The sequence below is a fragment of the Halichoerus grypus genome, chromosome 12 (assembly GCF_964656455.1).
Source record: "Halichoerus grypus chromosome 12, mHalGry1.hap1.1, whole genome shotgun sequence".
NCBI classification, from domain to species: Eukaryota; Metazoa; Chordata; class Mammalia; order Carnivora; family Phocidae; genus Halichoerus; species Halichoerus grypus.
Window position 1 is genome coordinate 63309513 of NC_135723.1, and position 1095141 is coordinate 64404653.

The following is a 1095141-nucleotide window of genomic DNA, read 5'->3' on the forward strand; positions in this document are numbered from 1 at the left end:
TGGCTACTGGGAAGATGTTGGACCCTAGAAGGTAGGGAAGATGGTAATGCCGGTATATGGAAGAGCAAGCACAAAAAGAGGACTGGTCCAATGAACACTGTGCCTGCTTTGTAATCCTTCCCAAAGTCTTACTTTTATTCTAGAGGCTAGATAAGAAGTCAAGCATAAGTTTGGAAATAAGTCCAAGATGAAGGGTACATCCCAACAACACCTTCCCTTTCATTTTGCCAAGCAGTTATTGTACCCCCTGGCAACACTGAGTTCCTCAGGGTCAGACTCTGACATGAAGATTTGTGTGCAGGAAATTTAGTGGGGAGTGCTACAGGGAATAAAATCTCTGAAGGGGCAAAGAAAGCATGATTAAGCATAGGGAAGAAGTATGGATGTGATACAGTAACAACAAAGACCTTAGCCAAAATCCCACCAGGAGCTCCTGAGCTGCAATGATCCTGAAGAGTTGTCTCAACTGGGGTAAGAGGCCACGCCTTACACCCCTGCACCCTTTGAAAAGGTCAACTGTGTATTATAATCTAATCATGGGAGTAAAATCCATTATAGTAACAGTTCTACAGATTCGGACAAAAGTCTTAGAGGCTATTTTATAACTCTGCCTACCACAACCACAGTGACAGGTTGATAAGATACCTTGGTAGAAGGAGGTCTGGTGACTTCTCCTTTCCTAAATAGGACTGGAGAGTACTGAGTCTGAAAGGAGAGATTTTAGGATAAAGAACTTTGATCAGCTTTATAGGCTCAGCGGTCTGGGAGTTGGAGCAGAGGAGGAAGAGGTTAGTTTGAGGTTCTTCTGGGTAAACTGGGCAAAAGGACTACAGGTCAAGTGATATGACAGACTGAAATAAAGGACCACGGAACCTAGGCCAGACAGTAGACAGAGAAACCTGGAGTGAGAGAGAAGAGACAAGAATTAACTTGCAAGGGTTGCAGTGGATGGCAGGATTTTTCTTTCTTTTTTTTAAAGATTTTATTTATTTGAGAGAGAGAGTGAGTGAGAGAGCATGAGCAGGGGAGAGGGAGAGGGAGAAGCAGGCTCCCCGCTAAGCAGGGAGCCTGATGAGGGACTTGATCCCAAAACCCTGAGATCATGAACTGAGCCGAAGGCAGACACTTAATCGACTGAACCACCCAGGCACTCCACAAGATGTCAATTAAAGCAGAAAGTGGAGGAAGGCTTCAGGAAGAGGTTTAACATTTAGAGCAGTTGTTCTCCAAGACTGGCCCCCAGACCAACAGTGTCAGCATCATTTGGACAGTTGTCACAACTGCAAATTCTCCAGTCCACTCCAGACCTAGTAAATCGAATTCTAAAATTCTAGGAGTTAAGACACAGGAATCTGTTTTAACAACCACCCCAGGTGATTTTGTTGCTCCGTAAGTTTGAGAATCATCTGTATTATTCTTGCATATTGTCATTGAACAAAGCTTTCCTGCCTGAAATCAGCCGCTGGCAGAGCTAGTGCCTGGGAAAGTACAACTCACCCTCCTGGGATCACATCTTTGCTGGAAGGCAGGTGAGAATTCACACACGTGACACCAAATACCCTGCTCTCTAGGTGGCTCTCTCCTAGTCCTCCCCGATTCCACATCCTCTGATCTTTGGCCACAGTGTCTGATTTGGGAGAAGAGAATGTTGAACAAGTCAAGTCGTTGTCAGTCCGAGTCTGAACTCTCATTCGACTTGGAAGACTTATACTTTCGTTTCTTCTTCTTCTTTTCTTTCTTCCTTTTCTTATGCTTTTCTTTCTTCTTCTTTTTCTTGTGTTTCTCTTTACATTCCGAGGAACTGGAGCTGCTCCCATTCTCATCGGATGTAGAATCCTCCAGTAACTGTTTCAACTGCTGTATCCTAAACAAAGAAGATTAACCAAAGAACCATATTTAACTCAAAAAAAAGGTAGATAAAAATGATATAAAAGCAGCAGCGAGCGTAAAAAACATCATAACCACCTTACTACAGACAGTACTTATTTTTATTTCTGCATGTTTTCCCCATTCTTGTCCACACCCATGCCTCTTTGACAGGACTGTACCCAGTGTACAAGCCATTCTGTACTCTTTTCACTGTCCGAAGTATTTCTGCATGTTTCTCCAGTCCTTACTACATAACTTCGAATAGATGCTGCCTCTCCTTCATCACCTCCCCAACCACCCACAACCACCCAAGTTCATACTAGGTAATCTACCTCCTTAACAATTAGAACTCCGTGGAACCAGTTTGAGAAAAACAAAACCTCCTCTTTCTTCATGCTATCTTTATTCATGTCTAAGGATAATTTTTAAGAATAGCTCAGATCCATAAAGACACTGGAGAAAATAAACTAAGTTACACTTGCCAACATCAACTATCAGTGGTGTGAGCAGGCAGGACCAAGCCCACTGCTAACCCAAGTGGAATGAGGCTGGCCTGCCACCCACTGGCCTTTCCTGTGAGGACTCCTGCCTTCCAAACAGTTCACAATTGAAGTACCATAGTTACCAAACCACTCATCTATACTGGAACGGGTGTTTCCAACTTTATATAATTTCAGACTTTAAAAGGGTATCGTTATCACCAGGACCATCTCACCTTACATCCTTTTCATGTCTTTTATTCTCTCGTATGATGTCATACATGGGATCTTCATGTGCCTTGAGAATGAGAAAAGGTTAAGGTTGTGTTAGGCTCCACGGACTATCAGTTAAATAAAAATTAAATCCATATTTCACTGAAACCAGTTTTTTTTTCCTATTTGGTATAATTTCATATTTAACATGTTCTAATCCTTCCTAAGGGTTACCATCACTGCAAACCCATTGAGGCTGTAACAAAGGATTTTCTAATTAGAAAAATATAGATTATAATTTAAATATCCTTTGTAAGAACATAAACCATGGCAGAATCATGAAATACTATTCAAGGTAGAAATATTGAGGTAATTTTCTTTGTTCTATTTGGAAGGATGACCAAGAGACAGTATTAAGAAAAACAAGTGGGGGTGCGCCTGGGTGGCTCAGTGGTTAAGTGTCTGCCTTTGGCTCAGGTCATGATCCCAGGGCCCTGGGATCAAGCCCCACATCGGGCTCCCTGCTCAGCAGGAAACCTGCTTCTCCCTCTCCCGCTCCCCCGCTTGTGTTCCCTCTCTCGCTGTGTCTCTCTCTGTCAAATAAATGAATTAAAAAAATCTTAAAAAAAAAAAAAAAGGGGCGCCTGGGTGGCTCAGTTGGTTAAGCGACTGCCTTCGGCTCAGGTCATGATCCTGGAGTCCCGGGATCGAGTCCCACATCGGGCTCCCTGCTCGGCAGGAGGCCTGCTTCTCCCTCTCCCACTCCCCCTGCTTGTGTTCCCTCTCTCGCTGTGTCTCTCTCTGTCAAATAAATAAATAAAATCTTTAAAAAAAAAAAAAAAAAAAAAGAAAAACAAGTGGGGTACCTGGGGGGGCTCAGCTGGTTAAGTGTCCAACTCTAGATCTCAGCTCAGGTCTTGATCTCAAGGTTTTGAGTTCAAGCCCTGCAAAACAAACAAAAACCTACCGGGACACTTGGGTGGCTCAGTCAGTTGGGTGTCCAACTCTTGGTTTCCACTCAGGTCATGATCTCATGGGTTATGAGACTGAGCCCCACATTGGGCTCCGCACTCAGCAGGGAGTCTGCTTGAAGATTCTCTCCCTGTCCCTCCCCCAACTTGTGTGCACATGCACACACTCTCTTTCTCTCTCTCGAAAATAAATCTTTGAAAAAGCCCTATTACCTCCCTACCCGGGGATAATTACTATTAACATTTGATCTCTTTCTTTCAATCATTATTAGTAATTTATGAAAAACTATAATCCTCCTATATACACAACTCTATTGTTTTTCACTTATGTCTTTGTGAACATTTTCCCATGACATTAGGTCTTTTTTTTTTTTTAAGATTTTATTTATTTGAGAGAGAGCGAGAGAGAGCACGAGCGGGGTGAAGGGCGGAGGGAGTAGCAGACTCCCCACTGAGCAGGGAGCCCGATGCTGGAATTGATCCCGGGACTCCAGGATCATGACCTGAGCCCAAGGCAGTTGCTTAACCAACTGAGCCACCCAGGCGCCTGACATAATGTCTTCTAACACATAATTCCTGGGGTGCCTGGCTGGCTCAGTCAGTACAGCATGAGACTCTTGATCTCAGGGTTGTGAGTTCAAGCCCCTTGTTGGGTGTAGAGATTACTTAAAAATAAAATCTCAAAAAATATAAATAATAATTTCTAATGACTAAATAATTTGCATGCTACAGAAATTTATGTTGATATGTTGGACTATTGAGTTTCCCATTTTTCTTTAGTTTCCATTGTTTCTGGATATAAGAGTTATCCTTACATATACATATCCTTATTCATAAATAGTTGTGTATATATTGATGTTCTCTTATATCCTTAAATTCCTTAAGTGGGATTTCTGAGCCAAAAAAAAAATGAATATCTTCAAACTTTTTGAGATTTATCACCAAACTATATTTTATATAATATCTGTAAAAACTGACATTCCACCTAGAAGTGGAATGAGTGATCAAAAATATTAATTCAGATTATTAAAATAAAGCCACAATGTTTTAAATGTCTTTTTTAAAAAAGATTTTATTTATTTATTTGAGAGAGAGAGAGCATGAGCACGGGGAGAGGCAGAAGGAGAGGGAGAAGCAGACTCCCCGCTGAGCAGGGAGCTGGATGTGGGGCTCAATCCCAGGACCCTGGGATCATGACCTGGGCCGAAGGCATACGCTTAATGGACTGAAACACCCAGGCGCCCCACAATGTTTTAAATGTCTTAAAACCTTTAGTGAATGTTGGCCCCAGTTTGATATATGCTGATAACCTCAGTACATCTAGACAGTGGCATATTTCACTTGGCAGAAGTTACTGAGTGGTAAATTAACACCTTTAGGAGAAGACTCTATTAAAATAAAGTGAGGGAATGATATATCTATTTTACGGTCAACTGAAGACCACATATAATTTATATACATACCTCTAGCTTATAATTTAAAGACAGTCTTTAAAGACTGGGAAACTGGGGTGCCTAGGTGGCGCTCCGCGGGAAGCCTGCTTCTCCCTCTCCCACTCCCCCCTGCTGTGTTCCCTCTCTTGCTGTGTCTCTCTATGTCAAATAAATAAATAAAATCTTTTAAAAATAAATAAAAAAATAAAGACTGGGAAACTAAAACCCTAATTTTAGTTATGAAACATGATTTTTTATATAAGTTAAAACAAGTGATTGAATAAATAACAAAGTCTGCTTTAGAAAAAGAATCATTATTCCCAAGGTATAAACAAAGAACACTTTAATAAAAAGTTAGTTTTTTGTTAACTGTCACACAAATGTAATTTAAGAAGAGATGTAGTCAACACCAGATACTCTGGCCAAAAAGCATCTGGGAATATATTTTATGTGAACTTCCAGTTCACTGATTACTGCCTGTTTCATTAATATTCACTATTTCTGAAAAATGTAAATTGGCAAGGTGGGGTTCTACTTACTACTCTGAACTGTTCTAACTTTTGGTTGCCTTTGATAAAAAAAGGGCATTCTTTGTCGCCTGTTCGGTGACCATACCGTTTACAACGCCAACCTAAAGACAAAGAAAAAAGGAAATATCTCTGTAAGATAACAATTTCATTTAATGAAGATGAAGAATCAGTAGATCATACTAAAGTTTTTCTTCATTAAACTCCAATTCTAAAAGCAAATGCAATGAATGGATAAACCATGTAAGATCCTAGAAAATAAAGGGAAACTAACTGCTTCCCCAAGCAATAGGTATTAAGCAATCCAATGTAAAAGTACTATAAAAAGTGAAATTGTTTTTAGGCTGTAGCTTATTGTATTTTTCAAAGAGGAGGTCTCTTCTATTCATCAAGAGACTGTGATTCTCATTTACAATTTTAGACACTAGAGCAAATAGCTTCTTTCTCTGATTGAGTCAACTACTGCAAAAAATCCCTCACCTTTAATTAAAACAAATCACAAATTATCTTAAAATGTTAATTCTATTAGCACTCTAAAATAGCCTCACCTGCTCAGTAGGGAAACTGTCCTTTGTAAAAAGGTTTATTTTTAGCAGCAGATGGCCCTGATGAGGAACTGGGAGGAGACATAACAGGAAAATGCATACACACATTCCAGGGCAAAAGAGGGAAACATGCACCTTCGTGGAATTTCAGTGACCCACAGACTTGGCATCAGGTGCTGACGTGGGAAAAATGAAGTGGTGAACAAAGCAGGAATGGGTGAGACCCTAGTCACTTCTCTCACCTGCTTTCATCCTCTCAGAACCATTTGGATTTGAGGCAAATCAGGAAGTCAAATGAGTGGTGAGCTAAGTGAGACCCTGTGCTTGAATATTAAGGAACTCCAACCAAGAAAGTCAGGAAGCAGGAAGAGTGGGTAAGATCAGCCAGGATTGCCCCATGCTGGCAGCTACTCTAAGTATGAAGTGAAAGAGAAGGGATGCTTTCCTTTTTAATTTTGAGGGTTGGATGCAGGAAACCACTGAAAAAGAATGAAGTTTGGAGATTCTTTATTGACTGCCTCTGAGCTGTCCCTGTCTTGAACTCCCCAAACATTTAAAGTTCAGGAAAGAAGGATTATATGCCTTCAAACCGAAGTTCTTTGTGTTCAAAATTCTGTTACCGTTAAAGGAAAGGTGATTCTTGCTATTCAAAATATGGTCATGGGCAAGCAAAATCAGCAACACATGGGAGATTGTTAGAAATGCATAGTGTTAGACCCATCGCAGAAATACTGAAACATACCAAAATTTTAAAAGATTAATTGGTGATTTATAAACATATTAAAGTTTGGAACCACTGTTCTAGATAACACTACAATCAATAAAATCAATGAAAGGATGTACATGTGTCTTTTATCCCATTTGGGATGAGTCAAAATTTTGTGGGGCCTGAGTTTAAATTGTGGGGGTGGGGGGCTCTTTAGGAAAAAAAAAAATATTTTGCCTTGGCAAATTTCACAAAATCATATGACCATTATCAACACATCATTGTTTCCCCTGCAGGCCCTTGAAAATCATGAGTAAAACTGGCTCTGGTCCCAACCCAGACACTTATTTTCCAAGTCAATGCAAATAACTATAAAATGGTAATTGAAATGGGGGCACTTGGGTGGCACAGTCTGTTAAGCGTCCAACCCCTGGTTTTGGCTCAGGTCATGAACTCATGGGTCATGAGATCAATCCCCAGGTAGGGCTCCAGGCTCAGCAGGTAGTCTGCTTCAAGAGTCTCTCCCTCTGCCTCTTCCCCAACTTGAGCATGCTCACTCCCATTCTCTAAAACAAATAAATGAATATTTTTTAAAAATGGTAATTGAAATGTAAGTAACCACCTCATAAAACAGAGCAGTGGTCTTCAAACTTAAAAAAAAAAAAGAAAAGCTGTAGACTTCTGAGTAAAGATGACAGACTACTAAACACATTTACTTGCTTTCATTCCCTTCCTGACATCCCATAAAAATGACAATGAAGAGGATTCTTTTCAAAAGGAATAAGCCAGGAAGCTCTTCAAGAATGGCCAAGTGACAACCTTCATAAAAAGCACTGAAAATAGTTGTAAACTTGCCCAAATCAACTTATTTGAAACTCTAGAAATTAACCAAAGGTTTGCCACAATCTGAGGAGCATTAATTCAAGAAAAGCTAGTGAAGCTTGGTAAGAACGGCAGGATTCCTGTCATTTTAACCAGACCTACTCCCAGCCCTCTCTCCTGATTTCCATAATAATCTTAAAAACCAACAGCCTTGCAACCATGATAGCTATGAAAAGCAACAGTCCTGCAACCTCAATAGGGATAAGACCAGGTTTTGAGCCCCCCAAAAAACCCTAATCTCAGAGGATAGAGCCACAGTGACAGGGTGTTGTTTCTGTGTAACCAGTCATATAGTTTCTTTTACAAGAAAAGCCCAATCCCTCAGGATATTTGTTGAAAACAATCACCTGCAACTGTTTAACATCACAGTTGCCAATGACTGTGATATCATTGGATAAACAGGAGCCCAACTAAAAATGTAAAAGATCCGGGGAATGAGATGTCCACAGAGGGCTTTCAAAAATTCTGACATAATCCTGGGAAGCTAGAAGGCTGTGCACATGTGCCCACATTTGTTATATTCTGTTTTTTTGATAGTAGTCATCTTAACTGGTCTGAGGTGGTATTTCACTGTAGATTTGATTTGTATTTCCCTAATGATTACTGACACTGAGAATCATTTCATGGGCTTACTGGGTATCTATATATCTTCTTTAGAGAAATGTCTATTCAAGTCCTTTACCAAATTTTAATCAGGTTGTTTGTTTCTTCATTGTTTTTAGGAGTTCTCTATATATTCTAGATAGAATCCCTTATCAGATATGATTTACAAATATTTTCTCCCATTCTGAAAGCTGCCTTTTAACTCTACTGATTTCTTATTCACAAAATTTTGAAATTTTCATGAAGTCAAATTTGTCAATTTTTTTGTTGCCTGTGCCTTTGGTGTTTGATCCAAGAAATCACTGCCAAATCCAATTCTGTACAGCTTTGCCATATATTTTCTTCTAAGAGATTTCATAGTTTTAGGTCTTAACATTTAAGTCTTTGACCCACTTAGAGTTAAATTTTGTATATGGTATTAGATAAAGGTCCAACTTCATTCTTTTGCATGGGGATATCTGTTTTTTTTTTTTTAAAGACTGTCCTTTCCCCATTTAATGGTCTTGGCTCCACCATAACAAGAGATTATAACAACAAAGAAGATGACTCAACATACAGGAAACAGGAGATTCAACATAGGAAAGAAACTAAGGGAAACTGCAGAATGATTGTGTCTCAGTTCAGGGCCCCCCTAACAAAATATAGACTGGGTCACTTACACAACAGGAATTTATTTTCTCACAGTGCTGGACACTGGAAATCTACGATCTGGGTGCCAACAGCGTTGTTTTCTGATGATTACTCTCCTGGCTGACAGACATCTGTGTCCTTTCACAGTGTGTCCTCACAGAGTGGAGAGAGAGCATGCTCTCTTGTCTCTTCTTAAAAGGAACTAATCACATCATCAGAGCCACCCTCATTACTTCATCTAATCCTAATCACAATCCAAAGACCCCATCTCCAAATATTATCCCATTGGATATTAGGGCTTCAACATATGAATTTGTTGAGGGACACAAACATTCAATTCAAAACACAAAGTGAAGGGAGATCCCTGGATGATAAGCATGGGAGCAACCATTTTCAGAGGATGAAATTAATAGAACGCCTCAAGCATTTGAAGGTCTTGGGGCACCTGGGTGGCTCAGTCGGTTAAGCATCTGCCTTTGGCTCGGGTTGTGATCCCGGGGTCCTGGGATCCAGCCCCACATCTGGCTCCTTGCTCAGCGGGGAGGCTGCTTCTCCCTCTCCCTCTGCAGCTCTCCCTGCTTGTGCTCTCTCTTTCTCTTTCTCTCTGTTAAATAAATAAAATATTTAATTTAAAAAAAGGCACTTGAAGGTCTTAAGATTCAGCCTTTGAACAATTTGAGGTTGAGTAAGAAATCAGTATGTGGAAACCAAAAACAGTAACAACAGAACAAAACACACACACACACAAATACCAAAAACAAGACCACCATTAATCAGGGGAAAGGAGGGAACTCTTCAGGATGCATGAAAGGAAAAGTAATCAGTTTACTATATGACTCAGCTCTGTATATAATCATAATAAAATAAACATTAAAGACTTATCTAACCAAAATTATGAAAAAAACATTTTGGGGAAGATGTGATATAGTAAGGGTACATGTGTGTGGTAGGACCAGGAGAGAGCTAAATTCTCCTCTTCCATTGTACAGTGTCAACAAATAACACCTAAACCTGAAAAATCAATACGATATATGATCTTAGACATATGAAGATAAATATCAAAATAACCAAGTTAAAAGAGCTGTAAGTGGAAATGGAGAAAAAAAGACTGGAACTATTTTAATTATGTGTATGAAGAATCTCTGTACAAACAGAAGCAGTATTTGAAGCAGTACCCTTTCTTCAAATACTATCTTATGCTAGATGAAAAGTGTTGCGGCTGGGGTGGGTTGGGGGTGTGCATGCACAGCACACCTGTTCTGGACCCACCCTCTGGACCCACAGCTCCTCCCAGGTTACATGGATGAAACCTTACCACCACTGATGAGGGGCGAACGATGCAAGACCCAAAGGGACCTGCCCTCCAATGCATTCCTTGTCCCTCATGGCATTTCTACAACGGAATATCCTTTTTGTTACTGAAATATTACCGAAGAGTGAACTCCAAAGGCAGCTATGGTCCCTGTGGATGACCCCTGCCTTTGGAGTCAGAAGCCCTGGAGTCAAAGCTCCTCTCTACCTCTTACCTCGGACCACTCACTAACATATGCGGGTCAGCTTCCTTAACTATGAAACAGAGATTGTGCCTTGACTTAACAGGGCTGCGGTGAGAACAAATGAAAAAAAAAGGAAGTAAACGCGCTTTGTAAATCGTGGTATATAACTTGCGTGTATGGAGGAGTGTTACTTGCGACTCTCCCGTGCTCACACTGCATAACTTTGACTTCTTTCCCCAGTGGCATCCAGAGTCCTTTCGTTGGTGCGTGAGCCAGAAATTCCCTGGCATGTTCGTTGCCTGGTACATCTGGTATACAGTCTTCTGGCTTAGTCTCATCTTCCTAAAAAAGGAAACAACGTGTCCACAACATGGCAAAAAAGCACGGCATTCTCTCCCACCTGCTTCAGGACACAGCCCTGCCTGCCTTTCTCATGGGCTGGACACGCCATGTCCTCCTAAGTTACCCTCTCAAGTACTAGAAAGAAAGACAAATTACACCTGACAGAAAAACCACAAATAAATGTACCAGAAGAACCATATTATGAAAATGTCATAGCTACTCTGAGAGAAATATTACTTAGGAATGATTTGTGAGCTCCAAATCCTGATTCTAGATCACAAAAATTAGATTCAGATACAAACTTTTCTGCTACCTTAAAAGCCTTGTGGAATGAAGCAAAGTACAGAATTAAGATTTCCTGAAATAATAAAAATAACATGTTAAATTAAAAAAGATTATTATCCCTCGGAGACCACTGTCATGTTTTACAATCTTGCACCTGCTGTATTTATGAAGTGTGCTTTCACCACCAAATAACTTCATTACACAATTAAGGTATTATTATTATTTTATTTTTTTTACCGTCTGATTGTTTTCAGTTCCCATGAATATTACATTTATAATGAAAGAAGGTTTTGTAATCTTTTCTTTTCATTGAATGTGAGCAAGCAGAAAGCTGTCCTGGCCTCCACTGAGCCCTCTAAGTCTCCCTCCCACAGAGATACTGGACTCTAGGGCCAGGTGCTGCCGCAGAGCGGGGGTGGGGGGTTGGGGGGCGGGGGTAGTTAGGGGGGTGTCCTGCACCAGGGGCTGGACTAGAGGACCTTCCAGTCTCCTCAGAGACTACTGTTCTCTGAGCTGATGATACTCAGGAAACCAGCACCAAGTCAGAGAAGGGGCACAGCCGTGAAAAGATGCAGCCACAGCAAGAGAGAGAGGGCGGGAGAAGGGGACTGATCGCTGATGAACATGTGGGGCTGCCACCGTTTCTTAGGGAACAGACACACGGCTGATTACATTTCTACAAAGGCACAGGCTGGACACAGAAAGCCCAAAGTGTATGAACTGACTGGCATCTGCAGGGAGAAGCAGGGTTACCATAAAAGGGCGTCCAAAACCTTATGCAACAGGTTTTTATAACAAGTAACTGAGTCTGAGCACTGAGTCAAATATGTCTAAGAGAATGACCAAAGGCACAAACTTCACACTGACCTTGATAAGCCCAGGAGGAGGTTTTTCATAACTAGAAAGGAAAAGAAAAAACATCATCGATCACGTTAACAGGAACGTAACACATTTTAGTGAGTACTGCAGACCAAAATAAAAAGGATATTTTTAGTAAAACCTCAAAACTACATTATGTCTAAAGCAGTTAATAAAATATGCCCAGCAGTCAGAGATCCCACATAAATAAACTGATGCTACACCACATCCTGTGGAGATCTAGAACTGAAATTCACTGAGGTAATTACTAGGTGTCTGAGCACAGTGATTTTATTGTTGAAGAAGAGAAAGCAAGAAATTGCAGGGGAAATGTGAAGGAAGAAGACCTGTGAGCTAATCATGGTTCCAAAGTGTCACAGTTGTCAGGTTATTTACCTAGTATAACCTCCACTTACTCAACACTGAAGAGGCACATGGTGGGGGAAGGTTGAGAAATCTTTTCTAACTTGGTTGGGGGCAGCACAGGGGAGCAGGAGCAAAGCTAGAGGGAAAGGCCTGTTGCAGGGGAAGGAAGTGGAGGTGATCTGTCCTAGAGCCTCCCTCTCCCGTTTCCCTGCAGCTCCTGGTTCAAATCCTGCCCACCCACCCTGCCTGCAGAGTGAGCCATCTGCTCCTCAGCTCTCTGACAGCCCTCTGTGCCTGTACTGACCTCGCTGGACCCAGGGTCCAGGACCCCTGCACGGTGCCCGGATGACAGGCAGCATTCAGTAAGAATGCTGACAGAACAAGCAGAGGGATGATGTGTAGGAATGTTCTTTCCCTTTGAGCTCTCAGACCGCCCCCCCCCAAGGGAACATATACATCATGCCTATGCTCCCAATTCATTTTCACTTCCCATTACTCTGCCGGAACTGCCCCAAAAGGCTTCTGATTCCAAATCTGGATAATTAGTACCAAATGCTCATGTTCACTTTTCAGTACTGACCCACTTCTAGCTATAACATATACCACGTGGGTGTTTATTTGGCTTTTAACTGTGAATGCCTATGGGACCATAAAGGAAAATAAGAATGTAAAAAAGAAACATGATAACCAGACATCCTGGGTCCATTCAACACCCCCACAAAGAACATTTTACTGAGGACATCTGGGCATAGCAGCTGGCTTAAAATTGTGAAAAGACTCCAGAAACTTGGAAATGTGAGAGCTTCAACATTGCTGCACCCAGATGGTGAAGCAAGGGTGAGTAATTAGGTGTTCTACAATGAAAATGTATTACTTTTATCAACAGATAAACATTAATAAATCTTTAAAAAGTGAGTTATATATTGATATGGGACAATCTCCGTAACAGTTTAAATCAAAAAAAAAGGGTGGGGGGAGGGAATAGGGAGCAAAACTGTATTTGGTAAGCTTCTATTTGTGTGTATGGGAAGAAGGAGACTATATACGGCCACATCCACACACACCTTTTAGGGACCTCTAAAGGATAGTAAAGAAACCACTTACATGCTTGCCTCTAGGGATAGGAACAAAGGATCATAAATAGGATAGAGCTTTGTTTTTCATTCTATTCACATCTACATGCATTAGCTTGCAAAATGCTTTTTAATTGCAAAAGAAAAATGAAATCAATGGTAACTACATTACAGCTCTGTCAGTATAAACCCAGGTTAATATATCTCTGAAAGAAAAACCAAAGATAACTTGGGACCAAGAAAGAAAAATGGAGCCAAAAATATGCTATTAGGAGTTCATATCTGCTATAGAGTTATATATGCTGGATTTCTGTTTTAACAATCAATGCTATTTCTGTAATAGTTTCAGGAATATAACCTCCATTCTAGCCCTGATTAACTTGATATTTTCCTCCCAGAAAAAAGGAGCAGGTACAATAGGCAAAACTAAATTTGATATTCAGGTAATATTAAAGACTCCACATAAAAATTTATTCCTTGCAGAAGTAATCAGTCAATTATCATGCCGGGCATGTTGCTAGGTACTGGAAGGGAGAACTAAGGGCATAAGGATATAACTAGTTAAATCCAAAAAACGAAAACTGCTATTAGGACACCTGTGGCTCAGTCGGTTAAGCATCTGCCTTTGACTCAGGTCATGATCCCAGGGTCCTGGGATCGAGTCCCGCATCGGGCTCCCTGCTCAGTGGGGAGTCTACTTCTCCTTCTGCCTGCTGCTCCCCCTGCTTGTGCTCCCCCTGCTTGTGCTCATTCTTTCTCTGACAAATAAATAAAATCTAAAAAAAAAAGAAAAAAGAAAGAAAGAAAACTGCTCTCAGAAGTGACAATAAGTCTTTATAACTGTCCTGATAAAAGGAGATGTTCTTTTTTGAGTAGATAGAATTCTAGCAGGAGTATTTTCAGTTCTAAATCAGTGTTAATGTGAATCCTACAGAGGGGAAGCAAGGCAGAGTAGAAACCTCATGGGCTTTGGATGTAAAAACCTTTGGTTTGAATTATGATTCATTCTCACTGTGTACTTTGGGCAATTTACTTAATCCCCCAGTGCCTCGATTTCCCCATGGGTGAGTGAATATGTCACACCACACACTTCACAATGCTGGCTTCTGTCCCTTGTTGAAGACAAGTCCACGCTCTCAAGAACCTCATGAGGCACCTCAAGACTGGAGCACTAGCATCACAGAGGCCAAGATCTGGAGCAACAGAGGTGGAAGAAAACAACTTGCCAGGTGGTAGTAAATGACAATGCCATGAGTCTCTAATCTAGAGCTTTTCTGAGCAGACAGAAGAGGATCTGCCCCATGAAGATTACATAGTAAACACCTAAGCATGAATAGACTTAGCTTCTTAGGTGTGGTACAGTGATTTTCCAAAGCAAATGCGTAAAATATTTTCTAACACAAAGTGGTGGCATAACCTAGCAGAACAATGGAAATCTGCACAAATTGGGGTAATGATACAGTTCATCTGCAGACATTCATTTAAAATACTGATGCCATGGCTTATGCACAGAGACCAAGGGGAGTTTGGTAGTACAGTCTATGAATCCAATAATCCAGTAATACATCCTTTGAGCTACAAGAGTTGTACAAAAACAACATATGGCCAAATAGAAATCCAAATTCCTGAAAAATATGTAATTGTTATTGCCAAGATGAAAAGGAGTGTGATGGAACTACACATTGTGAAATCTATTATTAGCAATGGCATTCCCTAAAAAAGTCCATCTACAACTGTTTTCAAACGGAAGGTAGTTGATGGCTCAAGGGTCACACTGAAAAGAGCAGGCCAGCCTCCAACAGTGCAATGCATTTTGTGTCAAAGCTCCCAGGTTAATGATAAAGAATCTGAATCCTTTGAGGACGTTTCCTTACATCATCATCTTAGCTTAGGTAATGCAAGTGCCTGAAATAGAAACGAAGTATGTACGGAAGAACTCCGTGAGCACCAAACTTACAAGTTTGCCTTCTAAAGCTAATTACAGAAAGAGAGAATCACAGAAAAGAACTGGAAGGTCATGAATCCACCTCCCACCTGATGTTGCAATCTCCTTTACAACCTGCCCTCCTCCCGCGGGTTCTGGGCTCTCTCCCCGAACCCGCTGGAGCTGGGGGCACACGGGGCCCCGTTAAGGCAGGCCATGCTGACCAGCAACCACAGGAGACTCTGGTCCTAATTCTTTTTGTTGAGCTGGAATTGGCCTCCTTGTAGCCCCCACCCTTCACGCTGGTAAACAACCACCACCACACCACCAACCCTCAGGACTAAACAAGTCTCCACTCTCTTCCACCTTTGGGATCTTTAGGACAAGTCCCTCACCCCATTCTCCAGCCCTCCCCTCCCCAGCGCACTAACGGTAGGGGAGGGCGTGTTCTCTTCCCTTCCTAGCAGCGGATGAAGAGAATGGGGGTTTTATCCGGCTCCCGGGGTCCCTGTCAGCCGACAACCCTGAAAGGGCAGGACGGCGGCGCTCACTGCACCTGCCGCGTGTTCAGTCCCCAAATCCCCACCGAGCGCCTACTAAGTGCCGCACGGTCCTCAGCGCCAAGCAGAGCCCCGGCCGCACGCCGACCTCGGGCGGGGGGAATAAAGCCCGAGCTTCCCTGCCGGCCCAGGCCGCTCGGCGCGCCGGGGCAACGGCCCTTCCCTCCCCGGAGAGGCGCGACTGGAAGTCCGGGTGCCAGGGCCGCACGGGTCCCCGGGGACCCAGCCTCCCGCGCCCCCGCGAGACCCCGCGCCTGGCGGAGGAGCGGGAGCGGCGCGGACTCACAAGGACTCCAGGTGCTTGAGCTGCTGCAGCTGCTGCGCGTCGTGCCGCCGCCGCTTCTGCTCCCGGCGCCGCTGCAGCTCCTGCTCGGCCGGCTCCCGCTGCCGCCGCACGCCCCCGGCCTCCGCGTCGTCGCGCCCCGGCCGGGAAGACATCGCGGCCCGCGCGGCTGAGGCGGCCCCCGCGGCGTGCCTGAGGCGGCTGAGGCGGCGGGAAGACGGCACTTCCTCCGCGCCGCGGCCGGCCGGCCCCGCAGCGCCCCCTCCCGCCGCCCGCCCGGGCCCGGCCCGGCCCGCTGTCCCCGCCGAGGCCTCCTGGTCCCCGCCTCCCGCCAGGCCTCCCCGCCGCCTCCCGCGTCGTGGCCCCAAGTCCGCGCTCAGAGCGCCGTGGCCCCGCCGCCAGGCCGGCCGGGATCGGAGCGCGCCCCCTGGCGGCGGCCGCGAGCGGGGCGGGGTGGGGGTGGGGGAGGCCTGCGGGACAGCCGGGGAGCCCCGCCCCCCCCGCGCGCGCCCCTCCCCTGGGAGGCCTGGGGACCCGTGCGCGGCGGCTTTGTGGCCCCCCCTGGCTAGACGCGGGCTGCTGCTACCTGGTGCTCGGATTCACCCAGCTTTGAAGAAAGCAAGACACCCCAGAGAAATTCTCTTTTTCCAGAACGTCGTTAACACGTAGTCAGCCTGCAGTGTATCTAGACAAGGTTTGGGTGCTAGACTGAAAGCTATAGACACTGAGCGCTTTTTATGTGCTCGTTATTGAGCTAAGCCCGCAAGAAAAATTGATTTAATCGTTAAAAACTTACTAAGTGCTGTTATTACCCGTATGTATTACCCTTATTTTATACATAAGAAGGAGGCGGAGAGAGTTAAATAACATGCCCGAGGATGCAGAAGTAGAAGTTGTGGAGCCAGGCCGCGAATTGTTAAAGTGCTTAACTAGGTTGCATTTTGTAACTGTATCTGATATGTGAAGTTATGATCACTGTTTTAGCTTTAACATAATGGAAGAAAGCACAAACGAAGTAAAAGTAACAGCACAGGGACTATTCCCCTCAAATGCGGCATTCAATATGGTTAATACTTAAAATGAGGAGCTCCTTCATATTTATTAGAGAAAATCCAAATGAAGGAATGCACAAGGTCTATGAACAGAAACACAGTATTACACTGGTATGTCCCAGAGCTTGGAAATCAGGTTTCCCTCTGAGAGAGAACTGTTGCATGAACCAATCCAGTTGTTGATGTAAGTTACTTGGTCAATAAGTAGCCCGTAAATATCTTGCAAGGTGTTTTCATCTAGGAGAATACAGTCTAAGGAAGATATAATTGAGAAACAAAGAAAGTGTAACTTAATTGTGTTACAGAAGGAAGATGGTCTATAGAATCTAAAAAAGGAGAACCAAAGAAAAATATCAGATGGTGTTTGTCCAGCATTGTCCGCTGAAGACACAAATTATATAAACACACGAGTGTTCTGATTATTAGAGAAATATGCACCATTTGGAATAAGGCATAAATTTGACCAACCTTAGCCCCATCTTTTCTTTTTTAATTGAAGTGTAGTTGACATACAATATTATACTAGTCTCAGGTGTACAACATAATGATTCAACATTTATATACATCAAGAAATGTTTATCTTGATACGTAGTTACCATCTGTCACCATGCAAAGTCATGACAATATGATTGACTGTTTTTCCTGTGCTGGACTTTTCTTCCCTGTGACTTATTTATTTTATAGCTGGACGTTTGTGCCTCTTAATTCTCTTCACCTATCTCACCCTCCCCCCCACCCCTCCCCTCTAGCAACCACCATTTTTTTTCTCTATGAAACTGTTTGTTTTGTTTTTTGTGTTCTAGATTCCACATGTTAGTGAAATCATGTTGTCTTTTTCTGTCTGACTTATTTCACTTAGCATAATACCTTCTCTGCCCATTCATGTTGTCAAAAATGGCAAGATTTCATTCCTTTTTATGGCTGAGTAATATTATATATATATATACCACATACATATATATATATACATATACCACATCTTTATCCATTCATCTATGGATGGACACTGGTTGTTTCCATATCTTGGTTGTTGTAAATAATGCTGCAAAATTCGGCCCCATCTTAACGGAAATACCTTTCAAGACTAGCCAAGCCTCTGTGCTCTGATTCCATTCTCACCGAGCACCATCCTGACAGCGTATTATACCAGATCCTAATATGAGGAGAATGGTGTTTTTGTCAGATATGAGTATTGGGGTGAGTGGAAAGTTAGGTATCCTACTGTAAATTAGTAACTTGACATTGTAATTTGTAATCTAATATCTTATGACTTTAGTTATTGTGGCAAATGGTATTATCCAAGTTGCCTGCAATAATCTCTCTCGTCTCACTTGTTTTCTACAAATGACCTTGATACTCCTCCCATGGAGAGGTGGAGTCTATGCCCCTTTCCTTGAATCTAGACCAACCTTAGTGATTTGATTGTAACCAGTAGAAAGTAGTGGAAGTGATGCCTCATCTTTTTTTTTTAATTTTTAAAATTTTATTATTATTATTTTTTAAGATTTCATTTATTTGTCAGAGAGAGAGAAAGAGAGAGGGAACACAAGCAGGGGGAGTGGGAGAGGGAGAAGCAGGCTTCCCGCTGAGCAGGGAGCCCGATGCGGGGCTCGATCCCAGGACCCTGGGACCATGACCTGAGCCGAAGGCAGACGCCCAACGATTGAGCCACCCAGGTGCCCCGATGCCTCATCATTTTTTAAATTAGGTCAGAAAAGATCATATAGCTTCCACTTGGTTCTCTTGAAATATTTCCTCCTAAAGCCTTCAGGAATGTAAACTGTTCCATTGCTCTGAAGCCACCATGCTGTGAGGAAGCCCAAATTAACTCACGAGGAGAGATCACATGAAGAGACCTTGAGATTCAATAAACAGGGTTGCCTGGCCAGACCCCAGTGCCTAACCACCCCAAACCCTAGTCAGACGACTCCACAGTGCATACCAGAGTAAATCTAAGTGTCTCTTATCAACCAAGCTGAGCCAGAATTGTTCCTCCCCTCCTCAAGAGGCTTTGTTGCTGGCCGAGCTATGCCCTTAAAGTAAAAGTAAAGAAGGAAGAAGAAAGAAGAAAGAAGAAGGAAAAGATAAAAGGAAAAAACACCAGATGTTCTCCAGCCATAACCAGTGACCTTATAGCAAGCCAGCAAATAATCTGAAAACCTTAGGATGTACTTCTATGCAGAAAACAACTGGGTTGGGTTTCTCTCACTTGCAATTGAAAGAATCTTGACAGCAGCTCTTTCTCCCCCAGGGGTCCTGTCCCTGTACTATAATAAAAACCTTTTTGCACAAAAACAAACCAACAAAAAACAGAAAGAAAGAATCTTGACCGATGCAAATATTTGCCTAACACAATGATTTGGTCTCTCCCTGCGAGGTGGTCCTGGGGGAAATGGATGCAAGAAGATCCAGCAATGGATAATTCCACTTCAGCAAGTACTAGTCAAGACTTTTTGAAAAACAACAGACCAAAATCCAAATAAAGCTGTTTTAAGAAAATAAATAAATAAATAAATAAATAAATAAATAAATAAATAAAGGAATTTATTGGTTCACATAAGTGTAATGTCATGGGGTAGAAATTCAGGAATGGCTGGGTGTGGGTGCTGAAATATTATCGTTAACAACTTCTCTTGGGGCACCTTGGTGGCTCAGTCGATTAAGCCTCTGCCTTCAGCTCAGGTCCTGATCTCAGGGTCCTGGGATCGAGCCGCCTCAGACACCCTGCTCAGTGGGGAGTCTGTTTCTCCCTCTGCCCCTCCCCACTGCTTGTGTGCTTCCCCCCATCTCTCTCAAATAAATAAATAACATCTTAAAAACAACAACAACAACTTCTCTCTCTTTACTTCACCTTCTTTTGTATCGCTTCATTCTCATGTTGTTTCTCTCATTGTGGGAGCAAAGATGGCCACCAATTTAGCAGCCCCAGCTGGAAGAAACCTCTTTCTCAGTTCCAGTAAGGTATCCATGTATTATACTCATTAGCTTGGTAAGGATTATGTAGCTGTCATGGAAAAAATCACTGTGATCAAGGAAGTGCAGTACTCTGACGGGCCAAACCAATATCATACACCCACCTTAATTCGCAGGGGTGGGATTAACAGTGTGGGAGGGGTAGTTCCTCAGAGTGAAATCAAGGTTCTGTTAAGAGAGAGAGAGAGAGACAGAGACAGAGCTGGTGGGGGAAAGGGATTCTGGGCAGGGAAAAATAGCAGATGTCCAGTTTAGTAATCTGATAGACTCTCCTAGTACCACCTCGCATCTCTCCTTGATGATTAGCATGTTAGAGCTTATAAAGCAGTGAAAATCTTCTGCTACTTTTATCTACCTCTTTATGCGAGTCTGGGTTCTTTGTGGATTTTGACACCAGACTGAGAAATTTCCTGGTCACCAACCAGTGTGAAAGGCAAAGTGTTGTGTTCACTTCACAGAGGCATGATGGACCCCCATCCACCCCAAACTGGTTCACTGTCAAGACTGATGACGCCACATATGCACCAAGAAGGTAGGAAGAAATTTATTATCCACATATTGATTCTTTCTAGAAGAGCAGTTCAGACACCAGCTAGTCCAAAAATGACTTCAGCAAAACAAAGGTGAGTGGCCCTGACTTTCATTGTGTTTAGGGGGTGGAACTGGGTGAGTGTTCCCACACACAGGCCAAGATTTTGTGTAGTTTGAACTTCTCCCCTGGTGCCACATGGACTTTCCTATCAGCTTGCCCAAATGTGGGATGAAAAGGAAAAGTGGAGGTGAGACTTGAAAATTATCAGTGGTCAGCCTCAAAGCTGGAGTCAGATGCTTTATGACACAGGGCCATCTCTCAGATTCAGTCCAGTTTTCTGGTTGTGATCGACTCAATGTAGTAACACCTCACCCATTAACCAATGAAACAAACAGGAATTCTTCCCCTGTTGGTTATCATTCTAAAACACTATTCTTACCTGTCCCCCTTTATTTATGCCCGTAGCATCTGGAGGGGTGTGCAGGGATAGCTCCTTTCCAGAAAGAGAGTGAAGTGACTATTACCCAACCATGAATACACAGGGAGTCAGCCTTTACTTTGTACCAAGGCACCTAGACCAGGTGAGAGATGCTTTATTTGTACTCCCTCCTTGCTGTACCCCCTGCCTCAGTCTCTTATACCCCTCTACCCCATCCTAAGGTACCAGATTCATTGTCAAGGCCAGCCATAGGGCCTTGGTGTTGGCCCAGTTTAGAGGGGTGGCTGCAGTTGGTCCTGGCTCTGTTTTACCGGGTAGATTTTAAGCCTTCAGAATGGAACAATTTAAAAGAGACTAGACTTGCTTATATTGGCCACCTTTCACAGCACAGCTTTGATGCCATTATTTTGCTCACAAGGTATAGTATTTTACGTACCTATTTATTTTTTGCCAGAAAAAAATCAGCATGAGTTTATTGTCATTCAAATATTTCATAGAAAAAAAAGAATGTAGCAATAGGTTCAGGGTAACATAAAAAAAAAAAAAAAAAACCCTGCAGGTTTGTACACTTTGCTCTATTTACATCAGGGAGCAGGCTCTCCCTGACACTAGGCATGGCTGCTGCACCTGTTGGATGCCCCTTTGCAGGTGCAGCCCCGGGCACACTTGGCCCAGTCCACGGGCAGCAAGTGCAGTAGCTCTTCTTACAGGAGGAGCATTTCCAGGAGCTGGTGCAGGTGCACGATGCACTGGTGGAGCAGAAGCAACTGGGATGTATTTTGGGGTCCAACGCAAGTGGTGAAGAGGGCACTTGGGCTGGCTGGAGCTGTGGTGGTGCACAAGATATATTTCACTGGCTTTTATCTTACCGGTGACTTTTTCTCCACTAGGAAGATGGAGGAAGGAAAAAGTTGAGTAAAAGGGAAAGATCACATTCTATCATATATTAAAGAAACACGGCTAGCTTAGAGGGTAGAATGCAAACCTGCTTTTTTTTTTTTTTTAAACCAAAAACCAGATTTCAAAGAATTCTCATAGTAAAGTAGGCAGGAAGCCCCCAGGGGTACAAGTTCGCAATTCTCTGCAGCACAGTGGAAACATGTGAGAGACCCTGTATTATTTCTAACAATTTTTTTTAAAGATTTTATTTATTTGGGACGCCTGGGTGGCTCAGTCGGTTAAGCGGCTGCCTTCGGCCCAGGTCATGATCCCAGGGTCCTGGGATCGAGTCCCACATCAGGCTCCTTGCCCAGCAGGGAGCCTGCTTCTCCCTCTCTCTCCTTCTGCTTGTGCTGTCAAATAAATAAAATCTTTAAAAAAAAAAAAAAAAAAAAAAGATTTTATTTATTTATTTGACAGAGAGAGACAGCGAGAGAGGGAACACAAGCAAGGGGAGTGGGAGAGGGAGAAGCAGGCTTCTCGCCGAGCAGGGAGCCCGATGCGGGGCTCGATCCTAGGACCCTGAGATCATGACCTGAGCTGAAGGCAGACGCTTAATGACTGAGCCACCCAGGTGCCCCTATTTCTAATAATTTTAACTGGTATTCCATTAATAGTTTAGTAGCTAGTAGGATTGGAAGGAAAAGGGCAGACAATGTGCTTAATTGGAGGCTTACAGGTAGAGAAGACCGAGGCAAGAAGCTGGGACACCAAATGTAATTGCTAATCTGTGGCAAACCTGGTTGGTGGCCAACCGAGTTGTCATCCCCCCTTCTCTTCCTTGCCAACAACACTCTGATTTTGTTCAGGAGTCTAAGGTAGCTGTCTGCTTCGGAGGATGCTGGTTGGAGAGTAGAGACCTCCTTCCATCCTCTCTGGAGGTGAGTCTTGGTTAGTCTTAAGGCAATCATAGTAATCCTATTCCTTTTCCATTGATTGGTTTAGCAATGGATACATGATACAATTTTAGTCAATGAGACATGACGGGAGGTCTCATCTGAGGAGAGAGCTTTATAGAAAGCTCCACGATCGGGGCGCCTGGGTGGCTCAGTCGTTAAGCGTCTGCCTTCGGCTCAGGTCGTGATCCCAGGGCCCTGGGATCGAGCCCCACATCGGGCTCCCTGCACCGCGGGGAAGCCTGCTTCTCCCTCTCCTACTCCCCCTGCTTGTGTTCCCTCTCTCGCTATGTCTCTCTCTGTCAAATAAATAAATAAAATCTTTAAAAAAAAAAAAAAAAAAAAAAAGAAAGCTCCACGATCTTAATAAATGATACTTTCTCCTTCAGGATGACTCTCCTTGCATGTGGTACCTGGATCTGGGGCAGCCATGAGGGGGCAACAGTGAAATCCGAGGATGACTGAGGAGGGGAGACACTTGAGCTCTTGAGGATGTTCTAGAGACACTTGATCAATCCAGTCCTGGAGCTGCTTCCCATCCAGACTTCCTATTCTAAGAGATAGTATATTTCTTTTTGTGTTAAAAGATTTTGTGTTGGGTCTTCTATTACTCATAGATAAATGCGATTCCTCACATTTACATAGTATTTTGCAGATTTCCATCCCTCATATATTGCTTCAGTTGACCTTCACAGAAATTCCCTGGAGGTAGGCAAGGCATTTTACAGATGAGAACGCTGATGAGTGCTGGAGAGTACGGGGATGGGTGACCCTACAATCAAGGTGGTCTGATTTCTCGTCTAGGGTTTTTCATCAGAGCACATGGTAATCCCAGGAGTGTTGTCAAATAGGGCAAGTGGGATACTTTGTTAGAAACTCCTGGGGAGGGAAGGAAAGAGGACGCTGCTTGAAGCAAATGTCTCTCGCTTCACATTTGCCTCAGGCCAGTTCCGATGGACTTTCCAGGGATGTTTTCCTTAATGCTGGCCTTTTCTTTATCCCTGCTCAGTGTGTGCCAAGCTAAAATTAACAACTTACTTAGCTTAGCCTCCAGGGTTTACTGCTCTTGGAAGATCTGATTCATGGGACTTCCTTTATTTCAGGCTCAATGAAAAGTGGAATTCTTTCTTTACTGCCCAGCTTGTTTGATTTTACCGATAACATTTCAACTTCCTGTATAGAGGGGATAGGACAGAACCTAGTTTTCTGACTTTCATCTAGATCTACCCTTTTCCAGATTTCCCTTCTCCTCCTCCTCCATGCTGCTTCACACCTCCATTGGCCTCACACCTTTTGGATGTTTCTCTTATTCTGTCCTTTTCTTTATTGTGTCACATTTCTTGCTTGCTGGCTATTTTCTCATTGATTCTCATCTTCTACTTTTCCCTTCTTACTTTCTGTCTCACCACCAGCCTCCACCCCAAGCCCTACTTTTTTTTTTTTTTTTAAGATTTTATTTATTTGACAGAGAGACAGCGAGAGAGGGAACACAAGCAGGGGGAGCAGGAAAGGGAGAAGCAGGCTTCCCGCGGAGCAGGGAGCCCGATGCGGGGCTCGATCCCAAGACCCCAGGATCATGACCTGAGCCGAAGGCAGACGCTTAACAGCTGAGCCCCCCAGGCACCTTTTTTTTTTTTTTTAAAAGATTTTACCCAAGCCCTACTTTTTAAACCCAATACCCTCCCTTTCTTTCTCCTCCCTGTCTCACGCCCACTCACCTCTTCCCCCTCATCTTTATCTTTCTGAGCTTTTAGTCTACTTGATGACTCTTCTTGACTACAGATTCAGTTTTTAGATTTGGGAAGTCCTTACAAAGTCAGCCCCCAAAACTCAGTGGAAATCACTTTTAAAAAAGATTTCTTATTTACTCATTTGAGAAAGAGAGGGAGAGAGCGAGCAAGAACATGAACAGGGGGGAGGGTCAGAAGGAGAGAGAGAAGCAGACTCCCGGCTGAGCAGGGAGCCCCATGGGGGACTTGATCCCAGGACTCCGGATCATGACCTGAGCTGAAGGCAGATACTTAATGAACTGAGTCACCCAGGCACCCCAGAAATCATTTTTAAAATTTCAGCTTGGGGGTGTTTGGCTGGCTCAGTCAGAGAAGCATGTGACTCTTGATCTCAAGCCCCATATTGGGTGTAGAGATTACTTAAATAAATAAACCTTTAAAAAAAATATAAAGTTTCAGGGGTGCCTGAGTGGCTCAGTCGGTTAAGCATCCACTCTTGGTTTTGGCTCAGGTCATAATCTCAGGGTCTTGGGATTGAGCCCTGCGTTAGGCTCCATGCTTGGCAGGGAGTCCGCTTGAGGATTCTCTCTCTCCCTCTTCCTTTGCCCCTCTCCCGCCCCTTTCTGTCTCTCTCTAAAATAAATAAATAAATCTTCAAAAAAAAAAAAAAAGTTTCAACTTGATTTTAATTAGTTCTTTTTTTTTTTTGGAGTGGGGAGAGGGTGTGCACGTAAGGGGGGAGGGGCAGAGAGAAAGGGGGAGAGAACCTCAAGCAGACTCCACACTCAGCTCAGCAAAAGCCAGACACAGGGCTCAATCTCACGACCCAAGATCATGACCTGAGCCAAAATCAAGAATCAGACAGTTAAGCAACTGAGCCACTCAGGGTCCCCTTAATTAGTTCTTAGGATAATGCTGTCACTAAAGCCAAGAGGTAAATTTTCTCTTTGGTAGATTGCTACAGAAATCCAATGCAAAGAAGTCTGTTGGGATTTAGAGATGTTGAAGAGCGCAGGTACTGTTTGATCAGCTAATTAACATTTTTAAAGAATGACAAGAAATCAAAGCACTAGGAAACCCTAAAAGGCAAAACGGAAGTGGCAGTCACTACTCAGCCTCTCTTCCTACATGTCTTCCTTGCTGTCCTAGAGTGTTTTCTCTCTCGCAGTATCATAGGATCTTAGAATTGGTGGAAGTCTTAGAAATCAACCGCTTCATTTTACAGAAGACACTGAGGCCCAGACAGGTGGTGTGTGTCATCCATCCACAGTCTCAGTAAGGGGGTGGAAGATTTCTGACTGGAACCAGGTTGACTTGTTTGTTTCTGTGTAAAACTGGATGGTTTTAATAAACATGTGACACAGTCATTAAAAACCATAAAGGAACACTGAAAAATACAAAGAAGAAAGCAAATCATTACCCCAAATTCAACCGCCTATAAATAGCCAGTGCTAATAAGATGAATTATTTTAATAGGTTTTCTATTTTCATAGAATTAGTTCTATTAGGAACAACGGACATTTATTTAGTGCTACATGTAGTTTCTCATTAGATCCTGGGATCTAATGAAATCTAAAATTATAATTACCATGTTTTCATCTTACAAAGCACACTGAGACTGTTTATTAATTTGCAGAAGGTCACCTACTTAGGAACTAGTCCACATAATGGTGTATTATTCCCTTAATAAATCGTTGAATTCAATTTGCTCACATTTTATTATTTTTGTAGTTATATTTATAAATTAGATTGGTGCCCAGTTTCTCTCTCTCTCCCTGTGTTTACCAGGCTTTGGTATCAGGATAGTTTGCTTCCAAAAGACCCTGAGAAACCCTTGGTGATTTGCTTTCATTAGTTCAAAATTTTAATAAATAAGAACAACCAATTCTAAGCTAAGAATTCATTTAAGTACTCTAAAGAACTTCTTGGGGCTTTGGGGTCTGTATTGTGAAGTCCTACCTAGCTTAGTCACGTATGTGGGACCATGTGAGATGTTTGCTATTAAGTACCAGCTCACAGTCCATCCACGAATGGCTTGGGGAACATTCACAGTAACTTAAAACCTTCTCTGGACAGCTATCGGGGGAGTTTGAAAATACACGCCTCTCCCTTTTCTCTTTAAGTATTATCCTGAAAAAAAAAAACCAAAACACCAAAAACAAAAACCCAAAACCGAAGAATGGTTTCAGTCTTTTTCATGTAGAATCCATTCTTGTAGCTAAGTTAAAAAAACATAATAATCTAAGTTTCTCTCCCTTCTCAAAGCAGCCAGAAGTAATTGGATCCGCGGCCACGTAGGAGCCTCTGGTGGTGCTAAATCTGGAGAGTCTCCAGGGACAGGCGGAGACCCGCGAGTCGGCCTGGGCAGTAAACGCTTTTCTTTTCCAACTTTGGGCCGAAGCCCCGTCCGGAGGAGTTCACGATTTCTCCCTCGGGGACAGGTTCCCTCTGAAGTTGCCAGCCCTCTTCCCGGGGCGGGCATCCCGCAGGGCAGGGCAGGGCAGGGCCGGGCGGCACGGGGCGCGGCAGGCCAGCCCTGGCGCGCGGCTGCGGCTCCTCCCCTCGCTCGGATGTGGCCGGGGGGCGGGGGGTGGGAGAGGGGGCGGCGGCTGCCGCCCGGGGAGGGCCGGGACTCTTTTCCACGTTTGCAAACGCCGCAGCGCGCCCAGCTCGGACCCGCGCCGCCCGAGCTCCGCACGCCCTCGCCGGCTCCGCGTCGCGCCCCACGCCCACCCCTCGCTGCTCTCCTCGTCGCCACCCCTCCCCCCCCGATGGCGTTCAGGGCCCGGGGCTGGCGGTCCCCACCGCCGCCGCCGCTGCTGCTACTGCTGCTCTGGGTGACGGGGCAGGCGGCGCCCGTGGCGGGCCTGGGCCTCGACACGGAGCTGCAGATCGAGCGGCGCTTCGTGCCCGACGAGTGCCCGCGGACCGTGCGCAGCGGCGACTTCGTGCGCTACCACTACGTGGGGACGTTCTCCGACGGCCAGAAGTTCGACTCCAGGTACCGCGCCTCGGACGCCCGGCCGGGCCTCCCAGGCAGCAGCACCCGCTCCCCCGCTTCCCTCTCTCCCGACAGGCCTTTCCCTCCCGACGGACCTCCCCCAGCTCCGCCCCGCGAACCCCGCGCCCCTCCCTCTCCCTCCTCCTACCCAAAAGCTCAGCGACCCTAAATCTCTCCGCGGTGGGGTGAGCCTACCAGGCGGTTCTTACGCTCCCCTGGTCCGACCGCCCGGGACTGGAGTCTTGGATAGGACCTGGCACAGAGGCGTTGGAACAAATCCCGTCCTTCCTGTCCTCCCAGCGCATTCACACAACGCGAAATCTGTGTAAAATGGCCACTCTGCAAATAGACCTACACCCCAAGAGTAAATGTTCATGTCTGTCTGCCACCTCCCTTTACTGGCCTTTGGACAGGCCCCTTGAGTCATATGATGCCTTTCGCAGTAGATGATGATGATGGTGATGATGAGCTGATGGTAGCAGCCGTTAACATTTATAGAGCTATTACAATGTGCCAGGGTAGTTCTAAGTGCTTTCCCTACAATGAACTCATTCATTTCTTACAACAGATCTCTTAGGTAGGTACCATTATCTTGCCAGTGAGGTTACTTGAGGCCACCGAGGCTAAGAAACTGTTTAAGTGGGGGCGCCTGGGTGGCTCAGTCTTTAAGCGTCTGCCTTTGGCTCAGGTCATGATCCCAGGGTCCTGGAATCGAGCCCTGCATCGGGCTCCCTGCTCAGCGGGAAGCCTGCTTCTCCCTTTCCCACTCCCCCTGCTTGTGTTCCCTCTCTCGCTGTGTCTCTCTCTGTCAAATAAATAAATAAAACCTAAAAAAAAAAAAAAAAAAAAAGAAAGAAACTTGTTTAAGTGGAGTCCGACTGAAAACCCTGACAGTCCAAGGCTTGGGTCTGTGCTTGAAGGAACTACAGCCCTTCCTTTTCGGCCACTGGGTGTGGGGTAGTCCAGAGCAGGTCACTCAGCTTTGCTCTGGGGCCCTGGATCATGCCCAGGATTCCTTCGTTCATCTCCGCCCCACGGTCACAATACCTGTCCCCAGCTTCTCTCCAGTTGAGCTTTAGGGTTAAGAGACCTCTTCCTCCAGCTACAGTCTGCTCTCCTCCCCAAGGCTTTGTTACAAACCCAGGTCTCTCAGTGAATCACCAGACTAGGCAAAGAGCATCTGCCCGAGGCTGTGCAGGCTCATTCCAGAAGTTATCTTTTAAAAAAAATACTTGTAGACTCTCTTGCCTTTTTTGAAATTTCAGACAATGAATATACAAAAGCTGTTTAGCATGCAAAGTGGTACATAGGCAAGTGCTTAGAAATGGTCGTTCTTTCTGTTGTTTCAGTTGCTTCTTTTTATTTTTAACAGCTTTACTGAGCTATAATTCACATACCATACAGTTCACCCATTTAAGGCATACAGTTTGGTGGTTTTAGTATATTTATAGATTTATGCAACCATCACAGCTATCTAATTCTAGAACATTCTCACCACTCCAAAAAAGAAAGGCTGAACCCATTGGCAGTCACTCCCCTCCCCTCCAGCCCTAGGCAACCACTAATCTACTTTCTATCTCTATGTGTAATCATATAATTTGTGGTAAATCGTATCTGGCTTCTTTCAGTTAGTATAATATTTTCAGGGTTCATCCATGTTGTAGCATGGACCAATACTCCATTCCTTTTTAATGGATGTATAATATTCCACAGTGTGGCTGTACCATATTTTGTTTATCCATTCATCAGTTGATGGTCATTTGTATTGCTTATACTTTTTGGCCAATGAACATTTGTGTACAGAGTTCTGTGTGGTTATGTGCTTCTTTCTTTTGGATATATACCTAGGAGTGGAATTGCTGGGTCCTTTGGCAACTGTGTTTAACTTTTTGAGGAACTGCCAAATTGTTTCCCAACGTGGCTTCACCATTTTATACTCCCACCGGCAATGTATGAGTGGTTCTAGTTCTCCACATTCTCCCCCAACAACTGTAATTTTCTTTTTTATTCTAGCTATCCTGGGGGGTATGAAGTGGTATCTCATTGTGCTTTTGGTTCACCTTTCCCTAATGACTAATGATGCCGAGCATCTTTTTATGTGTTTATTGGCCATTTGTGTATCTTCTCTCATTTGCTTCCTTAGTTAGAAAGTAAGGAACAATTTCCTGCTTGTGCTGATGGTAATTAATAATTCCCAGTAGAACAAGTTGTCTGATACTTTCTACCCTCTAGGCACGGCAGCCACTGTGAGGCAGTGTGGGACAACAGAAGACATTAGAAAGAGGTACTACCATCCAATCAGCAAGTGTGTGTGTCTGCCCCTGAAGACAGTGTCCTTCCCTGTCCCTACAGCTTATAGTCCGGGCAATTACGTAGTGTGAAATGTACAGAAAGAATAATAGCATACACTTTTGTCTCACATGTAGAGTTCATGCAGTTCTTACTATATACCTTTCAATGTATGAATTCATTTAATCTCAAATAAATTCATTAACGTCACAAGACAATGAAGTAGGTACCTCGACAACAGATGAAGAAACCGAGGCTCAGTAAGTTCAAGTAATTTGCTCAAGGGACTTGGTCTCTAAGTCTTCGAGTGAGGTTTTGAACTTAAGCAGCGTAGGGCCAGAGTCTATATGTGGTGCATAGTCTATGCATATATATAATGAAAGAAAGGCAAGAAGCTGTGGAAACACACAGAAAGCTCAACTGTATGTTGCATGGGGTCAGAGAGAAAGAGAGAGAGAGAGTGGTCGGGATGGAATTCCAGGTTTGCAAGGATAAGACCTGAAGATGATTAAAACTGACCAGGGCTGGGGCGCCTGGGTGGTGCAAGCGGTTGAGCGGCTGACTCTTGGTTTCGGCTCAAGTCCTGATCTCAGTCAGGGTCATGAGATGGGACCCTACAGTGCTCAGCGTGGAGTCGGCTTGAGATTCTCTCTCCCTCTCCCTCTGCCCCTCTTGCTCATGCTCTCTCTGTCTCTCTAAAATAAACATAATCTTAAAAAAAATAAACAAACAACAGCAACAAAAATTGACCAGGGCTGAGCGGAGGGGTGAGGGCTGTGGAGGGAAGAAAGGATGTGGCTGGTGGAGGGCAGAGCCGATGCAGAGGCCTGGTGGTGGGAGCCTTGTGTGGGGGGCTGTGAAAGCTGTTCACCACGGCCTGAGTTTGGAGCGGGGGTGGGGGAGTGATGGACAGGGAAAGGCCAGGGAAAAGGAGGAGGCTGGAGAGGAAGGAAGGCTGGGCCCAACTTTGAGAGATCTTTTCTGCCCGGCTATGGAATTTGGACTTTGTCTAGGACAATGGAAAGCCATTGAAGAATTTTAATCAGGGGTGTGAGGGATCAGAGGTTTCTGTGGCTGCAGTGTGGACGGTGGTGTGGAAAGGGCAGGACACACAGTAGGTGTTTCAGTAGAGTGAGTTTTTCTCTAGGGCCTCCGTTCCTTTGGGAATTTATGAAGCATTAAGGCACAACTTTGCTATTCCTGCCCAAAGAGCTTAGAGGAGGAGAAATCTGAGGTATCTGGCATTCTGGCTGCTGATTTGGAGGTTTTGCTCAGAAGAAAACGCCTGTCACCCTGACCAGAGTCATAAGCCACAAAGGGCTTCTCTTTTCATCGAGCTTTCTTCCTGCCTCTCTGCCTGGCACTTGGGGGCAGTTAGTATCTTTTCAGTTTTTGAGCATTTGCACTTGCCAACCCTATAGCCCTTGGCCACTGGTTTGGACGCGGTTTCATTTTATTCCGGAGCTTCCGTGGGCTTGTTCATGTGGCTACTGCTCTAGACCGAGGAAGACAGCAGCTTCCAGGCTAGAGTTTCCGGGGGGCTCCTGCTCACACTCTCCAGCTCTTGGGAGCTCCTTGTCAGCTACTCCTGATTCAGCTTTTTTAGGAGTTCCATAGCCTTCCTAGCAATAAGGGTGAGGGGGACGGCCTCTTCGCTTGCTCTGATTTCCTTCTGGTGACTGAAATTAAACATGTTCCTGTTATCCTTAGCAGGCAAACCTAGCATCTGGTCAGTGCCTTCACAGCCTCCAGGCTTGTGTGCGGACCCTCAAGGTCCCGATATGCAGTAAATATTTTTGTGTGCCTACCACATACCCTGTTGGGTGGGATGCTCTAACACAGTGGTGCTCAAACTGTACACGCATCACAATCACCCGGAGAGCTTGTTCTACCCAGTTCCTGAATCGGTAGGTCTGGGTGGGGCCTGAGAATTTATTTGCATTTCTAAGTTCCCCGATGATTCTTTGGCTGCTGGTCTGAGGACTACACTTTGAGAACTCTTGCTCTAAAAGAATCAGACTTATTAACAGAGGTTTGCTTAATTTTATATATTTATTCATTCAACAAATATTTGTTGAGTACCTATCAAAGACTTATAAACAGAGGTCTGCTTAATTTTATATATTTATTCATTCAACAAGTATTTGTTGAGTACCTACCGTTAATACCTGGTGGGTATTGAGTGAAAGGGGTGTTAAGCCTCACCCCTTCTGGAGGATGGGTTCTGAGAAGAGCCAGGGAGCTGGGCAGCACCGCAGATGGTGTCAGGGTGGACTGGAGAAGCTAAGTGGTGATGGGGCGACGGATCAGGTCATGACAAGGCTCACTTAGGCAGGGAGCTTTTAAAGTGTGAATCTGAATAGCAGCTCCTCCTATGGATGCGCTTTAGCCCAGTGTGTCTCTGCCTACTTTAGGGAAAGAGCCTAGCCTCCAGGCAGTACTTACTAGGGTCTCTTGAGGCCATTCACCTGCAGGGGCGCCTGGGTGGCTCAGTTGGTTAAACATCCGACTCTTGGTTTTAGCTCAGGTCATGATCTCATGGGTCGTGAGATGGAGCCCTGTGGTTGCTTGGGGTTTTTTTCCCCTCTCTTCCACCTGCCCCCTGCTTGCACTTGCTCTCTCTCTCTCAAATAAATAAAACCTTAAAGCCGGCTGTCTTTAAAAAAAACAAAAAAACACCCTGTGAAGACTTAATGTCATAGCTTTTAATTTTCATTTGTGGGTCATTGCGAGCGACTGTGCATTGATATTGATTATTTAATTAGGCTATATTTTACTCGCTGAGAACTTGTGTAGAATAAGATTTATAGAGATCTAATATTTTAACTTGTGCAGTTGCTGAAAAACAAAAATCCACAATAGCTGTGGAATGATTTCACTTTGCTTTGCACAGTTTTTCTCTTAATGATATTTTAACGTGCCAACTGCTCGCATTTCAGGGTGTGATCCTCTTTGGAGGCAAGAATGGATGTGTTCTTTCTCTCCTCTTCACTCTTACTCCTTCGTCTCTCCTCCCTCACCTTCTCTCTTTTCCTCTATTGCAGCGTTCTTCATTTTTCCATTTGGTGGCCGATAGTCAGTTCATTAACGGCTGATAGTTAGCCAGTTCATTAACGGCTTGCCTTTTCCCCCGCCACGGCTCGTTAGCAGCTGGTAGAGGTGGTTGTTTGGGGGAAATAATCTTGGGCAAAGAGTCTGGGAGCCCAGAGTCACCTTTGAGAGCATGTGGTGTGGGGAGAGAGGTGGGAGGCAGAAAAGTCAGATTTTTCAAGTCTGCATGTGGGCTCAGTGGTGGAACTCAGCCAGGGGAAGGTGTTGCATCTTACCTGGGTCATCTCAGAGGGAGACTAACAGCTAGGAGGTAAGTTTCTGCTTTCGTACATTTCGTGCATGTTTCAGCCCCGTTCAGGGATGGCTCTGCCAGAACCATAGTCCTCCTGTCAGGTAGGTCCCAGGCGAGCCAGTCATCTGAGTTGGCCTGAGACTAGACCAACTTTCAGGCACCCCAAACATGGTTCCCATGCCCAGTGGCTGGATCTTTATTATCTTGCTTCCCTCCTGTTATGAATTCTCAAAATATGGCAGTCTCTTTATTTTTTTATTTTTATTTTTAAGATTTTTATTTATTTATTTGACAGAGAGAGACACAGTGAGAGAGGGAACACATGCAATGGGAGTGGCAGGCAGAGGGAGAAGCAGACTCCCCGCTGAGCAGGGAGCCCAACGTGGGGCTCGATCCCAGCACCCTGGGATCATGACCTGAGCTGAAGGCAGATGCTTAATGACTGAGCCACCCAGGCGCCCCATATGGCAGTCTCTTTAATGTTCAAAGAAATGAATTCAGTCTAATTGATAGCATGGTGAATATAATTAATGATATTGTACTGTATACTTGAAATTTAAGCATACTTTATTTATACTTGAAATTTACTGACAGGGTAAACCTAAAGTGTTCTCACCACAGAAAAGAAAGACAATGGTAACTATGTGAGATATGTGAATTAGCTTGATTGTGGTGATTATTTCACACTGTATACATATATCATCAAAACATCAGATCATACACTTTAAATAGATGCAATTTTTATTTGTCAATTATACCTCAGTAAAGATGGGGGGAAAGTATCGTATTCAGCCTTTATTTGTCTAAACTGATTCTAAAATTGGCATATAGAGCAAGCTGACATGTCCTGTCGTAGCTGAGCAGGACTTCAGTTCTAACCTCAAGGCAGCTTTCCCTCCCTTCTGTAATGGCCATTTTTCCTTTGTTTCTGGATCTGAGATCAAAATAATCTCAGCAACAAGTAGTATAAGCATATATGAATTTTTGTCAAAAGTTTTAACAGTTAATTTAATTTTTAAACGTAGTATCCTATATTACTTTTGCATACATACAGAGTTTTTAAAATCAGGTGAGTAATTCCATAAAGCTTAAAACTGTAGTTGCCAAGCTGCTAGGAGGGGCAGGGGCTGGGAGTGGGGTGTAGCTGTTATGGAGGCAGACTTGCAAGCTCCAGGCTTCCCTCTGTGCTGCCACCTTCCACCCTGCACCTCTGCAGACTCAGGGTGGCACACGGCCAGGTCCCCTCGGCCAGGTCCTCTCTGCTTCCCCTAGATTCTGTTTCTTCCCTACTACGTCAGATCCTACACTTCTGTTCCCATTCCATCTTCCAAAATTTTGTTGCCAGCTCTTGACAGCAACGGTCTTCTCTCTGTTTTCCTAAGTTGTTTTTTGTTTTGTTTTGTTTTTTCACGAAGAGGAGCGTAGGAACTTGGGGGAAGGAATGGGCTTTGGGGACTCTAGGGAGGAAGTATGTTCAGTTTGACATATGTTCTTTTATTTTTATTTATCTATTTTTAATATTTATTTATTTAAGTAATCTCTACACCCAATGTGGGGCTCGAACTCATGACCCCAAGATCAAGAGTTGTGTGCTTTTCTGACTGAGCCAGCCAGGCTCCCCATGACATATGTTCTTCTTCTTCTTCTTTTTTTTAAAGATTTTATTTATTTAAGAGAGAGAGAATGAGCAAGAGAGCACGAGTGAGGGGTGAGAGGCAGAGGGAGAGGCACACAAGTAGGGAGCCTGACACGGAACTCGATTCCAGGACCCTGGGATCGTGACCTGAGCTGAAGGCAGACGCTTAACCAACTGAGCCACCCAGGTGCCCAGACATACATTCTTTTAAAAGTTCACCATCACTGCAGATTGAAACCTATGTTTAGAAATAGAGCCACAGTATTTACGCTTCAAGAATGCAGCCACAGAGGTAGTTACTCATCCTGAGGAATATGCTGCACGATCATGCGCGCTCATGTGTAGATGGTTTAATGACTTGCATATGATGGGTTTTATGTGATGTCTCCTGTCTTAGTGATCCTTGGGCCAGTGAACGGGAAGGGCATCATCAGAGGATGCTGCAGCCACCTCTCATCACCCCCTTGGGGCAAGAGAAAGTAGAAGCAATCGAAGGGTTTACAGCAGTGAATGAACAGGGGAGAAAAACAAGCTGATGGGGAGGAAAGGGGGGTGTTGGATGTGCTAGGTGATTTCCATTTGCCTTTCTAGGTCCCCTCTCCTTCTGATCTACTTGCTTTTTGCTCTATGAGGCTGTATGAACTACATGTACTTAGTATGGGTTATATCAGTGACCCCCTCGTCATCTGGCTCCTGGTTGGGTTCAGCCAGTGGGGTAGCAGCGGGAGATCAGAGGGAGGAGAGTGAGGTGGGGATATTTATTCCCTTGACTCCCTGAGTCTCCACCATTTGTGTCCTTAGACTAGAGGGCCTAGCTAAGCCTCTGTCAGCTGGCCCTGAACCTTCTCTGTCCCTGGATCCTTCAAGCCCAGGTCTGACAATGCACTCTCTACTTGTCCCCAGAGATAACCACATTGTTCCTGTGTTCTCTGTACCCTGCACACTCCTTTGCACACAGCCCCTTCATTAAACTTTCCTGGAGCTGCCTAGTTTCGGGTGTATCATCTGTTTCTTGCAGGACCTCAACTGGGACGTCTGCAAAAGGTATAAATCAGCCAGATACGGGGACAGGCTATATTAAGTGCTCATTCCAGCGCTTGCAGAAATAATTTTCATAACCAGTTCTGGGCTTGACACTGCATATGAATTTGTGCCAGTTGTGCTGATCAGCACAGATTTACTCAGAACTTTATTTTTCCAGATGGTCAGTTTTAAGCAGGAGATAAGACTAGTCTTGCATTGTTAGTTTCTCACATATGTAAATTATAACTCTTCTTTCAGAAAGGTGTATTTTTGTTTTTAGCACTCTGCTTAGGCAGTCAAATGAAGATATGAATACTGCAAGGCAACAACAGTTTTTATATACCACCTAGGGGGCAGGCCCTGCGCTAGGAGGTTAAGGGTCAGATAGACCTGGGTTCTAGCTTTCCCCCAACCTGGCTAACATTGTTAGCCTGTCACCTCCAAGGTGCCTGAGTATCAGCACCCACCTTGAAGTGTTGTGTGATGATTAAATGGGAATAGCATGTGGAAAAGCTTAGTTTGCCACCGTGCCCCACACATAATAAACACTCTCTAAGTGGTAGTTATTATTAAAAACTCTTATTAAATTTGGGAACTGTATTCAGGTTCCATGGATGAAAGATTTATTTATAAAGTGGTTTCCAGCCTTTATTTATAAAGGGGGGTGCTCCATCCTGGAACAAACGTAGCTGTTTGCATATGTTCTGTACCCGGGATGGCTTTGAAGCTTCCAGTTCTGGTTCATTATTAATATAAACGCAGCAGTTGGATGGTGGTTCGGGGTATGGCAAGTCCCCAGCCAAGTGAAATTAAAGAGCTGGCATTCCTGGGGGCGGGGTGTTGCTCCCTGGAGATGGAGGGTGGAGGTGTAAAGCTGTCTTGGGCACAAAGCTGAGCATGTGTTTTTGTCCTCTGGCTTGCTGACCTGAACTTGGAGTTTTGCTTTCTTCTCCCTGACCCTGCGAACGGAAGGCTATTAAAATGAGTTGTAAAACTAGGAGGAGGAAGAAAAAAAGGGGCAGGTCTGAGGAAGCTGCCCTGATGGGTGGTGAAGTAGAATGTGCTGCTCTTCCAAGCTGTTCATTAGGGAAAATGAGGAAGTATTTTACCAAATGAAGGGCTGCGAGGTAAATTCCAACAGCTCTTTTTATTTTATTTTATTTTATTATTATTTTTTTATTTGAGAGAGACAGAGAGAGAGCGTGGCAGGCGGGGCAGAGGGAGAGGTAGGGAAAGAATCTCAAGAAGACTCCATGCTGGGCGCGGAGCCTGATGCGGTCCTCCATCCCACGACCCTGAGACCATGACCTGAGCCAGAATTAAGAGTGCGACACTTGGGACGCCTGGGTGGCTCAGTTGGTTAAGCGGCTGCCTTTGGCCCAGGTCATGATCCCAGGGTCCTGGGATCGAGTCCCACATTGGGCTCCTTGCTCAGCAGGGAGCCTGCTTCTCCCTCTCTCTCCCTCTGCTTGTGCTCTCTCTGTCAAATAAATAAAATCTTTAAAAAAAAAAAAAAAAGAATGCGACACTTAACCGACTGAGCCACCCAGGCGCCCCCCAACAGTTCTTAATATTTTCTTACATGAATATTACATGATCATTTTGAAAAGTAAGAGAGAATTAAACCACCGGAAATCCCCTACTTACAGATTACCATTATTAATGTTTTTATGTATCACCTAGTGGATTTTTTCATATGCATCTATATATATAAATTCAAAATAGAATTATTTGATACTGTGGCTCTGTAATCTGCACTCTGTTACTATATATGTCCTTCTGTGCCAATGGATATAAATCTGGTATTTTTAAATGGCCACTGAGTGTTTTATTATATGACCTTGCCTTAAATGCAATCAGTGCCATACCTTTGAAATTTCTGAGTTATTTCCAGTGTTTCATTATTATAAACCAAGCCCTGTAGTTATTTTCTTAAACACAGTATTTGAAACTCTGGGTATCTCTGCTAGGTTTTTTTTTTTAATAGGCAAGAGCCATGCCTTGGACTTTTTTATATCCTCCAAAGCACCTAGCACAGTCTCCTAATAGGCAAACACTTGTTGGATGCAGAATTTGACATTAAAAAGGATGAGAGCATGGATGTTGGCCACAGTTCCATTATTTATCTTCCAACCTAAGGCCATCACCAGCCAGCCTTTAAATCACATATGTTTGTGATTTCAAGACTGTATCAGACTTCCCATTACCTGTAATAATTATAGTAATATTGACATAACTCTGAGGTTTTCTGAGCACTTTTCAGATTGTAATATTGTATAGATCTTGGTATATGTGCTGCCAAAGCGAGCACAGTGATATTGTATAGATCTTGGGATGGCTCTTATTGTTATTCCCATTTTGCGGTGGAGGAAACAGTTTAAGAGAGTTTAAGTATCCTTTATGCTACACCATGCTGCGTCTTTAACTTACAGACTTAAGGAAAAAAAAGAACAATCAGATATATATGTTAACTGGAGCGTTAGTATCTTATGTTGTTGCTTTTAAATACCGATCACATAGAAATGGAATAAACTTTTTTAGTGGAAGTATTGGTAGCTACTTTGCAAAATGATATATATAAGGAGGGTTGCTTATCTAACTAGATTTGCTGGCAATGTTCAAAGTAATTAAAAAATTCCAGCCAATGAAGTACCGTTAGTGAAGACATTTCCTATGTCGGTAACTCCTCTCCAGGCTGTTTTTGCTTTACAGTGACCTCACTCTGTCCATGGGTACATTTTCACTGTTTGGTTTCACTAAGGGAAGGATTAACTTATACTTTTCTTTTTCTGTACCTCTTGGGTCTTCAGCTATGACAGAGACTCCACTTTCAACGTGTTTGTGGGAAAAGGACAACTGATTGCAGGCATGGACCAAGCTCTGGTTGGGATGTGTGTAAATGAGAGGCGCTTTGTGAAGATCCCCCCAAAGCTTGCCTATGGAAGTGAAGGAGTTTGTAAGTTTTTGTTCCATGTTTGTAAACACATTTGCAGAAACAACCAGAACATTTGAAGGGTATTCAGTCAGGCAGATCAGAGAATCTTCAGAAGCTTTAAATCGAGGACAGTGAGAAGCAGTGAACACACACACACACACACAGAGAGAGAGCTAAAATTTCGTCTTTGGTTCATTTCTTCTAGATATAAAAGAAGTTGTTATTAACACAGGTGAATTGAATGTCACCCTTGTTGAGAGGAAGACCATTTTTTTCTCATTTCTTTCCATTTTATTTGGAGGAAAGAGGGAGAGGGAGCATGACCCATTTTGGAATTGTTCAGTGACTCCCTTGAACCACCTGGGCAGCATCCTAGGTGTTTATTCGTCTGGCCTGAAAGGCAGCAGCTTCTCAGTGCAAATTCTCTTTAATTTTTAGCTGGTGTGATCCCCCCAGATTCAGTTCTTCATTTTGATGTACTCCTGATGGACATTTGGAATTCTGAAGATCAAGTTCAGGTTCACACTTATTTCACCCCTCCCAGTTGCCCTCGGACCATCCAGGTGTCTGATTTCGTAAGGTACCACTACAATGGAACGTTCTTGGATGGGACACTGTTTGATTCAAGGTAAGTGCCGCCATTCCAAGTAGTATCGGTGAAATGCCCCTTAGTTCCTTTTGTCTCCCCTGCTTTTTATGCCCGTGGAGAAACCAGAAGAGAGACTCTTCCCAATTTCCATTAATGTCAACTCCTTCACTCATGGCTTTTGGTTAATGTGTCATGCTCCATAAAGCCAGAATCAAAATTTTAATACATTTTACAGAAACGTAGGAACAGTGTTTATCTAAATTAACTGTTTTGGGAGCTCATCATTAAGCGAAGGGCCCTATTTCCAAGACGGTTGATGCATTTTTTGGGTCCATTTTTATAGTTTTCCCATGGAAGGAAGAGGGGAAGCCTGAATGTTTATGAAGCTGTGGACAAGTGCTAGGAGTAAGGTGCTAAGCTAGAGAACAGTGAACCCTTAGGGCTTTCCTGTTGTTATAGTGTATTTGGTTAGATAGAGTAGCAGGCCTGGTTTTCTGAGTCACTGTGATTTAATTACACGATTTTCATTTCTTCTAACTTTGAGGACTTCTGCTGTCTTTGGGAACAAAGATCCAAAAATGCCTGTCGTCAGGGATGGGTATAGTTTCACTATTTAGCTGATAAGTGGGTACTTAAAGCCTTATTGAGGAATGAGTTGGAAACACCCTCAGTAGCATGGAACTTTCCCCCTTTCTCATTGGTTTTCAGTCATAATCGCATGAAAACATATGACACATATGTGGGCATTGGCTGGCTGATTCCTGGAATGGATAAAGGGCTGTTGGGGATGTGTGTGGGGGAAAAGCGCATCATCACCATACCTCCTTTCCTGGCCTATGGAGAAGATGGAGATGGTAAGTCTTTCTCATTCTTCAAGCTACTCTCGTCTGTCCTTATTTTTTTAAAAAATATTTTATTTATTTATTTTAAAATATTTTATGTGTTTATTTAAGAGAGAGCGAGGGTGAGACCACAAGCAGGGGGAGCTGCAGAGGGAGAGGGAGCAGCAGACTCCCTGCTGAGCAGGAAGCCTGACTCAGGGCTCGATCCCAGGACCCTGGGATCATGACCTGAGCTGAAGGCAGACGCTTAACCCACTGAGCCACCCAGGCGCCCCTAAAGATTTTATTTTATTTTATTTTTTAAGATTTTATTTATTTATTTGAGAGAGAGAGAGACAAATAGTGACAGAGAGCATGAGCAGGGAGGAGAGGGAGAAGCAGGCTCCCTACTGAGTAGGGAGCCCGACGCGGGGCTCGATCCCAGGACCCCGGGATCATGACCTGAGCCGAAGGCAGACGCCTAACGACTGAGCCACCCAGGCACCCCTAAAGATTTTATTTTTAAGTAATCTCTATACCCAATGTGGGGTCCCCACTCACTACCCTAAGATCAAGAGTCACATGCTCTGCCGACTAAGCCAGCCAGTCGCCCCTCATCTGTCCTTATTTTTATTGCTGTGATGAGTTCAACTTACCACATGAAACCTACCAGACCTTTTGGTCTCGACTTGCACTGTCCAATAGAGTAGCCACTAATGACATAGGGCTCTTTATAGTTAAATTTAAAATAAACTAAAATTAAGTAAAATCTAAAATTCTGTGCCTTAGCCACACTGCCGCATTTCTTGTACTTAAGAGCCACATGTTGCTGAGGGCTGCTATCCTGGGCAGTGCAGATACAGAGCATTTCCATCACTGTAGAAAGTTCCGTTGGGCAGTGCTAGTCTAAATCATCTACCGTCTCATCACTGAATTGTGGAAACTTCCACTTATTCGTGGTCATTGGCATTCCTAAGTAAAGCATCTGCCACTGCCTCATAAGCTGTAACCTTGGGCACCAGCCTCTCCCGCCTGCATTTTCCCATCTGTGAAATGAGATTTGAACTAGAAAGTCCAAAGGTTAAAGATCTCAAGGTAGAAATTTAGTATATGATGCCAGAATTGCCATCCCCCTGCCCCCCGATTTGTACCTCCACAGTGGGTTCTACCTGTGACATTTGTTCCCTCTGGACAGATGCAAAGCATCATGTTGGAAGAAAAACATGAATTCGAACTAGTGTCCTTTTTGAAGGGAGAAAACAGAATATTGGCTGGTAAATGGAACTTTGCAGTTACTCATATTTTAATTTCAGGCATATTTAATCACACTGACAGGCTAACACAACAAGGAGAACCTCCTGGCATTTAAACAAGCAGGTATATGTAGTTAAGAATTAAAATGGAAACATGATGCGTTTAAGTTTACTGACTGTGATACCGGACTTAGAATAACCCTAACATAATGTTTTCCAAGCTATGTTTCCTGGCCGTGTATGTCTACAGAGCAGGAGGAGAGAGGAGGAAATGGGGCTCAGTCTTCTCCCCTGTCCACCTCCTCTTTTATTGCTGAGGATCTGCAGACAGTCCTTCAAAAAGCAGGGGTGGGGATTCCTTGCTAAAAGAAAAATAAAATTTGAAAACAACTGCTGTAAATATGTCTTAATTCGCCCCTCCCCAAGACATGTTGTTATTCTGATTGATACTCTGGTGGTCTCATCCTTAGCCAGTAGAAGTTCATTTCCCTTGGCTCTTAAATCCTTCTGATGTCATCCAGATGCATACATCATACATAATAAAACTAGATGTCTGGCCTAATTTGAGGAATATTTAAAATAGCTTATTTGAAATATTTATTATTTAATACTGTGCTCAGCTATCCAGGTGTAACTGTGTTTGTTTATTTATTTAAGAGAGGGTGGGGAGGGGCAGAGGGAGAGGGAGACAGAGAATCTTAAGCAGGCTCCACACCCAGCACGAGTCTGATGAGGGGCTCGATCTCACAACTCTGAGATCGTGAGCCAAAATCAAGAGTCAGACATTTAACCTACTGAGCCACCCAGGCGCCCCAGGTATAACTTTAAATAGGTGAATATGTATGGTATAGAAATTATATCATGATAAAGTTGTTATTTAAAAACCAAATCTTCAATTAGTACATGATAATGCTAGAAAAATTTCAACTCTGGAGTTACTTTTAAGGCTTTCTTTTTTCTCCTAAATTAAAAACTACAGAAAAGTATAAAAGATTCATATTCTGTTACACACACACCCATACACACACTTTGGGGATTGACCACACCTTACATTCCAGAGGCTGACTCAGCAGCCACTTTCAGCAGATTGTGTTATTCCCCTGAGGGGAAAGGGGGGGGGGGCTCTGCCAAGGAGCCAATTGAAGGAACTCAGGCTTGATGTGCTGTGTCACTCACTTGCCCAGGCCTCCTCCTTTGCAAGGTATAACAAATGGCAGGTAAGAGTGTTGAGGTAGGTGGTTTGTCAGTTAACTTCCTTTATCTCAAAGGACTGGATTGAATTATTTTTGCTTGATGTTGATCTTTGCTTGAGGAGCTAGTACCCAATAATCTCTTCATGTAGATGATCATTTTGCGGATATTCACGAAGTCCCCACTGTTGGGAGCATCCAAAAGAAGCAGTACCATCTAGAAGTGAGATGGAAGCAGTTTGAGGACTTATATTTTGCATTGTGGGTGCCATTTTTTCCCCTCTTAGCTAGCTTTAATTTTATTTATATCTTGTTTTGGATGTACTTAATAAATTGAATTTTGCATTTTGCCTTTTCAGAAAAATTGGGCTGTTGGTTCCAAAGAACAAATCTGTGTAGTATTCTGTAGAACCAGGTCCAAGGTTTAGAATTTATGCCTTTAAATGTCTGATTTGCATTTGTACACAAACAGGAACCCACAGAGGCATGTATTTGGGTTTGCATGTGGGCGCATAACCACCCACATAGAGCCTTGATTTGTCAGCACAAGCATAGAAAATATGGTTGTAGTAGTCTCTCGCATGTCATTAATACTAGTTTGCTCCTTTTTCTGAAGAAGTCAGGCTTCAGATCATATCCGCCAGCTCATGGTTGGGCACCATGGACACAATGGTGACAGAACATAGTTGGACACCAGGGGGGACCACCCAGCATGGGAAAGAACATTTATTTCCTTGACTTGGAAACTTCAAGGAATGAGTAACACCAACACAGTGGGAGTTGAGTTGTTGTTAAAAGTACTTCCTAGGGGGGCACCGGGGTGGCTCAGTCCATTAAGCATCTGCCTTCTGCTCAGGTCATGATCCTGGGGTTCTGGGATCGAGCCCCGCATCAGGCTTCCTGCTCAGCAGGGAGCCTGCTTCTCCCTTTGCCTGCTGGCTCCCCCTGCTTGTGCTCTCTCTCTCTCTGACAAATAAACAAATAAAATCTTAAAAAAAAAAAAAAGTACTTCCTAAATCTTGTGTCCTGATTTCATCATCTTCCTTCATTCTCCTCTAGGGAAAGACATTCCTGGACAGGCATCCCTGGTGTTTGATGTTGCGTTACTGGACCTCCATAACCCCAAGGATGGCATTTCCATTGAGAATAAGGTAGTCCCAGAAAACTGTGAGCGGCGAAGTCAAAGTGGGGACTTTCTCAGGTATCATTACAATGGCACCCTTCTGGATGGCACCTTCTTTGATTCCAGGTAAGGAAACAACTGGAGCCTTCACTCATCAGAGTGTCTTATTAAATACAGTCTACTTCTGGCTGGACCATTATCTGAATACTCTGTCAATGCTGATTTGTAGTTAGTATTTTCATCTCCAACATAGCTTTGTTTTCTGACATTGAATTCCTTCAGAGGCTGTTAGAACGGTCTCCTTCTTGGGGTCTGTGGGATATAAGTCTACAGGAAAACAGGAGAGACTCAGCCTCCCCCCACCGTCCCCTACAGCTGTGCTCCACTATCCAAGTATGAAGCCAGCTGTGGCATCCGGGATGGGAAGTGGCCAGAACTGAGGTCCGGGTGGTAGTATGAGAACAGAACAGACTTGGTGCCAGGAAACCTGGGTTCTCGTCCCGGTGTATGGTGACTTTGGACAGTGTTTGACCTCCCTGAACTTAAGTGTGTGTGTGTTTAATATTTTATTTATTTATTTGACAGAGAGACAGCGAGAGAGGGAACACAAGCAGGGGGAGGGGGAGAGGGAGAAGCAGGCTTCCTGCGGAGCAGGGAGCCCGATGCGGTACTCGATCCCAGGACTCTGGGATCATGACCTGAATCGAAGGCAGATGCTTAACCAGTGTTTTCTCCCCGTAATTGGTACCTTTCTCAGAGATGGTTAAAGAGAGAAGGTACGTAAAGAGTGCTCTGTGAACTTCAAAGGCTACTGGAGGAGATGGGTTGTGTGCTTTCAGCTTCCTTCCCGATGCTGCAGAGGCGAATTACTGTGCCTCTGTTGTTATTCACAGTCCTGTTTTGCTTCTGAGGCTTCGCTTGCCCTTGTGCAGGTGGTTGGAGAGACAGCTTGCTCTGTCTTGCTCTTTCAAGTGGCGTGAGCTCTTTGGAAACCACCTCTGCAGCTTCCTGTGGAGCAAACAGGTAGTGACAGCAATCTACCTGTCTCTCTGAGGTTGTAGACTTCTGATTTCTTCTGTCATCCAAAAACAGTACAGAAGAATTTTTATATGGTATTATTTTGTTTGAATGATGTATCTTTCCTATTCTTAGGGTGTGTTCTTTTACAATTTTCATTTGATTTGGGGGGAAAAAGTAATAGTCACATGATTCAAAATTAAAACTAAGTGTGTATTAAGATATGTCCTATTACCCACCCCTTCCTACCTCACATCTCCCTCTCTCCTAGCCACTTGGAATTAACTACTTTCATTTATGTATGTATGTAAGCTTTACACCCAATGTGGAGCCTGAACTCACGACCCTGAGATCAAGAGTTGCACACTCCGCTGACTGAGCCAGCTAGGCACCCCTAAAATTAACCACTTTTCTTAATAAGTTTCTTTTTTATTCTTCCACTGTGTAGATTTTTTTTCTAATGCAGGTATAAACAACTACAGATTCTTATTTTCTCCCCTTTATAGCAGTATATAGTATATAGAATACACTACTCTGCCTCTTGCTTTTTTTTTCACCTTGGGATTTTTCCATATTAGTATATAAAGACACAGCTCAGGTCTTGATCTCAGGGTTGTGAGTTCAAGCCCCCCATTGGGCTCCGTGCTGGGCATGGAGCCTACTTAATAAAAAAATACATACATACCTACAAACCTGTATGTCTACATACATACATACATATATATACAGAGGGAGAAATTATTTATTTTTTATGTCTGCATAGTGTTTCATTGGGTGAGTATTCCAAATTTAACTCTTCCCCTACTGATAAACATTTGAGTTGTCTTTACTCTTTTTCTATTACAGAAAACATTCAGTGTGTGTGTGTTATTACTTGTTACTTGGTGAGCTTGCTTCTGTCCATTATTCCCTTGGAATTCTATTAATTCTATTAAATTAATTAATTAAAATGAAAAAATCTAATTAAAAGACCATTTTTTCTAGTGTACACCAGATTTTTTTCCATATTAAAGGAACCACAGGGTGCCCAAGTGGCTCAGTCGGTTGAGTGTCCTGACTCTTGATTTCAGCTCAGGTCATGATCTCAGGGTCGTGAGATCAAGGCCCAACTTGGGCTCTGTGCTCAGTGGGGAGTCTGCTTGAGATTCTCTCTTTCCTTCTCCCTCTGCCCCTCCTTCTGCCTTCTTTCTCTCTGTCTCTCTCTCAAATAAATAAATAAATCTTAAAAAAAAAAATAAAGGAACCACAATTTTTTTTTTTTAAGATTTTATTTATTTATTTGACAGAGAGAGACACAGCGAGAGAGGGAACACAAGCAGGGGGAGTGGGAGACAGAGAAGCAGGCTTCCCGTGGAGCAGGGAGCCCGATGCGGGGCTCGATCCCAGGACCCTGGGATCATGACCTGAGCCGAAGGCAGACGCTTAACGACTGAGCTACCCAGGTGCCCCAGGAACCACAATTTTACTAGGTTTTAAAAAAGCTTTCCATTTTAGTGCATTGGGATCTAATCCATCCTGATAGCTGTGTAATATCCTATTATATGGATTTGCCTTAATTTAGGTAACCAATCCCAACTGTTTTCTACCCTTTGTTATTGAAGCGTAGTTGACATACAGAGTTATATTAGCTTCAGGTGTACAACCTAGTGATTCAACAATTATACACATTGCTCAGTGCTTATCATGATACGTAGAGTCACCATCTGTTGTTTTCTACCTTTCAACATTCTAAGTAGGGCTGCGGTAATTATTTTGGCAGCTAAATCTATGTAAGATTGTTTCCTTGGGATAGATTTCTAGAAGAATCTCTGGGTCAAAGGTTTCATGTATTTTTATAGTTTTTGATATACACAACGAAGTTGTCCTCAAGGAAGGTTTTAAACCCCATCACTGTCTAAAAGTGCTCCATTTCCTCAAACTTGGTAACACTGAGAATCATTTTTAAATTATCTTTGCCAATTTATAGGAGAAAAATGGAACCTTATAGTTTTAATCTGAATTTCTTGATTGCTGTTGAGGTTGAAATTGTTTCAAATGTTTATTACTAGACCATTTGTATATCTTCTTTTGTGATTTATCTGTTTGTATCTTTTGCCTGTTTTTATGTTGAAGGTATTAGTATTTGTCCTTTCCTTATTGATTTGAAGATAGAAGACCTCTGTACATTAAAGATAGTAACCCATTGATGACTGTGTATTGTCAAAAGCATATTCTGTGTTTATTCGCATTTTTATTTTGGTTATTGTGATTTTGGACCTATTTAAATGTAAACTTTTTATGTTGTTAAATACATTTACCTTCTCCTTCATGGTGTCCTCTATTCTTATATAAATTATTACATATTCTGTCTTTGGGGACTTGCTAGAAATAAAAAATCTGTTCCTCTAGAGTATATAAACATTTGTCTATATTTTCCTCAAGCCCCTTTAATGGTTTTATATTTTTATCCTTTAAAATATTCTTTATTAAAATTTCTATTTTAAAAAGTATTATGTTGTTGGGTGCCTGGCTGGCTCAGTTGGTAGAGCATGTGACTCTTGATCTCGGGGTTGTGAGTTCAAGCCCCATGTTGGGCATAGAGCCTACTTAAAGAAAAGTAGTAGGTTCTTATTGTATAAGTGAAACAATACAAAGATGTGTAATAAAATGTAATAATTTCCCATTAGCCCCTTTAGTCCCCTGAGGTAAATATTAATAACCTTCCACAGTGTCTCTCCATGTTCATAAATCTTTCATGTTTAAATCTTCAATCCATCTGGAATTTATTGTGGTATTCAGTGTGACAATAAGGATCTAATTTTATGTTTTTCCAGATGGCTAGCTAGTTTTTCAAACACCCTTTACTGAAAACTATTTTTCCCTTGTCTAAAATGTGACTTTTTTTTTTTTGGAAGATTTAAAATTTTTTTTTTTAAGATTATTTATTTATTTGTCAGAGAGAGAGCGCGTGCACACAAACAGGGGAAGGGGCAGGCAGAGCAGCAGAGGGAGAAGCAGGCCCCCCGCTGAGCAGGGAACCTAATGCGGGGCTTGATCCCAGGACCCCGGGATCATGACCTGAGCCGAAGGCAGACACTTAACCGACTGAGCCACCCAGGCGTCCCAAGATTTTAGTTTTTTTAAAATAATCTCTATACCCATTGTGAGGCTCAAACTCAAGTACTTCTCTCTCCACAGGAAGCCAGTGTTTTTAATTTCATAGGTCTTCCACACATACACAGTGAAATACTTACATTCTCTCAGTTTAATTTTTTACAGGAATGAGAGCTTGCTATATCCTGTACCTTCCAAACAGCATTTTTAAGTTTTGTGGCTTTTTGTTTTTTTTAAGTAATCTCTACCCACAATGTGGGGCTCAAACCCATGACCCTGAGATCAAGAGTTGCATGCTGTCCTGACTGAGTCAACCAGGTGCCCCCAAAACATAATTTTCATTCATTCATTCATTCATTTAAAAAATTTATTTATTTATTTTAGAGAGAGCGAACACAAGTAGGGGGAGGGGCAGAGGGAGAAAGAGAAGCAGACTCCCTGCTGAGCATGGAGCCTGATGGGGGCTCTATCTCATGACCTCGAGGCTATTACCTGAGGTGAAATCAAGAGTAGGACACTCAACAGACTGAGCCACCCAGGCGCCCCTCAAAACATCATTTTAAATTGTTTTTTTTTTTCCAGATTAATTTTTGAGTTCCTCTCCTCCCCCATACACACCACTCGGATTTTGATTGGAATTGTTTCAAAATTCATAAGTTAGTTTGGGGGAGCACCCCCTGGGGAACATGATGGATTCCCATTTAAGCCCTCTTTTAAAGTTATTCGAAGTTCTCTACATTTCATGGCCACTCTGCTCCTTTGTTCTCATCTTCTGAGGCTCTTTCCTGCCTCTTGGCCTTGGCCTCACTGTTACCCCAGTGCTTTCCCCTGTGCAGATCCCGCCTCCTCAGTGTCCGCTGTCTCCCCCAACCCCATGGAACCTTTGCTGTTTCACCCAGTGGCTCAACCTTCTCTGAGGCACCTGCCATCTCCCACTGCTTAGTGTCCCTTTATAAGGAACCCCATCTGGGAGGTGTCCTCCTCTTTCCTGAATGCTGATGATCTCCAAGTACTGGCCAGAGAGCTAGTAACCAGGGGAAGGTGAGAGAATGTTAGGGGGCCAAGCCTGCCTTCCTTGGCTGTGTTCTCATCCTGGCCTTCCTGGCCCATGTGAGGGGCTGAGGCCTGGAACTCCACAATGTGGGGGAAAGGGTATTTCTCCATAGCCTCTTCTGGGGGGCTATGTAGATGATCGGCTTCCTGGGTGAGGAGAATCATCAGTTATTGTCATTTTTCACGGCCCTTGGCTTTGTGTTTGGTCTCTGAGGGCTACTGAGGAGGGAGAACCCCTCACAGCTCAGTCTTTTCATCCCCCTGGCCCCACTCGGCTGGCCATCGTCTCTGAGGCAGTCATCCTTTGGCTGTGTTTGAGGTAATGGTGGAACGGACTGGCTCTTTCAGGACAGGCTTTTTGCCACATGAGTGCAGATCACTGTGGTTCAGACTTTGGTAGTAGACGTGGCATATTAAGTTTTATTATTTTATTCTAGAAACATCTGGCTTTGGGGAATTGATTGCTGTCCTCACCAAACTCACAGGAATCGGATTCAATTGGCAGTTTATACAAAGGCTGGATCTCTCCCCTGAGCAGAATGCTTGGGCCTCCTGCCAGTGGCACTTGGGAAACCCAAGTAACTCACCAGAAGGTCGCTTGGTGAGCGGGGATTACACTAGGAAGAGCCATCCAGGCTCTGGTAGGGACTGCAGAGTTGAACTGCTCTCGTATTTGTGTTACTTTTATGGCAATCCAAATATTCTATCTCATATATACAGATATTCTCTTCTTTTTTTTTTAAAGATTTTATTTATTTATTTGACAGAGAGAGAGAGATCACAAGTAGGCAGACAGGCAGGCAGAGGGAGAGGGAGAAGCAAGCTCTCTGCTGAGCACAAAGCCCGATGTGGGGCTTGATCCCAGGACCCTGGGATCATGACCTGAGCCGAAGGCAGATGCTTAACCATCTGAGCCACCCAGGCGTCCCCAGATATTCTCTTCTTTAGATACTGGAGACATTGTCCTTGTGACAGATTCTTAGTTTCTAATAAGGGCCACCCTGGATGCTTTTTGCATTAACTTGACCCGGTTACCAAGCACAGTCCAATGTATAGTAGCTGCATTTCTGTGTGGTTGCTTCTTGTCACGTGCTTCCCATCCATAACCTGACCAAGCCAGAGGGAGGGAGGGCTTGTTTCTGGGAGTGTTTTTGTACACAGCTGCTCCCACTCTGTGTGTGTGAGTTCTTGGGAATGTGGGTTCTCAGGGGAGCGGGTTTCCAGGCTGTGTCCTCACGTTCTAAGTTTCAGCCTATTCCAGGGTCTGGAGTGCTCTGCCTTCCTGTTGCCTCGTGGTGCCAACTAACGTACCCAGCTGCTGTGGTGTTGGTTGTGAGGAACCTCTTTCTTTCCTTCTTTCTAGCTACTCACGGAACCGCACCTTTGACACGTACATTGGGCAGGGCTACGTGATTGCTGGCATGGATGAAGGTCTACTGGGTGTTTGCATCGGCGAGAAGCGGAGGATTGTGGTTCCCCCTCACCTCGGCTATGGAGAGGAAGGAAGAGGTGAGTGCTGGCTGCTTCCAAGCAGTCAGGGCTTCTTGAGGGCCAAAATGTGGAAGCTGAAGTCCCACTAAAGACTTGAATGTCCAAATAGCTTTGGTTTCTAGAAATGGTCTATTCTTTCCTCTTGTCTCCACTGCCTGTTTTCCTATTTGGAAATTCTTAGACCTACGCCAAATTTGAAAGAACTGTGAGATGAACTCTCAGATTCATCAACTGTTAACATCTTGCTGTGTTTATTTTCTCTAATTACGTTTTTTTGTTAGTTGCTGTTGTTGTTGAGCCATTTGAATGTATATTGCAAACCTCCCCCTTTTTGTTTTTTGTTTTTTAACAGTTTTATTGAGGTATAATTTATATGCCATAAAATTTATCCATTTTAAGTGTACAGTTCAGTGACTTTTAAAGATTTATTTATTTATTTTAAAGAGAGAGAGCATGAGCTGGAGGGGCAGAGGGAGAGGGAGAGAGAATCTCAAGCAGACTCCGTGCTGGGCACAGAGCCCGACACAGGGCTTGATCCCACGACCCTCAGATCGTGACCTGAGCCGAAACCAAGAGTCGGATTCTTAACCGACTGCACCACCCAGGCATCCCCAATTCAGTGACTTTAGTAAATGTAGTGAGTTGGGTAACCATCACCCTAACCCGATTTTAGAACACTTTTGTTACTCTAATAGCAAACCCCCTTTTATTTTGTTTATTTATTTTTAAAAGATTTTATTTATTTGTCAGAGCACAAGCAGGGGAGCGGCAGGCAGAAGGAGAAGCAGGCTCCCCGCTGAGCAAGGAGCCTGATGTGGGACTCGATCCCAGGACCCTGGGATCATGACCTGAGCTGAAGGCAGATGCTTAACCGACTGAGCCACCCAGGTGTCCCAGCAAATCCCCTTTTAAATATTATACAAATGATACATGTTGACTTTAGAAAAAAGAAAATACAGATAATGAAAGAAAACAAAAATCTCCCATAATCCCATCATGCAGGAATAAACATTGTAATGTGGTGGGCGGAATAGCCGCCCCAAAAGATGTCCCCGTCCTATCCCCAGAACCTGTGAATATGTTACCTTACATAGTGGAGGGGATTTTGCAGATGTGATTAATGTGAGGATCTTGAGAGGGGGAGATTATTCTGGATCATTCAGGTGGCCTTGATGTACTTACAAGAGCTTTTGTAAGAGGGAAGCAGGAGGTCAGAGAGAGGAGAAAATGCTAAGCTGCTGGCTTGGAAGTTGGAGGAAGGGGCTACAGGTTAAGGAATGAGGGCAGCTATAGGGAGCTGGAAAAGGTGAGGAAACAGATTCTCCCCCGAAGCCTCCAAAAGGAATGCATCCCTGCCAACACCTTGAATTCAGACTTTTGACCCTCCAGAGTTATGAGAATAAATCTGCATTGCTTTAAGCCACCAAATTTGTGGAAATTTGTTATAGTAACAATAGGAAACTAATACAACCATGAAGTGAAAATACACATCCACCTACACTAATAAATACAATAAATTCTTTTTCTTTTTCTTTTAAGTAAACTCTGCCCCCAGTGTGGGGCTCAAACTTACCACCCCGAGATCAAGAATCGCATGGTCTACTGACTGAGCCAGCCAGGTGCCCCATTAAATTTTTGATTTGTAAAAGCCACACCAGTTCACAGCTTAAGACATATTCAACAGGCCTTGCTTCATGTCCTGTTTGTGTCTTGATGCTCCATTGTTTTGTATCCTGTAAACTTCTACTCAAATACATACAGAAATAGACAAATAACTTTCTGAGTATTCGTGTTTTGCTAAGCCCTCAGGATTAATCCCTCGTTTCTCTAAAAATAACATATTAATGGAAAACATTTGCTTAAATTATTTTTTTCCTTTTGGCTTTCTACCAAGTATGAGACAGAGCTCTGCAAAGAATTATATAAGGCTCTGGGAAACATCCAAAGGCTCATAAATTCTGTAGGTATGAGGCTGCTTTATCCCAAATCATATGTTGTTGTGGGGGCTGGGACACTCTGACAGGTACCACCCAGGTGCTCTTGCACAGGGGCGGGGGGGGGGGCACCTCTTTCTTCTTTGGATTAGTGTCTCCCTGGCCTCTTTGTGGGTTTTGCATAGGACTTAATGCTAATCCCTCAGGGACTGACCCCAGAAGGGTGTCAGGACGTGGAGGACATACCACAGGGCCAAGCACATAGTAAACATTCAATAAATATTTGTGGAAGGAATGAGATGCTGGGCTCTCCATTGGGTTCTCCAGCTCCATTCTTGGCATTTCATTTTGTTGAGGCCATTTTTCCCCTGTGGGGTTAGTGGAAGGGAGTGAGTAGGCCTTCTGGAAAGGCTCTGGCCCTCCGCTATCTACTCTCTTCCACAGGGTCCGCTCTGAAATTCGGATGCGTGGCTGTGTTTGTAGCCCTGAAGGGGAGAATGGATTCTGTCCGAGGGGTTGTGGAAGCATTGCTTCCTCATTTTCTGTTCCCCAATTTCCAAATTACCTTCTAAACACTGTTAGATTGGGAATATAGGATTATCATGAGAATTAAATAAATCAATACATAGAAAGCACTTAGAAGTGTGCTTGGTACTTAATAAGCATCCATTGTGTGTATGTGTGTGTATGTTAGAGAGAGCAGCCAAGAAATAGACACAGAAAAATATGTGGCAGGGATGGGGGGGGGCTGTTGGTTTTCACACATCTGAATTCTTTCTATAGCTGTGCTGTTTTCTTGAACAAGGTCTATCTGAATTGGTTTTCTTATTTGTAAAATGCTAATGAAAGTATTATACATCCTTGATTCTAAGTAACACTAATCTTTATTTATTTATTTTAAAGATTTTATTTGTTTATTTGACAGATAGAGAGCACAAGCAGGGGGAGTGGCAGGCAGAGGGAGAAGCAGGTTCTCTGCTGAGCAGGGAGCCGGACATGGGGCTCGATCCCAGGACCCTGAGATCATGACCCGAGCCGAAGGCAGCTGCTTAACTGACTGAGCCACGCAGGCGCCCCTAAGAAACACTAATTTTTAAAAAATGATTTATTTACTTATTTTGGAGAGCACACCTGCAAGCGGGGGGGGAGGGGCAGAGAGAGAGAGAGAATCTCAAGCAGACTCCCCGCTGAACGTGGAGCCCTAAGCGGGGCTCAGTCCTACAACCCATGAAAGCATGACCTGTGCTAAAACCGAGTCAAATGCTTAACTGACCAAGCCACCTAGGCACCCCCTAAGTAATACTATTTACAAAGCTTTTACATTTAAGCTTCTCTGAAATGGTCTAGGGGTGTATTTAACCACAGATGCATATGTTTAAGGTGTCCCCCTGCCCCTCTCCAGCCCCCTGAGAAGCGGTCATTAAATTCATGGAGGAGCATCTGCTAATCCTGGATTTATGGTAATCCCCCACAAGGTTGCTGCAGGGATTTAATGAGAGAGTGTAGGGGTGCCTGGCTGGCTCAGTTGGCAGAGCATGCGGCTCTTGATCTTGGGGTCAGGAGTTCAAGCCCCCGTTGGGTGTGGAGATTACTTAAAAATAAAATCTTTAAAAAAATGAGAGTGTATGTGAAAAATACCTTTGTAAACTGTAAAACGTTATTCAGATGTGAGGTAATGTTTTCAAACGTGGAGATGATGGAAAAGAAAAGTATACTAATAATTTAGTGTAGAAGAGATAGGGTGTGTTGTAAAAGTACTTTTATCAACTGTTAGGTGTACTATATCATAAGGGGTGTATATGGGCCAGCTTTGGCTAGGAGTTTCTCCCCTGTGAAGTTTCTGTTAGTTTAGTTTCTCTTGCACAGTGATGGGGGACTGGAGTGATTTTTCACTCTGCAGCAGATTTTCTCATCTTACCTCTTCTGTAGGAGCCAGGTGAGCCTTAATGTGGCTGAGTTTAGTTTCCTCATCTGTGAGGAACTCAGCCATACATCTTTCAGGCTCATTGATCCCATGGGCAATAGCTATCCTCTTGAATTGTAGTCCAAACTGTGTTCTTAACTGACTGTGTGACCCTGGGCAAATCTGTGCCTCAGTTTCCTCATGAGGGTCAGGTTACTTCTAACGGCTCTTCCAGCTTCAGTTTCCCAGTATTCTGTAGGTTTTCCTGTCTAGGTCTCCGTGTTTCTCACTGGAGGTCTGCGGGGACATCCCTGGTGACACTGGGGAGAGACGCGTGCTACCGCTTGGAGGACTCACTCGTTAATTTCCTATGTCTGACCTTTAGGGAATATCCCTGGTTCGGCCGTGCTGGTGTTTGACATCCATGTGATTGACTTCCACAACCCTTCCGACTCCATCAGCATCACCTCCCACTACAAGCCCCCTGACTGCTCCGTGCTGAGTAAGAAGGGGGATTACCTCAAGTATCACTACAATGCCTCGCTTCTGGATGGGACTCTGCTGGATTCCACGTAAGGGCCACTGGGGACAGTAGGGGCATAAACCTGGAGGATAACAGCCATAGGTTCCCAGGATTCTCCTTTGCTTTTCATCAGATCCTGGTTGAGAGCTTTTCTCTCCATGCTTCCTCACTGCTCAGGTGCATTATTCTAAAAGTTCCCTATGAATGGTCTCACCTTGCTCCTGTGAAATTGTCTTTCTGAAAAACAGATGTCATCTTCTAACTGCTGTCTTTAAAAATTAACCCACAGCTACATTACAAGCTCCACAATCTGGCACATCAGGCTGTATTTGTCAGCTCCGATCTGCTTGACTGATCTCATCTTCTGTTAGGGCCCATTTTTTTCCCTCATAGAGCTGCCATGTGCAGTGGTGCAAGATGTGCACTGTTTAAACCCTTCCTTCTGGCCAACTTCTGCCCAGGCTAAAATGTCCTCCCTTTTTGCAAAGTCTTTCCTTAATTCCTAGGAAGAATCAGCTGCTCCCACTTCTGTGTCTCATAATGTTTTAAGTTATTATTTTTATTAGCAAAACATAGTTATTTTTGTTTCTATCTCTGTTGCTGGTCTGAATACCTTAGAGAAACCCAACATGTTTATTCATATTTTCATTCCTTACACCTAGCCCAGAGCATAGCACAAAGGGAGCATTTTATTTTTATTTATTTATTATTATTATTATTTTAAAGATTTTATTTTTATTTATTTATTTGACAGAGAGAGACATGGCAAGAGAGGGAACACAGGCAGGGGGAGTGGGAGAGGGAGAAGCAGGCCTCCCGCCGAGCAGGGAGCCTGATGTGGGGCTCAATCCCAGGACCCCGAGATCATGACCTGAGCTGAAGGCTTAATGACTGAGCCACCCAGGCGCCCCTAGGGAGTATTTTATAAATGTTAATTGATTGAGATGAATCTGAAATTTTATTAGTAGGAATCAACAGTATAAATGGGTATCATTGGTCAATTTTGGTAAAAAGGAGCTTCTTATGTTTCTGAATCTTTAAATGTAATTGTAAGTAAAATATTCTCTTCTCTGGGAAAGAAACATTTTCAGCCTTCCTTTATATGTCTATATAAGTATATCCATTTTCGTACTGAGCCTGACTTAGATTCCTAAGTTTGGGCTGGGGAGAAAGAAGGGCTTCATATAAATATGTGTTGCTGCATTTATGCTGCATGAGGAGGGCCTTCTCTCCCTCCCACCTGCCCCTCTGCCTTCCAGCTTCAGGTGACATTGTTGGGGAGGGGCTGGCAAGAGCCAGACATGGAGACGGAGCCCTAGGGACATGCTCTTCAGAGCATTCTCTCTGGTGCTACGAGATCCTGTATATTAATGCATTTAGTGTTTTTCATCAGATCTAAAATGTGTTGATTATTAGAAGCATTACTTTATGTATCTCTAAGAAAGTAAAAACGCTGCCCCCAAATTAACATGCTGCTAATCATAAAGTGTATCACAATTACAGAGATGTTAAAATGTGAAACTATGTGCATTATAGAATCAATGAAATATGTACTAGCTTCCGGAGCTCAGATTTACAAGGACCTGCTTTACAACAAACCTCCTTGCATTAATATTAGAAGCCTTTGGAGGGCAGCGGAGAAGAAACATGGCTTGTTGCTTGGGGGATCAAGTGAGCTTAGGGTCCACAAATTTAGAATAGTCTGTAAGGTCAATGGCTTGCTGTCACTGCTCTTACTAATGTTCATATTCTTGTCTGGTGCTCTTACTCTGGGGCGGGGGTGAGGGGAAGTGGGGGTGGAAAATGAACAAAGGAATTCCTTCTCAATGGGTTCAGGATATGCTTCTTGTGGAGGGTGGGGAGAATCAGCCTTCCTGCCTTCTAATGTTTGGTGGATTCATAACATTCCTGCAGAGTCTCCAGGAGCCACGTGATGTTCCTTCCTCTTATCAGACTCCATTCTAGACCATGGGAGTCATTTGTGTTCCATGTAAATCTACACCGAAGAGTAATATCTGGCATCCCTGCTGGTCTGTTCTGGGTGTGAGCTTCAGAATAATGGGAAAATAGGATGTATGGTGGGTGTTTGCCTCCTGTGTGTGGGAGAGGAAGATGAGACTGCTCCCACCCCGAGCCTTCCACGGGCTCTGTAAACAAAGAGGCCGGTGATGCTGTGGGCACTTTTCATCAGCATAAGAGAAGCTGGCTGCCGAGAGGATGGAGGGGAAATGTGGGCGAAGAGCCAGAGAGGGTGGCCTGCAAGTGGGCAGCAGGAAGCTTGCAGTGGATGGGAAGCCGGGAATGCACAGAAGGAATGAGGAGAATGTCAGAGAAAAACTGGCAAAATAAATAAATAAATAAATAAAAGGTTGATCTGAGGAGGAAGAATTAGTGGGGCATTGGAGGTGATACATGAAAGCAAAATGTTTGCTGGGAGGATTTTCTTAATGTGTGTTTATATTGGCCTCAGAGAAGAAGAATAAGCCTTTGTTATTTGACGACTAAATGAGATTTTGACTATTCTGTAAGACTTTGAAACAGAGTAGTCCCATGGGAGGTCCCCAGGGGTCCCTGGAGGAAGGCAGTGTGAGGGTGTCTCTGTGCTGCTGACAAAGGACGAATTGTGTGGGAGGCGGGACAGAGGACATCCTGCTCCCTCCCATAGGCCTTGGGCCAAGGCAGCCTATGCCCGAGTTGGCTTTGTTTTGGTTTCGTCCCAGGTAGGACAGATGCAAACTCTGTTTCGGTTTGTGGGTGCCTGACAACCAGCCTGGCCCTGGGAACCAGTTTCAGAAGGGAAGGTGGCGGTAGCCCTGCCCCCAGGGGAGGCTGGGAAGCCTGAGAAGGAGAAGTGACCCAAAGGGGTGCTGTCGCCACCTGGTAACGGGCAGATACTGGGGAGGCTTTTCCTCCTTGCTATTGAAGAATAGCTCCATTGTTCGTCTTTAGGGAGTGGTAGAAAGCAGGAGTGCCATGCGTTTGGGAAGAGATTTATTTTCAGTAGCAACCGAGGTGATGGAGCCCCAACTTTTATTTATGTGGATTTCCCCGGGATGGTGGACATCAAGGATAATTTCAACCATGGCTCAAGTTAAACTTTCAGTTACTTTTCTAAAGTCAAGAACTATTACAGACATAAGCACTTCACACCCTCAAGGCCATCCCCTTACTGAGCTCTTTATGCTTGTTCTCCTGGCTGCCAGCAGACTTATTTTATTTACTCTTAAGAACACCCCTGTGAGATGGCCCTCACTGTCTCCGGTTTCTAGATGAGGAAATGGAGGGATTTTATTTCTCAAGGTCCAGTTAAGTGGCAGAAGCAAGATTCAAACTCAGGTCTTGCTAAATCCGAAACCCAGGGTCTTTATTATATGTTTTTCAAATTCTCATGAAAATTCCTTACTGGGGTATTGATTAAAGTCATAAGAGCAGTCCAAAGGACTTCCTTTTCCCTGGAATCATTGAGAAGTAGGTTGCCACCATGATGTCTCATCACCCCTGAGTACATTCGTGCACCTTTCCTACAAATGTGGACATGCTCCTGCATAATTCAACACACACTTTATAGCCACAAAGTTAACACTGGTATGTTACTGTCTTTTAATCCTCAGACCCCACCTAGGTTTTGCCAATTGTTCCCATAAGGTCTTTTATAGCAAAAGGATCCCATTCAATATGCTCCAGTGCTCTGGAATGGCTCCTTGGACTTCCCTTGATTTTCTTGACACTTTTGAAGATTATACTTTCATTATTTTGCAGAATGTTTCTCAATTTGGGCTTGTCTGATGTTTTCTCCTGATTAGACAGGGGTTTTTTATTTTTGGCAGAAAGATCACAGAAGAGATGTAGATGTGTTCTCATGAATACACTGTCAACTACCAGTGGGTTGCTGACCTAACCGGGGACTCTTCTGTTTCCTTTTCAGGTGGAATTTAGGCAAGACATATAATATTGTTTTGGGATCTGGACAAGTTGTGTTGGGAATGGATATGGGTCTCAGAGAGATGTGCGTTGGAGAGAAACGGACAGTGGTCATTCCACCCCACCTGGGCTATGGGGAGGCTGGTGTGGGTGAGTAAGCAACAAACAGCATTACAGGGTGTTTGGGGCATGTTCACAGTCTGAATGTTGTGCTTTTGGGAGGCGCCATATTTAGAACCACGGTATGCTTCTTCCATTTAAAACCCAAAGACAGGGCGCCTGGGTGGCTCAGTCAGTTAAGCGGCTGCCTTCGGCTCAGGTCATGATCCCAGGGTCCTGGGATCGAGCCCCGCATCGGGCTCCCTGCTCAGCGGGGATTCTGCTTCTCCCTCTCCCTCTGCCTACTGCTCTGCCTACTTGTGTTAAATAAATAAAATTAAAAAAAACAAACAAACCAAAGAATCAGGGCTGCCTGGCTGGCTCTGTTGGTAGACATACAACTCTTGATCTTGGGGTTGTGAGTTCGAGCCCCACATTGGGTGTAGAGATTATTTAAAAATAAAATCATAAAAAAAAAGAAACAAAAAAAACCCCAAAGAATCTTTGGGTTTAGAATTAATATTATTAGTTAATATTATAATATATAATCATGTTATACATTTTATATATAATTAAAATGTGTTTATTGTATATCTAATATAATATTAATACTATAACACATGATAATATAATAATGTCATGAGTTAATACTTAAATTTAGCATCTTTGTTTAAAGAGTCCTGTGAATTCAGTGTTAATGCCCCACACCTCCTTAAGAAAGCAGGAGTTTCTGTGAAAAAACGCCTTCGGTCTTTAAACCCATGTGTGGGAAATGTCCCTAAAAGGAGTTTTCCCAGTGATTTGTGTTAAGGGAAGCTGAGGCTTCCTTCTGGAACAGGTTCCTGGGACAGTGGAATGCTACAGGCCTTTGCTTTTCACTTCTCCTGAACCTGTAAGCTATCCATGAAGATTTCCTTTAGGAAGAGATGAGTGTCAAGTTCGGAAATACTAGCTTTACCTTGCCCTCACAGCTGGTATGGTTGACTTCATGATTTGGGCCAAAATGAGTCCTACACATAGGGGATTTGGGAACCCCATCTTCTTCAATGTTTTATGTTCCTACTTTCTGGAGATGGGAAGTGCTAACTTATAAAAGATACACTTTGGGTTGATTTTCTCTTTTTCACAATTTTTTTTTTTTGGCTCAGCCCAAGGAGCATGTGACTCTTGTTCTCAGGGTCGTGAGTTTGAGCCCCATGTTGGGTGTAGAGCTTATTTAAAAAAAACAAAACAAAAAAACTCCCGCAACTGCCTGCTAGTCTCCCCAATCCAAGAAGAAACACTTAAAAAAAAATGTGTACCCTATCAGACCATGGGATATAGAATAAGTATTTGTAATATATAATAATTTCAAATAAGACATATTATGTATGTGTATATATATTCACATGCTTATGTAATTTCTTTTGGGTTCATACTGTATATACTGTTCATAAATTTGTTTTTATAGTCATACCTTAGATCAGGATTTTAAGGCATACTGTAATATTCTGAAGGTTCTGCTGTAGGATTTATTCAAAAGTTCTACAACTATAGTCTCTACTAGTGGCTTTCAAACTTTTTCACCAAGACATACAGTAAGAAATAAATTTCATGGGGGTACCTGGGTGGCTCAGTCGGTTAAGCATCTGACTCCTGGTTTCGGCTCGGGTCATGATCTTATGAGTCATGGGATCGAGCCCCACTTTGGGCTCTGCACTCGGTGGGGAGTCGGCTTGAGATTCTCTTCTTCTTCCTCTGCCCCTCCCCCTGCATGTGTGCACACGCACTCCTTCTCTGTCTTCCTCTCTCTCTCTCTCAAATAAATAAAAACTTCTTAAAAAAAAAAATACATTTTATCTCCCCATCTGTAGTACACATAAGCATGCAATTTATACATATATACATATACATTTAGTTTTATATATAAAATTGAACTCAAGTTTCATAAAAGCATACCTATCCTTTCTAGGTGCAGTGTATCCTTATCTATTCTATTCTTAATTAAAAAAAATGCTGGTCACCATCCTGTAAATGGATTTCATGACCCACTAATGGTCACTACCTACAGTTTGGAAAAAACCTCTTGCTGGTGTGGAACTTTCTTGCTCTCACAAGAAATGCTTGCCACCCATGAGGCAGTTGGAACCCTGGGTGAGGGGAAGGAGGTTGAGATGGGCATGCCCGCTGTCTGGTGGCACTAACACTGTCTCTTCCCCTGTCGGTGAGGCAGATGGAGAAGTGCCCGGCAGCGCCGTCCTGGTGTTTGACATTGAGCTGCTGGAGCTCGTGGCCGGTCTGCCTGAGGGGTACATGTTCATATGGAATGGCGAGGTGTCACCCAATCTCTTTGAAGAAATCGACAAGGATGGTAATGGAGAAGTCCTCCTCGAAGAGGTAACTGACCTTTGAAGGAAAGCGGGACTAAAGGAGCCAGGGGAGCCTTATTGGGGCAGGGGATCCATTCTGAATGTGAAGCCTTCCTAGAGTGAGGAGGACACCTGTGCCTGTTTCTTGCCATGATGGTAACCTGCACATGCTTGTGTACCAAGCACTTCTGTACACATGCTCTAAGTTGAAGCTCACAATTCCTCTTTGAAGAAACTGAAGCCCTGAGAGGTATGGGGCTTGATTCCAGGGCTCACAATTCAACTCTCAGTTCCTGGGTGCTCACTGTGTGCCTGCATTATGCTAAGAGTTTTTCACATATATTATCTTGCCTGGCCCTTGTGGCAGCCATGTAGTCATCATCCCTGTTTCAGAAGAAGCAGCTGAGCACAGAGAAGGTAAATGGCTTGCCCAGGGTCACACAGCTACCCAGTGGTTTGAGCCAGGATACATATCCTGGTCTTGATCACCTAGGTGCTGGGTGGTTTCTCCTGTAGCGAATGCCCCTTCGTGGCGCTGGGCGGTAGACTGGTCTGTCTTGTCACACCCTGCTAAATTCCACTGCTCTGCCCATTCTGTATCTGCTTATTCAAGGACAGGGCTCCAGCCTTCTCCACTTTCTGACATCAGTCGCATTTTCCTGGCTATTGGGTGGTTCACATGCTCTTCTTTTCCCTTCTCTTGGTGCATCTTTCCATTTCTTTTATTTCTTTGCTCCCTTCACAGCAAAAATGGCAAAACTCTTTTAAACCCACTCCTGTTAGACATTTGTCCCTCCATGTCACTGAACCTGGTCTTGCTAAGGTGACTGGTGCCTTTCATGTTGCTGGAACCAGTGGTCACGTTTCACTCTCCTCGAACTTGGACAAAGCCAACTGCTTCGCAGGATGCCTTCTTTCCCTGGCTTCCAGACCACACTTTCTTGGTTTTCCTTCGCCTTCACGAGTCCGTCCTTCTCAGGAATCTTCTCCCTGATCTCTTCATGTCAGAGTGCCCCAGCCTGAAGTCCTGAGCTTGTTACCTTCTCCACCTTAACATCACTTCCTGGGTGATCTCAGTCCCGTGGCTTTGCCATCCATAGCCCCGTGACATCCAAACTTGTAGCTCCAGTCCAGTCTTCTCTCTCTACTTCAGACTCCTACATCTAACTACCCACCGGACATCTTCACTTTCTGAACTCCTGCTACGTCCCTCCTCTGGTCTTGCTTCACCCAAAGCCTTCCTCATCTCCTCTGATGGCAACTCTCAGGCAAGAGCACTCAGTCATCTTCGACTCCCCTCTTTCTCACATAGGCTATAATTAATCCAGCAGGAAATCGTTCTAGCTCTATCTTGAAAATTTATCCAGAGCCTGACCACTTCTCACCATCTCCACTCTATAGCATTGTGGTCCAGTGCCTGCTGTGTCTGGCTTGGACCTCCACGAAGGTCTTCCTGCTTTCACCCTTGCCCCTCACAGCAGCCAGAGTGAGCCTTCTAAAACTTAAAGTGGATCATGGCTCGCCTTGTCTCAGAACCCTGAAAAAGACCCCCATTTCCAAAGTCTTCACAGTGGCCTGGAAAGGCCCCCACAAAGGTTCTCCCTGACCTGGTCACTGTAACTTCCTCTCCAGCTGCTCCTTCCCACCACCACCAGGCATGCACCCCCCTTGGGCCTTTGCACCAGTTGTCTCTCCTCTCAGAAGACACTTCCCTGGATAACTGTTTGGCTCCTTCCCGCCCTTCCTTCAACCCTTTGCACAGGTCTCCATTTTTCACTCTGGTTTTACCCTGACCGCTGGATCGGGACCTCAACCTCCTCCCCTACCTGTGCTCTTGATCTTCCTTGCTTGGCTCTACTCTTTTGTTTTCTAGAGCACTTCACTTTCTAACTTAATATGTGATTTCCTTATTTTTTTTTAAATGTTCCTTTCTAATTGTATCTTTCCTACTAGGATATGCTAGAATTACAAGGGCAGACTTTTTTTAAATTGATGTCTCTCTAGGATCTTGGATGGTGCTCAGCACACAGTAGACAAGTTTTTATTGTATGAATGAACGAATGAATGAATGGGCGCAGGCAGCAGTGTTCTCAGGGGCTAGGGTGGTTAGGGAATTAGCCTTTGGTGGAGAACTAAGTGTTGATTAGGGAAGAAAGGATAGCTGTGTTTTGGGTGCCTGGAACCTAGGGGCTCCTGGAGTCCTTAGTCAGGGGTTTTTAACCTGCATCTGGAGGGGTAAAAAAAAAACCAAACAGGTTGTGTAGCTCATAAAATTGTGTCTGTTTTGTGAGCTCAGCCTCCAATTCCAGCCCCATCGCCCTCGGGATGCTCTGTTCAGGCTCTGTTCAGGCCCAGGCTCAGCTGCTGTATCTCATGTCCTATCTTGTTCCCTCTCTCCAGTTCTCAGAGTACATTCATGCCCAGGTGGCATCTGGCAAAGGGAAACTCGCTCCTGGTTTTGATGCTGAGGTGATCGTGAAGAATATGTTCACCAACCAGGACCGGAATGGAGACGGGAAGGTCACGGCAGAAGAATTCAAACTCAAAGACCAGGAGGCCAAACATGATGAACTCTAAACCTGACTCAGGCCACTTGTGTGACACCAAGCCCCCTTTCGTGGCAGAACATGAAGTGAGGCGTAAGGGTCTCTCAGAAGGGGAATGGTCCACAAGCAGTAGATGGTCACACAGTACCTGGGGCACGTCAGGGATGGGTTGATAAACATGGTGAGAACTTTAGGCTACATGCCAGTGATACGAAACAAAATTGGTTCGAGGTGCCTTAGCAGGGGCTGTGTAGAATATTGAAAAGGCTGCCCTGTCAGCCATTGTTTTGTGAGCCTTCCGGGTAGTTTTGTTATTAAAGGAAAATAGTGTCATACAGAAGTTACAACCATCTTGGTGGGAACAGAAGAGAAAGTGTCCAGGATATCCACATAAAGAGGATTCATATTTTTTTGTTTTTTAACTTGCTGGTGTTTTAAAAGTGTTCTCCAGATGAGCAGAAAAGACAAAGGGCATGTCCCAGCAGCATTCCCCGAAAGCCCCAGAAAACTCTGTCAGTGGCCTGTACAGGTTCTGGTAATGCCCAGCTTCCACTTCCTGCCACACACACACGCGTACAACTCGTACATGTGTGCTTTTGTAGGTAATCAGGCCCTACCTGTTGTGGTCTTCTGATTGGCTGGGTAACTTGGAAGTTAAGAAGAAAATCAGTGGACCAACAAAAGGCATCTTGGACCACGAGTAGAGCATTTGATTCTGTGTTTGCCTGCAAGATTATCTGCTTCACCCTTTCTTACTCCCATTGCTCTGTCCGCCCTGAATCTTCCGGTCAGATAGATACGCACAGGGCTGGTGGCTAAGCCATGCTCCAGAGTATCTCACTGTGACCAAGATGGAAATGTCACCCCAACAGATGAGCATAAACAAGGTGACATATTTCCACTCATTCGTGTCCTGGAGAGGGAGGTGCCCGAAAGCCCAGGGGCCTCTGTGTAGGGAAACAAGGACATGGTTATCTTCTAGCCTGTCCCCATGTTACGCAGTAACCGCCTTGCTGCCTTACATGCTCTGTTCCCAAGTGGTGGTGGCATCCACCCTGAAGTAATCAATGATTTTCCTTTGGAAACTGCTTTATTTTACTAATTTAAACTGTTTTGTACTGATGTAGCTCTGAGATAGTTCATGAAAATGCTGTGCACTCATTCAGTGGAATAAATGTTGGAAGACTCATCGTTTCGTATATAAAAAATTGAATTATAACATCAGGTTTTGTGGAGTTTTACTTGAGGGCTGAGAGGATCCCATGAGAATACACCTTGATTATCCATTGACAGTCCCCTTGATAAACACTCAAGGACTGCCTCTGAATTTGCAGGAGTGTGAGGTCCAGTATACAGTGGTGTGTCAGAGTCCTCGCAGCAAACACACCCTCACATGGGACTTCTGAGGAGAAGCTGCATAAAGGACTTTACAGGAGTGGGGGCAGGGCCCAGAGACCTAGTAAGGATGTCAAGTACCATGACAACGGTTGGGGAGCACCACTAGGAGGCCGTTCTACCCCTGGGCCTGAAAGGTGAAGGGGAGCCACAGACATGCCCAGAACTGTGGCTGGTACTGCAGCAGAGGAGTGAGGGCAGAGACCCCTGCTTCTCTGTCCTGTCCCTGGTTCCCACTAGCTGAAGCCAGAGGAGGAGGAGGCTAGGGGCTGGTAGTCTTAGAGGTCAGCTTTTGGGGGCGCAGAGAGACTGACTGCAGGGATTGGAGTGGGAGCAAATGGGGGAATGACTGGCACATGTATAGAGGAAAATGTATGTTTTTTAAAAGCAAATGCTACTGTTTGCAGAAGCAACTTCGGGGACTCTGTACGGTTTGGAAGGCAGAGAAGACGCCTGCCGCGGCCTTCCTGGCTGCTGTTGTCATGGTAACTGGCATTCTTCCATCTGCCTTCTACAGAGCGCACCTTCACTCCTGATTTCCTATTTAACAGAATTCCTTAAGTGCACTACATAGGTTAATAATCTTGCTAAATTAATTTGTCCTTTGGAATGCATCTGACCTGTAACACCTCACTATCCTTACACATCTTCATGAAGATAAAAAAAAACCTGTGCTTATTCTCTGCCCCCGTTTTTAGTCGGTTCTGATTGAATTTCTTCACTGGCGGTTTTCTTTGGTGGTGGAGACAGGTTGGCTGAATAAAAGACACGTTTCTCTGGGGAAATTAAGGACTGTGGGCCTCAGAGCTTCCAGAATAGAGGGAACCCTTAGCTTGTTTTTGTGTTTAAACTCTGCCTGCCCAATGGCTGAGCTGGAACCTTGGTCTTCTCTGGCCTTCAGACTCAGACTGAAATGCTGGCTCTTCTTGAGTCTCCAGCCTGCCACCTGTTTTGTTTTGTTTTGTTTTGTTTTCCTTCCCAAGCCTTACTGAGGTATAATGAACAAATAAAACTGTAAGATATTTAAAGTGTATGTGACGATTTGATATATGTATATATGTTTACTTGTGAAAGGATCTCTCCCCCACCTAGCACCTCACTTTGTGTGTGTGTGTGTGTGTGTGTGTGTGTGAACATTTATGTTTTATACTCTTACTTAGCAAATTTTAAAACTATACAGTACAGGTCACCATGTTACGTAGTTAATCCTCAGACCTTGTTTATCTTACAGCTGAAAGTCTGTACCCTTTTACCAATCTCTATTTCTCTCCCCCCGCCCCCCCGTAACCACTTTTGTACTCTGTTTCTATGACTTCAGCTTAAATTTTTTTTCATGCCACATATAAATAATACTGTGTGGTATTTATCGTTCTAAACCTTTGGCTTGTTGTTGAATGCTCCGTGGGCACTTCCGTTCTTCCTGTTGCTAAGGAGGGCATTCAGTTATCTGTGACTGTGTCAGGGGCTTTAATCTCTGGAAGGACCAACTGCTCAGATGGCCTCACTTTATAATGCTGATGCAACACGTGTTTACATTTGCATTATTTAATTTGGGTGACAGCTCTGCCGGCAGGAATGTGAGTACTCATTAGGGAGCCAAATATGGGGTACAGATGCCACGGGGCATTTTTCTTAATCATATTTTATACACAGTTTTTGTGTTGCTGCTTGAGGCAGCTTGGATTTCTTGATAGGACAGCTATCACAGGCTCTAGATTGGGACCACCTAACTTCTGACTTATGCAGATTTTGAACTCTGGGCCCTAAAGATGAAGTAGGTCATTGATGCCCAGTGGGAGATTAGAGCATCTCAGTGAACATGACATCTGAGTATGCATGTGATCTGTGTCCTTGAAACACCACTAGGCTAACCTTGCAAGCATAAGCTATCTGCATTATTTTGTTAAAACCCGGTGAGTTTTGATCTCTGATTACTTAGGAATTTATAATACCTTTCAAAATTATTACTTAAAAGACAGAAAAAAACATTTCATTTTGGCAGGAGAGTTGACCTGACTGCAAGATTCTACGTAAGTGCTGATACACTGCACTCCAACGTCTTAGGTTTCGAGGAACAAGGTTGCTCTCTTTTTGTATGTTATGTATGTATGTGTGTGTGTGTTTATTTTAGAGAGAGCACGAGTGGGAGGGGAAGAGGGAGAGAGAGAATCTCAGGCAGACTCTGGGCCTAGCACAGAGCCCGATGTGGGGCTTGATCCCAGGACCCTGAGATCATGACCTGAGCCAAAACCAAGAGTCAGACACTTAACCTGAGCTACCCAGGCGCCCCAAGATGGCTTTCTTGGGGATCTGCATCTTTTTATAAAGTAAGAATACTGCTCCCAATTATTTATTGCTAGTTGCAGATATAAAACTTGCATGGTTATTGAAATAGTGTTTGATTCTGTGTGGTCTTTGTCCTTAATGTTGGAATTTTAATAGGTCAAGGGAGTCCTTCCAGCTTACACTGGCCATATTCGTATCTCATTTAAACCCAGACAATTAATGCCTGGTCCCAGCCAAAATTTCTCCTTTGAGCTCTAGTCTATTTGGTATCTTCCCTTGTGTACCTCACAGGTACCTCAAACTTTGCATGTCCAAAAGAGAATGTGCGTTCCCCCTGCCTTCCCAACACCCTCCACCCAAGCCTGTTCTTTCCTCCCCCACCTCCACTTGCTTAAACCAGACATCTTCGAAACCATTCCTCCTCTCTCACCCCACATGTTTAACCCAAAAGCAAGTCTTGTCATTTCTAAATCTAAACTAGTGAAAATGATCCACTTCTCCCTGAGCCCTACTGTAATTTTTAGTGCAGACTTCTGCAGCAGCCCCCTCACTGATTCGCTGGGGTAGATCTGCCCCACCAGTCCATTTTCTGCATGTCAGCGTGATCATGGCACTCCTTTGCAGGGAGAGTAAAACCAAACTCATGATTTACAAAGCCCTGTGTAATCTGGCACCCTCACCTCCCATTCATGATTCCGTTCTTCCCTTTGCTCATAACACTGTTAAGCCAGTTCTCAGTTCTTTGAACACCTTCAATTTTCTTACTCAGGACCTTTGCACCTGCCATTCTCTCTCCCTGGAATGTTTCTCCCTCGATTCCTCACATGGCTGGCTCCCTATCCTTCAGGCTTTGGCTGAAATACTATCTCTTCAGAGCTTTCTCTGGCTGCCTTGTCTAAAATATTTGTGTTGGTTTCTTCATAGTATCTTATTTCTGTCACATCTGCTAGGATGGAAGCTACAGGAGGGCAGGAGGCATGTGGGATGTGTTAATTACTGTTTCTCTAGAACCTAGCCCACAGCCAGGACTTCAGTATTTGTTGGACAAGTAACTGTTCATTTACTCAATCCTCACCTCAAGTTCATACCCCAATTTAGAGATGAGGAAACCAAGGCTTAGAAAAGTTAGAAACTTACTAAATATCCTAGAGAGAATCTAAGACTCAGATCCAGGTTTGACTGACTTGAAGGCCTGTGCCCCTTACAACTTGGGCACATTTTATCTTATCTATTAAACCTGTACTGAAATACCAGAGTAAGTATAAAACACAGCAGGATTGGTGAATCTTGAGGTAACCTTGGACAAGTTCCAGGATTAGTTATTCAAGATCCCACATATCTTTTCCTTCCTGATGCTCCATGGGGTACACCAAAGAGAAAACCTTGAACCTAAAGTGTGGTTAAAAAAACCTTTAATGGGGCCTGTGGGTGGCTCAGTCAGTTAAGCGTCTGCTTTCAGCTCAGGTCATGATCCCAGGGTCCTGGGATTGAGTCCCGAATCAGGCTCCCTGCTCAGCTGGGAGCCTGCTTCTCCCTCTGCCTGCCACTCCCCCTGCTTGTGCTCTCTCTCTGACAAATAAATAAAATCTTAAAAAAAACCCACAAAACCCTTTAATAATCTACCTAATCAACTCTGGTGTCTATTAAACATACCATGGAATGCAGAGTTCTTGTAAAATCACTCTGGAACAAACTAGTATCTCTGATAGTTGTTTTTGTTTTTCAGTTTCATCAAAATCGTTCATCTCAGCACCCAAAACTGCTTTACCTCCTAAAGTAAAATTCAAAATTGGAAAAAAAAAAAAAAAAACCCACAAAACCCAAAAAACCCTAACAGCTAATGCTAGACCCTTTAGAGAACATGGTAGTGACTACACACTGCCAATATTCACTAGGGCTATGAAAGAGATTTCCATCTCCTCCATCCATCCAAACTGCTTCGTGGATGGGTAAGAGCTAACCATATTGAATACTGGTGCTAAGCTATTCTAAATGCAAATACAAAACTTAAAAGCACACATCGGTGTTGATGAGCGCATGTCATCCTCACAATGTTACATCTAGAGGATGTATCATTACCTTCACTTTACAGATGAGCAAGCTGGGACACAGGTTAAATAATGTGTCTTGGTCACACAGCTACTAAATGGTAGAAAGAGGATTCAAATCCAGACAGTTTGACTCTATAGCCCATTTCTTAATGGCTACACTAAACTTCTCCGAAAGCTGAACTTGAAAACAAATTATTTTAAATATCAGTAGAAACGGGCAGTGAGAGGTGATAGGGTGACAGGCAGATTGTAGAAGAGGCAGGGGCCTTGGTTTGGTAATCCAGTTAGGGCATGGCCGGAAGGGGCTGGAGAACCTGCATGCCCTCCAGGCCCTCATTTTAAAGGGAGGTGCCTGACCTATAGTCTTAGTACAGGGCTGAGCCATGACTAGAATGGAGGTCATAACTTCAGTATTCTTTACATTTACACCATGCACCATGCTTCTCTTTAGAAGCATATTATAAGGTCTTTTGGAAAACAGTCAATATGGCCAACTCTAATAGCAATACGGGATAAAAAGCTACCATTAGATCAGAAATCCCCAACTTAAGCAGGGAATAGTCTACTTTTGGCCACTACAAAGTTTGTTTCATTGTTTATTATAAAAGGCAGAGGTAGTGGTAGAGGATAAGGATGGGCTGCCCCAGGGAAAAGGTTTTTACTGCAATGCCTTGCCTACCTGCCACATCAGATTGGACTAGAGACTGCCGACCACGCTGGATGTCCAGAGCCAGCTGGAACAGGCTCTGTGTCACAGCTCAGATGCTTTATGGAATTAGTGGCTCGGAGACTCTGGAGTGAAAATGGTTACAGTCAGGGTCACATTTATCACCATGGCAAGTCTAAACCTTGTGGAAACCAATTATGGGGCAGCAGAAATTTGGAATGGGAAGTCAGACTGCAGAGAGGAATGCCAGTTCCTAATTTAGCAGTACTCAGTTTTAGTTAACAGGAGATCCAGCTACACTTTGTTCCCTGCCGGTGGCTATTTCTGAAACTCTTAGACTTACAACAAAGTACCCTCTTTTACTGATACTTTCAATGAGGGAAAACAAATTTTCCCAGTCCCCAGTATTTTCTGAAGGGCTGATTAAATTTCCTCTGCAACTATCTTTTTATCCTTAAACTTATAATGTGTAAGTTTAAAAATATTCAATCTGAATAGACACTATGACAATGACACTAGGATTTATCTCTCCCTCTTTCCCTCTCTCTCTCAAACACACAGGAAAAACATAGCAGGTGCTTAACAGGTATTAGTTGAATAAATGAATAATAATTGTCTGGACAGTATAATTTAAAAAGGCTTTTCATTTCATATGTATTATCAGTGCTTCAATATAGAACATTTTGTAATGACTAGTGACATGTGGATACAAATGGTTTTTTTCCAACACTGAGTGCCAATATTTTCTGGCAAATACTTTCACGGAACAGAATAACCAAATATAATACAATTTCAGGAGACGGTGATATTATCAGCATAATTCACCCCAATTACAAAAATGGCAACAGTTAAAATCATGCACATTATTTCACCATTTCATAAAACTTCTTTTTAAACTTATACAAACTTTCCCAGAGTAAAAAGTTTCCTCAAAAACCTCATGATAACATTACACTAAAAAATTCACTCTGGAAATGCAGGGACTTATTTTTCAAATTTTGGCTTTACGATTTTCTTTTTCAATCTGTTAAAAAATAGAGTTGAGGAGTGTGTTGAGAGAGGTGGGAAAAAAAAGGAGCTTCCAGTTGCTGGATTCAATATGTCCAAAAATACCTCAGTGATGGAGAGAAAAAAACTTCAAGAGCAAGAACGCATTATAAATAGAAGTCTTTCAGCAAGATGAATAGGTGAGCAGTTCTTGCATCAGTTGCACCCATAGGAGAGAGGTCTTCTTGAAGAATGCTTGTTTACAGAATCTTCTGTAAGATAGAGTTGGCTACATCCAATGATTCGTCTTTTACTAGAACAATGTCATAAGAGTCCATGTACTTTTCTAAAAGCTCATCCACCTAAATCAACAACAACAAAAAATTACATGGATGTGCAGGAAGAAGCAAATAGTTTCAGTGTGAATCTCATTGTTAGGTTTAATCTTTTGGGCAAAATGTAGCAAATTTAATTTACCTTCATAAAACCTTTGAAATGAAGAAATACTTTCAAACTTTGAAGACTCATGGACATAGAAATCATCCCACATGGTGGCTTTACTCCTAAAGTCATTTCTCTCTAGTCCAGGGGTTCTCAACTGGGGAGACTGTGCCCAAGCAACACCTGGCAACATTGGGGACATTTCTGACTCTCATGACTAAGGAGTGCTTCAGGTTTTTAGTGGGGAAAGGCCAGAGAAGCCACCCCAGTACTGATGGCACACATAGGAATCCTAAATCCCTTAACCACACCAGAGTATAGGGTTAAAGAGCAATCAAAATGTCTCTAACTACTTTCTCACACACGTTTAATAACAAGCTCCCATTAAGCTCCATCCTTATTTTTCTTACAAGAAAATTAAATGACAGATCTATATACTTACTCTATCGTTTAGATATCCAATTTTCAGGATGTGTTCAACATTGGCTACTCCATCTGCCATTCTTATGTCCCCTTGGGAATCTCCCAACAGAATGATGTTGCTATTGTCTTTTAGTCGATTGAAATATTCTGTGTTCTTCAAGGCACCATCATGTTTGTTAAATACATGAATTAGTTCGCCTTTAAATCCTTTCAGCACTCCCTATAAAAATATAAATCCTTTGAAACAAATAGGTTTCAAACTGCAAATTCTGTTTGTTCTATTTTCACATTCATGATAGGTAAGAAGGGCTCTGAGAAGTTAATGACTTTCTAGAGACTACTTTAAATGTCAAACACAATGAGCTGAAAATCCAATTTTTACTTTTCATTTGTTTCCTAACTGGAGGTCCCATTTTCTGTATGTCATAATGTACTGTTTTGATTAGAAGAGTTTGTTCAAATAACGACAGTTCTAATTCACTTCTTTTTTTCTACCTATGGATATTGAGTCTTCAGAGTTGCTGCATTAAATTATGTTAAAAGAACTTTTCCTAATTTTAATATTGGTCTGTAGCTTGGGATACAAAATTTAAGAAAGGGGGCACCTGGGTGGCTCAGTTGGTTAAGCGACTGCCTTTGGCTCAGATCATGATCCCAGGGTCCTGGGATTGAGTCCCACATCAGGCTCCCTGCTCAGCGGGGAGCCTGCTTCTCCCTCTCCCTCTGCCTGCCTGTCTGCCTACTTGTGACCTCTCTCTCTCTGTCAAATAAATAAATAAAATCTTAAAAAAAAAAAAAAAGCTTAAGAAAGGTATAACACTGGGAGTTGATAAGTCCCATAGTAGGCCTATTGAGTGACCTAATTTAATGAATATACATTAAATAAAAAACAATTGCATTTATATGATTAAAATATATTCGGATTTTAAAAGTAATTATGAAGAATGATTTGCTGTACTTACATTGTCATCAAAATCCATGAAGTTGGACACTACAGTGATGTTTGGGTGATAAACCCCAGCTTGATGGATTACCTCCTCTAGTATATCACCAATACCAGCCGAAAATATGAACACAGGGATACCATATTCTTGGAGCTTATCAAAGAAATTCTCATACCCTTCCCTGAAAGATGGAGGTAGGAACTGATTGTTAAAGAGCAAGATATATCTCCTTTTCACCTAGAAAGAAAAAAGCAAAACATTTCTACCTAATTCCATAGCTCATTCGTATTCCCTTTTCAGAATACTGCCCAAGAGTGTGGTGATTGATGTCTATGACAATAGTAGTACAAGTTTTTCAAACAACAGTTAACTCTTTGCCTTCCTGTTAATAAATTCTAATAGTACAAATTAGATGCTTTTAGACTCAAATTAAATATGGATATAAGCCTACAGTTCACAATCTACACCATTTAACAGCAAATAGTTAACCACATCTTGAAAAGCTTCACCCTGGGAAACCCATTTAGGGTGAGCTGGAGCACCTCCTGCTGGTCATCCTGCTCAACTACTTCCTCTTAGAAAACTGGAGGGGGGTGGGCAGGAACTGAGCTGCATTCTCTTCACATCTGGCATCTCTCCTACCTAAGGTTTAACAGCTGTTGGTCATGTTCTTAATCTAAGTTTCTCCCTTTTCTACTCTTCCTGGGCTACAGGCTAAGCTGCCTACAAAGGAATGAAATACTTACTAGCTGTCCTCACACTCTTTCTGACACTTAATGCTTTCCTCCTTAGAGGTAGATCACCTTAAAATGTAGCATCATCAAAAAAAAAAAAAGGCATCATCATATTTACCTAATGAGTTGAAAATTGTTAGAGGTGGTAAACCGTATTGAAAAGAAGCTTAAAAATTTTTATCTTATCATTTGTGTATTACAAATATTTTTATTATTTGCTAAATCATAGTTACTTTTCCTAGAGATAGTTTTCAAGGAAGTCTGAGAATTCAGAAAGTAGATTCATGTAACTTTATACACTTTGAGCAAAAATTTTTTTTTTCAACTTGATTTATAAACATTCCTTTTATATTTCATGTCTTTTCAAAAGTATTCTGTTAAAAAATTTCAAAATTGTCCTGGTTTCATAAACTTCTAGAAAGAGAGAAAGAGAGACAAAGAGAGAAAGAAAGAAAGAAAGAGAGAAAACAAACTTAAATCTCATAAGGCTCTTATTCCCTATACCAAGATGTAATATTCTAATTCTAAATTCCTTACCTCACCCTATTCTGTGATAGGTGGCATATTTTGGCTTTGTTTTTATATGCAACATAGTTATATATTGTTTTAATAAAAACACACACTTGAATACATATATAAGTCTGTAGACAATTAACAGCAAACATACCCAAGAAACTTACTTGAGCATAACATCAGATTCTGCCACAATTTCTTTAAGTTTAGCTTTTGGTAAAGCTTGTTCAACAAGCAAACCATGTGATTTAGTATACCTGGAGTTTATGTACAAAGACAAAGAGAATATCAATTAAAGCAAATTAAAACTATCATCTTCATTAAAAAGCATTCTTCAGTAATAGATAATGCAGTGTTTCATTCATCATAATTTGGACTTAAATTTTAGAAATTTAAATTCATCACTAATGAATGTATATCCTAATGTCTCAAAATAAAATAGAACATGTTCTCACTGCATTTCCCAGTTCTCCCCAAAACCTCTTAGTTTAAATGTGTTAATAAGATAATGAAAAGATACGACGTGTAAACCTTTCCTCAGTCTACAGATAAGAGCTGAATCCAACCTGGGGAGGAATAATCACTTCTCTGATTACAAGAATTAGAGCAAAGCCATTTGTTTCACCTGTGTGTAGTCTAAATTGTCGTGAAATACCTTAGTAGTGAAGGTGCTACCTAGTGCGCGAGAGAAAATCCTTGTTATAATTACATCAAAGCACCTATAATCACTACATCTCAGTCACAGACCTTTAGAACCTCTCTACCTGATACGCAGAAGCCCTGTGACCCTCCTAAGTGACCCTCCACTCTGGGTCAGCTCCCATCATGTTAGTGAGCTCTTTCTGCCAGGGAAGCTTATATTATTGCTAGAAAATTCTAATTACTAGACAGTCCTTTCTTTCATCACGCTGATATCAGTCTTCTTAAAACTTCCAAGTCTGATTCGAGTTCTGCTTCCACAGGTATGTGGCCCAGGTCCAACTTTTCAACATTTCGTACCATACACATTAATTAAGTGTGCAAGGTATTCAGGTTAGGTCATAGGATAATGAAGATAAGTAACATCACTCCTGGTCTCTTAAGATTCTAAAACCACAGTTGTTGCTTCTCAAATCGCAGCTTTCCCTATTCTGTGAAATCTTCCCCAAGTGGGATGGCTCCAGTTCCTGTGATTTTCTTTGTGGATTCCTCTGACACACTCTACAGAGCTGTCAACTTTCTCTTAATAACAGCATTCTCTCTGGACTCAGCACAATGCTTTCAGTGTGGTCTGCTTGGAAGGCTGTATTTCCATTAATGCAGCCAACGCTAGGGGTCCATTTCTCAGCAACTATGTCAACCTGCTGGCTCTAGCTCAGTTCAGAGTCAATTTAAATCCCAATTCCTTTTCTTCACACTTTCAGCCACATTTTGTCCATATACTTTAAAAAAAATGCTTGTTTTTAATTTAAGGCTTAAGCGCAGGATTTTAAATTTATCTTCACTGACCTTCATCTTAAAAAAAAAAAAAACAGAACAAAACAAATTCTAGACTGTTAGAATGATGAGAAAATTATAGTTCATTTTGTTATATTTCATCACTGCTCTAGCTCATCGGATACTTTATGAATCTATTATATACACTAAAAGGGAAAAATAAGCCATTAGTTGTAACTGCAAAGTTATTTTATTATATTTTTAACCCTCCCATTGTCTGATACACACTTACCATTCTACCATGTAGGGGTACTTCTCTTCTATGGTAAGAACAGGATCAATTTCAATAGCATAATATTTTTCCTTTAGTTGCAGTAACTAGAAATAAATGAATAACTTAATCATGAGGATGACAGAGTTGTCATTAAGCTGCTGAGTTTTACAGAAAGCAAAACAATACAAACAAATGGTTTCCATAAACTGCTGTTAAAGATTAGATCATGAGTACTTGGCTAATGCATATATCAACTGAAGAGATCTTTGTTGATCTAGTTTATATGTAACAAAGTACTTTCAGGTCAGCAATTCAGTGAAACCGACTAATAATCAAATTATTACTACAAAAAACCCTTTCATTCTCATATGAAAGTATTAAATTTGATTCATCTTTGGAGTCTATGTTGTTAACATAGACACAGACAGATACATACTCAAGCAGAGAACTGAGGCAATTTCCTGGTCAATTTAAAGGAGCAAAACCTACACAAAACCAAAGTACTTTTGTTTTAATGTACAGCTAATGTAAGAATAGCAGAATATTTTGATAACCAATTAAAAGTTTTTTATGTAAATTTTGTTTTTGTTAAAAAGTTAATTTTTTCTTTAAAATAATATTGAGAGTGTATAACCCACACAATAAAAGTAACATTTATTCAGTGTTTACTAGGTGCTAGGTATGGTTAGAAGCACTTTATATCCATTGTTTGTGTGAATGAACCTGAAGAAATTCTCAGGCAAAAGGAAGACTTTGAGTAACTCTGGATTACTGTTAGCGTTTACCTTTTTTCGACATTCATCTGTAACCAGCTTACTGTTGTCAATGACATCTGAAGAGTGAAAGCAAACTAGCATTAAAAGAAACATTCTGACTGATGCTACCACTACTTTAAATAACTTACGACTTTTCTTTTAAGTTTAAATGCCAAGTCCACCAAGCATGGTCATTACAACTTTTGGACTTAGTTCTATAGTACATATGGCATTGCTAGAGAACCTAATTGTTTTAAAATCTAAACTTTGGATCTAAAGCTTTTTTCCTACATTTGGGAGTACTTCATTAGAAATTCTCCAAAGAATTACTGGGCCAAAGGGTATGATTTCTAGTGGTTTTAATATAAAGTATCAAAATGAATTCTCAAATTCCACGTGCACCTCCAGTAAATGAGAGGCCTTATATCACTGCTTCTTTGTCAGGTTGAAGAGTATTATTTTTTTAAAACTCACTGCCAAGTTTGGAAAACAAAAAAGGTGTATTATCCTAGCAACATATTTTAACTGGTATTTATTTAATTACTCTTTTACTTAATTTATATTATCAACAACAAAAAAATTCAGTAACGTTCTTAGAAAACCAGAGTGGTTGATAAATGCTGTTTCTTTAAGTTAATCCAAAGTTTAAAATCCATGTAAATATTTCTTCAATAGATAATGAACAGACCACATCTGGAGAAAAATTTCAGAAGTCTTCATTCCTCTTGCAACCAAAACCACACTTGAAAATAGTCATTTATATAACATGGGTGAAAAAAACAAATCCTCAAAATATAAGAAGAAAAAGGCAAGTTTTCTCACTTTCAATGTCCAAAAAGAAGAAAAAAAAAAAAAACCCAATCTCATAGATCATATAGGTAAGAAAAGATCTTAAAATAAGAATTACTTTCATGAATTTGTTTATGAATGCCACACTTACAATGACATGTTGGGCATCTTTTCCCTTCATAGGAAAATCGACTCAGTGTCATATCAAAGTCTGTTATTATCTGTAAAGAAAGGGGGAAAAGCATTATGGACCATACAGGCACTAAGGGCAGACACATACTGCACCCTTCCTAGAGGTATGGGACTGTGCTCAGTCCCTGACCTGCCCCCACCCCCACAGGTTATTCTCTCTGCATTCTGTGTTCTAATGTAGCTCTCTATTGGGAACAGCAGCCTATCTCCTCCAACTGCAAATTCCTGTACTGATTAACCAGATTTTATTTGGTGGCAATGCTGGGGCACTTAGGGTATCGCCTTGTAGTTAAGTCCTGGGAATCACCTTAAGTACACAGTGATACCTTAAGTGCCCCAGCATTGTCACCAAATAAAATCTGATTAATCGGTATAAAAATTTGCAGTTGCAGGTGACTGGGCTACTATTCTTGATAGAGATAAAATGTCGCACAATTTCAACCCACCTGGTCAATGTACAAAAATGCAGTGGAGACAATTAAACTATATGAAGCTCTCAATTGCAAAGAAGGACATCCTGTCATATACTACAACATGGATGAACCTTGAGGGGACATTATGCTAGTGAAATAAGCCACTTAGAGATGGACAAATTCTGCATGATTCCACTTAAGTGAGGTATTTAAATCAGTCAAACTCATAGAAGCAGAAAATAGAATGGTGGTTGTCAGTGGCTGGGGGTGGGGGGAGAAGGAAATGTGGGGTTGCTCTTCTATGGGTATAGAGTTTCAGTCATGCAGGATAAAGAAATTCTAGGAATCTGCTGTATAACAATTCACACAGGGTTAACAACACTGTACTGTACACTTAAACATTTATTAAGAGAATAGATTCATTATTACGTGTTTTTTACCATAATTAAAAAAACATATGTCTACTGCGGGGCTTGAAATCACAACCCTGAGATCAAGGCCTGAGCTGAGATCAAGAGTCGGATGCTCACCTGACTGAGCCATCCAGGCGCCCCAAATTTGAATATTATTCTTAAAATGGTTTAATACTTAGGCACTTGCATTAGTTAGCTTGGAATTTAGTATTACTCAGATTTGAACAAAACATGAGATGAGTCCGCCTGAGCATTAAAAATAAAGACTTAATAATAAAGACTTCTTGATAATTATTCACCTGAAGTTTGGCAGCTCCACCCTTAATAAGACCACAGATAATTTCTTCTACTCTTGCAGGGTTCTTAATCCGAACTGAACTTCTCTGGAATTCAGGCATCTAAAAAATAAACGGAAGTTAATTAACTATTTTTAATTCCTCTTTCCCCAGGTTCTTTTGATACCAAGCAGAAGCTTATATTATTTTAAGATGTAAAAATGTTGAGGCATTATTTAAAAAAAAAAAAGCAAATCATATCAAATTACCATTTATACATATAACATTTTTTGAAGCACATTAACAGTTTCTATCTCAAAGATTAAGACAAAATTCTATTTGTAATATATTATCAAAAAGTATAATTCTCCTAATTATAAAAGTCACGCATGGTTATCACAGAAATAACAGAAAAAATATAAAAAAGAAAATAAACATGGCTTGGAATTCTACTACCTAAAGATAAACAAGTAAACATTTAAATTTATTTTCCATTCTTTTCTTTTCTTTTTTTAAGATTTTATTTATTTATTTGACAGAGAGAGAGATAGCGAGAGAGGAAACACAAGCAGGGGGAGTAGGACAGGGAGAAGCAGGCTTCCCAGCAAGCAGGGAGCCCGATGCGGGGCTCGATCCCCGGACCCTGGGTTCGTGACCTGAGCTGAAGGCAGACGCTTAATGACTGAGCCACCCAGGTGCCCCTATTTTCCATTATTTTCATTTCTATGATTACAAACATGCCTGTTTATGCACATAGTTTATCTCATTCTCGTATATTTTTTCATCTGGCTTTTTAAAATTAATTATTACTTCATATACTTGTTATAAAAATGTTTTTAGCAGAATTCATTAATCAAAATAAAACCTTAGAGTGGAATGGGGAATATTTGAACTTCGTGATAAAGAGTTTTCTTATAAGATCTTTCTGCTTAAGGGGTGCCTGGGTGGCTCAGTCGGTCAAGCATCCGACTCCTGATTTCAGGTCAGGTCTTGATCTCAGGTTGTGAGTTCAAGCCCCGCACTGGGCTCCACACTAGGCATGGAGCCTACTTAAAAAAAAAACCAACCAACAAAAAAACTTTCTGCTTAAGATTTAGCTTACATTTATATTTACATTTAAAAAAATCTTAGCAGAAAGGTAACAAATGTTACATGATTATTCCCCACAAGTGTACCTTTGTGCAGGTAATTAAAATATATTTTAAATATATTTAACTTGAAAAGGTGCTTCAAGATCTTTGTTCCTTTATCATACTATACATAATACCAATAATCCCAAATAATTTCATTGCTCTTGGCATAAATGTTACAACAGATTTATTTCAGTTTAAGACAACTACTAAAAAGTATGAGACCATCAGCATAAGACTCTTGATCTCAGGATCATGAGTTCAAGACCCATGTTGGGCATGGAGCCTACTTTTAAAAACAAACAAACAAACAAACAAACAAACAAACAAACAAACAAACGTATTACAACACCTGGGCTTAGGCAGCTACTAGGCTGGTTTATTCAGGATTTAGTGTTGCTCAACAATTTAATGTTAAATATTGTTTCTTTCTTCTACCCCATCACAGAGAAAACGAAACTGATCACAGGCACAGTGTTCTTAGAGCATGTGTACAAGAAGACGGTGGGGGTGGGCAGGAGATTAGAGGGCATATAATAGCTCCACAGTATAAAAGGGCAGTAAGAGAACTTCAAATCAAGGTTCTATACTGGTTTGTACCCAGTAACCTTTATTTACTTTATATGCTATTATTCTGGGTATGTTACCAACAATATTAACATATTTCATGTGCATCACAGACATGATTATGGAAAATTCCCTAGACCTTATAGCTCTGCTCCAAGAGCATACGACCAGCTGAGTCTCTCATTCTATGCTGTCTCTGCATAATAGACAAAATTAGAAAATCGGAAAAAGGCTAAACTGTTTTCCTAAGACTGAAAGATACATACAGGAAAGAGAAATGCTAACATTAAAATTTTCTCCACTAATGAAAGATGCTACAATACGCCTAATTTTAAAAAGCCATATTTAAATAGCATAGGATAATCTGCAATGCAACTAACTTTCAAACAGTGATTCTTTTAACTTAACTGGACTGTAGAGGTGTCAACAGAATAATGGTTATCTAAATATTTATTTTACAGCGATTTTTCAATAGATGAGAAAAGCAAATAGGCACTTATTCCTACATTCCTTTTCTTCATTCATTAATCCATTAATTTGCTTAACAAATATTTACCTGTATCTACTTTGTGTCAGACGCTAGATGCCAGGGATATGATGATTAGCAGTACTTACACCATTTTCCTGTTGAGTTTTAGAAACCGTTGCTGTTTTGGAATATCACTTCTATAGCTCCCCTACAAATACCTTAACTAGTAAGTTCATCTCCTAACAACTATATTCTGCTCTTACCTCTGCCTTAATTGGCAGATGCACAGTAATCAGCATATGTTTGACTTAATAACTAACCCACTACTGAAAGCAACAGAAGATAAACATCACTATTTTCACCAAGAAAATTAAACATTTTATTTCAGTGTGTCCATACTGACAAAGATGTCCTGCCTCAGGCAAATCACATCCTATAATACATTCAATTAAAAAAAACACCACCACCACCACCACCCAACACCCATATTTAAATAGGATAGGATAACCTCTTTCAGATAATGAATAGGAAAATAGTACCAAAGCCACTTCAAAGTAGGCTGGTTTCTGCTAGGTTAACAACTAATAGATTGGATTATAATATCACTTAGGGCCTGAAAGACAACCAGAAGCTGGAGGAATTGATATTCCTGCTTCTGTACAACAGCCATTCATTTTCAGATACATAAGCAGTGAATACCCAAATAGCACCAGGGTGAAATCACAGTGATGAGAACAGATGAAAGAGCAGCAGAGAACACAATAGGAAAGAGGACACAAGTGTAAGAAATTTAAAAATGATAATTATATCTGCTTTGGGTTATATGGTAATATACTTATACCCCCCCCCATGATACACATACAATGTCACCAAAGCATATCATAAATACTTCTCAGAAACTTGAGATATTGGGCATTTTACTCAAATATTTTAGAATGCAACCTAAGAAATATATTTTTAAAATACTACATGAAATATGTCAAAGAATGTCAGAATATCAGAATATTAAGAAGTATACTGCAGGAATATACATTCATCATACATCACATACTTTCATTACCTCCTCAAATCCCTTCTTCCATAATTCTTCTTGGACAAAACTACACCTGTTTGGTAGCACTTAAAATAATGATGCTTCAAGTCTGAAGGGCAAGTTATTTTGAACTGTCCAAAAACTTTTCAACTTATGATATAATTTTATGGTAAAAAAATAAGGGGATAAAAATGTCCATCATTTGCAAACAAAAGAAAACAAATTCATTTTATAAGGCATAATGTAAAATGCTGAAGGAGCAGTTTTCCTGACAAGAATCAGGGCATTTTCGTTGACTGGAGCCAAATCTGACTTAATGCTAAAGATGACTAACAAAAACCTAAAATACATGTATTCTGGCTGTAAAATGAATTTGTACAGATGAAATGAAATTTGTACAGACCAATCATTAGTCTATTTCCATAATCGAAAAGCAATGATTTTTGGAGAAGTTGATTTCAAAGTTATACAGTTTTATTCACAACTCTAGAGCAATATTTGATTATTTGATATTATTTTGCAGATACACTGAAACAAGATATAACAGAGTATCTGCATGGCATAGTCACAAAATTGTCCTAATGATGTTTTAGCTGTATTTCTCTGAAAATGGACCACGTAAAAATTAGTTTAAATGACTTAAGGATCTTTGTCTGAAGTTCTCAGGGGAAATATTTTTTTTTTCAATGTTCATATTTGGTACAAGCAAAAGACTTCATTACTACTTTGGTACAAAGGAGTGGGCACTACAATTTTCATGTAACTACATAAAAAGTATAGATCCAAAGCCACCTATTCAGACTGGTATATTCATTCACATACATGGATCATTCTATGACTTATTTGGAAGACTACGCATTACTAAAGTGTAGTGATAGCCAGTTCCCCCTGTCTACCACATTTTTGGCCTATCTCCACATTAAGGGAGTGTAGGCCAAATTCATTCATTCAACATATAGTCATTAAGTGTAAGGCAGCTCTGTAAGAGATACAAAAGTTTTAGTAAGATAAACATCTTAAACTCAAGGTGCATGTTCTCTAACATGGATTGTAATACAAGAGCCCGAATAAGTAATACATTGCTCAGACGTCCAGATAAAATACAAGAGGAACATAAGAGACTGTGATTACCTCTGCTGGGGTCAAAAGAGGAAGAGCCAACTGAGCTAGGCTTTCAAAGAGAAGTAGGATTTGTATATGCTGAAATCATGAGCCAAACTGCAGGGTCTAATGTGGGGGGAAAAGATAAATAGCTCTGTCTAGAACTTTACTGTGTGTGGGAGAGACAGAGAGAGGGGGGCAGGGAGGGAGGGAGAGAGAGAGTTTGTGTGTGTAAAGTGTGGAAAGAGATTTGGAGCCAGGTCATGAGGAGTTAAGAACAACATTCTAAGGAGCTGCCAACTTAAAAGATGTATCAACATTTTTAGAAAAGCAAACCCCAAGGTAAAAATTGTGCAACTTAATGCAATGATAGTAAAAAAATATATATATAAGTATGTATAATTTTTTGGCTGGTTTTCCTTCAACAGTCTCTTTGTGGGTTGACTACAGTGCTACTTACTTCCAAAGAAGACATGCTAGAGAGTTCTGGGACCCAGGTAACAACAATTTATATGGTAGGACATTCCTACATCACTTGTATTAATTTTGGTTAAAAAAAAATCAACTCAAGCAAAAAAAAAAAAAAAGTTTTAGATTGACTTAATGTTACATATCAGAGACAAATTTCAATGCTAATCATGCAATAGAAGCAAAGGTTATGCCGATGTAGTAGGCTGAACCAAATGAAACTGCCAATGTTGGACTATTCAACATACAAAAACACAGCAATTTCACATGCTCCATCCTAACAGCAGTAACTACACCAACGGCAGCTTAATCAGCACTTTGAGGCAGCCTTCACCTCCTGTCCCACGCTGGATGAGGACAGCTAAGCTGAACAAGAGGTTTATTAACTGTGACACAAAGCTGTTTTCATGCTAAGTCATGTTCTATGTTCTGGTTTATAGGCTCAAATGAAAAAAAAAAAAAACTAGAGAGAGGAAGAAAAAAATACAAGAGAAGAGGAAGAATGACAACAAAACAACAGAAAGAGGATATAAGGTGATCGTGGGGCAGTTGTCCTCTTTAAAAGAGAGTGAGAAACTGTGATTTTTTTACAATTTTACCACTATGAATATGGAAAATGGATATAATTTTTTCCCACACATACAAATGCTACTTACATAGTGAAAACACTAACATAACAGGGAATTAACATTTACTGAGTGCTTACTATGTTCTTTTAGGCACTTTACATACTTTTGCATTAAATATGAATAAGAACATTCATTTATAAGATGAATAAGGTCTGAAAATCCAATGTATGTTATAGTGACTACAGGTTATAATACTCTATTATATAATCTGCTAAGAGTAGAACTTAAATGTTTTCCACCCCCCAACTCCTTCCCCCCGCCAAAAAAAGGGTAAATATGTGAGGTGATAGATGTGTTAACCAGATGGGGAAGATGATTCACAATGTATATCAAATCTCAAATCATCACATTGTACACTTTAAATATCTCGCAATTTTGTCAATTATATCTCAATAAAGCTGGGAAAAATCTGAATAAAACAAGAGTTTGGTGGTTTCATACAATTTCTTAAAGGTGAGATTATTACCCTCATTCAAGGGTATCATAGCTCTTAAGGACTAAATTAACATCTGAAGCCAGCTCTGACTCCAAAGCCTATATTTTTTCTTCCTCAATCTAATGTCTATAATGCAATGAGCTCTACTGTTATACAAGAAGTTTTTTATTTAAAGACTTGTCATTTTAATTCAGAAGCTTAAAACATCTCATGCTGTATAATTTAAGTGTGTTATTGCTGAGCAAGGAAAATTTAGCACAAAAAGGAATGGGATAACCATTTTATATGCTGAGAAACACTATAATACACATTATATTTCAAGCAAAAAAAATTTTCTAAGGTAAGTTGAAATCCAATTCAACAAATAGTTGAGGTTCTATTGTGTATCAAACACTGTGAAGAAAGACCTGCATAAAGTTACAGTCCCATAATTAATGATCTGGTTAGAGACAGAGGTAAAAGTGGTGAAGATTCACCATTAATAAATGGAACTGGAAATACTCAAATACCCACCATTTTCACATGTACAGCAGAATCTTGATTAGGCATTTCTTGGTTATCCAATCTTCTGGATTTCCCCAGGTGATGTCACAGTAAAAGAGAGAGAAAAAAGGTACACGTGACATACATATATTTCAGGCTGTTCCTGTAGGTTAATGACATAGTAAGGTGGTACTTTTGGTTTGACTTAAATACCAAGTTACTGAAGGCACCTTTTCCTCTTTCCTAAGAAGCTCAGCAAAGATTTTCTCTATCTTACAAAGGTTGGAGTTAAAAATTTTGTATGAAAAGTTTGCAGCTCTCCTATAAGAATTTATATAGTGTCAGTAAGATTTGAATAAAGTTTATATTTGCAAGAAAATGCTTTATTACAAGAATATTTTATCAATATTTTCTCTACATATAAGGATGAAGTTTGTGGGAAAATCATGCATTGCTATTACTGAATCAATGGAGGAAGATATGAATTGAACATAAGGAGAAACATAATACACAAAAGTCAAGTTTATTCTTCAATTTTCCCATATTAAACTCTAATTTTGTGAAATGAGGCAACTACTATCTGAGTTAGTGTCTGGCCCAGAATAAGTATGTGATAGTGTTAACTAAATGATAATTTTATGGGTTAGGGTGGAATTTATACATATCAATTTGTTAAGCTAAAAGAAATAGTTTTTATACTATCTCCTAATAAAATAAAATACCTCTTATCATTATTCTATCTTTTTTTTTTTCATTTTTACAGTATCAATCTTAGGGAAAATTACTTACTTTTGTTCCTCAATGACTTTACTTTTACTTCACACTAGGTAAGTAAAATTTTTTTAACAAAAGCAGTATTTAAAAAGGGCAACTTTATCAAAAGGGAAAAAATCTGACTTTTCTTAAAATTTGGTCATCATAGGGGTACCTGGGTGGTGCAGTCAATTAAGCGACTGACTCTTGGTTTTGGCTCAGGTCGGGATCTCTGGGTTATGAGTTTGAACCCCTTAACAGGCTCTGCGATCAGTGTGGAGTCTGCTTAAGACTTTCCCTGCCCCTCCCCCTGCTCTCTCTCTAAAATAAATAATCTTAAAAAAGTTGGACATTATATCTGTGTTCTTTATAATTAAAATGTATTGTAGCAGATACATAAAATTTTCTCAATTCTAAAATTCATTCCTCCCTCCTTCCATTTTAAATGCATAAAATTGGGAAATGTCTTATAAAAAGGTATTCCCCCCCCACCTCAGAAAAGCTGTTAGTAAGTTAATGGTCTTATAATTGATGGCATCTTCAAGCTGAGTAAACAGTATTTCCAAATAGTAAGATACCTCCAATTTTTCACATCCAAAAAATAATATAGTACCTGCAGAAGTATCTATTTATCTATCTATACACTCTATATAACTCATAAACACTTTGATCACTACCCCCAAAATGTAACTGTAATGGTAGTTTGAGGGTTAGTAATCTTTAGATGATTGTAGTCAAATTTAAGTAACCCTTCCTTTCTGCTGATCCTTGATCTTAAATAAAGAAGATGCCACAGAAGTTGCCTGCAAATCTCTTTCTTCATTTATAGAAACCAAAGCATACAATATGCTTATGGTTTTCCTTTGATGTTTAATATCTGAACAGGGTTCTATATTTCTCGGAAAGCACTATTTTAAACAAAACCATTTTATTAGCCTGAAAAAGAGGAAGGAGAATGTGGAAAAGTACCGTAGAGTTTATAAAACATTTGAAAAGCCCAAAGGAACACAGAATTCAAGCAGTGCAGAATACATTTTAATATCTGGGAATCTCAGCTCTTCTTGTCACACAGAGCCAGGCAGCGCAATTCCTGTTCCCCCCACCACCAAGTTTGGCTCATTTATGTAAAAAAAAAAAAAGATAAGGGGAAAAAAGCCAGTGTCAGTAAGTAAAAAATAATTGTCTTTCTCATGGTCTCTACATATTTTATTTAAACAAAACACAAACAAAAACAGAGTCATCAGAAATTTGATAATGGCCAATTTTAGGACATTATTTTTGATAGATAAACCTACTAGTTCATGGATTCTATGCAAATTTCAACTGAAGGTCCTTCATTCTTCCCGATCCTCACTGGCAATCTGACCAGAATGTATCCTTGTTCAGAGATAATATCACATAAAGTGATACTGTTGTCCCAATGTAAAAATCACCCCATTGTCTCTATAATTACAGAAGTGTCAAGAGTAAGGCATAAATGCCAGCATTCTGGCACTATTCTAAGGAAGACACTGAAAATTAGGGCAGGGTATTTTTAAACCAATCGGCTTGTAAACCTATACTTGGTATATAATGTTCTGGCTCACTTTGCCAGCAGTCATCTGTTGCAGATGCTTCAAGAGAAGAGCTGTTGGAAAAAACACATCAAGTGTAGAAGACACGTTCAAAAATAGAAAATACTAGCCTGGAAGTATGAACCCTCTTCATAGGAAGTTTTGAAGTTCTAAAGTCTTTTGAATTTTTAATGTCGACTAGAAAGTGTGGAAATTGGAAAATAATTACTCTGTGTGCTTTCACTATGAGGTTAGGGTCTCTGCTCTAACAGTGTTCATTCACAGAATATGTAGGACAAAGCTAAAGACTGAAGCAAGAGGTAAGAACTTCATTGGAATAGCACAAACTTGATAACTGAAAAGTTCTAGTGATTGTGATTATTTCCTTCTGAGATCATTAACTTTACCTTGAAAAGACAGTGACAAATCAATGACTGAAAATTCCTATGTCTACATGAAAAAATTTTACTTGCCTTTATACAAGTTTTAAAGTATCTGAATGCCAATTGAATATTTTTAAAGGCCCACTTGACTTTGTCTTTTGGGAAAGTGAAAAAGATTAAGTTCATCAATATCATTGGCTTAAAAAGTTGTGATCCTGCTTCAGTTGTGATACTTGCAGAAACATTTACAGGACACAACAATAAAGTAATGAAATTTTGAATGGTCAACTGTGTACTACTTACATAAGAAAAGGCACGCATTACTATAATATGGACAGAGTATCAGCAACAGTACTAAACTTCCAAATGAATCCATTTTTTGCTGCACTTTTCCAGCAACCTGTAATTACTGGTCTTAAGCTTACTTATGTTTTTAATAATGACACTTGGGTGATTAGCACAAGAAAAATCAAACATAAGTTTGTTATTTCAGTAGCACTGTACATCAGTTTCTTGGATCATTTAAATAATTCTCCCTAATTCGATTTTCAAGGCAGCAGTGAAAAAAAATATACAAACTGGAAAGTGAAACTTTCTTGATACAGATATGAGACAAAAATGAAACTGAATATTCTCAGGTCTTTCCTGAGCCTGTTGGGGGAAAGAGAAAACAAACTGAGGTGGGAAGGGAAGAGAAGGAGATAGAAGAGAGGAAAAATAAATTTCAAAGGCTAGTTATTTAAAAATTGGCAATTTATACCAATTTTCTTAAATAGTAAAACTTGGCTTCTCAGTCAGAATTTTATGGATACTTAAGAAAATACATAATTTCAGAGCTCAGAATTTATTCATATATGCTCCTCACTCCCCATGGCCTTAATATCTAATAGCATTTTTCAAGCTGAGTAAACCAAGGCACATGGAAATTAAGTTATTTATACTGATTACCCTTAGCACACTCTGAGTTCTGTCCTTGAATTTGTCCTAGAACAACAGCATAGGTGGTAAGCAATATCCAGAGATGCAGGGGCTTGGATATAGATTGCCAATAAAAACCAAGTAAACTGCTTTAAGAAATGGTCTGCTGCATTATCTAATTCTCCTGATTAAAAAAAACAAAAACAAAAAACAATTATAAAAAATAAGGTAAATCCAATTATTTAAAACTAAGTTAGCCACAACATTCTAGGGTTTTATAGCAATATATGCTTGAATCTTAATTCTCAATATACAATTTGTTATAAACCTTAGAGACTGTAAATCCAGCTTTTATCAATTCATAAAACATACCAATATAATCCTATTCCATAATATCTTAGATAAAACAAGCACAAAATAAAAATTCATTATCTTTATTACTAGGCATAATATATGGTTCCTAGACCTAGGGACACAAAGCATGTGGCAATTAGCAAAATTGAGTCACAGAGCACTAAATGAACAACAAAATTGGATCTTACAGTGCCTTTTTTTCCTTTGAAAAGAGATTTTTGAGGATACATTGCTTTTTCTCAACATGTACATGTGAAACAAGAAGCTCTTAAAATTAGATGTTTTAAATTGTTATTTCGGAGACCCAAGATACTGCAAAGTTTTACATATTCATATCTTTGCAAACTGTAAAGTTTTACATTATACTGCTTTATTCTATTTTTATTTCCTTAATCTGTATTTTTAAATGCTTACAATTTCAACAAGATACTGAACCAAATAAGAGTCTATAGATAAAGTTAAGCCAGAGAAACTAATTGGTTTACATGAACTGTACACACTTACCCTGAAGGTAACCGGACAAGCTACGCCAGCAAAAGAAAATTCTTCCTGTCTGAGAAGTACTAATATAGCACAAGGTGCAACTGAGGGCGGTTCCAAAAGCCTTGGCTAAGCTCTATGCAAAAATGGTCTTGTGACGCATTACTACACAGTGCTTTATTATGCTCCGGGTGACACTTGCTAGCTCTGAGCTAACAGTCACCAGCCAGTCTACAGAAAATGATCAATTGAAAAAATGTGACAGTTAAGAGAAGGTAAATCTGCACTATTAGGGCTGGCAACTTGCTCTGCGAAGAAAAACGGAACCTCCATATTAACACTTAAAAATACTCCCTTCCTCATCCTGTTTTTTGGCTGTCAGTGTACTTGTGGTATGTGCATTTTTCTGTATGAATATTATATTTCAATACAAAGTAAAAAAAAGTAGGTCACGGTTGCTAGGAGCTGGGGGAGAGGAGAATGGGGAGCCACTGCTCAATGGGTACAAAGTTTCAGTTTGGAAAATGAAGAGTTCTGGAGATGGATGGGTGGATGGATGGGTTGCACAATGTCAGTGTATTCAAAGCCACCAAACCATACACTTAAAAATAGTTAAAATGGCAAATTTTATGTTGTGTGTATTTTATCATAATTTTAAAAAGATTACCTCATTTAAGACACAGGAGAAAAGACATGATGCATGTAAGTGTGGTCACTAGAATGTTAAGAGCCTTTACTGCAGGGCACTGGGATTTAAGTGATTTTTATGTTTTTCTTCATATTGCCTAGACTGTAAAATTTATTTGCTAAAAAAATCTGAACATAAACGATGAAAACTCATTTATAAGGTTAAAAATTGAAAAAAAGTGATTCTCCTGTTAGAAATAAAAAGTCAAATTGTTATGAAGAAAAATATTTTTAACTTTTAAAGAGAACCAGGCTTGCTTTTAACCCGAGTAGCAGGATTGCAATATGCTAATACCACATGTCAGGGCCTGATAGATAAGTTATGCTACGGGCCCTCTGGGAAGCTTTATCATTAGGAACAGGAGGAAGCTACACTTACATAAATAAACTTTTATATCTGCCTTCTCTCTTCTATGCTAAGAGAAATCAAACCCACATAGCATTTCAGTAATCAAACTGTGAAGTAGCATGCTCTATTAAAAACAATAAAAAATTTTTTTAAATGATTTTTTTTAAAGATTTTATTCATTCATTTGTCAGAGAGAGAGAGAGAGAGAGAGAGTGCACAAGCACAGGCGGAGGGAGAAGCAGGCTCCCCGCTGAGCAAGGAGCCTGATGTGGGGCTCCATCCCAGGACCCTGGGATCATGACCCGAGCTGAAGGCAGATGCCTAACCGACTGAGCCACCCAGGTGTCCCTGTTTAAATGATTCTTTAAAAGGCCACTAACAAATTATCCAAACTTGGTATCTACCAAAGGTTAAAATGGCACTGCTATCTTATTTTAATAAGATGAGAAGATTCACAATAAAACATTCCTCTATGAGGAAAATCTTTTATATTTGACTAATGGAGGCTCAAGGGCTACCAAGTGATCCTTTTTGAAAATATTCCTGTATTATGTATGAATATGATGACTTAACTGTCCTGTAATATATGAATATAGGTAGCAATGGTAAGAATTTTAAAGATATCACTTAGAGAGATGACTTAAGATTTAAGTCATTCTCAACAACAACAAAGGATGCTGGAGTCAGAGTTCTTTCTTGGAGGGCTATTTAGAGATCCTATTAAAAGCTTCAGAAATATACATTTCCCTTGACACACCAATTTTATATCCTAAGGATTTTAACCTAAGGAAATAAGGCAGTACACAAAGATTTAGTTGCAAAGATATATACTATAGACTTCTATAGACTTGTGTTTTTGTTTTTGTTTTTGTTTTAAGTAGGCTCTATGCCCAGAGTGGAGCCCAACATGGAGCTCGAACTCATGACCCTGAGATCAAGACCTGAGCTGAGATCAAGAGTGGGATGGTCAACCGACTGAGCCACCGAGGCGCCCCATAGACTTGTTTTATAATACTGGGAAACTGTAAACAACCTAAATGCCCAATATCTAAATGTTCATTAACATAAGAGAAGTGAATACATTGTGGTATACACATAAAATATAAGATTACACAGTTCCCAAAAATGATTATTATAAATAGCTAAAATTTATTGTATGTTTACTGTGTGTTAGGTACTTCAAACACTTGACATACTTCATCTCATATAACACTCATAACCCCAGAAGGTATGTGCTATTATTATCCTCATTTTTCAGGTGAAGAAATTAAGGCGGTAGCTGAGAAGTGGCAGAACTGGATTCAAACTCAGGTCTCTCTGACTTCAGAATCCATGCCTGTAAATCACTGGACACTACGGCTCTGTGAGACCGATATTTACAGATATACTCAGGTGTACATGATCTACAACTGAATGAAAGAGAGTATCTACAGCAAGAGTCCAATTTTTGGGCAAAATTCTTTATACAAGCATAGGAAAGTCTAAAATAGAATATATAATATAGTATCAAATGGGATTAAGGGGCCATTTTTATTTTCTGAGTTTTATAAAATGAGTTCCTTGGGAAACAAAAAATGGCTTATTACAAATGTTACAGCAGTAGCATCAACCATGTCCATAATCAGAAAAGAAAATTAAAAAAAAAAAAAAAGTACAACCGGAGCTAGTCAATATCATGGGTGGATTACTTGAAACAGGATTTCTACAGTGGAGACAGAACAAGGAATTAATCCAGTTGGCCCTAAAGCAAAACAAAATACAGCATGAAAAGAAAGATGGCTCGTATGTTATCAAGGGGGTGGAGGATGGCTTTGGCTCTGCTGGTGTTCTGCTCTGCTAGCCTAAGGAGAGAAGAGAGGAAATAGGAGCATTGCTCCCTGCTTACAGGGAACTTTTCCCACAAGATCAGTTCCACCCAGTGTGTATAAATGCATGGGGTGGGATGGGATGCCTGGTGGGCTGTCCCTCCAGGAAGGACTAACATTTTTCAAGCACTTTCTTAACTTGTCAGAATCTCAGAAGCGTGCAATGGCCTTTTATACACTATGGGACCAAGGGCACGCTGCCCTAAGGTGGCTCACTTTTTTATTTTTATTTTTTAAAGATTTTATTTATTTATTTGAGAAAGAGCGCAGGAGCGGGGGTGGGGTGGGGTAGGGGGGAGAGGGAGAAGCAGACTCCCCGCTGAGGAGGGAGCCCAATGAGGGGCTCGATCCCAGGACCCTGAGATCATGACCTGAGCTGAAGGCAGACGCTTAACCGACTGAGCCATCCAGGCGCCCCAAGATGGCTCACTTTAGCATAAAGATTATTTTGAGTTAAAAGCAAGCAAGATCCAGCAGATTTAGGAAAAGCTCCTTACCCCCACTCTCCCACCCTCCACAACTGCGTAAAAAGAATTTAGATAAAGGTCCTGCTCCAGGAAGAGAGCTATCCCCAGAGATAACTACATTATGCTACGAATTAGGTATAGTGCGTGGAGAAGAACCTAGCAAGGCCTCTTTGATCAAAGTCCTCTCTTTGTCCCACCATTTCCAAGTGACCTAACAAGTATCTGTTTACCGAACATTTACTTTTTCATTCTTTCTGAGGAATACATTCCTTCCGTTTGAAGACCCAGACCCCTACACCCCCTTCTCCTTAGTTCAGAATGACATATACCTCATTTTGCCTGACAGTGTTTGGAATTTCTTTGTGCATTCCCCATATGTATGCTAGTAAGTTTGATTTTTCTCCTGTTAATCTGTCTCATGTCAATTTGATTCTTATGCTAGCAAGAAGGACCCTGAGGGGACAGGATATTCTTACTCCCCGACAATACATTGTATTTATTCCATAAAGCCTTATGAGAAATATAATACTTCTCCCCTTATTACTGGTAAGGAACCTAAGGTCTGGAGAAGTTACTTACTACTTATGTCACTTTTCTTCTTATTATATCATGCTGCTTCTAGACAATAATATACACATTACTTACATGAGAGGGCCAGAAATGTCTGTGAATAAGAATAATGTTTTGAAACTGTGCCAAGAAAAAAGAACAAGGACACAAATACAAGCAAAGTACTGAGTAAAAGAAAATGAATTTTGTTTCAAATAGCTCTAAGCTACTGTGTTCTGTTTTGTTTTTGAAAGGGAATATAAAGGATTTAGAAGTAAGAAGATGTAAAGGGAGGCTTTTTTAGCAGCACAATGAACTGTGATCTCTGGACTCTGACAGGCTCCTGTTTGCCTTGGGAGTTTCTTTACTCTTGGTCATACAAACAGAAATCACTCATAAAGCTCTGAAAGGAAAAGCTACACCTGCAACTGACATGCCAAAGAGCAGAGAAGTTCTCCTACAGGACTCACATCTTTGGAAGCTTTTTCTCCCCTTATAATACTGTAACTGGCTGTCTTTTATCAATGGAGAAAGAGATACCCATTTGTACTTCTGAGGAACGAGTTACAACGTTTTAGATACTGTCAATTATTCAATCAACTTGAAAAGCTAAAAATGACCACTTCATATTTTGCCATTAAAGAGTTTCTCAAAATTTTGAAATACTGAAAAAACAAAAAGCCCACAGAAAATCAAATCTTAAACCTTAGTAACTTATTGATTGATTCATTCATTTTGCCTTTAATCTGGGGGCAGGGAAGTAAAGGGAATAAAAGTATTACATTAATTAATAGTTGAATGTGAAAGAAATCACTTCATAATTCTACATAAAACCTGTAGTAAGGATAATTTATTTCTCAATTATCCAATCTAAGACTTAACTACTAACTCACTTAGCTTACCACAATCCAATTATTATTTGGCTATGGAATGTATTTTTAAACTTCAATCTGAACTTGACTGACACTCTAGGAAATTATTCCGAACAAAACAATAAAATCATATAAGGAAACCATTCAGGTGAGTCCTCTATAAGGACTCTTGCAAAACTTGTTCCTGCTAATTGCTGTAATTGCTGTATAAATAAAAGATTATTTTTTAAACATGCAAAACATCCATCTAGGCATCTGACTTCTCTTAAAACTTCTCTAAAGAAGACAACAGTCAATGAACTTCAGCACTGTGACTATTCAAAACAGAATTGAAACAGATGCTATTAATGTTTATATGAGTGTGATTTTATTTTTTAATTTATTATTTTTTTATTTAAATTCAATTAGCCAACATATAGTACATCATTAGTTTCAGATGTAGAGTTCAGGAATTCATCAGTTGCATATAACACCCAGTGCTCATCACATCATATGCTCTCCTTAAATGCCCATCACCCAATTACCCCCATCTCCCCCACCCATCTCCCCTCCAGGAACCCTCATTTTGTTTCCTATAGTTATATGAATATGATTTTAAATGTTTAAGGAGCAAAAACAGAGATGAAACAATGAATTATTACATTTTGGGGAAATGAACAGGAAGTAAAGATTTTCTGTAAGTTTCTTCTTACATTTAAAATCATTCCAAAAACTTATCCCATTAGGTGACTGTTAGTGAAGTTGATTGCTGCATTTATGAATTTGTATACATATATGCAAACGGAGGAAAACCTATGGTTCTAATCTCAATGCATTTCTTAAAAACTCCGCAACAATCTAGGATTGACTTAATTTTCAGAAACTCGAAGTTCTTGAACATAGTTTATATCTTTTTAACTTAAAAAGTAATAAATTCTGGGGCGCCTGGGTGGCTCAGTTGGTTAAGCGACTGCCTTCGGCTCAGGTCATGATCCTGGAGTCCCTGGATCGAGTCCCACATCAGGCTCCCTGCTCGGCAGGGAGTCTGCTTCTCCCTCTGACCCTCCCCCCTCTCATGTGCTCTCTCTCATTCTCTCTCTCTCAAATAAATAAATAAAATCTTAAAAAAAAAAAAAAAAAAAAGTAATAAATTCTGTAGTTTAAACTCCTTTAGAGGCAATGACATTTATGTTGCAATAGGTAGGTCAAGTTCAAGAAACTTGGATGTAAGAAAATATCATAAACAAGGGAGTCTTTCCTAGCTCTCCTCTCAAAGGAACTATGTTCTAATATTTCAAGACGCTTAGCACTGAAATTGTTTCCATTTTATTATATCTGGATCTCTGTGCCTGAAATGGAATAAGAAAAACTTTGTTTTAATTTTGGACTCCTTCCATAACACACAGTTGGTATTCTGTCTGTTGAAAAGAAACAGTATTGTTTAGGATTGCTATTTGGGTATGGGTCATATTAAAAATGGCAAAAATGGTTATGTTATTGGTGTATTATATCTGCTACCTCTAAATGGAGAGTACAAAGACTTAACTTACTATCCTCTTTTTGCTATGCCGGATAAACGCATTTAAAAAATAGTAAGGTAAATGGGGCATCTGGGTGGCTCAGTAGGTTAAGTGTCTGCCTTCAGCTCAGGTCATGATCCCAGGGTCCTGGGATAGAGCCCCACATAGGCTCTCTGCTCAGCAGGGAGTCTGCTTCTCCCACTCCCTCTCCCCCCTGCTCATGCTCTCTCTTGCACGCTCTCGCTCTCTCAAATAATTAAATAAAATCTTTTTTTTTTTTTTTTAAAGATTTATTTATTTATTTATTTGAGAGAGAGAGAATGAGAGAGCAAGCACATGAGAGGGGGGAGGGTCAGAGGGAGAAGCAGACTCCCTGCCGAGCAGGGAGCCCGATGCGGGACTCGATCCAGGGACTCCAGGATCATGACCTGAGCCGAAGGCAGTCGCTTAACCAACTGAGCCACCCAGGCGCCCTCAAATAATTAAATAAAATCTTAAAAAAATAGTACAGTAAGAGGGGCGCCTGGATGGCTCAGTCATTAAGCGTCTGCCTTCGGCTCAGGTCATGATGCCAGGGTCCTGGGTTCAAGCCCCACATCGGGCTCCCTGCTCAGCGGGAAGCCTGCTTCTCCCTCTCTCACTCCCCCTGCTTGCGTTCCCTCTCTCACTGTGTCTTTCTCTGTCAAATAAATAAATAAAATCTTTTTAAAAAAAATAGTAAGGTAAGAAAATGATGAAGTAAATTATTTGGAGAGATTCAAGTTCATAAACGAGTAACTTGTAGCAAAGAATTACTTGAAATTACATGGATGATAAGTGATAACCTGAGTTTTAAAAGTATGTAAATAGAAGAAACCACAAAATATAGTCCTTTTGAAACATCTTTCAATATTAATAAACTCAGTATGTTAAACCAAAGTACTTAATTTAACCTATGCAAACTCTTGGTAACGTATATTATGTCCAACAAGGGAATATGTGCTCATCAGAATAGACCTTATAAAAATAGGTTTATCAGAGAATGGCCTTCAAAGTGCTTTTTATGGTCAAGTGTCATGCTGGTGAACTCTTTCAAACTTTTAAAGAACAGATGGCCCCATGCTAGATAAACTGTTTAACAGCACATAAAAAAAGGTTAAGCTATCCAATTCCATTTATGAAACTAACTAGTATAAAATCCTGAAACAAAGCCTGTCAAAAATAGTACAAAAAGAGGAAACATAACCTAAGTTCACTTATGAATATAGATATAAAAGTCCTAAGTAATAAACCAGTAAAAAACTAAATTCAATAGCACAGATAATCATTGAACATGGCTGAATCAAATATATTATAAAAATCAATTAACATTCATCACAGAGGAATAAAAGGGTCACAGGTGTCTCTATTTTCTTCTTCATGCTCCTTGGTATTTTCTAAATTTTCTGTAATAAATCTATATTATACCCAGAAGGAAACAAATAATATTTTTAAAAGGTTACATGTCCCAAAATATAAGAAAGCAGAAGTGTATATAATGCTACTATATCTTTTGACAAAATAGACATGGCATATGTTAAGTCATGTTTATGGAAGGTAAAATGAAAATTATCTCTTGAGGCAAAATTCCACCTTACTACGTTTTTTTTTGTTTTTTTTTTAAATTTTATTTATTTATTTGACGGGGAGAGACAGCCAGAGAGAGAACACAAGCAGGGTAAGTGGGAGAGAGAGAAGCAGGCTTCCCGCCGAGCAGGGAGCCTGATGCGGGGCTCGATCCCAGGACCCTGGGATCATGACCTGAGCTGAAGGCAGACGCTTAACGACTGAGCCACCCAGGCGCCCCTCCACCTTACTACGTTTTCTGGAGTAGCCTTCCTCATTCTTTGCCTGTGAGGATAAACTAATGAGTAAGCTACACAAACTACTTAAACAATATGCTATATTCTCCTCCCACTCTGGATATCGAATGAAGTCATAATGTGTAAATGAGGAGTCATATACAAATAAAGCTCTGTAAAACATTATGAAGTAGTAGGACATGGTTTAAAGAAGCCATTTAGGTGGGTGGGGAAATGGGCTAAAAAGATAAAAAGGGATTAAGAAGTACAAACTTCCAGTTATGAAATAAAATCACGGAGACAAAAAGTAGAGCACAGGGAATATGGTCAATTGTAATTGTACTAACTTCGTATGGTGACAGATGGTGACTAAACTTGTCAAGGCAAGGAACGTGTAGAATTCTTGAGTCACTATGTTGTACACCTGAAACTAATGGAACACTGCATGTCAGCTGTACCTCAATAAAAAGCAGCAGCACCAACAGCAGCCACTTAAAGATTTGAGAGGAGGGTCATACATAGACTACGCAAAAATGAAAGTGAAAACAAAAAAAAAACTTGGAAAAATACATTTCTAACATATTTCTACAGTTAAAAACATTTTATAAAAGCCCTTGCAAATCAAGAAAAAGAACCTAAGACAATTCAGAAAAGAAGAAAATAAATGGCCAATTATTTTTAACAGTTCAATTTCAAAAGTAATGAATACTTAAGAAAAAACAACTATCATTTGGCAAAAATAAGAAAAAAAAAAAAGACACCTATTCCCAGGAAAACAGGGAGCTAGGTACTTGTATGTACTGCTAGTGGAAATGTAAATCGGTACAACCTTTTCAGAAGGTAACCTGGAAGCACATTCAAAAGCCTTAGATTTGTACATGCCCTTTGATCCAGCATCCCACTTAAACAGTCATGGACTTGCACAGATGCAACACAAATGTTTACTGACTCATTATTTATTATAATGAAAAATGGTAAACAATCTAAATGTTCAACAGTGAAGAACTTGCTGAAGAAATTATAACACATATATGATATAAAGGAATATAATATAGTCACTAAAATAAGTATAAAATTAGGAAGGAATAAATTAATAAGTGAATAATCTTGGGGCGCCTGGGCTGCTCAGTTGGTTAAGTGTCTGCCTTTGGCTCAGGTCCTGATCCCAGCGTCCTGGAAAGGAGTCCCGCCTCCTGCTCTGCTCAGCAGGGAGCCTGCTTCTCCCTCTGCCCCTCCCACCCTTGTGCTCTCTCTCTTTTTCTCTCTCTCTCATAAATAAATAAAAATCTTGGGCGCCTGGGTAGCTCAGTCGGTTAAGCGTCTGCCTTCGGCTCAGGTCATGATCCCAGGGTCCTGGGATCAAGCCCCGCATCGGGCTCCCTGCTCAGCGGGAAGCCTGCGTCTCCCTCTCCCTCTGCCCCTCCCTACTGTTTGTGCTCTCTCTCTGCTCTGTCTTGCTCTCTCAAATAAAGAAAATCTTAAAAAAAAAAAAAAATCTTAAAAAAAAATAAGTGAGTAATCTTATTAAAAACAATGTTACAGTATGATCTCATGTTGGGAAAAATGATACTTAATAGTTATATATAAATGAATCGAATGCATAGAAGCTTTATCCTTTACAAAAAAACATGTTTCCCATACGACTTTAGCAAAATTAAATTTCAGTAACTGAAAATGATATAATTATATATGCCAAGCTTGTAAGTATGCTACTCAGGTCAATTTACCCCTCTACAAATTATTATAGCAGGCAGGCAGGGATTAGGCCCCAGACTGCGAGGTCCTCAGGTTAAAAACCGTTATTCAGGGGCGCCTGGGTGGCTTAGTCAATTAAGCATGACTCCGGCTGGGGTTATGATCTCAGGGTCCTGGAATGGAGCCTTATGTTGGGCTCTGTGCTCAGCGGGGCGCCTGCTCCTCCCTCTCCCTCTGCTCATGTTCTCACTCTCATATAAATAAAATTAAAAAAAAAAAAAAAGACAAAACCAGGGCACCTGGGTGGCTCAGTCGTTAAGCATCTGCCTTCGGCTCAGGTCATGATCCCAGGGTCCTGGGATTGAGCCCCACATCGGGCTCCCTACTCGGCAGGGGGCCTGCTTCTCCCTCTACCCACTCCCCCTGCTTGTGTTCATTCCCTCTCTTGCTGTGTCTCTCTCTGTCAAATAAATAAATAAAATCTTTAAAAATAAATAAATAAATAAAAAGACAAAACCATTACTCAACATTTGGGATAACGCTGGATATCTTTCTATTCCCAATCTTTTAACTTCAAGGATGTATGATGCTCTAACTAGACATTCTTCTTTTCCAAACCTGAGAGCTCAAAGAGAATATTGTTTAGAGACAGTTGTTAAATCATTACTTAATCTGAATCTCTTACAAGACAACATCCTGTCTAAAAGAAAGTCGGTCTGGAAAACAGTATGGAGGTTCCTCAAAAGGTTGAAAATAAAGCTAACCTATGACCCAGCAATTGCACTACTGGGTATTTACCCCAAAGATGCAAATGTAGTGATCCAAAGGGGCACGTGCACCCCAATGTTCATAGCAGCAACATCCACAATAGCCAAACTATAGAAAGAGCCCAGATGTCCATCGACAGATGAATGGATAAAGAAGATCTGGTATATATATATAATGGAATACTACTCAGCCATCAAAAAATAAAATAAAATATTGCCATTGGCAACAATGTGGATGGAACTAGAGGGTGTTATGCTAAGCGAAATAAGTCAATCAGAGAAAGACAATTATCATATGATCTCGCTGATATGTGGAATTTAAGAAACAAAAAAGATCATAGGGGAACAGAGGAAAAAATAAAACAAGACAAAATCAGAGAGGGAGACAAACCATAAGAGACTCTTAAGCATAGGAAAGAAACTGAGGGTTGCTGGAGGAGCGGGGGTTGGGGGATGGGGTAACTGGGTGATGGACATTAAGGAGGGCACGTGATGTAATGAGCACTGGGTATTATATAAGACTGATGAATCACTGACCTCTACCTCTGAAAGCAATAATACGTTGTATGTTAACTGAATTTAAATAAAAATAAATAAATTTAAGAAATAAATAAAAGAAAGTTGGGAAAAGAATAGCTTTGTTTCACGAAAGGAGCTGAAAAGAGAATTAACATTTATTGAATACTATGTGGTAAACAGTTTGAGACTGTATGCATATCATCTCTTTTTTAATCTTAACAACCCACATAGATATTTAGAATATACTGTTGGAATTCTCCGAAAGTATAATTATTTAAAACACTAAGTGAAATAAAAAATACAAACGCAAAGACAGAACATATTCCTAATATAATACCCTGAAAGAAACAAGGGGGCAGAAGATTTTTTAGGTGAATCTTCTCCATTCTGGAGAACTGGAAATTGAGACTTAGAAATTGTCCAAAGTTAAACCATCGGAATGTGGCAGGGCTGAGTCAGAACCAAGGATTCGCCAACTACTAAACTCTCAAACATTATATATTTATGACTTCATTCCCTAACAAGATACTCTAAAGTTCAAATCATCAATTACGTAACTTATTAAAGAAGTTACTTTATCTTTACTATATAAGCTACAATACTTAAAAAGCACAGAATAACTGAATAATTATGGAACACCAGATAGATTTCCCCATCCTACAAAAACTAGGCCTATGTGACAAAACCATGTACATACACATGGATATCTCTCTCTATATACATATTATATATATACACATACATACATATATATGGTACATAGTTCTGCACAAAGAATGAAATAGAATAAAATATTTAATTAGCTTGGAAAGAGATAAAATTTTTATTTTCTTAATTTTTATTTTATTATTTTTTAAAGGTTTTATTTATTTATTTGAGAGAGTGAGAGAGAGAGCATGAGAGCAGGGAAGGGCAGAGGGAGAAGCAGACTCCCCACTGAGTGGGGAGCACAGATGCGTTGTGGGGCTCGATCCTGGGACTCCGGGATCATTACCTAAGCCAAAGGCAGACTTGACCCACTGAGCCACCCAGGCGCCTCAAGAGAGAAAAATTTTTAAAGATCAGCAACACAGGAACACTTCATTAACGCAATTGGTGTTCCCAACTGAGAAGCATGCTTTCTTTAAAAGCTTCAGAGAGAGCTAAAGTCGGACTGAGTGCTGGCTCTGCTACTTACTAAGCTACATCCTAAGCAAATTAATAAAAATTATGACAATTTACCAGCTGGACTGTGTTTTTAAGGATTAAATAAGGTCATGCACTGTGAATGTGGCCATAAGTAGACACCCCAAAATTTTAGTTCCCTTCCCCTGGTTAACAGATAATAGGGGCTTCTCCCTCTGACCCTCCCTCCTCTCGTGCTCTCTCTCTCTCTCAAATAAGTAAATCAATCTTTAAAAAAAAAAAGGGGGGTGCCTGGGTGGCTTAGTTGGTTAAGCGACTGCCTTTGGCTCAGGTCATGATCCTGGAGTCCCAGGGTCAAGTCCTGCATCAGGCTCCCTGCTTGGCGGGGGTCTGCTTCTCCCTCTGACCCTCCCCCCTCTCGTGCTCTCTCTCTCTCTCTCAAATAAATAAATCAATCTTAAAAAAAAAACAACAGATAATAGGGCAGTGCCCAACTAACCCAAATGGGAATCAGTTTCTAATTGTTTTCTAGTTCTAGTCCCAGTGTAGCCCCCTGTTTTCTTTCCCCCCCATTATCTTAATGTGACTTCCGTAGGTTTCTTTTTTGTAACATTTCACTATGCTGTAATGCTTAGGTTCTCAAACTTTTCCTATCTCCATCAAAATTGATCGAGTGCCTCATTCCCTTAGAACACTGTGACAGAGAAATCTAGATACACATAAACTGTTCGGGGGAAGACTGTATAAGAAGATAATGATTTTTTTTTTTTTTTTTTTTGGATGATGGTGTTCTGAACCCCGGTCCTGGGTAGGGCATTTGAAGTAAAATAAATGAGAGGGCTGTGCCATGACAAAGCTTCAGAGATAAAGTGGGGACAGGAAGGATCTCACCACAACCCACATGTGACTATCTACTTCCACCCACTCACAAGCAGGAACTTGCCACACAAATTAAGCAACCTTCCAATCAACCAACAAACAACTCTGTAATCTATTAGCACCTTGAAATATGAGGAAGATAAACAACACATGTGAAAAAATAGACCATGGCATTTAAATCTGTAACAGCAGAAGACTGTCAAAGTTGGTTTAGATTTTATAGATTAATGGTTTTAGGGGAGGAAAAATAATTTTCCCTGTACCCTTCTATGTTCTTTGCTGAGGCCATCCATCCCATAATAAAAAGACAGATTAACAGAAAAAGAAATCCTTAATTTCACACATATGGGAACCCACAAAGATTCGAGACCCAAAGGCAGTCAGGCAATTGAGGCTTATAAACCATCTTGAGCTCAGGAGAAAGGAGAGGCTTGGGGCTTCAAAGGGGAGGAAGGCAATTCCAGGAAAATGAGAAAAGCAATGTTTGCCTTCATGCAGGTAAGTATCTCAGATAAAAGAGTAATCTCTGGTAATAGCTCTCTTCCTGGTACAGGCCCCCTTTCCAAATTCTTTTAGGCAGGTAAAAGGGAGTTAAAAAGCTCTTCCTGACCGCTCTGGGTCTTGACTGCCTTCAGTTCACAATAATCCCCATACCAAAGTGGCAGACTTTGGGGTGACAAATTCTGCTCCCCTCAGGTTGAAGCAACAGAGAGAGTAAACATAAAAATAAAACAAGAAAGGTAATTTAGAAAGCTAGCACCAAGCCATAGCACAGAGAAGTCTGCCATCTGCTGACACAAAAATGGAATCGTATAGATTTCCCTGATGGCTGTTTTTAAAGCAGTGGGAACCTCAGGTAAGGCTTATGACATTAGATTTCAATTAAGTTACTGTACTGAAGAGATAAATTACAACCGCTAATTCAAAAGACAATAAGGATTAAAATGGGATTTAAGATTCTTTATAGGCTTATTAATTCAGTAACTCTAAATAATGTGATGTCCGAATTACTTTAAAAGCAAACAAAAGAGAAATCTATGGAAATGATTTAACATAAACTGTAGGGAACATTCAAACTGCTATGATGAATTAAGGATAATCTAAGACACTTTGCAAAAATTAGAAAATCTGTGGGAGAGGAAAAATAATTTTTCCTCTACCCTTCTAGGTTCTTGGCTGAAACCTTCCTATAATAAAAGACAGATTAATAGGAGAAAAACAAACACGAATTTAATAACATGCATCCCTCCTGAATACATGGGAGATACCCAGGAAAATGGAGTCACTCCCTGAAATGGGTCAGGTTATCATCTTAAGTACCATCTCTAGCTAAAGAAAAAAGAAGATGGCATATCCTGGGGTTACAAATCCTGTTACCTTTCAAATCCTACAGATTTCACCTCTGCGATCGGTCAATGTTCTGTCCTCTTTCTCTGGCTCCCATAGCAGGCTAGGGTTCATTCTCTTTAATCCAGTCTTATTTCAATTCCTGCTTCTCCAGTGACAGAATGCTGTCCCAACATATGCCTCTTTGGCATGACGACTATTTTGAGCTGATTATTTCAGAGAAACAGGAGACACAGGTGAAGCTCTGAAAAGAGAAGTTCCCTTTTGCAAGGGAAATTTATATTTATAAAGGAAATCCCCATTTCTATGTGTGTCTCCACTCTGTACCAAAAGAGAAGGAAGAAAAAGATGAAGAAAGCACGGCAAACTCAAATCAATGGAGAGAGTGCACTTAAAATCTGCATTATGAACCCTTACTCTGGTTTACCATTTTTTTCCTTCCACCCAACAACAGGCCTCTTCCATGCCCTTCTTTTTGCTTATAGCTGTAGATGGTATAATTTTAAACCATCTAAGAGAGTTACTCACTATTCCCAAGGCATCTCTCGTGTATATGTGTTTTTTTTTTTAAAGATTTTATTTATTCATTTGAGACACAGAGATAGAGAGAGAGCATGAGCAGGGGGAGAGGCAGAGGCAGAGGGAGAAGCAGGCTCCCTGCTTAGCCAGGAGCCCGATGTGGGGCTCGATCCCAGGACCCTGGGATCATGACCCGAGCCGAAGGCAGACGCTTAACCATCTGAGCCACCCAGGCGCCCCTCGTGTATATGTGTTAATAAAACTTTTTCTCTTGTTAATTCTATCTTTGGTTATAGGGTCCCCAGCACAGACCTTAGAAAGGTAGATGGAAAATTATTTTTTTCCTCACACTCCTTGCCTCTTGATTCTAGTTATGCTAATTTAGTGTACTTCAGCTACCAGATTAAGCAATTAAAATGCATTCCAGATCTTATCACTTTTTTTTTTTAAAGATTTTATTTATTTATTTGAGAGAGAGAATGAGAGAGAGAGAGAGCATGAGAGGGGGAGGGTCAGAGGGAGAAGCAGACTCCCTGCAGAGCAGGGAGCCCAATGCGGGACTCGATCCTGGGACTCCAGGATCATGACCTGAGCCGAAGGCAGTCGCTTAACCAACTGAGCCACCCAGGCGCCCCTGGATCTTATCACTTTTTGAAAATGAATTTAACTCTCAAAGACTCTTCAGCAAGTTAATTACAAACACCTCACTACTGATAATACAAACGTTTCTACAATGTGGTCCCAACACTTTTTTTTTTTTTTTAAAGATTTTATTTATTTATTTGACAGAGACACAGCAAGAGAGGGGACACAAGCAGGGGGGAGTGGGAGAGGGAGAAGCAGGCTTCCCGCGGAGCAGGGAGCCCGATGCGGGGCTCGATCCCAGGGTCCTGGGATCGTGACCTGAGCCGAAGGCAGACGCTTAACGACTGAGCCACCCAGGCGCCCCCCAACACTTTTTTAAAATATTGCTTTCAATTAACCATTTTTTAAAAAAATATACATGTTCATGCTATTTCAAACAGTGCGGAACATTGAAGGATGAAAAAGTACAAGTCTCCTTCCTCATTCTCATCCTCTCAAGTTCTATCATTACTAGGAACAACTACAAACAACTAGCGCAGTTTTTCAAGAATTTCCAATGACATAAAAGCACATACATGTGTATCTCCCTGGAGCCACAACTGTTCTACAATGTGCTTTTTCCCCCTAGTTACTATCTTTTGAACTTTTTAAAATGTTAACTCAGATTTACTTTCTTGTATGTATGTATGTATTTATTTATAAAAGATTTATTTATTTGAGAGAGAGAGAGCACACATGTGAGCACGAGCGGGGGGAAGGACAGAGAGAGAGGGACAAGCGGACTCCCCACTTAGTGGGGAGCCTGAGGCAGCACTCAATCCCAGCACCCTGAGATCACTGACATGGGAAACAAAGGCAGAAGAAAAATTATTAAATTTCCTTATAACGTACAGCCCATTGACAAGTCCTTAAAACAGGCAGAGTGACATTCCTCTAGGGACTCAGCTGCCTCGATGTTAATACCTTGTAAAGGGCAAAGGCAATCTTAGCCCAACCCCCAGGACCCTGTAAGTCTACTTTAACATACCAAGATACATGTTGGCAATCATCCCCCAAGCATATGACCCACCAATATACATCCGAAGGGTCTCATGACTCAGGTTTTATTAGACAGTAATAAATGACCTTATCCCAACAATAGCTAGCTCCTCAAGGTCCTGGAAACCTTGCTTCCAAAATTCCTTAGAGACTTAATGCTATCCCTACCCCTCTCCCAACTTGAAAGTGTATAATGGGCCACTCCTCATGACCCCAGTGCTGCTCTTTCTGCCCACGGGTCCTGTCCTCGTGCTTTAATAAAACCACCTTTTTGCACCAAAGACGCCTCAAGAATTCTTTCTTGGCTGTCAGCTTGGAACCCTGATGTCTTTCCTACATCAATCATGATCTGAGCCGAAGTCAGACACTTAACTGACTGAGCCACTCAGGTGCCCCTACTTTCTTGTTTTTAAAGCTGCACAATGTTTTATTATACAAATGCACCACAGTGTAACCAATGCACTATAATTTATTTAACCGATGTATATACCGCCTCCAACAGAGTAAACAAAAGTGCCCATTTTTCTATATCCTCATCACTCGGATTTCTCTCTCCACACAGTGCTTGGCAGTCCCCAGTTTTGCCTATTTGTGAGCAATTAAACTGGATTTTTTTAAAATACATTTTGTAGGGGTGCCTGGGTGGCTCAGTCGTTAAGCGTCTGCCTTCGGCTCAGGTCATGATCCCAGGGTCCTGGGATCGAGCCCCGCATCGGGCTCCCTGCTCCGCGAGAAGCCTGCTTCTCCCTCTCCCGCTCCCCCTGCTTGTGCTCCTTCTCTCGCCATGTCTCTCTCTGTCAAATAAATAGATAAAATCTTTAAAAAATAAAAAAAATAAAATAAAATACATTTTGTAAACTTTGTAATTTTGCTGGGGGCAAGAATTTCAATTCTTTACTTCTACGGTTCTCAAATTTTAGCCTTCACTGGAATCACCTGGAGGGCTTAAAGTAAAGGATCTAAGGATATGATGATTTTTACCTAGAAAAGAGACTTTCTAGATAAATTAAAAATACTATCGGGTCCCTGGCTGACTCAGTCGGTAGAGCATGCTACTCTTGATCTCAGAGTCTTGAGTTCAAGCCCCACATTGGGCCTAGAGCTTACTTAAAAACAAACAAACAAAAAATATGATAGCATCTGGTTCAGCGGCGGCTCCATCTGTTGTGTAAATGAATTCCCAACCAAAAGCTTAAAAAAATTTTGTAAAAACTCCAGCTGTTTCAGGAAGTATTCTGGCTAACATAAAAACAGCTCACTAGATAATTGTTGAAGCTGAAAATGTGATTAAAGTTGAGTGAGGATAATACATTGGAAACATGACAAATGTGATTTGCAAAGACAAAGTCATACGCCTGGTATAAATATCTCCATATTTGCAAATCTGGGGATTCAAGATGACCTTGAACATATTCTTTGCCAATGTTAAGAGTTTAATATATTCCCCTTATTTTACAATATATTTTATTTAGACTGATCAATCATGATTGTTATCCTTCAAACACCACAGCCATCAAACATTACCCAATGGAATCTATTCCTTTGAATTTCACATAGCCTTTCCTTGAGATCTCTCTCCCAACATTTATATTCATTCATTGTAGAAGTACTGTTAATGATGTGGAGAACAAAGGCAAAAGGAAAAAAAAAATTAAGCTTCCTTATAACTTACAGTCCATTGACAAGTACTTGGGACAGGCAGGGTGATCTTCCTCCAGGAACTCAACTACCTCAAAGTTAATACTTTGCTAAAGGCAAAAGGCAACCTTAGATTGACATTAGCCCAACATCCAGGATCTTGTAAGTCTACTTTAACATATGAAAATCCTTTTGGAAACTTCCTTTATCTCTACCCCTTCCCCCCAAGATATATGTTAGCAATCATCCTCCAAGCATATGGTCCACTGATATACATCTGAAGGGTCTCATGACTAAGGTTGTACTAAGACAGTAATAAATGACCTTTTCCTAACAACAGCTAGTCCCTCAAGGTCCTGGAAACCTTGCTTCCAAATTCCTTAGAGACTTATGCTATCCCTAACCCCCTTCCAATTTGAAAGTATATAATTAGTCACTCCTCACAATCCCAGTGAAGTTCTTTCTGCCCATGGGTTCTGTCCCTGTGCTTTAATGAAACCACCCTTTTTTGCACTTAAGATGCCTCAAGAATTCTTTTTTTTTTTAACATTTATTTACTAGAGAGACACACACAGAGAGGGAGAGCTCAAAGGGAGAATGAGAGGGAGAAGCAGACTCCCTGCTGAGCAGAGAGCCCGATGTGGGGCTCAATCCCAGGACCCTGAGATCATGACCTGAGCCGAAGGCAGCTGCTTAACTGACTGAGCCACCCAGGTGCCCCTCGAGGATTCTTTCTTGACCGTTCTCTCCGAACCCCAACATTTCACATCATTAGGACTCTAACTTTTAATAGTTGTGACACATAATTGTGAGACTAGTTTCTAAATCTCATTAGTATATATGAAGACAGTGGTGATATCTCAAGAATTATTGAAGACCTAGGTATTTTAGGTGTGAAGGAATAAATCTTCATGCTTGGGGTGGACAGAAGGGCAAAGCTATTCTGAGTCTGTATTCTGTCCTGCTGTATTACCAAAGATTTGTAACAGTTGGAATGCTCTATTTTTCTACCAGCCAACTGACCACCAGTAATACCAGATTATATATATGTGCTTTTATTTGATCAAATAGTAAATGAATTTACTGAGTGGCAAATGATATGGAAAAGGAATAGGAACTATGGTATAGCATGGTAGACTGCTTATTACCTAATTCCTTCCTTCCTTTCCTACTAATAGAATCTCAATTTTGTTGGAGGGTGGCCATTTGCTCAGCCAAAAAATTCCTCAGCTTCACAGTTAGGGTAGCTATATGACACTGTTCTCTCCAAATACATGTGAGGAGAAAGTTCTGCTTTACTTAATTGAGTATCCTCCTCCCTGGAAGATGGACATGTTGGCCAGGACTGCAACAGCCATTTTGTGACCAAGAGAAAAGCCAAGAGAATTTCAAAGACCTCTGTCTTGATATCCTTGTACTCCCTAATTAATACCAGCAACTGCCTACTTTTTAGACCTCTCCTTATATTAGAAAAATAGAATGTTTATTGTTTATTAAAGACACTGATTTTGGGTCTCTGTCTCTCCTAGGCGCAACTAATAAAAACGACAAAGGGGGCACGTGGGTGGCTCAGTAGGTTAAGCGTCTGCCTTCGGCACAGGTCATGATCCCAGGGTCCTGGGATCCAGCCCCATAACAGGCTTCCTCCCTCCCTCCCTCCCTCTCCCTCTGCCCCTCACTCCCTCCACCCCTGCCATGTATATGCTCTCTCTCTCAAATAAATAAAATCTTAAAAATAAAAGACAAAGAAATATGTACAAATCTAGACCCTTAAAGAACACACGTAACAGTAAACAATACAAGACAGTGTATAAATTACTACTTTATGAAAAATCATCAGGAAATGCCACAAGAGTTCGGGGGAATATGCTTTACAAAACAAGTGAATTAAAAACAGGTCCTAAAAGGTCATAAATCTGAGTGCTGATATAAATTAAAGTTGGGATACAGAGATATTTTTAAAAGCCTGTGTAATAGCATTGAGCCACTTAAGCAGTTGTATTTAAATCTTGATTCCCTGCCCCCTCCCTTTTCTAAATATAGACTCAATAGTGGGCTTTCCACTTACTCATATAGTACCCAGAGAACATCTGATGTTATCTTAAAATAGAAGAAAGGACGGACTTTTTGTCAGAAGTCACCTCCAGGAAGGAAACTCACTGAAGTTTCAAAAACAGCACCAGCTTATAAGGAGTAATTGTTGGTGTTTACAAGGAAGCCATAAAAAGTTGAGATGTGTTTAAATTAGAAATGGGGGCACCTGGGTGGTTCAGTCAGTTAAGCCTCTGCCTTCAGCTGGGGTCATGATCCCAGAGTCCTGGGATCAAGCTGGGCGCTGGGCTCCCTGCTCAGCGGGGAGTCTGCTTTTTCCTCTCCCTCTCTTTCTGCCCCTCCCCTTGTGCGCTCTCTCTCTCAGATAAATAAATAAAATCTTAAAAAAAAAAAAAAGAAATGATAATTTTAACTGGTTGGGGAGTGTCTAGTGAGAGCGAAGCCAGTGTCCATCTTGAATACTAGATGGAGGTCATATCGCCCACAAGGCAGGGCTGGACCGGCCACAGAGGACACAGAACACACAGACCAAGACTCAAGAGATGGGAAAGCTTGCTTATCATTCAAAAGCATGTAGGGGCCGAGGGTAGGCCGCCCCAAGATGGGCCACTCTGGCATGAAGATTATTTTGAGCTGAAGGCAAGACCCTACGGGCTCAAGAGAAACTTCTGCCCATGCTTTAAACACTTAGAAGAACTCTTAAGTGGGGGTCTTTCCCAGAATAAGGAGAGATCCATTTTACCTGAGTGACCCATGTGTACGGCGGGGCAAACATCTGCTCTTCTTACTGCCCTATGAACTGCATTCCTTTCCTCTCAAGTCCCTGACCCCTACTCCCTTCTCCTTAGTTCAGAATGACACAGAAACCTCATTTTCCCTGTCTTTGGAATTTCCATGTCTGTGTGCATTACCATATGTATGCTATTAAATTTGATTTTCACCTGTTAATCTGTCAATTGATTTCTTAATTGATTCTCAGTCCATCGAAAAGAACCTTCCAGGGGTCACAGTTCAGCTCATAACAATGATTAACATCTAAAAAAAAATTCATAGAATGTTAAACGTACATAATAGATGTTAAATAAGGAATCTTCCAGTTTCAGTTCAATTCAGGGATGGGTATCCTACTAAGGTGAGGGAAGGAAAAGAGAGAATTGGCTTCATGACTGGGGCCCTTACCCACTTAAAGAATACAAAAGGGTGAAAAGAGTGAAGAGGGTGTCTGGAAGAGTTGTTGCTGTGCCCTCTGCCTCCGAGGGAATGGGTACGGCGGAGCGCTACCTTCTCACCAAGCAAGAGGGACCTTTCATGGGGTCACCTGGAGAATGTGTTTTCTGCGGAAGACTGAGGCCTGATCCAAGCCACAAAGGATATTCCGTGGGACGGAAGTGGCTCTGCTATGCTCCACCGGCAGCACATACACTAAAATTGGAACAGTAAGGATATTAGCATGACCCCTGTACAAGAATGACATGCAAATTCATGAAGTGTTCCACCTTTTTTATAGTTTTTATAATCGAAGTTTTCGGAGAGTAGAACTTAAGTGTTCTTAAGCGTTCTCACAAACACACAAAGATAAATATGTAAGGTGATGGGTGTATTAACTAACTAGATGGGGAAAATCCTTTTACAGCGTATATGTATATCCAATCACAATGTACACTTTAAATATTTTAGAATTTTGCCAGTTATAACACCATAAACATGAAATTTTCTTTAAAAGATTTTATTTATTTATTTGACAGACAACACACTGAGAGAGGGAACACAAGCAGGGGGAATGGGAGAGGGAGAAGCAGGCTTCCTACCGAGCAGGGAGCCCGATGCGGGGCTCGATCCCAGGACCCTGGGACCATGACCTGAGCCGAAGGCAGATGCTTAACGACTGAGCCACCCAGGTGTCCCATAAAGATGAAATTTTTAAAAAGTGGCTTTGTTGTAATGGCCTGTACTCCTAGAGTCTGTCAGAGCCAGGGATAAGTGAATGCTCCCACACAGGAGGGAACCAGCCAGAAACGTATTTCTGTCCAGCCCGCAAGAGCCACCTGAGAGGGAGGGACTTCAAAGGCAAGAGCCTGTATGGAGTGGATCACTCAAAAAAAAAAAAAAAAAAATCAGGCTGAGGTGGAGTGGGGTGCCCAAAAAAATTAATATGGGGTTGCAGTGAAAGAAGAGAAAGTCAACTTTAAATATCTTGCAGGCCCAGGGAGCACAAACCTAACCAGTCAAATAAGAACTCTCATTTTGGGACACCTAGGTGGCACAGTCAGTTAAGCATCCGACTCTTGGTTTTGGCTCAGGTTGTGATCTTGGGGTCCTGAGACTGAGTCCCTCATAGGGCTCCTCACTCAGCATGGACTCTGCTTAAGACTCTCTCTCCCCTTCCCTCTGCCCCTCCCGCCACGTGCTCACGTACGCGTGCTCTCTCTCTCCCCCCCCAAATAAATAAACCTTAGAAAGAAAAGGGGTGCCTGGGTGGCTCGGTTGGTCCGACTCTTGGTTTTGACTCAGGTCATGATTTCAGGGTCCTGGGATTGAGCCCTGTGTCGGGCTCCCTACTCAGTGGGGAGTCTGCTTGAGATTCTCTCTCTCCCTCTCCCTCTGCTCCTCTGCCTCATGCTCTCTCTCTCTAAAATAAATAAATTAAACTTAAAAAAAAAAAAAACCCTCTCATTTCTTTACTTCCTCAGTAAAAGAAATCCTTCCCTCCTCCCCTATTAACCCAAAAATCTGAAGCAGTGGCTAGTGGGGTAAAGAGCAGCAGTAGGTAAAGAGAGAGGTTGACTACGTCCTCCTCTCTCATCCCAGATCACTGGCCACCACTAACTAGGGAGGGGAGGAGCCACCTGCAGTAAGCCGTAGCTTTGGGGTGGTAAAGAAGTCTGTGTTAGTCAGGATAAGTTATGGGGCAGTAACAACACAAAAATCTCAGTTCCTTAACACAAAAAAAGTTTATTTTTCATTCACACGAAGTCCAATATGGGTCCAGATGACTCTCCAGGGCAGCTGTCCTCCACGGACTGGCTCAATATTCCAGGATGCTTTGATACTGTGTCATCTCCATGTCATCATGATGCTTCAGGATTTGCTCCAACAGCAGGAAAGACTATGGACAACTGTGTCCCTTTTCATAACTACACTGGCCCAGAAGTGGCCATACCATCTCCAGACAGTCTATTGGCCAGAATAGCAAAGCTTGCCCAAATACAAGAAGGGGAGAAGAGCTAAAAATATTGGTGGGTACTAGTAATGTCCATCTAGAAGTCTCACTACAGAATTAATATTGAAATCATGCGTAATATATGACTAGGCACTGGTATTTACAGAAATGAGATTGACTGCTTGTGATTGTCTTTGGCGCCTGGGTGGCTCAGTCATTAAGCGTCTGCCTTTGGCTCAGGTCATGATCCCAGGGTCCTGGGATCGAGTCCCACATCAGGCTCCCTGCTCAGCCTGGAGCCTTCTTCTCCCTCTCCCACTCCCCTTGCTTGTGTTCCCTCTCTTGCTGTGTCTCTCTCCGTCAAATAAATAAATAAAATCTAAAAAAAAAAAAAAAAAAGACTGTCTTTTACAGTTTGAGAGTGAGCAAAAAGTCACAGGCCTACCAGAATTTTTACCAGCAGCAAGAAAGATTACCACCACTGAATAAATTTGAAAGGGGAAACAAGAAAAAAAAATAAAGTTGTGTTCTATTTACATCCCGTGCCTCATGGGGACTCCACATACTAATCACATTTTTAGAAGAGATCACAGAAATCAAGTTAAACTCCATTTTTCATAATAAGACCTTTAATCTTTCTCTAGCTTCAAGATTGTAATTCTAGTTCTCTATGTGAGGCTAGAAATGTTTGTTTTTCTCAGCCAGCTCTGTTTACTAAATAGTCTAATTAAATGAAGCCATTTTCTTCCAAGAACATAATTTATTTAAGTTTTTAAACTCCCCGGAGAAAGGTCTATTTTCAACTTAATTTAACAGCAAACAGAAGAGTGACATACATAGATGGGCCTTAAATTTAAGAGTCAGTTTTCAATCTTTTAATACCTTGGATTAAAAAATAAAATATATTGCCTGCTTTCTAAAACAACTTCAAAAGCACAAATTAAACATATGGGATTTTGGAGCGCCTGGGTGGCTCAGTCGTTAAGCGTCTGCCTTCGGCTCACGTCATGATCCCAGGGTCCTGGGATCGAGCCCTGCATCGGGCTCCCTGCTCGGTAGGAAGCCTGCTTCTCCCTCTCCCACTCCCCCTGCTTGTGTTCCTGCTCTTGCTATCTCTCTCTCTCTGTCAAATAAATAAATAAAATCTAAAAAACAAACAAACATATGGGATTTTGATAACTGGAAAAGTTGGTGATTTTTTATCAATATATTAAGGGCATTACATTTTCTGTCCTAAAAGATACTAAATAAAATTTCTGGATTCGTAACTAGAACATGAAAATCTAAGTTACTGTACTAAGAGATCAATGTAGATTTGAAGAGCCAAACGCAAAATTTAATAAAAACAAATAAAACCCACACTTTTGGCTAACCTATCTAACAAGGATGATGACTAAAGAGGAACAGTGGGGGAAACTGAGATTCTTGGAGAGAAGTTCTGTGGCCAATAACTGTAGGACAGGAAAGCTAGCATTCATTTATAAATTTAAAAAACCTTGCAAGTTTTCTCCTAATATAGTCCAGAAAGAATAAGACAAATTCTTATAAACAGCATATGTGTGTATAAACATATATACACACACACTTAAAATGTTTTTATTTTGGGCGCCTGGGTGGCTCAGTCGTTAAGCGTCTGCCTTCGGCTCAGGTCATGATCTTAGGGTCCTGGGATGGAGCCCCACATCGGGCTCCCTGCTCTGCGGGAAGCCTGCTTCTCCCTCTCCCACTCCCGCTGCTTGTGTTCCCTCTCTGTGTCTCTCTCTGTCAAATAAATAAATAAAATCTTTAAAAAATAAAAATAAAAAAATAAAAAAAATAAAATGTTTTTATTTTAAAATAATTTCCTTTTTAAAAGTGACTGCATCTTGTATCCAGAAAATAGAAAGGAGGTTTTTTTTTTGTTTTTTTTTTAAGATTTTATTTGACAGAGAGAGACACAGCAAGAGAGGGAATACAAGCAGGGGGAGTGGCAGAGGGAGAAGCAGGCTCCCCACTGAGCAGGGAGCCCAATGCGGGGCTTGATCCAGGACCCTGGGATCATGACCTGAGCCGAAGGCAGACGCTTAACGACTGAGCCACCCAGGTGCCCCTAGAAAGGAGTTTCACTGGTGCTGTCCTAATGCCCTGATGGTTGACCACATATATTTTTTAATTCTCCTCTTTAGAAGCCACATTTGTACTTAAATTTGTACATTGCTGTTTTTTAATCACTAACACTTAGCTTTATTTAGTTTCAAGCACTGTGTTTTTCTTTTATGAGGAAAAATTACAGTTCCTACTATTTCCCTACATTTTTATTAGATGGCCCTAACTTATGATGGTTTGACTTGTAATTCTCTGACTTTACGATGATGAGAAAGTGACATGCAATTACTAGAAACTATACTTTGAATTTTTATCTTTTCCTGGGCTAGCAATGTACGGTACAATATTCTCTTCTGATGCTGGGCACTGGCAGTGGCCTTAGCTCCCGGTCAATCACCCAATCACGAGAATAAACAACCATTACACTGACACCCATTCTGTACCATACAACTATTCTGTTTTTCACTTTCGGTACAGTCAATAAATTATATTATTCAACACTTGATTATAAAATAGGCTTTTTTTAGATGATTTTGCCCAACTGTAAGCCAATGTAAGTGTTCTGAGCACATTTAAGGTAGGCTGGGCTAAGCTATGATGTTTGGTAAGTGTATGAAATGCGTTACAGATTACCATATTTTCAACTTAATGATGGGTTTATAAGGACATAACCCCATTGTAAATCAAGGAAGATCTGTATTGTTAATGCTTTATATTTGGCTAAATTAATTTGAAAGTAGATAAATGCTGTCTGAATAGAATAAAATATTGAAGCAATGTCCATGCATAAAAATCAACCAAGTAAAAAAACACTAAAGTTGTCATTATCACTCAATATAATTGTACGAGACTATATATATGATTACATTTCCCTCCTTCAGAACCTCATTCTTCAAAGCCTAAATTTTGTGTTGGAGTGGGTTTCTCTGTCAGGCAGGAAACTAGCAATAAGTGCTCAAGCTTTGTTCCAGAATCTTTTTTAGCAAGAGTAACTAAAAAGGCCACAGAGGGAACAAGTCCTATCTGAGCAGGCACGTTTGATTAGAATGGTGAGTTAAACTGAATAGCAAGTGATAAGTGATGGTCAACAGCAATGAGGAAGGACCTGAAACTTGCAAGAATCTAAGAGAGGTTGGGGAAATTCATTCCCAAATACAGTTCATCTCAAATATTAATTTCATTTGTGCAAAATTCTACTGTACGTGTATCAACTTCTATACACGTTTGGCAATCTTGATCTTTTTGGTCCAGTTTACAAAAACTGCAAGCCATCCTTAACTGAGAATAAATAGAGTAGTTTTTACAATGAAGGCTTAGGAGAGAGAAAGTTGAGAGAAAATAATACCACTGGTTAAAAATTATGCCCTACTAGTGTTCATAAGGAAAAATGATTGTAGGATATGAGAGTGGCTGATAGTCTGTGTTTTGATAGAATAATTACAACTACTATTTAATAAGCAGTTACTATGAGCCAGATATTACTAAATGTTCTATATTTAACTTTTTTTTTTTTACACATTTCTCACAACTCACACCAACCATGCTCCAACTCTTTGTATAATTCAATACAATTCTGACACTATCTAGAGTTAGTCGCTGATCCCATGAGGTAAGGACTCAGTCCACAAGCCTGTTCTCCAACGCCATTCACAAGCCCCAGGTTGTCACCCATACTTCAGATGGACCAGTTGTAAATTTGGGGATTCCCACAACCCCCTCCTCAGGTCCCATAATCTGCAAGAATAACACAGAACTCCGGAGAGCGCTTTACGTACTATGACAGGTTTCATACAAAGAATACAATTCAGAACAGCCAAATGGAAGAGAAGCATAGGGCAAGATATAGAAGAAGGGGTGGAGAACCTCCATGTCCTCTCTAGAACACACCACCCTATCCACACCTCAAGGTATTCACAAACGTGAAAGTTCTCCTTTAGAGGTCTTTATGGAGGTCTGTTATGTAGGTAAGATTGATCAAATAAATTATTGACTAGGTGATCAGCTTGAACTCCAGCCCTTCTCCAAAGGAAGTGGGGGGGCATGCTGAAAGTTCTAATCCTCTAATCATGCCTTGATCTTTATGGCAACCAACCCACATCTTGAAGCCATGTTGGGGTCCCCAGCTACCAGTCCACCTCATTAGCATACAAAAGACACTGTTAACACTTCCCAGACTCCAAGTGTTTTAGGAGCTGTGTGGCAGGAACCTGGGACAAACACCAAATATATATTTCTTATGGTATCACAGATACAACAAACAAGAAAAATCTGAGAAACTGTCACAGCCAAGATGAAATAAGGACACATGATGACTAAATGTATGTGGTATTCTGGATGGAATTCTAGGACAGAGAAGGACATTAGGTAAAAACAAAGGAAATCTGAACAAAGTAGGGATATTTAAAAATGTATGAATATTTATTCATTAATTTCAACAAATGTACCATACTAACATGAAATGTTAGTAATAGGAGAAACTGGCTGGGACTCTACTTATTTGCTTAATTATGTTGTTAATTTAAAATTGTTCTAAAATAAAAATTTAAGAATGCAGTATATTGACTATGAAAAATGGCTTATCTCTGAACTCTAAACACCTTTTTTTAAAAAGATTTATTTATTTATTTAAGAGAGGGGGAGCACGTGAAGGGGGTGAGGGGCAAAAGGAGAGAATCTCAAGCAGACTCCCCACTGAGCATGAGCCTGCTGAGGGGCTCAATCCCAAGGCCCTGAGATCATGATTGGAGAGGAAACCAAAAGTCCGTCACTCAACGAACTGAGCCACCCAGGTGCCTCTGAGCTCTAAAAATCTTAAGCCATGTCTTCTGACAGGCTTCCTCTGTATATTTATCTTGCTGCCTACGGGACATTTCACCTGTAGCATGCACAGCCCACCAGCCACACTTCTGTGTCTTTTAATTCAAAACTTTTAAAGTAGTGCATAATCTAAGCCCAGTGCCAGAAGTCATTTGTTTACCTCGCCAGTGTGAATAGGCCCATCTTGCTTAGGGAGTTACTCTTGGTTCCATTACTTGTCACCAGTTTAACCTATGTCCACTGGACATTCACAGGTTTGTACATATTCTCCAAGGTGGGGGTTTGGAGAATGGGGTGGGGGATGGGCAAAACATGACCACTAACACACGGTTTTTTTTTTTTTTTTTTTTTTTTAAAGATTTTATTTATTTATTTGAGAGAGAGAATGAGAGAGAGAGAGCATGAGAGGGGGGAGGGTCAGAGGGAGAAGCAGACTCCCTGCCGAGCAGGGAGCCCGATGCGGGACTCGATCCTGGGACTCCAGGATCAGGACCTGAGCTGAAGGCAGTCGCTTAACCAACTGAGCCACCCAGGCACCCCCTAACACACGGTTATTAAAAGAGATAAAACCAGGATTTGAACCCAAATCTTCAGACTCCCAATCAAATGCTTATCCCATTTGAAGAAGCAGCCTATTAAAATTACAAGCTAAAAACATAAAGCTCGGGGTGCCTGGGTGGCACAGTTGGTTGAGCCCTGTCTCTTGGTTTTGGCTCAGGTTGTGATCTCAGGGTCCTGAGATCTAGCCCCAACCTGGGCTCCATGCTCAGTGTGAAGTCTGCTTAATACTCTCTCTCCCTCTCCCTCTGTCCCTCCCCACTCTCTAAAATAAATAAATAAATCTTAAAAAAAAAAAATAAATAAAAACGTAAAGCTCTTTCATCTTTTTCCTTTTAAAAGCTACTAGCAGGCTGCACATATATCACAATCTGAATAATATAACATTATGTATACATATATATATGTAAAGATTGACTGATTTCTATACTACAAATAAGTAAAGTTGGCCTGCCTGATGGGCTTTCATTATTTTTCACAAAGATGGCAAACTGTTTTTAGGATGTTATCACTGTGGGATTTTATTAACTCTACTTGGTTTAGAAAAGTGATATTAACAGACCAACCCACAGTTTAAGTACACGCTGGAAGGTATGGCAATTAGTTGGTTCCCCCCCTACACATACAGATTATAAATTTTTGGTTTGGGGCAAAAGGAAGCCAACAAAGTTCTCTAAGCAAGACAGCAACATAAACAAAATGAAATTTCTGAGATAAAAACATTTGCAGCTATACCCACAGAAGTGGAGAAAAAAATAATAATCTAAGAATAATTTAATTCTAGCAATAAACAAAACCTATGAATATTATTTGCATGACACATGGGAGTTAACATTTCTTTTACTATTAGTTATGGGAAAGTATTTCTGTATTGAACCTGGCGCCAACAGCAACCAAGAGGATAGTGTCTTTGATCAATGAAAACATAATTGAGGCTGAGTATTCTAAGTATATGAACCTAAAATGATATTATTTAGTATGGTGGTAGACTGTCAACTTATTTTTCATAAATATTTGACCCCAAATGTTCACGTGTGTAGCACATTATCAGGAGTAAACATTAGCTTATGCATTCCAGGAGGAACATTAGAATGCAACTCCATGAGTAACTAGTCTTTATGAGTGGATTTTAATTAAAAAACAAAAACAAAAAGCTAAACTAAAACAACAACTAAAACCAAACTAAAACAAAATTAAAAACATCCCCAACTTTATAGCAAATACTGCTTATCATATACCTTAAGTAGGATTCTTGAAACACTCTTTCTTACAGTAAAATTGGAAATAAATTTCTAAAATACTGTTATGCAAGAGGTTTGGGGGAAAAACGAACACAAAGATACTTCCTGGCAGTTTGAGACAAGAAGAAATAACATTCAAATACAAAATAAACTATTCTGAACGCCAACCGGGTTAATTGGCATTCTTTCAACCACTGAGAAGTTACACCTTTTCATAATCTAGCTCATTCTAGCCAGGTTGCAGAAACAACTCTGTCCGAATTGGATTAGTCACAACCGTTTGGCTGCAGGAACTAGGTAGCAATCCAGTCTCGAACGTTCCGTTTACTTCTTGAGAAACGGTTTTGCTGTAGGAGGTGCCTGGTTTCCGAATCACCTACTTGCTGTCTTTCTGTTTCAAATGAAGTCATAACAAAAGACAGAGGGTGACACCATGGATGGTCCAGACCAGGTCACCGGCCCGCAATGTTGCTGCTCGCGGGGTGAACGGGTCCCCAGTGTACCCTTTGCATTTCAGCAGCACCCGCATGGGAAGGTAAAGGCGGATGGAACGCCCTGCGGCCCATCAAGCGCTCGGGCACGAGGCGCCCTGCACTCACCATCTCGATGATCTTGGTCTTCCGCCCTGTCTTCCTCTTCAAGGTGAATATGTACTGGGCCAGCACCACCCCCGCCACCAGGACGCACACACTGGCGCTCGCCACCGCCCCCATCCTCGCCACAGCAGCCCGGTCCATGAATGGGGTGCCTGCGCCTCCTGGCCGCCAAAGAAGAGGTGGCTGGACTGCTGCAGTCCGCAGATAAGCCTGGACGCCCTGCCCCGCGGCCGCTCTGCAGGAGCCCCGCCTCCGCCCCGCCCCTCCGGCACAAGCCCCGCCCCACAGAAAGCCCCACCCCACGCACTGACACGCGGGAAAGGAAGGCGGGGGGCGTGGCCTGCGTCCGCAGCAGAGGAGGGTGTGGGGCTGGTCTTCCTCGGAGCCTACCTCTGAGGAACTGTCCAAGGACCCAAAAGGGAATGGTATCAATTATCTCTGTGCTGATGAGGACCAGGGAGTGGTTCACTCCAGCTCTCTACAGTAGAAATTTGATTCCAACCAGACCCAAGCAGAAAAAGTCTTCCGTCTTCCGCCTTCCACCCTCCTCAGCCACTCTGGACTACAGCCCCCAGAAGGCGTTAGCAGTAGTATGTGCTATGACAAACTGCTGCGCAGCAAAAGAAACAACCAACAGTAAAAAGGCCACTTACAGAATGTGAGAAAATATTTGCAAACCATATATCTGATAAGGGGTTACTATCCAAAATACCTAAAGAACTCCTACAACTCAACAACAAAAAGACACCCCAATTTAAAAAATGGGCAAAAGACTAAGAAGATGCTCAACATCAATAACCATCAGGAAAATGCAAATTAAAACTACAATGAGATACCACTTCACACACATTAGGCTAACCATTATTTAAAAAATCACATGAATCACCGACCTGTACCTCTGAAACAAATAATACATTATATGTTTAAAAAAAAAAATTAGAAGAAGATAGCAGGAAGGGAAGATTGAAGGGGGTAAAATCGGAAGGGGAGACGAAACATGAGAGACTATGGACTGAAAAACAAACTGAGGGTTCTAGAGGGGAGGGGGTGGGGGGATGGGTTAGCCTGGTGATGGGTATTAAAGAGGGCACATACTGCATGGAGCACTGGGTGTTATACGCAAACAATGAATCATGGAACACTACATCAAAAACTAATGATGTAATGTATGGTGATTAACATAATAAAAAAGAAAAAAGAAAAAAAAAACTATAATGCAGGCTCTGGGCTAAGCTTTTTCCTTTTCTCCTTTACTTCTCTGCCTCCTGATCAAGCCCTGTATGATATGGCATACACTCCTTTTGGGAATATTAAACAATAAAACTTCCTTTATTGGCATTAAAAAAAAATTACAAATGTTGGTGAGGATGTGAAGGAATAGAAACTCTTCGGCACTGTTGTTGGAAACGTAATTTGGTACAGCTATAACAGAAAACTATAGAAATTCCTCAAAAATTAAAAATAGATTTACCATATGGTCCAGCAATGTTGGTATATATCCAAAAGAACTGAAAGCAGGTACTCAAAGATATCAGCACTTCCATGTTCACTGCAGCACTATTCATAATAGCCAAAATGTGATATAACTGAAATGTCCATCAACAAATGAATGAATAAAGAAAATGTGGTATATACATCGAATGGAATACTATTCAGCCTTTAAAAAGAAGGAAATTCTGCAGTATTTGACAACACTAATGATTCTTGGGCACATTATGCTAAGTGAAATAAGCTAGTCACAAAAAGACAAATACTTCCATTATTCTACTTACATGAGATAGTCAAACTCTTAGAAAGTAGAATGGTAGTTGTGAGAGTTGGGGGAAGAGGAAGAGGGGAAGTTGTTCAATTGAGTATTGAGTTTTAGTTTTGCAAGATGAAAAAGTTCTAAAGATCTGTTACACAACCATGTGTCTATAGTTAATAGTACTGTACATTTAAAAATGGTTAAGTTGGTAAATTTTATGTGTTTTATACCACAATTTTTTTTAAAAAAGTGCTATGACAAAAGGGTAAAGATGAAGTTAGGCAGTGTTCCTTTCACCACTGCTGTCCTTTCTCTGCTATATCCCACTCACTGCCTATTCTATCATTTCATCCTCTTTATTATTTAAATTCAATTAGCCAACATATAGTACATCATTACTTTTAGATGTAGTGTTCAATAATTTATCAGTTGGATATAATACCCAGTGCTCATCACATCACGTGCCCTCCTTAATGCCCATCACCCAATTACCCCATCCCCCCACCCACCTCCCCTCCAGCAACCCTCAGTTTGTTTCCTATAGTTAAGAGTCTCTCATGGTTTGTCTTCCTCTCTGATGACTTCCCATTCAGTCTTCCCTCATTTTCCCTATGATCTTCTGCTCTGTTTCTTATATTCCACATGAGTGAAACAATATGATAATTGTCTTTCTATGATTGACATATTTCGCTCAGCATAATACCCTAAAGTTCCATCCACATTGATGTAAATGGTAAGTATTCATCCTTTCTGATGGCTGAGTAATATTCCATTGTATACACACACCACATCTTTATCCATTCATCTGTCAATGGATATCTCAGCTCTTTCCACAGTTTGGCTATTGTGGACATTGCTGTTACGGACACTGGGGTGCAGGTGCCCCTTCGGGTTACTACATTTGTATCTTTGGAGTAAATACCTAGTAGAGCAATTGCTGGGTTGTAGGGTAGCTCTATTTTTAACTTGAGGAACCTCCGTACTGTTTTCCAGAGTGGCTGTACCAACGTTCATTCCCACCAACAGCATAAGAGGGTTCCCCCTTCTCCGTATCCTCACCAACACTTGTTGTTTCCTGTCTTATTAATTTTAGCCATTCTGACTGGTGTGAGGTGGTATCTCATTCTTGTTTTGATTTGTATTTCCCTGATGCCAACTAATCTTCAACAAAGCAGGGAAGAATATCCAATGGAAAAAGGACAGTCTCTTCAATAAATGGTGCTGGGAAAATTGGACACCCACATGTAGAAGAATGAAACTGGACCATTTTCTTACACCATAAACAGATACACTCAAAATGGATGAAAGACCTAAATGTGAGACAGGTATCCATCAAAATTCTAGAGAATACAGGCAGCAACGACCTTGGCCTCAGCAACTTCTTGCTAGACACGTCTCCAAAGGCAAGGGAAACAAAAGCAAAAATGAATTATTGGGACTTCCTCAAGATAAAAACTTCTGCACAGCAAAGGAAACAGTCAGCAAAACTAAAAGGCAACCTACGGAATGGGAGAAGATATTGACAAATGACATATCAGATAAAGGGCTAGTATCCAAGATCTATGAAGAACTTATCAAACTCAATACCCAAAAAACAAAAAATCCAATCAAGAAATGGGCAGAAGACATGAACAGACATTTCTCCAAAGAAGACATACAAATGGGGGCGCCTGGGTGGCTCAGTCGGTTAGGTGTCTGCCTCTGGCTCAGGTCATGATCTCCGACTCCCGATAGAGCCCAGCATCAGGCTTCCTGCTCAGCAGGGAGTCTGCTTCTCACTCTTTCTCTCTCTCCCTCTGCCCCTCCCCACTGCTCGTTCTCTCTCTCTCTCAAATAAATAAAATCTTAAAAAAAAAAAAAAAAAGAGACATACAAATGGCCAAAAATCTCCACATCATTTCCTCCTCTTTGTAAGCATCAGGACTTGTTCTCACCGGTCTTGTCTCTTGCAAGGGATTGATGACATTTCCCTTGCTTTTCTCTAGGGATAACACAGAAGGGATCCAGAGAAGCTCTTTGGAGTTGGTGGTGCTGCCTGGTGAAACTCCCTTTTTGCCTGGGATATGGAACTAGTTGGAAGAAGAGAACAAACGGGAGGTAGTAGTGAAGCTAGGGGTTGCTTTTCTCTCACCCTCCATTCTTGATCCTGTTGTTCCAGCCCTGGGACCCGAGCAGGAATTCTTAAAGGAAAATTTGTGAAGGGGGTGGTTCTTAGAAATATAAAGTAGGGCCCACCTTATTAGGCATCTGGTAAGAAAACAAGTCTGGAATAAACTATCAGGTATGTGAATGCCCTTTCTGTGTCTTGTTTTGTGGACGAGATTGATCCTCTGATGCCATAAAATGATTTTGGGGATATAGAGTGATCAGTTTCTTAGGAAGGAAAAAAAATTCTAAAAAAATTCTAAAAAAAAGCTAACGTTAGCTTTTTTGTTCGTTTTAATACGAGCACAATATATGTGAGAACCTGTGAATATATCTGAGAAAAAGATGACAAAAATTTTAAAGTATTCCATTCAGCAATGTCATGTGGTGCTTGAGCATCCTTCCCTGTGACCTACACTTCAGTAGGTCCCCAGCAAATGGTAAAGCAAATTCCAGCCTATGATTGAAGTTGGATATACCAATACTTCATAATTCCTTCTTGCAATAGGATTATTGCTTCTATTTCCCTCTACTTTGTGGGTCTCTTGCAAGGGATTGATGCCACTTCCCCTGCTTGTCACAGCAGTTTAGATTAATTTAGCTGATTATAAGACCAAGATTAAGAAAATTAATTATATATAAGCTTTTTATTAACACAACTCCTGTGTACAAAAGGAAAATGTTTTGTGTGTTTGCTTTGTTTAAATCAAATGATCTTTATTAATCCTGTTGAAGACAAACATATTCAGAAGCCTTCAATAAGGTGATTCAGATATACTATCAGTTGCATCTTGAAGCCAAAAGGGAAATCTATGCTGTGATATATTTTAAAGTTTTATTTTTTTTTAATTAAGTAAGCTCTATGCCCAACATGGGGCTTGAACTCATGACCTTGAGATCAAGTCACTTGCTCTACTGATTGAACCAGCCAAGGACCCGTTGTGATTTTTAAATCTACCAATTTCTTAGGAAAGGAAATTAATGGAATGAAATCTTTTCACAAATGAAATTTTGTGGTTTCTATAATTACCATTGTAGTCTTTCATTGGGTTAGAGAATTAGTTTCTTACATCTGAATGTAAGAAAAGTAAGTTAACTGTACACCAAAAGAGATGGAATATGGATAATGATATAAATAGAATAAATAGGAACGTTGACTTAACATTTCATCTCCCATGCCTCCTTTTTTTTTTTTTTTTTTGAGTTCCACTAATTTCTGCCTTGTCTTACTTTTTAGTAATGGTTTCATTAATTAGGATTCTTTGTATCTACCCTGGCTAATGTCATGGAATACATTTGAACTGGAAGTTTGGTTGCTGCAAGATTCTTGAACATTGTTTGGAATGGGTTTGGTAATTCTATTTCAGTTTTAAATTATACTAAAAGAACGCAGTTGATTTGAAGCAGGTCCAGGGAAAACATGAGAATATCAACACTGATTCTGGGTCATCAGAAGATTCAGAGTGACCTAGGTGATATTTCAGGTTGCAAATTTGGGGAACATTCTGATCTGGGCTTCAAGGGAATGATGTGGGTGGTCCAATAATATCACATATTACAATATTTCTATGCATCTGAGAACATAAATGAGAATATGGGCCATTTATTAAATACTGTTACTTCTCTCTCAAATTAAAAAAAATCAATAAAGGTGCATTTTAAGTGTTTACTGCATTTGTTTAAGAGTCACTGCTGGGGGGGCGCCTGGGTGGCTCAGTCGTTGAGCGTCTGCCTTTGGCTCGGGTCATGATCCCAGGGTCCTTGGATCGAGCCCCGCATCGGGCTCCCTGCTCTGTGGGAAGCCTGCTTCTCCCTCTCCCACTCCCCCTGCTTGTGTTCCCTCTCTCGCTGTGTCTCTCTCTGTCAAATAAATAAATAAAATCTTTAAAAAAAAAAAAAAAGAGTCACTGCTGGGGGTTCCTGGGTGGCTCAGTTGGTTAAGCATCTGCCTTCGGCTCAGGTCATGATCCCAGGGTCCTGGGATCGAGCCCTGCGTCGGGCTCCCTGCTCAGTGGGGAGCCTGCTTCTCCCTCTGCCTCTCCCCCTGGCTTGTGTTCTCTCTCTCTCGCTACTCTCTCTCTCTCTCTCAAATAAATAAAATCTTAAAAAAAAAAAGTCACTGCCAGATTTGAAATTTAATCATCTGCTGGTTTACATGGTTATTAACACAATTAGCAATAATGAGTGATGCAAATGTTTTTCAGAAACTCTCCCATAAATGTTAATATTCATTACACATTTATTTATTTGCTATATATTATTTTCTTCAGTTCCACCAAGACTTTTTTTTTTTTTAAATCTGACTAATTTCTTTCTTCCTAGCATAAAGAAAAGACATTGGCTGGAAGTATCTTGGAAGTAAAAACTTCCTTCATTTTTTTCTTTACATATATATTTTTAATTTTCATTTTGAAATAATTTTAGACTCCCATAGAAGTTGCAAAAATAGTACATAGGACTCCCATGTTTCTTCATTTTTTTCAGACTTTTTTTTTAAGGGAGAGAGAGAGGCCAAGCAGGGGTGGAGGAGAGGGACAGAGGGAGCAGGAGAGAGAGGGAGAGAAGCAGACTTCCCACTGAGCATGGAGCCAGATGTGGGGCTCTATCTCACCACCCTGAGATCATGATCTAAGCTGAAATCAAAAGTCAGATGCCCAACCTACTGAGCCACCCAGGTGCTCCCGATGTGCCTTTCACTCAGGCTTCCCCCAGTGATACTATCTTACAACTATATCTTATAGCCACAGCACAATTACAAAGTAAATTGACATTGGTAAAATATAGAAAGCAATTATACATCTTACTTGGATCTCATCCATTTTCACAAGCACTTTCTTTTGTTGTTGGTATATAGTTCTAAAAAATTTTGTCAGATGAAATCACCATCAGGATTAGTATACAGAACAGGATCCAGGAACAGGATCCAAACACCATCTCAAACAAGTTGCCTTGTATGACCACTTTATAGTCACATTCTTACCCAAAACTAACCCCTGGAAATCACTGATATATTCAGCATAATGTCCTTAGGATCCATCTAAGTTCTGTGTACTTCATCTTTTCCAGGGCTGATTTGTATTCCATGGTACGGATGTACAAGTTTCACCATTTACCCATTACACATCGAAGGACATTTGGTTTCTTTCTTTCTTTCTTTCCTTCCTTCCCTTTTTTTTTTTTGCATTCATTGGGTAGTTGATAAATAGTGTCAGGTTGAATCATTTATTGAACTACATCTCCAGCCCCACTTCTTCTTCCCTCCCTGGAGGCTGAGGGGTGGGAGGGAAGAAGAAGTGGGGCTGGAGATGTAGTTCCAACCCTCTAATTTTACCAATTTGGTCTTTCTGGTGACCAGCTTTCATCTGTACTATCTAGAGGTTTGGATTTTGAGTCACTTTATTAGCATAAATTTTTGTGTGGTTCAAAGGGGCTTGTTATGAATTACAAAAGATACTCTTTTCACTAAGGAAATAACTAGAATATTTAGGAGCTCTGTGCCAGAAACCAGAGTCAGAGACCACATGTATGTTTTTCTTATACCACAGGCCATGGATCTCTAACAAAAAAGAGTTAAGATACTGACACATAACTAAAGTCCCATTCAATAATTAATAATTAGTCCAGTCCATTATCTTTTCATATGAAAATATCTCCCAGGGTGAGGCTTCTCAGATTTGTAGGCTTGCTTTTTAGATCTTAAGTGTTATAAGACTAGAAATGGCTTCATCCTTTTAGGCAACTAGTATTTATAATGGAACTAAGAGACAAGGTTATCTTTTATTCTGAGCCTCTTTCCAGGTATTAACATAATATTGGATTTCCCTCATTACACAACCTGTTTACTCATCCCTTTATCCTCAGCTACTATTCCCCCTTCTCTCCATTTATACCTAAACTTTTCCACCTTCTGAAGGAGTGTTAGATTGGGTCACTGTCCTGATCTGTATTGCAGGCAACAATACTAGTTTAGTAGGTATTTCCCCATCAGTCCATTCCCATTCACATAGGGTATGAAGCTGCCTCAGCCCCTCCAGCCCAAGCTAGTAGTCTTCAAGCTTTAGCAAGCACCCTTAGACCACATGATTGATTAACCCTTCTTTGTATATCTACAGATCATGCATTCTTTCCTAGGAAAGAATGAGCTGGAAAGAGCTCTTCTGCATGTCACCAGACCCTGTTGCACCACTCCTGGGCGCCAAGGAACCAGACCCTTTTGCACAACGCCCCTAGGCACCTAGGAAACCAGACCCCCCTTGTATAACCTCCAAGGACCGAGATAAAATCTGTAGCTGGCATCTGTAGTGTGCCCCGAGAAATGTTACAGACTACTGCACTCCCTTAACTGATTAACTGACCCAAACCCCTTTAAAAAATCTCTAGGCTGGGCAGAAACCTCAGAGTCTGCCTTCTCTCCAAGTGGCCAGCCTCCTGAATAAAGCTCATATTCCTTTCCAATCAAAACTAGTCTCTTGAGTATTGGCTTTTTGAGCAAAGGGCAGCTGAACTTGGGTTTTGGTAACAGGTAGGGTTACACAGGTACAGAACTAGTGGGCCATTTTACCACTAGGTAATATAGCTGGATTCACTGTTAACCTCAATTTTGCCAGACAGAGTGAAATCCTCCCCTGTCAGGCCCTTAAGGAATTCAGACATAATAATTTAAAAATACAGTTACAGTCCCTTGCTGAGGAATTATCCTTGCTTTCAGCACTTGTGGTTGCAGCCCTGGTCCTGTTACTACTGCATTAGGTAGGAAGAGAAAGGTTGAGGTGGTATGGGGAAGAAAGAAAAGTATATACTTCATATCAGAGTTCCCTCTCCTTGGGAAGAATTGCATAGTCATACAAGCAACCTTCCTCAGAAGCTCATAGCCAGATCTACCAGAAAAACAAAGGAATCTATCTAGTAGGGACACTCCCCCTTCATCTTGAGTTAAGTACATACTCATGAAGGTGTGTAAGCCAGTGTTTCATGCCTACCTTCCTTCATACCCACTGATTTAGACAACCAATGTTTCAATTGCTTTTTCCAATTCTCTATCAATGTATTACTGAGGAGGGTATTTCTTTGCTATTTATTTACTTATTTATTCATTCATTCATTCATTCATTCTTTGTTTAGTAAGTAAGCTCTATGCCCAACGTAGGGCTTGAACTCAGAACCCCAAGATCAAGGGTCACATGCTCTCCTGACTGAGCCAGTCAGGTGCCCCTCTCTTTGCCCATTTTAGACATTATGGGCTGTAAAGTATTTTCCTTGGTCTGAGGAATATGATTCAGTGGTCCAAATTTGGTGTAATATCCTCTGTTCAGATTCTCTTTAAGTACTCTGATGTGTTTGTTTTGAATACTGGGAAAGAAAAGTCCAGCCCTGATACAATGTCCATTGCTATCAAGACCCATTTGTAGCCCCCTGGGGCTACTGGCATCAGTCTGACTTGCCAGCCATGCTTAAGGCCTTCCCACTGGGAATCCGACACACAGCTATCTGCAGTCTCTGACTCTTGGTTGGCAGACAGTTCTTATTGACATTTCATACCTCAGAGGGTGCAAAGAAATATGTCTACATTCAGTCCATCTCTGCATTGCTGCAGTCCCCTCAACATCCACTCATTGAATCCACCCAGATGGCCACCACAAGCAAGCACAAAAGGAATCCACTTGTCAATTTCCATCACTTTCAGAACTTGGAACCCCCTGGTTTCAATAAGTTCCTGGTTTTGCCCTCCTCCACTGTGCACTACTTTCTGGTGACCAGAGGTTTTAGAAGTAATTTCTGTTGTCCCAGAATAATTATTCTCTTTGGGGGTGGCTTTGAGGCTATGGATTAAGCTGGGACTAATCAATATTTGAGCTTGGTCCAGCATCAAGGTCCAATCCAGTACTCTCTTTTATTTTCATTTCAGCTATTACAACTGACAACAGCCAAGATGTTATATATTTCACATGTTTCTTATTAGTCTGCATTTCCTTATGCATCAAGTGAACCAACTCCCTGGGAATTGAGTCCATCTCTAACTCCCACTGTTACCTTTTAGTTTAGTAGGACAGCTGCGGCTCCATACCACGGGTGACCATGTGGTCAGTCAGGAATCAAAGATTGTTCATCACTGCCTTTTTATGCATTCTCTTCCCAAACCATAGGTTTACCTAAGCAAAGGAAGTTCTAGTGAATCTCACCGTTTTTAACACCAAATGTATGTTTTTGAAACAACAACCAATTCTCTGGCACCAACTACGTTCAATTGGACAATTCAATTCTGACATCACCCAGAGTTAGTACAGACCCCAGAAGACTGCCCCCACTTTAGATGCCAGCTTCAAATGGGGTGGCCAGGCCACCAAACTTCTGCCCAGCCAACTACCAATTTGGGGGGGTTCCCATCACCTCCTCCTCAGGTTTGCAAATTCACTAGAACTCACGGATCTCAATAAAGAACTTTAAACATATTAACCAGTTTACTATAAAGGACACAGCCATATGGAAGACATGTCTAAGAAAGGTATGCGGCTTGGGGATGGCACAGAGTATCCAGGACCTCTCTTGGTGCATCATCTTCCCATCACATCAGTATGTATACAAATAGCCCATTTTTCTTCATTCCATTTCTCTTGCTTGTTACAAAGAGAGTCAAATTTAGTAGAAAGGGGATACACAAATCTCTCTCAATCTCGTTCAAGTTTGTTTTGTTTTGTTTGTTTTTTCCCACACTCAATCTTCAGCAACCTTCCCCTCTGGGAAGGTAAAGAAGGGAATTTAAAGTTCAAACCATCCTATCTTTTTTGGTCTTTCTGGTGACCAGCTTCCACCTTGTAGTTATCTAGGGACCTTACCCTTCTCTAGAGAGAGGTATAGGTTTGTGTTGCTTCTTACATATTAATTTGTTGGAATTCAAAGAAAAATTTGAGGTTTTGCTTAATTTCCTAAAAACCTACATTTGGTGGAGGTGGAGCTAGTAGGAATATTCTGAATTAAGAAATGTTATATTTAATAATAATGTACAAGAATAATCATATTCCTTTTTGTTGGAAATGAAAGCCAGTTGTACCAGAATGCATGAATTATGCTGGCTTATTTGTTGGCTATAAGAGTTGTTTCTTTTTTCATATTATGGTACTGAAAACAACACACACAACACACTATCCTATTCTTATATTAATTGCTTCTGCATTAGTTTGCTAGGGCTGCCATAATGAATACTATAGGCTGAGTGGTTTAAATAATAGTAATTTACTTTTTCATAGTTCTGGTGTGATCATAGTTTTGGCAGGTGTGGTTTCTTCCATGGCCTCTTCATGACCTGCTGCCTTCACAGCACGTCCTCACATTGTCTTTCTGCCTGCAAATGTCTGGGTCTTTAATTTCATCTTCTTATAGGACCACCAGTTATACTGGATAAAGGCCCACCCAAATGATCTCATTTTACCTTAATTACCTCATTAAGTGCCCTATCTCTAAATATAGTCACATTGTGATCTCCTGGGGGTTTGACTTCAACATATGAATTTTAAGAGGACACAACTCAGCCATAACACCTTCTTTGCATCCTTGTATGTTTTTAAATGATCTTTAAAATATTTTAGTTCCATATCACTGTTATTTAAATTTTGCATTTGCTTTTAATAATTTATAGGCATAAGCTCCCCCCCCCCCCCAAACGATCAAAGTAGTTAGTTGAATCCAGGTAACTCTTTGGCTACTAAAAAAGCAAAGTGATAAAAACACCTCTATTGTTGAATGTATATACAAACAGTCCATTTTTCTTTAACCATTTCTCTTGCCTATAATGAAAACAGCAGAATCTAGGGGAAAAACTGAAAAAAGAAAATTATATAGGGAAAGAAGAGTAGGAGAGATTAAACTGCACTGAATACCTAATACATTATTTCTAAGGAAAATCTGGACCCGGAGGTCCCACCAAGAGAAGGCAGAAAGGCCTTCTATTCAGAGAGTATACTTTGGGGTTTCTCAAGGATTGTGTACCCTGCTCCCAGACCTAAATATTGTTAAATATGGTTCCTCAACTATTTGGCAACATAAAGTAGTTATACCACAAAAACACTGCCAGAGAACAAGTTCAAACCTACAACAACTCCACCTGATTGGCTGGGTTGAAAACTTATTCTCTAGATCACATATTGTCTATCCACACACATCTAATAGAGCTTCCCAACTGCTATGCCAGATGTGGAGGTTAACAGTACACTGGGATATTGCTTTCGCCCAAGGCTGTGAACAGAAATCATCGTTTGTGCATGCCCTAACGACAACAAAAGTCTTCTGTTGGGATATAAATGTGATAGATACAATGGAGATCGAGATTTAGGAGTGAGCAATATGCTGTATTTGAAGCCCTGAGAATGGGTGAAAATACAGAGAGGGAAAGTGGAATGAGAGAGAATAAACCTAAGGACCACAACATGGAGAATATGAACATTAAAGAGAGAAATTTTGGAAGAGAAGCCAGTAAAAGATTTTAAGAAGGGCGAGCAGGAAAAAAAAAAAAAAAAAAAAAGAAGGGCAAGCAGACAGGATGTAGAACCAGTTGGGCTGGTACCTGGGAGGCAAGGTTTAGTGACATGAGGACTGAAGTTTCCATGCCATTTAGCAGCAAGTGGTTCATTAGTGTCCTTGGTGAGGGTGGATGAGTGGGCACAATGGTAACAAAATCTAGATTTGCAGTGACTGAAGGAGTGGGAGGTGGGGAAGACTGAGTGTTTATGACCTTTTATGAAGAAAATTAGCTGTGAAGGGAATGATTGGGCTTTATATAAGTAAAGGGAAGTGGGAAAATACTGCTTCTTTCATTAACTAAAGCAATGTAACAGTTATTTGCCCAATTAACACCGATTCTCCCCTCTTTCTTAGTCACAGCATCCCATCTTACTCCAAGTGACACCCTACTAAAAGAGAAGAGCTCCCAAACTTCCTTTCAGCTATGGGTAACCAATGAGATTATAATCTGATATTGCATGGGTTTTCTAGTATAACTCCTTAAGAACAAGACTGATCACAGAGCAGAAGTTGCTGTGCGCCCTTCTGCTCTTTTTTTTTAAATCCTTTCCCAGCCCCTTCCCTTGCTTTGTGCTTGCAACAGGCATCTTGGATCATGAGGCAAGTTGAAGAAGGAAGAGATTGGGTACTTTGTGATGCCAAGGTGCCACCAAACCAGACTCAGGCAGTCTACCTGCAGAGTTCTTTATGTGAAAGAAAATCTTTATTCTGTTTCACCCATGGCAAATTCCGTCAAACACAATTTCCCCCAAATAATGTGGACACCCATTCCAAATTTTCAGTGCTCCCTGCAAGTCTTATTCCTGCCCTCCATTGAAAAAATCAAGGTCATTCGATGCTGAAGCACTGAAATCCCTGCCTTGAGGACCTCATTTCCCTCCTATCCCAGTAACTTCTGTCCAAGGCAGAGCATTGCAGCCAGGTTTAGCTAACCTTGCCCTGTGCTTCCTCAGAACATCTTCCTAACATCCCTTCTCTCTCCACTATAGGTAACATCTCCCCGTCTGTCCATTCTGGCCATAAAGCTACCGAAATCTGTCTCTTTAAAAAACAAAACAAAAAATTCACAATCCTCCTTCCCACCCCACGACTCCCGGGAACTACTCTCCCAGAAGTCTTTCCTTTCTCCCACGTGCAAAAGAAAAGCGGAGTCCGTGCGCGCCAGCTTCTCCCTCAAACTGCCTACCTACCCGCTCACAGACGACTTCCCCAGGCCCCCTGGCCCTCACTCGCCCCAAATGGCGCCCTGACTGCCAGAGCCTCTGCACCCCTGCTTTTTACTCGCCTCAGCGGGAAGCAGGCTGGAGCGCCCCTCCTTTGTGAGTCGCCTCCTCTCACGCCTGCACCGTCCAGGCTGGCCTCCTCCTTCCTCTCCCCTTGTCCTCAGTCAGCTCCTCTTCCTAAGTGTCAGAGGCGTTAGGCCTGAGGAAGGAAGGACACCAGGAGCTCAGAGGAGGGAACATAGGCTGTCCTAACTGAACACACTCAAATGGAAGGGACAGTCTGGGAGAGCGGGGGGCGCAGGGACTGACCGGTCCTCTGGAAGCACCGACACCTGGGCGTCCACGCACTGGAGCCAGCATGGTGTGGAAAACTCTCGAGCTTCTCCAGGTGCCTCGGGACAGAGCAGCCCGGCTGCGGGCCTCGTCCAGAGCGCATGCACCGGCCATCTGCGGGAGGGCGGCGCCTGCGCAACAGGCAGGCAGCACGTGCTAGCCAGGGTATGTAAGGGCGGGAGCCAGGGCAGCAGGTGCCAGAGACTCTCCGGGTCGCCGAGGTAGGTTTGGAGCAGGCGGGGGTGCGGGGATGCGGGTCCCGAGGGAGCGGAGTAGACTGGCTTGTGGGACGGGGGCGAGGTGTGAGCCGTGGGTCAGGAGACACTGGGCCCAGGGGATGGGCTCCTCCAGACCCGGGAAGGGGCGGGATAGGCACGCCGGCCAGGCCGGGGACCAGTGCCTGCAGGCCGGGCCCAAGCCACCGCCCTCGAGTGGAGCTCCTGGGCGTAGCCCGACGCGCTCCAGGCGCCGCACAGCTTCCCTCTTGGCCTCCCAGGCCTCAGTCTTCCTTTGGGGCTGCTGCTGCGGCTCGGGGAGCCGAGACTTGCTCTGGCAGGATACGGCCCCGCCCATGGGCAGCGCTGCCCAGGTGCGCAGTGCAGTGCAGCCCTGTGTCCCCGATCCCAGCGAGCGGGAAGAGAAGGTGAGGACCCTGGCACCCAGACTTGGGGTTCTGAAAGGGAACTAGGACGATTTCTCCCTTCATGGCAGCGCTGAGCGCCACTGCCCTTTCCTAAATATGAACACCTGTTTTTCAGCCTAGAAAATGAACTGCTCTTCAGAAAACAACGCACATTTTGAGGGTGGTAACGCCAGACCCTTTTTTTATGTGCATGCTGTGGGCCAGCAGCCTTACCCGAGTCCCTGGTACCAGAATCCCACCTATAATCCATTCTCTGTTCCTGGTGCAGGTAAGAATTCTGAGAAGTTCATGGGGTTAGGGACCCTCCCCCTAAAGCAATACCTTAATCCACGACTTCCCTTTCCTCACCCTGTCCTGACACAAAAGAGATTATGGCAGCACACAGGGGCAGTGTTTGAAGTTCACCTTAATAGGTAAAGTTGAATTCTACCTATATGCCACTTACTCTGCCAAATACTGGAAGTAGGCTCTCTCATTTGACCTCAACAACCCCATGAGCTAGGGAACATTGCTGTGTTTCACAAATGAGGGAACAGAGGCTCAGAGTCCCGGACTTGCCCAGAGTTACACAGGAGTCAAACCAAAATTTTATGTTATGAGACCAGTCTGGTAGATGTACCTTAGAGCTCCTAGTCCTATTTTTTCAGCAAGGCCTAAAAATTCTAAAAGCTGTCATGGTGAGGTCAAAAAAGTACTTTGGGAGAAGAATGATGAGTCTTAAAATGTTTGGGAGGTAGACCTCTAGGATTTCATGCATTATGGGGTGGGAGGGGGCTATAGGCAGGGCAGGAGGATCCATGGGGTGATTCACCCTTCTCACCTCTAGTAAAGATTGTTAAATCTACTCTTTTGCTACCCTCTTGTAGATAAAACATGTTGTGTACCTTAAGCAGCTTGTTTTCCAGGTAGAAAACTAGGTGTGACAAGGAGTGCGGCAGGCAGGGAGTGGAGGGGCAGAGGCAGAGAATCTCAAGTGCTGAGCTCCACACTAAGCTAACAGCTGGATGCGGAGCTCGATCCCATGACCCTGAGATCATGACCTGAGCCAAAACCAAGAGTCCAATGCCACCACCCGAGCCACCCAGTTGGTCATTGCTCCCAGTTGGTCATTGCTCCCAGTTGGTAATAGCATCTTTTTTCCTCTGCCTATTAATGATTCCATCCTCCCTGACCCTTGGCAGCCACTAATCTTTTTATTATCTCCATAGCTTTGCTTATTTCTGAAAGTTATATTGGAATCATATAGCGTGTAGATTTTCCAGATTGGCTTCTTTCGCATGATGGGCATTTAAGATTTCTTCTTGTCTTTTCATAATTTTGCAAATCATTTGTTTTTACTGCTGAACATTTCATCATCTGGTTTTATGACACTAGATATCCTCTCAACTACTGAAGGCTAGCTTGGTTTTTTTCAGGTTTTGGCAAGGGTATTTTTGGTTTTGGAAGAAAACAGCAAACCTTCCAAAGTAACTGTATCATTTTGCATTCCCAACAGCAGTGAATGAGTTGCTGTTGATCCCCATCTTCACCAGCATTTAGTGTTAGTGTTTAGGACTTTAGCCATTCTAATACCTATGTAGTGGTATCTCATTAATTTAGTTTGCATTTCCATGGTGACATTGTGGAGCATATTTTCATGTTTATTTGCCATCTGTATATCTTTAAGGTGTCTCTTAAGGTCTGGCCTATTATTTGGGGTTTTGTTTTCTTGGTATTAAGAGTGTTTTGGATGTTTTAGATAACAGTCCTTTATCAGATGTATTTTACAAATATTTTCTCCCAGTCTGTAGTTTGTCTTTTCACTTGACAGTGTCTTTTGCCGATTTTGATTTTAAAGAAGTCCAGCTTGGGGTGGTGGGGTTGGGGATTAAAAAAAAAGTCCAGGGGCGCCTGGGTGGCTCAGTCGTTAAGTGTCTGCCTTTGGCTCGGGTCATGATCCCGGAGTCCTGGGATCAAGCCCCGCGTCAGGCTCCCTGCTCAGGGGGAAGCCTGCTTCTCCCTCTCACACTCCTCCAGCTTGTGTTCCCTCTCTCGCTGTCTCTCTGTCAAATGAATAAATAAAATGTTAAAAAAAAAAAATAAAGTCCAGTTTGTCAATTCTTACATGGATTATGGATTGGTATTGTAGCTAAGTTGTCAGTATCCCTAAGGTCATCTAGGTTTTCTCTCGTGTTATCTTCTAGGTCTTACGGTTTCCACGTTTTACATGGAGGTCTGTGGTCCATTTTGAGTTAATTTTTGTGAAGGGTGTTTGTTGTAAGGTCTGTGTCTAGAATCACTTCTTCCACGTGTATGTCCTGTTGTTCCAGGACAATTTATTGAGAGGACTATCTTTGCTCCATTGTATTCTCTTTGCTCCTTTGTCAAACATTGGTTGAGCACCTTTATGTAGGTTTCTGTGTTAGCTCTCTATTCTATCCTGTAGATCTATTTGTAATTTCTCATGTGTTTGGTAGATTTCACCAGTGAGCCTGGCGCTTTCTGTTCTGGAAGGTAATCAGTTATTGATACAATAGATATAGGCCTTAATAGATTAACTTAATAGGTATAGGCGTATGCAAATGTCCATTACTACTTGTGTGAATCTGGCAAACTTTGCCTTTCCAGGAATTGGTCGATTTTGTCTAGGTTATGGAATCTTGGAACAGAGTTCATAGTATTTCTTTTATCTTTCCTAAGTTAGAGGCTAGATAATTGATTTTTAGATCTTTACAAAGCTTTAAATTAAAAACACTGCCTTCGTGCCATCCAACAAATTTTGACAAATTGTATTTTCACTTAGTTCCAAATATTTAGAACTTCTCAGATTTCTTCATTGATTCAGTGTTTCTTAGTAGTGTATTTAATCTCCAAGTATTTGGGATTTTACAGTGATCTTTGTTTTCTATATTCAGTTATAGGTTAAGTGCAGACACTGTATGATTAATATGCTTTTTAATTTGTAAAAGTGTTTTATGGTCCACAATATAGTCTGTCTTGGTGAATGTTCCATGTGGGTGTGAGGAGATATGTATTCTGTTGGATGAAGTAGTCTGTGTGGATGTCAGTTATTTCTAGTTGGTTGAGGGTGGTGTTGTGTTTGATTGTCTTTGCTGCTTTTTTTACCCACTGCATCTGTCCTGTCCTGATAGAGGAGTGTTAAGGTCTCCCAATGGTAATAGTGGATCATTTTATTTCTCCTTGCAGTTCTATCACTTTTTGCCTCCCATAGTTTCACCCTCTGTTAAGGGCATACACTTTAGGGATTGTTATGTTTCAGTGAAGAATTGATGTTTCATGTAATGCCACTTTTTATCCCTGATCATTTCCCTTGCTCGGAAGTCTGCTCTGTCTGAAAGAAATAAAACATGTCCACTTTCTTTTGATTAGTATTAGCATAGTACATCTTTCTCCATGCATTTATTTCATTCCTGTCTTCATATTTATTCATTTTTAAAGATTTATTTATTTATTTGGGGGGGAGGGGCAGAGGGAGACAGAGAGAGAGAGAGAATCTCAAGCAGACTCCACGCTGAGCAGGGAGCCTAACATGGGATTCAATCCCATGACCCTGAGATCATGACCTGAGCTGAAATCACGAGTCGGATGCTTAACCGACTGAGCCACCCAGGCAGCCTTCCTGTCTTCATATTTATTTATTAAATTTTATTTATTTTTTAAAGATTTTATTTATTTGACAGAGAGAGAGAGTGCAAGAACACAAGCAGGGAGAAGCAGGCTCCCCACAGAGCAGGGAGCCCGATGTGGGGCTCGATCCCAGGACCCTGGAATTATGACCTGAGCTGAAGGCAGACGCTTCACCCAGGCACCCCCGTCTTCATATTTAAAGTGAATTTTTTGTTAACACAGGTTTTGGCTTTTGTATATCTTGTAATGTTTTCTTGATTGCCAGGCATTCTGTATTGGATAAAAGGAATTGCTTTAAGTAGGCCTTTAGTAATGTGTTAAGTTGTGGAGGTGGGACAGGGATCATAGTCCTATGGTTATTGAAGGACTATAGTTTTAGGTCTCAGTCTTTTAGTGAGATTGTGCCTTTGGACTGTGAACTACACATCTACTTAACTTTCCTCCTCCCATTGGGTAGGGAAGGGTGGTTAGGGTTGGTTTGAGATAAGTATTTGCCTACCCACCCCACCATCAGTTAGGCTCTAGTTAACTAGCTTGTTCTGAGGTATGGCCTTGCCAAAAATAGTTTTCCTGGCATATATCACAATGCCTCCTTGTTTCCACTCTCCCTGTGGGAAGCACAGGGCATTTTTCTCCTAGATTTACTGTGAGAACGGGTTGAGCTATTGAAGATAAAACTCAAAAAAGCAAAGGTTCCCCTTGCAGTTTTGAACTGTCAGATGTGTTGACCCTGAGCCTGCAATTTGTCAATAACAGTTCAGGTTTCCCTACCCTATAACTAGTTCCCATAGAATTTTTATCTCTTGGATTTGTGTTCCTGTAAATTGTGCTTGTCTACAGTCACATATCTCGCCAACATTGGGGGTAGCACTTTGCCCTCTAACCTAGTGCTGCGAAGGATCTGAAAAGAGTTCTTGATTTTTTTTTTTTCAGTTCAGGTTTTTTATTTTGTTTGGAGTAAGTGACTTCCAAGCTTCTTACACATCCAGAATCTGGTGTCTACTACCTTTTAATGTTAATTACATATGCAGTACACAGTGCTGTGCAATTGAAATAGAGGGCTCAATTTATGCATTAAGTGAGATATAGCATTTATCTTTCTCTGTCCAACTGATTTCTCTTAAGAAAATGCCTTCAAGGTCCATCTGTTGTTACAAATGGTGGGATTTTTTTTTTTTTTATCCTTTCCTTCTTTTTTTTTTCTTAAAGATTTTGGTGGCATTTGGAAGGGAGTATGGAAAGAGGATGTCCCAGAAAAGTGAAGAGTAGTTGCCCTGAGGGGGAACCCACATATGGCTAGAGCCTACAGGCTTAGTGGGAGAGTGAGATGATAGAGTGACAAATCAGATAATGAGGGCCTTTTGGCATCCTAAGGAATGTAGTCCTTGTTCCTCATTTCCTCACTGGCAGTGACAAGCCCTTCAGATCTGTCTCTGGAGTGAGGGATCAGAATTGGGTCAGAAAGATAATTCTAGTAGTGGTGTGGATCACTAACCTATGATACATCAAGGAGATGGGTCAAGGAAATAAGTAGGAGTTACTGAGGTAAAAACGTGGGAGATGACTTAAAGTCCTTTGCAAGGTTGCAGAAGGGGGAAGGCATTAGAGTAGCCATAGATATTGCTGATTGGGGGGTGGAAAACCCCAACACCCGTGTTTTTGTAGCGGTTGCCTGATAGGGTCCTGCGGTGGATTTTAGTGACAGGGACCTGCTATTAAGGTATTTTGTTCCACTGTGTGATACAGTACAACATGTATGGTGGGAAGTTATCTGTCTCTGTAGTTACACGAACTTCATTCTGTTGACTTCTAACCTCTGTAGGCAATGTTGAACTCCAAGCTGAGACTTGTCTGCATCCTTTCAGTGAAGGAAAAAATCCATGAGCTTGTATGTATAAATACCTTAGCCAGGTCCAAGAGGCGTTTTGGTGCAATCCAACAGTGAAATTGAGTTCATAAGATCAACCTCACCATATTGAGTAAGTTGCTTACTGACACCGATCTCAGTATAACTATTGCTTTTATATACTTAAAAGTTTTATCTTTGTCAGTTGTATAAATAGGTCGTACGACATCCAATGTCTTTCCCCATGTGAATTTGTGTGACGGAAATGTGTCTGACGTTATTGGCACCACTGCACTGTTTACTTCTGAAGACTGGGAAACGGGAAGCTGTGTCTGTGAATGAATAGTGCGGAATGAACAGGTTTAGAAAGGCTTGTACTTTTGTTCTTTGCTCTATAAGCGCTGACACAATTATTCTTTCCTCAGCCACAACAATCCTGAATTATGCTTGGGGGGTGCTAGGTCTCTCTGAGTCACTACTAAGTAGGGGTGATTCATAATATGCTGACTATCTGATGGCCTGGCAACCAGCCCATCAGACAGATGCTTGCTCTCGTGGTGAGGGAGGATTCTGGAGGTCCCACCGTTCAGATCCTGAGGATATCCAGGGAGAAGTGGGGGCCAGTAGCTACCAACTGGCATGGAAGAAACTGCGTATTTTACCAATCGGTGTGGCCACGTGACTGCGTACCGGCTGAATGTTGTGACTGGCTGCGGGAGACCGAGTGGCTAATTACTATGTTCTCTTCCTAGGTTTCAGAAATGGAAGTCTGTATTTTCCATATTCAGTGGTACTCAGTGAGTCTCCTGGCTTCCTCATCCCTCAGTCCCCGTTGCCCACTGCGCTTAACCGAAGACCTGTGTTCTGTAACACAGCACAGTTCTGTGAGTGTAGTGGCTATGGAAAGAAAACGAAGACGAAAGAGACTCAGACTGGACCTCATCAGGCTGAAAACAGGACTCAGAAACAAGACACCCACTCAGAAGGTGGTATGGTGACCAGTATCCCGACTTCTAATATTGACACAGAAACTGACAACATTCCTGAACCAACAGATGGGGCTTTTTCATCTGTTGCCCAGAAGCAGCAGCTACATGGTGAGAGCCCTTCTCCTAGCACCGTGTATAGAACATCACCTCAAATAAACTATGCATCTGGGAAAGGGAAAATGAGGCTAGAACAGAGCAGAGGATCCCCTGTAACACAGTTCTGGGAGACTTTGAAGGAAACTGTCCGTTTGTATGACCTAGCTTATGGTAAAGCCATGCCAGACATCATGGTGCAGCACGGTGGGATGTCACAGAGTTCTCGTGAGAGTACAAGTGTGCTTCGTAACCGTCACGAGGGTGCAGATGGCATTGCGTGTAACGATGAAGAAAGCACTATCTGGTCGGAGCAGTGTCATGATATAAGATGTGACGAGGTGGTAAAGTTGGGCTCCATCATGGACATGAACTTGGGTAAAGAAAAAGGCTATGCAGCTGTTCCCCAATTCCTGTCCCTCCAGATGAAGCGAAAGACAAAGATGAAGTCCAGGATACCCTGAACTCCAATCTGTGCCAGTCTTCTGGAGATGGCAATAAGCTCCAGCAGGAAAGGCCAGTCTGTTCCAGCAATAAAGCCGTTGAGGACCTGAGCCTAGAGTCCAAATCCCGGAGTCCCATTAGCTTTGGGGAAAGCATGCCAGACAATGGTAGTGGGGGCCCTGGCTTCCCTGTGAAAGTGGACGAAGGTGAAGTGGTAGAGAGCAACAGCTACCCTGAGAATTATGTCCTTCCCCCTACCTCCCTGGCCCAGTTCAGCCAGGTCACTGAAGGCATTCAATGTGATATGAGCCATTGGCAGGATGCAGAGCACGGGAAATCCCCTGAGTCCTCACCAGAAAGCAGAAAGCCAACAGAAGAAGAGGCAGTCAGGTGTGGGGAACTGGATGAGGTGGTAGAGAGGGACAGCTATTCAAAGTATGTTCCTCGCCCTGCCTGGTTGGCCCAGATGAACAGCAGGGGGGCGGATGAAGGGATTCAGTGTGATAGGAGCTGGTGGCAGGATGCAGAGCTGGAGAAATCCCCTGAGCAAATGCCTTGCAAAGATGAAGAATCATCACCAGACTGCAAAACTAAGGGATCATGGAAGACCATCAGGAATGGGAAGTTGAAAACAGATGAAGAAGAAATGACCATGAATGATGAGATTGAGAAGGAGGATCATGAGAACTTCAAAAAGTGTGCAAAGATTAAAAAAACTGTGAAAGGCAGGAAGCAGAAATCCCTGAGCAACTTCTCAAGTGGGAACACAGTCTACTTATTGAAGAAAAATGCTGCCTTGAACACTGTACTTCCCAAGGATTCAGAAGACTGTGAGTTGGAAGAGGAAGCTGAAGATGAAATGTATGAGACAGAATGCCTCTTTGAAGAAGTTAGTCCACTGGGCCCTGTGACATCTTCCAAAGGAAGGATTTATCGTGAGGCTGGCAGGATCATCAGGCTGCCACCTGAGTGCTCTCTCCCTCCCCAACTTATTGTGTGGCCCACCAGAAATAAGTACAGGTTAAAGCTTGGAGAATACGAGAGCATCCCCATGGTATGCGAAATGACAGGACAGAATGGCAGGTTCCGAGGGGAACATACCATGGCCATGCAGGAGGGACTGGAGTCCAAGAGAGCCTCTCACAAGGCCTGGGAATGTAAGTGACTAACGGGCTCGTCCTGTGTGGTTGTCTGTGGTGGTTCCATACTGGGTCCTGGATGCAAAGGCAATCATAGATCAATAGTATTTCTCCATTTTGAAAGTATATTCTTCAACAACTGTAGGTGCCCATGTTTGTAGGATTGGCAGAGATCCCAGGTTGGAGGTCCTGCATTCTAGGAAACTAATGTAATTTGAAACAAAGAGCTGTAGGAGATGATGGAGAGCTGGGTGGTGGTAAAGGACAGGGGGGCTGAGAGAGAAAAGAGTCATGGACATAGATCTAGATGGAGTTGCTGAGAAAGCGCAGTCCATGTGGAGGCGGTGAATTTTGATACAAATTTGGGGGCTGTGGTTTGGAGTGAGAATGGAGAGAGTAGCATGGGCTCAAATGGGCAGCCAGGGCAGGTCAAGTGTGTTCCAGGGATTGAGCCTGAGAACAGCCAGCCAGAGGGGAGACCTGTAATGAGTTGGGAAAGTGGGTCTCAGCAGAATAGGCTAAAATAGTAGAAATTTTCCTTTTTAGATTTTTGTCCTGTAGGCAATAAGGAGGCGCCAAAAGAAAACTGAATAGAGAAAGGCAGGAAGAAATGTGTTCTAGGCATCTTTAGCTGGTGGTAGAGTGTAGGAGGAATTTGAAGCCTGTCTGTATGGCTGAAAGCCCTGTATAAAGTCAGTTTAACTGAACATTGGATATAAAGTGATGAAGGTCCTAACTCACATGGGAGTAAAAGATATACATCTCAGAAAATTCATTAACAAAATTGACTCTTTAAGAAAAAAAGGCTGGGGGGCACGCCTGGGTGGCTCAGTGGTTAAGTGTCTGCCTTCGGCTCAGGTCATGATCCCAGGGTTCTGGGATCGAGCCCCGCATCGGGCTCCCTGCTCAGCGGGAAGCCTGCTTCTCCCTCTCCTACTTCCCCTGCTTGTGTTCCCTCTCTCGCTGTGTCTCTGTCAAGTAAATAAATAAAATCTTAAAAAAAAAAGAAAAAGAAAAAAAGGCTAGGGTTTGAACTTGAATACCTATAGAAAATGATAACATCCGTGGAAAAGTAAATTTGGGAAGGGAAATTGTTTTGCTTTACTGTGTGGTTGTCGGCTGGACTAGCAGGATCTTGCACACCTGGTTGAAGCTTGAGTTTGGACCACCGTATGTTTAGGGAGGGGGCTCAAATGAGTGGGAAGGGCCCGAAGTAGACCCTGGGTGATGATTATACCTGGGGTGCAAAAATGAAATGAAGTGGGTAAGTGATGAATAGGATGCATAAGGGTCCCCGAGGAAATTTAATTAAGTTCCAGTCTTAGTTTCTAAACCAAAACACTGTCCATCTTACCTTTAGTCTTCTCAAAGTCTCATTTGCCTCTGCTGTCATTTCCCATCAGTGTATAGGATGTTTTTTCCATCCTATCACGGCCCTGTGAAGAAAATAACTTCAATTTACTCTTGGTTACATGGTTAAGATTGTAATTTTCAGGCTGAATTGTCTAGATTGTGCCTTATTATTGTTTTTTTCAAATGATTTTTTTTCTGGACTGTAGAATCATACAGAATAGTATCTTGAATGATAGATTTTTCTTGAAAGACGTGGTTTTCTTTGAAAGATGTTTTTTGGATTTCTGTTTTCCCTTTTGTTTTTAAGCAACTTGGGTAATTTAATGCATGAGTCCCTTCTTCCCTCAGGTAACTGTGAGAGATGGAAAACCGAGGTACCTTACAAAGTTTCGAACAGATCGAGGCAGATGCTCTGTACTTGTACAGCAGGTACAGAGATTGGTATCTACCCTGTGTCCAATTTGGTTGTCTCATGATTGGCTTTTAGGGCTTTGTTTGGGGTTTCCTACTCAGTGTGTGTTCTGCCCTCCAAAACTAACACTGCTTGTGGGCAGTGAAAAATGGCAGCATTCTGACTGCGTTATAGACCTGTAGATCTATAGATCCCCGCTTACAAGTAGATTGGAGCCAAAGCCTTTCAGTCCTGTGGAATGTCATTTTTATGCTGATTTTCCACATTTAATTCCCAGGGCTGTTAATGGTAGTCTTGTGTGTTATATGGGGTTTTGTAAGTTATCCTGGTGGCTTCACTTAAAGTGTCCCAGTTTAGAGGTGGTAGAGCTGGGTACTGGAAGTTCAGGGTCTCCCTTAAGGGGCTTAGTAGCATGACAGGCTCGCCTTCAGACTGAGTTTTGGCATTAAGTATCCCTGCCCCACCTTCAACCTCTAGGCCTGGAGTATCAGGGAGTAAGCAGTTCCTGGCCTTTTAAAGGCCATCCTGCCTTGCAGTGATTATAAAGGGAAGTGCGATAACCAAGGCAAAAATGTCATGACCTTCAACCTTCTCCTAAAGATGGAAACTAATGACATTAGTAATGATTCTCTGTAGATCTTGAGTCTGTTATACAATCAATTTAAGGAAATGTAGTATTCCACTGTTATTTCATAGGAAAGAAATTGCTGAGTTCCAGCTACATAATAGAAGAGCTAAATAGTATATCATCATGATGGCTTAAAGTCCCTTGATTTGAACTAATAAAGTGATTATACCAACAAAAAGAAAATGTGACATTGCAAAACCTTTGGAATTAAAAGGTATAAAACCGCAAATAAAGTCAATTGCATGGTTGTGTGATTCTCAAGCATTTTTTCCCGTCTCAAAATGGCCACATCACTGGTAACGCCACCAGTAGAGCTGGGTCATTCATGAATACTTCTGCCAGGTGTATTACTGTCTTATAATCTCCAGGGACCTTTAAATATGGCGAAAAGGATGGTGGAGTTGAGGATGGAATAGAGATGAAGGATTCCCCATAAATAGGAACTACTCTGGGAATGGTGAAGGTACCTTACTCATTTTGTATAAATGGAAACCAGGCATAGAGTAGGTTCACTGATGGATCCATCCAGGAGTAGTCTGTCGTAGTGTCTTCTGTAGTTCCACCCATTGTACTCCTTGAAACAAAGGAAACTTTAGGGAAACAATTTTTTTTTTTTAAAGATTTTATTTATTTATTTGACAGAGAGACAGTGAGAGAGGGAATGCAAGCAGGGGGAATGAGAGAGGGAGAAGCAGGCTTCCCGCTGAGCAGGGAGCCTGATGCGGGGCTCGATCCCAGGACCCTGGGATCATGACCTGAGCCAAAGGCAGACACTTAACCAACTGCCATTCAGGCGCCCCAGGGAAACCATTTTTTTATGCTTTTAAAACCTAAGACCTAGATGGTCAACTTGTAATCAACAGTGTCTCAATAAATGGTAGAGTTTAAATCTGACTAGGTACCAAAAAGATTTATATGTGGCTGAAGGCTCCCTATATTTGAAAGAAAAAGGCATGGTAGCATTCAGATGTGGGATTTTATTGTTGTGTGACCAACAATGCCTCTCTGGAGGCATATATGAGTATATGCATGGGACCAGCCAGTGTTGTCTCTATGTTAAGCTGTGTGAACATATACTTCCTGTATTTGTAACTCCTTATATTAACCTAATACTTCTGTAGATAGCAAAGTGAAATGTAAAATGTGATAGCAATGCTGTGGAGGCAAGGAAGACAGTATTACAAAGCCGGTTTTACATAAAGATGTATGACTTTGCATTATTCCCAGCTCAGGACTGCTTTAACTCCAGTTCTGGCCTGTATCCTATGTAACCTATGGCTGGAGAAGGTTATCTGCTTGTACCCAATGTACTGTTTTCATTTTCATGACCTGACACATGAAGCAGCGTACTTGTCGCACCTTTGAACCATGGTGTACATTTTTTGTGCTAATGATAATTGCTGTATCTTCTATGGTATATCCCCATTATGTAGTTAATTTTTTAAAAAAAGATTTTATTTATTTGGACAGAGAGAGAGCGCGCACGACCACAAGCTGGGGGAGCGGGAGCGGGAGAGGGAGAAGCAGGCTCCCCGCTGAGCAGGGAGCCTGATGCAGGACTCGATCCCAGGACCCTGGGATCATGACCTGAGCCAAAGGCAGACGCTTAACCAGCTAAGCCACCCAGGTGCCCCTATGTAGTTAATTTTTTAAATAACTACTAGAGATAACAGTTTTCTATGCCCACCCCCACCCTACCACATACAGATTGCGTTCTGAGTTCTGCTACATGTGTGTTAGAGCCTTTGACCTCATCACAATGTCCTCTGTATCCCCTTGCTCTATAAAATCTGGGGACTAAGGTTCTGGACTTTATGGAGAATAGTTGTGTGGATGCCTGGATCGTAAACCATCTGATCCCCTGTCAGTGAGTTACCCTAAATAAAATTGTAAACTGTAGGGAGTTGCTTGCTTTGTTTTCTGGTTTCAAAGTACCTTCTCAATTGGAGGGGTAATTTACTGTCCCTCCTCCATCTAACACCACGTGTGGGGTTGGGCCTGCGGTTCATGAGTGGGTGGACACAAGCGGTGCAGTATGGTATCCACTGGTATGCACTGGTACTTCCAATGGAGAATCTATCCATTCAGTAAAATTGTATTGAACACTAATATGTCATTCAGTGTTTTGGAGGCTGAGGATATAACAGGGAGCATAGTCTGAGCCCTCAAGAAGTTACCAGATTAGTGGGCAGTCAGGCAAGGAAATAGTCACTTTAGAGTGTGCTAGGTGCCTTGGTATTGAGAAGCACACAGGAGGAGCAGCTGAGAGATTCTGGGATTGGGCTAGGCTCTGATTCAGAATTGAGGTGACTGTTGGCACCATCTTTAGAGTAAAAAAATGCTGAAAGTATCTTGCTTGAAAGCCGATAGAATGGTGGAATGTCCACAGACATCGAAGTGAATAAGTCTAGGGCTCTCGAGAATGTTCAGGGCTGTCATCATCAGAGTATTGATACTTTAAGCCATAAGCATCACTGAGAACGGAAGAGTGAAGAGAAGGTCTAAGTCAGAACTGTGAGAAACATTCCTATTTAAAGGACTGAAGCCAAGAGTTACACTGGAGGGTAAGCAGGAGCAGCTAATGAGATAGTTTGGTTAGAGCATCTGAAAGGGTGTCATGAAATCCAGTTGCTAAGGATCTTTCATGAAAAAGTGGTCAACAGTGTCAAATGCTAAAAAAAGAAAGGACTAGAAAGGATTTGTTAGATTTGATAATGGCAATACTGGTGGTCCTAGCAAGAGCACTTCCAGAGATGTTATGGACTGAATTATGCCCCAAGCTTCATACGTTGAAGTCCTAGCACCCAGTGTGACTACATTCGGAGAATAGGACTTTAAAGGAGTAATTAAAGTTAAATGAGACCATAAGACTGGGTGCCTGATTCAAAAGAACTGTTCTTATAAAAGAGCAAGAGAGAACAGAGTGCTCTGTGTGGGCATAGAGGAAAGCCACCCTGTGTAAAAATCTGAGTATAACTTGACTCCCCCACCCCCAAATTTCTAATAGCCTACTGTTGACTGGAAGCCTAAACAGGTAACATAATTGGTTAACACGTATTTCGTATGTTGTATTATATACTGTATTCTTACAATAAAGTAAGTTAAAGAAAAAGTGTTAAGAAAATCATAAGAGAAAATACATTTACTGTATTTGTAGAAAAAAAATCTGCATATAAGTGAACCCACAGAATTCAAACCCATGCTGTCAAGGGTCAACTGTATAGGTAATTCTTTCAAGAAACTGCTCAAGTAGTGACCCCCAACTGAGGCTGTTTCCATACATTTTATTTATCTTATTATTAAGCCATTTTATTGAGGTATGATTGCTGCACATTGGTATACAACTTGATGAGTTTGGAGATAAGTATATACCTGTGAAAATATTCCCCACAATCTATGCCATAAACCTTTAAACGTTTGTTCCTGCATGCATGCATGCTCTCTCTTTCCCTCCCTCCCTCCCTCTCTCTCTCTCTCTCTCTATATATATATATATAAAACTCTCTCTCTATATTTATATATATGTAAAACTCTATATAAAATTATATATAGAGAGAGGACATAAGATCTTCATAAAATATTAAGTATATGATATAGTAGTATTAATTGTTGGCACTATGCTATAAAGTCAATTTCTAGGATTTATTTATCTTATATAAGTAAAACGTTTTACTCTTTGATACCTTCTTGTTTCCCCCTCACCCTAGCCCCTGGGAACCACCATTCTACCCTCTTGTTTCTGTAGGTTTGACTATTTTATTTTATTTTAAGATTTTTTTTTATTTTATTTGAGAGAGAGAATGAGATAGAAAGCATGAGAGCGGGGAGGGTCAGAGGGAGAAGCAGACACCCTGCTGAGCAGGGAGCCTGATGTGGGACTTGATCCCGGGACTCCAGGATCATGACCTGAGCCAAAGGCAGTCGCCTAACCAACTGAGCCACCCAGGCGCCCAGGTTTGACTATTTTAGATTCAGGTGGTGTCATGTAGTATTTGTCCTCTGTGTCTGGCTTATTTCAGTGAGCATAAAGTCCTTCTCTTTCATCCGTGTTGTCACAAACTGTAGGACTTCCCTCTCTTTTATGGCTAAATAATATTACATTGTGTTTACCCATTTATCTGTTGATGGACATTTTCATTGTCTGCATGTCTTGGCTATTGTGAATCATGCTGCAGTAAACATGGGAGTGCAGTACCTCTTTAAGATCCTGATTCTAATACCTTTGGATATATACTTAGACTTGGGGTTAGTAAAAAAAGTAATTCTATTTTTAAGTTTTTGAGGAACTGCCATACTGTTTTTGGTAGCAACTTCACCTATTTACATTGCCACCAACAGTGTACAAGGGTTCTCTTTCCATCACATCCTCACCAACTTTCATTATCTTTTTTTCATAATAGCTATCCTAACAAGTATGAGATGATATCTTATTGTGCTTTTGATTTGCATTTCATTTCCCTCATCAGTTATTTTTTTTAAGGTACTTGATGGTTATTCTTTGGAGAAATGTCTGTTCAATTCCTTTGTCTATTTTTAAAATCAGCTTGTTTTCTTGCTATTGAGTTGTAGGAGTTCTTTATATATTTTGTATAATAACCCTTTATCAGAGATATGGCTTGTAAATATTTTCTCCCATTCAATAGGTTGCCTTTTCATTTTGATTGTTCCTTTGCTGTGCAAAAGCTTTCTTAGTTTGATGTGTTGGTGTCATAGCCAAGACCTCAGTGTCAAGACTAATGTCAAGAAGCTTTTTCCTGAGAAGCCTGGGTGGCTCAGTCGGTTAAGCGTCGGCCTTCGACTCCGGTCATGATCCCAGAGTCCTGGGATCGAGTCCCGCATCGGGCTCTCTGCTCAGCAGGGAGCCTCCTTCTCCCTCACACTCTCCCTCTGTGCTTTCCCTCTCTCTCTCTCAAATAAATAAATAAAATCTTAAAAAAAAAAAAAAATACTTTAAGGGCGCCTGGGTGGCTCAGTTGGTTAAGCGACTGCCTTCGGCTCAGGTCATGATCCTGGAGTCCCGGGATCGAGTCCCACATCGGGCTCCCTGCTCGGCAGGGAGTCTGCTTCTCCCTCTGACCCTCTCATGCTCTCTCTGTCTCATTCTCTCTCTCAAATAAATAAATAAAATCTTTAAAAAAAAAAAAAAAAGAAGCTTTTTCCTATGTTTTCTTATAGGAGTTTTGTAGCTTCAGGTCTTAACATTATCTATCTATTTTTTATTATTACTATTATTTTTTTTTAAGTAAACTCTACGACCAATATGGGGCTTGAACTCATGACCCTGAGATCAAGCGTCACATGCTCTACCAGCTGAGTCAGCCAGGTGCCCCTCAGGTCTTAACATTTAAATATTTACTCCATTTTGAGTTGATTTTTGTGTGTGGTATAAGATAAGGTTCCAGTTTTATTCCTTTGTATGTAGATATTTTTGGTTGTCACAAGTGAGGAGTGGTGGTGCTAGTGGCATCTAGTGGGTAGAGGCTAGGGATGATGCTGAATATCCTACAATGCACAGAAGAGACCCCCACAAGTAAGATTTAGCCCCTGAAATAAATAGGGCCAAGGTTCAAAAACCCTGCTATAGGGGTGTCTGGCTGGCTTAGTGGGTAGAACATGCAGTGCTTGATCTTGGGGTTGTAAGTTTGAGCCCCACGTTGGGTATAGAGATTACTTTAAAAATCTTTGGGGCGCCTGGGTGGCTTGGTCGTTAAGCGTCTGCCTTCGGCTCAGGTCATGATCCCAGTATCCTGGGATCGAGTCCCACATCGGGCTCCCTGCTCAGCGGGAAGCCTGCTTCTCCCTCTCCGGCTCCCCCTGCTTGTGTTCCCTCTCTCGCTGTGTCTCTCTCCGTCAAATAAAAAAAAAAAAAAATCTTTAAAAATAAAATCTTTAAGGGGCTCCTAGGTGGCTTAGTGGGTTGAATGTCTGACGCTTGGTTTTTCCTCAGGTCATGATCTTGTGACTCGTGGGATTGAGCCCCAAGTCGGGCTCCACGCTTGGCAGGGAGTCTGCTTGAAGGTTCTCTCCCTCTGCCCCCCACCCCCGACTCATTCCCCCCACCAAAATAAATCTTTAAAAAAAAATCTTAAAAGAAAAACCCAAAACAAAACAAAATTCCTGCTATAAAGGAGAGGAAAGAGCTAGACAGATATGGGATCAAGGGAGGATTTTGTTTTTTAAAGGGATGAAAGAATCTTGAGGTTATTAGTTGCTCTTGGGCAGGGAAATGGACCCCTTTAAACAAGGTAAGAGGTTGTGAAAATTGATACAGACTTTCTTGGAGGGCAATTTGGTAGTATATGTGAAAATTAAAATATGTAATTCCACTATTAAAGAGCTATTCTTTTGAAATACGCACACATGTACACTAAGATATTTACTCATAGGTTTTCATTACAGTGTGGGAAGATGGAAGATTTTGGAACCAATTCCAACGTGTGTGTGGGAATTCTCAGGACACCAGCAGGGTGTCCTACAATTTAACTTAATTCTGATACTAAATACCTGGAGAGAGTATCAAATTCCACAGGTAAGGGGCTCAGTCCTACAAGATTGCCCCACCCCTCTTCAAATGCCACTCAAAAGCCCAGGTTATCACTTATGATTCTGATAGACTAGGTTGAATGTTCCAATGCCCCCTGCTTTGGGTTTGATTAATTTGCTTAGAGCAGCTCAGAGAACACACACATTTTACTTACTATAAAAGGATGTAACTCCGGAACAGCCAGACATAACAGATGCTTGTATGTGGGGAGGGGTGAGGAGCTTCTATGCCCGTTCTGGTGTGCCACTCTTCCAAGACTTCCATGTGTTCACCCTTCTGGAAGCTCTCCAAATATACTAGAGGCTCCATATTACATGGGCATGATTGCCTATTGGTGATTCATTCACTCTCCGGCCCTTTTACCCTCCCCTGAAATCAGGGGTGTGGGACTGAAAATTCCTGATGCTATACATCCTTAGGTGTTTTCCAAAATTCACCTCATTAACATAAACCCAGTTGTGGTGGAAAGGGGCTTGTTATGAGTAACAAAACACCCATTTTGCCTTTATGGCTCTGAAGTGATTTCAGGAACCGGGAACAGGAGACCAAATATTAAAAAAAAAAAAAATTCTCCCATTGCTCTCCTCAGTCATGAAATTCCAAGTGTTTTGGGGAGATGTGATCCAGAAACTGTGGATAAAGACCAAACGTATACGAGAAATATATTTTGGTCATCTGAATGACCATGTAGGGGGCCAAGGGCAGGTTGCTTCAAATGGGTCACTTTGACATGAATGTTGAGTTAAAAGCAATCAAAACCCAGCCGATTGAGGAAAAGCTCTTTATCTCCCCCCTCAACTGCCTGCCTGTACCAGGAAGAGCGCTATTAACAGATTCCTCTTTATCTAAGATACTTATTTGCATAATAGGGCAGCCTTTGTTTTCCAAGCATCTCTCCTCTCCCTGCTAGTGTCTTGCTCAGTCCCCTACTCCTGTCCTTAGCTCATATAAGCGTCTTATTGCTTCACTGTCTTTGGAATTTCATACGTAGGAAACTTTGATTTTCTCTTGTTATTGTTTCATGTCAATTTGATTCTTAGTCCAGCTAGAAGGACCTTGAAGGACAGAGAACATTCTCCCTCCACAACAACCAAATACATATTTTTCATAAATCACCATTCCACAGAAGGGTAAATAAGAAACAACTGAATTGCACAAAGAAGAATGGTTAAATGGTTAAGTAGCACATTCCCACCAAGGATTTTGTGGCCATTTAAAGCTTGTAGTAAGCAGTAAGACTGCCAAGATAGAGTAAGGGAGATGAAGTCATAGAATAGTATTCATAGTGTTTTTCAGTTATGTCAAACTAATTAAAAAAACTGGTAATGTATTTTTTAAAAGATCTTGACGGCTCTATAAAACCATTTAAAGTAGATTTTCCTTTCACTTTTTACTCTGTAATGGCTCTGAATTGGGAACTTTTTATGATCATGTATTTTAAAATTTTACTGAAACAAAAATTTTTTTTAAGAAGGCTCCATGCCCAACATGTGGCTTGAACTCACAACCCTGGGATCAAGAGTCGCATGTTCTACTGACTCAGCCAGCCAGGTGCCCCTACTTTTATAATTTCAAAACAGTTTTTAAATGCCAGTGGCAAAAGAGAGTGCAGTTGGATAATGAAAGGAGGAATATCCCTGAGGAAGCAGGAACAGATAATGATGATAGCATAAGTAAGAGCAGGAGCAACTAACGTTCATTTAGCAATTGAAATGTTCCAAACTGTGTTCTAGATGTTTTACAACTATCAAGACACTTAATTCTCGATGATTCTATGAGGTAAATATTATCTGTCAAGGAAATGGCAGCACAGAGAGGTCAGGCAACTTGCACAATCTGATAGCTCACGAGTGGTGCAGCTGGATTTCAAAACCAGGCAGTGTGGATCCTCCAGAGCCAGTGCTCTTAATCACTGCCCTCCACTGCTGGCTGAGAGTTGGGGTCCAGGGCACAGGTGGAGATTGGCCTGACAGGAAGAGAAACCTGATTAAACCATTGTGTTAGTTTTCTGTTTCTGCATAACAAATTACCACAAACTTAATGGCTTAAAACATTTATTATCTTACAGTTCTATAGATCATAAATCTGGGCAGGCTCAATTGGGTTTTCTGCTTAGTGTCCCACAAGACCCAAATCAAGATGTCAGCAGGGTTGGGCTCCTATCTGGAGGCCCTGGGTAAAGATTCTGCATCCAAGGTCGTTGAGGTTTGCAAAATTAAGTTCCCTGTTTCGTTGCTGGTGTGGGTCAGGGGCCTCTAACTAGGGTTTGCTGTAGTAATTAGAGTCTGCTGCATTCCTCACCTTGTAGCCCCTTGTAGCCCTGTCATCTTTAAGTCAGCAATGGCACAAGGAATGTTTCACAGGCCTAGAATCTGAGTTCCTATATTGCTCCCAGCCAGAGAAAAACTCTGGCTGTTCTGATTTCATTAGGAACATCCAGATAATTTCCCTTTCCTTGTGCTTATAAAATAATCTAATCACGAAAGTAAAATTCATCATATTAACAGTCCTCGAGATTAGCAGGAAATCTTGGGGCCATTTTAGAATTCTGTCTGCGATGACTATGATGATTGATTGGTAGGATGTCTTGGTGAAGGGAGGCCTGAGGGCTTGTAATGACTTCCTGAATAGGAGTGGAAAATGCTTCACTCGAGAGGAGATGTATGAGAATGAAGGTTTGAGTAGGTGACTAACAAACTTTTGGTTTGCTAGTCAGCTTTATGGGCTCAGTAGAGTTTGGAGATGATGAATTTGTGGGGATGCCAGTCTATATGGCTGTGTGATTTTTCTTTTAAAGATTTTATTTTTTTTTAGAGAGAGCATGTACAAGTGGGGGCAGGGGCAGAGGGAGAGAGAATCCCAAGCAGATTCCACGTCTGAGCATGGAGCCCAACACGGGGCTTGATCTCATGACCCTGAGACCATGACCTGAGCAGAAACCAAGAGTTGGTTGCTCAACTGACTGAGCCACACAGGTGCCCTGTGATTTTTCTCTAGTGTCTGGTTATAGATGCAGAAGTGGTTTGAGGTTTTTCTGAGAAAGCAGGGCAAAAGGACCACAGGTCAAGGGAGATGACAGGCTTAAGTAATGGGACTCTGGGATCAAGCCAGAAACAAAAGATAAAGAAAACCAGAGTGAGGGAGTAGGGACAGTAGTTACCTTGCAAGGGTTGGAGGAGATGGCCAGATTTCTAGTTAAAGCAGGAAGTGGAAGAAGGCTCCATTAAGAGGCTAAAGATACAGAGCAGTGGTTCTCCAAGTGTGGTTCTCAGACCAACAATGTTAGCATCGTTTGGGGACTTGTTAGGAAAATTCCCAGGTTCACCACAAACCTACTGAATTAGAAATTCTGGAAGTCTGGGAGCACAGGAATCTCTGTTTTAACAAGCACTGTAGTTGATATTGATGCCCCAAAGATTTGAGAATCATTGATGCAGACTTTCATATCGTTTAAGAATACTTTTATCATAAGATTCCAGAAGGACAGTAAGAAATTTCTGGAAGAGTTATGAGATGAGTAGGAAACACTGAGACCTACAGGAGAGGTCAAATGGCCCATGTTTTGCATGCTGACCTAGGATGCCGAGGATAAATGTAAAGGACACCTGAATTAACTGGCCTTAGAATTTTCAGAAAACACAAACCTCAGCCTGCCAATTCCATTCTGTACCAATGTGTTACTCAGGTACTACTATTCCAAGGCCAAGACTGGGAGCATTTATTGATGAGCAGGAGATGGGTCCATTCTGGGACTGGATTGGCTGTTCTTTAAAGCTGGGGGGTGGGAATTCAACCCCCAGGGAAAGAGGACAGAAATGGGAGAAGAGTTACTGGGGCCCTGAAAACAGGAATACCCCTGCTGAAGAGGGAGGGACACCTGTGAGGATGATCTATCTCTATATGGTTCAGTCAAGATCAAGACTTACTCTCGCTCAGCTGCAGGCACCACACTGATGGGCTGTGGCACAAAGACAGAGGAGCACAGGTGGGCTGTGTTTAACCAACAGGAAGATGAAGGAAGTGAGGGATGTATTTTGGGACGTGGGTAGCTGACCCCATATAATAATTCCCCTATATTTTTTAAAAGATTTTATTTATTTATTTGACAGAAAGAGACACAGCGAGAGAGGGAACACAAGCAGGGGAAGTGGGAGAGGGAGAAGCAGGCTTCCCGCGGAGCAGGGAGCCCGATGCGGGGCTCGATCCCAGGACCCCGGGATCATGACCTGAGCCGAAGGCAGATGCTTAATGACTGAGCCACCCAGGCGCCCCTCCCCTATATTCTTAAAAATTTTCTGAGTCAATGACTCTGGGAAAAATCTTGGGACTCAGGCAGTAAAATCCAAGCAAGTGAAATACAGTGTAGCCACACAAAATTTTTCATTGCTTTTATATTAACAAACCATCTCAGGTGATTATAAACACACACCTTTTGCTGCAACAATGCTAAATGTACTTGATATTAAAATAATCTGTTTTATGCTGTTAAAAAAACCCCCAATGTTCGTATCAGTGTTTACGGCATTTGTTTAAAAAAAAAAAAAAAAAGCCTATATTTATTGTGATATATAAAATATTTCTGGAAGACCAAACAAGAACCTGGTAAAACTGGTAGCCACTGGGGAAGGGATATGGGCAGCTAGGGGAGAAAGGAAGAAGGAAGAATTTTCATGATTCAACCCTGTGTACCTTTTAAATTTGGAGCACATGCATGTATTATTCAGAAATAAAAAAGAAATACATTAAAAAAATAAATCATGAGCTTTTATTATCCTCGACAACAGAGAAAAGTTGAACCTGAAGTCTCTGGGAATTAAGTAGCGCCCTGGGGAGGGGAAGGCTGCAGCAGCACCTGGAGCTTCCTCAGAGACTCATTCCCTCGGTCGGGCCACCCTGGCAAAGGCAGCTCGAAGGAATCACAAACTGTAGGGGTCAGCGGGAGGACGACACTGAACAAAGCTTTTCTGCCTGAAATCAGCCGCTGTCCAGAGCTAGTGCCTGGGAAGGTACAACTCACCCTCCTGGGATCACATCTTTGCTGGAAGGCAGGTGAGAATTCACACACGTGACACCAAATACCCTGCTCTCTAGGCGGCTCTCTCCTAGTCCTCCCCGATTCCACATCCTCTGGTCTTTGGCCACAGTGTCTGATTTGGGAGAAGAGAATGTTGAACAAGTCAAGTCGTTGTCAGTCTGAGTCTGAACTCTCATTCGACTTGGAAGACTTATGCTTTCGTTTCTTCTTCTTCTTCTTTTCTTTCTTCCTTTTCTTATGCTTTTCTTTCTTCTTCTTTTTCTTGTGTTTCTCTTTACATTCCGAGGAACTGGAGCTGCTTCCATCCTCATCGGAGGTAGAATCCTCCAGTAACTGTTTCAACTGCTGTATCCTAAACAGAAGATTAACCAAAGAACTATATTTAACAACAAAAAAAAGGTAGATAAAAATGACATAAGAGCAGCAGTGAGGGTAAAAAACATCATGAATAACCACCTTACTTAAGATAGTACTTATTTTTATTTCTGCATGTTTTCCCCATTCTTGTCCACACCCATGCCTCTTTGACAGGACTGTACCCAGTGTACCAGCCATTCTGTACTCTTTTCACTGTCCGAAGTATTTCTGCATGTTTCTCCAGTCCTTACTACATAACTTCGAATAGATGCTGCCTCTCCATCACCTCCCCAACCACCCACAACCACCCAAGTTCATACTAGGTAATCTACCTCCTTAACAATTAGAACTCCGTGGAACCAGTTTGAGAAAAAACCTCTGCTTTCTTCATCCTATCTTTATTCATGCTTAAGAATAATTTTTAATAATAGCTCAGATCCTTAAAGATAAACTAAGCAATCATCCATCAGGGTGTGAGCAGGCAGGACCAAGCCCACTGCTAACCCAAGTGTAATGAGGCTGGCCTGCCCGTTCCCCACCCACTGGCCTTTCCTGTGATGAGTCCTGCCTTCCAAATAGCTCACAATTGAAGTACCATAGTTACCAGACCACTCATCTAATACTGGAATGGGTGTTTCCAACTTTATATAATTTCAGACTTTAAAAGGGTATCGTTATCACCAGGACCATCTCACCTTACATCCTTTTCATGTCTTTTATTCTCTCGTATGATGTCATACATGGGATCTTCATGTGCCTTGAGAATGAGAAAAGGTTAAGGTTGAGTTAGGCCCATGGACTATCAGTTAAATAAAAATTAAATCCATATTTCACTGAAACCAGTTTTTTTCCTGTTTGGTGTAATTTTGTATTTAACATGTTCTAATCCTTGCTCAGGGTCACCATCACTTCAAACTCACGGAAGCTACAAAAAAAAAGATTTTCCAATTATACAATTTGAATAGCCTTTTTAAGGATATCAAACATGGCAGAATCATTATTAAATATTACTCAAGGTTAGAAATATTGAGGTAATTCTCTTTGCTCTGTGTGGACAGATGATCAAGAGATATTAAAACAAGTTGGAAAATGGTATGTAAGAATGACTCATGTATAGGTGCACAAAAACATATGTATGTGCCCAGAAAGAAGCATGGAAGTGTCCTCATCAAGCTACATAATGCATGTTCGCTCTGGAGAGAGGCAGTATTGGACTTAAAAAATCAACTGTGAAAAGTCTTACTGTAACATGTCAATTTTGTTAAAATAAAGCAAATGTATTCTCGAAATATTTGTATAATTTAAAAGTACTTACAAAGAATATGGCTACACATAGACTGGATTTTATGGTATGTGAATTATCTTTAAAAATGTTTAGTAAAAATTTTACATATTAAAGATAAAAAAGTTAAAAATATCTATAGTCTTACCCGCCAGAGATATCTACTGCTAACATCTTAATGTGGTTCTTCCACTCATTATTCATAATTTACAAAATATTATAATCATTATATATATAATTCTGTTCTTTTTTTCACTTATGTTTTCATGAACATTTTCCCAAACATAATTCTTTTTTTTTTTTTTTTTTAAAGATTTTATTTATTTATTTGACAGAGAGAGACACAGCGAGAGAGGGAACACAAGCAGGGGGAGTGGGAGAGGGAGAAGCAGGCTTCCCGCCGAGCAGGGAGCCTGATGCGGGACTCGATCCCAGGACCCTGGGATCATGACCTGAGCCGAAGGCAGACGCTCAACGACTGAGCCACCCAGGCACCCTCCCAAACATAATTCTTAAAAGCTATATGACTTCTATGTCACAGTCCTTATGCTGGTATGCTGGCCATTGAAGTTGTTTCCTATTTTCTTTAGTCTCATTTTCAGTCACAGATGTAATTCTGAATAATTCCTTATATATTCATAAAAAATTGTATATATTGATTTTTGTTATAGCCTTGGGATCTATTCTTAGAATTTAGGTTTCTGAATTAAAAATACATGAATTTGTTCATTTTTTTTGAGAGTTATCACCAATTTATCTGTAGATTAGATACTGTAAAATTGCCATTCCAGGTAGCATTGATTTATCCAGAATATTTTCTCCATATTTTTTTTTTTTAAAGATTTTATTTGTTTTGACAGAGAGAGAGAGAGACAGCGAGAGAGGGAACACAAGCAGGGGGAGTAGCAGAGGCAGAGGGAGAAGCAGGCTTCCCACTGAGCAGGGAGCCCGATGTGGGACTCCATCCCAGGACCCTGGGATCATGACCTGAGCCAAAGGCAGACGCTTAACGACTGAGCCACCCAGACACCCCAATTCTCTCCAAATTTTTAAAAATGTCTTAAAGTCCTGGCAAATGTTTGTGGACCCCGGTTTGATATATGGTGATAGTGCCGATCTCTCTGATAACAGCATAGTTAAGCTGACTGAAACAGTGACTGAATGGTGAGTTAACAACCCTGGGAGGTGACTGAAAATAAAGTGGGGAAATGACATCTATCTTACTGGTTATGCAAAGAGGATATATCATTTATACATACATATCTAGTTTATAATAGATATTTAATCTTTACATAAAGACTGGGAACTAGAACGCTGATTTTAGTTATGAAACAAGATTTTTTAAAATATAAGTAAAAAGTGATTGAATATATAACAATGTCTTTCAGAAAAAGAAATCAGTGTTCCCAAGGCATAAGCAAATAACACTTTAATAAAAGTTAATTTTTTACTAATGAGCTAATCTGTCACACAAATTCAGTTTAACAGAGTTAATACCAGATACTTTGGCCAAAAGGCCCTGGGAATGTATTTCATGTTAACCTCCATTTCACTGGTCAGTGCCTGAGTCACTGACATTCACCACCTCTGGCAAATGTAAATTGAAACTCTGGGTTTTACTTACTACTCTGAACTGTTCTAACTTTTGGTTGCCTTTGATAAAGAAAGGGCATTCTTTGTCGCCTGTTCGGTGACCATACCGTTTACAACGCCAACCTAAAAACAAAGAAAAGGGATATATTTCTGTAAGATGATGTAGTTTTATTTAATCAAGATAAAGTATCAGTAGATCATACTAAAGATATTCTTCATTAGATTTCAATTTCCAAAGCAAATGCAATTAGTGGATGAACCATGTAAGACACCAGAAAACAGAAATCAATAGCTTCCTCAAGCATCCTTTAATCTTGGGTTTTCCAAATAAGCCAAGTAGTTACTAAGTAATCCTGTGCAAAAATCAAAGTGTGATTTTTTTTAAATAGTGTGTTATGGCTTGAACAGTGTTGCCCCCTCTACCCTGTCTCGTCCCAGTGTTGCTCCTAACCCTTTGTACCTCAGAATGTGACCTCATTGCGAGAAAGATCTTTGGAGAGGCCTGGGACAGATTCTTCCCTCACAGTCCTCAGAAGAAGCCAACCCTGCTCACACCCTGATTTCAGACTGATAGCCTCCAAAACTGTGAGACAATATATTTCTGTTCTTTAAGTCACCTGAAAGCCTCTTCATAAATGAAAAAGGTGAAAAAATAAATAGAAAACAATTTGGAAGAAATAAAAACATTAGGGAGAAGAAAAAATTAGCATCCTTAGAGAACATTTTGCAACAACTAAAGAATTAAAAAATCATGAAAGAAAAAAGCTTTTGGAATTGAAATAAAAAACTTAATCAAAGGATTGGAAGCTATGTTGATGGAATATATTAGAGAGCAGAAAACAAGAACAGGAGAGAAAAGATCAGAAATTAGAAAATCAATCTAAGAAGTCCTTCATCTGAATAACAGAATTGCAAACACTGAGGGGAGGAAATAATCAATGAAACAATTTGTGAAATTTCAGAACACTGGGAATAAGATGATCTCATAAGCTTCTAGGAAGGAAGAATAAAAAAAGACAGCAACAACAAAGCAGGTTACATCAAAGCATCCACAATCTTAATTGCTTTGGACTTGTCAACAGCAGTTCTACAGATGAGAAGGCAATGGAGCAGTGCCTTCAAAATTCTGAAGGAAGTTTGTTTTTAACAAAATTCTAACTAAATAGCAAATTAAAAATATAGAGATGTTTCCAGAAGAATACAGTCTTGAAAATGTTATCTCCCATAAACCCACTTCTCAGCTACTGGAGAATGTGCTCTACCACAGCAAGAGAATGTAACAAAAAAGATGCAAGATATGGCAAATAGGAGATCAAACACAAGAGGGATGTTAAGGGAAACCAAAGAGTGAATAGTGAAGGAAGGTCCCTGGGTGATAGCAGGGGGAACAACTCTCTTTAGGAGGAAAAAAACTAATAGAATACCTCAAGCATCTGAAGGAGCTGAATTAGAAATCAGTACACAGAAAAAAGCAAAAACAAGAACAACAACAAGACAACTATTAATTGCAGGGCAAACAAAACATTATGCAGGATGTATGAAAGGAAATGCAATTGGTTTAGTATACGATTCAATTCTGAAAATAATCATAATTAAATATACACAAAAGATTTATTTAACTAAATTATGATATAATGTATTGAGAAAATGGGAGATAGAGTATGTATGAGGTGTGGTTGAGGCACAAAAAAAGAGCTGAAACTCTTCTACAGTAAAAAGTCAACAGACAATGAAGAAACCTGAAAAATCAAGAGGCAGGAATATAACCCTGTTATTTAGATACATGGAGATAAACTTCAAAAAATTTTTTTTTAAATTTTATTTAAGTAATCTCTACATCCCATGTCGGGCTCCAACTCATGACCCCCAGATCAAGAGTTGCATACTCCTCCGACTGAGCCAGCCAGGTGCCCCCAAAATAATCTTCTTAAGAGAGGTTTACATGGTTACCTTTAGGGTGAGGCGAATGGGGGAAAGGGACTAGGAACTGCTATTTTAATTACCTGCATGAAAAATCTTTGTACAAATGTCTTTAAAAGGCAGCAGTACCCTTTCTGCAAATACCAAGTACCAATTAAGCTGGATGAAGGTGTTGCGGCCGGGGTGGGGTGGGGGTGTGCATGCACAGCATCCTGTTCTGGACCCACAGCTCCTCCCAGGTTACATGGATGAAACCTTACCACCACTGATGAGGGGCGAACGATGCAAGACCCAAAGGGACCTGCCCTCCAATGCATTCCTTGTCCCTCATGGCATTTCTACAACGGAATATCCTTTTTGTTACTGAAATATTACCGAAGAGTGAACTCCAAAGGCAGCTATGGTCCCTGTGGATGACCCCTGCCTTTGGAGTCAGAAGCCCTGGAGTCAAAGCTCCTCTCTACCTCTTACCTTGGACCACTCACTAACATATGCGGGTCAGCTTCCTTAACTATGAAACAGAGATTATGCCTTGACTTAACAGGGCTGCGGTGAGAACAAATGAAAAAAAAAGGAAGTAAACGCGCTTTGTAAATCGTGGTATATAACTTGCGTGTATGGAGGAGTGTTACTTGCGACTCTCCCGTGCTCACACTGCATAACTTTGACTTCTTTCCCCAGTGGCATCCAGAGTCCTTTCGTTGGTGCGTGAGCCAGAAATTCCCTGGCATGTTCGTTGCCTGGTACATCTGGTATACAGTCTTCTGGCTTAGTCTCATCTTCCTAAAAAAGGAAACAACGTGTCCACAACATGGCAAAAAAGCACGGCATTCTCTCCCACCTGCTTCAGGACACAGCCCTGCCTGCCTTTCTCATGGGCTGGACACGCCATGTCCTCCTAAGTTACCCTCTCAAGTACTAGAAAGAAAGACAAATTACACCTGACAGAAAAACCACAAATAAATGTACCAGAAGAACCATATTATGAAAATGTCATAGCTACTCTTAGAGAAATACTACTTAGGAATGATTTGTGAGCTCCAAATCCTGATTCTAGATCACAAAAATTAGATTCAGATACAAACTTTTCTGCTACCTTAAAAGCCTTGTGGAATGAAGCAAAGTACAGAATTAAACAAGATTTCCTGAAATAATAAAAATAACATGTTAAATTAAAAAAGATTATTATCTCTTGGAGACCACTGTCATGTTTTACAATCTTGCACCTGCTGTATTTATGAAGTGTGCTTTCACCACCAAATAACTTCATTACATATTTAAGGTATTATTATTATTATTTTTACCGTCTGATTGTTTTCAGTTCCCAGGAATGAAAGGTTTGTAATCTTTTCATTGAATGTGAGCAAGCAGAAAGCTGTCCTGGCCTCCACTGAGCCCTTTAAGTCTCCCTCCCACAGAGATACTGGACTCTAGGGCCAGGTGCTGCCGCAGAGCGGGGGTGGGGGGTTGGGGGGCGGGGGTGGTTAGGGGGGTGTCCTGCACCAGGGGCTGGACTAGAGGACCTTCCAGTCTCCTCAGAGACTACTGTTCTCTGAGCTGATGATACTCAGGAAACCAGCACCAAGTCAGAGAAGGGGCACATCTGTGAGAAGATGCAGCCACAGCAAGAGAGAGAGGGCGGGAGAAGGGGACTGATCGCTGATGAACATGTGGGGCTGCCACCATTTCTTAGGGAACAGACACACGGCTGATTACATTTCTACAAAGGCACAGGCTGGACACAGAAAGCCCAAAGTGTATGAACTGACTGGCATCTGCAGGGAGAGGCAGGGTTACCATAAAAGGGCGTCCAAAACCTTATGCAACAGGTTTTTATAACAAGTAACTGAGTCTGAGCACTGAGTCAAATATGTCTAAGAGAATGACCAAAGGCACAAACTTCACACTGACCTTGATAAGCCCAGGAGGAGGTTTTTCATAACTAGAAAGGAAAAGAAAAAACATCATCGATCATGTTAACAGGAACGTAACACATTTTAGTGAGCACTGCAGACCAAAATAAAAAGGATATTTTTAGTAAAACCTCAAAACTACATTATATCTAAAGCAGTTAATAAAATATGCCCAGCAGTCAGAGATCCCATATAAATAAACTGATGCTACACCACATCCTGTGGAGATCTAGAACTGAAATTCACTGAGGTAATAATTAACTTTGTGTCTAAGCACAAGGATTTTATTGTTGAAGAAGAGAAAGCCAGAGGGGCACTGGGGGGTTCAGTGGGTTAAGTGTCCGACTCTTGATTTTGACTCAGGTCATGATCTCAGGGTCCTGGGATCGAGTCCCATGTGGGGCTCTGTACTCAGCAGGGATTCTGCTTATTCTTATCCAACTTGATATTTTTCTCCTAAAAAAAGAAAGAACAGGTACAATAGGGGAAACTAAACTTAATTCTCAGGAAATACTGAAGGTTCGACTTGAGAGCTTACTCGTTACACAAGTATCCAGACAACAATTATGCCAGGTATAGTGCTAAGTATCAGAAGAGAGAACTAAGGGCATAGAAAACTAATCTGTCATATGGGCCCCCTCAATCCTCCCTCAAAAGATGAGGTAATCTACATGATAAGACTCCCTGCTCTTCCTAAGGGAAAGTGACCTGGCCTGGAACAATCCTTTCTTTTCTTTTGCTAATAACTTCATTTACCACCCTCCTTACAGAAATCTTCCATTTTGTGCAACTCCTTAGAGCATCTCTCTACTTGCTAGATGGGATGCTGCTGGATTCATGAATCAATTAATAAAGCCAATCAGATCTTCAAATCTACTAGGTTGAATTTTTGTTCTTTAACACAGGTATAAAAAATTTGGTTTGACTTCTGATTCATTCTCACTGCTGTGTACTTTGGACAAGTTATTTAACCCTTCCAAGCCTCAATTTCCTCATTGGTGAGTATGTCACAGCAAACATCTCTTCCATCTCTGGAAAAGGCACTTCACAATGCTGGCTTCTGCTCCTTCTGCTGAAAGCAAGTCATTGCTCTCAGCAGCCTCATGAGGCCGCTCAGGACTGGAGCACTAGCATCACAAAGGCCAAGATGTGGACCAGCAAAAGTGCCTGGCCATCCCAACCCAGTCTTCATATCTTTTGATAGATCTGCAGCTTTACAGGGATTTGCTGGCTGCTCCTAAGTGGAGGTGGGCAGAGACTCGGCAGTGGACTTCCCACAGACACCATCCCCAGCTGGGCTTACTGCCTTTCTAGGCCATGGGACTCAGAGACTCCTTTTCCATATCTGGCTGTGGGAATCACTGCCTTTTCCCCCCATGTACATGGTACATCAGCATTCAGCCAAGTCTATCCCCATTCTCTTGTGCGGCTCATAAAATATGCCTTATTATAGATATTAAATTATCATGTTACTATCTCAGAATAAGGTAGGGCACGCCAGGGACTCTGACGTCTTTTTTCTCCAACATCAGTTCCAACATTTTTCCTCACTGATTCCAATAACTGGAAGCTATACCAATTAAGAGGCTGAATTGGGACTATTACCCAGATCTCGTGACATCTAGAGTTCTTTCATTGAGCTGCAACCACTGTTCTAAGTCAGCAATGCATTTCTTGTATTAATAACTAGTCATGGGTTAAATAAATTGTGCAAGGGCGCAGAGCCAGAGCCCATGTGCTCACTTGTACATGACTGTTAGTACATGTCTAGCTGAATCCAGTAATTATTCTAGCACTATGTTTGTCACTAGAAAACAGAAGACTCTAGGAACACTTTAAATTCAGAGCTTGAGTACAATTTGATTTGGGCACAAATACTGTTCTAAACCCAGTTTTCTCTAAAATTCCCCCCCCACATTGCTCAATTACCCACTTATTTATTGCAATAAAATTTATATACCATACTTCCCTCTGTTTTGACAATGCCCTCCTCAACCTAAAGCAAAATACTATGAGGCTAGAGGGAGGAAGTAACAAGGACAATGACCTCATGCCCTCTCTGAGGCAGGGGTTGGATTGAGTGTGTGCCCATATTAAATGCATACACATTTGGTTGTTGATGCTGGGAACATCCATGTGGTGGCAGATAATTCTAAGGAGTCTGTGAGGGGAATGTAAGCTAGGAGTCAGCATCTGAGCCACGCCCTGACATTCACCAAGTTAATGGGAAACAGAGCTACAGGGTTTTTAATCATGAATTTTAGCAAGGATAAACCTCCATCACCTGGTTTGCAGACCAGGAATCACTTTGTTAAAGCAGAAAACGTCCCCTGTCTGTGCTCAGCAGCACCCAGGTACCAGACTGGCTAGGCCCTCCTTATTTCTAGCCAGGGACTGAACTGAGAGAGACCCAAAAGCCTGAGAGACAGGAAGCAAATTCTGAGGCTGGGTGTCTGTGTACTCAGAGTGTCTCAAACTCTTAAAGGGATTTGTCCTCCTCTTCTATAAGGAGAAATACATTAGCATTTTAGCTCAGATCTGTGCCTTAACCTTGTAAACCTCCAGGGAAGGACTCATTTTAATACTTCAGAACGGCTGCAAAGTATAGAAACACTTAATGATTTAATGTTTTCTTTATCCTGACTCTCTTCTTATGCTTTAAAGACCCTTCAGGACAGATTAAGTATTGGAGGTTACAGGGTTAGGGAGAACTGACCAAGGGAAAAGTGGAATGCCTTTCCTTTGGCCCTTCTCTTAAGATGTGAAAGAAAGCAACTTTAGTGGATGTGATATTGCAACTTATAGTAAGAAATATGTATTTGGTCTTCACTGTTCTGACACTCAGCTCTTAAAACCTTGTAATTTCCTATACAAAGGCCATAGGAGCATCTTTTCTTATAATATTTAGTTTTGTTCCCAGTTCCTGAAATAAGTCCAGAGCTATAAAGGTGAAAAGTTTGTTATTCATAACAAGCCCCTTTCAACCAAACTGTTTATGTTAATGAGATCACTTTTGCAAAGCTCCTAAAGATGAGGACTGGTTGCCAGGGGAACCAATTCTGTGATTAGAGGGTTGGAACTTTCAGCCGTACCTCCAGGGAGATTGAATTAATCACCAATGGCCACTGATTAATCAATCATGCCTATGTAATGAAGCCTCTATAAAACAACAACAACAACAACAACAACAACAACAACAAACCCCAGGGCGCCTGGGTGGCTCAGTCGGTTAAGCGTCTGCCTTCGCCTCGGGTCATGATCCCAAGGTCCTTCGCCTCGGGTCGTGATCCCAAGGTCCTGGGATCGAGCCCTAGGTAGGGCTCCCTGCTCAGCAGGGAGCCTGCTTCTCCTCCTCCCTGCTCCTGCTCTCTCTCTCACTCTCTTGCTCTCAAATAAATAAAATCTTAAAAAAAAAACCAACAAAAAACTGGGGCGCTTGGGTGGCTCAGTTGGTTAAGTGACTTCCTTTGGCTCCGGTCATGATCCCAAGCTCCTGGGATCGAGTCCCACATCAGGCTCCTTGCTCAGTGGGGAGCACGCTTCTCCCTCCTCTGCTCCCCCTGCTTGTGCTCTCTCTCTTTCTTGATCTGTCAAATAAATAAAATCTTAAAAAAAACCCCACAAAAAACAAAAACCCAAAAATGGATTTCAGAGACCTACAAGGTTGAACACGTGGAGGTGTGGTGTATCTGGAGAGGACATGGAAGCTCCATGCCCTTTCCCACACATCTTACTCTATGTATCTGTTCCATCTGGCTGTTCCTGAGCTATAACCTTTTATAATAAATCAATAATCAAGTAAATAAAATGTCTTCCTGAGTTCTATGAGCTGCTCTAGCAAATTAACCAAACCAGAGGAGGGTGGTGCTGGGGAAACCTCTGCTGTACAGACAATAGGTTGGTAGCAACCTGGCCTTGGGACGCATCTAAAGCATGTGGAGGGGCAGTCCTGTGAGACTGAGCCCTTAACCTGTGGATTCTGATGCTGACTCCAGGTGGACAATGTCAGAATTAGATCTGTAAGACATGTGCTTGGTGTCCTCTGAGAATAGGAGAATTTCTTGGTGGTGTTGGAAAAGTCCCACACAGTTAGAGTAGTGCTCTGAGTGTAGTATGAGTACAGAAAAGAAAAACAGGAGTGTTTTTTTCCTTTCTAGCAGAGGAAGAATGAGAAATGCCATGAATCGTTACAGAAAAGAAAACTTCCCTTTAGCTTCATCTCTGGATGCTTCCAAATACGGATGGTGATGGAGGCTTCTCTACTCTCATCCTCGCCATCATTAATCCAGAGTTTTTCTAAAGGGACAGAGGAGAACTTAGTCCCTGAAGTTGTTTTGGGTATAAACAGAATTAACTTTTTAGATATGATATTTCCAGAGCAAATACTTCCACTATTTTCAGGTAGAAAGCCGTGGCATGCCAAATGCCTAGGCCTCTCTTAGCAAGAATAATGGAAATTTGCCTATATTATGAAGGTGATACAGTCCACCAGCAGCCATTCATTAGAAACATTAATGTTATCCTTTATGGATTGGGACTTAAGGGAACTTGGAAGGGAGGAGGTAACATCTTCATAAATACCCAATAATCCAACAATACTTTCTTTTGCCACAGGAGGAGTACAAATAATATATGGCCAAACTAAAATCCACTTCCTGAAAAATATGTAAAAACTTTTGCCTAAGTGGAAAAGGAATGTGATGAGAACTGACTACACATTTTTTTTTTTTAAGATTTTATTTATTTATTTGACAGAGAGATAGAGAGAGAGCACAAGTAGGCAGAGTGGCAGGCAGAGGGAGAGGGAGAAGCAGGCTCTCCGCTGAGCAGGGAGCCGGACGTGGGGCTCGATCCCAGGACCCCAGGATCATGACCTGAGCCGAAGGCAGCCGCTTAACCGACTGAGCCACCCAGGTGCCCCCTGACTACACATTTTGAAATCTGTTATTAATAGCAATGGACTGGGGCACCTGGGTGGCTCAGTCGTTAAGCGTCTGCCTTCGGCTCAGGTCATGATCCCGGGGTCCTGGGATCGAGCCCCACATTGGGCTTCCTGCTCGGCAGGAAGCCTGCTTCTCCCTCTCCCACTCCCACTGCTTGTGTTCCTGCTCTCGCTACCTCTCTGTCAAATAAATAAATAAAATCTTAAAAAAAAAAATAGCAATGGACTTTCCTAAAAAGTCCATTTTACAACTGTTTCTCCAAATTTAAAGGAACATGGTTGGTGTTTTTTCCGAGGGCTTGACAATTCTTTAGTTTATGTAACATGTTAAAAAAGATATTTCTCAAAGTCTAAAGTAATAGTTAACTATTAAAATTATTTAACTATTAAATATAACATATCTGGGGGGTGCCTGGCTGGCTCAGGAGGTAGAGCATGTGACTCTTGATCTCAGGGTTGTGAGTTCGAGACCCACGCTGGGTGTAGAGATTACTTAAACAAACAAACAAACAAACCCCAACCAGACCTAGAATGGGAGTGTGTTTATTGTGTAGTTGGTTTCTGCGCTGTGACAGTTGAGAAGTGTGCACTTTTTGTAGTTAATCCTTAGAATTAAAAAAAAAAAAAAAAGTTGGTGGAGGCCCATTACTTTGTACCATCTGTGAAGCCTTGCTATTATATCATTCACATTGTAATAAGTTTCTCTGAGCAGTATGAAGACTAAATTTAGATAAGAGAGGAAAAACTTATCTTCCCAACTGGGCATGGGGAAAGAAATCTTTATTTTGCCAAGTGCTTAAAAATACTCTTGTATTTCTGAGTGTTGGCATAGGATTTCTTTTGGAAGAGTGCTTCGTGTAAGCATAGTCAATTCCAGTTGTTCCCACAGCTTGCTCCTATGGGGTGGAAGGCAGAGATGAAAATGCCACATATATACGGAATCTCCATTCTGTCATGTCCAGCAGACAAGGGACACTTGAATAGGGTTGGAGCATGGTTAGAGCACAGGGTGAAAGATTCAGATGCCTCTGGGGTCCTGGCAGGTATGGTCAAAAGGTAAGAAAAGGTAAGGTCAAGTATAAGAAACTGACCAGAGGAGTGTGAGGGGACCTAATGAGGGCAACCAGGGGGTAAAAGAATTTGAATTCAATTTGTGAAAACCCACTATGGAGCTTCCCATTTTACATGGCTGGCTGGACAACTTAGTTATTTGCCTTCCTTTTCATTGCAGTCTGATATCCCTACAGTGAGACTTACCAGTCAATAAACCAGCAACTTTGCATTCTCTCTCTCTCAACTGCTCCCTTCAAAATAGCTTTATAATGCCTCACTCTTAATGGGGAAGATCCAAGGATCCCTGCACATTAGGAAAAAACCTCTAAGTGAAAGAAATCACAAGAAAAGGCAAAGAAGAAATAGACAACAAAGAAGAAAGCAAATGAAAAAAAAAATGAGTATCCTCAAAGATGACAGATTTGTTACTGAGGAAACAATAGGATATTATGAAAAAAAGAATTCTCAGGCCAAGAAGCTCTTCAAAGTTAAAAATTAAAACTTAAAAGTGCAATGGTGGGAAGATTGGAAGATAAATCTTTTAGAAAGTAGAATGAAAAGAGGATCACAGAAGTCTAAGAGTACGAAAAAACAAAATGGAGGGAAGGAAATTAAAACACAGATCATATATGAATATTAAATACCCACGAAGTATTGAGAAAATTAAAAAAAAATATGAAATCTGGTGAGAAAAAGTTCACATCATGAAACTGCAAGGGGCAGCTGGGTGGCTCAGTTGGTTAAGCAACGGACTCTTGATTTCAGGGGAAGCAGCAAGCAGAGGGGGAAGCAGGCTCCCCCCCCCCCCCGCCAAGCAAGGAGCCCAATGTGGGACTTGATCCCAGGACTCCAGGATCATGACCTGAGCCGAAGGCAGACACTTAACCAACTGAGCCACCCAGGGACCCCACCCCAATGCACTTTTTATAGGAAGTTACATAATATACTTAAACAAAATGAGATAAAGAGAGAAAAGAGAAGACACAGGGTCCAGAAATGGGATCCAAGACAGGAGAGTGACGAAGGCAGTTGTACACCAGGTCTAGAAAGTAACCAGAATGTACTGGAGGAGAACAGAAGGAAGATTTTTGGTTTTAAAAACAAACAAATTTATAAGACTGTCTGATATGTAGGAACAAGTAGAAAAAGTACTCTCAGCTTTTAGAGTCTTTCAGATAAAATTAGCAGCAGGTAATAGTAAATTCAAGCAAATGAAAAAAATTGAGGTGCTTATTAACTAGATGAAAAACAACAATTGTGCTAGAAAGCAAAACAAATCACAGAACACCCTTTGGCTCAAAAGTGAACAATACTGAATAGTTATAATAATGCTAATACCAACTATTGATTTAACAAAAATTATCATGGAGCTATACTGGAAGGATGGATGCAAGAAGGGTAGGGAAAGAGAACTAAACCCTCATGTATGTGACATACATATAGGTAATGTCTATTGTTCAATCTAAAAAAGCAGCATAAACATATAATTGGGAATAAGTAGTTAAGTCCCAGAAGAAAAAACGGTTTCCTTATTGTAAACTTGGTTGGAGGGAGGGTTGCAGGGAGTGTGTGGGTGACTATAGAACAGGGATGTGAACCACTATTTTCTGAAATTAGTCTCTTGGTACTATTTGATGTTTAAAGTATTACTCTAAAAATAAAAATTCTGATTTAAAAGCAAACAAGTCCCTGAATTAGCCAAACCAAATATGTCAGCAGCCCAGAAAGTTTAAATCCCTGAAGTGGAAAAATCCAACTGGTTTGGGAATCAGACACCTCTTTAGTTTTGCTAGTTTACAGGTCAATGTATCCTTGATCAGGTTACTTAACTGCTGAACCTGCATTTCCTCATCTGCAAAAGGAGGTAATAATCTCTCTGATGTCTATGAGTGCTTTGTGAGCTACAAAATAAATGTATAGTGTTAACCACTATCTGGTATCCCACAGTTAAAGATACTGAGGGTCAGACTGGGCTCTGCGAAGCTCAGGCTTATCTAGAGAAAGATATTTGAACATCTGCATTGCACAGGACAGGGCCACAGAGGGCCCAAAGGGGCCAGGACTGTGGGTGCTAGCAATGCAGCACCTGTATCCTGAAACGACTGCGTTGAAATTCAGCTCAAGGGTCACACTGAAAAGAGGAGGCCAGCCTCCAACAGTGCAATGCATTTTGTGTCAAAGCTCCCAGGTTAATGATAAAGAATCTGAATCCTTTGAGGACGTTTCCTTACATCATCATCTTAGCTTAGGTAATGCAAGTGCCTGAAATAGAAACGAAGTATGTACGGAAGAACTCCGTGAGCACCAAACTTACAAGTTTGCCTTCTAAAGCTAATTACAGAAAGAGAGAATCACAGAAAAGAACTGGAAGGTCATGAATCCACCTCCCACCTGATGTTGCAATCTCCTTTACAACCTGCCCTCCTCCCGCGGGTTCTGGGCTCTCTCCCCGAACCCGCTGGAGCTGGGGGCACACGGGGCCCCGTTAAGGCAGGCCATGCTGACCAGCAACCACAGGAGACTCTGGTCCTAATTCTTTTTGTTGAGCTGGAATTGGCCTCCTTGTAGCCCCCACCCTTCACGCTGGTAAACAACCACCACCACACCACCAACCCTCAGGACTAAACAAGTCTCCACTCTCTTCCACCTTTGGGATCTTTAGGACAAGTCCCTCACCCCATTCTCCAGCCCTCCCCTCCCCAGCGCACTAACGGTAGGGGAGGGCGTGTTCTCTTCCCTTCCTAGCAGCGGATGAAGAGAATGGGGGTTTTATCCGGCTCCCGGGGTCCCTGTCAGCCGACAACCCTGAAAGGGCAGGACGGCGGCGCTCACTGCACCTGCCGCGTGTTCAGTCCCCAAATCCCCACCGAGCGCCTACTAAGTGCCGCACGGTCCTCAGCGCCAAGCAGAGCCCCGGCCGCACGCCGACCTCGGGCGGGGGGAATAAAGCCCGAGCTTCCCTGCCGGCCCAGGCCGCTCGGCGCGCCGGGGCAACGGCCCTTCCCTCCCCGGGGAGGCGCGACTGGAAGTCCAGGTGCCAGGGCCGCACGGGTCCCCGGGGACCCAGCCTCCCGCGCCCCCGCGAGACCCCGCGCCTGGCGGAGGAGCGGGAGCGGCGCGGACTCACAAGGACTCCAGGTGCTTGAGCTGCTGCAGCTGCTGCGCGTCGTGCCGCCGCCGCTTCTGCTCCCGGCGCCGCTGCAGCTCCTGCTCGGCCGGCTCCCGCTGCCGCCGCACGCCCCCGGCCTCCGCGTCGTCGCGCCCCGGCCGGGAAGACATCGCGGCCCGCGCGGCTGAGGCGGCCCCCGCGGCGTGCCTGAGGCGGCTGAGGCGGCGGGAAGACGGCACTTCCTCCGCGCCGCGGCCGGCCGGCCCCGCAGCGCCCCCTCCCGCCGCCCGCCCGGGCCCGGCCCGGCCCGCTGTCCCCGCCGAGGCCTCCTGGTCCCCGCCTCCCGCCAGGCCTCCCCGCCGCCTCCCGCGTCGTGGCCCCAAGTCCGCGCTCAGAGCGCCGTGGCCCCGCCGCCAGGCCGGCCGGGATCGGAGCGCGCCCCCTGGCGGCGGCCGCGAGCGGGGCGGGGTGGGGGTGGGGGAGGCCTGCGGGACAGCCGGGGAGCCCCGCCCCCCGCGCGCGCGCCCCTCCCCTGGGAGGCCTGGGGACCCGTGCGCGGCGGCTTTGTGGCCCCCCTGGCTAGACGCGGGCTGCTGCTACCTGGTGCTCGGATTCACCCAGCTTTGAAGAAAGCAAGACACCCCAGAGAAATTCTCTTTTTCCAGAACGTCGTTAACACGTAGTCAGCCTGCAGTGTATCTAGACAAGGTTTGGGTGCTAGACTGAAAGCTATAGACACTGAGCGCTTTTTATGTGCTCGTTATTGAGCTAAGCCCGCAAGAAAAATTGATTTAATCTTTAAAAACTTACTAAGTGCTGTTATTACCCGTATGTATTACCCTTATTTTATACATAAGAAGGAGGCGGAGAGAGTTAAATAACATGCCCGAGGATGCAGAAGTAGAAGTTGTGGAGCCAGGCCGCGAATTGTTAAAGTGCTTAACTAGGTTGCATTTTGTAACTATATCTGATATGTGAAGTTATGATCACTGTTTTAGCTTTAACATAATGGAAGAAAGCACAAACGAAGTAAAAGTAACAGCACAGGGACTATTCCCCTCAAATGTGGCATTCAATATGGTTAATACTTAAAATATATGAGGAGCTCCTTCATATTTATTAGAGAAAATCTAAATGAAGGAATGCACAAGGTCTATGAACAGAAACACAGTATTACACTGGTATGTCCCAGAGCTTGGAAATCAGGTTCTCCCCCTGGAGGGAGAACTGGTGCATAAACCAATCCAGCAGTTGATGCAAGTTACCTGAACCAGTAAGTGCCCCATAAATACCCTGGCTGTGAGGTGTTCAAGTCTGGTTTTCTGGGTCTCCCAGAGGTTTGATGAACTACCTGATTTCCTTGAAACTAGTTTTTGTTTAACCAGCTAGAATGGATTCTGTTATCTGTGACTAAAGAACTCTGTCAGAAACAATGTTTGATTGCAAAGTTAGTTTTTTTTTTTTTAAGATTATTTATTTATTTGAAAGCAAGAGAGACAGCATGAGCAGGGGGGTGGGGGTGGATGTAGGACCAGAGGGAGGGGGAGAGGCAGAAGCAGACTCCCCACTAATGCAGAGCTCCATCCCAGGACCCTGGGATCATGACCCGAGCCAAAATCAAGCGGATGCCTAATCAACTGAGCCATCCATGTGCCCCTCAAAGTTAGTGTTTAAAATCAACCTGGGGGGTGCCTGGGTGGCTCAGTCGTTAAGCGTCTGTCTTCAGCAGGGTCCTGGGATCGAGCCCCAGATCGGGTTCTCTGCTTAGCGGGAAGCCTGCTTCTCCCTCTCCCACTCCTCCTGCTTGTGTTCCCTCTCTTGCTGTCTCTCTCTCTGTCAAATAAATAAATAAAATCTTAAAAAAAAAAAAAAAATCAACCTGGATGTCCTGATACTAAAGGAATATAATGGTAGGATAATTCATTATTTAGAAACATAAGGTTTCCTTCTTACACTTTAGAACAACCTCTTACAGTTCTCACACATGAGAGGTGAGGATACTCAATAGCTCAGTTTATGAATGGTGAAGTCCTTGGTCCCAGCTTGTGTGCAAGTCCCCACTCCTGGTGCAGTTCCACATATTTGAGCACGTCTAGTCCATGTTTGAGGTGAGCGTTCCTGGATCCTGATAGTTTCAGGGCCCATGTAGTCTCCTGAGCAAGAACCCACCCACTAATGGTCATAGGCATCAGGCACCCAAGCTTGGCCAGCAGAAAAGCCACCCCAGGAGAGAAGGAACAATGCCAGTCATTTGGTTGGTGTAAGCCACTCAGATTTATCTCTGGTATGCACCATAGAGTCGTCTGAACTCTGGGGAGAGCCAGAAGATGTAAGGTTATAAAGGAAAGATTTAATAAAAATTTCAAAAACATTCATTTATTCATTCATCAAACACTGAATTAGACCTGCTATGTGAATATGTTTTGAGTGCAGGGGAGAAACCAGTCTCTACCTTTGTGGAGCTTATATAAGAAAAATGTTGAACTGACAATTACCCATATATTAAAACTTCAGTTATGATCAGTTCTATGAAGATATATGGGGGTACTTATTCTAGTGGTGGTCCAGGAAGCCTTCCCAGGGGGAAGGGAAATACAAGCAGAGGCTTAAAGGATGAGTAGGAGCTGGTGGAGCAAAGGAAAGTATCCCAAGAGGCAGAACAGCCTGTGGAAAAGGGGCTTCATGTACAGAAGAAATGAGAGAGAAGGTCAGTGTGGGGCTGGAGCCTGGGGAGAAAGGAGAAGAGCCACGAAATGAGGCTGGAGAGGCAGACCGGACAAGATTGTCCAGGATCTTGTAGACCTTGTGAAGGACCTGGATCTCAAAATAAGTGTGGTAGGAAGGTAATGAAGAAAATAAAGTTGGAAGAAGTCATATTTGAATTTTAAACATTTCTCTAGCTACCATATGGTTCCACACTATGTGATGCTACACATATTCTGCAGCTGTTAATGTGCCAAATCTGCCTTTATGACATTTCATTCATTCTAGAAATATTTATTTGGACTGATAAATGCTACGTTCACATTGTTCAAATTTTGGGTCAAGAGTCATTAGAGGATTGTGAAATCAACTGAGGGAATTGTGAAATCAACAGCAACATTGTAAACTATGAAACAAAAAAGGAAAGAATAGAAAGTAGAAATATCAGAGGGCATCATACGCAAATAAGTTAGGTATTATCTTTCCAAATTAATTTTGTCCTATGAGTTAAAGCAAAAAATAATTGACAGCTGTGTTCTGAATGTTAAATGATCCAACATGCTTCATATAGTGCCTGGCACATATATTTATTGTGTGCCTGGCTCAATAAATAATTGGCCTTGATGATGGGTATAGTCCTTTATGTGTCTAATATGCATGAGGTTTAAAAGAAATAACATTTGTTGGGTGGGCAGTTCTGCTTTGGCGTGGCTAGATGGATCTCTGCAGTTAGCTGGTGGCTCTGCTGGGTTTGGTTGGTCTAGAATGACCTCACTCATGTGTCTAGAGGGGCAGTGGAGATGACCTGACAACATGTTTCTCATCATTCAGCAAGCTTCTACAGGTCATTCACATAGAAGTGGTTGCAGTATTTTCAAGAGAAGCACGAGAGGGAGAAGCACTTTTTGAAGCTTTGCTTGCATCATATTTACTAATGTTTCATTGACCAAGCAGGTCAAATTCAGATTTAAGGGTAGAGCTGCAAAATCACATTGTAAAGAAATGGGCACACAAAGATGGAAAAAAAAAACTACAGCTATTTTTGTAAACGATCACACTCATTAAGAGGAATATGGCACCAGCTGTTGAAAATAAACTTTTCATGCCAGAAATTATAAATTACCTTAGGTTTCCCAGCAAATACTATTCTTCGCACTGTCCCAAGCTGTCACTGAAATAGGTTGAATTTGGATATCAAGCTTTCAGAAGCTTCTCCTGTCACAGGGAATATGTATTTTTTTTTTTAAATTAAGCAGTTACATATCTTAGCGGGTTGAAATATAAATTAGTAGTTCAAGATAATTTTTTCTTTTTCTTTTTAAGTAGGTTCCATGCCCAGCGCAGAGGCCAACATAGGACTTGAACTCATTCATGATACTGAGATCAAGACCTGACCTGAGATCTAGAGTCAGCTGCTTAACCAACTGAGCCACCCAGGCGCCCTCAAGGTAATTTTCACATGATTATTTTCATACACTATTTTATTCTATTATTTAAAAAACCCTTTTTATTCTAGGGGCACCCCTTTGCTTTTGAAAACAAAGATAAAAAAAACTGGCCTTATTATTATGTTCAGTTGTAAAGTTGAACATTTACCTATCTATATACCAGGTAATCCACTCTAAGGTATATGCTAAAGAGAGCCGTTGCGCATGGGATCAGAAGCCACGTATAAATAACCTCACGGCAGCACTGTTTCTCCTAGGAAAAAATAAGCACCTGGAAATTGTTTAAATGCTCCACCGCCTCCACGATGTTTGTCTTCCCCACGTCTTCCTCTTCAAGGTGAATGTATACTGGGCCAGCACCACCCCCGCCACGGGAGCTCCCACACTGGCGCTCCCTACTGAGGCCACCCTGGCCACCACCGCCTGGTTCACATACGGGGCCTCTTGCGCCTGAGATCGGGGAAAATAACTGCTCCGGGAGTCTGCGACGCGCGAGCCCGCGGAAAAGCCCAGACGCTCCGCCCCTCCTGCGCAAGCCCCGCCCCCGCGGGAAGCTCCACCCCACGCGCTGACACGCGGGACGGGTAGGCATGGGAGGGGCGTGGCCTGCGTCCACAGCGGAGGCAGGAGGCGGATATTCCTCGGAGCCTACATCTGAGGAACTGTCCAAGGACCGGAAAGGGAGTGGTATTAATTATCTCTGTGCTAATAAGGACCAGGGAGTGGTTCACTCCAGCCCCCTCCTTTAGAAATCTGATTCCAGCCAGGCCAAGCAGAAAAAGTCTTCCACTTTCCACCCTCCTCGGCCACTCTGGACTACAGCCCCCAGAAGGCATCGGAGCTCAGCCATCCGACTTGCGCAGCGGCGTTCGTTGTAAAGTGCTATGACAACAGGGCGAAGATGGCTTGGAGTTAGGCGGGAGTAGGGAGTTGTCCCTTCCGCCGTTGCTGTCCTCTATCTGCTACATCCCACTGACTGCCTCCCTCACCATTTCCTCCTCTTTGTGAGAAGCAGGACTTGCCGTTGTTCTGGCCTGCCTGGTCTCTTCCAAGGGATTGATGCCGTTTCCCCTGCGTGTCTGCGGGGTTGACACAGAAGGGATGCAGGTTTACTCCTTGTGGGTGTCGCTCCAACTCTGTGGAGCTGGTGGTGCTCCCTGGTGAGGCTCTATCTGGGACGTGGAACAAGTTGGAGCAGGGGAACGACAGGGAGTAGTGAAGCGAGGGGTTGCTTTGCTCTGCACCCTCCATTCTTGCTCTCGTCGTTGCAGCCCTGGGACCCTGGCAGGCGTACTTAAAGGGAAATCTGCGGAGAGTTCGAGGAAAGGTGGGGCAGGACCCACCTGATTCGGCATCAGGTAAGCGTATGTCTGGAATTAAACATTGGGAGCTTGAATGCCCTTTCTGTGTTTTGTTTTGTGGGCAAGATTGATCCTCTGATGCCATGGAATGGTTTTGGGGGATATTGGATGATAGGTTTCTTAGGAAGGATGTTTGCATTAAAAATCGAACAGAACGCAACTAGGTGCACAAAGTGTGTGGAATCTTATGAACATTTTTAAGAAAGGGTGATAAGAATTTTTAAAGATTCCATTCAGAAATGTCACGTGGTGCACAAGCATCCTCCTCCCATGACTCTTCAACAGGTCTTGTGAGCAAATGGTCAAAGCAATTCTCAGCCTACGACTGCAGTAGGATGCATGCACTAATACCCTCTAATTCTTGCAATAGGATTACTGCTTCTCCTTCTCTCTCTATATTGCAGACCACAGCAGTTTAGATGAACTGAGCTGATGTTTATCAGCATCTCCTTTCCCTAATTAAGTCCTACAATTGACTTCAATGGAGAAATTCATAGTTTTGTTTTTGTTTTTGTTTTTTGCCACCTCACTTTTCCTTTAAACATGAAACCACGTCACACACATACACAACTTGAAGATGCTAGGAGGAAAACTATCGGTCTTCACTAAAGTTGTCCAGCATTTAGAGCGGCATAGATTTTCTAACTTGTTAGAAATACATAAAGAGAATAATTGCTGATATATATATATTTTTTTGTGAATAGACTAAATCCTTATTTAGGAGAATTAAAAAAAACTTGCAAATAATTTATAAGCTGTTTGAGTTTAAGGAATTTTTAGTTTTGTGTAATTGTGTGTAATTGCTCTTAAATTACAACCACACACTTATGTTTATGGTACAAGTTCTTGATGAAAACATTCACTGAAGGGGAAAAATCCAGTATCAATAGTATATAGTAGTTGTTAATGTTTTACATCTTTTGATGTATGTAGCAAGTCTCATCCCTCAGAATAAAGACTCAAATATTTCTCAAAAATTATTGAAACACATGATGTTATTATAAAACATCCCTGTTGATTAACATTTCAGTGAAAGATTACTGTCATTTTTTATTTTTTATTTTTTAAAAGATTTTATTTATTTATTGATGAGAGAGAGAGAGGCAGAGGCAGAGGGAGAAACAGGCTCCCCAAGGAGCAGGGAGCCTGATGCAGGACTCGATCCCAGGACCCTGGGATCATGACCTGAGCCAAAGGCAGACACTTAACCATCTGAGGCACCCAGGCGCCCCATTTTTTAAATGTTGCATTTAAATATTCAGTCCAGAGGTTCAGATTGGCATTGCTCAGAATACATTTCACCACCACCACTTCTATTACTACTACTAGGTTACTACTGACATTTATCTGACATTTATTGAGTACATCCTATGGTTAAGCAGTTACATGTGTTAGGCCATTTTATCTTCCCACCCCCCAGAACCATTAGGAGATTAGAAGGTGAGGGACTTGTTTCAAGTCACTCTGCTGAGGTGTGAAATGGAAAAGAGAACCCAGGTCTGTTTAACTCCCTCTCCTGTGCTCTTTTGTCTTCTGTGTCTTTTATTGAAAATTTCAATACTGATTCCTTATAATATTGTCTTCAAAAGCAACATTCTTCTAATTCTACATATACTTGTCACTTTTCTTGCCCTGGATGACCTACTTTCCAAAATTTGAGTCAGGACTAGCATGACCTGGAGAAAGTAAAACTGCAAATATGAACAACAACAGTGTCAGCAGCTTAGCCTCCTAATTCCAGGATCTACCTTCTAATCCAAATATTCTCTCTCTCTCTCTTTTTTTTTTTTTTTAAGAGAAGGAGAGAGAATTTTAAGCAGGCTCCACGCCCAGTGTGCAACCAAACCTGGGGCTCAATCTCACAACCCTGAGATCACAACCCTGAGCCCAAGTCAAGATCAGATGCTTAACCGACTGAGCAACCCAGGCACCCCCACATTTTCTTTCCACAGGATTCTTGGGGTTATTTTTGTTGCAGCAATTCTTCTAGTCATCCTTCCATATTGTAGGACTAGGCCAATGGGGTGTTAAAACATCCATATCTTAAATGAGAACTAAATCTGAGTAAATTTTGATATGGAAGATAATGTATATATGTTAAGTATTAAAAACAAGAAAGTGTCAAGTATGGAAGAGTATTTCTGGAGTTAGGGGATAAAGAGGTTTTCTTCTATTTATTATTCTAATGAAGCATAAGAAATCAATCTTTTGTGGTTATAGGTATGGACCCTTTAAAACCTTCACATTGTTGTTTTCTAGTCATCCTTAAAAAAATTAATTAGGTCGGGGCGCCTGGGTGGCTCAGTCAGTTAAGCATCTGCTTTGGGCTCAGGTCATGATCCCAGGGTACTGGGATCGAGCCCCTCGTGGGGCTCCCTGCTCAATGGGGAGTCTGATTCTCCCTCTGTTCCCCACTCCTCCTGCTCTCTCTCTCAAATAAATAAACAAAATCTTAACAAAAAATTTATTTAGGTGTATGAAATACTTTCTTGCAGTTTGAGCTTGCAGTGATTACAATTAATACTAACAGAGTATATCTTTTTAGTCTTTGTGGGGTGGCTTCACTGAATGTTTAGGGTTCTGGAGTAGACAGCCTGCTTTGGGATGCTACTTCTACTACTTACTAGTTGTGACCACTTGGGCAGGTTTCTTAACCTCTCTGTATTCAGGGATACCTGAGTAATAGTACCTACCTTTTACTTTGTAGTTCTGTTTTGAAGATTAAAATAGAGTACTTGCAAAGCACTTAGAGCACTGCCTGGGACTTAGTGAATGATTAGTAACTCTTAGCTATTATTTTCCTTTATATCAGTACTTCTTTTTTTTATTGTTGAATAATATTCCGTTTTATGGATATGCCAACATTGTGTTTATATATTCATCAGTTGATAGACATTTGGATCATTTCTACCTTTTGTTTGGATCATTTTTACCTTTTGAATATTATGAATAATGCTGCTATAAATGTTCCTGTATAAGTTTTTATGTGGACATATGTTTTCATTTCTCTTGCAACCTTGGACTGGAATTGCTGGATCATATGATTACTCTATGTTTAATTGTTTGAGGAGTTGCCAGATCACTTTCCAAAGTGGTTGTACCATTTTACATTACCACCAGCAGTGTATGAGCATGTTGATTTTTCCACATCTTTGCCCAAACTTGTTTCATCATAGTGGGTATAAGGTGGTATCTCATTGTAGTTTTGATTTTCATTTCCCTGTTGGCTAATGATGCTGAACATCTTTTCATGTGTTTATCAGCCACTTGTATATCTGACTTGGAGAAATATATATTCAGATCCTTTGCCCATTTTTAAATTGGGTTTCTGTCTGTGTATTATTGAGTCATAAGAGTTCTTTGTATGTTACATATATATATATATTTAAATATTTTATTTATTTGAGAGAGAGAGAGAAAGAGAGAGAGAGAATAAGCTGGGGGAGAGGCAGAGGGAGAGGGAGAAGCAGGCCTCCCGCAGAGCGGGGAACCTGATGTGGGGCTTGATCCCAGGACCCGGGATGATGACCTGAGCCGAAGACAGACGCCCAACGACTGAGCCACCCAGGCGCCCCTAAAGATTTTATTTATTAATTTGAGAGAGAGAGAGAGAGAGAGAGAGAGCATGAGTAGGGGGAGTGGCAGAGGAAGAGGGAGAAGCAGACTCCCCACTCTACTGACTCATGCTTTTTCATTTTTTCTTGATATTAAATTGCAGGCAGTGGCAGTCTAACAAGACAAGAAGCTAGAGACCAGGGAGAGGGTACGCAGAAGCAAGTTTCTGCCATTAGCTGTGTGACTCAGGGGAATCATGTAACTAACCTCTCTGGGTCTCTCTTACAGAAGGAGAGGACTAACTGATTATTAGGTACCTTCTAGCTGTTAATGTTAAAGTCTCTTTTTCAAGCTTGGAAAGGTAACAGGTGGCACAGGTCCCAGGAAAAAGGAAGTGGGAAAGTAGAGCCATGCTATAAGAAAACATCTACTTTGGCTATCAGGTATCAGTTAAACTGGTGCTTTTTATACATTAAGGTACATGTGAATCACCTGGGGATATTGTTTGAGGTGGGGCTGAGGTTTTGTATCATAAGGTCTTGGGTGATGCTGATGCTGGTCCATGGACTACACTTTGGGTAGCAAGGAGCTAAACAATGTAGGAAAGGAGAGCTTTCAGCAGCTAATGAAGTGGAGGGTGACTAAGGAGAAACCGAGAGCAGGAGAAGCAGGAAGGAACTAAATGTTGCCTGTGTTATTTTGTCAATAGGAATAGGTCTTAAATTTTATGATTGAAGTCTTTGAAAAATTAGTGCTTGATGACATTTCCATTTACAGACAATGTTGGAGAGTTAGTTTTTCATATTGGAGGGTTTTTCTTTTTTATTTTAGCAAGCTGAAAAAATTTGCTCATTAACAAAGATTTTTGAGGCCATTTTCACATAATAGCTATTTTCACCTGATGCAGTCATGTGTGTTTATACTCACTTTGATTTTTTATATATTATTTAATAGCATTGATGGAAAAAACTCTTCTTTGTGACCATTACGTGGGTGTTTAATATGTTCTCTAGGCAGGTCCCATGAGGTCTTCTCTTCTGCCTACATGAGGGGAAAGATACCCCTTTGGATGTTGAACAGATCTTCTCTTCCTATTTTCTCTCCTTGAGACTCCTTTTAAACTGGCTGATGCAGAATGTGTACAAAGGATCCCATACTTGTTGGTTAGCCTGTTGATTTCTATTTTTGACTGTGTCTCCAAATGGAGTTTTGACCCCAAGCTTTCATTCTTTGTGACATATCAGCAGCATTTCATAGAGCTGGCCACTCTCTTTTTCTAGATACACCTTTTTTTTCCTATTTCCTTCCAGATGGCACACTCCTGGTTTTCCTTTGGTATCATTGGATGCCCCTGTTCAGTTTTCTTTTCTTTTTTTTCCTGGCCTCTGACCTCAGAGCCCCGTTTTTCTACCTTGGAAGCTTGTGTCTGATTTCCTCCAGAACTCTGCCCCCCAGCCCCCCACAGCCCAGCCTCATGCACCTTTTCCCTTTTTGGATTATGCTTTTTATTCTTTCACTGTAATAAATCATGGCCATGATAATAACTATATGATGAGTGCTGTGAGTCCTCCAAGTGAGTCTTTGAGTGGTATTGAATTTGGGTAATATTCTGCTCTGGGCTGCAAGAGAATGATGTATCTTTATATTGTAGTCTAATAGTATATAGGTGTATAACAACTTTCCATATATATCTGGAGTATATAATGAGACTATGTGGCGCTTATTAAGTACTATTAGTTCCCTCTCAAATAAAAAAAATCTAGTAAAAGTGTAATAAAGTGTTTATTACATTTTTTGTATACTTGCTGCCAGGTTTGAAGTTTAGTCATCTGGCAATCTGTATGGTTATATAATGGCATTAGTAATAACAAGTGATGCAGATGTTTTTCAGAAACTCTCCCACATATGTTAAAACTCATTATAAGCTTTTTTACCTCCTATGTTTTTTTCCCTTCACTTCCATCAACACTTTGCCTTTATCTGACTAATTTCTTTTTTAGTGGAAAGAGAGGCCTTGGATGGAATTTTCTTTTTTCTTTTTTTCCTATTGTTTGTTTCTTTAAACTTATCATCTGAAATAATATACTCACATAGAAATTGTAAAAGTAATGATTTCCCAGTGGTAGCAGAACAATTATCAAACTACTAAATTGATGTTAGTATAATACTATAACTAAACTATAAATATTACTTTAAAAAATCTTAGATTTCACTATGTTTTATATTATATACACTTTTCATCTTGGAATATAGCTCAAAGAAATTAAAATTTATCCCATGAAACCACCGCTAAAATCAGGGTACAGAACTTTTCCATCATCCCAAAGAATTTCCCTTCTCCTAGCCCATTAAATTCACCGCCCCCCCAACGCTGGCAATCACTGATCTGTTTTCCATCAGTTTAATTTTTTCATTTTGAAAATGTTATGGAAATGGAATTATTTAATATGTGATCTTTGGGGGTTGGGCTTTTTTTTCACTCAGCATAATACCCTTGAGATCCATCCTTGTTGTTGTTATTTCATTTAAAAAAAATTGCTGAGTTTTATTCTATGGTAAGGATTTACCATAGTTTGTTTATTCACACATTGAAGGACATTTGTTTCTTTTCTTCAATGTAGGTTTTAAAAAAAAATATCATAAAAAGGTAAAAACCATAACAATGGCTAAGGTTTATTGAGTGCTTATATGTAGGAAGTATTGTGCTAATAATACCATGTTCCTTTTTTTCAAACTAAAAGTTTTTATTTTTGATTTTGAATTGTGATAACATATATACATATACATAACATACATAACATAAAATGCATATGTATACATAACATTACCATATACATATACATATAACATACATATACATAACATAAAATTACCATCTTAACCATTTTTAAGTGTACAGTTCAGTAGTGTTAAGTACATTCACATTTTTGTGCAACCAGTCTCCAGAACTCTTCACCTTACAAAACTGAATCTCTATACCCATTAAACAAAAGCTCTCCACTTCTTTCTCACTCCAAACCTGGCAACCACCATTCTACTCTATTAATTTGGCTACTCTAGATACCTCATATAAGTGGAATCATGCCGTATTTGTCTTTGTGACTGGTTTATTTCACTTAACATAATGTTCTCAAGGTTCATCCATGTTGTTCCATGTGTCAGAGCTCCCTTGTATGTATATACCACATTTTATTTATCCAGTCATTCATTGATGGACACTTGGGTTGCCTCTGCCTTTTAGATATTGTGAATAATGCTGTTATGAACATGGGCGTACATATCTCTTTGAATTCTTGTTTTCATTTCCTTTGAATATATACCCAGAAGTGGAATGGGTGGATCATATGGTAATTTATATTTTTATATTTTTATTTATTTATTTATCTATTTATTTGTTTTTTATTTTATATTTTTATTTTTTTAGAGGGAGAGATCGCAGGGGAGATGGGTAGAGGAGAGGGAGAGAGAGAATCTTAAGCAGGCTCCATGCTCAGCACGTAGCCCAACATGGGGCTCTGTCTCACATCCTTGAGGTCATGACCTGAGCTGAAATCAACAGTCAGATGCTTAACTGACTGAGCCACCCAGGAGCCCTGGTAATTTGTATTTTTAATTTTTTGAGGAACCACCATACAGTTTCCATAGCGGTTGCACTCTTTTAGATTTTCACCATCAGTGCACAAGGGTTCCAGTTACATCACATCCTTGCCAACACTTGTTATTTTCTGGGTTTTTTGTTTGTTTGTAGTAGCCCTAGTGGGTGTGAGGTGGTATTTCATTATGTTTGTGATTTGCATTTCCCTAATAATTAGTGATGTTGAACATTGTTTCACATGCATTTTGGCCATTTATATATCTTCTTTGGTGAAATGTCTGTTCAAGTCCTTTGCCCATTAAAAATTTTTTTTTGTTGACATGTATGAGTTCTTTATGTATTCTGTATATTAACCCTTTATTAGATATATAATTTGTAGATATTTTCTTCCATTCCATAGGTTGCCTCTACTGCATTCTTATTTATTCCTCACAACATCTTTCGTTATTTTATAGATGAGGAAGCTTTTAGTAACCCTCCACTGATTTCATGGTTTGTATGGAACACGGATTCAAATTCACACTGACCTTCTCCAGAGTCTACAGTTTTCACCACCACATGATTCTCAGCTAATTTCTTGGCCAACATAATGAAAGCAAGTGGTCTTGCTTTCTGTGATTAGCCTATGTGGAAGGCCTACTTTAAGAAGCAGATTGATTTACATTTTTAAATTTTAATTTTAATTTATTTTTAAAGATTTTATTTATGTATTTGACAGAGAGAGAGAGAGAGAGAGAGAGAGAGAGAGAGCACAGGCAGGGGGAGTGGCAGGCAGAGGGAGAGGGAGAAGCAGGCTCCCCACAGAGCAGGGGAGCCCAATGTGGGGCTCTATCCCAGGACCCTGGGATCATGATCTGAACCGAAGGCAGACGCTTAACCAACCGAGCCACTCAGGTGCCCTACATTTTTTTAAATGTATAGTTGATCCTCATTATTTGCAGATTCCCTAGTTGTGAGTTTACCTATTTGCTAAAATTTATTTGTAATACCAAAATCAATACTCATGGTGCTTTTGGGTCATTCATAATCATGCACAGAGTGGCAAAAAATTTGAGTCACTTGACGCACATATTCCAGCAGATGTCATCCACAGTAACTGCCTACTTGTTTCAGCTCTTATATTATATACAAGTATCCTTTTCATGGTCTACTTAGTGCCGTGTTTTCTACATCTCTGTGGTTTTGGTTTATTTATTTGTTTTTTTAAATTTTTGTTGCTTAAAAAGGTCCCCAAATGTAGTGGTGAAGGGCTGTCTAATGTTCCTAAGTGTGAGAAGGTTGCTATGTACCTTATAGAGAAATATATGTATCAGATAAGCTTCCTTCAAGTAAGAGTTATAGTGTTGTTGACTGTTGAGCTTGAATGTTCGTGAATCAACAGTATATTAAATAAAGTATCTTTAAACAGAGACACATAAAAAACAAAGTTATGTATTGATTGGTTCATGAAAATATTGTGATTAGAGGCTCACAGGAGCCTAACTTTCTATTTTCCCTAGGAGAAGTAGTTCAGTATTTGCTAAGTTCAGTATTTGCTAAGGTTTGCTGCAGCCTTATAGAATGGAATGTCTTTGAATAAGGAAAATTGACTGCATTTCCTAACAATTATTTAAAGCAGTGTAGCATGAAGAAAAGGCTCATTTATGTTGGATAAATGAACTTCCATAGAATCCCAGGGTGTGTGATGTTTGTGTTGTAATTCAAGAAGTCCAATGGGCTTTCACATTTACTATATCAATATCAATGGTAGATGTGGCTGGCATATCCTCATTCTAGATGAGGAATCAAAGTAGAGGGAGATTTTATGGGTTGCCTGAGTCACAGGTGGTTAGTGATATAGTGGTATAAATGCCTGTACACTCAGTTTTCCTGGTTGTGTTTTGGTGTGAATTTCCCTCTTCCACTTTGCCTTTCTACAGTTAGAATGGGGAAAGTGTGTGAATGCTTTTTGAGTACCTGTAATGTATCAGTTCCAGTGTTAGTCATTTGAACTCATTTGCTCTTCTCAGCAATCCATTGTGACAAGAGATGCTGTGGTCTTTCCAAAGACCAAAATGAAGGAAAATCAGGTATTTTGCTAAGGAATTATGTACTAATTAGTGCTGTTAGAATTTGAATCTTGATCCTCCAAAGAATATTTTTTGATACTTTGTGTCATTCTCTACCAAATGTTCCAGAAGAAAGAATTGGCCCAACATTTATGTATAAAATTTTTCAGACTGACTCTCCAATGGCTTTGCAAAATATCTGATCATGTTTCCAGTTGTTTGGATTTGTGGTTTCACACATTTCTGCAAAATATAAAGAATTAAATTTAAATTCAGAAATGTTTTTCTTAACATTGTCCAAGTTTAATTTGCTATGCTTTAAGAGATAATTGATTTATAATTCATGGTGTGAAGTAGATTTTTACTATAAATAAATGCTTTCTTTTTATAGTGAACGAAAATGTCTTTATTTAAAGCCCGTGATTGGTGGTCTACTGTTCTGGGAGAAAAAGAAGAATTTGATCAAGGCTGTTTGTGTTTGGCTGACATTGACAATACTGGAAATGGACAAGGTAAGCAACTTATGGCCATGCCTCTTGGAGGAAAGCTTTACAGACATAAAATAAAAATGACTTCGTTTTTTAAAGTATACTTATTCACTTTAAAGTGTACTTATAGAACTTAAGTGAACTGTCATAATTATGCCCTAATTTTGAAGGTAGTTTTCCTTATAATATTTAGGTAGCAGACTGATAAATATAGTTCTTACTTCTGCTTCGCTTTGTGTTTTTCTGGTTCGTGTTGATTCTGTCATATGACTTGGAACTGGAAAAATATTACAAGGCAATGTTTAATTTGTTTTCATTTGTTGCAAAATTTGTTTCCATTTTTTTGCAAAATTAGGTAGAGCTACTAAAATATTTTTAATTTTGAAGTATTTTTAGAAATTATTTTCAAGGAAAATAATATTTTTAAAAAATTTTAAATCTGAAAGCCATTCATACCAGAATGGAAAAGTTATTCTAGCTCTATTTGTTGATAGAAAACAATTATTAAATCATTACTTTCATTTTCATATTATGATACTAGAAATAGCATTCTGTCTTATATATTTGCTTCTCTTTGCATCTTCATATTTTTTGAAGTGGTCTCTAAAACATTGTAGTTCTGTATCATTGCTATTTGAAACTTATATTTGGTTTTAATGATTTATAGTCATGAGCTGCTGCTTTTCTTTTTTGTAATCCGGATAGTCGTTGGCCTCTTAAAAAGAAAACTTACAATCATTCTTTCATTCAATGTGTATGAATATTGTCTCCTTACATTTTCTTTATTTTATTTCTCTTGTGTATAACAAAAACAGTAGAATCTTGGTGGCAAGGTGAAAGGAGAAAATTATATTGGCAAAGAAGAATGGGAGGTACTAAGCTGTACTGAGCACCTAAATTGTTTCTAAGGAAAATCTGGGCCCTGCCCTCCCACTGATAGGAGATGGGAAGGTCTTCTACTCAGAGGGTGTCCTGAGAGGTTCCTCAAAGATTATCAGCTTTGTCTCCTGCCTGTTTGTTAAAACTTATGATTCCCTTATTATTTGGCAATACAGAATACTTAGGCTATAAAAATATATGCCAAAGAGAACAATTTCAAACCCATTTTTGTCCAAACTATCTAAAGCTCAGTTTGGTTAGAAACTATCCTGATTGATTGTCTGTATAGCTTACTGTTCACTCATCATTTCTATTAGAGCTCTTCACTGGGGTGCCAGCAATGGGTTACCAGTTACCGGTTTGCTTCCTCCCAATTTGTGGCCAGCTGTGAGAAGCTTCCTCTATTTTCCCAAGGGTACTATACAAAAATCACTTCATATGTGTGTCCCACATAGAAAAAATATCGCCTATCATTTCTCAAAGCTTGGACCACCGTGCAGTATCATCATATTCTGGGGTGATTGTTATATATGAAGATTTTCTATTTCAGATTTATAGCTCCTATAAGGCCATATTTCCCAAAGGTAGGTGGATTGGAAGGGTGGGCTTAGGTGTCTGCATTTTTGATAAGCTCCAAAGTTGAAGGATGACACATAACAGTTTAAGAATAATTCCCATTGATCTTATAGAATGGAAGGTAAATGAGAGCAGTTTGGGACATGCTCTATTTGAGATAGGAATGTCTAGTAGGCAGAATAGAGGTAGCGATATTTTATTTTATTTTAATTTAATTTTATTTTTTTAGAGAGTGCACATGGAGCAGGGGATGGAGGCAGGGGGGAGAGGGAGAGAGAAAATCTTAAGCAGGCTCCATGCCTAACACAGAGCCCGATGTGGGGTTCTATCTCATGATCCTGAGATCTTGACCTGAGTCAAAATCAAGAGTCGCTTAACTGACTGAGGCACCCAGGTGCCCCAGTGGTAGTGATTTTTTTTTAGACATTTTTTTTCTTAAGATTTTATTTATTTGTTTGACAGAGAGAGACATAGTGAGAGAGGGAATACAAGCAGGGGGAGCGGGAGAGGGAGAAGCAGGCTTCCCGCTGAGCAAGGAGCCTGACATGGGGCTCGATCCCAGGACCCCGGAATCATGACCCAAGCTGAAGGCAGACACTTAACGACTGAGCCACCCGGGCGCCCCCCGCCCCCCCCCCCCCACCCAGTGGTAGTGATTTTGAAGTGAGCCATATACTGGTTGTATTTGAAGCCCTGAGAATGTGTGAAAATGCATGGGGAAAGAAAGTGGAATAAGATGGAAAGAATCTTAAGACCATAACCTGAAGAATACAAGCATTAAAGGGGGAGGTTTGGGAAGGGTAGACAGTAATAGATTCTGAGAAAGGCAGGCAGAGAGGCAGAACCAGTTGGGCTGGTACCTGGGAGGCAAGGTTTAGTGACACGAAGACTGAAGTTTCCATGCCATTTAGCAACAAGTCATTCATTAGTGTTCTCCGTGAGGGTGGATGAGTGGGCACAATGGTAACAAAATCTAGATTTGCAGTGACTGAAGGAGTAGGAGGTAGGGAAGACTGAGTGTTTATGGCCCTTTAAAGAAACTTAGCTGTGAAAGGAAGCATGGAGGATGATGACTGGCAGTAATGTAGGGTAAAGAGAAGTGGGAAAAATTCAATGTATAGCATAGAGGATATATTAAAGCAGGGATGGGGCATCTGACTGGCTTGGTTGGTGGAGCATGTGACTCTTTATCCCAGGGTTGTAGGTTTGAGCCCCATGTTGGGTATAGAGGTTATTTAAAAATAAAATCTTAAAAAAAAAATAGAGCAGGGATCCAGAGAAGACAGTCAGAGATGGGATCAGGTGTGCAGATGGAAGGTGTGAGAACTTTTTTTTCACTGTGACAGAAGGCAAGAGGGTAAGAATAGATACAGATGAAGAGAAATTTGCAGGTCAGTTTGGGAAGTTGAGACAATAATGACCCCTACTTTTCTTTGGAGTGATCAGAGAGGAAAGGTGGTATTAGGCATCTTGAAATTGTTTTAGGCAAAGCCAACTTGATATATAGAAGGATTCCTTACTAATCTTGAGATCCCAGTTGAAATTAGACTCCATGAATTTAAAGTGGTACTTACTTTCCTGTTCTTCTCAATTCAAGATTCAGATTCGTGGGAGAGACAGATAGTAAGAAGTGGGAGTGAGTAGGAGAGTCTGAGTGGTGCAGTTTAGATTCCATGCCAGCCTGTGGCCTGGAGGAGAGTTTACTACAAGAATCCTAAGTGGAAAACACATAAAGCTGACTGAAAAATAGCTACTACGTTTATCTTTTAGCTACTCAGCATTTATGTCTCACAAGGGGCAACTGTCCCTTGTACAGCTCCACAAGCACGTGCTGTTACGCATCTGCATTGGGAGATAAGAACCACGCACACCTGCTGCTTCAGAGGCACTTTCAGGGAGCCCCAGCTCTGCAAGTCCAGGATCTTTGGGTGATATCCCTTTCCCTTGTCATTTAGTCATGATCACGTTCCAATATTCTGCTGCCTCTAGACTCAGTGGTATATGCAATCTGTATCCAAACTTATATATAATAGTTGAGGGAGAGAAGGAAAAATTTTAAAATTAAGATGGAGGAGTAGAAAAAATTGTATGGTAACTTAAAGAAGTCATATTGGAGGGATACCTTCTGTTTTGTATCTGGTTACTGGGCTGTGTAACTATGCTACTTACTTTTTTTTTTTTTACTACCTTCCATCTGGTTAGGGCTCTTGGTCTTGAGTGGAGATGGAGGGACCAGAGAATTGGTCTAGGCCTGTATTCCTGAGGGATGTAGTACATTAATGCTTGCCTAAAGAGGACTGTAGTAGTTTCATTTACTACTGATCCAGACAGTGTGGGGGAGGATCCTTGGAGATCCCTGGCCTTCACTCATATTTCTTTCAGCATCATTTGGCTCTTAAGAGATGATGATGAGGTAGTCCTGGTTTCTGCAGATTGGATTGTGGCAGTACATTTAAAGATATATGCCTATTCCTGTCCTGTGAAAGCAAACTCTTTCTGTTTAGAAAGGAGAAATGCATTATTAAGATCTAAAACTGTATTCAAGTAGATGGATTGTATTAGTTGGCTCCAAGAAAGACAAGATGTGGAATAATAGAAGAATTTGGGGTTGCCCTTTTAAGTTACACTGATCAACCCTAACTCTCTCTATAAGACCCATTAAACTTGAATATTGACAGATTTGGTTATTAAACAGCGATGTGGTAGGAATCACCACATATGCATATTAACGCTTTTTGGCATCGAATTTTGAAAACTACCCCAAATCAGGCCTAGCAGTGGTATGTATGTGTGTGTGTATGTATGTATGCATGTATGTATTTAAGTAGGCTCCATGCCCAGCGTGGAGCCCAACACAGGGCTTGAACTCACAACCTGGAGATCAAGACCTGAGCTGAAACCAAGAGTCGGACCAACTGAACCACCCAGGCACCCCTACCCATGGTATTGATTTTGATTTTTCTCCCTGATGGGGAGACAGAGTTCCATTGGCTTCCATATAGCTCTCCCCATATAATATCCTTCATGTACATGTTAGGGAACCAAAAGGATGTTCTACTATTTTCTGTGAAAATACATTTCCTTTAAACTCTCAGAAACTGGGTGAGAAATCATAGGCTGGCTTTGCTCTCCCACTGGGTGAACTAAGTTAAAAAATTCATTTATCACTGAGTCTCCATAATTAGCAACAACAGTATATTTCTAGGCTTCCCGAATTAGTAGTAACTCAGAGCCAATATTCAGTATTCTCACAAAGTTTGGGTATTTCCCTTTCCTCAGTGTACCTGGATAAATAACTACTTGTCCTGTAGAGAAGGATCTGAGGAAACTTTATATTAGACATGTGTGGTGTTACAGCAACATCTGTGCACTGTATTGTCTTTATTCAAGGGACTCTGAGTCTGTAAATTGACTTCAGTGTGGAAATGGGTGAGATGCCATGACTGTCTATGTGGTGGCTTGAGTTAGTCTTTTTCAGGGACCTGTAATATTTTTGGTTATAGATTTCAAAAAAGGCTTGAGTTTGATAAACACATTATAGGACCTTCTTAAAATTGAATACTACTCTAACAACAACAACAAAAATGAACCACTGGGAAAAAAAGGGTCTTAATGAGTCATTCATTTCATTCCTGGGGATCCCATTAATCATAGCTTAAAATCCGTGAGAATTAGACGGTTACCTGAGATCTGGTTACTATAAAAGTTCTACTATTTTTTTTTAAGATTTTATTTATTTATTTGACAGAGAGAGACACAGCAAGAGAGGGAACACAAGCAGGGGGAGTGGGAGAGGGAGAAGCAGGCTTCCCATGGAGCAGGGAGTCCGATGCTGGGCTCGATCCCAGGACCCTGGGATCATGACCTGAGCCGAAGGCAAACGCTTAATGACTGAGCCACCCAGGCGCCCCAAAAGTTCTACTATTTAAATACATACACATTTTGATTCTAGGGGTTAAATTGTCACCATGTGGACTTCGCCATCCTGGCTTCCTCTTATCTCTGAAGAAAGGGCTGTGTTGAAGTTGAATCTTGGTTATTTAGTAAGTGAAATAGGGATTAGGGCGTGGTGGGATACATAGGAAGCTCAGTGAGGAGTGTTTTAGAAAAGTTTGGAGGTTTAAGTATATCCAAGCCTTCTAGACTTTGCTAGTAACCTCATTATGTAACATTGTAATCCCATTCTTTGTGATGAATGTCTTTGCTTTTATGCATACTCATTTGTTAGTGTAATTTAAAACCTACAGAATCAGTCCCTGAATTAGCTTCTTAGTGGTTAAGCCTCATGGATATAAGAAGAAAGAAATTCTTTCTGCAGAGTCCCAAGGACCCTGAATTTTATTCTTTACCCTGAGATGGAAATTTTGAGGTTTAAACTTATCATTCTCTTATTTTAAATTATCCAGTGCTCTTAGAAAAGCCATCTTATATATGGTTTGGCATTCCTCCTTCCTGTTCAGTTGGCCTAGGGCAGCAGCTATCCAGTCCACCAGAGTGTCACCTGCAGTGGGCACAGGGTCCCATTTGCCTGGAGGGTTAACTTGATTAACCATCTGTCACCGTGTACAATTTTATTGTTATTTAACCCTGCCTAGAGTCTTACTGCTTTGTGTCCCAGCTCAACTCAAGAACCAATTTCCAAATATTCCTGCAGGAATTGGTACCTGCAGTTTATTCTCTGCCAATTTCTTTCCGAAAAATTTTTTTTTTTTGGTCACAAGTTATAGGAAATAACTCTGATAAATATAAATAAAAGAGGGACTGGAGTGAGAGTGGCATAGATCTCCCAAATGCAGGAAGAGTTTAATTGGCCAAACCTTCGTAGGGGAGGGAACAGCATGGCTCTAGAGACTGTATAGAACTCCTGGGGTCTGCCGTCAGGTCATCTAGCAGCAGATTCCTGGTGTCTCTATTCAGGATTGAAATTCTTAGGATAGTACCTCTCTCATATGGTTCTTATGAGGATTTAATGAGTTAATACATAAAAGTTACATAGACCATTGGTTGGCATGCGATAAGCTCTCAGCAAATAAGTATGTAGAACTCCTACTTCTAAGCAGATGGAAAAAAGTCAATATTCTATACTAATACAGCAATTTCAAAACTGACACCTAAAGTATTAGTTTCCTAAGGCTGCCATAACAAAGTACCACAAATCGAGTGGCTTAAAGCAACAGAAATTTATTCTCTGACAGTTTTTAGAGGCTAGAAGTCCAAAATCAAGGTGTCGGCAGGGCCATCCTACCCCTGAAGCCTCTAGGATCCCTCTTTGCCTCTTCCAGCTTCTGGTAGTCCCAGGCATTCTTTGGCTTGTGGATTTATCACTCTAATCACTGTCTCCATTGCCACATGATCATCTTCTCCTTAAATGTCTTCACATGGCATTCTCCTCCCTCCCACCTCCTCCCTCCCTCCCTCCCTTCCTCCCTTCCTTCTTCCTTCCTTTTTTTTTTTTTTAAAGATTTTATTTATTTGAGAGAGAGAGAAAGAGCGAGCGCAGAGAGGAGGGACAGAGGGAGAGGGAGAAGGTCTCAAGCAGACTCTGCACTGAGTGCGGTGCCCGACTGGGAGCTGGATTCTACCACCCTGAGATCATGACCTGAGCCAAAACCAAGAGTTGGACACTCAACTGACTGCACCACCCAGGCTGACCCCCCACCCCGCTTTCTATTCTTATAAGAGAGTTTTATCGCACACCTAATTGAGTGTGACCTCATCTTAACTTGATTACATCTGTGAAGACCCTCTTTCCAAATAAAGTCACGGATACTGGGGGTTAAGATTTCAGCATATCTTTTTTTGGCGTGGGGGACACAATTCAACCCACAACACCTATCTTACCCTTTCCCCCTCTTGTGTCCAAGTACAGACATTGTTCATCAGAGCATTCTGTCTAGTGAGGGCTCAGAATTCTTTTTAATACAATGATTTTGACAGCTGTAGAGTTGACACTCTATGATGAAATCAGTGTACAACCTTATACTAGTCTTTTGTGAAAGGACTTGCTTTGACTGAGTTAAATTGTAACTACTGACACCAAAGCAAGGCTTAGGAAAAACACGTAATAGGGGCACCTGGGTGGCTCAGTTGGTTAAGCGACTGCCTTCGGCTCAGGTCATGATCCTGGAGTCCCTGGATCGAGTCCCGCATCAGGCTCCCTGCTCGGTGGGGAGTCTGCTTCTCCCTCTGACCCTCCCCCCTCTCATGTGCTCTCTCTCTCTCTCTCTCTCATTCTCTCTCTCTCAAATAAATAAATAAAATCTTTTTTTTTTTTTTTTTTTAAAGATTTTATTTATTTTTTTGACAGAGACATAGCGAGAGACGGAACACAAGCAGGGGGAGTGGGTGAGGGAGAAGCAGGCTTCCCGCAGAGCAGGGAACCCGATGTGGGACTCGATCCCAGGATCCTGGGATCATGACCTGAGCCGAAGGCAGACGCTTAACGACTGAGCCACCCAGGCGCCCCAATAAATAAAATCTTTTAAAAAAAAAGGAAAAACACGTAATATATTAGTATGCTTGAATATTGGTGATATAAAAAAAGTTGTTTTTGAAAAGCTATGTCATTAAAATAAGTTCATTTTAATTATGTCATCCGCTGGCAGATTAGCCTTTGTATATGAAGCAAGACTTGATTGTTTTAATTTTTAAATTTTTCTTTTAGACATTAGAAAGTTTATTTCCAAAGACATTTTGTTGCTAATGTTTGTTTCTTCTTATATCTTTTAAAAACATCTCTCTACAGATAAAATAATTGTGGGTAGCTTTATGGGATACCTAAGAATCTTTAACCCCCATCCTGTAAAAACAGGAGATGGAACTCAAGCTGAAGATTTGCTTCTAGAAGTGCATCTACGAGATCCAATATTGCAAGTGGAAGTAGGGAAGTTTGTTTCGTAAGTATAGCTCCTTAATTCTGACATTTTATCTTACTTGGAGGATGTCATTCCCTGACTATGTCATTTTTGTGGACGCTTAAATAAAAAAAGGATTATCCATGAGTTAAATATATTTTCTGATTACTGTTACCTGGGTGTTCCTCATGTACTGGATGAATATATATATATTTTTATATGGAAACCTGCAGATTTATGAGAATCATTTAGGACTTTTTTTTATGGTAACAGACCTAACATGCCGGAAGTTTATCAGAAGTTTAAAGGAAAAGAGATAAGCTTTTAAAAGCTTTATTTATTTAAAATAAATAAAGAAATAGAAAGTATTCACTTACTTAAAGCACTAATTGCCTAGGTTATATAAATGTCTGTTTAAATAATTAGACAAAGTAGCAGTTATGGTATTTGACAAATTACTTTTAAGCTTTAAAATGAATTACTGCACTTATTTGGTGTAGAAAGGTCCTTAGTTTCTTAAAAGAAGCCAGCTCAATCCACAAAGTAAATCTAACTTTTACAAGAGCTTTGTTTCAAAGTACTTTATTTTTAAAACTAATTTATTTTAGGAAGCTGTTTATTAGTTTGCATTTTGTGTAATATGTCTGCTTTTTATTTCCTGATGATACTGCTGATTTTATCTTATTTTCATACATGAATTTTCTTAAAATTGAGCCTGTGTTTCTTAATCATTATAAAAGTATGTATTGTGAAAAGTTATATAGATAGAGGTGGTCTTATTATTCCTTACCTTTTTTTTAAAGTTCCTTTTGCCTTCCTAAGTCTGGGAGTACCCTGAGCTCTGGATTTTGACTCTTTACATTTGTTTGTCCTAATTTACTGGCCACAGTTACCATTTATTCAGGGCCTTGACTCTTGCTAGAAAAACCTGAACAGCAATTCTTGAACATTAACCCCCTTCTAGTGATGTTTTATTCTGATGGGAAGGTGTTTCATGGATGCTATAGACAGGGCATGAGGTAGGACTTTGATGCACTGTGATAGGCTGGATCAGAGAGATTTTGTGTCTGACGTGGTTGGTAAATATCTACTCCATCTAAAAGTAGATGATGATTAGGTGCCTGTTGTATGCCTAGCATATATTAGGCATGATAGATTTATAAAGTAAGGAGACAGAAGGATTCTTGCCTCTAAAAAAAGCATTCTTATCTTTTCATTATTTTTTTAAAGATTTTATTTATTTATTTGAGAGAGAATGAGAGACAGAGAGCACGAGAGGGAAGAGGGTCAGAGGGAGAAGCAGACCCCCCTCTGAGCAGGGAGCCTGATGCGGGACTCGATCCCGGGACTCCAGGATCATGACCTGAGCCGAAGGTAGTCGCTTAACCAACTGAGCCGCCCAGGCACCCTATCTTTTCATTTTTTAAAAGAGTGAGGTGCTGTCACGATCATTCTGTTCAGTAGTCCTAAGTATAGCTTTTATCTATGTGGTCACTTGTTGGAAGGGAGGGGGTTAACATTAATGAGTGGATAGTGTACTAGTATTAACTAACTAGTACTATCTCATTAATCTTATCTATAAGATGTGATCTGTATTTAAAGAGAAGGAAACTAGCTAGAGCTCAGAGCTTTAGGTCACACAGCCAGGATTTAGACCTAGGTCTATCTGACTCCATACTCTGTTATCTTTCTACGACATAATGGTCTTTTCCTGTGCATGATAGAAAAATTGTTTTGAGTGTGCAGGGCAATAAAATTTTTTTGAAGTCAGTATTGAGTATGTGATAGTTGTATATATATTTGCATTTTCTGGTAGTAGAGTGAATGGTGAGCATTTACATTCATTATAACGATGTTTTGCAGGTATTATCTAATATTCTTATTTTGTAAATGAGAGATTAACACTCTGAAAGGTTAAATGATTACACAGATACCAAGGTGCACAGTCAGGACCCCAATCCAGGTCTTCGAATTTCATTTATCGTCTTTCTAGTTTAGAACAAACAGAGTCTGTATCAGATGTTGTACACTGGAGGACTGCTTGCAGATGTGTTTTAAATTTAAAAGAGTTGCCAGTATTTAAGAACTGGAGATTTCACATAAAATCCCTGCTTTCTGGGTTTTCTTGAAAAAATGTAGAGATTTGGCCACATGCCCAGAACTGAGTAGTAGTTACTTCCTCTAGTCTGGCCCTACTCTGCAGCAGACCACAGCCATTTACACCATTTACTCATTTCTATCCACTGACCTGATCTTGAAGACTGGACTTAGGATTTCTAGACTGTGTTATGTCTTGGAAACCACTTGTTAGGGGCTGAGAAGTGTATTGGTGATAGTGGCAGTTTAGTCCAAACTGAAATCTTTTCAGTGCCTTTAATAAAATTTCTGAGCTGGAAGTGACATATGCCATTTACTAATAATGATTAGCATTCTGTGGTGCTTTATACTTTACAAGGTGCTGTCCCATGATTTTATTTCATTTAATTGAAACCTCTTATTTTCCGGAGGGGGAAACAGGCTCAGAGAGATTAAGTAACTTGCCCAAGGTCATAGGTTAATTACCCAGAGAGATAGGGCCAGAACTTGGATCTCTGTATTACGGGAGAGCCCTCATGAAGCAGCCTCAGATGTGACTTCTCCTGGGAGGCTCCAGTGACTTCAGGCAGTTAGTTCCTTGAGGCAGAGTCCTTGAGCCTCTGGGATTGTCAAAGTGGGTGGGTGTTGTTACATTTATTTTTCAGTTTTGAATGTTATGTAGTAAACTTTTAGTTTACTGATGGTATGTTGTGGTTATAATCTCTTTTAAAAATATTTTATAATTTTTTTTGTTACATCTGAAATTGATATTTAAACTTAAAACTTTTCCCATTTTTCAGAGGTACTGAAATGCTTCATTTGGCTGTGTTGCATTCTAGAAAACTTTGTGTCTATTCTATCTCAGGTAAGAAACGTTTTTTTCTAATGTAAAATTTATATTAAAAAGACCTTAATATAAAAACTCTTAATGTTATGTAAGAATAGATACTCACTTATGTTCACTTGCTAGAGAACACACAAAACATTTGGTTGAAGATTTTCTTATCTTGGTTAACATTTTCCCTTGTTCATTTATTTTTTCAGGTACTTAGGCTATTACATTTTTTTTTTTTTTGGTTTGCTATTTATATGCATATTTAAATTTCTAGTAGAGGATTCCTTGTAATCTCCTTCTCAGGAATTGTGTCCAGGATTGTCTGTGACTAATAGTGGCCAATTCTGTATACTTAGGATACTTGAGTGTTTTAAAAAATTTTTATTTATTTTTTATTAAAGCATAGCTGACACACGATATTACATTAGTTTCAGGTGTACAGCATAGTGATTCCACTTCTCTATACATTATGCTGTGCTCACCATAAGTGTGGCTACCATCAGTCACCATACAACGCTATTACATTACCATTGACTATATTCCTTACGCTGTGCCTTTTATCCAGGATACTTGGGTTTTAAGAAATGTTTAATAGCAACAACAAAATTCATTAGATGCTGAGAGTCATGGTGGTTTAAAGTACTTTTTCTTTGATGAACCTTAAGCGTTTTCTCTTTACAGTTCAGATTTCTTGGCTTTTGGTTGTTTTTACTCAGCCTGCCTTAAGGCACTTGTCATTCTCTGACACTGTTCTGTAGGTACCAGTATAGCAGTTAATTATAGTTTGGTTTCAGCATTTTGATCCTTATTAAATATAAAAGCTAACTTAAAAAATTTTGTAGTAATTAGATAAATTTTAGTTCAAGCTGAGAGAGTTATTTTCATGGATGTCAATATTGGGGAAATTTTTTTATGGGTACAATAAAGCTAATTGTTTGGGGATCTGTTCCTTATACAAGAGGTGTTCTTTGGAGTTTGCTATAAATATTAGCTTCTAGGATTTGAATTTTTCATACTCATTCTCTTATTTGGGCTTTCTTTGTATTTTGCTTTCAGTCTGAGTAATGATTTGTCTTTACTGTATTTATATGTGTATATTTATATACCCTCAACCCAGTGTGGAGCCCAATGCGGCGCTTGAACTCATGACCCTGAGATCAAGACCTGAGCTGAGCAAGAGTCGGACGCTCAACCAGCTCAGCAACCTAGGTGCCCCTGAGCTGGATATTCTTAAGTAGTCTCTTTTTGGGGGTGAAGTTCTGTTAGGTTTTGAAGGCAGGCTTGGTAACCTGGCCTATGGTATATGGTAGGCATATGTTGACTGTGTGAGTGAACTAATTTTTGGGTAGTGCTGAGGCATTTGGTAGTGGCTCTTTATTACTGTGTGTTATTTTTATTCTTCCTTCTTTTTTTTTCCTTTGTTACCACTATCATTTTCTTTTCCACTTTTCCATTTATAAGTCAGAAGCCCGACATAGTACCTCTCTGTCATTGGTAAACACTCCCACTGGTTTCCTGGTAAAAGATGTTGCTTTTCCTAGTGATAGGGCAAATATTTAGTGTTCCAGAATAAATGGAGAAGATGTGATATAGGCTACTTTCCTGCATGCATCTAGTTGTTCCTGTTTTCCATCATAAGGCTGTTAACTGTGAGGTGATACTATTAACTGGGTTTCACAGGACATGGAGGAGGGGAACTTGTGCACAGTTACCCCTGAAAACTTCTTGGAGAATTGGTCCCTTCTGGAGGTTCTAAGAGGGCAGGAGAGGGAAGAATCCTACAAACTAGAAATTAGGTAAGACTCTTGGCCTTCCCTGGTCCCATTTGAATGATGGCCCAGAAAGACAGAAACCTCTAGGGTTTCCCTGGGGCATAGGGCATAATAGATTAGTGATAAAGTGTATGTTTATCAAAAAGACCTGCTGAAAGAAACTGGCATGTTTGGTCACAACTTGTTTATGGGACGTTGGTATTTTCCTTCAAATTAGTGTTGAAAATGAAAGTTATTTGTCATGGGAATGGTGATTTTATTGCTCTTTTATTCTTTGTATTCATTTGCAAGCTTTGTATTCTCTGGGTATGAAGAGTTCTCTAAACTACAGTCCCTTATGTCCCACCTCACTTCCCTATTCTGTCTCTCCTTTCTTCAGCCTCTTATGATATTTGGAGGCTGACAATTTGTATATTTTTTCTGGCTTGGCTTGAATTGAGAAGCAGGGAAGTTAATATTTTTGTTCTCTTGAATATGTTTCTTGAGGTTCCAGACTGAACTTTTACCTAGCTTTTACTGTAACAGGGCAAGCGTAAACATTTTTTAGTTTAAGTAAAACCGCTGGTGTCAACAGATGAAAGTGTTAGCTGAACTTGACATTCTTACCTCTGACTGCTCCCTCCCCAAATATGTTTTGGTTTCTTTTTATGCTGTGTGCTTCTAAAAAAAGATTTGAGGCATACTAGAGGAGACCTCCTGGACACACCAAACTACCCTTCATAGTCAGGCCGCTGTGCTGACCTCTTTTTGGTGGGTGATATATTATCAATTGCATGCTTAATATAGAGAAATAGCAAGGTGTTGCTGAAATGAAGTTAGCCCACCTTATCATACCTAAAGGAAGAGCATCACATGGCATTTCAGATTCCTTTCTGATGGGCTTCAGTTTTTGAGTAAATGGTTACAGATGTGTGAGCGTAAGCCATACTGATTATATTCTCTTAAATATTCTTTTCCAAAAATTATGTACTTCAGCAAGCATTTGCTAAGCATTTGACATATTTATAGAATTTTAATGTTTGCTGTGAGTGGGCAAAAAGATGTGGTTCTTTACTTTTGATAGGCTTATATAATCTAATTTGGTTATTTAACACAATGAACCTTTTAATTTACTCTGTAATGGTTTTTATTTCATTTAACTTCATTAGATTTCTCTACAGTTATCTAAAATTGCACCAAAAACTGTTGTCAAGGGACCTTTGATTTTTCCAGAGAATTTTTTGTTTAAATCAAATCGTGTTTAAATAAGGCCAATAGCATCAATGTTCTAATATTCATTTTACTTTCTAATTGATGAAACTTCATATATATATATTTTTTAAGATTTTATTTATTTATTTGACAGAGAGAGAGAGAGCGAGAGCAGGAACACAAGCAGGGGGAGTGGGAGAGGGAGAAGCAGGCTTCCCGCGGAGCAGGGAGCCCGATGCGGGGCTCGATCCCAGGACCCTGGGATCATGACCTGAGCCGAAGGCAGACGCTTAATGACTGAGCCCCCCAGGCGCCCCAATGAAACTTCATATTAATTTTAGCTATACATGGACTGTATTTATAGAGATACACTTGCTGTATTCAATCTGTATATCCCAGGACAAAACCTGTGTGTAAGTAATTTTAATCTCGTGTCATCGATGCTTCTCTAAGAAAAAATGGTCAGAAATTTTATATTTTTCAGATACTACCTTTATTCCAAAGTAGTATCTAAGGAAGACAAATTGTCTTCTGTTCTCCATAGGTGCATTATTAAGTTTTAAAGTGCTATTACCTGAAATCTGAAGATTACTACTGCCTTTGGAGCTTTTTCAGAACACAAATCCTAGTGTCATTTCATGCCAAGTTTGTCTAAGTATTGAATGCTGACCCCTGTGTTCACTGACCTTTCAGCTAGCAAACGTGTAAGTGCATTCCTTACTCAGAGAAGTTGATTTGGTTTTAGGTACAGGATGAAATTTGTAATTTCTGTAGGGACAAACCAAATTTCCAAGTTTCTTGGAACTTTTTTTTCTGGTTTCTTGGAGGCTAGACCTCTCCTAAGGTTAAGGCTGTGAGTTATTTAGTGTGTGTGTTCCTCTTTTTCTTTTCTTTCTTTTTTTTTGGCCCATGTGGTTGCGATTACCCCTCAGTTTCCCTGGACCTTACTGATTTTACTACCATTTAGATTTCACAAAGGTTTCATCTATCAGGGTGAGCAGGCAAATTTGAGTCTTTCTCTTTGTTTATTATTCTATTGGTATGTGAAGTCTGTTGTTCCCATTTTTAGGGGCATAAATCAGAGAAGTGATTTTCCTCCAAGAAATTCTCCCGTTAGTTTTCTCTTTCAACCCTTCACCTTCCAAATGAAGAAAAGGCCAGGCTAAGAAAGGTGGAGGTGGAAATGATGTTTTTTGATGGCTGGTTTATTTAGGGAAATTGTCATTGGCTTACCAAGTTTTTTCCAAGTTGTAAAATGATGGACAGCCAGGCACCGGGTTATATGGTGCTAACTCTAAAGACCTACTTTGAGTACTTTGTCCTTTACCAGCTGTGTGATTTGGGGGGAAATTTCTTAAACATTTATTTATTTATTTATTTATTTATTTATTTATTTATCAGAGAGAGAGAGAGAGCGCACGCACAAGCGGGGGGAGTGGCAAGCAGAGGGAGAAGCAGGCTCCCCACTGAGCAAGGATCCTGATGTGGGACTTGATCCCAGGACTCTGGGATCATGACCTGAATCAAAGGCAGACCCTTAACTGACTGAGCCACCCAGGTGTCCCTTAAACTTTTTTTTAACTTAGGGTACTTGCCTCACTTCTAAAATGGAAATAGAAATATTTTGGTTCTTACAACCTCAGTGTACATTGGTAAAACCTTTTGGACTAAAATAAATGCTCATGTATAAATATGTATACACATACATACAGATAGACATATATGTTTAGATTGTTTTAATGATCTAATACTATCCAGTTTGGGGACTGTTTCATTTGCTTTATATTTTAAGTTTTTCTTTAAATTTTGCATTTTTGAATGAAAGACAAAGATGCTCAATGGAAAAAGTTGCATTCTGAATCCTTTTTTTTTCTATCACCTCTTTTAACTATAACGTTCTTGCCTGGTTACTGGGACATAGCTTCAGCTGTAAGTCCTCTAGAAAGCCTAACAACCAGAGAGTAAAATAAATATAAGGAATCTTTTTCGAGGTGCCTGGGTGGCTCAGTCGCTTGAGTATCTGCCTTCAGCTCGAGTTGTGATCTCGGGGTCCTGGGATCGAGCCCCGCATCAGTCTTCTTGCTCAGTCTCCCTTTTCCTCTGCCCCTCCCTCCCACTCGTGTTCTCTCTCTCTCAAATAAATAAATAAAATCTTTATTAAAAAAAAGAATATTTTCAAATTTGGAAAGAAATAGAAAGAAATTATAGTACATATGATCTATTAAATGCAGAAAAAGTATCTTTGCTTTGAAGGAGATTCTTCTTCAAGGACTTCAAATAAAACATATTGTCCTCTTTACTTGCTAAAGGAAACTTTAGAATATCTCTACATTAAATTAGGATATAGTGTATTAGGGGCTTGAGTATTTTGAAAGTTGGGACAGGAAACTGAATTGCTTGAAAGTGTGGGGAATTTTTTCTAAGACACTTTGAGTCGTGTCTTTGCTCTATTATTGTTTAAGTATAAGGAACTTGACCTCATTTATTTCAGAACTAAAATTGAATGGTTCTGTTTTTATTTAAATAATTACACTTTACTCAAACATAATGGAAATAGATAAGAAATGTCACCCAAGGTGGTATTTCATCTAATGGTGTAATCTACCCAAGACTTAAATTGTTCTAACTGTGCTGGAATTCTGTGTCATCAGTATGCTAATTATTCATAATACGCATTGTTTTAGTGCTTTGTCATTTTAAATTTCACTGAAATTGAATTACTTAGAATTGGGGTGGAGGATGAGAAGAAATGAATATTTTTAAATGTAAACAAATACAAAGCAATTCTGTCATTTTTTTCTCCTTAGGAACCTTGGGTAATGTGGAACATGGAAACCAATATCAGATCAAATTGATGTATGAACATAATCTTCAGAGAACAGCCTGCAATATGACTTATGGATCATTTGGTGGTGTAAAAGGTAATTTGCATTAATCATGAGTATGCTATTACAAGTACCAGATTTAGGATATTTGGCCATATAAAAATGGAGGATCATGGGGTATGAATCTCAGAGGGAGTTAAACACATTTTATTGAGACCTTTATATTCGAGTGGTCAAGCAAAATAATGAAAAGAGAAAACTTTAAACATCAGAAGTGTTTGATTTTCCTATAACCAGCACTTTTATATGGTCTACAGAGATATTTCTAAAAATGTCTTTTCTTTAAATTTTGTCTTTGTACATGAGCTGACTGAAATTGAGCTTTTTTGGGTAGAACTGTGTGACTGCCTCTCTTAGTGGAAGAAGGGGTTGATCTCCTTGATAGGGTGTCCCTGTCCTACTTGTGATAGGCCGGGTGAAGCTGTAGAATCCTCTCCCCACCTCGCCCCCCTCCAGGGCCACTGCCCAGGGTTCTGTAGGTTGTTTCTGCTTTAGGGTGCCTGGATTGGGGGCAAGCAGAGACTGAAATGCAGACCTCATCCTGCTCACCAAGGCATGTGCCCTGGCCTGGAATAAACCTCCCCAGAGGAAGGGGGCCTTTTCTAAATTTCACAAAGGCATTACATTTACCAAGTATTGGCTCAGTGAGGCTGGGCTCCTTCCACCTTGGGGAGTATCTTTTTCTAAGTAGCCTGGGGCTATGTGCAGCCTGCCCACCCTAATCCCAGAGCTTCCTGCGTTACCAGGGCTTGGTGCTTGCTTGGGTACCCTGTTGCTGTTGGCATGGGAGAGTTTTTTATCTACCACCTACCTCCTCTCACTTCATTGTGATAGGGTGATAGAGGAGCTGCTGGTGCTGGAGTGAGGACAGGAAGCCAGGTAGTGACACTTTGTGGTTGTGTGTGTGTGTGTTGGGGTGGGGTGGGGAGGTGCCTATGGAACATGAACTAGGGATTTCACCTCTTTCTGGGCTCATATTTTTATGAGTTTATTGTTTAATCATTGTATTAAAATGTAGACTGCCTATGTTAGATTTTTCTTTAGTGACATGAAAGAAATTACTTTATTTTGGAAGTCATTTGTGTGAATTCAGTTCTTTCATACATAGAGATAAAGGTGAGGAAGAATGAATTTGAGTGTATCAATTAACAGGAATATTTTAGGTGGTAATGTACAAATAAATGTTTTGCATAAAGTGATATGAAACAAAACACTTGGCTAGATTGTGGACTTGCTTAACTTGAGTAATGGGAATGTTTGGATTATTTAAGGAATATGGGAGATGTCCAGAGTTGGATGAAGAGAGGAGAGAAAGTGCTAAAATTTGATGAGAGGCTAACTTTTATCAGTGAAGTATCCCTTCCTAACCTCAGCTGTCAGAACTGATTTTCACTGTTCTTTAAAAAAAAAGTCTGACATGATCAGGGGACCTAGGCCTCTGTTGTTTAATAAACTGTTTTAATTCTTTTCCCCTACTAAATCTTCAAAAGGCAAATTGCTAAATTCTGTGCATCTGGAGTCCAAAAAATTATGATAAGAGAAAAAAGTGCTTTGGCTAAATGAAAGTAAGTTTTAATTTTTTTGGTAGAATCAAGACAATTCTTTAGACCACCTATCAAATGTTATATTGATTGCACTGTACTTTTTTTTTTTTATCAGATCAAGTTAACCCAATTAAAATAAAGTTTTAAATAAGTAAAAAGGGATTCCTTGCTTTTGTGTGACATTTTTGCTAGATTTAATAATGGACTTCCAAAGTAATGATATAGTTGCTAATTGTTTTGAAAAGAGCAGATGACTTTGTACTTATATAATACCTTCTCTTATTTATTAAACTTTGCCTTACACTTAAAAAGTACCTGTTGAAAAAACAAGAGGCCATTCTGACATGCTTTACTTTCCTTTGGTTAAGCAGAACATTTCACAATTTGAAACAGAAATGTCTGAGTAGCAGAAGTGATTATTTCATTTAAAGGGTTTGAAACACATAATATCACTGTGGTATCTACAAAAAATATGAAAAAATAGTGGGGGTGGTAAATTAGTAAAAATCAGCCGTATTGGCAGATTTCCAGGGGGTAATAGCGAGTTACTACTAATAGGTACATGATTTCTTTTTGGGAGGATGAAAATGTTCTAAAATTAGATTATGGTGATGGTTGTACAGTTCTATAAATACAGTAAATACTTGAGCTGTATACTTTAAAGAGGTGATATATAATATCTCAATACAACTGTCAAGAAAATTAGCCATGGGATAAAATCTGATGCTAGAGAGGTGATGGTACAGTCTGCGTATCCTACATTGCTTGGGGCCATGTAAAGTGACATAAGACTCCTATATAGCAGGTTGGCTATTGAAAACCGTGAAAATATTCTTGGATGTTCATATGTGACTTATGGCAATGTATATTAGGAAATGATCCAAAATATAGAAAAATCATATCAAGTTGCCATACAGTTATTTCTTTCCTCTTTCTGTCCTCCCTTCCTTCCTTTCATATATACATTTATATATTTATTTGTAATAGAGAAAAATTAGAACTGATCTAAATGAGTAATAGAGGAGAATGACTAAGTTTTGATGCATAGATTCAGTAGGTTGTTATGAAGCTATTAAGATTGTTTTGTTTGCTGAAATGTACATCTTTGTACATAACTCTTTGTCCACATTTCTGATTATTTCCCTAGGATAGAATGTGAAAATGGGGATAGTGAGTCACTAGGTTATAAAAATTTTTTTCTCAACCTGAAAACTCCCCCTGCCATATACTATATAAATAAATTGTAAAAAGTACAGAACTTAAGAAGAAAGTAAAAGTCACTCCAAGATATGCACATTTCAGTACAAAGCCCATTTTCTAAGCCTGATATCACTGTGTGTGCCTAATGTGCACCTTTCCAGGAGTGAGCGGGTCAGTCTTTTAATTTGAAAACTTCCCTAGACTTATCTGAATTAAAAAAGGAAACTTAACATTTGTTGTCTTCTATCTTCCTCTGTGTTTAGGATGCCTTCTTGTGGAATTATTTAGTTGTATAATCATGTCAGTAGTCCTCAAGAAAGGAATTAAGCAAGAAAACCTGGCCCCATTTTAAACAAATGTGTTTATAAGGAGCGGGAAGGCAGAGTGAATTTATTTTGCATGTGCACCAGAATAAACTACCACTAGATGGCAGTACTCTACAGCCTTGGATTTTAGTTGGTTCTGCCTTTAAGGTATGTTAAGAAATCACCAGTGGAGGAATTTTGAGCCTAAATAATACTTTCCCTTTTACTAAAAATAAATGTAACTTCTTCATGTTGCAGAAAAGTAATGGAGTGGTTTAAAATAAATTTAATTATAATAGGTAACGTCTCAGAATATAATGTAAAAATGCTTTCTAGCTGTGCTTCTCAAACTTTAAGTTGCATTTGAATCACAATGGGATCTTGATAAAAATACAGGTTCTAACTCTGTAAGTCCAGAAATGGACCTGAGTTTGAATTTCTGATACTCTTCTCAGTGATGCCAGGTCTCAGAGATCTAGAGGTATGTTGCTGTCCTCCATCTACCTAGTACTCTTTTGTACTAGGCACTGCTCTAAATGCTTTACGGGTTGAGTAACTTAAGATATACTAAGCAAATGGTAGAGAAAGGATTCTAACTCAGACTCTGCTTCCAGAATCTTGTGATGTTAACCATACTAAAATGCTTCCTTGTCTGGGCTGTGAGTAAATTAACCTTCTTCCTAATTCAGAAAAAACTTTCTTATCAGAAAGAGGTGTATCTTGGTTTGGCTGAAGTTAGTGCATAACTTTGATTCTTTGTAGATTATGGACAACATGTTAAGTAACTTCTGGGTCAGATACTTGCTTTTTCCAATTTGATTTTTTTAGTTCGTGCTTTGGTTTCTAAGAAAAATCTTCCCCCAGGCTCCCAATAATCAAAGAGGTTATATATGGGAGGGTAATATATGATTTGAAATTAGTGAAAGAGTGATTACTGTTTTTTTAACCTTTTCTTTGTTTGCTTGTTCATTAAGAAAATATTTCAAAAACACCTTTTATACATTTGCAAAAACTCAAAGGTACATTCCTTTGATGCGGTAGGGTTGGCTTTATGTCAAGCTACATGTAATGTCTATTAATGAGAAAAAGTGGTAAGGAAATAGGAAATCTAGTTTTGTGAACTAGTTGAAGCATATTTGCTTAATATCTTCCATTATTCAGACTACTACCTACAATTGCAGAATTTAAGTTAAAATTCTTTACGTATTATACTTTTTAGGGAGAAATGACTGATATTAATGGCTGTATTGGGCTTTTTTAAACAAAAGGAGTGTGGGAGATGTGTTTGGAGTTAAAAAATGTTTGTAGTTTCTCTAATATATGCTTTTTTTAAAGAACATGTGACTGGGTTTTTATAAAAATGGTAGTTTATCTTTGCCTTTTACACTATTGACAAATTAATGCTTGCAAAATTTAGTGAATGGCATAAACATGGACAATCAAATTATAGTTTGGGAAGATACTAAATCAGTTTTGAAAAGGTAGATTTGAATTGATTTAAAAATACGTTATTAAAATTGATGGAATTTATTTGGTAATTTGAACTCTACTTGTTTTTGAAAAAAAGAACAAAGATATCTCTGCCAGATTTTCCTCTGCTTTTGTTTCATTGTGTCACTACAATAGTGGTGGTTGATATGGCACTTTACCTAGTTAAGATAAGCTTGCCAATTCAGAATTGTATTTCGAAAAGGACAGCATTAATATGGACTGACAGAAAATATGACTGTACAGTGAAGGAAGAATGCTAATGTTTTAAGGTCAACAACTGCAAATACTTAGCTTGGTAAAGTAAGGTACTTTAGTGTATGTAATTTTTCTTGCTACCATCAAGATGATTGAGCTTAAACTTCCTTTACTTATAATATGGCTTTAGAGACCCTATAGTTACATCCTCAGTTATCACAAATTTGTCCTGTAAGGCCGGGACAAGTTGACAAACCTTATAATGTATGTGGCTCTTTCAAGTGTGCGAAAGGGACATTGGGAAGAAATAGTTGATTTGTTGGAGATGTATGGGAACTTTCAGGGACTAGAACAAGTCTGGTGTTAGTTCTCCCTTGCATCATCTCTCTTCATCCATCCATGCATCCATCCATCCATCCATTCATCCATCCATCCATCCATCTACTGCACATTTACTGAGAGTCTTCTGAGTACCCAGGCACTCTACTAGTTTCTAGGAGTAGAAAGATGAATAAAAGATAATTTATGTTGTCAGACAGCTTGCAACCTAGAGGGCAATAAAGACTAAGAATTATGATATAATGAGGTAGATTGTAATAGAAATAGATATGTGCAAAATTATACTGGAGCCTCGAGGATGGAGCAGCTTCCTCAGGCTGAATAAATTGTGTGCGTGTGTGTGTGTGTGTGTGTGTGGTTGTGTATGGGGAGGATAGTACATAAAGGTGGGGAAATGTACTGTTACCTCTTTTATTTCAACTCTTCATTTTTATCCACTTTAATCTGGAGGTCACTAACCCCAGTTTCCTATAAATGAACAATTTTATAGTCTTCAGTATAAAGCTTTCATTGCACATAGGCTGAGCTATTCAAATTCTCTCTGGGATGGTTTGTTCCTCTTGAGAAGATTATTTTTCAGACTTTGGCAGCACTTAAGAAAAATTATTTTGCTTTAAAAAACCTTGGCATTTTAGGCTACTAAATGGACTTTCTTACCTATAGTTTAAAGCCTTTAGTAAGGCAAAATTTTCTTTCGATACCAGCTGATCTTAATGGAGAAGGATATCGTACTCTAGAGACTGATAGAGTACTATGACTATATTTGTTAAGAATGACAAATTGAGGAGTAGGGATAGGAGATGAAAGAACACAAGAGATTAAAAGATAAATGGAGAGACAGAGCATGTCATGGAAGAGGGTTTCAAGAGGTATGAAAGGAGTCAGGAGAGTCAGAGGTTAAGCAGCTGGAGTATTAAAAAGAAAATATTGGAGTTAGCCATTTAGAGGTCACTGGTGATCTTAGGGAGAGCAACTTTAACAGAATGATAGGAGCACTGGTCCAGTTGCCCCAGAATGAGGAATTCATAGGGAAGAAATGGAAATCACAAAGGAAAGCTGTTCTGTGAAGAGGTTTGACTGTGAAGAGTAAGAGAAAGGTAAGGCCATAGCTGGAGGGGAAACGGTTTTGTAAGAAGGGAGAAGTCTTTGAGGCGGTAGGATGAATTCTTAATCTGATGAATATTATGTCTTCCATAATATTTTGTTGAAAAAATTAACTTGGATATATTTTTATTTGAACAATTATGCTGTTTGGATTATGATGGACCAGTTCCTTAAAATTTTCTTTCTTATCACGTAATTTGTGCTTTATAGTCATGTTGAATTATTGCCTTCTCTTCATAATAAATTTGTGGTTTATGGGAAAAAAGGTTCTTTAATACTTAAGTAGAGATTATCAGCACCATCTGATTCTTTCTTCAATTTTTAGCCTTCTCTGACATTTCTTGCTTTTTTACTCTAATCCACCCATCCTTCCTTCCTTCCTCCTTTCCTTCCTTCCTCTCTTCTCTCTCTCGTCTCTTTCTTTCATCTATGTATCTATGTATGTGTGTATCTGTCTATCTATCTATATAATTTTACTGTGGTAAGAACAATTAACATGAGATTTGCCCTCTTAACAGATTTTTAAATTGGGGTACAGTTGACATGCAACATTATGTTAGTTTCATATGTATAATATAATGATTTGATATTTGTATCTCTTAACAGATTTTAAAGTGTACGATATAATATTATCTGTAAGCTGCTCTAATTTTTAAAATTAGTTTTCTTGATTATTAATTTTTGTTTTTCATGGGGATATTTATATTTTGAGCTTACCAGGTAATAGACAACTCCAGACTTAAAGAAATGTTACCATTAAAAACCAATACCTCTCAATTTCTGTATGTAACTGTGGTGAGTTTGAGGATTTTGGAGTTGATCAAAGAAAAAAGCATGACTATGAGATGTCAGTAGCCCCCAATGAGCTTTATTTGGGTGATGGCTTGACAGGATTGCATTGAAGGGAAGTCCCTCACTGAAGGAGATTTTCCAGAGACCATGGCAGGGAACCACCACCTAGAGGGGAAGTGGGCAAGGAAACTCCCTGGGGAGAGGGAAATCTGAGTGGGGCATATATGTGTAGGTGATACTGCTCAGACGCAGGATGGTGAGTCCTGGTCTGGAAGCTGTGGAGGGCAACAGTGACTTCTGTAGCCCCAGGATTTGTCTCATCTATGGCTAGTAGATGTTGGGTGCATTTTTGCAGAATATGCAAAGTAGGCACACTATAAATGACTAAAAATATGCTAATCTGGGCTATAATGAAAGAAAATGAAAGTGTAAAAATTTAAGTTTGGCATCTGTGGACTTTGAGTTCACATTCATGGTCAGCCTGCTCTGAGGAACTGAACAACTTGGGGCCAATATATAGGGGCCACCTTTAACTCAGGTATATAACATTAACAGAAGAGGGTGAAATAGCTGCTGGGTGGCCAACACGCTGTAAATGTCCATCTTGCTTTTGACTTCACTTTCTCTCCTAGAACCTTCCTGGGGCGCTGCTTTACAACGGCCAGGAGAGGCAAGCAGTGGTGCTTTGAGTGTGCCATGAGGTGTTTATGTGAACTGGAGGAGGCAGGGGATAAGCAGTTGAAGCGTGTGCTTTGCTCTGGGCTGCATGCAGTCTCATTCTGGCTGTACTGTGGGGTGATAATTGCTCCAAATGTTTGTTCATATTTAGAAATTTGTTGTAATTCAGTTTAATCAAATGCTTTGCAAGGCCATTTGTCATGTTTTTAGTTCTGGGTTTAGTCTGTGTTAAATTTGGTGGCATGTTCCAAATTCTTAATAGATAAATTGAAACTTGAAGTGATATAGGGCATGATTTTACTTCATCTTTTCCTCCTTTAATACTCCCCACACCAAAATGTGTATACTTTTGTTAAAGTAATCATGTTCACAAAGGAATATTTTAAACATGTGGATGTGTAGAAAAGAGGAAATAAATGATTTAGCACCATCTTCCAAATATACCCACCGTTAACATATCGGTGTGCAATAAATAGACTATAGCCTAGAATATTCCAATCTGAGTTAACTCAGAGTAATTTTATATTTCTGGAATTAAGCCATCTCACCATTCAAATGGCACAGTCATTGAAAAAGTATGTTTATTATGTGAAGTCTGGTGCTATACAATATGTATGTAAGTAATGGCAATAAATATGTGAAATAGATATATATTTTAGCAAAGCTTTTACTTAATGTATCTTGAAGTCAGTTGAAGAATTTATTAAATATTGGTCTTCAGTTTGTATCAGTTGAAAACATGGATTTACTAGCAAACAGAAAAAACTCCCATGTTACTTGGGTTTATCTATAAATAGAAAAATAGCATGTTATATGATATTCCTCAATATTTGGTGATGGATATATTTTACCTGTCAATTCTTAAACTCCAAATCAAACTGGCCTTTCCTTTAAAATGGTAAAATATTTCATACAGTGGTTTTAAGCCTGTGCATATTTTATATTATGGGAAAGCCTCCTTGAGGGCTGTGTCCAGTCACAGCTCAGGATGTCTGGTAACTGTCTGCAAGTGGATGGGGAGTACCCTGTATCAGTACTCTGAGACTGATGGGGAGCATGTACAACAGCACTTCTGACAGTCATCAGTGCCTTCTGCTTGTTTTTGCTACTTTGCCGTTTCAGGTTCCCTTTTCAGTCTATATACTTGGACTATCACTTGTAAATGATTTTTGCTCAATGAAATTTGAGATTGCCCTATATGAAATAGTCTCTGAGAGTCATTTTAGGTCTGTTCCTTTTACATCTTGTTCATATTGTATGGATCATCCACTGATTATTTGAGATTTGGTAGATGACACTACAACTGTATCTCACTTGATAACAAATTGTTTCTCAATTATTATAATGTTGTATTTCATGTATGTGTATATATTGCTGGGTTTTGTTTAGTTCTCATTTTGTTTTCGTTTTGCAGCCTTCCATATCACGCTGTCATTGGTGCTTGTTTTGTTTAGTTCATATTCTTGCTAGTTAAAGAGAGGGTCTATGTGAACTCTTCAAGAAGGAGAGGGAGGCCTTTCTGTAAGCTTAGTGAGGGCAGAGACCATGTCTTCTGTTCACCACGTATCTAATGTCTTGCACAGTCCTTGGCACATAGTATTTGTTGGGTGAATGAACCAAAATTGCCATGTGGTTGTGCAGAGCTGATGTTATACACATCAGGCTTTCAAGGTTATTTTTTGGAAACAAATGTTAGCCCAGTGGACTCATTCTAGCCAACTTCTGAGTTTTGTTTTCTTCCTTCACAAACGCATGTTGACCAAGTACATAGTGCATGGGATATAGTAGTTACCATAGTGGTAAATGTGGAGGTGATTACTTGGGCCTCTGGGCTTACCTTTACTCACATTATTTCCCCATATACCAGTGAGGCAGCATTTATGCAAGTCAAGCTTACCAGTAGAAATAATGAGCTTTTTCAATGATTTGGAGTTTTGTTTCTATCTATTATTCATCCTTTTATTATTAATGTTTTTTGCATAAAATGTGATATTCAAAATTACTGAGTACTTGTGATAATATTCACAAGTCAAAATGGTTTTAGTTTTCAAAAATTATTTAAATTCTCTGATATTTAGTATAAAAGACATTTCTTCTCATTAACCCTTTTATCTCTCTTCTTTCTGTGTCTGTGAGAGCTCATTTTCCTTGAACTCTTACAGTTCTTTTATTTTACTTTGATTTTTTTCAACAAATGAAACTTCAAGAAAGTAGAATTTTTATCAAGGAAAGTTGAAAGTTAGAATGTAGGCATAATATGGGCATGGTATGGGTTATAAAGGTCTGACAGCACAGTAGTCCCAAATTTGTGACCGAAGTGGAGAGAAAATGCTATATATAAAAGGTTCAGTATGTTTGGAATATAATTGTCAGTAAAGAAGGTGAACAGATTTTACTAATAATTTATATGAGCATGGTGGAATATTTTTCAAATCATAAAATGACTTCTATAAGCTTGTATGGGATTATATTGTCACATAAATAAAAATTCATGCATTCTTTGGAATAAAAAGCCCGCCAAAGAAAACAGTGAACTGAAGAATAAGTAAGTCATCTTTTGCCTCATCTTGAGGCAACCATCGATAATCAGATCCTCAGCCTTCAAATAACTTCTAATTGTCTAAACTGAGGCTTTTTTCTTGTCTGCTAAGGAGATGTGTTAGTGGCCACATGTGGTTGCTGAGAGGCTGTGCTTCCCAAAGCCGTCTGGATTCTTTGATAGTCATCCAGAGAGTGAACTGATATGCTCAGCTGGGGTGAATGAACAGCCAGAACACAGTCTTGCTTTTCTGTGTGGGGCTATTAGTACTAATAAAAGATTAATGCTATTTTCCTTATAGGGAATCAACAGATAATGTTTTGATAACCCTTGTCTCACCAGTGAACCATATGGCCTTTATTTTCTAACAGATACGGTTGAAATGTTAGAGAATAATGTTAGAAAAGGATCCCTGTGGTGGGCTGGCTCCTGTTCCTTGCCTTGGCATTAAAGGCTAGGTATTTTATAATATTGGAGAACTTCCCTCATTTGTTTTTAAGATCCTTTATGGATCCATAGTGAGAAGTCGGAAGATCAAGGGGATAATAGGATTGATTCTCATCCTGTGCTGGGTTTTCTCATATATATGGTATTCATTTATAAAATCTCTGGTCCAAGACCCATAAAACAATGTTACTTTCAAACAGCGTCTTCCTGTATATTATATTGTATAAAATCTTTAGTTCCTGGGGGAAGGTTATAAAGAGGGTTCCCTGTAGTCTGCAAATTCGTTTTTTACGTGATCATTTAAAGTTGTTACTTTTCCTGAAAGGTGAATTCTGATTCCTTCTCTATATATACTATAGAAGTTTGGTGGTTAAATGCCTCTTTGCCTACTGTGGCTAAGAGGAGAAAGGCTAAAAAGAATATTTTAAGTTTCTTGGTGTTGTTTGAAAAAAATAATTTCTTTCATGGTGGCTGAATGCCAAGGCTGGAAAAGTGTTATGGAAATGTCTGTGGTCAGGACTGCCTTTGACGAGAGAAAGGTTAAATATGGTAGTTTTGATAGGACTTGACAGCCATTTTTGACCTATATATATGTTTCATCATGGTTCCTTTCTTAACAGTGGAATAACTAAGCTATTAAATATTTTACTCAATTGAGAAGGAAAATGATTACCATAAACTACTTTATTTAAATGACACTGTGACATAAAATGTTCCAGCAGTTTAAAATATTCATCTACCAAACATATTGCCAAGGGAAATGAACAGTCCTTCCCATCCCCCAGTATTTCTTGAATTAAGTTGATTCAGTAACCCTTTTCCAATCTACATAGAAACTCTTGCTTGCAAATTTAAATTCTAAAACACAGGGTAGAGATATATGTTAATGTTTAATATGAAAAACAAATGTTTGTTGACTACTACCAGGTTAAAGTTATTTTAAGAGTACATTAGTAGTACATGTATATACACACACATGTATATACACACACACAATAACATATACAATAAACTTTAAGTATATTATCGTTTTTTTTGCCTTTATAAGAGGAAGTTTAATTGTTAATTATTTACCTTAATAGTTTCAGAAAGAGGAACAGATTAGCTCAGTCCAACATGATTGGCAGTTGGCAAAATCTAGTGAAACAAGTGTTCTGATTGCTAAGGATTTAATTTGGGTGCTTTTAACACTGAGCCATCTTTAACACTTCAAACATAATCCAGAAGAAATGCATCATCTCCCTCCCTTTCATTATAATACCCTGCCTACATTGCTTTAATATGGAAATATCTTCATTAAATATGATTTTCAGAGGAACAAGTTCCCTGGAGAGTACAGCCATGAGGACAGTGCACAAAAAGGGAAACTCATAACAAAACTCTGTATGTTAATTTACTAATCTAAGGAAACAAAACCTTCTAATATATTAAAAAATAAATCCAGTTACAAGTGCACTAATAGGTCTATGTGTAGAGTCTGGTAACTGAAAATGGCTGGCTATTTACAAGATACGCAAGCAGGAATGGTGCACCTAGCCCGGTGTTGGCCCTCAGAAGCCAAAAGTGTTCTCTCCACTGTAGGCCACATATAAGAATCCATCTTCATCTCTTCCTTCTCCTAAAGCTGTCCCATAGTTAGGCTGGACTGTGGGACTGTTTTACGCTCAAACAGGAAGATTGCCTTTTCAGAAGGAAGCTGGGTCCTTTTCCTGATCCACATGAAGTGAGCCACACTGATGTCAGATGGAACTAGATACTTCTGTTTGTCATTGTCAACAATCTGAGAGCCTGAGACTTTTTCCACAGTCACTGGAACCCGGTCGGGATATTTCGCTCAGGTCTTCGCAGATTCCACGCACCTGTGTTCCAGCAAGTGGTCCTCCTTGAACATCCACTTCATGGCGGTGGCGGGGAAGGGATGCAGCCGGCTCTCGGAGCTGTGGAGCTCAGTGCACCAACCACAACAACAATGGCCTAGATTCTTTTTGATGTACTTTTGGGTGGTTTCCAATTTTTTTACTAATGTGAATAAAACTGCTGTGAACATTCTTATATAATTCTTTATGTGGACAGTAAATATTAAAGTGTTATGTAGGATGATTTAAGAATTATATTGCTAACTTTTTTTTCCAATTTTTTCTCACTATTATAAATTTTAAGATACTCAAGAATATCAAGAATAGAGTTCTAATATTAGTAGGCATGCTTTATGTGGAAGAATAGTATTGTGTGTACTTACCTCTTCAACTTCTAAAGATATAAAATTTGTACCATCAGTATTTCATATAGTACATAATTTAAGTCACTTCTGGCTAATTTAGAATATCAGAAATGATTAAGCTTGGTATATCAGAATGAGGCCCCCATATTATATTAATTTGAACTGTATTTCTGCCTAAGTTAAAAATAAGCAAGGTTTTAATGCCAAATTTCCTTACATTGAAATTTATGAATAAGAAAGCATTTCTAGATTTTTGCTAAAATAAAACAGTATTATTTAATATGGAAACAATAACTGAGAAGTATTCCTAAATCTAATTTGGAAAGTTATATTCATGATTTTAGGGGACTATGAACATAAGTGAGTGGAAAATTAAGATTTCATATGGCTTTTTGCAGCTGGTTAAGTCCTATACAGTTCATTGTCTTAAAGATGAAATTTGTACAAGGTTTTGGAAGGCAGGAATTGTAGATTAAAAGTTCTCGTTTCAAAGGTAGTACAAAATGGTTTTAACAATCTATCATCTTTCATTTACCAAAGGAAATATGTAAAAAGAAAAGGAAAATGTTCAGTGGGAACAAAACATTGAGATGATGAAAAGCTACAGGAAAGAAAAAAGACTTTAGAAAGACTACTAAAATGAAACTAGCTTTTTTTCCTCAACAATCTGTCTGAATTCATTTTGCTTTCATTATATATCTAGCCTAGAGGCAAAGTATGTTGAGTATTACAACAAAGAGGGTGTTATAAGGAGGGCTTTTAAAAAAATAATAAAGTATAACATATGTGTAAACCATGCAACTTTGTAACAGGAAACTTTATAATAAGGGAGGACTGTGCTTAGCTTTTCCACAATTTTGGAAGAATGAGTTTTATTAGGTGTTAGACAAAGAAATTATCAAGTGACTTTTATGCTGTAAGGTTGAAAGATTTGTTATGACCATTTCTAGACTTTAGCAGTGGTTTTAATGTGGGCCCTGATATATTAGAAACAGTGCCTAGTACTATTAATATGTCTACTGTTGCTAGTTCTCTTAAGGAATATGATGTTTAACTTTGGCCTTTCAATGAAAGATTATTCAAAATCCTGTTATTCTGTGGTTTTCTCAGCAGTATTAGGCTGTTCTTGAATTGATCAACACATAATATAATTTGGGAACCCAATCAATGGTTCTTTTATTTTTGAAAGATGGTGACAAATTCTTTTGAAACTTGGGAAATTAGCTCCATCATTCATCCCTTACTCTTTCTTTGCTTCTCCTGCCCAACTTCCTAAAAACCATATTGTTTTGATGTCAGTGTGTAGAATAGATTATCTGTTGGGGAATCAGTATGTATTAATTATATTTGAATAAATGTAAGCTTGACAAATGATATGGGTAAGTAGGCGTTGTGCCTAATAGGTTATTCAGTTAATGAGGACACTAAAATTAGGGACCTCTAACATGCCAGAACCATATTTCTTGTAAATTTTCCCCAGTTTTGAGATTAACTGGCAATAGCTATATTTTTCTGGCTTTTTAAAGCCTAATATGGTAGAGTTTTAGGATTTATATAGTGCTTATTATAGAATAGTTGAGCTCTTTGTATTTATCACACTGCTATTGAAGTGAGCTAGAAGTATAGAAATCAGTCTTCTACCTTTTGGTTTTTCAGTAATCTATCTTTTAAAATATTATATCCCATACTCATTTTCCTGTCTTCTCTCTCCCACTAAAAAATGATTACACACCATGCACATTTACGTACTGTTTTCATTGAAGGTGGGGGAGTTCAATGACACCCCTTAATATCCAGCCCACTGTAGGGATGTTAGAAAATCAGAGATGAAATTTCTAGGCTTAGGTGAGAGATGTTAGAAATATGTTAGCAAGATAGATTATTACATATTTAAAAATAGACTATTTACTTTAAACCTTGCAAGATCACAGAAGCATTCAAAATAACTTTTAACCATGTGCAGTTCATTTGATAAAAATAAAAAGCCAAATAGTACAGACAAACTTATGAAGGCATCATTTCCCCCTCATGGTTAACTCCTTATCTCTAAATAATGTAATTACCCACTATTTTTGAATTCATCATATTTAATTTTTTTCTGTTGATGTACCACAGTGACAAAGTGTTTTGATTAATGACACATTCTTTCTCTTATCCTTCCAGTTATATCACTGTCTCATTTCCATTGCTGCTCATTTCTGCACCTACAAAAAGGATACTCAAACTTCTATTTCTTGTTTTATCAGCTTTCAACTCCTTGATTCCACATTTTGTAAAACGAGCACATTAGTCATTTTATCTTTACCATTATTACTCTCTACCTTAAGTTTCTCAACTTCTGTCAACTCACCTTTATTCTTGCTTTGTCGAGGTTAATAAAATTTACATACTGGTCTGTAGTTGTAGCTAAATCTTCTGTGACTTCTCTGTAGATGATTCTAAAAGTTAATACATACTTTGTTTGAGATATGTAAATATTGTTCAATGTAGTATATACCAGGATCATATTTCCTTTCTTTATGGTTACAATGTCCTGTGCTACTCAAAGGAGAATGTTTCTAGTAGATTCTTTTTAAAAAAAATCATACATTTCTTAAAAAAAAGTCATATATTTCTTTACATAGCCTTATAATTCCTCAAGTTTTCTAGGCTTTCAGTCATACCATTGAATCTGTCAATTCCCTCTAGTTCCTGGGGACCTTCTTGTTATCTGGAGGTATGGGATTTTTTTTTTCTCCCCAATTTTTTTTTTACTTTTTGAATTATCACATTTTGTTCTGGAGTAATTTTTATTTCATTCTTTTGTTTTTCTTGGGCTTTTCTTCTTTCTGGCCTTCCTCAAGTGTTTGGTTGTCAGTTTTTTGTTTTGTTTTGTTTTGTTTTGTTTTTTGAGGATCAATCAATAGATTAAGTACTGTGAAAATGGGTTGGCTTTTGACCAGCCAGCCTAGCTTTAAAGTGAGTGGTTGGGGATCTAGTTTAAAATAGGGACCTCCAAATGTCAGAATGAGGAGAGGAGGCCTATACATTCACAGGAACTAGCACCAGTATTAATCACTGTAGTTCTTCCCAGACAGGCCAATATTTCTTTAAAGAATAAAACCCTTCTCTCTCTCTCTCTCTGTTTTGTTTTGAGGGTGAGGGGCAATAAATACCTGCTTGTTGAATATATATGGCAAGTGGGAAGAGGGAAAGGAAAGAGGGCAGTTGGCTAGCTGGCTGTTCTTGGCTATCTATATATCTAATCTTTCTTTCAAAACATTTTTATTGATATATAAGTCACTTATACAATTCACCTATTTAAAGCACACAATTTAATGATTTTTATTATACTCACGGAGTTGTGCGGCCATGACCACATCAATTTTAGAACATTTTTCCACTCCAAAATAAACCTCTTACCATTAAAATGGTTCTAAGACTGAATTTTCAATGTGTGGAACAAGGATGGGGGTGGGGTTCCCATGCAGTTCCAAATAATTCTCCAGACACCAGCTTGGTGTTCTATAATTCGATTCAATTCTGACACTATCCATCTGGAGATAGCATCAGATCCCACAGGTTAAAGGGTCAGTTCTACAGGATTGCTCCCCACCCCCACTGCACCCAACCATTTCCCCATTTCAGATGCCAGTTTTAAGCCCATGTTGTTACCTGTGCTTCCGACCCACCAGATACAGATTGGAAGTTCCCACGACCCCCTCCTTAGACTTCAGACAGCAGTCCCAAGCCTAGGTTGTTAATGTGTACTTCTGATGGACCAGCTATAAATCAGAGGTTCCCATGACTTCCTCCTTAGGTTCAATTAATTTGTTAGAGCTGTTCACAGAACTCAGACAACTTACCAGATTACTGGGTTTTTTTGTTTTTGTTTTTTAGTAAGAGATATAACTCCAGAACAGCCAGATGGAAGAGTTGCATAGGGCAAGGTATGGGGAAAGGAACTTCCATGTCCTGTTTAGGTATGCCACTCTCCCCAAATTTTCATGTGTTCACCAACTCAGAAGCTCTCTAAACCCTGTCCTTTGGGTTTTTATGGAGGCTTCATTACCTAGGCATGATTGATTAAATCACAGGCCGTTGGCTATCTGTTCAATCTCCTGCCCCCCTCCCCTCCCTAGAGGTTGGGGTGGTAGGATTGAAAGTTCCAGCCCTCTAATCATATGGTTGGTTCTCCTGGCAACAGTCCCTATCCTTAGGTGAGGTCCAAAAGTCACCTCATTAACATAATAAAAGACACCTTCATGGCTTCCAACACTTAGGAAATTGAGAAAACCCTTGGACATTTCACATAAATGGAATCATACAATATAAAGTCTTTTGTGATGTCTTTCTTTCACTTAGTATAGTGTTTTCTTTCTTTTTTTTAAAGATTTTATTTATTTATTTGAGAGAGAGAGAGCTTTAAGATTTTATTTATTCATTTGAGAGAGAGAGCAAGCGAGAGCATGAGTGGGGGGGGGGCGGAGCAGCAGAAGGACAGGGAGAAACAGACTCCCTACAGAGCAAGGGACCATGGGGCTCAATCCCAGGACCCTGAGATCATGACCTGAGCCGAAGGCAGACACTTAAACAACTGAGCCACCCAAGTGCCCTTTAGTATAATGTTTTCAAGGTTTATCTGTACTGTAGTATGTCAGTATTTCATTCATTTTTAATGTAGAATAGTATTCTGTTGTATGAATATACCACATTATATTTATCTATTCATCAACTGATGGACATTTAAACACTTGATCTTAGCCAAAAGGCCAAAAAGCCATATTTGATGGGTATTTAGATTTTCTACTTTATGGCTATTGTGAATAATGCTGTTACAAACATTCATATACAAATTTTCATCTCTCTTGGATATATATCTAGGAATAGAATAGCTGTAATTCTATGCTTAACCTTTTGAGGAACCACCAAACATTTTTCTGAAGTTGTTAACTTATTTTCATTCCTACCATTGATGCACTAGGGGTCCACCCAAGGATGAGGTTCTCCACATTCCTGTCAGCACTTGTTATTATCCATCTCTTTGATTATAGCAACCCTAGTGAGTGTGTGGTGGTATCTCATTGTGGTTATGATTTGCATTTCTCCGAACTGTGTCCGTGGGGTGAGGGGCCAGGGCTTGTCAATTGGTGGGCTTCTCTTGAGGACAGTTAGGGGACTACCTAGCTGTTTTCCTGGGGACTCAAATATCTGTAGGTGTAGGTCTTTTCTCCTGAGGTGGTCTTCTTTCTCTAGGGGTTTCTTTAACTTCTTTCTGGGGATCATGAGCCTAGTTCCATGGTTGGAGAAGGGAATTAGAGGATTGACTATCCAGGATATAGACTTTTTCTTCAACCATGTATTTTCAGTTACTTGCCCCATTCCCATGCTATTCTCTGTGTGTCCCTTTAATCTGGAGTCCCTTGTTTCGTTTAACTTCTCCAGAGATTATATTTCCTGGTTTCTATGAAGGTCTGTGTATCTGTTACTTACATAGATGTTTAAATAACTCTCTTGTCTTCAGATCCCATCTTACCTCACTTTCTCTGATACCTGGTGCTTTTACTTCCTGAGTCTTTTTGGAATTTTATGGGGTAAATAAATACATTCTTCAGGCATTTAGATTTGACCTTGCTGTGTCCTTTTGTATTGTTTACCTCTTCTCTGTTCACTTCTCATCTTCATAGATTGTGGTTAGGCTTACCACAGGTCTTTTGATTTCTTTGAAGGAGTTTATGTCTGTTTATTTTACTCCTTTTTGTGTGGGGTGGTTTTTTTGAGAGGAGAAGAGGACATAAGAGTTTTTAATTAACAATCTTGAAATAGGAAGTCATACTAACTCTTTTGATATAATGCGTCAGAGTCACTAGTCAGGTAAAGAAAATGTGAGTGGCTGTCTCCACAGGCTCTTAATTTCTGCCCTGAGTGAAATCATAATAAAGGGGGTCAGAATGCTTGCCAGGTCATGATTACAGAAGCTTGGCTGTAAGTCATGGGCAAAAAGCTTGGTTGTCTGCCCCTACAGTTGAGTGAGTGGTTTCACCTCTGGGACCCAGTGAATGTTCAGACGGTTGAGTAATCCCACCTCAGGCACAGGGTTGGCAGCAAGGCCAGTAATATCTGAGTACTTGGCATGATAATTAATGGGGAATAGATGGGGAGTGTAAACATTTGACAGGATTTTGTCTCTTAGTTTCTTACAGTTTCATTTTCATTGCTATCAATAGGATTGGTTTTGCTCAGAGAATGGGGGTATTCTTAATTTTGGCAGATGCAAGGATTACTTTCATTCTAATATGGTTTCTCTAGGGAAAGGAGATGAACACTATGTTAGTCCGTGATCTACTGTAAGAGCTTTTTTTAAACCAGTTTATTTTTACTAATTTTTAAATTTTTTACTTAAAAAGTTGAAGTATGGTTGATATACAATGTTACATTAGTTTCAGGTGTACAACATAGTGATTCAACAACACTATAATTATGCTCTGCTCACCACAAGTGTAGCTCCCATCTGTCACCATACTTTGCTATTACAACTGTATTTTCTATGCTGTACTTCATCTCCATGACTTACTCAATTCATAACTGGAATGAGCCCATCAGTAAGGTCAGAAGATGACGGGCAAGGTCTTGGTTAAGTTCTTAGCTCTTTGGTAGGTTGTGGGGATTGAGTTAGTTCTATTTGGATCACATAGAATTTGGGAACAGATGCTGGCTGACAAAAATCACATGTTTGCTGTGCAGAGAAAAGACAAAACTCTAGCATAGTGGTTCTCAAACTTCAGTGTCCACTAGAATCACCCGGAAGGCTTATTGAAACACAGGACTGTAGGCCCCACTCTCAGAGTTTCTGACTCAGTAGGACTGGGGTAAGGCCCAAGAATTTACATTTCTAACACGTTTCTACCTGATGCTGATGCTGCTGGTGTGGGGAACTACACTTTGAGAATCACTGCTTTTGAACAATGGCTCTTAAATTTTAGTGTGCAAAGAATTTTCTGGGAAGGTTTACTGAAAGTGTTGTGTCTAGGGCCTCACTTCTGGAAATTCTGGTTTGGAAAGTTTGGGGTGAAGCCTAGGAATCTGCATTTTAAAGTAGCCTAGCTAATTCTGTGTTTTGTTTTGTTTTTTTTTAAATTCCACTGTATGGATATATACCACATTTTATCTATCCATTCATCATTTGATGGACAACCCCGGATAATTCTTGTACAGGAACCACAGAAGATCAGCATACCATACTATGAGAAATCCTGCTCTGTAGGTTTCATGTAACAAAGATGATAAGTTAATCATCCTGAGGCACCTGGCTGGCTCAGTCAGTAGAGTGTGCGACTCTTAATCTCAGGGTTATGAGTTTGAGCCCCATGTTGGGTGTAGAGATTATTTAAAACAAATTAAAAAAATCATCCTTATTTATGTATTTTTACTAAATCAGAATACTACTTTTCTAATTTCCACATGTACTTTGGTATCAGTCAGTATCCCAGCAGGAAATAGAGCTTATGTTGGATGATTTAAATGAAGAGATTTTAGTGAAGGGATCATTGACAGGTGTAGGCAGAGTTAAGGGAACAAATAATGAAGCATCCAGATATTATCAGGAGTGGATCAACTTTTACCACTTCTAGGGTTGAAGGGACAGGAGGAAGTAATGGTATTATTTTGAGGGTTTATTAAGAGCGGGGGCCATGGAGAAGGGCCCTTCCTCTTACTCTTCATTCAGGCAGGGGAGACACAAAGTCTCATCAGTCAACTTTTGTTGCAAGGTGTTATTTTTGTCATTTTCCCATCTGAAACCAGAATTGCAATGTAGTCATCACTAGTGCTCATCATATAACCTAGTGGGAAAGGGGGTGGGATGGTGAAGAACTAATTAATGTAAAATATGCTTAGCTGTAACATTTTCCATTTTTGTAGCTGGTCAGCACACTGAAGTTGAAAATCAAACTTTCTTCCTCCACTACCTATTTTCTATTCTCCTTATGTTTTTTCAGCACATTGGCTAGTCAGGCTTCTTTGCCTTCATACCCCAAAGATCTGAGTCCTTAAGTGTCCTATATTTATTGGGTTAACATAGTTTTTCATTAAATTTGTTATTGGACATAGGAATAATACTAAGAGGCTGGCCAGTGAATCCCTTGGATTTTAGACATGTTTATCTGTTCCTCATGTACAACAGCCACTCAGTTTCCTCTTAGTAATAGGGAGAAATGACTCTGTCAGCACATTAACCTTTTTTTTGCCTGTGGTGGAATCCCAACTGGGGCATTCTCAGCTTCAAATTTAATAGAACTGTGACTGTGTTCCTTGCTGGAAGCTTTTCTGGGAACTAGGATCTTTAATGTCTTCACAAAGTATGTCCATGATGAGAAATCCTTCCACACAGATCCTTTCTGGACCTCCTTTTTACCAATATTTCAGTCTTTTTCTTTCCACTTCCTTGATCCCAACCCATTAGCCATTACCCATGTATCAGTGTAAATCTGAATCTTAGGCTGTCTCACATTCCCGGTAAAGTGACAACGAGATGTATTGCTCAAAATTAAACTCATTGGGAAGATTTTCCTTTGTTACTGTTTTTCAAGGAAACTTTGGAGTGAGAAACTGATGTTACAGCTTACCCGTGCTGCCAGCGTATCATGTAGACGCATCTGTAAACCAAGGCTGTGGGTTTTTTTCTTCTTCTGTTCATTGGTCATAGGAAATTGAACTGGAAATTGAAATGAGGTCATGGAAGAGGCAGTGAAGCAGCTGGAGTAGGTACTATGGGATTTGAGCCACTTATTCAGTTTATGCCTTCTTTTCTTATTCATATATTTCATTTCTCTTTAATGATAAGGTGCTGTTTCACATATTCAATTTCGTAACTCAGTAGATTGGGTAACCCATTTCATGATGGGCAGCTCCGGTCATGTAGTCACTTGGTGTCCTGTAACTAGATGTTCTATCTGTATCACGGCCCTGCAGAACTAGGAGCTGTTTCTCGAATGGAGAATAATTGTTGACAGATAACCTGAGTGTCTGTACAATGACTCTTCTTTTGGGGGTTTTCAGAGGCTCTATAGAGTACACTTTTCTGGCATAGGTAATTCAAGTACTACTGGGTCTTTTGGGCCATAGAAAATCAGCTTACTTTATAGCCTTTATCAGCCTCAGAGCCCTCTCTTGCTCTGGGCTCTGCTTAAAAGTAGCCACTCTACCTGAATGTATGACACATTGCTTCTAAAATTCAAGGACAGTCTCCACGTTTTGTGTTTTTTTTCTTTTCGGAAGGCAGTGCAAGGTGAAGCAACATCTTTTTTTAGAGGGCATATTCTAACACGTCCCAGATTTTCCTGGAACCTTCACAGTGTGGTGGGCTCTTGAATTTTATGGGGTACTTGCCACTTCCTGCTTACCAGATTTACTTATAATGTCATCGGTATTGGACTAGTGCTAGAAGAAGATATCCGTTTTTAAAAATTTTGCACGACAGAGAGTTTTTACTTGTAAATGCTTATCAGTACGCCAAGTAATAATGTGTAACTAGTTTTTGAATTCCATCATCTAGTAATTTTGATTAAGAGAAACTAAAAGCAGCCCAAATAATTGTACTAGTATTCTTTGTACTAACCTTATCCAGAAAGGACTATTTTAAGGCTGGCTGCTGTTTCACACAGGTTACAAATAACCATTACTTTTTCATAGATGAAATACCTGACCTTCAAGAAAGCTTTAGGGAAAAAAAAAATTAATCCGTTTCTTTCTTAATTTTTTTTTACTTATCCAAGAAAGAAAATGCCAGTATTGATATATATGTTGCTTGAGCTAAAAAGCTTGGGAAAACACACAATGTATACCCATTAAATTTCTTTTTTTAAAGGTTATTATTTATTTTTTATTAAGTAATCTTTATGCCTAGTGGGGCTTGAACTCGTGACCCCAAGATCAAGAGTCGCATGCTCCACCGACTGAGCCAGCCAGGTGCCCCACCCGTTAAATTTCTAGCATATGAGGTAAAAAGATAAAGTCTTTGAATAAGCTCTGAGTTTGTACCAAGAAGCTAGATTTGCTATTCTTCCAAAAGTAAAGGAACCTACTATATAACGTACGTCAGTAATTTCATGGCTTTTCATAAGAATATAACTTGAGTTTTGCTAAAGCTTCATATTCTATGAAGGCATTTGAAATGCCAATCCGTGGAACAGGCTCTTTCTTTTTCCCCTAACTGTTTATGGGGCAATTTTCACGGATTTCTGGTGGGATGTTGCACACAAAGACTAAAAGGTTTTCCAGGACTTCATCCCTGTTCTGCTTAAGTAGTTCTGGAGGATGGATGGTCATCCCCTGGGTCTTCTTTTCCACTTCAGTGCTGCACTGGGATCCCAGAACCGCTGCTTCCTTGGCCTTGAACTCTTTCTCCCTCTGCAGGTGATGTTGTTCAATTTTAGCCTGAGCTGCTTTGGCCTGCTTTGCCTCAGGGTTGTTTGCCTGTGGGCCGCAGACACCTCTGTAGCCTGCTGTTTGCTTGCACGAGCTGCAGGGTGTGCTGTAACTGGCTGGCCGTGGCAGCCTGTACTACTGTCTTTGACAGGCAAAGGGAACTACTTGTGATCTTTATTCACTTGGATTAAGAAATGTAATAGATTATTAATAGATTTGCACCAGGTTTCATGAGCTGTGTTGACCTTTTCCACTAAATATATCTTATTTTTGAAGAGCAGCTGTAATTGGAATTTCTCCTAAGTTTATGATAATCCATAGTCGTTATCCAAGATCCATTTGGCTCTTTCACAGGCCAAATAGGGTAATGAATGAGGATGCATCATTGTTGCATTTTTTATCTTTGATGGTGGCACTAATCTCTGCAGTTTCCTTAGGGATGAGTATTGATTTTGAAAAGTGTGCTCTTTTGGTGGGTTGGGAGAAGTTCCAAGGGATTCCAGTTAGTCTCTGCTATCATAATAACCTTCACAATACTCTTCCTTAGCAGAAGCTAAGGTAGGGATTCAGCTAGTTTATGAGTATATCTGTTCCAACTTCGTATTACATCAATGAGAAAATAATGGCAGGATGGGTTTATGTACCCGCTGGATTTACTGTGAGAAAGACTTGGGTGAAAGCTTCATTTATAACTAAAATTAAAGCTTTAAGTCCCACTTTGACTAGTGGGTCATGTGACATTCGACATTCTCAGGCATTAATGAACCTAGAAGGTCTGTGTATTTCCTTTCCTTTTATTTTATTTTTTAAAAGATTTTAGTTATTTATTTGAGAGAGAGAATGAGATAGAGCATTAGAGGGGGGAGGGCCAGAGGGAGAAGCAGACTCCCCGCTGAGCAGGGAGCCTGATGCGGGACTCGATCCCAGGACTCCAGGATCACGACCTGAGCTGAAGGCAGTCGCTTAACCAACTGAGCCACCCAGGCGCCCCTGTGTATTTCCTTTTAATTTGTGCACCATCACTCAGTTAAATGGCCATCATAGGTGCTTTTAGGTTCTCCACGTACCTTGATTTGGGAGTTCAAGGTCCCAAGCTTTTTTATTTTGTAAGTACTTAAGCAGAGCAGGTTGCCCACTTAAGGAGTCTTTGTAATTACTCTTGTCATCAAACAATCAAGTGCAATAGCCATTTATCACTCAAAGCCCAGTCTTCAACTGGCACTTTATCCCACACTGTACCAATAATAATTTGAACAATTATGATTCCATTGCATGCCATGTATTTCTTTTGGTTTTTTCTCCCCACCCCTACAGGAAGATCATCTGTGCATTCATCAGCTATGTGAGCAAACCAGTCCCCAAATTCCTACATACTGTATCAGTTAAGATCCCAGAGGGTATTCTGCTAAGCGAAATAAGTCAATCAGAGAAAGACATGTATCATATGATCTCACTGGTATGAGGAATTCTTAATCTCAGGAAACAAACCAAGGGTTGCTGGAGTGGTGGGGTGTGGGAGGGATGGGGTAGCTGGGTGATAGACACTGGGGAGGGTATGTGCTATGGTGAACACTGTGAATTGTGTAAGATGAATCACAGAACTGTACCTCTGAAACAAATAATACATTATATATTAAAAAAAAAAAAAGGTAGTAGGAAGGGAAAAATGAAGGGGGGGTAAATCAGAGGGGGCGATGAACCATGAGAGACTATGGACTCTGAGAAACAAACTGAGGGTTCTAGAGGGGAGGGGGGTGGGGGGATGGGTCAGCCTGGTGATGGGTATTAAAGAGGGCACGTATTGAATGGAGCACTGGGTCTTATACACAAACAATGAATCATGGAACACTACATCAAAAACTAATGCTTTAATGTATGGTGATTAACATAACATAATAAAATAAAATTAAAAAAAGATGCAAAAAAAAAAAAAAAATCCCAGCAGGAAAAAGCATTCATGGCAGATGGTTCAAAGAGACTTTAAAGAAGTGGGATTACTTATAGAGGGGTGGGAAGAGTTAAGAAAAGAAATTATCTCTATAGTTAGCAGAATAAATGTAAACTATCTAATTTAAATAATTGTATTTTGGGGTATGTTTGTTATGGCAGCTTGACCTTTAACGTAACTAATACGATAATTTACATTATTATGGCTGTGTAGACACTACTGACTGCTGAGGCATGATTATATTTCTTCTCTGTTTTCTCTGAAGTTAAAAATAATTTAAAGACATTTTTATACCCTTTAACCAGATTTCTCTACTGTTAATATTTTTATCTCATTTGTTTTATCACCTTTCTTTCTTTCTTTCTTTCTTTCTTTCTTTCTTTCTTTCTTTCTCTTGTGCTCACTCTCTCATGCATACACTTAACCGACTGAGCCACCCAGGCACCCTTTAGTGTGTATTTCTTAAGAATAGGAATATTCTTACATAACCACAGTACAGTTATTAATTTCATAAAATTACATTGATATAATACTTTTATCTATTCTAATACCCGAATTCTAATTTTGTCCATTGTTCTAATAATGTAAAAAGGTGCTTTATAGCATCCCCCCCCCACACTATTACAAGATCTAGTCCAGTCTGTATTCATTTGCATGTATTTTTGGCCCCCTTTTTTTTTTTTTTAAAGATTTTATTTATTTATTTGACAGAGAGAGACACAGCGAGAGAGGAAACATAAGCAGGGGGAGTGGGAGAGGGAGAAGCAGGCTTCCCGCAGAGCAGAGAGCCTGATGCGGGGCTCGATCCCAGGACCCTGGGATCATGACCTGAGCCGAAGGCAGACGCTTAATGACTGAGCCACCCAGGCGCCCCTTTTTGGCCTCTTTTAAGCTGGGAAATTTCCACAGCCTTTCCTTGTCTTCTGTGACATTGACATTCTTGAAGAGACTCTCTCACCACTTAAAAAAAAAAAAATTCTCATTTTGTTTATCAATTGTTTCCTTGTGACATTAAGATTATACATTCTTGGCCAGACTAGTATACTACTGCCAAGAATAGGTAATATTGCATTTTCTGTACAGTATCATGTAGAGTCACCTTCATTGATGATTAATTTTGATCTGCTGGTCAAGGTGTTGCCTGACTTCTCCACTGTATAATTACTGTTTTCCCCCATTGCTACTAGTAAGCAGTATACATATCCTGCTTTTCCTCAAAAGTTCCCCTTAAATTTATCATTCATTGTTGATTCTTGCCTGATAAAATCTTTACAGTGATGGTTACAAGGTGATTTTTCTAACTCAGCACTTCCTTTATATTTGTCATTTGGCCCTCAGTGTTCTTTAAGCAGTAGATTTCCCTTATCCCTCATTTATTCATTTGTCTATTATTAGTGTGGACTCATGAATTTCTATTTTTCTCAATAGTTTATAAGTCAATATTGAACTTAATACTTTTGGTGCTTAAATTGTCCCAGATTTGGCCAGTGGAAGCCTCTTTAAGCTAGCTCCTGTGTCCTTGTGACATGCCTTTTTTCTTTTTTTAAGGACTTTTAAAACTTTATAGCACAGCAGGATGTTCCAGGATCATCTTATACCTATCCTGCTCTGGCCATGGAATAAGCTATTTCTCTGGGCAGCCCTGGTTCCTATTAGTGGGAAATGGTATTAGAGACTGAGATATGAGTGCTGGTGTGCTCTTGTTACATGGTATCTTTGCTTTTAGGCCCTTTTAGAAGACGAACCTATAAATATGCACATGTACATATATTTACACATACATGCATAAGCACATACATAGAAACATGCACAGAAATATGGATATATGCACATGAACGTGCATCAACTTAGACATATACATTATTTAGATATCATGAGTTCACACCAATATCTCCAATTTTAGTCTATCCCTACATGGTTCTTTTTTCCTTTCCCATTCCATATTTATATCCCTTCTTCCAAAGTGGATCCCTGGCTCCCAACAACATTCACACATGTATTCATTCACTCATTCCTGTAACACATGTAAAGTAGTTTCAGAATGTCTTCTGACCGTATCACTACAATAAACAAACCTCTGTTCCTTCTCTTTTTAGCTAGCTCACTCCCAAAATCAAGTGCTTCTCTAAGACTGACCCTTGGAATCCTGCATACTTTCAAGTTCCTTCCTTCTGGCCAGAGCCATGAACTCCTAGGTCACAACCCATGTTGAGTATTTTTGCATTATTGTTTCACTTTTTTCTTTGATTTTTATCTGTGCTTTCCCTAAGATCTCTGCTTCCCTCTGTTCCTTTTCATCAAATCTTATCAGCCTTTCTTTCTCTACTTTCTATACTCTTAGGTTTCTGGTAGTAACATTGGGCTGGTGGTAGAATTGCTGTTGGAATTCCCCTGTCCATATATGGTGGAGGTTGCAGTATTCTCTGTATCACAGTAATGCAGAAGTTACAGGGTCAATGAGTTTTATGTCTCTCCTCCCCCTGCCCCCTCCAGGAGAGTAAAAGAGGAAGGGCTTTGAATTAGGTGACCACCATTACTCTGTGAATCTAGAAACTCTGTTTTTTAAAAGACTTTTATATCGGCGCGCCTGGGTGGCTCAGTCGTTGGGCGTCTGCCTTCGGCTCAGGTCATGATCCCAGGGTCTTGGGATCGAGCCCCGCATCGGGCTCCCTGCTCCGCGGGAAGCCTGCTTCTCCCTCTCCCACTCCCCCTGCTTGTGTTCCCTCTCTTGCTGTGTCTCTCTCTGTCAAATAAATAAATAAAATCTTAAAAAAAAAAAAAAGACTTTTTAGATCTCAGACATATTAAAGTGAATATAAAGGGACATTATGAACAATGTTATGCCAATGATTTAATAACTTAGATGAAATAAATAATTTCAAGACCATAATTTACTAAAAACCAACACAAGAAGAAATGGAAAGTTTTAATAGCCCTATATCTATTCATATTTTTGAATTCATAATAAAAAACCATTTCACAAAAGATATTTCTAGCTTAGATAGTGTCACAGGTGAAATATAGTAAAAGTTTAAGGAAGAGATAATATCAGTGTTATATAAACTCTTTCCAAAAATAGATGAGGAAGGAATGCTTCCTAACCCATTTATGAGGCCTATATAGTCTTGATACTAAAGCTGACAAAGGTATTATAATAAGGAAAAATTACAATCAGTATCCCTCATTGACACAGATGCAAAAATAATATTAGCAAATGGAATCTAGCAGTATACAAAATGGATAACCTATCATGACAAATTGGAAGTTTATTGCAGGAATATAAGATTGGTTCCACAACTGAAAATAAATCCATACAAAAGCAAGAAGAAAAGCTACAAGATTTAACATAAAATGGGTTATAGACCTAAATTTAAAAGCTAAAACTATTAAACTTGTCAAAGAAAAAAATACTTATTTTTATAAAGAAAATTTTTATTACATTGGAGTAGGCAAAGATTTCTCAGGCATACAAAGCACAAATCATAAAAGAAAGAAAATATAAATGAATTATACTTCACCAAAATTGAAATCTGTCTTCAAAAGATAACTTCAAAGGAAAACATTTTTTTAAAATAAAGATTTTATTTATTAGAGAGAGAGAGTGAGCACACGAGCAGGGGTGTGGGGTAGAGGAAGAGGGAGAAGCAGGCTCTCTGCTGAGCAGGGAGCCCCATGTGGGGCTCGATTCCAGGACCCTGAGATCATGACCTGAGCCGAAGGCAGACGCTTAACTGATTGAGCCACCCAGGCACCCTGAAAAGAAAACATTTTTATAAGAAAATGAAAAGGCAAGCCTCAGACTGAAAGAAAATATTCACAATGCATATAGCTGACAAATGAGTTGTATCCAGAACATATAATGGATTCTTATTTCTCAATAAGAAGATAACCCCATTTTAAAACATGGACAAATGTTTGAAGAGACATATCACAAAAGAAGATATATACCAATGGCCCAATAAGGACATGAAAAGATGCTCAGCATTGATAGGCCCCAGGGAAATTCAAATTAAAACCACAGTGAGATACCTCTACATATCCAGCAGAAAAGCTAAAATAAAAAAAGGCTGAAAATAACAAGTTCAGTTACTGTGAACTTGTGACAGCTTGATTTTTTTAATCTAAAATGTAATGTATTTTATTATTTATTTTATTTTTTATTTTTTTTAAAATTTATTATGTTATGTTAGTCACCATACAATACCTCATTAGTTTTTGATGGGCTGATCCACGATTCATTGTTTTCATATAACACCCAGTGCTCCATGCAGTATGTGCCCTCCTTAATACCCATCACCAGGCTAACCCATCCCCCCACCCCCCTCCCTTCTAAAACCCTCAGTTTGTTTCTCAGAGTCCATAGTCTCTCATGGTTCATCTCTCCCTCCGCTTCCCCCCTTCATTTTTTCCCTTCCTTCTCCTAATGTCCTCCATGCTATTCCTTATGTTCCACAAATAAGTGAAACCATATGATAATTGACTTTCTCTGCTTGACTTATTTCACTTAGCATAATCTCCTCCAGTCCCATCCATGTTGATGTAAAAGTTGGGTATTCATCCTTTTTGATGGCTGAGTAATATTCCATTGTATATATGGACCACATCTTCTTTATCCATTCTTTTGTTGAAGGGCATCTCGGCTCTTTCCACAGTTTGGCTATTGCGGACATTGCTGCTATGAACATTGGGGTGCATATGGCCCTTCTTTTCACTACATCTGTGTCATTGGGGTAAATACCCAGGAGTGCAATTGCTGGGTCATAGGTTAGCGCTATTTTTAATTTTCTGAGGAACCTCCACACTGTTTTCCAAAGTGGCTGTACCAACTTGCATTCCCACCAACAGTGTAAGAGGGTTCCCCTTTCTCCACAACCTCTCCAACATTTGTCGTTTCTTGCCTTGTCAATTTTTGCCATTCTAACTGGTGTCAGGTGGTACCTCAGTGTGGTTTTGATTTGAATTTCCCTGATGGCACGAATGGCTAACAGACACATGACAGCTTGATTTTATGTTCTCATAGGGCACATCTGTGGGAAGTCCAAGGTATTTCTTAAACTTCTTTGACTTGAGATACCTTAACTCCCAAACTCTCTTCCCTGTGGATCTCATTAAGGCTTGATTTTAGGCTTTGGTAGGTGGGTGTAGAGCAGGGCTTACTCTGGGGCAAGATTCTTACTCTTAAGGGAATAGCAGCCTTTCTCAGGGCGTTTACAAGGTGTTAATGAAGTCTTCCCATCTCAGCTGGGCCAGGCCTTTAACATCCCCCAACACTGCTTGACTGCTGGTATCTATTCCGTTCCTTCCCCGGTAGCCATCATCCTCTGGTCAGTCCTGCACAGCCTCTCTGTGTGCATGGTCAGGTCGGTGCTCAACCAGGGGCTCTCAGGGATCTATCTCACAGCCTTCTATTCTCCCAGAGTGGCTGCACCAGTTTGCATTCCCACCAACAGTGTAAGGGGGTTCCCCTTTCTCTGCATCCTCGCCAACATCTCGTTTCCCAAGTTGTTAATTTTATGGTAGTTTTTATTAAAAATAGTCATTTTTTAACACTAAAGGTGCTTTTTTTGACAATTAGTATTTCTGCTTACATGAACCATTATTGTATCTGTGCAGTATTTTGAGCTTAAAGAAACTTTGAAAACAAAGGAAATGATTAAAATTCAAAAATTTTAGTTCCCCAAATACTAACTTACCTGCTGATTACTTAAATTTTGTATTGATTCTGTACAATGTTTATAATACAAATATATTACAATTATATTTTGATACAGGATAGCATTTATAATCCTCAGAATATACATATATTTCAACCATGCCAAGGTAACACTGGTGTTCAAACAACAGTAGCTAGTCTGATGTTTAAAAGAAACACTTGCTCGCTGAAGTACATTCCTTTTGAGGCATGGACTGGAAACCATGTTGAGTATGCTAAGTGATTCCATCTGACCTGCAGAAAATCACTATTGGTTACATTTTCACTTTGCACATATGTTACTGACAAAGCCAACTGGCTGAAGTAAGCTTTTTAAAATTCTGGTTGAGCTTTCGGAAGACTGCATTTTTAAATGTGAAACGTAAAAAAAATACTGTTCACTGGTTGCACATTAAAAGCAAATGGCCAGAGGAAACAAGATGAATTATAAAAACTCATAAGATGGAAACATTAAATTTTGTGTACAATTTTATTATTTGTAGTAGGTTTAAAAATAATTACACTTAATAAGCCAACCTCCTTAAAAGAGCAAAAAGATACACTATCAACCTCAGACATTACCACAAAGGATACATTGATATACCTTAATAAAGACAAGATTTTGACATTGTTCCTTTTATAAATATTTAATCATATAGGTTTTATAAATATTTTATAAATATTTAATTATATAGGTTTTATATGTACTGAGTGAAGACTTGGAAAATTGATGTGAATCAATGTATCAATGTACTTTTGACCTTTGAGGAAATGCAATCTGGGCTGGAAAAAACTATGAACTTGAGGCAAAATATTCTGAGTTTGAGTCTTTGTTTTGCCATTGACTGACTTTGTCAGTATAAAACACATCCTCTTTTTAGCCTTGGGTTTCCCTTAAAATATGGTTCTGTATTTGCCTGATCCTGTCATTGTCAGTAATGAACTGTTATTTAGAAGTAGCTTAAGCTCCTGGTAAGAAAGCCGCTTTTGTAAATTCCGGGTATTATTTTTATAGCGTGCAGTAACTGAACTGGTGAAGCTAGAGCTTATGAACCACATGTGACATTGAAAGATTGCTGAATATTAAGAAGTAGTTACACAGGCCTTCTTATTTAGTTAGGATTTACACAGGCTTCTTCTGGGAAGCTCTTTGCTAGATACTATTAGAGTTAAAAGGTAAATACATGCTAGTGTCCCAGCCCTAAGAAAGGAAAGAAACCAATATCAGAAACTGACATGAGTTACATGCTGACTTGTGCCAAGTACTTTACTGGTGATTTACTGACCTCATGCAATCACCTACATCAGTTGAAGGTCTCATAATAGCTTTTATTGAGTGCTCACTATGTGCCAGTTATTTTGCTGAGAGTTGTATAACTGTAGTCTGTTTTACAGATGAGGAAACTAAAGTTTAAAGAATTTCTTTAAGGGCATGTAGCTGACAAATGGCAGAGTGCACATTTCACAACTATAATGCTTGTTGGGGTCAACATATCGTCAAATGAGAAGAGTGCGAGTTGGTATCATGACATATTTCTATGTTGAGAGATTCAGAGTGGATGCCACTGATACTTTTTGACTGACCCTATATTGCTGAATGTGAAAAGCATTCCTGGGTTGGCATATTGAGGCTGTTACCAGTTGATCTGCATTTAGGATTTGCTTTGATGTTTGCCAGAGTCTATTTTTTTTTTTTTTTAAGATTTTATTCATTTATTTGAGAGAGGGAGAGAGAGAGAGAGAGGGAGAACCAGCACCAGCTTGGGGAGGTGCAGAGGGAGAGGGAGAAACAGGCTCCCCACTGAGCAGGGAGCCCAATGCGGGGCTCAATCCCAGGACCCTGGGATCATGATCCGAGCTCAAGGCAGATGCTTAACCAACTGAGCCACCCACGTGCCCCTGATGTTTGCCAGAGTCTTCTTGTGGTTAGACTGAGTCTTCACCATTGTGATTTATATATAACAGAAATCACTGTTGGTGATTTCTGTTATATATAAAACTATGTTGTACACAATTATGTCCATAAACATAAAGGCTAGATTTAAGTGGTTTTGAGTACAATCATACTTATGAGATGTGAAGGTAGTTGATTCTCAGGCAGACATACTGTGATTTTGTTAGTAAAGAAATGAGATCTATGTGTTACCTTCTTTACATATATTAATATATGTATTACAAATAATACATATATTATTTGCCTATTGTAAATTACCCAATTCATGTATTTACCAATTTACATTTAATCTTATACCAACTAGGGCAAAACAAATGCCAACGCCCTTCTTAATTCTGAAATTATTATGAAGTGACAACAATAAAATGAAACATTCCAAGCCCATCTTTTAAATGTAAGTTATACTTGGCTAAGTAAGGGTAAGGGGAAAGAAATCATGTTTTATGGTTTTGATTTAGACTAAGAAATTTGTTTTACAACTACAAAGTTAAAGCCATGTACCTTTTCTAAAGTGTAAGAGAAAAATCTAAAGCCTCTCTTACAAGTTTAGCAGTGCTTTTTGCACACGCAATTTCTCCTGTCCCAGTTGCATTTACCAACTGATGGCTCATCAGCAGCCCCTGGAGACTTCTTGGAGGCTCAGCTCTGCTGGTGTCTCTTTCTCCAGAAAGCCCTTCTGGTCTAGCTTTTGGTTGGTTATTTCTGCTTATTTATTTCTACAGAATTTGTTTATACCTAACCTTTAATTACTGCATGTATTAAGTTATGGTGTAATGATTTGTTTCAATATTTCTTGACCCCAGTATTTCTTTCTTGAGATCAAGGACTATATTTTATTCATATTTTTAATCTGTAGTACATAGCCCAGTTCCAGACATGTAGCAAGTAATTAAAGTCTGGAATGAATGACTATGGTAATTATATTTTGGTTTTATTTATTATTTTATTTATTCATTTATTTATTTAATTAACATAATGTATTATTTGTTTCAGGGGTACAGGTTTGTGATTCATCAGTCTTACATAATTCACAGTGCTCACCATAGCACATACCTTCCCCAGTGTCCATCACCCAGCCACCCCATCCCTCCCACTCCCCTCCACTCCAGCAACCCTCAGTTTGTTTCCTGAGATTAAGAGTCTCTTACTGTTTGTCTCCCCCTCTGGTTTCATCTTGTTTCATTTTTCCCTCCCTTCCCCTAGGATCCTCTGTCTTGTTTCTCAAATTCCTCATATCAGTGAGATCATATGACACTTGTCTTTCCCTGATTGACTTATTTCGCTTAGCATAATACCTTCTAGTTCCATCCACATTGTTGCAAATGGCAAGATTTCATTTTTTTGATGGCTGCATAACATTCCATTGTATATATATACCACATCTTCTTTATCCATTCATCTGTGGATGGACATCTATCTAGGCTCTTTCCATAGTTTGGCTATTGTGGACATTGCTGCTATAAACATTGGGGTGCAGGTGCCCCTTCGGATCACTACATTTGTATCTTTGGGGTAAATACCCAATTGCTGGGTCATAGGGTAGCTCTATTTTCAACTTAAAAAAAAATTTATTTATTTATTTATTTGACAGAGAGAGACACAGCGAGAGAGGGAACACAAGCAGGGGGAGTGGGAGAGGGAGAAGCAGGCTTCCCGCTGAGCAGGAGCCTGATGCGGGGCTGGAGCCCGATGCAGGGCTCGATCCCAGGACCCTGGGATCATGACCTGAGCCCAAGGCAGACGCTTAACGACTAAGCCACCCAGGTACTCCTAAATTTAAATTCTGTTAACATATAATATATTATTGGTTTCAGAGGTGGAGGTAAGTGATTCATCAGTCTTATATAATACCCAGTGAGTTCTTAACTATTATATGTCTCCCTGTTGTATTTATGATAGTGATTGCAAATAGTAATTTGAAAGCAGTGAGCTTATTTCAAGTTTTAAAAAACATTCTTACAGCATATATTTCAGTTAGGCTTAACTTGAGAGCATAGTGGCAAAACAATATGTTATAATACCAAATTTTACTGGCTTTGTATTCTTTTAAAATATCTTAACAGGTTAAAATTGGGTTCTTTTTCTCTCTTGTCTCTCCTCTGTAAATTATTTGTTGAGTAGGTTAAATTGTTTGTCCTATTAATTCACACAGTCTGGATTTTGCTCATTGTATCCCATAGTGTCTTATAGATATGTTCCTCTGTCCTTCAAATTTGTACATTTGTAGTTTGATCTGGAAGCTTATCAGATTTGGATCTGATTTTTTGGCAAGACAGCTTGACAGCTGGTGTGTACACTTCTGTAAAGAGGGCACATGATGCCTAGTTGTCTCTCTTTTTGTCTTGTCAATAGCCATTGATGACCATTGCCTAGACCATTGTTTTATTAAGGATTCAAAATGGTTTTATTCTGATTTTACTATTCCTTTATTATTTATTAGCCAAAATACATCTAAAAAAATAAATCTTTAATAAATAATCAACTATTTGGTTACCCACAGGTACATTTCATATAGGAATGCCAGGATAAATGCTTGCTTCTCTATTTTCAAAATATAGAGTTGGTTCCCTAGCATCCTCCAAAGATGACAAATTAGTTGTTGTTTGCATATTATTATGAACTCATGGATTTAAGTATTTGATGTATTTCCATTTATTGAAGTTATTATTTTTATTAATGCTGAAAATCATCCCATCTTTGGCCAACAGAGCTTCTTCAAGTTGGTTCCTGAGCCCTTTGACATAGCTCCACTAGTTTTTGTCAGCTTTCTTGCTTCCTGCTATGAGGTGTTCCAGCCTCATCTTCCAGAACTGGAATCAGTAATTTTTTAAAGGAGCTTGTTTCTTTTTTCAAGTATCATTTGAAGATCATAGTCTGGGTACTAGTGGTGCTCATTGCATCTGGTTGGTTATTGCTTCTGGGTTGTTTTGGTGGATAGAGCTAGGAAATATATATAAATAATATTTAAAGTTTAAATATATCATGGGTTCATATTGATACTTGCAATTCATATTCAGAACTACAGGAATTTTACTTATCCTCAGTGATCTTATGTACACACATATGTGCATGTGTTCTGGACCCGTTGGGAAACACTGCCCTGCTCATTGGTTCTCAGACATTTTTTTTTTCTTTTCTATCCAGAACTATAGCACACTCCCTTTAGTCATAATGGATTGGTGGCAATAATTATCATTCTCAAGGGGAAAAAAAGAGATGGTGGGAGAGACTACAGATTCTCAATGGTGGGTGAATGTCAGTGCAGTTTGAAAAAACTATTCTTACCCTTACCTTCTTGAGAATTCATATCCCAAAGGGGAAGATTTGTCCTATACTCTCCAAAATGGAGATTTTTTAAGGAGAATTTTGCATGTTAGTATGGAAGATAATTTTTTCAGAAGATTTATTCATTTATTTTAGAGAGAGAGCATGAGTGAGAGGGGCAGAGGGAGAGGGAGAGAGAATCTCAAGCAGCACAGAGCCCGATGTGGGGCTTGATCTCGTAACCCTGAGATCATGACCTGAGCTGAAACCAAGAGTTGGATGCTTAATCGATTGTACCACCCAGGTGCCTCTGGGAGATAATTTTTAATGGATTTTAAACTGTTAGATGATGATAGCTTTGAGTTTAAACAAATACCCAGGTCTATTTTGTTAGACATTCTTAGGTTGTTATGGGTATATCTTGTAGATCTTTTATTGGTAGGTATTAGATAAATACTGCCAGATTAGAGAAATCTCTTCTCTCACTTCTGATTTTATGTGGAACAAAGAAGAGGATGTAAGAGCCATATGAAATATGTATTTGTGTTATCAAGAGTGATGCTCAAAAAGTTAAAAAAAAATTAAACATAGAATGAATCAGCAATTCCACTTTTTGGTATATACCCCCCAAAAAATGAAAGCAGGAACTCAAGCAAATATTTGTATACCCATGTTCATAGCAGCATTATTTACAATAGCCACAAGGTAGAAGCACCCAAATGTCCCATGACAGTTAAATAAACAAAATGTGATATATACATACAATGGAATGTTAATTCAGTCATAAAAAAGAATGAAGTACTGATATATGCTACTGTATAGATGAATCTTGGAGACATTTTGCTAAGTGAAATAAGCCAGTCATGAAAGGATAAATATTGTATGATTCCTTTTATTTGAGGTCCCTTGAATAGTGAGATTCATAGAGACAGAAAGTAGAATGATAGCTGCCAGGGGCTGAGTGGAAGAGGGAATGGGGAATTAGTATTGAATGGGTACAGAGTTTTAGCTCGGAAAGATGAAAAAGTTCTGCAGACGGATGGTGGTAATGATTGTACAACACTATAAATGTACCTCATGCCACAGAACTGTACATTTAAAAATGGTTAAAATTACCCTAATTAAAAAAATACACACAGTACCCCAAAAAAGTGGGATGAAATGAATTTCAAAAAGTATGAGTGATAATACAGTAGAGTCCTTAAAGTCTCTACACTAACAAAAGGAAGAAGGGTAACTTCCTGTATATCGTTAGGTCTCTTGATATGAAGTTATACTTGACCTTGGGTCAGGAATGTGCTAAGGGAGGTGAGGACAGAGAATTAAAATTGAGAATGAAAGAAGAGTTAGGCTTTAATTAATTAATTAATTTTTAAAGATTTATTTATTTATTTGAGAGAGAGAGAGAACGTGGCAGGAGGGGCAGAAGGAGAAGGAGAGAATCTCCAGCAGACTCCCCAGTGATGTGGAGCCCAGTTGGGGCTCGATTTCACTCATGACCTGAGCAGAAATCAAGAGTCAGAGGCTTAACTGACTGATCCACCCAGGTGCCCCATTAGGCTTTATTTTTAAAACTATTTTATTTTATTTTTTATTTTTTTAAAGATTTTATTTATTTATTTGACAGAGAGAGAGAGAGAGAGAGATCACAAGTAGGCAGACAGGCAGGCAGAGGGAGAGGGAGAAGCAGGCTCCCTGCTGAGCACAGAGCCCGATGTGGGGCTCAATCCCAGGACCCTGGGATCATGACCTGAGCCGAAGGCAGATGCTCAACCATCTGAGCCACCCAGGCGTCCCTTTTAAAACTATTTTAAAGAAGTAGGTAGTTTAGGTGCTTAGAAAATCTGAATTAGTGTGTCCTTCAAAAAAAGCATATAAGAATGACCTTTTGAAGGAAAATTAATTATCATTGTCTTTAGGGTTTGATTTATAATTTAAACATAAGAGGTTTATTTTTCTCTTTATCAGGGTTTCTTATACCCTTGACACTATTGGCACTTTGGTCTAGATAATTATTTGTTGTGGAGGCTGGCCTGTGCTATTGCAGGTTGTTCATCTCTACCCATTAGATGCTAGTAACACCCACCTCCTCCCCCACACAGTGTGACAACCACTGGGCAGCACAAATCACCCTCACTGCTCTACATTACAGGATTAGTGTTAACAAAAAATTAAGGACTGCATCTTGGGTATAACTTATCCCCTGCTTTTTTTTTTTTTTTCCATTTAATTAATTAGTTGATTGACTTTTATTTTAATTCCAGTATAGTTAACTTACAATATTATATTAGTTTCAGGTGTACAATATAGTGATTAAAGAATGCACTTGTTGTGATGAGCACTGGGTGTTGTATGGGAGTGTTGAATCACTATATTGTACACCTGAAACTAATACTACACTATATGTTAACTAACTGGAATTTAAATAAAAACTAAAAAAAGTGATTCAGTAATTCTCTACATTACTCAGTGCTCATTTAGATAAGTGCACTCTTCATCCCCTCTACCTATTTCACCCATCCTACTCAACTCTCCTCTGGTAACCATTAGTTAGTTCTCTATAGTTAAGCATCTGTTTTTTGGTTTGTCTCTTTTCTCTTTGTTCATTTGCTTTGTGTCTTAAATTCCACATATGAATGAAATGATATGGTATTTGACTTTCTCTGACATTATGCTTAGCATTATACTCTAGATGCATTCATGTTGTTGCCAATGGTTAGATTTCCTTCTGTTTTATGGCTGAATAATATTCTACTGTATATATATACCACATCTTCTTTATCAATTCATCTATCGATGGATACTTGGGCTGCTTGCATATTTTGGCTATTGTAAATAATGCTTCAATAAACATAGGGATGAATATATCTTTTTAAATTAGTGTTTTCAAAATAATGCAATATATGTTAAGAAAGAAAAAAAGAAGAAGAAGAATGTAGCAGGAGGGGAAGAATGAAGGGGGGGAAATCGGAGGGGGAGAAGAACCATGAGAGACGATGGACTCTGAAAAACAAACTGAGGGTTCTAGAGGGGAGGGGGTTGGGAGGATGGGTTAGCCTGGTGATGGGTATTGAGGAGGGCACGTTCTGCATGGAGCACTGGGTGTTATGCACAAACAATGAATCATGGAACACTATATCTAAAACTAATGATGTAATGTATGGGGATTAACGTAACAATAAAAAAATTAAAAAAAAATTAGTGTTTTCATATTCTTTGGGTAAATACCCACTAGTGGAATTAGTGAATCATATGGTAGTTCTATTTTTAATTTTTTGAGGCATCTCCATACTGTTTTCTGCAGTGGCTGCGCCAGTTTGCATTCCCACCATTAGTGCAGGAGGACTCCTTTTTCTCTACATCCTCACCCACGCTTGTTTCTGGTGTTGTTGATTTTAGCCATTCTGACAGGTGTGAGGTGATATTTCATTGTGGTTTTGATTTGCATTTCCCTGATGATGAGTGATGTTGAGTATCTTTCTGTGTGTCTGTTGGCCACCTGTATTGCTTCTTTGGAGAAATGTCTGTTCATGTCTTTTGCCCATTTTTAAATTGCATTATTTGTTTTTTGGGTGTTGAGTTTTATAAGTTCTTTATATATTTTGGATACTCACCCCTTATCAGATATGTTATTTACAAACATATTCTCCTTATTTTCAATAGGCTGTCCTTTAGTTTTGTTGATTGCTTTAGTTTTGTTGATTCTCCCTTGCCGAAGCTTTTTATTTTGATTAGTCCCAATAGTTTATTTTTCCTTTTGTTTCCCTTGGCTCTAGGAGACATATCTAGAAAAATGTTGCTATGGCCGATGTCAGAGAAGTTACTGCCTGTGCTCTCTTCTAGGACTTCTGTGGTTTCAGGTCTCACTTTTAGGTCCTTAATCCATTTGAGTTTGTTTCATTCTTTTGCATGTAGCTGTCCAGTTTTCCTAACACCATTTGTTGAAGAGACTGTTTTTTCCCCATTGTATATTCTTGCCTCCTTTGTGGAAGAATTGACCATGTAATAATCATGGGTTTATTTCTGGACTCTCTATTCTGTTCTGTAATCTATGTGTCTGTTTTTGTGCCAGTACCATACTATTTTGATTACTACAACTTTGTAGTATAACTTGAAATCTGGGATTGTGATACCTCCAGTTTTGTTCTTTTTTTTCAAGATTGCTTTAGCTATTTGGGGTCTTTTTTGGTTCCATACAGATTTTAGGATTATTTATTCTAGTTCTATGAAAAATACTGTTGATATTTTGATAGGGATTACATTAAATCTGTAGATTGCTTTGGGTAGTATGGACATTTTAATAATATTCTTCCAATCCATGAGCATGGGATACCTTTTCATTTGTTTGTGTTGTCTTTAATTTCTTCCCTCATTGTGTTATAGTTTTTAGAGTACAGGTTTTTAACTTCCTTGGCTAAGTTTATTCCTAGATATTTATTATTTTTGGTGCAATTGTAAATGGGATTGTTTTCTTAATTTCTCTTTCTTCTGCTTCATTATTAGTGTATAGAAATGCAATGGATTTCTGTCTATTGATTTTGTATTCTTTGACCTTACTGAATTCATTTAATAGTTATAGTAGTTTTTTGGTGGAATCTTTAGGGTTTCTATATGTAGTATCACATCATCTATAAATAGCAAAAGCTTTCCTTCTCCTTTACCAATTTGGATGTCTTTTATTCCTTTTTCTTTTCTGATTGCTGTGGCTAGGACTTCCAGTACTGTGTTGAATAAAAGTGGTGAGAGTGGACATCCTTGGCTTGTTCCTGCTGAGAGTTTTTCCCCATTGAGTACAATGTTAGCTGTGGGTTTTTCATATATGGCCTTTATTATGTTGAGGTATGTTCCCTCTAAGCCTACTTTGTTGAGGGTTTTTATCATAAATGTATGTTGTACTTTGTCAAATGCTTTTTCTGCATGAAGTGAAATGGTCATATGGTTTTTAATCCTTTCTCTTGTTGATTATACCCCTCTTTTCCTCTCCTATTACAAGTGTTAGATCTGAATTAGAATTTTATATGTGTTATTTTTGATAAACCATGAGAAGTCATAAATTCATAGGTTACCCCTTTGGTACTACGCTTTTTTTTTTTTTTTTTTTGAGGGAGTGACCAATACCAAGCTTTCTGATTAATGTTTTATACTCTAAATGTTTTAATTATTGCTTTAAAATTACTTCTTTTTTAAATTACAGAGGTCATCTGTAAAGAATTTAGGGGGGGCGCCTGGGTGGATCAGTCAGTTAAACATCTGCCTCTAGCTTAGGTCATGATCCCAGGGTCCTGGGATCAAGCCCTGCTTCAGGCTCCCTGCTAAGTGGGAACTCTGCTTCTCCCTTTCCCTTTGCCCTTCCTCCTGCTCATGTGCTTTCTCTCTCTCTCTCTCTGAAATAAATAAATAAGATCTTAAGAAAAATAAAAAAAAAGAATTTAGAAAAATACAGAAAATTATTAAGAATAAAATATAAAGCACCTTTAATCCTAAAATTTAGATACAAACAGATACATGTAGTTGTAAATCAAGTATTGATAAAAATGCAGAGTGATTTTGGTGAACTCTTAGAGATACTGTAGATCAAAATAGAATCCTCCCTTTCTGGGTTAAAAGTGGCAAAAAATGACAGTAAATAGTTCTTGATTTTTCAAAATAATAAAGGTGATATGTCTCATCAATATTTTCACTTAATTTTGACTGAATTGTGTAAATAATTTTGGTAGCATGTAATGAGGATATCTGTGAGATTAAAAAAGGCTTGTTTATGAATGAATTATTCATTTGAGAGATTAACATTAATTTCCTCCTATGTATGTAATGTACCTTCTTATATAATACATAAAACCTTTCAACTGTTCATATATACAGCCTAGGTGTATATGTTTACCTATGTGTGTGTATATGTTTCCATGTATATCTGTATCTGTTTCTAATTTTATAAACAATAAAATCTAGGTTTGAACAGAAGCCTTAGTCTTTGCTATATAATTGAAAAAATGTGTTTCTATATAGGGACACCTAAGGAAAGTAGTAACTCTCAAACAATTCATCTGCTTAGAAAATGCTATAGGACTTTACATGTTAAATCCATAATTCTATCACAGTTATTACATTTTATTAGAAGAAGCATTTGTTCATTGACTTAAACTTTTTTTTTAAAAGATTTTATTTATTTATTTGACAGAGAGAGACACAGTGAGAGAGAGAGAGCACAGCAGGGGGAGTGGGAGAGATGTGGGGCTTGATCCCAGGACCCTGGGACCATGACCTGAGCCAGAGACAGATGCTTAATGACTGAGCCACCCAGGCGCTCCTTTTGACTTAAACTTTTAACAGAATTTAACAATTAGAAATTTCCCAGAATGATGCATGCCGTATCTATTGGAGAAATAGAGGGGATTAAGAAGTGAGACATTGTCTGGAAAACTGAAATAATCTTATAGGTTAAATCTGAATCTTGACATTGATAGTTTAGGTGGTTAATGGTGGTGCTGAAATGTTAATTTATTTTTGTTTTTTATTATTTTCTCTTAGCATGTACTACAGCAATTTTGACTAATTTCAAGTAGTTAGTAAGATGTTACCAGGGTATAAATACATTTTTATTAATTCTAAATAATCTGTTCAAGGTTGTATTTTATTTACTTTATCTAGGAGAGGGGAGTTTGCGTTATTAACTTTTTGCTATCTTTTTTTGGAGTCATTAGAGATTTATTGACTAATGGCTTATTTTATATGATATTAAAGAATGTGGACTTTCTATAAGAGGAACAACATTGTGTTTCATACATTTATGTTTTTGTTAGACAAACCATTTTTTTTTCTTATAAAAGCTTCTGGTATTATATAACTGGCATCAGAAAATGTGAAGTCAGTAAACAACCATTAAAATATCTTAGATGGAGAGTATATTTAATTTAAGAAGGAAAAACAAGACAACTACAGATTTTTTTTTCTGGTGTTAAAGATATCTTTTAATAAAGATATTAACTTTGAAATTACTATTGTCTTTGCAAAAGGTAAGAAAAACAAACTTTTTTTGACTGCAGGCTATAGTTATGTGTCTGGTACTGTGCCAGGTGCCTCCATATGTTTCCATTTAATTTTTCTAACAACCTGTGAGGTAGATATTATTCCCATCCTACAGATGAGGAAATTGGCAGTCAGAATTCTATGCATTCATGTATATTTGTGTGTATATGTGTGTGTATGTATATATACACATATGCAAAAATATATGTATATATATAAATAAATGCACACACATTTATTAAAAGATTTGAAAATTTTAGGATTTAAATGTCATAATGGCAATCTCAAGGCAATAGAGAAAAAATAAAATTCTTGGGAAATACTGATTTTTTTCCATCTTCATTATATCAGAGGAATATGTTTAAATGGATGATAATAAAAATAGTGGTTTGGGGCGCCTGGGTGGCTCAGTCATTAAGCATCTGCCTTCGGCTCAGGTCACGGTCCCAGGGTCCTGGGATCGAGCCCCACGTCGGGCTCCCCCCTCGGCGGGAAGCCTGCTTCTCCCTCTCCCACTCCCCCTGCTTGTGTTCCCTCTCTCACTGTGTCTCTCCCTGTCAAATAAATAAAATCTTAAAAAAAAAAAAAGTAGTGGTTTATTTTGGTTTTAAATTTGACATGTGACAAGTATATTTTAATATTTTTTTTATAGGAATGCCATCAAGTATTTTACTATGCCAAGGGATTTTTTTTTTTTTTTTTTTTTTTTTTTAAGTAGGCTCCACGCCTAGCATGGAGCCCAACCTAGGGCTTGAACTCACAACCCTGAGATCAAGACCTGAGCTGAGATCAAGAGTTGGACTCTCAACCAGCTGAGCCACCCAGGCACCCCACTGTGCCAAGGGATTTTACTAGTTATCTCAGAACATGGACCCATAGAAGAGTATGTTTTACCTTTTTCATGAATGAGAATTTTGCATCTGGTAGCATTGAGTAGGTTAAGGGACTTCACTTACCTTTCTACATAAGAATATATATTTTCCTTTTCTTGAAACTTTCCTCTTTCTTTAAGACAGGATTCAGAGCTGAGGTCTTTTGAAAATCTACTTGAGGTAGATCATGAAGGACTTGACTTTCTCTTTAGCAGGAGGTGGCAATCTTAGCACATTTACTTTTAATTAAAACCAGAACCCAGTATTTATCACTAGGGAATTTATTGTTACATTTAATTTTAAACTTGGGAGTGGAGTGTTCTCTTATAAACCTTACAGTGCATCTGAGCCTCAGGATTTAAAAAAGCTGTTGGCTGCCCATTGTGCATTAAAAAGGTTAAAAGTCATCATTTTAATAATGTTGTGGCATTTTCTTTCATTATAGTGCTTGTTTTGTAGGTTTTATAAAGGTTCATTAGAATAGTGCAGCTTCTGTTGGAAGGACATTAAATTAAATTCTTGGTTTTACTGGTGACTTTTTTGGGGGGGACAGTGGGAGAGGGAGAGAGAGAATCTCAAGCAGACTCCATGCCCAGTGCAGAGCCCAACATGATGGGGGGCTTGATCTCAAGATCCTGAGGTCATGACCTGAGTGAAAATCAATAGTCCCTAGCCCTTAACCCACGAGCCACCCAGGTGTTCCTACTGGCAACTGTTTTATCCTTGACAAAATTGGTCTTTTAAAGTTATACACACAACTGAAGATGGAAACATTTGTGCTCTGATATATACAAAGTAACTGAGATTTTATGTCTGTATAGGGAAGTGAAGTGGAAAAGCAGAGGTGCTCATCTGGACAATTCTGACTCTTAATGACCTTTACCTGAAATATTTGTATGTATAAATGTTTGTATGTATTGTATGTATGTACTTTACATGTATGTATGTAAATTTATATACACATACATATATACAGTTTTATTTTTCACTTTGTGTGATTATAAATTATTAACATTTACTCATGAACTTTAGATCTATAGTTCTTTTAATGTAGTAAGACTACTTTAAGGAGTATTTTTCCTTATACTGCTACTGTGTTAATTGTTTATAAATCAGAGAATACAGTTAAATGAATAAAAAACAATTATATGAGTGGTTTACTGTTAAGTTTTGTGACTAATTGTGATTAAGAGATGAATTTATACACACATACATACTTTAAACAGAATGAGCTATACTGTCCAATCCTGGCTTTTTTGCCTTATAAATTTTGACTGTCTTTCCATGTCAATAAATATAAATCTACTTCATAATTTTTAATGGCATAGGGTTTGTGTTTTATGCATACATAAACATAATTAATTTCTGTATATATATACTGCTTTTAATACTTTTCTTTTTATAATCTTTATAGACTTATTTTTAATTATATATTTATTAGAAACATAAAACTAATATGATCTTATTAGCAAATAATAAAAACTGAAAGCCCCTTTTTATTTCCTTCCTGCCTATGAAATTTCACTCTTCTCCCAGTAAATAGTTTGCTGAGCAACCTTGCACGGCATACATTGTTCAGTGCACTTACAAACATATTTGGTTTTGTTTTATGTTAGTGGGATCACTATATGTAAGTCTGTAACTTGCTCATTTCATTTACATGGACATCTTTCCATGTTCAAACACAGACTTACCTTGTTCTTGTATGGTCTTCATAGAATATGGATATTTCATAATTTATTTAGCCATCAAGGTTGCTTCCAAAATTTATTGTTGTGGACAATCTCTTTTTGCATTTGCCCGCTCTACTTGGATGTATAGACTCAGAGTAAAGGTAACAGGTGATTATACCATTGGACTGACTGTGACATGTATTTTATTTATTTATTTATTTTTAAAGATTTTATTTATTTATTTGACAGAGAGAGAGAGAGAGAGACAGCGAGAGAGGGAACACAAGCAGGGGGCAGTGGGAGAGGGAGAAGCAGGCTTCCTGCCGAGCGGGGAGCCCGATGCGGGGCTCGATCCCAGGATCCTGGGATCATGACCTGAGCCGAAGGCAGACGCTCAACGACTGAGCCACCCAGGCACCCCATGTGACATGTATTTTAGCATTTACATTTTTTCCCCTTAGGAGTTCAGGTGTATTTGTTGAACTTATGGTGGAGAATAGAAGCAATTGGCTAAGCTAGAATGAAAGTTTGCAGAGAATTTGATCAAATAAGGTGAGCACAGGAGGTCCCTCACTTCTGATTTACCACATTCATATAGTATATTCTTTTTTTTTTTTTAAAGATTTATTTATTTATTTGAGAGAGAGAGAGAGAAAGAGTGCAGGAGGGAGGGGCAAAAGGAGAGGGAGAAAGGGAGAATCTCAAGCAGACTTCCTGCTGAGTGTGGATCCTGATGCAGGGCTCGATCTCACAACCCTGAGATCATGACCTGACCCGAAATCAAGAGTCAGACACTTAACTGACTGAGTCACCCAGGCGCCCCTATATAGTATATTCTTTAACAATCATTTAAATTAACCTTTTCACTGAAAGCCCATTTGATTAATTGAAGAGTTCTGGAAAGCTTCTGAAGAAAAACCATAGCAAACTGGCAGGAATTAAAAAAACTAACAAGATTCAGTCAGACAAATATCTTTTGAATTACTGTTATTCCTTCCCCAAGTATCTTTTCACATGGCTGGGGATATGAGAGTAATATACATAAAGCTGATATAATACTGAACAACAGAAGTCATTGTGTAATATTTCCTGCTAATTAATTTTGAATCCAGGCTTCTCTTGAGGTGCTGGAGAGTTTGAAGCACAATTATTCTACTCTTGATGGCCCTCAATGTATTTATCATCTTTTAGAGAGAGAGCATTGTTATAACTTATTTTCTGATAACAAAATGCAATTGTAGGTAAATTTCTCATTACTGATGTAAAATTAGGTTAGGAATGGAGGCAATTTTTGTCTAAAATTAAAAAGATGCAGTAATGGAAACCAGTTTTTTACTTTTTACTCGGTGAAAAGAAATGTATCACTTCTTTCTAGGTAGGCTACTCAGTAATTAATGCTCATTCACATCTTTTTATTCAATGCTAAAGAAGAAGATCAGTAGGAATCTGGCATTTTTGTGGCTCAGATGACCTTTTACAGTGAGTAGAAACAGGGCTTTTCTAGAAGTTGTATCAAGTAGTTTTTGATGAGCTGAATGCATGATCTCTGTGTTCTCTCCTCACTTTTCTTCCCTCCTTTCTCATCCATAAAAATAGATATATGATATATCCAGAAGGCATTATTTTATTTTGTGTGTTTAGAATAGCCTTTTTAGGGCCAAATGCTTATTAGTTACTTAATTCTGAAAAGAATACAAATCAGCTATTTTAAAATTTAGGTCATCATTTTTGCCAAAAGTCTTTTAACTAATTTGCCTTCTTGCCAGGGTTCAACTTATGTTTGGACATGTGATTTTTTAATGTTTGCCTGAACTTTATTTCTTTTTTCCCCCCTTTAAAAAATTTTTTTATTTTTAAATTCCAGTACAGTTAACATATGTTTGCCTGAGCTTTAATCTTTATTCCCTATGGCAGAGCCAGTCATTTGTGGGGACTTCAGTTTCAGGAATTGTGGGGCACTTGATGGATTCCTGCCCCTTCCAATGTTTTTTTTTTTTTTCAATTTAACATATCACAGAAAATTTTGGATGAGACTTATTTGAGGAGGGAAATAAAATAATCTCTATTCTTGCCACTGAGAGCTCTCTAATCAATATGACTATTTTAGTGTACTTACTTCATCTTTTTACTCTGAGTTTTTATGTCATAAAACTGTATTCATATTGTAATATTGTATTCTTTTAAGTTCTTTTTCTCAGTTAACAATATGAGTATTTATAAAATTAGTAAATGTTTCTACTGTATATAATTCTGAATGATTATAGAGTATTTTATGATATAGCTCTGTTGATGGAATTGTTTCTAATATTTTGCCTTTAAAAATACTATGGTCATCTTAAAATTTGTATGGAACCACAAAAGACCTCAGGTAGCCGGAAATCTTGAGAAAGAACAAAGCTGGAAGTATCATACTTTTTTATTTCAAACTATATTAAAAACCTATAGTAACCAAAACAATATGCCACTGACAGAAAAATAGGTACATAGATCAATGGAACAAAATAGAGACCCAGAAATCAGCTTATGGCAAAGGAGCCATGAATATACATCTGAGGAAAGTATAGTCTCTTCAATAAATGGTGTTGGAAAAACTGGATTGTCACATGCAAAAGAATGAACTGGACCCCTCCATACACAAAAATCAACTCCAAATGGATTAAAAACTTGAATGTAAGAAACCATAAAACTCCTAGAAGAAAACACAGGAGGTAAACTCTTTGACCGAAGTCTTGGCAATGATTTTTTTTGGATTTGACACCAAAAGTAAAGGCAACAAAGGCAAAAATAAACCAGAGACATACAGCACTCTATAAGTTTAAGATGTACAGCATAAATGATTTGACTTACATATACTCTGAAGTGATTACCACAATAAGTTTAATTAACATCCATCATCTCATATAGATACAAAAAAATGAAAACAAAAACACTTTTTCTTTGTAATGAGAACTCTTATGATCTATTCTAACAATTTTCAAATATTATTTCTTAATAAAACTAGAAAGGAAAAAAAGAGAACATTTTAGTACCACAAAAATCAGAGGGGAAATAGAAATACTAGAAATTTTATACTCAAAATAAAGTTGCTTGATGATCAAAAGTGAGCATCAAAAGTGGGCATCAAAAGTGGGGGACCTTTTTTGCTCTTTTTCACTTCTCCCTCAAGTTTAAAAAATAGTTTATTGAGTTCCATGAAAAAAATCAAGCTAGAATTTTGTTTGGCATTGTATTGAATCTATAGATTATTTTAGTGCATAACTGACATGTTTATGATATTGATTCTTCCCATCCAGGAATACAATATGTCTTGCTATTTATTTAGCTATCCTTCTATGTCTTTTAGTAAAAATTTTACTTTTTATCTGTATTAGTTATTGATTTTTTAGATCTTCCCTTCTTCCTTTTTTTCCTCCTTTCTTCCTCTCCTCCCCTCCTCTCACCCCTCTTCCTTCCTTCCTTCCTTCCTTCCTTCCTTCCTTCCTTCCTTCCTTCCTTCCTTCCCTCCCTCCCTCCTTCCTTCCTTCCTTCCATTTATGTGTTAGGTACCCTGGTAGATACTATGGATACAGTGGTGAGCCAAATATAGAAATCTGTGGCCTCATTACATTTGGAGAGGGAGATAAACATTAAGTAGATAATCCTAAAGATAGGTATAAAATCATAAGTGCTATTAAGGAAATGATGCCATGTTAATGAGGGTATATTTCAGGGGTGTATTGCTTAATTTGGCTTTAATCTGGCTTTCCTAAGGAAGTCAAGATCTGAAAGTTGGGTTAGAGTCAACTCTAGCTGAGTAGAGTGTGTTAGGAACTTAATTACTTTGATAACTATTGGTGAGTAGAATCTTTTTTTTTTCTTTTTAAAGATTTTATTTATTTATTTGACAGAGAGAGACACAGCGAGAGAGGGAACACAAGCAGGGGGAGTGGGAGAGGGAGAGGGAGAACAGGCTTCCCGCGGAGCAGGGAGCCCGATGCGGGGCTCGTTCCCAGGACTCTGGGATCATGACCTGAGCCCAAGGCAGACGCTTAACGGCTGAGCCACCCAGGCGCCCCTAGAGTCTTTGTTTTATTACATTAAAATTTAGGGGGGTACTTGGGGAGAAGGCTGGATATACAATGCTATGTTGACAGTTATTTTTCTTGCTACACAAGAGATATTCTTCTGTATTCTGGCTTCCATTGGTGTTAAATTAATTTTCAGTCTAGCTGTTATTCTTTTGCTAGTTAATCTGTCATTTTCTCTCTCTTGCTTTTAAGAGATTGTCTTTGTCTTTGGTGTTCTGCAGTTTCTCTGTTGAGTATCTAAGAGAGGATTTATTTTTACTTATCCTACTTGGAATTTATGTGGCTTAAAACTGGATTTTAGGATTGGTGCCTTTCAGCAGTTCAGGAAAGTCCTCTGCCATTATTTCTTGGAATATTGCCTCTCCTATATTCTTTCCATTATCTCCTAGTGGAAATCCAACTAGATACATGTTAGACCATCTTACCATATTATATGCTCATATCTCTCAAGTCCACTTGCATTTTCTGTCTCTATGTTTCTTATTAGTGCATCCTAGATTATTTCTATTTTCTTGTTTCCTCAATCAATGCTATTTAGAGACTAATTTCTGTTGAAACTGCTCTTGGAGTTTTGTTAACTTTGTTAAGTCTAATTATTATATTTTTTATTTCTCAAAGTTTATTTTGTCCTTTAAAAAATCTGCTTGGTTGTTGACACTCTTTTTTCACTTTTTTTGTTTTTTTTGTTTTAGGTTTTTATTTAAGTTCTAGTTAGTTAAGATATACTGTAATACTGGTTTCATTGATTCGTCACTTACATGTAACACTCAGTGCTCATCACAAGTGCCCTCCTTAATCCCCATCACCCATTTAGCCCATCCCCCACCCACCTCCCCTCCAGCAACCCTCAGTTTGTTCTCTGTAGTTAAGAGTCTGTTTTCTGGTTTGCCTCTCTCTTTCTCTCTCTCTGTCTCTCTTTCTTCTTCATTCCCCTATGTTCATCTGTTTTGTTTCTTAAATTCCATATATGAGTGAAGTCATATGGTATTTGTCTTTCTCTGATTTACTTCACTTAGCATAATACTCTTTAGCTTCATCCATGTCATTACAAATGGCAAGATTTCATTCTTTTTTGCGGCTGAGTAATATTCCATTTTATATACATATACATATATATACCACATCTTCTTTATCCATTCATCAGTTGATGGACATCTGGGTTCTTTCTATAATTTGGGCATTGTGGACATTTCTGCTATAAACATTGGTGTGCATATGCCTCTTTGAATGTGTTCTTGTGATCACATTTTTTTTTTTTAACCAAGTAAATTGTGATCACATTTTTAATACCTGTTTTTATTTCTTTAAACATAAAATATAGTATTTTTATATTCTCTGTTTATAATTTCAGTGTAGTTTGTAGTTCTGATTCTGCTCTCTATTATTTTTGCTGTCTTTTACTTTTATTGCCTTCAATTCCTTGTATATTGTGATTTTGCCTGTGAGGTCATATTTTTTGGAATGTATCCATGGGGATGGTTGGTGTGTTCCTTCAGAGATTTGAGTTTTCTTTTGTCAGGTGCTTGGTTGTTCTGTTAACCCAGGATCCCTTTATACTAAATTCACAGATTAAGGCTTCTTGGATAAGCCAATAGAATGAATTTGGTTTGAAAACCCACATTAAGATCAGCTTGGGGTTTATGAATTCTTAGGAGAGATTTTTTTTTCCTTCATCTGGTTCCAAGTTTTGGGATGTGCATTTTATTTTGCTTTCTCTTGGGCTTGAGGGGGAAATGCTATTTCTAAGTTCTCTTTACACTAAGGGTAGAGCCCTTTGTGGTTTTAACTTTCTACTGGGGGAAGGGAGATAATGTACAGGATCAATTAGATTCCCCACATAGGGTGGGCCCCAAGGTTTTTCTCCTTTACCATATGTCATTTGAGACCATGAAAATTGAAGCTGGAAGTTATCTGGTTTAGGAAAATGCCCCAGGGGCTCTGTTTACCTTTTAGGGTTTTCACTTTCATTTACTGTTTGGCTTCTGAATTCTATTTACCTTTTTCTTTTTTTGGCAGCATATTGATGTGCTTAAAAATGCTGCTTTTAACAAACATTTTATTCAGTAATTTAGTGGGAAAATCAGGGTTTTATCTGCTATTCTCATCTACTCATTTAATAATTTAATTTTATTTATCTTTGTAAGCAGTTCTTATGGAAATAAGACAAGAATAAAAAAAGAAATTATATCAAAGAATCAGCAAGCAGTTATATCAAGCATTGTCTGCCAAAGTGAAATAATTAACATTTTATATTTAAATGTGATGTTACTTATAAGCATACAAAGTGCAGTTGTGATGATAGGCTGTGTTGAATTTGTAATCAGAAAGAGATTTAGAGATTATGTCATTAGAGTACCTACTTTATGCTTAGTTTTCAGTTGGAGGAAAAAGACTGGAGATTAGAAGACTTAGAGGGCTGAGTTCTGGCCCTGCTACTCACCAGCTGTGCATCCCTAACAAATCCTCGAACTTTCCTGAGCCCTCAGTCTCTCCACAGTCACGTGACAACAGTAATTCTTGACCTTCCCAAACTATAGAATAGTTTCTAGAGTTGGATATGCTAATAATGCTAATAATCTGTGCCAGCACTTATAAACAGCTATTATTGTTAATTTTGAAGTTTTTAATTTGCTCTAGCTATTAGTCTCATGAGACGTGTCCGAGAGGTCATCAATGCATTCACAGAGTGCTAGCTTTGTTCCATATAACCTCTTAAAACCCACCTTAATTCTTTACCTTTCTTGGTTTAATTTCCTCTTTGTATGACATTATAGCTCAGTTCACCTTTAGAGCATAGAAGAGAAACCAAGAAATTTGAAAGCTGATTTAGAAAGATTTATTGAAATATTGAGTGTTACCCAGTTATACATCTCTTTCATGTCCATATCATTTGGAGCTGTATTCCAGTGTTTTAGGGCATAAAGTAAAATTAGTCTTTGATAGAGAATAGTAAAAGCATGCAATATCCAGTCAGTATTAGGAAGATTTTTTAAAAGTCCATTGCCTTTTGATAGGATTAGATTCCTTTCTACTTGTCAGCAGAGGGAGCCTTTGCCTCACTTTTGGATTCCAGAAGCCTGATGGTGGTGAGATTATAAAGAGCCAACTTGTCTATGGAAAATGTTTGTTTCCTTACCTAGGACTAAATAGGTTTTGGAACAAGTTTTTCCTTTGTTCTTATAAAGGAAAAAACTTTCTGTACTTGTTTTCTGAGTTCTTTACAATAGTGGCTCTTAAGTGTTGCTGTGGGAAGTTCTTTAAAGGTGGTTAATGCCGGGGGCGGGGTGTGGGAGGGGGCGCCTGGGTGGCTCAGATGGTTAAGCACCTGCCTTTGGCTCAGGTCATGATCTCTGAGCCCTGCACGGAGCCCCACATTGAGCCCAGCGTTGAGCCTTGCATCCAGCCCCTGCATCGAGCTCCCTGCTCAGCGGGGAGTCTGCTTCTTCCTCTCTCTCTGCCTCTACCTCTGCTCCTGCTCAATCTCTCTCAAAGAAATAAATAAAATCTTAAAAAAAATAAAAGTGGTTAATGCTGGGATAAAATAGTTGCTCTGAAATGCTATCCCATGTTAAAGTTTTGAGTAATTTTAAGGCAACAAAAAAAATTAGCTAATGTACTGAATTTTTTATAAAGCTAAAAAAATTTTGGTCAGTTAAAGGGCTGTACTTAGTGCTAACATTTTCTACTTCCTACTGATTTGTATTATATTGTCTTTATAGAAGATGTTGGTGATATTAGTCTGTGTTTTTAATTTAATTTTTTTAAGATTTTATTTATTTATTCACGAGAGAGAAAGAGGCAGAGGGAGAAGCAGGCTCTCCAAGGAGCAGGGAGCCTGATGCGGGACTCGATCCCAAGACTCCGGGATCACGACCTGAGCCGAAGGCAGATACTTAACCATCTGAGCCACCCAGGTGCCCTATTATTATTATTTTTAAAGATTTTATGTATTTATTTGACAGAGAGAGACACAGCGAGAGAGGGAACACAAGCAGGGGGAATGGAAGAGGGAGAAGCAGGCTTCTGCCGAGCAGGGAGCCCGATGTGGGGCTCGATTCCAGGACCCCTGGATCATGACCTGTGCCGAAGGCAGACACTTAACCACTGAGCCACCCAGGTGCCCCAGTCTGTGTTTCTTAAAAAAAATCTTTTGATTGAGCAGTTCACAAGGTTGACAATCTATGATGATCAGTGAAATTCAAAAACCTGGAATCACTGCTTTAGCAAGTACTTTTGCAAATAAAGATTGGAATTTCTGAACTGAACTATTTCTAACTTCACAGTCACCTTTTGTCCTAACAACCCCTGAGAGGTTTTCTGCCCTTTTATACCTATGAAGTGAGACTTAATGACTAAACTGTCATATCCAAGGTTTATAGATAAGTGTAGGTACTAGGGGAAATTAGTTGGTTGGTTTTTTTTTAGCATGCAGATTTTGAGATTAAGATTGGCATGCATTTCTACCATGTTCCAGATACTAACCTGTGTATTTTGCGTATGTTCCCTTCTTTAATCTTCACAGCAACCCAGTGGGGTGTAGAGGTTGTGATAAGGTTTATTTTGCATTTGAAGAAACAGACTGAATTAAATTAAACAAAGCCTCCAAAGTCATATCATCTCTGTGTCAGAGCCAGGATTCAAAACCTTATCACCTTGTCTTTCTGATTCAAAATCATTGCTCTTTCCACTACACATTAATACGTTAATCTGCATTTGATACTTTCTCCACTTTGTTCTTTCATGATATACCATCCTGCTCTGGGAAAAGGTTAACAGCCAGAGAGTATCTTATTCAGTATCCTTTTTTAAGTATTTTTCCTCAGGTAATAATCTCTTGTTTCTTATTGCCCAGAAAGACTGAATGCAGAGTTCTAATAATTACTAAAGCTTTAAAATTTAATCTGTGTATGTTTTTGAAGTTAGAGTTTTATGAAATACTGATGGATCCGAAGATCATTCTATTCCTTTGGCAGCCTCTTTGGGCTTCCACAATTTATTCTCTGTGCTTGAGTGATTTTCACATTCATTTATATATTTTCCTTTGGGATCCTCTCCCAACCCACCTTTATTTCCTGTGCCTTTCCATTAGAGTTTATCTTAAGAGCTGAGTTATCTTTTACCTTTTCCTTTTCTTCTTAATATTTCTTAGTGTATCTGATGTTGGGCATACAATGAGTACTTTGTTTTTTGACAGTCCTAAGCCCTAAAATAATTTAGAATTCTAATTGCTAAGTGTCACATATTAAAACTAATTATTTTGGGGCCTTTACTATGCCATTTTTACTTTAATGCTATTCATTCACTCATTCAACAAATATTTATTGAGCTGTTGAGCCCTACTATATACTAGGGACTATTCAGGGTTGGGAGGTATGGTGAATAAAGCATAATGCCAGATCTTAAGGTGTTTTCATGTGAACGTGGCAATATTGTTAAGTATCTTGGCCCGCTTGAGGATCATTGGCATCCTGGTACCTAGCACTACAGTCTGACATAGTTTTTTACTTTCTTTTTTTTTTTTTTTTTAAAGATTTTACTCATTTATTTGAGAGAGAAAGTGTGTGAGAGAGAAAGCATGAGGGGGGGAGGGTCAGAGGGAGAAGCAGACTCCCCACTGAGCAGGAAGCCCCGATGCGGGACTCGATCCTGGGGCTCCAGGATCATGACCTGAGCCAAAGGCAGATGCTTAACTGACTGAGCCACCCAGGCGCCCCAGCTTTTTACTTTCATGATGGTTTAGTTTACTTGAACAGATGTTTTGGGCCCCAACATATAAGGGATGTCACTCAATGCTGTGAGCTAGGTAATGAAAACAAAATAGGCTCATCTTCCAGGGTTTTATGCTTTGTATATGGAAGTTGGAGAGGGGAGAGAGATATGCCAAATTTAGCCTTATCACCAGGAAAAATATTGTCAGTACTAATAGGGAGTGATGCAGAATGTAGTAAGAAAGACTAGAGGGCTAGTGTGGTATTTATGCCTAGAGGGGATTGGAGAAGGCTTCGAAGTGATGGGATTGTATCCTGGGGATTGAGGATGTATAGAAGGATTTTGTGAGGTTAAGGTGGGGGAATAGCACCTGAGATGAATTGAACTAGACTGACAAATGCGTAAGGGCATTTAAAGGTCAGGCTTATGTTACCTGAAGTGTTTGGTGGTTGGGACTAGATGAGAGGGAGTAGTCAAAGTTCATTTAGCAGACACATTAAAGAGTTCTTTGGATTTCCTGCTTATTAATTTATACCTATTTCTGGAGATACTGGAGTACTTTTGAAGTTTTTGAGTGGGTTAATAACATGATTGTATCTGTATATTAAGATGATTGCTTTGGTATATTTGTTTTTATGAACTTTATTAATGATATGGTATTTTAACGGCTTCTTTTAGAAGACTCCAAGGAAATTTATTAGACCAAACAATGGTTAAATGGCACATCGACCTTTGTGATAAGAATTGGCAGTTCAGGAAGTTTAAAGTCATCATTGTCATTATCCCTAACTCATTTTGATTTACTTTTTAAAACTTGTATGAGTTTAGATGAAGTTGAACCTCAGCTGAGAATTTTTTGGCTTTAGTTATTTTTTTCATGACTTAATTTAATTAGTTATAATGAGTCTAGTGTAGACTATAGACTATTGTTCCTTCTTTTGATATCACTCATGATTTTAGGATTAAGAGAGTTAACAATATATAAAAAGCAAATATTTAGCTTTTGGAGTTATTGCTTTATGGGATGGTTAATATTGCAAATGAAGAATATTTGTACAAAATGAAGAGGTATTTAAAATGTTTTCTGTTTGTTAATTTTTTTGGTTCTCTGGTTTCTTGTCATGGCTTGTTAATTACCTTGAGAACTCTACCTTGCTTTGAAACTAGTTACTTAAAAAAACTATACCCCCAACATACTCTTTAAGAATTTTTCTCTTGGATGAGAGAAAAGAAAGGAATGCTAAGAAGTAATGGACTCTTCTGTATGACATCATCTGTCTTGTCTTTCTTACGTCATTCAGGGTAATCCTGCATAAAACATTAATAATAGAGGTGGGGGAAGATTATAGATATTGTGTGTGTTGGGGGAAGGATGTGGAGGCAGGGACAGTGCATTCCCAGATAGAGCTTTCTGGCACTCACAATACATTTCTTTAGAGATTTCAATAGTTACCATGTTAGGGAATTGCTGTTTTGAGCAAAGTAAACTTAAAATAGGCAGAATATCAACTTGAATAGCCAGCAGTTCCCATAGATGTACGTTTTGAAAGATTTTCCATAGTTCTTAAAGTCTTAAAAACCCTTTGCTTTGACAAAAAGGATAAATTTCTGATTGTGTAGTCCTTCTTACATTAAATTTACCCTTTTTGCTCTGAAGGAATTTTTTCCCCTCAACTTAAAAGTTTTTTTCACATAATTTGATCTGTGGGAAAGAGGGCAATCCAATAATATCACTTACTTACTTACCATTTATTGAATGCTTACCAGGATCAGGCAGTATGTACTTTTATTTAATTTTATCCTTATAGCAGCATCATGTTATCTTTTCATACCACTGCTTTACAGGTGAGCAAACTGGCAGAGCTTTCAGGGCTAAAATAAGGATGCAGCAAATCTGGTTTCAAGTTCTGGCTTTGCCATCCGTTCTGATGAGCACGCCTGCCATATTCATCAGCAGTCTCTCTCTCCACCTGAGACCCTCCCCCAGAGTTCACTGCTCTCACTCCTCTCCAGACATAATTCTCTTATAATCCCTGTGTCTGCGCACAGTGTGGTCTTTGTTTTTGTTTCTCTGATTGTCTGGGTAAACTCTTTCTCAACCTGCAAGACCCAAGTGTTATCTCTGTTTTGAAGCTTTTCTTGATTCTTCCAGACACTGTTAATCAAACTGCATTGCCTTTTAAATTATTCTAATATGCCCCTGTTCTTACATTATTAGAATATTTAACTGGTGAACTCCCATATTCACTGCGCTTTCTTAGGGTAGCAACTATGTCTCTCTTGTAGCACATACTAGGTATACAGTGAATGTGGAATTCATTGAATGAATGTGAGTTCTGGAGAATGTTATCAAACCTTTCATTATCATTACATTGGACAAAGTAATTCACCCATTATCTTATGGATGCAAGTGATAATATGTTTAGGGCCTTCTTTTAAATGCTAACATTGCATTCATATTGAATCCATCACCATGTAATGCTAATTTAATGAATGGTTGTAATTTCTTTATGTTATTAAACTTGTTCACAGTTTAAGGGGAAAATTGTGATAAATAGCTTGGCGGAACACACACTAGTGGTCTTTGTAAGTCTATTAAAGTGCCTATTAAAATGAGACACATTAAAATGTCAAAAGGCAAGTTCATATGAAGAGTTACTATGTAGACCCAATTTTTATTTTCTTGAGCCTTAAAGTAATTAGTCTCATGAAGTTATTTATTGGGGGAAACTCTTGAATAATAGTTGAGAATTTGTGTAATTTTTCCCTGGTACATATTTAAAAGTATTAACTGTTTAGCTCAACACATGTGTTCTATTTGTTGATTTTCTCTGTTTGCTTAGGGCTTTAAATTTTATTTATTTATATATAACTAAGATTTTAAACTTAGAATCTACTTGAATATTGCATTATTATCAGACACTGATTGCTTTAAAATGCTTAAATAAAAAATATGAGGGAGAGAGTAACAAGACAGAAGTTAGCTATTCTTTGATTCAGTTAATTGCCAATTATTAATTATTAAGCATGACCAAATAGTATCATGTATCTCGAAAGTATGATAGTTCTGTTGATATGATGATATGAATGAAAAAGTATAAAAATTCTATTTAATGGTGAATTTAAAATCCTGCAAGCTCTAGAAATCCATCTACCATTTGTTTTTAAGTCAGTATCTGTTGAAATTCTACTCTGAACATTTTTATGTACTTGCTCATAGCAAACACGTATCATTTTTTAGTTAGGTTTGCAATAAAGATTAATGAGTTAGTGTTTCAGTTTTTCTGTAGCAACAACAACAAAAATTTTTTTTCCGTGCATGTGTGCAAAACTAGTGAGCGAGCGAGCGGAAGTTCCACAGACTTTTGGACTCTTCTGTTCTTATGTATCAGTCTCTTGATGTTTCCTGTCTGCCTTTTTGACTACCTATACAGCTGTTTTTCATGTATTTTTCAGGCTTGGAGAAAGACCAAGTATTTTTGACAGCTGCATGCTGAACTGCAATATATGCTTGGCCACAGGTCACGTTTGCATTTCTTCACTTGTATTTTTACTCAATGCGTAAAAGAAATATGAGCATAGAGAGATTCAGAATACATGTAGCATGCTGAGTAATGGTAGTCTTCTTTCATGTATGCCATTCCACTTACTCTGCTGCGTAGATTTCACAGGAAGAAAAAGACAGCAGAGAAATGGAGGAAATGGTATTCAGGACTGCCCTCCATGGGACCCTTGTTGCTGTAATTCTGCATGATGGAAAATGCTCTGGGTCATGCATGGTAGAAAGAACTTCTGGGCATGGGGACACACACGTGCACATATGCACGCATGCACACACATTGTAATGAATAGACTATAATTTAGTAAAGAAGACTGTTAATCTAGCAGTCAGTTCAACATGTTTATCCATCATGTTAAAGCTTTGACTACATGATATTTTAACATCAGGAAATGAGACACAGTATTTAATAAATGTTCATTTCATGAGGCTGCCATAATAGAACTTTCCTGCCTCCACCTCCCCATCCCCACAGACATAAAATTTTTTCTTTGCCATTGAAAATGAAAAAATAATGACTTTAAAAATCCTTTCAAAATGGTTTTGGTGAGTCCTTTCTCAATTTGTTCTTAGCTCTTGCAAATAATATTTCAAATCACAATGGTTGGTTTTCTCTCATCATGGGTAAAGATCAATGGGATATATATCCAGATTTTAAATTCTGATGAAATCTCCAACCTTCCAAATTATTTCAATGTTAAAAGACATTTTTTCTCTGTACAGTTAAGGCATAATTTTTGAGGAAGCATCATTAAGATATTGTCATCTTTTGGGGTGCCTGGGTAGCTAAGTCGGTTGGCCATCTGCCTTTGGCTCAGGTCATGGTCCCAGGGTCCTGGGGTCCTGGGATCAAGCCCTGCGTCAAGCTCCCTGCTCAGTGGGGAGCCTGCTTCTCCCTTTCCTCCCCGCCTATGCTCTCCCTCGCTCTCTCTCTCTCTCAAATAAATAAATAAGATCTTAAAAACAAAAAAAGATATGGTCATCTTTTCAATCTACTGCTTGCTTTTATGTTTCATGCCCTATTGGTAAAACTTGATACATTCACTGGGTCAAGTCTAAATGCCTCTGCATTTTCTTCTAGTATGTTCCTTTTCCCTCCAGAAGCTTTCTCTACTCTTAACTTTGACCCCTATTCATTATACCTATCCTTCTCAGATACATCCTATCTCTATCATGAAATCTTTCCCAGGATGTTCATTGTAATGAAGCTCTTTGATTTTCTGTAGTACTTAGTCTGTTTCACATCATTTAGATGTTGTATGTTAACTTACATTAATTTTTAAAATGGATCCAGTGTGGTATAATGAAGCCTCCCCGGGAACATGTGGTATAATCGAGTGAGAACGATTTCTATTTGAGTACTAGCTCTGTCATTTTCTAACTCTTTGGCATTAGGCAAATTATTATTATTATTTTTTAAATATTTTATTTACTTATTTTATAGAGAGAAAAAGAGAGTGCGTGAGCAGCAGGAGGGGCAGAGGGGGAGGGAGAAGGAGAGGAAGAGAATCCTAAGCAGACTGCACAGATAATGGAGCTGGATGTGGGGCTTGATCTCATGACCTTGAGATCATGACCTGAGCCAAAACCAAGAGTCAGACGCTTAACCGACTCAGCCTCCCAGGTGCCCCTAGGCAAATTATTTAAACTCTGTGGGTTTTAGTTTTCTCATGTGTCACATGGGACTACTGTCCACCTTTAGAGTTATTAAAGATTATAGCTAATATGCTGGGTAAATGTTTAGCACAAAGGCAGGAATGTAACAGGTGCTCAGTAAATGTCAATAGTAGTTTTTACTCCTGATGTTCTATATTTCTTACAGCTCCTAATATAATACTGAGCATGTGGTAAGGACTTTGAGTATGGTTCAGGGCTAGGTCATTTAAATAGCTCCTGAAATCCTATCGCTTTTATGAAGGCTTCCTGTTGGCTCTGTTCTGTCAAAACTACAAACTTTCATGGCTTCTCTAGACTATTCTTTCTGTTCCCATTATCTGTAAGGGGAGCCTTTGGTATGTATTCTGAAGTGGCTTCCAAAGCAGTGATTTGAAGGATTTATTTATTTATTTTTGAGTAATGTTTTGGATTGATCCCTACATTTTTCTAAACGTCAGCAGCTGAGATTGTAATAAATAAAGCATTTTTCACATACTTCAAATGCAGTATGTGAAACACATAGAATAAAATCTCAGCCAATATGAACTTCAGATGAATAAATTATTTTGCCTAGCTTACTTCAGTTCAACAGACATTTATTAGTGTATCTCCTATGTGCCAGGCATTTTATAGTTGTTGGATTTACAAAGATGAGTAAGACATTCTTCCTGCCTTGGAGTTTAGTCTAGGGTGAACAAGAGACACAAAAACAGATCATTTCAACTGATGATTAGTTGTAAGATGGAGGTGAGGATGGAGCTCTGTGGGATCACACATGGAGGGTGGTTGAGGGGGAAAGAGATGAGCCTGTTTGTGATGTCTCTCAGAGGACAAATGGGTTGATCCACTTGATTCAGGGACAGAGATCTAACTCAAAGTGGCTTCAATATTTATGGGAATTTATTGCCTGCAAGTTCCCAGGTAGGTTTGGCTCCAAGTTACGCTTGATGCCTTGGCTCAAACCGTGTCTTCCATGGCCCTCTTTTAATTGTGCCTTTGTAAAAGCCAAATGGCCTCTGTGATTCCAGACTTTATCCTCCTCACATATTATTCCCCAGAGGGAAGAGTAAGTTTTTCTCTAGTTGTAGCTAAACCAAGAGATTTAATTTTGCACATTGACTGTAAATTATACCTATCCCCGAACCAATCACTGTGATTAATGAGATACAGATTGGTTTGGATAAGTCAGGGCCTACCCTCAAGCTTAGAATGAAGTCAGTCTCATTATTCAAACCTCATGGCCAAAGATAGGAGGAGAGGAGAATGGACGACCAAGAGGCTGCCAGCAAATGTGCACTAGACCGGGGAATGTGAGTGTAAGACTTTTTGGGGAAAGGTAATAACATAAGCAAAATCAAGGAAGCATACACATCATGGTGTATGTGGGAAACAGCAAGTAGTTGAACATCAATACAATGTGTAGTAGAGACTTATAAAATAACAATGTGATGGAGTATTTGCTGCCTGCTGGATCTAGTTTCCATACTTCATTTAATTTGCACAGTAGCTAACTAAAGTAGGTATGCCGTCTTGCAGACAGGGAAACTTGAGCCCAAGCTCATAGCCAGTAATTGGTGGAGCTGGCCTCAAACCCAGATTATCTGACTGTAGAGGCAGCCCATGTGGACATTACAGTATAAGTATGCTCCTCTATATTGCTAGAGTCTCAGGAAATAAGACTTCATATAGTACCATGCTAAGGAGCCGAGTTTTCTCTGGGGCTCAAGTTTTCTTCAAACTCTAGTTCTTTGTTATACCACGCAAAGGCAGTGGTTGTCAAACTTTAGCATGCGTCAGAGAGCCTCTAGGGCTTGGTAAAACCCAGAATTGCTGGACCCTAATAGCAGAGTTTCTGATTTAGTAGATCTAGAGCAGAATCCTATAATTTGCACTTCCAAGAAGTTCCTATATGATGCTGATGCTGGTGACTTGGGAGCCATGCTTTGAGGACCACTTCTTTTAGGTCTTTGGGAGTCTGAAGATTTGTGGTTCAGTGATATTCAACATATTGAAATGAACTCAAATTTCATTGGTACTTCTGCTTAGAAATACACATGTTCTGACCTCACATTCTTTAATAATACAGACATCAAGAATACATTTTGATTACAGTAATATTCTCCCCCATAGGTCAGGGTCATTGCATAAATTTTTCATTAATTTGTTTTTGTTGTCTCTTTGATTCTTGCTTATTAAGATTAAATTTATTGTTCTCCTCCCAGGTCCTACTCAATTCACTAATGCTGAGTCCCCCCCCCCAGTTGTTAAGAAAGTGAATTTGTATATAAAAGGTTATATTTAAACACTGTATTTTATTTGTCTATACTTTTATTGTGAAACATTTTAAATACCAGAAAAAGTAACATGAACACCCATATTTCCACCATTTAGAGTCAACAGTTATAAATAATATGTATATGTATATGTATATTTACATATATGTACACACACACACAGGTTTAGTTTGATCCACTTGAAAGTAAGGTACAGATCTTGTGCTACTTCATCCATAAATATTATAACACACATCTCCCAATAAGAACATAATCTTATATGTTCTCTTACATAATCACAATACCATGAGCACACTTAAAACAATAATTCCTAATTTTTTCTAACGTATAGTCATATTCCAGTTTCCCCAGTTGTTCCAGTGTCTTCTATACCTTGTTTTTTTTTTTTTTTAAAGATTTTATTTATTTATTTGACAGAGAGAGACAAAGCAAGAGAGGGAACACAAGTAGGGGGAGTGGGAGAGGGAGAAGCAGGCTGCCTGCTGAGCAGGGAGCCCAATGCGGGGCTCGATCACAGGACCCCGGGATCATGACCTGAGCTGAAGGCAGATGCTTAACGACTGAGCCACCCAGGTGTCCCTACCTTGTTGTTTTTTATTACCAGGATCCAATCAAAAGAAACTAAAATTTAAGATTTAGCAATGCTAATGGATCTTTAGTTTCAAATAAGTTCTGTGGTATTTAAGATATAGATATTTGATTGCATTAACAAAGACACAGACTTAATGATGGTTTAAATAAGGAGGCTGTTTATTTCTGCCGTATTTAACCACCTGAAGATAAAGTGGTCCCAGGCTGTAGTGGGTGGGGGTGGGCTCTGTTGTCCTCCATATGTGGCTTCCATCTCTGAGGCCTATCAAGACAGCTGTGCCAGTTCCACCGTCATGCTGGGGAGAGTGGAGGGGAGGGTATATTCAGTCCTTTTACGGGTGTATCTGGGTATTGCACATATTACCTCTGCTCCTATCTCATTGGCAAGAACATAATCATGTAATTTTTTCTGTAATAGAGGCCTGGATAAGCAGACTTTTATGCTGAATGGCCACATGTCTAGTGATAATTCAAGTATCAAAAGAAAGAATGGCTATTAGGGGGAACAGTTAGCTTCTCTGTCACAAGTTCTTTTTTGCAAATGACTGAGCTATGCAAAACTACATTAAATCCATTTAACAACTTCTTATACCCTATAATATGACTTTTCTCTTTTTGAGATGTATAGACCTAATAATTGCTCCCACTCAATACTGAGCCCATATTGAACCCAGACTGTTATTCTTTTTTGAATGCTTTGATATATAGTTTATAGATGTTCTGTCTGTTTCTAGGGCAGAAGACACTTCAGAATCAGTCCATAGTTTAGGGTGCATCTGTGATTAGTATTTTTCAATATTAGTATTTTTCACTCCCAACAGTGCTTAACACTATGGTTTGTGTAAAACGGGTGCCTAACGCATGTCTGTGGGTTTGGTCTCTTGTGTTTGACTCATGTCTAAGTCATTTGAAAGTATGAGACTGACATACTATGAAGAAGAGAAGTAGCCTCTACTCATTAGTTTTTGTTATATTTCTGATTTTGGAAAAAAATGATATCTTACAGGGTCATGATTGTTCTGAGAGATTATCTATCTTGAGCTAGAGATTTTAGCATATAGTAAATGAAAATAAGTGTACTTAAAATTATAGACATCTTCTAAATAATTTAAAAATTGGGAAATGTATGTATACTGATATACAATAATCTGATAGCTTTATCAGTTTGTAATTTAAAATTTTAACTGCTTATATTGCCCCTTTGGGGAAAAGAGTAACTATGACATTTTTGTGATGGATAGTGGTAAATGGAAACCATTATATTTATAAAGAAAAAGTCACCTAATTTCCTCTAATTTTTCTTTAGGTCGAGATTTAATTTGTATCCAGTCTATGGATGGGATGCTGATGGTGTTTGAGCAGGAAAGCTATGCTTTTGGGAGATTTCTCCCTGGTTCTCTTTTACCTGGCCCTCTTGCTTACAGTTCCCGTACAGATTCCTTCATTACTGTCTCTTCCTGCCGACAAGTGGAAAGTTACAAGTAAGTTTGGATGTTGAATCTTTGGAATCATGACTCTTGGTATGTTGCTGATTAATATTTTTTTACAAAAAGCTTGGATATTACAAATGAAAAAGAGACTGGTTTCTTTGATAAAATGTAATTGTGGTGATTTAGAGGATATCATTTACATATTATAAAATATTTGCAAGTATAGTGCAGAGATTGAGAGAAAGGATTTGGAAAGAGGCAGACCTGGATTGGAATCCTGATTTTGCTGCTTGCAGCTGTTTGATGGTCAGTGTCCTTACCCTGGTTGTAACGGGGATAATAATGGCTATTTTTTTTTTTTTTTGGCTTTTAAAGTTTTTAATTCCAGTTAGTTAACATACAGTGTTATATTAGTTTCAGGTGTACGATATAGTCATTCAACAATTCATACATCACCAGATGGTCATCACAAGTGCACACCTTAATCCCCAGCACCTATTTAACCCATCCGCCATCTCCCTCCCCTCTGGTAACCATCAGTTTGTTCTCTATAATTAAGAGTCTGTTTCTTGATTTGTCTCTCTCTTTTTTTCCCTTTGCTCATTTGTTTTGTTTCTTCAATTACACATATGATTGAAGTCATATGGTATTTTGTCTTTCTCTGACTGATTTATTTCACTTAGCATTATACTTTCTAGCTCCATCCATGTTGTTGTAAATGGCAAGATTCCATTGTTTTTTATGGCTGAATAACATTCCATTGCTCGCACGCACGTATGTGTGTGTGTATCATATCTTTTTTATGCATTCAACAATAGATGGACACTTCAGCTGCTTCCATATCTTGGCTATTGTAAATAGTGCTGTAAACATAGGAGTGCATGTATCCCTTTGAATTACTGTTTTTATATTCTTTGGGTAAATATCCAGTAGTGCAATTGTTGGATCATAGGGTATTTCTGCTTTTGTTTTTTGTTTTTTTTATTATGTTATGTTAATCACCATACATTACATCATTAGTTTTTGTAGTGTTCCATGATTCATTGTTTGCGTATAACACCCAGTGCTCCATGCAGAACGTGCCCTCCTTAATACCCATCACCAGGCTAACCCATCCTTGTTTTTGTTTTGAGAGAGAGAGAGAGAGAGCAAGTGGGGAGGGACAGAGGGAGAGAATGTCAAGCAGGCTCCACACCCAATATGGAGTGTGATGAGGAGCTCGATCTCACGACCCTGAGATCATGACTTGAGCCGAAATCAAGGGTCAGATGCTTAACAGACTGAGCCACCTAGGTGCCCCAGGGTAGTTCTGTTTTTAACATTTTTTTTTAACTTTTTGAGGAACCTCCATACTGTTTTCCAGAGTGGCTTCACCAGTTTTAATTCCCACCAACAGTGCAAGAGGGTTCCTTTTTCTCCACATCCTTGCCAACACCTGTTGTTTCTTGTGTTGTTGATTTTAGCCATTCTGATAGGTATGAGGTGATATCTCATTGTAGTTTTGATTCGCCTTTCCCTGATGGTAAGTGGTGATGAACATCTTTTCATGTGTCTGTTGGCCATCTGTATGTCTTTTTTGGAGACATGTCTGTTCATGTTTTCTGTCCATTTTGTAGTTGTATCATTTGTTTTTGGGGTATTGAGTTTTTTTTTTTTTAATTTTTTTATTGTTATGTTAATCCCCATACATTACATCATTAGTTTTAGATATAGTGTTCCATGATTCATTGTTTGTGCACAACACCCAGTGCTCCATGCAGAACGTGCCCTCCTCAATACCCATCACCAGGCTAACCCATCCTCCCACCCCCCTCCCCTCTAGAACCCTCAGTTTGTTTTTCAGAGTCCATTGTCTCTCATGGTTCTTCTCCCCCTCCGATTTCCCCCCCTTCATTCTTCCCCTCCTGCTACATTCTTCTTCTTCTTTTTTTCTTTCTTAACATATATTGCATTATTTGTTTCAGAGGTACAGATCTGAGATTCAACACTCTTGCACAATTCACAGCGCTTACCAGAACACATACCCTCCCCAGTGTCCAACACCCAGTCACCCCATCCCTCCCACCCCACCCCCCACTCCAGCAACCCTCAGTTTGTTTCCTGAGATTAAGAATTCCTCATATCAGTGAGGTCATATGATACATGTCTTTCTCTGTTTGACTTATTTCGCTCAGCATAATACCCTCCAGTTCCATCCACGTCGTTGCAAATGGCAAGATCTCATTCCTTTTGATGGCTGCAAGGGGTATTGAGTTTTATAAGTTCTTTATATAATTTGGATACTCACCCTTTATTGGATATGTCATTTGCAAGTATCTTCTCCCATTCCGTAGGTTGCCTTTTCATTTTGTTGATCATTTCCTTTGCTGTATGGAAGGTTTTTATTTTGATGTAGTCCCAGTACCTTATTTTTGCTTTTGTTTCCTTTGCCTGAGGAGACATATCTAGAAAGAAATTGCTACAGCTGATGTCAAAGAGGTTATGCCTATGTTCTCTTGTAGGACTTTTATGGTTTCAGGCTTCATATTTAGGTCTTTAATCCATTTTGAATTTATTTTTGTGTATGATGTAAGAAAATGGTCTAGTTTCTTTTGCATGTTGCTGTCCAATTTTCCCAACACCATTTTTTTAAAAGATTTATTTATTTATTTGAGAGAAAGAAAGAAAGGGCAAGCACAAGCAGTGGGAGGGGCAGAGGGAGAAGCAGACTCCCCACTGAGCAGGGAGCCCAACTTGGGGCTCGATCCCAGGACCCTGGGATCATGACTGAGCTGAAGGCAGACGCTTAACCAACTGAGCCACCCAGGCACCCCAGTTGAAGAGACTTTTTTCCATTGGATATTCTTTCCTCCTTTGTCAAAGATTAATTGACCGTATAGTTGTGGGAATAATGGCTATTTTGACAAGCTTGTTAAAAGGATTGAATGTATGTCAAGTTGCCACCCCATAGAAAATGCTGATTAATTATTGTGACTGTTCCCTGAATTATTAATAATAAAGCACAGTATGAGTGAAAAAAGCCAGATGAAAAGATGCATATATGAAATTATTTTCTAAAAAAATATGTGACATAGGAAGAATACTAGCAAAAATACAAGTGTTAATATGAATGTTTTATTTTATTTTATTTTTTTTAATTTTTTTTATTGTTATGTTAATCCCCATACATTACATCATTAGTTTTAGATATAGTGTTCCATGATTCATTGTTTGTGCATAACACCCAGTGCTCCATGCAGAACGTGCCCTCCTCAATACCCATCACCAGGCTAACCCATCCTCCCAACCCCCTCCCCTCTAGAACCCTCAGTTTGTTTTTCAGAGTCCATCGTCTCTCATGGTTCTTCTCCCCCTCCGATTTCCCCCCCTTCATTCTTCCCCTCCTGCTACATTCTTCTTCTTCTTTTTTTCTTTCTTAACATATATTGCATTATTTGTTTCAGAGGTACAGATCTGAGATTCAACACTCTTGCACAATTCACAGCGCTCACCAGAACACATACCCTCCCCAGTGTCCATCACCCAGTCACCCCATCCCTCCCACCCCACCCCCCACTCCAGCAACCCTCAGTTTGTTTCCTGAGATTAAGAATTCCTCATATCAGTGAGGTCATATGATACATGTCTTTCTCTGTTTGACTTATTTCACTCAGCATAATACCCTCCAGTTCCATCCACGTCGTTGCAAATGGCAAGATCTTATTCCTTTTGATGGCTGCATAATATTCCATTGTATATATATACCACATCTTCTTTATCCATTCATCTGTTGATGGACATCTTGGCTCTTTCCACAGTTTGGCTATTGTGGACATTGCTGCTATAAACATCGGGGTGCACATACCCTTTCGGGTCCCTACTTTTGTATCTTTGGGGTAAATACCCAGGAGTGCAATTGCTGGATCATATGGTAGCTCTATTTTCAACTTTTTGAGGAACCTCCATACTGTTTTCCAGAGTGGCTGCACCAGCTTGCATTCCCACCAACAGTGTAGGAGGGTTCCCCTTTCTCCGCATCCCCGCCAACATCTGTCATTTCCTGACTTGTTAATTTTAGCCATTCTGACTGGTGTGAGGTGGTATCTCATTGAGGTTTTGATTTGGATTTCCCTGATGCCGAGCGATATTGAACACTTTTTCATGTGTCTGTTGGCCATTTGGATGTCTTCTTTGGAAAAATGTCTGTTCATGTCTTCTGCCCATTTCTTGATTGGATTCTTTGTTCTTTTGGTGTTGAGTTTGATGAGTTCTTTATAGATTTTGGATACTAGCCCTTTATCTGATATGTCATTTGCAAATATCTTTTCCCATTCTGTCAGTTGTCTCTTGGTTTTGTTGACTGTTTCCTTTGCTTTGCAAAAGCTTTTTATCTTGATGAAGTCCCAATAGTTCATTTTTGCCCTTGCTTCCCTTGCCTTTGGCGATGTTTCTAGGAAGAAGTTGCTGCGGCTGAGGTCGAAGAGGTTGCTGCCTGTGTTCTCCTTTAGGATTTTGATGGACTCCTGTCTCACATTGAGGTCTTTCAACCATTTGGAGTCTATTTTTGTGTGTGGTGTAAGGAAATGGTCCAGTTTCATTCTTCTGCATGTGGCTGTCCAATTTTCCCAACACCATTTGTTGAAGAGACTGTCTTTTTTCCATTGGACATTCTTTCCTGCTTTGTCAAAGATTAGTTGACCATAGAGTTGAGGGTCCATTTCTGGGCTCTCTATTCTGTTCCATTGATCTATGTGTCTGTTTTTGTGCCAGTACCATACTGTCTTGATGATGACAGCTTTGTAGTAGAGCTGGAAGTCTGGAATTGTGATGCCGCCAGCTTTGCTTTTCTTTTTCAACATTCCTCTGGCTATGCGGGGTCTTTTCTGGTTCCATACAAATTTTAGGATTATTTGTTCCATTTCTTTGAAGAAAGTGGATGGTATTTTGATGGGGATTGCATTGAATGTGTAGATTGCTCTAGGTAGGATTGACATCTTCACAATATTTGTTCTTCCAATCCATGAGCATGGAACGTTTTTCCATTTCTTTGTGTCTTCCTCAATTTCTTTCATGAGTATTTTATAGTTTTCTGAGTACAGATCCTTTGCCTTTTTGGTTAGATTTATTCCTAGGTATCTTATGGTTTTGGGTGCAATTGTAAATGGGATCGACTCCTTAATTTCTCTTTCTTCTGACTTGTTGTTGGTGTATAGGAATGCCACTGACTTCTGTGCATTGATTTTATATCCTGCCACTTTACTGAATTCCTGTATGAGTTCTAGCAGTTTTGGGGTGGAGTCTTTGGGATTTTCCACATAAAGTATCATATCATCTGCAAAGAGTGAGAGTTTGACTTCTTCCTTGCCAATTTGGATGCCTTTGATTTCTTTTTGTTGTCTGATTGCTGTGGCTAGGACTTCCAATACTATGTTGAATAGCAGTGGCGATAGTGGACATCCCTGCCGCGTTCCTGACCTTAGGGGGAAAGCTCTCAGTTTTTCCCCATTGAGAATGATATTCGCTGTAGGTTTTTCATAGATGGCTTTTATGATATTGAGGTATGTACCCTCTATCCCTATACTCTGAAGAGTTTTGATCAAGAAAGGATGCTGTACTTTGTCAAATGCTTTTTCTGCATCTATTGAGAGGATCATGTGATTCTTGTTCTTTCTTTTGTTAATGTATTGTATCACGTTGATTGATTTGCGGATGTTGAACCAACCTTGCAGCCCAGGGATAAATCCGACTTGGTCGTGGTGAATAATCCTTTTAATGTACTGTTGGATCCTATTGGCTAGTATTTTGGTGAGAATTTTTGCATCCATATTCATCAGGGATATTGGTCTGTAATTCTCCTTTTTGATGGGGTCTTTGTCTGGTTTTGGGATCAAGGTAATGCTGGCCTCATAAAATGAGTTTGGAAGTTTTCCTTCCATTTCTATTTTTTGGAACAGTTTCAGAAGGATAGGTATTAATTCTTCTTTAAATGTTTGGTAGAATTCCCCTGGGAAGCCATCTGGCCCTGGGCTTTTGTGTTTTGGGAGATTTTTGATGACTGCTTCTATTTCCTTAGTGGTTATAGGTCTGTTCAGGTTTTCTATTTCTTCCTGGTTCAGTTTTGGTAGTTGATACATCTCTAGGAATGCATCCATTACTTCCAGGTTATTTAGTTTGCTGGCATAGAGTTGCTCATAATATGTTCTTATAATTGTTTGTATTTCTTTGGTGTTGGTTGTGATTTCTCCTCTTTCATTCATGATTTTGTTGATTTGGGTCATTTCTCTTTTCTTTTTGATAAGTCTGGCCAGGGGCTTATCAATCTTGTTAATTCTTTCAAAGAACCAGCTCCTAGTTTCGTTGATCTGTTCTACTGTTCTTTTGGTTTCTATTTCATTGATTTCTGCTCTGATCTTTATTATTTCTCTTCTCCTGCTGGGTTTAGGCTTTATTTGCTGTTCTTTCTCCAGCTCCTTTAGGTGTAGGGTTAGGTTGTGTACTTGAGACCTTTCTTGTTTCTTGAGAAAGGCTTGTATTGCTATATACTTTCCTCTTAGGACTGCCTTTGCTGTATCCCAAAGATTTTGAATAGTTGTGTTTTCATTTTCATTGGTTTCCATGAATTTTTTTAATTCTTCTTTAATTTCCTGATTGACCCATTCATTCTTCAGTAGGATGCTCTTTAGCCTCCATGTATTTGAGTTCTTTCTGACTTTCCTCTTGTGATTGAGTTCTAGTTTCAAAGCATTGTGGTCTGAAAATAGGCAGGGGATGATCCCAATCTTCTGGTACCGGTTGAGACCTGATTTATGACCTAGGATGTGATCTATTCTGGAGAATGTTCCATGGGCACTAGAGAAGAATGTGTATTCCGTTGCTTTGGGATGGAATGTTCTGAATATGTCTGTGAAGTCCATTTGGTCCAGTGTGTCATTTAAAGTCTTTATTTCCTTGTTGATCTTTTGCTTAGACGATCTGTCCATTTCAGTGAGGGGGGTGTTAAAGTCCCCCACTATTATTGTATTGTTGTCGATGTGTTTCTTTGCTTTTGTTATTAATTGCCTTATATAATTGGCTGCTCCCATGTTAGGGGCATAGATATTTACAATTGTTAGATCTTCTTGTTGGATAGACCCTTTAAGTATGATATAGTGTCCTTCCTCATCTCTTATTACAGTCTTTGGTTTAAAATCTAATTTGTCTGATATAAGGATTGCCACCCCAGCTTTCTTTTGGTGTCCATTAGCATGGTAAATGGTTTTCCACCCCCTCACTTTCAATCTGGGGGTGTCTTTGGGTCTAAAATGAGTCTCTTGAAGACAGCATATCGATGGGTCTTGTTTTTTAATCCAATCTGATAGCCTGTGTCTTTTGATTGGGGCATTTAGCCCATTTACATTCAGGGTAACTATTGAAAGATAGGAGTTCAGTGCCATTGTATTGCCTGTAAAGTGACTGTTACTGTATATTGTTTGTGTTCCTTTCTGGTCTATGTTGCTTTTAGGCTCTCTCTTTGCTTAGAGGACCCCTTTCAAGATCTCTTGTAGGGCTGGTTTCGTGTTTGCAAATTCCTTTAGTTTTTGTTTGTCCTGGAAGCTTTTTATCTCTCCTTCAATTTTCAATGACAGCCTAGCTGGATATAGTATTCTTGGCTTTGTATTTTTCTCATTTAGTGCTCTGAATATGTCCTGCCAGTCCTTTCTGGCCTGCCAGGTCTCTGTGGATAAGTCTGTTGCCAATCTAATGTTTCTACCATTGTAGGTTACATATCTCTTCTCCCGAGCTGCTTTCAGGATTTTCTCTTTGTCTCTGAGACTCGTAAGTTTTACTATTAGATGTCGGGGTGTTGACCTATTTTTATTGATTTTGAGAGGGGTTCTCTGTGCTTCCTGGATTTTGATGCCTGTTTCCTTCTCCAAATTAGGGAAGTTCTCTGCTATAATTTGCTCCATTATACCTTCTGCACCTCTCTCTCTTTCTTCTTCTCCTGGGATCCCAATTATTCTAATGTTGTTTCGTCTTATGGTATCGTTTATCTCTCGAATTCTGCCCTCGTGATCCAGTAGTTGTTTATCTCTCTTTTTCTCAGCTTCTTTATTTTCCATCATTTGGTCTTCTATCTCACTGATTCTTTCTTCTGCCTCATTTATCCTAGCAGTTAGCGCCCCCATATTTGATTGCACCTCATTGATAGCCTTTTGATTTCTACTTGGTTCGATTTTAGTTCTTTTACTTCTCCAGAAAGGGTTTCTCTAATAACTTCCATGTTTTTTTCAAGCCCAGCTAGTATCTTTAAAGTGATGATTCTGAACTCTAGATCTGACATCGTACTAATGTCCGTATTGAGTAGGTCCCTGGCAGTCGGTACTACCTCTTGTTCTTTTTGTTGAGGTGATTTTTTCCGTCTTGTCATTTTGTGCAGAGGAGAATAGATTAATGAGAGAAAAATGCTAGCAGGGTAACAACGTCCCCAGAAAATATACTCTAAACAAATCACAAAAGACCTGAAGCAGTGGGAAAAGAAAGGGAAAGAGAGAAAAAAGAAAAGGAAAGAAAAAAAGAAAAAAGAAAAAGATAAAGATAAAAACAAACAAAAGCAGAACAAAACAAAACAAAACAAAAACAGAATGTGATCAAATATGATCAGGCTGGATTATAGATCCGTGCCACACACTAGATTTTGGGTGTATTTTGGTCTGTTAAAAGAAAGTCCCTCCCAAAATTTTAAAGAAAGAAAAACTTATATATGTACAAAAATAAGGGTTGATATGATGAAGGGATGGAATATAACTGTAAAGATGGAAATTATAAAAAATTTTAAAAAAGGATTTGATAAGTTGTTTGAAAAAAGAAAGAAGAGGATTAAAAAAAAGAAAGAAAGAAAAAAGGGAGAGAATGTGATCAGGCAGGGGAGTAGAAAAAAACCATACACTAGAGATTTAGAGTATATTTTGATCTGTTAGAAGAAACTATCTCAAGATTTTAAAGAGAGAACAACTTATATATATATGCCAAAAATACGGGTAACTACTATGAAGGGATAGAATATGACTTTAAAAATGAAAAATAAAAATGTTTTTTTTTAAAAAAGGGATTGATAAGATGTTGGTTGAAAAAGGGAAAAAGAAAAATTCAAAAAAAAAGAAAAAAGGAAAAAAGAAAAAAAGACAGTTAAAAAAAATAATTAACTTTGAAAGACTAAAGAATCATGGTAAAAAAGCCATGAATTCTATGTGCAGTATTCCCCTAGCGCTGGAGTTCTGCCGTTCTCATTGATCGGTAAACTTGGTCTTGGCTGGCTGTTCTCGCTGATCTTCTGGGGGAGGGGCCTGTTGCCGTGGTTCCCAAATGTCTTTGCCGGAGGCAAAATTGCCCCGCCCTTGCCGGTCCGGGCTAAGTAATCTGCTCGGGTTTGCTCTCCGGAGCTTTTGTTCCCTGCAAGCTTTCCCTACAGCTTTGGAGGCGGAGAGTGAAAATGGTGGCCTCCCAGTCTCCGACCCGGCGGAGCCGAGAACTCGGGGTCCCGCTCCTCAGCGAGCCCCCAGAGAAAAGCAGTCAGTCACTCCCGTCTCCCCGGTCTCCGGCCACACTCCGCGCTCACCCGGCCTGTGACTCCGCCTTTCTATCTGGCACCCGACCCCGGGTGGAGTCTCCAAACCCAGCAGATCCCCGCGGTGCGCTCCCGCACCTCTCCTCCCGGGGGAAGAAGGTGAGTCTCCCCGGATCTGCCGCTTGTTGGGTCCTTGCTGGAGGGGCAGTGGCCCGACTGTGCCGCGGATCACGGTTTATGGCAACCCCGAGCTGAGAGCCCGCGCCTGGGCTCTGTCTCTGCAGCCGGCTTCCCCGCTCCGATACCTGGGAGCTCTGCCGCACTCAGGCACCCCCGGTCTTTCTGTGACCCCGAGGGTCCTGAGACCACACTGTCCCGCGAGGGTTCCACCCCCCACTTCGCCACCAGAGTGACATCCCTCAGCGGAGCAGACTTCTAAAAGTTCCGATTTTGTGCTCCGTGGCTCTATCACTTGCCAGAAGCGGCCGTCGGAGGCCCCTCCCCCGCCGTCTATCCTCCCGAATATCGCCTGGGATTCACTTCTCCGCACGTCCTACCTTCCAGAAAGTGGTCACTTTGCTGTTCAGAGAGTTGTTGCTATTCTTTTCTTCGATCTCCTGTTGAGTTTGTAGGTGTTCAGAATGGTTTGATCCCTATCTAGCTGAATTCCTGAGAGGAGACGAAATCCAGGTCTCCTACTCCTCCGCCATCTTGCTCCGTCCCCTTATGAATGTTTTAAAAAGAACAATTCATAGTACAAATGAAGTATGAAAATGACCCTATGAAAACAGTTTATACTTTTTGCTAGAAATTCTTACTGATTTGGAGGAATTGTGTTTGAGAGAGACCTTTTTCTTCTACCAGCTAAATTTTAATAAAAATTAGGGTTTTGAGTTTTTGGAGGGTGCGTTTTTTTGTTGGAGGGGATAATGGGGAAAGGAAAGTACAAATTCATTCTTGGAAAAGAAATAGACTTGGAGGATTACAGTATCTTTAGTAACTTTATTGTTGTTATCTTACCGATGGCAACACTTAGAACTTTAAACGTCTAAGCAACACTTCATTATAGCTTTTCAGTATTATTTTTGGTTGTGTGATTTTTCCCAAGGCAGGAAGAAATATAAATTCATCAGGCAACACCTGTAAATTTTTGTCTTCAAGTTTCAGTATTGTGCATATAGCAAGTTAATGCAGTATTCCCTTCACCTTCATTAAGTGGCAATCTACCTTTTGTGAATTATTGTCAGGGTATCTTAGATTCAAAACCCTGAACATAAGCAAATGTTTGTGACTAAGCAGAAGTTAACTGACGGAGGTACTGTGTCATTATATCATATTCCTTCTTTAACTCCTATGGCTCTTATCCAAAGGAGACGAATGAATTGTGGCATTGCTACTGGTAAGAAATAAAATATACTTATTTTGAGAGGGTTGAGAAAAATATCTGTATAATTCATTCAAGCCTGCCAAAGATTAAGCAATATTGAGGAGATCTGCTTTTCAGCTTTCCACCCAGTTCCGTGCCTCAACTCCTGCCAAGGAGGGAACTGGCAGTGCTACACTGGGGACACAAAAGAAAGATTTGAACGCTCCATGACTTACTCTTTGAAATATGTGCATAGGAATTAATTTGGTAATAACTCCAGGAGTGACTGGATGAGGAAGCAATGTGTAGGTTTCCTTAATGTGTAAGTTTAATCTCAAAGAAGCTCACCCTCTTTGAACTGTGGTAATTTACCAACATACCAATCTATTAAATCCATCTCCATCTAGGACTAAAAATGCACACCTTATCCATTGTGTGGATCTTTTATAATGGTAAAAATGCATAGGATATGTGATTATTATGAAATGATGCAATTAAGAGGGCTTATAACGTTAAATAGTATATTACAATTATATACGCTTTCAAGTTTAATAGATTAAATTAAATGATAATCGCTGGTGCAATTTAGGGTTGGAGGAAGCATGAAAACTGTAGGTTTGTTCTTTTGAGGCTTCATCTATTTATAATCAGTTAATAGAATGAAATCAGTTAATAGAAAAGACTTTTAAGACATAATTTATTTTCATTTTTGATATTGATATTTAATTACTTTAAAACAAGCTCAGTTATATTCAGATAGGAACTAGTGAAGGCTGTGGATCTCAAACTTCAGTGTGCATAAGGATCATTTGGGCAGCCTGTTATAAAATGCACATTTGCAGATTCCCAATTACCAGTACACTAGATTTTGATTTAGTAGGTTTGGGGATAAGAGCGAGAAATCATCACTGCAAACATATACTCTAGGTGGTTCTAATTTAGAAACACACTTTGTTGTTTTTCTTTTGAAGTGAGAGAATTGTTTGCCTTTTTTTGAGGGGGAGGTTGCAGGATAGATAACACCATTCTCTTAGCAATGTTTGTTCCAATTTTGGATTAGCTTTTATTCTCTTTTTCTTTTTCTTTCCTTTACTTGTAGAATTATTTGGTCAGTAAATCCTGACCTTTGGGTACTTTTTTCCCTTGTATTCAGCCTTTGCTTCCCATTTCCCATAAAGGCATTCAGGCCTTTATTTCTCACTTGCATTTCTGCTTTTCTTCTAATCTAGACTTTGAAGGATCCTTCTCATATCTAGCCTTTTAAAATAACCTGTTTAAGCCAGAATAATTTTTGTTGCCCATTAAAAAATTGAAACCAACATATATTGACATTCAGTGCTCCTTACAACCCAGTCCCATTCTACCTCTGTTAATTTGGATGTTCAGATTTGGAAGGGACTTTTAAAGTTAACTGGTTCAATTATCCTCCTTTTTTTCACCTCCTTGATATATTATTGCCTAAAACACTGATTTTTGCCAAATATCATATATTGCCTTCTTGTATTCTGCTGAAATATTCCAGAGTATGTCTTGTGTTATCAGATTCCTGAGAGCAGAGTTTGTCTTAAACATGGCTGAATAAGTTCATTTATTCATTTATTCATTCAGGAAACATTTTTCAAGAGGCTTCTCTGTGTCACACACTGTGCCAGGTACTGGAAGCGCAGAGTCAAGTAAGAGCTGTCTCTTCTCCTCAAGCAGTATGCAAGCAAGGGTGGGAGGTAGTAAGTCAGTCAGCCGTTTCAGTTCATTGTGATAGAGGCTCTAGAGAGCTGTGCACAGGATACTGAGGAGGCCCACAGGTGGGACCTCTCAATGAGAGTTCGGTGGAGGGAGGCTCCCTGAAGAAGTATACCTGCCATGAGCTTTATTTTCTCTCCTTTTCTTTGCTACACACCATACCCAACATGTACCTAGTACATTGCTAAGTAGGTAAGTGACTTTAAAGAAGTATTTTTAAATTATTTGTAGAGTTTAATTGACAATATTTTATTTATTTATTTATTTATTTAAAGATTTTATTTATTTATTTGACAGAGAGAGACACAGTGAGAGAGGGAACACAAGCAGGGGGGGTGGGGGAGGGAGAAGCAGGCTTCCCGCCAGGCAGGGAGCCCATGTGGGGCTCGATCCCAGGACCCTGGGATCATGACCTGAGCCGAAGGCGACGCTCAACGACTGAGCCACCTAGGCACCCCAATTGACAATATTTTAAAAAGAATATTGTGTTCTTCACCAACCTTAGGCTCTGGCCAAATTGAAATATCTGTTTTCCATATATGTTTAGGGCTTTTCTCTCTCTCCTCTTTTGCTCATGCTGTACTCTATCTGAAGTTTTTTCTTTCTTCTCTGTATATGAAAATTATGTCTGGAAGCCTCCCTGCCCCCCTGCTCCTCTTCCTGACCTAGCCATAAGTAGCACCTCCTCCTTCTTAATTTCACGGAGTAGTTTTTTTGCTCTGTCCTCAAGTACTAGTCACACTTTAACTGGTATTACGTATTTGCTTGTTTTTCTCCTTGACAGGGCTAACTGCTCCTTGATGGCAGGGATTTTGTATCTCCTGAAATGCCTAGCATTGTACCTTGCTAAAGGGAGATGTTTAACAAGAACTTGATGAAAGAGTGAAAAGTTTGTAAGGAAAGCTATTTTGTTACTGGCATGTTTCAATGAAAAGGACTCTTCCTGGCATAACTAAGAATGTTTTAGCTTTACTTGTAATGAACATAGTAATGCTCTGTATCTGGAGCTTCCATTTCTAGTAGAGTTCTCTGGTAAATATCGAGTTTCCAAGATCTCCTGGTACCTTTGCGGTGACAACTATGTTTCATTTGAAAATAATTGATTTTGGAGGGTTTAGTTTTGTGCTCTGTGACACCTCAATCCATATTTTAGTTACTTGGTGCTGTTTTTACGATGTGATAGGGAAGAGCACTAAATTATATGGCTGAGTTTGTCATGGGGTTCCACAGGACCTGTTAAGCATTTGTGGCTATTGGGTCAAAAAGTGCTACCATTCACCTGGACTTGCCGTATTTGTGCTTAGTGCCTTTCTGTTGAGAAACACATATGATACACTCTTTTGTGAAATCTTATTACACTGGGCCTGATTATTCTTTCAGCAGTCTCAATGAGGGACTTTTATTCTTTAGCTTATATCACTGAACATTTGAGTGGTAAGAAAAAAAAAACCCAAGTATTTTCTTTATTTCAGAATTTCCAAGTCTGCCTGGAATTGTTTGGTTTTGGAAATAGGTTTCCATGTACATTATTGGTCACAGTAAAGAGGACTTAAGGGAGAACTATAAAATAGATGCTATTGTAAGTTTGTCATCATCTAAATTTACTGTCAGTTACATTTAGTAATAAAATACTCCTCTGAGTTGTCTTCCAGGAAGAGCAACGGTCTGGATTTGGAAATCAGGAGTCAATTTTGGCTGTGTCTCTGCCTGCTGTTTTGATGTTAATGAGGCCACTTTAGGGGCTCACTTATTCCTGGATGATATAATAATGCTTTGTAGTTCTGTAAGAAGCTTCAAACAGCTCAAAAGCTTTGGATTTTTACAACAATCTCATTAATATCCATATCATCCTCTAGTAGGTTGGTGTGTGCAGGAAATGAACCTCCTATGTAATTAATTGCCTGAGGTTGGATCCATAGCAGGCCCAGCTCTGGGGCTGATGTTTTAGTCACCAGTGCATACAGTTTCTGTTACTGTGTACTGGGAAGAGTAAAATAATCCTATCTGAAGCTTGGAATGTGAGGTCTAATTATTTGGCACTGTTGGAGACAGAGGGATTTTGTAGGTCAGTCTCAAATGGTATGGAGACATTTGCTACAGCTGCCCATGGAATTTCTTAGCATGGTTTTACAAGACTGAGATCTTCACCCTCTTACCTTTTTTGTCTCGTTTCCCATGACTCATTCCTCCCTGCCATGCATCTCTCCTAAACTCCTGTCATGGCCTTTCATGTCTTTTTTTACTACTTGCCTTTTCATGTGCTGTTGGCCTTGCCATAATGCCTTTACCTCTTTACCAGCATGATGAGTGTTCACTCATTCTTTAAAATCTGGCTTTCTCCTCCTGAACCTATACTAAAACATGTATCTCCATCTCAATTACTTGTTTCTGCCACCATGTTCCCTAGGAACCATGTGCATACCTCCTATTATTAGCACAGAGCACTCTTAGATATATTAGATGTATTAGATCGCTACTATATGTTTATTGAATTGATGAAATTCATATACATTCAGCTTCCATTTTAACCATAAGACTGATTTTCATGAATACCTTGCTAAGTCTATCTTAATTCGTAGTCATTTTGCATCCAACTGCAATTAAAGGCATTTTTTTTTTTTTTACCAAGTATTCCTGATTGAGATAGTTTTAAGAGTTGGTATATGACATTTGAATACCAGTGTACATTTTAGTGCTTATTTAGGTATTCCACATTGCTTTTATTCATTCAGGTCATTGATTTTTACAGTTTCAGATATCTTTCTCTTAGACAATATGAGATGTCCAAATATATCTACTGATTTTCCTTTTAGCTATGGAAGAACAATGCAAGAGTTTTGATTCAATAGGAAAGAAAGGAATTTATGAGTCTGAAGTTTCTTCATTCAGAGTAGGATTATTACTTTAACAATATGTCATTAATTAATGGGAAATAAGAGAATTTAAATTTTATTGGCTAAGTTAATCATTTCAGGATTGAATGATATTTGTGAATTGTTTTTAAGAATGATTTAAGCTCAAGGTTACTAATGAAATAAAAGCTATCAAACACTTACAGAAAGTCATAATGTACATAATGCACCTTATTGAGAACTTACTACATACCAGATAAACTACTAGGTGATTGATCTCTATTTATATGTAAATCTGTGTCTGTCTGTTTGTTGATCTATTGGGCACCTAATATATGCCAGATACTATACTAGGCATTACATTATTTTTAAATTCTTTTAACCATGTTTGAGGTAGAGATTATTATTCCCATGTTGTAGGTGGGAAAGATAAGACACAGTGATTAATTTGCCAACTAGTAAGTGGTTTATCTGGGGACTAAACTGGTCTTCTGGTGTCATAGAATATCTGTTAACAATTTCTACTACATCTGGCTGCTTTGCATTATTTATGTTTTTTTCTATGTGGTGTTTTGGTGCTGGATCTTTCTTGAATATTGTTGTTTGTCATATAAAATTCTAATGGAAATGCTTTGATAGTAGGCAGAGCTATTTTCCCAATATGGAATTTTGGGACATGGTTATAATTTCTTTATCATGACAGTTTTACATAGTTTCATGTCACAGTGTCATTCAATAAGAATTCAGTCTTAAATTTTACAGTTTTTAAAACCAAGAAAAATGTAATTCATAAGTTTATAGATTATGTGATTTTAAAGTTTAAAGTAATTTATACTTTTTAACTATAAAATCACTTATAATTATTCATATCTTTCAAACAGGTACCAAGTACTTGCTTTTGCAACGGATGCAGATAAAAGACAGGAGACTGAACAACAAAAACTTGGTTCTGGGAAAAGACTTGTTGTAAGGCCTTTTTTAATATATAAGAATTTCAGTAATGTCATATCTAACCACCAATTTTTTTTCCAGAATAAAAATTCCTGGGAAGAAAGTTTTAAAAAATATTTATTTTAGCTATTTTTCTTTTCTATGTTATGATTCTATCAATGGGCAAAAATTTAGTTGGCTATTATTGAGCAATGGAGACACATGTCTGGTCCTGTTATAATTTATTAGATCATAGAGTTACATCACTAGAATTATAAATGTGCAGATGAGGTCACTTTTTTTTTTTTAATTTTAATTTTAATTTTAATTTTTTAATTTTTTTATTGTTATGTTAATCCCCATACATTACATCATTAGTTTTAGATATAGTGTTCCATGATTCATTGTTTGTGCATAACACCCAGTGCTCCATGCAGAACATGCCCTCCTCAATACCCATCACCAGGCTAACCCATCCTCCCAACCCCCTCCCCTCTAGAACCCTCAGTTTGTTTTTCAGAGTCCATCGTCTCTCATGGTTCTTCTCCCCCTCCGATTTCCCCCCCTTCATTCTTCCCCTCCTGCTACATTCTTCTTCTTCTTTTTTTCTTTCTTAACATATATTGCATTATTTGTTTCAGAGGTACAGATCTGAGATTCAACAGTCTTGCACAATTCACAGCGCTTACCAGAACACCTACCCTCCCCAGTGTCCAACACCCAGTCACCCCATCCCTCCCACCCCACCCCCCACTCCAGCAACCCTCAGTTTGTTTCCTGAGATTAAGAATTCCAGATGAGGTCACTTTTAACTGAAGTGATTGTAAGACAACATAGCAAAAAGAAAAAATTAAAAAAGAAAAACCTTTAATAAGCAAAAATATTGTTACGAGTAGGCGTGTGGTTAAATATATAAGCAAAAGATAAAAATTCATAGCCCACAAAGATAAAATTGGCTCAAAGACAAAGGTGGAAGTTTGGTAACTTGAAAAGTAGTTTGAAGAAAAATTGTAAATGATAAATTCTCTGTTTAATGAAAATTAGGAAATAGATAATGGTTGTGAACTCTTTATCCTGAGAACCTCCATAGCCAGGAAAAAACAGAAGGAATTGAAGATTATAATAGAAATAGTAAAGTGTATTTGAGATGGACACATACTTAAGAAACCATATGAGGAAATAATATGGAATTTAGAATACCAAGGAAGGAAGAATATTAGAGAAAACCAGTTTTTTTTTTTAAAGATTTTATTTATTTTTTGACAGAGAGAGACACAGCGAGAGAGGGAACACAAGCAGGGGGAGTAGGAGAGGGAGAAGCAGGCTTCCCGCAGAGCAGGGAGCCCGATGCGGGGCTCGATCCCAGGCCCCTGGGATCATGACCTGAGCCGAAGGCAGACGCTTAACGACTGAGCCACCCAGGCGCCCCAAGAAAACCAATTTTTTGTATTAGGATATAGAAATTAAGGTAGGAAGGAAGGCTAACTTGAAAAGAGCCAAGAATGAGATGAAAACATATTTTCTTAATAATAGTAAAAAGTGAAAGAGCACAACAAATACAAATATGACATACTTTTTCACGGAATTTGGAGGCACCATACTGATAATGGTTAAAGCATAGACTTGGAGGTCAGACTTTTTTTTAAGGTTTATTTATTTTCGAGAGAGAGAAAGAGAGAGCACTCGTGAGTAGGGAGCGGGGCAGAGGGAGAGAATCCTCAAGCAGACTCTCCACCAACTGCAGAGCCAATGAGGGGCTGGGGCTCGATCTCACGACTCATGACATCACGACGTGAGCTGAAACCAAGAGTCGGATGCTTAAGCAACTAAGCCACCCAGGTGCTCCTTGGAGTCAGATCTTGAGAGCTATACTTACTACTAATTTTGAGCAAGTTTGAGCAAGTTTGTTAACCTTGCTAAATCTCAGTTTTCTCAGTTGCAAAATGGTGATAATACCTATTTTACAATGTTACCATTAGAAATATATATATATATACACATATATATTTATTTATTTATAGCACTTAGCAAAATGTCTAGATGATGAAGATGACGTTGATAATGGTAGTCAAATTGTCCTTGACCTCCTCCTCAATAGTGGTTTTCTTCCATTTGTCCCTTATATTCTGCACTCCAGCCACATGGGCTTCTCATTGTTCCAGATTTTCCATGGCTGTTCTTGATTCAAGGCTTCTGCACATATTTTTTATTTAGTCTGGAATACCCTTTACTTATTAATTGTAAATGTTTATTGATACTACTCTGTACCTTACACTGAGGATGTATTCTGAAGACAATTACAGTTGAGTGATTTTCCCATTCTCCTTTAATTAATTAGTCGAGTAAGAAATAGCAGTAAAACTTCCTTTCGTTACACCACAGTCACTTGGCAGGACTCTGATGCCATGGAACATTAAGTCTATTGCAGAGAAACAAAATTTATCCAGGGGAATGCTTTTAATAAGGTAGTTGTGGGAAGGCAGTTAAAAGCTGCCTATGTTACTCAGAGCTACCTCTTAACTATTTGTTGATTTCTAATTTAATTCTTTTGTGGTCAGGGAAATACTTTGTATGACTCTGAATTCTTTCAGATTTATTGAGATTTGTTTTATGGCCTAGAATATGGTCTATCTTGGTAAATCTTCACTGAGCACCTGAAAAGAATGTCCATTTTTTTTTTAGCTGTTCTTGGGTGTCCTGTAAATGTCAGTTAGATTGGATGATAGCATTGTTCGGATCTTCTATGTCCTTATTAGTTTTTTTTTTTTTTTTTTTACTAATTTCTGTCATTTATTCAGGGAGGGGTATTAAAATCTGACTGTGGATTGTCTGTTTCTCCTTGAAATTTTGTCAGTTTTTTGCTTCATGTATTTTGAAATTCTTTTATTAGGTACATAAACATTTAAGATTGTTATGTCTTATAATGAACATATACCCTTTTCATTATCAAGTAACCGTCTTTATCTTTTTGCTCTGGTAACATTCTTCTTTTGATGAGTGTTATTCTGATATATCTGTTTCCATCTTTTTACTTTTATCCAATTTGTGTCTTTGTAGTGAAAATGCATTTCTTGTAAGCAGCACATAGTTGGGTCTTGCTTTTTTGTTTAGTACGATATGCTCTGCCTTCTAATTTGTTTTTTAGACCATTCACATTTCATGTAATTATTAATATGGATAGGTTTAAATTTGTCATGTGGCCATTTGATTTCTATTTGTCCCATCTGTTCTTTGTTTCCATTTTCTTGTTTTTCTGCTTTCTTTTAGAATTATTCAGTATTTTGTATGATCCATTTTATCTTTGTTGGCTTATTAGTCATAACTCTTTGTTTTGTTATTTTAGGAGTTCTTTTAGAAGTTTACAGTATTTAACTTATCATGATCTACTCTCAGTGATATACTATTTCACATATAAGGACCTTACTTCTGTTTCTTAGCCTTTGTGTTATTGTCATATGCTATATTTTTACATACACTATAAACTCCATATTACGTTGTTACCATTTTTGTTTAAATGGTCAGTATCTTTTAATGTGATTTAAATGATAAGAAAAAAATATATTTACCCATATAGTTACCATTTCTGGTACTTTTCATTAATTTGTGTAAACTGTATTTCCATCTGGTGTCATTTTTCTTCCTCCTGAAGGACTTGCTATCACATTTCTTTCAGTGCGAGTCCACTGGTGATGAATTCTTTCAGTTTTTCTATGTCTCCAAGATTTTTTTTTGCCTTTGTGTTTGAAAATATATTCTTTGGGTATAAGGTTTTAGTTTGACAGATTTTTCTCCCTCCCTGGCATTTTAAGAGGTTGCTCCACTCTCTTCTTGCTCCCATTGTTTCTCATGAGAAATCTGCCTACATTCTTATCTTTGTTCCTCTCTTCATAGTACCTTTTTTCCTCTGGCTGCTGTTCTGATTTTCTCTTATCACTTTTTTTAAGCAATTAGACTATGATGTGGCTTTGTGTAGTTTTCTTTATTTTGTGCTTAGAATTTGTTGAGCTTCTTGCATCTGTGAATTTATAATTTTCATGAAAATTAGAAAATTTTTGACTCTTAATTCTTCAAACTTTTTTTTTTTTTAATGTTCCATCTTTCTTCTCTCCTCTGGGGACTCCAGTTACACATACATTAGCCTACTTAAAGTTATCTCACAGCTCACAGATTTTATTTTCATTAAAAACATTTTTTTTCTATTTTGTTTTGTTTTGCTATGTTTTCAAGATTACTAATCTTTTTTCTGTAATGTCTAATCTGGTGTTAATTCTCATGGTTTTCATCTTTACAAGTTCAATTTGGTTTCTTTTTCTGTTATATCTTCTATGTCTCTACATAACTTTTTGAAGATATAGAATACACTTATAAAATTTGTTTTAATGTCCTTGTTTTCTAATTCTAACACTTGCATCAGTTTTGAGTCTAGTTTCAGTTGACTTATTTATCTCTTCTTTGCGAATCATATTTTCTTGTTTCTTTACATGTCTGCTGATTTTTTATTAGATGCCAGATATAGTCATTTTACTTTTGGGTGCCAGATATTTTTGTATTCCTATAACTGTTCTTGAGCTTAGGCCTGGGATGTAGTTATGGTACTTGGGCAGCTTGATCCTTTTGGATTGTTAGCTAGGACCAGAGCAGCACTCATCCTGAGGCTGCTTATTCCCCAGTCCTGAGACAAGACCCTTCTGAGTGCTCTACTCAGCGTCTTTTGAATTATGAGGTGTTCTAATCTGCTGGCAGGCACAGGCTGTATTCCAGGTGGTATGGATGCTGGGCACTGTTACCTCTAATCCTTTTGGGTGGTTCTTTCCCTGGCTTTGGGTCGTTTCCTTACATGAACGTGCTGATAAGTACTCAGATGAATATTTGAGAGGATTCCTTACAGATGTCAAAGTTCTGTCCCTGTGCTGCTCTCTCCCTTTTGGCATGCTGTCTGTGCTCATCTGCTTTGCTTTCTCTGAACTCCCAGTGTTCATTTCCTCAATTCAGGGAGTTTGCTGGGCCTTGCCTTGGTTCCTCCTCCCGGGGCCATGGCCTGAAAACTGTCCCACAGATAGAGCAGTCATACCACTCACCTCATTTGTTTTGTTCTCAAGGGATTGCTGTCCTTTGTTGTCTGATATTCAGTGCCTTGTAAACTGTTGTTTCATATGTTTTGTCCACGTTGTATTGTTTCAGGTGGGATGGTAAAGTCTTTTTCCTATTACTCTGTCTTGGCTGGAAGTGGAAGAATTTTAAAATTATTATTCTTAGTAAACTTCTGCGTTTTTTGAGACACATTAATTTAGAATGTGGTATATTTCCCTAAGGGGAGGTCACAGAGAGTGGCACTCAGTGCCTAGTGAATTAAAAGTGTTTACTGGCTGGATCTCAGCCTGCAGCATCAGAAACTTGGTTTGCTTATCCATTCTGAATGAATTGTCATCTCTCAGAATCAGGGACATATCAGCCCAAGTTATAGACAGTGATCTTTCTTTCAGATGGAGAGAAGCGGGGAGGGGCAAAAGGAGAGGGAGAGAGAGAATCTTAAGTAGGCTCCAGTCCCAGCATGGAGCCTGATGTAGGGCTCCATCTCATGACTCTGAGATCATGACCTGGGCCGAAATCAAAAGTCGGAAACTTAACCGACTGAGCCACCCAGGTGCCCTAATGGTGATATTTAATGCTAGAATGATGGCCTATTAAAATGTAAGGAGAAATGTGACTCATGGGACTGACATTTATGTTTTGTGTACCATGGAATCTTTTCATATAGGTCAGCTACACTTGAACTTAATGGTAATTGAATAATTTCTTAGTGTTGAATCCTGATTCAGATTAAGATAATCTGATCATTCACCTATATTCACTATGCTGTCTTTCTCCTTCAGGTTGTTTTTATATACACACCAGTAATATTTGTTCTTCTGTCCAGCCCCATTTGGATTTCATACCTTCTTCAGATATTTTAATACCTGAAGTAGATAAATATCTAAGTCATATCTTGATGGTCAGAAATTTGTATCTTTAGTGTGAGTTTTCATATCTCTTCTTTGATCCATTATTTGTTGATTAGAGCCTAACTTTGAGGGCAATCTTATTTCCTCTTTGTCCCGATGCTTTTGTGGAGCCATCTCACTGTCATAGCTGTCTGAATACAGTATATGTCTGTATATGTCAGCCCATGTCTTTCCTCTTTTCTGTTTTTTTTTTTTTAATTTAAAAATATTGATTGGGGGCTGAATTCTGAGAAGCATGTTCATTACATTCATTCCTTCCTTGTTTTATTTTTTTATTTTTATTTTTATTTTTTCTTCTTTTTTTTTTCCTTCCTTCCTTGTTTTAAGAAGCATTTCTTAAACACTGACCATGTTCCAGAGATATGGAGTTACCCTCGAGTAGCTCTTGAGGCATAGAGGATCCTGTCTGTATTCCTGGGACAGCTTGATGACTGCTCTGTATATACATATTGATACATTTTTAAATTGTCTTTATATTAAAATATTATAGTTACAACAATATTGGTTAGGTTTTAGTGATTATTAAATTTGATTTGCAAAGTAAACACAATATGGAAATTTCTCTTAGGGAAATTCTTCAGTGAAGCACATAACTTCTTTATGTGTATATATGTATTTTTTGAACAAGTCATGATCCTTCCTTTTCTATCTTAAGATCTTTGTATAGGTGGTTCACTTTGCATAGGGCATTCTCTCAACCCATTCGCTACCTGCCTTTTTTCCCCCCCTCCAGGTTTATGGAGGTATAATTGACAAATAAAAATTGTATAAACTTATGGTAAACTACATCTATTGATATATAAATACATTGTGCAATGATTACCATAGTTAAGCTGATTAACAAATCTATCACCTCACATAGTTACCTTTTTTTATGTTAACATTTAAGATCTATCTTAACAAATTTCAAGTATATGTACTATATAGTACAGTATTATAACTATAGTCACCAGACTGTACATCCAGTCTCCAGAATTTATTAATTCTGTGTAACTGAAACTTCTTACCCATTGGCCAGCATCTTCTCATTTCCATCTTCCCCCAGACCCTGGCAACCACCATCCCACTCCCTGCTTATATATGTTTACCTTTTTTAGATCCCACATATAAGTGAGATCATGCAGTGTTTGTTTTTCTGTGCCTGGCTTATTTCACTTAGTTAGCATAATGCCCTCCACGTTCATCCATGTTGTCACAAATGGCAGGATTTCCTTCTTTTTAAAGGCTGAATAATATTCCATTATATTATACACATTATATAATATATATATTCTATATAATATCTCATTTTTCTTTATTCGTTTATCCATCAATGGACATTTCAGTTGATTCCATATCTTGGCTATTGCAAATAATGCTGCAGTGAACATGGGAATGTAGATATCTCTTTGATATCCTGTTTTCATTTCCTTTGAATATATGCCCAGAAGTATGATTGCTGGATCATATGGTCATTCTATTTTTTCATTTTTTGAGAAACCTCCCTACCATTTTCCACAGTAGCTGTACCAGTTTGCATTCCCACCAACAGTGCATGAGGAGTCCCTTTTCGCTATATCCTTGCCAACACTTGTTTGTTATCTCTTGTCTTTTTAATAAAGGTGTGAGGTGATATGTCATTGTGGTTTTGATTTGCATTTCCCTGATGATTTAGTGATGTTGAGCATTTTTTCATATACCCGTTGGCCATTTGTATATCTTTTGAGAAATACCTGTTCAACAATTCTTTTGCTTATTTTTAAATCAGGCAATTTTCTTGCTATTGAGTTGTCTAGCTCCTTATGTATTTTTAGTATTAACCCCTTATTGGGTAGATGGTTTGCAAGTATTTTCTCCCATCCATAGATTGTCTCTTTACTCTGTTAATTGTTTCCTTTGCTGTGCAGGAACTTCTTAGTTTGATGCAACCCCTTTTGTCTATTTTTACTGTTGTTGCCTGTGCTTTTGAGGTCATATCTGAAAAATCATTGCCCAAACCAATGACAAAAAAGCTTTTCCTCATTTTTTTTCTAATAGTTTTACAGATTCAGGTCTTTTGTTTAAGTTTTTAACCAATTCTGAGTTGACTTTTGGATATGGTATGAGATAGGGGTCCAATTTCACTCCTCTGCATGTGGATATTAAGTTTTCCCATCACCATTTGTTAAAGAGACTGTCTTTATTGTATGTTCTTGATACCTTTGTTGAGGATCAATTGACTGTAAATGCATTTATTTCTCGGCTCTTTTCTATTCCATTGGTCTAGGTTGCTTTTTTTTGTTTGTTTTTGTTTTTTAATGCCAGCAGTGTGCTGTTTTGCTAAGTATAGCTTTATAGTGTACTTAAAATCATGTAATTTGATGCTTCCAGCTTTGTTCTTTTTGCTTGATTGGTTTGGCTATTTGGAGTCTTTTGTGGTTCCGTATGAATTTTAGGATTTTTGTTATATTTCTGTGAAAAATGCCATTGGAAATTTGATAGGAATTTGAATCTGTAGATCACTTTGGGTGAATGGTCATTTTAATAATAGTAATTCTTCTAATTGATGTACCAGGCATATCTTTCCATTTATTAGTGTTTTTCAGTTTCTTTATCAACATTTTATAGTTTTATTGTACAGGTCTTACACCTCCTTGGTTAAATTTATATGAGTATTCTTTTTTCCTGCCCCATTCCCCAAATTTATGAGTAATTTTGAACCACTGAAGAGCTTATATCATCTGGTAAAAGATGGCACAAAATCTACTAGAGTGTGTAAAATATCAGAAATACGGTCATTGCAAAAAAAAAAAAAAGTGAATGAAGACAGCCAATCTTTATGTCTGCTTTGTTGTAAAACAGTTTTTTAATTGTATTGATATGAAAGTGACTGAAATGCTTTGTTTTTAGCAACTAAATTGATTTTAGGTTTTCCTTTGTAGGTGGATTGGACTCTAAATATTGGAGAGCAAGCACTTGATATATGTATTGTCTCTTTCAATCAGTCAGCATCTTCTGTTTTTGTTCTTGGTGAAAGAAACTTTTTTTGCCTTAAGGATAATGGACAGATTCGATTCATGAAGAAACTTGATTGTAGCCCAAGTTGTTTTCTCCCGTATTGCTCAGGTGTGTAGAAGGATTTTTCTTTTATCTTTTCCATATGTCAAGGCTATGTTATATACATCAGGAAAAGCCAAATTCACACGCATATATTTTAAACATCTAAGAAAATAGTTTTATATAGAACATGTAATGGAAATTTTAACTTTTAAAGTTTGAATACACATTTGATATAAAGCACACATTTGGTTTTGTCAGTCATTTTACTTTGCATAGAATGTCTTGGAGAATTGGCCTCAGGTATACATTTATGCTTTCCAAAAAGTGGCAGTTCAAGATGTTTGCAAAAGAACACCAGATTCTTTTATAAGCAGAAAGGAGCATAGTAATGCCTAATGGAATGACTTATCTGTAGCCAGTGCCCAGTAAAAACCATTAGCTCACTGTGTTAAATATTAATGAAATTCATGCTTTCTTGATAAAATGCAAAAATGTTGGCTGCTATCTACTTATAGTTCCCAAGTCTGTAAAATTATTTTTTTAATTTTTGATATTGGTGCTTGAAGTTGAAAAATACTATTTTATTACTTAAAATAAATACCTTATTAGTTTATGCTTTTCCATCAAGACGTTAGAATTAGTTTGTATCATAAATCCCTTAAAAGTGATATACTATTGCAAATAACTGTTTTCTTATTATCCTCTTTTCTGTATTCAACATACAGTTTCTGAAGGAACAACAAATACTTTGATTGGAAACCATAATAACATGTTGCATATTTATCAGGATGTGACACTGAAGTGGGCTACTCAGCTTCCCCATATTCCTGTAGCAGTAAGAGTGGGCTGTTTACAGTAAGTGATTTAACTTTTTTTTAGGATCTTAGTCTAGGAATTCTGTAGAAGTTTTATGAAACAATAGCAAGTGATTTTACTAGGAATGACAGGTGACATTGTAGTGTGAATGTCAACAATGGAAATAATTTAAAATATAACTTTTATTGGAAAAGGATATAAAAAGGCCTTACTTAGGCTTCATCAATCATTTTTATTTTATTTTAATTCCCAGATAGTTAAGATAAAGTGTTATATTAGTTTCAGGTGAACAATAGATTGATTCAACAATTCCATACATCACCCAGTGCTCATCATGACAAGTGCACCCCTTAATCCCCTCAATCATTTTTATTTAGTATCTCTAGTGAGATATCTTTTGTAAATTAAAGATTTAAAGAAAATGGCTTACCTGATAGATTATTTTTTTTAAAATAGGAAAGGATTTCTTCAAGCATTTGATGGGTTCCATTTAGAGATCAGTTACTATTAGACAGACTATTACACATCAAAACTTGTTTCAGACCTTATTATGTCAAGTGGTGCAGAATTGCTAATGATTATGTATTTAAGACAGTTCAGATTTTAAATAGGACCAATTTGCTTTTAAAATGAAAGATAAAATCCATACCTTAAATTTACAAAATTTATCAAAAATAAGAGAGATGAGACATAACTGTGTAATTTTTCTTGGTTGTCAGTATAGAAGGCAAGATCCTGACTAACCTTTAGCATCTCAGATTATGTTTAGGAATTGAAAATCCCAGTAAATATGTAGAAACACAACTTTCTTTTTTTTAAAAAGAATTTATTTTTAAATAATCGCTACACTAAATGTGGGGCTTGAACTCACGGCCCTGAGACCAAGAGTCGCACGCTCCATTGACTGAGCTAGCCAGATCCCCCTAGAAACTCAGCTTTCTCTAAAGCTTTATAGATTCCCTAGATCTAGTCAGTTCTGCTTATTTAGATAATTTTATTGAAATTTAAAAACCATATGTAGAATTCTTCAGTGGCACCTGTAGTATCTGATCAGTATGACTAATTCTCCCAAATTAAGAGATTGGATGTGTAATATTGTTGAAGCTCAGTGAAGGGTTTTCATATTTGCATTAATGGTTAATCTGAAGCCTGAATATTGGAAAAATGGAAACACCATTTTGAAAACATTGACTATTTTAAAAAGAAGTTTTCTCATGTTTTATGAGAAAATACCATCATATAATTGCTATGCACTTAACATAAATTATAGTTATTTTGTATCTGAAGAAAAATATAAAATTTTAAGATTGGCTTTTACAACATCTACCAGATAGTCTTTTAAGTTCAACCAAAAACTTAGATTCACCAGACATTTTAAATCAGATTTACTTAGAAGGATTTAGAACAGGAAAAACATCTTGCCAGCAGGGCAATGTCAAGTATTTCTCTTCTGGCAGAGTAATTCTTGCAGTAGTCCATATATCCATCCAAGAGCTCTTCTCTTTGGCCTCCCAAGTGACAACTCAGGTGTAAGAAGACAGATCCACACTGATGGGTATGTGGCTCATCTTGGCTTATAGGTTTAAATACTAAAAGCTCATTGTGGTTTTTGTGTGTATGTGGGGCAGAGGAGAGTGATGGATAGAAAGATCTTATTGAGACCATTTAGTTGAAATGCTTATTTTACACATATATTATTTACACATTTCAAGAGTCAACTGTACTCAGAGAAGCTCAAAGATACAGTTTCTGAGCAGATATTTATGGTTAATTTATGGTTTCAGTTCAGATGCATCTTATGAGGTAAGGGTCCAGAAATAACTGAAATTGTTAGGAGTAAAAAACCAAATTTCCATGTAGTGTGAATCAAGGTGCTTATATTCAGAAGTAGTCTGTCACCTCTGAACTTAGGTATTTGTAAGTGAAACTTCCTATTTCTTCTCATAGCTTTTTCAACATCATAATTATAAACAATTAAATGTAAATATTGCCATTAATGATTTTCACAGTTTATTAATATATAACAATAGCTTTTAATTATTCATTGGAAAATTTGTCTTATTTTTATGTACTTTAGCATATATAAGTATAGAGTTAGACTGAAAGAATTTCATTGTAATTTGTATTAGAATTTTAAAAGTGATTATTATTGACTTAGCTATAGTGTATTTATGTTTAGAAGTTATCATTTGAAATTAGAAGCAGTGAAATAATTTTGCTTCTGCTTTTTATTACCTTTAGAGTTAAACTTTTTGGTTGAACTTCCTTGGCTGAATGTGTTTATTTGTAGAGGAAATTGCTGCTATTTTAATATGTTTCTTTTCAGTGAATAAGAAATACTGGATTTGGATCAAGTTGATGCAATTATACTTAATAACAGCATTTTGCTCAGAAACTAAGATGCTTTATTTCCTCCCACTCCCATTTACTTGGCAGTCCAAGTCCTTTACCTTGTTTATTATAAACCAATTATAAATCTGTCTGTGTTTCCTTCTTTCTTTTCAGGGTAAACGGCATTCTTGATTAGAGAGATTTTTTTTTTTTTAGTTTAATTATTTTAATTTTTTGTGTTAAACTATGGGAATGTGATATAAGTGTATAGTTTGTAGTTTAAAGAATAAGAAGAGCACGAATGTGATAATATTCTTTAAAATCTCAGCTATTATTGTTTTCCTCTAATTGCACGAAGTAGCTGTGGAAGCCTGGCCAGTGTCTTAGCTCTGCTGTGGTCAGTTTCCCAAATGGCAAATAAAGATCATCATTTATCCATAATGTTATTCTCTCTAGAGATATGAAATATACCTCAAAGTGGAAGTCTATTTGAATGGATGTTCAAAGTGATAAGAACCTTTCCATACTTCAGCTGGCAACCACAGCCATTGTGCTTTAAAATCTTAACTGCAGCTCGTTTTTTAGGATAAACAATTTGGTCTGGTCTTCAGTGTTTTTCTTCCTAGGCTATATCTACTATAGTAACTTACTATAACCGTCAGTATTTAACCGTTTCATTCTTTAACCTTCTTCGATGTAGTGTTCTTGACCAGAATGTTTTCCTCATTTCTTCTTCGGATTTTCCAATTTCTTTTATCTTCTAGTCCTAACTCAAGTCACATAAATAAGCCTTCCCTCTCTCCTCTGGTCTCCTCTTTCTCTGAATTTCTATATTTATCTTCTGTTGGTGACTGCTGTTTGATTTTCCTAACTCCTCAACTCAATCATACTCTCCTTTAATGTTAGGGACCTTTCTACTTTTGCATATTACACTGAATAATCAGCCAGAAAGCTGAATATATGGTATATGCTTGGTAAATATGTAAAAATAATTGTGATCTGTGCATGTCAGGGGGAGGAATGGTGAAAAGATCTTCTAAGAGCTTTCAGTTGAAATACCTTTTTAAAAGTATGGAACAATTGAGAGTCATAGATGGAAGGCTATTATTTCTTTGAAGACAAACTTATTAGGAGAATTTTCAAATTTTAGAGTGATTTTTTTTTTAAGTTTAACTTTTGGTGTTAATTTGTCATTTCTTTTTTTGTGTGCTTTTAGAAAGGGAACATGGACCTAAATATACACTTTTTCCTATGCTGTATTTTTAAGGATTTCCTTTGTGGCTTAATGGTACACATAAAATTTGTAAATATTGCTGGAATTAAGGTAGAGCATAAATTATGATTTTAGAATTTCTGCATTCTTTTTGGTATATTCCCCTATTAATCTGTTGTAGCTCAGGAGTGGAATGTTAGTCTTTCATTAGTATATTTTTTCTGTCATTTTTTTGTTGAATAGCTAAGCATTTTGGTTTATATAGTCTAGTTCTGTATATTCAGCTTACGTCTATGATATTTTACTTTTTTGGTGAGTTTACAAAATTTATCAATATAAAATTACCCTTCCTTGTCTTCTCATTTAATATTTCTTTGTTTGCTTTTGTTTTGTTTTATTTGCTTTGAATTCAGTTTGCTGTTGTCTCTGCTTTTTTTAATCTGTAATTTTATTTTGTTTTTTTTTAAAGATTTTGTTTATTTATTTGACAGAGGGAGAGAGCACAAGCAGGCAAAGAGGCAGGCAGAGGGAGAGGGAGAAATAGGCTTTCTGCTGAGCCGGGAGCCTGATGTGGGACTTGATCCCAGGACCCTGGGATCATGACCTGAGCCAAAGGCAGACTTAACCAACTGAGCCACTCAGGCACCCTGTAATTTTATTTTGGATGCATCTCTTGTAAACAGAAAATTTGATTGGATTTTTAAACCCATTTTGAAGATCATTTCCCTTTAATCTACCCATTTACAATTGTTATAATCTATATATTTGGTCATTTTTCATCTGTATGATATTCTGTACTTTTAATAGTAATTTCCTTTGCTTTCCATCTCTTTGTGAGTTGGGGATTCTCTGTCCTTGGATCTCCCATGTATTGGATGGTACGTACACATACATATCTCTTTTCTTTATTTCTATTAGTATTTACTTTTCAGTTTTGCCATAATCCAAAAATGAAATGAATCTTTCTCCCCGTGATAGGCAAAGGGTTTAATACACTGTTTCTTTCTCCTTTCCTGTTTTCCCACTCCCTGTACCACCTCCACACACAGGCATGGGTGTACACATGAGCTTGTTCTCACACATATCACCCCCCACACCCACACAGCCTTTGTTGCCATTTGTTCTTTGCTACGGTAACATAAGCTATTAACTATAAATTATTATTGAACTATACTAGTCCTTTTTTTGAGAATGTTTTAAAATTTGTATTCACTTTTTATCTAGACCTATACTAATTTTTGTTATTTTTCTATATCTATTAAATGTTGTGAATCTTTTTATATCACAAATTATAATTTTTTAACTTACTAATTTCACTTCCTCTCTTAATAGGCTAATTTAATGTTCCCAGGAATGGTATAGGGTGTTAATATTTTATGGTAAAAATGTATTGTTACATTTTCCCCTCAGACTTTATTGATGTTGCTCCTTTATTTTTTTAAAAATAACTTTTGTGGAAAATTATAATGGTGTGATTTCTATAAAAAGTATAGAGCTGCACTATTTAAAACTCAAGCAGTATTTAAAAGTGCAAGTAAGAAAACAAAACACAAAAACTAACTGCCACCAAAGTTATCTCAGTCTTACCATCCAGATTTAACATTTGTTAGCACCTGTTAAACATGAAACTGATATTTTTGTCTACAGAGATGCAAATTTAGGCATAGAAGAAAACTTCCAAAGCAGAAAAATATGTTTTTAGTTTTTATTTTATTATTGCTTTTTTAAGTAAGCTCTATGCCCATTGTGGGACTTGATCAAGAGGTGTGTGCTCTATTGATCGAGCCAGACAGGCGACCCCAGAATAATATGTTTTTGAAATATACATTTATTTTATTATATTCTAACAGACAAACGGAATAGATGAAATGGAAGGAATAAATGAATTTTATGTAAATGTTTATTCACAGCAATTTATTTTAGTTTCTAAAAGACGCTTCTAAACAAGAATAGAAAAGAGGTTAAAGGTTGTTATTTTCAATTTTTCTTGTTTTAAGCAATAAGTTTATGTTGGTAATTTGTTACAACAGATATTTTCAGTTTTTTAAAGCTGCATTTCAATGTTTGGCAGTGTCTGTTGAGTCTCTTATTAAAGATAAGGAAAGCAGCATACTTACACTTTCTTCTTCCTCTCTTTTTGTCAAATTGTTATTGTTGGTATCTTATTATCCATTTTGTCAAAGTTTAAAATATTTTCATACATCTTAGTAATCACAGTTTTCACAGTCCTTTCATCCTATCCATATCTAAATGGACTCAAAGCTTACCGCCAGTTTGTTTTATTGTTCCTGAATTGTCTTGATTCACTTCTTGGTTAGTTGAATTTAATCCTCCAATAGTTTTGAGGAAAGCCTCTAAGTCTTCTTGCATTCTTGAGAGTTGTTTATTGCTGTTATACTTGAAGGTTTTCTTAGCTTCCCTCAGAATTTTGGACATTCCATTTGGTGTTGACAGTTGCTGTGGAAAGGTCTGAGGCTGACTTAAATTTATTTGTAAAACTTCTTATTGAATGAATTACTTTTTTTTGCCTGTCTCATATCTAACTTAGTTTTTAAATCCTTAAAGAACTATAAAATTAACTAGCATTATTGACAGTTGATTAATTCTGCATCGGTTTGTTCTGGGACAAGGTGAGAATTGATAGATTCAAGTTTTTATTCATTTCAGGAAAATATTCTTCCATTATAGCTTTGAATATCGGTTCTGCTTTACTGGTTTAGATTTCTTTGTTTTTTTATTTAAATTCAGTTAGTCAACTTACAGTATATCATTAGTTTCAGATGTAGTGTTCAATAATTCATCAGTTGCATTTAACACCCAGTAGTTTAGTTTTCTTAATATCATTGTGTTTTTTTTGAAGATTTTATTTATTTATTTATTTGAGAGAGAGAGAGAGAGAGAGAGCACGCAAGCACGAGCAGGGGGAAGGGCAGAGGTAGAAGCAGACTTCCCCCTGAGGAGGGAGCCCTGTGCAGGGCTCCATCCCAGGATCATGACCTGAGCCAAAGTCAGACAATCGACTGAGCCACCCCCAAACGCCCCCTTAATATCATTGTTATAAATGTTAGCCTTACATCATCTTCCAAATCTAGCATCTATTCATTAATTATTTGTATATATTTTTTCTTTCCATTTTGATTGGTGTGATTTTTTCCATGTCTCTCTATCATGTTCTTGAGTTTGTTTTTATTTTATCTTGTTATTGCTTTTTTAAAAATTTTTATTTATTTATTTGGCAGATAGAGACATAGTGAGAGAGGGAATACAAGCAGGGGGAGTGAAAGAGGGAGAAGCAGGCTTCCCATCGAGCAGCGAGCCCGATGTGGGGCTCGATGTGGGGCTTGATGTGGGGCTCGATATGGGGCTCGATATGGGGCTCGATCCCAGGACCCTGGGATCAGGACTTGAGCCGAAGGCAGATGCTTAATGACTGAGCCACCCAGGCACCTCTCTTGTTATTGCTTTTACTGTGGCTTTCATCCCTATAGCTTTTGTTTAAGCTTTTTCTTTTTTTAAAAGATTTTATTTATTAGAGAGACAGAGAGAAAGAGCACAAGTTGGGGGAGGGGCAGAGGCAGAGGGAGAAGCAGACTTCCTACTGAGCAGGGAACCCGACCTGGGGCTTGATCCCAGGACACAGGGATCCTGACCTGAGCCGAAGGCAGGCGCCTGACCCACTGAGCCACCCAGGTGCCCCTTGCTTGAGCTTTTTAAATAAATCATGTTGATAATTCATTGATAACAGTGGTAACTATTTGTCTGATTTCTCCTTTTGTTTCCTCAGGAAATTCTTGCTGTGGACATTTTCTGCCTTTTGCTTAGGTTCCTGTTTCCTTCATGTCTTTCTTTCACCTCTTTTACTTTTTTTTTTTTTTAAGATTTTATTTATTTATTTGACAGAGAGAGAGAGAGAGAGATCGTGAGACCAGGAACACAAGCAGGGGGAGTGGGAGAGGGAGAAGCAGACTCCCCACGGAGCAGGGAGCCTGATGCGGGGCTCGATCCCAGGACCCTGGGACCATGACCCGAGCCGAAGGCAGATGCTTAACGACTGAGCCACCCAGGCGCCCCTCACCTCTTTTACTTTATTTGAAATTTCTACACATAGGTCCTCTGTTAATTGCTCTGCAGTTATTACTTGTTTTATTTTATTTTGTTATGTTATGTTAATCACCATACATTACATCATTAGTTTTTGATGTAGTGTTCCATGATTCATTGTTTGCGTATAACACCCAGTGCTCCATGCAGTTCGTGCCCTCCTTATTACCCATCACCAGGCTAACCCATCCCCCCACCCCCCTCCTCTCTAGAACCCTCAGTTTGTTTCTCAGAGTCCATAGTCTCTCATGGTTCGTCTTCCCCTCTGATTTCCCCCCCTTCATTTTATTACTCATTTTAAAAATGGTGATAGAAATTTGTTGAAGAATCATGTGGGAAGTGAAGGGAGAGACTAATGAGCTCAGACCACCTGAGTCTTTTCACCTTCTCACTGTGTTTATTTTTTCCTTTGCCCTGGGGACCCATTTTCCTCAGTTTTCAGTGTTTAAGAGGCTGGTCAGTCTAACAGGAGTCCCCTTTGGCCCCCAGTCACAGGCCCTTGGTGCTAAGAATTAGTGGCTGCTGCTTGTTTTCTTATCTTCATTGGTTAGGAAACTAACTGATTGATAAATGCATCTTTTATTTCCACTGTGGTTTTCTGATGTTCCATGTCCTGCATCCCACCTATGCCTTTGGATCCTTTTATGCTAGCCTGGACCTGACCCTCTATTCTGCCTGAGGCCTGAGGAGCATGTGCCAGCTCTTGGCATCCTATTTTATTGTGGGCCACAATTTAAAATGTTTGGCGCAACAGATGTGTCTCAAAATTTGTTAATTGTGATTGTAGTTATTCCCTTGTTCAACTTTCCCTTTTTTGGGGGGGTGGTGGTTGTTATTGTCATACTTTCTGCTGTTTTTGGTGAGTTTTGAGGACTTTTGCTGTGCCATATTTGATTAGAAGTCATTTCTTTATCAGTTAATGTTTATTGTTGTTGGCGAGAGAATTATGGCCAACTTGATTTTTGTTCTGTTATGAGTAACTAGTTCTTTATGTCTGATTGCTTATAGAATGTTTTTCATTTTTTTCTGTAAATGTCACATTTGCTGCCATATATTTGTCTAATATTGTTTTCCTTGATTTAGTTGGGAATATAGTGAATGTAATCTGTTTAAACCATTTGTTTGGCAGCTAAAGAAGGCTTCCTTATGTTTCATCTTTGATTATTCTTTCAGATCTGTTTGATGTTTTCATTCTTCAGGGAAGCTAATACCTTTTGGTTGGCTGTTTATTTTCTGTTCCTTATATATGCCATCTTCTTCCTCATGATTTTCACTCTGTTTCATTTTTTTTTTTTCCTGTTTTTTGGGAGAGTGTCTGAATTTTGTGTTCTTAATCATTGGTTTGAGCTTTTACAGCATTGGTTTTGCTCTTTTTAGTGTGTACCATTGGAGAGTTTTTTTGTTTACTGAGGCAATCTCTTTCTCCTTCTCATGCCTCACACCTTCTGCACCTTTGGTATGAGTACCCAGTGTAGTACATGGCAAGCTACAATTCCCATAATGCACTTTTACCAGGTATGTCTTATTTTGAAACATGTTTATAGTGTTTATTTTGGGACTCTATCTCTGAGCATGTAATGTGCTACTACTGATATCTGTCCTTTACATGGCCAGTTGTTTTATAGAATTTGTTACCCCTGTATGGATTTAGGTGGGTAGTGTAGAGGGGGTAAGGGCAGTGGAATAGTTGAGAAAGGTTCAGGTGAGTAAGGTTAAAATATATTGCTTCCATCATAGGTCAGAATTGAGTAGTAAAAGATATCTGCATAGTTTTATTGTTTCTGTAGAACCTGGGTTTCTCAATCAGATTGAGTCAGGGATTAGGATTAGGGAAGAAGAGTGAAACATCTTCCTATCTTTGTTCAGGTGGTCTTTATGAAGTGAAGCTGGGGTGTGGCATGAGCTAAAACTATATTTTTGGCTTCATCTACCTGGTAACTAGTCTAAATTTCTTTTAGATTCTGGATTTACAATTTATGGGGTTGTTTTCCTCTCTCTTGCTCCCTTTCTCACCTTTTCTAATGATTTTTATGTCTGTGTCTTTGTTTCTTTTCAGTTCCTGCATTGTGATTTTGGATAGGTATTAGAGAGATTGCGTTGAAGGCTGTTGCCATATTGAACTGAATATTTCTGAAGAGCCTTAGGATCATATTTTTAAGTTGCAGAGAAAAATCTGTTTGGGAATTGGATTGGAATAGTACTGAATTTAGGGACTCTTTTGGAGAAATTGGCTTTTTTCCAGTTCTAAGTACCTTTTAATTTCCAAAAATAATTCAGTTCAACGAGAGATTGAACAGTGTAGTGTTTTGTTGTTTTGGAAAAAAAATTTTAAAATAAAATGTCAGCCTTTTTAGAAAGATACGATCCTTGAATGGTGGCTGAGCTCTTGATTTTATACAGAAAATATTACTGTCTTTAGTAATTAGATACCCCACTATCCTCCTTCCCAGTTAATACTTGGTCTTACTTCGTGCAATGCTCATTATAGCTGAATTCTAGTTCAGTGAAAGAATTTATATACTTTCATGAAATTTGACATAGTGGGTTTTGACATTAATATGATTATTTTCCTAACTTTCCCATCTCCCTATCATAATGTAGTATTTATATTGTTTTGGTGGTTTTTAGAACTGTGTTTTTGGTTGTAACTGATGCTTTTGGCGTTGTAATTAAATTAAGTTTATTTAGCTCATTTTACTGTGTTTTAACTATTGAATTTCAGTGTTTTCACCATTATTTTTTCTTGAGAAGTCTGTCTTCTTCCCATATATTTTGTTTGTTTGTTTTTTGTTTTGTTCTGTTTTGTTTTGCATTTTCATTCTATTTGGAAAGTAAAAAACATTTTCTTCTCTGTACTAATAGTGACAAATCAGTTTTAAAGAAACCCATTGTAACTTAAGTGGCATAAGGTTATAATTGGGTTTTTAACCACAAATGTTAAATAGGGTGAGAGAGCCCCTACCAGAAAATGGGGGCTTCACTTGGGGCCTGGTGGGCCTGCTAATGCAACATAATAGTTTATAACTTAAATAAGGAGTTGTGGGGAAGAGAAGAACAAAATTGATTATATTTGCTATTTTTTTTTCTTCCTCTTATAGTTAATACCTCAGTAACCATGAATTGGACAACTTGTTTATGTCAATTGTATTAACGCATTTTTGGAGTAAAATGAATTGCATTATTTTTGATGGTCATCACTACTTGCATGCATATATTTCCATTGTGTGAGGTCAAGGTCTTTCATGAGGTGACCCCCTGATTTTATATTGATTGGATTTCATATTGACTGAACAAGAATTGTGCTTGTAATGCCCTTATCACCATGGGGTTACCCCATAGCTGACACACTGCCTGTGATTTGCTATTACTTTTATGAACTGCAGTATTGCTACTTTAAGTGTTTTATTCACATGGAAAAGATTTGCAGTCATCTTATCAATAAATTAAAAAGATGTATCTTTGTCGTTATTTGTCCATTGGGGTCATAACCCTCAGAAAAACTCTCCTTATGACAATTAGAAATCTTTTGCTTGGTCTCATGTTTTCATTATTATTTTATTTTTTATGTAATAATGTAGAACACAGCATCCCCCATTCTTGTGAAAAGTTTAATAGTAATTACAGTTCCAGATTATTTGACTTTGTTACATTCCATAGTAAATCTGTTTAATTTTCTTGCCAGAGGTTTTAGAAACACCAAATAGCCAAGGATAAGGAGTTATGCTTAGAATGCTAGTTGGGTTTGTATTTTTCTGTTTTATAGATTAAATATTTTAATGGTAGAATTCTTATTACCATGTATTTCCACTGAAAATTTTCTCTAGATGTACTGTCATTGAGACTGTGAACTTCTCTTAAAAATGAAGTTCTCAATCTCAAAGAAAATAATCTCTATGGAAAAGTGCCTTTTTCTTAAATAATATTTTATTTATTTATTTGAAAGAGAGACAGCAAGAGTGAGAGAGGGAACACAAGCAGGGGGCGTGGGAGAGGGAGAAGCAGGCTTCTCGCCAAACAGGGAGCCGGATGCGGGGTTCGATCCCAGGACTCCCGCATCACGACCTGAGCCAAAGCAGACGCTTAATGACTGAGCCACCCAGGCGCCCCGGAAAAGTGCCTTTGTGTTTTGGATCTGATTCTCTATCCCATGATGGATATGGGAGTTAATTTCATAGTGGATATGGGGGTGGGGGAGTCAGTTGTTCACTAGAGTTGTAGCCAGCAGGAAAGTATTTTGCTTTTCACTAGTTAGGGTGGGTTTTGCTTTTTAGTAAGCACATATCTTCTTGACTCTTTGGTTCTGGGAGACCTTTTGTATCAGGTTGGTGACTTGCTTTCATCTCTCTTGGAAACCCATGCAATTTTATGTAATCTCTCCTCACTTCAAGAAGAGGGAGACAAACCATAAGAGACTCTTAATCTCAGGAAACAAACTGAGGGTTGCTGGAGTGGTGGGGGTGGGAGGGATGGGGTGGCTGGGTGATGGACATTGGGGAGGGCATGTGCTATGGTGAGCGCTGTGAATTGTGTAAGACTGATGAATCACAGACCTGTACCCCTGAAACAAATAATACATTATATGTTAATAAAAAAAAAAAAAGAATTTTGGTTTCAAAGATAGTGAGGGTTTTTTGGTGTGTGTTTGTGGTGTGTGTGTGTGTGTGTGTGTGTGTGTGTGTGTATGTGTGTGTGTGTGTGTGTGTGTGTGTGTGTTTAATATCTCTCTTTCCCAATGGGAAAAGGTTATGGTTTTCTAAGTTGCTTACTGGGGAATACAAAAGGGAAACAAAGTGATTTTTTTCCCTAACATTGGGTTTATATGCTGCTGCTAAGAACTTTGGAACTTTGGATGGACTTAGTTCCTTTGCCTATTAACCAGTGTATGGCCTATTTTTGAAACTCGCTTCGGCGTACAAATCTGGGTTTTTGCCAAAATAAAAAAATATGTTTGTCAATGTATAAATCTTGCTGTGTAGGCTGAAGTTGGATGACTTAAAATTAGAATCAATTGTTATCTGAAAGAAAATGCAAGAAATACAGCAATATTTACTGCCTGCTGTGCACTGACATCTTTGCATCGTTAGGATCTTAAATCTAAAAAGAACTGTTAGCTAATTCAAAACTTTTGACGTGTTTAATGTATCAGGTTTAATAGTTTAGACACTTTTACTAACTCCCTACATCTTCAAAAAACAGATTTAGGAGAATGTCAGTATATTTTTTTTTTCATTTCAAGAGAACAGAATATTAACTAAAATTGATAAAAACAAGGTTAAAAATATGATATAGTCAAACAATCATGTCATCATTTTAAGTCTCTTTTGTAACTTTAATTTGAAACCTTTATTTTTATTTATTAATTTTTAAAAAGATTTTATTTATTTATTTGACAGAGAAAGACAGAGCAAGAGAGGGAACACAAGCAGGGGGAGTGGGAGAGGGAGAAGCAGGCTTCCTGCGGAGCAGAGAGCCCGATGCGGGGCTCGATCCCAGGACCCTGGGATCATGACCCGAGCCCAAGGCAGATGCTTTAATGACTGAGCCACCCGAGGGCCCCTAATTTAAAACTTTTAAGTAAATCAAATCTTACTTGGTAAAATAGGGCTTTATTTCTCAATTGTCTGACCTCTATGATCCATAGGATTTGCTACTGAGCAGATAGGAGGGTTTGCATATATTCTAAAATGGAGATCTGTATTCAGTGGTTTTCTTACCTGTAGACAGAGAATATCTACTGCCTTTTGTTCATTGCACTGCATTTTACTATTTAAAATAAGTGTAAAATAAAAGCAGTTAGTACCTGCTTTATTGATGTACTTAAAAAAAGCAGATATCCATATACTTGAGTGTATAATATTTAAACTATACAGGAAAACTGTACTAATTCAAAGTTAAAGTGTTTTTTTGTTTTAATTAAGTAAAAGGTGACAGAATGCCATTATTGAATATTAATTCATTAATGTAGAGCCTATGTTCTAATTAGAGTATATGTTCAAATCTTGATAAGGCTTGGTTAGATAAGAACTTTGCTTAGTGCAGAAAGATTTATTATCCTTTTTTCCCTTGTAGTTCATCAAAAAACATCTTTAATTTTCAAATGACTTGAGAGTATTTTAATATTTGTAGGTAGTTAGCATATATTACATATTATGAAGATGTTTTAGAGCATGAACTGATTATCTAATTAGTACTGTGTTCTTTCACTGTAATACTGTTCTAAGAGTACAAATAATAATAGCTAATATGTATTTCACATACTGTGCACCAAGTACCATTCTAAGTGCTTTGCACATATTTATTTAATTCTTCTAAGAACAGTTACTACAATTATTACCATCCCTATTTTATAGATGATGAAACTGAAGCATAGAAAGATCAGATAACATGCCCAAGAGCATAATTAAACACGTGAACTACTCATTATAGTGTAAGTGGGTAAGTGTTATTAATAGAGAAAAGCAGAAAATGATAGGCATTTGAAGTGTTTAGTCCACCATACTGCTAGAAGTAGATGTCCCAACTCTTGTGTTTCTACTAAAAAAACTCTCATACCTTTCCTTTCCCCAAAACAATTGCTTCCCTTTCAGATTAGTACTACCCAATATTCAATCTAATGAGAAGCACATTATTTGAAGTTGTAGTGGTAAACATCTGAAAAGCCAGAAAGCAGAAGCCTAAAACAAGTGATTACTTTTGGAGGAGTGGAAGAATCTGGATATGTTCTCTAAATATTGGTATTCCAAAAATAAACTCCAGTCTCTGGAAGAATAATAATACTGCCAAAGCTCTTTGATTTAAATCTTCAATAGTTTAGGTATATAAATAACAAAAATCTTTTGGTATAAATGAAAAATGAAAGCTAAATTAGTAAATATTTTAACTAAGAATAGTGTTACAGAAAATTATTCCTTTTTTTATTTAAAGGGGAATTGTGGTTTATAAATTAGAAATTACTAGTATTTCAGTAGTCAAATACAACAAAAAATAGTACCTTTTGCTTTTGGATGCAGCATTTTAGAATGCTATTTTTAGAATGCTTTTATCTTTCATTTATATTTATTTCCAATACCAAATTTCCCTCTTCCTACATATCTTAAATAAGTAGGTACAGTTCGTGTTAATTGAACATTTAAACATTTTTCTTAGAAGGAAAATTCTGATTTGGACCACATGATTTATATTTAGCAGTGAATTTTGCAATAATTTTCAACACTTAGGATTATAAAAATTCTGTATTCCCTTAAAAAAATTTTGTTAATGATGGAGCAAACAAATATGATTATCTGTAGTTCGAAAAAAACATTCTGAACTTTCCAGAGTGTCAGCTGTGCCCATATAGTGTGTATGTAACATGGGGCTCATGTATGAGTAAATAAGTAGCAGAAACAGTTTTTATGGAAGCAATATTCAGAGTACTTAAAGTTAGTGGAAATACATGAAAAATTAAAACACAATCACATTGGGACTAATGGAGGAATGGAGTGAAAAAGGTTATCTTACCGCTTTTTCAATCTCTGCAGGCTTCCAGGTGGTAGGAAACGCTTTGTTCTTCCCTCCAGCCCATCTGTTGTTCTTTAGCATAACTGACATCAGCACAACTACTGCAGCCATTAAGTGTCACCCTATAAAAATGGCAAAATTTAGAACTTACTACACAGTTCTATGGAAAGAAGATTATAAGAATCAAAGTTATATTTTGTTGAAAGATTCGCTCTTTTATTTTTTATTGTTTAGTGTGTGTGACATAATGGTGTGATAGAAGTAATGCCCAGGAATTAGAACAGATTTCCCTCACTTGAGATGGTGTAGACAATTTTTCATGACTTAGAATTAAACATAGGGATTTCTGTATGTTTCATGGGAATGAATTACTTATTGAGTAAGGGAGATAGTATATGTGATTTGCTGAACCTATGCATTTGTTTTATTACTTTTTTCCCCCCAGACTATTGTATTTTTGCCAGAAATGGAAATGTATATTACTGTTTTCTACACAAAAGTTACTTTTTAAAATTTTATTTATTTATTTTTTAGAGAGGGAAAGGGGAGGGAGGGCAGAGGGAGAGAGAAAGAGAGAATCTTAAGCAGGCTCCATGCCTAGCATGGAGCCTGGCACAGGGCTAGAGCTCACAAGCCTGAGATCATGACCTGAGCCAAAATCAAGAGTCAGATGCTTAACTGACTGAGCCACCCAGGTGCCCCTCACAAAAATTACTTTTAGAAAAATAGTTATAATAATAATTATTTGTGCCAGTTTTAGTTCAGCAAGTATACCATTTTTGTAGTTTAAACATTTTTAATTTTTAATTAATTAATTAATTTTTAGAGGGAGAGGGAGAATCTTAAGCAGGTTCCATGCCCAGTGTGGAACCTGATTCAGGGCTTGATCTCACAACCCTGAGATGTTGACCTGAGCCAAAATCAAGAGTCAGACACTTAACCAACTGAAGCACCCAGGCACCCCTAAATATTTTTTTAAAAGTAGAGCACTAAAAAACAAATAAATAAATAAAAAATTAATTAATAAAAGTAGAGTGCTAAGCAAAATAAATTTCTTTTTAGATAACATGAAATATTATAAAATAATTTTTATTTATTAGTGCCTGCCTAGAGTCGGACCTCATAAATTTCATTTATTGCTGATTGGTTTACAAACAGGACTTGTGTTTGCTAGCATAGAGTTTAGACAGTGAATCTTTACTTTTAATCAGCAGACACATCCTTAGGGTAATTTTGGATTGCTTATTCATCTTAACCTTCTTTTCCTTTTCTGTTTCTTAATTACTTAGTGTCTGAAAACTGGCCTTTTAAGAAAAGTTAAAGTTTTGTTAAAATCAGAATAATTCTTGTCTAGGTTACTTTTGCCCATTTTTTATGTACTATAATATAAAAATAGAAAAATCAAACATACAGTATTTATTATGTGTTGCTTTTAGGGAGATTGCTGTCACTTTTCTTGTGTTATTTCCTCCAAATACATATCTTTCTTCCAGCTTGTATAAATTTCATGAAATTTCATATTTATTTTGAAAAAGTCTTCCAAGATTATGTCACATTTGAGTTCAGGAAATACAGTTGTGACTAGAAGTATTATGTTACCTTTAGGGATAAATCAATTAAAACAGTACCTCCAGTTTTGGCAAACCTCATTTTTAAGCCATTTGAACCATCCAAGTGATATTCAAATATGCAGTGAAATTTACTAGCCCCAGAGGCCCGGTGAGTTCTACAATGTTTGGTTTCTTAAAGACAAGCTAGACTGAATAGCAGTAATAGATGAGGTTCATTCAGAATGTCATGTAGCACAGAAACAAAGCATTTGTCTTCCAGTGTGAATTCTCATAGGTTTTAGCCCCCCCCACTTAGGCTCTTTCTGTGGCCAGGATCAGAGTCCTGTGATGTATAGTCTTTAGGGCCACTGTAGTTTCAAGTCTGGGGAGCGTACATTCTCCAGCAGAGGCTTTCTCTAGGGAATTGGCTTATAGAATGGGCATTTCTGAGAGTAGAATGGTGGTTACCAGGGGTGGGGAAATGGAGAGAGGCTGGTTAGAGGGCACATCTTATATCTTCAGATAGAAGATGAATAAGCTCTGGAGATCTAATGTACAGCATGGTGACTATATTTAATAATAATGTATTGTATACTTGAAATTTGCTAAGAGAGTAGACCTAAAAAGCATTCTCACCATGAAAGAAAAAAAATGGCAACTATGTGAAGCGATGGATTCGCTAATTCATCTGATTGTGATAATCATTTTTCACAAAGTATTTGTATGTCAAATCGTTGTGTTGTGTACTTTAAATATATACAATTTTATTTGTTAGTTATAGCTCAATAAAGCTAAAAAAAAGAATGGGTGTTTGTTCTTTGGCCATAGGGTGGACCATTCTTACTCAGTTTCTTCATTCTTGGCAATGAGTTGGTATTTATCGAATGCTGGTCCAATGACTGACTAAAAGGATTAGAGAAGGAATGGTATAGAAACAAGTGACTTAGAGGAGCTTCAGAGCTTGACCAGTTTGCCTATGGGAAATTAAGATCATTTAATTTGGCTACCTAAAAGAATTTTTGACTGAATTCCATTTGTTACAGGAATAGGTTAAAACTATGGCCTAAAACAAGGATTTTTCAATTTTGTGGGAATTTAATTAAGTCTTGGTAATCTTGTCACTTCTCCTATGGATGATGGGGGTTTACTTGTAGAATATTTGTTTAGGTCAAACATTTTACTGACCTTTTTTATTTCATCAGACATAGATAATGATGTCACGAAGAGTCTTGGATCCGTATTTCATAAAGGGCATGGATTGCAATTTGAATTCCTTGTATGCATAATTATACACTATGCTAATGAATATGCCTGCATTGTTACTTTAGATTGTAGAAAAGAAATTTCAAAAGAATTATGTTTTTATTGGCATTGACTTTATGTCAATAGTCATGAGTTCAAGTATTTTTGTGTACAGATATCACTTTATAGAAAACACATTTGACTGTCTCATAATGGACTGTGTCAAAATTTCTTTTACTTATATATTTTGCATGAAAATATTTAATATTCTTATCAAACTTATATACATTTATATCAGCACTGGCCACCTAAAATACATAATTATAAAAAAGTGAGAATAGAAGGGGTTATAGCAAAACAAAAATCAGAAGTACACAATACTCTGATGCTATTTGGGAAAAATCTCAGAGTTTTAATCATGAAATAGACAAGCAGAGGACTCATAGGAAAGGAAAAAGGATCTGTAATTTGTCACAAGAGAGGAGATAAGTCAACACAGGTCAGAGAATGTATAGATTTTTATGAAGGCATGAACAGCTTCATACCTTATAATGCAAACACTGTTGTTTCGATTTGAAATACTGTTTCTTGAGGTCACATAATATCATCTAGGAAACAGTGTGATAAGTAAAGGAAACTTATAATAAATTTAAATCTCTTTTTGGATAGGTAACACCGAGTCTTATTTTTCACTTTTCCTTCTTTGTGTGTCTAAATAATACTGTCTTATTTAATCAGTAGATAAGAACCTCTTTCTAAAGACCAGACTGTAGTGATTCAGACACTTTTAATTTTTACATTTATTAATGAGTTATTATTAATTTCATTTCCTCCCAGTATCTTCTTTTATCTCCATTATATACCTCTTTATTTTTTCACTTTCTGCTTCTGGGAGACTTAACTTTTTTCCCTATATGAAGAGATCTGAACAAAATTTTACATACGGCTTTCACTTAATTGCTAGAAATATTTTCATGCTATTTCATTTCGTAGTGGAGTACAAGTTACATTGCCCTAATGTGGAGGTGTCTTAAAGACATTTTCTTCCTTGGGCGCCTGGGTGGCTCAGTTGGTTAAGCGACTGCCTTCAGCTCAGGTCATGATCCTGGAGTCCCAGGATCGAGTCCCGCATCGAGTCCCGCATCGGGCTCCCTGCTCGGCAGGGAGTCTGCTTCTCCCTCTGACCCTCCCCCCTCTCATGCTCTCTCTCTCTCATTCTCTCTCTCAAATAAATAAATAAAATCTTTAAAAAAAAAAAAGAAGACATTTTCTTCCTTTCTCTTGGAGTGGTCTAGAACCTCTGACCTGGAACACGAAAACATAAGACTGTGAATCTTAGTTTACTATATATTTTCTTAGAAGCCACTACAGGTAAGTAATTTATTTGGTGTTATATGATGCTGTTTAACTTTGATTGGGCCAATTAGTAGCAATAAGATTACTTTTAAATGTCTTTCCATTTGGAGATGTTTACTGCTATCATCAGCAGCAACCCCCTTCACTTCCACACACAAAACTTCCCCCACAAAACTTAGGTATGTATGTATGTATGTATGTATGTATGTATGTATTTCAGTATCTTTCCTCCCCTTCACAGTTGATGGGATGTGGGTGGCTTTCTAGAGAGCGGTGGGGGAAGGGAGGCCTTGGCTGGGGGATGCTGTTGATTTAAGACAGTGGGCATTCTTAATAGGCAGCATCTGCCCTCTCACTTTTGGTAATGCAGCTGACCCTTTCAGTTGCTGGATACCAGAGCTGTAAGTGGCAACTTTAATGCGATACCTTAGAGTTATGTTCTTACTAAATAAATCACATTTGGAAGCTTTTATGCAATCACAGTCATGCTTATATTTTAAAAAGTCTAAACATGATAAACATTAAAAAAATGAATTTATATACATGAAGCCAAATTTGGTTTTCTAGGTAATGACTAATTCATCTAGAAATTCAAATGGTTGCTTTTAGTGTTCATCTATGTAAAGTGACATAATCAAAAAAGAAAGCTATGCTGTGATACTCTGTGCTTCACTGCAAGTAGCTTTCTTGATGATAAATTAATTTTGTCTAATGCTCTTTCAAATAGTCGCTTCTCTCCTAAGCAGAACTTGCTCTAGTTCGAAGTAACTTAATGTTTACTGTTAGAATGAGACCAATATGATTGTTTGCTTTGTCTTTTATTTAGGAGCTTTTTTTTAGTTAGTACCACCTGAGTGGGCATATTGAGTATTTGAAATATAATTATAGATCAAAAGATATACAGAGCTGTTATGTAATCTCATAGATTTCTACCTTTAAAGCAAGCAGTGTTGGAATTTGTACTTAAATGATGTTGGATCTAAAATTGGATCAAAAGGGGCAGAAATTCAGAGGCATTTAGTTCTCCCTAATTCATAGTGTTAGAGAAGGAGGGTGAGATGAATTGCCATTGATGTTTAAGAGTAAAATTCTTAACTATTATGGAGAATTTCCTGATTCTTTTCACCTTGTTTCATTCTCTTCAGTGTTACTCATACACAGCTTTTGGTATTTAATTTTAGATTTGATATGGGAAATTGCCAAAAAGCATTTTTAAAATAAAACTTCAAAAATTATAGACTATATACTTAAATATTTAAAAAAGTAATAAAGTAGGCAAAATTACAAAATGTATTTTTTAAAGAAACCAGAATTTTATGTGATACCTAAATTTTTAAATTTACTTTTGAATTTACTTAATTATATTTCCAGTTTTTCCCATTTTTTAGAATTTCCATAGTTTCCTCTCCCACCTCAAAATTAAAAAAAATCGATTATTATTTCAGGTTATGGAATTAAAGAAAAAAAAACATAGTCCTAGGTAACATTGGGATCGAATGACTTTCTATTTCAGAAGACACTGACATGGAGGAAGGAATGTGAGAATTTAAAACACAGCTATAGTAGGCAGACAAATCAAGGAAAATCTATCTGGAAATACATTGTAACATGATTTAATAATCACACCAATAAATGTTTAATTTAGACTGTTGGCAAAATAGCACAGAAAATATTATAATTGGATTTTTTTGATTATTAATGACTCTTGATAGTAGTTTTCTGGGCATATCTTGGAATTGGTTAGAACTTTTAAGTTATAGATCTGTGGAAAATATTATATACCATATATAAAATACTATATCATTAGAATTTATGAATAAATGACATTTAATCATATTTTAATAAAATTTTATTGAAATTGTAAACAAACTTGACAGCCAATTAATTTAAAGCAATTATTTAATGTTCACAAATTGCATTATTTGGCATGCCTCCATTTTGGATTTATAATTTGGAAATTCTTTTAAGTCAAGGAATGATCACCTGCTTCTTTGAGATTGTGATAATCTAAAAGAGCGAGATGGACTATACTTAAATTAGACCTCTGACCCAAACTTGGCAGTTCTCTCAGCTTGCCAGGGAAAACACTTGCAGGGTTCATTACTTTCTTCTGTCATTTTGAGAGGTTGTACCCCATTTTTCTCCTCCATTGGCTAACCTTTGACTTTCCAGAGACCTGCATTTCTTTACAACAGGACGAACAAACACTCTTGGTATGTGAAGATTAAAGGTCCATGGCCCTGCAGGTGCCCTGCAGCAAATTTGTTCAGAATTAATTTGGCACCTCCAGTTGTAGTTTGTTTTGTATAGGAAACCAGATAGATTTCAATAGTGTATCTTGAATCTTAGGACTTAGTACTTTTGTTACAAACAACAGGAAAAAAAAATGACCAAGTGCCAGTAACATTTACTCTTAAAAAGAAAGTTTTTGTCTTTCTGTGCCTGGTTATCTTCAAGAGTTGCAGAGTAAAAGAGATAATTTCAGTGGAAATATATTTCTGCCTCTGATATAGAAAAGACCTTTAAAAGAGTCATTGTTGACATGAAAGGGAAAACATTCTGATTTTCTGGGATGTAGCCTTGGAAAACAAGCCAGAGTAAAAGAACATGTAGAAATGAAAAACTTATGACTTAAGGAGATGACCTGTTGTGAATTATTTCAGAATTCAGTGGGTATCTCAGATGGCCAGTTTTTCTCTACATTCTTGCTCCTATGAACTTACCTTATTGAGTAGGTATCAGCTTTGTTTTGAAAAAAAAAAGAAAAAAGTAAAAAAAAAAAAAGAAAAATCACTGTAACGAATACCACTATTCTGAATACATGAAACACTTGCTGTAGAACATACTGTCAAGTATGTACTATAAAGGACATAATAAGGTTCTATACAACCAAAGAATATAAGGAAGCATTTCTCTAAGAAATTTTAACTATTGATTGGTCTTTAGTAGTAGGTGACTTGGCTAGCAGATTTTAGAATCTAAAATTAGTGGATGCATTTTGTCAGTTTCAGTTAGGTACTTCTGACATCAGATACAGTAATCTGGAAGCAATAGAGAAATCAAGAAACAGAGAAGCAAGAAGGAATAGACCTCTTCTTAGGCACATATTTTCTACCTTTTTGTTAAAGTGGGCAACAAAAGATGTATTTCATAATACTACCAATGCAGCTGACTCCTGGAGTTTAGTTAATTATGTTCTATTTAGGATTAGAAAAGCTAAAAACAGGCATTTGATAATATATTTGATAAATTCTGAGTATGGTTGGTAAAATAGTACATTCAGAATCATGAAGGGATGCTCCTCTTTTATTTTTTATTTTTTAATTTTGTTTTTGGCATTTTAAATGATGCTTTTTATTAGAACATTTAAAACTGTTTTTACCCTAAGAATTGCTGTGTGAAAATACAGAAGAATTATTCCAATCCCAAAAGTATTATGTGTAGCTTACATTATATACAATATTATCTTCTTCATTAACATATAATATATTATTTGTTTCAGGGGTACTGGTCTGTGATTCATCAGTCTTACACAATTCACAGAGCTCACCATAGTACATATCCTTCCCAGTGTCCGTAACCCAGCCCCCCATCCCTCGCACCCCCCTCCACTCCAGCAACCCTCAGTTTGTTTCCTGAGATTAAGAGTCTCTTATTGTTTGTCTCCCTCTCTGGTTTTGTCTTGTTTCATTTTCCCTCCCTTCCCCTGTGATCCTCTGTCTTATTTCTCAAATTCCTCATATCAGTGAGATCATATGACACTTGTCTTTCTCTGATTGACTTATTTCACTTGGGATGCTCCTCTTTAACTATCTAGCATGGGCAGAATCAGTTTGGTAAATACAAATACTATCTTGTTATTGAAAACTTCTTTAATAGTTGGATAACTTATAAATAGTTATCAAAGACAGTTTCTCTGTCTCTACAGTTTACTGTAGTGAACCTTCTGAAATTTCATTGGATAGAAATTTAATTATGCCCTCTTTTTTAGGAGAGATATGCTCAATTCTCTTATTTGTTTGTAAACCTTGGCTTTGAATTGTTAATTTGATAATTGTTAAGTAGAAGAGAGGAGAGACTAGAGCTTTAAAAGAACCTTACTCAGTAAGGTTCCATGGCTCAGGAATACTTTGAAAAGTCATGTTTTTATGATATCATGATGGGTTAAAGCAGAAGACTCTGGACAACATACTCACTAGCCTACTCACTAGCTCCTTGGGCAAGGTATTTAAATTCTCTGTGCCTCAGATCCTCTTTTTGTAAAATGGGGCTAATAATAGTACCTATCACATGAAGTTGTTATGAAGATTGAAAAAATTAATATAAGCACCTAGAAAAGTGCCTGGCAATAGCACTATCCATGTTTTAGCCAACATTATTATTAGATTTGGTGCATTTGCCTATTTTTTTCACTTTGGCAATTGTTTTGCTTAGGGGGCCTATAATTGTAGTTATTGAATTACATTTTTTTGCAGAAATACAGTTGTCTCTGAATTATATCTCTCTTAGAAGATTGGGCCCATGATAGGAAAGCTAGGCAAAGAGGTAGGTATTTCCTGGTAAATATTATATAATAGGTCACTTAGTCAACAACATCATTTAGGGCCCATGTGTACAGAGTTTTGTTTTAGCCTCCTCGGTTTGCTGGATTGCATCGAGTAAAACAGTTCAAATCAGGACTTGGAAATTGTGTTTCTTACAGGGATTTGATTCAGGAAGGCAACTAGCTACGGTCTGTAAGATCAAGGACTTGAACTGTAGTCCACATGGAAGCCATATTGAACTGGTACCTTGATGCAGTGCAAGGGAACATGCATTGCTTTTCTTTTTCTACTTGTTGAACCAGTACTACAACCAACCCAGAAAAAAATATTTTTGTTTGTGGTTTAAATAGCATTCAGCAGTCTTCTATTGTTGTTGATACTGTTTTTCACTTAGAGAAAATTTGGAAGATGGTTATCTGTTCAGTGCTGCCAAATATATTGTTAGTATGCAGACCCTGCAGGCACCAGCTGCAGTTGTTTTCCAAAGGGCATGCAACCAATCTAGCTATCATGCACCCAGCTGTAGTATTGCTGACTATATTTGGTCTTTTTTTTTACACACAGTTGCATGCATACTAACTAACACTTTTGGTTGCAAAACTAAAATTGAAGGATGTGTACTGTGTTTTGATGCTCTTGATCTTCTTTTTCATCTGTTCTTGGTTTTAGTTCCTAAATTTCCTGCTATTATTCTTGGGCATTTCTGATCACAAGTATATATTCAAATTCTATCTGATATACCCTTTTGGAGGGGTGGGGCTCAGGGCAGTTAGATAAGTATATGATGTACTGAAATGATTTGCTTTGACGTGACCCAATTAGAATTTGCTTTAGCCCTGAGCCAGCTCAAATAAGATTGAGCTAATTTATGCCACTATTTTTTCCAGTAATGTTGAACTGGAGCAGAACCACTTATTGTACTAATGCTCTCTTCTAAAACGTACAGATGCGTATTTACACAGACAGGACACTTATGCATGCTAGTTGCATTTTAATCTTGTGGCGGGCAACATATTGTAAAAGGCATAGTTTCCATCTTTGACATGATTTTCTGGTATGAAACATGATGTGTTAAATATTAAAATAAAAAGCTGGAGTAGGATGGATATGTTTATTCCATAGTTACAGGCTTGTGGTCAGTTTTATGCTGTAACTATGAAGCAAATATTAATCAATAATAATCAATGAATATTTATTAAGCCCTTACTTTGTATCAGGCACTAGGCTAAGCTGTTTACATTAAATAATTCACACTAAAGAACAATTTTTGAAGCAGGTACTGGTAATTTTTTAATTTTACACATGAAGTAAAAGAGACAGATGTTAGCATACTATTTCAAGGTCACACAGTTTGGGAGCAGGGATACAATTCCAGTTGTTTTTGACTTCAGAGTCAAGCTGTTAGTGTCTGTTCTATTTTTACTGCCTCCCATGTTAAATTGCCATGCAGATTATGTAGATTAGTGTCTCAGCAGCAAATAGATGGCACACTCAAATGGAGTAATTGAGAGAGTAGTTGTGAACAAGGGTAAGAGAGAACAACAAGGGAGGTGAGCTGGCAACAGTGGGAACCATTACCATCCCTATGTGTGGAGGGATAGAATACTCTTAAATAAGAGTATAGCTGTAGTTATAAGAGAGGGCCATCTGACAGGAGCTATATTGCCTTAGGTTGAGGTACACAACCCCCTTGGTGACCTAGTAGGGAAGGAACTGAGGAAGGAAATACCTGACCCCACTTTCCTCCCTCTCCTGTCTCTTGCCAGTGATCCTCATTGGCCAAACTCAACTGGAAACCAGAGGAAAAGGGATCCTTTGATACAGTGGTCAGTTTCTTCTGGCACAGAGCAGATTGGAAACAGATGGAAAGTTTTCAGGGCCAACGGAAAATATCCAGTTCATAGATGCACTACCAAGAAAATAGTTTCTCAATGTCAAAGCATCAGTGAAGCCAGGACTTTTTACTTTTGTCTCTAATCATTTGACTTGCTTTTTTTTTTTAATTTTAATTTTTAAATTTTGTCTTCTAAATTACAGATTTCAGAAGCAGCATGGGTTCTTAGGGAGGATGTAGACTAGGATTGCCAGAGTTACCTTTAGGATTTTGAAAAAATGAACTTTGGATATGCTCTCCTTGTTTTTTTCTTCTTCTTTAAAATATGAATGCCAATACCAGTACTATTCCTGTTCTAGATAGATACAATAAGGGGTCATGAAATAATAATAAACTTTGCACATTTAATAACATAGGTATATCTACATTTTTTACCTTTTTCTTTGGTCTTCCTTCCTAAATCTTTAGACTTCTATCTGAGATAATTTTTTCTCTGCCTAAAAAATACCCTTTACTATTTCTTTTAGTATGGGTCTGCTGGAAAGTAAATCTTTCAATTTTTCTTTGTTTGAAAAGATTTATGTTCATTTTTGAAAGACATTTTTGCTGGGTATAGAATTCTAGATTAGCAGTTATTTTCTTTCAGTGCTTTGAAAATATCAGTCCTTGGCCATCTCACTCTATAGTTACTACTGAGAAAATAGCTATGTTATTCTAACTATTACTTCTTTGAAGATAGTCTGTCCTTTTTGGGCTGCTTTTAAGATTTTTCTCTTTTTGATTTTAGCAATTTTAGTATGATAGGCTTAAAGTTATGGATTCATTCACAACTCACTTCTTTCCAAAGCTCTTACTTCAAGAGGACCCAAAAGGTTGGGTGATAATTAATTGTTACTTTAAAAAAAAGAAATTGGTGAAAGAAACTAGTAGGTAGTGGGGTTGATGTAAGTAGGTTAATAGTGTTTCTTTTAAGTACTTTTACATATTCTTTTTTTTTTTTTTTTTTTTAAAGATTTTATTTGAGAGAGAGCTGTGCATGTGCAGGCACAAGTGGGGGGAGGGGCAGGAGAGGGAGAAGCAGACTCCCCATTGAGCAGGGAGCATGAGGTGGGGTTCTATCCCAGGACCCCGAGATTATGACCTGAGCTGAAGGCAGATGCTTAACCGACTGAGCCACCCAGGTGCCCCACATATTCCTTCTTAATATTGCTTCTTTTCCCTCCCAGCTGTATTGAGATATAATTGATAAATAAAATTGTATATATTTAAGTTGTACAGTGTGATGGTTTATATACATATATATTGTAAAATGATTACCACAATCAGCTAATTAATGCATCCATTATGTGTTTGTGTGTGTATGTGTGTGTGTGTGTGAATGAATACTGGTTCTCAACAGGAGATGATGGTAATGCAGGAAGTCAGGAAAGGTCAAAGAGAATCTAACAAGGTTTTCTCTTTCACTGATCTAATGCCGGAAAAGTAGAAGAAGAGAAGAAGAGCATACACTTTTTCTCCCTTTACCCAGAGCACTAAGAAAGAAGATAGAAGAAAAGAAGGTGATTGTTTGAGATCTCATTGTTTATTACAGTGTAATATGTAGACTTATTAGCGTTCTCTTCTGTCTTTGTCACTTTGTCAGTAGTGAAATAATACATTTGGAGGGAGAAATGCTTTTTAGTGAAAAGCATATCAATTCAGAAGCATTATACAAAGTGAAGGATCTTAAAAAGGGTAGGAGATTGTTTATGGTAAAAGAAGACTTATTTTATCCAATGAATGCCAATCTGTAATGAAGGCCGTCACGCTGCTGAAGCTTTTTTCCTTCCATACACCAAGTTCATTTTATATCAGCATCAGTGAAATCTCCCATAGTCAATCCTGTTACTCAGGACAAGAAAATGTAGAAAAAGGGGAACAAGGAATTTTATGATTTAAAATGTAAAAATTTTTTTATAATCACTAAACTGTATTGGAGTAAAAATGATGAAATGCTTTTCTTTTGATAGTAATCTGAAAAAGTTTGTGTACTAAATCCTGTAAGCCAGATACTTGAGTTACTGGATTGATATTGTATGATGGAAAGTATCTGAAGCATTTTGATTTCTTGAAAGGTTATGTTGTGAAAAATTTGTTTTGTAAGAGTAGATGTACAAAAAGCATATGCCATTGTTATTACCTAAAATCCAATAAAAGATAGCTTTTGCAGATTATTACCACATGTGTGTAGGAGTTGCTTTCATAGTTAGGTTATTTTAGATACCAGAGTAATTTGTTTCATATTTTAAGCATTGGAGTGCCCCTTCAAATCCAGTATTCCTGTGACTCTAGCATGATATATAATAGAAATAACACAAAATAAAATATCTCAGCAAGTAATTGAGATAACAAATTCTCTGGGCAACCCACTGAATGAAATGATATTTGCAGGGACATTGTGTGAGTGCAGTATCTCTGAGGAATCTTCCCCCAAAGCTACCAAATTCAATAATTATGTCCTTAAACCACATTCAAAAGAACAAGAGCACAAAGCAATTTGATTGCATGACAAGCAATTCCTTAGTGACCACAATATAGTATACTTTTTAACATTCAACTTGTAACGTATTTGCTTATAAAGTATTACTTAGGTGTGTACATGCAGTAACAAAATTAGGATTTCTTTTTGTGGCCTGTGTTTATTGGATTTTAAGTGATGACAAAATTCTGAAGTCATTTGAACTAAGGTCAGTTACAGTCAGTAGTAATAGTAGTAGCAGAAGTAATGAGTAATCATAAAGAAGGCCATTCTCATTTCCCACTTTGAAAGACATGAGCCTTGTGTGGTCTGTTATTATTAATGGCTTACCATCACCATCTAGAATGCAACATTTTCTTATTAGCCTGAAACATATTTCAAAAATTTCCTGTCCAGTTTAGGAGTACAGTCTTTGCCTTATCTATTGCATTTTTTGGGTGTATTTGTTATTAGCAATTCCTCAGTTGTAGAAGCTAATAGACATTAAGGAATATTTTACTTTTTTTTTTTTTTTAAAGATTTTATTTATTTATTTGACAGAGAGAGACACAGCGAGAGAGGAAACACAAGCAGGGGGAGTGGGAGAGGGAGAAGCAGGCTTCCCGCCGAGCAGGGAGCCCGATGTGGGGCTCGATCCCAGGACCTGGGATCATGACCTGAGCCGAAGGCAGACACTTAACGACTGAGCCACCCAGGCGCCCCAGGAATATTTTACTTTTATAACTTAAAGATGTTGCTCACTTGGGCTAAGTTCAGGTAGATTTAGATGATTTGCTTATTGTTAATGTGAATGCAAATAAGTAAGTCTTGTAGGCCTACAAAAAAGGAGACAGACTTGTGCTGTAATGAAACAATTCAATGAAGCTATTCACATTATATTGTATTTTGCTGCAGTGTTGTCACTCTATACTCTACCAAAATGAATTTCTAAAACAAATTGCTAGATATTGTTAGCAGGTCAATCACTGAATGAAGAAAATGTCAAAAGTCAGGTGATAATGAAGTGCCATATGTTCAGTAGCCTATATGTGTGTAGAGGGGTGGGAATTGAAGATATACAAGTAAATAAATGTCATCTTCTGACTGGTAATAGATAGGCAGGATGCTGTTAGTTGCTTGTTCTCAGCAGCTCAGGCAGCTAGCTAACTGTATGCCCCACAAAGATTATGTATAACATCTGCTGTGAAGCATGGAATCAAGTTAGGAATGATTCAAGTTGGAGGATGCAGCTCAGTGCAGAACGCTTTTCTCTCCTTAAAGAAGATACTAAGGCCAGAATTAAGGGATTAGCTCCCAATTTAGAGGTTGAACTGCTAAGATTAGCCTCAACATTCAGGCAGGAGTAAAGAAGGTGAAAAAATAGACATCAGTGAGTTTGTGAAATTCTTTGTTTTATTTGGATTTTTCCTAAAGAATTATCAATGCTAAGGTGTCTGTCCAATCGTAAGATTTGTTTATTCACTAAAAGTCTGATGTTTGCTAGCTTGGGTTCATAGAGCTACAGGAAAACACCATTAATCATAAGATTTAGTTATTCATCACAAGATTTTATTTATTTATTTATTTACTTACTTACTTACTTACTTAATTACTTACTTACTTACTTTTTGACCTCCTTCACCCATTTCTCCCATCCCTCACTGTCCACCTCTGGCAACCACCAGTGTGTTCTAATCTATGAGCTTTTTTTTTTTTTTTTTTTTTCAGATTCCATATACAAGAGAGATCACACAGTATTTGTCTTTCTCTCACTGATATATTTCACTTAGCATAATGCCCTTGAGGTCCATCCATATTCTCACAAATGGCAAGATTTCATTCTTTTTTATGATCAGATAATGTTCCATTGTATATATGTATACCACAATTTCTTTATCCATTCATCCATCAATGGACACATAAATTGTTCTTTCTTCTGTTGTTGAGCTTAGCCATTCTGACAGGTGTGAGGTGATTTCTCATTGTAGTTTTGATTTTGCATTTCCCTGATGATAAGTGATGTTGAGCACCTTTTTGTGCCTGTTGGCCATCTATATGTGTTCTTTGGAGAAATGTCTGTTCATGTCTTCTGTCCATTTTTAAATTGGATTTTTTTTTTTTGCTATTGAGTTGTATGAGTTCTTTATATATTTTGGATATTATCCCTATCAGGTATATGGTTTTCAAATATTTTCTCCCATTCAGTAGTTTGCTTTTTCATTTTGTTGATGGTTTCCTTTGCTGTGTAGAAGCTTTTTAGTTTGGTGTAATTCCACTTGTTTATTTTTGCTTTTGTTGTTAGATTCAAAAAATCATTGCCAAGACCTATGTCAAGGAGTTTACTCTATTTCTTTCTAGGAGTTTTATGGTTTCAGGTCTTACGTTCCAGTCTTTAGTCCTTTTTTATTTAATTTTTGTGTATCACGTAAAATAGTGGTTGTCTTTCATTCTTTTTCATGTAGCTGTCCAGTTTTTTCAGCACCATTTATTGAAGAGACTGTCCTTTCCCCATTGTTCATTCTTGGCTCCTTTGTTGTAAATTAATCTTATATGTGTGAGTTTATTTCTGGGCTCTTTACTCTGTTCCATTGATCTATGTGTCTGTTTTTATGCCAGTACCATACTATTTTAATTACTATAGCTTTTTAATATAGTTTGGAAACAGGGAGCATGATGCTTCCAGTTTTGTTCTTCTTTCTCAAGATTGCTTTGGTTATACAGGTTTTTTTGTGGTTCCATATAAATTTTAGAATTATTTGTTCTATTCCCTTGAAAAATGCCCTTGAAATTTTGATAGGGATTTCATTGAATCTGTAGATTGCTTTCTTTTTTAAAAGATTTTATTTATTTCAGAGAGAGAGAGAGCATGAGTGGGGGGCAGGCAGAGGGAGAGGTAGAGGGAGAAGCAGACTCCCCACTGAGCAGGGAGCCCAACTTGAGGGGAGGCAGGGGTGGGGGCGGGGGAGGGGGTACCATCCCAGGAGCCTGAGAACCTGAGCTGAAGGCAGACGCTTAACTGGCTGAGCCATCCAGGCACTCCTAGATTGCTTTTGATATTATGGACATTTTAACAGTATTGATTCTTTCAACTTATGAGCACAGAGTATCTGTTTATTTGTATCTTCTTCAATTTCTTTCATTAATGACTTGTAGTTTTCAATAACCCTCTTGGTTAAATTTATTCCTAGGTATTTTATTCTTTTTGATACAATTATTAATGGGATTGTTTTCTTAATTTGTAAATTTCTTAATTTTCTTCTTTTGATAGTTATTAGTGTATAGAGATGCAACAGATATTTGTGTGTTGATTTTGTATCCTGCAGTATTCCTTTACTGTATTTTATTAGTTCTAATTTTTTTTTTTAATGGAGTCTTTAGAGTTTTGTATATGTAGTATGTCATCTCCAAATAGTGACAATTTTACTTCATCCTTTCCCATTTATTTATTTTTTTTAAAGATTTTATTTATTTGTTTGACAGAGAGAGACAGCAAGAGAAGGAACAAAAGCAGGGGGAGTAGGAGAGGGAGAAGCAGGCTTCCCGCTGAGCATGGAGCCCGATGCGGGGCTGGATCCCAGGACCCTGGGATCATGACCTGAGCTGAAGGCAGCCGCTTAACCAACTGATCCACCCAGGTGCCCCCATCCTTTCCCATTTAGATGTCTTTTATTTCTTTCATGCCTAGGACTTCCAATGCAATGTTGAATAAAGGTGGCAAGAACGGGCATCCTTTTCTTGTTCCTGATGTCAAAGGAAAGGCTTTCAGCATTTCATCATTGAGTCTGATGTTAGCTGGGGGCTTGTGATATATGACCTTATAATATATGTTGAGGTACATTCTATACCCTCTTTGTTGAGAGTTTTTATCATAAATGGATGTTGAATTTTGTCAAATGCTTTTTCTGGTGCATTTGGTGACTTTTAATATAGAGCCATAAGGCAGAGAAAGAATTACAGTCATTATCTGGGACTTGGTGATGAGGTTAATTGTAGTGATATTGAAAGAGATGGAAAGCTTGGAAAAGGAACCAGGTTTATGAGCAAGAAAAGTTTAGTTTCAGCATGTTGAATTAAGATGGCTGATGTATATAGTTGGAAATAAATGTATGCAAAGATCCCTTTTAAACTGGAAAGACTCATATACATATAAGTTAATATAATTCAAGTAGAAATATTTAGAATTGATTTGGCTACATGATCTTTGAGATTACAGGCTAGAAATGAGGCTGGCAATTGTCAGTACAGATGTAACAGCTAATAGAATGTTGAATTCTCAGAGTTAACAGTGAGTGGGAAAGAACAGAGGTATGAGTAGTGTTTAGGGAATTCTCATAATTGGGAGGCAGGAAGAAGAGCTCTTAAAGAAAGCCAAATAGTAGTTAGAAAAGCAAGGGAAATCCAGTGGCATTGGAGCCAAAGGAGTGGAGTAGATCACAACAAAGATCTGTGTGTCTACAAAGACTTGTGCTTCCACATGTCTGGTGGTTTCAACTGAATATGGAGGAGTTGCCTCAGAATGCAAGCTTGCTATCTTCTTCACCTCCCCATCTACCCTGCAATCCATCCCTTCTTCTCCTTTATATCGACTCTTGATAGATGGCTTCAGACCTAGCTCTTCTAGGCTAAAACTTAGAAATCCTCTTTGACTCTTTCTCTTATTCTTTTTCCATACTTAATTGATTATCCTGTACTATTATTCATCCTGTCCCTGCCATATTTCTTCTGTACATTGTAATTATACTGTTCCTACTAATTCCAAAATGTACTACATTGATAGTAGGTTTTTTGTTGTTGTTTTAAACCATATTTCTTGGAAATAATGTTAATGATATCATTTCTGCTGTGTTAGAAGTAAAACCATGGTCATCATGTACATAATAATTCACTTATTCTGGGGAAGAGAACCCATGAATGTACATCCAGGTAGGATGACAATATAACTTATTATCCAAACTGGGATACTTCTGAGAATGAAAGGGGGTGCTGTTAATAATTTACCAGGACAATAGGCAGAAGCAGGGACTGTACAAACCAGGATGTATGATCACCTACTTCAGTAATTCTCAACTGGGAGTGATTTTGCCTCCCAAAGGACATTTGGCAATGCCTGGAGACATTTTTTGGTCATAAGTGGAAGGGGGAGAGTTATTACTGGTATTTGGTGGGTACAGTCCAGGGAAGCTGCTAAACATCCTGCAGTGCACGGGATAGCCCCACAACAAAGAATCATATGGCTTTCTTCACTTAATTAATTCAATAAACATTTATTTAGCTTCCCTCCCTCTCTATGCCACTTACTGTGCTAGGTTCTGGGGATGCATTTATGAGCAAAACAGTCATGGCCACTGAATTCATGGAACTTGTAGTTGGGGAGACCAAGATTAAATACATGATTACATAAATATATTATTTCAACAGTGAAAAACCCTATAAAGGAATAGGACTTAGTACTTTTGGAATATATAACAAGAGATCTGACCTAGAATGTGAGGACAGGAGAAGATTTTCTGACATTTGGGTTGAAATCTGAAGGATGAATAGGCTTGAATTAGACAAAGATAATTTATAAGGAGAGAGGAGGAAGAGTGTACCAGGCACCAGAGGGGCATGGAGAGTGACAATCCCAAAGAAATGGAATAAGGTCAGTGTTGTGGAAGGCTGGGGGGCACAGTGTGTGTGTGTGGGTGGGGTGGGGAGAGTGGGTGGGGAGAGACAGGTGAAATAAGCAGGGGTCAGATCACAGCTTTGTTGAAAGGATTTTGAATTTTAATTGGGAAACCAAGGGAGGTTTCTAAGCCTGGGAATGGTGTGATCAGATTTGCATTTTAAAGAAGATTCCATTTCTAAAATGTTCTCTTTGTGTTACTGCCTTACTTAAAGGAGAGTGCTCACAGCATTTGGGCTCTGTTTTGCTCTGGCCCATTTGCATCTACAGTCTTGCCCTTACTCTGCAGGGTTCCTCACGCACCGACCTTGCTTACTGCATGAAGTGTAGAAAGCTGCTATATTTTTCTCCTCAAAAATGTCTATATGTTAACATTTTAGTGGCTTAAAAACAGTGGCCATTATTTTTTCCCCACTGACATTCTTCTCTTGAATAGAATGTTAATCTAAATAGTAAGAAATATACTTTCTCCCATGGGGCATATTAAACACTATTTTAATTTTGAAAGAAAGGTAATGTGGCCTAGAAACATTTGCATTTTTTCTGAATTAACTCATGCAAAAAAAATTTCTTGCCATGCTTTACCTCATACTGCACTTGCAATGACCTATGATTGTGTACTTCCAAACCTCTGCTCACGCTGCTTCTCCACCCAACATACCTTTTTTCTGTCCATCTCTTTTTGTTTAAATTCTACTCATTTTTCAAATCCTCCATGAGGCCTTTCTGAGTTTGACAAGTTTAACGTTTTATAATGTCCTTGTCTGTGTTTCTATTGAACTTTGTTCATCCATTATAATATAGCGCATAATGTCTTGTGTTACCCAGAATAGGATGTAGGCACCTATCTTCCTTAGTGACTGGACATGAGCCACACCTCTGTAAACTTTTATGACATTTTATACAGTGTTACTTTAAAAAAATATACACAGTATCAGGAGTGCCTGTTGAATGAGTGAATGGGAGGGACACAATCAGTTCTGTCAAATACATGGAACTTGAGGAGGACTGAGAAAATGTGTTTTTTTTCCTCCACTGGAATCTTTCAGTGACTTCCCATTACTCTCTTTAATTTTTATCAACCACTCTTCCATCTGAATTCTCTTAGGGAGAAATAGACTTTCTGGCTGTTGGAAACGCCTGTATATTATTACTTATGCTCATGCTTATCCACTTTTCTGGAATGACCTCCTTAAGGTTAACACCTATGCAAATCATGCCTTTCCTTTTAAGTCCAACTTGAGTCTTACTTTATCTGCTTTCTTTTTCTCCATAGACTTGTCCTCTTTGAACATACTATATATTTATTTCTTTCGTTCTTTGTATTTGTCTCCTTACTAGAATGTGAGCTCCTAGAAGACAGAGATTTTTGTGTGATTTCTTCACTGATTGTCTCACTCTGAGAACTGTGCCTGGCACATCTTTGATACTCAATAGATACTTGTTGAATGACTGGTTCTGGCCTTACTAAAACACTTTTCCTGAATGTCTGTTATTCTGTGCTGTGTGTATGTGTGTGTCCTTCATGGAGAGCATTTGGCTGGAATGTTCTGCTCCTTCTCTTATCCAATTCCTGCTTGTGCTATCTCCTCTAGGAAGCATTCTCATCTTTCACTACCTGATTTGGTGTTCTTCTCCTTTGTTTCTATTGGGTCCCTTGCTTACATCCAATATCCATCAGAGCATGTCTCGTACATCCTTGTTGGTTTACATGTCTGTATTGCCCACTGTACTTTAAGTTCTTCAAGAGAAATGACCAGTGTAAACTTCCTATGGTGCTTGAATACAGTAGGTGCTAAATAAATAAATATTTTTTTCAATAATGAAAGAAGTTAGAGTTGAGTCAAATCCTTATCAACACATTTTGCTTCCCCAGTGCAAAATAGGCACTTCTAAGAAGTTACATCATTTTTTTTTTTCCTGGTTAGCGATTTTCTTGTTTAGTCTGTGAATATAATTAGTCATATGCAGTATATAGTCTTGTGTTGACTTTCTATTAAGTCTAATAAGAATTAGTTCTTGATCTCTGAGTTCTTGATGCTTGGAAATTTTTTTAATACAAAAGATATTTTGTTCCGTCTCTCCGATACAACCTCTGTAATTTTTGCAATTTGCTGTGACAACTTCTTTTTGCAGAGTTTTTGCTCCTTTGATATCTTTGGAAGCTGGCCTTGGCTCCCCCATTTTACTTGTCCTTTTCTTGGACTCTCTAATTACCTTGTCTCTCCCATTAAATAATCCAGCTCTTGATTATCATGAGGCTAATTATGTATAGCAATAACTGAAAACCATTTACATAAGCCTCAAATTGCACCTTAAAAATTATTTTAAATTTTCCATTCTTGGGAAGTCTGTATGGAATGATGAATGAAAAAATACCTCAGTGTGAATCAGGAAATTTAGATTCTATGTTTGATTCTTCCTGGCTCCTAGATTTTCATATTCAGTATGAGCTATGTATATCAAAGTGTATTGGTATGATGCTTTGCCTGAGAGATGGTCATGCAGGAAAGGACAAACAAGGCATAATTATTTTTAAAAATTGCAAAAGTAACTTTTCAGCACATATATGCTAAAAATGCACAGGTGGTTTGTTTAATGCCTGACTTAATTCATGTTAAGGGCTTAATGCACTAGAAAATCATGGCATAGAATCATGTCTTCTTTCATGCAACAGGGAAGGACTCCAACATCTAGTTTTATTTATGGAAAGATTCATTGCCTTGAACTTATTCTTTAGAAAACTTTCTTCTTTTCCTTGGGAGAGAATGTATTTGCATACTGGCTTTCTTGGCATTTATACATAGAAGGCTCAGTGCTGGGTTAGGGCTACCACCTGCATACTCTATCTTCCCACTACTTGGCATTGCCTTATTGTTTGATGACTAGGAGGAATAAGGAAGGGATATTAGATAACCGTAAATAAAGTTGGGTATGTTCTATTATTGACCTCAAGAGTCTTGTTAGTCTGTAATTATTAATTGCTGTATGGAATGTTGTGGTCTTTTTGTATTTGCTTAAAAATAGGTATTATAAAGATGAATTTAGAGTGAATTCTTTTGGAAAATTTCAGGTAGATGAAGTTATCCTGTCTGATATTGAGGGATATTAATTCACTGTTACATTATCTCTGTCCTGAGAGAGTTTACAGGCTGGCCAAAGGTGACAAACAAACAAAAATTAAAAAATAATGCTATAACATTTTATAGATGCTGTTATAGAAGTATTATGTAGTGGGTACAGTGAAGTGGTCCATTTTGTATGAAAGTAATAAGATTGGCTGTGGAAGAGATAATTTTTAAAAAAGGTATGGGTATTTGCAAGGTTGATTGTGTCAATTAGCTTTGCTATGTAACAAGCCATCTCAAAATTTAGTAGCTTAAAACAACAACTGTTTATTTAGGTCACTATTCTGTGGGTTGTCACTTTTGGGTTGGGCTTGGTTGAATGATTCTTCTGCTTTTTGCTTGTGTATTGGTTTCCTAGGGCTGCTGTAACAAGTTACAACAAACTTGGTACCTTAACAGAAATTTATTCACTCACAGTTCTGGATGACAGAAGTCCAAAATCAATGTATGAACAGGGCTGATTTCATCTGCAGACTCTTAGGGAGAATCTATTCCATGCCTCTCTCCTAGCTTCTGGTAGCTTCTGGTAACCCTTGGTGTTCTTGGTTTGAAGACTCATTGCTCTAGTTACTCTCTGCCTCTATCTTTGCCTTCTCTGTGTCTTCTTTTTTGTCTCTTATAAGGACACACATAATTGGATTATAGCCCCCTCTGATCCAGGGTGATCTCATTATTGTCTTAGCCAAAGCAAGATACAAGTTCAGTCCAGATTCAAGGAGTGAAGAAATAAACTTCACCACTTGATGAGAGGAGCTATAAAGTCATATTGCAAGAGCCACTGGATACATAGAGGGAGAAAATTTTGGCCATCTTTGTAGTCTACTACACTGATAAAGAGGAATGGGGAGGATGAAGGAAAGGGTGGAATGAGTGTGGGAAGGGGAAGAGAACATATATGGCATAAATATAGAGCGAAAATGTCAGACAGGCAGAGGTCATGTCATGGTTGATTTTATATATCATCTCTGTGGGTAGTGTGTTGATGGTGTCTTTCTCCATATATATACATACACACACACACACACACACACACACACTCTCTCTCTCTCTCTCTCTCTCTCATATATAGTGTTTGTATGTATACATTTTATTTGCTGTCCCTCCCCCCTCCATTTCTGTATTGTGGAAAAGTTCAAATATATACAAAGAAAATGGATAATATAATGAATTCCATTGTACCTAGTGCTTAGCTTCAATAATTATCAAAGTTCTGGCATGCTTGTTTTTGCTACACCTTCAGCTATCCTATTTTTTATTCCTTTTTTTAAAGGTAAAATTTATATACATTGGAAGGCACAAACCTTAACTGTATAGTTTTGGCAAATGGATATACCTCTGTAACCTATAGCTCTTTCAAGTTATAGAACTTTTTCATGATCAGAAATATTCCTGGGGCTCCTGGGTGGTACAGTTGGTTAAGTGTTGGACTCTTGGTTTTTGGCTCAGGCCAGGATCTCAGGGTCTTGAGATAAAGCCCCGTGTATGGCTCCACACTCAGTGTGGAGTCTGCTTAAGACTCTCTCTTCCCCTCTCGCTCATGCTCTCTCTCAAGTAAAATAAATAAATCTTAAAAAAAGAAAAAGAAATACTCCTTGTGTCCCTTTTTAGTTAATGACCCCCTTCCAGGTAACCACTACTACTATTTTTTTCATAATAGGTTTATGTTGCATATTCTAGAATTTCATATTAATGACAGCACACAGTATGTAATTTTTAAGTCTGTCTTATTTTGTTTAGCGTAATATTTTTCAACATTCATTTTTGTTGTTGTATGTAACAGTGGTTAATTACTTTTTTTTAGAGATTTATTTATTTATTTGAAAGAGTGCATGAGCGGGGGGAGGAGCAGAGGGAGAGGAGACAGAATCTCCAGCAGACTCCTTGCTGAGCACAGAGCATGACATGGGGCTCGATCCCAGGGCCTTGAGATCATGACCTGAGCTGAAATCAAGAGTCTGTTGCTTAACTAACTGAGCCACCAGGTGCCCCTATTTTTTATTGCTAAGTAGTGTTCCATTCAATGACTATCCCATAATTTGTTTTTTTCCCTTCTCTTGTATAAACCTTTTTGTGGACATATATTTTATTTATCTTAGATAATTAACTAGGAATATAAAATTGCTGGGCCAAAGGGTTGGTATGTGTTTAACCTTATGAGAAATGGCCAAGCCCTTTGCAAAGTAGTTAAACCATTTTACATCCCACCATGGATGTATGAGAGTTCTGGTTGCTCCATATCATCTCCAACATTTAGTGCTGTCAATCTTTTTAATTTAACATTTTAATATATGTGTGGTAGTACCTAATTGTGATTTCAATTCGCATTTCCCTGATGAGTAATAATACTGAGTATCTTTTTCTTAGCTTTTTGGCCATTTTTATCCTTTACTCTGTGAAATGTCTACTCAAGTCTTTTGCCCGGTTAAAAATTTTTTTGATCTTTTTGTCATTTGTTATAGTAGTTCTTTATGTGCAGAGGACACAAATCTTTTGTCAGAAATTTGTTTTGTGAATATTTTCTCCCAGTTTTTGGGTTGTCTATTCATTTTCTTAATGGTATCTTTTGATGAGAAATTTTGAAGTATGAACAAATCTAATTTATCATTTTTAAAATGATTTTTGCTTTCCATATCCTCAGAAATTATTTGTTTTTAATTTTTAAAGTTGAAATATAGTTGCCATACAGTATCATATTAGTTTCAGATGTACAACACAGTGATTTGACATTTATATACATTCCCAAATGCTCACCACAATAATTGTAGTTACCATCTGTCACCACACAAAGTCATTATATTATTGACTATGTTCCCTATGCAGTACTTTACATGCCTGTGACTTATTTATTTTATAACTCTCTATTTATTTGTACCTAAGAAATCTTTGTCTATTCCGGGTCATTAAGATATTCTTATGTTTTCCTCAAAAATCTTTATAGGTTTATCCCTTATGTTTAGGTCAATGATCCATCTCAAATTAATTTTTGTATAGAATGTGAAGTTTCTTTTTTTCCATATGGATATCCAGTTGTTCCAACACCATTTGTTAAAAAGACTTTTTTTCCCCCCCATTGAATGCTTTGGCATCTTTGTTGTAACTCCACTGACTGCACGAATATGGGTTTGTTTTGGAGTCTCTATTCTGTTTTACAGATCTATTTATCCTCATGCTAATACTATAGTGTCTTGATTACGGTAGATTTATAGTGTGTCCTGATGTCAGTTTATGAAAGCTCTCCAGCCCTATTCTTTGTTTAAGATTGTTTTGCCATTCTAGGTTTTTTGTATTTCCATAGAAATGTGGAAATTGGCTTGTTAGTTTCTTTAAAAAAAAAAAAAAAAAGCCTGGGAGTTTTCATTTGGATTGTCTTGCATTTATAGATCATTTTGGTGAGAATCAACTTTTTTTTTAAAGCAATATCGAGTCTTTTAAGGTATATCTTTTTAAAGCATATTTTTGCTCATGTCACTCACCGGCTCAAAAGCCTTCACTCCTTCCACAATTGCATAGAGTAATGGTTAAGACCTTTAGGTGGCTTTATTCCCAACAGTCTCCTCTTAATTTTATCCACCACATGTTGTATCCAGGCTGCTTGTTCTTTCTCATACATAGTCTGAACTTTTCTCCCTTCATGCTTTTATTCTCTCATGTCTTTCATACTGGATATTTTTCACACCTACTCTCCAAATTTAAAAGATTCAAATATTATAGATATTTGTTATAATGTCATAAATTAAAAATTAACAGTAAGAAGTTTTTAAATTTATTTTTTATTTTTTTAAAAGATTTTATTTATTTATTTATTTGAGAGAGAAAGAGAGAAACAGCATGAGAGGGGAGAGGGTCAGAGGGAGAAGCAACCCGATGTGGGACTCGATCCCAGAATTCCGGGATCATGACCTGGGCCGAAGGCAGTCGCTTAACCAGCTGAGCCACTCAGGCACCCAGAAGTTTTTTTTTTTAAATTGAGGTATAGTTGGTACACAGTGTTGCATTAGTTTCAGGTGTACCAGTAAGAAGTTTTTAAAAAATAAATTTTTATGGGATGAATCACTTAAAATTTATACAATTTTTTAATTGGGGCACCAAAAAAGTAAGCAAAACAAAACCCACCAAACAAACAAACAAAAAGTCATAATAAAAGAGAACTTTACTTTTTCTTTTTTAGAGGTCGGGGGCAAAGGGTGAGGGAGAAGGAGAGAAGAGAATCTCAAACGACTCCTCACGCTGAGCGCAGAGCTCAGTGCAGGCAGATCCCAGGATCTTGACATCATGAACTGAGCCGTAATCAAGAGTCGGGCACTCAATGAACTGAGTCACCTAGGCGCCTCAAGGACTTTACTTTTATTTTTAAATTTTTTGTGTATTTTTAAAAGATCTATTTATATTAGAGAGAAAGAGCATGTGAGCAGGGGGAGTGGCAGAGGGAGAGGGAGAGAAGCAGACTCCTCACTGTGCGTGGAGCCCAATGGGGGTTCGATCCCACAAACCTGAGATCATGACCTGAGCTGAAATCGAGTTGGTCCATTAACTGACTGAGCCACCCAGGTGCCCTAGGACTTTACTTTTAAACAGAAAGGTGAAGGTAGCTTGAAGGAAGGGTTGAGGAGATAAGAGCAAAATGCACACTGATCTTGAGAACCATGTAAGAAACACTGTCAGTCTAGGTCACATATACAAACTGAGCTGTGAAGGACAGTGGAAGAATGGTGCATTGTATATGGTCATGTACTCCATTTTCCTGCTGCTACTTGGAGGTTCAAAGCTTTCAGGTAGTGGCAAAAATTGAGTATGGACCAGCTTCAAGTTCTATTGATAGCATTTCATTGCTTACAAATCACATATGGGTTAATTCAGGTTTCAGAAACAGTTATTGAAGAATAGGCTACATTCCAGTGTTCAACTTCAGCTTCAATTTCCACCATTAAAATTTCCCTGATCCTCTTGGCTAGAAATGACATTGTTACTTATGAATACTAAAGTACTTTATACATGTTTTATGGCACTTATGTCTTCCATGCCATATTATACTTTTATGGGATTGCAATCTTTTTTGAGCTAATTTCTGATTTTATTTTTTTCTTTTTATTTTTTTAAAATGATTTTTAAGTTAGATTTATTTTATTTTATTTTATTTTATTTATTTTTTTTTTTTTTTAAAGATTTTATTTATTTATTTGACAGAGAGAGAGATAGTGAGAGCAGGAACACAAGCAGGGGGAGTGGGAGAGGGAGAAGCAGGCTTCCTGCCGAACAGGGAGCCCGATGTGGGACTCGATCCCAGGACCCTGGGATCATGACCTGAGCCGAAGGCAGACGCTTAACGACTGAGCCACCCAGGCGCCCAAGTTAGATTTATTTTAGAGAGAGAAAGCGAGCAAGCGAAAGAGAGCACATGTGCATGTGGGTGGGGGAGGTGCAGAGGGAGAGGGAGAGAGAGTCTTAAGCAGACTGCTTGCTGAGCATGGAGCCCAACATGGGGCTCGATCTCATGACCCTGAGATCACAACTTGAACTGAAACCAAGAGTCAGATGTTTAACTGACTGTGGTACCCAGGAGTCCCTAATTTTCTGATTTTAATTAATTTGTGTATGTTCTATAGCACTTCAGATGGTATTCTGCATGTAATAGGTGTTTGAAAATGCTTGATGAATGAATGCATAAGTGAATGAGTGAAGAGTAAAGAAATGCAGTAGAAGAATGAGAGGTGAATATATAAAAAAGAGAGTAGAACAATATTGTGCACCCTCTGCTTTTGTTTTCTGTTTTAATGTTTGTTTGGTAGAGGCACTAAAGATTACAAAGCTGGTTTAATCATAAGTATAATTATGATTTGAGGTATTTCCAATGTGAAAATTATTTCTCTTTTGTTTAAGACATACTCATCTTTGCAAGAACAAGAGAGCCACGTCCCTGTCAGATTCTGTATTCATTAATCTACTTTATAACTCAAATAATTTTAACAATTGATAATTCTCATCAAAAGAGATTTTAGGAGCTCCTGAGTGGCACAGTTTGTTAAGCGTCTGACTCTTGATTTCGACTCAGGTCATGATCTCAGGGTTGTGAGATTGAGCCCCATGTTGGGCTTCATGCTGAGTGTGGAGCCTGCTAGAGATTCCCTCTCTCCCTCTGTCCCTCCCCCCAAAAAAAAGATTTTAATTTTTTTCTAAATGTACAAAGTTGGAAGCTGCTGACAAAAGTAACTTCTAAATGGCTATCAAATGTGCCCTTGCTATAGAATTCCAACCAGGTGTGTCAGCTAATTTCATCTCAACAAGAGGCAATACCATAATCATTTCATATTTAATTTTGTAGATTAAAAGCAGATATCATTTATATGACATTTTGTGTAGAATTTGTCTCTTTTCCTTTTTTCTTTTCCATATTTGATTCTTGAATACTTAGGTATTATGCTTAGAAAAATAAATAATATGACCTGTAGGGGGGGACAGGTTTGAGTTGGCGGGGAGAAGTCAAAATCAGGATCTCTCTCTCTCTTTTTTTTTTTTTAAATAAGTTTTCATTTTCAACTAGACCAGAGTTTTTTTATGAGACAAGCACAATGTCTTATTTGCCTTTGTAGCTTCTATTGTATAGGAGATGCTAAATAAACATGTCTTAAATGATTGATGATGAAATGACTCAAAATATGTTCAAATGACCACATCCAGCCTGTTGGGGCTGAGGAAGGACTGCTCACACTGAGTCAGCCTGCTCTTCCTAAAGGGAGGGACCTTTAAATTGTATGCCCCTTCCTGAGGCAGAGTAAAAATTGGGTGCAATAAATAGTATTTAAGTTTTTAAGATTTCTTTGGTATCTATATCTAGTAATAAACACCAGACTTTGACAATTTGATAAAATATTTCTCTTTTCCATAAAATGCGGGTGGACGAGAGACCGTTAGAGTCAGTGTGTGTTCTTTTCATTTGTTTTTAAAACTTCCGTTCATTTGTTTTATTGTAACTGTTCATTTTCTAATCTTTTGTGAGCTCTATGTCAAATACTTTCAGGTTGCATATTTGATAGAGTGGCCTTGTCAGAAAATAGAGAACTGGATAAAAGTTTTAATTCCACAGATTATTTAACTTTTAAATTGCAAATTCAAATTCAGTCTCTGGGGATAGAAAATGGAACATACATTTTTTTTCTTAAAAAAAAATAGTTTCAAAAAATCTTATAACCGTAAGACAGGAAAAAATAGCTCATAATCTCACTAACCAGAGATAGTCACCATTCTATTAGCATTTGGGTAATTTTTTTTTTCTAATCTGTATTTTATATACATATATCTTACAAAATTAAAATAAGTATATATGCAATATTGTGTTTTGCTTTTACACTATATATATGTAGCTATTTTTCCTGAAAGCAGATATTTGTAAAACATGGTTGTTAATGGCTTCTCTACTTTCTTTTACAGATACATCATGCTTTTAAAAATATTTCCCCTTTTTCTTACCATTTGGGTTGTTTCTAAATTTCCTTAATAACTGTGGAAGTCGATTATTGTGTAAAAGTAATGAACATTTTTAAGGCTTTTGATAGATATTTCTAAACTGATCACTAATAACATCTTTAACAAATTTATATTTCCATTGAAAGTGTACAAGAGTTTTCCATGTAACTTCTCTAACAGCAGGACTGATTATTAAATACAATTTTTTCTAGTTTAAAGTATTAAATAATCAAATACAGCTTTTAAAAATATATTTTTCATCTATCTATTGACTTATTTTTAACTGAATTGTACATTTCCTTTTACCTTTTCCTTTTGGGATATAATCTCATTTTCATTGATTTGTGAGGTTTTTTTTTTTTTTTTTTTGGTTTATAAGAGTTCTTTACATATTAGATGAAACATACAAGATAGTTTTTATAGGTCAAAAACAGTTAAATATTCACAACTTCATATGGTTCAACTTAAATTATGTACTTTATGTTGGTTGCCAATATTTTCCCAGTTTGCCTTTTGTTCTTTTTTATCATGTTTTTTTAAAGCATATAACAAGTTTAAAATTTTTTTGTTGTTTAATTTAGTGATCCTTTCCTTTGTAGTTTTCTCCATTGCTTTCTTACAGCAAAAGGTCTCTCTATCCCAAGGGCAGATAAATATTTTTGTAGTTTCATATTTTAAAATTTAACTTTTAAAATCCATCTGGAATTTTGTTTGAATGTATTGTTAAGGCAGGGATCTGTTTACTGAGTGATGAAACAATTACTTTCAGATTCCTGAGTAACCTCTCTTGTTTATTTTCATGCTCCATTGCTAAATACACAAAATTATTATGTGTCTTAGGAATATAACATCTTTGACCTTGGTTCCTCATAAAATACATTATTCTAATGCCTTGGGTTAGCTGATGAGCTTCAAGGACCAATAATCTGGAGACCTTAATTTTGGCAATGTTAACTCTAAAGATATAAGTAATAGTGTATTCCATACTTGATTTACTTGATGGCTTCTTCTAGCATAAAATTCTATCATCCACAGAAGCTTACACATTAACTTAAATGGATAGTATTGTTAAATAAAATGTTCTTTAGAAAGATTTAAAAAAAAAAAACTACCTTGATTGTGTTTTTCCTTTTTTCTTTATACTTAAATTTGGCTTAGCTTTAGGAATGATGTATGTATTTTAAAATTTGTTCTTTGAATTAAGATACCAAGTGATGACTTATTTATTAATTATTATTCTAGGCTTCAATCAAATTGTCTGTCCCATCATAGATGTTTTAGACAGAAATTCCACTCATTTATTTTAGAGTTTTTAGAGCTTATTACAGTGTTCCTGTGGAATAAAATGCGCAGTCTTAAATGAATTCAACTGAAGTCTAAGTTTCTGTTATTTTATCTAAATTATATGCAGTGATTCTGATGCTACTGAAGAAAAAAGTAAATTGCTTTAAGTTTTGTGATTTATTTTTAAGACATTCTGGTGACCTTTGTTAAATTCTTTCAGTGAGGGAAGACTCCTCCCTTTTATATTTGTACAGGTTGAGCACCAGTAATGATTTTTTTTAAGAGTCTGAAGAAATATATGTATACACTACTATTTAAACTCTATCTTAAACTTAATAGGTTTAGATACATTTTTAGATAAATCTCTTGTGTCTAAATTGTTGCTATTTGCTGTCTAAAACAGTGGAACAAAACTGATTCAATAATAAGTTATCCAATTCATAGACCAAATAAATTTGAATACTGAGGGATACTTGTACTGGGTCGTACTGGGTTTCATATATTATGGACTGCTCAAAGGGTGAAGATAAAATGGAAATACTCTTTTGAATTAAAAAAAAAAAAACCAACAACTGATGATCTCCACATTCTCTGAGAAGCCAGCCAAAGATCTTGTCTTTAGTGTTCTAGAGTTTCCTGAGGACTCATTAAGTTTCCAGACCTTAGTGGGGTTGGGTGGAATGGGGAACAGACCGCAGTCACAACTCAGAGGGGACAGAGGGTTTGCCCTGTTGAAATGGCCTTGTCAGAGCTGGAAGTTAGGATTTCCATGGCATGGCCACTAGGTGGCTTCAGCTGACTGCTTAGAAAGGGTAAAGCCCAGAGGTACTATGGGGTTGCTTTTCACACTTTATTTTAAGAAAATAATTTTATTTTGGGAGTATTTATTTTCTGAGCTAGATTAACAGAACCAATTCATAAAACTTAAAGACCATAGAGGATCATTGAGTCTCACTTTCTCATTTTAGAGATAACATTTAGGAAGACTTCTCTAAGTTGACTCTGCTATATAGGGGCAGAGTCAGAGTTAGAACCCAGAGTCTCTGACTCCTAGTCTAATTTTTTAGCTGTTGAGTTAGTGATATCAATTTATTTTTTGTTTCTCTGAAGTCATACCAGAGGGTTATGTGGCACTGACCGTGCCTAAGTAAGTCCTAGAGAAAGTATGTATAGGAATGTTGTGTCCAGAGGGGAGGTGGGTAAAATAGGTGATGGGGATTAAGGAGTGCACCTGCTGAGATGAGCACTGGGGTGTTGTATGGAAGTGTTGAATCACTATAGTGTACACCTGAAAGTAATATTACACTATATGTTAATTAACTGGAATTTAAATAAAAATTTTTTAAAAAGTTCTATGCATCAAGAACCTGAAGAAATAGAGGTAAAAATTCAAGCACTTCTTGACTTCTGAGTCAAATATAAGGACTGGATATGCATACACATATTAAAAAAAAAGGAATTTTGTGTTGAAGGCAGGTGGTAAAGTGGATGCTGGTGGCCACCCTATAGGCGAGATTGAACAATGTTACTATCTACTCTCATCCAAGTTAAGCTTTTTGATTAATGAGCTGACCACTTGCCATGACCCAATGTTGGGGAGTTTTAAAATTTCTTACTCATTCTGAATAAGGCCTAGACTCTTATATACCTTATATATATTTTTTTTCAGATGAATAGCAGTATTTTTTTCAAGTTGTTTTTTCTCTCAAATTTTCTGTAAGTTTTGATTAATATTTAACCTTTAGAATGAGGCTAGAAACCTCTTTTTTTTTTTTTAAATCAAAGGCTGCTAGAAAATATAACAAATGAAAATCAAATTCATTATGCATCAGCTCAAAATGACTTATGACAATGTTGACTTATTTTTTCTTCTGAGTAAGCTAAGGAGGAAGCAAATAGTGTTCATTTCAACTTTTTATAGCATGATCAGGAAAATTTACAACTTTTAAAAATGATATGCTAAGTTTATCTATAATTTATATATTAGGTCCAGATTCTAGAGTAAAAAAAAAAAAAATTAAAAGAGCCTAAGAGAGAAGAGTGAAAGGATGGGAGGAAGAGGGATGGAGAGAGAGCTACAAAATGAGGAAATGGGATACTTCTCCCTCCCTCTCTGAGTGAAGAGCAAGAGTAACTGTGACTGCTTTAGTAGGAGGGTGTGTGAAGGAAGTCATGGTGGGGGCCCCTGGGGAAAAGCACAAACACAAGTCCCCAGGGTGGAGAATGAAAAGGAAAAGAGCAGGGATTTCATTTCTCTTCAAGGTCTTGCAGGGCTTACTTTGCTAATATTTTTCACCATTGCCCATATTGTCCTGTCTTTGTTCCTGTGCCTCAGCCATGATCTTCAGCCAGCCCGTGGCTCACTCTTGATCCACGGTAGCTTCACAAGCGTTCACATGCCTCTTAAGAATCTACCAAGTGGGGGCACCTGGCTGGCTCAGTTGGTTAAGCGACTGCCTTCGGCTCAGGTCATGATCCTGGAGTCCCAGGATCGAGTCCCGCATCGGGCTCCCTGCTTGGCAGGGAGTCTGCTTCTCCCTCTGACCGTCCCCCCTCTCATGCTCTCTGTATCTCATTCTCTCTCTCAAATAAATAAATAAAATCTTAAAAAAAAAAAAAAGAATCTACCAAGTGGGAGCTGGAGCGAGGAGTAAATGATACAGTACTTGAAAAGCTTTTGGAGCATGATTTATCATGTAGTTAGGTCCCCCAAAGTGACAGCTATTATAATTATTGTTAAGGTTTTTTCCCCCTGTGTAATGAATCCTAACATTGGGAGTGTTTATATAAATATAAATCATGTTTGAAATATTTGAATTGAGTCCTTGATGTAAAACTTTAGAGATAGTTATAATGGCCATTTTCTTAATGGCATGTTGAAACTAAATTGAATAAAAATATTGTTGGTCAAGTCTAAATCCACCAAAAATTTGAATTATGTCTCATTTTCTCTTTCTTATTGTAGTGATTTAAAAGGAGTGATAGTCACTCTGAGTGATGATGGTCACTTGCAGTGTTCATACCTGGGGACAGACCCTTCTTTGTTCCAAGCTCCAAAGGTTGAGTCTAGAGAACTACACTATGATGAACTTGATACAGAATTGAAAGAACTTCAGAAAATCATCAAAGATGTTAATAAATCACAAGGTATCTTATTTGCAAGTTTTAGTATTTGATTTTGGTGTTCATTATAAAATTGGTATTATTTTGTATGTAGATAATATTTTGAATGTATTAGTTAATTTTCTCCTCCAGGCTTAATTAAAATCATATTTGTAAAAACAGTGTTGCTCTTTAATTTGTATTTTATAGCTTATTGCTTTTGTTAGTGTGTTTCAGGGACAGAGATACCTAGTTTTTTTTCTTTAAACTCTAAGAAAGGAACAAAACACTTCTTTGCATAGTGGTTTCAGGACTTGAGAAGAGCATTAAACTTTAGAATGATCATTTGTTAACTTCTAATATCCCTGAAAACATTTTAGTTGCTTCTTTTAAAAGAAACCAAAGCAGTACATGAGTTACCACTTTGTTACTAAATATGTGGTCATTCGCAGTTCAGTGACATTATTTAGGTATGCAGTTAATTAGCCATCCAAATGGAGTGTAGCCTGCAGTATGTTGATTTCTAATGACTCAGAGGCTGATGATATTTTTAGTTTCTGAGTTTTGCGCAACTCAATGTTATCTTTATTTGGGATTCACAGGGGTATAATTTTATTGTAAATTAAAAAGAGAAACAAAACACCAATCCTGCAGTTTGAATTGGACATGTGAAAAACATTATCTTAAGTTTTCTTCTCAGAGTCAGGTAAAAGTATTTTTTTAATGAGAAAAAATATGGACTATTTTCACATGAGAGAAATGTTAAAACAAGTAGGAATAATAAAAGAAGCAGAGCATCAAAAGCCAACCAAAACACCAGAGCCAATCTTAATCCTGATCCAATCACTTTACTAGATTTATATATTTTTGAGTCTCCATTACCAAGACAGATTCAGAGGAATTTAGATAATATATTTTAAAAACATGATTATTAAAGTAAAATTATTATGCCTTGGCTTCACACATTGTCCTAGAAAGTTTTGAAAGTAAACCAGTGAAACTTAGGTCTTTTAAGTACCTCCAATTACAGAAAACCTATTTGTTGTCAGCACCCCCTCTCAAATGGAGAATTGTTAAAATTGGATGTGTCACATTGCAATATACACATTCCCCCCCTTTTTGATACTAGTGTTTTGGGGATTAATGAAATTATGAGTCTCTTTATGTCATTTAAAAATATAATTGGAGAAGAGTGGCATATATATGAAACATGAAATTTCCAGAGTTCATTAAATAAATTTAATGTTGCTTTTCACTTTAGATTTTGTGTCTTGAGATTTTGCCCTTTCCATAAACAATGTGCTAATGATATTTTGATTAACACTCAATTGTGTAAAAGATTTCTCAGAAAAATCCCTTACAGCTAAAAGTTTTTTTTTGCTGGCCATAGTGATGCCCTTGAGTGAGAAGGGTTGGGCTATTTTAAAGTTGTCATTACCTTGATCCTTTTGTATATTTTGAAATAACTGCTAATTAAGGTAGGGATGTGCCCACAGACTTGGGTGCAAAGTTCATTATTTACATAACCTCAAATTTTTGTTAATATTTGAAGTTCCCTGACACTTCTTTGCCATCATCATTTGGTTTTAGTCCTAAAAAAACAAACAAACAAAAAAACCACCCACACACATACACACACACACAACCAAAAAAAAAAAACCCAAAGAGAAACTTGTAAGAAAGAGGGACTTTTAAAATATTTTATTTGTAGATATTGAAAAAACTTAGTATTCTGTACCCTTATAAAACTGTGGTATATTTGTTTATTAAATACCTGTAATTATATAAAAGCACTAAATCATTTCATTATAGAAGATTATGAGAAGTTAAAACTCTGAACTTTTTGATGACCTCATTATTCATTTAAATGCCACTTATTTTAGGTATAGTGACTTTAATTCACAAAAATAAGTTCACAGTCTTGCGGATTATTTTTGGTACTTAGAGCTTTTTTATTTCTTCAAAGCAGAGTTTCAGCAAAATTTAAAGCCAATTTAAAGAGTACATTTTGTTGTACACATGGTGTATATTATCTACTGTAATAAAAGTGTTTTTGAAGCTGATTTTATGTGTGTAACTTATATGAGGAATGTATGTTGTAAGCATGAAATTATAGTAATAATTTCTGTATGGCTCATGGGTTTTGAAGTTTTTCATATTCAGCTCATTAGTGTGAATCCTGCCTAGCATTTCTGTTACCAGTAGTCAACAACATCTGTTGGTAGGCACTTTCAAAGGCAGAATTTCCTTATAATTAAGCCAGTTGATCATGTTCTTTACCTGGGGTGTGAAGGAATGAGTATGATATTGAGATAGCCTCCCACATAATTGTGTCTTCAGGAAGGGAAAGAGAACAGTAAGAAAGGGGCATATAGATGAAACTCTGTACCCTATTGAAAATATGTCTAGGACAACTAAGTTGCCTTTACCATTGAGTACTAGAAGCATTTGTACTTGGTGACCTTGTTAGAAGATGTGTTGTTTAGGCCCAAGTCTGTCTGCACATAACACAATACCCAAATAAGGTGGCTTAAACAAGGCAGAGGTTTATTTCTTTCCCATGGAAAAGAAGTCCAGCAATGGGCAGACCAGGGTTGGTCTGGCAGTTCCACTGTTGTCAGGGGCTCCAATTCTTTCTCCCAGGGTCATCTATTGGTCCAGGATGGCTTCTGGAACTCCTGCCCTCACATCTGCAGCTGAGTCAGCCTCCTTAAGGATCTTTCCTGGAAGCCACACCCTGAGCAGCTTCTATTCACATCTCACTGGCCACGCCAAGCTTATAAGAGGCTGGGAAAATTTGTGTTTTAGCTGAGCACTTTGTTGCTCAGAATAAAATTGAGCCTCTTTTAGTAAAGAACTGAAGAATGGTTATTGGGTAGGCAGGGAGCAGGCTTCCGTATTGTCACTAAGTACGTTATGGAAATTCCTACATCCAATATTGCAGTACTGGAGGGAATGCCTGATGGGAATTGTAGGTAGTTCTTCTCTTTGTGAGACAGCTGATTCCTGTGGCATCATCCAAGAACTTTCCATGTTTTCAGTCAGCTATCCTTGGTGTGTGAGGGATGTTTCCTCTCAGGGTCACAGGGTAATCTCAGCAGTTCCAGGTATTATGTGCAAATATGATTTCCAGGGAAGAAGAGAGACATTTCTCCTAAGTCTCCCTTTTTATTATGGGGAAATAGCTTTCCCAGAAGCATGTGCCAGCACCCCCCACTCCCAACTCCCTTCACCTCACGTCTGCCAGGATTAAGCCCCCAGTGCTCATGCCTAAAGCAACAAATGGTTGGGGGAATGAAATCACCATGATTGGATCTGACCAATCCAAGGACTTTGAGATGAAGGCGAATGCCTCAGTAGAATTACAGCTCTGCCGCAAAGGAGGAGGAGGAGGGGAAAGTGGTTGTTAGGTGGGCAGCCAATAATCTGTCATTCATATATATATGTATATAAATACACACACACATAATATACACATGTATTTTTGCATATATATTATTTAGGTTTCTTGTTTATTTAGGATCTGTGTCACTTGTTCATATCTCATTATGCACTATAAACATTTTTAAATCGTGAAATTTTAAGTTGTGAAAATAACACGAATATGATGAAAATAATTCTAAGAGTACTAAAAGGGTAAAACCCCCAGATCCTAGTTCCTCTAGATTATTTAAAGGTAACCTTTATCAAGAGTGTTTATGGGGGCGCCTGGGTGGCTCAGTCGTTAAGCGTCTGCCTTCGGCTCGGGTCATGATCCCAGGGTCCTGGGATTGAGCCCCGCATCGGGCTCCCCGCTCGGCGGGAAGCCTGCTTCTCCCTCTCCCACTCCCCCTGCTTGTGTTTCTGCTCTCGCTGTCTCTCTCTCTCTAACAAATAAATAAAATCTTTAAAAAAAAAAAAAAGAGCGTGTATTCTTTATTTATTTATTTATTTTTTTTAAAGATTTTTTTTTATTTATTTATTTGAGAGAGAGAGAATGAGAGAGAGCGAGTACATGAGAGGGGGGAGGGTCAGAGGGAGAAGCAGACTCCCCGCTGAGCAGGGAGTCCGATGCGGGACTCGATCCAGGGACTCCAGGATCATGACCTGAGCCGAAGGCAGTTGCCCAACCAACTGAGCCACCCAGGCGCCCAAGAGTGTGTATTCTTTAAAAAAATTCGTGTTTATTTCTTTTTACACAAATATGTGCATATTAGATGCATTGTACAACGTCTTGCTTTTTTTTTTTATTAATAGGCACATCCTAGAGTTTTTTCATAATAGTGTATAAAGTTGGATAGCACTCTTAGTTACAGCTTTGGGCTTTGGATCATTGCACAGTGTGGATATACCATAATCTAGTCAAGCATTTCCCTATTAATAGAAATATAGAGATTTAGGTTGTTTTTGTTTTTGTTTTTAATAACTACCAGCAGCAGAGAAGCTCCTTTGGTGTGTCTGTGAGTATTGGATAAATGCTAAGGAGTAGAACTGTTAAATCATAGGATATGTATATTTTACATTTTGATAGTTCTGACCAACTTACCTTCAAAAAGTTATAGTTTGGGCTTCTACCTATAGTGTTAAGGAGAAAGCATTGAAGTTCCCAACACTCTTCAGTCACTGGGACATATCTTAGATAGTATCTTTGGAGAAAGACAGTTTTTCTTTAAAATTTTGTAGTGGGGGAAGAATTATCAGAATTCTAATTCTGTAATGCATTAGTTTTTTTCAAGTTGTGAGTATGTTTATGGGGTTGTTTTTTGATATATGATATAGAAAAACCTTTTTTAAAAAACTGTATGCAGCAGGTTTACCTTATGATTAAATATTGTTTTTCTTTTTAAATTACAGGTATTTGGCCCATGACGGAGAGAGAAGATGATTTGAAAGTTTCTGCCATGGTTTCTCCTAACTTTGATTCAGTGTCTGTAGGTATATTTGCAGACTTTAAAAGGGTTTAGGATAGTGGTGGACTCTGCTGATTTGGGATCAATATGTATTGGTTTAAATTTTTGGTCCCCAGATAGAAACTTTACGGAGGATAACAACTTTCAGTCTTTATTACTTTCTAGAAAAAACATTTCCAATCTCTTAGGAGTTCCTTAGGTAGGATTTTGATCTAAAAAAAGGAGAGGATGGGGCAACAGTAGAAGAGGTTTTCCCCATTATTCTGAATCTACTTTAAAAAAAAAAACACTTTTTCAGTACCAGAATATTGAGATAATCATAATCCAGGTGAATAATACCCTACAAGATTTTTGTTGAAGGTTCAATGAGATAGTGTTGTGGGGTAGAGGGAGATGGGGTTGGGAAGGGAGGTGTCTGTGTGTGTTATTTAACAATAAACAGTTGGGCAGTTGGGCCAGGAATTATTTTTTCCTGCCGTTTGTATCTGTGTGACCCAGGGCAGGGTATTTTATTTTCTTAGTCTCAATTTTTCTCATCTGTAAAATGGGAATAATAATAGAATCTACTTTGTTGCATTGTTATGATAACAATATCATCATCATCATCATCAAATTACATTTTAGTTCTTTTAGCATTATCACCACTACCACCACCACCACCACCACCATACCCTGCATTCCACTGCTTATCTCGTCCACTGCCATATCTTTAGTGTCTGTCACATAATGAGTGCTCAGTATTTTTGCTTCATAAATGAATGGAGATGAGAAACAGGAAGGATGAAAGAGGGACTGTCCTTGGTCATGTTGCCCCATCTCCTTGTTTAGTTTTCTGTAAGCACTTGTTAGATTATAATTGGTTATGTCTCACTGCCTGCAGTTTGGGCAAAAATCTATTAAGTTTATCTGTGTCTGAATCAGAAGTTGATCAGTTTTGGCAAGTGATCAAATTCACTGGTTTTTACTATATTTGGAGTTCATGTCATGTAATTTTACCTGGGAAATGACTTCGATATTTAGGTATCAGAGCATAATATAGTTAAGTACTTGTCCTAAGTTTTCAAAGATTAATCTTGGTATAAAGAGCCAACCCAAGCTGTGATAAAAATCACGTTCACATTGCCATAATATAGTAAGTTGGGCATACTTAAAAAAAAGTACTATATATGAAAGAAACATTCACTCAGCTGAGTCACATAGTAGAGGCACTGTTTAAAACATTGGCCATTCAGCACACACCATTTCTCACTCTACCTGAAGGGTGTAGTCTGAGTGGAACATTTTTGCGTAGTTAGCTGACAAATGTACACACATTTTCTTGCCTTGGAAATGATTCTTATTTTCCTTTGGGCAACTTATATAATTTTTTCTAGGTTCTCTTAAACATAAGCTGTTTGGAAGGAGGAATTCCCTTTCTGTTCTTTAGCAACTTTTGATCTTTGTAGGAACAGGCCTTGTGTAACAGCACTATATTGTAATGTATATTTCCCTATTGGTAACTCAGAGTGCTGTTTCCTCTTAACTAGGTGTCTCTTTCCAGCTTCATTTTCCCTGTCTTACTATTTTTTCCTTCTTAAGATATTCCTGAGAGTATCATATTCATCCCATTAGAACACACTAACCCAACGATTTATATGGCTGGGGTGCCATGGTGTCTTTGTGTAGCTATTTCTCTCCGGCTATAATTTTATCTTCCCAAAGGACTGCTGTCCTTGAAGTACCTAGGTGTTTAAACATGGATTGAAAAGAGCAGGAAACAGGAGCTGTTGGTTTCTCTTCTAGATCTGTGGACAGGTAAATGTAAAACATTTCCTGGATTTTAGGTTCTACTAGAGCGAAAAGCCTGGTTTAGTATTTTATTTTGTCATTATTATGAAAGCACACATCTAAAAAATAATATAATTTATATTAGAGTGAGGTCTTTTATAGATGAGACAAGCATTGCTGTCCTATCTTCTGGATTGAGGTGGATCAGAGTTCATATATCGTTTTCTGTGGAGTCGTATAGAATAGAATAGGAATCTCCCAACTCTTACTTATGCTGATACCCAGTATATTATAGCCATCCCTGTTGCTTAGAAGTGGCTTAGTTTTTCTTAGTAAAAAAAAATTCAAATAAGTTAACTAAAAGCACAATGGATCTATTCATTGGTTGGATTAGTGATTTTATGATCTTAATTGTTCCCTAATAATGGGTATTATGGAAGATTATGTTACCCCTTGGTCTTATTCTGTCATAGAGTGAGCATTTTTTCCTCTCAATCTATCACTCTAATAAGTAAATTATAACTTATAAGGAAATGTTTGCTGTATTATATTATGCTCTGAATTCTTTAAGGGGTAGGATCAAGTAACCCAGGCTGATGTTCAAAGAGTGACCTAGTTTATGATATGAGCTAGTAAAAAAATACACTTATACTTTTATTTTCTAGGTGTAAGGCCACTCAAGCTTTGTATCATTAGTTACATGTCTTAGATACATATTATTAATCAGAATACCTTTGGCAAGTTGAAAATATAAGGACCTTAAAGGATAGCATAATGCTTATCTGAGAAGTACAAGGAGGCTTTCTTCAATAAAGAACTAGTTAATAGAATTAATTGGTTTCAATATTTTTAAAAAATTTATTTATTTATTTATTTTTTAAGATTTTATTTATTTATTCATGAGAGACAGAGAGAGAGAGAGAGAGAGAGAGGCAGAGGGAGAAGCAGGCTCCCAAGGAGCAGGGAGCCCGATGTAGGACTCGATCCCAGGACCCTGGGATCATGACCTGAGCTGAAGGCAGATGCTTAACCATCTGAGCCACCCAGGTGCCCCAAAATTTTTTTATTTAAATTCTATTAGTTTCAACATTTAAGTAAACTTGTCAAGAGAGTATTTTAATAATAAAATATGTGACCTTTTTTTTTCCATTTTGGAGAAGGTTTTTATTAGCTTATGATTTTCCAGTTGAAGGTATTCAAAAAGCCACATTGACCCTTTTAGTCTGTCATTAGATTGATAAGTCCTTTATGGTTAGTTCCCTATTTTGGTGGTGGGAAGTATATATTGCACCCATTGTGTTTACTCATTGATAGACATGTAATTTGCAACCATTCTTTCCTTCCTTCTCTTCTCAATTCTGTTTTTACAGCAAGCTACTGATGTTGAAGTGGGAACTGACCTTGTCCCTTCAGTCACAGTTAAGGTATTGTACCATGGTTCTAGACTGTATTGTGCAAACAGTATTACACATTTCATCACATCTGCCACTCTTGTCATCCTACGACTGGCTTATGGAAATGTAAAACAAGCACTTGAAATTTATACATTTCCCTCAGCCTTGGGTAGCAAGGATAACCTTTATTGTTTCCTACAAATATAAAACTGATAATTGCATTTGTAGCAATGTTATGTAATATAAATAATTTTTATGGGTTATGCTTAACCATTATGTTTAAATGATCTAGGGTCTTTTTTCTAGAAACAAAATTAGCATTTTAAATATGTTGGAGGAATTGTGTCATCACCATTTATGATAGACCAACCAGTTGATTGCAGCATCATATATATAGGGGAATCATATGAATGCTAATATCTTTCTTCTATCTATAATTATGTGTATATTTGAGAAGAATTTCCACTCATCTACCTGCCATAACATTAACTTTAAATGGATGTATTTATAGCAAGAAAATATTAAATGAAGAAGCCACAAAGTAGAGTAATGACAAATTGATAGTCCTAAAAAAATAGAATATGAAGGATGTGGTTTTGGTTAAGATTTTTAGTCCTGTCATTGTAGAATTTTAGAACTAGAACTCAAATGTAGAACCCTCTTAAGGCATTTAGATTAAAGTGTGGTAATCAGTCAGCACATTATTAAGCTGAAAATATTTATCACTGCCCAGACCTTGGAGCCAGGAAAAGTTGTGGATCTTGGCGATTTGCTTAGTTAAAACTTGGACAGGACTTTTTATTTTCTTAGATTATGGGTTGCTGTCCTTGGAGGAGCTTGACAGGGCACCAGGCTTTACCAATTGTGTTCGCTTACACTGGACCCAGCGGGTGGCCCAAGTGTGGGGATCTTTGGTAGAAGTTGAAGGGAGCCCAATCTTGTAACAGTTTCCTAAGCTAATTTTTTTGGATTCTTGCCACTGGAAACAAGGGTGGTCTTTCCCAGTTCTCCCTCCCCCCATCCAATCAAAGGCTCTATCTCATTAATACCTCTGAGTCTGGAAAAGCAGTAGTGGCAAGAAATCAAACATTTAAGAAAAAACAAAAAAACAAAAAAAAAACCGCTGCAGAGTTCCAAGAATGATCTATAGACTTTTGTGTAGAGAAACCTCTTTTTTATCTATCTACCGATACTGTTCAGACACACACACATAATAATTCAGGAGCACACTATAAATTGCAAAAAGAAATCCTGTACTTAAACCAGATAACATTGCTCATGCTAATTCCCACCCCCCACCAACTGCTCGTTATTGCTATAAGTAAATACACCTTTCTCACCTATGCAGTTCCTAGGCTTTCATGTGTAATAATAGCCATCTTAAAATGGTGGCATGACACTACTGGAAAATTCTCCTTCATTAATGGAATTTTTATATTTGAGAATGACTAAGTCTCAGCTCTCTTCCTTATTGCCATTATTAAGAGCATGAGAAAGAATGCAACACACAAGGGTTGCATAAAATCAGCTGGACTTGTACAGCAGACACAATGACTTCCTGATTCTGTCGGACGGTTTCTATACAAATTTTGCTATAAATCTCTTCTTATAGCTTTTTATAACAACAGCAGCCAAGATATATAACCATGCAAGTTTCCACTATAATAAATCCTGTTAATTGAGAAAATTTTTCCATCCGTTCCAAGTGAATGAAGATGTGGCTACCTTGAGTATGTGTGCATGATGCGTGACCATCTATTCCAGGCAACTAAGGCAGAGTGGTTGTTCATACCTGGCCTTTGGAGTCATATTTATATATCTAGGATAAAAATTTGGTATTATATTTCCTAAGGATCATATTTCATTTTGTTAGAACCAGAAAACAGCATGGAAAATTCTTATATTAATGTTTTATGTTTTCCCCTTAATATTCTGTAATTATTTTTCTCTTAAAATACAAGGTTTATGATCTAGCCAAGTCTTTAACTCTTTTTTTTTTTTTGGCTCAAACACAAGTCTTCTTTGTTCCTCTAGTTATTTTCATCACACATCTCCTTGGTTCACATTTGAAAATGCCTAGGCCATTGTTGGGGTTTAATAAATCTGTGCATGAGAGCTATCATGATTTTACACAGTGTAAAATTGTGTGATCGTTGTCTAAGTACACATTGTTATGCCAGGTGGAGTCAGAATGTCTGTTCTTTTTTTTTTTTTTTTTAAGATTTTATTTGAGAAAGAGAGAGCATGAGTGGGAGGGGGAGGGGTAGAGGGAGAGGGAGAATCAGGGGGGCTCAGTGCTGGGCTCCATACGGGGCTCCATCCCAGGACCCTGGGATCATAACCTGAGCCACAGGCAGATGCTTCACCAACTGAGCCACCCAGGCGGTCCAGAATGTATGTTCTCTTTTAAGCAGCTTATTACTACTTTAAAGATTTTTCATTTTCACTTTTAAAACTAAGCTCTTATGATATATTCATGGTGATAGTTTTCAGTTCTCTTGCACATATTGGCTTATTGGTCTTGGACATGTTATTTAACTTCTCTGAACCTCTTTTTTTAAACTGTAAAATGAGGATACTTTTTAATTGCAGGGTTGTTTTGAGACTTAACCACAGTTTATTAAGAGCATGGACTCTGGATTCTGGCAGACAGAAGTTAAATTGTGGTTCTTTCACTTATAATCAGAGTGGCCTTGGGGAAATTATTTAGTTTCTCTGAACCACAGTTTTCTCTTCTGTAAAATGATGTATAGTGATAGTCCCTGTTTCATGCTGTTGTGAAGATTAAATGAGATAATGCACACAAATAATTTATTCGCATGGTTCCATGAATATAAAAAGCCGTTAATGGTTATCATTAATATTATTAATTTTATTTAAAAATATATGTATAGACTAGCATTATATTATTATTTATAGTAAAATATTTAAGTTGTATCCTGTTTATTCAGTGGTCCTGGCATAATTTCTTCTTCCCATAATTACCATCAAGATTTTACTAAAAATTTTTTGTTTATAATGATCAGACATCATGAAGGAAGCTTTGCTTGTGGTATGCAGATTCCCCTCATGTATTCCCAGGGCTTATAAAGTAAAAATTGAGGATTCATTGTTCATTTGCTGTGTTTATTGTATTTATTTGCATCAATAGTTATCCTTTCTTTTTTTTTTTTTAATTTTTTTTATTGTTATGTTAATCCCCATACATTACATCATTAGTTTTAGATATAGTGTTCCATGATTCATTGTTTGTGCATAACACCCAGTGCTCCATGCAGAACGTGCCCTCCTCAATACCCATCACCAGGCTAACCCATCCTCCCAACCCCCTCCCCTCTAGAACCCTCAGTTTGTTTTTCAGAGTCCATTGTCTCTCATGGTTCTTCTCCCCCTCTGATTTCCCCCCCTTCATTCTTCCCCTCCTGCTACATTCTTCTTCTTTTTTTCTTTCTTAGCATATATTGCATTATTTGTTTCAGAGGTGCAGATCTGAGATTCAACAGTCTTGCACAATTCACAGCGCTTACCAGAACATATACCCTCCCCAGTGTCCATCACCCAGTCACCCCATCCCTCCCACCCCACCCCCCACTCCAGCAACCCTCAGTTTGTTTCCTGAGATTAAGAATTCCTCATATCAGTGAGGTCATATGATACATGTCTTTCTCTGTTTGAATAGTTATCCTTTCAAATTTTATTTTGCAAGTCAAAATTTTTGTGTTTAACTTATTTTTTAAGTTGTATAGACTACCCACATCATTTAAAATGAATGCAAGATACTTACTGAATCTAATTATATGTATATAATGTTTCTGGGCCAGTTGCATATTCCTGAATATTGTTTCTTTCTCTATAGTATGTGTGTGTACGTATATATTATATATATATGAATATATATGTAAAATATATATTAAGGAATAGGTGATACATGCCTTTTACTTAAGAGAAATTTGAAAACTACTTTTCTTAAAAATAAGTGTACCCTTGCCCTATGTGAGTTAATAATGACATGTATCTGTCTCATATACTAGAATCTAATAACTAGACTGTAAGTTGCTCTACAGCAAAGGTGCCATATAGAAGAGTGCTTCTTAACTCTGGTAGTACATAGGTATCATCTGGGGAGCTAGGAAAAAAAAAACAATACCCAGAACTACCCCGAGAGATTGTGATTCAGTTGGTATACCAACCCTACCTGGGCAGTTGACTGTGGTTAAGTCTGGCTTACCATACCAACCACGTGGATGAACTCATCCAAATGAGACTGTTCAAAGGTTGGGACTTTTAGGACACAAAAGTCCAAAGAGAGAACATGCGCAATGAAAGTAAGATCTTTAAGCTTTTTCTTTGATAGCCTGAAAAATGATGCCCCTTAGCACTGTGACCCAGTAAAAATCCACAGGCCTGATGGTTTCTGCTGATGTTCCTCCTTAGGGGGAGTGAGAGAAGTCCTGGCCTTCTTTACCCATACCTGTCCTACTTCCCAGTCACACTGTTAACCTAGGGTTCTTAGCTTTTGATTCTAATATGGGAGGGTTTTCTTAGCGTCACCGTATAAGAGCACCAGTTTAGAAATGCAACCAGCTGAGGTACGTGGCAGTCAATATTGCCACTCTTTGATATTTTCTAGAATTAGATCTGTCATGTGTTTTTGTGTTAAGCCATGGAATAAAATGTGGTGCTTTGATATGTATCTAGGCTAGTAAATATCCACCCAGTAAGGAAATCTTTAGAGAATAATTAATTTATGCAAAAGGTGGTATGCAGATACTAGATAAGATAATCCCGTTGCCACATCTATACATGAAAAGAAAATGAATACATATTTCATGATGTAATTATTCACCAAACGCAGGGCAGATTTTTCCTTTGTTTTTTTTAATGTGTTTATTTATTTAAAAAAATTTTTTTAAGAAGATTTTATTTATTTATTTGACAGAGAGATAGAGAGAGAGTACAAGTAGGCAGAGAGGCAGGCAGAGGGAGAGGGAGAAGCAGGCTTCCCGCTGAGCAGGGAGCCCAATGCAGGGCTTGATACCAGGACCCTGGGATCATGACCCGAGCCGAAGGCAGCCGCTTAACCAACTGAGCCACCGAGGCGCCCCTCTTTAAAAAATTTTTAAATTAACATATAATGTATTATTTGTTTCAGGGGTACAGGTCTGTGATTCATCAGTCTTACACAATTCACAGCGCTCACCATAGCACATATCCTCCCCAATGTCCATCACCCAGCCACCCCATCCCTCCCACCTCCCTCCCCTCCAACAACTCTCAGTTTGTTTCCTGAGATTAAGAGTCTCTTATGGTTTGTCTCCCTCTCTGGTTTCATCTTGTTTCATTTTTCCCTCCCTTCCCCTATGATCCTCTGTCTTGTTTCTCAAATTCCACATATCAGTGAGATCATATGATAATTGCCTTTCTCTGACTGACTTATTTCGCTTAGCATAATACCCTCTAGTTCTGTCCACGTCATTGCAAACGGCAAGATTTCATTTTTTGATGGCTGCATAATATTCCATTGTGTGTGTGTGTGTGTGTGTGTGTGTGTGTGTGTGTATACACCACTTCTTTATCCATTCATCTGTTGATGGACCTCTTGGCTCTTTCCATAGTTTGACTATTGTGGACATTGCTGCTATAAACATATCAGACTCAACACCCAAAGAACAAATAATCCAATCAAGAAATGGGCAGAAGACATGAACAGACATTTTTCCAAAGAAGACATCCAAATGGCCCACAGACACATGAAAAAGTGCTCAACATCATTCAGCATGAGGGAAATCCAAATCAAAACCTCAGTGAGATACCACCTCACACCAGTCACAATGGCTAAAATTAACAAGTCAGGAAATGGCAGACGTTGGCGAGGATGTGGAGAAAGGGGAACCCTCCTACACTGTTGGTGGGAATGCAAGCTGGTGCAGCTGGAAAACAGTATGGAGGTTCCTTAAAAAGTTGAAAATAGAGCTACCCTATGACCCAGCAATTGCACTACTGGGTATTTACCCCAAAGATACAAATGTAGTGATCCGAAGGGGCACGTGCACCCCAGTGTTTATAGCAGCAATGTCCTTTGCTTTTGATAGAACATTTTTTATATCTTTATTGAGATATAATTCATATACCGTACAATTTACTCATATAAAGAGTTCAGTTCAGTGATTTTTACTATATTTGCAGAGCTGTGGGACCATAACCAGAATTTAATTTTAGAACATTTCTGTCCCCCTTTAAAGTAACCACATGCTCCCTTTCCTCTTCCATCATCAACCCCTCCCCCATTCCCATCCCTCAGCAACTTCTAATCTATTTTCTGTCTCTATAGATTTGCCTATTCTGGACATTTCATATAAATGGAATCATACAATATGTGGTTCTTTGTGACTGGCTTCTACCCCTTAGCACAATGTTTTTAAGGTTTACCCATGTTGTAGCATGTGCCAGTACTTCATTTCTTTTGATTACTGAATACACTGAATACTATTTCATTGTAAGGATATACCATATTTTGTTTATCCATTCATCAGCTGATGGACATTTGGGTTGTTTCTACTTTTGGCTATTGTGAAGAATGCTGCTATGAAATCTGTGTACAAGTTTTTGGGGGGACATATGTTTTCATTTCTCTTGGCATGGAATTGTGAGGTCATATGGTAAATTTATGTTTAATTTTTTAAGAAACTATTTTCTTGCATGGCTATACCATTTTACATTCCCATCAGCAATGTATGAGGTGTTTTTCCTCACATTCTTGCTAACACCTATTTTGTGTCTGTTCTTTTGATTATAGCATTTTAGATGTGTAGTAGTATCTCATTGTGGTTTTAACTTCTATTTCATAGTGATTAAAGATATTGAGCATGTTTTCATGTGCTTGTTTGGCCATTTCTATATCTCCTTTGAAGGAAAGTCTGTTTAACTCCTTTGTCCAGTTTCTAACGGTAGAAAGTACCACTTACTTACTTACCAGTTAATCTACTATTTATGTTACATGTTATGTTTTGCCACTACTCATTTTTTCTCAGATAATGTTTCCTAATTATTTGCTAATGATTTTTTACATACTTTTGCTATCCTATCAATTTGGATAAAATGTAATTTTCTATTAATAACAATTTCTGTTTCCTTAGGTCACATTGCAGAATCGACTGGCGCTGCAAAAAGCCAAATTATCAGTCTATGTGCAACCACCTTTAGTATTGACCTGTGATCAGTTCACCTTTGAATTTATGGGTAAGTGTTCTGTTTTGGCTTAAAGTCTATCATGGTGTGAGGTTTTCTTTTAATTAAAAGAAATTTTTTTTTGGTTAGTATGTTTATTTCATGGCTATATTTCTTGTCTGAATAGTGAGGCTGGTATCTTTCTAAAATCAATGATTGTGTTGTTTTGCTTGTATTTCCCCTCTAAACATCAAGCATGAATGATACTTTTTTTAAAAAATAGCAGTATTCAGTGAATGGTCATTGAGCTGAAGTAATTATAGATTTTCAAGTGCTTTCCTTAACTAGATGGGCCTGTAATTGTATTTAAATACTATAGTTTGGAAGGCTTTCTTTATTGGTGTTTCTCTAGTGAGCTGTTTATTGAATCAGTTATGTGTGAAGAAAGAATATTGGCTTTGGAGTCTGGCCTGAATTTGAATTCTGGCTCTGACACTTACTCAATGTGTAATCTTCAGCAAGCTACTTTAGTAATTACTTGGGACCTCAATTTCTTTTAATCTGCAGAAAGGGGATAGTGATATCTGTCTTGCAGGGCTGTTTTGCAGATTTAATTAGAAAATGAAGCTATGGAAGATACCTGTAATAATGCCTAAAATAGTAGGTCATAAATGGCCACTCTTGGTAAGATTTCTTTGCACAGAATCTCTCATGTCCTATCATTTGCATCCCAGTTGTCATTAGTCCCATCAAAATGATTTCTGCTTTACCTTTCTAGTCTTTTCCTTTCTTTGTTTACTGCTGCTGTTCAGCTGGTCATTCTGTATCTTATTCATGAAGTCAAGAACCTATTTCTCTCTTTTGCCTTTGTATTATCAACCCTTACTTGAGTGCGCCTGGCAGATAGGGGGAATTCAATAAAATATTAATTGAAACATTGAATGAATGGTTGAATGGTTGAAGTAACCTTGTAGGTGATGCCCAATCATTGGGTTCTCACTTTATTTTCTAATTTTTTTTCATGGTACTTCCAATTTGTCTTTCTTTTTTTAATTATTATTTTTATATATTTTTATTTTTTTTATTTTATTATGTTAATCACCATACATTACATCATTAGTTTTTGATGTAGTGTTCCATGATTCACTGTTTGCACACAACACCCAGTGCTCCATTCAGTACGTGCCCTCTTTAATACCCATCACCAGGCTAACCCATCCCCCCACGCCCCTCCCCTCTAGAACCCTCAGTTTGTTTCTCAGAGTCCATAGTCTTTCATGGTTCGTCTCCCCCTCCGATTTCCCTCCCTTCATTTTTCCCCTCCTACTATCTTCTTTTTTTTTTTTTTTTTAACATATAATGTATTATTTGTTTCAGAGGTGCAGGTCTGTGATTCAACAGTCTTACACAATTCACAGCACTCACCATAGTACATACCCTCCCCGATGTCTATCACCCAGCCACCCCATCCCTCCTACCCCCCACCACTCCAGGGTATTATGCTAAGCGAAATAAGTCAGTCAGAGAAAGACATGTATCATATGATCTCACTGATATGAGGAATTCTTAATCTCAGGAAACCAATTTGTCTTTCTAAAACACATTCTGAACAATTTATTTTTCCAGTTAAAAACCTCTTAAGACTGCCTAACACAGGTTGGAGGTCAAATACATGAATGTAGAAGTCTATGTACAATCTGCAAAGTCGTTACAGTTATAGTTACATCCTTATGCAGTCCCCCCTCCCATTTTCTCCTGCAGTCTGTATTCTAGCCATGATAAACTGTACTAATCCCTGTTCCCAGATTCTCTTGCCTTTTTGTGTACATATTTCTCTGATCATGCTGCCTATTCATCTGACTAAAGAGAAGCAGTGATGTAGAATATGGGCACTCTTGTTCTGAAGTCAGTTTCCAGTTCTTTATTAGCTGTATGACCTTGGGCAAGCTTCTTAATCTCTCCGTAGCCAGTTTCCTCATGCACAAAAGTTGGGGACAATAATAGTACACACCTTACTGGGTTATTGTGAGGATTAAATAAATTAATCCATGTAAAGTGCTTAGGATACTAGCTGGCATGTAGTGTATGCATAATTTTAACTGTTGTTAATAATAATTGTCCAAGATTTTGTAACTTAATATTACTTTTACATTGCTTATAGCACCAGAGATGAGTAGAACAGTATCCTTTTCTGTTTATCTGAAAGGGAGTTATACACCACCTCAATTGGAAGGAAATGCTGTTGTTTCTTATTCCAGACCATCAGGTAAGCACACAGTTGTTCACAGATTTATAAGCCTAATTACTCCTTTTAAAATATTGAGGTTATGAGTTAAATATTTAAGTGTTTAAGACTGAAAAACACATTGTAAAATATTACTAAATGGAAAAATAATTCTTTCCTAGTGTTAAATAAAATTATATGTCCAAATTACTGTTATGTGTTATGAATTATTAGAGATAAGTCTATTTAGCTGATTTCCACATATAATGTTTGATTCTGTCTTCTCAATTAATAGCAAATATGATATATTTTTATTCACACTCAAAGAATGGTATTAGACTTCACTTATTTGAACAAAGAAGAAAAGCCTTGTGTGAATTAGTGAAAAAGACTATTATGAAATGCTCTAATATAAAGCAATATTCAGAGTTTCAGACACTGTTTTAATGACTAAATAAAACTCTTTAGTATCGTACGTGTTAAAATATTTAAGAACAGATTTACTAAAATTTGATCTGTGCTTTTTCATGGAACTCTTTTTAAATTAAAAAAGTTATCTTCAGTCCGGTTGAGATTCAGTTAGTGGTAAATTTCAACTTCGTTTGGTCAAATTTTATAGTTTGTTTTTTTCCCTGTGCAGTGAATTTTTCATATTAACTGTTTGACAATCTGTTTATTGGTAGAATATGAATAATTAGTCATTGCTTTTTTTTTCAATGTTTTAACATAGTGTAACTGATAATAGGATATTTTAGCAATGTTGCATTTGTGTTTTTTAGACATTTCTGTACAGTTTTTTTAGTTCTAAAAGTTTTAGAGATGCCTTGATTATCTTTTTCTTTTCTGTTGATGTCCACTTTGTGTATTTAGCAATGTTTTTTAATAATTATAGTTTTAATTTTGTCTAAGTGTATTTTCTGGCTTATGCATTGACAACCCTATACTCTAAGATAATTTTATAACTTTAATACATGTTTTCAAAATCTACTTCTTCTGCTTTGTAAGTTATTTTGCTTTAAGTTGTTAAAAAAATTCATTATTAACCAGAATTGACCATTTTAATCATTTATCTATATTTTCAAAATTTGGGGTTATGTAAATATTTTATGTTTAAATGACTTTGAGGAAGCTGGCTTCAGAAAGAAATACAAAACTTCCATAGGCATCAAAGAGAGATAGACTTCCTTAGTTGGATATTTCTGAAAAGAACATTGAAAGTTTTAATGTTATTTTAATTTTGAGTTGTGAAATAAAAAAGAAAGAAATATTTGGCTAAAAGCTCTAGATCATTTATCATTAATTGAGCGTCTCAATAATCATAGGCACTTTTACACTTTTTATCCTTGTTACACTTCAAATAAGTGTTGTAGAGACTGTTGATGCCTTAATTCAACTAAGTATTTCATTTGTTTTCAGGGAAAGGGGTGACACTGGTTGAATATGAATTTAAAATAGAGAAATGGGTTACATAGCAAGTGGACAAAATGCTTTAAAAATACGTTATAAAGTTGTAAAATCAGTCTGGGATCTTATGGTTATACATACCATTTTTAACTATTATGCTTTTCTATAGACAGAATTTAAAAGATTATAAATTATTGCTAAACCAAAGAGCATAGCATTAATTAGTTGAAAGTTAATTAGAAATTAAAATGTAAAAAAAGTCTATAAAAATAAAGGAATACCAAGACAAGCCAAAACAAAAAGACATTATAATATAAGCGAGAGTAACTGGAAATATTGTGTATTTGGCATTTCCCTCAAATTTTTTTCCCAACAATTCATTTAATCCTCTTGATGTCATTTACATATTGAGTCTGGTTTGCTCTTGGTCTAGATCATATACCTTACGTCTTTTTTTTTTTTTTTTTTTGCCACATTTACACTGGATTAACACACTGTCATTGACTTCTGAGAATGAATGTACAAATATATTGTTAGATTTCACTTATTCATGTTATATTCTTCAGTTGTGAATTGACTTATTTTTATTGGGGGCCATTTAAATCATCTGAGAGAATCTCAAAAATTTTAATTTATATATATATATTTTTAAATTTTACTTTATTATGTTATGTTAATCACCATACATTACATCATTAGTTTTTGATGTAGTGATCCATGATTCATTGTTTGCATATAACACCCAGTGCTCCATTCAATACGTGCCCTCTTTAATTTATATTTTTAAGCAGATGTGTATTAAATTTGTGTTGTAATTTTACCACAAATAATTTGTTGCATTCTTTCTCCCCTATCCTTTTTTGCATTGCCTCTGATGGATAGATCGAAATCCTGATGGTAAGTGAAAAGATAATTTAGAACAAAATGAATTTCAGAATTGAAATTTGGTCAGTGAATTGAACTGGTATTATACCATGAATGAACTATTTTTATAGACTGCTATTTTAACTATAGAAACTTCTTTAGGATGATTCAGTGCCTTCATGTGGCTATGGAGAGGATCATAAATGTTTCCTCACATAGAGACTTTTCATTCATTATTAGTTGTTTCAGAGTCATGAAAAAGAATGAAGCTCCATGACTTTTTTGAAAAAAAAAAAAATCAGAAGTGTCATTGACCACTTATATCTGTAAGTTATTGGTGATTTACTCATATGCTCTGCTATCTTATTTTACTTAAAGAATAAGAAAAAATGGTGTTCATCACTGAATTCTCATTGTCTGTTTTCTTTTTCTTTCTTTCTATCTTTTTTTTTTTTTTAATTGATTGAGGGCTGGGGTAAAGTGGTCAAAATGTCACTCGGGTATAGAAAGGATAGGCCCTGTGGGGTCTTTTTGATCATGCTAGTGGTTTTGATGTTTATTCTGTGACCAAAGGGCAGCCACTAAATGGTTTTAAGTATGTCATGAAGTGCATGGATGTGAACATGCACACACATGCTTTTGCCCCAGAAAGGACAGGAACAGATTTGTATTTTGGAAAGATCACTCTGACTCAATGTGAAGAACTGGTTTTGAAGCCAAATTGCCTGTCAGAAGTGCAGCTGGAGGTTATTGCAGTGGAGTAGAGTAGAGGTGATGGAGATGGGGCAGATACCTATTCAGGCTTCAGCTCAGTAGCAGTGAACACCTCTGTTGCAGAGATCTTCACATCTGAGTACCATCTCTAGTCAAAGGGATCAGAGTTCTTAGAGAAAAGGCTGTTTCCAGGTCTGGAGAAGGGAAAATAAGAGAGCCTGTTCTATATTGTTGGGTCAGAGAGCAAAGAAGTGGTCAAGAGAAATGATCACAGTACCTCACAATGATTCAGAAGCCAGTGGAGGAGTTTCCACTGGCTAGATATGGGACATTTTGAGCATCAAAATCATAATAATGATAATTTATTATAATATGTTGAAGACAGAGAATCTGTGAGTACAGTGATAAAATAAAGGCACATATAGAGGGAAAACTCTGCAAAAGGAGGTCAGCTAATAAGTGTAGAATGGGTGATAGAATTAGAGAATCATTATTTTGCAAAACCTTTGTAATAGTTCAGGAAAGATTCATCAATGGACACTAAATTCATTGGAGTAATAGAATATTCAGTCTCAAAACATTACCTCATAGATTACTTTTTAATTACAAGGAGAAAGCAGTATCTCTACAGGAGTGGTTTGGTAACACTACCATCACCAAGTGATCAATGTTAGCGTCATGAGTATCAGCACAAACTGACATTATATACTACCTGTACTGATGCACACATCTTTTGAGACATACAAATTGTCTGTTTTCTATGTGTCCGAATAGATCCGCTGCTCTCTCTAATCAGAGCACTATGAGTACTTATTCTGTGGGCCTGTTTCTTATCTTGTTTAGAATTTGTGGGGCAATGTCATCAAGGTTCTGACCCCTTGAACTTACCTGGGCCAATGTTGATTGTTACCTATTTTGTTTTCCCCAAATCCTTTATGTATGACTCTGCTGCAATACCAATCATAATATGAATTTCATTAAGCTTGTTCCTTAGGTTTCCCTAGTAGATTTTGGGCTCCTCCGGAGCAACGTTTAAGTACTCATCTTTGAATTGTGCGATGTCAGGGTAGATGACAGGCACTTAGAGTATATCCTACTTTGACTATTTTTCTTTCTAGACACAGACTTACTGTGGTGGTTTATCTCAGTTTATTAGATATTTTAAGATAAATATTAGATAACAATATTAATTAGTAATAAAGAAATACTTAAAAAATAATGGCAGTAATTTACTCATACAGTTTTGGTAATGCCAACAACTTGAGTTGCATTGTATCTGGGAAGTGAAAATATATTTATATGAGAAACATTTTAATAGGAGTAAGTGTTAGCTTAATAACATGAAATATACTTGTCAAATTAGGATTTTGGGTTATTAAAAATAACTGATTATTAACAATGAATATTTACATTTTACTTGGGAAGATTGGATCTAGCTAGTAAGATTTTATACTAACTTTTGTAAAATACCATATTATTTAAATGATTTATTTTAACTTTAAAAAACTGGTAAAGGTTATTATTGAAAGGAATTTACTCCCTCTTACTGTAAATTCAGCCCAAACCATGAGAAAAAAAAAATCACAATACATGGAAATTTTAGTATTTCAATACAAAGCTAATAATCTCTTATGATATATTTTTAAATTATAATTAAGCTTTACGGAGTAGGGTTACAATATTCAGCTTCACCTAGTTGGCAAGATTAAATAATATGTTGCTACTTAGATCTTAATTTACACACAAGGCTTCAAATTTCAAAGACTGGTCCATTTTATTGGCCTGATCTGTTCAGGCTCTTTGCAGATAAGCAGTCCTGCTTTTACATGTGGAAAAAGAGAAGCAAAGGAGGTTTTATGTTGTCCCATAAGAGTTAGTCTCCATTATGTCTGCATTAAAGTTACATGACATGGGCAGTGTAAAACATGACTGCAGATGGGGCACAGTACGTAGCCAGACATAACAGGAAGGGATCAAGGAAGTTCTGGCTCCCAGACATTGCTACTGCTTTGGGGTTCCTTGTTTTAAAAATGAAATGACTCTAGCAGGCCCCTGGAAAGAGTTCTGAAGGCATTATATAGATGTGTAATATATATAGTTATTCTACTCTGATATATATGTTCTTTTTTTCTTCCCCCCCCCCCCCCAAAGCACATTTGGCTTCTCTCTTGACAGTGATACTGGGCTCTTGGGTGTGCCAGGTGTAATTAGAATTCTCTTCCTGGAGAAATTGTTCTGTCAAGAGTGGATTTGATGTGAATTTTCTCTCTAAGTGTTAAATAATTTTGTGATTAATTGCACCAGAGTAGTTGCGACTATCCATTTCCTCTGTTAGGCTAGAAAGGGAAGTGTCTGAAGGAGAGGTGATTATATTTGGTAAAAAACTGCAGAACAAAGTCATTCTGATGAACGAGTAGGCCAATATTTGAGTATTATAAATGACCAATTTTTTTTTTCTCAGCCTAACAGAGAGTTATTTGAATAAGCCAGATACAGAGACTGTTTTTCCAACTACATAGAGAAAATATCACTGATGGTAGGCAAAGTTAGGACCAATTAGACTTTCATCTAAGTCAAAAGCTATTCTAGTAGCAAATTTGAAATGTCTTTAAATACATGCAATTCTTTCCTTATTATAGGTACATATATGCATGCATTCACACATACCTCTATACCTCTGGCTTCAGGTTCTTAGATGCAATCACAACCTGAAGAATAAATTGTTAGCCAAATTTTCATTTCAGGTTTTTCAAGAAAGTGTAAAGCTCAATAGAAATGTGCCTCTGATAAACCCCATGTCTAAATACTGGAGATTGTATTTTAAAAGACTGGGGTTTTAATTTAATGGAAAGTAGTGTTAAATACTGGCATTACAATTTTTCTTTTTAAAGATATGGTTTCCTTAAACTGGTTTCTGAAGGATTTCATTTTCTACCCCCCGCCCCCCGCCAATGGTAAAACTTTTCAAGCTGCCAGCATTTAAAGAATAGCCATAATCATTTTATTAAGTATGAGTGTCATCATTTTTCAAAATAATGTTTTCCAAATGTCCTATGAAACAGGTTTACAGTTCTTGGAAAGAAAAGCAATTCTGGAGGGTTTCTACAAATCTTAGCAACTGCAGACCATTGCCCTAGTGTGTGATACTGTCATTAACTGACTTGAGTTGTGAATTGAGTTATAATGTATTTCCCTTCTTGGGTTCATTAGTGCTTGCAAGCCATTTGTTTCAATTTCTGAAAACATATATATATGACCAGTTTCTTTAGCTCTAGGTTCTTGGAAATTTAGGGTAATAATCTTCAAATATATAGACTCAGTAACATAAGGCCAGTGTTATTGATTGTGATTAATTTTTTTTTTTTTTTTTACCACCAACTCAAGTAGTATCTATCTGATCCAAGTGAAGTAGAGCCACAGTTTTAGCAGTATAGTTTTAGAAGGACATTTATAGTCAAATTTTGTTTGAACACTTAGCTCAGACTTTGGGTGAAAGTATATAGAAAGGTAGCTTCTCTTCGTGCCTGTACAAAATTGTCAAAAGATGAAGGATTTTTTTCCATTACTACATTCATTAAAAATGAAGGAAATGGAAATAGGTTTTAGTGTCTTTGTTCTTTCCAGGCTGCATCTATTAATTGAGGCTGAATTTATATATTGTAGAGGAAACATATTAGTAGGTATATTTCCATAATTTGGGGTTATATGGAATATATGAAGTTGGAAAAAATAATGCTTTGTAATATTTTTATGGTGATATTGATGGTTGTGGTTTGAGCAGTAGCTTAGATCATGTTACCATAATATTTTGAAACAGAACATTTCATCATTGTAAAGTACAAATACACATGCCTTTAAAACCTCAGAGAATGTCAGGAAATAATGCCTTGGGACTTTTCTGAAGAGACACCAGTTATAATTTGCATCTAGGATTCCAGGAGAAGTGAATTTAACATCTGTTGGTTATCAGCAAAAAATGAGCTATGTAAAATTTAATGGATAATAGATTATGTTGAAGAGAATCACAAATATGCTCCACATGCTCTGAAAAAGTATTTAATTGACCTCATATATCAGTATGCTTGCCATTGTTGAGATCTCTCACTATCCTCGTGAATAAATAGTGCTGGAAAGTGTACTACCAGCTTGGATGTCGAGCAAGCCCTACAACTCCAATTGGCATTAACAGAATATATCGCTAATTCTAGGGATCCTGCTTTGGGATCATGTCCCCAAGCTTTAACTGCTTCTGCTTTTGCTATTTTTAGGCTGCTCACTGACTCCACTATAAAGAGATAAAGGAATTAATGTGTGGCTACATCAAGTAGAGTAGGACATTTTAAGTTTTTCATTTCTCTACAGCAATATACTAAGATAGAGGTTTCAGTATATTACCTTTTATCTTATCCAATCAAAGGTGGAATCCTAGAATAAAAGGAGAGAACATTGAAGTTGTAGAATGGCTTTGCTAGATTTGTAAGTAGAGAACCTAATTTGCTTTGGTTTCAATTTCATTCTCTGTAAATATATTGAAAGGAATGATTTTTTTTTTTTAAGATTTTATTTATTTGACACAGAGAGAGACAGCGAGAGAGGGAACACAAGCAGGGCGAGTGGGAGAGGGAGAAGCAGGCTTCCCGCTGAGCAGGGAGCCAGATGCAGGGCTTGATCCCAGGACCCTGGGATCATGACCTGAGCCGAAGGCATATGCTTAACGAGTGAGCCATCCAGGCGCCCCTGAAAGGAATGATCTTAAAAACTTTTAATTTTGACATAAAACTCTTCATTGTTATTTATTTAATTACGTTTTTCAATATGCCTGTAAATGTACTGAAAAATTCAGTGAATGACCATGTAATACTTTCAAAATGTCACTTAACAGTGATATGTAAAGTTAAATGGATTGAGAAAAATTTAATTCATATGAAAGTAATATTTTTAATATTACTGTGTAAAATGACATGAACTTCAGTAGAACTACAGTAGAGCAAATTCTGCCTTCATGCTTATAATTTATTGTAGATTTTTAATTGTAATTTGAATCTTCAATAAGTAAAAATAGCTAAAGATTTAAATTTTTTGGTGGTAGAAAAAATATTAGATAAGGTCATATAGCATCTTCCTGATACAGATTTCATATACATATTTGCTCATTTTAGGGGCTAGAGATTTGAAGATCTTAGTTTAAAGACGGTTCAGTAATTGAATATAAAATTGAATTAACTGGGTTTTTTTTTTTTTGCCTTCTTTTAAAATTTTTTTAATTTAAATTCAATTAATTAACATATAGTGTATTATTAGTTTCAGAGGTAGAGTTCAGTGATTCATCAGTCTTATGTAGTACCCAGTGATCATTACATCACGTGTTCTCCTTAATGTCCATCACCCAGTTACCCCATCTCCAGCCCCCTCCCCTCCAGCAATGCTCAGTCTGTTTCCTATGATTAAGAGTCTCTTATGGTTTGTCTCCCTCTCTGAGTAAATATACCGTGTTGTATAGTGTTCACCTGTGAAGTTTTTTAAAGTATGATCTTATATTAAAGGCAGACATCATGCCTATGCTCTTTTTCAGGATTTTATATTTGTCTTGAACTTTTTGACAATAATATAAAAATTTGTATTATGATAATACTTTGTAGTTTTTTCAGTTATGCTAAATGAAATGGGCCGGAGCAAAATTTTAAAATAAGATATATTGCTACTCAAATTATTAATATAGTTCAAATTTTGGGGGGTCAAATTTTCTGTCAAGTCTATGAATCTACATTTCTCTCTTTTTATTTCAGGCATTCCTCGGGTTATCCAATGTAAATTTAGACTTCCCCTGAAATTAATCTGTCTACCAGGTCAGCCTTCAAAAACTGCAAGCCACAAACTAACTATTGATACCAACAAATCTCCAGTTAGTCTTCTCAGTCTCTTTCCAGGTAGGACTTTTGAAGTAACATGCCTGTAACATCAGAAATGTTAAGAATTCAGAATGGAATCCTTCATCAGCAGGTAATGATAGGGTAATTATCAGATAATTGTTAAGTCAGAATATAAAAATGCCTCAAAGATTTTTCTCTCTTGTTTGCCTGTTCAAAGGCAAATAGCTTATATCAACAAGGTAATAAGGTGTACCTTTTAAGTTTGATTAAAATTATTATAATCATTTTGCTTCAGTATTCAGAAATGAAAACATCAAATGTTTCTTTTTAGACTGGAATTTTTTGGCTTGGAATGTAAATATTTATTATTCATCTTTATTGTAGGTTTTTGGCTATGTACCTTTTTAAAGTATATTCTATGCCCCTAAAAAGTAATCTCATAAGTAGATGCTCTTTGTGGTTTTGCTTTCTCCAGCAGCTGGAGGGGGCGATTGTTCAATTCTCTGGTTCTGATCCTTTGAAAGAGGCTTCTTATATAAAGCTTGAATATCACAGTGAATTTGGGGTAATTTGTGAAGGTGTGACTTTCTCCAGGTATCAGTTTTTCTTTCTGAGTAGCTTAGAAAAGAGAGAGATGTTGATTGGATAAAACATCTTCAGTAACCAGGGTTTCTAATCCTGGTGATGGGGTGGAATTAAAAAAAAAAAATCTGGGAATTAAATCAACCTTTTCAAATCCCTTATTAAAAATTGGCACTGTTGACTATGATATGCATCCTTGGGGACCCAGGCATTAGTGGATAGGATTTAGAATACAAAGAGTATTTTCCACAAGATTTAGAAATTTATGGTAAGTCAACTTTTGTGTTATTAACTACTTAAAGTGCTTAAAATTTATTTTTCATTAATTTGAAGTGTTTAAAAAGCTTTATTTATATCTAACTCAATGAAAAATCTCCAAAATTAAATACTCTTTATTACAATTAATCTATTCTTTAGTTTGAATTGAGTTTGGACACACACACGCACACACACACACACACACACACTTTGTTAGCAAATAGTTTTATACTGTTTGGTTTCTTTCTCCTTTTCCCTTCCCTTCTCTTTCTTCTCAATTTTCTTATAACACATTTGGGTTATAAAAAAGGTGGAAAGAGTCACTATCCTTACAACATCTTATACAAATGTATTAGTTCCTTGGGTCTCCTATACTCTCCTGGGAATATAGTTGGAAATGGCATGCTGCACACTGAATTTATTGGTGCCTTTGAAAAATGTTTAAGACCCTGGCTTCTGAGTGGGTGATTTTCACTATAGGTGGATGAAAACCAACAGAGATTGAATAAAAATGGATGCTTTTAACCAGAGAGGTAATCTCTGTAAGATATGGATTAGATAAGAAGAACTAAGGAAAGCTTAGATAACTCATCCATTTTCCTCCTGATTTTAGGCTCAATTGTTTTTATGTCATAGGTTATCTTAGGCTTATCAGCATATTTTTGCTTCTTACTTACTCTAGAAATGGGACTCAATGACAAATTTAAAAAAATTTTCCCCCATATCCAATGTATATGATTTGGCATATTCTCTTTTGGAGTTGCTGGATGTGCATTCATATTGGACATGATGGAATCCTGTAATTATTTAAAATAAGTACTCTTGTTACTTTTTCACTTTTTACTTCTTGAGAGTGCTTTTTACTCTTGGTATGTATAAGACTTTCTATGTTGATGTCAGATAAATTTGCTATTGCGAATCTGTTTTTTAGCTGAAGTAAACAAATTAATGAGCTTCATAGAGAAGAAATAAAACTAGATTTAATCTACATCTCTTCCTATTTGTTTATTTCAGTTCTTTGTTCTGAACAAATATAGGTCTATTTACAATAACTTTAGTTTTTCTCATTACAAAAGAAATGTGAAATTTAGAAATGGACAACCAAAAGGAGGAAAACAAAAATTACTGGTAATTCCACCATCTAGCAATGTCTACTTATGTTTCATGACATTTCCCTAATCTTTTTTTTTTTTAATTATGTCATGTTAGTCACCATACTAAAAAACTATCATCATTAGTTTTTGATGTAGTGATCCATGATTCATTGTTTGCGTATAACGCCCAGTGCTCCATGCAATACATGCCCTCCTTAATACCCATCACTGGGCTAACCCATCCCCCCACCCCCGTCCCCTCTAAAACCCTCAGTTTGTTTCTTGGGAGTCCATAGTCTCTCATGGTTCATCTCCCCCTCCGATGTCCCCCCCTTCATTTTTCCCTTCCTTCTCCTAATGTCCTCTATGCTATTCTCTATGTTACACAAATAAGTGAAACTATATGATAATTGACTTTCTCTGCTTGACTTATTTCACTTAGCATAATCTCCTCCAGTCCCATCCATGTTGAGGCAAAAGTTGGGTATTCATCCTTTCTGATGGCTGAGTAATATTCCATTGTATATATGCACCACATCTTTATCCATTTGTCTGTTGAAGGGCATCTCAGCTCTTTCCACAGTTTGGCTATTGTGGACATTGCTGCTATGAACATTGGGGTGCATATGGCCCTTCTTTTCACTACATCTGTGTCATTGGGGTAAATACCCAGGAGTGCAATTGCTGGGTCATAGGGTAGCTCTATTTTAATTTTTTGAAGCACCTCCACACTGTTTTCCAAAGTGGCTGTACCAACTTGCATTCCCACCAACAGTGTAAGAGGGTTCCCCTTTCTCCACAACCTCTCCAACATTTGTTGTTTCTTGCCTTGTCAATTTTTGCCATTCTGACTGGTGTCAGGTGGTATCTCAGTGTGGTTTTGATTTGAATTTCCCTGATGGCTAATGATGATGAACATTTTTTCATGTGTCTGTTAGCCATTTGTATGTCTTCTTTTGAGAGGTGTCTTTTCATGTCTTCTTCCCATTTTTTGACTTGATTATTTATTTTTTGGGTGTTGAGTTTGAGAAGTTCTTTATAGATCTTGGAAATTGGTGCTTTGTCTGTAGTGTCATTTGCAAATATCTTCTCCCATTCTGTGGGTTGCCTCTTTGTTTTGTTGACTGTTTCCTTTGCTGTGCAGAAACTTTTTATTTTGATGAAGTCCCAAAAGTTCATTTTTGCTTTTGTTTCCCTTACGTTTGGAGACATGTCTTGACAGAAGTTGCTGTGGCCAATGTCGAAGAGGTTACTGCCTATGTTCTCCTCTAGGATTTTGATGGATTCCTGTCTCACATTGAGGTCTTTCATCCATTTTGAGTTTATCTTTGTGTATGGTATAAGAGAATGGTCGAGTTTCATTCTTCTGTATATAGCTGTCCAATTTTCCCAGCACCATTTATTGAAGAGACTGTCTTTTTCCATTGCATACTTCTTCCTGCTTTGTCAAAGATTATTTGACCATAGAGTTGAGGGTCCATATCTGGGTTCTCTATCCTGTTCCATTGGTCTATATGTCCGTTTTTGTGCCAGAACCATGCTGTCTTGGTGATCACAGCTTTGTAATATAGCTTGAAATCGCATTTCCCTAATCTTTATAAAAATATTTTTCATTATCCCCAAAGGATTTTACTTTGCATAATGCTGTGAAGTATTTTTCTATATAATTAGATATATTTTTTTTTAAATTTATTTATTTGACAGAGAGAGACACAGCGAGAGAGGGAACATAAGCAGGGGGAGTGGGAGAGGGAGAAGCAGGCTTCCCGCGGAGTGGGGAGCCCGATGTGGGACTCGATCCCAGGACCCTGGGATCATGACCTGAGCTGGAGGCAGACACTTAACTGACTGAGCCACCCAGGCGCCCCATAATTAGATATTTTTATTACATGATTTTAAGGATTGAATAATATCCTATCATAAATCCATACTATAAAATCATTTGGCCAGCATTATGTTTTTGACATGTTGTTTTCAGTTTATTAATATTATAAATATATTGTAGCAGTACTCCTTCAAATTTATTATTATTTCTTTGATGAATATCTAAAAGTGGAATTACAGAGTCAAACAAAGGATAAGAATATTTTTAAAGCTTTTGAAATATAATGTCAAACTGACTAACTAAAGGGCCCTATCAACTAACTCTATCAACGATATTCGAATGGAGGTATCTAGTACCCCAAATCCTTGCCTTTAGAGAATATAATTATAAAAAGCTTTAATATGCTTAATGGCTATATATTTACTTATGTATATAATAACCATCTGGGGTGGTTTTGGCTAAATGTTACTTAAGCACTAAGTAATATTTATACTATATATATATAAAGTACATTATATATATATATATATATATATATATATCCCCCCATAAAGCGAGGGGGGATAAGTGGGCAGTAGAAGCTGGTGTAGTGGTTTATGAATATTATCAGAGACCCAGCTTTTTTCTTCCTTCCTTCCTTCCTTCCTTCCAAAGATTTTATTTATTTATTTGAGAGAGAGACAGAGAGGGAGGGAACACAAGCAAGGGGAGTGGGAGAGGGAGAAGCAGGCTTCCCAGTGAGCAGTGAGCCTGATGCAGGGCTCGATCCCAGGACCCTGGGATCATGACCTGAGCCGAAGGCAGACACTTAACGACTGAGCCACCCAGGCACCCCTGCTTTTTTCTTTCTTTGCACTGTGCCTTCTCTAGTGTGTTGGTTGGCACATGACAATAAACTGCCTCAGATTCAGTCATCATACCTGACTACAAGGCAAGAGGTAGGGGAAAGAGGTAGCTATAGCAACACGTGTAACTTTTATCAGAAAGGCATGTTTCTATAATATTCTTAGGAAATTTCTACTTAGGTCTCAATAGCCATAATAGTGTCTGCATAGCCTCCTCTAGCTGTAAAGGAGGCTGAGAACTAATATAGATGGACTAAAGGAAAGGGGGAATAGATGTTAAATTAGCTGACGTTCAGGGGTGCCTGGGTGGCTCAGTCGTTAAGCGTCTGCCTTCAGCTCAGGTCGTGATCCTGGGGTCCTGGGATCGAGCCCCACATTGGGCTCCCTGCTCCACTGGGAGTCTGCTTCTCCCTCTCCCACTCCCCCTGCTTGTGTTCCCTCTCTCGCTGTGTCTCTCTCTGTCAGGTAAATAGAATCTTTAAAAAAAAAAAAAAATTAGCTGACGTTCAGAGTATGCCATGATACCAGTAATTTTACACAAAAATTTTACTTAAATGGAATAACAAATAGCATGCAGCTGTAACAGTCTTTTATGCTACTCAAATATATGGCTATTTTCCTTGTCAATAAATTTATATTTTAATGATTACATAACATCCCCTTGTTTTGGAGGTACTGTGTATATAGTTATTTTTTTTGATGCTTCTCTGATTCTCTTTAGAGAAATTCCTTGAAGACAAATGACTGAGTTAAAGAGTATGCACATTTGAAAACTTTAATTAAATGCCAACCTTCTTTCCAGAATAATTGTATCAGGTTATGTGCCCAAAAACATCAGGGTTCACGATGTTTATAGCAGCAATGTCCACAATAGCCAAACTGTGGAAAGAGCCAAGATGTCCATCAACAGATGAATGGATAAAGAAGATGTGGTATATATATACAACGGAATATTATGCAGCCATCAAAAGGAATAAGATCTTGCCATTTGCAACGACGTGGATGGAACTGGAGGGTATTATGCTGAGCGAAATAAGTCAAACAGAGAAAGACATGTATCATATGACCTCACTGATATGAGGAATTCTTAATCTCAGGAAACAAACTGAGGGTTGCTGGAGTGGGGGGTGGGGTGGGAGGGATGGGGTGACTGGGTGATGGACACTGGGGAGGGTATGTGTTCTGGTAAGCGCTGTGAATTGTGCAAGACTGTTGAATCTCAGATCTGTACCTCTGAAACAAATAATGCAATATATGTTAAGAAAGAAAAAAAGAAGAAGAAGAATGTAGCAGGAGGGGAAGAATGAAGGGGGGGAAATCGGAGGGGGAGAAGAACCATGAGAGACGATGGACTCTGAAAAACAAACTGAGGGTTCTAGAGGGGAGGGGGTTGGGAGGATGGGTTAGCCTGGTGATGGGTATTGAGGAGGGCACATTCTACATGGAGCACTGGGTGTTATGCACAAACAATGAATCATGGAACACTATATCTAAAACTAATGATGTAATGTATGGGGATTAACATAACAATAAAAAAATTAAAAACAAAACAAAACAAAAAAAAAAACATCAGGGTTCATACCAAGGGTAGCAGCTGGATTTTGGAAATTTTTGACATAGATGAAAAATGACATCCCTTTTTAAAATTTACATTTCTAAATTATTAGCATAGGCATTTTGTAATTTTCATTAACTACTTGTATTTTTTTAATATATAAGGTTTATATTTTTATGTGGTAAAATTTAATTTAAGATTTAATTTTATTAATTGCTTTCTTTATAGTTTCAAGTTTCATGTTGTGCTTAGAATGGCCTCTATTTATTAAGATTATAAGATATTTAGTTATATTTTCTTTTGGTACATTTTAATACATTCTTTAATTTTCAAAACAGCTCTAGTGTGTATTTTTTGCTTTTTTTAAAAAAATAACTTTATTGGGGAGCGCCTGGGTGGCTTGGTCAGTTAAGTGACTGACTCTTGGTTTTCGCTCAGGTCATGGTCTTAGGGTCATGAGATCGAGCCCCACCTCGGGCTCCACACTCAATTCGGAGTCTGCTTGAGATTCTTTCCCCTTCCCTTTTCTTCCCCCTCTGCTCCTACTTGCCCCCTACCTCCCCCTACCCCGATCGCATGTGCTTCCTCTCTTTCTCAAATAAATAAACAAAATCTTTAAAAAATTTATTGGAATATAACTTATATACAAATGTTTAAAGTATACACTTTGATAACTTTGGATGTTTCTATATACCTGGGAAACCATCTCCACAATTACAATGCTGAAAATATCCATCATCCCAAAAAGTTTCCTTGTGCCCCTTTATAATCCCTTATCCCCCATTCCCAGGCAACCACTGGTTTGCTTTCTGTCACTATAGATTAGTTTGCATTTTCTGGAATTTTATAAGATGGAATTATTCAGCATGTCCTCTTTTTTGTCTGCCTTCTCAGTCATTTATCAGATTATATGAATTGCACATATTTTCTCCAAATCTGTGGCACATCTTTTCATTCTTGTAACAATGTCTTTGGAAGAGCAGAAGTTCTTAATTTTGATAAAGCCCAATTTTACCAGTTTTTTCTTTCACAGATCATGATTTGAACGTTATATCTAAAAAATCTTTCCCTCAAGTATACAACGCTTTCCTCCCATGTTTTTGTCTAGAAGTTTTCTAAATTTACATTTTGGTCTCTTTTTTTATTTTGAGTTGGTATTTCTTTATGGTGTGAGATACAGATAAAATTCTTATTTTTACATATGAACATCTAATGTTCCAGCACTACTTTTGAAAAAAATATCCTTTTGAAAAATCTTATTTATTTGTTTGTTCATTTTCTTGAAGTCTAATTGACGTATAGCATTATATTAGTTTCAGGTGTACAACGTAATGATTCAGTATTTGTATGCACTGTGATATGATCATCCTAATAAGTCTAGTTAACATTCATCACCACACTATTTTTTGGAAGAATTTGAGGACAGGTACTAAATCTTCTTTGAATGTTTGGTAGAATTCACTGGTGAAACTTCCTGGTTTTGGATTTTTGCTTGTTGGGAATCTTTTGATTACTGAACCAATCTCTACTAATAATCAGTTGACTGAGATTTTCTATTTCTTCATGATTCAGTCTTGGAAGATTGTATGTTGCTAGAAATGTATCCATTTCTTCTAGGTTGTCCAACCTGTTGATGTATAATTGTTCATAGTAGTTTATTATGATCATTTGTATTTCTTTGGTATCAGTATTGATTTCTCTTTTATTTCTGATTTTATTTACTTGAGCTCTCTCTCTTCTTAGTGTATGTAGATAAAAGTTTGTCAGTTTTGTTTATCTTTTCAGAGAACTGACGGTTCGTTTCATTGATCTTTCTATCATCATTTTAGTCTCTATTTTATTTATTTCCACTCTGATATTTATTTTCTTTCCTTCTGCTAAGTTTGAGGATGATTGAACATAAAAGTTACTAGTTTAAAATGAATCTCCTCAAATTAAAGAAAGAAAACTTACACAGTGGAATTTGAACTATTTTTCTTAAAAAAGTAGGAATCCATTTTAATTTAATTTCACAGAAAGACCTGGGGTTTAAATATAATAGCTACCTCATCTACTTCAAAAGACTTATTGAAAGAATCAATTAAGATAACCTCAGACTATATTTTTGAAAAGTATAAAAGGCTTTATAAACTGAAAGTAACATACAAAGTAAAATTATTTTTCATGATTACATGAACAGTTTTTTTGTTTCATTCATTTTAAAGGCACTCAATTAAAGGAAGTCCAGATAAAATTAAAATGAGCTCATTTTATATTGCTTATCAGCTAAAAATAATGTACATGTGTTTAGCAATGATTTGACTTATTAGGAATTGGAAAGACTTTCAATAAATAAGTATGAATAGAGAATAGTTCTTAATCCAGGGGAAATGAAAAAGATGATCATTCTTGCCACAGATATTTTGCACCTGATATTTCTTGCAACAAAAGAAATCATTTCGGCAGTGCTGTTGAGGCATATCTTCTTGGTGAACTAGGAGACAGACAATATTAGCTTATTCTTTACAGTTAGCTTTGATTTTGCTCTGCTTATTTTAACTCAGTTTTTTCTAAGTTGTAGTAAATGGTCTAAAACATTTTTATTTTATTTATTTATTTATTTTATTATGTTATGTTAATCACCATACATTACATCATTAGTTTTTGATGTAGTGTTCCATGATTCATTGTTTGCGTATAACACCCAGTGCTCCATGCAATACGTGCCCTCTTTAATACCCATCACCAGGCTAACCCGTCCCCCCACCCCCCTCCCCTCTAGAACCCTCAGTTTGTTTCTCAGAGTCCATAGTCTCTCATGGTTCGTCTCCCCCTCCGATTTCCCCCCTAAAAAAAAAAAAAAACTATCCTTTTTCATTGGATCGCCTTTGCAACTTTGTTGAAAATCATCTGACTATGTATCATAGAGCTATATAAATCATCTGAAAAACTATATATATTTCTGCTCTCTTCAGTTTATTCCATTGATCTGTTTGTCTTTGCCCACCAGTATTATTGCTATATACCAATAGTATAGTGTCCTAATTACTATAAATATGTATGTCCAAAAGTCAGGGAGTATAATTTCCCCAGCTTCATTCTTCTATTTTCAGTGTTGTCTTGGATATTCTAGATCCCTGCACTTTCATATGAATCTTAGAATCAGTTTGTCAATTTAAAAAAAATGCCTGCTGGGATTTTGATTGGAATTGGGATTGCATTAAGTCTGTTGATCAATTTGGAGAGAAACAACATCTTAACAATATTAAACATGGTACAATTTACTCTACTTATCCTAGTTTCTTAAGATGAAAGTAGAGACCTTCATTTATTTAGGGCTTACTTCATTTTTCTCAGTGAGAGTTTGTAGTTTTCAATGTACAGGTCTTACAAATCTTTTGTCAGATTTATCCCTAAGTGTTTAATATATTTTGATGCTATTGAAAATTACATTGTTTTACTTCAGTTTCAAATAGTGCTTTTTTAGTACAGGCAAACCTCATTTTATTGTGCTTTGTAGATACTGCATTTTTTACAAATTGAAAGTTTGTGGCAACCCTGGGTCAAGCAAGTCTATTGGCACCATTTTTCCAACAGTATTTGTTTACTTCATGTCTCTGTGTCACATTTTGGTAATTGAAAATTTTTATTGTTACTATATTTGTTATGATGATCTATGATCAGTGATCTTTGATGTTACTATTGTAATTGTTTTGGGGTACCATGAACCACCCCTATTTATGGTGGTAAACGTAATTGATAAATATTGTGTGTGTTCTGACTGCTCCACTGGCCATTCCTCTGTCTGTATGCCTCTCCTCAGGCATACCTATTCCATGAGACACAACAATATTGAAATTAGGCATATTAATAATCCTATAATGGCCTCTTAGTGTTTAAGTGAAAGAGTCACATGTCTCTCACTTTAAACCAAAAATTAGAAATGATTAAGCTTAAGGAGAAAGGCAATCACAAAAGCAGAGATAGGTCAAAAGCTAGGCCTCTTGCCGCAAATGGTTAGCCAAGTTGTGAATGCAAAGGAAAAGTTCTTAAAGGAAATTAAATGTCTACTTCAGTGAACACATGAATGATAAGAAAGCGAAACAGCTTTATTGATAATATGGAGAAAGTCTGAATGGTCTGGATAGAGGACCAAACCAGCTACAGCAGTCCCTTAAGCCAAAGCTTAATCTGGGGCTAAGTTCTAACCCTTTTCCATTATATGAAGGCTGAGAGAGGTGAGGAAGCTGCAGAAGAAAAATTTTGCTTAGCAGAGGTTGGTCCATGAGGTTTAAGGAAAGGAGTCATCTCCATAATGTAAATGTACAAAGTGGAAGCAGCAGAGCTGATGTAGAAGCTGCAGCAAGTTTTCCAGAAGATCTAGCTAAGATAGTTAATGCAGGTGGCTACAATAAACAACAGATTTTCAGTGTAAATGTAACAGCCTGATACTGGAAGAAGATGCCATCTAGGACTTTCATAGAGAGGAGAAGTCAGTGCTGGGCTTCAAAGCTTCATAGGAGAGGCTGACTCTCTTGTTAGGGACTAATGCACCTAATGATTAAGTTGAAGTCAGTGTTCACTGACTATTCCAAAAATCCTAGGACCCTTAAGAATTATGCTAAATCTACTCTGCCTGTGCTCTATGCATTAAACAACAAAGCCTGGATGACAGCACATCTATTTACAACATGGCTCACTTAATATTTTATTTTATTTTTTTAAGATTTTATTTAGTTATTTGACAGAGAGAGACACAGTGAGAGAGGGAACACAAGCAAGGGGAGTGGGAGAGGGAGAAGCAGGCTTCCCGCAGAGCAGGGAGCCCGATGCAGGGCTCGATCCCAGGACCCTGGGACCATGACCTGAGCCGAAGGCAGACGCTTAATGACTGAGCCACCCAGGCGCCCCGCTAACTTAATATTTTAAACCCACTGTTGAGAACTACTGCTCAGAAAAAAAAATTCCTTTCAAAATATTACTGCTTATTGACAGTGTACCTGGTCACCCAAGAGCTCTGATGGAGATAGACAATGAGATTAATGTTGTTTTCATGCGTGCTAACACAATATCCATTCTGCAGCCATTGATCAAGGAGTCATTTCAACTTTCAAGTCTTATTATTTAAAAAATACATTTCTTAAGGCTGTAGCTGCTATAGAGAATGATTTCTCTGATGGATCTGGGAAAAGTAAATTGAAAGCCTTCTGGAAAAAATTCACTATTTCAGAACCATTGTGATTCATGGAAAGAGGTCAAGCTACCAACATGAGCAGCAGTTTGGAAGAAGTTGATTTCAGCCCTCATGGGTGACTTGCAGAGGTTCAAGACTTCAGTGGAGGAAGTAACTGCAGATGTGGTGGAAATATCAAGAGAACTGGAATTAGAAGTGGAGCCTGAAGATGTGACTGAATTGCTGCCATCTCATGATAAAGGGATCCTTATAAGGGATGGGGAGTTGCTTCTTTTTGATGAGCAAAGAAAGTGGTTTCTTGAGATGGAATCTGTTCCTGGTGAAGATGCTGTGAAGATTGTTGAAATGATAACAAAGGATTTAGAATATTACACAAACTTAGTTGATAAAGCAGCGGAAGGGTTTGAGAGGATTGACTCCAATTTTGACAGAAGTTCTACTGTGGGTAAAATTCTATCAAGCAGCATTGCATGCTACAGAGAAATCTTTTTTGAAAGGATGTGACACACTTCATTGTTGCCTTATTTTAAGAAATTGTCACAACTGTCCAAACCTTCAGCAACCTCCATCCTGATCAGTCAGCAGCCATCAATACTGAGGCAAGACCCTCCACCAACAAAAAGTCACAACTTGCTGAAAGCTCAGATGATGGTTAGCATTTTTTAGCAATGAAGTATTTTTTAATTAAGGTATGTACATTGTATTTTTAGATATAATGTTGCATAATTAATAGACTATAGTATAGGGTAAATGTAAGTTTTATATGTACTGAGAAACCAAAAAATTCATTTGACATGCTTTATTGCAATATTTGGTATATTATGGTCATCTGGAACCAAACCACAGTATCTGTGAGGTATGCCTATACATAGATATACAACTGCTTTTGTATATCGATCTTGTATTATGCAACATTGTTAAACCACTTACTGGTCCTACTAGTCTTTTTTGTAGATTTATTCAGATTTCTACATAAAGATTATGTTATCTGCAAATGAAAACCATTTTACTTCTTCCTTTCCAATCTAGAGATTCTGTTTGTTTCTTGCTAGCATTTTATCTAGGCTAAAACCTCTGGGACAATGTTGAGTAGAAATGGCAGAGTGGATGTTGAGGCTTTCACCATTAAGTATGTTTTAGTTGTAGGTAGTCTATAGATGTCCTATACCATTTGAGGAAGTTCCCTTCTATACCAAGTTTGCAAGAGTTTGTTTTATATTGGATTTTCTTAATGCTTTTTCTACATCAATTGAGATATTTGTAATCATTTTCTTCTTTAGGCTATTTATAGGTGAATTAAACTGATACTTTTTTTTTGACTTAAAAATTTTTAAATTATTTTATTTTATTTATTTTTTAAAGATTTTATTTATTTGACAGAGAGAGAGACAGCGAGAGAGGGAAAACAAGCAGGGGGAATGGGAGAGGGAGAAGCAGGCTTCCCCCTGAGCAGGGAGCCCGATGTGGGACTCAATCTAAGGACCCTGGGATTGTGACCTGAGTCAAAGGCAGACGCCCAATGACTGAGCCACCCAGGCGCCCCTTATTTTTATTTTTTAAAGATTTTATTTATTTGAGAGAGGGAGGGAGAGAGAGGGAGAGAGAGCGTGCACACAAGCAGGGGGGATGGGCAGAGGGAGAAGGAGAGTCAGGCTTCTCACTGAGCAGAGAGCCGAATATGGGACTTGATCCCAGGACCCTGAGATCATGACTAGAGCTGAGGGCAGATGCTTAACCAGCTGAGTCACCCAGACGCCCCTTGACTTTAAGTATAGTTGACACAATGTTACATTAGTTTCAGGTGTACAAGATAGTGATTCAACAACTCTGTATATTTTGCTATGCTCATAAGTGTATACATTGATTAATTTTTGGATTTTAGCATAATTGTGCATTCTTGGTATAAATCACACTGAAAGATGTATTGTCCTTTCTTTTTTTTTTTTTTTAAGATTTTATTTATTTATTTGACAGAGAGAGAGAGAGAAAGAGCACGAATGGGGTGAGGGGCAGAGGGAGAAGCAGACTCCACTGAGCAGGGAGCCCGATGCCGGGCTCGATCCTGGGACTCCGGGATCATGACCTGGGCTAAGGCAGATGTTTAACTGACTGAGCCACCCAGGCGCCCCTGTAGTATCCTCTCAATATACTATTTGATTCAACTTACTAATGTTTAGTTTAGAATTTTTACATCTGTGTTCATGAGGGATATTAATCTATAATTTTATTTCTTTTTGAAAAAAGATTTATTTGAGAGAGAGAGAGCATGTGGGGGGGGCAGGGGGCTGGGGGCAGAGAGAGAGAAAGAATCTTAAGCAGATTCCCTGCTGAGCATGGAGCCTGATGTGGGGCTCGTTCATTCTAAGGACCCTGAGATCATGACCTGAGCCGAAATCAAGAGTGGGATGCTTAACCATCTGAGCCACCCGGGCGCCCCTTGTTTTATTTTTATTTTTCTTATGCTTGGGGTTTGTTAAGATTTTTTGATCTGTAGTTTATAATTTTCATCCAATTTGTAAATATTTTGGTCATTATTTTTTCAAAAATTTTTTTCTCTCTTTGTAGCTGTCTCCTGTCTGACACTCTGCCCTGTGAACTTTTAATACTTTAGCCTTCCTAGACTCCCAACTCTGTGTCTTCAACTTGGGCAGAATGTTAGGTTGCACCTGGGTTTCCCCTCCCTGTGTTGTGTCTTGGAAATTTTCTCTAGGCAGTAGGCTGGGGCAATCATAGGGCTCACTTTGTTCTTTGTCAGGGATCACTGTTGTTCATTTCCTGGTCTCCAGTGTCTTCAAAAACGTTTCATATATTTTGTCCCATTTTTTAGTTGTTGTAAGTAGAAGGGTAAATTTGGCCCTAGTTTCTTCATCTTGGCCTGAAGTGAAAGTCTTCATTGTTATAATTTTTATTTGTTTTCAAGTCAGGATTCAAATGTGGTTCATTTATTGCAAATTTTGATATGAATTTTTTATCTCTTTTTCTATAGGTTTCCCACTTCTGTTTTTAATTGGCAGTTGATTTGTTAAAGAGTAAGATGATTTTTTCCTGTGAATTTCCCATACTCTGAATTTTGCTGATTACATCCCTGTGATGTTTAATATTTTCTCTGTCCACTTTATTGCCTGTTAACTGGTAGTTGTATCTAGAGGTATTAGAGTCAGGATTGATTATTTTGGCCACACTGCTTCCATGAATTGGTAGTATATACTTTCAGCAGGGAGTACATATTATCTGTTTGTATCTCTCTCTCTTTCTTTTTTTTGTATGGTTAACAACCATTGATTTTAATCTGAGATCTATTAAATTTCTTGAGGTTGAAAATTGATGATATCTATTTCTTTCAAGCTTTCTTTAATGTTTTGCTAGGTTATTTCTGTACAGAGAACTTTTCCCTTATCTACTATTGGCTATGTGGTGCAGTTGGAGTAGGATCATCTGGATAAATGTTTGGTTCTTTTTCTTACTGATTTTTATTTTTATTTTATTATTTTTTTATTATGTTATGTTAATCACCATACATTACATCATCAGTTTTTGATGTAGTGTTCCATGATTCATTGTTTGTGTATAACACCCAGTGCTCCATGCAGAACGTGCCCTCTTTAATACCCATCACCAGGCTAACCCATCCTCCCACCCCCCTCCCCTCTAGAACCCTCAGTTTGTTTTTCAGAGTCCATCATCTCACATGGTTCATCTCCCCCTCCGATTTCCCCCCCTTCATTCTTCCCCTCCTGCTATTTTCTTTTTTCTTTTTTTAACATGTATTGTATTATTTGTTTCAGAGGTACAGATCTGTGATTCAATAGTCTTGCACAATTCACAGCGCTCACCATAGCACATACCCTCCCCAATGTCTATCACCCAGCTGCCCCATCCCTCCCACCCCCCCCACCACTCCAGCAACCCTCAGTTTGTTTCCTGAGATTAAGAATTCCTCATATCAGTGAGGTCATATCATACATGTCTTTCTCTGATTGACTTATTTTGCTCAGCATAACACTCTCCAGTTCTATCCACGTCATTGCAAATGGCAAGATTTCACTCCTTTTGATGGCTGCATAATATTCCATTGTATATATATACCACATCTTCTTTATCCATTCATCTGTCGATGGACATCTTGGCTCTTTCCACAGTTTGGCTATTGTGGACATTGCTGCTATAAACATCGGGGTGCATGTACCCCTTCGGATCCCTACATTTGTATCTTTGGGGTAAATACCCAGGAGTGCAATTGCTGGATCATATGGTAGCTCTATTTTCAACTTTTTGAGGAACCTCCATACTGTTTTCCAGAGTGGCTGCACCAGCTTGCATTCCCACCAACAGTGTAGGAGGGTTCCTCTTTCTCCGCATCCCTGCCAACGTCTGTCGTTTCCTGACTTGTTAATTTTAGCCATTCTGACAGGTGTGAGGTGATATCTCATTGAAGTTTTGATTTGTATTTCCCTGATGCCGAGCAATGTTGAGCACTTTTTCATGTGTCAGTTGGCCATTTGCATGTCTTCTTTGGAAAAATGTCTGTTCATGTCTTCTGCTCATTTCCTGATTGGATCATTTGTTCTTTGGGTGTTGAGTTTAAGAAGTTCTTTAGAGATTTTGGATACTAGCCCTTTATCTGATATGTCATTTGCAAATATCTTCTCCCATTCTGTCGGTTGTCTTTTGGTTTTGTGGACTGTTTCCTTTGCTGTGCCAAAGCTTTTTATCTTGATGAGGTCCCAATAATTCATTTTTGCCCTTGCTTCCCTTGCCTTCGGCGATGTTTCTAGGAGGCATTTGCTGCGGCTGAGGTCGAAGAGGTTGCTGCCTGTGTTCTCCTTTAGGATTTTGATGGACTCCTGTCTCACATTGAGGTCTTTCAACCATTTGGAGTCTATTTTTGTGTGTGGTATAAGGAAATGGTCCAGTTTCATTCTTCTGCATGTGGCTGTCCAATTTTCCCAACACCATTTGTTGAAGAGACTGTCTTTTTTCCATTGGACATTCTTTCCTGCTTTGTTGAAGATTAGTTGACCATAGAGTTGAGGGTCCATTTCTGGGCTCTCTGTTCTGTTCCATTGATCTATGTGTCTGTTTTTGTGCCAGTACCATACTGTCTTGATGATGACAGCTTTGTAATAGAGCTTGAAGTCCGGAATTGTGATGCTGCCAGCTTTGCTTTTCTTTTTCAACATTCCTCTGGCTATTCGGGGTCTTTTCTGGTTCCATACAAATTTTAGGATTATTTGTTCCATTTCTTTGAAAAAAGTTGATGGTATTTTGATAGGGATTGCATTGAATGTGTAGATTACTCTAGGTAGCATTGACATCGTCACAATATTTGTTCTTCCAATCCATGAGCATGGAACGTTTTTCCATTTCTTTGTGTCTTCCTCAATTTCTTTCATGAGTATTTTATAGTTTTCTGAGTACAGATTCTTTGCCTCTTTGGTTAGATTTATTCCTAGGTATCTTATGGTTTTGGGTGCAATTGTAAATGGGATCGACTCCTTAATTTCTCTTTCTTCTGTCTTGTTGTTGGTGTATAGGAATGCCACTGATTTCTGTGCATTGATTTTATATCCTGCCACTTTACTGAATTCCTGTATGAGTTGTGGTCTGAAAATATGCAGGGAATGATCCCAATCTTTTGGTACTGGTTGAGACCTGATTTGTGACCTAGGATGTGATTTATTCTGGAGACTGTTCCATGGGCACTAGAGAAGAATGTGTATTCTGTTGCTTTGGGATGGAATGTTCTGAATATATCTGTGAAGTCCATTTGGTCCAGTGTGTCATTTAAAGTCTTTATTTCCTTGTTGATCTTTTGCTTAGATGATCTGTCCATTTCAGTGAGGGGGGTGTTAAAGTCCCCCCCTATTATTGTATTGTTGTCGATGTGTTTCTTTGCTTTTGTTATTAATTGCCTTATATAATTGGCTGCTCCCATGTTAGGGGCATAGATATTTACAATTGTTAGATCTTCTTGTTGGATAGACCCTTTAAGTAGGATATAGTGTCCTTCCTCATCTCTTAAGAGGAAGTCTTTGGTTTAAAATCTAATTTGTCTGATACAAGGATTGCCACCCCAGCTTTCTTTTGGTGTCCATCAGCATGGTAAATGGTTTTCCACCCCCTCACTTTCAATCTGGGGGTGTCTTTGGGTCTAAAATGAGTCTCTTGCAGACAGCATATCGATGGGTCTTGTTTTTTAATCCAGTCTGATAGCCTGTGTCTTTTGATTGGGGCATTTAGCCCATTTACATTCAGGGTAACTAATGAAAGATAGGAATTTAGTGCCATTGTATTGCCTGTAAGGTGACTGTTACTGTATATTGTCTGTGTTCCTTTCTGGTCTATGTTGCTTTTAGGCTCTCTCTTTGCTTAGAGGACCCCTTTCCATATTTCTTGTAGGGCTGGTTTTGTGTTTGCAAATTCCTTTAGTTTTTGTTTGTCCTGGAAGCTTTTTATCTCTCCTTCTATTTTCAGTGACAGCCTAGCTGGATATAATATTCTTGGCTGCATATTTTTCTCATTTAGTGCTCTTAATATATCCTGCCAGTCCTTTCTGGCCTGCCAGGTCTCTGTGGATAGGTCTGTTGCCAATCTAATGTTTCCACCATTGTAGGTTACAGATCTCTTGTCCCGAGCTGCTTTCAGGATTTTCTCTTTGTCTCTGAGACTCGTAAGTTTTACTGTTAGATGTTGGGGTGTTGACCTATTTTTATTGATTTTGAGAGGGGTTCTCTGTGCCTCCTGGATTTTGATGCCTGTTTCCTTCCCCAGATTAGGGAAGTTCTCTGTTATAATTTTCTCCAATATACCTTCTGCCCCTCTCTCTCTTTCTTCTTCTTCTGGGATCCCAATTATTCTAATGTTGTTTCGTCTTATGGTATCGCTTATCTCTCGAATTCTGCCCTCGTGATCCAGTAGTTGTTTATCTCTCTTTTTCTCAGCTTCTTTATTTTCATCATTTGGTCTTCTATATAGCTAATTCTTTCTTCTGCCTCATTTATCCTAGCAGTTAGAGCCTCCATTTTTTATTGCACCTCATTAATAGCCTTTTTGATTTTGACTTGGTTAGATTTTAGTTCTTTTATTTCTCCAGAAAGGGTTTCTCTAATAACTTCCGAGCTGAGAGCCCCTTCAAGCCAGCTAGTATCTTTAAAATCACCATTCTGAACTCTAGTTCCAACATTGTACTAATGTCTGTATTGATTAGGTCCCTGGCAGTCGGTACTGCCTCTTGTTCTTTTTGTTGAGGTGATTTTTTCCATCTTGTCATTTTGTCCAGAGGAGAATAGATGAATGAGAGAACAAAATGCTAACAGGGTAACAACGTCCCCAGAAAATATATACACTAAACAAATCAGAAACGACCTGAAACCGGGGGCATAGAAAGGGAAAGAAAGAAAAAAGAAAAAGAAAGAAAAAAGAAAAAGAAAAAGATAAAAACAATCAAAAACAAAACAAAACAAAAAAACAGAATATGATCAAATATGATCAGGCTGGTGCATAGATCAGTGCCGCACGCTAGATTTTGGGCGTATTTTGGTCTGTTAGAAGAAAGTGCCTCCCAAAATTTTAAAGAAAGAAAAACTCATATATGTACAAAAATAAGGGTTAATACGATGAAGGGATGGAATATGACTGTAAAGATGAAAAGTATAAAAGATTTTATAAAAGGGATTGATAAGATAAGAAGTTGGTTGAAAAAAGAAAGAAGAGGATTTAAAAAAAAAAAGGGAGAGAATGTGATCAGGCAGGAGACTATAACAAAGCCATACACTAGAGATTTAGGGTATATTTTGATCTGTTAGAAGAAACCATATCTCGGGGCGCCTGGGTGGCTCATTCGTTAAGCGTCTGCCTTCGGCTCAGGTCATGATCCCAGAGTCCTGGGATCGAGCCCCGCATCGGGCTCCCTGCTCTGTGGGAAGCCTGCTTCTCCCTCTCCCACTCCCCCTGCTTGTGTTCCCTCTCTCGCTGTGTCTCTCTCTGTCAAATAAATAAATAAAATCTTTAAAAAAAAAAAAAAAAAAGAAGAAACCATATCTCAAAATTTTAAAGAAAGAACAACTTATATATATATATATATATATATATATATATATATATACCAAAAATAAGGGTAACTACTGTGAAAGGATAGAATATAACTCTAAAAATGAAAAATAAAAAATATTTTTTTTAAAAAAGGGATTGATGAGATGTTGGTTGAAAAAGGGAAAAGGAAAAATTAAAAAAAAAGAGAGAAAATGCAGTTAAAAAAAATTAACTTGGAAAGACTAAAGAATCATGGTAAAAAAGCCATGAATTCTATGTGCAGTATTCCCCTAGCGCTGGAGTTCTGCCATTCTCATTGATCGGTACACTTGGTCTTGGCTGGCTGTTCTTGCTGATCTTCTGGGGGAGGGGCCTGTTGCCATGGTTCCCAAATGTCTTTGCTGGAGGCAGAATTGCCCCGCCCTTGCCGACCGGGCTAAGTAATCTGCTCAGGTTTGCTCTCGGGAGCTTTTGTTCCCTGCAAACTTTCTGTACAGCTTCAGAGGAGGAGAGTGAAAATGGCGGCCTCCCAATCTCTGCCCCGGAGGAGCCGAAAACTCGGGGCCCCGCTCCTCAGTGTGCCCCCGGAGAAAAGTGGTCAATCACTCCCGTCTCCCCGGTCTCCAGCCGCACTCCGTGCTCACCCGGCCTGTGACCGAGGATTTCTATCTCCGGCACCCGACCCCGTGTGGAGTCTCCAAACCCCACAGATCCCTGCGTTGTGCTCCCGCGCTGCTCCTCCCGGGGGAGGAAGGGGAGTCTTCCTGGATCTGCTGCTTGTTGGGTCCCTGCTAGAAGAACAGTGGCCCGACTGTGCCGCGGATCACGGTTTATGGCAGCCCCGAGCTGAGAGCCCGAGCCTCGGCTCCGTCTCTGCAGCTGGCTTCCCCGCTCTGATACCTGGGAGTTTTGCCGCACTCAGGCACCCCCGGTCTTCCTGTGACCCCGAGGGTCCTGAGACCACACTGTCCCGCGAGGGTTCCACTCCCCGCTTAGCCCCTGGAGCGACGTCCCTCAGCGGAGCCGACTTCTAAAAGTTCCGATTTTGTGCTCCGCGGCTCTATCACTTGCCAGAAGCGGCCGCCGGAGGCCCCTCCCCCACCGTCTATCCTCCCGAATATCGCCTCGGATTCACTTCTCCGCACGTCCTACCTTCCAGAAAGTGGTCGCTGTTCTGTTCAGAGAGTTGCTGCTATTGTTTTCTTCGATCTCCTGTTGAGTTCGTAGGTGTTCTGAATGGTTTGATCTCTATCCAAGCTGAATTCCTGGGACCAGACGAAATCCAGGTCTCCTACTCCTCCGCCATCTTGCTCCGCTCTGTCTTACTGATTTTTAAAATATTGAGTTGATTCTCTAGAAGCCTCCATTAGTGAGCATTTGGCCTTTTCTGTTTTTAGATCAATATGAACACATGCCTTTAGATATTTTTGATGTGTTTCACTTTTTTGATACTCAAATATTTTCATCTCTGGCCAGTAATCTCTTTAAGTTCGCTTTTATTTTCATACTACTCTGCTAGTCAGTGATAGTTTCCTTGCTTTCTGGTGTGACAGGTGTTTGAGGTTTATCTTGTGCATTTCCTGCCTCAAACCTAGAATGAAGCAGTAGAAGGAAGGAAATTAAATGATTTAAGAATGTTATTGTGAGAGAGAGATTTAAGCAATTGGGAATTACCGTGGAAATCAGCTTATATATTCTAATTTATACATGGGCTTTCAGCATGACTGGTAACATAAAAAATACTTACCATCAACTAAACTTCCTATTTCAAACATTAAGTGTTTTTCTTTGTGGTTATGTAAGGTGATTTTTTTTTTTTTAATTTTCTTTGTAGGCTTTGCCAATCAGTCAGAAGATGATCAGGTGAATGTAATGGGTTTTCACTTCTTAGGAGGTTCCCGAGTTACTCTTCTTGCTTCTAAAACCTCTCGTAAGTAAAACTATGGTATTACTGCTTTTGAAATTTTCCATTGAGAACACTACATCACAGATCATCATCACATCACGGATTTCTGCAAAGGATATGTTCAGTTCATTATTGAAAACAAAGAGCCATGGTATTAAGTATTTAGGACATAAAAGTTATGAAGATAGGATCCTGTTTTATTAGAGATATGTGACTTTGGTTTTGGGGATTAGGAGAGTTTGAGAGAGAAATTTAAAGAATTGAAAATATTGTTGAGATAGGTATATGGTGAACTAGGTTTTAGGAACTATTAGAAACTGGAATTAATTTGTGTGTGTATGTATATTCATACATCCTCCTTTTGGATATTGGCAAAGATGAAGGTGAAAGTGTGAATAGCTTCTGCTGACACTAATCTCAGTAGAATGAAAAGAGTAATTATGTAGTCAAGTTTGAATTTCAGATATAAATATTCTTCGTTGATTTGGTTGCTTCATCTGAGAATAATAGTTGAAACTACTCAATGTAAAACTGACTTTTGATGTATGTGGGATACTGAAGCTGCTAAACTCATTGAGTTATATACACCTTCATGGAAATAAAGTAAATATTAAGAAAATAGTGTTTAACAAATTTTAGGAACACTAAGGGTATTAGTGTGAATAAATGCATATATTGATATTTATATGTTAAAAAAGTTTGGCTGAGTACACTCCAATTTTAAAATCCCTGCAGTTTGTGAAATGGGCTTCCACTTTCTACTTTATGCATTTGCAGTTTTAGTTGGTTATTTCTTGCATCATCAGAAGATATAGTAAAATAGGGACATACCCCTTTTGAAAAATGAAGGTGTTAGCAGGAGGAATATAAACACATCCCTATTTTAGAATCTAACAATGTTACAGTTTTGGAATATATAGTTTGGGGGCTGGTGAAATAGACTTGGATACAACTAACAATTCTAGAATAAGGCATAGAAATCAAAGATAATTCTTAAAAGAATGAGAGGATTCTGTACTTTTCATGGTCTTTTTGATTGGTTATGATTGCAGTGCTTTTTGCATTGGCACCATTTTGTTTGATTAGATTTAATCTTTAGTTGGATGATGGAATTATTTTAGTACATTTCTCTTTGTTAAACTGTTCTCTTTAAACTACAAAAAATATTGCCAACATTTCCTTGGGAAATTGTACACATCTGTTCAACTTCACTTGATAATGCTGTAATGATGAATCTGAAATTAAGATTATTAAAAAAAGGCAAAAGTTATTCTTGATGCAAGTGGGAATACTTATGTCCTAATTTGTTCTTTTTTAGATAAGGTAACTCTTAGAGCATTGCTGTTGCCCATGATTACCTTATCATTTCTAAATTTCACCAAATATCCAGATATATAACTGATTTTCTCACATTCGTCTGAATATATGGCAACGCCTTCATAGCCATAGAATGGACAGACAGACTAAACAATGGAACAAGACAGGACCTTTTAAATAAGGAACCAAATGAGCTATGTAACCTGAAACCTGAATAGTAGCTATTACAATTCCTTGAAGGTTTTTTGGCTTCAGTGACACACGGAATTCTACCTGGGGAATGCCCTTTGGTGATAAAGGGAGGTAGGTATGAAGAGAGTAGTTTTCTGGGGTTGAGGCAGATGTTGGTGCTCTCTCCTGCCGTATCAGAGTGTTCCTCCCCAAGAAAGGAATGAAGTGATTTCTACCCAGTCTGTGTTTGGCATCTTTCTTTTTTATGAAAGGCACATAGTTTTTGGTTTAGAAATCTGAATCGACAGAAAAAAATCCTACATATGGAAAGAACCCAGTATTTTTTCCCTAGTAAACTGTCAAGTGCTTTGTAAGTTGCCTTTGGATATTGGGTAGTATTTTCTGTGGGCTCCACGTATTCATCTCTTTTTAAAACCTGCCTGATAATTAACCAAGCCTTGAAGTGTGCTGATGGTAATTTTAGTTCAATTTCCTGATTAGTTATAGATAAGCCAAAGCAGACAAGAGAAAAGCAAATGAAGTTCATTGGCTAAGATATCAAATCACATTCTCTGGGGGAACTGAATAGGTTTTTATTTTCAGAAAATAGAGTGGTGCTTCAATGTAATCAGAGTTTATTATGTGAATTCTGGGAAAACAAAGTGTTGAAGATAAAAATACTTAGGAGAAACACTCTTCACTAGAGAAATTTCTGAAAATGATTTCCAGAGTTCTAAACTGCAAGTAGTAAGACAGGTGATGGCTATGTTTGTTACCTTGATTGTAGTGATTGTTTTACGAGTGTATGCATATGTCCAAATTCATCAAATTGTATACATTAAATATATGCAGTTTTTTGTATGTCAGTTATACCTCTGTAAAGTTGTTAAAAATAATAAGACAGGTCAAATTTTATGAGATCAAATATTTTTATAATCAGAATTATAAATATTTGTACTTGAAAGTTGATTATTTTGACTGATTCAGTACAGTGGGATTTCAGAAGGAATATGCCATTACCTAAATGTGTATATATGCCTGCCATGCCACTTTCTTAAGCTCCATTTCCAGTGACTTATTCCCTCACACAACAAACACTGCCACCTCCCTCTCCTTCCTCTCTCTTCCTTTCTCTCTCTGTTTTTCTTGGTGTTTCTTATCTGTTTCTATTTTTTGCTTGCTTGCTTTCTTTCTTTCTTTCTTTCTTTCTTCCCTTCCTTCTTATGTTCAATTAGCCAATATATAACACATCATTAGTTTTTGATGTACTGTTCAAAGATTCATTAGTTGTTTCATTTTTTAAATTAATTAATTTATTTGAGAGAGAGAGAGAGAGTGCACATGAGCTGGGGGAGGGGCAGAGAGAGAGGGAGAGAATCTCAAGCAGACTCCCTGCTGAGCATGGAGCCTGATGTGGGACTTGTTCTCAGGACCTTGAGATCATGACTTGAGCTGGAATCAAGAGTCGGATGGATGCTCAACCAGCTGAGCCACCCATGTTCCACTCTGTTTCTATTTTGATCTTTATCTCTACTATATTTATTTGTACCTTGCCTTATTTCCACTTGTTCCTTTAAGGATTAAAAATAGTTTACAAGTTTCCAAAATATGAAAGGTGAAAATAAATAGTTGAAGGAAACAGAGAGAGAAAATAAGAGCAGGAAATTAATAAAGATATGAATAAGATTAACACTCAGAAACGTATACTGTTCAGTCGATAGGGTGCAGACTCAAAGTAATAAGAAAACATTTGAGTTCCAATTTTCAGAATGTTCAAGGGATAAAATCAAATAAGTTGCTTAGGAGATGCATAGCCTTTTTTGATTCTGAGTCCAGAATGAAATTTCTGAATTCACAAGGATGACTTCTTCGGTAATGTCTCTATAGCTTATTTTTATAATTATAATGTTATGTAATTACAACTTATGAGTAACAAATTTCATAGAGCTTTAAAAATAATGATGAACTCAATTTACTGAATATAATACTGTCTCAGCCCACATCAGTGCAGTCTGAGCAGCATCTTAATCCAGGGATAAATTTAGAGTATCTACTGTTGCAAGTTTTTAATATTTAGTATTTTCACTAAGAATTGGACAACCAAAGGGCTCCTGGGTGGCTCATTCAGTTAGGTGTCTGCCTTCGGCTCAGGTCATGATCTCAGGGCCCTGGGATCCAGCCCCAAGTTGGGCTCCCCTGCTCAGCTGAGAGTCTGCTTCCCCCCTCCCTCTGCCTTTCCCCTCAAATAAATAAATAAAGTCTTTTTTTTTTTAAGTCTTAAAAAAAATAAAAGCACTTAGTAATTCAGAAGTGAGATGTAGCTGGAAGGAGTTGTGGGTTTTGTTTTATTTGTTTAAAAAATTTTTTTTAAAGATTTTATTTATTTATTTATTTATTTATTTATTTATTTATTTAACAGAGAGAGAGAGCACAAGCAGGGGGAGTGTCAGGCAGAGCAGAGGGAGAAGCAGGCTCCCTGCTATGAGCCTGATGTGGGACTCGATCTCAGGACCCTGGGATCCTGACTTGAGCCGAAGGCAGACGCTTAACTGACTGAGCCACACAGGCACCCTTGTTTTGTTTTAAAATGATCACTATTAGAACATGCTTCAGTAATAATTGAAAAGATTGAGTTCAGTGGGAGAGGCTCATGATCAGGAAAAAGAAGGGGACTCACAAAGCAATGAAGTCCTTGAGAAGGAGAAAGGATATGCGTTGCAGAGGTTGGGGACAGGGGAGATTGAAGGATAGGCCTTTGTAACTTTACTGTGACAGGAGAGATTGGAGGTAGGTCCAGCGAGATTTTGTAGATTTGTTGTTGGGATGATAAAGGAGCTCTGGTGGTGTCTAAATTGGAAAAAAAGTTATGATATTGGTGTCTTGGAGAATAAGAAAGCAAGCTTATGAAAGGATAAGGCAATTTTGAGTACCCATTGAAGTTTCAAATCCTGAATTTTGAAGTGAAACCAAGTCATCCCAAGACAATTTTCTCTGGCAGTGATTTGTTTACTAGCATCTGAGCAACTAAAGTCAGGAATGGGACTTTGAAACAGCTAATTGCCAGTAAAATATTTTTTGTGAGACTGATTATAATAATGCACTACCAAATCTAAGCTGTTAAGAAGAGAAATAATGATTAGAGAAAATTGATACATGGTGAAAAATTAATGGGGTCAATGGGTCACGAGTCTTAATAAGGTTGAAGAAGTGTCATAGTGGGAGTTGTAGAACAACAGTTGAACTAGAAGAACAAAAGGTGGTGGTCAAAGAATGAATGAGATGTTGATGTCAGGGTTCAGAGATTCTGATAAAGACAAGGTAATCAGACAAGGTGTGACCTTGGGGAGTGGATTGTGAAGATGCGAGAAGACCAATGGAGACAGGGCTTTCAAGGAAATGAGGTGTCATAGCTGTGGATATTAAAAGAGCCTGTTTGATGTTACTATAATAAATGAGAAAAAGAAGCACATTCAGATACATTATTGTGAAATTTTAGAGCACTAAGGATCCAGAGCATATCCTCTACGATTAGAAAGGAAGAAAAGCTACACAAGAAAGCATTTTAACTTATCAGCAAAATCCTTAGATATTAGAGGACAATGGAAAATTTTCCCCAAGTTCTGAAGGAAATGATTTTCAAATTAGATTTTTGTGCCTTGCTAAACTGGTAGCTAGCAATGAATGCTGAGTAAGCATGTACTCTCTGTCACAAGTAGGGCTAAGCAATTGCAAATAGCAAATTTATGTAGCCTCAGGTAGGCCTTTGGAAAATGGGAAAGATAGCTAATACAATGAACTTTTCAATATCCTGAAAGATTTTAACATACTGGAAAGAGTGATTGGATTGATTAAGGTCAAGCGTAAAAGTCATTTGCTTGTCTGTTTTGATTATTTTGGTTTCAGATATAATGAAAAAATTATAGTTATGTATGTGAATAAGGCTTGGGCCTTGAAAAAGGCTTTCTTTTTGCACCTGCCCAAAAGAAAGCATATGTGATCTTGAACTGTGTTAACTAAAATATATTTAGAACAAGGAAAGTAAGGGTCTTGCTCTGTTTCATCTGAGTAGGCTATACCTTTGTTCATTTTTCATTCAGCAGACATAGTAGATATAAAGACAGTCATGGCTCCTGTGGAGTTCCTGGACTAATGAGAGAGACAAGCAGAGAACTGATAATAGAATGCTTGGTAAGGTTACAGAAATACACTTTAGGTGCAATTGGAACCCAAAGGAATAAGGTTCCGTGAGATTTTATTTGTATCTTGAGGAATGAATGGGAGATTATTAGGTGGAAGGCATTTCAGAAAGAGGAGAAGGTTATTAAAGCATGGGGTTTTAGAGATCAGTAAATTTTCTTCTGTGCCTGGAAATTCAGGTAGTAGGGGCTCTGAGAGTTTTTTTTTTTTTTTTTAATTTTTACTTATTATTATTATTTTTTTAAGTAGTCTCCATGCCCAGTGTGGAGCCCAACACAGGGCTTGAATTCACAACCCTGAGATCAAGACCTGTGCTGAGATCAAGAGTCAGATGCTTAACTGACTGAGCCACCCAGGTGCCCCTGTCAATAAATGAAGCCAAAAATTTAGAGACAAATGTATTGATCAAATCTAATGTATAAAGTGATTCATGAATATAATATGACTGTTAATATTTATCTTAGAATTTCTTAGCGATATTACCAAGGGAATATTATATAAATCCAGATTGGAAAAAGCTTCTTGAAAAGTAAACTTAAAGAAATCATCCATAGTTTCTACTAATATTGAAGAAGTTGTATATCTGGAATATTATACTAATATCTACTGAAATTATTTATATTACTTCCTCCAACTTTTTGGTTTAGAAAGCATTCATCTGCTTATCTATCTCACATTTTAAAATTTCCAAATAGCATAAATTATTTTTATGCATTTATAATATGAATACAAACATTATTTATATTGATGAACTTCAGATGTTCTGACATGAATAGAGACTGACATGATACATTTTTGTGCCCTGTTTAGTTAAATATATTATTTTCTCATTTGTAGTAGAGTGGAATGGCAATTGACTGGGCTCCAATTATCCAAATTTATTTCATTTGGAGGCTGAAATGGTTATTTCCACCAAGCTGCTATTACAAGATGCAAAGGAAAAGAGATAAAAAAAAATTGAATGTTCATTTTGGCAGCTATTTTAATTACGAATATTGTAAGGGTGTATTTTAAAATACAACTTTCTTCTTCCATGTTATATTATAAATAGAGATTTTTATTTCTCCTTTCCATGAAATGTATACTCTGGAAAGTCTCCAGGGCAATATTAACCATCTTGGAGTACTAATACTGAGAAAATGGTTAATAATAAAAATAATGCCTTATAAATTTTTGACTCACTCACATCTAATTTGCTTGGTCTAAATTTAAAATACAAAGGTAAATTGCATTTGTATAGGTCTCTTCCATATAGTATTATATTTGATCTTTATACTAACCTTGTGAATTTTCCCATTTGTGTATATAAAAAAATAGAAGATTTTATCATTTATTTGTACTGAAGTTACAGATTAAAAATTTACTAGATTTTAAGTTTTGATCAGAGGCTAAGACTAGAGAAACAGAGGATTTTCTTCCTAACATGATGCCTTTAATTACTACACATACCAGCACCATCTGTGACCTGGACTGTGATTATAATGTCCTAACTGTCAGTCTGTTCTGGCCCCTTTCTGATTCATTTTCTACTTGGCAGCTCTAATAATAAAAACAAAGAAACATATAATCACAAATTATATCATGCCACTCTCCAGCTTGAAATCCTTTGTGTTTATAGTAATATCCAAACTCTTTACCAATCTTTATAGTCCTCCCTGTGTGTTCTGGCCCCGGCCTAACATTCAGCCTCATCTAAGAACACTCACTTCCTCACTCTGGCCTTCTTTCAGTTTCTGGTGCCTGTCTGACATTTTCAGCCTTGAGGTCTGTGAGCTTTCCAGTCTCTCTACCTGAACTGTTCTTCTCATCATTAAAGTCCAAACCTTATGACAAAATGATGAGGAATATGTGATCTAGATGCAAATTGATAGTTGAAATCCCAGCTCTCCTTACAATTTGTCCGAATGGCTTTGGAAAAATTAACAATGCCTGTATTTTCATCTACAAAATGGGGATAAAACTGTACAATTATATTATGTAAGAATAAATGAGATAATCCCCAAAAAGCATGTCACAATTTCCTGGTACACTCTATGTGCCAGGTAAATTTTAGCTGCTAGTATTATTTTCGTCACTATTACTATTAGTACTACTACCGATGTCAGTTTCTGTGTGGCTTTCTGTGACCCATAGTATCTCAAGAAAGAGTACCCATTTGCCTTTATTATAGCACCCTTTTCACCTGCATTCTAGTTCTTTTATAACTTGTAACTATTTAATTGTTGTTTACTTATTTATGTTCTGCCTTTACCACTCGGATGAACACTGGGACCAGAAGGTGTTGTTCCCCGTTGTCTCCCAGCTCTTACACTTCATAGTTTTTGAATGGATGAATAGATGGAGTGTTACCTTGAATGTCCTTAGACTGTCAACCAAAGATATTCTTGCCTTGTGGCCCTTCCATAAAGGGAGCTACATTTCATTTCCCACATTTGTCCCTTTGCTTTGAACCTACTGTACATGACTTTTCTCTGTTACTTTATAGAGCAGAAGTCTTTGTTTGCCCACTATGGAGAATGAGATGGGTCTCTCAGAGAGTTCATAGGCCTCTGTTCAGATAATTTAAATCCTGATGAAAGGAGAAGGGAAATGTTTAGACTTGCCCATGTTTCATTTTGTCAGATTAGGGATTTTGTTGTCTGCCAGGGTGGGGAAAGGAGTTCCAGTTGTAGGCAGCAGAGACAAGACACTTCATCTCTCTGGGGAAGAGTTCTAGGTACTGCTTCCTTTCTTGGCACAACATCCTTAATATAACACCTATGCCCACTGTAAGCTGTGATTGTGGACTAAGCCCAGCACTTTCAAGGAGGCATTAGGGTGGGTGCTAATTGGATTTGTCCGGCACAATCAACAGTCAGCGCCTGGCCAGCCGAATTTGGGATTACTGTTGGTGTTCTCCTAAGAATCCTGTCCATGTTTTCCCCAGTGATACATTCTCATAAATTTTCACACTAACTTTGGTGGACAGACTTGCCTGGTCATACCTGAATATGCCTTGTTTCCAGATTTTCTTGCCAGTATCTACGTGGGCAATTTAACAGAAACAGTATGATAATCTTGTTACAGCGCAGCATAAAAACTGCTCACTCAGCTTCAGCCATACTAGCTTCCTCAGTGTCCCTGAAAGCACATTCCTGCCTCAGGGCCTTGATACTCAGTTCCCTGGCTTGCAGTGCTCTTCCCATAGATATCCATGGTTTGCTCCTTCGCTTCATTCAAGGAATCTTGAGGTGTATATTTTTTTACATGTTGGGCACACATTTTTTTACATCTATAATTCTTTTAGATGTGTCACAATAATACCAGTTGTTTATGTACATCTCTTTTCAGATATGTAAATTGTGACACATTTATATTGGAAAATTATAGTTGAATGGAATAACTTTCTTTCTGTAGTTTTATTTCATTTTATATACAAGAAATTTTATTCTTTAGGTGTATTTAGACTACATCCCACGTTTTTCTACCTGCTTATGGAAACCTATTCAAAATCCTTCTAGAGCCAGAATAAATGAGATTTCCTTTGAAATATTAGCACTATAATGTTTATGTAAAAAATTTATGGCTTTATCTAAAATGGCAAATTCTATGCCAAGGAAAATACATTTTCTTAAAGCCACTTTTTTTTTCATATCTGCTCTTTGGAAGTTACTGGATTAATTAGGTTCTATGTGGCTCAAATGGGGTTTATGATGGAATCCCTGCCCTGAAGCCCTGAGGCAGGAATGTGCTTTCAGGGATACTAAGGAAGCTAGTATGGCTGAAGCTGAGTGAGCAGTTTTTATGCTGCGCTGTAACAAGATTATCATACCAGTTTCTGTTAAATTGCCCATGTAGATACTGGCAAGAAAATCTGGAAATATGGCATATTCAGGTATGACCAGGCAAGTCTGTCCACCAAAGTTAGTGTGAAAATTTATCAGAATTTATCACTGGGGATACATACTCTTGAGGAAATAATGGTGACAATGATGATAGTAGGTAACATTTATTGAGTACTCACTATGTGGCAGGCAGCATTTTAAGAATTTTATTAAAATGAGCATTATTAAGGCACTGTGTCTTTCACTTTCAGAATCTCAGGATCTGGGAGTGGTAAAGGAACTTGCTCAGTATTAGGAACCTGGGAGGGAGCTCTTCTCTAATATTATTGACAGGTATTCCTACAGGATCTCCATGGAGATTTGCAAGAAAGGCAGAGCTCTGAGCTCCTGATGGAGGAGCTCATATAGCCCATAGGAGCTGAAGCTGAAAGATGAGGACCATGAGCAGTTGTGGGAGGTGTAGGAACCACTGGAGCAGGACGTAGAGGTGTTGCTGATGTCCAGACTTTCTGAGGAAGTTCACAAGATGATATGAGAAGCTCTCATGAAATAGTTGGCATCAGAAAAGCTGCTGAAGGAAGTGGTGGGTAGAATTGACAGGCTGCAGGTGGAGGTGACAGCCTTGAAGATAGCAGTCGTCACATCCACATCCAGCCTCTCCCAACCATGAGCCCCACTTGCAGCTGCTGAACCCTGCTAAGACTGGGCCCCACAAAGGCCAGAAACACTAGCAGCTCCCTCTGCCCAGTCGTGAGCCCCTCTACGGGACATACTGTTGCCATGGATGAGGAGGACAAGGAGATGGATATGGCCCTTTTTGCTGAATTCTAAGCCTGGAGGGAATTGCATATCATGGACAAGCCCCCCTGTTCCTTCCTTGGAAGGGTGTACCCAGGGAATGTGGGCCCTTGCCTGGACTTTATAATGCGGGATTTCTTGGTGCTGTTGTAGGCCAGTCTGGAGGACAACAAATGCTCACCACCTAGCCCATGGCTTTGCAGATGCTGCTGCAGTATGAGTGGACACAGTTAAGTGTGGCAGTGCCAACGTATGTGTCCACACCTGCCAGTACCGCATCTGGCTCTGTCACTTTGAGAGCCACAACTACACCTCACCATCCTCTCTAGCTTGGATCACTGTAGTGTACAATTTTGTCACTTTCATCTACTACATCCAGCAAGACCTATTGCATAAGAATATGAAGCCAATGTTTTGGGAGATCACAAAGCTGCAAAAGGAGATGAAGCTGGCCCAGCTTAGCATCTTCTCCTTGGAGGCCTAGGGTATTACCTGGGCCTGGGGGTGGGGGTGGGGGGCTGTGGGCTGGGCAAATAGCTGCCCCAAAATGGACAGACACATAAAAAGACAAGGTCCTAGAGCCAGTCCTGAGCCAGAAGTCAAACATCTGCCTGGGAGGAACCAATAGCCAGGACCTGGAAGCAGCACTGAGCTGGCACCAAATACCTGTCCCAGGACAGATGGAGTGACAGACAGATTTGTACATGAGATGACCTGTCTTTCTTGCCTATTGAGTTCTACAGTTCCCAAGGAGATTTTCAAGAAAGCACCAAATGCCAAGGACCTCGGAGCCTTAAATGCTTCCATAGGTAGTGAGGTCATTCCCTACCTCCTGAGGCAGCTAACTCTACGAATATCTGTAATTATTACACAATACTTATTGTGCCTTCTGCCCTTTGCAGCTCCCTTGCTGTTGTCTGACTCTTCTGCTATGGGATAGACCGTCACATTTTACTTAAAAATAGGAATGTATCCCTTGTGGGGAAGTCCTGGCACTTCTGTGGCAACGTCACCTTCATGGAGTATCCCTGAATCAGTGATGGCAGAAACAGTGTTTACTCTTCCCCCATCACTCCATCTTTCCAGGTCTGCAGTGAACTCCTTGAGGGCAGAGGCTCTTGCTTTATTCATGGTTTTATCCCCAGTATCTTGCACTGAGTTATGGAAATGAGTGAAAGAGTGACTAAATACCAGTCTGGGATTAATAGGTTGGGTCCCAAGTTTAGCTTGGATAGGACCCGAGATTTACAGAATTCTAATACTGTATTTTGTCATCATCATTTTTTTTTTTTACCTCTTTACTCTTACCCCACCACAGTTTTGCTCTTTCTCTTCTTAGAGCATTAACCATCCAGTGACATTTGTAAAGAAAGGTAAAAGCTGTTATATCTGACCTTAGCCCTATTCTCTTTGATGGGGAGAAATGAGGAAATCATCTGATCAGCACTGTGGGTAGAAATTAGAATCCAGAATAAGACTAGAGTGAGGGGAGGGCTGGGGGACACTCCAGGGGAAATGATATGATAGCAGAGAACATCAGGGTGTTTGCCATACACTATGGGAGGCATACCCAGTATATTTTATTCCTTATGTAATTGAAAGAGAGATGACTAGGAGAATGAGAGGAGATATATTTTTGAATTCTGATGGAGGATGACAAATTGAAGTCCTAATAACCAATTTAAAGATGACATATATTTATAGAATTTGTCAAGGTACCATGGGGAATATAATAAATATTTCACATGTCCACATGTCATGCTACCTTAGCAAGAGCTTAGACACCTTAGGCAAGGAGACTGAGTTCATCTTTGTACTCCCAACTTTTCTTTCTTTATGAAATTGTACATAATAGATGCTCAATAACTTGTAAATTACATAGAATAGAGGAATTGGTTCTAAATCTCAAAAAGTCTATAATCTCTTGGAGAAACTGAATATAATCATCTGGAAAGTTAAGTAAGAATAAGAAAAAGTACATACCCTGACCAAATGGAATTTATTCCAGGTATGCAATGCTGATTCAGTGCCTGAAAACCAATCAGTATAATCCACCTAACTCTTGTAATCCATTAACTTTAGTTAATGATAGTGTATCTGTGTGCATTCATTAATCATAATAAATGAGCCATAATAATGTAAGATAATAATAATTGGGGAAACTGGGTGAAGGGTATGTGGGAACTCTGTATAATCTTCTTAATTTTTCTGTAAATCTAAAACTGTTCTAAAATTAAAAGTTAATTTAAAAAATGCATGGTTATATGTGGTTAAGTGCATAGTAAACTGTAGACATACTAAGTCTCTATATAGATTCAAAGAGATACAGTATTGTAATGTGGTTAAGATTAATAGCTAATCTTTGGATTAATAGCTAGAATTCTAATCCCTACTGTTACTATCTGGCTAGATGACCTTACAGATTATTTAAACTCTTCTGTAAAATGGGGATAACAATATTTCCCCCATAGGGGTATTGAGGTTTGAACCAGAGAGTGACTGCAGAGTGCTCAAGACAGTGCCCAGTACATATTAGGCTGCTATGGATGGTAGAGAAATAAGGATTTCTTGGGGTAGGTAGGACTGAAGCCAGGTCTTGAAGAATAGGTAGGATTTAGACAGGGAAAAAAGATATATATCATTGAATTCTAGCTCTGACATTTAATTTGCTTTATGACCCTTGATGAGTCTCTGAAATTCTCTGTGTGTAGTTTTCCTTTTTATTAAAAAGAGGTTGTTGCAATCACAGTGCTTGTTTCATAGTTGGTGCTCAAAAAATAACAGTTGCTCTTATCATAAATGTAGTTACTGTTACCGCAGTAACATAGTAACAATGTCATCATTGTTGTCATTAAATCAGGGTAGGGGATGGATAGGAATTGGGCTTTCTTGGAGCTGAGGTTTCAGCTAATGGAGGGAAACAAGATTTATATTTAGGGAAGAGTCTGATTACAAATATAAATAAAAGAACTATTAGAAAAATAGAAAACTTTGATCATGATTATAGGGATTTAAGCTGGCAACAATGTCTAGGATGTGGGGGACTTTCTACAGAATAAATTTTATTTCATATCAGAATTCTGAAACAGATTAATGAATACCAGATTATACTTTTGCAATGGCTTTTTTCTTACCTTGTAAACAAAGCTAGCTTGCTTGCTTCCCCCCTTTTCTTTTTCTTCCTTCCTTCCTTCCTTCCTTCCTGGGACTAAAATTTGGGTGTTTTTATTATATTGAAACCTATGATAAGAAACATAGGGAAAAGGACCATACTCTACAGGCTGCTACTGTGACGGTAAACCTTTGGAATTAAATTTGAAAATGTTAAGTGGTTGATGTAGAAAACTGCAATAAAGCAGTAGAAATCATATTTGTATTCCAAAAAAAGAAAAAACGTCTTTTTTGTTTGGGTATTTATGTCAGAGAGTTAGTGATAATTCACGTAGTTTCAGCTAGTAATTATGTGTTAATAAGCGTTTTTCCTTAATTATTTTTTCTCTCTTAGAACGGTATCGCATTCAGAGTGAACAGTTCGAAGATCTTTGGCTCATAACAAATGAACTTATTATCCGCCTTCAAGAATATTTTGAAAAACAGGGAATCAAAGATTTTGCCTGTTCTTTTTCTGGATCTATGCCCCTTCAAGAATATTTTGAGTTGATTGATCATCATTTTGAGGTGTGTACGATTGTAACTCATATTACCTGCAATTTTTCTATATATGAAAGAGAAAGAGATGCTACAGAGGAAAGAATTCTAGTGTACTTGGCTATTAAATCTAGTGCTTCAAGTAGTTATTTTATGTGGATGGTAGATTTTGTGTATCTGTTCCTGCCCTCTTGCCCAGTTTGTGGTCACTTGCAGACATGAACAGAGTGGCTGCCTGGAGCGAAGCATGTGGTCTGGCTTCAGAACAGAGCTGATTTAATTCTCCCACATGGGGACTTAACCTTTGACCCCAATAACCCAGTGTTAAAACTATTCGAGCTTATCAGCAGCCGTTTGGCTAACTAATTCTAGCAGGCCATAAATGAGGTGTGATTATAAAGTAAAGTGATTTTTCCTTTTCTTTTTTAACAAGCACACCAGAACTTCTGCATCTGAATGAGGGTTAGCCACATAAAATATTCTTCAGTATCTGGCACAATGGGCACTTAGTAAATGCTGAATGATTAAATGTCTAAACAAATAAGATGTGACAGTGATTGTGTTACCCGAATATTTTTGCATTTCTTCTGTGGAAGAACCTGTGTTAATTGTCCTGAGTATCATGATGGTATAAAATCTTCATTCTTTGAAGACTGATTTGATATTTGGAAATAGTCAGGAGTCATGTTTTATAAATGAACTGGACAAATGACAATCATTGTTTAAAAAATCTCATGTGTTAAAAAAAAAATTCACCAGATTCTACTTACTTATTTGCCCATAAGTAGATTCTGTGGGCAATTACAAAGGAGGGGGGGAGGAATTTCAAAAGGATTTTGAACATTATTCAAGGAAGCATTGGTTCTCTAGCATAACTGCTTTTTAAGGAATCAATAGGTTTTTGCATTTCAGTTTATAAACAATGATGTGTGAGTATGTACGTGACAGAGAGAGAGAATATGTCATGTCATGTGAACATTATACCTATTGTTTAATCCCTTGGACATTCTAAGAACATTGACTTTAACCTATAAAGACTTCTCCCTTTAGTAGAGTGTGAACATAAAGAGAAAATTTCAGTGCATACAATCACAAATAACATGTCATTATCAAATAAATTGAACTTACTTGGGTTACCTTTCATCTGTGCTGATAGTATTTTATAGGACAATATGCTTTTGGCCAAATCATAGCACCAAAATTGACATTTGGGGAATATATTTAGGTATTTTAAGGATTGAGAACCTTTGCAATCCTCTAGGTTATATTTTAAAAAATTCATGCTTCACTGTGCAAAACTGGGATCTAGTGGTTTATGGAAGAGTCTCCAAAAAACTATATTAATTATGTATTTGTAATATTTAAAACACAAAATATTAGATTCTGATTGACTGTAAGTTTGACATACAGTTTGCCCTTATTTGCTGGCTGGTAAATCCCTGGAGTTTCCACATCAGGGGCATTTTCTTTTTTTTTTTTTTTTTAAAGATTTTATTTATTTATTTGACAGAGAGAGAGGCAGCGAGAGAGGGAACACAAGCAAGGGGAGTGTGAGAGGAAGAAGCAGGCCCCCCGCGGAGCAGGGAGCCCGATGTGGGGCTCGATCCCAGGACCCTGGGATCTTGACCCGAGCCGAAGGCAGACACTCAACGACTGAGCCACCCAGGCGCCCCGGGGCATTTTCTTTCTGGGAGGGGTTTAGGGAACATGATGAACTACAGGCACTTCCATTTGTTACACGAAGTTTGTTTGTTTATTTATTTATTTAAAAGATTTTATTTATTTATTTGACAGAGAGAGACAAAGCGAGAGAGGGAACACAAGCAGGGGGAGTGGGAGAGGGGGAAGCAGGCTTCCTGCTGAGCAGGGAGCCCGATGTGGTACTCGATGAGGGACTTGATGCGGGGCTCGATGTGGGGCTCGATGTGGGGCTCCATCCCAGGATCCTGGGATCATGACCTGAGTCGAAGGCAGACGCTTAACGACTGAGCCACGAAGGTGCCCCTGTTACACTAAGTTTAAAAGGAGCATCATTATACTTCCTTTCTCTCTGACCCCACTCTCTGCTTTTTAAAAAAAATATGATTTTAATTTTTGAATGAAGATGGCTTTTGGAATCCAAGTGTCCCTTAGTGTTAGCTCCATGAAGGCAGGGATTTTTGTCTGTTTTATTCATTGCTATAATTTCTAGCACCTAGAGCTATGCTTGGCTTTGGGATCAATAATATTTGTTAAATGTTGAAATTCTGACACATGAAAACATTTCAATCACTGATGTTTGGTTACAGATTCAATGGAATGATAACTTGGCTGATGTGTCAGTCATTATTGAAAGTGTCTTCTTAAATTTTTTTGTTTCATGAATTTAGTAAATAAAATATTACAGCTAGAAATTATATTATTAAAAGAGTATATTATTGATAATCAGGCTAATATTCTTTTTTAAAAATTTAGTAATTTAAAAAAATATCATTTAACTTTTGGTCATGAAAGTGTTTTTTTTTCCCTTCAAGAGAATATTCTTTGATTTAGTTACTTAGTGCTTCTGAAAATGGAATTAAAAGACAGTAATAAAATTACAAGTTTTTTTTTAAATCATGTGTCTGGAGAATGCATACACTGAAAAGGAAGTTTGGTTTGATGTAAGAAATGTAAACTGTAATATGTTTGATTTCTGAAATTTTTTTTTTTTTTTTGAGAGGGGCAAAGAGAGAGCAAGGTTGAGCAGGAGGGTAGGGGCAGAGGGAGAGGAAGAAAGAGAATCTTAAGCAGGCAGAATCTCACGACCCTGAGATCATGACCTGAGCTGCAATCAAGAGTCGGATGCTTAACCTACCGAGCCACCCAGGTGCCCCTGATTTCTGAAGAAAATGCTATTTATTTCAGGACTAGCTGATGACTGTTTTGTAAAGTTGAATTAGCAGTTCACATAATCTGATTTCATGGAGTGTTCCTTCTACTCTATGACTCTCACTAGCTTCTTTTATTTTAATAGTACTAAATTCGAAGGTTATGAGAAGAGTTGTAGTAAAAAGAGTCTATTTTTGATTCTCATCTTCCAGCCACTCAGTCTCCTCTTTGGAAGCAACTTTTGGTGTCCTGTTTCTTGTGTATATTTTTAGAATATGCAGTCACAACTATGTTAATGTACAGATTTCTTTTTAAAAAATACATGAATGAGGGGCGCCTGGGTGGCTCACTCGTTAAGCGTCTGCCTTCGGCTCAGGTCCTGATCCCAGGGTCCTGGGATTGAGCCCCGCATCGGGCTCCCTGCTCTGCGGGGAGCCTACTTCTCTCTCTCCCACTCCCCCTGCTTGTGTTCCTGCTCTCACTCTCTCTCTGTCAAATAAATAAATAAAATCTTTAAAAAATAATAATAAAAAATACATCAATGGTAGCATATTATACATGCTACTTTCTGTATTTTGTTTTTGTTTTTGCTTTTTGCTTTGTTTCATTCCGTGCATCTTTGGATAACATTGCATATTAGTACTTAGTAGTTCTGCAAAGTAGTCTTTTTTTATTATTTAACCCGTCCCCCTATTGATGGGTATTTTAATTATTAATAATATCCTACTATAATACAACAGAACAAATAATTCTATACTGAATATCCTTGTATGTACATTACTTTTTGCAAGCATACCTCTAGGATAAATTCCTAGAAATGGGCTTGCTAGATCAAAGGCTATATTTGAGAGCTATTTGTATTAGCTTTTCTATAAATTTTGCCCTTTTTTCTATTGATTCTCTTTTCTTACTGATTTGTATTGGATTTTGGTCCTTTTCTCTTTGATTCTTAGATGCTTTCTAGATATTATGGGCTTGACTTTTTGTCTCTGGTTATTGCTATTATTTTTTGCAGTTTGCTGTCTTGTCACTTTACTTATGATATTTTTCTTTTTTTTTAGCTGTATAGAATTCCTTTTTTTTTCCCCTTAGTTACAAATTTATCAGAGGTGTGAGTGTGTATGTGTCTGGCTTTTGGCTTTTGAGTTATAAGGGTCTCTCTCTTGCCAAGATTATTTAAAAATTCTAATTTTTCTAGTACTTTATTGTGTCTAAACTTTTTATTCCTCCAAGTGATTTTGCTGTAAAGACTGGGGGAGAAATTCTTATTCTTTTGTCTCTGTAATCAGTTATTACAGGACATTTATTAAATAATCCGTCTTTTCCCCAGTGATACTAGGTCATCTTTACTGAATTTCCATTTGACCTATCCTACTCTATTATCTATGTATCTATCTATTCATGTACCAAATATAACAGTTTTAATTCTCTTAACTTTATAATACATTTAAATTTCTTCATTACTCTCTTTCAGGCTTTAATTGGCATTGCCTGTATTCTTACTTTAAATGTTTTTTTGTGCACATTTAACCTGAATTTAAGAAACTCTTTATTGTAGTTGCGGATAAATGGTGAAAAATTAGAAGAACTCTTATCTGAAAGAGCCGTACAATTTCGGGCCATTCAACGCCGACTATTGACAAGATTCAAAGATAAAACACCTGCCCCCCTACAACACCTGGACACCTTGCTAGATGGAACTTACAAGCAGGTAAATATGATATCAATGATAGTTTTCCACTACTGGATATAATTTTTATCCCTCGCCCTAGAGTCATGTATTAGAATACCAAGATAAGGTAATTTCTTTCCTGTGTACTGTGGAGCAGTGAATAGCATATAAGCTTTAGAGTCAGGAAAACCTGAGTTCAAATGTCCAGCTTTGCAACTTTCTAATTATTGATCTTGAGCAACTTACATAACATCCATCAGTCTCCACATTTTACTCAGAGTTATTGTGAAGATTTTTGATCATTATGTGAAGAAGCCAGCCAGCACAATGCCAGGCACATAGTGTGTGCTTGACAGATAGTGGCTATTATGCTTAGTGTTATTATTAAATAATTCTTGGTGCATCTCATAATTATCACCATGATTCCCCAATTGTCCTGCTGAGCAACTGGCTTACACTTCCATTATTATGTCATTTGATGTTTTGTGAAGGAATTCTTAAACAGCTTTTTGTTCTAGTTCCAAAAGACTTGTTTCTTCCTCTTCCTGATTCTTCTTTCCATAAGTGATTTACCCTTTGCATGGCTAGGGTGATATGACTCTCATTCTTACAGTATTATGTCACCAAAAGCTGTTCAAAATTATCATCTCTGGCTTGAAATAATAATTTTTAAAATTTAAAATTTCGTGGGTAAAACCTCTGCCAGTTCCACTATAATGGAGTCAGCTTTGAATGACTACACGTCTTCTTATGCTTCTATATAATATCATTAATCTGTTCCAAAATCAGTGTTGGTGGTATGAGTATTCTGTTCATTTTTTAATTGAATTTTTTATTGAGATAGTTATATATTCACTTGCAGTTATAACAAAAAATACAGATAGATGTCATGTATCCTTTACCCATTTTCCTCCAGTACTAACATTTTGCAAACCTACAATATATCACAACCAAGATATTCGCACTGATAAAATCCATGGATTTTATTCAGAATTTCATAATTTTACTTGTGCTAGTTTGTGGGTATGTGTATTTTAAGTTCTATACAATTTTAGCATATGTGTAGGTTCATGTACCCACCACCACATTCAAGATATTGAACAGGTCCATCACTACAAAACTCCCTCATGTTGCCTTTTATTGCCACCCCCTACCCCCACTGCCCTCCTCTACTATATTCTGTTGATTTTGAATGGACAAATCATATTTTTTTTTCAGTTATCTGAAAAAGAAGAATAGCTTACCATGTAGACATCAATAAATGTATTGATGATAGTTATTTCTTGAAATATTCATGGTTATGTGAAAATGAGAAGCAATTTGAGGGACAGTCTGTAGAAGCAGTAGGGTATTAGAAAGAACACGGGGCTTGGAGTTCAAAGACCCCAGTTCTGTCATTTATTGGCTGTGTAGCTTTTGGCAGTTCCCTGACCCTCTCAGAGCTTCACTTTCTTTCCATTAAATGGGATAAACATTATGTTGTTACAAAGATTCTATTCGCTGATGTATGTGGAAATGCTTGGTAAATTGTTTTACAAATCTAGACGGCCAGTTTCCTTTGTGCTGGAGCAATTATGACTCCTGTCAGTGGGCACTAATGATGCTCTTTCTCTTCCACACTTCTCTCTCTCTTAAGTATACTTTTTGTTTTGGTTTGTTCTTCATTTCCTTTCTTTTTTTCCTCGCCTTCCTTCATTGAAGTCTCTTTGATGACTTAATCTATCTCATTCTTAGGCCATACCTGCTGTGCTTGGGGTAAAGATATGCTGACTCTTGTCTTTAATGATACCTTATATTTTTTGTGGACACAGTGGCAGAAGGTGTTTAAAGGAATTTGGTGAGGATGTTTGATTTAATGTGTTCTGTATTTTCTATATAGCAAGACTTCCGTAGTCTTTTATATGTTTAAAGGGCTGGGGTTTTTGTTTTTGTTTTTTGTTTTGTGGGGTTTTTTTGCTTAGCCTCAGTGTTGGGTTTTTCCATGATTTATAGTATTACAGTCCAGATGATCAAAACCATGGGTTTTAGCTCAAATCCATATTTTTAAGTCTCCATGCATTTTAGATTAAAAGAGAATGAATAAGCTTTTGAAAGATATGAATACTATAAGGAACTTGACTTACTTTTAATGTAATTTACTCTTCAATTTTATTATATATTCATATTAAATTATAGTGAGATATTGATTGTTCTCTATTTTAACTCTCTTTAACTTTTAATGACATAGTTAATTCATGAATATAATTTCCCAAAGAAAATGTTAAGATTATACACAGTGCTAAGTTCTCTATCATGGCCCTTGATCTCTCCTCAAAAATGTAATCACTTTTATATTTTTGTGTCTTTCCAGACTTTTTTTTTTGCATTCAGAAATGAAGTATTGTTTTGTGAGGCTAACATAATCCATAAATAGTATTGTACTATATGTATTGGTATACTTTTTTCTTTTTCTTCTAACAGTATGTACTGGAGCTCTTGCCATATTAATGTATAGATCTACCTCTCTGTGTGTTATGTAGTATATAGACATTCTGTATTATGGACAAACTACAGTTTATTAAAGAACAGATCTCAATAGTAGTTTCAGTGTTGAGTCAACAGTGAGAAAAATCCCTTTTAGACAGCTCTACTGTGACCAAACAGGCATATGACATACTTCACTATCACATACTTTCTGTATCTAGTATAAATTTTTCTTATCTTTATACTTTGCCTGGGTAGGGGGCATGATTTAATTGGCAGATTAGCCAAATGCACGAAATAATGAGCAATGCTAGAGTGTAATCTTACTTTCCATGGCATGACTGTCAGTAGACCTTTAAAGTGTTTTCCTAATAGAGCAGTTTAAAATTGGGGCGCCTGGGTGGCTCAGTCGTTAAGCGTCTGCCTTCGGCTCAGGTCATGGTCCCAGGGTCCTGGGATCGAGCCCCGCATCGGGCTCCCCGCTCTGTGGGAAGCCTGCTTCTCCCTCTCCCACTCCCCCTGCTTGTGTTCCCTCTCTGGCTGTCTTTCTCTCTGTCAAATAAATAAAATCTTTAAAAAAAATAAATAAATAAAAAATAAAAAATAAAATTAGATCTGTTACCTGTGTAAAATCCTTGTTTTCTCATGTGTAGGGAGCATTTAATTTTTTTTGTTAGTCCTTCTGTGAATCTTAATGCCGCTTTAGTTCAACCAGGAACAGTAAGAGAAGCACTTTGAGCTGTCCAGTGAAAGATTTACATTTTATTGCACTTATCTGGAGGATGTTACATTGTTAGCATTTAATGAACAGTGATAATTGGCTTATGTGAAAATAGAAGCAGAAGCCAGTATCCTTCTAAAACTAGTGTGTAAACTCTGAAGGCAAGAACTATTTTTTTTTGCCTATTTATTGCTATATTCTTAGGATGATAACATTTCTTGCCACATTATAGGTGCTTAATAAATATTTGCTTTATGAATGAATTCTTTATTGCCACTAATATAATTTATTGAAACTATGTTTTTGATAAGGGCAGCACTACAAAGAACAGATTGGTAGAGAATTCTTTGAGTTCAGGCTCATGAATCACTGGGATGGTTTGTTTTAAAATCCCCAAAAGCCACTAAAGGAAACTCTCTCCTGTCTTCCTAAATAATTTAGTTGGAGGACTCAGGTAAACTGTCATAGCTAGGAAAGTTTTACAGCTGCAAATTCTTGACTAAGAAAATCTTTTCTATTTTTTTTTATGAATATGTGAATGCCAACGTAAATTTGAAATAATCATCTGTTGAAATACCTCTGTACAGGTAGAACATTGTTTTTTTTTTTTTTAATTTTTTTTATTGTTATGTTAATCCCCATACATTACATCATTAGTTTTAGATATAGTGTTCCATGATTCATTGTTTGTGCATAACACCCAGTGCTCCATGCAGAACGTGCCCTCCTCAATACCCATCACCAGGCTAACCCATCCTCCCACCCCCCTCCCCTCTAGAACCCTCAGTTTGTTTTTCAGAGTCCATCGTCCCTCATGGTTCTTCTCCCCCTCCGATTTCCCCCCCTTCATTCTTCCCCTCCTGCTACATTCTTTTTTTTTTTTTTTTTAAAGATTTTATTTATTTATTTGACAGAGAGAGAGAGAGCACAAGCAGGGGGAGCAGCAGAGAGAGAGAGGGTGAAGCAGGCTCCACTGAGCAGGGAGCCTGACACGGGGCTCGAACCCAGGACCCTGAGATCATGACCAGAGCCTAAGGCAGACTTTTAATTGACTGAGCCACCCAGGCATCCCTAAAACCAGATCATTTTATGTGATTTTTTTTTATTGTTATGTTAATCCCCGTACATTACATCATTAGTTTTAGATATAGTGTTCCATGATTCATTGTTTGTGCATAACACCCAGTGCTCCATGCAGAACGTGCCCTCCTCAATACCCATCACCAGGCTAACCCATCCTCCCACCCCCCTCCCCTCTAGAACCCTCAGTTTGTTTTTCAGAGTCCATCGTCTCTCATGGTTCTTCTCCCCCTCCGCTTTCCCCCCCTTCATTCTTCCCCTCCTGCTACATTCTTCTTCTTCTTTTTTTCTTTCTTAACATATATTGCATTATTTGTTTCAGAGGTACAGATCTGAGATTCAACAGTCTTGCACAATTCACAGCGCTTACCAGAGCACATACCCTCCCCAGTGTCCATCACCCAGTCACCCCATCCCTCCCACCCCACCCCCCACTCCAGCAACCCTCAGTTTGTTTCCTGAGATTAAGAATTCCTCATATCAGTGAGGTCATATGATACATGTCTTTCTCTGTTTGATTTATTTCGCTCAGCATAATACCCTCCATGTCGTTGCAAATGGCAAGTTCCATCCATGTCGTTGCAAATGGCAAGATCTCATTCCTTTTGATGGCTGCATAATATTCCATTGTATATATATACCACATCTTCTTTATCCATTCATCTGTTGATGGACATCTTGGCTCTTTCCACAGTTTGGCTATTGTGGACATTGCTGCTATAAACATCGGGGTGCACATACCCTTTCGGGTCCCTACTTTTGTATCTTTGGGGTAAATACCCAGTAGTGCAATTGCTGGATCATATGGTAGCTCTATTTTCAACTTTTTGAGGAACCTCCATACTGTTTTCCAGAGTGGCTGCACCAGCTTGCATTCCCACCAACAGTGTAGGAGGGTTCCCCTTTCTCCGCATCCCCGCCAACATCTGTCATTTCCTGACTTGTTAATTTTAGCCATTCTGACTGGTGTGAGGTGGTATCTCATTGAGGTTTTGATTTGGATTTCCCTGATGCCGAGCGATATTGAACACTTTTTCATGTGTCTGTTGGCCGTTTGGATGTCTTCTTTGGAAAAATGTCTGTTCATTTCTTCTGCTCATTTCTTGATTGGATTCTTTGTTCTTTTGGTGTTAAGTTTGATGAGTTCTTTATAGATTTTGGATACTAGCCCTTTATCTGATATGTCATTTGCAAATATCTTCTCCCATTCTGTCAGTTGTCTTTTGGTTTTGTTGACTGTTTCCTTTGCTTTGCAAAAGCTTTTTATCTTGATGAAGTCCCAATAGTTCATTTTTGCCCTTGCTTCCCTTGCCTTTGGCGATGTTTCTAGGAAGAAGTTGCTGCGGCTGAGGTCGAAGAGGTTGCTGCCTGTGTTCTCCTTTAGGATTTTGATGGACTCCTGTCTCACATTGAGGTCTTTCAACCATTTGGAGTCTATTTTTGTGTGTGGTGTAAGGAAATGGTCCAGTTTCATTCTTCTGCATGTGGCTGTCCAATTTTCCCAACACCATTTGTTGAAGAGACTGTCTTTTTTCCATTGGACATTCTTTCCTGCTTTGTCAAAGATTAGTTGACCATAGAGTTGAGGGTCCATTTCTGGGCTCTCTATTCTGTTCCATTGATCGATGTGTCTGTTTTTGTGCCAGTACCATACTGTCTTGATGATGACAGCTTTGTAGTAGAGCTGGAAGTCCGGAATTGTGATGCCGCCAGCTTTGCTTTTCTTTTTCAACATTCCTCTGGCTATTCAGGGTCTTTTCTGGTTCCATACAAATTTTAGGATTATTTGTTCCATTTCTTTGAAACAGGTAGAACATTGTTGAGGTTGAATCCCATCATGTTCTGAGTGGCATAAGAATTAATTGCGTTCCTTCAATATTAATGTATGTCCAGAGGCATGAAAAGTTTAATTCTCTTCATTTCTTATTTACATAATTGTTGAGTTCTTCCTCTAGGAAGGCAATTTCTTTCATGTCTTTGAGCAGCTAGGATAGGATATAGAAATGTACAACTGGAGGAAGTTTGGTGGTCTTACACATATTAGGTGGTCTAGGAACTGTTATGGGTTCTAATAAAGTTCGTAGGACAAACTGAAGTGAAGACCAAGGTCCTTCATATACAAATGATTAAGCATTGCTGACTTGGCTGTAATGTGAATTAGTTTGTATAGTATACTCATTCATGTAAACAGTCAGTTTATCAGGTACAGAAGTAGGTAAGGCCAGGGCAAGCCGTGTAAGATCTGTGCCCTTGGTGTTTAGCAGAAACTGCAGATACCACTAGCTTACGTAGTGAGCCCATGAAGGAGGCCTCTGATCTTTGAATGACTTGGGGTTTAGGTACCTTTGATTCTGGTCCACAAGAGCCTGCTAGAGAAAGCCACTGCTTCTAAGGTTGCAGTAAGACATCCATCATGGTTTCCTTTAAATACATGTTAATAAGTGCTTTAGGGTTTAAAGTGGCATATCTGATGTGTCCTAGTAAAATGGTTAAGAACTCTATGTCTAGAGTTAGCTTGCTTGTGTTCTAGTCTTGCTTCTGTGACCTTGGGCAAATTACTTAAACAGACAAAGAGAAAACAAAACCCATCCTAAGCATCAGTTTTCCCACCTGTAGAATGCTTCCTCTTTCATGGGGTTGCTATGAGGACTGAAATCTGTAAACACATAAATTGCTTAGAATAGTGCATGGTACAGAATGAATTCTCAACAAATGTTAACTACAACTCTGGGGGACTCTTCTTCATTTTTATTTGACTAATAAGTTATGCCATCTCAAAACGATGCTATTCATTTTTCAGACAAAAGAGGTTATAATAATTCATCATCTTTCTGAAACTCTGCTATCTGGGAACCTCGTAAATCTAGACCTCAGCCAAGAATGAGGAAGATCCTGTAACCTCAGGCGCATCCCCACAGTCCTTTGTGTGTTGTTTGGTTCCAGAGAGGATCCCAAAAGGGGAGGGGCATCAGGATCATGAGGTTAAGTGGCTGTCCTTCCTGAATCCCTGATTGTTTCATCTGAATGTATCCCTAGAGGAAAAACAAAAAAAAAATTACACACACACACACACACACACACACACGCAGGTGCGTGCACACGTGTGTGTGTGTGTACTTACACATACATACTGCTTTGCAGAAATGTTGTACCAAATGATAATTTCACTAACAGTATATGAAAATGTCTGTTTTCTAGGTATTATTGTTTTGATCTTTACAATTTTGAACTGAAAAAAGAATTTTATTGTTGTTTTACCTTTCTTTCTTGGCTTACTAGTGACATTGAATATTTTTAAAATGTTAATTAGCCATTTGTATTCTTTCCTAGTGATTTATGTTTGTGTGTTTTCTGTTCAGTAGCCTATCAGGTAGTTCAGCTTTTTCTTGTTATTTTGTGTATATTAGGAGTGGCAATCTTTTATCATACTTTTGTCATGCATAAAAAATACATATTTAAGCGATGTAATCTTTCTTCGTGTATAAAAAAAGTTTTACCAATTTGTCATTTGCCTTTTATTTTTATTCATGTTTTCTTGACATTTAAAGTTTAAAAAGTATTTCTATAGTAAAATCTATCCGTCTATTTCCTTTAAGTTTCTCTGCCTAGGAAAGCCTTTCCCATGCCAAGAGTACATGAATATCAACATATAATTTATTCTAGCATTTTTATGCTATCATTCTTTATATATACTTTTAAAATCCATCTGGAATATATTATGCAATTAAGTGGGAATCTAATCTCCCTGCCAAAAATGGTGAGCGAGTTGTCTCAGCCCCTGCTTATTACATAATCCATTTTTCTCCTGCTGAGCTAACATACTACCTGTATCATTTAATGATTTTACTGTTATAGCAAACCACCTCAAACCTTAGTGACTTACAACAGCAATAATTCATTGTTGTTCACTTGGGCAGATCTGTTGATCTGGGCCATGCTTGGTTGATCTCCACTGGGCTCACTCATGTGTCCCTGGTCAGCTGGTGGCTCAGTTGGAGACTGGATGGCCTGGGATGTACTTACTCACATATTTGGCAGTTGGCTCACAGTTAGATGGGATCATTGTGCCACATGTCTCTCCTGGACCAGCAGGCTGGCCTGGTTTTATTCACATGGTGGCTACAGGTCCCAATGTACAACTATTCTTCAAGCCTCTGCCCTGTGTCTAATTCCCTATAGGTTTTGACCAACCCAGATCAAAGGGGTGAGGAAATAGACTCTGCCTCCTTATTGGATGAGTAGAGAATTAATTGTGGGCATTTTTGCAATATACCCTACTTTTTTTTTTTTTGAACATAATACTAAATTAGCAAAATGTTTTAGAAGATAATTTTTTTCCCTTCCATAACCCTTAGACTTAAGTTTTCTATACTTTCGATTTTCAAACCTAAATTTTTATTGTCATTACAATATTATTTATTCATAATCACTTTTGGTCTATAAACTGTGGAGATAATTTATCTTATAATTAATTAAATTTGTCAAGGGTTGTTAAAAGCAAACAGAGCATCTGTACTGTTTTCAGGTTAGTGAGACTGCCTGAATACTACTCACCTGTGTGCTTAGTTATGGTCAGTTGTTTTGGGGATGGAATCTGTGATTCAGTCTCCCTCTAGGGCTCCGCATTAGCCCTGTCCAGGGTGGGCTTCATGGACATGCGACCTGCTCAGTCATGCAGAACTCTGTTTGGTTTAAAGCCCTATGGTTGCCTTCTTGAAATTCTTCATACTTTTGAACGAGAGGCCCTCTATTTTCCTTTTGCTCTGGGCCCCTCAAATACTGTAGATGGTCCTGGCCCTGTCAGGATACTAACTAATTTCTCATGAGTAGAGTAAGAAAACTGGGAGTTCAAATACAGAACAGAGTTCAAAAACAGAATGGCTTTATGACTATACCTCTAAGTTCCCCAGAGTTGGAGAAAAAGGGATGCAGTAGGCATCAGTGAGAACAACTCTGGGGGCAGCTTAAGAGTTTCTTTCTGGGAAAGGCATCTTGGTTAACTGATCATGAGTGATAAGGCTTATCTCATTTAGGAATATCATTTTGCAATTAGTTGTCTCTAGGCATGTTGTGGGTACCAGCCTCGTTTTAGACTTCCAACAGGTGGGTCACTAGCTCCAAGATGTGCCATCAATAATTATGAGATCTGGTGCACAAGGGGGTCAGCCAAACACTTTTCTCCCATTTTCAACTGCAAGTCATTTCCTATATCCTGTATTTTTGATTGGCTAGGAACCCCACAACACACATTTCCACATTAGCATTTTACTCTTACTAGCAGGCCTTTGCTACATAGTATCTACCTTCCATCATATCACATTCCATGGAGGGCATCTACCAGGCACCCCTTCCTGAGGTCAGCCTATGGCTGAAGCAAGGAGAGGGGACTGGGGCTATCACTCTAGGAAAAGCATCTTGTGATACATCCTCCAGTGAATGAGGATTTTCCAGTTGCCCACTACAATTTCAATAATTTAGTCTAGAATTTGGAAAAAAAAAAGTATTCCTTTTTGAAAAGAGCTTTCAACTTTACATCTGGCTTTAAAGGCATAATGTTGAAAGAAAGTAACCATGTCAAGAATTTCTTTTTGTCAGCGGTTAGAAACCTACATTTCCTCATTTGTACAATTGGAATCCTGCCTTGTCAATCTGAATATATTTTTGGAGGACCTAAGAAAGGAAGTAAGGGAAGAGAAGGGAAATTCATGTTTATTGAGCATCTGTTGAGTCTGAGGTAAATTTCATTTATTACTTCAGTCAATAATCACAATCATCTTGTGAAGATGGCATTATTGTTCCCAATAATGGATCCCAAGTTATGGATGAAGAGCTTGAGACTCCAAGCAGGGTTAAGCAACTTGCTCAGTGTTACACAGATATTAAGCCATCTATTCCAAAGTCCGTGCTTTAGTATGTCGTGTGCCATATTTAATCATTTCCATGTGGAATGTAGACATCCTAGGTTTTCTTTAGTGAAACTATAGTCAGGTTAAAGAAAAAGGAGATTCATGGAAACTATTTGTACATACTATGTTGTATATATATATATATTCATGATCATCCAATATTCGTTGGGTATACACATATCAGAAAGGTAGCAAAATCTGAAGAGTTCCCCAAAGTATATATTACATCTGAAACTTGACTATCAGAGGAAGAGGTAATGTTGTTAATTTGTTCACTTATACCGAATTCAGTTTCTTTGCTATCAAATTCTAATGCTTATTGCATTTGGCAGAAAAGCTTTGGAAAATAAGTTCTCTTTCATGTTATAAAAATTTTATGTACATTTGTTAGTCAAAGCAAGACTGATTGGCTGAATTGAAATTGGGGACATTTAGACTTACCCTACAGTTTGGCTTTGTGTTTTGATGCTTTTATGTGTACTGAGTTTTTTTTTTTTCCCTTCCCACTTGAACACTAACCCTCTGTTGTAGCAGAGGAAAAATGTTTACTAATCTAAAAGTTTGTGTCAGATGACATATGTGTGATGTAATGACTGATAGTCATTAGTGTTCTAGAAAGGCACTTGGCTGATTTTTCTATTCTGCAAAACAGAGGTTGTATTAGGCATAATTTTAAACAGAGATCCTGTGGTTTGGAGTTTGCTATTTGTTACTTTTTCTGTACTTAAAACTTCCTTCCACTTTGTTTATTTGTATGGTATTGATGTATAAAAATCATTTTAAGTCATGCAGAAGTCTAAGAGCTTTTTGGTCCATGACTTTTTAAATGAACATGATTTTGGCTGATAACACAAAGGAATATGTGATGAAACATTCAGGCCTACTTTCCTCCTTGCCATTGGCAAGTAAAAACAATATGCTGATAGATTGAGAAGGAGGTATTAGGGATTTGGTGATGTTGCTGCATTTGTTTTTCTTCTAACTACTTAAGAGCCAAGAAGAAAATTCTTTCTCCTCTGAAGGAGATAGAAAAAACAGGTGAGAAAAGAGGCACAGAAATTTGCAGCCATATGTTTGGGGATGAATGCAAGTGGTAAGTTAAAAAATGGAGTTTATATGATCTTATCCCATAATTCTACTCTTGGCTATTTATCTAAGAAAATAGTTCACAAAGGGAAAAAAATACATCCATCAGGTTGGTCATTTATAACATTAATCACTATAAACTAGCTTTCCATGGTTAGAAAATGATTAACTTTATTGTAGTGCTACCATTTGATATGATCTCATTTCATATCATTATTTCATTTCATCATTTAAAAAAACTAGAATAATATAAACATTTCAAATAATTGAAAATAGCAGTTAGTATGTAGTAAGTTTCAAATAATGAAATAGATGTATCTATAGTAGGTAAGTGTGCAAAGATGTGGAAGGAATATAAAAAAATTGAAAATGGTGCACATTTGTTTTAGATGACTTTAAATTCTTAAGCAGTTTCCTTTTATATTATAATGATCACAATTTGATAAGCATGAAAATAATTTTTCACAATATGTAAATGTACTTAACACTATTGAACTATATACTTAAAAAAAGGATAATAAATCTTATGTTCTGTGTATTTTACAATTTTTAAAAATAATAACTTTTTAAAAATGGGATGTGATCACAAACTCCTGGTCTTCATTGGTATTTTCTGAAGGAAGTATTATCTCTCTCCCCTATATACCCTGTAAACTCATTTCTCTATTCCCTGAATGTTTAGAACTTTGGATTATTGTACCATATATGAATTAGTTTATTCCTATTCACTCAAAAGGGAGCAATTAGATAACTGAATGGTCTGCTTGAATTAGTATATGAATAAGGATGAGGGTTGTCTTACTCTGTCTCATTCTCACCTCACTAGTCCGTCAACGAAACTAGAGGAATATACAAAGCTCTTCTAAAATTATGTAAATTTTTCTTCCACTAGGTAAGAGTGCAATCTAGAATGTAATCTCCAAAGTGTGTTTGTTATAAGTGTATCACTGATATATTTAGTATATGTGTGTGGCTATAAGGTCTGTTCCAACAGAAATATACTTCAAGCTGCAAGTATGAGCCACATATGTAATTTAAGTTTTCTAGTGGCCACATTTAGAAAAAAACCAAAATGAAACAAGTGAAATTAATCTTGATAATGTGTTTTATTTAACCCTATATATGTAAAACGTCATTTCAACATGTAATCAAATCAAAATTATCAAGATATTTTGTATTTTTTTCATGGTAAGTCTTCAATACCTTGTTTAGTTTACATTTGCAGCACTTTTCAAGCTCTGAGTAGCCATATGTGGCTAGTGGCTACCTCAGCAGACATTATAGTTCTAGCTACAGATAATTGTGAACTCATAGTTTTATATTGTTTCTTGTAATGTCTCTTGTTTTTTTCTTTCCTCTAATCCTTTTATTTATTTATTTATTGTTATTTTTTAAATATATTTTTAAAAAGATTTATTTATTTATTATTTATATATAGAGAGAGAATCTCAAGTACACTACCGGCTGAGCTTGGGACTAGATCTCAGGACCCTGAGATCATGACCTAAGTGGAAAACAAGAGTTAGATGCTTAATCCACTGAGCCACCCATGGCCCCTATTTTTTATTCTTTAAAGATTTATTTATTTATTTGAGAGAGAGAGAGAGGGAGAGAGAGAGAGAGAGAGAGAGATCATGCTAGCAGGGGGAGGGGCAGAGGGAAAGAATCTCAGACTCCCCACTCAGTGCAGAGCCTATGCTGGCCTCCATCTCCTGACCCTGAGATCATGACCTGAGGTGAAATCAAGAGCGGAGCACAACCGCTCAACCAACTGAGCTCACCAGCCACCCCTCCTTAATACCTTTAAATTGTAGCTCTTGATAAGACAATCATTGATGCAATGATTTTCACTCACTGGTTGTGCATAGCAGGCGGTGGGAAGCACTCTTAGGTGATTGGGGGACTACCAGGAAACTTTGCTCACATAAACCATGCCTTCAGGTATTGTTACAAAAAAAAAGAAAAATAAAAGCATCAAATTTTGTGTCAACAGACTTGGGTCCTAGTTCCAGCTCTTTATGTTTCTTTGACTTTGGGTATGTCACTTGGCTTCTTCACTTTTATCTTTGGACACCTTAGAACCTGTCTGAGCAGCATCCAGCATGGTGCTTATCTTCTAGTAAAAATTTCAATAAATATTTATTGTATCTGCATAATGGTTAAGGCAACGGACTTAGAATCTTAAATTTCCATCAATTCAGAATTTCAGAAACAAATGGGCCTTTAGGGTCATTTAGTATAAGCCTGGGGTGTGTTTTTTGGCCAGTCAACATTTATTTGGTGAACGCTAATGATAGTGATCTGAGTAACAGGGCTTTTTGAAACTGAATTAGTTTTCAAACAAGATATACAAGTGCAGAGTGGTATTATGGCATTGGAGTTATGCTTCCTTCGATTTATGTATGAAACACTAATTGACGTTAATGGGGGTTGTACATCAAGGGGAAAACAGACCTATTTGTATATAAAAACATTCTACTTTTAATATCCATCTGGTATGCTTTACTTCCCTGGGTCATATATATTTTTTTTATAAACTGAATGCATACTTCTTTATCTGCATGTTCTTCAATTGATAGTTGGTTTTTCTGTTTGCTAATATTAGTGTGAATACCTACTTAGATTGTACATTCAGTATTAGGATTTTATTTTGGCAAATTTTTCAACTTCAGAAATTTGATCATCTGTCTGATATAAAGTATTCTAAACCAAAAGTAATCAGGGGTACCCTCTTCTGCTAAAATTTCTTTCTATTTGTTGTTTGATCTTTTAAAAAAATTAGTCCTTTGAGATACTCAGAAACAAGATGTTTCTAATATTACAATAAAACTATTAATGAACCCATTATAAGGAAATGAAAATCTTATCTTTTTGTATTAGTGATGAGAGAAAAAATATATAAGTGGTCTCTAATTATCTGTAATTATATGAGTTTTCTTTCATTTATGTTATCTATCTTCCTGTTTAATCCTATCTAGCACAATTATTCCTTTTGTATTAGTTTTCTGTAAATGGAGTTCTGAATGGTTTGAATTGTGAATTAACAATGATCACCATCCTCATAACCCTCCTCTTTACCTTCCTTCCCTTCCCCCACTTTCTTTCTTTTTCAAACAAAGCCAAAGAGATTATTTTATGATATTACTTAACAAAATAAAAAGATGTATGATCTTTAAGGGATTATCTATGAACAGCTAAGTAGTTATATCAATACTGTTATGTTTCCCTGTATATTTATATCCAGAGGGCTAATAGTGCCCTGAGTGTTGTTTGAAAGTATGAAATGTAACCAAAGATAAATTGAGGTGATATATTTTTAAAAAGGGATTTTGTGAGACTCAACTGTGTATTCAGGAACAAGGTAGTAATAGGTAAAAGTGATTTAATCTAATTAAAAGAAATGAATTTTGAACATTGGACTTTATTTTTATTTTTATCAAGTTCCAAAAAAGCTTTATTACATACAGAGGGGAAGAGTTCAGTCCTTCTTGGTTGCTGCTTTCCTCATGACTGTCAGGACATTGCTCATCTCCTCTCTCTTCCTCTTGGCACAGATGTGTGTCCCCACTTTTTTCTTGATGAACTTAGGGTGCACTTGTCCTTGGAGACCTTGAGCCAACCCCATGGCACACTGCTCCTATGGGGTGAAGCCGCACACCTCTCAGATCATGTCCCACACGAGCTTGGAACTTGGTGTGCTCAGTGAGGCACCAGCTGCTGCTTGCTCCTGTTCTTAGTCACCTTGTGGCCCTTGTTGAGGCCCATGGCCGTAGGGTAGCGCAGAGCTATGGCTGCTGCCCCTCCATGGCTCCTGAGGCAGAAGGAACATTGGACTTAAAATGGATTTAGATGTATTGTCACTGTACTTGGGAATCATTAGTGGAATGTTTTACAGTAAAATCAGAAAATCACTATTTTCCCTGATGGACCACCCTATATTGTTGTTTTTAAGTTTCCTTTTATATGATTTCTAAATCTCTTATAGCAGGTTATTGGATTTCAGGAAAATCCAACCACCCTTCCCACCCAAATATTGATTCTTTGCCTCCCTCTACCCCATCTAGGACTGGCTTCTAGCCAGTGCTTAATTTGCGTGTTTAGTTGATTTCTCAGTTGGAATGATGGGCTCAAAGGCCATATTCTTGGAGACATTTTTCCCATGGAACTGATAGATTTTCATGGGCCATCTTTCTTTTATCCCACCTTTGTGATTCAAGGTGAAAATATGTAAGAGGATCAGCTCTTGCTAGTTGAGGCCATGGACTCAAGGAGCCCACAATTCCTGGTCTTTATGATCTAATGTGTCAACTTCTTATCTGACACATTAGATAAGACTAATCTTCCGAATGTAATTATCTGTATTTTTTATTTGTTTTTATCCTATCCCATTCTGAGACCTTCAGGGGATCTCCTTTGTCTGTCTGTTTGAGACTTCTCTCTCTGGCATTCAAAGATCTCTGAAGAATGGGACACAACTCCTTCTACTTTTAAGTCCCACTTCTGCAAAACATACGTGCCAGTCAAGTTAGCCTGTTTTCTTAAAAACAACAACAACAACACTTTACTGGTGTATAATTTGCATACTGCAAAATTCATCCATTGGTAATGTACCATTTAATGAATTTTAGTGTATTTATTGAGTTGTGCAAACATCACTACAATACAGTTTTAGAACATTACCGGGGCGCCTGGGTGGCTCAGTTGGTTAAGCGACTGCCTTCGGCTCAGGTCATGATCCTGGAGTCCCGGGATCGAGTCCCGCATCGGGCTCTCTGCTCGGCAGGGAGTCTGCTTCTCCCTCTGACCCTCCTCCTCTCATGCTCTCTCTCTCTCTCATTCTCTCTCTCAAATAAATAAATAAAATCTTTAAAAAAAAAAAAAAAAAAAGAACATTACCATTATCCTCAAAAGCTCCCTTGTGCCCATTTACCCTTAATCCCCTCTTCTACCCCTAACGCCAAGAAACTACGAATCTATTTCTTGTCTAAGTTGGCCTTTTCTGGATATTTAATATAGTTAGAATTATACAATAAGTATTCTTTTGGATCTAAGTTCTATTACCTAACATAATGTTGTTGAGGTTCATCCATATTGTAGAATGTGTCAGCAGTTTGTTCTTTTTTATTGTTGAATAGTATTCCACTGTATGAATACACTACATTTTTTTTTTAAAGATTTTATTTATTTATTTGACAGAGAGAGACAGCGAGAGAGGGAACACAAGCAGGGGGAGAGGGAGAGGGAGAAGCAGGCTTCCTGCTGAGCAGGGAGCCCGATGTGGGGCTCGATCCCAAGACCCTGGGATCCTGACCTGAGCCGAAGGCAGATGCTTAACGACTGAGCCACCCAGGCGCCCCCACTACATTTTGTTTTTATCAGTTGATAGATATGTGGATTGTTTTCAGTTTTGACCAATAAATGAATAATGCTCCTGTGAGCATTTATTGCATGTCTTTATGTGGACATATGTTTTGTTTTTATTGGGATTATTACTGGTAGATTATTGGGTGTAGAATTGTAGGGTTATGTGGTAAATTTATGTTTAACTTTTCATGGTATACTTTTTACTCAGTGTTGTATCATTTTATATTCCCATCAGCAGCATGTGAGGGTTTCTTCCTCTTCTTCAAGATCAGTTCTTCACTTGACCCTTTTGATTTTCCACTATTTTCTGGAATAATAACTTATTCATCATTTATTCTGGCTGTTATATTTTTGATCTCTCCCTCTCTGTTCCTTCCCTATAGCCTATAAACATGCTGAAGTTTATCCTGTCACAGACCTGCCTCTTGCAGCTTTTCTTTGTATTTCTCTTCTACATGTAATCCATTCTTTCTTTTCTCCCTCTGCACACTTGTCTCATCAGAAACTATCTGCTTTTATTTTCTCTATTCTCTCATTTTCCATTTCATTTATCTGTCCACTTTTTTTTATTGTGTTAAAAAACCCCATATATGGACTCTATTAACAAATTTTTAAGCTTACAGTATAGTTTTATTGACAGTATGCACATTGTTATACAGCATATCTCTAGAACTTTTTCTTTTTCTTTTTTTTTCTCTAGAACTTTTTCATTTTGCATGACTGAAACTCTTTACCCACTGCATAGAACCTCCCCTTTCCCACCCCACCCTGCTTCTACTCCTGGCAACTACCATTCTACTTTCTGCTTCTATGAGTTTGATTACTTTAGATGTCTCATATAAGTGAAATCATGAAGTACTGTTCTTCTGTGATTGGCTTACTTCACTTAGCATAATGTTCTCAAAGTTCATCCATGTTGTCACAAATGGAAGAATTTCCTTCTTTTTTATGGCTGAATAATATTACATTGTATATACATATACCACAGCTTTTTAATCCATGTATCTCTTCACAGACATTTAGATTGTTTTCATATCTTGGCTACTGTGAATAATGCTGCAATGAAAATGGGAGTGCAGAAATCTCTTTGAAATAATGATTTCAGGTTTTTTGGATAAATACTCAGAAGTGGGACTGCGGGATCATATTGTAGTTTTATTTTAAATCTTTTGAGGAACCTCCATACTGTTTTCCATAGTGGCTGTACCATTTTTTCATCCAATAAATAGTGTACAAGTATTCCAATTTCTCTACATCCTTGCCAACATTAATTTTTTTCTTTTTTGATAATGGCCCTCCTAATAGATGTTTATTATCAGATTGTAGGAGTTCTTATATATTTTGTATAATATGTGAATATTTTTTTCCATAGGTTGCCTTTCACTCTGTTGATTCTTTGGTGTGCAGAAGCTTTTTCATTTGATGTAGTCCCACTTGTCTATTTTTGCTTTTGTTACCTATGCTATTGGTGTCGTATCCAGGAATCCATAGCCAAGTCCAGTGTTATGAGAGAGAATACATTGACTCTGTAGATCACTTTGGATGATGTGGTTTTGCCCCTGCCGCTGTTGCCTCTGACCTTCTGATTGCCAAATCCATTAAATATTTTTTTGGTTATAATATTACAGTCTTTCTACCATGTTTTTTTTTTTTTTTTTTAAAGATTTATTTATTTATTTTAGAGGGAGAGAGAGTGCTTGTGTGAGCGGGGGGAGGGGCAGGGGGAGAGGGAAAGAGAGAATCCCAAGCAGACTCCCTGCTGAGTGTGGAGCCCCAGCTGGGGCTTGATCTCAGGCATATTCTCCTGAGATCATGACCTGAGCTGAAATCAACAGTCAGGTGCTCAACCGAGTGAGCCACGCAGGCGCCCCTCTACCATGTTTAACTTTGTCAGCCTATCTTACTTTTTTGAAAGCTTCCCAGGCTATCTTAATGTATAGCCATTCTTATAACTGGTTTTTCTTTGCTGTCTTCATAGGCTACTTTTCCTTCTCCTACCTTAAATGTTGATGTGTACCATCTGACCTGCTGCTCTTCTCTCTTGACACGCTCTGTCCAGATGATTTCCATATGATTCATATATTCCCTTATGGGACATTTTGGTGTTTACTCATGTTTAAAATCCTGTGTTAGGCACTGTGAGGGGATGGGCAATAAAAATTAACCAGAGATAGTCTCTACCTATTTCCATATTCAATGAATATATATTTCAACTAGGATATCCCACCTCCTCATACAAAAAACCATGTTCATAACCCATTTATTTGATTGCACATACCACTGATAGGTCATGACTCATTGGGAAGCATTGAGGATAGAGCAGAAAACAGGTCTGAAGCCTGAGTCTGGTGGTCCTCCACATATAAAGCCCATTAAGTATTCCTCATCCCTGTAGTGAATGGTCTAGACAAAAATACTATTTAAAATTCTTTTACCTACCTTAAAATAAAATATAATCTGACTTCTTTCTTTCTGTTGGATTTTGGGGTACTATTTTCTGTTTCTTTCTTTTCCTGATTTGTAATAGCCATGCTGATTCCTAATTTACTGGTTCTAGAGGTTTAGCAAAGAGGTTACTAGGTTTGTTTGATATATGTATTAAGAAGAGTGAGTGCTAAGCAGAGGCCTAAACTTGTTGGTGCTTTATGTGAATTTGTTTTAGGACATGGGTTTTACTTATGAATCTATTTTGGGAGTTCAGGCATATTCTCCTCTTACTGTCTCCACTAATCCCTCATAATTCTTTTTTTTTTTTTTTTAAAGATTTTGCTTAAATAATCTCTATATCCAACATGGGGCTCAAACTTACAACCCCGAGATCAAGAGTCACATGCTCTACCAACTGAGCCAGCCAGGCTCTCTCACAGTTCTTATTATTGTTTTGGATGGATGACATTACCAAGGTCTAGATAGCTGATACTTTACTGAATGTACATACTTGCACACACATCTGTATACAGACACACATTCTTGTAGTTTGTTACAAAGTTTTCACTCTTAGAAAATAAACTGAAGGCAATTTCCTAAGTTAGACCTGGTGTGATACTTCACTACTGCCATAATGATAGTCTTTGCTGGTTCTTAATAAATAAATATTGCTTGCTGTAAAGTTCTAGTCAGAAAAAATTGTGTTCTTTGGTAACATAGCATTAATATAAAATTTGACATTTCATGTAGTCGACAAAAGATGAAATACATTATATCACTCTAGAGCCACAGGTATATATTCTATGCTAACCAAGTTTCCCACTCTTGAGAATTTCTTCTTCCATTTATGAAGAGTTTCTACTGATTGATAATGAACTGAATCTTTTCTCCTTGAAGCTACTCTTACTTCAGAAATTTCCCTTGAGGTAAGGGAGCCAGGTATATAAATAATCTGGCTCAGAATATCTGAATTGCTTTTAAGCTTCAGGCAAGCTAAAGGCAATATTTGATGATGAAGCTATGTTTTGTTTGTCTGTTTGTAATTTTTGAGTAGAGTGAAGTGATACAGAGAGTGCTTTTGACATTTGTACCATTTAGGTAGTTCAAAACATCTCATATTTAAAAGAAGACTTGTGTTGGCACATTTTTAATTTAGAAAAGAAGATAAAATTATATAGGAGGTTAAATTTGGGTTGTGCATATATAGAAGTGAACCACAGAAGAGTTTAAAATCCCCCCCCCCCCCGCTTTTTTGCCTTATATACCTCAAGTATAATGCAGGCCCTATGTATACATAAGGGAATAATTAAATACAGAAGTAGAGTCTACTTGTTAGCCAAAAAGGATGCCTGGAACATGTGGCTAAGCTTGGATATTTGTCTAATGTTAATTGGAATATTGGTTTTCAGTTGAAGATGCCGAATCTACAGAAAAGTAATTGGATTTAGCTTCCTATTTAGCAAACTACTTCAAATCCCTGAAGTATCCCACATCCGAAACTAATTTTTCTTGATTGTATCAAGTTTAGTCATGAACAGAACAAGGGTTGACATAGTTTTTTAATATTTTAAGATATTTCTTGACAAGGTTTCAACACTGTTGCTTGTCCACAAACCTTGTTAGTTTCCCTAACGAGAGATGAAATCTTAGGTTCTATGGAACCGGTTTTACAACTTTGCAAAACTGTCTTCTTGAAATAAGTCAATTTATTCTTTTTTCCTATACATTTAAATTTAAACTTGTATTTTGATCAGATTTCAAGAAACAACACAAAAATCGAATATTTCTTACTGCTTTTCATATAAACTTATACGTGTGCTTAATATAACTCCTTTAGATTCAGCCTAGGAAATGTATTTTGTGGTGATTCTTAAGTCTTAAAAGTGTTCTCCAGACTACAAATGTTTAATGTGGTGTGTCAAAATATTTGGAAATAGTTAAAAAAAAACTTAAGAAAGAATAGGATATTTGATCATTGAAATTCAGGGATTAAAAGATTCCATTTAGTAGGTTACTCACTCAAATATTTATTGAGCAACTACTAGGTATGAGTTTCTTTGTGATTGGAAGAGGTATATAAAGGTGTTTATGATATGTTTGCTAACCTCAAGGAGCATGACCTTCTTATAGTGATGATAATTATAAAGGTAGACAAATATTACCTTTTAGTCTAGTCTTTTGCCATTAAAGGTGATAAATATTCAAAAAGATACAGCAGTGCTTAAATGAGATATGAGCAGATGCATCATATATAATTTTTAAATTAAAATGTATTATCAGATGAAAATCATTTTAATTGATATTAACAATGACTAATAGGAGCTATAATAACTCAACAACAGATTATTTTAGTGTAGTTTTTGTACTAGGACCCATCATGTTAGAAAAAATTTGTAGCCATGCTTCCATGTCATTTTTCTTACTTATTTAGCAGATAAGTACTGTACATTTCAGTTGAAGTGGATTTTCCATCTGTTTTTAGTCTGTTTCCAGGATAAAAGTAACTACCAGATCTAATGTTGTTCACTCTTGTGCCCCATTGCCTAGCACAGAGCCTGGTGTGGTACATAGTAGGCCTCAACATATTATTTCTTGAACTCAATGGTCTTGCCCCAGCGGTAGTTGGCATTTCTTCAGGGAGCTTCTGAAGGCATGCCTTATGTCTCTGCCAAAAATTTCCTCTGGGACCAGGATATTATTTTGCTAATGAGATATGCACTTTACAACTTACATATTTAGACCTATGTTTATCATTCCTACTCCTGGAGTTGAGCAGTCATTGCAGGTACAACGGGCAATGCTCCTAATCCTCCTTTGCTGTGATTTGAATTGTTTCAGGATTCTGTTTTGTCACTGGAATTTTTATGATCTCTTTGTACTTAAAAAGCAATTATCATCTTGGAACAAGAATAGGCTCTATCATCTTTTGGGTGTTAAGTTACAAGTGTTTGAAAGGTTTATGCTGTATGTCATTTGAGGTAAATTATTTTTTACATTCCAATTAGGTTTACAGTTCTTTTTTTTTTTTTTTAAAGATTTTATTTATTTATTTGACAGAGAGAGACACAGCGAGAGAGGGAACACAAGCAGGGGGAGCAGGAGAGGGAGAAGCAGGCTTCCTGCCGAGCAGGGAGCCCGATGCGGGGCTGGATCCCAGGACCCTGGGATCATGACCTGAGCCGAAGGCAGACACTTAACGACTGAGCCACCCAGGCGCCCCTACAGTTCTTTTTTAAATGTGTTTTTCATGAGCCTGAATCACAGATTCTGATGAGGTACTTCATTTTTCCAAATTTTAATTTCTAGTTTGATAGCATCTCCTTGATTTTGGCTTTTCTTCTTAAAATAAAAATTATTTTCCATAAAGTCTTGAAAGCTGATGGCTGCAATGTTTGATATAGTTTAATAGGGGCTGTTAGGAAATAATTGGATACGTAGGACCTAGAAAAAGAGTCAATTTATTTTTTACTATGAATTAGTTCTTCTGGACTGCTCATAGTCAAGACTAGGTTATGAGCTAAATGATAGTTCCTTTAGCCTCCAAACAAGTACAGGTCCAGATACAATATGTTTCAATAGTAAAGGGATGGAGAATCAGGCATTCCTACAACTCTTCGTGCCTGAGAAATCTTACAGGCTCACTTCTACTGTCAGCCGTTAAAACTTTCAGCTTTGTCAAGATGGAGAGTCCACTGGGACTGTGAATGATGATTTAGTCAGTCATTCCCTTAGTAAGACTTAGGTTGAGTTTAATTTTTTGTTTTGAATTTCTTTTTTTTTTTTTCCTAAATAAAAATTTGTTTTCTTAGGATAGACTTCCATTAGAGTAATTACTAGCTCAAAGAATAGGCACATTTTTAAGGCTTTAATCTAAATGACCAGGTAGTTGCTAATTTTTGAGTAGATGGTGCCACCAGCAGCATAGAAGGTGCAAGGGGAGCTTTAATTTTTCCTTAACGGTATCTTCCCTAGTAGGTATGTCAGGATCACTATTTGCAGAGCACCTTAGAGGGAAACTGCAAAAGACTGTGTCTACATAGTCCTGTGCTGGAAGACCACCCAGTCCAATTGAAGAGAGCAAAGAGTTGCATATGGAAACACATATAGAATACTGTCACAAATAGATAAAGACAGGGGCTGGCCATTGGCCCCTTGCTTACAGTGAATTAAAATCCAAACCAAACCAAACCCAACTTCTCAAAGTGGACTGAGAAGGAGGCAGCACATGAGTGCCCCTGCAGTCTTCCCTTATTTTGGGATTTAGATCAATTAGTAGGAATTTTTCTGACTTCTTCAGGCCTACAAATGGCTCTGTTTGTTAGGAGAGATGGAGAGAAAAGGGAAAATGATTGAAAAGGGGCAAGCAATGATTGACTTTTTTTTTTTTTTGATTTTTTTTATTGTTATGTTAATCCCCATGCATTACATCGTTAGTTTTAGATATAGTGTTCCATGATTCATTGTTTGTGCATAACACCCAGTGCTCCATGCAGAACGTTCCCTCCTCAATACCCATCACCAGGCTAACCCATCCTCCCAACCCCCTCCCCTCTAGAACCCTCAGTTTGTTTTTCAGAGTCCATCGTCTCTCATGGTTCTTCTCCCCCTCCGATTTCCCCCCCTTCATTCTTCCCCTCCTGCTACATTCTTCTTCTTCTTTTTTTCTTTCTTAACGTATATTGCATTATTTGTTTCAGAGGTACAGATCTGAGATTCAACAGTCTTGCACAATTCACAGCGCTTACCAGAACACATACCCTCCCCAGTGTCCATCACCCAGTCACCCCATCCCTCCCACCCCACCCCCCACTCCAGCAACCCTCAGTTTGTTTCCTGAGATTAAGAATTCCTCATATCAGTGAGGTCATATGATACATGTCTTTCTCTGTTTGACTTATTTCGCTCAGCATAATACCCTCCAGTTCCATCCACGTCGTTGCAAATGGCAAGATCTTATTCCTTTTGATGGCTGCATAATATTCCATTGTATATATATACCACTTCTTCTTTATCCATTCATCTGTTGATAGACATCTTGGCTCTTTCCACAGTTTGGCTATTGTGGACATTGCTGCTATAAACATCGGGGTGCACGTAGCCTTTCGGGTCCCTACTTTTGTATCTTTGGGGTAAATACCCAGTAGTGCAATTGCTGGATCATATGGTAGCTCTATTTTCAACTTTTTGAGGAACCTCCATACTGTTTTCCAGAGTGGCTGCACCAGCTTGCATTCCCACCAACAGTGTAGGAGGGTTCCCCTTTCTCCGCATCCCCGCCAACATCTGTCATTTCCTGACTTGTTAATTTTAGCCATTCTGACTGGTGTGAGGTGGTATCTCATTGAGGTTTTGATTTGGATTTCCCTGATGCCGAGCGATATTGAACACTTTTTCATGTGTCTGTTGGCCATTTGGATGTCTTCTCTGGAAAAATGTCTGTTCATGTCTTCTGCCCATTTCTTGATTGGATTCTTTGTTCTTTTGGTGTTGAGTTTGATGAGTTCTTTATAGATTTTGGATACTAGCCCTTTATCTGATATGTCATTTGCAAATATCTTCTCCCATTCTGTCAGTTGTCTTTTGGTTTTGTTGACTGTTTCCTTTGCTTTGCAAAAGCTTTTTATCTTGATGAAGTCCCAATAGTTCATTTTTGCCCTTGCTTCCCTTGCCTTTGGCGATGTTTCTAGGAAGAAGTTGCTGCGGCTGAGGTCGAAGAGGTTGCTGCCTGTGTTCTCCTTTAGGATTTTGATGGACTCCTGTCTCACATTGAGGTCTTTCAACCATTTGGAGTCTATTTTTGTGTGTGGTGTAAGGAAATGGTCCAGTTTCATTCTTCTGCATGTGGCTGTCCAATTTTCCCAACACCATTTGTTGAAGAGACTGTCTTTTTTCCATTGGACATTCTTTCCTGCTTTGTCAAAGATTAGTTGACCATAGAGTTGAGGGTCCATTTCTGGGCTCTCTATTCTGTTCCATTGATCTATGTGTCTGTTTTTGTGCCAGTACCATACTGTCTTGATGATGACAGCTTTGTAGTAGAGCTGGAAGTCTGGAATTGTGATGCCGCCAGCTTTGCTTTTCTTTTTCAACATTCCTCTGGCTATGCGGGGTCTTTTCTGGTTCCATACAAATTTTAGGATTATTTGTTCCATTTCTTTGAAGAAAGTGGATGGTATTTTGATGGGGATTGCATTGAATGTGTAGATTGCTCTAGGTAGGATTGACATCTTCACAATATTTGTTCTTCCAATCCATGAGCATGGAACGTTTTTCCATTTCTTTGTGTCTTCCTCAATTTCTTTCATGAGTATTTTATAGTTTTCTGAGTACAGATCCTTTGCCTCTTTGGTTAGATTTATTCCTAGGTATCTTATGGTTTTGGGTGCAATTGTAAATGGGATCGACTCCTTAATTTCTCTTTCTTCTGACTTGTTGTTGGTGTATAGGAATGCCACTGACTTCTGTGCATTGATTTTATATCCTGCCACTTTACTGAATTCCTGTATGAGTTCTAGCAGTTTTGGGGTGGAGTCTTTGGGATTTTCCACATAAAGTATCATATCATCTGCAAAGAGTGAGAGTTTGACTTCTTCTTTGCCAATTTGGATGCCTTTGATTTCTTTTTGTTGTCTGATTGCTGTGGCTAGGACTTCCAATACTATGTTGAATAGCAGTGGTGATAGTGGACATCCCTGCCGCGTTCCTGACCTTAGGGGGAAAGCTCTCAGTTTTTCCCCATTGAGAATGATATTCGCTGTAGGTTTTTCATAGATGGCTTTTATGATATTGAGGTATGTACCCTCTATCCCTATACTCTGAAGAGTTTTGATCAAGAAAGGATGCTGTACTTTGTCAAATGCTTTTTCTGCATCTATTGAGAGGATCATATGATTCTTGTTCTTTCTTTTGTTAATGTATTGTATCACGTTGATTGATTTGCGGATGTTGAACCAACCTTGAAGCCCAGGGATAAATCCGACTTGGTCGTGGTGAATAATCCTTTTAATGTACTGTTGGATCCTATTGGCTAGTATTTTGGTGAGAATTTTTGCATCCATGTTCATCAGGGATATTGGTCTGTAATTCTCCTTTTTGATGGGGTCTTTGTCTGGTTTTGGGATCAAGGTAATGCTGGCCTCATAAAATGAGTTTGGAAGTTTTCCTTCCATTTCTATTTTTTGGAACAGTTTCAGAAGGATAGGTATTAATTCTTCTTTAAATGTTTGGTAGAGTTCCCCGGGGAAGCCATCTGGCCCTGGGCTTTTGTGTTTTGGGAGATTTTTGATGACTGCTTCTATTTCCTTAGTGGTTATAGGTCTGTTCAGGTTTTCTATTTCTTCCTGGTTCAGTTTTGGTAGTTGATACATCTCTAAGAATGCATCCATTACTTCCAGGTTATCTAATTTGCTGGCATAGAGTTGCTCATAATATGTTCTTATAATTGTTTGTATTTCTTTGGTGTTGGTTGTGATTTCTCCTCTTTCATTCATGATTTTGTTGATTTGGGTCATTTCTCTTTTCTTTTTGATAAGTCTGGCCAGGGGCTTATCAATCTTGTTAATTCTTTCAAAGAACCAGCTCCTAGTTTCGTTGATCTGTTCTACTGTTCTTTTGGTTTCTATTTCATTGATTTCTGCTCTGATCTTTATAATTTCTCTTCTCCTGCTGGGTTTAGGCTTTATTTGCTGTTCTTTCTCCAGCTCCTTTAGGTGTAGGGTTAGGTTGTGTACTTGAGACCTTTCTTGTTTCTTGAGAAAGGCTTGTATTGCTATATACTTTCCTCTTAGGACTGCCTTTGCTGTATCCCAAAGATTTTGAATAGTTGTGTTTTCATTTTCATTGGTTTCCATGAATTTTTTTAATTCTTCTTTAATTTCCTGGTTGACCCATTCATTCTTCAGTAGGATGCTCTTTAGCCTCCATGTATTTGAGTTCTTTCCGACTTTCCTCTTGTGATTGAGTTCTAGTTTCAAAGCATTGTGGTCTGAAAATAGGCAGGGGATGATCCCAATCTTCTGGTACCGGTTGAGACCTGATTTATGACCTAGGATGTGATCGATTCTGGAGAATGTTCCATGGGCACTAGAGAAGAATGTGTATTCCGTTGCTTTGGGATGGAATGTTCTGAATATGTCTGTGAAGTCCATTTGGTCCAATGTGTCATTTAAAGTCTTTATTTCCTTGTTGATCTTTTGCTTAGATGATCTGTCCATTTCAGTGAGGGGGGTGTTAAAGTCCCCCACTATTATTGTATTGTTGTCGATGTGTTTCTTTGCTTTTGTTATTAATTGCCTTATATAATTGGCTGCTCCCATGTTAGGGGCATAGATATTTACAATTGTTAGATCTTCTTGTTGGATAGACCCTTTAAGTAGGATATAGTGTCCTTCCTCATCTCTTATTACAGTCTTTGGTTTAAAATCTAATTTGTCTGATACAAGGATTGCCACACCAGCTTTCTTTTGGTGTCCATTAGCATGGTAAATGGTTTTCCACCCCCTCACTTTCAATCTGGGGGTGTCTTTGGGTCTAAAATGAGTCTCTTGCAGACAGCATATCGATGGGTCTTGTTTTTTAATCCAATCTGATGGCCTGTGTCTTTTGATTGGGGCATTTAGCCCATTTACATTCAGGGTAACTATTGAAAGATAGGAATTCAGTGCCATCGTATTCCCTGTAAAGTGACTGTTACTGTATATTGTTTGTGTTCCTTTCTGGTCTATGTTGCTTTTAGGCTCTCTCTTTGCTTAGAGGACCCCTTTCAATATTTGTTGTAGGGCTGGTTTCGTGTTTGCAAATTCCTTTAGTTTTTGTTTGTCCTGGAAGCTTTTTATCTCTCCTTCAATTTTCAATGACAGCCTAGCTGGATATAGTATTCTTGGCTGCATATTTTTCTCATTTAGTGCTCTGAATATGTCCTGCCAGTCCTTTCTGGCCTGCCAGGTCTCTGTGGATAAGTCTGTTGCCAATCTAATGTTTCTACCATTGTAGGTTACAGATCTCTTGTCCCGAGCTGCTTTCAGGATTTTCTCTTTGTCTCTGAGACTCGTAAGTTTTACTATTAGATGTCGGGGTGTTGACCTATTTTTATTGATTTTGAGAGGGGTTCTCTGTGCTTCCTGGATTTTGATGCCTGTTTCCTTCCCCAAATTAGGGAAGTTCTCTGCTATAATTTGCTCCATTATACCTTCTGCCCCTCTCTCTCTTTCTTCTTCTTCTGGGATCCCAATTATTCTAATGTTGTTTCGTCTTATGGTATCGTTTATCTCTCGAATTCTGCCCTCGTGATCCAGTAGTTGTTTATCTCTCTTTTTCTCAGCTTCTTTATTTTCCATCATTTGGTCTTCTATCTCACTGATTCTTTCTTCTGCCTCATTTATCCTAGCAGTTAGCGCCCCCATATTTGATTGCACCTCATTGATAGCCTTTTTGATTTCTACTTGGTTAGATTTTAGTTCTTTTACTTCTCCAGAAAGGGTTTCTCTAATAACTTCCATGTTTTTTTCAAGCCCAGCTAGTATCTTTAAAGTGATGATTCTGAACTCTAGATCTGACATCGTACTAATGTCCATATTGAGTAGGTCCCTGGCAGTCGGTACTACCTCTTGTTCTTTTTGTTGAGGTGATTTTTTCCGTCTTGTCATTTTGTGCAGAGGAGAATAGATTAATGAGAGAACAAAATGCTAGCAGGGTAACAATGTCCCCAGAAAATATACTCTAAACAAATCAGAAAAGACCTGAAGCAGTGGGAAAAGAAAGGGAAAGAGAGAAAAAAGAAAAGGAAAGAAAAAAAGAAAAAAGAAAAAGATAAAGATAAAAACAAACAAAAGCAGAACAAAACAAAACAAAAACAGAATGTGATCAAATATGATCAGGCTGGATTATAGATCAGTGCCACACACTAGATTTTGGGTGTATTTTGGTCTGTTAAAAGAAAGTCCCTCCCAAAATTTTAAAGAAAGAAAAACTTATATATGTACAAAAATAAGGGTTGATATGATGAAGGGATGGAATATGACTGTAAAGATGGAAATTATAAAAAATTTTAAAAAAGGATTTGATAAGTTGTTTGAAAAAAGAAAGAAGAGGATTAAAAAAAAAAGAAAGAAAGAAAAAAGGGAGAGAATGTGATCAGGCAGGGGAGTAGAAAAAAACCATACACTAGAGATTTAGAGTATATTTTGATCTGTTAGAAGAAACTATCTCAAGATTTTAAAGAGAGAACAACTTATATATATATGCCAAAAATACGGGTAACTACTGTGAAGGGATAGAATATGACTTTAAAAATGAAAAATAAAATTTTTTTTTTTTAAAAAAGGGATTGATAAGATGTTGGTTGAAAAAGGGAAAAAGAAAAATTCAAAAAAAAAGAAAAAAGGAAAAAAGAAAAAAAGACAGTTAAAAAAAATAATTAACTTTGAAAGACTAAAGAATCATGGTAAAAAAGCCATGAATTCTATGTGCAGTATTCCCCTAGCGCTGGAGTTCTGCCGTTCTCATTGATCGGTAAACTTGGTCTTGGCTGGCTGTTCTCGCTGATCTTCTGGGGGAGGGGCCTGTTGCCGTGGTTCCCAAATGTCTTTGCCGGAGGCAAAATTGCCCCGCCCTTGCCGGTCCGGGCTAAGTAATCTGCTCGGGTTTGCTCTCCGGAGTTTTTGTTCCCTGCAAGCTTTCCCTACAGCTTTGGAGGCGGAGAGTGAAAATGGCGGCCTCCCAGTTTCCGCCCCAGCGGAGCCGAGAACTCGGGGTCCCGCTCCTCAGCGAGCCCCCAGAGAAAAGCAGTCAGTCACTCCCGTCTCCCCGGTCTCCGGCCACACTCCGCGCTCACCCGGCCTGTGACCGCGCGTTTCTCTCTCTGGCACCCGACCCCGGGTGGAGTCTCCAAACCCAGCAGATCCCCGCAGTGCGCTCCCGCACCTCTCCTCCCGGGGGAAGAAGGTGTGTCTCCCCGGATCTGCCGCTTGTTGGGTCCCTGCTGGAGGAGCAGTGGCCCGACTGTGCCGCGGATCACGGTTTATGGCAACCCCGAGCTGAGAGCCCGCGCCTGGGCTCCGTCTCTGCAGCCGGCTTCCCTGCTCCGATACCTGGGAGCTCTGCCGCACTCAGGCACCCCCGGTCTTTCTGTGACCCCGAGGGTCCTGAGACCACACTGTCCCGCGAGGGTTCCACCCCCCACTTCGCCACCAGAGTGACGTCCCTCAGCGGAGCAGACTTCTAAAAGTTCCGATTTTGGGATGAAGCGGCCGACGGAGGCCCCTCCCCCGCCGTCTATCCTCCCGAATAACGCCTCGGATTCACTTCTCCGCACGTCCTACCTTCCAGAAAGTGGTCGCTTTTCTGTTCAGAGAGTTGTTGCTATTCTTTTCTTCGATCTCCTGTTGAGTTTGTAGGTGTTCAGAATGGTTTGATCCCTATCCAGCTGAATTCCTGAGAGGAGACGAAATCCAGGTCTCCTACTCCTCCGCCATCTTGCTCCGCCCCCCCCAATGATTGACTTTTGATTGGATTATATAGTGGAATGACTTTAAATTATATCCACAAAGAAAATTTTTACAAAAGTCTCTTTTAAAACAATCAGAAATAAAAAAATAAAACAATCAAATAATTTCATTTTATGTACCTTTTGAACAAAAGGTAAGAATTGCATTAAATACTATCATGTGGAAAATTTGCAAAATTCAGACAAATGCAAAACACAAAAATTAAAATGAATGTAATTCCTTGTGAACATTCTTCTTTCTCTTTTTCTGTGTGTATACATGCATTATTTTAAAAATTGGGATAGTTATATAAAGGATGTGCTTATAGTCCTGTTTTTTGATTTTATCTCAAGAATAGTTTTCATGTCATTATAAATAGCATTATATCATCTTATTTAATGCTACATAGTGGCTATGTCAAAATCAGCTTACCCAATTTTTTAGTGTTGGATAATTTGGTTGCTTTGAAGATCTTATTTCTACAAATAATGCTGCAGTAAATATCTTTGGAGGTAAAACTTGGTCCATTCATGACCATTTCCTCAGCATAGATTTCCACATGTGGAATTGCTGGACCAAGGTCCATGTGTATTTGTAAAGGCTTCTAATACATGTTTCCCCTCAGAAAGGTTGTATCAATTTACTGTCCCTCCCCCCAGAAGCACATGAGAAAGTCCACTTCTTGGCTTCTCTATTGACATTGGGAATTATCATTAAAAAAACAAAAACTCTGCCGGTTTTATAGATGAAAATAGTGTCCTACTAGTTGTAGTGTGTGTGTGAGTTTGTATTGTGGTTAGGCCTTAGTCCTAATCTTTGTCAACATTTTGGATGAGCTAATTCCTCTTTCATGTCTAATGTTGGATGTGGTGATTAAAGCATAGGACCCCCATTCAGAGTCTCAGTTTCTCAGTGGTTTTATATAGTTTGTCTCTGGGCCTTGTTGTGGCATCTTCTTTTACATGTGCTTTCTGAACTCAAGGAATATGGGAGAAACTGCAGTTCTTAGCTTACTAGGTTTCTTCCTGCCTTTGGCTCTTACCCATAGCACTTTATAATGGAACCTTTTACAAAATATATTTTTACTTTGGATTGTGACTCTTAAGTCCATCCCCTTCTTGGATTTGCCTTAGACTTTGTCTCCTTTCCTCTCATTCTAAGAAGCCCACCACCACAGTCATTGGTTTTCCAAAATGGCAGCAGTGGAACCCTAGGGCCTCACTGGCATGCCTTGTACCATCGGATAAAGGGTGGAAGGTACAACTGGTGGACCTCAGTTTTATTTCTTTTAGGTATTGGGCTTCACTTAGGATTTCAATTCTTTAAACGTTCGAAAACTATTGCCCTATTAGTAGTTTTTTCCAACTTAGAAAGGGCCTTTGAAATCCTTTGTAGTTTTGCTTAAACACTTACAAGGAAGTGGAGAGCTCTCTCCCATTTTTCTCTCTCTTTTGACTTTAGTTACAGCAAAGGAATAAATCATTTTCATCTTCTTGATCAGAAAACAGAATTGGCTAATGCAGTTTATTAAAATGTTTATTAGTTGCCAAAATTAAAAACTAAGAGATTTTACTTTGAAAAATTTGACTTCTGGTTCCTCTTGAAAAATCAGAAGTCCTAGCCACACTGGGCCTGTATTCCCCAATGGTGTTTGTCTAGCGGCCCTCTCCATGTGAGTCCTGCCTTCTGCTTGGTAGCCTCCCTCACTGGTGGTGTCTCCCGACACTATGCCCAAGGGTCAGTTACCATTTATCAAGTGTGTGCTGCTTTCTTTCTTTTTCTTCATATTTATCACATTAAAAAGAAAGGGAAATTGTTCTTTTACCCACATTTATAAAAATTAGAAAAATAAATGATAGACTGAGAAGTTATGTACATTTTAGGGTTCAAAATGCTATACAGTACCAATTCCAGGGGCCTGTTAAAAACTATTGCCTAAACACTATAGTCCTTCATTCATTCAACAAATATTGAGTACCTACTATGTGCCAAGTCACTGAGATAGTCATCAAGTCCTTAGTGGTTCATAAGACAGTCATGGTCCCCAACATTATGGAGTTGACAGTCTAGGGGACTTTTCCATGCTATTCTAAATGCATAGCTTATCAGCATCTTACAGGTATAAATGGCCATTCCAAGTCACATGGAGGCAGTGGAAAAGGTAGCCAAATGTCTCCCTTTAGTGAGAAAAAAAGTGACACTGCTGCCTCATTATTCCTTTTTTCTTCCCTGTGTATAGAAAAGAGTAGGGGTGTCTGCTTCCCTGATAATCCTAGGTTTCCTACTAGGAAATGCTGTCATTTATCTACACTTAATATTTATCAGGGACACTGAAGGGGGAGGAAGTTAGGAATGGGTACAAGATGTGTTAGAAATGGTTACTCTCCTCAAGTGGTTTCTAGTCTAGTTGGGCAATAAGTTATGCATCCCAACAGCTGTAAAAGACACAACATTTTAACAGCTTAAGTAGTTGTTAGCTCTTGAGTCTAGTCCACAACGCTGTCTTAAACTTTTATTGTGAGTAGTATACTAACCCCCCATAAGTCTCTTATTTTCTGTTAGTTTTTCATTTCAAATGTATACTGGTTCAGTTCCATTTTGGCACATAATGGGCTAAAAGAGTCTTTTGAGGACTGTTTTGTGACATTAACACAATTTATAGTATTGTCTCATTGGGGAAATTCCTTCTATGAGTTTAAATACCCTACCAATAAACACACTTTTGGAATGTTGTAATTAATTCAAGTTGGATACTTCTCATTTTTAGAATTTCATATTCCTATATTTATGGCATTGCAATTGGCCTTAGTCATCTAGTTCAACCTTCTATTGGGTATAGAAACTCTTTCTTTTAAAGCAGTCTAAGATTGCACTAGCAACTAATTTTCATCTCCTATGCCAATTCTGAACAGTTGGTGGTGGCTGCCTAAAATGCTGACTTGAGAAGGATTCTGAGGTTTTATTCAGGCTCTAAGGCAAATGTTTCCATAACTGTTTAGCAGAGTCAGTCAAAGAGGTGGGGATTAAGAATGTTTTAGTATATGCCTGACTATAAGAAAGGAGATTTTCTGGCTGATCAGAATGGGTTTTCACTGTCAACCTTTAGAAAAGGTCTTAGTATTTTCTCTTTCTAATGGCCAATCTTTCATTCAGCCAAATTCTTTAGGAGCTTCACCAAAGGATTAGAGCACAGAAAAGACAGCATATAATGAAGATAGGTGGAAATAGTGTTTCTGCTGACCTGTGTTCACTGTTTGAGTTTGGGCACTTTCCTTTTTAGGAAACTGACCTCTTTCACTCTTTGAGTGAAGCTCAGTTGACCGAGACTATCTACGGCAGTGTGCAACTGCTAGGTTCTAGGTCCTGTAGAGACAGGGACCACGTCTGTCTTGTTCACTCTGTCAAGCACGTTGCCTGGCCTATGGAAGGTAACCCAGAGTTTATAGAGTGAATAAATGAATGTAGTCCCTGACATCTTTGGAGGAAACTTAAGATTAGCTCTTAGTGCTCTTGAAAGTTACATGGTTTTGGTTCCTCTGGTACTTAAGCAGGTTTTGATTACAAATGTGGTCAGCAGAAGGATGATGGATGTATTTTCACGCCTGATTATGAGGAATAAGAACTGACCATGTCACTGACCCTCTCCCTTGGGAGACAGGGTGTGTGGCCGGTGTGGCACAGTGACTTGTTGAAATTCAATTCTGAAGCTTGGGCACCTACTGCATTCCTCTTTTGTCAAGCTTTGGAGCTAGGTCATGGGGGACTTTTCACAGTTGAAACCATTTTCGCTCAATTAATCGGATGAAAACAAAGGCTGGCCCCATGCCCTGTGGTTATTGCTTTACAGGCAAGAGGCACAGTTTGAATTGCGGGCTCCCTAGGTCCAGGACCAGAATGCTATGGTGGCTCTGCCCCTGTGGAGAGAGCTGGGTTTAAAAGGATCTTGTAGCCACCTTTCTGGTTGACTTGATAGGGGAGAAGGTAACCCTGCAAGAGAAACTTTTCCCAGCCTAGGGAAGTATTGAGAAGAAATTCTGAGAACATGCTAACAAAATTCCTTAAAGGTTTTTGATCTTTTCCTCTCTTTTAAAAAGAAACAACAAACAAAACATGCCAATCAGATGGCAGAATCCAGTCTTTCATGTCACAGTGTGTCCATTTACTACAGCATTTAGTAGGCCAATAATGCCTTTAGCTTGAAGTAGTTAACAAGCATACCTTGCAGTGTTACTTTTATTTTCTGCTCCCTGTAGCACTTACAAAATCCCATTATGCAATTGGGTATTATTAAATGTTAAAAAGTTAATTTGTTCTGCATTCCATTAAAATTGCACTTTTTTTAAATGCGCATTGGTCCTTACATCTTGTTTAAAACCTATAATTTAAGCTCACACTGTAGTAAAGTCTTAAGTAACCTTTTGCCCTTGCTACCTTAATTATTCTTCATCACACACATTATTTCAGGAGGATTGTGGCAATGGGTTAACTTCTTGTTAGCTAATGAAAATATCTGTCATTTAAAAAGCAAAATGTGGACTTGGAGTTTTAATTAAAATTGTACATCAATAATGAAATAAAATGTACCTTTTATTAAGGAAAATAGATTGTAAAAGTGTTACTTGCTTTCTTTTTGAAATAACCATGCTTTGGTTAAGGCCAAACAATTGATCAAACAACTGATGGAAATGGGTAGCTTATTTCTATTTAAAGATTTAAAACATTTGCTTTTTAAATATAAAAGTTTTCCAAATAGAGTCATTGTCACCTTATATCAATATGCTCAGTGATTATGATACAGTAATAAAATGCTGTGAAACTAGATCATAATGATGGTGTGGCAAAAACATCTTTCATTATTTGATTCCAAATATGTTAGACAATTTTTGGGGGATAATTTGTAGTGGATAAATAATAAATAATTTTAGGGATTGGAATTTCCCGAGACCATGCTAAATATTTTTATAGCACTTGGTGTTTTATATGGCTTACTTTTATTTGATAATCAGCACACACCACTAAATATGACCAGGTTTAGAGAGAACATTAGTGACAATTCCAAGCTATACTCAGCAATAGAGACTGTCTGACATCTGAAGCCTTTAGGATTACCTTGGATTTGGATTTTTTTAGCCTAGAGAATTTACATCCTATGTTACATCCAGAAAAAAAAAAATTGAGAGGTGGGCAAAGAAAGATATGATCAGATCCTGAGAATAATGGATTTTGGGAGTTTAAGAAAGTTTTAGAAATTATGTTCAGTTATGTCATTTCACAAAAGAATTTTAAAAAGCCCTGAAGAGTCAATGACTCTTTAAAAGTATTTGAGATGGGACAAGAACTGGAATCTCTGAGGCAGTTTGGTGGACTTGAAAGAGATTTTGGGATGAAACAGACCTGGGTTTCAACCCTGACTTCACTGTTAACCACCTTTGTGACCATGGGCAGATTATTAAAGCTCTCTGAGCCACAGTTTCCTCTGGTTTTCTGTTTTAGGGGCATTGAGTGATTTTATGAGATAATGAATTTGGAGGGCTGGTTCAGGGTTTGGCCCTTCTAAATGCTTAGTTGGTGGGGCTCCTTTACCTTTGTCAGGCCAGTGTTTTTTCCCACAACACAGGATCATCTTAACAGCAGGTCATTTATGCAAAACAAGACCCTGGTTGTTTTGGCTCTGAGGTCTAGGTTTGTTGCTGGCCCAGCACCAGACACTTGGGGGCACTAGTATACACTCGGCTTTTGACCGTGCTGTTGGAAGGTTTGGGCAGGGATCCGCTCTGAGGCCCGTCCGCACTTCTGTCTTGCGGCCTGTGGACTCCTGAATTTCCCCACTCATTTGAGAGTGCAGCAGAGAAATCCGTAGAGAGGGAGTGGATGCTGTGGGGGCCATTGCTTTTTCCCCTTTCTTTCTTCCTCTTTTCTTTCTTTCTTTCTTTCTTTTTCTTTCTTTCTTTCTTTCTTTCTTTCTTTCTTTCTTTCTTTCTTTCTTTCTTTTTCTTTCTTTCTTTCTTTTTCTTTCTTTCTTTCTTTCTTTCTTTTTCTTTCTTTCTTTCTTTCTCTTTCTTTCTTTCTTTCTTTCTTTCTTTCTTTCTTTCTTTCTTTCTTTCTTTCTTTCTTTCTTTCTTTTCTTTCTTTCTTCCCTTTCTTTCCTTTCTTTCTTCCTTTTTAAATAGAAATGTTCCATGGAAACTTTTCCTGTGAACCCTCTTCAAGAGATTTATGCAGATTATAAAGTCAAAAGACGGGTCATCCCAGACTTTTCTTTCCAAGCAGAGAGGCCAAAACATAATTTTAGCAGGTATTAGTAAAAATTGAGAAGTATTTTGTGTATGCTGGGATTCTTGCCAACATCTGTGTTTGCAACTCCCAAGACAGGTCTAAGGTGAAAGTTTTTCCTTACTGCCCTCAGAAGATTGTTGAAACAAGCCTGCCACGGTTCTTTTCCATTGCATCTGTGTTACTAAGGCCTCTCTAGACACTGTTTTGTGGAATCTTGGGCCAACACAAATTGATTTACTTTTCACCGAAAGAGCTTCATGCTGAATGTTGACTGCAGGTGCTTTTTAGGGGAAGGGGTAAAAGACTAAAAACAGGGAAATTGGTAGGTAGACAAAGCAGGTGTAAGTCATTTGAGTATTTACCAACAAACTGAAAAACTGCTTTAATTTGGTAGAGTTTTCTTTTTTTTTTTTCCTTCTTAATGTAACAAATGATTCCACATAATGTGAGTCCAGTTAGGTACATCTAAAGAATTTACAAGATTGAAGATAGATCTTTGAGTTTGTTTAGAAGAGTTGAGAAAAGATCTACCTCTTAGAGGGTACAAAATAAACACTTAAAAATGTTACCTCTAACATACCATAATCAACTATTGCATGTATAGCCACTTACTGATATGTGAGCATGGTGATCCTTGGTGTGTATGTTTGTAAACTATATCCCTTTTATTAGATAAAGAACATTCTCATTTATCCATAGAAATATGTAAACCTCCATGAGGACATTTTAAACCAGACATATATAGCAAAGACCTGAGCATTCTTTATTGATCATTTAGTGCAGAACACCAGAGTATGTTCCAGCAGAGTGCAGCAAAAGCCAGTTATTGCAAAATGTACTCTAGTCTTTCCTTAGTCAGTCTGGACTGTGGAGACAGAGGAATTTCAGACTCAAAAAATGATGAAAACAAACAATAGAGATCTTTAAACAGTATCCTGCTCCCCCATCCTAAGTGTAGGCCCCAACCAAGAAAAACTTTCTCTAATTTACTCAGCAATACTGAACTTGAAGAAAGGACATAGTGGTAGCCGAGGATAACCATAAAAGTTAGCATGGCATAATTTTACTCTCTTTAAAAAAAAAATAGCTTTTAAAAAAGCCACAAGTACTACATATCAGAATTCTTTGTCAGGAAATATAGGTAAGAGAAGGAAATGAAAAGAAAAATTATCCTAATTCTACCACTCAGGAAGAAATCATATTTTCAATTTAGTATATATCCTTTCAGATTTTGAATGTGTTGTAACGTGTGTAAATATAAATAAAAATAAAAATATTTAAAAATAGGGTCATAAGGTACATGCTGTTTAGAAAGTTAATTTTTCCTTGTAAAAATAAATCATTAACATGTTCCATGTCAATATATATAGTTATAGCTACTATAGCTTATAATAAATACAGTTACTCTAGCTGCTAATTTCAGTAACAATTGTAAGGTATGTTTCTGCCTTTCAAAAAATGTGGCATATTGTTTCATAGTAACATGTAAGTAATTCATTTCACTTTGTGAATAAATATTATTCTGATGCAGACCACTGTATATTTGATGTGTACCACAAAGAATAAATATTTACTTTTGCAGATTAGCTGATTTTTCTTTCTGTTGGTGATTTACTTTAAGAAGCTTCTCATTCTAACTTTTGGCCATTTTTAGAGAGAGTGATATTTTTCACTAGAATGTGATTACATAGTGATAATACCTTAAATTTGGTGATTTTTAAAGTATTGGTTAAGTAGCAAAATAGATGCCCAAATTTTCTTGCTTTCTGTCTACCAAATTTCCATTACTTTTGATTGTCTTACTTAAATTCCTACTTTGAAAGAAGACTACCTTATGTTCAGTATAGTTTAAAGAAGCATAAAATTGTATTTGGCTTTCTGCAAAGAGAAAAGAGCAAGTAAGCTAAAAAAAAAAAAAGACATAATTAGTAAATGCTAACTATCCAGTTTGTATACGAGCACACCTATTTGAATTATGTCTGGCATATGAATATTCCTGAAGGAATCCTAACTAGGAGAGAAGTTGGGGTGACCCAAGTCAAGGACCCTCCCATCACAAGCCAATGCCACTTCCCCAACAGGCTAGGGCAGTGGTCCCAATGAGTGCCTGGGATCCTGATACTTGCTGATTCAGGGGCAGGGAGATCAGCAAATTAGGAAACTATAGCCAGGTTAGAGAGATTATGGAAGCCACCCACCGAGGGCCTGACCATTTAGCAGGCCTGGCTGTGGTAGAAGACTGGCTGCAAAAGCACAAGTGTGGGTCTGGCTCCATTGCAGACAACATCTGCCTCTGCTACTGGGCCTGTAGGAACACAGAAGGGGAGGCATTCAGACTCAGGGCCCATGGGCACACCCTGCTTCTGGTAGTTAGCAGGGGCCAAGATTAAGGGGCTCTTCTATATGGTGTGTGAAGAATATACAAACAGAAAACAAAAGCATAGAAATATCTTGCATTATTTTAGCAACACTGTTCAAAGTCGGGTAAACTTCAAAAATTGTAGATGTCCTGGGAAATAAATTAAAGAGCTAGGGATAGTCACTTTACAAGAATGAATATATCAGGACATTTAGAAACCAACTTTAGTTTGTGTTCTTACTTCAAAGCTGAAAGGAAGTTTTCTTTTCATGACTAGTGAAGACTCCCTTAAAAAATCTTGTAATTGGGGTAAGCAGGCACTAGGGGGCAGCCACGACTTGGTTAAAATTACATCTCTGCACAGTATTTTCTCTGGTGGGAAGGTTAAAAGGACCACTTTTCTTTCTTTTTGAACTAAAGCAAATAAAATAAAGTTCGAAAAGTTTACAAAACTTAGAATTAACTTCTTGATTTGGCTTAGAAGGTGCATTCTTTGACTTTTCAGCTACTCAGTAGCATTTTTTTTTGCTTCAGCGTCCAGCAATGGTCTGTCTTCCTCTGACTTGACTTTACCTGATGATGCTTTCGTTTCTCTAGAAACTACACACATACACCATGAATATGTATTATTTTTGTTTTAAAATTCTTTTGAAGAAAAAGTGGTTATATATGGAGGAACAGAAGAAACTCCTTGGCTTATCACTTCAAAAGAATAGAGAGAGGACTGCTCTCTGTCATTATAAAGAAGAGAACCACCCCTTTTCCAAAGCGCAGTTTTCTGCTGCCAGCTTGATGCTATTTGAAATGTACAATGGCAATCTTTCAGTAGTTTTAAAATTTGCCTAGGGTTGGATCTAGAGGGGATATTTAGAGATTTCATTTATTTATTTGACACAGAGAGAGAGAGAGCGAGAGCAGGAACACAAGCAGGAGGAGTGGGAGAGGGAGAATCAGGCTTCCCGCCAAGCAGGGAGCCCAATGCGGGGCTCGATCCCAGGACCCTGGGATCATGACCTGAGCCGAAGGCAGATGTTTAATGACTGTGCCACCCAGGTGCCCCTAGAGGGGATATTTAGAAATACAGATTCCTGAGCCGCACTCTAGAGTCACTGAATTTTAAGGGACAAGGGATGGTTTTTAAAGGTTCCTTGGTGATTTTGTGCAAAGTCCAGAAATATGTCTGGCAACTTCTTTTTATGTAGCTTGTGAGAACTATACTAGTAAGAAAATTCCTCAGAACTAACTTCTCAAAAAGTTTAAAATATTGGAAACACGTATTTAGAAATACCCACAAATAGTTCATGTAATACGGTTTTAAGCAGAGATTTTAACACAGTTTTGTAAAAAAATTTAGTATTAGACCACATTTTAATGAAATTTCTTATTTGGGAGTTTCTTCACATAAATGGCTATAAAATATAAGATTTGTTTTTTTTTATTTTGGAAATGGAAATTTAATTTCTCACTTAGCTTTAGCTGCTATTCAAGGAAGATCTAGAATGCCACAGTAATAGAAGTTCCTTTTTATAACTTGACTTAGAGATTTGATCCCTCTGAGAGTAACATGTGCAAGTGGATATTCACCATCATATTTTGTGAAAAACAAAATATCATTTATGCTTTATTTGGTATAAAATTAATATTTTACAAATGTTCATTAATCTCTCCTCTAAACTATGAAATAAGGGGGAAAATCACATTCCAGTTTACAGACAGGAAACTGAGCAATGAGGAGGAAAAGCCTTTATTTAAGGACATTCTAACGTACTGTAAACACACAGTATACTAGATTATTTTGATTTCCATGTCATTTTGTTATCTGCCATTCTGGTATAATTGGAGAAGTTCTCCCCCCCCCGCCGACCCCATGTCTAAACTTAGAGACTGGTTATAGATCCTAGACCTTACTTTATCCAGTGGTTTATCATTAATTAAATCAAAGTATGGTGATAATACAAACAGGCACACTTTTGAGAGACAGTCTGGCCAAGTGATGGATGTCTTGTAGAAATGGATGCCAGCTTGCCTGGCAGGTCTCCCCTCCTCCAAAGGCTCAGAATGAAGAGGTACTGTCATGAGGGGAGCTAGAAGAAGCAGGGGATTAGAAATCTCTTCTGGGACCTACACAAGCCAACCTGACACTGCCTTCACGTTGAAGCACCACGCAGGCCTCACTGTATTTTATTTTAGTGCTGAGCTTCAGGTAACTAAGCCAATGTCTTTGCCACTTGCTCATGAGATCCAGCTTGACCTTTCAGTGACAACCCTGTTAAGAGAGAAAAAAACCGAAGAAAGCACAGACACTTAAACTATGAATTAGTTCTTCTAAACAAATGGGGATCTAATTTTTTACATTAAAAGAAAACAAAAAGGAAGACTGGCTTTGAGTAACATTTATCAAATTTAGACTAAAATAAACCTAGAGGCTTATAAGGTTCAGTTTGTGGAGTAAAATATTGGCATGAGGAGAATGGAAACATTGCATGTAGGAAAGTGTACGGTAGTAGAATTAGAGAAGGAAAAATCACTAGTCATGACCCGATGTTACTACGGCCACACCAGCTTACTTACAATAGGAATTCAGTGTGTTATAACAAAGAGGGTTTTGTAAATGCACCATGATAAAATGGCTAATACTCATAATTGCTGCTATTTTTTGAGTACTTACTCTGTGCCAGCTGGTGCTAAGTACTTTACTTACATTATCTCAATTATTTTTAAGGGTTCTTTTGCACAGAGGGACTCTACAGTTTTTTTGCTTCCAAAATTTTAATACTTTTAAAAGGCATTTCTTTATGTAAACATTTCCCTGTGGATTTGGGATTTTAGGAAATAAATGGGAAAATATTAGCTAACCTTATACAAGAGAGAATGATGATATTGAGCACATGATATAAACTCTCCCCAGAGTTCCCAAACTGTGATCCAAGGAATATGCCTTTGGGAGATATTTATAGGTGTTTTGTGAAAAATGAGTTTTAAAACCTGCATTCTATCCTCCTGTTGGGGGTTCACTAAGCCACATTGGATTGCTAGGTTCTGAGAAGTCCTGCTTTAAAGAAACTTAAAAAAACACAACAACAACAACCTGTGTTTAGTATTTCCCTAATTTATCTAAGCACAGAACACTGTGTGTTGGGACCCAGGGGCAGGCACAATCCATGTGTACCTGGTTGGTGTTGGGAGACAGTTCTGCACAGTGTGTCCTGTTTCTGCATGTCTTGTGATCAGAGGCACTACCTGCTCTGGACTATCTTTTTAAGGATATTTTTAACAAGGAATAGCCTTGGGTGATAGAGATAGTAGCTCCCTCCAGAGCAAGGCATCGGTTATTTATTGTGTAATATAATAAAGATAAGTACTCCTTCCATGTGAACTTACTGATCATTATAAGAGATTCAGGTTCCCTGAGCTCTGGGTCCTTCTGCTGTAACCCAGCCCACCACATGTATAGATGTCACCTTGGCTTTTTTTGTATCACTCGTGGTAATTTGGGCTTGGGGAACGAGCACAGATGCTGACATTCTGGCTTTTGCTGTTACTTTAAGTAATAAAATCCTTTGCCTCTGGTTAGGAGTCTTTTTTTTTTTTTTAAGATTTTATTTATTTGAGAGAGAGACAGAAAGAGGATGCAAGCGAGAGAGAGCACGAGCAGGGGGAGGGGCAGTGGGAGAGGGAGAAGCAGGCTCCCGGCTGAGCAGGGAGCCCGACTCGGGGCTTGATCCCGGGACCCTGAGATCATGAACTGAGCCGAAAGCAGACACCCAACCAACTGAGCCACCCAGGTGCCGCTCTGGTTAAGAGTCTTGAGTCTTCTGCACACATTTATGAAATGATGGCAGATTAACTTGTTAGTTTGCATGTAGTGTAAAATCTTAGACTCTTCATGATTCTCCACAGTTAGGAAATACTGAAATATGTCCTTAGAGGTAAATGGATCTACTTTTGGCTGAGTAGACTGGGGTGGGCTGGGGTGGAGTGGCTGGGGGAAGGCTATGAGGAATGTTAAAAAATAGAGTTTTAACTACGTATGTCTCCAGAATGCAAGCACCTTCCTAATGTTCTAGAATATTGAATCTCCTTGCAATTTTGTACCTGAGACAATTAACCTCAGTTCTTGTTGCTTTCAAGTTTTATTTACTAGATGCTGTCATATTTTGCTATTGTTCTTTTTTTTGTATTTTATTTTTCCAGGTGTAGAATTTGTATTTATATAATGAAACACAAAGTACTAGTGGGTCATTAGTACTACAGCCCTTGTAGATTTAAGGAAATGAAGGAAATGCACATTTACTGAGCACATATTGTATACCTGACACTCTGCCAGGCACATTACATGGGTTTTCTAATATAATCTTTCATATCACTCAGGATTTTGGTATTATTATACTCATTTTATGTGTGAAAACACTTGGGGCTCTCTGAGGTGGTTGTTATAATTTCCATAGCTAGCATTTATAGAGCACTTACTGAATACCAGCTACTATGCTAAACATAGCATATTTTCTTATTTAATCCTCATATGACCATGAAATAGTTATTATTATTATTTTATGTGTGAAGAAACTGAGGACCAAAGGTGAAGTGATCTCACCCAGGTCACATAATTAGCAGAGCTATGATATGAATGCAGGTATGTATATGAGTTTGATATCAGGTCACTCCCCAACCCTTGACCTGAGGTTTTAGGAAGATAATGGTACTATATGGTTTGAGCTTAGGGTGACTATGTAGTTATACTCCAAACTAGACATTTTGGAGAGGAAAGAGGGGCAAAATTAATAGTTGCACCAGGATAGCAAGTGTAAGCCTAGACTGTCATGGAAAAGCAGGGTGTGCAGTCATTCTACCATGTGCAAAATATATAAGTAAACACTAGGATAGATTGCAGTTATATTTGCACTGCTGATTTTTGACAGCATGGGATATTATCTTTCATTGGGTCAATATGTTGAATTCAAATAGTTTTAAATATTTTATTGTGCTTTTAAAAGTGTTGTTTTGCCAAGGTAGATCCACCCTTATTGACAGTTCCAATACAGATAAAATGGATTACTGCATATCCTTTTCTCACACCTCACTGTTTTATGGGTTTCCAGAATTTAGTGCAGCCCAAAGTAGAGGGAGTATTTATGGCATTTTTAAAGCAGATCATGAGAGAATTACTTCCCTCTGTCTCCCTCCACTCCCTCAAACTGAGGAACATGATTGACTTGGTTTTATAGGGTCCATATTTCTCTTCTAAATGAAACCCATCTGAGGATGGAAAACTGCAATCCTTTCTTGTCCTCCCAATGTCAACTGACAAAGGATAAAACTTTGTTTTCCTTGACATCATTTTCAGTGGGAGTTAAAACAGAGAATAATACTTAATATATAGATCTGTAATAACTATGGTAGTTTTCTTGTTGTGGCTTACACGTAGTTGTTTAATTAGGCTCTACAGGGTATTATAGTGGCTTTCAATTGATTTTTCTTTATTGCACTACTTGTTAGATTTTTTGATATGAGTGTTAGGCTAGCTTTGTAAATATGTTTTGTACATTTTTTCTATACTGAAGTATTTTTTTAAGATTTATTTATTTATTTGGGGGGGGCGCAGAGAGGGAGAAGGAGGGGGAAAGAATCTCAAGCCGACTTCATGCTGAGCATGGAGCCTGACACAGGGCTCCATCTCACCATCCTGAGATCGTGACCTGAGCTAAAACCAAGACTCTGATGCTTAACTGACTGAGTCACTCAGGTGCCCCTATACTGAAGTATTTTTTTAAAGGTGTGAAATGATCCTCCTGTCAAATAAAGTAGTATTGGAGTAGTATTGGAGATTAACAATAAGCTTTATCATGTTAAAGATGAGGAGAAGTGCTGGAAATAATTTCTCACTTTGTTCAGCCCAGAATTTCCCAAATTTAGATACTGAATGCTTTTGTGTGTGTGTGTGTGTGTGTGTGTCTGTGTGTAGCATCTATTAACTTTCTATAGAACACTAGAAGCACACTTGGGAATACATTGGCATAAGTGTATTTCTCCTTTTTAAAGAAAACGACACCTTTATTTGTTGTTATATCTCCTTTTCTTTACTAATTTAGTGTTGTCCTCGCCTGCTCACTTTTTTGGGGGGGGGTAGTTTTTGCCTTGGGATTTAAAAAAAAAATTAAACCAGAACTATTATTTATCGATAATAATTCATTGTGCTCTGACTCTCTTAATTTTCCTTTTTCTGCCTACTGTGATTTCCATTGTTCCTTTCTCAAACTCTTTACTTGAATGTTTGCATCATTTATTTTTATTATTTAGAACACAGAAAGCATTTAAGGCTATGAATTTGTCTTTGAGTACAGCTTTGCCAACATACACATTTAAGTGTAGTGATGATGCATTATGGCTTGGTGAAAATATAGACTTAGGAGGCAGCAAGACTTTTATTAGGATCTTGCCACTTATTATCTCATGATCTTGAGCCTCAGTTTCTTCTATTGTAAAATGGGGCTATTAATAACTTACCTTTTAGGTTTAAGAAATGTAATTAAATTTTGTCTGTAGATTTCATAGCGTAGTACCTGAAAGGTAAATTGTTGACCAATAAGTGCCTATCTTTATTATTTTCATGATTTTACAAATACCGTATAATTTCCGTTTTGATTTCCCTTTGACACAGTAGTTGTATGGTAGCTGTTTAGGAGAGTGATTTTACTTGCCAAATAGCAAAATTTAAAAGCATGCAGCTTTCTTAATTTTTAGTTGTTTTAGCTGACCAGAGCATTTAGCCAGTAAAATTTCACATAGTTAAACCTATATAAAAGCAAAGGATAGATCTGGATTTTGGTGGAGATCATTTTTGAAGGTCTCTCTCTCTCTCCTTACCCAGGTTTCTTGTTCAGAGTCAGGGCCACATGTTCAATAGAAATCACTCCTGATGTACGGTGGGTAGTTGACAAATATTCTTACTTTGCACTGCTTTGTAACTGAGCCTCTTTTTGTGTGCGTTCAAGAGGGTTAACATTGAAATATGAGAAAAGAGCAAATCAAGTACCATTTGCTAGCTACTATGTCAACCAGAAAGCCCCTAGGGCTACGTTTGTTCTTGTTAAGATCCCCAAAGAAAAAATATTGTATAATATCCCCAAGAAACCCATTCTAGTTTGTCCATCACTTGTGTCTGGAATGTTTTCTTAAATTATTCTAAAAAAATCTTTATTTTGCAGAATTCCATTATGATGTGATTTTATAAATCTTTGTTTCTTGCATGATAAACCTGGGCGGGTGGGGGGGGGCCCATGGAAACCTCGCTAATATCAAATTCAAGGTGTTCTTTTTGGTCATTATGCCAAAGTATTAAACTGCTAAGATGGCTTTGTTTCTTTTCTTGTTTTACAAGAAAGAATTTGGCAGGAAAATGCTCTTGGAAAATCAAATTTGTGTATTTTATTCAATATGGAGGATGATTTGAAATAAAAGTATCATTTTTAATTTGGCCTATAAGAGAGTTACTATAGGCATCTCTAAGCAAGTTTTTATTTATTTATTTTTATTTTTTAAATTTTTTATTGTTATGTTAATCCCCATACATTACATCGTTAGTTTTAGATATAGTGTTCCATGATTCATTGTTTGTGCATAACACCCAGTGCTCCATGCAGAACGTGCCCTCCTCAATACCCATCACCAGGCTAACCCATCCTCCCACCCCCCTCCCCTCTAGAACCCTCAGTTTGTTTTTCAGAGTCCGTCGTCTCTCATGGTTCTTCTCCCCCTCCGCTTTCCCCCCCTTCATTCTTCCCCTCCTGCTACATTCTTCTTCTTCTTTTTTTCTTTCTTAACATATATTGCATTATTTGTTTCAGAGGTACAGATCTGAGATTCAACAGTCTTGCACAATTCACAGCGTCTAAGCAAGTTTTTAAATAAACATGCTTTTCCTTTTTTCCAAGGTATTTTCCCCCATTTGTACCAAATGTGGAACATGATGTCCTTTGAATTTCCCCTGTAGTATTTGAGAGTTAAGGAGCCTTTTACCTGGTAGTATCCTCTTGTTTTCACTTTCTCTTAAGGCACTGATCTACTCTATAATTCAGACCCTCAGTTGAAAAGGAACTGACATATATGTGAATAAGAGGGGGCTTATGTATTCCCTGAGGCATGTTCCATCAATCACCTAGCCACTTTACCTAGAGACTGAAAACTGCATTATTTCCTTCAGAGCTCTGTGCTAGAAGACCCTTGACTTAGGAATATGGATAATGTGTGCTACAATTAACTTTCTTTATGTCTGTGTTATTTCTGTTCTTTGTTTTAATATACAGCATATAATTTTATACTAATTGCAGTTAAAATTTTGCATTTCCTGGCATCATGATAAGTCTTCTGTTAATGGGTACACATAGTTACATGAAAACACATGTATATTAATCAATAATTTACCTCCAGTGACAGTCATTTGTATAGTCTTTCCTCTGATACATCATTGGTAGAACACAGTTTGGCTGCGCGAAAGCAACAGTTGTTATCGATTTTGTATTCTTTTGGCAGAGTTGCAACAATTCTCCCATACCCTGGTCCAGTAGAGATATTAGATGGATTGTTATACTGTACTTGCATTTGAAATTTCTTCCTCTGTTTTTACTCTGAGCATTTATTTTCCATCAGCTTGTAACATTCTAACATCGATTGGTGCAAGTAATGTATTATTCATGCCATTCTGGTTTCATTCCATTAGTGCTATCAGCATTAGTATTCAGTCTGAAGAGATACAATTATGTCAAGAGCTCTCTGTGTCAGCTTGTCCTGTTTTTGCATTTCTTTCACATTCATAGAAAGGTCTTCATTTGTATAGTGTATCTTTTTATTTTGTTGGTGCCAATTAGAATTAAGAAGCTAAAAATAAGGCTGATGTAAATAATTTTTTAGTTTACAATAATCATTGTACCAAATTTGGAAAAATTAGGAACGTATTAAGGAGGAAAATGAAATCATCCATAATTTTATCACCTTATTCACATATTGATCCAATGCCTTGCCTTCTTGTCTTTTTTTTTTTAATAAATTTAAGTTCATGTTGTATATACAGTTTTGAATGCTGAGTTTTTCTTTAGCAATTATATGTAATAACGTTTTGGAAAACTTGATTTTTGATGTATAATTTTTCATATTGTATCATTTTCAAACATTCTCAATTTTCAAACATGTGTATTTTTGCGTGGTTTTATTTTTATCAATAGGAATGCATGTCCTTGTTCATAAATCTTTGATCATATATCCCTGAGTATTTCCTTAGGATAGATTTCTAGAAGTGAAATTATTGGGCCAAAAATTAAAACATTTAAAAAGCTCTTGATTCATGCTGCCAGACAACTTTCCAAAAACACTAAACCATTATCTCCTGTTTGGTCAAAAAAATTACAGTCTTCCTTTTACTTATGTTGCTATAGCCATTTTTTTTTTTAAGTTTTTAAAATTTATTTAAGTAATCACTATACCCAGTGTGGGGCTCGAACTCATGACCCCGAGATGTACAGTCACATGCTCTTCTGACTGAGCCAGCCAGGCACACCTCCTGTAGTCATTTTTGATGTAAGGTTGTCTATCTCTATCTTTTCAGTAATATATTCATTAAAATAGACAAATTAAGACATCATTAGATTGCTAAAATAACCAATGATGGAGAGCTTCCTAATGCTAAGAGCTGCCTGACATGTTGGTGTACCATCTTTTCTTGTCATGTAATTTTTGATGACTTAAACTGCTAGACCCTAACTAAATGCATGAATAGAAATATAGTGTGGGTCTGAGCATTCAGGCAGATAATGACAGTTCTGTTCATCTGATGTGGAAGAGTGAGAGCTGCTGTCTACTGCTTCCAGAATACTAACTGAGATTTTACTGTGTTTTAACCTAGTTCATAGAACCATTTAGTGACCTAGTTTTTTATTTATAAATATGTCAAAATCAGTAGAAAGTCTGGTAATCAAATCAAAAGAGGTTACATTTGAAATAACATACCTGCTCATTTACTTATTGGATATTAAGTAATGGGGTCCAAAATGTACAGTGATGGTCATGACATAGTATTGTATGAATTTGAAGTAATTCTGTGGCTTTGACCTCATAAGATATGCAGAAAATACTAAATTCAAGGGAAATGTTTTAATTAGAGTGTTGTGCCTTTATTACTTCTTTTTAGCCTCTATCAAGACATTTTAAGATATATTAGGAAATCTTACATCCTCTGTAAAGACTATATGAAATGAATAATAATTTCTGTTCCTCTGACCAAGCTGGTGGGAACACTGTTTTTACTGCATGATAAAGTAACCCTAAAATCTGGGCATAATATAAAGACTGTATTTTGGGAAGGTCATTTTTGGCACTTTTTCTACTGTAATATACTTCTTTCGGTCTGGCATTGTTAGACTTCTTATTGATGGTGAAGGGAAAGAAGCTCTGGAATTATCAAGATACTTGGGGTCATTTAAAGATTCTGTCTGTAATATTCATTGGCTTTATGACCTTTGTCAAGTTCTTGATACTTTCTAAGCCTCGATTTTCTCATCTATTAATAAGGGACATCATTATCTCAAAGATTTAAGGGAATAATGAATGAAATACTCCATTTGTAGAAGATCCTTAGCAAAAGTTTGTCTCTTTTTTGTTCTTACATGTATAATATGTCGAAGGTTAGGGCTAGACCAAAGACTCTGTTGAGAAGAACCAAACCATTAAGCATGTATCATGTAGCACTCAGAAAAATAATACCTTCAAAATGTTTTTGTTCTTTCTCTGAAATACAGATGCAACAGTACATACTGAATTAAATGTCAAGGTTAGGGGCACCTGGGTGGCTCAGTCGGTTAAGTGTGTGCCTTTGGCTCAGGTCATGATCCCAGGGTCCTGGGATCAAGTCCCATGTCAGGCTCCTTGCTGAGGAGCTTCTCTCTCTGCCTGCCCCTCCCCCTACTTGTGCTCTTTCTCCCTCCCTCTCTCGCTCTCTGACAAATAATAAAGATCTTAAAAAAATAAAAAATGCATATCTTAAATGTCAAGGTTAAGATATAGGTTGACAACATCCTGTGTTTGCAACTGTTGGAACCAGTTTGCACAATTTGTAGGAGTTGTAATTATAAATATGTTACTCACAAAATAGCAGTGCCTGTTCATTATGCAGGTATATCTTCCATAAAAGCCGTTAAATTGGTTCCAAGAGGATTTAGTGTGCTTTCTATGACACTGAGTTTTCTTTGTGATGTGTGAAAACTTTAGGGCTCAGAATTATCAATGCGATAATTTTGTGTGAAGCAAGGGTACCGTGAAGAGTTATCAGGGCATTCTTTGCGGCCAGAGGTGGTACCAGGTGTTCACTTGGGGCAAGCATCCTTAGTCCTATGACCTTCAGCAGCCTTCTCCAGTTCTTTGATATGAAGAGATAACATATTTGCAGTGTTTGTATGGAAAGTGCTGGGCAAGCACAGCTTCAAGATGAGTCAACCTCCGAACTTCCCAGTAGTTTGCCACACTGAAGCTGGAGCCACTACAGTTTGGAGTTGTCTGATTTAAGTAAGAATTGTTGGTTTGCCATCACCTACTATCTTCCTGCTACTTAACTCTTCCCTGAATCTTAGAGATGTGGGAATCCTATGACAAAAGCATATGGCCAACTGCTATTACTCTTGATGTGAACTTAGATCGTATTTTCGCATGCATGGAATAAGTATGTTATAGTGTACTTGAAGAAAGCTGCCCAGTGGTTAAAAAAACCTTACTTTGTTACTATTAATGATTGATGTAACATTCTTTTGATCAGTGTACCAACTTTGAATCATCTAACATCTAACTTCAGATAATCATTGTTCAGAAAGTTAGTGCTTTAAGGATTTTATAATTGACATTTATAATTACATAATTTATAATCTCAAACTCTCATACTAGAAATAATGAATAAAAACAGTTGGTTTTTTTATGCCCAAACCATTAGATCCACTGAAATTATTTAAAATCTATTCATTTAAGACTCTGATTCACTGCTAACTCCTGATTTGCCATCACAGCTTTTTAGGCCCACCTTGATTACAGCATTTATGACATTGCATTGCAATTGTTTGATTACATGTCTGTGTCGTTAACAAAGCTGTGAGCTGTTTAAGGGGAGAGGGCCTGTCTTCTTCAGTGATATCCCTGTTTTAGTACATGTCCCCATTGTTAATAAGTGCCAGATAAATGTGTTTAAAATGGTCATGAAATGACTTAAACATGGAATACAATATAAAACGCTCAAGCATTAGTGATCTGAGATCATTTTTAGTGACTTGACTGATAATTGTGGCATGATTTATTTAACAGAATTTTGGTGGGTGATATTTATGCATGAGTAAGGAAATTTTAGTAGATGATTAAAAATATCAGGAATTAAATAAAGAACAGAGAAACAACCTATGGCTTTTACATGTTGATTGGACCAGCCTTCTGGAAGCCATCTCTGTCCATCACAGTCTTGTCTCTCCTTCAGGCCAATCACAAACATTTAATTCTTGCCTAGAAGGATACTTAGAAAGCACCTAATATAACATCATTTTTGTTGAGGTAAACTGAGTTAGGATAAACTGAAACTTGGTTTGGCATGACCCTTCTTAATGTCAGAGTAAGGCTTGCATGTTGTGACCTCTTAGTTCCCACCGCACTCTTCTTCCAAGCAGAGGCTTGAACCTGTTCATTGAACAAAGCCAGGTGCTGTATCAGGTTAACTCTGGGGAATTTTGAGTGAATACACATGAATGTTTGTCAAACTATTAGTATTAATTGCCAAATTTCAGAGAATCATCAGTGTGGTTATCTATGAGACTTCCAATTTCTTTGGGAAAATTCTTTCGAATTTCACATTAATTCTTTAGCTAGAAACACAGATTGATTTATATTGAGGATTACTACACACAAGAAGTGACAGCTTCTTAGATAATGGTGTTCATATGTTTTTGGTCTATCTTTAGGTATAGCTTTTGTACTTTAACAAGTAATTCATTCAGTATTTTTGCTGGCATTGTGTTAGGTTCTGAAATACAGAAATGGAAAAGACATAGACTCTCTTCTTTAGCAATTCTGATCTGCAGGCAAAAACAAACAAATGAAAAGTACATTGCAGTATCTTGTGATAAGAGCCACAGTAAAAGTTTTGGTGGTTTTTTTGTTTTTTAAATATCACAGAACTAAACTGATTGGCTATCCATATTCAAAAAGTTCAGTTGGATCCTTACCTTCACCATAAACAAAAATAAATTAGAAGGGAACTAAATACTTAGATATAAAATGTATAGCTTTTATAAGAGAAGAGAGAAGTACATCTTTATAACGTCAGGGTTGGGAAGGATTTTCTAAAGAAGCTACAAAAAGCTCAGCGAGTCCTTAAAAGATAGATAAATTTGATTTATATTAAAACAGAAAATTTTTGTACAAGAAAGGAAACTATGAACAAAATTAAGATGAAATTTTTTTAGTTAATTCTACCAACAAAGGAGTATGTAAAGGACTACATAAAAATAGAAAAATGTGCAGTGGGTATGTGAAGAAAATTCCAAAAGAGGAAATGTAAGTAGCCAAAAAAACATATAAACAGATGCTTAGCCTTGGTAGTAATCAAAGATATGTAAATTAAAACCACAGTGAAATTCCATTTCATACATATTAAACTGAAAAAGATTTAAAAGTTCTGATAGGATGAAGTGTTGGCAAATACATGGTTGTTTGTAAATCACCTCAAAGCTTAAAAGCCCTGTTTTCATTCTTGGTTGTCCATCTACCAAAACACCAGTAGAGTGTTCAAAACCCTTTGAGCATCTACCAAATGTTATGAACTAAGGTCATAAGCATCTTCTTCAGAGACTCTAGTCAGAGAACTTCCCGTACACTGCTGGTAGGAGTACAAATTGGTATAATATTTAGAGAGCACTTAAAATGATTTAATATGTCAACATTTAAAACAATCTCAAAAATACAATGTTGAGAAGAATAGAACACAGAGGAATACCCATGGTGTGATTTTAGAGTTTAACAACATGCAAGAAGGTCAGACATATTGTTTAGGGGTACATATATAGTAAAAGTATACAAACATTCTATTCAGGATACTGCTTACTTCCAGGGGAAGAGAGAGGGTGATATGATGGGAGCATGGCCCAGAAGGGGCTTTGGCTGTATCTAAACTGTTTAATTTCTTAAAAGAAATGGCAAATATAGGATAATTAAGATTTACAAATGCCAGGTGTTTGCTGTATTATTTTCTATACCACCTTGTGTATTTTAACTATTTCATTCTAAAAGGAAAGGGGGAAAATGCACAGTGGAGAACTCATTCTCTGAGGGAAGGTCAGGGAGGGCCCTCTGGAATAGATGACCTTTAAGCTGGTTTTGGAAAAGTGGTACAGTGTGTAGAAAGGCACGGGGTTATGAAATAGCATTTTGTGTTCAGGGACCTATATGCAGTTTATTGCTACACTTTTAGGACTGGGGTGTGGATGGAATGAGAAAACAGGAAGGTTATCAGAGCTAAGCCTAGACAATGAACCAGGAATCAGATCTTATGACAGTATTCGTTTCTCAAAGCAAGTAAAATTTCTTGTACACTGCTCTTCTCTACTCCAGTTGGGACAGTCAGCTCATTGAGTAATGATGACTAGAGTCTCTGAAGAAGACTCTTATGACCTTAGTTCATAACATTTGGTAGATGCTTATAGGGTTTTGAACACTCTACTGGTGTTTGGTAGATGGGCAACCAAGAATGAAAACAGGGCTTTTAAGCTTTGAGGCGATTTACAAACAACCAAGATACCTGTACTGTTGAGCAAGAATTATGGGCCATCCGGTCTGAAAGCCTCGAGCCTGCTCAGCTCTGAGAGTCATGCCTAGTTTTCTTTCCTGGGCCGGTGGGAAGGGCAGTTTCTTCTCTTACTGCCACTCACATGGCTCTGCTGTGCATTTTTTGGTTCCCTCTATCCCCACATGGTGGAGAGTTTCTATCAAGAAAGGATGCTGTATTTTGTCAAATGCTTTTTCTGCATCTATTGAGAGGATCATATGGTTCTTGTTCTTTCTTTTATTAATGTGGTGTATCACATTGACTGATTTGTGGATGTTGAACCATCCTTGCATCCCAGGAATAAATTCCATTTGGTTGTGGTGAATAATCCTTTTAATGTACTGTTGCATATAGATAGTATCTTGGTGAGAATCCCATGTTCCTCAGGGATGTTGGTCTGCAATTCTCCTTTTTGATGAGGTCTTTGTCTGGTTGTGGGGTCAAGGTAATGCTGGTTTCATAGAATGAGTTTGGAAGTTTTCCTTCCAGTTCTATTTTTTGAAACATTTTCAGAAGAATAGGTATTAATCCTTCTTTAAATGTTTTGTAGAATTCCACTGGGAGGCCATCTGGCCCTGGACTCTTGTTTGTTGGGAGGTTTTTGATTACTGATATAATTCTTTGCTGGTTATGGCTCTGTTCAAGTTTTCTGTTTCTTCCTGTTTCAGTTTTGGTGGTTTATATGTTTCTATGAATGCATCCATTTCTTCCAGATTGCCTAATTTGTTGACATATAGTTGATCATAATATTCTTTTATAATTGTTTGTATTTCTTCGGTGTTGGTTGTGATCTCTCCTCTTTCATTCATGATTTTATTTATTTGGGTCTTTTCTCTTTTCTTTTTGATGAGTCTGGCTAGGGGTTTATTGATCTTATTAATTCTTTCAAAGAACCAACTAGTCTTGTTCATCTGTTCTACTGTTTTTTTGATTTCTATATCATTGATTTCTGCTTTACTCTCTATTATTTCTCTCCTCCTGCTGGATTTAGGCTTTATTTGCTATTCTCTTTCCAGCTCCTTTAGGTGTAAGGTTAGGTTGTATATTTGAGACTTTTCTTGTTTCTTGAGAAAGGCTTGTATTCCTATATACTTCCTTCTTAGGACCGCCTTTGCTGCATCTCACACATTCTGAACTGTCATGTTTTCATTTTCATTTCCTTCCATGTATTTTTTAAATTCTTCTTTAATTTCCTGGTTGACCCATTCAGTCTTTAGTAGGATACTCTTTAACCTCCATGTATTTGTGGTCCTTCCAAATTTTTTCTAGTAGTTGACTTCAAGTTTTAAAACATTGTGGTCTGAAAATATGCGAGGAATAATCGCAGTCTTTTTGTAGCAGTTGAGACCTGATTTGTGACCCAGTATGTGATCTATTCTAGAGAATGTTCCATGTGCACTCGAGAAGAATATGTATTCTGCTTTAGGATGCTCTGAATATACCTGTTAAGTCCATCTAATCCAGTGTGTCATTCAAAGCCCTTGTTTCCTTGTTGGTCTTCTGCCTACATGATCTGTCCGTTGCTGTGAGTGGGGTGTTAAAGTCCCCTACTATTACTGTATTATTATCAACGTGTTTCTTTAATTTTGTTATTAATTGGTTTATATAATTGGCTGCTCCCAAGTAGGGGCATACATATTTACAACTGTTAGATCTTCTTGTTGGATAGACCCTTTTATTATGATATAGTGTCCTTCTTCATCTCTTATTACAGTCTTTGGTTTAAAATTTAGTTTGTCTGATATAATGATTGCTACTCCAGCTTTCTTTTGATGTCCATTGGCATGATAAATGACTCTCTACCCCTTCACTTTCAATCTGGAGGTGTCTTTGGGTCTAAAGTGAGTCTCTTATAAGCAGTGTATTGATGGGTCCTGTTTTTATTATCCATTCTGATACCCTATGTCTTTTGCTTGGAGCATTTAGTCCATTTACATTCAGAGTAATTATTGAAAGATATAAAGTTAGTGCCATTGTATTACTGTAAAGTAGCAGTTCCTGTAGATTGTCTCTGTTCCTTTCTGGTCTTTGTTACTTTTGGGCTCTCTCTTCACTCAAAGGAACTCCTTCAATAGTCCTTGCAGGGCTGGTTTAGTGTTCACAAATTCCTTTAGTTTTTGTTTGTTCTGCAAACTCTTTATCTCTCCTTCTATACTGAATGACAGCCTTGCTGGATAAAGTATTCTTGGCTGTATATTTTTCCCATTTAGCACATTGAATATATCATGCCTGTCCTTTCTGGCCTGCCAGGTCCCTGTGGACAGGTCTCCTGCCAGCCTTATGTTTCTACCCTTATAGGTTAAGGAACTCTTGTCCCGAGCTGCTCTCAGAATATTCTTTATCTTTGAAATTTGCAAGTTTCACTATTATATGTTGAGGTGTTGACCTGTTTTTATTGATTTTGAGGGGGGTTCTCTGTGCTTCCTGGACTTAAATGCCTGTTTCCTTCCCCAGATTAGGGAAGTTCTCAGCTATAATTTGTTCATATAAACCTTCTGTTCCTCTTTCCTCCCTCTGGGACCCCTATTATCCAGATATTATTTCATTTTATGGAATTGCTGAGTTCTCAAAATCCCCCTTTCGTGATCCAGTAGTTGTCTTTCTCTCTTCTTTTCAGCTTCCTTATTTTCCATCATTTTGTCTTCTATATCACTGACTCTCTTCTGTCTCATTTAAAAAATAAGAAAGAAGGAGAAAAGAGAGAAAAAAAAATAAGAAGCCTGATCTGAAAAATAAGAGAAGGAAACAATGAACCAACAAATGAACAAAAGACTATAAGGCTGATAGAAAAAATATAAAGAGAAAAGAAAAAAAGAAAATACATATAAAATAAAGGATAAAGAAAAAATAAGAAATAGAAAAAAAAATTTTTTTTTTATTTTAAAATATTAAGAAAAGAGGAGAAAAAACAAAACAAAACAAAGGAAACAAGTCTGGTCCTATTTCCACTGGAAGCTGGTGTTTTGGAGCTTTCTTTAATCAGTAGACTTGGTAGATGCTTGGGCCTGTGTTGGTCTTCTGAGAGAGAAGCCTGCTGGGCTGGCTCAGAAGTTGACTTACTCTTGTAAAGATGCCCCTGCAAGAGCAGGGGGGCGGGGTTTTACATAGGGGACCCCAGCCTCCACTGGAGGTTCTGTGTTTCTCTCTGAGGTCTGACTGTACTGGTGGGCGAGGGGAGGGAGTGGTGGTGGTGGAGGAAGAATATGGCATTACCCTACCCTCTTGTCCTTGGGGAGTGGAACCCCCAGCCACCGCTGTTCAGGAGGCCCTCTTAGAAAAGCAACCAATCTCCTGTGTCCCTGGCTTTCATCAGTTCCCTGCCCTTAACCTGTCTGTGCCCGGGCCGTGGACAAGCCCAGTGCTACAGATCTCCTGTATTTTATCTCTGACCAGTGGCTGGGATTCAAAACTCCCAAGTTTTAAAGGGCCTGGTAAAGTGTGGGCCCGCTTTAGTCCCTGGAGAGAGGCTCAGGATGTGCCCAGCACCATCCCGTACAGAAAAGCAGTCACACAGTGCATGCACAGAGGTTAGAGTTTATTGTAATACTCAGGGAAAAGCTGGAACCAGGTTTTTGGGCGTCTGCATTCAACTCAGTCCCCTACTCCCTTTGGTCCCAGAAAAGCCACTGCAGAGGCTTTATTCTGTCTATTGTGGCAGATAGCGAAAAGCGGCAGCCAGGTTATCTGCAATCTGCTCCTGTCTCAGCTTTCTGCTTAGTTCTGCCACAGAAAAGTAGTCGCTTGGGCACACACAGATGTTTAAGCCTATTGTGGCTCATGGTGAAAAGTTGTTAAGAGGTTTTCTGCCCCCTGCACCCATCTCTGACCCTGCTATTGAGCACGGCTCATTGGATCCCTGGCTGGCCTTTGTCATCAGAGAGGCAAAATATGCTCTTCCAAATGCCTTTGGGAAGGGGAGCTCTTGCTTCCAGTGTAACCCAGGGGATCTCCTCACCACGGTTTATTGTGCGGTCCCTATCCTCTGGGCTCTTTCTCACTTTCTCCCTCTTCTGACTTTGCTCCATGAAAAGGGTTCCCTCCCTTTCATGGCCATGGGGCTTTCCTCTTCCCCAGTTCAGGGCTCCAAACCTTGCATCTGCAACTTTCTCTCCCTCCAACTATGCAGATTGTTTCCTTAATCCTCAGATCATCTTCCTAGTTGTTCAAAATAGTTGAATGTTGATCTAGCTATATTTGAAGGACGAGGCAAGTTCAGGGTCCCTCTACTAATCCACCATCTTAACTCGGCCCTCAGTATTTATTTCTTAAAGAAGTTATTTATGAAGAACCTAACAAACTACTGAATTACAAAATATTAGGTTAATTGATGTTAAAGAGACACTGGGCATTCTTGAACATGGAAAAATTCCAGGGTCCATCTATATACCATTCAATGAGGTAGACCAAGCTCATAGGAACCCAAGATATTTCAAAGAGAAGTACAATGAAATAAAACCATCTGAATCTGGCAGTCTAGTGTATTCTTGTCTAGCTAGATGAGAAAGAAGTGAAAAGACTTTGGACACAGCAAGATCTTTGGGCTTTAATAGTGCTCAGTACCATGGTGGATTTTGGGAAAAGTGGGCAACATAGGAATTTTCAGAGAATAAACAAGGAAGTTGAATTTTGAACACAAGTCAGCTCTTTCTTGTGTACCTGCAGAGTGAGATAGTGGAATGAGAGAAAAAAAAAATTAATGCTGGTGCCACTAGTTAGTTTGTAGAGTGATTTTGAGCAAGTCGGTTACAATTTGAATCTTTTCTTCATCTATAAATTGAGAATACCACTTGCCCCTGTCTACTTTAAAAGGCTGTTGAAGATTTATTCAGACAATTTTTGTTACTTGCAATGCCAATATAAGGGTTGAAATTTTAGGACTTAATATTTATGTAGTTTAAAATAGTTCAGGGGCACCTGGGTGGCTTAGTTGTTAAGCGTCTGCCTTCGGCTCAGATCATGATCCCAGGGTCCTGGGATCTAGCCCCGCATCGGGCTCCCTGCTCATCGGGAAGCCTACTTCTCCTTCTCCCACTCCCCCTGCTTGTGTTCCCTCTCTCGCTGTCTCTCTCTCTCTGTCAAATAAATAAATAAAACCTTTAAAAAAAGAAAAAAATAATAAAATAAAATAGTTCAGTAGTGTTCTCAAAGACCAGGTTACCTATGTCACCTAATCAAAAAGTATGGTTTTAATGTAAATTTCCCAAATGATTAGTGATGCTGAGCATCTTTTCTTTATTTTTTTAAAGATTTATTTGTTTGAGAGAGAGAGAGAGAATACATGTGAGCGGGGAGGAGCAGAGGTAGAGGGAGAGAGAGAATCTCAAGCAGACTCCCCACAAGTGTGGAGCCTGACACAGGGCTCGATCTCAGGACCCTGAGATCATGACCTGACCCAAAATCAAGAGTCAGATGCTTAACCAACTGAGCCACCCATGTGCTCCCACTGGATAAGTTTTTATTTTGTTGCTTGTGCTTTAGGTGTCATATCTAAAAAAATCATTACTAAGACCCATGTCAAGGATCTTTATTCATATGTTTTTTTTCCAGGAGTTTCATGGTTTCGGGTCTTACATTTAAGTCTAGTCAACTTTGAATTAATTTTTATGAGTGGTGTGAGGTGGGGGTCCAGTTTCATTCTTTTGCATGTGAATATCTAATTATCCCAGCACCACTGAAATAAGTCAGATAGAGAAAGACAAATACTTTATGATCTCATTTATATGTGAAATTAAAAAAAAAAAAAAAAACCCCACCAAAAACCAAAAAAAAAAAAAACCCACCCAAACTCATAGAAAAAACAAATCAGACTTATGTTCACCAGAGGTGGTAGATAGGGGAGTGGGAAGTGGAGGAAGGTAGTCAAAAGGTACACACTTCCAGTTAGAAGACAAATAAGTACTAGAGATGTAATATGCAACATGATGACTACAGTTAACACTGCTGTGTGATATATAAGAAAGTTATTAAGAGAGTAAATCCTGGGGGGGGAGGAAAAAATGGTGGAGGAGTAGGGGACCCTTGTCCAACCAGTCCCCAGAATTGAGCTGGATATCTACCAGACCACTCTGAACACCCATGAAATCAGCCTGATATGTAAGAAGATATATCTGGATCTCTACAAACAGAATATCGCAGGCGGTTGGTTTCGAGATATGAAGTGGGAAGCTGTGATTCTGCGGGCACATATCTGAAGATAAACAGAAGGGGGAGGGAGCCATGGGGATCCTACACCACCAGTGAGCGATAGCCTCCTGCACTGGGGATGGGGCACAGACTTGCAGACCGGTAGCAGCGGGGAAAGGACTTTAGGGCAGCCCCCTGGAATGAAACCTGGACCGGCAGGGCCAGGCATGTGAACTGGGGGTGGCTGGCGGTTTTAGAAGCCCAAAGGGCAGAGACGTGACCCCGTGCCCCGACCTGGAAGCAAGGACTGGGAGCCCTGCAGAGGGGTGCACAACCCAGGACTTTGCAGTTTATAGCAGCACAGACAGAAACGGAGATAGGGTGGCCTGGAGAGCTCACTGAAGAACAGACTGCAATCTGCTCTGAGGCAGAGGGTTGGAAATGATCTCTTCTGCTCTGACTCTTGGAAGAGACGCAGAAAGCCACCAGGGAAAGCCGCCAGAGAACAAAAGGCCCCCAAAACCGGTTTTCACTGAGCCCATCCCCCACCACAGGGGACAGGGCAACTCTGCCCAAACAGGGTTGCCTGAGTAACAGTGCAACAGGCCCATCCCCCAGAAGACAGGCTGGGAGAACAAGAGGCCAACAACCCTAAGGTCCCTATAAAACAGGTACATCTTGCTTGGGTTGTGGTCAATAATTTGGACTCTGTACATTCCCTTAACCACCCCTCAACAGAATGACTAGGAAGGAGGAACCCCCAAAATAGGAAAGACTGAGAGACTATGACTTATGCCACAGACTTACAAATGGATTCAGATATAACCAAGATGTTGGAGATGGAATTCAGGGTAGCAATTGTGAAGCTGATAGCTAGAATGGAGAAATCAATTAATGGCAACATAGAGTCTCTAAGGGCAGACATGAAAGCTGAACTGGCAGAACTTAAAAATGCTATCAATGAGATCCAATCTAATCTAGATAATCTAACAGCTAGGGTAAGCGAGGCAGAAGAATGAATTAGTGATCTAGATGAACAATTGATAGACAAGAAGGAAAAAGAGGAGGCCAGGGAAAAACAACTCAAAATCCATGAAAATAGAATCAGAGAAATAAGTGACACCATGAAATGTTCCACTGTCAGAATTATTTGGGTCCCTGAGGGGGTGGAGAGAGAGAGAGGACTAGAAGATATATTTGAGCAAATCATAGCTGAGAACTTCCCTAATCTGGGGAATGAAACAAACATGCGTGTCCTAGAGGCAGAGAGGACCCCCTTCCAAGATCAAGGAAAACAGGCCAACGCCCCAGCATGTAATAGTAAAACTCGCAAATCTTAGAACCAAGGAAACCATCTTAAGGGCAGTTGGGGGAAGAGATTCCTTACATACAGAGGGAGGAACATCAGAATAACGTCAGACCTATCCACAGAGACCTGGCAAGCCAGAAAGGCCTGGCAAGACATATTCAGGGTACTAAATGAGAAGAACATGCAGCCAAGAATACTTTATCTGGCAAGGCTGTCATTTAGAATGGATGGAGAGATGCAGAGCTTCTAAGACCGGCAGAAACTGAAAGAATATGTGACCACTAAGCCTGCCCTGCAAGAAATACTAAGGGTGGTTCTATAAAAGGAGAAAGACCCCAAGAATGATATAGAACAGAAATTTACAGAGACAGTCTATAGAAACAAGGACTTCACAGGCAACATGATGATAATAAATTCATATCTTTCAATAATCACTCTCAACATGAATGGCCTAAATGCTCCCATAAAATGGCACAGGGTTGCAGATTGGATAAAAAGACAGGACCCATCCATATGCTGTCTACAAGAGACTCATTTTGAACCTAAAGATACATCCAGACTGAATGTGAAGGGATGGAGATCCATCTTCCATGCCAGTGGACCTCAAAGAAATCTGGGGTAGCAATTCTTTTATCAGACAAATTAGATTTTAAACTAAAGACTGTAGTTAGAGACACAGAAGGACACTATATCATTCTTAAAGGGTCTATCCAACAAGAAGATCTAACAGTTGTAAATATCTATGCCCCCAGCATGGGAGCAGCCATCTACATAAGCCAACTGTTAACCAAAATAAAGAGTCATATTGATAACAATACGTTAATTGTAGGAGACCTCAATACTCCACTCTCAGCAATAGACAGATCATCTAAGCAGAAAATCAACAAAGAAACAAGAGCTTTGAATGACCCACTGGACCAGATGGACCTCATAGATATATACAGAACATTACACCCTAAGACAACAGAATACTCATTCTTCTCGAGCGCACACGGAACTTTCTCCAGAATAGACCACATACTGGGTCACAAATCAGGTCTCAACCAATACCAAAAGATTGAGATTATTCCCTGCATGTTCTCAAACCATAATGCTTTAAAAATGGAACTCAATCACAAGAAAAAATTTGGAAGAAATTCAAACATTTGGAAGTTAAAGACCACTCTGCTCAATAATGTTTGGGTCAACCAAGAAATCAAAGGAGAACTTAAACAATTTATGGAAACCAATGAGGATGAAAACACATCATTCCAAAACCTATGGGATACTGCAAAGGCGGTTCTAAGGGGGAAATACATAACATCCGAGCCTCACTCAAAAAAAAAAAAAAAAAAAGAAAAATCCCGAATTCGCCAACTAACTTCACATCTTAAAGAACTAGAGAAAAAGCAACAAATGATGCCTAAGCCACGCATTAGAAGAGAAATAATTAAGATGAGAGCAGAGATCAATGAATTAAAAACCAGAAACACAGCAGATCAGATCAACGAAACTAGAAGCTCGTTCTTTGAAAGAATTAATAAGATCGATAAACCACTGGCCAGACTTATCCAAAAGAAAAGAGAAATTACTCAAATTAATAAAATTGTGAATGAAAGGGGAGAGATCACGACTAACACCAAGGAAATAGAAACAATTATTAGAAATTATTATCAACAACTATATGCCAATAAATTAAGCAACCTGGAAGAAATGGATGCCTTCCTGGAAACCTATAAACTGCCAAGACTGAAACAGGAAGAAATTGACAAACTGAATAGGCCAATAACCAGTAACGAGATTGAAGCAGTGATCAAAAACCTTCCAAAAAACAAGAGTCCAGGGCCAGATGGATTCCCTGGGGGAATTCTACCAAACATTCAAAGAAGAAATAATACCTATTCTACTGAAGCTGTTTCAAGAAATAGAAACAGAAGGAAAGCTTCCATACTCATTCTATGAGGCCAGCATTACCTTAATCCCCAAACCAGGCAAAGACCCCATCAAAAAGGACAATTTCAGACAGATATCCCTGATGAATATGGATTCCAAAATCCTCAACAAAATCCTAGCTAATAGGATCCAACAATACATTAAAAGGATCATCTACCACGACCAAGTGGGATTTATCCCTGGGATGCAAGGGTGGTTCAACATTTGCAAATCAATCAGTGTGATAGAACACATTAATAAGAGGAGAGAGAAGAACCATATGGTCCTCTCAATTGATGCAGAAAAGTACAGCATCCTTTCCTGATTAAAACTTTTCAGAGTATAGGGATAGAGGGAACATTCCTCAAGTTCATAAAATCCATCTATGAAAAACCCACAGCAAATATCATCCTCAATAGGGAAAAGATGAGAGCCTTTCCCTTAAGATCAGGAACACGTCAAGGATGCCCACTCTCACCACTATTGTTCAACATAGTACCAGAAGTCCTGGCAACAGCGTTCAGACAACAAAAAGAAATAAAATGTATTCAAATTGGCAAAGAAGAAGTCAAACTCTCTCTCTTCACAGATGACATGATACTTTATGTGGAAAATCCAAAAGACTCCACCCCCAAAGTACTAGAACTCATACAGCAATTCAGTTATGTGGCAGGATACAAAATCAATACACAGAAATCAGTTGCTTTTTTGTATACTAACAATGCAACTGTAGAAAGAGAAATTAGAGAAACGATTCCATTTACAATAGCACCAAAAACTGTAAGATACCTCAGAATAAACCTAACCAAAGAGGTAAAGGATCTATACCCTAGGAACTACAGAACACTCATGAAAGAAATTAAAGAAGACACAAAAAGATGGAAGAACATTCCATGCTCATGGATTGGAAGAATAAACATTGTTAAAATTTTTGTCTATGCTACCCAGAGCAATCTATACCTTCAACGCCATCCTCATCAAAATTTCATTGACTATTTTCAAAGTGCTGGAACAAACAACCCTAAAATTTTTATGGAATCAGAAGAGACCCTGAATTGCCAAAGAAATGTTGAAAAAGAAAAACAAAGCTGGAGGCATTATGCTATATTACAAAGCAGTGATCACCAAGACAACATGGTACTGGCACAAAAACAGACATATAGACCAATGGAACAGAATAGAGGGCCCAGATGTGGACCCTCAACTCTATGGTCAAATAATATTCGACAGAGCAGGAAAAAATATGCAATGGAAAAACGACAGTCTCTTCAATAAATGGTGCTGAGAAAATTGGACGGCCACATGCAGAAGAATGAAACTCGACCATTCTCTGACACCATACACAAAGATAAACTCAAAATGGATGAAAGACCTCAATGTGAGACAGGAATCCATCAAAATCCTAGAGGAGAACATAGGCAGTAACCTCTTCGACGTTGGCCACAGCAACTTCTTTCAAGATACATCTCCAAAGGCTAGTGAAACAAAAGCAAAAATGAACTTTTGGGACTTCATCAAGATAAAAAGCTTCTGCACAACCCCGATGTTTATAGCAGCAATGTCCACAATAGCCAAACTGTGGAAAGAGCCAAGATGTCCATCAACAGATGAATGGATAAAGAAGATGTGGTATATATATACAATGGAATATTATGCAGCCATCAAAAGGAATAAGATCTTGCCATTTGCAACGACGTGGATGGAACTGGAGGGTATTATGCTGAGCGAAATAAGTCAAACAGAGAAAGACATGTATCATATGACCTCACTGATATGAGGAATTCTTAATCTCAGGAAACAAACTGAGGGTTGCTGGAGTGGGGGGTGGGGTGGGAGGGATGGGGTGACTGGGTGATGGACACTGGGGAGGGTATGTGTTCTGGTAAGCGCTGTGAACTGTGCAAGAATGTTGAATCTCAGATCTGTACCTCTGAAACAAATAATGCAATATATGTTAAGAAAGAAAAAAAGAAGAAGAAGAATGTAGCAGGAGGGGAAGAATGAAGGGGGGGAAATCGGAGGGGGAGAAGAACCATGAGAGACGATGGACTCTGAAAAACAAACTGAGGGTTCTAGAGGGGAGGGGGGTGGGAGGATGGGTTAGCCTGGTGATGGGTATTGAGGAGGGCACGTTCTGCATGGAGCACTGGGTGTTATGCACAAACAATGAATCATGGAACACTATATCTAAAACTAATGATGTAATGTATGGGGATTAACATAACAATAAAAAAAAATTAAGAAAAAAAAAAAAAAAAAAGCTTCTGCACAGCAAAGGAAACAGTCAACAAAACAAAGAGGCAACCCACAGAATGGGAGAAGATATTTGCAAATGACAGTACAGACAAAGCACCGATTTCGAACTTCTCAAACTCGACACCCAAAAAACAAATAATCAAGTCAAAAAACGGGCAGAATACATGAACAGACACTTCTCAAATGAAGACATACAAATGGCTAACAGACACATGAAAAAATGTTCATCATCATTAGCCATCAGGGAAATTCAAATCAAAACCACATTGAGATACCACCTTACAGCAGTTAGAATGACAAAAATTGACAAGGCAAGAAACAACAAATGTTGGAGAGGTTGTGGAGAAAGGGGAACCCTCTTACACTGTTGGTGGGAATGCAAGTTGGTGCAGCCACTTTGGAAAACTGTGGAGGTTCCTCAAAAAATTAAAAATAGAGCTACCCTATGACCCAGCAATTGCACTCCTGGGTATTTACCCAATGACACAGATGTGGTGAAAAGAAGGGCCATATGCACCCCGATGTTCATAGCAGCAATGTCCGCAATAGCCAAATTGTGGAAAGAGCCCAGATGCCCTTCAACAGACGAATGGATAAAGAAGGTGTGGTCCATATATACAACGGAATATTACTCAGCCATCAGAAAGGATGAATACCCAACTTTTACATCAACATGGATGAGACTGGAGGAGATTATGCTAAGTGAACTAAGTCAAGCAAAGAATGTTGATTATCATATGGTTTCACTTATTTTCCACTTAAACATTTTTCTTCATTCAGGAGGACATTAAGAGAAGGAAGGACATTAGGAGAAGGAAGGGAAAAATGAAGGGGGGTAAATTGGAGGGGGAGACGAACAATGAGAGACTGTGGACTCTGAGAAACAAACTGAGGGTTTTAGAGGGGAGGGGGTGGAGGGATGGCTTAGCCCGGTGATTGGTATTAAGGAGGGCACATCCTGCATGGAGCACTGCGTGTTATACGAAAACAATGAATCATGGATCCCTACATCAAAAACTAATGATGTGGGCGCCTGGGTGGCTCAGTCGTTTAGCATCTGCCTTCAGCTCGGGTCATGGTCCCAGAGTCCTGGGATTGAGCCCTGCATCGGGCTCCCTGCTCCGCGGGAAGCCTGCTTCTCCCTCTCCCACTCCCCCTACTTGCGTTCCCTCTCTTGCTGTGTCTCTCTCTGTCAAATAAATAAATAAAATCTTAAAAAAAAAACCAAAAAAACTAATGATGTATTGTATGGTGACTAACATAACATAATAAAATAAAATAAAATTTTAAAAAAGAGAGTAAATCCTAAGAGTTATCACTAACTTTCTTTTCTTCTTTCCTTTTTATTATATCTATATGAGGTGATTGATGTTAGCTAAACCTATTGTGGTAATCATTTCATAATATATGTAAGTCAAACCATCATGCTGTATGCCTTGAACTTATACAGTGATATATACCAATTATTTTTTAATAAAACTGGGGTGAATAAAAGGAAGTGCAACCTTTTGTGTTAGTACATCTTTTGTTCAAATACAGTATGTGTTAGACCAGTTATAGATAAACAAGCAGACTTGACTCTAAAGGATAAAAATCTGCGGGAGCCAGAGAAATAGATAAATTAAACAAAAAAAAATATATTAACAGCATGTAAGGACCCATGCAATGGGTATATACCAATATGACAGTGATATAACTTACATTTAATAAATGGACATGATATACAGGAGTAGAAATCAGAATGTTTGCTTTTAGGGAGGGAGGCGAATTAGTTAGAAAAGGGAACAAGAGAACTTTCTAGTTCTAGGGTGATGGAAATATTCTATATCTTGAGTATTGTTTATATAGAAATATACATTTGTCAAAACTTATTGAACTTGCTACTTAAAATTTGTATATTTTCTGCATATAATTATGCTTCAACAAAAATAATAAAGGCAGAAAAATGTTTAAGTGGAAAAATTACTCGGTATGGAAGCAATAATCAAGTGGTATAAGTAGAACACCTAATTTTGATGCAAAATACAGTGAAAGAATCATCAAAATAGGCCGGAATGGAGTTAATCTGGAAATGCCCCCTATGTGGTGAGTTCTTGAGCTGGATTTTGAGGAAATGATGAACTGTAAATGCCAGAGAGGTCTTTCAAGCCCTGGAAACCTGTATGCCCACAGGCTCAGAGGGAGCAGGGTGCAAACTGAGACAGGACAGCAGATTGATTTTTCAAAGAATTTATGATTGAATAATAATGCTTAATGTGTGTGCTCATAAAATGAGAATCCCAATAACAGCTTGTGGAAACTTAATAATTAGTCATTCAGTGATATTTTAGATTATCACTACATAAAATATATGTACTTTTTAAAGAATGTTCTTTTTGAGATCTTGAGTATTACTGTAAGTAAACCCTGAAGCTTAAATGCCCACTTTTTTTTTTTTTTTTTTGCCTTTCTCTGTCTGAAAACTCCATTATACCAGGAAGTTAGTATTCACATGGTTATTATCCCTTTTAATTGGAACTAACGTGCACTTTGATGACTTTTGTTTTATCTCATTACCTTTTTGATTTGTTTTGTTTCCTAAGAGTCCATTATGAAGACTTTGATTCATCTTTTGTGGAGCTCAGAAAGTTTAAGATGAATTAAAGACATTCCTTTTATAGGTTATCTCAGCTCAACCCATAAAAATTGCCCATCAATTATAGGAATGTTTTCAACCATCCCTGGCATATACTTCTAAGAAATTTTCACATTCAGTCAGTTTGACAGTTGAATGCATGAACTCTTGGTCTAAAAGCCCTTGATACTAATTATTGTATTATGTTTGTCAAGGAACAGGAAAGAGATTACGATAACAACAGTTTGCATAACTCGGGCTGTAACATAAAGCATAGGAAAGAAACAGTGTGGTTTGTGGTGCACAAGCTGTATGTAGAATACAAGTATGAATTTCTTTAAACTAAAATGTTCTCAAGACAGTATCAATGGCGTGCATGTGAAGTACTTTGGAAACATTTCACCAAATTATTAGATTTGTAGTGGAATTAGAGGGAGTGAAAATTAATAATTCTAGAAAGATTTTTTAAAATTATGAGCTAAAGTATTTCAGTTGATTAAAATAGAAGCAAGTCCATTTTTGTTTGAAAAATTCTTACTGTCATTTGGTTGGGAAGGAAAAGGTAATTAGCACCTCACAAATCAACATCAATGATGGGACGCTCCACTGTAAATACACCAAATTTGAGGATTATAGTCCCTCAAAGAAGGTATATATTAAAGATGACATGATCCTTGTATTTGTCTCATTAGCTTGATGTTAACCCAGGTCTGGTTAGAGTTATAAGCTGTTTTCACCTGGATTGGTCCTTATTCAATTTCAACACTATGCAAATATAGGCAGAAATAAAATATTATTCCTAAGAAATACCTTTGAAAACTAAGGATGTCTATGGGAAGCATAAAGCATTTTTGGCATCTTATATGTCATGTGTGAAAAATTAATGGAATTGGTTTTTATGACTGGCTTATGCAATTGGTCTCATTATTCTACTGTCACACCTTGTGTATGGGCAAATGGGTAGATCATATACTCATTTCTATGAAAAAGTATGACTGCTTTGTAGTAGAACTGGCAGTATTGTCAATTTATGAATTGGAGATTGGTTTTGATAAAAATGACTTTGTCTTAGCCAAATGCCTTAATAGCCAAACCTTTTAGTGTGTAACTGTTCACCAGAATTACTTGATTAGGGTTTGATAAAAAGATGGAGATGGGAAAGGAGACTTACTTGTCATTCTATCTGCTGGTTCATGAAAAGAAATATGAAAAACTTCATCCCTGCATATTCAGCTGGTAGAGGACTAGTTTTGTCACTGGGATTCTTTTAAATCCAGATATCCTGTCTTCTGTGTTCCCTCTGGGAACTTGTATATCATCCTTCCCTATGGACTCCATGCTTTAAATATTGTTTTTCTCCCAAAGATATTATATCATTTTTTTGCATGTTTTTACTAATGTCTACATAGAATTACATATAAAAGTTTCTGATCAGTGTGAAATAATCTGTATTTCTACAAAGACACTTAACATTTTACTCTAGTTTAGAAGCCATATTATACATGAACGCTCACATTCCATCATTTAAAAAAATTGAAAATAACTTGTTGATTCTCCATTTTGACCTATAAGGAGTTCATATTGGAGGCATTTTCTTGAAGTCCTGTTAGCAAGTATTGACCTGTAATCAAGCGAAAATAGGGGTACATATGACACCAGACTCCTTTTATATGAACATGGATTATAACTTTTTTAAAAGTGTCTTTACATAAGACAAGTTTAGGACCATAAAATGAATGCTCAAGAAAAGAAGTCATCAGCAGAGGTTTACGAGTTACCAAAAGAGTTCAAACTGTGCTTCACCACAAGGTGAAGTAGTTAAAAAATTAGAGAAGGTGTTTGAATTGATGAGCTGTTTGAATTGGTCTTTTGACCTCTGAAATGACCTTTTCCATTACCTTCTCTCAGGTTTGAAAGATAATTACTCTCTTCTTTCACCCTAAGGCAACCCTGGCCAGAATTTCAGCTTTTCCTTTTGAAGGGTGATGCTGTAGTGCGGTGTATTGGGTCAGGGTGTGACCTTACACAACTGTATTTCACTAGGACCACTGAATAGAGAGGGCCACCACTGTTGCTGGTGCCTCCCCAGATCCGAACCAGTTGGCATCTTGATGGCTCCTAATTGCAGGAGGATCATTCTATTCTGCCCTAACACGGGTTTTTCATTGTCAGTTTTGGAGAACAATAGCTCTATTATTCAAGGAGATAGAAATGAAGTAAGTTATTTGAAAGAGGTCTAATATGGTATATTTATTTTATACAATATAGATTATTTTAAAGTTTCTCCTAATTTTTAACATGTTTAGCTACTGTCTTATCTTCATAGCACCTCTGGAGTTGCAGTAATGAACAAGTTAATCAGGACATATAAATTTGTACATTGTGAAGGACTTTAATTGGAAATATAATAAATCCTTTAAGCAAGGACTGGTCATTATAGAAAGCTGATTTGCAACAGCTAAATGTTTATGTTATACTAAAGTAAGATATAAACATTCCTTTGTAACTTGCATGTCACTATAACACACAGATGTCTTGGCTCCAAGAACACGTGTATTACTAAATGATTGCTGGCTTGGATTTATGCCAGGGCGCAGGCTTAGTGATCTTAAGAGCCCAGAACATCGCACGATGGGAGGTCATACAAACTGCCTTTTTATTATGGGAGTTCTAGTCCCTGCTTTAGAGTCTGTCACTGATAAAGAGTAGATGCCCAGTATAGTCTATTCTCCTACAACATACTTTAAGCTCTCTCTTAACTAAAGAAAACTAAAGAAAAAGCCTTAAGATATAAGTTGAAAGGAGACCTTAAGATATAAGTTGAGGGCGCCTGGGTGGCTCAGTTGGTTAAGCGACTGCCTTCGGCTCGGGTCATGATCCTGGAGTCCCTGGATCGAGTCCCGCATCGGGCTCCCTGCTCGGCAGGGAGTCTGCTTCTCCCTCTCCCGCTCCCCCCTCTCATGCTCTCTCTCTCAAATAAATAAATAAAATCTTTAAAAAAAAAAAAAAAAAAGATATAAGTTGAAAATCTTGCAGAGACTCTTACTTTAGGGCAAGTAGTGGTGTTTGTTCAGTTGCTTCAAAACTGCTGCATTTCCACAATAGTTATCCGGGGGAAGCTGAGGGTGTAGAGTGCATCTTTCCCCGTGTTTAAAAAAACAGTGTGTGTATTGGGGGGAAGGGAGTGGAAGGAAGGAAAGGGAGAAGAGGAGCGAGGTTATGTGCTCATCAGATCCCTAGGTCGGATTCAGAATTTTGACGCATCTTGTCTCTATTGGAAATGAATCCATGCAAGGACTTACATCCTATAGGAGGAAGTATGAGCCTGGGTTTTAGGCTGTAAAGCACAGACTGATACATTGCTGGATGCAAATGCCAGTGGATATTGAACTGTGCTAATACTACTATTAGAACTGTTATCATTTTATTTCTGATTACAGAATTACCTGAATTTTGAGTGGTCTGCCCATAGTCCCTTTCCTCCCATTAACCCTGTTATTTTCAGTAGGCAGTTTTGCAGAATGGGAAGTTCTGCAGAAACACATGTATTGCATTTATATCAGAAATGCTGGTATACCATAGTAAGTATCTACTTAGTAAACTACTTGCATGTTGTTATATATAGTTATATATAAAGTTTAAATAAGACCTCTGTGACCAGATTGAGAAGCTGGGGCATAGAAAGTTTATGTTATTATCAAATAATTGGCATGTTCTCTGTTTATCAAATTGCTCCTCACTTTGTTGAAACTATGTTAACCCATCTAAATGGTATTAATATATTTTTGAAGTAGAAAATGTATAATTATATCATCATTCTTTCAAATAATATGCTAAGACCTAGAACCTCAATTTTAAATATATTTGACATGAGACTGAGACTTCTGGCATATGGCTGCTTGAGATTAAAACAACAACAACAAGAACAAAACCCATCTATCATAGAGACAAAGTCACAATACTTTACAAGTGAATGAAGGAGACCCTAAAAATGAAGTCCTTATGACCAAAGAAAATAACATATATGAGCCAAAGTTTCTGTGTTCCTATGTCTAATATCAGGGTACAATTCTGAGTCGAGAGTATTACCAATTGGTTAATATCTTGATATTAAATATTAAGTTAATATTTAAGTATTAATAATTAATTAATATTAACAATGAAAATTAAATATTAAAGCTATTTTCTTGAAAGAGCTCAAAATTCCCTTTAAGTGTTAGGTGTCATAACTACCATCAAATCAAATCTAAAACCAGACAAACGTTAGTTTGGTCCCTGCTCAATACCATGATCATATTTGACAAACAGCATATCTAACAGAATATTAAGGTCTTCACTTAAGCTTTATTTAATGTTGGGAACCTGGTGTTTGGCCAAGAAAAGGCAGAAAATGATTAAATGAGAAAGTGGCTTAATTCTTGCCTTCTCCATTGTCTTGTATTTCTTGCCATTCTAACAAAAAGGCAATACCGCATTTTCCAGTGCTTCCTCATGTGCTGTGGTGTGAATGGTGAGCAGTACTAGCATGAAGACTTGGATTTGCTTGCTTTCCATTCCCTTGGTGTGAGGCACATCAATCCCCAGATAGGATCTGGTTTTGAGCACATCAGAGGTATTCCAACTGGCATCTGGACAAAGCCTGAACATGTGGAGAACAGATTTAATCTGAGTTGACTGTGAGGCTCATTTCACCCTATATTAGGCCAAAGGTGGCAAACCCTGCTACCAAGTGAAAGTTGCTTAGTGGTAGTAGTAAGAAAAAAAAAAAAAGCCAAAGATGGGTGGTAAAGAAACTAATGAATTTATAGGATAAGCAAAGAAACATGTCACATTATCAAAGGCCAGAATCAGACCTTAGGAGCATCCATCCAAAGACCATGCAAGTATTTTTAGGATTGTGTTTCTTACACATTATCATGGAGGAAGAAACAGAAAAACAAAGATTGCTAAAGATGTGAAAGAGGAGACAAACCATAATATTCCCCTTTATTCTTAGTTGGCAGTCTTCTCTCCTCACTTCTAGGCCAGATGGCCACAGACTGATATTATGAGAGGCCTGAGATCCACAATTAATTATTGAATCTGCAGAAAAGCAATCCTAATGGGCACCTCACAAAGAAACAGACTTCAGAGAAAGATAGTCCGGTCAGAACTAGTATTTCAGAGGACAAACCTCATTACAACTAGCATTCGCAATGCTTAATATACATTAAATAATAACAAAGAATATCTACATTTTCAGTAGTCATCGCTTGAGTTGACTTTAGTATTGTCTTGACATTTAAAAAATTTTGTATATAAAATTTAGATCTGATTTGGATGCTTGTTAGAAGGTGTCATCTAATTGTTTCCAAAAAGACTTTTTCCATAAATGTCTCTCTTAATTTGCTACCAGATGTATTTACTGTTGTTTTATAGAAATTTACCATTGATCTGTTAAATATTTTTTTGATGTGGAATGATTAGGTTGGTGATCTGAGGTGGATGCTATGAGTCATGCGTCTACTAGAGAATTTCTGTGAATTTTAAACCAGGGCTAACTTTGGATAGCTTTTGCCCTAGGTACAATAGATACATTACTTTGGGGAGTTTCCAAAAAATACTGAAGAATCATAGCTGATTTTGATGAAGGAAAGGTGGATATATGTTGCTTAGGAACTTTAGGTTGCCTACATGGTATCCAGCACTCCTTATTTATTAGTGGAACTCCCAATTTTATGTGGGGGTTGGGAAAAGGAGTGGGTGGGCCAAGTTTTATTGGTACCTCATTTTAAAAGCTCTCATTTTCTAGGCTCTTTCAGCTTGGAGTGGACATGTTCTATAGTTCTGGCCAGTGAGGTAGAGGTGGAAGGCCTCCCGCCGCCTTTGATGGTCCATCGCTCTGATTCCTAGTTGCCAGGTTTCTGGCCTCTTTTGGCCCTGGTAGCTGCAGCGTTGCCCGCCATAAGGGAGAACAAGGACTTGCACTGATGGGTGTGTGTGTGTGCCAGTGCCAGACTGTTCCTTTGAACCCCAAATTCCCTGGTCTCAGCCCTGCTCAAACCTCCAGATATTTTCTCAGCTCAGGCCTCTTTTCCGTCCTTTGTTTCCTAGCCTTTCTAGTGACTTAGGCACACTCCCTTAGGCTAAGATTGATTCTTCAGCTTGAGATGTAGTCCGAGCGCATTTCCTTTGTCTTGGCGGTTTTCCACTTCAAGGCTCTGGTGTGTAGTCCCTCATTTGCTGTTATGAAGGCAGGTTGGGGTAGGGATCTAGAAGAGCCCCTCTAGAGTCAGACTGACCTGGATCTGAATGTTGGGACTTAACTTGATCTCCCCTGTTCCTCAGTTTCCTGAGCTATAAAATGAGGATGGTAGTGTCTATTTCACGATATTGTTGTAAGGATTAAATGAGGTAATATTGTAAGGCAGTTGGCCCAGTGCCTGGGCATGTAGTAAGCACTCAGTAAAGTTGAAATGATTTTATATGATAAGGATGATTATTACACTAAACCAAAACCAAACACTGACTAGAGTTATTTTCTTCTTTTTAAAGAGTGGCGAATCTAAGACAGTTTGATCATATAGGGTCAGAACTGGTGCCAAATCTGTGAGTCTAAAAGCTCCATGGGGCAGGACCCACGTTAGTCTCATTCATTCCTGTCTCCCTAGTATCTGACAGAGTGCCTGGCATAGAATAATAAGAAAAATAGCTAACATTTAGTGACCAGTTAATTTGTATTCAGTCTGTTCAAAGTGTTTCACATAAATTAACTCATTTCCTTTCAAAGAACAATGGGGTAGGTATTATCAATACACCCAGAAAAGGATGAAATCCTGTATCTTGACTCCTTGTATTTGAGGTTGATTGTGGTACTTGCGCCATAGAACTGGATTTTGCCTCTGCTTTAGAAAGGCATGTTGCCCTGAATGATTGATTTTGGGGAGAACAGGATGCATTATTTATTCCCTGGGGCTTCTATAAAGTAAATAGTAAAGAGGGGGTGGTACATGAATTACCACCCATAGCAAATAGATCACTACCAAAATAGTGCTGACTGCAGGCAGGTTGGTTTTCCAAAACATGTAATTTCACTGCTTGAAACTCAGCATGCTTCACCAATAAATAGCTAAGTTACCCAATAGAGAGTAGCTGGAGTAGTTCTAGGGCCTAGAGCCCTGGAGAGCATTGACGGCTGGGTGGAGAGAAATCTCAATGACAGGAAGCCTGCGGTGAGGGCTTAGAATGACCTCAAGTTTGACTATTTTTTGAGAAACTTACTATTTTTGAATATATATATATATATAAAATCTGGAAATGAAACATATTTAAGATGAGGTAAGCACACCCATCCAAATATATTTGTTATGCCTGTCTCCTTTTTACCATAGGAATTAAGAAAACAAATTGTATCATGCTTGGCCAATAACAGAAGTACTCTTTCTTAAACACCAGTTTATAGAATTGAGTTTATTTCTGAGTTTTTCCTTCCATAATAACACTCTGTCTTTCTGAAATTTAGCTCTTCTGTTTTCTCACCAAGAACCATAGTCTTTTGAATAATCAAAATAATGTTAACAGAGCCTCTGCTCTTTACCTGTAGGCAGGTTCTGTATATCCTCACTTCAACTTTGCCCTTAACCTCTGTCTAACCTTGGGAAAATCACCAGTTTCCTGGAGCCTCAGTGTTCTCATTTCTCTAGTAAGGATAATACCTCCCTTACGAGGTTGAGTATTACATGAGATAAAGGACATAAGACTCTGAATATAATAATGGAACATGCCAAGCACTCAGGAAATGATATTTGTTATTAAATATTATTAAAAATAATGCATTCTTAATGTTTCATGTATTTAAAAACACACTGTAGAGTAAAGGTAATAACTTATAAAGGTAAGAGGGCTATCATAGGTAGACTAACAAGAGTGGGTAGTAACAACTGATTGTGTGATTGATTAGAAGCAAGAAGTCAGCAACTATAAAATTAGATACAAGAGCAACAATTGTGTAATAGTTATAGCTATGTGTATAGGGTCAAAAGAGCTTTCCACCTCTCCATAATTTCTTCCAGCTGCATGAATGTACAGCCTAATACAGCAATTGATGCTCATAATAGTGACTTCTTTGAGTCATCAGGAAAAGATTAAATTATGTGAAGTGCACTCCATTTAAGAAGGCAGTGGGGTTGGAGCACAATTTAGAAAAATTTTCCTTTAAAATAGTGCCCGTTTTACTGATGGCTCTACAAACCTTCAGCTTATCTAAAAATCCCTGATGTTCCATATGAGTGAGATTTTAAAGTACTGGAAATCAAACTAAAGCTCTGCTGCAGTGTGGGGTAAGAATGGCTGTGCCATTAGACAAGACATGCTCTTTATACTTTTCAGATGATATATTCTGGAGGATTCGTGTTCTCTGACTCCATTCACAAAGCAGCTGAGCTACAGGGAAGAAGGGGCTAAGTGGCCCTTGCTGTGCCAACAGTGCCAGACTAGATCTAAGTACGTGTTTGACTCTGGGCTTAAGTGGGATTTAAGAGCCTTTTGACTCTTCCTGGGGTGTCAGGGCTGTCCACAACTCCTTCCTCCTTGCTCTACGAGGGAGGCAGTGTTATCTAGTGGTCAAGAGCATGGGCTTTGAGATCTACCAGTTAAGGATGCTTTGGGTTGAAAGTAACTAAAACCCAACTCAGACTGGCTTAAACAAGAAGGCGATGTATGGACCCATATACCTGAAAGTCCAGAGGATTCTAGGTTGTCTGTCCAGTGGCTTCCATTCTGTTGCCTAGTGACTCACTTGGCTTTGCCTTCCTCTGTGTTTTGGTTACATCTCTGGGCTGGTAGTAGTGAGATGTCCACAGCGGTGCTGGAATCCTACAGCTCATGTGACATCTAGAGGCTTACTTTTAGAGGACATAAATTCTAAGAGCCTCCAGCAGACTTTCCCTTATTTCTTTCTGGCCTGTATTGGGTCAGCTATTGATTTTCCAAGCAATCTCTGATGCTGGAGGAATGTTAAATATTGAGTATCTCAGGCCAGATCCCTGAACCAGTCATTGCCTAGAGGGATGGGATTATGAATGTTTTAGACAAATCATGATTTACCTCTAGAAGTGGAGTCAAACCACCTAGATCATAATGGCTACCTGGATGTGAGGGCGATCTGGCTGCGACATCTGTCACCCCATTGATCGCCAGGGTTGATTCGGCTGATCTGGCTGGCTAAGCGGGTGTCCCCTTCCTCCCTCACCGCTCCATGTGCGTCCCTCCCGAAGCTGCGCGCTCGGTCGAAGAGGACGACCTTCCCCGATAGAGGAGGACCGTTCTTCGGTCAAGGGTATACGAGTAGCTGCGCTCCCCTGCTAGAACCTCCAAACAAGCTCTCAAGATCATAATGGCTACCTTGCTGTGGGTGCATAGGGGTTGAGGATAGCACAGTCTTCTCCCTAGAGTCAAACAGACTTGTTCTCAAGTTTTAACTCTGCCATTTACTAGCTGCAGGCCCTAGCCTAATATTTGTGGCATTTGAGGAAAGAATTCAAATGATGGATCACATATACTATATGGACACAGTTGTAAAAGTTATAAATCAAACCAATTTTTTCTGCCCTGACAAATATACCTTTATAATGATCTGGAGAGTCATGTTTGAATTTGAATACTTGGATACCTCAGAGTTCTGTCTAGAACATGATTACATATGGAGGGTAGGACCCAGGCCTGCATTCTGTGTCCGTAGCCTGCCGGTGTCTCTGCCACGCTACCAAGTGTGGACATGCTGGCTGATATGTCCAGGCTGTGTCTTTCCTACTCAAAAAGCCACCCTTTGTACACACCTTGGGCCTAGGCCTATGGGCATGTGACACCTGCTCTAAAGTCAGTCCTAGGGAGGGATTTGGGGAAGAGGCCCACAGAGGCTGTGCAGGAGAGCTCGGGCCAGTTTGGCAGGGAATTCTGAGGTAATCAGAGCGTGTCTAGCAGGGGAATGCACCACTCTTGGTTAATACATTTCTTTGGCTTTATATACTATTGTACCCATGGGGAAAAGTACAGAGAGTAGGGCCTGCTCTGGCCTTTCAGAACTCAAAACCCAGAGTCTAAAGGTTTATCTTCCTGGTATCAGGGCAATTCTGATGAACTATAAGACCACAGGCAAGTGACAATTCTGCTGAGACTCAATTTTCTTCTGTAAAGGGGAATGATACTCATAGTACCTAGTTCATCAAGTTGTGAAGGTTAAGTGAGATGAAGTATGCCAAATACTCACAAAATGCCAGCTATTTTTAGTGTCCTTCAGCGCCCAGTGCACAGTTGGTCCCTGACTGTGTTGCTTATTTATGGGTAGACGGTGGGCAAGTCACTTCATCTCCTCAAACATCACTTCCTTGTCTTTGAAATATGGATGGTGATGTCTAATTGGGAGCCATTGCTGGATGTAGTGAGAGGGAATGCAAAATAACAGCAGCAGCCCCTGCAGTTGTCTGGACTGCCAGGAAGTCTCCGTTTTCCTCATGAGATAAGGTAGAGCTTCTGGATCATCACTAAGGCCCTCCATCATTTTCCAGGTAAAATCTGCTTGCTTCTGATGAGATAATATGTTTGCACCACAAAGAAAGTCAGTTTACTAAATCAGAAAGAAATCTTTGACAAAGTATCTCCCTTCTTCTTTTTTTTTCCTACTTCAAAGTATTGCCTTTATGTCCCACCTCTTACTCAAGGCGGTCTAACAAAGTTAAAGTCTTGTTTTTACTAGACTTTATTTCAGCAAAATTATCCCCGTAGCGATGATTAACCATGGCATTAGAAACCATAGAAAACTGTTAGTGGTGAAAACACCCCCATGTGGTGTGGTAACTAGGGTGTTGACTTTTTCAAAAAGGGCAATGTTGAATTGGGGCTCCAACTAACACAAGATCAGAACCACAGGGGATTGTAAGAACAATCTGGGTTGGCCTCCTTTGTGTTCTGTTTTAACAGAGCTGTTAGTGATAAGTGGTTGCTTATTTGGCTCAACATATTTTGTTACAATATTATAAAAGAGGAAGTTATTTATTTAATTAGTGCTATTGAGTAAATCAATATATCTGCCTTTTATGTACTTAATAGCAAGCAATTTCAGAAATATTTGGAATATGTGGAGATAATGAAATTATTGTGCTGGGGGAATAATTCACCTTCAAAGCAGAAGCATAGGATCAAATACACATGCATGCGTGCGTGCACACACGCTCACACACACAAACACACACACCCCATTAATCCAAGATGTGTTTACATAATATTAGTGCTCTTTGGTAAACAATTACTGTTTAATCATAGAGATAACAAATATTTTTAGTTATAGTTCCCAGAGGAAAGGCAACTAAGTATCTTGGAACTGACCCAAGGATGTAAATTTTAAAAATGTAAGTTCTAAGTTTAAATCCTTTAAACTGTTAGGTAACTTCAAATTTCTCACAGGTTTTGAATTTGAATGAATATAGGTACTGGAGTTGATTGTGTATTAAAAGAAAACTATGCATTTAATTGGGACAGCATCATTTTCACAGTGACAGCTCTATTTCTGTAATTATGAATGGAAGGAAAGACGCATGACAAAAGAAATAAGATGGTGTTTTCACTTCAGAATCTTTCCTCTTAAACATGCGCCTGTACTAATTTATATTAGAGCCATTTTTAAGTTGTAATTGGAAGACTCTTTTACTTTGTTCTATGACTCTATTTTTTAGAGTTAAAAAAGCAAAATTCGAGTCAGAACCAGATGTCCCTTGTTTTTCCTCCCTCTCCCCTGAAGTATCTGTTTTCTGTATCTTAGATATGGCTAAATAGATATCTCTTCCAGATAAAATGGAAAGTTTAAGATTGCTATCATAGATGGCAAAATGAATGTCGGATCGTGAATATAGGATCCCATTAAATAATGTCTCTGCATTTCCTACAGTGTCAGATGGAGCTTTGATTAAAAAGTGGCAAGACGTAATATCCTCCAAAAAATTCAAGTTTTTATTTATTCTTTATTTTTCAAGTTTTTAAATAGAACAAATACAGATGCCATAAATAGGATTACCAATTACCTTTAAAACTGATTCTGATTATAACTGGGATTAAAATAAAAACTTAAAAAGCCAAATAAAAAACCTGATTCTGATTTTAAAATGATTTTCCTTAATAAAATATGTTTGTAGAACAAAGGAGTCACACTGTTAATTAGTAGGATGACAAGTAAGTAGGGCCAAGACTTGGTCTCCATGGTGCGCGATGGAGAATGCGTACAGAGCCCCTACGGAGAAGCTAAGGTGCACTCCAGAACTATTTTAAACTGTCTTCTGGGAAGCCTCTTCTCTGGCTTCTGTGGGCCTCTTCAGTCATTGTTTACACAGAGGGTCATCTTTCTGGAAATCCATGGGACACACTGATGAATGAGTCACAGAAGTAATTAGCTTTGTAATACTGAGAATTATTGGCAAGAGGCCACATATTTTCTTTTTTTTTTTTTTTTTTTTTTTTTTAATTTTTTTATTGTTATGTTAATCCCCATACATTACATCATTAGTTTTAGATATAGTGTTCCATGATTCATTGTTTGTGCATAACACCCAGTGCTCCATGCAGAACGTGCCCTCCTCAATACCCATCACCAGGCTAACCCATCCTCCCAACCCCCTCCCCTCTAGAACCCCCAGTTTGTTTTTCAGAGTCCATCGTCTCTCATGGTTCTTCTCCCCCTCCGATTTCCCCCCCTTCATTCTTCCCCTCCTGCTACATTCTTCTTCTTCTTTTTTTCTTTCTTAACATATATTGCATTATTTGTTTCAGAGGTACAGATCTGAGATTCAACAGTCCTGCACAATTCACAGCGCTTACCAGAACACATACCCTCCCCAGTGTCCATCACCCAGTCACCCCATCCCTCCCACCCCACCCCCCACTCCAGCAACCCTCAGTTTGTTTCCTGAGATTAAGAATTCCTCATATCAGTGAGGTCATATGATACATGTCTTTCTCTGTTTGACTTATTTCGCTCAGCATAATACCCTCCAGTTCCATCCACGTCGTTGCAAATGGCAAGATCTTATTCCTTTTGATGGCTGCATAATATTCCATTGCATATATATACCACATCTTCTTTATCCATTCATCTGTTGATGGACATCTTGGCTCTTTCCACAGTTTGGCTATTGTGGACATTGCTGCTATAAACATCGGGGTGCACGTAGCCTTTCGGGTCCCTACTTTTGTATCTTTGGGGTAAATACCCAGTAGTGCAATTGCTGGATCATATGGTAGCTCTATTTTCAACTTTTTGAGGAACCTCCATACTGTTTTCCAGAGTGGCTGCACCAGCTTGCATTCCCACCAACAGTGTAGGAGGGTTCCCCTTTCTCTGCATCCCCGCCAACATCTGTCATTTCCTGACTTGTTAATTTTAGCCATTCTGACTGGTGTGAGGTGGTATCTCATTGAGGTTTTGATTTGGATTTCCCTGATGCCGAGCGATATTGAACACTTTTTCATGTGTCTGTTGGCCATTTGGATGTCTTCTTTGGAGAAATGTCTGTTCATGTCTTCTGCCCATTTCTTGATTGGATTCTTTGTTCTTTTGGTGTTGAGTTTGATGAGTTCTTTATAGATTTTGGATACTAGCCCTTTATCTGATATGTCATTTGCAAATATCTTCTCCCATTCTGTCAGTTGTCTTTTGGTTTTGTTGACTGTTTCCTTTGCTTTGCAAAAGCTTTTTATCTTGATGAAGTCCCAATAGTTCATTTTTGCCCTTGCTTCCCTTGCCTTTGGCGATGTTTCTAGGAAGAAGTTGCTGCGGCTGAGGTCGAAGAGGTTGCTGCCTGTGTTCTCCTTTAGGATTTTGATGGACTCCTGTCTCACATTGAGGTCTTTCAACCATTTGGAGTCTATTTTTGTGTGTGGTGTAAGGAAATGGTCCAGTTTCATTCTTCTGCATGTGGCTGTCCAATTTTCCCAACACCATTTGTTGAAGAGACTGTCTTTTTTCCATTGGACATTCTTTCCTGCTTTGTCGAAGATTAGTTGACCATATAGTTGAGGGTCCATTTCTGGGCTCTCTATTCTGTTCCATTGATCTATGTGTCTGTTTTAAGAGGCCACATATTTTCTAAGGTACAAGAGGAACAGCAAGAATGAAATAAATTAGCTTATGTTTGCTCAGAGGAGTTTTTACCTCCACAAAAGTTGTCTCCTATTATTGATACACTCTGAGAAATGGTGTGGGGCAGATTGTGGAGCCTTTCTTCTGCTTGATCTAAGAGGGATTTTGATTAAGATTTTTCTCTGGACCAAAGAATTAGGATCCATGAATGTTGGCTAACATTATTGTTTTAATAAGCTCCTCTACTATATTTAATCAATGAGAAATGTCACCATACTCATTTCCATACATTATGAGATCAGATGCCTTCTGAAATTTATTGATGGAATAAGGTATAATTTTTGTACTTAAAATGTTTCACAGAATATATAGAAAGCATGTATCTTAGAATATTCTTCATTTTCCATAGCCAGCTGATAATTTTGAATTCAAGATTAATTTGTCTGGAAACATGAAAGATTTATCTGAGGAAAAACTTTATTGAAATTGTGTCTGGAAAGAGTGTTATTGAAAAACCCCAATCTCTCTACTTAGAGTTTAAAAATACAATTTAACTTTCATTTAACAACTCTTAGTCAATGCTCCTAAAATGTCCTTTCCATAACTGACCCTATCATTTGCCAGATAGTTGCCATTTATAGATCAATAAAAGTCCAAAGAGGTTAAGTGACTTGTCAAAATAACACAGCAAGCGGCAGAATCAGAAGAAGATTCAAGGCTTTTAATTTCTAGTCTTTTGCTCTGAGACAATTAGGTAGTTCTCCCCTGAGTTTAGCATAAGAAAATTTAAATGGAGCTTCCAGGTGCACTTTGTAAAAGGGACAGTTGTCTAGCTTGACTGAATCTGTGCTTTTTTTTTTTTTTTTTTTGAATAGTATTTGTTACAGAAAATGTCTGGTTTTGGCTAAACTGTTTATGTCACTCTTTAAGAAGGAATGTAAGTCTCAGCTGAGGAAGTGGTGAATGAAACACATCTGTAAAGTTGATTTTCCGAATGAGAGAAAAAAGTGAATGATAAAACAAGTGTAGGTAACCTTTTAAAAACCTAGCTCTCAGAACATTATGCCAATGTACCTGTTTATTCATTTGATCCATAAATTTCTTCCTTGAGAGCATCTAACATCAGTGCTTAAAATTCTAGTCCAGTTTATGAATTTGTAGAATTAGCTTACCATTTTGGAAAGAGTGTTTATATTAATTATTCTGTACCATTTCTCTTTGTGAAAAATCATCTTCTTTTAGGCTAAAATAAGTAACAAGAAGCTAAGGATTGTAGCTAATTGTCTAGAACACAGGATTAGAAATCCAATTCTGAGAGAAGCCAAATGAGTTACACTGAATTTGGCACAGGGTGTAAAAGAAACTGGTCTCTGTTAATGACATTTTCTTGTTCATAAACAGGTGTTTGCCCAAGGGGAGTATACTTGCACTTCTTTGCAAATGTTACGGAAGAGTGATTCACTGGAATAGGTGAACATTTCTCAATTTCACACCCAGAATATGTTATGGCGATTCTTTAGTGCTCTGGGGTCAGTGAGCTTTTGCTATTGCAGTAGAAGAGATAGGATTCCAGAAACTGTAGCACCCTCCTTATATGGTTTTTCTGAGTTTAACTGGGAGGCTGTTGTCCCTATCCTTAATTAAACTGCTTCTCACCCAGTGTCTTTGAAAGGCAGCTTTTGTGAAGTGTCAAGTGCTAGGGCTTTTCTGTTTTCTTCCGGGAAGCTTTTTAGAAGCAGTGGGAACGGAGTTAGGGGATCAGGAGTACAGCGCTAAAATAGTTGTTAGAAAGTCCTTATTGCTGATTGCCGAGGGGAAAGAAGACAAAAGTTCAACAAACAAAAAGCAGCTCCTTTCCCCATTGAGATCCCTCTTCCCATTGCTATATTGGCTCTTTATACCAGACAGAATCTCTCAGCATTGTTCTATCAGTTTAACTACCAAGTTTTATTTAGTTCATCATTATGGGAGTTTCTCTGGAGCAGTGATTCTCAGTGCTATGGGCATTCAGTGGGTAGAGACCAGGGAAGCCACTAAACTTCCTACGCTGTGTAGGACAGCCCCCAACTCAAGCATGGGGCCCAAGATGTCAATAGTGCTAACACTGAGGAACTCTGCTCTGGATGAAAAAATTAAAAGACTTTTGAAAGAACGGGCCTGTCTCTGCAGATTTATAGAAGGTTTGTGTAAGCAGTTATTCTAAATATCCCGCACCACGTAGTGAAGGGACTGAGTTGTTTTTGTTTTTGTTTTGAGCACTTCCTTACTTCCTGGTATTTTAAGACTCTCCAGGCTCATCTTCATATTTCCTGCCCTGGTGCTAGAATCAGCTATTTCTCCAAGGAGCCCTGGTTCTTTTTGTTGCAGAGTAATATTAGAAGCCAAGGTCTGGGTGCTAGGTGTGCTCGTTTACGCTGAGTTTTGAACTCCATAATCTAAACTTAGTTTGTTCATTAGATCATTTTTTAAAACTTCGTCTTCACTATACACATGAGTATATTTTAAAAATATTTTTCTGATATTTGAGTTTATATGAAACATTCAGATTACCCAAATAATACTGAAATTAGAAATGACATTTTTATAAATAAATGAAATCTCAATAATGTGATTTGTATACTATACTTCTTCCTTTATAGTGTACTGATGGCATTTGAGGCTACTCTTGCCTTAAGTCAACTTTTGTTATTGAGCACTTACCACATGTAGTTTTATGTCATAGCCTCCTGCAGCTGGAAGGTGCTTAGTCCTGCCCTGTTCACATTCAGATAATTTGTTCTGAAGTGTGTGAAAATTTGTATAATGGTGACCCTTGCTATAAGAGTTCTTTTGTGATTAAGTTAAATTTCTTTGATTGTCTTTAATCCTTCATTGGTCAATGTTCATATCTCTGGAGAAATTTAAGGTTTAAATTCTCTAAAGATGATTTCTAAAATTTCCTGGCTTTGCCTTTAACTGCTTTGCATATTTAAGAAGCTGTCTCCTATACCCATGATCAATCTACATAACTTGTCAGGGTTTTCTCTTTAAGTGGCGTCATTGACTTTTTTTTTTTCAAGTACAAATGAAAATAATTTTGATTTTAAAACAGTGCAGTGATTTTTTTCTTATTACGTAAATGTTTATTTTATATGAATTGAGAGAACTCTTTGAGATTTATTTAGACACAAATTTTATAATTTATTACACTTGAGTATACATTTAAAGAAAAATATAAATAAAATAAATTGTTCAAGATATTCTTAAAACTTTTTCACATTTAGGATCTATTTGGGATCACTTTTATTTTTTATTTTAAGATTTTATTTATTTGAGAGAGAGAATGAGAGAGAGAGAGAGAGAGCATGAGATGGGGGAGGGTCAGAGGGAGAAGCAGACTCCCCACGGAGCAGGGAGCTCAATGTGGGACTCCATCCCGGGACTCCAGGACCATGACCTGAGCCGAAGGTAGTCGCTTAATAGACTGAGCCACCCAGGTGTCCCATATGTTGATCACTTTTAAACTTAGAGTTTTCTATGTCTGTATTTTTCCAAATAGTATTATCCTCTGTGTCGTCAGATGTTTTGGTGATGTGGCATTATTAAAAAATAATTTGTTGAGGTGAAATTCACATAACGTAAAATCAACCATTTTAAAGTGAACAACAATTCACTGGCATTTAGTACATTCACAATGCTGATTAACCACTTCTATCTGGTTCCAAAAATTTCTGTCACTCAAGGAAAACCCCTTATCCATTAAGCCATTTCTCCATTTGCTCCTTTCCCCTGGCAGCCACCAATCTGAATTCTGTCTCTATGGATTTATTTATTTTGGATATTTCATATAAATATAATCATACAGCATGTGACATTTTGTGACTGCCTTCTTTCACTTGGTGTAATATTTTGGGGGTTCATCTGCATTGTAGCACGTATCAGTACTTCATTCCTTTTTATGGCTGAATAAAATATTCCATCGTGTGGATATATCAATTTGTTTATCCATTTATTTGTTAATGGACATATGGGCTCTTTCCACCTCTTGACTACTGTGAGTAATGCTGGTGTGAATATGTGTGTGTATGTATTTATGTGAGTGCTTGTTTTCAGTTCTTTTGGGTATATACCTTGGACTGGGATTGTGGGGTTTTATGGTAATTCTGTTTAAGTTTTTGAGGAACCATTAAACTGTTTTCTACAGCAGTGGAATGATTTTTAAAAATTATTCTTAATTTTATGTCTGTTATCTAAATCAAAATACTTAATTTGGAAGCATATTCTCTTCATTGCTTTGATTTTATTAAAAAATAGATTATTCTTTTTTTAATTTTTATTTATTTTTATTTTTTGGGGGGTTTCCTTTTTTTAAAATTTAAGTTGAATTAATTAACATATAGTGTATTATTAGTTTCAGAGGTAGAGTTCAGTGATTCATCAGTTGCATATAACACCCAGTGCTCATTCCATCATGTGCCCTCCTTCATGCCCACCACCCAGTTACCCCATCCCCCCCCCACCTCCAGCAACCCTCAGTTTCTTTCCTATGCTTAAGAGTCTCTTAAGGTTTGTCTCCCTCTCTGGTTTCATCTTGTTTTATTCTTCCCAGGTTTTTTTTTTTTTTTTTTTTTACTAACCAGAATCATGCTGTATGCATTGTTCTTTGATGTGCTTGTTGGAGATGTTCTCAGCCTAGCACACTCCTTTTATCCATTCTGTATTCCACAGAAATAGTTAGATGTTTGGGTTGCTTCATTCTGCCCACTTTTGTGCACAAACTTGAGCACAGGGGCTGGAATTTGAGGGGAAGAGTGTCAATTTGAGCCCTTGGCAATCTGAGGTGAAGGCGTATTGACTTGGCATTGAGCAGGTGGCAGGCTGTGTATGCTGTGTATGCTGGGCAGGAGGGCGGCTGGATTGTGAATTTGGGACCCACAGGCCAATGGCATCGTGTGTGACAGGGATGTGGCTGGTTTTGCTTTTAACTTTTGTTTTTCTGGGAAACTTGATCTCTCCTTCTATTCTAATCGAAAGCCTTGCTGGATAGAGTATTCTTGGCTGTAGATTTTTTCCTTTTAGCAGTTGGAATTTATCATGCCACCTTCTTCTGGCCTGCAGAGTTTCTGCTGAAAAACCCATTGATAGCCTTATGGGGTTTCCCTTGTATATACCTTCTTTCCTTTCTCTTGCTGCTTTTAAAGTTCTTTTTCACTACTTTTGGCCATCTTATTTACTTTGTGTCTTGGTGCAGACCTCTTTGGGTTGGTTGTGTTGGGGGCTCTCTGTGCCTCCTGGATCTGGATTTCTCTTTCCTTCCCCAGATTCAGGAAGTTTTCAGCTATTATTTCTTCAGACAAATCTTCTGCCCCCTTTTCTCGCTCTTCTCCTTCTGGGATCCCTGTCATGTGACTATTATGCTCAACAGTGTTACTGAGTTCCCTGGGTCTATTCTCATTTTGTGTATTTTTCCCCCCTCTCATCTGCTCGGCTTGATTACTTTCCATGACTCTGTCTTCCAGGTGGCTGATCCTTTCTTCCACTTCCTCTTGCTTGCTATTTATTCCAGGTGGTCTATTTTTATTTCCATTTAGTGAGTCAAAATAGCTCTAACTGGTTCTTTTTTACCTCTCCTATCTCTTGGTGGAGGGTCTCATGGAGGTCCTGCACTCCTTTCTCAATTCTAGCGAGTATCTTTATGAGTGTTACTTTAAATTTGCTATCAGGCATATTACTTATCTCTGTTTCGCTTAGGTCTCCTGCTCTGATTTTGTTCTGTTCTTTCATTTGGGACATATTCCTCTGTCTCCACATTCTGTCTATTGCTGTGTCTGTTTTTCTGTGTTAGGAAAGTCAGCTACGTCTCCTGCACTTGAAAGTAGTGGCTTTATGAAGAAGAGGTCCTGCAGTGCAATGTCTCCTGTTCCCCAGAACCTGGTGCTTCAGGGGGTGTCTCCTATGTGTGTTGCTCCAGGGGTGTCCTACCGTTGTGGCTGGGATGTGTTTGCCTTCAGTCCAGCCTGCGATGGCTCTCTGCCAGTTGTGGGCAGAGTCTGGTGCTCATGGTGTTAGTGGGCTGCTCCGGGGCTGCCTTGGGCTTAAGTTGAGTCTGACCAGGTGTTTGCCAGAGATGCAGTAGCACCAAACTGCAGGCACTGTCCCTGTGTTGTCCCCGGAGAAGCTTTTGTTGGTGGGTGGGGCCTGCAGTCAGACGAGCTGCCTGCCCCCAGCCCACTGCTGGGGTTACAGTTGGACTGGTGTGTGGTTATCTTCCCCTCTCCCTGGGGCAGGACTCACTTTGGAGTGGTGCTGGCCCTTGTCTGGGCCGCGCGCACACTGCCAGGCTTGTGGCACCACTTTGATGGGATCTTGCCAAGAGCAATAGGAGGCGGTAGATCTGCTTTGCTGTGGCCTCTTGTCTATGCCGGGCTGTGGAGAGTCTGTTCTGCCAGTTTTCGGGCTGCTTTCTGGGTTATTTATGCCGACATGAGTGCTCTCTAGGTAACCACGTGGCAAGAGGTGAGCCTAGGGACGTCCTACTCCGCCATCTTCCCAGCAGCCTCTCAAAATAGATTATTCTTTAACATAGCCACTGCTTTTTCCAAAGCTGCTTAAAAAAAATCTTTGGATAATTCCCATGTTCCTCTCAGGAGAGTTTGTAAGACTCTCAGAAAAAGAGTCAAGGCTTTTAATTTCTCGTCTTCTGCTCTAAGACAATTAGCTAGCTCTCACCTGAGCTTAGCATAACCATTTTAAATATTCAGACATAGAATCTGCTTTCCATGTGATTTGACAAAAAACAAAAAAAAAAACTTTACTGCAGGTTCGATAACCTTTTATACAGTATATTTAAGGAGATTGTAAATGTTTTGTTCACTCTGAATAGGAAAAAAAAAGAGATCAGCATTTTAAGATGTACCTACCCATGAAATAGAATGCTGGTTTCTTTCTTTCTTTGCCATGTTGTTGGAGTTTTAAAGATTAGCTTAAAAAGATATTCTTTTGCACTGGATTCTTGTAACTTCATATAGCATATGTCATTAGCAAGTGGATTCAGAAATAGTGTGCATATTCTGTGGTATTTATTGTTAGCAGCAAAGAGCTTGTATGTTTTCTAAGTACTTCATTAATATGAGCTTTTTATTCCCAAAGACACAGAAGGGGAGTCCAGGATCCTATGTTAGTTTCTGGTATCCTTGAATGAGTCAACACAGTACTGGTTTATTACAGATGTTTGACAAATACTTCTTGAACTGAATTGATGGTGAATTCTCCAGACAGGAGACCTCATGACTGTAGCAAGTGTGTCTGTCTGGTTCATGGGGATATTGCCAGCACCTAACACTCTCTTGCACGTAATAAATATTTATTGCGTGAATGAACAAACTCTAATATATAATGTTAAGTATTTTCTAAGTACTGGTGAAGGCCAGTTTTCTGAAGCTGATTCTTTCCATATCAAAGGTAATTTTAATTTTAAGTCTATATTTGTTATTTATGATATTCAAACATGAAGATATGTAGTTTTTCCTTGGGGTAGGTACATGTTAATTGTTAAATAATAAAAGTCAATCTAAATTTAAAACCTTCACTCTAGTTTGCATACACAAGAACATTTTATTGGGATAATACTTGGTTATTTGTTTGCCTCTCCTATTATGAAATACTTCCATTCTCTTGAATATATAAAATATTCCAAATTTGTATCCATAATCATGGCTGTCTTTTATATCCCAGGTGTATTTTGCATTTATATTTGAAGTCAGTCAGAGCTCTTTTTGTAATCATTTCCTTGATTAGGGAAATATATAATTTTTAAAGGTTTTTTTAAAGATTTTATTTATTTATTTGACAGAGAGAGAGACAGCTAGAGAGAGAGCAGAAGCAGGGGGGGTGGGGGAGGGAGAAGCAGGCTTCCCGCGGAGCAGGGAGCCCGATGCGGGACCCGATCCCAGAACCCCGGGACCATGACCTGAGCTGAAGGCAGATGCTTAACGACTGAGCCACCCAGGCGCCCGGGAAATATATAAAATTTTTTTTTTTTTTTTTTTCTCCCCCCCCAAATATATAAAATTTTTGACAAAAAATATATGTCACTGTAGGAAGTGGAACCAGATAGTACTTCTTCGGGGTTGGCATTGTGAGATGGCACATAGTAAATTTAACTCTAAGTTGCCACAATTATTAGATACCAGAAGTATTCTCCTATGGATGGCTACACTTACCTGAAAACACCATGGGCTGACAGTAAAAACTATTACAGTATATTGACTTGGAAAATTGTAGTAGTTTAATCTGAAACTATGAAAGTTTGAAATATTCACATTATTTTTAACATTGACAAAAGTGGTGAGCTCAACTTGCCTTTAACTAAACTTTAAGAGAAAATCTGTGTTCACGCACATATGAAAAAACATTTAAAGATTCTGAGTGGGTTCTTTAAAACCTATTCCACACAAATGAAGATATTACTTGGAACAGACCAGAATGAGGATACCCAGCTAAAGTGAAAGAATATGTCCAGAATGGCAGCTTCTTCTTGCATAATGGAATTGCTCTTCTAGATTTGGCTCAAGAAAAACCCATGAAGCCCCTGCTCTGTCCACCTTTAAAAAATGTGTTTTAGGGGTGCTTCGGTGGCTCAGTTGTTAAGTGTCTGCCTTTGGCTCAGGTCATGATCCCAGAGTCCCAGGATTGAGCCCTGCATCAGGCTCCCCACTCAGCGGGGAGTCTGCTTCTCCCTCTGACCCTCCCCCCTCTTGTGCTCTCTCTCTCACTCTGTCTCTCTAATACATAAATAAAATCTTTTTTAAAAAAGTTTTTTATTAGGACACATTTAAAGAAAGTCTGAGTGAGTAGATCAACTACAAAGTCATTTTGTATGTCAGACCTTTTTAGGATTTAGAACTAGAGGGCCAAACCAGGAGAACATGGGTGATAGAAGGGTATATGCTTGTGTGTAATGAACAAAATAGAAAGCCTGGGCCAACCCCAGGCTGGGGAACCTGGAGGGTCTGCATAAAGAGTAATGGATTTGTATTTTGTCAGGATTTGCCAAGATTTCTTAAAGAAAGTGGTGTGTCCAGAGCTTTCCTTGTGTTTAGTTGTCTGTGGCCAGAGGATTGAGGCTATGTTGTTTAGCTGAACAGCTGGTCAATTAATTGAGAAGATGAAATCAAACCAAACTGGTTGCTTGGAGTCATGTAGTCCAAAACACAGATATGTAAAGGCTTAGATTTCCTCTTTGCAACCAATTGTGCTGGCCTTGTAAATACAGGAAGTGAAATAGCAAAAGGAATTTCTGCATTAACTTTCAGATGTTGAGATGCCTGCATCTCACTCTGTAGGCCCAGTTTCAGTTAGGGTCCTTATGAAAGAAAAAAATAGTTGTATTGTTTGTGAATGAAGTGGGTTGCAAAGTATTTCCTTGTTACCATGATCCCTTTCGGTTCTAAAAATTCTAAGATTCTAGACTGAGTTTATACACTGTCCCTGGGAGCTACAATGTCCTCTTACCATTGCCCTTAATCTTTTATTTTTGTTTGAAATGAAGTTAATCAAATTCCTCTACACTGGAATAAACTTCAGCTAGTGAATTGGGGCTATTGCAAGCAGATGTAAACAAAATTAAAATAATGGTTTTCAAGTATTTTAGGCTTTTAAGCTATTCTCTGTTAGCCAAACAGAAGAGCCTAATTTACAGAATGAGATCCATCAAATATTATACAAAGGTAAAGATGCTCAATTCACTTATGGAGAGACTCAACTTAGAATTTAAATTTTGATCTCCCTATAGACCTAGCCCTCTCTGAAATTCTGAGTTGACATTTCTATTTTATGTAGGTATATGATTATTTTACTTTTAAATTATGTAATCTTGTTCTAGATCTATCTATTGCCTGTTGTTCAGTGGGGTTGACAAATCTTATGGTATAATATCCTGAAGTATTTTTAGATGTGCTAACTTTAAAATATGCTTCATGCTTTTAAATGATTATTCTTGTTGTTTTGTTAAATTAAAATTATACTCCCATCTATAATATATCAAATTTGTATAATGTCTCATGGGACTTCTATAAATTTCGCTATCTGCTTTGGCCAATAGAATTGCTTAAAAGCCTAAAATACTTGAAAAACATGATTTAACTTTACCTAAAGGCAGACATCACTATCAGAAAACCTACGTCAAGATAAAACAAAAAAGAGCCTCATAAAAATGAGGGAGCTTTTTTTGATAGCCTGGGGCAATGTAAAAAGGTAAGAAGTGTAGATCAGAAGATTTGAGATTTATTTCTTGCTTTTCCACTTACTCCCAGACTCAGTTTCCTCTTTTATAAAATAAGAATAATAATATATTTCCTTCATAGTAGATAGAATAATAAATATGTAGTGGATATGAAGCTGGAAAACTTATTTATAATTATGTAAAGAGTTTTTTTTGAAGGGGTGAGGAATAGTTTTTATGAACTTAAGTTTTTCCCCAGAGCTTTTAAAGGTCTCCATTTAGATGATCCAGTTGAAAATATGATAGCATTTGTTTGATAATTTTTTCTGCATTGGAATACAGAAGGATATATTAGTATTTTTTAGATTATTTTGAAAGATTGTAAATATGGAGTGCTAGTGATTTCATTCTCAATTTTTATATTACATATTTAATCAGTATTTAATTTTATAAAGTATATTCACCCAGATTCACCCAGTTCTTGTTAATTTTATTTAATTCTCATAATGAGCCCATTACATGGTTGTTATTATCATATTTTATAGGTAAGGAGGAAACTGAGGCTTACAAACTCATTCTTTCTGACTATTATGCTTTCTCTACCAACCCCAGGTTCCATGACGGTATGTGTCAGTCGGCCAGACTTTATAGTTTACTTGTTAATCATGTTGTTCTTTTAGAACCTGCAAAAAGCCAGTTCTTCTATAAAAGCCACAGCTCCTGTGCGTTTCTCAGTTACTTGGTGGCAGCTTTATATAGACATTATTACCTGTAATTTTGCTTCAGAGATAATACTTTTTGTACCAGAAATGCTGGGTCTGTATGGAAAAGTAAGTATGAATGGTTCTGCTTTCTTCAACTTCTTCCCATTAATCCTTCCATGAGACATATTCATTTTATGATCCTTATGAAAACTGTTGCCAGTGCGATTCTCACTGGGGAGGGGCACTGTGAACGGTGCACTTGCAGAGGAAGGCCAGTAGGGGGAAACATGAGTGCTATAGTGCTAAAAGTACTTCAGTTCGAAAAGTGAAGGGTAGTGACTTCTTTGGCAGTATCTTATACTGAAGATAAGGTGAACACTCCATAAATATTGATTTCAGAACATTTTTATTCCATCAGAAATGACTGGTTTGAATTATAAATCTCTTCTGGGGGCTGTCTGGGTTTGAATTCTGGCCCTCACTAGCTTTGTGTCCTTGTGCTTGTTGCTATCTATATCTGTTTTCTTGTATGTAAAATGGGGTGATGACAACCTCACCTCTTAAGATTGTTTTGAGGATTAATTGAGTTAATATATCTAAAGCACTCAGTGCATGGTACATACTAAATGCTTAATTATCAATGCTAGCTGTCAATATTATTATTGTTATTATGTTCCTGCTTTGCTTACAGTTAACTGGAGTAGTAACTTTAAAAAATACCCTTTCTAGCAATGAAAGTAGTGATTTCATTTCTTAGTATATTTGATGAACTATAAAAATAAATCAAGATGATATAAATCAAGGGAGATCATTTAATTAGGAGTAATTGTAGTCTTGAAAGACTGATTACTGGGTAGGAGAGTAGGAATCATGACATCACAGTTGAGATACTTAAAAATACAAAAATGCTAAAAAGAAGGATAAACCACAGTTAAAGAGAGGTATTTCATAACCAGGAAGAAATGGAACAATGCCAAGTATTGATCATATGTAAGTCAGAGCGAGCATACAAGAGGGAAGCTCAGAAGTCCAGTACGTACAAACTTGGCCCAGGGAATATGTCATGGACAGGGGCCTGTTAGGTGCTCTGCTTCAGTGTGGAAAGCTTGGGAGGGTTGGGGGAGAGTTGTAGGCAGAGGTCAAGGGTGAGTACTGCTTTGGTGCAGATTCCTGATATCAGGAACAGTGCCCACCCCCTAGGCCTCCCAACTCTTCCCTCTCTCCTCCTCTCTCTTTCTCTCCCTTGTTAGGACTACTGAACTCATAATGAAAACCATTGAATGACAATAATCCAAGGGCTTGCCATCATTAAGAGAATATGGGTTACCTTTTTAGTGGGGGTGGAGGCAGTGATTGAAGATGGCTTAAAGACATTTGCTGTATGCTTACTGAAAATGGGAGGGTGGGGGTTGAGGGGTTTGATTCTGATAGGATGGTTTTCCAGAGAGCATCCCATGCAGTATCTCTAGTTTTGTCTCCTTGCTCTGTTACTTGTATCAGCAAAAAGTCTTTCATTTCAGTTTGTTTACTAGACCCAAAATGATGTGCTGTCTTCTTCTGTTTATGTCACCCTCCAGATCTGTTTAAAAATCATTGGAGATCCCAGACCCTGTGTTAAATTTCCTTTGTATCTTCTCTGGGGCTTGACAAGATCATTAACTTCAATTAATTTGTGCTTTCTTATTCCTAGTTTACACAGATAGGTCTACCAGTTCATCTCTGTATTTCTTGCACTTTGGCTCAATTGTGTGATCCTTTCTTTTTCAAATGCCCCCCTTTATCACTGATCCAGGTGTGGTATGGAACAAACCCCCACCCCACCTCCATTATTGTAATTGTCTTATAATGGCTAGTACTCTTGATATAATGTGTTAATCTTCTGTCCTAACTTGGGGTTTTTAATAGAATTTTCCTATGTAAATGAAAGGATCTTGCTGAAGTAATGATTTAGAAGCCAAATTCTTCATTCAGAACTCATTATGTTCCCTCCTTTTTTTTCTTTCTCTCTTCTTTTAAGCATGGCTTTCTGGTCTGTCTTCATTTTTGTTAAAGTATTGATTATCTGTTACACCAGTTGAAGACATTTTACTGGCTTCTTTGTGACTTATTATAGGTAACATGGATGACAGAATCCATTAACAGCCTTTGGCCATCTAATTTGCATCGAAGTATATCAGTGCTATGCCTGTAGGAATTTAATGTAACCTTTAACCATTTTGAGATTTTTGACTTCTGTTGACACAGAACAGTAGCTGTGACTTTATGGTACTACAGCTCTTTCTCCTATTCTGAACCACTGTGAGGATTCTTTACATTTTTTTGATGACATTGAAAATTATGCCCTAGACTAGGACTCACCATGTTTAACCCCAAATGCTGTCCTCCTACCCAAATCTACCCATCTCTTAATAGATCCTAAATTAAGGCCCAGCTGCTGAGGAGTGTGCTCTATTTTCCAGTATTTTAGCAACGAAGGGTAATTCAATCAATAGAATAAAACCCAGGAGATGTTTAATTTGTTCAAGATGTTTAGCTGGACTTGAATTTTGCATACACATGCGGTTCTTTTACATACACATGGACAACAATAGAACACACATTGCACATAACTTTATATCATCATTAGGTGGTAGAAATGAAATTGAAAACGAGAAGCAGCAGTGAATAAATAGGTATTTCTTGTGCTGAAAGATAATAAATGAGGGGGCTCTTTTAACATGCAGAAACTCTAACAGATTCTGAGTAGCCAGGGTACCTAGATGACACAGTGGTGAGGAGAAAAGGCATCAGCTCCTGTTAATGGGGGGCAGGGTGAGGAATCAAATGATAAGAGAAAGCAAACTAGTCCTTAGGCTGAAATCTAAATATGTTACCTCACTGAGTTGGCCAAACCCCAGGCTGAAGAATACCTGGTCGCCTTGAAAAAGATTTTGCCTCTTACTTTGCTGATGATTGGTCAAACCTTAGACATAATTCTCTGTGATCTAAATGTTCAAGTGATTATTTTAGGGAAAAACGTAGCTACAGGAACATGCATGTATTTCTTCACTCTGATGTTATAGAAAATAGTGGAAGGAGGAAGATGAAAAGAGGGAGGTCAGGGAGTGGATAAAACAGATGTAACAAGAGAAAAAGAAAAGGACTCTAACATTAATGGGGGTAGTGTGGACATAGTGAGTCGATTCATGTTGTTTCAAACCTACATATTTCTTAGTACTTTTTGAAAACTGTTCTAATAGATGCATTTCACTATGACGTTTGACCCCATTGAACAGTGATAAATGCTTGAATTCTTCACTTTCTGATAGGAATTCAGAGATTGCTCTTTTGGCGGTTGTATTAATAACCAGTTATCACAGTGGAATAGATTGAATGTGCATTGGTAAGGTAGTGTCAAACTGGTCATCACCCCATCCAGTGATTCATTGGTAGACTCTGAGGCACAATAGAAGGACCGGTGAATGCACTGTTTTGCAAACACAGATCTCTCTTCCCAGCTAGGGGAGAAAAATCAATATGAGTTACAATTTATGGCATCCCAGACAAGAGCAGTCTATCTTCTTTTGCATTCATTTGGTTCAGACCTACAGAGTGGTCAGTGGAGTCAGTATGTGCAGACATCCCTGCATGTTTTTGGATAACAAGATCTTGGACTTTATCTTAAGGTTTGCTTTTCCAATTGACATCAGTTTTATTTGGCTAAATATCTTTGATATGTATTATATCATAAAGTCCTGTCTCTTTACAGACAGAAGGGATATCATTACCAAATTAAATGTGAAATAGTAAAGCAATTGATGAGAGGGCGGAAGATGTTTCTCAACTAAGATATAAAGTGAAATGGTTGACAAAATGGGAAAATATCTGGGGGGTTAAATGAACTACAAAAATGTGAAGTCTTTTTGAAAGACTTTTTATTTTTGCAAAACTAAGCAAAGCCAAAACAGTAACTTTTTTGGACCAGGCACCTTACCCCAGAACTTTCCCAGCTGTTACAAAAGACTAAAGAAAAGGAAAGAAAAGCTGCGGGGCCCTTTGTGCTTCCAGAAAGCATGTAACCCAGGTTTATGACTCAAAGCACCCTACTATCTTTTATTTGCTTCCATTGTTCTTCATTGTGTGCCCTTGAATGAATCAGCTGACTGTGTTGTCTTGATTTTCTTACAGAGATATCTTCTTTTTCTCAAGAGTATATACTTAGCATATTTGAGGAGACTTTAGTTACCATAACTAATAAGATGTTGATATGTTAGATTGGGTTTGTTCTGAGAAAGTTTTTGTTGAATGTAAGCTCCTCAAGGGTAAAGGCCATTTCTTGTTCATTCTTGGAACTTGCGGACCTGGCACATGGCACAATTCCCTGGGGCTATGGTAGGCCCTCCAGAAATGCTTATTTCGCTGAACCGAATTGTGGTGTTATTTTGCCTTTTCATGACAATATAGAATTACATGAATTTTTTCCTCAGAATTTCATATTCATTTTAGTATTTGCTTCCTAGATTTTTGTAAACAGCGAATACCAGCATCCTTTTTCTCAGATAAGTGACTTGATATAGGAGACTCAACCAATTGTTTGTATGGTAGAAAATTAGAACCTATGTTTTTTAAAAAAATCATGTCCAGACCTTCTAAAGGACGCTACTTTTCTATTGATAGGCTCTTTCCCTAATCTCCTAATGTAAATTCCATTTCTTTTCCTTTGCTTTCATACCACTCCTGTTTATTTCTCTCCTGTAGCTCATCTCTAGTTTTCCATGAAAATAGCAAGATTTTTTCCTTTCCTGATATGTATGATGCCAATGCTCAATAATGAATTCCCTCTTTTCCAAGTGATACTAGACTTCTAAGCATAACGGGCTTTGGAAGACGTAAAGCCAAAAGAGGCAGAAAATAGCAATGAGTATGTGCTTAGATTGTCATCCTGTACACTATTCTCTAATCAGTTTTCAATGTAATATCTCACATGTGGAATAAGCTGAGATTTTTAGCTGGTATCATTACAAAGTGTGTTTTGTTTTGTATTTAGCATCAATTCAGGCAACTTTTTGTCATCCGGTGGCTAATTATCTCATTGTTGACTTATCCAAGCTTCTTTTCCTCCTGTTTCATCCTCCTTTTATTTGATTTTTTTAATTATTATTATGTTATGTTAATCACCATACATTACATCATTAGTTTTTGATGTAGTGTTCCATGATTCATTGTTTGCGTATAACACCCAGTGCTCCATGCAGAACGTGCCCTCCTTAATACCCATCACCAGGTTAACCCATCCCCCCACCCCCCTCCCCTCTAGAACCCTCAGTTTGTTTTTCAGAGATTGATTTATTTATTTATTTGACAGAGAGAGACACAGCGAGAGAGGGAACACAAGCAGGGGGAGTGGGAGAGGGAGAAGCAGGCTTCCCGCTGAGCAGGGAGCCCAATGTGGTGCTCGATCCCAGGACCCTGGGATCATGACCTGAGCCGAAGGCAGACGCTTAACGACTGAGCCACCCAGGCGCCCCCTCCTTTTATTTGATTTTTAAATGGAAAGTCCCAGTGGACAAGGGAAGAAAGACTTGAAAGTGATGGTCTTTCATTTATTCCAAAATTGTTACCTATTTGCTTATACAGAAGTTGGTGGAGAAGAAGTTTTAAAAGAGTTGGCCAAAATTAGATGTTGGAATTGATTTTGGATTTATCAGCAGCATTTCTTTTTTTTAGCATAAAAGATGGCAAGTTGGCTGTGTATTAAATCAGAGAATCATTAGACTATGAACTCCTGGAGGGTGGGGTTTTTCGCTTATATCCATTGTTAAACTCCTAGCCCATAATAGGTGCTCATTAACTGCTATGGAACAACTGTCTGACTAGAGCTAGAAGGGAGCTTAGAGATGCGGAAACCAACACCCAGGAAATTTAAGGGCATTCTCATTAGTAGCAGAAGCAGGACTGGTCCCAGGTCTCCTTACCTTCCGTCCACTGTGCCTTCCACCACACCACATTGCCAGAGGCAATGGCAGAGCTAGCTGTGTGGAGCCCCACAGCCAAGCTGGAGACTGCGCCCAGGGACAGGAAATCGGAGGCAGCTGGGGTGAGATGGGTGTCTTGCCAAATTTGCAAATGTTGGTTGTCAGCAAACCAGAGCTACAGAACTGTTTTCGAAAATTTCCAGTTAAAGTGGAATTTCAAAACCATGAACTGCCACCAGGTCAGTGAAGTTGACTTTATGGTAAGCCAGGGTTTTGCACAGCTGGTAGAGCAGACGGGTAATGGTGGCTCAGGCTGAGGACTTCCGTCAGGCTGGATTGCTTCTGACCACAAGTGCCTAAAATCATCCACTCCCAGAGATTGTTCTCTTCGTCATTTCTCAGGATAAAAACTCATTTTTTCTCTAAGGACTTCTGACTCACAAAATAACTTCTAGAGAGACGTTGATCCATTTCATATCTCTGTAGGCTCTGACTGAGAATTCGTGAAGTAAGCAAGAGGGTGTAGGAGTGATTGCTCAATGATAAATAATGACTTACACAGACGAATTATATTTTTATTCCTTCAGAGGCAATAAGCATATCTAAAATGCAGTAAGTTGTCCAGGTGAGTTTATTAAGTTTTGAGAGAAAAGAAATAGATGAAGAACAGATGAGAATCTTGGATGAAGGCCTAGACCTTGATCATGGAGAATTTTATTTATCTTTTGATATTTAGAGTGGATAATAGCAAAGCAAAATTCGTAAGGAGGATCATTTTCCAGAAAAAAATGTAGCACTGATTTCTTATGTAGTACTTGAGAAAATATCTCCCAGAGAGGAGTCCAGTAAATGGGCCAAATGTAATAAATAAGCTTGAAGCTGGGTGACCTCTCAGATCTAATAAGATGAGGGCATGATGTTAAATAATCTGGGGGTTGGCTAGTATTTATGGACATACTGTCCCTAGCAGATCTGGCATTAGTTAACTACTTGCGAGGTTCTTTAGCAAAGAGGTAATTGAAGGATGCATTGACAAGCAGATTTTATAGTTGACCTGTTTGGGCCAAATTGCTTCTAATTGTCCTGTGACTCCTTAGGTCCTAACGTGCGGTAACATTAGCCCCATCCCCTTAACCACCCTTACTTTTCTTTTCTGGTGAACATAGAAACTTTATTGTTTATGGAATTCACCACATGATAAACATAATCAATAGGACCATAACCACATAAGAAATTGCTTTTCTAGTTGGTCCAAAATGCAGTGAAATGATTCATCCTAGATCTCTTCTTTATGATGACTTGATTGGGTATTGATCTAGTTCCTGGTTCCACAGGGTTTTGGACTCTCTATAACCCCAGGCTCTAATTTGGCTGTGTGGACCCTAGATGGCCCTGCTAATCTCCAGCTCTGGCATGGACCCTTCTTTGCACTTGGGAAGACTTTCATGACATTGGGACCATCCTTTTCAGTCTTGAAAGATGGTATCTTCTTCTACCAGGTGTATAATGAGAAATTAATGAAGATAAATCTCCCAAGTACAGTGACCTTTGAAGAAGAATAGTGTTTTGCAAATAAAAATATGTTCCCCCCCAAAAAATGTTTCCTGCAGACTAATGTATTTTAAATAATTATATTCAAATTAATTTACAATATAAGCCTTACAGCCTTCTCTATGCAACATTTAAAAATATTAATTTTCCAAACAGCAGCTTCTGAAATATTTGTATTTGTGTGGTAAATTACAGTTTCTATAATCTTTTCTCACTTGTGACTTTGATTCTGACTAGTATATCTGCTCCCCCTCTGTGTTTCTACAAACACAAACTTCTATACTATGATTCCTTGTCTTATAATTCTGTGTGTATTTATTTATCATTTTCCCCACCAGATGGAAAGCTACTTGAAGGCAGGGGTTATGTCTTGTGTTTGTATCTCTATAACCTAGCTAGCACAATGCCATTTGCGTTATATATTATGTAGATAGGTGCTGGGCTATATTATATTCGGTGGAAAATGAGGTTCTTCACACTTTTAAGATTTTAAATATTCATTTGGATTTGGTGCTGCCCAAATTCGAATTGATTAAAATCTAAGTTTTGGTCTCTTTAGTTGCTGTTGATTTCTTGGAGAAAATGATTGCAAGTAGAATGAGCTTGTGCTGTGTGCTCCCTGTGGTAAACCTTTGATTATATTTCTGCAAATGTGGCCTGTTAGTTTAAATTGCTCTGGTTGCAGTGGAAAAGGAAATAGTTATTCTTCACTATTGTTGGGGGAAAAATTTAATTTGCTTCAAACCAGAATTGTTTTACTTTAGAATTTGTATGGATTATGGGTCCAAACATACATACAGTAAAACATAGACTTAAGGTAATTAAAAACGCCTGTGGTTATTTGGGTTTGGCCTTTTAAAAAAATTTTTTTTTTGGCTTCTTATCCAGTCTTTTTACCTCTCAATTTATTTTTTTTTCTTATTACTCATGTAATACAGCCTCACTGTGGAAAAAAAAAAATTAACATATAGAAATCAGATTCTTTCTGTCTCTCACTTCCCCTGTCTCTGGAATATTGTTCTTGCCTTTAGCCTGGCTTTCCCCGTGGCTGCAAGATGGCTGCTGCAGTTCTAGCTAGCACATCCAGACAGTATAATACCCAGAGGTGAAAAGAAGACATCCTTGCTGTTTCTCCTCCTTAGAAATAAACAGTGCTTTCTCTAATGTTCCCCCTTCATGTCTGCCAACATTCCTCTCCTATCCTATTGCTCCTCATAATCTCATGCCTTCCTGAACAGTGCTTCCTAAACCAATAACCGGCAAGAATGATAAAATTACCATGATTGGCTTCAGGGATTGGCAGACTTTTTTGTAAACGGCTAGATAGTAAATATGTTAGGTTTTGCAGTCCATTTGTTCTCTGTCGCAACTGTTCAGCTCTTCTATTGTAACAGCAATAGACAAAAAGTAAATAAATGGGTACTGACTGTGTTTCAATAAAAAATTTACAGAAACAGGTGGCAGGCCCATGGGCCATAGATGGCCAGCTCCTGGAGCTGTTAGAGCAGTGACCCTGAAACATTAGCATACATCAGAATCATCTGGGAGCTTTTAAAATATAAGGTCGCCCCATCCAGAGTTTCTGATTCAGCAGAGTTGGGGTAGAGTGAGGGAATTTGCATTTCTAACAAGTTCCCAGTTGATACTGGGTTTAAGATCAAGCTGATGCTGGTTCAAAAACCTCACTTTCAGAACCAATGGCTTCGACCAGGGTTTTGGTACCTCTTTATTGTGTGTGTGGGAGTTATCCTGTGCATGATAGGATGTTTAGCAGCGTGTGTGTGGGAGTTATCCTGTGCATGATAGGATGTTTAGCAGCATCCCTGGCCTCTACTCACCAGGTGCCAGTAGGCACCCTGCCCCTTTAGTATGAAGACCAGAAATGTCTGAAACATTGCCACATGTTCCCTAGGGGGCAAAATCTCTGATTCTCCATCCCCCTTAGACTTAGACTATTCAGATCTATCTCCTGGATCTGGGAATAGGTTCACATTTGGGGCAGAGTGTCACCATTCTGTGAGGAAAGAAGCGAGAGAAATGATGGCTGGACAGGCAGCTAGGAGTGTGTACTGCTGATGACATCATAGCTCCTTGGAAAAAAGACCACACTGGCCAAAATATTTCAGAAAACGAAGCAAGAATACCCACCTTCTAAGGTTTTCTTGAGCATAGAATCTAATTGCATAATTGAAGGAACTTCATGGAGAGCCTGGCAATAAATACAGAGAGGTGGACAAATATTTAATGAGCAAAACATCCCATTAAGTAAAGCCGTAGTTAAAGGTGACATCTGCATTTGGTTCTTATAGGATGTTTTTCATGCAAAGTCTGTGAAAGAGTTAATGTTATGTTTATAAAATTTTGTTGGCCTTTAAAAAGGAACATTTACATAATTTGTTTTCTATTTTAGATAGTTAAAATGTGAAAAATCTGGCTTTGGTAAATGTATGGGCCTTTTGTTTAGGAAATCTTTACTCTTGGATACTATTTGGACCAGAACTTTGGCTATTTATATAGGTAACAAAGCCACGGTGGAACCCCGTGTGGTTACTGAGCCATTCCTTAGCCTCTCCAGCTCTGCTCTGTGTCAGAGGGTTGCAGGCTGCATCTCTCAGGAACCATGTCAATCGGGAGGCCCTGGTAGGAGACCTGAAGGCGGCAGGAATTTTGATGTTCATGTTCCTCCCTGTCCTCATCTGCTTTGGGCAGCATCTCATGTGGGGCTGCATTTTCTCCAGGGCTCCAGCTCCCTCTGAACAAGTCTGCCATTGTTCTGTCTGGTGATTCCAGGTCCCTGGGCTCTGATACCTCTGTCTTTTCCCATTATCCCTCCAGTGTGTGAGGTGGTAGTAGCTTCCTGCTGTTGCTAATTGCTAGGTTACATCAGTCATCACCCACCCCCTGCCTGGCTTCTCAGCCCTCCATACCCATTAAACCCTACTTTAAGATACCCGAATTAAAAATATTCAAAGTGGTTTCTGTTTTCTTGATTAAACTCATACTGATACAAAGCCCAGCCCTAACTGTCTCGTCATATACCTAAAAATCTTTTATCTCATCAGGAGATTTTGTTGTTCTTAAAAAAAAAGTACAAATTATGCATCTATTGAAATTGTCAGTGATAACGCATATACTAAGGTGTAGTCTTGATAGCTGTTAGCTTCAGATTTTTATAAATAGAAAAGGAAGTTAAAAATTTGGTAAATTATTTCACAGGGGGACCTGTTATTATAGCCTAGAGACAAAGAACACTGGTTTTGAAGTTGAACTACCCAGGTTTAAGTGGGCCCTTCTATTTACTAGCATTTTGGCTTTAAGCAAATGATCTAGTTTCTCAGTATCAGTTTTCTTGTCCATAAGTTGGTGAAAATAATCGTACATTTTTGGTCTCAAAGGGACTGTTGAGAGGAGTAAGTGAATATTACATCCAAAATGCTTATAATAAGCACCCAGTAAATATTAACCATCATCATCACTATTTTTTTGATACTTACCCTAGCCATAACTGATTGAGTCAGCCTTTCACTATGGAGAGGAACTACAGGCCCTAAATAAGTTTCTACATGGAATATGGATGAAAATGTATCCCAAAGGGAAAGCCCATTTGAATATATGCTTTCTGAAGTACTTCTTTTTTCCTCCTCATTTGTTTACCATGAGTGCGACTGCTTTAAAATATATATAAATTAACACACATACCCATACCTTAATATCTCATAATAGAGGTTATCACTTTAAAAAAAGCTTTTGTGAATGTCAGGATTTCAATCTTAAGAAGAGTAAGAAAAATTCTCTCGATTCCATGGGTTTAATGGGCCTCCGGCAGGTACTGGCTCAGCGTGCTTATCATACAGTGTCCGGAAGCACTTTGAATAAAAGCTATGGCATTAGGTTGTTCCCGACGGATATATCCTTGGCAATGGGCATTTTAATCAAGGGATGTAAGCAGCGGGCTTCTAGAAGAGCATTAGCTAATTCATCAAAGTTACGTGGTAACCACGAATTATGCAGACACGGACCTAACAGTGGAATAGATGGAAGGAATGGGAGGGAGGATCAGTTGAAACTTGTACAGTATGTGTTACATTGTGTTTCGTTTTTATTTGTTTTTTGGAAGAAGAGAGCAGTCTTCTGAGAGATATGGAAAAAAAAAGTCAGGAAATACTAATCCTGACATGTTAATTGTTAAAATAGTTGTTAAAAAACAAAAGGTCTTCTATTTAACATTTCAACTTTTCTGTGGGTGGCAGTGCTATTCATTCGTTATTCCTAAATTTCTTAGATCCAAGAAGTTGGAAACATTTGACGTGAGATGTGGAAATTTGTTTTATTTGTCACTTATGTCGTGCTAAGTTCCTAAAAATAGTTTGGGTTGCCTGTTAGATTTGTCAAGTAACTTGCCCTAAAGTAAAATTGAAGTAATAACAAAGGGAGAAAAGCAACATTTACTTCATTCACTTAAGATTGCACATATTATTTATGAATTTTAACATTAATTGCTATTGTGTAGATTTGAAGACAGATTTTTATTGGGATTCATTTTAGAGCTGAAAATTATCCTATAAGTGTTGGAGCTGGATACTGATATGGTATGACATAGAGGGTGATGTAGGACCCAACCTGCCTTAAAATACCTTATTATTCCAGCTTTGGATGCTTACAGTTTTTATCATTCAAGTTATTTGTTTCATTTCAACACTTGTCTTGAAAAGGCCTTGTAACATGGCAACCTGGGGAATGTGTCCCAGAAAAACCGCTGTGAACGCATTTGCCCACAATTCAAGTGGACTGGCCTGGTGTCCTCAACCAGTTAGTTAGCTGTGTCATCTGTCAACAGTTGAAGATTGGTAACTCTGATACACTGGGGTGAGTTGGGTCAGTGAGATCTGGTAGGATGGATTGGCGGAGGAGGGAATCTCAAAGAGAGCTTTGTGAGGGTTAGGGTGTTTTAAGTGAAGGAAATCATATGTCTCTTGCTTCGAGGCAGCAGGTAGGTTTTCTTGACTGCTAGAAATTCCAGATCTGTGAAATAATAATGGATGTGGGCCATTAAGTATGATGGAGGTGGTGAAAGGGGAATATTAAAATTATACTTGTGAACCTTTTTTGAGGTCAGAGACTCCAATGGGACTCTGAAAGCTTTGGGCTCTTTCCTCTAGAAAAATACATAAAATCACCCAAAATGTTACTTTTAGTTTCAGGGAACTTTCTTTTTTTTTTCTTTTTTAAGATTTTATTTATTTGACAGAGAGAGACACAGCGAGAGAGGGAACACAAGCAGGGGGAGTGGGAGAGGGAGAAGCAGGCCTCCCGCCGAGCAGAGAGCCCAATGTGGGGCTCGATCCCAGGACCCTGGGATCATGACCTGAGCTGAAGGCAGACGCTTAACAACTGAGCCACCCAGGCACCCCTCAGGGGACTTTCTGACCTCCGAAGTCTATTCTTGGGCTTAGGTTATACCTCTAGGTTAAAGGAAAAGTTAGGGTTTTTAGAAACATGTCAGGTTTTATAATTTCATTATTCATTTGCGAAGCAATTGGGAGCCACTGTAGTTTTCTGACTATGGGATTGGTATGGTCATACTAATTCTTACATTTCTTATAGAATACTTACAGAATTCTATCATGTAGAATATAGTAGCTGATGCAAGGTGCAATAAACTTAGAATTATTTAACTGAAAAAAGAGTAAGAATTTCAAATATTTAGTAAGGGAAACAAAAAAATACATTAAATATAGTTTTATTTCAGAATAAGAGGTGTTCTTATTGGAAGCTTTGACTTAGTCAAAACAATCAAGAAGGTTTGTTAGCAATTGATTTGTAATTTTTTTTTTTTTACCTGAGAGATTATTCTAGGTTTTTTGTTTGTTTTATTTCTTTCATTCTACATAAATCAGAACATGATTCATTAGAGCCAGATATTTTGCTTTATATGACTGTTTATAGACATACAATCCGTCATACTTCGTTTAGACAATCTTGACATGTCTGCAAAATAGTCAATATAGATTATCCTTAAAAATCAGCAACAGAAGCAAAGTTATTAATGTTTTTTGGAGCTATTTAAGTAGGATGTTTTTGTTTCCATCAAACATAATTTATTCTTTTTTTTTTTTTTGATGTCTGATCTTATTTATTTGTCACTCTTAGAAAATCTCATTTTTGACTGGACTCAGAGGTAGAAGCTCTCAGAGAGGACAGCCTCCGTCTTTTGGCAATCTGTTCCTGGTGTTTTTCTCTGGCCTCCTTCATTCTCTCGGCGAAAAGTTTAGCATATTCTGCAGCCTCTTCCTTATTTTTCTTAGTGCACTGTTTCTTCAAGGCAATAAACCAACATTTGTGCTGGAGGACACGTGGAGTAACAGACGCTGAATCTTAGGCACTTTGGTTCTAGGTTTCTTACCTTCTTTGATTAGGGGCTTTCTCACAACATACTGGCGGACATCAGCTTCTTTAGAGAGACTGAAAAGTTTGCGGATTCTGCTTGCTCTTTTGGGCCCCAGGCGACGAGGCACAGTAGTCTCAGTGAGTCCAGGAATATCCTTCTCCCCCTTTTTTACAATGACCAAGTTGAGAACACTGAGATTGGCATCCACAATGCAATCCCGAACAGATTGCGCTCTCTCTCCAGTCCTCCTTGGTCTACAGCAGGAATGCCCCTTACTCAGCAGCAGGTGGACACGGCCATGGGTCAAGACACCCTGCTTCACGGGGAAGTCTTGTTTGTCATTGCCACCACTGATTCAGACCACATAACCCTTCCATTCTTCACCCAGAGCATCAGCAGCAACTTCTGTGGCCATACGCTTCTCATAAAAGGTACGAAGTTTGCGTTCATCGTCCACTTCAATGATTTCTGGCAGCCAGCAGCTGGAAAAGAGATGTTCAGCTTCATGCTGGAGCAGCCTGCCGCCTCTGAGGCGTCACGAAAAAGAGAAACATAATTTATTCTTGATTGATGATGTTATTTTACTGTCTATTTACTAGTAAGTTATATTCCTAAAATCAGTATTATCAAGCAAACCAATCAGGGCAGGTTCAGGGCATGGCTGTATGATATTGCAAGCAGTTCTGTCTTTTTTGAAGGCTTTCAGACCCTTGGGTGCCAAGCTTACTGACTTCTAGCCCAACACAGCCAAAGGGAAGAGGAGTCACAGCATTGTTTTCATGTACTAGTGCTCATGAGTGTACTAGAGAGGAAAGTCTCGGTAGAGAGTCACCTAAACTCTAGAAACAGATTAGGAATATGAGGAAGCTGCAAATGATAAAAATTATTCCAAACTATTAGAAACATGCAGTTTCTAGTCATAGACAAATTCTTATTTCTCAGTGTTAGCAGTGACAGTAACAATACACTATTGCTTATTGCAAGGCTCTGTACTAATTTCTAAGAACACAAAAGAAGGATAAAACAAGTTCTTCATTTGTAAGGAAACTAATTGTTTAAATAGAGAAGAAGAACATATACCCCAAAGGTAAATTATGGTATAAGAGAGCATAGATTAAGTTTCAAAATGAATAGTATAGGTAATAAATAAATAAATGACAGAGGAATTCTGATCTAGGAGATCAGAACTGGACCAGGATGTCTTTTCAAGCTTCACAGAGGAAGTTCTCCTATTGGCTGCCCCATAGGTCTCTGCCATGCACCTTTACCTAATGTTTATCACATTTTTGTGTTATTACTTGTATAGTTGTCTTTCTTGATCATTAGTGGCTAAATTGCTTAGGGTCAGGGCTGGTGTGTGTATTGTTGAACTCTGAATCTTTAGCACTGGGGCATAATACAGCGTAAATATATGTTGAATGAATGAGTCATGAATGCATAAATGAAGGCAAAGCTTATGTTTAATTTTGAGGGAAGGACACACATTTAAGTGGAGATTAAGAAGGATTTATAGGCAGAAGGAAGAGTATAAGTTAATGTATGTTAGTGGAGATACTCGAGGTGTCTGAGAAATGATGAGTGGACCAAATTATTTTTGATAAAAAGGCTGATATAGGAGAGTTAGTATAAATTGAGATTAGGTAAGATAAACACTGGCAAGACTGGGGAGACTTTGAGTATTGTTACTAAATTATTCCATAGCATGGGCAAGACCTATAACTTCCACACATGTATTTCTTTTCTATAAAATGAGGAATAGAGCAGTTAGGAAATACAAGTATAGAAAATTATATTTAAAATTAAATTATGTGGTATGATATTTATTGTATTTATTATTGATTTATTGTATAATGTTGCATAAAATAAGCAAAGCATCTAAAATATGATCACATTCATGTAAACTTGTGTACATATCTGTGTATGTGGAGCTAGTTTCAGAATTGTCTGAGAAGGTATTTCCTAAAATACTAATAATCACTCTCTCCGGCACAGTCTGAGTGATCTTTTCTCCTCTTTTTCAGTTTACCTGAACTCTGTGTCAGTGAACTAGAGGCGATTTGCGGAGGATAGTGGTGGTTGGAGTGGAGAGGAAGAAATACATACAGGGAGATATTTTGAAGGCAGAACTGAAAGTCTTTGGTGACTTACTTAATATTTAAGTGGATAAAGGAGGAATTATGAGTTAAATATGATGCTGAGGTTTTGAGGCAGTTATTGTTAGTAGTAAACTTGGGAGGGATGTCCACCCTGCAAATAGGGACACTTTTTGTTGGAACATTGGCTTATTAATATCAATATCTGGAACTATTATATAAATATATGAAGCAGCAGCTAGAGTAGAAGTTAGTAGTGAATTATATCAGGTAAAGCAGAGATTAGAGTGTAAGCACAGGGCTGGTGGCTAAAATTGTGATTTTTCTATCTCAGAATTTAACATTCTTAAAAAAAAATGTCTTCTCAATTCTCATATATTCTTGAAGAAAATGAACAAGTATGGTTTGTACTCATTTTAGAGAGTGAGAAAGTAAGAGTTAGGGAAATAGAGGAACCTCTGGTTATATGCAGGTGCTTACTGAGTGGGAGAGAAAGGGTCTCCCTGTTGGTTGACTACCATGTTGCCTTGAATGGGAGGAAAAAAGTACATCACTGATACTCATGTATCCCATTGTGATTGGTCTTTTGGTTGTAACTCTCTTTTCTTTTTTAATCCAGATTTTAAAAAGGGATCTGTTTCCAAAAGCTGTGGTGGCCTATTTTTTAAGTTTAACTAATAACATAGATGAGATGCCATGAAGGATGGCTCAGAATAGAAAATACGGTTGTATAATTGAGACAAAAAGGGATATCCTGGAAATAACGTTATGTTTAGTAGTAAGTTTTAGAGCTTCTAATTATACTGGTCTTTTCCCTCTCCTAATTACTAATTTTAGAATATGTTTCTTTCAATTTAAGAGTTAGCCAGCCTTAAATTTGTCTGCTGAAACTATGTTAGAAACCACACTATTTCCAGTTCAGTTGAAATTATATGGTATTAAACCTGTATCTTTCCAGGTTCTATAGACTTTGGCAGAAATGTTGGGATTTAAAACATTAGTGCTTCAATGGCTTTTAGAGGATAAGACCCTTTTGTTGTTTGGGCCATACACACTTTACTGTTTCTGTTTCTGGGCTGTTCTGGAATGGAAATGGGATTTATTCATTTCCTTTAGATTAGAGTATGTTATTTATCTCCATTCTAAAGGTGGATTAGTAAACCAGATTCTGGATAGAAATCAAGAGAAGGGGCAGTTTTACATTTTAATCTCATAGCTCGAGTAAGTCATGAATTCTAAATGAAGAATAAACACCTTTATTTTCTCTGGGAAATAGCTTAAACACAGACTGAAATATTTGCTAATTGGTAGCCTATCTTAAAATAATCTGGTCCTTGGCCTTGAGCAGGAAATCTTTATACTTCATAAAGAGAAGTAGTTACTTTCAATATTGACCTGGCCCTAGATGGAAAGACTGGGCACTCTTTTTGGACACTGTAATCACAAAGCTCAAGTCTTTGATTTGATTGTTATGTCCTCACATAATTGATTTTCCAGAAGTTTCTATCCTATAACTTTTGCTTTTTTTTTCACATGGGTCTCTTCGTTGCTTTACGAAAACATGATGTCATTAGCCCATGAAAACAGAGTCTTACCTCTGTGCCTTCACTGGCGTACATACCTTGCTTGGAATCACCTACAGTCTTCTTCAACACAACAAATTTAGGTTCTCCAACCTCCAGGGAGTCTCTCCTAACAACTCCAGCCTTCATTTTTTAAGCTCATCAAGATCATTTACAGGAAATACTTTGAAGTTTACTACTGAATTTAGTACTGTGTGATATTTTCCTTGGTTTAATAGATGCTAGTTTGATCTCAACTTAAACTTTTACACAGTGTTACCTTTAAGCTTTCAAATACAAGAATCTTCTTTCTGAGGGAAGGTATCAGGCGCATAGTAAATGATCAGCAGGTGCTTGGCATTAGTATTAAGGTGATATGGAGAAAATGTTTTGAAATGAGACTTATTGGATTGAGACCTAAACATTACTGATGTTACTTTAACTGAATTGAGACTGTTTTTATTGTGCTCCGCCTTGGATGAACCACTTAAATCAAATTTAGCAAGAAGTTGCACTTTTTTTTTTTTTTTTTTAAGATTTTTTATTTATTTGACAGAGACACAGCGAGAGAGGGAACACAAGCAGGGGGAGTGGGAGAAGGAGAAGCAGGCCTCCCGCTGAGCAGGGAGCCCGATGTGGGGCTCGATCCCAGGACTCTGAGATCATGACCTGAGCTGAAGGGAGATGCTTAATGAATGAGCCACCCAGGCGCCCCAGAAGTTGCACTTGTTAATTAGTCGTAAGGCAGCCCAGTAGTACCCAGGACAGTCTTAAAAAAAAAAAAAAAAAGGTAAGTTAAATCAAAGTAGATTTCTCAGTAAGTCTCAAGCAGTCTGGATGAAAATATATATAAAATACTCCTACATTGCTAGACATGGGCCACAGATTTGACTTCTCTCTAGTCAGTACAAAATTGGAATCACATCCGTTTAAAAGATTCTTAATGTTTTAAAGAAACAGAGGACACTTCTTTTTCTTGTTTTAGTTTTTTGTGTGCTTGTTTATTTGTTGTTGTTTGGTTTTTCAGTATCGGATTGACTTCCCTAATACTGAGAGGAATTTTTCTTCTGGGTCTGTATAAGGTGGACGTGGTGGGATGTAGTGAATAATCAGCCTTGATGAGAGTGGGAAGATATGGTCAAATTAGTTGATACATTCAAGTCCAAAATTAAGTAGTTGATTAGGTGTGAATTTAAGAAGGCCAGTGGCTCACTTTTCCCAACTTGTTCATTTTTGCCAGTTCTTTGGTGCAGTAGAGATAGCCACTGGAAAAAAGATGAATTCATTCACTGATTGAATCCAGTGCCTTATGACTCATGAGTAATTGGGTGTAATTCTTATGACCACACAATGGTGGGTTGAAGCCTGATTTCCTAACTTTGGAAACTAATCTTTTTTTATGCTCTTTCAGGGGTTGGGGGGATGTGTAGGGGAACACCAAAGTGGTCTCTGTCCTCTCCAAAATTCAGGGATATAATTTTTAGCTCAAGACTCCCTGCCAAAGTTGAATCTGGGGCAGTTTTTCACTCAGTCTGAATCTTCTAGGCTAACTTGTTTTTCAGCTTACAATCAGGGGCAGTCTTGGAGCAGTTCACCTTACAAACAGGAGCCCATTCGTATTATTCAAATGGGCTGTACATGATCTCCTCATGGATATATGGGTCAGGGGCAGCCCCACAGAGAGCCCCTGGAAGTGAGGGAGCCAGCAGGCCAAGTATCTCCTCTGGGGCTGTATCAGTGTTCTCTGAGAAAAAGCTGTAAAGAAACAAAATTTCTTTAAATCAGATTCTGGTTTTAGTGCATTTAGAGAATTGCTGAACATGAAAGTGAGTCTGTTAACTATTATTCTTTAAAGTGAATAGATTTCTCCAATACTTTTTTATATATTCGGGGATCCTTGACTAACTTTTAATTGTGTAGATTTTTAAGGCATAGGTTTGTTCAGAATTGTGAGGTTTGGGGGACAAGGCTGAGATCCTACTCTTTTCCCTCACCCACCATAGAAGCCAACTTGTTATTGTTGTTGTTTTTATAGATGCTGAAAAAAATCTCAGTAACTTCTGTCTTTCTGCAGAAGTTGCCTGTTCAGAGGTGGCCCTGGTAACTGTTCAGATGAACCGTGGGATTGTCTGGGGAAGCCTTTTTCTTTCCCCTAATCTCTTTAGCTGCTTGAGATCAGAGCTGATATTCACTGGTGCTCTTACCGGCCAAGAAAACATGCTTCATTGTCTTAGCTAGTAATATCTTTTATTGAGAACAAGTTGAATTTGTGACTTGTTCACTGATGTCTTACCCTTTCTCCTCATCATGTGCATGTCCGAAGTCAACGACATGTTTTATTTTAGAAATTGAAATTCAATACCAGCGTTACAGAAAGCAAAAGTTCTTTCTATAAATTTTTTTGATATTGAAAATCCTTTGAACCCAACTATTGAATGTCCCCTCTACTCCTGTATAATCTGACAAATCTTTACTCTTAAAAAATATTCTTTGTTTAAGGACATATGCCAAAGATTCTTTGTAATCCATTGGTATCCTCATTTCTTAAACAGAAATTTGTTCCAGATGCTATTTTTTTTCCAGACAAGATACTGATATTATATTCTTTCCTTATAAATTAGTGGAATAGTAGGTCTCAGTTTGGAATATATTAAGAATATTTGGAGAAACAGCAAAACTGGGAATCAAACTGTTAAGTCGAAGGCCTTGTGTTTCTAACATACCGAGCAATCTTTTTTTTTTTAAGATTTTATTTACTCATTTGACAGAGAGAGAGAGAGAAAGAAAGAATGAACGAGAGCACAAGCAGGGGGAGTGGCAGGCAGAGGGAGAGGGAGAAGCAGGCTCCTCGCTGAGCAGGGAGCCCAGGAGGGGGCTCGATCCCAGGACCTCAGAATCATGACCTGAGCCGAAGGCAGATTTTTGCTGCTGAAGAAGTTGTCTGGGCCATTTCTTTTCCCCTTTCATCCATGACCATACTTTGGTCCCTGGTTTCCCAGTAGCTCTGGCCAGAGTGGCCAGTTGATATGTCTGGGGCCTTGTCCTTTATTAATTGTCTTTTTCTCAATCATTAGGGAACAGAAACCTTATGCCCAAACTGAGAAAGAGTTAGGTAGAGGCTCAGGGCTCTCCTTTCACTTGCCCCTCCTGTCCCTTTTAACATAACATCTCAACTTGATGTCCCAGTATCACAACTTAGTGATCACAGGGAAAATAATCATCAATGTCAGAGATGTGGTAGACTATAAGCTATACATGAAATCACCTATACAAATTAGAAAACGGTGATAGCGAAGAAAATTACTAAGTTTCTGAGAAAAGAGAAAGTCAAAATAAAGCCAGATTATGATCCCATTTTATGGAGACACTTACCACTACCAACTTCAAAATCTCTTTCTTCCGGCTAACCACACCTATGCTCTCATATCAGTTTCTTTTTATGCAACATTTATGTTTTCCCTTTCTTCTGCCAGAATGGATTTCTGACATCCTGGAACTCTTGTGGTGAGCAGTTCCCTAATAACGTGTATAATCTTTCCTAATACTATTTTTTAATCATCAAACCATAATTTTTCTAAGGACTGTTAAACCCTACTTTTCTAAGGTGTTCTTAGGAGAATTAAAATGATGGCTGCAGGGTAAAACTCTGGAGAGCTGAAACAAAGAACTGCTTCCTGAGGGTTCACAAGCTAAACTATAATCTTTCCCATCACTCATGCAGGCCACAAGTGCCAACATGGCATCTATCCCCAGATTTTAAATCTCTCCTCTGGGTAGTTGTTGTGATACCTGTTATTTTATCCAAATTCAGCTCGTTATCACATCTTTGGATATTAATACCAAGAGTTTAAACAAAAAGTGGCTGTGTGAATCAGTTCCTGGTGTGATGATAATCTTTTTCTTTTGTTATTCCCTGAGAATGGATTCAGATTTCTGGTAAATGGACTCTATTAGAGGATTCTCATTTAGCTGTGGCACCTGTTTGATTTAAGTAAACTAAAAAGAACTAGTTTGCAACCCATACCTCTCTCGTCAGATACAATCTTCCTCATACAATCTATTTCAGCTACTTAGAGGGAAGAAAAGAGAGGTTTTGGATTTAGAGGGACCTCTCATCCTATCAAATCCAAACTTGGACATTTCAAGAAAAGATCTCATTTTAATATATACCACATTTATTTGCTTGTGTTTGTAATTTTTTTTTTTTTGCTTTTTTCTCCCTTTTTTTTGTTGAGGCAAAAAAATTATTTTTTCTTTTGTTTTTCTACCTGTTTTGTTTTTGTTTTTATTTGTATGTTTTGTTTAAAAGGGGAAACTTTAAATGAGAATATTGATGCCAGGACTGAAACCATTGTGGATCCTTTTCCTTTTTATGTTATTCTAGTCTTTATTAGAAATGTACATAGATATTTACTATCTTTTGGCTAGTTTTGTAGCTCAAGATCATTTTGAAAATAGTTATTAAAAATTGCTTTTGTAATTGTGAAAAAGTCACTATCTCACAAATATTTACTAGGGTAAATCAATCTTACCCTTTATTAATAAGAAATATGCTTTATTACCTTCCCAAAATGGATTTTTTCATTGAAATCATAAGAAAGCAGAATTAAATTTTTAAAAATTAGTGAAAAATTAGCAGAAGTGAATTTTCTAGCTCCACGGAGCTAAGGTTCTGTAGCAACGGGGTGCAGTGGAGGAACACGGACTTTAGGACTAGACAGACTTGGGTTTGAATCTGGCTGTGTGTTTGTGGACAGTCAGTCTTTCAAACCTTTCAGAAAGGGCCTCAGTTTCATCATGACCAGAGTGAATCTAGCAACTCTGCTGCACAATTTTGTTATGAAGACCATATGAAAGAACTCATGCTTGGCCTACATTAGGTCCCACTGGGAAGTGCAGGGAAGGCTGAGGGGACCTTTATGAAAATGGCCCAACTGTCCATTGACTGATGAATGGATAAAGAAGATGGTGTTTGTATATTTTATATTATATACATATATATAATGTATGTATGTATGTGTGTGTGTGTATATATATATATACATATATATATATATATATACATATACATAATGAAATATTACTCAGCCATAAAAAGGAATGAAATCTTGCTGTTTGCAATGACATGGTTGGAGCTAGAGAGTATTATGCTAAGTGAATTAAGTCAGAGAAAGACAAATACCGTATGATTTCACCCATATGTCGAATTTAAGAAACAAATGAGCAAAGGGAGGAGAGAGAGAGAGACACAAACTAAGAAACAGACTCTTAACTATAGAGAACAAACTGATGGTTACCAGAGGGGAGGTGAGTGGCGGGGATGGGTTAAATAGGTGTTGGGGATTAAGGAGTATACTTGTGGTGATGAGCACCCAGTGTTGTATGGAATGTTGAATCACTGTATTGTACACCTGAAACTAATATTATACTGTATGTTAATTAACTGGAATTTAAATAAGAGCTTAAAAAAAGAAGAAAAGAAGAGAGAGTGCCCCACAAAGGACAGCTAAGGAATGCCCTGGGAACAGTTATTTTCTGGGAACTGGATGAAGACCCTGGCATTGGGAGGTATGATTCCAAACAAAATACCAAACAAAAATATATTTAATAGATTCTAAGATTTTTTGTTTCTGTTTTTTAGAGATGGGGAGGAGGGGAGGGGCAGAGGGAGAGAGAATCTTAAGCAGGCTCCATGCCCAGCTCAGAGCCCAATGTGGGGCTTGATCCCATAACCCTGAGATCATGACCTGAGCTGAAATCAGGAGTCAGATGCTTAACAGACTAAGCCACCCAGGTGGCTAATATGTTAGTTTTACCCAGCCCCTAATATGTTAATTTTAAGCCACATTGTTGATTTGATTACCTTTGAAGATAAAAGGTAAAATTAGCACATTAAATGAACAAAGAGATAAGACACATTATGATTTGAAAATCATTAGAATGGGTGTGTCTGGGGGCACCTAACAAGCAAAGTGCATTATGGAATTAAGGAAATGTGCTATTTGTTGGGCGTCACAACTGGTATGCTAGGCATTAGCTCTACTTCTGAGAGAAGCTTCAGATAGTAGTGTTAAGCCAAGATGCTAGTTTTCCAAGATATACCAGATGGAGTTTACTTCAGTTCAATTCAGATATTTGTTGATCCCTGCTATGTGTTAGGCCCTGTACTAGGTGGCGGGGACACAGCAGTAAATAAGACAAAACACAGTTCCTCCCTTCCCAGAGCTTAAAATGATCAAACAAGTAATTCTGAATGTGATGGATATAATGGAAGGGGACATACAGGTGCTTTGAAAGTGTAGGGTGTGGGAAGTATGCTACACATGTTGGTAAATAATGTATATAACCTGTGGGCTAAATCAATCCCATGAAGAGATGCTGAAGTTATTGAGACTGTAAACTAGAGATGAAAAGGCAAAGGGAGGGGTTGTTACTGTATGTAATAGTTTTTTGTTTTAATAAAAGGTTCGTTGGTTGGGTATTTAGCCAGAGAACAATAAATAATAATAACAGTAACAATGCTAAGCTCTATTGAGTGCTTACAATGTGCTAGGTGTTGTGACAAACACATTTATGTTGCATCTCATTTGAGCTCCACAGCAAATACCTCTCCTTTATGAAGGAGAAAGCTGAAATTTAAAGAGATTAATGGTGTCAAAAACTACAGGGAGTGGTGGGACAGGACCAGAGCCCAGATTCAGATTTAATCATTTGTCATGTGGGCGATTTCTGTTTCTCCATACTTGTTGTAGTTGTTTTATGTTTGAAAAGTTTGTGGTTATTGCAGGAGTTGCAAACTCAATGACTCCAGGGCCAGACAGGTAACAGAGATGTAGATGGAAGACAGTAGGAGTGATGTTCAGCACTGTGAGTGCTTTTCTGAACCAAAGGCATTCAAACATTCAAATGTGGATTTACTTAAAAGAGGGACCAACAGAAGAATCTGTAGGCCCTTCATCCCCAGGAAATCAGGTTGGTGGGGAAGACTTGTTTATAGATTTTTCATATGTTAACTCAACCCAATAGTCATTTGTATAATGCTTATCATTTAGCAGTGTGTGTGTGTGTGTATCTAAAGCTATAGTGTGGTGGGCTGGGAAATGCTTGGGCTTTGGAGGTTTTAGGCACACCTGGTTTGAATTTGGGCACTGGTGTGTGATTTTTTTTTTATTTAAAAGATTTTATTTATTTATTTGACAGAGAGAGACACAGCAAGAGAGGGAACACAAGCAGGGGGAGTGGGAGAGGTAGAAGCAGGCTTCCAGCTGAGCAGGGAGCCTGATGTGGGGCTTGATCCCAGGACCCTGGGATCATGACCTGAGTCGAAGGCTGACGCTTAATGATTGAGCCACCCAGGCACCCCTGCTGTGTGATTTTGAACAAGTTGCTTAACTTCTCTGAACCTTGATTTCTTCATAAGTCAAAAATAATAATTACCTAAAATGTTGTTGAAAGGTTTAGGAATAATATCCATTGACTTCTTAGGACTGTGCCTGGCCCATAGTGGACACATAGTAAGCAGAAGTTGTTGTTTTTATTAATATATTTGTTTTCCTTATTGTTCTTTCTAGGCAGCTCTTAAATTGCATTTATCCCTATCACTTAGCACTTAATTGACCTTGTACACTATCTTTGCCAATTTGGTCATGTCAAAATTCTTTTCAGTAAGTAATGATAGCCATCAAAAAGCTTGAGGTGGATGAGAATGAACTGTTTTCCTGTAACCATTCTCTTTGGCTTCGAAGTAAGTCTCATGTCAAATTTTGCCTTATACAAAGACATTTATTAAATAAACATTTATAAGCATGGAACAATTCATGCAGCCTGTACTGTAGTAGGTTGGGTGAAGCTCAAATCTATGTCTTGTAGGCACTAGAATACCACCTTTCTGGAAAGATTCACTTGAGGCAGGTAGGACAGTAATCTTTGGATCTACTTACCCTCATAGTGGGCATCAGCTAGAAATCTGCCCCAAAGGCAAAACACAGGATCTTTTAGGCTCAAGCCTTGGACCATATCCTCTCAGTGTCTTCCTGGATTCTTATCCCTCTTTTATGTAAAGAAAAGTATGAGCGGAAAAATATTCAACCAATTCACATATCTTAATACGGTTGATTTTGCCAGTGGATCTATTTCTAACACCATAATGCTGATTATCCAACCTCTGATCTCACTAATCAGAACCTATTTCTGAAATTCATTATGGTAATTAGAAAGTCTTTGGTATTGGTAGAGACACCAATAACTTAAGTGCTTGTGTAGTCACCTCTGACATGTGAGCTTTGCTTCTGATTATAGAAGGGTAGCTCCTTTGAGCACAAACTCAGACTCTAGGGCAGTGGTTCTCAACCACGGTGATTTTGCCCCTAAGGAGATATTTGGCAGTGTCCCAAGACATTTTTGGTTGCCACAACTCGGGGGGAGGGTGCTATTGACATCAAGTTTATAGAGTCCAGAGTGTTGCTAGACTTCTAACAGTGCCCAGGACAGGCCAGCACAACAAAACATTATTTGGCCCCAAATGTCATTAGTGACAAGGTTGAGAACCTGCTCTGGAGTGTAGTTTAAACTGACTCACCTGCTTACATCATATGACCTTTTCTATGATGATGTATTTTAAAGTTAAATTACAGGCTTTATAACATTCATCACATAAACTTAATGGTAAAGACTTGAATGAATTTACTAATTCATTGTAATGTAATACTTGTGGAAGGTATGAATTTAGAGCCTAGCTACTTAATACCTATGGTAGACCCAATAAATAGCATATAAAAGCTTTTTAAAAATGGTAGGCCTTGGTCTTGTCCACCTGGAATGTAGGGATGGATTTCCATTGCCCAAGTAGTGCTCCTATAAATTGCTGTCCTTTTTCTTTTTTTAAGATTTATTTATTTTAGAGAGAGAGCAATCACGAGAGCAGTGGGAGGGGTGGGGGGGGGAGAGAGAGAGAGAGAAAATCCTCATGCAGAATCCCCACTTAGTGCGGAACCTGATGCCTGGCTTGATCCGAGGACCCTGAGACATGACCTGAGCTGAAATCAAGAGCTGGACACTTAACTGATTGAGCCACCCAGGCGCCCCTATAAATTGCTATCTTAGTGGACACTCTTGCGCTACTGAGTTGTCAGGCTTTTTATTTTACTTCAGTATAGTAAACTTAACAGTAAATGCCTGTTATGGGACTAAGGCTATGGAAGGGGTACACCAAACAATAAAATAGTCTTTGGCCTGGAGGAGTTTACAGCACAGAAGAAATCACGTACAACATACCTTTAGCAAGGCCTCTTCCAGTTATAATGTCCCAACAACCTATGATTGTAGAAATACCAATAGTTTACCCTTGTTTCACTCCATATGAAACCAGGAGCTCCACTCGTTGACTTTCGTATTATTTCCATGTGGTCTGAGCCATATAGCCCTGCACATGTCTTGCCAAAGTACTACCAGAGAGTAGTGATGTAACTATTATGTATTTTATCTAAAAAAGCAAAAATAATAAAAACCCCTGGTGTTCAAGAGAAATGGACTCTGAAAAACTAGATGTTTTAAAAGGAGATGCATAGAAAGAGAAAACTCAGCAATTTCACTCTATTGTGAAAATGCCACATTTACCTCTTAAACTCTGTAACGAAGGAAATGCTCAACACCATGATCAACACTGTTGGAGTCTCCAGTTTTTCTTTTTGCTTTTTTGGGTGGATTATCAGCATGCCTTAATTGATCACATGTAATAATGTGTCTTAGCATTAGCAGCCTTAGCTAAAGGAATGCCCTTAGGATAACCAACCAAGTACCCATCTCTCCATCATTTGCCTTCATTGGAGATGGAACTCAAGGCTGTATGGGTGGCTACGTAATTACTGATATGTCTGCCTGTCGGAATGTGGTCTAAAATATTCTGAACTTAGGAACTATTCAGATCAGACCTCTTGAATGTTGTTTTTGGACAGTGATAACTGTGGCATTCTCCAGGGTTTGTAAAACGAGCTCTTACATTGCCAACCATAGATTCCAGCTTTAACTGCGATCTGTTCAATGAGTAACCGTGGTCCAGAGAACATTCATTCTTTTTTTACAGCTTGATTCCATTAATTATTATTTTTTAAATTGGGGTTTCACTTGGCTATAAGTAGGTAATTTTATGGAAAGAGGTAAAAATTTGGTCAGCGGGGGAGTGGAGGGTGGGAGGAAGGTAAAAATAGTAATCAGGTTTGAGATCCGTTGTATTTTTAGCATTATATTAGCCAAGAATTGGAGTTAGTTTCCTTTGAGCTGATTAAGTTACATGTCTATTTGATGAATAAACTTTGCAGAAATAGCAAAATTTGTCCCTGTGTCACTTGCAAATGATTTATTGTCTTATTTAATATTTTTATGTATCAGTGGTATATGTTTTAAAAGTCCCAGCCAAAGTCTATATTCCAGCACTGCCTACCTTTCATATTCTTCTGGGCAGAACATTAAAAAAGAAAAAAAAAAAAGGTTCTATAGTACATAGTATAAAGAAATTTCTCAGGAATAATTTGTTTTTCTAAAGCCAGTTTTAAATGAATTCTCAAGGCTTTTGGCAAGTGTAGATTGGTGTTAAGGAAAATTAGAATCCTAGACCAGTAGAACCATCATGACTTCTAAGAGTCAACGATCATACCTCGATGTTCCAAAGCATCAGGTGATTTGGCCAATTAGCAGGTCTCTTTTTATGAAGACAAATCATGTGTGACTGAAATTTTTTTTTTTTTTTACTAACAGGTACATTTTCCCTGTTGTTTTAATAGCTAGTCCCAAATGATAGCATGGTTAAAAATGTATTCTAATCCTGGGTTTGGTTTAGGAATTTCAGCTAAATGCTTGTTATAGGGGAATGCTAGGTTTTTACTTCATGAGAAGTGTAATAGAGTGTAATCTAGTCCCCTGTCCTATTTATACAAAATAACACAGTAGCAAAAGTAGCTAAGAATTAGATTCTTTCTATGCCTTCCAGTTAAAAACCTAGGGTTCTCTTTTATCTAGTAGTTAAAAGTTGAGCACACAGATAATGAAGCACTTCTTACATGCTTATCTGGCATTTGATTCATCATGCCTTTTCTCTTTTCATTTTGAACCTTATTTCACTGTTTCTGTTAAAAGAACAATTATTTTGGATCTTTTCAGCCAAAGTAAAAGTTTAGACATGGTAAATTTTTTCTTCTTCCTTATTGCAGAGGCTTTCCCATGTTGGAGTCTGCAGCAAACACTATCACAAATAACATTGTTTGTGGGAAGTATGCCCTTTTTCTTGCCTGCTTTCAGATCTCCCCTAGACTGAAAGTGTGTCTTTCTGACCAAAGGGCAGCCATGTGAACAAACAATTCACTTCAGCAGTCATTATAGCTGTCTGTAGCCTGGTGTTAGGCAGCTGTGGCTAAAGGTGAACTGAAGCAATTTTTTTTTTTTTTAAGTAGATGACAGATATATTGAGGTAGATCTGTTGTTTCCATGTGACATCACTTGGGTTCCATTCAGATTGGGAGCCTGACAATGCCTGATTGAGTATGTCTAGGATTTAAGAGGCAGTTTAGTTTTGCTGGAGTTTTAGGTGGACTCTGAGGTTCATTAATTCAGCCAGCATTTATGGGACACCCACTATTTACCGAGTATTAGAAAATGGAGGGCATGGTGGAGACTTAATGATTGCTCTTTTTACACTGGAAGTTTCTGGGCTGAGTATGAGTTTTGTTTTCCCTCTGCCTTTTCATAGTGTACTTTATAAACATCTTATTTAAATCACCAAATTCTCCAGCATTTTCAATAAGGTATTTAAAAAAAACCCAACATCTAGCTCCCTGATTAACAAGCCTCAGAGGATTTTTAGAGAACAAGTCATAGCAGGCAAAGTTGTATGTTTGTGTGTGTGTGTTTTAATAGAATTGCTGAAGGAATAAAAAAAGGAATCCAATACATGTAACCTTGCATGGTTTTTAGTATATATCTGATACATGGTCTCATGACATTTTACTTTGAAACTTGATTAAACTTGGCTACAGATGAGCACTGTTCCATTGAGTGACCACACAGAGAGGGCCAGGGAACATTGCAGAATGATCAGCTGTCCTGCATCACCTTAGGAGGTAGTAGTTAGTAGTGTGCCTCAAGTACTGGAGAAGGGTCTTCCTTTTTTCAATGTCACTGTTAACCTAACAGAAAAAGTAGAATTTGCCTGATGTTACTACACTGAAATGAGCCCTCAACTACAGAGTATTAAGAAATAGTAACCAGGAGCCAAACAAAATAGAAATGAATAGAAAGGATGTTAACTGATTGAATACTATTTTATAGATGAAAACTAAGTCTGAGGAAGGTAGAGAAGCCAAAATTGCACAGCTAGTAAGTAGTTGCATTACCAGTATTCATACATATCTAATTGACTCCAAAGTTATTTGATTATTACATCATTCAGAATGTCATTAAGCCCAAGTTACAATATGGTATAACCATTAACATACCAAAATTGTTGCTTAAATAAAGTTGCCTTTATTTGGGTTAATTTATCTACCTTACATGAATTATACTTTCACAGTACTTTTTACTTCTCTTATGATTTTTAACAACTTTTTGAGAAATAATTTATATATATACAGTTCACTCATTTGAAGTGTACAATTTAATATTTTTAGCATATTCACAGGGTTGTGCAACCATTAGGAGGCATTTTCCATTCCCTCCTGTCCACCACCCAGCAACCACCAGTCTACTTACAGTGTTTATCGCTTTGCCTGTTCTGGACATCTCATACATGTGCAGTCCTTCTGACTGGCTCCTTTAACTCAGCAGAATGTTTTTAAGGTTCATCCATGTAGTGGCACGTGTAAGTACTCCCATCTCTTTTTATGGCTGAATGGTATTCTATTATATAGATATGCCACATATAATTTATCTGTTCATCAGTTGATGGACAGACATTTGAGTTGTTTTTGCTTTTGGGCTATTGTAAATCATGCTGCTATAAACATTTGTGAACAAGTTTTTGAGTGGACGTATATTTTCATTTCTCTGGGGTATAAGCCTAGAATTGTAATTGCTGCCTCATATGGCAACTCAATGTTTACCTTTCTGAGGAACGGCCAGCCTGTTTCTAAAGTGACTGAGCCATATCACATTACCACTAGCAATATGTGAGGGTTCCAGTTTCTCCACATCCTTGCCAACGCTTGGTATTGTCCATCTTTTCACCTCTCTCATTTAATTCTCATAGGATTATAATTATAAAATAAATGAGGATTATTCTTACTGTTATTTTATAGATAAAAACTCCAAATCAGTAAACATTAAATGAGAAACACAGGAAGTGGCATGGATAATTCAAAGCAACATATCATCCAAAAATAATTTAAATGTTTTTGAATCTGGCACTTACAGCTATGTTGGATGTTGGTGATCATATTTCCCGCCCCTACATTTTAAAGGTGATGAACCTAGAGCCTAGAAAAGGGAAGTAAATTGCACAGTGACATAAAGTTGCTCCCTGGGGAAGGCAGTCCCGGCACAGCCTGCCGTATTCAGCCCTAGGGGATGTATAAACTCAACCACATCATATGACTCTCTTTTCTTCACTCATTCATCCATGCTGGCCTTTTATTAAAATAAACCTATCTTAATTCATATGGGGGTATTAGAATATCAGCAAAGAGGAAACCTGCCATTGGGAAGCTTCTGATAGAATTTGTTCCACATATGCCTATGATGAAATCGATGTGCAGGCAGAAAATCAATGCAGGTGATGTTACTTGGTGACATTTCTTGGGTCAGATTGCTTGGGTATAAATTCTGGCTCTGCTGCTGACTAACTGCTTTGACCCTTTCTGTATTTCTATCTCATTTTTTTAAAATATTTATTTATTTATTTTTAGAGCGAGAGAGTGCATGCAGAGGGAGGGCAAAGGGAGAGGGAGAATGAGAGAAGCAGACTCCCCACTGACTGCGGAGCCTGATGCGGGTCTCGATCTCAGGACCCTGAGATCATGACCTCAGCCAAAATCAAGAGTCAGATGCTCAAACAGCTGAGCCACCCAGGAGCCCCTCTGTCTCCTTATTTTTAAAATGGGGGCAGTAATAATTTCTACCTTATAGAATTGTTTTGAGAATAAAATGAGCTAATCTCTGTAAGGAGGCTCCTAGAAAGCCCCAGTTAATGATGACAATTATTATTACATAACATCAACTTGCTTAGACCACTGAAAAGATTGTAGTCTGTGATTTGTAGAAAATAAATAAATCATCCCTTTTTTAAAAGTAGCTTCACTAAAGGAGCAGGTGTAGTAAATAAATAGCTAATTTCTAAAGTCTTCATAATTTTGAGTTATATGGAACATTGTTTTAAGAGAAAAAAAAAACTTCCCATCCTTTACAAATGATGAACTAATTTCCTTATACCATAACTTTGGGCAGAAATAAGCCTGGAAGTTTCAACCTGAGTTGACCTCATGATAAAAGCCCCAACAATGGGGAAATTTAACTAAAGCACATATGCCTGTTACGGATGTAATGTATTAGTAGTGTTTTTCCTTAGTATCTTCATTTGATTATCAAGATAAAAACCTACTGGATTATTTTAAGGAACCTACTGTATATATTTGTGTACGACTGCAGAAGAAAAAGCACTCAGTGGGGAATCAGGAGACAGGAGTGGAATCCTGGCACTTCTCTGCTGTAGTTCCTGACCACGGGCACTAAGCTCATCTGAGCACTAAGCTTCTGTTTCCTCATCTGGAAATGGGGGCTGCAGGGATCAACAGTTCCTATCTCAGAGGGTAGTCATGAGGACCAAGTGATAATCTGGATATAACAGCACTAGCACAGTGCCTGGCCCACAGTCAGGGCTCAGTAAATGACAGCTAAACAGCAATGTAATAGGGTTCTGTGTGCCACACATGAGATTTGGAGGCAGCTTCGATGGTGAGTTTAGGTGAAGGAATTGGACATGTCTGTGTTCACACAGTATGATTCATGTCTGCTCTGCTTTGCTGCTCCTGCTTTCCTGTAACCAATTTTAGAGCCGATCTTGGCAGCTGCAAGTATTTGGGATTAATTTCACACTCACTTTATGGGTTGAGCATTTTCCTGCAAGCAGCTCCCTGGGCCTCTGCCTCATTACTTTGGCATCAACTGATATGGCAGTTGGACATAGATGTCCTTTGGGGTCTCCATTTTATTTGAAAACCTTCAATTCGAAAAAGCAAAACAAAGGCCATCAACACATTTGTGTTTGAAATCGTTAGCATGTATTGTTTCCTAAACCCCTCCCTTCCTGAGTTCTGTTGAACACCAGGGGACACACGTCTTGCACAGCCAATGATGAGCACTGAAAAGTCACCCTCCTTCAGATGTAAGCCCTAGCAGCTGGCTGGCCTCGTTTTGTAGTTCCAGGTGAGCAGTGAGATCCTCTAGGCCTTGGTGGGACAGATCTAAATCTTGACGGGTCTACGTTTTCCAGCCCTTTTTACTATGTTAATTCTGCTAAATTCATTTGGCTCTTATGGAGAACAAAGTAAACTTGGCTGTTATATGTAAAACCAAATTGAGAACATGGAGATCTGTTTAGTATTTCATGCTGGCCATTAGGTCAGGAAGATTTTCCTTGGGGGTAATTTACATAAGGAATTGTTTATCCCATTTCTTTCCAATTTCTGTGACCGTTTGGGGATAGCAGACTTTCCACAATGGCACAGAAATATAACCAGCAAGACCGAAACTTAGAGAAACGATGCTTCTCCCAGATTGATGTATTTTGGGCCTTGCTCAGGAAAGATCCTGTGGCTTGGGCTGCTGTCTCACTGAGAAGTCATTCTTCCACCACAGCTGTGTTTAGCAAGTTGGGTGGGTCTATGAACTGACATGCTGTTATACTTAGTAAGAATTTTCCCTTGATAGTGAGGAACGTGCGTAACAGCCTTACTTTAAGTCCCAGCAAATGCCCAAATGTTTACTATGATCGATAGCTGCTTTGAGTGCAGCCTCCATCAGGGAACACCCACACTCTCACAGTACTATAGTGTTATGTGCATGCCCTTCACCTTGACATTCTGCTGCCTCTACAATAGATGCCCAGATTACCTTTTTTTTTTTATCCCATCAAATGCTGTTCTCAAACTGGAATATTTGCTCCTTCCTGAACAAGCAGCCTCTACTTTTCTGCTTTAATGCATTTGTTCAAGTTGTTTCCTGCACTTTTAAAGCGCCCTTACCCAACATCTATTCTTGAGGATGAATTTCAGGTACCTCTCGCAGTGGCACGCTGGTAAATATTTAACAACTCGTTCTCTGGGAAGGAGAGGTGTTGGGAGGATTTGTTGATGTTCATGTTGTAAATACTTCTGCCGTGGCTGATTTCAGTCTACCAATGTGAGGTCACTGAATGCGAAGTTGGGAAGAAATGGGCAATAACCCACCATTGCAGTGTTTCCAGCATACAGATACAATAAGCATAAATAACCGCAAGGGCCTAGACAATAGTAAACAAATTAGGAAGTAACGAGTTTTGAGTATTTATTACCTTTGTTTTGTTGTAACTTATTTAATTTTAAGTTTATGTAGCTTAATTTTTAGTAATGGCCGAGTTTAACAGCTGGTATACAAAACTGAAAATCCATCCTTTCTCTGGAGCCTGTAGGAGCTGGACAAGTTGGTTCCAGCACACCACTGCTTCTTCCTCTACCTTTTCTTTCCTAAAGTGCTCCAGAATCAGTAAGTCCTTTCTCTGAACCTAGAAGGTGCTTCAGGTTGCATGCAGGCTTTGAAGTGAGAGACTCTAAGTTTGAATCCTGCTCTCTCACTTCCTAGGTGATGGTCAGGCTGAGTGCTTAATTTGCAGTTCCCAGTGCAAAATGAAAATGCAGGGCCCTTGTTAAAAGGCCGGAAGAAAGTGCTGTTAAAATAACTACTAAAATACAAAGCTTTTTTCTTTCTTCAGTGGTCTCTCTTTCACACCTTCTGATGGTGTTTTTATTTTCTATTTAATGCCATTCCAAGTAAGGAGAAATTTAAATTTGAAATTGTTACCATGAATTTTAACCATTAATCTTATATTGTGCAAGCCAGTTTTAAATGCAAATATAAGAACATTTAATGCTATGAGTTAATGAGCATTATCTCCTCTTCTCATGTGCATGTCTATCATCCCTTCATTGATTTCACTTATAAAACACAAGTTCAAAAATAAAATTATTTAAAATTTCAAGACAGAGGGGCTCCTGGGTGGCTCAGTTGGTTAAGCGTCCGACTCTTGATTTCAGCTCAGGTTTTGATCTCAGGGTCACGAGATCATGCCCACATTGGGCTCTGCATAGGGTGTCAAGCCTGCTTAAATTCTCTCTCTCTCTCCCTCTGCCCCTCCCCCTGCTCACGCTCTCTCTCTAAGAAAAAAAAGAAGAATTTCAAGACAGAGACAGCAGGGCATTAAACCAAGCACAGAGCCCTTCTAAGCATGGGCGTTGCATCCCTGTGAACAGTAAGGACAAATTCCTTACATCTGCTGAGCCTTAGAGGCCTCATCTGTAAAATAGAGATCATTCCAAGTGGGTGGAGGTGTGGGGATTGAAGGCACTGATACCTGTATGGCACAGCAGAATGTTTGGCATGTAGTCTGTGCTCACTTAATCACAGGGATTATTATTAACCTAACAATTATATTAATGTCATTCTCCTTTATCATTCATAGGGTCTTCCCTACAATGTCAACATTTGCCTCTGAAGTTTTTTCCTTTCTCCATTATAAACTCTCTGAAGGTAGAGATTAGATCTGTCGCCATTGAATTCCCTAGAGTGCTTCCTGCAAATTCTTGCATATACCTGCCACTTAGGAGGTGTTTATGACCTTGATCTTTGTGTGATTTGGGATTATCAACAATAAAGCATCTGTGTCATTATATGATGGTCCTCACAATGAGGCTTAATTGGTAACACTCACAGGAAGAAAAAAATACAAACACAGACTTTAATAGGAGTTAGTTGTAATCATGGTGAGGGTGGGGGAAGAAGCAGATGATTCCAGGTGTTTTGGTTTAAGGAAAGTGGCTCTGTCTCTTAGAGGGGACTTCTTGAAGGAATAGGGAAGGGATGAGTTCCAAGCCTCATTTGAGTAAAAGAGGCCTCAGGGATATTAACTCTGGCCGATAGTAATCTGTCCCTTTGCTAACTTCTTTTACACTTATTTTCTGTTCTGCACAATTAGGACATTATTTCAGTAATGTTTCTTTCCACTAATTGGTTGTGTATGTATGTTTCCTGTCCAACAAATTATAAGATCCTTATGGACTATAAGATATCATGTACTTTTCTGAACACCTATGGAAAGGAAGTAGCACAGTATTAGGTACATAGTAAACAATGCACTTTTTTGTAATGCTGACCTTGGTCCAAACTCCCAGGGCTCCCTGGAGAACTGAATGTGAATTGTGATTGTCTTTTCTATCTCCTGCAACCCCTCAACCAAATGGCAAAGAATCTTGGTCTGCCCAGCATTGTCAGGCAAGGACCTTCAATCGCTTTGTCTTTTCCCAACCTGTATCTCTTTTCCAGCATCTCCCAGATATTCTGAGGACTGTCCCCCTACAGCCCCTGTTGCTACATGGAATTTGGGAGACCACACAGCTGTAAACTCTTACTTGTTCGAATGATGATTTTTTAACAAGCCCTTTGGGCCAGGGTCAATAAGCCATGAAATATCACCAAATGGTTCATGTGCACTAGAGTTCTGAAAGTCATCTAAGCTCTAGTTCCTCAAACTGGCAGGGACTGATAGAAAGGAGCTCACATTGCCCTGGCTTTTACTATTCCTGTTCTGGGGGCTGTCAGACGCCTTGACCCTCTGGGCCAGTCAGTTCATTACTTTTAATGAGCACAAAATTCACCAAGACATTAAAATAAAACACCAATGGGCAGTCTTGGATGTTCCATCCAATTGTTGCTTTAGTTCTTTTTTCCACAGGATTATTCAAGAGGATAAAAAAAAAAAAAGCCAATTCTACTCCTGCCAATTTTATCCTAAGTAGATTTGGCATTGTAAAGCTAACACACCCTGAGCATTTTTTTTTCTTTCAGGTCCCTGTGGGCTAGTGCCTGACATTTGTGTTAAAAATGACATTACTCAATTGGTCAAATGTTTGAACATTATCTACCTTTTGGTTATAATAAAGAAATACTGGATATCCCAGCATCATGTAACATGTAAAGAATAATAATCAGAGGCAGACAGTTATTTTCTGAAAAGTGTGTAATGAAGTCATTATTTTAAATTATGTGGCAAATGCGGTTATTTTGATATTTTTTAATCAGTCTCTGTGGCTAGTAATAAAGACTATTGTAACCGTATTCGAGGTTACTTATATTATCATATATTGTAGAAGGTCAATTGATGGTGAAGCAGACACCGAACAATGTCCCCATTAAGCTGATTTCATGGATATTTTCATCTCCTGGCCATATGGGTTTGGAATTACCTTAGGGATTTTTTTTTTTTTTAAAGAAGGAAGTGAACAGATGAATGATAACTATTTTATTACTCAACATAGCTTGTGTTTGTGGGAGACAAAGTTCATCAATTTGTTTTAAAGAAAAACAAGAGTGTGCCAAATGTAATTTGTTGAGGGCTCAAGAATTGTGAAATTATCCCTAACTGAAGTTTGTCATTTCTGCAGGTAATCGCTCTAGCAGATGCAGTAGAGGAAAACCAAGACAATCTGTTCCAGTCATTCACCAAGCTGAGAAGTGCCACCCAGCTGGTGATTCTGCTGATTGGGCTGTGGCAGAAGCTTAGTCCTGACCAGGTTGCTATTCTGGAAGCAGCATTTCTGCCACTGCAGCAGGACACTCAAGAATTGGTAAGGACCCACAAGCCTGCAGTGGTAACAGCCATCATTATTGAAAAGAGTGTGGTTTGGGGAAGATCTCACATGGCTATCATGTTTTCTAAGGTATCAGATGGAGGCTTTTTTTTTTTTTTTTTAACCGAGATCCTGTTTTTCTTTTCTTTAAACCATAATAAAAATGTCAAATAAAGGCCTTTTTTTCTAGAGCTATTTTAAAAATAGGTATATAGTCCATTTTTATGTGGTATTCAGTCTATTTTTTATGTGCTCTTCAATCACTTAGAAGCCAGGGAAATAGTCATTTGACTGCCTGAGTGATGGCAGTAAACCTTCAGATTAGCTAATCCTTTCCTTTTCCACCAGAGAAAACAGTTCAGCCATTTTAATTTGCTCAATGTTCTTAAATTTAAGTGTTACTTCAAGGGTTAGGGAGAGCTGAGATAGCCTTGTTAAATGACAGGAATATTTTGTTACATTTATATAGTTCTTTGTATATAGTGTATAAACTCCTTTACTCTTGACCCTTTGAGTAGGCAGTTGAGAACCAAACAGGGGAAAATGAGGGTTCATATTTGGAGTTTTTGGTGAAAGATTATATGAGTAAAAACATCTTAGAGCCCTTGAATTTTAGAGCTTTATATGACTACCAGGTGTCATTTTTGGGGAACTTTTTGCATGCTTTTATATACAAAGAAATAATATACTTCTTGGAAATTAGAGACCCCTGGACTTATTTTCTGTATTGGAGGAAACCATTTCAAGAAAAAAGTCATTTCAAATCCATTTTTAAGCACAACTATGAGAACATAGGACTAAAAATAATAGTACTAAAACTAACATTTTTGAGTGCTTACTAGGTAGGCACTAGGTGGTATTTTAAGTGTTTCACAAGGATTATCTCATTTAATCTTAAACATGGCCAAAGGTAAGGTAGTTAAGGTACTGTTTTCATCCCCATTTTATATATGAAAAAATTTAGGCTTTGAGAGTTAAGTACCTTTTGGAAACTAGTGGGTGGTAGAGCCAGGATTTGGGCCCAGGTCTGGCTGCTTTCAAAGCATATATTTTTAACCAATACACTGTATTTTAGCAAACAAAGTCATGAACAAGATTTTGAAAATCACAGGCTTTGTCAGTTGAATGTAATTTTCTAAGGATTGTCAGATGAAAAAAAAATCAAACTATATTTTATGTCCTAAACAAAATACTAATAAATAAATTGCAAAAAAAATTTAGAGTACACCTTTTTCTTAGATTGAGAAAATAAAATTACTGCTAAAATTGATTTTTGAGACGCTAGGAATAGGGACATTGTAGTAATAGAAAACAATACAATTAGGAGTATATTAGCAAGAATGATAACTATGAACTCAGATTTAGCAGTCAGAAAGACGTGGGTGGCCTCAGTTCCTGGTTCCACCACTTGATGCTAAAATCCTTCTGATCAGGTTTTCTAGCTGTTCTAAATCTCTACTTCTTTAGCTTAAGCTGGAAGCAATAATAGGACCTATGCAATATTGAATAAGAATTAAATGAGATAATGGAATAGAGTGGAATTATATCTTACTCATTTTTATTTTCTCAGCATCTGGCACAATGCCTGACCATAGCACAGTCAATATTTGTTGGGTGAATGACTGGAGAGAAGGGTGAAAGCTAATAAGAGCTGACTTGGCAGAACAGAGGTAGTAGATATAATCTGGAGCATGAAGGATCAGGGCAGGGCCAGCTGTATAACTTACAGGGCCCAGTGCAAAATGAAAATGTAGATCCCCTGTTCAAAAAAGTAGAGAAAAGTGCTAAAGTGTTGTTAAAACAGATACTAAAACAAAGCTTTTTACTTTCTGCCATCTCTCTCTCATCATGGTGCTTTATTTGCTATTTTATGTTGTTCTTAATGAAGAAAAATTAAAAATTTAAGTTGTTAGCATGAATTTTACCCTCAATCTGTAGAGTGTGCAATGCCAGTTTTAATACAAATATAAGAGCATTGACCCTATATGCAGAATCACCAAAATTATGTAATTTGTATTTTGTAGCTCATACATGCATATGTATTTTGTTCTTAAAGAACTTGTGAATCACTGCACAAAATTAACTGTTTTTATTTCACTTCTTGATATGCACACATCTACCAACACTTTCCACCTTCAGCTTACTGATGAGTAAGGAAGGAGAGAAAGGACAAGGAGCTCTGTGTTACTCTATTTCCCCTTCTTTCTGTTACCATTTTCAGTGTAATAGTTGGATAATACAGGGAAGTAACAGGAGTGTAATGGACTGCCTTGGTCATTCCTGTTTCTTTCTTCATTCAAAACAAGTTTTGGTGCAAATGAAAAGCCTTGAAGGGCTGTCAGTGCCTCACTGAATCAGTCTAGATGTAACGTGCCCTCCTTGTACTTGCTTTGAGTCTCCCTGACTCCCACTCATTCAGGGGCCGTGGAATTCTGAGCTTATGGGGCAGAAAGGGAGAAGGCCACGCATGTCGGGCATGTCTTCCCTTCTCACACACACTTCACTGTCCCATCGGACTTCATTTACAAAACACAAGTTCAAAGAATTTCAAGATGGCAACGGCAAAGCATTAAATCAAGTGTGGGGCCCTTCTGAACGTGGGGCCCTGTGCGACCGCACAGCTCACATGCTCCTGAAGCGTGGTTAGACCCAGAGGAAGAATTTCCTTGAAATAAAGGTTCTCAAATGTAGGGATTGAGTCCCCAGAGAGATTGTGGTATTTCCGAATCTAGAGATCTTTAAAAACAGCCTCATTCTGCTGGGAGTATGTAGTATGTTCATCCCTGTAGGCAGGTGAATGGACGAGGCATCTTTTCAAAGCTTCTTTCTGCCCTACCACCCGGTTCTCTGCTGTCATACCTCCCAAAGCAGGGTGGGGAAAATTCTTTCAACTTTCTTCTGAATGTGGTGAGATTAGAAGGTGTGTATACTCGTTATGTCCATCGAAGTCATTAATGAGACATTTGATAAAAACATAACTTGGAGAAGAATGAATCAAGAAAGACATTTTAATACTGCTTGTTATGCTCTTCATCTTTAATTAGGTTGTGGTATTCACTTTGGACTTATACTGTTGAGACAGCTTATATATCTGGGGAAAAAAGGAATCTTTTTTCATTCTTTAAGACGTACGCATGCAGTATGTGGTTTTGACATGCTAGTTCACAATCCCCCACATTATGCCTTTAGACCTCACAAATAAATGTTATGTGATGGGTATCCCACTGAGATGTGAAAATGAAATATGCAAACCTGAAATAACTTGGAGGGAGGGTGAGGCGGGGAAGAAAGGAGTCTCTGACCAGAATGTTGAAAATATATCCCATATTGAAGTTATTATGATACCACAAAAATCTGAATGTAATTTAAATGGTTTGGTTGAAAGTGGATGGCAGAGTACATGTGTGAGGGGGAGAACTTCAGACATGTGGACAACATTTTCAGAAGAGACTCTCAGTTCAAGGTCAGATGTCCCCGCAAGTATTGAAAAGTGGAAGAAAGTACTCAGAAGAGGTTTTATTTATGTTTCAAATAGCACTGCCTAATGGTTTGTTGTATTGTTATTGAGATAGCATGTGTCACAAAGGCAGGCAAAATGCCCTAGTTCCCTCTGGAATATTTTCTTACTGACATCGGATTCACAAAGCAAAAATATTTATAATTTATTATTACTAATGAAAAGGAACGTTCTTCACACTATATTATCAGTAGTTTTTAAAAAAAAAAATACCATCTCATTTGGAACAGAATTCATCATTGTTTTCTTTGATCTGTTTCTTTAGTGTTGCTTTTCTGTTTTTGCCACTTCTCATAACTGTTTTGGGGCAAATAAACACTGGTATTGTGGAATATTACACGTGACTTTTCCAAGGTGCTGAAAGTTATATATGCCAAATGTGTTTTTTTTAGGGATACTTCCCTTCACTTTAAGAAAGACATTAAGTGTTTTCTTTGTCATCTCCAAAAAGAGCTCTTAAACTCAGTTCCATCAGTGGATTTGATAATAAATATGATATTGTCCCTGCCATCTTCCTGTCATGATAGAGAAGTTTTGCCCCAAGTAGTGTATTCTCTCAGAGTACCTGATGCGTCAATTCTAAAATGAATTGTTTTCTTACTTTCAGGTTAGGGGCTGAGGAGATTTCAGAGTATTCGCAATGCAGAATTTAAACATGTATCTGCTGACCCTTTATCTGTTTGAAGCTCTATGGAAAATATTATCTCTACTTAGGTCAGTGAGGGCTGGGTTACTGGTTTGAGTCTGAGAGAGTGTTTAATTGTGATAGTACATATATCTCCCTTTCATGATGTTGTATAAAAGCCAAAAGCTGCAAAACTATACATACCTCAGGATTGACTTGAAGTCTTATCCAGTCATTTATGCATTCAATGAATATTTATTAAGCATCTGCTGTGTTTCAGGCAGTGTTGTAGGCTTTCAGCATATTTCAATAAACAAAACAGAGTTGGATCCCATCCTTTTGGATTTACATCAACATTTTAAGCAGATTCCAGTCACATTTAGCCATAAACATATTGGCTGTCTGATATGTTAGCTACTTGCCAAATGTGGCTATTTAAGTTGAAATTTTCATAAATTAAAGTGAAATAAAATTTCAGTTCCTCAATTTCACTAGCTATATTTCAACTGCTCAATAGCCACATGTGGCTACCATTAGTGGCTACCACGTTGGAAAGTGCAGATATAGAACATTTTCTTCACCACAATAATTTCTATTGCATAGTACTCTCCATCATTAAAAGAGAAAGGGTTTTGTCAATTGGGTTGACAACTCAAGCACATATTAACAAATTAATGAGAGAAGGGTAGGACGCTGACATTAAGTTATGCCACCGTGTTTGCTTTAGCAGCCCTTATTCCTGATATTCTGGTATCATCTTCCTGGTCACATGTGGAATAACCAGGCTTTCTCCAAGGAGATGAATGCATCTACACAAAAGGGAGGCAATAAGCTGGTGCAAGTGCTGCTATTCCCCCTTCACATGACCTTGGTAGACATTATAATCATCCCAGATTCTTTCCTGTTGAGCTGGCAACATGACCTCAGAATCCTTTTGAATACAGCATTCTAGGTAGTCACTATCACTTGCAGTTGGTATGTGGATGAATCCTCTTTGCTCTTCCTGATCTTTGTACAGATCTGCTTCTCATTTTCTTAGCAAACAGCTTAGATGACCAAGATTCTTTCACATAAAGTCCAGAAGATGGCAAGAGAGCAAAGAGGAACAATATTGTTATTTCCAAATGGGCTTTCTATGACTTCTGCTCTAAATGTTCACTTATGTTCCACCTGACTCCAGAGGAATCTCTAAGGAAAAGAGCAACAGTGTGCTGGTTTGGAGACCTACGTACACGCAGTCCTAGAGTTAGAAGGAGTATTATTGGCACATTGTATAGCATTTTGCCTTACTTTTTCTTTTCTTTAAAAGTGCATTTCGTATCTTTAGTAGATGTTATCTACTGTTTGAAAAAGAAAAGCTTTATTGTGCTCTTAAGAGTTTAACAGTTACCTTCCCTAGTATTGAACTTTCAAATCCCCTGAGAAAGTTAAGGTGGAAACTTACATCAGTGAGGGGAGGAGATTTGGACTTTCAGCCCTAGTTTTTGATTGATTATTCCTTTGACAAACTGATATGGAAGGAGAAACTTATTTTTAACATGTTCAACATGGTTCATGTGAGAAAACAGATGTTTATAATAGGAAATCCTATTGTGTGGAGAGACTTATCAAGGCTCACTTACAAGGCTTGAAGGCTTCTACGTCACAGGTCAGGTTTGATATAAGGGCCATTGTGCCTCCTGTCTGGATTGAGTGATGACTGAGATGGCTAATCGTTGCTGTTATTAACGACCTCTTCTTGAAAGGCAAACAAAAGGAGTAAGTCTGGTGTCAGGATCAAGTCTGCCTTTATGACTGTTAAAGTATCATCACAATCACAAACTGTCTACGGGAACATAGTGGAGGAAGTAAATATTTTGGTAACCCCCCTGATTTTAGCCAACAAGATAAACATGAAAGAATTAGTTTCATGCTCATAATGGCCACATACTCTGTGTCGTTGCTAGTTACATGCAACTGCTGTTCTGTAATGGTAGGGTTTTCTACTTTACCAGTATTGAGTATAACATATATCAGAGCCTTCTGATGACTTGCTTGCTGTTTTAAAAATTGGAATACATCAGAATAGCAGCCAAGTAGAATACAATATACAAGTGGTGATGTGTAATTTTTTAAACTTCTCTTAAGTATATCAGATACGGGGGCGCCTGGGTGGCTCAGTCGTTAAGCGTCTGCCTTCGGCTCAGGTCATGATCTCAGGGTTCTGGGATCGAGCCCCGTGTCGGGCTCCCTGCTCCGCGGGAAGCCTGCTTCTCCCTCTCCCGCTCCCCCTGCTTGTGTTCCCTCTCTCACTGTGTCTCTGTCAAATAAATAAATAAAATCTTAAAAAAAAAGTATATCAGATATGAAACAGTACTTTAATGGATACATTTAATATTATTTATACATTCAAGAATAGAGATACTAAATAAATGAACAAAGAATTGATTAATTGAAGCTTCACTCTCACCGTATGCCACCCCAAAACCTTTGTGAAGCAAGGTGTGGTTTAAATATAAATAACTAAATAAGTGAATTCACACAACCACAGTGAGGAAAATAATGATGATCATCATCCTCATAATGCCCACTGATTTGATCCTGGCTAAAAGTGTATTTTTTTTTAAAGATTTTATTTATTTATTTGAGAGAGAGAGAGAGAGAGAACACAAGCAGGATGAGCAGCAGTGGGAGAGGGAGAAGCAGGCTCCCAGCTGAGCAGGGAGCCCGATGATGCGGGGCCCCGATCCCAGGACCCTGAGATCATGACCTGAGCCACCCAGGTGCCCCAGAAGTGTATTTATATTAATTTGATTTCCTTAAAATACCTTTACCCAACTTAGTTTGAATTCACTAATTACAAAGCGATGAGTTTGACGCCTGGGACATCGCATTGTTTTAGAAAGGTACACGTGGAAATTGGGGTCTCTTTCCTCTAAAACCAGTGCTCCCTCCGTGCGGTAGCCACACACAGAGCTGCAGTCTTCGTTGGTCACTCTGGCCTGCTGTTGTTCATTTGGAAATGTCTCTCAGAAACCCCCTTGGCTTGCATCCTTGTTATTCTGCCTGGCTTTCTGTGGTGGCATTTGAAGTAGCTTTTCTGCTCATGTCTCTGCATTGGTATGCCCTGTACATCACTGCTGGACTCAGCCCACCGCTCTCTTGTCACACATCTGCTTACATACTTTCTGTGGCTCTCTTTGCTCCTGGTTCAGTTTGGACTCCAGTGCCAGGTACTCAGGACTTCCAGTCGCTGGGCACCATCATATCTTCTTTCTCAGAATCAGTTTGTGTGACTCCCCAGCTTTCCTATTTCGTTCTGGGAAATCTGACTTTCCCAGGTATACAGCTTCTTTGCATCAGGCCACGGCTAATAGTGTTTTTTTCTTCACCTAACATAGTGTCCTCTGTTTACCCCTCTGTCCACCCTCTTTTAGAGGCAGATCAATTCTCTTTCCCTCCTTATTTATTCTGGCTTCCATTCTCTTGTGAATGTCACTTGGGGCTGTGACATAATTTAGCTCTCATTATATATTCTGAAATTGTCAATGTGCTTATCTTGTATTCTTTTTCTTTTTTAAGATTTATTTATTTATTTTAGAGAGAGTGTGTGCATGAGTGGGGGGGAAGGGCAGAGGGGGAGAGAGAGAGAGAGAATCTCAAGCAGACTCCACTGAGCATGGAGCCCAAAGCAGGGCTCGATCTCACGATCATCAGGTCACGACCTGAGCCGAAACTAAGAGTCGGTTGCTTAACCAGACTGCACCACGGAGGCTCCCCACTTGTCTTGTATTCTAATAAATGTAAGGACAGATTCTTCTACATCCCTATAGAATTAAAAGCTTAAATTAAGCATATAGTTGGATATATGTATCTAGGGATTGCTTGATACCCCATTTATTTCCATAGTGTTCCACACAATTGCAGATTCTCCTCAAACAACTGTATAGTTTTATTAAAAAAGGAAGCATTCTCCTTCCATTTTTCACCACCCCCATTTTTGCAAGCAACCTCAAATATTTTTGGGTTCTGTAACAGTGAAACCTGATCTCTCCTGCATGGATGGTAAAAGATATAGATAAATTGAGAGCCAGACCACCACACATGTATATATTTATACATATATTCATTCTCATCCTATAATTCAAACCAGTAAATACAGAAATTTTTAATTGTACCAGTGATGAATATATGCAAGTGAAAACAATCATTACGTACACCTCACCTATATTGATTTAGTCAAACTTGATAATAAATAGTGCTGAGAGACATGAAGTAAAATAGACATACCCACATATTTCTGAAGCTATAGGCTTTCCAGAGGGTCGTGGGTCTCTAGGAAAAGGCGGAGTCACAAAACAAATCTAACACTTGGTACCACTAAGCTAAGTTAATGCACTGAAAGTAGTAAACTAAAATCCATTTGGTACCATGTTTATTTTTATAATTATGAAATACTGAAAGCAACCTACATGCTAACAGTTGGAAAATACAAACTGTGGTATATCAGTTGAATAGAATACTGTGTCAGACTGGGGTTCAGATACTTTTTTCTTTTTTAGCAAATACTTAACTAGCTCTACATCCTTAAGCAAATTATGAAACTGTCTAAGCATTGGTTTCCTTATCTGTACAGTGGTGAACTAGACCAGACCCTAAGGACTCGCTCTGCTTTGAAGAGAGGTGAGAATGGCCATTCAGATTTTATTTCAGCTTGCTTTCACTTTATATTCCTACTGAACCAGTAAACAAATGGTACAGAGGAAGAACATGAGATGAAGAAAGTGAGCGAACTCGGCTCTCTAGTGCCTTTCTCATGAAGGCATGCCCAGAGTTTGATAGAAAACACAGTTTGTGCAGGGCAAGGACTCTGCCAGTTCCGAGGTGTTGAGAACCAGAGGCTCGGTGCCCCTCCCACAGTTAGGCTGGGAGCGGGGCCCCGTCAGCCTCTGCGGAGCTGTCGCACATGGAGTATCCTTTCTGGTACTGCCTTCTCCGTATTGCATAATTAGGTTGGGCTGTGGCCTACTACAAATGATTGACTGAAACACTAAACATTTAATGAAAAAAATACATACCAAGGTTTTTCTTCCTCAAGAAGACATAATCCAAATTCTATTTTTCACACAAAGTAACTGAAAATTACTTTGCTTGTTTGGTCTCAGTGAAGTGGACCACATACTGAGCCTCCCTTGGGTGTCTCCATCATCATTTTCAGATTCAGGGTTTTGATGTTTAGTTATGTATACTGACCAAAATACTACTACTACTATACGTACAGAGGTGCTAAACCATGTTTTAAAAAGTTGCATTACAAGGATGCCTGGGTGGCTAAGTTGGTTAAGCGTCTGCTTTGGCTCAGGTCATGATCCCGGAGTCCTGGGATCGAGCCCCGCATCTGGGGGGTGGCGGGGGGGGGGGTTCCCTGCTCAGCAGGGAGTCTGCTTCTCTCTCTGCCCCGCACCCCGCTCGTGCTCTCCCTCTCTGTCTCTCTAATAAATAAATAAAATCTTAAAAAAAAATTGCATTACATCTGTGACCTCATTCGGGAACTACTTGTCAAAGTGTGCAGGCGTTATGAGGATAACCCTTTATATACCTCTTAGGATTCCTGTAAGGACTAATTGAGATAATATGCATAAAATACCAAATGTGGAGCCAGGAATATGATGATCATCTAAGAATTATTAGCTATTAATACTACTACTGGTTTTCAACAATAAGGTGCTATAAGTTGCAGCATTATTTTATAGACCACTTAGAAAAAAAAAACACTGTCAATTAAACTATGACACAGTGTTTTTGGTCACATAAAGTTTTTTTTTTTTAAGATTTTATTTATTTATTTGACAGAGAGAGACAGTGAGAGAGGGAACACAAGCAGGGGGAGTGGGAGAGGGAGAAGCAGGCTTCCCGCGGAGCAGGGAGCCCGATGTGGGGCTCGATCCCAGGACCCTGGGATCATGACCTGAGCCGAAGGCAGACGCTTAACGACTGAGCCACCCAGACACCCCTCATGTAAGGTTTTTAATAAGTATTGAAGGAGCTCTTTTAGACTTCAGACATATATTTTATTATCTATTACTCTCGTGTCTGAATCAGGCAACATAAATTGGTTAAAGTGTTCTTGACACTTCTTCACATTCAAAATTCGATTCTCTTAACTCATCTTTCAACTCTACATGTCATTGCTATCCACGTTTTTCCACGTGGGATTGTCCTATGTGCCATGTATGTGACCTGTGTGCCACGAAGAGGTTTTTTTTTTTTTTTTTTTTTAAAGATTTTGTTTATTTGACAGAGAGAGACACACAGCGAGAGCAGGAACACAAGCAGGGGGAGTGGGAGAGGGAGAAGCAGGCTTCCCGCTGAGCAGGGAGCCCGATGCGGGGCTTGATCCCAGGACCCTGAGATCATGACCTGAGCTGAAGGCAGACGCTTAACGACTGAGCCCCCCAGGCGCCCACGAAGAGGCTTGTTGATGCAGCATTTCAGAGCGTGCCACTATTGCCTTCCTGATTTTTTTCGGAGCCTCTTATATCCATTTTAAATACTTTCCTTTTTGACTAAGCTCAAAGCTTTATTTTTTGCCCTCAGTTGAATCAGATGTTGCTGAAAGTTAAGTAGCTTCCATCCAGAGTTAACAGGAAATTTTAGGCAAATTGATGTTTATTGCTTGAACAGTAGCTCTGTGTGATACATTAATTAATCAAACCACATCTCTTCCAGGGATTTGATAATTTCTCCTACTTCAGTTGTATTGCTTGGCATAGGATGGTAACCTGAGTGCATGTATCTCAGTAACAAAACAACAGATTTCTTCTATCTGTATCTTCTTGTCTTACATCCTGGAAAGCACTTAGCTTTTGCAAGAAAATATGAATTGTTGTCATTCTTCTGTTGTGAATATTTGCTTCACTGATTTCAAATTTATACTTCCTACTGCCCCATTCCACCTTTTTTATTCAGTGAGTCGTAGTGTAATTTTTAAAGATATTTTAAATGAAAAAAAAAAAAAGATATTTTAAATGACAGTTCAATAGGGGAGTCTGAGCATCGCACATATGTCAGTTGAAGTGACAATATAAGAATAGCTGGGACAAAGGTTGTGCATACACAGACACTGACAACGATAGCATTATTGGAGCCTGGAAGCCAGCAGTTGTTAGATAAGATACATCCCTATTTCAGAGATGTTAAAATGTGTGTGGGGGAAACCTCCTGGAATTGATGGAATGTAATTGAAAGTACAGACTAACAGAATTATAATTATAGTCATTTTTTATTAAGAGGGAACCTCCGAGTAGTTTGAGTTGGGGACAGGAAGTTATTGAAGAAGGAAAGGCCTTGGTTTTCCATCTTGGAGCAGACATCCTTGACCAGAAGCAGATTTCACATAAATAGGAAAAAAAATCTTACTAGTTGCTGCTTTTTGAAGAGAAAGCCACAAATAAGCTGTGAAAACTAATGAAAGTTGAGTACCTATTGATACCACTTTTAATCTGGCAGATTGCTTAACACAGTTATGAAATCTGAGTTTAAATTTCCCTATATGTCATTTATGAGAACTGAGGGAACTCAGATCTTCCCTCTCACCACAGTGAATATGAATATGCAGAGGAAATCACTAATATCGTTAACAGGAATATGCTTCACTTTCTGCCTTGAGAGTAGTGAGACTTTCCACTTTCCTGGAAATAAAATCTAATTTCTGTGGCTTAACGGCAGTGGTTAGTTGCATTCTAACCTATTTGTTCTAAATTCAAGGTTATAAATATTTCTATATAGTTTTTAGCAATCTCGGAACCAAGTCCTGTAAACTTCACTAATTAGAAGATTTCCCTGGTTTGTAGAGAAAAAAGGAGAGGAATCACACACACACACAGAGGGAGAAGGAGAGAGAGAGAGAGAGATAGGCCTGCTTCCCACAATTCAAAATAATGTAATAAAATTAACTTTTATTGAGCATTATTAAGTATTATGTATTGGCCAAGGACTCTACATATGTTACCCCATTTAATCCTATGCGTCTTTGAAGTAGGGGGTTGTAGCAGATGCTATGTGTGATCTGCCCATATCTCTTCACTTCCCACCATTCCTGAAAGCTTCTGCCTTCTGAACGTGTACAGCTTTTTGCCTGAGGACTCTTACTGTTTGGCAGAGGCTGTACGGCCGCTGTGTTCAGTCAGTGACTGGTGGGAGTTGGTAGATTAATACCCTAGCTCCCTTGTCCCTCTGACCAGGAAAGTTCAAGGTACGTTATGCACAACCTCCCAGAGTAGTCCCAACAGCGTTGCACAGTTGCCTTTAATGGTAATTACTTGACAGCACAGTTTATTGGCTTCTCCCCCCTTCCCAGTCTCCACTTCCTCACTCACCCCTGGTACTTCTTGGATCAGCTCTTGGATAAACTATTTGCACTCACATCCTTGTCTCAGGACTACTAGTTCCAGTTTACAGATGAGGAACCATGCCCAGAAAATACCAGGCAAGATTTGAATCTAAACTAGAGGGCTCACAGAAATGAACAGCCTAATTCCATGGGGAAACCTTTGACCAGGAGATCTTATTCAAAAAGATAAAAAAGATATAAAAAAAGATAAAAAACCTTGAAGGTTTTTTTTTTAATTTTTAATTAAATTCCAGTTAGTTAACATACAGTGTAATATTAGTTTCAGTTGTACAATATAGTGATTCAATACTTCCGTACATCACCCGGTGCTCATTACCACAAGTGCCTCCTTAATCCCCATCACCTATTTAACCCATCCCCCCACCTACTTCCCCTCTGGTGACCATCAGTTTGTTCTCTGTAGTTAAGAGTCTGTTTCTTGGTTTGCCTCGCTCTTTTCTCCCCCCATGCTCATTTGTTTTGATTCTTAAATTCCACATATGAGTGAAATCATATGGCATTTGCCTTTCTCTGACTTATTTTGCTTAGCATAATGTTCTCTAGCTCCATCCACGTTGTTGCAAATGGCAAGATTTCATTCTTTTTTATGGCTGAATATATCACATCTTCTTTATCCGTTCATCAGTCGTTGGACACTTGGGGTATTTCCATAATTTGACTGTTGTAGATAGGCATGTATCCCTTTGAAAATTAGTATTTTTGTATTCTTTCGGTAAATACCTAGTACTACAATTGCTGGATCATAGGGGAGTTCTATTTTTTTTTTAAGATTTTATTTATTTATTTGTCAGAGAGAGAGAGAGCACAAGCAGGGAGAGCGGAAGGCAGAGGGAGAAGCAGACTCCCCACTGAGCAAGGAGCCTGATGCGGGACTTGATCCCAGGACCCTGGGATCATGACCTGAGCCGAAGATAGATGCTTAACCAACTGAGCCACCCAGGCATCCCAGTTCTATTTTTAACTTTTTGAAGAACCTCCATGCTGTTTTCCAGAGTGGCTGCATCAATTTGCATTCCCAGCAACAGTGCAAGAGGGTTCCCCTTTTTCCACATCCTTGCCTATACCTGTTGTTTCTTGTGTTGTTGATTTTAGCCATTCTGACAAGTATGAGGTGATATTTCATTGTAGCTTTGATTTGTATTGCCCTGATGATCAGTGATGTCAAGCATCTTTTCATGTGTCTGTTGGCCATCTGTATGTCTTCTTTGGAAAAATGTCTGTTCATGTCTTCAAATGGGAAAAGATATTTGCAAATGACATATCTGATAAAGGGTTAGTATCCAAAATATATGAAGAACTTATAAAACTCAACACACAAAAAAATGAATAATCCAATTAAAAAATAAGCAGAAGGCTTGATCATACTGAAGTTTTACTCTTCTCCAATTTGACTACTTTAACAAGGATAAGTATAACTTATATTTTGTACTTACGTCTACCTGTGTTAGATTCTATACTAGATAATTTAATGGGCAAATTTAATTGACTTGTGGTTTATTTCACATAGCACTGGGATGAACTCAAAATGTATATTGATTTTTGCACAAAACTGATGGCAAGTTACCTTATTATGTAGACAAGTGTAAAGACCTTCTATCTTGAATAACTTATTGGCAAATAATTCTTGATGTTCTTCTAGGAAGGGGGCTAAAACAAAAATCATTCGAAAATCACTTTACCTGTACCTCTTTCTAAATACATTTCATTTTCTTCATCATTATATTTTTGTATACATTCTTATGTTACTACTTGAGTGAAAGTTACTTGAAGATAGGATCCATGTCTGATCCCCTTTTTTTTAACCTCACAATATTTAGTGTAATGTCTTATATCAGTCAGCTCTAAATAAATATTCATAAAATAAATAAATGACTATATTGATTCAAACTAGTGCTTTATTAAATGGACAAAGATATTTAAAATTAGGATCAATATGGGGATAAACATACCATCTCGTAAATAATTACTGTTGAACTTTGAGATTTGTGCTGTTGTATTTCTGTTACCTTAGCTTGATTGCTGTGAAAAATGACACTAACATTGAATGATGTGCCACTCAGTAACTTAAGATACCATTCTAAATACCTTTTCTCCTTACTTCTCCAGAATTCTGTTTAAAAGAAAATAGAAATAGAAACCTAGTATGTGGACCTTCTTGTAGCTGTTTCAGATCCATTGGTAGCCTTGGCCAAGAAAGAAGTAGGTAGTCACATCTTAAAATAATGAAGCTACTGGGTGGTTTTGAAGAACCCGAACTAATTAAAGGGAGGAGAGAAAAACAGAAAGAAAAGGATCCTGTACATCTTCACAGTTATATCAGTGGTTTCATGTATTTTTGGACACTTTCCCCTGAGTTTGGTCATTCCTTGTTCTTTGAGATTATTAAGAACACAGCATCATCAGGGGGAGGAGTTGATGCCTTTACTTTGTTCACATGGTTCTTCTCTTGTCCTACCTTTGTTAAGTTTTCCCCAGACTCCATCAGATATGGGTACTTAGGGAGTCTGTGACCCCATGTGACTTATGATTTTATTATAGGAGTGGCTGCTTCAAGTATTCTTTTTTTTTTCTCTACAAAGCTTTTATTCATCAAGTAGTATTGCTTTTTGACATTTTATTAAACCTTGGTTTGGTTTCTAAAGCAAAATTCAATAGTTAACACCTCCTTTAGGAGACACTAATACAATAAAAGAATTTGTTGCCCTGTCCCATCCATGCTGTATTTCTAGAAATACTGTTCTTAGTAAGATGATCTTTTCACTGGAAGGGCTATGTGATTTTTATCATTTTTCAATTTCTATTTTTTTAAATTTTTTATTCTTATGTTAATCACCATAAATTACATCATTAGTGTAGTGTTCCATGATTCATTGTTTGTGCATAACACCCAGTGCTCCATGCAGAATGTGCCCTCTTTAATACCCATCACCAGGCTAACCCATCCTCCCACCCCTCTCCCCTCTAGAACCCTCAGTTTGTTTTTCAGAGTCCATCGTCTCTCATGGTTCGTCTCCTCCTCCGATTCCCCCCCTTCATTCTTCCCCTCCTGCTATCTTCTTCTTTTTTTTTTCTTAACATATATTGCATCATTTGTTTCAGAGGTACAGATCTGTGATTCAACAGTCTTGCACAATTCACAGCGCTCATCATAGCACATACCCTCCCCAGTGTCTATTACCCAGCCACACCATCCCTCCCACCCGCCCCCACTCCAGCAACCCTCAGTTTGTTTCCTGAGATTAAGAATTCCTCATATCAGTGAGGTCATATGATACATGTCTTTCTCTGATTGACTTATTTCGCTCAGCATAACACCCTCCAGTTCCATCCACGTCATTGCAAATGGCAAGAGCTCATTCCTTTTGATGGCTGCATAATATTCCATTGTGTGTATATATATATATATATATATATATATATATATATATATATATACCACATCTTCTTTATCCATTCATCTGTCAATGGACATCTTGGCTCTTTCCACAGGTTGGCTATTGTGGACATTGCTGCTATAAACATCGGGGTGCACGTACCCCTTTGGATCCCTACATTTGTATGTTTTGGGTAAATACCCAGTAGTGCAATTGCTGGATCGTATGATAGCTCTACTTTCAACTTTTTGAGGAACCTCCATACTGTTTTCCAGAGTGGCTGCACCAGCTTGCATTCCCACCAACAGTGTATGAGGGTTACCCTTTCTCTGCATCCCTGCCAACATCTGTCATTTCCTGACTTGTTAATTTTAGCCATTCTGACTGGTGTGAGGTGGTGTCTCATTGAGGTTTTGATTTGGATTTCCCTGATGCCGAGCAATGTTGAGCACTTTTTCATGTGTCTGTTGGCCATTTGGATGTCTTCTTTGGAAAAATGTCTGTTCATGTCTTCTGCCCATTTCTTGATTGGATTCTTTGTTCTTTGGCTGTTGAGTTTGATAAGTTCTTTATAGATTTTGGATATTAGCCCTTTATCTGATATGTAATTTGCAAATATCTTCTCCCATTCTGTAGGTTGTCTTTTGGTTTTGTTGACTGTTTCTTTTGCTGTGCAAAAGCTTTTTATCTTGATGAAATCCCAATAGTTCATTTTTGCCCTTGCTTCCCTTGCCTTTGGTGATGTTTCTAGGAAGAAGTTGCTGCGGCTGAGGTCGAGGAGGTTGCTGCCTGTGTTCTCCTTTAGGATTTTGATGGACTCCTGTCTCACATTTAGGTCTTTCAACCATTTGGAGTCTATTTTTGTGTGTGGTATAAGGAAATGGTCCAGTTTCATTCTTCTGCATGTGGCTGTCCAATTTTCCCAACACCATTTGTTGAAGAGATGGTCTTTTTTCCATTGGACATTCTTTCCTGCTTTGTCAAAGATTAGTTGACCATAGAGTTGAGGGTCCATTTCTGGGCTCTCTATTCTGTTCCATTGATCTATGTGTCTGTTTTTGTGCCAGTACCATACTGTCTTGATGATGACAGCTTTGTAATAGAGCTTGAAGTCTGGAATTGTGATGCCGCCAGCTTTGCTTTTCTTTTTCAACATTCCTCTGGCTATTCAGGGTCTTTTCTGGTTCCATACAAATTTTAGGATTATTTGTTCCATTTCTTTGAAAAAAGTGGGTGGTATTTTGATGGGGATTGCATTGAATGTGTAGATTGCTCTAGGTAGCATTGACATCGTCACAATATTTGTTCTTCCAATCCATGAGCATGGAACATTTTTCCATTTCTTTGTGTCTTCTTCAATTTCTTTCATGAGTATTTTATAGTTTTCTGAGTACAGATCCTTTGCCTCTTTGGTTAGATTTATTCCTAGGTATCTTATGGTTTTGGGTATAATTGTAAATGGGATCGACTCCTTAATTTCTCTTTCTTCTGTCTTGTTGGTGTATAGGAATGCCACTGATTTCTGTGCATTGATTTTATATCCTGCCACTTTACTGAATTCCTGTATGAGTTCTAGCAGTTTTGGGGTGGGGTCTTTTGGGTTTTCCACATAAAGTATCATATCTGCAAAGAGTGAGAGTTTGACTTCTTCTTTGCCAATTTGGATGCCTTTGATTTCTTTTTGTTGTCTGATTGCTGTGGCTAGGACTTCTAATACTAGGTTGAATAGCAGTGGTGATAGTGGACATCCCTGCCATGTTCCTGACCTTAGGGGGAAAGCTCTCAGTTTTTCCCCATTGAGAATGATATTCGCTGTAGGTTTTCATGGATGGCTTTTATGATATTGAGGTATGTACCCTCTATGCCTATACTCTGAAGAGTTTTGATCAAGAAAGGATGCTGTACTTTGTCAAATGCTTTTTCTGCATCTATTGAGAGGATTATATGATTCTTGTTCTTTCTTTTGTTAATGTATTGTATCACGTTGATTGATTTGCGGATGTTGAACCAACCTTGCAGCCCAGGGATAAATCCCACTTGGTCGTGGTGAATAATCCTTTTAATGTACTGTTGGATCCTATTGGCTAGTATTTTGGTGAGAATTTTTGCATCCATGTTCATCAGGGATATTGGTCTGTAATTCTCCTTTTTGATGGGGTCTTTGTCTGGTTTTGGGATCAAGGTCATGGTGGCCTCATAAAATGAGTTTGGAAGTTTTCCTTCCATTTCTAATTTTTGGAACAGTTTCAGAAGAATAGGTATTAATTCTTCTTGAAATGTTTGGTAGAATTCCCCTGGGAAGCCATCTGGCCCTGGGCTTTTGTTTGTTGGGAGATTTTTGATGACTGCTTCAATTTCCTTAGTGGTTATAGGTCTGTTCAGGTTTTCTATTTCTTCCTGGTTCAGTTTTGGTAGTTGATACATCTCTAGGAATGCATCCATTTCTTCCAGGTTATCGAATTTGCTGCCATAGAGTTGCTCATAATATGTTCTTATAAGTGTTTGTATTTCTTTGGTGTTGGTTGTGATCTGTCCTCTTTCATTCATGATTTTGTTGATCTGGGTCCTTTCTCTTTTCTTTTTGATAAGTCTGGCCAAGGGTTTATCAATCTTGTTAATTCTTTCAAAGAACCAGCTCCTAGTTTCGTTGATCTGTTCTACTGTTCTTTTGGTTTCTATTTCATTGATTTCTGCTCTGATCTTTATTATTTCTCTTCTCCTGCTGGGTTTAGGCCTTATTTGCTGTTCTTTCTCCAGCTCCTTTAGGTGTAGGGTTAGGTTGTATACTTGAGACCTTTCTTGTTTCTTGAGAAAGGCTTGTATTGCTATATACTTTCCTCTTAGGACTGCCTTTGCTGCATCCCAAAGATTTTGAACAGTTGTGTTTTCATTTTCATTGGTTTCCATGAATTTTTTTAATTCTTCTTTAATTTCCTGGTTGACCCATTCATTCTTTAGTAGGATGCTCTTTAGCCTCCACGTATTTGAGTTCTTTCTGACTTTCCCCTTGTGATTGAGTTCTAGTTTCAAAGCATTGTGGTCTGAAAATAGGCAGGGAATGATCCCAATCTTTTGGTACCAGTTGAGACCTGATTTGTGACCTAGGATGTGATCTATTCTGGAGAATGTTCCATGGGCACTAGAGAAGAATGTGTATTCTGTTGCTTTGGGATGGAATGTTCTGAATATGTCTGTGAAGTCCATTTGGTCCAGTGTGTCATTTAAAGTCTTTATTTCCTTGTTGATCTTTTGCTTAGATGATCTGTCCATTTCAGTGAGGGGGGTGTTAAAGTCCCCCAGTATTATTGTATTGTTGTCGATGTGTTTCTTTGCTTTTGTTATTAATTGCCTTATATAATTGGCTGCTCCCGTGTTAGGGGCATAGATATTTACAATTGTCAGATCTTTTTGTTGGATAGACCATTTAAGTAGGATATAGTGTCCTTCCTCATCTCTTATTACAGTCTTTGGTTTAAAATCTAATTTGTCTGATATAAGGATTGCCACACCAGCTTTCTTTTGGTGTCCATTAGCATGGTAAATGGTTTTCCACCCCCTCACATTCAATCTGGGGGTGTCTTTGGGTCTAAAATGAGTCTCTTGCAGACAGCATATCGATGGGTCTTGTTTTTTAATCCAATCTGATGGCCTGTGTCTTTTGATTGGGGCATTTAGCCCATTTACATTCAGGGTAACTAATGAAAGATAAGAATTTAGTGCCATTGTATTGCCTGTAAGGTGACTGTTACTGTATATTGTCTGTGTTCCTTTCTGGTCTATGTTGCTTTTAGGCTCTCTCTTTGCTTAGAGGACCCCTTTTGTATTTCAAATATTTCTTGTAGGGCTGGTTTCGTGTTTGCAAATTCCTTTAGTTTTTGTTTGTCTTGGAAGCTTTTTATCTCTCCTTCTATTTTCAATGACAGCCTAGCTGGATATAGTATTCTTGGCTGCATATTTTTCTCGTTTAGTGCTCTGAATATATCCTGCCAGTCCTTTCTGGCCTGCCAGGTCTCTGTGGATAGGTCTGTCACCAATCTAATGTTTCTACCATTGTAGGTTACATATCTCTTCTCCCGAGCTGCTTTCAGGATTTTCTCTTTGTCTCTGAGACTCGTAAGTTTTACTGTTAGATGTCGGGGTGTTGACCTATTTTTATTGATTTTGAGAGGGGTTCTCTGTGCCTCCTGGATTTTGATGCCTGTTTCCTTCCCCAGATTAGGGAAGTTCTCTGCTATAATTTTCTCCAATATACCTTCTGCCCCTCTCTCTCTTTCTTCTTCTTCTAGGATCCCAGTTATTCTAATGTTTCGTCTTATGGTATCGCTTATCTCTCGAATTCTGTCCTCGTGATCCAGTAGTTGTTTATCTCTCTTTTTCTCAGCTTCTTTATTTTCCATCATTTTGTCTTCTATCTCACTGATTCTCTCTTCTGCCTCATTTATCCTAGCAGTTAGCGCCCCCATTTTTGATTGCACCTCATTAATAGCCTTTTTGATTTCTACTTGGTTAGATTTTAGTTCTTTTATTTCTCCAGAAAGGGTTTCTCTAATAACTTCCATGCTTTTTTCAAGCCTAACTAGTATCTTTAAAGTGATGATTCTGAACTCTAGATCTGACATCGTACTAATGTCCGTATTGAGTAGGTCCCTGGCAGTCGGTACTACCTCTCGTTCTTTTTGTTGAGGTGATTTTTTCCATCTTGTCATTTTGTCCAGAGGAGACTAGATGAATGAGAGAACAAAATGCTAACAGGGTAACAACGTCCCCAGAAAATATACTCTAAACAAATCAGAAAAGACCTGAAGCCAGGGGAAAAGAAAGGGAAAGAAAGAAAAAAGAAAAAAAAAAGATAAAGATAAAAACAAACAAAAACAGAACAAAACAAACAAAAACAGAATATGATCAAATATGATCAGGCTGGTGCATAGATCAGTGCCACACACTAGATTTTGGGTGGATTTTGGTTTGTTAGAGGAAAGTGCCTCCCAAAATTTTAAAGAAAGAAAATCTTTTATATGTACAAAAATAAGGGTTGATATGATGAAGGGATGGAATATGACTGTAAAGATGAAAACTATAAAAAATTTTATAAAAGGAATTGATAAGAAGTTGTTTGAAAAAAGAAAGAAGGGGATTTAAAAAAAAAAAGAAAGAAAAAGGGAGAGAATATGATCAGGCAGCAGAGTAGAACAAAACCATACACTAGAGATTTAGGGTATATTTTGATCTGTTAGAAAAAACTATCTCAAAATTTTAAAGAGAGAGCAACTTATATACATATGCCAAAAATAAGGGTAATTACTATGAAGGGATAGAATATGACTCTAAAAATGAAAAATAAAAATGTTTTTTAAAAAAGGGATTGATAAGATGTTGGTTGAAAAAGGAAAAAAGAAAAATTCAAAAAAAAATTAACTTTGAAAGACTAAAGAATCATGGTAAAAAAGCCATGGATTCTATGTGCGTTATTCCCCTAGCATTGGAGTTCTGCCGTTCTCATTGATCGGTAAACTTGCTCTTGGCTGGCTGTTCTCACTGATCTTCTGGGGGAGGGGCCTGTTGCCGTGGTTCCCAAATGTCTTTGCCGGAGGCGGAATTGCCCCGCCCTTGCCGGTCCGGGCTAAGTACTCTGCTCGGGTTTGCTCTCAGGAGCTTTTGTTCCCTGCAAGCTTTCTGTACAGCTTTGGAGGACGAGAGTGAAAATGGCGGCCTCCCAATCTCCGCCCGGGAGGATCCGAGCACTCAGGGCTCCACTCCTCAGTGCGCCCCCAGAGAAAAGCAGTCAGTCACTCCCGTCTCCCCGGTCTCCGGCCGCACGCCATGCTCACCCGGCCTGTGACTGAGCGTTTCTATCTCTGGCACCCAACCCTGTGTGGAGTCTCCAAACCCAGCAGATCCCTGCGGTGCGCTCCCGCACCTCTCCTCCCGGGGGAGGAAGGGGAGTCTCCCCGGATCTGCCGCTTGTTGGGTCCCTGCTGGAGGAGCAGTGGCCCGACTGTGCTGCGGATCACAGTTTATGGCAACCCTGAGCTGAGAGCCCGCCCCTCGGCTCTGTCTCTGCAGCCTGCTTCCCCGCTCCGACACCTGGGAGCTCTGCTGCACTCAGGCCCCCCCCGTCTTTCTGTGACCCCCCGGGTGCTGAGACCACACTGTCCCGCGAGGGTTCCACCCCCCACTTAGCCACTGGAGTGACGTCCCTCATTGGAGTGGACTTCTAAAAGTTCCGATTTTGTGCTCCGCGGCTCTGTCACTTGCCAGAAGCGGCCTATGGAGGCCCGCCCCTCCCCTGCCATCTATGCTCCCGAATATCGCCTCGGATTCACTTCTCCGCACGTCCTACCTTCCAGAAAGTGGTTGCTTTTCTGTTCAGAGAGTTGTTGCTATTCTTTTCTTTGTTTTTTTTTTTTTTTTATTTAAAGATTTCATTTATTTATTTGACAGAGAGAGACACAGCGAGAGCAGGAACACAAGCGGGGGAGTGGGAGAGGGAGAAGCAGGCTTCCCGCCGAACAGGGAGCCCGATGTGGGACTCGATCCCAGGACCCTGGGATCATGACCTGAGCCGAAGGCAGACACTTAACAACTGAGCCACCCAGGCGCCCTGCTATTCTTTTCTTTGATCTCCTGTTGAGTTTGTAGGTGTTCAGAATGGTTTGATCCCTATCCAGCTGAATTCCTGAGACCAGACGAAATCCAGGTCTCCTACTCCTCCGCCATCTTGCTCCGCCCTCTCAAGTATTCTTAATAGTGAGTCCCTGAAACAAGCAACTATAATTCAGACTCATCAGAGTCAAGTCTGACCATTGTTATGTTTCAGGAGTCATGGTGTCCTAAGACCATTCCTAGGTGTCAGTTTCAGTAGTTTATGCAGGTGCTAAGGCTTTTTTTTTTTTTTTTTAAGATTTTATTTATTTATTTGAGAGAGAGAATGAGAGAGAGAGCTCATGAGAGGGGGGAGGGTCAGAGGGAGAAGCAGACTCCCTGCTGAGCAGGGAGCCCGATGCGGGACTCGATCCTAGGAGTCCAGGATCATGACCTGAGCCGAAGGCAGTCGGTTAACCAACAGAGCCACCCAGGCACCCAGGTGCTAAAGCCTTGATGGACTCTTCTGAAAGTTTGACCCATCCAAACTGGCATAGATCATATGCAGTAAAATCTTATTTAATTATATGCAGATTATTCATTTGAGTCCAGAAGCTGATTTAAATTTTGGTTCTGTGAATATGTTAATTGTGCCCATAAATTTTCTGGGAGAAGACCTCATATGATATTTTCTAAAGCCCAGTTTAGTAAAAGGAGCCTAAGGTGATCTGATGACAGTAGATTGCAAGACATACAATGAAATGGGAAAGAAGTGCTCTGTAGCATAGTGGTCAAGATTTATTTTTTAATTTCATTAGTTTTCTTAGGATGAAAGTAACTTTTCTTTACTTAAAAACAGCAAACAAATACACAAGCATATATACCAACCCATCTAAGTAACTATCGTATATGAAGCAATTGTGGTGGTTTACAATGTGATCTCAGGCTGATCTCTGAAAATATTACTTGTGTTTTCCCTGGTTGCTATGATAGATGTTAATTTTCAATGTCATCTTAGGAAAAGGTTAACAAATTTAATTCTTCTCTGAAACCTGCATTCTTGACTTTTTCCCTCCCGTCTCCACCCTTTACCAGTCTCTCATTTTTGACTTGGAGCTGTGTAAAGGTCTGTTCTGTCTCCTCCAAAATCTAGAGCGTAGGGAGATAAGGAGCAGGGCATTTAGAGCCGCATAGTCCTGAATTTCATCACAGCTCCTCCTTTTAATAATTGTGTCATTTTATGGTGCAATACTTTATATCTAGAGCCTTAGTTGGAAGTTGCAATGCCTACCTTCATAGGATAGTAGTAAGAATTAACCAAAATAATATTTGTAAAATTTTCAGCATATTTTCTGGCACATAAGAGGTTTTTACTCTTGTTGCTGCCGTTGCTGTTATTTCTGGGGCTATTATTCATGGGAACCAGCTCAGAAAAGATAACCTTTTGGAGAGAACTCTTACAAGAAAGAATGATAGCATGGAATTAAGTATATACAATTGCTAAATATGTCTCAAATCTGTGAGCATCTGGCAAGGGAAATTCATTTTCTGGTCTTTAACTGATGAGGAAACCAAGACCCAGAGAACTAAAATAACTTTCCTAGAGATGAACAGCTTGTAAGGGAAGGTGCCACAATTCAGCCTAGGTCTTCTGACTTCTAAGCTAATGCACCTTTCATGATCTATGCTGACTCTTATATGGAAATTATAAGTAAGCATAAGTCATTAGCATGAAATGGCAAATAAGTGAAGGATAAGTGGTGCATATTAGGCTAATGACCTCAGCGGGAAAAGCAGCATCAAACTTAGGATTCACTTTCTTGGACCTCACTTTCTTGGGCCTCCGTTGTCCCCTATCTTGTACCTTCAAAGAAATGATTTTTATATATTTGTTTCTAGTTATTTTCCATGGGATAATTAGTTGAAATTACCTAATCTACCATTGCTAGAAGCAACTTTCCTCTGGAATCTTCATTATCAATTTGATTTTCCAGTCTTAATGTTTTTTTGTAAGTTGCTTCTGAATAGTGCATGTTGATCAGGAGCTTTTCTTGAAGCAATTGTTAGTGCTTAGTGAGGGTGATTGGCTCCATTGGACATCATTGATGTTTTATTTTAAAACTGAATATGGCTAGGGGCACCTGGGTGTCTCAGTTGGCTAAGCATCTGACTTCAGCTCAGGTCGTGATCTGAGGGTCCTGAGTTGAGCCCTATGTCAGCCCTGCATCGGGCATGCTCAACAGGGAGTCTGCTTGTCCCTCTACCTCTCCCTCTGTCCCTCACTCGTACTCTGTCTCTCTCTCAAATAAATAAATAAAATATTTTTAAAATGAATATGGCTATCCAGGATCAAGTTTTATGATAATTCAAGTAATCTGTAGATAGCATTGAGGTCAGAATGGGAGTACAGATCAAATGCAAAACACAAGCTTAAGGAAACAGGACCAGGGTACGTTGGTTTGAAGCAACCTCATGCTTTCTGGTTGTATTGCAACTAAACTCTATGAAGGTCACTTGTTTTCTGTTTGCCAGAGTTTTTAGATTGTCATCCATTAGGAAGCAATATGCTTCATTTTTCACAAAGCAGTGTTGATAAGCCCAGTACCCTGTTCTCCTTTTGGTTGAAATGTGAATTAGACTTTTACAGCTTTTGAATCATGACAAAGAAATAGAGAACTCCAAAGTCCAATAAATCACTTCAGTTTAAAATTTAAAAAGAATGATTGGCAAGGGTTTCATTTTATTATTGATAGGTTGGAAAATATAAAGCTGATTTTTTTTCAAAGCTTTATTTTATAAAAACTGTTGAGTATAATAATCTGAAACTTACTAAGATGCCATTGAGGCCATACAGCTTGGTGTCATTTTTTTTTTTTAATTCTTAAAGGTTTGTGTTAGTTTTTTGGTCATTTTTTTCTATTTTTTAGAATTTTAATTCCAGTATGGTTAATATACAGTATTATATTAGTTTCAGGCATACAATAGGGTGATTCAGCAATTCTAGACATTACTCACTGCTCATTACCGTAAATGTACTCTTAATCCCCTTCAGCTTGGTATCATTTAAAAAATTTTTATTTTATTGTGTTTTAGGTTCAAAGGGCTGTTTTACTTTTCAGAGGTAAATAGCTCAACATTTTGAGCCCTCTGCATGAGAGGAAGATTCACTGAATACAGTCCATTCTTTGGAAATATCCTGAACCTAGATAAATCCTGAAAAATTCTCTTATCTTCCAAAATGTATAATTTACAAATATGGCACTAAGTTTTATTTGTACTTGGGTTTGCATTGACCCTTCCTGTGGTTATTTTTAGCTTATCTTGGCTAAGTATGACATGATACAATATAATACAAAGTAATAATGACCATAAGACTCCGTGGAGCAATCATAAATACCAAAGACCTCTCGTTGTGAATCCTTTACATCTGTTCAGGAGGAAATTTATTCCTCTTTGATACAGTTTTATTTTTCAGATAAATGAATATGATGTAAAGGTTATTTTACCTTCAAATATATAATGTAAGATATTTCTGAGAGTTTTCTCCCCTCCACTGAAACCTGGACAATGGCTACATAATCTCCATTTACTGCTTTAGACAGATCTCCTCTTTTACCTTTCCTTTCTGCCTTAGAACTGATCAGGTGCATAGTTGGTAATGGCATTTTGTGTTTTTTTTTCCCCCCTATACTACTATAGTTAAAGATGTGGTAGTGGTTCCATTGTAATCATAAAGTTGTAGAAGTTTATAATTTGAATAACAGTTTAAAGATGTTACTTTGCACATTGGATTTCAATGGTGTATTTGTATTTTCTAATTTTTTTTAAAGTAGGATTGAATATATGTGCTTTTTTTCATAGTATCTTCCACTTAAGATTTCAGAGTGTCTTACCATTCACATTGGCATGGCAAAAAGTGTTATTCCTTTCTATGGAGACCTGAGATGTAGCCCGCAGAGATTAAGGGATTTATCTGAGATCATACAGTGAAGGCACAGTTGAGGTGAATGAGGTTAAGTCAGAACCTACCATCCTAGGGGCAGCTGTCTTCAACTAGGTTGTTTTAATGCATAGGTGGTCTGAGAATACTCCTCTGGTTTACTTTTTTCTTTGGGCTACTTTGGTTGATATGCTAGGAAATAAACTTTACAAATGTGGTCGAACTTGCTGCTTCTCACGGTTTCTCATAAGCCACTTTCTTGTGCTGGTATTTAGGCATAGTGACAGTACAGAGTAGCAGGGCAGGTAGAGCAGAAGTCAGAAACTCAGCCACGCCGCCTGCTCTCTGGATAGCAAAAAGCATAGCTCAGTGGACTGACTTCAGTCAGGAGGACAAACAGATAGGAGAGGCCAATGCCTTGAATTTAAAAAGCTGGCTCGTAGAAATGAGACATCACTCTGGTATAGAGAGGCATCTGGGACCAGCATGGTGTATAGAAGCCTCCACACAGGCAGGCGAAACATGAAAGCTAAGACCTGGGAAGTCTTGTTGGGGGATGCGTGCAGCAGGCAACTTGGCATATAGCGAAGTCGAGCGGCAGGGTCACACCTGTTGGGTCCGGTTCCTTGGAGGGCATTTGGCAGAAGCAAGGCAGCCCCAGTCCATCAAGGAGTGACATTGTAAGCAGGCTCCCAGTGTAGGGGCTCAGGTAGAAAGGCCTAAGACAAAAGTGAAGTTACCACATGGTGTTGAGCTGAGACCTTGGGAACAAAGGAAAACCCTAATTATCAATACTAAACTAGATGAAGTAAGCACCAAAAACCTAATAAATATATTAATTTCTAACTGACAGGGGTTATAAAGAAGATAAAACAGAGTAACATGTACATTTAAATTTATTTTAAAAAAATTTATAAGATTTTATTTATTTGAGAGAGAGAGAGAGAGAGAGGGCCTGAGCATGAGCAGGGGGGAAGGGGGAGAGGGAGAGATAGAAGCAGACTCCCCACTGAGCAGGGAGTCTGACTTGGGGCTTGATCCCAGGGCCCTGAGACCATGACCTGAGCCAAAGGCAGATGCTTAACTGACTGAGCCACCCAGGTGCCCCTTAAATTTATTGATTGATTGATTCACACATTTTTTATTTAACTTCCTACCTGCTGTTGTTTTCTAAAAGTCACACATGAGATAGCTGGGATTTGAAAACTAAAATCAAATCAGTTCTTACTGAAGAGTACATGCTTAGTATTTTCTCCCCTTCCAGACACTTTTAGCACAATTTTCCCCAAATTAAGATTTTCTTCTACTCTTACAATTAGAAGAGGCAAAATTATTAGTACAATTGATACTCAGCTGTAAAGGATAAAGGTTAGGTATATGCATGGTGTGTGTGTGTGTGTGTGTGTGTGTGTGTGTGTGTGTGTGTGTGTAGACATTAAAACGGAACATTAAACTTGTCAATTTAAGAGCTGTAAATAAAGGTGGTGGATTCAAACACTAAAAAGATGGTTAAAATAGCTTATCTTTAACATGCTTCTCATACTTGAAGATTCTACATTTCCACATATTTTTGTCTCACATTTTGTGAGGTAATTATGCTATGTGTTTGATCAGTAAATTACCACATTGCATTTTTATTTAACAAAACTCTCATTTCAGAGGCTCTTCATTTGTCTCATAGCATTCCTTTTATTATCATATTTGAGTTTATTTAGCAATACAGTCCTTCTAAATAATAATCCTATATTTTAGTAGCAATCCTTCTGAAGTATTGGCATTGTGCCTCATTATATTAAAGAAATATCCATGCCAACTATGACATGGTTTTGACTTGATCTGCAAGTTGGCAGTAAGAGAGGAAATTCATAGTACTTCTATGTTAACTAAATGCCATATCTACTTAAATTATCTAATATGCTACTGTAATCTACTTATGAAAACAGTAGTTTGCTTAGACAAATAGTCTATAAAATAGTAGGAACTGTTTTAATGCTGAAATGACCACAGAGCACACAAATGCCAAATTATATACAAAGGATCTTTCCTTCTTATACTCCAGAGTTCTTTGTCAGTGGCTCCAAAAGCAACTTAAAAATATGTTCTCTGGTTCACCTGGTTTACTATTTTGTCTTAAACCCATTATCTTGAAATACAAATTCAATTTTAGGTATTGGTCTAGTTTAGATTTGGATTGTTGTATAGAGAGTCTTTGTGGTTATTATTGGTTTATTATCCTTCAGTGGTTTGGGGTAGGAAGCTCTTTTCACAGTCTTTGACATCTCCTGAAAGGATTTTCAAGATCATTGTAATTAATTTGTATCCTAATTGAGCCAGTGGTATCTATAATGGCTCAGTAGGGTAAAAACCCTTAATTTTGGCAATTAATGGGAAGTTCTCCAGTGGACATATAGAGAGTTCACACTTAGGTCTAAAGAACCAACTCCATAAGTGCATAAGGAAGACATGTGGCAAGTATGGAAAAGGTCTAGAGTTTAATCGTCTGGTTGCTCACTGTGAATCAAGAGTTGAGGCAGCTGTCAAGAGATCAGAGGCAACCAAAGGCCTGGCTGGCAGGGAGAATTCCCAGTAAATGGGAGGGATGGCTCTCTCCTACCCTGCACTCACAACCCCAGCCTGGTGTCTTGGGGGTCAGTTTGGGGTTCTCTCGTTATCTGTATAAATTTTTAATTGTTTAAATTTGGAGCTCATTCAGATACAAGTGGTCAGGACGGAGAGAAAACTTGAAACCATGTTTATATAGGGAAGAGCTGGAGGAACTGAGGTTATTTATTCTGGAGGAGAGGGTACAGAATTGCTGTCTTCACAGATAGAAAGGGCTATCATGTAGAAGAGAGGTTAGATATATTGTGCATGGCTCTGGAGGGTAGACTCAGGGCCAACGGGGCAGATTTTGGCTCACTATAAGAATAGCTTTCTACTGGTTACACATGTCCCTGGAAGGAGTGAACTGCCTCCAAAAGTAGTAATTTTGGACTGTGAAGACAACCATGCTTAGGCAGATGGTTGCTATTGTAAACAGGGTCCTAGGAAAATCCCACAAGACTGGATCTCTAAAGTCCTCCCAACCTAGTTCTATGTCTTACCATCTCTCTGTCCAGCTAACACATTTCTTGATCACCCTCTGTTTATCAAGCATAGTGCTCGGGGTGCAGAGAACTCCAGGCACTCTCATGGGGAAACTAAACATGCAGCCAGCCACTACAGCACAGGGTGAGAAGTAACCTAATCCAATTTGGATATTTGAAAGGTGGCTTAGCTGTTAAGGTTGAGGATGGAGCGGTGCTAACTGTAGGCTTCCCAGGGGTTCCATCTGAGTCTCAGGTTTCTTACCTCTTATATAAGGGGCTTGGACTATTCTGTAGCATTCTATGCAAATAAATTCATTCAGTGTCTTCCTTTATAGTTTCATTTTGATTGTCAGGCCCATGGTGCTCTAGGTTTTACCAACCTCTGGGTACAAATGGATTCACACTGGCAACAATACCCAGATTTCACTTAGGCTTGCCTATTGTGCTGCTTAGGACCTCTGGACCTCTATAAAAATCTTTCCCAGCTATCTCTAGGACTGCCTGGCCATGCCCAATGGGAGCTCATGGGCTGACTCCTCCTGCTTCTTGCTCTGTTATTATCTGAACCCACCTGAGGGTGGAGCCTCCTCATGCCAGTCCTGCTGGTGCTGGTACCCTCTATGATGATGACGAGCTCCCTGTCCAGCACGGGTATTCCTAGGATTGCAGCCTTCACGGTGGTAAGGTGACACTGCACTTCTCGAGGTCTTCACTGTAGCACAGCCATACTAGTCCCAGCAAAAGTGGGGTTAATAGCCCACTTCCTCATTTTGTGTCATTTTTTATCACCTGGGCAGTGAAGTGGGACTAGATAGGCTTATGTCTCACAAAATTCCTCTTGAAATAAGCTCCTCTGGTTTCTGCCTACAACCCCAAGGCTGTGGGACCAGTAGCTGAGACAGACACCGGGGTTTTCTCTTCATTCCAGTTTCCCCCAAGATCTCAAAAGGTCCTTTCTGTGCTGGCCAGTTCTCCTTGAGCAGAAAGATAAAGCAAATGAACTATAATCCTGGCAGTTTCAGGATCCAGATCATCAAATATACCTATACCTGAGATGATTATTGTTATTGTTATTTATGACTTATGTCTGGCACAGGGCTAAATGATTTTCCTATATCATCTCAGTCAATCACCTCAGCCTTTGGAGCCACAGACTCTTAGTATCCTCATTTGTAGATAAGGATGAGGCTAAGAGGAATTAAGTAACTTGCTCAAGGTCAAACAGCTGACAGAGCTAGAGTTTGAAACCAGACTATTATGAAATAGTCCAGAAAGCAAATTCTCGAAAGGCCTCCAACACTTGGACATAAACACGCCATCTTATAACCTGGTTAACAGTCACGTGCCTCCTTTGCTCATTTTTCATCTTTGGGTAAATTCAAAATTGGTTTTTGCATCCAGGGCTGGGAAGAAACAGTGGATGCTGCCATCTCCCACCTCTTGAAGACTTGCCTATCAAAGAGTTCGAAGGAGCAGGCTTTGAACCTCAGCAGCCAGCTGAACATACCCAGAGACACAAGCCGACTGAAGAAACATATCACCTTGCTCTGTGATAGATTAGCCAAAGGCGGACGTCTCTGCTTGAGTACCGATGCAGCGGCTCCGCAGACCATGGTCATGCCGGGTAAGAGCTTCGCCCGTGCTCCCTAAGCACGACGACTTTTCCCAAATTAAAGGAATGTGCCTGAGGTTGTATTTGGGGTTTACATTTCATATTAAAGTGATGATAGCCAAGAAAATTGCTTTCACATTTCCCCTCAGATATCCCAGGGTAACCACTTGGATAAATATTCTTGGGGTATTTGCTTGCTAGACATTTCTAGAATGGTATGTCTTTTTTCTTCCCTCTGCTTTTAAATATATGATCCATTTTGTTTTGCTTCTAACCAATAAAAAGTGGATTAGAGAATAAAACTATTTTTAAGAAAAAGTTTTACTAAATGTGGTCTCGCGATACCATATTTCATAAATGTAAATAGCATAATACAAGCAGCTAATGTAATCCAGATGAGTGAGTCCCATCCCTACTGCTGTTTGCTTGGACTGTGGTCATCAGAATAAGGGGGCAGCAAAGAAAAAGACGGATCAGGAGATGTGAACAGGCTGCAGAGACATGGCACCTACAGGCCAAGGTAGAGAGAGATCCAGCTTGCCCCAACATGAGCAGTAAGTGCTGGCCATGGGCATCCCGGTCAGCCCTTTCCATGGTCAGAGGGGCTAAGCAATCAATGGTGCTACACTTGGGTCCCTCGGGGGCAGCAGCTCCCATGTCCTGCTTCCCTCTTAGTGGTCTGCCTTACGGCAGCAGCAAGGAACATAAAGTAAATGCATTAATTCAATGCAACAGCTGTAGAATCTATTTCCTTCTAAAGCCAGGACCATAGTATGAGAAGTGATATGGTTTTCTCTTCTTCCTTCTCACATGCCTTATGTGCCCCTCCCCCGCATGCTGATGCTCTTCCTCTTGCTTCCTTTTCCCCTCAATCAGCATTCCTAGAAGTAAAAAGGAATGCAAGCAAAAACTTAAAAAGATAAACATGGAGACAGCATAGCATAATCTAATAAGGACAGACTCTGGAGGCAGACAGACCAGTGTTTGGGTCCTGCCTTTATCCCTTACCGCTTATATGACCCTGGATATGTTAGTTAACTTTCCAGAGTCTTAGTTTCTTCCTTTTGAAAGTAGGTATAATAATGCCCTCCTTGTCACTGGGGCCTTAAATGTTTGTAAAGCACCTAGCACAATGTTTGGGCTTGAGACACACTCAAAAAGTAAAGCTGTAATTCTTACCATTGTTACAGATATACACGGGGGGGAATAGTTGATTTGGCATCATGGGTTGCTATATTCCATGATTTGAAATCTTTTTTACCTTATTTACACTTGGATAGAACCTAGCTTTTATTCCAAAAGAATTTTCTAATATGACCATTTCAGAATAGAAATGTCTTTCCACATAGAAACAGTTCTAATATAGTTTGTCTTAATTTAGGCCCTCTTCCTCTTGCCCTGTTCACGTCCTCCCAACTGGTCCTTTGGCCTCTACTCATCTGTCTTCTGTCCCCTATTACAGGATTATATTTGTAAGAAATAAATATTTAGGCTTAATGAGATAGTAAATGAAAAATATTTACTATGATCAGCACTCAGTACATGGCTCTCCCTCCTTCCTTGCCAATTAGAAAAACAAAGGAAGCTTGAGGGAGAAGGACAAATATATAAAAGAGAACACTTAAGAAAGAGGTGGGAGCGGCCCCCTGACTGGCTGGCATACCTACCGATCAGTGCAGGCCTGGGCAGCCCTGCGCTTTGTTCTCTGCCTCCCTGCCCGAGCCTCTTTGAGAATAGCCGGTGGCAATGCTGTGAGCAAAGACCTTGACACCTGGAGAGAACAGATGCTCCCTTAGTCACATTTATTGATTATGAAACTTTAGTCATTTGTTTAAATAACTAGGTTCAGAAGCATCTTGAGGGCTATGTCCACATAAGCCCTCAGTGCAGAATTTTTGATGTGTGGAAGGAAGGGGCACAGGAAAGAGGAAGAGAAGGGAGGGAGGGAGAAATGAAAAAATGCAGGTAGATGGAAAATGTATTTGTTCACAAACCAGGAGTCTATAAGCCAGGTCTGTGCCTCTCATGCCCAGTCTAGCCGAGGTCAGTCCACTGGGGAGACTGAGGCTTTGTGCATCTGTGCTGCTCTATCAAAGTCTTCATTGCTTCTACTTGACCCAGTTTTTGACTCTGGTTGAGTGACTCTGTCCTGCTTGCTTTGATCTAATTATGGTAGTGAGTTTTAAAAAATTGTTAAATCAGTGCTCTCTGTCATTAACATGCTCCATTATTGCCTATAATACATTTCCTCCCTAGAACTCAAATTTTTCACACACTTATTTCTATACTTAGCACATTTCTGAGGTAGAAGAAACATGTAGAGTTATTGCTGTTTTGTAAACAGACAACGGATTTAGGAAAAGCTAAATATTTGCCCAGAGTTATATGGTGACTGGAAGGGTTCAGTCTAGAATCCAAATCTAGCCCACTGTGCTTCCCTCTGGACCACACAGCCCGTAGTGGTACAAACACATTTCCAGCCTGAGCTTCCTTCTGTGTAAGCTGTTCTTGATCTGGCCTTCTTTTCACTCAAATCAGTCTAGCAGTGTGGGAGGAAAAGAGCAAAAACAGTTTCATACAGTGTCTTTTCTTTGCTATGAGGAATATGTTAAAGATTGATCTTTATTTTGCACTTCATTTTTATTATCTCCATAGGTGCCATGATCCCCATCATCACAGAGATAATAAGAAATACTGTGCTACTTCAAGCCAGTAATTGTGCAATTTACAGTGTTAGTGTAGCTGTAATAGTTGTTTCAGAATACACTAAAGGGAAAGTGGCATATTAGAAAGGAGTGGGTTACTGAACGCATAAGCCTACAAGCATTTTTCACAGACATGATCTTTTTTTAAAAGCTGGGCAGGAACTCAGAAATCATCCGGTTCACCTCCCTCCCTTAACAGCTGAAGTAACTGAGGCCTAGGAAGATGAAGTGACTTAGTGGTTGGTATTACAAGGCAGGAGTGTGTGTCATTTTACCATGTTCCCTATTAAATGGCAGATGGATAAACATCTCAGAATAAAAAACCCTTGGTCTTTTCTAGCCTCATGACTTTATGAGCCCGGCACCTTGGATGTGCCCTTTCTTTGCTCCAGTAAAGGCCATGATGACAACATCCTCCCTGGCATCCAGAGTTTGAAAATCTTTCCCACTGGGAATTACCTTATGGACTTTTTGCCTCACATGTCTCCTGTTTGCCTTTATCAACCTTCAGATGCTCTATCAAGATTTAGCTCACCCTTTTCTGGGTATATATCTTTTTTTAATTGTAGAACCATCAAACTTAACTGTCTCCTACCTGTAGCTCTGGATTCACATTTTTTTCTGCTGGGGAATATTGCACTTTCATTAAATGTCCTTTCTCTAATCTCAGCTGTATACATCCCCTTAGAGCAAGAGTCACAGAAAGCCACCAAGGTGATGGTTTAAAAAAAATTGAAATGTGAATGCCTACCTGGCTTTCTTATACACGTTTGTTACCTGCTTTGTCCCTGTAGGTGCTTGAGGCTGAAAGATTTACCTTAGATGGCCAGAGGCTTCCTTTTATGACCTCAGTGTCTAGGATGATATTTTACTGGCCCTAATTATAGTGAAGACTTGACTCTCTCAAGCACATATGTAAAACTTAATGCATACATAGGTGGGCCTAACTTATGGTATTTGGAGATGAGTCATTTTAACCTCATGAATACTGGAGCTTTTTATCATTTCTGTATGGGGGTTTTTTCATTTTTTTTTTCAAAGACTTCATTTATTTGAGAGAGAGTGAGGGACCACGAGAGAGAGAGACACCAGTTGGGGGAGAGGCAGAGGGAGAGGGAGAAGCAGACTCCCCGCTGATCAGGGAGCCTGACTCGGGGCTTCATCCCAGGACTCTGAGATCATGACCTGAGCCGAAGGCAGATGCTTAACTGACTGAGCCATCCAGGTGCCCCGTCTGTATGGGTTTTTAACCCTCATGTGTCTAAGTGATGCTTTGCCCTGCAAGAAGTGGAGGGGGTTATGATGGCCCATCAAATGGAAGCTTGGAGAGCAGATGGTGTGGGCCCCACAGCAGGGCAGGCACAGCAAGCTGAGCAGAGAAAAAGGCTTAAGGACGATCTAGGCTGGTCAAGTGCCTCAAGAGACTATTCTCTTAATGTGATCAAATGAATCAGAAGTTGCAATGGGCCATAGCTTCAATTGTATTTGCTTTGGCACTGCTGGATTCCTGGGCCTTAAGGAAGCCAATTTGGGGTGGAAGAAGAAAGCAAAGACAGTTTGATAAATAAGATGAACCTTTTTACAGGTATGGGTCAGAAAACTTATTCTGAGATGTGATATGGACCACCCCAAAATTAGTATTTTGTACATTTTTACTCTATTAAGTGGGTAGGAGAAAATAGAGAGTAAAAATTTGAATAAGGTATCTATTCTATCCTTTGCGGAGATATATTTAAAACTCCCACTTTTTAGTATTTTAAATTTGAGTTAATGACCTTTTTGCCTTAAGGGTTGATGTTATTTTGAGGCTTCTTCCAAATGACCCATTTCAGTAGCATTTAAATTTAGCTTTCTCGGGTCTCACTTAGATGCTTGGTAAGGCATTTGGTGTTTACTTTCATACTGTCAGTGTGATCTAGCTGTTGATTTTACACTTTATTTGAATTTTTATAAATTTGAAGTCTTTCATTTAAGAAATTTAGACAAATTCAACATAGGAAAGGCCTCAGGAAAAATTACTAAATAGCTTCTGAATCTGTTTGTTCATTTTTGTTTAAAAAAGGAGTGAGTTCCAAAATGGTAAAATACTGTCAATCCTCGAACAACATGGGTTTGAACTGCACAGGTCCACTTTTATGCAGATTTTTTTTTTTTAATAAATACAGTACAGTTCTGTAAATGTATTTTCTCTTCCTTATGATTTTCTTAATACCATTTTCTTTTCTCTAGCTTGCTTTATTATAAGAATATAATATATAAGATAGACAACATACAAAATGTATTCTGGTCAGCTGTTTATGTCATTGGTAAGGCTTCCAGTCAACAGTAGGCTCTTAATAAGTGTTTGGGGAGTCAGAAGTCATATATGGATTTTCCACTGCACAGGGAGTTGCCACTCCCAACCCCTGCATTGATCAAGTGTCAGCTGTGCTATTGTGAAGTGGACTTTGACTTCAGAAGTACATGAAGCTAGCTTGGTCCTTTAGCGGATATATAATATAGGACAAGTTTCTTAGCTTGTTGGCTTCTCAATTTTTTTCAACTATAAATAGGAATAATAACGGTACTTTACCAGAGTTTTTAGCCAAATTAAATATAATAGTACTGGGAAAATGCTGAGTAAGTGCTTGACACAGCAAATTCTCACTAAATGTGAGTTTCTAGGGGCGCCTGGGTGGCTCAGTTGGTTAAGCGACTGCCTTCGGCTCAGGTCATGATCCCGGAGTCCCGGGATCGAGTCCCACATCGGGCTCCCTGCTCGGCGGGGAGTCTGCTTCTCCCTCTAACCCTACCCCCTCTTGCGCTCTCTCTCTCACTCTCTCTCTCTCTCAAATAAATAAAATCTTTAAAAAAAAATAAATAAATGTGAGTTTCTATTAATAATTATTATAAATACTAATCTAAAATCTAAAAGGCACTTGTGAGAATTTGATAAAAGAATTCTAGAGTTACAAGAGAAAAAAATGTAAGATCAGACAGGAAATTTTAAAAAAGAAGAGTGTAAAATTTGCCTTTTTGGGATACTTATTATAAAGTAAGAGTGAATGACAGTGTTGCAGTTGCAACAAGGGAGCTTGATACACCAAATAGAACATTCAAAATTGATTAAAGTCTGGAAGGTTTGAGACTAATTGGTATTAGAAGAAGACTACCTGAAACTGGAACCAACATTTTATTGTTTTTATTTGGGAAAATAAAAAGGTTCAGTTGAAAAATAAGTTAAAGTTAAAATTAATAGTAAGTTTATTTTATCATGTATTTGCCAAAATTTATGTTATGCCTACAATTATGTGCTAATTCTTAGAGACAACAATGAAAGAATTTTGTGTGATTTTTGTTTTTGTTTGTTTTTGGCATGTTGATAGATACTCACATTTGACCTTATAAGCACCTTTACAAAGAGAGTGTCCTTTTTAGGAAAAAATATTCCAAGGCATCATCCATTTCCCTAGGTGGGGTCTTTCTTAATCCTTTCATATGCAAATCATTTTCTCCAGAAACATCTATCCTGTCATCCTCTGGTCAGTTTTCTTCTCTTGATTAATTGGAATGATTGCCAGATTTTCACTGGTCACTGTCCTTGCATCTCTAATGACACTTAAGCCGCTTTAAATCTTGCATTGTTTGCAGGATTTATAATTTCCCTCTGCAGCCCATTTATGCTGTATTTGCAACAATTTACAACAGTTGGTGAGAGATGGACCCATGTAAAAAGTTGATAGCAGCCAGGGATTCATCTAGTGTTAAATGTGGAAAGATACTTGAGGAGAAACTAATTTTATAAGTAGTCTGTTAGTTTTTGAGTGAATATCTTTGTGTTATGCTTTTGCTTTTCTGTGACTACATTTGGGATAATCAGAACTTCTATAAGCAGGAAAATCCACCTCCCTCTCTGCCAATTAAATATGTAAGAATTAAAAAAAAAATATGTAAGAATTTAGAATGTGCTAATCTGAACTCAGACCTCATGTGCTTCTGTGACATTTCAAAGCAATGGAGAGAGGACAGGGTGAGTTTAAAAATGGTGCTAGGAACTGGCCCGCTGTTTGGAGAAAAAAAATAGATTACCTAGTCCATACCGTGTGCTACAGCACATTTCAGATAGCTCAGAGATTTAAAGTAAAAAAATGAGATCACAAAACACAGAAGGAAATAAAGGTAGATACATAGATGTGGGGCAGGATAGGTCATTCTAACTAAGTCAGCAAAGGCAGGAAACAAAAGATTGAGCTTCAGTTACATACTTCTCAATATCTGGTCCAGAAGCATATAAACCAAGGTGCGTGTTAATGATAATTACCCTGGGTGGTGGAGTTACAGGCACTGAGTATCCTCCTATTCTTTCCTTTCCATATACTGTGTACATTTTCCTACAAAAAATGTATATAACTCATCAGAAGGGACCATGATCAAAAGTACTACCAAGAAAACAACTGTAATTGTATCAGAAATGGTGGTAAGGAAAAACCAAGGACTCATTTCATAAACCAGGAAAATTAATGGCTTTTTATTCCCAAAAGGAAATAAGTTGTTCAAAGGCAATGACCATGTGTTTATGGGGCTTATTTATATTTCCGTCCTGATAAATGAGCCCAAGTCCTTTCCCGCCCAGGACTCCGTGTATAAATGTGTGCAGCCAGGTTATGGATTCTGCCTCCATCCCATCTCATCTCCTCTCTCAAAGTAGGTGAAATTATACCAGTTATTGATCTCTAAGTAACTTTTTCACCTTTCCATGAGTGACTTCATAATTGCTAAATCTGGTGAACACTTTGCCTACAACTCATTTGGCTGCTCTATACCCTTTTACGCTGAGACCATTTCCTTAGAACATTTTCATTACTTGGCTTTTCTTTCACTATTGGAAACTGTCCCTGTCCTCCTCAGGCCTGTCTTTTCCTGTCTGCTTTGTGGCTTCTTGTCCCTTTTTCTGTCTCTCGACCATTGGTACTCCATCTTCATGCTCTCCTGGACAGTCTCATCCAACTACCACCTGCATTCCATGATTTCTGTTTGTATCTTTCTGTTTAGCTTCTCTTCCAGTTTCATGTGTCTCCATCAGTATCCCACAGGCCTCTCCACTTTTTTGTGCCTGAGTGCACCTCACCTCCTTCTGCATGTCTCATCTCAGTGGATGATGTTACCCAGTGCCCCGGCCAGGGGCCTCAGAACAGCCTTGACCCTCTGTTTCCTTTATTCCTCATGTTCAGTCAATCACCAAAACTTGATGGTGTCACCTCCCAAATGTATCTCTTTTCACTGTCCACACTGCTATTACCTTACTTAATGCCCTTGTCTCCTATTGCTATTAAAATGGCCTACCAGTAGTCTTCTTGAATTAACATTCCTCCTTTATTTTTAGTACTACCATAAAAAACAAACAACTTATGAATGTTCATAGCAGCATGATAGCCCAAAATGGGAACAATCCAAATATTTATCAATGATGAATGGATAAATAAATGTGGCACATCCATATAGTGGAATATTCTACAACATGGATGAATCTTCAAAACATTATACTAAGTGAAAGAAAGCCAGTCCAAAAGACCATATATTATATGATTCCATTCATATAAAATGTCCAGAATAGCAAATTCAGAGAGGCAGAAAGTATACTAGTGGTTGCATAGGGCTAGGGGTGGGGTATGGGTAGAAAAATGGCTTGTGATAGCTAATGGGTATGGGATTTCCTTTTGGGTGAGGAAAGTATTCTAAAATTAGGTTGCATGATGGCTGCACAACTCTGTGAATGTACTAAAAACCACTGAATATATGTTTTAAAAGTGTAAATTATGTTTTAATGAAGTTATTAAAAAATGACTCATATCTTTAATACACAGATAAAACATGTTTTGTAGAAATCTAGGAAATTCAATGGGGAAAAAAAGATTAAAATTACCAATAGTCTGACAACCCTGAAATAGATACAAATTTATGTATGTGTATATACATATATATATTCTATGTGTGTGTATGTGTATACATATCTTTCCAGTTTTTTATTTCGCATATATACTTTTGTTTTATAAAATTGGGTCATACTGAACCTACTACTTTATAACCCACTTTAAAAACTCATTAAATCATTATTGCATTATTAAATATTATACATATTTTAATAGCTACATACTTAATCAGTCCCCTTTTGTCAAATATACAATTTCTGATTTTAGTATGATAAACAATTTAGTGAGTATTTTTTGTAGCTAAATCTGCATACATCTGTAATGAATTCACAGTTTTCCATGAGTATGAGTTTCTTTGCAAAAATAGGGACCTGGGTATGTTACTTACCTGCTTGAAAATATTCTACAGCTCCCTATTACTTAGCACATTAAATCAAAAGTCTTAAGCCTGAAGTACACATTCTTTATGAAATAGACCAACATTATCCTTCTAGCTGTTATCTCTTACACTTTCATCCTTAAGATTCTTCACCAATACTGAAGTATTCAGTATTTTCCAAATGCACCATGCTTTGCAGGCTTCTGTAATTTTCTTGGCTTAGAGAGTCAGGCTTTGGCTGGTGGCAAAATTACCACTAATTTATGAAGACTCAGCTGAAATGATGTTCCACAAAACATTCCCTAGTCCTCCTGGCAGTGCTAGTCCCTCTCTCATCTGCACTCCTTGGTCTCTGGGCACATGGCTATTATAGTGCTTATCATATGGTACCATAGTTTAATATTTTTACTTCATCCCTCACTCCTATATTAGTCTATTAAGTCTGCCATAGCAAAATACCACAGGCTGGGTGACTTAAACAACAGAATTTATTTTCTCACAGTTTTGGAGACTGGAAGTCCAAGATCAAGGTGCTGGCAGGTTTGGTTTTCCTGAGGTCTGTCTGCTTGGTGAGCAGGTGGCCACCTATTATCTGTGTCCTCACATGGCCTTTTTCTCTATATGTGCACACTCCCAGTGCCTCTTCCTCCTCTTGTAAGGACACCAGTTCTTTTGGATTAGGACCCCACCCTTATGACCTCATTTAACTTTAATTACCTCTTTAAAGGCCCAGTCTTCAAACACAGTCATTTTGGGGGTTAGGCCTTCAGTCTGTGAATTTGGGGGAGGACACAGTTCAGTCCATAACATTCCCAGATAGAAGGTAAACATGCATGGAAGGCTCAGTATGTATTGTATTCTTCTTTGTGACCTCAGCACCCCACTTATGCCTGCCATATATATAGTTGATGCCCACTCTATATTTTTTAAACTTTTTATTTTGAAATAATATAAAATATCTATAATATTTTGAATAATACTCATAACAAGATGCAAAAATACTACATAGAATCCCATGTTCCCTTCATTCAGCTTTCCCTAATGGTGACATTTTATATAACTGTAGTATAGTATCAAAAATAGGAAACTGACATTGGTTTACCTTACATTTTTAGAATGAATCAGTGGAGCTTTTCATAAAAGAGGATAAGTCTTAAAGTAAGTATAAGTTTTGGACTTTTAAAAGGGTGATGGCAGATAATATACATAGAGTTAGTGATCTGAGCAAGGAGATGTGGGTCTGTAAGTAAACTGGCTAAGTTTCAGATTAGAAATTTATTTGAGTAGATCAGTAAACACTACTTGATATAAGAACTTGAAAAGCTAGATAAAAGAGATTGAGCATAATGCAGATGGTAATGGGAGCTATTATAGGTTCATAAGCTATAAGTGATATAAAAAGCAGTGTTCTAGAAGTACTAATCTGAGCGTGGTATGCAGGATGAAGGGAAGTGTGACAAACAGGGAAGAATACAGATAGTCCATCAAGTTTTTTAGTTGCCATTGATGGAACTGATTAAGTTGGCAAGTGAATTTTGTTTGTTATTGATAATGTGCTTCATTTCAAGTACAGTAAACTTGAGATGCATCCAAGAGGGGATGTGTGTCAACAGCTGGATCTGAGGAATTCTAGCTTAAGGGATATACTGAAGCTTGAAAAGTAGATTTTTGTATCCTGAGCTTTAGAGTCATCATTAAAACTTTGCAATTTCAGTCCGTTAAGCATCTACCTTCGGCTCAGATCATGATCCCAGGGTCCTGAAATGGAGTCCTGCATGGGGCTCCCTGCTCAGCGGGGAGTCTGCTTCTCCCTCTGCGCCCTCCCCCCTGTTTGTGTGTGCACTCTCTCTCTCTTGCAAAAATAAATAAAATCTAAAAAAAAAAAAAATTTGCAATTGGATGAAACCTCTGAGAGAGTGCATAGGGAGGGAAACACTAGATTTGGGATTTAGCTGCAGAACCACAAATCTGGGACAAGAAGTGGATTCTATAGGGAGGAGGGAATTTTTTTAAATTTGTATTAATTTAAAAAAAATTTTTTTAAAGATTTTATTTATTTATTTATTTGTCAGAGAGAGAGAGAGAGAGCACAAGCAGGGGGAGCGGCAGGCAGAGGGTGAAGCAGGTTCCCCGCTGAGCAAGGAGCCTGGGATCATGACCTGAGCCGAAAGCAGCCGCTTAACCGACTGAGCCACCCAGGCATCCCGGAGGAGGGAATTTTAAGGAATCCCCAGAATAGATGATGTCAGTACTATCAAGGATGGAAGAAGCCCAAGCAAAGATCCTTCTGTAACTGGAAGGAACATAGGAAGGCAGATGGAAGAAGTAGGCTATGGTCTGGGTTTTTATTTCTTTTCTCTCCTTCTGTTCAGAAATGATATTTAGAGGGGCGCCTGGGTGGCTCAGAGGGGTAAGCGTCTGCCTTTGGCTGAGGTCATGATCCCGGGGTCCTGGGATCAAGCCCCACATCGGGCTCCCTGCTGAGTGGGGAGCCTGCTTCTCCCTCTCCCACTGCCTGCCGCTCCCCCTGCTTGTATTCTCTCTCTCTAATAATAAATAAAAAATCTTAAAAAAAAATGATATTTAGAGGTGTTTGAAGGTCAAGGGGTGGTGGCAAGATGAGAATGCTAAAGTGCAGCATTCATGTTAAATGGGAAACTTTGAGGAGGCAGAGGAATAATCTAGAATATAGATAAACTGAAGAGAGTATTTAAGAAGAGAAAAAATGAGGACCTAGATATAAGTTGGGAATATATGGAGATTTTTAAAAAGGAAAATTTAGTGAAACCCAGCTGATGAGTTTTGGAAAAGTAAAGTCTTATAATGATCTGTGAGAGAGCAGGAAGGGGTGAATGATGAGGTGGCAAATTAAAGTTGATTTGCATGAGCCACTCTGGGAAGGACAAGTCAGCCATTTAGTAATTGTGCAGATACTTACTATTCTGAGGCCATAGTTTCCTCACTTGAAAATTTGAGATAACACCTCCTGGATTTGAAACAACATACTATTTCAAAATTGTTTTGAACATCGAACTTTATTGTATAAATAAAGAAAACATTCAGTTTTTAATAGGCTGCTCCTTCTTATCCATTGTAATAGGGAGTCCATAATAGGACTAATGGAAATTTTGTGGGAGAATATTTGAACCAGGATTAGAGTTGCATTTGTCAGGAGAAGCAATTAGGAGTAACTATAGGGAAAGGTCTACCATCAAAGACCTAACAGAACGACACTCTCCATGTGTGTACTTAGCAAATACTTGTTGATAGACAAGCTGGCTGGTAACTAATTACAATGGGATGACCAAAGGCCAGTTCTTGGAAGTAGGGCTGTTAACACAGGAATCAAATACCAGGGAAGTTCAAGGAATTTCCTTCCTTGAAGATGTTTAAACTAATGTGGATACTCGACAGTTTAAAGATAATTTGGGAGAAACCCTGCCTGAAAGCAGGGTGATAAATTACATAACTTTTAAAAAATAAAAAATAAATAAATAAAAAATTAAAAAAATAAATTACCTAACTTTTAAAGGACATCACTATGCCTCTGTCTTTAGTCATGTCATATGGATGGATCTGTAAAATGCCCATTCTTACCCTCACCCAGCTCTAAATGTGAGCTGTCTTTTCTGATAGAAAATATTACAATAGAAACCCTAACTCTATGTAATTTGCAGCATCTTTAAAAATTGCATATGCTGGCCAAAAGAAAGAGCATCTCAGTACACTGGAGCATCCCTCAAGAAGATAATTATTTCTGGGACTGTGCGTTCTATAAAAAAGAACTTTTCTCACGTATTCTATTCACATTTGGGGTTGTTTTATCATCAAATAGGAGGATGAAAAAATTCGCATTTATTCCAGCCGTTGCTAATGTGAAGGGATTTCTACAGATTCACCACAAACTGGTAACAATTTGTCCAGTTTTCTTCCCCTCAACTTTTAACCCCCCATCAGCTTTGGCTACTGCAGGGGCTCTGTCTTCAACAGTAAGGTTTTACTGGTTCACCTCAAGATTGTAACAAACAAACTTCCTGTTTTCTTCCCTTCAACTTTTACTCCTAATATCAGCTATCTGTCCAAGGAATTACATCTTCAACAATAAGAAGGATACATTTCTCTGCTTTTAGTGTAAATTGATGAATAGTATTAAAGTTGTATTTATTGTTTTTCATTTTTCTTTAGATTTTAGGGTGGCTGGATAAAGTATTTTAAGTGCTTAAAAACAATTCATCAATCAGTGACTTATATGAGACAGTCATTAAGACTTATTTCATATAACGTTATTTTCATTTAAAAACTTAAAACATACGCATAATGAGACTATCCACAGATAGATAGGGCAGACAATACAGTTTGACCCATTCCTATGTCTTAGTCATTTTTAATTCGGGCCAATACACCTGCCCTAAAATAGGAATAACACTCTGATGACACTGAACAGCCCTAGGAAGTAAAGAGAATGTTCTTTCACTTTGAATTGTCATCCTGAGGGGAGCCAGGTCCATGTTGCCAACCTTTTAAAAAATCTTTTTATACTAAACTTTATTTAAAGAAACCTCATTTTTAATGTGTTTATTCAAGTAAATTATTGGAATAGTCGATCCCTTCTGATTTATGTATAATGTGGGTAATTCTTAAACAATTAAAAATTAAAATGAAAAATGATTCATTTCTGGTGGTTCTTAGAGCATAAAAATCTCCAGTTCTAAAAAGTAAAACACCTTTAGTTGTATTCCTCTGTACATATGTCTAAACTCTATGTTTTTTTAAAAGTAGCTTTTAGTTTTTAAAATGTTTAATTTTTTATTTAAAAATAAATATTTTGGTTGCCAGAATTTTTATATTTCTTTCAAGTCTGCTTTCAGAGCCATATCCCAGTGTCATGTGGAAAATGTTACCAAAAAATAAAGTGATGTCACTCTCTAGCTTTCAGAAGCCATGATTTATGTTAATACCAATAGGATGATTTTTATTTAGCATATTGGTTGCTCTAAGATACTTTTGTCATTTGTTAAAAATAAACTTGGAAGTAACTGCAACCATAAAACAAGAAGCAAATACAATGTACTGGTGAATAGCATGGCAAGGGATACAAGGCTCCAGCTTACTGGCTCTCTGGTTATGAGCAAATGCAGTGGCAAATATTAAGGGCTCCGTATAGAAATCTGGTGGGTTTCAATGAAAAAAATAAAGTTCAATACAGCATACCTTGTCAAGAGAGATGTTTAGTCAGTGTACGTGACTGTGTAAGTTACCTGATGTTCCATGTTTTACATATGTTTAAGAGATAAAAAAATCTTTCAAAATTAGATAAAACACCAGATTTTAATTTCTTAAAATTAATATGTTAACTTGTGGAAAATCATTTATAATTTATACATTTTAACAATTCATAAATTTTACACTTCACACTTCATTATTTCCATCGAAAAACACATCATGTACCAAGCCATGATTGAGATTCCAAGGTGAAATTTGTTGGGTACTTACTAAGTTTCAGGCACTGTTCTGGGTACTAGGGGCATAGTGATATACTAGACAAACACAACCCCTGCCCTCTTGGAGCTTTCATTCTGGTAGGGGGCAGTCAGTACATAGGGAAACAAATTTCAGATAATGAAAATGCAATGCAAAAAAGTAAGTCAGGGTAAGAGGAAAGAGTGCCAATTATATTTGGCATTTGTGCCTATATCTTTCTTACGACTAAAGCCTCTTTCTCTTTTCCTTCATTTAGTGAAATCGGGGGAGGGCATATTTCATTATTTGGGACAGATGCCTTGTGTGACTCGTTAAAATAATTGTTTAGTTATATAATATTATAGTTAAGTTTGTTATTACTAATATTTTATTTGGGCACTACATTTTTTTAAAAAAGATTTATTTATTTATTTGAGAGTGAGAGAGAGACAGAGAGCACAAGCAGGGGACGGGCAGAGGGAGAGGGAGAGAGAATCTCAAGCAGACTCCACCAAGCGTGGAGCCCAATGTGGGGCTCGATCCTATGACCCTGAGATCATGACCTGAGCCAAAATTAAGAGCCAGCTGCTCAACTGACTGAGCCACCCAAGTGCCCCTAAAGCTTTTTTTTTTTTTTTAATATTTTTATTTATTTACTTGACAGAGAGAGAGACAGTGAAAGAGGGAACACAAGCAGGAGGAGTGGGAGAAGGAGAAGCAGGCTTACCGCTGAGCAGGGAGCCCGATGCGGGGCGGCCCCCTAAAGCTTTCTGATGAAAGAATGTGTTTCAATTTTTAGAAGAGAAACCAAAGTAATTGTTGAGAAGTTTTCCTAATAAATAAATTTTCTAAATATTTATAGTGATCATTAGAACATTTTGTATCATAAAATTTTCATATTATTTTCATCTTATTTTTATTGAGTTTATTCTTATTTCTGTGTTATACCATCAGTCATTATTAGATGTTTACTCTCTGTTGACATCAGCTTATGAGACTATGACATCTCTGAGGGCAGAGACTGTCATTCATTTTGCTAGAATTCATCCCTAGAATCTAATATAATTGGGATGCAGAAGATGCTTAACATATCCTTGTGAATTTGATTTGAATTGAATCATTCACCTGAACATTATCTCCTCTCTTTCCCAGTTTCCTATCACCCAGTTCTCTACTCCTCCTTCCAACCCCACTTTCCAACATAGCTACTCCACCTCTATCTGCCTCTCACTAGCCCTTTTTGCTCTGCCTTATGGAACTTCATGAATTTCTATCCTAGATCCCTTGTCAGTCTCTAGTCCTGAGTACATCTTTGGCTTTTCTTGGATCTACTCTGGGACCAGAAATTATTGCTAAAATTAATCATAAAACTGACCCAACTGCTTCTTTTCCTCTCATGTGTGATTTCACCTGGGCCTTCCTCTGCTAATCAGAGTTCTATTTGCTTGTTTTTGTTTGATTTTCTATCTCATTCCCAGCAGAAGTTAATTCTTGTGATTTTGCTCAAGCTCCTTCCTCTTCTCTTCCAAACTGTACAGAAGCCATCATTCCTTCTCTACTGTGAAGATCAAGGCTGTCCAAAGCAAACTCTATCTCCCATTGGTTTATTTAAAATTTTTACAATTTTATTCATCTTTTGTCTTTCTGTTCTTTCTCAGAAGACATACTTGGTCTTAGGATGAAACTCAGACTTGTCACCTTGCCCTGCAGGACTCTGCTTCCTCTCTCCCTCCATCCATTTCTCTGCCAGGAGTTTCCCCACAGTTCCTCTTACCCTTTCTTCCTTTGGCATATAAGTCTCCCTTCAGTTCCACACATCAAGATTTTTCCTGCCTCTGGTCTTTGCATATGCTCTTCTCTTTGCCTCAAATACTGTCCTTTATCCACCCCCCAGAAATTACCCCCTGCCACAGATCTACATGCTCACCAGCTAATTTATCCCAAGTAATAGATCACTTTCCCATGAGAGGTCTTCTGTGACCCTTATCATTCTTGCTCATGACCTCTCAGATTTTTCTTCATAGCATGAAACATAGTTCATAGTTATACCTTCATTGTGTATTTATTTAATATTTATCTCACTGTACTATCAGTTTCATGAGGAGAGGGACCATGTCTATGTTATTTACTACCATATACTCAGCTCAGTGCCTGTCATGCAGTGGGTATCCCAGAGACAGTTGGTGGATGAATTGTATCCTCTTCTGTTTTCCTGTTTCCTCAGGGACCTTGTAGCCTCATATTCATCTCAGTTGAACTGTCTGCCCTTTTGTTTCTGCTGCCACCTTCCCATTTCTAAACTTTGCTCAGTTCTCCTTTGTTTCATTATATTAACTGTCTTCTTTTTCTTCCCCTATAGACTTGTAAACTATACAAATTATACTGTGGTCTCTTAAATATAAATTTGGGATGAAGCTAAATAGCACCATCTATGAACAATTCATCTTTTGGCCCAGGGAATAATATTAGGAGCATAATGGACACACATAAGTTCTTAAAAGGGGGAAAGGAGTTTTTATTCATGAAATAGGACTATTTTTTGTTCATTTAGCAGATATTTTAAAAAATACCACCATGTTCCAGGCATTATAGTGGGCATTGGGATATGCTGATTAAGAGGAAAGACAGCATTTCTACCCTCCTGAAGCTTATATTCTAGTGGGGAAGCCAGACAATAACCACTGTACAGCTAAACAAGTGTTGTGGGTTATATTATGTTCATTGAAACAAACAGGGAGTTGAGAGAGTTAGGGGTGGAGGCTACTGTAGACAGGGTTATTGGGGAAGGATTCTGTGAGCAGAAGGATGAAAAAATGAGGAACCAGGGGCATAGCACTCTGAGCTGATAGAATAGAATTTTTAAAGGCCTGGATTTGCTGAGAAGTTGGAACTTAGATGTTCTTGCTCTCTCTCTCTCTCTCTCTTACACACACACACACATACACACACACAAAGGTAAATATGTGAGGTGATGCGTATATTAATTAACTCAATGGGGGGAATCATTTCATAATGTGTATGTATAGCAAATCATCACATTGCACACTTTAATTACAATTTTATTTGTCAATTATACCTTAATAAAACTAGAAATAAAAGAATTTAAAGTCCTGGAGGGAAGAAAGGGCTTGGTGTATTTAAAAGACACATGGCCTCCCTGGCTCGATCCTAATGAGGAAGAGTGGCAGGGAGAGCCAAGTCATGTATTCCTTACATTCCATAGTGAGGCATTTAGATGTTATCCTATGAGTAGTGGGAAGCCATCGAGTGGTTTTAAGGAGGGAAATTATGTGATCTGGTCTGTGTTTTTAAGAATTACTATGGCTACTGTTAGGGAATGATTTGGAAAACAGCTGGAGTGGAAACAGGGGGAGAGCTAGCAAGACTGTTGTAGAAGTGTAGGCAATAGACAACGATGACTGGGGTTGTGGCCATAGAGATAGAATTAGAGAGCACTAGGGCATATTTTAGAGGCTAGCATACATGGTGGTGGATTACGTGTAAGCGGTGAGATGAGTGAGGAAGCAGAGAGGACTCCTGGAATGCTGGTTTTAGTAATGAGGTGGACAGTAGTGGACGGGAAAGTCTGAGGGAAGAACAGTGTGTGTGTGCCTGTGGGTTACGTGGGGGCAGAATAAAAGATCTGTGCAGATCTGTTCCACTTGAGAGACCGTGTGGGCACCCATTTTTGGATGTCAGGGTGTCTGGAGCTCAGGGGAAAAGCCGGAGCTACAGAGAGAAAGTCAGGGGACAGAGCCTCTGTGTGGTATTTAAAGCTGAATGGACTCAGTTATGTGGAAAGAGAAAAGAGAAGGGGGCCTCAGCTAAACCTTGAGGCCTTCCAGCATCTAGAGTTCGGGAAGAAGGGCAACAACCAACATCGGAAATTGAGGAGAAGCAGCCAAAGAATGAGTAACAGGAAAACTGTGAGAAAGTAGCCATGTGGAAGCCAAGAGAGGGGAGGGTTTCCAAGGTCAGCGTTGTCACGTGCTACTGAGACGGAGCAAGATGAGGGCAGAGGTGGGAGCTGACATACTTCTGTTGATCTCTTACAGCTTTTGTAGCATTTCTTCTTTTATATATTTTATGTGTATAAAGTATTCCTAATTGTTTATTTTTTTTATTGTTCTGTTAATCACCATACATTACATCATTAGTTTTAGATGTAGTGTTCCATGATTCATTGTTTGTGCATAACACCCAGTGCTCCATGCAGAACGTGCCCTCTTTAATACCCATCACCAGGCTAACCCATCCTCCCACCCCCCTCCCCTCTAGAACCCTCAGTTTGTTTTTCAGTCCATCGTCTCTCATGGTTCGTCTCCGCCTCCAATTTCTCCCCCTTCATTCTTCCCCTCCTGCTATCTTCTTTTTTTTTTTTCTTAACATATATTGCATTATTTGTTTCAAAGGTACAGATCTGAGATTCAACAGTCTTGCACAATTCACCGCTCTTACCAGAGCACATACCCTCCCCAGTGTCTATCACCCAGTCACCCCATCCCCCCCACCCCACCCCCCACTCCAGCAACTCTCAGTTTGTTTCCTGAGATTAAGAATTCTTCATATCAGTGAGGTCATATGATACATGTCTTTCTCTGTTTGACTTATTTCGCTCAGCATAATACCCTCCAGTTCCATCCATGTCGTTGCAAATGGCAAGCTTTCATTCCTTTTGATGGCTGCATAATATTCCATTGTATATATATACCACTTCTTCTTTATCCATTCATCTGTCGATGGACATCTTGGCTCTTTCCACAGTTTGGCTATTGTGGACATTGCTGCTATAAACATCGGGGTGCACGTACCCCTTCGGATCCCTCCATTTGTATCTTTGGGGTAAATACCCAGTAGTGAAATTGCTGGATCGTATGGTAGCTCTATTTTCAACTTTTTGAGGAACCTCCATACTGTTTTCCAGAGTGGTTGCACCAGCTTGCATTCCCACCAACAGTGTAGGAGGGTTCCCCTTTCTCCACATCCCTGCCAACATCTGTCATTTCCTGACTTGTTAATTTTAGCGATTCTGACTGGTGTGAGGTGGTATCTCACTGAGGTTTTGATTTGGATTTCCCTGATGCCGAGCGATGTTGAGCATAAAGTATTCCTAATTGTTAATGGAAATAAAGTTGTGTATCTTGCTAGCCCCCCCTTTTTTAGTTAATAGAAATAGCAATTTTAAGCACTATATTAAACAAATCAGTACTTTCTCCTCATCTTGTTATTTCTTCAGAAGGACATGGTATCAGCCCTATTCCTAATTAGAACAATGCCAAACTTGTTTCAGGTCTGGGCTCTTCATAACCTGGCATAGTTGTTCTTTCTTCTCCCACTCATCTTTTTATTGAACATTAGCTCCATTAGCCAATTTCTTTACTTCCTTATGTTCCAGGTACTATTGCAGGCAGTGGAAAAATTGATGGTGAGCAGAATAGACATGGTCTCCACCATCATGAAGCCTGTGTTGCCAATTAGAATTGGAATAATTATACAGATATTCAGTTACAAAGTGAGGTAAATACTATGAAATCAAGAGATGATAGAGGCTCAGTCTTGGGAAGTAGCAATAGAGATCAAGAAGAGCAGATAGATATAACTTTTTCAGGAGATAAAATCAATAAATCTGGTAATTGGAGATCAGGGTTGAGTGTAAAAGAGAGGTATTGGGAAGGGCTCTTGGATCGCTTGTCACAGTTGACCAATGAGCCATTCACTGAAAAGTCATCTTTGGAAGAGAACAAGGCTTGAGGGAGGTGGATGATGAGTTTGGTTCTGTCCATGTTGAAATTGAGTGCTTATCTCATCTCTGCTTTTCCTGCAGGAAACCTTCCCTGAGTATTCTACCCTTTGCTAACTGTTCTAACTCCTATAGAGTAAATAATGTTAGCAAGTCCATATGCTTTAAGCTAATACTTACAACTTAGAAAGTAGTTCAGTACTTTCAGTACTTCCCATTCGCACTTCTTGTTAACACTGTCTAGTTCTCTAATTGCTATATGTGCATTCTAAGTTAGAACATAAAATCCACGTGGGCACAAAATATGTGATCACTCTTTTTGTTTATACAACTGATAACACTTGGCAGAGCATGATGTTATATGGTAGTACATATTTGGATTCCCAATGTCACTAGGTGATTTTCTTGAGACACAGCCTAATTTCTTATGGGTTAATTAATAATCTACAAAGATTCATTAGATAACAAGTATCTTCCAGGGCAATAGGAATGAGTGAGTTTGTTGACATAAAGTGAATTATATACTCTGACATACTAGTGGAATATGTTCCCTATCTGGAACTACTTTCTAATTAAAGTTGTGAAACCCCTCCCACTTAAAATGTTGAATAGTATTTATTTATTTTTTTTTTTAAATTTTTTTATTGTTATGTTAATCCCCATACATTACATCTGTTGAATAGTATTTAACTGAACTGCAAGTAAAACACAAGGATGGTAAACCCTCAGGAGTTTTCCCATCTCAAAATTTGCTTTTTGTGAGCTTTTTCCTTTAATATGTTATAAAACATCATCTAAATTTGTGTCAGTAACAGAATTTGATAGTGCTCTTCATACTTCAAATTGGCCTCAGAGATTTCAGCCTTGGAAAGTTAGGATTTTATTTTCCCAGCTGTTTAAATGTAATATATTTGAAGACAGAGGCACTGTCCTGTAAGTTTATAGCCTAAATAAATCTATTTTAAAGGTGTGCTGGTCCGAGGCCAGGTGGCATAATGGGATGACATATGAGCTATTCACATTTGAAGACCTGGCACTAAATTCATCTCAGGATGCCAGGAAAATGACTTTAGAGGTGTCAATTTGCTGGAGTCCTTGGTGGGCATCTGAGAACATCACAGAACCTTTGTAAAGTCTAACATAATGTATCCTCTGTAAATTATATTGCCACGTTAGCCACCTAAGGTACAAAAGGGCAATTTGAATGACTTCAGTAGGCATTCCAAAATCTTGTTTTAATAAGTAATGAGAAATACAAGCCTGTCTAAAAGAAGACTGGTCTAATCTAAAGGTTGTATGTGGGACTGGGAATTGAAACTTAAGCTTTTCTGTTTCTCCAGTGTTTATCTGGCTCATCAATTATTTAGCAAATATTTACTTAAGCCCCTTTTTCTGAGCCTTTATCATTTTAGGCATGGATTTTATAGCAAGACCAGTTACCTTTCCTCTCCCTAGCTTCAGGTCTCCTACAAATGCCAGTAATAATATTTCAAAGAAGTGTTGTAAAAAACTTAGTAGTACTCAAAAAAAAAAAAAAAATACCACAATAACCTTATCTTGAATACTTGTAAAATTATCTCTCAATAATCCCAAGGTGCTTAATTGGACTTCTTATCTGAAGATCTTTTACTTTTTTTTCATTTGCATTTGCCAAGAATGTCTAGTAATTATGCACTCAGTTTCCATTTGAGTACCTTTTTGAATTACTTAAAAGGCCATCATCATTAATTCATATTTAATATCTGAATCTAAGGTTTCTTTATTGTAGTAACACACTGTGTGCTAGCCAGAAGCATCACTTAATTTGAGAAAGCATAAAATGCTCAAAGGTACCAGACTTTGATTTTTATTGTGAAAATATATTTCAATAACTCTCAGACTTAGTCTCTATTAACTTGACCTATTTAGTTTTTTTCCTTTTGCATGGAGCATCAGCCCTTTGCACATAATGTCTGGCTAATGATCTGTTTAGAGGAGGCTCTAACCAGGAAAGCAATGATGATGGACCATGACAGCAGAGGAAGGGTGGTCCTGGGCAAAGTATGTCCTCTTTCTCAACCCAGGAGGGGCTTTCAGTCTGAAACTAAGCTGCACATGGTTCTGTGGCATTTCTGAGGAGCTGGTCCAAGTTGATAGTACTCCAGGCTGCTTCTAGGATCTCTTCTTTCCACAGATCCTACAGTTAGCTGGGGGCATCCTCCATGGAGGGCAAGATGCTAGAAAACAGGCAGGTGGTTTTTTTATTCAACTTCTCTGAACCTCCATTTCTTATTCTTTACCTCCCACTGTTAGGATCTCAGGATCCTTCTCTCAGTGAGAGTCTGTGATGCAATCCTCTACCCACACAGTCCTAGTTCTAGGTTATAGCCTGAGGCCCTGCTGATTGCTTGGGCAGAGCCCTTTGATGGCTCATGAAATCAGTTCATAGACGTAAGGAGAATTGGGGACAAATTGTACTTGCTTAACTGAAGAGATGATTTCAGGAAAAAAATAGACTTTAATCATTATCTCCTGGGATTAAAAATTCATGTATTTTAGAAATCTTTATTGGGTACCTACTATGTGCTTATTACCATACTAGAGTCTGGGTATACAGTCATGAACAAAATAGACAAAGACTCTGCCCTAATAAAACATCTATCCTGGTGAGGAAGACAATACACAAGGAACAAAAAAGATGTTTACAAATTGTGTTAAGTAATCTGAAGAGGGTAAGCAGAATAGTGTGATAAAGGGTAACTGGCAGGGGGAGGAGGTGCTTAGGGAAGCATTTTTGAGGAGGGGTCATCTGAAGTGAGACTGTGAACATGGGAAGGAGCCAGGTATATGAAGGTGCCTGTGGTGGTGTTGGGTGTCAGGGGGAGTAGGAGACATCCAGAAAGTGGGAACAGGAAATGTAAAGGACTCAAAGGAAGTAGGAAAGAAGGTCGAGGTGACTGGGGAGAATGACAAGAGATGGGGTTGGTAAAGCAGGCAGGGGCCAGATCATAGAGGAGGCCTTGTTCAAAGTTTAGGCTTTATTAAGAATGATCATTCTTGGAATAGGACATTTTTTATAAACCTATTATCTCTTAGACCAAAGGAAAGGTGGCAGTCCTAACCTTGAAGAGCCAACCTGCATTCATAAACTGGAATAATTGTGAGAAGTCAGCAGCATGTTGAAGAAGCACTTTATTGTATTCAAAGGCCTGAGACCACTAAGTTCTCAGGTATTTATCACTTGAGAGTGGAGGAGTAGGGAAGTTTAAAAGGCTGTAGCAATAACATTTGAGAAAATGAATAATTTAAAGTGAATGAAATCATGAATAATAAATTGTAAAAAAGACTCCTCACTTGTGATTAGAGATTCATAATTTTTATTTTACAACAAAATGTAGTTGGCTGCCATGCATTCCTGACTTACTTCATCTAAGTACAATTAGGCCTAACACATTAGTGCCTTGATGTGCAGACTTACGACTGGCTTCTTGTGTCAAAACCATTAAATTTTAATGTACTCAGCTTAAACATAAGTGGTCACAGATGATTCATAACCCTGTTCCCTGCTTTTGGTGAAAATGATCGTCAGCAAGAGAATTGTCCCCAGTGACCACACTTATCTTTGTAGTTGATTTCCTAAACATTTTTGTGTCTGTAGGAGACCAGGAATAAACATTGCATAGCTGATGGGTAAAACACAATGATAATTGCTCTAAAACCACAAGATATTTAACGATGATAAAGTAGAACTCTGTAACTCTTGACATTTTCTTTTTTTAATTCCTGGTGTCAGGAGGGTATAAGTAGTAGAAGCTGCGCTTTGAGAATGGAGCTAGCCAACCATGAGTTTTTTTTTTTTTTTTTCTTTAATAAATAAATGCCAAGAGTTGCCCACAGTTTTATGACCTCATCATTTAGCTATTGGGTGTAGAAGCAGGATGAATGAGCAGGCTTGCCCTACTGCAGCTTTAGACAGCAACTTAACCCAATAAAAATAGGACTGTGGCTTGGGCGTTTGAGTCTGCCAGCCTGATAATTATCTGAATGCTCACCTGACCCAGCCACTATACAGTACTGAGAAATCTCGGCCCACTATGCTGCTAGCTGAGTTTACTTATCTTGTGCAACCTGTGTAGACGCACGTGATCCGATCCTATCCCTCTAGAGTTTGAAGTCCTGATTGCCTTCACAATAAACTCCCATTATCTGCCATGGCTCATGAGTCCCTTCCTGATCTGGCTTATGTGTGTCCAGCCCCTTCTCTTGCACTTGCCACTAGCAATGTAAGCAGCTACATTCTGACCTATCTGCAGCTCCCAGGAAGAAGCATGTTCTCTCCTGTCCTTGGGTCTCCCTCATCCCCAGGCGTGTAGCTCCTCTACCTAGGATTCCCACCTTGCCTACTCCAGCCAGGTGACTTCTGTGGTCTTTTGCAACTCAGATATTGTCTGAGACCATTCTTGCCTCTCCCCACACTCCTGGTGCCCCTGTCTGCCTGGGTCATGGCTTCATCCCCATTTGTGCTTGTGCACCCTAGATGGGATTGCATTGTGTTATAATAGAGATCAATAGGCCCTACCCCAACCCTGCTGTGGGCTCCTTGAGGATAGAGGTTTTGTTTGTGCTCTTGGTACTCCTGGCTGTTAGCACAGAGTCTGCACACAATAGGCTTTCTGTGCTGGATGGATTGGATCCGTTGCAATAGATCTCTTTTCTGGCCCTGAAATGATAGAGAACAGCTGGCTCCTCTCCAAACCAGTCTAGATCTCATACTAGATTATTCTTAGTAGTAACGAGATAAGCAAACTTCAGTCCCCTCATTGCATTACAATTTGCTTCCCTTTCTAAATGAAGACATTTTTACAATCCCTTTACTTAATGAAGGAACATGGTCCAAACTTGCTGTACCCTGTGAAATCCACATGAGACTCATTCATGAACTATTATGAGATTAGCCACACCTGGGTGTAGGCTTTGGTTCGGGTGCTCTGAGAATTGCTTTGATCAAAGCAAGGTCAAAAGAAGAGCACTGCTGCTTGCTTCCTGTCCCTGGTCACTGTCACTTCAGTGGGCGCCTGCACCGCTGAACAGCCTCTCTCATTACAGAAACACAATAGCATTTTAGGACTGGAGGATAAATCTACAAGTCTCCATTCTAATACTCTAGGCCGTTCTGTGTCTAAGATGACCCCCAGAAAGATAGATGTTTATTCTTAAGCATCTCCAGGGATAGAGGCTTCCACAGCCCTCTCAATTATGTGTTCCATTATCCCACCAGCCTTCTCATCAGGAAGGTTTTTTTCCCTTAATGTCAAACTTTAATCCCTCCTGTTGCAATTTAAACTCATTTCCTTTCATCTTGGCTGTGGTGGAAATAAAAAACAAATAACTCAGCAGCACCAACCTACCCTATTTTTAAATGAAGATGCCGAATTTCCTCCAGGCAGCTTTCTCTTTCTGGTGTTAAATGGACCCAGTTCTCCCATTTTCTCCTTTTGCCATTTCTTGGAAACTCTTCCTTTTAAAGCTCTAAGAGCTTTCTCTTGCACTTGCCACTAGCAATGTAAGCAGCTACATTGCTGCTTTCATTGCTCTTACTGCAGCAGATATCAGGGACCGTGCATTTCAGTTCTGTCATCTGTCATTTAATCCTGCAGTTATCTTTTCAATCGGCCAATCTGTGTAACCTTAGTAAGCCACATAACACACTGAAAAAGAATCGATGGACACTGTTGTCAAGCGCTTTAGAGTTGTAGAGTTCTTCTTTCCAAGTGATCTACTACGGTTGGCCAGGACCCTCGCTGCCCTCATTTCCATGCTTCAGGGTGAAATGTTTCTCCTGTCCATTTCTTGCTTCTTCATACGTTAAGTGTCATGCGGCCACAACTACAGTGTTTCTGTGTCCTAGGTCTACTCACTACCCTGCCAGGTAGCTCAGGGGATGGAGGGAGAAGGAAAGGGACGGTATTCTCTTTTCCTCTTGCCTTTCCCAGATCCTAGAGGCAATAGCCAGTAGGGTTGGCAGAAGCTGCAAATTCCCCAGCTCATGGAACACTGATCTTTTTGGGAATCTGAGATAAGGACTTGGGAATAATATGAAAAGGAAGATGAGCTGGAAAATAAAAATACAACTGTGTTTACCCCCTTAAAAATAGGAATTTCTCAGGGCAATCTGCCTGGCTCATTCAGAAGAGCGTGCAACTCTTGATCTTGGGGTCGTGAGTTCGAGCCCCACATGGGGTGTAGAAATGACTTAAAGAAAACTTAAAAAAAATAGGAATTTCTCCCTAAAAATTAGAAAGAAGATAATGAGAGGTGTGAATGCAAATTTAGTTGAATTAAACAGTAAGAGAAAAGGAAGCACAGCAGGAAGAAAAAACGGATGTGATCGAGTATGAAGAAAAAAATGCTTTAATTTGTGATCCTCAGATAGGAAAATATCATGGTAAGATTCCGTAGCAAAATTAAAAAAAAACAACAAGCATAAAATTCCAGAATAAGAACAGTGACTCAGATTTGTAAAATAAACATGACAAGATTTTCTGTTGATGGCTACATAACCTATGCTGTTAATCCAGTAACTCCACATAGACATGTTAACAGCAGCTGCCTATACTTTGTGGAAAGATAGGTGTTATTAATTTGATCCCTTAATAATTCCACATAGTCTGACCCTTCAGAAATAATCTTTGACTGTAAGTGGAATTGCTACTAAAATTAGTGTAACTTCAGAGTAACATCAAATTTAGTTAGGAATATAAGTAGCATTATGTTTTATTCTATGCATTGAAGATTTTATTCACGATACTCTGTCTTCAGTATAGCAGTGCCGTACAGGGCATTTTAAGGAACATCTAGTTAGCCCTTAAATTACCCTTGAAAATCAAAGGAAGAAATTGATGTACACGGCTAGTGGACTGAATATTAGGTCTCTGCAGTATGCAACAGAGGATAACAAACATTAGTAAGCACATTTGGAGGATGCCTTAAGGAGGGATTTCTTGTTAAATGTGCATATCTGTCACCTAGAGCTATTTAAAATTAACTAATCAAAAGGAAATGAAATATGTATTTCTCTTGCTTCTATGGAAAGGTACCATTTGACTAAAGTTTCATTCTGCAGACAGGACAGAATGCCGTCTTCCCCCTAAATTAAATTAATTGGCTTCTGCTAAATCAAATGCATGCCCCGTTGTATGGCACAACCCTTAAGCCTCAACTAAACTTGAAACATCTAAGATACAAAAACTTAAAAAGCCTAATATCTTGGAAACTTAGTGATAGGAACCATAGAAATGAGGAGACATTCTTAATATTTTCTATACAACCAAAAATATGCCAATTTTGATGACATATGTTGGTGCAATGGAGAGCATGAATACAGTGTAATTATTTTTAGGGAGTGTATTTTTTGATTTACTTACCTTGCTAAGGCCTAGGCAACTGCAATGGGTCTTATGAGTGCAAATCAGAAATAGTGTCAAATGGTACTTCAGATGTGTTGTGTATCATCTGGATTATCAAAATGGCAACTTCGGATCAATAATTAAATAAATAATTTGCAAGATAATATGTAGGTTCTTGCCTATATTTTGGCTTCCAGATTTTAAAACATCTATACATTTCATTTCAACTTTAAACCAGGGTCAGACCCCTGAAACCTGAGATCTAAAAATGGGCTTGTTGTTAGGATGAGTAATAACAGTTTCATTTTAATTCATTCTCACCCTATGGCTATTATCCTTTTAAAAGACTACTTTTAGGGACACCCGGGTGGCTCACTTGTTAAGCGTCTGCCTTCGGCTCAGGTCATGATCTCAGGGTCCTGGGATCAAGTCCCATGTCGGGCTCCCTGCTCGGCAGGAAGCCTGCTTCTCCCTCTCCCACTCCCCCTGCTTGTGTTCCTGCTCTTGCTGTCTCTCTGTCTGTCAAATAAATAAATAAAATCTTTAAGAGAAAAAAAGACTACTTTTAGAAGAATTTACAATCTCCACAAACACAGGAGGTAAAGTCTGTGTAGAAAAAAATCATTCTGTTTGAGCCACTTCTGACATCATTCTGATCTGAAGTCAAGACATTGATTAGAAAATTGAATTTTAATAACTTTTTTTATGGCCCATTTTACAACTACTCTCTATCTTAGAAAGGAGACAGTGTGGTGTTTTTGCCTCCAAAGAAATGGTGTGTATTTTTGGCTTCTTATCTGGCACTTTAAAAGCAACTTTTTATTTTAGTCTAGTGTAAAATTGATTCTCATGTGAGTAACTCAATCCTCTATGCCTATTGAGTTGCACGTACGGGTCAGTTTAGCCACACTGCATACTGTAAATGATGGTGAAGGGAAGGAATGTCTGAGTAGGAGTGCAATATAATATCTGTGCCAATCTACATTCAGTGCTAAAGCATGAGATGAGTCATGAGATGTGAGTGAGAGCTTCTTTGAACGGTGTTTACGGTGGGCCTTATTGCATGATTGGAGTATTTGAGAAGGAAGCTAGGTTAAAACTTCAGGTCTCAGTATGTTGCTGCCAATAAGACCAAGTACTTACTGGAACTTATGCTTTATTCATTTTAGCTTTGAAAGACTTTTTAAAAATCTTGCCTGGAATTCCATCAATTTAAAAAATGTATTTCATTATACTACTGTGTCTTGCTTTAAAGATAAGGATTGTCTTCTTTTAGGCTGTCTCCTCTTTGTTTTATTGGCAAATGTGGGAGAGAGAGAGAGATATGGGGGTAGGGGGAGAGAGAGATATGGGGGTAGGGGGAGAGAGAGATCTTTTTTATTTGCATCTTGGTTACATTATAGTGTAACGTATCTGCTAGGGGTCTATTCTTACACTATCCACTCTATGCTCCTCTCTCATCATATTTGTAACTCTTACTTATAATACCTCCTGCTTTTAATTTCGGAAGGCATTTTAATATAATAAGGCAAGCAACATATAATTAGTTGGAGGTGATATGTTGTGTTTTTGGAGCATGATATATTGAGGCAAGCCAACATGGATTTGTATTTGAGTCTATCACTTACTTGCCATGTGATTTTTTTCCCCTTTTTAAAGATTGAATTATAATTGACAAACAATAGTATATTCAGGTGTACAAGAGAGTGATTCAGTTATTTTATATATTACAAAATCCTTACCATGATAGGTCTAGTTACCATCTATCCCCATAGAAAATATATAATATATACTGACTATATTTCTTATGCTGTACATTACATCCCAGTGACTTACTTTTTTATTTTTAATTTTTTTAAGAATTTATTTATTCATTTGAGAGAGTGAGTGAGTGGGAGGGAGAGGGAGAAAGAATCTGAAGCAGACTCCACACTGAGCCCAGAGCCCGATGTGGGGCTTGATCCACGACAGTGCGATCATGACCTGAGCCAAAACCAAGAGTAGGACGCTTAACTGACTGAGCCACCCAGGTGCCCCAAGTGACTTATTTTATAACTGGAAGTTTGTACCTCTTAATCCCCTTCATCTATTTCTCCCATCTCTCTACCCTCCTCCCTTCTGGCAAGCAACAGTTTGCTATGAGCCTGTTTCTGTTTTGTTTTGTTTCTTCATATGTTTTGTTTTTTAGACTGGCCTTGTGATTTTTGAGCAAGTAATTTAACCCTTCTTGAGTCTCTGTCTCCTCAACTGATACAATAGTAGCATTGTGAGGACTGATTGAGATAAAGCAAGGAACACAGCATAGGACCTGCCCCATAGGAAACACTCAATTCATGTTGATTTTTTGTTTTATTATGATTATTATGATGGAAAATGATTTATTCCTTTTTGCGTCAGATGTTCTAAAACTGCCATGGAAGATTACATAAAGAAATTCTTGGCTGTTACTTTAAAGCCCTGATCAATTTCTTCTGGAAAAGAGGTGAAAATGTAATGTGTGCTCATTCTATGATGAGAATAACAATCTCACAAATATTTCTGTGTTGCCTTACCAGGCATTTGAGATTGAAAGCAGGTCCAGCCTGTTTCTCCAAAAACTGAACTCATTGCTGGGAGATAATCTCTCTTTTTGAGGTAAAGAACGATTTGTACTAATTTTTTGGAACTGACGCTTAAGAATCTCCTGGCTGTGAAACTGCAGTATAGATATAACATCAGAAGGAAATATTTGCAGAGTATGATGGGTGAGGCTACTTGGGCAAGTGGAAGTAGCTTAAAGGTTGGTATTGGACGAACCTATTTAAATCCAGATTCTACAGTCATTGTAGATCATTTGCACCAGTGTCATTTCTAAAATGATGCTTATCATGCCTAATTCACAAGGGTACTGAAATATCAAAAAAAAAAAGAAAACATACATACAGTAGCTGAACCTCGAATCTGCCTCAATGTAGATGCTCAGTAAATCCTCTGGTCCTCGGTCCCGCCTGTGTTTGAGGTAGTCCACCAGGGAGCTACCAACTTGCTTCCGAAGCCCTGCTTTCTGAGCCCTCTGACTTCGAGCCTTCGTGTCTGACCCATTACCCTGTTTGCCTACGTGGTGCGAGGAAGCCTGGTCCTGTCATCAAAGTTGCCTGGTAGAGTTTAGGAAAATGTGACTTAAAGAGAAATAAAGTAGTACCTATTTACTGACTAAAACACTAGTGAGCTGGCAGGAAATGCATCTGTGCCAACTAATGACTTCTTCCTTACTGGTCTTGTACTCAATGGAAGGATGTTATTTAAACACTTTATTTTCTTCTGTTGTTTCTCTTGATCCCCTGTCTTTTTTGTTTTTCTCATTGACACATGAAGGTAGCAGAGATTATTTTAAATTCTATATTTCGTTCAAAGCTCCCAGGTTGTGGGTATTCTCTTGCCATCGAAGGAGAAAGACCACACGTGTCATCACTTAAGTTTTAACAGTCTGTCTTCAGGGCTGATGTGGAGACTTGCATAGCAGTCAGTATCCATGTAGGGTCAACAGCAGAGCCCAGATCAATACAAAACATTAAGGCTATCAGTTCCCCAGATGAAATATCTGTTTTAAGTATGACGGTAAACTATAGCTATAAATAAGTCAGAACCCTTCTTAGACAGCAGCTGCAGAGTGTTTGTTTATACAGGTACAAGGTGGGAACTGGAAGGGACTCTGTCCCAGGGTCTGATTTGGACCACTTATTTACTGTTGGAAAAAAGCACAGGGAGTGTGGTCTGCAGATAACATCTGGGCCAATTTTATCTCCTAATGTCTATTGAAGTTTGTTTCCTTTATATATAGATTCTTCTGATCTCTGCCTTATGGGTCACAGACTCCACTTTATGCTTCACACATTCACATATATATAAACACAATTTTGATATATACTGATGAGAAAGCTTGGTTCTCATTTTTGTTAAGATGTTGGCATAATGTTAGGTTGGTGATCAAGAAATGCTACAGATAAGCAGTAATGTTTTTTTGAAAAAAATGTACTTTTACTAATTTTGAAAGATCTCACATTGCGATATATATGTATGTGTGTGTTTATGTACTCTACATCTGTAATCTGTAATATATAGAACATGCATCTATAATACAGATTATATTATATATTATACATATTATGAAATACATGATTTATATATTACATTATAAATTATCCATATTACGAAATACATATTTTTTAAATTCTCATGGTAAGTTATTTCCTGGAAGAGTAAATTTTGAAAATAACTTCAGCTTTAAAGTTCCCATTAAATGAAGAGAACTGGGCCACCTGAGAGGCTCAGTCATTAAGCGTCTGCCTTCAGCTTGGGTCATGATCCCAGAGTCCTGGGATGGAGCCCCGCATCAGGCTCCCTGCTCCGCGGGAAGCCTGCTTCTCCCTCTCATACTCCCCCTGCTTGTGTTCCCTCTTTCGCTGTCTCTCTCTGTCAAATAAATAAATAAAACCTTTAAAAAAAATAAATGAGGAGAACCAAACATTTCTTTCTTTCTTTCTTTCTTTCTTTTTTTTTTGTTTTTGAGAGAGAGAGAGAGAGTGTGCACATGCGTGCGAGTAGGGGTGGGAAGGGCAGAGAGAGAGAATCTTAAGCAGGCTCCACGTGCAGTGCGCAATGCCCTCCCCGCCCCCCCAGGCGGGGCTTGTTCTCACAACCCTGAGATCATGACCTGAGCCGAAATCAAGAGTCAGATGCTTAACTGACCAAGCCACCCAGTTGCCCCAAGAACCAAGCATTCTTTTTTTAAAGATTTTATTTATTTATTTGACAGAGAGAGAGGCTGCGAGGGAGGGAACACAAGCAGGGGGAGTGGGAGAGGGAGAAGCAGGCTTCCTGCTGAGCAGGGAGCCCGATATGGGGCTTGATCCTAGGACCCTGGGATCATAACCTGAGCCAAAGGCAGACATTTAACGACTGAGCCACCCAGGTGCCCCGAACCAAGCATTTCTAATAAGGACCTTTTGATCTAAAAATTAAAGAGGACTTGCCCTGTTTGTTTGTTTGTTTGTTTCAAAGTAGTATGTATGATTTGGAAGGTAGAGAGAAAAGAATTAGTGCCTTTCAAATTTAAACCCTTGTTTGCTATTTTTATAACTCTGGTTATTTTCAGAGTGCTATCTTTTTCTTTTTTAACAAGGTGAATTAGTGAGTCATTACTATATATATAGAGTACATTTTTGCCAAAAAGTTGTAAAATACATATGTTATTAATATAAAGACAAAACTTTCAAATGAAAGATTCTAAATTGGTTTAAAATTTCATTGAAGAAGAATGTACGTTGACAAATTAGAGACACATTTTCCCAAAGAAAATTATAAGAACAAATATTAGACCCTTTATGTTAAGAGTATGAACAGCTACGATTCAAGAGCATAAGAAAATAACCATATGAGGATCTAAATTTCCCCAGATCATATGTTCCTTCCAGGTGGTTCAGTGGGATAGTGAGGACTATATAAGGAAAAAGAAGTAGGAATCATACTCAGATTCTGTTCCCCTTCAGAATGGAAGCCTGATGTCATATTGAAGCAGATTTAATTAGATGTGTGTTACTTAAGGGATCCCGAAATCAGATCCAGTCAGTTCTCTATTAAGTACTTAGGGTGAGCCTACATGAGACCTATCTTTATGCTTTTCTTTCCATCTGATGATGCAGTGTTCTTTATTGAACCTGAAAATATATCCATTCATTCATTTTCCCAGCAGCATTCAAACTCAGCAGAGTCTCTCCCTTCTTTAAGTATGTACATTTAATATTAGACATGTTTTCTTGGATCCCAGGATTCTAGATAGCTGTTGACATTTCTTTCTCTTTCTTTCAAAGTCAAACTTTTCTGAAACCATCTCTTGTTAACTTTCTGGACCTTGAGCAGCATTTGGTGCCACTGACCATTCCTTCCTCGTTAAAGTAATTTTCCCTTGATTCTGTGATCCTATTCTCTCCTGGTTGTCTCATCTCGTTGGCTGCTCCTTCTCAGCCTCCTTTGTGGGCCTCTCTTCCTCTTCCTAGCCTGGAAAGTTAATACTCACTCAGGTTCTGTCCTTGTCTGTCTTCTTTCTTACTGGCTGATTTTAATTTCTATCATTAGTCTTTCTGTATACTAATGATTTCAGATTTGTATCCTCATGACTTCAGATTTGTATCCTCACTACCTCTTTCCCAAGCTCTAGCTCCATATATCCAGCCACTTGTTGGTCTTCTCCACTTGAATGTGATGTATGCATCTTAAGCTCACATTTTCAGAAACTGAAGCCATCATTGTCCACATCCCACCCTACCCCAAGCCCTCTTCTGTTTGTACTTCATATCTCAGATTAGTACTGTCCCCTGTTTAGGTGCCTGAGCTAGTCACATTCATGCACAAAATCTCTTGTCTCAAGTCTTTGCTCTCTGTCCTCACTGCCTCTAGCTTGTTCTGGGCTACTGCTCTTGCTACATTTGCTTTGTTGCAGCAGCCTCTTCTCTTTTTTTGCTAGTCTTTCTTCTTCAGTACATTTTCTACAGAACCCCCTTGGCTTAAATCTTAACTTCAGCAGCAACCATTGTTTCCAGGATTAAGTCCAAATTCCTCACCATGGTAGCAGGCCCTGCATCACCTCATGATCTCATATTGCCTTCTTTTCTAATTTTGCTTCCTACTCCATGACAGGAGCAAGCTGCATTTTCTCTTTACTATAAACATTTGCATATGGCTCCCTCTTTGGAGTGATTGCCTCTTCCTACCTTACCACTTTTGTCTAGCCAGTTCCTAATTGACCTTCATATCTCGGCTTGCATGATATCTCTTCCAGAAGCTCCCGCTGACATCCCCACTTCCTTCCTCCTATTCACCAAATCAAGGTTTTATGTTTCTCCTATGTAGGCCTATAGCTTACCAAATCATAGCACTCACCCTAGTGTATTGGAATTCCTTTTTATTCTCAACGTTCACCTCTAGACTGTAAGTTCTTTAAGGTTAAAGAAGTTGAAACTTGTTAGTAGTTCCTGGAATATAGTGTATGCTTGAAAAGTATTTCTTGAATCCAGTGTATAAATGAATTATTGTGACTGTTCCTTACTGTTTCCATGGAGGTTTTGCCGGTGTCATCATTTATCATGTCTTCCCTCAGTTTCAGAATCTCTCTCCTAATTTCATATGAGAACTTAACTTCAAAATATGTTGAACAGTATTGCACTGTTAAGGAAAAGTAAAATGCAGTATAGTATTACAGTAATCTTCCCTCATGTAAGAAGGAAGGAGTATAAGAAAATATAATTGTGTCTGCTCATTTGTGCATAAGAAAACAGGAAGGATAAATAAAAAACTAAAGTGATTGGTTACCTATGGGAGTGAATGGTAAAGGGGGAAGTAATGGTAAGTGGGAAGGAAGGGGGGACATGGGAATAGGATAGCAGGGAAGAGGAGGGAACAATTCTAAGAACCTTTTTTTTAAATATTATTTGATTCCTGGAATCATCATAATCTTTTTCATATTCCTTCTCTAAAAATAGGTAAATAAAACCAGGCTGTGGGAGAACCCAAAATGTAATACACACTATAACAGATAAGGGGTGCCTGGGTGACTCAGTCATTTAAGCATCTGCCTTCAGCTCAGGTCATGATCCCAGGGTCCTGGGATGGAGCCCCATATCTGGCTCCCTGCTCATCAGGGAGTCTGCTTCTCCCTCTGTCCTCACCGCCCCAGTCATGCTTGCTCACGCATGCTCTCTCTCTCTCTCTGAAATAAATAAAAGCTAGGGCGCCTGGGTGGCTCAGATGGTTAAGCATCTGCCTTCGGCTCAGGTCATGATCTCAGGGTCCTGGGATCGAGTCCCGCATCGGGCTCCCTGCTCCTTGGGAGCCTGCTTCTCCCTCTGCCTCTCTCTCTCTCTCTCTCTCTGTCTCTCATGAATAAATAAATAAAATCTTAAAAAAAAATGAAATAAATAAAAGCTTTAAAAAAGAACAGACAAAATGTAACAGATAAGCCTAACTCTATTGTGAATTAATAATATATCCACACTGAAGAGAGTGGGAAAGAAAAGCACTAACCTGAATAATTTTTAAAAACAGTATTTTGATTAGAAATTGTGAGACTAAGGACAAAAAAGAACTGTACACAAATGTGGTACTCAAATTAGTGAATCTGTCTCTCAAAGAGGTGGTGTGGGTTATCAATTCTTAAACTGCTTTGTGTATACTAAAATTAAACAAAGAAGTTAAATTATGGAAGGGAGAACCCTATGATTGGATTGAAATCACAAGTAGTAGTATGAACTCATGATTTTATCTATATATAGATGTATATACAGATATATAGATACAAAAATAAAATAGATGCATGTGTGTGTGTGTGTGTGTGTGTGCCTATGTGTGCATGGTTAGTATACATCATATTTCCTTGCTCTGTCTGCTGAGAGGGCCTAGAATCGAAGACATACAGCAGAGTGAGCATTCCTGGTGTCCAGGTTTTGGTTTGTGATTATCATCTCTAATAAAAGGAACACGCCTAATTATATAGGTAATGCGTGCTTATCTTTAAAAGTAGCTTTATGTTCTGCTTTCCTTCCTTTATCAAAAATATTGTCCTGTGTCTAAAGAAGCATTTCTTAAGATTCAAAGTACATCTGAATGCAAGGGATTTTTACATTAAAAATAAACAGTAATAGCTCCTTTTACAAGACAAGAAATATATAAATTTTTATAACTTGGAACAACCTAAAAGGGAACCAAAGCTCCTTGGAGAAGTAGTTGATTCTAGACCAAAGGCAGGAAAACATGAGATGAGCCTGGAGCATCTGACTGTGCCACAAAGCCTGAAAGCATATTCAAAAGACAGAACCCATCTACAAGGAGTTCCCAACAGCCAAAGCTGGAACAATTTTGAGCAACAAAATAAATAATGATAGTACTGTATTATAAACCGTAGAATTAAATAAATATGCATGAATCCATATTGATCTAAGTAAATTGATTGAATAAATAAATGGGTGAGAAGGGTCAGAACTTCCTTTCAGTAAAAATCCATTTAATAAATGTAGAAGGAATGAGGGATATGCAAAATCACCATTAGGCAAACACCACAATAATAATTACTATAGGTGAGCTCTATCACTGGATGCCAACACTGGTAGGGGAAAATTTGAGAAACAGGATATTTGCATAGTCTTAAAGTATCCCCCAATATGTTTATTAATTATAAGGAGAAAAATACTATTTAACAGCAGAGAAAACTGGTAGACACACCTTAACCAAATGATCATTATCAACATCACTTGTAATAAGACATATTAACATCATATACCCCTGATATGAGGTGCTGAGAAGTGCACAAACGTCACTTCTGTGGTATTCTTAACAAAAGCACATGTCCCCGTGAGGAAACATCAGACAAAACCAAACTGAAAAATATTCCAGGAAATAACAGTACAACTTTAAAAGTGTCAAGATCACAAGAGATTGAGGAGTTCTCACCAATGAGAGGAGACAATGAGATATAATGACTAAAAGCAACGTGGAATCCCAGATGGTGTCCGGGAAGAGAAAAGGGACATTTATGGAAAAACTGGCAAAATTTGAATAAAACCTGTAGGTTAACTAGTTAACAGTATTATATCAGTGTTAGCTTCCTAGTTTTGATAATTGTACTGTGGTTGTAGAAGATGTTATGTCGGTGAAGAGTATACAGGAACTCATACTATTTTTCCTCGACTTTTTCCTGTAAGTCTAAAATTATTTAAAATAAAACTTTTTATAAATAAGAGCAACAAACATGCTCCAGAATTTCCTCTTAAACAAATACAAGCACTTTGGGTAAAACTATTAGGGTAAACCTTGATTGATTTGTTCCACCTTATTTTTATACCTCATGTCACCTCTGGTAAGGGTGGTAATGAACAGTGAATAGTCAAGAGGCAGATAGCCCAGGAGTAGAAAAAAGCAAGGTATGAGAGCATCAGCTCCTAAATAATTGAAGGCTGACTATGTAGTTGTTTCCAGTTTGCATGTACAAAGCTATTTGCACCTAGCTGGCAGGTTTTAGTGCTAGCATCTGGCAGTGATGATGTCCCTTGCCTCAGGTCACTCACTGGTAGACTAGTAAAGCAGAAAGGGGCCTTGAACAGCTCCTCCATGGTGTATGTGAGGTCCCAGTGCCCAGTCTTGCTTGCCAAATATCCCATAGCTATTTAGCTGTAAGCTACAGCCAGAGCCCAGGTCTCCCAAATACCTGACCATATGCTCCTCCTCAACCCTGGCATGGAGTTGGAAAGCTTTTTTCAAATTGTAATTATAAGAAATAGCTGAAGAACTTGTTTTTGAATTTCACCTTTAAGCTCCAGTTTTAGCTGCAACTTTCGCCTCTTGCCTTGTATCAACCTTGTGTCAATGTGTGCAGCAAATACCATGTAGTGCTTACTGTGTGTGCCAGACATGTTTCTAAACACGTTATAAATATTAAAGAATGTACTCCTTACATCACCCAGTGAGGCAGGCACAATTTCTAATGAAGAAAACAAGGCCCAGCAAAGTGAAGGAATTCATTGAAGGTCACATAGTTCTTCAGAAGTCCAGTCTACTAATTGTATGATCAGGTCCTGGCAGCACAGGCAGGAGGATGTTTGCATATGTCTTTTTTCTTTGCCTGCATCTTTGGTGACAGAGGCAGAGATCCTCTGGGACCACACAGGTAATCCTAGTAGTTTCTGGTATAGGGAGGAATAAGTATGTCTATTGTACTGGGGGTCCTGGGGAACATGGGGAACATACAGTTTTAGGAGGGGTTATATTTTGAAGGAGGTAGAAAGACTAAGAAGAAAATGTGAAAAGACATTTTTTTAAATTTTATTATGTTATGTTAATCATTACATTACATCATTAGTTTTTGATGTAGTGTTCCATGATTCATTGTTTGCGTATAACACCCAGTGCTCCATGCTGTACGTGTCCTCTTTAATACCCATCACCAGGCTAACCCATCCTCCCACCCCCCTCCCCTCTAGAGCCCTCAGTTTGTTTCTCAGAGTCCACAGTCTCTCATGGTTTGTCTCCCCCTCCGATTCCCCCCCTTCATTTTTCCCTCCTGCTATCTTCTTCTTTTTTTTTTTTTAACATATAATGTATTATTTGTTTCAGGGGTACAGGTCTGTGATTCATTAGTCTTACAAAATTCACAGCGCTCACCATAGTGCATACCCTCCCCAATGTCTATCACCCAGCCACCCCATCCCTCCCATCCCCCACCACTCCAGCAACCCTGTTTCCTGAGATTAAGAATTCCTCATAACAGTGAGATACATGTCTTTCTCTGATTGACTTATTTCGCTTAGCATAATAACCTCCAGTTCCATCCTCGTCGTTGCAAATGGCAAGCTTTCATTCCTTTTGATGGCTGCATAATATTCCATTGTATATATATACCACTTCTTCTTTATCCATTCATCTGTCGATGGACATCTTGGCTCTTTCCACAGTTTGGCTATTGTGGACATTGCTGCTATAAACATCGGGGTGCACATACCCCTTCGGATCCCTCCATTTGTATCTTTGGGGTAAATACCCAGTAGTGCAATTGCTGGATCGTATGGTAGCTCTATTTTCAACTTTTTGAAGAACCTCCATACTGTTTTCCAGAGTGGCTGCCCCAGCTTGCATTCCCACCAACAGTGTAGGAGGGTTCCCCTGAAAAGACATTTTTAAGCTATTTTTTCTTTTCTTTTGGCAGTTGATTATCATTTTCAAATTTAAAATATGCAGCTGTTAAACTCCATTTTTTGAAGTTACAGCTTGGGTTTGCTTCCTACTCTTAATTAAGAGAAGTGATCTCTCTATTCGAAAGTGGGGTGCTTATCGGCTTCTCCTGTCGTGTAACCTTATATGACTTGAACAGGGCTGGCAATAGGTTGATTAGCCACTGTTAAGTCCAGGACTTTAGGCTGGTAAAAATTTGTCTTAAAAAAAAAAAGAAATTATTTAAAAAATGGATGTTTCAATCTCTCCCAAGTAGAGGACAGAGAAAATTGATGCTATGTGCTCTCTTTTGGCTCAGTATTCCTTTCAACTTTTTAGAAGGTGAATAAGAGTGGTGCTCTCTGGGATTCAGTCACTATGAACAGTTCCTCAGTGTTCTGAAAACCTTATAGGAATGTCCCCATTTCTGAGAAGGCTTAAAGCTCGATTCTGCTATATCTTTGTCCTATCACTTTATTTTTATTATCATTATTTATAATAACTTTTCATTATTATAATGCTTTCACATAAGTTATCAGTTTGATTTCCACATCAACACTGAAATAAGGAGGGAAGTTACCACCACTGTATAGAGAAAAGTAAGGCTTAGAGATTTCAAGCAATTTGCCCAGCATTGCACTAATACTCGTTCTACCCTATTATGCAGGACAGCTCCCAAGCAGGATGTGTTCTGGAGCTCAGAAATAACAATAATTGTTCAACTGTGGCCTGGTATGGAGCAAGACAGTGTCAGGGATGGCCTCTTTTTTTCCCACAGGTAGTCAGTCATCTGCTTGTGCTGGCCCTTTAAGACCAATTTCGCATTTCTCTGCTTATTTCTCTTGTTTTGATAGAGAACTCTGCGAAAAAATTGAAACCTAGTTTTGGCAAGTTCTGGAAGACAAGCCAGAAATCACATAGGAAGTAGAGTGTGTTACCACTTACCTTGCACAATCTCATGCCACAGCTTGCAACAAAATACTAACAGGGATCAGGTAGGGATTTCTGTTTTTATGTTGCTTTGCCTTTTAGGAAGGACTCATCATAGCCGTGTTCTGAGATTCATGAGCTGTTAAAATCTATCCCATATCAGTGTATAAGCTTTCATATTTCCTACATCTGGGACAAAGGGAAATGGTGTAGTCTTCCATCTGGATTCAGAATATACTTAGCAAAGAAAAAGCATATGCAAAAAGTAGTATGAAGCATTGGAGTAAAGCCTGAAGGAAGTATGCATTAAACGTACCAGAACATGAAAATCCTCGGTGTTCAAAGGAGACAATTCAGCCTAGCTCTAGGCCGCTGCCTTTTGTTGTCTCTGCTTTCCCACCAGTCTGCAGGGCTGTCTGTTTCTCCATGTTCAGAAGGCTACAGCTCACTCTTTGGCCCAAAGTCCTAACAGCTTGAAAATCTTAGTGTTGGATATTTCTACTTGAAATCCCTAATAAAAGTGGGAAAATTTTGAGGGACCATCCTTTTCAGTGTTTAGCTTGGAACTCATCCTGTCCTTCAGGGGCCTCCAAAGACTAACCACTTCATCCTCTGAAACACTTCATTATGAGCTGAAAAGGAGCCAGAACAAAAGACCCTATTCTATCTGAGATGGAACAGGACAGTATGTTTGTCTTGTTCCCAATATTGCCAGGCCTTAGGGTCACCAAACCATTCACTATCTCAAGTTGGTCCTATTTATTTGTGTCATACAAGGGGAATTTATTTTCTAAATTGTTAAGAGTTTGAATATATTTATGACACTCTTTGGAAGCCTTGTCCTGAGGTAATGAGGTTTGTTTTCCATCAATTTGAGCCTCAAACTTAAAAGAGTTTCAACAGTGGCTGAGATATTACCTGTCATTTTAATGATCAGATGAAGAGATGTTGAATTATGAGATGACCTGGACAACAACCAGACTTCAGAACCCATTTCAATAGAGTGTTAGTGAGCTGCCCAGAGCTCTTGATGGTGGTAAATAAAATAAAATAAAATGTCAGCCAAGCTTTTCAAGACAGATTAGAGAATTACCCAATTCCCTCAACCTCTTCACTCTATGTCTAAGGCAAATGTTTGTTTAAAATTTTTAAACTAAGCAGTTTATGTTCAACTGGATAAATTTCATTCATTTGAACAATAACCAAAAAAGGTAGTTTCTAATGTTTGTTCCGTAGCTGGTATATTCTTAATGAAGAACATTCTTTTGTGTGACAGTACTTAAAATTGGAACGCCATAAATGCAGTGAAAAATTTTATTTAATTGGCATTTGGTTTTAACTAATTGATTTATGCTAATAAAAATAAGTCGCTACATTTGCTAACATTTGTTGACCATTTTTGTATGCCTGGCCTATCCTTATGTAGTTGTCTCATTTAGTCTTTTCAGAAATCCATGAGATAGGTCCTGTTTTTCCCCCACTTTACAGATGACAGAACAGAGGCTTCCATTGTTTAGATGCCTCACCTAAGACCTACAGCTGTGGAGCTCCAGCTGAAGGCCCTGCAAGTCTAACTCCAACGCTGTGCTCTTAGTACATAGACAGTTTTCTGTTTTGAAGCTCAGTTCATCCAGGTGGTGTGGTCAATTGATGACAGGTTTACTGGATGATCCCTTGAGAACAGAATGTTAATCATGGAACATTGCCTAGCAAAGTGGAAGAAATTGACAGTTTTTATAATGTGTGTATTTGGCATCCACAAAATATGGTTGTAGGCACTTGAGAAGTTCATGGAAGCTGGGTAGAAATGAAGTTAGGTGGTAATCAAGAAGTATGATTGCTTATTTGGATGTGGAATGATTGCTACTCATTATGTTCCCAGATGAGACTTTGTTTTTCTTTTTTAAGTGATGGATACCCATATGCTGCTCATAAGAGATCAGAGAAAACATCAAAGAATCCTACAAGAGACTGAACCAGAGAGTGTCCTGGGAGATTGTTAAAGGATAATTTCACCAGGGGGAAATTTTTTACAGATAAAACTGTCTCTTCTAGAAATAGCTGAAAGGGATCTAACAGAAATCATTCCAGTTCAAACATATACAGGGAGACGGTTTCAGCCAGGATGCTAGGATAACTTCTATTTTCTCAGTTTTATAGGCTGGGGGTTTCCATGAATATCAGTGAAATCCAAGATTCAGTAACTTGGAGGGTCAGAGGTTTCACCCCCTCTGCATCATAAACCACATTGTTCAGGACAGAACCTTTGGGAAAAGTAAAGATTGTTTTTTAATGCTGGTGAGTAGCCATGCCAAATTGTTTCATATGACCAACCATTGGCCACAGCCTTCAGACAAATGTTTTGTCTACCACTTACTGAACGTTGTGTATCTGAGAAAGACCATTTCTTCAGTCCTAAAATGACCATTTTGGGCCAAGATATTTTGTACTCCGTTTTGGGGGAAAGACTACCTATAAAGCACCTTAGTTGCAAAAATAAGTAGTGTTTCTGGTAGAATTAAATGATAGTAGAGTAAGTTCTTCTCACTGCAAGGTAGAAGGCCACTTTATGTCCGAAGTCTTTATTTCTATAAACATCATGCCCTGGCACATTAAGCCCATTTTCTTGTACATAAAAAGCTACTTTACCTCAGCCTTGCCTAGTTTCTGTAAAAACAGAGGTTTTATGGCCTGTCTAGCCGTATCTGTGCTTGACAAATAGACATCACATAAAGAACCAATTGTTGTGACTTACTCAGAGACTTTGGCTAAATCTACTTACCTGAACAGCCCTTGGTAGTAACAAACAGGGCCCAGGTGGTAAATGACTGGTTTTGTTTTCATGAAAGTTAGGACAAATATCACCTGCCAGAAGGGTTTATCTGGGAGTTTTAGGGCAAAGGCCTTTACTAGTTCCAGAACGATGACAGTCACTAACATTTATATGATATTCTAACCTTTCCAAAATCATTTATACAATCTCATTTTACCCTTACAGGGTTTTTAGAAAATAAAAGCCATAATATACATAGCATATACTATTTCGGTTTGTTTTTCACTCACATGAATTTATTTTTTTGTTTATTTTTTTATTAACATATAATGTATTATTTGTTTCAGGGTACAGGTCTGTGATTCATCAGTCTTACACAATTCACAGTGCTCACAATAGTACATGCCTTCCCCAGTGTCCATAACCCAGGCCCCCCATTCCTCCCACCCCCCTCCACTCCAGCAATCCTCAGTTTGTTTCCTGAGATTAAGAGTCTCTTATTGTCTCCCTCCCTGGTTTCGTCTTGTTTCATTTTTCCTTCCCTTCCCCTATGATCCTCTGTCTTGTTTCTCAAAATCCTCATATCAGTGAGATCATATGATAATTGTCTTTCTCTGATTGACTTACTTCACTTAGCATAATACCCTCTAGTTCCATCCACATTGTTGCAAATGGCAAGATTTCATTTTTTGATGGCTGCATAATATTCCATTGTATATATATACCACATCTTCTTTATCCATTCATCTGTTGATGGACATCTAGGCTGTTTCCATAGTTTGGCTATTGCGGACATTGCTGCTATAAACATTAGGGTGCAGGTGCCCCTTCGGATCCCTACATTTGTATCTTTGGGGTAAATACCCAGTAGTGCAATTGCTGGGTCATAGGGTAGCTCTATTTTCAACTTTTTGAGGAACCTCCATACTGTTTTCCAGAGTGGCTGCACCAGCTTGCATTCCCACCAACAGTGTAGGAGGGTTCCCCTTTCTCCGCATCCCCGCCAACATCTGCCGTTTCCTGACTTGTTAATTTTAGCCATTCTGACTGGTGTGAGGTGGTATCTCATTGAGGTTTTGATTTGGGTTTCCCTGATGCCAAGCAATGTTGAGCACTTTTTCATGTGTCTGTTGGCCATTTGGATGTCTTCTTTGCAGAAATGTCTTTTCATGTCTTCTGCCCATTTCTTGATTGGATTATTTGTTCTTTGGGTGTTGAGTTTGATAAGTTCTTTATAGATTTTGGATAGTAGCCCTTTATCTGATATGTCATTTGCAAATATCTTCTCCCATTCTTTCGGTTGTCTTTTGGTTTTGTTGACTGTTTCTTTGCTGTGCAAAAGGTTTTTATCTTGAAGTCCCAATAGTTCATTTTTGCCCTTGCTTCCCTTGCCTTTGGCGATGTGTCTAGAAAGAAGTTGCTGCGGCTGAGGTCAAAGAGGTTGCTGCCTGCGTTCTCCTCCAGGATTTTGATGGATTCCTGTCTCACATTGAGGTCTTTCAGCCATTTTGAGTCTATTTTTGTGTGTGGTGTAAGAGAATAGTCCGGTTTCATTCTTCTGCATGTGGCTATCTAATTTTCCCAACACCATTTGTTGAAGAGACTGTCTTTTTTCCATTGGACATTCTTTCCTGGTTTGTCAAAGATTAGTTGACCATAGAGTTGAGGGTCCATTTCTGGGCTCTCTGTTCTGTTCCATTGATCTATGTGTCTGTTTTTGTGCCAGTACCATACTGTCTTGATGATGACAGCTTTGTAATAGAGCTTGAAGTCCGGAATTGTGATGCTGCCAGGGGCTTTGCTTTTCTTTTTCAACATTCCTCTGGCTATTCAGGGTCTTTTCTGGTTCCATACAAATTTTAGGATCATTTGTTCCATTTCTTTGAAAAAAGTTGGTGGTATTTCCATTTCTTTGTGTCTTCCTCAATTTCTTTCATGCGTATTCTATAGTTTTCTAAGTACAGATTCTTTGCCTCTTTGGTTAGATTTATTCCTAGGTATCTTATGGTTTTGGATGCAATTGTAAATGGGATCAACTCCTTAATTTCTCTTTCTTCTGTCTTGTTGTTGGTTTATAGAAATGCAACTGATTTCTGACTCACATGTATTTAAATGCATGCATGCGTACACACACACACAATTTTCAGAAATATTTACTATCAGTTTCTTAATAGATTCATGTACTCTTATTTTGACCTTTTCTTTTCTCTCTCTTTTTTGATATTCTCTGGACAGTTTTTCTTCCAGTTGTTTTAGACATATTCAGGCGTCAGTGAGCCAGAGAGCCTTTGCTGAACATCGTTGTTGTTTCTTCTTTCTTTTTCATAAGATTTGATATAAAACTGTGACTTGTCCTTTTTCTCCTTGGTTTTTCCACCCATCCTCAACCCCTTTTTACCTCGTCAAATATTGATTGACCTTAAGTCCTTGAGTCAAGTACAGTCAGAGTCAGGGTCAGGGAAGGAAGGCCTGTCAGACATTTGAGTGGGTTTTGGAAAAACAAGTAGGAGTTTAAGCCAACAAGGAGGGAAAGACATTCCTGTCACAAAGGCACAGAGGTGCAGTACAATGGGATGAGTCCCAGGAACCTGTGTAGACCAGTGGGGCTGTGGTGAGAGGTGGTACCCATTAGGGGAGGCTGGGAAGAAGCTAACATGAAGGCCAGACCAGGCCAGACTGTGAGAGCTTCAGCCTTTATCCTGAAAAGCTAAATGGAGCCATTGCAGGCTTTTAAATAGAAGAGGGATGTGGCCCCTGTCCTCTTTTCATATTTGTACTTTGTTTCTACAAAACTAATATATTTTTTATGAGTTTGATGCATGGTCCACATTTCTGGACACCTTTGTACCTTTAGGTTCTATTTCTATTCACTTGCTGCTGCTCATTTCAATTTCATTCAATTCAGTAAACATTTAGTATGGGACATCTTGAAGCTCTCAGGAGCTGATGTGGCATGTTACATATTTACATGGACTTAAAAAGAATGTGGGGATTTGGGCAAGCAAATACTTTTTAAAATTTAAACTTAGCACACATCCCTCCTATCTGTGTGTTGCCTTGTTGAATGGTTCCTGTTATGACTGCTGTAGTGTGTCTGTCCTGTTGGTGGGAACTCCATACCTTACCTATTCGCGCCTGCTGCAATAGGTTCCAGCCTTTGGAGCAGAACTGCCAGACCAGGTCTTAGAAATTTGGTGGCCTGTTCCTCCCACCCTCCTTATTTTATTTTTAAAATTGTCTTAGATATATCCTCTTGCATCATTATGCTGGTATCTATAGTTTGACCCACTTGTCAGTGAAAACAGAAATCTGTATTTTCCTCAGACTATCCTCATCGGTTTTGTAGAACTCAAAAGGGACCTGCAGACCCACCAGTAAGAAAATGTCCTTTTTGGCTACTTCATGACATATCTTATATGAAAGCATTCAGCACAGGGTCTGACAAGTGGTAGATGCTCAGTGTTGACTTCTTTTCCTCCCTGTCTCCCTTTTTTGTTTTTGTTTTGGTCTTTTGGTTGGTATTGTGGTATCAGCCCACATCTGATAGGTAGGTAGGTAGGTAGACAGATAAGTAGATAGATAGATAGATAGATAGATAGATAGATAGATAGATAGATTCATCCATCCATCCATCCTTGGTCCTTGACTCCCTCCTTATATAGAGTTTTCTTCTTTGATGCTTGATATTCAGTTTCGCTAATTTTCTTATGCGTGTACTTTGTTTTTATTTATTGGGTAAACATATACTGAAAACCATTGTTGTTCCAGTGACTGTGCTTAATTATGGGATATACAAGCCAGAGTAAGATATAATCCTCAGAGTCTGGTACAGGAGATGCACAAATAAAGATGCCAAATCATGTGTGAAAGTGCTCTCATAGGGATTTTATAAGAAATACATAGGGGGTTTGAGAGCTAGGGCCTGATTCTGGGCTTGGGGCAGGAGGAAATTTTACAGATGAGGTGGCTTGGAGAGGCCAAATTCTAGGAACATGAACCTAGAGCCACATTTTTGGTTGGGTCTGTATCATAGTGCAATCTAACTAGCTGTGTGACCTTGGGTTTGTGATTTAACTCTTATATCCCTCAGTTTTCTTCTCTGTATAGTAGAAGTAATAAAAGCATTACAGCATAAGGTTGTTACCAGTATTAAATGTTATCATATATAACTCAGAATAACAGTTGCTTCTTAAAAGTTCTTGATAAATATTATCCACTGTTATCATTATTATCTCTATACTTATTATCATAGTTACTATTATTATTCTTTAAACTGATCCATGAAGAACATGAATTTAAAGGAAATTAGAGGAGGACATTCCTGGCAGAGGACATAATTTAAATAAGAGCAAAGGAGTGTGGAAAACCAGAGCTTGTTCAAGAAACTACCTGCAAGATCTTTAGAGTGAGAGGTCTGTAACAGAAAGTGTATGGGTGTTGTAACCCTGATTATTGGACATTTAGATAATTTTATTTTTTAATTATTATAAATACTGCTGTGTCCAACATCTATGTGAGGATATCGTACCCATCTTTGATTATTGCCTTAGAGCAAAGGCTTAGAATTGAAGAACCTGTTTCTGTTTTTGGCTTGCTCTCCAGGAATTTCTTCTTGATTTTAAAAGTTCAACAGTGACTTTTTGGTGCCTCCTTGACATCAGTGATTATCATTCCTTTTTGTCTTTGTTGTTATCAAAGTGGAAACTGGTATTTTAATTGTATATCTGTGGCTATTAATAAGGCTGCATTTAAAAATATTTGTAGCCATATTTTGGTAATTTTGTAATAATTTGCATCATTCCTATTATGTATTAGCCTTTTATATTTTCCTTCTGTGAATTACTTCTTCATGCTTTCCCATGTTTCTATCAATCAGAATATCACTTTTTATTATTGATTGAAGAGCACTTTGTATCAAAAAGAAATTAACTCATTTTCTTTAATGTATGTTACAAATATTTTTTCCGAGGTTTTAGTTTTGTTTTAAATTTTGCCTAAGGTAATTTGTTTGGATTTTTTGTTTTTAACCTGACTTCCTTTTGATAGTCAAATCTATTCATTTTTCTCTACTGATTCCATATGTATATATATATATTTTTTTACTTTTTCTTCGTACATTTTTACCTTAAGCTCTTTTAACCATCGGAAATTTATTTGGTGTACCTACCTTTTGTTTTTTCCCAATATTTTACCCAAATTCCAGCAGAGTTTATTGGATAATACGTTGTTTGCCACTAATTTGAAATATACTTGTAAAATATACTAAATATCTCATATGGTATTCCATTTTCCTCTCCTTCTATTCTGACACTGATAGCAATGCTATTATAATTATCATAATGGCATAGTAGCATTTATTTATTTATTTGGTATCCTTTTGTGTTTTTGTTTGTTTGCTTTTAAAGATTTTATTTATTTGAGAGAGAGAAACAGAGGGAGAGGGGAGAGGCAGAGGGGGAGGGAGAGAGAGAGAATCCCAAGCAGACTCCTCACTGAGTGTGGAGCCTGATGCAGGGCTTGATCTCACAACCCTGAGATCTGACCTGAGTCAAACCAAGAGTCAGACTCATAACTGATTGAGCCACCCAGGTGCCCCTATTTGGTACCCTTTTGAATATAATAATTCCTCCATTACATTTCTATTTGGATATTGTTAATTCAAAGGGAAATGATCAAATATATATTCCAAGAATATGAAATAAAGTCTATTTGAATAGGTGGAAGATTGTATGTATAGGTATATATATTTGATATATTTATCTTTTATATATATGTTATATATATGTGTGTGTCTGTATATATATATATACACACACATATATGTCTTCCACCTATTCAGACAGATTTTGTTTCATATTCTTGGAAATATTTTAGGTATATAATTACATCATCCAGAAATTATGATCATTTAATCTCTTTTCTAATACATACATTCTTTTCCTTTTTTCTTATTACATTGCCTTGAATTTCTAGAACCACGTTAAACAATAGTAGTGATAGATGGCCAAGATCCTCATCTTTATCTTGACTCATGTTTTTATCTTACCCTGAATGTCTTTGTCTGCTTTACTCATAAATTTGATGTTGCCTATGAATTTCAGATAGTTATTCCTAGTTCACTAGGTGTCTTCTTAAATCAGAAGTGCATGTTGAATATTATCCTCTGTTGAGATTCCTTTCTGATATATTGGCTTGAAGAATTATATTAATCGAATAATTCTGTGTTCCTGGAATAAGTTTTTTTTTATTGTTGCTTTTTTAATGTATCATTCTTAGTTTGATTTGCTGTCTTAGTTTGGATTTTTTGCATATATACATGCATAAATTGCCCTTGAGTTTATTTTTTTTTTCTGTGCGAGTTTGCACTCGCAGGGCTTTGTCAGTTTCCTAGCACAGTTATGCTAAATTTGGAAAACAGATCTTCATGTAAATGTTAAATGTTCTGCCACTGTCTAGCATCATGAGAAAGATAGTTTATCATAATTTTTAACCATTTTTCTTTATTTTTGTTGTAATTAAAATTTTTCTTCTATGAACTCCTTTGACATTTCCCAACTTGTGGAAGACTGATTTTGTGTTTTCCTCAGTGTAGTTGAAAAAGGCATTATCTTCCACTTTACTATTTCACTTCTTTCTAATTGTAAATCCTATCTACTCTATTGAGCCACTTCCTCTCCTTTGTAATTATATTCTATAGAAGCATCCATTAACTCTGAATTCTTTTTCAACAGTCTAAGGGTTTTTTTTTTTAAGATTTTTTTTATTTATTTGACAGAGAGAGACACAGTGAGAGAGGGAACACAAGCAGGGGGATTGGGAGAGGGAGAAGCGGGCTTGCCGCGGAGTAGGGAGCCCAATGCGGGGCTCGATCCCAGGACCCTGAGATAATGACCCGAGCTGAAGGCAGACGTCCAACGACTGAACCACCCAGGCGCCCCCAACGGTCTATGGGTCTTTTTAAACTGTCTAAGAATCTGTCTTCACTGGTGGCTCTTTAAGTTACTTCTGTGCTGATTTCTTTTTTGCTGAGATGAAACCTCAGTCATTTTCCCAAGCCCTTTCACTTTTCTTTTGAGCAAGAGGTAGGGATGAGTGGGTTTTGGGGATATAAGGTATACACTGTGATCCTATTTTGCCAATCTAAAACTCTTATTCTTCAAACAATAATTTACAATCCCATTGTGTCTTTTCTTTCTGTCAGGGAGAAGCAAGATAATGGAATGGTTTAAGAGTTGGATTTTGGAGTCAGCATATAACAGATTCTCTCACTCACATGTGTGTGACCTTGAACAAGTCAATTTTTAGAGCTTAGTTTCATCACCTGTGAAATGAGATACTAATAACCACCATTTTAGGTTGCTGAAAATGAGCAACCATATAAAGAAGTAGCACGATGGCTAGTACATAATAAATACTCAAAAATGGGTCTAATGTAATTATTATCCAACTATCATGAATAAGCCCCTAATTCTTTCGCTTCATCATGGTCTTCTCTTTTCATATTCCTGTGCAAAAATTGCATCCAGTTTTTCACCTCTCGGAAGCCCCAGTCTGGGTCCTTAGTCATCTCTATTATCTGTACTGCACGTTTCCACCTGGTCCACTTGTACTGCTTTGAAGCCCCCTCAATTTCTGTCTTCTGTCTTTCTCTCCGTACCACAGTGTGCTTTGGTGGAAAATGTTCATGGCATGGAAGACCCAGGTTCTACTCCTAACGGGGTCATTGGCTCGTTGTTTGACCTTGGGTCAGTCAGTCCTCATTTATTATGATTACTACCCATTATTTTGCATATGAGGAAATAGAGATTCAGAAGTTTTAAGTAAGTTACTCAGGAGCTGGGTGGGTGTTTTCTTTGGGCGTGGGGGCATAGAGTTTTAGCTACTCCACCACTAAGATCTGTTGTGAGGACCAAAGTCAAGTGAGATTGTTTTAGACACTGTGGAACATGATGCAAATTGAATGGTCCCATTAGCCTGGTGTATTCTCTTATCTCCTAGCCACCCCTTACATTCCCAAACATTCTGACACGTGGTTTGTACTGTGGGCTGACCATCCTCATTCCCTCTGCCTTTTGCACACCCTTTGTCTTCCTCCATCTCTCCCTCCCTTCCTTTCTTCCCACAGAGCTGCTCATCCCAGCGTCTCCCTTTTCTCAGCCAGAGAGACCCCTCCTCTCCTTGATGTTTTCTTGCCTTACCAACTATTCCTCTTTTGTGTGTGATACCATTTAAAAATTGTTTTCATAGCTTAATTGTAGGCAAATAGCTTCACGTTTCCCCTCTGTTTATAAAGGTGTGGTTTGAGAGAGGGCAGCACAGGATGTATAGAAGGTAAGAAAGCAGAGAAAAGGAAGTGTTGGGCAGGGCTGCTTTGTGCCATCTTCAAAGGCAGGAGAGCTGGGGAAGAGAGTCATAGTACCATAGTTTGGATGAAACCTGGCTTTTTATTGCCAAAAAAGCGTAAGATGGAAATGGAGGTAAATGTGAATAATTCACAGTAATGTTTAAACTTTGAGGATATTTCACTTTCTCTGGAATTAGAGATTTATGTTAGTAAAGAGTTAGGGAGGAATTTGAAATGTTTAGTTTACAAGAGTGTAAAAAACATTGTCCAATTATTTATCTAATCTTGCATTGGTCTTGCTTTTAAAAACACGTTTAGATTTGAAGTAGCCTGAGAAAAATAAACTGTTCCAGGCTATAACTTGATGCCCCAGTGGAAATAAGATGGATCCTTTTTCATTCGTTTTGAGAAATTTCTCAGACAGAAGTCTTTGTACCTTCCCTTGCAGTTCTTTCATCCACAAATGACTGTTATCAAGAACTAGAATTACAAGCGCCCCAGTACTTCTTTTTAACTTTAGCTTCTACACAAATTACTACTGAGATCTTATTTCCTTTCTGGGCTGATCATTTTGTTGTTGCACCTATTCAATCTCACAGATTCTCCATGTGTTATCATCCAGTAAGGTTCATTTCTTAAAGATGAGTATCAACTAAAGCAAGGAACTTGTTGAGGACCATTTCTGGTTCACAGAGCAATCAGGTACGCTGGGAAGTAGGAATAAGAGTTACTATACTACATTCTGCTGTAATTACTTCCCAACCGCCCAGTGGGAAAGACAGATAATATTATGTTAAAAATAGAATTTTGGTTTCCATTGCTTCCTCCTGATCTCTTAGCCTAAATTCATTTATTCAAGTCAACAAATAATTATTGTGTGTGTACTATGTGCCAGGCACTATTCTAGGACTTGGGATAGAGCAACGAACAAAATGAAGGTCTTTGCAGTTTGGGGGCACTGAATTCTAGCAGGGGGAGACACTGCACACCAGGCATCATAAATAAGTAAACTATATCATATATTAGAAAATAGTGTTAGTGTTAAAAGGTGATAGGCATTACAGAAAAAGAAAAGGAATGTCGGAAAAGGGACAGTTACAAGATTATGATTTTAAATTGGGTTGTCATGGTAGGCTTTGTTGAGGAGGCAACTTTTGAACAGAGACTTGAAGAAAATGAGGGATTTATTCATGCATAGATCAGAGGGATAAGTGTTCCAAGTAAAGGGAATGGACCTGGCATGTTCCTGGGACAGCGAGGAGACCAGTGAGGCAGAGTGGTAGGATATGAGGTCAGAGGGGTCAGATCATGTACAGCCTTTCGCAGACTTACACTTTTTCTCTGAGTGAAATGGGTAGGTCCATTTTGAACAGAGGAATGATGCGATCTTACATTTTAAAAGGATCCATGGCTGCTAGACTGAAAATGGACCGTTGGGGGCAGGGGGTCAAAGGTAGAAGTGAGCAGTCAGTTCAGTGGTTACTCAGTTAAGTACTTTAGCAGTAATTCAGGTAAGAAATGATGGTGGATTGCATCAGAGTGATGGTATAGTGGTGGAGGTGGTGAGAAGTGGTCTGATTCTGGATATCTTTTAAATACAAAGACAACACAACAGAATTTAGTAACAGTGGCTGTGGTGTGTGAGAGGAAGAAAGGAGTCCAGAATGACCCCAAGAGTTTTGGCTTGAGCCACTGCAAGGATGGAGTTGAGATGAGAAAGGCTGTGGTAGAACAAGTTTGTGGGGGAAAATCAGGGTACAGTTTAGGATACGTTGAGTTTGAGAAGCCGCTGTATATCCAAGTGATGTGAGTGAGTACGTAGTTGGATATATGAGCCTGAAGTTCGGGAGAGAAGTCTGGGCTAGCATTATAAACTTAGGATTTGTCAGCATGAAAGTGTTATTTAAAGCCATGAGGCTAGATAAGATCACCAGGGTAGTGATTTTAGAAGAGATGAGGATCAAAAACTGAGTGCTGCATCTTCTAATTTACAGGAGGTTTGGGAGAAGAGGGGGAACCAGCAAAAGGTATTGAGAAGGAGCATGTAGTGAGGTGAGAGGAGAATCAGTCAAATGTGGCGTCCTAGAAGTCACGTGAAGAAAGAGGTTCAGAGAAGATGGGGTTATTAGCTGTGTCAAATGCTGCTCAGGGGTCAAGTAAGTTGAGGGCTGATAATTGTCCAGTAGATTTAGCAACATGGGGGTCATAGTGATCCTGATAAAAGCAACTTGAGTGGTCGAGGCAAAGGCTACACTGAGATTCATGTACAAGAGAAAGGAAAAGAAAAGAATTGAAAACAGCAAATTCAGACAACTCTTTGGAGAAGTTTTGCCATCAAGAGGAGCAAAGAAATGGAGGAAGATGTAGGAAAGTGTGGTCAAGAGACAGTAAATTATTCCTGATTTGATCTTTATTGTTGTCCATGATTATTTATCTAGATTATTTATCTAGACTCCAATCTTTGTTCTTTCTTTACCAAGCTATTATTTCCTACTGGTCACTCTTTTTTTTTTTTCCCAGACCAGATGACCAATTAAGGTTTTCCTTGTCTAACACAACAGTTCATTTTTCTGGAGGTCAGATAGCTATAGTTGCTGCTCTCCACCTTGAAATTCAGTAATCTCCTTTCCTTACAATGAGACTCTTAGGCTTAGGTGAGGGAAGTTTGGCAATACAAGGCAAAAATGATGCTTATGATAATAATAGTAGTAGTATTATACTACTTGTATATCACTTACTGTGAGCCAGGCACTATTTGAAATGCTTTACATAAATTAACTCATTTAACCTTTACAGTTACCCTATGAGCTAGGTACAGTTATTATCCACATTTTACAAATAAGGAATTTGAGGCAGAAAAATAACCAAGTAACTAGTTTTAAAAAAAACCAGCAACTAATAATGTTGGGGCTGGGATTAAAATTCTGACAGTCTTGCACAAGAGTTTATGCTCTTGAAGCAACTGGAAAATTTTCAGAGCAAGATGTTAGCCAGAGAGATTTCATTTCACATGATACGAGAATTTGTTAGAGTGGATGGATTAAGTTCTTTGAGAAACAAGATAGAATACAGGACCTGATCAGGCATTTTCCCAGCTTGGCTAGCCTGTACATTAGTGGGCTGTCACCAGCCACAATCCTAGAATCATGTGGTAGAGCATTCTTCAAAGATAACTTTTTAAAGGACTGTTTCCTGTGTGTTTCTTCAAGTTTCATGAGTTCCCTTTTGAATATATGTATACATATATATATATTATATCACATATATGATATATATATGATATAATAGTATATATTAAGTACCTACTCTTTGCATAAGAGAAAAAAAATTATCTCCTTCCACCTATGTGTTTATTTTCCTGTGGGAAGCTTATTTGTTTACCTTGCAGGCTAGAGAACATCTGGAAAAAGGACTGTATATAGGAATGTAATACTTTGCTATTTAAGGATCTTAAAATTTCTATATCTTTAGAGGTGAGGTATGAACTAAATGACTCTTTGTTAAGCGTTATTTCTTAAAACACTGGTGGTGAGTAGTTGCCACTGAATCCTTCATTAATAATCCCTTCCTTTTCCAGAAGGACTTGCCAACACCTATAAAGTATTCACTAGGAGAATTAAAGTCATATAAAAATAATTGGTGTTTGCTTCCTTCAAGGCATACATTTAAATACGTTGCTTTATTCCTTTGCTCCTTGGCTGCCTCCTATGTTTAGTAACTCTAGGTCAGCAGACTTCCTCTTTTAAGGTTCATCTGCTGGCCATTTCAATTTCCCATGAGAAAGCAAACCTACCACTCTTTTACCCTTTTATCTTAATGTTTCTTCCATTTATGTCATATTATCTCGTGGGTTTGCATTTCTCAGTAATAATGGCACTGCTGGTAAATAGAAAACAATGAATGTGATTATGCACCCATCATCGTCATCGTCATCATCATCATCTTCTTCTTCCTGGTGAGCCTTTTTAAAAAATTCCTTTTGTGATCCCAAGAGGGGTGGTCATCTTTGACAGTAACTTATCAGTGATTTCATCTTTTTAAAATTGTTTTAAATTTTTATTTACTTATTATATTTATTTTATTTTCATTCCAGTGGGGTTAACATACAGTGTTATATTAATTGATTTCAACTTAAAAGGAATGCACGCACTATTTTCAAGTGAATTATTTTAATGCATCATTTGCAGTTTGGGTTTTGACTGCTTGGTACAGCTGGAAACATTCTGCCACTGGTCTGCTTACCCCAGCCTCAATTTTCACTTGAGCATTTTTTAGAGTGTCAAATATAAATTTGTGCTGTCCTCATGGCTTGCAGTTTCATGTGTAATTGGCTGTAACTGTAATGACTAATGTATATTGGGGGTTAATCAAGAAAATAATAGCTAACATTTATTGGGAGTTTACTGTGTGCCAGTCTCTGTGATAACTATATTACAGGCATTAACTAGCTTAATCTTTTTCTCTCATAAGATAAATGCTATATTTTCTGCATTTCTGGGAAAAGGAAACTAAGGCCCAGATTTATGTGACTTTGTTCAAGATACAGTGAAACTTGCCATGCAACGCCCCTTTTCAGGATATCCCTCTCTGCGATCAGTGGGCTAACTTATCCTGTGTACATTTCCCTTTTCGTAAGATATGACATTGTTTAATGGACTATTTTAGAAATGTATCACTAGACAATAAAGTTACTTTGGAATGAGTCCTGAGTGTTTATTCAGGTTCCTCATTGCATTTGAAGAATATGATGGAACAGGCACTCTCCAGAACCATTGTGTTCTTTTCTCTTTACTCTGAACCTGTTTGTAACCAGAGTGACCCAACTGAACTCTTCATTTCATAATCATCACCTAGACTCTGTCGTTATTAAAAACAACACAGTTTGGTCAAGATTATGGCTTTTAATTGGGTTGTGGAAAGAAACTCAAGTTGAAGAAATGTTGCCAGGATCATTGGGGAATTAATAGCCGCTTGATGCAAGAGGGAAGCTGTGAAGAACACTGGCTCTCTTATTATGTGGTGTCCAGGCAAAGTAGAGTTATGCTCTTACTATTTCATTTCAGTTTTTGAAAGAAATTATTATTGCAGAACTATTGGCTTCCTTTCTTTCTCAACTGTGGCTATAATGTTTTATTTGTGCGTGTGTACTTTTGAGAGAGAGTTGGTCTCTGAAGTGGGAGTTAGGAGAGGAAAGTATTTGAAATGGAAATGTCTTAAAATCATGTCTCTTTCCAGTTGTACATTGGATTTCCTTAGGATTTAGAAACAAAATGGAAATTAAAAACCACAGTCACCTTCTTTTTGAACAAGAAAATACTGTACTTATCAGTATAGAAAAAATCTAGTTGAAAGACAATAGATCTTGCATTTCGTTGCAGAGTGCTCCAGACATCGATCAACTGGCAAGGAAAAGCAAATATTAACTTTCTCTTCTTCCCCACCTTCTCACTATGGCTGGGTAATACTTTTGTATTCCTGTTTGGGGGATTTAATGGCCTTGTTAACATGTGGGAAAACATTGTGATTGGAGACTTTAACAAAATAGTGAGTAGGTTTTTTTTTTTTTAAGTTCCATGTTTATGTTCTTACTGGGTTTGTGTCTTTCCAAGTGCTCCAGGTTAAGAACTAAATGTGTTAGGAAAACAGATGTAATGCAAATAAATAGGAAGAGTTCTCATTTCCTTCACTGAGCAAAGCTCTGAGTTCCTGAGCAGTAATTTTATGGTACCTTCTCTCCATATCAGAAGTTGTGCTGACCCCAGCTTCTGTCTCCTAATTTATGTCGTAACTGATTAATGATCTATAGGGCCAGACAATAATTCACCTACATATGGTTGGGGGTCATAATGCACTAACATAGTGTAAAGATCACTCTTGCCAACAATTAATTGAGGAATTCACTTTATGAAGCCCTGTTTACAGACTGACATCTGGAGAAATTCTTAACCTGGATCCATTCCAATCTGTAGGATTTATGGACTGCACTTGCTTTTTTGTAAATAGGATTCTTTTTCTGCTTGGTACATTCTGTTTACGTAATTATCAATGGATGAAAATGGCTATGTTCCTGTATTTCTTAGTCCTCTGTACCAAGTGGGCCTAAATTCTAAATGGTGGTCTAGCTAAAAGAATACTAGACACCTATCATTATTCAAGTTGTGGAAACCTATTAATGCCAGGAGCACCCTGCTCTCTTAAATACAGACTCTAACTGGAGCCCTTACACCCCAAGGGACTTAGTATTTAGCCTTTATGGGGATTTTAAAACTTGTTGAGACACATGCTAGACCTCTTAAAATATATTAGACTCCCTTTTATTCACACACTTGGTCTCTGCTGTGAAGTGTGAAATGGAAATATTTTCAAACATTAGGTACACGCATAGTCTTGAACACATTTTAAGTTCTCACTATGTGTGTGGGGGGGAATCAAAGCTTATTATTAAGCAGCAGAATTAGATTCCCAAACATTCCATGGGTTGTCATGGTGGACACACATTACAGTGACCTTCACCTGCCTCTCTTTGCTAGCCATTATTATCTCTGTTGCTGGTGAATGAGCTACTGTGGATGTGGTCAGCATGGCATCTGCGAATACAGGGAGATAGAAAAGTTGTAGAATGGACTGAAACAGAACACAGGAAAGCAAATATTTTATGTTGGAACTGGACACCTAGAACTAGATCGAAAAGCATTTTCTTCTTCTGCTTTGCTGAATTTTGAAACTGTAAAATTGAACCAAGTTAAGGATGGGGTGCTTCCACATTACAACAAAGTAAAGGGCAGAATGGAAGTAGAGATGAGAAAGATACAGACCTATGTCGTCCAGTTCCTCCTTTAGAGTAGCACTGTCATCACATGATATCAACCTGATTTACCATGCTGTGGTAGAGACATATTCAGTGATATCATACATTTGCAATAGCTTTATTTCCAAGATGTGTTTTGATGAGGTCTGTGCCTGTTGTATTTATTATGTATATGTATGTATACACACATATATATATATATATATATATATATATATATATATATGTATGTATTTTTTTTTTCTGGAACACATCTGCTAAGCAAGCACCTTTCTAAACCCAATTTCACAGAAATGTTGGCTCTCCAAAATCGCTCTTAAGCACAGAACAGAGTTACACACACACACACACAAACACACACACACACACAGGTCATTAGTCATAATATTTCCAACAAGCATAACCTTACCACTTATGATGTGCTTTTAAGGAAATGTCAAGTCCAAGTATGGGACAGACCAGACACTTTGATCTGAAGTCCAATTTAGATGGAGATTGGTGGGGAATCAATCAGGGAAGTGCGGCCCCACTTTTCCTCCAGAGCTTTTTACCTTTTATTTTCACTGTAGCCCTTGTGTAGGTCTTTAATCTGTGTTTTTTCCACAGCTCTTCTTAGCTATCCCTCTTATTCTGCATTACATTTTCCTAACTGCTAATGTATTTTTTATGCTTGAATATTTGATCATCTACACCTTCAGTAAGTTGCCCCAAATATCTTACATAAGAGTATGTTCACAGAATCATAGCCTACATTGGTGATTCATCCTTTCTCTTTCCCTTTCCTTTTCATCCTCTGTCTCCCTGTCTCTTCTACCTGCATCCTTCCTTCCACTGGTCCATTTTGCTGAAAAGTTTCTAAACACTCAGCTAAAATCACTATACAAACGTACAGTAGGATACTTGGCTTTCTAAGCTTATGCTGTCCTTGGGTTAGAAAAAAATATATTTAAGAACAATTAGGAAAATAAACACAGTAAAGGAGAATTATCAGAAAAACTCCTGTACATGTCTGTATGCCTCTGTGCTTGCGTGTGTTCACACTCACCCATGTATAGATAGTTAAGGGGGGAGGATAAAGAATAAAAAACATTTCCCAATGGCTATATTTATAGAGAAATTTATAAACTACTATTCAAGTCTCTTTGGGAAGCTCTTCATATTTAAGATAGTGAACTATTCTTTTCAAAGCACCCATTCCCCACTCTTCACATGAATTATAAACCTTTGAAATGAAATCTGAATGTTAACCTCAAAAAAATACTCTATCCATCAACTAAATCTTGATTAAATGAAGAATATCACTGGTGTATATTTTTTTTTTTTTTTTTTTTTTGAGGCTTCTGCTGTTTTTAATTCTAAGTGGCAATTCAAGCCACTTGAACAGATGATTCTTTGGCTGGCAAGTCAGAGCAGGGTCTGGGGTCATTTGTGATTCTCAGTGGCGCCTTGTTTGATTCCTCTCAATTATGAAGAAAAAAGAAGAAAAGTTTTTTTCCTCCCTGAAGGAATGGAACATTCTCACCCATACACCCAATTGACTGCAAAGGTCACCTTTGCAAGAAAATAAATCAGCAAATCCTAAAATATACCCAAAGAACAGCTTGCCAACCTGCTGGATTTTCTGTATCATTGAAAGGAAGTACTAGTTAGAACAGCCAACTCACAAATCCATTGAGATCTTTCTGGAAAAGGAGGAGTACTTGAGAAAGCTCTAGTGGTTTAGGAAGCAAGAGATTCAGAACTAGCTCTGGGACATTAGGGGCATGAGCTACCTTCTCTGAGCCTCTGTTTTGATATCTACTAAATGAAGGCAGTTGAACTGAAAACTGAGTTCTTTGATTCCACAAAAATGGTGCAGAAAGTACATCTTGCCAAAAAAAAATTAATAGAGGGCAGAGATGATAAAATGTACTGTGTGCTAAGCACTGTACTGGGTGTACATGGTCTCATATAATCCTCCCGATAGTCCTCATTAAGACCCTCTTTTTACAGATGGGGCAACTGATAACCTGGCCTGGGTCCTGCCACCAGATCCAACCTGGTCCACTACTGTGAGCTTCACGGTCTAGGTCAAGTCTCACTGTTGGCCTCCTTCCCCTTCAGTGGCCTCTCCAGTCACCGCCCACTTAGCTTTCACTTTTGATAAAAGGAAAGATAAACCCCTGGAGACAATTCTAAAATATTGGAAACCTTAAGAATTTATAAAAAGAAACCTCCTATAAAAATTTTTCCCCAGTCTAGTCATGAGAAAAACATCAGATAAATTCCAGTAGAAGGGCATTCTGCAATATACTTGACCAGTACTCCTCAAAACTGTCAAGGCCATCAAAAACTAGGGGAAGTCTAAGAACTGTCACAACCAAGAATAGCCAAAAGAGGTATGACAACTAATGTCGTATGGTATCCTAGATGGAAAAAAGATATTAGGTAAAAACAAATGAAATTTGAATAGACTATGGACTTTGGTTAATGTTGGTTCATTGATCGTAACAAATGTACCACACTAATGCAAGATACCACAATAGGAGAAACTGTGCAGAAGAATATGTAAGAATTCACTGTATTATCTGCTAAATTTTTCTGAACATCTAAAATGGTTTTGAAAAGTAGTCTATTGAAAAAAAGTTTATCACTGCCTAAACCAAAAATATTGTAGCAGTAGGGTAAACAATATGCTTTTTTTCTTTCAATTTATGTGTTTCACAATTTATTTATTTGTTTATTTGAGAGAAGGAGAGAGAGAGAGCGAGTAAATGCACACAAGCAGGGGCAGGGGGCAGGAGGGAGGGGCAGAGGGAGAAGCAATCTCCCCACTGAGCAGGGAGCCCAATGTGGGGCTCCATCCCAGGACCCTGGGATCATGACCTGAATGGAAGGCAGGCGCTTAACCGACTAAGCCACCCAGGTGCCCAACAATATGCTTTTAAACTAGTACTACTCTTACTACTACTTCTTATACTTCTACTACTACTTCTCCTCCTGCTCACCCTCCTCCTTCTCCTCTCTCTTCGTCATCCTCTTCTTCCTCCAACTCCCTCCTCCTTCTAGTTATTATATTAACTATACGGTGATCTAACAGTATTAAAATGCCTCTAGGATCCTTTAGAATTAGGATACTGTAAAAGAGTAACTTTCTGTGAGCCTTGGATTAGGCCAGGGATTGGCAAACTATTTATGGTCCATGGGCTAAATCTGGCCTACTACCTGTTTTAGTAAATAAAATTTTATTGGAACACAACCAGTGCTCATTCACATTTACATTTTGTCTTTGGCTGCATTTGTACTACAATGGAAAATTGAGTGATTGCACCAGAGATCAGATGGCCTGCAGAATTTAAAAAATGTTTACTATCTGGTGAACCCCTGATTTAGACTATTTGGGTTATAAGGTAGAGAGTGAGGCAGGTAAGTGGGGCCACCAGGATTCACATGGGGATAGGATCAAATATTAGAACTCAGCTAATCAAGTAGAAGGAAAAGTATAAGATAGGGCATAAGTAAAATAGAGCAGTCAATTTCAGTGTTGGCCACTGTTCAAGGTTTCTGGGCACTTTTCTTTTTTTGTTGCAGAGCTGTGTCTTTGGCCCATAGGTGCATCAGCCTATGTGAACCCTGCCCTTTCAGACTCCCACCTTTATAAAGGGACCTTTATCTTGGCCTATTTATTCTTCTTTTAGTGTTCCTAACTTTTACCTGAAAATAGCCAAAACTTCCTGTGTTTTTCAGTGTGCCAGGCACTTACACACACTCATCAGTTTCTCTCTTACGAAGGAGGGATGCCATAGTTTCTATTTTATAGATAAGGAAACTGAAGCTCGTTCAAGTGAAATAACTTGCGCCAGAGGATTGGTTGGCTCATAAATGCTGTGCCACAGTTTGAATCGAGGATTCATAACATAACATTAAACCCCCTACACCATGCCCACCTACAGTGCTGGAACTGGCTTTCACTAGCTCATGAGAGCCGGTTGTTGACTTTTTAGGTATTCTGTGAGCTAGGTGACAAATTCAGCCATTATTAAAAACTAAATTATGTATATTTATAATCAAATACATTGTATCAGGAACAAAGATAATATACTTTAAAAATCTTTACTATTTTACTACATTTTACTCTATGCTCTGGAGGTGGTTGGTGTCTACAGAGTCTGTGTGGTGAAAGTGCTAACTGTGTGCTCCCCGTGCAACTCTGCCAAGCTCTTATTTGGCGATGCCACTTTGGTTGCTTGAAACTGGCCATGATGGGAGTATTTACACCATGGACATGAGCAAACACTACAGATCAGGGCTTTACTTTTCTCTCTTGCCAGCTAGCTGGTTACATATTTAGCGGCATGTCAATGTTTACCTTGCATTCTGATTTTGATCTCTAGCTAGTATTCTAGAGGATAGTCACATTTGTTTCTGGTGGGCTCCTATCTTGACCTTTGAATTCTATAACTTTTATAGTTAATGCCACAGTAGCAACCTACAGAGAGGACCTGAGCTCTTTTTTTTTTTTTTTCAAGATTTTATTTATTTATTTGACAGAGAGAGACACAGCAAGAGCAGGAACACAAGCAGGGGGAGTGGGAGAGGGAGAAGCAGGCTTCCTGCCAAGCAGGGAGCCCAATGTGGGACTCGATCCCGGGACCCTGGGACCATGACCTGAGCCGAAGGCAGACGCTTAACGACTGAGCCACCCAGCTGCCCACCTGAGCTCTTTTTTATTGTTATTTTTATTTGTTTGTTTTTCTGACAGTGGGTAGAAATTCCTTAGAGTAATTCCCTTGTTGAGAAAATATGTTCCACATGGTTAAGGAGGAAGTTCAACCATTTTATAGTTTGCTTTTAAATACAGAGACAGGTTTGAGGATAGTTTGGGCTCCCTAAAAAATCCTCGAGTTGCATTATCTTTATAAATATAGTGTGAACTCCTATTCAGAATTTTAGATAAGGTTTTTTACTTAAATAATTTCCTGGCTACATGAGGATTTCTGTATGTATTAATGTGTTATTAACTTGCAAAAAAACAAATTTTTACAGCTAGGTATGGTTAACACAAATGAGCTTGTACATAATTTGGTAACAATTCAGAGGAATAGGCAGTGTAATAAAGTGCCTCAAAAACATCCTCCTAAACATCATTGGTGTAGTCTCCAATTTATAGACTATCTTGTTCCAAATGCTCCTGGGCTGATTATTCACAATTCATGATACATGCTTCATGTTTTTAAAATTTTACCTGCAGGGATTAGCTACTACTTACAACATTGTTCTCTTATGCCAATGCACCCAGAGTCCCAACTCCTGATCGCAGTTTCCCTTAATGAATCTCCTCTTATAAAAGAGCACAGAAGTAGAAGTGGATCCCCATCGTTGTGGCGGGAGCAGGCACTGGGGAACCTGGACATCTTCCCTGGCAGGGAGATGGGGGCTGGTCTGGACACTGCAGTGAGGGAGCTGCCCCCCCCCAGATATTTGAGTAGAACAGAGATCACATAAGTAAGTCGTGAGAAGCCCCTGTTGTTGCCACAGTGACTTTGCTGGCTATCTGAACTTTAAATAATTAGGAGTTTGCTGAATGGTTATTTCTAAACTCTAATTCTATATATCATATTAATTAAGGTAGACCATATCTTGTGTCACTGCTGTTAAAATGTGGCCAGAAGACTGGCATCTGCCTGTAGACTTTTTGTGAACCTGAAATTGAGAGTAAGTGTTTAGGAACTTGTAGCAATTGACAGAGTACTTTTATAAAGATTAAGTCTACTACTAATAGATGAGGGCTGGTATATTGTTCATTTCATTTTTCTAGTAATTCCTTTTATTGTTATTACATTTTACAAAAATATTAGTTTAGATAGATTAGAAATTTTTATTTTTTTTATTTTATTTATTTTTTAATTTTTTTAATTTTTTAATTGTTATGTTAATCCCCATACATTACATCATTAGTTTTAGATATAGTGTTCCATGATTCATTGTTTGTGCATAGATTAGAAATTTTTAAAAACTGGTCCTTTTGAGAAGCATGGCTGCCATGGGAAGAGCCGGCTGCAGCTCATACAGACTTGCTGTGTGACCTTTGGCGAATGATGTAATCTCTAGGTTTACATTTAATAAATTGAGACTTTCTAGCAGGCCTGATAGTTAGTCTTACAAAGCTAAGTCAGGGATGCAAAAAAATGTCAAAATTTTAATTTTCTTTATGAGCAAGACGGTGGGAAATTCAGTCTCAGTTATTATTGCCCACCCCACCTCCCCTAGCTCCTGTCTCCATGGGGCTCAGAAAATGAGGGTGCGGTACTGTCAACAGCCTCATTGCCTAAGCCCACAGCAGAGGCTTGGTGGATGAGGGAGTCCTTGCTGAGGTTGGAGCTCCTGATCCCCAGCCTTCCTTGTGCCTGCATCTCCATCCCTTGATACCTTGCTCCCTTGGGGTGGTCCAACCTGGCTCTCTTTACCCCTCTGAATTACCACTAGAGAAAATCTTTCCCCAGAGATACTTTAATATCTTCAGTGAGCTCAGGCTATGGAAAACTAAGGCTAGAAAAGAGAGTATTTTCAGGCTACTTTTTTTTTTTTTTTTTTTTTGATTTGGCCCCAGTACAAATTTCTGAGGCATGGAAGCACAAATGACCTGGAGAAATTTGGGGGGAAGAGGCACAGGGGAGGGAAAGCTGAAGAAAAAACACAAATTAATATCAATAATTTTATAATTGTAAAGTGGGGCCAATAAACCCTTACTGATAGGGTTGTCTGAGGATTGAGTAAGCTAATGCATTGAGAATTCATAGCCAAGTGTCCAGCACACACTAGGTCCATAGTACTGTGATTTCCAGATCAGGAGGTCCCTGGCTCTCACTTGTTTTTGCCTGTTGGCTCTTATGTGTTGCACACACAATGTGTGTTTGGATGATTTCATCCAGCTGTGGTTTTTCTTCCTTTCTTTCCTTTGATGATACAGGCTCTAAGCCAAGGGTACTTCATCTGGCATCCATGGAACCCAGGCTCCACTTCCACAGATGGGCTTCAGAGGGTCTCTGATAGTCTGGAGGTTTTATATGTTATTTCTATTTACTGTTTACTCTGAAATTTTTAACAAACAAATGTTTTTTTCCTAGCAAAAATCTCATCAGATATACTCATCTGTCCTTCTTAGCAGATTCAAATGTAGTAGCTGTGGGGTGAGGACTAAAATTCTGCATTTCTCACAAGCTCCCTGGTGATACCCAGTGCTGTGGGTCCAATGATCTCACTTAAACTAGCGAGGCCAAAGTGGCCTTCTGACTTTAAGGATGTGCCTTTCATTGCCTATTAACTTCACCAGACTTGCCGTTTTCTTTTTTTCCAACATATCTGGTCATCAGAAGCAGCCGCCCTATTCGGGAATGTTTATAATTATAAATATTTCCACTCCACAGCTATTCAATCTGCCAGTCTTGACCTCTACATGCACTTCATTCCAGTTAGCCATGGATGAAAGCTTACATAATTACATAACAGGGTTTTGCCCATCATGTTTGCTCCCACTCATGGAGCCCCCGTTTCTTACACATAGGTGGGCAATCTAACCTCAAAATTCTGTGTTGAAGGCCTGCTTTTTAGAACTATTTCCAGTGTCAATAATTTTTGCAATAAAGCAGAGCCTGAGGCAAGGATTAAAATGATGGTTTATTTGACAAACTCAGGGAAGGGAGGATGAGGAAAAAGGTAAGGGAGTCAAGGAAATATGTGATATAATATAAAGTGGTTCATCCTTGGTTCTTCTCTCAAAGAGCCATGAGGAGACCCAGCAGATACATCTACCCAGCACACAGCACTTTCCTGGAGGTTGGCAAAAGGAAAATAATAATTCAGAGTCCACCTGGGGAGAGGCAGGAGGGGAATTCTCTGCCCAGCTTTTTCCCTTCTCCCATTTTCCATTGGTCAGGATGCCAGATCCCATAGCTTATTCTTTCTTCCAAACTGGGAGGTCAGAAACTCTAGGCATGTGGTTGGTCAGTCTGGCTGCATGGAGGCATCCGAAAAGGCGGGGGGGGGGGGGGGGGGTGGGATTCCCAGGGCAAATGACTGGTCAGCCCTGCAGTGGGATTTGAGAGATTTTTTTTATCTCTTTGTACTAAGGACAAGGAAAAAAATTTTTGTGCCAAGAAGAAAAGAGGAAATTACATAAGTTGTTCATAGTCTCTAATGACTGACTTGTCCTTTTATGTCCATGTGATTAAAGAACTAGGAAGTGCTTTTAAGTCTTTATCCTTTGTCTTGCCTCAATATGAGTCAGCTGGAATAAAAAAGGTGGACTCTACTTAATCAGTGGAGATCTGCCTCTCTCCACAAATGTGTGGCAGACACCACTAACTGATCACTGCAGTCTTCCCATTTGTTGGCTGGGTATACTTCTTCCCCACTCCTGAAGTTTCTTTGTGTGAAGATAGCTATAGGAGTACAACATTCCTGGCCTCACCCTGCTTCCTCCCTCCCTCTGCCTCAAGGATGCCTTAAACTGATTTGTGAGTGTGCAATGAGAAACCAAGCCATTCTTGGTCCTTTTTTTTTCTTGAGATCAGGTTATGTTCTGCAAGGAGCACATCACTTATTTCTGTTCTTCCCTATCATTAGTCTTACAGACGTACTTCCTCACCCCACATACCCTAGTTTGTATCTCAGTTGGGTGAGGGGCCAGGAGGAGAAGGGTGCTATTTCTTGGGCTTTGCCAAGGTCCCAGCACCTCAGTGCCTGCCTTGGCCTCACAATACTCTAAGCAGTGCTCCTGGCCATCACACTCAGTGGATTGCCAGGTGGAATAAAACCTGCTGACACCTGAGTCCTGCAGCCTCAGTACCTCTTTGGCTAATGCTGCAACTGAGGAGCCATAGAGTAAGTGGTCAGATGACATGCGCTTTAGGTGTTGTCAGGCTTGGGTGTGAGGTCGGTCTTATTCCTTATTCCTTAGGAGCCGTGTGACCTTGGCAAGTTACTGCATCTCATTAGATCTATCTTATCTGTAAGATGAGAATAATAATATCTATTTCATGGTTTCTAGAAACTAAATGAGATAATATGGTCAGGGTTTCTAGCATTTAGAAAGTACTCAATAATGATAGTTATTGTTACCATGATACACAGGCTTTGGAAAGAGATTAAAAATAAGGGGCGCCTGGGTGGCTCAGTCGTTAAGTGTCTGCCTTCGGCTCAGGTCATGGTCCCAGGGTCCCGGGGTTAAGCCCCGCATCAGGCTCCCTGCTCTGCGGGGAGCCTGCTTCTCCCTCTCCCACTCCCCCTGCTTGTGTTCCCTCTCTTGCTGTGTCTCTCTCTGTCAAACATATAAATAAAATCTTAAAAAAAAAAAAAAATTAAGCCTGGTCCTCCTTCTGGATGGGGCCCTGCCGTTTTTAGATATAGCCAGGCAAGTTTCATTGCACTGTTGGAGAATTCTAACATATCCTCTTGGGGAACCTCTGAGGCTACCTCTAATTCTTATTTTATGAATGTGGAGATGCTTTTCTCTCAAGTTTCCCTGGGCATCAATTTCTTTTTTCAGAGTTGATGCAGAGGGATGAATGGTAAGGTGTATATCCTTCAGACTTGGGATCTTGCTACTTCCCTTTCATTTGAGTGATGTGGTTTACAAATCAGTGCTGCGATACCCTGTCTTTCCTCATAAACCCCTTCATGCATACAGCCAAACTTGAGTACAGAGGCTTTGGACTCAGTGTGTGAGAAGCCTCAGACAAGGAAAAGAAAAAAAAATCACACTACATTAACAAGAAGAATGGCTTTGGAAAAAAAATATGTATAGTATACAGCATGTCAGTACATTTTCAGGAAATGGTAGCAAATTAGTCAAATCAAGTTACAGATACATTCAAGAAGTTATCACGAGTCTCCCCTACAAGATTTTGGTGAATAAAATCAAATGACTTATACCCAATATTTTAAAAGTGCAATGGTGCTGGCTCATCCTCAAGTCACTGTGGGAATTGACTGGGAATTGAAAGCTTCCACAATGCAGCATGTGGCTTTGCTGTTGAATTATGAAGTGTTTGTGTCTGTACTGTGAGGTGCTGGACGCAGGGATAGAATCAAAGTGCAGAGATATACCACCGCAGTCACCATCTCGGGATGCAGACAGCCTTCCTCTTGGCTCAAGAAAGGTTTCATTCCCGTGTGGTCAGTGTGCTTTTGTTTTTATAGTTTCTGATGCTCTGATATTAGAGAGAATTCCTGCTGGGGTACCCTTATATTACAGATATCACATATGCTATAGGTTTTGTCCTTTCTGACTTCAAAAAGAATAAAGACAACGCCATTGCTGCTATTGCTAAGTGATCTCGGTATAATATGTCTTTGGGGGCAATAACTCATTCCCAGTATTTTCACCAAAGAGAGACATTTAAAATTATTCTTTTTGGTCTGCTCCTGAAGATTGTTGTCACATCGTTTGTTACCTTTATGATTGGTATGTTCCTAAGCTGTGGTTGCTGTGTGGAGAGGCAGATTTTCCTACACACTGCTTAAAATATTGTATGTATTTTTTCCAACTAGGTGGCTGTACTACCATCCCAGAATCAGACTTAGAGGAAAGATCAATAGAACAAGACTCCGCTGAACTGTTTACCAACCACAAACACCTCATTGTAGAGACGCCCATGCCTGGTAAGAAAATGGGTGGCCTTCACCAATGATATGTCAGGGATAGTGACACTCTGATCAGTTCTCGTCATGCCAGAGAGCCTTTTTACAAAGCTGCTTGTTTTCCAACTTCTTCATCCTTCCCCTCAGCATTGGTGCAGTTGAATTTGATTATTTGTATATTCCTTTCAATATTGAAACCTTTTTTCTCTCTCTCTCACTCTCTTTTTTCTAGAAGTTTCACCCCTCCAAGGAGTCTCGGAATAGTTCAAGTAGAGTTGTCTGGATGAGGGGAAGATGGCCTTCCCAAGGCTGATCCTGTGTGGACCTCATGCCAAGCACAGATGTAGGGCTGGTCCAGGTGCTTCATCCATCTCACCTGCTTGGAGATGATACTATATAGACATGGGGATTGGGATTTTTTTATTTTGCTAGGAGGACTTGTAATACCATGGGCAGGTCAGTTGAAACTTGTCTTACTGGGAAAAGCTATTGCCGCTTTTTGGTCATCTGTATGCTTATAGCCATCGGATATAGTGAGAGGACATCTTTTGGGGACAGACTTTATAACACAGAGACCTAGATCCAAAGTAATTTGATAGCCCATTTTTTTCACAGAATTCTTATATAGTAAGTGTATCAAATTTAATAAAGCATCTCATTGTCCAACAAAATCTTGGATTTGATTTATAATTAGAGGGTTTTATAATTGGTTTCTCTACATTTTTTCTTCAAAGGAAAAAAACTGAAAGGAATTGAAAACTTTGCTACTCCATGGTAACACTCAAATATAATTGTTTTATAAATAAGCTACAGAATTTTCATATGATCTATTTACTCTATTCTAAAAAATGGAAGAAGGTAAGTTTTTAGTATTGAACAAAAATGTTAAAATATTTTTAGGGAAGGTAGTATATTAACATCCTCTTTAGATTACCCCATGGTGACACCTTTTAAAAATTCAGGTTGTAAAAGAATTCACACATTAGAATTAAAATGTAAGGTTTTTTATATTCAAGAAATAAAAGAGATTTTGCCAATTTCAAGTTAAAATTACAGTTTCAAGACTGATTTAAATAAATTAAAAATAAGTCTGTGCCAGTTTTGGAATGCCTGTCAGTCAGTATAAAGGGGGATATGGTTCGTGGTTTTTCTATATGTGAAATGTCAAAAAACTGCAGAGGATTTATTATTTCTAGCATTCTTTTTTAGGAGATGCAGCAGAAGATGTAATATTTTTAATTGTCAAGCATGGAAGTGGACAACTTCTAGCCTTTGGACCAGAATCAACCATTAGGTTAATTTCACCCAGGCGTTGGGGACCAGTAAAAGATGTCATGGCTCCGCGAATGACTATAGTTGCAAAAAATGCAACACTTCTGATCATCTTTAACAACTTCATTCAAGAAAGGTTACAAAACAAGTATATTACTTCTTAAAAAGGTGTTTCCGTGTTATGTCTCTCTCTCTCTTCCTTTTTTTTTTTCTTTTGGATGTTTGGTTCCTGTGGTTGTTTTTTGTGCTGTGCATATGTCCATGTGCTAATTTCTGTTCTCCTTTCTCTCTTTTTTTTCTTTCTTGAGTCATGCCCTGTTTGTATGTGTCCTTCTAACTGTCTTTCTTTAACTCTTTTTCTCTCTTGTGTTTCTATGTTCATCTGCCTTGATCAGTTTTTCTCTTCCTTCACTTATCCCCCCCCAATTCTTTCCCTTTATTTCCTATGATGTAAAACCCAAGTATATTGTTTGATTTGTAACGGTTACTTTAAACATAGACGAGTGCAGTGATTTCTCTCTCTTTCAAATCCCTCCTCCATTGATTTCCTTTTATTTGTGTCCTCCATGATTGCTCAATTCTGTGAGAGAGTGACTACCAGTGTAAACTCAAAAGGCTTCCTACCTTCAGTTTGGGAATTTAAGGTGACTTTTGTTGCTACAATTACATGTCATACTGAGAGTTTTTATGTTAAGATGTATATTTGTAAATGTTTTCCTGGAAATCATTATCAGTATCTTAAGTCTATTGGCACAACTACTTGACCAAATAATTTTTTTTATTTGAATCACTAGTACAGAATTCTGTATACATACATCATACACATATTTTTAAAAAATCTAATTATATTTGCATTTTACTAGCTGCCAAAAGGAAAGAAGGTACTAATTAGCCTTTTTCAACATTATCAAATATAAAATATAAGTTCTAAAATGATAAAATAATTTGATTCATGATTTAAAAATATCATTTGGTAAAAAAATTTCCTAAATTTATGTAATGTCTTTTACCCTTGATTTTAATATGATTTAAAAACATATATAAAGTGTTTCTACTAGCAGCCAAGAATTATGTTATCCTTTGAAGTGACTTTTTAAAGATCAAGACCCAAATAATTGTTAACTGTTCTCATTATTTTGGCACTAGTATTTCAGTCTTTAATAACAATTGTCCATTATCTCTTTCGTGTATGTGTGTGTATACATGGTCTTGAAATCTTAGAGTAACTCAGAAAGCTTTAAGAAGTAAGATGTTCCAGGTTTCTGATTAGCCAGATAGTCTCATTATTACCAAATATATCAGAATAGGTACTAATAAAACAGCAAATATTTAGTAAATTCTTACTGTATGCTAGGTACTGTATATGCACGATTTCATTCACTCCTTACAACATTACTTAGATGTAGATAATGTTATCTCTATTTTGCAAATAGGAGTACTGAGGCCAAATAACTTACTCAGTGTCCCATAGTTCGTGTGTAGCAGAACTGGGATTTTAATCCAGGCTGATTCCAAAAACCCATATACACACCCAAAATGTAGAGATAATTGGTAAGACTACAATAAAATACATTTTAAACCTGAAGGTTTTTAGTCCAGGATAGCTACATTTTTAAGATTTCTAGTATGGTTATTTTAAAAATATACCTATTTATATTTCTCCTTTAGTCAATTACCTGTTCACGTTCTAAATTTTGGGGGGAGGTTGGTGATGATGGTAATAATCTCCTTACTGAATTTTAATAGCCTTTTGAAAAATCGTATTAGTCTTTGGTTGATCTGGTATGATATCAACACTGTTTTCAGTTTTTCACTTGTCTTTTAATTTTGTTTCTCGGTTTGTTTTTAAGGTCATTTTCTAAAATTTAAGTAGCCAAATCTATTAGCCCCTTTCTTTGTGGTTGCTGCCTTTGGTGTCCAGCCTAGGTGGTCTGATGCCCTCTCCTGCCTCTTTTCTGTGCCAGTATGAGGTCCTGTGCAGCTGTTGTGTTCTGTGCTGCAGCAAGCTTCAGTCATACAGATTTTATAAGCCACAGAGCTGTATTCTTTTCTGCTCTCATATCTCACAGAGTTTTACATGAAATGCCTCCTAGGTTTTACCTAGCTCCTTCACCCTGGGGAAAATGACCCAAGTAATAGACCCCACAGTTCTCAAAATCCTGCTCCCCTCTGATGCTTGGCCCCTCCTGTGGGCTCTCCTTTAGGATGATTAGCTTTCCCCAAAGATTCTTTAGCAGTCTTATAATTAGCCTTGCCCGCTCCCACACCAGCCATTCAGACATGGCCAGACATGTTCCTATCCCATGTGAACACAAGTTGGGCTCATGTTGGGTGTGCTGTGCCCACTTAAATCTATATGTACAGAGGCAAGAGATATGGAGTCTGTGCCCCAATCGCCCCCCCATTCTCTAAGCTTTTTGGTTCCCCAGCCTCACAAGGGACTAGCTTGGTGTTTCCATAGGTCAAGTATACCAGGAACCACAGGGGTTCCCTCAAGTTGAGGAACATTAGATTGTGTTATGAATGGCTTTGTTGTAATTACATTAATAAAAAATTATTCTCTGGATTAAAAGTAGCTAAGCAAAGAGACCTCTCTCTTTTTTTTTTAATAGCTGCCTCTGACTAGTCAGTAGTCTGTCACAGTGCACGTGATCCCTATCACATAAAAATGTAGGTGAAGATGGGCAAAAAAATCAAAGTAAAATACATGTGAGGAGTGTTTAAACTCCTTAAAAAGCTTTATATAAATACAGGATTGACAGTGGTCATCTGCCATGGCACCGTGTCCTTCTTGTGAGCCAACCGGTGTTACCCATGGCCTCCTGTTCAGAGATGAAGGGTGTGTCCAAAATGGTCAGAGAGCTGATGAGGGACAGGCTGATGGGAAGAGCCCAAACTGGGGATTTTCAGCCTTGGTTGGACCTTACTATCTCTAATTTTCTTCCCTTTGCTGATCTGTATTTTCAGAGTATTCTGTAATGAATATGTATTGCTCTTGTAATAAGAGAACAGATCCCATCCTTGTGTGTATCGAGAGAGAAAGGTATCATTCAGGATATCAGTGCTAGTGATATACATAATAATCAGTAATATACTCTTGTTACTTAGCTTTTGGTATATTAACAGCATGAGTTTTAGAGAAACTGCTTGGACATTGTACTCCAAGAATGCTGAAAGGTCCAGAGTAGACGTAGTATCATCAAAATAACATGATTATTATGATCTACAGCCGTAACATGAGCCTAAGATTATATTGAAAATTATAGGTTTTTTTTATGTCCTTAACATCTTCTGATGCAAAAAGCAAACATATCAATTAAATATGAAAATATTAGCGAGGTTTCTGAAAGAGCAATACACAAGGCTCAATACACAATTTAGATTGTGTCAGACGCTGTCCTTTTTATAGCCTTTTTGTTTATGCAGTGTTGCACTAGCTGGTGTTATTTTTCTGTTTTTATGGCTGAATCATGGAAGCTATGTGACATCCCATGTGTTAAGGGTTTTGTTGAGTTGGACTTTAAAAGGTATAACTTACAGTGCAGCACAATTGCCAAGACCTAATCAGAGTAAGATGCCTGTTAGAGTGATCACATCCCCCAGTGCTTCATCTGTGCTCCAGAGAGGGGGTTTCTGTTCCGGCTGATGTGGCAAAAACGTTGCAAAACCCCTCATTCTCAGGTTTGCTGTTGTTTCATTTTAATTATATTCAACCCAGACTCCAACCCTTCCTCCGAGGCTCAGTCTGAATAAATTTATCTCCTCACTTGTATACTAAGAGCTGCATTTGAGGCCCTCTTAGAACAGTGGGGACGACTTTGTGGGTCATGCCTTTTAGTGCCGTTTTCTGGCTCCTTATTACATTCTCCTCCTTTTTCTCTATTTATTTTGCTCCACTTTTCACTGTATTCTCTTTTGTTGTATTGACAGGTCCTTTAAGCACCTTAAATCATTTCTGTAACAGGTGGGGGTGAATAAATCAATATTGGCACCTCTCAAGACTTTTCTAGTCACTGTTGCTAGTGGTCATGTTTCCCTCTTGAAAAGTCCTGAACTCCCTGCCTCTCTTAAAACACACTATCCCTCACTTACTCTATTTCAGAAGTCGAATTTTTCTTTCCAGCTGGGATGGATTTGCAAACTTCTTGGACACGACTGTTCTTGGATTCTTTTTACTGATTAGTAAATTTATGCTGTATTAGTAAATCAATCTCTTAAAAGAAGTCAACAAGTCATAGAGAAATGGAGAAATCTGTAATCTTACTTTCCTAATTTATTTTTGCAGATTATGCAGAAGAGGCTAATAAGACTCTCCTACTATATTTACTTAAATTTGGCTTTAAAGAGAGATATGATTCTTAAAAATTCAGTACTTCGTGACCTTTATTTCCATGAGTACTTAGGTGACAGTGATTTGAACACAGGATTCAGGTTTTTTGAGTATCTGAAATATATACAATTTTGGAGCACCTTTAAAGGAAAACAATAATTCTAATACAACATTAGATCCTAAGGTATATGTTTATTTAGAATAAAAAGAATAAGAACAAGTTACATATTTGTAAAAAGTTGACAATTGACACAAATATCACAAAATCCATAAAAATAATATATTTATCCTCTTAACTGCTTCATATAGCTTTTTAATACTTCTGCATATTTTTGGCCTCATATTCTTTATTTACCTCTTCAATTATCAACAGTTTTATAATTTCATTTTCTATAGAGTGAATTAAAAGATAACTTATTTTCCTTTGGCATTGTTGACGAAACATCTAAAAAATTATTGATAGTTTATAAAAGTTTTTTCTGTTCTATAACTTATTAGTAATGTGTAAGTTTCAGGATTATTAATATACTTAGGAAAACCTTTGTCAAGCTTCTTTCATACCTACAATGTAAGATTTCAGGGCATTTCAGGTTTTATTGTTCAGTGATAAATTTTAAATAGCCACTGAATTGAGAGCTGTCCTTAACCAGTCTGTCATCAGCGTCCTCACTGAAGAGGTCCTCACCTTCATCAGTACCAGAATTTTATGTCAGAGCAGCCACATACTAAATATTTCTCCATTGTCTTCATATGATTCACTCTTCTTCATTAAGTAGGTTGTTAAGCAGTTCAGGAATCTATTTATTCTATTTAAAATTTATCATCTCATCTTAATGAATTAATCTTGGCATTATTTGAAAATGTTTTTGTTATAGTTTTCTTGTTTATAGCAGAATAATTTGTATTGATTTTATATAGGAGCTGTATGACAAAAAAATGTTATTGGATGAGGGGTCTGTAATTCTAGATTCTGAATTATCAAATATGCCTGACAGGCAAGAACTTCCACTTTCACTCAGTGTCCCTAAAACAGGAATCTACTTACACTTTTATTTATTTTTTATTATGTTATGTTAATCACCATACATTACATCATTAGTTTTTGATGTAGTGTTCCATGATTCATTGTTTACGTATAACACTCAGTGCTCCATGCAGTACGTGCCCTCCTTGATACCCATCACCGGGCTAACCCATCCCCCCACGCCCTCCCCTCTAGAACCCTCAGTTTGTTTCTCAGAGTCCATAGCCTCTCATGGTTCATCTCTCCCTCCAATTTCCCCCCCTTCATTTTTCCTTTCCTACTATCTTCTTTTTTTTTTTTTTTTAAACATATAAGGTATTATTTGTTTCAGAGGTACAGGTCTGTGACACTTTTAGATGTCTGGTGTTCAGAACTTCAGATTCCGTATGTTTCAAACCATGATTTATCTCCACCAGACTTACGCTTCTGGTGCCATTTCTCATTTAGCACTGCAGCCTTTTGCTCTGCACCTTTCCTCTCATGACAGTAAGGAGGAGCAATGGGCGGTAGTGGAGTTCCTAGAATTCATCCCTCCAACAGAACAGCTAGCAATAATTTAACCATATTCAAAGTTGACTGAAAGCCACATAACTGTATCTCATTTGCCCAAGTTGAATGTCTCCCCAACTCAATTCCCCTTAGCCAGATCCCCAAGTCCACAACTGCTCCAGTGCCCAATACTAGAGGAAGACAAGTGGAAGAGACAGCAGTCTTTACCAATCATGATTAAAATGGTTTTTGCAGATTTTACAAAAGCATATGACCATGTACCTTTCCTAGGTAAGGAAAGTGCCCTGAAGTTTAAACCTCATTAATGTCACAGTAAATCTAGCTTTGTTACAGCATGAGAGTCAGAATAGAAAGTATGCTTTGAAGAGTTCATTTGCTTTTTTTTCCCCCCATAAAATATAACTGCAAAAAATGTCTGAGACAAGAGTATGTACATGGGAGTGAGGAGGGCAGATTTTGTAAGGAAGTATTAAAACTTCCTTTAAGTACATTCTAAGTCACTTCAAATGTGCCTAGCTTTGGGTTCAACTCTAAGTACACTTCCACTTTTAATTTTTGGTAATTAGTTTTTCCCTTAGAGGTATCAATAAGCCATATGGACTAGCAGAGCTATTCTCTAGTGCATGGCCTTGATTCTGTAGAGAGATGTTTCACCTTCTATATTCAAGGACAGTTCTGCCCACCTTTATATAAACAAAAGATGTAGAAACTTTATCTTCTCACATAAGACAGATACTAATTAAGCCCAGACTCCAGTCATTTGCCATTTAGTGAAGTTTAGGTCTGTAATATTCACTCAGTCTTTTTCATGTTATCTTCCTGCATTTCGGTGAACTGTTATTTATTTGAGGATGAAAATTAAGAAATCTCTTTAGGTCTCTAGGCATAAGTAAGGAAACTGAAGCTTTTATTTTACCAAGTCTTTTGGGATAAAATTAAGGAGTTATTCATTCCTTGGGGAAAATGATGGTGTGTAATCCTCATCTTTCACGCTCAGCAGCTCACAAAAATGAAAAAAAAAAATGCAATTAACAAGTAATTCTGCGAGAAAACATTAAACACTCCCCGGACTTTAATCACAAATAGGCTGGATAGAGAATGAGAGTTGGGATTTATTTTCAACTTTTCCCGAAGTGTCAATAACAAATCATAAAACACAGACACACACACGCACACACACACATGCACACACACACTTCACTCTACTTCTGAAATCAATGCCATCTGGATCTGGTCCTCTCTTTCCATCCCAGTAACAGTGATGTACTTTTCTCCAGGCTGGCCTCCAATTTCATCACCTCCTCTGATGCCTGCCTGCCTTTGTTCTTCATTTAAGTCCCTCCCATCATTTGCATGTATATAATTGATCCCCATAATGACATTAGTTCATATAATCTCTCTCTTAATCTTTGATTGTTTAGTCTGTGGTGCTGGATCTACTGGACATACACTTACAAAAAAAAAAAAAAATGAATCTAGACACAGACCTGACAAACCTGACAAAAATTAACTCAAAATGGCTTATTGATCTTAAATGTAAAGCACAAAACCATAAAACTCCTAGAAGATAACATAAGAGAAAATCTAGGTTGTCTTAGGTATGGCAATGGCTTTTTAGATACAAAACCAAAGATATGATTCATGAAAGAGGAAATTGATAAGCTGGATTTTATTGAAATTAAAAGCTTATGCTTTGTGAAAGACATTGTCAAGAGAATGATGAGACAAGCCACAGACCTGTCTTCACAGATAAAGAACTGTTACCCAAAATATATGAAGAGCTCTTAAAACTTTAGCAAGAAGGAAAAAAAAAAAAAACCAACCATCCTGATTTAAAAAATGGGCAAAAAACCTCAACAGACATGTAACCAAAGAAGATACACAAATGGCAGATAAGCATATGAAAATATGCTCAGCAACATATGTCATTAGGGAATTGCAAATTAAAACAACAATGAGATGCTAATACACTTCTGTTGGAATGGCCAAAACCACAGTGCTAACAACACCAAGTGCTGGTGAGAATGTGGAGCAACAGGAACAATCATTCATTGTGGGAATGCAATGTGGTACAGCCACTTTGGAAGACAATTTGGAAGTTTCTTACAAAAGCTAAACATAATTAACATACAGTTCAGCAATTATACTCCTTCCTATTTACCCAAATGAATTGAAAATTCATGTCTACACAAAAAACCTGCATATAAATGTTTATAGCAGCTTTATTCAAAATTGTCCCCAAATGGAAGCAACGAAGATGTCTTTCAGTGAGTTAGTGGATAAAAGTACTGTGGTACATCTAGACAATGGAATAGTATTTGGTGCTAAAAAGAAATGAGCTGTCAAGCCATGAAAAGACTGTAGGGATCCTATGTGGCAAAGGCTGCTGGGGTCCTCCTGTTCTCCACTTCTCCCATGGAGGGAAGTTGTGGTCTAGGGGGTCCCTCTTGGCACCAATTTGTGCTGCCCTCAGGGATGGGGCAATGCAGATAAATGTTTCCTACAATTTTCTATGCAGACATCCCCAGTCATTGTGCTGCACTGGGTGGTTGCAGCTTCTTACTTATACTCTGGAGCTTTCTCAGAGCTATTTTCATTCATGAGTAGTTGTTAAAATGTTGTTTCTATGAGGGGATGAGGGTTGGGACCTCCTGGTCTGCCATCACTCTTAAGAAACCACTCCTTTGGGGCGCCTGGGTGGCTCAGTCATTAAACGTCTGCCTTCGACTCAGGTCATGATCCCAGGGTCCTGGGATCGAGTCCCACATCGGGCTCCTGCTCAGCCGGGAGCCTGCTTCTCCCTCTCCCACTCCCCCTGCTTGAGTTCCCTCTCTCGCTGTGTCTCTCTCTGTCAAATAAATAAATAAAATCTTTAAAAAACAAAAAAAGAAACCACTCCTTCAATGTCTTACAGGAGGTACCAGTCAGTAGTAGAAAAAGAAAACGATTTAAAAATATATGGATTGGAAAGGAAAGTACAAAACTGTCATTATTTGTATATATTATGATTGTCTATATAGAAAGTTCCCCATCCAAATTACAGATGAATTACAGATAAACTATTTTAATTGTTAAGAGTTAGCAAGTTTGTTGGGCACCAAACCAATATGTAAAAGTGAATTTTATGTCTCTTCAGTAGCAATTGGAAATTAGAAAATGTAATTTTAACAATAAGGATAGTACTTAAAATGGCAATAAAAATATAAAATGCCTAGGGAAAAGTCACAAAAGATATGTAAGCCTTTTACGTAGAAATTCATAGAACTTAGGGGCACCTGGGTGGCTCAGTCAGTTGAGCATCTGGCTCTTAGTTTCAGCTCAGGTCATGATCTCATGGGTCGTGGGATTGCTCCACACACAGCGGGGAGTCTGCTTGGGGGGTCTCTCCCTCTGCCCCTCCCCCTACTCTCACTCTCTCTCTTTCTCTCTAAAATAGATAAATTAATCTTAAAAAATTCATAAAACTTAAATTAATAGAGAAAGAGAACATGTTATAAGAAAGCTAGGAATAATAATGATTTATAGGTTTAATGCTATTCCAAAAAAAAAAAAAAAATCCCAGCAGGACTTTTATGGACCTTGACAATCTGATTCACCCCAAAACAGTCACTACTGAAGAATTTGCTCCACCAAATGTCAAGTCTAATTAAAGCTTAAGGCAGTGTGCAGTTAATGCAGGGATATACTAATAGGCCAGTGTAACATAATAGTGTGTCCAGAAACAGATATGTCCAAACAAGACAGAGATATTGCCTAACAATAGGTGAAGAATGGACTTTTCATAAATGCTGTCAAAGCAATTGTATAACCATATTGGGAAAAAATGAAATTACTGAAGTACTACTCACACTTTAACATATGGAAAAATCAATTTCAGTTGGATTAAATACCTAAATGTGAAAGAAAAAACTGTAAGTATGTTAGAAAAACATGTAGGAGAATATTTTTATGACCCCAGGGTAGTGAGAGATTTCTTAATTTAATAAATGATAGTCATAAATTCAATTGTTGAATTGCTTTAAAATTAAAAATTTATGATCATCAAAAGACACCATAAGGAAAATGATAATCATCTCACAACGTGGGAGGAAATATTTCCAGTGCATATAACCAGTGAAGGATTAGTATCCAGAATGTATGAGGACCTCCTCAACAAATGAATAAGAAAGAGGCATCTTAATAGAAACACAAGCAAAAATATGAAAGGTGTTTTGCAGAAGGGAAATTATTAATATGCTAAAAATGAAATTTTAAAAGCATAATCTCATTAGTAATCAAGGAAATGCAAATTAAGCCACAATATGATTTTGCATGTACTAGATAGGAAAAAATTAAAAAGTCTACAAATAACAGTGCTTGGAAAGGATATGGAACAGCAAACACCCATGTCTGTTGGAGGTAGGAGTATCAGTTGGCTCAGGCCAAGAGTCTGGCATTTCTTAGCAAGGTTGTATGTGCACATAACCTATAACCAGGGATTACATTTCTAGATGTGAACCCTAGAGGAATTCTTGCACTCATGCCTAAGAAAAACTTGTAAGGATGCTCACAGAAGCATTAATCATAAGCAGAAACCCTCCAAACTCTCCAAATATTCAGCAACAGTAGAGTTGACCAATTTTAATATATTCTTATGATGAATTAATTAATATACAGCAATAAAAGTTAGTTAAAGCTACCAGGATTAACATGGATGAATCTCAAAAACATTTTTCTTTTAGCAACAGAAGCAAATCATAGAATGCATACATTATGATCCTGTTTATTAAAAGTTCAAACTCAGGCAATGTACAACAACATACTGTTTTAGGATATATACCTAGGTGACAAACTGTAAGGCAGAGATTAACAAAGTTTTAGAATTGAGGTTGTCTTTTGGAGATGGAGGAAGGAGAAAATACCACTGAGGAGGAGCATCAGAAGACCTGTTTTATTTCTTGAGCTGGTTAGTAAGCAAATCTTTTATTCATTTCATTATTTAAAAACCCCCATATTTATAGGTTTTATATACTCTTTGGGTTGTATAATTTATGTCACCATAAAAAAATCTGAAAACATAAAAAAAAAAAATCTGAAAACAAAAATCTCATGTACCTTATCTCCCTCAAGATTCTGATAGATTTCAATCCTTGAGAGATGTGCCCCAATTTGCAAATCCCTGTATAGCTTTGCCAATAGAGGTTTTGGTTAAATTTTACTTTCCTTGGTTTAAGAAAACAATGGGTATTTTTGTTCTTCGAATGTAAATTTATATGTTATACTATGTTGAATATGCCTTATCTAATTATGTATACCTATCCTCTATTTAGATTTTGATTTCTTCTCCTTCCACCAACTACCTCCCTCACATCTACCCTCAACCCTTGAGAATTGCCATACAGTAGCCACATTTGTAGCCAATTTTGCAAATTTTTGCAAATATTAACTTTCTGATCTAACAATCCCATCTGTATCTCCTCATCCTATAAACATTCTGTTTGGCAGTATGGTTGAAATCTAGTTCTCCTCTTTCATTTTCTAATTAACTTGCAATGTGTTTTCTCTAAATTCACAGAGAGCTTGGCTTATAAGTAATTTGCTTCACCAGGTGGTATTTCTCACATTCCAGGTGTTAATATAGGTCTTAACCCTTGATCACCTATAAGAGTAACAACAGCACAATAGTACTTATGACATTTAACAAATGTGTTGCAGAATATAGTTGGTAAATGATAATTATAGATAGAGTAACATATGACTGATGATCCGAACACTTTGGGGAGTGAAAGGGGGCACTATTAATAATTATTTTGGGATGACAGGCATAAGTTGGAATAGTTCTAAGCAAACTGGGATGTAGAGTCACCCTGATTATAGAGGAATCTAGCTCAATGAGTGCCCAGATGAGAACACATCTGGTTTGGTACAGGTCCCATTTCAACAATTAAAACATCATAAACAGAAACTATCCTGGCTTAGGAAATGTGTGCTGCCATAATTGTATTTCTTAATCAGCACTCTTGAAAGATGTGTTGCTAGGCTTCATTGACACCAATAATGGGATGCTTATTTATTGAGAGGGGATTTTCTCAGCAATCCATGCAAAGTAACAAGTGCCCAACTAATGTATTAGAGAAAGATGGCTTTGTATTTTTTAAAAATAATTTTTAAATGGTTGATTATTACCTGAAACAGCACAAATACAGCAACTTGGTTCCTATTCTATATGGGCTTAAAGTCTAGACAAATGGTTTAGATATAAGACAAGAAGAATAAAAATTCTTTCTGGAGATGATATGAAAAGTATTTGTACAAGTTTATAAATAATAATAAAATAATGAGAATGGGCCTTTATTGAGTTTGTACTATGTACCAGACATTGAGTTCTATTCATATAGCATGTAATCTTCTTAACAGCCATATTAAGAAGTTATTATTTCTATTGTTCAGGTGAGGAAACTGTTAAGGAATTTGCCCAAAGTTACATAAATGGTGGTTAAGGATATAAATTCAGGTCTGTCTGACTCAAAAACCTGTCTACTATCTATCTATTATGCCTACTTATTCTTTGGGGTTTTTTCCCCTTATTATTTATATTGCCAATGTATCACTACTGATACAGAGGTCAGGCTCCCTTTGGACATTCATAAGGTGGCTTTTCCATTTCCACCATACAACTACTATTGGAATGATCAGGTTGATTTTAGGAAACATTTTCCCATGGTTTGGAATAATTTTTATATCTGTCACCAATGACACCTAAAAATCAAATGAGAAGAGAAAGGGAAAATATTTTTAAAAATCAAATGGAACTTCTAGAGAAAAATACAATATATGATATAGAAAATACACTGGGTAGGTTTAACATCAAATTAGGCACTGCAAAAGAAAATAGGAATTAACTTGAAGACATAGCAATAGGTACTACCCAAACCAAAGTTCAGAAAGAAAAAAGTCTGAAAATAAAGAGACCCTCCATGATCTGTGTGAAAATATCAAGGAACTTTTATAATACATATAACTTGAGTTCCTGAAGGAAGTTGGTGGTTGGAGGGTAGGGAGGGAAAAAAATATTTAAAGACATAATGGGTGAACTTTTTCCAAGTTTGATGAGAACTGTAAACCTACTTATCTAAGAAGCTCAATAAATGCCAAACAAAATATAAAGAAGATCATACCAAGGCATGTCATAATCAATTTGCTGAAAACCAGTGATGAAGAGGGAATTTTAAAAGCAGCCAGTGAAAAAAATAACATTTCATATAGGAAAACAGACAAGAGAGCTGCTGACTTCTCTGTGGAAACAATGCAAACTAGAAGACAATGGAATGTCATCTTTAATATGCCAGACGAATAACTCTGTCAGCTGAGAATTCTATATCCAGCAAAAATGTCCCTCAAAAACAAAATTAAGAAAAAAATATTTTCCTACCAACCAACCAAGAGAGTTCATAGTTCATTGTCAGCAGATATGCATTACATTAAATATTTTAAAAGTTCTTCAGGCTGAAGGAAAATAATGCCAGATGGAAACTCAGATCTGTACAATGGAATGAAGAGTGCCAGAAATAATAAACATGCAGGTAAATATAAATATATATATATAAAACTTTTCCCTCAAATTTTTTCGTTTAAAAGAAAATTAGATGTAGCAAAAATAACACATTTTGGGATTTACTCTCCAGATGGAAACTCAGATCTACACAAAGATATGAAGAGTGCCAGAAATAGTAAACATGCAGGTAAATATATAAAACTTATTCCTCATTTGATTCATTTAAAATAAAATAGGATGTAGCAAAAATAATATATTTCAATATTTATTACATATATAGAAATAAAGTATACAGTAGGACCTAGGATAGAAGGAGAATTGAAAGTATACTGTTGTAAGCTTCTTACATTACACATAAAGTGATAATAATAATATTTGAACATAGGCTGTGATGTGTTTAAGTTATATGGAGTAAACCCCAGAGTAAGCACTAAAACAAACAAACAAACAAGTATAGAAGGCAGTATAGGACATAGAATACTAAGAAATACTCAATCCAAAAGAGAAAGAAAAGTTAAAGAATAAAAATCTAGGAAAAATAGAACACAAATAGCAAGATGGTAGACTTATATCCAACCGTACTGATAATTACATTCAGTGTGATTTTTGTCAGACTGGATAAAAAAGCAAGATCTAAATAAATGCAGTTTACAAGAACCAAAATTTTAATATAGAGGGACAGTTAGGCTAAAAATAAAAGGAGGAAAAAGATATACCATGCAAACATTAGTCATATATAAGCTGGAGTGACTGTATCAGAGAAAGTAGACTTCAAAACAGATTGTCAGAAATAAAAGGGTAATAACAATAAAAGGGCAATACATAAGAAGACATAACAATCTTAAATGTGTATGCATCCAATAACAACTGCAAAACACATAAGCAAAAAGTGACAGCTAAAAAAATAGATCTATAGTTACAATTTAGAGATTTTAAATATCTTTTTTTTTTAAGATGTTATTTATTTGTCAGAGAGAGAATGTGCGTGCACGAGTGAGCACAAGCAGGGGGTAGCTGCAGGCAGAGGGAGAAGCAGGCTCCCCACTGAGCAAGGAGCCCGATGCAGGACTTGATTCCAAGACTCCGGAATCATGACCTGAGCCAAAGGCAGATGCTTAACCAACTGAGCCACCCAGGCGTCCTGAGATTTCAATAATCTTCTCTCAAAAATTGACTGAGAGAACAAATGGACAGAACATTAATAAGGATATAGAAGACATGAACAAACTTATCAACCTAATTAACATCTATAAAACAGCACATCTAACAATGACACATGATAAGTGCCTATAGAATATCCACCTAGGTTGACCATATGCTTGGCCATAAAACAAGTCTCAACAAATTTCTGAAACTCTGTTCTTAGCATATGTAAAAAGAATAAAAAGTGCCTACCTCAGCCAGTTGTGCAGACTAAGCTAAGCTAAAATATATAAATCTTGTTATGATGCTTGCTTGTCACATAAGTAGAAGCTCAAACAATACTATTTTGTTTCTTCCCCTCTCATGTATTTTAAGATACATAGTCATTAAACTTTATTAGAAACAAGGTACTTAAACCTCACAGGTCAAGCTATCAAGGTGACAGATCCTTATTTAATGTTAAAATTACATTTCTGTAAAACCATGTATTCAACTGAATCTCCCTTAAATAAATACAATCTTTCTTACATTATCAGCAAATTAAACATGAACAATTACACTTGCTACTGTGCTTACCTCTGAATTCCTCTAAAGCTCCTCTGTATTTTATTGCTGTGTAAATATTTAGAAGACTTTAAAAGGCTAATTTCAGATTTGGGCCTTCTCTGTTCAACAGTTTATATTTCAAGACCTTTTATACAGTTCATATTCTTATTTGTGAAACCTAGTGCAGCTCTCATATTGATACTATTTACATTTTTGGGGGTAATGTGGCACAGGTTTATAAAACCTTCCATGTCAATTTTTGATGTGATTAGCTGCTTTTAATTACATCTGAAAATCCCTTGCCAAATAATGATTAAAACACACAGAAAGGGTATGGTTGAGACATAAGCAAAGCAAAACAGATCTATGTAAAAACTGCTTCAAGCAGTGTAACAAAAGTAAATCCATTTAATTTGCACATATGTGGAGGAGTTAATCCAAATTGAAATCGAACAAAAGATAAATAAGGTGAGAAAACTAGATAAGAGAACTTTAATGTACACAAGTTCAAATGCTGTTTTGTTTTTTTAAAATCAGAGCATAATTGATTCTTCTGGGGAAATTTTTGGAGGAAAAAATAAAATTCATATATAATGATGGTTCACAGCAAATTGTATTTACTGCCTGTTGAGCAAACTCAATTGGATTACTAAACCACAATATTTCCCACCCATGTGTCAGTTAGATATCCAACTTTCTTCACTGGCTCTTTAAGATCCAAATACTTAAGCACATTTTGGGTCTTTTCTGTGTTGTGTTTTTCAGGCAGCCACTCCCCTCCTCTTTTTCAGTGGATCCCCACAGCTTTCAGTCTCAAATTCAAATTCACAGCCTTGGTGGACCCATGTTTCTTCACGACATTCTCTGGTTTCTCTCCTGGCATCCTCTACCTACCACACACACCCTTCCCCCTGGCCACACAGCACTCACACTTCCTGGGCATATGGTTCTATGCCTTGTGGGATCACTCATTTATTCATCCTTTCGGTCATTCCATCATTCATCCTACAAAGTATCTATGAGCACAATGCTTAGTGGTGGAGATACAGTAGGAGGACTGAAAGAAACCCTGTGCTGCCCTCAGGGGGTTACAGCCAAGTGGAGGAAATGGACTTTAATTGAAGAATCCCACAGGAACTGTAAAATGACTGCTCTGATGGTTGATGCAGTCCCTGTTAAATACAGGGACTATGTGTGGTTAGAAATGCTTCTCTGAGGAAGTGAGTGTGGCCCTGACACAGAAGAGAGAGCAGCAGTTGCCTGGGAGAAGGCAGAGCCCTGTGGGTTAGAAGGAAGGAGAGAAGGTAGATGTGGCAGGTCCACAGAGGGAGGAAAGCACAGTGAGGCTGAACTCCTCAAAGGGAGGCAGACAGACCAGGCCTCCGAAGCACTGTGATTATTTATCCCATTAGCAATCCATTCCAGTGGCTCTGCCTTCCCTTTGGACATTCCTCTCCCATCACCTTCATCTTTTGGGGCTCAGCTCAAGTGCCCCTTCTCTAGGAAGCCTCTGGCGCCTTCCCTCTCTCTCTGAAGGGTGAAGTGTCCTCCCTCCGGAACTGTGGCATGTTGGTCCTTGCATCCTCAGCTCCTTTCACAGGCTCTGCCACGGAGGAATGGGTATGTGGGAAAACTGGGCTAAGCAGGATTGGGGCTCTGTTCGCTGAGTGTGTAGAGAGGCAACTTGGTCGTATGAGTCCAATTTTCAAAGGCTCTCCCAACAGGTGGCCCTAACTCTAACAGCACCAATTCAGGGACCCTCTCCTCCACCAAAAAAAGATCCTTCCCTTTTAATTCAAACCAAATCGCAGCTTGATGTAATTTCAGATGGTAAGGAAACACTGGATCTGATGTGGAAGCATGTGGTTTGTGCAGAAGAACTCAACCATGACTTACTCCACACTACGGGTGCCATCCTGATTCTCATCAGTTTTTCCGACTTGGTGTTCCAATGATGAAGATTATTAAAGGGATCCTGGAGAGAGAGGCTGTACCCTCTTGGGAATGTTCCAGTGAGCAAGTGGGGAACCGGGTTGGGGAATCACAGCCACTAATTGGGGCATAGATGGAACAAATTCCCTCTTATTGCAGAAAGGTATTGTATTTCACATTGAGGGAAAGAAGAGATTTGCCTACAAATTCGGCTGGAAACTGTAAAGAAGAAATTGTTTGCTGGCCAAACTGGTATGCCAGAACTGTAATGAAATATGACATAAAGAGAAGGCAGTAGGTGCTCAAAGGAGAAAGTGGGTTTTCTTTAGTATTTCCTTTACTATCCTTTCGGAGGATGTGTCCCTTCTGTTGCTGTATTTCTCGGCACTCACCAAATATTCCTCTTTAGGGTGATTATTAACCCCTTTTCTCAGCAGAAGAAGCAGCAGAAACCCTGAGAAATCTTCATTACTCGTGATTCTGCTGATGCCATGGAGAAGAGAGTGAAAGCTGCTTTCCATTTATTTCAGAATCATAACATGAATGGAAAGGTTTTTTGAACATTATTTGTTGTTTGTAAATGAGCAACAAGGTTAGACAGACATGGAGCCCAGAGTCCCTGGTGCCTCACCTGCCCGACACTGATCCTCCCAGCAAGCCTCCTTCCCACCCTGTATCTTCTTGATCCTGCCTGGCAACTCCTCCTCCTCAGAGTAATCACTCCCCACCCTTGGGTGCCCCCGTGGCTTCTTCACTTATTCTGGCTGGCCTTGCTTCTCTGCCTTGCCCTCCCTTTGGATTTGTCTGTTCTTGGGTTTTCCTGTCACAGAATGACCCATTTGGACTTAGGTGTTGGGCTTCAGAACTACTTGGGGCGCCTGGGTGGCTCAGTAGGTTAAGCGTCCCACTCTTGATTTTGGCTCAGGTCATGACCTCAAGGTTGTGAGATAGAGCCTTGTGTTGGGCTCCACCCTGGCTTGGAGCCTGCTTAAGATTCTCTCTCTCCCTCTCCCTCTGCCCCTCACCCCCTTCCCTGCTGGTGGGCACATGTGCATTCTCTCTCGCTCGCTCACTCGCTCAGAACAAAAAACAAAACAAAACAAAACAAAACAAAACAAAACTAAAAACTACCACTGCCCATCTCCAGACTCCAGGCCCCAGCACTTCCTCTCCCATCACTCCAGTCAGTCCATGACAGTAAAGGAAAAGAATTACTTAGGGTCCTTTGTGTGTTGGCTTTAACATATACAACTTATAAAAAGGCCACACTTCTACACTCAAGTATTCTTTATTAAAGCACACATAGTGGAAATGCAGACAGATGTTAATAAAAGTATTGAACTGATTTGTGGTTTCTTTGGGGGTGAATTTGAATGAGGGGGATGCGTAGAGGCTGTTAAGACAATGTTTTCCTTTTAGCATTAAGGAAGAATTTCTTTGGTTTGTGACAAGGGATCATTGAAACCTTTCAAGTGGGCGAGTGGTGGGCAGTCTAATCCCTTCTAAAGCACTTATGTGACCCAGTCAGGTGGTTCAGAGTTGGATGGATCAAACCAAACAAGGCCTGTGAATGAAAACCTTTTGCATGGGGGAAGGCACTTGCCTGAATCCTTAGTCCCTGAGGAGCCACTTGCATGCTGCTCATCGAAGCATTAACTGTCTTTACAGGGAATTTGTTTCCCTTCACCTGTTACTTCTGATTTGATTGGAACTGTTTTTTTCTTAAGGCAAAGTACAAATATAGTCACTGATCTTACTAGAAAACAGTTTTATATAGTTTTTTTTTTTTTTAAGAAGACTTAAAGAAAAGACTTGGGAAAAAACTAAAAAAAAATCACTTTTCTTTCTAGAAAACTGCCAGATATGCTTTAGGGGGCTGCATTTTAGAAATATTTCTCAGGAAAAGTTGTATTAATCAGCTGACAGATTTTGAAAGCTGGGAACTCATGAACAACATGAACAATTGTTTTGGGTTGTGAAGTTGGTAAAGTTAACTTTTTTTTTTCAGGTTTGGAAATATTGGGATAGGGATTAAGAGAGGAACTCTTTTTTTTTTTTAAAGATACAAACTTTTTTTTATTTATTTTTATTTTTATTTTTTTATTTTAAAGATTTTTATTTATTTATTTGTCAGAGAGAGAGAGAGAGAGCACAAGCAGGGGGAGCAGCAGAGGGAGAGGGAGAAGCAGGCTCCTCACTGAGCAAGGAGCCCGATGTGGGACTCGATCCCAGGACCCTGGGATCATGACCTGAGCCGAAGGCAGACGCTTAACGACTGAGCCACCCAGGCATCCCTAAGAGAGGAACTCTTTATCAGGTAAATACCGAAATATATTTATTGTGTAACTTCTACGGGTTTTACTAGTATCTTCCCAAGCTCTTTGGAATACCTTCCTCATGAAGTAATAAAGGAATACTTGCAGTATTCCTTTGAATATACTTTACAAGTTTAACTTCAGTGTTGTGAGGAAAAATTATTTCTTTTCCTCTAGTAAAAACTATGTTCATATAATTATCTTGGGAAATGTGGTTTTGAGGTCAATAAAAGAGAGACTTCTTGCCTGTAAACTACCTTCTGTCCATGTGACCTGGAGTTTGTCAGCTGGGCATCAGAGCCGTTTTCCTATCCACCCTTCCCTGCCCTCCGCCAGTGCCATCCCTCAGAGTCCTTCCTGAACTTGTGAGAACGGCGGCTGCCCCTAGTGTCACAGCTCCTTTCTTCACGGTTCAGAGTCGACTTTACAGGAGTTGTGGGAATCACAAGCACTACATAGCCTTCCCCTGATGCCTGACCACCCCACCTCAAAAGCTGCACAAACACCTTCCCCACCAGGTGCCCCATGTGAGCCCACAGATGAAAGCCTGCAGGCTCCGTATCTCCCAAGTCCCCTGCCTTGCCCAGAAGTGCCTGTGTGTCAGTCAAGAGGTAGGTCAATTTTGGCTAAAGTGCTCTGCTGAAAAGGAGATCGAGACCTAACAGAGCCTACAAGCTTTTGTCTTGTGATGTCTGAGGTAGGGGAGGTGGTGGATGAGCTTGGGGGTGAGGGCAGTCCTTGCTTGGACTCTGCAGTGGGGCAGCCGGGCGTCTGGATGCTATTAACCTCTCTGAACCTCACTTTCCTTCTCTGTGAAATAGAGATAATCATACTTATTCACATGACTGTCGTGAGGATTAATAGATGTAAAATGCTTTGCATATTTCTCGACATGTTAAGAATCACACAAGAGCATTTCCAGACTTTCCCGCTGCCACCTGTCAGACGCGTCCGGTGTCGGCAATATCTTACATTGGTGCTGTTACCCGAGGTGTGTATTTCTGTCCAGTGCTGGCTACATCAAGTAAAACAGATTCAGTGCATGTTTGTAGGAAACAGCTAAAACAAACAAACAAACAACACCCTACAAGGCACCATTTGAGAAACTCTGAGTTGATGATAATGTATAAGCACACGGTATTTGTTTTTAGAGGGTAGGCTATAAATAAAAGCTGAGGCGGGACCTGGTCAGAATTGGAAACCTGTCAGGCGAAGGTAGGATGATCTGGCTCCCCAGTTTGGCTAAATGATGACCTCAAGAAAAGGTTCTTCAGCCACAGGTTTAGTCCTGTGTGCTGGGTTAAAGATGACACAGTGGACTCCGCACACACTCACTGTCATGTCAGAAACGGGGCACAGGTGTGTGCAATTGACTGCTGATGGATTTAGGAGCCGGAGCCGACCCTGAGAAAAAATGTGGAGTGGAGTGACATTTTCCTTTGGTGTCCTTGGCCTCATCATTGCTACCTCCCTACTTTTAGTGACTCTCTCTTCTAAGGCATCAGATACCCAGTGTCCTTCCCTTTCCCTCCATTAAATGCTGTGCTCAGAATTAGGTGCTGCAATGCATGTGAAGAGGTCATACTGGTTTGTGGGAGCTGTGGCTTTTAGATGCCCTGCATGCCTTTACTCCCACTCCATCCCTCTCTGGTCACAGATTATGTGTCTGGACCCCAGGGGTGAGCGCAGGATCCATACCTGGACTGTCAGGGTACCTTACCCTCTTGGCCAGTGTCTCCAGCAGACAGTTGACATATGGGCCCAAAGGTCAAGTTAGGCCAATCAGAGACTTTCCCTGGGATGGTTACAGCTGAGACAAGCCGATGGAGAAGGTCTTTCTGTTTTGGGTTGGTGAAGTTAGAAACACTGGAGGTTTATCCTACTGTGTGGAGAAAGCCTATATGCCCAAGACAAGCCCAGGGCTGAGCCAAACCAAAATGAAGGCTGGAGAGAGGCCTACCAGGATCAGGCCCTGGTTCTAGTGCCCCAAGACCCCCAGACTAGCCTAGTCCATGCACCTGCAGCTCTTCCTGTCTATGAGCTACCCCAGTGTTCTTATTGTAGCCCTTCCCACCCCTGTTTTGCTTTAATCAGTTTACACTGTGTTTCTGTCACTTCTTTCTGGAAAAATCCTGTGTGCTTCAACCGACTCCAGAGTCTTCATCCCTGAGGTGAATTTTTTAAAGTCACTACTAAGTATCCAGGTATAGGAGAGTCTATAAGGTGCTTTTTTGTTTGTTTGTTTGTTTTTGTTTTAAAGATTTTATTTATTTATTTGACAGAGAGAGACTGCGAGAGAGAGAACACAAGCAGGGGTAGTGGGAGAGGGAGAAGCAGGCTTCCCGCTGAGCAGGGAGCCTGATGTGGGACTTGATCCCAGGACCCTGGGACCATGACCTGAGCCGAAGGCAGACGCTTAACGACTGAGCCACCCAGGCGCCCCAAAGGTGCTTTTCTTTTAACTATCTCCTGTAACAAATGACACTGAAGATGTATAAGTAGGAAATTAAATTCGTTGCAAGATTATTGGTTTATATATACTTTTTTTTTTTGTCTAAAATGCTCAAAGGATAGGTATTAGTTAGCTATGATAAAGACACTTTATTTTTGAAAGAGCAAAGACAATGTAATTTAAGTTTAGATCATTCCAGACTGAGTTTAACATGCAGATGACTGGAAATCTGCCAGAAATTAAATGCTGATTATTGGGTCCAACTTTAGGTTATGACCCAAGTTAGGGTCACTGGGGTTATCCAAAAGGCCTGTAAGATTATAAAAACAACAACAACAATTTGACATGTTATTTTTACCTCTGAGCTACGTATTTATTGGGTTGTGGGAGGGAAATTTCTAGAGGGGAGGGGCTCTGGGGAGAAAAGTCAGCTACAGAGAAGCCAAGCCTAGGGCAACAGTGATCCCAGAGCCCTGGTCAGGGGCATTGTCCAAGTGGAGTGGATATCAGAGATAGGAGTTTGTATGTGCTCCATTGATTTGCAGCAAGGTAGAAAAATAGGTTTCATCTTTAAGACAATTCTTGATAGGTAATGAATAGTACGTGAAGAATTTGTATTCAGAAAGAGTCCAAGGTTGACTGTAGGCTTACTGGGTCAGCCATGATTATTTATTAGTGATATCTGTCTTGGGCATGGGAGTGGAGTCTGGTTATACTACCTGAATCAGGTATTTCCCATCCCCAGTTTAGATTCTCAGCAACAGGGCAAGTAAAAAACTTCCACCTCATTACAATGGAGCCATACTTGCTGAGCCCCCACTAGTTGTATGGAATTGGGCAGTGAGAAATTCATATCAACCTACATGCAGATCTGACCAGAACTCAAGGGGGTAGTCTGCAGAGCTATGGGAAATCAGTGTTTTACTGGATATTGGCAAATACTGAGTTTAGATAATGCTCCCTATAAAGAGTAGAACATTTTAAAAACTCAAATGTAGGCTGGTCAGAAAAAAACTATAAAATGAGGTAAAGGGAACAATATCTTGAAGTCTAAAAAAATTATCTACTGCAGATTCTGGAAGAAATTTTTAGAAGGATGATAGGGCTCCAGCAATAGGTTTAAAAACAAACAAGACAAAAACAAAACATGGTCTCTGAAATAAAACAAACCCAAAGGAGAGATCAGGCTGAGATAAAGAGACAATGGGATAAGATGAGATTTACTTATTTTATTTTCTACAGGTTTATTTTGTTCTTTTACTTCCTTCTTTTAGCTGAATGGTTAGTTCTTTTGATTTCAGTATTTCCTAGTTTCTAGTACATGTCATTGAGATGATAAAATTTTCCCTGAGTACCAATTTGGCTGCATCCCATAATTTTTGATATGCCACATTGAAAATAGTCTGATATTTGAGGTTTGATTTCTTCTTGTATCCAAGTTATTTAAAAGGAATTATTAAAATCTAAGTGAAGGGAATTTTGGGGGGTTATCTTTTGACTGTTACTTTCTAGTTTTATTATATTGTGATTAGAGAGTATATGCTATAATTTTTGCTTTTTAGAATTAATGGAGTTTTTTTTCCTTGAGGACCATTGCATCATCATTTTTTGTAAATACTCTGTAGATTCTTACTTATGATTGCCCTCCATGATCTGTTGATTAGCCTAAAGTTTTTCACTATGACACTGGATTTGTTAATATCTCCTTATTCTTTTAACAATTTTTACTGTATATGTATATATGTGTATATATACTATATATATATACATTACTATTTAGGTGCGTAAAATTCCTTAAAAGGCTTCTACCTTTTGTGAATGCAGTCTCCCTTTGTCATGTTTAATATTTTAATTTTTTCATTGAAGTATAGTTGACATATAGTGTTTTATTAGTGCAATATAGTGATTCAGCAATTTTATATATTACCCAGTGCTCACCATTATAAGTGTACTCTTAATCCCCTTCATCTATTTCACACACCGCCCCCCACCTCTTCCCTGGCAACCACCAATTTGTTCTCTGTATTTAAGAGTCTGTATTTTTTTGTCTGTCTCTTTTTTTCTTTGTTTATTCATTTGTTTTCTTAAATTCCACATATGAGTGAAATCATATGTATTTGTCCTTCTCTGTCTGACTTATTTTACTTGGCATTATACCCTCTGGGTCCATCCATGTCATTGCAAATGGCAAGATCTCATTCTTTTTTATGGCTGAATAACATTCCTCTGTGTGTGTGTGTGTGTGTATCTTCTTTATCCATTCATCTATTGATGGATACTTGGAGTGCTTCCATATCTTGGCTGTTGTAAATGCTACAGTAAACATACGGGTACATATATCTTTTTGGGTTAGTGTTTTCATTTTCTTTGGGTAAATACCCTGTAGTGGAATTACTGGATCATATGGTAATTCTATTTTTAATTTTTTGAGGAACCTCCATAATATTATCCAATATTACCCAGTAATATTTTCATTTTGAGTTATATTTTTGAAATACTAATATTTTACATCTAGTTCTTTTTTGAAAGCATTTATCAGGTATATTATTGTTCATCTTATTATTTTTAATGCTTCTGAATAATTTTGTTCTAAAGGTATCTGTTTTAAACATCAACATAGATTTAAAAAAATTATTTTTGCCCAGTCTATGTCTCTTTCAAGAAGAGATTTTTCTATTATGGAAAATTTCAGGCATATGCAAAAGAGGAAAACAATGAATGCCACTCTCAAAATAATCAATTCTAACCAATTTGGATTATTCTGAAGCAAGATGTTTTTTTAAATTTGGAAGAATTGACAATAGGGATTTTTATTGCAGATGGGAATGACCCAGGAGAAGGAAAAAGAGTTTTGAGGTTTACATATGAGTTTTCTAATTTATTTATTTATTACTTTTCCTCATAGCCCATATTTTCCTCTTTCCTTGGAATTGTGTTTTGAATTTGTTTTTTTTTTTTGAAATTTTTCCAGAAGATATCTTTTAATGATTCTTTTTTTTAAAGATTTTTATTTATTTATTTATTTGACAGACAGAGAGAGACAGTGAGAGAGGGAACACAAGCAGGGGAAGTGGGAAAGGGAGAAGCAGGCTTCCTGCTGAGTAGGGAGCCCGATGCGGGACTCGATCCCAGGCCCCTGGGATCATGACCTGAGCCGAAGGCAGACGCTTAACAACTGAGCCACCTAGGTGCCCCTTTTTTAATGACTCTTATAGAAAGTGTTCTTGATTGATATATTTTCAGTGAATAATATTTTTCCTGTCAGTAGAATTCCAGTTCAAAGTAATTATTCCCTCTGAACTTTGGAGTTATTGCTTTTTGTCTTCTTGCAAAGCAAGAAGGGATTACTTCCACTGTAGATAAAAGGTTTTTTCTTTTTTGTTTTGGAATATCCAATAATTTATTTATAAGTGAAGTTGCTTGCAATGTATTAAAGCAATAGAGAGATATTCTCAGGTTCAACAGAAAGGTGTTCTCTAGAGCTCAGAAATTTATAGTACCCATGTATCTGATTTTAAATATTTACTTGAAGGCATGCATCAGCCAACTGAGACATAAATTAATCAACAATTCAGGGGATTCATGATGTATTGATTTCTGCCCCCACTGAGTTTTGACTCCCCCTCCCTCAACAAATTAGGCCTTTACATGGATTATTTGTTGTCAGATAGATTTTGCTCCTGCAAGAACTTGGTCCCGTGGTGTGTCAAGCAAACCTTTTCCTTCTTTGTTCTTTTCCCACTTGTGAGGAATGTGCTTTTCAAGCTCTGTCCTTCACCCTTGAAATTCGTAAGAAACTTCTTTCCTTTCTTAATGATTGCTTAAAGCAATAATGGTGCCATTCCGTTCTAGCCGTAGCTAACATTGGCTAAATATTTTGCAGAAAGAGAGATGGACAAAATCCCCTGACATTAGCTCTTTCTAGCAGAGTTTCCCTCTTTCCACTTACTGCTTTAGAAGGGCTTCATTATTTTCCTTCCCCTTCCTTCTAGTTTGAAGTAACTTAATGCCTGTCTCATTTTTCTTGAAGAATTTGTCATATTTTCAGTTGACTGAAGCTAAAACCTATTTGAGAACAATGGAAAGGCTAAAGTTATATTTTCAGTTTCTGGTACTGAGAATGTGAATAATTAAAAAAAAAAACCCACAATCTGGATTTGTTTTTAATGAGATAGATACAGTTTCGACTTTGTCCCTAGTAGAATACTAGGAGACAGAACTGTGAGCCACAAAATAAGGCCTCAAGCCGAGAATAACAACGATCTTGTTATGTTGTCCACTCCATCCTCAGCGCTGCCCATTCCAGGATCCATTCTGCTATTTTCATAACACTGGAAATGATTTCACATCTGCAAGTAATTAGTTGCAAAATAATCTGTCTTGGGACTGTGGGCTAGAGAAGGGTTGAGAAATAGGAGTTCCAACTGTGGTATAACAATGTGTATATCATGTATTCCTTCTGCTTTTATCTACATATACAGCTGTAAATATATTACATGGATATAGTCTGGTCCCACAAAATTATGAACATGGCCCTTTGAGAAGCTCATCAATGACAAGAACAACACCAACAACCATACCTCACATTTATGTATTCTCTCATTTTACAAAGCTCCCTCTCAACATTATCTCAATTCTTTTTACAACAACCCTGAGAAATAGGAGAGGGTAAGATTTCCATCTGATACATGAGGAGCTGGTGGCTGTTCAGCTCCTAGTCAGTAGGTGACATGATTTTGTTTTGTTGGGTTTTTGCAAACATTTTATTATTAACAATTTTTTACTGTAGTAACACACATAAAGAGAAGTACAAAAAATCATAACAACATGGTGTGATGAATTATCACAAAGAGAATACTCATGTAACCAGTTCCCAGATCAAGAAACAGAACAATATCAGCACCTCCGTACCCTCTTCCAGTCACTCACCCCTCAAAGGTAAGTACCATTCGGACTCCTAGATAAGTGACAGGCTTATTTGAATTAATTTTGTATGGCATGTGAACCAGGACCTTGCAAAGCATGGCTGCATTGTATATGTGTGCTTGACGTATTCAGGAATACATCTTTACATGATGAAATGCAATGCACATGAGGAAATTAAAAAGGAATGAAGATGATCCAACCTGAAGAAGGTTCATCTGAGTTGGAACTTAATAGCTTCTATTTTTGAAAACTAACTAATTTTAAATATCCATAGAAGGAAATGGATTCCTCTTTGTCCACAAAGTTCTAAGGATGAAAAAATGCACTTCTTTCATCCTTAGAACTTTGTGGACAAAGAGGAATCCATTTCCTTCTATGGATATTTAAAATTTTAGGCTATAAAGTGCTAACTCTGAGTGACTTTGGTTCGATCTTAACCAGATGCAAGGAATGGACAAAGTGATTTTTCAAGAGGCTTTCCTTTCCTTCCCGATGTTTGGCTGAACATTTCTATCAATTTCCATGGGAGGATCAGCACCGTGTTCTTTTAAGGGCAATGATGTTTTTCTGGAAAAGGGAGGCAGTGTCTAATTTGCCTCTCTCCTTTGGAGGTAAGAGTGTCTCCAGAGATGAAGTTTTTGCTTGTGAATGTGCTGCATCTCCTTCAGAAGGGCAGAGCCAACAACTGACAGTAATTGCTCCAGCTGGTATCCTTCATCAGATGAATTTTGGAAGCTTCCCCTCCCATGTCCTCACCATTCTTCTCTCATTTTTCTCTGCCATATGGAGGATAGGAAGCCAACGGGCAACCGGTGACTTGTTTGGGGCTCACGCACACAGAGGAATACAGACTAAGATTGCACCCAGGTTCGGTGCTGCCTTGAAGTGGAATACTAGACTTTGTTTAGCAAGGGCTGTGTTGATGTGGCCTCCATTAGAAAAGACCTGCTTTCTCTTTGGAGTCTGTGTGCATCCCTCTGCTTCACCCCCAGACCCACTGAGCTCAGAGCAGAGGAATGTTTACATGAAAAGAGACTGCCAAGGTTTTAAATTGCATCCATTAAGAAACGAATTATCCTCTTAATCGTTTTTTTTCGTTCCTGAAAAGATTAAAATGCTTTTAATTTAATAAAGTTTTGAAAATAGGTAAGTTTATAATTTTACAAAAATGTGTTCAGAGAAGTAAAAATACCCAGGGAACTCTAGAGGATATTGAGAATGACCTATTTAGGTCTCGCTCATCTGTTATTTCTATAATACAAGGACATTGCCCAATTTTGGCTCTCTGTTCTCCTTTAGAAGCTCTTGGGCTACTTTTTTCCCTATCAAATCAATAAGTCAGCTTGTATGTCAGAATCAAAACAAAACAAAACAACTGGCATTTCTACCCTTCCAAATAGTGACACTCTTCTCTGAACAGACATGCTTAGAGAGAAACACTGTTTTTATTCATCTTCTCATTTTTATCCTGCAGATATGTGAAAATGTAGACCTTATTTCTTCAGTGTGCCATTACAAGGTCAGTTCTGAGATGGGTGAACATAAGATAAAGACATATTTATTACTCTGATTTGATTATAAATAAATGTTATAAATAATTTTGCTCAAGTTTGGAAGGAAAAACAGCAGGTCCTGGTGCTGGTGCTAACCTGACTTCTTTGACCACAGATTCCTGGGTATGGCAGATCATTACTAATCTGAAAACAGCGAGTTTGTAGAAAAGCAAATGCTCACATGCAATAATCATTTCGACCAAATATTCTAAACAGTTTTTCAATAAGCCGATGTTTAATCACCATGAAGTAATGGTCATTTATCTCCAAAGAAAAATTTTTAGAATGCAAAATTCTCTTGTTATCACAAGGTGCTACAGATGGAATGCTTGTGTCCCCCCCAGATTTGTATGTTGAAATCTTAACCCCCAAAGTAATGGTATTAGGAGGTGGGGCCCTTGGGAGGAGATTAGGTCATGAATGCAGAGCCCTCATGAATGTGATTAGTGCCTGAGAACCTCCCTTTCCCCTTCCATCATGTGAAGATACAGCTAGAAAGTACTATCTGTAAACCAGGAAGTAAGCTCTTACCAGACACTGAGTTTGCTAGTGCCTTGATCTTGGACTTCCAGGCTCCAGACTGGTGAGAAATAAATGTTTGTTGTTTACAATGCACACTGTGGCATTCGGTTAGAGCAGCACAGATGGATGAAGACACAAGGTGTACACATAAATGTAGTGAATTACCATTTAGTAAGCACTTACATCAACCCTTCCCTGAATGAGAGGAAATAGTACCTGGACACCTTGTTATACTTTAGATTATTCATACTCTCCTGCATCTCTGAAGAGGAAAAGGAAGATTTAAACTTTAAAAAATACATAAGCATTTGAGTGATAAAAGTTAATTATTTAACTAAAATTTTGAAAAAAAACAAAGAAAAGAAAATAAGTAAATCTCCTTAGCCTAATGACTATTGCCTTAAAAAAAAAAAAAAAAGCACTTTTTATTGAAGCATGACTCACACAGAAAAGTTAAATTGTATGTTTACAGCTCTATGAGTTTTCACAAAGTGAACACCCCTGTGTAACCAACATCAGGAAAGGAAACATTGCCAGCCCACCGGAAATCCCCCACAGAAGTACCCCTGCCCCCTGCCTGAGCCCTTCTCCATCTTTCCTCCTCAGGTAATTGTTAGCATGGTTTCTCTTCTAGTTTTGTCTATTTTTCTTTTTCCATAATTTTTTTTTGAAAAAATGTCAAACCCACAAGAAAGCTGAAAGAATAGTACAATAAACACTCATATTTCCATTACCCAGATTTACTTATTGTTTAACATTTTGCCAATTTTTTATTTCTCTGAACCATTCTGAAGTTGAAGACATCATGTTTCACCCCTAAATACTTTATCACATTATCACCTAAAAATAAAGACATCTCCCCTGTTTAACCCCAATATCACTATCACACTCAAAATTGGACATTGATGGAGTAATTTGATCTAATAATATATAATTATATCCAAATTTCCCCAGTTGTTCCAATAATTTTATAGATTTTTTCCATGATATGATCAATAAGCATGTATTTTAATTGTCCTACCTCTTTAGGTCTTCTTTAATCTGGAATGGTCCTTTTGCCGTTTTTTTTGTTTTGTTTTGTTTTGTTTTAATGCTGTTGGAATTTTTCAGATGTCCAGGTTGGTTGTTTTGTAAAATGGCCTTCAATTTGAATGTGTCTGATTGTTCCCTAATGATTCCATTCAGATTAAGTATTTTTGGCAAAAACATCACAAGTGACAGGACTTCCTCTTTGACTCATCTGTCAGGAGTCAAATATCAGTTTGTCACATTAATGATGATGCTAAATTGGAATCATTTGGTTAAGAAGGTGTCTGCCAGATTCCTTCATCATGAAAATATTCTTTACCTTCATAATTAATAAATAATCTGTGGGGTGATATTTTGAGACTGTGTAAATGTCCTGTTCCCCTCAGAATTTTTACTAATGGTTTTACCATCCACTGATGATCTTGGCCTGAATTATTACATCAGTGGTTGCAAAGTAGTAGTATTTAAAATTCTATTATTCCTTCTACACTGATTCCATCTACATTGATTCCTGCTACGTTGTTAGCATTCTTCAGTAAGGAATCTTTCAATTCCTCTCTCACTCCTATCCACTTCTCAATTTCACCATGGAGTCAGATTCTTTTTATTCAGTGTTTTGTAATTATCATCATTATTTGTTTTGATGCCTCCAAGTTTCGCCATTGATAGTCCCTTCAAATGAGCCAATGAGTCCTTTTGATGTCCCAGCAGCTTCTGAGCATTCTTTTCCTTCTGGCATGAGACATCTTTCCATTTATTTAAAAATAATTTTGCGTATTTTAAAAAAAATAATAAAAATAAATAAAATTTTAAAATAATAAATAAGTAAAATTATTTAAGAATAATTTTAAGAGTGTTTTAAATCTTTTCTCATAAAGTTTTTACACATTTCTTTTTAAGTTTATTCTGAAATATATTATTTTTTATTGTTATTGTACATGAGGTTTTTCTCCTTCATTATGGCTTCTAACTGCATGTGTATATATGTAGATATATATTACATATATAACTATGTATATGTCTGTGTGTACATATATATTACATATATAAACATGTGTATGTGTGTATGTATATCAGTATATATTCTATCAGTTTTTATATGTTAATTTTATGACTAGCTATTTTATTGAATCCTCTACTGGTTGAGTTAGTCATTGATTTATTTGGGCTTTCCACATATATTATTCTACTATCTGAAAATAAAGATTGTTTTACATCGTTTCTAATTCTTGAGTTCTTTATCTTGTCTAATTGCATCAATGAATACCTCCAATACAATGATAAGTAGTTGTTCTTCACATTGGTGAATATGCCTCTAGTGTTTCCCATGAGATATTGTCTTCAGAACTGATTATGTATATGTATATATTTATGAATTGGTATTTATTATATATGTGCATATAATGTGTGCATGTATAGAATCTATAAGGAAGTATCCTTCTATTCCTATTAAATTGGGTATTTTCATCAGGAATGGGTTAGATTTTTTCAAACACCTTTCTGCATCTAAAAAAACAGTTATAAAAGTTCCTTCTTAGATCTAGTAATATGGTCAAGTATATTAACAGATACCTTATTTCAGATTTAAGGACACACATAGTCTTCCCAAAGGGATGGAAAAAGATATCCCATGCAAGTGGAAACCAAAAGAAAGTGGGGTAGCTATACTTATATCAGAGTTTAAGCAAAAACAATAACAAGAGACAAGAAACATCATTATATAATAATAATAAAGGGATTAATTCATCAGAAAGATATGACAATTGTAAATATATATGCACCCAACATTGAAGCATCTAGATATATTAAGCAAATATTAACAGATATGAAGGGAGAAATAGACAATACAATAATAGCAGGGACTTCAATATCCCACTTTCAACACTGGATAGATTATCAGGGCAAAAATCAATAAGGAAACAATGGGACTGAACCATACATTTAGACTAAGTGGAGCTAACAGGTATCTATAGAACATTCCATCTCACAGCAGCAGAATACACATTCTTCACAAGTACATGTGGAACATTCTCAAGAACAGATAAATGATAGGACACAATGCAAGTCTTAGCAAATTTAAGAAGATTGAAATAATTCCAAATATCTTTTCCAGGCACAATAGTATGAAACTAGAAATTAATAACATGAAAGCTGGAAAATCTACAAATATGTGGAAACTAAACACAATCCTGAATAACCAATGGGTCAAAAAAGAAATCAAAATGAAATTTAAAAATATCTCAAAACAAATGAAAATAGAAGCACAACCTAAAATCTATGGGACACTGCAAAAGCAGTTCTAAGAGGCAAGTTTATAGTGATAAATGTATATATTAAGAAATGAAAAAAAAAAAAGAAATGAGAGTTTGCAAAGAACTTTACACCTCAAGGAACTAGAAGAAGAAGGGTAAATTAAGCCCAGTGTTAGCAGAAGGAAGGAAGTAATAAATATCAGAGTAGAAATAAATGAAAAAGAGACCAGAAAAAAACAACAGAAAAGGTCAATGAAACAAGGAGCTGGTTTTTCAAAAAGATAAATTGACAGGCTTTTAGTGAAACTAGGGAAAAAAGAGACAAATAAAATCAGAAATAAAAGAGGTAAAATAATAAGTGGTACTACAGAAATACATAGGCTTATAAAAGACTACTATGAACAACTATATGCCAATAAATTAGAAAACCTAGAAGAAATGGGTAATTTACTAGAATCATACAACCTACCAAAACTGAACCAGGAAGAAATAGCAAGTTGGAACAGACCAATATAAGTAAGGAGATTGAATCAGTAATAAAAAACCTCCTAAAGCAGAAAACCCCAGGACCAGATGCCTTCACAGGCTAATTTTATCAAACATTTAAGGAAGAATTAATGCCAATCCATCTCAAACTCTTCCAAAAAATTGAAGAGGAGGGAAGACTTCCAAACTCTTTCTATGAGGCCAGCATTATACTGATACCAAAGTCAGATAGGAAACTACAAGAAAACTATAGACTAATATCCCTGATGAATATAGTAGATGCAAAAATTCTCAATAAGATATTAGCAAACCAAATTCAAGAACTCATTAAAAGGATTATACAACATGACCAAGGGGGATTTATCCCTGGGATGCAAGGATGGTTCAGTATACACAACTCAATAACTATGATACACCACATTAATAGAATGAAAGATAAAAGTTATATGATCATCTCAATAGATGCAGAAAAAGCATTTGACAAAATACAACATGTCTTCATGATAAAAAACCTCAACAGATTGGCTATAAAAGGAACATATCTCAACATAATTAAGGCCATATGTGACAAACACACAGCTGACGTTATACTCAATGTAGAAAAATTGAAAGCTTTTCCTTTAAGAACAGAAAGAGGACAAGGGTGCCCACTCTCTTCACTCTTACTCAATATAGTGCTGGAAGTCCTAGCTAGAGCAATCAGGCAAGACAAAGAAATGAAAAGCATCCAAATTGGAAAGGAAGAAGTAAAATTGTTGCTATTTCCTGATGATGTGTTCTTATATATTGAAAACCCCAGATTCCACTAAAAACTTGGATCTAATCAATGAATTCAGTAAAGTTGCAGGATATAAAGTCAATACACAGATATTAGTTATTTTTCTATACACTAACAACAAAACACCTGAAAAAAAAGAAAGAAAGAAAACTACCCATTTACAACAACATCAAGAACAATAAAATAACTAGGAATAAATTTACCAAAAAAGTAAAAGATTTGTGCAATGAAAATGACAAGATTTTGCTGAAAGAATTTAAGACACAAATGGAAGGACATCCTGTGTTCATGGATTGGAAGAGTTAATATTTTGTTAAAATGTCCAGGGGTGCCTGGGTGGCTCAGCCTTATGCATCTGCCTTGGGCTCGGGTCATGATCTCAGGGTCCTGGGATTGAGCCCCACATCGGACTCCCTGCTGAGCAGGGAGCTTGCTTCTCTCTCGCGCTGTGCCACGCTCTCTCTCTCTCAAATGAATTAATAAAATCTTAAAAAAAAAAGAGTGTCCAGGGGCGCCTGGGTGTGTCAGTTGTTAAGCGTCTGCCTTTGGCTCAGGTCATGATCTTAGGGTTCTGGGATTGAGCCCCGCATCTGGCTCCCTGCTCAGCAGGAAGCCTGCTTCTCCCTCTCTCACTCCCCCTGCTTGTGTTCCCTCTCTTGCTGTGTCTCTCTCTGTAAAATAAATAAATAAAATCTTTTTAAAAATTTTAAAAAATTTAAAAAAGTGTCCATACTACCCAAAACCATCTATAGATTCAACACAATCTCTATCAAAATTCCAATGGCATTTTCCATAGAAATAGAACCAAAAAAATCCTAAAATTTGTATGGAACCCCAAAAGACCCTCAAATAGCCAAATAGCTAAAGCAATTATGAGAAAGAACAACAGAACTGGAGACATCATACTTCCTGATTTCAAACTATACTACCAAACTATAGTAAATAAAACAGTATGGTACTGGCATAAAAATAGACAATGAAATAGAATAGAAAGACCACAATTAAAACTCCACATATACAGTCAACTAATATTTGACAAGGCAGCAAGGAACATCCAGTAGGGAAAGGATAGTCTCTTAAAAAACTGGTGTAGAGAAAACTGTATAACCATGTACAGAAAAATGACATTGGGCTCCTATCTTATACCACCCACAAAATTAACTTGAAATGTATCAGAGACTTAAACATAAGACCTGAAACCATAAAGCTCCTAGATGAAAACATAGGGAAGAAGCTCCTTGTCATTAGTTCTTGACAATCATTTTTTGGATATGACACCAAAAGCACAAACAACAAAAGAAAAAATCAACAACTGGGATTACATCAAACTTTAAAACTTCATACAACAAAAGAAACAACAAAATGGAAAGGCAACCTACAGAATGGGAGAAGAGTTTTGCAAACCATGTATCAGGTAAGGGGTTAATACCCCAAATTTATAAAGAACTCATATAACTCAATAACAAAAATCCGAACAATATGATTAAAAAATGGGCAGAAAAACTACATAGATATTTTTCCAAAGAAGACATCAGATAGCCAACAGGTACTGAAAAGTTCCTCAATAATACTAATCATTAGGGAAATACAAATCAAAACCAAGATGAGATATCACCTCACACCTGTAAGAAAGGCTACCATCCAGAAGACAAGAGATAAGTGTTGGCAAAGATGTGGAAAAAAGGAGACCCTTGTACACTGTTGGTGGGATTATAAACTGGTTCAGCCACTATGAAGAACAGTGTGGGGGCTACTCAAAAAATTAAAAATGTAACTACTGTATGGTCAATTTAGCAACTCCACTTCTAGATATATATCCAAAGGAAATGAAAATAGGTCACCAAAGAGACACATGTACTCTCATGTTTATTGCAGTATTTTTCACAATAACCAAGGTATAAAAACAACCTAAGTGTCCATCAATGGATAAATGCATAAAGAAAATATATTTATATACAGTGGAATACTATTCAGCCATGAGAATAAAAGGAAAATCCACAAGATAGATGGAACTTGAGAAGATTGCACTAAGTAAGATAAGTCAGAGAGAGAAAGAAAGATACTGTGTCATATCTTGCGCAATGTAAAACTGTAACCTTAAAAGCAGAGAGTAAGATGGTGGTTACCACCTGGGAGGTGGGAGAATGGGAGAGATGTTGTTTCAGAGTACATACTTGCAACTAGTAGATAAATAAGTCCTGGAGACCTAATACACACTGTACTGATTGTAGACAACAAAAGTGTATTATAAACATTAAACTTTCTAAGAGACTAGATCTTTATTGTTCCAAACACCAGAAGAAATTGTAATTATGCGGCATGATGGAGGTGTTAGCAAACACTAAAATGACAACCATGCTACAATACAAATGTATCAAATCAATATGTTGTATACCTTAAACTTACACAATGTTGTATGTCAAATATATCTCAATAAAAAAGTGTTGTAAATTTCTAGATGGAAAGCCATTTAGTTTTAACAAATTTGTTATTAATTTATATTTTTATTGAATTGTAATGAGAGAATGTGTTTTTTTATTTCTACTATGTGGGATTTATTGAGCTTTCTTTGTGAACTAACACATGATCAAGTTGTATGAATGTTTCATGTATGGAAGTGGAGAGATCAAGAAATATACATTAAATCTAGTGCTGTTTTGTTTATGTCTTCTATATCCTTATGTTTTATCCACTTGATCTTAGTTTATTCCTTCTTTCCTCAAATCTCTTGAGTTGTGGGCCCACTATTGTCTTGCTTTATACTATTGCTATTGAGAAATCTGATGCCGAACTGATTTTCTTTACTTTGTAAGTGAGTTGGTCATTTTGCTTTGAGGCCCAGGGTTTTTGTTTTTTTGTTTTTTTCTTTTTTTCTTTTTCTTTAAAAATGTAATAGTCTTAATAGGATATGTTTTGAAGTTAACCATTCTGTCAGTCTTACTAGATACACAGTGGACTATTTCATTATGTAAATGATGATGTAAATGTAAGTCTTTTATCTCTGGGAAATTTTCTTGGATTATAGTTTTAAATATTGGTTCTATTCCATTATTTTGTTTTTAATTTTTCAGTGACTCCAATTGTTCATACATTGACTTTTTTTATTTTTTAAAAGAAGTTATTTTCTTTGTTTTAGAGAAACAGAGAGGGAGAGAGCACATGAGTGGGGGAGGGGCTGAGGGAGAGAATCTCAAGCAGATTCCCTGCCAAGCACAGAATCCGATATGGGGCCCAATCTCATGACACTGAGATAATGACCTGAGCAGAAATCAAGAGTTGGATGCTCAACTGACTGAGCCACCCAGGCACCCTTATAAATTGAATTTTTATTTTTTAAAAATTTTTAAAAATTTTTAATTTTTATGTTTTCTTTTTTTTAAATTTAAATTCAATTAGCCAACCTATAGTGCATCATTAGTTTCAAATGCAGCATTCAACAATCCATTAGTTGCGTATAACACCCAGTGCTCACATCACGTGCCCTCCTTAATGCCCATCACCCAATTACCCCATCCACCCACCCTCCTCCCCCCAGCAACCCTCAGTTTGTTTCTTATAGTTAAGAGTCTCTCATGGTTTTTCTCCCTCTCTGATATACATTGAATTTTTAAATTATCTTCTACCTCAATCACTTTCTCTCATTCTTGTTATATAATTTGTTATTTTGTTTTCATTCTTTTGTTTGTTTTTATGCCTTTCCTGGGCATATTGTAATTTAGTCATAATTTCAAAGATGATTTTGTCTTTTTCTTCAATTTCATTGATAATTTTTATCCATTTATGTTTTGAGTTTCAAAATTTCTGAGTCAGGCTGTTTTTTCTTCCATATTCCAAATGCTTGTTTAAGGATATTTAATTCAGATTGGGGTGTTGGCATTTTCTTCTGCTTTGTTACTGTTTGAGGAGGGAGAATATTCATCAGCTAAAAGGTTCTGATTTTCATGTTGTAATTTCTTCTTATAGCTACATTGTATGACTGTTGTGCTGTTTACTCTTCATTTTGAAATGCTTTATTTTCCTGGGCCAGCAATAACTGTACAGGTAGACAAGGTGAGGAGATGAAGATTTAGGTAGCTTATGAGATTCTTAATCCAAGAGCTTCTTCTTCTGTTTGTTTATAAATTACAGTTTCCTAAAATTTGCCCCCTCTCAGGGCGGGGTGGGGGAGGGTGGGTATGTCTTCTGATTTTGTGATTCTCTTATTTTTGAAGTACTCTTAATTTCCAGCTCTTACTTTTCCTAACACCAAATATCTGAAGGTCACTTTTTCCTTTTCCTCCAGAACCAGTGCTTTCCCAAGATTTCTACCCTTGTTCTTGTAGACTTTGAAGTTCCTTCCTTTTGATTCATCAGTTACCTGCAGTTTAATCTACCATGTCTCATACCTATATTTAGTATTTTCCTATTTAGGGGAGACATTCTCTTTCTGGGGGTTGTTGTATCTGTTTTTCCTTACCTAGGCCCCTGCTTTCCTTTCCTCTTTTCTGAAGTGGCTCTTCTGAACTGAGTCATTTATTTACCTATTTAGATAGACTTTGAGTTTGTAGTATTTTCTGTCCCATGGTTGTGCTATAGGTGTGGGTTCAAGTGGTTTTACTGGCTCATCTTGTTGAACTCTGGCTTTTTGGAATATTTATGGAGAGATTCAGAATATAGCATATTTCATTTTGATTTTTTTCTTTTCTATCTTTTGTCTGTGCATAATTTTACATGGTTACCACCATTGGTCTATTCAATTTTGCTTCTTTTAACTTAACAATATCATTTTAATTTCCCCAATTTCTTCATAATCCTATAGATGCAATCATTATCTGTGGATAGGCCCATAATATTTTGCCAAGTGGATATGTCATGCTATATTTTATTACTTTTTTGTTGTTGGATATTTACATTGGAAAAGAAAGATTACAAGTGTGTTTGGCACACTCAGGCCATTTTGAGGGATGAGCACTTGGCTTAGAATAAACATGTAATAAATCTTCGTGGAATCAATGATTTAAAAGAAAAAACTGGACAAAAGTTGCCCAGATGGGAAGAAAACTGAAGTATCCTTTAAAGTGTCCAGTTAAAATACGTAAATCTCATATTCTACAGGAATTTTATTAACTGTTTAGGACTCCACTTGGGGCACACCAGAAATAAATACTCTGGGAATGTCAGATTGAATAAACTTGACATTAAGTTAGGTGTTTGGTGGAGTCAAATGCAACAACTGTGTCTTAGAGTGAAGGTCATGAAAAAGTGCTTCAATCTGAGGGTAACTTTTATTCAGGGTGACTCCTGGGGATAAGTAACTGTGTGACCTTGTCATTTTCTTCCCTCTCCTTTGTATGGGTGGTGATGATTGAACCAGGGAAATGAATGAGACTTGCAGTTCTGGATGTGGTCAGTCTCCATAAATCATTTCTTCCATTGTCTGAATACATTTGGGCATCCACAGTAGTTTATTTCCAAAGTATATAAAGAAGCAGAGGCCAAGGGTGTAATCTTGGAGCTATTTAAATAGAGTGGTTCCAGTCAAGACAAGCAGCTGTTCCCAATTATTAGTCCATATATTCTAGGTGCCAGGGAAAACCCACAAGGGTGTCACTAAATTGAATTTTAAAGTGACCTCCTGTTCAGATGAAAATCTCCTAGCTGTTGTTTTTTTCCCCAAAGACTGGTCTCCTATTGAACAAGTTAGCAACACTCTTGTTCTGAATGAATCATTGCTACTGCCTATAGAGGAAATCTGAATTCATAAGGCTTCCAAGGAACATGAATTTTTTTGTAAATGCCGCAAGGCTAAAAGCCTAAACACAAGGACAAGGACAAATCAGAAATCTGCAAAAAGTGCAAATTCTAATGATGGGGAGTGGTTGTAATCTTTTAAACTTATATGAGTTGTGTTAAAGCAGTTGTGTCTGGTTCCTGACACACATCTTGATGGTCCCTGTGGGAACATGGGACTTGTGATCCATTTCTGCTTTGTGAAATAGGTCTTTTTGTCTTCCTTTCTTATTACAGGTTATAGGAGTAACTTCTACCAGAGCAGTCCATGAAAAACATGAACCCCAAAAGAATGAATGGCAAGGTACTCTTTCAACACAAAATCTTACCATGGGATGCCTTCATATCCCTTCCCTCTAATTCCATAAACGCTAGGGTTAAAGAGCACAAGCTCTGGAGTCCTATTGCCTAAGTTTAAGTCTTGGCTTCCTCATTTATGTAGTGTGACCTTGGGCAAGTTAGTTAAACTTTTTTTTTTAATCTCCATTTTTGTATCTGTAAAATGGAGATAATAAACTACCAACTTAATAGGATTGTTGTGAGAATTTAATGAGGTTATCCATTTAAAGTGCTTGCCAAATGTTTATGACCAGTTTCTTCCTCCTCCTCTCCATTATCATTGTCTATTGTCACCCCTCTCAAGGGATATATACATGAAATTACAACAGTGCTTGCATTTATCTAGCTCCCCTTATTGAAGTTATCCATGTGCAGAACATGGGCTATTTAAGTTTTTCAAGGCCAACTATTTTCCTTTTCCTCCCTCCACATGTGTAGACATTACAGAAAGAAGTCTGAGCAGTGATTTCACAATTCACAAAGCTAAAGGTGTCCTTTGTTAGGCTATGGAAATATCTCCCGGGGTCACTGGCCAAGCCAGAACATCACCCCACACGGGTTTTGAAGGTGACCTCAGGTCAGTGAAAAATTCCTCATTGTGCACGTTTTCCCTTGATGATTTTAAGAACTGAAGTTTGAGGAAAACACATTTGGTGAATGTCAATGTAAAACATAAAAGCAAGGTATATAATTCCATATGCCTCAGAGAGATATATCAATAGAATATTTATTTCACAAATATGAAAAAGGCCCATTTAATTAGTTGTCAGGGTTTGTGAGTTTATATTTTAAAGCACATATGAAAGCTCTTTGAACAACAGCACAGTTTATTTAGCTGTTCTGTTTTACTGCAGTGAGGTGCCAAGTTGACTCCAGAGAAATCTTGCAATGTGGTGCCTAGGAGTCTAAGACCTAAATTGAATGCCTAGGCTGCTCTCTGTCCTTGCCATGTCAAGAGCAAGAATGCAACCTCAAGAGCAGCGGGCCTTTTATTTCACACAAATGAATTCTTAATAGTTGATGTTTATGATTGTTTTTACATACAGTTTTTATGACTTATTTTATGTCTACAAGATTTCTAGATTATATGTCCCTGGGTTCAGTATTTCCCCTTTATTCTCTCAGACCTAACTGTGTTTGATATGCTGCATTTGATATGCTATCTTTTATTATGCAGAAGCCCTTTGATCTTTGCAGAGGAAAGGCGCCATGTAAATGCAGAAATCCATTATAATCATACAGAAGAGTGGCTTTATGGGTGAAGTCCTGCTTAGTGATGCTGTTGGATGGAAGAGTGTACTAGGCTATGGAATGTTAATGCCAAAGAATATATTCAGATAAGTAGGCTTGTTTGAGAAATTTAATTTTTAAGTAAGCTTTTTAGTGAAGTAAACATACATACAAAACAATGTACAGATCATAAGTGTTCAGCTTGATGAATTTCAACACAGTGAATATACCCATTTAACCAGCACCCAGATCAAGAAATAGAACATTACAGCATCACTCATGCCCCTTCTTATTCCCTACACTGGGACAAGGTAACCACTACTCTCTTTATTTAGTTTCACCTGATTTTGAACTTCACCTAGATCAAATCACACAGAATGTACTCTAGGGTCTGGCTTCTTGTTCTTTGCATAGTGTTAGCAAGATTCATCCATGTAGCAATTCTTCAGTTCTTCATATTGTACCAATTTTATTGTATGGCTTGTTTTGTATGAATATACCACTATTTACCCATTCTGTTATTGAAGAGCATTAGAATTGTTTCTAATTTTTGGCTATTATGAGTTGTGCTGCTAGACATTCTTTCAGACATCTTTTGATGAACATATAAGTGTATGCCGGATGTGCACTTAGGAATGGAATTCGTGGCTCATAAAATATGTATGCACATGCTTGCCTTTGGTAGATATTGTCAAACCATTTTCCAAAGTGGTTGTACCAATTTTTACTCCTGTAAGTGGTATGTAAGTGCTCTGGTTGATCCACATCCTTACCAACATTGACATGGTCAGTTTTTTAAATTTGTAACCATTCTCTTGGGTGTAAATTGGCATCTGATTGTGGTTTGATTTTCACTTCCCTAGTAACTAATCATGTTAAATACCCTTACATATGTTTATTCTATTTTGTGAGGTGCCTCTTTGAGTCTTTTGTCTATCTTACTGTCAAGTTGCCTTTTTTTTATAGGTTTATGGCTATAAGTCCTTTGTCAGATATGACATATGTATGGCAAGTATCTTCATCCATTCTGTGGCTTGGGTTTCTCTTTCTTAATAGTGTCTTTTGATAACATCAGTTCTTAACTTAAAGGTATTTCAATTTATATTTTTTTCCTAAAGGAAAAATTGTTCAATGCTTTTTGTGACTTAAGAAATCTTTTCCTATTCCAGATCATGAAGCTATTCTTCTGGGGGTTCCCCTCCCAGAAAATTTATTGTTTTAAATTTTATATATAGATCTACAAACCATTTGGAATTGATTTTTTGCTTGTGGTTTAAGGTGGATATCAAGATACATGTGTTTTCCCCCTGTATAGATTTGCAATTTATCCAACATCATTTTTTTTTTTGAAAAGATCATACTTTTTCCACTGAAATTCACTTTTGAATTCAAGGTTGAAATTCACAGCAGGGAGATCACTGTCTTCTCATGCATCAGTTTTCAGACTGTTGTAGATAGGAATCACTATGGAATGTGGTTAAAATATAGATTCCTAGGCCACACTTTCAGAGATTCTGATTTGCTGCAGATGAGTCTCATGCCTGGGAGTCTGGCCCATACTCTAAGGATTGGTGTTTCTTTCATACAACCCTGAACTAATCAGACCCTGCATCTCTCTGCCTCATTTATCCATGTATAGACATCTGTACCTCCTATAGATTTCAGTGCAGGGAAGACCATTTAACAAATTGATTTGGGGGGGATCCTATTTCTCCTACCAACTCTAATGTTTTAGTTGATTAATATTCACTCCCTTCCATAGTCATTCATCAGTACTTATCAGTTAATGATTGCCGATTTGAATTTCACAGGGGCATGCCACACCATTCTGGTGCTCAGTAAAGCTCATTGCAAAGCAAATCTTTTAAGACAAAAGCTTGTCTCTTAATATAACTTAACCCAGTTGTCTTGTCCTTTTGTTAGGATTCAGCACATTCAATTAGCCTTTATTGAACACCTACTAGTTACCAAGCATTATCTTAGAATCAACTCTTTATCCTCAAGGTTCTCATAGTCCCTAGTAGGGGTAGGGGTGCTGACCAACTTCTTAGAAGATGCGAAACAACTTGGCATGTTTGAAGAGCTGCATGTAATCCCATGTGTGCAACTCCTTCAGTACCATTGACTTTTTTTTTTTATGTTATGTTAATCACCATACATTACATCATTAGTTTTTGATGTAGTGTTCCATGATTCATTGTTTGCGTATAACACCCAGTGCTCCATGCAGAACGTGCCCTCTTTAATACCCATCACCAGGCTAACCCACCCTCCCACGCCCCTCCCCTCTAGAACCCTCAGTTTGTTTTTCAGAGTCCATTGTCTCTCATGTACCATTGACCTTTAAACAAAAACCAATCCAAACTGCCAGACAAAATTCCAAATTAAATTTGTGAAATTTGGGGTAAGGTTGTATGTGATCCACAGATGCCCCTGGTCCTGGAGGTCAAAACCCATTTCTGCTCAGAGGATAGGCATATAGACAAATACAGAAGGGGAGACCTTGACAATGAATGTATTACTCACTTCTTCAGTGCTTGCTGCAGATTTTCCTGGCCTGTCAGATGAGAACCCCCAGGGCTGTAGTGGGCTGTTATCCATCTTCACCCTCCTTTGCTGAAGGTGGTGGATGGACACACAGGGCTGTTGATGACAGCCACCTTTCCTGATGAGATCATGAGGACCTTCGTGCTGTATAATATGTTAGAGAAGGATATGGCTGCTTTTGTATCATAGATAATAAAGAGGGGGAAACCCTGCTAATTCAGTGTAAAAATAAATCAAAGTCATAAATATCCCAAACTGAAAGCAAACACCAGAAAGGCTAGTTTTGAAATTGGAGGTAATTAATTCCTTATGCAATGTGCTGGAATTCAACCCAGACATGCCTTTTTTTTGTTTCTTTCAGACAGTTTACAGTCCAGTGGAAAGTAAAACCATGCAATCCCTTGGTGTAGTACAGTTTTAGTGTGTGTCCCTTTTTATTATTTTGCTCATTTTTTACGTGAACATGCATATAATGAATTCAGCTCCTCTTGTCCATAAGATTTATTTTACCCTGAAGATCTCTCTTTCCTCTATCAGTAGTCAATCTATCCGTCTATTGTTAATACATTTTTTGATAAAAGAAAAAGATCTTTAGAGCATTGAAGGTAAATGTTGACATTAATTTGAAATTCTGATTTTTTTCTAATTCAGAATAAAAGCTGCTTCTTAGTGAAATCAGACTTAAGTTTAAAGTTAGAAAAATAAGGTTTAATTAAATTCCATTTCCAAGGGATTGTAAGCCTCCATACTGCTCTGACCTATCCTGGCCTTCTTCTTGAACCTCTTCTACAGTCAAGTTGAAAATCCTCTTAATCCTTAAGTGTATTTTTCATATTCCCAACTCTGTACCTTTGCTTCCTTCATTCTCTGAGCCTGGCAAACCCTCACCACCACTTTCTTTTTGTTTGGTGGGGCTGTCCACTGCAACTCAGATGCACAAGAGAAAATATCTTTTATTTTTTCTAGAACTATGTCGTACTCTGTAGAGTCCTTCACCCTTTTAGGTGAGAAGAAAATAACTAAATACACAATCTACTTCAAACCTTAGACCCAATCAATAATTTAGAGTATCTCTAGATAAACCTGTCTGTGGGGATGATTGCTCTAATTTCCTCTTGAATTTCCATCCCAAGTTCCCTGCTGTCTTTAGACAGTGGTTGGATGTGTGGAGTGGTGGCTGCATTTGTTCTCACAGGCTGGTCCCTTGGGTCTACATTGAGATGATGCCTGGATCCTCTACACGAGGGACTCCCAGCTGTGCTATGCATGCTGGCATCCCGGGCAGCCTTGCTCCTGTGTGTTTTGCTGACCTCTTTCCCTGATGTCTGCAGCTGATAAATGTGTCAACTAGTGTTTCTGAGGTTGGCCAATGATGGGTGGCCTCTCTCTGCTGATGAGAAATTTCCTTGGTCCTGCATCTTCTCCCTGACTCAGGTACTCTGCTTAGGCTGAGCCAAGAGGTCCGCCTATGCGCTGCAAGGTCCCCGGGCAGGCCTGCTGGCTCTCACCAGTGTCTGTTCCACTTAGTACTGAGGGAGCCTCAGTAGTCAGTACTCAGTACTCAGGCTGGAGTAAGTACCAGCCCTTTCCACTTGACCTCATGCTCTACCCTCTTTGCTCTGCTGGGTTGCTCTGTGTTGGTGTGGAACCCCTGCGTTGCATTTTGCCCCTGACTCTCAAACAGGGAGGAAGGCAAGAGCGCCTTCTCCCCTTGGTGTTCCCCACAACTTACCTGACCGTGCCTCCTACATATTCTCATCTGGATCATTGTTTTTGTTTTGTTTTTCTTTTTTTTATTATTTTATTTGTTTTGTTTTGTTAAGGATTTTATCCTTAGAGAGAGAGAATGCACAAGTGGGGCAAGGAGCAGAGGAAAGGGGGATAAAGGGACTCCCCACCGAGCTGGGAGCCTGATGTGGGGCTCGATCCCAAGATGCCGAGATCATGACCTGAGCTGAAGTCAGACACTTAACCAACCGAGCCACCCAGGCGCCCCTCATCTGGATGATGTTTAAAATAAAATGATTTCCCCTGGGAATTTCAGAGCTTGGTCACTACATATAATTAATCATTTTAACATATTTGGAGGCACAAGGGAAACACTTGTTAATGAAGTATGGTAAATGAAGAGCTGAGTATTACCAAAAGTAAATTCGTGTGTCTCTTTATAGCTATTTGCTTATGTCTCTCCTCTGGACCACTTCTTTTTTTTTTTTAAAGGTTTTATTTATTTATTTGACTGAGAGAGACACAGCGAGAGAGGGAACACAAGCAGGGGAAGTGGGAGAGGGAGAAGCAGGCTTCCCACAGAGCAGGGAGCCTGATGCAGGGCTTGATCCAAGGACCCTGGGATCATGACCTGAGCCGAAGGCAGACGCTTAACGACTGAGCCACCAAGGCACCCCATCCTCTGGACCACTTCTTAATCATTTCTGACTTCCCATTGCCTGGCATAGTGTCTGGCACTGCATAGATGCCCCATAAGATGCTTTTGGAATTGAACTGTATTGTGAATTCCTTTTGGTGAATGGGCTCATACTTGGATTGGCCAATAGATGCCAATGACTGTTACTTTCTCAAAATTGCATTAAGTTCATTATTGATGCTCCCAGAGACAGTGGGGTCTTCTGATCCCTGAAGCCTGGCTCTGATGTTGTTTTAACCTTCTAAACTCTCAAGTCTCTCCAAAAAACACCTCCCAGTCTGAAATGCCAGAATTCATGCCTTCATGGAGTGCTGATACCTACAATTTAAGGAATGCCAAAAAAAGAAATTGAAAATAAAAAGTCCCACAGAGGGTGCTGGAGGTTTTTTGTTTAAATATATTTGGAGAGAAATGAGTTTATGATTTACTTACTTTCTGATTTCTTCACCTTTGTCGTTGTTGATTTAATCTCACTACTTGTAGAAAAAGTTCCAGACATCACTCCCATGTGGAGAAATACCCAGTTTGAAAGCCAACCCAACAAGGTATCTAGACAGTTTGAGCAGAAAGTTCCAGAGACTCTGGGAAATCAGCTTTTTCCTGCTGGGCTGGAAGCCTAGGTGGAAGAGATAGCCTGGAGATGTGGGAGTGTTGGCTAATTAACTAATTCACAAATATTTATCAAGTGACTTGTGTGTGCCTGCCACTGTTTTAGGCTCTGAGGAAGAATTATCTTCAGGGAGAATGATCTTTCCAAGGGCTGCAGCAGCAGAGGATGACAAAAGGGAGGCTGCCATGGGGAAAGGATGAAAACAGATCCCAAACGTTTGCTAAGAGGTCCACACTTTGAATTTAGACCACTGTTAAGCTGAATCTTGTGGACACAGAAGCCAAAAGACAAAGTGCATTGGTAGCACCATGCATGTATTAGCTAAATGATTTGGGTGTTTTATTTTGTTTTTAAATTTTATTTATTTATTTATTTATTTATTTATTTATTTATTTATTTATTTACTGAGAGAGAGCATGAGCAGGGGGAGGGGCAGAGGGAGAGGGAGAGAGAAAAAAAATGAATCTCAATTAGGTTCCACACTCAGTGCAAAGCTGCACATGGGGCTTGATCTCAGGATCTTGCAATGGTGACCTGAGCCAAAATCAAGAGTCCGACGCTTAACCAGCTGAGCTAGCTGCCCAGGGGCCCCTTCCTTTGTTTTTTTGTTTGTTTGTTTTAACAGAGATTTCCTTTAGAAGTTTTCTTCTCTGGCATTCTTTGTCAAGCCCATGTGCTCTTTTTGTCCATTAGTTTCTTTCTGACTTGAGACCATGGATGGTTTGTTTTAGCATTTTGAAATTCAGTCCTAGATAGAAAACTAATACTGAAATTGGAAACGGATCTAGAAGAATCCTTTTGAATCATATGTGCTTTGTCATTTTTAAATTTGTGTTAGTTTCTAGTAAAGGAGGTAAATGTGATTTATCATCGTCACTGGCATTCCAGACCAGGCTGAGAGACATTCAAAATCACGTTCAAAATTAATGATGTCCTCTCATAACAACAATGTCTTCCTGACTCTGTTTATTTTAGGGGTATTTAATTTTTAGGAATGATATTCTTTCCTGACTTTATAGCAGGTTAAGTGGCTTAAAATATGAACACTTTTATTCTTTTTCAGCATAGTATTTCAAAGTTTATAGTAAGCTGAGTTTTTAAACTTCCAATTTTTGTATGCTTAAGCTTTTTACAACCGTGGTGAAGAAAGAAAATATAAACATTTATGTTCGATTTTCTTCCTGCATATTATTAGTATATATTCCCACATCATTTTCATTCAGAATTATAATTTTGATTAGAAGCTCATATATATAGATATTTACACATATTAGTACTTTTTGAGAAAGAAAATGAAAATAAGTAGGATGGTGGAAAGATGGGGCAAGATGGTAGGTTGAAGCAAGAATGTAGGTGGTCTAATTTGCTTCATTGTTGGTGCACTGATAAAAAGGAATTACTATTCATGAAATAGATCTTTTGTATCCATTTCATCTTTATTATTTCAATTATCTAAATGCACATGGTAAATGACACTGATTCATGGGCTTGGCATGGGCAAGAGTTCAAAGGCCTCATCAGCAACAGACCCAGGAACTGAAATGGAACAGCACCCCCACCCTCAGCCCACCACACATTATTGTATAATAAATTAACTTCATCAAGCAACTTCATAACTTTTACAGGGAGAAATTAGAAGACTCAATTAACATCATTATCTTCCTCCTTTGGCAGTCACTTTAAAGCATGGCAAGCCTAGGGGTTGGCTAGATGGAAGAGAATTTGTGGTTAACGAGAGAGCTGCTGTTGAAGGCAAGCAGAGTGTTCATGAGAAGCATAAGTCATGATCACTTGAAGGGTCAAGGAGTAGAATCAGTTTATTTCAAGGTAGAATGATGTGGGAAGGCTCTATGGAAAAATTTAGTTGCAGGGGTCAAGCCCTGAATCCCCATTCCAACTCTGCTGCAGATTAGCATGGCTGGACATTCTTCTTTTTGGGCCTCAGGAGATGGTTTGGTTAGTTGGTGTCTGTTGCCAGCTCCGGATGGCTGTGTTAGCACTAGATGCATTCCATGACAGGATAGTAACAATTGGGCCTTAGATTTTCTTTCTTCCAAATTTTATCTAACCTCAGGGAACTTCATGAGGGTCCCATGTGTTGTTAGTTCTATTGGCATTAGGGGCCAAAGTCATGTGCTGGTTGATGGTGGGCCAGTCAGGTATTGGCCCCTCTCCTAACTTGGATGTCCCATTCTTTGGGCCTATTATTTGTTCATAATGGGGACTCTGGGATGTGGAGTCCATAGGTCAGAGACCAGTACCCTCAAATCACTATGAACAACATGAAGCAACTGAACTATCAGCAGGCATCATCTCCCCTCATGAAGGACACCATGGCAGAGAATTGACATGGACTTGTGCAAAATCATTTGATTGCCTATCTTCTAATAGATTCTAAAATCTGCTGGAAGAGTTTTTTTTAATTTATTTATTTTAAAGAGAGGGAGTTAGAAAGAGGAGGGAGGGCAGAGGGAGATGGAGAGGAAATCTCAAGCAGACTTCCCACTGAGTGTGAGACAATGCAGGGCTTGATCTCGCCACCCTAAGATCATGACCTGAGCCAAAATCAAGAGTCGTATGCTTAAGCGACTGACCACCTAGGTACCCCTGGAAGAATTCTTTTTTAACAAGAATTTATTGATATACCTTTACTAACCAGATTGTTTAGCTGTTACATTTCCTAATTGTCTATTAAAATTTTTTTTGCCTTCAGGATTTTTTTCTCCATTTTATTTTATTTGTAGAGTTTTGACTTAAATTATTTTAGCTATATCTTATATTAGTTGAGGTTTTTAAGAACTTTGGAAATGATTTTAAAAAGGACTTTGGAAATGATCTAGTCTGACTACCCATCCACTGCTTTGTTCCTGTACTCACGTAGCTATGACAGCAAGTTCCTCCATCCTGCTTGAAAACCTCCAGTGAGGAAAATAGTCTTACTTTCCAGGCGGTGCACTGAATTTTTTAATAGACTTTATTTTTTTGAGCAGTTTTAGGTTTATGGCAGAAATGATAGGAAGGTACAAGGATTTCCCACATATCCCTGCCCCCACCAATGCATAGCTTCCCACATTATCAACATCTCCCACTGTAGTGGTGCATTTGCTACAATTGATGAACCTACATTGACACATCATTATTACCCCAAGTCCATGGTCTACCTTGGGTTCACTCTTGGTGTTGTACATTGTGTGGGTTTGGACAAATGTATAATGACACATACCAACATTATAGTATTATACAGAGTATTTTCACCGTCCTAAGATTCCTCTATGCTCTGCCTTTTTATCCCTACCCAACTTCCCCCACCCTGACTACTGGCCACTACTGATTTTACTGTCAGTTTGGCCTTTTCCAGAATGTCATATAGTTGGAATCATATCAGATTGGCTTCTTTCACTTAGTAGTATGCATTTAAGTTTCCTCTATGTCTTTTCATGACTTGATAGCTCATTTCTTTTAGCACTGAATAATATTCCATTGCCTGGATGCAACACAGCTTATTTATCCCTTCACCCACTGAAGGACATCTTAGTTGCTTCCAAGTTTTGGCAATTATAAATAAACATGTTATAAACATCCATGTGCAGGTGGCTGGAAGAATTTAAATTCAAATTTTAGCAGTTTCACTCCAGATCCTTTCATTATTTTTTTCTATTATTTTAAATCACAAAGCAATAAACTGTTAAATCTGAAATTGTGCTAAAATGTTTTGGCCTCTTGAGCTTGTTTTTCTCAATAAAGTTATGAGATAGTCTTTGCCAAAAGAGACACTGGGGTTTGTTGTGAAAGTTGTTAAAATATAATTGAAGCCTACTGCTATTTTGAGTCATTTGGAAATTTTTTTGCATTTCTGCCCCCCGTGGTCTGGTTTCAGATTTAATTAACTTGGAAAACTAGGTTGCCATCACCTATGTGATCTTGAAAAATATATTTGAAAAAAGTAATTTCCTACATATCATATACAAATAGATCACAAAATGGGGTTAGTAATTTGATAATGTAATATGAAAATCATTCTATTTTTTAATTTACTCTGGTTGACCATTGGTAAGTAGATAGGAAAGAATATGGAGGACCAGAGGGTAAAGTCATACCAAGAGCTTCAGCTAATGCCCAAGGGAAAGATCAAACAGCAAGCTTTCAGTCCTATGCATGATCATCTCATACTGCCTCCTTTTAAAAATAGACGAGGATGAACATCTAAATAAAAATGTATGAAAGGCAAGAGCAAGAGAATATAGGAACACTGTATATTGATTCAGGTCTAACAAATACAAAACCAGTCATTGGTGAGGAAAGGATTTTGGAATGGTCTTTAGAATTCTTTTAAATATATGTTTCTATAAAGTTGGCTGTAGAAAACTTTTTCCTGTGGAATATGGTGTTAGAGGTGTACATTTTCAAAAGTTTCAAAAGGAAGGAAATGGTCCCACTATATAATAAAAATCAGTATTGAGATTGAAGCAACTTGTATAAATCACACATTTTAGGATATATTTTCCTAATAGTCCTAACAGTCAGGTAGATAGAAATTCAGGCGTGAAAACTGAAAAGATTTTGTAACTAATTATAATCTCTGAAGGCTTAGGTTTTGGATTTCCTTGTCTTCAATATGCCAAATTTAGTCCTTGAGATAAATAAATAGCTCCTTGTGGGGATTTCTAGCTTTTAAGTGCCTTTCGGTTCTGATAGGATTCATCTTCTGCTCTTTTGGTACCGTGGAGCTGTGTGTGCATAAGTCACCAGGAGCCATCCTTGCTTCCTTTTAAGGAATCTACTTATTTCTGTAATCTGAAGAATAAGTTTCTGAAGACTGAGTTTCTCCTTTTAAGCAGGGGTCATTTCACAAAGAAAATGGCTTCTCATATTTATTCACATTTTTCCTTCTCTCACTTTCAGGAAACAGGGAAGAGTGGTAGAGTCTCATTCATTCAACAAATATTTGTTGAGTGCCTATATGCATCAGGCACTGTGCTAGGTACTATCACATAGTCCCCGCACTCATGGAACCTTCTGGAAAATGTAGCAGACCTTTCCCAGATGGCCTACAAGGCTAACAGGTTTTCTACTCAGAACACCAAAACAAATATTATCAGTATAAATGGCCTAATATTACACATAGAACCACATTGCCACTTGGTCCCTAACTGTTTTGTGCAGTATGCTGATATTAAACTAAATGTATTTATTTTGCCCTATCCACTATAATTTACCTAACACATTTAAAAAATTTTCAAAACAGGAGACAGGAGCATCTGGGTGGCTCAGTCGTTAAGCGTCTGCCTTCAGTTCAGCTCGTGATCCCAGGGTCCTGGGATCGAGCCCCACGTTGGGCTCTCTGCTCTGCGGGAAGCCTGCTTCTCCCTCTCCCGCTCCCCCTGCTTGTGTTCCTGCTCTCGCTGTGTTTCTCTGTCAAATAAATAAATAAAATCTTAAAAAAAAAAAAAAAACAAGAGACAATTTAATGGGGCTGATTAGATACATGCTCATTGTTAGCTGCTGTCTTGAGAGTTTCTGTGCCCACTGCAGGTAGCTGTAATGTGGTGTTGGCTCTGCTCTCTGATACCAGTCATGAACACTTGTGGACTCTACAGTCCAATAACAAAGGATGGCAGAGATTTTTTCCATGATGTACAATTCTGGGCACTTCTAAATTAAGTCTCAAGTCCTTAATATGTTTTGGAGGCAGGTATATGATCCAATCAATTAGATTAATTGTAAAAGGGTAATTACAAGGCCCACTTCACTAGTGAGTGTGAATATGGCCTGAGAGAACAAAAACCCGGGGCCTGGCCAGGCTGTGTACCCAGGGGCAGGCCTAGGGATGGTGAGGCCTAAAGCTTATGCAATTGGGGGGAAGGCATAAAAAAATACAAAATTATGAATTAAAAATATATTAGAATGAAGAACATCTCAAATTAAAAAATTAATAGCCAGCAGTTGTTGCAAATATCATAATATCCAGAATAACATAATTTTTAAATTAATTAACTGCTGGATCTTTGACCCCATAATATTTTTTCTTTTATGTCTTTGATCTGCCTACTCTTTGCCTCTTTATGTGACATTTTGTGTTATACTTTTCTGTCAAGAGAACAGGAAGGTAACTTTGTCTTTCCTCTGGCATGGTTGATCAAATTAGCCCTCCCCCCTTTTATTTTTTGCTACTCGTAGTTTTAAAAAGCATTTTTTAGGGGCGCCTGGGTGGCTCAGTCAGTTAAGCAACTGCCTTTGGCTCAGGTCATGATCTCAGAGCCCCAGGATCAAGTCCCACATCAGGCTCCCCACTCAGTGGGGAGTCTGCTTCTCCCTCTGACCCTCCCCTCTCTCATGCTCTCTCTTTCTCTCACTCTCTCTCTCAAATAAATAAAATCTTTAAAAAAAAATTTTTTTTTTTTTTAGCTTCACAACTTGCTAATGGGATTGTTGTATAAAATTTTAGAATTGTCAAATTTAAGGAAAATGCCATTAAATTTATTTCAGGGTTTTTCAAATTTTCTTGTGAAATAATGAATCCTAAATATTCTTTGAATTGACAGCACTCATTTACCAGTTGGTCACTGATGTCCTTGTTTCAGCTGAGCATTATGAGTTTTATGTGCTCTTCAACCATAGCAGTAATTTCATGTAAATGGGCCAAAAGGGGCAACATCTTTTTCCAATATGCTCATATGATTTATTCTTCTTCATTAGATGGATTATCAAGAAATTTAAGAGCCTGCTCATTACTTTGATTCAAAATGTATGTCTCCTTGTTAAAGAATTAATGATTTTTTTGCATGCTTAGAAAAATGTTTGTTTGCAATTTGCTTCTTTGTGTCAGAATAGTTTCTATTTTGATGAAGTCTCAATAGTTCATTTTTGCTTTTGTTTCCCTTGCCTCAGAAGACTTATCTAGAAAGAAGTTGCTTCAGCCAATGGCAATGAGGTTACTGCCTGTGTTCTCTAGAATTTTTATGGTTTCAGGCCTCACAATTAGGTCTTTAATCCATTTTGAATTTATTTTTGTTTTTCTTGTAAGAAAGTGGTCCAGTTTCATTCCTTGCATGTTGCTGTCCAGTTTTCCCAACACTATATGATTTTTCCATTGGATATTCTTTCTTGCTTTGACGAAGATTATACCATAGAGTTGTGGGTTCATTTCTGAGTTTTCTATTGATCTGCATGTCTATTGTTGTGCCAGTACCATACTCTTTTGATAACTACAGATTTATAATATAACTTGAAGTCCAGAGTTGTGATGCCTCTATCTTTGCTTTTCTTTTTCAAGGTTGCTTTGGCTATTTGGGGTTTTTTGTGGTTCCATACAAATTTTAAGATTGTTTGTTCTAGCTCAGTGAAAAATGCTGTTGGTATTTTGATAGGGATTGCTTTAAATGTGTAGATTGCTTTGGGTAGTATAGACATTTAACAATTGTTCTTCCACTCCATGAGCATGGAACGTCTTTCCATTTCTTTGTGTCCCCTTCAATTTCTTTCATCAGTGTTTTAAAGTTTTCAGAGTACAGGTCTTTCACCTCTTCATCAAAATAAAAACCTTCTGCACAGTGAAGGAAACCATCAACAAAACTAAAAGGCAACCTATGGAATGGGAGAAAATATTTGCAAATGACATATCTGATAAAGGGTTAGTATCCAAAATATATAAGAACTTATAAAACTCAGGGCACCTGGGTGGCTCAGTTGGTTAAGTGTCTGCCTTCTGCTTAGGTCATGATCTCAGGGTCATGGGATCGAGCCCCACATCGGGCTCCTTGCTTAGCGGGGAGTCTGCTTCTCCCTCTTTTCCCTGCTCCTGCCCTCTCTCTTGCTATCTCTCTCTCTGTCTCTCAAATAAATAAATAAATAAATAAATGATATTTTAAAAAAAAGAACTTATAAAACTCAACATCCAAAAAATGAATAATCCAATTTAAAAATGGGCAGAAGACATGAATAGACATTTTTTCAAAGAAGACATACAGATGGCCAACAGACACATGAAAAGATGCTCAATGTCACTCATCATCAGGGAAATGCAAATTAAAACTACAATGAAATATCACCTCACCCCTGTCAGAATGGCTAAAATCAACAACACAAGAAACAACAGGTGTTGGCAAGGATGTGGAGAAGAAGGAACCCTCTTGCACACAAACTGGTGCAGCCGCTCTGGAAAACAGTATGGAAGTTCCTCAAAAAGTTAAAAGTAGAACTATGCTATGATCCAGCAATTGTACTACTAGGTATTTACCCAAAGAATACAAAAATACTAATTAAAATGGATACATGCACCTCGATGTTTATATCAGCATCATCTACAATAGCCAAATTATGGAAACAGCCCAAATATGCATTGTCTGATGAATGGATAAAGAAGATGTGGTGTGTATATATATAATGGAATATTACTCAGCCATAAAAAAGGATGAAATCTTCCTATCTGCAATGACGTGGATGGAGCTAGAGAGTATTATACTAAACAAGTCAGTCAGAGAAAGATAAATACCATATGATTTCTCTCATATGTGGAATTTAAGAAACAAAACAAATGAGCAAAGGGAAAAGAAGAGAAAGAGAGAGAGGCAAACCAAGAAACAGACTCTTAACTATAGAGAACAAACTGATGGTTACCAGAGGGGAGGTGGGTGGGTAGATGGATGAAATAGGTGATGGGGATTAAGGAGGGCACTTGTTGTGATAAGCACCGAGTGTTATATGGAAGTGTTAAATCATTATATTGTTATCTGAAACTAATATAACACTGCATGTTAACTAGAATTTAAATTTAAAAAATTTAAAAATTATGTAAAAAATAAATGGTTGTACCAAAAAAGCAAGAATAGTTTTATTGATTCCATATAAAAATAAATGAAATGTCCTTATTTTGTTCATTTATAATTCATGTGCATTAGAACTTGCATTTTGATCAGTGTTGATGAGAAATGAAACTCCTTCTTATACTTCTGATTGGAAGAACTTTGTGTAGAAAGCTTCTTGCTCCATACATTTTAAATCTCATTTCTCCTCCATCACCCACATACTTCAAATGTCAAGAGCTGTGGACTTGTTCACATCACACATAGCTCCTCTGGCCTCACACCTTCACATTACATGGGGAGTCATCACAGAGAGCTGTAGGAATGTACCTAAAAGCCATTCTTTCTAGGACAACTGGGAACCTGACTCAGCATGCAAGTAACTGAATCAGAGAAACATACCTCACTAAACCCAAATTCCGTGTATCCTCAACTCAGTGTCCCCTAGGTCAGTGGTTTTCAACTGGGGAGATTTTGCACCCCTCCTCCTACCTCGGGATTTTTAGAAATGTCTGGAGACATTTTTCATTTTCATGACTGTGGGGGTAGAGTGGTACTACTGGAATCTAGTGGTAGAGACCAGGAATACTGCTAACCATCCTTCACTGCACGAAATAGCTCTCACCACAAATAGTTATCCAGCCCCAAATGTCAACAGTGGGAGACTAGTAAACTCCGACTAAATGGATCCCCCAAAAGCCACAGCTACTCCAATGCCACCTGATGTGAGCAGCAGTGTGACAGAGGGGAAGTCAAAGTGGAAGTGACTGTAGTCCTAACTGTGGTTAAAATATTTCACTTCTGCGAATGTTGGGAAACAATGATCATGTGAACACATTTCTTGATCTTGGGAGGGGCTGGGGAGAGCAAGGTGTCCTGAAGCTTCAGCTTCATTAGTTTCATGGTAAAGCCTCTTCTTTGGTGCTTTGTGTTGGGTCCTTTCTTCCCTTCCCCGCCCCCAGCCCGTGTCCTCCAAAAGTAGAACGTTTGTTTTGCATATAAGAGGGGAAAAGCCCGTAAGCTCTGAGCAGTGAGAGTTTGCCATTTTTCCAATCGAATAACGATCTGCTGGAGACGGGGTACCAGCGGCTGGCCTTCAGTTTTCACCTGATCTCTCACTGATTTCTCATGGGCCCTACTTCTTGAGGACGATGTGGGTTTCCTTGGCTGGGAAGATATTAGCACTTTATACACTTTCCTTCACCAGATGTTTCCTCAAATGTATTGTCTTTACTAAATCTGAACCCACAGTAGCTCTTTAAAATAATGTTTTTCCCTGTCTGATGGTAAAAACAACCCATGTATATAGAAAAACATTTTAGAAAGTACAGAAAATATAAAGAAAATTAAAACATTCTGAAAAAAACCACGACTGTTATGACTGATGGATGTTTTGGTATGTTTCCTTCTAATCATTCCCTGTGTGTGTGTGTGTGTTTAATTAATATATCGTATATTTTCTGTCTTCTCATTGTCTTCTTTTATATATTTTTATTTATTTTATCTATCATACTTTCCTTGTCATTAGATATTTTTTGAAAAATATTTTTTTTCATGACTATATGACATTCCATCCTGTGACTTTCATAATTTATAGAAGCACTTTTTTCTTATAAATATATCTACACCCACCCCTAGTGTTCCCATTTCTATAAATAATGTTGTAACGAATATCCTCGTACATAAATCTTTGCCTATATCTTGATTCTCTCTCTAAAATAGATTCCCAGAATTGCAGTAACTGGGCTAAAAAAAATGAACATGTAAGGTACTTGCATTGAAATTATCAAATTACTTTCCAGACCACAGTATAATTTAAATTTTATTCCTAATGTCATCTTGATGATTAAGAGGAGGATTCTAAACCCTCAACATCCTACTTTAATGAGAAAATCAGATCTCAATAGAAATAGTCATTATTATATACAATGTATGAAACTGCCCTGCCAAGAGCAGGTAATTTGGGCCTGAAGGTGACTTTAGACACTGCCTCATTTTATGTGGGTCTGAACTGAGGCCTACAGAGATGAAGTTACTCACCTGAGGATGTACAGTAGATCGGTGTAGAGATGAGGTGAGAACCCATAGTGCTAATGTCAGCACTTAAAATTTATAATCCTGTACATTTTATGTGGTTTTCAACTTAACTAATTGGAACAGAGTGACCCTGTAAGACAGGAAAGTCAAGAGTTATGATGGCCATTTCACAAGTGAGAAAACTGAGGCCCTGATAAATTGAGAGCCTTGTCCGTAGCCCTGTAGCTCTTATGGTGGAGCTTGAATACTCTGCTCCACTCAACCAGTGTTCTCAATCTTGGTGGTGCATTAGAGTCACTGGAAAAATACTTACACCTGGACTCTATCTCAGACCAATTGATTAGAATTTGGGGGATTGAGACTGAGCACTCATATTTTTAAAAACTCTCCAAATAATCCCAATGTGTAGCCAGGGTTGAGAATACTGCACTACCTCTAAGACAGCATAAAATTTCATCTATCCTGCCACTTCTGATATTTTGATGGTCTTGCTTAGAGCCTAGTGTTAAGAAAGAGTCTGAGGCCAAAAGTCTAAGATCAAGGTGTTGGCAAGGTTAGTTTCTTCTCCTTGGCTTGCAGACGGCTGCCTTCTTCTGTGTCCACATATGGTCTTTCCTCTGTGCATGCATCCTTGGTGTCTCTCTGTGTATCCAAATTTCCTCTTCTTAAAAGGACACCAGTCAGATTTGATTAGGAACCATCCTAACCTGCTCATTTAACTTAATCACTCCTTCAAAGGCCCTGTCTCCTAATACACTCATATTCTGAGGTACTAAGGATTAGGACTTCAACATAAGAATTTGGGGGGGACACAATTCAGCCCATAATAGGGTGAATCCTTGTAAAATGTTGAAAAATAATTCTTATCCTTGTTTATCAGGCTCTCAGGCTTTGGGTTAGAACAGTCTTAACCAGGGCAGTTTACTTCCCAGAGGACATTTAGCAATGTCTGGAGACATTTTTGGTTGTCATAGCTAGAGTGAGAGGTTGCTAATGGCATCAAGTAGGTAGAGACCAGGGATGCTGCTAAATACCATGCAACACACAGGACACCCCTAATAACAAAGAATTATCTGGTCCAAAATGTCAATTGTGTTGAGGCTTGAGAAATCTTGAGTTAGAGAGACCTCAGTTGGAATCTGTGTTGTGATACCTAATAGACATCTGGCCTTGTAACATGCTCCATCTTTATGAATATCCTCGTCTGTATAGTCCTTATAGTGGGTTAAATGAGATAATCTATTGCAGCTTTTAGCATACGGCCTGACTCCTGGAAGCTCTCAACAACCTTTAAGTGCTTTATAGATTTCTCCCCCAACAGATGCCTCACTGGAGAGCTCAAGTGGGAATTAGAATTGGGAGATGTCCAGCATGAGGCAAGAGGAAGGGCCACGCCAGGCACAGGTAGGTAAGCAGGCCACAAGAAGGCAAAGGCCAAGGCTTGCAGAAATATATTGAATTCCATATTTTCTTTGGATGTTTTCCAGTTTCAAATATGTCTACTTCATTGGGCGAAATATGGCTTGAATTAGGGACAGCCTTTTCTCTGAACGTAAAAGGTTACATCATGCATTTCCAGGATCTGTGCAGCCTGCTTCTTCTTCCTCGAAATCATTTAGAAAGATGTGTCGGGCACATCAGATTTCCTGCTTGTAGTGTCAGGTCTGGAAGGCCCCCGAGGGGGAGGAGGGAGTGGCAGAGGGGTGGAAAGCAGTCTTTAGAGGGGAGGACTGTTTGACACACACTGATACCCTCAGAGTTTTCTTCTAATTAAAAAGATACTAGAATGCAAACAATGAATCATGGAACGCTACGTCAAAAACTAGTGATGTAATGTATGGTGATTAACATAACATAAAATAAAATTTAAAAAAATAAAGAATGCAATTCTATATTAGGACCCACACTGCACTTTACAGAAAGGTTTAATTACCTGGGCACTAAAGTAATCTTTTTATGCTATTACATTAGCTTTCTCCAACCTACCCATGATGTGATCTCTGGGCTAGCAGTATTTGCTTCGCAGGGTCTTTGTTAGAAATGCAGAACCTCAGGCTCCACTCCTGAGGACCGGGTGAGGCAGAACCTGCCTTGTAATAAGATCCCCAGGCGAGAAGCATGCTCTAGTCTCTGTGGTATGGCTCCCTCTCCTTTTTACTGGAATTTTCTCTTTCACCCTGCTTTCACGGCTCCACAGACATCTTGTGCATTTGTCTTTCACTGTGAGCCACCTCAATCCTTTCTGGGCTTCAGTGGAGTATAAATATTTAGTAAATGTAACGTGTTATTGGTCGTCCAAACCAGGTTCTGGCATAGAACTCTTCTTAATTGTTTTTGATGTCCGCTCTACAGGTTAGGAGCGGAGGCTCAAAAAGGATGACCCTGACCGAGGAAGGCAGTGCTCAGCAGTGGCTTCAAGGGTTTCATTAGCTCCCATTACCACCCCCAAGCTGCCACTACAAATTATCTAATATTAATATAATAAAATGGTGAACATTTTGCATAAAATTGCACCTGATAAATAAAATTGTGCAAGCCGTACAAATCCACTTCAAGACACTCCCCTCTCACCCCTCCAGCCCTTCCAGCTCGCTCGTGGTCCCTATTGCCCTTCCAAATGGAACTTGGAGAGCGACACTGCACACAAGGCCACTTCATTCCACCACGTTGCCCCAACGTTTCTTCTGGAAACTAAGGAAGGAAAAGTTTTAAGTCACTTCCCAAACACTTTGAATCAGAAAGTGTTTTTGGAAATTTCCCACAACATTATGAGGGATCTTCCAAAGGAAAATGTCTTAACTGGCTATTCTCTAGTCCCTTCCTGTCCAGTTCTTTTAAACAGAAGGAATTTGACTGGCTGTCCTGGATCAGGTTTTCCCCCTTCCACACTGTCCCACAATGTGTCAGACGAAGAAATGAGGTAAGGTGTGCGGTGGAGGAAGACAATGTTGTGTTAGCAAGGAAGACTGTCATTTGAAACATGATGCTGGCACACAGGCTTTTCCAGATCTGATTAGAATGTTATGGAATGGCCTATAGAAAGACTTTGCAATGTCTCCCTCTGAGAAGGCATTTAATGAGCAAGGGAAGTTGTCTTAGTGTGGAAGGGTTCAGACAGATGCTTAACTACAGTGGAGACTCAGGCAGAGAAAGAACCTACCTGGCTAGCCTAGTGCACCAAGGAGACAGGAAGCCTTTCTCATGAGCCTGAACTGCAGGTTGATCAGCAGGACTGTTGCTAAGAAAACTGGTAATCTACTTTTTAATTTTTCTTCTTACCATATTACCAGAGGACTATAGAATGGTCATTATGGGCCAATCTGTGTAATTTCCATGTACAATATTTAAATATTTTCAGGTTGGTTTCCATTTTGATAGCATGTTGTTCCTTCATGTTTATCAGCCTGTGTAATCAGAAGAAGGTTTAGGGTGGGCTCTTGCAAAACAACCCTATGAACACATATGTATCATATGAATAGTGTGATTCTTTTCTGCTTTCCCTGTTGTGTCAGATACAGGAATAGAAATAAGACCTTCACGATGACAGTTTAATATTTTTCCTCTCTGCTCCTATAGCTTATTACCATTTGACATATTTTCTGGGGAAAGAGGGGTATTGTAATTTTCTTTGGTGCCTACCAATTAAAGACTAAGCATTTTGATGGAGGGGGTGGATCATGATCAGAAATAAATAGGGGTGCCTGGGTGGCTCAGTCGGTTAAGCGTCTGCCTTCGGCTCAGGTCATGATCCCAGGGCATTGGGATTGAGCCCCACGTTGGGCTCCCTGCTCAGCAGGGAGTCTGTTTCTCCCCTTTCTCTCTCTGCCCCTCCACGCACTTGTGCGTGCACTCTCTCTCTCTCAAATAAATAAATAAAATCTTAAAAAAGAAAAAGAAATAAACTCTGAAGCAAGTAATATCCTGTTTTTCTGAAAATAGTTTGAGAATAAGAAACAACAGGAGAATGCAGAAAATATGATCTGTTATCTCAGATTGTTTCTAAAACAAACTATTTTCCAAAAATAAAAATGAATTTTTTTCTATTATGCAATTGCTCTGGCTTGCATAAATCCAGTGGGCACTTTCAGCTGGGCAGAAAATTCCCAGTTTGTATAAGTTACAAGAAATAGTATCTTCATTTCTTTTTGACATAAAGGCCATTCATTCATTGATTTGTGAACTGATTCAGTCATTCATTGGATAATATCTATTGCGCATGTATTGTACAGAGATGAATGGCCCTGCATGAAGGAATGCACACTCACGGGGACAACAGACATATGCGTCCACTATTACCAGTGTGGTGATTGCAAATCACAGGTCTGCAAGCCCTGAGTAGGGATCCTCGTCTGGTTTGGGACTCTCGAGGAAACCTTCCAAGAAGGAGGGTTGAGCTGATTCTTGATGAATGAAGAATAATCAGTTAAGTTTTGGCGAAGTAAATGAGAAGAGGAAGGGGTTTAGAAGAGGAGAAAGAGCACATGTAGACACGGAGGTCAGAAAATGTGGTGGGTTCACGGAGCAAAACGAAAAGCAAAGCTATGCCAGGAGGCGGTGGGGTATCCTTGAGTGTTATGAACTGAATGCCGGTTAGTGCTATTGAAAGAGAGGAAAGAAAGAAACACAGTCCTGTGATTCCTTAATAGATCCATGCTTCCACCAGATTTCAAGACATGTTTTCCTATGTGTTTAATCCCATATTGAGAAGGGTCTATTGTTCTCTGTTCTCCAGGAAATGCTCCATAGTCAAAACATCACTTGACATTCCATCCTCTTGCAACAAGCAGGATGGCTGAAGCTATACTTTGTCTTATAGTTATGATCCGTGACAATTACATTACTAAGAATAACAGTCTTTAGAGCAAGATCCACAGATTTATCACTAGCATTTAAATCAACGCCAAGTCACTTAAATAAATATCCACTTTGCTAAATTACTTTCTCTGTCAGTGTCAGAGAGAAAAGGAGTGCCTGAGAGCTTTTGTTTGACATTAGAAATGAAGACCCAAGGAGCAGGGATGGGCAAATTGAGAAATAAATTTCTCAGATAGTTAAAATATCAATGCTATGAAGTAAGAGGAGTATTTCTGAACATCTATGTGAAAGGATTTGGCTCCAGGGTGTGAACGAGTGCCCTAGTCATCTGGAGGTAGAAATCAGAAAAAGAGAACAGTTTAAAAGCACAAAACCCATTTTGACACATGTCTGTTTGGAGCAGTTGGGAGTTTTGTGAATGCCTCGCCAGGTGGCTTTTTAAGCTCTCCCTAATCTCTAATGAGTCTGCCTTCTTGTCTCACAACTGGGCATCTGTCACTCCTCTCAGACTTGGCAGAGGGTATTGTTGATAAGGGAAAACCCGTGAGGCTCAAAGGTCTTATGAGCGGCTCTTTTCCCTCTGTCTGCTAGGATGGTCTGCCCTTTAATAAAAGTAATGGCCAACCTTATGTGGTGGTGTCTCAGGCATTTTACAGATGTGATTTCATTTCATTCTACATCAACATTATGAGATAAGTATTGCCATCCCCGTCTTCATGGGAGGAAACTAGTTCAGAGGAGTTTAACTAACTTACCAAGGTCACCTTGCCAATAAGTGGTAGAGCTGGGTTTGAACCCAGGCAGTCAGATGCCCAAACCATGTTTTCCCAACATAACGTACTATCTCCCTGTGGTATCTGGACTTGTAGCATAGGATTTGTGTTCCAACCTCTTAAGTTCCTGAATCAAATTTCTTAGAGCATACTCTTTTCCACTGAAACAGAGTTATCCACACAGAGAGAGAGGCATAGAGATAAAAATTTAAAAACCCTAAGACTTATGCCTAAGATGCTGTGGCTACAGAAATTATCCATGAATCTTCCACTATAGGCAAAGTGATTTTGAGCAAGTCACTTGACTTCTTTGGTTCTACATCTGTAAGCTGAAGGAATGGGGTCAGATGTTTATTTAGGCTTCAAATCTATAAATCTGATATACTCAGCAAACAGAGAAAGAAGGCTGGGGGGCTTGGGGGGTGGGCTTCACAGGAAGTGCCTAAGTTCGTTTGGGGGTTTATGTTACAGGAATATGTTAGCTGGGGCTCTTTAGGCTGCAATTATAGAAACCCAACCTGAACATGTTCAAACTAGGTGATTTTATTAATTTCATGATTGAGGAACTCCGTGAACTCTGAAGTAGGCAGCTGGCCTTGAAGAAGAGATTTTGCAGCTGGGGCATTGAGAAACCCCCAAGTTCCTGCCCTCTTGGCCTCTCTTCTCTGCCTCTCCTGATACTTGTTTCCTCTTTCTTACAGAACAGTCTTCCCTGTTTAGCTGTCCAGGTGGCAGAAACTCACTGTCTCTTAGATCTGATCCAAATTTTGCAGGAACTGATTTCCATGACTTGGGTCCCCTTGGACCAATCAACAGCAGCCAGAGGGTGGAGTAACATAGTAGGGACAAGTTGCTCCCCTTCATCTTGGAGGGTAGAGAAGAGCCGTAAGTTGATAATGAGCCAGGTTGAATTATTCCAGAGAATGAGAACCATGACTCCCATTTATTCGAGGTGATGGCTAAGATGATGAGATACTGAAGGACTTATACACTCTCATATAGCAAATGACTAGATGGACGAAGAATGAAGCATAGATTTTAGCTTTTAGTTCTCTCTGCCTACTTGACTGTATTTCATTAGATCTCATTAGGGAATCTACTACCTTATTTGAGTTGACTATGTAACTGCTTTGAGTGGTAGTTCTAAGTACCAGAAGAAGGAATCTAATGAATTATATCCCCTCCCCTCTCCAAAAGGTACACCTTTTCCTATGCACATTCAGTTGATCCAAAGTAAAATTAAATTGAAATTGTCCCCTTTCACAGTAAGCTTTCATTCAAATGCTAACCTTATAAGACTGTTAGGAAAGATTTTATCAAACCATTTCAGAGGTGAGCAATAAATAGATCCCACACTTCTTATAAAGCTTAAACCTCATACCTCTCAGCCCTGAGAGTATGGCTGCAAGGTATCATTGTGGCTTTCTTAAAAGGCCTTACGTCTCTACCAGTAGGATGTGATCTTGTTTGAGGGACCCAGGCACTTGGAACTATGGAAGAATTTCCTTTGTGTGAAACTTAGCTCAAACATGCTCTGTCACGCTTGATGGAGTTGTTTATGGGCTACTTCCTTTCAACCCCAACCAGCAGGCCCATGGCTGCATTTCACAAGCTATTAAAAACACGAGCTCTCTCTTTTTTTGTGTGTGTGGCATCTAACCATTTATTTTGAATATTACATATTTGGAAAAGCATTCAAAATAGAAAATGACGGCTTTGGGGGATTCTGACTATGTCCTGAGTAAACTAGATCCATAATCTGAAACATATTCACATTATGCAGGAATGATGACCATGGTCTGTTGCCATGATTTTTTCAATACTTGAAAGCTTCATTTTTCTGTTTTCAGGGAATTATGTTTTGATTTCTGTTTTCCATAGACAGTAGCAGACACTCACCTCCCTTAATCATTCATGACCTTCCCTCACTGTTTTTATTTTGGCACCAAAGAGTTTCTCCTTCTCCAAAAATACCCTCCAGAGCATTCAACATTTTTCTTAGTTATCACTTAAACCAATACAATCTTTTGTTAAATTAAATTCTTACAGTTTATGAAACACTTTTGGGAACATTTTATCATTTGATCCTCTTCTAAACCTTGTGAAATAGTTATCATTCTCATCTCCATTTTACAGATGAGGAAACTGAACTTTATAGAGTTGCCGAAAGTCACACAAGGTGGGATCTGTGCCCAGGGCTTCTGTCTATAGAGCCTGTGCTACTTAATCTTTCATTCATTCATCCACCCACTTACCCGTTCATTCATTCATTCACTCATTCATTCATTCAGCAATAGTTTAGTACCGGTAGTATGGCAAACAGATAAACCAGCACACCCTGCCTCTAGATGCTTTAGAGGCTCAAGGAAATCCAGTGGAATGTGATAGATCTTCTGGTAGGGTTAGGACATTGGGTTTGCCCAAAGAGGCTTAGCTGTGTTGTGTCTGATAGCACCACACTTGACTACATTGTGAGCTATTCCCACAAGTACTTGACCATGTGTTGCACTAGGCCTGTTGCTTTTTCCAGTGAGGGCTAAAAGCATGTGGATGACTACAGAGCAGAGAGGGAGGGGACTCATTAGCCCTTCCATCTGGCTCAACTGACAGAGTTTTAACCATAATATTGTGCTGATGACAAGACACACACTATGCTTTTATCTTTCTTTGCCTTTCCTTTGAGCTTATTTCCAATGGCTGCTGATTTTATCTCTTAGTAGAAAGACAACTGTGTTCATTTCTTCTGCATTCTAGCTAGGGGTTGGCAAACTTTCTGTAAAGGTCCATAAGAACAGGACCAGGCACTTGAGTGAGGCACTTGCGTCAGGTAAAAATACTGGAGGGGGTAAAAAAAAAAAAAAAAAAAAAAAAAAACCTCAGTAATTAAGATAAATACTATTTCAATACAATATTTTAAAAAATCAATACAAAAATCCATGATGAACAACATATCAAAAATTTCAGCAAAATCAGATGAGATTCAGTGCTGTGCAGAGCCATGTAGGAGCCTGGGGTGAAAGAAGAGTGATACTAAACCTTTGATAGAGCATTGAAACCCTATGCAGGGTTGGGTCTTAATTTGACCTCTTATTTCCAGGACACCTCAAAATGTTTTTTCTCAGTGGGTCTCCTTGGGGAATCTCTTTTCTGTTAAACATGCCTCACTGCTCCTAACTATCCCCAACTTTGGAAACCCAACTTTTGATTTCCAAGGAAACCTCAGAGTTTAGAAAATGTTTCTGAGGTATTCCTATAGCAAGTGATCATTCCTAAAGCACTGGGAAGACAAGAGCATCTGTGGCTTCCTGGGCCTTAGAAGCCTGTTAGAGATGTCATTATACTTCCAGATGTGGCAAAAAGAAGGCATTTGGGCATCTCTTCCCTTGTGAATTCTTGTTTGATCCCAAAGTCAGAATTCAAAAGGTGTTCTTCATTCGCACTACTAACATTTAACCTATTTTTGAGTAATCATAAATATATTTAGTTTATTTACAACATCCTCTTTATAGATTTTGAAATGTATTACAGATATTAACACCGGCAAAACAGGGTGAGGGTCACTTCACTGATATGTTTGCTTTGTTCCCTCTTTTGTTGGTTGTTAATTAGATAAAAGAAGAGGGCTGTAGTCTGAATGTTTGTATCCCTGTAAAATTCATTTGTTGAAACCTAACCCCGAAGGTGATGGTATTAGGAGGTGAGGCCTTTGGGAAATGATTAGGTTTTGAGGGCCCCAGGATTTGTGCCTTTATAAAAGAGGCCTAAGAAGGAAGAGGTGGTATATATATACAAGGGAATACTATTCAGCCATCAAAAATATGAAATCTTAACCATTTGCAATGACATGGATGGAACTGGAAGGTATTATGCTAAGCAAAATAAGTCAGTCAGAGAAAGACAATTATCATATGATTTCACTCCTATGTGAAATTTAAGAAACAAAACAGATGATCATAAAATAAGACAGAAAAATAAAATAAGACAAAATCAGAGAAGGAGACAAACCATAAGAGACTCTTAACTATAGGAAAAAAACTGAGGGTTGCTGGAAGGGAGGTGGGTGGGGGGATGGGGTAACTGGGTGATGGGCATTAAGGAGGGCACTTGATGTAATGAGCACTGGGTGTTATATGCAACTGATGAATCACTAAACTCTACATCTGAAACTAAGAATATACTATATGTTAAATAATTGAATTTAAATAAAATTTTAAAAATGAAGTTAAAGAGAAAATAAATTTAAATAAATAAATAAATAAATAAAGCCTGAGAAAGCTCCTTTGCCCCCTCTACCACATGAGCTTACAACTAAAGGGTGCCATCTATGAACTAATGTCAAGGAGAAGCTGTTCAGGGTGTCCATTTCCCAGCCAGGAGCCCCAGGTCAGATGAACAGAAGGCTGCATGTTACATACAAGTGAGGGGCTGGCTGTTTTCCTACAGAGTCACATCTTTTTATGAATCAACATCTTTATGCGAATAACTCTTTCCAGCCATCCTCTCTTCCTGGAGGTAGGTTCCTCTGAACCCCACCACACACTATGCGTGGTCTCTCTCATGTACCTGCTACCTGTGCACTGAGCCTAATGCCTGACCTTCAACACGGAAATCCGTTACAAGTATGGTGGACTTAGGGGCAAGGACTGCATTCCCGTCTTCAGTCTCTAGGGTTGGGCTTCTCTAGCACCTCTTTGTTCATATCTGGGAAACAGCATTTTGCCTTCTTGGGCAACCTGTGGTCCCAGAGCTGCTTGGAGAGTTTCAGTTGTCATTCTCTATAGAGGGACCACATTTTCTAAAATAAAAATTTGTTGAACTATACTTCAACTATGACCTTACATTGCAAGAGAGTACTTTAAATCAGGATTCTCTAGGAAATTCAGTATGAATCTATGCATTTTTGATAAATGTGTGGATTTAAAAATTATTTCTTAATTTTTATTATATTAGGACTTATATTGTTGATATATGCTGCCAGCAAACATTTGCATAATCGTGTTAGTATATAACTCATTTGGGGGGAAATAAACATTCTTCCTTGATCCTGAATATCATATTCAATACCTTCTCCTTGTCAAAGTTAACTGTCTTTGAGTTATGTTTCAGAGCTAAATCTGATTGATTTTACCAAAGGAATCAGCACATAAATGTGCATTTTTAATACAATACTTACAGGGGACTCTTTATTCTCTAAAAATGTAGCAGCATTATAGTCAAGCAGAGTGAATCACATTCTGCCCAAGGTTAGGAAGACTTGAAGGACTGATCCAGTTAATGCCCTTGAGTTCTAAGTGGGGGTGCCCCAAGAATAACATACTGGGAGAGGGACAGAGTTACAATGGGAGGGAATGCCTTCTCCTGTAGGCTCTGGTCAGCTCAAAATAGCAGTGCAGTAAGTCCTCTCACTAGTTAAAAAAAGTAAAAAAAGACCAGAGAGAGATCTCCTCTCAAGCTCTTAGCCCCTTGATGGTTTGTGCCATTCTTTATTAAACCTGTGTGACTTGAAAAGTAAAACTGGTGCTGTCTTGTGAGATACCACAGTCATTCCTGCACCCTGGTTTTCTGTTTGCCCTTTTCTCTTTCTCTGCCATTAAAATAAATGTCCCTTTCAAGATGTTTTATACCCATCTTAAGAATAACTCCTACAAATTGCCCACAGATAAAGCAAAAATGACTTCTTTTTTCCAAACCTATTCTTTGGCACAAAAATATGAATTGATGTGTGTCTGGTTGGAAATGCACAGCAAACAAGGAAAGAAAAGCCACTGGGCAATTCTTACACTCCAGCCATAACCCCCAGCCCAGATGCAGTGCATTTTCCCACTGAGAATTAGGACTGGGGAGGGAAGCTGCCAGAATCAGGCAAAGTGAAGCTACAAGAAAATCTACACTCACACTCACAGTATTATCTCTTGTGTGGTGGACAGAAGGGGTGATCTGTGGGACATGCCAATGTTTGTTTAACTTTTTAAAAGCTGACCGAAGTGTAATGCAGTATCCAATCAATATGCTTGAGATGGATTTCCAGTAGGGGAAGTAGGCTTAATTCCTAGGTTTCCTCCCACTTCGTGGGGTCATCTCAAGAAAAGACTGATGTGTTTGGTAAGATGGCTGCATTCACAGCGTGGTAAGTGAACTTTAGGCTTCATTCATGGTTTTTAACATGAGTTTCTCCTTGAGTTAATTTTTTCAGAGACCTTAATAAGGTGTTTGAGTATCTTCCCTTCCTGTGCTGCATGCTGGAAGAACAGGGGCTTTGGAATAGCAGCCCCAGGCCTCAAAGTTTGTTCCAGCACCTCCTATCTGTGAGACTCATTTCTCTGAGTCTCAACTTTTCCATCCCATCTATGATATGGGTAGACTAATTCCCTGTGCACAAGATTTTTGGGAGAATGAAGGGAGAGGATGCATGTAATGTGATTGATGTTCATTCATTCCCTCACACACACACCCCCTCTTAAATATTTCTAAGTGATATTTCTGGGGAAAAAAAGGTAAATTAGCCAAATAATTACGAATTTCCAAACGAGGTTTGTTTACTAGCATTATAAACACACATATATTTAATATTTTAAAAGAGGGGAAAAAGATTGGAAGAAATTAAGCTGCAAATCTAAATTACTTTAAAGGTATTTCAATATTTATTTATCTATTTATATCTGGCTTTGCTATTTTAGTCAGGGGCTTCCCCTCTCTAGCAAGCATGTGCCATTGTACTGAATATGTACTGTGTTTTGTATTTACAACCTTCAGACAACTAGAACATTAGGGAAATGAACTAGTTTCAACTAAAATACGTTGCCTGTTTTTAAAAATCTTTCTGATTTGATAAATCAAGAAGCAGTCCAAGAAACTTAGATGCAGCCTGGGCATTTTTGGCAAAGAAATCCCTATTCCACTTTGGAACCAGGTACAAAGAAGACACTTATCCCAGATAAGTGCCTGGGCTTCACTGCGAAGAAAGGCGTGGTTCAGAATCCAATATGTTTTGGGGGTCATATTTGCCAGCGTAGTCAAATCTTGATGATTCAGGATCAGGAATATGTAAAATAGATATGAAATTCATGTAAAATCTCAGCCTCATTTTTAACCAATGATTCCAATTTCTCGCAACATCAAGCTATTTTTAAAACTCAGAGGGAAACGAAATACTTAGACGTGAGATTTCCCCCTTTACTTTCACTCAACAAGCCCTCTGGAATCAGGCATGAAGAGTGTCAAGCAGGGTAAAAACAGAGCTGGGAGATGAAGCGCAGAGAGAGAGCTGTGTCAACAACAGTCGTGGATGCACATCCCCGCTCTGTCCTTACTAACTGGGTGGCAACTGACAAGTTACGTAAACTCTCCCACTCTCAGTTTTCTCACCCGGAACCTGACAATAACAGAAGCAACAGAAACAGATTATTTACTTGCCAATTAATATGTCAAAATGACCAACTGGTTGAATATTGGTATTTTTTGCCTCTGTTCACGTATCAGTTATTTGCAACTTTTAAGGCACTTGTGAAAGCGTTTTCAAAAGAACGTTTGTTTTAAAATCTTTGCTTTGTGACTTCTAGGATGATTTAGCAACTTTTCATGGACTCTAATGCCTTCTTTGTTTTGAGATTCCTTATATTTCTATTTTTAGTCATTTATGAAAATGAAGTTAAAAATAAAAGATAAAGCTAAAAGCACAATGAAGACAAAATTAATAAAAGCAAAATATCAACAAAAAGAGTGTCTGTCCATTTTTGCCCCTGTAGCCGCTATTTCCACACATTTTAAAAAATTTTTATATTTTGCAGTTTTTGCTAGATATTCCTGAGAAGGCCACTCATGTGTTATTTTTAAAAATGGAATGTGGAATAAAAAGCTAAGGAATATTTGTTTAGACTATTTCTTGGTATTTGAGCATTCTGGTAGGCATTGTTGTGCCTTTTTCTCAAGATCATTACTATACATCTAGATGGTACAGATCTTTCTATTTTGCAATTTCTAAAAAGACAAAGTTGGAATAACTGCCAGAAAATGTGTTTAAATTATTTCAAAAGCAAAATACTTAGAAAGTGGTAAAATATCTAAAGAAAATTAATTAAAAATTAAAAATCTAATTAAAATTAAGAAAATCATTCGAGGATGCACATACGTCCTCAATATGTGAATTACGAGTCAGAAACAAGAATTTCTGAACCGTTTTACTTTCAACCAGTTTACTTAGAACTGGACATAAAAATTTAAAACTCACAAAAAATATTGCCAGACAAATAGAGTAGGCAGAATTGGTTAAAAGTAAATACAATATTTGAAAACCAATGATCTGGAAAACAGACAAAAATGTAAAAACACACGTAAAATGTTGGTTTGCTCTCCAAATTAAAAAAACCTGCAAAATACATAAAAACTCATAATAGAGTACCAAAACTGCTTAATGATACACCAAAATGACTAATATATACAAAAAAAATCTGCCTAACTCTGCTTTGTTGCCGGCACAAAGTATTTGCTCGATACTATGTAGCTGTAAAACTTATGAATAGGTTTAATACCTTGCCTAAAATAAATGAGGTGAATCAAAAAAAAAAAAAATCTGCCTAGATTTTTACCTAACTAATCATTAAGCCAATTTGTTATTTTAACCAATTTGTTTTAAGCAATTCATCTATAATCATAATTTCCTATGATGGTGAATGAGGATGAAAATAGATGGTTTGTAAAGTAACTGGATCAAAACAGACACTTAATAAAACACAGCTCTCCATATTTTCTGAGGCTCAAAAAGCTTGATGCCAAAAAAGTACAACAAAAATTAGTGTAACAAATTGAAATAAGCTTTAGGATTTGAGGACTGCTGAGGAATAATTTCTGCAAATTATCTTTTATTCAGCATGTCTGTTGTTTGCATACTTAATGAAACTGTTCTCTGGCAGAAAGACAAATACATACATAGTTGATTCAATTCTAAAACTCACTGTTTCGTCAATTTACGCAATGACAATTTGGTAAGCATTATTAGAAGAGGTGTATATAACCAGAGGCTCACCAGTTTCAAGGCTGTTTTCTGCATTCTCTCCCTGGACCTCCTGCTGTTGGTTTGTGATGATGACCTGCACCTGGACCACGGACTACAGTACCTGGTATTACGTGCAGTAATATCAGAATTTTTGGTTATATTCTTACTTAGTGATATATGCACACATATATCAGCTAAGCCAAATTATATCTCATGATTCATTTTCCTGTGGGTTTTTTTTTTTTAAATAACTTTTTGCTCTGTCTATAGTTAAGAGTTCTCTCATTTCCCATTCCAAAGAGAACTCTCTTTGGGCCAGTTGCCCCGTTGTTATCCTGTAAATAGCCCCTCCCTTGCTATAGCCTGTTGTATCTGTTTTCTGAAACCCATCTCTCTCTCTCTCTTTTAGGCTTACTCCCTCATTTTGGTGAAATGTATCCTCTGGTAAGCTCTTGAGAAAAATGTCCATGGGTATGTTTGAAACTTTGCATGTCTTAAACTACCATTATTTTATTTTTGCACTTGATTTATGATTTGCCAAGGTATAAAATTCTCAATCTTTTTTTCATTATTTTCAAGCCCAATATTGCCTCTAATATTGTTATGAGAAGTCTGATGTCACTCTATTTTCCAGTCCTTTTTGAAGCTTTTAAGATCCCTTTATTGTTAGCGATCTGACAAATTCATGATAACATGCCTTGGTGAGAGTTTTTATTATGCTGACCACTTGGTGTGCCCTTCCAATTTAGAGTCTGGGAAATTTTCTTATATTATTTCTTTGATAATTTTCTTTTTGCTACATTCTCTAGTCTCTTTTTCTGGAACTTCTGGAAATAGGACTTCTTGAATAAATTCTCCATATCTTATCTTTTCTATTATGTCCTTTCAATTTTTGTCCTATTTTGGGAAGGTTTCTTTTACTTGACATTTTAACTTTTTGCTGATGAAAAATAGTTAGCTATTAGATTTTTAATATCCAAAAACCCCTTCTTCTTCTTCTTCTTCTTCTCTGATTACTCACCTTATATAGCAACCTGTTCATATTTCATGGTTTCTTCGAAATTCTCTATTGCTTCAAGCAGTATCTCTGTTATTTTTGAGTTCTCTTTTGTTTGCTTATTTGTTTTTGTCTCCCTTGTTCATTTTGGAAGCTTTCCTCAATTGCCTAGTATCCTTGGCTGTCTTTTCATATGTTAAAAGTGGGCTACTAAGAAGGTGATTGGGGATGGTGTACGCATCGTGTCACCATGCCTCACCGTCGTGTGGTCAGCTGCTAACTGGCCTTTTCACTGGTGACTCACATGTCAGTAGCTACCAATCTTTTTGAGGGGCTGGTACCTCTGAGGAAAATCCTCTATCTCCTGCCTTAGAGTTTTAAACTTGGCTACTGGTGTTCAGAGATGGGTGGGGAAGGGAACTGGGGGTATCACTATTCAGTATTCAGACTTACACTTAATTGCTATATTTTTAATCTGCTGTCCTGAATGTCTGGGTCCTTTCTTAAGGAGTTTTTCTAGTTCAATTTCTCCAGGGACTGTACCACTTCTCTCTGGTCAGGGGAGGATTGCTGTTGATAAGGGTGGAACCTGGAGTTATAACTGACTCTAAAATAGACTTCAGATAACCTCCCTGTTCTCGCCATCCTCTTTGCCCCTGCCTTCTTGGTGTTTTCAATGCCTGAGCATTTCTAGAGTTCCACAGAATGACTCAATTTGCTTCTCATCTACAGAGCCATCCACAGGCACTTAGTCCAACCCTCCTGCACTCCTTTGGGGCCATCCTCTTTCTGTGTATATTATAGAATAAGGTTAGAGATGTCTCCTAATACTGTTAGAGTTTGTGTTTCTCTTTCTTATTCTACTTACTGTCTGGAGATGATTTTTAAAAGGATAAGGAGATAGAAGTGTCTTTACTATACCATCTTGAAATGTGAAGATTCTGGTGTTAACTTTTATATCAGAATATATTGGGAGTGGAATATTGCTTTCTGTGACTACAAATTAATATCTCGACACTAAAGAGACTGAGCAAAACTTTGTTCTTCTTTTTATTATAATTAGATTTGGTTGTCATGGAGTTTTGAACTTGTGCTGACTATTGACCCTATATTTAGTTGTCTTAGATCTTCAACATCAAGTTAACCAAATATCCCAAGTATTTCTGGGAGGGGAATTGGTGTTGAGGTAAACAGAGTCTCCTGGTCAATGGGCTCTTCACTGTGTGGGTCTCTCTCTTTAAGACCAGTCCTGCAGGGCGCCTGGGTGGCTCAGTTGGTTAAGCGACTGCCTTCGGCTCAGGTCATGATCCCAGGGTCCTGGGATCGAGTCCCACATCGGGCTCCCTGCTCTGCGGGGAGCCTGCTTCTCCCTCTCCCACTCCCCCTGCTTGTGTTCCCTCTCTCGCTATGTCTCTCTCTGTCAAATAAATAAATAAAATCTTTAAAAAAAAAAAAATGCTCTTTAAAAAAAAAAAAAAAAAAAGACCAGTCCTGCATGCTGCTTATGTCCACTTAAAAGAGTTAATGCTCTTCGTCTTTGCTTCCCATCTCTTAATCTGGTGCAAAGGAAAGATAATTTGCTCTCTAATTATTTCAGAGTGTGAATCCTATGAATGAGGTCTGTGAACTTGGACAACCTAAACAATTTTGCAAGCTCAACCTCTTCTCTCACAAGCTGGGGAAACTGATACCAGAGTTATGGATAATATTAAACAAATGAAGAAGTTCATTCATTTATTGATTTAACAAACATTTCCTAGGCTTCTTTTAAGTGCCAGGCATAATACTTGGCATTGTGCAGAGATGCAACAATGAGTAAGCCAAAAATCCTTGATGGCAGTTGAGCAGGGGAGGGAAGCACAAGAGTGGTTATTAGGGTGTAAAGTGGTGAGGGCTGGGACAGAGGGATGCATTATGGAAGCACAGATATGAGCAAGCAACCCAGCACTGGGGGTGTGGGAGCATGTTAGGGGTCGCTCTCGATAGGGTGATAACTGAAATCGACAAGCAGATCTTAACAGAAAAGCAGGAGCTACCCAGGTGAAGAGGAATTATAAGAATATTCCATGTTATGGAGACAACATAAATAAGGATTACAAAGGTGAGAACGACATTGTTTGTACAGGAAAGTGAAAATGATTTAGTGTTAATGAATCCCCTAACAAAGACTCCAGCACTCCAGAAATGTTAGTCACCTCCCTCTCTGCAACTCCTAAGTGTGGTCTTACTAAAAATTCAAGGGATTCTCAATTCTTGGAGCCAAGACACAGAGATATCTGTCATACACGTCAGGTGTAGCCACTGCAGGACGCATGTCTCTTTACACACTTGTACGTATGTGCGAGTGTGTGTGTGGTGTGTGTGTAGGTGAGCTTGTGCTTTGTTGTCCGAGGCTGGTTTTACATAGGCTTTGTTAGGGAGCCAATTTCTTCGTCTTAGCGGTTCAGTTTGACCTCTGCCATTAGTATATTAGATTAGAGTATAATCTAATATGCATGTATATATAATACACAAAAAATATACACTAATGTGGTCTATTAGGTTACACTCTGCTGTACTTCTCTGTGAACTCTGTAGAATTCTCTATGCAAACAGCTGTCATGTTCTATGAAAGTCCTTGTGCTCAGACTGGTGCCACAAAGGGGACTTTTTCTCAGCACTGAGTTAGGTTTGCCTATTCCTGAATTCCCTGAAAAGGTATTCCTGCCAACGACTGCAGTGGCATTGAGTTAGAACCTTCTCATTTGAGGCCTTTGGGGAATTCCAGCTCAATATTAAAACTCTGCTATTGAGGCAAACATGGATTTTTCTAATTAGATCCTTCACAAAAGGGGATGGATTCGTCACCTATAAGTTCTCAATCTTCTCTCTTTGATCAGAGACGATTTGACAGGACCATCATACAAATTGCTCTATTGGTTTTTATAGCTTTGCTTATATTTTCTATGGGGAGCATAGTGTGACTTCATCATTGCTGGGCTTCGCTTATTTCAGAACAGTGGTAAACATTTTCTGTCATTAAGTGTATCTATAAAATGATGGTAAAAATCATGGAGATAAATGTGGCCTCCATCATGTCTATTCTCTTGAGAAAAAGGATTCTGGTGTCAATGCTGCCTTCAGATCCTGAAGCACAGTTATTGGATATTCTCAATTAATTTCATCCTTTTAAGGAAGAATTCCATTGTGGAAACCTCACAATCATGTCTTATGAATATAGTGTGGAAAATAATTCAGTATATGCGTGTGGTGTGCCTATGAAGTAATGAGAATCATTTGTTTGGATACTTTGCAAAAATGGTTCTGAAGGTAGTTTTTAAAAGAGTTTCAGAAAAAATTTTTAGCACAATTGAAATACTTTTAGTTTATTTGCTTGCTCATTTATTCATCTAATATCTATCAAGACCTATTATTATTGTTCTGATACGCTGCTAGGTACTGGGAATGAAAATGATGAGCGAGACAGCCTGTCCTTTGATGAGGGATCCATCCACTTTGGGTGGTGGGGTGGGGAAGGCATAGAAGAAATACATGAAACACAGTATGATAAATGCTATAGTGTTGATATATTCTTATGTCTTCTACGTATTATATATTATTCAATAGTAACCAATTCCTAGGTTGTTAGGGAAGGCTGCATAGAGAAAATAAGGCCTTCCTCCCAAGCTGAATTCCCTGAAGAACAGGATTGTGTTGGGAATATTTAAGTTCTGCCTTTCTTTTAAAAGACAATACTATTACTTTGTAGATGTATTTATAGTTACGTATTTGTACTGGATATTTGAAGTTCAAGTGGTATACCTATGGAAGGAAAAATTTCTGGACAAATTATAAAAGAAAGTCACCAGCTCCATTTCTTTTAGAAGTAGTAAGCGCTATGGTTATTATTTATAAGACAACAATAAACATGAAAATCCTTTTCCTATTGTTCAAATAAGTATTGCAATTGTTACTATCATTTCTACCTGTACCCATTTGTGCTTTATATCAGCTATCAGACACAAAGTTATCAAAATGACTAATAGAGGTCCTCGAAGTTTTTTTTTCTTATAGCAAAGAGTTCACGAGTTGAAATGAAAGAAAAGAAAAAGTAATAGAAATTATTGAAAAACATATTTACTGCACATTTTTAGGGAAATGCTATTTTATTACCTTAAGGTAAGATGGAGAAGCCATAATCCAAGTGAAAAAAGCTTAACATCTAAATTCTTTATTTACTTCTATTGATCTTGTTTTCATCAGTTCATTCCTTTCTACGCAACTTTCTTGTGCAGAGATAAAGACCTCAACCTAAGATAAATGTAACAAAATTCACAATTTAGTCATTGATCATAGCATTTTGGAGGTGAAATATTTCCTTTTAGCCAACACCAGGATTGGTTGCAGCTAGTGCAGGTAAGGCATTAAAAAGACACATAAGGCTTACGTAGATCCTTCCTTGAAGAAAGAGAAGCCTAATAAGAGTCTCAATAATGTAATGATACTGCCAGATTCATGTGAAAAGCTTGTGGTATGCCTATGCTCTCTCGTGCAAAAACTCTTAGAATATCGGAAGCCTGAGAAACCTTTTAAGATTGACCCATGTTAGTATGACATACTCATTTATTATCTGCTAAGTACAGACCTCACATTTGCCAGGTACTGAATTCTTGCCCTCGTGGAACAGATGTACTAGTAGATTAAAGGAATAATTGTGTTAGGCATGGTTTATGCTTCTTGTTGATGAAGCAACATACACTAAAATTCAGTTTTAGAACAGGGTGATTTCTAGGGCATGTGGCACAGAAAACAGTAAGTATATTGATCTTGAAGTTCTGAAACGAGACCCAGTTCATCATGATGATTGGTTTGAGTCTGGAAACCTCCTAGGATGGGACAGCTAAATTTACATGTTAGAAAGCGGTGTGACCACAGCTCTGGAGTCGCCTCCTGACATGTTATTGAATTTCAGGGCCTGGACTCTGGCCTGAGAAGTGAGTGTTTATAATTACATGTTTTCACATATGTTTTCCTGACTGCTGTATATTTTGGCTATTGTTTATATACACACTGCATAGGAAAAAAAATACGCTTGACAAGAAAATTAACTAAAAGATTTTGATGTTAAAAATGACAGGCAGACTTGGGGCCTGAAATCTCGTAAGAGATGTGGGTGGTGAAAGGTTAACATGAAGGGAAAAAAATCTCCTCAGATGTGTTTTTAGGTGTATAGACTAGTCCTTCCACAAAGCCACCACACATGCAAACCTAACATTCTTTGTAAGTCTCGAACAATAGACACCCTAAGAAGATGACATCACATTGCATGTTTTTGGTCAGGAGAAGGCATATTAGTGAATAGGGTGGCCTGCAGCAGCCTTCAGCCGGTTCAGTCCTGTGACTGACTCGGACAAATAATTCCTCCAGTGGCTACATAATTAGGTGTCACAGCTGTTGTGTGTGGTGCACGTGGCTGAGAGCCCGAGTGAGGTATTTGTGAGGCTGGGGATTGGTGAGGCTGATTTTCAAGGTGTTCCTTCTTTGTTCCCGTTAAACCTCTTCCTTGCAGAATCCGTCCGAAAGACAAGCTTTATATTGAGAGAGATTATGCTGAATCCCATTCAGTAAGCAACGAGGTGGTAACGTAACACTCCTGCGACAAGCTTTGGACTTAGCTTGCCCATTCCTCACTGAATGATGTTTGGTAAATACCAAGAGACCGAAAGGAGTCCGGAATACTCCCCAAGTCAGCCTGTAACTCAACTCCGCTTGTAGCAAATCTAGATGAAAGACTCTGAGTTGTTAAATTGTTTTTCTCCTGCCGAACACTCCTCAGAAGTTGAAGGTAGAAAAGTGGAGACAGGAGTGGAGGCCATAAAGCCCAGGAGAGCTGGAAGGTTTCATAGCAGGTACTAGGGCCATGCCAGGGCAGTGATTGAAAGAATTTTGTTGCAATTCCCTGCTATTATTTTATTTTCCTTTAAACGGCAGATCCAAAATTTAAATTCCTTCATAGCTACCTCAGTCACCTCTTCTGCCTTGTCTAGAATCTGCTCTCATGGTCAAAGATTAATCTCCAGGGGAGAAGGATGATCATGAAGTGGTTTTCCCTTAGAGTTGTCTTTATTTCTGCATGTTTGGCCTCTGACATAATTACCTTTTCTAATTTAATAAACATATGGAATTACTTTTTCTAAACATGACTAAAGGGTCAGAGTTTATGTTTCCTTTAATAAGATTACAAAACTTCTTAAAGTTGAGAGAGAATTTTTTTCACATGATAAAAAAATTCCTGAGAGATTCTTGATTTATTATTTTTTTGAATGCAAAGACTTGAGCACAATGTTTTAATTCTCATTAACTGCCTCTGTATAATTTTAACTATTCTTCATTTGATAGTTTATATCCTTAGGAGACATTACATAGTGTGCTGGTCCCAGTTCCCCATTTTAAAGGTGGGGAACTTTGTTTATAAATATTCTGGCAGTTGTTTTTAGATTTCATTTTACCCCAAACATCCAACTATAACTGTATATTTGAAAGTACCTGTAAAAATGCAATATGAAAGTATCTCCTCAAATTTGTTTTATTAGAATAAGATAAGAATCCCAAATATGTGTATAGAATTATACACTTGCAATAACAGCTGATTTGCAGGTGATTTTTTTTTTGTAGTAGAATTCTTTGCTTTATAAAGTAACTTTCCACAGAATTGATTTAAGTAGCATTCCTACCCAGTTCGTTTAGCAGAGGATTATGAATATGAAAAATTCCTAAGCACTTTGATGTACCTTTAACTTCATTTTTTAAAAAGATTTTATTTATTTATTTGACAGAGAGAGACAGCGAGAGAGAGAACACAAGCAGGGCGAGTGGGAGAGGGAGAAGCAGGCTTCCTGCCGAGCAGGGAGCCCAATGTGGGGCTCGATCCCAGGACCCTGGGATCATGACCTGAGCCGAAGGCAGATGCTTAATGACTGAGCCACCCAGGCGCCCCTGTACACTTAATGTCTTAAGAACATTTCTATGGAGTCAAGTAAGGCATTTATATATTTGTCTTTCATTCAGTGGATATTTTTTAGGTACTTTCTATGTGCTAAATGCTGGACTAAATGCTAAGTGTGCTATAATGACATACGCTTGTATTAGAGGGGGACATGGACATGTAGGCTGGGTTTACCATTGGGTATGCAAGGACTATGGTAAATTATGCATACAGGGTGGGAAAGCACAAGAGAGGAGCATCTAACTCAGACTAGAAGAGAAAGGGGGACTTCTTAAAGGTGGTGATATTTGAAATTAGTTTTGAAGGATGACAAGGAGTTAACCAGTGAGAAAGGAGCAAGAACATTCTCGTTACAGAGAACAGCATGTAGGAAGCCTCCTTAAGGTATGACATTATCATGACACTGACCAGGACCTTTACGTGTAATCAAGAAGGTAAACATGAGAGAGTGATAGAAGATAAGAATATCTCTCCGTTTGATTCCTACTCATTGATTACTTCTCTGTCTCCTTGACAGCTTCCTGTTTTTTCCCCTAATTCCTAACTGCAGATTTTCTGAGAGCTCAATTCTTAGTCCTCTTCTGTATCTACATTCACACCGTTAGTGACTTCATTGAGTCTCATGGCTTTCAATGTCATCTCTGTGCCAAGAACACTCAAATGTAAATATTCTAGCCTAAATGCTCTTCCAAACTAAAAATTTGTCTACAGACTATCTTTCTGACATTTCTATTTGGGTGCCTAATAGACCTTTCAGACTCAACATGTCCAAAACTCAATTGTTCATCTTCCCCCCACTAGGCTGCTCCAGCCACAGCCTTCCTCGCCTCCATTGATGGCCACTTCATTCTTCCCAGTTGCTCAAGCGAGAATACTACAAGATACTTTTTCCTGTATTTGAGGTAAGATTCATAGAATATAAAATTCATCATTTTAACCATGTTAATGTGTACAATTTGGTAGCTGTTAGTATTTTCATAATGTGAAAGCATCACCACTCTCTAATTCCAGAATATTTTCATCATCCCCAGAAGTAATCCTTTATCCATTACCAACCATTCCCCATTCTCTCCAGCTCCCCAGCTCCTGGCAACCACTAATCTACTGTTTGTAGCAATGGATTTGCCTCTTCTGGACATTTCGTATAAATGAAATTATGTAATATGTGACCTTTTGTGTCTGGCTTCTTTCACCCAGTGTGATGTTTTCAAGGTTCATCCATATTAGAGATTAAGCATATTTTTTATTCCTCTCATTCTCTCACACCTCACATCCACTCCATCAGGAAATTCTATTGGCTCCATATTTAAAATATACCTGGAATCTGACCACTTCTCAGTCCTTCCACTGTGACCTGGTGTGAGACCCTGCCATATCTCTTCCACATTATTACTAGAATCCCTATCGGTCTCCCTGCCCTATTCTCACCTCCCTCCAGGGGATTCCCCACATAGCAGTCAGAAGGATACTTTTAAAACCCAAGTCAGCCAGTGACATCTTCTTGATCAGTTGTGGTCTTAGCAGTAGTAAAAATAAATAAATAAATAATAAAATAAAATGATTCAGTGATAATATACAACTGATATTCAACTCTTATTACAAACTACATTATTCTGTGTAAGTATTCAAGAAAGAAGCAAATATTTAGTTGAATCAATAATTATTTTTTCTGGGTGCTGGGTGGCTCGGTTGGTTAAGCGTCTGCATTTGGCTCAGGTTGTGATCCCAAGGTCCTGGGATCGAGTCCCGCATCAGGCTCCCTGCTCAGCTGCGGGGGGGGGGGGGGGCGGTCTGCTTCTCCCTCTCCCTCTGCCTGCCGCTCTGCCTACTTGTGCACTCTCTCTCTATCTCTCTGTCAAATAAATAAATAAAATCTTTTAAAAAATATTTTTAAAAATTATTTTTTCCTATAAAACATTAATTAAATTAAATTAAAATGCAAATAGCATTTATCTATGTCACAAACTAAGCAGGTGATGACAAAAAAAGAATTAATCTCTGTATTTCAAGTTTAAAAGAAGAGTCTATTACGTAATAGCTGCAATTTCTTATTTGGAGACCCTTTGTTACTGAGAAAAATTTTTCTGATACATGAATAATTATAAAATAAGCCAATAAAATAAAATTTTCAGACACAGTTTTTCACTGTTCAAAATCTTTCAGTTAATAGTGTCAGTTCTCACTATTACACTCACTAGTGGCGCTCACTAGTGTCAGGCGGGTAGCACATCAGCAGGAAGGATAAATTAGGCACTACAGGTGAATCATTGTGTAAGAGTCCTCAAGCTTTGGAACCTGTCATATATATTCCTTTTATTTTTCTCTGTTTTTCTAAATCTCCTGCCTATTTTCTAGGATAAATATACCAACGATAAGGGGGAGGGTGCACTACATTAAAGAATTTTTTTGGTGAAATTTGGTTTGAAAATGGTAAGCCATATTAAACATGAACTAATTTGATAGGGCTTAAGCTAGAGATTAGTTACCAACATGTTTATAAAGTAACATAAAACTTTAAATTCCAGCACTATGGCAAACATGACACCTAGAAATGTTAGATTGAATGAAATGTCTTTAACAAGAACAACAACAAAACAAACAAGCAAACAAAAACCCCCCAAATACACACACACATCACACACACAAACAATTCAGAGCATGTCACTCTTTTGCTCAAAACCCAGCAGTGGCTCCCTATTCCATTCAGAGTAAAAGCCAAAGTCTCTACCATGTCTATGAGGCTCTTGGGATCCTTATAACTTTCCAAGGAGTTTATTTAAGTAGCATTCCCCATCCAGACTGGCCTACTCTCATTCTTTTTCACTGGGCCATTCAGGCCTTCTTGCTGTACCTCAAATATGGTCTTCTCCCAGTTTTAGGGACATGACACTCACTCTTCCCTCTGCCTAGAGTGTGAACTCACTCATTTCCTTCAAACCCTTGCTCATGGGTCACCTACTCCATGAGGCTTCCACTGGTCCCCACCCCTCATCTGAAATTACAACAGGACCTCCCACTCCAGGACCCAGTCTCCCTAACCTTGCTCTTGTAAATATTTCTAGAACACATATCATCCTCTAACTTGTTCTTTTCTCTCTTTCTTTTTTTCTTCATTTCCTGTGTGTGTATATCTCTCACCAGAATGTGAACTCTACAAGGGTGGAAATATTTGTCTTTTTTTTTCATTGATGTATAATATTTTTAGGACTAACTACCATCTATTGGTCTTTTTATGTGTCAGGAACTCAGCTCAAGGCTATACTTACATTATTTATCTCATTTAATCCTCACCAGTAGCTCTGTAGAATAGATGACCATTTCTCCCACTTCCAGATGAGAAAACAAAACTTAGAAAGGTCAAATAACCTGCCCTAGGTTTTGTAGCTCATAAAAACTCAGATTGCTGAGCTCTGAATCTGTACTCTTAATAGTTACTTTGAACTGCTAGCGAAGTAATCAGGATAGGGTCATGAAGGGTGCTGGGAGCTCTTGAACTCTATCCTGAAGTACAAGGAGAGAACTAAAAATTTTTCGTTATAGGTGTGATGGAATAAACTTAGGATTTCCATGGAGTAAGGTAGGATGACTAGTGGTACCCCCAAAGATGACCATATCCGAATCCCCAGAACCTATGAATATGTTACCTTACATGGTAAAAAGGATTTTGCAGATGTGTTTAAGTTAAGGATTCTAAGATGGGGAGATTATCCTTGGTTATCCAGATGGGACCAATAGAAGTGCAAGAATGCTTTTAAGAGGGAGGCAGGAGGATCACAGTCATGGAGAGATGGAAATATGGAAACTGAGGTGGAGTGATGTACTTTGAGATAGAGGAAGTGGTCATGAAAGGAGCATAAGCAGCCCCTAGAAACCGGAAAAGGTAAGAAAACCGATTCTCCCCTATAACTTCTAGAAGGAATTGTGGCCCTGCTGACAATTTGATTTTCGCTCAGTGGAATTGATTTTGGAACTCTGACCTCCAAAACTGTAAGATGATAAATTGAGTTGGTTTAAGCCATTAAGTTTTTGGTAATTGGTTATAGCAGCAATAAGAAACTAATACACAGGGGAGGAGCAAGATAGTGGAGGAGTAGAAGACCTGGATTTCGTCTGGTCTCAGGAATTCAGCTGGATAGGGATCAAACCATTCTGAACACCTACAAACTCAACAGGAGATCAAAGAAAAGAATAGCAACAACTCTCTGGACAGAAAAGCGACCACTTTCTGGAAGGTAGGACGTGTGGAGAAGTGAATCCGAGGCGATATTCGGGAGGATAGACGGCGGGGGAGGGGCCTCCGGTGGCCGCTTCTGGCACAAAATCGCGGAGCACAAAATCAGAACTTTTAGAAGTCCGCTCCACTGAGGGACGTCACTCTGGTGGCTAAGCAGGGGGTGGAACCCTCGCGGGACAGTGTGGTCTCAGGACCCTCGGGGTCACAGAAAGACTGGGGGTGCCTGAGTGTGGCAGAGCTCCCAGGTATGGGAGCAGGGAAGCCGGCTGCAGAGACGGAGCCCAGGCGCGGGCTCTCAGCTCGGGGTTGCCATAAACCATGATCCGTGGCACAGTCGGGCCACTGCTCCTCCAGCAGGGACCCAACAAGCGGCAGATCCGGGGAGACTCCCCTTCCTCCCCCAGGAGGAGAGGTGCGGGAGCGCACCGCAGGGATCTGCTGGGTTTGGAGACTCCACACGGGGTCGGGTGCCAGAGATAGAAACGCTCGGTCACAGGCCGGGTGAGCACGGAGTGCCCGGGGAGACCGGAGAGACGGGGAGACGGGAGTGATTGACCGCTTTTCTCCGGGGGTGCACTGAGGAGTGGGGCCCCGAGTTCTCGGCTCCTCCGGGGCGGAGATTGGGAGGCCGCCATTTCACTCTCGTCCTCCAAAGCTGTACGGAAAGCTTGCAGGGAACAAAAACTCCCGAGAGCAAACCTGAGCAGATTACTTAGCCGGGACGACAAGGGCGGGGCAATTCCGCCTCCGGCAAAGACATTTGGGAACCACGGCAATGGGCCCCTCCCCCAGAAGATCAGTGAGAACTGCCAGCCAAGACCAAGGTTACCGATCAATGAGAACGGCAGAACTCCAGTGCTAGGAGAATAATGCACAGAGAATCCATGGCTTTTTTACCATGATTCTTTAGTCTTTCAAAGTTAATTTTTTTAACTGTCTTTTTTTTTTTTGAATTTTTCTTTTTCCCTTTTTCAACCAACATCTTATCAATCCCTTTTTAAAAAAACATTTTTATTTTTCATTTTTAGAGTCATATTCTATCCCTTCATAGTAGTTACCCTTATTTTTGGCATATATATATAAGTTGTTCTCTCTTTAAAATTTTGAGATAGTTTCTTCTAACAGATCAAAATATACCCTAAATTTCTAGTGTATGGTTTTGTTCTACTCTCCTGCCTGATCACATTCTCTCCCTTTTTTATTTCTTTTTTTTAATCCTCTTCTTTCTTTTTTCAAACAACTTCTTATCAATTCCTTTTATAAAATTTTTTATAATTTTCATCTTTACAGTCATATTCCATCCCTTCATCATATCAACCCTTATTTTTGTACATATGTAAGTTTTTCTTTCTTTAAAATTTTGGGAGGCACTTTCTTCTAATAGACCAAAATATGCCCAAAATCTAGTGTGTGGCACTGATCTATGCACCAGCCTGATCATATTCGATCATATTCTGGGTTTTTTTTGCTTTGTTCTGTTTTTGTTTGTTTTTATCTTTTTCTTTTTCTTTTTTCTTTCTTTCTCTTTCTTTTCCCCCAGCTTCAGGTCTTTTCTGATTTGTTTAGAGTATATTTTCTGGGAACGTTGTTACCCTGTTAGCATTTTGTTCTCTCATTCATCTATTCTCCTCTGGACAAAATGAGAAGACGGAAAAAATCACTGAGGTAGTGAGGTAGCCCGACTGAGGTAGTACCGACTGCCAGGGACCTACTCAATACAGACATTAGTACGATGTTGGATCTAAAGTTCAGAATGATGATTTTAAAGATACTAGCTGGGCTTGAAAAAAGCATGGAAGTTATTAGAGAAACCCTTTCTGGAGAAATAAAAGAACTAAAATCTAACCAAGTCAAAATCAAAAAGGCTATTAATGAGGTGCAATCAAAAATGGGGGTGCTAACTGCTAGGATAAATGAGGCAGAAGAGAGAATCAGTGATATAGAAGACAAAATGATGGAAAATAAAGAAGCTGAGGAAAAGAGAGATAAACAACTACTGGATCACGAGGGCAGAATTCGAGAGATAAGCGATACCATAAGACAAAACAACATTAGAATAATTGGGATCCCAGAAGAAGAAGAAAGAGAGAGAGGGGCAGAAAGTATATTGGAGCAAATTATAGCAGAGAACTTCCCTAATCTGGGGAAGGAAACAGGCATCAAAATCCAGGAGGCACAGAGAACCCCTCTCAAAATCAATAAAAATAGGTCAACACCCCAACATCTAATAGTAAAACTTACGAGTCTCAGAGACAAAGAGAAAATCCTGAAAGCAGCTCAGGAGAAGAGATCCGTGTCATTTAACTGTTCTACCTACAATGGTAGAAACATTAGATTGGCAACAGACCTATCCACAGAGACCTGGAAGGCCAGAAAGGACTGACATGATATATTCAGAGCACTAAATGAGAAAAATATGCAGCCAAGAATACTATATCCAGCTAGGCTGTCATTGAATATAGAAGAAGAGATAAAAACTTCCAGGACAAACAAAAACTAAAGGACTTTGCAAACACGAAACCAGCCCTACAAGAAATCTTGAAAGGGGTCCTCTAAGCAAAGAGAGAGCCTAAAAGCAACATGGACCAGAAAGGAACACAGACAATATACAGTAACAGTCACCTTACAGGCAATACAATGGCACTAAATTCCTATCTTTCAATAGTTACCCTGAATGTAAATGGGCTAAATGCCCCAATCAAAAGACACAGGCTATCAGATTGGATTAAAAAACAAGACCCATCAATATGCTGTCTGCAAGAGACTCATTTTAGACCCAAAGACACCCCCAGATTGAAAGTGAGGGGGTGGAAAACCATTTACCATGCTGATGGACACCAAAAGAAAGCTGGGGTGGCAATCCTTATATCAGACAAATTAGATTTTAAACCAAAGACTGTAATAAGAGATGAGGAAGGACACTATATCCTACTTAAAGGGTCTATCCAACAAGAAGATCTGACAATTGTAAATATCTATGCCCCTAACATGGGAGCAGCCAATTATATAAGGCAATTAATAACAAAAGCAAAGAAACACATTGACAACAATACAATAATAGTGGGGGACTTTAACACCCCCCTCACTGAAATGGACAGATCATCTAAGCAAAAGATCAACAAGGAAATAAAGACTTTAAATGACACACTGGACCAAATGGACTTCACAGACATATTCAGAACATTCCATCCCAAAGCAACGGAATACACATTCTTCTCTAGTGCCCATGGAACATTCTCCAGAATCGATCACATCTAGGTCATAAATCAGGTCTCAAGTGGTACCAAAAGATTGGGATCATTCCCTGCCTATTTTCAGACCACAGTGCTTTGAAACTAGAACTCAATCACAAGGGGAAAGTCAGAAAGAACTCAAATACATGGAGGCTAAAGAGCATCCTACTAAAGAATGAATGGGTCAACCAGGAAATTAGAAGAAGAATTAAAAAAATTCATGGAAACCAATGAAAATGAAAACACAACTGTTCAAAATCTTTGGGATGCAGCAAAGGCAGTCCTAAGAGGAAAGTATATAGCAATTCAAGTGTTTCTCAAGAAACAAGAAAGGTCTCAAGTACACAACCTAACCCTACACCTAAAGGAGCTGGAGAAAGAACAGCAAATAAAGCCTAAACCCAGCAGGAGAAGAGAAATAATAAAGATCAGAGCAGAAATCAATGAAATAGAAACCAAAAGAACAGTAGAACAGATCAACGAAACTAGGAGCTGGTTCTTTGAAAGAATTAACAAGATTGATAAACCCTTGGCCAGACTTACCAAAAGAAAAGAGAAAGGACCCAAATCAACAAAATCATGAATGAAAGAGGACAGATCACAACCAACACCAAAGAAATACAAACAATTATAAGAACATATTATGAGCAACTCTATGCCAGCAAATTAGATAACCTGGAAGAAATGGATGCATTCCTAGAGATGTATCAACTACCAAAACTGAACCAGGAAGAAATAGAAAACCTGAACAGACCTATAACCACTAAGGTAATTGAAGCAGTCATCAAAAATCTCCCAACAAACAAAAGCCCAGGGCCAGATGGCTTCCCAGGGGAATTCTACCAAACATTTCAAGAAGAATTAATACCTATTCTTCTGAAACTGTTCCAAAAAATAGAAATGGAAGGAAAACTTCCAAACTCGTTTTATGAGGCCACCATGACCTTGATCCCAAAACCAGACAAAGACCCCATCAAAAAGGAGAATTACAGACCAATATCCTTGATGAACATGGATGCAAAAATTCTCACCAAAATACTAGCCAGTAGGATCCAACAGTACATTAAAAGGATTATTCACCATGACCAAGTGGGATTTATTCCTGGGCTGCAAGATTGGTGCAACATCCGCAAATCAATCAACGTGATACAATACATTCATAAAAGAAAGAACAAGAACCATATGATCCTCTCAATAGATGCAGAAAAAGCATTTGACAAAGTACAGCATCCTTTCTTGATCAAAACTCTTCAGAGTATAGGGATAGAGGGTACATACCTCAATATCATAAAAGCCATCCATGAAAAACCCACAGCAAATCTCATTCTCAATGGGGAAAAACTGAGAGCTTTCCCCCTAAGGTCAGGAACACGGCAGGGATGTCCACTATCACCACTGCTATTCAACATAGTATTAGAAGTCCTAGCCACAGCAATCAGACAGCAAAAAAAATCAAAGGCACAAAAATTGGCAAAGAAGAAGTCAAACTCTCACTCTTTGCAGATGATATGATACTTTATGTGGAAAACCCAAAAGACTCCATCCAAAAACTGCTAGAACTCATACAGGAATTCAGTAAAGTGGCAGGATATAAAATCAATGCACAGAAATCAATGGCATTTCTATACACCAACAACAAGACAGAAGAAAGAGAAATTAAGGAGTCGATCCCATTTACAATTGCACCCAAAACCAAAAGATACCTAGGAATAAATCTAACCAAAGAGGCAAAGAATCTGTACTCAGAAAACTATAAAATAGTCATGAAAGAAATTGAGGAAGACACAAAGAAATGGAAAAACGTTCCATGCTCATGGATTGGAAGAACAAATATTGTGAAGATGTCAATGCTACCTAGAGTAATCTACACATTCAATGCAATCCCCATCAAAATACCACCCACTTTTTTCAAAGAAATGGAACAAATAATCCTAAAATTTGTATGGAACCAGAAAAGACCCCGAATAGCCAGAGGAATGTTGAAAAAGAAAAGCAAAGCCCCTGGCGGCATCACAATTCTGGACTTCAAGCTCTATTACAAAGCTGTCATCATCAAGACAGTATGGTACTGGCACAAAAACAGACACATCGATCAATGGAACAGAACAGAGAGCCCAGAAATGGACCCTCAACTCTATGGTCAACTAATCTTTGACAAAGCAGGAAAGAATGTCTAATGGAAAAAAGACCATCTCTTCAACAAATGGTGTTGGGAAAATTGGACAGCCACATGCAGAAGAATGAAACTGGGCCATTTCCTTACACCACATACAAACATAGACTCCAAATGATTGAAAGACCTAAATGTGAGACAGGAATCCATCAAAATCCTGGAGGAGAACGCAGGCAGCAACCTCTTCGACCTCAGCCGCAGCAACTTTTTCCTAGAAACATCACCAAAGGCAAGGGAAGCAAGGGCAAAAATGAACTATTGGGACTTCATCAAGATAAAAAGCTTTTGCATAGCAAAAGAAACAGTCAAGAAAACCAAAAGACAACCGACAGAATGGGAGAAGATATTTGCAAATGACATATCAGATAAAGGGCTAGTATCCAAAATCTATAAAGAACTTATCAAACTCAACACCCAAAGAACAAATGATCCAATCAAGAAATAGGCAGAAGACATGAACAGACATTTTTCCAAAGAAGAGATGCTAATGGCCAACAGACACATGAAAAAGTGCTCAACATCGCTCGGCGTCAGGGAAATCCAAATCAAAACCTCAATGAGATATCACCTCACACCAGTCAGAATGGCTAAAATTAACAAGTCAGGGAACAACAGATGTTGGCGGGGATGTGGAGAAAGAGGAACCCTCCTACACTGTTGGTGGGAATGCAAGCTGGTGCAGCCACTCTGGAAAACAGAATGGAGGTTCCTCAAAAAGTTGAAAATAGAGCTACGAACGGTCCAGCAATTGCACTCCTGGGTATTTACCCCAAAGGTACAAATGTAGGGATCCGAAGGGGTACGTGCACCCCGATGTTTATAGCAGCAATGTCCACAATACCCAACCTGTGGAAAGAGCCAAGATGTCCATCAACAGGTGAATGGATAAAGAAGATGTGGTATATAAATATACAATGGAATATTATGCAGCCATCAAAAGGAATGAGATCTTGCCATTTACAATGACACGGATGGAACTGGAGGGTGTTATGCTGAGCGAAATAAGTCAATCAGAGAAAGACATGTATCATATGACCTCACTGATATGAGGAATTCTTAATCTCAGGAAACAAACTGAGGGTTGCTGGAGTGGGGGGGTGGGAGGGATGGGGTGGTTGGGTGATAGATTTTGGGGAGGGTATGTGCTATGGTGAGCACTGTGAATTGTGCAAGACTGTTGAATCACAGATCTGTACCTCTGAAACAAATAATACATTATATGTTAAAAAAAAAAAAAAAGATAGCAGGAGGGGAAGAATGAAGGGGGGGAAATTGGAGGGGGAGACGAACCATGAGAGACAATGGACTCTGAAAAACAAACTGAGGGTTCTAGAGGGGAGGGGGTAGGAGGATGGGTTAGCCTGCTGATGGGTATTAAAGAGGGCACATTCTGCATGGAGCACTGGGTGTTATAAGCAAACAATGAATCATGGAACACTACATCTAAAACTAATGAGGTAATGTATGGTGATTAAAATAACATAATAATAATAATAAAAAGAAACATACACAGAGTTTCTCCTTATTTCTTGAATTTAATAGAGAATAGATAAAGATCAGGTTTATCTTAAATAAAAGAAGAGCTCCTCTCCTCCATGGATAGAGCCTGGCTCAATGGAGTGGTTTGTAGAGCTCAGAACAGTGTTCCGTAAACATTAGGATAGGCTACCAGGGTTCAGTGGAAGGGTGGGAGGGGTGGTGGTGGGAAGGGGTTCAGCTCTCTATCTTCTGGTTGCACATCTACTCTTGATACTGTCCTCCATGGGGGTTTGTCTGTACTGCAGTGGACTGCGTGTTAAATAACCATAGCTGTCTTTTCTTCTCCCTAGGTGAAGACTGCATAGCATAGTCCCAGAACAATGCACATACAGAACCAAGTACATGAGAGGTGAAAGGAATCCTTTTTCTTAAGTGCTTGGAGTTCTTCTGATGCAAATGCCACTAAATAAGGAGGTAATTTTTCTTTTCTTTTGCAGCTTAAAGAAATGTTGTCAAACTAAGACTAACTTGGACTCCTTAGGCAGAGCACCTCATCCTGGGATCCTGGGACACCTCTCTGAACCTCTTTCCATTGAATTTGAGTTTGGATGCAAAGGTAGCTCAAGAAGACACTTGAAGAGAGCACTTTGGAAGGCAGTTTAATTCGAGCTACCACAAGTTTGGTCACACGCTGAGCTAGTTCAGAGATGGGAACCCAGATGGAGTCAACGTTTCCCACCTTGGCATCGCTTACAGTTGATAAGGAGTTAACTTAAGTTTGTCTGTTGCTTCCTGACCCAACCTTAACATGTGAGAAAATTTAGTTTCACAAAAACAAATTTAGAGAAAACAGAGTTGTGTTAATAAAATAACAGTCCCTTTAGACTTGGGTCATCTTGCAGATTTAATTTCAAGAGTGTTTTAGTGTAAACACATTTCTAAAGTTTCCTAATGCCAGCCAATATAGTCCTTTTGGGAGAAACCAAATGTGCCCAAATAAAATAGGGGGAAATGCCCCAGAGAAGTTCTCATAAAAGATAAACTATTGCAAAAATATATATATATTTTTTTTTACTATCCACTTTGGCCAGAGATTCAACAAAGATAGCTCAAGAAAGGAGGACAAGGATTAAACCATAGTACTTTCGATTAAAAGAGACTCAAATTGTTTAAAGTGATCTTTCCATCTTGACCAGGCAGTCAGCTGTGGTCTGTGCTCTTGGATATGTTGCTTGTGCTCCTACCAGCAAGGGACTGCTGTAAACAGCCTTCACCAACCCCAGCATGGGGGGCATTCCCAGTATAGCTCCAGAGCCTTTCTGTGTATTCCCTATGTGGTGTCTTCAGAAAAAATAAGGGCTGGCCATTCCTCTCTATAAAGTAGGGACAGCCAGCTATTCACCAACTCTTAGGCTGAGATGGTCCATGTTTATCCAATTTTAACTCAGCAAACACTTATTGCACTCCTTTCATTTAGCAAATCTTTACTGTAGTCTTCTTTGCATCATGGCTGTAGAGATTAACCATGGTCTCCTTCCCTTAAAGATCTCATAATCTTCTGAAGGAGACACATCAGTAACCCAATAATCATTGTGCCTAAGTAACTCAGGTTGCTGGGAAGGCCAGAGAAAGGCAGGTCATTCATCTTGGTAGAAGGGAGCAGAGGGAGGTTTCTGAGAAAAGTATCCAGAGAAAGCCACATGGAGCTGACTCTAATACCCTGAATTGTAAATGAATTACTTAGAATCAGCCCTAAATCTTAGTTCCCAGTAGGAAATACTGGTCTGTCTTAGTGATGGATTGTAAGTCCAACAGAATAATGTGTCTGCATGTTACCTTACTGGTTTCCCATCCCCAATCCTGCTCCTTCCTCCTTTTAGTTCCGGGTGTTAGAAATTCAACTAAAGCAAGGTAGGCATGTCTGGTGTCAGGGTGCCATTTAAGAGCTTATGACTACACTGGTTGGGAGTCTACTTGCTTAGAGGAAATAATTTGTGAGGAGATTATAGAGACACCACCACCTATTTTTGTATAATAATTAGCTCTTAGAAAGTATGTTAATGGGCATGACATTACTTGCCTAGTACTTAACTCATCCTCTTAGTGACTAGAGCTAACCTTCATCAGGCAAAATTTTAGAGCCATAACTCAGTGTTATGGGTTGAATTGTGTCTCCCCAAAATTCATATGTTGAAATTCTTACCCCAGACTATGACTCTATTTGGAAATAGGGTCATTGCAGATGTAATTAGTTAAGATAAAGGCATCCCGGATGAGGGCAGGTTCCTAATCTGATTGCTGTTCTTATAAAAAGGTGAAATTCGGACACAAACACTCCTGGAGGGAAGGCAACATGAAGAGGCTCAGGGAGAAGGCAGCCATCTCCAAGCCAAGGAGAGAGGTCAGGAACACATCCTTCCCCCACAGCCAGCAGAAGAAATCAATCTGGCCACACGCTGATTTTGGACTTCTAGCCTCCAGAACTGTGAGATAGCTCATTTCTATTGTTTAAGCTCCCCAGTTGTGTAGCTATGTGTGGCAGCCCTAGTAAACCAGTACACCCCCCAAAATCTGGCATCTGGCTTTGAGTAGAGGGAACGGGTCTACTGAGGTGCCGCCTCATTCTGTCAGAGCTTCTCACTTTCCTCCACACTGACAGGAGGGAACGTAAGTTTTTTTCCAAGAGATGCCAAGTATGAGTTATGAATTCAGTATGGCTCGGCATGGGGACCTTTTGTCTTTTAAAAATGGTATAGGAAGAGAGTAAGACCTCATAGATTAGCTTTCTTTTATTTTGTGGAATGTTGGACAGGAAAGAAAAAGAAAAAGAAAAAGCCCTCAGGGCACTTTAATAATACTTACTTTTAACCAGCAGTGAAAAGAATTCACAAGTTATTGATGGGACATTTTTAAGGAGAGAAGGTACTTTTGTGGTTTTCTTTTTCAAACGACTGAAAACAAACAAACAAAAAACCCAAAACAAACAAACAAACCTCAAAACCAACCAACAACAAAAAACCCCCAAAACCCCAAAACAAAAGCCCTTCACTTTATTTTCTTGAAGATTTAGTAGAACTGTCTGATCTTCATCTCAACTCCCTGACTTAGTTTTTAGTTTTTCTCTGAATTTCAACCCTTAATGATGAATATTCTTAATTCTGTTGCCCTTGAGGCACATCATTTGCTTTCCCTGATTTGCAAAAGGCATGTGTATTTGTCTAAGGGGCAGATTATAATATGATTCCACTTTTTATTTTATAATACGATCAGCTTTTAGTATTAATAAAGTCTATGCATACAATAATTTGAATTTTGAATATTACCAAGTAGGAAGCAAGAGTCTAGAAAGAGTATGGACTTGAAATTAAAAAAAACCTGAGTTTAAACGCAAACCCTGACGCTTCTAGCCTTGCAACTGTGAGCCGATCACATAACCTCACCGAACGTGTTCAAGGCTACAAGATAGCTATCTCCTCCAAATGTTTATACTGAGAATTAAAATTAGATAATGAGCATCAGATTATCTGGCATGATGCCCTCACTTAGGTATATCCTAAAAAATAGCTATTGGGAGTTTGTTAAATTGAAAGCTCTGTCAGAGTAATAAGTGGATGTTATTTTCATTCCAGTTGTTCCATTTTTTAAATAGCATGTTTTTTTCCTCCTCAAATTTGAAAGCCTCTTACAGTAAGTAAAAAGGGCCTAATCTGTAATCAGTTTTTCAAGGCACCTAGTTTTAGGATGTCATTTAATATTTATTGAGGGTTTACGGTGTACCAGAAAGTATTTAGTACCTATTATCTCATTTGGTCCTTATAAAAACCTGAGGAGGGAGACACTATCATTACTCCCGTGAGGAAACTGAACCTCAGAGAATAACTCTAAGTGCAGAGCCCCCCTGGGAAGGGAAAAACTAACTAGGAAGGGAGTTCAAACCAAGGTGGCACGGGGCTGAGACCAGGCTTTTAACCTCGGCACCAGTCTGCCTCCCTGTAGTGGAAAAATTATCCCAAGCACTACTCTCTCATTATCCAGAGGACAGCTTATGGATAAAATGTTTTTCATTGAGAGAGATAACTAGCGAAAGGGATTAGATTTATTATTACCACAGCATAAAGAATGAAAACTTCTCAGAGATCACTGCTGTCTTTAATCTCTTCTTGAAAGAAAAATCTTGGGAAAGGATAAATGAAAGTGAATGATGCCCAGCCTTGGGAGAGAAATGGTTTCCCACATCTGAGATGACTCACATCTTAACCTTTTTGCTCTAATTTTTCTCTTTGTACACATCCTGTGATTTACTCTCTGGATGATGGCTCTGTAGCAAATTCCCGGCCAACGTGCGCAGACATTATGCATTTCGGAAGACACATGCACTCTGCTTTTAAGTGGTCACTTTCCCCTGGCTTCCCATATTTCTTTTCCCCTAAGAATACGTTGTCTACCATGAAGTAGGTTAGGAAGCAGAACCACTTCACACAATAAAAATGGCAGGTTGATTTTGTAGAATTCTGCCACGTCTGTTACAAGCAGTTGATCCCAGGCACCAGAGACTCTGGTAACCTCCTCCTGGGGACTCCGGTGGTGTTGAGGTGATGCTGGTTTTGTAATGCAGCGGGGCGTGTTGTGTACATAGGTTGATCACTGCCCGACAATTAGGGACTTATTTCCTTGATTTTGTTTCATCAATCTGGTTCATTTTGCCTCAGACACATTTTTCTCCCTAAGATTATCTCCACAAACCCCAGTGCTGAGAAGAATGAATTCCAATAAAACCCAATAAATCTGACAGAAAAATGTGGAGTTAGAGATCCGCACAGACCATGAGGACTGTCGCATTAAAGGCTCCTGGGGATTTTTTTTATGACTTTTTTTCCCTCCCTCTAATGCTTGGTCTCTTGCTTCCATAAATTCTGCGGGCTGGCTTTTCATTAACTCAGAAAGCTGAAATAATTCTTTGTAAAGAATTCTTTAGTCACACATGATTCAAAAGTTCACCAAGATCAAAGCCAGTCGGCTTTGTGGCGGACCCAACACCGTATATTTCATGTAAATGGTGTGGCTTGCTGCATTCTCAGCTGGAGTTGTTCCAATTTCACATCCCTTCTGCAGATAATGGGACCCTCTTATGCCGTCCCCAGCACAAGGGGCTGCTCTGTGTCCGATCCTGTCTCCCTCAGGAGCCCATACAGATGCTGTCTGTATGGGCCAGTGAAATCATTCTGACATCCCCCTCAATATTATCTGAAATTTCATGAAGCATGGGAGTCGTGCTTGGCCCTAGGGGGTCTGGGGCAGTGGGATGGGGGAGGCGGGGAATGGAGCAGAGAAATGCTTCATTGTTCAAGCCTCCTCTGTCGCTCTGATTTTCCCTTTAGGAGGGTGGGATGTATTAAAGAGACCCAAAGGTGAGATTAAAGTAAACCAAGAACAACAAGAACAGACAGTCTTCCTTCTTGGGGATATTGCTCTCTTGTTCTCAGACTGTCTTATTGTCCTTGCATTTTTCATTTGAAATATATGGGCACAGGAGGAAATGATGTGTGAGAGATGTGGGAGAAAGAGCTTGACAGTCGGCCTGTAACAATAATAGTGCTGGAATAATAGAGGGCCTTTCAAGGGGCTGACCACTTCCATGTGTACCCCCATCGTGGGCAGAGAGGCTCACAGCCATTTAGTTATTGGCCACACACTCAGATGGAAGCAAAGATAGAGAGCCACAAGAACAGTAAATTCTTCACGATGCAGAACAGGGGAAGGGGCGTCCTGGCAGGTGAACTTCAGAGGCTCCTAGTGTCTCTTCACTGTGTACCTGTGGTACAGTATTGATGAACTGATAGCCATATAAGTTGGTTTCCAGACGGGACCTGGGGATGCATGAGCATGTGGTCTCATGCATGGTCCGTAGTGGCTGTGGTGTCTGAGAGAGTACTTCTGGGGCCTTGGAGGAGGCCCAGAGATGAAGGGCAAGCATAGGAAATGATGGAGAAGCAAGGGATGTGCCTGAGACAGGGAGAGGGAGAACTCATGGAAGAGAGATGGGAAGTCAGCCAGTTGGTAGGAGGGTAAAACGGACACCCCCATCCTTCCCATCACAGTGTACGGAGTGGAACTGGCAGTCCTGTGTCCACTTGGTAGTCTGGGTAAATTCTTGGGGACTTCAGCAGTCTAGCTAACGTGGCCTTTCCGTGATATCATAAGATTCAAGCCCTAAAGAAAAAGTCAGGTTCTGGTCCATCTCTCCTTTGGTTTGCATTGCCCCTTCTGCCTTAGTTGTCACATCTCCATTATAGCATCATGATAACTACACCTTAGCCTATTTCGTCAGCATGTTCATGAATATAATAATGTAGGGGAGTGATTCAAACTTGTAGACAAATGCTCTGTTCACCAACATGATAGAAATATTGACAGTGAAGTTAGAACAAAACCTGGTGTTCTATTACTCCAACAACAGTCCATACATCACAGAAGTTGAAAGTCAGCCTCCCCTCCTTCCTCCACAAGGAGCAAAGTATATTTTCAAAAATGGAAGCATCTGGTTAAATATTAAATAGGAGAGTCATTCTTCTGAGGTCTTGCATTGCCAGCACTTAGGTAGCAGTTAAGTAAGATGGCTGTTGGCTTTGACAGCCATGCATTTATGATGCTGTATAAATAATAACTGACGGCAACTCCACGGTACTCTTTCCACCAGGCTCACCTCTTTGCACTTTCTTTAGTGGTTTATGCACACACACGTGCGCGCGCGCGCACACACACACACACATGCGCACATACACAATGTGCACTTTGCCCGACTATCATAATAGCTATTGTCTTCTCCCCGCCCACTTCTTTCAACAGATGTGTCCATTTTTAGTTAATGCAAAGGAAATGGCAGCTCTTAAAGGTAGCCTTTTGCAGTGGGAAAGAGCTACATTAACTGTGAAAACCTTTTAGTTGCACAATTTTTATCTTCAGACTCCCCTCCCCAGACATTCCTTCCCCAGGTCTGCATTTCCCTTTAAGCTTACTGGCTGTCTTTAAGCTTAGGGGCTGCAAAGGAGCAGTGCACAGTGGCAGCTGAGAGGCTTGAGCTCCAGGTTCCTGGGCCAGGGAATAGCAGCAGGGAAAGCCTCTGACAAAGTACCGTTCATGTGTTCAAAAACGTTTTATGGAAAAGTTTGTTGTGCCAACCTGTGCTCAAAATGCTAATGGTATTTGTCTAGGCCATTGGCCAAATAAAAACAGATTCACACATTTGAAGTAGAAGGACACTTGAAATAATAACTTACATACTCAGAGTATCTCAAAATGTGATTAGCAAGTGTGCTCATGAGACTGTGAGATCTACAGGGCCACTGTGGGGAGAAGCTTCAGCCATAAACTGACCTCAGGAGGAGAAAACTTGCATGTTGGCAGTGTGGGAAAATCTCCCATTAGAATTTTCACTGGAGTCATTGTGAGAGAATCCACAGAGGGGCAATCTCAGGTGTTTGGAATGTGGGAAAAACTCCAGGCAATTGAGAATGCCAGCTCATCATCCCAACATCAGGAGGAGCAGAGAAGGCCAAGGATGTAACTCATGTGGGAAAGATTCTGGAAAGTGATCACACTGAATCCACCTGGTATCTAAGGACTCACACTTTAGCCAGCAAATGCATCTTACAGGCCTTATTCAACAGAGTATGTCACCAGAAACACAAATGTCCCTCCCTTCCACCCTGTCCTGGTGTCCAAGTATTAAGAATACACAAAATAATGTGAGGATTCTAAAACACTCTCTGGAAACTCATAAATGCAGGAAAACCTGCCATTAGCCCACGTTGTAGAATGTCAATTCCATAAGGGCTCAAGGACTTAAGGAAAAGTCTGATGACAGTCTTTCCACACTACGCTCCTCCCCATTTCTGAGAAAAAACCTTCTATGTCCTACGAAAGCCTGCTCCTGGCAAAGGTGAGCAGAAGGCCTGTTTCTTTTGTGAATGCACTTGATTTTTACATTAGGAAACTTTGCAGTATTTCCATACTCCTCCAAGTGGAACTGAGAATCACTAAACAGATAGGATCTTCATAAACATTTTGAGCACCAACTATGTGCAGTGATAAATTCTGGGGGATATGAAAGTTTTCAAGACAGATAATGTCTGTGCCTTTCTCTGTTGAGCAATCCAGCAATGGAGATACACTCCATCGGACAACCTACCAACACCTGAATATGAGTTTTTGCTGTTTAGCATTTTCTTTGAGTTCTACCAGGAGATAAAGCCTTCTCCCAACTAGTCAAAGCTTGTTCTCCCCTCATGTCTAACCAACCCACAGATCACAGTGGTTCCCAAATTTGGCTTTCATTGGAATCACCTAGGAGGTTTAAAACATGTTGACCCTCACCTTCCTGTGGTGTTGATGTAATTAGTCTAAGGTGTGACTTGTGAATGGGGAGTGCCTCAGTTAGTGTTGGAGTCGATGTGTAGGGATGAGAATCTTGGAGGACATCTTAAAATTCTGCCTACCACAATGGTAACTCTTAGAAAGACAATTTATGTCCAGTAAGTTGCTAGAGGTCAGGGCCAGGGTCAACCAGTAGATGAATGTTTTGAAATGATTATCATTTTAGCCGTGACCATAACATCTACAGATGATGGACCTTGTGGCTAATTGAGCAAGCTGGGGAGAATAGACTCACGTTTATCCCAGGCTTTACAGGTAACAAAGACTTCTCTAGAGTTGGCTTAGATGTGTGAATGCTGGGCTCCTTGTGGATGGGGGTAGGAGATCTCAAAGGTGCCTCAGGGATGGCTGACACGTGGGGAGAGTTTGAGTACCAGGGGTTAAACAGGCAGGGCTCTGCCCTCCTCCTTGGTGCTCAGACTGGAACAGCTGTGCTTTGATGTGTTTTGGGTATTGGACTAGAATGCACATGACTTCTGGAAGAACATTTCTTCCTGAAATGGTCTTCAGGGGGCCTTGTGGGGCAGGTGGGACGGCTGTTAATTTTTTGGTCTTGCCAGTGAGGAAACAGGTTCCCTGAAGTTTCACAATGTCCTCAGTATCCATTTAGCCGGAGATGCTTCAGTCTGCTCGGAATATATTGGCACTTGCGGCCCTGAAATAGCTTGCAGAGCCCACTTATAAGCCATGTGATAAAAATCAGCTTTTTTTTTTTTTTGCTCTAGAGCAATCTAATTTTGACCCTCAAATACTATACTCCAGGTTGATTATTTCTTTTAAATAAAGCACTCATCTTCTTGGACTTTTCCCACAAATCATACTATGCAATCACAAAGGAGATTCAAAAATGATGTGCTAAGCATTGAACGCAATTGCAAAGGAGTTTCTCACACAGACAGATAACTGATTATGTGTGTGTGTGTGTGTGTGTGTGTGTGTGTGTGTGTATGTTGGGGAAAAGGGGGAGAGAGGCTTCACTCAAATAAATCTAGGTCTCATATAGTAATCTGCTATGAAGGGGATGAGACTTATTTGGATGCATATACTTTTTTGGTATATATTTTTTTAGAGAAAAAAGTTACCTAATTTTACCACATTTAGATTTTGATAGATTCAATAAAGACCTTTGAAATCATTGGAAACAAGACAAAGAGGAAATGGAAAATACTCTGAGTTCATGGCATGTTATCAACCAAAATATTAAAGTTGTGCGTTGCTAAGCTTTCAGACTTTTCTCTTGCTTTTGGAAAGGGATGGGTTTTCCTCCTGGTTGCAGGATTTTTGCAGCATTAGTGAGGCTGGCCAGTGTTGCAGGAAGAACTCTGCTGTCTCTACGAACGGCATTAGCAGCGAGAAGTCGGCAAAGTAGTTGATTTGCGGGGTATTTCCTAGAGAGAAAATCACGCTCATCTGTCTTTTCTTCCTTTGAAGTGTCCCTCGTGTGGTCTCAAAGTGGGGGGGCTCGGAGAAGGAGGGGTCGCTGTGCGGAGGAAGGGAAGTCAGGCCGGGGAAATGTATCTGGGAAGAGCAGCCCTGGCTGCCTCTCAACCGCTCTTCCCCTTGCCGCAGACACACAGACACATGCGCATTAGCGGTCAGGTTAGCTGCAATATTCACAGCACATTTGCTGGGGTTCAATTGATCGCTTCAAGCAAGAGATAGCGTCAGCACGGATGTGGTGTGGAGAGGCCTGGCGCTTGGGGGTTTCCGCTCTCACACATCATCAAGCCCCATTTTGAAATGGTTTGAATTAATGACACTTATTCAGACAGACAAAGTAGATAAATGGAAATATTAGACAAGGCTTTTCACCTACTTTGCGCAACATTTCCCGTTACCTTGAGTGCTGGAAACTCTCCACGGTCTTGCTCAGCTTGAATAGGAGCTGCATGAGCTCACACCCCACACCACCCGAAGCAGGACGTGCCTCTGCCCATGTAGGGAGGGTTACAGTCAAGGGGGTCCACTCTGTCGGGGCCGACGGGACCCAACACGGAGAACATGCTGGGGACCTAAGTTCCTATTGTCCAGGATCAGGGCTACCCCTTATGGGCTGCCGTTCATCTTGTACATTTTTATAATGATTATGACAGTTTCCTGGCAGTTGGTAGAAAAGTGTCTTGAGCAAGGGCACCTTTGACAAACTTGCACAAAGTGGCCTTTGAGGCTGGTGGCAGGGCTGCCAGGCATCACCAGGCAAACAAGGGCTTTGGAGTCAGAGCCCGGCTCAAATCCTCGCTCTGTCATTTCCTGCTTGTATGACTTTGCACAAGCCACTTAAACACTCGGAGCTCTGGTTTCACCATCTGTAACCATGGATTTGATGTGAGGCTCAAATGAGGTGAGCTGGGAAAATGCTTATCACGCTAAGAATCGTGTGAGCTCATGGTAGGTACTCACAAATCATCAGGCCTTTGCCTTCCTGTTCCACTCTCTACTTCTTTACTAGATAAAGTAAATCACGCACCATGTGACCCTACAGGGGCACCAAAGCCCTAAGGCTTAAACTTGACTTGGCAGGACACGTTCATTTGCAGGGCTTGAGTTCGACATTCTGCAAAGCCATCCTTTAGCTGGGCCCGGGGTTTCGTTTCCAGGGAAGCAGCCAGCTTCCTTTTCCTGATGGAATGTTAAAGTTATCCCATTATGCCCTCTATTTTAGAACACTGTGGAGGTGTGGATGTGGGGGTGTAAAGGGGAGGTAAGGGCCTACAGATGAGTTGGTGAATCTTTCTCTGTCTGCTCCTAGGACTTGCTCTGGGAAACTGCTTTGGGTTTCTGTTTATCCCCAATCTCTGGCCCCCCCCTTTTTTTTTAGAGAGAAAGAGAGAGAATGCAAGTGGGGTGGGGAGGGGCAGAGGGAGAGAGAGAGAATTCCAAGCAGCCTCCATGCCCAGCGTGGAGCCCGATGTGGGGCTCCATCCCATGACCCTGAGATTATGACCTGAAACATATGACCTGAGACGAAATCAAGAGTCCAATGCTAACTGACTGAGCCACCGAGGTGCCCCCTCTCTTGCCTTTTTATGTACATGAGGGATCAGAGTAGAGCGTGATCTGGAGTCAGACTGCCTGGGTCCCATTCCAGGCTTTGTGTACTCACTGGCTTTGTGACCTTGGGCAAGTTACTTAACCACTCTGTGCTTCAGTTTCCACATCTGTTAAATAAGGGTAATAATAGAATACCCACCCCATAGGGTGGGTTGCAACAATTACATGAGAAGGACTTAGTTTAGCAAGTATTCAATGTATGTTGACATCTTTTATTTATGATCTATTACATCATGTCACTTTCTATGTGATTTTAAGATGCATTCGATGGATTTTACATGCAAATTGATGTTTTTATGACACCAGCAGATTATGCATTTGGTTCTAGCACCCATTGTTGGGACAGTGAATAAACCAATCTGCTAGGCTTGGGTTCCCCAAGACCCCCTCTGTTTCCCATGTCAATTGAATCTTTGGCTGACTTTCTTGAGACTCAACTCTAAAACTCCTTTACAGATTGAGGGATTTTCATTCTGAAAATATTATTTTCACTTTCCTTTCCAAAGGGGGTTTACTCTTCTCTAATGGGACAATCCAAGTTCTTTTTCAGATTACATGTTTTTAGTGTAACTGTTCTAAAGGGGAAAATATATGGTTAGATGAAAGAGCTCAGTTCGAGTTCCGTGTGTGTTGGTGGAGGTTTTCAAATGCAAATATTTGATAAAAATATGTGGTTTTGTTTGTTTATGTATATCTATATGTTAGAAATGTTAACTTGAACTGAACCGTTTAACATGCTTAATCCGAGGCAGATGGAATGGTCAGTGAATTATTTTTGTAAACCACTTCTGTTGGCATTCAGAGCTTCCTTTCATATTGATTCCATTCTGGCCGGCCACTCGAGGCTTCACCAGAATAAGCTGGTGCCAGACTCCACTTCAATGACATATGCGTTCATTCCCCTGAAATCCAACACAATTGCAAATTTCTTCAGCCCATAGAACCACTTTTGTAACTAATTAGACCAGACAGGGTGCTGTGGAGAAACCCCGGACACAGCATTGCATCCTGATAGATACTCATACAGGCCAGCCCCTTCACAAAGTGAACAACTGCCCAAATAATTATTTCCTGCTGTGGACTCCTTTTTTTTTTAATGCTTTGTTTGTGAAATCCTATTTTCCTTCTTACTTTCCTGTTGACTGCAGTTAAATTGAATTTGGGCCAACCCATCTCACACTGGGTCAGCAAAAATGCTTCACTTTGTGGAGGAAAGGGGTTAACCCTTTGAACACCGCCTTTCTTATGGGCCCGGGACCCCATCTCTGATTATCTCTTATTCCAGTAGTAGAGCAGGAGGACAGGGAGAGCTGCGCTGATCTGGGGGAAAATGTGGAAGGTGATAGAAATGGGTTATGTTATATTAGGATCATAACCATTTTTGGTAAAGAGAGTTCATGTCACTTTCCCTATTGCCATGAAGAATATGGAATTACGAGAAAGCAGGGAAGACAGTGTGCCCAGGCTCATAAGTACAAGGAAGGAGGATACTTTCAACCAAAAGCCTTCTCTAGAAACATGGCATAAATTTGAAGGGAAGGGCAGACTGTTAAATAAAATTTAGAAAAATTGGGGTAATCACCCCTGAGTAACAAAAATAATAGAGGGTCTGAAAAAAAAATTAATAGAGGGCCTGAATTAAAAAGTGTGTGTTTGGGGGTATGGTGACTTTAATTCATATCACATCTTAGAGCAGTCCATGGTGGGAGTACCTGTCTCATTTGTGGTTTTTCGCCGTTTGGATTCAGAGGTGCTGTGTTGTGTGATTGGATAGCAGGGTCTGTTGAGAGGTGCGAGATCCTGAGGAAAGAGAACCAGCTGTGAGACATATTCTGGCCAACATCAGCAAGTGTGATTTTGTCAGCACGTTGTGGCGACCTGTCCTCCATTGTGTGAAAACTGTCCCCATCCGGTGAGAGTTTGTGGAACTTGCTGGAAGCAGAGATGGTGTCAGAGGCTGCATTTGCCTGTCAATCTGGGAACTGTAGCTTGTTTCTGCAGGTGGAATGTCTGGGTCAAAGCATTTTCCTGGTTGATGGAGAGACTCAACTTTTCTTGCTTAAATATTTTATGAAATTCTACTTCCACCTGCACTATATGAGTGTAACTGTTTCCCCCAGCTTCCCCCCCCCACAAAGAGCATGTACTCAGACTTTTACATTTTGCCAATATATGTCTAAACTATGGTATTTCACTTATGTTTTAATGTGCCTTTCTCTTATGAGTGAGCAAGCATCTGTCCCTATGTTCAAGAGCCATATGTAATGTTTTTTCCGTTGTATCCTTTGGTAAATTTTCTATTGGCTGTTGGTTTTTTCCCTTTGTATTTACAAAAGCTTTTAAAACCTATCTCATAAATATATAAGGATATTAATTCTTGATTTATTATGTAAGTTGCAAATGTTTCCTCAATTTGTTGTCAAACTTTTGACTTTGCTTATAGCACTTTTGCTATGCAAAGATTTTTTTTTTTTTTGATTTTATATGGCAGAATTTGTCCATTCTATTTTATGGGTTCTGGATGGTAAGTCATATTTTAAAACCTTTTAAAGTTAAATTTAAAATTTTTCCTATTTTTCTATATAAATATGAAATAGTAAAGAAAGGTAAAAGAAATAGAGCAAATAAGAATAATAAAAGACTGTATTGTTCAACCACATGCAAATAATTTTGACAGCAGATGAAATGGAAAATTTTCCAGGAAAATATAATTTTCCAAAACCGACCCAAGAAGAGAAAGAAAATCCAAACCCAATCAGTTCCGACAGAGAAAGTTGTCAAAGAGTAATCCACCACAAAAGCACCATGCCTGGATGGTTTCACTGGGCAATTCTACCACATCTTTAAATAAAGTTAAATAATTTATTTAATATTATTTAAATAATCTTTAAATAATTCCATAGCATAGAAAAAGCATACAGCATAGAAAAAGAAGAAAAACTTCCAATTTTGTTTGACAAAATACATTATGTTGATACCAAAACGCTTAAAAGATTACAAAAAATAGTTAAAGAGTAATTTTTCCTATGAATATTTATTCTAGAATCTTAAATTAAATATGAAGAAACATGATTCAATGGCACATTAAAACAATAATGTATTATATTTAGGTAGGTATTCTAGGAATGCAAGGTTGGTTCAATATTAAGAAATTTTCAAATCAATTCATTGTATTAATGTAAGAAAAATAATTTTTTATAAAAATTATTTTAATAGATGCTGAGAAAATCATTTGACATAATCCCATGTCCATTCTTAATGAAACACTCAAAAAATTAATAACAGATGCTTCATTGACATATATCTCAAACCCAAAAGCTAGTACCATACTTAATGCTAAGAGCATTCTCACCAAATTCAAGAATATTATATAGATACTGCTATTATTTATCATTGTACTGGAGGTGCACACTGATAGACTCATATAAGAAAGATTATAGCTACGAAAACTAGAAAGGAGGAAATACAACTATCACTATTTGTGGAAGATATTATTATAAATCTGTTGAATCCAAGAGCATACCTGAAAAACCACCAAAAGTGAGAAAATTTAGTAATATGTCAGGGTACAAAGTTAACAAAGAGAAATAAATAGCTTTCAAAGTTAGAAAGTATAATAAAAAAAATCACATGTTTAATAGTAACAAAATAGATAAAATATTTAGGAGTAAACTTCATAAGGATTAAAAAACTATAGGAAGAAAACTTCAAAATCACTTCTGAAGAGCATGCATGTGCACACATATACACACAAACAAATCGGAGGACATGCCAATTCTCGGATGGGAAGAATACTATAAATACGTCAATTTTCGCTAATTATAAATTTAACATGATCATAACAAAAAATAACCTATAGGACTTTAAAAAAATAGCTGAGGTAATTCTCAATCAAGAAGAGCAGGAAACTTCCAGTTATAAAATAAATAACTCACAGAGATTTAAAGTACAGCCAATAATATTGTAATAACATTGTATGATGATAGATGGTAACTACACTTACCATGATGAGTATGAGTCATGTATAGAACTGTTGAATCACTATGTTGTACACCTGAAACTAATATAACACTGTATGTCAACTATAATTTAATAATAAAAATTTTTTATAAGAGAACAGGAAGATTCTGAAAAAAAGAGAGTAGTGGGGGAAGTCATCCTATAGATATTAAATTACAACTACTTAGAAATAGTACTGATGTGGTAGTGATGCATGAAAACACACAGACAGGGCAGTGGAATACACTGAAAAGTCCAAAAATAAGCCTCAATAGATAGGAATCTAATATATGGGAAATCAGTGGAGGAAGTCTGTGCTACTCTATAAGTAGTATTAGAACAGATCATAAAATCATAGCCAATCGGAAAGAGATAAAGCTATCTCTGTACCTCATGACATATGCCAGGGTAACTTCCAAATGGATCAAAATTTAAATCTAAAAAAATTAGCACATAACTGGTATTGCGTTTTTACTCAATACTACGTGTATTATGAACTTAATGACATGTCAGCAAACATACTTCTGCCATTTCTTTTTAACAGTTGTATAGTACACCACTTAACAAAATAGCATCATTTGTTAAACTAAACTGCTATTTATAGAAATTCTAGAGTGTTTCCAGTTTTTTGCTTTTATAAGCAAAGCTGATATGACCACTTAGCAGTGTGGTAGGGATTATTTATCAGAACAGCAAAGCAAATTTCTAAAAATTGAGGTCAGCTATTGTATTCATTTCTTGTAGCTGCTATAAAAATTGACCACAAACTTGATGGCTTAAAATGACAGAAATGTATTCTTTCACAGATCTAGAGGCCAGAAGTCCAAAATCAGCATCCCTGGACTCAAGTCAAGGTGTCAGCAGAGCTGCGCTCCCTCTGGAGGCTGTAGTTTTTTCCTTTTCTCTCCCAGCTTCTGGTGGATTCTGGCATGGGCTTGTGGCCATACCATTCCAATCTCTACCTCTGTAGTCACATTGCCTTCTCTTCTGTGGTCAGATCTCCCTCTGCCTCTCTCTGAAGTATACATGCAATTATATTTAGGGACCATCTGGAAATTCTGGGAGAATAATCCCATCTGCAGATTCCTTTTTTTTTTTTTTTTCATATAAGGTAATACTCACAGGTTCTAGGGATTAGGACTCACACTTTTTTTTTTTTTTTTTTAAAGGGAGGGGGCGTTATTCATGTTCTTGGAAGTTTGTAGATTGTTCCAACCCTGGAGAAATTTTTAGCAATGTTAATTTCTATGCAGATTCTAGGTTCTTGCCAAATGACTGGGCTCTTCCTTTCTCCTTCTTCTCCCTCCTCCCAGTGTCCTTGCCCCAAGCCTCCCAAGCTCCTGCTCGTCTAGGAGGCAGGGCAGCTGAAGGCTGTCTTGGTCTTACTCCTAGGCCACCTGCTCATCCCTGAGGGCGATTTTTCCAAGGGCTCATCATAATGTCATGTTTATCTCTTCCTTAAGAGGATTTCTTTTTGGTATTAGACAACATTTCCTCCCCGCTCCCATTGGTATGTAGCTATTCATTTTATAATCATCACTTTGCTAAATGCTCCATGCTAATGGTTCATTCTTGCAATTTCTAGCTAAACAACAGTATTATCTGCAATAACAATAGCACCTTCAGGTCTTGGCAACTTTAACAGAAAGGAAAGATAAACTTTTTTTTTTTTTTTTTTTTGCAAATCATATGATCCCCTGCTCCCCAAAAAGTCTCAAGCCACTGGCTTTGTCTTTCATGCCAGGTGGTCCTTCTCTACTTACCTGTGCTCTTTTTTGGCTTCAGCAAAGAGAGAAACCAGAGAGCCCCCTGACCCTCCAGGGCTGAGTGCTTTGCCGGAAATCTTGCTGATCATGCTGTGGCTGCTGGGATCTGCCGATCAACTTCCTGCTCACTCATGTTCTGTCTTGGCAGCCTTCAGGTTTGTCAGCAGGGAAGTTTGTTTACAAATTCTGAGAATAAGCAAGCAGGAAATTCAGTGGCAAGTCCATTCCCAGATATTGTACTGCAGCATGCAGTACGTGCCCAGGTCACCCTGCTTTTCTGTGCAAGCCCCTCCAGCATCTGTGTAGAAACTTCCTTTATTTCTTCATTTTGGGATTCAGTGGGCTCCAATGTAAAGAAGATGGGACTTGCATGAACCAGGCAGGGATTCATATCCTGGATCTTCCACTGGCAGATATAATCATTTTGTCCAAATTATATGTTGTGATTCATTCTCAGGTTCCCAGTTAGTGAAATGGGCCCAATGAAATCATGTCCAAGGTTGTCCTGAGGATTCAATGAAACAAAGTATGTCATGTGCCTAGCACAATTCCTGACACACGGGGGCTTTAACATATACTCCCCTTTTTACTCATGTTCAGACTTCAGCCCTGTTTTTCACTCTGCATTTTCCCCCATGAAGTTCAAGTTCCCCTCTTAATCTATACTTAGATAGCCACAGTCTGCAGTAATAATTAAGGTAACTGATATTTCCATTTATTAAGCCAGATACTGTACTGAGTACCTTATGTGCATTTTCTCATTTAATCCAAACTTTTTTAAAAAAATCAAAGAAACACTTGAACCCTCATTTGTATTCCTTTCCAGTCTCACTCGCCTCCATCAAACACAAGTTTAAAATTGATGAAATTTTTTTCTGGCCCATTTTTTATAATTTTGCTACATTTCTATAGACACTATGTATATAGTAGACAAAACAGTGTTGTTTTCTGTGTTTTAAAAATTTACACAAATGGTACTATACTGTACTTTCTCTTCTCCAACCTGGTCTTTGGAATCAACAGTGTATTTTAGCTTTAGTCCATGAATTTTAACCAGTGCAATAGCTTATTGAATAAAAACACCACTATTTATCTATACATTCCTCTATTAATGGACAATTAGTTTGTTTTCAAATTTATAAGCAATTCTGCAATGACTATTCTTGTATATGTCTCCTTGTTCTCAAATTATTTTTTTAAGACAAATCCCTAACAGTCGAACTCTTTGCCACATTTTAAAGACTTCTGTTATCTACCAACAAATGTTAATCCATGTCCAGCACCATCGTCTGTGCTTTCCCTGGCGGGGGCTGAGAATATCCATTTCTCCAGAGCATCCCTAACGTTATGTATTCGGACTCATTTAAAGTTTTGCTGCTCTGATAAAAGCAAAAGCAAAACAGAAAGCCATTGTCTCACAGATTTAATGCTCATGTCTTTGATGAGTGGTGACACTGGAGATCTTTCCAAATACGTATTGGACATTTGTTGTTTGCGTTTTGTGAATTTTCTATTCTTTTTTTTTTTTTTTTCCTATTCTTGTCTGGCCTGTTATCATTATCTTCCATTTATTTTGCAAATTTGGTGCCCAGTCTGCCATTTATCTTTTGGCTTTGGGGTGATTTTTATTCTGCAAAACTTTAAACTTCTTATACAGTCAAGTGGTCAAGCTATCAACATTTTCAGCGGAATCTTTTCTATTTTTTAAATTATTGATTGATGTTCAATTAAACTTTACAATTACACCTGCTATGTGAATGACCCCAAGGGTTACAAATTATAGTTATGATTTCAGGGGGAAACTGTAATTTAGTTGTGGGACAAGATACTCATAAAACCATAGTCAATAATACAAGTTGTCTATGGTGAGTGTCAAATATTTGGCACACAAAAAAGTGACTTCACTTTGCCTGCCAGGAAGCTGAGGGCAAAGAGCACTGAATCACAGTGACTCTATTAGTGTAGGTGACTCACAGAAATGCAGAATATTAGGGCTGGAATCGTCCTGAGAGCCATCTTATCCAAAATAAAGATATACATCTTTTGGAGTTGACTGAATTCCCAACAAGATGTCCGGCCAGCAAACCCAGCAGCAGTGCCAGCCCCCCACCCGTGTTCCCCTGAGTGCTCTCCAAAGTGCCCAAGACCATGCCCTCTCCTGGCTCTTCCCACTGTGTCCCCAGCCTTGGAGCAGCTTCCATGTGAACCACCACAGCCCCCATGGTTCCCACCTGACTGCTGTGAGTGGGGCCGACAGGTGCTCTCGCTGCTGCCCCAGCTCTGGGCCCTACGAACCACAGAGGAGCAGCACTAAGGAGGTCAAGGCTGAAGGATCTGTCCCAGCCTGGTGCTTCCCTGCACTCTTTTCTCCACTGGAGGGTGCTGACGGGGTCTTGGGTTGGTGGGGTGAGTTTTCAGGGCAGAACTTTGTTATATCTGAAAACTCCGTATTCATCGTGAATCCTGATTTCTTCTGTTTTTGTTTCCTGCAAATCATATGGCATCTCATCATTGTCAGATTATTTGCCCACCGTACAAGCCTCTAAAGACAAGGACCCCAGGGTTCTTCTCTTTAAGGGAAACAGCAGAACCAGTTGGGTCATACCAAGGAGGCCTTCTTCTTCTTCTGTTTTTTTTTTTGATTTTGAAATAATTATAGACTGACAATAAGTTGTAATAGTAGAACAGAAATGTCCAGTGTACCCATCACCCATCTTTCTCCAATGATGCCCTCTTATGTAACAGAGCATTATGAAGCAAGGAAATTGGCTCAAAACCATCAACTAGACTATAAATCTTATCATATTTCACCAGTTTTTACATGAACACTTTTTTTTGCTTTTTTTAATTCTTGTATAATTAACATACAGTGTTATATTAGCTTAAAGTGTGCAACATATTGATTGAACATTTCCATGCATTACTCAGTGCTCACCACGATAAGCATAGTCACCGCCTGTCACTACACAGTGTTATTACCATATTGTTGACCATACCTCCTATGCTGTACTTTTCATCTCCATGACTTATTTATTTTATAACTGGAAGTTTGTACCTCTTAACCTCCTTGATCTATTTCACCCATTGTCCCATCCATCTTCCTTCTGGCCACCACTACTTTGTCCTCTGTATTTGGGAGCACATGCACACATTTTGTGGTATGTCTGTGTATGTAATTCTATGATATTACATAGTTTGTATAGATTCATACAGCCTCTACCACATCAAGTTCCAGACCTGTTCTGTCACCACAAAGGAGCCACCCTTTGTAGCCATAGCCTCCTTCACTCTTCTATCCACAGACAACCACTTACCTAGGCTCTATCTCTACAACATTGTCACTTCAAAAATGTTGTGTCAATGGAATCAAATGGAATCATACACTTGTATAACTTCTTGGGATTGGCTTATTTTCACACCATATAATGCCCTTGAGATCTATCCAAATTGCTGCATGTATCAATAGTTTGTTCTTTTCATTGCTGAATACTATTCCACGATGTGGATGCTCTACAATTTGTATTACCATTCACCTGTTGAAGGACATTGGGTTGTTTATAGGTTTGGGATATTACAAAAAAAGCTGCTCAAGTCATGTAACTGGTTGGACAAATTAAATATATAACAGTCATAGAGGTATTTTAAAGAAATGAGCTCTCTTAATCTTTGTCAATAGAAAAATATACACATTTCTAGAGGAGTTCTTTCCGACCTGTATACTTCAGGGGTTTCTTAAAGGGGTGTCTTGGCAAATGCCCGTTTCCAGGTCACTCTTCTGATATCTACCAATGATTTTCAGACTTATGTTTGGGAAGACCAAGGCTGGTGCTCTGCCATTAGAGGTCACCTTTCTGAAAATACTAGCAGTCAAAACTTGTCATTTACTATTTGCATTCTCACTTTGGGGCCATTGTACATTTTCACCTTATTTCTTGCCTCCCAACTATTTATTACTCTGACTTCACGATCTTTATGGATTTGTTCCCATGTTTGTTAACTGCCCCTTCCACAAGAGCTGGACTTTGCTTTGTTCTCTGCTGTCCCCCAGTTTATAGCTTGAGGACCAGGCACAGAGCAGGTGTATAATAAATGTTTATGAATGAATTATGTCTTTGACACATAAAGGAGACTTTAGAAACTCTTCCCAAAAACCTAGATTGAAGTAAATATAAGTAAAACCCACCAAATAAGTACAGTGAAGGAAAATTATTCCAGGGTTTGGATTTAGGAAGCCCAAGTCAGAATCTCAGCTCTGCCCCTTACTGGCTCTGAATCTATAGGCAAATGGTTTAACATCTTTGCTAAGTCTTTTCATTTGCAACACCATCGTCCTCACAGGATAATTGTGAAAATTGTGAAGCTCGAGTAAGACAATTTGTGTAAACACCCTTTCTAAGATACTAAAGTGCTGTATAAATCTAAGGGATTCTCCCCAATGCCATAGTTATTATCTCTTCCTTCTCTCTCTTCTTCTCTTCTCCCTCCTCCTCTCCCATCATTGATCTCATCATTGCCACCATCATGGCCTTTTCTCCCCTGGAAGCATGAAAGCATCCAGGCAACAGCAAATATGCAATCATGACATTCGTGTGACATTCCATCCAGTAGAGGGCAATAGTTCCTATCAGCTAAGTCCAATGTCTTAAAACATCAAGTTGAAGTTCAATCATGGTAACATATAATCATTTATATTTATTGTTACAGGAAACACACACGTCCATCCTAGTAATCCTTCCATTCAGCGATCTCCGGTATTCCTGTTTGATACATTGCCTTGTAGCCCAAGCTTCTTTTGGATGTGTCTGGCTGCCATGAAAGTTATCTTTAAAAAAAAAAAAAAAATAGGATACATTCTCTCTCTTCCTGGTTGACTGGGCAAAATGCAGAACAAATTGTATCTTAGAAACGATAACACAGGCATGCTTCTCTTTTGATTATTTATATCCTTGGCATTGATATTATAAGGTAGGATAATTGTTTTGCTTGATTAGGTCATCTGAGAATCCTCCCACTCCTTAAGTGGGAATTCTCCCACCTGTATTCTCTGTTTGCTGACTTTCACTATATGTATTTCATATAAGGATTGGTGGGGAGGGTTCTTCAAAGAAACTGATCTCTGGAGTCTATCTGGTACGTCTAGGAACTCCCTCCCATAGTGCCTACCAGTAGGCATATCATTGTGCAGGGACAGATAGGCTGGGAAGTTGCTGAGGGGCTTCAATGCAGAGAGTGAGTATAGTTGGGTCTTTGATATACTGCTTTAATTTACTGCCAGGGGAATCACAGTAGAGTAAGGCAGGGTAGCCTCCTCTGGGAAGCAGAAAGAGAGAGAGATACACAAGGTAGCTTAGTTCTTTTCAGTTAATGAGAACTAGTGAGTGTAGCTGGGGATAGATCTGGAATACCATTTCTTTTTTATGGAACTCTATTAATCTTTGAATCATACCAACCCTTTTTATTAAGGAAGACACTGAGATATTTAAGTAAGATGGTTTATACATTTGAGTATCATTCATTCGTTCAATTCATTCATTCATTTAATGTCAATGGAAGGCCTACTGTATGCCAGGAATTGGAGATTCAAAAGGAAATAAGATCAAGACCCTTTTTTTTTTTTTTTTAAGTAGTTCCTAGTCTCTGGGGGAGGCTAATATAAACCATTAATGACCCTACAGAGGGGTAAGTGCTGCAACTGAGCTAAGGGTGCAGGACCAGGAGAGCACAGTGAAGGTGGTGATTGGCTGTGTCAGCAGGAGGTTTCTCAGGAGGTAGAACTGTGTCTGTGTGCAATGTGACTTGTTTCAGGAGGTGTATTTTTCATCTTATTTCACCCTCTAAGCAAACCTTGATTCATATCTACAGGAATGCTAGATGAGAAGGCTGTAGTCCATTTTTACTGTTATCACTCCCCCTCCAAGTCTTCCCAGCCCTGCCTGGTACAAAGTTGTGATTAGATTTGAGAGTAGTGAATGGGTGACCACTGGCACATACTGCCCAAAAGCTAAGGATGGGAAGCCTGATCTTGATGCCTTTGGGAAAATGTCACTTTCCTCCATCTTCCTTGTTACTTGGCCAAAGAGAGAAATGAATGGAACTTGTTTGGCTTTCTTTGGCAGGGACCACACTAACTTTTCCCCAAAACAGGGCATGCCTCTCCATATTCTGCCATGATTGCTTTTGGGCCATTTAGAAAAAGTACTGACTTAGTGAGAGGACACTGCAAGCTTTCGATGGGGAAAGAGGCCCTGCTGCAGGAGAAAAACTCCCACTCCTCCACTGAAGCCTTCCATGACCATGAGTAATTTATTCTCTCTTCTTTGGGACCATATTACCCTGTATATTGCTCTGTATATTAATTTGGCCATTTTGCCAAGCATCACCCTTTCAGTGTTGGATCTCCAAGATACCTTTAGAATATGCCTGAGGGCAGAAGTTTGGCCTTCTAGCACCTTGAATCCTCTGGAGCCCCAGTCTTTGGGGTAATGAGTGTCAAGTGGCTGCCCCCTTGGCAGAGTAGGTGAATAGAGATGACACACCAGCCAAATGCCCAAAGCTGGATACCCTCTAAGCTGTGATCAAGCTGAGGGCAGAGCCTAGCCCGAGGGACAGTACAGCCCACACTCCTGGGCTGGGAACATTTCAGACTCATACTGGCTCAGCTCTGGAGCTGGCTGTGGCCAGCTGGGACACTGAACCGTTTGCTTGTTCTGTCGGCAGCCCTGAAGAACTGGAGTCCTTCCCCTGTGGGTGAAGTCTAAATTTAGCCCTAAAGAAGCTGCCTTCCCATTTTGCTGGTGAAAAGCTCTTTTCACTGGAATGGGCCTCTGCTTTGATTAAGTGGGAGGACCCACATCTGGGAATACATAAACTTTATTGTCCTTGGATGACAAAACAGTTTCCCTGCCTACTGGTTTTCCGCCTTTTTAGCCTGGAGTGTGATTGCCTCTGCTTATGACTGTGTTGGCCAGGGCAAGCCATTTGGCTGTAGACTGGGCTCCCAAAACTGGAGCCTAGGCTGGAGTGGACACCTGGGGACATTGTCGTATCCCCACTTCACCTCTGGAGGCCCAGCTCTATGTGTGCAGAATATGATAGAGAACAGGAGGCTGGGTCTTTTGCAAGATCCTGGAAGAACATGAGGCCTAGGTTTGTACCCTTTTAGAGCAGATTCTAGGATTTCAGGAGGGCTGAAATATCCTGGGGCATCCCTATAAGGCTGTAGGGTCAAGGTCTTGGGACCCATCCTGGACCCATATTAAAGTGAACGTGAGACTCCTATCTTGGACAGACACCAGCCCTAAGGGGTTCTCTGGGCAGAGAAAGGCTTCTAAGACTTCTCCTGACCCAGAGCAGGCTTCTTAGGTGATCCCTATCCTAGAACCCCTCTGCCATTTGAGTTTTATGTGAATAGTTTGGGGAGCTGACAAGTGAACGTTCTTTTAAAAGTCAGCTCCCCTAGTGCACAGTCACATCTCTTTTGATAAATGTTTCCTTTGCCGTCCACTGATACAAGCTCTGGCTAACTCCTCTGTGTAAGAACTTCTGAAATATAGGGCAGAGAACACTGGACTTGGATTCAGAAAAGCTGGGTTGCCGGGTGGTCTGGTTTTACTGCTTATTAGCTGTATGACTTTGGGCAAGTTACCTTCTCCAGACTTCTGTTTCCTTGTCTGGAAAATGGCAATAATAAGTCTGTAGTCATAGCTCTGTTGTCAGCAAAAAGTGAGAAAATATTATATATTTTCAAAAGCTCTTTGTAGAAGTAGATTGCCTTCTCCATCAAGTGACCTGGGCTGGCAGCAAATTGTTTGGATTTGATTGGTTCCCATACACCTCCCACCCCATGGAAATCTCTTCTCTCAAAGAGCTCCCTTCAGGACACTGGGGAGCTTGGTGGATCAAGGGAACTCCTGCTCAATTTAGACCCTTCTCTTCCCACCTTTGTCTGATCTCTTGAGTCTCTTTCTTTTCCTGAAGAAGGATGGTGAGGAGGTCTGGGAGCAAGGAAGCATGACTTCTGGATTGATTGGGCAGTTGTTTTGCTGATTGCCCATAAGCAGATTGTACCTCAGTTTGTTGGTCTGTAGAATGTATACACAAGTACCCATAAGCAGACCTTGAGAAACAACTTAGTGAGAACTCAAGAGGAAAATTGTAATAATTGCAATGTTGTAGTCATCATCCAAATCCAGTAGTATATCTTCTGATCAGAACCTTGAGACTGGTAATTTTCCCAATCTACTCTGAGCAGCATTCAACATTAGTACTAGAACAAGCTTCCGCATTTAACAAGAATTGATAGAATGGAAAGAAATTAGACTAAGTCTAAAAGAAATTAGGCTCTGGGTGAGGAAGAATTGGAAAGCCACCCTCTTGTTGTAATTTTCCAGGATGTCCTGGACAGCCCCCAGAAATCGTCAGTATGGAAAGAGCTCAGGAACATTTTATAAGCTAGTAAAGCATTGTTGGGGTGGGGTCGGGGGAGGGATAGATTCTTTGGAATTTATCTGCATGGCTGACGTCACTTTCTCAGCACAGGGAGCCAAACTGTCTCGATGTCTGTGGCCTCCTTCTGGAATCATTTCCCAGTAGTTAATCCCAGGTGACCCTTGAGGCCACTTCCCTGTCAGAAATTGTTGGCTTACAGCAAGAAGTGGCCCTTTCTGGGTCCCTGAAGTTGGCAAGGAAGCTCGTCCTTCAAGCCTAAGTGGAAGGGAAATTGATGGCTTCTCTGGGCTGAGGTTCTCTCTCCTGCAGACCCATGTCTGGGCTGTCCAAGCCTCATAACTTTAAATCTTTGCCTCTTTGCCTCCATGATTGTAATAACTGTCACACTCACTAGCTAGGCACCATCCATAAAGGCTCAGCACATTTTTCTGCCCCTAGCTTGGGGGACAATAATGTGGCTTCCAACAGTAGACTGGGAAGTGGGAAGCATCCTGCTGTCTCTCAAGACCACACTGAATCCCTGGCTTTGTCATGGTAGACAACATCACATCATCTTTCCTAAGCTTTGGTTATTATAAAATGGTGTTCATTTTAATTTGGACATTTAGAGAATGTGACAGTGGATCCAGAAAATGGAGGGGACAAGGAAGAAGGGGACAAATGAACATTTATTGAGCATCTAGTATGCATTAGGCACTGTGCTGAAATATTTTAATGTACATAGTCGCATTTAACTCTTAAGACAACTCCCTAGGTTAGAACATTACAAACCTCATGTTATAGATGTGGGAGTTAAGATTTGGAGAGCTAAAAATAAAATGAAGGATTACATGGTTTTTCTTGATTTTCTTGAAGGTTGGCTTCTCAGTAGAGGTGGTATCATCTTGTGCCAGGAAGATTAGAACAAGGGTCCCAATGTCACAGTAACAGGGACCCACTGAGATTCTACCTGATAGATCCAGTCTCCTCAAGAGGCCAACATGAAGTCACCCAATAATGTGATGGGATTTTCTAGGCAAACCACTCTCTCCTCCAACAGGAGAGTTGGGGCAACCAAAATTTGCCATTCCTCACCTCTAAGACAGGGTGACCCTTCTGAAATCAGCTGCTCTCAAGACGGCTGCACAGGTCCCCATACTGGCTGCCAACATTGTTCCAAAATCTTTATGCTGCCCAGACCAGCCTTGGGAAACAGGCATCTCTCTCCAGCTGGCGAGACCCAGGCTGACTCATCTGGCCGCGAGAACCTGAGCATCAGCATGCCCTCCTGTCTGCTGCTGCCTCTGCCGTGACCACGGTGGCCAAAAGTCGTGGTGGCGGCTGGGGTCTGATGCTGCGTGCTGCCGGCTTCCCAGCCCTGAGAGGGAGCATTCTGGAGGCAGCGAGCTCAGCCGGCATGCCCCCTGCATTCCAAGCCCACCTTCCTTGCCTGTGGCTCAATCCCCCATGACCCAGGGTATGGAACATGATTCCTTTCTCCAGAAGCCCCGTGACTGAGCTGAGACAGGAGGGATCTGCAGTCCCTCTTCAGCTGGGGACAGCAAAGATGTTTATCCCCCAGAGACAGGAATCCTCTGGGTGGGCGGTGGCGAGCTTGGGGAGCGGCTGCCACCGGCTGTCCTCAGGAAAGGTCTGCCACTTTCTGACCTGGAGCTGACCTGAACTCAAGTGGCAGCCACTCCCCTGCCGTTTGCTCCTGCGGTCAGAGAGAGGGACAGATGACGCCATGGCACTTTCTGGAGTGCTGAAGTGAAGTTTTGACAAATTCCAAAGAACATCAAAGTGCAGAACAACAGCCAATACATCACAGTCTGTCACCAGGGCCCCCACCCCTGATTATCACATTAAATCAGCAATGGGCACATTTCATCCGTAGCTCAGCGGACGCCTACTGGAGCTCATAGTTTCTCCTCCTAGAGTTAAACAAATATGGCAATGGTTACAGTTAAAAATCTGTGCTCTCTGTTCTACATCCAGCAGCTGAGTGCGCGCGCGCACACGCACACACACACACACACACACACACACTGACAGAGAAGCATATTGCTGAAGAAGGCAGATAATTGGGATTACGTAACCTGCTAGGACAGAACGCAGAGGTGGGTTCTAGTCCTCGCTCTGCCACTTAATAGCTTGAAATCTTTAGCAAGTTAGTTAATACCTCTGGGCCTCAGTTTCCTCAGAGTAAAATATGGACAATGATACATCTATTTCCAAATTGTGAGTTTAGTTGGTCGCAGTTCAACCTTCATTCCTGCCTGGGAACCATGGACAGTGCTTGCTAGTCATGATGTTTTATATTTGTTTCTTGATGTGTTTACTGTGTGTAACGTTTTGGATATAAGAAAGATCAAACATTCTCTTCCACTAAAGCTTTGCTGAGAAATATGTGTGAGTGAAGGGGAGGCAGGCCACTCAGGGTTTGAGTTTCAAGTTATGAAGGAAATACTTGCTGGGTTGGTATTTCCCTGGGTAAATTCTCACTGGGGGTGGGAGCGGAAGGTAACTTCAGAAAGAGCTTATGCTGATCTTTAAAACCGTTTCCCCCAAACTCTGGAGCATCCAAAGAAAGCAGAGTTATCTGCCAGAATGTCCCAGAAAGAACAACAGGCGTGTGAATTCTATGCCACATGATCAGGCATAAGAAATGTCACATTTCTTTTATTACTTTAAATTAAATTTGATATGCTATTGTAGCCATCCTGCCAGGCTGGTGGGAAATTCAGTCTCAGACCTTCCAGAAATGCCCCCTTCCTCTCAGTTCCTGTGAATGTCCACCCGGCACATTCAGGGATGGCCCTCTGGTCTTCGGTCCACATGGGTGACCATGGATGTATTTCATTTGCCAGATCCTCATCATCCTTGGAGGCTGGTGGCTCTCCCTTCTCTTGGCAAAGCTTTGCCATGGCTGTAATTTCTCCCCGAGGCCCTGCCATCTTCCTAGAGGGTTTTTAGGGAGGCAGAACCTTTCTGCCTGGGAACACAGGTCTCTAGCCCTTTCTCGTCCTGGAGGAGGCCCTAGAATTCTTTTCAGTCCCCTTCTCCATCATTTGGTGAAGATAACCAGTAATCTCCCTTCAGAGAGCCTTTAGAAACACAATGATAGCCTCCACTTCCTGAGGCTGGGGGAAAGATAGGTTGTCCAGGTTAATTAGAGTTAATCAGTTCTGTTACTGAGAAAGGTAACAAGATAGGACTGGAGAATTTGTCTGGGGACTCAGTGAGGAAAATGGAAGAGAGAGATTTAAAGAACCACATGGTGAAACAGGATAAGATTCTGTTTCCTCTAAAATACCAGTCGCTTTCCTTCCTTCCACTTCTACCTTTACAGAGGTCACCAAGCTATGGGGGAAGGGCTGGGCGGGCAGCAGAGGAAGGGGTCAGCAGAAGATAGTGCCTGCCAACTACATGGCATTAAAGTCCTTGTAAATTAAGAAGGTGCTTGCTCGGGGATGATCTTTTTGGCAGTCAGGGCCACTCTGCAAGATAGGTGGGGCAGTTGTTAATCCCATTTTCCAGATAAGGAAACTGAGGTTCAGAGGGTTTAAAAGACTTGCCCAAAGTTACAGAGCTGAGTGGCAGAGCAAGATGAGGCATTCAAGTCTACTTGACTTTTTCTTCAGGAGTCCCCAGTTTCGCTCACGATTTTAGATTAGGCTTCAGCGACATCCGTCAGTGACTTGGGATGTTTGGCTTTTGGCAGTGATCTGGCAATCTGGAAAATTGCTGATAGATTTCGTCTAACTCTTGTTCTTACGCTATTTTTTTCAGGAAGAGAAGCTAGAAGTAGAATATATTTCTTATTAGAGAATATGCTCTGGACTTTGATGTGTATCTGGTGGGTCCCCAAAGGCTAGGTTATGGCAAGTTTAAGACCGTGTTGCTAATTCTATGTGCATTCAATAGACTACCTTTGTGAGGGGAGTAATTTTATAAAACTATTAATTCAAATCTCAAAGAAGAATTGCAGGAAACGTATTTCTGACTATTTAGAAGTGACTCATTATGGGACTATTTGAAAACTATATATTATTTTTATCAGTAAATAGAATTGCCTATAGTCAATGTTATCTCGTCACATCCAGGGATTCTAAGATCCGGTTACCCATTTCCCTCAAAACAACTGACAGCAAAGCTGGGGAAGAGAGAACGCACTGCAGTCTCTGCAAGGCTAAACCTCCCCTAAGCCCCACTGCACACTCTAACGCCACACCCTTCCCTGCCAAATAACAGAGGGCAGATAAGATGGAAATTTTCATTCCAGTTCTCAATAATTTCCACAGCCAGTGAGATATCAGGATCAGAAGAGGTTCCATAACCAGAAAATCTTGGCTGCAGTTTCACTGTTTGGAAGCAAAAAGGGAAAATTAAGGAGTGCCTCAGATAGCCTTTCTTAGGGGGCTTTGTCAAGATAGAGGCTTTTGAATATTTAAATCGAAACAAAGGATAGCTAAGAGTTCATTTCCCAATTAACTATCAGACGGTACAAAGTATTTTTCTAGAAAGTACACGATCCACTTTTCGTTAGCTGGTATTTGGCCTCACCAATGTGAAGCAGGAACTTCAACTCTACCTATGTCAGCTGGATCCTCGGACACAGTGTTGTATCTGTTCACTGCATGAAGCGCTCTGGTCCCTAAATAGTTGAACATAGCTAAAGTCTGCTGCTTCCAAAATGACCATCATGGAGCAGGGCTTCCAGCTGGAGAATGATGGGCCAGCCCGGGCAGTTTTCTGGGCTTGCTTCATACGGAGGGAGGTGGTCCAGGTCTTTGTCTCCCAAACAATCCCTGGTTTTGACACTTCCTGAGAAAGCAGGGCTGGTTCCCTTGTGTGCCGCAACTCTGGAAAGCAGCTCTTCCTGTTAGGAAGACAATGGTCCTTATGGGAAGGCTAGGGTTGCATGGGAGAAAGATATGAACAGCAGGGAGAAGGATGCATGCTTTGCTGGCAAGGGAAACGGTAGGCCCGGAACCCTGCGGTGGGTTGAGCAAGGTGTCCCGAGGGCTAGGTGATGTCTGCCTGGAGCAGAGCAGAAGTAGGTGGGGAGGAGATAAAGGAGGTTAGGAAGGTAGTGGGAGCTGGAAGGAGGTGGCCCAGAGTGTTTAACACCCAGTTTAGGAATCTGGGACCTGTGGTATGGGTCTTTGCCTCTCAAAGTGTGGTCCAAAGATTAAGCATACTAGTCACCAGAGCGCTTGCTAGAAATGCAGAATCGGGGTTCACCCCAGACCTAGGAGATCACAGTCTGCATTTAAAAGGAACCCCAGGAGATCTGTATCTTCATCCAAACACTGCTCTAGGCTGAGAGGAAGCAAGAAAGATTTGGAGCTGGGGGTAACATGATGGTGGATGTGTTTAGGAATGAGTCCACTGGGATGGTTGGAGAACCCTCACTTAGGAGCCCCTGGCCACAACCCTGAGGAGGAGAGTCAGACGAGATAAGTCTTTTCACCAGAGCAATGACTCCCGAGACTGGCGTCCTCCTCCTGGCTTCTCAGGTGGCAGCACCCGTGGTGATCAGCCCAGACTTCGCACAACATTAGGAAATGTGTGTTTTCAGGAAGTGGCCATACCCAGGATCCGTTTTTGAAGTCAGGCTTTATGGCTGCGGCCGCTTATCTGCCAGACCCCAGGGGGAGCCGGGATAGCACTGGGGCTGCCAGGGCCCTGCAGCCCCACAAACACGCGGCCGCTCCTGGTGGGGTCAGGGCTTCTGTGAAAGACATTTCAGAAGTTTCCCGCAGCTGCAACAAATTGTTAGGGTCTGCCCCACAGCACCGCTGTGACCTGCTTTTCTCAGTCTTCAGTCAGCTAGCTCCTGAAACTGGACACTCCCAGGGCCTGGCGGGCTCTACTTCAAATGGGGTGTGAGGAGCATTGCCCCAACACCTTCTCTTTCTGTTCAAACATGGTGACGTTGCTAAATGGGCGCCATAGACCGCGTGTCCTGGGCCTCTCGCCCCAGGGAGGAGGTGGTTGCTCCTTCCCTGGAGGTGGTTGAGAACCAGGGACACAGTAATCTAGGTCTGGGACCGGGTTGGGTATGCATCTGTAGGGAGAAACAAAGGGTGGGTAACAGAGAACTCTTTCAACTGGAAGATTCTAGGGTTCTCAACTTTGAAAGGAAAGGGTGTAAACTTAGTTCTCAGTTCAATCCTGCCTTTATCAGTTGTTCTCTGAGTCTCAGTCTTCTGTCTAAAAGGAGATGGTAGTAGCTTCTCGAAGGTCGGGAGAACCTGAGCATCCCCCCTGGCACGTGGGTGGCTAATCAATGTTAGTCCTATCCTTCGCCTCTCCAGAGTCGCTGCCTCTCTCCTGGTGTTTCTTGCAACTCAACTTCCGAATTAAATAGTTCCTGTCTGGGAATTCAGATCAACTAGAGGGAATATAAGTCTTGAATACATGACATTTTAAATTTGAAGGCTACAGTTCAGAATAAATGTGACCATTTGTTGAAACCAAACTGTTTCCTAGAACGGACGAACTGAATTGTCATTAGCACACTAGTTATTTGATAGCAAATGGGTTCTCTTAGGACACAAAGGTAATTAAAAGCAGTTTGTTCAAGTGTCTCTGGTTTAATATTGCCCACCACGTTCTCTTTTTTCTGCCCTTGCTGAGTAAAACCCATACTTTGTGAGTTCGGAGGCTAGCCTCTGATGAGTTCTGCTTCTTCTAAACGTATTCCCACACAAGGGGTCCCACAACTGAAGGTTATCAATGTTGTGGAAAACCTCCCATAACGTTTTCTTCTAATACAGACCTTGGAAACACAGAAGACTCCTTGGATGGTCAGACTTACCTTTTCCCAAGACCATAAAGAAATATATTTTTGTTTCCTACCCCAAACATGGTATAACTCATTTCCCTTTTCCTGGGAGATTGTGGTTAATATGGGGAGGCCTGGGGGGTCTCCAGGATAAAGCCGCTTGTAAAACAACCGTGGGGGGATTCCAGATCTGACTTAATCAACATTTCTCAAGATCCACAGACCCATAAAACTGTTTGCTTTCTTACCCCGGTTCAGCGGGCTGATTTATTTCTCTCACCCTGCTGATGCTGTTGCTGCTCGGAGCCGTTCGTTTGTCAGGTTGAGAGAATTACAATTCACAGGACCCTCACTAGTGCTATCTCAGTTTATAAATGTCACGAATTACAATTTATTGCTATGCACCCTGCAGCGTCTCATATTAATAAATCGCGTCTCATCTGCAAAAGCACGTGTATATGGCTCCCTTGGACATAGGCTTATGGTCCAGGAGCTGCGGCATGTCCGCATGTGGCCAACACACAAACATAGCTGCTCCGCCTGAACCAGGCCCCCAGTCAAGTCGCCGCTGCCTCTGTCTGATTTTGTCTTCCCTGGCGGTGGCTGCTCGTGGGCCCTGCTTTCTTGTTTTTATCTCCACGGGGATGCTGTGTAAAGGAGGCCAGACACCATCTGTGTGTGTTTGTGTTGTGGTGGGGAGGGTGTGCCGGTAGGACGAACTTTATCCCTTACAAAACGCACAGATTTTACCTTGTAGATTTTATCAACCTGGGGGTACAAAAAAAATCCCATTAGTAATGCAAAACTTTCTTTTGCTCACTCTCGTCCTTAACAGCCACTAGAATCTCAACTCCAGCTTTCTGGAAGTGCTTGCTGGCTTCTCACGTGCTCCCAGAAGCTAATCCAGCTGTCCATATGGTCAGAGCCCACAAGGCACCTTCCTTTTTCCTTCCTTTCCCCTGCTCTGGCCTCCTCTGCTGGGCAGGGCTCCTGACACCTGTTGAACACCTTACAGTTTCTGCCAGGTACCCCTAAGTCCACCCAGCACCTTTGTTTCTTACTGAACACCTGCTGGTTACATCTGATTCCTATTGGGCATGCCATGATTCTCACTATTTCTGTCTGCCATGGATCTGTAAATCCCTGTTACGGGCTGGTTTGTGTTCTTCCCAAATTCATATATTGAAGTCCCTAACCGCAACTACCTCAGAATATGACTGTATTTGGAGACAGAGTCTTTACAGGGATAATTAAGTTAAATGACGTCATTAGGGTGGACCCGAATTCAATATGACTGGTGTCCTTATAAGAGGAGGAGATTTAGACTTGGAAAGGTACAGAGCGAAGATCATGTGAAGACACAGGTTGATGACAGCCATCTACAGTCCAAGGAGAGAAGCCTCAGAAGAAACCACCCCTGCCAAAACTTTGATCTCAGACTTGTAGCCTCTAGAACTGTGAGAAAGTAAATTTCTGTTGTTTCAGCCACCTAGTTATGGCAGCCCTCACAAAGTAATGCAGTCCCCTGCCAGGAACTGTCTGGAGACTTCATGGTGACTAAGCTGGGTGCCAGTAGATGTCAAGTCGGGGATAAGAGCCCGTGACTTCTGTTGAGATTTTGCTTTGTTAGAGGAGCCTCAAAGCTCTGCTTCTGGTGCCCTGATGGCTTTCCGTGTATGTGGACCCGCCCAGCCCAATCCAGCACGGCCTACTCTTCCAAGCTCTTCCCCTGTCCTTTCCCGAAAAAGACCTGTGTTCAAATCACACTGGACTCTTTATTTCTGGAAACTACTGTGACTTAGTTAGAACCAGGGGCTGGGATCACCCAGGGAGATGTGGAATCACAGGATGCTATTTGGTAGGTGTGGGAGCCAAGGCAGAGAAATGGCCGCTATGGAGCTGTACCTCTGGAGGCTGAGGCAGAAGGAAGAAATACCCTGGCTTTTCCCTTCTTCCTACCCTCTGTCCCCCGCCAAGTGCCTTCTGTCGGCTGAGCCCACTGGAAAGCACAGGAGTCTGGGAAATTGGAGCCCGCAGGGGTCCGCCCCGGCCACGGAGAACAGAGCCCAGGGCCAGTCTTCCTCTCACACCCCTACATTCGTTGCCTGTGGCTGCCACAAGCATTAGCACAAAATTGGTGGCCAATTTGGTTGTGGAAACAACCAAAATTATTCTCTTACCATTCTGGAGGCCACAAGTTCAAAATCAGGTGTCAGCAAGTCTGCACTCCCTTCTGAGGCTCTAGGAGAGCCTCCTTCCCTGCCTCTTCCAGCTTCTCGTGGTTTCAGGGGTTCCTTGGCTGTGGCGGCAGCCCTCCAATCTCTGCCTCCCTCTTCACATGGCCCTCTCCTCTCTCTGTGGGTCTCTTCTCTGTGTGACCCTTGTCATTGGATTTGGGACCCACTCAGATCTTTCAGGATGACCTCATCTTGAGATCCTTCACTCATTTACATCTTTTCCAAATAAGGCTGCATTCCCAGGTTGCAGGGACTGGGATGTGGGTATACTTTTGGGGCCCCCATTCAACCCACTGCAATCTCTTTAACTGTGTTCAAGTGATTCCCCAGCCCTTCTCTAGCTAGAAAAATCCTGCAAGTCTCCACTCTGGGGGGTTACCTTCATGTATGATACCTTGCCTGAACTACACTATCAGACAGGCTCACTTACAACCCCTCCTGAGCCCAGTCATTCTTTGTTCACATGCATAGTGCTTATCAACTTGGTGGTTCATTCCGTTAGACCATGAGCTCCTCAAGAACAGAGCAGAGCCTGTGTCGTCTGCTCCAAGGGCCAACTTCACTTAGCTTCTCTCTTCCACGAGGACCAAGATCTTTCTGTCTGGGCCCCAGTGCTCTCTTCCTGTTTTGGGTCAAAATAGCTTTCCTTACTCTTGAATTGCATGTGGCTCTGTGCTCCATCTGACAGACCCTTGCTGAGCACCTCATATGTCTGGAATTTGTCCCCACAGTTTGTTGGAACCCCCTCTTTCCTGGACATATATGACACAGGATTCCCAACACAATCCATGTGCAAGAAGTGTTGCTGGTAAAAAGTCTTGTTAGAACCAAATAGGTCCAAGACTAAAGGTTGGGAATGAAACACTTTGTCATTGTAGCATTTCTGATGGAATGTGATCTGGAATTTGGGGTAAAGAATAAGTCTAGTCTTTAAAAACACATTTAGGGGTGCCTGGGTGGCTCAGTCAGTTAAGCATCGGCCTTCATCTCAGGTCATGATCTCAGGGTCCTGGGATCAAGCCCTGAGTCAGGCTCTCTGCTCAGCGGAGAGCCTGCTTCTCCCTCTCCCTCTGCCTACCGCTCCCCCTGCTTGTGCTCTCTCTATCTGCCAAATAAATAAAATCTTAAAAAAAACCCACACATTTAAAAATAATAGGCAGGTACTTTTCTATAATGAATGATTTTTACATTTTGTTCTGAAAAATTTTGTAAAAACCTCCAAGATTCCTGTAGAGAAAAACTTTGATTACCTGTAACACTTGGGAAATGGGGAGTTTTGTTCTTTTAATTTGTCATAAGCAAAACCCCTTTTAGTTTTTAATTCTTGATTCTATTTTGCCTAAACTACGTATCTCTTTCCTGTTTCAGTAGGTGAAGGGATAGCAAATGGGATGCTCACTTTCTGTTCATAGGATAAAGGACTAAAAATGCAGGTTTGGGAATAAAGCTGAGTAATCTGGGGCATAGCCTTGAAAAAGCCCTGTTTATCTACTTGTTTTCTGGGGATTTTATATTTTTCTCCAAAAGTAGAGAGCAGAAAATATGCAACTGAGCAAAGGTTTCTTTTGCTGACTTCTGATTAATTTTAGCTTTCCTTCTGCAGTGCTAAAAACATTTTGTTAGCAGTGACTAACTGCATCTACATAGAGGATAGAGAATACTATAAATGTTGGCACAGGGAGATGTTTTGACTTTTCCTGGCTTCTCCTGCTTGAGTACTTATAGTTACGTGTGGATGTGTGTATGTAACTGAGCGTGGGTACAACCGAGTTAGCCTAAGGTGGACAAAACTACAAAAGAGTGAATGAGAAAAGCAGTGGATTAAATGTCAGAAACCTGTCCATTTTATCCTTCTCTTTACTACTGAGTAGTGCTAGGACCATTGGCAAACAGATTTGCTGGATCTATTTTCTCATCTAAAAATGAGGCTAATTCTCATCTCTGCCTGCTTTCTAGGATTGTTACAGGAATGCGATCAGATATTTTAAAAATGCTTAATAAATAAAATACTGCACAGACCTCCCATGGCATTTCCATGACACCAAGCCCCGTGAAGAAGCAGTGTTTCTGTAAAGGACTACTGTTATTAATTGGTATCATTGCTGTTTTGTTTGCTAACGCTGATTCCGCTTTTATCACATCCGAGTTTGTGTGTTGGGGCTCATCACGCAGTCGTGCATCACCCGGCCGCCCTGCCCTGGTGCGCAGCTATTTGCTATGTGCCAGGGAGAAGCTAGACTCGACTCTTTTACCCCACGTGAAAACTCGATGTCTCCCTTGTGTCAAAGAGAGAGAATGAGAGAGAGAGAGAGAGAATTAGACGCCAGAGAGACACTATATATAGTTTTTCTTTGACTGCTGGGAAAGATAAGTGGCTGAAAAGAGACGGGAATTGTTTGCCTATAAATTGAGCGCCAGCAGGTTTATCGCTGAAGGCTGTAGATTATGTTGAGTGGAGTAATCAGGAGGAAGAAGGGGAGGCTACAATAACACGGCGATAGGGACTATTTGGAGTCCACAATCAGACCCTCCTTGACTTATGTACCCTGCGTGGAAAGTGCTTATGTTACAAAACAGGGTGAGGTCCTGGCCCCGAGATACTTATGTGTCTCCTGGGTAGTGAGGCGGCCGTTGCCGGCTAGATTGGTATGCTCCTTGGCTGGGTCCGATGTCACTTGAGAGGGCTGGATGGGCTGGTGGAGATGCCAGGGGCTTCCTCCCACAGGGCATGGCAATGCCCCAGAGCCGGAATCCAGAGCACGGAGGAGAAGGGCAGTAAACGCCTGGCGCAGAATAATATTTGGGCAGGGTGTTCCTTGAACCATGGGATGCTTGGAGTTTTCTAGGTTTTCCTCCTCCTGCAACCCTGTAAGCTACAGGTGATAAATAATATCTTCAGTCCTCGTGGCGCCTGATGTCTCTGTGGAGCACCCTGGTTGGCCCCCAGATGAGGCCACCGTGAGGGCTGCAATTGCATCATGAGCCCAGGATGGAGGGGAGACTTGGGACAACTTTTGTGAACCGCAGAGCCTTTCTGCTTGGTTGGTGCTATCCGTGTGGTGCCATGGTCTGGAAGGTGCTGTTCCATTTCCAAGTAGTCCTGTGCAGGGGCGTGGGGCATTCAAGTGGCCAGGGAGCAGTGACCGGCTGGAAAGTGAAACGCAGTGACATTGCTGTTCTGCTGGGCAAGCATAAATCAACCCTAGGAGCTTTCTCCTCCTTTATCTTGGCAGTGGGTTTGCTTTCTTGATAAATCACCCTCATGACCAAATGGATTTGGCCCAGATTAAATGTCTTTTGGTCATGTAATTTACTCGCATTATTTCTCATTTGTGACTCCAGTGGGCTCACAAGAAAGACAGACTCAGTCCCTAATAAATGGATACTCGCCTGCCCCGCGGGTGTCTGCTGTGTGAAGAACCCCAGGACTGGAAGACCAGATGAGTGGTCGGAAAGAGAAGCCCATGGTAGGTGCCTCTTCCGAAGTCCAATAGCTGAACATAATGTTTACAGACATTCCAGGTGCTTCCCGCTGCCTTCAGAATGAAGCCTAACCTCCCTAGTGAGGGCCTTTCTTTCCAGCTTCATCTCTTCCCACTCTGCCTGTATGCCCTTCCCTCTGACAGTGCCAAAATACTTTATATTTCCCAAACAGTTTACATATCTATGCCCCTGGACATTACTCATGCTAACCCCCTTTGGCTCAAATGCCTATCTTTTTGGTGAGCTTCCACTCCTTCTTCAAAACCTAATTCCAGTGTGCCCTCATTATGACTTTGGGGGCCATCCATCCATCCTCCTTACCTCCACTCTGAACGGACTGAACTGTTCCCTCGTCTGGGCTCCTCAGGGCAGGGTGTTTATCCTCTAGGGTAGGGCTTATCATCCGGCATGATAGGTATTTGCTCAAGGTCTGACTTTCCCACTAAATACTAGACTCCTCCAGGCTGAGACCTGGCTTATGTATCTTTTTAAGTACCCAATAACCAGCACATGTTATGTCCTCAATTTCTTCTGAATTAAAATAATGTACCTGTAACATATGTGACAAAACCAAGTGCTGATTTCTTCTTACTCAACAATTAGGGGAGTAAAAGGACGTAATTCTCAGAAGAGTGTATCATTTTCTGTCAGCTGCCTTATGGCACATTATGAATAAGAGCAAAGAATAAAGAAAGTTGGACTGGAGATTTGTAAGTTGGAAGCAGGGGAGAGAAGACTAAAGATCATTTTTGTGGAAATAATCCTTTGCTCTTATTTTAGTTATTCATTTCATCTTTCCTAAGTGTTTCTCAAGTCTTATTCTTACCACCCCAAAAGAAGTGACAGTGTGATTGCTTGGCTGTGTGTTGGCTGAGTAGAGTAGCATTGGATTGACAGTCAAGACACCCAGATTCAAATCCTAACTCTGCTGTACACATTAATCATCTTGGTTTTGGTTTCTGCCTCTGTAAAATGGATCACTCAGCCCAATCCATCTCACTCAAGAAACATTTTTGAAGGTAAAATTATCAACAGAAGAGTATTAAGTATACTCTTCCATGTGCCAGGCATTTTGCTGGGATCTTTACATAGTTCTGAGGCTTATCCACTGCTATGCGGGAGGCCTCATTACTATCCTCATTTTGCAGGCAAGGGCTATAAGGCTCAGAGGGTCACCCATGGTGAGGTGCTGCCTAAGTAGCAGAGTATGATTCAGGTCCCAGTCTAAGTGCAGAACCCAGGCAGGTATACTCTGCCCATTATCCCCTACTTGTATTTTGGATATAAGGGTGCTAAATACTCTATTGTTTTGGGGTCCTGTGGAAATAGTCCATGATCTCTGCAAAACTTAAAGCACCTAAAAGCCATATGGTTGCCAAAAATGGAACATCTAAGTGTATAAACAGAATCTTCTTTTTCAGTGTTCTAGGAAGCTTGTGTCTCAGTTGTGTTCCTCACTACCATTAGAGTGATCTTTTTCAAATATAATCTTATCATGACTATCCCCTCCTAACAACCTTCAATGGGTCTCAGTTGCCTGTAAGATAAAACCAAGGTACCTAAGAAGAATTTCAAGACCACTTATGATCCAGCCCTTGCATTCGTCTCCTGCTTCTTTCATGTTTCTCTCCCCCAACACCCCACCCCTATCATGCCAGCAATAGATGGGAGCAAGATGCAAGTGGTGGTGTTCCTTCCAACTCCCATGACCACACTGTGTTCGCTCAGTGAGCTGTGCATGCCTTCTCTCTACCTACAAGCGGTCTCCCATCTGCACAACTAGTTGCTCAATCCATGTTCCCTCCATCTCTTCTTTCTTATTTTCCATATTAGTTATCCATTGTGGCATAATGAGTTGCCCTGAGAAAGGGATTTAAAACAATAATCATCACTTAAAATGTCACACTGCTTCTGAGAGTTAGGGATTCAGGAGTGGCTGAGCTGGGTGGTTCTGGCTAAGGTCTCTCATGAGGCTGCATTTAGGTGATAGGTGGGCCACACTCATCTGAAGGCTTGACTGGTGCTGGAGCACCAGGGTCTAAGATGCCTCACTTGCATGGCTGGCATAATAGTGCTGGTTGTTGGCATGATGCCCTAACTCCTCACCATGTAGACCTCTTCATAGAGCTGATGGAGTATCCACACAATATGATGGCTGGTTTGTCCCAGATCTTCATTTTTACTGATCTTAAATTTTCTTCCATTCAGCAGTGCACCCACCTTACAATCTGGGGTTCCTGGGCTCACTTGCACTGAAGGCAGCCCTGTGACACCATTCAAGCTGATGAAATATATGTGAAGCTTGTATTTCCTGGGTAGAGCTTCTAGGAAAGCTCTTATTTCTTGGTCAAAAGGGACAGTCTCATTTGGTGCATACCTTTTAACCTTTACCTTTTTCTGCTTTTCCTGCCCCAAACTCATAGTTGATGTCTGGATATGCAAGCAGTAATCTTGCAAGCAAGATGATGAAAGTCACAAACGAGGAACAGCAGAGGGGAATGATAAAAAGAGTTTGGTTCCTGATGGCTTCATAGAGCTTCTATACCTGCCCTAGATTGCTTAACCTCTGCACTTCTTGTTACTTGAGAAAAATGACCCTGATTTGCTGATGTCACTGTTGGCAGTTTCTTGTTTCATGCACCTGGCCACAATTCTACCCAATGCACTCCTTTGTCTTTTTCTAAACTTGTAAAATTTCTTTTTTTTTTAAACTTGTAAAATTTCTATCACTGTACATGTCACACTTAATTTTCATGACTTATTTACATAGGCTTCTCCTCAACTCTTCAGTGAACTCCTTGAGGGCAAACATTAAGTTATAGTTAACATTGTACAGTACATTCTTATTAAACTGAGGAGTTTATATTTAAAAGAAACTTTTAATGGATTCTTTGAGCTTTGACCACAGAGAATAAGCTCCATCACTCTAGTGGTGATCAGTGAATCTTGTCTCATCCTGACTTTCTTTCCCACCAGTGCCAAGACCTGGGCTAGAGAAGACATCAAAGGCAACAGGGGGTGGGGGTTGGAGAGGGGAAGACCTGTTTGATGTGAAAAAAGAGGGAGAGGTCTTGGCTAGGTTGACTACAAAGAAGCACTTCTGTGAAAATGGCTGCTAGCTCACCAGGTCATTATTTTTGCCATTCACCTTGCATGGGTCAGAGGACTTGAAGACAGATTCCTGCAGCCAGAGAGTCTAAGCTCATCACGAACAAGACTCCAACCTGTCACTGGGTGCCCTCCCCTCTCTTTTTAAGGCCTCTGCCTCAAAGGATAAGGAAGGAAGAGTCAAAGTTGATTCCAGGGTGATGAGGTGACTAGGAGGGTGCCTTGTCATTAAGAGAAATAGGTGATCAGGAGCTGGGGGCTGAGTACACAGCTGGCTTGCTTCTGACCTCCAAGTGGAGATGTGCAGCAAGCCAGCAGACGTTTAACTTAGGGAGTTGTCAGAATGGAAGTGGTCCCTGAGAATGTGGGGATGAAAATGATCCCCCAAGTAAGAGAATAGAACAAGAAGAGAAATGGATCAGGATCAGAACTTTGGGGAACTGTTTGACTTAGGCAAAAAAAGAGAAAGAAACAGAGGGTTTTTAGGGTAGTGAAACAGAATCATACTATTCTGTATGATTCTGTAATGGTGGATGCAAGTCATCATACATTTTTCAAAACCAACAGAATGTATGAAGACAGAGTAAACCCTAATGTAAACTATGGACTTTAGTTAATAATGTTGTATCAACATTAGCTCGTCAATGATAACAAACGTGCTACACTAATGCAGATGTTACTAATGGGGGAAACTGGGGGGAGGCGTGCCATATGGGAATTCTCTGTACTTTCAGCTCAGTTTTTCTGTAAACCGAAAACTGCTTAAATATATAAAGTCTATTAATTGTTTTTAATCACAAAAAAACAAATAGAGAAAGAAAAATGGGTAGGAGGAAAACAAAAAGAGTTCAGTGTCTTGGATACCAAAGGAGAAGAAAAGAGAGAAGGTGAGAAGGAACACTAGGAGTTAATGGGGCTGACTTAGGACAACCTAGATCAAGCCATTGACTATGTGTGACCTTGGGAAATTCACTTATGATATCTATTGTGTCTGGGATTCAGTGTCCTTATCTGCGTATCAAGTATCTAAGATATTATTAGAGTGTTTTCTCAAAACTTGGTAAACATTTTACTGGTGGTTTTGGAGATGCTGGAATGTGACCTTCGATAATATTGAATCACATGGTGGGAAACTTATCTGCTCTCCAGTTCAATTTCAGTCTTGATTTGGTCAAGTAGAAAGTCTCAACTCAGTGCTAATCTGATTTTAACACCTTTCTAACATATAAATGCTGATCTCATTTTTTAAAAATTGTGGTAAAATATGTATAACAGAAAATCTGCCATTTTAATTGTTTTGAAGTATAAAGTTCAGTGGCATTAAATACATTCACATTGTTGTGCAACTGTCATTACGATCCATCTCTGGAACTTTTCATCATCCCATACTGAAACTCTGTACCCATAGAGATAACTCCTCATTTCTCCCTCCCTAGAGCCCCTGGTAACCACCCTTCTACCTTCTGTCTTTATGAATTTGACTACTCTAGGTATCTCATATAAGTGGAATCATACAGTATTTGTTCTTTTGTGACTGGCTTATTTCACTACGCATAATGTCTTTAAGGTTCAACTATGTTGTTGCATGTATCTGAATTTCATTCTTTTTTAAGGCTAAATAATATTCCATCCATTGATGGACATTTGCATGTTACCACCTTTTGACTATTGTGAATAATATTGCTATGAATACAGGTTTACAAATAGCTCTTCAAGACCCTACTTTCCATCCTTTTGTGTAGAGGAATTGCTGGATCTTTCCAGCTTAATTTCAGCTTCATGGTAATTCTATGCTTAAATTTTTGAAGAACCACCATACTGTTTTCCACAGTGGCTGCACCACTTTATATTCCCAGCAGCAATGCACAAGAGTTTTAATTTTTCCACATACACACCAACACTTGATTCTTTCTCTTTCTTTCTCTCTTTCTTTCTTCTTTCTTTCTCTCTTTCTTTCTTCTTTCTTTCTTTCTTTCTTTCTTTCTTTCTTTCTTTCTTTCTTTCTTTCTTTCTCTTTCTTTCTCTTTCTTTCTTCTTGATAATAACCATCAAATGTATGTGATGATCTCACCTTTAAAGATTTATTTATTTATTTCAGTGAGAGAGAGAGAGAGCACACAGTGGGGAGGGGCAGAGGAAGAGGGGAGAGAAACTCAAACAGACTCCATGCTGAATGTGGAGCCCCATGTCCCCATGTGGGGCCTTGATCTCATGACTCTGAGATCAGACCTGAGCCGAAACCAAGAGTCAGACCCTCAACCGACTTGCCACCCAGGAACCCCATGATGATTTCAATTTCAGTCTGTGAATGTGTGAAGGTGTGAATGGTCTTTGGGCTCAAATCCTTGGCAATTGATAGTTTCCAGCTAGAATTATAGAAGAGATACTAAAAACATGGCCACCTGAAGGGGGCCTTTACCCCTCATTCTTTGCCTCTCCTGGGGCTATGGCAGAAACCTGTGGGCAACTGGATGTGAGTGAGGCCCTGGGATTTGCTGAGATCCTTATGGGAGAACAGGTGTGGTGATTCTTCCCTACCGCCCAAGGCTGGACAGTGGTTGGGGCGCTGTGTCTGGGTCTAGGTGCTGGGAAAGACCTGGTATTTGGGGAGGGGAAAGGGTTGATATTGACCACTTGCAAGTAAACCAGGCTCTGTGAACCCAGAAAGGCCATGAGGGAGCTCAGTAGGGCTGAGACTTCCTACACCCTGGGTGGGAGCAGTGGGGAAGCCAGAGAGCTGACTCTCCCCAGGGGCTCAGAAGTCTACCTTTGACTATCATCCCACAGGCCAGAGTCACTTTGACTTTAAAATTTAATCACATTATTTTGTTTTCACTGAATTTCTTTATACCGGTTCCTCTTATTTATGACAAATGATATTGATTCTCCACTTACATACATTTTTCTTTCAAAATAAACAAGTTAAAATATGTGAGTCATTTTAAGAAAAACACTAAGTAGATAACAATGTGGGACCAATAGATATGGCAAAAATTGGGAAGGTGGCACAATAATGTACACTGAAGTCTGGGAATCTCTGAGATATGACATACTTTTTTTCACGGAGTCATGAAGTCCAAATGGCAAAATGTGTGTGAAAGTATTTTATTAACTGCAAAGTACCCTTTGGGTGTAATATATCATTATTTTCATGACAAATGCTGCAGATTTGATTCAGTAGAGTGGTGTGGGGAGAAGTCTGATGGTGGAGGATTGAAGAGTGAGTAGGAGGTAGAGAATGAGGAGAACAGGTGCAGGCAGTAGGTTTAACAGATTTGGTTGTAAAGGGGAAAAAAACCCCAAAGAATGGGGATGTTCTGAGGGTTCTCATGGATGGAGGAGCAGGACAGGAATCTCATTTGGCAGTACTTGTGGGTTGAAGTACATATGATTGAGCAATTTCCTGGATGAGGCAGGAGAGGTGGGATTTGGGGCAAGAGTGGGAAGGATACAACTCTGCCTCAGAGGCAAGGGCCCACTGGCTTGGTGGAGGGGGGCGGAGTGCCAGTGGGTAGCTCTGGTGTTCTCAGGGAAGCAGGAGGTGAGCATGTGGGGTAGGGCTGCAGTTCATTCTTGGTGAGAGGGGTGACTGCTGGGAGTGCAAACTCCAGAGCAGCATTCTTCAGACTGTGTGTGCAGAAGCATCTCTTGGGCAGAGTTTTCCGAATGCAGGTTCCTGGGCTTTTCTCTCTGACTCTGCTTTGAAATGTCTAATCAGGGGCCTGGGCATTGCACTTTAAAAAAGTACCCAGGAGGGGTGCCTGGATAGCTCAGTCTGTTGGGTGTCTGAGTCTTGATTTTAGCTTCAGTTGTGATCTTGGGCTTGTGGGATTGGGCCCTGCACTGGGCTCCATGATGAGCATGGAGCCTGCTTGGTATTCTCTCTCTCTCTCCCCTCCCTTCCCCCAACTGCTCATGTGCTCTCTCTCTCTCTCTAAAAAAAAAAAAAAAGTACCCAGGAGATCATGATGCTGGCAAACAATTAAACACACTTAGGAGATACAGTGAAGAAACCAAAGGTGAACAAAAGAGAGTGTTGGCTACTTGAGTTAGAGTTAGAGATCATAAATGCATTATTGCACATATTCCATCCTACTTCACCTCTTTGGATTATTGATTATTGAATTACTTGTATCTATTGAACTCCAGTATGGCTGGTACTGTGGGAAACACAGAGGAAGGAGCAGTCTAGGATCCTGGGTGCTGGATGACTTCTATAACATCAGCTGGCATTTGTCCCTCCATTAGTGCATAGATGTAAAGGTCATTAGTGAGCACCACTGGCTGCAGTCCTGTGGCCAGGCCTTATTCTGCTTCCTTTCTGGGGATGACAGTGGTTCCTTCTGGTTTGGAGCTGACAGAGGCCTCTCCTAGCCTTGGTGCTAGCAATCTTCCAAAAACCTAAAATGCATATGTAATGTGTCTTAAAAGTATCTCACAAGCAGTCTTGTCTGCTGAGATCTGTGCTCTGTGATCCCCCTTGGGGATGGAGTCTAGGGATTTTAGGCAGAGGCAGGTGTTACATTTGGAGTTGCTGTTGAGGCTTGAAGACTATAGCATTACAACATTCAGTTGAATGTGATTCAGGGCAAGTTCAGACAGTCTCCCCTTCAGAAATCTATGCAAATCTCAACTCTGTTTGCCAGGAAGCTTGTAGGTAGTTGGCTTCCTATGTGCTCATATGGAATTTGGACAACAACACATCTTGCCCCCCTGGACTATCATTAAGCACATGCTCCAGTTGTTTGCTTTCCTCATTGGGTTTCCTCCATTCTATGGTCTTTTCTCACTCTTTTCCTTCATGCCACACACAGTATGCCCCTCACCATCCTTCTCTCTAGTTGTACCCGATCAACTATTCAACTATAGTAGCTGTTGAGCAGTCAGAGACGGTCATTTCTACTGCCTTCCCAGAAAGAGGCCATGATTGTTTCATGCAGCAGGAGCTCAGAAGTGGGAGGGGCTTGTTGCTTATGCTGGGGTGGATGCACTGCCCAAACTGGTGCGTTTGGTGCATGACGACAAGGCAGATGATGGAACAGTCCACTCTGGATTGGCTCCTCTTCTGGGGAGTAAGAAGTCCTTAGAAGGTCAGTTTTAGAAGGAATTCTACACTATAGCAGAGTTCCAATGGAATAGAATTTCTGCATCTAAAGGTACTCAGAGGTACAGATCTCACATCTGAAAGGAGCCAGTTCTTGTTCTGTTCTCAGATTTGATCTTCAGTCTCTCAGGCTGAGACAAATTTGTTCCACAGAGACCCCTTGTGGAGAATCACAATGTACAGCTTTATATTAAAGGCTCTGAGAAGTCCTGCAGCAAGGAAGCCTATTTCTTCTCATTCTGCATTCCCTAATCTTATTAAGCTAGAAAGCCTGCTTTTCCACTTTTTACCATGTACTTCCTGGAGCACTAACTAGTGTTCTACAAACCACTCTTTGGGAAACATTGTTCTAAGAATTTGATAATTCTGAAACCTCTCCTGCTTTTTTTTATAAAAAATCTTGTTCCCCTGTGATTAATAAGAACAAGCTATAAAAAAGTTAGAAAGGGGGGCGCCTGGGTGGCTCAGTCGTTAAGCGTCTGCCTTCAGCTCAGGTCATGATCCCTGGGTCCTGGGATCGAGCCCCGCATCGGGCTCCCTGCTCCGCGGGAAGCCTACTTCTCCCTCTCCCACTCCCCATGCTTGTGTTCCGTCTCTCGCTGTGTCTCTCTCTGTCAAATAAATAAATAAAATCTTCAAAAAAAAAAAAGTTAGAAAGCCCTATTTTTTCTTTCTTTAGAAACAATAAGAAAAATGGATATGTTAATTAGTATATGCTAACTGCTATAATAACAGTTCCCCAAATCTCAGTGATCTTAGACTGTAACAGTTGATTTCCCCACCATGCCACCATCTAATACAGTTAGTAGGGAACTCTGCTCCATACAGTCATTTAGGGATCCATACTCCTCCCACTCTGTGGCTTTGCCATCTTGAGAATGGGACTTTGAGGTCCCCTGGTATGATCTGGCTGTAGATGAGGGAAGAGAGAAAGAAAGGAAAAAAACACACACTCTTAGCTCCCTGGCCTAGAAGTGACCTCACCAATTCTCTCACATTCCATGGGTGAAATGCAGTCCTGCACCCCACCCGGGTGCACGTGGATTAGGAAAGGTGGCTTTGCTGTGTGCCTAGGAAAGTGAAACATGTATGGTGAACCTCTAATTCACCTCTGCCCCTGTGAGAGAGCGAAAATATTGAATTTAGTTGTCTGAATCCTACTCTGATGCCAGTCTTGATGGGAGAGAGAACCAAGACTTGGAGAAGGTGGATGCTGCTGAGAAAAAATGGGGGGGGGGCAGAGTTTGTGGAGCCCGCCGCAAAGAGAAAGGGATAGCCAGGAGCGAGCCCAGGAAATGAAGAGCGAAAGACTCCACGACCTCCATGAATAGAAAATGCCCCCTTTAGGCTCTGAGAAGAGAGTGAACACTATTAAAGGAACATGGGGAAAAAAAGAAGGAAGAAGGGATAGGCAGGCACAAATTCCAGAAAGGATGGAAGGGTAGCAGCCATCCATATGTTATCTCCATACAGGGAATTGTTCTTATTTTATTTGTAGTATATCTACAGAATAAACGTTTCTTTGAGGGGGGGAAAAACAGCATTTATTTTGAAGTAGGCACAAAAATGGAATGACTTTTATTTTACTTTTATTAGTTTTACTTTTGTGAGGTATTTTTTTTCCCACGAGCCTAGTGCCTCTGTGGCTGAATGCGTGCCACCAAAGGGCTACAGGAATTCTGATATAATGGTCTTCTCCACCCTGGGGAATGGGACAGGGTGGGGATAGGACCCCTCAGCCATCTCCTCTGCCTCTGAGCATCTCCTCCATTTACATCAGTAATCATACCAACATCATCATTTTCAATGTTCACCATGATGTGAAGGACTCTGGGAAGCCCCACGCTGGCTCCGTATCAGTGACTGCTAAGGCACTGGGGTGGCACCAACCACAAGGAGCCCCCATCAACTCAGAGAGTACTATGTTTTATTTATTTATGCCCAGCATTGCATAATGCCTGGCAAACAAGATGCAATCCAATTTGAAATATGAAGAAAATATGACAAAGGGGAAATAAGGGTTGGAAAGATAAGAAGGAGCCAAGAGTGAGGTTGGTACACAAACAGGCATGTGGAATAAACTTGCTCGAGGTTGGAGGAAAACTGGCTCTGAGCTTTCTAGCTGCTGCTGGGAAAGAAAAAAAAGACAATGCAGTCAGTTGCACATTCCATGGTATCAATAAGAAAAAAATAAATTGGATATTCATAAAAAGCACAGCTATTCCTAGTACTAAAGTGGGTCCTAAGAAAAGACATTGTTTTTCATAGTGACCCAAACCCTTCACAACATTCTTACAGTGAATACAAACACATGTGCTGTGGGACTTTTCTTCACGGTGTCGGCCGATGTATGTTCAGGGCAATACTCCAAAGTTCAGGATGGGAAAAGCAGTTTGGGAAGGGATGACGGTGGAGCCAGGAATGTGTCCATACGAGATCTTCAACCTCACGGGGAATCTACAAAATGCAAACGCGTGTCACTTTTCAGCTATCACATTGGCAAGGGTCACAAAGAATAATTCAAAAGAATAATCAGCCTTATACCTGGGAGGCTGTGTAGAAACCAGTACTTTTGATATTACGAAATTGATACACCCTTCTTGCAGGGCGGTTAGGCAATATAAAAACACATGAAGACGTGCACAGTCTTGAGGAAGACTCTTTCTAGGAAATTCACTGAAGGAAATAATCCTGCGTGCGCCCAAAAATGTAGCTACAAAGATGTTGGTTGCTGTATTGGTTCTAGTATCTACAAATGACATGACAGGAATTACACAAATTATAGTTCACCCATAAAATGGGATAAGCATTAAAAATCATATTGAAGTAAAAAAAAATTAAAAATAAATCATGTTGGATGAGTTTCCCTGATGTGGAAATGTATTTGTAATTAAGTAAATGATGTAAGCATATTACCTTATAGTATGTACAGTATAATCTCATCTTCTTAAAGGAGAAGATGCACATACATGTGTACACACACACACACACACACACACACACACACACACTGCTTCTACACATGCAAAACTTCCCAGAAGGTCTGACGGATACAATGTCAGAAAGAAGAACTATGGCAGTAACTCGTGTGTGTATACTCTGTCACAGAACCATAACCCTGGAAGGGGTTAGCCCATTATTCTCTTAGGCAAGTTTCCTTTCTCTCTCTCTTAATCCACGCATTAAAGGGCCCAGCAAGTTATTGGTGGAGCTGGGGGTGCGGGGTGTGGGTTGCAGGTAGGGGGGAAAGAGTTCAGGTTCTATTTCAGGGGTGGCTGAGCAGCCTGGGGGAGGCACTGCAGTTCCCTGAGGCGGACATTAGCCTCCTCTGTCCACGGGCAGCCTCTTAACCACCCTTCCTTCCCGACCAGCATTTGTCTTCTCAGACATTAAAAAAACAAATACAAACTGGGTCAAATAGAAGAAGAGGAAGAAGGCAAAGATGGGGGAGGAAGAGGAAAATGAGAAAGGGAGGAAGGCAGTCTTTTAAAATAAAAGGAAGCTAGAAAGTTACCAGGAGAATATAGCTACAATGTTGCCATCAAGGCGAGAAAAAAAATATGTAAAGGAAAAGGAACGCAGTATTGATAAAAATCCATTTAAAATCTTTATAAGATAAGGGACATGAAATAAAATGGTAACATTTAGAATAAAAGATAAAAGGCTAGAAGCTAATAAGATAAAAGGATAAAAACATAAAAGCAGAAGAGGTAAAATGTTAAGATAAAAGGCTCCTGGATGAAAAGCTGAAAATGTAAAAGCAGATGGGATTAGCCATTACATTCAGGAATTCAGGACTGAAGAGCCTAAGCTGCGAATAGGAAAACGAAGATTTCACAAGTCCTTTACAGTTGAGTGCTTCAGGGGAGTGGTAGGTTTCTTGGTGGCTCCCACAGATTTTCTGGTGGCTTCTGTAAGAGCTGGCTCCCGGAACCTCCCACTGACCAGCAGCAATGGGGGTGGGGGGGGGCGGTTTCCTGCCGGCAGGTTTCTTTCTTACCTATGCTCCTAAAGATTCTTTTTTTTTTAAAGATTTTATTTATTTATTTGAGAGAGAGAGAATGAGAGAGAGCACATGAGAGGGGGGAGGGTCAGAGGGAGAAGCAGACTCCCTGCCGAGCAGGGAGCCCGATGCGGGACTCGATCCAGGGACTCCAGGATCATGACCTGAGCTGAAGGCAGTCGCTTAACCAACTGAGCCACCCAGGCGCCCTGCTCCTAAAGATTCTGCACCCAATTCCAACCTGTGTTGGGGGGATGTGTGGGGGAGGGGGGGCGGTTCCCACACATGCAAGCAAACAGCTCCCTGACACCAGCTGGGGGTCCTATAATTCAACTCAATTCTGACCCTATGTACCTGGAGACAGCATCAGATCCTGCAGGTTAGGGCTCCGTCCTTCAAGACCATGCTCCGTGCCCCCTCAACACTTCAGATGCCAATCTCAAGTCCAGGTGGTCAGCTGTGCTTGAGACCCACCAGCTGTAGATATCGGAAGTTCTAATGGTCCCCTTCCTTTAATTAATGTGCTAGAGTGGTTCACAGAACTCAGAGGAGCATTTTACTCACTAGATTACTGGTTTGTTATAAAAGGATGTAACTCAGGAAGAGCTAGATGAAAGAGTTGCCTCAGGCACAGTGTGGGGAAAGGGCACGGAGCTTCCATGTCCCCTCCTGACGTGCCACTGTCCCCACATCTCTGTGTGTTCACCCACCCAGAACCCCTCTGCACCCTGTCCTTTGGGATTTGTATGAGGGTCTCATTACATATGTGTGATTGATGAAGTCATTGGCTGCTGGCTATGGATTCAACCTGCAGCCCCTCTTCTCTACCTGGAGGTAAAGGGGGTGGGACAGAAAGTTCTAACCCTCTAATCTCATGGTTGATTCTCCTGCCACCCGGCCCCAAGTCACCTCATTTACGCCTTTACTGCTCTTGTCACTTAGGAAATTCCAATAGTTGTAGGAGCTCTGAGTTAGAAATGGGGATGAATATCAGATCTGTATGTCTTCTTATAAATCACAGCATCACAGCCTCCGTCATTGTCACTTGGTTTGAATTGAAGGGCCAAAGTGTCCTCATGTGCTCTTCATAGCTCCCAGCTTTCAGGGCACGGTTCAGGCTGCTCCTGTGAGCGGTGAGACCCGGCAGCTGTGCACATGGCCTGCTTCTTCAGGCCCCAACGTCGAAACACACCTTGCTTCTGCTTCTATACGTTCCAGTCCCTTTGCCTGGAATGCCGTTCCTCCCTTCTGGTGCCTGGCTAGGTTTCACCTGCCTTCTAAAGCAGCTCGAGGGTAGTTTCCCCTGAGAAGCCTTGTCTGAATCTCACCACCGTGTACCTCCTCCACCCGACTATGGTTTGGTTTTCAATCACACTGCAGAGTAATAATTGTTGATTTCCTGGTCTGCCTTCCCCATGAGATCAAAGGTCGGAGACCATCGATTACTAGGAAAGAACTCCTACTAGTAAAGCACTATCCATCCATTTTCTCATCAGATCTGCTACACCCCTACAAGGTAGGGCCTGATCGCCGTGGCTTACAGATTAAGAAACAAAAACTTAATTTCTTTGACATATCTTCACTGACCTTGTACTATGTGTCGGGCTTAAAGGGATTAAGTGACTTGCCCACCGTCACTCATTTAGAAAGTTGCAAAGCCATTTATTGAACTCAGGCCCACCAACTTTCAAGCCTGTGCCCTCACTACTGTACCTTTCTCTCTTCAGCATATATTAAGTGCTCAGTGAAAGTTTGTTGAAAAAAATGAGTGAATGATTTTGAGCGCCTCGGGCCATATGCCAATGAGAGGAAAGGCTTTGGGAATCCCTTCTTGCTTCCTCTGACTCACCTCCTCTCACACTGGCTATGATATCACTACTTGGAGGCACTTTGCGTCTTTTGATCTGCTGCATAATGCTTTAAAACGAGGTGCTGCTGAGCATGTGGAGTGTGTTAGAAGGACATCAGAGGTTAGCACACAGGTTGTGATGAAGCTTTCCTGGGAATCTTCCTTTGAGAAGGCAAACAGGACATAGGCTCTAGACTTTTCAAGTCCTTGAGATTTCTAGGACTCATTTTTACGGTTTGGGAGTGGAATGTATGGTTTAAGCAAACACAATTAAATCCAAATTACCCGTGGCCAAGCAGCTACTTGCTGTCTTTCAGTGTGGGGAAAAGTAGGGCTTTTTAGAGCTAGGACATAGCTGAAAAAAAGCTATGAAATGGCTTTGTCCTTTTCCCTTTTTGTAAATGTTCATTTGAAACACACCAAATTCCTGAGCAGGCTGCCGCTTTATTTGTTTATTTTTTGATTCGTGAGTGTCTTGGAGCATGAAATCTTATTTAAAAGGCACGGCTCTTTCTTGAGAAAGATGCCCAGGATTTGCATTCTCAGAGTCCAAATCCAGAAACCAAAGGCAGCTTTTGTATCTTTGAGGCATCTCTGGGTTCCTTAAAACATGCTGGTGTTTTTTCTGCTAAAGATTCTTCAGAGACAGAATGCAGGCAGTTTGTTGTGACCCATAGTGAGTTGATTTATGCGGAGATTGTTTTAAGCATAGTGTATCCCTTGGTACGCACGCAGTGTATGTGCTAGAGTGTTGTCTCCATGTGGTTGGTGTGAGCCATTTGAATAAAGGACCAGATGGAAATCATCCTTCAAATTATTCCATTCCCATCACCTAAATGCAAACAGTAAAATGGGAAGTCATTTCCCATAGCTTCCAAAATAATAATAATAATAATAATAATAATAATAATAATAATAATAGTATTAAAAATCCTGACAGATATCTTCAGATGGTATGGTATTATAATGACCGTAACTGCTATAATGGGACTCTTACAGATGGCAGCTGAGGCAGATCAAACTCTTCATTAGTCCTTCTAAAAACTGTCATATACTTTCTCTTCTTTATGCTTCAAAACACAAAAGGCCCATTGTGCCTTTAGAAACTTAGCTGCAATTTCAACTAAAAAGAGAAGCACATTAGCTGCTATTATGCATGAGCCATATCATCAGCATAAAAATGAATTTGTAATATTTTGCCACATGTGATGTATTATTGCTGGGCTATATAAACAATACTGGGTCTGAAATCGAGCCTTGGGGACTCCCTTTACAACTGACAAATTGAGAAACAAGGCCATCAACTCTCACACATTGCATCCGGTGAGTAAATAACTCAGCCAAGATCCATTTCCAGCCCAGTCTGAGATAATCTCTGTCCTGTAATAATAAATCATAGTCAAGGGCGTCAGACACCCCAGGCAGATCTATAAACCTGTAAACACTGCTATGCTACACAATTCCGATCTCTTGCAAAAGCTCAAGCCAAATCATTCATGGGTTTAATCTTAGCTTTGGTCATAATTACATTTGCAGCTCCTGTCTGCCCCTCAAAACCAGCAGGGTTGCTCTTTAGAAATAGATCAAGGTAGTAGCCTTCTCTCTTTGTTGATTCTTTGCTTTTTCCCCTTGATGCTTGTGAGTTCAGTGAGAGCTGGTATCTGCACAGACAATCAGGTCACACAGACTCTAGACAAGCTCTATTTATTCCAGAGGAAGGAAGCAGAAGAAGATTGCGTGGTGGAGCTGGGTTGCCGAGGCAGATGATTCTCTGTCACAGGACCTGGAACAAAGGTTTTTGCCAGAAATGGCCGAGGGAATGGTGGGTCTTCTCAGTTCCGTCCCCCTTATTGCTTTTCTCCCCTCTGCTTTAGTGGTATATGTATGTGATTTCAGAGGCTTAACCATCTGTTTAGTGCCTACTTTGGGCACAACAGGACTGTTAATACTTGGTTGTATACTAAGTTGTATAGGGTCAAGGCTGACCCATAAAACTTAATGTTTGGCATCTCTCCGTCTGTGTTTAGTTCTTCAACTTATCCTTAAATTCACAATAGAGTTTATGTATTGCCGTTTTCATACCTTTGCTTGTCAGCTAAATCCAGTATACTCAGGAGCTGAAGAGCCAAAGAGAATTTGGAGTTCTAGGTAAGGTGCTGAACTCCTTTTGTCATTAATACTGGCAGGAAAGGGAATCAGCATTTGTTAAACACACAAAATTCCAGGCACTGGGCTGCCAGGCTTGGAATGTTCTCTCACTTAATCCTCACAGTATTCCTGTTGGTGGATGATATAATCCTTGTTATTTTTTTTAAAGATTTATTTCTTTATTTGAGAGAAAGAGAGAGGGAGTGAGTGCGGGTGGGGGGAGGGGCAGAGGGAGGAGAGACAGAATCTCAAGCAGACTTCCTGCCGAGCGCTGAGCCTGATGCCAGGCTCTATACCATGACCCCAAGATCATGACCTGGGCCGAAATCAAGAGTTGGACGCTTAGTCAATGGAGCCACCCAGGTGCCCCTATAATCGTTGTTTAAGAGAGAACAAAGCCGGGACCCAGAGAGGCAAAGTGATTTGCCCAAGCACACAGAGCTAGTTGAGTGACTGAGTTGGGATTTGAGACCAATTTAATGTGACTGTGGGCCCATACTCCTATGTCTTCCTCTCTCCCAACAGTGATATCTTAAGTTTAAGTGACCTCTCCGTCTTAAGGCTGGGTAGGCAAATAAAATTTATGTGAAATTCAATTAGTAGTAGTGCCTGGCATGCAGTGTTGAGAGAGATCCTTATTGGGATCTGTGGCTGATTAACAATGTCTGGAATGTGTGCTCTGGGGAGAATAAGCATCTGCTGGCCTTCTCCTCAGGTTGCCAGGAGACACAACCCACCTTCTGGCAGAATTGTGCCTGTGTGAACTTTGTGTTGAGTAGTAATGGAGATCAGCAAGTAGCCCAGTTCTTCTAAGTTGGTAGCGATGTATTGTTCTTATAAGTTGTAACAATGTATTGTGGCAATGCATTGTACCCATGGGGAAGAAACGTCCATTTTGACAAAAAGAATGCCTCCCAATTACCACTCCAGACAAACCATCAAGTTGTGGTCAATCGGCATTTCAGGGGCTCATTGGAGGAAGGAGGACACACCTGAAGGTGCCGTGGAAGTACCTAGGGTTTCACACCCCAAGAGCATCCTATTTAGAGAACCATTATTTTTCCATCTTTTGGTTGAGTTAAAGAAAAAGTGGTAAATGAACAAAGCCTAAAGACATTATCACAGCAAAAACTTCTCTGACAATTAGATGGCGCTATAATTGGTTACCCTTAATTTATTAAAGCTTTGTGGGTTGTTTGCTGGCTACTCTATTTTCTTTCATGAGTATTCAGCTTCCTGCCCCACTTCTCCAACCCTCCTCAAAACAAACCCACAACCCAATGGTCCAGTGAACAAACATCTGCACCGGGGACAATTTTAAAATTATTCTTTTCCTCATAGACCCCATATTTTAAATGCTTTGGTCTAGCAAACAAACTTAATTTAGTAATAAAGATATATTTTTGGATTTTTATTAATCAAAGACTGTGCGTCAGATCTTCTGCTCAGAATATAACAACTGTTACCAGATGAGTTTGTTTCTCCAGCTAAAATCAAAGAAATTTAGAGTTTTAGACAGTGTGCCTGACTAGTCTCATCAAGGATAGACATACAGTTTCTACTGGGCTTTTTGAAGTGATGGAAATTGTTCATCAATACTCATACCTGCTTTTGAAGGCTTCTGGGTGGGGGGATGTCTTCAAACCCAGTTTGAGAACCAAATCATTAATTCTTGGGTGCCTGGTAGACATTTTATAAAATCCAGGATGGTGATGCTGCTTCCCTAAAAGTAATACCTGCATCTCTTTCTTGGCCAAGTTTGGTCGTAAATTCAAGCTCCTTGCCCAGGATGAAATTCTCCATTTCAGCGGCTTGCGTGTGTATGAATAACATCTTTAATTCTAAGGTCTTAGGACTCACCGGGAAAATTAGGCCATGTTTAGTTTAAAATGAAATCACCCAAGGTCTTGTATGATGAGTTACTAACAGTAAAAGAGACTAGAACCCAGGATATTAGGGATCATTCACAATTTTCACAATTAGACCACACTTCCTTCCGGATACAATTTTTAAGACCTTCAAATAAAAATAAACAGGTTTTCCGGCTGCAAGATTTCAGTGTTTGTTTCATTCCCACTTAGCCTGGAGCCCAGCCGTCCAGATGTGTTTGGGAGAGGAAAAGATGGTAAGACCAAATGTTGCTCAAAACCTTGGAGACAAGTTTAGTTCCAGCATGAGCTAGAGTTTTACTAGATTAGGGATCAATACAGGCCATGTTCCTCAATTCCTCTATGTTCGTTCCCACTGCCTAGTGAGTGGGGGGCTCAGGGGCCAGATCCCTTAGATGCCCTAGACGCAACATTCTTGAATCCAGTTACAAAGCATGCTTATTGTTTGGTTTCTTCTGCCGACAAGGGGACTAAGCTTAAGAGGTGAAAGTTTTATAGCCGAAGTGATTGCCAGCCAGTCTTTGCATTAGAAGCTAATCCTAACAGTCACCTGATCATCTCCACCCCGCCTCCAATTCCATCCCTGACTAAACATCCTCCTAATGAGCTGTCCCAAATGGTTTCAGGTGGACTCACACTGGGGCACATGCGGGAGGTGATTTTATTTTTTTCTGAAGAGAAAAGAGCTAGAAGGGACTAAAGTATCCCTAAAGGGATAAAGGGAACTTTATCAAGAAAATTAGAGATGACCTCTAAAATTTATCATTTACCCTTTAATCAGGACCATGAGATTACAAACCTAATAATCTTTCAGCAAATCCTTACTGGGATGGTTGCAGGAAACTACTGAAGAGAGTCCAGGGGGAGAATTTTCAGAGCCTGGTTCATTGTATTCTTGGTGTCTAGATTCTAGAGAATTCAGGAGGATAGCAAAATACAACTATGTCTGAAAAACCACCCAAGAAGTCCAGAGATTGTTGATGGCTCAGTCCGTGCAGACCCAGAATAAATGGACAGATTTCAGAGCCATTACATTTATGGCCAGCCAGGATTCTAAAATTGAAGAGTGTGTGAATCAGTGACGTCTGGTAACCTTCAAAGAGGAAAGGAGGGCCTCAGCTCCCTGGAATGGAGCCAGATCCGGCCAAGGTGTAGACAGGTGTCGCCCAGCTGCCATTCAGGCATAATCACAGAGGCGTTATCCAGGCCAAGGGCTCCAACCTGGTACAGAAATTAGGGACACCAAACTAGAGCTTTGTGACTTTCTTTCCCTGGCCTGGATATAAAGATGATTGGAAGAGACCATAAACCCTGGCTTCAGCCCAGCGCCTCTCACCTCCCTAAATCAGGTCTCGGAGCAACTTGAACATAGCGCAGAAGAAGATAATTCTTCTGACTGTGGAAAATATTAGACAGTGAAATAGATGACAGAGACTGGCTGGAAAATCTCTCTAAGAAGTAGGAAAGTAGTTATTTAGGCCAGTTCTCTGCCTAATATGATATAGACATAATTAGCCCTATAAGCCTCAGTTTCTTCATCTATAAATTGGGGACTACAGTCGTATCTACCTCAATTTATGGCTGGGAGGATAAAATGAGTAGTGTGTATAACACACTGAGCCATGTTGTTGTAAGTGAACCCTAAATGATATTACGGGGAGAGGTTTTTCCCTCCTGTCCTTGAGGTGAGACATTCTAGCCGATTGTTACTGAGTTCAAGAAGACTCTTTCTCTTGTTCTCTGTCATTCTGTACACACACACACACACACACACACGTGTGTGTGTGTGTGTGTGCACATGCCTGGGGTATTAAAGAAAGTGTTCCCTTTTTATTTTATTTTATTTTATTTTATTTTATTTTTTAGAGCGAGAGCATGCGCGCACTAGTGGGGAGGGGCAGAGGGAGAGGGAGAGAGAGAATCCTAAGCAGGCCCCGGCATGAAACCTGCCGTGGGGCTCAATCTCATGACCCTGAGATCATGACCTGCGCTGAAATCAGGATGCTTAACAGACTGAGCCACCCAGGTGCTCAAAAGGGTTCTTTTAAAGCTGTATTGTGCCTTATCTTTTAGGGCTTGGCAAAAGCTACAGCCTCTCTGCTTGGACAGTCTTGAGGCTCAGAATGATCTTGAAAAGACTGACTGGTGGAGAATGAAATGCAGAACCAGTTCTCATTGTACTGCAGTGTATCATTTTTTGTGCTTGTTGCTAAGAGAGCGTTTTCTCATGCACACTTGCCCTGAGCCCGGCCAAATGTGACGATGTGACAAAGATCATAGTTCTTTTGGTTCAGATACAGTAATGTTATGATACCTTCTCAGCACTGTGCTAAGTGTTGCACACACATGAACTCATAGAGCTTTTTGCTAAGACTCTCAGGTGGCTACTGTCTGTCTCTTCATTTGAATAAGGAAATTGAGGTTCAGAGAGTGTACGTAATTTGGCCAAGCTCACAGAACCAATATGTGTAGACCTAGGATTTGAACTCGGGTCTGTGAGAATCAGACCACAAGCTCTTAACCACTCCCTTTTCTTCACTGCTTCTCATTCGGCCATGCCAATATGACCTGTACAACAAGTAATCCAATGAGGACGTGGCCCCAGGCTTCAGAGCGGGGGCTGGGGAAGTGGGCTGTCATATGACCTGTCCGAAGAGTTGCCTGTTCCTGTCCTTTTCCTGAAGAGAGGTGCTTTGTCATGCCAGGCTCAGCAGGGTGAAGACCCAGCCCTCCTCTTTGACCTTCGCTTGCCTTCCTTTTATTTCATGAGTCTGGCTGTCCTTTACCTTGTAATTTAAGAGAGGCCATCTGAAGTTCGTATCCTCTATCACTCTGCCTCTTAGTAGTTAAATCAAAAGCACAGAGATCAGATTTTCTCTGTGAATTGAAATGGAAATTTATTGAGCATCTTATATATGACAAATCTTCGCTTTTACCCCATCCCTGTGATGGTTCTAATCTCCATCCTGCAGGTGAGGAATCAAAGCTCAGGTTACTAGATACATCTGAGGTCAGATATCTAGTTGGTAGACAAACTGGCATATGGATCTTAGTTCTAATTGAATACAATGCTCTTGCTTTTTGCTTCTGCTGCATCTGAACACTCTAATGCGGTGGTCCTCAACCAGTGGCAGTTTGGCCCCTCAGGGGACGTTTGGCAATGCCAGGGGACATTTTTGGTTTTTACAACGGGGGTGGGCAGCTATCGGCACCTAGTGGGTAGAGGCCAGGGATGCTGCTAAACATCCTGCAATGCATAGGCCAGCTTTCACAACAAAGAATTATCAGACTCCAATGTTAATAGTGTCAAGGTTGAGAGATCCTGACCTGAGGCCCTACAGGAGAAGCTGTGTGATGTAGTGGAGTAAGAACAGGCTTATAAACACCAAGCCAGCTGTGGAGAGCTTATCTCTCCTCTGCAGGGGAGGTCTAATTACCTCTGTTTCACACGCAGGGAAAGTGAGGCTCAGAAAAGTGAAGCAACTTGCCCGAGATCACACAGCTAGCAATTATTGCAGTTAGAATTCAGATGAAGGCCTCGGGATCAAAGCTGGAGCTTTTCTCCTTTATCATAATTGTACTTGCTGGGTTCTTGCTTTTTCCTTGAACTTAGACTTTTAAGTCTACCTAAGCATTATTTAGCTGGGTCAGTGGTTCTCAGACTATCGCATGCATCAGATTCACAGGGGGACTTGTGAAAACACAAAGAGCTGAGCCCCACCACTGAGTTTCTGATTGCATAGGGCCCTGGCAGGACCTGAGAATTTTCATCTCCAACAAGCTCTCAGTGATGCTCTTGCTGCTGGTGGTCTGGGGGCCACACTCTGAGAACCACTGTGTTAGGGCTGAAGTATGCTTTCCTTTCTTCTTCCCTTTAGAGTCTCCTCTGGCCTCCTCCTCATCTCTCGCTCCCCCAACTTTCCAGGGACCCAGGAGTGCTGAATGTGCAGCCTGGCTCCCACAGGCAAGCTGAGGCTGACAGGCCAGTGAAATATTAGGGGAACATGGGAAACCTACAGCCTTATGAATGCTCACTGCAGAGCTCAGCCAGATTATACGTGTTCCTGGTCCAAGTGTTCCTTACAGTCTCCTGGGAGTGAATTAAAATCATTTGCTGGTGACATAGGCGGGTGAGCTGGTTCTGGGTCGAGTCTAATCTGGGTCAGAGAGCACAGGCTGCTGTGTCATCTGAAACCTGAAACCTCTCCCTGGTGTCTCCTGGGGAACCGTAGCTGCGCTCTGTGCACAGAGGCAAGAGGGTGGAGGTACACATGGAGGCCCATCCCCTGTCCCTGTATCCGGCAGCTGCTTTCCTCCCAGGGTGGCTGCTTTCAGGCAGCAGTAGGTGGTCTGCCTAAGGGGCTGGGAAGCCAGGCTTCCCACAGCCCTGGGGGCTCCCTCCAATTTATTACCTCTGAATGCTTGGAACATTAGATATGCCAGAGGTCCAGGAATTTGTGATGAATGTAAAATCAGGACATGTGCTATGCTCAAACTAGCATGAAGTAGACCAGGGAGGGGGAGATAGAAACTAACATTCATCGAGCCTGATTATGTGCCAGGCATTGTGCTTGATGCTTTACAATCATCTCATTTAATCCTCATAACAGTTTTGCACGTTAGGTATTCTTACTAACAAGAAGAAACTGGGGCTTCAAGAAGCCAACCTGTTTACCCACATCCATAAACCTTATAAGTGGAGTCAGAATTTGAACCCAGGGTAATCTGACTCCAACAGCTGTTATCTTTCCATTTAATAAAGAGAGAGAGGGAGACAGGAGAGGATGCTTGAAAACTTGAGGTTCAGAGGAGGTGCGGATGCCTTATGTCTGGTGACCTACTTGGCAGTTCTTTGGTCAGTTTTGACTTTAGCCAACCTTTGTCAAGTACTTTTGGAAATGCACTTCTTTTGCTTGGTGCATAGAAATTTAGAATGATGGTAAATAATACATTAGCATATGCTGGGAAGGGTTTCTTTCCATAGTTAGGTAAGTGACATGGGGAGTGAATATTTGCCACAGAGATTTTCAGGAGCTACAGTAAATTCCAAAACTATTAATGGAGTTTTAGAAGAGGAATAATACAAGATATGAGGAAGTTGAGACTTGGTCATGGTAGAAATGCAATTTTTTTCTCCTCTAAACCAAAGTTTACCATCTTATCTTAGATATAGACTCCACTGTTCTTTTTTTTCTTTTTTATGAACTGGAGAAATAAATCAACGTGTTCCCTATAGTTTCCCTGACTTATGAGAATAAATTCAAAATAGATCTTTGTAATTTTATCCTAGCCCAGAAAAAGACAAAAGAAACATGAGCCCAAGGGATTGCCAACCCACCCTCTGTGGTGCCCCAATGCCTGGGTCTTAATTTCAAGTAGGGAGGGCACTTGAATTGGTAAGACATTTTTGACATTCACTCATCTGGAGCAAATTGTGACATCCATGGGGTTGGAAGAACCAAACATTTAAACTACTGTTGTGGATAATTGGCCTTGAGCCTCCTAATCCCATAATATGCTTAGTGGTGTCTGCAACAGGTCTGACTTCCAGCACTGGCCAATTGAAATTAGACCCAATTCACAACATAAGTAATAATACCTTTCATTACTTAATGCTTTTTACAATCGTGTAAAGCATTTTCAGTCACATTATCTCATATAATCCTCAGAACAACTCTATAAAGGAGATATTTCCATCTTCAATTTATAGACAAGGACACCGAGTCTTGAAAAGATCACACAGTTAGTAAGGGGCGAAGTCCCAACTCAGATTCAAACTTTTAAGTCCTATCTGAGTGCTCACTCACTGTATCTCTATCTGCCTCTTTGTTCTGTAAGTCTGACTTCATTCTTGTAATTTAAAGATTAGATTGGGTTTAAAATAGCTTTTCTCTGATATAAAATAAACCTATACTCTTATTGAAAATGTAGAAAAAATCAGTGAAGGAACTCTATTCACCTTAATTGAGACAACTGCTGTCAACATTATGCTGTAGTTTTTTTCTATACATATTGAATTAGTATCTCTTCATTTTGATTGAATTCAAATTGCATGTATATCTTTCAAGAGCCTCTACCATCATTTCTAAAACCTTAGAATTGCTCTGAAGAAATCTGGAGTGGCTGGAGGGATAGAAGACTGAATGTATGCATTCATAGACATGTGTGGAACACAAAAGAATAAGAAGTTGTCCCTGCACTTGAAATGCTTGCCATCTAAATGTGATAAGACTGGACATTTACTCACGCAGCAAAATTTTGGAACTAACAAAAACATAAGGTAGCACCTAAACCCAAAGTTAATAATGTGGTATGAGTGTCATCTATAGGTGTTGAGAATGGAATTAAGTAGCAGGAATTGGGACTAGTCCAGATGAGAGCTCCTGGGGTGGACACACAATCTTTAGTTAAATCTTGAGAGAAATAATGTTTGTGGTTGGCAGAAAGGTATGACTCTCTAGTCTTTTCTAAAATGATGGCCCACAGAAGAGTAACTTTCCCACTAATACCTGAAAATTGGAAGTTACCTGTATTCTAACCATTTTCCTTTGGTGTTTGGGTCCCTTGAGTGAGAGTACAGTATGTCCGTGGGCCAAGGAAACCTATTCTTTTAATCTATTTCTTGAAAATATAACTGCGGCCTGTGTTTCTGAAGAGTGCTACTTCCTAATCACTTGGGGAATAAGAAAAAGAAGTGAAAATAGCAGCTTTAGTATTTAAACTTTGAGGAAAAGAAATGACACAAGCTAAATAAGTTACAGATTAAATATCTTGAGTGCTAAAGAAGAGGTCAGCTTTGTTGCTTTTAGAAGAATGATTTATGGGTCTATTTAACTTTTAAAGTCCTGCTGTGACATTTTGGAAACATGGTTTTCCATTGATAAGTAATACTGTACTGTGATAGATGCGGGAACAATAGCATAAGTTTGGCCAAATAGCTGTTCTTAATGTTTGTTTAACAGATAAAGAAGTCAGGTGACATTTTCTATCGGTATGTTGTGCAATACTGCAAAACTAACAGCTCTGAGATTTAGCATAGAAAATGAGAAATTCCCAGGGCAACTCTGGGTTGGCAATTTGAAAAGGCCACCCGACATCAGTTGGATTCCTTAAATACCTTTTCCTATGGGCTTCATGATTCAGTGGGAAGTGCACAGACTTTGAAGTCAGATCTTTGTTCAAATCCCAGCTCTACCACTCCCTAGAAGTGAGCCTTTGGAGCTGTTCCTTAACCTCCATAAGCCTGTTTCCTTACCTTCTAAATGGGGTTAATAATAGCTATGTCACAGGGTTGTTGAGATAATGAAAAACAGTTACATGCATAGAATGGCTTACATAAAACTTGATGCCTAGTGGACATTTAATACATCCATTCATTCAGCTAACGTTTGGCACAGTGTTAGAGGCTGGGGAGTACAAGAATGATTAAGATGGATAGATTCTGCCCTCATAGGGCTAACATTTTAGTAGAGAAAGGGGAAAATAAAAGTAAACAGGTAAATATATATAGAATCACCACAAATGTAGGCAAATGTCATGAAGACCCCAAAGGCTGAGACTGAGAATATTTGGAGGAAGTGTGAAACTACTTCACATGGGGTAAGAGAGGACATGCCTTTTGAGCACGTAGCTTTAAGCAGAGAGCTAAAGCATGAGAAAGAACCATCCATGGAAAGAGTGGGCTGTAAAGCATTCTGAGCAGAAGGAATAGCCTGTGCAGTAGCCCTGAGGCAGAGAGTAACCTGGAGTGTTTCAGGAACCAAAAAAGAACAACAGCTGTGGCCTGAAGAGCAAAGAGGTGAACCACTAGGGAGGGCTGAGGCAGGAGAGGTCAGCAAGGATGGGTCACACGTGACCTTGGGAGAGAGTTTGGATTTCATTCCAAGTACAGTTTTATCAGTAGTTTTGTTTTCTTCCTGTTGTAATTGCAGCCATTATTTAGCACAGAGAACCTGTCAGCTGTCACCCGATTTTGCAGAAATTCCAATGAGTATCTGCTCCGCAGATCAGGGAATAAGTACCCGGGTGGGGAGAAAGCATATCCCGCTGTAAAGCTAAGCCTCTGGAACCTGCCATGAGGGGTTACTGGTCCAGCATTTGTCACCAGCTTACAAAGTGTTAGAGCTGTAGTGGGCTTAACGTCCCTCCTCTCCAGCTCCCTCAGGGTATAGATGGGAAGGAAGCTCTGCACAAGGCAGTCTTAAGCTAACCTGGAGAAAGAGATTTAACACTAATTTATTGACAGTCTTTTGTTTTCTAGAAAGGGTGCTGGTACTTTCTTGTTTAATTATTTTAATCTTCACAAGTACCTGTAAGGTAGTCATTTTAGTCAGGTTTCCCATATTAGAAAACTGAATAAATTGGCTAAAAAAGTGAACCTGTGGTATAACTGCTCTGGAAAATAATGCGGTTTTATTCTGTTAAATTGAACCTTCACATATCCTTACTGCCCCCAATTTCCACTTCCTGTAGGAAATTCCTACGTATGAACACCAGGAGATACATATAAGAATGTTCAAAGAAGTATTGTTCTTAGTAGCAAAGAACTGGAAATAATCCAAATGCCCATCCTCAAGGAAATGAATGAATAACTTATGGTATAATCACACAATGGAATATGACACAGCAGTGAAATGGACTGACCTATAGCCACCCACAACAGTATGGATTTCAGTCAGTATAATATTAAATGAAAACAAGTCCCAAGTGACTTCTTAGAACAGTACACTCTTCTTATAAAGTTCAAACACTTTATTATTTAGGCATTTATATATATTTGATTGAACTTTTTAAGCAAAGGAATGATAATCATAATATTCTGGATCCTAGTTACTTCTGTGTGGGAAGGCAGGATATAGGATAATAGACACATAGATAAATAGAGGTAAATATACTTCATGTTCGTAAAGAGAGTAATGGGCTCATGAGTATTCATGGCATTGTAACTGAATGAATGACTAAATGAATGAGTAAAACAAAAGGTCACCTTATGTAGACCAATGATGCCAGTGTGTTTGAACTAAGATAATGAATAATTCAACTCGTCCATTAAAAGACAAAAAAGAAAAAAAAGTGACTTCTATGGTTTTTCCATTATGCTGAGATGCTTGGGGATTAAAAACAAATATTTGACATTTAGTAGAACTCTGAGCTACTCACTTGGGTAGTTCCGTTATGTGTCTACAGCCGCCACTACCCATATACCCCCAACAATATCACCATATTTTGGATATATATTGTTTATTGTATAGATTTGTGGTCTTCACATTTTTCTGATCATGCTCCTAATCAGTAAAAAATTGGGGGGCATCCACTCCTAATATCTGTAAATTTACTGATAAACTATGTACATCTACTATTATTAATATCTGTATATTTTTCTTTTTTCAAAGGTAAATGAAATATAAATAGAAGTTTGAATAATTAATTTCTTCCCATACTCCAGTGAAGTAACCCGTGCATCCCACTTTGGGGAGATCTGTAGATCACAAAACCCTATTAATAACTACTTTAATTTTGCATTCCAAGGTCTCTCCCCTGTCCCCTACCATAAATTTCCTTATATGAGGTTCATGATATCCCTGAGAGGCAGAAGGGACAGACAGTGTTATTGCCATGGCACCACTGGGGAGAGTGAAGCCCTGAGAATTCTTGGCTCTTCACAGCATCACCCAGAGAGTGGTGGAATTTGGACTAGGAGCGGGATGGCCTGGCACTTCCCACTATATTTGGGAGCTTCTGGTCAAATACCAACAGCATTATGTAATTCTTAAAGTTGGGCCAGCCTGGCTTCCAATTCCAGCTCCCGTTCTTGGTTGCTATGTGTGCTCAGATGTGTTACTCAATCGTTCTGAATCTCAGTTTTCTCATCTGTAAAATGGAGAGAATTCTATCTGCCTCACATGGTAGTTGTAAGAAATAAAAATGAGATCAAATAGAGTAAAATCTAATATAGAGGACAAAGCAGTCAATAAATGTTGGTTTTCTTTTCCTTCTTATTCCTGCTTCCCTAGCCCATTATATTGACGTATGTGATAAAGCAATTTTGGGAAGGCAGGGGAAGAAGCAGTAATTGTGAACAGCCTATGAAATATAGTTTTATGTATTTAATTTTAAGTGCAGAAAGTCCTATGAACAATATTAATCTTGTCTCTAAATCTGTCTCATATTTAGACAGGTCTTTGTCCTCTAGGTGGGCAGTGCTATTACAGTGAAAGCAAAACAGGCCGATGCTTTTGAAAGCAATGTGGTCCACACAGACCTTGGGTCTCTTCCACTTTTTTGGTATCAAATGTGATGCCACACTGAAATGTTTCATAAGTGTTCCCATAATATTTAGCTAATATTCAGCTCTTTAATTTGTAATAAATTTTTCTTCCTTATCTCTACCTAAAGGAGAGGAAAAGAGTTTTTGTATCTAAACAACTCCATCAGGATGGGAAGAACCAGGTAGCCTGGGCACCAGAGAATCCTATAATTCATATGTGTCCTTGTCTGTGAATAAAATTCCTATAAACGTAAGATATAATAACACATCTTTACAGAGCTAGGCTACTGAATGCCTCCACGTGTTTCTAATTTAAGTGGGATTGTTCTCTCAGGAGATTCCATTCTCCCTTAAAAAACACACATGTACAAACACAAAACTTGATTTAAATGAAACAGACACCTTAAGAATCTTAACAAGTAGGGTTGACCTTTGAACATGATTCTACAAAACTGTATTGTGCTCCCCGAGTGCTGCCAGGAAGCCTCGGACAGATCAGTGCATTACAGCCCCCTTCCTGAACTTCTACGAGCACAGATAGTAGATCCAGAGGGGAACAGCGTCCGTGAGACCCAAGTGCAAGGGTGACTTGGCCCAAATCCATCGGCGCCGTTTTTCCCACTGTGCCAGGCTGTAATCGAGAGCCCTTCTCACTAGCCCGTCTCAAAATGTGCTACCTCTCATTTGACAGTAGCAAGGCCTGTCAGTGCAGAGACCAGGGGAGGTCACCTTTCTGGGTAAACAGAACATGTATGTACAGTGACATACATGCACGTGCAGGGACATATTTGGACCCGTGTAGCTCTCCGTGCATGCATGCTATTGACTAAGACTCTGGGTTTATTGCAATGCCACAGATGGATTTTAGGGAATGAGATAATAGAACAAAATACATGAAATCTACTCTGAGGGCAATTTACTGTTTTGTTGATGACATGTTGATATCCTAAAAACGGGTTGGGCCTTCTTTTGAAATTCATTTCTCATGGTTTTGCCCAAGGCAAAAGTGCTGCTTATCACGCATTGTCCAGAATAGGCAGATCCATAGAGACAGGAGTGGATTAGTTGTTGCCAGGAGCTGGTGGGGGAGCAGGGAATGCGGAGTGGCTATTTACTGGGGACAGGGTTTCTCTGGGGATAATGAAAATGTTCTGGAATTAGATAGTGGTGATGGTTGCACAACATGGTGAATTTACTAAAAGCCCCTGAATTGTACACCTTAAAATGGTTAAAATGGTGAATTTTAATGTTAAGGGAATTTTACCTCAAATTACCTCAATTTTACCTTTAATGTTAAGGGAATTTTACCTCAAAAAAAGAGAGGGACCATGAACTAAGAGTGTTAAGCGTGGGCACAAATGTCAGATCTCCTAAGTGCTAGAGAACCGAAGACTGACTGCATCCCGAGGATGGCTGAGAGGCTCCCAGGGCCTGGGGCAGGGCTAGGAAAGACGATGGTTTGATTCTAGCACCGGAAAGAAGCAGGTGAGGAATCTTGGGGTCAGGACAAGTGGGAACACGCTGAGGCAGTGTGCACACAGGGGTGTCCAGAAGGCACCCACTCACCTTTCTCTGGCCACTGGCCCCCACTCACCTGCCCCAGTTTGGCTGTTTTTTCTGACGCTAGATTATGTTCTGGTGAATAACAGTAGGGAGTGCTCCCTAAAATGCGTAGGACTGATGTCCCAAAGCACAGCCTCTGCTTTTCTTTGCCTGGGATAGAATCCAGCCTAGGTGAGTCCTTGTCCTGATGCCACGAGGTATCGCTCGAGCCACTGTTCACCGCTATGAACAGCCCTGGGGTCGCTCCGGGTAGCCTGGAGCAGCAAGAAAGCGCAGGACGCCAACTGTCCCAGTTTCCGTGGCCAGAACTTCACCCACATATGTTGACATAATGTGCATTTCTCCCTGACAAGCAAGCCCAGTGTCGTTTCTGGGTTGAGTACAAGAGGAAGCCAGTTTATTTCTAAGGTAAATGAAATTGCACTTTTTATTTGGGAAATGAGAAAGTTGAGGCTGAGTAACTGATGAAGACTTTTTTTTAATCAGCTCTCTTATGAAACATTAATGTCAAGCCTAAATTTGGAAGTGTCATGTAAAAAGTTTTTTATTTTGCTCATACAGCAGGACCGAAATGGTCTCCTCTGGCATAAACTCTTTTGTCTTGAAAAATACCAGTAATGAATGCTATGAATTTCTGTATCGGAAAATTTGAATCACCCTGGGATCCACATGAGTTCCTTGATGAAAATGTGAAATTAATTTTGTACTAAATAAAACTTGAAAGTGGTTTCAATTACGGGGGTGGGGGGACGTGAAATGAAGACAGTAATCCACTGTATCGTATTCTCGTTTCATTATTCTGAATTTTTTTTTTAAATCGTCATTTCTAGATACTGTACCATTTCATAAAGACATTGAGATTGTGAACATTGGAGGTTGTGGTGATACTTAGTACAAACCTGTCACCTTATAAAGAGTCGGTTGATGCTTTGGGCTGGTGGGGGAAGGGAAGGCAGCAACAAGTGTTTATGGAGCGTCGTTTGTATGCCAAGATCTGGGCTAGGAGATTTCACATATGTTCTCTCGTTTAATACTTATGACTGTCTGAGATAAATACTGTTATCTCTGTTGTTTCAGATGGAAAATGAAGGCTCAAAGAGATCATATAAGATGACAAAAGTGACAGAGACTGTAAACCGGCAGAAGGGGAATCCAAGCTCAGGTGTTTCCCTCCCACTCTTAAAGCCTGCTTTTCTTGGCAACCTCGAACCCATCACTGGGGAAAGCCAGACAGCAGGCTCCGCGCCCCACGCAGAAGGCCTTTCTCCAGACCTTCCCCTTCGTCAGCTTGAGCGCACTCTCTGACACCTTACTCCTGGCCTGGGTTCCTAATTTTAGTCACCATCCCTGTACCCACAGAGCTGACCCTTCTGAGAGAGTCCCCATGATATTCTAGGAATTGTGGTCTGGGGACAAAAGTGAACAAAGCGCAGCTCTGCTCTCTAAAAGCTCAACTTGAATGATGAACTTTGCAGCATTTAACCTCAGTGTCTTCACTCAAAATGGTGATAATGATACTTGGCCTTAAGGGCTATGGTGTGGGTTAAAGTAGTGTCAAGTGTCTCGCACGAGGCCTGGCTTGAAAGAGGAAATCCAACTATATTAGTTCTCTTGCTACTACCTCTAGTTTTTGGCAAGAGACAGAAGAGAAACTTCCTTAGAAGTGTTAAAAGGCAAGATGGAGTGGGAGGTAGACAGTATTGGGGAGTTTTCTTCCACTGCTTGCTACCAAAATCTTGGTGGACTCCCATCAGATCTGAAAGTAATGCAGCTTCTAACCACTGGGGTAATTTGAAGACAGCTTTGTGGTGGGATTTTCAGGTTGCAGGATGAGTCCTGAGTGGAAATAAATGGCTTCTTGGCCACAGTTTGCAGGTGATGCCACTTGGGGTCCCAGACTCTCTACTCTGTCAAAAATGGGTCCAAATCAGAGCAGGAGAGGGGAAACATTTTCCTCACTCTAACATTCAACTCTGCTGTTGGTCAAAGGAACCCCTTTTTAAGGAGCCAGCATGCTCGGAATGAAATGGAAGCTGCGTTGTTGAAGGCAGAGCAAAGACAGTCATTGCAAGCAGTGAGGGGCCCCTCCCAGGGACCTGACAAGTGAAGAAAAGTCGAACAAAAGAGTGAGTGCTGGTGTATGTGAAGATGAAGAGCTGGGACGTTCTGAGCTTGGAGAGCTTGGTGGGGGGCCCAGGGCCGAGGTTTACCTGTGGTCCTGAGCCCAGGGGTGCCAACCACTCACTACTCTGCCTTTCCTAAGTTTATCAGAGCAGGTCCACCCTGTCCTCTCCTGCCGCCCCGTAAGGCAAATAGAAGGAAGGACACAGGAAATTGAACTTCTAGGGTATGTTGGGCACAAAGAACTTTGTGACCTTATTTCCTTTGGCCCCCAGGGCTACTCTAAGCAATACCTGGGGTTACTCTTCCCATTGTGCTGGTAAGGAAACTGAGCTTCTGGTGGATAAGAGCCTTTTGTCTTGTAGGTGTGTCTGCTTGTAAACCGTAGAACACATAAATAGAATTTGGCATTGTGGGTGAGGGAATACCTTCTGTTTACGCTAAGGACCTCACCCCAAAGAACGTGTCCCTTAATCCAGTCCCTAATTTGCAATCACTGCTTGTGGGTCATATCATATGGCTCATCTGCCTATACCGCAGGCTCATTACTTTGCAACTTAGAAAATGCTAGGGAGCTATAGTAATGATCCAAGTCCATTTAGGTTTGGCAAATCAACAAGCTTTTCGAGCCCATTGAAGACAAATCCAGACAAAATGCAAAGGGCTTGAAAATGATCACTACGATTTGGAAATGGAGGGGAGGTTTTAAGTAGACTCTTTTCATCCCACATCCCCAGTGTCCTGGATTCAAGTTGCCTTTAGCTTCCTTATCTTAAAGACAGTGACGAAACCTCTTCCTGCCACTCTGGGCTTACTGGCAAAATGGGTTTTGGAGTGTTCTTTGGAATCCCAGGGTGCCTTGAAAGATCCCCATGGATGCTTTCCTTGGGGAAAGGCTATGGTGAATCCAAAGGGTCTCCCAGCTGTTTCCCCCTCACACACCTCTTCCCTCCCCTCACCCACCTACTCTTTAATGAGAACAACCCTGCTTTTACTGGTTTTATGTATTGGCCTTCCCCTTTTGCTTTAATTTAGAAAAGCTACATTGCAACTAACAATAGTTTTAAAATCAAGGCGGTAAGGAATGGTGGTTTGGAATCTAATACAAAAAGCCCTCCTCTGGGGAGATTTACCTGAAGGTTAACGGCTTAGAGAGTTTCACCTGAGGGGGGGGATGGGCCAGAATTTAGGGAAGCACGGTTCATTTTCCAAAATCATGTCAGCTTTCAGAACTGAAAAGGAACAAAACCACTATGAATACAGAATATATCAGAAAAAGAACAAAGTGTGGCAACACCACCAGTGAGATCAGACTCCCTTTAGCCCACAGACTTACTGATTGGAGTTTTCTGATGAGGCAGACAGACTCATGGAAGGCTGCCAGGAAATTCTGGACATCAAATTGCTTTTGCTAAGCCAGCCCAGCGGTATAGTAAAGAGCTAAGGAGTCCCAAGAGAGGGGTGGGAAAGGATTGGTCTCTGTTTCTCTACCCCTGATGTGGGCCTTTTTCGATTAGGAAGTGGAGTGTGAAGGAAGTTATCGGGGGTGAAATCAACTCAGCAAGAAACCTTTTTAGACCAAAGCCCAAGGAAAACTAATAAAACCAGTTGGGCTGCTTCATGCTTATCATATGTTGTGCATGTAGGTCAGCTCGCTTTACAGCAAAGACAGACACCCCCAAAACAAAACACTCAGTTCTACAGAAAGATTTCCAAGCCCCTAAATGATGGCCTGGTTCTTTCAAGGGGCATTTGCTACGTGAAACTCAACTACAAGCAAATATCTGGCACACTATTTCTAAATTAATGATTGAAATGAAATGTTGCCTAGTCTGTGGACTGGGGATTATATTGGTCTGGGAGGAACAAAGCCCCCAAAAGCAGAGCCTTAAACAAATTACTGGTTCTATTTTTCTTTGACAATGAGCAGTCTGGAGGCACACAGCTGCTGATCTTGGAACCATGGCTCAGGATGTCAGGGTCCAGATTCTTGGTGATCTCTTGACTTTCTTCTCTGCAGAGCAATGGTTGCCCCCCCCCCCCACGCCCTTCTCCTCTGGCATCTCTTTCATGTTCTAGATAGGATGAAGGGGGTAGACAAAGAGAGAAACTGCAGGAGATGGCTGAGTCTGCGCTCCTCCTTTTCCTACTCCCATCCCCACATCTTAAGGGGCTCTCTGGTAACTTCATCCAACAACTTCTGCTTATATAACTTAACTAGAACCATGCCACATGCCATGCCACCTGAAGAGGGTTGGAAATATAGTCTTTTGGCTGGGCATCTGGTTGTTCCCAATAAAATCGGGGCTCGTTTCCAAGGTAGAAGGGGAGAGGGCATACCATCCTGACGGTAGTAGTGGCTACCAGACCTAGCGGAAGATTCCCTCCTCTTTACTCCTTGGGACACATCCGTAACTCCTCCTGGCCTCTAGTCAACATTTTATAGAACTCTGTTCTCACTGTGGTTTGCTTTCTCTGTTTGTAGTGGGTTCTGATGTTCTTCATGACCTCAGGTTCCTCACTGGAATATCATACGGTGCGATATCACGTCATCCTCTAGCTAATGAGGGTTACAAGTGTGTCTCATGCTGAGTAGCATCTCTGTACGTGGGGAATGTTGAATTCAACTCTTGGCTGATGAAGCAATCTGTGCCGGGCTTGGGAAAGCTCACGGGTGACTATGGGGCTTCCTTTCAGGGTTTGCTGTCACAAGGTTGAAAGCGCACCAATGCCAAGTCCACAGTTTGTTCAAGTGTAACGGCTGTCCACAGACACAGCTGAGGAATGTTTCACACTTAAACTCGGGTTGTGTTTTTGTCCCCTCCTCAGTAGCAGGTGACCTCAAATCCTACTTTGCCAAAAGAAGATAAGGTCGTTTGACTTGAAGCGTCCTTTGTGCTTTAGAAATCTACGTATTTTTATCCTTCCTCTTTGTTTCACTTCGATTCTGAGGAATCCAGTCCTTTGTTTGTTCCGATGCTTGCCTCCCCACCCCCCACCATGGCTCTTGACCCCGCCCCTCTCACCTCCTCCAGTGCCTTGTTTTATCATCTAGCCCTCTCTCCCTTGCCTCTGCAGCCCCTTCACCTCAAGGAGCAGCTTCTCATTTGTGTACGGACCATCAGGCTACTCCTCACTTTGTCCCCTCCCTTTTCCAGCAGTCTGGCTGTATCTCTCCTGCGGAGGTCCCATCTCCTGATCTCTTGGTGGATGACCCTCTCTGCCCGGCGCTTGCTTGCTCTCTCTCTCAGTTCCGGTACCCACTCTCTCCTCTTCGCACTTAGGAATGGTAAGTGCTCAGAAAAAGACTGAAGTTTAACAACTGTTGGCTATGGATTGGGGAAATAATTGGTGACTTTTTTTAAAGGAATCTGTTTCTTTATTCTTGTATGTATTTTCTATTTTTTTACACCAAGCATATTATTTTTAATCAGAAAAATAGCTTAAAGTTGGATAAATGTCTCTCTACCTAGAAAAGCAAGTGGGTAAGAGCAAGAGAGACAATAGAAGTCAAGAGAAGTGTAGTCAAAATTTCCATAAAATGCCAACCATAATGCTTACTCTCCATACCTCCCAGGGCTTTTGGGAGGGTTAAATAAATTAATATATGTTAGAATGATTCTTCTTAAATTATCTGTGGTAAGGACCAGTTTGTTTCTTTTTTTAAGAAATGAATTAACTGAAGTGCCTGGTTATTTAGATTTCCTTAGTTTTTACCTAATGTCCCTTATCTGTTCTAGTATCCCCTCCAGGATACCACATTATATTTAATCAGCTTGACTCCTTAGCTCCTCTCAGCTATGGCATTTTTCAGACTTGCCTTTTTTTTTGCTGACTTTGACAGTTTTAAGGGACAGTGGGCAAGTATTTTGTAGAATGTCCCATTATTGGAATTTATCTGGTATTTTTTCTCATGAGAAGACTGGGGTTATGAGCTATTGGGACCAAGACTACAGAGGCCAACCTCATCACATCATATCAACGGTACAAACTAGCAATGTGATTTATGACTGTTGATGCTGACCTTGAACACCTGGTTGGAGTATTTGTTTCTTTCTGATTTCCATTCTGTTTATATGTGCTCCTATTGCTTATAGCTCAGACACAGTTCGTGCCACACGCAACTCATTGGGCAAGTGCAACCAATGAGCTGGCGTGTCATGCATGTGGATGTCACAGCCATGTCAAATTGCCAGAAAGGTTCCGTCACTTGCTCTCAACTTTGCCAGCTTATCTCATCACAGGCCAGTAACGGTCTGCAGACTGGCCTGGGTCCATAGCCACACTTCAAGTAGCTCTGTGCTAACGCATACAGCACAAGGAGGCTTTAATAAATCATTTGAAATCAAACTGAGCATGATTCAGAAACAAAAGGTGAACTTGAGTTGGAATCCTGAAATCATGGCAGTGAGAATGGGAAAGGGTCTTGGGGGAGAAACTTTTCAGTTCCCTCGTCCTACATATGTGGAGTGTGAGCCTCAGGGGAAAGAAGAGGGTGGCCTCCCATGGGAATGTGGTGGCAAAGCCCATGCTAAGCCTGGTATCCTGTTCCTAACCAGGGCTCTTCCCACCATGACACTCTGATTGGAATCATTGAAGGTCTACCTGCGAAGAAGAGCAGGGAAGAAAACAGAGGTGGAATGGGGAGGGGGCTTAGATCTACAGCGAAGCTAAATTTGTCCCTGACTTTCTGACCTTCTGCTATCTTGTGAAAACTTAAATGAGCAGCTGAGAAAACCAAGAGGTTTAAGGAGAGGCAGAGGTGCTTACTTGGATATAATTGGTATTCTGATAATTGGAGGTAATTTATGCTTTCAAGATAAATAAGTTAGTCTCCCTTTGGCACTGTTCCATCTGTCCTGTCTCAGTGCAGGTCAGAGAGAAAGAAATCCAGGGCTAAGGATGGAAAACAAATCAGTAAGTGGTGGAGTTGTCCCCTCCCCTTCCCTGTCCACTTTTACTTTCCTTACAAAGAAAAAAAAAAGAAAGAAAAAGAAAAAATAAGATGGAACGGAGATGTGGGTGAAGGGCTAGGGAAACAAGAAATCAGGGACTTAGGAGAGGTTTACTCATCTGACTCCTTTTTCTGTGGAAATATATTTAGGATTAAATTAGACATGACATTTAGTAGACTCCCAGTGGAAAAATATTTTCTTATACCTGAAGGGGCTCTGGGAAAATGGAACAGCCTGGCAACCAGGCTTGCCTGGCCAGAATATGGTGGGAAGATTAGGTCCCACAAAGTAGAGCAGAATAGGCTGTACAGGATCCGAAGTGTGATGGACGAGTGGACTCTGGGGCTGCCTGCTTATTAGCCGTCCCTCATTTATTTTTCTCTGATTTTGAAGTTTTTATCTTTAGAAGGGAAAGGTGGTATAAGAAATGGATGTTATCTGACCAGGATGTTATCAGTCCTACTTCACACATTTCCATGACCACCCATTGCCTATGTGATGAAGCCCCCGCCCCTCACCATGGCACACCGGGCACCCCACAACCTGGGCTAGCCTCCTCTATGTCACTTTTCACCTCTACCCTTCTGCACCTGTTCTTTCTTCATCCTGGAAAGCCCTCCCTCATCCCACATTGTTGAAATCCCATTCAGTCTTGAAGCTCCAGTCAAACATGCCCTCCTCTTGAGAAGCCTAATCCAACTCCTTAGGCTCAGTCAATAGCCGCAATCCTACCCCCTGCTGCCTATTGAAAGTGTCTACAGCCCAGCACTTAACAACATTGTTTTCAACAATCATTTATATGCAAAACATCTACAGAGTGCTACTGTGTGTCAGGCACAGTGTAGAGGGCTTTACTTAACTTTCTTACTGAATCCCAGGAGGATCTGGCAAGTGGGAACCAGGATTACCTAACTTCTGCTGATGGAAAGGAGAGCCTCTTAGAAGCCAGGTAGTTTGCTCACAGTGATAATGGTCTATGGAAGAGGGGTTTAAACCCAGGACTTTCTACTACTGAATCCTCTCCCTAACTGAACTACCCCACTCACCACACTCAGCCCCGCGTTGGTTATCCATGGACCTCACTCTAGCTCCAGGCCCCCTCTGGGCTGCAGCCTTCTTGGGAGCAGAATCCCCATCATTGTTCTGAGTTGCCCTTGGCTCTGGCCCACAGAAGGAGCTGGGGACTATTTGTTGGCTGATGTAAACTTGCTTGCTTGAGCTCTCTCTCAAAATCTTATCACGGTTGGTGTGGCCTTTGACTCAAAAGTCTGTAGCTGATGCTGCTCACATAAGGAACAGCCTAGCAGTCAGGAAAACCCACAGTTGAGTCTTAGGGGCTGGTGTGTGATTTCCTTGTTACTCAGGGCTTTGATGGTTAGAAACAGAAGGCTTTTGAGTGCAAATGAAGCCTTTTTCTGAAAGACCAAACTAACCTCAGCTCTGTCCATCTCAGATCTGCTGCAAAACTTGAGACTTTTCATATCAGTCTCTCCCCGGCTGGCCTGGGCAGTGATCTGTTTTGAGTCTAAATCACCACCAAGCACTTGGTAGCTTATGCACCATCAAGGGTGTATTTGGAAGCCACTGGGTTGCCTCTTGGTTTCTCTCTTGTCCAGGGACAAATCCCAACTTCTAGGCTTTTGAAGTAGCTCGAAGAACAGAAAGGCGTGCCTGAAACAAGAAATTCAAACACACGCACACACACACACACACACAACTTTTATTTGTGTGTTTGTGGATATGCGCTTACCTCATCAGTTTTTATTGAGTCTCTAAACGGAGTTCCTTGGCATGTCCTTGAGAGGAAACAGAAAGTGGAGGTCTTTGAAGCCAGGATTCATGGCGTCCTCAGAGCCAGAAGGGCCTTCGCCACCAGGCTCCAAGCGTGTTTCCCTTACCTTGGAAAAAAGTAATTCTCAGCTATTCCCACGCATTTCTTTTCCCTCATAATGTTAGCAAGCTTTCCCCACCCAAACCCCACTGGGGTTTTAAGTACAATTATAGGACATTCGTAATTTAATTTGGAGGACTAGCCTCTTGACAGTGCTGATTCTTCCCAGTAGGAACATCGTGTATCTTCCCATTTTTTCACGTCCCTCAATCAGATTTTAGATTTGTTTCTATGCAGGACTTGTGCATTGCTTTCACTGTATTTCTCAAGGTTTTGTACTGTTGTGGCAATAGCTGGGGCTTAATGTTGAATTTGTGCTCTTTTGTTTTTGGAAAGAGGGTGCCCTGAAATCAGGCAAGTGGGCTGGATTCCTGTTGTGGGGTTTCCGCTGCCTCACGTCGTGGGCATGTGCTCGTGGGCAGCAGGGGCCTGGTACAACTGCGGAAATTCAGGCTCTGAGGGTGATGGGTAGGGAGAGGGGTCCTTAATCATCAAGTAAAGCTGGGTCTGCATCAGTTACTTCCCCAAACCCAGGGGCTTCAATAACCATCTGCAGTTGCTCACACATCTGCAGATTGGTGGCAATTTAGCTCATCTAGTTGGGGCTTGGCTGGAGTCCTCTGCTTCAGGCCATGGCTGCTGATGTTGCGTTGAGCTTGCTCTGCAACTCTTCAGTTCTGCGTAAGAGGTCCGGCGGAACTTAAGGTCTCTGAAGTTCTGGACATCGAAGGGGTATGCCGTCACTTCTTGCCATTGGCCAAAGCAAGTCATAGGGCTGAATTCAAAGTTGGGGCAGTGTGGTGGATTAGCTAAGCTGGAGCTCTGCTTCTCAGAATGGCCTTTCTTGCATGATTCGGGAATCGGGCTGGCCCCACAGGGGAAATGTGCACACTCTCTGCACAGGGAAAGTGAAGCCAGGGTCAGATCTCTAGCTGCTGCTCTCACGGGCCATCTGCTTCTTGCCTTGTTGGTGTGGGCGGCAGCCACCCCACAGCTCCTTTGGTTCCACCAGACTTCTTTCTTCAGCTGCTCTGAAACATGGGCTGGGCTCGTGGGCAGCTCCAAGTGGGGCCGGGGGGTGCGCAGAGGAGGAATGCACCAACTCTTCTGCAGATCTGCCTAAATGTAGGGGGCTTGGAGGCAGTGAGACACCCACGTGGGAACTAGCGCATCCTCATGGGCTCCAGTTGGTCATCGCTCTGCCCCGCTTTGCATACAGTTTTTCTGCCCAAGTGCTGGCCTTGCTGGCCTCAGGCCTGGCACCAGATGCAAGCACGATGCCCTTCAAGGGACTGTTTAACTCACTCCTGAGATCACAGAAGGTCTCAGTCCTATAATAAATCCAGTATATCCCTCATCATGATTCTGCTTCTCTGATGGAACCCTTACTGATGCAGCTAGGGAAGTACACTTGGCCCAGGACGAGGCCAGGGCAAGGGAGAGTAAAGAATTGGGGCCAGTCATTCATTCTCCCAGGATCACTATGTACTCCTTACAAAGACAGGGAGCCTGTGTGCAAACCCTTTCTGAATGTTTTTTGTAGGGGCGAAGGCAAGTGGCATTCCAGCTAACTTTCAGAACACAACAGCTTTAAAAACCTCTATGTCACATATTTCTTAACTACAGATTTAACCCTGCTGCACTGTCAATTTTAAATGATCTGAGAGACTTTCAGACAGTGACCCCTCAAGAGAAGTTACCAATACTTCATTATAAAGGGATTTTTAAAAAATAGGCTCTCTTTTCAATCAAAGCTGAAGGTCAGATCACATTCTAACAAATGCTTCTCCAACGAAATTAGGTATAATAATTAAATTTCCAAGGTCTAAATCCTGACCCACTTACTTGAAAGAATATTTGATAGGGTAATAGGGTAGAATAATTAAACAACCCCGGTCTCTTTAGGGTTCTTTTTAACAGGATTTGATCTTTAGTATAAATAATTTCTTCTCTCATTTGCCTACCACCGTCCTGGATCCCCTGTTTGTTACTGGTCGAAGCTGTGGGCTTAAGTAACACTTTAAATGTGAATTTCCTAAGAAGCCTTTTGTGCCTTTATTTTTTCTTAAAACAATTTTGGCTTGCCTGGCCTGGGACAGTGGCTTTGGGGCTTTTGGGGAGATAAGACGCTTCGGTGTTTTCCTGACAGCTGAACTAAAGAAAATCTCTTACATGCACGTCATCTGATTTGCCTCCTGTCATTTTGATCTCTCCTTCTGACAGTTCCGATCTAATTTTTCTTTCTAAAAAGGGTATCAATTTCAAGGTTCAGAGTTCTTAGGATTTAGAATCTTTGATTAAAAAAGTGAAATTTAATCTTGATTCAAGGGTAGGGAATGGGAGCAAGTTTAGTAGGCTTCTCCTCTGATAGAAGACTCTTGTGACCAGTATTTATTATGGTAATGCTTTGTTATTATAAACCTCCTACGAATAATATTTTGGGGAACTACCACACAACAAGGCATGCATTATAACACCCCCGTTGGGAGGGGGGGTGACATCAACGAACTGAGAAGCACAATTATCTCATGGTTATGCATGCCTATGAAGTGTGTTATTACTTTTGTTTTTTACAGCTTGTAGAATATTTTCATTGTAGGTGAAGCATCAGACACATTTTTATTCAAAGGAAGAGAAACAAAATGAAGGTTGTGTGTGCTGTGTGTTCTGAATAGTACCCTGGTGGCCCCAATTCTCTAGTTGGGGAGCTAATTTATAACTGAGCGTCTCACGGGCGCCAGGACATTCTGCTTTATTGTCTGTGTCATGGTCTTCTGATATCTGTGGCACAAAAGAAGTCATTATTTGGAAATAGCGATTAGTCAGTTTGAACAGGAGGGCTTGCTGGATTGCCTGCAGTAAATACGGTTTTAGGTTGATTTAGTAGAAAAAATTAGTAAAGCTTGGTGTTTGCTTGCTTGGTGTCCTAAAAAGCAAGTAATCCTGCAGTTGACATTTACCTCTTTACCAGAGGGTTTAAGGCCCTACAGGCAGGGCCCTAGGGGGAAAGTAAGAAAATGCTGGGGAAAGAAATTGAATTAGCAACTAAATACTTACCAAGTGTCAAGTGATTAACTTAAAGTATCTCTTTTAATCCTCAAAACAACCCCCCAGGTGGACATTACTGAGCTTTTTGCCGAGGTGGGGAAATTCAGGAAGGTTGGGATATTCAAATGAGCCGCACCTACTGCTAGAACCTGGTGAGCAGATAGTCAAACCAGGGTCTGCTTGATTCTATAGCTTAAACACACTTTCATTCAACTAGCGCTTCTTAAAATGTGCTTAGAATGGGAATACTGTGGATGATGATGTGTGGAAAAGAGACACAGGGAGGGATGGGCCATAATCAAATGTATTTGGGGAATGTTAGATTGAAGACATTTATAGACCTTTTACAAACAACAACTGCAGAACGTGTCAGAGCTTTTATATACAATTATGCAGCATTTCTCAAATTTATTTGACCTGCAAATGTTTTTATTTTCCCCGAGAAAGAAACAATACTAGGGCCCTCACAAATCCATTTGCACCTCAAATGCTTTTCAGTGGGGCATTTGGTGGCATTTTTGTTCCGAGAAACACACCCATATCTCTGCAGCTGCTAGCCTGACATTCCCTCACATCTGCCTGGGGCTCCCTCAGTCGTGCTAGATTTGAATCCAGAAAGAGGATTTTTTAACTTTTATTTTTATTTTTTGCCACTTAGGTATGGTTGTATGAACATTTTGCTCTGAGAAAAGAGTGAGTGAACAAGCCGGAATCTGTGTCCAAGGAGGTAAGTGTGTGAACCCACGCCTTTGCTTGTCTTTTTATTTTGCATACGAGCACTCTGGCCACTTGTGCGTGCTTCCTTCCTCGTGCAGGCTTCTGCCCCAAGCTGGCGTGGGAGGCAGGCCACATACATGGATGATGCTATAATGTGATGTGATGGTGGATGGATGCTGAGAGTATAATGGGAGCACAGAGGAAGGAGGGACTATATTGGAGAGGGGAAGGGGGGGGCAGGAAGAGATGCCTAGGTTTTAGGGATGGGATAGGATTTAGTCAAGTGTGTAAGAGGAAAAGGGTGGTTCCCATTGAGAGAACAGTTCTAGGATAGGTCTGGAGCGTGGGATCTATTTGAGGAAACAGAAGCAGTCCTAGCCACGGCTGGAACATAAACGAGAGGGTAAGGAGGGGGCAGAGCTGAGCTGCTGAGATGGATGGTGGTGAGACTGTCCATGGAAGACCGTGTATGTGATTTAAGAGACGAAATTCATCCTGTAATATATGGGGAGACATTGTGGGGTTTGAAAGAAACAAGCAGTAGGGTCAGATCTGGGTTTGGACAGATTCGCTCTGTGGATAAGGCCCCAGGCCAGAGATGAGGAGGCTGGTTATGAAGCCGGCAAGGGGACGGAGGGTGTCACCCGCACCACGGCAGTGTGAACAGTAATGGAGAGAAGAAGCAGATTTGCTCCATATGTTGGAGGGCAAAGGACTGGGGTTGATTGGAACTGAGGAGTGGAGAAGAGGAAGGACAATTAACTTCAGCTAGAGCATGGACTGGGAATGAGGGGCATGCCTATTCATTCTCATCTTTTACATCAGAGGGTATGAGAGACTTCCAAATGCGGAAGCCCCTTTATTAATATTCTCCTGTTCTCCTTGTTCATTTGTTTCCTGCTGAGGCCTGGAGAAAAGTGCTCGGGCAACTTAGGAAGAGGTCTTAACTTGGACTTGTATGCTAAGTGGTCAACAACGTAGCTTGGCATGTAGAAAAGCCACAGGGTGTGATGTCAGACCTGGGCCCAATTTCCACATGTACCATGTCCTGGCTATGCTAACTTGGACAAGCTCCACAAATTGTAGTGTCCTCATCGGCACACTTGGAAATAGCCTCTGCCCTGGGGTGCAGGTGTGAGTATGACTTACTTGTGGCCTTTCTCTGTGTTGGCTGGGATCGATGCAGCCCATCCGGCTGGCTAGGCAGGCAGCCCCTTCCTTCCTCACCTGAAGCTTTGTGCTTGGTCAAAGAGGTCGGTCTCCTTCTCAAATAGACAAGGACCATCCTTCTGATTTGGGTATGTGGGAAATTGTGCTCCTCTACTAATCCTTCCAAATGATCCCTCAAGGTCCAAGAAGAAACTTGCAGGGTGTTTGTGAGGGGTAGAGGACATCAGGATATAAAACACTTTGTAAACCCTAAGGGTTTCTTCCATTTGGTTGTTATTATCCTGGACATGGATTCTGTTCTTTTCAGTCATAAAACTTATCTGCAGAGATACCCTGGTAGGTTTTCCTCTCTGTTCCCTTCGCTTTGTACCACTATTCCCCAATTGCTGTGTGCCCTTGTGATTTGCTGTGTTGCTTCATGATGGTGAGTTACAGCAGGACTCCTGCTCATGTGCTTCCATAGCAAATGAAGGAATCACCCGACCACTAAGGCAGCCAGCCGCCCTCTAGATGCCCAGAGGCTCTGAAGATCAAGTCCTAGTGTCCACGAGAACCTTCAGTGACTTCCTCTCCATCTGGGACCATAGAGGCCCTGTATTCATTTTCTTTTATTGTGTAATGAATTACCCCCCAAACCTAGCAGCTTAAAGTCAGAAACATTTATGTTACACTTTCTGCAGGGCAGGTGTGGCTTAGATGGGTGTCTCTGCCTCGAAGGGCATTCACAAGGTTGCCACCCTGGCGTCAGCTGTGGCTGTGGTCTCATCTGAAGGCTGAGGGGGGACCACGCCCCAGCAGAATTCAGTTCCTTGAAGCCTACTGGTTGGAGAATTTCAGTTCTTCGCTTTCTGCCAGCTGGAGTCCTTCTCCAGTTCCTTGCCATGTGGACCTCTCCATACGGCATCTCGTAACATGGCAGCTGGATTCCATCAGAGCAAGCACATGAGAGAGCAAGAAGGGTAAGACAGAAGCCACCTCTTTTTGTAATGACCTTACTTGACTTAACACGAGTCAGGCTCCTCTAAGTGCTTAAAGCTCAGAACTTGGTTCTGTCTTTGGCCTGCTTATTCCAGGTTTAGTAAGAATCCTACAGAGTCGGTTTAGCCAGAATCCCCTACCCTTGCTATCTGACCACTCTTGATAACTGGTAAAATTCCTCATTCCCAACTCTCCATATCTTATCACGCTGGCCTGCCTTCAGGAAGAATTCTGCTGTGTCAGGTTAGCCAGATGCCCCTCATTCCTCCTGTTTCCTCTTAGTCATTTTCCATCCACTGATCGCCATCCTGCTCCATGGCCATAAATCCTCACTTGTCCTTCTTGGATTTAGAATCGTGCCCGATTCTAAAGTGAGAGCACTCTTCCTCTATTGCAATAGTTCCCGAATAAAGTTTGCCTTCACTGCTCTAACTTCTGTGTGGCTCTGGTTTACTTTGACAGTAATCTCATAGCATCCCATATTCCATTGGTTAAAAGCTCGTCACTAGGTCCAGATCACACCCTGGGGATGGGGTTGCATGAGGCTGTAACACCAGGAGGTAGTGAGCATTGGGGGTCATCTTAGAGGCTCTGTGCCACAGGTCTCATAGGTAGTGGTCATGGGGCTCCTCCTCAGGGGCTGTCTCACAATCTCTAAACCACTGCTCTGCTTCCAGTGGTCCCTACCCACTACCCTCAGCTGGGCCCACGGTCCAGGCTTTAATTTCAGTGATATTCTTACAAAGCTCTCCCAGGACCCTGAGCCCTTTGGCTTTCGCTATTGGATGCACACTTGGCCTGGGCTCCTGCCAGGTTACTCTCCTCTGTGGACCAGAGCTCCTGGCTCCTGTTTTTCTGGGAGAGGGATCAGAGAGGAACCAAACTCAGTGTAGCACCCCAAAGAGTCACATTTGATGTCCTGCGCTTGCAAGACCGTGGGTTCACAATTGATCCAGACTCTCTTGATAACAAAGGACTCCTTGCCCCCAAACAGAAATTTGTAACAGGTTGTGGCAGATGTTCTCTCTCACCGAATGGTGCTTCTATCGTCCCAAATTTGTATCCACTGTCTCTGAGGAAAGTTTGCACGTGGAACCATTAAGGCCTAAGATCTCCGTAAAAATCCTACATGAATCTTTAATGCCTTGAGAACCTGGAGTGACCTGCTGTTTCCACAACATGTAAGCAATCCTCTCTAACGAAGTTGAACATTTCCCTTTTGAGCTTGCTAAACTGTGGAAAATAAATATGAAAGAGCTTTTAAGATGCCTCCTGATCCAGGGGTGAGAGCACAATTGCCCTTTTGTTTACCTTAGTGTAATCGGATCATTATCTAGCTGCCCCATTTGGATGAAGCCTTGAACACATATTAACCTGTTGACTGTGTTAATAGTAATTTAGGAAGACCTCTCAGGCTCCAAACCCAGCTTTTTAAAGCCGAATGTAGAGTGGTCTTTCCGTGTTTTCTATGTTGACTCTCATTAAAGATTTGGGTAAACATAGCTGAAAGATGACTACGTTGCTTTTTGGTGCCAGCCCATTATGTCAATTGGCTTTTGCTGGTGGAGGGTGTTTTTGATCTATAGAGTCTGTAAAAGGTGGAGTCATTGGGTGTTGGTTGACCTTGACCTGCAAAGGGGGAGGACTTACCTCTGTATCTCATGGTCCAATAACGGACTGCAGTGATAAATGTGGGGGAGTCCGTGGCTTTCCATCCCCAACGTAACAGAGTCTCACTCCCCAGAACCCGCACAAGCGCCAAAAGGAGGTTTTGTGCTGCTTCTTCTCCCTCCGCCTGCCTCCATCCGCCCCAATTAAAGCAGCGAGGCCACGACCCCTGGCCGCTTTCCTGGTTTCGCTCAGCCGACCCACCCTCTCTCTGCCTTTGGAAGGCATGATGGATTGGTTTGAAACAAAACCATCTCATTCCCAAACTGAAAGGTTCCTTTTTACGTTTGGGAACAACTTGAAACCACTGGAGAAAATCATGTGCCAATTATGTATAAACTCCTTTACCACAAGGTATAAAGGAAGCCATAATTCGGGGGGCTTATGTTTGATTGAATTCATCTGTTTCCATTTTGTAAATAGAGCGCAGGGAGAATCCATAGTGGTGGACAGTTGATATAATGCAGCTTCTATTCCCCGGGCGAAAGAAGGGGTGGCCCTGTCGCTTCACTCCCTCAGAGCCAGGCTTCTTGGGTGTAAAGGATCACAAGAAACTCCTAGGCTGGAAGGGAGGTCAGCCTTGTTTGAGGCAGCACCAGACTCACCCAGAACCAGAGACATAGAAGGGAAGGGACCCTGCTTTGTCAACCACCCAGCCAAGAAAAACAGCCTTCAACTGGGGAAACACCCACCCCCCCCTTCCCCGGTCCGGGATGAGATTTACACTGATGGGTTTGTGTTTGCCAGCAGCTGACAGCTCAGACTTCACCTTTAACATCCCTAAGTGTGTTGGTACTAATTAGGTGAAAAATGAGATGCATTGTTAAAACTGGCTTTCCTTTCCTGCTTGGCAGCTTGACATTATGGGACACTGAAACCTCAAATTGCCTCACAGAAACATGCCCGAGGGTAACTGCATTATGGGGGGGGGGGGAGGAAGACCCAGTAAAGGAAGAATAAAGGTCGCTTTACCATCGTTTCCATCTGTTGTTAACGAAAGACTGACTTGTTAATGGGCATAGTAGATTAATCAATATCTCTTTCCACGTGTGTGTGGTTAGTGACCCTCCGATGTTTGGATGCACTGGCTTGGAAGTCAGACAAACTTGGGTGTAATCCCAGCTTTTCCACCTAAAAGGTGACATGACTTTTGGTCCCTTCCTGAGCCTCAATCTCCTCATCTGTAAAATGGGGATACTTCATTGAGCTGTTATTATTTAAATAATATTTGAGAATCATGTAACATCATAAAAATGAATTGTTGGACCTTTCCATTCTGGGCCTCTCATTTCTTGAGAAGGCCGGCTCCTGTGTCCTCTATTTTAAATTCCCTATGATGGACCAAGATGATTCCTTGCCATGTAGCAGAGAATGGCCACCATGCTCAGAGGCGGCAGATAAACCTTGCCTAGGTATTTCTTTCTGCCTGGGCCGCTTTGAGTCACTTGCCTCTATTTTGGCGACAGTGATAACTGACCCTCTGGATTGCTACCCATCTTAAGTCATTTTCTCTTGCTAATTTTTAAAATATAAAAATATTTCTCTCCAAAGTGAAAATGGATTGCTGTTGGCTAGTTACTACTGTTTTTATTTGGTCAGCTCTTGATTATCCAGGGACCAGGGGTTTAAGGCTTGCGTTTCATGCATTATGCAGACCCTTGTTCTTTCCTTCTCCTCATCTCTAGTCTATTCTTAATTCAATTCTGTAGATATTTCATGAGAGCTGAGTGGTTTACATGGATGATCTAATTTAATCTCAACTGCTTTATTTTTATTCCTGTTTTATTGAGAAGGAGAGGAGGTACGGAGTTATTACCCAACTTCCCCAACACTATCCAACTAAGAAGCGGTGGGGCTCGAACTTGAGCCCGGCAGTCTGACCCCCCAACCCAAGCATTAAGCACTGCGCTGTCATCCACCAGGGGGTTGCTTCAACCCGGTCAGGAGAGATTGTGCACAGGAAGGCCCAAATCATGAAGCACAAATCAGATACACCAAGGCTCGCCTGTGAAGAGGAAGGACACCAGGAAATGGAAGGTGGGATTCAGACACAACCGGGGGCTTGCACCAACATTTAATCCCCCAGGCCATTCTCTCCTTCCTTGTCTGGGTCACTGGAGGTCTGGAGTACCTTTTACTCTCAGAAGGAATCAAGTCCCAGTTTCTTGGAGATAAATGTTACTTTATTACAAATGGAAAAAAAAAAAAAAGGAGTACACCATAGCTTCCCAGGGCAAATCACTCCTGACGTCCTAAAATAAACGTGGTTACAAACTGCCTGCCCCTGGGGGGCGGTGAAAATTGTGTTCAATAGTTATTGAGAGTTGTACTCAAGCGACTATTCCTCCTGCTTCTCTGGAGTCTGATAATTGTGTTTTTGTTCATGATTTATGCCACAACCGCACATCTGACATATTTTTCCTGTTATTCGTTTCAGGCGCTACAATCTCTCAGGCTTTTCCTAGGCCTGAGACATAATGGCTCTATTTTGCTTTTCCGAGGATTTCCCTCCCTCTTGGGGCATTCAGACCTTCCTGGGTTTGCTTGGTGATTTGAATATAACTTTTCTCAGGAGGCAGCATCTTGGACTTGCTGGGGAACCCTGTCCCCTCCAACCCAAATTTTATGAGCAGAGGTAGCCCATGCTTGCGGGACAGACCTAGGCTTTCTGGAGGGTCAATCCTATCAGCATTTCCAGGGTAATTTGTCTTTGTGGGCTGGGTAGTGAAGGGGTCTCGGACCCCGAGTGGCAGGGTAATTTGTTCTTTTCCAGACAAGGATGGGCTTATCAGGCTTGACTATCCAGGCTACCGAGATGGTGCAGCTCTGACAATATTTGCTTTTGAAAGACTGGGAGTCATCGAACCCCAGCACTCTGGTTCCCTTCAAGGCAGCTGACCTAATCTTCCCCTGATGTAAGCAATTTTAATTCATTGAGATTCTGCCTAATGATTCTGGTGATTTACATTGTTGTCATTCTTGAGCGTTATTATGTTTTCAAAGAAAAGGATCAGGCCTGTGGAGACATTTTCCTCTAAATGCTTCCTTTGAAGGACACTGCTCACCATGTAAGGGAGAGAAATGAAACAAAAGAGAGTCTGCTGTAAGTCAGCCAGGGTCTCTCCTAAGAACTCCGGAAAGAATAGCATCTATTGTACTCTCGTGGAGTTTAGGTATCTGTCATTCCCTATCTCTCGTACTGAAGCCTCAGAGCGGTGCTTGGGTCTGTGGGGGATTTTTAGGCTTGCCCTGTGCTCAAGTTTGGCTTGATCCAATATTAGTCTCCTAAGCAGGGTCCCCTTGATTCCACGGAATGGGGTTCCTACTACCCCAGAGGTGGAGCAGGCACTCTGCAAAGCTCTTAGATTCCGAGAGCATGCTATGAAGGGAAACTCAACGAGCCTAGTGGCTATTTGAAGACTTGGCAGAAAATTAGAGCAAGGAATAGGAAGATAGAAGCTCTAACTATTACTTGAGGGTTGTCCTTGCTGAAGGAGGGAGAAGGTTTTGTCTGGCCAGATGGTAAAGAATAGCACAGGTGGATGGGATGACGCCTGCGTGTGTTCTTCCTTCAACACTGATTGTGTGTCTGCTGTACACTGAGCCCACATCGTCTGTCATTTGAATTATTGTAAGAGCCCCCCAAACCGGTCTTCTTGCTTCCATCCTTCCCCTTCCCCTCAACAATCTGTTATCAACAGAACAGCATTCAGAGCACATCACACCTTTCCTCACAGCCCACCAAAGGCTCTCCCCATCTCTTGGACTAAAAGTCTGTATAGTGTTCGACCAGGCTGCACAAGGAGATCTCCCCGACACCCCCTCTCCCCCAACCCGGCATCTCTAAATTCTCATTCAGCCACTGAGACCCAGCTCCCACGTCATTCCCTTGGACCCGTGTGTGCCTCTTAGCCCTCTGCTGGGGTCTCAGTTCGAGCACTTCCTCTACTGTCGCCTCATTTTTCTTTCCTCCTTTCTACTTTCCCACAGCTCTCTGAGGTTCTTGCAAGAGGGACTGGGTTTTACTTATCTCAGAATCCTCCCAAGACCAAGTGCTCGGGAAGTTATTGTTGAATGAATGAATGAACAAACGAACGAACGAGTGAGTGCCTCTTCCCCGTGGGTGTGCGTGCGGCTTGGGTTGAGGTGCTCCATGGTAGTCAGCAGACAGACTCCACAAACAGGCCCCGTTAATGCTCGGCGCCACCCCCCGTGTGCCGTGATGCTCCATGGCTGCATCCTGTAGCAAAAGCACTTCATTTTCTTGCCTCAAGAGACACCGAGGGTCTGACCACAGTTCCATTCCTGGCTCCTAGAGAAATGAAGCATGGCCAAAGGATCCTTGCCTACTTCCTCGGTCCTGGGCTGGGCCCCAGGAAAGGGTGGGCGGGATGGGGGAAACACCTGTGGACTCAGGCCTGTGCCCTGCCGGCCCGCTCGGGGGCGGCGCCCCACCCCCTAAGCTCTCAGAGAGCCGGGCTTTGTAGCCTGGCCCCCCATGCTCTGTGGCTCCATCGGCATAAATACTGTTCTTTGCGGCACTCCACTGTGGTGGGACAGGGAAGGAGAAGTCATCACCGGGGGACACGTGTCTGCCGTGCCTTTCCCAGAAGATGAAACGCATGCTGAGCAGAGCCAGCTTTGCATTCGGGCTGTTGGACCCTGCTCTGGAGGAGAAACCCTGCAGGAAGCTCTGCAGGTGCCTCCCACCGCCGCCCCTCATCCGCAGGCCCTGGTGCACCTCCGGTGGCCAGGCCTTCCTTGGGGGCGGCCACATGATGTGTTCCTGGCACCAAAGGGTTTTGGAAAAATTAAATGGGAAAAGCCATTTGCTTGTGGCACGCTGCCCAGGCGGATTAATCCAATCCCTCCGAGAGAGCTCTTCCTAAACAACTTGTAATTAATCCGGGGAACTCATGGCCACAGGAGGTTATGAGGCCAAATCACTCAGTAAGTTTCAAAAAAGGGAGCTGTTGTCCATGTGTAAGAGTGGCGTCTTTCCTTAGATAAGCTGGCAGGAAGTGTGCAAGGGCTGTCAGTGGGTCCGCGTGGGCCGAGAGGAGGTGCAGTCCTGGGGAAGAATAAAGGCAGTGCTAACGGTAGTCATCACCGTCGCTAGCTTTTAGTGAACAGTTGGTATGCGCCTGATTTCCTGAGCTAAGCCCTTCACTTGCGTCTGCTCCTGTAATTCTCACAAGCAGCGGGTACTCTTGCCAATCCCATTTGACAGATGAGGGAAAAGGAGCCCGGAGACGTTAAATAACTGGTCTGTGGTCCCATAGTGAGGGCGTGCGGAACTAAAACCTAAACTAAGGCACAGTGTCTCTAGATCCGCTCTTAATGGCTGGGTCTTATTTCCCGTGCTGCCATGGGTTGGAGAGACCTTAGCCACACACGTCTTTTCCCTGTGACAAGGTGCCAGGTTTAGAGAGTGCTGGATTTGGAAAGCGCTGTGGTCATCAGCAGCATGGCCCTACAGGAGCTTGAGCTCATTTACTCTTTGAGTTAGGGTACTCATCTGATAAGGCAGGCATAGTAATACCTCTCCTACCTATTTTGGGTGGTTAAAAGTTATGATGCATTGAAGGGGTGCCTGGGTGACTCAGTTGGTTAAGCGTCTGCCTTCGGCTCAGGTCATGATCTCTGGGGGCCCTGACTCCCTGCTCAGTGGGGAATCTGCTTCTCCCTCTCCCTCTGCCCCCTCTACCCCCACACCCCCGTTCATGCGCTTGCTCTCTCTCTCTCTCTCGGATAAATAAATAAAATCTTTTTTAAAATGTTATGATGTATTGAAATACACAATAAACACAAAAGTACTATTCAACTGTCAGGCTTTGCTACGAAATTATCTATTTAAAGTCATGATAAAATGAGAGCATCAGACCCAGGCTGTCCAATTGGTCTCTCTGCAATGATGGAAATATGCTTTATCTGTGCTGTTCAACACGGGAGTCACTAGCCGCATGTGGCTATTAAAGCTCTTGAAATGTGAGGCTGAGGAACTGCATTTTAAATTTTACTTAATTAATTTAAATATAAACAGCCACGTGTGGTTAGTAGCTACTGTAGTGGGCAGCACAGGAGATGGTTTCAGCTGGGAGACCACTCAGTCCAACCCTTTGGTTTCATAGATGAGGAGACTGAGGTTCTTAGTGGGGCAGGCGCTTGCCCAAAGTCACACAGTAAGTTAGCAAACAGCAGGTCCAGAACCAGGTCTACTAACACCCTGATATTCTCCACTTCAAAAATTCTCAGTATCAATGATTTAGACCAGGAGATTAGAGAAGGGGATTGATCATTATCAACCCAAAGCCCATGTGAAATAAGCAGCTGGTGAAATACCAGGAGACTGGAGCAGTTGTAAGGGTTCCCTGAGGCTCGAGAGGGTGCCAAGACAAGGGTGCCCACGCCCACTGTGTGGAACAGTGCGTGACCGTCTCCATCAGGAGCCTAACTTGGTTCTGCCTTGACCAAGTACAGTTCTTCTTCCTTAGAGTCAACAGACAGGAAACGCTCTTTGCACTTGAAGCCCATCCTGACAGTGACAGAGACGCCTCTGGCTAAGTCCACCTTGCCGAGGAATGGCTTTGCCAGTAACAGAGGGTGCGGGGCTCCCGTGGACTGTAACGGTATATCTGTGGAAAGAATGAAAAGGCCCGTGGGGAGCCCGCAGCCCCACTGCCAAATCACAATGCATAATTGGCCCTGATTTTTTCCATATGTATCAACAAAAACAGCATTGCTTTCATGGGAGATGAAAGCGACCCCTTTCTTTGGTCGTATTTCCTCTTTGTGTATAGTTCCCAGGTCTCCACTGGGTTCATCGTTCTCTGCGTAAAGCAAACCTAAATGAGAAAAAGTCAGAAGTCAGGGATATGGAAAGACTTAAGGAGAAAATATCTTTCTTTATGTTTTCCATGGCAAAGAGATAGGCTGTTTTCTTCTTTTTCTTAGCTAAAATAGAATTAATTTGTCAGAGTTGTGTTGAAATCATATTCTTGGAGTAGTGGAAGCACCTAAGTGCTTAATAGCAGCAGATGAATGTGTATGTGTGAACTATCTTTCTTAAAGGACACTCATTCATTCATTCAGCACTCCTTTTTATTCATCTGCTCAGGCTGCCACAACAAAATGCCACAGACTGGGAGGCCTAAGCAACAGAAATTCATTTTCTCCCAGTTCTGGAGGCTGGACGTCCAAGATCAAGGTGCCATCAAGCTTGGGTTCTCCTGAAGTCTCTCTCCTCGCTTGCAGATGACTCCTTTCTCTCTGTGTCCTCACATGGCCTTTCCTTTGTATCAATGGTGTCCCTTCTTCTTCTTCTAAGGACACCGGTCCTATTGGATTAGGGCTCACCCTATGACCTCATTTAACCTTAATTATGTCTTTAAAGGCCCCACCTCCATATACAGTCACATTGGGGCTCAGAGGTACAGCATATAAACTTTGGATGGACACAGTTCAGTCCTTGACACTTTTATTGAGTACTTTTGTGCAGGGCACTGGAGATACGGGGGAAAAAAATGATATAACAACCTGGCCTCTGGGAAGTTGGGAGTCTTACAGACTTGTAAAAAAAATGCAACATGATATGCAATTTGTATACACCAAAAGCATCGAGGGAGAAAATCTACTTTGTTTTGGAGAAGGGAAGAGGGGGAATTCAGAGAGGGCTTCAAAGACAAGGTGCTGAGTGAATTGAGTTTCGAAGGAGAGCCTGGCATAGGCAGGATGGCAGGGAAAAGAATAAAGAATATAGATGGAATAAGCCTTGCTTCTGAAAGGTTCTAAAAATACTCTCCCCAACTTCAAAGGCCTAAATTTCTATGATTAGAGATAATTTCTTTCATTCAGACATTGCTTCCTAAAGAGGAAAAAAAAAAAAGAAAACAAAAAACTATATTGGTAGGAATGATCTTGGTTACAAACATCATAAAACCGTGATACAAGATACAAGGTAGCTTAAGCAGTAGGGGCATGAGATATTTCATATGAGCAGATCGGTGGTGGAGTGTCTTCCAGGCGTAGTTTGATCACTAACTGAATGATGACACAAAAGACTCTTGCTTTTTCTCTCTCCATTTTGCCTTCTTTACCACTTGGTTCCAAACCTGAACTTTTTTTTTTTTAAATAAGAGAAAAACAGAAATTTATTAACACATCCATCACAAATATACATGGGAGCAGTTAAAATGAGTAATTCAAAGCAGTGGTTAGAGCTTGGGTTTATATAACATTTATTTATTTATTTATTTATTTATTTATTATTATGTTATGTTAATCACCATACATTACATCATTAGTTTTTGATGTAGTAGCTCCATGCAGAACGTGCCCTCTTTAATACCCATCACCAGGCTAAGCCATCCCCCCATCCCCCTCCCCTCTAGAACCCTCAGTTTGTTTTTCAGAGTCCATCGTTTCTCATGGATCATCTTCCCCTCCGATTTCCCCCCCTTCATTCTTCCCCTCCTACAAACCTGTAAGTTTTTAGTTTTCTGTTTCATTCTCTCTAAGGTAAAGCTATCAGCAATTGAATGTCAAATCGATGGTTCAAAGACAACAGCAGTGGAAGAGGCACATCCCTGAGAGCCGCAACCCTGGGCCCCATAAAGGTAGGTCTGGGGACAAACCTTCTGGGCTTAGGAAAGAGTCGTGTTCCACTTGGGGGAAGCCAAGGACTCCAGATACTAACCTCTCCTCAACCTTGCAAATTTCAACATGGCTTTTCCCACCTTTGAAACTCAAAAGATATGAAGCTCTTGATGTGAAGATCTATATATGAAGATCTTAAAAAGGCCTTGGTACCTTTTAGAAAACTTAAGATTTTTAGGTTGAGTTAGAAGGAGCATTTCATTTAGCTTGTGCTTGGGTTCCAGAAGCATCCACCTTTCAGACCATAGCAGTGATATATGTTCCAGAGGAAGCAAACAAAGGCTTCTGAGTGATTTGTAAACTGTCCAAAGTCTGGGAAATGTCTTCATGCCAGAGTCTATTGACATTTGTGTAAAATAAGCTTACCCAAAGCTTTCCTCTCCTCAAGAAAGCCCTCTTTCGACCTGCTTTCTCTTCCAGCTTCCAGCTGGTCTTTATCTTTCCTCAATAGCTAAAGATCTCAAAGGATTAGTCTTCATTTGCTGTCACAATTTGTTCTCCTTCTGTTCATTCCTTGGATTCTGTCTGCAAATACCAACAGTGATGCTCTTGATATGTTCAGTCACCGCCTCTAAAACATCCTCATTCTATTTGACTCTTAGGACAGCTTTTGATTCTACTGGCCATCCTCTCTCCCATGTTTTTTGCTTCCTGTTAGTTCCATAATGCCATGCTATTCCTGCTACCCTTCCATTGAATCCTTCACTGGTTTTCTTTTCTCTGTGTGATGCTTAAATTGACATGTCCTCCCAGGTTTCTGTCTGTTCCTGTTCTCTCCTTTCTTCTCTCTTTGGTCCATCATCTTCTCATCACCTCTAGACTCTAGATGGATGGCTCTCAAGTCTACATGTCCAGTTGTGGTGTCTCTCCTTGGTTCTAGAGATGAGTGTATTCATCTTCCCATGTGTGTGTGTGCCACAGGTGCCTTGAAAACAACACATCACTCCTTACCTTTTCTTCCTAGCTTGTCTTCTTCTCATCCCTATCTTAGCTAGTAAAATTGCTTTCCTTTATGTCTCCCCAGCTAGAGACCCTAAAGACCCCTTGAATTAAACTTCTCTTGTCAATGAATCCCATTGTGCCATCTGTCTCTGAATCCTGTAGATTTCGCTGCTATCATTTCCCTGGTATGCATTCCACCCTTTCCACTCCCGCTACTCTAGTTTAGACCCCAGGTTGGCAAACTTCTTGAAAGAGCTCCATAGTAAATATTTTAGGTTTTGCTAGTCATACTGTCTTTGTTGCAACTATTGAACATGAAAGCAGCCATAGGCAATATGTGAATGTATTTCAATAAAACTTTAGTTGCAAAAACAGATTTCTGGTCTGATACAGCCCATGGGACAGTTTGCCATCTCCTGGTTTGAGGAGAGGGTTGTTATCTCTCACTGAGTTTATCTCATTACTCAAGGAGCTGATCTCCCTGCTCCAGTTTTATTTTCCTCTAACTAAGTATTTTTATCTTGCTGTCCAAAGTAAATATTTGTGGATGAATGCATCTTCCTAAAATGCAGGCCTGATTAGACACATTAGACATTAAGACATTAGAGAATTTAACTTTCTTTGAACAGGCCACACACTCAAGCTCTATAATTCTCCCTGAACTATGTTTCCTAGCCTGGAGTGCTCTTCCCTGTCCCCAAATGCTTATAAGCACCAATCCATAAGACCCAGCTTACAAGTTACCTCTTCTAAGAAACCCTTAATACCTCCATTCCCAACTCAGAACTCTTCTTTCCCCAATACCCTTAATACTATATACCACTCTCACAGCATCATCTCCTGACGAGTCTCATAGGGAAGTTACTTCTACCTATGTTTGTCTACCTCCCTCAATCAAAAGCTCCCTAGAGGGTGGAAAGTGTCTTCTTAAAAGATCATTTTTTACTCCCCAACATATTACTCTGTTCAAGTATGCTAGTTTCTCTACTTATATACTTTCCAATTTCAGATACAAAATATACACATTTCCAGCATATAGATGCCAAAAAGGTACAGTCCAGAGCCAAAGCCAGTCTACACTACCTACCACCACCAAACAGCATTTGGGATTGGTCACTTCAGTCTTAACCACTGCCTGTGCACCAGCCCATAGCTGGCATACTGAGTCTGTGATTAGTGTTCAGGTTTTTTTTTTTTTTTTTTTTTTAAGATTTACTTATTTATTTGACAGAGAGAGACAGCAAGAGAGGGAACACAAGCAGGGGGAGTGGGAGAGAGAGAAGCAGGCTCTCCACTGAGCAGGAAGCCCGATGCGGGGCTAGATCCCAGGACCCTGGGATCATGACCTGAGACAAAGGCAGACACTTAACAACTGAGCCACCCAGGCGCCCCAGTGTTCAGGTTTTTTTAAATTGAAAAAAAAGCATCAAATTATATTGCAAAAAAAAAAAAATTATATTGCAAAAATGAATATGTTGAAAGGTCTAGGAAGATGAAGCTATGATGGAAATAAAAGGAAAAAATCATTTAAAAAATGAAAATGGCAGGAAAATGGAGAGCGCTGAATGCATGGATTGAATCATTTGTCCATAAACATGATTTTAAAGGACCACGAGTGAATGAGGTAATGTGTAAAGAGTACAAAGTCAATGTGATGTCAATGCAATTAACTGTAAGCAATGAGAGGGGAAGATATATACTGAAGAAATGAAAACATATTTTGAGGATTTATCTAGAGCTGGCACTATTCACTATGATAATTACTAACTACAACATGACTACTTAAGTTTAAATAATTGAAATTAAAGAAACTTTAAAAGGCAGTTCCTCAGTTTCATTAGCCCCATCTCAAATGTTCCTAGCCACTTGTTGCTAGTGGCCACCATTTTGGACGGTGCAGGTCTAGAACTTTTCCATCAATACAGAAAGTTCTATTGAATAGTGCTAGTCTAGGATCAGCGAAGTCAAGTGCCTCTTAGCTTAAAGTTGAATGGATAAAGGGTGGGGCTCTGTTTCAGAAGGTAAAGGCCAAACAGAGTAAACATGCTGGTGGTGAAAATTCATTCAAAAGCAACAGATGGTTCCACAGAGTTGAGGCCCACTGAAATCTGCTCAATGTCCATGTGAAATGGGAGATAACCAGCCCCGAATAGATGACCTCAGAGACTCAATAGTCTCATGTACTTGCTGAGAGTGTCAAAGCATTACCAACGTTATTTGCTTTCTTCAATGTAGATTTAAATGTATATTTGGGGAAGGGATACTCTACAATACTATGTGTCAAACTGTGGGTCAAAATCAATTAGTGAATCATGAGTCATTTAGAAGGACACAAGCAGACCTTTCTAAATGAAACAGAACAGACTGGGAAATGTCAGGTGCATCACACACTGTTTGGGCAAATGCCGTTTTGTGAAACTTTTGTTTGGGTGATATTTGCATGTATTTCTTAGTGTAAGTCAGGCCCCCAAAGTTTGAAAGCCAGTGTTTTTCAGAATAAATAGATTAGCAAGGGAGGGAAAAGTAAGTTTAGACAGATTCACACTTCTTTGTGTGGGCCTGTATGTAAAGAATACAGACTTGAACCCCTCCCTGTCAGTCGCCTGGGCTTAGGACAAAGTCAAAATTAGAAAATAGTCTCATTGAATCAAACCTGTTTGTTCTTTCCTCTCACTTCTGGAAATGGGTCGCTTGTTACCAATTCCTAGATGGTCTGCATTCCAGAAGACAGGTTTTTTTTGTTTTTTGTTTTTTTTCCTGCCGTAACAGGTAGCTAGCCCCTGGGGACTGCCTGAGCTGGCCTGAAGTGGACTGACCCCAGGAGTCAGGGTTAACTACCTAGAAAGCGGATGTAACCCAGGCATGCACAGGAGAGGCAAGACCAGAAAGTCTGAGATGTGCTCCCTAGCCACACAGCTCAACAGTCACCTTCCTACTTGGCAAAAACAAAAGCTCTACTAAATTTTGAAAGAAGAGAATAATGCTTGTCTTATTCACATATTAATATGATTTATTTAAAAACCCCGATCCCATTGCCTCAGAATGACTTATAACGCTCTGTTTATCTCTTGGAACGTTGACAATGAGAGTTCAGATTTCTCCCTCTGGCCTTCTAAATGATCTCTTTTGGAGCTGGTGGGAGCCCAGTGTACTTGCTATGCTATACATTACACGGTAACATGGAAACTTTGATTGCTGACTTAGGCCAATTTGATTAAAACTTAAAAGGAAAAAAAAACCCAGTCTAGTGAAAATTCCTACGGATGGCCACCCAAATTTGCAGAAACCCTGCAAACTTGATTAGTCACTTAAAAAATTGCATTGATTACTTATAATTGTCATTAAAAGTTTGGTTTCAAAATTCTTTCCTCAGGTTAAACATCAAATCAGTTCTGAGTGAAATATATACATTTCCTTATTCTAAATTATCTACATTTTCCTAGGCAAGAACTTTTTGCTTCAATGGGGGTAGATATTAACTGAAATTTTGGAAGAATTTTCTCAGGGCATTTGGATGGATGAGATATTCCCAAACTCTTTGCCCCTGAGCTTTTACTATACATATACATATGTTTTTAAATGTTTAACAAAACTGACTTCCGAATGTTTCTGTATATTTGCGCTTAACTCTTCAGTTTTCCCTAGGAGACGTTGTATTAGCAGGGCTCAGCTGCCAACTACATGCATTATTCGCAAATTGCATTGATCACAAATTCATATCTCCTAATGGATTTAGACTCCCGGGCCCTATATTCCAGTGGCCACCTCCACCTGAATCTCCACAGGCACCTCAAGTTCCACATGTCCAAATCTGAGCTCATCATCCTTCTGCCTCTAAGCTTTTCATCTCTAGCTGTATTCCCTGTCTTGGGAGTGGTGTAGCGTTTCCTCTTTTCTTAAACCAGCAGCCTTGAAGTGGTCTTGGAGGTTTCCTTGTCATCAGCTCCCCATTAATTAAAAACAATGATTTTCATGAGAAAACATTAGGGTTTTATCAGTTCTTCCTCAGAAATGCCTCTTATATCTCAGATTTCCCTGGCAGGCCAGAGGCAGGGCTCACTGTCTCTCACCTGAATTACAGGCACGGCCCCTTAGCGGGCCTCCCTCTCCCGTCCAGTTCCTCATCCGTGCTTCTCTGTGTTATCTCCTTAAACAAACAAACAAACATACTCCTGACACTCCACTGTACGACTCTCCCCTGTAGGACACTCTCTGTTATCTGCTGTTGCCTGCTGGGTGAGACCAAACTCCTAAGAAAGGCAAATATCCTCTACAATTGGCCTCCTGCCTTCGCCCCTGCTCCCCCTCCCTCCTCCGCTCCCAGATGTGGTGCTTCAGCCACACTGAATTTCCCTCCAATCTTCCAGTGAAAGGTGTTTTCCTGTTCTCTGCCTTAGCAATGCCTCTTTTTCTAGAATGCTCATATCTTAGCTTCCCAGGAAGACACCTTTCATCCTTCAACATTAAACTCAAATCCTACCTCCTATGGGAAATTTTTGTAATTACTCCATGAAATTTGTGAGTTTATTGGTCCTTCTTTTTCCCATTTCTCTATTACAGCACTTTCCCCATTGTATCACAATTATCTGCTAACATGTATGTGGTACTCAGTAGGACTATTCTTCAAATGTTTCTGGATCTTTCCAAATCTAGCTATAAGGTAGAAAATTGCCCTTCCTGGTTTCCTTATGGTTGGGTGGGACCAATGACTAGTTGTGGACAATGAATTGAGAGTGGAAGAGATGAGTGTCATTTCTGGAATGGAGCATATCATTGCCTTTGCAAGGCTCTTCAGACATTTTTCTTCTAGCATGTTGACTGGCAACGTTAAAGATGGTGACTGCTTCATCAACCTAGGCTCCTGCTGACCCACAATGGCCATGTAACATGAACGAGAACCTTTGCTAATTTTGGCCAATGAGATATTGGGGCTGTATGTCACTGCAGCATAACCTGGCTAATCTTTCCTGAGACAATGTGTGTCATCCCTATGGGACAGTGAACTCCTCAATGGGCTTTAGTGTATTCTCTTGGCATTCCTATTGTCTTGCAAGGCATAGTAGGTGTTCCGTGAAATGTTGGGTGAAGGAAGGCATACGTAAATAAGGTATTTAAGTCCCAGAGATAAATAGAAAGCCATTAATAAAAATATAGTCTTTCCATGCCTGTTAAAAAATAATGGCCACTCGAGAAATGTACTTAAATCCAATTCAAAACTGCCCTTTTTGATAACAGTTTTCATTAAGTTTCCTGTGCAGTTTTGTGTTCTGGCTCTGGACCTTGCACTGCAATGAGGGGAATGTTTGTTAAAGAAATGGCACAGGAATAACAAGTTTCATTTGTAAATCTCTGTATGGTTGGATGATTGGTTCTAATGGACCGTCACTGCTCTTTAGAAAACAGCACTCAACAATGTGCACATTGCCTTGATTAGTTGAGCTCTTAGACTGGCCTGAATATTGTGGAGATCCAGTAACTGCCTTCAGATGTCTGCCTCGTTATCCCCACAGAAGTGAGGGGACTAGATGTTTTGAAGCAACTAGTTACTGGGATTTGCATTTTTTCAGTGATGGAAAATGACAAGCAACTGCCCTTGGGCCAGCTGTGTGTTTGCCTTTGCAAGTGACCAAAACTTTGTGTCAAAGCCCCACACACAAGCTAATCACTTGCATTTGGAGCTGCTTCCCCTGTCTTCTGGCAGAAGCTCAACATTAGGAAATTGTGACTAATGGCAAAGGGAAAGAACCCTGGGAGGCTTATCTAGTGGGGGAGGGCTTTATAGGAGCCAGAGAAAAGTAAAATATGGCTTGATTAACCAAGATAAGATAGGAACGAGCAAAGTGGACAATCTTTTGAAAGGGGACAAGCACAGACACAAGGGACTCCCGAAAGGAGACATGGTTATTATTAGCATCACATGGGTATTATTTTATTGCATTGGAGCATGCACAGTTTATGATTCTCCAAACCTGTAATTCAGGCAAGGGGTTCCAAAGCCTTTGCAAGCTATGAAGCTTCTCTCAGTATGACCTCTTTCCATAGACTAAGAAGGGGCAAGGGAAGCAGTGCACTTAATAGAAGAGGATTCGGTCTTGAAACCAGACCCATCCGGCTGGGGGTCAAATCCCAGACTGACTGCCTACTAACGGTGTGAGCTTAGGCAAGGCTCTTCACTGTATTATACCTCCATGTCTTCATCTGTAAAATGCTGTGCTTATGACACCAGAGTGTTGTGAAGATTCAATGAGATTTTGCATGTAAAACTTTTACTATTCTTATGAAGCCCGTACTTAATGCTCCAATAAGTGTTAGTGGTTATCCAGTTCTGAAATACGCATCGGGAAGTCCATCACTTTCAAATCATGGCCTGCTCCTTAAAATGAATCAGAATGGAGAGGTTCATGGGGTGGGGATGAGGGACCGAGGTGAAGCATTGGAGGTGAAAGGCCCTTTTTGGACAACTTGTGCTTCTAGTTCCCTATGAGGAAAGTGTCCTGTTGTCTCTGCAGAAGGCAACAGCCGCTCAGGATTGCATGCCTCCCGCTGACGGTAACAGCCTGGTAATCGAACAAAGCCCACAGTCTTTGCCTTCACAAAGCAGAGGCCCGGGAGTTGCTGTTTTTTCAAAGGCTGTTTTTGAGCTTTGTCAGCTGGCTGGGCTGAAGTTTATCCTATGTCCACTTCCCTTATCAGCCGCCCATGGCAGGCACACGTTTCTTTGCTCAGTGAATGGCAGGACTTTAGGACTCCCTGTTGACAGAGGTAATCCATCTTTCTACTGCTGCCATCTTGAAATAACTTTGGAGCAGCTTGTCCAGGGAAATGGAAGCAGCCATGACGACTGGGAAGTTTTCTCGGGGAATGAGGAGCACTTACTTCTAACAGCTTTTTTCCATGTGGAAACTTTGATGAGGATGTATTAAAAAGGTGCCCAAAACATCTGGGCTCATTTATCAGGGGAGGGGGAGGCATTTTCATACCCGACTCATAAATCCTCTTCACATACTGTCTTTAAAGGAGCTTTAATGAATAGGAGAGCCCCTGACAAAGTCAAGACATCCTGCATCCCTTTCAACCTCTTGGAACTACTTTTGGCCCAGGTCACACACTGTCACCAGAGCAGAGGTGGGGCTACCTGTTGTCCCTAGAAGGGGCCTGTGGCCCTGACTGCACCCCAGAACTCCTGTGCCTCCAGCACCTGTGAGGTGTTTTGCAAGTGCTGTGCTATAGAGCCCTGCCATGTGATCTGCCCTAGGTTTTGATTACTGTTTTCCTTTGACAACAGAAAACAACGGGGGTGGAGACATACCTTCTCACCTTTCGTTTTTCCTCCTCTAGAGATGGATCATACTCTGTCTTAAAGATCCCAGGTTTGTAAGAAACCAAGTTATCCTAAAGGCTGAGTAGAGTGAAAACCAGCACCCCTGCTTTTTTCTTCTTCCCCACAGAGCCAGAAGTCAGGTTAGGGGACTCAGCTGTAAAAAAACAGTCTGTCTAGTTTGGCCACAGGGAAGGTTGTGGGGTGGAAGTTTAGTCTGGTCAAAGTGGGTATGTGAGAGGTGACAAGCTGGTTTTGAAGTCCAATCTGGGCAGCCTCGTCTCATTACACATTCCGGGGGCATCATTCGCATCCTAGGCTATGTGAACGGCATCCTCTGGAGTTGTGCAATTTACAACCTGCAAGGCAGGGTGCGGCAACCTGAACTTGAGCCTCAGTTCCCACATGACCAATGATTCTCAGCCTCATCTTATGTTCTGTGTCCTGTTGTGTCCATACATTAGTTGGTGGTTGCAAGTCAGTCCTATCTGATAATAAAGTACACACATTTTCAAACATGTTCCTTCTTTATTATGAATTAAAGAAAGCCAAGATCATCATTGCTAGTTCACTCTTACTGTGAATGAGATATGCTGGCTTTGCTTTCCTTATTTCAACATATATCCATATGAGAGAGAGAAAAAGAGTGAGAGAGAGAGAGAGAGAGAGAGAGATGGAGAGAAAGTGGTGGAGATACATCTCCAGAATATGAACTATATATAACTAAACATTGTGATCATTTATCTTAGTGTTCCAGGGCTATGAAAGTCATTAGTTATATGTGTTATGATAGAAACAAAGATCTCCAAGAAAGACCAGGAGCTCTTGGGGGCAAGGACTGTATCTTGGCCATCTTTTTTCTCAAAGTGTAGTATACTGTCTGGCACAGATTAAAGGTCGATTGACACTGAATTTAAATATTTACCACCCATACTCTTGGCACCACTCTGCCTTTGGGGGGCTAGTGAGACTCTAGCCCCCATACTTCAAAGAGGGGAAGAAGACAGAGATTGTGAGGCACCCAACGCATTCCTTATACTTTGCCTTGGATTGAATTCCTCTGCTTAGTACATAGTGATCAGCATTTTTAAAAGAATACTTTACAAACAGGAGTGATAACCTTGTTAGATTTGGCAAAATAGTTTGTTCCCTGCTTTTTCTCATGACATTATAATCAATCTTCATTTTTTGTTTAGTTATAAATATGTCTCTCAGGAACGAATGTAGGATGTATTTGGAGAGAAGCAAGTGGTGGGTTTGGTACAGGTCCCTTTGTTGAAATGGGAAAATCAAGGCAGTTAATTCAGAGTTATATCAGAGGTGGAGCTATAAAGGTGGTTTTCTCTACCTAAGCAGTTTTGTGAAACCAGGCCCATCTTGGCTTAAAAATCACATTAAGCCTCTGGCAGTGCTAGAGTTTACAGGGTCCTTGGAGATCACCTAATACAGCCTTCCCTTCACAATGAAGGTCCTGGGAGGGCAAGTGAAATTGATCCTTGAGGAAAAGTAATTTAGGCAAAAATTATCTGCTTTCTGCAATGTGGGGTAGTAGAAATGTGGCTGGGTCTGCAGGTTGGACAGCTTGGTGGTCACATCTTGGCTCTTCAGCTTGCTGTTTGATCTCTGGCAAATTCCTGAACTCCATTTTTCTCGTATATTAAGTAGGGGTACAGTCTTTCCCTGTCCAGGGGGTGCAAGGAAAATTAGAGGAGAGAGTGTGTCTTTCACTGTGCTGGCCACATGGTAGAGTCATTAGAAAGCACTCTCTACTAAGTATCTCCAAGGCTATTCCTCACCCCTGATGAAATCAATAATTCTAAACTCTCTGTAAAAACCATCCTTCCTGCATAGCCAATAATTGGCAAAGCTCTTTTTCTATCACTGCTACTTATGTACTTGTAGAAAAACTTTCTGGACTTATTTAGGGACTGACCAAAATCCAAAACACTGACAACACCAAATGCTGGTGAGGATGTGGAGCAGCAGAAACTCTCATTCATTGCTGGTGGGAATAGAATATGGAACAGCCAATATGGAAGACAGTTTGGCAGTTTCTTGCAAAACTAAGCATATTCTTTTTTTTTTTTTTTTAAGATTTTATTTATCTGAGAGAGAGAGAGTGTGTGTGTGTATGTGAGCAGGGGGAGAGGGACAGAGGGACGCTGAGCAGGGAGCCTGATATGGGACTTGATCACAGGACCCCAGGATCATGACCTGAGCCAAAGGCAGACATTTAACCGACTAAGCCACCCAGGTGCCCCTAAGCAAATTCTTATCGTACAATCCAGCAATTACATGCCTTGGTATTTACTAAAATGAATAGAAAATTTATGTCCACACAAAAACTTGCACATAGATATTTATAACAGCTTTATTCATAATTGTTAAAACTTGGAAGCAACCAAGATGTCCTTCAGTAGGTGGATGGAAAAATAAACTGTGGTATGTCCAGACAGAATAGTATTCAGCACTAAAAAGAAATGAGCTATCAAGCCTTGAAAAGACACAGAGGAATCTTGAATGCATATTACTAAGAGAAATAAGTCAATCTGAAAAGGCTACATACTGTAGGATTTCAACTATGTGACATTCTGGAAAAGGCAAAACTATGAAGACAGTGAAAACATCAGTGGTTGCCAGGGGCTAGTGGGGAGGACGGGATGAATAGTGGAAGCACAGAAGATTTTTAGGGCAGTGAAATCATTCTGTATGACGCTATAATGGTGGATACATGTGATTATACATTTGTCAAAACCCATAGCATATACATCAAGAGTGAACCCTAATATAAACCATGGGCTTTGGGTGATGATGATGTGTCAATGTAGGCTTATCAATTAAACAAATGTACCATTCTGGTGAGGGATGCTGATAATGGGAGACGTTGTGTGTGTGTTGGGGCAGAGGGGTTACATGGGAACTCTGTACTTTTTGCTTCAATTTGCTGTGAACCTCAATCTGCTCTAAAAAAGAAAATCTATTTTTTTTATAAGGTTTAAAATTCAGTTTTTTTCTAATTCAAATTAGCCTCTCTCCTAATAATTGCCTTAGAGATTTGTAATTTTTTGATAGGGAAGGGTGGATGCTTTATATCCCTTGATAATTCTCTCCTTTCATGTCATGATAATTCTCATCCTTCCCCTCTGGTAAACCTCGTATGAGTTTGGCCTTGCAGATCGTTGATTTACAGCCTGTGGGTAAAGCAGACACCACAGTGAGTGACAAGAAGCATCGTCTGTGGCATATCGTTTGTACTAGAGTGGAAATACCAAGTACAGAAAAGTCTTAACCACCAGAGCATTTTCTACCCAAAGACTTGCAGGCAGGTGGGGCCTGTTGACATGGTGTTGACTGCTTCCTTAATTTTGTCCTATGTTGTTTGAATCCTCTATTTGAGTTGAGATAATAACCATTATGAAGAGCCTCATCTGAGCCTTTGAGGATGAAGTCATTGCACCTCCAATAATTTGTGGAATAAGTTAGGCTATAAATGCATCCCTATGTGAACACACATTTCTGTCAATAGCTCTTGTTCCTCATTTTCTTAGGTTGTTCTTATTGCTAGATAGAAAAGTTGAGTTGCCATAGTTCACTCAAGGCCTGGGGGAGCTGTATGGTTAGGGTACTAGGAATTTGCATATGAATCTATAAGACTTGCTCATTTGTTTCTTATACCTGCCTCTTTCCATACCCAAGAACTCTCCCCTGAGAACCAGGATGGTAGGGAAGGGGCAGGATTACGTAGGAGAGGGTATGCCTCTATGTCCCCTCCCATCCTGTATAATAACCAGGCCACTCAGTTCCTGGAGCATTCCTTACCAAGTGGTGAAACCATAGCAATCAGGAAGGTAAGATGGTATTGACACCACCATGGTCCCAGTTTTGTTCTAATGAGCCCTCCATGTGTTCTCGTGGAGGATTTTTCATGTTGAATACATCCAGGAAAAACATTCTTGCACCTGCAACCTTGGTCAGTGGGCATTTTAATGCTCTCAGGGTCTTCTCCCAGAATTTGGGTTCTCAGTGGGAGAAATGTTAGTGCATCAGGTGCAAGAATCCTTTTTTTCCCATCTTCTTTGCATTCACTGAGTACCTCAATAATGTGGGAACCTTACGAGCCCAAATGTTTCCCTAACAGTTAAAGCTTTAGAAGCATTACAAATACCCTCTCCCCTAAATGCCTGATGCCCAGTTGGCTTGGTGTCACTGGGCTGTAAGGGAACTAGATTTTCAAGAGAGATTTGTCCAGGCTTCATTTTGAAAGCACTAAGAAAATGCGACCTATATAAAAATGAAAGCAGCCCCTTTTCCACAGGAAATCAGGTCTTCTGAAATATGAGTGTCTTCGTTTGTGTTGGCGTTGAATTTTGGGTGAGGGTTCAGCTAGATTTTTGTTTTCCTTAAAATGTTCCTATCCATAGATACACTGGCTAGTGAAGTCAAGTCATGTGATCCAAGTTGGCAGATGTTTTGTTTAAGTCACTAGAGTTTGGCATGAATAAAGATTGAACAAGGATTTAGTATTAACTTCCTTGGTCCCAAAAGGTGAACTAAGTTTTTGAGATCCTTGTTTAAGGGATTAGCATCCAAATTGCCATCTACCATCTGGGTATTCGACAAAAAAAAAGAGTTTGGATTTTTTTTTTTTAAGTTCTCCCTTTGGTCCACTTCTAAACCCACATAAAAGCAGTTTGGGACTGGTTGGAGCCCCACAGAAAGAAATAGGAGACTGAGATTTTTTGGATAAACGTTTTTCCTTTTTATGGAGATAATTTGCAATAATACTGACTTTCAGCATAGACTCCATAGCCTTTATCTTGATCAGAAAACATTTTGAATAGGGTGGTGGGGAGGGGGTGAGCTCATTGCCTGCAGTGACTCCTGCACAGGGACCCTGAATAAGACATTCATTGGCAGAAAAGCAGTGGTAACTGAAAGGGCTGGGGGAAGGGTGGAGAGAGAAGGCTGAGTAGGGCTTGGGTTCCTTCCTCCTCAGGGGAGCTATTTTTTGCTTTACATGCAAAGAATGGCTTTGTACAGCCAAGTTGGTCCTGATCTTGTTTACATAAAAGAAATCGAACATTTATTTTGTGCCGGGTTATTTTTTTCTTCCTTTGCCAGTCAGAGGGTCCTAGGCAAATCAATAAACAAAGACCCTGCTCTGTTTTCACTTTGTGGCTGGGGGTTTGGACTGGGTAACCCTTCAATGACTGGATTAGCTACTTCTGTGGGGACTGAGTCTTTTGGCCTTGGGTAGATGGATTGTCAGTGACATACTGGCCCTGCCGGGAACTTGGAGCTCCATAAGACAGTGAGAGGACCTCTGGATTCTTGGGTACTGTGGCAGATGGTGAGAGTGAGAGGAAGAAGAAAACTGCCTCTTTGGCTTCTGCAGAAACCAGCTGAAGCCCTGAAGTGGGTGGTTTGGTTACTCTAATCTTTGCCCAGTAATAGCCAGCATTGTTGTTGGGCATTAAATCAAACCAAATGCCTTTAAAAACTATAGCTCTGAAACTGGACTCTGCAAATATGGAATTCCATAGAAGGGCTCCATGCTGAGGGGCAAAAAATATTTTCTTCTTCTTCTTTTTCTTCTTCTTCTTCTTTTTTTTTTATCCCTAGATTTACCTGCCATAAACTTGGATTGACCCTTTGTTCTCTTGTTTTGGGACAACGTGAAAAATAAAGGAAAACATGTATTCACTGTAAAAGCATTCCCTTAACCAATGTTCAACTGGCTAGCTTTCCTAGCTTTCCCCCTTTTAAAGTTCACAAGAATGAACTTTTATGGTAGTTCATCATCTCTAAATCTCAACCACTTAATTTCTTCTTTAATTTCTGTTAGCTTTGGTTGAAGCAGCATGGTTGAGTAAGGGAATTAAATAAGGGCTTTGGTATTAGACCCAGACTTGGCTAGTTATTTCATCTTTTACTAGTAGGTTGACTTTCAAGGATAATATAACCTCCTTAAGCCCCATTTTTCCCCTTTATAAAATAGGAATGATGAGACTTATTTTAGAGAAAATATTTATAAAGAGCTTATCATACCATGGCATACCATAGGCTCCCAATAAATGGTACTCATTATTGGTTTCATTCTTCAAACTTGGAAGTTTGTACAAGAGGGCCTGTGTCATTGATTGACTGGCTGTGGTGGCTCTTCACTCTTCCTAGGGGCTCTAGAACAATCTTCAGTGGCATGATCAATAACATGTCAGTCATATAGAATCATGTATTTGTGTATGTGTGTGTACAAATATATCAAACATACCTCACAGAAAGCCTGCACAAAATGAAATTAAATGAAATTAATTAAATTAAGCAGTCCTTGCTTTTTGCCAAATATATATTGTTACCCAAATTAGACATAGCTCATTACTTTGAGTATACACAAGTTTGAGCAAGTATAAAATAGTAGACAAAATTTTGAATTAATCAAGAGGCCTATGAGTCTAAGTTTAGCCACTTACTAGCTGTATATATTTGAGTAAATTATCTAATTACTTAACCAGATGGAAAATTATGTGGAGTGCTAATTAAAATTAATAGCTAGTATTTAAGGAGGATCTATAATAAGCCAAATGGTGTTCTAAGATTTTCACATATATCAAACTCATTTAACAATTACCTAAATACAATTTCATGGGATAGGTACTATTCTTAGCTTCATTTTACAGATGAGACCACTGAAGCTCAGAGAGATTAAGTATCTTGGCCAAGATCACACAGATGAAAAGTTGTAGGGCTAAGATTTGAACACAGAGAGTTTGACTCTAGAATCCATTATTTTAGCCACTATATTATTCTCCCTGTAGGAGTGATGGAAAGGTCTGTGGGCCACAGATCTCAGTGTGGATCCCAGCTGCATCCTTTCCATCTCTGTGATCTGTGTAAAATTTCTACCTAGACATTCTTCTGGGGTAAGCTCAGATAATGGGGTCATGACAACTTGAGTGTAATAAAATGACATGATAAAAACGATATGAAAGGACCAAGTTAGAGTGAAGTCATATGTCATGAAAGAATTAGAATCTGGAAGTCATTGTCAAAGGCAAAAATCATGTAGAGTCAAGATTACCCTTGAAAATCCCTTAAATTGCTCATGATATTCTGTGCATACAGCCTGTTACAACAATGATAAACCATGAGGTGATCGGTTCTCTACAGATTCCAGTGAGCACTCCAAACATTCCAATGACTAGTCTTTCCCTACCCATGACAGCACTATTTAGATATTTTTCTTTCTTGCTGACTCTATAGAATTGAAGCCATGTCCTTAAATACAAGCTATGTAGCTCAAATGAGCTGTGCAAATTTTAGATGAGTTAGAGCCACTTCTTGCTGGTGGGAGCATTCTAATATTTCCCACCCTCAGAATTGTTACAGGGATCAAATAAAGTTATTTAAAACCCACCTTTGTGCATTTGTGTTCACCTTGAATCATCATTAGATGATGTTCAGCAATGTTGCTCATAATCACAACCATCCTGCCCACTTGTTTGCTTGTTTGCTGGTTTGTTTTTATCTGCTTACTTTTCTGACTCTTCGTTTTCTTTCTGTCCCATAAATATAGTATTCAACAAGGTTTAGGGACACTCCTTGAATCTTTCCTCTTCTGCAACATGATTTTCAGCTCTCACATCCTGTTAAACCTACCACTTATTCAGTTTAACATCATACATTTATCAAAGGTCCCCTGTGCACCAGGTTCTCTGTTTTCTGCAATCCTCACCCTCAGGAAGCTCCAGATCTACAATTGGTTTCAGAATGTTTCCACTTAGAAGTTGCACCATCTCTTGATCTCAGCCTGTTTAAACCTGAGCTGGGCATCTCCTTTGCCTTTTAGGAGCTACTTCCTGATTTCCTGATTTCTGTGGCTGGCAGCAGCTTCTCCCGGTCAGATGAGTCTGACATCTCAGCAATATCGCAAGAGCCTCCTCTCTCTTTCCTCACACCTGCAGAGGCATCCGGTCCTGACTTCTGTGATCCTTCTGTTCCTTTTACCTCCAAACCATTGCAGGAGCCCCCAGTCTCCTGCATTCTACGTCTCTCCACTTTCATTAGTGTATGTGTGTTTGTGGGACTAATTTTCCTTGAAAGTGCTTTATCCTGCTTCCAAGAGAAATCTAAATACCGTCAGGCCACAACCTAAAGATCCAGTGTTACCCGTCTCTCTGCTTCTACAGAATTCTACAGGAATACCTCTCTCCAGTCACACAGTTGTGTTTCTTACTGTTTCCCCAGATGCTCAGCATTTCTGTTCCTGAATACTCTGTATTTATTAAGAGGATAGCAGTTCTTCACAAAATCAATCTACGGTAGTACCCGCTTAGCCGTGTTTCCCTTTCCGCAGTTTCAATTTTCCACCGTCAACCGCGGTCCTGAAAGCAGATGATCCTCCTTCTGACGAATCATCAGACGGTCAATATCCGCCTCACTTACCTCACGATGCCTGCGTCCTTCACCCCCTTCGTCTCACCTTGCACGCGTTTCATCATCTCGCGTCCTCGCAAGAAGGGTGAGTCCAGTCCGATATTTTGAGAGGGAGACAGTGCATTCACTTAACTTTTATTACACTATATTGTTATAATTGTTCTATTTTATTAGTAGTTATTGCTGTTCATCTCATACTTCGCCAAATTCATAAATTTAACTTATCATGGGTCTGTCTGTATCAGAAAAAAGCAGTATACATAGGGTTCAGTACTATCCACGGTTTCAGGCACCTAACTGGGGGTCTTGGAACGTATCCCCTTCAGATAAAGGGACAATTGAAATGCAAATAGATTTGTTTTTGTAACTTTTAAAGTTTCTCTGAAAGAAGAGATGCCCATGAATAGCAAAAATATATTTAAAAGGAAGAAATTGGAAGGGAACCTTACAGTGGGCGGCAGTAAATTGTAACATAAAGTTGCATTCAAATAAACGTGTAGAATAGATAGGATAATGAAATAGAATAGTTAAGATAATGAAATAGACCCCAAATGCAAGCATATGTCTATTTTTAGTATCTGGGGGGGAAAAATCCAGCATTTTAAAATAATGTGAATGAGGGATTATCCAATAAATGATGCTAGAACAATTTTTACTTAAGAAAAATAAGTTAATCCTTGACCTCTTACCATACACTAAAACAAATCCTAGGAAGATCAAAAAAGAGAATATACCATAAAAACACCAGAGGGGCGGTGCCTAGGTGGCTCAGTCGGTTAAGTGTTGGACTCTTGGTTTTAGCTCAGGTCATAGGATCATCAGTTGTGGGATGGAGCCCTGTGTCAGGCTCCACACTCAGGGCTGAGTCTGCTTAGGATACTCTCTCTCCTCTCCCTCTGCCCCCCCCCCCCAAAACAAGTAAATAAATCTTAAAAAAAAAAAAAAAACCCAGAGGAAACCTTAGTTCACTATTCATATAATCTGGGTATATGGTAGGTCTTTCCAGGCATAACCCCAAGGCAGAAACTATAAAGAAGTTTAGGTATGTAACTACATAAATATCAAATTATGCATAAAAAAGTTATCATAGGGGCGCCTGGGTGGCTCAGTTGGTTGAGCCTCCGACTTTTAGTTTTGGTTCAGGTGGTGATCTCAGGGTGCTCAGTGGGGAGACTGATTCTCTCTCTCTCAAAAATAAATGAATAAATAAATAAATAAATAAATAAATCTTAAAAAAGAGTTATCATAAACAAAATGAAAAGCAAGTAGCAAAACTGAGAAAAATGTTTATAACATAGAAGTTGAGACAAACAGGAAATTACTGTCTTTAATATGTAAAGAATCATCACAAGTTCATAAGAAAAAAATAAACACTATATTAGAAATAAAGGGACAAAGGCTATAAATAGGCATTTCACAGTGAAGAAACAGAAATGGTAATACAGATATGAAAATGTATTTCATATTGCTTGTAATCAAAGAAATGCAAATTTAAATAAGTTACCCTAAGGAATAGGCTTTTTTTTTTTTTTACTTTATAAATGTCTATATTCCTTAATAAATTAAAAAAAAGACATTCGAATAAAATAAAAAATAAAATTTGCTACTGTGAAATTTGTATAAATCTGCCAAGCACTTACCATCTTCTTAACCCTTGAGAGTTAGGAGAGTGATCCTATAGGAGTATATTTGTTGGGAAAATTATCTGCCAATAAAGAGAGAGAAAAGTAGCCAATAAATCCGAATGTGTGATGACATTTCCCATTTTGGCAAAAATATATGTAGAAATATAAAAATATGTAGAAGAAAATCTTAATGCACATAAAACAAAATGTCAACAGGAGTTGTCTCTAGATATTAGAAATACGGATAATGAAAAAATTTTAAATTTATTTTTAATTTTAAAATTTTTCTTCCTTTGCTTATCTATTTCCTGATTTTCCCACCATGAACTTGTATTGCTCTTTAAAAAAACATAACAAATGTACATAAAAATGTATACAGTGTAAACACCAGCTTGATGTATTATCACAAAGCAAGCATGCCTGTTGTATTAGTTCCTAATCCTAGCATCCTTTGCGACTGGATATGCCAAGAACCTCTCACATCATCAAGTGCTACTTCCTTTTTGCTTAGCAGTTCCTTCCTCAATTTATCCCTTTCCTCTTGAATGTTACTGTAAGCAGCAAGGAAAGACCAGGCTGCATCTTCTACACTTTGCTTGGAGATTTCCTCAGCTAAATAAATATCCAGTTCGCAGCTTACAAGTTCTGCCCTCCACCCAACAGTAGAACTCAATTCAGCCAAGTGTTGTCATACTTTATAACGTGGATTGCTTTTCCCCCAGTTTCTAAAAACATGTTCCTCACCAGAAGTACCTTTAATGTTTACCTCTCTTTTAAGACTCTCTTTATGATGATATATGTAGTCTTAAGAGGTTAGAAGATTTCTCTTCCTTGCCCTTCACTGCTGTCTGACCTCACCAGGATCCCTTTAAAGCCCGTATTTCCACCATCTCTTCAAAGCAGCCTGGGCTTTTTCTAATTTGTGTCTCAAAACTCTTAACTTCTGCCTATTATCCAATTCCAAAGCCACTTCCACATTTTCAGGCATTTTGTTACACCACCACCCCACTCCTCAGGACCAAAATCTGTACTGGTTTTCTAGAGTTGTTATAACAAATTACCACAAACATGGTGGCATAAAACAACAGAATAGTATTCGGTCACACATCTGGAGGCCAGAAGTCTGAAATCCTCATTCTCAGCAGGGCCATACTCCCTCTGAAGGCTCTTGGAGTGAATCTTTCCTTGCCTCTTTGGCTTCTGGTGGCTGCAGGCATTCCTTGGCTTGCAGCTGCCTCCCTCCAATCTCTGCCTCTGTCTTCACAGAAGTCTTCCCATGGCCCTCTCCACTCTGTGTCTCTGTGTGTTTTTTCCTTTTCTGTCTCTTAGAAGGACACCCAGGTGATTTCTCTCAAGATCCTTACCTTAATTACATGTGCAAAGACCCTTATTCCAGATAAGGTCATGTTCTGAGGTTCTGGGTGGACATATCTTTTGGGGGATATGATCCAGCCCACATCACCAATATAGCTACCACCCAGGTCAAGAAATAGAAGGTCCTTGCATCCCCTGCCAAGCTCTACCCCTCTCTTACCTCCATAGATAATTATTATCCCTCCTAACAGGAGGGGTTATTTTTAACCTGTTCAAAAACTATATAAATAGAATCATACACTGTGTTGTCTTTTACATCTGGCTTCTTTTATTCTACATTGTATTTATGAAATACACCCCTATTTATGAAATACATGTAAAGTACCTTGTTAATTTTCATAGATACATAGTATATTTCATCATGTATCACTTTTTCATCCATTCTACTGTTGATGGACTTTTGTGTTGTTTCCAATTTGGAGTTATTATGAATAGTGCTATTTTGAAAATTCTTGCACGTGTTAGTTGGTAGTGCACATATGTAAGCATTTTTGAGAGGTGTATACTTAGGAGCAAAATTGCTGGATCATAGGGTGTGTATATGCTCAGATTTAAGAGTTACTGCCAGTTTTCTAGAGTGGTTGTGTAAATTTGCACTCCCACTGGGATATGTTTGAAAATTCCAGTTGCTCGACATCCTACCTTCACTTGTTATTGTCTGTCTTTCTCATTTTAGCCGATCTGCTCGGTGTGTAGCAGTATCTCATTGTGGTTTTAATTTACATTTCCCTGAAGACTATTGAGAGTGAGTGCTTTTTCATATGTTTACATATTACTTTTTCTGTATAAATACAAAAGTGAAGGTTGTTTGATAAATTGCTCTCTTGTCATAAACATTTCCGTTCAACCATCCGGGAGTGCTTACATTCAGATGATACCTCCAAAACAAGCTGGTGAGAGAAGGCTCACTGTAGTCTGGGCGATAAGTCACTTTTTCTTCTCTGCCAGTTTGCCAGTTTTCTCCTCTTTTCCAGCTGGGAAAAGGTCATCTAGGTGATATATAAGAAGCTTGCTTTTTTTTTTTAAACGCGTTAGTGGCAAAATTCTCCTGAAAAATTCTTAAAGTTTTCAAAGGTCTGCCCTTTCTCTCTGACACACATCCTTCTTCTACAAGAAGCGGTCTTCAATGTCACAGGAGCCTAAGGGAGGCATAACTGCCTCATTTAGTCTCTGCCTATATGGGGTTGGATGTTTTTCTTTATTACTGCTCATTTCCCCAAGCTCCTGGCAGAGTTAGAGAGCTGTTCCTTTTCTGCACCAGACTATAATGAATTATATCAGTGACAAAGAATTTGCCTTGTTAAAGAGGACAGGTGTGTGTATGGATGACCCATTTCTGGGAAAAACAGTGAGAATGCTGGGTGACAGCTTTGGAACAAACTGTGATGATGGGCTAACAATTACCTCTTGTGTACTCTGTCCTGGGCACTGTGCTAAGCACTTCACAGACCTGACCTGGGTATTCCTTAAAATAGCCCAAGGATGATTATACCATGTGACTTGGCAGTATTAGTGTAGGCAGAGTATAAGCTCCCACCCTATCAATGTTAGCTTTGGCTAAGAGACTTGCTGTGGCCAATGGGATATTAGCAGACATCAAAAGAGCAGTTTATATGACTTTGGGGCATTTGGCTTGGTTTCTTTCACTACTGTGATCTGCATATGAAGAGCAAGCTCCAGAATGTCTAGCCCTTTAGCGTAGGTACCAGTTTGGACTTTAGGTGAAGCAGATCTGAATGCAACCGGAAGCCTGAATCCAACCTTCGTTGCCAGAATCCCAGCCAATCTGTGGACCCATGAGTGTAAAAATAAATGTGTTGCTGTAAGCCTTTGAAATTTTGAGAATGTTTGTTATTATTCAACAGAAACTGACTTACACGGCAGTACCCTTTTTCTACCCATCTCCTCAATGAGTAAATTTAGGTTTAGAGAACTTAAAACAATATCCCCAAATCACATACCTAATAAGAGAAGGAGCCAGGATTGGAGCCAGGACTGTCTGCTTTCTGGGCCCCTGCTCTTCACCATTACACGATATCTCCTTTCAAACTGGCAACAGGCTGGGGCAATGGACCAAAAGCAATGGGATGGAATTTGATTGGAATGAATACATGGCCCAACATGTCATTTAAAACAACAACAACAAAAATAGCAGTAACTAGGATACAGGCGGAGAACGAGCAAGGTGTTCTTTGACGACAGGACTGGTGGTGTGGCTCCACGACTTGAAGCACAACCGGGACCTTCGCCATGTTGGTGGAATACACCATCGGGAAGAAGGAAATTGACAATTCTTTCTACTCTGGCTGGCCAGAGGATACCTGGACTATTTCATCTAGTTCCAGACAACACATTTTAAGAGGAATATTCACAAGCTAACCTATGCAGATGAGAGTGAACAGGAGGCTGGGAAAACTCACAGCAAGCATTCCTGTTGTAAAGTGAAGGAGCTCAAGTATTTCACCTGAAGAGGAGAAGGCTTTAGAGGTGGGTGAATGCTGTCTTGGGACATCAAAAGAACTAACGGGGAGCAAGGAGGTCAGCATCGCCTCTCACCTGGAAGGCTGCTGTTGCCTTCAGCACCCCATTCCATTCACCACATGCAACCACATGTAACCTTTTCAAAACATGAATGTTTTGACTCTGTATGACTTTGTCATGGTTCTGTCTCCTTCCCTCCTCACCAGATACACCTGAGGAGCACACATGTACATATACACAGTCACAGATACACACACACACACACACACACACACACACACACACACACACACGTCTACATAATCCTGTCGTCCACATACAATTTCTCTGGAACACAGAGCCTGAAGTAAAGCTTTGTTGGAGGTCTGGGACAAGGAGCCAGGTAGAAGAGAAGTAAGGTAGGGAAAAAGGGAAGAAAATATGAGGTAATGGTGTGATCATGAGGCTAGCTACAGCTCCACAAAGAAACACAGGTAGTGGCTCGTTCAGCTGGGCATCTCCAAACAGGCCATGTGGAACCACCGGCACTCTTGACAATCCATAGAAGGGAGGACAAGCAAGGTGAAAGAATTTATTTGTTGATTCCTTCCCATCTCCTATGGATGCATTTCCTGCACAAGTCAGACAACAGTCCTAAGACATGGAGTTTCCTCTCATCCAAGAAGTGGTAGGAGGAGACAGAGCCTCCACAGGGGCCAACTGACTGGGCTGGGCCAACCCAGGAGCCTGGGCTGCTGGCTGACATGCATGCAGTGGGGGGGCCTAGATAGTGGCTAGTGCTCAGAGTGAGGTGGCAGCTCCCTTGGCTGTGTCATTCAAGGCTCCCTGAAAGTAAGCAGCCAGGGGTCTGGGAAAGGATTGAGGCAGGAATCTGAGTACATGCAGATGTTGGGTCCAACACACACACACACACACACACACACACACACACACACACACCCCTTGAATTGTTCCCGCCATTTGAGAATAAAGACAAAAATCTTCACATCACCTCTGACTCCTGCACTTGCCTTACACTGGAATCATGTGGGCTATCTTTTGGTTCCTTGAGTGCATCATGATCCCTCCTGCTACAAATCCCTCTTGCCACAAGCTGTTCTTTCTGACATGTCCTGGGTCGCTACCCGCATTCAAGAGTTAACTCTTTATTCATTGTTCAGCTCTCTGTGAGAGCTGAGGAGCATTTCCAGCTACCCTCTCCCCTGCCCCTTTACCTGCAACCTAAGTGGCACCAGGCCATGGAACTATCCTTTCTCTTTCCTTTAGAGTATTTATCCCACACTCATCAGTCATGTTTGATTAATGTCTGTCTCGCCGTCTAGACTATAAGCTTCACCAGGGCAGAGAATGTGTCTCTTGTTTTGGAATTCCCCATTGCACCCCCTTTGCCCGATGCCTGACACCACAACACGTGCTCATCAAATACATAAATAGTTTCAATATGAAAGAGAAATTGCATAGGCTTAGTGTGACAAAGGAAGGCCAGTTTGTACCTTATAGTTATTGCAAAGGGGGTGTGGGCTGCCTCAGGCGGGTTTCATTTCTCTGTTAGTAAAAATTTTCTGAGATTGATTTATAAATCAGATCAGGGCTGGCCCAGACAACCTCTCAGAGTCAGCTCTGAGAATCTGTGCTTGAATACTCCTCGTGTTCAAATCACACCCTGGAATAGAACTTATTGGAAGTACTCTGCCATTCTGTTTCCTGGCACTATCCCTTTCCTCTGACTCTCTAGCGTGGAGCATTTCAGAAGCATCTGACACTTCCAGCTGGTGATTCATGAGCTGTGACCTTGTTGCTTGTCCTTGTTGGTCTCTCTGTTTCTGGTGGTTGGAATCTGTGATCTGAAGAATGGGGCTAAATTTGTAATCAGTTCTGTTTATTCTGCCTCTTTCAGCGCCTGAATTTGGAGAGGGTGGTGGGTGGGAAAGCTCACAGAATATCGAATTCAGTCAGGGTGGGATGCTGAGTGGAGACAGGAAGGAAGTGAGCAGGAGGTGAGAGGGACCGAACAAGGCAATGTGTCCTGAGCTCACAAAATCTGAGAGGTATCTGCAACTTCTCATAGGCTGGATCTCAGGTATCCAAGGATGAACACACATCGTGTTGCAGAGCACACTTCTGCTTTAATGTGTGGGCTCCAGCCAGCTTAGCATGTGCAAAAAGCAAGAATCACCACAGGCTAGCCTGTGTAGCAGTGTATCTCTTTAAGAGTTTATTATTTTTGCAAAGTTCTAATGTTCCTTGCCTATGGTTTGCCCTGGTGAATGCTTGTTAATGCAGTTTCATTGTTGCCTAGGGAAAAAGAACCCCAGTGACCCACCATAGTAACCGCTTTAATGTGGGGCCCTTCTTTGGGCCTGTGTAGTATCCTTTAACAAATGAGCAAAAGTGGCCAAAGTTATATTAGGCAACGCTGCCAGAGGTTTATGATAAAATCTCCAGTCACTGCCAGGGACAGTGTGAACCCTGTCAGTCTGAGGATTAACTTTTCTGTAGTAACAACGAAGACCTTTTTTTTTAGGTCTCACTATATGCCAAGCACAGTGCAGGGGGGTGAGGGTGGAGGTGGGGGTGATGCTTTCATATGCGTGATTTTAATTAGTGTTCCGAATAACTCTCTAAGGTGGATATTATTACTCCTCCTTTACCAAAGAGAAAACGGAGACTCAAACTCTTTAGATGACATACCCAGGGTCACACTGGTGACAAACAGTGGGGCTGAGAGTCCATTCCAAACCCATCACCTGCCCTGTACCAGGCTGCCCCTCTGGTAACTTGAGAATATAAAACCAGATGTCCTCAGACTGATTATTTGTCACCTATTGATCAACAGGAACTGAGTCTGTTCCCACTTTACCTGAGATCATGTGAATAGAGTGAATTAGGGGTGGGAGCCATGAAGCTTTCAGCTGGGTATTCTCTACCTTTCTTAGGTAACGTATAGAAGGTGTTGACAAATGTTGAAATAAATTAGGAAATTGTGAACCAATCATTTCTATGTTTGTTCAGCTGTCTCTTGTCTTAAATTCCCATTCCAGTGCTGAACCAGAATTTCTCCTTTTTCTGACAGATTCCAACATGAACTTTAAATCCCCCAAATAATACCCACTTCACTTGTAAGGAGAAACTGAAAATTATAATGAAGTATACCAATGATCTTATTCTCACCTATCACCTTGTTATATTACATAAATAATTAAGATCTGGAAAATGTAGTAAGTTAAAATGTGAACATATAGACAAAAGAGTCCTGTACAATATTTACTATTGAACAACAAATTTGGCAATTAGTTGCCTACTGGTCAAAATAAAAAGGGAAACAAGATCAGGTATATATTAATTTTCATAAAGAAAAAAACCATAGAAAATACAGTTTCTCAAGGGAGATAGAGATTTCCCTGGCACTTAAATCTGAAATAAATTCTCTAGGAGATTAAGGATGACACTGGATCATGTAGTGAACATTGTCCTCCTCACTCCCCTTCTCCCTGCTAAATTCAATAGTATTTCTGTGGTCTCTTCAGTATCACAAAAAGGCAAAATACCAAAGCACAGTCCACTGAGAAGAATTATGTGAAAACACTAAACAAATGTGGTCCATTGGCACATATTTCTATGTGCTCCAATGAATCCAGGATTAAAAGCTAAAATTTAGAAATGAATAAAATGCCTATGTTTTAATCCATCTTCCATAAATGAATGGATTCTAGAGCTCCAATGAATCCAGGATTAAAAGCTAAAATTTAGAAATGAATAAAATGCCTATGTTTTAATCCATCTTCCATAAATGACATTTTTATCAATGGAGCTTCAATCAAAAGTTGTTATATAAGGAAAGTAGTGGCCTTAGAATTTCTTCATGGGGTGGAGGCTTAAGAGGGATAGTCTGGTTTGCAGGTGGGTGTTGGGTAGAGTGACCAACTTTTTCCAGTTTGCCCAGAACTTTTTCGGTTTGGGGACTGAAAATCCCACATCACCAGATGCGCCTCAGTCCCAGGCAAACCCAAACAATTGGACCCTGCTCCGCCAGGAGTTTCAAAACTGTACTTACGCAGCATGTGCGCTGTTTTTGCTTGGACTGTATGTTTATTTAGAAGTGGCTTTGGGGATACCGAAGGATACATGTGTTCTGTGTCGCCAAATCTGAATGCTTTTGCAGACTAATGATTGGGTGGTGGAATCAGATCCTTTTGTGAAAACAGAGGCGCCTAAAGAGGACTGGTGACTCAACCTTGCCTCAGGGTGGGTATAAAAAAGCTCGTGAAAACACACATGGGGGAGTTTTCTCCTCTGACGTTCTTTACAAATTAGAGAGAACAGCCAAGTAGAGTGAAAAAACCATGAGATCTAGAGTTGGACTACCTGAGTTAGTGTCCTGAATTTGCCACTGATCAGCTAGGGGATTTTGAGCCTTTTTAACCCTCTGAGACTTAGTTTTCTCATCTGTAGTGGTCGCAGGAATGTCATGAAAATGAACTGAGATTGTTGAAAGCCCCTGTCATAGTGCCTAGTTCAGTATCTCTTTCCTCCCCCTTCCCCTTCTCTGTCTAGAATGAGGAGTTCTGCTGCAGGTGGGAGAGTTGAACCCAGATGATAATTGTTCTTTAGATAAACCGCAGCTGTTAGAATATTCCCACTGCACCGCAATGAGGAATGGAGAGCTGGACCTCTCAGGGGCCGTTCCTAAATGTGGACCATCTACTTGCAAGAGATACAACTTGCAAGGTAATTTTTAGATACAAAATCTTAGTTCAGCCTTATCTAAACATGTTTGGATTCCAGAGTCTCTTGTTCAGCCAATAAAATGTGTAGCTATCCTTCCTCTGTCCCTTCCTTCTTTCTTCCTTTCTTTCTCTTTTTCACTTTTCTTTTTGGCCAGAACTTTTTCTCCACACTAGATATCTTTGCTTTTTTATGCGAATCACCTCTTGTGCCTCCCGAGTTGTTAGATTTACTAGCTGGAGGTAAGTTATTTCCCTTTAGCAGGCTCAACCTCCTCACCTATGAAACAAAGGATGAAACCAGTAGTTTACAAGTCTCCTCACAGCTCTAGCGTCCTCTGATATGAAGAAATCTGTTCTTTTCTTTATTCAGCAGATATTTATTGAGCACCTCGTAAGTGCCAAGCACAAATGTAGTAACTGAGGATTCAACAATAAACAAAATAAGAAAAACCTCTGCTGTCAGGGAACTTACATATCAACGAGAGAGACAGACAAGAAACAAAATACAAATGAGTATATAACATATCGGGTAGTAACTGCTGGGAAGTAAAACAAAGTAGGGTAAAACACTAAGGAGTGATGGGGGGTGGTGAGGTCTGATGGCGTTATGTAAGTTGCAGTGATTGAGAAAGATCCCTTGAGAAGTTGACAATGAGCAGAAACTGAGTGATGTGAAAAACAAGCCATGCAGGTATCTGGGGAAGAGTGTTGTGAGTAGAGGTAACAGTAAGTACAAAGGCCCTGGGGTTGGAGCATGCATGCATTTTCAAGGAATATCAAGGGGGCCAGTGTGGCTCTGGATTGTGTGGAGCCAGGGGAGAGTAGTGAGAAATGAAGTTAGGGAGGTGCTTCAGTGTTGGATTGTATAAGGTAACAAGAATAACTCACAAAAATTGGCTCAGAATCTGTGTCTAGCACAGGTTCTTATGTGAACCCTAGTGGAGGATCAAAGGCCATCTGGGACTATTATTGAATTTCTAGGTGCTGGCTTCTCACAATCTTTACATGACACTGTGTCCTTTAACTTCATCAGGGGCATAGGGAGGACAATCTTCAGAGACCATCAGGCAAGTTAGGGAACCAGAGACACTGAAGTCTGAATGTCTAGCTTGTTATTTCCAGTACTCACAGGGACTAGAGCTCGCCCCAAGTCTTTCCTTTTACCACCTCCCTGCCTGGAATGGTCCTCGGAGGTTTGGAACATACACAGTGTGTTTAGTAAGAAATTTAACACGTGGTATTCTCTGTCACATTAAAAATTGAACAGTGTGATGAAAAGCAAACTTTGGGCAAATGTAAGCCTCAATTTTGTTAATGCCTGCAGGAAATTTCCCCTAATCTATTTGTCTCTCCCCTAAGCTGGATATGCACTGAGCCTCCCAGCACATTTTTCTGTTATGTAAGAGAAAAAAGTATCTGGAAAATCTGACTGGACACTTGCTATGACAGACTGAGAACCCCCCAAACTTTCACCTTTATGTTTTCCAATCTCTGTCGAGGCACAAAAGGCTGTGGCTAAGGCCTCTTACATCCTGCTAAAGTGACATTATGTCCTACAGGGGCATGTGGAAAACGAAGCTCCTATTTGTCAGAGCAGCTGTGAAGGTATTGATGGAGTATTTCTTTCTCTGCGATTGACAGCCTTTTTCTTATGCTCCATGGATCTGGTAGAGTCCAAGACCAGCCACTCTGGCCTCACTGTCCCTAACCATTTCATGTTCTGGGAATCCTCTGTGTTCAGGAAGACGATGTTAATAACCTATTTTTGAATGGCTATAAAGTTCCAGAAACAATGCCAGGTACTGTTTACATAAATCATCTCCTTCAGTCTTGGCACTAGACTGAGGTGGTGGACATGACGATCTCCACTTTCCAGGTGAGGCTCCAAAAGTCATAGAGCTGGTAGGTGAGAGGAGTTTTTCCTTTCATTGCCTCCCTGTTATTCTTCTAGCTGTTATCAGCCTTCACTCCAGTGAAGACTGGCTTCTTGACCCAATCTGTTCTGTCTCCGAATGCCAGCTGGATTGGAATGGAGGTTTTCAGGAAGGTGTGGTGGGGCAGAACTGGGGTTTTAGATGACAGTCTTTAAATAAAGATGAGCCAAGCGTGGTGCCATACCTAACCTGGGCATCCCTGGCCAAAGCAGAGAGAGAGTTGTGCCGCTCCTCGGGTCAGGGCCACCCAACAGTGGGTTCTGCCTCCTCACCTTGCAAGCCGTCTCCAGGAGTTGCAGGAACCATACCAGGGCCATTTGCTTCTTTTGCTTCCCTGAGTCTCACTAAATCTCCCAAGCAGTTCTTCCTATTGCTCTTCATACGGAGCGGGGGGAGGCCGAGGCCAGCAGTGGGACGGCTCTGGCTCCAGCAGTGATGGAGGTGGTCTTTGAATTTTGGTTTCCAAGCACCCAGATGTTTTAAAAGCCAACACCTTCTCCTGTTGGATTTCACCTGTAGGAGAACTTCTCTGCTGAAGTATGTGCTAAGTGAGCCCTGCTGTTTTGGAGCTGGGGTCCGCTGCATTGTTCTTTCCGGACTCTTGGGACTATTACTTTGTGTTGGAACAGGAATTCTGCCTGCAGAGAGCTCAGCTGGTGTCATCCCTGTCCTCCCGGCTCCATCAGCACTCACTGACAAACAGGGAAACGGGATCCATGTTGGACACAAACGTTACTCAGTTACGTGCTTTGTCTCTCTGTAATCCCTCCTGTATTGACACATAGACCTCGGGGACATGGGTGGCAGTGACAGCTCCCGCAGACAGCGTGTATTAGCATTGGCATTACCGTCCTTGGCCCTGAGGGCCCGGGCCCTAGTAAGAGGATTAAGCGATTAGTACTGTGTATGTTACAACCGTCTTTTTATTCCTTGTGACTTTTCAGTTTTGCTCACTTCATAAAGATGTAAAAGGGGGCTCTGAGTAAAAACAGATGCATTTAAACATTTTTTGGGGGTCTGATGGGTAGCATATGTCTCAGACATTTGGGCAATGTTGAGACATTATCAAGTTTCTCCATGCACAGCAAATTATCTTGCCTTTGCGATGAATGTTGGTTTAAAGGGGGCTTTGAGGTATTTTGTATATATTTAGAAAATGAAGATCCATTTGAATCTCTAACTTACTATATTTGATGGGTTAGTATATGTAGGTTAGATACCATTTAATGGACTTTGTTCCCTGGAAAGTTAGTAAAAGGTAGATTGATATCAGGGGATTGTGCCCCTGCAATGAGTTTAATGTGATAGCTAAGTATAGCTTTTTTTTTTTTTTGCATTTATTTTGGATCTGACCAAATTCTCTGAAATATTCATCCACAAGAAGTAGCTCAAAAGAATCTCAATCATATTTCTCAATATAATTTTTATGAGTGATAGCATTTTATGCATTTATAGTGCAGAAAAATTTATTACAGTGATAATAAGTTAGGGCCTTTGTTCTTTATCAAAGAGTGTGATTCTTAGATTGCAAAATGCTGATCTCTTAGATTCTATATTTTAATTTCTCTTAATTTATTCATTCATTCAACAAACTTTTTATTGAGCATCTACTCTGTGGAAGTGGCAGAAATCTAGAACAATCTAAAATACAGTCTTGGCTCCCCAAAAGTCCATTGATCATAGAGCTGTCACAAGATAGTTTATAACTAAGTGCCAAATGAACGATGGCAATAGTAAGCAGAGTGCACTTGCTGTAGGGAAGAGTCAGTGATGATGGAGAAGGTAGACAAGACTTTATAGAGGAAGGGAAATTAAAATGGTCCCTGGAGAAGGAAAGGTATGCAGCAGAGAAGGGGCTGGCTCTTGTTGGGGTATGGGAGGCAATTAGTAATTCATATTTGGGGATCAAGGTAAGGTTGGAAAGGGAGATTGGAGTGCCTGACATTAAATTGTCACATTTGGGGAATTTGAATTTTATCCCATAGGAATGGAGAGACTTCAAAGTTGTTTTTGAGGAGACGTGAATGAGAATGCTAGTTTAGAAAGACATTTGGTAGGTGGTCACAGGATAGCTAGGCAGGTGGGATGAGATCGGTGGCACAAAAACTGGAGAGGAGACCACTGCCACAATGCAGGGGTGCAGCAAAGAGACCCCGAACTCTGGTTACCACAGAAGGGAGAGGGAGAGAGAAGAGAGAGGTTGTACAGGAGAGGAAGCGACTACGCTGAGTCATTAGGGGAAGGAGTAAGGGCCAACCTTTTTGGACTGCTTCCCAATGTGCCTGCCAAACTGCTAAGTACTCTGCATGTATTAATCCTTAGAATGGCGCCTGCGTGGCTCAGTCGGTTAAGCATCTGCCTCTTGATTTCAGCTCAGGTCTTGATCTAAAGGTCATGAGTTTGAGCCCCACATCAGGTCCCACACTGAATGTGGAGCCTGCTTAAAAAAAAAAAAAAAACCCTTATAGAAACTCTATGAAGTAGGAACTATCATTAGTCCCATTTTCAGAGGAGGAAACTGAGGCTTAGAGGCATCAAGGAACTTGATCAATGCCACACTGTAGGAAGTAGAAACACTTGGATCTGATCCCATACTCCAAAATCCCAACCACGGTGTATGCCTTAGTGCCTGATATTGGAGGGGATTGGAAGAGTGGAGGGAGAAGGGGAAGAAACTTCTAAAAAAATACTGGATATGTAACATTTCAAAAGAATTATTAAATTATGATTATTTTCTTGGCCTGGGAAAAGTAGCTAGCTTGAAATAGAAATGAATAAATTACATTTTCATATAGAAAAAAGATAACTCTGTGGAGTGAAAGCAAAGTTCATCCAAAATGTCCTGTCTTAAAATAGACAGAAAATTCAGAAATGCAATGCATGATGTTTATCTTAATCCTCTTTATTTACATGTTCTCATACATAGAATACTGTATAACGTGAGTTCTGCCTATGTGTACATGTGTGTAACTGTCACAGAGGGACATGAACGAATTTAACCTGGATTCAAGCTTGAAGTGAAAAATGGCTGTAGTTTCGACTTTTAAAAAATTATCTGTTTATTTCCCTTTCTCTGTCGATAACTCCTGGTTGAAATGCTGAAATCTTATAAATACGGCACAGTTAACTTGCAAAATGAGCTTACTGTTCTCGGGGCAGTGAAAGTTGAACAACACATAATTTGGCACAATTTGGTGGGCCTGAGTTTAAGACAAATACAAGACTGAGAGAGCATAGAGGCTTTATTATTTCTAAGTGAGTTCATGTAGTGTACATGGGTTGAACTGATCAGAAACCCCCACGCGGCTCTTTGCCACATCCAAGGCGTTCAGTCTTTATGCTTTCATAAGCTGTATTCACAGCACAACATTTCTCCTTCCCAAATAGGAATGTTGTTGTTTCAAATTACCATCTGTGCTTTTGGCAGAATAGTGAATGCCATCTCCCCTCCCTTGCTGCCCTTCCCCCCCAACCCCGTTGGTATCACAGAGAAGTTGGAAGGGCAGTGTGAGCAAGGCAGGGTATGTGGAATCACACAGCTCTAGTGTTCTGTAGTATTAGAAAAGGGGTGGTGGAAGGGGAGTGTTACCTACGGCTAGTAAATGGGGGCTTCACCATCCAATCAGAGTGCTCGGATGACCAACTAGTACATTTAGAAACAGAAGGGAAAGATCTTACTGTAGAATTGCTTGGATTCTTGAGAAAAAGGAAGAGAAAGAAAACTAAGATTTGTCAAATATCTTTGTGCCAGGTACCATGTTGTACAACTTAGGTGGCCATATGCCACATCCCTGATTTTGCCTATTGACCTAGCATAAGTAATAACGGAACTCCCTTTACTCTCAGAAGTATCCTGGTATGGACAATAAATTACATGGTCATCCTATGTAGAATCTAAGTAAGAGCTCTTTAGGGAAAATTTCATTACTTCCACTATTTACATCTGGACACTGAGTCTCTGAAAACTAGTTCAACACATACAACTCAACACAACACAAAAAGGATCTGACAACATAATTTCTGCTTCATCACGATACCTCTCAAACAGTGTTTTATCTATGCTAAGATGGTACTCATCTAATAATAGGGCAAATTAGTTTATTTGAAAGCTATTTGAAAGGGGAGCATATTCTTTCAGTTGTTTTCCGGTGGAGAGGAGTTGGATTTATCCCATGCTTCCACATACTCTCTCTCATCTTGTCCTCTTGTGACCAGGGGTAAAGTTTGGGAAATAGATAAGACATTGATGATCATAGTTTAAGATATAATATAGTTTAAGATATAATATAGTTTAAGATATAATATAGATTTGTGAACTATAAGGAATGTACAGGCATTAGACCCAGAACTGCTTCTGTCTACCATGAAGTCAGTGAGTGAGCCAACCCAGGGGCCAGAATCAGGGAAGCTAGTATTTATAGCATCATGTTTCTGTACCATTTTGTGTGAGTAGTAAAGTGCTTTCATTCAGTCGGTGTTTGATAGATCTTAGCCAATCACAGACACCTAAGAGATTTTTTCAGGCCTTTTGGGTAAAATTCCATTATAGAAAATAGCACAGAGAATAAAGAGCTCTATAAAGGGGGTCTAGAAACCTTGATTCCTCCTCCTTCTCTCAGTTACTAGCCACGTGACCTTGTGCAAATCAGTAGAACTCTCTGGGATTCTGTTTTGTTAAAAAAAGAAAAGATAAGAAAAGGAAAGGAAAGAAGGAAAGAAAGAAGAGAAAGAAAAAAGAAAGAAAAGAAAGGAAGGAAGGAAAGGAAGAAAGCAAGAAAGAAAGGAAGAAGAAAATGAGGATGTTAGATTATAAGAAGTCCCACCTTTGGTCAGGTCCTGCCTATTGCCAGTTTTTGTAAATAAAGTTTTATTAGAACATAGTCACACTCATTTGTTTACATATTATGCAGCCAGTTTTCCAGCTACAAGAGCAGCAGCATTGAGTAGTTGCAAGACTGTATAACCTGCCAAGCATAAAAGATTTACTGTCTGGCCCTTTGCAGAAAAAGCTTGCTGATGTCTGGCATGAATAATCTCTGAGGACATCTTTACATTTTTTAAGCCTCTAACCACAGGAAAAAGAAGGAGAGTGAGAAAGGAAGGAAGGGGAAGTTAGAGGTATAGATCTGAGTAAGTGAACAAGAAAGCAACTTGCAAATAATCCACAAGCCCATTGTCCTAAGGTGACAGATTGCACCGCCCCCTGCTGGCCAGGAGGACCTTTTGCATGTAATGTAGACTGAAGGACCACAAGGTAACAAAGTGTGCAGGAATCAGACTGGCGGACTCCTTTTCAATATGGTGGTCACAGCAGGTCAGTAAGGAAGTTTCTGTTTGCTCCTGAGTCCTTTGAATTCCTAAAACGCAAGCTTTAATTGGGGAAACTAGGGGAATTTGGGTCCTTAAACTAGAGGGTAAAGCTCCTTTGGAGAGAAGTAAAACCAAAAGAGGACAAGGAAAGCATGCTTGAAAAGAACTTGATCATGGTGTATGAAGCCAAAGCTAATAAACAGTGCTGGATGGGCTCTGGTGGCCTCAGACAGTAGGTGAGGATGGTTATTTTTGTGATTGCTTTAAATCATACTAATCCCAATGCCAAAAGCCACTTTGAATGATGAAGTGAAGTGGCCTGCAGTGGTGACCAGGAGGCTCTCCATTGCTATTCCAGCCGGGCAGGTCTGCTGTCAGCCCTCTCAGGCAAGCTCTGCATCCTGTCTTAGCGGCCCAACTCTGTGTTCAGAGACTTGCAGAACTGGCAGATTTCAGTTTGGTTTGGAGTTTTGTTGTGTGTTTCTTGGCAGGAAGGGACCATCCTCCATCCATGGAGTGCCCCGGATTAATGGCTAAAGTAACACCTACTGGCGGGCTCAACTCAGGATGGGGGCAGCCTTTCTGCTGTTGACTCATGACTCCTCTTGACTCATAGCCTCACTCCATTTTGTTGGCTGTTTGTGGCTCCTGCCCTAAAATTCAGATTGCTTGTTTCATGATGTGAAAAACATACCAAAAAAGTACATGTGACTTCCTCTCCAGAATGGAGCATGTTCTCCTTGGTGGGCAAAACTTGGGGGGAGGTAAGGGGAAGTTGTTTTGCACTATGGTGAATCCTAAGGCAAAAAATAAATTAGATTTGACCCATAAAATCTTGAGTTGGTTGCTTTCTTTCTTAAGTTTCCTTGAACTTCTGCTCACAGTCTTGGAGGATGGTTAAGATAAAGTCCTAAAAACCCAAATCCAAATGGAGGATTGGGTTTTTCCTTTTAACCCCGGTGGATTGAGGTGAAAGTTGCCATAATCTTGGTGTGTTTTCATCTCCTCCATGATAAATCCTTTTGGGGACAAGATGGGATACAAAAATATATGGTTATATGTTCATGTGCTAACTTTTTTTTTTTTTGGCCTTTCTCTGAATCCAAATTGTGCCAAGATGTGCTATTTTTTAATACTTTGTAGAAGGGTGGAGATACCTATTTTCTCAATCTTTCTCTCTTGGGAATCTAAAGAAAATCAACATGTTTCCTGTAAAGTTTTAAAATGGGTTAATTTAACTTGCAGCCTGGCAATTATACTCTGCTGCATATAAAACATTTATTTATATCATGGGTAGACATTGAGTAATGTGAATTTTCTTCATTTTTGAAGGATATAATACACAAACCAAAGGAATGGTGAAGCATCTGTTGAATTGCCTTAGTCCCTCCCATTATAATGATGCTAAAAGGTGGGAAAAATAGGAATGAAAAATGAACTAAATTTCAGGAAAACCAAACAATAAATTCCTACACAAAAGGACCTACTGGGCACATGACTCACTGCGTGTAGGTGCGTGTGTGCATGCACACGTGAGCTTGTGCGGTAGGGTGGTAAGTGGGGGAAATGAACCAGTGCCAGACAAAGAGAGGATTCTGGGATTCTGGGTGTTAGAGAGGGAATGGATTCCATGTCTGCCAGAATGGGCCCATGCTTGCTGGCCTGTGTAAGAGCAATAGCCATCACCTCTGAGTTTCCAGCCAGGAAGTCTGACCTGGTCCCCATGTGTCCCCCTCAGAGAAGAGACCAAAGTTTGGAGCATATAGGGGAATACAATGGAGTAGCATGATGGATCTCCGAGAAGAGAAAGGCAATGGGATGTAGCTCGAAGGCCATCCCATCCCACTACCTCTTACCTCTTGGCCAAGAACGGCTGGCACTGGAATGTACTCTGGATTCCCAAATGAAGCCTTGCCTGATGAGTTGCTTGATTGCCCTTGTCTGGGGGAAAATTCTTTTTCTGTAGCAACTTAATTCAACTGAAATTTTCCTTTTATGGGTTACCTTAAAGCCAGGATTTCAAAGATGTCAAAACCACCTGTTAAAGTTAATTATTTTCCAAGTGACATAGACCTCAAAGAAGGAGATTTGTTTTCATCTCACCTTCTCACCCTCCACGAGTGGTGGCCTCTATATGGACTATGGGAATTCCTGCAGAGCTGCCATTCTGGGAGGAGAGTCTAGCTGAAGGGGTGACCTTGTCATTGGAATTCATTTCAAAATTGACACTCCAGGGGAACTTTCCATATGTCCCACCTCCCAGGCACAGTGCACACTTCTAAAACACTCAAAGACATTATTTATAACAGTGTCTGACAAATGGTGGCATTGCACCAAAATGTGTAGCTGTGGATTTTCCTCTTGTTGGCTGTATTTGTAATGCTGAGCCTCCCAGGCACATGGCAGAGTCTTACTTTTTATATGAGCCAAGAAATTTCATCTGGTACTGCCTAAAGAAACTGAGAATCGAGGACCTTGTTTACACCAGTAGATGGTCAATACATATTTGTCTAATCAAATATTTTTGCCTTTAAGTAGAAGCTGAAGAATTTATGGGGAGGGGTTATTTTGAGAGAAAGTGACTTGCAGAGGGGTCCACTCTCTTTAGTTGGACTCCTTAATTTTGAGCAGTACATTGTGAAGTTGACGTTTTTAAAAGATAGTACCCAACATTGGTGATAGGTTGGGAAATGGTCATACTCCTACATTTGCAATAAGACTGTAAATTGTTATGGGTTTTTGGATTAAAGTATTTGTACACTGTCATTCAGTAATGTCTCTTTTCATAATTTATCCTAGGGACATAATTAGTAATATACATAGAGGTATATATACAAGGATTTTCATCATACCATTCTAATGAAAAGTTTGGAAATAACAAAATTCCCAATATAAGAGGGTAGTTAAATAAATTATGACATACATATTCTGGTGACACAAAAATCGTTTTGAAAGACTTTTTTGGAGATGGAGAAAGGAATATTTTCCCGATATATATGTTAAGTGGAAAAATACAGGGAATGAAATGAATTAATTAAATTAACTTTGGTAAATAACATATATACAAGAAAAAGACTAGAAATACATAATCACTAATACATTTTGGTTTATATCTGGCTTGTGGGATTATGGCAGTTTTTTTCTCAGTTTTCCATATTCACCATGTTATCTATGAGAAACATGCATTACTCTTGTAATTAAAAAATTTGTAATTGTGGTGTTATTTTTTTTGAAGAACTGAGCAGTTCATTAAAAGGTATGACAAAAGTAACATTATTTAACTTAATTGTGCCCCATTTTATCCACAAAAATTTGAGACTAATTATAAGAAATGTGTACAATAAAATGATTCAACACAATTAGAAAATCAGGACTGAAGAAGAAATAAACTTAAATACAGTGTCAAGACTGAAAGAGAAAAATAGAGTCCACCGGGGCGCCTGGGTGGCTCAGTTGTTAAGCGAATGCCTTCGGCTCAGGTCATGATCCCAGGGTCCTGGGATCGAGTCCCACATCGGGCTCCCTGCTCCACAGGAGGCCTGCTTCTCGCTCTCCCACTCCCCCTGCTTGTGTTCCCTCTCTCGCTATCTCTCTCTCTGTCAAATAAATAAATAAAATCTTAAAAAAAAAAAAAAATAGAGTCCACCTTTATAGGCCATAATGTCCTACTTAATTGCATTAGTCAAGCTGAGACTGGATGGTATTTCCTAGTGGCTGAAGCAAAGCCCCTCAGTGGTGTAAAGGCAAAGTTTTAGAGCCCTCAACCTGAGAGACACGAATATGGGACTTTATCTGTTGACATCAAGAGATGAGGCAAACGTATTTCCTGGCAGTATCTCCACTGCAGGGGCCATAAGATTGTTTTTGTAGCATCCTCAGTTAATGTCAGTGGAGGAACGAAAATGTGACTCAGTGAGCAATTATGTGGGGCCTGCCCTAGTTTAGGTTCTGCCTGAAACAGAACTTGTCAAGGACTTGGGTGCAGGTGGTTTATTTGGGAGGTGACCTCAGGAAGCAGGAGTGTAAATCAGGGACAGCCCATAAAGAGTTGGTTTTTTTTTTTTTTTGTAATAGCTTTATTGAGATATAATTGGAACAGATAAAGAGAAGCTTATTCTTTTTCTTACATTCTTAAGGGAATACTATACAATTCACACACTTAAAGCATACAATGCAATGGTTTTTAGTACATTAAAGAGTGTATTACTGAGCTGGTTAACTGGGAAATCTCAGGGGTTCCATCATGCTGGGACCTCTGAGGAAGTAAATAGAAGAGTCTTCAGAATCGTCCCCCAAAGGAAAGGAGACTGGAACATTGTCTTCCTCTGATTGAGGGAAGCCTGTGTGGTATTAACTTCCCTGCCCTCTGGGCATGCCTGGGAACTGACACATCAGTCACTTTTCTGTTAGCTGTGAATTTACCTTCTTTAAGACACTTTTCTACTCTAAATATAATTAGCTCTGTTTGTGACTTTTAAATTACTGTTAATACCTTTATTTGAGCTCTTTCCATTTTGAATTGTAATTTTCTGTTTATTTACATATCTCTCTACTATTGGGTGATAGCACTTCAGGGACAGGGACTGATTCATCTCTGTCACTTTGGCACCTAGCCCAGTCCTGACACTCAGGTTCTTTGGAAGTATTTATTGAATTGATGAATAATTAATTGCTTCACAAGACAATGGAAACAAATCAACAATTCAATTATGAAATTTTTATCAGTGTCTGCCATGTGGCATCTACTGGGCCAGGTGCCAGGGATTCAAACCTGGGTAAATCACTGTTTCTTACCCTAAAGTTGCGACAGTCTAGAAGAAGAGATTGAAACATGAAAAAGAATGACAACACAGAACAGTAAGCAATATCAAAGAGGTGTTAAGTTGAACCATATGAAATGGCCATCTTTGTAGGTCAGAAAAAATTAAATATGGGCAATGTCATGTGATTGAACCTATTAAATATGATGCCAGAACAGAAGGTAGAATAATTGCTGAACCTGACATGGTCTTGATCTGCAAGGGCTTTAATTCTAAGGCTTGGAAAAATGGCAAAGACACTTGAATCCATAGCAGACAGCAGAGGATCTCTTGAGCAGATAAACTCAAGAAGAGGTTACATCATGAAGAAGCAGGATGGTTGGTACATTAATGGAGGTGGGGAGGAAATAAGGATGAGGTTTGAGGCTGTCGACTTCTGAGGAAAAGCATCTTCTTTTTCAATATCTTACTTCCCTAAGCTAGTTGCTATCAAAGTTAATTGTGAAAAAAATTATCCTGTGAAATTCCGGCTCAAGTAATTTGTAGTGTTACCTAATGAGCAAAACATATGCCAAGTATATTAGTTATCGCTTACTGTGGAATGAATTTCCCATAATGACATTTATTATCTCCCAGTTTCTGTGACTGAAGAATCCAGGCACAGCTTAGCTGGGTCCTCAAGATCCCAGTCTCTCACAAGGCTGCAATCAAGGTGTTGGCCAGGGCTGCGGTCCTCTCAAGGTTTGACTGGAACAGGACCCACTTCCAAGCTCATACACGTGGCTGTTGGACTGAGGGCTTCCATTCTTTGGTGGGTTTTGGAAGAAGGGCATCCCTAGTCCTGGCCATGTGGTGTCTCCATAGAGCTGTGCACATCATAGAAACCAAACTCCATCAGAGCAACAAGTAAGAAAACAAAACAGGGCAAGCAAGATGGAAGTCACTGTCTTTTATCACCCAATCCTGGAAGTAACTTTTGTAGGATCCCATTTATAGATTTTGAAGCCACTAGTCCAGCCACATTCATGTGGAAGGAATTACACAAGGATGTAAATACCACAAAGTGGGGATCATTGAAAGCCATTTCAAAAGCTGCCTACTATCCAGGCAATTTTCAGAATCTATCAGGGACTTTTGTTTCCTGGTCAGAATCTCCTGCTCCCTGGGTTTTGTTAATCTTTTGTCAGTCTTTAAGAGAATGTTCTGGCTATCAAGGAAGAGGACAAAAGGCTACGTCCAGGAGAACAATCTTTGGTTAAGACCAGTCATGTACTTAGAATCATATCATGACATAAGGGAAAGAAATTCTGAGAAAAGTTAAGTCAGTATTCCCTCCTTCCCAACCCATTTACAGGTGAGGAAACCAAAAGACCTGGTTGTTCTGAGACAACACATTAAATCAGCGTGAGACAACAGTGTGTTAGGATAAGGCTCAGGCTGTATAAATTGAGTTACGGTGACCACCAATGAATAAGGGTGCTCAAGGGGACCTCAGAGTCTGACCACTCCTGAAAGCATGTGCTTACCTCTGGGCACTAGGTTTTAAAAGGGATATTGACAGCCTGGAGATTACTTAAAGAGGACCAGCCAGGATTTGGATTATCTGAAGAGAAGGAGTGGGAAGAACTGGGGCCTCTTACCTGTAGAAGAGAAGAACACACACACACACACACACACACACACACACACACACACACACGCACACACAAACCATGAAAGCCACCTTTAAGTAAAGGAGCAAGTGAACTTTCTCTGCATAGCTCTAGGAGACAGAACTAGGAACAATGCATAGGAGCTGTCAGTGGGCTGATTTCAAGGCCTCTCACTGAATGAAGGTGGTTAAGCTGAGGCTGGGCTATGCGGAGTGATGGTGGTGCTCTTTCAGGTAAGTAACCAAACCTAACTCAAGCAAGCTTGGGCCAAAACTGGTTCTCAAAATCTAATGCAGGGAGAGAAGAGACAGGAAATGGCTTCAGGATTCTTAGGTGTTCTCTAACTGTGTGCCCATCAACTTTGCCATGAGGAGGGACCCAGGAGTATCAGTGGATATGGACTCACATTTTCATAGCTTCATGGTCACACAGGAAAGTTCTCTCCTAGCTCCTGCTCAAAGTCCAAAATCAGTGGAATGCCTGCCATGTACTGGGCACTGGCCAAGACATCGAGGATACAGCAGTGAGCAAAACAAACACCCATGTCCATGTGATGGTGACATTCTAGAGGAATTGGCCTGGGGCAATCTAGGTGCCCACCCCCTGACCTCTCCAGTCCATCGCATGCACTGTTGTCCAGGGAACTGCTGACCATAGGCCTGCCTGCCCTCACTCAAAAACTTGCCTGGCTCCACTTTCTTACAGTATCTGATTCAAAATCCTCAATATGGTCCTCAGGGCCTTCTACAGTGAGCTCCAACTTACCTTTCTACTTTCTCCATCATGTAGTCTGCTAAAAAAAAAAAAAAATGAAAAGGCCCCTGTAGTTCCCCAAGCATTCTCTGTGCTTTTGTTCTCCATCTGTCGTCAATTTGTTCCTTTAGCCTGGACTGACCCGCTTCCATCTCTCTGAAAATGCAACTTTCTTTTAAGGTCTATTTCAAAGACTTACCTCTTATTTATTAAGCCTTCTCCATTCTCTCCCCATATTCTGTCACCCTATTCTCTCTCTCACCATAGTTTATTTCCCTGCTAAGCTCTAAGTCATCTTTATATCACCTATGATACCTACTAAGGCTGGGCTCATCTTATTTCTACCTTTGCTCATGCTGTTCCCTTAGAAGTATCATCCTTTCCCTTTTATTTGTGCTTGTGGAATGAAAACTCATCTTTTGCCTACCAGTTATTCTCCGATCCTCCTTACCACATCATGTCCCATTTATACCTCTGCTCTGTATTTGAGCACATCCTCCTTTGTCACCAAATGTTCTGAGAAGACAGTTTAATCTCCCATTCAATTATAAGCTATTTGAAAGCAGGAGCCTTGACTTTTCATTTTTACCAATCTCCAAAGTGTAAAGTTCTGTTCTCTATTCATGGCTGTCATTCAATAAAATATTTATAGGTTTGAATTTAGTTGAGTTGAATATAAGCCCTAGGAAAGCTGTACTTTTTGTGGATCCTGTGTCCAACGTAAGTAGTTACAGAATGTTGATCACACTAAAACAATACAGATAATTTTGTTTGTTAGTGAAATATATTTTCACATGTACAGAACTGACATATAACATGGGTGGTTTGCCTTGTTATCATGTTGTTGCTGAAAGTCTTGCTATGAAATATATTTTCACATGTACAGAACTGACATATAACATGGGTGGTTTGCCTTGTTATCATGTTGTTGCTGAAAGTCTTGCTATGAAATATATTTTCACATGTACAGAACTGACATATAACATGGGTGGTTTGCCTTGTTATCATGTTGTTGCTGAAAGTCTTGCTTGCTAATGCAACAGGAAAGCTCAATATGGCAAAGCGCCAGTGTTGCCTTTTTGTGAGATAACTAAGGAGTTGAAGAAAGTCTGAAACTGAGGCTGTGCCTAGATGTGCTTGATCCTGTGCCTGGGTTCTGCCTCTTTTCTCCATTCTCTCTGTCAAGCAAAATAGCCTATAACGGGTTCTTACATTGGCCAGGCTTTTGGGATGGCCCTGAGCTAAATTGGTGGGCATTTCATTCATTTATTCTGCAAATGTTTATTGAGCTCCTACTCAGTGCCAACTGTTAAATGCTGGGGATGCAGTGATTTTATGGGTTGAATTGCATCCCAAAATATAGGTTGGAATCAGAATGGGACTGTATTTGGAGATACACTTGGTATGGAGTTAATCAAAGCGAGGTCTTTATGGTGGGCTCCCATCCAATATGACTGGTATCTTTTTAAAAAGGGGAAATTTGGACACAGAGATACATATAGAAGAAAGACAGTGTGAAGGAATAGTTAGAATATCATGTGAACATGGAGACAGCCATCTATGAGCCAAGGAGAGAGGCCTGGAACAGATCCTTCCCTCACAGCCCTCGGAAGGAACCAGCCTTGCGAACAAACACCTTATTTTCAGACTTCTAGGCCCCAGAATTATGGGATAATATATTTCTGTTGTTTAAGCCACCCAGTTTATGTGAATTTGTTGCAGCCACCCTAGCAAACTAATAATCTAAGTGGTGAACGAAATGGATAGGTTTCCTGCAGTCACAGAGCTTACAGTTCAAGGGGAGAGACAGATATTAACCAAGCAAGCAGATAATGAATATATAATTAAAAACCAAAAGAAGTGCTCTAAAGAAAAATCAAGGCCCAGTGAACACATAAAGTAAAAGAACCCAACCTAGCCCTGCACATTCAGATCTGAAGGTATTAAGGAAGTAGTGAGTTGCATTCATTTAGCGCAGATTCCTAGATGATTCTGGATAAAACCTTGCTTAGGGAAATTCCAGCAGGGAAAAGTATAAACACTGTATCCACTGGGCTGCTATGTATTTTTGTTTTTTTTTTTTGTTTTGTTTTTTTATTATTTATTTGACAGAGAGACACAGCGAGAGAGGGAACACAAGCAGGGGGAGTGGGAGAGGGAGAAGCAGGCTCCCCGCAGAGCAGGGAGCCCGATGTGGGACTCGATCCCAGGACCCTGGGATCATGACCTGAGCCGAAGGCAGTCGCTTAACCGACTGAGCCACCCAGGCGCCCTGGGCTGCTATGTATTTTTAATGAAGGGATGGAAATCCCATTTCTCAAGCCATTTCAGATGGCACAGGGGAAAGCACTTTTAAAGTCTATTCTAGGGAGTCTTAAGCTGGCTGGTTGATTTCATCTGGATCTTTTTTACTTCTTTCCCTTGCAGTTCCCTAGCTGCTTCTCAAATTATGACCTGACAGGTGAAGGGCTTATAATACCTCCTTTCCATAATCATGGCATGTCTTTTTTTCATAAAACTAAACATGCAGGGCTAATAATTGAAGACCCCCCACAAATCAAATAAGGTAACGTTTAAAACAAAATTAAAGTGATTTAAGAATTTCCACATTCTGAAGGAGTATAATTGTGTTAAGAAGTTGAACCATGAGGTGAATTTATATTTGGCAGCCTGATAGGCTCTTTTCAAATGTAACATTACTTGGCACCCCAAAGGTTGCAGAAGCCATTCCTGTAGACAGTCTCAGAAACCATTTTGATTATCTAGTTGAAAATCACAGTCTTGATAGTTGATTCGGCTGGCATATGAGTCATCTAGCCTTTTTGAACGCAACACCCCAAATTGTGGATGCTCAGATTTCAGCTGAATTGACCTTCAGAATCTGGGAAATGTGTCAAATGGTTTTAGAAAGTCAAAAGGCTCGCTTTCGTTTTCCTACACACCACCTCAGAATGGATGAAGTTTAGAGGACCGATGGTCTCTTTCCCACGTGGGCCCGTGTCACTGAGATCCAATCTGTTGGTGACATTAGATTGTCTAGACATAAGTGTCAGTCTAGATTGCCCCCAACGTCATACCAAGCAAGGGCAGCTGACTAGGAACAAGCCTCATGTTCCCTCATTCTGAAACCCGGAGATCTCAGCCTGGGCCATCAGGCAGGGAGGAGAGCCCGGATCCCAAGCCTTTTGCTCTTCTACACCCAGCGCCTCTCTGCTCTGCCACATGGGCCTGAATATGCTGCCTTCTCTCTGGCCCCTGTAGTGGCAGCCATCTTTTCCTCTCTATTACTCTGCTTCTGGGCTATCATTGACCTTGAAGGCCTGGAGCCTTGTTTTTTTGGACATGTTCCCACACGTTCTCAGATGATCTGAGCGACTCTCTTTTGCCTGTGGCTGTATTATTTCCTGCGTCCAGTAAAAGATATGTCAACATGGGGAAGCCTTTGTACTGTGATGGGCCCAACGAAGTGCCAGTCACTGATTCCAGCCAGCTCTGTCCTGTGTCCCCAGTACCTGTGTGGCCTCTGATAATTAAGGATCATAAAAGAGTGGCCCATTTGGAAAGAGAAGTTCAGGTCCTCTTGGGATCCAGGCAGCACAGTTTTGAGAATAGTTTGCTGGGTGGTGGAAGGAAGGTCATGGACTCTTTAACACTACTGATGTGCTTAAAGATGATTGTATCAGACTGCTAGTGTTTAAATGTGGTCTTGAGCCCTATATCTGTATCTTGGACAGCCACAACGGACAGCATGAAATCTGAGATTAAAAGTTTTGCTTGGCAGCAATGTCCACAATAGCCAAACTGTGGAAAGAGCCAAGATGTCCATCGACAGATGAATGGATAAAGAAGATGTGGTATATATATACAATGGATTATTATGCAGCCATCAAAAGGAATGAGATCTTGCCATTTGGAACGACGTGGATGGAACTGGAGGGTGTTATGCTGAGCGAAATAAGTCAATCAGAGAAAGACATGTATCATATGACCTCACTGATATGAGGAATTCTTAATCTCAGGAAACAAACTGAGGGTTGCTGGAGTGGGGGGTGGGGTGGGAGGGATGGGTGGCTGGGTGATAGACAATGGGGAGGGTATGTGCTATGGTGAGTGCTGTGAATTGTGCAAGACTGTTGAATCACAGATCTGTACCTCTGAAACAAATAACGCAATATATGTTAAGAAAAAAAAAAGAAGAAGAAGATAGCAGGAGGGGAAGAATGAAGGGGGGGAAATCAGAGGGGGAGACGAACCATGAGAGACGATGGACTCTGAAAAACAAACTGAGGGTTCTAGAGGGGAGGGGGTGGGAGGATGGGTTAGCCTGGTGATGGGTATTAAAGAGGGCACGTTCTGCATGGAGCGCTGGGTGTTATGCACAAACAACGAATCATGGAACACTACATCAAAAACTAATGATGTAATGTATGGTGATTAACATAACAATAACAAAATTTAAAAAAAAATTTTGCTTGGGGCAGAGTGACAGCAAATACTAAGAATCCTTTAAATTTTCTGTAAAAGTCTGCTTGACTTGATGTGCTTGTTCTCACTCTTTCTCTCTCCTTTGCACACACTACATACACACACACACACACACACACACACGGTCAGGATTAAAGGGAGGTGAGGGAGACACTTGCCCTGGGCCCAAAATTTAAAGGAGTACCAAAAAACACACACATCAAGATAAATAATATTTTAAGGCAATATTTTTAAAAATCAAAATTAATGCAAAAAAACCCCCATGATGAATAGAATATAAAAAACTGTAAATAGAGGCAGGGTTAATTTTATTGATTTTTCCTTTGCCTTAGGTTCCAAAATAGTTCAGCATGGCATGGCACTGTAACTGATCCTGTATTCATTTAAAATGTTGATATTTTGTTTATTATGTATTTTTGTATTAATTTTTATTTTAAAAATATTGCATTAAAATGATGAAGAAAAAATTATTTGTCCTGATTACTGTGGTTTTTGGAGACCCCTTCTAGTCCTGGCCCTACAGACACATGTAGACAGACAGATGTACACACACACACACACACACACACACACACCCTTTCTATAGTTCACAAGGAACATAATATTCTTTGCCTAAAACCTTATGCTATCCATTATTTTGTTATCTCTTTCTCATGCTCTGATGAGTTCATAGAGCAGTTCTCCTATGAAAGCAACTTTGCCAGGAAATATATATGATATTGTTTTCTTTGTCTTGATACCATATATTTTTTTTAAAGATTTATTTGTTTGAGAGAGGGAGGGGGGTGAGAGAGCACGAATTGGGAGAGGGGCAGAGGGAGAGAGAGAATGCTCAAGCAAACTTCCCACTGAGTGTGGAGCCCAACATGGGGCTCAGTCCCAGTGCCCCAAGATCATGACCTGAGCTAAAACCAGAAGTTTGACGCTTAACCGACTGAGCCACCGAGGCGCCCCTGTCTTGATACTATATTATCAAGTTATAAAGAAATAGTGCTTTGACTCTCAGGTAGAGAGATCTCTGATGATGTAAACATTTTCCAAGCCGTTCTGTCCAAAACTTTCAGAGGTCTGCACAATGGGGGTCCCTCCGGGGCCTTGAACATAACATGTCCCAAAACAAACTCAGCACTACATTGCCCCAAACCTCCATTGGAGCTAAAGCCTTCAACAATCACACATTTACCCAAAACAGAGACCTGGGATTTACTTTTCCTGCTCTCCTTCACCATGAAAACCTTACCATTCTGCTTTTGCAGGGTCTCTTGATTTCTACCATCTTTCCTTTTCCCAACGCCACTGCTCCATTTGGGCACTCCTGTCTGCTCTCCTTGTGACAGGACTGTGCCTCTGTGCTCCCCCTCTCCACCACCCTTCTCATTGCAGCCAGAGGGTCCTCTTTAAAAGCCAGGTTGCAAGAGTCCTCTGTGCTGGTGAACTCTCCCTTTGCCATGATTATTGGAGGGGTGGTTGAGCTGTTTGTGTCTATTGGCTGTCTTCATATGCCTGGCACAGTGTAGAGCAGGGAATACAGGAAGGCTGTCTGACCACATCTCGCACACCTGTCCTCCTCCCTGCACCATGTGGCACAGCCACACACGGCCGTCACCAGCTGTAGTGGCGATGTCCTGTTCAGGGTGCTGTAGATCATAAATCACTCTGTCCTCTTGGCTTTAGTGAAAAACTCTCCACATAGTACTCCAGTGATTAGAACTGTATTTAACTTCACTGTTTCCTGAAGCTGGTCATTTCTACCTGAAACTGTTTGGTTTGGCGCAATTACAGGTTAGCTTAGGTTTTAGGGATAGGAAGAAGATCTAGTAGGAAGAGAGCAGTAAAGTATTAAGAATGCTTTGTCCAGGGGAACTTGTTGGGGCCAGGACTAGAGCTATTTTTTTTTCAGACTATAAAGGATAACCCAACCAAGAATTAAATAGAACTGAGAACACGTTTGGGGAGAGGTGGAAATTGAAGGCTAAATCTTCAGACCAGGAAGCTGGTGAGTTGCTGACCAAAAGGGTCACATGTAAGAGCATAAGGAATGGAGCCAGAAATCTAGGAAGCAAGGAGATAAACGCAAATGCAAGGACATCAAGAATGGCTTGAAAGGGGCATTGGGATGATTGCCCAGGTTGGAGAGGCCACAGGTTTTACCTACTGTTTAGGGCAGGTGCAGGCCAGCTGTATCCAAAGTCTGGGAACAAGATATCTCAGTTATGATCCAAGACCATAGAAGTCCACTAGTTAGAGGGCCAGGAGGAGGAATATGTAGTTGGCTTGGGCTACTTATCTACTACCTGTACCCTTGGACTATCAGTTTTCTGCAGCTGTCTTCCCTGGACCCTTCCAAGATCCACTATTGATAAAATACCATTGCCTCCTAAAATGGCTCCAGAAGCTTCTCTTGGGAAGGAAGAGGGAATTTGAATGACTTGATGTACTGTGTTTAGCTTGTTGTGTTGAATGAAAGGGAAAGAGTTGGATGGAAGGGAAAGTTGGATGAAAGGGAAAGTTGAAGTTGTAATAATATGACTTTTCAACATATTTTGTTATTCTCCACATTCCAGTAGGTCAAGAATCAAATCTCATCTCCCCAAATATAACCATACATCATCTACATTTCTACATTTTGGATTGGTCTTGAAAGATAAATATGGAGGTAATGTTGATTCTAAGTACCACATTTAAGCATTTCTCTTCCAGCATTTTTTTCTTCCAGCATTTTTACAAGTCTATTTATTGCCTGGTGAATGACCCACTGATATCAGAAAGAGCAAGGGTTTCATAGCTGGACAAAGTGGACTGCACAGTGTGGCTGGTGACCTAAACTTCACTCCCCCTTTAAGGTGGGGGTAAGGAACCCGAAGTCCTGGCCCCACTCTACTGAGATGCTTAAACCATTCATATGGGAGATGTGTTCAGCCATCCTCCCCTAAAGAAATTTAAACGCTTAGTTTTTCTTGTGTGGTTGGGCAGACTCTTTAGGGGCCTGCAAGGAATTTATTTGGCAAGGGGTGGGGATCCTGCAAGGGATAGGGAAATGGCAAGACACAGAGCCAGACACTCTGTGAGAGAGGAGAAGCTGTCCATATGGTTTATAATTGCACCCCAGGACCCCACACAGCACTTAGCACACAGTAGGTGCTTAGCAAATATTTGTTGAATGAATGGATGGGAACTCTTTATCTGTCTTGTGAACCTAGGCATATTTAATCATGTAAGACTCAATTTAATCATGGATATAATAGGGACATTAACGCCTGGCTGCCTTCATTTCAGATTGTTACCAGAAATTGCTTTTTAACCATGTACAAATGTAAGTTATTATAATTAGACTTTCTCCATAAAAGCAGCATACTGCTTTATGAAGATCATAAAAATGCAGCAGATGTAAAAAGGGAAAAATTGTCCAAGAATAGGACAGTAAAGCCTTGATTTACCAGAATGCTCAGAGAATTAAGTGTTCCAATTAACTGAATTACTGTTCAAGTAGGAGTTAAACAGAAAGACCTTTGTTTCAACTCACAATGAATCTATAATTCCTTGCCCTAGGAAGAACAAACTGATGAAAGTATTCCATTAACAATTAATACTGCTGCATCTTTTGGTCATTGTTCTGAACATCATTGCTTCTGTAGTGATAAAAGTTACTGATTTCAGGACATAGCTGAGATGTGGTTCTGTTATCCTTTGGGCAGGTGTGGGGTGACACATTATAGGAATTAGAAACACAAAGTGTTGAGGAAGATGGAACTAGGTAAGGCAGAATATTCTCACTGGGAAGTAGCTCCTATACAATATTAAGTCATCCCATACTCAAAGTCCAAAGAACATCATTGCTATTTTATTTTGGTTTTGGTCAGCAAACATTTATTGTGTGCCTTACACATGTGAGGCATTGGGCTGGGTTCTGTACCCTACATGGTCATGACCTTATCAGGGGGACAAATCAACATCACATATTATGGTTACTGACATGACAAAGATGATCACAGGATGCCGGGTGGGCAGAGAGGTAAGGTTGCTCGGCTGGTCTTCTGGCAGGGAAGAGGAGACAGACCTGTCAGGTATGTTACATCTTTCAGTTGCTGAATGATACTCAGGTGACCCAGGACAACGTGGCTCTAGGTGATTGGCTAGATTCGAGAGTAAAGGCCTATTAAGTTTAGAGCCACTTGCTCTGGGGTTTGGAGGAGAACTATGGGCCCCAAGAGGTAGCAGAGTTGTGGGCAGGGAAGCAAGGCACACAACATTCCCTAGATTTGGCTAGGGGCACGGTGACCAGATTTGGCCAAGTATGTGGGCCCTGGGCACATCAGATGCTGTGACCCCTTAACTCTACGCAACATCACGTTCATTTGTTCAATCGTTCATCTGGTGGTTTAAATCTTTGTATATCTGTTGTCTTACCTGTGATTTGGAGATAATAATATGATAAGCACATACGTTGTCTGACACATAGCAGATACCCAGTGGTAGCTGGGTACCAACCAGGTTCCATTTTTACCTTCAGATCTTTTCCTTTTTCTCTTCTGGCAGCTCCCCTTCCTCTTCTTCTAATTCTAAAAGGAAGATTTCTTATTACCTATGGGCAGAGTGTCTTTCCTTTTGAAGCATCACTATGTGGTACATTTTCTCCTCCTCATATTAGAAACTGGAGAGGAAAAAGGGAAGAAGAGAGCGAGTGATTGTGAGATATGTCTGTGACATGCTTTTATTAATAAGAATAAGAGACCTTAACTGGATTTAAAAAAAGCATCTTAGAAAGGAAGTAGATGCTTGAATCTAACATGTTCTTAATTAACTTTATTAGGGAAAGTGTTTTGAAAGAGATTCCCCAAATTGAGAGAAGTTTTAAAATATATACACATATTTTAAGTTAAGTTGACACCATACCAATGTCAAAGTAAAGAGGAACACTTCTGTTCTCATAGGCAATTCTAATAGACATTTCTTGTTTCTTAGCTTCTAATATCCAACCCCCCCGACCTTCCTATTGTCATCCCAACCTTCCAATCTTTGGAGGAATGCCCTTTTGAATGTGAGTTAACATGAGAGTGATTCTAAGACCATGCCTCACATTATGGAATCTGGGAGTCCGGATTCTCCCTCTCCACTGCCTGTTGTTATGTTCAAGGGCCAAGAATGCAACCTAAAGGCCAAGCATGTGATCTTAGGGCCAGGCAGATGACTTAAGCTTGACCAATCAGGAATTATTTCTGGGACTTCGACTATTCAATAAATAACACAATAGAGAAGAAAATACTTCAAAGGCAGTTTCATTGCTGAGCCAGGAGAGGTGTCTGGTGTTTGGTGATCCTGGTCACATGGCTTTTACCACCTGGTCCTTTAGGGATTAGGAACCTCATTGGTTCCTGCCATTGTCCAACCCTAGTCCTTCAGCATCCCTTTGGTCTTAAGAGGTCTCCCAGTTTCTTTCCAAAGTGTGTCATTTCTGCTTAAGTTAGTATGAGTTGGACTGCTATGCCATTACTGTTTAGGTATTACATTGGTGATAAGGAAAAATCAGGTGGAAAGTTTAATCTTTCTTTCAGATCTCTCTTAAAACAACAGTTCTTAAATTCTCCTGGATTGCATCAACTCAGTGATTTGGTTGAAGAAGGTGACGAGGTGATCCAGTTTCAGGATGTGAGTCAGTGAGAATGTTGGTTACAGAGACCTCTGGAATCCAGAGCCTTCTATGTTTTATTTATTATACATCTGAAATTCTCAATCTCTAAGGAGATAAAAGTTTGGGGTAATTAGTGTGAATCTTTGCATTGGCTTTATTGACCTTTTAATTATTTCATTTTCCTTTTGCTAAATAAGGTCTAAATAGAGCTTATTTTTTTAATATTTATATATTAGAGAGAGAGAACGAGAGAGAGCATGAGAGGGGAGAGGGGAAAGGGAGAAGCAGACTCCCCACCAAACAGGGAACCCGATGTGGGACTTGATCCCGGGACTCTGGGATCATGACCTGAGCCGAAGGCAGTCGCTTAACCACTGAGCCACCCAGGTGCCCTAAATACAGCTTATTTAAGTAAATATTTTAAAAATAACTGTAAAGTGCCAAGATACTGAAGTTCACAAAATGATATGAATTGGTCCACAGATGGAGGTTATTATGAACATGCATTTATGTTGTATGAATCAGTCCATTGCAGAGAGGATAGTAGGAGGAAGAAGTCTCGGCAAAGGAAGAAACATTGGTCAGCATTTGCTCTCTTATGGAATTTGGCTGCCTTCTCTTCCTAGCCCTGTCACTCTGGGATTGTGTTGTTTCTGAGAATAAAATATAGCAATGTGTTAAGTGAGATGGCAGTGGGATAGTTCCCAATCACAATTCTTGGCGTTTTGTTTTTTTTTTTTAAGATTTATTTTTCTTTTCTTTAATCTTTTTTTTCTTTTCTTTTCTTTCTTTTTTTTTTTTTTTGAGAGAAAGAGCCTGCGTGCAAGCAGGGAAGGGAGAGGGGCAGAGGGAGAGGGAGAGAGAGAATCCTAAGCAGGCTCCATGCCCAGGGCTTGATCTCACGACGCTGAGATCATGACCTGAGCTGAAATCAAGAGTCAATGCCCAAATAACTGAGCCACCCAGGCACCCCTGTTTTTTTTTTTAATTAAAATATTTTTAAAAATTCCTTTTTTGTATTTGAGTAGAGTTGACACAAATCAGGTGTACAGCATAGTGATTCAACATCTCTATACCTTATGCTCTGCTCACCAAAAGTGTGGCTACCATCTGTCACCATACAATGCTATTACATTTTCTGACTATATTTCCTATGCTGTGACTTCTATTCCTGTGACTTATTCATTCCATAACTGGAAGCCTGTATCTCTCACTTCCTTTCACTCATTTTGCCCATCCCCTCACCATCTTCCCTCTAACAACCTTCAGTTTGTTTGTTCTCTGTATTTATAGGTCTGATTCTGTTTTTTGTTTGTTTATTCATTTATTTTGTTTTTTTTAGATTCCAAATATGAGTGAAATCATATGGTATTGTCTTTCTCAGTCTGACTTACTTCACTTAGCATAATACCCTCTAGGTCTAGCTGTGTGTTTGCAAATGGCAAGATCTCATCCTTTTTATGGCTGTGTAATATTCCATTATATATTATTTTATTTATATAATATTATCACATCTTCTTTATTCATTCATCTATCAGTGGACACTTAGTTGCTTCCGTATCTTGATTGTTGTAAATAATGCTGCAATAAACATAAGGGTGCATGTATTCTTTTGAATTAGTGTTTTTGGTTTTTTGGGTTTTTTTTTTTTTTTAAAGATTTTATTTACTTATTAGAGAGAGAGAGAGACAGCGAGAGAGGGAACATAAGCAGGGGGAGTAGGAGAGGGAGAAGCAGGCTTCCCGCAGAGCAGGGAGCTGGATGCGGGGCTTGATCCCAAGACTCTGGGATCATGACCTGAGCCGAAGGCAGACGCTCAGTGACTGAGCCACCCACGCGCCCCGTGTTTTTGTTTTTTAATCACAATTCTTTTGAGGTCTCTTTGGCTGAATGAGGTCTGGGATCAGAAGGAAAAAATAATTATAGTTAAGGTGAATGAATGAATAATCATTCAACATATATAAATTCAGCAGGGAATTACTGAAGCCCTCCTCTGGGCCAGACACTGTGCCAAGCCAGAGGGTATGGAGATGAATGTGTATACTCAGAGAGCTTAGAATCTCCTGTAACTTGCAAGTGTGGAAGAAGTAAATTTATTTCACATAAATCACTTCAGAGACTTGCAGGGCTTAAGGTGCAGAAATCGTTTTCCCCGTCCAGACCTGGAATGCCCTTCAACTCTGACCACAACTGTTTGTCTACCACCCACTGATCCTGTGGGGTTTGCCAGTGAATTTGTGTACAAAAGAGACAAGAGGATGGGAGGAAGACAGAGTGAGAAGATAATTGCAGAGCAGAATAGAACGAACTTTAAAAATGAGAAAAAGGAAGAACAGAATAAAAGGCCATTTCAAAATTCTAATCAGTGTATTGGTGCCATCTTGGTGCTATTTTATCATTTGTGGCAAAATGACTGGAGTACTTAACCATGTGCCAGTTTAAGGTTTAACCTTTAAAGTTTAAAGTTAAAAAACTTTAAGTTTAAGGCCCTTTGTGGGAAAGACTTACTTATTTTAGGAATATCTTCTTCCTAATTTAAAATGCCCCCTCTTTTATGAGAGCATGTACTCATTTGACAATTCTGAGAATCCCCCAGGATACATTTCTTTGTCTGCAAAATCTGGAAGTCAGGAACCACTGAGAAATTTGAGCACAGTTCCCACCACATGAGATCTTCTATAGACAGAGGCATTTCTCAGAGTGAAATTTCTCAGGAAATGACCCTGCCTTCTTTATGCAGAAAATGAAGAGGAAATGGTCAATGGGATTCTGGAGGCAAAGCTTCCCTCACATTCTGCAGGTAGAATACATTGGGCCCATCAGAGGTTTGCGTTTGAGAAGCTGGCCTGAAGGCAAGGGGTCAGACCAGTGTCCCCAGGGCTGACAGGAAGGGTGGGACACAGGAACAGGTGAGTCGAGATGTGTCATACTGGAGTTACAATGAATTTCTGTCTTCCTCAACAACGGTATTCACCATCCAGCTGCTGCAATACGAGGAACTCCCTCCCACAGCTTTTTCTAAAGGGCCTTAATATCCTTTTTATGTCTTCTTCATCTAAATCATCTAAATCAAGGAAGACTCCTGAAACTAGAAACCTCTCCTAATATGAAGCTAGAAGCCACTCCCAATCGCAAGGCTCTAAAACCGAGAGCTTTCACCTCAGGACTTGCTCCTGGAGTCTGCAGAAGTGAACTGTGCTTTTCTTTGGGCATTGACAAAGGCGTTGAAGAACATGTCAATCTACCTGTGGGAGTAGATTCTCTGTGCTTCTCTCCTTACAGCTTCTCTCCTTGCCCTCTTCTTTCTCTATACGTTCACCTCAGCTGTAGGCTAAAAGGATACCATTGCTTTTCTCCATAGGACTAAACTACTATTTTGTGAATAGTATTAATCAGTGTCATGGGCTGAACTGTGTCCCCACAACCAAATTCAAATGTTGAATCCCTAACCCCCAAATGTGACTGTATTTGGAAATAGGGCCTCTAAGGAAGTAATTTCAATTAAGTGAGGTCATAAAGGCAAGGCCCTGTTCTGACAGGATTTGTGTCATTATAGGAAGAGACATCAGAAAACTTACCCTCTCTTTCTCTCTCCCTGCCTGCCGTGTGAGGCCCCATTAAGAGGGCAGCCATCTCTAAGACAGGAAGAGAGCCCTCACCAGAAACTGAATGAGCTGGCATCTTGATCTTGGACTTCCAGCCTCCAGAACTGTGAGAAATTAATGTGTGTTACTTAAGCCACCAGTCCGTGCTAGTTTGTACCAGCCAGAGTAGACTACTAGAATCAGTAATTATTATATAAATCGACCGTTGTTTCTTAAGAATGAAATGTTTAGCCAGAGGAAGTGATGAAAGTCTTTTTGGGCACCACATTGTCATTTAGGAGACAGGTACTAACATGATTTGAATCTCTACCTATTTGCTAGGCATGTGCTAATCGTTTTCTGTGCACCAGATAAGAAGCTGTGGGTTAGAGGGGTTATATAATTTGCCCAAGGACACGGAGCTAGTAAGTCGAAGGCGCCAGCGGTTTATTACAGGTTTGCTGGGCTCAGAAGCCAGGCTGTACCTGTTTGCTTTGCGTTCTGCAGAGCCTACCTCAGGCTGTGGTCTCACCTTTGCCGTTCAACACTGCACTTGTGCTGTAGAGATTAAAGCCGCTTGAGAAACTGGGGAAGGTTCTTTGGGAGATTTATCAAGATCCATTGTTTATACAATCCCAATTTTGCAAGGATATAGAAAGAACAAAAGAAAATATGTATGGTGTATGTTGCATTATAAAAGCCTGGAAGAATGACATCGAATGGTAATGGTAATGGGTTTTTGGTTGGTGGGTTGGGTTTTTTTTCTGAATAGTAAGAAAATGACTAACCTTATTTTGCTTTCATACCTTTTTGGAAGCTTTTATTTTTCACTCAAAGCTTTTATAATCAGAAAAGCCATTTTTAACAATGTAAAGCAAGACACAGTCTCCTCCTCCTCTGACATTGTGTGCTCTGCCACGGCAGAGGGTGCCCAACAGCTCCTTGTCTGAAAGCCTGGGCACCAAGGTGGGGGCTGGGGAGAAGCACCGAAAGACGGAAATGGCAGAAGCTGACCCCAGATAATCCCATTACAGAGAAATGGGATTTTCAATAGTGTCTGCTCATAGAATTAAGAATGCTGACACTGGTTCAGTTCCAAACCTAACTGGGAAAACATGAAAATGGTTACCATCTGGAGCCGTCTGGTGCCAGGCAGCAAGGTGCGGAGGCGGTCTGCGGCCAGGGTGCCCACGGAAGGGGCTCCAACACAGGCGTTGCTTTCTTGGTGCCCCTGCCTTCCTCTGTACGGAGAGGCAGGAGAAGGAATTATACCTCTCTGCGACCTTTGGATGACCCAGTGACTCAAGCAGGGTGGCCACGGTTAAAGTGACATTTCCAAATAATGGAGTGTTCTGTAGAAGCCAGGCTATATCTTTGCAGATCTGTCTTTATCGAATAGGAAAGAACTGGAAAGCAGATTCTCTGCTTATGTTCTAGAGCGTGTGGCCTACATGGGTGGTATTATCCATGGTTATCTTGGCAATAATCAATTCTTGTTCCCCTCTTACATCTTCTCGAGTACCACTTTTGGCAAAAGAGCACAGGAGAAATATTCTATGCTGAGGACAGGGAAATAGTAGGGTTCCTGTCCCCTGCTCTCCCCTCAGTTTACTAAGGAAAAGTTGTTAATAGTACAGAGCTAGGATTTCTTTAGGGGGAAATCATGGTGAATGAAAGCTTCTTATAAGTGCTAGAATGTTCTGGAGGGGATCCTGCTGAGTAGAAAGTAAAAGGGCTATTGTGTTTTCTCTAGGGAGACTTTGGAGGCAGGCGGTGACCTGAACACAGCAGTACTTCTAGAAGGATTTGCAGCTTTTCCAAAGCAGGGCTCTTGTTTGGGTAACTATTTGTGGAGGAGTGTTGTGAAGGAGTGAAATACTTTGTAAGGGTCTAAGGGACATGAATTCATCCACATTTGCTATTAATTTTTATAACTCTTCAAAGGCAGGGATCCTATCCTACTTACCTATTTGCTCCTTCAGCAACCATTACTGAGCATCTGTTATGTGAATAGCTCTGTGCTACATACTGAAGATATACATGTATGAATATATTATACATATGTTCTTCATATATACTATGTATGTATATAGTAGGGGCTGTGTGGGAATTTGTGAGAACATATGAGATAGACTTAATCTCAGGTCAGGCAAGGCTTCCCTAAGGAGGAGTCATTTAAACTGAAAGTACAAGAACGATAAGAGGAGCTGCCATTTATTGAGTATTTGCTTTGCACCAGATGATGTGTTAAGTGCTTTACATAAGTTATCTCATTTAATCCTTTAAGGTAGGGACAATTATTATGTTCATTTCATAGATAAGGAAACTGAAGCCTGGAGAATAAATTACTCAAAATTGCACACCTAGCAGGTATTAGGATATGGATGTATCTTTTGGGGAAGTTATGTTTATGTTTATTTATATATGCATATATGTATGTATAATTGTGCACTAGTTTCTCCAGCACTCTGACTCTGGAGCCTTGGCTTTTCACCTTAATACCCAGTTGCTCGTTACTGTGCAGGATGACTAGGAATAGGAAGAGCATATCTTTCTAGGCAGAGGCACAGCTTCGCACACTGTGAAATGTACAATAACTATGGACATGAACGACTCCAGTAAAGTTCACATCTTATTCTGAAAAGAACTTGCAACAAAAGGATTGATCTCTTTCACAAATGGTCTTAGTTTGAGCTCCTACAGAAGCAGATACTATGACAAGGACTTCAACAAAGGTGATCCCAGGAAACACTGGTGGGAGAGTGGGGAAGTGAGACAGGGAAGAAGAGAAAGCCAAGGTAAGGGCTCATTGTCAAGCAAGTTCCCACTGTGGGAAACCGAAGTTTAGTTCTGCTGTGGATTTCTGGGAGCCAGAATAGAGCACATCCTGGGGTAGGATGTTCTCCCCCTGAGAGGTAAGGGAGCTGAGGTATTTTTATATCAACACCCATTGGTCTGTTCGGGGGAGCTCTTCATGGGTGACATGAATTCCCTTGTGTTTTTGACGTACCAAGTAGCAGCGAAGGCCTTCCAGCAGACAAACACAGGTGCATTTCCCTGAGAGACTGCAATTTGGTCCAGAGGCACTGAGCTAAGAGGGGCACAGAGTCATGGGGAGAGTCCAGAGAACATCTGCCTCGGGTAATTGGAAGGAATCATTTTCTAAGATTCCCAGTTCCAACGCTGCATGTGGAGAGAGGCAGGGCCTTATTTCCCAGAAATACCAACCCCCTAAACTAGACATACTGTCCTGTGGGAGTCCTTAGTCTCCCAGTTCAAACCCAGATTCAATCAAAATCCCTGCAACAGTGAGTGACTAAGTCAATTCTTTTGTGTTTTTCTTTCTCCTATTCCATATTATCAAGTTGTATTTGTTGAGATTTGCACAGTGCCTCTATTTCAGGTGAAATATTACAGAGAAATAGGTAACCATGTTGGGTGGTTGGGAGGTGAGCTAGAAAAACATAGATAAGGAGAGGAAACCTGTATGTGAAGGTCACCTCAGATGCTTCCAAATCCTGTGATATGGATTTGGCATGGATAATTAGAAAACAGTCTTTCCTTCTTTCTTTTTTTCTGAGGGGGAGGGTGTGGGCCACTGGAAGGGGTACGGTTTGAAGCCGAGCATCTTCCTGCATATCTCAAGTCTGGTGGGAGGAGAATCTCTCGTTTCTATGTACCTTTTGGAAGCATTTATGTGGCCTTCATAAAATTGAATGTGAAAGCGGGTCCTCTTTGTGTGGAAAATTGTTACCAAATCCCCCTGAAGGAGGACCCAAAAGTGATGGGATTGGGGATGGAGGGAAATGGATCTCTTTGCTACTCACACTGGTCTCTTTCTCAGGGAAATAGGTCTGAAATTAATTGGGGAAGGAGGAAGGGAAATGTTTTCTTTATCAATCCAAGAACCCTCAACATCCATAGAGAGGAGGTCATTTTAGAAGCCTCAAAGGAATTTCTGGAAGAAGAGCTTTAACCACATCTCCATAATCCCTGCTAAAGATAAAATGAAATAAACTCCACATTTCCGGAAGTAGTAACAGAAGTGAGCAGCTTCAGAGGGTGGTTCTCAAAACGGGGCAAGGAATTCCTGGGAGGTGTTGAAAGTTTAAGTTGTGTGAACGTCACTGTGTTGCCTAGTGAAGGTAGACGAAACACCCTTGCAGGGGAGTGGTGGGAAGGGGTGGCAGATAGGGCACAGAGAAAAGGTGGTGGGGAAACAGAGGATTATGGGAGCCCTCTGGAAGAACTGGGGAATAAAAAAACTGGAGATATGCTGCTCTCACCTGGTAAGAGAAGGTGTCCACGACTGTCATGATTATGTAAATACGTGTTTAACAATAGTTATAAAGTGTATTCATAGGAAATTTGAGGTACGGTCAGGTCAACAGATCAGGAGGAAAATTGCCATTGAAAAGACAGTTTCTTCCCATTCCCCAGAGGAAGGGGTTTGCCACATTGGGGGTGGAAAGGGCAGGGGAGCATTTGGAGAAGAACCGGGGTCAGTTGGAAGGCAGAGGGGAGAGAGAACCGCAGACAAGAGACTTTATTGTGGTTTCTGTGGGAAGGAACAAGCAAGACAGGGGAAGCAGGCTTAAGATTTGCCAGATTGAATAATTTCAGTGGACTCAAGGGCATAGGAGCTGTCCCTAGTTGTCTGGTCCCTGGCCCTGAGGTGATTAGATGGATCATGGTCTGGAGTGTGAGAGCGCTGATAAAGGGGGTGGTTGGAGTGTGGGCTCTAGAATGGTTGGTGTGCATTTGAAAAGTGTGCTCATGGGTGAGTTGTTTCTATCTAAGAATTAGCTAACCCTGGGATGGGCAGTCTCTCCAGGGTCAGTAAGGCCCCAGATGTCAAAGCATCAGAATACAGAAAACAAAAGACATGGTTAATACAACAAACCAGCTGGGAGTGGGGAGCACCATTTTTCTTCTTTTTCTTTTTAAGCCTTTCATAAGAGGTTAAACTACTTTACATTTTAAGTCATGGCCCCTAATGGCCACATAGACCAGCTCTAGTGTATCTACTCATGAAGGGAAGTGGTTATGTTTGTCCCAGGCCTCATTTAGAAAGGAATTTGAAATCCTTCTCTGTAGAAGGCCTCATATGCATAAGTACAAAACCTTATTCATTAATGATAAACTTCAATGGAAACTTTTAATCATGTTTTTAAGGGCTACTGTTTCAAAGTAATTCAGTAGAACCAAAGCCTTCATTATTTGAGACATGTTTGTATGCAAAGTCTGTTGATACCACACTTTGAAAGAGAATTAATGATGAGCTTGGGTGAGTTGGGTATTCAAAAAGATGTCAGGGTGAGTCCCCCATTGGAAATACAGAATACAGTGTGGTATTAAATGGGGTTCCTGTTCCAGCCCTACCCGCTGCAGCTCTGAACTCTGGTTCCCCTTCTCTTTTTCTCTCTTGGATTGCCCTGCCAATAGGAAACCAGTCCGAAAATTACACATAACACTATATGTCACTATATAGCATTATTGTTGCTTCCATTTGCATATTAATTTTCTAGAATCAGAGGGCAGTGCAACTGCATACATAACACCAGGGAGTGTATGAAGAAGGGGTGGGTGGTGTACTACAGCACATAGATTCCTGTGTTTGACCTTAAAAAAAAAAAAAGCAATGAATACAAAATGTTTTTAAATAGGAGGAGGTGTAAACCTCAATAGACTTTGGTTCTTCAGCTTGTTAGGACAGTTTGGTCTCGGAATCACCGAGTGAACTTTCAGGGAGAGCTGAGATCTTGGAAGCGGGAGCACGTGCATGTCAAAGCCAGTGTTGGCCCTAGGACCTCAGGGTATCCTGGTGTGGTGCGGCGCCCAGAAAACGTAGCCAACAGTTCACTTGTGGTCCAAAAGTCTAATGCTCGCATTGGAAAAGTCCTCTCAGGTCACCTAGTGCAAAGCAGCCCTCTTCAACTCCAGGCCCTTGGACTCTGCTCCTCCCACCCAGTTTAGCCTCTGTCTGAGGGCTGCTAATAAGGAGACTCTCCGGAGACTCTCAGTAGACTGTGCCTCATGGGGACAGTTGGACTCTACTCCCCCATATTGGCTCTGCACCACCATCGCTGGACTTGCCACGGGTTCCCACTACTTGTCAACAGTACTTCTATAAGCACAGAGTCAACTCTGGTGTGATGTGGTGAGAGGGACAAGGCATGCCATTTGCAGAAGGAAATATTCTCATCGTCACTTGTCCAAAGGCAGACATCGTGGGGTGAGTAGAAGGAGAACAGTAAGAAGTGCCATTCCGCTCTGGCTAGGCCTTTTCTTTTTTTTTTTTTTAAGATTTTATTTATTTATTTGACAGAGAGAGACACAGCGAGAGAGGGAACACAAGCAGGGGGAGTGGGAGAGGGAGAAGCAGGCTTGCCGCTGAGCAGAGAGCCCGATGCGGGGCTCGATCCCAGGACCCTGGGATCATGACCTGAGCTGAAGGCAGACGCTTAACGACTGAGCCACCCAGGCGCCCCTGGCTAGGCCTTTTTGGCCAGCCTGAGTGACCCCAGTATCCCCAGACCCCAGAAATACAGGCCCTAATCACCTCCAGGTGTTCACGGTGTCATGAAGGGAACATGGGGTTGCTAAAATTTTAATTTTGCCATATGAGAATTAAAAAGAAATCATTTTCTACTCCTTCCATCATTTCACAATAAAAGGGCATTATAACACCCCAAAATATGAATACACTGTCCTAAATTTTCTCATGTACTCGCTGTCTGGAGAAAATGTTGGCACAGATGCTAGGCTAGGTAGAAGTAATTGACTCCTGTTTATTGAGTGTTTAGCCAGGTGTCAGACTCTTCTAAGCCCTTACATATATTTCATGTTTTCCTTTTTAAGGTTTTTTAATGGCTCCAAATGGTCTCTTGCAGTGCTGGCAAATTATCATTTCTGTCACCCTGAATTCCCTGATAAGGCATTGCCTAGGGCATTGTGTAGATAGGGATCCTGAAATTAACCAAGGCCCAGCTGGAAAGAGTGCTTGATTGATTAACAATGCCTGATTTGGGAATATGTGTGGGGTGGATGGATAGGAAGGGTGGGTATTTTTCACCCCACAGCCCTGCAAAACAGTTTTCAAAGTCCTCCATGGGCAACTGAACTGCTTTACAGTCCTTGGGATACCTTTTCAGACTTGCTTCCTGCCCCCTTTCTTTAAATTCAGTGCCCTTGCTTCTCTAACTATAATATGCACACAAATCTCCAAGGAATCTTGTTAAAGTGCAGATTTTTACAGTAGGTCTGAGTTGGGGTCTGAGATTTCACATTTCTATCAAGCTCCCAGATGTTGCTGGTCCAGCGACCACACTCTGAGTAGCCAGGCCACTTACCATTCATTCCTGAAACCTCCCGTGTGTTTTTCATGTACCTTTTACTAGTCAGTTAATAAGGGTTACCATTCGTTATTTACTAGGTGGGAAGCGTTGTGCTACGTTTTTTACAGAAATCATCTTATTTAATCTTGACAACAAACCTCTTAGATAGGTAATAGTATTATCATCCCATTTTACAAATGACTAAAACCAGACTCAGAGGTTAAGTAAGTTCCTGAAGTTTAGAGGCCAGCAAGGGTCTTGAACTCCAGCCTGCAGGACCACAAAACATATAGTCTAACTCCTTGTTCTTCAGCCTGGGGATTAGCAGTATTAGTATCTCCCGAGAGCTTGTTAGAAAAGCAAAGTATCGGGCCGCCCCAGATCCACTGAATCAGAATCTGCATTTTATCTAGATCCCAGGTAATTTGTGTGCACCTTAGAGTATGGGAAGTGCTACTTTTCATATTTTGTCATGCATCTCTTCCAAAATACAGAGTCTTGAATCACAATTTTTACCACACCGTTTCAATCAAGGATTTTTTTTTTAATATTTTGCAGTTTTGATCCCACAAATTTGACCCAAAGGACATTTTTACTAGGTTGCTGGGAAAATTTTTGTCTCAGCAGAAATAATCAACACAAAATAAAACTGACAATGCCTAAAGATGCAAGTGGTAAAACTCAAATATACATGAAAACCTGCTTAGAGGGTTATATGTTGGTCATATTGGATACTGCGGGAATTGGCTCAGTAAAAAAATTACACTTGGTAGAAATAATCAACATGAAATAAAACTGTCAACAGCTAAAATTGCACATGGCAAGATACAGATTTAAAAAAACTGAAAGAAGAATCAAGTCTTCTTAAAAAATAAATTAAATCTCAAAATTGGACCCAGAAACACTGAACTTGTTAGAAATAGTGGCTTCAAAAAGAAGGCTCACAAAAGCAGAGATTATTACTCTGAAATTATTTCTAGACAACTATGAAACCCTGATTAATGATTCAGTATTAAGTTCCATGAATGCAGGAATTAATATGTCTTATTTACTACATATTCCCATCATCTAGAACATTGCCCAGCATATAATAGTATCTCAGTTAAAAATATGTTGCACAAAATCTTAAAATTTACAAGGAATATAATCTGATAAAAAAAATTCAGTAGGAGAAACATGAAAATGGGAATAATATTGAAAAAGGTGTAAATGTGTGGTATAGAATTTGATCAAAGAAGGAAAGTGATTTAATGGCACTTGATCCAGAGAATGCTTTGCCTCTGAGAAAGTTTTCGTGAGAAGATGATTAATCAGTGTTAGCAAAATTTGGATAAGAAATTCATAAACACGAGTCAAAATAGGCTAGAAGAGTGAGATCATACCATCCACCTGTTCAAATGATGCAGTGAAAAATATGGAGCCTAGCAGCTGCACAAAGACCATCTGTATTCCTTCCTTCTGGCAGCAAATCCTAAGTATCCTTCGATGCCTAGCTGAAATTTAACATCTTCCATTTGGCCTTTGCTGATTCAAAGTAGGACATTTTGTCCCCATTGTTTTCATCCCTACCATTTTGACCCACGGATGTGCTGATTATACCATGGAACCCATTGAAATTCATCAAAGTCGTCAGCAGACTTTGGAAAATAATGAATGTATTTTCAGATTAGAGCAACCTTGCAATATCTGAGAAGAATTACTTACAATTTTATTATAGTTTAGCCAAGAAATAAATGCAAACTATCAGACTGTTATTCAATTCATAATATATATTACTAAAGAAAATATATAAAATATAAAGTGTTATATGATTAACTGCCTGAAAAGTCACCTCTTGTTTATAATATTGAAAACTACAGAAGTTCACCAAAAATAAAGAACTTGTAGAAATATTCAATATAAAGTAAAATGTTCGTGGTTGAACTGTACATGGTAACATTCAAATTGATGGAAGAATGAAACTTCTTTCAAAATTTAGATCTGAATATTTAAACACAGGAAATTGGACTTAATGAAAATAATCACAGGATGAAGTTTACAGTGGGATTCAGTACATATGCTTTTAAGTACGCTCCATAAAGACATAAACTAAATATGAAAGAGTTATATTCTAAAATGTTCATTAAAATTGTTTATAACAGAGAAAAATTAGCAAATACTGCTAAATATGGAGTATTTGGGGAATGTTAAGGAAACTGCGTCACCTTCACTTGATGGTCAATGACTGTTGCCCAGAGCAGCATCTCCATATTTATATCTGATTTTTATTTGTATGTAAATGGAAATATTTTCCCCATTCTCCTTAACACTTCTGCAAGCTGGCATCTTTGTGGGGGATTGTGTGAGGGCCTTGGTAATGCAGAGGCTACTGCTACTGCTGTTCACCCCGAGGATGCCAAACACCAAAGTGATGTCTAGGGCTTGAGGTGGGGCAGTACTGAAGGATCAAAGTGTAATCTTGGCAATTGCCTAGCATCCTGGGATCTAGAGGTTGAGGATGGAGGAGCAAGACTAAGCAATATAAAATACACTCCACAACCTCAAGTAAAAACCGAACATCCTTTCTTGATCCACTCATTCAATCATTCAGCAAATATTTATGGAGCAACTACTTTGCACCAAGCATTGTTCCAGACAATGTACTAGATTTAGAATACCAAATCTAGAGATTGAACTGTGAACAGAAGAGACAAAAAATGTCTGCCCTTGTGGAGCCTACATTCTGGTAATGAGAGACTGTCCTAAAACAAAGGAGTAAATTATACAGTATATTAGCAGTTGAGATGTGATATGGAAAAAACAAAGCAGAGAAGGGGCATAGGAAGTGCTGGGGAGTGGGGCTGTAATTTTAAGTTGGGTGGTAAGAGGGGGGTCTGATGAGGAGATGGCATTTGAGCAGACTTGAGGGAGGTCGACGGGCCATGGAGGTATACGGGAGAAGACGTTCAGGCATAGGAAGGAACTTCCCTCTGGTATTCTCTAGCTGTAGACGTCATCTCTGGCTCGGTCTTTGGTGTTAATAATTCAAACCTTGCAGATGGACTCTAGGCTAATGAATTTTTGGAATTTTGGAGAAGGAACCCTGAGAGCACAGAAATATCTTAACACTTGTTAGAAATTATTTCAAGCCTGTGGCTTTTCAACTGGGCTAGGAGATTTTGAGGCCCCACACACCCAATCTCAGCCATTAGAGTTTATGTTAGTGTTTCCAAAATGTGTTCTTCAAACTAAGCAGATAATTGCTTGGTGAAAAAGGGTCTCATTCTTGAACAAATTTGGGAAACACAATGTACTCTCTTCCCAATTTGAAAAGCCCCTCAATAAAGAAACCTGTTGACTTTGGTTTAACCCCGAGCTTCCCTAACTTATTCTCATGCCATGGCTATTAATATCCCATGAACAGATGCTAAGCAGAGCACCCTGGCCCACACAATAGTGTTCCGGCTGGTTGCACACTGTCTGGTAATTGTTCTTTCCCTTCTCCAAATGTCCGTGTTGTTGAATTGTAAGGCAGGCCTAGGTGATAAAATTCTCTTGCATAACCACTTGGTCCTGGACACAGAGGACAAACAACAGAAAATCTTTCTGGATGAGATTGACTTGTTGGCTTACTATTGCTTTAGAAGGAGTCATTGGCGTTTGGAAATGTGGCCCTATGAAAGAGGTCAGTCAGAGTCTTCTTGAAGATGAAGTCTTAAAGGCTTCAACGGAAACAACATATCACAATGCACTGAATACAGAAGCAGGGAGAATCTAGCTATCTTTATTGAACCAGACATTAAATTTGTAAATATGTAAAACAATGCCACTATTTTCTCTCTTTATTTTTTGGTTTTTCATAAAAATATGTTACCTATGCTAACATGTAATTATTATTTTAAAACTAGGTAACTAAGATTTAAACATTTTCTCAGTGTCAGTTTCTAATATGGTAAATATTGCTAGCTATAACCTACATAAACTAAAGCTCTTTGGGGTCCTCAGTAACTCTTAAGAATGTAAAGAAGTCTTGGAACCAAAAAACTTGAGAATTGCTAAAATAGGCAAGTCTTTTTTAGTTTCTAAGAAGTTGGACCACTGATTTGAGGCTTGGGAATGCAAAGCAACTGAAGACAACTCAAAAGACCCTCTCTACTCTGGGCCCATCCCTAAACAGGGCAAAAAATGATTTTGATTTTTGCCAATGAAAGTCTTTTTAGTAAGTCCCAATTATCCCTATCCTGTACTTACCTTTCCCCACACAAGAACTCTGTTTCTTTCTGTTGTCAACATAGAATTTTTGAATTGCTACAAGCTTACTGTCCAATCCCACCTGAATTTAGTTTTCTGTCTTTGGCAAAGTCTCATGCATCCCTGTGATGTTGTTCTTACCTTAAAGCTACACAAATATTTATTGAATGCCTCCCATGTACAAGGCACTTTTCTAGTGAGTGGGGAGACAATAATAATGAAGGAGATGCTCTCTTGCTCTTGTGGAGTTGACAGCCCAGTGAGAGACAAGGTAATATTTAATTGAACACTTACCCCGTGTCGGGTTCTGTGCATTTCATGTGGTACCTCCGTTTAATGATCATGACAATTCTCTGAGGTTTGTTACTTGTATCCTCATTTTACATGAAAGAAGATGGGCTCAGAGAAGTTAAGAAATTTGCCCAGTCCCAGTAGTGGACACTCTTTGTAGCCCCACCAAATCCTCTCCAGCCATTTCTGCTAGGGCTGGGCATCCATCCCTCCTTTTGGTGTGTCTTGCTGCTAATGGCATGTAGCAGCAGAATTCTTCAGAGGATTGCCCGTGGGCTACCATAGTTGCCCAGCCAGTGCCAAGTGCCCACTAGCTGATGTCTGATGCTCAAGTACAAAAGCCCAGCTTCCTTTGCCTCTGGACAAACTCTGGGTGTAATTTACCCTTCAGACCTTTGCAGGGATCAGGTTGAGGCTGGTCTTTAAGTAAAGTTAGACCTTTGCTTAGCTGCTTCTTCTTCCCTAGTCTGCTTCTCAAACTTTTACCATTTGTTCCTAGGAGTTCTTTATTGAAAATAAATCATTTGAATTTGAGTCTTTGGTTCAGGGTCTGATTCTGGAAGAATCTGACTGAAGACAATTACCCACCTAGGTGGCAGGAGTTAGGATTAGAACCAAAGCCCATCTAACTTGAGCACCCGTGCTTTTAACCAGCAGGTTCGACTATTTTCAGTTTGTTGGTGTAGGCAGGTGGTGAGTTGGTCCATCTAGGTGTCAATTCTATATAACCACAGTTCTTATTTTGCCACACACAAGGGTGGTTCTTTTTACCTTGAGGATATGTGTTCTTCACCTTCTTGAAAAGAATTCTGCACAGAGGAGAAAGTAACATTCAGCTAGGTTGTCATGCTTATTTAAAACCAGTCAACTGAAAACCGGTATATATAAGCACATACTAGCTTCTTCCCTCCCCCACCAAAGTAAACATAAAAGAAATATTGATAAACTCTTATTTCCTCCCACCCATGATGGCAATTTATAAAGCAAATGGAAAAATAGTAGGTTGGCAATAACATACCATGGGCTCCTTCCATAGGATCAGCATCAGTAGCTAAAATGTCATAGGTTGGGGCTCCTGGGTGGCTCAATTGTTAAGTGTCTGCCTTCAGCTGAGGTCATGATCCCAGGGTCCTGGGGTCGAGCCCTGCATTGGGCGCCCTGTTTGGCGGGAAGCTGCTTCTCCCTCTCCCACTCTCCCTGCTTGTGTTCCCTCTCTCGCATTCTCTCTCTCTGTGAAATAAATAAAATAAAATCGTTAAAAAAAATAATAAAAATAAAATAAAATGTCATAGGTTGTCACCACCTCAAGAGAGGAGAAGCAGTAACCTGGTGTGTATGGCAGTCACACCATCACTATGTTGAGCTCTGCCTTTTGGGTTGAATGCACCAGCTGTTATTCCCCAGTGCCCTAGTCTCCCCTTGATTTGGTTCCCCTAAACTGGAGTCAGAACGATTATAATTACCCATCCATTGCCTTTATAGAAAACACTTCTGTTCTTGACTATTGGTTGCCCCCTTGTGTTTTAGGGTCCTTGAGTTTGGTGTTAAAATTCACAAGAGGCATGGGGACATGTATCCTTACAGCAGCCTTAACATCAAAGACACTTCTATGAAAAGGGCCCTTCTCCATTACTACAGAACTGTTTATTTTTTCAATTAAGGAAGGATAAGGTGGTCCACTGGGGAATTTTGGCTTGGAGTCCCAGAATTTAAATATGTATGCTCAGTGGGAGGCTAGAAAGACCTTAGATTAATCCAGTTCTTGCAACATCTGGGGCTGGGTTTGTGGTGGGGGTGGCTAGTTTAAGTGCTGACTTTGGAAGGAGCCATTCTGTCCAAGTTTGGAGCCATGGATTCAGGCCACAGCTGCAGGCTTGGAATATTTCGTTGACCTACACTCAGTTGAAAAGTTGACAGTATACCCTTTGACATGCCTTGGTATCTACTCTCATACCACTGTTTTATCTTTTCTGTCCTCTTTAGCCAAAAGCCCCTTATATCTAACTGGATACTTTGCATACAGACTTTAAGATATAGTCTGTTTTTTGATTTAAGAAAGAATGAGCCCCAAGTGAGCCTTAGGATCACCCCTCAGTGATCCATAATATGCTCCTTTCAGGTTAGACTGAATGCATAGCTTTTCTTCCTTCTCTCTGCTAGCTGAACTACTGAGTTTTAAAGCAAGTATATATGTAGAAATTCAATAAATTATGTAGCTCTGTGCTGGGAAATTTTTTATGTCAAGAATTGGCACAAAAAAAAATGTGGGAGAGCTTATCAGGAACTGCTAAGATTACTAATGAAGGCAGAGCGAGCGACCACACTCTGAACACTTTTTATTTCCTTCTTTACCCTATGTCCTTCCTCCTCCAGTCTGGAAATACAGATGCTTCAAACTCCCCTAGGGTAGGGATGACCAATGATCAAACTGATCATGGGAGAGACTAGACTTTGCCATGACCTTCAGCAGAGAGCCCCAATAAGAATTTTAAGTTTTACCCTCAAATTCATGAAACTTTATATTTATATCAGTTAGTCATTTACAGATTTGTGTATGTGAAGTGTTTCAGAGGAGGTACCATTTTTCATTGTGGCATCAATACAGTTTATAATGGTTGGCATCCAGTCCCTGATTTTGCCTCCTCCATTCCATTTCCATTGATGTGAAGGAATGGTTTCTTGAACAAAATGTGTGATGATCTTAACACTGCTGAACGCACTGTAGTCTTCTTAGGGCCCATGCCACCTCTCTCCTGGGCCTTGTGGATTCATGTTTACATAAGGAAACTTAAAGAAATAGAGGATGAGAAAAGCTTCTGGCATCAAGTTCAGTTTAGCGTTTGCATTACCCATAAAATACCAACCACTGCCAGAAGGTGGCTTTCCATGTCAGCTCAGAGAATGCACAAATAGACAGGGACTGGGCAAAACTGAGAGGTGGGAAGACTTGGTTTGCTTCCCAAAGCCTCTCTATTTCCCGGCAAGATGCCTACTCACTTCTCTTCCTCATTTCACTTCATCTCTTTCTGCTGCCCTCAAGCCCATCAGGTCTGATATTAGGTACAGTTGGATTTTCAGCTCAGTGCCAATGATTTTAGTTTAAGATTTTAACTTTCCTCTGCATTTGTCTTGTCTTTAATTATGAGAGGAAGGGTTCTATCCTTTTAAAGGCATTGTGGGGCCTAGGGGGTATTGTGGACCCAGAAAGGAAACTTCTTCAGGAACTCTCGACCAAGAGAAACACCATCTGAAAATGCCTAAGCTAACAAAACTGAGTTTAGGACATCTGCTTTTGGCCCATTCTCATTAACCACCATGTCCCTGGAGACTGGTTTTCCTCCTAATATGGTGAAATATGCCAAAAGCAAGTAAATTCTCCTGTGGGATTTAAAGGATTTAACTGAATCACATGGAAAGTTACCAGATCTTCTGAATGATTTATGTGGTGGAGGCACGGTTCTATTTGGATGAACTTCTTGCTGTATCACAGGAAAAAGTAAAATATTCAATATATACTCACCAAGTGGTTCCAAGGATCTTGCCTTGAAAAAAAGTCAGTTTGTCTTAAAAGTTAGTTTAAAAATGTTTTTAAAAATTACATTTTTAAAGTTAGAGTTATAACATTGCCAATCTTTTTTATCGGTGCTGTAAATAAAGTACTTTTTTTCTTATATCATTTAATTGCTCATAAGTAAAAAGGTGTGTAAGTTTGGTCTTAATCTAAATCTTAACACATTGAATGGAAATGTGAAGTCTCATAAAATTTATATCAAACGCTTAAAACACATGAGATAAATTTTAGAAACTAGAAACCACATGGGAATACTGGATCCCAGACACATGTCCTCCTTCCCTCAAAAATCTACAGCATCTCTTAAAAGCTGAAGCTCACTTCCACTTAAAAAGTCATTATTTCCCTTCTCAACCTATTTTGAAATGGAACAGCAGAAACAAATTCTTCTGGGTTCTATTCACATCTCAGTGACTCTAGGAAAGTCCGCGGAAAGTACACTTCTTAAAACATTTGATTACCGTTTACTACAAAGACCTCAGAACGTGTGTGATATTTTTCTTTTCTTTTTTTTTTTTTAAAGATTTTATTTATTTATTTGAGACAGAGAGAATGAGAGAGAGAGAGAGCACATGAGAGGGGGGAGGGTCAGAGGGAGAAGCAGGCTCCCCGCCGAGCAGGGAGCCCGATGCGGGACTCGATCCCGGGACTCCAGGATCATGACCTGAGCTGAAGGCAGTGGCTTAACCAACTGAGCCACCCAGGCGCCCTCGTGTGTGATATTTTTCAACAACCGTGGCAAAATGTATTGCTAGAGAGTCAGGAAAAAAATGTACAACTTAAGTCTTTCTGTTCAAAGACATCTTCAACTGGACAGGCAAGAATTATCAAAGAATCTTACATTATAATAAAGGAAAGAATGATCTATGTTTAAGAAGAATAGAATGTGGAGGATCCAGATGGAATTCAGGTCACCATGGTTATGTTCTGCACTCCAGTATGTGCTGCATGTCTCAGATGCATTGGCAATGCTGTGGGATCACTCGGTGCACCTGCTCTGTATGCTTTACCTAGCAAGTCTCTACTGAGCAGTGTCGTCTCTACTGAGCAGTGTCCCTCACGCCCCACAAGAACCAGCAGTAGTCCAAGAAGGGTGTTTGGATGCTTATCTAAGGGACTAATCTTCTTGGTTTAGAAATGTGGTTCTTAAAATCTTAGGTTTATAGATCATTTTGAGAAACTGATTAAAGACAAGAAAAAAAAGGGAACATATATCTCATATGCACATTGTATTTTGCATTCAGTTCTGGGGTTCCAAGAACTTCAGGGCTAGAACATCACCGTGGGAGGAATTTCATTAGGTCTACTTAAAGAATATCCATGATAAGCAGGAAAAAAGAAGAAGGGTTCTGACCTTGGGCAAGGATATAATTCCGTGTACTAGTGACCAGTTGATTCAACCCATCAGAATAACCTTTGCTTTTCAGTGGTTTATAAAAAGGAGTAACAGGAAATGGCACTGCTAGGAGATTTTCAGAACTGGAACTAGTATTCAGTTGGCTCCGGAAACAGATAAATATAATACATACCAAATTCAAGTTTTAAATGCTATTCAAGCCAGAGAGGCAAAGAAGGGAATGCTGATTATTTGGGGGAGAAATAGTGGGGAGTGGTGTGGGGAGGTAATAGAAAGGGAAGGCCAGATGTTCAGTTTTCAACATCAATGTTTCTGAAGCCAAGAATATATTGCTGACCCAGGCATGATAGAATGTGCAGGGATTTCCAGCAATCCAGAGTCAGCTGACTTGTTTAAGGAGGAAAACAACAATTTTAAAATAATAAAGTGAGGCTGTAAATATAATTTTCTTATCTGGGACTCTAGTTATTTAAACCACAAAATGAATAGCCACATAAAGATCTTATTGTTTCTCATCAGAACAAGCTTCAAGCCCAGAGAATGCCTTGACTTTATGAGGTTATCAGAAGAAAATGTTGTATATTTATGTGATAGACTGACATGAATTTTATTTAATAGGCAGTCTGACATGAATCAAGATGCTATCAATTATATAAAAAACAATAGAAATCTTTATCTTATTGCTGGTTCTGTGGCAGTACTGTTCTTCCAAAAGCTGATGGGAATGATTTCTTTTGCTTTTCATTTGAGCCACTTTACAAGTTTGTTATTGTTGTTAGAATAAAATATTTTACCAATAACATGAGTGAGCTATACATTGCCTTAATAATGTGACCTTTTATAGGTTTGGCTGCCCGATGATACCATTTAAAAGTTTGCGCTCTGCCCACACTGTTGATTTGCCCTTGCAATTACCAAATTGAAGAAAAATGGCTTTTATAAGACATGAATCCAACTGAAACTTTGCAAGATTGGAATCATTTAATTTTTGGAGGTTGTGTTGCATCCAAAAGCCTTCTGTGGTTTGTGCACCCCAAGAATGATTTTCTATCCAAGTCATATTTGAATAAAGCAATGGATAACAAATGTCCTGTGTTTCCAAGAAACCTCATCTGGTGCAGGGGTGGGAGTTCATTATCTTCTCTAATACCACCCTTCACAGTACAGGCTGGTAAGAATTTTGTTTGAAACCTTGTCTGCAGAAAGAAAATTTTATTGCATTAACCAAGTCACATAACAGAAGTTATCAATTCTATGTCAGGTATTAAAAATTACATCCCGAATAAGGATATTTTCTTTCTTGTCAAAATATACAGTTTGTATTTTTCAATACCCAAGAAGGAGTGGATTATTTTCAGCAGAAATAATCCGGCTATTTTTTTTCCTCTCTACTCAAGATAGACAAACATATTTTGGCTTTTTTTCTTGGAAAGAATGATCTCATTAACAACTGGTTGTTCTTTTTTTTTCCAGATACAACTTTGGTAACTTCAATAAATATATGGTAACTTTGTGTTGCACCTCATTGTTGATGTAAACCTTTTATAATACTAAAAAATCCCAGTTTTCTAAGGCTAGGGCCATTTATTCCTGCACCTTAACCTGCCTTTCCTCCAGACAAACTTAAGTCCTGTCCAAGGCCTCTAAAACTGAAACACTTAACAAAAAGGTCAGTGATCATAGGGAACTTATACTGAGAAATAAAATAATTTTCAATAAAATCTGGTACAAATATGGTTTGTGCCAGATAAAGAGGATGGCAGTGCTTGTTATATTTCTGTAACTGACTTTGAAATATTTCAACATGGACTTCAAGGTGATAAATACTTGTGTTAATTTCCTTCTACACCCCAAGTTGGACTAGCTACCAATCAAAGCTACCTAACCAGAGGTGGTTGGTTAACATTTGAAAAACTCTAATCAAGGGTCTCCAGGAAGTTAACACAGGGTGTGGTGGGCAGCTTCCCAGTAATCTTCCCTTTATACAAACTCTTCCCCTTAAATGCGGGCTGAACCAACTTGCTTTAACAAAGAGAAAGCAGCAAAAGGGAGGAGATGTCACTCTGAGATTGTGACTTCCATTTTGCAAGCATTGTCTGTCTTGCTGCCACTGCCATGTGGGAGAGGTGTACATGGCAAGGAAGTAAGGGTGGCCCCCAGACATAGAGAATCTGAGACACTCAGTCCAAGAACCCACAAAGAAAGGGATCCTGCCAACCAGCACCTGAGTTGAGCTAGGGGAAGCTAGCTGCTCCTTCCTGAGTTGAGCTATGAGGTGAATATGGACCCAGCCAATACCTTGATTGCAGCATATGAGAGGACCTGAAGCAGAGCACCCCCACTGAACTGTGTCTGGAATCTTGACCCACCAAAACTAGGAGCTAATAAATGTCTTTGAAGCCATCAAGTTTTGGGGTAATTTGTTATGCAGGAATAGGTCACTAATACAAAAGAGCTGCAAGGATCCTGTTTTTTTTTTTTTTTTAATTTTATTATGTTATTTTAGTAACCATACAATACATCATTGGTTTTTGATGTGGTGATCCATGATCCATTGTTTTCGTATAACACCCAGTGCTCCATGCAGTACGTGCCCTCCTTAATACCCATCACCGGGCTAACCCATCCCCCCTCCACCCTCCCCTCTAAAACCCTGTTTGTTTCTCAGAGTCCATAGTCTCTCATGGTTCATCTCTCCCTCCAATTACCCCCCCTCATTTTTCCCTTCCTTCTCCTAATGTCCTCCATGCTATTCCTTATGTTCCACAAATAAGTGAAACCATATGATAATTGACTTTCTCTGCTTGACTTATTTCACTTAGCATAATCTCCTCCAGTCCCATCCATGTTGATGTAAAAGTTGGGTATTCATCCTTTCTGATGGCTGAGTAATATTCCATTGTATGTATGGACCACATCTTCTTTAAAGGATCCTGTTTTAATCTATACTAGCGGATCTAACTGTATACTTACAACTGAATTATACCCCAATAAAGCTATTTATAAATGTAGACTAGAGCATTTGTTAAATACCATAAATAATAGAAACACATGTACATGTATCTATGAAAGGAGTGGTATATACAAAATATATGAGTTGGCTAGAAATAACGTAGAGTACCTCTGCCTTTGCATGTAAGAGACATAAGAATATGGTAAGCCCAGAGCCACGTACTCTTTTTGGTGGTACCCTAGACCTCAGATTCTTGTTCAGCCCTGGATTTGGCCATCATATGGAGGGATTATGTGGCTTGATTTGACTCAGGTTAGCTAAGATCTACTGCTAGAACACTGTGGCCTTTGTCTCAAGTAAAACGTTTAAGCAAACTACTTGTCAAGGAGTCTGGAGGGTGGAGTTGATACTTTTCTGAGCTTACTAGAGCAGATTCCGAGACCTCTTTGTGCCTGCATGTTAATAGTTGCTTGTTGGTGAGGCAGACTTTGGTCAAAGACCTACTTTCATTGTAATGTGCTGCTCCTGAGGGTATGAGAGATCTGTAGTTCTCACCTTTTTCTAGTAGAGGCTAAAGAAATCAACCCAAACAAGTGGGATGACTGAATGACCAACTTGACTTGGGTCATTCTGTAACAGTGCTGATGTGCCATGAGGTTAATGCATCAGACAACTGACTGACTCCCTTGCATGATAAAGTGGCCCTTCTGTGTCCTCTAGCATTTTTCTTTGTTATGGCAGATAATTAGTTAAACTGGTCCCTCAGCAGAGGCACCAGTTAATTTAAGCAAACTTAGAGAAATAGTGGTAAGTTATTTTCTCATTAGGAAACCTTCCATGGCATCCTGTTTCCCCAAAACTAAGTCCAAAATCTTTGTCTTGAATATAAGGCTCTTATAACTTTTGTTTTCTACCATCTATCATACATTAAATTGGAGAACTTAAAAGTGAGTAGTTGTTGTACTTTCTTGCTTCTCTGTCTTTGCTCATTTAATTCCATCTATCTAAATGATCTCCCCACCCATTAGCTTTGGACAAGCGTGTTTATTTTATCTCAGGCCCTTGGATACAAAGATAAATAAAGTATGGTATGCCCATAAAAAGCTTATTGTTCATTGTATGAGTTGGCCATATCAACAGGCAATTTTAATATAATTTGGTGAGTGATATGATAGGTTTCCTTGGATAGATTAAGTATAGCCGCCAATTCTTTGTGGCTCCTATTAAAAAGTGGACTCTTCTTCCCCAGCTCATGAGCCTGGGCAATACTTGTGTCTTGTTTTGACTTATTGAATGCAGTGGAAGTGACATCATGTCATTTCTGAGTCTTGGTTTCCAGAGATATTGCAAGCTTCTGCATTCCCTCTTGGAACCAGCTCTCCATGTAGAGAAGCCCCATTGAGCCTGCTGGAGAATGAGAGGCCATGTGTAGTAGAACTGAGGAACCTCAGAGGATGGCAGCACTGTCAGTCATGTTTTTTAAAATTTTTTGTATCTTGTAATGTTTTGACATCTCAGAGGTTTCAGACCTAGGGAGACACTGCCCCTCCCATGGCCAGTTAATTCCTAGAGGTGGTAGTCAGCTTGCCCAGAGCATGCCTTTCCTTTGCAGACTGCTTGATTCAGTGCCAAACCGCCACCTACCTGCTTATCTCATTCTCCCACTCCAAGCCATTATTTCCCCTGCCCTAAATCACCCCAGGGGCAGCTATCAGATAGCTAGGGACAGCCCTGAGGCCCCAAAGCCTGTTGAAATTACTCAAAGTGGCCAATCCTAAATACCAATAAAACCTTTGGCACAGGGCTTTCTTCTTACTCCTGCTTTTGCTTCCTGACCAAAACCTGGTACTTCCCCATGGAGCCCTGCATGGTGTGGCATGCCCCCTTCTCATGTGAAATGTAAGTAGTGAAAAATCTTCTTTCAATGGTATTAGCCTTTCTGTGTCATGACTCAGTTACCACCATAAATTAAAATCCTGCAGGTACAAATTTTAGAACAAGCACCAACTGGCTAGGTTCTCCAGCTTCAGTCAAGCCTTCAGATGGCTGCGGCCACAGGAGTGGTCTCAGGTGAAGCCAGCAGAGCCACCTGCCTAGCTGAGTCCTGTTCAAATTATTAAATTATGAGGAACTAAGTATTAGTGGTATATAGAAAAAAAATGTGCTGTAGTGGAAAATGACATTGTGTAGTGTACACTCTTTCTCAAGTTATCAGATTCTGATTCCATGGGAGCTATTTCAGAACTCTGTAAATTGTTGACAACTGATCTCAATCCAAAATAATTCTTGTCTATAGACATGCAAATGAATTCTGTCCAGTGGATGAACAAGCTGCCCTTTCCCGCCAGAAGTTAATGTTATGCCCATTTTCATCTTCAACAGTCCTTTACCCCATATAAACTTATGTTTCTTTGCCTTCTCCTTTGAATCCATATAACATTTACCTGTTTCCTTCATTTAATTCATGACAAATCTTTTTTTAATTTTAATTTTTTTCCTTTTTTAATTTAAATTCAATTAACATTGACTTAAATAAAATCTTAAACACATGCTCATTTTATATCTGTATGGGAGTCATGATTGTACCATATTTTGAAAATTATCCCTTACTATAACAATCATTAAGTTTTGAGGTACAACAATAGATAAGTAAAAGCAGTAATAGATAACTGAATTGATTGCTGACATCCTGTTTGCCTATATTTCTTTGCTACCCATATGACTAATAGAAAATGCTATTTCTTTGTGGCATAGATGATAAGCATTTATAAAGGAGAACTTTGGGCTCACAGCCCTGTAACATTCCAACTAAAGGGAGGCAGTAGAGTGATGAGGTTAAGGGCTTTCACCATTTAATATGCTTGAGTTCCAACCAAGACTTCACCCTGCGTCAGCTGCATAAGCTCGGGCATATTTGTTAATAACTCTAAGCCTCAAGTTCCTCATGAATCAAAATCATCCTTAAGGCATTGGATCATAGTATGCACTAAATAAGATTGTCTAGCGAACGTCTTTGAATTCCCACTTGACATCCACTTCCTCATTTCTGAACAGAGCCCCAGGTTAGTCTAGGGGTCCACGTTATCTTCAGCTCCAGAGAAATGTCCAGACCTGTGTAAATCAAGGAGTCCACGGCCTTTCCCTGGCGTGTCCATTTGCTTAGAAGAGGGCACAAGATTGAGTTGACCCAGTCATACAGACGGGAATGATTTGCATCCCATGATGGGAGAGAGCATTCATTTCTTTTTTTCCTTCTTTCTCCTGCTAAGTGTGAAGCAAGAAGCATATGAACACTTATGGCTATAGGCAACCATCTTGTAACCAAGCCTTGGAATAAAGCTTCTGCTGGCAGAAGAACAGAAGGACCAAAGCTGTAAGCTTAAAGCCTGACCTACAGTTAGGGTTCAGTGCATGGGATCTAAGCAGTGACCTAGGTTCTATTGAGTTGGAGAGGAACCCTCATTTGAATCTGCTCCAAAAGGACTCTGGAGTGTTGGCCGATGAGAATTGGAAGAGCTACTCTATTTCCCGTATATTGTGTAAGGAAAGTGCAGTTTTATCATCTGACCAACCCTAAATGATTGTTCCCCTCAAAACCAAAGCTCAAGTACAATTGGGATATTGGCCTTTTTATTCATTGCCTGTAGTCATAATTCATTTGTGTCAAAAATATAGTCTTTTTTTGCCAAATTGTTGAAATAACAATTTTTAAGAGTCTGGCAAAGAAGGATTTTCCCATCAGAGATAGTATTTTTACTGTGATTTTTGCCTATTACATGATAAAATAATAATAGTCAAAGTCTTGCTTCTGGTAATAGAGTATCCTTTGAGCATCTGCTAGCACTACCACAAAGTGACACTTCCAATTCAAGCCCTCTTTCTGGGATGCGATAACAGAGTTGGAAATTTTTGCTGCTGGCTAACACTTAGCATATTAGATTTAAGCTTCCAAACATTCTTCTGAATACAGTTTTGCCAAAATGCAGGCATGCACGCATACACACACAGGCACACACATGTACACAGTCTTTTTTTTTTTTTTTTTTTTTTAGAAAACCAAAACACAAACACATGAAGGAGGAAGAAGCACACTTTGACAAGGCACAAAGTCTTGTGTTCTTCCAGCCTCTTAAAAGCAACAACCTACTTTTAAGATGTGGGATAAGATGGGGATTTATCTAAAGTGATAACCCCCTTTTGTTTTGTTTTTTTGCTGGCATTTTGAAATATAGAAACCAGCTGGAAAATACTTAAATTTTGGAAAAATGGCTAAAATTGCATGCTCTGGAGTCACAGGGCTGATTCTTACATGATTTTTTCAATGATCTATTTCATCTCCTATTGAGATAGTATTCCGCACTTTTCATTTGGGCAGGTTTTAGCACTCCTCAGTAGTATCCAGGAAAATGACCACGGTCAAATATCAGCTTGGGTTCTGCACTAGAATCTAACCCTTCTACGATCATTCAGTGACTAGAAAGTCAAAGTCCCAGTTAGGGTTAAATGTAAAATCCTGTCTGTTGGTACAATTCATTAAGAGACAATTTGCCTATAATAGCTACTTAATGTGTCTGCAGTATATTTTCACCATAGACAAAATCAATAGAGATGATCAATAAAAAGAATTATCACAAATTTCCTGACAACTCCATGGTGGCAGCAGCTGGGAAGCCACGGCAAAGGGGAGGGCTGCTTTGTTGGGCTGCACTTGGAGCAGCCAAGTGAGGGGGTGTGTCTCCCAGCCATTGGAAGAAAGTCTAGACTGGTTATCTCATAGTGATAGCCTTGTGGCTCTCCAAGAGAATTGCTCACAGTTCCCTCTCCAGTGGGTCCACTAGACCAATACCTTGATCTCCTCCTACTTCCTGCCCTGGCTCTAAGCCCATTCCTATGTGGAGATGGGATGGGCTGAGGCCCTGAGTGTGGATTGTTTTGATGTTCATTCTTGTTAGCCCCATCCAGGAAACTCTTCAGAACAATGGCAACCAACTGCTATTTCAAGGTAAGGGAGGTTGCTCCATGGAGTTACAGCAGAAAAAACATGGCCTTATTCCTGAACTCTCCATATTGTTCAGGGTTTTTTTGTGTGTTTACCTATTTTATTCATGCTCAAACCATCTTTCAGTAATGACAACACATATAATACAGTATAAATAGAATAGGAAGTCAAGGTTCTAGACTAGGACATAAGGAACTATTTAATGGCTACAACTGACTTGCACAAAGGGACATAAAAAAAAAGAACAACAACAACAAAAAAGAAAACACAAGGCTTGCTACATGGTTCTTGACTAAGAGGAAAAACACACCTGTTTCTCAGTCATGCCTGGCTTCTTCTTCCTTACTCACTGAGCCAACTTATTCAGGTAGTGAAGATGTCCAGGTCTCAGAGAAAATAATCCTTTTCAAAAGTCCCCCCAGGAAGCCTATCATGGACCTGAGTTTCCATTTTCTTGGGACCCTTTTCTTCAGCCCTTTGCCTAGGAAGATGGCTGTGTTCAGATCAATGACATGTGCAGTAAGTTCTCCCAAGGTATAATGACAGAAACTCTTGTGGGGAGAGCTTATTGCAGCTACTCTTTCCTTTCTTCTTGTGACCTCAATGTGTAAGTTTGAGGGACTGTGTTTTTGCTGCCATCTTGCACCTTTGGAGGAAGGGCCAGCAGGAGTGCAATGCTGTAGAACCAGACCACTCTGGGATTACTCTCTCCAGATTTCTGGTTGTATGAGAGAATCGGATGCTTTTATTATTGAAGACACTATTGGGAATTCTGTTTATTGCAGCTGACCAAATCCTACTGATACAGGTAGTACTATCATTAACTTGATAATATAGGACAGTTTAGGCCTCCCAGGTGACATGCTAGTGAGTAGCAATGATGCCTGGGTTGGAATGCTCTTTGTCTTACCCCAGAGCCAGAATACCTACTCCCTTTCCTGATAATTCTTCAACTTCACTTGGGACCCTGTCAAAAATGGAGGTTCTTCTACTTCACTCCCAAAGATTCTACTCAGTAACTCTGAGCTGGAGTCAAAGGAACATCCATTCTAAGTAAGCAGTGTGGGTGGTCCTGATGCAAGGTCTTCCTGAACCCCAGTTTAAGACCCACTCCCCTATGTTACCTAACTGCTTGGTCAAGCTCACCTCTTTCCAAAGCCTACTCTTCTTCCTACCACTTTGGGCTGACCTCAGTACAGCATCCACACTCCCACTCCTACCCCTCACTCCCTCATAAGAGTAAACTCAGACACAGGTCTACCTTAGCATGAAAACATCAAGTCTCACTTTGGGATCCTTGATTGAAAAGTAGGAACAATTAAGAAGGAGGGGCGAGAGGGAAATAGAGTCAGTGATGTTGTAATAGCAATGTATGGTGACAGATGGGAGCTATGTTTGTGGTGAGCACAGCGTAATGTAGGAAGTTTTTGAATCACTGTGTTGTTGTATACCTGAAACTAACGTAACATTGTATGTCAACTATACTCAAAAAAGAAAAAGAGGGGTGAGACATCTCTTCCCTTCTCTTTTTAAGCAGTATTTTCTTATTTGTTAAACTGGACATCCTAGGTGGTCACAGATTGAAACAACCAGCTCTAAGCCTTATTTATTCCATCGCTGGCCAACTCATTACTTAGATGTCAGCTCCTTGAACAGTAGGAAAGTGAAATAATCATGAGTCTTTCTTTGGGGGGAACATGTAGGGCAGGGGTGGGGGAAGTAATGCACACATTCTTTTTTTTTAATAAGAAACCCATGTGGTGTATTGTCAATCACCATAGACCAGTTCTCCTGGCTTTGCCTGAGGGACATAGAATCCAAACTTAATATTGTAGGAAGCTGTGAAACCAAAGTTTTGAATTTTTCTCAAGAATTTTATTTTTAATAATAAAAAAAACCCCAAGCCCATGTGTCGCATAAAAATAAATGAATGTTTTCACTCTTGAACCAATAAAGCAGATGAAAGTTGGAAACCACATAATGGTCTCTGTGGAGCTCATCCTGGCCATGCAAAGACTTGGAGAATCAATGATTTTATGTTTTGCAGATGGGGGAAACTGAGGAAACACCAGGTTCATGTCCCTGGGTGTGGCTGTCAGCAAGTTGCCTGCCAGGTGCTCTAATTTGGAAGAGCAGCTTTCTTGAGGGTTGGAGGAAAGCCCAGATTCTGTAGCATGGCAAGTTCCAGCCTAGCCCATGAGTTCAGCTACATTTCCGGCTAAGTGCTTCATGCATCTAACGACCTGTGGTTCTTCAGAGGGTCATGTTGCATCATGTCTTTGTGCATGCTGCCCTTTGCTGAAACACCCTCCTGCTCCTTTCCCACGGAGCAAACACCCACTCGTCCATTGCTCACTCATCACCGGAAGCTGTTGGTGCTCCCATGTGGCTGTGCTCTCGAGCCCTACCACAGCACTTGAATACCTGATGATATTTACTTGTTCTCATGTATCTGGCCATCCCCTTATCTCCTACCAAAACATGCATGGGGCATCTTGAAGGCTGGATCCTGTTTAATTCATTTTTATGTGACCCAAGTTACATAACCAGGCACAGAATAGATGTTCATTAAATGCTTGTTGAAGGCATAAGTTGATGAACTGATGCAGACAAGGGGAAATGTGGGGGGAAAAAAAAAAGGGCGACACCTTCAACCCCATAGTGTTCCCTAAAAGACAGTGGAAGAAGAAACAGGGAAGAGGATGCCCATTTAACTTTCCAGCTAGCCTTTTCTTAAGAGCTGGGTCTCCCCTTTGGTCTAAGGAATGTAAACATTCAGATTCTTTTCACTGAAAATAACTTCTTCTTCCATTAAAAAAAGAAGAAGAAGAAGAAGAAGAAGAAGAAGAAGAAGAAGAAAAAGAAGAAGAAGAAGAAGAAGAAGAAGAAGAAGAAGAAGAAGGAGAACTGACAGTTACTTGGGAGAATGATTTCTGCTGGGCTGCAAGGGACCACGTTTGCTGCTACCATGGGTATTTGAGCAAAGACACTACAAGGTTGGCTGGGATCACTTAAGGCCTACCCCATTTGGGGGCAGAATTTTTTTAAGGCTTGTCTTCCCTTGGGAGGAAGTCACACCCTGGCAGCTGCTGTCATGCTATGCTCTGTTTAGTCCTGAATGAGAAAACCCTGGGCTTTGGCAACATTGCCCTTCTTGCTCCTTCAGGACAAAGGCTGGGAGTTGAGTAACAATCATCCAGCAAGAGGGATTTTCCCTTTAGCCCGCGGGTGTCAGCCTCCCCACCAGGGGGCTGGAGTCAGGGCTGGTTAAGGTATTTACCCAGGCCTCCAGGCAAGGCAGCCCACTGTGATATGGGCTGTCCTGTCCACTTTCTTCTCAGGGATCCCATAGATCATTTTATCTCTAAGCAACCTCCCCTCACAAAAGCCTCAGGTATTGGAATTTTCATAGTGGGAGACTGGGAAATTGAGAATGATTATTGATGAAGGAGGCCCAGGAGATGGAGTTGGAAAGAAAGTTCTGAATCTTTAAGTAGACTGAACTTTGCCCACTTCAGTGAGGCACAGCAGTACCAAAGCCAAAAAGATGGAGGTGCGGTGCGGGGGAGGGGGAATGGGGCAGGGAATGGAGTTAACCTTCACAAGAGCCTGGTCTGGTAGTGCTGCTTTATATGTATCATTTCACTTTATATACCCAAATACCCTCGAGGCCTGTATTATTATCCAGTGTACACAGATGACAAACTGAGGCTCAAGGGGATAAAGGCACACCCCAAGGCCACATACCTAGATGATTTTGGGGTCAGGATGTGAATATGATCTGTCAGGGTGCAGACTTATGAGCGAAGTATAAGGAGTAGGAAACTTGTTAAGAAAAAAAGAGAATTATGTTGGACAGTTTAAGCCCAGGTGAGTTTACAATTCTCGAGTGGTTTTTCTCTGCCAAGCATCATCCCTTTTAATCATTACAAAACTTCCACTTTGTAGGTGAGGAAACTGAGACTCAGAGAGGTCATGCCACCTGTGCAAATGACTAAATATTTCTGGAGCTAGGATTCAAACTCAGGGCATCCGGAATTCTAATCATTGTGATAAGGCAAGGAGAAATACACATCTGCATAAAGGAGCAAGAGAAGGTAAGCGTGAGTTTGTGGAGTCTGATGAACCATTTGGAAAGTAATGTCCTCGCAAAGTACCAAGTTAGGTAGGGCGAATCCATGTGGTTTCAGAGAACAAGTAAGGGGGAGCCATGGCCAGAGGGAAAGGAGCAGAGAACAGATGTAAGCACTTCCTGCTGGAGAGTGACACCCCCTCCAGGTCATAGCACCCTCTCCTCTCCTCCCAGATCTTGGGATAAGTGCACAAGTGCAGGCTTACCAAATGCCAGGATATTTTAAGCTCCTCTGCAGTGGTTTTAAATGTGCAAACAAATTCTTTGACATTTGTCCTTTACCCTTGGGTCTAGGTGGACTTGTAACTTGCTTATAACCAATAAAGTGCAAGAAAAGAGACTGCAAGATTTTTGAGACTGGGTCATTAAAGGCAACCTGGCTGCCACCTTTTTTTGTTGGGACACTCACCTTTGGATCTTGAGCTTCCATGTAAGACATCTGCCATTTGTGCAGCTGCCACACTATGAGGAAGCCCAGGTCATGTGTTCTGGCCAATAGTCCCAAGTGAAGTCCCAACCAGTAGCCATCATCATCTACTAGGTATGTGAGTGAAGACCCTTCCAGATGATTTCAGTCCACAGATTTCAAGTCACCTTGCCCCCCAGTCTTTGTATTTTCCTAGTCAGACCCCAGATGTCATGGAGTAAAGGTAAGCTCTGCCATGCACCCTGTCAGAATTCCCAACACATGGAATCCATAGGCATAATAAAGTCGTTGTTTTATGCCACCAGGTTCTGGGATAGATTGTTGTGCAGCATTGGTAACCAGAACATCATCTCACTTTATTTATTTTTAGAAGCATCCCATGTCTCCTTCCTCGTCCCCTATACCAAGCTCTTAACTTTTCAATCAACTGTGCAGACACAAGTGGTGCTGGTCCTCCCACAAGTACATGTGATCATCTCATTCTTTGATGAGGGCCCTGGTAGACTGGCAAAGATGAGCCAGCTACTTTACAACCGCCTCTCCTAACCAGGCTCCTAGGCTTCCTTCCCAGCCCCTTTTCCATCCTTCACTTCTAGTTGACAGTTCCCCACCCCCTTCCCTGTGCCTCCCCTTTTGGATGGCAGATACCTTTCAGTCCATTGAGGCCCCGGGGCCAAAGCCTCTCATCAACTCTAGAGCTATTTATGTAGTTCACTGCCTCCCATTCCTCAAAACCCCAGGGGCAGCTCTGGGCCTTTTGTGAAAGTGGCTGGTCTGAAGCCACCTTAGTGGGTATCTCTCTGGCTCAGGTTCTACCCTACTGGTGTAATCCCATGGTTGTTAAAGTTCTTCAAAGAACGAGATGAGCTCATTTCTCTTAAATCAGTGCCTGGTAGGAGATGTCTCATTTTCCTAGCACAAAGTTCATTATGGTACCCCAGTGCTCACTCACCATTAGCAACCCTTTCAGCCAGTAAACAGAGAAGAAAGTTCAGAGTCCATATGAGACTTTTCTTGCTCTCTTTTGTTTATTTATTTATTTTTCAGGTAACTCTGCAGTCTAGTGTCCACCCACCATGATGTGCTGCTAATGTTTTGAATTTACAGAGATCAATGTCTGCTCTACTTACTAGTTAGTGTCCTTAGCAAGTTACATAAGCCCTCTGAGTCCTATTTGCTCATCTGCAAAATGCAGATAATTTTTGTCCAGGGTTACCGTGAAGATGGACTGAGCTAGCATTGGTAGCCAGGTTGGCCAGAAATTAGGCTGGTTGAAGGATGTGGTCTAAGATCTTGGTAATATTTTTGTCATGGTTGTTACTATTTGTGGTTACCCTTCAGGCAGTCCCATCAGCTCTGCCTTCCAAGTAAATTTCAAATCCCGCCACTTCTCATTGCCTCTGCTGCCAATCATTTGGTCCAAGCCCTGAGCACCTCTATTTGTGTGGTTGCCATACTCTCCTATCTGGTCTTCTGGTTTCACCCCACTTGCCTTTTGCCCCTCCACAGAGCAGCCGGAACAGTCCTGGTCCATCCCATCCTGTCCCCTCCAGGCTCTAAACGCTGCCATCACTTCCCTGCCTGCTCAGAGTAAAATTTTTGCAGCAGGCTACAGGTTGGTGCAAAATCAGCCTCCTATTATCTCTATGCCTTCATCTTTTCCTCCCCTCTCACTCCCTCCCCACTCCTGCTATTCCTCCAACAGTGTGCACCTGCCCTAGAGTCTTTGTACCTTCTGCTTCTCAGCCCATGAGTGCACAGCCTGCACCTTTATTTCCTTCAAATCTTGGCTCACATCGCATCATCTTGTTGAGTTCTTCCCTGACCATCCTATTTAAAACACCTCCACTGCCTTTTTTCTGCTTTATTTTCCTGCAGTCAATCATCTTTCAACGTGTATTGACTTATTCATTTATATTTATTATCTATTTCTCCCAACTAAAATAGAAGCCCATTGAAACCAAAGATTGTGATCACTTCCTTGTTGCTACCCCTAGTGCTAAACACAGTGCCTGGCATACAGTAGACCCTCAAATATGAGGTTGAATTGACCATAGACCACAGAAACAACTTATTTGGCTGTTTGCTGATATTTTATATTAATGAAGATGACTGTGTGCATTTACAGCATCATCAATAGTTTTGTTTAAGAGCACTATCACTGTGCTACCCTTATTTAGTTGGAGAATATGCTGATGATAAAAGCCTTGAGTGAAAAACCAGTTGAAGTCAAAGGATGTAGGAATAAGACCCAGGTCTTCTGTTTGCGACTCAGAAGGCCCCCCAGAATAAGTGTGGATTCTCACTGTTTGCACCAACCATATAAATTGCAGGGCCTAGTGCAAAATAAAAATGCAAAGTGGCCCCTTGTTCAAAATTATTAAGAATTCTAAGACCTCAACAGCAGAGCATTAAACCAAGAGTGGGGCCCTTCTGAGCACAACTTACATGAGTATGATGCTGGCCTCACTCATTTTCTACAACTGTCTATCTTTTTGCCTCCAGTGAAAACAAACCTTAGGAGATTGGGTTACTTAGTGAACTTTGTCCACACAAATATCTATTTAAATTGCCATGAGGCTAGAAAAGTTAAGGGTGTCTATTCTGCCTGAGGTCCACTGGTATTCAAGCTTCAAAATAATCCACTTTTAAAAAAAAGGTTTATTTATTTATTTGAGAGAGCGAGCGAGCACAAGTGCATGGGGTAGAGGAGCAGAGAGAGAGAGAGTCCTAAGCAGACTCCGCGTGGAGCCCAACGCAAGGCTCGATCTCACAACCTGAGCTGAAACCAAGAGTCAGATGCTTGACTGGCTGTGCCACCCAGGAGCCCCAATCCACTCTTCTTTTGTCCTGGATTATGACAACCTCAGTTTTAGAGCAGGGAAATGAAAAGATACCTAAATTGTTTCTCCTACCCCTCGAATAGGTTACAGTCTTCTGTGAAGACAGTGCTAAATGCTGAGGCCGGAAGTGCCCTGGGGCAAGGTAAATGGGGGATTGCTGCTTCTAAAAGAGAGCAGGTCATTTCTGGTCCATCTTCACTGTCATCTGTGATCTGGCCATCAGCAGCAATCTCTGCTTAAAATGGTCTGCAAATATGAACCAGCTTGAGGGACGGTCTGAAGAGTGGCAATGGGGACTGAGACAGTGGTCCAGGCTGGAGGCAGGACCACAGGCCTCCAGGTGCCATCAGGTAATTCTAGTGAGTGATGAGGACGCCAGCTGGAATCAACCAAGGCCTTGCTGGCCAAGTCAGCTCCTTTCCTTGGGATTTATTTTTTCATCTTTCAAAGGAGGACCATATTGTTCAGAGGTTATTTTTGAATATTAACCAGACTTTAAACATTCACTTATGTTTTGAGTTTTTTTGGAGTCGGGCATTATAAAAAACACAAGCTGCTGGACCCCTTTATTCACATTTTCCTAAAAAAACAAAAAGAAGCCTTTTGCGTATTTTTATTACAGGTCCATCTTGACCTCTCAAATATTTTAAATGATCTGTTCTTTGGCTAGGAATATGAGTTGGTTGATTGAGGCTGCTTCTAGGCCCCCCATGAGTATTTTTTGAAACCAAATTACAAACATCACAGTTGAAATAAAAATGTTAACAGAAATGCATTACTTAAATTCTAAAGTTATTTCTAGACTTTTAGAAAGTTCCAAAGATGAGATGATTTGGCCACAAAGCTTTTAAAAATATTAAATGAAATGAGCAGAAACATTAGTTCCACATTTCAAGGACAATTTATCACTAAACAAACGGATTTGGACTTCTGGAGATCTTTCTTACAAGACTTCAAAGTCTTTTTGTAAAGATAGCTAAAATAAATATCATACACTATTTTAAAAATTCTATGTACAATTATATCTTAAAGTGAGTTGTTTTTTGTGGGTCAGAAGTAACCCATTTGTGTAGGAGGACATGTGACCATTCACATTTACAAAGGTAGGCTTTTCCTCACTCCCATTTTTGTCTTTGATGGGGGCTGATTAACATTTCAAGGTAGTTTGGCTTGTGATGATTGCTTAAATGTATCCATTAAACTGTGGGTATCAGTTTAATAGGGAGTGAAATGTCACAAGGTACTAGCCTGTGGTATAGACATAAGAATTTAGCCAAACACATTTGGATCAAAGGTTCTCCCCTTTAACATAAATATTTTGGGAATTTAACTTTCTCTCTGCTTCTATACCAGGTTCCCACACAAGTAGGACTAACATTCATTTTGACCATTGTGATTCAGGTATTGTCCAGGGAAGGAGACTGGGAGAGACTGGAACATGCATGGAAGCCTGGGGTATGAATTGCCTTGTTTCTCTGCAACCTTAACACTGCTGCATTTTTAGGGATGGCTAGCAGAGGACAAGGAATTCCTTCCCCTGCAGAAAAATCCCCAAGGAAAGCCAGAGTTGCAAGGGAGCTGAGTTGGCTTATCTTAATGGCATAGTTGTTATCTATCTGCACCAGGCCAGATATCACTGCAAGCCAGGAAGCCAGGACCAGCTTCTGTCCCCCTTTTCCAAGCCCCGCCCCTACTTCTCCCCTTTTGAGATTCACATTCTTTCCTTAGATATGTTAATGCCCTCTTCAAGGAGCTACCTGGGGCAGCCTCTCAGTCTCCTTGAGAGGATTTTATATCTCTACTTAGATGATTTATGACTCCCATAGTGTTGAAGGCTCAGAAAGTAGCCTGGTTTCCCCACTCCCCTCCACCCCGCCCCCCCACCAGTTCCAAGTTCCGGAGGGTTGCAGGCAGAGGGAACCACTTCTGTGCCCCAGATGTGTCTGATAGAGATTTTAAAGCATTCATGCTTGGATTGAGCTAGATTCAAGGCTAAGACCCCTAAAGAGCCATTGTTTCTAACTGATAAAAATTGAGAGTAAAATTGATAAATTAGTGGGTAATTGATAAAAAAAAATTATTAGGTTGAACCATAAGAAAGTGCTGGTATGCAACCTTTTTACTTACAAATACAGCGATTTCCTATGGTTCTACCTAATAGTGTAAAATATTTTCAGACATCAATGAAGAGATATTGAAAGCTTTTTTGTTTTGTCATTTCATTGTTTCATGTCCTCTAACTTCTTTTCCTGTACCCTGCATACCTGTACTAAGACCACCCACAGGCGTGCACGCACACACACATGCACACAATGACTTAATCTTCCCCTTCTGGGACTTTAGAGAATTAAGAAATGAGATGAGAATGAGGTAACGCATTTACATGAATAAAAGGCTTGGACAGTTCTGCTCATGATACTGTTTTCCTTTGTTCAGGTATATCTACCCTCTTCCCCTGCCCCCCCAGCTCTGCCTGAAATCATTTTATTAGCTTGAAAGCAATGAAGGCAACCTCACAACAGGCTTGGGGGCAGGCTGCCTGTGTAGGGAACGAGCCCCAACTTTGAGTCACAAAGATCTGGATTCTGCATTTGGGTTGATTATTTCTTGGTATGTTCGCATACCAAGCATACCGTATCTTGGGTGAGTTTCTTAACCACTGTGTTCTTAGTTTTCTCATCCTTAAGATAGGGGTCATGATATCTACTTTATAGAGTTGAAGGTGTCGAATAAGATAGTGTATGTAAACTACCTAAAACTGCCTGGGATACAGTAGGTGCTCCTGCTATGGAAAAGCAATATTAAATTTCCTATCCCTTGGTGCTTCTAGCCTCCATGCCCACCCATCTACCATACGTAGCTCAGAAACCAAAGAGCTGCTTTAGTTGAAGTGACATGTGGCCTGGGACAGTGGCTGTCTCAGTGGTAACCAGTCAGCCGGGTGAGTCATGGCCAGCAGAACCTCTGCTGCTCTGGGAATGAGAACTTGCAGCCGGGGAGGCACAGAAGTGGCTTTGGGGCATCAGTGACACTTGGGCTGGTCCCTAAGGATGGTTAGGATTTAGACACATGCGCTAGGCCAGCAAGGTCTCATTAAACTTTCTGCGCTGTTGGAAATGTGCTGTAGTCTGTGCTAACACGTGTGGCTATTGAGCACCGGCCATGTGGCTAGTGTGACTGAGGAGAGAATTTTACATTTAATTTTAATTAATTTAGATTTTTTTTTTTTTAATTTATTTGACAGAGAGACACAGCGAGAGAGGGAACACAAGCAGGGGGAGTGGGAGAGGGAGAAGCAGGCTTCCCGCTGAGCAGGGAGCCCGATGCGGGGCTCGATCCCAGGACCCTAGGATCATGACCTGAGCCGAAGGCAGACGCTTAACGACTGAGCCACCCAGGCGCCCCAATTTTAATTAATTTAGACAGCCACATGTGGCCCGTGGCTATGGTATTGGGCAGGACAGGACTCGCAGGACGAGGCAGGGGGAACAGCAACAGTGGAATGACAGAAGAGGAAAACCGTGGGGGCCAGTGTGGGTGCAGCACGTGCTTCAGCTTGGCGGCAACCAAGCTGTGTGAAGGACACTGGTTGTATCGGTGGTGGGAGAGGGCCAGGGAGCAAACTCTGATAGTCAGTGTAAAGAGTTTAAATGTTCTTTTCCAAGCCATGGAAGCTAGTGCAGGTCTGTGAGCAAAGGAATGACAGCATGCTGCTCTACGTCAGAGCAATTGATTTGGCAGGAGGCAGGGGAGTGCAGTTTCTGATTTGACCAGAGAGAAGCTGGAAATGGAAGCCCCTTGAGAGTGTTACTGCAAAAACCCAGGTGAAGCTCTCAGTGCATCTGGGGCACCATGTGAACAGCTCTGCCTGATTATCCTGTGTTATTCCGAGCCAGGTACTACCCAGAGATCCACTGTACAGACAAGGAAATGGGTTTATCATCAGTGACGATACATATCCTCAAGTTAGTACAGAAATACAAATTTGAACCCTGGTCTGTTGAATTCCAAAGACCATAAAAGAAAGTATTTAATTCCACTCTACCTCTGTTTTAGATCTCCCTGGGGAAAGTAAGAGAAGTTGTCTCCCCTAGCAGTGAGATGGGATTGAGGAGACAGAGTCTACCCTATAGGTGAGGACTTGACATTAATCGGACTGGGTGTGGCTTTACTCAGGACCTGAGAAAAGGAAACTCTTGCTCTTCCAAACGCACTTCTGAATGGGACTCGCTGTCTTTTGTCACCCCGCCTCTCTCATCTTCCCACTGCCTTGGTGAAAGCCCATATTAAGCCATTGCTGAGCCCATTACCTTGCCTATTTGTGGGCCAGAAGAGTTATTATCTGCATTTGGGGAACTCTCCAGAAGAGTAGAGGCTTACTTCCTTTTTGAGATCTCTTCAGTTTGCAGGCAATTACCCGATGGCTTTTTTTTTTTTTTTTTAGATTTTATTTATTTATTTGACAAAGACAGAGATAGCGAGAGCAGGAACACAAGCAGTGGGAGTGGGAGAGGGAGAGCAGGTTTCCCGCCAAGGAGAGAGCCTGATGTGGGACTCGATCCCAGGACCCTGGGATCATGACCTGAGCCGAAGGCAGACGCTTAACGACTGAGCCACCCAGGCGCCCTACCTGATGGCTTTTAATAGTGTGGTGTTAAAAACACCAATTCGAGAACCAGGATGCCTGTGTTTGAACCGTTACAGTCTTGGCTTTGAGCAGGTTACTGACAATACTACATATCTCATGGCCTGGTTTTAGGATTAAATGAGTAAAAGTACCTAACGTGCATAGAATGTGCATGACATTTATTATATATGGTTTACAATTTATTATATATGGTCGGCCAAAAACTGAGTGGGGATGGGAGCAGGAGTGCCCCAGGGTGGCCAGGAGGAGGAAGAAGCCACTCTCAAAAGACCACTTTAAAATATTTGGGTGTGAATCAAATGATGCTGATCAGAGAGAGAATGGAAGACCAATTTTCTGAGTTAAGTTCAGACTCAACGTAATAGAGAAGCCAACCAAATGTAAACACATGCAGAGAAGTTACACTGGCAGGGAAGCGAAAAGGAAAAGTTGACAGGTAGTGGAAAGAACAGTTTCTCCGTGCGTGGGAGCAAACTTTTTGCACGTTCATGCAGATGACTGGGCTTAAGCACAGGCCGGGTCTCTGCGGAGCTTCTTAAGTCGCCACTTCAAGCTGTGCGCTCCGGCGGCCTCAGTGCTGCCATCTACAGGGCCTTCGAGGCAACGCGCGCCATCCTTGGCTCCCAGTGCTCATAAGCTCCCTGGTACAGGTTTTAAATGCTTCTGCCCTAGATACAACAGTTCTGAAACACATTTCAAAACATTATTTCTAAAAGGGGGTAGTGAAAAATAAAATATGACAAAACTCCACACACAGAAGTGTAGAAATGTCACATTAAGGCCGCACCATGTGCCAGGTACTGAGTTAGTGGCTTGGGACATGCTATTGCATTTTATCCACATGAAAGATAGCATCAACATTATTATCCCCATTTCAAAGTAGGTTAGGGAATCTAATACACAATTGTTCCGAACCTGCACCATTCACATTCCAGAGTCCATATATATATCACTTAACACAGTATCCAATAAATTATTTTTCCACCTTTCCCAAGCATAAAGGCATATACAATTGAGTTGACCCAACAGGATCAACAGTCACGAAGAGCTTCTGTTTGCACATGACAAATGCTGCTTACCTTGAGCTATTGTTTTGAAAATCTGGACTCGTCAAGTAAAGATGCTATGGCAGAAATATTCACTTATACAAAAGTGAGCTAGATCTTTATTACCAGGGCCCAAATCTTTGTCCATTTGTAAATTAAGCTATGTCTATTCATTCAAGCCAACCTGAATGAATTAATATTGTAGATAAACTACAAAACAAAGTGCCCTGTCTTGTTTTTACCAACTAAAACACTATCAATCGACATTTGAGCACACTTATGCTATATTTATGCTACAAAGGTCATGTTTAAATTGACCATCCTGTGTTACTAACACTGCTTCTTAAACTTTAATGTACATATTGTTCACCTGGGGACCTTGTTGAAAGACAGATTCTGATCCAGTGAATTTGGGATGGGATCTGAGTTTCTGTATTTCTAACAAGCTCCCGGGGATTGCAGATCCTGCTGGTTCAGCAACCACACTTTGAGTTTCAAGGAATTTGAAGATCTTGAAGTTCCTTTGAATCATGAAAATAAAAATTTAATTTGTGGCATACTAATTATATTTTATTGTTTCCTAATGCTTTGGGAATCAGTATATATATTTTCCATCTAAAGTATTTTATCAACTAGAACACTGAATGTACCAGAATATTCTATTCCTTCACCCAGGCTGGCTTATGTTCACTGCTAGATAAACCTGAAGGAATTTTGCCTTCAATCAAAGAGTAATTTAGCATCATGAAATTATTTTCCAAACCCTAAGGGAGAGTAATGATGACACTAACTTAAGAAAAATTTGTTAAAATTACACTTACCACTTTTTCAGGTTTTTCAAACTGACTCTTCCGCCATCTAGGGAATTCACTACATGGAAGAGTAGAGCAGTAGACTCAGTGATTTAAAATGAAGAAGCATGTTTTCACATCACTCTGATCTGGGAATTCATTTATGCTTATGCTTATCAGAGTGTCCAGATGTTGAGTAGCAAAAAGTAACACATTCACATGTGATACAGAGCAAAGACTTGTTATGATGCCCAAAGGACAAGCTATTTATAGCAGTAAAGAATAAAGTGACCCATAAATAGACTGCCATTTACTTGTTTGTTTTGTCTGGCGTCCATTTAATGGCATCTGTTAGTGCTACAATAGCTAATGCCCAGCAATTATTTCCATCCTGAACCTCACTGGGGAGGAGAAATGCGGTGGAACTAGATCCTCTGTTTGGAATTGATTCCCCGCCCCCCACATCAATTGAAATATTCAATAAAGGTGTTGGGTTCTCCCCTACTCCCTCCCATTTACACAAATAAAATATATACATTTAAATAGCTAAATATAAGTGACTGCCTTGTATGTCTCTATATTCTAGAGAATATAATGTCTCAAAGTAGGGTAGTGAAATTATGGCAACTATAACAAGAAGAAAATGAAAGTATGATTACTTCAATGGGAACAGAGTACTTGTTATGCACACAGTAGTTTTTCAATATATGTGGATTGACTGCCTTGAACACCCTTAAACATGAATTGCTAGGTGTGCAGAGACTGACATGGATTGTGAAGATAAGGGTAGGCGCCAGAGTGGGGAAACAGGCTCCTGGTATCTCTGTCCTGGATCTGAGGGGTCCGGCAAGACAAGCCTTTGTTTCCCAAATTATCTACCTTTAGCTTTAGTGCTTTAGGTTGAGGTATCGATTATAGCAGGTGCTATAGTACTTAGATATCAGTATATTAACTTTGCAATTGTTATTGTCAATAATATTTATGTTGACCAACATTTATTCAGGGCCAACTATGTGGCAGACTTCAAGCAGAGGGCAAAAGGCACCGCCCCGCCACCACCACCCCAGCTCAAGTTTGAAAAATCCAGAAGAGCTGGGGTCATGTTTTCAGTGCTGGGCCAATGAAAGTGGTCAGAAGGATGAGTGGTTATAATCTGCCCAGCTTGGGCCACATGATCTCCCTGTTTGTAAGAAGTGTATGGGGGTGGTGGCAGTGGGGAGGGGGTAATAATGATTGGCAAACCTCAGTAAAACCATGTATTTTGAAGAATGTTTCCCAGAGAAGGTCCTTGCTCTCCTGGAAAAAATTCACGTCTCCCACAGCTTTGGGCGAGTTACTTAATTTATTTGAACCTCGCTTGAAGAGGTTGTATAATGGAGTAGAATTAGATGCTTGTTGAGGGTCCTTTCATATCCCAAATCTCTAGTTTTCAGTTACTTTTTTTAATGTAGCACTTTATAAAATGATTTCACATTCAATCCTGACAAGCAAGCAGAGGTGATGGTATTTCACCCTCTTATTTAGATGGAGAAACTGAGCCTTACAAAGTTAATTTGCCTCAAATCATTAGAATGCCAAGTGGCAGAACTAGGACTAGATACTAAGTCATTGGATTAGTTTCAAAGAATTCCCTTTGACTGCTTCCCACATTAGTGAAATTAGTTTTCTTTATTCCATAATGACCACTAAATAATCTCCTGGGTAGCAAACTACTATATAAATTAAGCTCTAGTTAATGGGATAGTTTTGATGGATTAAAACTTGGGCACTGGAAATTTTTATTCTGTTGCCTTCTGAGAGATGCTGAGATTATTCATTAATATGATTATTGTCTTTCTGATGGGATGTACTGGAAAGTATGGTTGGGGAAGGAAAAGCTACTGTGAATTCAAGTTGAAAGAGGATGCTTTTAGGAAGAGAGTGAGGGGGAAAATGGGAGGAACTGATTCTTATCTTGCAGCTCACAGGCACTTGATATTATGCCTTGAAGCTGCTAGTGGTCAAGTAAGTCACTATTATTTGTTTTAAGATTTCCTTAAATAAATATTTACACCACACAATCAATGAAGTCTAGAAAGTCAATGGACTGTGTTTTATTTTTAACAAGCTTTAGATTAATTGTATATCCTCTGCATCTACAAACATCTATTAAGATAACTCTGAGAAATAGCTTAGAGCTCCTGACGACTTACATCAGTCTCGCATATAAAATTTCTAAGACCAAAGGGGAAAATAATCCTTGATTAAGAATGTATAAAAATGGGGCTCCTGGGTGGCTCAGTTGGTTAAGCGACTGCCTTCGGCTCAGGTCATGATCCCAGGGTCCTGGGATCGAGCCCTGCATCGGGCTCCCTGCTCTGCGGGAGGCCTGCTTCTCCCTCTCCCACTCCCTCTGCTTGTGTTCTCGCTCTCGCTGTTCCTCTCTCTGTCAAATAAATAAATAAAAATCTTTAAAAAATGTATAAAAATATGATTCAAAAGCCTTAATGAACATGCCTTTGTTCTGCCAATTAATGAATTTATCCTCAAGGAAATAAATATGAATAGTAAAAGGATGTTCACTCAGGTGTCTCTTATAGTAGTCAAAAACCAGAAACAACTTAGATGGAAGATTATTTAAGAGAATTATGGTACCTTCATAAGATAGCAGGAAGGGAAGAATGAAGGGGGGGAAATCGGAGGGAGAGATGAACCATGAGAGACTATGGACTCTAAGGAACAATCTGAGGGTTCTAGAGGGGAGGGGGGGTGGGGGGATGGGTTAGCCTGGTGATGGGTATTAAAGAGGGCACGTTCTGCATGGAGCACTGGGTGTTATATGCAAACAGTGAATCATGGAACACTACTTCAAAAACTAATGATGTAATGTATGGTGATTAACATAACATAATAATAATTTAAAAAAATCTGTTATGGTACCTTCATAAAATAGAATATTATATAATTATTTAAAATGATGCAGCCAAAGAAGAATTAATGACAAAAACATTCACATAACTTAATAAGAACATGGGCTCCAGAGTCAGCCTACTTGGATCTTAATTCTAGCTCAACCAACTCCATGTTGTATGACCTTGAACAATTTACTTAATCTTTTGTGCTTAATATCACTCAAACATAAGATGGGGCTAATGATAGTACCTGCTTCATAAGCTCGTAGGGTGAATTGAATGAGGTAATATGTAAACTGCTTAGCACAAAGCCAGTCACTTTAATAAGATTATAAAACAGTACAACAAGAGTGCCTGGGTGGGGCGCCTGGGTGGCTCAGTTGGTTAAGCGACTGCCTTCGGCTCAGGTCATGATCCTGGAGTCCTGGGGTCGAGTCCCGCATCGGGCTCCCTGCTCAGCAGGGGGTCTGCTTCTCCCTCTGACCCTCTTCCCTCTCGTGCTCTCTGTCTCTCATTGTCTCTCTCTCAAATAAATAAATAAAATCTTAAAAAAAAAAAAAAAAAAAGAGTGCCTGGGTGGCTCAGTCGGTTAAGCACCTGCTTTCAGCTCAGGTCATGATCCTGGGATCCTGGAATCAAGCCCCATGTCCTGATCCCTGCTTGGCAGGGAGTCTGCTTGCCCCTTTCCCTCTGCCCCCACCCTGCTTGTGTTTGTCCTCTCTCTCTCAAATAAATAAAATCTTTAAAATAAACAAACAACAACCACACACACACACACACAAAACTAAACTAAACCAGTACAACGTTTTCTTTCTTTGATAATCTGTATTTCCTACTTTGGGGGCCAATTATTTTGATAATTCGGTAATGAAGAAGAAAATATAAAAGTTATTTTAAAAATTATCTTAAACATTTTAATTGTGGTAAAATAGACATAGCATAAAATTTACCATCTTAACCATTTTACGTGTACAGTTTGGTAATGTTATGTATACTCACATCATTATGTAACTAATTTCCAGAACTCTTTCCATCTCCCAAAACTCTACCCATTAAACAACCCCCATTCCCCCCTCCCCTCAGCCCCTGGCAGTTACCGCTGTATACTTTCTGTCTCTATAAATTTGACTACTCTGGGTGGTTCTTGTAAGTGGAACTGCACAGTACTTGTCTTTTGTGACTGGCTTAGGTCATTTAGCATAATGTCCTTGGGGTTCATCCAGGTTGTAGCATGTGTCAGAATTTCGTTCCTTTTTAAGGCTGAATACTATTCTAGTTTATGTATCTGGTACATTTTGTTTATCCATTCATCCGTTGATGAACACTTGCTACCTTTTGGCTATTGTGAATAATGCTGCTATGAATACAAATGTTTAAAAGTTTTTTTTTTTTTTTTTTTTTTTTAAGAAAGAATAAGTTACCCTGAATTTCCTAAAACTCACTAGACCTAAGTAAACAGGCACTATGGCTGATTGAAATCCTGGATCTGTTCTTTGGCTCTGAAAGTGCTTCAATCTTTAAATATCAGATTAATACATTTAGCTTTTTATTGGGCATTTATTCTTTGTCTTCAGTTGTAAATTATTCAGAAGATTGTATGTTTAGTGGAGAATAACAAGGAAAAATACAACTAATGAGGGCCGGAAAAAGACACTGCTTTCCTCTCATGTTCAGAAAGTCAGAGGTAGTGAGTCCAGGGCTCATTTTGCATTTCATATCTGAGTTTAATCTTCTCTCTTCTTTCTTGCTCTTCCATGTGCTTAAAGCTTTTTTTTTTTTTTTTTAATTAAAGCTCTTTTCATGGGACAAGGTGGTTGCTAGAGTTCCAGCAGCATTATTTATGCTTATATTCCAGCCATCAGGAAGAAGGAAGAGTATGCCCCCGCACCCCAAGACACTTTCCATTCTATCCTATTGGCCAGAACTTCGTCATGGGGTCGCTACCTGTCAGAGAAGCTGAGGAAAGAGGTGTTTATTGCTGGTAAGCCATATATGCACTGCACAAACTAGGGGTTCTGTACTGAGGAAGAATGGATACTGGGGGACAGCCAGGAGTCCCTGCCAGTCTCATACCTGTTAACTAGCAGGAGTCCCTGCCAGTCTCATACATGTTCACTAGCATCCTGGGGGTATACATTGTTAGGTAGGTAGTATTGAACAATTTTTCTCCGAGTCTATAGATAATCTCGAAAAATAGTTCTGAGGCAATGGTGATTTTCTCTGCTCTGTTGATGTTTACTCCAAATGAGACTGATTTAAAGTCTTGTGGGAGAGCTTATAAAACCTCGCACAAAATGAGCAAGGCATTCGCTTAATATCCTGGTGCCTGAGGTTTGTGTTGCGATTCCTTCAGCTGTATCCAGCACTCCAGATAGACAGATAGGGCTGCAGCTTTGGTGACAGTGAAGCTGGTGACTGGGCAAAGCGGGTTTGGGGAGTGATTTCCTAGAGAGAATGTGGAGAAGAAGACCCTTCACTCAAAGATTATTCTCTATAAATGTGCAACCCTGGTGCCTACCTGGTGATGGAGTCAAATTTTATCTGATTTTTATAATCTCCAATGTCAAATGATTTCTTTATTAGATATTTTAGATGTTGAAGGGAATTAGAAAACATCTTTGAAAAATAGCTCTTCTAATGTGGGTGTTTCAGCTCACGGGTACTTAAGTGAGTAAGTACTATGTGAGACCGGCACACCTTACCTCATTACTCATGGTGTACCATCATCCCTGAGGCAGGGGTTGTGGTAAGGTCAGAGGTGGGTGAGAGCCAGGGAGGGAGTGAAGGGGACTTCAGATTCTACAATATTATTTCAGAGATAAAACAAACAAACAAATAGTGATTTTGTTATTTGGATGCAACTGTGTCTAAAAATGCCTCAGTTCTATCATCTTCACCAAAATGCCCTGCTTTAGAAATGGATAAGCTCTTTAGTGAGTATAGTCATATGAAAAGAACCTTAAGGTTACAAATAATGGAGAAAATAATTAATTGAGAAAAAGATCAGGTTAACGACTTAGCAATTCAATTTTAATATTCATCATTTAAATCAAATAGACCAATAATGGTGCTTTTGTCATTGTCCCCACTCTCCCCTCCCCCACGAAAAAGTAATTTCAGAGCCTCTGACTTCTTGGAATGACAGGAGAGCCCTCTGGCAGAATCTGGAGGACTTCTCACCAGCTGCAATGGTAGAGGCACCCTTTCCCGAAGGACAAGAAAGTAAGCAAACCAGTAGCAAAGCCCAGAAGAGAGTGCAGTTCTTTAACATTTAGTCTAGTGATCTAAGAGCACATTCACTGTACAACTGGTGAGCTAGGCTGTGGTCTGCTTAGAACTCCTTGGTGCCAGTTCAGTTCAATTGATACTGATAAATTGACACTTACTGTGTCAGCTCTGTAATTTTAATTCGCATTGTATCTAAAACATCCAGTGGTGCTTTCCTAGAATTCCTATGACTCAAGAAGGCAGGACATTTGTAACAGAAAGCCCCATGTCCAAGAACCAGAGGAACTCTGTGAAAATGGGCTATGCCGTAACTAGCTGAGTGACCCTGGGCACGTCATTTACCTCGTAGCTCTCAGATTCTCATTTTTAAAGTGAAAGGGCAGGAAGTTGGTTTATATGATCTCTAAGTGCTTAAAAAAATAGAAATAGCATTTCTACTTTCATCCCAAGAAGAATCATCTAGCCATTGCTACAGAGGTTGAGAAACTGATTCATGTGTATTATGCGCCACATCACCCGAACCCTTTCAAACAGATGTAGGTGGAAATGGTGCTCTCCCATATCATCATTAATAATGCTACTTGTGCAGACTGCTGAATATGCCTGCAGGAATAATTTCCTTTCTAAAGAAATGTAGTCTGGTTGTTTTAAAGAATTAGGCACTGCAAATGGCAAGATCTCATTCCTTTTGATGGCTGCATAATATTCCATTGTATACATATACCACATCTTCTTTATCCATTCATCTGTCGATGGACATCTTGGCTCTTTCCACAGTTTGGCTATTGTGGCCATTGCTGCTATAAACATTGGGGTGCACGTACCCCTCCGGATCCCTACATTTGTATCTTTGGGGTAAATGTATGATGATTAACATAACATAATAATAATAATAAAATACATAAAAAAAGAAAAAAAAAAGAATTAGGCACTTACTCCATGGCAAACTTCATGTTGCTTATCTGGGGTAGAATCTTTAAGTGCTGCCTCTAGATTCCTCATGATTTCCAAGGCGCCCACAGCTCCTGCTCAGCCAACAGAGAGAGCCATTTGAGTGACTACTCCCCATTCTCTTTATAAACCGTGTGTCTCCTGGTTGTTCTTCTCTACTCTTGCCATGTTGCGCTTCACCTACTAAAGCTCTCCTTTTGCAAGGCTCAGCTTCTGTACCATGTCCTCCAGGAAGCTTAATTTCTTCTTTAAACTTCCACAGCAGGGCCTGTTATCTCCTCCTTTTACACAGTAATGCCCCTCTATCCGTGCTTTGGCTTTTTCTGCAGGTTCAGCTGCCAGTGGTCAGCCGAGGTCTGGAAGCAGATGATCCTCCTTTTACGAATCATCAGAAGGTCAATAGCCGCCTAACGTACCTCACGATGCCTGCGTCATTCGCCTTTCTTCATCTCATCACATAGGTGTTTTATCATCTCACATCATTGCAAGAAGGGTGAGTATAGTACGATAAGATATATTGAAAGAGAGAACACATTCACATAATTTTATGACAGTATATTGTTATAATTGTTCTATTATTAGTTATTGTTGATTTCTTGCTGTGCCTAATGTAAATTAAACTTTATCATAGGTATGTATAGAGAAAAAAAACCCATAGTATATATATATATATATATATAGGGTTTAGTACTATCTGTGGTTTCAGGCACCCACTGAGAGTCTTGGACCTTATTTCCCTGCAGATAAGGGGAAATTACTACATTCATTCCTATCTTCATTTACAAACATGCTTTATCTCCTTCACTAGATGGTAAGCTTCTTAGTAGCACCACCACTTATCCTGATCAAGTCTAAAATGCCTAGCCTGATGTCTTTTATAAAGCAAAACCCTCGCACATTTATGGAATACTTTTGGCCCTCCCTAGTGGTTGGTATCACAATTCCTTTACCCTGCTGCCTTTTTGATGGATCTGTTTATTTCTATTTTTAGGAAGCTGGGTTGATGCAATTTCTTTTGCTAAATTATATATTTGGTTGGATTTTTCAGTGCAAATTCAGTGTCATAGTTTCACAAGGAGATGAGAATTTCAACTACCACAGGCCTGATTTCCTTTTAGTCGGATTAGGTTAAATATTTCATTTTAAAGAGGATGAGACAGCACTTTGTCTAACTGCGAATGGAATGGTCCTGAGTCAGACAATGGTCTTTGAGCCCCATTATCTCCTTCTCCTTTAAAAATGTTATAAACAGAGCCAAACACATACTGTGTTCTTTTGATTTCAGTCAAGAGAGTTTTGGGATTTGGATGGTACCACCATTTGTTTTAATTGTGAAAGCAGATTTATGTGTTATTCAGAGGCCTCCTCCTTCTTTTCTTTCTTTTTTGACCCTGGAATATCTCAGCTTTGGGCAGATAGAGACCAGTCGGCAGCTGATAGACCATCAGTTGAAGGGGTGGTGGCCGCAGCAGCGAATGTGTGCAGACACGGTCTGATAAGCCCTTTGGGGAGAAGGATGCTCTTACAGAAGTAGGCCCCAATTGCTGAAAAGGCAGCAAGGGAAATCACTGGTGGCAGCTGGTTAGCACAAACAGGAGGAGGAGACAGGTTTGCCAAAGGCTTGTGTACATCTCTCCCATTTGTAAGCTTCCAGGCAGATGAAAATGTTTTCCAGGTGGTTTTTGGATCTCCTCCTTCGGGGAGAGTTTCAATGCACCCCAAAGCACCGTGCCCCTGGTTAGAGAAATGCCACACACACTTAGATTCCATCATCAATACTTTTGTCACCCAAACCTTTGAGGATGTGTGGCTGGTGCCAGGGAGGAAGGCACATCAGAGCAACTCCCGCGTCCTCTTCACATTTCCTCCAGTTCCATAATGTGTGTTTATCCAGATCTACTGCTCAAGTCAGGGTGATAAAATGTCTCTCAGCCTCCCCGTTATCCCTGGTTAAGTTGTGAGTAACATCTTTATCTAAAAACCCCATGCAGAGAGAATCTTTGTAGATTGAGAAGGTAGTGGTTTCAACTGATTGTACTGATCTGTAATCATAAAAGTTTTTATTTTTTAATTAGTCACTATGGATTGGGAAGTAAGATTGGGTTAAGAGGGTTTTTGTTTTTGTTTTTTACGATCTCTTTCTTTATGGTTAGTAAACACATGAAACACATTCTGATTTTCAGGAAGCTGCCTGGCCATGGCAGTCATCTGAGGGGGAAAAAAAAAAACCCAAACAGTCACACGTAATCTTTCTTCTCTTTTAAGTTTTACACTAAAAATCTGTTTTGAGAGGGAAATGGAGCGTGCTAAGCTAATGATAGCTTTCCCTTCCCTTATTTTTTCCATGTCAGAGCAATGTGCTCCTATCAGCTCGTGGTGTGTGGGGACTTTGGCAATGCCGCATTAAAACATGAAAACAAATAAACAGCACCCCACCCCCAGTCATGGAGGGTTTAAGATGGAACTAGACTAAATGGGTTAGCAAACAGACTAATTTATTTTTAAAGGTATAGTTTCTGAGACTGAAAACAATCGTCTTTGCCGGGAGACTGTTAGGTGTGTCCTGCTGAGAAAAGTGCTTGGCTAGTCGAAGATTGCCCTTTGGATCCACCCAGACGTGATCTGTCGGAGGATCAGCGCACGCGGGACCTGATTTCCATCCTTGGGGATAGGAAGCCGGCTACCCAAGGTGAACTCCGAGGACAGCTGATTATCAGATCCCAACATTTGCCCAACGTCCCCTAAATGCCAACCCGCGCCTTCGCAATCTGGTTACAAAAACTCTTCTCCCCTCCCCCCTCCATTGCGACCCCTCTTTGAGCAGAGGGTGGTACGGCTTGGGCAGAAGGCCGCGATTCGGACGGAGGATATCCGCGGGGCTTGCGGTCGGGCTCGCCGACACCCAGCGCTGCAGAGGCAAGAAGGGCGCAGCCAGGCTGCGACGGCTACAAGAGCTCCAAGCTCTCGAGGCCGCCGTGGCGTCCCCCGCCCGCCAGAGATTAGCCGCCCGGCAAGTCCCTCCCTCTTTCGCGGGTGAATGAATGATTAGTCAAACAGCACCTCCCCGCCCCAATGAGCCAGAGGTTGGAAGGGAGGAGTCTTGGAGCGACTGTTCCTCTTTTTTAAGGGCCAAAAGCGTTCGCCTCTGTGCTTTTATTAATCGACCTTGCATGTCGTTTCAACTTCTGTCCTCCCTAGAGTCAGGACGCGCAGACACATAAGCCCAGAACACTGGTGTCGAAGACGCCTCGCCCCTCTGTGCGCTCAGCCGGCAGTCCGCTGGTGCGCCCCCGCCAGAGGGAAGCAAAGCAAGGAGTGAAAAGTTGCTGGGCCCCTCCTGCGCCCCTTCCCAAAGCTGGGGGCACCTGGGAGACAGCAGGGTGGTGAGGCGCCCCTGCGCCCCATTTTCTGCTTTCTCATAGGGTTGGGGCACCCTGGCGTGAGCAGGAGTGGTGTGGCATCCCCTGTTAGGGGAGGGTTCCCCCGGGAAAGGGAGGAGGCACCGAGCGTGCCGGGCGGTGGAGACACGCCTGCCCGGCTCAGATCTGCGCTCCGGGGTTGGCGGCCTCCCGCGAGGGGCTGGGGAGCCGGCTGGACGCCCGGCTGAGACGTGTCCGGGGCGCGGGGTTCCTGCGCCCGGGCGCCCCCAGCGGGTTCCGGGAGGCGGCCGGTGCGCCCCTGTCTTGGGCGCGGGAGCGAGCGCGCGCGCGGGTCGGGCGGAGAGCCGGCGGGGCCGGCGGGAGGTGGGGAATGCAGGAGTGGAGGACGCGGCGGCCGCCGCAGCGGCAGCGCCCCGGGCAGTAGCTGCAGCCCGGGCGGCGGCGGCGGAGCGGCTGTGCGCAGTCGGCAGCGCAGCCTCTCTGCTCGGCCTATCTCCGGCTGCTCCGACATCCCCTTCCTCCCGGCCCCATCTCTGGCGTAGGGTGGCCGACTACTAAGCCGCTGCGAGCAAATCCCTAAAAAAAAAAAAAAAAAAGAAAAAAGAAAAAGAAAAAAAAAAAAGCCGCATTGGAGGAGCCTGGCCGCAGGACCCCTCCTCCCTGGCGCCCCTCACCCCTCGCTCCCCCCCCCCCCCCCCGCTCCCGGGCGCCCGCCTCCCTCCTTCGCGGACTGTCTCCCGACTCGCCGGCTGAGAGCCCTTTTTGACTGCGAGCGGCGGTAGCGGAGCAGAGGCGGCGGCGCGGGACCTGCAGTCGCCCGGGATTCCCTCCAGGTGACGATGCTCTGGTTCTCCGGCGTCAGGGCTCTGGCGGAGCGTCCCTGCCGGCGCTCGCCCGGGATTACCTGCTGCGTCTTGCTGCTGCTCAATTGCTCGGGGGTCCCCATGTCTCTGGCTTCCTCCTTCTTGACAGGTAGGGGAGGGGGCGGGAGGGACCGGCCCTCCGGGACGCTGGCTTAGTACCTGGGAGAGGAGGCGCTGGCTTGCCCCGGGGACGGGAGGGTGGGGAGCGAGCACCTTGGCGCCTGCCACTCGCTGCCGATGGGGATGAAGCGAAGTCCGCCGTGTTAAGGGGTGGGAAGGCAGTGAGTAGGTTAAGGGATGGAGGACCGAGAGGCTGTTAACACGAATATAGTGATGATAGAAATTCTTCTGTTTGAATTTGAGAAATTTCTGTATTTTTGTTGTTTTCCTCGGCCCCTGTTTTGATTTCTTCTCCTCCAGTGCACATCAAGGAAAAAATTCGCACCGTTTTCCACACATCCTTCTTTCTCACTCTGTAAGGTTCCAATATAGCTTCTGTGTTCGCAGTGCTTTTTTAAAGCACTAGCTCTCCAGACTTTGAATTTAAAGAAACCGTCATATTTAAAAAGGGTAATACTAGCAGGATAAAATAATGATATGCTTTCAGGCAGGTGAAGACCTCAGCTGCTATTCTGAAGGACATACTTTACTGACACCTGGTGCAGAAAAGAAAATATTAAGTCAATTTTTAAGAGAAGAGGCGAGAGATTGTTTCAAAAAGTGATTTAAACTCAAGACAACCTGAGGCAGATTCATATAAAGGCCTGTTCGTTGACGCAGTCCTGAATTTTGTTCAGCCCTATTGTCCACTTTGAAATTTTTTTTTGCATATGGGGGTATGTGTTTAGTTGAAATACCTTCATCAAGGAGGAGTATTATTAAAGATTCAGTGAAATAGTTGGATTTGTGCTTAAGCCATCTGAGAGCAGAAAATCTATCTCTATATGACAGTCTTTTTTTAAAACTTCAAATAAAACTATTTAAAATAATTATTTTTTGGGGGGGAAATTTGTTTTTGTTGAGTTTGATAATTTAAAACTCATTAGGGATTTCTGAATTTGGTAGTTGCTTCAAAGAAAGATTAGTGTAAAATTAGATGTTTGCAATAATGCCATTAAACAAAATTTAAATTGATTTTTTTTTTTTTCACTTCAGGTTCTGTTGCAAAGTGTGAAAATGAAGGTGAAGTCCTCCAGATTCCATTTATCACAGACAATCCTTGTATAATGTGTGTCTGCTTGGTAAGTATAGGGATCAGGTAATGTGAAGTCAATTACTCCCTTTGACAAGGTGAATCCATTAAACGTAATAATATAACCAGATCTGAAAAATTGTTTTTAGTCCTTACAAAACTGCACATAGCTGGTGAGTTGAATTCAGCTGAATTTCTGAGTTTTATAACTTTGGTAATTTATATTTCATGAGGCTTAGGATTCTTATTTTTGACATCATCCTTATAGAAAAAAAATTAAGATGGACTTTGTACAGCACTGTCCCAGTGATAATTACTGTTGACACTCTTAGTTCCCAGAGTGGCTGTTGCCACCAAATCATAGGTGCCATCAAACTTTCTGCCTTGGTTCTATCATCTTAGTGAGAAAATGATGAGATAACATTTAGGTATAAAGGTCAGGGATAAGATATGTGACAAAGGGTAAGAGAGGTGACAGTCACAAAGAAGAAACCTGAGGACAAGATGTAATCTTGGATTTCTTTGCCTGTTTTATACCCTAAGATCTCAAAAACAGTCTTTATATTTCTGATCTGGAAGCATGAGTCAGAAAAGACATTCTATCCCTAACAGAGAATGACACTTGGCTGTCGGCTGCTTAGTTAACACTGGCAGTGACAATAGATTCAAAAGCATAATTTGTTGCAATTTATTTTAGTTTAAGAGTTAATGATAAGATCGAATGAGTAACCACATGGGGGAGATTAAGTTATATGAACAAGAAGTTCTGAGATGAAATAGGGACTCACAAGGAGCAAAATTTTTGCTTCAGAGTGTTTTATATGCCAATCGCCATTGGCAAAACTTGGCTAAGAACTACACATCACAAAACCCTGCTGGAAGAACATTCAGGCAGTCAAATGCAAAGCCCCAAAGTGATAGATGACTGCTAGTTATCAGATCAACATGCTGTGTGGAACTGGGGAGGGGAGTCTTCTCAATTTAGGGGAAAGCCAAGCCATCTGGGTTTAAACTACCCAAACTTTTTCATGACAAGGGATGAGGTCAATGTTGCAAAATGATAAATGAGTGAAGGTGAATGCCTGTATCAGATGATTAGCAGGTTCTGAAGACTAAGGGAATCAACAGAGACAGAGTAAAAATGCAGTACATCTGCTGCGATGGTAAATATTGCTGCCTTAATAAAAGCCAAGAGGAGGGGCTCTTTGGATTTTGTTTATGAGTTGCCATGTTAATTAGTGATCCTTCACTAAAGGACCTGTTGAGAAGAAACTTGGCGTTTAAATTTTGTATCCATTTTATATTTACAAATGCGGTGTGTGTGTGGGGGGGGGGGTGGAGAGGGAGAGATAACCTTCCCGGTTCATTGATCTTATCTGTATAATACGAATGAATTATTTTATCTTAATCTCTTAAGATTTTGGGGGTGGGGAATTCCTGAGTAACATTTAAATGTGCTTGGAGCTCCACATGTGAAAATACTGTTTTACTCCTCAGCAGTCTTACTACTCATGAAGTTTAAACATACAGTTTGCAAACTGTTCCCAAGTAACATTATGAAAAATTCTATACAGAACAATCCCCCTTCTCAGTATTCTCCTCAGGGTGGAAAATAGTGCCTTTCTCTGAAAGCACAGCCTTACTGATAATAAGATAGATGTTAGAATCCTGCCATTTTGAAGCTAAAATAATGAATCTGAAGAGAAAAGATGAATGAATTGGAATTCAAGTGGGAATGATTACTTATCCTGGAAAAGTATTGATTAAGCTCAGAAGGACAGTCAGTTCATTTCTATCTAACATTTAGAGGTATCTGCTTTGAGTGCAAGCTGTCAGAAATCCTTTCTAAACAGGTGAAGTCACGACTCTGGCAATCCAACTCACTTGTTACTTTGTAAGATGCCTCAGAGTTCTTTCAGGAGCCGAAAGGTCCAGTGATATGTTACCCTGACCTTGCAGGGGTGTAGGATTATGGGACCCCAGCTGTCATAGTTAGTGCTTCCCAAACATTTGTAATGACTTGATAAAATTGAGAAGGAATAGAGGATTGGCCACTTCTATATTTGTGTGTGTTCTTGTAAGTTTCCAAGGGATCCACTGCAGAACAAGGATTTCAAAGCACCCCAGCCTGCTGTGAGGCTGGTTGGCGTTTTTACACTTAGGTTGGAAGGTAGCCATATTTAGCAGATAGATAATATCAGTGGTAGCAACATTTATATTGTTGGCACTTATCTAAGCCTGCATTATTTCATTTAACCTCCACAAAAATCCTTTGAAGCCCTTTACCCCCATTTTACAGACAAGGAAACTGAGGCTAAAGGAGTCTCCTAGCTTGTGAAGTTCATATTTTAGTAGATAGAGCTGGAACTAGCTCTCGGTTTCATCTGCCTCTAGAGCACATCCCTATAATCGAGTGGAACAGGCTATTTGCTTAAAGATGTGAAAAAGCAAGAAAAAATTAGATTGTTGAGTTATTTTACTTCTTGGTACTGCGTGAGTTATTTTGTTTTTCTCTTTTGAGTCTTTTTGGAGTTCAGTTAGCTAACATTTGTTAATCACATTATATGAAAGGAAAATCTCGTTACGATTTCAGTTGACTTGCAGGGAGCTTTAGTTGTGAGCTAGTTTTATGTATGTACATTAAAAGGGTATGTAATAGTCAAAACTGTACTTTGGATAAAGAAAATAGTCATATTTAGTTTGTGTTGGTCTAGCCTTTTGGCAAAAAGGTACTTAAAGCTGAGCACAAGCTCATATCTTATTTCATAACATGTACTAAAAAAAAAAAAAAAGCTAACCTCAACGTATGCTTAAAAAAGACGTAAAATGTTACAGTTGGGAGGAAATAGGTGGCACAAAGTCCTGTATATAATTACGGTGTAAAAGCTTGAAAAACCCCACAAAATCAACTTGGCCTGATTTAAACTTTTAAGCTCTGAAATGTTTTAAAGGTGGAATGAGCTCATTTCTGTGGGAATTTTGAGGATGACAGTGGATGCAGTGGCCACGGCAAGCAGAACTGAATAATTGTATTCTCATTTATCCTCATCTGCTAAGGCCCAGCATCTTGCCAGAATCAGCTGTGATCCAAGAATAACCTGTCTGTTAGCTGGTGATGGATATAGTTTTAAAGTGTAGGAGTCAAAAAGCTTCAGTTCATCTATTCAAGGGGAAGGTGAGAAGTTGGGCCACTGTCATGAAATTGAGGGAATCTGGTAGGCACTTTAAAGATGCAAGTGCTCCATTGTTTAGTTAGAAAGCAAAGCGTGGCTTTTCCCCACCTTAAAAAATGGTCTTTTATGGGGCTGGGGAAGAAAAGGCTCAGACTTACTGCTGTTTTGTATGATTCCCCCCCCACCCTTTCTGCTGGAATTTCCCCCCCCAGAATGCCTAGGAAAACACATGGGTGTGCCTTTCTTGAAGTACGGTGATAAGTCACCTTCAGATAATGAACCCAGAGCAATTCTTGGGATCTTTTGGGCATCCCCAAATCCACCAAGTGTGCCTGGGAGGTGGTGCTCCTCCTTCTTGTCCCTTTCCACCTAACTGTCACATAGAAGGAAGCAGGACAAGCCAGTGAGTTCGGCCCGATACTGGAAACCTGAGAAAACTTTGGGGGCCAGGACTCAGAAAACCAGAAGTCAGTCAGAGCTTAGTTTGGCATACATTTGTTCAGCAAAAAACATTATTCTGAGGTTTAAATTTCCTCTTTTAAATCCAGAGGTGCAATGTAGAAATGGACCCTCTGCTCATAAAAAGCAATGTGAAATTTGGTGTTACAGGAAGGGGCCTCCACCTATCTTGGAGTCAACCAAGTGGTGAGAACAGAGGAGACTTTGTCTGCTGTCTTCTACTTTTTAATCACAAAAATCCTCTGTCACTAAACAAGTAGCTACCAGCATCTTCGGTTGTCTGGGGTGCCTTATCTCTGTAAAAATCTCATTTTTTTTTATTGTTTAAGTTAACTGGCTAGAGAGTAGATATCTATTATCTGAACAAGTGTTAGGCACATGTTTGAGAATGAGGGAGATAATGTTGTATCAGGATTCAATTTGTGTGTGTGTGTGTGTGTGAGGGGGTGGGGAGAGAGAGAGAAAGGAAATATGAAGTAGTCTACATGTGTTCAGACAGATACTGCCCTTAGTATGTGCACATATACACAGATTGCCATATTTTTTGAAAATTGTTTCGTATCATGTTTAGACTTTGGATGCTCACTAAGGCAGTGATTGGGATGTGTTTGTTTGTTTATTTATTTTCTGTTTAGAAGGTGTTCTGATTAATTTCCTTTCCACAAAATGGTGTATTCAATAGAGCAGTTTTAAGGGGAGGTAACTTATTTATAGCATTGTGCTGGCAAGTTCACCAGTACCAGCTCTGAGGCAGTTATTTCTACCCATGCTTTATTGAGGCTGAGAGAGGCCGAGCAAATGTCCTGAGGTCATACCGTTCCTAAGAGACAGACGGGGATGTGAATCGAGTGCTTTCTCCACTAAACCGATTTGCTTTTACTAGTTGTTTACTATTTAAAAACACCTATAAATACTTCCAAGGGCTTCAGAGAGTTATTTCAACCTCTGCAAAGCTGACACAGGCTCTCTTTGGGGGCGGTTAGAGTGATTTTGGTCTTGTAGCACACACCAATTCTGGAATTTGGGGGGCCCTTTCAAAGGAAGACCCGCAGTTCAGGCAGCTTTTGTCTGGCATTGCATCATATTTTGGCAAAGAGCTTGGGTGCTGGCATCAGACAGGCCTGGGTTCCAATCTAGGCTCTGTCACTCACTGGTGGTGAACTTGGGAAGATCGCCTTACCTTTTGAAGGCTTGGTTTCCTCATCTGGAGAGCGGGATGAACGTCCATACGAAGCTCAGAGAGCTGCCATGAGAATGAAGTGAGCGGCCGCATGGAAGGCTTGGCCCAGAGTTTGGCATGGAGTGAGCTCTCTAGAATGATTCATTGTTGTTGTTGTTGATGATGACATTATTGTTTAAATTCTTATTTCCTCACATGGAGTAGGATGCAAAGTTTCATCAGAAAAGGAAGAAAAAAAAAAAAAAGAAGAAAAAGCATGGGGATAATGATTCCAAGCCCACCCATCATTATGAATGAACAGGGCTAAGTCAGGAACATTTGTGGGCTTTTCTGACCCTCCAGACTTGGACTGGGCTGATCTAGACGGCTTCCTTATTGGTCCAGTGGTCTGCGAGCCCTGGTGTAAGTTTTCCCCTTGCTCTCCATTAAACACTAAAAAAACTTTCCATGGAAGAGGGGCCTCGTTTTTCTGCAGAGTATTTACATCTCTATGCCTGTGGGGTCACCTTCACTTGTACTTTTATTGGCAGAGGGATAGAATTGGGACTCAGGAGCGCCGTAATTCTGGAAAAACTGCCTAGTGGTCTGGCAGCATGGGGATTTTCCTGGCCCGCCTCGTGGAAGTCTCTCAACCCCGTTCCAGACCTGAGCGGGTTTTTGCTGCCTATTTACTCGTGTGCTCCCCTTCCCCATTCCCATTCCCATCCCATTTCAAAGATGCTTTCATTTCATTCGTAGACTCTGGCCTTTCAAGTGCACACCAGTGGTAAACTGTGTTTTAAGTGTAGGAAATGATGCTGAGGAAGGGGAGCCCTTCTGCCAATTGGGATACGGATATGGTGAGGCAGAAGAGGAAGACATAGTTAGAAAAGTCAGGCAAGGCAAAACGATGGAAAATAAAGTGAATTAATAGAAATTTGTGGCACCAATAAAGGATATCACTTTTTCGCACCCTCTTCTGTGGCACTTCTGTCCAGCTGATGGTATATTGACTCCTTTGTGATAAAAAGAAGACGAATAACACCACCTTTCATGGCGCCGGGAGGTCAAGTGTGCTTGTTGAACTTAGTTAAGATCAGCAAATGAGCTGAGTGTATATTTTAAGACCTCTTGATTCCCAGATCTAATTCTATAAAACACTACTCAAAGCACTAGGGATAGCAGGTTATAATTTCAATAATATTATTCTTTCTTCCTTCTCTCCACACTTCATTCTCCCCTTCCATTTTATTTTATTATTTTTAGCCTTTTCTGTGTTTGAAGCATTGTGCTGGTTGGGCACCTCGGGGAGGCAAAGACCAACAGGACAGATTCTTGCCCACAAGCTAATGGGGGAGAAAGACCCAGGCATAAATAAGTTCCACAGGAGTGACAGAAAGAGCACTATAATCGACTCGAACCCAAGTACTAAGGGAGTTGCAGTTGAGTTCTGACTGGATTACCTGGGACCCTGACAGGTGGAGGAAAGCTGGTCTTTGCAAGGCATTGTCGGAGGAAGGACACAGAGGAGTGTGTGCCTGGGGACTGTGGAGTGGGCTGAGTCCCGAGCGCCCGAAGCTCTGGTAGAAGCTGGAGGTAGAAAGCTGGGTGCAATAATAAGGAGATCGGTTCCACTCATGTAATTGGGAGGATTTCCTATTTTGGTGCAGCCACATGACACCATCAGATGTGTTTTCTATAAGTGCCTCGAGGATTTTCCGTGGGCCTGTTTCAAGTGTGGAGAGGCTGGGGTTTGGACCACAGCCTCCAGGGATGTGTTGAGAGCGGTCAGGCGAGGTCAGGTGAGAGTAAGCAGCAAGCCAGTGAGAGCAAGGAGCATGGGCAGTGGGAATGGAAGGAGACATGGGGGCAAACCAATGTTGCTCATTCTTTTGAATTTCTTTAACCACCTTCCAGTTCTAGAATATGAGGTTTAAAAGACTCCAGGCCACACCCAGCAGGACAGGAGTTAAAATGCAGTGTCATTATGGTAGAGTGATGCACTAGGGTGTATCTGTAGCGGTCACTTTGCTAATCACTTGGTGCCTCTAGAGCAGGGTGCTGCCACCTGAATAGAAGAGTTTACTTTCCAGAGCAGCCTTTTCAAAATTCCATTTTTGCTCTCTATTGTTGCATGACTCATTTGGCAAATTATTGCATCTGTTAGATATTGCCATGCTAGTATGTGTTCTCAGTGGTAGCACAAATATTATACAATAGCTAAAATTGGGTAGCCCCCCTTAAAAAAGTCTATCAATGTGCTGGGACCCCTAGACTTGCAGAGGAATTTTAGAGCCCAAGTTGATAGAACTTGACAATAGAACAGATGGCAGAAGTGAGAGATGGGGTGAATTAGAGGGAATTTCGAGACTTCTACCGGTGGTATAGACAATGTAGGAAGAGAAGAGGTCACTGATGTGGGTGTGTGAGAATGAGTTTAGACCTGATGAGTTGGCTTTGATGACCTTCCAGGTAGAAGGGCCCAGTAAGCTTGGTAGAGAAATTAGGACCAGAGGACAGAGACATCTGTTAACTGCCTGAATTGAAATACACTTCAACACTTTGGGAATAAATTATTTGTCTACATTGAGCTTTCAAGCAATGGGCCTACAAGAGTAATTAGAAGAAGGGTTATATTTAAGGGAAGGGTAGAAAAGGAGAAACCCATGACAGAGATTGAGAAGTTGTTATAGGAGAAGGAGCAGAACCAGGAAAGTACAGACCAAGGCTGAAGATGTTTGAAGAATAGAAAGACCAGTGGTAATAAATATTGCAGTGTTAGACTGAAGATTCTAGGAGAATATCAAAGAAAGAACTTTCTCATCATCTTATGGGACTATTGGAAACAATCAGTGATGGTGTCCACCTCCCTAGTACCTGCTCTACGTTTTCACATGGAATAGAGTTCATCATAGATGGAATTTGCTGGAACCCTGTTTGATAGAAATCCAGAACTAAGATTGCTGTAGGGATTTTGAAAATTTAGAGCAAAAATCAAATTTTCCAAACTTTGATTTGGAAAGATCTTAGTAAAAGTGAATAAATAGCACATGAAATTTTAAAAGGTACCAAAACAAAACTAATTTCATGGATAAAAGTAATATACTTTTCCAAACATCTTTGGAATGTTTCTATAGTTAAGTGCAAAATGGACAAGGCCACGAGGCCTTTTTTTTATTTTTTTATTTTTTATTGAGCAACAATATAAAAGAGTCTGGCTAATATAAAATCTTACCATTATAAACTTTCAAGTTTGTTCTATTAAACTGCTAATGGTGCTTTAAAAAATATTATGATATAATTTAGTCCCTTAGCTAGATCTTCAGGAAAAATATTTTCTGTCTTCACTAAATGTTTAATATCTGCTTTGTCATTGAAGTACAGCTGTGGAGTGGCAGTGTTGGTGTCTGAAATTATGGGTTCAAGTCTCATGGGGGCCACCTGCTATCTGTGCATCACTGAACAGGTGACCTGTACTCTCTGAGCCTTAGTTGTGAGTCCTGGGCAAGTCGCAATGGTGTGTGCACCCTTCAGCTTCACCTCTAAAGAGGAATAATCATGCAGACCCTAATCTGTTGACTGGAGCCATTAACTGAGGTGATGAATGTGGGTTAAATGCACTGATGTTTGTGAAAGGCCTTTGTTAAGAGTATAAATGGAATTATTAAGGGCAAGAATTTGAATAGAAGAAAGTAAAGTGTATGCCATAAACCAGTTTTTAGCAGATCATTTAATAAGTATATTTTTTTAGGAACAATAGTGTAGTGATTCCTATGTCTACTCCTTAAAAGTTGTAAGGCTTTGGGTGAATTGCCTAATATTCTGTATCTCTTTGTCTTTATTATAGGGCTTTGGTCAGAACTGTGGGTTAAAACGTGTAAAGTTCTAGGGGCACCTGGGTGGCTCAGTCAGTTAAGCGTCCGACTCTTGATTTTGGCTCAGGTCATGGTCTCAGGGTCAGCATGGACTCTGCTTGGGATTCTCTTTCTCCCTCTCCCCTTCCCCCATGCATGCTCGTGCTCTCTCTCTCTCTCTCGCAAATAAATAAATAAGTAAAATCTTTAAAACAACAACAGCAAGCCTGTGAAGTCCTCAGAACAGGGCCTGGAATATGGTAAGCCCTCTTGAAGCGATAACCACTGCCACGACCACTGTCGATGTGATGCTTTTAAGAAGTGATGAAATGGACTGTTCTTATTTCAGTATTTGTCGACACTTGCGAAATATGTTTACTGTGAACTTCTGTCAGGGTAGACAAGGAACTTCAATAGACGTGACTGCTGTCTTTTCTGATAGAAGATGGAAAACGCTGGTCATCTCTGGGACTTAGCAAGATGGATGGCTGCTCTGTTTTTCATCTTCCAAGGCTCACCTGCTTGGTTGGCGCCCATCTACAGACAATCACAGCGTTGCGTTCGTAGTGAGGCCTAGTTGTCCTTTTTCAGCACTTGCCATTGAATCAGGAGGTGGCAGGTGGGAGGCAAGGATGTAAACCTAATTCCTGAGTGGACCTGCTGAGCCTGGCCCCTGTGAGGCCCCTCCGTCTGAGAGCGTGCAGAGTCCTGCTCTCTGACCGACCACAGTCACTCCTGCATGCCCGTGGTGTGGGGCCTCACCCTCTCCAGGTTAATCCCAGAGTCACTGATGTGACTGGATTTGGACTCCATGCAGCTTTGAATGTTTGCAACCCACAATCCCGTCACTTGCTCTGAGGGTGTGCGTCGTCTTCTTTCACCAGCATGCTCTGTGTCGTGGTGTAGGTACTTGGGTGAATTTATGTCTTACGAGATGAAGTCTGAAAGTCTGAGAACCTCGTCCAGTCATCTCTGCAAGCTCCGTATCTTCAGTGAGAGGTCCACAACCTTGGGACTTGAGTAGGAGTCAGCCTGGAGTTTCCTGTTTATAGTTTGGGTTGTTAACACTTGGGCTAGCTCCCCCTAGAATGGAACTCCAAGTTCCCAAACACGATTCTCCCAGAGAGTTTGTCACAGAAGGTCAACCCTCTCTATAAAAGACATCCTAAATAATCATTACAAAAACACACTTTTCCCTTTCAAAGGAATGTACTCACATTTGAAAATTTAGAGTCCTATAGACATTAAGACCGGCTTTTCTTTGTGACAAAAGGAACATTCCCTCTTAGAGAATATCCTGCTGTCAAATGCAGCAATGTGCATGACAGTACAGGAGGTGTGAGAGGGAAGAATCTGGGATTATCTCACTTTTGCTTTCATAAGTCACAATGAAAAATGCCTCCCCATCCTTGTTGCTGCCCCAGCCGGTCATTTCCTCCCCCTTCCAGTGAGGCTAGCTCCAAAACCTTGACACAAGCCTTAATGTTTATATTGGGTTTTGGATGTTAGCTCCCTTGGCTTCTGGAAGCTGAGTCTGTTGAAAATTATGTTTTTCTTTGAAGGACAAAGGCCTTATTGTATGTACATGTCGTGTAGTGTAATGAGGTTTTTTTTTCTTCTCTTTTAATGTTAGGTAATGGGTGGTACTAACCCAGATCTGCCAAATGAGAAGTTCAAAGGTAGGTCTGTAACCTGAATGGCAGTTTTAAGGTTTCACGCAGGTAACTCAACAAGAGAAAATGAAAGGGTGGGACAAGTAGCATCTCCACTGATGAGACCATGTTCCCCATATGCCCTTCTTTGATCGAATAACCGTCAAGTGACTCTGGGAGAGGACCTGCAGCATGAGTGATGATGCCCCAGAGACACTTCAAGGAGAATGACAGTAATAATAAAAATAATAGAGATGACAGCAGCCCATTTTAACTTATAAAAGCAGGCATTTCCAAAATAGCTCTTGTATTCTTGGTCAGATAAATAGATTTTGGCTAGATGGTTTTTCATGGCCGCTGAGGCTGTCAGGCGTAGGCTGAGCATCTTATTTTTAGAACCTGTGCGGTGGGTCTCTTGGCTGGTGCTGCGGGCCCCCTCAGCTGTGGGTGACCTCAGGAAGATGAGATTGGGCGACCGGGCCTGGCCCACAGAAAGGAGGCATGAAGACCAGAAGGCCCAAAGTTGTTCTTGTATTTCTTTGGGCCTCACTGAGAGGCATTTTTAGGTTCCTTATCTTAATTTTTTCCTCTTTCTCTATAAACATTGCTTTTCTTTCTTTCTTTCTTTCTTTTTTTTAACCTATCTTTCCTATGTTTCTCTCTGAGAAGTCTGTGGACCCCAGCAATGGCATTAAGGTTCCTTTCACCCCTCACTGCTTTCTTTTTAGTGAGCAAAGTAATGACATTTGCATCCTTTTACATATTTATTTTTAGAGCTTCTTATTGGAAAATACCGGGGGGATTCCTTTGCTATTTTATTTCCTCATTAAGCAGAAGTGTCTGAGGCAAGATATGACAATTGCTCGCTCTTGGGTCGGATGCACCTGCATTGTGTCCGTGGTCTGCGGTGCTTGAAGCTTCTGCCTCTGGTAAAGTCTGGCTGTGCCATGTTTGACTGCCTCTTTCTGTCCCTTTACTTTTCAAAAATTCACAAATCCTGGAGGCTCTCACAGCCTGCTGGGTCTCTCTTGCCTTGTGGATTTAGAGTGTAAAAGCAGTAGCATCAAGACATTTCACATAGCAGTGTTTCTTGGTCTCGGGGGGGACATTATTTTCTGAATGAGAGGACATGAACGATTAATCAGATATTCTCCCGCTGGAGATCTGCTATGCCAAAACAGTTTAGGGTCTCACCATGTACATGTGTTTATGCTTCTTGCGGGGAACGGGGCCGATTGGAATTGAGATGTGGTGATTTCCTGTTTTCAAGCACTGGTGAAACAATGGTTCTGTGCCCGGTGGACTCATTCGAGGTCAGCTCCCAGTCCCATTAGCACATAGGTGAGCACTGGGATGGAAATTCCTTTCCCCTACGAGGTGACTCAAGTCAGAATTTGGGGAAAAGCTGGATGGCCGGGAAGGGGGCAGGGATATGCCCTTTTCTCGAGTCTCATTAGTCCAGGGGTGGTTTCCTTTGTACGAACTAGCTTTTCTTTCTCCTTACTGGGATGTGCTGGGCATGCATGTCCCACAGAGCAGTGGCTTCCTTGTTCTTGTGAGTGCTTGTGGGTGTGCGTGTAGGGGAATAGTTGGGATTTATTAAAAACATGCACATTTTTTTTCCTGTTTTGTATAAACCATACACTGGACAAGGGCAAAGAGAAGCTTGCTTAAAGTAATTTACACGCTATTTGGCCAAGTGACAGACATATACAGTTCCCAGATTTTGGTGTTTGGTTGAAGTGTATGAAAATTTTGATATTTGGTGAATATCAAAGAAACAGCAATTTTTGTGGTTCAACCTAATTCATACTTTGAGCATCTTAAGACTTTCTCACTGGAGAGAGTTATTCTGACAGGTTATTGCAATGTATCTGAATGAGGGGGCCTTTAAATTAAGGCTGAATTTACACTGGGATCATATACTAAACCTAAAATGTGGTGAAATAGTGAAACATGAACACCTCTCAATCTCTGGCCCCCCAGCTCTGAATTAACGGGCTCTCTGTATATCCGCAGACCCCTTCTGCTGGTAGTGGGGGTGGAGAGGAGGTAGAGAGGGAAGCATTCACCTTCGTACCAACGAGAGGGAACACAGGACATGGTGTGTGCTCGGCAGGGAACGTGGGAGCTGAGTTGCAGGACTGAAGGAGGAAAATGATTGATGGTCATTAAACTCAGCACATATTTATTGAGCATTTATGTTAACAGTGGCCTGAGGCACTGTGAGATTGGAAAAACACTTTTTAAAAAAATGAACAAAAAGATTAAATTATGTTCCAGATAGTTTTGAAGTTAGATAGCTTATATTGCTCTAGAATTCTTTGCAAATTGATAAACTAATGTAAGCCATAGATATTAACTCTTGGTTGGAATATTTGATTAATCAGAACAAATTATTATTCCATGACTGTGATAGGTTATACACACACACACACACCCCAATGTGCACGCGCATGCATAATATGTATGTATTTAGTGTAACATAAGATAATGGAACTAGTTTGCAAACTACCTTCTATCACTAGAGTCTAAAATAAAAGTGTGAACGTGGGATTGAACCAGTAGTCGTGTGTGTGTGGGGGGAGCCCCTTCGAGCGGAGTTTTGGGCACTGGTGACAAGGAGCAGGCAATTGAGTCCCTGTGGCTGGCGGCCCCTCCCTCTTCCTGGTCCTCACCCAGATACTTCAACATGACTGCTTATGTTATCTCACACTAACAGGTCAGTGGTAAGGATTTTGCCTTGGCTCTCAGTTTGTAACGTGCCTAAGAACCAGGAGGGAGCTTGTTAAAAATGCAGATTCAGGGGTTCTCCTCCAGAGACTCTGACTCCAAGGTCTGGTGGAGACCGAGAATCTCCATTTTTAATAAACTCTTCCAGTGACTCTACACGGAGGCCCATTTTTGAAAAACTCTTTCCAACTGAGGTTAGTGGAAAGAGAAGGATGTATCAATAGAAACATAAATATAGGTAAATTCCTTGATGAAGCAACATGTCAAATAGGGGTTTGGGACAATTGAAGTTCTGTTATTGGTACAAAACTTAACAGTGGGTCAACTCCCATTTATAGATTATTGTTTTTGTGGGGGCTTTCACACAATTCTCTTGCACGTTAATGGTATTTATTGAAGTGCTACTTTTTCTCTCCATGTCCTTTCACTCTCAAGCCTCTTCTAGTCGCCTGATTGGAATTAATCATTTGTTCTTCGAAGACTTATGTTGGTCACTCTCGTTATAACCCTTACTCCTGCCTACCCTGAAGTTTTGTTGATTATTTACATGGCTGTCTCTCCTGTTGGACTTTAAGCTTCTTCAAGGCAAGAATCGTGTCTGACTTCTCACTACCGTTCGAAGCATCTAGAATAGCACCTCTTAACAATGATTTTATGAATAAATACTGTGTTCATAAATTAGGGGAAGCCTGAACGTCAGTTTTTTCAAAGCCACACTGTGAGTTAAGGTAGGTAGGTTTTCTCAAGAAACCTATTTCACAGGTGAAATAATTAAAGCTCAGAAAAGTAAAGCAAGACACAGCTCACACTGCAGATGAGCCAGAGTTGGGACTATGATTCTAGTACAGGAATCCTGCACCAGCCCGGGTAGACTCCACTGAGATATCTTTCAGAGAATGTTTCCTGACCACAAGGGTTGAGAAAGCACCCAGGGTGAGGGGGGTGAGTGAGAGACACCCAGCAAATAACTTCCCCAGGTTTTAGGTTTTTAAGAGTCCCTGCGGTCCAGTTAGGTAGAGTCCTGACTAGCGCCTTTGGGTGGGACAGGCTGACCCTCTGGGTTGCTGCCAGCCTTTTTGTATGATGGATTCCCACAGGGATACACTCTGTTTTCTTTGGTCTTTCTGTGATGGGCAGCAGCTGCAGAATAAAGCTGATGTGACATATGTTTGTTGCTTCTTCAGCATGAGCCAACTAGATGTAGCAATTTGACAAAACAGCCAGGGTTTTCGGACTGATTTGCTGGGATCCAGCAGCATCTGGAGGAAACAGGTAGTCGATAAGGAGTGGAGGACCAGGTGAGGTGGGGTTTGGAGACACCCCAATGCAACCCCTTCCATTCCCAAACCTCCATAATAGAAGCTGTTTCCTTCTGCTAACCATTATCTGTGCAGCACATACCTTCCTCATCCAGAACAGAGGTATTCTGGGAAACTTGAGCTCTTTTCTCTCTCTTTATGCCACCCCATTTGTGCTCGCACCTTCTTTTCCTTGATGAGGGAGAATGTAAAGTTGAGCTGTTGCCTTCACTTAATTCTGGTTGCATTGCTAAACTGTTTCCCATACTTTTAATGAGAATCCTTAAAAAAAATTTTTTTTTAAATTGGCCTGGCATTCCATTGTTCCAGGGTTTCACCTTTATCATCTCCATCTTTTATTATTTTTTACCATGTTATTTTCTTTCTCTGTTATTAGCTCAGCATTTCCATGATGTCACCACTCCTCAAGTTTTCTGTCTTGTTTTCCTCAGTTTCAGTTTCTAATTCTTGGTTTCAGCCTGATAATGAGACGCACAAACAGAATTACAGTGGGGTGGTTGTTCTTCCTACAGAAACCATGGCGGCCAGACATGTGAGGGATGGGGTGGGGAGCCGTCTGGTACACGCAGAGTTGGAAGAACCGGTGGAAGGCCAGGGGGCAGGCCATTTGTGATAAGGATTAAGGGGTCAAGAAAAGGATGGCTAGGAACAGCTAAAGGGCTGGCTTAAATCAGAGCTGAGTGCCCAGGTGGGGGGTTAGTAAATATTTTCTGCTAATGATGATGTGCTGATATCATTGAGCCTGGTGGAGAGAATGCCCAGGGGAACTTTAAGAGCCTTGCAATATCTGGGAAGGAAATCCTTTGTTGAAAGGACAGAGAGGAGTACAAATCCCACAGTTGCAACATATCTTTAGCTCCAGCTTCTCCGCTGGCCTCTCTGCCTCTTGCTCGCTTCCAGAGTGAGCCCCAAAGTGGTTGTGGGGTGTTGGCTTCCCTGCTTCTTGGCCAGCGCCTGCCTGTGAGTCCAGGCCTCTTCCCTAGATCCCTCTATCCTAGTTATCCTGCTGTAGATGAGATCACACTCCCAGCTTTGAGCCACATTTGCTGGGATCAGAAATTGAAAGCAGGGTCTGACTGTGGACTCTATTCATCCCAGGGCTTTGGCTCTAGGTCTTAGTATAACTGAGAAGGAAAACTTAAAGGATTTCTCCCTTCCTTTTCTTTCCATTACTCCTAAGGGTTAATGTTCTCTCCCTCCCACAGTCTTCCTTAATACTTAGCTAGACTTTGGTCACTAGGCTCTGGTGGGTCTGAGCCTTGTTAGTTGGGGATATTGATCCTATTGTCAACTCTTCTAGTCAGTCAGAATTTTCCTAAACTTGAGTCTACTTCCTCAGAGATGTAGCTTGGCAGGCACGGTGTTTATTAGCAGTAGGGGCAAGAAGCACACAGCAGCGGTCAAGACATCTACTGAGCCTCAATGGCTGACAGTGACAGGTCCATCCTGAAGTATCCTGGTCTCTAGGTATCTGGCATGGTGGCAGGTGCTGCAAGAAGGTGACCCCTGGTGGTCACTGGATTCATGTAATAATCTCAGGCAGTGATTTGGTACAGGTGTGTGTGTGCGTGTGTGTGTGTGTGTGTGTGTGTAAGGACTTCGCATGTGTAGTATTCTCTTAGATTTGCATGATGGATTTATAAGAATTTTGTTTATCTGGCTACTCCTTCCTGGACTTTTTTTTTTTTGCTGGGTCTTTCATATCTTCTCAAACTTTAAATATTGGAGGGCCCCAAGATCCAATCAAGACATTTTCTCTGTTTACATCTTGCCCTAGGTGATTTTATACAGATTCATGGCTTAAAAACCATCGATATGCTGAATGTTCCCTCATTCATGCTCCCAGGTCTCTCACTCTTCAAGGGCAGACTCCTATCTGAATGTGTACATGGATGTCCAGGAAACACCTCTGACTTAAGGTGGCCCCCAACAGAGATCTCTGTCCCACCCCTTCCCCAAATCTAGTCTTTTCCAGCCACCAGTGTCAACCGCAGTGTTCCATTTTCCCAGGCCGTCAGCCACGGGGTTTTTGATTCCTCTTTCTCTTATACCCTATGTTCAATCTATTAGCAAATCTTGACAGCAAAACCTTGAAAATATACCTGAGAATTTCTGACTACCTCCATGATCACCCCCTTTTTTTTTTTTTTTTTGCCTCTATGATATATTATCAACCAGCGACCATTTAAAAGTATATATCCAATTATTTCAGTTATTTATGAAAGACCTTCTGGTAACTTCTCATCTCAGTTGAAACACAGTCTGAAGTATAACCGTGGTCTGCAAGGCCCTCCCAGATCTGGCTCCTGATGCTGCCTCTGGCCTCCCCTTCCATTGCATCCCTCTGCCCCTCACTGTGCTCCGACCTCACTCCTGGGCTCCCAGCACACATGATACATAACACCCTCTCAACAAGGGTGCGTTTGTTCTTTCCTGTACCTGGAACATACTTATCCAATATATTACCTATTCTCATCCCCTCACTCTGGTCTCAGAGGAAATGTTTCCTTAGTAGAGGCTCAGAAAGATTTGGGGGAGGGGTGGGACAGAGATCTCTGTTGGGGCCATCTTAAGTGGGAGGTGCTTCCTGGACATCCATGGGCACATTCGGATAGGAGTCTGCACTTGAAGGGTGAGAGAGCTGGGAGCATGAATGTGGGAACATTCCGCATAGTGATGGTTTTTAAGCCATGAATCTGCATAAAATCACCTAGGGTAAGGATGTAAACAGAGAAAGCATCTTGACTGGATTCCATTCTCCCCAGTACACATTGTCACTCTGTGCCCTTGTCCTGCTTCATTTTCTCCGAAGTCCCTGTCAGTGCCTGTTACCATGCAGATACTGGTTTCCTGTAGGTCTCCCAACTAGAATATTGGCCATGTGAGGATGTCGAATCTGATGTTCATGCTGTACCCCCAGGGCCCGAGACAATGCTGGGCCCAGTCAGTGCTTATAGGTCAGATAAATGAGGATGTGCTATTCGTGTTTAATTTTTTTGATTCCATAATTTGAAGATCTAACTAATTCCAACCACCAAAATTAAATCATGAAATTTCGTTTCTACTCCAAATTCTGCTTTTTCTATAATGGTTTGCCTTTTTCATAGCTCACGTGACTTTGCGTATCAAGTCTGATTGGTGGGGAAATTATACAAATACATTAAAAGACGAAAAGTTGTTGCCAGTAAACAATAATATAGTCAGAGTAAAATATATAATTATAAACAATAACAATTATAAAACAAAATTTTTCCTATAGAAAGCTATTTTTTTTTTAAAGAAGCTCTTACTGCTCATACTTGGTAGCATGATCATTATCAGTTTTGGAATATGAATTAAAATTCAGTATGTTGGTATTTTTATACTTTACCTAAGACATTTTTACAGTTTCAAGACCAGCAACTTTTCTTTCTTTATAACACCTTAATCAAACGTGGATTATATGCAAAGTTTGCATTTGTTGATTGTTTAATGAATTTGAAAATGAAAGCTAGTGGATTCAAACTGCATTCTAAACCTATGAAATAAATCTGTGACTTCTCTAGTTTCTTCTGACACCTGCATGTGGCCCTTGGGAAGGCCTTGGTGAAGAGAACATGCTGCTAATGGCCCTGGTGAATGAGTCAGACCAACCCTAGCTCACAGAATTGTCCTCATATGGGAATGCTATCTGGGGCTGGCTTTTTCAGTTCCAGCCAGCTAGAGGGCCCATGCTTCCCTTTGCTGCCCCATCTGATGTTCCTCAGGCTCACTGGACACCCTCTGTAGTCAGTATCGATGAGAGGACAACCTGGGAGCAGGGATCTTTCCAGCACCCGATGCATCACACCGCCCTTACCGTTATCCAGAGGCAGGACGGTAGGAACCAGCTCTAAAGCCTGCCATCCCAGGGGTCCCTTTGAAAGCCTCTGTGATTGCTGGTGGTCGGGGTCAATTGTGCACATGTCTTTAAAAGTGTCTCACTAGTGACCAGAAAGTTACTTTGTCAAGATGACAGATGGACTGTGAGCAGCCCCTCCGCCCTGCCTCTTCCCTGTGATGTCAGCTCCATTTACTTGTCAAGAGAAGGTATTTTTGTAGCTCCCAACAGCGCGCGGGCTTTCATGGGCAACCTGTGAAAACGCTTCTGTTCTGTCCTATGAAAAATCTGTTCAGTGGCTTATTGTTGACCCACAGGAGTCGGGGGCGTTTGAGGACCTGGTGAGTCCCACCCACTGTGGGTGATACAGGCAGCGGCGTGTGCTGACGAGGGGGCACCTTTCAGGGCTGGCCACGTGAAGACATGGTTTGCCACCGCCAGTCACCCAGGCAGGACACAAATGGGGTCTAAGACATTCTGCGTGCATATTTCGGACATTTTCCTTCTTGGCAGAGAATCATCTATGTGCACTATTAAAAGGGTTCATTGAGTTCTCAGCCCCTTTGTATAGCCAGGGAGCCCAGCTTTCGCATGGCCGTGGGCCAGAAAAGGCACTGCCGAAGTCATATCTTCATCTCTCCTTCCTGAACATCATATTGCAGCCTTTCCAATGGAAGTTGCTCCGATTTTATTATTGTTTTTAACTCCTTTACCTTCACTCCTCAGTCTCTCCAGTCCCCCTGCCAACCTGGTGGGCAAGCTCCATGCTGTCCCCCAAAGGGTGGGAAGCTGGCTTCTGCCCTCTGCGTCATAGGTCTTGCTGGTGGTTGGAGTTGGGCTCCCATCATCTGAAGAGTAAAAGAACTCACCGGAAATGCATACAGATGTTCATAGAATTTTATCTCCCCTTTCCTTTTCGTTTTCTTTTCGGGTGGAGGAAGAAGCGGATTCATTATTCTTCATGTGCTGAAGGGCGCACAGCGATGTAAAATAATCAGAGGTGTTGGGAGAGGTGGCTGGACCGCTTGTGTTTGAGGCTTTGCAGGACTCCAGCCCCTCTCGAGCCCCCAGTCAGGAGTACGTGGACATTTTCTTGGAGCACCGGCTTCATCCCACATCCCAGCTCTTTGATTCCCTTTTGCTTGGGGAGGGGAGAGGAGTAAGCTTGGGGTCAAATAAAGAAAGGATGGCCACCTTTATTCCTCTCAGTTTACACACCTGGCTCCTCTCCCCTGGCAGGAGGGGACGAAGTCCACCTTCTGGTTTTCCGTCCTGCTTCTGGGAGCCCGAGTTGTCAAAGCTGCATCTGTGATGGCATCCAGTGGTCCAAACTGGCTACTCTGTGTTCCATCCATTATAGTTCCGTGAGCGTGGAGCTGCCAGCCGACCCCTTGCTCAGACGATGTACAGTCTAATAAAAACCAGGCAGTGCTACTTTCTTTGGGCTACTATTTTTATTTGGTGGTTATTTCTTTTGTGTTCTGCCATCTCTAATGTTTTGGTTCTATTTCAAAATATGATTAAACAGAATGAGGAGCTGTTTGACACTGTCCTGTTTTAAATCAGAGTTGTACTTGAGTAGCTGGGACATTCTAATGGTCTGTGTTTCTTTGTTCTGAGAGTTCCTTGAAAAGGCAAAAGAAAAAGCCAGACCTACATCCTTAAACAGCATAAGACCCCAAACAATCCCTTCCAACAAACTAAAGCCCATTAAAAAAGAATTGAAATGTCAGGTAAGTTAAATATAAAAAGGCCTCCTTATTAATCCCCCGTTGCTTCTGCTGGCACGTGTCATATTTTCAAGGTACAATATCAGGAGAGCACTGTCATTTAGTGATGTATTAGGGCCATATATCATCAGAACATCGTCTTTGTAGAGGACATGGGTACTAAAAGACACGACTCTGGCCAGACAGAACAGCAGGGGGTCTTACTTCTTTTCTACACCCCTCCCGCCCCTCCTGCCATTTTCTTTAATCTCCCTCTGTTTTGTGTTGCAGAGAAGTGAATTTCTTCATGGGATATGACTTGTTGCAAAATAATCGGGGGGCCCCAGTGGGCTTCATAAAGTCTTTTAAATGGCTGAGCTTCAAGAGCAGCTTTGTTCAGAGTTTGCACTGTTAGCCGGGCCAGGGAAGGCGGCATTTGCCAGGGTCTGGGTCTCTGGGGTAAAGGCTTGCTGAGCCTAGACAGGAGGAAGAAAGAATAACACTCCCAGATGTAGCGCGATGAATTGTGTGATGTTCTTGCAAGATGCTTTCACATTAAGTCTCCAAAAATATATTCTTGCAAGGTATTTTTACCTCTAGACTCCAAAAGGATAGCCTCTGGAGGCTGCCAGTCTCCCGTGGGAGGCACCCTCCCGCTCAAATCCAGGAAGAAATGAGAGGATGTGGAGGCTTCGGATCTAGGTTCTGATCTGTCTTGCAAATGACCGGGTCCTCAGAGACTGAGACTCGTTCTGAGTTTTAAGCCAGAGACTTAATCTGTCTATCTTAAAATGCACTATTTTTACTTGTGTGATCCAAATGAAACCATAAACCACTAAGGTTTATAATGGCCTGAAAATGGGGAGTGCTTAGCAAAGGCAAACATTTAGATTCCTAGCGACGAGGAAGAGATGGCTCATCTTAGCCTCTGAACCAAGCTGTGCAGCGTAGTGGTTAAATCACTTTCTCTGGTATCAGCGAGTCTTGCCTTTGAATCTCTGCCCTTCCTAGCTATGTGTAAACCTGGGTAAGTCATTAACATTCTCTGTGCCTCAGTCTTCTTATCCATAAAATAGGGGTAAATTGGTACCTTCCTGAGACTTGATGCAAGGGTTAAAAAGGACACAATACATAAAACATGTTTAGCACAGTCTGGTAAATAGTAGATTTTCTATAAATGCCAGGTGCTATTATTCTTAATAGTTCAGCAACCTGCCCAGAAAACTATATGCTGCTTCATTGTTTGGTTAGCAATGGATCAGCTCTCTCGCTCTGGCTATGGAAGGGATTTGCAAAAGTGGTGGAGGTTGGGGGTTCAGAAAGATCTGGAAATGCTAATTTACATTAAAAGCAAAGGCCAGGGCGCCTGGGTGGCTCAGTTGGTTAAGCGACTGCCTTCAGCTCAGGTCATGATCCTGGAGTGCCGGGATCGAGTCCCACATCGGGCTCCCAGCTTGGCGGCGAGCCTGCTTCTCCCTCTGACCTTCTCCCCTCTCATGCTGTTTCTCTCTCGCGCTCTCTAATACATAAATAAATAAAATCTTTAAAAAAAAATAAAATAAAATAAAAGCAAAGGCCATTGACACCTGCCACCTTTCCTACAGATGTCAGACATCCCCCACCTCTTGTACCTATCTTAGGACCTCATCGATTGGGAAAGAAAAGAGGTGTTGGGAGACTATTCTCTTGGCTGGGAAGTTTGAGTCATTTTCCCTATCAAACACCCTTTCCTCATCTTAGAAATGGTTTTGTTAATTTTTTTTTCTTTCTCTCCATTGTTTTCCCCTACTTTCATTGAGCTGAGAGATATGGCTCAGAGCCTCATCTTGTATACTAAGGCTTTGTAGTGGACCGAACTGCCTTTTCTTTTTTTTCTTCCAGCTCATTCTATGCAAGAATTACGGGGAAGTCAATTGTACTATCAGTAATAAAGAACAAGCAAGTAAAAGCTTAATTAAAACAATAAATCATCAATCAAATTTAATACTGCTACTGGCAACCACTGAACTATCTCAGTTCCCCCCCACCCTCCCAATGATTATTTTCTGGGGGATTCAGAACAGATTTTGTCCAAAGGAGACAGGCTGGAGCAGGTACAAACTTGTGTTTTCTCCTCTATGAGTGCTCATGCTCACTTGCATGACCATATGTTCCAGAGAATCACTATATTTTATGTCCCATTTATCAAAGCCACTGACAACCAATGGAACCTATCCCTTCTGGGTCTTTTCTTTCAGCCTTTGCCTACATCTCTGTATTCTAGAACTGTGACATTCTGCAGTCAGGTCTGTTTGCCCAAGTCTCCGTCCAGCCCTTGTGTGGCACCTTTAACAGGTTACCTTACAACAAGGGCAGGAGACCTCGCCTGTCTGACCCAGATGGCCTCTTTCCAGAAAATTTCCAGACTAGCTCAGCTGTATATTAATCTATTCCTAAAATCTCAATATTCGAGTAGGAGCTAACCTAATTCTAATATGATGCATCCATAAATTTTAATGCTGTGCCTTAGCAACTAACCTCCCCGGCTGGCCCCTTAATCCAGGCCTGGGAACCAGGTTGTGTTCCCAGGTCCACTGCTAGCTAGCTCTTCGAGGGACCTGAGACACTTAATTTTATTGTGTGCCATTCCACCATCTGCGAATCTTAAGAAACCTGTGAGGATTAATGAAATAATGTCTGCAGAGCTCTTTAGAAGAAAAGTGCTATGTAAACATGTAGTATTATTCTTCTGTTTATGAGAAGTTTTATAATATTGCCTAGGAGAAATTGTGACCTGCGTTCAAAAGCACCATAAAGTTCCCTTTGGCTCTTCTGGGGCTGGAATTGGGTTACAATGGGGAACTTCAAGGACAAGTTGACCTGTTTGACTTCATGCATGGGGGGGCTAGAAATTCCACAGAGGATACATGTGCTGATGTCCGATCCACCTTCCTCCTTGGGAAGCTTGACGCAAGACATTTGTATTCCTAAAAACAAATTCCTCTGTGAGCAGTCTCCAGACTCAAATAGTGAACCATCATCGTGTGTGGACTTCAGATAAATTCACTGATAAAAATAATTCGATTAAGGCTCACCGTGTCCTATCTGTGCTCACCGACCATGATGGCTTTTGAGTCAAGGTGAAATTCTCACTTGATGCCAGAAGTTACACAGGAGTTTTTGTGTGACCTGCCAATGGCTGACGTCTTGTTGCCTCCAACACTGTAGACGTTTCTGGAGACTAGAGGGGAAGCTTGTGGCATGATTTCTCACTCCAGCAGCACTGAGTACTATGGCCCGGGTGTCACGTCCTGGGTTTTTTTGGCTGCTCTAGAACTTCACGGCTAAGTGCCTATACTTCTGAGAGTGGTCATGCTGGGCATCCATCCCCCGGACAGTAGCCGATGATGAAGGGTACAGACCATTCAGGGTTAATATGGGTTCGCCCCCATGGAGGTTTGCAGTTTGGGAGGGGGATTCTTGAGGGCAGCACAATCTATAAGCCCCTCCCCAAATAAGACTGCAGTGATGATATGAGAATGGGGGATATGCATCTAAGGAGGAGGAAGGGAAAGTCGGCAGGGTTTCTAATTTAAGGAAGAGAGCCACTGTTAACCCCTTCATCTCCTCTCTGATACGACCTGGTCTGTAGGCTTCATTGACATACCGAGTGTTGTTCATTTGGGCAGAAAGAAGTATAACAACTTCGCAGCCTTCTTGATTTTCTGAAAAAGGATCTGGCACTTAGAATTTGCTAGTTTGCCAAATGACAGCTGTTTGCCTCTAAGGCAGGCTTTGCTTTCATAAGAGACAAGGATGGAAGGAAAATAATGCCATCTTCTAGAGGAAGAGACTCGTGGGGTCTGCCACCTTCCTAACATGGCCCTGGAGTCTCAGCAGGCAAGGCACCAGGTATTTTTGTTTTTATTCTTATTTCAAGAGATTTGTGATGCTGTTTCAGAGTCTAAAAATAGAGTATTTGCCAGCTGACATTTCTCCCTGATCAGTCTCATCCTATTAGCTGCTGTGTTTTCCTCTCCAGATTTCTATTTTATTATTATTTCTTAAGTATAAGTGAAAGGTCAGGTAATACTTTCCATATTTCATAATAGGATTGGTCCTGGAAGAATCTTAGAAAAAAATATCTTCAAGACATTGGCTTGAAATAGAACAAAAAAGGCATGTCAAAAACATGTTTTTTCTAGTTGCAGAAAGAGGAAAATCTCACAGTGGTGATCGGCTATCTTCTCTATAGCCCCTGCCCCCCTTCAGTGAGAGATCATGTCTCTCCACACCAGATACTGAAAAATGTTCGGGAGCCCCTAGCAGGTCTCATGGTCCCAGTTCCGAAGCCCAGGGAACTCTGTGCTACCACCTAGTGACAGATCTCAGGCACAGCAAGCTGGCTGCCGGAATCCTGTTTGAACTTGGCTGTGGCTGAGGCTGTGGTTTGGCTCACAACCTTATAGAGCTTTGTTGCCAGCCATGTAGACTTTTTCTTTTTTACTCCCTATGCCCCCCTTTTATTTTTGCATGTTGGCACTTCATTTCATGTGCCTCCAGAGGCTGTGTTTTGGGTTTTGATATATTTGGTCTCTCAGAAAGGAGGCAATCATGCCGACGCCTTTGACAGCAGGTAAATCACAGGCTGGCTGACCCTAGGAAGGGATAAACACCGGGAGACAGAGACTGAGAATGAAAAATGTGATAAGGTTTATTACTCTTATACACCAGCTAGGTCCGTTTTTTTTAGAATGTTCTGACATTTTTCTCCAGTGCTTTTCTACCACTCTCTCTGTTGCTTAGATTTGGGGAGATTCAAACCCAAGCTGGAACCTCTGGATAGTTTGTTCAAGGAAGGCAATCTGGCTTTCAGAGGTACGATCGGCACAGGATCCAAAATGGCATAACCATCCTCATGACCAGAAAGCAGCTGGTATTTGTAGACCCTCCCATGGTTGGTGATGACACAGCTCCTGTTAGAGAGCTCATTTCACCACAGGGGAGGCACCAGTCTCCCCTGGGGCCTCTGGGCTGGGACACTGTTTTGTTCTTGTCCGTATCCTGAGTGCCTGGGAAGTAGCAAAGTGCAGCATTTAAATGTTTGCCTTTGGAGTCAGACAGACCTCTGTTTGCATTCCAAATCTGCCTTTTGCGTGACCCTGGGCAAGAATCTTAACCTTGGCTCCCCGTCTGTAAAATGGGGGTGATGTGGATTTTGTGTGTGTGTGTGTGTGTGTGTGTGAAATAATGCATATAAAATTCTTAGCGCAGAGCCCTGGACATAGAACGTATTTGTTAAGTATGAGTCAGCACCAGAAGAGTTTTCTTGAGTGGAAAAGTGAACCGAATGAGCCCTGGGCTTGCTTCAGGGCAGAGGACACTTGGCTCACAGGGGGATGAGGAGGCCGGTGGAGATGGACCCCTGCAGGCATGGCTTTGTGTACGCCACTTCTCACCAGGGCCACTGGCTGGAGCCCAGTGCATTGGTCTCTTGGCAAAATCAGTGAAAGCGAAGCGAGTGGTCTTAATTAACCTGTGCTTAAATTTACTCTGTAGCTGCTGGACTCAATTAAGGAGACAGAGGAATCAGCCTCTTACGAGCAATTCTCTAGTTTTTCTTACTTTCTTCGAGGTCCTGGGATTCTAAGCATGTGCTTCATATCCATGCCTACTAGACACCAGGGAAATGATCAGATATGGCAGTTTGGTAGAATATAAAAAAACTCCAAATGTTATTAGAAGGGGGGAAATCCCCCACTAAACCTACAACTAAAGTTTAGGTTTGGGGTGTGTGTGTGTGTGTGTGCTTGTGTACATGTGTGTGTGCAAAAAAAAAAAAATTCCAGATGTGAAGCTACAAACCATCTGGTTGGAATAACTTTTGTGCTGGACTGTAGTTACAAGCTATTGTGAATTTGGGGATCCTGTTACGGATTTTGACTGGCTCCCAGGTTTCTAATTTAGCAAAGAGTTCCTATATTTAAGAAAGTGTACATCTTCCTATTTATCAGACTCCTAATTGTCACTCACTGTGACTGCCCTCAGAGCTTTGAACTCCCCATGTCTGAGGATTTTTCCCTTCAGAGAGGAGATGCCGTTGGGGATGGCCCTTCCCTGAAGCTGCAGCCAGGTTTGCATGAGCCATGCTCACAGATGTTCTGGTCAGAAAGTGTGTTCACTTCACAGACGTCTTGGGGCGGGGGTGGGGGGCGTTGGTATCAAACGACGGCTTGCGGGAACTGTACTCTGCCAAATGAAGTCACTGTTAATAATGCCAAACAGTATATATACCTGGACATTGTTCATGATTACTTTAGTGGTAGTGCAGGGACACTTAATTTTTTTAAAACAGACCTCTTTAATTTGAATTGTGACCATACTACGCATTATGTTTGTAATTTAAGAAAAATTATGAGAATCCACTGAAGGGCTGTGACTTGCAGGGAGCCTTGATTCCACCACCCTTATGAAAGGACAGGGTGAGGAAAGGGCAACTTGGGAGGGCTTGGAGCTGGGACATCTGGGTTCAGATGGTACATCTGCCTTCACTGAGGGACTGTGGACAGCTCCCGAACTCATCTCAGCCTCACTGGGCACAAGAATGCTCTCTGCAGAGTAGTGGTTCTCAGCTCTGGCTGCACATTGGAATTACCTGGGGAGCTTGGGAGAACATCTAGGCCTGGTCCTTAGGATCCATCAGATCTGAGCTACAGGGGGTGGGCAACAGTGCCAGTCTTTGTGAAGTACCACACAGGGGTCCTGATTTGCAGCTTAGGATGAGGACCACAGGATTGTAGGAGTAAATGAGGCTAGCTCCATGAGGCCCCCTTCTCACATAAAGGACACCAAAAAGGGGGAAAAGAAGAGAATTGATTACTCAGGTCTTATACCTTCTCTGAGCAGCAGTTTTCTTGTTTATAAACTGGGGATAGTAATAAAACTTATCTCAGAGAATTTTAATAGGAATGAAAGCCGTAGCACCTAGCATATAGCATATAGAAGAAACTTACAAATCTTGTTAAGTTTTGTGACATGGTATTTTCGGCACACGTGGATCCAACCTGTGTATAAAGAGGCATATACATAATGTTTGGATCTTCTCTGAGACATTTTAACAGCTAACCTTTCAGGATAAAACCGAAGATGCAAATGTTCACCACACTTCATTAGCATAAGTGCTAATATAATGCAGCTGTCCCATGGCTATAAAACACTGACGACTGTGTCTCTGCTTGGCATGGGGAATATTATTTTTTCTCTTACTGAGCTGATTCAATACTCAACTTTGTCATTATTTGAGTTGGAACTTTAGATTGCTGCATTTTAATGCACTCTACTATTAAGGATTGTTGGAAGGCTGTGTGCAAATATTTTTGTTCTCACGATGCAGTCCTGGACCAGGTAGCCCAATGGGCAAAATATGATTTACACAAATATTATCATTTCTATAGTGTGTACTAAAAAGAAACCTTAGAGCAGAGTGGGAGAAAGCTTTGCTCTCGGCATTCAGTTATCTAGGTGACATTGGTTTCTAAAGAGGGGACTTTTCATTCCTCTCTCATGTGCCCCTAATCTCAAAAGTCCTGTGTTTCTGGATGAATATTTCTGTTCCAGAGAGAGCAAAATGCTTGCATGAGTGTTTCTTGCCAAGATGAAAGCAAGATAGGAAGAGGGAGGCTAGCAAAACCTCAGGCATGTGTCAGCATTTGGGGGGTTCTGTTTGGAGTTTCTTTCAAATGTCTCTTGTCTCTTTCTGCCTAGAACAAGGAAGTGACCTGTAAGAGAGAGAAGTGCCCCGTGCTGTCGAGAGACTGTGCCCTCGCCATCAAGCAGAGGGGAGCCTGTTGTGAGCGGTGCAAAGGTGATTTATGTCTTGGCTGCCTTCTCTTCTGGCTGCTAGTTTGGCATTTTTATTTCTCTTTTTCTCACCTTCCTCTTCACTCAGCTCCTGGCTGGGGTGCAAGTGGGTGTTGGGAGGGAAGCTAGTGTCTGTGTCTGTGAGTTTGGGGAGGTTGGTAGTAACAGGGACTCTCCTAACGGAGGGGTGAAGGTTTGGTGGACATCTGCATGTTCGGTTTACTTTCTAAGGCAAGTTGCTGAAATGTGACAGAGAAGATGCAAACATGATGCCCCTGGGTGTTGGTACACACATGCGCACAGCTTATTTTGTCAAGAAGTGTCAGCCATTTTTCCAGGCTGCACACTTGCCCTGCCTTACTCTGCCAGAGGAGTCTTTAAATTAAGCCTGAATTTTATCATTTTGGCCCCAATTAATTTTTTTTTCCTTCCAAATTGAATCAAAGTTCCTTCCCTTGCCTTTGAAGCCTCTAAAACATCCTTACACCAACTTCATTTCCCATGGTCCTCCAGGGCATGCACTCTTTCCTGAGCATGCTGTTTGTGGTGTTGCCTCTTGGCCTCAGCTCAGGTCTCTCCTCCCCATGGGTCCAGATGCTCAAGGCCCCCAGCCATCACTTGTCCCTTCCCCTCCATGTTTCTGTGGCACACAGAAGTCCACAGACGTATTTCCGATATGTGCTTTTCCTCCTTCATCACCTCATTTGCATTCAGTAAGTCATTAGCCCCTCGGGGCTGGGAGCCAGGTCATACAATGACATCACCTAGAGTGTGTATGTACAGTGCCTAACAGAGCGGGGCCCTCAGGGGCGCCGAGAGCATCGTGGCTCTGGATGTGGGCTCTGGAGTCACACGGCCACGCCGGAATCCTGCAGTCCCGGGGTGCACAGTGTTTGCCAGAGTTCGCATCCACTAGGAACCTCAGAATGTGACCTTATTTGGAAATCGGATCTTTGGAAGTGTAATTAGTGAAGATCAAGTCATACTGGATGAGGGTGGCCCCAAATCCAATATGACTAGTGTCTTTACATCAAGAAGAGGAGACAGACAGACAGACACACAGAGAAGACAACCATATTATGAAAGAGGCAGATATAAATACCTGGGCTCTGTTTCCTGGGACTCCGATTCAGTTGTTCTGGGGAGGGGCCTAGGTATCCTTTTTTTATAAAAAGCTCCCAAGAGATATAGTGTGCAGTCTGGATGGGAAAACCACTAAACTAGGTCTTGACCTAGTACCAGGTGATTTGTATCCCCCAGAAGAATATACACTTTTTTTTTTTTTTGGATGGTGGGGAGGTTTAAAAAACCATCAGAAGAACTCTACAGATACCAGGCCAACTAAAGCCCATTAAAATATGTTTTCTCAATGAAGTATAGTTGACTCACAAAGTTAGATTAGTTTGAGGTGTACAGCATAGTGGTTTGCAAACTATATGTTATGCTATGTTCACAAGTGTAGCTACCGTCTCTCACCATACAAGTATACACTATTATAGTACCATTGACTCTATTCCTGGTGTGTGGCACTCATCTCCATGACTTAGTCATTCCATAATATTCTAAAGCCCGTTTTTAATGTCAACCCACAAGTCTCCATGTTGAACAAAGATCCTGTGAACTTTTCAAAATGCACTGTTACATAAAATCCACATTTCAAGAATTAATGCCCAATTACTTATTAATAACCATGGTTATTGTAGTAAATTATAATAATTGTTAAAAAAAATAAAAACTGAAAAAGCAAAATAAAACTCAACAGAGGCAGAGATTAGAGTTATGCCACCACAAGCCGAGGAGTACCTGGAGTCACCAGGAGGAAGGAGAAAGCAAAGAGGGGCTCTTCCCTAGAGCCTTCAGATGAAGTGTGGCCCTGCCAACACCCTGATTTGGGGCTCCTGGTCTCCAGAGTTATGAGAGAATAAATGTCTGTTGTTTTAAGCCACCAAGCTTGTGGTAATTTATTCTGGCAGCCCAGGAAGAAGCATACACCAACATTTCCACTTGAACAGGTGGAGACTTGGAATCTGTCTCCCCCAGTTCCCTCCTATAAGATGGGGATAATAATTGCTTTGGAGGGAATTGAATGGAAAGGTCCATTCAAAGTGCTTAACACAGTGCCTGGTGTGTAAGCATTTCTCAGTTAATGTAAGTATAGTAGGTGCTCTTTAAATACTTGTTGGGCTTGACTATAAAAAACATAACTTCCGAAGCCTTTTGGAACAGGGACAAGTAGGGTGGATGATATTTTTTCAGAGCCTTCTCAATCAACCGTTTATCTATCACCCCCTTCCTGTGAGATGGGAGTCAGATGTTTTACCCATGTGACTTCCAAGAACTATCAATGCAAGGCCTGAAATGTTCATTTGTCAGGAATCTCCCAAGCAGATGGTCAGATAAAGTGATTCCAGCAAAAACACATTAGCAAGCCGATGTGTGTCCATGTTACTGTTGTTTCACCTTGAAGAAGCTCCTCTCTTCATTCTTTCATTTTTAAACTGCTTATTTGCCATCTTTATCTTTCCGTGATTAGCAAGGCTGCCTTGCCAGTGAGAGGCCAGTTGGCTACCACAGAACGGAGGTGTCGACGGAGGGGTCATGTGTTAAGGGAACATGCCCAAGGCTTTTGGTTCATTTCCCCATTAACTGTGATACAGAAGGGAACTTTCTGTTGCTGTACTGTGTCACTGTCTTTCCTGCTTGTCCTGCTATTTTCTGCATCATCATTCTTGCTCGTCTCTGATTATCCTAATCTTCCAAGGGGAAGAGACACCCAAGACACATCCATTTCCTGAGTGTTCTTTTGGGCTTAAGAAGATAAGCTACTTCAAATTAAACTGGGCCTAAGAATAGACCAGCGAATTCAGTGTCCTGAGATCTCTTTCTGATAGTGGTGTCAGGCTTTTGGGGGAGATCAAAATCCCCAACCTGCCCTGAGGTGGTCCTTTGTGAGAGAGACTCATGAATGCGTCAGATTTCTCAAGCTCTGGTGGTTGATGTTAGAGTTACCTACTTCATTTTCTCTGTTTCTACTCCATCACACAGAATTTGTCTCCAGGATTTTAAGAGACACAATTGTATTTGCTCATAGCTACTGGTTTATGTTTTTCTGATCAGAATAGTAACATATGCTCATAGAAGAAGCTTTGAAAAATAGTCTGAACAGTGGGAAAGCAGAAAATAAATTTACTCATAATCCCACCACCCAGAAGTTACAATTGTTAATATTTGGTATATTTCTTTCTGTATTTTTTCCTGTGTAAAAGTGTTAATCTAGCTAATATCTTAGAACTTACGTTGCATTATTTAAAAAAAATTTTCCACTTAACCTCAGGGCATAATATCTTTTCAACTTACTTGGAAATATTGGCCCTTGATGGGTACATACGATTCTTTTTTTTTTTTTTAATTTAATTTAATTTTATTATGTTATGTTAGTCACCGTACAATACATCATTAGTTTTTGATGTGGTGATCCATGATTCATTGTTTTCGTATAACACCCAGTACATACGATTCTGTTGTGGGAAGGTATCACCATTCAGTGGGTCATTCTCCATTTTTGGGCATCGAGGTTGTATCTTGGATTTTAGCACTGGGAAAGATTAAAGCCAAACAGCTGAAACCATAGAGCAGGTACAGTGAAGGAAGGACAGGAAAGAGAGAATCAAGAGGAGCATTACCTGGGTAGAGAGAAAATGTTAGTGTTAACCCACAGACCATTCTGGATTTGGTTTCCAAAGGAATCTGGATGGCCCTCTCCTTAACCCTTTTGTGCCCTTTGTTCACACAGGGGGGACAACAACAAACCCTTAGTGTGCAGCAGAAATTCAGAGACAGTAGCTGTGTTTCTCGTAAGTCCTTTTCCAAACAGCATCCTCCAGGCCAATACTGGGGGTTTTGGCTTTTCTGATTCAAGGAGGGTGACTCAGGAAGGAATCGTATTAATGAGAAGTTTGTTGATAATACTGTATTTTAGAGCAGAGTGATGTTTAGGCAAGATTGTCTCAGGGTCAAATAATTTTGATCAGATCAGGGAATAATAGGCAATTAATTTTCCTTAGCAAAGAAATGGAGCGTCTGGTTTTGGATGAGTTAACGCATGGTAAGCAGAGAGCTGATGGACTTAATTCATCTGTATTTTGAAGGGCATTTACATTCAGGGGTACCACCTAAGTCTCATTCTAAAGTTGCTCACCAAACAGATTAGGCCACAGTGTGGTCAGGCCTGTTGGAGAGGTGAACGCAACATGTATCCGACCTGGTGGAATGGGTGGAGGGTGTGGACCTACCAGGCTTCCCAGCAGAGAGAGCCCTTCTGGAAGAGCTTTCTACCATCAGCAGGCATGCAGGAAGGTGAAATCCAGCATTGCTAACTGGGTGAAGCAGTAGTGAAAGCTGGCTAGCTGCTTTGACTTTCCCTTGAGCGTTGTTTTTTGTCTGTCCTTTCTCCTACCTGAGGGAATCATGAGTGTAAGCAGTGATTCTCAAAATGCAGTGGACTACAGAATCACCTGTTAAATGTAGATTCCTGGGCCTTGCCCCCTAATAATAATAGTAACTGAGATCATCATATTCTTCATCAAAATAACAGCAGCTACTACAGGTAATCCTTACTCAGAGCCAGGCATGAAATCCCCACAGCTTAGTGAGGTACGTACTATCATAACCCCATTTTGCAAATGAAAAAATGGTAGCACTGAGAGGTTTAGTGACTTTCCCAAGGTCACAGAGCTAGAAAATGATGGAGATGGGGCACAGAGTGTGGTCTCACCAGGAGGCTTGCAGGCCTGCTGTATCAGAAGCCCTGGGCCTGGATCCCTGAGTCTACATTTCCAGGTCTCCACTGGGCCTCTCATGGAGGCTGAGGCTTGAGAACCACTGCTACCAGATGAAGAAAGGACAGGAGGACAGAGGGTGAGCCTTCTTGATGAAGGAATGAGAACCACATACTTACAGGCTGTTGGTTGATATCTACTCTGATCAACACATCTTCGAGGTGAAAAATCTCCTTGCCCTTTATAGCTGTGAGGCCATTGTGTTTCTCTGACTCTATGTCCCCTTCTTTTTGGAAATTATATGTTACTACAATGATGGTGTAAGAGATAAAGTAAAATAGATAATGACCAAGAAAATATAACTCAAATGTTGAAGTACTGGTGAATGTTTATCAAAATTTGTTCCCAGTTATTCAGTTGTGTAATAAATGGGGGAGAGCTCGATGGTTAACCAGAACTGGTTACCCATCTCCCATCATTCGTTGGGACTTTTCTCTCTTCCTCTTTCCCTTTCTAGCGTAATTATATAATTTTAACTTCAGTTTGATACCTGCTACATTAATACATTATCATACCAAAAAATTTAAAGAGGGAAAAAAAGTCTTATTTGAACTACAAAAATCCACTCTTCTCAGAAATAGCAACTCTTATCAATTTATTGGGTCTTTCCCAGACCTTCTTCATCTTATTACGTATTTATTCACACATACATGCATATACATACATACGTAATTTCGTATGTATGGTTTTATTTTTACATAAATGGAATTAAATGTTACATAATCTTTTACAGTTTGCTTTTTAAAAGTATTTCAACAATAGTAGGACTTAGGAACTTTCCCGTGCCAGTTCATGCTTTTTAACCCTTGTATGGATTCCATAGCATACATGTACAGTAATTTATGTAACATCTCTCCACAGATAGATGTTTAGATTTTTGGTTTTTTGGTAAGAAGGGAACCAGCTTGCCATGACTGTTGTGCACACATGTGTATGTTTCTTAAGGACAGAAACCTGGAACCCAATGTGCCATGGGGGAGGTATGCAAATGTTCAGTTGAAAAGGACATTACTCGGTGGGCTCCAAAAAAGGCAAGCCTTTTCCAAGGCAGTTCCATTCCTATTCCCCTCACAGTTTTTAGGCCCTTTCTTCCTGAGAGGTGATGGGCGAGAGGAGGCAGAGTGAGTGTTACACATGGCAACATTTAGACATGTTGGCTACCTTCGCCTTCAAATCTTGCCCCTGCCCCTCCTGCTGATTCCTCATTTTAGACTGCTACATGGACACTCGTATCCCACTTCTTCCCTGTTCTGGACTTCCTCCCCTAGTACAGGGGATATTTTCCTTCCCCTTTCTGTGGTTTGGTGAGAAATGGTAGCAAGTGTGAAGAACCTAGCTGAGGGCTATCAATTGCTTTTGTGCTTTTCAGTGTATTCTAGAAAGCACTGACAATTGTCAACAAGTTAAGACTCGAATGATACTATTTTCACAGAATTTGGCCCAATGCTGGCAAACTGCAGTTTGGAATCGACTAAATTTAGAACAGAGGCTAGATAAAGAAAGGGGGAAATGTTTTCCTTGCCTCATATTTCTAAGAATGATCTTTCAATAAGAAATACCATTATTGGTATCTTTGTCATCCTAATCATCAAATGTAGTCCGCATTTGAAGCATTTGAAAGTGCTCTGAGGTTATCACTTTTTGTTTTGATACTTCTAATATGTGGAAAGTATGGAGAGGAGAAGGCATATTATTAGCTCATTCTTTCTTGGACTGTCTCTTAAAGAAGTTTGGACCACATAAAAATCCTATATTATGCAATGTCTATGTTTGTGCCCACATTTTATTCTATGTGCACTATCATATATTTGGCCACTTCTGTAATTAGCGTTCATAGCTTATTTATGATTATGTGGGGCCTAATTTCATTCCTTTAAATAATTACAGATGTTTATATTTATGGGATCTTGGTCTTTATGATCATGACCATTCTTTAAGGGTCTTGACAAGTTATTCCCATTCTTTGTTTGAGGCCAGGCTGCTGATGAGGAACACACATTCCTGATGATGTTGTTCCTATAGGAAAACACAATCTTTTATACATGGATCACCTTCCAGTGTGATTAGAAGTGGAACCTGCTTGTATCGCCCAAGAGCTCTGACTCCGAGGCTTGTAACAGCCACGGGCTTTGCCTTTCCAGTTAGTGTCCTTGACCCTCTGTGGGTAGTGAGGTGTGGAATTGAAGATTAGTTTTCAGACCTTAGGCTCGCTATTATCTTCAGAGTAGTAGTCCTGAAGGGACTTGTTTTCCCACCATGCAGGATACTGTGTTAGTTGGTTTACACTCACCACTTAGTGCTCACAGCAGGGAGGTAATTTCTATCTTTCTCATTTTACATATGAAGTAACTAAGGGCCCAGAGAAGTTAAATCATTCATTTGCCGAGGTGTCAGTGACCCACGGCTCAGCCAGAGAGTGTCCATGCCCTCAAGAACTTGGCTCTACCGAGGAGCAGAGGGATAGTGTCCAGTGGGGATGTTCTCAAGAGAAGGTGAGCCAGAGTGAAGGGAAGGAGGACCGCCCATGCGCAAGGGACTGGGGAGTGTTGCAGGGAAGGCTTTCTAGAAGGGGCGGCTCACTTGCATGAACAAGGAGTTCATCACATCCAAAGAGGGCTATTCAAGGGAAAGCTCCCAGGTGAAGGTCGTGGTACACACAGAGACATGAAATAGTTCTTAGACATTATCTGCCACTCATCATCATTTAGGGAACTTGATAAAATGCCAGTTTCTGGGATTTCCTTTAGACCTACTGAATTAAAACAAATCTGGCATAAGTTTTTGTTGATTTGTTGATTGTTTGGGGGAGGGAGAAGGGATCAGATAAAAATGTAATAGAATCCTATCATGGCTTCGACTTATTTTCCTCTGAAAAACATGTTGCTATTGAAAAGGAAGTTGTAGGATAGATCTGCTTCCAGATGGAAATATCAAAATTAATATTTTCAGAAGAATTCTTAGAAAGGTTGTGTGTGTGTGTTGTGTGTATGTGTGTATGCACGTGTGTATTTGTGTTCCTGTTTGCTTCAATTAGGTTGCTTATATGTTTCATTCATTTATCCAACAAGTATTTACTGATCTACATGCCAGGTATTTATGGGATGGCACAGCTTACCAGATTGTTTTTAACTGTTATGAAGTCAAAATATTCCTTAAAACAGAAAAGTAAGTAAATTATAACTAGTTCTTCTCAAGCAGGTATTTCAGTGTACTTCTGAGATTATTTTATGTTAAAGGGGTTATAAATTTCATCCAAATAGCCTAACAAGAGGGCAAAGATTAATCTAATTTGAAAAAACTCAATATTGTTTGATGAAAACAAATGAGATCATTGAGAGACAAACACAGTTTTGGCAGCTTTTCTGTATTTACTTGGACTTAGACTCACCCTTTAATTTGGGGTTCTTTCATGAACAATAATGTATTTGTTATCTGAATGTATGTTTTTTATTAGTGGATTGTAAATGAATAAGGTGTGTTTCCAACATTTATGGGTCAAATTCCATCCTCTTTTTTCATATAGAACATGAAATATTAATTGTCTGCAATACTTTGATGAGAGATATAAGAGAATAGTCTTTCATTTGTCAAGTGGGATTTATTTTCCACAATCTTCCTTGTCTTTGATTTCTCTGTGCTTTGTCTTATTTTTCTATGGGTTGTGATCCCGTGGGTTGAATTTTTTTTTTAATAGTTTAACTTTTGTATTTGATTTAAAAAATATCCTATGATGTTTCATGAAATGAAAGGAAAGAGGCAAAATATAAATATTTGCATACTGATTTCTAAAATCAGGCCAACAATCCTGGGCTCTGATAAATAAAGATTGGAGAGCGCAGCATGCATGGAGAATTTTAAGGGGGATTGGGCTCATTTATATAGACCAATTACTGACCAAAGTAAAAGGGAACTATGAATAATGGTAAAAGATTGAACATTATTAACTATAGGCTGCCTTTATATAATACGAGGTCATGAATAAGGGCTTCTTTTCAGTGTTGTTTGGAGAGTGACCTGGAAGATGACCATGCCTTTTATAATACTGCCTTGTGGCTGTTTGGAGGGAGGCAGCTGCTTACCATATAATAGGAATGAATGTTAAAAAAAAAACTTATTTAAAAATAGTCACCCTCCCTATGTTGACAGGGTAAATTGTCCTATTGTTTAAACATTTTAAGTTGGAAAGGCTGTTAGCCATGTGCAAATCTGGTTGTTTGCTTTTAACCAAAGTTCTTTTGGCAGTCCTAAGGGTGCATTGATTGTTGCCCAAACAAAAGAGTGGCTCTTTCCTCAACCTGTTTTCCTTTCTTTTAGACATGACCAAATTCTTTGGTAATGATTATATGTGATTTGCCCAGATACAATTTGCCCCAGCTTTCACATCCCAAATAAGGAATGAGCTGTCCTCAGGTTAATGCTCCAACGGTCATTTAAACTATACTGTGAACTATAGTTAGAGAAGATTTTGGAAGGAATGACAAATCCTAATCTTTAGGTTTTTATAGATATTTTTATATTTAGCCCCAAGGGAATGGTTATTATTACTCTGATTTAACAGATTGGGAAACTGATGCTTAGGGATATGAAGTGATGTTGTTGAAGATCCCACAGTTGTTGAGAGGTGGGGGAGGGGACTTAGACTCCCAGTGCTCCTATTCCTGGTATCACACTGCGTGTGAGATAAGAAGGGGGGAGAAGAGACCTGGAGAATCAGGAGGGCTCCAGAAATAAAGGAGAGAGAGCCATACTGACCTCGATTTTTTCTTTGCCTTGCCACACCCCTTCTCCCTCCATGGGCTTTTATAGTCTGGGTTGGCCTGCAATTTCAGAGGAAAAATGTGGGCAGAGGAGTTTTGTGGAGGTGATTGAAAACAACATGTGGCTTAGGAGGCGGTGGCTTTTCTTACAAACTGACATTTTTTCGGAACCCCTAACTTAACCGTTTTTTCCTCCTTAGTATCCATGACTGTTTATAGGGCAGCAGTGCCCCCGTGAGACAATTTAGATGAGCTTTAGTCCTTTGTATGTATGTATGTGCCTGCTTTCTTAAAATATTTTTAATAGAGAATGGATTCATACAATTAAAACTACACAAAGCATCTAAGGTCACAGTAAGGCTTTCTCCCCCTCTTCACTCTGACCAGCTGGTACCCTTTCCTGGAGATAATCATTTACCAGATTCTTGGGGATCCTTCCAGAGCCAGCTTCTGCATACTGTGTGTGTGTGTGTGTGTGTGTGTGTGTGTTTCATTTTCAACCAAACGAAAGTATCCATTAGCTTTACTTCTAGCAGTTTTAATGCTGAGACCCTAACATATCACTTAAAACATCCCGAGAAATTGCCTTGCTTTGAAAAACATTCCACCATTGAGCTACTCAATTCCAGGGCCACTGTTATTTTTACCATGATTTTGAGCTTAGGAGAATTTCTGATATGTTTCTTGATGAAAGTTGTTAGATTAATGGAATGCCTGCATATATATTTTAACTTTATGCACTATAACTAATTTTATCTACTCAGCCCCAGAAATTTGAGTGGGGGTTGTTTATAGGTTTTTAAAGACAGGAAAAAGAAATAACAAATAACTAGAGGGCTTTATTTTTCTCCCTCTTTTTCTCTAACTGAAAAAAGATGTATAAAATGTTATATTTCATAGATTGGTTTTCCATAATATAAACCAGGCTATTTTGGCATTTAAGTAAAAATGACCCTATTTGTTTAAAAAAATCTTGTTAACATTAAAATCAAACTTCACAAAAATCTGTTTTAGTTGTTAAAACTAGTAAGAAAACATAAAACAGAGATCAGCTTTCCCTGTCAGATTTGTCCCAACCCATTTATTCAGGGCTTCTGTTTTTTTAAATTCTGTAAGATTTTTGGAAGGCAATTTAAGTGAAGAGTTTGTGGTTGCCTTTAAGTTAGAAGATTAGATTTCCAAGGCTTGCTGCTGGCTTGCAGGCATCAGTTTTCACTTTTCTAAAGTGGGCAACTTGAGGATGTTCTCATTGTGGTGGAAGAGGCTGGTGGCCCTGGTCTCCCTTTTGTATCATAGGCAAAGTGCTTTAATCAGGTATGGGTCTGACAGCTGTATTAGAACACAGGTGTTCTCACCATTCAGCTGCTGATGCACGGTCTATTAAGTGTCTATTGGTACATAACAAGTAATGACAAATGTAGTGGCCTAAAATAACACTCGTTTATTATTTTATAGTTTCCGTGGGTTAGGCTTCTGGTCATGGCTTAGTTGGGTCTCACAAATCTGCATTTAGGGTCAGCCAGGGCTGGGGTCTCATCTGAGGTTCAAGGTCATCTTCTAAGCTCATGTTGTTAGAATTTAGTTCCTTGCAGCTATAGAATGGCTTGCTTCTTCAAGGCCAGCAGGAGAGCATCTCTCTGACCTATAGACCCTTTTAAAGGGCTCATGTATTAGGTCATGCCCACTCGGGATAATCTCTCTTTTTAATAACTCAAAGTCAAACTGATTAAGAATGTTAATTACACCTGTAAAATCTCTTTATCTTTGCTAGGTGAGATAACCTAATCATGGGAGTGCCATTCATCACATTCACAGGTCTTGCCCACAGTCAATGGCAGGGGATTACACAGGTGGATATATCAGGGAGTAGAAATCTTGGGGTCCATCTTAGAATTCTAACACCCATACTCAGAGCAGTTCTGAGATGCATGGCAAGTAGAAGCATCTATGGAGAATGGTGCTTAGAGCTAGAAGATAGCCTACAGATCGTGTTGCACACTGTAAGTGCTAACAAATGCTGACTCGTGGCTGTTCTCTCTCCTCCTCTGGTCTGGTGGCCACCAAGCCCTGCAAGGTCCGGTTCCTGCTTATCCTCTATCCTTCTCATGTTCTGGACTTCTCCAGATAGAAGACCTTTTATCGTTTCCCTGTGTTCTGTGCCCACTTCCTGCCATGGGGCTTTGCACATGCTGTTTCCTCTGCATGGACTGCTTTTCCATCCGATGTCATCTAGTCAACCTGTACCCTTTCTTCAGTTCTCACTTTAGGCATCACTTCCTTGACTCCACAGCCACTTGCCATAAAATTAAGTATCCCTCCTTCTTAAGAGGAGGCACAATTGTGATTTAACATTTTGATTTTCTGTAACGCCTACTAAACTGGATGCTCTGTGAGGGCAGTGACTCTAGTATTCTCAGCTGTGATCACTGCCTGGCACACAGGGGTGGCCTACTGAATATATGTTGGAAAAAGGGGAGTAGGAGGAAGATAGGAAAATTTGGACCAAATTTCAGTCTTCCCTAGTTAGTACTCATAAAGTCAACTGCATATTTAGTGTATTACTATTGAGTCATATGCATCTTAACACATCTTAAGTCCTTTTGGAATTCTGCATGGCTTAAAACAGTTGAGTAAGAATTCGAGGGAGAGAATAACAATGTATAAACAGGAATGAAAAATGGCTGAACGTTTATAAACCAGTCCCAGATTCCTGATACTTTACTGTTTCTTCACTGAATTCCATAGAGGTTAAAAAAAGTCCTTAAAATCACCAACACCTCTGTGTATTTTTATGTGGTACTGACGGTAGTGTGTTTCAGTGTTAACAGACTTGGTGATAACCTCAATGTAATTTTTGGTAGCTCTTTCCTTGTCTTGTGCAAAGTTACCCAATAGTACTATGCAATGATGACTTCAGATTTCCTAGTGACCATCAATTTTATATGATTATCTGCTTCCTTTTATCACAACGTATAGAACACACCTCTAATTTGGCTTTGAGTTTTCTGCAGCCACTCTTAAAACTATTCTGTGACTGCTTGTAACTTGCCCACCATGAAGAGTAAAACCTCTCTGCACTTGAAGATGATTTTCCCCCTCTCCTGTCTTATATTTCACTATAGGAATGAAATCATAGTGATGCTTATCATCTGAAAATGTCTTGGAATCCAAACACTCTGATCTCCTCTGGGGCTTCGAATGGCATTGTTTCATGGAGGCCATCAGACCAAGAAGAGAAATAAAGTGAGGGGTTCTGAGTGGAGGTTGGGGTGCATCATTAGAAACTACAGGAAAGGAATGATTTGACACAGAAGCCCTCAATGCCTGTCCAGGTTCTCTTTGATTTGCTGCTTAAGTTTGGCAACTGCAAAATTGAAAGTATGTCTCTATGGGTGACATGTATCTCTTTATGAAGACGCATGAATGTACATGCATCTCTTTTTTATTTTAAAAATGATCGTCATGCAGCAATTATAACCATTCTTATTGGGCCTTGATCAGAGATTACTCTCTTTATCTTCAGAAAAAAACTGGTACTTTTTTTCTTTTGAGATAAAATGTTCTAGGTTCTCTTTTTGAGAGGAATCTCATCTTGAGAGCTAATATGTATTTGCCTTAGAAATCTGTCTGCTGCAGAGGCTGACATTTAGCAGTACTGATGATAATGAAGGTGAACGAAGTACATTGGTATGTCCATGAACTCTAGTGCATCCTTCACTCAGATGAGCTTATTTACACTGGAGCCAGCTAATTATGTTTCTAGTAGCTTGGTGGTTAAAGGGCTCAAGATGTTTATCTGCAGACATGCTTGGGCATTGACCAGCTGATGTTTACCACATGAGGCAGCCCTCTGACTACCTGAGAATGTCTGGGCATTCTCTGAGCCCTACCTGGGGCAGGCAGAGGGATCAGATTTAAAAATGCACTTTGAGTTTTTGATGTTTTGGGTTCTGGGGGCTGTGGTATGGCCACCTTGATGAGGCCGAGAAGGCAAAGGTAACAGCCTGAAACGTCCAGAAGCAAGCCCACATTGAGGAGCTAAATGCAAAAGCCAGGGTAATATTTTCAGGCATCTAGACAAGGAAATTCTGTGCTCTGAGGCATGTGGATTAGAGGATAGGCATAGAAATTCTCAGTCATTTGAAGAATGAAGTGAAAGAGGACTAGACTTGGAATTAGGTGCAGAATCAGTTCCCAGCTCTGTCACTTCTAGTTACTTGACCTTTGCCAAGCCACCTCTTTCTGGGCCTTGGTTTTGTCTTCTGTAAAACACAGAGGTCCTGAGCCTAGATGTGCCTCAGCATTGCCAGGGCTGATAGGAGATATTCAGATTCTGGAGTCCCACTCCAGACCAAATGAATCATAATTTCCAGTGAGTGAGGCCCAGACCTCTGTATTCTTTTTTTTTTTTTTATTGTGGTACAATATATATAACATAATTGCCATTTTTAAATGTATACTTTGGTGGCATTAAATGTGTTTGCATTGTTGTGCAACCATCACCACTGTCCATTTCAAGAACTTTCTCATCATCCCAAGCTAAAACTCATCCCCACTAAATAGTAACTCCCTATTCTCCCTTCCCGGCCCCCAGTAACCTCTATTCTACTCTCTGTCTCTGTGAATTTGCCTCTTCCAGATATCTTGTAGAAGTGGAATCATACAACATTTGTCCTTTTGGAACTGGCTTATGTCACCTAACATAGTATCTTCAAGGTTCATTCATGTTGTAGCATGTATCATAATTCCATTCCTTTATGAGGCTGAATAAGAATTCATTGTGTGCATATAATATCTTTTGTTTATCTATTCACCCAGCAGTGGACATTTAGGTTGTTTCCACTGGGTATCTGTAATCTTAATTAGCCCCCATGTGGTTCTGATGTTCAACAGGCTTGGAAGACACTGGAATTAATGTTCTTTTGGATAAATTCTGGTTTGTATATAGGAAAAGGCTTAGAAGGAGGGCCAGATATAATGTCATAACTGAAAAGATGTGACTATGGTGTTCTTAAGTTACATATCTAGGTACACAGAATAAACAGCATAACCTCTGATGCCAACGAAATGCCCTAAACTCTAGCCAAATGTTCATGGTCTGTACTTAGGAAAAGAAGAAGCTTCACAGACCCAATAGCCTCCAAAGTTAAAATACATAGTTCTGTACACAGTGGTGTGTGGGAGTACTTATCTTCCTAACAAAGAGTTCAGGGACTTCATGTTGGTAGTTCAAAATTGACCGTGGTGGGAGTATTTACACCTTGGAAATTGGGACACCCTACAAAATCAGGGCTTTTCCCTTTTGTAGAGCTGATTATTAAACATTAGCAGCACACCACTGACTACATGGTAGGTGTTCAGTATTTTTCTTCTTTTTAACAAATACCACTAACAAAAGAAACACATTTTAAAAGATAAGCCTTTGTTGACAGGCTAAAACCCAGAAATCTACAGTTTTAGGGTTCAGGAAGTGCAGGTGATTGATAGAGCTCCCATTCAGCCCCTCTCCTTAAACTCCATGTTGGATGAGGTGCGTGTTTCTCTGTTGGTGGCGATTTCTCCTCAGCCCTCTTCAAGTATGATCATGCCCATCAGTGACTGCTTTTCTTGTCAGATATCTGGCAGTCTCTTCTACAGCTTCTGCCCATAGGTGAAGGTCTTTTTCAATTTTGTCCTGTTTTTAGAGAGAAGCTGAATTTTTCTCTTTAATGCCCTTATCTACCCATGTTTCAAATGTAACGAAGACCTCCCTCAGTTTTCGTGGCATGAGATCAGAAGGGGGCCACACACAGCCTCCCAGACGACTCTACAAATGTGTTTGGGCTGTTTAATCATACACCTTTTCTGCTGGCCACACAGTCCTAAAATCATCCCACTCAAATGAAGCTCAGCTCAAACCTTCTAAAAAAGAGCCCAGGTAAAAGAGGTGGCAGATAAGAAGAAAAAGATGGGCTGTAGGAATCTGCATTTTTATGACCCCCCCCCAGCCCCAAACACAGGCAGGCTTCATCCTGCAGGGAGAGGCTCCTAGGTGATGTGTGCGTCAGGCCTGATTTTCCCATATAAACAATTTTTTAAATGGTATAAAAAGGGGCATGACCAAAAAGGGTATTTTGTAAACATAGACAAGCTTATTCCAAAATTTATATAAAAAGGCAAAAGACTTAGAATAACCAAAACAATTTTGAAAAACAAGAGTAAAGGGGGGAAATCAGTCTACCCATTTTCAAGACTTACAATATAGCTGCAGTAATAAAGACAATGTGGTATCGGCAGAGGGATAGACATGTACATCAGTGGAACAGCATGGAAAGCCCAGAAATAGACTCATACAAAATGCACAACTGACTTTTGACAAAGGTGCCAAGGCAATTCAATGGAAGAAGACTGACCCTTTCAACATCTGGTGCAGGAAGAATTAGACACGCACAGGCAAAAAAATGAACTTGATCTAAACCTCGTATGTTATACAAAAATTAATTCAAAATTGATCATGAACTTCAATGTGAAACACAGAACTATAAAACATGTATAAAAAGCACATAGGAGAAAATCTGTAGGACCTAGGGTTGGGCAAAGAGATTTTTAGATTTGACACCAAAAGCACTGTCCACAAAATGGAAAAATTGATAAATTAAACTTCAGTAAACATTTTTGCTTTGGGGAAGGCCTTGTAAAGAGAACAAAAAAATCTAATTAGAAAATGGGAAAGAGATATGAGGAGGTGTTTCACCATATTGCATACACAGATGGTAAGAAAGCACATGAAAAGATACTCAACATCATTAGCCATTAGGAAAATGCAAATCAAAACCACAGCAGGATATTACGACTCACCTATCAAAATGGCTAAAGAAAAAATAGCACGATTAAACCAAATGCTGGTGAAGATGTAGAAAATCTCTTACATATTGCTGATAAAAATATCAAATAATTCAGCTACTCTGAACATGAGTATAATGGTTTATAGAACTAAATATACACTTACCATATAACCTAGCAATTGCTCTCTTGGGCAATTCCAGTAAAATGAAAACCAGTGTGAACCTCAAAACTCTGTACAGAAATGTGCACAGCAGCTTTAATCATAATAGGCAAAACCCGGAAGCAACCCACATGTTCTTCAGTGGGTGAATGGTTAAACAAACTGATATATCTGTACCGTGGAATACTATTCTGCAGTAAAAAGGAATAAGCTATTGATCCATGCAAAAACTTCTTGGATGGATGTCAAAACAATTATTCTGAAAGAAAAGAGCCAATCTCAAAAGGCTGCATACTGTATGATTCCATTTATATAACATTCTTGAGTAAGAAAATTATAGAGACGGATAGCTGATGAGCAGTTGTCCAGGCTTAGCATGAAGACTACAAGTGGAATGAGTATACTAATAAATGAATAGCCTGAGAGGGCTTTGTTGTGATAATACAGTTCTGAATGTTTGTTGGTTACACAAAGATGCACATGTGATAAAACTGCATAGATACACACACACACACACACACACACACACACACACACACACAAAGGAGTACATGTAAAGCCAGTAAAATCTGAATAGGCTCAGTGGACTGCACCAGAGTCCATTTCTGATTTTGATATTGTATTATAGCTAAGCAAGATGTTAATATTGGGGGAGGCTGGGTGAAAGGTGCATGGAAAAATATTTTTTTGTATCTTCCTGAAAATCTGTAATTATTTCAAAATAAAAAGTAAAAGAAAAATGGGGGTGATAGGATATTTCTGACAATTTTTCTGCAATAAGCCCTAAACATCCTATTTAATCAACCATAAAGGTTACATCTGTGTAATATGCTTCCCAAAGTGTAAAATCATGCAGTGCAATTCATTAATCACACAGATGGCATTTCATATGTGTGTTGTAAATAGCTCATTTCTTCTTCGTGCTAGTCAAAGAGATTTTCACTGATATCCTTGAAATTACTGTGGGGAAACTGAGGGTTCCATTCACTGCTCTTTGTGGCCACCATAATTTATCCTATGAGGTTGTTAGTATTTGGCTGTCTTCAAATAAATCTCATCTTCTTAGATTGCTGCTGTGTGCCCCAAACTGTGAAACATGTTCCTGTTTTGAAAAATGCATGAATCCAACCTTAGATGTTTGAATTTGATCTTTTGATCCCTTATTATTTGTTGCTTCAAAAAGCCTAAAGCATGGCATGATTGGTAGCCCAAGGTAAAGACTTTCAGAACAGAGTTTCAACATAGACCCACAAAATCAGGTCTTGCCTCTTCAGCCACAAAACCTGCATTTTACTTTATAATACTAGTTTTTAGACATCACTGGAACAAGATTTTAAAGTATCACCAAATCATGTCATGTTCCCCAGGGATATCATTTTTACTTTTGAAGCTGCCACGTTCTAAGCTTCCTCTATGCGCCTGGCAGTAACCAAATAATGGATGGAACGTGGATTTTGGAGCAAGATAAAAAGAATGGCTGTATGACCTGGACAAAGCAATTTAGCTCTTCTTGATTTCTCATTTAAAGAACTAGGAGTAAAATTTTCTGTCCTAGAATTCTTCTTGTGAGGATAAAATGAAATCACATGTGAAAACTCCCGAGTACAGTGCCTCACCTGTAATAATTATGCAGTGATTTTTATTTTCTCTGTTCTTTCCTTTTCTCTTGTTGGAGGATTCTTTATTAATATTTCTGAAAATATTTTTTGGAACCCACCTTTGGAAATGACCTCTAGTGACATTTTGCCTGCCCACAGTAGAAAACCAGTCTGTTAACTTCACAGGACAGTCTCTCCTGGTTTTTATTCTTTTTCCATTTTTGCTCCATACGAGATCCACTCAGTTCTTTCTCCTTTGCCTACTGAGGAGCTATAGGTATTGGCTGTTTAACATGGGGTGCTGAAGATAGAAGGGCTGGCCAGCCATTGCAGTGCCAATTCAGCCAAGAGGGAGAAGCACTCCCATGTTCAGAAGAGTTTATGGTATCTTGTTTGCAAATATCTTCTTCCATTCCATAATTGCAGTACTAGGTATTTACCCCAAAGATACAGATGTGGTGAATCGAAGGGGCACCTGCACCCCAGTGTTTATAGCAGCAATGTCCACAATAGCCAAACTGTGGAAAGAGCCAAGATGTCCATCGACAGATGAATGGATAAAGATGTGGTATATACAGACAATGGAATATTACTCAGCCATCAGAAAGGATGAATACTTACCATTTACATCGATGTGGATGGAACTGGAGGGTATTATGCTGAGCGAAATATGTCAATTAGAGAAAGACAATTATCATATGGTTTCACTCATATGTGGAATATAAGAAACAGAGCAGAGGACCATAAGGGAAGGGAGGAAAAACCGAATGGAAGTCATCAGAGAGGGAGACAAACCATGAGAGACTCTTAACTATAGGAAACAAACTGAGGGTTGCTGGAGGGGAGGTGGGTGGGGGGATGGGGTAATTGGGTGATGGGCATTAAGGAGGGCATGTGATGTGATGAGCACTGGGTGTTATACGCAACTGATGAATTATTGAACTCTACATCTGAAACTAATGATGTACTATATGTTGGCTAATTGAATTTAAATAACAAAAAGAGTTTATGGTAAGAACAGATCAAATGCAGGAGTGATGGGTGATGTGGCTCATATAAAAAAGTTGTTGCAAACATTTTTCTCCCTTAATGCATTGCATATTTCCTTTATTGTATTAATTACACTAAAAGTTTGAAAGCATATTTTATTGCATAGAAGCCTAATTTATTTGTGGCTCACAGAATCTGTTTTATTACCTTAATATCAATGCCAGATATTGTATATATTATAATCTTATGAACTTATGAGACTGGTTCTATAAGCCACAATTTCCTCACTTTATAATCTCCAATAAACACATAGATTAGAAATCCATGTAAGTCATGTGGAGATTTTGTGTTTCTTTATACTGGTAAAGTGAGTTGAATTTGCAAATCATCTGTACTCATCTAATATTTCTGCATATTTGGGATTTTATTCATAAAGCCATCAAAAATTAAGTAAAATTTCTTTCTGCCATTTCTTTTTCTATTGTTGATTATTTCATTTCAATCACATACTTAATTTCTAATTGGAACACCAAAAAGCCATGAAAAAGAATGTTGTGGGGGGCACACACTATTCTTTAAGAACTCAGTTCATGGGGCTGATTCTTTCTTTTGGGATTGAGGAAATGGTTTGACTATAAAATTCCCATTAGCCAAAAATAAGCAGAATTGCCTGCAGGATTCATGGTAGGTACAGCCTTGGAGAGTAATAAAAGCCTGTTTTAAATGAACTCCTAAGGACACGATATAAGCCCGAGAATGGCTAGTCATATTTTATGTTTATCCCTCTTGATTATACTTCCATATGTTTCTGGAGAACAGTGTCTGAAAAATGCTTCATTAAAATATCGTATTGGACTGGGGTAATTTGGGGCTTATTGGCCAAGTCTCAGGGCTGGGGGTACCCGATCAGGTGGCCTGGAAGTAGCAAAGCATGGCAGTGCAGTCTGCTCTGCTTCCCTCTACCATGTGGCATGAACTGACTTCAAAGACCCCAACTTCTCTTTAATTTAAGTAAGTATGACAGTTTGCATGCTAACCCTCCCCCCAACAAAAGACAAAACAAATTTGGGGGACCAAAATGGATTTTGGAAAGAAAAGGCACCCTCCTGAAAATTAACTTAACATGAGGCTTGCACAGCATGGGAAGAGGGGACCTGGAAAGTGTTGATATGCTTCTCCCTTCTAAGGTTCGGTAGGTGCTGGATGCCCAAGGACTTTCCTTCATTATGTTCTGCCCTAGCCTGCCTGGTCCATGGAGGGTGGTAGCATTAGTCAGTGTTAACAGAGAGACAGGCTTTGACATCTGAGTTTCTCCAGGAAAGGTTTACTGTTTCTGGAACTAGAATAGTGAATTGAACTGGTCCACCTGCCAAGAGGAGGAGACAGGAGGTCCAGGGAATGTCATCTTTTCAAAATTCCTTTCCTGTGGTTTACAGGGATAGCTGCATGTTAGTACTTACTGTGTATTCCTAGTGAAATTGGACATTTCTTGAGTATCTGCTACACACAAAGTACTGTAAAGGACCTAGAAAGGGACATTTCAAAGGCCGCATACACATGAAGAAAGAGCACAGGAGCATACCCTGAGTGGGGAAGTTTCTAGGAAGGCTCCCCAGAGGCCATGACCTTGAGTTGAGTCATGAAGGAGGAGTTGGCCAGGCAAAGAAGGAGAGCCTGGGTGACCTAAGTGTTGTCATGGGGATGATAGAGATGGAGTGAATGGATGAGATCTGGGTTTTTCAAGAAGGGAACAGCATTTGCAAAATCAGGGGGTGAGATCTTCTGGACACATTTGGGGGGTTCCAAGTGCGGCATGTCTGCAGTGTGGGGAGTTTGGGGATAGCAGATAAGGGAATGAAAAAGTGAGTTAAGGCGAGGCCTGAGAGATATATATGCTAAGAAATTTGAATTTTATACTAAAGGTCAGTGGTTTTAAATCCTCTCCCACTTCCTCTTTCCAGATGCCCTGATCCAGTTGGTTTAGAGAAGAAAGATTGGGGATAGGTATCAGTCTACACCTCAGCCGGGCTGTGAACCATTAGTCATTGATAGAGTGCAAGCATGTGAATGAGATTAAGACCCAGATTTGAAAGAGCACACACTGGTTGCTGCGCAGGAGGATGCTTGAAAAAGGCTCCTATCCCAGCCAAGAGAAACAATCAGTGAGCCTATTATAGTAGTTCAGGTGGGAAACAACCAGCAGCTTAGTTGGAGGCAGGATGGAGAATGGACGGGTAAAGAAAGAGAACATCTAGAAGGTGTGTGTGTTGTGGGAGGGGAGGATAGGAGAAGAGAAGTGTTGTCAGCCTGCCACAGAGAAGTCCTATAAGGTAAAGACTGAGTGTCCTTGGGATTGGGTACGTAGTAGGCAGCTGTAGCCAGAGAGAGATGTTTCAGTGGGATGCTGGGGGCCAGAAGCCCAATAACCCAGGTTGAAGACACTGAACCTGCTTTAAGAAGCCTTCAAGTTTGTTATGATCAGGGAAGGTGGATAATCCCAGGGACCTGAATGGAGTTCCAGGAATGAAAGGAAAGGGCGGGAAAGGTAGGCTGGGGCTCTGTTGTGAGGTGCCTGTGGGGGGTGGGGGTTGTTATTGGTAATGGTGAGATCCAGCTCTCTGCTCTTAGGCTAATGGTAACCTGACAGATGAGAAGGTTAAGCCTTTTTAGGGTGAGACCAGGTGGAATTAAGGCTTATTAGAAGGCCAATGCCATTTTTTATGGTCCTGATGATTTTTAACAGCTATTTTAACAACAGAATGATGAAAATGTGTGGTATTCTTTCTCCCTTGGGATAATGTGGCTGCTGAAAAAGGTCACAACTAATAGGAAAAATGAGTTTTATTGCTTAATTGTGGATTCAATTTATTTGGATACTTCCTGTTACCATTACCATGTGTTTTCTGAGTTGACTAGTTGACTAGGCCAGGCTTCTCTACAAGAGTGTGCATGTTTAAAAAAAAATTCTCTGAAATTCTATCCCACCCTGAAAATATTTAACATATAAAAAGCCAAAAAATACATACATAAGTGAAAAATACCTAGTTTAGGCTTGTTTTTGTATTATTTTAGTTTTGTAGAGAAGAGCTATTTGGGGATATGATGGTTTTGATCAAGGTTTCTCAATGTTGGTACAATTTTTTGAGTTGGTTGATCCTCTGTGGTGCACTGTAGAGTGTTTAGCAGCATCCCTGGCTCTACCCACAAGATGCTTGTAAACACCCTTATCGCCCCCAGTTGGAACAACTGAAAATATCTTCCAGCATTATGAAAAGTCTCCAGGGTGGGGGATGGGAAGAAGGTAAAATTGCCCTAGACTGAGAACTATTGGTTCTCAATATATATTGTAGTGGTTTTATCAGAAAATAACTACTTCCTCCTGCTGCAGTATGGATAGTTTTACTGAAGCTTGTGGAATCTGAGCAACTTTTTATCACCAGAAGAAAACTAATGAATATTTATAAAATTCCCTTGTCAAAAGTTTACTTAACAAATATTTAAAGAAAAAGGAGGGGCACCTGGGTGGCTCAGTAGTTAAGCGTCTGCCTTCGGCTCAGGTCAGGGTCCCAGGGTCCTGGGATCGAGTCCGGCATCAGGCTCCCTGCTCAGTGGGCAGTCTGCTTCTCCCTCTCCCTCTGCTGCTCCCTCTGCCACTCCCCCTGCTTTGTGCTCTCTCACTCTCGCTGTCTCAAATAAATAAATAAATAAATAAATAAATAAATCTAAAAAAATGTTTAGGGGCACCTGGGTGGCTCAGTCGTTGAGCGTCCACCTTGGGCTCAGGTCATGATCCCAGGGTCCTGGGATCGAGCCCCGCATCGGGCTCCCTGCTCTGCGGGAAGCCTGCTTCTCCCTCTCCCACTCCCCCTGCTTGTGTTCCCTCTCTCGCTGTGTCTCTCTCTGTCAAATAAATAAATAAAATCTTTAAAAAAAAAAATGTTTAAATAAAGAAAAAAGGAAAAGGAAAAGCTACTTTACCGGTTGCTTGACCAGTCCTCTGCTTACCCCATGGACCCGCTCTTTCATTTAGTTCCTGAATATGCTGTCATTTAATTTTAATCTGGGTCACTAAGTTCTCAATGCAAAGGATGTTATGCGGTAGAAAGTGCCCAAATAATAAAAACCTGTCTAGAACTGGGTGTGAACATGTGGATTTCATGCACGACATGGATTCTAGTGTTAGTTTCACACCTAATGCTTTCTAACTTTGACCAAGCCACTTTTTCTGTGCAAATTTTCTCATCTGTGACATGAAGGAGATAAAGTATATTATCTGTAAGTTTGCTTCTAGCTCTAAGATTGAAATGTTTTGATTGTTTTTTGGGGTTGTCCCCCCTGCCATGCACCACATCCCCCAGTGCAGTGCCACCCAAAATGCGCTCTCTAGGTCACCAATGGTCTTTAGACTACATTGTTGGTCCACATTGAGTTAAGTACAGACATAGAGAGTAAACAATTAGAAATGGTTATTATAATTTGACAGAGTAATTTTATGCCTGTTACATATAATACAAAAAATTGAGCTTATAGTTTGTCTTAGTCTTTTAAATTGAACTTTTTTAGTAATTCATTTTTATTATGCTTTATGAAGATAGCAGTCCATATTGGATTGGAAGAAGAAAAATAAAACAAACTGGTCTTTCACTAGAGGTAGTTTGAGAAGCACTGCCCTGAGGTATGATGGAAATATTTTTTTGCTTCTCTTTCTACCCTGGGCCAATAAGAAAGATATTTAGTATATTCCTCTTCTGGGGTTTCAGTGAAGAGAGGGGCAAGATACTGCCTATCTGCTTTATTAGCAGCATAAAGTTGGTGGCAAAGAAAATAAGAGGTAATTCTGGAGTAAATACGAGGTTCTCTTGGATTATATGTATATGTAAGTCTTCACATAGCTCATCTTAGTGTCTTGCATCAAATAACGTGTTTATCTTAGAACAGAAACCCAAAGAGCAGTGAAAATGTCCATTTAAAAATTATTTTAACCCCAAGAATCCCTTAGATATGCCATCTATTAGAATGTTTGGTATACTGGGACTCTGTACTAGCTGATGTTGGCGAGGTAGGTAGAAAAAGGAAGAGGTGTGGATTATACTTGCTAAAGAGATTAACGTAGATGTTTTTAAGTCTATTCTGTCATTCAGACTCATTCAACATTTGGTTTCCCAAATCTGTTACACGGACTCAGGTGAGGTAGACTGATAGGTGAACAAGGGCACTTAAGCAATGAGCACTTCACAGTCTGACCTTGGTCTTTAGATGTTAAATCAAGGTGGAGGAGCCAGCCTTCAGACTGACACTTATTTGAGGGAGAAAGCATTGCTGAGTTCTCTGCACCATGGGCCACTTGTTCGAATACCTTTTATCCCATATTGAGTGGAATAATCCAGAGAGGCCTGTCCTACTCCTGGGAACCCTTCACACATGACCTGGCATTGTGCAGGAACAGTCTCTTGGCCTGCAGTTCCTGCCTGGTCTGTATGGGTTTTGTAGTGTACTTCCTCTTCCAAAGTAAAAAAGGCAAGATCTTTGCTCGCTCTATTAGCAGCAGAAAATCACCCTTTCTTCCAGTTTTTTTTTTTTTTTTTTAAATCCAGAAGATGAAAATATATAACATATTTGGAAACTCCACTGGCAGACTTGGCAGGCATTTCATATTTACTTGGACTTAACATGAATTGGATTTGGTCCTCTGATTTCCCCACCTCCATCTCTCGGAACAAGTTATTTATTATCCAAGTGAGTCTGTGTTAGTGGATCAGACATGCACATGGCACATCTATTGTAAGTGTGTTTGTTCAGTAAGATTTATGCTAGCCCAAATTGTTTTATATTGGTTTTCATTGTTGAAAATTTACTGTATTCATTCTTGGTTTGGCCTAAGTATTTGTAGTGTGCTAGGGGTTCCTGTGGTTGAACATTTTATCACTGTAACACTTCATGCAAAGGAAATTAAAAAATATATAGTGAAAGCATTTCCCTAATATGTTTCCAATCAGCTGTGTACTTTAGTAATTTGATTTGTAGGAACTAGAAATAAGAGTATTACTGCGCTCTTTTCAATCATTCATAATTCTCTGGGAATTCAGATCATGGTTCCAAGTTTATGAAAATGTCTCTTGAAATTTTCTTCAGTCCTTTAGTATTCTGTTTGTGTGTATTGAGAGGGTATTTTATTTTATTTTATTTTCTTACCACAGCAATATCGAAAAGAGTTCAGGGAAGGGGGCGAGTCTTCCGTCTGTATCTGGGACAAGAAAAACTGATGTGGATTGAGGTTGATTGGCTTGCCAGAGGTCATTCATTGGTACAGAGAGCCAGGTCCTTTTATTTGTGCATTATCCTATGTGTGTGTTCCAGCTTCTGTACTCCTTGGGCTAAGCAATCAGACTGTGACTTGTAAATCCCCTCGCCTGGTGGACTCCTAATAATCTAATATGCAGTGATGAGTGGCATAGGCAGGAGCATCTTCCCTGAAAGTGTAACACATGGGATGGAGGGTGATATTTGGATGAGCTAAATAAAGATCTAGGCTGTGATCCTTGCACCATTATTTCTTTGGCTCTTTCTACAGGGACTTAAGATAACTAGCTTGTTTCCTTTTTTTGAGGATCTCTGGCCTTTGACTTACTTTGGTTTTTGCCAATGAATGAGCATGACTTCTGTTTTGGCTAGTGAATTAACTTGTGATAATCCATACATTTATAGTTTCAGATTTTCTTAATCCAGTTCACTATGTAAAAGTGAAATCAAAGTGAAATGTGAAATCATAGCTCTCAAACTGGGAGCAAGACTTGGAAGGTTTCATCTGGTGAAGACAGTAGCTTGTCAAGGGTCTCAAGTGGGTATAGAATTTTGCAATCATTTCCTATTTTTAATTTTCTGCTTTTATTTCCTGTCATGTTTTAAACTTCCCTCTTAACCTTCACAGTTTTGTGTTCATTTAAGTCTTTTGAAAAATCTCCTCACACAGTGGTGATTTTAGCCCTGGTCCTCCTCCTACTTCGCTAGGCATAAATAAAGTCGTGAGGTCATGCATTTTGGCCAGGAGAGTTCATCAATCCATGCTTTTCCATTTGAAAACACAGTCTGGGAGGTTAATCTTATCAGTAGTCAAAGAATTAATGTAAGTGAAAACCAAGTGGATATTTAGAAGGCTTAGTTGTGTTTTGAAGAAAATAGCCAAGGGACATGATTGTTCCCACTATCGCTAGTCCTGGCCTAGAAGACCTAACTTCTTTTGCTCCAACGATAAAGGAAGTACACATTCATTCTTGGTTTTTTTTCCTGCTTCTGTGTTCCCTGTTTAGGTTGCACCTATGAAGGAAATACCTATAACAGCTCCTTCAGATGGCAGAGTCCTGCACAACCCTGTGCTCTACGTCAGTGCCAGGTAAAGTCTATTTTCCTCTCCACTGAAAATGAATCAGTAAAGTCTTCCTCAGAAACATCTCTTAGACAGCAGAGCACAAAACCAAAAACAAAACAAAAATAAAACCAAAAACAAATAAAAAAACCCCAACTGTATAATTGTATCACTGTATCCTTATACATATTTACTGTGACATGCACCATAATAAGACAGGTACAGGATAGATACTATATAGCACTCACTTCTAGAAACATGCGATGGAATTGTTCACCATTGTTAAATTGTGCCTGGAAAATCTCTGGGAAGATGTATATGTCCTTGGGGAAAATTCATGTCTTCCTGTGAGTCAACTTTGAGCAAAACCTGAATTCCTGTTAGCAGAAAGAGGTATTGTTAGAGGATATATGTTTTCCTTCTTTGATTTAGAAACATTTTGAACTGGAGCCATTCTGTAAGCTTATTAAATCAAAGCAATTAGTACACTGTGAACTCAATGATTTCAACCTGACAAATGTGAGAACCACCAGTTCAGTTCCTAAGGAGCCCACTGTGGTTGGTGCTTGCTGCACCCTGCAAAGTGTTCTGATTCTGCGTGACTCTAGCTGTTACAGGTCTTCAATAGAGCAAGATAAGGAGAAATGAGGAATCTCAATGTTCAAACTCCTTTTCTTATCTCTAAGGAAATAGTTAAAAAAATGCTCATCTAATCTTGACATAATTTAAAAATTCTCTATAGAAAAAATGCTGTTAAATCATTTTACTCCTAGCCCCATTTTACTGTTCCAGGATATGCTCTTGCATTTAAAGGGGAAAGAAAGGGGTACCTGGGTGGCTCAGTCAGTTAAGCATCAGGCTTTGGCTCAGGTCATGATCTCCAGGTCCTGGGATTGAGCCCCACATTGGGCTCCCTGCTCAGCGGGGAGTCTGCTCCCTCTCCCTCTGCCTCCTCCCCCTTGCTCATGCTCTGTCTCTGTCTCTCAAATAAATAAATACAATCTTTAAAAAAAATAAAGGGGAAAGAAAGATTAGTGTGATAATGCATATTTCTTTTGGATCTTATCTCAAGTATGCTGACATTTAGTTTACTAAAATCTGACTTTTATGCAGCCACGCTGTTATATACTCACAGTGGGCATACTCACTCGAAAGATCGTCAGTTATTTAGTTGGCTAAATGTTCAGTTCATTTGTGTAGTAAATCTAAATTATTTGTGAAAATAAACAGTAGATAGAACAGATGTAAATAATAGATTAAGTGAATCAATAAATATTTGTTGAATTTTTGCTCTGGGTTATAGATTCAACCAGCTTCATGGAACAAAGAGATGAGAGCAGTGAGTTTTAATAATATCAGAAGTCCACACTCATTCTAAAATTTGCACCACCCCACTCACACCCTACTTCTTGACCAATAAAATTTCCACTCTGATAGGGGCACTCTGAAAGCCCTGGTTACACTGCCTTTTAAGCAAGACAACCTTGTTGGAGTTGCCTCTTGGACTGTAGTATAACATTTTTATGCAACAGCCAGAGTTCTTGAAGATCCTCAAATTGCATGGGCCTCAAATTGCATGGTGAATTTTGCTACTTTCAGATGAAGACTTTATTTGAATTAAATGAAAACTATTATCTGGGAGGAAATATTTTGTTGGCTGAATAACACATGAAGCCATTTTCAAGTGTTGACACTGAAACTCCTATTGCCTATGGTCTTTGGCCACCAGCCACTCATCAGGCCCACAGAGAATGATGCAGGAATATCCCTTTATTATTGGAAGCCATCCCAACGACCAACAGCCCTGGGAGTCAGGAAGTGCTGAACTGCAGAGCAGAGCCCAGAGAGGTGATTCTACCTACCAAAGATGAACTTTGCCTTTTTGTTCTCCTCCTTTTTAAAAATGTTGCCTAAGCCCTGCTAGCTAGTTTAGAAATATTATTTCATTCAATGGTCATAAAAGCCAACCTCTAAGGTAGTTATAAAAGCTGTTCTTCTGCTCCTCTGGCACCTTCCCACTCCTGCTTATTTTCTTGCTTCTTTAGGGAACGAGAGCGCCTCTGTAAATGCGGGAAATAGCCACTTACTGGTACCTATCAGGGAAGGCTTCCTTTAAGACCCTCCTCTGCAGAATGGCACAATTGCAAACTCTTTAAGCCCTTCCCTTCTCAGGGCACAAGATCAGTAACAGAGGAGAGAGTGGGGCATAGTGGGTACAAAATACAGGCTCTGCCACTCACATAGCTTGTTTCTTCCCCTCTCTGGACCTCTCAGTCTCATCTCCTGTGCGGCCAGGATGGTACCATCTCCTAGGGTGATGGTAAGCATCACTAAAGACAGTTCTGGTAGAGGCTACATGGACTGGGCAGGACTAGGTACCAGACAGGTAACATCTAGTCAAACGACCTGGTTTATTTCCATTTGAGTTGAATTCTAGCTTCTTTCTTTTTTTTTTTTGATATTTCTTTTTTCTTTTCTTTCTTTTTTTTTATTATGTTAGTCATCATACATTACATCATTAGTTTTTGATGTAGTGTTCCATGATTCATTGTTTGCATATAACACCCAGTGCTCCATTCAATATGTGCCCTCCTTAATACCCATCACTGGGCTAACCCATCCCCCATCCCCCTCCCCTGTAAAACTAGCTTCTTTCTTAAATCCTCCTACCGAAAGAGTTTCGATGGTGAAAAATTTACCTTTATTTTCCACTTTGACTTTCTTACTAAAGAGAAAAATCTGAAGATCACAAACAGGAAATTCATGCTGGGAACAATTCTGAATCCTCCATCTGGATTGCAGATAGGAAAGAGAAATTGATCTGGGGCCATAGCTTTTTGCATTGCTTCAGTTATGTAACTAAAGCACAGATCCTTTTTTGATGTTGTAGATTGTGATATTTTGACAGTTGCTCTTTTCTTTCCCAAATGTGATCTAGACCACAATAAATTCCTCTGGGAGTGGAATCCTCAGGCCTCACAAATATGAAGACATCTAGGATATAACTTTCCTTGTTGGCCTGAGATAATATGGTAGCAGACAGGATGAAAAAAATTATGTAGTTGTCACATTGTTACATTTTTTTTCAGCCTGTGCTAGCCCTCCCTGCAAAACAAAATTAAACAAACAAACAAATCCATTTATAAAATGGGTAGAGAATATGGAGAAAATTCTTCAAAGGCCAACTCTGAAAATTAATCAAAAAAATGTTTCAACTGACATTAAAATACTAGAATCCCAAGATCAGTTTGCAAATGAGTCACTTGATTTCATTTTTAAGATCCAAAGGCTCTATTTTTCCATATATGGTATGAACTTTAAAGTAGTTTTATCTAATCTCATCATTTGATGCTTGGGAGCCAGGCTCTCTATGTGAGGCAGAGTGAAATTTCTACGATTGCAGAGCTAGTCTAGATATTTCTAGAAGGGTGGTAAGTGAATTAGGTCTCCAGATGCTAGTCTGGGGTGTTACACATGTACTCTGTGCCTCATCATTAATGGCTTAAAGTGTAATAACAATTATAGAAAATATAGTCAGTGTTGACAACTTAAAACAATTGTGAATGAACAGCCAGACTCTGTTAGCTACTGACGGACAGGAAGAAGGTCTTAAATACTAGATTTAAAAGAAAGAACTTTGGGCCAAAGAGAAAGACCGAAGACAGGGTCAAGGCAGGATTTGTGCTCCGAGTTTGAAAGCATCCAGGCCGTGAGCTGGGGAGATGGGACCTCAATGGTGCCATGTCCTCTGGACCTGACGCCCACCCTCCTTTGCACTTTTGGTGTCCGGACTCTTCCCCTACTCCCTTGATTTCTTTCCCAAAGTGAGTCACTCCTCGGTGGGACTTCTGGGCTGATGTATTTGTGGCATTCTGTTTTTCAGGAAGGTGTTGTCACAGAGTCTGAGCTGCGATGTGTTGTGCATTGTAAAAACCCTTCCAAGCATCTGGGAACGTGCTGCCCCACCTGTCCAGGTAACATTTGCAGGAAGGGAAGCCTGCTAGGCTCCCTGCTACAGCACATGACTGTCTCTGTGTGCTCTTTCAAGAATGCAGGATTCTCCCCCTCCAGACTGGAGCTTGTCTCCCTTTGTGTCTGTGTACATCATGGGTTTAGAGAGCAAACTCCTTTGCATAGAAATGTCCGGTTGTACTCCGGTGTGCCCAGGATGAATGCAATGTGCTGTAGGTCTTGGCATGCGGATGCTTCAGGCTCTGGAGGCCTCCTCTCCACTCCACAGGGCCACAGGTAATGCTTACTTTGGAAGGAGAGGCTGTGGCTTTCTCTTGCTTCCAGAAATGTCTTTTTACTGCTTCATACTGCAGTATCTTGGCTAGAACTCGCATTGGTGATGAGGTGACCAGATGTTTTCTGAAAACTGAGAGCTGTGTCCCTAAGTGAATTTAGCTTAGGGTTTTGCTGGTCTCAGTTTTCGGTGTGGTGCAACAAGTTGGACCCACTGTCTTTTAAGAGGGCCCCACTGCCTAGCTGACAGCAAAGGGATCTTTCCTTTCCAGTGGCTAGAGTGTTTCCTCTTACTTTTCTGAACAGGATTACAAAGGCCTCCTGCATCTTTTCTTGCCCTTACATACGAGCCCAGGGATTTTGAGGTGAGAGATTTTTTTTCTGATCCTTTAAGCCCCTGGCGCATGCTCTCAGACAGATGTTCTGAGTTTTGGTTTTACTCTGAGTGCTTTTCCTCACTGGAGGCAATACTCACAACTAGTACTCATTGCTTTTGAGATTAATCTCCAAAGGGCCTTCTGTTCTGCAAAACTTCCTGGGGAATGGCTCAGGTACCATGCTGGGATGCTCTGCAAAGATGAGCCCTGCTCCTTTTGCAGGCAGCTGCTTGCCCTCCCTTACCCTATGCAGTCTGAGACGTGTCTGAACCTGAGTCCCTTCCAGAGAGTCCAGTTTTTTCTCATCTTTAAATGACAACGAGGACAGTTGCTCTCCACTACCTCTAACCTTCCTGTGTTCCCTGGACGGTCTTGATTGAGCCAAACTTCTTTTCCACATTGAGATTTCTGTGAAGCTTGTGTTCTTAGATGAGCTTACGAGAAGGCCAAGAACTGGTCGAAAGTAGAAGAATTCTTTCCATAATCCAATTATTTTGTATCTATCAAACAGTTTGTTTGAGTTCCTTTTGCCTCTGAATGCATTAAATGCTTCGTATTATGTAACCATACTCTTAAATGCCAAAAGGGTCCTTATGAAGTTAGATCAGTAGTTCTCTAGGCTGCACATTAATATCACCTGAGAAGCTTTAAAAAAAAAATAAAGCTGGATGCCCTGGCTGCATTTCAGACCAGTTCCATCAGAATCTCTGAGGGCAGAATCCAGGCCTCCCACATAATTCCTATACACCGGCAAGCTTGAGATGGATAACAGAGCAAATTTTATATGCCATAGAGATTTAAAAATCACTGTAGCTCTTAAATATGAATTCAGTTGTGTTGAAGAGACTGTTGCTTTATTGGTACAGAATCAACTCAGCGTATGCAACATTCTTCCTTACTTATGAGCTCATCATGTTTTTAGGCTGCCTTTGGAAATGTGGGTACGCAAACAGCTGAGTGAATTTATTTCAGCAGTTGAAGTTATCATATTTGAGCAATTGCTTCTTTCATTTGGCTTTTGGTTGAGTTCCCAGGAAGGAAAGGCTGAACTGTATGATTGCACATACTGCAGCGCTCAGTCCTCACGAACGTCCAGGGAGGGATGAGGCACTGTGCACAGTTCACACAGGAAGAAGTTAGACCCAGTGAGAATAAGTACCTTCCCAAGGCCCATGAGGTGGGGTCAGGGTCTGGCCCCTTCTCTTTCTTGGCCACCATACTGCACTACCTACTCCTCCCCCTGCCCCAAACACACACCATAACAATTGTTCTGCTTGGGTGCAGATGCCCTGGGAGACAGATCTTTAGAAGTTAGCATGCCAGTGCCACACGCTCGCCCCCTGGCACCTGCACAGGCTCTGTTATGTCATAATTCAGTTATGGGGTCAAGAATCAACTCTGCCCCCTCTCTTTGATTTCAAAGGCCCACCTTTGGGGTGCAAATCAGAAGACTCAGAAGAGGCCACATCCAGAATGTATTGTCCTTTGTCTTGGGAGGGAGGACGCAGCCAAGTCTATGTAGGGACAGTCGAGGGAAGCCACAGGGTATTCTCCTTGGTAATTCGGAAGGACTGGCACCTGTCATTGATCATGGAATGGTATTCTGCGTAATGACAAACACGTACAGTCTGTGGTCACTTTCTTCCTGAAACAGATTTCAGAGCATTCTTGCTGGTCTGCTTTTTCCTTTCATCTGACTTTACTCAAGGGTGGTGGGTTGTGATGGGAACAGTTTATGAAGAATTTTCATTTAAAATTCCCTTATTTAAGTTGTCAGATGTAGATGGTTGTGGTTAATATGTCTGGCAAACTGGATGACAAAACCAGTGTGCAAACATATATGAAAGAATTGAAGACATTTTGTTGGAAGTATGGTTTGGAAAGAGACATCTGGGCACCTGCCATTATTAACAAGGCTGGGATATAGCCTCTGGAGGGACCCAAGCTTACTTAAGTCTTTCTGTATCAGTGGGAACAGCAAAGAGGCGGTTGGTTGCTAGCTCTGGGTGTGGGTATCAGGTAGACTTTAAAATCACAGTTGCACTCAGCGATTCAACTTCAGACTCAGTAGCATTTGTTTCCATGTCTTTCCGTTGGACAAAGGGCTCCATATCTAGATTTAAAATGAATGGGTCCAGCAGCCAGACTAGTTGGTTATGGGTAATCCTTGTTTCCCCTTATCAGGTACCAAGAGCTTCCAGAGTTTGGTGGGTTCTGTTGATGACTTCAGTCGGCAGGACTTAAATACTTACTCTCAGGGGCATGTGTCAGTCTCTCACAAGGGCTCCTTTTGCTGATTTTTGGCACCAGTGTGCTGGCTCCAACACTGTCTACTATGTGGAAAGTGACCTCAGCTATTCCGGCAAACACCTTATGAGGATGGTCCTGAGGAAAGTGGCTTTGCCACTAGCTGACAGTCCTTTCACAGCCTGTTTGACATGGGGTGACTGGCCAGCCTGTGTTTCAGGTCGTTTATGGGATTTCTTAAGAATACAGCAGTGTCCTGAGCATCTTTCTGACTTGGAGACACTTCCTGGGCTTTTCATCTTATTTTTAGCCAAACTTGGCGGCTAACCTCTTTAATATCACATAGGGTGGGTCTGAAAAACTCTGTGACATCTCTTGCCCTGCCTTTCCCCCTTCCTGCCTTGGTACCTGGCCCTCTGTGTGGTTCAGCTGGTAGATTAGAGCTGAGTTTGAGTTCCAGCTCTGGCACCTGCCAACTGGGTGAGTCACTTCCTCTCTCTGAGCCACATTTCCCTCATCTATGGAGAGTGACAAGAGTCCCCACTTTGTGGGCTCACTGTGAAGATGGAGTGAGATCGGGGGTACAAAGAGCCTGGTAGAGGCTGGACAATTCCTGAATACTCACCAAGTGACAGTTCTTCATGTCATCTGCTCAGTCACTTGACTTCTCTTGGCCTTCTTCTGTTTGCCTCTTCCAGCCCCTCTGGGTTTCGTTTCCCTGGCTGTGGTCAGGGTGGTCATGGTGAGCTCCTTAGACTCATAGGGCTCACCATTGTGCAGTGTTCCCCCCCTGGGCTGACCTGGCTTCCACCATCTTATTTGCTTTCTAGCATCTTCAGGTTTCTGGACACATGTCAATCTTTTGTACTCCTTTTTTTTTTTTTTTAACTATGAAGCAATCTTGTCCTCTGATTAAAGAGGACAGTCTGCTAGGTGGAAGTGGAGTGGGAGGTGGATAAACAAGATGGATGAGCAGTGGATAGAAGCATAGTGTCAAGCTGAGCAAAGGCTACGGCCCTAATTCTAAACTTTTCCTTACTTTCCAGGCTGTGTGTTTGAGGGTGTGCAGTACCGAGAAGGGGAGGAATTTCAGCCAGAAGGAAACAAATGTACCAGGTGTTCCTGTGTTGTAAGTATTGCCCTGGATGTTCTAAGGGTATTCCTTCACCAAGAACAGCCCTGATTCTCTTTACAGTCTCTCTTCCTCTCCCTCCTGACATGGAATCAAGGAAAAAGCTCATCGCTCTAGGGCAGGTTTCTCAGCTTTGGCACTATTGACCAATAGTTCTGGGCTGGGTAGTTCTTTGTGGTGGGGGCATTGGGAATGCATGTTCCTGTGCATTGTAGGATGTTTAGCATTATCCCTGGCCACAGCCCATTAGGTCCAGTAGGACTTACCCCCCCTCAGTTATGATAACCAAAAATGTCTGCAGACTTTGCCACATGTCTCCTGGAGAACAAGATCACACCTGGTTGAAAATCACTGGTTTAAAGAGTGAGGGAGAAAAGCTGGTTTCCCTCCACCTGCTTCTTCTTTGGGAAGCTCTGGATTCTCTTTTCTTTGAGGTAGCTGTTGAGTTCTTCAGGGCAGTCACATGGGAAGCAGAGGAGGATAAGTGCAGCTTGCCTCAGTATATTCTGTGGGGTGAGATAACCTGATCGGAGGCTTGCCATTTTCACTGGGGGATGGAGAGGAGGAAATGGGCACTAAACTGTGGATTCAGAGCAGAGTAGGGATTAGTGAGACAAAGCCATAGACTCGCCTTTCTAAGAATTGTTGACTTGTGATTCATATACTAAGGATAGCTTCCGAGTACTTAGGAATGAAAGAAGGAACTTGGTGTATACCATAATTTTAAAGGGATGTGGTGATGATGGGGAGTCTAGTCTTAATCAGTGCTCCAAATTATTTATAGTAGGGAGTTAGTACAACCATATATTTTTATAACTTTTAATCTTTTGTAATGAAGAACAGATAGTATGCATATCAGAATATTAAAAAAAATACATGGAGAACGCCAGTATCCTAATTTCACCAAAGTAGAATCATATGTGGATCATCATGAATCATAACATTTGCCATTTCTCTACATATCTTTTCTAAAATCTTTCCCTTTTCCTACATCACACACTAAAGTGAACATGACCAAGGTTGATGGTTTTTGTATGGGGTAGAAGAAGGAAAGGAAGGAAGGGAGGGAGAGGGGATATATAAAAGGTATGTAATATGAGATGTATAATACCCATAATACTATAATAATATACAAAAATATGAAAGTGATTTCGTGATGAAGATGGACAGGAGTTTGCATATTCAGACTCAACTGTCATATTTTTCTCCTTTGCTAATTATGGTTAAATAGCTTTATGTTATTTTTTACATAAGTAAGCCTTTATAACAAGCCTATTTCTTAATTTTATTTCTTCCATATTGGTAAAGTTTTCTGATAATTTTTTAAGTTAATCTCATTCCTTTGGGTAAATTGAAGAAAAACAAGGCACATTTCAGTAGGAAATTTAATTTTTTTATTTTATTTTTTTTGGAAAGATTTTTAATTTATTCTTTAGAGAGAGAGAGAGTGAGAGAGAGGACAAGCAGGGGGAGGGTCAGAGGGAGAGGGAGGAGCAGACTCCCTGCCAAGCAGGGAATCTGAAGTGGGGCTCAATCCCAGGACCCTGGGATCACGACCTGAGCCTAAGGCAGACACTTAACTGACTGAGACACCCAGGTGCCCCTCAGTAGGAAATTTTAAATCTGTACCTGCGTGAATTGTCTTTCCCGTAAAGGTGTGCCAAGATCAGGCAGCTGAGCCTCCTTGGGGAGGAAATTCAGAAGGTGGCAAGAGGACAGAAGTCTCCTGCAGTTTTGCCAATGACGATCATACAAAGTTATCTAATGTCGGGAACTGGAAATGAGTTTAGAAACTATACATATAGGGGTCACAGACTCAAATGTGTCCAAGGTATTCAGATTTCATGTGTTTGTAAGCACAAAATGTGCTGAACAAAACATACCTGAGGGCCAAGTTCAGGCCCCTGGAAGTCCTGCTTTCATTTTCAATTGAAATAAAAATCCAAAGATGATGTTACTTGCCCAGGCTTTCCTGCTAGCGACTTTTCTCCAAATCTCTATATCTTTTCTATATTCCTGTATTTTAATTTCCTAATTTCTTAATCCCATATTCTTTCCAGTTCTCTTTGTTGCCACCCTGAGCACATAAGGGGCAGTGAATGGCTTTTTCTTATGTTCCTGATGTCAGTCTCGAAGCTAATAGGGTAAGAAGAGAGGAGGGAGCTCTTGCCTGGGGATAAGACATTCGTGCCTAGGCTTGGATATGAGGAGAGCTGTGAGAGCAGTTTTTCTTTTCATAAATATAAAAATTTGAAGTGTCATGTTTGGTTTTTTGTAGTTGTTATTAAAATAACCTGGTTTTTAATATTCTTTCACTTTGTCACGTTTTGATGTAGTGCACTAAAAGAAAAAAAGATAATGTTTTGGCAGCAAATGGTCCTGTTTTGAGAGTAGTGACCCAGATGTTTGCTTTAGAAGCAATGGGGCAAATGTACAGCCTGACCCTGGGACCATGAGGCCCAGAGTTGATGGTGCTGCCCCGCAGCAGGCTTGGAAGCTTTGGCATGGAAGGTGCTAGGAGGAGTGAGGTGTCATCTTGCTGACTGAGGGGGCAAAGCCGGACAAAGGCTTTGGACAGGACCAGTGTGAGGCTAAATGCTCTGCTGGGGAGGCTATAGGAAGGGGCGTAGGCTATAGATTTTCCTGTAAAAAAAAAAGAAGACCGGGTATAATAACATGTGCTTCAGTAAAAAGGAAAGCACTACTATCCTGTGAGAGATACAAGCACATTTATGCATTTGAGCACGTATGTGGCATCTGTGTGCATATATATTTGCGTGTGTAGGTGTCTGTATCTATGAATGTAGATAGCCACATAAAGATACAAGTCTATATAAACATGCCTATAGATAGAAATACAAACCCACGCATGTCCGTGTCTCAGTTTGGATTCCCCCAGAAACAGACCCTGAGACAAGGATTTGCATGTAAGTCGTTTCTGTGGGAGATAGGAGTCTGGCAGAGGAGTGTGGTGATGAGATGAAAAGGGGAGGCAGCCAGTGGAGGGGATGTCACCAAGATGTCACCAACCAGACACCAAGGGGATGTCTGTGTTAGACCGTGTGCTCGGCCAGAGTGCGCTCCTGCTGGGCAAACTCTGGAAGCCAGTGTGAGATTCACGCCTCCGAGTTTCCTGCTTGAGAGGTAAGGGAGAGGAGATGTGTTTACAGCAACTCCCATCTGCTCCAGGGGGCTGCTGACTGGGTACCATTCTGAGGCTGCTGCTCCGGTGACAAAGTGGCCTCTAGCAGCAAGAGGAAGAAACACAGGTGGCGGCAGTTGGAAGCCTGGCGTGCACACTCATGTGCTAAGTCTGGGAGGACGGGGGCGGGGCAGCAACACAGTCAGCTACAGCATATTTGTGTGTGTCTATGGCACCTAATTTGTTTAATTTGTTTTTTGAGAGAGAGAGAGCATACACACTTGAGCTGGGAGGGGCAGAGGGAGAGGGAGAGAATCTTAAGCACACTCCATGCCCAGTGTGTAGCCAGATGAGGGGCTCGATCTCATGACTCTGAGATCATGGCCTGAGCTGAAATGAAGAGTTGAACGCTTAACCAACTGAGCCGCCCAGGCGCCCTCAGCACATTAATATGTTTCTATCTCCGAATATGTTTGTATATATGTGCGTGTCTATGTATTATATGTATATATTCATACACACATCTTTAGAACACTGGAGCACCAGTGTTTTCTTTTGCTCCTACTGCTGCTGCCTGGTCTGGGATTCCTTTCTTTTCCTTCTTCACCTGGTGAGTGCTTGAGCTCTCAGAGTCGGTTATCATCATCCCACTGCAACTCGTTGACCACTTTGTTTCCCAGAGAGTGGCAGCAGTGTTTTCTCATTTGTGTTCCCAAGGCTCACGGCTCTCACTGGCTAGCTTGCCTGCCATCTTTTGCTCCCTCCTTCTCTCACACGCACACATGCACGCACACGCACCCACACACACACTTCCAGGTAGCAGGTTGTAGCATGATTACTGGTTTATCTTACTTTGGTCCATGTTTACACTGTATGCTCCATCAGGGAAAGAGCCATGTCTCCTAATGCACGTCTTTCTAACCTTGGTGCTTAGCGATGTGAGTGTTCAGTGATGTTAGCATTCTTTTATATTGCTGTCTTGTGACGTAGTACATTACAACCCAGTGATCTCTTCTCTTCAGGTGACAATTCTGCCCTTCTGAGCTGGCCAGCCCCTTCTTGCCTAGGAGAATGGCTATTGTATGTAGATACCCCATTCTCATTAGATTTCTGTTTGCCTGGGAGACGCCTTAAGGATGTACATGCAAAGCATCCCTAGTGTATGTTAGCCATCTCTGATGGATGACCTTGCCAACTCTCTGAGGTGTTCCTCGCTCTCAAGTAAATACTGCATGTACCATGTGGCTTATATTTTATATCCAGCCCTTTTAGTTACACTCTCCAAATTTGTGAAAATTGGTCTACCCATGTTTATGTGATGTGGTGACAGGGGCAGACCACCAGAAAGACATTTCATCTTCTTGAGATGGATTCCTTAGATGATGAAACAAATGCCTTACGCATGATTTTACGTCCTTGATTTAGGTCAGGACAGTATATATGGCATTCCAGACAGTTGAGAACATGCTAACATTTGAAGATATCTGGAGAGGATTTCACAACCTCTTGCTCTTACTCATTCTAGAAGCAGAGCATCTAACATTTTTAGGTGTGAATATCATCATGACTCACATAGAAAATGCAGTGCTTTCCTATCACTTGTTAAACTATATAATCCCCATTTACCCATTACATAAATAAGAGAGCCAAGAGAATTACTTCTCCAGAGTCCCAGTACTAATGGGGGGGGGGGGGCGGGTGAAAACTCGAGTTCTTTTGGCTGTTCCATAGAGTTGGCTGAGTCATACTGGAGTGCATTCCTTATGGCATGTGTTCAGTCTGAATAAGTCCTACATTCATTTTAAAATGGAAAGAAGATGATTCTTTCCTAACACAGAAGCAAAGTATTGTTTAAAAAGTATACCAAGCATTGGTTAAAGCACACATCTGTTTCTTTTTTGTTTAAGCTTGAGTTTTTACTACCTGCCTAACTGGACAGCACACAGTTCTGTATGCCTTTGTTCAGTCAGATTTTCAGGGAACAGGATGGCGGCAGTTGGCACAGACATTTCTGTAAAATCCGATGTCTACAGACTTGTAAGACTAAAGACCAAGGTGCCAATGAGAGATGTTTGTGTTCTCTTTTACCAAACTATTTTAAGAACCCTATGGGCTCAGCATTCTTGGAAATTCCTTACTGAAGGGAGTAAAGCCCACAGAGTTTGTAGGATACTCTTAAAAGAGTGGCAAGTCCTCAGTCTGCAAAACCAGCCAAATTAACTGGCCAAGATCAATTACTTTGCTGACAAAGGCGTATTAAGTTCAGAGGATTTTTACTAATAAACATGGGTTGTTAATGGGCTGTCTGTGATGAAGGAGCTGTACTTTATTGGCTCTTAGAAGCCATGAAGTCCATAAACACCTTTGCTCTCACTTACACTTTAGATACTGCAAAGTGCTGTCTCCCAGGGAAAGTGAAACTCCTCGGAAGGTTATTTGGAAAGAACAAAGCAAATGGAGATCTTCATGGTTCCTGCTCCTCTTAGACCAAATTCCTTAAGATGTTCTGCACAGCCTAGCATGATCCAACCTCTGCCAATCTCTCTGGCCTCATTTTTGGCCCTCCCATGTCCTCTCTGCTCTGGCCTCTGGGCAGATCCTGAGAGTCCTCATTACACAAAGTATGGACCCAACCAGCAGTGTTGGTCTCATGTGAGAGATTGTTAGACATGCAGAATCCCAAGCCCTATCCCACACCTATTGAATTGATATCTGAAGTTTAATAAGATCCCAGGAGTACTTACCTGCCAGATAAAATTTGAGGAGCACTGGTCTAATACCTCATGGCCTTTACCTGGGCTGCCTTTTCTTCTCTCCTTTCTTCTCCCTATCATCCCCCATACCTAGCTAACACACACTCATCCTGCATTTGGAAGCCCAAACATTCCTTCTTTAGGGAAGTTTGATCTGATTCTCAAGATGAGATCAGGTCATGTTGCTAAACCTCTTAGAGCAGCCCGTACCTTACTTCCCAAACATTTAAAATGATTTTAATTAGATTTTTTTTTTATTTGTGATGATTTTATTTAACTCCACCAGGGTACAATGGTTTGTATCCTTACTGCTTGATATATAATGGGCATGCACAATAATTGCTGAATTCATGAACAAATGACCACTGACTTTGATTTTCCTTTCTTTCCTCATTGCCTCTCTCCCCACTCTGCTACTTTAGTTTCCCCCTGCACATTTAGTCTTTGCAAGTTCAGCAGGGAATAGAGAGATGCACATCACGGTAGATGAGCTCAGAAAGGAAGATGGATTTATGTTCAGCTGCTGTAGCACTTATAATAAATTGCTTTGTATGGAATGCGGATGACTTCCCTGGAGATGTCTTCTTTGGAAAGTGCTCCTTAAGCCTCAAAGATTCCTACTACTCATGGCAGCAGGAAGATGCAGTGGCAGGAAGCACTTGCCAATATTCAGGGCAGAGCTTTGGAAAGAGAGCATGATTCTGTACCCTCAGAGTTGACCTTGCCCTGAAGTAAGGGGGAGACGTGTCCGACCTCTCCCTGTTCCAGCGTGTTCGGCTTCAGATTGCACTTCCCTATAATAGGAAGCAGTGGGACATCTCCTCATCTCCGTGGTCACGAAATGCCACGGCAATCCAAGTCCCATATTCCCACCACACTGCTGCTCCTCTTGCATGGGGACTTGGGGCCCTTCGTGCTTGAACCTTCTCACAGGGCCTCTCCCTGACTTGTAATACGTGCAATTTGGCACATTTTAGATCTAGGCTGTCATTATATCTTCCTTATCCACAGGGAGAAATTTGGCTACATCTGGACAATAAATTGGAGAATTGAGCAATTATCAAGTGAATTGGATTAATGTGGGCAGTTTATCTAAATAATGTGGGCGCCAAGCCCTCAGAATAGTTTTCAAAGTAGTCTGAAATATTGGTATAATTGCTGCAGTCTTCTGTTTTGTGTTGTGGATGTACCATCACCTTGAGGACAAAATGTTCTTGGTTTTGAGCAGTCAGTTGAAAAAAAAGAGTCTTTTCTTTAGGGTCTGGTTAGCACTTGACCACTAGGAGGGGACTCCAACTTGTTTAGGAAAGTGGCTGGTGCTATACTTATCTTTGGCTAGACCATGAAGTTCTGAATCTTGGTGTTTTATGTTAGAATGAATCTGAGCAGCTGTGATCTGTCAGCTAAGACTACTATTGAAAGGTCTATTGTAATGCCATTCTCTTTAGATTGAATCCATAAATGTACAAGTATTGTTATGGGAGTGTCAAATTCTTGCTTCTTGAAAATATCACCAAAACGACCTGTTTATAAAGCAAAACCAAGTGTATTGCTTAGTTTATTGATCATTACCTTGACAGAGCCTTAAAATTATGTCTTAGAAGGGAGAAGGCAAAGGTAAGATATTTATGAGGTTTGGGGGGCATCTAGTTTAAGGTGGGTTTTTCACTGTAAGGTCTTGATTTGGATTGGTATGATATACTAGTCTAGAATTGGTGGGAACAGTGAGGCAAGGGCTCCAAGGCATGTCTTAAAGAGGTCATGAGCCTAGATGAGTTATCTATGTTACTAGTTGAGTACTTTCAACAGAGTTCCTGAAATCAACAGGAAGCTCAATTTTTTTGATGTTAAAAAGACTGGGAGTAACTATTGTATATTTTAAATCCTATTTCAGCCATCCCTCATGTGTTTTCAGTCCAAATACTGGATTTTAATCCCTAAATATATCTTTATTTTTTTGTAGTTTCTAAGCTTTCTTATGCTTATTTCTTTATATAATTTATAACTGAAACTGCCTATAAAGTTATTTTTCTGCATAGGAAGGCACCATTTTAAAAATGAGCCCAATAGGGAAAATGGTTGGAAAGGAAGTTTCTTGTACAACATTTGAGCATTCATAGGAAAACACATAGTTTGAAAAGAGATCAGTGAATGATTTATTTACAGAGGAATTACTGTTAATAATAGCTGCTTTTACTGTGTATACTCTGTGCCAGATACATATAATGATTTAATGTTAATTTTCAAAATTGTTCTGCAATCGAATAAAACATACAAATTGGCAAAAAAAAAATTGTTCTGCAATCTAGGGAGGCATTAGCCCCCTTTTTTGATGAAGAAAGTGAGATTCTGAGAAGTTTAATAGCTTGCCTAAGATCAAAGAGCTAATAAGAATTGAAATCTTGAACTGCTTGATTATAAAGCCACATGTCATTTCTCTCCCATCTTACCCTTCTTCCCCCAGACCAACCAGTGTAATTTTGAGATATTATGTATGATTGTAGACATTTGGAAGTGGGAAATGCCATTTGAATCTATGGAGTGAAGAGCAACCAGACTTTTTGAGGGAGAAATAATGGTGAGGTGAGCATTTACAAAGAACCCCAATTTTGGTGCAAGAGGTGCAAACACAATAAAAGTGTGAATTACACTTCCCCTCTCAGAAGTTCACAAGTCTAAGCAAGTTTAAACTCATACCAGATTTCAGCCTTGGGTGTTCAGCCTAAGTATATGTCACTGTGATGCCAGAGTGGATGAAGAACCCGTATCTCTTACCCTCACATCAGTTGGAGAATGGAGACGCTATGATCTATAGTGCGTTTCCTCGCCAAGAAATTATGAATATACAAAGAAAATGTGAGAGTTGCTGGGATAGAGCCATTCTCACTGCTTCTGCTTCCAAAGATGGATAGAAATAAATGTTTATCTAATGGGGCCCGTCTATCCCTTGCAGTAATCACCAACAGAGTTGAAGCAGCAATTTGGGATAGCCCTCTTTGGAGATTATATAGAGGAGTTGGGTTCACCTGGACACGAGGTTCAGTGGTTCTGTGAGTAGAAATTCATCCTCCTGGTAGAATGAAGCAAGCGTATAATTGTTTTTGAGCATTTGCTTTCTACTATCCATCTAAGAAGCGGATACATTTACATAATTGAGTGGAGTTTGGAATAGAGATTGAGAGCTGGTAGGAAAATGAGCTCAGTTGGTTAAATCTCCTCCCATTTATCCTTGCAAAGATCATTCCTTTAATTTTTTCCTCTCCCTTTTATTCTTTTTAAGTTGTGTCATGTGATGAGTCCTTTTTATCTCTGAAAAACCCAGGAAAGATATTGATTTTACTAAATGCTGAAGAATATCCCAACTGTTTAGCCATTCCTCCTTCCATCTTTCCACCCCTCACTTGTCTCTATAGCCAGCCAATCATTATTCATTTAACTGATTGTCTGCTATGTGTTAGACATTGTATTAGGCACTGAGTGCTCAAAGATGAAGGGGATTTCATTTTTTATCTCCAGACAATTATAGTCTATTGATTTGGGTGTATTAAAAATAAACCCCAAATCAAACTATCATGCAGCACATTTTTTGTGTGCAAAGTTTAAGATTATATTATATGATAATATGTGCTAACTGTAAGATAGATGATAATTATATAAATTCCAGATGGATTGAAAAATAGAAACAACTGTACAATTCAAAGATAACTACTGTTAATATGATTTGATATATTTCCTTCCAATCTTTTTTCTCCATATTTACATATAGTTATATAATTAGGTAGGATCACATCCTATATGCCATTTTGCATCTTGGTTATTTTCATTTATCATCATATTGTGAACATATCTCCATTTCATTAAAAAGTAATTGAAAATTGAAAAATATTTTTAATAGCTACATAGTATTCCAACAGTATACTATGATTTATTTAGCCTTTTTTTTTTGATATTAAAAAACTAATACTGTTTTCAGTTTTCACTGTTAATGAGTGACATGACAAACATCTTTGAGAATTAATCTTTCTTTGTTTCTCTGATTGTTTTCTTAGGCTGAATTCATAGAAGTATAATTAGTGGGTTGGGGATACAAGCACTGCTGTGTCTCTATGTGTGTGTTTTGCTAAAACACCTCATGTAAGTGACGTCCTAATTTCTGTTTCAATCTATAGCACATAGGTGTATATATCCCTGCACCAAAACTGTTTTTCCACTTGAGAACCTTGTTTTCATTGGCATTTGACTTCTGGAACTGAACATTTTTCATACATCAATTAGTCAATTGTGTTTATTCTGTAACTTATGTTTTTATTTCTCATTTTTTATTGAGTGGTTAAAGTTCTATTGAAGTTTATGTATGTATGAAGGATATTAATCTCCTAGTTATGTTAGGTGTGTTTTTAAAAACACTGAGAAAAATGCTGTGTGTGTTGTTTGACCTTAGTGTGTATATTGCATGTTGGATAATGGCAGAGTTTGCTGAAATCCTGTGTGTTCTTCCAATCTTTTCTCTTCAAATCTTGATCCAAATATATTAATAAAGAGAAAAGTGAGTCAATATTGTTAGCTCCCAAATTTAATTAGTCCAAGACTTTTCTTGATTTCAGCTCCTCTCTTTCTGTCTCTGACCCCTTCGTTTTGAGGTAGTGATCTTCTGTACTTGTTCCCAGGCTAAAGTGAACTTACTCTTTGGGTTTCGACAGTGCCTCCTCCCTACCCCATGGCTCTGCAGCCTCCCACCTTGCTGTCTCTTCACAGCTTTCTTTTTCTCTCTTGGCTCAGACTGAGAAAGACCCCCTGCTTTCCAGGCCTGTTCATCCATCGGGGCTCTTGTTCCCATCCTTTTCCAACTTCCCTCCTTCTGTGTTTCAGATTTTGTTTCTTGTGGATAGGCATAATGTGCCTTATACCTTTGAGTGCAGTGTCTCGCACATAGGAAACAGTAAATATTTGACTAAATGCCTGGTCTTACACTTTCTGATTTGAGTATCCATGTTCTTGAAAATGAGTTATATGATCTAGAACCTTCTACCTTCCTACTTGGGACTTTGTTTCAATCTTGAAGGCAATAAGCTACATATTCACGTTTTTCTTTCAATGAGCATAGTGACATGAAGGGTTTATGATAAACCTGTAGAGGGAAGAGAATGCAATCTAAAGCATTTAAAAAAAAAACTGGTGAGGAGACATCTGAGTGGCATTGTGAAGAGGTAGGGGTGGGGGTGGGGTGAGCTCTGAGTCCTCAGCCTCATGGGAGGGCAAATGTCAGAAAGTATCTCCCTGTGGTGTGGCAGGAAGGGAAAGGAAACAGGCATTAATAAAAGTGAGAAGAAATATCCCTTTTTTTTTTTTTTAAGATTTTATTTATTGACTTGACAGAGAGATAGAGAGCACAAGTAGGCAGAGCGGCAGGCAGAGGGAGAGGGAGAAGCAGACTCACCGTGGAGCAGGGAGCCTGACGCGGGGCTCAATCCCAGGACCCTGAGATCACGACCCGAGCCGAAGGCAGACGCCCAACCGACTGAGCCACCCAGGCGTGCCAAGAAATATCCCATTTTATCAACAAAATAGAATAAAATATTAGTGTTGCGATACTTTAGAGTATTTCCAGACGTTTTTGATCTTTTCTCCATTATCACCATGAGAACTTAATTTTTAAAAAAAAATCGGTACTCTGGGTCTTGCTCCTCTGTCTTCTTGTTTCTGCTTTATGGCTCCCCCTCCCCTCCATTTCCTTTTCCATCTCTTTTTCGTTCCCTCCTGCTTCCATTTTCCCTGTCATTTCCAGTCCTCCTCGAGGTATCCTGCTTTGGTTCTCATCAGTATCTTGGCATGATAGCCTGTTTCAGTAAAGTAGCATAATTCACTTTCATTGCCATCCTGGTCTCTCCTTGAATAACCATCCCAGAGTTCTGTGCACACTAGATATTCGGGAATTATCTTTTGAATGAATTGATTACGCATTTTGGCACCTTTTAAATGTCATTCAACTGTTCGATTTGGAGGGTGACAGTGCTTTTGTGGTCCTGTGAATGGCTTCAATTACCACCATTCCCTTTGAGTGGAATTTTAAATGGTACCACTTGTTTCATGTTGCTTTCATAAGCAACAATGTGTTTGGATTGCAGGGAGCCACTGTCCTCCCAAAGATTGGGGGATACTGGACCACAGACACACAGAAGAATATTTCCCCCGAACATATCCAACATTGTCTTCTAAAGCCCATCTCTGAGCCTACACTGAGTCAGTGCAGTGAATCATCCCTTGTAAACCCACCTAAATTCTTACTGTGGTTTAGAAGGGCCAGCTTGAAATATTGAGCAGATTTTGCTGTTTGGAAAGGGGACAGGCCTCCAGGATCTGGATGAACCTTCTGTGCAAGGAGCACCATGAAATGTATAAACAACCCAGAGTTATATCGAGTGTCAAACATTATCTATCACGTAATTCTCTGCACTGCCGTTTTGCCTAGTGCCTCTTCTGTTCTCTGTGATACACATCAGAATCAGACAATGTGATCATGATTAACAGTATTCTGTTCCAGATGTCCTATGTGGGGACTTTTTAAACCCCTGAATATTGCTGTAGTTAAACACAAGTAAAAAACATTACTCATAACGAACCAAAAGAAAGGCCATGGTTTGTCCATGACATTTTCTTCAGTGAGGGGGAAAAAGGTACCTGTTTCATTTTTGGTCTATTTAAATATAAATTTGTAATGTAGTCAAATATCAATAGAAGCAATTAGCCATTATACGATGGTATACTTTGGTTGTATTTTAAGAATGAAAATTCAATAATAGAAAAGCGACTTTTTAATTTCAAAATGAGTACGAAAAATTACTCTCACCACATCATTTATACCAATACACATCTTACTTTTTTTCACGCTTTAATCTGACAAAACAAGTTTTAATGTACTTCCACATTTTGGTTGTTGGGCTGTGTTGACTTTAGGGTTCTTTTCCCTCGCCAGTCTGAATTTATGAATGTGATTGGTAGATGACAGGAGTGACAGTTCTTGACATTGGTGGAAAATGTGTTTCTTTTCAGTTTCAAGTTCAAGAAAAGGAGAGGGAGGAGACTCTTGAGAATTTTTGGTTTTGTTATTAGGTTTTCAGCATCCATAATATTCATCAACAATGGACACAGCTGTCTTTAATAACTAAGCACACCAACTGAAAGAACAGAACGTGTGCCAGAAAAACATCAGGCTGTAAGGATTTTTTCCAGTGCAAAAATTTTCATATATTGAAGCAAGATTTCATTTATAACCAAACTGGATGTTTACTCTAAGCTTCTATCAGTTAAGTAAAAGCATTTGACCAAGTGCTAGGAAAAGTGCAATGAAGTTTTGGTATTTTTAAAAGTTTTGCCTTTGGTACTATATTGCTCTGGATGGTTTCAGAGCATGCAGATGTGTTCTGTCTCCCTTAGGGGGCATTGTTGTGGGCAAAGGTCACTGGCCAGCCTGAGGAGAACTGCGGTCCTGTCCTGCTTCTGTCACTGGCCAGTTTTGTGACCCAGAGCCTTCCCACTGACCTCTCTGAGACTCAGTTTCCTCATAAGTAAAACAAGAGCTTGTTAGAACCTTTTCAGTTCTATAATTTCCTGACTCAGAAAAGCTCTTAATTCTCCCAGGAAGCAAGTTATTTGATAGACTCTAAATACAGGTTAATGGGATTATTTTTTCTAATATAATAACAGGTCATCACTACATTTTAGAATTTACTTTTTTTAAAAAAATGCATTAATTTTTCATTTATTCATAGTTACATTCACTCCCTTTGTTATACATAGCCATGAGTTTTGACAAATGCACAGTCGCATATATTTTTAAATAGTTAATGTTATTATAAATTATATTCAGAGATGCAAAAAAATCTACCTATTATTGTAGCTATACCACAAGTTATATTAAAAAACTAGAAAAATAAGTTAGTTTTGACTCCAGTCATAAAGCTTCTCTGAAATATCAGAACATGTCTGGTGCCTCCAATAAGTCTAGAATGAGGAGGAAGAGGCTCTCATCCATTTTGGATCTCATGAAGGTCTTCACTCATGAAATGTATTTGCGGGTTTTGTTTACAGAACAATGATTAGAACTAGAGGAAGCTTTTCTTTCCCGCCCCCCCCAGGATAAGGGTAAGACAGTACAATAGGATGGTAGTGAGAGCCAGGAATAGAATAGAACTCCAGTGGCTGGGTTCTCTCGCTCGTGTTGCTGAATATGGAGGTTGTAGTTTATTATACGACCCTAGATTCATTGCTCAGAGATGGAAAGGCATTTCAGTGGCTTGACATGTTTCCACATTAGTATAAAACCAAGTAGTATGAGATTGAGGGTTTTCTGGAAGAGTTTTGAGGTTCTCTAAGGAGAGTGCCCTGACCTTTCCAGCTGTGTTTGTTCCTTGAGACCTGTGCAGATGGTAAGTGTTCCTTCCTTCTCCATGTTAACTCTTGTTTCTTTCTTATCCCAGGTATTGTCCAAATGTTGGTACAGAAGAGGCTTGAGTTTTCCATAGGGTAGGGTAACCATGACCATAGTATTAATAGAGTCAGAGGATAACAGGTGAATTCTGTATAATCCACCTGGGATCTGGCCAATGGGCTCTGGTGGGAGGACATAGTCTTTGGAGTCAGTGGGGGTGGGGATTTAATTCAGCTCTGCTCCTCTAGCAAATGAATATACCCCTGAGCCTCACTTTCTTCATTCATAAAATAAGGGACCACTTCTTGGCAAAAAATATCCAGGAACCTTATGTTTTTTTCTGCCATCTAAATATGGTTGCCATAGCAAACAGGACCTACAAAGCTAATCCATCTTGGAAGAGTTTTAAGCAAAACGGAAAAGATAAGGATCTCTTGCATCTTGCTGTAGAAATAAAATCAGAGATTTCAAAGAAAATTTAGGGCTTTGGAACCCCAAACACCCCCACTCCCATTTTTTTTTCTTACTTAAATAAAAGAAGTCCCATACAGCTGTGAGGATTTCATGGGATGATGTATACAAAGTGTCCTGCCTAGGGGCGCCTGGGTGGCTCAGTCGTTAAGCGTCTGCCTTCAGCTCAGGTCATGATCCCAGGGTCCTGGGATCGAGCCCCACATCGGGCTCCCTGCTCTGCGGGGTAGCCTGCTTCTCCCTCTCCCACTCCCCCTGCTTGTGTTCCCTCTCTCACTGTGTCTCTCTCTGTCAAATAAATAAAATCTTTAAAAAAAACCAACCAAACAAACAAAAAAAACAAAAAAACACAAAGTGTCCTGCCTAGTAACAGGACTTAGTAGATGTCTCCCTTTCTTGCAGGGCTGAATAATTTTTAGTTATAGTGCTTTCAATGGTAACTGTTTGAATTTAGGACATTAATTTGTATATCGAACCTAAATGTTTTAAACCAAAATTTCCTGGATTAGTTTCCTGAGAAGAAACCTACCAGATAGCTTCTTGGTGTCTGATTAGTGCCTTCCTACACAAGGTGGCACGAACAAGCTGCCTCTTTGCCTTGAAATGCCAGTGCCTTTCTTTTTGCTCACAGGGAGACAGTATTCTTCAGTCTGAGTCATTCTTTCTCTTCATTAAAGGAGCTGTTAGGTCTCCTCAGCCACCTTGGGAAATTCTAGACACTGTTCTAGTAGCATTCCAACCCTGCTCTGTCCAATGAAAACAAAAGTGAGCCACATTTGCAATTTTTAATTTTCTAGTAGCCACATTGAAAGAAATAAGAAAGAAAACAGGTGAAATAAATTTAATAATACACTGTATTTAACTCATTGTACCCCAAATATTATCATTTCAATATATAAGCATTATAAAAATATTAATGGGACATTTTACATTCTTTTTTTCTTTTTTCATACTATGTTTTCACCTTATGGTGTGTATTTCATACTTAAAGCCCTTCTTATTTCAGACTAGCCACATTTCAAGTACTCAATAGCCCTTTGGGGAGTGGCTACCATATTGGACAGCACAGGTCTAACCAATGCTGGAAGGTACAGAAGAAGCAGGTCCCATATTCACACTCAACAGGACCTTCCCTCCTGCCCAATACCATTACATGCCATATTGATATTCTATTTGCAGACTTCCGGGTTGATATTGTGCCAAGAAACTAGGGTGAAGTAAAAATGGAAGTTAGTTACCAGCTAGAATAATCCTTTCTAAGGGTTTGCCTCTTTCTGCTCTGAATCCTCCATTGGTATCCTTTCTTTTTCAGAGTTAAAGCTAAAGCTCCATCCTCAAACTTATCTTCCAACGCTCCCCGCTCACATACACCTTTCCAGACATGCTAGGCTTCTTGCGATTCCTCAAACATGGCAGACACTCTCATCTCAGGTCTTTTGTATTTGTGGAGCCCCCTGCCTGGAATGTTCATCCCCAGATGTCCAGGTCTGGCTCCTTCATCTCCTTCAAGCCTTTGCTTGAATATCACCTTCTTAGTGAGGTCTTTCTTCACCAATGCCATCTAAAATGGTGACCCTACTTTGCTGCCAACTCCCTCTGCCATCTGACACTCCTTATCAAATTGATCTTGTCTGTTTTTTCCTGGAGCTTTTTTATTGCTATCTGATAAGTTTGTTTTTTTCTCTATCATTTTCTTTTCCCCCCCTGCCCTGGTAGAATACAAGCCCCATTAGGGCAGGGACACTGTTTTGTTCATGCTGTATTCCTACTATCTAAAACAGAACTTAGCACATAGTAGGCACTCAACAAATATTTGCTGAGGGATAAATGAATGAACAATACCAAACCTTTGATATTTCTAAGAATGCAGAATTCCAATCATAGTATTTACCAACAGTTGATAAAAATTTGTGAAAGTTCTGAATACCACCCTGTCCAAGATAAGTAGCTTAATTTGCTTAATTTGGAAAATACAATCAAATCATCCATGCATTAACTTTTTTTCCAACTTGGAAGGTCCACTAACAGACTTTTACATTGTTGTCCAGGTCAGCTAGACCCCAGTGGGAGTCTGGTCAGTGCCCTCAAACACAGACTCTGCTCGATTTTAAATGGTGACTTGTTGGAATGTCCGAGCAGATTCAAATTAAATTCAAGCAGAGTTCCCAAATGCTTTTCCTTCTTTGGAAGTAGATACTTAGGAATTCTCAAAATTTAGGAACTCTCAACTTGAATATTTAATGGAGGCAGGTTGGATTACCGCCTCTATCTTTATAAATCTTCAAACAAATCTTTCCCGTCCAGTTTTAGGACGGTGCTTGAGAACATTGTGAACATGTGCACAGGGTCAAGGCTGAATGGTAAGAAGGGCTGTTTGTTGTTGGCTGGATTCATGTGGGGAGCAGCGCTAACCATGGGCTTGTGCAGCCAAACAGCGTGATGTGATCCTCCGGCTGCAGAGAGCCCTGCCAGACGCCCGAGTCTGGCGCAGCGGCTGCCTGGCTCTTCAGAGGAAAGGCCCATCTAATTTAGAAGCCAAAAAACTTTCTTTTGTCTTTCTTGTGTTTTCTCCAAGAAGGTGACGTTTTGAAGGCCTCAGCAGGAGGGAAGTGTGTGGTGTCCGAGAGGCTGTCAGGATTTTCTAACTTGTAGTATGGAGGTTAGCAAGGAGCTCTCAGTACCTCTGTCCTCTCTCCCCGTCTGCTCTCAGTCCCTAGACATAAAATTGGCAATGACCATAAATATATTTCACACTAAGTCATTCTTTCTAGCAGTGGAGTGGCCTCTTACCGTTTTCTTACATGTTCCCAGAGAGGAAATCAAACCTTTGTCAACAGTTTCAGAGTCAAAATTCAAGACTGAAGTTTCTAGGCAATGAATCCCTTTTCGACTTCCCTTTACCCTCCTGGGTGCTGGGAACACAATGGGTTTTATATGCTGAGAATGTGCCATTTGGTGAATGAGAATTCAGAATTCTAAGTTAAGAAGGTCCTGTGGTTAGTTTAAAATTCGGTAAGATAGTTTTGGATTAAAACCAACAATCTCAAACTTTACAAAGGTATGTCATCCCCCCATAAAAAAATAATCAAATATAGGAAGGTTCTTAAACCTTATTTTTATTATGTAATAATTCTTATACTCTCAAATTTTAATTAATGTGAAAAAGACTTTACCATACTTACTGGTTTATACCATTCGAGTGTTTACAAAAGATATAGTTTCACAAGAACTTTTGAATTCATTCAGAGAAAGGATATTTTGCCCTGAAATCAGTTTCTCCTTTCTTGTGAAGAGCCTTTCCTTCTGAGACCCTCAGTTCTGACCTTATAATCTAGATGGGAAGATGATATCCAGTCTGTTGACTGTTTTCTTTATGACCTTCCCACAGTCCTCATTGAATGAGTACAAATGTACTTTAAAGGCTGATGTTAAACTATGCATAAGCCTGGGGCTTGGGGGTGATGGAAAGACATGATGGAGGGAAGGAGGGAGGCCATAGAGAACTCATTTTATTTTCCAGTCCTTTTTTTTTCATTTTCTTTTTTTTAACTGTCTGTTTTCTTCTTTTATTTTTTTTTATATTTCTCTTTAACTTGTTTTCTTTTTTTTTTAATTTTTTTTATTGTTATGTTAATCCCCATACATTACATCATTAGTTTTAGATATAGTGTTCCATGATTCATTGTTTGTGCATAACACCCAGTGCTCCATGCAGAACGTGCCCTCCTCAATACCCATCACCAGGCTAACCCATCCTCCCACCCCCCTCCCTTCTAGAACCCTCAGTTTGTTTTTCAGAGTCCATCGTCTCTCATGGTTCTTCTCCCCCTCCGATTTCCCCCCCTTCATTCTTCCCCTCCTGCTACATTCTTCTTCTTCTTTTTTTCTTTCTTAACATATATTGCATTATTTGTTTCAGAGGTACAGATCTGAGATTCAACAGTCTTGCACAATTCACAGTGCTTACCAGAGCACATACCCTCCCCAGTGTCCATCACCCAGTCACCCCATCCCTCCCACCCCATCCCCCACTCCAGCAACCCTCAGTTTGTTTCCTGAGATTAAGAATTCCTCATATCAGTGAGGTCATATGATACATGTCTTTCTCTGTTTGACTTATTTCGCTCAGCATAATACCCTCCAGTTCCATCCACGTCGTTGCAAATGGCAAGATTCTGTTTTCTTCTTTTAAATACCTCTTTGGTTTCTCCCACTTCCTCAAAACTTCAAAGGTAACCATGACTGTAAGCAAGTTGGGAGACCGTCCCAAACTTTCTAGTGGAAGGTATCCTATCCAGAGCTTTATGGTCAAGATCTGTAAGAGTTTTGTATTTGTCTGTCACAACTTGGTTAATAATTGTGTTCATTTTTCTGATCTACTAAATGACCCATTTGTAATTTTTTTCCGTAACAAACCTATGAATTATAAAAAAATTCGTATGTTGAGAGAAGAGATGAGTTTAAAGACAGCTTGATCAAATTATATTTGAAAAGGAGCTATGCGGCTCAAATAATCCCAAGTTCTTACTACCCCTGTGACTTTGGCATATATGTTTTTAAAGATTTATTTATTTTAGAGAGTGAGCGAGCGAGCACACAAGCAGGGGGAGGGGCAGGGGGAGAGGGAGAGAGAGAAAGAATCCTCAAGCAGACTCCCTGCAGAGTGTGGAACCCGACAGGGCTGGATCATGATTTGTGCTGAAATCAAGAGCTGGCTGCTCAACCAAGTCGACTGAGCCACCCACATACACTGACTTTGGCATATTTTAATGTAGGAAGTGAAACCATTCATTCATTCATTCACTCATTCATGTAATAACACTTTTTTACTTTGGACCTACTGGAATCGAGAGCCTGACTGTTCTAAGTGCTAGGAGGACAATAGTGAGCTAGAAAAATAAAAATGTCCACCCTCATGAGGCCTACATTCTAGTGGGCAAAGTAGACAACAACCAGGAGAAAAGGTGAAATATATGTATGTCAAAGAGTGAAAAATGCTAAGGAGAGAAGCAAAACAGAGAAGGTGGAGAAAATGTGTTGGGGTGGGGTGGACAGTGATCTTAAATAACGGGGTCAAGAAAGGGCTCACCATTGCCTCACTAGTGTATTAGTGTATTATACCCCAAACTCTACTGTGTTTGCAACTAATAGACACATGTCTGTTCGGTGAAAAGAGGAGCTGATAATTAAGAAATCTCCAGAGATTTGTCTAGATCAAATAATGAATTCAATGTATGTAAGTGTATGGATTTCATACTGCTTATCCCTTTATGAACTGTAAACTGACCCTTTGAGTCATGGCCATTTTAGGGCTTGCTGTTCTGTGATTTTTTTGAGAAGTTATTGATGCAGAGGACTTTTGGGTAAACGTACTTTTGATATTTTACCCACAAAAAATGCTTACACAAAAATGAAGAAATAGCACCACCATTCTAAAGAAACAAACCTGCCCTCTTAAGTAATGGTTGAAACATTACCTATGTAGTACTCCAACAAAATATGTTTAAGCTGAACCTTATTATGAGGAAACAGACAAATCCAAATTCAGTCCTGGCCCAGGTTCTTAAAAAATGTCAGTGTTGTGAAGGAAAATAAAAATTTGGGCAACTGTTCTAGGTAAAGTAGATGAAAGAGACATGACAACTAAATGCAACACATGAGCATGGACTAGATCCTGGATTGAAGAAAATACTTTAATAGACATTATTAGGAAAATTGGGAAGATTTGAAGATAGACTGTATTTTCGATGATAGTACTGATTGATATTAAATTCCCTGAGTGTGACAGTTGCATTGTGGTTATAAAGGAAAAAGGAAAGTGTTCTTGGCCTTAGGAGGTACATGCTTAATTGCTTAATTAAGGGTAGGATGTTTACAAATGAGTTTTAAACAGTTCAGAAAAAAGTCTCTTTCTCTGCCTTAAAGTATTACAAAATACTAAAAACTGGTGTTTCTAGGTGAAGGGCATGTGGGTGTTCATTGTATTATTCTTGCAACTTCTCTGAAGGCTTAAGATTTTTTAAAATCAAGTGTTGGGCAAAGAATTGGACGTGGTTGTAAAGTTATTTTTTTGTCATTTTATCAGCTAACTTGTGTCACCATTGGTATGATGTTAGCTGTGGCTGTTTTTGTAGATGCCTTTATCAGGTTGAGGAAATTCCTTTCTATTTCTAGTTCATTGGGTATTTTTAATGTAAATAGGTGTTGGATTTTGTCAAACGTATCTTGTGCATTTATTGAGATGATCATGTGGTTTTTGTCCTTTGTTTCATAAATATGGTGTATTACATTGATTAATTTTTGTATGTTAAACCAACCTTTCATTTCTGGGATAAATCTTACTTGGTCATTGTGTATTATATTTTTTATATGTTGTTGGGTTCAATTTGCTAGTATTTTGTTGATTTCTGTGTCTATATTTATAAGGGATATTAGTCTATAGTTTTCTTTTTTTGTGATGATGTTTTTGTTTTTTGATCAGGATAATAATAGCTTTATAAAATGAGCTGGGAAGTATTCTCTCCTATTTTTTGGAAAACTTTGTAAAGCATTTGTGTTAATTTCTCTTCAAACATTTGGTAGAATTCAATACTGAAGCTATCTGGGCGTGATCTTTTCTTCACGGGAAGTTTTTTGATTACTGATTCAGTTCTTTACTTGTTAGAGATCTATTCAGATTTTTTATATCTTCATTAGTAAGATTCAGGAGTTTGTGTGTGTCTAGAAATTTGACCATTTCATTGTAGATCATCGAGGTTGTTAACATACAATTGTTCATAGCATGCTCTTGTAATCCTTTTTATTTTTGTAAGGTCAGTAACAATGAGCTTTCATTCTTGATCTTAGTAATTTGAGTTTTCTCTCTTTTTTTCCTGTTCAGTCTCTCTGTTCAGTTTGTCAATTTTTATTTGTTTCTCAATTCCACCATGACTACCTTCTTTTTATTAAGTAGATATATTTTAGCCATATATATATAGTAATTTCATATTCTCTATATATGAAATAATAATTTTATATATATATATATATATATATATATATATATATATATATATAAAATTTTCATAGTCATTTTCTTAGTGGTTTTCCTGGAGATTGTAATTAACATCTTGATTTAAAAATATCTAGTTCAGATTAATGCCACCTTAATTTCAATAGTATATAAAAACATTGTTCCAATATAGCGCTGTTTTCCTCTTCCTTTCTACTGTTATTGTCAGACAAATTACATCTCTGTAAGTTACAAGCTATCAACACAGTTTATTATTTATTGTTTTATACAGCTTCCTTTAAATATTATAGGAAAAAAGGAATGAGAGAAAAATATACATTCATACTGTCTTTTATATTTATTTATATAGTTACTTTTAATGGTGACCTTTATATCTTCATGTGGATTTGATTAATGCGCTTCCATTTCACCCTGAAGGACTCCTTCTAGAATTTCTGGTAGAGTAGTTCTGCTAGCAGTGAATTCTCTTAGTTTTTATTTATTTGGGAATGTCTTGATTTCTTCTTTGTTTTGAACAAGACTTTTGCTGTATGTAAAATTTTTGGTCGACTTTTTTTTTTTCCTTTTATTACTTGGCATATGTCTTCTGGCCTTACTGGTTTCCAATAAGAAATCATCAGCTTATTTTATTGATGATCCCTTGTATGTGATGAGTAATGAAGGAAGATTCTCTCTTTGTTTTTGTCTCTCTATAGTTTGACTATTATATATTTGTGGATTTCTTTAAGCTTGCTCTATTTGGAGTTTGTTGAACTTCCTGGGTGTGTAGATGAATGTTTCTCATCAAATTTGGGGAAATTTTGAACAGTATTTCTTCATGTATTCTTTCTGCCTTTTCCTCTCTCTTCTTTCCTCCCATTATTTATATTTGCGACAGCTCCTGGTGTCACACATATCTCTGAGGCTCTGCTTAGTTTTATTTATTCTTTTTTCTTTCTGTTCTTCAGACTGGATAATGGCACTTGATCTGTCTTTAAGTTCCCCAGTTCTTTCTTCTGCCAGTTCAAATCTGCTCTTGAGCCCCTGTAATGAATTATTATTTTTTATTTTTTATTTTAAAGATTTTATTTATTTATTTGACAGAGAGAGACATAGCGAGAGAGGGAACACAAGCAGCGGGAGCGGGAGAAGCAGGCTTCCCGCCGAGCAGGGAGCCCGATGTGGGGCTCGATCCCAGGACCCTGGGATCATGACCTGAGCCGAAGGCAGACGCTTAACGACTGAGCCACCCAGGTGCCCCTGTAATGAATTTTTTATTCCAATTATTGTTCTTTTCAATTCCAGTATTTTTATTTGGTTCTTTTTAATAACTTTTCTTTATAGATATTCTCTCTTTAATGAGACATCATTCTCATACTTTCTTCTTGAGACATGATTTCTTTTAGTTCTTTGAACATATTTATAGTACCTGAATTAAAGTCTAAGAAGTACAGTCTTTGAGCTTCAGCAAGGATGATTTCTATTACCTGCTTTTTGTGTATATGTGTGTGTAAGCCACACTTTCCCGCTTAGTTGTATGTCTCATTTTTGTTGTTGATGCTGAAAAGTGGACATTTTAAATAATGCAATATAATAGCTCTGAAAATTAGATTTCCTCTTTCAGGGTTTGTTGTTATTGCTGTTTGTTTTTGTGGTTGTTATTGTTACTTTTTGTTTATTTGGTGAATTTGTTGGACTAATTCTGTAAAGTCTGTATTTTTTGTCATGTGTGGCCAATGAATCTCTGCTTACTTTAGTTGCCAGCTCTTGATTGGATAGAGATTTCCCTGAGTGTCTTGAACCAATAGGTCTCCCAGCCTTTGCCAAGGGGCTCTGTGTGTGTGTTGGAGCATGCTTTCAATATTCTAGCAGGAAGTTTACAACACTACCCTGTCCTTAACTTCTTGATTGTGCAAAGCCTCAAGGTCAGCCAGATGTGAGAGATTTAAGCCTTCTCAGGTGTTTCCTGGGAATGCATACTGTCTTGTACATGTGTGTGGCTTTCTAGATTCCCAGGATTATGTAGGATCTTTTCAAAATCCCATATAGATAACCATTCCTCAACTTTTCCTTTTAAGTTTTTTGGTCAGTGTTTTGTTAACCCCAACTGGTAATGCTGCTTTAGGCTGCTGCTATGTTAAACAATTACTACTGATCATTTTTAACAAATGCCTTGGGGATAAGATAGAGTGAGCTTTGAGTTGAGATAAGTACAGATAAATTCTGAGAGTGAAGTTTTTCAGTAAGCTCTCAGACAGATGAAATAGTGACAGATACTCGGGAGGGGATAGTTGGCGAACTCTAAACCCATTTTTCTCACTCTAGTGGAGGCTAGGCTACTACAGGTGTGAGACAATTGGCTTTCAAGGCTATAGTAGAGCTGGGTAGAGAGGGACAAGATTAGTGTAAGTTAAAATGCCATTAAACTTGCTGGTCTTATTGGGATTTGGTTATTTTTCCTTAATAAATACTCTTCAGATTGTTGCAAGCCTTTATTCTCTAGAGCTGTGAAAATGATGATATAATTTTGATGATTTTCTCATTGCTTTATGGTGGTGTGAATTTTCAGAAGTCCTTACTCTACCATTCTGGAATCTGTAAACTGTTTAGAACCATTTTATGTTACTTTTGCATTTCATTTTATCAATTAATTTTATTTAAGTACTGGGAAAGCCCTTGAGGTTAAATCTTTTCTTGTGTCCTGAAGTTTTTCTCTAAGGTAATATATTTTTAGAAATATGATCACTAGGTCAAAAGATATTAATATTCTTAAATTTTTTGTTATGCTTTGCCAATTTGTGTTACACAATACTCTCTTAATTCACACTTTAGCTCTTAGTATATGTAATAAAGGTGTGTTTTTCTGCATGTTTAGCAACTCTGGATATTATAATATATATTATTTTTCTATTATGAAGTTAGAAACTACAGAGTTCTATTCCATTTTTTTTCTTATTTAAATAAACCACTGTAACAACTAGGATAATGGCCAAAATATGATCTAAATAAAAATAATAATTTTTTTTCTGAAGTAATAGTTGTATTCTCTATTTAAAAACATATACATAATGCTAATTTCACTTTAAAAGCCCTAGAAAAATATAGATAAAATATGAAGAGTTTTTAAATTCTGAGAGAGATTTTGGTTTATGTCTTTTTAAGTAAGGCTTAGGTTTTATAGTGCATGAATGAATCCCTAAAATCATCATGTATTTTTGGCTAGGTTTTACTGGAGAGGAGACCTTACCAAACTCTGTCATTTGCCAAGTAAAAGAAGAAGAATAATAAAACCAGAAAGCAGATAAGAGCAAACAGCCAGAGCTAAATTGATGAGTACTCCAGAAATTAAAATTACTAATCTGTGATATTCTCTTTGGGTGATGCTATGGCTGCTCGGAGCAGGAGGTGCTAACCCTAACCCTAACCTAAAGTCAGGTCACTGATATATTATGCTTAACTAGCAACTGGGTAGTTTTGACAGATGGACATCACTACTGATCATGAGTTCCCAGATATCTGGTAGTGGTGGTGTATTATTGGGAAACAGTGATGTTTCTCGAACACCTGTATATTGTAATTTATCCCTCCTTCTTTGGGATGCAATTGGAGAGAATGTCAAGAATTTGGTGGCCATAGTTTGACTGTTAGTGCAAATTGGCACATTGACAAAGCAACCAATTCACGTTTTATGTGATTGTTCTCTTGTTTGAGAAATGGAGAACAGACCAGAATGAGGGAGATTTGTTAAGCACATTAACTCTTCTACCTGTTTAAGAGTGGACCCGGCCTTATCTGCTAATATACCTTCTTAATGTGATTTTCTGAGAATTTTTTCCTAGATTAAGTCAGGATTCAATGAGTGGTGATGAAACTATGCCTTCCTATATCTAATTCACCGTATTCCTTAACATAAATAAAATAAGATAAAAACATAGAACCTTAGCATTGGAAAGGACATTGAAATAGTCTGCCAAGATAGATCCTGGGCAAGTTGTTTAATCATAGATGAATTTTCTTCTCCATATAATGAAGGGATTGTGATAGTGATACTCAAATCTTTCTATGCCCTGCTTTTAAGGGGGTTAGAAACTTTATACATATTGCATTAAAATTAAAATTTTAATTGTTTGAATATGTTTCATATATACATGTACATTTCTAAGGTACAAGAAGATAGATTGTGAAAATTAAGTCTCCCACTCACCCCTGTCACTCAGTCTCTTCAGTTACCAGGTTTTTGTGTATTCTTCACAAATAGTCTATGCATATACAGTCATAACCATATTCATTTCCATTTATATATACCTAATACCCTTGCAAATGGTAGTATTTTATATACTGTGTTATATGTTATTTTTTCCACTTATTTATATATTGTATATTGTTCCGAATCAATGTATTTAAGCACTGCTTCATTATTTTAAATGGCTGCATATTATTCCATTTATAGATAGAGGATAATTTATTCATGGATATAGGGTAATTTATTTATGGATATAAGTATATATTCTTTACAGTCTTTTGATTTTATAAACAATGATATAATTAATACATATCCGTACATATTTCATTTCACATATGTAAAAATATTTCTTTAGGATGAATTCCTAGAACTAAAGTTGTTGGATCAAAGTGTACATTTTAATTGTTTTTGGATATTGCCACACCGCTCTCCATTGAAACTGTAGTGATTTTTACCTCCACAGTGTGTGAGAGTGCCTGTTGGTCTGTTCCTTGCTAACAGAGTATTTTTATAGTTTTATTTTGTCAACATGATTGGTGAAAAATATTATTTCATTGTAGTTTTAATTTGATTTTCTCTCCCTATGAGTGTAGTTTAATATTTTTTTTATGTACTGCAATTCATCACCTTTAAGGAGCCATTGATTATAAGACTCATCCAGATTTCAGAAATGCTAACATATAACAAGCAAACTTAGAATTGATGAAATACGATATTTGAGCCATATATATTTCCATTTTTGTTAATTTCTTTTATTTATTTCTCTACTGGCTTGTTGATCTTTTGTATTGATGTCTAAGGGCTTTTATAAATTAAGGAGACTGGCCCTATGTCTGTGATATGGGTTACATTTTGCAATTTTTCATTGCCTATTCTGAATATTTTTTCATGCAGAATATTTTAGTTTTTATGTAGTTAAATTCATTCAGCTTTCCTTTATTAGGTTCTGCATTTTGTGTCACTATGAGGAAGGACTTTCCCTAAGATTAAAAAAATATTTTTCCCAGTTTTTTTCTTACTATTCGATTGTTTTATCTTAATATTATGTTACTCATCTTTTCATAGTTTTCCAGAATTTTCTTATTATTTTAGCCATTTTTAAACAGTCCGTTTAGTTCTAAATAGCATCTGGTTTATATATTTATTGCAGTCATGCTTGGACTTTCCCTATTAACCAACATGTCATCTGACAATAATAATTTTTACTTCCTCTGTAAAATGTGTATATGTTCCAGTTCCTCTCTTATACAATTGCTGACTGGCCTTTCAAGAACAATGTTAAATGATACTGGTGGTAGTGGATGTCTTTGTCTTTTTCCTAAATTGAATGAAAATATCCCCAGTGTTTCTCTGTTATGCATGGGGTTGGTTTTTGGGTTGATAGAGGATCATGTTAAGGAAGTATCCGTTCAATTCTGTTTTATTAGGAGTGAAATTATATATGAAAGCAGAATTCTTGAATGTATTTATTATCAAATGCTCTGAGCTTTAGACTTTTTTTTTTTTTTTTTTTTGAACTCCTAAGGACTGGAAAAGGAGATGAAATAACTCTTCTGAAATGACCCAAACTGTGCTTCATGAAGGTGTTCTGTTAGTGGAAGGGGGACTGACTTTCCATTTGCTCTAGTAAGGGCCACCTTGGTCATTGCATGCAAGACAAATGTGTTAATTATTGCCCCCTCCCCTGCAAATAGCAGAGTTGGCTATTTAACAATATCATTACTATCTTTATAATGACACTGAGTGCTTAATATAATGAAATATAAAAAATAAATATAATAAATATAATAAAAGAGTGAGAGTGTCCTGTGGCTGGAAAAATGTGCATCCCTACACAAAGTTTATAAATGTGTGAGAGAAGTCATTATCTTTGGTTGCCCTTTCTGGAGAGAAATGTGATGGAAAAAGCTGCTTTAAACTAAGGCAAAGATTTCCATGTCTCCTCTTTTGAACTGTTCAGTTAGTTTTCAGGCTTTGTTTCTAGAAAATTAGAAATTCCTTGACCCACTTTTTCTTTAAAAGCATCACTTTGCTTTTACCTCTAGGCTTGTACTGTGATTCTGTGTTGCCTGGTTGCTTGTACACAAGAGCAAGAAAATGGTCATCAAGTATTTTTGTTGAAATAACCCAATTTTAGAAGGAAGGTGACCTTTCAGGTAATTCTGATAAGATGCCATGTTTCTGTCTCCCACCTTCGCCCCAGGGTCAGCAGGTAAACAGTATCTTCCAGCTGAAAATATGTTTATACATCCACCCTCTCTCACATGTCTTATAAACCATATACTTCTTCGAGCATGCCATGTCTTCTCCCCTCTGTGACTCAGGACATGTGGTTTCTTATGTTGGCAGTGTTTTCCTTCAATTCCTTTTCTGTTTACCTTTGAAATTTAGCTCAGATGTCATCTCCTGAGAAGCCTTCCCTGGTCACCCCAATTACTTGCTCCTTCCTCTGTATGCGTTTTGTACATAGTTCACTGTCATTATTTATCACATTGTTGTGCAATTTTCTTAGGGAGGCTTCCCTCCATTTTTTTTCAATGAGAAAATTCAACAAATTTTTTGGGTCAACTTGAATAAAAATAGTTTTTGGGGTATAGATGGGATAGTCAAAATCTACCTTTAATGTTTAACTTATTAATTTAGTTATACCTAGATGTTGAAAATCACTTGTTATGTAAATGTTATTTAAGGAACATAGCTGTTCTATTCTCATTTTTCATAAGAACAATTTTATTGGCACTAATTACATGTATCTTCATCATGGACCTTTGACATTAATAGGGCTACTCTTTGAGTCATCAGTCCTGATTTTCCAGAGTAAACCATTTAAGTTGTTTGAGATCCAGTACTTATTAAACCCATGAATGATGTTGTCACAAGTATCCACTAATACATTAGGGATGTTCATTTTTTTCATTCATCTCTGCTGGGGTTACATTCATGAATTTCACAATGTAACTACATGCTGTACTACTTTTAAATGTGAACTTCTAAAGTTTTGTTTAGGAGGATATTCTATGCTTAAAAAATGTGAACTTTTGCTCCAGGAATAATTACCATACCCTTGTTAAATTTCCTTTCTTACTGATTCCACTAATTGACCTCGTTCATCTGGTATTGACTGACATGCATTCGGGCTAGTGGGTCTTTCCTAAATAGTAATTCGATATTCGGAATAAAGTAACTTAGAAAATGCCTTCTAAATATGAGAGATTTGTGACTACTTGACTTTAAGTGGAATCTCTTTTTTTAAAGTATAATTTTTGATAAAAAATTTTGTAAAAAAATTTCAAATTATACTGAGTATCTATGGTTTTTTTTGTTTTTGTTTTGAGAACAAGATTTTATCTTATGCTTCTTTTTATTCAGGTACTAATTCTAGTAAGGTTATCTGTTAGAGATTAAAATGATTAATCACTTAATCATTAGATTGTGGGAAGACGGTATAGTGAGAACAATTTTTTTCTGAGAATTGCTTTGAAGTTGGCTAAGTCTAGTTTTTTTTTTTTTTTTAAGATTTTATTTATTTATTTGACTGAGAGAGAGGGAGCACAAGCAGGGGGAGTGGTAGACGGAGAGGGAGAAGAAGGCTCCCCACTAAGCAGGTAGACCAATGTGAGTCTGGATAGAACTCAGAACTCAGAGATCATGACCCCAGTCGAAGGCAGACATTTAGCAGACTGAGTCACCCAGGTGCCCCCTAAATCTAGCTTTGAATTCATGCACAGTATTGACTTCTTATGTGATTTTTAGGTAAGCTCCTTAAACTCAATGAGCCTCAGTTTTCTTTTTCTATAAAAAAGCTGAGGGGCACCTGGGTGGCTCAGTTGGTTAAGTGTCTGCCTTTAGCTCAAGTCATGATCCCAGGGTCCTGGGATGGAGCCCCGAGTTGGGCTCCCTGCTCAGTGGGGAGCCTGCTCTTCCTTTCCCCCTGCTCCTGCTCTCTCTCTCTCTTGCTCACTCTCTCAAATAAATAAATAAAAATCTTTAAAAAAAGCTGAAAATGTAATACCTTACAAAATCGTTATGAAATTAGGAATTGTATATACATACACACACATACGTACATAGATATGTGCATGTGTGCATGTGTATGTATGAAAGGTCCTCATTATCATTCTCTTCCTCCAGAACTTCTTTTTCTTCTACTGACCCTCCAAAGCACCTTTCCTCAAATTCTCTACCTAACAAGGTCCACGGTTGCCTGATGTTGGTGTCTTGCTTCTGGAGACTCGTTCTGGCCATCTCTTTTCTACAGTACCACTGTACTTTTTCTCCTTCCATTCTCTAGACTCTGGCATCTCAAGAGTGTGGTCTGTGGTCAGCAGTGGCAGCAGCAACACCACCTGGACTCTTGTCGGAGTGCTTCTCAGACTTCCATGTGTATGTGAATCATCTGAGGATCCTGTAAAAATGCAGATTCTGATTCAGTAGGTCTGGGGTGAAGCCCCAGTATGCATTTCTAACCAGCTCCCAGGTGAAAAGGATGTGGTTGGTCCACACTTCAAGTAGCAAGGACAGGGAATGTACCTTTAAGAATTTATTAGAAACTCATTTGCCTGCCTCTGAAGGTATCATTGGAAGGAAATAAAAAGCATATTTTACATATGCAAAGTTTCACAATAGGCTGAGCTCACTCCTCCTCATACCACTTTATGGAAGATGAGTAAAAATTTCCATTAACGGAAAACCTTTTAAACCGGAATATAAATAAGAGCTTTGCTGCTTTCAGTTGGTCAGGGCAAGAAAAGCAAGTTTACGCTGTACCTTGAAATTCCTTTGGATAAAGAGAACAAGTACATTCCAGAGATCTGGGCCCTTCCTAGAAAAGACTGTTACTTTGCTGGGATTTTTACATTGCTGGAGATATGAAAAATGAAAGCCAAATTCAAAGTGCAGCCCAGAACTCACTGCTTGAGGTTTAAAGCCAGTAATATTTTCCCTGTGAAAATCTCTTTGGAAAGGCTTTCTTCAGATCTGAGTCAGCTAGGGTGAACCCATTTTCTGAAATTTTGTTTCTGGAAGCATTTAATTGAAAGGAAAAACCCCAAGAATGCATCCAGAGTTGAATGTCATGCAGCAATTGGGAAGGCCTCGAAATAGCAACAATGGGAATAAATGAAGCCAAATGAAATCTGCAAATTATTAGCTTGAAATTGGTAAGGGGCATAGAAACTTAATAAGAGGGAAGTAAGAGAAGTCAGTTTTCCAATACAAACTGCACTGAGATGTTGTACAAAGGAGGACTGGGAACAAGAAACTTCTGTAAGCTAAAAAGATGGCAAAGGCTAAAAGTTCAGTGGAGACTAGATGCCTCTCATTTTAGTTTGATTTCCTATGAGGGGTTTTAGCCTTAAAAATCCCAGTTAAATGGTGGTCCTCAATGCATTCTCTTACAATATCTCACAAAAATAGCTCCCAAACCTCAAAGAATATACTCTCAAGAACTTTGAAAATTGACATAGGCAGAAATCTAATTTGCTATTTTGAAGGAACTGGCATTAATCATAAGGCAAATGGGGCTTAGGTAAAGAAATGGACTTACTTTTCAGTTTATGACATATTTAATTTTCCTTTGTTGAAACTGTCTGCCAGAAAAAGAGCTGATGTCCTGAAACTCCTGTTCCTCATTCTCCTACCTGACACACACACACACACCACACACACACACACACACACGAAACCAGACACCATTTCCTTCTACACACTTGTGGATGCTCCCATGCAGGAAAACCCTAGAGAGAAATAAAATCAAAGAAAATATTGATAATATGCCAATAAACAAAATATACCAGCACCAAATTATACCAATAAGGTATTCCTATAACAACGGTCACAACCAAATAAAATGATCAAAGTATGAACAACAAGCTTAAAAGAAGTCTGAGAGAAGGAAAATCAAAACTGTCAATCTAAGAGTACATCAAATTGAGTTTAACTCTCCTCTCTAAAGATGGTCTCAAATGGAATCAATATTAAAAATTTACAATCTATTGTTTCTAAACTGTATTTTAAAAATTATTAGCTCAAACTTGCTGAAAGAGCGATGTCTTTTACTGCCATCTTTCTTGATTGTCAGACCTCTGGAATCCCCAGTCTCTCAGCTTTGAAGCCCTGGCTCAATAGCAGGCAGACATGGCTGAAAAGAACTCAAGACCTAGCAATTGCCAGCAGAACAGTGTGTTGAGCCCTCTCTCCTGGGCTCCAGCTGCCCTTGCTCACATCTGCTGGTTTATTCCTCAGGTACCATAACAGAACCCAGGAGCACCACCAGCACCCCACTAACCCTGCTTCTCAGCAGTTCCCTGTCTCAGCAAATAACACAGCACTTTGCCCACTTGAAAGCCAGGCACCCAGGAATTATACTCTGCACCTTCTCCTTTTCCCCACTTCCCACCTCCCACCTCCCACCATCCTCCAAGCCCTGTAGAGTTTGTAGCGTAAATATTTCTTGAATCTATTCCTCTCCATCTTCACTGCTTCCATTCCAGTTCAAGCTTGTCATCACTCAGTTGAGCTCCAATGAAGGCTTCCTAACTAGTCTTTTTATCTTTGCTATTTTTAGTTTATACTTTTTGTTTTAATAGGCAGATCTCTTATTTTTGATTCTTCTTTTGGATTCTTAAAACAACTCTATTGAAATATAATGTACGTACCATAAAATTCACTGGTTTCAGTGTATAATTCAGTGATTTTTGAATTTTTGAAAGCAAATTTAGAGTTGTGCAAGCATTACCAAAATCCTACATTGTTTTCTCAAAATGTTTATAATAAAAAATTAATAGATTCAAAAGTAGAGAGAATAGTGTAAGGAGCCCTTATGTACCATCAATGGCCATCAACACATTGTCCATCTTGTTCTGTCTAGACTTCTAACTACTTTCCTCATATACACTAGATTATTTCGAAGCACCTTCTAAATTTAAGATTATTTCATCTGTAAATATTTCAGTATGTATTTTTAAAAGATAAGGACTCCTATGAAAATAAAAAACATCAATACATGATTGCACCTTTAAAAAGCTACCAGTAATTCTTTAATGTTACTTGAATGTTCAGTCAGCATATAAATTTCTCTCTCACTTTTTTAATTTTGTACAATTGGTGTGTTTGGATTCAAACAAGGTCCATATATTACAGTGGGCTTATATGTCTTTTAAGTTTCTCTTAATTCGAAGTTTCTATCTCTCTCTTTTTTTGTCATTATAATTTATTTATTAAAGAAATCAAATTGTTTATATACTAGAATTTCCCATAGTGTCATTTAATGTGTTCTTCTATCCTTTGGAAATCTATAGTTCTATCTAGAGGACTGATCAGACATAGGTCTGATTTTCTAGAAAGAATGCATTATAGTTGATATCATGAACTTCCATCAGGAGGCACCTAATGTCTGGTTGTACCTATTTTTGTGAAGTTAAGTTTGATGTTTGGATTCAGGTGTTGTCAGCCTGATCTCTCCATTTTACAGTTTCTCATCAATCTTCCCTCTAAGAGTTATAGCAGCCATTGATAACCATTGCCTATAGCCAAAAGGCAGCTGCTGTGAACTTTTATTACAAATTAACTTTTTAAAATCAAAATCTGATCATATCTTTCTTTTGCTTAAAACTCTTAGAGGCTTTTCATAGTTCCCTCTCCTTCCTCTTATTGCACATACTGGTGAATCTGATTATAGTCTGGTGGGGTGATTTCATTGTCCACAGATTACTTTGCAAGTCCCATGAGGATGTGGACTGTGTCTCCTATCCCATGTCATTGAAAGCCTAGGACAATGTCTGACAAATACTAGTGCTCATGTGACACTTGTTGGGTGAATGAAATGAGTTAATGAGCTAACAAATTAAATCAAAGGAGGATTACGGCATCTATAAAAAAGGCATGTTGTATGGGTTTTTTTTCTCTCCTGAATGTGGGAGAATATGGGAAAAGCAAGTAGAGACTGAACAAACCAGAGGGAGCAAAGTCAAGAGGAGCTGGTTTTGGAAGAGTCACAGTGTTTTTGATGGAGGTGACAGTGCGGTCAGAGATGTGGAGTGGTATTTGCTGTTTACAGAGAAGGGGCAGCAGATGGGAATCTTCCTGAAATGCACAGGATGACATTAATGTGTAGGGGGCCAAGTGAGGAGGGATATCCCTGAAATAAGATGTGCTGCGCTCTGTGAATGTGTGAGGCAGCCCTGGGTCCCCTTTCAATGGTCCTTGAAGGTGGCATTGTGATGAGATGAATTTGGGCCAAAGCAGCCCATTCATCTGTTGGTCTGTGGAGCTTCCTGGCCAGACTGTCTAGTACCGTGTGAGGCCAGTACCATGGAGCATGGAATTTCCTCACATCTGGGGAGACTTGGGCCCTGAAAACACCTAGTCTAAGAAATTCTGGTTGGGCAAATTAAGGTCTTATAGGAAAATGATATTGAGGGGTGAGGGTCCTCTGAAAGCCTTTATAAATGGTTTATATGTTCACTAAATAAAAGAGTCAAGTCAGTACAATAGACTATCTGTGTATTTTATATGAGCAAGAACAGAATTGAATGATTCATTTTCATTTATCATTAACTTTAGCTTACTCGCATATTTTCAATATTTCTCTCTTTTTAAAAGGATGCTTACAAGTTTGTTTTGTTTTCTTATCAGTAATATGCCCACTAGGAAGTAGCATTTCTATCCCCTGTGATGTCCTATTCCCTAGAAGGGAAACAGAAAATTGAATACCCATGTGATCAATAAAGAACCTCTCATTTCATGCTCTGTATATATCATGACTGGGTGTACTCTGAAGACTGATCTGAATGTGCGCTGAAATTCTTTCAGGTTAAGGGACAAATATGCAGCAGTTGAATATAGCGTGGAAGATTAAAAAAACTAGACTCTGGAGTCAGAATACCTGAGTTTGAATTCAGATTTCACCCCCAATGAGCTGTGTGACCTTGGACAAGTTACTTCACTGCTCTGTGCCTTTGTTTCCTCATCTGTAAAATAGGACAATAATAATAATACTTCACAGTTTTGGAAAAGATTGAATGATTTATTAAAAGTGCTTAGAAGAGTGCCTATTACATAGTAAGAGGTATAAAAGTGATACCTACTAAGATTGATGTGGATATCTATGAAATAAATCCTTTCCTATGAGAATTGTACCTATAGGGAATCCGAAACGAGTGAGGGATGCTCACTGTCCCTAATAACCTATAGATGCCTGTGGATAAAAGTACCTCAGCAGTGGCTTCTGTGACAGCACTGTCAGCTCTCCTTTTGTGAGATGCAAAAAGCAGAATTGAAAAAGTTCAAAAGGGGACAAGTACATTTGAGCACATGAAAACTCTGATTGATTAGAGTAATATTGGTTCTTCTCAGCTGTCCGCTATTTCTGACCAGAAAGGGCTTCTAGTGAAGATGGAGTGCTCCAAACCTGTGGGGCTGAACAGGGGGGCGTACTTTCTGAGTCTAGAACTCTTATGCCCTCCTCCCAGCAATGGGGCTCAAGCAGAGAGTTCTGAGGGTGTGCCCCACCTTGGGCCCAGTGCTCCTGGAAAATAACACACATTTTTATGAGCAGGTACAGTAACATTTTGGGCTTTGGTATTTCATTCAGATATGAGATTAGAAAGCTAGCCTCTCCCCCATGAGAACACTGTAAAGTTTTAAGTCTTTTAAAGAAAACTCAGGACCATAATCTAACCCCTGATCATATTTATTGCATAGATGAAAACTTTGGTTTTGGGTGGTGTTTATCATTCATCCCACATATTTTTTTATCCTCTCTCCAGGAAAGTAATGGGATGTTTGCCAATTATCTTACTGAAATAAAGAGACAGCATGGTTCAAATATCCTTTGATCCCCAGGGACCATATAAAACAGACCTGGGAGAGTTTTCTACTGTGATTGGTTTTTTCTTTTAATTTTATTTTTTTATTTATCAGAGAGTGAGAGAGCACAAGCGGGGGGAGCGGCAGGCAGAGGGAGAGGGAGAAGCAGGCTCCCCACTGAGCAGGGAGCCCGATGTGGGACTTGATCCCGGGACCCTGGGATCATGACCTGAGCTGAAGGCAGACGCTTAACCGACTGAGCCACACAGACGTCCCTGTGATTGGTCCTTGAATAATGATTACCTGTGCCTATGATCACTTTACTTACTTTCTGAATATTCAAACCTATCTGTTTGATGCAATGCCTGAAAAATTAAAGGACATTATTAAACTGGTCTGAAATTTCCAGAATTCAGCATTCCCTTCTCTTTCAAAATGAGGGCAGTGTTTGCCCTTGTCCCTTCTCTGGGACTTTTTCAGCTCTCCATGATTCTGAGATTACTGACTGCATTTTAAGATCATTTCTGCAATTTCTTTTAGTTTCTGGGGTGGAATTAATCTGGATGTGGACTGACACTTGAATTTATTTAAAGTGATTGGGGTGTGTCTTTATCACCTTACGTATACTGGATGTTAAATCCCTCATAATGTGTTGTCCTCTGTGGTTCCCAATTTTCCAGTTTTATCTGTGTAACTTCCTGGTCAGACAAAACAGTTTTGTTCATCTTGCAGTTCTCCTGCCAAATGCAATCTTCCAGCTTTTAGGAAAAGCAACGGGCGGTTTATCACTTAATATGTATTTATTACAAATTCAAAATTTTCAGGTAAAACGTTAGTGTTAGTATTATTGTTGTTTTATTACAAGCAAGAGAAATCAACTTAATTTTAAATCAGAGATCAACTTGATATTAAACCAGAAGAGATTTGGGAGACTTTACAGAGACCAGGTAAAGCAGGAATTGAAAAATTGTCAGCTTCCCAGTAGAGCACCAGGCACTCCCCAGAAGTTGTCTGTTTACTGTGCTGGTTGAGTAATGTGAGTTAGTCAGTGGTCTCTATTGCAGGCTGATCATTTGAGTCCGGGGAAATTCTGGTTCAGTTAGGTGGAAAGTAGCCCTTGGGGATCAGAAAGTTTTAAAACGCTGCCTTATGGTGCCAGCGACTAGCTGGATTTGGGACCCATGGAGTGAAGCAGTGAATGTCAAATTTGAATCCTCTGAAGTGCTTATTAAACCCCCAATTGCCAGGCCTGGTCCCCAGAGGCAGAGATTCAGTAAGGTCTGGGGCAGGGCCTGAGAATTTGCATTGCAAAGAGCTCCCAGGTGATGCTGAGGCTGCCATTCAGGCTTTGAGAACCACTGAGCAAAAGGGCTAGCCAGCTGTTGTTGCCATAGAAGGCTGCATGCCTAATGTTTTTCTCATTATTTCTGAAATGGTAACCTCACTGCCATCTATGTGGCTCTCTCCTGGGAGATCCAGTCTCTTCTGCTGGGTGCCTCCACCAAAGATACTTAACCTTGTTAACGAAAGCCACTAGTTGTTTCATGAATGAGTACTGGGGAAGGGAGCATTTACTTCAACGCAGCTTGAAGTCCACTACTTATCTTGTGGGTGCTGGGATAAGCAAAACCACTGTGGCCTGAGCTGCATTTACCAAATTCGAAGTCACCAGTAACCACACCCAGTTTGCTCTTCAACCTGCCTTGGTAGGAGAAAACAGAGAAAATATTTATTTGAAGGCTCAAATTATGGGGTGCAAAAAAACAGGTTGACTTCAAAGAAGAGACTTGGGAATATAAGAGAACATTTCTTCTCTTAGCAACCAAATGGAAATCTGCTGTTTCCTGTCACTCCCCACCCCCACTGCCCTAAAACATAAAGGGAAATCTCACCGTTAGCACATACTGAGAAGTTTTAGATGGTTCTAGCCTTTTAAAGTCAGCCTGAGCAAGCAGAGATCTAGTATTAAAGGTGGGCTCCGTTTTATCACCTTCAGATCCTCATTTAGAAAGTCTGTCTGAATCTTACCATCACCTCGGAAAGGCCCTGGCAAAATTCTGCACACCTCGCAAAAGTTTAGAGATGAAACTGGACACCAAGACGGGCTCCAGCTCTCACTTGCGATCCTAAATGTGGCTCGCACTTGTTGAACACTTCCAAGTTCCGGATTCCTTTGGATGCAGGTCTGCCTGGACTTTATCGAAAATACTTCCTGAGATGTTTCATGCTGCAGAGAAACCATGTTGCAGTGGAATTTTTCCTTGGAAGTTGTTTTACTTTTTCCCTGTAAATCTGGAAGATGAAAGACAGAGTCCCAGGAGGTAAAAATCACCAAACAAAACTGAAAAAGTAAAAAGACAAAAACCATGTGGCTTTATGCCTTGTGTTCCTTATCTCACGTTGGAGCTGAAGTGTGCTGCTTCCCTTGACTCAGAAAGGGGTCTGATGGGTGCAAATACAAATTAGTGGCAGGAGAGACCCCAGAGCCTGATCTGCTTGTAAAATCCTCACCAGTGGTCAGGTTGGGAAAAGAAAACTGCAGGTTTCCGGAGGACTGAGGAGCAATAGGCCCACAGATGGATGGTCTGGTTGACATCTAAGTTAGTTATTCCATGGAAGAGTCAGTCTTTGGGGAATGGGTGTCCTGCTTTGGAAATGAGATGCCTGCAGGACTGCATCACTGTGTCTAGAATATAGCTTTGGAAAAACTTTGGAAAAAGAACATCACTCCCCCCACCAACTTCCAAACAGCTTGTATGCAATGGAGACTTGAGTTTTGATCCTTTCATAAATCACATGGTATGGACAGCTGGGGTTAGAAGGCATGTTAGCCGATCGGGAGCCTTTCTCTGGTCAGGGGACCAAGATCAAGGGCTCTGCTATCCAAGGTTAACTCTTGTCTCAGCAGCCCCTTCAGATTTTACTTCTGGGAGCCAAGACACATTAAAAACATTTTTTTCCCTATGATCTATGTCATTTGTACTCTCAGCCCCAGTAAAGTCCTTGGAGGATGAGCTCACTCAGCCTTCATGGAACGCTGCCTGATGTTGCTGAGTTTAGTCTCTTCCTTGGAGTGCTGTCACAGGGACAAAAGCATCCTTCTCATATTCAGGGGAGTTTAGGCAGCAAGGACCACTCATTTGGTCATTGATTCATTTCACAAATGCACATGGGGCTCTACCGTGTGCTGGGCCTTGTGCCTCACGTGGGGGCACTGTTGTGGATGACAGATGCAGTTCCTGCTTCATGGAGCTGTAGTGAGAAATGGAAGCCAATTAACTAGCAATTACAGAACAGTATAGCAAGGAGCCTAAAATGGGGCGAAGTACTTGGCAGCTCTGCACATGAGTGATTGGCACTCAGAGACTAGTAGAAGGTGCCAGTGAGTCTACATAGGAGGGGAACTGACCTTCGCTGGTTGGGGAGGGAGGGAAAAAAGGAGTTGTTCTTTAAGTTTTTCAGAAGAAGTAACAGCAGACTGAAGTCTGGAAAATGAATGTGGGTGTGCCAGAGGAAAGAAGAATTTGGAAGGGAAGAGCAGAAAGAACAGCGTGTGCAAAGGCTCAGGGACCAGGGCAACCATGAAACATCTTAGAAATGGTTTAGGATGAGTACAGTGGGCAGTGGAAGCAAGAGGAGGAGAGAAGTAGTTGGGGATTTCTTTATCGACTTTTATCCTGAGAGCAGGGATCTTGAGGCACTGAGAAGTTTAAGCAGTGAAAACCCAATCAGACTACCTCCTGGGGAATAGAAAATGGATTTGAGGATGGGACGGTGGCAAGTGTGTTCAGTTTCTCTTGTCTCCTGGACATCCAGGTATAGAAGTCAACTGGGATTTCCAACTTGTCTGATGGTTGAGGCCATGGGAATAGATGACAATTACCTTTGAAAGCATATGCAGATAGGCAATTCTCAAATTTTAGTTTGTTTAAGAATCGCATGCAGTGCTTGTTAAAAATGAAGGTTCCTCAGCCCTACCCCAGGGATTCTGATTCTGAAGATTTGGGTGTTCCATGGGAATCTGAGTTTTACCCAAACTCTGCATTATTCTGATGCATGTGGTCTGTGAGCCATACTTGGAGAAAATAAACCGAGGAGATAAAATGAGAAGTCCTTGGAGAGAACTTGAGGGGTAGGATGTCTGAACTGAATTACCCAGAATTACTGCTCAGAGTCCCAGTGGGCGAGAGTGCCAGTTAGTAATGGGCAAAATGAGGACAAAGCTATTGTCAGTGCACTTTGCAGTCAGTATGGATCTTCCAATGGGATTTTACCTTTTATAAATGCATTTCCCAAACAGGAAAATCAAATTATCCCTCCTCTCTGAAGAGCATATTTCTTTGGAAAAAAAAAAAAAAAGAGTGTACACACACACACATACATATACACATACGTTTATGTTATAGGTGTGTGTGTGTATAAAGAGAGAGACTTAAGACAAATACAGGGTTAGTTTAACTGGCCCTTTACATTCCAGTTTGTTAATTGCTTTATAAATACTTATGTTTGATGTAGCAAGATACGCTTCACAAACCTTGATGCAGTGGAATCACAAGCTTGTGGAAGAAATGGCTCTTTATTTGGACAAAGCTGATGGAAATATGGGAAGAGGATTTTAAACATTTTTTGAAACTGTTGGAAAAGTATTTTAGCATGACTAGCTCCTTAACACGAGTCCTAGGCACTGATGTTTATTATCTCTGAATTCTTTGGCAGCACTGAATGATCAATTGTAATGAAGGTTTCTTTTATCTAATTAAGTGAGACTGATTGGTTTGTGTGCCTTTGTAATAGCATGTTCTTTTTTTAGATTCTAGATAGTCCCTCAGTTAAAAGATTTTAATCTGACTTAATGAATTCAAATCTAATCAAAATGAACAATTCTATACAGTCGGGGCCCTAAGGAGAAGTAGTATTTATGGGGCTTTATATATGTCAGGGACTGTGCATGATGTTTAGGTGATATTTTGCTTAGTTTTTACAACAATCATCAGAGGTAAGTATTTCCATTTTCAGTTGAAGCAGTTTTACTTGTACTCACATAAGAATTAAGTGGCTGAGCTAGAACTGGAACCAAAGTCTGGCGGCAAAGCAAATTTTCAAGGAACTTGTTGAATTGTGACTCTTGCATTCATTTTCTCATGCTTTACTGAGGGTGCTGGATTAGCATTCTTTTCTCACTGACCTGGGTCCCCTGTTCATACTTTATTCTTACGGACGGACATGGTTATTCCAAGAAAATGCCAATTTGTCTAAGCTATACTCATCCTTTGTATTTGGGGCATTCATTCATTCATTCATTCACCCATTGAATATTTATTGAGTGCCAGATACTGCGGAAGTTTGAAATGTAATAGGGAACAAGAGGTGGGTCCCTTGCCATCAGGGAACTTACTTTCTTGTGGAATATTGTTGCTCTTGAGATGTGATGGCAGTGATGGGGTACTAGTGAGCAACAGGCGGTATAATGAAGCTTGAAAAATTTAATGATTATTCTGTTCCATGGTGCTTATCAATCATGGCTTCTAGAGTCATCTTGGTGTTAATGAAAGCTGTCCAACCTATGTAGAAACTCCCAGAGCCCTGTCATCAAATGATGGGCCTTTTAGGGATTCTTTCCAAATTACAGGACTCAGGGAGCTGCTTTAATTTTGAAAATATTATAGACTTGTAACTGAAAATAGTCCCATTTAGTAGGAGTCACTGTTCCTGTCTTGTTTTGCTGGGTGTGCTGTGTGAGGGGCTACTTCTAGGGATCATGTCCCATGCTTTGCCTTCCCTTGTCCCATGCCAGGTTTGGGGGAATTCACAGTGAAGAGAGCTACTCAGGCAACCTCTTTCTCCATTTTCATGGCCTCTAGGAGAGATAACTCTTAAATTCCATAAGGCAGTGGGGACTTTAAAACATGGGAGGAAGAATCTGAACTCTCTTATGAAAGTTTTCTTAATCAGGAAACTCCAACTCAGTGTTTAACTCACATCTTTTTTAAAGTTCTACAGGACATATAATGGAGCCTTGTTATAGCCAGCTTTCTGAGATCTACTGCTCAGCTCGAAGAAGAAATAGCCTGAAGGGTAATTTAGATTTGGCTTCACTTAACAAGATTATGACTGAGTGGACCAATCCCTTTAACATTTGCCAAAAAAAAAAAGGCCATGAGAAGAGGCAGAAAAGGATCTATCATGTTAGTAAAATGCTCAAACATCCCTTGCCTTTTCCCTGTAACAGCCCAGAGTTTTATCTCAGATACGGTAGTTGGCTCATGCTGTCTGTGGTGATAGTGTGACTGATCACCCTTCTGGGCTTCCCCTTGGAAGTCAAATGTGAATGGTAATATTCTTGTCACAAGGGGGGATATGTGATTTGAGGGGCTTCAAGCCAAGTTGGAATGCTCTTTGAAACTAACAGTAAAATGAATTAAGACTGAGGGGCCCACAGTGGAAAGGTATAACCTAAGGAAGCGTGGGCTGCACTTCACATGAGAAAGGTCCTCTCAAGTAAGAGGCTTCACTTTGGAAGCATCCAGTTAATCCCCTTCATGTTGTATGGAGGCCTTCACATTTTCCCTGGTGACACCACAGAAATATTGGCTGAGTGACACACAAATCATTTATCCTGTTTACACCAGTGCCCACAGTTGTCACAATTTGCCACCGACGGCTTGTCCTCAGACATTGTTGGGAACCCAGATTCTTCAGTTAGAACATCTCCTCGTTGTAAGGCTTGATCGGCACTGATGACGTATGATGGATCTGGGATGAAAAAATGGAGCTTACTCAGTGTAGGAAACAAATCTGATATCTGTGGGTTATGCGATTTTCCGTGTTCTTTTGCTGGTAGAGGGGCATCACTGTTGCAGTGGTGGGGAGAGATGTTAGTTTTCGAATCTACTCCTTCTCTTAGCTAGCTGTCCTTCTCCCATGTTTCTCCTGTTCTCTGACTCTCCATATTTCCGTCTTTGTCCAGACCACATAAACCCCCAACTTCCAGCATCCCTTACTGACTCCTAAATAATCTCATATCTCCTGAGACCCTAAACATATGAATTTCAACCCCTGTTATACAGATTTGACATGAGGAATGGGCAAGGAAAAATTACAAGAGTTTCTAGAGAATATCAAAGTATCCCAAATGCTGTGACATATTAGTAGGAATTGTGTGGCTGTTACACCGCAAATTTGAAGTGGTCCAAGTTATGATGTTTAGAATTCATTTTTGACCACTTGTAGGAGTTTAATGGTGAGGAAGTTTCTGTGAAATTTCTTTAATCATTTGAAGAAGTAGGTAGACAGCCAAGCTAACAGTTAAAATAATACGTTGGAATATATTTTGTCTTCTATCGAAGTAAATCAAAATTGAAAAAAACAACATCCTTGGTTCCTATGGTTTTTCTCCCAAGAAGTGCCATTTTACTACCACAGGTTAATGGGAGTTGGATGGAAACACTAATTTGAATAAATTAAAAGTCTGAATAATAGAGTATTTTATTTTCTCTATTTGTAATATATTTTCATTTTCATTCAGTTAGTATGTGAGTATAGAAGAAAAGTCAGATGGTGCTAAAGGTTAATAATAAAACCAATAGTACCCCGGTGGAACCCTGTATCGTTTTTCCCCATAAGTGAACAATTCCAATGCTTTCAGCCGTTTCTTCTGATATCTTTCTCCATATTACTCAATAATATTTGTAATCCTCATTTTTGATTCATCAATTTAAAATATTACTTATAGATTTCTTGGAGTGATTGGTGAGGATTATTTTGGCTCTTTTGCATGTTTCTATCTTTATTCACCTATTATCCTGATATGTGACATGCTAATACTGCTAATAATACAGATCCTGAACATGGACGTGTTCATGAAAATTCCAGGCTCTGCACTCAGATTCTGATACAGCTGGTGCAAGGTGGCCTCCTTTTTATGCAATATGCATTTTTAGCAAATGATTCCAGTAAGTCTGATGAAGGTGTTCAAAGAAGATATTTAGAAAAACTGTAGTCAAGGGTTTGACTCTTGATTCTTCTCTAGCGTTAGGTAATGCAGGATTTCCAGAACTGTGGAGGATATAAAGGCATAGCAATTTGTAAGCAGTGACTCAAGGGTTCTGTTGTAATGAATAGATAAAATGGATCTGTAGACTCCACACAAATTGTATTTATGTAATTGCTGTTTATAAATAAGATTGAAAATGGTTTGCTCCCCCTAAACATAAAAAACCACTAGAATGGTTTGCCAATGAAAGCATGAACTTTAACTTGACCTTTTAGTTAAGTGATTTATAATGTTTGAAATGATATTATGAAATGCTTTCTTTGATTTCTGAACATGTGCTTCTGTTTGTCTAGGGAGTACGGTGGCTCTCAGATGTGACAGCTGTACGGGAGGAGGCAGAGGATAGGCTCAAAAAATTGAGGTACAGCTAGGCAGAGGGGCAGGCATAGCTCAGTAAAACCTTTACAGCTCAGCTTCAGACAGGTGGTTAGTGCCTGGGGCCTGAGATGAGGTAGAGAGATCCCAGGAGGCAAGGGTTGGATCATCTTTAGGAAGTTCTGCCTACAAGAAGGAAGCTTATGCCCCTTAGCCTGGTGATCAGGGGCAGAAAATTAAGTGATTCTAGGTCCTGGATGCTAGGAAGAGTAAGTGTTCAGTGATTAAAAAGGGGCTCATGCAAAAGCTTAGCCGTAAAGGATGAGTCACAATGGGTGAGGGCAGAGGGGAGACTAGTACTAATTTCAGGTGTCAGGCATGTTTATCTCTGAACCAGATTTAGAAAATAGTAGGAGAGCCTAGAGTGTGTTCATGAGTTGCTCGTGCCTAAAAGGAAAAGCTCTGGAGGTAGAGCTGCTAAGGTATTTCTGACCTACCTGTTAGGGTTTTACCTTTGTTTGGAGGCTGAAACAGGGTTTATCAGTTAGCTTGTTCAGCTCCGGGGAGTTTGGGAGGGCAGGGGAGGCCCAAGACCAGGAGGTTATTGGGATAAAGGCTCAAGAAGTCTTGGAATTTCAGGAACAATTCCAGATCCCCTACACTGGGTTTAGCATTAGAATATTACTCCTGGCCCAGGCTAGCAAGAAAGGTGGTCCAGTATCAGGTACCTCTGGGGAGATGGAAAGGTAGAGGCTTGACACTCATTGACCCCCTACTTTCTTTTGCCCTTATTGGTGTGGGAACTAGGACAGGGCCGTGGCTCTAGAAAATTTGCTTTTTTGCTATGTTCACATTTATACTGATGGTGGGTAAAAAAAGAGTAGACACTTTTTTTTTTTTTTTTTTAAAGATTTTATTTATTTATTTATTTGACAGAGAGACAGCGAGAGAGGGAACACAAGCAGGAGGAGTGGGAAAGGGAGAAGCAGGCTTCCTGCCGAGCCGGGAGCCCGATGTGGGACTCGATCCCGGGACTCCAGGATCATGACCTGAGCCGAAGGCAGTCGCTTAACCAACTGAGCCACCCAGGTGCCCCTAGGTAGACACTTTTGAAGCAGTGGTAAGGTAACAGGACCAGGTAGAGTCAAAGGATGACTTTATTAGTCTATGAGACACTCCAACTGCCATCATTGTTATGAATCACAGGTTCTCCATTGGATTATTTCTTCTTTGTGAGTCAACTTAATGCAAAGATTTCTGGGGTTTTGAAATGAGGGGAATATGGAAACTTCTCATTTATCTTTCTTTAGATAGAAATTCTAAACAAGTAGCTAAAAATGCCATGTTGTTGACTGTAGCACATCAGGTCTGATTCTTGTAGGTCCTGGTTCACTCAAGACAGTAACCATCTTGTGAGGACACCCCAACTAAAGCATATTGGAGGAGGGTTAGCTGGTGTCTCATGGCCATCAGATTGATTACCAAGAATTCAGAGTCACTAAAACGAAAATGGGCACTGTGTTTATTTATAGAAGTACTTTGTTGGTCTTCTAGGTTGAAGTTGATGACAGATGTGTTTTTAGAGAAAAAGTACAAACTCTGGAGACACAAGCATCTGCTCTTTCTCAGTCCTGCCTCCTGGGTTTATACTGTATTTTTTTACCCACACAAAAGGCTTTCTCTTTTTCTACTGAATACCTGAAAATATGGGTGTAAATGACTAATATGGATTCTTGACAGTTTTACTGGAACAAAACTGGTGTTTTCAGGCTTTGATTGCCCGTATATAGCTGGCTCTGTGGGTGGTGGTGATTATCCCTTTTTCACTCTGTAGTCCATATGGTATTACAGTCCACTAAGTGAACTTGCCAACTTAAGTGATGATGTACAGTGTTTCTCTGGGACCATAGAGTTCATTTCTGTGACCCAAGTGCACTGCTATACTTTGGTTTGTTTATCATGGTTATAAGAATTACTTCATGGAGGTAGACCTCAAGAATGCAAGAGTCAAGGTATTTGAGTCAGCGGTTCTCAAAGTGTAATCCATGGACCCCTGGGAGTCCTTAAGACTGTTTCAGAGGGTTCATGAGTTTTAAAACGATTTTTATCATAATACGAAGACATTATTTGCTTTTTTGCTATGTTCACATTTATACTGATGGTGGGTAAAAGTGCTAGCGCCTTAGTGTGGATCAAAGCAATAGCACCGAAGTGGTCATTGTATTGGTCACCATCATGTACTCTTAGTTAAAAAAAATTTTTAAAGCCATTTTTACTTAAAAATGTCCTTTATGAAATGAAAAAATTATTTGTTTTTAATAACTCTTACCCTTGAATACACATCATTTTAACATTGGAAGGGTGCAAAAAAATACTGCTGAATACTGAAATACAGTGGTATCTCTAAAGGAAAAACACTTACGTGTTTATTTGAGTTGTGAGCTGAGCCAGACATTTTTTCATGGAATTCCATTTTTATTTGAAAGAATGACTGACAGGCAAATTATTCAGACTTTGACATTTGGCAGACATTTTCTCAAAAATTAAAAAAAAATGAGTATGTCACTTTAAAGAAAATAAATGGCAGTCTAGTGATAAATCATCAGTGATAAAAATTTGAACTTTCATGTGAAAATTAGAATTTTGGGAAACTTGTATTTACCACTGTGTGCTTGACATATTTCTAATACTTAAAGACTTATGAAGAGATAAAAGATGACATTAATAAATGTAATTTCTTTTTGATATTCAATAATGAAACACACCAACATTAGGGAGATCTGCCTAAATCAATATTTTCCAAATGACCAATACATAGCATTACAAAAATCATGCATGGGGAAAATTTCCACTTAAAGTACAAGATACGGTTTTGAATTTCGCATTACAACCAACCTTTAAGATTGTTGAATTTTGGTATAGTATCAAAGAAGAATATCCACAATGATATGAAATGGCTCTTAAAATCTGCCTCTATTTTCCAACTACAAATCTGTGTAAGGCTGGATTTTCTTTATATACTGCACCTAAAATGGCATATTGCAATAAATTGGAAGAAACAAGTAGGAAAATTCAATTATCTTCTGTTAAGCCAGAGCTTAGAGAGATTTGCAAAAAGGTAAAACTGTCACTTTTCTCACTGATTTTTTTGTTTTGTTTTGTGTTATTCTGGATGGCATAGATATTTTTTATAAAAATGTGTTGTCTATGTTAATGTAATGGATTTTTGTCCTTTTAAAATGAACAAGTTTTAAAAATTTCTCAGTTTTAATTTCTGATACAGTAAATATTGATAGATAGACATAACCCATGTAAACAAAAACTCTTTGATAGGTTCAATAATTTTTAAGACTGTAAAGGGATCCTGAGGTCAAAACTTTGAAAACCACTAGTTTTTAAGTGAGGCTTTCCACATATAGCCCAAATTAGGAATCCATGTCTAGTTTAAGTATAAAGCAAATCATGTTTTGCCTTTTTCCCAGTTTTCTTAGCATTACCTTGTCCTTTGGTTCCTGTGTGTCTGTTCAGAAATGCCCATAAGGTATCATTGCTGGCCTATAATCTAGAGGCTCCCAGATATTCACATTGTCCACCCGGGAGGAGGCATCAACCACGGGCTCCACCTACCTGAAGGATAAGAGAAGAGCCCGTATGCAGTTATGGACACATTTATATTCTCTTTCACATCTAGCTAACTCCTTTATATGGAAAAATGGACAGCCAGCTGGGGCTGTGGTGACTAGTCTGAGTAATTCTGTATGAGACCTTTCTAAGCTAGAGAGAATTAGAATTTGGAGAAGTGTTTATGAATTCGTCATAAAGAATATTCTCAACATAGTGGAATATTAAGTGGGCAATAAAATGTTAATTATGGAAAGATCATGAAAACTGCTTGCTAGGACTTTGGGTGGGGAAGGTAGATTACCCAATGGTATTGCGGTCTATCAAAAAAAGCTGTAATTATTTATTAGAAAAAGACATCATGGTAGGCACTGAGGACACAGCCCTTGACTGTGGATATAAAATTTTACATTTATGTTGAGACAAAATTGAAGGTCATAGATAAAAATGAAAATAATGGAGAAGCTGCTTCAAACCTGTCACAATTAATTAATTAATTAATTAATCTATTTATTTTGAGAGAGAGCGTGCACACACACACGTATGTGTGAGCCGGGGGGGGGAGGGGCAATGGGAGAAGGAGAGAGAGAATTTTAAGCGGGCTCCATGCTCATCGTGGAGCCCTACTTGGGGCTTGATCTCACAACCCTGAGATCATGACCTGAGCTGAAGTCAAGAGTTGGATGCTTAAGGGACTGAGCCACCCAGGTGCCCCCAAACCTCTCACATTTTAAAAAAAATAATGTTTTGTTGATATTTTTTAAATTTCAATATGAGGGAAATAAGGGGCTAGAGATTGAAATTCCTGCTATTTTGATCCCTGCCTCTTTAAAACACTGGGAAGGGCACTGATTTTTCTGACTGCTTCCAACCTGGTGTTCTTGCCAGATCCACAAAGCTCCTGCCTTGTTTTACTCAGTTTACACAGCTCCTTGACCTCACCTAGCCAGGACTGTCACGGCCTCACTTGTGGTCCCATGAGGTCTTACCCAAAGGGAGCTGCAGGGGTAAACAAGCCTTTCCTCTAAATGTTTGTTTCTTCCATTACCACCTACTGAGGAATCTATCAGGGTTCTATTTGTTTACAATGTGTCACTTTTTTAGGGCCACCCAGAGGCAGATATTGAGGGGTAAGTTTGCTAGGCAAAAAACAAAAACAAAAACAAAAAAACCCTGGAGAAAGACATGGCTGAAATATTCCTTAGCATATCCTACAAATACCCCTTTTAAAGCCATGGAAACCACATATCCCACATCGTCTGCCTGGGGAATTTGTAGCCAGCTATATTTTCAGAGGATGTGGGAGGTAGAGTTTTCATATTATGGTATTTATAAATATTTCAGAAATGCCACATATTGGTAGGGTGACCTGGTTTATGGAATGTTGAAGTCAAGAATTCTTTTCTTCTATAGTAAAATGTGTAAAGGTTCTGAAAAAAAAAAAAAAAATCAAGATAATCCTGAAAAAAAATGAACAGGAATCCTGAGATAACCTGTATTGACAGTATCCTTCAAACAAACCATTGTTAAGTGGTTTTAGGAATCTCTAAAAATATAATCTTAAATTGAATTTGAGGAGCATATCATTTAATGTAGCATTTATGGGAAGGGAAGGCTTTGGGGAATAGAATTGCTTGCTCAATGAAGGAATATTGATTGCTCAATATGAGGACTTGTTTAAACAAAAATTGTTGCCGAGAAATTTCCCCCAAAGAGGAAAGACCCTATCATTGTAGAAACTTAGGACAAGTGTACAGTAGTAAATTGAAGTTGACTAGCGTTTTCCAAATTGTGTTCCTCATTATATTGTACCATATGCCCCGACAAAAGGGTTCTATGGTCAAGTAAGTTTGAGAAACACCATACCGATAATCTCCCTGTTGGATATCCATATGCATTAAAGGATAAGAAAAGTCTTGCAATAAAGAAAGCAATTTAACTTTGTTTTACACAACCTTACTCATTTCTTTGTAGGAGTCATGTAATGGAAACCCTAGTGACTTCTTATAAAACAGGATTCCACAAAGTACTTGTCTAGGAAATGCTGTAGGAGATAACTGAGTATAAATTACCTTGCTATTTTTGAGGGAACGATTTGGCCAATCCAGACAGTTCTTCTGGTGCTCTGAAAGAAGACTGAGGTAAACGTTGGCATTTGTTGGTAAGGAATTGTCATTGCCTTTCACATCTGACTGACTCCTTCATATGGAAAGATGGACGGCCAGCTGGGGCTATGACAAGTTTGCCTGAGGGATTCTGGGTGCTACAAGTCACAGCCATCTATTTCATTCTTCCTACTAGACCTTAGACGGATTGTGGCTATGGTGCCCATCAGTGCTGGTTTTTACAGAACAAGCATTAAAAAAATGGTTATAGAGTGACTTCCTGGATCTGTGGGGTTGCCTCCCTTATTCTTAGGGCCCACCAGCCCATTTGTGGCCCTCGAGCAGGGGAGGGGGCCTGCATGTGTTACTTTCTATAGTGAGAAATGGGGATAATCATTTCATGATTATGATTATCCCCATCAACCCCCAAACATACCCCTCCTTAGGAAAACAAACATCTGCAAGTTTATTTTATAAAATCTGTGTAGAACTTACATAAATATATTGTGACAGCAGCTGTCATACTGCATATATCAAGAAAGTGCTTTGAAACTTTATGCAAATACATGGGCGATGTATATACTACTGTAGACCACAGAGACTACTCCATGTGTTCCTTGTGCCAAGGAACACACAAATGTTCTCCAACTAACTCGGAGGAAAAGTCACCACAGCCCTGTACCTTTCACAGCCCTGTTCTCTTGGCCACTGAAACATACTTTGAATGGCTGATCCTAAAGAGAGCAGCGTGGAGGTGAGGGGGCTGAAGGTTCATTTTTATCAGGGCCTTTTATAGCTCAAGTGCTATGCTGGGCACTTGAAGCACATTCACTCATAAAATTTTCACAGTAGCTTTGTGGGAAAAATGGCATTGTCTGGTAATAAAAGAACCAAGACTCAGATTAAATAAATTGCCCAAGGTCCACTCATTTATTAATTTATGGAGCTGGCTGGGATTCAAAATTAATTTGACTTTAAATATCTGTAAGAGCAAACATTTAATGAGTGCTTACTATGCGCCAGGCCCTGGGCTAAAAGCTTTTCTTCCATCGTCTTATTCTTTGCATGACCTCGGTGACACAGAGGTACTGTTGTTTTCCTAATTTACAGATGAAGAAATTGAAATTTAGAGAAGTTAAGTAACTTCGGTACAAAGTAATAAACTGGAGTCTGAAGGAGCCCTTAACGCCAGGGGTTTGTTCCTTTGAGTCATGTGGTTTCCCAGTTTTCCTTCTTGATTTAGAATCTGGAAACTTTCCTGGTTTGTACTGAGTTTAAGGCACAGATCTTCTCATGTCTTCATGGACTAGGATTTCATAAACATTTAAAAAAGTCATTTTCCCTTGATTCTTGATTCATCACCCAGTATCTGGAGTTTAGTATCATTTCCACATTCGTGGATATTGTTATTTCTGTAACTCTCATAGATCATATTTGGAGTTTTGAGCATATTTCAATGCAAATACCTTATGTATAAATATTAGATGAAAGAAATGGCCTCTTTACAAAGATCTGCAGTCTTTTGCCCACAACACTGGGATATGTGTATAACTGAGAGTCTCTTCCTCCATTCCTGTGTACCCTTTGGAATTGGGAATGTTTGAGAATAGAGTAATTTACAATTTTTGCTATGAACGGTTTTGGTGCTCACACTGCTCCTTTTATTTCCAAGTTTTGAGAGCTCTTCTGCTTTTTAAAGTCAAACCCATTAGAGCCTTTGAGAACTATGGATTTTGAATCCTTATCTTCTTGTGGTTGCTCAAGTTCCCCACCATGGCAAGTTTTATTACTGTCGTAATGACAGCAACCGTTTTCCAGGAACCACAGATCCTAGGGAAGTGGGCCACTTGTGATTGCAAAGTTAGAGTCTGCTTGAGAGGGTTTGCAAAAGAGGGAACAAGAATTGAGCCTAAAGGCCATCTCAGGCCAGATCAGTTAAAAGGCTCAGGAGATCATATGCTCTGTCCTAGACCACTGGAAACACTTTCCTAGAACAAAAATACAAAATACGGTGCATGAATGTTCACACAGTGCATTTTAATAAAATATGTATGTAACATAAATGTTAAGTGTATTTTCCACCTTAGCAATTTTTGGAGGGAGATGGAGACATTTGGTTTTGGAGTCTCATCCCCAGAGTCCCTGAACAGACCTTATCAGATAGCTACTTAGTACAAATCAAAATTTTATGTTCTGACTAAAACTAAAGAAAAATACTTCACTGCAAGGGCAATATCTATAGTCTACACACTTGTGAATATGCCAGACATTGTTCTGATCACAAATATATTCAACCAATCAGAACTAGCAATGTTCTGATAATGAGGTGGTCATATACTTTGAGCTACTTGTTTATATCAGTTCTATGAACTTGGTAACCAAACTGTAGTCCTGATGGATGAGGCTTTTTATAAGTAATATCTATCAATTTAAAATATGATTTTTCTGGATTTCTTGGTCAAAAAAGGGGTCCGCCTTCAGTATGCAGGCTTTCACTTAATCTGCCTGTTTTCAAGACATTGCCATCACCTTCCAGTTGGCCTGGTATAATAAAATGGTGGATAGTTCTGAACTACTGCCTCCCTGAGTCCTAGACATTTCTCTCCCCCACCCACCCCCAAATTTTCCCTTCAACACTGGTCTTTGGAGAGAGTTTGGGGCAGGTTCTGAGTGGCTCGTGTTTGGTCCACTCACCACTAAAGTCCTGACAGCTATTTGAGTGGGTTGGCTTTCCTTTGATTTCCAATTAAAGGTGACCTTCCACTCTTCTTCTTTTAGCTTCTTAGGAGTTCCAAGGAGACTATCCTTGGTTTCCATTGAAGCACTGAGGGAAGTTCTGACAAGCACTTGAACTTCTGTCCTAGCTATTAGGCCTAAAAAACCCAGTCCTCAACCCAGTCCTATCTGTATCATTTTCTGAAATAAGGTACTAATTGTGTTGCTCTGGTAGAACTTTTTTCCATTCCTTTCAATAAGGTTAAGGATTTGACCTGTCCAGTCCTGGGTCTCCATCGTTCTTGGGAAAAAAAGGTCTGTGGTTGCTAAGAGTATTGTCATAGTTACAGAGCTGTACATGACCAGGCAAGCGTTTCATCCAGCTGCTGCCTCACTGAGGTACCTTCCCCCTTCTGGCCTCTTGATCACATGTTCTGGCCAAGATCACCAGACAGTGATTCTGAACCTGGCCAGATATTATTCCAGGAGAAGCTTGATTAAATATAACTCATTGTTTCTGTAAGAGGCCAAGCACTTTTTCTTTCTACTTGACCAGTATATGAATTCGTTTGTCAGAGAATACAATATACCCATGCCTTGTCTATTAGGTGGCTATTTTATACTGTCTAGTGTTGGATACTGATGGCCAGTCCTCCTAGCCGGTCAGGGTTCATGATAGAGGAAATATCATTTTCCTGGACTGGGTAAGAGTCCATCTCCTACTGTGTCTGTCTGCCATTGTTTCCTCTGTTTGGCACCGCTGCCATTTCATGGGCACCTTGCTTTGCCACCTAGCATGGCTACTACTTTCAACTTCCACGCTCTTTTATTGTGTATCACTGCTAACGTCCTGGAAGCCTCTGATGATAAAGCAGTATGGAGGGGAATTGGGAGGAACCAACATCACTTTCTGTTTTGGGTGGTTTTACTCAATCACAGGAATCCCAAATCAGAAGGGGCCTGTACTTGAATATGTCACAGAGGTTTCAATGACGCTGTTCTTTGAGGCTTTCCTTTCATCATCTTTCTCCTCTAGGACCCAAATGGGCATCCATGACACAACTTGGGGTGACTCGAGTGACAGATGCCAAGTCCTATTTGCACTAAAGCCTTCCTTCTGTAATTAGGCTCAGGGACTGGTGGTTGTGTTGTGCTGCATCTCTTCCTCCCTGGGGATGGATTTTTTTCTCATGAGAAGCTACGCAGGTGAACCTCTCCCTTTCACTGGACTTGCCCAGACATGTCTGAATGCTAGCTTTGGCTCAAACTGGGACCCCCCACCCCCTCTGCAGCTGTTTCCAACAGCCTGTACACTTCTTTTCCTTTGATCATCTTTGGCCTAGATTATGATCATCCCAAGAGCTTGCCAAGATTGGATTGCAGCCTGTTTGTCTCCGAACACAAACTTTGAATTGGTTGACAAGACCAATACCCAGGGGCACCACTAGTTTGAATGAACGGTGCCAGAAATCTCTAGTCTCCCTGCACAGGGTCCCTTGAATGAGGTCAGGGTGTTTATAGGACTCCTTCATATTTTACTTACAACATTTAAGATTTTGTTAAAATTTTAGGAAATTGTCACTTGATACAAAATAGAGAACTGTGTAAGGGTAATTTATATTGAATGAAGATTTTGAAATTTTTCATTTAAAGACCACCATGTCTAACATGTAGAAATTCAAGTGTTTGTTGAATGGGCAAACAAAAGCCAAAATGCCGTGACTAGCCAACTGCTATTCAGAAGTTAAAATGAAGTGAAAATATAATCTTATTTTCCAGTAGTGTGTTCAAGCATACCAGATTTAGGAAATATTCCGAGGACTTGTAAAGTATAATTTTGTCAATACATTGCGGGGATCCAGATACATCTTACTTAGGACTAATTCATTTGAAAACAGCAGATAATTTTGTGCCTCAGGAAACCTCACTGGAACACAGACACATGTGACTGACTTTCAGCTCTGGCTGACAACCCAGCAAGTAGGTTTCAAGTGAAAACCAAGCACTTCTGATGTTACTGCGGCCTTGCTGTGGGGCTAGGAGGACTGAGGCCCTTGTGGAGGATAAAGGAAATATTCACATGGCTTCTGCCCCCAGTGAATCTCAGCCTAATTTGGGGCAAGTGATAAATGCAAATGGAACACCATGGAAACAAAATAAAACAATGGGCAAAGCAGGTAGTGTACATCAATTATTTTTGGTAGCCAAACTTAAAAGTCAACTGAAAGGTTTCAGAGAAACAGTTCATCAGTGATGCTTGGGGTTCTGTCTTTGGGGATCAGTATTTGTAGAGCCTTGCCCCCCATCAAAGGCCTTCATGGGGCCTCTTCCTCAGTGCATCTCCAGCTTTGCTGTGGTGGAGACAACCTGAGGACTATGAAAAATACCCTTTCTCCTCCACTGTGGTGTTATTTCCTTCCTTTCAGGAATGGCTCATAACTCATGGGAGGTGTGAGTTCTGAATGATTGTTCTTTTCATCTCCCTGGAAGTGGGCCAGACTGTAGATAAAACGTTTGATGTGTCAGCAGTAGGCTTGTAACAGCTTTGACTACTTACATGTTGATGAAAGGTTGAACTTTGATAAAAAATGGCAAGAAAAGGAAAAGGGCTCATTTTTTTCTTTTACTTTTTTTTGGGGGGGTGGCATTTTGAGAGGCATCCTAACCAGGGTGGTCTGTGAGGTCTCTGGGAATCTGAAATATTAGGAGGCTGTTATCTTGTGGATTTCTTTGCTTATGTATCGATTGTTTGAGAGAGGGGGGACACCCATGCTCTCCAGCATAGCAGGGCCAGATTCTCAGGGCCTTATCGGTAAGACCCTGCCTCTCCGCCCAGTGAACCCTGGAAAGGGGTATCACATTCCTCAGGGCGGATCACTTAGGTTTCCAGCCATCCCTCAGCACCTGCTCGCAGACACCAAACAAACCAGGGCTGGAGAATCTATTCTGACTCTTGGGGCTTTTTCCCCCACCCCCAGTTCCCAGGGCATTTGTCTGGAGGTCTCTTCTGCGCGTGGTCCCATAGGGTGGTCTTATCTTCCTGCTTCTAAAATAGACAAAGAATGCCATGAAATATTTGCGGAAACCCAGAACCAGTTGAAATTTGCCTCAAACCATATCCCAATCTTATCAGCAGTTGGTGTGTCAGCCTGAGTGCCAAAGCGGGGCTTGGGGAGGAAGAAGAATTTCGAAATTTTCTTTTCCAAAGCAAAACACGAAAAAGCAAAAACAGAAACAACAACCTGCCCTTCAGGTGAGTGACAAGACAGTGCTAAAAGCAAGGACTCAAGGAGGAATATAGACGAGTTTTACCTTTAAATAGGAGGCTTAGGCAAACACAATACAGAAACCTCCTTTTTAAAATGGCATTAGTGGAACAATAGTAAACATATATGCATCACCTGTTTATTTAAGAATCTGATATTTCTTTTACAAAATTCTGACCTCTGGCTCTGCGTCTTGGTGCGCTCGAAGCCCAGCACTGTGTCCATAGCCGCTGGGACCTGGCCCGTCATCCTGCCAGTGGGCTGAGGCCTCGCTGCAGTGCCGTGCAAACCCGGGGCGGGGTGCCAGGACAGGCATTCTTCTGTAAGTGTCTTTGAGTATGAGGGATGCCGTAAAACTCGGCGGGAGTCGTCTGTCTGGCCACCAGAGGACACCGAAGTCCCTCCAGGGCTCGCCAGCGCAGGCCAGAGGGTGACTGGCCAAGTCATACGGCTTGGTGGGAGCTTGAGTTTAGGGGAGTAGTGCTCACCAGCGTGGCCGGCGTGCTGCCGCTGAAGAGGTCTGTTGGCCAACGCAACAGCTTTCCTACTTTAGGAACACCCAAGACGTTGAGCTGTCCACTAGGGCATATGAATGGCCTATGACAATAAAAGAGAGAGTGCATGAGATGTGAAATTCAGATTGTCTGGTTGGAGATCACCTTCTGAAAGGTACAGTGAAATAACTAGAGAAGAGCGCAGGAAAAACAAACAAAAAGTGGGCATGAACTTGCTCAGTTCAGCAACCACATGACCAGGATTTAAACTGAGATTCTTAGTTATCTCTTTCTTTCTGATAAAAAAAAAAAAAAAAGGGAAAAACTAGCTTTTTCAATGAGGGAATGACTGATAGAGTGGGTTATTTTAGTGTTTCAAGGTCACCTAAGGCCTAAAATATTATGTCTGGGACTGCACATTTCTTAAACAATAATTGCAGTAGGCAGAATAGTGGATCCCCTGGCCCCTAAGATATCCATGTTCTAATCCCCCAAACCTGCAACTGGCCTCACATGGCAAAACGGACTTTGCGGGTGTGGTTAACGTAAGGATTTTGATATGAGATTATCCTGGATTATCTGGATGGGCCCTCTCACAAGAGGCCTTATAAACAGAGGTGGGCGGGTCCAAGTCAGGGAGAGATTTTGAAGATGGTGTGTTAATGCCTTTGACGATGAAGTAAGGAGGCCGAGAGCCAAGGAGGGCTGGCAGCCTCTGGAAGCTGGAAAAGGGCAAGGAAACAGATTCTGTCCTAGAGTCTCCAGAGAGAACCCAGCCCTGCTGACATGTTGATTGAAGCCCAGACTGACTTCAGACTTCTGACTTCCAGAACTGTAAGATATTAAGTGTGTATTGTTTTAAGCCACTGAGTGATAATTTATTATGGCAGCAACAGGAAACCAAAGCAATACTATGAACAACAATACAATTGGGCTTAGAGACATTAATTGATGGGAAACGTAAAAGGAATTTGTTTTAGGCTTGATTCTCGACACAGAGGTCATGATTCTTTGAATAGGTATGAAGGACAAAAGGGTTTTGTTTTTGTCAGTCCAGGGGGCACTTCTCAGGGGTGATGGCTCAAGATTTTTATGGGACAGAATAGGTATTGTGGTCAAACTTTGCTGATGTGTTCCTGACTCTGTGTATAGAGAATCAAAGTTGAGTTGTATTTTATCACTTGGAAATGTAAGCCCATGGGTAGCATAATGTTCAGATTCTTAGAGTAAAAGGATTGTGATGGTAAAGCCTGCCATGGTCTCAGCCCAGACCCCTTGGTGAATTCTACCCCATCAACCTCAATCACAAGTCCACCCCTGCCTCTGCTCCTGCTGTTCTCTTCCCTCACAGGCCTGAGTAAAGTGGCTTCTAGCCACCAGCAACCTGAAGTAGGGCCTGGCTCATGGCTCAGAGAGAACTCCCCCACATGAGAAATGTGCTCCATCATTCAGAATGCATGTCTTGAGCACGTGTGATAAGCTGTGACGTGTGCTAGTTGCTGGAGGAACTAACAAGATAAATAAGCCTCAAAACCCAGTTGCTGGAAGCTTATGTCAGTGAGGCATTTTGCAAAATGCAGTGCCTTGGACAGTAGCATCCAATTTGTCTGGGAAGGTTATTGAAAGTGCAGGTTCCTGGGCTGTGGCTTGAGAAAACATTGGTTTAGGACAGTGGTCTTTAATAAGGAGTGATTTTGTCCTCTAGGGACATTAGGCAATGTCTGGAGACATTTCCGTTTGTTACAACAGGGGACAAAGGGTGCTACTGGCATCTAGTGGATGGAGGCCAGGGATGCTGTTAAATATTTTACAATGTACAGGATGGCCCTCTAAAACAGACTTCTCTGACCCCAAATGTTATTAATGCCAAACTTGAAAGACCCTGGTCTAGTGGGTAACTCTCACAAACACACCCATTATATTATTATACCACAGTGCTATGTACATATATGTCAATATCGTGTGTGTACATATGTGTACACATGTGTCCATGTATGTGTATGCATATCTATAAATAGCTTTCTCTCTCTAAAGTAGGCTCATCACCCACTACAATTTGGGCTCTCCTGTCTCCCATTGTCCACTCTACTCCTGTTCCCTCCATCAGACAGCTCACCTACTGGCCATCTTTGCTTTGATTTTCTGTTCTGCACTGGCCAAGATCAAGACCTTTACCCCTGGAAGTAACTGTCATGCTCTGAAACTACCAAAATAAATTTGCAGGTCAAAGAGAGGCATGGCTAAGGACATCCTTTCTCTCTTGTGATGTTTTTTGACCAATTTCAATTCAGAGTGGTTACTCTATTCACAAGTCAGCTTTGCACCACTGGCTATTATGAATATAAGAATTATGGTGCACGTATAAACTCTTTGCACTCAAGATATATTTCTCCCCTACACTAGCCCTGCCAGGTTTTCTCTCCCCTATTCTCACCTTCATCTAGAATTAATGGAGAATTCCATTCCCTTCAAACAATTGAATGAACATTGGGGGAAAAAAAAATCCTTCTAGAATGTGGCTGAGTGTAGCTGATTGGTTCTAACTGGTTAGAAATGCCTCCTGTTGGGGAGCCAGCTCTGCATCCTGGTCAAGGGATGAGTGCTATGTCACATGTTATAGTGTGGTTTCCAGCCCTCAGTTCTCGGTGGTCTTCAGGGGTGGGGGAAGAAGCCTGTATGCACATGGCTGTGGTTTTATCATCTTGCACTCATTACTATATTCAGGAAGATAGATTTTTATTATGCAGCAAGACTGCTGCTCTGGGGTAAACTTTGACTCAAAACGATTGTGTTCTTGACTGACTCAGCTAAAACAAAAAAATAAGGGGGCGGTAAATAGACTTGGGACAAGTTTCATGTCTTTCTTTTAAAAACAGCTGCTTTCGGAGAAGCACTAGGATATGCAGTTAGAACAAACGACCACCTCTAAAGAACAAACTAAGGAGAAATGGTGGAAATCATAACTCGCCAGTACTTATGGAAGTTCCTAGCATTCCTTTCCTTGTTGACCACATGAGAATATAGTCATTAATCCTTGTGTATTTTGACCATGTAGAAATTTTCAAACATTTAACAAAACACATGGGGTCCTAGGAATCCTGCCAGCTTATAAGGTGACGTTAAGTGTTGCTTTTTGGTATACCAGCACCAAGAAACATTTAGTTAGTACCTAACATGTACAAAACCTAAGGAAATACAAGGTAAGCAGGTGCAGACAGCCCTGAAACTATACCGTCTCATCAGCATCCTGTAGTTCAAAGTGGTTTGAGAAATTCATTGAGATTCCAGAGCTCATCCTGTGTGGTGGCTCTTCTTTCATTCAAGAAATTTTTACTGAGATGTTTTGTCCAGTCTGTCACTCTCCTGAAGGATATTAGCTTGGAGGCAAAACCAGTGTCATCTTGCAGCGTTAAACTTCTATGTATGTGTCAAAAATACAGGAATACAGGTGAGAATGAAAAAGATATGGAAAGATGAGTGGGTCACTGGGAAATGAAGGGGGTCTAGAAGGCTTCACAGGTGAGAAAGGGCTTGAAATAGACCTTGAACAAAGCAGGATTTTTATAGGGGTCAATGACAGGGGGAGAGAGGGAAAGAAGATGGCAGGCCACAGATGTGCCTGGGGATAATAGAGAAGATACACTGGACGCCCCTTCTCCGGGTTGGTATAGTGAGGAAAGGAGATGGGAGAGAAGATTATGGGGTATCTTGACAAAGCGGACTAACTATGGTAATAAAGATCTAATGCATCTGAGTATTTTAATGCAATGAAATTTATTTCTTGCTCATTTAATAGTTCATTGCAAGTGTTTAGTGGATAGACTTCCACATGGTGACTCAGGGAAGTGGAAGCAGGCTCTTCCCATCTTGTACAGTTATTGATATCCCCTCCGTTCATCTAGTAGAGACAGAAAGTGAGAGTGTGGAGCACTGAGATGAGGCATTTTTATGGGTCAAGCCTGGAAGCATGTTTTTTATTTCTGTCCACCTCTTCTTGGTCAGAACCTAGTCATACGACCTAACCGAAAGAGAGAGTCTGAGAAATGTAGTGTTGGTCTATGTCAGGAGAAGAAGAAACCGATTTTAGTGAGCCCACAATTGCTTCTACAATGGACACTGAGCCTGAATTTTATCCCGAATGCAGTGGTAAGTCATCCTCCACCTTAGCATGGGGACACACTCAGTGGTAACGTAGGCTCAAAAAAGCATGTGATTTTTGTATGTTATATTCACTGCTGTCTCCTCAGCATATGTAGACCTTAAACATATATTTGATCCTTAATGAAATGATGGACGGATGTTGGAAAGGAGTCCTGGACATATTGCAGTGTCCAGGATGGGTTAGTGCAAGAGAGCTGAGGCAGGGAAGCCGGTTAGAAAGATTGGGATAATCTGATAGAGCCCGAGTTAGTGCAGTTACAGTAGGAGTTAGTACATTTTTAGAAACAGAAATGTTCACTTCTACTATTTTAACTTTCCTAGTTTACAACTCAGCCACATCTCATCGTTTAACCAGATTCCCTGCTGAGTTGAAATCACAGAAGCACGTTGTAAGCCGAAAAGGGCTGGCACTTTCTTTGGAGGTATTAATTGGAATGCAGCCTCGGGACTTGGGCTGTGCCACAATACTGCAACCCAAACAAAATAAAACTTGACTAAACTAGCAAACCCAGATTGGAGTTCAAGTTACTTTACCGGGCTCTTGGGAAAGACAAACTGCAGTTGTATTATGTATGCAAAATCCACTCTTTGACCTTAGTGTAAGGAAAATTACCGGAGACCACATAATCTTTTGCCAGCTTTCTGAAGCATTGGACAAGTTAACTCCTATGCAATTATGCAATATTTTTAAAAAGTTTTAATTTTAAAATATGCTTGAAAAATAGATGCTGCTCCAACAAGAACAGAGAATATCGATGAAAAGAATATGTTCTCTGTGCACCTACCAGAAGCCAACACACAGGCAGCCTCATGTGGCCTGAGGCTTCAAGATTTTAGGAAGCTGCTTGCAGATGAATTTTTTCAAATAAAAATTAAGGGAAGCATTATGTCCTCCCTCTAGATTTAGCTTTTGTGTTTTATGTATAAGCTAGGGCAGACCTCAGAGTCTGACCTAGACTCAGGTTATGTGCCTCTGAAGTCTGGTGAAAGGCCCGACTTTAGGATTATGCAGAATGGAGTAAGGAACCTCACAGAAAACAGCCAGGGATTCTTAGGAGATTTTTAGTGATTCTTGCTGATCTGGAAATAACGTAAAAACAACAGAAGAGCTTTTTGTGGTGTTTTTGCATGTTCTCTATTGGTTTGGGGAAGAATCCAATGTGAAAGTGGCTTAAAAATAATAAATATTTAAAAAGACATAATGTGCCCTACCCTTTTCATTCACTCGTACCAAAAAATAAACAGTAATAACAAAACTGGCAAGACGAGGAAGGGAGAGCAGGAACAATGGACGGCGGCCGTGCGTGGGGATGGGCATGAATATGACCCAGACGGCTAACGTCTGGTGTTATTGCAGAAAGTGCTGGAGAAGGTGTGAGGAAAGGCCTCAGGGAATCTTTCCCTTCTTTGAGGCGTGAGTTCCTCATTTCCTGAGGCCTCTTGAGATATAAATTACCGGTTTCAGACAGTGGGTACCTGAGGGTCTACTAGTTTGCTTTCTAGCTCAAATCCCAGAGAAGCCAATCCACTGAAATTGCATTTGCCTAGTGATCTGTTTACCAAATCTACTGATTTTTCTAAAAAAAAAATTAATTATTCATAAATTTGGTAGAAATTCATTTTGCACAGGATAGTTCTCACATGAGCCTTACAAGGGTGTTGGATGTAAATTGACTGGAAAGCACTTTTTTTTTTCCCCTGCCCCAGCTTTCTGAAGATTCAATTACAAGTTGCTGAGGCTGGAAAAACAGATGCCTCTGGTGAGGCGTTGAGGAGGGGGAGTAGGCATGCTGCATCTTCGAGTTGTGGGGAGGGGAGAGAGATTGACGGCCAGAGGAGGTGGGGGCGTGCTGAGGTAAAGAAGGAAAGAAAGGGTGTCAGAAAAGAGGAGAGGGCAGAGAATGAGGGGCAGGGAAAAATTTGAAGGCTCTAGAACTTCTCCCATAGGCAGCTGAGCCTTTGCCATTCCTTCCAATATCAATCATAATTTGCCATCTACTTATGATAGAAACAGGTTTGGTTAGCTGAGTGAATTCAGTGAAATGGTTCTTCTGAATATTGGCTTTCAGCATATCCATTTTCAGCAGTCTGGCTACTTCTTTAAATCCGAGCCTCATTGAGTCATGCTAGCAACACCTTTAAGCAGTGGCAAGAAGGGAAGTATTCTTGGAGGAAGATGTCTGCAGAACCTACAGAAAGATGGGGGTCTGAAAGAGGAGGAATTCTCAGTAAAATCCAGAGGTGATTGCTTGCTTGGGGGTTGGAAAGAGAGGCCAACTTGTCCTGGTTTGCCCAAGACTTTCCCAGGTTTAGTACTGAAAGCTTCTAATCTCAGGCAAACTGAGATGGTTGGCTAGTCCTGAGAAGGAAAAAGATAAATAAAAGTGGTGTTGGGTGGGGAGAGATGATGCTGTAATAATCTCTTCAGGGACAGTCTTTTTGAGGATGTAGTTCGTGTGGCCTACAGGGAAGATAAATGGAGAGTTGGGAGAAATTACACAGATGTGAGTAGTCACCCCAGGGACCTAATACAGGGAAGGCCCTAGGTTTGTTCCAGACATCTTGATTATACGATATATATGCACTTACTTTTCTAAATGTGCTTTTTTTTCTCTCTCTCTCTCTTTTCTTCAGGGAGGCAGGACACAGTGCGTGAGAGAAGTCTGTCCCATTCTCTCCTGTCCTCAGCACCTTAGCCACACTCCCCCAGGACAGTGCTGCCCCAAATGTTTGGGTGAGTGACTGTTTTCAGGTCAAAGAACAATGTAATTCTTGGGAGTTTCTGCTGAGAGTCTTCATTCACATTGTTATGTTGGGGTTCTCAGGTTGTCCTAGTTCATGGCTTATTAGGAATAACTGCTTCTTCTGATTATAGGAGTTTATCTCTTTTCTGAGATCTCTACAGGGGTTTCTTTTTTTTTTTTTTTTAAGATTTTATGTATTTATTTGGCACAGAGAGAGAGAGAGAGAGAGAGAGCACAAGCAGGGGGAGGGGCAGGCAGAGGGGCAGGCAGAGGGAAAGGGAGAAGCAGGGAGCCCGATGCGGGGCTCGATCCCAGCACCCTGAGATCATGACCTGAGCTGAAAGCAGATGCTTAACTGACTGAGCCACCCAGGCACCCCATCTACAGGGGTTACTTCTCTCTTGTCTTCCCCTGTATCTGTAAACCTGGTTCACCAGACAACCTGGGATAATAGCTCCTGATTGAGAGAACAGTATTGAAGAAACTATCTTTCATTGGACATATGATGATCAGTAGAAATGACTAGTATTTTAAAGGCATATGAAGTTAACATATGGAGGAACATAGACCAGCGTTACTTTTAGAGGCAAAAACAGGCCGGAGGATAACACCAAAAGCAAGAGGTTTGGAAAGGAACGATGAAAAATAGCCAACAAAAAAGGGAGGATTAGTCATTTCTTGTTGAGCATTTACTATGTCCTAGGCACCATGCAAAGCACTTTATATGCTTTTTCTCATTAAAGTTTCTTAGGAAGCTGTGCTGTATAGGTGCTAAATATGTCATTCTGCTGTGTAATGTAGGTGCTCTGGTTAGTAGTATTGCAGGAGAGGGGAGTAGATTCCTAGAAGGTGCCACAGCTAGTGAGTTACGGAGTTGATGCCTGAACATGAGTCCCTGTGATTCCTAAGCCTGTGCTTTAACCTGCTGCTGCTCAGCCTCCCTGGGGATGCGGAGAGTGGCACACACATTGCTAACTGAAAAGAGACAGTCTGCGATGGAGAGTCTCTAGAGCAAGAGATCCTTTGGCACTTGTTTATAATCCGTACGCCAGCTTCTTACACGTGATCTTCAAACTCCTGAGTTAGTAGAGGTCAGACTAAGATTCAAATAAAAATACTTTGGCCCAGCATATGAATACAATAGAACATCTCCCACTAGAATCCCCCAGCAACCCCACTCAAATCTCCAGGGATCCTTGAGGACGTTAACACATTTCCTAGTCACCACTGGCTTTGTGTTTCTGCTCCTGCTGTTTCTCTCTTTATTTTCTTCCTTCTCCTCCTCCTTCTCAGATAATAACTTCTCCTCCTTCGCCTCTGCTGCTTCTCCTTCTTCTTCCCCTTTCCCTTCCTCCCTCCTTCTCCTTCTTCTTTTTCTTCTTCTCCTTCTCCTCGTCCTTCTCCTCCTCCTTTAACATCATCTTGTACTTCCAGGGACACTCGCTCTCCAGTCTTTTCACATTCTATGGTGGTGTTGAATCAAGGCTCATGTAGTAGATTTTACTGAAGGCTTGCAGTCCATGAGGAGGGTGATTAAAGAGAAGGACAGCGAACAACATGAAATGGAACCTTAAACTCCCTTTGTTCTTCAAAGGTTTTAACTATTTTGCCTTTAGGAGAGTATCACTGTTTATCTTTTATTTGGGACCCAGCCTCCTATCAGTTATTGTTCACACCCCCTTTTTATTTTTTATTTTTTTGATTCCTCTTTCCTTTCCATCATAGTTTGCTCTTGTCAATTCCAGAACACCCTGTTGATGGATGTTTTTCATTCCCAGCTTATCACAGCGATAGCCTGAGTCTGTCTTTCTACAACCAAGTGGTCAGATAAAGATATCTTGTTAAATGAAGGCAGTTTTCTCTTCTTTGAGGGATTTTTCTGCCAACTCTTCATCTAATAATGTGTACCTGCCTGCTACATGTGTACATACACACACACACGCACATACGCATGTACTTTTAAAGTAACTATGAAATAATTAAAAGAACAAAGAAGAATTGTTTAGACATGCCTGATTAAAGACATTTCCACTGAGATATGTGCTTCCTGGGTTGCCAATGTGTGCTTGTACCCCTGGCACAGAGTTAGCTAGTTCACTGTGGTTGAAATCATCACGCTTTTGGTCGTGGTGGACACAGCATTCCATCTAAGCAGGAGAGTCATCACAGAGGAAGTGGCATTTGGGGTCTGACATTGAAGATAAGTAGGTTTGATTAATGCTTTGAAGCCCGTACCGTGGATGTGCTGAGTCAGCTCAGAAACTTCTCATATGAGCAATGGCTGTTGTATTGAATGCAGATTTTTTTTTATCCACTTGTGGTCATAAGACAGATTACAAAAGGAATGGCAAGTCTTAGGAAACTTGAAAATCATAATTCTACCAAATGAGACCTTTTTTGATTGACCTAAACCCAGTGGAATAATGTGGAAATGGCTTAAATTAGGCTGTATATAGAGTCTCTGAACCACTCTTTTGAATGTTTTATCTTATTTTGGGCCATGATGACTTTGGGATTAAGGTAAGATTTTATGTTCCTCGGGGGTAAAAAGAAACATACCCACACAATAAAAGACAGAAAGGAAAAAAAGTAAACATTAGGATACTTTCTAGATCCTGAAATCTTAGACTAATTAGACTTTTGGCTGGTTGGACACCAATTTGCTGTTAAATATTCCTTTGACTAGGATTCATTTACATGACATACCTCTGCCTTTTGCACTGCAACATTCTCTTCCTCTCTTTCTCATTTTCAAGGAAGAGACCCATCAGAGGTTTGTGTACACTGAACACCCAATGCACCTCTCAGAGTGACACAGCCTAGGATCATACTGGAATTTTACTACTGCTAGTAATGATAATACTCATTATCTGCCACTTATGGGGGTGTGTGTAATGAATGCCAGGCTCTGTGATAAAAGCTTTACATCAGTGTTTTTAGGTAAAAATTATATATATATATATATATATATATTTTTTTTTTTTTTTTTTAAAGATTTTATTTATTTATTTGACAGAGAGAGACACAGTGAGAGAGGGAACACAAGCAGGGGGAGTGGGAGAGGGAGAAGCAGGCTTCCCGCCGAGCAGGGAGCCTGATGCGGGGCTCGATTCCAGGACCCTGGGATCATAACTTGAGCCGAAGGCAGGCGCTTAACCACTGAGCCACCCAGGCACCCCTGGTAAAAATTATATTTTATTGGGTGATAATCTAGGTAATTGTTCACATTTGTTCCAGGGGATAAACTTGTTGAGGAGTCTTTTTGTTCAGTGATCTACTGATGCATCATCAATCCACCAATCCATCCATCCATTTGTTCACCATTCATTCATTCAGCCAGGCCACAGTACTGAGCACTATAAATGTAGTAAAAGCTGCAAGCTGTGGGAACACAGGAAGGGGCTGCTCATTCTAAGAGGTAAAAGGGCTTCTGAGGAGGTCATGTGGAGCTCAGCCATAAAGAAGATATATTTTGATTGGTGGAGAAAGAAGCTTGACTATATTTATATATTTATATCCTGCCTCTTGCCAAAAAAGGATTTAAGGCCATTTATAAAATACATGAAACACATGTAGATAAAAGTTGGGAAAAGGCAAACCAGGTTATCACATTTGTAAAAATTGCTGAATTGAAACAGAACTATTTTTAATTCTTGAAGGATAGAAAAACATCTCTGATAGATTAATATAGAGGACAGTGTTTACAGCAGTGAAAAATGACATCACCATCATTTTTATAGTAAATACAAAAAAAAAAAAAGGTATGCTTAGGGATGTTGCTTATATCAGAATATCTTAAAACCAACGTGTGATGCAACAGAAGTGATTTCTAATGGGGTGGGTGGCCTGCACACAGCTTCCTGATGCTTCAGGGCCTAGAAGAAAGAACTAGAGAAAGGCTGAATTTTGTATTTTCAGGTAATCCTCTAATTTAGTCTCTAAGTTCTCACAAGCTTCAAGAAACTCAGGACCTGGGTGTACACATAAGAATACCCATCTTAGTTGGGTTATTAATACTTGCTAGGTGCAAAAATACAGTCATTTAGCTAAATTGTCTAACCATGAAAGGGATTTTGGTTGTATACGCTAGTATCAGAATTGTAGGTAGAGAGGGTCATGTATTATTGCGAGGAGGCATTATTGGTACCATTTTACAAGTGACCTAAGTGAGGCCTGGAGAAATACTCAAGGTCACTAGGGGGTCCATATGTGGGACCCAGGTTATAGCTTACTGCCATCTTTTGAGGCAAGTTTACTTCTGGTAGTAAGAACTAAACTAATGATTTAATTCTGTATGTATACTTATTCTAGCCTTGAAGTTGACTCTAGCAGGAAGATAGAATTTTTCTTGACTCCTATTGATGGTAATTCCAACAATTCTAATTCTGAGAGTAGCATTTAGTATGTGCCTATAGGTATTTTCAGCATTTCACTGGGCCTCCTGATAAATAGAGATTGCTTTTAATCTTTTTTATAAGAAAAAAGAGTATAGATGTAAATCTAATGAGTGACTGTGAATCTTTGACTTCTTAACTCAGTCCTTGATTCAAGTAACATGTCAGGGATGTTTTTATATGCTCCAGGGAGTAGATGCTCATACACTGAAAGAAAGGAGGAAATTGGATTGTAGTCTTTATTTGGGTTTGCTTTTTTATGGCCCTTTTGGTCACCAATCAGATCTTCACATCAGGGAAAACCAAGCTAATTCTACAGAGGTGCGATGCCTATGAAAGCTTGGGCACTTGGCATGTGGTTTGGAGTCTGCCTTTATGCACATTTTTTTTTTAAATTTTTTTTATTGTTATGTTAATCCCCATACATTACATCATTAGTTTTAGATATAGTGTTCCGTGATTCATTGTTTGTGCATAACACCCAGTATTCCATGCAGAACGTGCCCCCCTCAACCCATCACCAGGCTAACCCATCCTCCCAACCCCCTCCCCTCTAGAACCCTCAGTTTGTTTTTCAGAGTCCATCATCTCTCATGGTTCGTCTACCCCTCTGATTTCCCCCCCTTCATTCTTCCCCTCCTGCTACATTCTTCTTCTTTTTTTTTTTCTTTCTTAACATATATTGCATTATTTGTTTCAGAGGTACAGATCTGAGATTCAACAGTCTTGCACAATTCACAGCGCTTACCAGAGCACACACCCTCCCCAGTGTCCATAACCCAGTCACCCCTTCCCTCCCACCCCACCCCCCACTCCAGCAACCCTCAGTTTGTTTCCTGAGATTAAGAATTCCTCATATCAGTGAGGTCATATGATACATGTCTTTCTCTGTTTGACTTATTTCGCTCAGCATAATACCCTCCAGTTCCATCCATGTCGTTGCAAATGGCAAGATCTCATTCCTTTTGATGGCTGCATAATATTCCATTGTATATATATATACCACATCTTCTTTATCCATTCATCTGTTGATGGACATCTTGGCTCTTTCCACAGTTTGGCTATTGTGGACATTGCTGCTATAAACATCGGGGTGCACGTACCCTTTCAGATCCCTACTTTTGTATCTTTGGGGTAAATACCCAGTAGTGCAATTGCTGGATCATACGGTAGCTCTATTTTCAACTTTTTGAGGAACCTCCATACTGTTTTCCAGAGTGGCTGCACCAGCTTGCATTCCCACCAACAGTGTAGGAGGGTTCCCCTTTCTCTGCATCCCCGCCAACATCTGTCATTTCCTGACTTGTTAATTTTAGCCATTCTGATTGGTGTGAGGTGGTGTCTCATTGAGGTTTTGATTTGGATTTCCCTGATGCCGAGTGATATTGAGCACTTTTTCATGTGTCTGTTGGCCATTTGGATGTCTTCTTTGGAAAAATGTCTGTTCATGTCTTCTGCCCATTTCTTGATTGGATTCTTTGTTCTTTTGGTGTTGAGTTTGATGAGTTGTTTATAGATTTTGGATACTAGCCCTTTATCTGATATGTCATTTGCAAATATCTTCTCCCATTCTGTCAGTTGTCTTTTGGTTTTGTTGACTGTTTCCTTTGCTTTGCAAAAGCTTTTTATCTTGATGAAGTCCCAATAGTTCATTTTTGCCCTTGCTTCCCTTGCCTTTGGTGATGTTTCTAGGAAGAAGTTGCTGCGGCTGAGGTCAAAGAGGTTGCTGCCTGTGTTCTCCTTTAGGATTTTGATGGACTCCTGTCTCACATTGAGGTCTTTCAACCATTTGGAGTCTATTTTTGTGTGTGGTGTAAGGAAATGGTCCAGTTTCATTCTTCTGCATGTGGCTGTCCAATTTTCCCAACACCATTTGTTGAAGAGACTGTCTTTTTTCCATTGGACATTCTTTCCTGCTTTGTCAAAGATTAGTTGACCATATAGTTGAGGGTCCATTTCTGGGCTCTCTATTCTGTTCCATTGATCTATGTGTCTGTTTTTGTGCCAGTACTATACTGTCTTGATGATGACAGCTTTGTAGTAGAGCTGGAAGTCTGGAATTGTGATGCCGCCAGCTTTGCTTTTCTTTTTCAACATTCCTCTGGCTATGCGGGGTCTTTTCTGGTTCCATACAAATTTGAGGATTATTTGTTCCATTTCTTTGAAGAAAGTGGATGGTATTTTGATGGGGATTGCATTGAATGTGTAGATTGCTCTAGGTAGGATTGACATCTTCACGATATTTGTTCTTCCAATCCATGAGCATGGAACGTTTTTCCATTTTTTTGTGTCTTCCTCAATTTCTTTCATGAGTATTTTATAGTTTTCTGAGTACAGATCCTTTGCCTCTTTGGTTAGATTTATTCCTAGGTATCTTATGGTTTTGGGTGCAATTGTAAATGGGATCGACTCCTTAATTTCTCTTTCTTCTGACTTGTTGTTGGTGTATAGGAATGCCACTGACTTCTGTGCATTGATTTTATATCCTGCCACTTTACTGAATTCCTGTATGAGTTCTAGCAGTTTTGGGGTGGAGTCTTTGGGATTTTCCACATAAAGTATCATATCATCTGCAAAGAGTGAGAGTTTGACTTCTTTGCCGATTTGGATGCCTTTGATTTCTTTTTGTTGTCTGATTGCTGTGGCTAGGACTTCCAATACTATGTTGAATAGCAGTGGTGATAGTGGACATCCCTGCCGCGTTCCTGACCTTAGGGGGAAAGCTCTCAGTTTTTCTCCATTGAGAATGATACTCGCTGTAGGTTTTTCATAGATGGCTTTTATGATATTGAGGTATGTACCCTCTATGCCTATACTCTGAAGAGTTTTGATCAAGAAAGGATGCTGTACTTTGTCAAATGCTTTTTCTGCATCTATTGAGAGGATCATATGATTCTTGTTCTTTCTTTTGTTAATGTATTGTATCACGTTGATTGATTTGCGGATGTTGAACCAACCTTGCAGCCCAGGGATAAATCCCACTTGGTCGTGGTGAATAATCCTTTTAATGTACTGTTGGATCCTATTGGCTAGTATTTTGGTGAGAATTTTTGCATCCGTGTTCATCAGGGATATTGGTCTGTAATTCTCCTTTTTGATGGGGTCTTTGTCTGGTTTTGGGATCAAGGTCATGGTGGCCTCATAAAATGAGTTTGGAAGTTTTCCTTCCATTTCTATTTTTTGGAACAGTTTCAGAAGAATAGGTATTAATTCTTCTTGAAATGTTTGGTAGAATTCCCCTGGGAAGCCATCTGGCCCTGGGCTTTTGTTTGTTGGGAGATTTTTGATGACTGCTTCAATTTCCTTAGTGGTTATAGGTCTGTTCAGGTTTTCCATTTCTTCCTGGTTCAGTTTTGGTAGTTGATACATCTCTAGGAATGCCTCCATTTCTTCCAGGTTATCGAATTTGCTGGCATAGAGTTGCTCATAATATGTTCTTATAATTGTTTGTATTTCTTTGGTGTTGGTTGTGATCTCTCCTCTTTCATTCATGATTTTGTTGATTTGGGTCATTTCTCTTTTCTTTTTGATAAGTCTGGCCAGGGGTTTATCAATCTTGTTAATTCTTTCAAAGAACCAGCTCCTAGTTTCGTTGATCATTGATTTCTGCTTTTAGTTTCTATTTTATTGATTTCTGCTCTGATCTTTATTATTTCTCTTCTCCTGCTGGGTTTAGGCTTTATTTGCTGTTCTTTCTCCAGCTCCTTTAGGTGTAGGGTTAGTTTGTGTACTTGAGACCTTTCTTGTTTCTTGAGAAAGGCTTATATTGCTATGTACTTTCCTCTTAGGACTGCCTTTGCTGCATCCCAAAGATTTTGAATAGTTGTGTTTTCATTTTCATTGGTTTCCATGAATTTTTTTAATTCTTCTTTAATTTCCTGGTTGACCCATTCATTCTTCAGTAGGTTGCTCTTTAGCCTCCATGTATTTGAGTTCTTTCCGACTTTCCTCTTGTGATTGAGTTCTAGTTTCAAAGCATTGTGGTCTGAAAATAGGCAGGGAATGATCCCAATCTTTTGGTACCGGTTGAGACCTGATTTATGACCTAGGATGTGATCGATTCTGGAGAATGTTCCATGGGCACTAGAGAAGAATGTGTATTCCGTTGCTTTGGGATGGAAGTTCTGAATATGTCTGTGAAGTCCATTTGGTCCAGTGTGTCATTTAAAGTCTTTATTTCCTTGTTGATCTTTTGCTTAGACGATCTGTCCATTTCAGTGAGGGGGGTGTTAAAGACCCCCACTATTATTGTATTGTTGTCGATGTGTTTCTTTGCCTTTGTTATTAATTGCCTTATATAATTGGCTGCTCCCATGTTAGGGGCATAGATATTTACAATTGTTAGATCTTCTTGTTGGATAGACCCTTTAAGTAGGATATAGTGTCCTTCCTCATCTCTTATTACAGTCCTTGGTTTAAAATCTAATTTGTCTGATATAAGGATTGCCACCCCAGCTCTCTTTTGGTGTCCATCAGCATGGTAAATGGTTTTCCACCCCCTCACTTTAAATCTGGGGGTGTCTTTGGTTCTAAAATGAGTCTCTTGCAGACAGCATATCGATGGGTCTTGTTTTTTAATCCAATCTGATAGCCTGTGTCTTTTGATTGGGGCATTTAGCCCATTTACATTCAGGGTAACTATTGAAAGATAGGAATTTAGTGCCATTGTATTGCCTGTAAGGTGACTGTTACTGTATATTGTCTGTGTTCCTTTCTGGTCTTTGTTGCTTTTAGGCTCTCTCTTTGCTTAGAGGACCCGTTTCAAGATTTCTTGTAGGGCTGGTTTCGTGTTTGCAAATTCCTTTAGTTTTTGTTTGTCCTGGAAGCTTTTTATCTCTCCTTCAATTTTCAATGACAGCCTAGCTGGATATAGTATTCTTGGCTGCATATTTTTCTCATTTAGTGCTCTGAATATGTCCTGCCAGTCCTTTCTGGCCTGCCAGGTCTCTGTGGATAGGTCTGTTGCCAATCTAATGTTTCTACCATTGTAGGTTACAGATCTCTTCTCCCGAGCTGCTTTCAGGATTTTCTCTTTGTCTCTGAGACTCGTAAGTTTTACTATTAGATGTCGGGGTGTTGACCTATTTTTATTGATTTTGAGAGGGGTTCTCTGTGCCTCCTGGATTTTGATGCCTGTTTCCTTCCCCAAATTAGGGAAGTTCTCTGCTGTAATTTGCTCCAGTATACCTTCTGCCCCTCTCTCTCTTTCTTCTTCTTCTGGGATCCCAATTATTCTAATGTTGTTTCGTCTTATGGTATCGCTTATCTCTCGAATTCTGTCCTCGTGATCCAGTAGTTGTTTATCTCTCTTTTTCTCAGCTTCTTTATTTTCCATCATTTGCTCTTCTATCTCACTGATTCTTTCTTCTGCCTCATTTATCCTAGCAGTTAGTGCCCCCATATTTGATTGCACCTCGTTAATAGCCTTTTTGATTTCTACTTGGTTAGATTTTAGTTCTTTTACTTCTCCAGAAAGGGTTTCTCTAATAACTTCCATGCTTTTTTCAAGCCCAGCTAGTATCTTTAAAGTGGTGATTCTGAACTCTAGATCTGACATTGTACTAATGTCCATATTGAGTAGGTCCCTGGCAGTTGGTGCTACCTCTTGTTCTTTTTGTTGAGGTGATTTTTTCCGTCTTGTCATTTTGTGCAGAGGAGAATAGATTAATGAGAGAACAAAATGCTAGCAGGGTAACAATGTCCCCAGAAAATATACTCTAAACAAATCAGAAAAGATCTGAAGCAGTGGGAAAAGAAAGGGAAAGAGAGAGAAAAGAAAAAGAAAAAGAAAAAGATAAAGATAAAAATAAACAAAAACAGAACAAAACAAAACAAAAACAGAATGTGATCAAATATGATCAGGCTGGTTTATAGATCAGTGCCACACACTAGATTTTGGGTGTATTTTGGTCTGTTAAAAGAAAGTGCCTCCCAAAATTTTAAAGAAAGAAAAACTTATATATGTACAAAAATAAGGGTTGATATGATGAAGGGATGGAATATGACTGTAAAGATGGAAATTATAAAAAATTTTATAAAAGGAATTGATAAGTTGTTTGAAAAAAGAAAGAAGAGGATTTAAAAAACAAAGGGAGAGAATGTGATCAGGCAGGGGAGTAGAAAAAAACCATACACTAGAGATTTAGAGTATATTTGATCTGTTAGAAGAAACTGTCTCAAAATTTTAAAGAGAGAACAACTTATATATATATATGCCAAAAATACGGGTAACTACTATGAAGGGATAGAATATGACTCTAAAAATGAAAAATAAAAATGTTTTTTAAAAAAGGGATTGATAAGATGTTGGTTGAAAAAGGGAAAAAGAAAAATTCAAGGGGCGCCTGGGTGGCTCAGTCGTTAAGCGTCTGCCTTCGGCTCAGGTCATGGTCCCAGAGTCCTGGGATCGAGCCCCGCATCGGGCTCCCTGCTCCGTGGGAAGCCTGCTTCTCCCTCTCCCACTCTCCCTGCTTGTGTTCCTGCTCTCACTATCTCTCTCTGTCAAATAAATAAAATCTTTAAAAAAAAAAAAAAGAAAAATTCAAAAAAAAAAAAGAAAAAAGAAAAAAAGACAGCTAAAAAAAATAATTAACTTTGAAAGACTAAAGAATCATGGTAAAAAAGCCATGAATTCTATGTGCAGTATTCCCCTAGCGCTGGAGTTCTGCCATTCTCATTGATTGGTAAACTTGGTCTTGGCTGGCTGTTCTCGCTGATCTTCTAGGGGAGGGGCCTGTTGCCGTGGTTCCCAAATATCTTTGTCGGAGGCGGAATTGCCCCACCCTTTCCGGTCCGGGCTCAGTAATCTGCTCGGGTTTGCTCTTGGGAGCTTTTGTTCCCTGCAAGCTTTCCGTACAGCTTTGGAGGCGGAGAGTGAAAATGGTGGCCTCCCAGTCTCCGCCCCGGAGGAGCCGAGAACTCGGGGTCCCGCTCCTCAGTGAGCCCCCAGAGAAAAGCAGTCAATCACTCCCGTCTCCCTGGTCTCTGGCCACACTCCGTGCTCACCCGGCCTGTGACCGCGCGTTTCTATCTCTGGCACCCGACCCCGGGTGGAGTCTCCAAACCCAGCAGATCCCTGCTGTGCGCTCCCGCGCCGCTCCTCCCGGGGGAGGAAGGGGAGTCTCCCTGGATCTGCCACTTGTCGGGTCCCTGCTGGAGGAGCCGTGGCCCGACTGCGCCCCGGATCACGGTTTATGGCAACCCCGAGCTGAGAGCCCGCGCCTGGGCTCCGTCTCTGCAGCCGGCTTCCCCACTCCGATACCTGGGAGCTCTGCCGCACTCAGGCACCCCCGGTCTTTCTGTGACCCCGAGGGTCCCGAGACCACACTGTCCCACGAGGGTTCCACCCCCTGCTTAGCCACCGGAGTGACGTCCCTCAGAGGAGCCGACTTCTAAAAGTTCCGATTTTGTGCTCCGCGGCTCTATCACTTGCCAGAAGCCGCCGACGGAGGCCCCTCCCCCGCCGTCTATCCTCCCGAATATCGCCTCGGATTCACTTCTCCGCACGTCCTACCTTCCAGAAAGTGGTCGCTTTTCTGTTCAGAGAGTTGTTGCTATTCTTTTCTTTGATCTCCTGTTGAGTTTGTAGGTGTTCAGGATGGTTTGATCCCTATCCAGCTGAATTCCTGAGAGGAGACAAAATCCAGGTCTCCTACTCCTCCGCCATCTTGCTCCCCTTTATGCACATTTTGAGTTAGTGCCATCCTTTATACCCGTGGACTTGCCATTTCTCCAACCAAGATGCAGTATCACTGGTTCTTCTTTTCACTCATTCTAGTTCTTCTTGGGATATCTTGACTCCTTTTGCCTCTTCCCTGCCAATACCTTCTTTCTGGATAATTTTACTTATTCTTTAAAATGCAGCTCAGGCATTACATCTTCTAAGAAATCTTCTCTGTCCTCCCTGTCCCTACAGTTCCCATATTGGCTTCTTTCCACAACTTACCGTATTGTTGTGTTGAAATCATTTTTTGTGGGTTTGTCTCACCAGTAGACTGTGAGCTCCATGAGGGCAGGTCAACATAGACCTGGTCATCTTGGTTCACTATAATGGTAATAAAGATTTGTTGAACTTACAAGATTCAGTGTGGAATCAAACTCTTTATAACAAAAGCTCTCTACATTAATGACTCCAGGGGATTCCCTGGGAACATCTGACCCAGGACTATTTTTGTGCACCATATTTACCTGCTCTTGTGAAAATGTTTAACAGCCCTGTGATATAATTGTTGATGACAAAGTGGGACATCCTGGCTTCTGTCTTGCTTACACCATGCTGTTGCTTCCCTCTAGGTCAGAGGAAAGTGTTTGACCTCCCATTTGGAAGCTGCCTCTTTCGCAGTGACGTTTATGACAATGGATCTTCATTTCTCTACGATAACTGCACTGCATGCACCTGCCAGGTAATGTGGTTCTGAGGGGCTGAGGTCCAACAATGCAGTTGGGGTTTTATTTTTATTTATTTATTTCTTTTTAAATGATTTTATTTATTTGACAGAGAGAGACACAGCGAGAGAGGGAACACAAGCAGGGGGAGTGGGAGAGGGAGAAGCAGGCTTCCCGCTGAGCAGAGAGCCTGAGGCGGGGCTCCATCCCAGGACCCCGGTATCATGACCTGAGCCGAAGGCAGACGCTTAATGACTGAGCCACCCAGGCACCCCGGGGTTTTATTGTTAACATTATAGCCATGTGTTACAAGTAACACAATGTGTTACTTACTGGAAGGAGGCATTATCAATGCCATTTTACTAGTTGAGATCATACTCAAAGTCATGAGGAAGTTAAAACATAGGACCCAAATTACAATTCACTGTTATCTTCCCAGGACCTACAAGTTAGGTTCCAGAGGTGAGAACTAAAGTCTGAGGGGGCTATCCTGAGGTACTTTCTAAAATCAGACAAATAGATGTGGCAGTGTTCTCTGGCTCTAACTATCAAAGATGAATTCTCTGACACACCTCGCAATAAAAATGACTTTAATCACATTCAAGAGGAAAGAAAGGCGTGGATTTACAGTTTATTACAAAGATAAACCTGATAGTTTGGGAAGAGGGTATTTATGCATTGTTCATTGTACCATTTCTTACCTGAGGCATTGCTTGCTTTTCTCCAAAGGCAACCAGAGGTCTAATGACTGGTAAAGAAAGAATTCCACAGCTCCAGAATTTTATTTTATTTTTATTATTTTTTTTAAGATTTTATTTATTTATTTGACAGAGAGAGACACAGTGAGAGAGGGAACACAAGCAAGGGGAGTGGGAGAGGAAGAAGCAGGCTTCCTGCAGAGCAGGGAGTCCAATGCGGGGCTCAGTGCGGGGCTCGATCCCAGGACCCTGAGATCATGACCTGAGCCAAAGGCAGATGCTTAATGACTGAGCCACCCAGGCGCCTCCAGAATTTTAAAGGGATGCACATCACACATTAATTGACTGTGCTTATGCAGTGATTTATTTTTAAAACCAAGAAGAGAATCATTTTAATGGGAGATTTTAGGATCATTCATTAGTGAGTTAACCCAAACATCTGTGTGACATGAATTTAGAATAATGCATTTCGGTGGTGATGGTTGTTGTTTTGTTTTTAATAGCTAAAGCACTAGAGAGGGAAAGAGGAGTTTTGCTCAATGTCAGCTATGAGTCAGTAGCTAGGATTAGAGTTCAGAAGTTCCTGATTACTTGAGGCATGCTTTGTTAAGTAGCATGCACTCCTTCAGGGGGGTGGCTGAATAGGGGCTGAACTGTCTGTTCCTTGGCACTGAACACTGAGTATTTCCTAAGCCTGAGAATACTTTCCTCAGGCTCCTTCCTCTCGTTGTGGTTTATACTATCCTATGCTAAACATATAGCCACTCCTTCTGTGTGCCTTGGCCTCCATCCTCCAGACTTTTCTTGCTCTCCAGAATTTTACAGGTTTACAGGTTCCTCTTGAGGGTACTGAACCTTTGATGAAACATATCACATCCCCAGTTCTCTTAATTGCAGGAGAGCAGACTGAGAATCCGTTATGCTTGCAGTGCTTTGGGTCTCATGGATTCTTTGAGAGAAGATTAGGCAATATATCCCCGTGCTCAAAAAAGTGTAATTGATACTGTTCCTTCAAGAGGTTGTCTTTTCTCAGAGTATGCATTTACAGTCATCTTTGGAAAACTGGATGCTCGAAGTCATTTTGGATAATCAGTATTATTTTCTGTCTGCTTAGAGCTTCCCTCTTCAGCATCTCCACCCAGTGCCATGGCAGGTGCAGGAAATTGTTCAGTAGTACTCTGAGCACAGTATGGTTTCAGGTCTTTGTGCCTTCAGATCTGATGATTCCTCCACCTGGAGTGTATCCTCATCTTCTTTCAATCTGATTAGCAAACTCCTCTTCATACACAACAGCTTATCTCACATGTTACCTCCTCTGGGGAGGCTTTCCTGACTCACATAGGTAGGTAGTTACCCCTCTTTTCTGTTACCTCTATACCTTTACTAATTCTGTTTACTACATTATATTGCAATTTATTTGTTCCCATGGTTCTCTCTCTCCTTTTGCTCTGTGAACTCCTTGTAGACAGAAGCACATCCATCCATCTCTGTATTCTCATTGCTTAAACTACTGCCAGGCATATGATCTAATGTGTGCCGTATGTGTGTGTGTGTGTGTGTGTGTGTGTAATGAAAGGTGGGAAATCTATAACTGCGAAGTATGTATTACTTGAGAGCTAGGGAGTGCGCTGTTTTCAAACTAGAAATCAAGACGTGCAGCTTGGCAACATATTTTTTCCCAGTTTATGAGTTGACCTATAATAATTTCTATGTGCCAGAAACTGTGGCAAGTGCTTTATGTATTTCATTTAAATTGCACAATAAATCTGAGGAGCAGGTACTCTCACCTCCATTTTGAAGATGAGGAATCTGAGGCTCAAGGAGATGGATTTGCGTAAGATAACACACCTAATAAATGAATGGTCTTGTCCAATGCTAAATCCTATCCATAATCTGATGTGGTAGAACCTTAAAAATAAAACACAACTAATGCCATTTTTAAAAGGATTATCTCATTGTCATATTAATCTTAGATGGATAGGTCAGTAGGAGTATAGTGGATGAATACCAGGAGTACTTCTTGAAGTCATAGGATTAACAGAGGAGCTACGGAAGTTACATACATTGATTGACACAACCTGTTTAAGTGAGCTCTCTCTCAACGCTAACTAACAGGAGAGGGCTTGGTCTCGTTTCCCTGTCATCGGTCTCCCACTAACTCCACACTGTGAGGGGATTGCCCATCTACGTGGGACACCGCTTTCCTCCATCCCTGCCTGCCACCGAGTCTCACAAATGTTTTGCTCTTACATTCATTCCAGCTGACAACCTACTCCAGTAAAATTGCAACTTGTTGGCTGGGGAACTAAACAAGTTTACTTTTCTTGAACAGCTCTGAATTTTTCTTCAATGTGTTGAATAAATCAGTAGGCACAATTTACTTGGCTATTGTGTTCATGCGATGCCACTTCTTTAGAAAGCAAGCCATACCTCTTAAAGTTACAGACATAAACTCGTCACTCCCAGGGGGTAAGTGGCCTGATGAAGGTTACATACTTTATGGAGAAGCCCTAGAGCCCAGGCCCAGTTTTGGACTTGCTCGTTCAGTTCTTCTGTGAACATAGAACACACTAAGGAATTTCATCTTGAGGAGGAACAGTAGCTCCTAGTGTTTACTTTTTGATTAGATACCATGCCTTTATGCTAAACTCCCTGAAGGTGGCATAAAGCCCTGGAGGAGACCCCAGAGAGCAAAGTTCATGAAGGACGTGCAAGAGGAAAAGGGCAGGAAGAAGGAAACTGGTGAGCCACACGCTGGCTGGAGTGGAACCAGAAGTTTCTTGAACATTAAGTTGTAGACACTTGGAAGGTAGCGAAGGTATATCACACTTCTCCTAGCTTCTTCATCTTCTTGTCCAGATACCTCATCAACAAATAACATTTTGAAGGGAAAGAGAGATTTATTGCAACAAGTTACAGTGTGATATCTTCAGAATATGTTTTAAAGCAGTTAGTTGTAGGTTGTTAAAAGGCAGGTCAGGTGGGATGTTTGGTAGAGATGGAAAACATTTTTAATTTCTGGTTTGCCCTCGGGCCCCCAGGACTCCACCGTGGTGTGTAAGAAGAAGTGCTCCCACTCTGGTGGCTGCGTCAGAGGGGAGGAGATGTGTTGTGAAGAGTGCCTCCTGCGCATGCCTCCGGAGGACATCAAGGTGTGCAAGTTTGGCAACAAGATTTTCCGGGTATGTCACAAGCCAAGCGCCTGGGAACCACTATACTATACGGGAATGTAGAAAGCTCCAGACAAAAGGCAGACCAGAGTAATCCATATTTTGTAGACACATATGTCGTGTGTGTGTGTGTATGCAAATGTAATTATTTATATCGCAATGTTATATATACATATATTTAAGATCAAATACACGTGGGGCAGAGAAGCAACTGTTTGGAAAAATGTTTTTTTTTGGCTTTATTTTTGCTTTACAAAGTATTTTAAGCCTGTGAAACACGATCACCACATGTGCAGGGCCAGTGACTGGGACTGAGCTGAAGACGGTGCTGTTCTGGGTGCCCTAATGACTGGGGGCATCTCATTCAGTTAGAGATGCTCAGTGTCCCTTTCCAAGATCCTGATGGTTCTATAGCTTAATACTTTTAGAATTTTTCACAAAGCTTCTTTTTCAAAGAGAGATTTTTCTCACTTGGAAGATGCTCAGGTGAGGATGTTGAAGCCAGTGCAGCTGCTGAGCAAAGGTGAGAGAGCCTTGCCCCACTGAGCCACCAGGGTTGGCCACTGACCGTCTGCTACTCGTCAACTGCTACCCGTAGTTCTCTGTTAGCACAGCTGGGCAGTGACCATGTAAACATCAGAATGAAGATTGTTTTCTTTGTCCAAAGGGCTTTCTATCTGGTCTGTTGGGTGGAGGGAGTCTTTCTGTACCTGAAGGCGCCACCTCAGGACATTCCTGAGACCGAGAACTACGGAATCAAGTCAGACGTGGGAGCTCCTCATCCTGCACTTAGCCAGATTTCCTTTTACATTGACAGAGTTGGAGGAAGAGTCTTGATTCCTATGCAATCAGTAAGAAGACATGATGGGTCATGCCCAAAGGAAGGGGGTCGTGTGTGTGTTGTATTTACACCAGCCTCTCAGAGCCACTCATGTGTCCCTTTAACATAAAGTCATCCTCCATTTCCCGAGCACCTGGATGCAACAGACTCCCTCTCATGCTGGTATTGTGTGCAAAGTGCTTTCAAGCCCCGGATACAAAGGTTCCTTTATGTGATGAGGCTTAAAATAATTTGCAGAGAGTCATCTTTGAAACACCAAGTCCTAGAAATGTGTACTCAGAGAATTTGGACTAGTCAGATGCCCTTTAAGACAGATTCAGTTAGTTCTTTCTCTCCTGAGAAATAAAAGGCTCTAGTAGTCCTTAATATAGCTTCAAAAAATGAGAAGGAAGAGGAAAAGGAGCAGTCATCATCAAAATCTGAGCTAGTTTCTCTGTTTTTAACAAAACTCGCTGCTTATATTTACAAACCCAGGAAGGAATCCTTGTTTTGTTTTCAGACCCATCTCTCGTGCATGTAATCTACTTTTCCCCAAGCTGGGCCGTGCGTCCCTGCACATTCTCTAGAGGAACGGGGTTTCTTGTGGCTGGGTATTTGGCAATTGCATATCATAAATTCGGTGAGCCAAAAATATTCCTCAAAAGCCCTCTCTGGGTTAGAAAATGTGTTCCAAGGTGCTAACCAGCTTTTTGGGAGCAGAGGATCTGACAGGCAGGGACACGTTATCTTGGAGTATTCTGTCTGGGCTCCACATATTTGGATGGCTTGCTGATCAGGTGTCTGCCTGGGCAATGAGAGTCCTTTGAATTAGCCTCTGTTCTTTGCATGTTCATGTCCTATGTAGTCCAGAACCATGTCACGTCTGGGAACAAACTAACCACTTTTGTACATCTCAACCATTGGTGTCTGGGACAGCTTAAACATTTCAGTTCTATCAAACAGGAAAATGAGAGCTTTGCTACTGCATCATGTGTGAAAACTCATGTTTGTCTTCCAGGGTGAAGCTAAGTAAACAATGCAGGAGGAGCAAGATGCAAATATGATTTGGTTAGATGCACAAGAATTCTTTTTCTATCCTGGAGAGGGCACACACACACACACACACACACACACGCGCACACACACACACACACACACACACACACCCTCCAATCGCAGAGACATCTCAGGGTAATTTAGTCTGATGATGGATCCCTCACTCAGGGTAAGAAATGCTCTCCTTGGCAGAGAAATCCCAGCCTGTTGGATTAGCTCCCATCAGCCTCCAGCTGATAGCAGAATCCTGTGCTCTCTCCTGTAGGATGGAGAGATGTGGTCCTCTGTTAACTGCACCATCTGTGCTTGTGTGAAAGGCAAGACAGAGTGTCGAAAGAAGCAGTGCGTTCCCGTCAGCAGCTGCCCGCAGGTATGTCTGGAATGCAGGTTGGTTTTTTTCTTTACCTTAAGGTCTTGGGAAACACCCTACATGTCGCATGGTTACATGCCATCTTCTGAACACAGAATCCAGATCCACTGATACTTCCAGGTTCCTGGACAGCCACAACCCCCTTTGCAAGGCTCACTCCTTTTTTGCACTTTCCACCCAGATTCTAGTCTCGCATGAAAATAGCTCTTAACCTTTCACTTGTCCCAAATCTCCTATTCCTCATTGACTTTTCCCACTTCTTTGTTTCAATGTCTCCAACTCCTGTTAGATCTGCTCTCTTGTTCCTTTTGTTGGGTTTTCCATTGAACAGCCTTCCCATTTTTCTCTTCTCTTTCTCTCTTCTCAAATTAGGGATTTCTTCCCTTAGTCTTTCAAAGTAGTATGTAGTCATTTAGTAATAAACTCCTCGAGAGGTTTCTCTGGCGGCCTAGCAGCACCCCCGACCCCTTTGCTGCATTTTCCTTCCCTAACCCTGGCCTCCGTGTTAGCCCCAAATGGAAATAGTGCCCCTATGGAAATATCTCTTTTCAGAAACGCACAGTTCCAGAACTCCGAAGAAAGCCGCCATTATCTTCCAAAGCATGAGCTTCATTGACTTCACCTCGGCAACTTGAAACCTCTCAAGGTTTTATGCATTTTGGGAAAATGTCAAACCTATTCAGTACCTTCCAGTGAATGAAAAAAATATATCCATATATTCAGGGCATGTCCTCCCTTCTCTGTTATAGACAGCTTTTAATTTTATTCACATCTGTTATTATTATAAACAAAAAGTTGCTGTTTTTACTTGAGTGCCAAATGAGGCACGAAAAAAACAACAGCTGTTGCTATTGCACAACTGAATGAAGGGGGGAGAAAAAAAAGGAAAAAAAAAAAACCAACCCTAATTAGTCTTGCTTTAAAAAGCCTCAGACATAAAACTGAAAACCTCCCATGAAAGAAAAAAAAAGGAGATACAATAAGTAGACTTGAACATGGTCTGCTTATAAATATTCATTGGGAAAAATGGGATCACATCATTTATGCCAGTCCTTGGGGAACCCTCACTGCTAATGAACTCAGGCAGCACATGTTGGTAATAATGGGCTTCCTTATTCTACAAGACAAAAACAGGATGCTGTGCCAACCTGGTGGCTCAAGTAACTAGCCTCAGCAGGCCGTGGTGGGGTTTCCAGCTTGACTGGAGTCCCCCGGCTTGCGGCAGGCTTGATGGGTTTCATTGTCCTCTTGCTGTGGGGAGGTCAACGTTCTTCATGTCAGCGGCATCTCATTAGCATCTCCTCTTTGACGACCTCATTTGAGCCAGGAGCATCCATCTCTCCAAGTGCAGACCTTTCCCCCACCTCACCCCTCCTGGTCTTGTCGAAGCTTGTCCCGCTCGGCTCCTGCCCCAAGGGCCACATTTCTGTTTCTAGGCATCCTTCCAGCTGTTCCTCAGGGGCCAGCACAAGGACTTTGGAAGATAACTTAGTTCTACCATGGAAATCCTGTTAAATGCTTATTTCCCCTCCCTTGCATTGCCTGGGGAAATTAAAAAAAGTGTGTGTGTGTGTGTGTGTGTGTGTGTGTGTGTGTGTGTTTGAAGAAGCAGACTCTATTCCCTGCTCTATCTTTCCTGACTGCTACTCATCTCTTTTTCCAGAAGTATGTGTGCCTTGTTGAAGAAGGGTTTCCTGTCCATCCTCCCTGACAGACCCCACTCTCCCTCAACCCCTCCCTCATCCCCAGCCCTGAGGAAAAGGAGCGCCTTTGGTGAGAGGGCTGTGAGGGTTTCCAGTGGGGACAGGTTGTTTATAACACTGCCGTCTCATCATCACTGATACGTACTGAGACTTTCCCTATGGTCGCAGGACTTACCCTGTTTAATGTTGAGACCACCCCTCTGAGTTGGGTGCTATTACTAGACACTTCTTACCAGTGAGGTCACAACGTGTCCAGAGTTCCACAGCTAGTTACATAGAACTTGGGAGCCTAGACTTCATAGCTTCTGCTTGACTTATTCCTTATGTGATTCAGTGAGATTAGCAGCTCCACTCAGTTTCAGGAGAAGGGAGATGGCAGTTTCTGCCAAGGTGCAGATGTAGGGGATCATATAGTCACCCTTTGTTGGGGCCTTTGTTCAAGTAGCTCTGCGTCCTGATAGAGCACTTTACTGCACTCCCCTGGGGCCACCACTCCAGCAGCCCCAACCGATCTCAGTTGGTCTTTTCTTCAACTGCTTTCAGTCACAAGACACCGAAGGGAGCCTCTGTGCCAAATAGAAATAGATAATCAAGCTCTAGGCAATGAAAATATATCATAATGCCCCAAACCAGGGAGGGCTGAGTGGGCCCGAGTTTTAAGCCTCTTTCAAAGTTGTCATAGTCTCTAATGTACCATTTTAGGCCTGGCTGATGCAAAAATGAATGAGGCGTGGTTCTAGTTCTTCAATTATCAACTAGCATTTTTAAAGTCCCCATGATTTTTTTTTTTTTTTGAGTGCCTAAATCTATTCTTTATGCAGTTGACCGCTAATGGCAATTGACCACATTTCTTTTTCTCTGTGAGTCTCATTGAGTCAGAGACAAGACAATGACATTCTCTGATATGGACCCTGAGAATACGTTTCCTCCTTTTAATGCCATGCATTAAAAAAAAATTAGAAGAAATGGAATATAGGAGATTACACTGTATTTCCAGAAAGGTAATGGAAAATTACTCAGCATTTCAAAACCCTCAGCTTCATTGGCTTTGACTGCATAACAGTGACTTAACATAGATAGCATACCACTTTCTGAAAGAAGAAATCTGACTGAATTTGTTCTGTAGCACAGATAATTGTCCATATCCATAGGCCTGTGCTTGGGATATGATTTATTGTTTGAAACAGGCCCCTCTGACAAGCAAAGACAGAATTGAGAGGTTGACAGATGATTCCCATTTTTATGTGTGTATGCTTTGTCTCTAGAGGGCTAGTTTGGATATCAATGAAAAGGTTGAATCCAGACTGTCTCCATCTTCCCCCCATGTGAGAAAAATCACACCAGTGAGCCCCTTGGATATTATATTTCTCAGAGGATAAGAACAGGAAAGCTTTCTGAATGACTTTGCCTGCATTAGAACCTGATACTTCAAAGTTCATTTTTGCCATCATCATCACTGTCTGGGCATCAAGTTCAAATACAGCTTGGACTGATTTCATTGGTTTAACTGGTATCAGATTTAAAAAAAGAGTTTTGTCCTCAGCAGACCCTGTTTCTTAACATTAAATTTGTTTGTTTTTCTTTCCCTCTTGATTAGGGTAAAATTCTAAACAGAAAAGGATGCTGTCCTATTTGCACTGAAAGTAAGTTTATTCCTTTGGAAATTGCTATTAATATTTGTTTCACACTTTATAATTCAACAAGAAAAATGGTGGTGTAAGTTTTGGCACATTTTGTGTCTCTTGGTATGGGATGGGATCACCCCACTTTCCTCCAGACACTTTAAGTCAATTATAACCCTCTCACAGTAGGCCAAAATTGAGATGTTTCCATTAGAAATTGTTGCTAATAGAAATTTAGAAGTTAAATGGTCTGATGAGGTTTTAAGAAGGACCAGATAACTTAATATGCATTTTAACTAATAGCATCTGCAGTCATAGCAGTTAAGGTGATATCCAGTAAGACAAACAATATACATACTCTGGGAGGGATTTTCCTTCTATCATTATAAAGCCAAACAGCTACACTTCCTTCTCCCCACCCTCACCCTCTTCACCATTTCACTTGTGCACATCCAGTGTTACTGTTGGTGAAGCGAAGCGAGGTCTTTAGACTGGTGATCGTTTGCCACACTGTTATTTTTAAGCTGAGTTTTTGAAGATTCTCTCTACCATGGCTTATTCCGAAAGCTGGCTGAGATTGCACTCCTAATCATTTAGACAGAGCATAGCAACAAGATCAATGTTATCCACACATGTTGACATGTGACTTGGAAACTGCTATTTTCGTCCTTTTCAAATTCATACAGTTTTGAGACAGCTGATATTTTTATTTATTTGTTTGTTTAGTAAGCTTCATGTGTACAGCTTTATAATTCGACATCTGTATACACTACGAAGTATCACCACAAGTCTAGTTACCATCTATCACCATAAAGTTGACTTTCTTCATCCATTTCACACACACACACCCTCCCCTATCCACTTCCCCTCTGGCAACCGCTACTCTGTTCTCTGTATCTCTGAGTTTGTTTTTATTTTATTTTATTTGTTTGTTTGTTTTAGACAACACATATGATTGAAATCATGTGGTATGTGTCTTTCTTCATCTGACTTATTTCACTTAGCATAATACCCCCAAGGTCCATCCATGTTGTTACAAATGCAAGATTTCATTCTTTTTTTATGGCTGAGTAATATTCCATTGTATAAATATACCACATCTTTATCCATTCACATATCAATAGACACTTAGGTTGTTTCCATATCTTGGCTATTGCAGATAATACTGCAATGAATATAGAAGTGCATATATTTTTTCAAATTAGTGTTTGTATTCTTCAGATAAATACCCAGAAGTAGAATAGCTGAATCATGTGGTAGAATTTTTTGAGGAATCTGTATACTATTTTCCATACTGGTTGCACCAATTTACACTCCCGCCAACACTGGATGAGAGTTCCCTTCTCTCCATACCCTTTCTAACACTTGTTTATCTCTTGTCTTTTTGATAATAGCCATTCTAACAGGTGTGAGGTAATATCTCATTGTGGTTGTGATTTTCATTTCCATAATGGTTAGTGATGTTGAGCATCTTTTCATGTGCCTGCTGGCCATCTGGATGTCTTCTCTGGAGAAATGTCTATTCAGAGCCTTTGCCCCTTTTTTAATTAATTAATTAATTAATTTATTTATTTTTTTATTTTTTATTTTTATTTTTTTAAGATTGTATTTATTTGCGAGAGAGAGAATGAGAAACAGAGAGCATGAGAGGGAGGAGCGGACTCCCCGCTGAGCAGGGAGCCCGATGTGGGACTCGATCCCAGGACTCCAGGATCATGACCTGAGCCGAAGGCAGTCGCTTAACCAACTGAGCCACCCAGGCGCCCCTTTGCCCCTTTTTTTAAATTGGGTTGTTTGTTTTTTTGTTGTTGAATTGTACGAGTTCCTTATGTATTTTGGATGTTAACCCTTTATCAGATATATGGTATACAAATATCTTCTCTCATTCAGTAAGTTGTCTTTTCATTTTGAAGATGGTTTCCTTTGTTGTGCAGAAGCTTTTTAGCTTGATGTAGTCCCATTTGTTTATTTTTGCTTCTGTTTTTCTTGCCTTTGGAGTCAGATTCACAAAGATGTCGCTAAGACTGATGTCAAGAGCATATTGCCTATGTTTTCTTATAGGAATTTTGTGGTTTTAGGTCTTACAGTCAAGTCTTTAAATCCATTTGAGTTAATTTTTGTGTATAGTGAAATGTAGTGGTCTAGTTTCATTCTTTTGCATGTGGCTGTTCAGTTTTCCTACAATTATTTATTGAAGAGATTGTCCTTTCTCCATTGTATCTTCTTGGCTCCTTTGTCATACATTAATTGTCCATATATGTGTGGGTTTATTTCTGGGCTCTCAGTTCTGTTCCATTGATCTGTATTCTGTTTTTGTACCAAAAAAATATGATTACTAGAGCTTTATAGTATGATTTGAAATCAGGGAGTATGATACCTCCAGTTTTGTTTTTGTTTCTCAAGATTACTTTGGTTATTTGAGGTCTTTTGTGTTTCCATACAAATTTTAGTATTATTTGTTCTAGTTCTGTGAAAAATGCTATTGGTATTTTGATAGGGAGTATATTGAATCTGTAGATTGCTTTGGGTAGTATGGACATTGTAACAATATTAATTCTTCTAATGTATGAGCATGAAATATTCTTCCATTTATTTGTGTCTTCAGTTTCTTTCATCAATGTCTTATAGTTCAGTGTGCAGGTCTTTCACTTCCTTGGTTACAGTTATTTCTGGATATTTTATTCTTTTTGATGCAATTATATGTGAAAATTAAAAAAAATTTCTTTCTGATGTTCTGTTGTTAGTGTATAGAAATGCCACAGATTTCTGTATATTGATTTTATACTCTGCAATTTTACTACATTCGTTTATTAGTTCTAAGTGTTTTTTGGTGGTTTCTTTAGGGTTTTAGATGAATATATAGTATTATATCATCTGCAAATAATGACAGTTTTTCTTCTCCCTTTCTGATTTGGAGGGCTTTTATTTCTTTTTCTGGCCTAATTGTTTTGGGTAGGTACTTCCAATACTATGTGGTGAGAGGGGGCATTCTTATCTGGTTCCTGATCTTAGAAGAAAAACTTTTAGATTTTCATGGTTGAGTATGATGTTAGCTGTAGGATTGTTATATATGTCTTAATATTGAGATATGTTTCCTCTATATGCACTTCGTTGAGAGTTTTTATCATAAATGGATGTTTAATATTATCAAATGCTTTTTCTACATCTGTTGAGATTATTTTTATCCTTAATTTTGTTAATATGGTGTATCCCATTGATTGATTTGTGGTTGTTGAACCATCCTTGAATCCCTGGAATAAATCCTACTTGATTGTGGTATGTGATCCTTTTAATGTATTGTTGCATTTGATTTGCTGGTATTTTGTTGAGGATTTTTGCATCTATGTTTATCAAGGATATTGGCCTGTAATTTTCTTTTTGTGGTGTCCTTATCTGGTTTTGGTATCAGGGTAATGTTAGCCATAACATGTGTTTGGAAGCTTTTCCTCCTCTTCAATTTTTTTGGAAAAGTTTGAGACTAGGTATTAAATTTTTGAATGTTTGGTAGAATTCACTAGTGAAGCTATTTGGTCCTGAATTTTTGTTTGTTGGGAGGTTTTCAATTATTGTTTCAATTTCCTTATTAGTAATTCATCTATTCAGATTTTCTATTTCTTCCTGATTCAGTGTTAGAAGACTATATGTTTCTAGGAATTTATCTATTTCTTCCAGGATGTCTAAGAGTTTGTTTGGCATGTAATTGATCATAGTAGTGTCTTATTACCCTTTGTATTTCTCTGAGATCAATTGTTACTTCTCCGCTTTCATTTATGATTTTATTTCTTTGAGTCTCCTTTCTTTTTTTCTTGGCTAGTTTAGCTAAAGTTTTGTCAATTTTGTTTGTCTTTTCAAAGAACTTAATTTCATTGATCATTTTTGTTGCGTTTTTAGTCTTGACTTCATTTATTTCCACTGTGATCTTTGTTACTTCCTTCTACTAATTTTGGGCTTTGTTTGTCCTTATTATTTTTTTTTAGTTCCTTTAGGTGTAAAGTTAAATTGTTTATTTGAGATTTTTCCTGTTTCTTGAGATAGGTCTGTATTGCTATGAACTTCCCTCTTAGAACCACTTTTGCAGCATTCCATAGATTTTGATATGTTGCATTTCTGTTTTCCTTTGTCTCTAGTTATTTTTGGATTTTTCCTTTGATTTCTCTGATGACCCATTGGTTGTTTAGTAGCATGTTGTTTAGTTTTCATGCTTTTGTATTTCCCATTTTTTGTAATTGGAATTTATAATTAATTAATTGTAATTTGATTTCTAGTTCCATATCATTGTGGTTGGAAAAGATGCTTGATATTATTTCAGTTTTCTTGAGTTTATTGGGACTTTTGTGGCCCAACGTGTGATCTGTCCTGGAGAATGTTCCATGTACACTTGAGAAGAATGTGTATTCTGCTAGTTTGGGATGGTATGTTCTGCATATATCTATTAAGTCCATCTGGTCTAATGTGTTGTTTAAGGCTGATGTTTCCTTATGGATTTTTTTGTCAGAATAATCTATCCATTGATGAAAATGCGATATTAAAGTCTTCTGCTATTATTGTATTACTTTCAGTTTCTCCCTTTAGTTCTGTTAATATTTGCTTTATGTATTTTGGTGCTCCTATGTTGGGTGCATATATAATAAATTAATAAAGCACTTAAAATAAATAAACATAACATTAACATAAAAATATTATATCTTTTTTCTGGATTGACACTTTTATCATTATATAATGCTCTTCTTTGCCTTTTATCATAGTCTTTGTGTTAAAGTCTATTTTGGGGGCACCTGGGTGGCTCAGTTGGTTAAGCATCTGACTCTTGATTTTGGCTTAGGTCATGATCTCAGGGTCGTGGGATCGAGCCCCATGTGGGGTTCTGCACTCAGTGCAGAGTCTGCTTGTCCCTCTCCATCTGCTTCTCCCCTGACTCACACGTATGTGCTCTCTCTCTCTCAAATAAATAAATAAAATCTTAAAAAAAATAAAGTCTATTTTGTCTGATATGAGTATAGCTATTCCAGCTTTCTTTTCCTTTCCATTTGCATGGGATATTTTTTCTATTCCTGCTCTTTCAGTCTGTGTGTGTCCTTAATTCTGAAGTGAGTTTCTTGTAAGCTCTTGTAGGCAGATAACCTTCTGAAGTGTTTCATCAAAAGAGAAGTATTAGTAATGTCATTATCAAATTAGTTCTATTGTATAAGCAGGATTAACAAAGCCATGAAATCTATTAGAAAGTATTTTATGAACTAGTTAGCCTTAGAGAAGTGGGCTTTGATGATTGTTGAAAGCAGCTTTCATGTAGAAACAAGTTTTTTCATTCCACATGTTTAAAATCATATAGCTAAAAGTTACCCTAGCTTTGTTTTTTTGGACAATAGATATGTATGTGAGATGTAATAAATATATTTATTGTATATATCTCTCACTATTTCTTGAGACAGAGAGCTATTAAATAATTACACATTATACACTGGATAAAAACGTAGATTGAATTAATGAAAATTAAACTGTAGATTTAATAAAATAATTTTTCTTTAAAGAGAATACTGTACATAAAATAACTCAAAGGAAGCCAACCAAGTATGACTTACTAGAGCCCCACAGTTAGTGCAGGAAGAATTATCCATGATTAACACACCAGTTGATTTCAAATGGTATATAAATTATTACATTTAATCATCCTCCCAGAGACTCTCTGAGGAAACTTTGTTTACGGATGGTTTGGAGGCTACCTCCAGCTTCATTCCTTCCTGGATGAGCAAAGTAGAATTTAAGTTTATGAGGTTCTCCTCTGTATCCGTGTCAGTGAAGATGTTTGCATTTCTCTAGGAAGTATTTCCTTATTGAAGCAGACACAGAGTTCAAAGGAACTCTTAAGATTTTCTAGCTAACCATTTCAATTTGCATGAACACATAGGTTACATCTGCTAATCACACTGCTGTCAGGTAGGATCACTGCTTATCAGTTTAATAAAAACATGATAAATAAAAAAAAATAAAAACATGCTTCTTGTGCAGAAGCAGCCCAAATGTTGAATTATCCGACTTTATGAAGGTGAATGAAGTGAATGAAGAATGAAGGTGATGATTACTGAGGTAGTTGAGAGAAAAATCACATTTCATTATTAGTCTGTCCACTATGAGCTAGCCTTTTTTTTCATATCTAGAATAATGGTGGCTTGTCAGAAAAAAGTAGGATGGGCATGACAAAAATCAAAGGTTTTAACCAGCCATCTTAACTATTGTATTTGTAAAACATGGGAATGAGCCTGACTTCTGTCGCTAAGAGAGCAGTTGGCAAGGGAGAAAATCATCCAGCTGTTAGGGTACCAGGGAGACCATTGACTGTGCACCTGCATCCAGCAGGTCAGTGCGGGAAGAGCCCAGGCATGTGGTTCTTGGTCCAATCTACATGATATCATCAGATGGCTATTTCTCAATTTCCTTTGGTGTTCTTTCCATCTGTTTACTCTCTCTTGCTCTCCAGCAGTTCTTCCATCAGTGCTGTAAAACACATTCTATTGGCAAGGTTTATTTATTCAGATTGAGTTAAGAGATGGGATGACTTCCAAATTTTTTAAGCAATGCCCAGATTTTCCTAACACATCAGGTAGACTTATTCTGATGTCCTTTAGCTATGGCCTAAAGATCTCCTATTTTGAAATTACTTTGGCATTATATCTAGCATCCAGAACAAACCTTGGGGCTCATTTTTTCCTACTCTGTCAATTACAAAAGCTCTTCTGACATACGGGTTTCTAGAGCAGACCAATGAAGGCTGAAGTACAAACGAAGGCTAGTGTTTTCTAAAACAGAAAAGTGACTGATTTCTATCTTATTCAAACAAAATCACACACACCCATACACACCCCATTAGTTGCTGCAGAGTTTTCAACCTCAGTATTATAGTTTGACTAAAAAATTCTTTGTTGTGGGTTGCATCCTGCACATTGTATGATGTTTGGCAGCATCTCTGATCTCTATCAGCTATAGGCCAGTAGCACTTCTCTCCCAGAGATTATGGCAATCAACAGTGTCTCCAGACATTGCCAAATGTCTCCTGGGGTGATTTATACCCTTCTCCCCAGGACAAATGGTTGAGAACCATTGGTACTCCTAACAGAGATAACAGCATGGGTGAATGCAGAAATAAACACCTGTGGGGCTAGTAGCAGTAACTTACTCTCAATACACAGTGAGTAGATGAAATAGGAGCCCAGAGCTGGTGTAAAAAATGGCAGACCAGAAGTCTTTGGATGTAATTGAGTGTGTTTGGATTTTCATTGCTTAGCCCTACAAAAAATGATAAAGGCATAATTAATCTTGATTGATTAAAATTCACCATCTTTGCTTTAGTTGCTAGGAAGCTAGAAATAAATTCGTAGCCTACCTCTAATGGCAGGTAGTTTTTGAGTAATAAGCTTATTCCTGACTTCACCTTATATGTCTGCCCTTATGTGTTTTGAATCATTTAGTATGTATGCCTGTAAGCTACTCCCAATCCTTTTTGGAAGGAGGCAAGAATAAATACTTAGATACATATATAGTTTCATACACTGATGAAAAGGATTGATTATACAGTTTCAGATACTCTAAAACTTACTTTTATTACCTGTTGTTGTTAAATGAACGTCACATTATTTCCAGCAGAGATGACACTGGATTGTCTGTTTCTAAAATCCCACAGAATTACTGCCTTGTCAACTGGGGTAGTCCATCTTGGTAGTGTTTGGGGCTCTTGCAGACCTCTGAAAAGAACAGCAAATAAATGTGTAGAACATTTCTACAGGCCTCCCTTTGCAATAGTCAGTGATAGTGGTGATTTACAATTCAGTAGGTAAAAAGCAACAGTTGAGGCTCAAACCTGTTGTACTCCCCATAGTAGCACCATCTTCCTGGGGTTGATCTGAAAGGGCAATTATGATTCCATCAAAATCGACAAAAATAAAAAGTCATGTTAAAATCAGACCTGAAGGAAGAATGAAAAGCATTGTTGTCTTTTAATAACATGGACGTTCTCTCTTTCTCCTTGTCCAAATGAAAAGAATTAAATTCGGTTTGGGTGATTTATTTAAAATAAAATATTTGAAGTAAGCTAAACAAACTTTATAAAGCTTTCATGCAAATGCTGTTTTTTGCCAAAGTAAGAGCTGTAGCCTAGAGCGGCTCCCACTCTGCCTGGGCTGGGCGTCACAAGACTGCACGTTGGGTGCCAAGAAGGCCACTGTCTGTTGTGCATGTAGCACTTGGTTTAAGTAAAATGTTATCTTACTGTGAGTTGACAAGCAGTAGGTGAAATCTCGACCAAGCCACCCAGCAAAGAGACCTGAATCAGATAAATTCTTTGCCGGCAGAATGTCTGTTTTCAGGCATGGAAATAATACTTAGTGGCAAAGTTTTCACTGATAAGAGAGGTGTGTGACTATGTGTGTGATTGTGAGTGTGTGTGTGTGTGTGTGTGTATGTAGAGGGAGAGAGGGAAGGAGGGAGGGAGGGAGACACAGAGACAGAGAGATGTTGACCATGAGAGAGAATTTGATCTCTTCACCATGTACAGGATCAGAGGCAGCGAAAGGCAGCCCAGATGTGGATGCCCAAACCCGGACCCCATAGATTCATTAAGCTGTACCTGTAGCTACCTTAGCCCTAGTCATCAGAGTCCCAACTCAAAACAAAAGGTCACAGTTACATTAACACAGAGGTGGGTAGGGTATACTGAGCACAGATGTGCATTTAATTGAAATAACCTCAGCTACACGTCCCACAAGTAATAGAAAATATCAGATTTCAGCAACTCCGGGTGCAAGGAGGCTCACAGTTGCCAGGTGACTTTTTAAACTGCCCCCCCCCAGGTTAGTTTCCAACTGTGCACCACGTTGGTGCCTGAGAGGACCCCTTCCTGCTGCGTGCACCCATCAAGGGTGCTGTGGAATTGCCCTGGCTAGTCTGGGCACATCTTACTTAGCTCCCCAGGCATGCCTACCAGTATCTCCAATTAAAGAGTGGTGGTAGGAGGGGGAATGCAACAACAATTTAACTAAACTCTCACCTCGGGGCCCATTTTATGAGAAATCTCCACTGACAAGAGGTTCTGCAAATTAGTAATTCTGTGTTTGAGCAAGGTTTCTGACCCCCGAGACTGTAAGCAACTCCAGGTCCCTTAACACCACGGGTCTGTCCTTAACTCAGGAAAGCAAGGAAATTTGAAACCAGAGCTCAAGATGCTTGTAGAATAAGAATTTGTGGTGTTGACATTAGCCCTGCCAAGGAGGTGTTAAGCTAAGTGGCCACTGAAATTTCTGCTTGAACATCTGGAGGTGGGTTTGTCACTGCTCCGAGGCCCAACCAGCAGACAGAGGTGGCAAATAAAACCCAATGGTGTCACACGTGGTGGCTAGGAAATCCCACCCCAGAAGAGCAGCATTGGAAGGGGCGTGAGGACACCAGTTTGTTTTCTGTTTCATATGCTGTTCTGTTCTAAGGGGTATGGTTACTCTAAATTTTCTGTCCGTGGGTTGGTGCAAAGCTGAAAGAGGAGCCTGAGGTTATTAGGGGTCATCTTTTATCCACCACCTATTGTGGTTCCTACAGGGTGTTAGTATTCCTTAAGTTCTGACTCTTTAGTTAACAATCCTCCTCCTCCTCCTCCTCCTCATCATCATCCTTATCATCATCATCAAATAATAATGGCAAGAAATGCAACAGCAGTCGTAGCAGCAGCAGCTAATTATTTATTTAGCTTCTGCTGGTCTAAGCATTGTCGTGGGCTATCTCTTTTGATCTTATTTATTTGATCCTCGCGGCCATCTTAGAGTCAAATAATGTTATGAGCTCCATTTTACAACTGAGGAACTGAGGCTTAGTGGTTAGAAGAACGCCCAAGGTAAGTGTGGAGCCTGAGTTCCTGCAATGAAATCAGGCCCCAGGGCCTGTCCGGAAGGTCTACCGTTGACTTCTTTGTCATCTGGTACAGTTTAACAACCAGTTGCAGTTAGGAAGGGAAGAGAAGGCCTGGAGGGCTTTATGATGGTAGGGATTAGAGATTAGAGAAGGATGTTAGGAGGAGTTTCCAATTTCAGAGCGTTTCCCTCCATCCCATCCTGGAAGAAATGCCTGCTCAAGTGCCCAGGCTTTCATCTACTGGTGACACCTCTACCTCTGCTCAGGTGCAGAGCAGTGGTAGTTGGTATGCTCTGTGCTCACTGACAAATCAAACTGGCTTGGTTTTCCACGTCCACTCATTTTTCTAGGTTTTTTTCCCCCCTTCTTGCACCGTAGGTATTTTCAGTGCTAAGGTGAAGACCTCTCCAAATTTTCTTACTCACAATATTAAAATACATATAGTTTTAAACTTGAAATTACTGTAGAATTTCCACCAAGAGTAAGGAAGAAGGGCAGAGTTTCTCTGTCACTCAAACGCATCACCATTTCAGCATCATGGGATTGTATAAATGAATGAACCTTAATTTTGAGGTCAGCCCTTTCACTTCTCAGGTAAGGAAACTGAGGTTCCTGGTAGTATTAACTGGAAGAGCTGGATGAAAACCTGCTCTCCTTCTCTCTTTTTTAACCTTCTAGTCCAATAATTGTTCTCACACATCATATGGCCTCCCTGGATCTTTGCTTGGGAAAATATTCTTAATATAAATGCACCATTATTAAATCATTCAATTAAAAGTTACTTTCTTGCCTAATTTGGAAAGACTATGTTTTGAACAGAAAAAGATATATAAATTCATTACTAGCCATCTGGTACATTTAGTCAAGGCTGCCATCTTGAATTTCAAGAAAGAGGCATATACCTAGTTGTGACTGAAAAAACTGGTGACCAAAACCCCTTAGCAATGGTACATCTAAAATATAGTAAAGTGACCAGACAATGCAGACTCTGAAACAAATATTACACTTTATAGATAATACTGTATAATAAATTACATATTACCGTATGCAAAACTGCGAGGCAGATTTATTCCTCTCTGGAGGTCATGTCTACTATGAGCAAAATAAGAACAACAAAAATTGTTACTTCTGTTGCCACTAAAATTGCTCCTATTGCCAGCAAATATTTATTGAATGTAAGTGCGTGTCAGTCCGTGTTGTGATAAACATTCTCCATGTATCCTAACATTTAATTCTCACAATGATCCATGAAGTAGAATCTCCATTTTACAAATGAGTGATCTGAGGGTCTGAGAAATTAAATAGGGTGTGGGCAGCTGATACCCTGCTTCATGAGTCTCCCAAGCCAACACTTTTAAGAACTATTATTCTCCATTGACTACATTTTTATTTGTTTCAGAGGCTTGCCTCCAAACATATATGAAGTTTGCCAATTTCTTTTCTCCCTGCATGACTAGAGAGCCATTATATTTGCTCACCTTTTAAAAACTTACCTACATTTATGAGGTCACTTAACCTCCCATCTCTTGGGTTACAATACTTGAAGGTCTAGCCTTCCCTGGGAGTTTGGAGAAATGACTCATTAGCTGCGCTATGTAGTTCCCTGTGATGTGAAGTTTTAATTTATGAACACTATCATTCTTTCTTCTTATCACAGTCCCTTCTTGGTTAGTACTCCGCCTCTGCCCCCAACCACCGCTCCACTCCTCTGCTCTGCCCTTCCACGCCTGTCCTTAGAACATGTATCTCTTCTCCTTTTGTTTTTCACCTTTTCATCCTGTGAGCTCACGGCTCTGCCTCCACAGCACCCCTTCCGTAGCTCCTCTGTCTTTCTGGTGTCTGATTTCTGATTTCTGAGGGCCTTAATATGACTTCTTGACAAGATGCTGATATGGCAGATCTCAGCTTCTAATTTTGGGGGAGACCACATTCTTTCAAAGTACTGCATTTGAATTTTAGTAACAGTTGCTACCTTTGATTCTCAGGGTTGGGAGTTGGATGGAGAAATGATTGGCTGTTTCCAGCTTCTATCTGTTGACTGAATTCTGGCACCCCCTTACCCCAGCTGCACAGGTTTGGGGCCTTAATGTTATTTCTCATGCTCTTGGCATTTCTCTCCCATGTTGCTAATCAGTCATCAAGTCTGCTTGCTTGATTGTCTCTTTGTATTGTTTTTCTAATAAATAAGTTCCTTCCCATTTCCATGGCAGCCAGAGCTTCATCCTCTTGCCTGCAACTGACCTTGGTCTTTTCTCCTTCAGCCCTTCCTGCGTGCCACTGGCCTTCGCAAGAACTTATACCGGCCGCCTTCACTGTCTCTTGCAGTTTCTCAAAGTTTGTTTTATAAAACGCTAGTGCTGAGGAAGAGTAATGAATAATATTTTCAAAACACGGCTCCGTGATTAAATACATGAGGGAAATGCTGGGTCAAATACACTCAAATATGTTTCTTTGCTGCAGAATTTGCAGAGCCCTTTATATGCCAATGTGCAGGGTAAACTTTAAGGAGGGTGATGAAGTATGGAGTACCTCCCAAACTAATTTAAGCTGCAGAGATTTTTTTTATTTCTACTTATTTTGGCAGAGCAACAGGCAGGATTGATGTTTCATAGGAAACACATTAAGGAATGCTGGTTCTCTGGAATACATTTAAACTTCTCAGGCTGGCAATAAATCTCAGGCCAATTTATTTAGGCAGTTTGGGTGTCTTACATCTCCCCAAGTTACTCCCCACTCTGGTCCGATCTGTCTCCTGCTCTTCTTGTGTAAGCTGCCACATGACTTGATTAACATTCTTCTTTTGGCCTAGAAGGCTTACTGGATGCTAGCCCCAAATCTACATTTTATATGTCTTTTATAGATGGACTCAACTCACGTTGTCTTTCCCACAAATCTATGTTTTAGGTGTATGCTACAGTCTTATTCAGCCCTATTTTAGCCAGCAGTGGATGTCTATTATATATGTCTGGATTCATATAACATAATTATAAAACTAATAATAACTAGCATCTGTTACATTCTCAGCATCTGTAATATTCTCAGCACTTTTGCAATGCTGTCTTTATCTTTATAACCAACCTGAAAGGTAGTTGTTCTTAGACCCATGTTACAGGTGAATAGACGGAGGGGATGTAGGTAGTCTGTGCATGATTTTGTAGTCATTAAGTGGCAAGACTAGGATTCAAACCCAGAGCTGTCTTCAAAGCAACATACTTATGTTTGCAAAGCTCTAAAGTGGCTTTAAAGCTGGAAGCTAGATTAACTTAGAGATGTGAAGCCCACCTCTTCAGCTCAGGTGCACAGCTCTCTTAAGTGATAAATAAGAATTTCTAGTTTATAGACAGCAGACATGTTAAGGTCAGAGCTTGGATGGCAAGAGTGGTACAGATGCATCTTCTATAACAAGTTTGGTGAGTCTCCGGTATTCTGGAAGGTACTCTAGAGGAAATGGATAAAAAGCTGGTATAGACCCTGAATTTAGGAACTTACAATGAAGTTGGGGAGATGAAATATAAACATACCAAATAAGAGAACCATATAATATAGTTTATAATTAACTTCTAGATAGTGTTCTTAAATGGAAGGTGATGGATTCCTTGATCAGTCTTGGGACAGGGTGGTCATCCACTACATCTGAGTGGATGCACTTGTGTGCATTTAGGAGGACGAGTGTCTTCACATTTCTCCAGATTCCCAAAGAGCTCTGTGATCCCATCTAGTTAACAACAACTATGTAGGATGCTGTGGTACAAGGTATCAGTGGAAGCATCGAGTGATGCTGAGGAAGGCACTGCCTCAGAGCTGCAAAGCCTGGGTTGGACTCTGTCTTTACTGCTTTTGGCTGCGTGACCATGGGCACCATGGCCACCTCTCCAAATTCACGGCTAAGAAATTAGGGTAATGAAATACGGTGTGTAGGGAAGTAGTGAGGATTAAAGCAGATAGTGAAAATG

At 39.6% G+C, this 1095141-nt stretch overlaps 6 protein-coding genes, 1 long non-coding RNA gene, 1 other non-coding gene and 4 pseudogenes across 19 annotated transcripts in view; 5 read left to right on the top strand and 7 right to left on the bottom strand.

Moving 5' to 3' along the window:
• Positions 1-1668: 1668 nt before the first annotated feature.
• Positions 1669-16414, bottom strand: LOC118528334 (retinitis pigmentosa 9 protein-like). Its single transcript, XM_036080711.2, has 6 exons — positions 16049-16414; positions 11849-11879; positions 10567-10696; positions 5505-5596; positions 2585-2646; positions 1669-1864 (listed from the first exon to the last, which is right to left on the bottom strand). Exons 1-6 carry the CDS (start codon positions 16198-16200, stop codon positions 1669-1671), a joined length of 663 nt encoding a protein of 220 aa, XP_035936604.1. The 5' UTR covers positions 16201-16414.
• A 10784-nt stretch (positions 16415-27198) lies between these two features.
• On the top strand, positions 27199-64926 carry FKBP9 (FKBP prolyl isomerase 9). Of its 3 annotated transcripts, none has more exons than XM_036080700.2 (10): positions 27201-27607; positions 38709-38854; positions 39272-39461; positions 40131-40276; positions 43746-43935; positions 50336-50481; positions 54686-54872; positions 58749-58894; positions 61056-61219; positions 63592-64926. In XM_036080700.2, the coding sequence occupies exons 1-10, from the start codon at positions 27378-27380 to the stop codon at positions 63766-63768; spliced, it is 1722 nt and encodes a 573-aa protein (XP_035936593.1). In that variant the 5' UTR covers positions 27201-27377; the 3' UTR covers positions 63769-64926. The 3 variants fall into 3 exon arrangements, with proteins under 3 accessions (XP_077915556.1, XP_035936593.1, XP_077915555.1); XM_078059429.1 differs by lacking the exon at positions 27201-27607 and adding an exon at positions 31880-31928; XM_078059430.1 differs by lacking the exons at positions 54686-54872; positions 58749-58894 and having other exon boundaries at positions 27199-27607.
• A 5836-nt stretch (positions 64927-70762) lies between these two features.
• On the bottom strand, positions 70763-120438 carry NT5C3A (5'-nucleotidase, cytosolic IIIA). 4 transcript variants are annotated; one of them, XM_036080705.2, is made up of 10 exons: positions 120195-120335; positions 85052-85106; positions 78730-78828; positions 77564-77633; positions 76654-76700; positions 75887-75972; positions 74346-74435; positions 72950-73112; positions 72007-72207; positions 70763-71485 (listed from the first exon to the last, which is right to left on the bottom strand). In XM_036080705.2, the coding sequence occupies exons 2-10, from the start codon at positions 85085-85087 to the stop codon at positions 71384-71386; spliced, it is 894 nt and encodes a 297-aa protein (XP_035936598.1). In that variant the 5' UTR covers positions 85088-85106; positions 120195-120335; the 3' UTR covers positions 70763-71383. The 4 variants fall into 4 exon arrangements, with proteins under 4 accessions (XP_035936598.1, XP_077915557.1, XP_035936596.1 ...); XM_078059431.1 differs by lacking the exon at positions 120195-120335 and adding an exon at positions 103933-104075; XM_036080703.2 differs by lacking the exon at positions 120195-120335 and adding an exon at positions 89487-89607.
• Positions 111134-111236, top strand: LOC118528340 (U6 spliceosomal RNA). Its single transcript, XR_004913580.1, has one exon. It is a non-coding gene; the product is annotated as a U6 spliceosomal RNA (small nuclear RNA).
• Positions 120439-153464: 33026 nt separating the features above from the next.
• Positions 153465-177623, bottom strand: RP9 (RP9 pre-mRNA splicing factor). Of its 3 annotated transcripts, XR_013442811.1 has the most exons (7): positions 173094-173447; positions 163970-164000; positions 162712-162841; positions 160170-160261; positions 157959-158020; positions 156889-157258; positions 153465-153837 (listed from the first exon to the last, which is right to left on the bottom strand). XR_013442811.1 is itself a non-coding variant. In XM_078059445.1 (6 exons), exons 2-6 carry the CDS (start codon positions 163996-163998, stop codon positions 157060-157062), a joined length of 552 nt encoding a protein of 183 aa, XP_077915571.1. In that variant the 5' UTR covers positions 163999-164000; positions 177498-177623; the 3' UTR covers positions 156614-157059. The 3 variants fall into 3 exon arrangements, 2 of the variants coding, with proteins under 2 accessions (XP_077915571.1, XP_077915570.1); XM_078059445.1 differs by lacking the exons at positions 153465-153837; positions 173094-173447 and adding an exon at positions 177498-177623 and having other exon boundaries at positions 156614-157258; positions 162672-162841; XM_078059444.1 differs by lacking the exon at positions 153465-153837 and having other exon boundaries at positions 156614-157258.
• Positions 177624-177825: 202 nt separating this feature from the next.
• BBS9 (Bardet-Biedl syndrome 9) lies at positions 177826-642653 on the top strand. Of its 3 annotated transcripts, none has more exons than XM_078059433.1 (23): positions 177826-178584; positions 188177-188297; positions 196474-196624; positions 199459-199523; positions 205264-205377; positions 270212-270386; positions 286701-286785; positions 295652-295835; positions 296495-296624; positions 345257-345438; positions 350227-350303; positions 353420-353473; positions 360580-360682; positions 362772-362876; positions 365121-365135; positions 371603-371743; positions 392884-392979; positions 406768-406940; positions 411319-411471; positions 541880-542062; positions 572986-573208; positions 641893-642003; positions 642218-642653. In XM_078059433.1, exons 2-23 carry the CDS (start codon positions 188186-188188, stop codon positions 642244-642246), a joined length of 2661 nt encoding a protein of 886 aa, XP_077915559.1. In that variant the 5' UTR covers positions 177826-178584; positions 188177-188185; the 3' UTR covers positions 642247-642653. The 3 variants fall into 3 exon arrangements, with proteins under 3 accessions (XP_077915559.1, XP_077915558.1, XP_077915560.1); XM_078059432.1 differs by having other exon boundaries at positions 177827-178584; positions 642215-642653; XM_078059434.1 differs by having other exon boundaries at positions 177827-178584; positions 188202-188297; positions 642215-642653.
• On the bottom strand, positions 217297-217939 carry LOC118528335 (gamma-aminobutyric acid receptor-associated protein-like 2 pseudogene; annotated as a pseudogene).
• Positions 400649-403746, top strand: LOC144379694 (guanine nucleotide exchange factor for Rab-3A-like; annotated as a pseudogene).
• LOC118538512 (large ribosomal subunit protein eL36 pseudogene) lies at positions 426167-442548 on the bottom strand (annotated as a pseudogene).
• Positions 518292-519058, bottom strand: LOC118541571 (small ribosomal subunit protein eS6 pseudogene; annotated as a pseudogene).
• Positions 642654-919766: 277113 nt separating the features above from the next.
• LOC118541569 (uncharacterized) lies at positions 919767-928319 on the bottom strand. Its single transcript, XR_004920168.2, has 3 exons — positions 928036-928319; positions 921011-921059; positions 919767-919826 (listed from the first exon to the last, which is right to left on the bottom strand). It is a non-coding gene; the product is annotated as an uncharacterized LOC118541569 (long non-coding RNA).
• Positions 928320-932002: 3683 nt separating this feature from the next.
• BMPER (BMP binding endothelial regulator) overlaps positions 932003-1095141 on the top strand; it is a 239995-nt gene continuing 76856 nt past the window's right edge. For 2 of the 3 annotated variants that reach the window (XM_078059447.1, XM_078059449.1), the window contains exons 1-11: positions 932003-932402; positions 933449-933534; positions 961146-961245; positions 987717-987799; positions 991656-991746; positions 995688-995770; positions 1058973-1059072; positions 1071769-1071878; positions 1075601-1075741; positions 1077871-1077975; positions 1081276-1081321. In XM_078059447.1, coding sequence (XP_077915573.1) covers positions 932270-932402; positions 933449-933534; positions 961146-961245; positions 987717-987799; positions 991656-991746; positions 995688-995770; positions 1058973-1059072; positions 1071769-1071878; positions 1075601-1075741; positions 1077871-1077975; positions 1081276-1081321 — 1078 coding nt within the window. In that variant the 5' untranslated portion in view covers positions 932003-932269. The remainder of the gene's footprint in view (positions 932403-933448; positions 933535-961145; positions 961246-987716; positions 987800-991655; positions 991747-995687; positions 995771-1058972; positions 1059073-1071768; positions 1071879-1075600; positions 1075742-1077870; positions 1077976-1081275; positions 1081322-1095141) is intronic. The other variant, XM_078059448.1, reaches the window with a different exon arrangement.

Excerpts from the sequence above, each read along its gene's own strand:
- BBS9 (XM_078059432.1), top strand. The coding sequence starts at position 188,186 with ATGTCTTTATTTAAAGCCCGTGATTGGTGGTCTACTGTTCTGGGAGAA. Across the intron at positions 411,472-541,879 it reads TAGATGGAACTTACAAGCAG|GTAATCGCTCTAGCAGATGC; the intron begins GTAAATATGATA and ends TCATTTCTGCAG. Across the intron at positions 542,063-572,985 it reads AGCAGGACACTCAAGAATTG|GGCTGGGAAGAAACAGTGGA; the intron begins GTAAGGACCCAC and ends TTTTGCATCCAG.
- RP9 (XM_078059444.1), bottom strand. The coding sequence starts at position 173,245 with ATGTCTTCCCGGCCGGGGCGCGACGACGCGGAGGCCGGGGGCGTGCGG. Across the intron at positions 164,001-173,093 it reads CTCAAGCACCTGGAGTCCTT|TTATGAAAAACCTCCTCCTG; the intron begins GTGAGTCCGCGC and ends TTTCCTTTCTAG. Across the intron at positions 162,842-163,969 it reads CTCCTCCTGGGCTTATCAAG|GAAGATGAGACTAAGCCAGA; the intron begins GTCAGTGTGAAG and ends TTCCTTTTTTAG.
- NT5C3A (XM_036080702.2), bottom strand. The coding sequence starts at position 120,332 with ATGGACCGGGCTGCTGTGGCGAGGATGGGGGCGGTGGCGAGCGCCAGT. Across the intron at positions 78,829-120,194 it reads AGACCAAGATCATCGAGATG|ATGCCTGAATTCCAGAGAAG; the intron begins GTGAGTGCAGGG and ends TTTATTTTTTAG. Across the intron at positions 73,113-74,345 it reads GAATCTGATGTTATGCTCAA|GGAAGGGTATGAGAATTTCT; the intron begins GTAAGTTTCTTG and ends TCCATCTTTCAG.
- FKBP9 (XM_036080700.2), top strand. The coding sequence starts at position 27,378 with ATGGCGTTCAGGGCCCGGGGCTGGCGGTCCCCACCGCCGCCGCCGCTG. Across the intron at positions 38,855-39,271 it reads CTATGGAAGTGAAGGAGTTT|CTGGTGTGATCCCCCCAGAT; the intron begins GTAAGTTTTTGT and ends TTTAATTTTTAG. Across the intron at positions 43,936-50,335 it reads GGCACCTTCTTTGATTCCAG|CTACTCACGGAACCGCACCT; the intron begins GTAAGGAAACAA and ends CCTTCTTTCTAG.
- LOC118528334 (XM_036080711.2), bottom strand. The coding sequence starts at position 16,200 with ATGTCTTCCCGGCCGGGGCGCGACGACGCGGAGGCCGGGGGCGTGCGG. Across the intron at positions 5,597-10,566 it reads AGAAGTCAAAGTTATGCAGT|GTTGGCGTTGTAAACGGTAT; the intron begins GTGAGCACGGGA and ends CTTTGTCTTTAG. Across the intron at positions 2,647-5,504 it reads AGTTAGAACAGTTCAGAGTA|GCACATGAAGATCCCATGTA; the intron begins GTAAGTAGAACC and ends CTCATTCTCAAG.